The sequence below is a fragment of the Ambystoma mexicanum genome, chromosome 4p, assembly GCF_040938575.1.
Source record: "Ambystoma mexicanum isolate Mex_15411 chromosome 4p, UKY_AmexF1_1, whole genome shotgun sequence".
In the NCBI taxonomy this organism is placed as follows: Eukaryota; Metazoa; Chordata; class Amphibia; order Caudata; family Ambystomatidae; genus Ambystoma; species Ambystoma mexicanum.
The window spans coordinates 972,824,440-973,977,872 of NC_090927.1; the positions used below are offsets into that span (position 1 = coordinate 972,824,440).

Consider the following 1,153,433-nt stretch of genomic DNA (forward strand, 5'->3'; position numbering starts at 1 on the left):
GCTTTGATAACCTGAATATTTGACATTTTTGGTGCATCTGGAAGTGCACGCAAGTGTACGCTGTTGGGGCTGGCTTTCCTGTTCTTCGTTGCCCGATTGCTGCCTAAAAGAATATATTCCTGTTTGTGACGGTTTCGCTTCGAAAGCACTAGTCGGCAAGGAGAAGTCCGAAGATACCGAAACCTGCGAACTCCTTTCAAGTAATACTGCAAGTAAATACCTCGGGATTGGGGCTCGTGCACCCTTCTTAGGGTGCGCGCTTTTGTTGTTGTTCACGCTTCTACAAGATTCAAATACCAACAAACTATTCTGGTTTTCCCTTAGACCGCCTGGAGATCCGCCCCCTCTGCAGCCCATTGGTGCAGCATCACCATAACAATCCGGTGCACGCGCATCTTGCGCACGCATCCGGAAGTGCACGCAAGTGTACGCTGTTGGGCTGTTAGGGTGTGGGGTGCGGGGTGCGGGAGTTGTAAGGATTTGGGGGTGTCTACAAGCAAACCTTGTTTTTTGTAAGTAAGTGATACTTGTCTTCTAAAGTTTATATTGAGTGACGCATACTAATGTCTGCTGAGTTATTTGTCTATTCCAATTGACAATTGTCAAGACTCGTCTTCTATTATGGGTAAAAGTAATAAAACTATTAATATGATGAAGGACCCACGCACTATCTTCTTTTCAGCGGTAACAACGTGCAGGGCTAGCTAGGCGCGTGCAGTTGCATTGAATTGAATTGAGATCTAATGATGATACCACTATTAACCACACGGGGCCGATTGAATCCTCTCAATCCCTTTATGCTGAAGAGTTTTCGATTAATCTAGATAAAGATGAATTAAAACAACAGTGAGAAGAAATAACTTCTAAACAGAATAATACTCATAATTCAAATGAATCATTTTGCGATACGCCAAGTGTTTTTCGTACTGCTGATCTTGAACTTTTAGGCGTATTGAATAACACTAACATTCCTACTAGCGAGTTTGAAGAAACCACAAAAAATACAGACATTTGCACCATGATAGGGATTTTTAACAGGCTAATGCTGTATGAATTAAGACGACAGACTGAAGTACTGATGCAAATTAATACTTCCGTTGAACAGTTTCCTTTGAGAGTGAATGATCTGATACTAAACTAAGTCTTCTTACTGTATTAAAAACGACTCTAGAAGCCAATATGGGTTTAACAAAGCCAGACCTGATACATAACCAACCAGTAGTTGAACCCCTGACTAATAAAGAAAGAATTACTATTTTAGATTCACAAAGTAACATGAAGGATACTGACACGGTTGAAGTCGCCACGATGACGACGGTCGAAAATATTGACAACTCAAATCCAATCATAACTGAAGGAGAATTGACAATCATACCAAAAACGACTAACATCTTAAATAATAAAAAAGAAAAGAAAAAAGGATACAACAAACAAAATCGAATCGAGCTAATAATATGGCTAAATCATCTCGTAAAAATACCTAAGAGACTTGACATTTAAAAACACCATTTTGGAGGCTCAGGATGATATGGAGGGTTTGGAGGACGTGGAGGGGCAATCACCATCTTTAGATGGGCAACAAAGAAACAAATGCCCAGTGATTCTAGACCGGTGACTCAGTCTCTACGAGATGACTATTGCGAAGCAAATGACTTAATTTCAGATGTTATGAAAAAAGAAAAGTGAGTCGTGTTACATTGCCTTTCAACTGTCATCCCTGAAATCTGGGCTAGTTGATATATTTGAAATATTTATAGCGAATTCGATAACTCTGACTTCTACTACAGCTACTCCTGTGTCTGCTAATGCTGCCATAGATCTAATTGCGCTAACTGAACCTAAGTCTAGGAAAAAAAATATAAATGACAAGATCTGTAGCGAATCACTAACTATGGGTCAAATCTTGTGTGTTGACAAGAGACCAAAGATGTGCACGGTGAATACTGTGTTGGGTCATAAAGAATGGCACAACAATGATCCTACGACCAGTATTCCTACGTCTTATGCAGGATGCTTTTCTACGGTTCCCTCTGAGATTGAGTTTCCGGCCTTAAGTAGCATGGACCTGCCCATGCATGAGAAATTGATAACAAATGGGGGATGCTTACCCTCAGTCGTTAATGTGACTGAACCTTCTGCTACAACTTATAAAGACCAGCCTGTATCTATAAACAATACAACAAATAATACTCAGAATATTAATACTAAGGAAGATGAAATTGCAATTATTGTAAAGAAAATTCTAGAAGACAAACTTTCTCATAAGGAGAATAGATGAGAATTCACTTATAATAATCAGAATTCTGCTTTGGATGCCGAAAGGATAGATAAAAAAACACAGGAATATCCTGGACAGACTAATGATGTTTACGACCTTTAAAAACCTGCCCTGAACTACTTACCTAGCCTTATATTGACAACATTGTTTTGGGAGGGAAACCAAATATCTTTCAATCGACCATATATTCTCTTTGTTTGCGGCTATTCCTGAATTGGCATTAATAACATCTGCGGATATTGTCCTGGTGGACTTTATTCACAAACAGAGGCTTGATTATGTGCGCTTGGTGATTCTGTCACCCCTGGTAAGAAGCTTATTGCTAAGGGAAGCTGAATCACTACAACGTAGGGGATTTGACATTTTGCAATACAAACCGCCTTTGCAAGCGGGTATTGCAAGGTGTCCAACAACGAATGTTGCTGAGAGAAGTGGTCTAGATACATCTAAGGCTGACCTTAGCATCTCGACAACTGATAATGTTGATAAACAAGAATGGAGGTGGTTTGTACTTTCACTCAGAGAATCCATCAATACCCAGAGGGAATTGGGGACACCCCTCTAACAAGGTTGGAAAAATTGCTCTCGCAAGTTGGAATTCACAAGGGTACCTTCATTTGACTCAAAATATCAAAGTGACAGACGTGTTGCTACATTATGATTTGATATTATTGCAAGAAACCTGGGCTACTGTTGGGCTATTATGGGAAAGTGTTGATATTGTACAATTGACTGGCACAAAAGGTGCCAAAGGACGACCAACGGGAGGCCTCATAATAGCGTGTTAAGTTATAATCAATCAATGGTCTAGTCTGAATTCACTATTGTCTGTGACCTATGAGATCAATACTGGTGTTACAATTATGCATCTTTGTATTATAAATGTATATTGGAACCCGTTTAAATACACGGATAAACAGTTGAATAAGGAAATGATCAACTTGACCAAGAAAATTGATGAATGGCGTGCAATTAATGTGAATGGGCTAGTAATTATAGCAGGTGATTTGAACTCGGACTGCAATATTGAGCAGTTAGAGGTTGATGCGTTAATGTCTGATGTCAAACTGGACAACACGAAGATTAAAACTGGAACCGGTAGCCCCAAATTGAGGGGGGCTATCTGGTCCAATTTTACAGAAATCATGGGGCTGATACAAATTGATAACAACTGTTATACATGGAATGACAGAGGTAGCAGATCTATTTTGGATTACATTTTTGTGACTGCTGGGCTTGATAAACATATGTCAAAACTTACTGTGGTTGATATGCCTACTAGTGATCATAATCTGCTACACATCGATTTAATTTATACAAGTTTAACAGAATCCTCCTATACTGAGGGTTTGCTTGTGAATTCTAGAGGAAATAGAATGCGATGGACTTATGCCAAAACAAAGAGATTTACTTCTGTCCTAGTACGGGATTTTGATGAAATGTCTAGGGAAGAACGTTTGTTGAATCTCTCTACAAGTACCTTTTCAAAACATGTCAATGATATTAGACTTAATTTGGTAGAGGCTAACAATCCAACTGGTAAAAGTAGATGTAGGCATGAACATTGCTTTGATATTGAGGTTCAAAATCAGAAGTCAATTATGAGGAAAGAAATTCGATCAATTTTGAAAGATGGCTATACTACTGGTCAGACATCAATACTGACTAAAAAAATAAAACAGCATTATAAAAATTGGTTAATTAGCCACAAGGGTATAACAGCCCAACTAGATGGCGAAAAAATGCTTAATGCCATAAAAGGTAATGACATTTCCAACTTTTGGCAAATTATTAACAATGCTGAATTAACCCAAAAAGATCTGCTATTCACTCAAATTATTTCTCGTATAATTGGAAAATCAGAATATTCTGCTGCTCCCGGACCTAATAATCTATCTAATATAATCCTAAAGTCTGACATCATATTGTGGGCAAAAATCCTACACATTCTACATAATGATATACTACTGACCAAAACTATACCCGAGTCTTGGAGAATAGCGCTTGTAATCCCAGTGTATAAAAAGGGCTCAAGATTATGCTGATGATTTTTTGTTGTTTGACTGTACTAAAGTAGGCCTACAAAGAATGATAAATGCATTTGTTATTTTTGTGTTAGAAATACATCTAAAAATCAATGCATCTAAGACAACTATTATATGCTTGGGTAAACCCAAAAAGAATCGGTTAGGATTCACATGGCATGTTGAAGGTAAACGTATTAAATGCCAGAATGCATTTAAATACCTAGGATACTACTGTATAGGGTCAGGCTCTATTGGGATTACAAAAAATCAATTGAGAACAAAAGCAGATAGCCCTACGACAAATGCGTAAATTCGAGACCAAATACTGTAAATACACAATGGTTCCACTAAGAAATTTCTATGTTATGAAGGGAATTCCAAGATTAATGTATGGTATGGAGTTTCATGATTTGGAAAATACTGACTTCGTAAAATCATTAGAAAGCTTAATATGGAAAGGAATTTTATTCTATATACCTAAATGTGTATCAATTGAGGCAATTAGATACAAGCTAGGCCTTCAATCTTTGAAATCTATTATTATATGGAAAAAAATATTGTTATGGAAAAAATGTTTAATAAATCTACCAGAAGTTCTTTACACAGTTGCGGGAATGGACCATAACAATACTTATTGTAATCAACTGATGGCTAATATGGAGATGTATCTTTCCAATTTAGGTGACTCCACTGATTGCCTGTGTCGAACCCCTTGAAAGTAAAAAAGATTTTAAAAAGTGATGATTGGCAACAGACTGTAAGAACAGTTATGCAGTCGAAAATTTCCAACCAGATATGTTCATTTTGGAAATGTTTCCCTACAATTGAGGTCTATCTGGAAAAATATCCTTGCCGAAATCTACGAAATGTGTTCATGAGATTCAGGTTAAATGTTTTGAGAACAAATTATATTCTTAAAAAATGGAATTTGATAACTGATACATGGAGCTGGTGTAGATTTTGTAAAAATGAGGGTACTGAAGAAACTCTGCAGCATATTTTACTTATTTGTCCAGCCTTGCTTAATCAACGTATTCTATATTTTGAGCAATTTGTCAAGCATTTATATTGTGTAAATAGAGAATTATTGTGGCATCAAATGAGACATGGCAATACTATTGCATTAAGGAAAAGGGTAACTGCTTTTCTGAAAAATATCTGTGACCTGTCATAATGCCTTTATTTTGAAATACGGCATGATATATTGTTGATACTGAAGATACTTTAAAAATCATGTTCTAAAGCTTATATATTTGATCTAATTGTTTGATGAATAGGACACAAGATGGGACTCAATACTGTTGCTTCAATATTCTGCTATACTGATATGCTTCTTATAGTGAGTTCCCATATGACATCAAATATGCATCTAAATATCTTTAGATATTCGAGCCAGGCAGATTGGTTGTTTTTTTTATTTTTTGAAAAACTATACATACATTGTTTCACGATAAAATCTGCTATGTTTTATTGTGTTTTATTTATGCATTGTTGTTGGATATGGTTGGTTATTCATTTGTATTGTCTTTTGATTAAATGTTTTTTAAAGGTTTAAATATACGAAGACAAAAAAAAATGGACATTAAAATATCCTATTGCAAACATCAGTAGTTCTATTGCCATTCTGAGTGCACACTGTGTGTGTGGATTTAGTGAAGGTGTACAAAAAGTAGAATGTGTCAATTTCTTCACTCAGCTCTTTAATTTTATCAAACAATACAACTTTATACAATATTAACTTACGAATCATAAATATAATTATCAGAAAATGTAAAATCTCAAATATATTCCAAAAATATATTATCAGTATCTGATTCTACTTAAATAAAACATTTGCTAGTTTATTGGGAAGCATTACTTTTGTCATGTCTGGTTTAAACATCAGGACATTTACTATTGAAGGTATTTTCACTCATGCAAATAAGCAGTTCTGTCATAAAGAAGGAGCGGGCAGAGGTTCAAGGTATGTATGGTGCCTTTGAATCCTGTCTAGAAGCTGCAGAGCCACTGGTTTGAATTCTGTTTGCCAACATGTTTTGTGGTATTCTCTTAAATCGTCATCAAAATTGCAATCCAATGCGGTTTCCTCATCTGTAACAGAAACATGGAAGGCATGGTTAACTACGTTATGCTTCATTTATTTAAAGTACTTTAAATTAAATGCTTGGAGTACATCTCTTTTTATGATCATATTTAAAACATTTTCTCTTTCACTACTAGCACCAACACGCTTGGAAATACAAGAAAAAATATAGATAGCATTTAAAATAATGAACTATGAAGAATCCAAAATAGGATTCTCCTTCAGAGAAGTAGAGGAATAGGTTTCACGATTTGTCCTTTTTGACTCTCAAATTCAAGTTTCCAAATAAGGCTCCAGCCTTCAATCTTCTAAAATGTTCTTTTTAAATTGCCATAATCCTTCCCTCCATTATTTTCTCCATCTGTTCTACCAAAGGAAAGGTTTTTGATATTCTAGTTATCCTTACTGTTGACTGGGTGAATTTGTCATCAGTGTCTTGGCTTCTATGAACATTAACGCAGTTGTAAGTTTGTAATCCATCATGTATTTCTTGCATTACTTGCTTATGAATATTAAAAATGGATGCTTGAAGTATCTGTGAACACAAGGGCAAGAAGACGTTGAGGCTGGAGGCTGCTCAAAATCTAAATGGACAATCTGCCGATTCTGATCAAACTGTTATCCTTCTGACTAGTTGAAAACACAGAAACTGAGTAGATGAGCTGGCTTCAGAATCTGAGATCATCAGAGATATAGGATCACCTGTGACGTGGTCTCGGACATGGACATAAGCGACCTGCTAATCTCAGGATGGGGAGAACTTAGAGTTGCAATTGATACTACATGCAATGGATGCTCTGTGGGCCGAAAGGGACTACTTCCCTCATGTGCTACTTGTGTACTATAGTGGAAGGGATTTTGAAACATTTGATGAATATCTGATTGGCCAGAGGTTCTAAGGAATTTTCACTGGAACCTAATGTAGGGATGGTGCCTGACCTATGTCAACCTCGAGGATCAGTGGTACCACGAACAGACAGATTCCACAGAACTGATTCATATGGGCCGATCTTGTATCAGCCATTAATAGAGCTCTCTGTAAAAGGAGTGTCGGATCATACCAATAGCAAACAACGGCTTATGTGGGAAACAGCAAACCATACCCTTAGCAGAGAAATTGTGTGGTTGCCTAGGCTTAAAGGATTGATATTCTGACAGGTAAATTCATACCCAGTGAAGAATAATTTCACTGTACAAGCTTGATAGGCAAAACAAAAGAGGCAATGGCTGGAAGGTTTCAAATTAATCGTAACCTCTGGTATTGCTCTGGGCAACCCTCCAGACCATCGTTCTTCACCTGCCAAGCCATTACAGAAAGGGGTGGCACTAAGCCTGATTTTCATATGGTCTTTCCCCTTTTGTAATGGCTTGGCAGTTGAAGAATGATGGTTTGGAGGGTTGCCCGGAGAGATGCCAGAGGTTAATATTTATTCTAAACCTTCCAACCATCAGCTCTTTTGTCAAGCTTTATAGGCACCATGAACTAAGAAGAGTCAAAATAGAGAAGGGTGCTTTTTCAACAATAATGCCATGCTTTCCTGCACTTGATACCATTACCTTAAATGGGATCTGCCAGCACTAAAGCTGGGTTTGTACTGTTGAGAATAAAGACCATTCTTTCCTGGAAACCTAGATATTATGTTTACACATGCTGTGGTGGGGTTTTGCTGAACACATGATTGTTCTCCAAGAAGGTTCTGGTCCAGAAGGAGAGTAGCTTTGCCATCACTATGCATTATCTTTGAGTCACACAGACGGGGCATTGGCTTGACCAAACCAAAAAATAACTACAGCTCACTCGATAAAGAGACATGCAGAAGAGACAATAGGATGCAATGTAATAAGATGATGGACTGTATCACAGAAGTACAACAGACATGGGTGGTGGCCCTACCCTGCTACAGGGGAAGGAGCACAGACAATTATTTATTTATTGTTGACTGTATAGCAGCAACTGCAAAACAAAATAGTTTGTCATGCCCAAAAAGGGGTGCGAGGGAAACACACGACAAGGCATGGGACATCAAGGAACTGATAATTCACCGGCCTTGGGACATTCAGAATAAAGTGTATAGGCAGAGGGGGCGAGCAATAACTCATTGTAGGAAAATTGTGAGAAGCAAGAGCTTAATATGAGGAGCCAGGAATGAGATGTGGACACAGGAAGTTCTTAGTTCTGGCTATAACCCTTTAATCAAAATGAAAGGGGTTGAAAAGTCCTTGCTATCCCTACTTCAACCTAAACTAAAAGGCCTGTCCAGTGTCAAGATGTCCAAAGCAAAATGTCCTGTGACTGAAATCTTATGCTTGCCCTCACATTCTACAAAACAACTCTAATATGTGAAGGGTAATGTCTTTGGCCTTGTAAGTGACCAAACATTCAAGTTCAAAATAAATGTGTAATTCCAACACAAACGTTCCCAATGGATAAAGTTCACATTTCCAGGAGACAACTCCTTTTCTCCAAGTTTCTCTTCAAGAAACTTCAAAATCTTCCTTTGGGATTTTTGTTCAACAAAATACTTGTATACAGAAAACAACTTGGATGTAAGTTCCAACCTCGCAGGATACCTGTGTGCTCTCCTGCCAGGCTCTTTTCCACTTTGCTTTAAGACTTGACTTTGCCTGGTGTATTCTCTTGCCAGAACCTCTTTATGTGATTGGATTTGCACACTTGTAAACTTGACCTTGGCCTGGTGTACTTTCCTGACAGGGCTTTTCGCGTGATTTACTCCACACACTTGCAGACTTGCTCTTGCCTAGTTTACTCTCCTGCCAATGCTTTTAATCTGATTTACTTTATACAACTGCAAAACTTGCTTTTCTCTTACATTCATCTGTAAACCCATTTTGGGTAATATTGGAATTCATATTCCTTCTCATTCGCTACATACACTTTGGTTAGTCGAAGTGGTGAAGGGTATCTTCCTGTAGTCAGGCAAAGACAGCACTGTAGTCAAGAGTGTTGTACTAGTAAAGAATAAGTTTAGCCGGTCAAGTGGCACAGCAAGTAGAGCGCTTGCTTTGACATCCATGCAGATCTTGCTAGCGCAGGTTCGAATCCCAGCAGGGCCAAACTCAGCCTTTTATCCTTCCGATGTAGATAAATGACCACCACACACCGTGGGTAATAATAAGCAGCGTTCAGATACCTGAGGGTTTGTAGCGCTATATAAATGCAAAATTATTATTATTAAGAGAGAGATGCAGCTGTGTTCTAGTCAGTCATACAGATACAGATTGTATTGCCCACTTTTAATCCAATGAAAAAGGCAAATACTCTCAAGAAATAAAAAAAAGTAGAAAAAATACTCCCAGCAAAAAATAGGAACCAGGCACTTAGTACCTTTTGTACTTGCTTTCAGCCACACAGCTCCATGGATATGTTTGGACCAGTAGTGTACGTAGTTCAAGAGAAAGGCACTATTATTGTTAATGCCTGATACACAAAGGTAAACTTGTATCTTTTAATGTACATGAATACTAGGTACAAAGAAATGATTATTACATTTTGTTTTCTAGTTAAAAATGTGTTTCACTCACTTATAAAATGCTCCCATCAGGAATCAGACTTACTTTTTTATCCTCTAAAAAATAATTGTACTCCCAACTTTAAAAAATAGTGAATAAAATACTCCCACATCAAAATTTTATCTGAAGCGCTGGTTGTATTGGAAAACATTGCGCTCCTTTTATGCTCAAATGAAGGAGAAATCTCAGAAGTAAAGAGGATTTTGGCCGGCAGGTGTTTTGAAAATATGCTGTCTTTTGTGTACACCTGAGGAGTGTATAAGTACTGAGACGGTTCTGGGGAAAGCGAGTGTGGGAAATTCCTTTCTTAGAACAGGGAAAGGAAAAGGGATTTTGTGGGTAGTGATTTTTTTGTGCTGCGGGTTCTGTTCTTGGTGTTTATATCATGATTTTTGAAAATGTGTTTCAGTGAGGTTGGTTTCAAGTATGGAGACTCCATTGAATAATTTATGGCAGGTGCTCCACTGATATAAGGTAAAGATTTTAAAATACCATTGAGAATGGTTGAGGGGAAACAAAAGGCAAACTTATCAATTCTTGGCCTAACAAAGGTTTTCACGATAGGGGTATGTTGGAGAACTTGCATACTTTCCTAGTAACTGAGTATAAAGACACATAAAATGATGACCGTTGAAGGAGGGGACGAGAAAGGAGGGTGTAGGAATGTTTTCCACACTGCCCCCATATGGGTGCTATCGTTTATAGCCCGCAGAATATACCAACCTTGAGTTTGAACCTCCATGCTCTCCAGTAACCATTCCAGTGGTTACAAGACGGAAAGGGATGACATTTCTGTCGCTTCCAATTTTTGAAAGATGGGATCATGAAGAGAGCAGAAGGATAATACCTTCTTTAGTAAAGGTTATTGATGGGGCTCGAATGGAAGGTGGAATGAGAAAAGTCTATTGGACGGTTAGACCAGCACCGAAATCGAAGCTGGAGGAACAAGAGCGAAGGAGAACCATAAGAGGAAGGAGCGATGAACAGCTCAGAAGGGAGGAGGTGCCCCGTCACTAGAATAGAAGATAGGTTGCGAATGACAGTAGAGAAGCACGAGCAACAGAAACGGGAAGAAGTAGTAAGGTTAGCGGAGAATAAAGTATCACGGTTACGACAGAGCAGGAGTGAAGAACAGGAAGAAGGGAACAGGAAAGTGAAGGAGGTTGAGGAAGGGTGATGGAGGCATGGTCAGATCCTTGTTAGGTTAGATAAATCAGTTATAAAGGGATTAAATGTGGATCTGGAGGAAGGACATGCCATCACAGGTATGGAATCAGAACGAGGAGAAAGAGAGGTGGCATGCTACAGCAGTGCGGTTATGCTTTCCTACCCATAGAAAGATTAGGGGATGTGGTAAAAGGGACAGAGGAGGAAGAGGATGAATGGGAAACAGACGATGAGCAGGGAAGACGAGGTAGTAGTTGCACCTCCCGCTCCAGTAGTAACCAGGGAAAGCACACCATGGGGCCTTCGGATGCGCTGTGGAGCTCACATGACTATAGGAAGAGGCCAAGGACAGATGGGGTCAGCCCCAGTAAAGGTAGGGGTGGCTCAATGCCCACTACCCCAGAAGGATCAGAGGAAGGCATATTTTGTCCAGTGATCATACATGGACCAGAATAATCTAATGAAGTCGCTTCCTGCGCTCACTGCAGGGGCAGGGAAGTGGATTTATGATTTGGAAAAACAAACTGCCGGTATCATGTTAGCGATTGGGGACATGAAAAGCCTTTCCACAGCCTTGATGGGGGAATGGGCAGATGAGCACTGGACAAAAGCAGGATATCCAGGGATTCAAGTGAACATGAACACCCATAATGGAGCGACTTTTAATAATCATAGGGCACACGTTTAAGGGGCGCTGAGAATTATGTACCCCGATACGCCCGCTATGAACTCCATTTCGGCAGAAACAAGGAAACTTGATGAGTATCCTGCCGTCCATATCCTAATCATTCTAGAAATGTGGAGGGCCGAGACTGGAGAAGCATGGGCTAGCTTTTACCACATGTTAAAAAAGGGACTCCCCAAAGAAGTCCAGCATGATCTGGATAAAGTGGTAGGAATAGAGGACAAGAATTGGCAGGAGATTCAAGCACACATTGTGCATTTTTGTAAAAGGCGGCAGGAGAAGGAAAGCATGCAACAAGCACAAAAGGCTGAGGCCAAGCTGGTTCAGAAAAAGTTGGCAAAGATCTGTTTAGAAGAAGCGATGATAATCAGCTAAACAGAGGGACAGCAGGGACAATCATGACAGCAGGGACAAATGGATACCGGAATATGACATGGATGGATGGACGGGTACGCACCTGTACCGAGACCGATTAGGATTTCCACGGGGTAAGGAGAGGATTTTCACAGGGTAGTGGATCATTTGGCTGGTTTGGAGGAATGGGGCCCAGGTTTAATGGGCCGATGGGAGGAGGTTATGGAACAATGCATGGAGTGCAGTGTTGGGCGTGTGGGAGAATGGGACACCATGGCATGGGACTGTCGAAGCCGGCCACAATATTTCAATGCAGGTCTCCCACAAATGAATCCCCCAACCTTGCCATATGCCCCAAGCTCTGCGCCATCGCAGCAAGTCCAGGTTGATCAGAACACAGGAGCTGGAATGGCACAGACCTGCGCACACCCATCAACCGTGTCAGCCCAGGTACCGGTACAGGCCTGGGAGCAACCCGTCTACTCCACAGGACAGTTACCCACTACACCGCAGCCAGTGTGTTCGGAGGAAGTCCTTTTTCACCCACACGGATCTCTTATGTGTCCAGTTCTATCGGTTACCGGAAGATGAACCTCGGATAGGAGTAAAGGTAGGTGAGCAGATGTTTTTATTTATGGTCGATACAGGGGCCACAAAATCATGTATCAAAGAAGGTGATTTTCCCCTTTCAGGCAAAACGATGGACACAGGGATTTTCCGGGGTTGTCCTGTCAGTTCCTTACACTGAGGATCTGCGTATCAAGGTAGGTAAGAACATTTTATCTGGTCCCTTGTTATTCTGTAAGAATACCCCAGTGAATCATTTGGGAAGGGATCTCCTGAGCATGCTTCATATTTGATTACTTTTTTGATAGACAGCATAGTATGCTCGACTCCAGGATTGTACCCAGTGAGAGAAGCAACGCTTTCCCCTGCGTATTGCAGTGACAGTACGACAAGGGGTGTTCCCAGTGCATTTAGCATTGTTTCTGTATGGGGTGATGATTGTATTGAATCGGGTCCCGGGAATAAAAGAATAAACATGGCGTATACCTATTGAATTTTTGTTTCGGCATGCTGAATCACAGGCGATAGCACCAGGGACAAGTGTTACCATTCTGTTAGAAGCAGTAGTTGTCAAGAAAGACAAGATGTTTATTTTAGGCACCGATGAGGAAGGCGGCGAATGGGACACAGTGTTGTGCATCAATCCAACCTCATCGTTAACAGACTTGTCCGATGAGAAATTGTTTGAGGATGTGGAGGACACAGGAGAGATTGTCTTTGAGATTCGGGTGCTTTGCCAGGTAATGAAAGAGCAAAGGGAAGTACCACAGACCATGCTCGTCGCTAGGAAAACATCACCATATTGGAAGGAGGATTTGGAGAAAGTGCTGGACCACTTGTGGACCAGCAATACTCATGATGTGGGGTTGTTGAAAAGTGTACGAGAAGTACAGATTAAATTAAAACCACTAGCAATATTGCCACGAGTTGGGCAATATCCTATGTCTAGGGAGGCAAACGAAGGGATTTTTGAGACCATTACGGCTTTGTTAAAGCAGGGCATTATACAATCATCTGTATCCCCATGTAATATGCCCATCTACCCTGTGAAGAAAGCAAAGGGGTCCAAGTTGGAGAATGGTCCAGGATTTGCGACCTCTGAACAACATTGTTGAAGCAGAGTTTCTGGTGGTACCGAATCCTGCCACCATTCTCTGTAACATCCCTTCTGAGATGATGCTTGTGGTTACCCGTCACATCTGTCTCGACAACAAATATGAACAGAACTCCAGGAGGAGTGGTTTATAACAAACATTCACCAACAGGTTAGTAGGTTCGTAGGGAACTGTATAGGTTTGTAAATAATTCAATCCTGGTAATACCATGAAAGCAGTAAAAGGGGTAATATCCTGGCCTTCAGGTCCTTTCAGAGAACTGCATATCAATTTTGGCAATATGATACAGAAGTGGTAACTTTAGGTATTTGATTGTAATTGTATGTCCATTTTCTTGATGGCTTGAGGTTGGTACCTGCCTGCACCCTGATGCAAAATCAGCAGCTACATTTTTGGTGTGGGAGGTATTTCCACAGAGGGGAATATGTGAGGTCCTGAGATCAGATAATGGGACCCATTTTTTTAATGCATTATTTGCCGATATTAGATCACTTCTGGGGATCAAGCACAGGTTGTGCTCAATTTAACACCCACAGGCCAACGGAACAGCGGAAAGACTTAATGGTTTGCTTAAAATGCAGTTGTCCAAATTATGTAGTGAATTTCAAAAAAAGTTGGTTGTACTGCCTTCAGTTGGCCCTGTTTTACTTACGAAATAAGCCAGAGAAAAATCCCCATCTTAGTCCTCACGAGGTGGTGACAGGCCGAAGATTGTAAGCACCACTCTCACCCGCATGCACAGGTTCAGATGCATATAAGTCAGCAGAGATTCTTGGAGAAGAGTTTGGGGAATATTTTAGGACCTTAAATAAGAGCGTCATGATTGTGTCTTCACAGGTTACAGCATCACATCAGCAAGCAATGGGAAAAGATGGCAAGGAACAAGAAGATCGGTAGCAACCATTGCTACTCCCCGGGGACTCCATCTATGTGCGTTCCTTTGTTTGCTGCTGGCATGAATGGGGTGATCTTTGCTACACTGACTGCAGTCAAAGTGCAGGGCAACAAGAATTGGATCGACGTCATGGATGTGCGAAGAGACACTGGAGTCTCTTCACTGACACATGGGGAAAAGATAAGTGTGCCATAGGGAATCGCAGTCCATGCCAGTGGAAAGGTGGCGGGGATTGCATAAAGATTGAGAATTGTTATTCAGACTGTAAAACAAATTAATGGATTTAGAAATATGTATGAGAATGTGTAGATTTAGTTCTCTCAATTTCTGTGGTATATGTTTTTAATAGTAGGCATGTAAATGGATCTGACTTATTAAGTACTATGGATACAGCAGAACAATTATCAAGAGCACAAAAGACCTTGAAATAGATTTTGTAAATGATGATGAAAATTTAGAAATAGTAAATGAGGTACAGGCCCTTGCATAGGATAATACATGGTATCATCATATGAAGAGGGTGGGGAGAGAGCGAGAGAGTCGTGTTATATCTGCTCTCTTATCCCCCATGCTTCTTGTGTCCCTAGATTATTTATTCCTGATGAGGTAGATGTAGCAGAGGCTCAGTGTCTAGTGCACCTAGCCTTGTGCAGGGTCCAATATGTAGCAGCTTCTATCCTTCCAGTCGAAGAAGAATGTTTACTATCAGATGGGGAAAAACAGAAGGATGTCCATTGCATGGAAAGAGTACAGTTCAATCTTGAATGACTTATCATTGTGAACAATAAGTGGGAACTGTCAGGCTTTCTCAAATCTGATGTTATCCCCGGAAGCTGCTGAACCCCCGCAGTCCCCTTTGGATGCTAACCTCTTAACTGGTATCAAACAGTTCAGTTGAGAGCACCCCCAAGGGAAAGGGGGAAAATGGGGCAAAATAATAAACTTCAGGTTTTGCTCAGCTTCTTTATCTGCAAACCTGTTGGTGAAAATAACAACAATTCACTTTAGTCACTAACCTTTGAATTCCTTGGCTCTGACTTCTCTTTATAAATTTAAGTAAATAAACACACCACCATACCTGATTATCCTCTGTGAATTACGTAGAGGACGTGTATGAATTCTACTGAAGAAAACATAAAAATAGAGTCTTAGATGCTCTTACTGATTTCTTCAATTCGGTTTTGCAAAAAACTGCTATCTCTCTCAGTTTAAGGAGTTTGTCTTCAAGCAGTTCAACTGTCTTTTGCCCAAACAACCCGCTGGAAATATTATACATGTAGTTTGTATTGGTGTCTAGCTTCAACACAAATTCCAAGAATGACACTCTAACTATTTAATTTAAAATTGTTTGTTTTCTGAATGTGTAAAAGTGTTCATAATTGGATCTTTTGCTTGCAAAGAAGATCGCTCGTAAAAGAAGCGTTCCTTTTACCAGAATATGCGCATGCGTGAAGATATTGTTTACTCCTTCTAAAATGGAAGCGCACATGAACAAGGATTTGAGTTCAAAAATGAAACTGGCTTGGGCGCATGCGTAAAGGAATAGTCTTCCACTCTTCTTAATATGAATTGCTCAAACAGGAAAGGAGTAATTCCTCAGTTCCAGAGACTAATCCTTGAAGAGGCAGCCCAGTGAAGATCACGCGGCAGGTTAGAATGTTAGTAAATTAAACATAACGCCTCGGAGTCGCGTGGCTACCACACTGTCACTTGCGCAGACAGTGTAAGATTTCTAACGCTAGTCCGACGCTAAGAAAAAGCACTGTTACCGACAAAAGGTACAGTACTCAATAAACTTCTATACGGCCGAAAAAACACACGACGCTAAAATGAATAACAGACCTCCACACTCCAATTTGCCAGGTGCAAAAAATGTGACGCAGTTCGAATAATTTAAATACAGTTCTAGAAGTTCAAAAATAAATTCTTGAAAGAACAAAAAGAACTACTATATAAACAAAAACTAAGAAAAAACAGGAACAAGTTAATTAATAGTTTTGATATTTAACTCCTGCTTGATAATCATAAAATTCCATAAAAGATAATGAAATCACTTAGCTTGCTTCTTTCTTTCACCGGAACGTTTTCTAAGTTTCTTTTTAAATCTCCAACACTTTCCTGGTCCAAATAACTAATATTAGGCACAAGGGCCTAACTAAAGTTTTCTAAAACTTAAGAGCTTCAAACATAAGACCTTCCAGCTGGGCTTCTGACAATGAAAGGCGGTTTAGAATGTTCCAACAATGCCTTTCTTTTACTTCTGGCCAATCACTGATCCTTTTGGAATTCTCCATTTTGACTTGGGAAGCTCTCCACACTCTGCACAGAAAGTTAAGGCCCAAACCATACTATGTTAATCATATCCTCATTTCACCTCATTCATCCAAATCCCACGAAACCTGACAGTAGCAAGGGGTGAAGAGTGACAGAGCAGGAGGATTGGTGGAACTCTCCGAATAAGGGGTGGCACAAGTAAACCTAGTATATGAAAGTGTTTGGAAAAAGTATGTGAACTTTTTAACGTGGCTCAAAGAGCCAGAGAAACCTGCTAAGATCCAATTACTTACCCGCTTTTTTCTGTGTTTTAAGGGCAATGGTACAGTGTCTGTAGGCACGAACCAAAACTGCAGCCTCACGCGCTTTGCATCGCTGGTCTGGCTGGAGGTATGGCAACACTTCGACTTGTTCTGGTCATGCTGACCTTTTTTCTACAAGCAGTTACTTCTGGCCTGATGAGGCGTTTGCAGTCTCACCAACCTGCACGTGCCCGTCCTTGTGGTTCCCCAGAGCAGACACTTGCAAATTCAAAATCTGAGTCCACATTTGTAGCCTTCTGTCCCACGTGCCCCTTGCATCCCTTGTGCCATCAGATATGGACAATCCAAGGACTTCACAGACTTTAGGAGAAACACACTCCTTGAAACAATCGAAAAGATCAAACTACATTTAATCAGCATCCACTTAGGTCTTATGAACATTCCTGAACAATTTTGACTATTCAGCCGGACAGAGATGTTTTACACTTCCCCTTTGGCCCCTGGTGTACAAACCTTGGTGTACCCTAAATGGATGCAAATTGTTCAATACAAGTTATTATTTATAAATTCTGCTGAATCAACATTTAGTGCAATTAAAGAAGAACTCAGGACCTTGAGGCTTGTAGCGTTGCAGAATGGGTATATCCTCGACCTAACGGCTATGGAGGGTGGGTTTGCCAAAAGATCAGGAGTATGTGTTGCACACACACACCTCCCAATGATTTGGGCACCGGAACTCTGGCTCGGATGATTGCCACACTGCACAACCTGAGGGGGGCCATGAAGATTGAGGCGGAAATTGCTGATAACTCTTTTTTGGAATCTCTTTTCTTGGGTGCCCTCATGGATGAAGATTCTCACACCTATTTTTGTCTTTTTCTTAATTATCTTTTGTTCCTGTCAATTGTGTCTATGGTGCTGTGCTGCCCAAATGCCTAGAACCAATGCTATGATGATTGTGACCCTGTACAAGGCTGGGGACACTGTCATTTCATCTAACATGGGTACCCAAACTGATTCTGAAATAAATCCAGGAGTGGTCTTGTGCCCCCAACCAGATTGGGGTGAATGTGATGAACAGGCAGATTGTGTAAACTAGTGGAAGGTCGAATTGGGATTGTCCAGCGGATGAGCATGGTCCTGGTGAGACCAGTATGAGAGATGGCTGTGAGGTTTCATTCCCACCGAGAAGGTGAGATTGGTGAATTGGAAATTGGTTTGCTAGTAAATGTATTATCTAAAGGGGGAATGTTGGGGTAGTGAATAAAGGTTCCAATGGGTAAAGAGAAGTTTGAATTGTGCGCACCATATTGGGGTGTGGGGGTGACGGTGATGTTGCTAATTGGCACAAATATAGTGTAGTTAATGTGAATGGGATAAATGTTACTTTTAGGGTTATTTGTGTAAGAGGATACATTTTTTGATTTGCAGGTGTCCAGCAATATAATGACAACTTTGTTGATATGATATAGATACAATATAAATGCATGGAGTGTCACTCAGCCTTAATGAGAAGCAAAGAGTTAAACATGCACATGCAAGATAGAAGGTTGTGAATGGTGATTGTGATGAGGGGACACAGTAGTCTATAACACACACATGCATGGATATACATACACAGGAAGCTTTTTGGGATAGTTGACAGATATTATGAATAAATGATTCTGTGTCGTGTGCCCCCTCATTGTGGGGAGTTTATGTGACTCACCGAAACTTGGATCTGCTGCACTTTGAATGTCCAGGAGACTGGTTTTACTTGATTGAGGCCTGAAAGGGAGAGCCATAGTCAGTTTCAAGCAAGCCTGTCGTATGGCCTGCTGCTATTGTGGAATATAGATGTAATCTCTCTAAATTCATGGGAGCCTGTTATTAAATGGTGGAGGGATTTCAACCAGATGGAAACTGTAATAACTAAAACTATACGTAAGTTGTGTAAACTGTGTAACTATGAGATGGGGCTGTGACCAAATATGGAAGGACCCGAGAGAGGGGTGTAGTGTAAATATGAAACATGCGATTATAAGTTTAAATGAATGTATCCAATGAGAAGTGTGGGAACTGAACAGAATATGGTTAAATTGTATAGGTTTAACCAATCATGTGTGGGGGTTGACTTTGTAACAAAACCTGTGGGAGTGTTTTAACTGTTGCAAATTGTATGTTCTTTGTGTGGTTCAGGGAGACTCTGATTAGTTTGACTCTTTGATGTCATGTAGTCCCTCCCGAAGGTGTGGACAATAAACTTGCTTTCCGGACAAACATGCACTTACTCTTAAGTGGCGGGCCTACTTTGGGTTGCAGTGATCAAAGGCCCACTCCTACAGGTGTGAGAAGGATGCAGGGAGCAGGGTGGGTGGGGTGGTGCAATTCTTGAGCAGTTTGAATTAACTAAAAGTAACATAGAACAAACCAATGTCATACAATCCTCTATGGACTTCAGTTCCCACAATGTTAGAAGTACTGGGATGAGGAAGAAGGGCTCAGAGGCAATGAGGACTCAGAATGTAAAGGTGCAGTCTAATTGCTGCCGACTAAGGCACCTAAGCGGGATATTAAAATCCTAAGATGAAGCACACATGTGGAATGCAGGTGAAGCAGTGGAAAAAAGCCAAGGAGTTGCTGAAGGCCATGTGAGAGGTGTAGCAGAGGAAGCTGAAGCTTTCAGAGGGGCAGCAGCAGCCACGGCGAGAAGCACGCCATCATAAGTCAACACGGAGGGTGAAAATGAACTGAATTGCAGATTATGTGCATCGGGAAGCGGCACAAACTAAGGAGAAGCACAGCTGGAGAGTAGACATGCTCCCAGAGCAGCATGTGGCAGATGGGTAGAGCCGCAGAAGATCAACAGAGCTGCCTGCGCGCCAGTAGACCGACATGCAGCTTACTGGAGGTTCGTAGAAGAGAGAGAGAGAGCAGGCTGAGCACCGAAGCTCCGCTGCAAAGCATGATAAACACGAAGAAGTCGCTGCAGAGAACCAGTGACTTGGCTGAGTGTAAATGCTAACACCGGGGTGCTCCATTTAAGAAAATAGTTACAATGTAACAATTTTGAATACTGAACAATTAATGAATTAAAGCAGAAACCTTTTTCTGAATGTCAAACAAGTAAAGAAACCGAACAAAAGTGGCAAAGAAGAAAGTTCCCTTATAAGGGAATAGCAGTGGGAAAGGCTTATAACCAGCATTATAAACAGCCAAGAGGCTGTCAACAGACTTTGGTAGAACTGCCAGTGTGGAAAACCGTTAACCAGCATTACCAACAGCCAAGCGGCTATGGGAAAGCAATATTGAGAATACCACTGGGAAAAGCTCATTACCACTATTTTCATCAGTCAAGAAGTTGTGAGAAAACCTCAATAAAGCAACCAAGGCATACATCCCCTTATGGAAAGCATATATCTCAATTTGCCAAGAAGATACTGTGAAACCATTCAGAGGCGAAAGGGGTGCAACTCTTCCTTTTTGGGACCTGAATTGGAGGAACCTTGTAACCCAAACTGCTATCAGTCAAGAGGCTGTCTAGAATCTATTGAGAGACATTTTGAGAATTATTCTTCTCGGTTCTGTTTTCAGTTTGGGGAAAACTGGAACCCAAGTTTTCAAGCGTCAAGAGACTATAAGAAAGGGAAGTTGTTATTTGATCATCTTTCCAAGAGAGATTGATGTGGAGAATCTTGGAATCAATATTGCCATCAAGTTGGAAAGTAGTTGTAGGAGTATTTCTTCCTGGCAGGCAAGTATAGCAGGAAAGGGCATAGAGTGGTACGTCCTGGTAGGTGAATGAACCAGGAAAGAAGTTGATTCAGTAATATACCTTTGTGCCAAAAAGGGTGTTTAATATTGACAAGCAGTGGCATTACTAAGACAAGTTGATTTTCTATCCTGACAAAAGTATTTCAAGAAGATGACTAAGAAAGATTGAAGTGCTATCTTGACAAAAAAGTAGCTCTTCTGAAGAAAGTGTTACATGATAACAAAACAATTGCATTGGTTTAAATTTGTGTTTGTGAAAGATAGGCGATCATCTTGCAATATTGTGGAAATGATTGAGTTGTTTTTTGAATTATCAATGAAACTTTGTTTAAGAGACATTTGTTGCGTCCCAGAGAAAGACACAGTGGTTGGCAAAGACTTTTCTATTACTTTGAACAGAACTTTGTTGAATCAGAACTGTAGTTTAAGTGGTCCCGAATTGACCAGGGTAAGGGAGTTCAACCCTTGTTGCAAGGATTGCTTTCAAGAACTTTTAAGTTTGAATTATCAAAGTGTTTTGTTGAACTAAAGTCAGCCATATTTTCCTTGCATAATTTGTTGCATCTATTAGTGTGAGCGCCAGAGATATTTTGGACACTAGGTCAGTTTTATTTAGTTTTAGTTTGCTAGGCAGGGACCCCTCTGTTAGGCTAGGGAAAGATAGGCGTTTATCAAACCCTTTCCTTTTAAATAAATGGCAAACCTTGAGAAAACTGTACCTTTGTGTCAGTCTCGCATTTCTGACCCTTCACAGAAAGGAAATGGAAAGAATGAAAACAGAAAGAAGGAAATAGAGAATAGAAGACAAAAAAGCAAGAAAATAAGTGATCAGGGCATGCCAGACTAGATTTGCGTTGCAGCGTATGCGGGGCAATATAGCTTACAGTGTGGTCTGTTTCCCGTGGGGCGAGGGCTGTTACCATCCTGTGAGTGAGTGCTTGACTGCTCCATGTTCAGGGATCACTGGAGATGACACTTGGCTTTAATACAGTGTATGGGTGGCAAAGGCCACAGTGCTGTTGGGGCGAATAGGATTGTTTTGGTCAACTACCCCTCAATGTAAATAGTGCAGCTGCCTATTCTACTAACTATGTACACTTTGTGGGTCCATCCACAACCTTATGTCAAATGCATAATTTAAATATCTCCGCATTGCTTTTCTTGGCTATTTGGAGGATCCGCTTGGTGCATAATCTCCATGGTATGGCTATAATTTGTTATCCTATGATTTAAGAAGTAGGACGTAGGACAAACCGGTAGTCCTTGTTCAATGGTAGGGGTATCCTCAGACACACCTGGAGGAGCAAGACTACAGAAGTTGCCTCTGCGTGTAGTCTGGATTGATGCCTCTCCCTTTCATCTAATCTGGCCTCTGAAGCTGGCCCTTGGCACTGAATACTATATTAGCACTTTTAAAGGACTCATGATCTTACTGGAGGCTACCACAAAATGGACATTGGCAGGAAGAAGCAAGCCTGCGTGGAATTTTATAGACTGATGACTTCTAGCAAACAACCCGTGACTTGGGCAATAGAGGAGACTCTACACCCTTGAGTCACGACATTCCACACATTTGGCCAATATGCTGTCAGAAATGTAAGCAGGATTTAAATCAGTGTGTACGAAGCTGGACTCTTTAATGTCCTGTATTGAAAACATTTGTTATAGAACAATCGAGCAGAGATGAGGATCAGCAGTTTGGAGGAGAGAGTGGTGACTAAATCTACAACAGAGCAAATGCTTCATGCTGTGAAAGAAATGAAGGCCAAGACTGAAGCCTGGTCTTGATGAAACAACATCCACCATCTTGATCTTCCTTAGACACCTCAAATTGTCACAGATATATAGAAAACAAACCTCCAGTTGTAGGAGGTTATCGGATGAATAATAACCACCTAACATGAACCTGCTATAGTAGTCCTTAAGCTTTTGTGAGGACTTTCAGAAAAAGGATTACAATTGTCATTAAATAAACCTCTCAAACACATTGGTGCTGTGTCGCAAATACTATTGACCAGGTGTATAATAATCTGATTTAAAGAACCCTGATGCAGAGTGATGGATGCAAAATTAAAAAGCAGAAATAATTATTTATGACAGAAAAAACATTCAGTTCATTGTCCTTATTCAAACCGTATTCTGTTGCTTTCAATTCGAAACTGAGATGTGCTTCTTTTTTTCTCAGTTCACATTCTCGGCTATCACATCTGGAGTTTCTTTGTAATTTTCTTATTCCCACAAATCTTATGTCTTTAATATTGTTTGTGCTGTTTTTTTCTGCTAGTGTAGCGCCAAAAATCTTACTTTTCAATACCATTAAATCACCATCAAAACCACCACCCACCCCTAATATGCCCCTACGCCCTCAGTCTACAATTCCCTTATGAACGACCTCCACTCCAAAAGTCGCATCATCAGCCAGGCCCTGCCTTCACAGACACTTATTAACCCCCAGCACCAAACGTTCACACACATGGGCCACATCCTACCCCATCAACCAAAACACCATCATCACCATTGCAAAAAAGTTAAACTATCTCTCTTCCTAGATGACACATGCCCAGCTGAAGCCGGAAACGTTACTACCAACCTGGCTCCATGCAGGGTCAACATTATCAACTCATGTCTCTCGCACTACACCATTCCCTGCACTCAAAACAGGACAAATATCCCCCGCCTAAAGAAACAATGCCTCAACCCCACAAGCCCGAACACTACTGTTCCATCATTATCCTGCCATACTTTGCCAGAATTATGAAATTATTTGAAATATATCAACTCCAACATTACATCACAGCAAACAACCTACTCAATCCTTTCCAATCAGGCTTCTAAAATGGCCAAAGCAACAAGACTGGAACCCTTCCCATCCTGGATGACCTCCACAACATCCCTGGCAAATGACAGACAGCTGGCTTGCATTTCTCTTCTTCCCCTCTAGGGCCCCTTGGACTTTGAGCTTTGTATTCTGCATTTTAGTTGCATTCTCACGCCTTTGAGTTCCATTGTAGTGTACTTTTGTTTTCTGCACTCACGCTAGGACCCCACAAGGCTCTAGTGTTCTTGTTCTGTGGTGTTCTTACCTCCTGTTTGCACCAGCGTGTGACCCCCCACCCTCCTGCTTGGGCTGCCCCCCCCCTTACTCTCCGCCCGAACCCATGGTGCTCTCTGTCTCCACTATCTTCTCTAACTGCTATTCAATCGACTATCTTTTCCTTCTCACTAAGACTGGTAGGAAGAAGCTCAAAAGGGACATCCTGGTCTCCATCCCAGGCCTCCCTATCGCTGATACCTACACCAGCGCTTCCTCCAGATAGATCTTCAAAGACATCCTCTTTGTCATTCCCTCTCCAGGCCTATGGACTCCCCATTGGGTCTCTGTTCTCTCTCCTTTGTCCTCCTCTCCCATTAATGGTGGCACCCGGTGGGGGGCCCTTCTGCCCCCCTTCTACACCTTGAAGACCATCATTAATGTTTACATAAATGGTACCTTTTTGGTTCAGGGCCCTCAGGCCAATCTCCTTTTTCGATATACGCTTCCCGCGTCTTATCAACTTCCTTTCTTCTCCTGTTACTCCTATCTACCCGTCTCTGGCTTCTCTGCCGCCTCCTTCTGTCGCCACCTCTCTGGCACCCTCTGCTGCTTCTTTGGCCGCTCTGCCTTCTCCTCCCTCCGCGACCTCTCTGGCACCCTCCCCTGCTTCTCTGGCCGCTCTGCCTTCTCCCTCTGCCACCTCTCCGGCACCCGCCCATGCTTCTCTGGCCGCTCTGCCTTCTCCTCCCTCTGCCACCTCTCTGACACTCTCTTCTTCCTTTCTGACTACCTCCTCCTCTGCCCATTCTCGGGCACCTCTAACACTTCTGCAGGGCGTATCTCATGCATGTACCCCTACACGGAAGTCTTGCAAAGGTGGCAATCTGTTCCACGTCGCTACTCCTAACTCTCGCTCCGTTGTCAAACACTCCTCAGACATCTGCCGTCTCCTGGAAGAGCTTGATTTGGATGTACTCGGTCTCACCGAGACTTGGTTAATGGCCAGCTCTGTCAGGAGTTTTGACACTCTCTCCCTGATGGCTACAAGATCCTCTGAACCCAGAATCAACCGTCCTGGCAGGGGAGTAGCCCTGATCTTCCCGGAGTGGAGGATCCCTGCTTCTGTCAATCCTACGCAGGCCTACTCCTCTGTCCAATGCCTGGTCTACAGACTCTATACCGCTCCTGGCCTCTCTCTCTCACTGTAGCCACCATCTGCAGGCCGCCAGGCCAGGTCGCCCTCTTCCTTTCCGAGTGGGCTGACCTCACCTCCCTCCCTCCTTGCTTCTACTTCTCAACTTCTCCTCCTCTGAGACGTTAACATCCACATGGATGCTACTAGCCCCTCCCTCAGGGCTCTTTTACAACCTTTGCAACTCTCACTATTCTACCCTTTGTCCTGACTCACTCTGGATGTTCTGATCTCATCAGACCTCCCCATCCCCAACCCTCTCATCACTCCTTTCTCTTGGACTGACTACTTTAATCTCTTCTCACACCTGTCGCTCTCCACCCCTCAAGTTAAGCGAACCGCAGCACTGCCACCCACATTCTCGGTCATCCGGCCCATGAAGCGTGTGTCAGTGGAGGCTTTTGCCGCTACTTTCTCTCCTCCTACTGCACCTTCGGCTGACGCACACTCTGAAACAGCTCTTTCCAACATTCATCTCTCTATCTCGCCTTGGAAGTAAGACGACACGAAGCAACATAGATTCGATCCCCGGGTCCACGCTTAGAAACCCCTACGTATTTAAGCGCATTATAAATAACGCAACTAAGACAAAAGAAACAATTACGCAATTTAAAAAAAAACTATTCCTGTAATAGCGCCTCCATGCCCGTGGGCTGTGTGAGCGCTTTAAAAATGCTAAAAATATATCTCTAACACTTTTAATGTCCTTGCCCCTGTCATCAGGGTCCATTTGAAGCCTGCATCAAAGTGCAACTCTTGGTATGATTCTGACCTCGCCACCCTTAAGAGCAAGTGTAGGGTGGCTGAGAGGAAGTGGAGGGCATCAAGCTCATCCTCTGTCAAACTGGCATGCTGCAGCTCCAAAGGCAATACAGACTCTCTGTCCTCTCTAAAAAGAGAGCCTACATCCAAGCCCGCATCTGGGCGGCCTCTAACAACTCGGCCAAACTTTTCAAAATCTGCAAGGAGCTGGCCAATTCTGCTGCAGTCTCTACCTCTCCTGTTCCCTCCCAGCCCCTTTGCACAGCTTTGGCATCCCATTTCACCACTAAAACGCAGGACATCCTGTCTATATTCTTCTTTTACTTCCTCTCCCTCTACCACTCCAGGTCACTCTCCGGTCGTTCATTCCCTTCTCCTCCTTCCCCCAGTTCACTTGAGACGATGCTTCTAGACAAGTCCGATCTATGAAAGTCTTGTCAAGGCAAGTGCTTTCCTGCCCCTCCAGAACCATTAAGGACCGCATCAACACCCTTGGCCAATTTCTTCAATCACTATTTTGCCACTGGAACCTTCCCCTCGCCCCTTAAGCAGTCCCTTGTGCACCACCTTCTTAAGAAGCCCTCTGCCGATTCTTCCTCTCAACCAAACTATCGCTGATCACCATCACTCCTTTCCTGGGCAAACTCCTGGAAAAGCTGGCCATCTCCCAGCTTAATCTACATACTGAATCTGTTGGTTGTCTCAATGACCACCAGTATGGCTTCAGAGCAGCTAGAAGCACGGAAGCTGCTCTCCTGAACACCTGTGAAGACTTGCTCTCCAATCTTGACTCTACCCTTCCTTCTGTCCTCATTCCCCTTGATCTATCCTCTGCTTTCGACACAGTCGATCATACCACATTGCTCAATCATCTCAGTGACAACCTGGGTATCTCTGGTCAGGCCCTTGCCTGGTTGACCTTCTTTCTCAGTGAACGACCCTCCCAGGTCCAACTTGGGTCTTTACTCTCTTCTATCTCTCTCTACTTGTGGTGTTCCCCATGGGTCTAACCCCTCTCCCTGGCTCTTTAACCACTACCTGGCACCTCTGGCACACCATATCTCTACCTTCTGCTCTAACTTTCAGTGTTATGCAGATGACACCCAGCTGTCCCTCAGGCTCCCCTCATCCTCTACTTCTTCTTCTCGCATACCAGACTGTTTGTCCCAAATTCAGGAGTGGTGTGCCTCCAACGATACCTGCCTTAATGCCAGTAAGATAGATCCTCCCAATGGGACATCTGCTTCCGTCTTCTCTCTCTCACTCACTCTGGCCGCCCACCCTGGGCCCTCTACCTGCTCCTGTGAGACTAAAAACATTGAGGTCATCTTTGACTCCACCCTCTCCTTCTCTTCTCACATCTCTGACGTCGCTAAGAAGGAACAAGTTACTTACCTGTAACTGTTGTTCTCCAGCATGGGTCTGGCATGGATTCACATGTTCATGAATATTCCCCGTCGTCAGGCTGGGAATCCTCGGTAAAGAAAAAATCAGTTTCAGTTTAGTTTCTGAACTGTCTTCCTACTAATAACCAATCACTGATCTCTGGGTCATATTGCCCCCCAGCCAATGATTGCCGTCTATCCAAGCCCCTCCTCTGGCAGCCATCTTCAGATTTGGTAGCACATAAGTGATAGTAGGACCAAGAGATGAGCTGCAAAGGGTTTGGAGGGAGGGTTTGCATGTGAATCCATGCCAGACCCATGCTGGAGAACAACAGTTACAGGTAAGTAACTTGTTCCTTCTCCAGCATGGGGTCTGGCATGGATTCACATGCTCATGAATACAAGAATACATAGCAGTACACACATGCACAACCACGGGAGGTGGCAAGGCTCAACATTAAGCATTTCAACAACTGAACATTAAGCATCTCTTACCTCCTCACTAGGCTCACCTTCAAGCAAACAGGTTGCGCAGCACTGCTTGGCCGACTGTGGACTCCTCCCTGTAATCCCGGTCGACGCAGTAGAATTTCGTGAAGGTGTGAGTCGACCTCCACGTAGCAGCCCTGCAGATGTCCAGCAGGGGCACACCAGACAGAAACGCCATAGTAGCAGCGATCGCTCTGGTCAAATGGGCTCTCGGACGGCGGGCAACGGTCGGTTTGCCAACCGGTGACAGTGCATGATGCAGCCAGAGAGTGACCTGGAAATGGAAGCCTTGGAGAGGGCCTTCCCTTGGTTCACAGTGCCAAAGTTCACAAACAGCTGTGATGTCTTCCGAAAACTCTTCGTGCAGTCCACGTAGAACTTCAGCGCTCTAGCCACATGCAGCGAGTGCAAAGTCCTCTCAGCCGGCGACGAAGGTGACGGGAAGAAAACAGGTAACACCAAGGGCTCGTTGAGATGGAAGTCCGACGGCACCTTGGGCATGAAGGAGGGGTGCATCCTCAGCACTACCCTCGTCTCGTGGAATGTCAGATACGGAGGCTTACAGGAGAGGGCCTGGATCTCTCCGACTCATCGTGCGGAGGTGATGGCCACAAGAAACGCCGTCTTCCACGATAGGAATTTCAGCAGCGCCAAATGTAAAGGCTCGGATGGAGGCCCCATGAGTCTGGTCAGCACCACATTGAGTTCCCTCGCCACCACAAGATGAACTTTGATAGAGGCATGCGCCAGCTCCGCCTTGGCCAGCGACAGCAAGTACGGCAGCACTTGGGGGGGGTCGAAATCCATAGAGAGTTGATCTTCTATGCACGCCATCAAACAGAGAACCTCTTCCATTTATGTCCATAGCACTTAAGAGTTGAGGAAGCCCTGGCCTTGGCAAGTACCTCCTTGCAGTCTGCCGGGATATTGTAGCCTCCGAACTCTAGTGCTGCAGGAGCCAGGCCTGTAGGTTCAGCGATCCTGGGTCGTGATGCAGGATCGCGCCTCCCTCCCTGGCCAGAAGATCTGCGTCCGTCGCCAGCTTGATTGGAGGGGATGCTGACATGTCCAGAAGGTCCGGGAACCATGTCTGCCTCGGCCACGCCAGTGCGACGAGGATCATCCTGCACCGGCACCGTCTGAGTTGACTGATGAGTCGCTGAAGCAACGGCAATGGAAGGAACGCATAGAGGAACAGGCCGTCCCAGGGGAAGAAGAATGCATCCCCCAAGCTCCCCGGATGGGGAAACCTGCTGGCGAACCTCCGGCACTTGGTGTTCGTCGCCGTCGCAAACAGGTCGATCTGGGGGTTGCCCCATCTTCGGAATAGGAGATCTACTTGATCTCGTCAAAGCTCCCACTCGTGGCAAGAGCGCAGCTCCCTGCTGAGTGAGTCGGTGACAGTGTTCTTCAATCCTGCCAGGTGAAAGGGTACCAGGAACATCCCCCAAGTGACGGCCCAGTGCCACAGATCCTGCGCTTCCTTGGAGAGAGCTGGGGATCTGGTGCCCCCCTGCTTCCTGATGTAGAACATTGTGGTGGTGTTGTCGGTGAAGACCCATACCACTTTGCCCTTGAGGGACGGAAGGAAGGACCTGAGGGCTCAGAAGCCAGGCTGGAGCTCCAGGTCGCTGATGTGCAGTGACCTCTCCTCCAGGAGCCAGAGGCCTCTTGCGTGGAGATCTCTGGTGTGCGCGCCCCACCCCTCCAGGGAGGCATTCATCGTCACTGTTTCCTGATGCGCTGGGGTCTGGAAGTCCATGCCCGCCGCGAGGTGCGCGCGGGTGCCCCACCACCGGTTTGCTTGTCGGAAAGCCTCTTTAAGGGAGATCTTCTCTTCAAAGCTTCCCGCCACCTGTATCCAACAGGCGTTGAGGAACTCCTGCAGCAGCTGCATCCGCAACCTGCACAGACGCACGAGGTAGATGCATGATGACATCATGCCGAGCAGGGACTTGATGGACCTCATCCTGGCAACTTCCATGGTCAACAGCCGTTGTACCTTGTCCAAGATGGCTTTTATCCTCTCCTCCGACGGTGAAGCCGGCCGCACCACCGTATTGAGTCTGGCTCCCAGGAACAGGGCGTCCTGCGATGGCACCAAGCAGGACTTTGCATAGTTTATCGAGAACCCCAGTTCCATGAGCAGGAGGATGGTCCTCCCTGTATGGTCGACGGCGAGTTCTCTTGACTTCGCTCGGATGAGCCAATCGTCCAGAAAGGGGTAGACGTGGATCCCCTGGAGGTGCAGCCGCACTGCCACAGGTGCCAGGCACTTGGTGAAGACCCTTGGTGCCAACTCCAAACCGAAAGGCAGTGCCTTGAATTGATAGTGCCGTCCCTGGACCACAAAGCACAGAAACCTTCGATGTCCTTTGTGTATGGGGATGTGGAAGTACGCATCCTCCAGGTCCAGCGACAACAGGAAGTCCCCCTCTTCCAGCTGTCCCAACACGTGCTGAAGGGTGACCATCTGGAATTTTCGAGATTTTATGTATTTGTTAAGGCGGCGGAGGTCTAAGATGGGTCGTCAGCTCTGGTCTTCTTTCGGACGAGGAAGTACCGCAAATATACTGCAGAGCCCCGGAGTCTCTTCGGGACGAGCTCTATTGCGCCCTTTTCCAGCACTGCTCGTACCTCCAGAAGTAGCTGTGGAATGTGGTTTTCTTTCCTGGCCACCGGTGGAAAGTGTGGACACTTCCTTTGGAACTCCAGAGTGTGCCCGTGGGCCAGGGCATCCAGCACCAAACGGTTGGTGGAGATTGATTTCCACAAGCTGATGAAGTTTGCCAGCCGGCCTCCCACCGGGGTGCTCGGGTGCGGGCCCGACATCACGGCCGGTTCAATCCTGCTTCGCCAAGGTTTTGCCACCTTGGGCCCCTTGGCGATGACAACAATGTCCACCGGCCTTGCGGCAGCCTCTGTAGGCTTCCTGCGACGAAGAGCGGGCCGCTTGACGGTACGATGAAGAGCTGCCCCCGAATCCTTTGGAGGCACCTTGAGACTTGCCTCCTGAGGCCCCAAAGGACGCCGTCGCTGATGAAGCTTGCCCAAGGTACGGGCCATCTCGGTGTCTGCCTTAATGGCCTGCAGTGACTCGTCCACCGCCTTACCAAACAGGTTGTTCCTGTCAAAGGGCATGCCCAGTGCCCTGGTCTGTACGTCCTGACGGATGTCGGTGGCCCTGAGCCAACCGTGCCGGCGAAGGCAAACGCTGTTGCCCATCTGGCAAAACCCGGTGTCGGCGATGTCCGTGGCTACCGTGATGGTGTGGTCCGAAGCCACCATGCCCTTTTGTAGGATTTCAAGGGCTTGCACCCTCTGGTCGTATGGGAGAAAGTTCAGGAGGGGGGCAATTTTAAACCACAGCTCCCTATCGTAGTGGGCCACAATAGCGAGAGCGTTGGCCGCCTTGATGGTCATCGCTGCCGACGAGATGACCTGACGTCCCATGGCGTCTAGCTTCTTCACCTCGCCGTCCGGAGGGAAGTGGAAGTAGATGCCGCCGTCCCTGCCGATTTCTTCTTAGCCGCCTAGGAGACCACTGAGTCCGGGCATGGCTGCGCCCTGAGGCACGTAGGAGCGGAATCTGGGACCCAGTACTTCTTGTACCGGTCTCTCTTCGCAAGGGCAGTGGACGGGTTCTTCAGAAGGGACAGTCCTTCATCCCAAAAGTCGTCCAACAGCGGGACTGAGAGGACGGTCTTCCTCTTGGCCTCTCGTCATTGATAAAGGAATCCCTCCTTCTTCTGCTCTTCGGGACATAGCTGGAAAAGCTCCGAGGCCCTGGCGATGATGGCGTGAAACAAGCCAATTTCATCGGTAGGGGATGCCTGGGGAGGGGGCGATGGGAGATCTGTCCCGTCATTGCTGCCATCGTCTGTCCCCGTCGTCGCCATCTCAGTCTCCGTCTCATCCCTCGATGGAGGGCATGGTGGTGAAGAATGGAAGGGTGGGGGCGGATGGACTCGCCTCCGCTTGGCTGGAGGACTCCCCAACGGTCCAGGCGCCGCTGGATCGTCTGCCGGAGGTAAGGGCAACCTTTGTCCTTATCTCTGTGCACAGGGTGTGCAGCGCCAGCACAATGTCTTCCGACCTGTCTGGCGGGGGTGGCATCGGTTGCGACGGGAGCGTCGGCAGAGGCGTGGTGTCCTCTGGTTCCTTGTCAACCTGCCGTTCTTCGTTGGCTCCACCCTCGCCTGGTCAGGATCCTCCCCGTAGGCCCTGACCTCGTCGAACCTCTTATCCAGGACTGACTTGATGACAGACAGCTTGTCCTTGGAGGAGGTATCCGAGTCACGACTCCCTCAATCGAGGACTTAGCCGGGTGAATATGGGCCTTCATGACCGTAGGCGCGTCTGATGCCTTCAATATGGGGGGAGGGTCACCACCTCGCTCCCCCTTGGCTTTCTCTGTCGGGACAGGCCGGGGCTTCTCCTGAAGCTTACCCGGGTTATCCGACTTCCTTTTCACCGAGCCGGAGCGTTGGCTCGTGGTTGATGGCGTCGGTGACTCTGGGCCCGGCCTGGCAGCCGAGGAGCCCAAACCAACGATGCTCCCGGTGCCCGCGGACTCGCAGTGACTTCTGTTGGGCCCCCATCGCAGGAGTGACCTCAAAGGTCTTAGAAGACCGCTCAGACTTCTTCTTCACACCTGCTGCCAGGCGCTTCGCCTCCAGCCAGTCAGCGAGTTGTTTATGACGGTCCTTCATGGTCCGGACGGACATGTTCTTGCGTAACGCACAGTCCTCTTCCACGTGTGACTTGTCAGAGTGCAGGCAGTAGAGAAACTGGGAGTGATCACCTTCCTTGAAGATGTTCTGTAGTCCACATCCTGGGCAGATCCTAAACAACTTGGATCCAACGGGCGTCGAGTCTCCTTTGTCTTGAGGTAGGCCTCAAAGATCTTCCTGAATCCTCCAAGAAGTGAAATTCAATGAAAATTCGCCCTTGAGGGGTGTAGAAATTTCCGAAACGGGTCCCCGTTAATTACAAGATGAATCAGTGGAGCTTAAGGCTCGATTTGACTGAAAAAATCTTTGAAAGAAGCAACAAGCAGTAAAAGCTCGAGAGCTAAGCACGAGGACTCCCAACACTTGAACGTGCGGTAAAAATCTGAAGATGGCTGCCAGAGGAGGGGCTTAGGTAGAGGGCAGTCATTGGCTGAGGGCAGTATGAACCAGAGACCAGTGATTGGTTATTAGTAGAAAGACAGTTCAGAAACGAAACTGAAACTGATTTTTTCTTTACCGAGGATTCCCAGCCTGACGACGGGGAATATTCATGAGCATGTGAATCAATGCCAGACCCCATGCTGGAGAAGTCACACTATCAGCTGCACTTTCTCAGAGGTATTCTTCCTTTGCTCACTTTCCCCCAGAAGCTCACTGTCTCCAGAGCCCTGGTCCTCTTGAGGCCGGACACAGCCTCTTTCTAAATCTGCCTGCCTCTACTCTTCGCCCTTCACAACTTATCTAGAACAGGACTGCAAGGCTTGTCCTTGGCCTCAAGCCCACGGATCATATCTCTCCAGCCCTCAAATCGCTCCACTGGCTCCCTGTTGCTGCGAGGATCAAGTTCAAGACCCTATGCATCGTCTACAAGGCTTCCGGGGGCCGGAGACCACACTATCTCCAACTTTGGGTGGTAGATCTCTGTCCTAGTCTGGGGCCTCCCTCTGGAACAGCCTCCCTGCCTCTTTCAAACTTGAGCAGGACCACCTAAGGTTCCCGAAACAACTCAAGACCTTCCTTTTCGCTTCTGCTTTCTCTCTCCCTATCCCTTGCTGATGTCCCTGTCTGCTGCGCATACTGGTTACCTGGCCATCCACTGAACTTATGGGACCAGGCTCCTGCATGACCAGTGGCCCTTGCACTTCCTCCGGGCCTCCCAACCACTTAAAGCACTGTATCTGCAATCCTACAACCCTCTGAGACTCTGCACTTATGAGCCACCTCCCGGCAGCACTTACGTGTTACTTCGCACTCTCCCCTCCCCACCTCCCAACAGCACTGACAAGTTACTTTGCACTCTCTCCTCCCCCTCCCCTTACACTTCTCCCCCTCCAACACCCCGGCACTTACGTGATCTGAATGACACAAGGTCTAGTAAGATTGTTGTTTTGTCCTCCTTCTGTCCTCCCTTCCTTGTCTTGTCGTGCCTAGAAACACCTGTGTACAGGTGTGTTATAAATGACTTATATCTTCTTGTCCCCCTTGACCTCCCTGCAGCTTTCAACACCATCCTCCTAAACATCCTATCCCATGCAACAAAACTCTCAGGTACTGTTCTCAACTGGTTACCACCTTTCTCACTGACAGAATATATTTATCTCCAGCCCCCTGCCTACCTATTGAGCAAAGCTGACCTCAGTTAAATATAGGGTGCTAGAAGGAGTGTCCCTATCTCTCCTCTTGTTCAGCCCGTATGTTGAATCCCTCGGACAAACTCTGAGCAGCAACATCCCGTTTCACCAAAACGCAGACAATATGCAAATATACATAGAAATCTCCTTCCCTTCAGAAAACCATCAAAAACTGTCTCTGCACCATCACCACCTGGATGGCCACCCACTTCCGAAAAACTGAACCCAACTTAAAAAGGAACCTTTATTTGCCCTTCCAAGACATGAACACCTCGCCACCTGAATCAATGGACTCACAACAGACAACCCACACATATCCCTCTCTACACCAGTAAAGTCTAGGTTTTACCATCAACCCCTGTCTATCCTTCACAGACCACATAGCCGCTGTCAAAGCATGCAACCTACAGCTACATCTCATACACAAGATATGACACGTATTTCCCACTGACTACTTCTGTACCACAGTTCGGGCACTTGATCTCTCCAAGCTTGGCTACAGTAAAGCAATCTTCAATGAACTCCCCAACACTCGTCCCCTGCAAGCCATACGGAACACTGCTTCTCATACCATAAAAAATTGCTTTGCAGGGATTCAGCATCATATACATGTCCCCATCCTCAGAGGCTTAGCCCGGATTGCATAACAATTTTGGCCTGTAAGGGTGTAGAACGAGGAGACTGACACACAGGTGGCATATTCATTGGCATACATTAAATAAAGAGAAAACCTATCTCTCTCTAACGCTAAGAGGGGTTTCCCTACCTGAATTAAAATACTAAGGAATACTAAGGAATCGGTCCGGACCATTCTGTGTCAAAACCCATTTCTGTCCCTTACATTTCTAACTAAAGTAAAGAGGTAGGGGATCTTCTTGGTCCAGAACAATGGCTCCCTTCATCTGGACAAGGGATCACAGTTCCAGTTGTAGGTGGGATCTCTGCCTGAGGAAATGATTCAGGACTTTGAGAAACACTAAGGGAAAGGCAGAAAGCCAGGAGGCCATCTTGCCTTTGTTTAGGAATCCATTGATTCCTATGACAGGGCCTGGGTGTCCAAAAATGGGAGGGACCCAGAGTCACTGCAAAATCTGCATGTAGCTGCCACCAGCCCATGCCCTGTTCTGTGGGTAATACACAGCTGCCCCCAAAACACACACTAGGGATACCAAGGGATATCCCTATCCATGGGTGCCCTAAGGATATCCCATGGGTCTTTGTTCACCAAGGGTAACACATGGAAAGCTGCACTGCCAGAGGTCCAAACTGGACTCCTGTGCAGAAATCATACAGAAAACACATACAGACAAGTGGTAGGACACATACACAGAGGTGGAGAAGGCCCTGTCCCTCTAAAAGCATTTCCAGCATTACACCTGTACAATGTGAAATTAATGCAGAAGCCCTCACACTATTGGAACTGTTGAGAGGAAACTATCCGGCGAACTTGTGTTTTGGAATATCAACCAAGGAGAGTATCTTTGATTGTTCAAAAACATATTTTATCCTACAAATTGGGCTTGTCCTCTGTGTGGATCCCACTCAATTATATGACAGAAAGCTGTTCTGGAAGCCTACTTAAGACCTCCGTCAAAAGAGTCCAGGTAGTACAATCATCTAGAATAGCATAACTTCCTATAAAGGGCACCCCCGACTCAGCATGGCTGGATCTGTATAGAGTGGAACAAGTATATATCCCACCCACAGGATGGGCTCTAGTTTCGACAAAACATAAGAGCTCAGCTGCCTTAGAGGAACTATAGAAGGATTACTCCCAAATGTGGTCTAGCAGCTGAAAATGATTATCAATGGTGCAGTGACGGTGATTGACAAGGACCATAATGGGGTGAAGGTACTTTTATTTACCCATAGTTCTGAGACATTCATAGCCCAGAACGTGGAACCCATAGCTCAGTTGATTTGTGAAATGTACCTCTCAACAAGCCTGAAGCCGGGTGTGGGTCTAATTTAGCTCAGCAATCCCCTAGAAGCAGAAGTCAAAGTCTGGGCCAGGTGCTTCAGAAGGATCATAAAATCAAATCAAATCAAAACAAATTTAAATCAAAACCATTTGACTCATGCCAAATTTTGAATAATAATTTCATCACCTGATTCTAAAATCAATTAACACACTTTACCTCATATTTAATAATGTAACGATCACTCTCTGTACAACCGTTAAAACTCATCATAAAATTCATATTAAAACCATTTTAAACCTACCGTTGTTTTATCTCGCTTCACACATCAATAATACATGGACTTTATATATTTGGTCTCCACCTTTAATGCCTAAATAGCCAAGGATAAAACCTTTTTGATTCTAACCCACAATTGATACATGGCTATATGTACCCCTTGACACTCTGTATTCAAACAGTATATCCAAAAGGCGTCACTTTTGATGGCCTCAAATTCATGTACAAAAGGGCCCAATATAGTCATATATTCAACTGCCAACAGAGATTATAAGAAATGAACATGCACATGCGTCTGTGAGTCAGAATCCACAAAGACCAATGGCCCGAGGGTAATCTCCTGTGTTCAACCTGATGGAGCCAAAAGAACAGTTAGTTTGAATGGCCCTTTTGATAAATGGGTCCGTTTCCAAAGCTCTGGACCTACTGTACTTAGTACACATGGCCCTTCAGCGTCTACCAAGACAAGTCGAAACTCAGGACCTCAAACAAGAGTATTACCCATAAAAGGAAATGGGACTAGAGCCACAGATGAATGCGTTGGCCATGCATCGCGTCAAGATGGTACAATAAGGTCCATCCAGCTAAGTAAGCGTAGATGGGTCTCAAAGGTCCAACCACCATCTACGACCTCTATAGCTGCAACTAGATGTGTGAACTATCCTGGAAATGTTTTCCAGGAAAATATTCCCCAAACTGAAAAGATTGATACTGAGAGATCTATATTACAATGTGTCAATGATGAACCCATACAATTAGGCCATTCAGTGAGATTAGATGAAATTGATACATCTGATGTGAGTCCTTTTTTTAATCGAACAGCTTTATTGTGACTCTGGTCCACTATGCCGTGGCTATCCGCAATTACTAGTAAGGATATTGCTCGGATAAAACTGCCAAACAGTGGGAGTACTACTAATTGGGTCTTAATTTGTTTTGTATCCCCTATAGCAGTATTGTTAATGTGGGCAAATGCTCAAGCCTTACTAAATGAGGGTCTTAAACTGACGGTGTCTTAAGAACAAATAGTGCCCCGGAGTAAGGAGGGCCTACCAAAATATCAAGGTATAACCACGATCTACCAATCCATGGCTTGGAACCCGATTATTATTCTTTTTTTTTTCCGCACCTGGAACCCGATTAATAAAAATGTGATGTCTACAGATGGTATATTATCCTCAAATTGACCTCTATGTATTGCTAGTTGGAAAATGCGAGGGTATAGCCACATATTAAACAAGGGCAATTCATTGAGTCAATTACAAACTTTTGACATCTTTATGTTGCAAGAATTATGGCTTGATTGTCCTCTAAGCATAGAGGGTTACCATATACATCAATAACAAGCCATCAAAGGCAAGAAAGGCAGACCCTATGGTGGCTTAGAAATAGGGTTAAGACAAAGGTTTTGCTCTAAACAAGTATTATCAGAGCCAATTAATAGTTGTGCACTTGCGGTCGAGATAGAACAAGATAATTGCAGCTCAACCTGGAAGCTGCTGTTGATAAATGTCTATTCCCCTCCTTGAATGAAATATTTAGATGAAATCCAAGACAATATTGAAGGTAGTCTGGTATCAATAAATGAGACTAGAAGCTCGCAAACGATAATAATGGGGGTGATTTAAATGCAAGATGTCTTGATAACACTGAGTGTGCAGCTAATGATAAAGTTACACAAATAAGTATCATGTTACAAGGCCAGGGTAATATAAAAAGGCACTTGATGGGTGTCCTTTTTAAAGCAATGGGACATGTGGATGCTAAACAGAAGATCTATAGGCGATGTGCCAGGTGCTTATACATGGAAAGGAAATGGTTGTGTCGCCACATTAGATTACCTGTTCGGCAACAATGCTTGTTTGGAAAAGGTACAGAGTTTGATGGTAATACCTACAGAACATAGTGACCATGACATCTTGGCATTAGATATTAACATCCAGATCCACCAGGGTCGACCAAGCGGATGCAAAGATGTCATCGTTAACCATGCAGGGAACGCAGTCCGATGGACAAGAAACAACCTATTGAAGATTAATAATATGATTGTTGACTCCTATGAGGGCATTAAGATGAAAATCGAGAACATGAATGTAGATGAGATAGAAAGCTTTTTCTGCAACATGACTAGGAAGACTGGTGTTATCACTAATTGGAAGCAGTTGGTATCTAACAAAATCCCATATAAATATGATAGAACTATCCGAGATGCAAAATGATTAATGCGCAAAAAGTTGCGGAAGCTACATAGTTCAGGGCTTGGACCTGGCGATATTGCCAAACAAAACAAAGTAATTATAAGTAGTTATCAAATATGGCTAAAACGATGGAACATTCTACTCTTAACCAAAATTGGCAACACATGATTAAAACCCTATGTAGTAATAACCTGAAGACCATCTGGGCTAAATCAGCTAGAGCTAAAGGAGATGTAGAAAAACTGACTGTGAATCCAATACAAAAAAGAGTGTGGATCACATATCTCCAGGAGAGATCAAGCAGTCAGTATCAGAATGCCAGACCAGAATATATGATTGGGGGCTGCCCCCTGATATTTAGTGCGGAAATAGTCAAAAACTCCATTCTGTAACTTAAAAATTCTCGAGCCCCACGGCCAAATGGACTAGCAAATGCTGTCCTAAAACAAAATCTGGGAAAAACGGGCTAGATTGTTGTGTTTGCAGTTTACTAAGGTGTATCAATCCCAGAGTATACCTGAATCATGGCACCATGCGATACTCCTCCTGGTTTATAAGAAGGGAGATCGCAGTCTGCTTGAGAATTATAGACTTATCGTTACTAGATGTTACAGGCAAATTATTTTCAAGATTTGTTCATTTGTTCTGAACTAAATTTGTTCTGAACTAAATGTATGCCCAATAGCCTCTCTGTGGAAAGTTGATTTTAGAAATATGCCCAATAAACCTCCCTGTGAAAGTTGAATTCAGAAGTACAAATAGAAAGTCGCATTTAGAAGTACACCCAATAGCTTCTTTGTGAAAGTTGAATCTAAATGTATGCCCAATAGCCTCTTCGTGGAAAGTTGAATTCAGAAGTGCAGTTAGATGATGAATTTTGAAGAGTGTGAAAGTTGAATTTAGAGGTACACTTAGAAGTTGCACTCAGAAATGTGCCCAATAGCCTCCCTGTGAAAGTTGAATTCAGAAGTACAATTAGAAAGCTGCATTTAGAAGTGTGCCCAATAGCCTCTCTGTGGAAAGTTGCACTTAGATGTGCGCCCGAAAAGCCTCTCTATGAAAGCCGAGATTAGAAGTGTGCCCTATAACCTCTCTGTGGAAAGCTGAACTCAGAAATGTCCCCATTGGCCTCTCTGTGAAAGTTGAATTCAGAAATGTACCCTCTGTGAATTTTGGAAGCATGCCCAACAGCCTCTCTATGAATTAGAAGTCTCCGAAAGGGCATGTAACCCATCATAAGTCACAAACACGCTTACTCTGTCCTTACATCACCATTCAACTAGAACACAGAGATACTATGACACCATTCGGTATATCTGTTCTCATATCAACATTCGCCGCTTACTCCACATCACTCTAAGTAATCACTGCTGGTTACACACCCCCCAGCGAGGCGTTCTCTTCAGGCCTAACGCAGCCACATCCGATCTGGATAAATCCGGCCAGAACGAACACATACTCCTGACCTCTCAACCACCACACCCACCGCTAGAAAGCAGCTATCACACCGATGCCGCACGAGCTGTACACATACCCAGTGCTCACGCGCACCTTTTGACTATCTCCTCTCTCTCTACTGATATGAACTTCGGTTCCCAAGGGCGTTCAACCTACCAGCGCCTTCAGACCATACCAATGGTATATAAGGCGCTATATAAGTGCAAAATAACAATAACAATAAAGCATTACAGGTGTGGGTAGATAATGCAAAGATTTTGCATTATAACCAGAAAGGTTTGAGAGGTGGGTCTGGAACAACCCATAATTTCAGAATTCTTGACTCCATTATTGAAGAAACACAATGTGCAGCTGGACCAACACTATACGTCATTTTTATTGACTTTTCAGCTGCGTTCGACAGCATTGATTGCCATAGACTTTAGAGTAAACTCAGAAAATGGGGATGTACACCCTGGCTGGTTAACATCTTGAAGTGCCTGCATCAAGATACACAGGCGCAGGTGCGACTATCGGAGGATGGCATTACTACAGCTCAGACAACGATATATAGAGGAGTGCGACAGGGTTGTAACCTGGCCGCATTACTGTATAATCTGTATATGGCCGACCTTCGAGAACAGTTAATACCCAGCATTGGATGTTGCCCAAAACGTGGTGGACTGCCTGTGCCATGTGTACTTTATGCAGACGATTCAGTCTTGTTTAATTATACATATTTAGGTGCAAAAAATATGTTCTATACTTTGTGCAATTATGCATCTGAGAACAAACTTAAAATTAACACGGGAAAAACCAAAATAATGGCCATATTATCAAAAAAGGTGAAATGCCCTGGTTTTGATGCTTGCCTAGGAAAAATTAAATATGTTGACACTTATCCTTACCATGGGCTTGATGTGAGCGGCAGTAAAACCTACAAACATATTGTAGATGCTAAGAAAAAAAACCCATAAGATTGACACATCTAATTGTAAAATGTGCGAGAGAAAAAGCTGGTTTTACGTTCAATGGAATTATAATACTCTACAAACAATGCTTCTGTCCTACCATATTGTATGGACTGGAAGCATTGACACTGAGATCTGACGTGATAAGACATAGTAAAAGGGCAATTTTGGAAAAGGATCATGAGACTCACCTGTGTTACTGGCGAGTAACACATAAGACAATGTGAAGCCCCTGACTCGCTGAATTAGCGAAGGAGCCCAACCATATAACAAATATATGCTAGTATGTAATCTGAGCCCCACCACCTTAGATTAATTGTTTGTGCAAATCTGTGCATGTGTACAGGAATTCACAAGCCACAGCAGAGCAACGTCTAGAATGGGATAGGAAGTAGGTGTTTTCAGTGCTATCTGGAGAAGTTTGGTCTGCATCCTGTTAAGCCTGGGTGTAGGCATAGGGTGTACAGCTCTGCTTGTTTTTGCATGCATCCTGGTAAGACTCTTAAAGGGTCAGTAGCACATTTATTCAGCATGCAACTGTCTGTTAACTGCCTGTCCAAAATGTAGGATGGAGCAGAGTGTGGATGGATGTAAGGAAGGCATGGTATTACAAGGATACAATTTGTAAAACCTTTATTGAAGTTTCAATGGGGTTGGAGAAACTCCTACTTTGCCCTATAGCTAAAATGGAAGTCGTCTCGACCATCAAATAATAAATAAAACGGTCCTAGTCAGTCGCTGTCAAATCAAAATGACCTATACTAACAGAACCTAATGCCTGCCCTATATCTTGTACAAAAAATGTGAAAAGGGGAATGTCTTTGCAAAGGAAAGTCAGTGTTTAAATATAAAGAATAAATGTGGCTGAGGCAGCTCTCCTCCCCAGGTTGGACAGCACGGACTAAGGCAGTCCCTGTAGGCAAGATGACACACACTGGCTCAGGCTCTTATCACAAAGGCAGTTCAAGGCGTGGATCGAAGCATGCCTGTCCTTCAACGTTAAGATTACTTTCCACTTTCAAAACATAGTTCACAAAACAGTTCACGCTGGTCACTCTCTGCCAGGCTCAGAACTCTTAAAGCAAAAGTACATTTTACCAAAATGGTCACATCGGTCCACCTCTGTCGGGCTCATACCTTTCACAGCAAAACAGAACACTTGCAGGGGTTCCCTTCCCCAAGCTTTATTCACCTGCTTTAGGGGTTCCCTTCCCTTAGCCTATTTCACATTCGGTCTCTCTCAGTCAGGCTGGGACCATTTTCTGATGTCGAAGACTTTCAAATGTGCGTGGCTTCATTTCTACAGACCTCCGCAGGACCACTTCAACTTTCCAGTTTGCAATTCACACTCCTTGGTTATTTACCCCAGTGCTTCCTGGTGTAGGTAGATCACCGTATTATGTATCGAAGTTCAACATTCACCTTTTCTCTTTCCCCTCACCTCTGGGTCAATTTCAGTCAGCTTGCTTTTACAGTTCATTCACTTTATCGCTATCAACTTTTTCAGTGAGACTTTCGAGTGGGCTACTTCATTTCACCGGACCACTCCATTACTCAGTATCACTGACTTTCCAGCTATCGTTACTTTAAAGTTCATTTGCAAGTCTGCCTTTCCTTGCGTCTCATCCACATGCATACAGCCTTCAATTGTGTGATATCTTGTTGCCACTTCTATCTTTCTTTAGCACACACTGGTCTCTCACGTCCCTTGTCAACTCACCGGCTGAGTGCCTTTCTTTCTTGTCTTCCAATTTGCGAGTCAAGGACAGTACCACAGGCTTAGCCTCGCCTCCCCAACTCGGTCGTTCACCCGGGAGGGTCGCCGGCGTCCTTGAAACACAGTGCATCCTCCTTGTTTGGGATTCGGCCTTGCCACATGTCTTTCGCTGCCTTTTGGAGGCAACAACCTCCTGCAGGGAACTCCTGGGTTTCTCCACCTGTGGCTCTGGTTCCTGGTCTGTTGCTCTGCTCCAGTAGGTTCGCCTTTGCCCCAGAAGTTCTGCTCTTACTCGTGTTCCACCTTGCTCAGAGTGTGTCTCTATGTTCCACCTTTTATCCGTATGAGGAGAGCCAATTGGTATCAAATGTATGCACTTAGAGTCAAGTGCCTGACTTTGCCTGACCCAATTAGCGGGACATGTCCAATGTGATGTGTAAAAGTTAGCATGTTTACTCTCAGTTGCCCTCTTCCTCTGCCTAGTGTTTGTGTGGAGGGGGGGGTGCAGTTGGGACATCAGAGAATCCTATTAATTTGGAGGGATCATGGGTATGGGAAAGGGAGGAATACTACGTCTCGCCATCGGCTAACTCACCCCCACTCCCAGAAGAACCCTCACCCAGGTGATATTCCCGCACAGTTCCACTGCCTTGGTCTGGATCCAAAGGCGATGGCCGTGCCCTGGCCACCTGAGAGAGAGTTCCCCAGTGACTATCAGGTAAGACAACCTTTGATTTCTAACAGTGAACCAGGGAAGCCTCCTCATATCTTCCTCCAGGAGCATCATCCATTAGTTTGGGAAGGTTCACAGCCTTCATGGTCACTTCACTAAGTCGCCAGAATCAGCTCTTTTTGGCAAAAAGCGCCCAAAAAAATACAAAATAAATAAAAATAAGGCAAGGGACTTTGTCATAGTAGGTGTTTCAGAATTCATACCATACAGCTCATGGGATGCCTTCAGCAACATCTTACAGGTCATGAACACGCCACTGCCTGGACAAGGCTGCTGGCCTACATCTGCAACCACACGCTCCATGAACATAGGAAGGTTTGGTGGCATAGGACCAGGAGTATGAGGTGGAAGAGGAAGTGAAGGGCGGCGATCCGCCGGCAACAAAAGCTGCTGCTGGAATTGACAAGCTTGATGTGGGACAGGGTCTGCACCTGCGGCTCTCCAGGTGTTTTGGACTATGACACCCATCATATCTGACCATTGACAATGCTGGTTGGGGCTGATGTGACTTTTAGTGCACAACATCTAGAGAGCCAAAGGTTGCTGACTCCTGTAATACGAGATACAGCCTGGGCAGGGATAGAGGAGTCACTAATCACTACAATAAGGTCTATAAATTAACCTCTCATTACCAGAGAGGTTCTTTGTTTTTTAAACTTTTAAAAACGTTTTTAAACTCACACCTCTCCGGATAGTTGGGACAGAATAGACCCCCATGTGCTGCTTGGGTGAATGAACCAAGTCGGACTAATGGGAGTAGACTCCCATGGTAAGATAATGGCTCAAGTTCTCCATTTCCAGAGGTATCTTGTCACCCACAACCTTCAGAAGAGATGGCATGCAGGTGGACATTCTGCACATTTCTATGACATGCAAACCTCTGAAGTGCTGAGAAGAACAAGTTACTTAACCCCTGGTAACGTTCTTTCGACTGCATGTTCCTTCCACGCAGTCCTCATCTTATGATATCTTTAGTTTCCAGCTTCAGCTGCTTCGGAAAAACAATCCTCTCGGCAGAAGGCGCTGTGCATCGAGACGGTCGACGCGATGTCCCTCGAGAGCTTCCATCTCAGCTGACGTCATTGTCGAGTACATATACCATGCGCAGCACCAGTTGGCTTCAATTCTTTCACCACCCATATGCAGAATTACTGCCCTTGATAAGTGCCTTTAGTTTATCAGACTGCATGATCTAAAGCTTGGAAATTCTACAGTTGGGTAGGTTTGGAGGGCGATGAGGAATATGTGGGAGGAACAGGGGTAAGTAACTTGTTCTTCGAATGGATTGTGTCCTCCCACGTACTCCTCATCTTATGATAGAATCCCAAAGCAGTATTAGGTTCTTTTGGAGGAGGGAGTAAGAACTTCATTTTTGTCCAGAATGTAGCATAGAACTGCATCCCCAAATCCTCCTTCATTGATAGAGGTACCTAAACGATAATGTTTTGTGAACGTGTGGATGGAGGACCAGGTAGCTGCCACGCAGATATCCTTTATCGGAATTCCCCTCTGAAGGTCAAAGGAAGTTGCCATGCCCCTAGTAGAATGGGCCCTTAAACCTTCTGGGGAATGTTTCCCAGCTAGCCTGTAGCACTGTGAAATAGCCAGTATGATCCATCTGGATAGAGTCTGTTTGGTAACTGACAGAGCTAGTTTGTGGCATGTATAACAAATGAAAAGATGGTTGCACTATCGCAACTTTTCCATTCTTGAAACATAAAAGCTTAGAGCTCTCCTCGGATAGAGTCTATGAAATCTTTCCTCTTCCTTGCCAGGATGAAGGGGAGAACAGAAGGCCGGAAGCACAATCTTCTGTGCTAAATGGTAATCTGATATAATCTTAGGTAGAAAAGAGGGTTTGACCTTAAGGAAAACCTTATCCTTGCAAAAGGTGGTAAACAGAGGTTTACAGGATAATGCCTGCAACTCACTCACCCTGCGGGCTGATGTTATCACTACTAACAAAATAATTGCATAAATTAGCAGTCTTAAAGTGCAGGAATGGAGTGGCTCGAAAGGAGCACACATAAAAAACTTTAAAACCAAGTTAAGGTCCCAAGTTGGTATTTGGAATAGTGTAGGAGGAAACACATTTGTGAGTCCTTTAAGAAATTGAATTATTAAGGGAATTTTGAAGTAGGAGGCCTCTTCTGAGGTGCGCTTGAATATGGAAAGTGCTGCTAGATAACCCTCGATTGTTCCAATCTGCAGCCCCAGATTTGCCAAGTGTAGTATAAACAATAACACCGTAGGTGTATCGCATTGAAAAGGGTTCACATCCTTTTCCCTACACCAGCTGCAGAACTTGTTCCAATGGCAGCGGTATAAGGATTCTGTTGCTGGCCTTCTGGCCGAATGCAAAATCTCCATTACGTTATCCGGGAATTCCCGATCATTGTACCTCAGCTTCTCAGAAACCATGCGTGAAAGCTAAGTATGCTGAGTGTCTTGACCTCTAGATGGAGAACCCAATCCTCCTTTCGCGAATGAATGTCCTCTCTTTGTGGAAGACACATTGGAGGGCAGATGGACATGTATAGAAAACCCGGGTACCACGTCCTCCTGGCCCAATCCGAGGCAATTAGGATCATGTGTTTCCTGAACTTTCTCAACCTCCTGATCACGCGAGGAATGACGCAGACTGGAGGAAACGCATACAGGAATGGAAACTCCCAGTTCACTACAAACGCGTCTCCTAGAGCTCCTGTTGGAGGAAATTCCCTGGAGAAGTACAGTTCACATTTCTGGTTGACACTGGTCGTGAACATATCCACTTGTCGGGTTCCCCAAAGGGTGAAGATTTCTTGAAGGACTTCCTGAGCTAGTTCCCACTCATGGGAGAATGTACACTGCTTGCACAGAGCGTCTGCAACCGTGTTCTCTTTTCCGGCTAGGTGAACTGCCGATACAGAGATTCCTTCTTGAACTGCCCAGAACCAGAGCTGCATTGCCTCTGCACAGTGGTAGTGACCGTACACCTCTCTTGTTGAGGTAGTACATGGCCACTGTGTTGTCTGCCATTACCAGGACATTCTTTCCCCGTACAGAGGGCAGGAAGGCCATCAGCGCTAGTCTGATTGCCCTCAGTTCAGCAGATTGATATGTAGTTTGGACTCTGATAGAGACCGCCGACTGTCACATCGTTGGTGTGGGTTCCCCACCCTGTGAGTGAGGCGTCCATCACTACTGTTATCTCCAGCCATGGTTGCTAAAAGGGTTCTCCCTTCAGAATGTTGTCCTCGCAGGCACACCACACAAGATTCTATGCAACCCTGCTTGGAACCTGAAGTATGTCCGACATCTTTTTTGAGAACTGGGACCATTGAGTTCGGAGGGCCCATTGAAGGTATCTCATTCTCAGGCGGGCCTCTGGCACCAGAAAAATGCAAGATGCCATGAGGCCGAGCAACCTCAGAAGGTCGAAGGCCGGAAGACGCTGGGCACACTGACATTTGGTGACCATCTGCAAAATTTGTTGGGCCCTCACCTAGGGTGGCAATGCTCCCTCCCTGGCTCCCCCCCCCTTCAAGGATGCATCCAGGACTGCTCCAATGAACTGGAGTCTCTGAGATTGTATCATGTGGGACTTGAGGGAGAAGCTGTAACGCTCACCTGGTTCCCACGGAGGCGCGGCGTCGAAGGCGCAGAACTCTGGAGATGGATAGGAAGGGCCCCTCTATTCTGGCTTCCCTGGCTCGTTGGATACCCTCCTGTGCGTGAAAAGGGAGTATTACCAACTGTGGAAGAATGCTCAAGCCTCCCACTCCCTTCCAACCCTCCACGATTCCCCGTGAAGCCTCACCTTAGGGTTTGGAAGGATGAGCTCTCCATCCTGCTTCTGATGCAGGGGCGCGTTGAAACCCAGTTACTTCACTGGATTGAGGATTGATGGGAGTTCAGGTAAGCTTGACTGTTCAGGTAAGGCGCTGTAAAAGTTCTGTTCAAAAGTTCAAGCTTAATAATAATGTTCGTTGTCTAATTGCAGCAAGCGCTAATGCTTATGTCTTTTTCCCCTTAGGGGCCGGGGTTCGGAGTGCCGGAGATATGGCGCCGACCCGAAGTGAAACAGTTCTGGATGAGCGCTCAGGTAATGTCTTTGCATTCGCTCATTCAATGTCTTTGTCTTTTTTCCCCATAGGGGCCGGGGTCCGGAGATGCCAGGAAGCGGCAGGACCCGAAATGCAGTGGGAATAATCCAACAGGTAAGACTTAAAAGGAAACTGAGCTTTCCTTATTCCTTTTCTCCCTCTCACCTTTGTTCTTGTCTTTTTTCCTCTAGGCGCCGGGGCGTAGCTGAATCCGGAAGATCGGTGCTGAAGATGGAAGCGCCTTGCAAAGGTGAGTGAAATGCAGCGCTGCAGCGATCGAAACGAAATGCCTTTAAAATGATGTCTTCCTTTTCAGGGCCGTTGGAGAAATGACCCCGGGATGCAGATTTAGCAGGTAAGGGCTTTTCTTCTCCTATTCTCTTCCTTTCTCCCCTTGCAGGTGTTCCAGGGTGCTGGCAGGCGTGGCTGAAGTCAGGATGCAGGAGCTGACACGGTGAGCGTCCAGCTGCTAGGTGCAGAACAACGCGAAGCATGTGTGGCTGTTCGGGTGGGGTTTAAGTAGCCTTGGAAGAAGTACCTGGTATGTATCCTTCCACCAATCAGGTATGTATCCTTCCCCGACCACGCCTCAAGAGGGCCTGGATGAAGCAGCAAGGTCTGCATCAGGTAAGTGTGCACCCAAGCATTTAAACACATATCCTCTTCTATGAGCCTGGCGCCTATGGCGCCAGGACTGGGGTCCGCTATGAGCCTGGCGCCTAAAGCGCCAGGACTGAGTCCAAAGGGCCCCGACTTGGGCCCGCTGAGACTTCCCTGGGAAAGATGATGTCTGCCTCTGGGGTTGCTGGGCCCGGCCTGGCTCCTTAGAGGTAGGCATCATGACAGTACCCCCCCTCAAGGCCCCTCCCAAGGTCTTTTCCTCCGGGGGTTTTGGTTTGTGCGGGAATCTTCGATGGAATCTTTGAATTAATCGTGGTGCGTGAACATAGTTACTGGGTTCCCAAGATCTTTCCTGAGGTCCATATCCTTTCCAATCAACAAGATAGAAGAGTTTCGACTTAACTATCTTGGAATCTAAAATGTCTTTCACTTTGAATTCTAATTCTCCATCAATTTGGACAGGGCCTGGGGGCTCAGACAGTCTGGTTCCAGGTTGTACTGGTTTTAGAAGAGATGCGTGAAAAACGGGATGAATCCGCATGTTGGATGGTAAATCGAGTTTAAAGGCTACTGGGTTGATAATAGCTTTGATGGGGTAAGGCCCAATGAATCTGGGATTAAAAGTTCGCTGACCCTTGAGGGGTAGATGTTTAGTTGCTAGCCATACCTGATCTCCTACTTGGTAAGGAGGAGTTTTACTTCGGTGCAAATCAGCGTTTTCTTTATACTTTTTCTTGGCTTGCTGTAAGTGGGTTGTAGCTTCTTTGAAGGCTTGGGTTATTGTGGAATGTAGGTGATTTACTGCAGGCATCTCCAGGGTCAGAGGTGGATCTAGGTCAGAGGTCCGAGGATGGTGACCATACAGGGTATAAAAAGGAGTCTGTCCGGTTCCAGAATGCACTGAATTGTTGTATGCATATTCTGCAATCCAAAGGATGTCCTTCCAATTCAACTCGGATTGGTGTAACATGCACCGCAGATATTGCTCGAGAGTCTGATTGGTTCTCTCAGTTTGTCCGTCGGTCTGGGGGTGGTGGCTGGTGGATAACCGCACGTCTATTTGTGCTAGTTGGCAACATTTCTTCCAAAAGTGGGAGATAAATTGACTTCCACGGTCTGAGACTAATATGGAAGGGAAACCATGTAACCGCACTATATTTTCCATAAATTCCTTGGCCAAGGTGGAAGCTGACGGCAATCCTTTTAAAGGGATAAAATGGGCCATTTTGGAGAATAGATCCACTATTACGAGAATCGTGTTGTAACCACCACAAGGAGGCAGGTCAGTTATAAAGTCCATTGACAAGGTGTGCCAAGGTGCTGGTGGAATGTCCAAAGGTTGAAGTAGGCCGGCTGGCCTTTTCTTTTGACTCTTATTTTGGGCACAGATTCCGCAAGACAACACAAATGATTTTATGTCTTTTCTCCAAGAAGGCCACCAGAAGTGGCGCTTGATCTTTTCTTCTGTTTTCGCGATACCGGGGTGTCCTTCCATTAATGATTCATGATGACGGGTAATGACAAGTTCCTGCAATTCTTTACTTGGCAGAAATAACCGCTCTTGGAAGTAGGGTAAATCATCCTTAACGGTGTAGTGAGGACCCTTTTGACTCCATTCCAGTAAGGCAGAAGAGTCAAAAAGCTGTTTTACTTGAGCTTGGATGTCCTCAATGGTTTGCAATTAAGTCAAGCCCAGAATTCTTTGTTCCGGTATGATTGGCACAGGTTCTAAACTCGAATTGGGTTCTTCTATGCCTATCCGGGATAAGGCATCTGCCTTACCATTCTTGCAGCCAGGGCGATAGGTAATTACAAAATCAAATTCCGCAAAGAATAAAGCCCATCGGAGTTGTCGCGAAGATTGAGCTTTGGCCGTCTTTAAATACTGCAAATTTCTGTGGTCCGTAATTACGGTGATGGTGTGTCTTGCACCGAGAAGATAGTGACGCCAAGCCTTGAAAGCTGATTTAATAGCCAGTAGTTCTTTGTCGGTAATTGCGTAATTGAATTCAGGTGGAGAGAATTTTCTGGACCAAAAGGCTACAGGGTGTAGTTGGTTAGTTTCTGGGTCTCTTTGCGACAGGACAGCTCCAATGGCCGAACTGGATGCATCGGTTTCCACGATGTAAGGGAGATCTGGGCGCGGGTGCTTCAATACAGGTGCAGAGGTGAATTTGGTTTTCAGGTCCTGAAAGGCTTGTTCAGCCTCAAGAGTCCATTCAAAGCGTTTGTTTTTCTTTAGGAGAGCTGTGATGGGTTGAACAGTTCGAGAAAATTCCGGGATGAACCTTCGATAGAAATTGGCAAAGCCAAGCATGCTTTGCACTCCCTTCACAGAGCTAGGAGATGGCCATTTGAGAATGGCGTCCACTTTCCGCGAGTCCATTCGGATTCCTTGAGGTGTCAGGATGAATCCGAGAAACTCCACTTCTGTGGTATGAAAAACGCATTTTTCGAGCTTGGCAAATAATTTGTGCTGGCGCAATTTCTCAAGAACTGCCCTAACATTGTTTCTGTGATCAGATTCTGAGGAGGAATACACCAGGATGTCGTCAATATAAACGATGACACAAACATCAATAAGTTCCCGAAGAACATCATTCATGAAGTACTGAAAGGCGGCAGGTGCGTTGCACAAACCGAAGGGCATTACTTGATATTCGAAGAGCCCAAATTTGGTGCGGAATGCAGTCTTCCACTCGTCGCCCTCTTTTATACGTACCAGGTGGTAAGCTCCTCGGAGATCTAGCTTGGTGTACACACGAGCATCTTTTACTTGGTCGATAAGCTCAGGTATCAGGGGCAAAGGGTAACGATTCTTAATCGTTATCTGATTTAGGGCGCGGTAGTCAATACAGGCCCTAAGGTCTCCTTCCTTTTTAGGTACGAAGAACAAAGCGGAAGAGACTGGTGACTTTGATGGGCGAATGAAACCATTGGCCAGGTATTGATCCAAATACTGGCGCAAATGCAGGTTCTCAGGTTCAGTAAGAGCATAAATCCTACTACAAGGTAGTTGTGCATTGGCAATCGTAAGATCGATGGGGAGGTAAGGTGTTAGCCTGCTCTTTCTGAAAAACGTCTTGGAATTCTTGGTATTCAGATGGTAGCTGTACAGGGGTGGAAGTTACAGAGGCTAGACCCATAGCTGGATTCCTTGGGTAACAGGTTGGTTCACAATCAGGAAAAGTTATCTTCTTTGCTCGCCAGTCTATTCTCTGATTATGTGTTTCTAACCAAGGGATTCCAAGAAGTACTTGAAATTGTGGGGCCTTGATCACATCAAACACGATTGCTTCCCGATGTCCGTCCTGACCCACCAGAGTGATTTTAACTGTGGAATGCGTTACAGGCCCTGAGGCTATTTCGGTTCCATCAACTGTAGTAATTACATCTTGGGTTACTTTCGGGCGGAGAGGAAGCTTAATCCTGGAAGCCAATTCACGGTCTATGTAATTTCCAATAGCTCCACTGTCTATGTATGCTTTTATAGCATGCAACTGCTGAGGCTGTTTTGGGTTCACAAGCACCATTGGCATGACAAAATGCGAGGTCAAAGAGTTTGTTTTCAAGCTCGGCAAGCGGACCCCTACACTTGTCGGGCTAGGTCGTTTCCCGGACCAGGTGTCAATAACTCGTTATCAGTGGCTCCAACCACCTTCTTGGGTGGTTTAACTGGACAACTTTGAAGAAAGTGACCGGAAGTTCCGCAATACAGACAAAGTTGCATTTGTCGCCTTCTCTCTCGTTCCTTCTGCGTTAATGGTCCTTTAACACTGCCAATTTGCATAGGTTCGGAAACGTCAGTACTCTTGGAGTTAACGTGGGTCTTGATAGGTACTCTGGTTTCATACTTGAGCCGATCTGCTTTTCTATTTTGAACTCTGTGATCAAGTTGAACCACTAAGTCTATGTAGTCTGCGCAGGCCTGGGGTGGATCTACTATCTGAGCTATAACATCTTTAAGCTCTCCGCGCAGGCCGCGATGAAAACAATGTGATCCTTTTATTTTCAGGCCATCCGGTTTCCACAACTAGTCTATTAAAGGTGGCGATATAGGACAAAAGATCCTGATTACCTTGTCGTAAGGATAGCAGTTCGTTGTCAAGGGCCTGTCCCTGCGAGTGTCGAGCGAACAATCTTTCCATGCTGGCCTGGAAGCCCTGGAAATCCCGGAGAATGGGATCATCCTGATTTACCAATGGAATAGACCACTCGGCAGCACAGCCACTGAGGTAAGATAGTACAAAGGCTACTTTGGTCTGGTCGTTGGGGAAGGCCCCGGGCCTGCATAAAAAGTGTAAACGGCATTGGTTCATAAAAACGGCATATTTCTTGGGATCCCCCGCAAAACGTTCCGGCGGGGCCAAAGGCATGTGTCCAGGCAGATTGATTTGTACCGGGTTATTCGAACCCATTGTTGTAGAAATATCTCCGGAAACAGGTAAAGGAGTGTGCTCTGCCTGGCCCTGCAATAACCTTTTGGCCAGATCATCAGTTCTTTCCTTGGATAGGATTAGTTCCCTTCTGAGAGCATTAGTCTCCTGGCGGGCTGAGTGCACTTCTGCCCGTAATTCCCCTAAAAGATGGGCCAGCTGATCTGTCTCGGAAGTCTCCATAGCGCCCAGGTGGGAAATTGTGGTAAGGCTTCGCGTTCTGTAACGCTCACCTGGTTCCCACGGAGGCGCGGCGTCGAAGGCGCAGAACTCTGGAGATGGACAGGAAGGGCCCCTCTATTCTGGCTTCCCTGGCTCGTTGGATACCCTCCTGTGCGTGAAAAGGGAGTATTACCAACTGTGGAAGAATGCTCAAGCCTCCCACTCCCTTCCAACCCTCCACGATTCCCCGTGAAGCCTCACCTTAGGGTTTGGAAGGATGAGCTCTCCATCCTGCTTCTGATGCAGGGGCGCGTTGAAACCCAGTTACTTCACTGGATTGAGGATTGATGGGAGTTCAGGTAAGCTTGACTGTTCAGGTAAGGCGCTGTAAAAGTTCTGTTCAAAAGTTCAAGCTTAATAATAATGTTCGTTGTCTAATTGCAGCAAGCGCTAATGCTTATGTCTTTTTCCCCTTAGGGGCCGGGGTTCGGAGTGCCGGAGATATGGCGCCGACCCGAAGTGAAACAGTTCTGGATGAGCGCTCAGGTAATGTCTTTGCATTCGCTCATTCAATGTCTTTGTCTTTTTTCCCCATAGGGGCCGGGGTCCGGAGATGCCAGAAAGCGGCAGGACCCGAAATGCAGTGGGAATAATCCAACAGGTAAGACTTAAAAGGAAACTGAGCTTTCCTTATTCCTTTTCTCCCTCTCACCTTTGTTCTTGTCTTTTTTCCTCTAGGCGCCGGGGCGTAGCTGAATCCGGAAGATCGGTGCTGAAGATGGAAGCGCCTTGCAAAGGTGAGTGAAATGCAGCGCTGCAGCGATCGAAACGAAATGCCTTTAAAATGATGTCTTCCTTTTCAGGGCCGTTGGAGAAATGACTCCGGGATGCAGATTTAGCAGGTAAGGGCTTTTCTTCTCCTATTCTCTTCCTTTCTCCCCTTGCAGGTGTTCCAGGGTGCTGGCAGGCGTGGCTGAAGTCAGGATGCAGGAGCTGACACGGTGAGCGTCCAGCTGCTAGGTGCAGAACAACGCGAAGCATGTGTGGCTGTTCGGGTGGGGTTTAAGTAGCCTTGGAAGAAGTTCCTGGTATGTATCCTTCCACCAATCAGGTATGTATCCTTCCCCGACCACGCCCGGGTGGTGAAGTAGTCCTACAGGCTAAGTAGTCCCATTCAGGCCTCAAGAGGGCCTGGATGAAGCAGCAAGGTCTGCATCAGGTAAGTGTGCACCCAAGCACTTAAACACATATCCTCTTCTATGAGCCTGGCGCCTAAGGCGCCAGGACTGGGGTCCGCTATGAGCCTGGCGCCTAAGGCGCCAGGACTGAGTCCAAAGGGCCCCGACTTGGGCCCGCTGAGACTTCCCTGGGAAAAATGATGTCTGTCTCTGGGGTTGCTGGGCCCGGCCTGGCTCCTTAGAGGTAGGCATCATGACAGAAGCCCAGTCTGTGGAGGGAGTGGCAGGTGAGACTGATGTTCCTGGGCCTGTTCGGGTGAACATGCCCTGATCAGCCAATCGTCCAGGTAGGGGTAGACATGAATCCCCCCTCTCCTGATACTCGCTGCCACCACTGCCATTAACTTGGTGAAAATCCTTGGGAGGAGGTCAGCTCGAATGGCAGAACTCGAAATTGATAATGAGAACCGCCAATGGCGAACCTCAGGTACTTCCTGTGCTTGTGATGGATTGGCACATGAAAGTAGGCATCCTGAAGGTCCAACGATACCATCCAATCCTGGAGTTGGAGGGCCTGAAGAATCTGATAAAGTGTGACCATCTTGAACTTGTCCTTCCTGAGGAACTTATTCAAGTATCTCAAGTTCAATATAGGTCTCAGTCCTCCGTCATTCTGGGGGATTAGGAAATAGGGACAATACCATCCTCTGTTCTTCTCCATCACAGGTACTGGTTCTATAGCTCCTTTCTCTAGCAGCGTCAAAATGTCCAGCAACAGGAATGGATCTGGAACATTTAGTAAATGGCTTCCTGGTGGATTATACCGAGGTCTCTGTATAAAGAGGAGGTAGTAATTGTGGGCTACTGTTTCCAGTGCCCATGCATCCAAAGTAATACCATGCCATTCTTTCAGATGCAGTGACAGTCTGCCTCCCACCGGGGTGTCGTGAGTCAAGACCTCAGAGTGGTTTTGAGGCGGCTGAAACAGCAGCTGATAGTAAAGACGTTGCTGCTTGGGCAGGCTTTGCACCTCTCCCTCGTCCATCACAAGGGAATCTTCTCTGTCCTCTTTGACCAGCCTGTTCTCTCGCTCTTCCAACTGAGGAGTAGTAGCGAAAAGACCTACCCCTCCAAGATGATCCGCTGGGATGAAAAGGCTGTGGCTGCCTGACGGCAGAACATAAGGACTTGGCTGCCGCCTTTGAGGTCGGCAGCTTTTCAAGGGTTTTGTCAGACTTATTTCAAATAAATGGGAGCCATCAAAAGGCATGTTAAGAAGTCTGGATTGTACATCAGGTGCAAATCCTGACTTCCTCTGTTTGGGTATGTTTGACCGAATTTATTTTGACTGCAGCAAACTGACGGCAAATTAATTTGCTCAGGGCCCAATTTAAAAGCACATGTGTTTTGTTTGGTCTCCCGCCTCCAATTATAAGGAAAAGGGGGACACCCCACACCAGCAAAATTGCAAAATACCAAACATGGGGAGTGGGGGACACACCCGCAGCCCCCACTCTCCAGGGTTGGTATTTTGCAATATATGCGACCCGAAGGCCAATTCACCCATGCAAAATTTGACCAAATTGGTCATTATGTCAATTGTTTTAGGTCAAATAGGCTAATACCACTTTCTCAACCATGAAAATCTGCATATGACAATGCTTGCCGCCATGGCCCTGCTGACGCTGTCCGTAGTGTAAAGACCGGATTGCAGAGAGTCACACGGTCTCCTTGCCATCCCTTATCAGGTTCATGAAGCCGTCTCTTTCCTCACCTTCAGGGATGTGATCAGCCACCATCGCTATGCAGTCACACAAAGTGAATATGAACTTTGCAAGGGCACATGTAGAATTAGCAGACTTTAAAGACACAATGCTAGCAGAAAAGACTTTCTTTGCTCAACAGTCAACGCGTTTGTCACCCCTATCAGGGGGGGTATGGTTGGGCAGACAGTTTGCTTGGAGGCAGATGTAGCTGCTTGCACTACTAGACTTTCCGGAGTCTGATGTATTGACAGGTAGCCAGGGTTGCTACTGGATGGCCTGTATTCTTTTTGTCAGATGTTTGTTTACTGCAGGGCTGGACTCTGGAGCCTGCCAGTTTGCAGAAACCCTTTTTTGGAGTGCCACATAAAAAGTATAGGGTCATAATGAGTACCTCTGTCTAATATATCTGTAAGGTCGTCTTGTGCAAATGCAGGAGCTGCTCTACTCCATCCTAGGAATTCTACCACTCTGGACATTAGGCTTCTGTATGATGCATCCATATGATCAGCCGGGTCTGGTTTACCAAAATCTAGCTCTGGGGAGGTGTCTACTCCACTAGTTGTCTGTAGGGTGTCATGTAGTTCCCTAGCCCTGGTCTCTTCTAAAATAAAACATTCAGGGACATTAGTTTACTTATGAATACTGGGGGTATCCAATTGAAGACCACGCAGAGGGGTTTCATCAGATGTTTCATATCCCTCATGTATTGATGTCAAGGACCTGCAAAAATCCTTTGTTGGTAGAGGTTTAAAAACCATTTCCTGGCTTTTTTGAGGCAAAGTCGTCAATGAATGTACAATTAGCGTCAATGTTTTTTGTATCAGCGCTGATGGCGTCGACGTCAGTGGTATCAATGGAATCGACGACTTGACTTTGCACTTGTGCTTCGAGGGACTCGACCCTCGACTCGACTGTTTCTTCAACGATTTCTTGTCTCGTCGAGTACTCGAAGACACTCTTGGAGTCTCAGGCTTATGACCCGGGCCCGAGGGCACGCAGGATTTATTCTTGGCCTTATGCTCGTCATCGACCGTTGCATGGCCACTTTTCTTATATTTCGAGGTGGCCTAGGCCTGTTCCTCGAAGATTTTAACCATTCAGCCAATTCACATATTCTGTAGCTTCTCTTTGTGTCCACGACCACAATACAAATATGTTGTCAATATAACTAAGCCAACACTTTATGTGGCCTCTGTAGGAGTTGATTCCTGAGTACACAACAGTTTCTTCGAACATGTTCACATACAGGTTTTCCAGGTTCTGAGCCTGGACAGCTATGGGGGCAGAGAAGCTATGGAATATGTGAATTGGCTGAATGCTCAAAATAGATATTTGAAATGTACTACAACAATGTGCAATTCTGAAGTCAATTATCTTGATATTACCATCTTTCACGCTGAAGGGATCTTGTTGGTTAGATTTTTTTATGTTTACTGGGTTTATATAGTGCTTTAATTGAAAGCGCTTTACAGTATAACAAGGTACAATAATGAAAGAAGCATACATACAATCATGAAGTAAACCAGTGAGACAGTATGTAGAACAATTTACCTAGGTGGAGGGGGAGAGGGAGAGGAGGTAGGTAGGAGGTTACAAATAACTGAGTTGAGATGAATGGGTGCAAGAAGAAGGGGAAGGGAGGGAAAGGAGATGGGAAGGGAAGGGGAGTTGGAGAGGTGAGAAGGTAGGAAAGAAAAATCAGAGGGGGAGTGGAGAAGCAGGGCTTTTAAGGAGGTGCGGAAGGATGAGTAGGTGGGAATGGAGCAGATAGAAAGAGGTAAGGAGTCCCAATGTAAGGGGGCCCAGAGCTGAAAGCAACGGAAGCGTGAGGAGGCGCATGGAGCAGGGTATCCAGTGAGTAAGAGTAAGTGGTTAGATTTTTTACAAAGGCCACAGATAATAAAGCGTTGTTACATTATAATGGCCAGCATTCCCAACATATAAGGGACAATTTACCCTTTGGGCAATTCCTTCACCTCAAGCACAATAGCAGTACAAGAAATGCCTATGACGATGAAGCGAATAAACTCTCTGACAAACTCTTGAATAGAGGTTATCCGAAGAAACTAGTGAAGCAATCTGTTAAGAAAGCATTCAATAATAATAGAAAGCCTTTTCTAGAACAACAACCCAATGAAAGAGAGTATGCTAAACTAGTCTTTGTCAGTACTGTTAGCAATTTATTCTAAAAAATAAGGAATGTTATGAATAGGAATTGGAAGAAAACACTCCCTAAATCAATGCCAATGCCAATGATGGCATTCAAGAAGAGTACCAACATCAGAAGCATGATAATGAGGAATGATGTTGCGATCAGATAAGAAAGTAGGCTAAAACAAGGCACCTTGTGGGGGCTCCCACCGGTAGTAGGGCACCACCCTTGTGGCAATTGTATTATGTGTCCATTTACCAAAAAGACAAGGACTACGAATATTGGGTTGACAACGAGTGGGAAATGAGGGAACACACCAATTGTAACTCTATGAATGTCCTATTTGATTACCTGCCCATGCAAACGTTTCTACATTTGAAAGATATGATATGATAGGTTATTTATAATGCACTTAATACCCAGGAGGTTTCTAAGCGTGGACCCGGGGATCGAACCTGTGTTGCTCTGTGTCGTCTTGCTTCCAAGGCGAGCACGTTGACCCAGAGTTATCCTCCCGAGACAAGACAAACAGAAAATGTAAAATGAGACTAATAGAACACAGGAGCTGCAATAAAAATAGGATTGAGCAAGCACCCATGGTAAAACATTATATAAAAAAAGGGCACACCATTCTGGACTTGCAGTGGGTGGTCCATACAAAGCTTAGAGGAATTTCTCAGGAGGATGTCAATAAAAAACACCTCAATTTCGAACAGAAATTGATCTTTCTGACCAAAAGTCATTTAGTAGGACTGAATGAGTCCATAGAGTGGCATAACGTGACCTAAAAAAGATGAAAAATGTGACGAGCAGCTGCTGTTTTTCAGTCTCGCTAATCTCAGTATGTAATGAAATGAGACCCACTATGTGAACATTCTATGACATCTATGCATCAGAAGCTTCATCATCTGCATTTGGTCTGGCCTACCAGGCGAGAATGCTTTGACAGTGATGCTTCATGAGTATTATGATTATGTCTATGGAAATATGTGTACTCTATAATGAGGGAGAAGATGTGTACTAAGAGGTATGCTGCCTGAGTTTTTGTAGAGACTATATTATACAATAATAAAATAAGGATGCAGGCTACTTTAAATTCCTAATGAAAGAATGGAGCAAAATGTTGGACTGATTGGATATTTATGGCTGGCAGAGCGGGTCAATGCACTGGTGTGGGGGTCACATCTTACTAGATCAAGATGGAGTTGGGGATAGTAGTCCTTAAGCCTTAAGGAGACCCACTGCAATATGCAGATGCAATGATGTAATTACCTCCACGTGCAATGCAGTGTCGTCATCACGGTCGCATTAGGCGTGGCAACATCACGCGATGCCGTTTTAAACTTAGTACACAGCGGTCTAACTGGTGGATGATAGCCATGTGAGTGAAGAAACAGAGAAGAAGTGATCAGATGCTATTAAGTAACTGTTTCAAGTAAGTAAGGTTAGGTCTGCCTCATTATATTAGAAATAGGAAAGAGGGAGAGTGGAAGGCCAATTTGGGCCCTACCCCATACAACCTAAATACTTACTGTATTCTTCCTATTTTAGGTCACCCTTACCATGCGTAGAACCAAAGACAATGGCATTTTAACAACATGGACACATATAGATTGTCAATGCTGTCTCTGGGCAAGTAGAGGTGAGTCTCTCCCTCCCGCTTGCTCCATTTTTGAATATAGATTGACATAGGTAGTGTGTTTGGAGTAATTACATGTCACATTGTGGATAGTTTGAGTAAAAAGATTTAGGTCTGTTTTTCTGCAGAATAGCGTTGTGGTGTTATTTGAAGCACGCCCAAGCATTACATCTGGGAGCGTTGTCAACACTGAAAGTGGTCGTAAAGAAAGTTTCTGACAACCCGTGGTACGATATGGAGCATTAATTTACCATATTGTGTGTCTAAGGGATTACTGATGATGTTACAAGAAAGTCACTGGGAGTTTAAGTAATCAAATTAATGCGTTTTTTCTATTTCAAGGGATCACGGTAGATGGGTATGCACTGAATTCAGTAAACACAAAACATATACAAAATCTGTCAGCCCCTGATGAATGTCCAGCATATTAAAGCTTGACTGACAGAAACTTGGACAAGTCGGGCTTATGAATGAACAAGAATTTGCACATTACGTGTATTTAACTTACAAAATCTGTGAATAAGAAAGTGAACAGTGTCATCTTTTTTGGGTCTTAAATATGGTGTAAGATAACGTTAATTGTATGTTTTTAACTGTATATTTTTATACATGTTTTTAGGATCTAGTGCATATATGTTTAATACAATTTATTTTATGATAATGAATATATGATTTGATAAATTCTATGAGTAAGCACACTACTAAATATTCCATTAGAGTGCCCTTCATATTAATTGATTGTGGAGCTTTCCTTTTCTTTAAGAGGAAACTGAGGAGAACATTGGTCGGAGAATGCATTCTTTCAGGAACAGAGCCTCTGGTTTTATCCACTAACATTACTTTAGGAGGATGGGGCATCCCTTCATGGCCACCCTTGGTAGAAGACCCTGATAGGCTCTGAGCCTGTAGGACTGTGCTATCCCCCGAGGAGGGAATCTTGGGTCGCCCACGTCTGACTGACCTAGAACCAGATAGAACCTTCTCAAACTAATGACACTAACGAAAGTACCAAGTACCGGTCAAGTGGCACAGCGAGTAGAGCGCTCGCTTTGACATCGGTGCAGAGTCTGCTAACGCAGGTTTGAATCCCGGCGGGGCCAAACTCAGCCTTTCATCCTTCCGAGGTCGATAAATGAGCACCACACACCGTGGGTAATAATAAGCAGCGCTCAGATACTTCAGGGTTTGTAGCGCTATATAAATGCCAAATTATTAAATTATTATTACCATCAGAGTGGGGTGCTGGGCAGAAAACAGAATGCAATTTACCTGCTTCGTTTGGTGGAGGAATAACTTGGAGGCCACAGAGGGGGAAGGGGTTTTAAAATAATTCTCTCCTTGAGCCTGAAGGACCTGAAGAAATAGGATGATAATTTGCTTTGAAGGCCAACAAGAATCCAAGGGAAAATTAGAAGAGAAAATCAAGAAAGTAGACGATAAGTCTTACTGGTGTAGTGGTATGCAATCCCATAAGTGTGGAGAAAGGGAATTACATGTGCGGAGTCTGTAAGGGTGAGACCAAGCATGCACTAGCTCCCAAAAACAATCTTATTTTTTTTTTAAAAGAGGTGTTTGCTCTACAAAAGCCTGTTAACTAACCCAACCCTGCAGGTTCCATTTCTCAAGTGCATGGAGAAAAGTGGATATGAGATAGGAGTAAAACATAACTTTCCATTATCCAATTAAATAGTACTAATTGTATCCATCTCGGGAGCATAAAAGGTTGATTCAGCTATTCTATGACTGGACATGTGACCTGCAGTTCACACTCACATTTAAGAAGTGCAGATAACTTACTAAGCTATATGACAAGCTGGAACAACCACCTCTCACTGGTCAGAACATAAATCCCTTTCTTCATTGCATCTTTTTGGAGGATCATCATTATAAATGATTAAAAAAGTATCTAGAAGTAAAAGTGTTGCTGTCAAAAGTTTGTTCAGCTGGTTTTACTTAGAATATACTGTAAGGAAGTCATGGTATCAACAGTAAGACAGATACAAATGACCACAGTTCAAGGGTGTTTATTGAACCTCAAAAATCCTAAATCTACAGATGGGAGCAAGCTACGACCATCAAATAATAATAACGCAGTCCTCGTAGTGTCTTGTCAGAATAAAAGGGCCTATACTAATAAACTTATTGCCAAACCTTACTCCTAAATACAAATAGTGTGGGAAACAATGTTACGAAAAAGAAAGAAATGTTCACAAAATGATATGTCAGGATGTTCAGGCTGTTGGCCGTGTTAGGAAGACAGACAAGTGACCACAGTTCAAGGGTGTTTATTGAACTTTCGCCAGGGTGTGATAAACGCCCATCTAAATGTATATCTACAGATGGGAGCAAGCTACGACCATCAAATAATATAACGCAGTCCTAGTGGAGTCTTGTCAAATAAGAAGGGCCTATACTAAAAAAGAAAAAAACTATTGCCAATCCTTACCACTAATTTACAAATAATGTGTGGTAACCTTAGTCAAAAGAAACAAGTGTTCACAAAATGATAGGTCAGGATGCTCGGCCTCCCTGCCCCACGTTTTCAGCACGGGGCAAGGCAGGCCCACTCGAGCAAAGCACACACTCTGGCTTCTGCGGCACAAGGATACAGTTCAGTTTCCACAGTTCAAGACCTTCTGTGTTCAAGCCTCTTCTTGCAAGTCTCTTGACTCAGAGGGTCTGCCGCACAAAACAATAAGGAAACATTATTGCCCCTTTGGTATTTTGCATGTACAAAGTTTGAGTGTTCACCCTGGTTCCCCCTGAGCCGGGCTCAGATCCCTTCAAAGCCAAAGTTTAACTCAAAAGTTCCAGGTTGGACCCCCCTCTGCCGGGCTCAGATCACCGTCAATTAGTCTCCCTCAGCTGGGCTTGGACCAATGGCGATGTACTTTAAACTATCGAAGACTTTCGAATGTGCACATGGTTTAACTTGACCTGCTGCATGGCCATTTTGGTCTCATTCTTCCTTTTCCTACAATGAGCATCAGTTAGATACCAAACGGAGACTTTCGATTGAGCGCCCACGTGGCGCCGGACCACTCTGCATATGGTATCTTAGCTTGACCTCGCAAAGTCCAATTACTCTTCTTAGTTTCCAATTATATTTGCGTCTCTCATCGCCAACGCCTTGCACACTGCTCTCTTTATTCACAGTTGCTGCTTGCAACCTTGATTCGAAACACAAGCTGGTTTGGTATCATTAGAGCGAAAGAGGGTCCTAGTCACACCACGCCAAGAATTTTGCAAAGTAGGAATTCAAGTTTTGAGTTTATTTGAAAAAGACAGCCGGACACGTGTTTCGATCTTAAACTAGCTCTTCATCTGAGGCTTGACTTGAGAGTTCGAAGGATTCATTTAGAGAATGGAAAATGTTTGCCAAGTGGCAGTTCGTGCACGCTGAAATTTTGTTGTTAATTTGTTCTTGTCCAGATGTTTCCGCAATAGCGAAGCTACAGACCCGAACTGTACCACGGCGGCAATCGCTCCTCCCCACCTGGGTTATCGATGTGTGAGAGACCCCCCACCCAACCGAGTACCTCCGACACAATGCACAGCTTTACTCAGCCTTCGTTCCTGGTCTTGGTTTTCTTACATTCCAAAGCCACAAAAGTAACGGTCTTTAGAGTCCAAGGGTACTTCCCTCCTTGTGATCCTCTCTGGTCTTGTTATCTTTCTCCTTGTATTAAACTGCCATCTTGGAACTGCTATCTCCTCGTGTGTTTTGCCTCGCTCCAAGTGTGCTTGCGTGCTCTGCCTTTTATCTGCGTGGGGAAGTCTGATGGTCGTCAGGTGTGTGTAATGATCTGTAATTGTCTGACCTTTCCTGACCATGGTGTTGGAACATGTCAGGTATATGGCTCTGGTGTTAGTCCGTTGTCGCTCACGGTGGGCTGTCCGTGAGAAAGTGTTTGTGTCGGGAAAGGGGGGGGGGAGGGCTAAGTTCCCAGGTATCCTAGGATGCGGAAAAGGTGTTATAGGGAAGGGGATACCGCGTCTCACCCTTGGTGTCCCACTTCCACTCCCCAAAGACCCCTCATCCAGGTGATCCTCCTGCACTGGTCGACCCCCAGGAGCTGCGTCCAAAAGTCATGGCCATATCCTGGCCATCTAGATGACAGATCCCCCGGGGACTAGCGGGTGAGACACCTTCAGGTTTCTCACACCTCCCTTTCCCACGTTTTCAGCACAGGACAAGGCGGTGCACTCGAGCTTAGCACAGTCACTGGCTTAAGTAGCACGAGGATACAGTTCAATCATTAACAAAGCCGAGCTGGGAAGGCCATCAGGAAAGGCCTCAGGTGCTATTTGGAGCTCAGCAGCGAGCACGAAGCATCACCGATCAGCTGAGGGCTAAATCAGCTGTGCATCTTCTCTTCGGAACATCCACGTGTTCCTCTTTGTCTGCAGCTCCAGCCACGTGTGCTGAAGCACCATCGAGGCCAGACAAAATGGCCCCCGTTTCTCACACCTCCCTTTCCCACGTTTTCAGCACAGGACAAGGCGGTGCACTCGAGCTTAGCACAGTCACTGGCTTAAGTAGCACGAGGATACAGTTCAATCATTAACAAAGCCGAGCTGGGAAGGCCATCAGGAAAGGCCTCAGGTGCTATTTGGAGCTCAGCAGCGAGCACGAAGCATCACCGATCAGCTGAGGGCTAAATCAGCTGTGCATCTTCTCTTCGGAACATCCACGTGTTCCTCTTTGTCTGCAGCTCCAGCCACGTGTGCTGAAGCACCATCGAGGCCAGACAAAATGGCCCCCGTTTCCATGGATGCAATAACAACTAAAAGTGCAATCAACATCTCCTTTGCGGGCCCGTGCCCTGATTCGCCGGCTCCCCCAGCCCGCCCCTTCCCTACTGCTTCATATGGAGGGGGGAGAGAACCGAGAGGCAAAGCCCAGCTGGGAAGGCCGTCAGGAAAGGCCTCCGGTGCTCTTTGCAACTCTTTGCTGCTCGTCTACCGTCTGCCCCAAACCTATGCTGCATCCGGAAGGTAAGAAGCACAACCACTGCGATCTACCTACTAATCCATGCCCTACCACAAGGCGCTTTAGACTACGTGCCCGTACTCTGCAAGCCACCGTCATATCACAGCCCATCCCCACAAGCACCAGTAATACCAGGCTATGCTCACGTACCGTGCAACCCACTCTATTTGCCAATAAGGCCAGACTCCTCCGCCCAACCTCTAAACCCACAGCCAATACAAGGACTGCCAATATAGTGGCCAATGAAGTTTTTGACCCCACTTACAAGTCTACTGCTTCTACAGCCGCCCACCACCACTGAAAATGAGCCCCCCCAGTGTAAAATCTGTGATGTGCAATTCTTCTACCACTATTTTGAATGCTACTGTGCCAATTGCTACTCCATGTGTGTCCACCACCACTGAAAATGTGCCCCCCAATGCAAAATCTGTGTTAGGCAAATCGTCTACCACCATTTTGAATGCTAGTGTGCCAATTGCTATTCCATGTGTCCACCACCTCTCCCTCGCTCCCCCCCCCCGCTCTAGCTGTTACACAACCCCATCTCAAATGTGCCATGATCAACGCCAGGTCCGTTAATGCTCACGCTCTGGACATCCATGACCTCATAATCTCCCATGATCTTGATCTGCTCATGATCTCAGAAACCTGGCTACATGAAGCCTCTGGTCCTGCACTCTCCCTTGCACTACCTCTGGCCTACTCCATCACAAGACAAGATCGCCTCTCTAAAGGTGGAGGTGTAGCAATCATTGCCGGAGATTCTCTCTCCATTAGCAAGATGGAGAAATCCCTGCACAACAACAGTGACTACCTCCAAGTCAAAATCAACCTTTCTCCCCACTGTACCATTGCTGTTCACATTGTCTATCGCCCTCCAGGCCCAATAGGCGACTTTCAAGCCTCTCTCATCCACCTTCTTTCAGACAACCTTAAAAAGAACTCTAAAGCCGTTCTCTTTGGGGACGTCAACCTAGGCATCCTTGACTGCAAAGACTCAGCAGCTAAATCCCTTGACTCAGCCCTCAAGGCACTAGGCTACAAAAACACCATCTTCAGCCCTACCCACACCCAGGGACGAACTCTCGACTGGATTGCACAGTACAACTGTCCACTCACCATCACTGGTAACACGCCCACCCGTGGTCTGACCACCATATCATCACCTTCAGCATCCCCACCACCAGCCCCTCCACCCCGGCACCCCAACCCTTGCCACCCTGCCTCGCAAGAAGCTCCAGTCAGCTCACGAATAGCCTTTCCTCCAAGGCCCAGCCTTCAGACCTCCTTTCTCCACAGACCCAGAAATACTTGCAACAGCATACGACAGTGCCATCAAAGGAGCCATCAACTCCATTGCCCCACTGAAACCTCGCAAATCCAAACCCACCACCCACTCCAACTCCTGGTTCACCCCAGATCTTGTCACACTCCGCAACAAGAAAAAGGTTGCACTCACACAATGGCAAACATCCCACTCGGACAAAGATAAGATGATCTTCAAAGCCCTCTCTACCAAATACAAAAACGCAATCACCCAAGCAAAGGCTAAATCCTTCGAATCCAGAATCTCGGAGGCCCAATCTAGCACTAAAGAAATCTTTGCTATCTTCAGGGAGCTAGAGACGCCCACTCCCGCCCCCCAGAATTTCACCAAAGACAAAGACTGGTGCGACAAAATACAAACTGCCATGCAAGCCGAACTGAACCTCCTCCAAATGAAAATATTAGCCACTAAACAAGCCATGCCTAACACACACATCCCTGTCCCCCCGCCAGCCTCCGACCCCCCCCCCAACATTTCTCTTTCAAACCCATACAGCAAAAAGACATCAACATAATGAGGAATATCAAACCCTCTAACTGTAAAGGTGATGCATACCCAGCTACCCTCATCAAGGACTGCACTGAAGCACTAGCTCCTTTCCTGACAGCCTTTGTCAATGCATCCTTTGCCACGGGTAAAGTCCCCGCCTCCCTCAAGGAAGCCTGGGTCCGCCCTCTTTTAAAAAAAACAACTCTTGAACCCACCTCCCCTAACAACTATAGACCCATCACCACTGTCCCATTCCTCCTCAAAATACTGGACAAAGCAGCCTATCTGCAGGTTCAGCATTTCATTGAAGAGAATAAACTCCTAGGTCTCCGACAATCTGGCTTCCGCCCCAAACACGGGACTGAAACCACGCTACTTGACTTGAAAAACCAGACGGACGACGCCAGAGACATGGGCAAACCAGCACTTCTCCTACTTCTCGACCTATCAGCGGCCTTCGACCTCGTAGACCATGGCGTCCTATGCCACCACCTCTCTGCAACCGCTAAATTCTCCCCTGAGGCCACAGCATGGATCACGTCCTTCCTACAAGACAGAACCATGCAAGTATTCTCTGACTTAGCCTCCGCCTCACCCACCATCATCCTCTGTGGTGGGCCCCAAGGCTCCCGCCTCTCCCCCACTCTCTACAACATCTTCACACGACCCCTCTTCCTCATCCTCGACGCCATGGGCATCTCCTACACCAACTACGCTGACGAGACCCAGATCCTCCTCACCCTCACTGGCAACTATGACACTGACTCACTGACCCTCAACAACCTGTACAACACCATCCAAGCTTGGATGGCAGACAATGGACTATGCCTCAACTCCGACAAGACCGAACTCCTACTGGTAGGCTCCCCCGACACGCTAAAAAATCTAGATTCCCAATTCAGTCATTTCACCATTGACTCCATTAAAATACCTGTCTCAGACTCGGTCAAAACTCTTGGTGTCTACTTGGATTCCAACATCTCCATGGACAGACAAGTCAACGCAATAGCCTCCTCAGCTGCGTACCACGCCAAACTGATCAACGCAGTCAGACCCTTCCTCTCCAAAGAGAATTGAACAAACATAGCCAGAGCAATCACCGGCTCCAGGCTAGATTACTGCAATGTACTCTTCCTAGGAACTTCCAACAAAAACCTGGAAAGGCTACAAATCATACAGAACAATGCCCTCCGCGCTGCCCAAGGTATCACGAAAAGAGAACACATCTCTGAGGCCAGAAAACTAGCCCACTGGCTACCAATAAGGGAAAGAATCATTTTCAAAGCTCTGACACTGACCCAACAAGTGCATCCACCTCACCGCCCCGGTCTACCTCTCACAAAGAATCCACCCCGTCTCCTCCACAAGGCCAACCAGGTCACCATATACCAACATGCTCTGTGTGCCACTAGTAAAAAGAGCCAGAGCTGGAGGATCCAGCTTCCCTTATCTCGCACCATCACACTGGAATGCCCTACCTCCCACAATCCGAGGTGAGCCCTCCCTCATTGCCTTCCGGAAAGCTATGAAAACCATCCTCTTCACATAAGGTCTCTCGCAGCACCATGTTTGCCAATAAACTGTCTGTAATGTAATAACCAAAGATGCATGAGCTGTAATGACTAATCTGTTTGTAGCAATCATAATGTGCCAACGACTGCTACCAATCCTGTACCCCCTGTAACTAAGTTCCTGCAAGTAACAGCGCCACAATGCCCCTGGGCTGTCTGCGCGCTATATAAATATAAATAAATAAATTAGTAACAGGGCCTTCCGTGCCCAAGTCTCTTTGTTTTTCAAAGTCTCTTCATTCAGAGGGCCTGATGCTCCAAACAATACGTTCTTTTCTTCTTTCTTATCACAAGTGTTCAAGTTCTTAGGCAATTCGCTATTCACCTCGGATCCCCCCCTCAGCCAGGCTCAGTTCCTTTCAACACAATGTTTGTACTTTATTTATTCGTCTAATTTCTTGTAAAGTATTCCTTCTCAGGTGACTCACGGTTCACCTCGGATACCCCTCAGTCAGGCTCAGATCTCAGATCCCCTCGGTTGGGCTCAGATCTCGGATCCCCCTCAGCCGGGCTCAGATCTCAGATCCCCCACAGCTGGGCTCAGATCTCGGATCCCCCTCAGCTGGGCTCAGATCTCGGATCCCCCTCATCGGGCTCAGATTCCTTTTAACACAATTTTCCTAACTTTACACAAACTTGCTTTAACCAAAAGCTTTTAGCTGATCTCTCTCCGCCGGGCTCGGACCACGTTCCCATACGATTTCTGCAAGTATCGAAGCCTTTCGAATATGCACAGGGTTTTTGCCTGAGCCGTTGCAGGACCACTTTGATTTCAAAATTCTTTTTCACTCTTCACATTTGCCACCTTTCAGCTGGATACCCAACAGAGACTTTCAAATGAGCACCCACGTGGTGCCGGACCACTCTGTCTACAGTATCATATCTTGGCTTCAAAGTTCAATCACTCATCTGCTGATTAATTGTGTTTGCGTTGCTTGCCAAATACGCTTCCATACACTGTTCTCTTCAGTTTTCATTATACAATGTTGCCGCTTGTAACCTTGACTTCAACACAGACCGATATCAGTCTCCCCAACTCACCGGCTGTTCTGACTTCACTGGTGCTGCTTTGTTATAGGAATCAATGGCAGTACCACAGCGGCAAACGATTCTCCCCGCCTAGACTATTGACGCGAGAGAGCCCCGGGTTCCTCCGACACACAATGCAGCGTTCTTCAGCCTCGATTCCTTGTCTTATATTTTCTATTCTCGAAGGTTCATGAAAGTAACAAGTCTTTCCCTCCTTGCAATCATGTTCGGTTTTACCCTCTGTCTCCTTGTATTAAACTGCCATCTTGGAAACGCTGCTTCCTCGCGTGCTTTGCCTTGCTCAGAGTGTGCTTTCAAGCTACGCCTTTTATCCATTATAAAAAGAAGAAAACGTGATTACAGTGACAATTTGAGGTCATCAGATATTCCCAAATGAAGTCAGGTGAGCAAGGGAGATGTACATTGCATTTGTTGTACCTCACAGACGAAGGCCGCCAACACTGCACTCACAAACACTTCGAAAACAGGATTATGCTCTCCTCTGTTGCCAACAGATTAGCTTGCACCAGAGGGTACAATAGATATGAAGACATTCTGCTTGTTATTGGGACAGGGGTTACAGAAGTCCTGTGTTGTGACCTTTCTTTTGATTTATCATCCTCCTGTCCCCCTTTGTACTTTCTGTGATGACATTGATGCTTTACTTAGTGTCGTCCTTCCTTGCTCTAATTCTTTCTTACTACTGGGTGACTAATCTACATCTCTCGTCTACTCATGCCGCCTCTCCATTTCTTACTGTTATTGGCTCTTATTATATCCCCACCTTTCTACTCATCCTTCTCACATCTCTGGATCCTCTTTGGATCCTATTTTCTTACTTCTTCTATGTCTACCTCTGATGTTTCTGTTTATCCCGTTTACTCCTCTGAACATCATTTGCTTTTCTTCTCTATTTATCCTCCTGTTCTTGACACTTGCTTACACCCCTACACTCCTACTCCTTTTTCCGTTGCTATCTTCGCACTGTCAATACCCTTCCTATCATGCCACTCTTCCATCCCATTCTACTTTCTCAGCTCTCTCAATGGACAATGCTGCTTCAGCTTTCTCCACTTCCCTCTCTACATCTCCCGATGCTCTATATCATCTCTATAAATATCTTCCTTCTCGTAAGCCTTCCCAGCCCTGTGTTACTCCTCATCTTTGCTCCACGCGAAAGGCACTCCGTCGCCTGGAGCATCGTTGGCATAGATCGCGGTCTATGTCTTATGGTGCATCCTTCTCCTCTTATCATACTCTATATGATGATGCACTCCTTTCTTCTAAATGTCTATATTACTCTGATCTCTTGCACTCTCAATCATCCCACCACCGCCGTCTTTCCCCAATCCCTTTCTCGTCTATTGTCTCCCCCTCTGCCTGATCACTCCCTTCTCTCCGCACTTACTGCATCTGACTTTGCTAATGTCTTCACTTCTAAAGTGAATTCTCTTTGTTCTGCTATTTCTCCCAGTTCTTTGCCTTCCTCTTGATCGGTTTCCCTTTCCCCTTCTACTGCGGTTCTCTCTTCATTTGTGACTATCTCTAATTCTGATACTTCCTTATTATCCTCTCAGGCTTATCCTACTGCTTCTCCCAAAGATCCTGTTCCTTCTACTCTTATTTCTAAAATCTATCCTTCTCTCAATTCCTACATTACCAGTCTCTTCTATTCCAACATGCTATTATTCTTACTGTTCTGAAAAAAACCCTCCTTGGATCCTGCCATTCCCTCTAACTTTCTCCTATTTCTCTTCTTCCTTACCTTTATAAACTGTTGGAACGTCTCGTCAACTCCCACGTTTCTTCCTTTGTCACTCTTAATTCTATTTTACCTTGCTTCCAGTCTGGTTTTCGGCCCCTTCATTCCATGGCAACTGCTCTTCTTTCCTTCTGTGACTCTCTTCTTTCTGCCTGCTATTCGAAACACTCTTCTATTCTACTCCTGTTGGACTTATACGACGCTTTGATATAGTCGATCACACACTACTTCTGCAATCTCTTTCCTCCTTTGGTTTTTCTAGCTCTATTATCACATGGTTTCAATCTTACCTCTCTAATTGCATTTACTCAGCAGTATCCTGGGCTGGTGTTTGCTCTGATTCCCTTCCTCCTTCGCACGGTGTTCCACAAGGATCTGTTCTTGGCCCATTTCTTTTCTCTCTTTATACATCCCTCTTGCTCTCTTGGCTAAAATGATCTCTTCTCTTAATGTGTCTCATCACTTTTATGATGATGACACCCAACTATTTCTATCTGTTTCTTCTTTTACACATACCATGCACACAAACCTTTCTGCCTGTCTCTTCTATCAAAATCTGGATGTCGGACCACTTTCTTGTCTTTAATCCATCTATGACTGTAGTCCTCTTTTTCCTGCTAATACTATTCCTCTGCCCGTTTCTCCCCCTTTTGTCCTGTTTTCCCCTTCTCATCCCCCTTTTTCATTTACTGCCCGCAACCTTGGCCTCCATCTTGACACTAATCTTTCTTTTGCTCATCACATTTCGATCACATTCAGTTCCTGTTGTTTTCCATCTTTTCAATATTTGTAAAGTTAGATCTCTTCTCACTTTCAGTGCCACTAAGCTTCTAATCTCTTCTTTCATCTTTTCTGGCATTATTCTATTGTTCTGTACTCCTATTTTGTCTTCCTGTCTCTTATCTAGCTCCTCTGAAATCTGTTTTTAATTCCTCTATCCATCTCCTATACTCCTTACCTGTTTGCGACTCTATCTCTGCCTCTTTGGCCTCTCTTCGATGGCTACCCTTCTACTCACAATTTAAATTCAACTTTCTCTGTATAGTATTTAAATCCCTTTATGGACTTGCTCCTATTTATCTTACTTCTCTTGTTTCCTTTTATGTCCCTTCCCATACTCTTCGCTCGCAAACCCACTTTCTTTTAACTGTATCCCTATGTGTTTCTTCTCAATTTTTTTCTTTATTGGCTCCTCTTCACTGGAATGCCTGCCCTTTCTCTCTGCAGTCTATTTACTCCTATTATACTTTACGTGCTGCCCTAAAAACGTTCTTACTGCAATCTTAATTGTATTTTAAATCTCATTTTAAGTTACCTTTTATTGTACTACCCCTTTTCACTTCAATTGTACTGTAAATTGATTCTGTACAGTGCCTTAGCGTAAGGCGCTATATAAATAACAAATAAATAAGAAAATACGAAAAGCCTCTTAATTTCATAAGTAACTGACAATACAAGATTCTTACCTAGAAATGATGAAAGCAGTTCAAGAATTGTGTCTGCTTCTTCTTCTCCAAACCACAATACAGTGTTGGTGATATGTTCACTGTAATTCCATAATGTTTTACACACTGAGCTAGCCAGCTGCCAGTCTGAAGGTCCAAAGTCTCTCAAGCAATCTACTAACCTATTGTGGGAAAAAATATGTTATTATTGAAGCGTAGTTCCGGGTCCTCATATTTTACATTCTAAGCACTCCTAAAAGCAAATACACAGCTGGGCCCTATATCCTCCATCTGATTAACATTATGCGGTAGAATCATTTTGCTCATGGCAACAAGCTAGTCAGTTCTTTCTATAGCCTACATGACAGATGTACATGCATCCCTTATATCTTCGAACAGGAATCAATGCCTCAAACATCAGCACATTACGTTCTGGTTCAAAGATAGAGTTTCAGATAATATATTGGATGTTGTGTAGGAGAAATTTGGAAGGTGTACAAAAATATATAATTTGACTTGAAGATGTACAATTTTCAGTTTTAACCTCCTTTATGCTATTCTACAAATGAAGTGGCCATATTTTGAATATTGTCCATGGCAATTTCCAGAAGAGGTGCTTGGGCAGAGCAAATTGCACTCAGCATTAAAGGCTACATGGGTTGTTTCTAAAAAGCATCACTAACCTGAACTATTCCACAGTGTCAGCAGATTACCTTGTAACGGGGGTAAAGGCATTTTATTTGGAACCACGTACAGACATAACATAATAAAAGGCCTGCCGCAAGTACACAAAATCACAAAGTTATATTCCACAATTCCATCCTTACAAAGGGAGCATGCAGACCACAGCAAACCAAAGCCAAATAATGTCAAACTGGGAAAGGATGATATCTCCTCTATAGGGAATAAAACTCAGATGTGTTCTCACAAGGTATGTGTAAAACCAATTTGGTGTCTTCCGAGAGTGCCTACTTATGTGCCTGTTGGTTTTCTCCTCCTCTGCATCTCCCTTGGCAATTGTCCACTTGCTTAGTCTTATGAGCTCGCTCTCTCTCATTCTCTTACCTGAATGGTACTAAAGCTGTAGACCGAGCTCTGCTAGCAGAGCAGGCAGGTTATACTGCTGCTCCACTGACATCTGCTTTTTCTCTGCAGTAACAATGTGCTTGATGGATTCTACTTTTGTAAACTTTGATAAGATATACAAACTGGCCAAACACCACTTGTCCAGGATTACAGGACATTTGTATTTATTTGAAGAACATGGATGTGAATTTCGATCAAAAATGACTTGTAATAACACATTAAAAGAGGATGCAGTCATTCGATTGAGGGGTGCCTGTACACTTTGTTAAGCAGAAACCTGTGCAGTTCCCTTAGGGACTACTGCAAAAGATTTAAAAGATTTAAGACTACAGGTGTTTGGCAGTAAACCCACTTGGTAGCAGTCTGTACCACACAGATTCACTTGGTAGCTGTGGCTGAGCAGTCAGACTTCCCTCAAGAAGAGTTAGGCAGTATATAGAGTATACACAATAGGTGCAGAGACACAGTAGCACAAGCAAACACTGACCAGAGCTTTGGTGTAAAAGTATATAATTATTTATTTAAAGATACACTTATAATTTACACTAGCAAAAAGAGGTAAGTAAATTCGGCACACAGTCACTATCATATATATACAACCCTAATTACTTATTAGACAAGTCTTAGTGAGAAACACCACTTATTTTCAGAGTTGAGCGCTTAACATAAGATGGCACTCTAATAAGTTATAAAAAAGGGAGGGAAAAAGGCAGAGTTATGGAAGCACACACATTTCAATACTTTTAAAAGAACCACAGTAAGGCAGGATAGGCAGAGTTCTACTGGAGAGCAAGGAAGTCAATTGCAAGGCCCACTCTTGGAGAGAGCAAGCAGAAGGGGTCCAGGTTCACACAGTGGGGTTATGCCCAAAGAGTCTTGTAGATAGTTCGCACAAAAAGGATGAAATTAAAGTCAGGAAAAGTTAGCTAGGTTGTCCCAGGCCAGCCCAGGTTAGAAAGTCGAGGCTTTACTGTCACCCCGAACGATCTGTCGCAAGGGACGCCAGACGGGACACAGTACCTTAAGTGGGAAGGAAGCTCCAGCGGGGGCAGTTGTTCCTGGCAGCGGGTGCAAGTCGGTGTTTCGTCCAGAGGAAGAGGAGGTCTCACCGTGGAGGAAAGATGAAGGTCGTTGCACTGCCAGGGAAGAAACCAGCCGCAGAGTTCTTCGGTTAAAAGGTACTACCCTTCTCTTCGCGGTAGTGGTAAACCGTGGTATTCCGGTTGCCGGGGTGCTTGGCACAGGCAAGGCGGCCACGAGATGCTCCAGGAAGGTGAAAAGAAGGCAAAACTGGCTATCCCCACCAGTCAAAGGAAGAAGACTCTCCGGACTGGAGATCTCCTCTGTCGTCGGGAAAAGTGGTGAGACGGTTCAGCAGGGTTCCACCGGTGGTGTCGTCGTTGCAGGTGGGCTCAACTTCTCCCTCCTCGGATTCTTAGGTCCTGTGGCGACTTCTGAAGTTCCAGTCCCCAAAGCCCTGCTTTTATGCAGCAAACCCCCATTCATTCAGCCTAGCTGTCAATCAAACATGCTAAGTGGTGAGCCGGCCGGCTCACCACTTGGGCAAATCACACAAGAGTGCGACTTGAGTTACCAAGGTAACTCAGTCCAGGGTGCCTAAACCCCCTCCCATACCCCCTGTGGTACCCAAATAGAGTGGCACCAGTTTTGGAGGCTTCTGTGGAGAAGCCCGCCAAGAAGTGGAACAAAGGGCTCGACTTGGGTTGGAGTCACAGAAGAGAACACAAACGCCATTTTAGAATCGAGTTCTGGCAAAAAATACCAACCGGTGAATTAATATTAAATAAATAAACCGGCGGTATGTTCGAGGCTATAGGAATTAAATAATTAAAGTTGGTAGCCTCGAACAATGGGAAAATCCCATAGAGATATATTCGCGGTCGAATATAAAAAGCAGTATCCACTGCCACCAGCCATAACTCGATCAGGGGGGACGGAGACGTGCCCCCTCGAACAACAGACCCCGAGGCAATCGAATTGCCCCGACCAGTACGTCCACAATATGATGGTTTGTACTGGTTTCTGTTCATAATTTGGGACTAGTAAAGCCAATGGTGACTTTACATGCCCTGGGAGACAGTAGTCAGTCCCAGGGTATGTTTATGTAAAGTCTATGTTTGGGGGTCGCTACGACACCCCTGGGTTACGGCACGGAGGGTGCTGTGTAACCCACATCAAAAACACATGAGACCCTATGGAGTAAAAGACCCCATAGCCCATAAAACACATGGAAAGACAAAGGAACACCTCAAATCATGTCTAAGAGTGGGAGTAAAAGAGTCTCACTCTTAGCAGGAGAAAAAAATAAACCCCAAAAATCCAGCAAAGCTGCTGGGGGACTCACTAGGTTTGGGAAATTAGCCTTTACAGAGAATTCTCCATAACACACTAGCATAGAGATGAGAACAAGTAGTGAGGGTGTAAAAAAAATAAAAGTGGGACACATACCATGTACAAAACAGAGAACAATATTTATATGTAAGAAAACAGGGAACTTACAAAGATAACATTAATCTAAGGGGACAAGTGCTTCAAACGAAAGAGGAGTACCATTTAAAAATGCATGATTAGGTTACTGATTCAGTGGTAGGGTCAGGCAAGGAGGATGGGGGAGAAACCACAGGGTGCTCCCTCTTTAGCAGTATGTTTAAGTAGTGCTTTGACGAAATCCACAGTATGAGATGTGAGGTTGAGTGCAGAGGAGGATTGAGGGAAAGAGATGGTGAGTACACTGAGATACAATCAGACAGGTACTGATGACCAAGGCGATCGATCGCTTTAGAGACTATGAGAAGGAATTTGAAAAGAGAGTGGTTGTGCATGGAGAGCCAACCAGCATGTTTTCGGTAGGTAGAAGTGGGGGAGGATCTGAGTAGTTTGTAGAGAGTGCAGGTAGCAAAGTGAGGGAGGAAGGAGTAGAGAGCAAGGCCAATGAGTAGGCTTGAGCAGTAGTCCAGTTTTCAGAGCACGAGAACGAAGATTTAAATTTTTGTATAGTTGTAAGAAAATGACACATTTTTCAAATACAATACGAGCAACAGATGCAGTGGTAGTGATGATTTGCTGCCGTCGTAGGCCGCTATCAAAGAGGACCCCAAGACTGTGAGCTTTGGGTGAGAAGAAAAGGTCAGGCTGGAAGGAGATACTAGTGGGGAATTTAGGGATAGAACTGGAAGCCAGGAGAAAGAGGATTTCCATTTTTGGAGGATTCAGCGGAGAGACATCCAGTGCTGAATTGCGGTGAGGCATTTTGTAATCCATTCTGAGATGGCTGGGGAAAATGAGAAAATTACTGGAGTGCAACCAGCAAAAAGGTGACAGTGAAAGCCAAGGGATGAGAGAAGTCTTCCTAGGGCAGAGGTATAGAGGGTGTAGAGCAGAGGTCCGAGGACTAATCCTTTTGGCACACCAACATGGAAAGGGTTGATGTCAGAGGTTTGCGAGTTCCAAGAGGATCGACCTCCAGGGTAGGAGGCGATCTAGGAAAGAACAGATTTGCAAAACCGAAAGGTCCTACAAGAGTTAGGAGAGAGGAGTGGTCGACGGTGTCTAAAGTGGCAAAAAGGTCCAAAACGAGGAGTATAGAAGAGAGTTTTCAGTCGTGAGCATTAGAGAGAATGTTGGTGACATGCATAAGTGCAGTCTTGGTGTAGTTTTTACTAAAGAACCCAGACTGAAGTGGATCCCCAAGGCCATTACCCTTAAGGTATGTTTTTAATATAAAAAAAGTTTACTGACATTTTGTATGGTGTCAGAACAGACCACATCAATGCAATAAAGAAACAAAAGATATACAAACCAACAGGTTCCAGAAAAGTTTCTCTGTGGAGACTCTACCAAGGAGCGGTGCCTAGCAGGGGAGACTGAACACCCGCTCCCCCAAGCCCCCGTGCTCCCAAAACTGCCTACACAATGCATGCCGCAATTGCAAATATCAGAAAAACCAGTTCTGTTCTGGGGCAAATCTTTCCCGTAGGTCTTTGAATGCCGACGAGAGGGTTCCCTCCCCTATCACGTCCCCAAGGCATCCCACTCCCCTCTTATACCACCCCTAGCCTCCTCTCCTCCACAGTCTCCAATTCGTGCAAAAATGTATTGCTTCATAGAGGCCAACCCTCTGCTGACCTGGCCTCCCACCCCATTTCAACCAGTATCTGAGACTTCTCAAACAACAGTTGTCTGGGCAACAATGTACCCATCCCCCATCTCTCCATCCTTGCACCATGAAAAAAAGCCAGTCAGTCATTCACCACAATCAATTGCATGGCCCAAAAGTATTTGCAAAGGTTGGGAAGATTAAGACCTCCCATCCCAAACTGAGTTTTGTCAAGGTGTCCAGGGCAATGCTCGGGACCGAAGCCCCCCCACAACAACCTCCTATCCCCACTTTTCACTCTGTCAAGGTTCTCTAAAGGGATATCGAAGGGGCAAGTCTGCAAGATATACACATTTGGGGAGGGCTAGCATTTTAAATAGGGCCACTCTACCCATCGACATCAGTGGGAGAATTCTCCACCTTTTAACGTCACCCATAATTTCAGTTACCACCCCAGTCCAATTCAGTCTGAGAAACTCGTCCCCACATCCAGTGACCTAGATGCCCAAACATTTAAAGGGATAAGTGGAAATCCCAAAAATGCCCCCCCCCCCCTCTCAGTGAGATCCAGATCCTCTCACGATATCTAGAGGCAAACCGATTTACCCCAGCTGACCTGCAGGCCACTGAGACTCAAACCTACGCATCATTTCTATTGCATGTGGTACAGCCACTGCTGTGTCGCTTAAATAGAGAAGCGCATCATCAGCAAATGAAGAGATCCTGTCTTCATGGCCCCCAGGCCAACGAAAACCCTTGAGCCTGAATCCCCTCTTACCCAACCCACCAAAGGCTCGATTAAGAGCATAAATAGGACCATTCACCTCTCTAGGGAGAAGGGCTTAGAAAGGTAACCATTGACCCTCACCCACACGCTAGGAGACCCATACAGTAGTTGCACCCATCACAAGAATGTTGTCTGAAAACCCAACTTTTCCAGCACCACCCACATATAATCCCAGCCTACATAGTTGAATATCTTGGAGGAGGCCAGTGCAAGAATTACCTTCCCATCTGGGGGAGCAGATCAGCCCTTGACACTGGCCAAAAAAGCCACCGCAGGCTGAGATGAGTAGATCTCCCCGGCATGAACCCGCACTGATCTGGATGAACCAAACCTGGGAGCACGTTCATGAGCCTGTCAGCCAAGATTTTAACCAAGATCTTAACCTCCCCATTCAACAGGAAAACTTCTCTGCTAATTATATCCCTGAAAACCCCTTTACTACTCACATCCCCCACAACTGACAGTTGCCTGCCCCAGGCCCCAAGCCAGTCCTTATCGGCCCCCACAACTTGATCTGCAGAAGTGGTGCTGGAGCCCACTGCAATGCTGAGCTCATGTCCAGTCCCCTTGGTAGTTTAGCGTCAGAGTTCCATCCTCGCCCACCCTTATATACATGCCCCCCCCCACGCCTGAATCCTCTACACCTCTTCCAGAGCTTGGAGTAGGGTGACTTGCAGCTTGTGAGGCCCCAGGCTTCTCTCTTCCCTTCAGGGCATCGCTTCCATTCTTCGGATCCTCTCTCTCAAATCAGTCCCAAGCATCTCATGCAGCATTGAAGAACCACAATCTACCTCCATGTAGAACTTTGAGCTTAGCTGGGAAAAGAAGAATGTATGCCATAGGCCCCATCTCCTCATTTTGTGCTTCACCCCTTCATAGGATCGTCTCTGCATCTGGATGTCCCTGGTGAAGTCTGGCAAGATGGAGACCTTCATATTGTCCACAGCAACCAAGCCGGCCTTAGGTGCCTTCTGGAAAACGGCATCCCTGTCGTGATAATTAAGGGGAGTGGCTATTGTAACCCTAGGGAACGCATCAGATGGAGGGGGTTGTGCTGGTACACAGTGCACCCTTTCCACTGCTAAAAAGGACTAGAGACCCTTCCCTACTGAAACTTTCGACCAGCCATGTCTCCAAGTATAGCTCTATTGAGTCGCCCTCCACTCTCTCCAGCAAGCCCACTATGCGTACATTTTTCCTCCGTGAATGGCCATCTGACTCCTCTGCTTGTTTCTTGAGTCTGACGGAGGAGCCCTGCAGTGCCTGTACCTGTTGCTTGACCACCGAGAGTTCACCATCCAATGTCGTTTGTTTGATTTATGTTAAAATGTTTATGAATTGTATGTACTGTGGACCACACTATTTAATCACTTTTTAGGTCATAATACTATTAAATCTGATGTTTATCATTTTAACCACGACTGGTCCTTTTGTGGCTCCCCCAATGGGAGCTCTTTCTATATGTGGCATCTACACTATAGCTCTGTCTCCTCTTTAAACACGGATCTTTGTCCTCCCGGACTTAGACAGAGTATACGTTGCTAACCTGTCTTAGTTAAACGTATACCGGGTTTCCTCCCCATTTAAGTTGTTACAGATACAAAGCAGTCATATAGAATAGGAATAGTAATTCAGGTGTTAGTAGAGTAAGGGGAGAGGTGTCATATATATATATAGGATACTATACGACGTTAATATACGAACTCAAGAGGTGAGGGTCCTATTCAGATGTCAAAGGATCATAGCCACGATTTAGCATCCTTCTTAAAGGTTTGGAAGGACAGAGTAGTTCTTTAAAGTTATAACTTAGCATATTGTTCTTTCTGGGTTCGACTCACTAGTAGAAGTGGTGGCCTAGCCATTCTTTTGCAACTCATTCAATTTTAGATCACATTCCCACAAATTTGATCACACATGCACAAACAATTACTCTTAAATCTTCCCATTCTACCTAAAATGGTATTCTGCTAAAAGCCTCATTTCCCAGAGCCTACCAAGATCTTGATCCATCTCAGCCGAGAAGATCTTCATTCTAAGTGGTTTCAACCTCTGATTCGTGACTATCAGACATGTCTCTGAATTCTATAATATCAACAGAACACACTATCTTTCCACAGACCTCACTAAGCAGACATTCCATAGTTTATAGCAATTTCAGAATTGCTATAAAAAAAGGTGAAATAGGACGTTTTAAAAATAAAACTGACATTTTAGAAAATAATCAGCATTTAAAAAAAAGCATGCAGTCATGCTAAGAGGGAGAAGAAAGGGAGGGAGAGTACACTGGTCCAGAGTGGGAGCTACAGGGGCAGGCGAGGAAGAGGTAGCCAGCAGCAGATTGGGAGAAACAGAAGGCAGAGCATGATAGACAGAGAAAGTACACAAGATGAAGAATGCGTGAGACTGAGGGATGGCTGGGAGACTGAGGGAAAGAGATACCAAGAAAGAATGAAGGACTGAAGAGCGTAAGTTGGGAGCCCAGTTGGGAATATGAGTTGTGATTTGGCAGTGTGACAGCGCTAGTGAGTAGGCGCATGACTGGCAGAGTGAGAGGTTTTGGAATAAACATTATGATGGGGAATTGGTGGGTGTGAGGGGTGTTGGTGACTGGGGAATTTGAGAATGCAGAACAGGAACAGTGGCATCAATACAGGTGATAATGATCAACAAAGTGACGAATATAAAATAGGCATGCACGTCAAACAGAAGAGCAAAACTAACACCATTCTGTCAAGCTTGGGACATCTAGGACTCTTTCAATTAAATGGCTAGCAGAGACAACATACAAAAGCCTTGAAAACACTGACTCTTTCTTACAACCCAGCACTCTCTAATACTCCAGTCAATACAATATGTGCTGTAAAAATACCACAAAAATAGAATTTTGTGCTGGAAAGTTTCCTTTCTTATGCCGCAAGATGGTCCAATTTCAACCAGCAATATCCTTGACAGTCCGATTAAAGAACACTGATCAGATGTAATCTTCTCAAGGATTGTAAATTTCAAATTTCAGAACTTTTAGCTACTTTAAACTACTTTGGACTAATCGTTAGCTAAAATTTCTCACTGTGGAAAACTCTATGCTGCTCCAAAATCCTTTTTCAAACCTAATGATACTATGTTTGAATTAGAACTGAAGGTCTTTGTACTAGAAAAACTAGAACAACTCAATTGAAGACTTCCTCTTTGTGAGGCCTCCAGTTGCTGTTACTCACTGTAGCAACTCCTGTACTGGTAGGTGTGATGAATCTGATGATGTCATTACTCATCTCCATGGATAAACTTCTCCTTGTGTGACCAGGGGACAGCAGCCTCTACCTGATCCTGACACTGGGGGTGGCTATTTGAGGGAGGACCACAAGAGGGAGGCAACCCTTGGGGGAAGGGACATACATCACTGGATGAGACATGGTATCCCCCGTTCCCTTTTAGGGATACCCACTTAATACATCAGACCCTCATGGCAGACTGTAACCAGCATGAAGATTGCTCAGTTGAACCAAAGTGAGCAGTCTGGTTGCTGGGGAAACTGCATTGATCCAAACAAATCTCTACAGTAGTGCAGTAGTTTAAAAATTGAGCCAGCGAGAAACATGGAAAGATCCAACCAAGTGCTGCCGGAGAAGAAAAGGAGACGGGAGAAATTCCAGAAGCTGGCTAGTCGTGTGAAGAAACAGTACAGAGAGAGGAGGTGGTGGCGTCTTGAGCAGAGACACTTTCCTGTTGGCGAGAGAGAAGTCGAAACGGGACGGAAAACAAAAAAGGTTCACACCAGCAAGGAACCCCAGAGCAGCATACCGAACGCCTCCAGCTGCAGAACCACGCTGCCCGAGCTGGGGAAAAGGAGTGGAGACGGCAAGAGAGAAGCTGAAAGCAAACGTGAAGCAAAGGAGCATGAGAAGCTGGAGAAACACGCAGACTGCCTCCGGTTGTACGAATGCGCTGGAGAGAGAGCAAAGGCAGAAAGGAACCCGAGAGAGATCGGAGAAACCCAATGAGCCCTCCAAAAACCAGTGAGCCCAGAGTGGAAGGTTCGGGCCCGGGAGGGAGCTGGAGGCGCCATTCTTGGTCGCCAACTGAAACAGGAGCAAGTTCCTTACGGCTCACACCACAAACTAAGTTTCATGAGCCCTGGATTTGGGGAGATACAAATACACCAATAAAAGAGAAACTCTGTTGGAAAACAAATACCCACAGATTTTGAATGCGTTTGGATATATGAAAGAAACCTAGCAGGGGAGTAAACCAGGTATTCTGCAAGTTTGGGACCCACACCCTAAATTGCATCAAGAAAGCGTATGAAAAATAATCCTAAAGAAGATACATATCCTTGGGATTGAGAACTGAATGATCTGTATAAGAAAGTCCAGGCAGGGGAGTATAGCAGGCAAAGCCAAGGGGGCAAAAGAACCCTAAGGAAGACCCATGCCCTTGGGATTGTGAAATGCACATGCGCCTAGGATTGTGAATCAAGCAAATTGGATCAAAGTCCTGGCAGAATAGTATGCCAGGTAAAGCTCGATATATGAGAAGAATTCTAAGGAAGATCTATGCCCTTTGGATTGTGAGTTGAATTAGCTATGTGAGGAAGTCGTGGGAAGTATATGGGAAGAATTCTAAGGAATCCTCATACCCTTGGAGTTGTGAGACGAGTGAATTGGCTCAGATAATCCAGGTAGGAGAGTATACCAGGTCAAGCCAAGTTGGTGAAGTGAATAGCGACTACCCCGAGGAGGAAGTTAACCTCTTAGGTTGTAAAGAACTTGGATGCTCATTTTGTGAACTGTTTGGTTTGTGGAGAGAAACCTGGGGAAGGGAGTCTTCCGTGGGAATTGGAAACATTGTCCTGTTGGAACCTTTACGTTGGATTTTGCATTTTTTGATTGAACTTGAACATTTGTGCACTTCTGAAAGCCAAAGACATTATCCCTCACACATTAGAGTTACTTTTAGATGAGCGGGCTAGGATAGCATTTCGACACACAACCGTTTTGTTTTGGACATCTTGACGCAGGACAGACCCTTAGTTTTAATTGAGGTAGGGAAATACCTCCTAGGTTTAGGGACAGTGAAGCATTTTCTAACCCCTTTATTATTCAATAAAAGTGTGTAGCAACAAACTGAAGTCCTGTGTGTCCGTGTCTCATTCCTGGTTCCTCACATTGGCCATGCCCGCCTTCATGCAGACTATTAGAATGTCGGAAACTTGGTATCAAGGTTAAGGTATTTCTTGGAAAGCATTTAAAAACAGTAGAACATATGGGCAGGTGCGGCTTCAACCACACAGAGGTTTTTCCCCTCATTAAGACATACTGGCTTCCATATCTCAGTCCCCCACTCTACATTAATACCACAACAGAGTAGGCTTGGTAGGTGGGGCATTTGTAATAAGGGGGCATCAACTACTAGTACAAGAGGCATTGGGCAGAGTAATTTGCACTGGCACATCATTCCCCCTCATCCTACGGTGATGAGAGTAACTACTACATTTAGTCGCAAATATATTTTAGCAATGTCTTGACAAAAGAGCATATGACCTGGCACATGAAAGCATGTGAAGTAATGCTTTCAGGAGAGTATGTGGCATACCCATAGTAGCTGCTCAGAGAGATGACATCTATTAGTATGCCAGCGATGTTGCCTCTGCCCTTCAGCATCCAAATTAATCTCTGCCAGAGGAGGGAGCTTCTTTTTTATTATTTTGTATTAATTGTTTATCGGCTAAAACAAAAATGATCAACCTTAATAGAAAATAAAATAATCAATTTTACATAAAATCAGATTACAAAATTCCATAGAACATTAAAAAAGGCCAACTCACTATAGACACATTTTATTCCTCAATTTCATTTAATTCTAACAAATTAAAAAACCAACAACAGAAACACATAATTAACTATTAGCACCACTCAAACATAACCTCCAAAAACTGTGCAAATCGTAGAATTTCCCTTTCCCTAAAAGTTTAGCAAAGAAGGTATGTTGCATGCAACTAAATTTGTTACAGTACACTATCAGATGTTCCACATTTTCAAGAGTGTCAGATTAACCACAAAGGCGACAATTTGTACTATCTACCTTCTTTTCTTTAAATCAATAACTGACTTCACAAGTTCTGTAAAAATTCCATCTAAATCTCGTAAAATCATTCCTTACGGTAGGACACCAGGGGGCGCAGGCAAGATGGCTGCCTTACTGCATAGCTCTGTCCCCAGCCTTGGAACAATTGCCGAGTTATAGCACTCAGTGATCTCCTATGCTCATGTGAAGCAGGGATTCACGCATTGGAATATGCAGTCACCCAGCGGCTTGGGTGGGGAGGGGGGAGGACTGAAATAGAAACTGCGCTGTAATCCTGAAACCCTGAAACCAGCCTGGCACGAGTTTCGGGTGCCCCCGCATGCCGCACTACGTACTGGAAACAGTGTTAGCGGAGTGGAGACAGCGAGGTCCCGGACCCGGATGGTGGGTCGGTCTGGGCCTGGATCCCCCTTGCACAGCTGAGCCCGGGAGTGCCAGCCCCCACGGAGTGTCGGACCGGTGCCGAGCAGAGAGAAGAGGTCCTCCCCCTCCAGGCCGCGATCCATTGGTCAGGCCGATGCAGGAGCGTGCCTTCATCGATGTTGCCTCCGGTGAGGAGGGAGGATCGTGGCACCCTGAGGGCCGGGCCAGTATGTGCAGTGCTGCAGGTGCTCTTTGACTGGCCGAAAAGAGTGAGGCTGGCAGTGTCCTCAAAGGAGGCGGCACCCCCCCCCCTGCGCAGTCACTCGGGAAAGAAGAAAGACTCTTGGGGGAACATCTCGTGGTGACAACGGGGAGGCAGACCCAAGGCCCATAGGGAGACGGCCAGGGAGGATTACCACAACTGGCCTGCCAAGCAATGGGGTCAGCCCATCAGGAAAATATATTATATAGCCACAGACGGCTTCGCCAGGAGGGAGAAAGAAGCCCCCGGCAGTGGGCGCCCAGGTTCCCCACCTGGGAGCGCCCCCTAATCTCCAGGAGTAGGAGAATGGCTGGAGGAGTTTGTTACAGGAGGGAAGAGGAAGTCCCCTGTGGCACATGTGCCACAAGAGGTACTCACCCTCCTCTAGGCCTGCCGGCAGGACACACCAAGTAGCCCAAGGGGCAAGGAATCTCCTGGGGAGACGCTCTCACTGCGGAGAAACCGGGGGTTGGCCCCTCTTGTGCCGAGGGACATCCAAGGTGAGACCGCTGCCTCCTGTCCACCTCGAATACTTTGACACATCGCCTAGGAGGGTGAGATCCAGCACTGAGGGGGACATTCAGACTGGTGAAGCCGTACGTGTGACCCCTAGAGGTTAAAGAAGAGAGGGGTGCAGACGCCCTATGAGCTGGAAGGGGGCCCCTGGCAAAATTCCAGTTTCATGCTGAGGACACTGCGATGGAAGCCGAGAATGCACCTTCAGCGCCTGCAGAGCTAGGCTCCATAAAGTCAGACATACAGACAATCCTGGAGGAGATTAGGGGGATGAGGACAGAAATGGGGGCGAAGCTGGCTGACCTGTCGGCTAAGGTCTCTACGTTGGAAGACAGAATGGAAGCAGTGGAGGCCAACCAAACGTCCATGGGGCTCCTAGAGACACAGATGGAGGCCTGCTTTATGGAAATGGAACAGCGCGAGGAGGAGCAGCGCCTCAAGGTGGACGACATCGAAAACCTTGAGCGAAGGAATAACCTCAGGATTTTTGGGCTGCTGGAGACAGAGGGGGAGACTACGGAGGGCCTGGAACACAAGGTACAGGACATAAGGAGGATCCTGGGTGCGGAGGAAGGTGAAAGGGTCCCGATTGACAGAGTGCATCTGGCGGGTGGAGGTGTGCGAGGCCCACGGTCGGTCCTAGCATGTACGCACTATTATGGGGACAAGGTGCGGGTCCTCGAGAAAGCAAAACATCTCAGGGAAATTTACTATGGTGACTCAAAAGTGGCTATCTTCCAAGATCTCTCGGCCCACACGTTGTTGAGGCGAAAGAAATGTGGAGGCCTTACTAAGTGGCTGCAGGAGAACGGAGTTAAATACTGGTGGGGCTACCCCTTCTCACTGGTGTTGGAATGGGAGGGGGAGAGGCATCATTTGGTGGCAGAGGAAGACATCCGGAGGATCACAGAGGATCTAGTCGGAAGCTGGGGAGGACTCTCGTAAGAGTGTGGTGGGCAGGGGCTGGATCCTCGAGGACCCGGAGGCCCAGACTCAGCACGAGGAAAGCATAAGGGGAAAGGAAGCTGCAAGTTTCAGAAACGTAACACTCTCCCTCCACAGAGAGGGGACCCCTAACAGGACAATGCATGGAACTATGTTGTTTATTTACACCCTCCTTGTGATGCCCATGAGTGCTGTGAAGCTTTGAAAGAACCGTTAGAAACATGAGGGAACCATTGTTGAATTGTTCTTTGCTGGCGGGAGGGTGACCAGCTGTTTACTTTGTTCTTGTTGCCCAGGTTTTGAATTGATGCGACAGGAAGAGTCTTCAGTGGGTAGAAGGTACAGAGTTTGGGGGAGGTAGCGGGGACGATAAGAGGAGAGGTTGGAGGCCCAGTTCAACATCTGAAAAGCTTAAGTGCTCCCCCCTGATGGACTCAGGGAGAGAATTTGGACGGAGAGCTGCTTCTTATGATATCCAGGGCAGGGGTGGAACCCCTGGTGGTTCGTTGATCATCCATGGGGCGTGGGAACGGATGCCCCAACCTAGGGGAAGGGTGGGGAGAGAAGATGGTGGGAGGGAGAGGGTGAGGAGGTAGGGAGGAGGAGGGGCAGGGTATGCTACGGATTCCACACACTGGGGAGGCCATGGGCCTCGATGGACATAGGAGTAATGGGCAAAGGGTGAAGCGGGGCAATGGTTAAGGCAGTGGTTGGTACACTAAACATAAAGGGATTGAACGCTCAAAATAAACGATCACTCACTAGTAACCAGATCGCTCCACAAACAGAAACTTCTCTTTCTGGAAGAAACACACTACCGCCAAGGGGCGGATCACTGATAAAAGGTAGCGAGATAGGTGATCATTTCTGGACCTCCCACAGATCCTTTAAGAAGGAAGGGGTTGGCATACTGTTGGGCAAGTCATTCCGCCTGAAGGAGGCTGAGACTAGGAGGGGTTTTGGGGCAACATGTAGGGGGGTAAAAGGCGCGTATGAGGGAACACAGATCACGCTGGCCACCCTGTACGCTCCAAATGCTGGTCAGTCAGGTGTTTAGGGTGATGGATGTGTGGGCAGAGGGAGTGATGCTGCTGGTGGGGAGATTTCAATTTGATATTGGACCCCCAGTTAGACTGGTGGTCAGCAAATGGCCTGGTGCCGAGAGGTGCTATGAAAGACAACCTAGCCTTCAGGGACCTACTGCAGGGTCAATTTTGGGTTGATGTGCGGCGTAGGTCATGGCCGGGAGTGGAGGGCTACACCACCTTCTCCCCCCACATCAGTCATACACAAGGATCGATCTCTTACTGGTTCCAATGGAGCAAGAGGGTGAGGTCGGTGTCCCAAAGGTGGAAGCTATTATGTGGTCGGACCACGAACTGGTGATGGTGACCTGGTAGTTACCAGAAACCCATCGGAGCTACAGGTGGAGATCTAATGACACCCTGTTGAGGGAACAGTTGTTCCGGGACTTTCTGGGGAAGGAGGTGAAGGCCTACTTTGAGACTAATGATAATGGGTAGACGGGTATAGCAACGGTGTGGGAGGCAGCCAAAGCCACATTGCGGGAGTTGCTTATCGCAGAAGGAGCATGCAGGAAGTGTGAACGGACACTGATTGAAAGTAGGCTTTGGGAGGAGCTGAAAGTAAGGCGCTTACAGTTAAATCAGAGGGATGTAGAAAGGGTGGCACTACTGAGTGGCATGAGGGACAAGAGACAAGAGCTTCACACAGTCCTAATTGGGGAGGTTAAGAGAATGAGATACACCCGACAGAGGTACTATGAGAGAGGGGACACGGTAGGGACCCTCCTGGCTAATAGGGTTAGGGGTTGCAGAATGGAAAGGACGGTTGAGGGCATCCGGGATGGAGGAGGATAGGCCCAGAAGGGAGGGAATGACATTGCCAGATGCTTCGCAAATCTTTACAAAGAATTATATACCAGACAGGCGGAGGAATCTGTGGAGGACATACAGCAGCATCTGGCTGAATGCAACCTCCCCAAACTTACGGGATCGGAAAAAGGAGGCCTTGGAGGGGGAGGTTCCCAGGGAGAAGGTGCAGGAAGCCATCAAGAGGTTAAAGGTAGGGAAGGCTCCGTGAGGGGATGGCTTCACGGCCGATTTCTATAAGCAATATCAACCCCTACTGGTGAAACCCGTGGCCAAGTTTTCTAACCTGATTGGGGGGGATGGGGACACAAAATGCTGCTGTCTTTCCTCCAGGCTTTGATAGCTGTCATACCAAAACCAGGGAAGGACCCGGCTGACTGTGCCTCATACCGGCCTATTTCCCTCCTTAATGTGGATGGCAAGATTTTCACCATGGATCATGGCGTCACGTCTGGAAAGGTGCCTCCCCCGACTGATTCACCCGGATCAGGTGCGCTTTGTGTTGAATAGGCAGGGAGCAGACAGCATGCGTAAATCTCTCGATGTCATGAGCTCACAGGCGGTATGACAGAAGGGGGTGCTTCTATTATACCTTGATGGCGAGAAGGCGTTTGACCGGGTGAGCTGAGCTTTCATGAGGGAGGTCTTTGTGTCATTGGGAATGGGCCCAAGATGGACAGGGTGGATATCAGCCCTGCATTTAGACCGTATGGCCAGGGTTGTGGTGAATGGGAGTGAGTCAGGGCCTTTCCTTCTGCAGCGGGTACACGCCAGGGGTGCCCTCTGTCCCCTATACTTTAGCTTAGAACAGTACTCATACAGAGTGCACTCCCTGTCAAACAAGAATCAATCGCAAATCTTCTTTTATAAATGATTCAAATCCAGTATATCAATTTCTGGTATTTTTTTTATTTTTCCTTATTTTTCCAAAAGAATTGTTGTTTTCACGTATTAGTTTCATACATTCAAGCAAAAATTGTACACGATCCTGGCGTTGAACAGCAGGCAATCGGACCTGACATCAAGAAGATTGAACCTAAGATTCATCACAAGAGGCCAGACTAGACCTCTTCTGACAGAAAGCCGAGTTAAAGACCCATTAGGATGAATATCCTCCAATTAACAATTTAGAGGACTATATTTCATAAATGTAATCTCTCCTGATGAACGACAGACAACACTGTGGAGAAACAGGTGTTGAGAGAGAAAATATGTATGCATGAAAAACTATGTGACAAGAGCAACATGCAAGATACAATTTTTGCTTGAATTTATGAAAATAATACATGAAAACAACAATTCTTAAGGAAAAAAATATAATACCAGAAATTGATATACTGGATTTGAATCATTTATAAAAGAAGATTTGAGATTGATTCTTGTTTGATAGGGAGCGCACTCTGTATAAGTACTGTTCTAAGCTAAAGTATAAGAAATAAATATTGCTACAGTCGCAATATAGTACTTGGGGTGCAGATCCCGGTCACATACAAAACACTGGCACAAGGGAAATCGCCCAGTGAAGAGGAATCAAAAGCCGACCAGGACTGGAACATTCTTTAAGAAAGTGCCATCTGTCTCCGTTGATATATGCATTGGTGATGGAGCCTTGGGCCACGTCGGTTAGAAATAATGGGGAAATCAGAGGGGTCACAGTGGGCGGGATACATTGTAAGTTGAGCCTTTTCACAGATGATGCTCTACTCTACATCACTGACCCATCACAGTCGGTTCTGCACGTGTTGGAAAAGTCTGGAGGGCTATGGGAGGTTGTCCGGTTTTAAGGTCAACCGGGGGATATCGGTGGCGTTTGCGATTGGGGGATTTTCCGAGGAGGAAAGGGACTAGGTGGCTGGGATGCCATTCAAGGTGCAGAAGGAGACGTTCTGCTACTTGGGGATCCAGGTGACACGACACGATAGGGACATTTTCCCCGTAACTTCCTCCCCCTCTGGGCAGCTGTGAGGCGGGACATGGAGAGATGGACAGGGTTGGGGTTGTCCTGGATGGCGAGGCTTAACTCAATAAAGATGGTGGTTCTCCCAAAATTCTAGTTCCTGTTCCAAATGTTACCAATATCTGTGCCCATGTCTTTTCTGCTTGAGGTGAAGCGAACTATGTTGCGGTTTCTCTGGGCTGGGAAGAAACGCTAACTCGACCTAAGGAAGAGGGGGGGAGTGGGATACCCAGATTTGGCAACATACTACAAAGCGACCCAGCTGCAAATACTGGTAGATTATTTTAATCCGGGCTCAAGGAACCAATTGGTGGCAATGGACAATGAGATACTGGCACCGGTCATGTTGGATGAGTGGTTGTGGGTTCCCAGAGTACGCATCCCGAATAGAGTCCTGTACCACCCGGTTTTGGAGGCTTTGTGGTCTGTTTGGAAAGAAGGAGAGGAGAATAGGTGGCTCACAAGGTGGCCATCACCTTTGAGCTGCGTCTGGGCGCCTCCGTTGTGGGATGGGATAGAGGAACCACTGGCATTTCAATCATGGTACGAGGTGGGGCTTAGCAGGGCAGGACAATTATGGATAGGAGGCACCTTTATATCATTGGGGGGATTGGAGGAGGCACTGGGCTTGCGCAAACTGTCACCCTTTTGTTTTCTGCAACTAAAGGGGGTCATATCCAAGGATAGATGGGGGGGAATCTCAGGAGGGAATTGACGAATTTTGAGAGATTTCTGACAACACAGAAGAGGTCTAAAGAGCTGATAGCTGGGTTATTCAAAATACCTCTCTTGGCAATCAAGGGGGAGCCCCCCCCTTCGAGAATCAAGTGGGCACGGGACCTGGGCAGGGATATAGGGGACATGCTGTGGGTCCGAATGTGAACCATGTTGGACCCTGTTTTCCTATTTTTGGGGATTCAGGAGAGAGGGGAACTGGCAAGCCCTCGCACACAAGCTCCATAACCTCCTGTTGGCTGCAATGTTTGGCAATGCCGTTGAGGTGTGGGCTACCAATGCAGAAGGAATGACTTAAGACAGCGTGCAAAATTATACAATTTGAAAAATGTGACTCTTGTTGAATGAGACAGAATGGTTCTCTTTCCTAGCTAAGTCCAAATGCATAATATTAACAACCTAATTCACCAAACAACAGAACCATGATTGGGAATCAATAACTAATTTAAGCCTTGATAAATACCTCAGGGCTCGAAACTCGCGTTGGCTGATATTTAATTCTATCTACACGGACGTTGAAGGATCTTCCTTTCCCATTAAATCTAACCAATTGAACTTTGAGTGATTTGTAATTTCATTAAATTAGATAAGATTCAATTGAACCAGGAGAATAATTTAAGCGAAACTATAACATATGCACGTCTGTGCATTGGTAATTCCATTAAACATAATATTGAACATGTACATGCAGATACAATATGTTCAAGAAGAGTGTGTTTATTTGGTGTCAGTGGACATAAGTAGATATAATCAAAAGACAGTGACATTTTAAGAAGATAATCATTTTACATATATCCATAGGTTTATTTTAGGGATTTGTAAGACGCTGCATTGCTGCTTTCCTCACAACGCTAGGAAATAGGCATACAACAAGCGGGCCATTTCTTTTTCTTTGTTTCTGGGATTTCTGGGCCTAGATTTATAATGGGCGATATGCAGGATGACAAGACACAGAATGCGAAGAAATAATAGGACTGAACTTGCATCTCCCGAAAGGAATGGGGCATGTTGGCATGTGTGTGTATTTGTCCACCTGCCGAATTCTATTACAGTTCAGGTATGCTTCAGAGAAAACCTTTAGAAGTTTATACCCTGCAGAACGTACACTCTCTAGGATCCTTTCCCCTTAAGGAAATTAGATCATGCCATACTCTAGCCAGAAACGCCTCCAGACCAGTCACATTCTAGTTTTCAGTAGATCACCAGCCCTTCCAGCAACCAAGTCAAAGGGGACCTCAATACCTTCAATTCCCTCTTCCTAAATATCTTCCTTCTCGGGCTCTTTGCTCATCCGCCTCCAATTCCCTCAGGGTTAGTCGCTTCTCCAAGCAGTGAGTTGGTGGTAGATCTCTTTCTTCTGCTGGTTCCTCCCCCTGGAACAGCCTCCCTGCCTCTCTGAAACTTGAGGAGAACCATCTACGGTTATGTAAGCACCTCAAGGTTACCTGGCTACCTTCTAATCTTGGGCCCAGGTCCCATCCTCACCAGTTGCACACCTGCCCTACTCCCTTGGCAACCCTTGCACTCAGGGACTGTTTCTGTATCCCTACAGCCCCTACTAGCACTTGGCACCGATGTCAGCACTTACCCCTGCACTTTCCACCAGCTGGCCACACTTTTATTTATTGTCTATTTATTTTACTGTTATACTATGTACTGCACTGCCCCCTCCCCTTTGCCCCTGCACTTTTCCCCTTCCCCCCCTCACTGCACTTGTGCGATCTCAATGTCACCTGGCCTAGTAGGATCGTTCTCTGTCTTCCCTCTGTTTCCCCTCCCTTGCCTCGTCGCAACTTGAAACACTTGTGTATAGGCGCGTTATAAATGCCATATCATATAATATCATATCATTTCATGTCTCTTCAATACAAACAGCAGGCCCTGAAACTCCTGCATAGGTGGCACTACCCCCTGTGATGATAGGTCGGATGAGCGATGGATACGACCCGCACGGTTGGAAATGCCAACGTGAGAGGGGAGAACACATACATATGTGGTGAGGATGTTCTAAGGTGAAGGCATATTGAAGGGAAGTCCTCCCCTGGATTAAGAGGGTTGATGGGATTCAATGGGATTTTTCCCCATGGCTCGTTCCTCTTTGGGGTAGATACGGAGGAGGAATCTGTGGCGGTGCAAGGGCATATGTTTCTTATTATGTTGGTTGCAGCGAGGTGCTGCCTGGCCCAATTGTGGAATAGCCTGCATATGCCTGTGGAGAAGGAATGGGTTTCCATGGTCCGTGCCATAGGAGTACTTCACCAATCTTTTGGCAGAATCTAGGGTTAACATCGAGGGTGCTTGGCTCTCCTTTTTTGAGATATATGGCTGACCGGAGAAGCTGAGGAGCAAGCGGGGGACAGGCTGGGAGAGGATGGTTTTCTCTACCGGACAGTGATATTAGTGTAATAATGACCAGAGGTGGGTTCTGGTGGTGAGATTCATGAGCCCTGTGTTCAGGCGTACCCAGGGATAAAACCTGGAGTTGGAAAGGAAGTATCATTAAATGTCCAATTCATTTTGTGAAAGTTTGAATTTAATCGGGTAGGCGGGCAGGGTGATAGCAATGTGGGATACATTAAAAACATGTATTAATATTGTTTGGTGGTGTAATAACTAAAATGCTAATAAAATCTGATTTTCCAAAAAAATTAAAAAAATTATTCCTTACTCTAGGGCATGGAAATAAATTCCAATGCGTAGCTAAAAGCCCTTGAACCTTATGTTTGTGGCGAAGATGGGACATACCAACTAGACTATGAAATTCATTTGTTAAGATACACCAGTCATATTTCAAACAACTTTTAACACTAATAGGAGTAATCTTTAAAGTTTCTTTCAATGATCCCATTTCAGACAAAGTATTTTCACAAAAACTACCAAAATTACATACTTCATTCTCTATTTTTAATTGCACAATTTTACTAAAAAGTCCTCATATATTGAATTAGGGCAGGGAACAAAAATGTAATAAAAAGTCAACCACTTCCATCCCACCATCTACTTAATGCCACAGATTACCAGTTTTAAACAGTATAGCTAACGTTGGAACTGCATTCGGAATGTCCAAAACACCTCTCCAGATCCTGGTGTCCATTTGTTGTAAGATCGAGAGAATCCATGCTGGGTATACTTCTGCTTCATACGTTAGTTTTGGGATCACTGTTGAGTATAACAAAGTTACTCACCGTAGTCCATAGTCCCCTTTCCTCCATACTTTTGGACATTCCGTCCAGTGGGATGGGACCGGAGCACTTTTGTAAAAAAGCATCAAATTGAAAAATGTGTCCTTCTCTTTTTACGTGGGGTACCGCACATGGCCGTAATCCCGCTCTCCTGAGCTCCGCCCCGCGCATCGCCCTTCAGTCCTTTTCTATTGCCAGGTCTGAGATCTTTATGCAATAATAGAGGATACTTATTAGAGGGGACGGCGGGCATATGGAGGAAAGGGGACTATGGACTAAGAGTAAGATAGTCACTACGGTGAGTAACGTTTTTATACTCCTACGTCCTGTCCCCTCTCCTCCATACTTTTGGGAGATTACCAAGCACTCCTCACAGGAAATACGGGTGGATGGAACCTCCTTACTGAAAAAGGTTTTTAAGAACAGCCTGGCCGAATTGAGCATCGGCTCTAAAGCCCAGGTCTAAGCAGTAATGCTTACCAAAAGCTGGTGGGAAAGCCCACGTAGCTGCTTTGGCAACGGTTCGATGTGCTTTCAGAGCGACCAACAGATAGGAGACAATGAGGGGAAAGCATAAGCTTTCATGTTGACCCACAAGCTGCAAAGAGGACCACCTCTGGCGTGCCCCACAGTGTTCGAAGTGTACGAAAAGAAGTAGTGGAACTTTGTTCCCTACTGGCCGGCACCGCTCCCCACAAACCCCATTGAGGCACCCCCTTCCATGCACAATACAAACCCCAAAGCACATGGCCTGATGTTTAAGGGAACATCCAGTGCAGTGCACTGAAAGTGCAAGTTTCAATGTGTTCCTACACCTTTATTTTAAAACCAAACCGTTCCGGAACAGTTTCTTTTTAAAATAAAAGTGTAGGAACGGTAAAACCTATTTAAAAGAAGTATAGGAGCACCGCTCCCGACCGCTCCCGCCCCCTTCGACCACTGGTGCCCCATTGCTGGAAAAGTTGGAGATGATATTGCTGTTCATCTCACACTCGTAACCGATGCCGACTGGCGACTGAATTAAGCTGCGGTCACATTGAGGTGACCCGGGATGTGTGGAGCCTGGAGCCAAACAGTATACGGGAGAGCCTAGCCCAAATCTGTATGGCAAGATCCACAAGGAAAGGCGAGTCTGTGTCGCCCTGCTTGTTGATGTAAAACCTCGCTGTGAGTGAGGTATTCAAAATGGCCGCCGTGGCCCACTGAGTTTGGGCCCCATTATCACACACCAGGGGCGAACTGCGTCACAGGAGCAAGTGGAGCAATATTCTCCCCAGGGGAGTCCGGGGCCCTGCGTGCCAGCCTAGCCTTGAAACAAGGAACCTCGGCAGAGTCAGTACTGGCAGATCTAGGGCGTTTATTCCACACATCAGGGGCTTCCCCAGAATTAGCCTCTAGTGAAGAATCCTCTGCAGAGCTGGTACTGGAAGGTCTGTGCTACGTGACCGCCTTCTTTGGCACCCCCAACAGAACTGCTATCACCACAGCCGCGCGTGCGCAGAAAGGCTTAGGGATATACCTTACAGCCCGGACCCTCGATGAGGTGCTCTCAATTCCGTTGGTGACCGATTAGCCCCAAGCAGGGGAACCTCAGGTTTAACCCTAGTTTTATAGCCACCTCGAGAGGGGCCTCAAGTCAAGACTTGGTACAGTTAGCTTCAGATGGAGAAGCCTCAGGGCGAACCCTTGTATACAAAGCCACAGCAGAACTGGGGTCAGCCTTAGCCCCAAATGGGGAACCTTGGAAGAAGATCCGGTATTGGGAGATTGCTGCGGAGCTCCTCAGAGGAATTTCCAGTGTGTCTCGCTGAGCCGAGACCAAAAGGAGTACCCGAATCTGAAGTGTTCTGCTCATACAGAGAACCTCAGATATTTCATTTGCAGGCTCCAAGTCAGAATGTGCATTTACGCATCCTGGAAGACCACCACACTGGGCAATTGCCCTTCCAAAGAGAGGACTTTATTTGGCAGGACGTGATCAACTTGAATTTCTCTCGGAAAGATCGAAGATAGTGCGTAGGCCAGCCTGGTTGAGCACTGTAAAAGGACAGCAGTACTAGACCCTCCCTTGCTCCATGAGGGGAACAGGTTCGACCGCTCTGAGGTATAGAAGTTTCTGTACCTCTTCTCTGAGGGAGGGCATCCCAATCTGTTGGAAGAGAGGTTTGAAGGGTGGGTTAGAAGGAAAGGGCAAGCAAAAACCCACCTAAACGATGGACAAACCCCACCAGTCTTTGGTGATGGTTTGCCACGCCCCCAGATGAGACGAGATTCGTCCTCCCACCGAAGTGTAGTTCAAGTGAAGGAGAAAGTTGGCAAATATAGAAAGGCGGACAAGGGGAGATACGACCTTGTCCTTTTTTAATTAAACCCGCAAAACCTCCACAGAGGGCATAGTAAGACCGAGGACAATAGTCCAAGTGTGCTGCAACAGATGACAACGGTACACAGAGTGCATCAACGCTGATAAGCGGGAGCGAGTGAAACACCTGCTACCATGGTATCGGCCTTAACACCAGTTACGAGGAAAGCTAAGGGGTCCATCACGCCCCCGTGAGTCGAGGGGAGAGCCGATAAGAGCCGAGCTGTGGTGAATGAAAGTCGTAAAGTGGCAAGTTGAACCAAGGTCAAAGAACTATAAAAGTGTTAATGGGAGACCAGCTGCAGAGGGAACCGGCACCACGTTGGTGCAAACTCGACAGACTCTGGTCGATCCCCGTCTGAGTGAACCTACAGATACCAGAAGGCCATAGGAGAGCCGGCAAGTTAGGTCAAAGTGGCCATACAGAAGGTCAAGCAAAATCCCTGTACAATCGAACGCCTTTGACCTAAGAACTGTAGATAAAGTAAGGGAAGTGAATCCCGCCTTGTGAGAAAACAAGGGAAGCAAATCCCGCAATCCCCCATGCTTTATAACATTTTCACCATCTCTCTATTCAACAATCTTGACTCGCTCGTCATCATGTACACCAACTATGTCGACGATACTCAAGTCCTCATTCCTTTGTCCGACAACTACGAGGCTGACTCCAAAATCCTCAATTCCATCTATGCCACCATCCACACATGGATGACTGAAAACTGGCTTTGTTTGAACAAGGATAAAACGGAACTACTATTTCTAGCCCCCACTGACTCTCGTATCAAGCTTGATGGCCAGTATCTATCCTTCATCATCGACAACACTACCATCCCCGTCTCCCAGTCAGTCAAAACACTGGGAGTGTACTTAGACACCAACCTAACTATGTCTAGACAAGTTAGCGCAATCGCTGCCTCGGCAGCCTACTACTCCAAACTCCTCAACACCACCAGACTGTTCCTCTCCACCACAAATTGTCTGTCAATTGCTAAAGCCCTAATGGGCCAGACTATTGTAATGTCCTCTTCACAGGAACCTCAACCAAAAACTTGAACAAACTCCAAACTATTCAAAATAATGCCCTTTGTGCTGCTCCGAGTATACCCAAAAGAGAACACATCTCAGCAGCCAGACAGCAAGCGCACTGGCTGCCCGTCTCACAGCGCATTCTTTTCAAAACACTGGTCCTCATGCACAAGTGCATCCATCACACAGCACCCCATACCTATCTCACAGTCATCATTCCTCATGCCTCCAGACCCACAAGAACACCTTACACCAATCTAGTGCCTGTTCCCAAAGTTAAACGGATCAGAGGTGGGGGTGCAGGCTTCCCCTTCCTTGCCGCCAGACATTGGCACTCACTGCCACGTGCCCTCAGAGCCGAACCTTCTCATCTCGTCTTCCACAGAGCAATCAAAACTAGCCTGTTCACCTAAAACATGACACACACCACCTCCAAGTCGCTTACCCAGCTATTGCCATGCATATTGTCAAACAAATGTATTCTATTGGCTTTCTACTACGTGTGTCTTTTGCCAAACAACTGTATCCTATGATAATGAAGCATGATATGCAGCCCGACATGTAACCCTGTGCTGCAATATCACATTTGTAATATGTATTGTAACTAAGCCATTATCTTGTAACAGCGCCTCAATGCCCCCGGGCTGTGCGCGCGCTGTATAAATGCAAATAAATAAAATAATAATTGAAAACAAAGTGAATGGGAAGTTGGCAAGAGTGAACCCGGAAGAGGGATGCTAACGAAGAAGGGGCAAAGTCTAAAGTCCCAAGAAACAGTGTGTTGACAAAGGTGAATCAGGTAGAGGAATGTCCACTGGAACTGTTTGAAAAGACATTGGGCCTCATTACGACTCTGGCGTTCCCGTAATGAAGGGTGCCGGTACGGGACCGGCACCTTTCATTACGGGAGCGCCTATTACGAGGTTCCCTTTGCGGGACCCAAGTCAGACGTGTGGTAAAACCAGACCTCCTTTCCGTGTCCCGCAAGGGGAAGAGGGAGCTAATAACGGGCCGCTACTAACTTGTCCGTTATGAGCTCCCTCTCCATTCCCATTGAGCCCTACGGGGGCTCAAATGGGAATGGGGAATGGTTCCATCAAGGAGGAATTACCGGGTCCTCCAATGTTGGAATGACCCGGTTATTCCCCATTGAAGGAACCCGGTATTGGAGCCCAGTATGGAGGCAGCCATGGCGCTAATAGCAACATGGCTACCTCCATACTCGTAATGAGGCTCATTGAGAAACAAAGGGGAGTGAATCCCACAAAAGTGAAGGAGAACCAAAACCTGGAAAGGGAGGCTGAGATTCGAGAAGGGCCTGGGTCCAGAAGAGGGGGAGCCATGAGTGAACCCATCACCCAGAGAACATTGGAAACCGAACTCCATTTGCTTGTTGAAGGAACTTTTGTTTTGTTAGTTGAATACGTCAGGCCCTCTAAGGCAAGAGACTTTCAAGAGAAACGAGACTTGGCCATCGACAATCCTGATAGCTGCAAGAGGAACTGTCGTCTCGTGCTAGGGAATCTTGAGAGTCTACTGTGCTCCACATTCCCACCTTACCCCGTGCTTAAAGCATGGGGAAGGGAGACTCAAGCTACCATATCCTGACCTATTATTTGTGAACACTTCTTTCTTTTTCTTGACAACTATCCCACACCCTTTTTGTATTAGTTGTAAGGGTTGGCAATAGGTTTCTTAGTATAGGCCCTTTTTATTTGACAACGCCACTGGGACTGCCTTATTTTCAATTGATGGTCGACGCTTGCTCCCATCTTAGATTTAGGTTTAGATTAGGCGTTTTTCCAACCTGCATACAGTATAATAAACACCCTTGAACTGTGATCACTTGTGTCTGTCATTACTGTTGCCACCATGAGTTCCAGACAGCAGTTAACAATTTCACTCAGAAATAGGTCCAAAACAGAGACCCCCTCATGCCAATAAACATCAATCAGTAATATAGTCATGTTTCCATCCCCTTCTCGGATAACCAAGTCCTCTGTTTAGTATCCTTTTGTAGATATCAGGGACTTTGCTCCTCATCTTAATGACTGTCATAATGACCCAACCGTGTTTTTTTTTTTGCAGGTTGAAAGCAAGTTTGATATCCTTCCAAGCTAGAAGGGGATGTCAGCCTATGTTCTTGTATACACACAGTACCATAAAAATCGCACAAATTAATTTAGTTCTATGTTAGGGCACTAGGACCTCTAGAGTTCCATGTCAAGATTTTAAACTGACGGGAATCAGCTAGAGATTTCTTTTCAGGATGTTTGACTGATACGTAGGAGCAGAGAGAGCCCCTGCCAACCAGGACCAGTCCCACTTCATCACTCTACCCCCTGTTGGAGTATCAGTAAATCTTACAGATTGTTTAACTGACTCCCTGCTCTGACCACAAATCTTGATTTCCATATCAATATTTGCTGACTTCTTACTCATGGGCTCTATAAAGGGGATTTTAAAGGGTCTGCTGCAAGATGCCCGAATCACCTCGGGATCTGTATATGCCCCAAATCTGGGCCACTGCAAATTCTTGTAGGAGGTGAGTGACGCACTAATTGCTTTTGTAGAGGGTCAACTGGTGGTGGGGCGGGGATTTTAACATGGTATTAGACCCAGTAAGGGACCTCCCACAAGGGAAAGTACTGGGGACTCAGTAAGCATTAAGCAAGTAAATGAGGTTCTGGGCTAGTTTGACTCCCCCTCTCCCCCCCTTGAAGGAGATAGGTCGTTCACATACTTCTCAGTGGTGCATAACTCATACTCACGCATAGACCTGATTTTGGCAGATACAACCCTTAAGGCACAGATTTTGGACTCTCAAGTCACCCCAATCTCATGGTTAGACCATGATATGGTAAGTATCTCTGTGGGCTTGGGACGGACATCGAACCAGGGGGTGGGGGGAATTCGAAGTGCAATGATTTACTGCTGAAGGATAGGGAGGTGCAACAGGAACTCCTCTCGGGAATCAAGGAATACTTCCTCTTTAATGATACCGAGGAGGCTCCCAGAAGAAAAAAAAGGGAGGGGGAGGAAGGAATGGGACCTACGCCAAAGGATTGCGCTAATCTAGTCAGGTGGTCCCCAGGGGGATACATATGACCTGCAAAGGTGAAAGGACTCCAGCGCTAAAAAACCCAACTAACTGCCATCCTGCTTCAAGATACGGAAAAGAAGCTTCTGTTCTTGAAGCAGAAATACTATGAAAAGGGGGATAGGGTGGACAAGGGTATTGCTTGGAAATTGAGTGAAAAAAGGAAGCGTAGAACAATTGGAAGCATAAAGACCGAGAAGGGTGTGTCCATCTTCGACCAAAAAGGCATTGGAGAGGAGTTTGTCACGTATCACAGCACCCTCTATGCGTTGGAATGGAAGGGGTGAGGAGGCACAGACAGACGTGTTTTTGGAAGGGCTCCCCCTTCCAGGGCTCCCCCAGGAAATCGTGGAGAATCTCAAGCACCCCATAACAGTAGAGGAGGTCCTGCAAGCTATAAAAGGAATGAAGTCAGGGACAGCCCCAGGGTGGATGGCTTCTCGACAACACCCTACAAACTATTTAGATCACTGTTAGCTCCATACCTAATGTGAGTGTTCAATCCCTGCCTGCAGGTGGAGACATTTTCCCCCACAATGCTGCCGGCAACGATAGTAGCAATCCCGAAGGAGGGCATAGACCCCACCAAGTGCTCCTCATATAAACCCATTTCCCTTCTGAACAATGATGTAAAAATCCTGGCAAAAGTTCTGGAAATGAGACTGGAGGGGGGATTGCCTAAATTGGTGCATGGTGACCAGGTGGGCATAATAAATGGAAGACAAGCATCAGATAATATTCGGAAGACCACAAACCTGATTTACTGTGCACAGACAAAGGGCCTAGACGCTTACTTGGTATCCCTGGAGTCAGAGAAGGAATTCGACAGGGTCGATTGGCCCTTCATGATGAAGGTCCTGATGAAGATGGTTTTGGAACAAACATCTGGACTTGGGTGACGGAACTCTATAATAGGCCCAGGGCTAGAGTTTGCGTTAATGGAGGGCTGTCAGAGGCTTCATGCTAACAAGGCACATGAGACAAGGGTGCCCCCTCTCGCCATTACTACATGCCCTAGCGATGGAACCATTAGCGATTGCGATTCGAGCAAACGGGCAGATGCGGGGCATAGCTAGGGGGGAGATTGGGTGCATGCTCTCGCTTTTTGCAGAGGACATATTTGGGTACCTCACTGACATCCAGTGCTCACTCCCTACACTCACAGCACAGATTTCACAATGTGGCCCCCTCTGGGGGCTTATGATTGACGTAGCAAAATCATGCATTATGCCCACACTTAAGCACAGCCTTTTATTCGACTCGGGAAAGAGATATCAGGGCATGAGAATTGATGAAAGAGCATACCAGTACCTGGGTATTCGGGTGACTGGCGATCTAGAGGAACTCGTCCCAGCAAACTATGGCCCGTACAGTGCGCAATTGACAGCCAATCTAAAAAGGTGGGACACCCTTGTTCTAATCTGTTACGGGCCGATGTCCTTGGTAAAAAAGAATAATGTGCTTCCCTGACTCCTGTATCTATTTACAGCCCTCCCGAGGCATCTGCTGGGGAGGTTTTTCCTAGAAATAACAGGGGAACTCTTTAGATTTATATGGTGTAATATAGTGCTCAGGGTGAAAATGGCGATGCTCACACTTCCGAGGGATAAGGGGGGATTTGGGTTCCATGACATAAGACTATACTATAAGGTGGCCCAGTTAAGAGTGATGCCTGAACACATGAGGGACAACATGAGGACCTAGTTGAAAGATTATCAGCTCACCCACTGAAGGTAAGGGTCTACTCTTGGTCCCCCCTCAGGTCGGTACCTGACCGCTTAAGGTCGCACCCAACCCTGGGAGTTTTTTGGTCCATCTGGCATGACACTGAAAGTAACCGCAGGCTCTCGACATGGCCCTCCCCGATGTCTTCAGTGTGGGGTCCCCCATTTGACCTTGCACTCCAGGGTCTGGTTTTCTCGCAGAAGTGGTCCAATATGGACATGGAACGGGGGGGGGGGGCAACTTTTTAATGGTGGGACCTTCCCGGACCTGGAGGCGACCCGGGGGGTATTGGGAAGGGACTCAGTTTCAGTTTTTGACTATCTCTGAATCAAGGGTATATTGACCAACCCAAAATGGGGGAGAGGGAGTCTTTGTAAGGGAGCTCGCCAAGTTTGCAAAGGTCATCGACACGTCTGGTACGAGAAGGGGTATTTTGTCCACACTGCACAAAGCTATGAACAAATCCTAACTCGCGGGAAGGCAAACATTTCAGAGGTGGACCTGGTGGGGGAGGATATAATGGAGGAAGACACAGCGCGAATTTACAAACTAACCCTCCAGGGCAGTCGGTTCACCTCCTTAATAGAGCACAACTTTAAAATACTGATGGGCTGGCACAGGGATCCCGTGAGGTTATCCAAGATGTTTGCGGGGACCTCACCCATGTGTCCCAGGGGACGTGGCCAGCGGGGATCTCTGGCCCACATGTGGTGGCGTTGCCCTAAAGTTCAGATGTACTGGACGGAAGTGTTAAATTGGATGGAAGAAATCACGGGGTCCAGATAGGCCTGGACCCCCTGCAGATGCTCATGGGGGGTCCCTGAAAAGCAGGGAAGAATATAGACTCCCCAGGATGTGAGAAGCTATTCTGAGAGCAGGGCGGTTGGCCATAGCCCAACATTGGAAAAGCGAAACACTTCCGTTCAAGGAGATCTGGGAGAGGAAAGTACATAGCATGATGGTCATGGAGAGGTTGACTGTGGTAGTGCATGATGGGTTTAGTGTGTTTAATGTGGAGTGGAATGCGCTTCTATGTAAATGGGGGCTTGAAGAGGGGGGACCGGCGAGACCAGTAAGCATGTAAGCTAGAAAGAGGTTGAAGGGGGGACCTTGGAGGGAGCGGACAGAGGACAGCAAAGAAACAAGTGGGCCAGAGCCATCGAGACACAGAAGAATGTGGTTGTGCACACCTGAACACGTTTTTGTGAGGGGGTTGGTGGGGGAGGGGGGAGTGCAAGGGGTCTCAGGGGCTTACCAAAGAGCGGATATGGTTTTTTCTTTTTTGGGGCCCCACTTTGGGATGACGAACGGAGATCGGGAGTAGGGAAGGGGGACCAAGACTGTTCACTGTTATTTGGTTTTAAGATACTGGTATTTGGTACCGTGTTGTTTCCAGAACAAATGCCAATAAAAAATGAAGTTTAAAAAAAAAACCTACTAAACGTGCAGGGAGAGTGCCTTAGTTTAAATACTACACTTAAGATAAATGCATTTGCTCCATGGTAACGGGTGACAAATTATTTGCAAGTGCTTTCTGTAAAATGGTGCATGTCACCATAAGCACACTTCATAGTTGTTGCAATGCTGTCACCCCCGGGGCAACACAAAAGAGGTGATGGCTGGAATGTTTACAATGAATCTTTATTTTATTTGATCACTAAAGAACATACAATAGATAAGAAATCAGATTTGACGGGAAGCAATAAGCTTCTTACAATGGGGTGATTTTGATGACATTCTAGCCGGGTTGTGTAAAGGAGCAAATGACCAGTCACGGGGGACAATACATAAATGGACATATATAGATTAAGGGCAACCAACATTGGCCATTTTTAAGTGCAGGTAGGCGGTACAGCTGGCTGTGCTCGGGTTGTGGCCATGATGGGTGAAGTGCTAGAGTAGAGGTAGAGGAGGTGAGGGACAGGGGCAGGTTAGAGGCAAGGGAAAAATGTTAGCTAGCAGGCAGATGAAAGGTAGCTTAAGAGGGTAAATCGAAGGTGAGGAGGTAGGCTTTTAGCTTGGTTGGACTGTCATTTTCACACAATCATTGTGGGCTGTTTCCCGGATGTCTGGGGGAAGAGAATGTTAGCCCCAGGGCCCAGGTCTCGGCATTCCCATCCCACTCGGGGTGACCATACCAACACAAAAGAGGCGATGGATGGAATTCTTCAGACAAAAGAATTTTGTTTGCAGTAAATGTGAAATAAAAGTTTCAAACCTCCCAATACGCGCCAGCAAGGTCAAGTGCCATGCAAATGTTACTCAACCTTCATAAAATCTCCTTGCCAATGCGAGTTGGCCAGTAGTTTTCATGAGCCGAGTCCTGCTTATGAAACACAATATACCCCTGCTCCACTGTTACAGCTTGGAGCTCACTCACACATCGTGCTGATGACCACTGGAATTACTTTGTTCCATGTAAGTATTTTGATATCACATATGGTCAAAGGTGTGAAGGACTAGCAAGCCATGTTATGAATGAGGACTACTCACCGGAGGATGCAGCCTCCTCAGACATTCGAAGTGGCTGCTGACCACCGGATTCTGCAATGACAACATCTTTGTCTCTTCTGCAAGCACCAATATGAATGAGCTAGAACTTCCATGATTTGATTTGAATGTTGCCAAAATCGGTCATAAAGGATAAGACGTAAATGTATGTGAGGGAGCTCAAACACCTTTCGCGAGATCAAGTGCAAAATCGCAGCAATTTGCTTTTGTACTGCAGTTTAGGGGACGTTCAATGTTAAAGGTATTTATATTGCGCACCGTCACCAACAGAGTTGGTCCCCAGGTGCTCTTGCGGATCTGTAAACAAGAAGGGGGTGGGGTTGGGTTAGTTGGGAGAAGAGGAAGTAGGCGAGTGAGAAAGGTGGTGTGCTGTTGGCGGCTTCAGCACGGTATAGACCGTCTGCTGCGCTTTGGCATTAGTATTGCACCAGGGGCGAGACCACGTGTGCTGTTGGTGTTGTTTATGTGTTGTTAGTTTGTTGTTGATGCAGTGTGGTGCATTGCGTGCGGTTTGCTGGGCGAGAGTAGGTTGTGTGAATTTTCGGGTGAGTTAGGTATACAGAGATTTGAAGGTAGGGTTAGTGGGGGGATAATCCTGGTTGTGGCAAATCTTGTTCGGTGGGATTAGTTGCTACTATCCTTTCTTGACTGTCAGACTGTAGAGGGTTTTAGCGCGGGGCACGCCCTGTTGTATTCTAATGAACTATGTATAGTGAGATTGGTGCGTCTATTCTCCTCCTTAGGTATCGGATCAGTGGTTGGGTGTCCCCTTTTCCTTACTATCTATGTGAATCAGTTCTGCTGGAACTTCGGGTGTAGTACAGGGCCAGGATGCTATGGATGAGGAGTCTAAGTGCTTCCATCTTGGTCTGTCATATGGTATGTCGTGGAGTGCGTTCCTTGGATTCTGTCGGTATTCGGTTGCTTGGTGGGAACCGGGATCGGTATCTTCATTAATCGTTTTAGCGGTGTGGTTGTGTTCTTGTGGGAGGTCTTCTAGTTATACACTGAAAAGCTAGGATTTGTGCAGTTTCCTGAAAACTAGGTGGTTTCTTATGTTCGGTATATTCTTTGGTAAGTCATTCAGTGCCTGGTGAGAGAAAGAGGATCCTCTGAGTTTTCTTCTGTTGTGGGGTTTCGGTTCCAGGCGGATGTCGTTGCTTGATCCGAGCGTTCTTGTTGGCTGATCTAGGCGTAATTTCATCTCTCAGGAATTCTGCGCCTTGGTTGTGTATTGCTCTGTGCGTGATGCCCATTGATTTGAATTTTATTTGTTGTTTTATTGGTAGCCAATGTAGTATTTTTAGCACAGGTGTGATGTGTTCTCTTTGAGAAGGAGTCTGGCTGCCGCTTTTTGTATGCGTTGTAGTTTTTTTTTAGAAGTTGTTCAGGCATACAGAGGTATAGGCTATTGGCGTAATCTACTCTGGACATGACCAGAGCGATGATGGCGTTTTTTTGGCGAATGATAGGAACCGTAGGATCCATTTTGCTGCTCGCAGGAACAATAAGCATTGTTTTGAGTAAAACGTTTACTTGTGGCTCTAGAGTGAGATTATTGTCCATGAGGACCCCACGGATTTTTTTTTTTACAAACGACGATGGCGCTGGGGTCGTACGGAGTTCTTTTGGCCAGGGGATGTAGTTGATGTCTCCTCCGTTTTTTGTGATGATCATTATCTCTGTTTTGCCTGGGTTAATTTTGAGGTGTTTCAAGTTCATCCAATTGAATATATCACGAAGGCAGTTCTCCAGTTTTGTGTTTTCTTCTCGGGTGTCTTTTATTTTAAAGATTATTTGTGTGTCATCAGCATAGTTGTAGCAGGTGAGGCTGTGTCTTTTGATGATTTTGATTAATAGAGATGAACAAGTTACTTACCAACTGTAACGGTCTTTCGATTGGATGTTCCTCACACGTATTCCTCATCTTCGATATTCATATCTTCGGCTTTGCTGCTTCGGAAAAAAAATGTCTCCACCAGAGGGTGCTGTGCTCAAGGTTGCGCCGCTGATGTCCCTCCGAGGCTCCCATCGAGCGTCGACGTCATCTGCAGTATAAAGGGCTTGGGCCGCACCCTTTGGCTTCAGTTCTGTTTTTTCGTATATTTTCACTTGATAAGTTGATAAGGCATACCCCTTAGACCGTAAGCTCTCAAGGAACATTGAGTTTAAAATACGTAAACTGGGGAGGCCACCAGGAGGCGCAGGCAAGATGGCAGCCTGACTCCACAGCTCCCTGCATAGCCCCAGGAAAACAGCGGAAACTGCCCCCGAAAATGCCACCCAGACTCCAGCTGAACATGAGATTCGGGTGCTCAAACCCATAAGGATCCCACCGGTCCTTTCCCCGGGCTTGGAGGTCGTCTTGGGCCCGAGATACACCGTCCCATTTAGAGAGCCCTCCCCTCCCCCTCCTGGGCCGGTCGCTGGCATCTGAGGCGCACACGGCAGCAAGCCTTCAGGCCATTCTTTCCATGTACAGAGTGCAGGAAGGCCTTCAGCGCTAGTCTGATTGCCCTCAGCTCCAATAGGTTGATGTGTAGTTTGGACTCCGATGGAGACCAACGACCGCTGATTGTCAGATCGTTGGTATGGGCTCCCCACGCCGTGAGTGAGGTGTCTGTTACTACTGTTATCTCTGGCCATGGTTGCCAAAAAGATTCTCCCTTGAGGATGTTGTTGTTGCAAGCCCACCATAGTAGATCCTGAGCAACTGCGGTCGGGACTTGCAGAAGATCTGACATACTCCCTGAGAACTGGGACCACTGAGTTCTGAGGGCCCATGAAGCAACATAGCATAGAACACTGAAGAAGCAGATTGTATAATAACAAAATATTTCAGGATCTCAACCTGGCCTCTGGTACCAGAAAAATGCAGGATGCCATGAGGCCGAGCAACCTCAGAAAATCGAAGGCCGGCAGATGCTGGGCATTCTGGAACTTTGTTACCATCTGCAGAATGTGGAGAGCTCTCACCTCGGGAGGCAAGGCTTTGCCCGAGGAAGTAGCCAAAACTTCTCCGATAAACTGGAGCTTTTGGGATGGTATCATGTAAGACTTCTTGAAATTGAGGGAGAAGCCCAATTTGTGAAGGAAGTGACAGGTGATCGACAGATGTTCCTGAGCTTGTTTGGGAGAACGCGCTCTGATCAACCAATCCCCCAGGTAGGGGTAGACGTGTATCCCCCTCTCCTGAGATTCGCTGCCACAACTGCCATCAGTTTGGTGAAAACCCTCGGGGGGAGGTCAGCCAGAATGGCAGAACTCGAAACTGAAAGTGAGAACCGCCAACCTCAGGTACTTTCTGTGCTTGGGATGTATTGGCACATGAAAGTAAGCATCCTGAAGGTCCAATGATACCAACCAGTCTTGGAGTTTGAGAGCCTGAAGGATCAGAGAAAGGGTTACCATCTTGAACTTGCCCTTCATGAGGAACTTGTTAAAGTTTCTTATGTCCAAGATGGGTCTCAATCCTCCATCTTTCTTTGGAATGAGAAAGTAGGGCGAGTACCAACCCTTGTTCCTCTCCGCTACAGGTACCTGTTCTATTGCACCTTTCTCTAGCAGGGTTAAAATTTCCTGCAACAGGAGCGGATCTGGAATTTTGACAGAGTTGGTTCCCGGTGGATGGTCCGGAGGCCTTTTTAGGAAGGGAAGGCAGTTACTTTGAGCTACTGTCTCCAGTGCCCAAGCATTTGAAGTAACACCCCGCCATTATTTCAGATGCTGAGAGATTCTGCCTCCCACCAGTATTTTGTGTGATAAGGCCTCAGAGTGATTTGGAGGCGGCTGCAGGAGCGGTTGACGGCAAAGATGCTGTTCCTGAGGCTGGTTTTGCACCTTTTCCTCATCCACCACAAGCAACATTTCTCTTGCCTCTTTGAATGGCCTGTCCTCTTCGTCTACCAAAAGAGGAGTAGTATCGAAAAGAACGACCTCTCCAGGAAGATGAGCCCGAATAAGGTTACTGAGGCTGTCGCTTGGAGGCGCTAAAAGATTTAGCTGCCGCTTTTGAGGTCTGTAGTTTTTCTAAGCTTTCATCAGCTTTTCTACCAAACAGCCTCAAGCCATCAAAAGGCATGTTGAGAAGTCTGGCCTGCACATCTGGTGCAAACCCTGACTTCCTCAACCACGCAAATCTGTGTAGCACTGTGCTTGCAGCCATGGATCTCCTGATACTATCAGCAGTATCCAGTCCAGACTGGAGACATTCCCCCATTGCCTCATTTCCGTCTTTGACAATATTCAGGAAGCCTTCCCTTTCCTCGCCTTCCCGAATATGATCAGCCACCACCAAAATGCAATCCCACAGGGTATGCTCTCCCTTGAACTCATTTCCTAGCCGACCGGCAGTTCTATTTATACTTGACCGTTACAAGTTAACTCAGTTATGCATTTTGATTTCGCTCCGTGACTTATTCATTTCCTTTAATTGTGGCCCAAATTGTACTAGACTACGTGCCTCAGAGGAAGAGCTTCGCTCGAAACACGTGTCAGGCTGTTCATGACATAAATGAAACAACTGTACATTTGTACTTATTGGCTTACATTTTCTTTTCGTGTGTGGTGCAGTTCGATTGTTGCAATTGTTCTATATTTCTTACACTGTGGGTGCTGGGCAAGGCACTCATATTAACAATTGATCGCAGACGCACAGACGCCGTTAATTGAGGCACAAGCGCTGGGAGTATTTGGCCTTATTGCCCAATTCTCTTTCTCTAGAGGTGACATTAGTTGACTTGAGAGTCATGTTACCCGAAGTAAAGACCTTACGGGCGCAAACATCCACCTTCTTATCCTCTCTATCCGGGGGGATAGATGGATATGCTGTCTGTCTTGAGGAAGTTGCAGCCTGAATAACCAGACTTTCTGGAGTGAGATGCCTGCTTAAATAATCAGGATCATAACTAGAAGTTCTGTACTTCTTAGGAAAATTACTCTTGATTGCAGCAACAGTATCAGGAACTTCCCAGTTTTTTTCTACCGTTCTTTGAAGTGCCCTATAGAAGGGGAGAACTGGATCCTTCTGGGGGCCCTTATCAAGTATGTCAGTCATATCATCCTGATCAAAAGTGGGTGAGGCTCTACCCCAGCCCATCTATTCACCACTATTCATTAAACTCCTGTACCCTGAATCTGCATGTTCTGCAGGGTCAGGTTTTGCAAACACCAGCTCAGGTAACGTATCAATGCCACTAGCAGAGTGAAGGGTATCACACAGGTCTCTCATTTTCGATTCTGGATCGATTCATTCTTCTGGGACCTCTCTAGTACCATATTGTACTCCAAAAGGAGAAACCTCCTCTTCGTCAAAGCCACTTTCTTCAAAAATAGAAGACATAGACTTAAAGAAGTCTGACTTAGGTAAAGAAGTAAATCTCCTTTCCTGTCCATGAGTTTGGGTCGAAGGAATCGAAGGAACCTTCGATGGTATCGAAGGAGTCTTCGAGGACACAGATGATGTCTTAGAAAAAGGCGTCGAAAATGCGTTTGGCTTCGATGCTTTCAATTACTTGTTTTTTATACGGTGTCGGGGAAACACTCGATTCTCGAGGAACCTTTGATGATTTGACGTCGACTCGAGTCTTAAGTGTTTTACCCATACTACTGGGTTTTACCACAGTAGTTCCTGACTTCCCTGTGTCGTCCAACGGAGCGACCGGGGTCTGGCTCTTTCGAGACTTCTTTGAGGGGGTCGAGGCTGCATTCTCCAAGACCTCCATCATCTTCCTTCTAAATTCTTCCCATTTTCTTGGGGAATCCGACTTAGTCGGGCATCGTACCAATTCGGTAGATGTATCAGAGGATGAAGAGGGAGATCTATGTCGCCTCTTAACCTTTTTGAAGAGGAAGATGAAGAGCGTCTCGATCTACTACAAGATCGAGATCTCTTAGAGTGTTTACGACGACCCGTTTCTTTCGAATCGCTCGACTTCCTATGTCTTTTTGACAAGGCCTTCGAGGAGGCCTTAGAAGCTTCCCGCCCCACCGCCATTTTACCTTTCCTCTCATGAAGGGCCTTCTCCATCATCGAATGACAGGAGCTACAGTCGCCCGTTCAATGGTCTGAACCTAGGCACCAAAGACAAATGCAGTGAGGATCTGTAACTGACCAGTTCGATTCAGTCGATACATTTTTTGAACCCTGTCTTGGGAGTAGAAGGGGTGGAAGAAGATGACATTTTCAGAAGAAAATTTCAAAGCGCGCCATTCTCGAGAGGGAAGCAATCGGAAAAACGGAACTAAAGCCAACGGGCACAGCACCAGCTATTTATACTGATGGTGACACGGTACGGAGTCGTCGAGGGACATGGACGCCACAACCTCGTGCACAGCGCCCTCTGCCGAGAATTTTTTTTTCTGAAGCAGCAAAGCTGGCAGAGTACGAATATCATAAGATGAGGAATACGTGGGAGGACACACTCCATTTGAAGAGCTGTTTACTAGTTTTCTTTTTGGCCTGACAAACTCCTGAAGATATGGAGGCAGCACAATGAAAATCTCCTCCTACCTCTGTAGATGCTTCCACAGAGCCTGAGGGGAGCTATTCCTAGGCACACTAGAAAGAGCATCTTGTGAGTGCAGGATCTGAAGGAGAAAAAAATGTCTTGCCCAAACATAAAACTAGGTAGAACCCTGGCAAACATTTATAAAGAAGAAGGATAAGCATAAATAAATAATAAACAAACCACTGTTGTGCAGTTGTCCGATCCCATCCATGTGGAAAAAGGGGCCATAGGGCATTGCAGGAAGGCAGAGACTGCATGCTCTAAACCATTTGAGCACCCTGGCAACACGCTAAAATTCAAATTTGAAGGGCTTTGCTGTGCAAAGGGCTGCGGGCCCTTCTCCATCCGACAGATACCCATGAGCATGGAGGAAAGAGGGTGGGGCATAGGAGTAATGGTTAACCACTAGATTTGAGTGCCTAGAAGCTAGAGCCTTCTGGCATGGAACACTATATACATCATCCATAGCAATAGCTACATCATAGCACAATTGGCAATGCCAATAAAAAATACAACTAAAATAAAATGCCTTTCCAGTTTTGGTTCAGGATAAAAAAAGTCAAAAAGACCAGACCTGACACCATAGGCTTCCGATAATCAATGAAGCATTAACAAACGGAATGGCAATTTTTTGGGAATGTGGGAATCAGCCTATGGGTTGTAGAGGGGTAGGCTGGCAAATTCTGAGAACAAGCATGCATAAATAGAACATATCTTTAGTTGTCTGTGCACAGGTAATAGATTCCACTAATAGGAATGTGCTACTTTCAATATCTACTTTGACAAGCTAATAAAAACCACTCCATATGCTACAGATTTGCAATACAAGAAGCAATAAAACTGTGATGGCAGACACCCCATCTCTAATTGTTCTTACTTTTTTATTCCACCATCTTCTTTCAGAATGTCTCGCTTATTTCCATCCACCGTCAGATTGATCAGAACGCCACAAGCAGAAAAGCAGACATCCTGGTGTTTGGCATCCATCAGCGCAATCATGAATTTGTGCACTAGATCATCAAGGAACAAAGGAACAAATGCTGTTAAAGCATTGAAAAAGTAATAATACCAGAAAGACTGCCAGCAATCCACAGGACAGCCACTTGGTCACAGTAGTTACCATGCCAAATAGGTTAGACTAAAGCCCTGCATGGAATATTTAAGAGCTAAGTGCTGCTTAATATTGCAGATAAGGCAGCAGAGATTGCTTGGAACTCATTACTCATGGTTGGTGGCTCTAAGTTGGCGGTAATTTGATATGTCATACCAGAGTGAGTACAAGTTAAAGGATGTCAGCTCTTGTCAATTTGATTTTTCTTTATTTGCAATAGTGAAACCAGAACCATGATCTGAAATGTACTAACAACAGAAAAGTAGTGTAGTTTTCTACAACTGTAGTGTGATGCAAAATCAAAAGCATGGATTACAAAAAAAAAACTTCTTGTAGAATAAAACTAACTTTATAGAATATTTCATATCTTTATAATAAACAGCAATTATTATTACGTTAAGATAGAAATCTATAATTGAATATGCACATACAAAGTTTGAAGGAAGGTAGCTGAGAATACAGTCTATTTAAATAATGATTGCCTAGTAAAAATCACAGTTTTTCTTACTTAATTTGCCAGTGAAATCCAAAGAGAGGGTATTTGGTAAGTAGTTATGTTTGCCTAATCACGTTTCTCTAAATTCTTTATGCAAGCACCGATTCAGAATGTGCCCAAATGTGTATCTTGCCATCTTTAGTCTAGAATGAATCAATTGACATCAACACCAGTTGTACCCCAGTTCCAGCCAAGAGCAAAATAATGTTGCTTTCAATGGATATGTTATTCCTTCCAATGATAGGACATTACTTTAACTAGCCCCCAAGTAAGCCTAAAAAATAAGCTGCATACCGGCCACTTTTACTCCATCAAACTGGCAAATATTTGCAACAACAAAAAAATAGGTGTTAGCTATCCCCAACAAAAAAAAATAGTAAACATCAGATACATAGTAACCTGCTCCCTGCTTCAACCTGTGAGGTAAAAACACATATTTTAACAAGGATGAATTACTAGCTGCAAAGAAATATGGATTACAAAAATATATCTATTTTAGAGTTAAGATATATTTTTACTCACCTACAAAAACTGCTCATTTGGAATTGGACTTGCTTTTTTACTTTACTCCCTAAAAATGTTTTTTTGCATAGCCAGAAATGGGGACTGTAGTATAATTTAGCGTATTTTGGAATGCAGCGCCACTGCATGGGATCATATTATTGCTGTAATGTGGTACAGCAAGCCATGTGTTGCCAGTGTAACATATGGACATGTAAATGAAGACAGGCCACAGATTTTAAAAGCACGCCATTTTTTTTTTCTCACTTGCAATGCCTCACTTACAGGAGACCACATTAGATACCTGATTGACTAACGTAATTAACAAAGACTAACACCAATTCTAACTCATTAACATTATAATGTGTTCTCCATGTAGAAAAAGGAGGCAGGCTGAGATTCATTTTTAAACGTGCATTTAGATTTTTTTTTTCTTTGCTCTGTTCACTGTCTTTGCAGGAAATCACTCTGCATACCAGGAAATCAGTTAGATCCAGTTGCCTACTGTAAAAGTGAGCTATTGTTGAGGAAGGAGGATATGATATTGTAAATTTGATTGGTGACACGTAAGCCTGGGGGTTGTAACAGAGGTTTCTTGGGGTAGCTCTGAGACCAGGAAGGGGTGAAGACATTTTGCGGAGCTGCAGTGAGGTCGCCTTCGTTCTGCTGCTGAGAGGTGTCGTTCCAGCTGCACTGTTGACCTTCAAAGACTGGGGGTTCCTGGTCACTTGGCACCGGCTTGAGAACTGCAGATTGCAGATTGAACTGCATGTTCTCGCTGTGTGTTTTAAAGAAAAAAGAAAACCCTGGGCCACTTCTCGGAGGCGACAAGCCAGGAGATTTTGCGTGCGGAAAAGCTACAAACAACTGGTAATTATCACGTACAATTTGAGGGAGTGTCGTGTGAATGAAGTCTTTTTCAGGCAGATAAGATATTGCTAGGAAATCACTGTGTTTAAATGCCATATTATAATGTTGCCATCTAAATGATGTCATATTGATGTACTGTTCTTTTCATTGATGCAAATGTAAAATGAAATGTGTTGTATTATTGCATTTGTTTCTCTTCTGTTTATTTTAGAAAGGCCTGCCTCGCAAAGCTGTTAATGTACTATTTTGAAATGAAACTATTATAACACACCGCCTGTGTAAGGGTGTTTTTGCTTCCGTTTTTCTTTGGTGCAATTAAACCATACCATACAAGAAAAGGGGAGGTTGTTAAGTATATACGTGTCAAATTTCCTATACAGATGAAGTAATGTCATTAGCAATTATAAATAGTTGTGTGCGTGATTCCGCTCAGGGTATGTGTGTGTGGCTTCTGAGTGGAATATCATACAATAGTCTGCTGAGCGTACATGAATCAGCAGAGAGAGGCCTCTGGAAATATAATCTCACTAATGTAAATAAATTAGTGATAATACCACAGGGGTTTGTGAATGCTATATGTGAAAATTGTGGTATCCATAAATGTAGGTCCGAGGCCTCTTGTGATCACACGAACAGACCAAGCAAGAAGAAGGGGGTTTTGTATATTAGGGCCACAAATAGAAAAGAAAGCTATGCTCACCACTATACCACAACAAAATGCATACCAACAAAATGCATCTGTGTACTGAAATAATGCATAGTCACTATACCACCATAAAGCCAAACTCAATCTAAATGCATGGAGTAGTCATTGCTAAATGACCTTTGTTTTTGGCGGTAAGAAAATACTGCTAGGCCCCAAATTTACACAAAATACCCTACATATTTATGGTGCGTTGGCCGGGAACGTGATCATAGAGCTCCTACTGGGCATGGAAAGTGTCTCTCATACTGCCATCTGTACATTAAAGGGAACCCATTTCATAATAGCAGTGTGTCACTAAAAACGAATTTCAGAATGTCTCAGATGGAAACCACATTCTCAGAGCTAGTGCAATATTTAGAGGCAAAGGTATATGCACATGGGACTTGGTCATCGAACAGTGCCTCAGAATGGCATGACCGCATTCATGGTGAGGTGCAGAAAGAAAAAATAGACAATATTTTTGCAGAAGGCAGCATAATTCAGGTCTGCCTTCTAAGGTTATTAAATGCAGCTGATAAACATGCAGAGAAAGATTGTCTGATACGGCTATGCGCCAAGATCTGGTTTATTTTGAATAGATCCCTGCGAATACAAGAAAATGATACCAAGCTGATTAACAGGTTAAAGGCTGACCTAGATGGGGAAAGTAAAAAGGAGGAAATGTTAAGAGCAGAATTAGAAGGATGTCAGAAAGACATGTAGTTAAAATGCAGAGATTTTGATATTCACTTGTCCAAAAGCAAGAAACAGTTTGAGGACAGTGAACAAGAATTAGTACACTTAAAAGCATTGGTTGACCACATTAGACAAGATAAAGATGAGATGGTTTCAGAAATGCAGATTTTACAAAAAGAACATTATGAAAAAGAAAGTGATCTCCAAAATGCAGAACAGGAAATGGTTAAAATGTGTCAAGAAAGAGACAAGAGAAACAAAGAATGTAATGAATGCCAAATGCAAATGTGCGACATGTAGGAGGTAATTAATAAAATGAGTGATGAAAACAACTATTTGCAAAACGAAGCAGACAGGCTTCTTAAAAAGTGTAAGGACTTGGAACAGCAAATGTGCATTCCCAGGTCCCAGGATAGACGGCAGGGCACCACATTCAATGGAGTTGAGATGAATTCTATTTCTACCCAAAGAGCTAGTGCCCAAGTGACTGGGCCGGTGACTGAACTTGGTTGCAGCGCCCTTGGGGCATTTGATACTCCCATTGTGGGCCGCCACCAATCTCATATACCTGGAACCAGGGTTGAATCACCAAGTAGTGCAATTCCATGCATTGCAACAAGTAGCCCTATAAAGATAATGAAATCCATCAAAGCCCTGATCAAACCATTTAAAAAGGAGGGGGATGCTGCATAGAGGATCACTTAGAAGCGGTTCATGACATTTTTAAAGCCCTCCAGATACCCAAGGAACAATACAGACAGTACTTTCATTTAACTTTAGATGCTCCCACGGCCAGTATCATAAGGGGGTTGAATGAGCAGCAGAATATGACATGGGCAGAGTTTGAAAAAGAGATTAGGCGTCATTTTTCTCCTTTCCAGTCATTGCAGGAGGCAAAGAAAGTCGCTTACACAATCACTGCTGGGCCTAATAGATCCGCTCGCCAGTTTTTACAAGACTTAAAAAGAGCATTTTCTCGCTTTGATGGATCTTTTGACCCCAATTCTAATGAGTTTAAAACTGCATACTTCTATGGGTTACAGAAAGACATAATATCACAACTGGTCCGTGAATTTGATTGTGACAAGTCCCTTGAGTGGATTGTGCACCAAAGCACAAAACTATATGAAGTACTCTATTGTCAGGGTAGAGAAAGTGATAAAATGAAAGACACTAGACCAAAATCTAAAGAACCCTCAGCAACAGTGATGGAAGTCAGGTCAGCCAAAATGCCCCTTGAGTCTCCTCAAAGTCCTGGTAAAAATATTTTGACACCTGAACAAAGGGGTAATCAACAAAGATCATCACTTCCTGTACCAATGTTTCAATCACATGATCCTAGTAATAGAGAGAGCTACATCAGCCCCAGGTACTTAGGAGATAAACCCCGGGCAGGCTATCGGCCTGATATGTCAGGTATGAACAATAACCAGAGACAAAATCAGGATCAAAGAAATGATGGTCCCTACCAGACATTGGGGACACAGATTAGATTTGATCCCAATACCATGATATATGGGAATCAACATAGGGGTCAATATCCACAACATGAGAGACAGGACATGAGGCAGAATATGAATTATGCTCCACGTCAGTACAATGATTCCCCACCAGGGGATTACAAGCAGTGGATGGGTGCAACCCGATCCCCTCCACATCTGAATCAAGAGTTCAGGAACAACCCCAATAGAAATCACTCACCTGAGAGGTATCAGAATAGATCCAATCAGGGGGAAAACAACCAATATCGATCTAGGCCACAGAGAGAGGATTCTAGAGAGATGGAAAGATTCCAGTGTCTCGAGGCCCAAATGAAAATGTTAGCTGAGCAAATAGGAAAGCTCTGTACAGCACAAAAACAGTCATCAAAGGAGGGGGCAGAAGGCCATAGCAATGACCGGGGGGTTTCTGAAAAGTGACTAAGTACTTATGATATCTGCAGTGCCAAGAAAATAGATTGTTCTGATGTAATTATGCATAATGGCTCTGAGATGCCTAATGATTTAAACGTGAAAGTACCAGTAAATTAACATGTGACAGACATTGCAAATACATCTAAAAGAGAGGTACGGTTTAACCTAGAGCTAAATCAAACATTGGAGACCTGTACAAATGAAATAGGAAAGCCTGAAATTCCAAAAGAACAAAGAGACAGATTTAAGAAAAATGACTCATGCATGGGGAATACCAGTGAGCAGGGAGTAAGTGGCAATGCTATAACTCCTTCCCTGGGCAATCAGAACAATAACCAAACACAGGCAGTAAAATGAAATACTCAAAAGGAGGGTACATGTCAATCACCTGAAGAATTCTTTGAGCCACATATTTTTGAAGAGGTTAAAAGGGCTGGCACTGCACTAAATGATCACAAATGCACAGAATTAGACAATGACAAATTGCTAAATGATGTTGTTACACATGTTCAGTTGGAGGATTGTAGTGTGACCTCTGATGATACCTGGATGGATGGGCGAACAGTGGCCACACTCCAAAAAACCTCTGAACATGGAGAAATGAATAAAGTCTCTCACACAGAAATGGGCAAAAAGGAGGGAAAAATGTCTTTCCATTTACCAATGTGCTTAGCCAAAAGTAAAAAAGGCCTGAGAAAGGTGAGCCCTGAAATCAGTAAGAATTCACACTTCTTTTGTGTGTTAGAGGAAGTTGAAGACAGGTATGCTCCCATCAGTGTAGAAGAAAAATGCAATACATTTGCAATGATTGAAACTGGCGCACAGGCCACAATTATGTCTAAAGAATTGGTAAAGAGTATCAATGAAGGGAGATCCCCACAGAATCAGATCACAGTGAAGGAAAATCAAGGTCCAGTGCATAATTTTAATGGGGAGGAGGTGCCTATTATAGACGTCACCGAGGTTGACATAAAGATAGGTAAACACAGAATGGAACAGGAGGTATTGGTCACATCCATTTGTGAAATTCCATTTATGATGGGAACAGATTGCCTGAAAAGATTGTCTCCTCTCATAGATGGGTGAATGGAGTACTGTGGTCCTTAACCAAAAAACCATTGAGACCTAAGAAATTAAAATCACAAAAGAGCAACATAAATGAATGTCACACCGTTGCCAAAACAAATGATGCAGTGGAGGTATATCTCCAGAATAGCTGCATCCGTACCGTCACTGTGATATTTTTGTGTCAAGACAAAATGTAGAGTGAAAATGAAAAACTACCTGTACAAATATACTTGGACCCAAGGAAAAAATGGCAGACTGCCATAGATGAGCACACATTACGTTTTTATTTAAAAGAGAAGACATGCAAACAGAATACTGCTCCTAAAGTAGATTCAGAAAAACACATTACCACTCTTGCTGAAATACACATGGAAGATGAGCAACCATGGTTTCACATTGGTATAAATGACTATTCTAAAACAACAAAAGCCACTTTATCGCTTGAACAGGAAAGGAGTTTCATTAATGAGAAATTGTTGCAAAAAATAATGGAGAGGGAGGAGATCCCGAAATTTAGAATTAAAAACCAATATGTCTCTGGTTTGGACAGTCCAGACTTTGAAAACCGAATTGCAGGAAGATGCATGCTGAAGATTAGTATTGGACAAAAGACAATTCACCATAATGTTTGGATAGTGAGTGGGACACAAAATGAATTTTACATGGGCAATGATATAATGCACAGAATGTGTATGGTATTAGACTTCCTGAATCAAAAAATATGGTCACGCCTAGGTGGACCGGCACCTGAATTCGAAGATAAAAGAAGAGCTTATCATTGTGCACAGCTGGTCCCATATGCAATTGAATTACAGCTGAGCAAGGATACTATTATCCCCGCATTCACCAAACAGGTTGCAATAACACTGAAATGCAAAAATAGACAGCAGATGAAAGATTCTGATGCATTTGTGTGCTTGAATGAATCCATAAAACAGCAAGGCCTGGATTATGAATACATTCCATTGATAGATATTGGTGAAGGGTCTGTAAACATTATGGTGAATAATAAAGGTTGTCAAGATATTCATTTAGAGGAAAACTCCCCAATAGGAATGGCCATACAAAAATCATATTACACAGCAGATCTAAATAACATGGTGATTGGAAATATCCCTGAAAAGTATGTAGATGCCAAAGGTGAGTTGCCAGAATACCTAGACTCTCATCCCAAAGGAATATTTAGAATTCATTATGTGTACCCTTATGATTCAAGTGAGACAGTGTGCTGTCATCAAAAGGATTGCATAACATTTAACTTAAATGAAAATGAAATAGAAAATCAGCCCATTGAAGTGGAAGCTGATATGCCAAAACATTTATAAGTGGCAGCTTTACAAAGAGACACAGCCACACAGTTAGAGGAAAGCGCTGAGATTCCCCTCCCAGAACATTTTCCAGAATTTTCCGAAATGGTAGAGGAGCAGATTTTATCAGCGGATGCATGTGACAGCGATGAGGATAGAAATGAACTGAGGAAGATATTTATGGAGTTTAAAGATGTATTTGCAAAAGATGCTTATGATTGCGGTCTAACTGATTTACATGTGGCCACGCTACCGGAAGGGTGTAGCAGAAGCCCAGTATTTGTGTGCCAGTATAGATTACCACTGGCATGTTTAGAGTCATTGGCAGAGATTATTAAAAATTTGGAGTCTCGAGGGAATCATCAGGCCCATTCATAGCACATCCAACACACCTATTTTAGGTGTGTTAAAGCCAAATGGTCAATGGCGACTATGTGCAGATTTGAGGGAGTTAAATAAAAGAGTGCCAGTATCGAGATGGCCACTGCCATTCATTGATCAGGGCCTAGCTCAGGTACATGGTCTCACCTCTGGATATTGGTGCATGCCATTGTCAGAGGAGATTCAGAATTTATTTTCATTTTCATTTGATAAGACTCAATATGCATGGGTTAGAGTTCCATTTGGGTATGTCAATAGTGGGAGTGAATTTGGAATATTTTTGAGAAAGGCCATGCCTGATGCAGCGGAAAGAGGTACCATAGTTTATGTGGATGATGTCCTGATAAAGAATGAGTTCTTGAAAAACCACTTTGATGAAATAAGACATGTTCTTGGCCAATTGCAGAAAGCAGGCGCCAAAGTATCTTTACAAAAAGCACAATGGTGCAAGAAGAAAGTGAATTTTCTAGGCCATTAAGTGACTGAACATGGACTAAACCCACAAACGAAGAAAACAGAAGCCATACAAAAACTAAGAGACCCTAAAAATGTGAAAGGGGTAAAAAGTTTATTAGGAGTTACAGGCTATAACAGGAAGTTCATTGAAAATTATGCTGAAATTACTCAACCATTGACTAAACTGCTAAAGCTGAATACACCCTGGAAGTGGGAAAAAGAGCAGTCTGAGGCAGTGGCTAAATTAAAGGAATGTCTTGTAAAGGCACCATGTTTAGCATACCCCATAAAGGATAGGGATTTCTTTATAGAAATAGGTTTCTCTGAACATTGTATGTCAGCAGTGTTATCACAAAAACATGATTTGAATCACAAAACCATTGCCTATGCAAGTAAGGCATTTCCTCAAGTTGAAATTAAATTCAATTAATGTGAAAAGGCCCTATTGACCACTGTGTGGGCACTACAGCATTTCCGCCCCATTGTTCAAGGAAAAAAGGTGATTATTGAGACAAATCATCAACCTCTGCTGTTTTTAGAGAGTAAAGGAATTAGGTCAGGTAATCTAGCACAGTCCAGAATCACTTCATGGACACTGGCATTACAGGGTTTTCCTGTGGAAGTGAGATATGGTCAAAATAAAAAAAGTCCAGTTGCACAAGGTTTAGCAGATCTACATGACTGTGCAGCTGAACAGGTATCAAACGAAATAGAAGTGGAACCCAATTTACAGGAATTTGAACAATCACCACACAAAGCTTTTGATGAAAAGACATGCAAGGATTTGCCAACTGTATATGTTGATGGTTGTGTTTTTCACATTGAAAATTACAGTAATAAACAATTAGTGTCAGGAATAGGAAATGTCTGGGTGAAATGTGAAGGCGTCCCCAGTATAGGGATGAGAATTGGAGCTAGGAGCATTCAAGTAGCGGAATTGGCAGCCATTTACAAAGCAATTGCTAGTGCAGTCGATAATAAATTTAGTGAAATTGTCCTGGTGACTGATTCTGACTATGCACGAAATAGCTTTGTGGAATATTTACCTGGCTGGAAAGCGAGAGGCATGATTACATACAACAAAAAGCCACTTAAACATGGAAAAATTATACAAGCCATAGACAAATTGGTATCGGAGAATGATTTAACAATATACTGGAGGAAAATTTGTGGGCATTTAAAAACTCCAGGAGAGGATAAGGATGGGATTGATAAGGCAGATCGCCTGGCTAAAATTGGGGCTGTGATGGGAGAATTGCTACCTATTGAACATTTACTTGGTGAAATACAAATTGATGCAGTAACACGCTCTAAAACACCAAAGGAGATAGATCAAACAGTGGTACAATGGAGTTATGATACACCAGATCAAGATCTAATTAAGGCACAAAAGGATGATCGAATTTTGGGAATCTATTATAATCATTTGATAGATCCTGAACAAAACCCTCCAACAGAAAGTGATTGTAGGGGAAAAGAAGAGTTGAGGGTGCTATTAAAGAATAAAAAACGAGCTAGACTACAGGATGGACTCATGATTAGAGAGTCCATAACAGGACAAATACAGTGGGTGGTGCCTCTTTCATTCAGAGGGCTAATGCTACACCATGCACATGATGCAATAACTGCAGGCCACAGAGGTTCACAAAAAACATTGGAGATACTGAAAGATCATGCTTACTGGCCACATATGTCCCAAGATGTGGAATTATATATTAGAGGATGTCTAGTATGTGCCCAATTTAAACCTGCTTCACCAATGCATAGAGCCCCATTAATGAAAAGAGGCTTAACTCTTCCATGGTCAGATTTGCAAATAGACTATGTAGGGCCTTGTAAGGAGGTCGAGCAGGGGGAACAGTTATATTTTGAGTGTGGTGTGTTTGATGTCAAAATGGATTGAGTGTATTGCTGCACCAGATTGTAGTGCGCAAACAGCAGCTACATTACTGGTGAATCATGCGTTTTCAAGGTTTGGGTTACCACAAAGAATAGAATCAGACAGAGGAAGTCATTTCACAAGCGCTCTAATGAGTAAGGTATGGCAAATACTGGGAGTGAAAAGGAAATTACATATTGCATATAGAGCGGCTTCTTCTGGGGGAGTTGAACACTGTAATAGGTCCGTTGTGGACATATTAAAGAAGTTTGTAGCAGAAGCAGGTTCCAGCTGGGATTTACGTTTACCTTTGGTTTTGATGGCAATCAGATCAACTCCCGCCAAAGCAACAGGTATTAGCCCGCATGAGGTTTTGACAGGTAGGAAAATGGTGTTGCCACAACACCTGCTACACAGAACACATGAGCAGACACTTGTGAGTGCATCTGCAGTTCATGAATACATGGATGAGCTGAAGAAGCATTTACAACATGCATTTGCTTTTGTGCAGCGGAACCTAGAAAGAGCTGCTGACAGTGCAAAGTCATATTATGATAAAAAGACATCGGTGAAAGAGTATTGTGTGGGGGATCAGGTGTATAAATTTCATTTTGGAAAAAGTAAACAGAAAAATTCTAAATTTCTGGCAGCCTGGCAGGGGCCATTCCAAATTATAGATAAAGTCTCTCCCGTGGATTATAAAATTTTGAAAACTGAGGGTGAAACAGCAACAGAACAGTTTGTTCATGTAAACCAAATTAAACCCTGGCACCCCAGACACGAGATTAAAATGCTTGAGCGTGTAGAAACAGATAAAGCCCCTTAAATACATCAAAAGAGATACAGATACATGAGTCTATTCATAGAACAATGACAGATAAATAAAAGTAGAAGTGATTATGGTAATAGAATGTATATATAAAAAAAAACTATATGTGGTGATCATTGAAAGAGGGTTGAAGCTGGTTTTATTCTACACAGTTAATATATTGGAAATGATCAATGCTGTATGTATGTTTGTTTTCTCTCTAACATGTGCTTAATTTCAGAAGGCGAGAGGAAAAGGGCGAAATGTTTTGCAAAGCATGTTTTATTTTTGGTAAAAGGGTGAAGTTAGTATTGTGCTATGTACTTAATTTGTTTCTTTTCTATTTGATTTAGACTATTGAGTAACACATTTTGACTTGGAGGTCACAGGACCGGAGGACACGAGAGACGATGGAGTCCTGGAGTCCCCTGGATGAAGATCAAATGATGCCTGCCTCCGGGTGGCGGTGAAGACAAAAGTAACCGGAATGCCAAAAGAGATGACTCCTATGGAAAAGGGATCCAAGAGTGTCAGGATGGAAGAGTGTGCCGAATGAATCAAGTGATGTGACATTGCTGGTCGAGACATATCAGAGGCAGACAAGTGTCCTGGAGTATGGAGTTCCACATATTTATTATTTTAATTAATTATTTTAATCTGTTATGTTAATTCTTTATTTTAACTATTTATTTTATTGTTTTGTGATTGACTTCAAGTATAAAAGTAAGACACTGGACTATGGACACTTCCATTGGGAAGAAATATGTAAAATAATTATAAGAACCAATGGACTTAGAGATGAATTTTGATAATATGATGGTTGAACAGTGTTAGACAGAAACCTGTGCAGTTCCCTCTGGGACCACTACAAAAGATTTAAGACTACAGGTGTTTGGCAGTAAACCCACTTGGTAGCAGTCTGTACCACATAGATTCACTAAGTAGCTGTGGCTGAGCAGTCAGACTTCCCTCAAGAAGAGTTAGGCAGTATACAGAGTATTCACAATAGGTCAAAAGAACACAGTAGAACAAGTAAACACTGACCAGGGCTTGGTATAAAAGAGATATAATTATTTATTTAGAACCACATCTAGAAAAACACACAGGCACTAATAGTAAGCAATTCAAAAACATGGTCACTAAAAGATATACACTCCCTTAGAGGAATATAAGACAAGTCTTAAGTAAAGCCCCACTTATTTTCAGACAGCAGTGAACGCTTAACGTAGATGGCACTCTAATAATTTGTTTAAAAAGGGAGAGAAAAGCAGAGAATAAATCGAAACAGATCCAAACACTTTTTCCAGAACGCAACAAGAGAGGAAGGCAAAGTAACACCGTGAGTTTAGAGTCAGTAGGCCGGATCCACTTTAAGAGGATCAAACAAATGGTGTCCAAGGTCACACAGCTGCAGTGCACAAAAGTCTTGAAAAGGTTCAAAAAGAGTTGGACCAAAGAAAGGGACCAGTTAGGAAATGAAGGCGGCCAGCCCAGTCCAGAAGGTTAAGGGGTTATTATTACCTTGTAGCAATCTTTAGAAAGGGAGGCCTGGCGGACACGGTACCTTAAAGTGGTGAGAAGACTCCAGCGGGGCCAGTTGTTCCTGGCAGCGGATGCAAGTCAGTGCTTCGTCCGGGGGAAGAGAGGATCTCGTCGGGGAGGAAGACAGGAGTCTGTTGCACTGCCAGGGAAGAAACCAGCCGTGGAGTTCTCAGGTAAAAGGAGCGGTCCTTGAGTTCGCGGTCCAGTGGTAAGTGGCTATCCGGTTGCCGGGGTGCTTGGCACGGGCAATTCGACCACAAGCCGGTCTGGGGTGCGAAGAGAAAAGGGTAACTGGTTGTGCCCACCAGTCAGGGGAAGAAGCCTCTCCAGCCAGGAGATCTTCCCTGTCATCGGGAAGTGGTGAGTCGGTTCCGCAGGGCTCCACCGGTGGTGTCGTCGTGGTAGGTCGGCTCAGCTTCTCCCTCGTCGGGTTCTCAGGTCCTGTGGCGACTTCTGAAGTTCCAGTTCCCAAAGCCCTGCTTTTATGCAGCACACCCCCATTCACTCAGTCTAGCTGTCAATCAAACATGCTAAGTGGTGAGCCGGCCGGCTCACCACTTGGGCCAATCACACAAGAGTGCGACTTGAGTTACCAGGGTAACTCAGTCCAGGGTGCCTAAACCCCCTCCCACACCCTCTGTGGTACCCAGACAGAGTGGCACCACTTTTGGAGGCTTCTGTGGAGAAGCCCGCCAAAAAGTGGAACAAAGGGCTCGACTTGGATTGGAGTCACAGAAGAGAACACAAACGCCATTTTAGAATCGAGTCCTGGCAAAAAATACCAACCGGCAAATTAATATTAAATAAATAAACCGGCGGTATGTTCGAGGCTATGAGAATTAAATAATTAAAGTTGGTAGCCTCGAACAATGGGAAAATCCCATAGGGATATATTGGCGGTCGAATATAAAAAGTAGTATCCACTGCCACCAGCCAAAACTCGATCAGGGGGGACGGAGACGTGCCCCCTCGACTAACAGACCCCGGGGCAATCGAATTGCCCCGACCAGTACGTCCACAATATGATGGTTTGTACCGGTTTCTGTTAATAATTTGGGACTAGTAAAGCCAATGGTGACTTTACACGCCCTGGGAGACAGTAGTCAGTCCCAGGGTATGGAGTCTATGGTGGGGTGTCACTATGACACCCCTGTGTTACTGCATGGAGGGTGCTGTGTAACATACATAGTAAAAACACATGAGACCCTATGGAGTAAAGGACCCCATAGCCTATAAAACACATTAACAGTCAAAGGAACACCATAAATCAGGTCCAAGAGTGGGAGAAAAAGAGTCTCACTCTTGGCAGGAGAAAAAAACAAACTCCAGAAATCCAGCAAAGCTACCAGGGGACTCACTAGGTTAGGAAATTCAGCCTAAAGAGAGAATCCTCCCTAACAAACAGTGATTTTTCAATTTTCATTTTTCACATCTGAATATTCAGTTTGTTGGATTGCTACATTTTAAAAGAAGAAAGGGAGCAAGTTGGGTTTCTTCCAATTGTGGCTTGGACCATGGCCAAATTCTCAGAAAAAGGAGGGTATATGTAGTATAATTTAGCGTATTTTGGAGTGCAGCACCACTGCATGGGATCTCATTATTGCTGTAATGTGGTACAGCAAGCCATGTGTTGCCAGTGTAACATATGGACATGTAAATGAAGACAGGCTACAGATTTTAAAAGCACACCATTTTATTCTCACTTGAAATGCCTCACTTACAGGAGACCACATTAGATACCTGATTGACTAACTTAATTAACAAAGACTAACACTGATTCTAACTCATTAACATTATAATATGTTCTCCATGTAGAAAAAGGAGGCAGGCTGAGATTCATTTTTAAACGTGAATTTAGATTTTTTTTTTCTTTGCTCTGTTCACTGTCTTTGCAGGAAATCACTCTGCATACCAGGAAATCAGTTAGATACAGTTGCCTACTGTAAAAGTGAGCTATTGTTGAGGAAGGAGGATATGATATTGTGAATTTGATTGGTGACACGTAAGCCTGGGGGATGTAACAGAGGTTTCTTGGGGTAGCTCAGAGAATGAAGGGGAGAAGACATTTTGCGGAGCTGCAGTGAGGTTGCCTTCGTTCTGCTGCTGAGAGGTGTCGTTCCAGCTGCACTGTTGACCTTCAAAGACTGGGGGGTTCCTGGTCACTTGACACCGGCTTGAGAACTGCAGATTGCAGATTGAACTGCATGTTCTCGCTGTGTGTTTTAAAGAAAAAAGAAAACCCTGGGCCACTTCTCGGAGGCGACAAGCCAGGAGATTTCGCGTGCGGAAAAGCTACAAACAACTGGTAATTAGCATGTAAAATTTGAGGGAGTGTCGTGTGAATGAAGTCTTTTTCAGGAAGGAAAGATATCGCTAGGGTATCACTGTTTAAATGCCACATTATAATGTTGCCATCTAAATGCTGTCATATTGATGTACTTTTCTTTTCATTGTTGCAAATGTAAAATGAAATGCGTTGTATTATTGAATTTGTTTCTCTTCTGTTTATTTTAGAAAGGACTGCCTCGCAAAGCTGGTAATGTACTATTTTGAAATGAAACTATTATAACAAACCGCCTGTGTAAGGGTGTTTTTGCTTCTGTTTTTCTTTTGTGCATTTAAACCATACCATACAAGAAAAGGGGAGATTGTTAGGTATATACGTGTCAAATTTCCTATACAGATGAATTAATGTCATTAGCAATCATAAATAGTTGTGTGCGTGATTCCACTCAGGGTATGTGTGTGTGGCTTCTGAGTGGAATATAATACAATAGTCTGCTGAGCGTACATGAATCAGCAGAGAGAGGCCTCTGGAAATATAATCTCACTAATGTAAATAAATTAGTGATAATACCACAGGGGTTTGTGAACACTATATGTGAAAATTGTGGTATCCATAAATGTAGGTCCGAGGCCTCTAGTGATCACACGAACAGACCAAGCAAGAAGAAGGGGGTTTTGTATATTAGGGCCACACATAGAAAAGAAAGCTATGCTCACCACTATACCACAACAAAATGCATACCAACAAAATGTATCTGTGTACTGAAATAATGCATGGTCGCTATACCACCATAAAGCCAAACCCAATCTAAATGCAAGGAGTAGTCATTGCTAAATTACCTTTGTTTTTGGTGGTAAGAAAATACCGCTAGGCCCCAAATTTACACAAAATACCCTACAGGACTAACATACTCAGACTTCAAAATCTTATATCCCGGGCTGATTCCTGAGCACTTTGTGATATCATTGACATGCATAAAGCCTTTGATCGTATGAGCTAGGAATACCTCGAAATGCTATTGGAAGCATTTCATTTTGGCCCGATTTTGACAACATGCTTCATGGCTAATTTGAAAGCACCCAAAACCAAAATGAATGTCAATGGACAGTGAACGCTCTTCGTATTGCTTGAAAAGGGCACAAGACAGGGCTGCCCGCTAGCACCCTTGATATTTGCTCTGGCAATGGAGCCGTTAGCTCAACAACTTTTCTCGAGTCTTAAGATCCAGGGAGTAACGTCCACAAATAGCATTATATGCGGATGATATCCTGGTATTAGGGCAAAAGGCCTTTTTTTTTTTTTACAAAAGACGGAAAAAAAACGATTTAGAAAGGCCGCTCTGTGACCGCAGATATGCGGCCATGTAATCCTCTTGTTGTAACAGAGGGGTCACCTCTTGAAAAGTTGTCATCCTGATCTTTTGAGGTTTGACATACTTGTTTGCAGGACACAGGCCTAAAACAGGGTGCATAGTTAGACTCTTTTCAGGTACAAGGAAGTATATTGAATAAAGGGTACAACGTCCTTTCATTGACACCCGTTTTTACGATGTGGGTTTTGCACCGGAATATTAGCCGAAAAAACCTTTTCACATTTTTTGGGGTTTGGGAGGGGGGGGCGAAAGAGCATATAAAGGGTTGGGGGTTGGAATAAAAAAATAGGTAAATGACGAGGGGGCTGTGGGGGAACCTCCCTTAAAAATAATTTTAAAAAAAATGCTAAACGTTTTTTCGGCAAAAATTCCACAGAAAAACACCTGTCGTAAAAACGGGCGTCGATGAATTGACATAGAACTGAATAAAGACCCTTGTTTACCTGAAGATGAGGGACAAACTTGATCGCCCTTTTGTCTAGAAGGATCTGGACCTCTCTGCAGATGCTCTGTTGACAGTCGTCTGCCCCTGGATGGATGGTAACAGGGTGGGTGTAGGAATTCTATGCAGTACCCATGGGCGACAGTCTTCAGTACCCACAGATCTGAAGTGATCCCCTGTCATGCGTGGGTAAAAGATGTTCGACATGGGAGGTTTCGGGATGTTCTGGAGGTCCTCCTGTATGAGTTCTCATTGCACATCACTGTAGCTTGCAAGGAGCATTGCTTTATTGGCGATCCTGCTACAAAACGCATCAGAGGTGGTGACATGCTTTCCCGGGAGCATACAGTTTTTAAAATCCTTGTCTGGAGGAGACTTTGATGAGGATAGTGGCACTCCCGCCTGTTTCCTGGTGATAACGACCAAGGAGTCTGGGACCGCATGGCCTCTGATGTAAAGAGGGTCTGATTTGGCTGGGCAGAACATCTTTACTACGTTGGGGGTGGGAGGGGTGGAGGGTTGACTGCCCGAGTGAGCGAAAGCATCAGCAAGGAAGGGGCCAGGCGTTTCTTCACTGAATTTAGGAGTGGAATAGCTTGGCTGACCAGGATCTTCGCTTTAAGAATGTCCTCCACAAAGTCAGAGTCAGAGATGGCTTCCTGGGTGATTATCTTGAAATGGTCAGTCGTCTTTTTGAGAAGGTTATTAAAAAGCATCTGGTCATCAATAGGTAACGAATACCTGAATTGAGCGAAGGGAGGAGTGTCCAAAAAGTTGTTGTCTGTGTCCGGGTCATACGTTGGGGTAGTGCCAAGGGCCTTGATCATCAGTGGGGGTGTGGGGGGCAGTCTGGGTCTTGAGATGGGATCGTGAGGAGCCTGGTCTGGGTCAGGAACAAAGTAAATGTCCTGGTTGGGGTCACCTGGAACACATCAATGGGAGGTTACTGTGGACGATGTTCATCTGGGGATGCAAAACGAACACCAGGTTAAAAGAGCCTTGGGGACTTGAGAGGATAGGGTATGGATCCTCAGACCTACGTATTTTATCGATACCATCAAATTGGCCTGAAAAGTTGAGAAACTCTGCCATCTTGTCCATACATGCCTTAAATGTATCTTTAGTCCACCCAGAAGAGGTGGACTCATCAATGGGAGGAAAGGTTAGAAAGAGGAGCAGAGGCCGAAGAAAATCCCTCAGGCAGAGGGGAGGCTTTTTCAGGTCAGAAATTTGAGTACAGGCTTTAGAAAGCTTCCACCTAAGCTTTGAGAGCATTTTGGATAAGTGGGCCTGTTTCAGCACTTTTTTCGGCGCTACGGCATCGGAGACGATGATTTAATGGGATCGCCCGCTGAAGAAGTCTTCATGCCATGTGCAGGCCACAATGGCGGGTGCGCAGAGGGTGCCGACCCATGAGGTTCAGAAGGCCCCGTCATGTTTGACGGGCCTGCAGGTGTTGAAGGCTTTTTCGGAAAAGCCACTGAGGAAAGCTTAGGGGTTGTGTGTTTAGAAGGTGTATCTTGTGTGCCCTTGTCGCCAAGGTGAGATTTCCCAATCGCAATGCGGATGACATGCGTGTCGGGGGCAGTGATGGACAGGTGGGAGTGCACAGGTTCCACCGTTAGGTTTCCGGCTTTCGAATCAGAGCTATGGCTGCCAGCAGACTCCTCATCCAAGGTGCCAGTGGGGGAGTGACTCTTGGCCTGCATAGCGTAGGCTGCCCACCGATTTGTGCGTCTGTCTTTTAAGGTGCTAGGCCAAACAAACGGACAGGCCTTGCAACACTGCTTGTAGTGTTCACGGGGGAGGCACCGATTGAACTGGTGATGGTTGTCTTTCCAGGGAAACTTCCCGTTGCAAGACAGGCAGAATTTAAAGGGTGCTCGCTCAATACCAGAGTGAAACGGCAGCCAGGCAGAAGGAAAGAGAAGGAGGTGCAAAGAAGAGGCATTCTCAGAAAAAAGTCAGTAATAACAGGGCCCCACTCTCTCTACTGTAAGGCCGGGCCAGAGGGCCAAGGCCACAAAGAACTCTGATTCATTGGCAGAAGGACCGGCGAGATACGAACAGCAATCGAGTGTCGTCAAAGTAGCCGTTGAAGAAAGTGAACGCGAACCGCTTAAATTAGACAAGCTATATAAACTATATATGAGCTCTGCATGTGCGACAGACTAGCTAGGCGGAAAAAAAACATCTGGTGGGACCTCGACACATGAAGTATTTTGGGTACACTACACGTCCCGTCGGGGATAGTGTTACAGTCACACCCAAGTCAACGTCCCTTTTCGATCTTCGAAAGAAAGATGCAATACTCTGCAATTACCACTAGATGTCAAACTATATATACAGCATGTGTTCCTAAGCAGATTCATCAGAAATTGTTATTATTATTATTATTAAGGTGCTTAGAGCGAAAACCTAGCTTCAAGAAGCAATGCGGTGCTTTACAATAATAGGGGGAGGGGTAACACAGTAAAGGAAGCAGAGAAACTGGGAACAGCAAGGTTAACAGGGTGGGGGAGGGTGGGCAATTGGTAGGAAGGGATACACAAGCTACCAGGGGAGGGAGGAGTGGCAGGCCGATTACTCAGTCTCAGGTCGGGTGGGGAGTGGAGGGTAAGTGGAGGGTGTGTGGCCAGAGGTTTTAGGGAGGAGTCATTCCTTGAAGAGGAAGGTCTTGAGCTCATTCCTGAACTGTAAAAAAATGGGGCGAATCCAACGTTGATGGGTAGGAGGTTCCTGAGTCTTGGGGTGTTGACAGAGAAGGCCTGTATTCTGGTCCTTGCATTCCTGGCATGGCGAAGTTCAAGTCTGCACATGTCCTTACTTCAGGTAGATTGTAGGCCTCCATAGATGCTGAGTTTCTCGGTGAGGTAGCTTGGGGACTCAGGGTGACAGCCTTGTAGATGATGCAGCAGGATGTGAAGATGATAAAGTCTTGCAGAGGGAGCCAGTGTATTTCGATGAGGGTGGGGTGATGTGGTTGAATTTGCGGAGTCCTTTGACGAGTCGTGCTGCAGCATGCAGGACACATCTCAGGGGTGCCAGGGTAGTCACAGGAAGGCCTTCCAAAAGGGCACTGCCACCATCCATGTGGAGAGGACCAAAGTTTGGACAGCAGATCTGAAGTTGGTTTCTGGTATGAAGGGCTACATTTTCCATAGGAGAGAAAGTTGGTACCAAGCCATTTAAGTCTTCCTTGCTATGTGCTGGGGTGTGAAGTCCTCAAGGTTCATTGCAGAGAGACAGGTCTAGATATCAGGGTGTTTGTTGTTGTTGGTTAGCAGTAGTAATTCAGTAATGTAGGAGTTGAGTTTCAGGTAAGCACTGGACATCCACGACTGGACCAATGTGAGGCATGCTTGGAGCCTGTGGATGTTTTCGATAGAGAATATCTTGAGATAGAGCTGCGTGTCATCTGCATATTTGTGGATGTGGATTTTGTGAGGAGCGATGAGGGTTCAGAGCTGTTCCATGTAAACATTGAAGATCATGGGGGAGAGAATGGATCCTTGTGGGATTCCGCAGGTAATGGGTAGAGTTGGTAATCTGGAGGAATCCATTTGTACAAACTGGTGGTGATTAGCAAGGTGGGATTTGAACCAACCGAGGACGATCTCGCTGATCCCCATGCATGAAGATGGTGATGAAGATTGTCGGTGAGCGTCTGTTGGTATCCTGTATCAAATACTGCTGAGGGGCCAAACAGAACAAGGATGGCTAGCATCAAGGATTTTAAGGGTATCATCGATCACCTCGAGAGTAGCTGTTTCTGTGCTGCATCTGGGTCTGTGGCCAGATTGAAAGAACTGAATGAGGTGGTTTTCTTTGATGTGTTGAGGAGTTGAGTGGGTAATGCGTTCCCAAGGATCTTGCCTAAGAAGGTAATATGGGTGATGGGGCTGTAGATGCTGATGTTGTCAAGGTCCAGTGCTTTTGTCTGGTCGTAAGAGTCGAGAGGACGGTCCTTTGAGTTAGGGAGCTGTTGATGATTGTCAGTTAAGGGAGGAGTGCTTAAGTCAGAAGGGTCTTGAGTATGGATGCTTGGAGGACGAGGGATAGTGAGGTCTTCCACAGGGAGTGTCTTGAAAGTTATCAGGTTGTTCTGGTTTTCCAAGACAGGATGTGTAGTGTGCAGTAAGTTCTGACATTGGTGTGTATGTGTTGGCACCATGCTGATCTTAGTGATTATGGAGTTGATGGCGGTGCAGGGCCTGCGGATGACTGATGAAGCTGGGATCCCGCTAAGCTCCTGCAGCCGTCCGACACTAATCATGTTAATACCCTGATAAATAGATGCAGCCCAGATAAAAAAAAGCACCAGGGCGCATCGAAATACCTTGGCAGCGGCAGGGTGCATCTCCGATGAGAAATTAGGCCGCGGTACTGGGCACCAAACTCAAGAAAATGTGGGTGGCTGATATCGAGATGGCCACCACCCGTGTAGCTTAGCTGAAGGCTGTTGCTAGGCTCGGGTGCACCAATCCATCCCGGCCCACCCGGCAACCAGGAGCGTAGAAATTGATTGGGCCCCGGTCCCCCTCCTGCTGACAGCAGAGAGGGACGAAGAAAGAGGAGGTCCAGGCGTACGGGTGAGGGCGTGATCAGAGGTGCCCGTTCTGAGCAGACTGGAGGAGCCTTGGAGCTGGGGACCAGCCAGACCTGCATACCAGCCCGGCATTCGCCCCAACACACTTCGTTCTGTGAGGAGAGGACCGGGTAAGTGGCCCGGGCCCAGTAGCACAGTGGCTGGTTATCAACTGAAGAAGCCAACCAAGTGCAGAAGGGGAGCCGGCACAGGAGAACGAGCGTCCGCCCCGGCAAGCACCAGAGTGAGGTATGCAGAGCTCCCTGGGCGGGGGATGCACAGCAATTAGCCCAGCACAGTGAGCCGCATCTCCCCCTCCATTGACACAGCGCCCCCAGCGAACAAGAGAAAAGTAGTGCTTCTGCATGGGGGGTACACAGGCATTCACTGGACCTGGGGCAGGGTGACTGATCACTGGACACAGGAGGGGCTATGGAGGCAAAAGGACCAGGCGTGCCTGGCCCATTCAAGCAAGGGAAGTGCCCAGTTGGCAAGCTAAGCCCCCCTCACTGATATGAACTACCATCACACACTCTGGAGGAAAAGTGCCGAGAGACACCGACTCTCGCCGCCCCCAGGGCTGGCAGCGGAGAGGGATAGGTGACCTTGAGCGAGGCTGTGCACCAGGGACACCAACCAGGTAGCGAGCACCCAATAGCACTGCTACCAGGGCGACCCAGCGAGAAGCCGTACTATTGGCCAATAAGACTTGATAGTGACGGGGGAAGCAGAACCCTCATTGTACCGGAGACAATTGCAGGTGTGCAGAGGTCCTGGTGAGCTGGGAGTGGTGGGTGGAAGGCAGCGGCCAAAGAATAGGGGCTTGGTGCACCCCAATTAACTGAAACACTCTGGTTAAGGACAAACTCAGGAAGGGGGTTCTACAACACAAAATGGACCAAGACACAGTGAGTGGCCCAGCCAGCACCTCAACCCACACCTCGCCAGATGAGGCCACCGGAAGAGACACGCAGCAACCCCAGCTTGCCCTCAAAGACATTATGGGGGCCAGTGGGGAATCCAGAAGTGCGTTGGAGGTCACAATAGATGGACTCACATCAGAGGTGTCTTTGCTGCGGCAGGACCTGCAGAAGCTTTCCACACCGGTCTGGGAGGCAGAGCAGTGCATCTCTGATTCAGAGGATGCTCTATGGTGCCCGGAAAAAACTAATTACTGCAGTGTCCCAGAAGCTGACACAGCTGGAGCGCAGGGCAGAAGACAGCGAGGGTATATCCAGATGCAACAACCTACAGATCCTTGGGATGCCTGAAAAGGAGGAGGGCCCAAGCATGGAACTTTTTCTGGAGAAATGGCTGGGGGATCTATTTCAGATTGAAAGGGCACACCAGATCCCTGTTGGTCGCCCTGCTCCTGGGGCCCCACCACACACCATTATAGACCAGGTACTAAATTACAGGGACCAAGACGTTGTGCTGCAAATGACAAGGGCATCTTGCCGATAACCTACAACGGCAACAGGATCGCACTCTTCCCAGGCTACACTAGGGAAGTACAGAAGGCCTGTCAATTCTTCGACTCGGTCAAACGGAAGCTGGCGTCCGGTGGCGTCAAGTACGCCCTCTTTTTCCCAGCGCAGCTATAGGTGTATCACGAGGGGAAGGGCCACATGTTCAATAAAACTGCAGAGGGATGGGACTGGATGGAAACCCTGATCCTCCCGAACTCAGGCCCTAGACCTTTCAAGGAGAGACCCAGAGCGGAGGTGGTCGGGGCGGCATCCCCACTTATGTTTGACTCTCAGCCAGTGAAGCGGTCCGATGCAGCAGCAGGCGGGGTAGACAATGGGAGCCCTGGCTTAACACTGAACACTTCGCTGGAACAAACCCGGCCCAATGGTGTGGGGCCTAGTAAGGGGTTGCATCTCAACATGGGCAGCAGACTGAGGGTGCGAGGCATACATGGACTGTCTAGATGCGCAATCCGTACGTAGTTGACAAAGTTTGCCCGTGTCTGGTTGACACAGGAATGGGGCGACATGTGCTTCTGGTTGGGAGAAGTACGTGGAGGAAGTTTGGCTGTTGGGGGGGGGGCTCATGTTTGGGGAGGTACGAGGTGCAAGAGAAGCAAAGACATGGGGTGCTACAGGGCAGGTGAAAGGGGAGTGGCGGAAGGACTTGGTCGGAGCCACTGGCTAGTGGGTCGACAAGGGTCTCTGGGATGATGGCTCATAACGGGAAGGTGTCACTGCTGACATGGAATAATGGGCTAAGCTCGAGTGTCAAGCGTAGATTGGTGCTGCAATTTCTCAATAGACAATCCCCTGACATAGCATTCCTGACAGAGACACACCAAGCCGGAACAGAGTGCAAGTTCTTCCTTCGGTCCAACTAGAGGGTGGCAACTCCACATCGGTTTCACAAGGGGTCCCAGAGGGACACCCATTCTCTTGCATATAAGGATCTCATTCTAGCCGAAAGAAGTGAAGTCTGATCCCAGGGGGAGGTTTGTGGTGGTCAGTGCAGAGTTGTGGGGTGCCACCTGGGGCATGGTGGCCATATATGCACCCCCGCCACTGGTGCCTGACCTGCTCTCAGAACTGCAGGCGCTCACCCATCAGAGCCATGCTGGCATCTGGGTGATGGGGGAGACGTTAATAATGTGATGGACCCAGGTATAGACAGAAAGCATGTGGGAACTAGGAACCTGGCGACTGGCACCAAACTATGGTCTTTTGCCATTGCCCTGCGGCGGGTCCATGCTTGGAGACGGCTGCACACGGCAGAGAGGGGGTTCTTCTTTTTCTCTGGGGTTCACGCCTCCATGTCCAGGATAGACTATTTCTTCATCCTCCGACATATCGCATAGGCTACTGTCTGCAAAATCTTTGGAAAGCGGGATATCAGACCACTCCCTGGTCATTGAGGTGAAAGGCAGGCAGCCCAGGTCCACTGGATGCTGGTGCTTGAACACCTACTACTTGGGGGACCCAGAGTTTGTGGACGACCTCTCCACCAAGACCGAGGAATATTTCACCACCAACACAGGGACTGTCAACAGCTCTGTCGCCCTGTGAGAGGGCTATAAGGCAACACCGGGGGGGGAGTGCTCTCGATGATAGCAGCCAGGAGTAAGAAGCATTAGTTGGCAGTGGAGGCGGCGGAACTGGAGGTAGGGCGGGCGGAGGAGTTTCGCTTCTCGGGGAACCCAGAGGACGGGTCAACCTTGACCACGGCGCAGAACACCTGGGCAATGTGGCACTGGATAATGCCAGAGAGGAGCATAAGATGAGACAAAGTCAAATACATGAAGCGGGGGACAAGGCAGGGAAAATGAAATTTTTAGAATCCTTTGACCAATTTTATGAAACTCTCTATGACCAGTCAACAGGGAGCTCTGGGGTTCGGGGACAGTCATGCTGGACTGGGTGCCTCTCCCAAAACTCACAGTGCAGCAGGCCTTGGGTTTGGACGCTGATATTTCTGAGGAAGACATCTTGGCTGCAATGCAGCAGCTACAAACAGGCAAGGCACTGGGGCATAATGGTTTCCCGGGTAGAGGTATGGAAACGACTTGGGGAGCGGGTGGTGGGACCACTGCATCGCCTGTTTGCGCAATGCAGGCAGGGCGGGTGTTTACTGCCAGATCTCCGAATGGCAAGCATTGAAGTTCTCCCAAAGCCAGGTAAGCAACCGGAGCAGTGTACCTCATACAGGCCAATCTCCTTGATAAATAGAGAAGCAAAGATCCTTTCCCGGGTACTAGTTAATCGCTTATTGGGGGCGATTGGTTCTCTGGTTCACCTGGATCAGTGCAGATTCATGCCGTCCAGGTCCATACAGATGAACACGTTTAGGGCGCAACTTGCTATGGTGGAGGTGCTGCACCCACTAGCCCTCCTCGTGATTGATTTCGAAAAGGTCCTTGACCCCGTGAAATGGGGTTCGCTGTGGGAAATCATGGGTCACATGGGATTTGGTGAGAACTTTCCCGTTTTGGGTTTGTCTGTTCTACATTTCTCCAGTGGCGACAATTGGGGTGAACCAAGACTCCTCACGAACCTTCTTCCTGGGACGGGGCACAAGGCAGGGATGCTCCCTGTCCGTTATTATTCACTGACAGTTGAGCCATTGGCGATACAACTCAGTGGGTGCCCACATTATGAGGGATTCAAATGGCTCTCGGGGGGAGATGAAAGGGTGTCAATGTATGCCGATGATGATCTAATATTTATGAGCAACCCGGGGATCTCATACCAGGTGGTAACTTGCATATTGACGGCATACCAAGGCTTCAGCGGACTCAAAGTTAATTGGCAGAAAACAGTCCTGTTCCTGTTGCACGGGAGTGAGGGGGGTACAGAGTTGCATCATCAGTTTTCAAATATCTAGGCATCCATCTCAGTCCGAACCTAATGGACGTCTACCGACTTAATCTCTCCCGCGTAATGAACAGGTTCGAATCAGATATAATTCACTGGAAAACTCTCCCATTGACCCTACTGGGCAAAGCAGCCCTTTTTAAAACGCTAACCCTTCCCAAATTCCTTTATGTCCTGCAGAATGCCCCGCTCCCAATGCCCAAACAAACTTTTACAGAAATTGAGGGATACCTGCGAAAGCAACTGTGGGGGGAGCAAGGGGAGGGGAGGAAGCAACCACGAGTGGCATTAAAAATACTTTTAGAGGTTGGTATGAAAAGAGGGTATAGGCCTGCCCAACCTGCGTAGGTATTATTGGGTGGCACAACTGGGGGCAGTAAACGATTGGTTAAACAGTGATCTGGCACTCCCTCACATTGCGCTGGAGAGAAGGAGGATGAAGGGAAGGATCCCTGGCCGAGTATTGTATGCAGGGGCAAAGGACAGAGGGGCCCTCCCGGGTTGACGCAGCATACTTGTCAAGTATGGGCCGAAGCACACTTGGACATTGGGTGGGGGTAGACCAACCCATGATCAGCCCATTTGGCACAACACGCGTCTGACTGGAGCTGGGAGGCAAAAGGGATAACCTTCCTTGAAATGCTGCCGGAGAAATATGGTCTGCCAATTGGGAACGGTTTCGATAAATGCAACTTGCACATGCCATGGGGGCTCAATTCCCTTCTCTTGAAGATGTTCCGAAGTGCTCTCCCCTGAAGGCTAACCTGTTCCCAGCAGGCACCACCTCCAAGGTAACGTTCAGAACGTAAACAAGTTGGGTGGAGCACTATAATGTCCAGATCAATGCGCTGATCATTGTAATAAGGTGATCACAGCCTTTGGGACCAAGGAACTAGCCCGTTTGAAGGAGAGATGGGAAAGGGATGTTGGGCGATTAGAATCAGAAGAATGGGTGGAGGCCCTAATGTTTCCAAGAGAGGTGAGAATCGCAGCCAGGTTGCTGCTAATAAGATACTCCACCGGATGTATTACTCCCGCACCGCACTGGCCAAATGGGGTGTCGTGGGGAGTGGTGCAAGTCTTAGGTGCGGACAGGAGGGCGGTACCTTCTCCCATATATTATGGGACTGTGTACGGATCCAGGTCTTCTGGGAGAAATGCCTGCATAAACTGTCTGCTACACTGGGCACTGAGGTTCCACTTGAACTGAAACTGGCCCTGCTGGGAATCTGGGGGGACACTGGGTTTACAAACCATGAGAAACTACTACAATGCAATGCAATCAACATGCATGAGGCATGTTGATTGCATTGCATTGGTGGTTGTGATTATAGTGGCAATAAGTGAATAAAATGCACATCAGATAAAATGGATGATACAGCATGAAATTGCAAGTTGTTGTTACAGTATAATAGATGTTGGAATGATTGAATACATAGTTATAGCAGTGGGAGCAAAATGCACAAGTCAAATTAAGGGTAGCACCAATGGTGCTACTCTTAATTTGACTTGTGTCAAATACTGTAACAACTTGCAATTTCATGCATTGTCTCATTCATCTCATATGATGGACACTTTGTTCACTTATTGTCACCACAATCACAACCAACAATGCAATGCAATCAGCATGCCTAAACATGCCTCATGCATCAAAACAGCATACCTATATCCAAATGTCACACAATCACGAACCCTCACACCCTGAACACTTTTCACCTCCATCCAAATCATATTGATTCCCCCCACTCGGGTGTTTGCTTATTACTACAAATGTATACTTTACCTTCCTTGTATTCTCACCCAAGTCTTGAAAAAGACCCATGTTGGGTCGAAACACGAGCCAGCTTAAGTGTGTTAATAAATCACCCTAAACATGCAGTGACAAGAATTCTCATTTTTTCTTAAGAGTCAAATCTAAATTACCCAGTCAACAATAAGATCTCTGAGCCACCGCCTGGGCGACTCGGTTCTTACCCAAACCCACTCTAAACCTTGTCAAGACGCAAGAGCACAGTCTCTTAGGAACCCCTCACCGGCAGCAGGATCTACTAACTTAAAAAAAAATACCAGCGCAGTGATCTGCCCATTATAGTGCTCCACCCAACTTGTTTAGAAACAAGGGGGCTGTGTCTGGCTCCAGAGTCCTGACACACAAATGTACCAGTCAACTTTGTGCTTGGCCAGTGATATTATGCACTGTAATGAGACCATAAGAAAGCATGTTCATGCTGGCACTGCCAGTGTATGCCACTTGCCCCAGCAAAGTATGCAATATCACCGTAAAACAAACATCATATTAGCCTCGCCCCTAACGGGGTAAAAAATGCCATGGCAAAGAAAGAATATGTCATTTTTTCTGCCATGTTGTTCTATAAACCCCACCCCAAACCTTTCTCCGTGTAATAACATTAATCAAGTTGGTTTGGCCCAAAAATATCAGTAAACATGTAAGAAAACGTTCATGCTCCTAAACCCCTTGCCCGGTCCACAGCCTTGCGCATGAGCATTCATAGCTATTCACCAACCAGCCACTGACCCATTGGTGGCTGGTGAATTTTTTAATTGGAGGGGTGTAAACATTTCCGACAAATATGCCAACGCCTGCAAGTGTAGTGACGGAACCTGAACCAACCAAAGCTGGTTCAAGCGTTTGTGGAAATGGGGAGTTTTCCCTCCTTCCCCAAGAAATATTTTTGAACAATGGCTTAAAAGGGTACATTATACAACATGCATTCTGCAAATAATTGGGTAAAAATCCAGACAATTTGCAATTGGTTTTATAGGAACTCTAATCCAAAAATCAAACAGATGCAATATACCAATAGTGCCCAGGACCATTTCAGTAAACAGTACATCATGTGAGTAGTTCTCCAGCATGCCAAGGAGTGCAGGTAACAAAGAGTCTCTGGACACATTATCCTAGATTTGCTGCAGAAGTTGTACAATAGTGGATGGAAAATGTTTGGTAGGCGAAAGTATTGAAGTTGGATCAGCTATCTTTTCCGAGGTCAGTAAAGAAAGGGACATATGTGATGTAGAAATCACACTGTAGAGAAAGAAAGCCCATCTGGCCTGCCAAATGCTATGGCATGTATGAGAGCAAAGATATGTAAGGTTTTGATGATCTGCATGCAACTCCACAGAGCGCATACCACCTTGTAGGTTATGTCTCCATTTCTCCAATTCCATTTTAATGGCCAAGTTTTCCTTTTTGATAACGGAATAATTGCATTCACAAAAAGTCAACTTCCTACAAAGGTAGGAACTTTGAAGTTCTTGTTGGATATTGTGGAGAGTTAGAGGAGCTTTCCATGATTTACTTTGAGGGGGCTGCGCCACAGGAGACCAGGATGATCTGGGCGCTACCTGATAAGCCTCCCAGAAGGTGGATAGATGTTGATTTCCCTGGCTTGTCATCTCCTACAAAACATGGTCTCTCCACTTCCTTTCGCAACCATTAGAAAAGTATTCCAAGTCCTGGTAGCCACGGGTATTGAACATAATAGATTGTGAACCACTGAGGTATTACCGTCCATGTAAAACCTCGGAACAAGTTACTGAGAATGATCAAGGCCAATGAACATTTACCCAATACAAAGAGGGTAACAATCGGGCAATTTCAAAGCCATTACAGATAGGACCGATCAAGAGACCAGAGACTGATCAATCCAGGCTCGCGTACACAGAGAACCCTCAGCCAAGGTATATAAAAAGGACCGGGAAGAACCATTAAAGGGGACAAATAGGAAAGGTGCAGATGTGCTGTTAACCGCTCCCTGGCGTACAAGGGATCATTACCTGGTCCGAGGTAGCCCCGCTGCTGGCAGTAGTAGAATAAAAGCTCTGTCGGATACATGTAAGAATCCACACCACAAGTATCCACACCCCCGACTAGCCTGGCGGGATCCACATCCCTACTGGGCCCGTCTACCTATTTCCTTGCACTCATGAGGTCCTCACTCCCTGCATCCCCTGGCACTTGCCCCCTTGGCCTCCCCTTAGCACTTGCCTAACCCCAGGGGCCCTCTTCTTCCTCACCACCTGTACATGTTTGCCTCCACCCCGCCCGCACTTAACGCGTACCCTAGCATTATCCCTTCTTCCCCTAACTGCATTTCCCCCTTCCCACTCCCCCTTCTTGTAACTGCATTTGCACGATCCAAATGACACAAGGCCTACTAGGACCGTTGTTGTTGTTTTCTCCCCTGTCCCCTTCACCCCCTTTTTTGTCTTGTGGCACCCTGAAACATCATTTGCTGTATGGGCGCTTTATAAAAACTCAATAAATAAAATAAATGTGTGTTAAGACACAGTGTGGTACTTTATTGGAATGGCTGCAAGATAACCCTTCACTGTACAAATCTGTAGCCCCGTCCGGCCCAAAGACAGAAGAAAGTCCAACACAGCAAGAAAAAAAAAAAAGAGTCCAGATCCCTCTCTCGGCACCAAAGTGAAAACCTACTCCGCCTGCAAGCATAAATGGATTTGGTGGTTGGTCTTCTAGCAGAGAGGAGCATGTCCAGAACGTCTTCTGACAAATCCCCACTGCTTATTCCTCAACCTTTCAGCAGCCAGGCATGAAGGTTCCGACTGCAGAGGTTCGGGTGCAGGATCCTCTGAGTGGATAAGGAGGTCAGTTCTTTGCGGTACATGCTAGGGAGAGCAGATGGTCATGTCTAGCTAGTCCGCATACCCCGTTCTCCACGCCAAGTCTGGAGCAATCAAGATCATTGTGGACCTGAACAGGCACAGCCTCCTGAGAACCAGCAGAATTAAAGGAATCTGCTGGAATGCATAGAGTAGGTCAAAGTCCCATTCAACCTTCAAGGCGTCCTCCAGCACTCGCCCACTAGGAAATTCCCTGGAGCAGAACCACCTGAACTTACTATTCACACTGGAACCGAAGTGGTCCACCTGGGGAGTACCACTTTGGGAGAACATCTCCCCAAGAAACTCCTGGCAGAGCTCCCATGAGTGGGAGGCTGATGACTGTCTGCTTAGTACATCCGCTACTGTGTTTTCCTTTTCAGCCAGATGTGCCGCAGTGGGAGACACGCTGTTCTCTAGAGCCCAGAACCACAATCGCATTCCTTCTCTGCACAGAGACAAAGAGCCCATGCCCCCACTCTTGTTTAGATGATGCATAGCTACAGTATTGTCAGGACCAATACCATATTGGTCTTCACAGAGGGGAGGAAAGTGAACAGGGCCAGCCTGATCGCCCTCAGCTCCAGCAGACTAACGAGATCCCGGCACTATGAGGACCATAGTCTGCTCACGGTAAGGTCTTGGAGGTGAGCGCCCCACCCCTTCAGGCACGCATCAGTGGCACGCATCAGTGACTATAGTCACTTGTGGCCAAGGTTGAAGAAAAAGCGACACCCCTTCAGGAGGTTGACCTTCACAGACCACCATTGCAGGTCTCCGGATACACTCAGAGATCAGTAGAAGGTCCGAAGGTCATTGCTGAAACTGTGACCACTGTGAACTCAGAAGCCACTATAGCGACCTCATGCATAGACAGGCCTCTGGCACTACCAAAATCCATGATGCTAGAAGACCCAGCAAGCGCAGAAAAGCAGAGGTTGGAACTGTTGGCCGAGGTTGGAAGACATCTTGAAGATGCAGTGTGCCTTCTGCCACGATCCTTCCCGCATTGTCTGCTGCGTCCAAGTTATTTTTAAGGATGCAGCTGGCTACCTGTTTCCCCTCAGCAATGGTGAGTGCGAGCTGACTTTTTAGGGGCTCTGGGACTGAGTCTATCTGCTGAGAGATTTGTGGCAATTATAGCTGACTAATAGTGTTGTGTTATTAGCTATCCTCATCTAATAGGCTGCCGAGGAAGCTACTTTCCTGCCCAGGGTGTACATTTTTTTACTCTCCTTGTCCGGAGGGGATTCGGCAGGGGTCAGAGGGGTTCCCACTCTCTTTCTTGTGGTGGTGAATACCAGAGAGTCTGGTTTTAGCTGCCCCCTAATGTATAAGGGGTCTGAGGTGGCCGGTCTAAACATCTTTTTTATGCGCGGGATGACTGCCTTGGTCAAATTGGGTGTAAGCAAAGAGGGTTGAATACGTCTCTGGACTGATTGTAACGGGGATGAATTGAGTTGCCGTTTTCTTTCCCCAAGGATCTCCTCCACAAAGTCTTTGTCGACTTACGCTTATCAAGTGTCTATTTTGAAGTGTTCTGCAGTATTAAGTAGCAGGTCATTATATTGCAGTTGGTTGTCTACCGGTGAGTCTGCCACCGGTGGGTCGGTGTGGTCTGGGGACTGGATGATGTATACGTCCTCATCGTCGTCATAATATTGGTCCAAGTCTTGCGGGTACCCTTGGCCCTCTGGGTCTGTGTATGAGCCAGGGTCATGTGACCCATGGGTGCAGTAATATTGTGTCCTGAGCCAGGTCCTGATGTGACGAGGTGGTAGCCTGCATGGTGTCTAGGCAGGCTTTTTTGGTAGCGGGCTGAGTGACTGCTGCCCCGCTTTGAGGGTCTTATGCCCCGCTCTGTGGCATCCCCTGAAGGTTGTGGAGGACCTCAGGGTGATCGTCAAATAAGTTTATAAAACTGGACCTAATCCTCATGACCTTATCGAATTGTTCTGTGGTCTATTGCGCGGAGCTGGGCACACAGAGGGAGCAGGTGTAGGTTGGGGTTCACGGACAGGGTTCTTTTTATGATGAAAAGGTGCCCTCAGGGGTAGTGTAATCCATACTTTTAGTAGTCTGTGATTTTTTAACCTGGGGTGTCGAAGATTTATGGTTTTTTGACGTTCTGGACTTTAGTAGGGTGTCAGGAACGTGTTTCTTAATTAACTCGCTCAAGTATGATCTTTTTGATACCAGGTCATCGGCACCCATGGACCCGGGACTTTCCAGATTTAGGCGTGGTGTCAGAAACAGACTTTAACGTCTGTTTTGGATGCCTGTTTTGTGGTGATTGTGACCGCGATGGCCCAGAGGACAGGGAGTGTTCAGGCCGTCCCCTCGACACCACTTGTGGCTTACCGGTCAGCGATGTGATCGACTTTCGGCCGTGGGAGGTGTGCTTGCTGTGATGCGACTTGGTTGTGCTTGAGCCGCCGGGTTTCGTCCCTGTAGCAGAACCGCCGGCCTGCCTGTTGGGGTAGGGGGCTTGCACGTGGGAATCTGATGTTTTTTCAAAACTTTTTAAACTCACCATAACTTTCTTGGTGTTGTGAAAACATGCCCAAATGCTCCAACCACAGGCTGTCAGGATTATACTGCACTAATAATCCCTAATATGCCTTGAAAATGTCTGCCTTGGGTTGATTAAGATATGTATAAAGTAGCAGTGCCCTCTTAGACAAAGAATGTCCTGGAGAAAAAGGTTTGCATTTGAGCTAATTTGCATTCCCACAATGCCTTGCTGTTGTGGTCAAGAACTGGAGGTGAATTTACAGCCATGGCTACTAGGTGCCGTTGTGGAATGTGTGACTTGGCTATAGTTACCATAGTGACTATTGTATTCCTAGTCCAAAGTTCCATTTCCTCCATACTTTATGGGTCTATAAGGTTTTTTGTTCTTTTGTCCCTGGTCCATGTCCTGTTTTGTTCACAACTTCATAAACTAGCTCACTGCTTGTTTTCCTCTTTTGTGCTATTGTACACTGCCCCTGCCCCCTTTCCAGGAAATACGTCTGCCATCTGTAAGTGTGATACTGCAAATCATTTTTCATCGAAATGGACATCCCTGTTCTTCAAATATATGCAAATACAAAATGAAAAATAGTTTAGACGTGTCCTTTGAGGCTAACAGACCAATCTCAAAAGACTAGCACAATAGTACCACCAGTCTGTTAGCAGCAGGATGTGCCCCAGGCACAAATCAGCAGGGGTGTTGCTAGGGGGGTCTAAGGGGGCTATAGCCCCTGATCTTTTGGTTGTAGCCCCGGATAGAATCTCAGGAGCTACAGCCAAAAGACTAGCTAGCCCCCAGTCCCAACAGTTCCGACATCAGCATAGCCCCGGGTCTTTTCCAGACCTAGCAACTCCCCTGCAAATCAGACTACAACATGGCTTTGCATTCATTCTTCTACACAGTCTCTTGGAGGTGATCTTCAAACCTAAAACTACTCTAATCATTTTTTACCTCAGCATTTCCATATTTTAATTCAGTTTAAAATATTATACCTTAATGCATTTGGAATTCTATTGCATGACAACATAATGTAAAATATCATTGGAACTCACCATTTTTTTTAACAATAAAATCACGAACCTCCCGGTACTGAGAAAGATTGCCAAAAACTCGAGCCGCTTCCAGAATTCCATGCATACTGTTCCCCAATAGAAGCTTTAAAAGCACTTTTGGTGTTGAATATGTTTAAGAAAAAGGAATAATCATTATAACTATTTATTATCTGCAAAATGTAGTAAAGTCTACGAATGCTCTTCATAAATATCTGTTTAGCAAATACAAAATGGACAAACAATTGATCAAGATGGAACACACTTAATTTATGCATATTCAGGAAAAAGTAACAGATCGATTGCATTGGATTTATTTATTTGTTATTTGCATTGCACCGAACTACCCCCACAGGCATTAGGGCGCACACAAGAATAACAAAACAAAGTGTAAACACACAAGGAAGTAAAAAACAAACGCAACAAACTAAAAATTAAAAAAACATAAAAAAAACACAAACATAATAAATAAAACAGCAGAACAGTGGATATTAAAGTGGTATTCATTGTTAAGCGTACATCCGAACAGTAATCCGAAAAAATTAAGTAGGAGCCAGGCTGCAATTTAAAATAAATTATAAAAGTAGAAAAACGAACTCATTGATGCTACAGCCCAACATTGGCTATCGGCCTTCTGTCAGATCAAGCACAAGCTTCCACTTGGATGGCATATTGGATAAGCGTTTGTTTACATTTAGAAAGTGGGAGAGATTACTTTGACCACACCCTATCACTATGCAATCCCTGTTGCTCAAGGTGAACCAGTCATCAGTTTGAACTCTCGGAAAAACTCTCAAGTCCTGCGCTCCGATACATCCAGGCCCTACTCTATTGCGCAGCCAGGTGAGAACTTCTTTCTTAAGAGCCTCTCTAGGCTCGTTCCTCCCTGGCTTCCCCACGTTTGCTATAATTATGTTTCTTGTATCCATAATGAAGCCTCAGCAATAGCAGGCATTTGCAACTTTCCAATACGGATGTCCTTCAAAAAGGGAGACTTAGCTGTCCTGGGTGTAATATCAGCAGAACCACCAGGGCCTTGATAAGAACAATCATTTCCACCAGGAGTTTATACTGGCACCGATAACAAAACTGGTGAATACGAGGAATTTGGCAGGTCAACCTGCTTTTAGTCGATTTTGTCATTAGCTGTCACAAAATGGCTATGTTTCTCCCGAGCAGTTTTGCATTTCTTGTCAGCTTTACCATGATGGACCTGAGTAACACCTGTGATGAATCCTGCAGAGTCATCACTGAATCCTCAGTGGTGAGCTCCACCCACATGGCCAGGGGACCTGATCCTGACCCTGGGGGCGGTATTAGGAGGGAGGATCATGTGGGCAGAGATATGACTTATGGGAGGAGCTGGGACTCCTTTAGGAGATATGCAGTAGTCCCCCATCCCCCCTTTGAAGGCAGCACTATACCACCTAAACTGCTGATGGCATACTGCGATTCTGAGCAAATAGCCATTCACACCTCATATGTACATGACACAAAAAACACTTTCTATCTCTGATGTTATATTAGGTAAAAATCGCAAACAAAATCTCCTTAGAAGTCCTGTTAATCCTATGGGCTTCAACTTCCATAGTGCCTCAGGTACTGAGACGAGGAAGAGGGAGAAAGAGTTAATGTGGATTGAAAGAACCCCTACGTAAAATGTGCATACGAGTTGTTACAAGGTGAATCAGCTATGCGGGACATATAAGGAACAAGTTACTTACCTGTAACTGTTGTTCTCCAGCATGGGTCGGGCATGGATTCACATGCTCATGAATATTCCCCGTCGTCAGGCTGGGAATCCTCGGTAAAGAAAAAATCAGTATCAGTTTCGTTTCTGATCTGTCTTTCGTAGTAGTAACCAATCACTGATCTCTGCGTCATACTGACCACAGCCAATGACTGCCCTCTACCTAAGTCCCGCCTCTGGCAGCCATCTTCAGATTTGATAGCACGTGAAGTGGCAGTATGACCAAGTGAAGAGCCGCAGAGGGGTAGGCGGGATGGTTCGCATGTGAATCCATGCCAGACCCATGCTGGAGAACAACAGTTACAGGTAAGTAACTTGTTCCTTCTCCAGCATGGGGTCTGGCATGGATTCACATGCTCATGAATATAAGAATAAATAGCAGTACACACATGCACAACCACGTGGGGTGGCAAAAGGCTCAACATTAAGCAATACAAAAAACTCAACATTAAGCATCTTTTATCACCTTTCACCAGGCTCACCTTAAGCGAACGGGTTGCGCAGCACTGCTTGGCCGACCCTGGACTCCTCCCTGGAATCCCGATCGACGCAGTAGAATCTCGTGAAGGTGTGCGTCGACCTCCACGTAGCAGCCCTGCAGATGTCCAGCAGGGGCACACCAGATAAGAACGCCGTAGTAGCAGCGATCGCTCTGGTCGAATGGGCTCTCGGACGGCCTGGCAGCGGTCGGTTAGCCAACCGGTGACAGTGCATGATGCAGCCGGAGAGCCACCTGGAAATAGAAGACTTCGAGAGAGCCTTCCCTTGATTCACAGGTCCAAAGTTCACGAACAGCTGTGATGTCCTCCGGAAACTCTTCGTGCGGTCCACGTAGAACTTCAGCGCTCTAGCCACATCCAGCGAGTGCAAAGTCCTCTCGGCCGGCGACGAAGGAGACGGGAAGAAAACAGGTAACACCAAGGGCTTGTTAAGATGGAAGTCCGACAGCACCTTGGGCATAAAGGAGGGGTGCGTCCTGAGCACCACCCTCGAGGCATGGAAAGTCAAGTACGGTGCTTTGCAGGATAGGGCCTGGATCTCTCCCACTCGTCGTGCGGAGGTAATGGCCACCAGGAACGCAGTCTTCCACGACACAAACTTCATCGGTGCGGAGTGCATCGGCTCGAATGGGGGCCCCATGAGCCTGGTCAGCATCATGTTAAGTTCCCACGCCGGGGACGGGGCCTTCACCGGCGGGAACGACCAGAACAGTCCTTTCATAAACTCTTTTACCAGTCGATGGGACCACAGGGACGTCCGTCCTGTGGTTCTGGTATATCTGGAGATCGCCGCCAGATGAATCTTAATGGAGGCATCGGCTAGCCCAGCCTTTGCCAGCGATAGCAGGTACGGCAGCACTTGAGGGGCCGTAATTCGTAGGGGGTTGATCTTCTGTGCTCGGCACCAGATAGAGAACCTCTTCCACTTATGACCGTAGCATTTGAGAGTCGAGGACGCCCTGGCCTTTGCAAGAACCTCTCTGCAATCGGCCGGTATATCGTAGCCTCCAAACTCTAGCGCTGCAGGAGCCAAGCCTGCAGGTTCAGCGACACCGGGTCGTGGTGGAAGATGGCGCCTCCTTCTCTGGAGAGAAGGTCCGCGTCCGCCGACATCTTGATGGGAAGGGACGTTGACAAGTCCAGAAGGTCCGGGAACCAGATCTGCCTCGGCCACGCCGGCGCGACGAGGATCATCCTGCACCGGGACCTCTTGAGCTGGCTGATGAGTCGAAGCAGCAACGGCAACAGAGGGAACGCATACAGGTATAGGCCGTCCCAGGAGAACGAGAACGCATCGCCCATGCTTCTCGGCTGGGGAAACCTGCTGGCGAACCTCTTGCACTTCGAGTTCGTCGGTGTTGCGAACAGGTCGATTTGGGGTTTGCCCTATCGTCGGAAGAGTTGATCCACCTGATCCTGGCGCAGTTCCCACTCGTGACACGCGCGCAGCTTGCTGCTGAGCGAGTCGGCGATGGTGTTTCTTTCTCCTGCCAGGTGGAAGGGAACCAGGAACATCCCCTGGGCGAGACCCCCCAATGCCACAGATCCTGTGCCTCCTTGGATAGGGCTGGGGATCTGGTGCCTCCCTGCTTCCGTATGTAAAACATTGTCGTGGTGTTGTCTGTGAAGATCCGCACCACCTTGCCTTTGAGCGACGGGAGGAACGATTTGAGAGCCCAGAACACGGCTCGGAGTTCCAGGACGTTGATGTGCAGGAGCCTCTCCTCCGGGAGCCAGAGGCCTCTTGCGTGGAGATCTCCGGTGTGGGCGCCCCAACCTTCCAGGGAGGCGTCCGTCGTCACCGTCTCCTGGTGCGCCGGCGTCTGAAAGTCCTTGCCCGCCGTGAGGTGCGCTCGAACGCCCCACCACTGGATAGCCCGCCGGAACACCTCGTTGATGGGGACCCTGTCTTCGAAGGTGCCCGTCGCCTGCATCCAACGGGCGTTGAGAAATTCTTGAAGAGGGCGCATCCGTAGTCTGCAGAGGTGCACCAGGTAGATGCAAGAGGACATCATCCCCAGGAGGGACTTGATGGACCTCACCCTGGCCACGTCCGTGGCTAGCAGGCGCTGCACTTTGCCTAGAATGGTCTTCGTCCGTTCTTCCGACGGGGCTGCCAGGCTCCTCACTGTATCGAGCTTCGCTCCCAGAAACAGGGCCACCTGCGACGGCACCAGGTGGGACTTTGGGTAGTTTATGGCGAATCCCAGGTCTGTGAGTAGCTGGACGGTCCTCGCAGTGTGTTCGACGGCGAGTTCCCTCGTCCTCGAGCGGATGAGCCAGTCGTCCAGGTAGGGGTAGACGTGAATCCCCTGCAGGCGCAGCCGCGCCGCCACTGGTGCTAGGCACTTGGTAAAGACCCTGGGGGCCGACTTCAATCCGAACGGCAGTGCTCTGAATTGGTAGTGGCGTCCCTGGACGACGAACCTGAGGAACTTTCGGTGACTTTTGAGAATGGGAACGTGGAAGTATGCATCCTCCAGTTCCAACGACGATAGAAAGTCGCCTTCCTCCAGCTGTCCCAGTACGTGCTGGAGGGTGACCATCCTGAACTTTTGTGATCTGATGTATTTGTTCAAACGACGAAGGTCCACGATGGGGCGCCAGCCGCCCGTCTTCTTCCTGACGAGGAAGTACCTTGAGTACACCCCGGAGCCCCGGAGCCTCTTCGGGACAAGCTCGATGACGGCCTTTCCTGAGCATCGCCCGTACTTCCAACAGCAGTTGCGGGACGTGATTTTCCTTCCTGACCACAGGTGGAACGTGAGGGCACTTCTTCAGGAATTCAATAGAGTGTCCTCTTGCCAGGGTATCCAGCACCCAACGGTCGGTGGAGATGGACTTCCACACGCCGACGAAATTCGCCAGCCGGCCTCCCACCGGGGTGCTTCGGTGGGGGCCCGAGACCACGGCCGGTTCAGTCCTGCTTGGAGGTGGTGGCCTTGCCGCCCTGGCCACCTTGCCGACGGCGGCAAGGCGCTCCCTGCTTGCCGCGACCCCTGTAAGCCTCCTGAGACGAGGAGCATGCCGCCTGGCGGTAGGACGAGCCACCGCTGGATCCCTTTGAGGCACCCTGTCTGCCTCCGGAGCTCCGAAAGGGCCGTCGTTGCTGAAGGGCTCCTAGGGCGCGGGCCGTCTCCGTGTCCGTTTTTATGGCTTGGAGGGATTCGTCCACCGCCTTCCCGAACAAGTTGCTGCCGTCGAACGGCATGTCCAACACCCTGATCTGGACGTCCTGACAGAAGTCGGTCGCCCGAAGCCAACCCCGTCGTCGTAGGCAAACACCGTTGCCCAGCTGGCGGAACCCGGTATCGGCAATATCGGTTGCCACCGTTATGGCGTGGTCCGACGCCACCTCGCCCTCTTGCAGTATTTCCAGGGCCTTGGACCTCTTGTCGTCGGGCAGGAAGTCCAATATGGGGGCCAGCTTAAACCAGAGCTCCCCTTCGTAACAGGCCACGATCGCCAGGGCATTGGCCGCTTTGATCGTCGTCGCCGCCGACGAAATGACCCGCCGCCCCATGGCGTCCAACTTCTTTCCCTCGCCGTCCAGCGGGGAATTCGACGTCGAGGCTCCTGACCCCGCCGCTTTCTTCTTAGCCGCCGCTGAGACGACCGAGTCTGGCGTTGGCTGGGCCCTGAGGCACAGGGGAGCGGTGTCGGGGACCCGGTACTTCTTCTCGTACCGGTCCCGTTTGGCTGGTGCCGTGGAGGGGTTCTTGAGAACCGACAGGCCCTCCTCCCAGATGTCATCGATTAGGGGCACCGCGATGACCGTCTTCCTCTTGGCCTCCCGGCGCTGATAGAGGAAACCTTCCTTTTTATGCTCCTCCGGGCAGAGCTGGAACAATTCGGACGCCCTGGCGATCATGGCGTGGAATGAGCCAATCTCGTCGGGCGGCGAGGCCCGTGCGACGGGAGACCCGTTCCGTCGTCGTCGCCGTCGCCCTCAGAACCCGTCGTCGAGCCCAACGCACCGTCATCTCCCGACTCGTGGGAGGATGAGGAGGGAACTGTAGGCCTCACGGGGGAGGGCGGAGGAGAGGGTTGGGTCCTCCGTCGTTTGTTCTGAGGACTTCCTGACGGGCCAGGTTGCGGGTCCTCCGGCCTGGGCCGTGGGAATCTTGTCCTTATCTCAGAGCATAAGGACTGGATGGCAGACACAATGGCCGCCGAGCCATCCTGAGGCCTAGGATCCGGCCGCGCCGGAAGGGAAGGCCGCTCTTCCTCACCATCGTCATCTTCCTCGGTTATCTCCCGAGGATCTTCCTGACGGGATCGAACCTTCTCGAATTGAACTTCGAGGTTCCTCACGTCCTCGGTCAGTTCCTCCTCCGAGGCTGACTCCGAGCTCGAGGAGGGCACGTGCCCCCCCTCGCTTCTTCCATCATGGCGGCCACGACGATGGGCTGAAAAGAGGGTTCCCTCCTTGGCGGCAGGGAAACTCTAGTCCCAGAGGCAGTCTCCGCTGGCGGTGTCTCTGCCGGCTTGGCCAGAGTCGCCGCGATAGCCTCGATAGAGGCCTTCGCCTGCTGGGTAGGGGCCTTCACCACCTTAGGTGCGTCCCGGGCCTTCTCCTTCGGGGGAGGGGCGACGCCTCGCTCCCCCTCTTCCGAGATCGGACGGGGCTTCTCCCGAAGCTTACCCGGGGTCTCGGACTTTCTCTTCCCAGAACCGGAGCGTTGGCTCGTGGTTGACGGTGCCGGGGAAGGTGCGCTCTGCCTGGCGACCGAAGAGCCCGACCTTTCGGCGCTCCCGGAGCCGGCGGACTTGCGGCGCTTGGCCTGGTGTTGGGCCCCCGTCGCCGGGGCGCCCGCACATGACTTAGAAGCCCGCTCGGACCCTTTCTTCTTCTTCTCACCCGTCGAGCCCTTCTCCAACCAGCTTGCGAGACGGGATCGACGGTCCCTCATGGTCCGCTCCGACAAGTTCTTGCAGAACTGGCAGTCCTTCTCTACATGAGTCTTGTCCCCATGAAGACAGAGAAGGCATCGCAAATGTTCGTCTTCCTTAAACACATTCTGCAGCCCGCATCCAGGGCAGCTGCGAAACAGCTTGGGTCAGGGCGACGAACTCGCATCCTGGGCCATCTCGAAGTAGGCCACGAATCTTCTGGAATCCTCCAAGAAGTTGATTCGACGAAATCTTCACCCTTGAGGGGCGTAGGAAAATCCCGCAATGGGTAGCCGTTAACGGGAGTAGAAACGGTGGAGCTTGAGGCTCGATTAACCGAAAAAATGTGAAAAATCACCTGAAAAAGCGCGAAACACGCAGTAAAAGCTCGAGAGCTAAGCACGAGGACTCCAACACTTGAACGTGCAGTAAAAATCTGAAGATGGCTGCCAGAGGCGGGGCTTAGGTAGAGGGCAGTCATTGGCTGTGGTCAGTATGACGCAGAGATCAGTGATTGGTTACTACTACGAAAGACAGATCAGAAACGAAACTGATACTGATTTTTTCTTTACCGAGGATTCCCAGCCTGACGACAGGGAATATTCATGAGCATGTGAATCCATGCCAGACCCCATGCTGGAGAAAGATGGTTTTCACTGGCAATCAGAAGTTGAAGAGAGGAGACACAGCTTGGACGAAGCGGGAGTCAGAAACGCTGGTGAAAGCAGACTCACAAGAGCAGAATGTGCTGAAGCAGGCAGGTTCTCACAAGCTGCCTCTCATGTGCAATTTGTAGCGGAGTGGCGAGAGACGCAGAGGAGGGTGGCAGGCTCCAGGGAAGAGCTGTGAGGGGACCTGCAGCAGAGGAGAAACCGTGCAGGATGCAGTCGAACTAAAAAGCAACCACTTTACTGATGAGTGAAAACGCGACTGAAGGAAGAGCTAGAAGCAGATCTGCCAAGTGGGGAACACCATTCCTGCATTTATACTTCGCTGCAGCAGCATGCAGGAGATTGGAAGCACCACAAGATACTGGTGAGTTGGCCCAGAGATAGTGGGAAGCCCGGGGCGTACCGACAAGCAAACAGACAATTGAAAGAGCATTTTGAATGCCGACCAAGTAAATTAAAAACACTGAATTTGCACAAATTCCTCATGCCTGAAATGTCAATATGGGGAATTCTGGAGCACAAGTGATTATAAGTAGATGAATGTTATTGGAGAAGCTGAAAGATCAGATTTGCACAAGTCTCCATATAGTAGAAGTTCATGTGAAAAAAGTTGGAACAAGCATTGCCATAAGCAAATAAGAATTGGTGAAGAAGTTAAGAAACAGAAGTTGAACAAGTCTTCATATGTGAAAGGTTCATATGGGGAAGCTTGGGACAAGTTAAACTCCAGAGTCAATGAAGTATATACAGTACAGGAGCACAACTGTGGTATGCTAGAAAATAAAGAGAATACTGAAAGAAGTCCTGATGAATGGGATATTTCAGGCAGTGAACCTTCGGGAGGGTGGGGGACATACCTGGCAGGAGAGTACAACAGGTGATCTATAGAACCCAGAGGGGGATACCTGGCACGAGAGTATACCAGGGAATCAGAGGAAACTAAAGACACGTGTGCCAGCCTTGAAACCACAGTTGTGTAAAAGAGGTACTTTTGCTAGCCTTGAGAAACTGTTACATGGAAGAGAAACTCTTGCCTTCCTTAAAAAAACATTGGGGCCCATTACAAGGATGTCATGAATTTTCCGGCACCCGGGAATGGGCAATTACCAGGGCATTACAGCCCCAGTGGACTCAGTAATTGCTCATTCCCGGGAGCCGGAAAATATTGCTGCCCATTCCCATTTGAGTCGCATTGGACTCAATGGGAATGGGGAGGATGGATGCATCGGCACGTTACAAATGGTGCTGGTGCATCCGTCCAGTGGGTGCTGTTCCGCCCGGCAGGTCAGACCTGGTGAGCTGAAAAGCACCCGCTCACAGAGCTCCTAGTTTGCCGGTCCGGAAACAACGGTACCGGCAAGTTTACCGCTAGTGTTGTTTCCGGACCGGCAAACTTGTAATGAGGCCCATTAAGTGGGAAAATATATGTTTGCCTTCCTTCCTGAAATAATCCACGGGAAGGGAACTACCCCCTGGATCCAACACCTTCTCTTTTGGAGAAACCATTTTGGTTGGATTTATTTCATTGTTTCACCTTTGAAAATGTCGGTCAGAGAAACTTTTTCCTGACACTTCTTAGTTGTTCTTTTTAAGTGCAAGGGTCAGAATTGTTTTGGACACAAGGACAATTTATATAATTTTGACAAGACAGACTGATCTTTAGTTTTAATTTCCTAGGCAGGGAAACATTCTTTAGGATAGGGAAAGAGAGGCCTTTATCCAACCCATTTCTTTTACTAAAGATGTCTGATGTTGAAAACACTACCACTTTGTGTCTGTCTCTCATTTCTGACCCCTCACACACCTCTATCCACAGAATCAAACCACTGGCGGAACTCCAGTAAGTTTTTACACGGATTGAGCCTTGCTATAATGCTCTCCTTAGTGACATGCCAGCTTATGGGGTTTGTTGACTCTACGTCCCTTATAGCATGTACTGATATAATATTCAGTGGAGTCTGTGGAGGAGCCTCCAATAGAGCTCTAACCAGGATCTCACTCAAAGACTGAACAGCGGCTTTGCTCTTCACTAGCTCCATGCTTATCGTTGGGATGTCCTGGATTGATCCATGCTTATCACCAGTAACATCCACTCTCAAATCCAAAAGTTGTTGCTTCCTCCGTGCACTCGTCATCAAAACCTCAGAAAGCCTCTGGATACCGAGGAAGCAATCAATGTGCAAGTCTCTAATAGAGCCTGTTCATTCATCCCAGATTTATGGACTTCTTGAATCAGCACCCCTCCATTCCCCGAATCAGAGAGAATGAACAAGGAGGGAGAGGGGGAGAGAGAGAGAGGGGTTGAGATAACCAGGAGAATCCCCCTGTATAAAACAGAGCGGAAGGAGGTGGGGCTGTCGCAGAATGCAGAGCCCACATAAACCAGAGAAGCTTCGAGGCGGAGCGAGAAATGCTGGAGAACCGGCGTGTGATAGCAGAGGAAATCCGAACATGGTGGAACAGAGAGTTTGGTGGTGGCATGACCAACAACGCCGACATCACCAGCAGGAGGAAGGAACTCTTGGTCTGTGTCACGACACCACCGCTATCCAGAAGGCAAGAGCGGGACGCTGAGGAGAGAGATGCTGCGTAAAGTTTGCTGTGGAGCTACGAAAAAAATCAAGAAAATATCCAATGTCCTACAGGTACCAATGCTGTTACTCTTGAAAGCAAAGGTAATACAGGGAAGAGGGACTCATAAGTTAAATGAAACTCGTCCCAGTACTAATGCGAAAAGGAGTGGAAATAATCTGAAAAACTAGAACTGTGTTTATGAGATCAAGAGTAACAGGAAAACCACTATGAAGGACAGAAACAAAGTTGGAAATGTGTTACAATGGGAAAACGGGAAAAGTCAACCTATACTGACACTTGCGGAATAGAGACCCATATACTCAGGAGGATAAGCCTCATACATGGAACAGCACGCTGGGAAGAGATGGATTATAATTGGAAGTTAAATAAGCATATCTGAGAGGCGAGCAATATACAAGAGGGTCTCGAACCCTACAAGAGAGAAAAGGAATCTGATCAGAACTAAGGCAATGACTTAGAAAGAGCAAGGTGAAAATACCACTCCCCTAAAAGAACTGCAGAACTTAATGCAGAGGATAACCAGAGATTATTTGCAAATGGTCTAATCATTGAAACAATAGAATCAGTAAAGCTCTGTGACAAAACACAGCAACGAGGAGATGGGGACCCTTCTCCTGGCCTTAGTTATATTAATGGTAGGGCCAGATAGGTTGGTTTTGGACGGTGGACAGACTTCTTCTGGACATTCACACTGACTGATGAGCACCGTAGTTAGTAAAATAGGTAGGGGAAACCACATAGACATAGGGAAAGATAGGCCTTATTTTACTTTAAAGAAACTATATAGTGAAAATGTCTTTACAGCGTCCACTTCCTTCTAATGATCCTCAACATGGACTACAAACATGGACTATGTTGGGCATTGGCCAGCTAAGTGGAAGGAAAAATGGCTTATTCAATTACCTAGTAACTCCATTCCCATGCAGATCGACTTCCTTGACAGAGGTTGAAGAATGATAGACCTATAGCAGGGAAACAGCCATACTGGTTCCACAAAATGTTGAAAGAGAAGTGGGTAGCAGGGCACCTACAACCAATGAAAAACATCCAGAATGACTGTTAGGCAGAAACCTGTGCAGTTCCCTTAGGGACCACTGCAAAATATTTAAGGCTACAGGTGTTTGGCAGTAAACCCACTTGGTAGCAGTCTGTACCACACAGATTCACTTGGTAGCTGTGGCTGAGCAGTCAGACTTCCCTCAAGAAGAGTTAGGCAGTATACAGAGCATACAAAATAGGTACAGAAATACAGTAGCACAAGCAAACACTGACCAGAGCTTGGGTGTAAAAGTATATAATTATTTAACACACACTCATAAAACACACTAGCACTAAATTGGTAAGATAAGTTCAAAACACAATCACTATTATCATATGTAATCCCTGATTACTTGTTGGACAAGTCTTAGTTAACACCACTTATTTCCAGACAGAGGTGAGCACTTAACGTTCGATGGCACTCCAACAAGTTAGATAAAAAGGGAGGGAAAAGCAGAATTATGGAAGCATACACACTAGAAACCTTTTAAAGAACCACAGCAAGTTAGGAAGGCACAGTCTACTGGTGAGCGAGGAAGTTTAGGTGCCAGGCCCACTTTCAAGGGAGCCAGGCGGAAGGTGCCCAAGATCAGACAGTTACACAGAGTCTTCGAAGTTTGTAGAGGTAGTTCGAAAAAGGTTTAGTTCAGTTCAGAAAAGTTAGCTAAGGTGTCGCAGGCTAACCCAGGTTCGAGAGACGAGGATTTAATACACCCCGTTCAATCGGTTGCAAGGGAAGCCAGGCGGAACACGGTACCTTAAATGGAGAGGATCCTCCAGCGGGGGCAGTTGTTCCTGGCAGCGGGTGCAAGTCGCAGCGTCGTCCAGAGGAAGAGAAGATCTTGTCGTGGAGGAAAGATGAAGGTCGTTGCACTGCCAGGGAAGAAACCAGCCGCGGAGTTCTCCGGTACAAAGGTACTACCCTTTCGGTTCGCGGTAGTGGTGAAAACGTGGTAACCCGGTTGCCGGGGTGCTCGTCACAGGAAAGGTGGCCACGAGATGCTCCCCGAAGGCGAAAAGAAGGTAGACTGGTTATCCCCACCAGTCGAAGGACGAAGACTCTCCGGGCTGGAGATCTCCCCTGTCGTTGGGAAAAGTAGTGAGACGGTTCAGCAGGGCTCCACCGGTGGTGTCGTCGTTGCAGGCCGGCTCAGCTTCTCCCTCCTCGGATTCTTAGGTCCTGTGGCGACTTCTGAAGTTCCAGTCCCCAAAGCCCTGCTTTTATGCAGCATACCCCCATTCACTCAGCCTAGCTGTCAATCAAACATGCTAAGTGGTGAGCCGGCCGGCTCACCACTTGGGCCAATCACACAAGAGTGCGACTTGAGTTACCAAGGTAACTCAGTCCAGGGTGCCTAAACCCCCTCCCACACCCCCTGTGGTACGCAGACAGAGTGGCACCACTTTTGGAGGCTTCTGTGTAGAAGCCCGCCAAAAAGTGGAACAAAGGGCTCGACTTGGGTTGGAGTCACAGAAGAGAACACAAATGCCATTTTAGAATAGAGTTCTGGCAAAAAATACCAACCGGCGAATTAATATTAAATAAATAAACCAGCGGTATGTTCGAGGCTATAAGAATTAAATAATTAAAGTTGGTAGCCTCGAACAATGGGAAAATCCCATAGAGATATATTCGCAGTCGAATATAAAAAGTAGTATCCACTGCCACCAGCCAAACTCGATCGGGGGGGAGGGAGACGTGGGAAGGGAGTCCTTCCCAGGTTAGTAACCTGTCACGTAAAGACAAACAGCTTCAAAATAGAGCACTTAGGAAAAGGGTCAATATAAAATCTCAAAAAGAAGAGCAAGCCAAGAAAGTAAAAACTGTAATTCTTCTCAAAATTAAAGGACACAATTTGCATATCAAAAACGTATGTAATTTGTCTAAGAAGCCTTGCCCAGCATCCCAAGTATGTCGGACGTGATTCCTAAACCAAAAAAATAAAAATAAATAAATCTATTGAATCTGGCTGTATTGATGATGCGCTGACTGCTGAGCCATCACTTGCTAATTGCAATGTTGCTATGAAGTCCTCTGCATCTCTAGTGTCAGGCTCAGCAGCCACTAAGCAGACTCAACTGTCTACCTTTTTTCCACTCATTCTGACTAAAAAAGTGTGCACAAAGCCAGCATCTATCGCACCACCGAACAATCACGCTTTAATCTCGCCAAGCACATTAGCGTCAGCACCAGCTATTACAGTAAGCGATGTGGATAATAACCACCTAACATCTTCAAATCTTACAGAACCTACTTTGGCTGATAGGCCTCTACCAGCCCTTTCTCATGATGGGGTCATTGGCAAAGTAACCGTCCCCTTGCCTGCCAATGATCATGATTGTGGTGAAAGGGATGGGCATCCTGCTGAGGCTTCTGTAATCAATTTTACTGCTGAAAAATCTAATACCATTGGGTGGCTAAGTGATTTCACCATCAACGGCAAGCTTAGATTGAATCAGTCCTTTATTATTAATGCATTTAAATATATTCCATCGTTGAGAATTTTGAATTCTGAGGACATTGATTGGATTACTCTGAGCCTCAAGAATAACAATCACAGGATATGCCAATTCCACTCGGCTATTACTACTAAACTTGTATGGGAACATCGATTGGACCTTATTCAAATAGGCTTAACACCGCACCTGTTCAACTCGAGTGGAGATGCCACTACATTTGTTGAGATCCATGATAGTGTAAGCGAGGTACCTAAAGGATCTACTTCATCTCACGCAATTAACATTCTTCCTAATGAATCCATTATAGCACAGCTTGTATCTTTGTCTTCTGTTATAAAGGATTGGTTGTAGCTCGAGCCCTAAGCTAAAGGTTGTATTCCTGGCAAAGGCTCCATGTCAGTAGCGTAGCCAAGCAGCACTTACAGTTGCCTCTTGGAACTCTTGTGGGTACAGTAATCTTAACTCTTTGGTTAATTCAATCTCTTTTAACAACCATTTATCCATCATGCTCTGTCAAGAAGCTATGAAATTACAGAAATGTCATATTAACGGTTACATTACTCACTCTGTGACGGCCAATGTTGGGAGCTTTGGTAGGCAGTGTGGGGGTCTAGCTATTTTGGTTAATCATCTTTTGAAGGCATCTACAAGGTTGATTATGGTCATAGAGGATATTCTGCCCATAGACCTGAAGATTCATGGTGTGAACACTGGTCCTTACTTAATAATTTGTCTTTATTGGAATCCTGCTAGAAGATCGCTGGATCAAATGTTTTTGCATTTGGACACGATTCTTGAAGATGCATTCTTTCACAATTTTAATTATAGAATTCTTATTGGTGGGGATTTTAAATCCCTTTGTATTACCAACCCTCTCCATCTAGCGCATACTTCCTCTTCCAGTGGTGTCTCTCTCGCCACACGTAGAGGCAAAAGATGGATCGACTTTTTTTTCGCATTGGGATATCCATTTTGTAGGGATGGACCAACATGATCTGCTATTCACATGGCACAGTGGTACTAAAACTTCATATATTGACTACTTTGCAGTTTCATTAAATGTGCTTAATGTATGTGAACCGATGGCCACTATCTCCCATGGTCTTGGGGATCATCTTATTATCTCTCTGTCTATCAATGTAGTCTGTCATCTTCTTCACACAGCACACCATCTACAATTCTTAGAGATTGATCTCCCTGCTCTCTCTGTTCATTGGAACTCTCATCTGTACAATAAGCTAACCTCCATGATTAATAAAGAGATCATTTTGGACATCAGTGACCGAATGTTGATCCTAATATTCAACTAGTTGAAGATAGAAATAATTGTATAATTAAACGCATGCTAGACAAACTGACCCTTATTCAAGCATATACGCACAACCGATATACCCACTCCTATAACAGAGAAATGTGGTCAATAAAACGTCAGAAAAACAAGCACTTGAGAGATCTCAAATTGCTCAAGCTACTGATCGACCTTTATGTACACAGGCAGAAACAGATCTGTAATTCCTATAGAAGTAAGTGTAAAACCATCAAACAACACTTACACATTGCGGATAACCAAAATATCATATCTTATCTTTGTTGTAATAATAAGACATTGGTATGGGCAATCTTAAGAAAAGTTTCCTCCAAACTCACAGAAAATCTGACCACATCTATATCTGCAGAACTATGGACTTCTTATATCACTGAAATATTTAAAATGCTGCATAGTTTCTCCAAAGTGGTGGTTAATAATTGCACCAGGCTTAACCTTGTCTCGTGCCCATAGTCTGTAGCAAATGTGGAATGGGCTGTATCGAAATTAAAACACTCCAAAGCTCCAGGTCCTGACGGCATGCCTGCCTACGTTCTCAAACACGATCCATCCCTGTGGGCTTCCATATTAAAGATCAAATTTGACAATATCTATCTTTCAAATAACCTACCCTGACCTTGGCTCACATCTATTATTGTTCCAATTTTTAAAAAGGGCGAACCCAATGCCCCTTCAAATTTCCATTGAATTGCCCTGTTAGATGTCTCGGCAAAGGTTTTCTCTATCCTGATTTTAAGAGAAGTGGAGAGTTATATAAAGCACCACAACATCTTATCCCGCTTTCATGTCGGATTCCGCAAACAAATGGGAACTGCCTTAAATGCCACTATTTTAGCACATATTCTAGAAAGGACCAAATTGGTGAATACAGGTCCGGTTTATATGGTATCCCTAGATATTTCGGGCGCATTCAACTGTGTTATTCGCAATCTTTTATGGCAGAAAATGTTGAGACCTGGTTTTTAGCCTCAGTTAATTCTCTTTATTTTCTAAATTACATTCCAATACCAGTTGTATGGTAAGAATCAATGACCATACCGCTATTACCAAGCCCATTCCCATTTGTGTGGGTGTCAAGCAAGGCTGTAATCTAGCCTCCGTGCTTTTTTATCTCTATTTAAGCGACATGGATAAGTTATGGCATCTCAACGTTAGTTTTCCGGTTAAACTCAGCAAACTTCACCTTCACTGGTTAGCTTTCGCTGTCCTTTGGGCTTCAGGTCAAACTACAGCTCTTTGCAAAGTATACAAGGGAGCTAAATATTCACTCCAATGTTAACAAATCTAGGATTGTTATTTTTAACAACATGAAAAAAAAATCTCGTCATTCACCTGGTCTATAGATGGTCTTTCGACTGAACGTGTAGTTTCTATTCGATATCTGGGATATCATTTATGCGATACAACATCAGTCTCTATGTGGAAACAGTCGCTCAATCGCAAAGCCAATCCCTTAATCTCCCAGATGAAATGATTCTATAGAAAATACTGCAAATTTTCTATGACCACAGTGATTGACTTTTCCATCTTAAAAGGAGAAGCCATTTTCCTGTATGGACTAGATATGTGCCTTGCTAACATTGAATCAATCCTTGACTAACTTCAGGGGTGTATATGGAAGCAGTCCCTAAGATTAGCCAGTTCAGTGGCCAACTCAATTCTGCCTCATGAATTAGGGATTTTGTCTCTTTCTGCTAGATACAAGTGGAGACTTTTGAACAACTTTGCGAAAATGAATTCTCCAACCCTTAATTCCCTATAAGAAGACCTTTCCACTATGCTTAAAGAAGCTCATCCAACGTCTATTTCTATATTTAATGATAAAATGAACAATCTGTTGGAAGCAATTGACTTGAACATTGATGATCTTCTCTTAGGCCTGCGTCTGTGAAAAAATAAAATTATGAATTTGACTGGTGTTGCACCACGGATACCTTAAGTACATATACTAGCTACAAAGAATGTGCACACTTTAGAACTAAAAGAGTGCCTCGGCAGCCGTATCTAATTCGCTTTCCTTGTGAGAAGGCACAAGATATATATTTAAGATTCAGACTTAATTCTCGACCAACAAAATAATTAAACATTGGTACTAACAGAGAAGGTACCTTAACATGTGCTTGTCGTTTTTGCACCTGCTCCACTGAAATATAAATGCTAAAACATTTGGTTATTTTCTGTGAGTAGTTTGAAGCACCTAGAATTCTGAATCTAGGTAAAGGTAACATTGGTAATACTGCATTCTCAGGGGAATGGCTGTGGATCAGATTACATGGGGGACTAATACTGCCCTTGTTCTTTCTTTGACTTTTTTAGTGTCTATCATTAATGAGGAACTCAGTTAAACTGAATTTACAACAGACGAGGTGAACTCCAGCTTGTTTTCCTAGCTGTTGCTTACTCATGAGACTTTCTTAACGATAACTTAAACACTGTAATTGTGCAGTATATTATGTTTATGCTTGTGTACTTGTGTAGTAGCTTTAATTAGCGTTCATGCATTTATTTTTAATATTCTGTTTCTATGCAAATTGTACAATTGTTGTCTGTTTTAAGTGGTCGCACTACTGCTTACTTTTTAAATTTCCCCAAGTTGATTTTGCATATTTGTTATTTGCACAACAAGCAAGATGATAGTGTGGCGAAGCGTTTACTCCGAAGATGAATGCATGTAATCTATTTCAGTTTTACTTGTTTTAATGTATTGAGATAATAAGTTTCTGTGTTAGATGAGTATTATGAATTTATATATGCTGTACAATTTGGTGAAATTCAAGGTTGTAAAAGTTTTTTAAACTAAATACAACGAATTAAAAAAAAAAGAAGAAGGAAGTCGCTGCAGGAACTGGAAGCCAGGACAGGCTTCGTTCCGATTTAAGGAGTGAGAACGCTCTGTGCCGCTGACAGCAGAAAGCCGCTCGAGTTCAGCACATACCGAGGCAAGTACTCAAATGTGTGTGAATGCAGCGAGAGAACGCAGATGTCAGTGAACCTAGATGGGAGAAGGGAATGCCGAAACTAAGGCAAAGAGACCCTGAAAGAGTGAACTGGTTGCCTAGAGTGGGGGGAAGGAGTAATCCTCATTGGAATCAGTGTCAGCTTCAACTTCACAGTACTTTGCCATAAAGTAACTTGGGGAAGACCCATGCCCCCTTGTACTGAAGTAAGAAAGAGAGATTATAACAAAGTCCTGGCAGGAGAGTATAGCAGGTGAAGAGCGGATTTGGGAGCCACACCCATAAAGAAATGTGTTGTATGAGAGAACCTGGCAGGGGAGTATACCAGGTGTTTTGCAAGCCTGGGATCCACACCCAAATTGTGTTGTACACGAGAGCCTGGCAGGGGAGTATACCAGGTGTTTTCTGAGTCTGGGACCTGCACCCAAACTGTATAAAGGAACTGTACCAAAGAAACCTGGCAGGGGGGTATACCAGGTGTCCTGGGAGTTGTGTTATTTTGAAAGACGAATTCTAAGGAAGACTCATGCCCTTAAGATTTGAATTAATATTGAATGGGGAAAAAGCCTGAGGAAGGGAATCATTTCCCCTAGAGTAAATTGCAGCACAGGAGGAGGGAGTTATCCTCTTGAACTATAAAGAACTTGAGTTGTTCTTTGAACTTTTGTTTTGGTGGAGAGATTCCGGGGGAAGGGAGCCATCCACTCTGGAACTGTAAACATTATCCATTTGGAACTTTAGTTGCAGTTATACCTTTTGTTGGGCTTGAACATTTGTGCACTTTCTAAGCAAAAGACAATACCATTAGCACCTTAGAGTTACGTTTTAGAATGTGAGGGCTAGGATATTATTTCGGACACATGACGTTTTTGCTTTGGACATCTTGACACTTGACAGACCGTTTGTTTTGTTTGCGGTAGGGAAATACCTCCTAGATTTGGGACAGTTAGGCATTTTCCAACCCTTTTATTATTTCAATAAAAGTCTATAACAATCACCATGAATCCTTCATGTCTCATTCCTGGCTAATCACATATAGCGTCAGGCGTGGGATCAGGCTCAGTGGCTACAAACTGGGAAAACATCAGATTTGAAAAGCAGAGCAACTGAGCCTCCTATCCATCAATAGCTACAGAAAAACCTATTGGTTTCAACCTATGCAGTAGCAGGGGAGAATTGGTACAACCCGGCGACAGAGTCCTAATACCCACTGACCTGGTCCCATTACCCCGTTCCGGTACCTACAGTAGATTAACTTCCAAGTCTGGTCTAGTCTGGCGATGAGGCATAGACGTCCTGGCAGATGTAGTAATCCCCGACTACCGGGGCAATGTGAAGATCTTGATTCAGAACTATGGGAACAGGCATATCAAATAAAGGTGGGAGAGAAAATAGCTCAGGGAATCATGAAGAGAGCTTGGTTTCCCAAAATGGAGGAAATCAAGGAAGCAAATAAAACAGAGAGAGGGAAAAGGCTTTGGGGAGGTATATGAGGATCACTCAATTATATCTGAGGCAGTAACATCAGAAACCTCTAGCGAGGAAGCTGAAATTATTCCTGATATAGCATTTGCCCAACGGAATGATCTCTTGTAACCAGAGGCCTTTTTACATGTGCTGTCGGAAGATGAGGGGAGACTGGGGCCGTGGGGGCGTTCTTCTTTTACAACAGAGATCTTAGCCCCAATAGTACACCCACATGCCAGAATATAGCGCCTAAAAGTCACAAGAGGATGGTGCTGGAGATTGCCCACTCCTATTTAATTGGTGGTTACTTAGGAATAGGTGATCGTGAACAAGTTTGCACTCACCTGTGCCTTATGTCAAAAGACTAGCTCCCAAATACCGCTCACAGCTCCACTTCAACCCTTACCCATCATTGATGTCCCTTTTTCCCATATAGATATTGACATAGTCAGCCCCCTTGAGACATCTAAGTTGGGGAATCGTTACATCTTGGTAATTGTAAATTATGCTACTCGATACCCAGATTTTCAAACTGCTAATCCAATTTTTTTCACGAGTTGATTTCCTGAAGTAGATCCTAACAGATCAAGGGACTACCTTAATGAGTCGACTGATGGCAGAGGTAAAAGAGATCCTACTCATCAAAACTCTTCTGACCTCTGTCTACCATCCCCCAACCGATGATTAGTGGAGTGTTCCAACAAAACCCTTAAAAGTGTAATTTGGAAATTAGTTGAGGCAGATGGCGAAAAATGTGGATACTGTGATACCTTGTACCCTTATTGACATCCGGAAACACCACTATCCTCAACAGGGTTTTCCCCATTTGAGCTCATATAAGGGAGCCACTCCCTACGAAGTCCACCAACAACATGCCCATGCCAAAACCGGATACCCAACCTCCCAACAATAGCCCAGCGCCACACCCCCACACCTTACCACAGTTAGCCCCTATAACCTCCACTTAAGCTCATACCATTTATACCAAACAGGTCACCTCCCACCCTTCCATCTTAACCAGCCCTCTGCTTAATACTGGACCAACGATCCCTTGCCTAGGACTGCTATGCCTTCACAGACTCTGCTCCAGATTGACTGACAACCTTACCCCCATCAATATCAACCACCTTGCCTGCACAAGCACCTCCAGACTTCAATGCCGCTGCTCCCGTACCTCCATCACCAAACCACCACCCCACAATCTGTCTCAATCCATCAGGCCCACGTCACAACCGATCAGGCCCACCTCTCCCCAGACCTCGGCCCCCATTAAGAACTCCTCTGGCTCACCGGATGTCAACCGCATCAACAACACTAAGCCAGATCATCTCACATGTACCCTCATCAATGCACGCTCCATATATGTCCATGCACCTGACATACACAACCTCCTTCTTGACAACAACCTCGACATACTCACCATCACTGAAACTTGGCTGCACGAGGCAGCTGGCACCCTCACTCTCGCTCACCCTTCCCCCAGGATATTCAAACCTCAAGTCTAACAGAGTTGAAAGCCATGGTGGTGGCGTCGCCATCATCTCAAACACCTCCATCCCCATCAGAGCCTCCCCCCTCCCTCCACTGCCAGGTTACAAACTCCTCCTCGCCAAAATCGAGCCAAACCCACAAAGCACAATCAACATCCTTCTCCTCTATCGCCAACCTAACAACCTTGGCGCCCCTGACACAGACATACCCCTTGTCATTGCTCCCCTCCTGAAGCCCAACACTAAGTTCGTAATCCTGGGTGACTTCAACCTAGGTTATGAGGATCCCACTGATCTGAAATCCACCGCCCTCACCACAGCACTACACAAGATTAACTTTATTCAGGCAGTCACAGCCGCAACCCATACAAAAGGCCGGATCCTGGACTGAATCCTATTCATCAACACTCCCATCCAAGTCACTTCCATCATCCCAGTACCCTGCACTGATCACTCCATGATTCTGTTCACTACATCCCTTGCGCTGACCACCCCCAAAATTATAAACGACCATCCGCCCATCACGGCTAGACACACCCACAAACTGATCACGGATCCGTTGGAGCCTACCATGTGTGCATCCCTCGAATCATGGCCTGACAGCCCTGACCGCGTATCTATTCTCAAAGTCTACAACACCACCCTCCTCAGTACTCTAGATCTGCATGCCCCCTAAAAAGAAAACACAGTCATAACTGGTTTACTGAAGAGCTTTCTTCTCTCTGCAAAATAAAGTGTGCAAAAGAACACATCTTGCGAAAAAATCCTACCCCTTCGAACAAAGCGGCCTTCAGCAACACTGCCACCTCCTACAAAGCAGCAATTATCAACCCCAAAGCTATCATCTATAACACCAGAATAAGTGAAGCTAGCTCCAACATACGAGAACTCTTTAAAATCCTTAATGAGCTTGAGACCCCCACTCCACCCCACCTCCACCTTTCCCAAAGATAAAGCCTGGTGCTCCCTTATCCAATCTACCCTCACTTACAAAATACTGAACCTCAGAAACAAAACCGTCGTCAATAAATTCCTTTTCTCCTCCCCCAAAGATGAGGACAAACACACACCCATCGCCCTCCCTTTCCACTTCCACACTGTCTCCCAGACAGACACGCTTACCACCATCCAACGTCTCAAAGCCTCGAACTGCACTGGTGACATCTGCCCAGCCCACCTCATTAAGCTGTGCACAGAATCCATTGCCCCATCATCACCAAATTTATCAACGCCTGCTTCAACTTCTACACAGTGCCCAGTTCTATTAAGGAAGCTTGGGTTACACCCCTCCTAAAGAAACACTCCCTCAACCCGACCCTAACCACAAACTTCCGCCCCATCACAAAAGTACCCTTCCTCTTGAAAATGCTAGATTGCAAAGCCTATCTACAACTCCAGTCTCACAGAGAAACCAACAACCTACTCGGCACTCGCCAGTCCAGGTTCAGACCCAGGCATAGCACTGAATTCGCCCTCCTTGATCAGACGATTCAGTTAGATCAAATCCGAGACAACAGGGACCTTGCCATCATCCTCCTCCTACACCTTCGGCGGCCTTTGATCTCGATCATAATATCCTCTGTCGCCACCTCACTAACACCTTCAACCTTTCCCCACGAAGCTACCAACTGGATCAATTAATTCCTGAGCGAGCGAATGTTGAGTCTTCAGTAGCAGCTGACCCCGTCCCTGTCTCCTACTGGGTTGCAAAAGGGTCCTGCCTCTCCCCCACGCTGTAAATCTTGTACACCAAGCCCCTCTTTGATCACCTGGACAGTCTCAACATCCCCTACACTAACTTTGCCAACGACACACAGGTTCTCCTCAAGCTCACAGGCAAATAAGAGCTCACCTCTGCCAGCATCAGTCAGGTCTACAGCATCATTCAGTCCTCGATGGCTAATCACCATCTCTGCCTCAATGATGACAACACGGAACTGCTCACTGTCGGCTCTCCACACCGCCTCAAACACTTGGACTCCCGCCTTCTCCAATTCCCTCATCGGCTGGAACACCATTCCTGTCTCACCCCATGTCAAAACACTTAGGGTTTACCTTGATTCAGAACTCAACATGCAAAAACATATCAAAGCCATAGCCTCATCCGCAGCATACTCGACTAAACTAATTAATCTATCGGAAAGTTTCTCACCCCCAACAACTGCCTCACGCTAGCCAGAGCCATGATTGGCAGCAAGTTAGATTATTGCCATCCTTGTAGGCACCTCAGCTAAAAACATTAAACTACAATTGATCCAAAACAATGCCCTCAGAGCAGTGAGGGCCTGAAATGTTCAGATCACATCTCCCAAATTAGACCCAAAGCTCACTGGCTTCCGATCAAGGCTCACGTTGAATTCAAGATACTATCCATTACGTATCGCTGTCTCCACAGCGCAGCCACTACCTACCTCTCCCGTCGCATCTAATAAAAATCCCATCCACGCAACCTGCGATGTTCCACAATCACCTCACTATCCACCCCCAGGATCGAGCTTCACTATTATTGCTCCCATCCTCTGGAACACCATACACCACTTCATCCAAGAAGAACCCTCTTACATGACTTGCTGCTAAAAAGTAAAACCGGGTATGTTCAAATGATTGGTCACTAACCCAGAGTGAACCGTCTGTAACCATACTATACCTGAAAATGTATTTGTCATTATGATGTCTTCCATAATTGAGTGTTTGTAACCATTTTGATACCGAAATACCATGTCCTTGTCTGATGCTCAGAATGTTTACACCTACTAGAGCCGTGATACCTGTGGGTCCTGGGTGCTATCAATACATAAAATAAATAAACAGGATGTCCTTGACATGTTAAAAGAGACCTAGAGGAGAGGGAGGAAACCCTGTCACCACTCTCTCGGACTGCCCAACGTGTGAGTGATAGTTTAAGTACACCTTGCTAAAGCCCAAGAAAATCCAAAGACCTCTCACAATAAAAAGGTTCTACTCATTCAATTGGACAGAAAGTTCTTGTACTTCTGGCAACATCCTAGAATAAGATGTTATCCAAATGGCATGGACCTTATGAGGTGATTGAACAAACAGGGCCATATAACTATCAGATCTCCCAACCAGACAGGTGAACTAAGACCTATATCTACAATTTAAAATGTCCTTAAGGAATGGAGAGAGGATCATGTAGAAACCACAACAGTGGTGTTTACTAGTTTCTTAACAGAGGAGTCAGATAAAAACACTTTGATTTATTTATTTGTCACACGCCAAAGCCCGCAGGCATCAGGGCGCACATCAACAAAAGGACATTTGAGAGGACAGGACATGACATAAGGGTCAATTCAGGAAAAACATTTACTCGAATAATAGAGTTTTTAGGTGTTTTCGGAAGATCAGCAGGTTTATTTCCTGGCACAGGTCTGTGGGCAAGATGTTCCAGACCTGAGCCACTTGAATCGGGAAGGACCGACCATTCCCCCTTACTCGTTTAACTCTAGGGTTAACTAGGCGTTGGGTATTACTTGAGCACAAGTGTCTGCATGGCTCATGTTGTTGAAGACTCTGCTTGAGGCAGGACGGTGCATTCCCCCAGAGGCACTTGTGGGTCAGAGTGGTTACCGTAAAAATGTACTCTCACAGCCACTGGCGACCAGTGTAGTTCTTCCCTAGCTCTGGAAATATGCTCTATTTTCAGGATATTATCGCCCATCCTGACTACCTCATTCTGTATCATCTGGAGCTTGTGAATGCAATCTTTACTACCACCACTTAGGAGTGCATTACAATAGTCTACTACTTCCCATCTGCCACAACCCAGAAACAAGATCTACAAAATCTACTGAAACTTTTTCCAGATGTTTTAGGAAAATAGTCGGCAATAGTAATAGGGGTTTTTCACTACATCAAAGGTTGTCCATTTAAAACCCTATCGGATCCCTGAAGCAAGAAAAGGAATAGTCATACAGGAAGTGGAGAGGATGTTAGACTCTGATATCATTGAACCATTCCAGAGTCCTTGGTCCTCTCTGATAGTACTTGTTGCCAAGCCAGATCAATCATGGAGGTTCTGTACTGATTTCAGGAAGGTTAACACGGTATTCCAATTCGACAGTTACCCTATGCCAAGGATAGACTATCTGATTGATCGATTGGGAGCTGCTGTTTTCCTCTACACGATTGATCTGGCCAAAGCCTGGCAAGTACCTGTCAATCCAGAGGACAATGAGAAAATGGCCTTCTCCGCTTTTAATGGACTATTCCAATTCAAGGTGTTACCCTTTGGCCTTCACGGGGCACCAGCCACATTTCAAAGGCAAATGGACCACATCCTTCGGCCATATTCCTCTTTCTGTGGCGCTTATATCGATGATATAATCATCCATTCTATAGAGCAACTTAAAAACATGGGTAAGCCCCTTCAGTGAAGGTGGCTACTTTAAGTTGATCTCGTGGAACTCTAGGGGGCATATGCACCTAGCGCTGAACAAAAAAGTGTGTAAAGAATTAGAAAACTTCGACTTTGTGTTAATACAGGAATCTTGGGCATGTGGACAGTTGTATTGGGATGGATATGTTGTTCTATGTCTGGTTGCCACTTGTGGGCTAAGAGGTCGCCCTAAGGGTGGCCTTGCATTGGCTTTTCGAAATTCTTATGAGATTGAAAAATTATCTGAAACAGATCTATATACCTCATGCCAAGTTGTTACTTTTTATTTAAACACACAAAATGGAAGAGTGGGGTTAATGATCATCAATGTTTACTGGAACAACGCTGAGTACGATGATCAAAAGTTGGAGATGTTGTTAGAAGAACTAAATGCTTTGATTGAGGAATGGTTAGCCGCAACACATGGGGGTCGCATTATCATTGCTGGCGATTTGAATGCAGATTGCAACTTATCAAATATAGAGATAGATTGGTGTTTGATGGATAAGGGCACAAGTGGTTCAAAAAAGGGCTGCAAACGTCATAGAGGCGCTCTTTTGCTCAATTCTTTAAGAGCTTGGGGAATGGAGATGATGTTTAACGACAAATGTACATGGTCTGCACGAGGTGGGTCGACAACTATAGATTATATATTTGTAAGTGACAAGTTGGTTAAGGATTCTGAAATTATGCTGGTCCAACAAATGGCTGTAAGTGACCATGCTACGATATCAACTAATTTGACTTTAAAGAAGAAAGCGAATAATGGTAATGAGAATTGGGGACCCATAACTGTAAATGTGAGGGGAAATAGGGTTAAATGGAATACATTCAAGTCTATCAAATTTAACATGATGTGGCATGATTATGAGAAAAAATCGTTAGAACAAAAAAAAGCAACATACTCGATAGCAGCATTTGATGACCTATTAGTCTCTAGGTTGGATTAGTTTCAGAATCTAGGCAATGCCCCAGTTTATAAAAAAAAGACACATAAGCATGTCTTTGATTTAGAGGTCAAACAACGGAGAGCTACATTGCACAAGCAAATACGCGCTATAAAGAAACTTGATCTGTTACCAGATGATTATAAAAAGCAAGTAAGAGTATGTCGCCAAGCCTACAAAAATTGGAGGATTTGTTACCGAGTGAATCTTGAACAGAAAGACGCTGAAGCTATGCTTGCGGCTATGAAGGAGACCAATTCTAGAAATTATTGGTCTCTTATCAATAGCACCGAACCTTCGCAAGTACAGCTAACCACAAACCCGATTGCAGAACGAGAATGGTGTAACTTCTATGAGAACTTATATGCCCTTCCTACTAATGCTATATCAGCAGTTGATTGTAAAGAACATAAATGGTGTCTAGATGTTTCTGTGGGAAAATTAAGATCATTGATTCAAAAGTTAAAACCCTCCGCCACTCCGGGTCCAAATAACTTGACAAGCTCTATATTGAAGCAGAGTGCCGAGTTGTGGGCTGGGATACTGCATCTAATATACAGCGATGTACTTCAGACACAAACAATGCCTGACTCATGGAAAGTCTCATATGTGATACTTATATATAAAAAAGGTAATCGTCTATATCCTAATAACTATAGACCGATATCACTAATTAATATAGAGGCAAAGATTTTTTCATCGATTATATTGGAAAATTTGCTGCGATGGATGGAGGCGAATGAAATCCTCGATGTGAGGCAGTTTGGGTTTCAAAAAGGTATGGGGACTGATGCGGGAGGTCTTTTGGTATCCATTCTGCAAAGCCAAGCAAAGAAATTCGACCAGGTCCCTCTCTATGCTGCCTCTATGGATTTATCCGCAGCATTTGACATGGTCGACAGACCAACATTATGGCAAAGGCTTGAAACATTGAAAATTGATAGAGGGCTATTATCGATGATCATTCACCTTTATTCGAACACAATCCTAAAGGTTAGGCTTAATGATGAAGGGTTGATGTCCAGAGAAATTAAAGCTTCGAATGGACTAAAGCAAGGCTGCTCCCTGGCAGAGATTTTATTTTACCTTAATGTTTCTGGTGCGAATGTAAAAATCGCGTCCTCTGGTTTGGTATCTCCAAAGATTGGTGGGTTTGCAGTGAATTGGGTAGCTTATGCTGACGATTTCTTGTTGTTGGATCGTACAAAAATAGGCTTATAAAGGCTAATTGATATGTTTGCGTTTTTTATTAAAGAACTAAAACTAAAAATGAATCCCACAAAAACTGTTGTTATTCATTTGGGACAAAATAACAAATCAAGCCCTAATCCAGTATGGTTTGTTGAAGGTACCAAGATAAGATTACAGAAAGCCTTCAAATATTTAGGTTATTCCTTTGTAAGTAGTATGACACTTAATTTTGCAAAAAAAAAGTCTTGAATCCAAAGCGAAAGTGGCGGGAAATCAGTTGAAGGCAATCGAAAGGAAATTTGGTAAATTCACTATGTTAGGATGCAGAGATTTTTACCTGTCAAAGGTTATCCCGAGGCTAACCTACGGATTAGAATTCTATCCGGCAAAAATGATTCTGCATTTAAAAAGAATTGGAAACTTATTTGGAAAAAAGTATTGTACTTTATACCGAAATGTACACCAGTAGAAATTATAAGGTACGAATTTGGGCTTGGCTCGCTAGAAAGCATAATGGAAAGTAAAAGTCATGTTGTATAGAAAATGTATTCTGGCAGGATCAAATTCTCTGTACAACATTGGTAAAGATTGGAGCTTCAATACAGTGTCTTCTAGAGAAACCAGCAAAGATTAAAACACTGATCAAGGCATTTGACTGGGCAGCTAATAATGCAGTGATTATGAATTCAAAGCTATACAATCAAGCACTTTCTGTGTGGAAGTGGTTCCCTGAACTCGAACCTTATTTGGCAAAATATCCTTCAAGGAAATTTCGTAATAGCGTAATGCAATTTAGGTTCAATATTTTAAATACTAATGCAATCAGCCATATAAGAAAATTAAATACTGAGAATAAGAAATCATGTAGATTCTGTGAACAATCTGAAGTGGAGGAAACATTGGTACACTTGTTATTAGTTTGTCCCATGTTGTTGAGTGAAAGGTGTGCCTTCTTCTCGGAATTTGTGTATGATACTGCAAATGTTTCCAGGGAGCATTTGTGGTTTGAAATGTTGCATGGTACCAATGCTGCATTGAAGCGCAAAGTGGTTGCTTTCCTGATGATTGTGTGTAAGGTACATTAATTTAGGAACACTTCTGATCTACTGACTGACGATCCTGTTAGTAGAAAGTTTGTATTATTGTCAAGCAATGAAGGCGTCATTCTTGGCACTGATTGTTCTGGCAACTTGAAATATACATTGAGGTGATTCTGTTACTAGATTGTGATACACCATGAATTCTGAAACAATCGAAAGGTGATCTACGTATGGATACTTAAATTTGACATTTTCGGTGAGAATATGCTTGATGTTGTCAATAAGATTGAAAAGTGATGGAAATGTTTTTATATTTTGTTTGTTTTTAGATTTGTATTTATGAAGTGTTTTGTAAAGGTTTAAATAAACCAAATACAAATAAAAAAAAAATCCATAGTAGGATGTGAAACAAACATATGTACCATCTATATTTAGTTAGCCGGGCATTAAGGAAAGCCAGCCTTACCGCAAATCCAAAAGAATTTCTCTTGGAAACAGTCAGTAGTCAAGTATCTCGGTTTTTTGGTGAGGAATGGACTTGTTCAACCCCAAAGTGAAAAGGTGAAATGTGTCCAAGAAACCCCAGTGCCGAAGACAAAGAAAGTTCTAAGAGCTCTTTTAGGATTGGTTGGTATTATAGGCGGTTCCTTACCAATTATTCTTCTTTCCCCTCTCGCCTCACTGATAATAAGCTTAAACACGCAGAACACCAAAAGATAAAATGGAGTCCGGAAGACCATAACTATTTTGATTAACTTAAATTCTGTGCAGTGAGAGAGTATTAAAAGTGCCAATATCAACAAAGAACCAATCTTACAAACAGATGCTTCACATATTGGGTTGGGGGGCTGTTCTTTCCCAAGATCACAATGGCATCGACCATCTGATTATTCACATCCGTAGGAAGTTGTACCCCTGGGAAAATAACTATGCCACAATTGAGCTTGAGGCCTTAGCCATAAAATGGGTAGTTTCATACTTAAAATACTTTCTCACTAGCAGAAAGTTTAGGCTTGTCACAGATCATTTTCCATAAACATGGATTAGTCTTGGCAAAGACATCAATTAACAAGTCATGCGCTGGTACCTAGACATGCAGCCCTCTTGCTTCACGGCATAACACCAGAAAAGGAAGAGATCAGGGGAATGTAGACTTTCTCTCTGGTTTCCCCAATAGATGCTGAACAAACCAGCAGCATTAGGGTAAGGGTATGTGATGAATCTGATGTCATCACTCCTTTCCAGGAGGTAGCCTCTCCTCATGTGGCCAGGGGACGGCAGCCACTAACTGATCCTGGCCTGGGGGTGGCTATGCGAGAGAGGATCACATGAGGGGAGGTGACCCTCAGAAGGATCGACAGGCATCATCAGATGAGACATGGTATCCCTACTTTCCTTTTAGGGATACCGCCTCGCTTCTTCATGCCTTAATGGCATATTGTGAGAAACCCTCTAAACATCCTGTAAAAGCTGCTGACAGCTTCATGAACATGTTCCACCTTGTGAAACAGCATATACTGAGAACAGGAAGAGGACTGCAATGAGCAAGAGTGTGAACCATAATATGCACTCTAGTGTTCTGAAGGACGTGATTGGTCCAAGACACCTTCCATCCTAGAGGCGAGAGCTTCAATCAGCTACTGTGAGAAGATGGAGAGATCTTCCTTTTCTAAGCGTAGGCTTGGAAACAGTTGAGAGGTGCAGGGTGCAATGCAGACCAATTGGCTTCCCAGTCCGGAAATGAACCCAGAGGGGAGGCGATTGGTGGCAGTGAGACAGGGAGATGACCCAAGCACTGCTAGCCGGTCGGGCGAACCACGTAGAACATGGGACAGCGAGCCATGGCTGAAGAGTATTGCCGGCGAGAAGAGTAACGGAAAGGCGAGCTCCGGATCAGCCATGTTGGAAAGCGGTGCCGGTTGTACATGGAGGTGCCCAAAGAAGAAGGAAGTCGATGTGGTAACTGGAAGCCAGGATGGGCTTCATTCAGATGTGAGGAATGAGAATGCTCTGTGCCGCTACCTGCAGAAAGTTGTTAGAGTTCAGCGGATTGCAGCACAAGAGGAGGGAGTTATCCTCTTGAACTTTAAAGAACTTGGGTTATTCTTTGAACGTTTGTTTTGGTGGAGAGAACCCTGGGGAAGGAAGCCATTCCCTCTGGAACTGTGAACATTATCCATTTGAAACTTTGTTGTAGTTATACCTTTTGTTGAGCTTGAACATTTGTGCACTTTCTAAGCAAAACACAATACCCTTAACACCTTCGAGTTAGTTTTAGGATGTCAGGGCTAGGATAGGGTTTCGGACACAGGACGTTTTTGCTTTGGACATCTTGACATTTGACAGACACTTCTTTTTGGTTAAAGTCAGGAAATACCTCCTAGACTAGGGACAGTAAAGCATTTTCCAAACCCTTTTGTCATTATAAAAAGTCTATAACGACCCCCATAAACCCTTTGTGTCAGTGTTTCATTCCTGGCTCATCATGTCATCTTGAAGGATTTTGGTGATTTTTAGTGGTATTGAGGGCAGACGCACAATTTTTAGGCAGCGTTCAGCTTGCATGAATATATTTGCTTGAAATTGAGAGTTTGAAGTCAATCATGCAGATGTGAATAATTCTGAAAATACCATAGAGAACACCTGCAAGTGGATGGAGTACCATTGCAAACACTGAAAACCCCAAAGAATAAGGCAGGAAACAAAATTAAGTTGACACTGGTAAACGCAGAAGGAACATTTCAGAAACCTCTGGAGACTGCAATGATCATCAACATGGAGGCTGGGTTACTGAAAATCAAGTGATGACAAAGTCCAGAATCATCTTTTACAGTCCCCATCAACCCCCAGCATAGGGGACACGCGGACTAATACTGACATACCTGCAAACAGCGCTGTCAGATGTAGTGGGCAGAGCAGGACTTCTGACTGACTTTCAAAATGGCAAGCAGGTATTTTGAAGCTAAGGGAGCCAACAGTTGAAGGTAATCCCAATTAGCAAAAGGGTATAGAAGCCTATGCATTAGAGGGGGAGAGAGTCAAGAGGACATGGAGGAAGACGTACGGAGTGAAGAGAGCAGCATACTGAGCTGGGCGATAGATCCCTGAAGGCACCATGCAAGCTGCATAGTGAGTTGGTTGTTATATCTCAGGTGGCGGATCGATCTGGGTGCTATATCCATTCAGGCAAAGCGAGCTGGGCATTATATCTATGAAGGCACAATGCAAGCTGTATCTCTGGAGGCAGAGCGAGCTGGACACTATGGGCCGCATCACGAGTTGGGCGGTATCCCCGGCGGTAATAGCGCTACCGCCAAGCCCCCCGGTGCTATTAGGGCCAGATAACAGGTTTGGCGGAACGGTTGGTTCCCATTCCCCATTGGGCCCATTCGGGAATTCCTCATTCCCCATTGGGCCCAATGGGGAATTTTCGCACTATCACCGCCAGCGGATTTCCCGCCGGCGGTAATAGCGCCGAAAATCGGCAAATTTGCAGCAGATTTGCCCCAGCTCAGAGCTGGGGGCAAATTTGCCAAGCCCATGATCCGCCAGACCCTTAAATGCGGCGGTAATAGCGCTACCGCCACATTTAAGGGTTACCACCAGACTCGTGATTAGGCCCTATATCCCTGAATGCACTGTGCACGTTTCATAGTGAGCTGGGCACTTTAAATATGGCTGCAGAGCAAGCTGGGTGCTCTTTGAAGGTACAGTGTGAAAGCTGGAGAAATAGCTTGATGTTGTACGTGCAAAACCTGCTGTATATTTTAATCCTGTGGCTGAGGTGTGAACTAAGAATTGTGCTGGCCATTATAACCATCAGACTGAGAAGTGTTGTGAGAAGTTTGCTTGGCACTATAACCTCAAGGCTGACTGGGAAGGCAGTCAATTGCTGCATCACTAGAAGGAAGAGTACCTCCCTGAAACCTATTACTCATCATCATCAGGAGTATGTTTATTCAGAATGCACACATTCCATTGACAGATAAATAACATCATATACAAAATACAATGAGAAATAAAAAAAAAATGAAACATTAAGACCAGGGTAAGAGAACACAAATCTTGTGAGGTAAATCGAGGAAAATTCGTCAAGTATAGTTCAATAATTCATTATACTGAGACTGCACCTTCCAAACTTGACAAAAATAGGATAAAGCCCAGGTTATTAACGGGGTTTCGGCCTTTAATAAAAAAATAGGAGGCAAAATGGCACTGTGCAAAACATGTGTCCCTTAGTACCTGTAAGAACATTCTTTGTATAATGTGCAGGTTAGCCAGACAGAAAAAATAAAGTATAGAAAATCTTCCACAGCAATGTCGCACATTATACATTTTTGTCCAGATTCAGGTTCAGAGCCAGACCAAAGATATAAAACGGCACCCAACTGAATACAATTAATACATGCTCTAGTTATAAGGGATCTCTCTGTGAGATGATCACTCCATAAGAAATAATCCTGGATTTTATTGCAAGTGACTATCATTTATCTACGATGGAGACTTTCATCATTTCCATACTAGAATAAGAATTGAGGTGCGAGGATACATCGTTGCGTATTCAGGCAGGTAACAGAGTGGGATTCATATAATACAAGCCCTCATTAATTAAATTGAGTATCTGTTTGGCATGTTTGAGCCATGGAATTCCTGCAGCCTCTTTCTTACACCTTATATTGATAAGAAGAAATTGGGTTAAGTCGGCCTTGGGATTGGACTAAACACAGAGCCAATGTAACAAAGGTTCGAAGGTTAGCTTGTCTTCTAGAAAGTCCAGACCCAATTCCTTATGGACTTCATAATTCAGCATTGGACTTTGGCAGGCCTAAATAGGTTTTTCAGGAAGATATTTTCAGGCCTAAATAGCTTCTTCAGGAAGATATTTTCAAGCGACTGTTGTTCAGGCAAATTTGCAACTCCCCAAAGTGAGGCGCCATACTTTAAAGTTGCTTTTGTCGTTGCCATGGAGATCTTTAAGATCATATTAATAGGTTGGGCTTTGCACATTCCTATAAAGCGTGATATCCCACCTAATGATCGCTTCATTATAACAGCCTGCAGGCCTTAGCGGTTAAACCACACAAAAAACATATACCCAAATAATTAAAGTCCTGTACCTGCGGGATACAGGAACTATTACTGAACATTTTCGAGATTTTGGAATTGTTCTTGCCTCGGGAGCAGACACATATCGTAGACTTTCCAGTTTTTACTTGTAGATCCAATGTATTCATAAAAGCAGTATATTCATTAATGAGAAATTGTAACGATCTTGGAGTTCTAGCAAGTAACATGGTATCTTCTGCATAGGCTAATAACAGAAATAGTATGCGTCTAATTTGGCAGGAGAGTACGCCAGGTTTCCTAACAAGACAAAGGGGAGAGACAAGATGATATTATCTTTGGATTTACAGATACGTTTCCCTACAAGCTTTGCCATCTATTTTATATCCTGCAGGGAAAGAGTTGAAGATACTACCCCTCCTCTCCTGTGGGAGTAAACAGAAGATTGCCCTCTTAAATTTTTCCTCAACCCCAATTAAGATCATTAAGGGCAAAGCCTGGTATATGATATTTTATGGGAGTCTCCCTCCAACGAGACCCGTGGGGAAAGCAAAGGCAGTTACCGTGGGAATCTATCGGAAGGGCAGGCCATCCCAAAAAATGTTCTTTACTTCTCAGAAAGGGAGTTTGAGTATGATCAGATCAGGGGTAAGTCCTCATGGGGATACAACCATCTTCCCAATGTCTTTCCATCACATGTAACTTCTACACATGGGCTGCGCCATTATGGTTATAGAACACTCATACAACAGGAATTGCGTATATTAGTTGAAGTGGTAGTTTATTTATATAGTAGCCCTTATAAGAGACATGTGTTTCGGCACATACTGTGCCTTTTTCAATCAGGGCAGTTATTTCTTGTTTAAAAATTCCTATGGTTTTATATATGGTTATGGTCAGTGATTAGTTAGAGTCCTGGGTTCTTTGGGACTCGGCCGACGCACGGGGACCACTCTGAATGCTGGTCAGGAGGGATTTAACCCAGGACTCTAGCTAATCACTGACCATAACCATATATAAGACCATAGGAATTTTTAAACAACAAGAAATTACTGCCCTGATTGAAAAAGGCACAGTATGTGCCTAAACACGTGTCTCTTATAAGGGCTACTATATAAATAAACTACCACTTCAACTATTATATGCAATTCATGTTGTATAAGTGTTCTATAACCATAATGGCGCAGCCCATGTGTGGAAGTTACATGTGATAGAAATACTTTAACGGAGTAGGGGTAACTTCTTACTTCCACGGGTTTGCTACACTTTCCCCAGGTTTGGGCAATGGGGCCTGGGGCCAATGAGAACACCATGCTATGCCCAGAGAAGTGCAGGACGCTTGACCCATTGATGAAGAACTTCCACCAAACTGTCCAATACTGCGACACCACAGAGGGCCTTGTTTTCTGTCTCCCTCCCGGGATGATAGCACTATAACATCCGGCAGAGAGAAGGGAATGATTTTCTCATTGAGAAAGGGATTCAATCAGAAAACCATCTTTTCTATTGAAATATATCCATGATTCTGGGAAGGTGAGAACCCCTGAAGAACCCAGTGATAGTATACGAGACATCAACATCTTATAAATAGGAGAAGTGGGAGAGGAACCATGCTCTAGATCCCCATCGCCTACAAGAAATTAACTAGATCCCTTGCGGGAAGAATAGAGGTTCCCTTTATACTGAGTATTGTACTTTAGGACAGGGGGAGCAAGAACCATTTACGCAAGGGACACCCCACCATGACCTACAAGGATCAGAGAGGCCCAACAAACAAAGATAGGGCACCAGGTTTGGATGCCATGGAGATAAACAGTGAAATGGGAGATATACCCTCTATTATACTACCATCTCCTCATTTAGACCTCAAGTGTTATTCCTGTGGAAAGTATGGTAATCCGGCAAGACATTGCCACTTAAACAGGATGATCTCACGACCATACAATCAGTAAAACCATCCAGTAGGGATGAGCAAAGTAGAAAAGGGAAGGCTGAACCATCTTATGCCGGCATCCTCTATACCCAACATAGTAAGACAATGACCAATGGGGAGGAGAACCCAGAGAGGTATATCCATGGAGGGAAGAAAAGTAAGAACAGGAGAAAACCAACACTATCCCATGCACAGGAAATAAAACCTATAGAGGTTCTGCCACTTTAGAAGGAAGAACCCTTGGGACCCAAATGGATAGTGGAAGGGGTGTGCCATGGTGGAAGGGAATAGGAAAATAAAAAATTGGTTGTGTCCATGGCCATAGTGAAAATCACCCATTGACACAAACCCACGTCACCATCTTGGGAAGAGAATTTTATCTGACAGTGGTGATAGCTTCGAACCTACCGGCCCAGATAGTTATAGTGAGTGGTGTGCCCCAGTTCAACCAGTAGGTCTCCGAGGTGGCCCAAATAGGGGTCAGATTAAGAAATCCTAAGGAAAATATACAGTCCTGTGTGTCCCAGAAGGTCCACCTAAACTGTAGGGGAAGGGTATGGCATGAATCCGATGGGGTTATCACTCCTTACCCGGCGGTAACCTCTGCCCATGTGGCCAGGGGACAGCAGCCGCTACATGACCCTGACCCTGATCCTGACCTCTTCTGAGGATACCCCATTTCTACCTAATGCCTTAATGGAATACTGTAACACCTCCCATCATCCACCTAGGAAAGATGCTGAAGACCTTCTAGTGAGATCTGTATGCAAGTCATTACGACCTGACTTACCCTCTAAAATTTATGAAAACACCTTCTCAGCTTCTATCTACAAGCCATCTGCAACTGACTTACCTTTAAAGAACAAATGCCCAGACTTTACCTGTAGAAATTCAAGAATGGACTTCCATTCCCATAACTACCAGAGAACTGCAACGAGGAAGATGAACGGAGTAATGCAGATCAAGGAAGGCCAGGTACACAGGCTGTGCTCTATTCATTGCGAGAGCATACCGGTTTCCCTGGGAGATTTAAGCCAGTGGAGCAGCAGACTGGAGAGAGCTGCTGGAGAGACAACGTTGCTTCTCTCGGAACGTGCCGAGAGACTGTGAGGCTGGGGAGAGAGCGGTGGAGCCGACCAACTCAAGAACCGAAACAGGGAAGAAACAAGCTGCCGGAATGCCAGAAGCCAACAGAGCGCTTGCCAACATTTGCAGGTGTATGGAGGCAGCCTTCGCCTTACCGTAGCCTGAAAACACGAAGCCGAAGAACCCAGCATGGACCACAGAATGTAGAGAAGCCAAGAAGCAGATACAGCAACTGAAGAGGAGATGCAGAACAACCGCTACCGGCTTACCACAGGAGAAGGAGAGTACGCCAGCCAAAGCCAGTGAGTCCACCCAAGGGAAACGGAGATGCCGGGCCTATTGGCAGCCATGCCAAAGCAGAGTAAACATTAATGAAACACATGAAAGAGAGAGAATGAAAGTGTATTTCTTTCAAAGAGGAAACAGAAGAAAAACACAAGACTTTCAAGTTTGTGAGTGTATGCGATACACATATAAAAGAATCCCTGGCAGGATAACATATCAGGCAAATAAAACATCTGAAAAAGCAGAAACAAGAGACTATCAACTTTGGAGTGGTGCGCAGAGCCCACCTGAGACAAGTCCTGGCAGGGGAGCATACCAGGCAATTTCAAGAGACAGCATCTAAGAAAGCCCTGGTAGGACAGTGTACCAGACAGTTGCATGTTTGTCCATCCAAGAAAGTCCTAGCCGGAGAGTATACCAGGCATTTGCTAGTGTGTGCATCTGAGAAAGGCCTGGTAGGAGAGCAGGCTCAGCAGTTGCAAGTGTCTGCATCCAAGAAAGTCCTGGCAGAAGAGTATATCTGGCAATTGCAAGCGTGTGTATAAGAGGAATCCCTGGTAGGGAAGTAAACCAGGTAAGGGCAAGTTGAACATTTTATAGTGAATACACGCATTTAAGAGGTCCTGAGAAAAGCAAATCAGGATTAGCAAAAGGCTGTGCTGATCACAAGAAGAGGAGTGACAACCTTGCAGATATCCTAACAATGCAAAGAGCCAAGTTGTTTTGTACATTCATTTTATTACTCAAAAGGAACTGACATTGTTGAATAAGCAACCAACAGAGGAGAAATCCAGGGGACGGGAATCACCCTCTGGAATAAGAAATTCTATCCCGCTAAAACGTTTGTGTTGGAGTTATTTGTTTGTTTGTTTGTTTATTTATTTATATAGCGCTCTTGACCCGGGGGTATATATGCGCTTTGAACATCAGGTTACAGGTAAAAGACAATAGTACAGTATTGATAGGGCATAGATAATAGTATTCAAACAATATACATACAATTGGACATTCGGAGTGCATACATATGTGGTAGGACAGTTATTTGTTGGTTAACCAGGAAATGACCTTGGTTCTGAAGGGTTGGAAAGTAGGTGTAGATTTAATATCCAGTGGGATGGAATTCCAGAGTTGTGATGCCAAAGTTGGGAAGCTGGATCCTCCAGCTCTTTTGAGGGAGTATTTGGGAACTGTTAGTTGTAATGAGTTGGACGATCTGGTGGTTCTAGTGTTCTGTCTTAGTGTAAATTTGTTCGAGAGGTAGGGTGGGGCAAGATGATTGAGGGCTTTGTAAGTAAGGCATATGGTTTTCAAGTCAATTTTCTGTTGGATGGACAACCATTTGCAGGCAGTTCTAGTGGCGGAGATGTGTTCCCTTCTAGGAATATTGAGGGCGGCACGGAGTGCGTTATTTTGTAAAACTTGCAATTTATTGATTACTGTTTTGTTGGCACCTACATAGAGGCTATTACAGTAATCCAGTTTAGATTGAATGAGTGCTCTGGCTAGGATGAGACAGTTGCTAGGGGAGATCAGTGGTCTGCAGGCCCTGATTAGTTTACCGGTGTAGGCAGTGGCTGAGGCGGTCATATTGATTTGTTTAGCTAGGTTGATGTTCGTGTCTAGGTAGAAACCGAGGGTTTTTACGCTCTTGGCAATGGGTATGGTGTTACCGTCAATAGTGAAGCTAGTGTAGCCGGGACAGAGTTTACTGATAGTGTTCGGTGAGCCGACAAGAAGCAATTCAGTCTTGTCATCATTCAGGCATAGGCCATGTGTGGCCATCCATGCCTGGATGATGGAAAAGACTTCATTGATCCATTTGGCGTCCTTGTTGTAGTTGCCTGATAGGGTGAGGAGTATCTGGGTGTCATCTGCGTAGTTAGTATAGGTGACACCCAGATTGTCCAGCTTGTCGAATAAGGGCTTGGTGAAAATATTGTAAAGGGTAGGTGAGACACAGGATCCTTGTGGGACACCGCAGGTGATGGGGATGGGGTCAGCCGCTGCTAGGGGGGAGAAGACCCGCATGGTTCTGTTGTCCAGGAAAGATTGGATCCATGTGACTGCAGAGTGGGAGAAGTGTGCTGCCAGAGACAAATGGTTGCACAGGATTTTATGGTCGACCAGGTCAAAGGCAGCGGAGAGGTCAAGGAATAGAAGGATGGCAGCCTTGTTTTTGTCTTTGAGTTCGTCTATCTGGCATTTGAGATCAACAAGGGCCGTTTCTGTCCCGTGTTGTGGTCGAAAGCCAGATTGGCGAGTTCCTAGTAGGTGATTGGCCTCAAGGTAGTCCTGGATTTGTAAATAAGCCACTCTATCCAAGATTTTTAGTAGGAATGGGACGGTGGTAATGGGTCTGTAATTCGTGGGGATGTCAGGGTTGAGAGTAGTTTTTTTTAGTAGCGGTAGGACCCAGGACTGTTTCAGATTGCTGGGGACCTTGTTGTTATGCATTCTTTTTGAACATTTGTGAACCAAGTTATACAAGGACCCTACCACTTTCACTTTAGGATTTAGTTTGTTAGAATATGAGGGCCAGAATAGTACTTTGGACACAGAGCGGTTTTGCTTTGGACATCCAGACCTTGACAGACCCTTAGTTTTGGTTTTAGGTACAAAACAACTCTTAGAGCAGGAACAGAGAGGCATTTTCCCCAACCCATTTTATTTTAATAAATGTCTTTGACTAAAACTATTACTTCCTTGTGTCCGAGGTTCAGTGCTGGCTCCTGACACTACCTAATTTGAAGATTTAAGGAAACATTCAACTTCCAGTTCACCAAGTCCATAGTAGAGAACTTCTCAGGGGTCAGATATATTGAATTGCAAATAATTAATTTTAAATCACATTGAAAAAGGGGTTCAAAATTCTCCAGGGAGTTTAACATAGATACATATCTAAGAATCCATCTTCTGTCCAGGTGCTTCAAGTAACAAACAATTACATATTTAACAGATGTAAACAATGGAAGACACGTTTTCACGGGCCACTTTTTTTTGCAAATAAAATAACTCTAACCCCTTGCAGAACAGATGGTAAAGGAAACTTCAACTTTCAATGGTAATATTTAAGTCTTACACTAAGACTTCCCTATAGAAATATTTCTGCTTTAGCTTAGAATCATATTCGCTCTGCTGACTCTTTGCCGAAGGTCTCTGAAAATGATACATCCCACATAGTTACTCTAGATGACAGGAGAATACATAACCATGTTTACTAGAAACCTATCCTTCCTTAGTGAAAGATAAGTGACACAAATGTTCTTCTAGCAGCTAAGTGAACTACACAATCAACAGTAAAACCTCTTTCCCTTGAAAATATACAATTTCCTGGTGAAAGACTCTTGACTCTCAATTTCCATGCAATCATCTGACAAATGCAAATGCCCCTGGTGGCAGGCCTCTGGAACTAAGCTGCTAAGATGAGTGACCTCAAGTTGTGGTGGATAATTCTGCACTGCTTCGATGTATCAAGTCCAGTGTGAGCAGGAGCTTGATGTGTTGGTGTTGAGCGCTGGAGAGATGTAGACGATCTGGAAACCAATAGTAACTGTCTTATAACAAGCATATTAAGATATTGATGGATCTACTTTTGAACTTTTGCCAAGTTGTACTGATGAACGGAATGAGAAAAATATCATGGACCAGCCTAGCAAAAAAGCATTCCTGCACCAGACTTGACGTTGACAACATTGGCTCCTTTAAAGTGCTCTCTTGCTACTTCCGGCTCTCCCCGACGGACACAGCCACCTTCCATCTCATCTACAGACCACGCAAACCCAACACCACCTTCATCGGAGAAGTCATTGCCCTGGTCATTCCCTCACGCACGCCAACAAAATCTTCCTAGGCGACTTCAACCTCCAGGGAACAAGGCCACCAAACCAATGAAGGAAGCTCTCCTCTGCCTTCTAGACACCCTCAGCCTCACACAGCACACAAAATACCCAACATATGAGAAAGGTAACATCCTCGATCTAATCACCACTGCACTGCCTTTCCTTCACTACAGATCTCCTCTCCAGTTTGACTGGTTTGAACACCCTGCACACCACCCCAGTGAAGCACTCCCAGCAGACAAAACTTCATGTCCTTCAGGAACCCCAGTGGGTTTTTGTCTGTATCTATCGGACTGCTAAAATGAATCATTGCATCTATGTGGGTGGCGGCAGCTGAAATGGACATCTGTATGGCCCTGGAGAGAAGGGTATTTACCACAGGGGGTTGCCTCTCTACATTTCCAAAAGTGTGGGATAAATGGGGGTGGGGGAACAGGGTAGAGGCATATCATTTTTCTTTAACTTTTACCCCCTACCTCTCTGGTTGCTTCAACCCGAATATGTAATTTCTCCATGTACTCTTCTCCATATGTAATTGTAACTAACTTGTGTTACCCAACTCAAGCACAATTTTGTTTTTGTTGTTTTTGATGTGTACCTTATTGCAAAACAATAAAAAGATTTATTTAAAAAAAACCACCCCAGTGCAAGATCTCGCCAATCTCCACCTCACATGGACCGAACAGCCCAGACCGAACTATGACTCAACTAGAAGCACTCAACGCCACCCTCTCAGCCTCCATCGACCGACACATGCCTCTCAAGCAACGCACATACAAACCAAAACTATCAGCACCCTGCTACACACAAGAACTCAACCTCAGTGAAAAAGTCATCAGGAAACTAGAGAAAAACGCATCCGACCTGGCGCTCCTCAAGGACTAACAGAACACCATAGCAGAAGCAGACAAAAAAGCAGAGCCAGCTTCAAAACGGTCAAACACTGCATCAACCTGCTACCCAACCCTGCCATATCACACTTGATCGAAAGAATCCACTGCCATCAACACCTTCTTCATCGACAAAATCATACCAATCCGGGTTCAGACCAAGATGCAGCACAGAGATGACAAACATACAGGTGATCGACGACACCCTCAACATCCTTGACAACGGCCACCCCTGCCTCCTGGTTCTACTCAACCACTCAGCAGTTTGACACACTAGACCCCCAGACGCCCACAGACACCTTACATTGGTGTATGCGGCGGATCAGCAAACGTCTCCTATGCTGGTTTCAGTCCTACCTCACTAACCGTCAGCAGTTTGTGCAGATGGACTCCTCTAGATCGTCAATGCTACCTGTCACCTGTGGAGTCCCACAGAGGTCTATCCTCTCCCCAGTGATCTTCAATCTATACATGGAGCCACTGGGAGCCCTCCAAGCCACATACAACATCCACATCAATCAATACACCAACAATACACAGCTATACTGCAAGATCGACTCCATCAAGGAAATCCACATGCTCAAAACCTGCCTCTCGCTGATCTGGTCTTGGATGTCCAGTGCATACTTCAAGCTCAACCCCTCCAAGACTGAATTTCTGATCCTATCCCACCTGGATGGGGGAAAATGCCCTCCTCGAAGGCCTCCTGTCGTTCTCCATTGTGCCCCTGAGTGGTCCTACATGCGCTGCATGCCTCATCAAGGGTCTATGCAGATACGACCACATCGCCCGGCCCTCATCGACCTTCACTTGCTCCAACTGCACGCACAAATCACCTTCAAGTCTTGCTGCATCATCTATAAGGCATTCGGCCTCAAGTCACTCAGCTACTTCATGGAGAAACTCAGCATCTCCGGCATATAGCGCACCAACAGAAGCCAGGACACGTGCAGACTTGAAATACGCCAATGCAAAAAGGAAAGGACCAGAAAACAAGCCTTCTCTGCCTATGCCCCAAGACTGAGGAACCTCCTCCCCGCCAGCATCAGACTTGACCCCACTCTGCTACAATTAAAAAAAGAACTCAAGACCCACCTCTTCAAGGAGTCTCTCCTCAACACCTAGGCCATCAAGATGCCCCTGTGCCACCTAATTCGGTAGACGCTTTCCACCCCTCTGCTCCCCACCACCCTGTACAGCTGTACCCTTCCTCTGTATCCAACTGTATATCTGTTCTGTTACCTCTGAAAAGCATTCTGTTATGCATATGTACTGTTATATACCTCTGAAGCGCTGTGTTGCTTCTTGAAGCTAGGTCCGTGCTCAATGAATACCATAATAATTATAAATAAAAGGTTGGCAACAATCCTGAAGGAATAGCTGTAGAACACAACATTTCAAGTAGTTTGTGTAAGCATTCTCGAGCCGTCTTGGTCAACCTCAGGCTCTTATCCTTTAGAGAGAGGTCTGTTCCTGCCGAGGAAGATCCAGAGTAAAGCCATGTAACTTGCCATGCATGGTCACTATCTGATGTGGTAGATCACTTTTGTGAGTCAGGCATGGTATCAAGAGAGACACAGACTCAAAGATGTTAGTTTCAAAACCTTTATTTACTAAGGTTCTCGGGTTGGTGTAATGCCTAGCTGGCCCTAACTCTAAAGGGATGGTTCCCTTAACTGATGTTTCTAAGGGGCGTTGATGTCTAAGAGTCCCAAAACTGGGGTGGTCAGCTTTACAAAAATGAGTTTAATCAACAAAGGGCTGTTCATAAGACCTTCTCGATGGTTCTTGTAGTAGACTTACACTTTCAAATGTCTTAGGTTTCTTGGGATTCCCTTCCCCAAGCTTCCAAAACACAATCAAAAAGAAATATACACAGTTCCTTTCCAAGCTCCTCAGGGTTACCTTCCCCAAGCTTTGACTCCTTTTGCATCAACACCAATAAGTATTCCACTTCTCTTGTATTCAAACAAGTTCAGTTTGTCAGGATGTACCTTTCCTTTTATATTCAGTTCTTTCATACACATTTTACATGTGGGGTACAATGAGAGACTTTCGAAACTGTCAGGTTCTTTGCTTCACTTAAGTAGACCACTCTGATTGGTATCTCCAATCTTTTTGTTCCTTGCCCTTTCCTTTTAACCTCTCACCTCCAGGTGCTTCCTGCACCTCTTTCTTACTTTCCTTTGTTTCTTTTACTTTCTCGTGCACTCTTGCACCTTCCTCTGCTTTGTTCTTTTGGTATTGTGCCTCTTGCAGACTTTCCTTTCTTTAACGTGCACCCTTGCACCTGGTTTAGGTGCACCTTGCACCTATTCATTTTCTTCCTGTGCCTCTGCACACTTTATATACTTCCCTTACTCCTACGTCCCGTCCCCTTTCCTCCATACTTGTGGGACATCTCTCCGTCCTGTGGGACGGGACCGGAGCACTTTGTAAAAAGCATCCAAATGTTTTTCCAAAAAGTTGTCCCTCCTCTCTTTCCTCATCGCCCATCAGTCCTTTTCTCCGCTCGATCGGGGTTGGACGCACTTGCATCCTTGGAAGATTTTCTTCCCTTTTTCCTCTCTGGATCTAACTGGCGTTCTTTTACTACTCTGTCTATGTCTTTCAAATTGGACTTTCCAGATTGTTCATCGTGTCACTGTTGCTTCGCGAGGGCGGATCCCCATCCTCTTTGTTTAGAGTGTTTGGGTCCGGAACACTGTTGGGACTCCTGTTTTTACTGTGACTCCCTTTCGGTCCGGGCACTTCAACGTCGGTTGGAGCGGTGGGAGGAGGTGTTCCGACAAACTCCTCCTTCGCATTTTCAGGCATTCATCGACGAGAAGAAAAAACGCCCGGTAAGTTCTTTACTTTTCAGAGCACCCCGACCGGGGGATACCTTCCCGGGTTCCTCTCGGTCTGGGAGGTGCGTTGATCGCTCGGGGTTCGCCCTGAGGTGCCCGTTGGGCCTAATAATTCTACCGGAGTTTTCCCCTAGGGTCTCCGTAAGGGGCCTGTGAACACCGGAGTACGCTCCGAGGCCCCTCATGTGGGGGCTGTTTGTAGACACAGTTCTACTGAGTGTGGCGTACCGGAGTTCGCTCTGAGACCTCTCTGTCGGCTTCCCTCAAAAACAAAACCGGGGTGCACCCCGAGGCCTTAGCTGGGCTTGTAGTCACCGAACGGAGGTTCAAGGCCCGCGCAGAAAAGGCCATTACCGGGCCTGGGTCCGAGGTCCCTCGTACAGAGGCTAAAGCTACCAACAGTTCTGAGAGGCCGGTCAAGGCTTTGTCGGTGAAAGCGCACCGTTCCCGCTCTTGTGTTGACACCAGATCTGTTGAGGGGGCAAAAAAGCAAAGTTCTTCTTTTACCAGCAGTGCCGAGGTCCTTCCTTTGAAGGCTCAGTTGGCGGTTGGTATGTCACAAAAACATTCCAGGCCTCATAGTACCGGCTCGGCCGAGGTTCCTTATGTTAAGACTAAGATTAAGACCCCTGATCCATCGACAGGGACCCCTGCCTCACTTCCTCATGTGCCGCAGTTCCCCTCAGATGAGGACAAAATGGCGCCCGTTCCCGCCACGACCACGACGGCCATTTTAGGTGCTACCCCTACAACTACACCATCGGCTTCTGGTGTAGGGCTCGGTCTCTTGGGTGAACCTAAGGTCCCTTGTGCGCATCCTTACCGGCCGGTTTATGATTGGAACGCCCGGATGCCTCTTCCGCACAATGTTTTGTTGCCTGCGGGGGCGGCTCCTTTGATTTATGTGGATACGTCGGTGGAGGGGCCGGTGTGGCACCCTTCTCCGTTACGTCCCTGGATTTGTCCACCTCATGAGAGGCTTCCTCAGGTCCCGAAACAATCTCCTGAGGATGCCTTTTTCAGTAAATTTCAAGCGCTTATGCGCACCGACCCCATGAGGGAATATTTCAAAGGGCTTTTCAAGGAGATATGTCCACCGGTGCCTCCGGCTCCACCAGTTCCTCCGGTGGTTCCGCCGGCGCCTCCCTTGCCCGTGGTGCCCCCCCTGCTCTCCCGCCTTTGCCTCCATTGTCCCCAGTGGACAAGGCAGTGCCTGACAGAGCTCAGCAGGATCCTGACCTGTCAGATGACCCTCAAGGCGATCAGAACAACGAGGGCCTTCCCCGCTCTATCAGAGCCTTTCATGACCGGGTACTGGACATGAGTTTCTGAGATGTTCCGGTGCCCGAGGCACCCGCTCCGCAGGAGGGCGTGCTTTCTGGGGCGTTCACCCTGTCTCCCTTGGAGCGTAACGGCCTGTTCCTGCAGAAGGACGTTCTGGCCAGGGTCCGAAGAGTCTGGGAAAAGCCACACTCGGGACTTTTTGTCAATAAAAAGATTGACACGAGGTACAGGCTGCATTCTTCGGAAGAGGTGGCCCTGTCTTCTTGTCAGCCTACCTCCTCCACAGTGGTGGCTGCGGCCTCTTTGCAGTCCAGGCCTGCAGCATCCTCTTCCACGACGGCTACTCAGGTTCTGGGAAAGGAGGACAAGCTCCTCGACTCCCTCGGGAGGAAAATCTTCGCCAACTTGGCCTTGCAGCTCAGGCAGGCCGACGCCGAATTGATATTGGCGGGAGCCAACATGCGGATGTGGAAAGGTCTGTCGGAGTTTGAGGAGCACATCCCGGTCAAGAAGCTGGAAGACTTCAAAGGAGGCCTTTCCGATGCCAGGGTCTTGGCCCAGGATCTCCTGGAGGCTGCGGCTCATCACGTAGACACCTCGGCTCGGGGCCTGATGCTTGGGGTTGATACCTCACGGCAGGCGTGGCTGCATGCCACTACATTTTCTAAGGAAGTGTAAGACAAGGTGTTGGACCTTCCATTCGATGGTAAGGAGCTTTTTCATTCTTCTACTAATGTAGAGCTCACCAAAACCAAGGATAGCACTCAGACGGCTAAATCATTGTCTGTTATGGTTAAAGCTCCTTTCAAATCCCAGAGACCGTTGTCGCAAAGTCGACCTTCCTCTGGTTTTAGGGGCTTGCTCGACCGCAAATCTCGCAGAGTGGATACTCCTGCCGGGAATAACCGCCGTAGACAACAGCGTACATGGTTTTTCTCCCGCTCCTCAGCCTCCTCATCAGGTTCAGGTGGCACTGCCTCCAATAAGCCTGCCAAATGAGGGTTTTCCACGCTCGCACGAGACCCCGGTGGAAGGACGCATTGGGTCTCATTGGGAGGCGTGGCAGACCATCACAGAAGACAGATGGGTCTAGTCAGTCGCTCGAGCGGGCTTCCGCTTACCTTTACCCCCTACCCCACCCCTCAACCCTCCTTTTCAGCTGGCAGCTCACCCTCCCTCAAGGCCGAGGTTCAGAAACTTCTGGACATCAGAGCTGTGGAACCCGTTCCCTTTGGGGAGCGAGGGGAGGGCTTCTACTCCCGGCTGGTTACGGTGCCCAAACCCAACAATGCTGGCCTGCGCACCATCCTAGACCTTTCCCAGTTCAATCTTTTCCTACCCCAAGAGAAATTCAAGATGATCACGCCTGCGCAGATACGCTCCTCTTTGCAGATGGGCAATTGGCCCAGCGTGGTGGATCTTCAGGATGCGTACATGCATATCCTCATTTGGAATCCTCACAGGAGATACCTCCATTTCTCTTTGGGAGAGGAGCACTTCCAGTTTCGGGTGCTTCCTTTTGGCCTTAGCTCGGCACCGCGTGTCTTCACGAAGATGATGTCGGTGATTGCGGCCTATCTTCGTCTCCAGGGTATCCATGTGTATACTTATTTGGACGACTGGCTCTTACGCAGCCCTTGTCCGTTGGCAGCAGCGGGCAACCTCCAGTCTCTCCTTCAGCTCCTGTTCCATCTTGGGCTGTCGGTGAACTGGCGGAAATCCTCCATGACGGTCTCACTGGACCTGATCTTCCTGGGTTTTCGTTGGAACACGATCGACTGCAGAGTGTATCTGACCGGGGACAGAATGGCGGATCTGTTGGCCACGTGTCAGATGTTTGCGCAGTTGGAGAGCATGTCAGCCTGGTGGTTCCAGAGGCTTCTGGGCCTCATGTGTACTGGCTCTTCCTCTTGCTCGTCTCAAAATGAGAAGGACCCAGATGGCTCTTCGGAATTCATGGCATCAGGCAGTGAATCCGGATTCCATGCGGATAATGATTCCGGATTCCATGAGAGTGGACCTGGACTGGTGGTCATCTCTCAGCAACCTGTCGGTGGGCGCGGGGTTTCAGGACCCAGCCCCCATGGTGACGATCACGACGGACTCCTCCCTTCTGGGGTGGGGTGCGACATTAGATCTTCTTCAGGTCTCGGACCTCTGGTCGCCTCAGGACAAGCTACTGCATATAAATCATTTGGAGCTTCTGGCGATCTTTCTGGCGCTCAGGGCGTTCAGACCGCTCATTGTCAACAAGGTGGTCCGCATAAGAACGGAAAACGTGGTTTCAATGCATTACATAAACAAGCAAGGGGGAACAAAGTCTCCCCCCCTCGTGGACCTGTCCATCCAGATATGGGAGTGGGTCGTGCTTCATGGTGTCTGGCTGCTTGCAGTGCACATCCCGGGCCAGCTGAATGTCACAGCGGATGCCCTCAGCCGGCGGACAGTGGTCAGCTACGAGTGGGAGTTAAAGGCGGAGGTCCTATCATGGATTTTCTCGCGTTGGGGCACACCGGAGGTGACCCTCTTCGCCACGGCGGTGAACAAGAAACTTCCTCAGTATGCCTCCAGAGGGGGGCTGGGAGCCTCCTCTCTGGGGGATGCTCTCGAGATTCCCTGGCCCAACATGAGAGCTTACGCCTTCCCGCCTCTGCCTCTAGTTCACCGTGCAATTTGGAAGTTGAAGAACTCTGTGAACTGTTCCCTTCTACTGATAGCCCCGTGGTGGCAGGCCAGGTTTTGGTTCTCAGAACTTCAACACCTGTCGGTGTCTCCGCCGATAAGGTTACCAGTAACTCCCGATCTTCTTCACCAGGGGGAACAACAGATGTGGCACCCCTCCCCACAATCGCTCATCTTGGCGGCATGGTGCCTGAGTAAGTCTTTAGAGCATCTGAGTTTGTCTGCGGATAACATGCGCATTATCCAGGCAGCCAGGAAACCCTCGACCAGATCTCAATACAGGAGTAAATGGCTCAGGTTCTGTCATAGGTGTTTGGAGAAGAAGTTGGATCCGAGGGTGGCCACGATTGACACGGTGCTGTCCTTCGTGTCCTCCCTAGCAGAGTCAGGGGTTCATGTTCTGTCATGCAGGACTTATCTCTCAGTGGTTTCTGCTTACCTTTCTACAGACCTTTGTTCTTATTCTCTAACTAACCCAGTGGTGAAGAGGCATTTTGCTGGCTTGACACGCCTCTACCCTCCGGTTCGTAATCCGCACCCGCCATGGTACCTAAATGTGGTCCTGACTGCGCTGTGCCATAAACCCTTTGAACCAATGGCTACGGTAGACCTCAAGTAGTTGTCTTGGAAAGTGTCCTTTCTGGTCGCCGTTACGTTAGCGAGGAGAGTGAGTGAGCTCCAGGCATGGTCGGTGGAGCATCCTTTCTTGGTCTTTCACAAGGACAAGGTAGTCCTTCGGACAAACCCGGCTTTTCTACCGAAGGTGGTGACCGAATTCCATCTGAATCAGTCGATCTCCCTTCCGGTCTTTTTTCCGAACCCTGCCTCAGAGTCTGAAAGGGTTCTACACTGTCTCGATGTCCGAAGAGCTCTTAAGTTCTACCTGGACAGGACTTCTGGGCTTAAAAGCTCTTCTCAACTTTTGTGACCTTCGGTAACCCTCAGGGCAAGCCGGAGTCTAAGGCAACTATTTCTAGGTGGTTTGCCGTCTGCATCACAGAGTCTTTCACCGTGCAAGGGCTGAAACCTCCTAAGGGTATCCATGCACACCTGGTGCGGGGCAAGGCAGCCGCGGTTGCTTTTCAGAAATATGTCCCCTGGGAATCCATCGCTAGGGCAGCTACTTGGGCCTCCCCATCTGCTTTCTGTAAGCATTACTGTCTCGACATGAGCTCAAGAGCTGACGCTCAGTTTGGTCAGGCTGTGCTGAAGAACCTGTTTCAGTAAGGGGTATTTCCATCCACCCGTAGTTCCTGTAAGTAGTGCATGGGAATCTCCCACAAGTATGGAGGAAAGGGGACGGGACGTAGGAGTATTACCAGGTTACTCACCGTAGTGACCACCTTACTCCTAGTACATAGTCCCCTTTCCTCCATACGCCCGCCCGCCGTCCCCTCTAATAAGGTTCCTCTGTTATTGCTAATGGGTCTTTGACCTGGCGATAGAAAAGGACTGATGGGCGATGCGGAGCCAAGGTGGGCGGGGATATGGCCGCGTGCTGGGCTCCGCGCAGGGAAGAGAGGAGGGACACATTTTTGGAAAAAAATTTGGATGCATTTTACAAAGTGCTCCGGTCCCGTCCCACAGGACGGAGAGATGTCCCACAAGTATGGAGGAAAGGGGACTATGGACTAGGAGTAAGGTGGTCACTACGGTGAGTAACCTGGTAATTCCTTAACGTGCACACTTGCACCTGTTCAATTTCTGCTGTGTCTCTGCACACTTTTACACACTTTAAATGTCTTTACGTTCCTTCTGCGCAGCTAGGGCCTTTTCCTTCTTTCTGCTTCCCTTAAACGGCTTTCTTAAGCTTCCTCTCGCTTTCCGCTCTGTGCCGCTTGATAAACGTTCTCTCGCTTTTCCATGCTGTGCCGCTGTACAAACTGTCTTTCTCCTGCTCTGCTCCAATCAACGGCACACTCCAGAGTTTCTCTCTTACTGACATGAAACTCACTGGGTAGCGTAACGTTGATGAGCGGTCTCTCTCGATACACAAGGTCAAGGTCAGGGTCTCACCATCTGCCCCTCAGACACTGTTGGGACAGGCACTAGTCCCAAGGGAATAAGCATTTCACCGGACCCCAACAGCAGGATGCAGGCTGCCTGCCTCTGGCTGCTTGGAGGTATGGCTTCCTATCTACGCTGCAGCCCCTCACAAACACTGGGCCAGCATCTCAGCACGAGGTTCTCCTCCAGGCTTCAGGCCCTGCTACTCTCTGCTCCTTGGCCGCTCTGGTCCGGACAACATCCCCAGCTCGCTCACTCCTCTGTGAAAAACCACACCTTTTATAGATGAACAAACAGTCAGGTGCGAGTGGTAATTATCAAATGCCTCACCCTGCCTGACTCTTAGTGGTACAACTTGTGTTTTTTCAATAGCAGGTTTCCCTTACTTTCCCCATGTTGTTTTTATGGGAAATCTTCACTGATCCTAGTTGCATCTTCCTCGTCTCATTATTTGCTGGAAGCGGGGAAGGGGACTTGGGGTGTGATTGAAAATGCCTTGTGAAAGCTGAGCGAGAGGGATGTGAAGTATAATGGGGTTGGAGATTAGATTCAGTTTCTGTTCTTTTTTTGGGGAGATATTGAGTATCGAAAAATCTTCTGATCTTATCTTTACTGAAGGGAATGGTTACTCTCTTTATGTCTGCAGGTTGATTGTCAAAACAAGGGTCTTGAGTGTATTCTTTGCAACTTAGACATGTAGAGGCTGAAGAGATCTTAATACAAGAACTTTGTTCTTGTTTTCTTTGGGTCTTCTTCCTCCCCCCTCTTGGGCAACTGACTTCTTTCTTTCTCCCTTTTGGGTGTCCGGAACTTCCACTATAGCCCCGTCAGAATACTGCGCATCGCCTGGAGTATTCCCAATAAGACAACCACAGATTCCCCTACACAGGTGATCCTCCCTCGCTCATCCACCCCCAGGGTAGGGATCCCAAAGCGATGGCCCTCCCATGGCCACCTGAATAGAGGACTCTCACGATCTGGATGGGAGAACACCCTGAGGTTTCTCACACTTGCTTTTAAACAACAATCTTAACTTTAGAGTGGCCTAATGTTTAGGGTCCACTGCAACTGCAAGCACACATGCTATGATCTCATGTGCAGGCAAGCATGGGATATCAGAATAAATTCATGTTGAAATCTGGGCCAACAGTGATGCTATAGATGTCATTTAAAAGCTGGCTCCAGGCTACGGTATTAAACTTCTGTAATACCAGATATCTATCCGGTCAGAAATCAGGCCTCATGACAAAGGTGTTGATGAGTGGATATAGTTGTCAACCCCTTACAGTCGGGACAATATGAACACTAGAATACATCACAAATAGTCCAATAAAATGCCTTCCAACAACTGAATTCTAAAATGAAAAAATTGTTTAGCCTGAATTGAAAAATGTACAGTAGAAGTTAAGCTTAAGGCTGAATTTGGCAGGATATGAAAGGAAGTACATCAAGAGACGCAAGGAGGGGATTTGCTATCTTCGGAAGAGACCAATCGCAGAGGTCTACCTGCAATTGAATGCAGCATTGCTGTTTAGTCAATGTTTATGGACAGCTGAAAGTATCTGACTGCATTTGGCCAAAAAAAGCAAATGCCCATACACTAGGTGCCGAGGCACCAAGGCACGAAAGTGAAATATTTTGGGGAGGGGTGTATCCAGAGTGCAAGAGCTACTGGAAGGAACTTTTGAGAGTTCTAGACGGACCAAAAAGCAATATTTAATTAGCCAAAAAAGAGCTACCAGAATCATCTCGGAACTTGGAGTTCGTCTATGTTGACTACCTTACCTATCAGAGGCAAAGAATGGAACGCATAAGGACACTGACCTTCCCAAGAGAGGTAGAAGGCATCTCCGAACAATAGATCCCCCTGAGCCACCAGAGATGCATAAAGGGGACACCGTGAATTCTGAGCTCTGGCAAAAAGGTCCACAAGGTGAGAGCCTGAGGACCTGGAAATCTCTCCCCTCCTCTCAGCTCAGCTAACATGTTGAGAGAATGGGCCACGTGACTGGTCAGAGGAATAAGCCTATTGAATAATAGCACAATCCTAGTGATGAAGTGTCAGAATGAACAACCTGGTTGACCTGGTCCACTCCTGCTTGTTGACCAAACATGGCTGTCGTTTTGAGGACGAGGATGATCAAAATGTGATGACCATGGAGGGTGGGCTGAAAAACCTAAAGTGCTAAGCAGACCACCTTCTATTCCAAAACATTATAAGGCATTGTTCTCTTGAGATTCCCATAAATTGTGAATCTGCAGAGGAAGACATGAATGAAGGGAGACCCCACTGAGAGGTTGAGAGGCTGACACCATCAAAGAAGATCTTCCAACAGTGGAACCAAAATAGTGACCATTGAAGGCGGAGACTAATTCTAGTGCTTGGTGCTATTGTGGGGCCTGGTATAAGGAACAACCAGAATACATGGCATGAGTCCCAAAAGCCTTCAAAAGAGAAGATATCTGGAAGAGTTAGCTTTGAGCGCAAAAAAGGACAGAGGTGGGCCCTGGCCATTATCCTCTCCTCCTGAGCCAGGCCCCTGCCCCTCTGTTTGTTCCAGACAAAACCGATGAAAGACAGGCATTTGGTGAACTTCAGTGAGGACTTCCCCCAACTGATGGAGAAGCACAGTGCAGTAAGAAGGCCAAGGCTCGCACTCTTGTCATGGCTTGTAAAGAATGAAGTGGAAGGAGCACTCTCAAGCCAGTCGTCCAAGTTCTGAACTGGAGAGCTTTCTCAACTGCTAGTATAACATTTGCAAAATGGGTCAAAGTTTGCAGAAGGTGCGGGCACACCCTCCAACCTCAGGGAATATACTCAAAGAGCGAAAAACTGTCCATTTATGAAACAACTAGAGCATTTTTTATTTTTATTATACCAGTGTTAAGGTATTATCATCAAAAACTGGTCCCGGAACTGCTTTTTGGTTTGGAAACCACAAAGTAAGAGGTGGCTTGGGTTAAATTAGAAGAACAAGTTACTTTCTTACCTGGTAACGTTCTTTCGATGGGATGGTCCGACGACGTATTCCATATCTATGACATGTAATCACCACAGCTGTGCTGCTTCGGAAACTTTTTTCGGCGTCTGCGTCCTGGGTCGATGACGTCGATGCGCCATCGTCGAGGACCTCCTCCGACGTCCGACGTCATCCGATGTGATAAGTAGGACGCACAACGCCCGTAGCCTCAGTTGTAGTTTTTTCCCCCAGAACGTGTGACATTAGTCAACTGCCAGTCAGACACAAAGCCTTGCGGAACGTAAGCTGCAATCGCAAAAGAAATTCTGCAGCGGGGAAGGCTGGGCGAGAGCGATATGGAATACGTCGTCGGACCATCCCATCGAAAGAACGTTACCAGGTAAGAAAGTAACTTGTTCTTCGAGGGGATTGGGTCCTCCGACGTATTCCATATCTATGACAGACTCCCAAAGCAGTACCAGAGCAAGGAGGAGGGAAAGAATTTAGAATCAAAATTTAGAATAGCCAATCAAATAGCAGAGCAAAGGACCGCCTTGCCAAAGGCCAGATCCTGTCCTCGGATGGAATCGAGGGAATAGTGACGTACAAATGTATGTACTGAAGCCCAGGTGGCTGCATCACAGATGTTGCGAATAGGAACACCCCTATGCAGGGCAGTAGATGCAGCCATACCCCTGGTAGAATGGGCCCGCAAGCCAGACGGTGGGTCCTTACCCGCCAAGCGGTAACACTCCGAGATGGCCAAAATAATCCAGCGAGACAAAGTCTGTTTCGTCACAGCTTGCCCCAAACGCTTTCCAGCGTAACCAATAAAGAGTTGATCGTCCACTCTGACCCGGGACATGCGTGAAACATAAAAGCTTAAAGCTCTCCTAGGATCAAGCCTATGGAGCCTCTCCTCTTCCTTACCAGGATGCGGAGGAGGATAGCATGCCGGAAGAACAACCTTCTGGGCCAAATGAAATTCCGTCACTACCTTCGGAAGAAAAGAAGGACGAACTCCAAGGACAACCCTGTCCTTGTGAAATACAGTGAAGGGTGGCTTAACTGAAAGTGCCTGTAACTCACTCACTCTGCAAGCGGAAGTAACCGCAACTAAAAACAGTTTTCAGAGTTAACAGCCTCAAAGGGCAAGAATGTAAAGGCTCAAACGGAGCACCCATAAGAAACTTAAGAACAAGGTTCAAATCCCAACCGGGCACCAGGAAAGGTGACGGAGGGAACACATTAGTGAGCCCTTTCAGAAACTGTGAAATTAAAGGGATTTTTAAGTAAGAACACTCTTCAGACGAGCGCTTAAAGATGGACAGCGCCGCCAGGTAACCTTTAATGGTACCCACTTGCAAGCCCCTGTGGGCCAAAGAAAGTAAAAAGGACAGAACCATGGGGATGTCCCATGCAAAAGGATCCACATTCTGAACTGTGCACCAGTCGCAGAACTTACGCCAACGGCAACGGTACAGAGACGTTGTTGCTGGCCTTCGGGCCAAAAGCAACACCTCCATCACGTCTTCAGGGAGGTCCCAATCCTTATACCTCAACCTTTCAGAAGCCAAGCGTGAAGGTTGAGGGATCTGACCTCTGGATGGAGAACCTGACCCCCCTCCCGTGAGAGCAGATCGTCTCGGTAGGGAAGACGACGTGGAGGGCAGATGGACAAGTCGAGAAGGTCCGGGTACCATGTCCTCCGAGCCCACGCCGTGGCAATGAGGATCATCCGGGAACCGAACTTCTGTAACCTCCGCAGCACTTGCGGGATGACGGGGACTGGAGGAAACGCGTACAGCAGCGGGAATGACCACTCCACCACGAACGCGTCTCCTAAGGCTCCTTTTGGAGGAAATTCCCGCGAGCAAAACCTTTCGCACTTCCGGTTGACACTGGAGGCGAAGAGATCCACTTGAGGGGTCCCCGAAAGGGGGAAGATCTCCAGGAGAATCTCCTGAGCCAACTCCCACTCGTGAGAGATCGCGCTCTGCCTGCTCAGAGCGTCCGCCGTCACGTTTTCGTCTCCGGCCAGATGAACTGCCGAGATCGAAACTTCCTGCTGGATGGCCCAGAACTCGAGCTGCATCGCCTCCCTGCACAGAGGAAGTGACCCTGCCCCCCCCTTTTTGTTGAGGTAGTGCATGGCCACTGTGTTGTCCGTCAGGATCAGGACACTCTTTCCTCGCAAAGTCGGCAGAAAAGCCTTCAGGGCTAGCCTGACGGCCCTCAGCTCCAACAGATTGATATGGAGCCTTGACTCCGACGGAGACCAACGACCGCTGACTGTCAGCCCATTGGCATGAGCTCCCCATCCCGTGAGGGATGCATCCGTCACGATTGTCACCTCCGGCCAGGGAAGCCAAAACGGAGCCCCCTTCATCAAGTTGCCTTCGACGGCCCACCACAGAAGGTCCCGGGCGACCGAGGGCAGCACTTGAACCGGGTCCGACATCTTGCCGGAGGACTGCGACCATTGCGTCTTGAGTGCCCACTGCAAAGATCTCATCCGCAGGTGAGCCTCTGGCACCAAAAGAATGCAGGATGCCATGAGGCCGAGCAACCTCAAGAACTCGAACGCTGGGAGCGTCTGGGCATGCTGAAACTTGTGCACCATCTGCTGAATGTGAAGAGCCCTCACCTGGGGAGGAAAACACCGCCCCAGGGAAGTGTCGAGCACTGCTCCGATGTACTGGAGCCGCTATGTGTTGGCGTCAAATGGGACTTCTTTAAATTGAGGGAGAAGCCCAGCCTGTGAAGGGAGTGGCAGGTGACGGACAGATGATCCAGGACTTGCTCGGGAGAGCTCCCCCTGATCAACCAATCGTCCAGGTAGGGGTAGACGTGAATCCCCCCTTTCCTGAGATGCGCTGCCACCACCACCATGAGCTTGGTGAAAACCCTCGGGGCGGAGGTCAATCCGAACGGCAGGACCCGAAACTGAAAGTGCGAGTCGCCAACCGCGAACCTCAGGTACTTCTTGTGCTTGGGATGGATCGGCACATGGAAGTAAGCATCCTTGAGGTCGAGTGACACCAACCAGTCCTGAAGCTGAAGGGCCTGGAGGACTTGAGAGAGAGTAACCATCTTGAACTTGTCCTTCCTGAGGAGTTTGTTCAAACCGCGCAAGTCCATGATGGGTCTCAATCCCCCGTTTTTCTTCGAAATCAAAAAATAAGGGGAATACCATCCCTTGTTCCTCTCCGCTACAGGCACCAGTTCTATGGCGCCTTTCTCCAGCAGGGCTTGAATTTCCTGCGCAAGGAGCGGATCCGGACTCTGCAAAGAGAGGTTCCCCGGTGGATTGTCGCGAGGCCTGTGCCGAAAGGGAAGACAGTAGCCGTGGGTTATGATCTCCAGAACCCACACATCTGAAGTAATGGCTTGCCACTCTACAAGATGCTGCGCCAGCCTTCCCCCAACCGGCGAACCATGGGACATGGCCTCATGACTGAGTGGGAGCGGCTGCGGTGTTACCGGAGGGCAAAGAGGCAATTGCCCGAGCGGCCTTGGCACCACGGGTACCCTGTCGTCCACCTCTGGTACCCCTGCGTTGGCCTCTTTGAGTGCCAGCTCCTCTCGCTTTACTGAAGGACGAGTAATAGCGAAAGGAACCACCCCTCCACTGCTGTCCCCTAGGACGAAAAGGCGGAGGTTGGCAAACTGCAGCGCCCAACGACTTCGCTGCAGCTTTTGAGGTCTGCAACCTCTCAAGGCTCTCGTCAGCCTTGCTGCCAAAAAGGTGTTCACCGTCAAAGGGCATGTTGAGGAGCCGGGACTGCACATCAGGAGCAAACCCCGACTTCCGCAACCACGCAAACCTGCGTATCACGGTGCTCGCCGCCATGGACCTACTGAAGCATTCAGCTAAGTCCAAACCCGACTGAACGGACTCACACATGGCATCCTTACCATCCTGGACCATAGCAAGGAAACCATACCGTTCGTCCCCTTCGGGAACATGTTCAGCCGCTAACGCAACACAGTTCCACAGAGTGTGTGTGAAACGAGACAAGGCACAAATGGAGTTGGCCGCCTGAAGCGCCATACCACCAAAAGAAAACACTTTCTTCGCCCAGCCATCAAAACGTTTGTCATCCCTATCAGGAGGGATGGTAGGGTACGACGCCTGCTTTGCCGGGGCCGTGGCCGCCTGCACCACCAAACTCTCCGGAGTGGGGTGCCTGGTCAAGTAGCAGGGGTCGCTACTGGCTGGACGGTATTTTCGCGACAAGGATCTGCCCACCGCCGGGAGACTCTCCGGAGCAGTCCAAGCCGCCGCCACCCTTCTCTGTAAAGCCATATGGAACAGCAGTACCGGGTCAGTTGGGGGACCAACATCAAGGATGTCCGTTAGATCATCCTGCACAAACTCCCCTGGGGGAGCAGACCATCCCAAGTACTCAGAAACCCTAGCCATAAGGCGCCGGTACGAGGAATCGGCATGAGAGCCAGGCTCAGGCCTACAAAACTCCACCTCCGGAGAGGTGTCCAGTCCACTGGCATCATGCAGTGACTGCCTCAAATCGTCAAACTGACTATGGCCCGAGACAATATCATCTGGAACCTGACTAGGAACCAGGCCATCAGAATCCTCATCCGCCTCTGAAATATATTCCAGGTGGCGAAAAGAAGGCACCCGAGAGTGCTTGCTCTTAACCAGAGCCTTCCTAGGGGGTTCCCCCGTGCCACGGGGTACCACCGACACGAAAGGCGTCGATGGCGTTGAGCGAATCGGCGCCGGCGTCGAGAGAACAGGCATCGGCGCCGAGAGGATCGGCGTCGGCGTTGAGGAAATCGGCGTCGACGTCAGATGCAGTGCCGCCATCATCGGCGGCATCGACACAGCTCTCGAAGCCGGAGCCCCGAGTGTGTCCTTCGACGACCTGAGCGTCGACGGCTTCGACGACTTCCTCGGAGCCGGGGCCTCGAGAAAGCCTGTCGACGCCTCAGACGTGGATGTCTTCCTCGAAGACCTCACAGGTGCACACGTTCTCGAACGCGTCGAGGACCAGGACCTGGAGCGGGTACGTCGAGAACGAGTCTCCTTGTCCGAACGGGACCTCTCCCGTGACTCGTGCAGACCACTCTTGCGAGCGGTGTCTCTCGACCTCTCACGACCGACCCCACTCGGGGGCGCGGACGGCTTAGTACCCTGCGACTCAAGAATCGCCAGCATTTTCTTCCCGAAGGAAGCCCATTCCTCTGGCGTTGCACGGCTGGTGGGGTAAGCGACGTGCCGGGCAGAGTCCTCCGAAGAGGACCTGGAAGACGACCGGTGTCAGCGCTTCCGAGAATGCCTCGAAGAGGCTGAGGAGTGGCGAGACCGACTCCTAGAAGGAGACCCACGAGACTTCCGACGATGACGCGGAGAGTCACCCCTCGAATCATCCGTCGAAAGCCCCGCAGACCTCGACTTCCGGGGCTTGGACACCCGACCTACCGACAACTTCTTCTTACGTTCGCGAAAGGCTTTGGACGTGAGCGACTGGCAGTCGATACAGTCATCCATGTCGTGGGCCTCCCCGAGGCACCAGAGGCAGGCGTCGTGCGAGTCCGTCACCGACATCTTGGACCCACACTCCCTGCACTTCTTGAAGCCCGGACGCGGGGTCGAAGACGAAGTAGAAGACATCTTCCCACAAAGGATTTTCACAAAACGAACAGGTTCGAAGAACCGAGAAGAACAGAACTCCAAAGAGTCGAGGCGATAACCGAGATTCACGAAGCAACACGTTCGCGGAAAAAACGGAACTGAGGCTACGGGCGTCGTGCGTCCTACTTATCACATCGGATGACGTCGGAGGAGGTCCTCGACGACGGCGCATCGACGCACGACGCAGACGCCGAAAAAAGTTTCCGAAGCAGCACAGCTGTGGTGATTACATGCCATAGATATGGAATACGTCGGAGGACCCAATCCCCTCGAAGGCATATTGTGGAGGAAAGTGCTTTCTTTGCCAGGCTCTGTGCCAATGGCTGCAATACGCCATGAACGTGGCATTATTTTGCTTCAAGCTTGGGTGGATTGGAAACCACTGCAAAAGTATGAGCACATTTTATCACCACCACAGGCAACTTTATATATGACGCTCCAGGTAGAGGTATTTAAGGTCTTGAGTAAAGTGCTGCAAACATAGAAAAATGTGATTTGCTTTTGTTAAACAAATTGCCCCATCTGCTGAAGAATTGTGCATTGCTCCAGGGATAACTAAGCAAAATTATTTAGAACAGATTGGATTTTAAATAGAGAAATATTAATGAATTATATTTGTTTTAATGATCATTCTATTTGGGCTGTTAAACCATTTCATGTACTGTCATCTTACTTAGCCAAACATCCCTCGTGTGAATTTAGAAACAATATTTTAAGATTTAAATTAACCCATGACGTGGTAGGAGCTAGCTATCATATTGTTAAGGAAAACAGATTATGTTGTTATTGCAATTCAACAGTAGAAACTTTCAAACATTTATTTATTGATTGTTTGGTTTTAATGAGAAAATGTATTAGATTTGTACACTGTGTAGAGGATGTATCCTCAGATCGGTTTTGGGTTGCAGTTTAAATGTCAGGGAGATTTGTTTTACTATTGCTGCAATTGAGTTTTTAAAATAAGTTTTATGAAGTTGTTTATGTATGTTGTTTATAGATGTTTGCATGTGTGAAAAGTTTATTTTAAACTGTATCACACAGTAAATACAAGTATAACCTTTAGAAAAACTGTGGAGCTTTGCTGAGGCCACATTTGGGGTACCCGATACTGAAGATGAAGGGTACCTGGCAAAAATCACATATTTTCGATGAGGGGGGTGAACTAGAATGTGCAGGTAACAATCCTGCAGATTGAACACAGAGACCCATTCCCCCTATTGAAGAGACAGCAGCATCTAAGACTGACTCACCCACTTGAATTTTTCATGAGGAAGAAAAAGATTGAAATGGAACAGATGGAGGATCAGCCTGCATCAGGCTTTGTCTTTCGACCATGAACAAGTTAAATTCAAATCTTATGCCTTCCTATGAAGGGAGAGGGGAAATACTCTACTGTCCCCAAGCCAGAGAAATTCCACATCTCCAACTCTGAATAGAGCAAGATAGAGAATATGGGATACATTACTCACCGTAATCGTATTTCTGATGCTTGTATCTGCTTAGATTCACATGCTGTGCATAGGCCGACATCTAGTGCAAGCTGCGGAGTATTAGTTTGTTCTTCGAAACTCAAAAATGGGCGTCGACACAGGGCGTGCCAGTAATACTATCCCTAGTGTGGCATCCACTGTACCCATGATCCCTCACGCGTGTAGGACCCTCAGATTGTATTTTTTCTGACATGAGGTAGCATGAGGAGTAGCGCGAGTACAGATTACCAAGCAGATAGATAGATAGATAGATAGATAGATAGATAGATAGATAGATAGATAGATAGATAGATAGATAAGACTACAAGTATCCATGCGCCTTCTCTCAGAGGGGAGGAAGGGCGGGCGCATGTGAATCTAAGCAGATACAAGCATCAGAAATACAATTACGGTGAGTAATGTATCCCTTCTGAGGCTTGTGGAATCTGCTTAGATCATATGCTGTGCATATATTAGCGATCAGTGTTAGAAGAAGGAGGTCGGATGTGGGAAGGGTCATGAGCAAACAGGTGTCTTAGAACCGCTTGTCCCACTTGATTATCTGTCTTGGAATGAGTATCAATGCAGTAGTGCTGAGTAAAAGTGTGAATAGAGCTCCAAGTAGCTGCTTTGCAAATGGTGTCAAGGGGTACATTTCCAATGAAAGCCAGAGTGGCCCCAGTCCCTCTTGTAGAGTGGGCTCTTGGCGTAAAAGGCAGAGTTCTTTCAGAAAGGGAGTAACATAGCTGGATACAATTGACTATCCACTCCGAAATGGCACCTTTAGAGACGCGATCTCCCTCTTTGCCTGTAGCTACGGAGACAAACAGTTGGTCTGTTTTCCTTAGCGGCCTGGTCTTGTCTACATAGTAGAGGACCGCTCTTCGCACATCTAGAGTGTGTAGTTTCACCTCAGCAGAGCTTTTGGGTTCTTGGAAGAAGGCCGAAAGATCAATGGACTGGTTAACGTGGAATTTAGAAATGAACTTAGGTGAGAACCTAGGGTGTGTTCGTAGAACCAGTTTATCCTTATGAACAGTTAAGAAAGGATCCTGCACTGACAGAGCCTGAATTTCACTGACCCTTCTTATGGATGTAATGGCTACTAAGAAGGCAGTTTTATAGGTCAGGTGTTTGAGACTGGCTTTATGCATGGGTTCAAAGGGTGGGCCCATGAGTTTAGCAAGCATCACATTAAGGTCCCATCCTGCTGGTGTGTTAGAAATTGGAGGGTGGAGTCTCTTTACCCCTTCCATGAAGGCTTTAACCACTGGTACTTTCCACCACAAAACCTTGTTATGGGAGGTGGTGTAGGCTGACAGCGCCGCCAGGTGTACCTTGAGTGAGTTAAATACCAACCCTGCATCCAGCAGGTGGAGCATGTAGGTGACAATATTGGAAGGAGTACAATCAACCGGATTGATTTGCTTATTCTGGCACCAGATAACGAATCTGTTCCATTTATCAAAATAACAGTGCCTCGTGTTTGGTTTCCTGGATTCCTTTAGGATGTCCATGCACCTCTGTGGTAAGTTGAGATGGCCAAACACTATGACTTCAGGAGCCATGCTGCCAAGTTCATTGAGCTGGGCTGAGGATGCACTGTTTGACCTTGGTGCTGGGATAGTAGGTTGTGCCAGCACGGGATTCTGATGGGTTCGCACACTGCTAGTCTGCATAGGTGTGGGAACCACAGTTGCTTCGCCCACATGGGAGCAACTAGGATGAGCGTCATCGATTCCCTGTGCATCTTGTTGACCACCTTCTCATGAGAGGGGTTGGTGGAAAAGCGTAGGCAAACATCCCTGACCAGTTCATCCACAGGGCGTTCCCCTTGGAGTCTGGCTGAAGGAACCTGGATGCGAATCCTGGGCATTACCCATTTTCGCTCGTGGCGAATAGGTCTATAGTGGGGAAACCCCACTGTGAGAAGATGTCTTCTACGACTTCTCTGTGTAGACACCATTTGTGTTCTTGTGGGAGTGGATCTCTGCTTAAAGCGTCTGTACTTGTTTGCAGGGCGTAAGTCTAATACTGGGCGCATTGTCAAATCTTTTTTTGGCACAAGGAAGTAAGCTGAACAGATACCCTTGTTTACCTGGTTGCCCGGGATGAGTTCTATCGCGTCCTTTTGCGAGAAGATTGACGATTTCCTCAAGGAGGATCTTCTGGTGGTCCAGTGAATGTATCTTTTGTCGTGAAGGGTGGTTGCAGGGGCGCTCTAGCAGTTGGATGCAGTATCCTGCGGACACTGGACAGCACCCATCTGTCCGATGTGATCCCTTCCCATGCTTGGGTGAAGTTGGAAATGCGCCCCCCTACTGGGGATGCGGGGGAAGGGACCCTGACCGGAACGTCACTGCTTTGCGGGAGGCGTACCGCCTCTGCCGGGGCTGCCTCTACCTCTACCACGGCCCCTCTTGTTACCTCTGCCGTACCTTTGGGTAGTCTGCTGGTTGCCACCCCATGATGTACCCTGTACCTGTGCATAATTGGAGCCCCTGTGGGAATTTTGGCCGCGTGAGCGACGAAAATTACTATTCCCTCTTTGAGTAGTGGGCTTATTCGTCAATTGTCCCAGGGACTTTAGAGTATCATACTCGTCTTTGGCAGTTTTCAGTGCGTCCTCTACCGCTTTGCCAAACAAGACATTCGGTTCCACCGGCATGTCAATAAGGGTTGCCTGGGTCTCGGGTTTAAACCCTGACTGTCTTAGCCAAGCGTGCCTTTTAATGACAGTGCTCTCTGCTATGAGCCGGCCTGCATTATCTGCGGCGTCAAAGGTTGTCTTCAGAATGCAACCGGACACGGCTCTACCCTCCGACACGATCTGGGCCAACTGACCATTTAGTGGTTCCGGTGCGGAGTCAATGAGAGCAGCTACCTGCTCCCACTGGTGGCAATTATAGCTTGCCAGCAGAGTGGTGGTGTTGGCGATCCTTGCCTGGTAAGCGGAAGTGGAGGCTACATTCCTTCCTAACCCATACATTCTTTTGCTCTCCTTGTCTGGGGGAGCCTCAGATGATGATAGAGGTGTCCCCGCTCTTTTTCTGGTGTTTGTGATTACCAAGGAGTCGGGCTTCAGTTGACCCCTTATGTAAAGAGGGTCTGACTGGGCGGCCCTGAACATCTTCTCAATTCTGGGGTTCACAGCTTTGGTGAGATTAGGAGTGAGAAGGGAAGGATCAATTCTACGTTGGATTTATTTGAGAATAGGAATGGCTTGAGCAATGGGTCTTTTGTCCCCCACTAGCTCCTTTGCAAAGTCCCCCTCTTCCTGGCCCCCCTGAGTATCTATGTGGAAGTGCTCTGCAGCTTTAGCCAAGACCTGATTTAGAAGGGGCTGGTTATCTATAGGTGAGTCAGTACATGTGGTTCCTTGCTAACCGGGGAGTCCATATCGTAGACTTCTGCATCGTCTTCCTCCTCCTCATCCTGGCCCTCGTCATCTCCATAATACTCGACAGCAGTTTGGTCGTCCAGCACCAGTATGTCTGGGTCATCCTCATACTGTTGGTAAGGCTGAATATAGTAATGGTCTGAAGACAGTCCCTGAGCTGGAGTATCAAGCCGAGATCTCTTATTAGGAGGCTGAGGGTCCTTGAATCCTGAAGGAGTAGCATTGTCAGGGGTATAGCTAAGAAAATGCTGTGGATTTTTTTCATAAAAATTAGCTAAGGAAGACATTCTCCTCATCACCCTGTCTATGTCCTCAGTGCTCCATTCTCTGGAACTGGGGATGACAACCTCCTGTTGAGGTTCATCTTCTAATCTCATATCGTAAGGAGTGGGAGGGATGAACCTGGGTGTAGTGACGAGGACAGGGGTCTTAGATTTGTCCTTATCTGACAATCTGTGTTTGTCCTTGTGTACCTGGGGTGCAGAAGTTGAATGTGTAGACTTTTTCTGCTGTTTGTCCCCTTTCCCGTGAGTGGAAGAGTGTTTCCCTGACGGTTTGGTCTTTTCGGAATCTTTCGACGCCTGGCGTCGAGATTCGGGGGTACTCTCTCTCTCTCTTTTGAGTGCGCACGTCGGGACTCGGAGGCAGACGCCGAACGGGCTGCTGGAGCCGACTTTGGGTGTGCGGCTTGGGGATGGAGGTCGGATTCGTCTTCTGACGAATGTACCTCCGTTACTTTAGGGAGCAAGGCGCTCTTGGCAACTGTGGAAAGTTGCCGTGTGTCGTGCGGCGATCTGGACCTGGAACGCCCAGAGGACACTGATTTGGTGGACCGCTCTCTTTGTGTCCTCTTTCTTCCGTGAACTCGACACGCGTGTCGAGTCTCGGTTGACCTTAGTGTTCTTAGGTGTAGAAGAAGATTGGGTAGCGCTCGTGTCGCCGGGTGTGTTCTCCATAACTGCCCTGCCGGACAATCTGCTGAGGTCGGGGACTAGCGCTTGGGTGTCTTTCGACACCCCTGTGCCCTCGCCGTCCGAAAGGGCGGCGTCGCTGCCATCACTGAAGGCACCCACCGCTTCCATGGCCTCGAGCTGCCTGGCGTGGTGGGCCCAATGTTTAGTGGAGCGGTCCTTGAGTGTTTTTTTCTTTAAAAAGCCGACACGCTATGCAGTTAGCTTCAGGGTGGTCTCTCGGCAAGCAGAGATTACAGGTGGCTTGTTGGTCTACCCAAAGGTACTTGCGGTTGCACTTGGGGCAAAATTTAAATGGAGTACTCCCCATATCTCACCTTATGGCAGCGGGCTAGTGTGTGTAGGAAAATAAAGAGTGTACAGTATGTTTCCACCGCCCACTCTCCCTACTTGCAGGGCCGAGGCCAGAGGCCCAAAACCGTCGTGCAGGTCTCGACGGTTGTTTGTTCTTTGGACCGGCGTGGATCTTCGATGTCTCGATGTGGGAGTGAAAGAGCAGGGAAATTAATATTGATTTTTGGCAAAATGGCTTAAAGCCAGGGAACTCCGTGCAATGCTTCCGAAGAGTATGGCAGAAAAAAACAATCTGAGGGTCCGACACGCGTGAGGGATCATGGGTACAGTGGAAGTCACACTAGGGATAGTATTACTGGCACGCCCTGTGTCGACGCCCATTTTCGAGTTTCGAAAAACAAACTGTAATACTCCGCAGCTTCCACTAGATGTCGGCCTATGCACAGCCACCTTTTATCTTACGACCTCTAGATCTTCAACATCTCATCTAGCTCCCCATGAGGAACCCCCAACCCAGGGTTTCTGTATCATTCTGAAACTCAGGTTATGGACCCTCCTCAACACCAGGTGAAGGATAGGCAGGGGTGAGTACATTCTTGTTTGGCCTGTGGCCGTGCATACTGTGGGACAGGGGTTTGAGGCCTTTTGGAAGCACTAGAGCAGAGTTCAGGGAGAAACAATCATTGATTCTGGCAACTGTCCTGATTGCCTGAAGAATGCTTGGTAAACACTGGTCTTTCCTCTGACAGGCATCCCTCATCTACCCTGGGCAGTTCCCTCCTTAGCCAGGTGTTTTTAAACACAGAATTGCCACTTGAGATCAGTTACACCTGCTGCCTAACATCTGACTGGTAAGTAGTGATGGCCTAAGGGTAATGTGCCTCGTCTCTCTGTTCCTCTAGGAACAATGTATGCCCTGATACTTCTAGACCACCCTTTCTTCTATCTGCGGTTTGTTTTGACTCCCGGCTTCTCTTTCATTTTCCTTGTATTGTCTACAAATGCATTCACCTTCTTGCTCTTCTATCTTTTTTGTAGGTTTCTTGTTATCTACCCCCATGACCCCTTCATTCTCAGGCTCATTTTCTGCTTTCTTTCCTTAAACTGTCTTGTACCCAATATAGTTTTAGGGCATTTTCACTCTGGGCCCATAAACACCCTCTTGACATTGTGCCTCCCCTTCTTTAGCTATAGCTTGCTGAAGCTTAAAATCTAATTTTCTGTTTCTGCTATCCTAATTACTCTACATTTTTCATGTCAATTTTGTATACAGCGTTTTGGCGAAAGAGCTTCATGAAACACAAATACACCTGTTTTACATATATGGACATTGTTATATCTTCTGTTAGCGAGCCATATTTAGGGCTTTTATATTTGTCCAGGTGTTCTCATGTAGAATTCTTACAACTCTTTGTAGTTCAAATAGCATCCCCTACACATCACACTTCTTGTACAATAAACTCCAGGTCTACAGCATCAAAATTTGCTCTCAAAGCAACACCAACTATTTCTCTGACAGAAGTAAACTGTGCTATGATCTGCAAGTGAATTAATTTGGCTGATTAGCAACTTTAACGGATTCTGAAAAGAGCATGCAAATGCATGTATAAAACCCACATACACTGTAAGCAGCCGTTGTGTATTATTGCCCACATTGTTCTTTGGTAAGGGCTAGAAAGCAGCATGGTAGTTTGAAAGAATAACGCAGAAATTGACGGAATGGCAGTGAATGGAATAGTTCAAGTGAATCCTCCAGTAAGAAAGGCTTTGCCCAAAATCTCACTTGTGCTTTTGTGAATACAGTGTAAGATAGGTCAGCAGAGAAAGGTTGCATGAAATGTTATTAAGAGATTTAATCGGAAGGTCCATACACTGAATCAACACTAATTAGAAAGTGTAGATAAGGGTTGTTATTTGGTGCATAAGGGAAGCAGGGTATGAATTATCTCATCAAAGTTGGAGATGGAAAGTGTGAGAAACCTGAAGGTGTCTCTCCGCTAGTCCCCGGGGATCTGTCATCCAGGTGGCCAGGACACAGCCATTGCTTTTGGATCCAGTTCCTGGGGGTGGACCAGTGCGGGAGGATCACCTGGATAAGGGGTCTTCGGGGAGCGGAAGTGGAACACCGGACGGCGAGACGTGGTATCTCCTTCCCTGTAACACCTTTGCCCCATCCAACCAGGTAGGATATGTAGGGATTCAACCCCACCCCTCTTTTCCTACACAAACACTTTCTCACAGACAACTCACTGTGAGGGAAAACGGAACAACACCCGAGCCATATACCTGACATGTCCCACTACAATGGTCAGGCATATACTGATCATTACACACACCTGACTTCCATCACACTTCCCTGCACAGATAAAAGGCGTAGCACAAAAGCACACTCTGAGCAAGGCAAGGCACAAGAAGCAGCAGTTCCAAGATGGCAGTTTAATACAAGGTGGAAGACGGCAAGACCGAAGAGGATTGCAAGGAGGGAAGTGCCCTTGACCTTTTCACCGAAAGACTGCATCTTTCATGAGCCTTCGAGAATAGGAAACGTCCGTGTGGTCGAAGGAACTCCGCTCTTTGATGTGCGCAAACTCAATTTGGAAGTCTTTCCTCTATTTCCAGCATCTATGTGCAACAACGCATCGTTTTAAAACTATATTCCATAGAGGAGCGTATTGCGGAATGTCATTGCAGAGTGTTCCGTGTGGTCGAAGGAGCTCTGCTCTTTGATGTGCTCAAAGTGAATTTGGAAGCCTTTCCCCTATTTCCAACAAATTTGTGCAAAAACGTATCTGTTTAAAACTATACTCCATAGCGGAGTGTATTGTGGAGTGTCATTGCAGAGTGTTCCGTGTTCCTGTGGCTCCAGAGAATCGGAATTGCAAAAGCAACACAATCGCCAACACGCGTTCATAAAAACATATACCCCCTCTTCAAACAGATTGAAACCACTAATTCAACACGTAGAGAAACCCGATAAGTGGAGACAAAGCAAAACATGAATGTGCTTTGATGTGGTCAATATTGTGAAAATTTACTAAACCGCTTTAAGATAACAGATGAAAGACTTTGCAATAACAGAGGCAAGTTACTAGTAAACACGTACAGTGACCATTGTTCATACGGAGAGCCTCAATATAATGAGCGCGATTGTTTGCGACAGATTGAGGTGATTGCTGGCATTTTACTGCCTTTCAACCTCGTACAAACAAACAAACCATTGACGTGAATTACACGTGTAACAGCAACTAACATTTTAAGTTTTGTGAAACAACTGTAACTAAGTGCAACTGATCGAAGTTGGCAGTAATTGCCTTTGAGCCTCGCATTATCAGATATAAGTTATTAGCGCAAATATATGTTGAGATTAGTGTCTGTTACCACAGTCGCTTAAAAAAAGTATGATTGGACGTGATAGAGGCGATTGGCGGCTTGATTAACCTTAAACCTCATATCTACCATGCAAAGAAATGTATAATCTCAGAAGTGCAACATATAAAGACGATCTAAGAGCACCAGAAGAACAAGTTAATCTCTTACCTGGTAACGTTCTTTCGAATGGATGGTCCGACGACGTATTCCATATCTATGACAGTAATCACCACAGCTGTGCTGCTTCGAAAAATCTTCGGCGTCTGCGTCCTGCGTCGATGACGTCGATACGCCACCCTCGAGGACCTCCTCCGACGGCCGACGTCACTGGATATTGTAAGTAGGACGCACGACGCCCGTAGCCTCAGTTGTAGTTTTTTCCGAGAACGTGTGCCACCAGTCTTCTGCCAGTCTGACACACAAAGCCTTGCGGAAACGTAAGCTGCAATCGCATAAGAAATTCTGTAGCGGGGAAGGTAGGGAGGGAGCGATATGGAATACATCGTCGGACCATCCCATCGAAAGAACGTTACCAGGTAAGAGAGTAACTTGTTCTTCGAGGGGATTGGGTCCTCCGACGTATTCCATATCTATGACAGGCTTCCAAAGCAGTACCAATGCAAGGAAGTGGGAAAAGAATTTAGAAAACAGAAATTTAGCATGCGCAATCAAATTGCGGAGTAAAGGACCACCTTGCCAAAGGCCAGATCCTGCCCCCGGATGGAATCGAGGGAATAGTGACGTACAAAAGTATGTGCCGGTGGCTGCATCACAGAAGTTGCGAATAGGAACACCCCTCTGTGGGGCAGTAGAGGCAGCCATACCCCTGGTAGAATGGGCCCATAAGCCGACCGGTGGGTCCTTACCCGCCAAGCGGTAACACTCAGATAGCCAAAATAATCCAGCGAGACAAAGTCTGTTTCGCCACAGCCTGTCCCAAACGCTTTCCAGCGTAACCAATAAAGAGCTGATCGTCCACTCTGAACCAGGATATGCGTGAAATATAAAAGCTTAACACTCTCCTAGGATCAAGCCTATGGAGCCTCTCCTCTTCCTTACCAGGATGTGGAGGAGGATAAAATGCTGGAAGAACAACCTTCTGGCCTAAATGAAATTCCAACACCACCTTCGGAAGAAAAGAAGGACGAACTCTAAGGACAACCCTGTCCTTATGAAACACAGTGAAGGGTGGCTTAACTGAAAGTGCCTGTAACTCACTCACTCTGCGAGCGGAAGTGACCGCAACTAAAAATACCGTTTTCAGATTTAACAGTCTCAAAGAGCATGAATGCAAAGGCTCAAACGGAGCACCCATCAGAAACTTGAGAACAAGGTTCAAATCCCAACCGGGCACCTGGAAAGGTGACGGAGGGAACACATTAGTGAACCCTTTCAGAAACTGAGAAATTAAAGGAATTTTAAAATAGGAACACTTCAGACGAGCGTTAAATATGGACAGCGCCGCCAGGTAACCTTTAATGGTACCCACTTGAAGGCCCCTGTGGGCCAAAGAAAGCAAAAAAGACAGAACCATGGGAATTTCACATGCAAAAGGATCCACATTCTTAACCCTGCACCAGTCGCAGAACTTCCTCCAACGGCAACGGTACAGGGACTTTGTTGCGGGCCTTCTGGCCGAAAGCAACACCTCCATCACGTCTTCAGAGAGGTCCCAATCCTTATATCTCAACCTTTCAGAAACCAAGCGTGAAGGTTGAGGGACCTGACCTCTGGATGGAGAACCTGACCCCCCCCTTCCGTGACAGCTGATTGTCTCTGTAGGGACGACGACGTGGAGGGCAGATGGACAAGTCGAGAAGGTCCGGGTACCACGTCCTCCGGGCCATGCCGGAGCAATGAGGATCATCCGGGAACCGAACCTCTGTAACCTCTGCAGTACTTGCGGGATGACGGGGACTGGAGGAAACGCGTACAGCAGTGGGAATGACCACTCCACCACGAACGCGTCTCCTAAGGCTCAGTTTGGAGGAAATTCCTGCAAGCAGAACCTCTCGCACTTCCAGGTTGACACTGGAGGTGAAGAGATCCACTTGAGGGGTCCCCCAAAGGGTGAAGATCTCCAGAAGAATCTCCTGAGCCAACTCCCACTCGTGAGAGATCGCGCTCTGCCTGCTCAGAGGGTCCGCCGTCTCGTTTTCGTCTTCTGCCAGATGAACTGCCGAGATCGAAACTTCCTGCTGGATTGCCCAGAACCAGAGCTGCATCGCCTCCCTGCACAGAGGAAGTGACCCTGCCCCCCCCTTTTTGTTGAGGTAGTGCATGGCCACAGTGTTGTCCGTCAGGAACAGGACATTCTTCCTCGCACAGTCGGCAGAAAAGCCTTCAGGGCTAGCCTGACAGCCCTCAGCTCCAACAGATTGATATGGAGTCTGGACTCCGACGTAGACCAAAGACCGCTGACTCAACTCGTTGGCATGAGCTCCCCATCCCGTGAGGGATGCGTCCGACACGATCATCACCTCGGGCCAGGGCAGCCAAAATGGAGCCCCCCTCATCAGATTGCCTTCGTTGGCCCACCACAGAAGGTCCCGGGCGACCGCAGACGGTACCAGAACAGGGTCCGACATCCTGCCGGAGGACTGAGACCACTGGAGCTTGAGTGCCCACTGCAAAGATCTCCTCCGCAACCTGGCCTCTGGCACCAGAGAATGCAGGATGCCATGAGGCCGAGCAATGAACAACAGAAACTCCAAAGAGTCGAGGCGTACCGAGATTCACGAAGCGAACACGTTCACGGAAAAAACGGAACTGAGGCTATGGGCGTCGTGCGTCCTACTTATAACATCCAGTGACGTCGGCCGTCGGAGGAGGTCCGCAAGGGCGGCGTATCGACGTCATCGACGCAGGATGCAGATGCTGAAGATTTTCCAAAGCAGCACAGCTGTGGTGATTACTGTCATAGATATGGAATACGTCGGAGGACCCAATCTCCTCGAAACAAACTTTCTGAACACAAATTTGAGTCATTCAGTAACAACGACCAAAATGTGTGCCCCAAGCGTCACCATTTTTGAAAAATGAACAGGAATGGGAAAAATAAAGAAAAACAAATTGAATGTTCAGCCTCATGCTCTACATGGCCAGATACAAATAGACCAGTGTCTTCATTAAATTGGCAAAGACTGCTAGCAAAAGTGAACTTAATACATAAATTGGATTTTACAGTTTCGGCATCCACAATGAAAAGACACATAAATAATCTTGACAAAAGAAAACATATGAGAATGCATAGTTTAAATGCTATTGAGCAACTCTCATGGGCGACCAGTCCCATAGAATCCAGAGATTTGAATGATTCTCATCAACAAGATATTCTAACTGAAAATGTGAGAAATCCATGTATGAGTCAACTGCATAATGTGTAATCTAACAACAGCATTACCAATTTATCTCCAGTAGAAAAACAAGTGAACCCCAAAATATTAGAAACACTGAATGCAAAATCGGGGATCCAATTGATAACCATCCAACATCAGATATTCAAGAGAAAATAAACTCACCTAATAACCAGCAAAGACTTCAGGAACCCACAATCTCAGCATTGAGTTTTGTATGGACATCACTAGTCAATGTTTTTGAAACACTGAAAGGAGAGGTCAATACTTTCTCTGGCTTTCTCAGAGAGATGACGAAGGAACTGAGTAATTGCGACTCCAATATAGTGGGGCTAAATACAGCCCTACACACATTTCAAGGAATACACTACGAAAACAAATGAAACGGAAACAATGCACAAGAGTGCTCACACATTTTTGGCCAATGAATTGATACAACTTAAAAATAGTAATGAGTTGATTCAGGCAGATATAAAATCACTATTCCTTCTACGTGACTCCGCATCAATACCCAAAACCATTACACCTAATCAAGAAACAAACGAATTGTATGAAGGACATAATACCCCTTTATCAGCATCAACTTTGGAAGAATATTTAAGATTGGCACAAATCACTGATGTCCAAATATCAAATCAATCGCAGAATACAGATATTGATGAACTAAAATTGCCAGAAGAAATCGTGATACCCTCAGTGTCACCAAATCATGGCAAAGAAACTCCAACAGGGGTTATAGTCATTGAAGAAAGTAAAGAAACAGACAGGCCACACAAGAGAGCCCCAATAAACAACAAGAATATGACAAAAGGGCAAAAAATAAAAATAAGCAAGTGCCAGAAGGTATTATCACTGTGGATGAATCCTTAACGTAAAAAACAAGTAAGAAACAAAAAGATTCTGGAAAAAGAAACTTTTCCAAAGCTATTAATGTTAATAAGAAAAACAATCAGAAAGCAAAAAAATTAAGACACTAAATCTGCGATACCACAAATACCAATAAAAAGTATGCAGAACAAGAGAATCGTTGAGAACAAGCCAGAATCTATAACAAATAAAACAACGACTGGGTCACAAACAGAAGAATAGGAGAAAAAGACTGATATTCCATCGAAAAAGGTACTAAAACTGGCTCCAATCTTTTGTAGAAAACGAGGATTCGTGTCGGAAGCGGCCTCTCACAGCGCAGTATTGGTTACGCTGAGCTCGATACGAGGTGCGGCTTGATACGACTTCCTTGCTCGGGTACGCACGTTCACTCCACGCCGCATGGTCCTTTCCTCTAATCGGAACGAGGAGCGGCGGTGGAGCGACGGAGGTGCGGCTGGTTTGACACGGAGGCTCCCGAAGCCCGTGGCAGTAGACAAGTGACTGCATGACGAGTCACTGCGTGGTCCTCGGTCCCCCTACGCCCACGGGAGCCGCTGTATAGGCGGAAGAGGCGAAGAGGCAAAAGGACGGGGACGGGGACCACGAACCCGGTGAGGGGAGTCCCGGAGCTGATTAAGGAGGCGGGGTACCGTGTTCTCTCCTGCCGACTCCCATATACATGGAATATGGTGATACAGCATTATGAGGGCTTTGCTGTGATTATTGGAGGCGAGTGGTGAGCTGTGAGGCATATCCCTGGGGCAACACCTTACGCTCTCCGCATCTGATCCTCATATAGTCACCATTGAGGCTCATTGGGCGCTATGCTTGCGTTTGTCAGCACAGTAAAACCAGAGGGCCAGCTGTGAGATTATAATAATCTGGTGTGGAGTTTCTCCGCCCTATTTAACCTCTAGCTGAGCGCAAACCCCCACCTACCTTGATCAGTGGGGCTTTCGTGGGAGTTTTGTTGGATCCCATAGCCATACCTTGTGACCATTATTTGTTAAATTTGAGTATTGGGGCCAGCGTTCCCCAACATACGCAATCGGGCCTCAAGGCCATACGCTCAGGAGACTGCGGGCCTAGGCCTTTGATCCTGGGCGTGTTGTGCTACTGTGAGTGTTGAGCATTTTCTCTGGCCCCAGGCGAGAGGGACTGTCTCGATAACGGTGGCCAACCCCTCCCCATTTCCTCTGGGGTGAAGGGGTTGATAATCCTTCTCCAGCAGTCACTATACCTTTTTCTTGATATTGTCCCTTGTGACATCTAAGTGCGGAGGGCGCTAAGTAGTGAAAACCCGTATGCCTCCGAAGAAGAGAACTACAAAGTCAAAGTATAATCTTAGAGGATCCAAGGGAATGGAGACTGCTAAGAGTCCCTCGAACAATCCTACTATGCGGGCAAAACCCAGAAAGAAAGCTAAGAACGAAATACCTGCAGACCAGGGAAGGATCACTGAGTTTTTTCCACAAAACCCACTTCCTGAAACGAATTCTACCACGATTGAGGAAGCCTTGGTTCTCGTGCCCTCTAATGATGGATCCCTATGTGCCTCTAATTATGATGACATTGACAATAATTCACTATTGGAACTATGTCTTAATATCCAAAGGAAAATGACTCCTGCCCCAGGATCGAGACCTACTAACATATATATAACCTACAGAAAAAAGTATAAATATTGAGTACAAAGTTGATCAACAAACTCGACCTAAAGAATTGACTGGCAATAAAGAAAATCAATTCATCAATATCACAAGATTTAATTCCTACTGAATACAGCAACACATCTGTTGATATATAAAAAAAAAACATTTGCAGCTCCCAAAGTGTGGCTGAGATCAACAGATTAAACCAATAAACAAAAGGCTTTAAAAAGAAGCAATATTATGACAAATATGAAGAGAATTCCAGATTTGTATCTTTTCTCATCGAATGACATAGAAAGATTATCCTTTCCATATGAAAAAACAACGTACATTACTGAATTAATTCTAAAAACAGCAGAAGGAGCTCAAGCACTTTTGGCATGTGCTAAAGAACTAAACGAGGTAGGAATCAGGATTTTTAACACCTTACCAGATCAATAGGAACAACAAAAAAATCAAATCACTTTTAAGAATGATATAAATCAAAAAAGGAAAAGACAAACATGAGAAACAAGTAAAAGAGCTGGAATTAATTAGAGAAAAAGGAATTAGTGCTTTCCATATTAACAAAAACAGGGACCAATTGTTATCACTGTTACCAGACATCCTAACACAAGTAATTCAGCAACTAATAAATACAGACACATAGCCATATATTGCCGATTGTCTAAAACTTTTGAGCTGGAATACTCGTGGACCTCAATCATTTCAACACAAAAACATTGCTGAAATAATTTTCAAAGATCATGGCATTATTCGGTTTCAGAAAACATGGCTGTGAATGATCTGTATGTTGATGGTTATTCAATTTTGTCACAACCAGCCATCAGTTCTAAACGTGGACATCCATCAGGTGGTTTGCTAATTGCAATGAAAAACACTATGATTTGTAACATTGAATGTATTAGCAAAGATATACAAGGTATTTCTAGTATCTAGATGTGCCATTCAATGGTAAAATTGAGACAACGGGCTCCTATTTAACATCTATTGGAATCCGGTCTCCCGTGCATTAACTATGTTTATATAAGATCTTTGTTCAATTCTAACAGAAACAAACATTACATTTCCGAAAGACCTAATTATACGGTGTGACCTTAATGCAATTTGTGTGTCAGCCACCAGATTAGTGTTAAAAACCACTGTTAGCTATCAGAATGGATAATTGTGGGAGGAACTGTTTAATATGTGGAATTTGAACATTATGAATGGCAATATCGACTTTGATAATCCACCAGCAATAACTTGGTTTTACAAGAAAAGTTCATCCACTATAGATTATTTAGTTGTTTCCCCTGAATTACTTTTCAAATGTAAATGGTTTGAGATTTTTCCTTGGAAACAAAGGAATAACAATGCACTACAAATAATTTTCAAACTGGAAAACAACAACTAGAGAGAGCTACGATTCAAAACTTCTGTTAAACTCTAAAGGAAACGGAATAGTTAGTTTCATAAATAAAGGCTATCAACTAAATAAAAAATAAAAAAAATCTTATTAAACGAGATATAACAGAGGAAATAGATATGTTAAGTACATCAGGATCCTACATGGAATTTTTATGGGAACTAAACCCACCTCAAACGAAAAAGGTAACAACAAAAATGTCATACTAATACTTTTGATGAACAAACCTACATTAAAAAATACATTCTAAATAGAAACCTAAGAGAGTTGAAAAGAAAAATAAGTGAGTCATTCTCTGTCAAGGTCAAAACAATCAAGTAAAAAAATTGTTATAAACATCGGTCTCGAAGACATTGTCTGATGCGTAAACTCAATGATGGACAGAACATGTTAAAAACCTTACTACCATCACAGACCAAAAAATGTTGGGAATTTATAAACGATCGAAATAAATGCCAAAATATACAACAAATATTAATCTTCTCTCAACAGCATGGGAAGGTTAGTATGAAACCTATACAAGAGAATTCCAATCAGACAGACAAGATTTATGTGGTCCCAATTATGATAATCAATGTAAATGAATCTTACAATTTGAAAAGGAAGACATGTTCAATTTAATAGAGGCAGCCTCTACATCATGCGCACAGGAACAAATGGATTAACAAACCAGATTTGATCCTCACACTTGGTCAACTATTTTAACAAAATTGTGCAAAAAAATAATAAAAAGTAAGACAGTACAGAAATCTGGAAACAAGCTATTGCCATTCCTATTCACAAAAGAGAGGACAGATTAGATCCCCTCAACTATCGGTTAATAGCCTTAACAGATTGTGATATTAAGATTTTCACAAGTATTATCCTTAAGGAATTACAATGCTGGACTGTAAAAAAAAATCAAATACTATCCAAACATCAAGTAGGATTCAGAAAAGGACTATCCACTATTTTAAGTGGCCTAGTGATTAACATCTTACATGCTCAGAGCCGAAGAAAATAATCCCTACCAATTTATATAGCCTTTCTTGATTTGTCGAAGGTATTTAACTTCGTGAATAGATCCAAATTATGGAAAAAATTAAGATCATGTAAAATCCCAGAAGGATTACTCCAAATAATTATAGCAATACATACTGAAACATCGATTAGGGTGAGATTAAATTTACAAGGAGAACTCTCATCAATTATTCAGACCCACAAAGGTGTAAAACAAGGGTGTCTCCTAGCAGCATTATTGGTCAATCTGCATCTTGCAGACTTAGGACTCTTCTTACATAAGACATTTATGTCCACTTCAATCGAACAGTATAAAATCCATTTACTCATATATGCAGACGACATAACATTAATAGATAACACTCCAATAAATCTAAAACACCTCCTGTAAGCAATGGAAAAATATGCGGAAATTAATTATCTAAAAATTCATCCAACAAAATCAAGTATTATTGTTTTGGGAAAACCCAATATAAGATAGCAAAAGGTGAAATAGCATATTTCAGAGAAACCAATCCCAATAGTCAAAAATGTGAAATATCTGGGTTTTAATTTAAGATCAAAACCGTCATTACAAGATCTGACATTGGAATTAGAAAGGAAAATACAGCAACATAGTTGTCAATTAAAAAAAATATTAAACACATACTGCTGTTTTTCCTTGCTTCCAATAATAAAATTCTACAAAGGAAAGATTGTACATGTGCTGCTGTACGGAATGGAGTGTACGTCCCTTTCACGTAAAATCAACGGGGAGCGACCAGAAAGTCAACTGTGGAAAAAAACATTAAATCTCCCTCATTCCTTGCCTATCGCTAAATTACAATATGAATTTGGTTTACAATCATTGAAATCATACTATTATTGGAAATTGCTAACAATGAGAAGATTTATCTTAGACCAATCATTATATGACGATATACAAAATTGTCTGAAAACAAATAAAAACACATTCTTGAGTAATTCAGAGGATGACACCGAAAATATTCTAGCTCAATGTGACTGTACAACACTGAATTCAATTGAAAATCCAGACAAAGTAAAACAATCATTAATGCGTATGGATTGAATTAGGACCAGAGCTTTGAATAGCAAATTGAAGAGTCAAAACATATTTGTGAGAAATATAGTTCATATGTTTTCCCCTACATAATAAGATTCCCAAACTCCAAATGGAAACAAGAATTATTACGTTTCAAACTAGGTCTGACAAAGTCTAGGGAGACAGACCGTATCTGAAACAAAGCTGATGCGAGTATAGGAGAATGTCATCTGTGGAAAGGGATACCCACAAGATATACAACATATACTAATTTCATGTACAGCTCCTCTAGCTTTAAGAAAAATATATTTTTCATCATATGTTCATAACATCGAATGGATCTCAACTCAAGATTTTTAGTTCAGATTATCATTAGGAAAGAGAATTTGATTATCCCTCACACTATTAAAAGAAATAAAAATCATATCTTTAGCATAGTAAGATATTAAAAACATGAACTGAAAGTTGCAAAATATTTGAACCTTTGTGTTATAATGGGGAGAATGCGAATGTAAACTGTGATCATGGGCTTTGATTTCTGTTGATTTGTGTGTATTATATATTATGTATAAGAAAAATTTGATTTTATACTTTTTTCTTAAAATATGATGTAAATGTAAATAATTAACTGTAGAGTTGTTAATGATTTGATATAAAAACAATGTGTAAAAGGTCCATTGTTGTGACTAAATGCACAATAAAAAATAAATAAATAAATTACAAAAAAATAGGAAACGTAAAACCTGGAATTAAAGCTAAAGAATCCTGCATTGTGTGTTGGAGGTACCCAGAGCTCTCCCGCGTCGATAGTCAAGGCGGGGTGAAGCGTTTGCCGCTGTGGTGCTGTCCTTGGCTCCTACAACAAAGCAGCACCAGTTAAGTCAGCACACCCGGAGAATTGGGGAGACTGATACCAGACCGGTCTGTGTAGAAACCAAGGTCGCAAGTGGAAACATTGTATAAAGAGGATTATTAAGACAGCAGATGAGTGAATGAACATCGAAACTAAGATACGATACCGTAGACAGAGTGGTCCGGCATCACGTGGGTGCTCATTCCAAAGTCTCTGTTAGGTATCCAACCAAAAGGGTGTAAACATTAAAAAAAAGAGTCGTGAAATTGAAGTGGCCCTGCAACGGGTCAAGCCAAACCCTGTGCACATTTGAAAGTCTGCGTACTTGATGTAAAACTGACATTGGTCCGAGCCCAGTTGAGGGAGACTAAGGGGTTGATTCATGGAATTAATGTGCGCCAAAAATTCCCACGCAGATGTGCCAAAACGTGTGATTCGCAGTAAAAGTGCGAAAATCGCAGTGCAAGTGCGAAAATCGCAGGGAAACCAGTGCACATAGATTCATGGAAGTCCGTGCGTGAGAAAAACATTGGATGTGCGCTGAAAATGTGCGCCGCGCACGCCGGCGCACAGGTCATCCAACAGCGTGCGCCACGGCCACTGCGAAATCGCACATAGCGTGGCGCACATCACAAAAGTAGGCGGAACACGGGGCGTAACACTCGGAATGGGGAACAACGCGTGAAAATATGGGCGTCACGGGGGAAGTACAGGAGGCAAGTGCGCGGAACGCCCACACGCTCGCCTACAACACGTATTCATGGAATCGAATAGGGCAAACCAGCGCACGGTCAAAGACGCGCACAGGGCCAAACAAGTACGCCACAAGAAAGCAGGCGGTAGCGTCCCTGCGCCTGAAAAAAATGTGCGTCAAAATGTGCGATAACAAAAAACACCCATATACAGCCATGATGAATGGTCCATACAGTGGCCCTCTAGGACAAATGAAGTGCAAAGGGGTACTGACAAACACGGACACCCGCTGTGTGAAAAATAGCGTGTGCGTGTGTTCTTGGGTGCGCGGGAAGTTCCACACGTGACTGGCCTGGGTACGTGTGCTACGGGGTGCGCGGGAAGTTCCACACGCGATTAGCCTGGGTACGTGTGTTTCGGGGTGCGCGGGAAGTTCCACACGCGATTGGCCTGGGTACGTGTACTTCGGGATGCGCGGGAAGTTCCACACGCGATTGGCCTGGGTACGTGTACTTCGGGATGCGCGGGAAGTACCACACGCGATTGGCCTGGGTACGTGTAATTCGGGTGCGCGGGAAGATTCACACGCGATTTCAGCAGGGTACGTGTATTTCGGTGGTGCCGGGGAATGCTACATGTGATTTGGCCGTGTGGGTCCTCCCAGGTGTTCCCACTACACCCTCCATGGCCCCTGCAGGCAGCCCACACCACAGGGGACTACTCTGCACCCCTGCTCATGTCCCACAGGCAACCCATCCACCATGGCCGTGCCCCCCAGCCAACCCACATGTCACCTTGCACTACTGATCACAAAAACATGTCTCCCAGCACCCCCACCCCCCAGCCACCAGGGGCACCCTCCACCAGGCCCCCACTCATGTCTCCCACCCCCCCCCACACCCCAGCAGTGCAGGGGCAGCCTTCACCAGGCACCCACTCATGTCTCCCACCACCCCCAGCCCCCAGCCACCAGGGGCAGCCTCCACCAGGCCCCCACTCATGTCTCCCACCACACCCACCCCCCCAGCAGTGCAGGGGCAGCCTCAACCAGGCCCCCACTCATGTCTCCCACCACCCCCAGCCCCCAGCATCCAGGGGCACCCTCCACCAGGCCCACACTCATGTCTACTACCACCCCCACCCCCCCAGCAGTGCAGGGGCAGCCTCCACCAGGCCCCGACTCATGTCTCCCACCAACCCCACCCCCCAGCAGTGCAGGGGCAGCCTCCACCAGGCCCCCACTCATGTCCCCCTGCACCCCCACCCCCCAGGGGAACCCTCCACCAGGCCCCCACTCATGTCTCCCACCACCCCCACCCCCCAGCCACCAGGGGCAGCCTCCACCAGGCCCCCACCCATGTCTCCCACCACACCCACCCCCCAGCAGTGCAGGGGCAGCCTCCACCAGGCCCCCACTCATGTCTACTACCACCCCCACCCCCCCAGCAGTGCAGGGGCACCCTCCACCAGGCCTCCACTCATGTCTCCCACCAACCCCACCCCCCAGCAGTGCAGGGGCAGCCTCCACCAGGCCCCCACTCATGTCCCCCTGTACCCCCACCACCCAGGGGAACCCTCCACCAGACCCCCACTCATGTCTCCCACCACCCCCACGCCCCAGCCACCAGGGGCAGCCTCCACCAGGCCTCCACCCATGTCTCCCATCACCCCCACCCGCCAGCAGTGCAGGGGCAGCCTCCACCAGGCCCCCACTCATGTCTCCCTGCACCCCCACCCCCCAGCAGTGCAGGGGCAGCCTCCACCAGGCCCCCACTCATGTCTCCCACCACCCCCATCCCCCAGCATCCAGGGGCACCCTCCACCGGGCCCCCACCCATGTCTCCCATCACCCCCACCCCCCAGCAGTGCAGGGGCAGCCACCACCAGGCCCCCACTCATGTCTCCCACCACCCCCACCCCCCAGCTACCAGGGGCAGCCTCCACCAGGCCACCACCCTTGTCTCCCATCACCCCCACCCCCCAGCAGTGCAGGGGCAGACTCCACCAGGCCCCCACACATGTCCCCCTGCACCCCCACCGCCCAGCCACCAGGGTCACCCTCCACCAGGCCCCCACTCATGTCTCCCACCACCCCCACCCCCAGCCACCAGGGGCAGCCTCCACCAGGCCCACACTCATGTCTCCCACCACCCCCACCCCCCAGCAGTGCAGGGGCAGCCTCCACCAGGCCCACAATCATGTCTCCCACCACCCCCACCCCCCAGCAGTGCAGGGGCAGCCTCCACCAGGTCACCACTCATGTCTCCCACCACCCCCACCCACCAGCAGTGCAGGGGCAGCCTCCACCAGGCCCCCACTCATGTCTCCCACCACCCCCACCCCCCAGCAGTGCAGGGGCAGCCTCCACCAGGCCCCCACTCATGTCTCCCACCACCCCCACCCCCCAGCAGTGCAGGGGCAGCCTCCACCAGGCCCCCACTCATGTCTCCCACCCCCCCCCACCCCCCAGCCACCAGGGGCAGCCTCCACCAGGCCCCCACCCATGTCTCCCATCACCCCCACCCCCAGCAGTGCAGGGGCAGCCTCCACCAGGCCCCCACACATGTCCCCCTGCACCCCCCAGCCACCAGGGGCAGCCTCCACCAGGCCCACACTCATGTCTCCCTGCACCCCCACCCCCCAGCAGTGCAGGGGCACCTGCCAGCATTCCCCCACTCATGTCCCCCAGCCAACATGTCATCACAATCTAGATCCCTGGCCCCTATGGTCAGCCTCCAAATGCCAAACACCCACCCGAGTATTGCATCCACCCACTTCGAAATGGCATTAACATGATAGAACCCCAATTGCAAGTTTGGAAATGAACACATGTCTCTCACATACACCCAATGGGTGTCAGTGAATCTCAAAACCCATATCATGATATGCAAGAAACCAATGAGATGATACTACACATTGAAGTTTGAACAAAAAATATGTATTAAAAGAAACATAAATTGAATCAAAAATAAACAAACAGAAATGGAATTTAAAAAATAAAAAGCAGCATGTCTGTGAAATTATGCAAAACCACAAATCATAATCCAAAGGAAAGGTGTCCAAAGTCACAGTCCACAAAAGTAAATCCAATGGAAAATCATAATTGAAAGCCATTGCTCCATGGGTAAATAGTAAAAAAAAATGAAAATCCAACAGTCAACTATATACAGATAAACAAGCCAGGGTCCATGATCCCAACAGAAGAAATGAAACCTATCTAATAACACTACCTAATAAAAAAAAACTATATTCAAAAATGTGGCCCATTGTCCAAAAGGTCCAAAAAAAAAGCAAAACCAAAGGAAACCTAACACTAACTACAGAACTATTTACAAGGGCAGCGGGCTAGTCCGACGGCTCACTTTTGGATGTCCCGGGCCAGGGCATCATCGAACTCCTGCTCAATGTCCCGGAGGCGGTCCTCCTCCATGGCCCCGAGGGTCCGCAGGGCCGTCGACGTGACCACCTCCAACCCCCTGCGGATTGCCTCGAGGCACTCGGCCCGCCTCAGGGCCCTCCGAATGGAGTTCTCTGCCCTGACCATCGTGAGCCGTGCCTCTTCTGCCCGCTGCCGCTCCGCATCTATGGCGTGGCCCAACCGCTGCCACACGGAAGACACTTCCCGTCCTCCTGCCCTCCGGCCGATGCCTGCCCCTCCGATGTCGAAGGCCCCGAGCCATCATGGCTCCCACCACGTTGCTGCTGCTGCTGTGCCTCTGCCCGTGCACTGCCTCCTGCTGCCTGCACGTCCTCCGCTGGCTGGGGTGCAGTCGTTGATGTGGCCACCCCTGCTGGACGTCCGACTCCCGACTGTGGCAGGGATACCTCCTCCACCAGCCTGGCCGCACCGTCGGAGGCAGCTCCACAGGGCACCCAGGTGACTGATGGGTGGGAAGATGGCACAGAGGACGACTGGCGCATAGAGGGTTCAGTTGAGGAGGGGGTCTGAGCAAGCCCCATCAAACGGAGGAATCCGGCCTGGGTGACCTGTCCCAGTAGAGCGACGCGGTCAACGAGCCATTCGAGATGACGTGCGGTCTCCTCATGAAAAGACTGCAGGTCACCTCGCATGGCCTGTTGATGCAACGCCACACCAGTCAGGACAGGCTCAACCAGGACCCGGATAGCAACGTCCGCAGGCAGAGGAAGGCCAGTTGACGTGAGCTCATCCCCTGCCTGAAAACGGGTCTGGACGTAGGCATCCCTGCTGGTGCAAGATGATGCAGGGACAGGATCAGGGACAGGATTGCACACAGGCACCTCCGCGGCGGCCTGTGCTGCCTCCTGTCCCTGGTCCTGCACTGCACCACTAGCACCAGTGGAATCCCCACCTCCAGACTCCGTGTCTGTTGCTTGCACGGCCTCCTCCTCCACCAAACCCCCCCACCAACCTGGATGACTCCGTGCCATCTTCCCCCGTTGGGCCCTGTGGGGTCCCAGCTGCCCCTTCTGCTGCCGAGGAGTCCAACTCCGACCTCTGCCTCTTGGACCTCCCCCCGGCAGCTGCGGCCTGGGACGCGGCACCGGACTCCTCACTCCCCGACGAGATCACAACCTGGGAGGGGAGCCGGGCCTTGCGTCTCCGGCTGGTGGTGGGATCCCCGCCGCTGTGCTCCACAGCACCTTCTCCGCCCTCTTCATCAGTTGACGCTGCAGACAGGGAGAAATAAAAGACAGGCATCAGGGCACTGTACAATGGACACATACACACATGACAGTTGTACATGAGTGGCATTGGCAAACCTCAGACATGCCATCACAATCCCTAACACACATGTCATTTCAACTTGCACACATGAGCCATACCTCAGCCACATCGCAACTGCCAGCACCATCCATACACATACAACAGCATGAGCAGGCAATGGTGAGCCAGACATGACATGCAACACAGGGAGTGAACTACACATGCACACACACCACCACACTTGCATGCATGTGTACACCTCTGCCAAGTGTCGCAGTGTTCAGATGGGCATCCATGTCACATCTGCCAATCAGGCTTCCACATCCCGCTGTCACATGCATCCATGTTGCATCACTGTTGCACCCTTTTCAAATACACACACATGCACATGTACACAGTGCTGATACATGCAGCTGAAAACAACATACATGCGTGACATCACGAACATGCCTACTTACATACACATTCATCCAAACATGTGTGCCCACACAACTGCATTTAGCATGCAAGCCTACACACACAAGCACCATCCATGTCTCACACATGACAGCCCTCGCATGTGTTAGCCTCACGGCCCTGTACACCCCCACCCATACTCGACCCCATACAGATGTGCAACCTGCACACTACTGAAACATCACCACACGCACGGCTTACAATCAGGATGCATGTACACTTACCGCTCGACTCCAGACGGGTCTGCCTCTCAAGGACCTGGACGTGGAGCGCTGGGGATATGCGTTCCAGGACCCTCATCTGATCTTCCGACAAGTGGCCCCGGCGCCCCTTAGCGTCCGCTGCCTTCAATCGGCTTTCTGGGCAGGAGCGTGGTCTTCCATGTGCTTACGCGTGACCAGCTTGATACGGAGTGATTTGGCACGTGAAAATCCTGCACGTCTGCGTGTAATTCGAGGAAAGTCCCTTAGCGCGTAAGCACGTCTGCACGTATACGCGATTTCATTGGCCCAAAGGGCCCCATGCGTGCAGCTGTGATGTCACGCGCATGGCCGTTGAGAATGGCGCGTGTAAAAAAAAAAAGAGATACACGTCCGAGTGTCAAAGCGTGTAATTGGTGGAAATGGCCTCATCACGTATGCGCGTCTGTGACGTGTGTATAAAAGGTACGTGTAGAACGCCATTTCCTTGTACATGCTTTTCGTGGAGAGCGAGTGGGTGAAATCTGTACTTCTTGTCGGTTCACACGCGATTAACTTCACGGCGTTTCCAGTTCGTACTCCCTGTTACCTCTGACAGAGTTTCCTCTTTTTCCTGGGCCTGTTTCCTGAAACAGCGTTCCCTTCTACTGTTGTCCTGTCTCCTCAGACAGCGTACAATTCTTCTTTTGGCGGGGGTGTTGCCAACGCGCACACGCGCATATTTTTCACACTTTTGTCCTGGCAGACGGTGAGTCACGCACGTATTTAACATCTGTGCTTGCCCCGTGTGTCGCGTACCCCTTCAGAGGTCATTCTAGGCTGCGTGTGACACGCATACGTTCATTCTTGTGTTTCTGGGTGCCACAGCATAGTGCAGGTTTATTTTTCCACGCACGTGGTCTAGGAGGGGTTGCGTGCACCTTACTTCCCTTTTTTGGGGTGCCTGTGCGTTGCGTGACCCGTCATCTTTCCCCAGGGGTGACATACAGCCTTGCTAGAGCACTATGGTACGATTACCATCTGGTACCCAACCCCTTTGACCCCCAATTGCCCAGGACAATAGTTCACATCGACTCCCATATGCACAATAACATCAGTGCCATGGCTGGGAGGCGAACAAGCCGTAAGGGTGGCAAAGGTGGCCGAGCCCCAAGTGGTAGCTGTGGTGGATCCGGTAGGGGACGTGGCCGTGACTTGCAGGGTGCCCCTAGCCCCCCCATGTGTGGAGGAGCAGTCAGGGACACCCATGCCCCCCCCCCTCGTTGAGGTTAACGTGGCTGACACCATCCATGCTCAGCCCTTGTTGGACCAGCCCACTGTGGAACCAGACCTGGCACAGGGTGACTCCATGGCTGACTTCCAGGTCAGCAGTTCTAGGCCGCGTGCGCCGGTGAACGTTGGTGTCATCAGGCCACGTGGATCAGGGGCAGCTAGGTCATCTGCTGCCCCGTGTAGGCAGGCTGGGGAGGCTGCAGGGCAGCTGCGGCTCCATCCACCCCACCTCTCACACACCCAGCCAGGACAGTGTCGGTCCAAGTCCATCATGCTGACATTCCCCCTGACACCATCACACTTGAGCTAATGCCTGCACCAACTACCATGCTGAGTGTGCAATCCCACACTCCTAGTACTGAGTCCACTGGGGCTCCTGCCCCTAGTGTCCAGAGTGGTGTAGGACACTCAGGATCCCCACCACCTTCCAAGCGGAAGAGGAAGAGTGCTCGTCCAGTAGAGGCTGATGCCCCAGACACGGCTACACAGTCCGGCCCATCAAGGAAGCCCAGCTTCAATGAGGCCGAACTGAATGCACTTGTAGAGTATGTGTCCGCACATGACAGCGAAATGGTGATTGTTGCAGGATCCAAGACCACACCTGCACAACGTCAGGCACACTGGCAGACCATTGCGGACATCAAAGTGCCCTTGGAATCGTGAGGCGCACAGCTACTGAATGCTACAAGAGCTGGAATGACCTGAAGCGCAGGGCAAAGAATAAGCTGGCCTCAAGTCATGCCGCAACTCTAGTGACTGGAGGTGGGTCTCCAGCAGACGACATAGAACTCACTCCACATGAGCAGGTTGCTGGGACCTACGTCACGGAGGAACAGATCCAAGGCGTGGGAGAACTGTCAGATTACGAGGCATTGTCCGGTGAGTGCACATGCATGTGTGTGTCAACCATGTGCATGGTGTGTGTGGGAGGGCTTCTGTTTGGGTGCCAAGGGAGGGTGTGTGTGCCGGAGTGGTTTGGGTCACCCATGTGCCTCTTCCTATACATTCTGCGCACCAGCATTTGGGTATAGCAGCATCCCTTCTGCCAACATTAGACATCCAGCCCAACACACGCCAGTTGCCCTTGGAGTGTCATCTTGCCACAACATTGTTGCTTATTTACCTCTGTTTATTCAGGCAGATTGTTTGCACACCACCACTTTTACTCGGGATTTCTCAGTCCTATTGTCACATGTCTGACATGGCTATGGTACAGTGGACTGGCTTTGTTTCCTGGACATGATTTGCTTAGACATGTCCCTGTGCTATAGGACCATTTTGGACTGGCAGCTCCAGGTTAAACATTTGAACCATTTCAATGAAAAAATCAATTTCATTAGCAAACTGGACTGAATGAACAATTGGTGACCTCCTCTCCCTCTTCACTTCATGGCTAGGGTGCATGCCATCTGTGTGATGGCATGTGTATTTGACCTGCCAATCACTGGCCAATGTGTGATGCCACGGCTAGGCAGCATGCATCAAATGTGTTCATCTTCCATCTTGGTGTCATCAATGTGTGCCATCTGCCTACCCTTCACACGCAGTGACAGTGCATGCATGGGAGGGTTTTAGTCATGTGGGACATGTGTCAATCAAGTACTGTTTCTGTAGCCTCTCAGCCCTAATTGTGTGCCATAGTGCTAATGCCTGTTTCCATTTGTTTTCTTTTATGTCTTTGCAGGGGATGACGCACTTGATACTGCTGGGGTTGTGGAGATGGTGCAGACCCAGGAGGGGTCTGAGGGCCGACCGACCACCAGTGAGGGACGTGGTGTGGTGGTGGGTGAGAACCCACAACTGCTGCAGGTCGTGCTCTCAAGGGGTGTCTCTGGCTGCACCTCCCCCGAGCTGTATTCAGGTGTCGATTCGGATGATGAGACCTATGTGCCGTCGCAGGCGAGTGTTCCTGGGAGGGATTCTGTTCTGTCCGACCCTCCTGCACCAGGGTTAGAACCCTCAATGGGGATGTCAGTGTTGGCAGGTACGCCTTTGGTGGTTACGGATGCAGGGTCAAACTCCGCGACATCTGATCCTGTTCCTGGGCCAGCAGATCAGAGGGGGAATGCAGTCCTGCAGCCTCAGGCAGTGCCGGCACAGCAAGGCGCAGTTCGCCTTGCCCCAGACAGGTGTGGTACCCGCCGACCTGGTGGCCGTCAGCCACCTGGCAATACCGCATGGGAGCAATCCATATACGGTATGGCAACCCAACAGGCAGCATCATCAGAGATGATGGCTCAGGCCATGGATAGGGTGGCCACTTCCATTGTCCCCCCCGAAAGGCTGATGGAGCGACTACAGCAGGCAACGGACTCCATCTGCCAGTCACACAGGGAGGACATGTTGGCGTCCGACAGGGACAGGCGGGCGGCACTGGCGACTCTGCAGGAAGCCATTTCCATAGAGTCCCAGGGCCACAGGGAAGCCCTGAGGGTGGAACTCCTTCACCTCAGGATGACTCTTGTTGAGCTTGAGGCTTCAACAAACAGAAGGACAGAACAGCAGCTGGAGCGTCTCACACGTGCGCTCTCAGCTGAGATTCAGGCAACTAGGGCGGAGGTCCGGGCATCCCGTAAGTTGTTGCATGGGGACCTCCGCACAATTATTCTCCAGAACGAGACCTACCACACCCGCATGCTTGCAGCCATGGAGGAACAGACTAGGGCTTTGCGTGGGCTGCCTCCCATAGTGCCACCATCTCCTGATGCAGCTGCAGAGGGTGAGGAGAGCGACAGCAGTGATTCTCCCACAGTAGGGTAGCCGTGTAGGCCATGAGCCCATGGAGGTGTTTTTTTTTCGCAAGATCCACACAGGTGGGTTTTGGTGTGCACCCTGTCCTCGGACCTCCTGGGTGGCCTCCCCCAAACCCCCCCGGGCCCATTAATGGCCATTTTTGATTTTTCTTTTTTTTTGGACAGTGTGTTGCCTTGTGTGGCTCCCGTGGGCATACGCTGCATTGTGGCTGGGCACATGCAGGCTTGTCATGCATTTGGTTCAGATGCTTGGGTTTTTGTGACACACACCCCTCCTGCTTCCCGTTTCCATGGGCTTGCAAAGAGTGTGCCCAAGTGAAATTGACGTACATGGTGACATTGGACTCCCATTCGATGTGTGGGCAGTCTGTAGTCAATACTGTGTATACATTCATAGTGCATATTGTTGTTGTATTGTACACCGCATGGTGTATTGATATGTGCCTCTGCATCCATCTCATCCTCCTAATTTGCAGGTCCATTTCTCATGTCTTCACAAGGCGGTCCACCTTGGAACTGGAGTCCCTGTTGTAAGCAGTGCACCTACACTCTTGCATGGCGCTAACACTGTATACTTGGAAGTGTTTGAAGTGCTGGCATCATCAGGTAGTGAGGCTAGCAAATTTTTAAGTCTGTAATGTCATGTTTAAGGTAGGTTGGAGGTTGTGTAGGTGATTGGTATTCTTGGTAAGTATTTGGTAATGTGTGTTGTAGGTCCTGCATTACTGTGAGCATTTCATGTGTGGCCATGTTTCCATTAGGCACACTGTAGCTGGTGACACTTAGGGGATGTTGTGGGGATTAATTTGTTTGCTCTCACATTGCATGACATGCCATGGTGTGTTGTGTGGCCGTGCTGGGGAGGGGTTGGGTGACATGGCACTGTTTTCATGTAGTATTTTGGAAGTGGGTATTCATTTCTGCAGCATGGAAGTGTGTCTTTTGATGACACTGCATTGGTGGTGTTTGTGTAGGTAGGGATGCACACATTGTGACACTTCCACATGAACAATCTCAGGCTGCTATGGTTCTGACAGTTGACTGTCCCTTTGTTGGACATAATTGTCAGGTCGAGTCATCATTGCTTATCAGATGTATGTGCCAGGGCTGTGTGCACTCCACAGGGGTGTGATTTCTATGTGAAGTAATTAGCCACCAGCTGCGTACGGGCTGCCTCACCCTGTGCCCTCTCCCCTCCCATGCGCAGTGGGCGTGCATGTGGTTGGGGATGTGGGGGCACCATCATGTCCACAGCCAGGCCCCGGCGTGTTGCAACATTGTGCAGGACACATGCTGCCACTATGATCCTGCACACTACTGGGGGCGCATATAACAGCTGCCCGCCAGAACGGTCAAGGGAGCGAAAGCGTGACTTGAGCACTCCGAATGTGCGCTCCACTATGCCCCGGGTTGCAATATGGGCTGTGTTGTATCTTACCTCTGGAGGCGTGATGGGGTTCCGAATTGGCGTCATCATGTGGGTGCTCAGAGGGTAGGCACTGTCCCCTGGTGAGGAGGTGATGGGTATCATTAGTGGGGTAGTGACATAACTCTGCATCTGACATGCATGCATGTGCAGTGGCATTCATACTCACCAAGCAACCATGTATCGCCATGCCGCCCAGCTTCTAGGTCCCGGCTTAGGGTAGACATTCGGTAAATGAAGCTGTCGTGGGTGGACCCTGGATAGTTGGCATATACTGAGGTGATGATTCCCTTGGCATTACATACTACCTGCACGTTGATGGAATGCCAGTGCTTGCGGTTCCTATAGATGTGCTCAGATGCCCTGGGGGGACGTAGTGCCACATAGGTGCAGTCAATGGCACCTAGCACTTTGGGGAATTGTGCCACACCGTAGAAATCGAGGGCGGCAGCCTGCCTTTCTGCAGGTGTCCTGGGCAGGTATATGTGCCTACGGACTGATGGGCATGCAGTGATGATGTTCAAGACCTGGTGTAGGCAGCGTGACTGCATGGCCTGTGACACCCCACCCACTATGGCACTTGTCCGCTGAAATGATCCTGTGGCCAGGAAGTGCAGTACATTGAGGACCTTCTCCAGGGGGCTGAGTGCTTGGGAGCACAGGGTGGGTGATGTGAGGTCATCCTCTCACTCACTGACCAGGTCCAGTATTATGTGTGGTGGAAACCTGTACCTCCCATACACATGTCATCAGGCATCCCAAAAAGGCTGGTTCTGGGAGTGAAAATTCGGGCCCTCACTATCCTCCTCCTTTGGTAACCCACGGCCACTGCTGCTAGGAACGGTATATTCATCCTGGCGTCTGAGCTTGTTTGTTGTTTGCGTGCACTTTTATGCTGCGCGGGTCGACGTACGCCAGCAGGCGTACGTGTTTCAGGATTGGACCATTTATTTTTCGGCGCGTCGTAGCCGAACGTGTGAATCTTCCCGCCCACCCCAGGAATACACGTAACACGCTCTCCCAGGCCCATTCGTGAGTAAATATTCCCGCCCACCCCTGTAATACACGTACCCCACTCTCACAGGCCCAGTCGCGTGTGGAAGTTCACGCGCACCCCGAAATACACATACCCAGGGCAATCGCGTGTGGAACTTCCCGCGAACCCCGAGGTACACGTACCCAGGCCAATCGCGTGTGGAACTTCCCACGCACCCCGTAGTACACATACCCAGGTCAATCGTGTGTGGAACTTTCCGCGCACCCCGAAGTACACGTACCCAGGCCAATCGCGTGTGGAAATTCACGTGCACCCCAGAGTACACGTACCCAGGCCAATCGCGTGTGGAACTTCCCACGCACCCCGAAACACACGTACCCAGGCAAATCGCACTGCTGGGGGGTGGGGGTAATGGTAGACATGAGTGGGTGCCTGGTGGAGGATGTGGCTGGGGGGTCGGGGTGAAAGGGGACATGAGTGGGAGCCTGGTGGAGGATGCCCCTGGTGGCTGGGGGGTGGGGGTGATAGGGGACATGAGTGGGAGCCTGGTGGAGGATGCCCCTGGTGGCTTGGGGGTGGGGGTGGTGGAAGACATGAGTGGTGGCCTGGTGGAGGCTGCCCCTGGTGGCTGGGGGTGGGGGTGGTGGGAGACATGAGTGGGGGCCTGGTGGAGGCTGCCCCTGCACTGCTGGGGGGTGGGGGTGGGGGTGATAGGGGACCTGAGTGGGGGCCTGGTGGAGGCTGCCCCTGCACTGCTGGGGGGTGGGGGTGCGGGGAGACATGAGTGGGGGCCTGGTGGAGGCTGCCCCTGGTGGCTGGGGGGTGGGAGACATGAGTGGGGGCCTGGTGGAGGCTGCCCCTGACTGCTGGGTGGTGGGGGTGATGGGAGACATGAGTGGGGGCCTGGTGGAGGCTGCCCCTGGTGGCTGGGGGTGGTGGGAGACATGAGTGGGGGCTTGGTGGAGGCTGGGGGTGATAGGGGACTTGAGTGGGGGCCTGGTGGAGGCTGCCCCTGCACTGCTGGGGGGTGGGGGTGCAGGGAGACATGAGTGGGGGCCTGATGGAGGCTGCCCCTGGTGGCTGGGGGGTGGGGTGGTGGGAGACATGAGTGGGGGCCTGGTGGAGGCTGCCCCTGCACTGCTGGGGGGTGGGGGTGATGGGAGACATGAGTGGGGGCCAGGTGGAGGCTGCCCCTGCACTGCTGGGGGGTGGGGGTGATAGGGGACATGAGTGGGGGCCTGGTGGAGGATGCCCCTGGGGGGTGGGGGTGGTGGGAGACATGAGTGGGGGCCTGGTGGAGGCTGCCCCTACACTGCTGGGGGGTGGGGGTGCAGGGAGACATGAGTGGGGGCCTGGTGGAGGCTGCCCCTGGGGGTTGGGGGGTGGTGGGAGACATGAGTGGGGGCCTGGTGGGGGTGCAGGGAGACATGAGTGGGGGCCTGGTGGAGGCTGCCCCTGCACTGCTGGGGGGTGGGGGTGATAGGGGACATGAGTGGGGGCCTGGTGGAGGATGCCCCTGGTGGCTGGGGGGTGGGGGTGATAGGGGACTTGAGTGGGGGCCTGGTGGAGGCTGCCCCTGCACTGCTGGGGGGTGGGGGTGCAGGGAGACATGAGTGGGGGCCTGGTGGAGGCTGCCCCTGGTGGCTGGGGGGTGGGGGTGGTGGGAGACATGAGTGGGGGCCTGGTGGAGGCTGCCCCTGCACTGCTGGGGAGTGGGGGTGATGGGAGACATGAGTGGGGGCCTGGTGGAGGCTGCCCCTGCACTGCTGGGGGGTGGGGGTGATAGGGGACATGAGTGGGGGCCTGGTGGAGGATGCCCCTGGTGGCTGGGGGGTGGGGGTGGTGGGAGACATGAGTGGGGGCCTGGTGGAGGCTGCCCCTACACTGCTGGGGGGTGGGGGTGCAGGGACACATGAGTGGGGGCCTGGTGGAGGCTGCCCTTGGTGGCTGTGGGTGCAGGGGGACATGCGTTGGTGGGCAGTAGTGCAAGGTGACATGTGGGTGGCTGGGGGGCATGGCCATGGTGGATGGGGTGCCTGAGGACATGTGCAGGGTAGGCCCCTGTGGTGTGGGCCACCTGCATGGGCCGTGGAGGGTGTAGAGGGAACACCTGGGAGGACCCACACGTGCAATTCACGTGTGGTGCTCCCCGCGCACCCCTGGAATACACGTACCCTGATGGAATCGCATGTGATACTTCCTGCGCACCCCTGAAATACACGTACCCTGCTGCTTTTGCGTGTGATACTAACCACGCACCCCTGGAATACACGTACCCTGATGGAATCGCGTGTGATACTTCCCGCGCACCCCTGAAATACACATACCCTGCTGTTTTTGCGTGTGATACTTCCCGCGCACCCCTGGAATACACATACCCTGCTGTTTTTGCGTGTGATACTTCCCGCGCACCCCTGGAATACAGGTGCCCTGATGGAATAGCGTGCGTTACTTCCCACGCACCCCTGATGTACACGTACCTAGGACAATCGCGTGTGGGACTTCCCGCGAACCACTGAAATACACGTTGCCCACTTGGCGTTTGCTGTTTGCCAGCCCTGTGAACTGGTCCAGGGTTAGCGCAGCCCTTTGCGATGATTTGGGGATTTTGAAGGCTTTTCCTTGCGTGAGGGCGTTCTTGGGGGCGTAACTGGCGCTGCTGCAGGGTCGCTGCGCCACTCTGCGCCATGGCTGGTTTCGGAGGCTAAAATCCATGAATATGCTGTGCGATGAAAAGGATTTTTTCGCACGCGGCTGGCGCAGTGTATCGCACGGGGACACTCTGCGCCAGCCGCATGCACCATTTTTGTGCGAATTTCTATGAATTACCCTCTAAATGTGTTGAAGGGATCTAAACCCAGCAGAGGGGGATCCGGTGTGAACCGTGAGTCACCCGAAAATGAAGTACCTACAAACATTGTGCGATAAAGTGATAGGTGAAAGACAGGCTCGAGCCCGGCAGAGGGAAGCCTATGCAGAACTTCATGCTAAAAGGATCTGAGCCCGGCTGAGGAGATCCGGGGTGGATCATGACTCACCCCATGTGAATACTTGTGAAAATCTGAAGAAGAAAATAACTTGTTGTTATTTGGTTGCATCAGGCCCTTTGAGTGAAGAGACTTTGAGATGCAAGGAGACTTACGCTCCGAAGGCCCTGATGGTGCTGATTGAACTGTAAGTTCGTGCTAAAGAAGCCAGAGACATTGCTACACTCGAGTGACCAGCCTTATCCCATGCTGAAAACATGTGGAAGGGAGGCCAAACACCTGAAAACCTGGCATATCATTTTGAACACTTATTTCTTTTTCATAACATTATTCCCCACACTATTTGTATTTAGAAGCAAGGTGAGTGAGCATAAGGTGAGTGCGCCTGCAGGGGTGCCCCCCCTATCCCCACTTCACAAGGGCCTGGACGGGCGCCCACTTACAAGGCACCGCTCCCTGGACTGAGGTGCGCCCCCCACCCCATCTTCATCAATATTACAAAGCAACGAGGGGGGGCGCGGCACATTGGGAGGGTGGAACTGGACCCCATCTCAACAACGGGCACGTAGCACTGCCCAGGAGAGATACAATACTCTCCTCACATTAACGCACACCCACGGCCAGCGACCAGTGGCCCCTGCCACAAGCACTCAGTGGGAGGTGAAAATACAACCCTATACTTCAGGACTCCCATAACCAGGGGACGATGTCAAGGGCGAAGGCGAAAGGGGGCGCATCTCAATCCATGTCGCAACCTCCTAGACAGGACTCAAATTTGCTCCATATGTGGTCTTCAGATGCCTCAGCAATCTCAAAGGACAGGTCTGTAGAAGATTCCACAACGGACACCACCCCCACAAACCAGGGCACCCATCCCCTGACAAAGAATGACATGCACGCCTGGTTTGTGGAGCTGCAGGACAAGTTCATGTCCACAGTCCAGGACCAATTTACTTCAATGAGGAACGACATGAAGCAGGCAGTCCAAGAGTTGGAAATAGACGTGGCCAAGCTGGAGGAAAGGACAGACACTATAGAGAGAATTGTGCAAAACGTAGAAGATGAAGCAAGACAGAACAGTGAAACGCAGGAACACTTGGTTCGGTTGACCCATAACCTAGAAATTCAGTGCGAAGACTTGGAAAACCGTTCCCGCAGATCCAATATCAGCATCAAATGTATGCCCGAATCAGTGTCAGATAAAGACCTCAAGAGTGCGGTTCAAGACGTATTCAGAGATATAAATGAGGCACAAGAAGCGGAGAGCATTGGGATCGACAGAGTTCACAGGGTGGGCCCGAAAAGAACAGGAGCCCCAGGGGAAAGACCAAGGGATGTATTAGCGGCCCTCTCATCATATCCACAAAAGGAGCAGATCCTAAGAAGAGCGACGCAATTAAAGCATATAAGGATGAATGGGGTGGAAATAGTTATACCATGCTCTGGCCTTGGCGACACTCTTAAAAAGGAGGGAAATGGCTCTACTGGTGAGGGAGCTGGTGGCGAAAGAGATAAGATACAAATGGACGTTCCAATTCGGTCTACTGTTCGAATGGGAAGGCAAACAGAGAAGAGTGACCACCAGTGAGGAAGGACTACATAGAATGGTCCTGCAAAGGGAAGCGGAACACCCGAGTGGCGTCAGGACCAAGGGTGAACCGCATAAGAAGCCGAGAGGTTGGGATGTAGTGCGTCAAAAAACGAAGCAAAATGGGAGGAGGAACGCAGGGCAGCCTGCAGGGGAGTAGAAGAAAAACCCAGACAAAAATCGACAGTTCAACTTCCGATTGGAGAAGGCGGGAGAAGAAAATGCTGAGACGAGATGTGTAAGTTCAGAATCTTTTCACTAAATGTGAGGGAGTTGAACTCGCCGGTGAAGAGGAAAAAAGTGGAGGCTCAGCTAAGAAGGGAAAAGGCGGACATTTTGTTCCTTCAGGGGACACATAAAAGCCCAGGATAGGAAGAAGGTAAACCTCAGAGGGTACACGGTCTGGGCGCAAGCGAATGCCGGGGATAAAAAGAGCGGGAGTGATGATTACGGTAAAAGGGGATTGGTGGCAACCCTCATGAATACCCAGGTAGACAGGGAAGGGAGGTTTGCATTTGCAAATGTCACAATAGAGGGTCTCCGGCTTACCCTAGCGACAATATATGCACCAAACTTTGGGCAGGACTGATTCCTCCGAGATACGCTGGGGAAACTAGAGGGGTTTGCGAAAGGAGAGGTAATACTGGGAGGAGATCTAAACATGGCCTGGCAACCAAGGTTGGATAGGAGTGCGGGAGGAACTCAAGGTCAGTGGGCCCCTTCCAAACAACTTAAGCAAAAGATGGAGCAGTTGGCATTGCGCGATGCCTGGAGGGAATTGAAGGGTCAAGCAAGAGGTTTTACGTATTACTCGCACGTGCATAACACAATGTCGAGAATAGATTATTTCTGGGTGTCGGTGGGACTGATTGGGAAGATACAAGGAATAGAAATGGGTTCTATAGCTCTATCAGACCGTGCCCCACTATGGCTGGACATCCAGACCCCAGAAAGGGGAAGAGGCCTCTGGAGGTGGAGGTTGCCATCTGATATTCTTACGGACCAGGTCTTGGGAGAAGCAGTGGGGGAAAAAATCAAAGAATTCTTCGAACTAAATGACACTGGGGAGGTTCCTCTAGGGACAGTATGGGAAGCTTTCAAGGCAGTGATCCAGGGCCATATGATAGCGTTGAAGGCCACCAGGGACAAACAGAAGCATAATTGGGAAAGAACACTGGAAAAGAAAATAACAGACATTCAAGGGGAGTTGGTAGGTCATCCCACTAGAAGCCTCAAGAAGGCATTGAAACATGTGCAAGGACAACTAGATATGCTTTGCAACAAAAAGGCATAGAAATCCCTCCTCTTGTCTAAAACAAAGATACTATATCAAGGCCAACAAGGCAGACAAATATCTAGCAAGACAGCTCCGAGAAAAACAGAAATCAATGACTATTTTGAACGTCAAAGATGCACATGGGAAGACACAAACATGCACCAAGGAAATAGGGGAGGCCTTTAAGGCTTTCTATCAAGAGCTCTATGCGACAGAGCACCCGGATGAAGAGAAACAAGACAGGTTCCTACAATCTCTCCCCATCCCAACAATATCAGAGGAAGACAAAGCGGTGCTGGAATCTTGGATTACAGAAGAAGAAGTCCAGAGGGCAATAGCAGACCTCCCAAATTCTAAGGCACCAGGTCCTGATGGCTTTACGGCCCCCTTTTACAAAAAAATATGCGGACATTCTCATCCCAGTTCTGACAAGGCTACTGAACACGTTAAAGGACAGCAGAAATGTAACTCCTTCCATGAACGAGGCGAAAGTCCTAGTGTTTCATAAAACAGGTAAAGACCCCACCCTCCCCGGCTCATATCGCCCTATTGCCCTAGTAAACTTGGACGCTAAAATCTATACCAGGGTACTGGCCGCCAGACTATCACCCCTCCTTCCGATCCTTATAAACACAGATCAATCTGGCTTTATTCCCGGCAGGCAAACACATGACAATCTAAGAAGAATAATTCACCTGGTAGAAAAAATAGGCATTACCCACACACCAGCAATATTGCTCTCACTAGACGCCGAAAAGGCCTTTGACCGCGTAGAGTGGTCCATTCTCTTCAAAACACTGAAACGCATGGGGTTTGGAGACCAATTCATAAACATAGTCAAAGCCAACTACAATTCCCCATCCATAAGAATAGCAATAAATGGGGAAGTCCGGGATAGGGTGGACATATCAAGAGGAACTAAACAGGGATGCCCCCTCTCCCCTCTCCTATAAGCCATATTCCTGGAACCCCTCCTAATTAAAATCAGGGCATCAGGATAGTGATGGCGGGCAGACAACAGAAAGTCATAGCTTACGCAGACGATATGCTATTGGCCCTGGAGGACCCTGGGAAATCCCCACCACAAACCTTAAAAGAATTGGAGGTATTCGGGGAGATCACTGGCTTAAAAAATAAACAGGAACAAATCAGAAATCCTGTTTCTAGCAGGGGATAAGGGGACACTGTAAAAAGAGGCAGGCTTGCTAGGTCTTAAAACAGCAGAGGAGAGTATCAAGTACCTAGGGGTGACACTCACACATATGGTAGACAGGATATATAAGAGTAATTACCCACAGCTTTTGGCTAGAGTGAAGAAGGACTTAGATAGATGGTACCCGCTAAGGGTCTTATTGGTGGGGCGGAATTCAATCAGTGAAAATGAACATACTCCCCCGGGTGCTGTACTTCTTCCATGCCCTCCCAATAACAATCCCAAACTCCTTCTTTAAAGCACTGTCAACAGTCATCTCAACCTACGCGTGGAACAGGAAACCCCCAAGGGTTGCCAGAGCCATCCTCATGGCACCAACCAGGGCAGGGGGAATGTCACTCCCACACTTCAGGAAATACTATTAAGCAGCACAACGCTGGGTCCTGAAGGAATGGCTGGGAGGGAGATGACCAATGAACAATTTGGATGACACAAGTCAGGGCGGTCGCCAGGACCCCCTTGGAGGACCTACTGTGGAAGTATAAACAACAGACACCCGGAACTTCGTATTAGAGAGGTCATGAAAACCACCTTAGATGCCTGGGACGAACAAACCAAGAAGGGTATCATGACCACCCCACTGGCACCCTTCACGCCCATATGCCGAAATCCAAAGTTTCCACCGGGACAAGAATCTGGAGCCTTTGAAAAATGGGAAGCCGCAGGGTGCAGGAAAATCGGGGAAATGATCCAAGACAATGAAATAAGAACATTTGCGGAATGTAAACAAATGTGGAACCTAACAGAGGCGGATAGGTATAAATATGACCAAATTAAACATTGGCTCACCACACCAGAAGTCTTACAGGGTGCCACAAGGGACCTAACATCATTCGAAAAATTCCCAATAACAACCCAGGTGATAAGAAACTGGTGTCAACACTATGGGCCTCATTACATGGATGGCGTTAGGGATTTACCGGTACCGGTAAATCCCTACCGCCTTACTACGAGGTCCCTTAGCGGGTTGGGGGATTTAACGCCTGCTTTTTGCAGGCGTTAAAATCCAACCCGCTAAGGGACCTCGGAGCTAATTACGGCACTGCAAAATTGCGGTGCCGTAATTAGCGCCTTCCCCATTCCCATAGAGCCCTATGGGGCAGAAGTGGGAATGGGGAAGGGCAATGGCGGAAGGGGGATTTACCGCCCCTCCAACCTTGGAATGGGGCGGTAAATCCCCTTTCCGCCAAGGCGGTGCCGGTATTTTACAGGCATGAGCCATGGCGCTAATAGCGCCATGGCTCACCGCCTTCCGTGTAATGAGGCCCTATATCACTTTATCAATACACAAGAAGAAGAAATCAAATGGACATACATGAAGAGATGGGAAGGCACGCTGGGGGAAGAGATGACCAGACAGCATTGAGAGGAATTATGGGCAGGTATCCCAAAACTCACCCGGGCAGTCCAAACCAGAGAAATGTGGCTTAAAATAATCACTCAATGGCACTACACTCCAGAGAGGCTCAAAAGTATGTATCCGAAAACATCAGATCGCTGTTGGAGGGGATTCCCGGAATCAGGCACGTGGAGGCATATTTGGTGGGACAGCCAGGTGGACAAGGGCTTCTGGAGGGAAGTGCAAACGGAAATAACAAAGATATTCCCAGAGGCTGACCAAATGAGGGAGCGGGTGTGGCTATGCGGATTCAAGGACCCACAGGCCAAGAGTTCACACAAAGCACAATGGAGGAGCTTCATGGGCCTAGTCATCGCTGCTTGGGCAACGATTGCCCAAAACTGGAAAAAACAAGACCCGCCACTGGTATTCACTTGGCTGCAGAAGGTGTGGTCGCAAATGACCATGGAAAACATTACGCACCACCTTCAGGACCAGAAGAACTCCTTCACAAAGGAATGGGGGGCAGTTTTGGAATACTTGAAGTTGGACTATATGGAACAATGGTGCCTGCATAACATCAAAATATCAGACATATACAGCGCATAAACTTTCCCGAAGCAAAACCGAATGGGTTTAAAATAAAAGTGGAGCTGAAGAGATCCAAGATGGCGGCCGACGGAGCAGAACGTGTGTGAGATGCTCCACACCCCACTGGGCTGAGAAATAATGCCAAATAATGAAGCAGGCATGTCGGCGATAGTAAAATGAGGGATGAGCCAAGTGAAGCGATGGCAACACCCATGAGGACAGTGACACCTAAAATCCCAGCAAACTCATGACTTATCAGTGAACTGGAGACGCAGGACGGAATATAATACGCCCTCACACAGAAGCGGAACAGGTCTTCCGGCAGCACACTACACCCTCAATTAAATGACCAGAGAGAGCCCGTGGCTACATGGGGCTGGGTGCACAGTCAACGACAGAGGCGGCCCCCAGGCAAAGCGCAGCAAAAAAGATAAGTGCGGCACGTTGCAGGAGGGGAGAGGCGCACAAACCAGCAGTGAAGAAAAGGGTGATTGTCCACGACACTAACAAGGCAACTAAGCCTCCCCCAGTTCCTCAAACGTTTGACAAAGAGGTGCTAAGGGGAAACGAGCGGGAGGCCCGGACAGCATCAATCCCACGGGCATTGGAAAGCAAAAGACAGAGTTAATCTTACTAGGATTACGCTCTTCGCAGCAGGAGTGAAAACCTGATCCAGGAGACGGATCGAAAAGCAAAGGCGTTGGGCACAGAAGCGTAGCAACCCACAACTAAATCGCAGGCGGCGCTGAGGAGGTAAGAGTGGCTGCCAGATCAGATCTGATTAGCAGAAGCTGGAAAAGAACTCCCCGGAGGACAGCTGTCAAATAGAACAAACGGCCTACATTGCCTGGGGCTGGGGGTGGTGTTTGTCGCGTAGACATGGAGGTGAGGAAGCAACAGATGACAAGGTTCATCACCTCGGAGAAGCGAACTAGGGAGAAGGAACTCAACCACTGTGAAACCCCTGAAGGGGCGGGGGGGAACAGGGAATAGAAGTCAATGTAGCCCACGGAGAACTGAGCTGTAGGGGTCCAGGGGACACACTCATCTGGAGGAACGGGGAAGTTAGGGAAAACCAAGTGTATGTCTGAATCAATAGAGGTTATCTTCCCCAGAACCAACTTCCTGAAACTACCAAAAGAGGTGAAATCTAAAGCAGACACTGCAAATTTGTACTCTAATAAACAACGGCAAGTCAGCAGAGAAGCCACAAACATGGCAATGCAAAAAGAGGATTTTCAAACTTGCTTTAGGGAATTCCAGGAACAGTTCATGGCGACGTTTCAAACACAATTTTCCCAGCTGAAACTGGAAATCAAACAATCTTTGCAGGAGGTAAAGGTTGACGTTGCAAAACTAGAGGAGAGGGTGGACATAACAGAAAAAGTACTGTAAAATATGTCTGAGGACACAAGAATGATGAGGCGCTGGAATATATAGACTCTCTCGTAATCTGGAGATCCAATGCGAAGATCTGGAGAACCGCTCCTGCACATCCAATATACGGATTAAAAACTTGGTGGAATCAGTGGAGGATAAAGACCTAAAAACAACAGCACAACAACTATTTGCAGACGGGGCGTGGCTAAGCAGCCATGGTGTAAGACGCGCTTCTGACCATCTCCTGCTGATCCGTAATGATCCTTGGGTGTATGGGCGCTTTACCCTGAACATTTGCTACCTGAGATAGACCGGAGTCGGTGGGAACACTAGCTGCATCGAATGATGGAACTCCGCTCAAAATTCATCAAGCATTAGAGCGGCTACTGCGGAAATTGTGCTGGCGGTCGAGGACGGCGCTCGGAATTAAAGATGGCGGTTGTACGAGCTTGCTGAACAAAGGAACGGGAAGAATGAGAAGGAGGGCTTGCTCCGCGCCTTGAGGGGAAGTATCCTTAGTCAGCCGGGAAAGCGGCCCAAGTGGCAACGTGAAGCACCCAAGTTGTGCTGCTGCGGAAGAGAGGCCGCCTCGGCTGAGGCTCCGTACCAGGTACGCACGAACAGGGGATGTGCGCCCTGCCCTTCATCGCTGTGTGCTCGGCGCATAGGACACAGGGGGCCCACGGAAACGGGAGTGCACGTGCGCTCCACAGACCCGGCGGCGCACAAGCACTTTGTGGATCCGACGCAATAGATACAGGACACCCCCGAGGGGCCCCGAAAGCGGGTGTAAATAAGACGCAGCACCCACCTGAGATGGAGAGGCAGCTGAGGCCAACAGAGGGCCTCCAATGTATGGCTAGCCCGGTGGCTGGTTAGGAAGACTGCAGGGCCTTCAAGGTCTACGACAACGTAGCTAAGGGCCCGCAAACCTCGCCTTAAACTAGGGAGATGCCCGACGGCAGGATGACATCCAAACTCATACTATACAAATTCTATTGTGATATGGAGGATGAACAACGTATCATGGTAATTAACAGGAGACAATTAGGAAGCACTCTTAACCCCAATAGTTAGGACGTTAGGTCACCAAAATATTGGTTATTGGTGACACCCTGCCGGGTTCCCGACCTCGGCACTTCGAGGCGGGACCAAACGCGGGGGAGCCTGAGATCCGGGGATGGAGCTGGGCATTAGTTGGGACATGGTTGGGGGTGGGAGGGAAGGGGAAGTGTGCAGTGGGGAACAGTTGAGTTGTGGGAGGTGGGCGGGCTAGTTGGGGAGATTAAGTTGGGAGAGGGAGTGGTACGAACCCAATTTCATGCTGACCCGGACTGGAACGGTGGCCTGGGGAGGGGGGAGGCGGTACATACCTTGCTTGGCTACGGATAGTCTCAGAATGTAACTTGGAATGTAAGAGGCCTCAACAGTTATCTGAAAAGGAATAAAGTGATGATGTACCTGAGAAGGCTGAAAGTGGATATAGCATTACTACAGGAGACCCACCTTAGCAGGGACAAACTAGAGTTAGTCAAGAGCAAGTGGAAGGGGACCACCACGGGTGCCACATACTCAGCGAATGTGAGGGGGTGGTCACGTGGGTAGCACCTCATGTACCATTCCAGCTGATTCAATCCACGCCAGACCCAGATGGAAGAATGCTAGTGGTGCGGGGGATGCTGGAGAACAGGGAGGTGAGCATCGTAAACACACATGCTCCCAACCAAGATACAGCTGCCTACTACAGGGCCCTATACGATAAAATTAGCCCCCTAATGGGCAGCGCTACCATCTGGGGGGCGACTTCAATTGTACATTAGACCCCAGGGTGGACAGGTCCGACAAGAAACTAGAGAGACCCACCCCAGCAGCGAAGGCACTATTGGCCCTCCTGCGGGACTATGAGCTAGAAGACATATGGAGACTGCCGCATCCGCAGGACAGGCAGTACTCGCATTACTCGGCCCCCCACAATCTATAAACTAGACTGGACTATATGTTTGTGACCTCAGACATAGCTGGGGAAATTATAGGTTCGGAATACAAGGCCAGATTGCTTTCGGACCACTCCCCCTTGGTGGCGGAGTGGAGGCATCAGCCCCCCAGGGCGAGAATCCCGACGTGGAAACTCAGAGCTGAGGCTTTGCAGGACTCAGGGTTCTGAGAGGATCTAAGGGAGGCTATTACCGAGTATTTTGACATTAACACTGGTAGTATGCAGTCGGAGGGGACCCTATGAGATGCATTCAAAGTGGTAGTACGGGGCGCAGCCATATCTAAGTCCAGAGGGCTCCAAGGGGGCATAGAGCGGGAGCTACGGGAGACAGAGAGGGAGCTGGAAGAAATAATACAGAAGGGGAGTACCTCACAGGAAGATACGACAAGGGCAAATCTACTCCAGCAAGCTAGCAGTGGGCACTGGGACAGGCTCTGTAAATGAAACTACAAAAGATACATCGAAAGGCAACATGCAGGGGGAGATAAACCGGGCAGGCTGCTGGCATGGCTATACAAGAATGAAACGCTGCGCTCAGTGATCAGGGAGATAAAGGATGAAGATGGCCAGACCCAAGAAGGAGTCAATGAGGGGTTTCTTAGATTCTACAGGCGCCTATATGAGGATACAGGGGAGGAGACGGGGCAGGAGACCCAGGAAACTTTGGAGGACATAGGACTGCCTAAGCTTAGTGACCAGGAGCAGGAGGACCTAGATGCCCCAATCACTCTTGAGGAACTAGAGACGGTGGTACAGCACCTACCCACGTGTAAGGCCCCGGGGTCAGATGGTCTCCCGAGTGAATTTTAGAAGACGTACAAGCAGGAGGTGCTCCCCCCGCTCCTCGCCATGTTAAACGAGGCATTTGAACAAAGGAGGCTGCCAGAGTCCCTCAGGGAGGTGGTGATAATCCCGCTCTTAAAACCAGGTAAGCCAAGCTCGGACTGCCGATCCTACCGATCCCTGTCCATGCTTAACCAAGACAACAAGATCCTTATGACTGCGTGGGCAAACAGGCTTAAACGTTTCATAGGGAAACTGATCCACCCCGATCAAACAGGGTACGTCCCAGGCAGGAACATAACAGACAATCACAGGAGACTCCACCACATAATTGAGCAGACAGAAAGGGACCCAGGAGAAATGGCGATAGTCTCGTTGGATGCCATTAAGGTGTTCGACTCGGTGAGGTGGCCGTGGTTGCTGGCGGCGCTGAGGGAATATGGCATGGGGCCGGGGTACCTGAGGTGGGTCAGAATTATTTATAGTTCCCCAATTGCTAGGGTTAAAACCGGCACCATAATCTCGGACAAATGGCAGCTCAGTAGGGGCACGAGACAGGGCTGCCCCTGGTCGCCCATGTTTTATATCCTTGCTCTGGAGCCGCTGGCTATCTGCCTCAGACAACAGTATAGGGAGATCGGTATCCCCACAAAGGGAGGGACGCACCTTATATCATTATATGCAGACCATATCCTGCTATACCTGCGCTTCCCAGAGGAAAACTTGCAATATGTCTTGGAGGTGATGGAACATTATGCCACCCTCTCGGGTATAGCAGTGAACCCTAGGAAATCGAGCATGTTCCCCTTGGGGAGATACAGACTGCCCCACCGAAACACTTACCGGTCCTGCCGATACCCTGGCAGACTAGGACCTTTCGATACCTGGGTATCGATATATACCACTCGGCCGAGGACGAACACAAACACACACGGAGCGGGCAGTGGCAGGCATTAAGAAGCATGGGGTTCTGGTCTAGGCTGCCCCTAGCCATGATGGGTAGGGCAGCGCTGATCAAGATGGTGGTCCTGCCGAGACTACTGCATTTCTTTATGAATATTCCATATATGCTCCCTAAACGGTTCTTCGGGAATCTCCACAGCTTATACAGGGGCTTTATCTGGCACAACACTAGAAATAGGGTGGCCTTATGGAAATTGCAAAACCCGAGTGACAAAGGGGGCATAAACCTACCGAATTTTGAGCTTTACTATCTGGCAGGGCAGCTTCAGTATGTGGCTAGATGGTTGTCCGAAGAGGAGACCGCTGAAACCAGGCTTTTGTACAAGGACTCCGCCCCTTGCTACTTGAGGGAGGTAGTGTGGTTGCCAAAATCTAAGGTGCAGGGGAGGGCAAGACTCTTGACACCGGGCTGGGAAATTTGGAACAGAACGTGGCAGGTGGTGGGAATCCCAACCCATGCTCCCCGCAGGTGCCGCTGGTAGCGGTATGCGGGGAGGACCCGCAATTGACAATAGCGATCCGTAAATACTGGGAACCAATGGGGCTTGTGACACTTGGGGATGTATGGCAAGAGGGTGAGGCACTAGACTTCAGAAAGTTGATGGAAGATACCAGGGTGCACATAGGCCAACATATTACTTATACAAGAGTCATCAAACGGGTGCAGGACAGATGGCCTGCGGAAGTGCTAACCGAGCAACCAGATACGGCTATTGAGACAATGTACGATATTTCGGAGGGTGGGCATGAAATATCTCGAATATACGAGATACTGATGACCAGGGTGGGTAAAGAGGTGCTGCAACTGAGGCGTGATTGGGAGGAGGAGATGGGAGAACCTTTGCTAGACGGACAATGGGACAGAGTTCAAAGGTACCACAAGAAGGTGTTCCACAAGGCAAGGCTCCAGCAGATACAGCTATATGTCACCCATAGGGCATATATGACCCCCAGTAGGATCATCAGGTTTGGGAACCCAGCGGTACAAAAGTGCCCACGGTGTGGGGAGGTGGAGGCTGGGCTGATACATATGTTCTGGGCTTGCCCGGAGGTGGGTAGATTCTGGACAGAGATTAAACTACGCTTAGCAGAGAAGGGGATTGTATTGGAGGTGCAGTCAGTATGGGCATGTATGCTGCGGGTGTTCGCCAGACCGTGCAACCTGAAGCACATTAGTAAAATGAAATACCTGGCCTACATCCTGGCCAAACGAAGAATTGCAATTTGCTGGAAGGCTGTCCAGCGACCCAGAATAGAGGCGTGGTGGGCGGACCTCCTGAAATGGGCAAACGCAGAAATGACAGTTTGGTATGAAGCAATTAGCAGAGGAGGGGCGGAAGAAGTGGGACCCCTGATAGAATGGAGGCAACTCGTGACCACAATGGCAGGTTACCCCCCCCCCCCAGGCGGGCCTCAGTGAGGATAATACGAAGGAGACGAGTGAGTAAAATGAGATACGTTGGCGGGCGGCACGGAAATAGGGGCTCGAGTTAAAGGGGTGGGGGGGAGGACCGCAATGTTTGATGTATGAACATAATGTAGCAGACTTGTATGCAAATGTCCTCAAAGTTGTAATGTTTGGTGTGTTGGTAATAAAATAAATTAAAAAAAATCAAAAAAAGAAACTATTTGCAGACCTCCTCCTGGCGGTGGGGGAGGAATAAGTTAAAAGAGATGGAATCGATAGGGTTAGACCACAACGAGCGGAACCGGGTGCGAGAAGGGATGTGCTGGCAGCATTCGCCTCCTACACCCAAAAGGAGACGATACTACGAACAGCGAGGACATCAGGGCCGATAAACATCAATGGTGCAGAGGTACAGCTGTATCAGGATTTGGCTCAGTCAACACTACAAATAAGAAGAGCCATGTGCCCTGTAGTACGGTTTCTCGCAAGTAAGATATAAGTGGACATTTCCATTTGGGATGCTATTTAAGCAGGAAGATTGGCAGCACCGAATCAATACCTGCGAGGAAGGAATGTACATCCTGCAGATTCCGGAAGAAGAGGAGTTTTCTAGCTCCACAAGAAAAGCGGAATTGTTGATGAGGAAAGGCCGGAAACCATGGGTATGGAAGTCAACAACAAAAAGCAAAAAAAGGGAATGAACAATTTCAGACTTGGGCATATTGGAAATTATTTGAGGATGTAAAGGGAATCTTAAGGTGATGACTACAGCCTGGGGAAAACGCTCGATAAGCTTGATGTGAAGAGGACACAAAACATAAGTAAGACGAAAGCCCTACGAGGCAGTAGTCAGTTGGCTGGAATCTCAAAATGGGGTTTGGACTCCCCACGATGTTACTCTGAACTTCACCCGGGAGTTCTTAGAAACGTTGGTTTCCCCCCCCCCCGCAGGGAATGGGGAAAGTTGGGAAAGAGGGGATAGGGGGCGGAAAGGGTGTTGGGGGGTGTTTTGCTGGGGGCGTTGGGAGAGGCACATAAGGGTAGGACATATACAAATGCCTGAGGGAAAGTGAATAGACATGCCAAAAAGGAGAGGAGTAAAAGGGGCCGCTAGAATACAGAAGGTCACAGAAACACGATGAGGAACATCAACATTTTGTCCCCCAATGTCAGGGCTATGAACTCCCCAGTAGAAAAGAAGAAAGTATAGGGGTCCTTGAAGGGGGGAAAGCCAGACATCCTGATGTTTCAAGAAACGTATATTAGGAAAAAGGACAAAGGGATGCTCAGGATAAGGGGCTACCCCATGTGAATCAAGCTAAAGCGGAGGATAAAAACGCCATCACTGATAGGTTAGCGGTAAAAGTCCTTGAAAGTAGGGCAGATCCAGCAGGACACTCCCTTTTCCTTAATGTAATAACGGGATCCCAAAAGTATACATTAGTGACGATATACGCTCCAAATAAGGGACAAGATGGCTTCCTGAGTGCTGCCTCAACTTGAAGACTTCGCTAAGGGTGGTATTATATCAACAGGTGATTTTAATATGGCATGGGTCAGCCATGTAGACAGGAGCTCACAGGCATCTCAGCGCATCCTGGTGCCATCAAAATTGCTTAAGCGTAAAATCACCACACTGGCCCTCCATGATATTTGAAGAGTGGTCAAGGGACAGCCCAAGGGCTTCACATATTTTCACGTGCACTTGTCAATGTCAAGGATCGACTACTATGGGTCTCAACTCGCATAGTGGGAAGGGTGCAGAGTGTAGATATGGGAGCTATTTCCCTCTTGGATCATGCCCCAATAATAGTGCAGATGGAGGTGATGGAGGCACCGGAGGGGGTTTGGAAGTGGCAATTCCCGGTAGACTTGATACAAGACCCAATTCTGGCCACCGATACAGGACGACAAAATTGAGATGTACTTTGCAGAGAATGACAACCAAGACATGGCCAAGGGAACGATATGGGACGCCTTGAAAGTAGTTCTGAGGGGACATTTCATTGTGTTGAAGGCAAAGCGAGACACGCAAAGGCGATTGTGGGAGGAGGAACTGGAAGCAAAAGTACAGGAGATCTTGGCTGAGATAGCAAAAGTCCTATCCAGGAGCCTGCACAGGGCGCTGAAACATGCGGAAGGTCAGTTAGAAACACACCGAACAAAACAAGCTGAAAAGGCGCTACTATTTACAAAACAACACTATTACGTGAAAGCTAACAAAGCAGATACATTATTAGCCAGACAATTAAAAGAGAAAATCTGATCCTGCACAATGCTGAAATTGAAAGATAACATAGGGGGCTACGAAATCACCAATGTGGTGATAGTGGGAGTGCCTAGCGAATACTATACTACATTGTACGGTTCCGAAAACCCTGCTAGCAAGAAAATAGAGGCATATATGAATAGGGTTCCCTTATCCAGTATAACACATGAGGAGAGGGATAGGCTCGAGGAGGAAATTCAGGAAGGATAGGTGACTGAGGCTATACAATAACTGCCATAAAAATAAAGCTGGGTCCCGATGGCTATCCCACGAGTTTCTACAAAAAATAGTGCGGCACCTTAGTGTCACGCCTAACTAAGCTGTTGGACCCATTCAGAAAGGATGGTACGATCACTAAACGATGAATGAGGCCAAACTTGTGGTGTTTCCAAAAGCGGGTAAAGATCAGTCGTCCCCGTGATCATATAGGCCTGTAGCACTGATCAACACAGATGCCAAAATAAATACAAAAATATTATCAACCAGGTTGTAAGAACTTTTTTCTAAACTAATCTGACCCGGCCAATAAGGATTTATAACACAAAGATAAAAAAACAATAATATCCGCTGGGCATGCCACCTAATGGAAAAAACAGCGATAACACATACACCAGCGCTTTTGGTATCACTGGGCAACGAGAAGGCATTCGACAGGGTCGAATGGACATTCCTATTCAGCACTATCAAATGTATGGGCTTTCTCCAGATGGTGAGATAAAATTACCATTCTCCGGAGATTAGAATAGCGGTTAAGGGTGCCCTCTCTAGAATATAGCAATGTACCAAGCAAAGGGATGCCCCTTGTCTCCTCTATTGTATGTAATTTATTTGGAACCTCTGTTGACTAGGCTCTGAGTTCCGGAAGGGGTTAAAAGGTATAGGCATGGCGGGGGAAGAACATAAGACGATGGCATTCGCAGATGACATGCTTATTGCAATTACCAAACTGGAATCATCACTGCCAGCATCGATGGTCGAACTAGATTATTTTGGCATGGCATCAGAGCTAAAAAATGAATAGGGCAAAATCCGACATTTTAAATCTGTTAGTTAACAGTGGAACGTTTGAGGCTCCCTACGCAGTTATCGTTGGCAGAGAAGAGTATAACATACTTGGGAGTAGTCCTTACAAAATCACCAGAACAAATGTATGCAGCAAATTACCCGCAATTACTAGCCAGAGGGAAATCAGACTTACTTAAATGGAACCTGCTTGGATATCTTGGCTAGGGAGAATGACAGTGATTAAAATGGTGCTCCTCCCAAGGATATTGTATTTCTTTCATGCCATTCATGTTTGCGTACCTAAACCCTTTTTTAGCCCCCTAACAAAGCTCATATCAGCATACATCTGGCAAAACAAGCCGGCTAGAACAGCAATTTCCACTATCACAGCTTCAAGAGACCAGGGTGGTCTGGGACTCCCCCACTTTCATAGATACTATGAAGCAGCGCAATTATGGGTTATTAAGGAATGGTTTGCAGGTGAAGGTTGTATGATGTGGGCACGACAAGGCAGGGCAGTCGCAGGCACTCCCCTCTCAGGACTACTTTGGTGAGATCGGGATCACAGACCTCCCAATGTCAAGATTCGCAAAATAGTGGGGCTTGTGATCGGGGTGTGGGGCACCGCAACCAAAGGAAGTATTCTGTCCACATCTCCCTCAACGTTTTCCCAGCTGTTTTGGAATCCGAACCCCCCCCATCCTCCCCTGGATGGAACCCAGAGCCTGTAGGGCTTGGAGGGAAGCAGGGTGCTTGAAAATATGAGACATGCTTCAGGGTCATACTATTATAACATTTGATGAGCGTAAAAGAGACCTGGGGCTGGGGAAGAGGCTAGGTTTCGCTATAATCAAATGTGACACTGGCTGTCCAGACCGCACATGAAAGCTGCGGCTACGTGACAACTGACCCCCTTCAAAAAATATAGCACTACCCATAATACAGGTTTGAAGAAACTAATTTCACAATTACTAAATGAAGGTACGACTTCAGTGCAATGGAAATATATAAAGAAATGGGAGACCACACTATGCAACATTACCCCCGGGAAAGACTGGGAACATCTCTGGAGTGCCATCCCCAAACTTACGCGTTCCATTGAAACGAGGGAAATGTGGTACAAAATAATATTTCAGTGGCACTACACGCCGAAACGGCTACATCTAATGTACCCGACGGCGTCAGCTTTATGCTGGAGAGGCTGTGGGGCTAAAGGTGACTGGAGACACATATGGTGGGAGTACCCAACAATAAAGCCGTATTGGGAAGGAATACAGGAATAAATACATAAGATATTCCCAAACAATGGTGCGAAGGAGCTAGGGGTTTGTATATGTGGGTTGTGGGATCCAAAACAGAAACTGTTTTCCAAATGACAGAATCGTGGCTTTATGCTTCTACTAATAGCCGCGTGGCTAGTAGTGGCCAACAAATGGAAACAAAAACAGTGGCCAACAAACTTAGATTGTCTAAAGAAGGTATGGCGCTTCATAGTGATAATATGCGGACCTAATGAGAATGACTCTGGCAGAGGTGGGGGGGGGGTTGCATCGTTTGTCATTGTTGGATTTTGTGAAAAACAAAAAAAATAAAAATAAAGTGGAGCTGAAGTTTGGATCTAAATACCTCACCTTTCCTAAAACAAATCTTGTGATGACAATGCTTCAGACACTTTGCTTCAAATATTGCATTCCAGCCAACAGCGCCGCTTTTGACTTCCACAATGTTGCAACTAGGTGCCAGAATATCAATTGCAACACTTTTGGCACTGCTACGCTTAGCAGAGGATCAGGGAGGTATCTCAAATTCTGCAAATCCACAACTAATCCATGTTCCAGAGGTAATGGGTGCCACTGGAATGAACATAGCTAATACCCTGAATGCTCTCTTTGATAGAGGTGGGGGGAGGAGTCTTATGTGGCACTAGCAATTTTATCTGCAAAATCAGAAAGTGGTCTCTTGCCCAAAGTCTAAATCCAAACTTAAAAGTTTGAGGTACAACGTCCAAGAGCTAGGCAAAGCTACTGTCATCTTCTCCCAACCACCTCTTATGCCACAGGAAAAATTATAGATGCGCTAAACATGACTTTAGTAATGTCTCTGGTGTATAGTGAAGGAGATGAAAAAAGTAGCTTAGCTGTAACTATACATTTCCACTGTTGGTATCTTTCATACAGCTGTAGGCTTCAGATAGTTCCCTGTCGTCTGAATGGGAATCATTGTTATGCTTTACAAAACAGTAAGACAGAAACCTAAATAGAGTAGCCTGTCTTCTCATTATGGGTCATTTGCTTCTGAACCAATGAGGTGGCTAGGCTAAGCTCCTTCCCAGGGGGCCACATTCAGTTTTCAAATAGCACTACTATAGCGTTAAGTCCACTGCTTAACATTGCAGCCATGGAGTGGGGTGACCAAGGGGCCTGGTGCTTCTTCAAACTAGTGGAGGATGGGCCCTGTGCTGGTATGGGGAGGATCCCCTAATCTCCTACACTTGACCTCCACCCGAGACAGAGGACAGTTATATAAGGCCATATAAGGACAGTATCCCCTTGAGGAGGCAACAGCACCCAACTTTGAGGATCTGAAACAATATGAAACCAGTAATGTAAGGCTCTACCCATTGCGAGAAACCAGAAGGTGTCTCACCCACTAGTCCCCGGGGATCTGTCATCCAGGTGGCCAGGACACAGCCATCACTTTCGGATTCAGTTCCTGGGGTTGGACCAGTGTGGGAAGATCACCTGTGTGAGGGGTCTTCGCAGAGTGGGACACCGGATGATGAGACACGGTATCCCCTTCCCTGTAAAACCTTTACTCCATCCTACCAGATAGGCTATTTAGGACTCTAGCCCCCCCCCACTTTTACAACACAAACACTTCACACTGTCAGCCCGCTATGAGAGAAAACAAACTAACACCCAAGCAGTATACCTGACATGTCCCAATACAATGGTCAGGCGAGGTCAGGCAATTACGGACCATCACACAGACCTGACTTCCATTAAGCTTCATCACACGGATAAAAGGCAGAGCACGAGAGCACACTCCAAGCGAGGCAAAGCACACCAGGAAACAGCAGTTTAGAAATGGCAGCTGAACGCGAGAGGATAGACGGTAAAACAGAAGGGGATCGCAAGGAGGGAAGTTGCCTTGACCTTTTCAACAAGGAACCGTTACTTTCCAGAAACCTCGAGAATAGAACGCGCACAATCAGGAAACCAGGCTGAACAATCCTGCATTGTATGTCAGAGATCGCCAGGGGCATCCCGCATCAATAATCAACGCAGGTTGAAGCCGCAGCCGCCGTGGTACCATCCTTTGCTCAAAGAACAAAGCAGCGTCAGTGAAATCAACACAGCAGGTGAATTGGGGAGACCAATACAAGACCGGTCTGTGTTGAAGCCAAGGTAGCAAGCAGCAACATTGTATTTGTATTTTATTGATATTTATATAGCGCTTTGTACCAAAACGCTGCACAAGAGAACATGAGCAGTACATTAAAATCTGTATAATCAATTGTGTTCACAGTTAGCCAATAGCAGTCAGACAGGAGACTGTAGTAGATAGGATTTTAGGGAGGAGCGAAACAATGAATAAGAGGTGACAGATGGGAGGTATAATGGAAGAAGATTCCAGTGAAGAGGAGCCAACAGCTGAAAAGACAGAAAACGAGATTGTACACCGGGCGCACATGGAACAGTAAGTAAGAAGAGTTCTGCAGAACGGAGAGGACGAGACGGGGAGTAAAATGAAAGAAGAGAAGCAAGATGATCAGGGGCAAGACCATATAAAGATTTAAATACTAGACAAAGAAAATAGAATTTCAACTGAGAGTGAAAAGAAAGCCAGCCAACGGAGTCAAGAGAAAAGTAGATAGAGTCATGATAGGATAATGAGCAAAGCATTTTATGGCGAGCGCTGGAACGAACTTTGTCAACACGCATGTGATAAGAGACGCAAGTAAAGTTGAACTGCTGGTGAGTGAGTGAAGTTCAAAAGCAAGATACAGTACCTTTGACAGAGAGGTCCGGGACTGCATGGGTGCTCAATCGAAGGTCGAAGTGAGAAGAACAAGTTACTTACCAACAGTAACGTTCTTTCGACTGGATGTTCCTCCCACGTATTCCTCATCTTGTGATAATTTGTTTCGCCAGCTTCGCTGCATCGGAAAAATATTTTCGGCAGAGGGCGCTGTGCTCAAGGTCGTGGCGTTGAATGTCCCTCGACGGGCTCCGTACCGTGTCGACGTCACTCATGGTATAAATGGCTCGAGCTGTGCCCGTTGGCTTCAGTTCCGTTTTTCCGATTGCTTCGCTCTTGTGAACGCCGCGCTTCGAGATTTTCTGTCAAGAAAATGTCTTCATCGACCGCTTCAACTCCCAAGACTGGGTTTAAGAAGTATAATGACTGTGGATCGAAGATGTCCATCACCAATCCTCACTGTATCTGTTTGTGGTGTCTGGGCTCGGACCATCGAATCGGTGACGGTGGCTCCTGTCAGTCTATGACGGAGAAGGCCCTCCGTGAGAGGAAAAGTAAGTTAGCGGTGGGGCAGGAGGCGTCGAAGGGCTCTTCGAAAGCCTTATCTAAAAAATATAAAAAAATCGTCCAACTCTAAGGAATCGGAATGCCATAAAAAGCACTCGAAGAGATCCCGATCTCGTAGCAGGTCGAGACAATCTTCTTCGTCTTCCTCTGAAAAGCTCAAAAGGAGACATAGATCTCTGTCGTCATCGTCCAATTCGTCGACAGAATTGGTTCGATGTCTGACTAGATCGGATTCCCCTTCAAAGTGGGAGAGCTTTAGAAAAAGAATGTTGCAGGTCTTTGAGAACGTGGCCTTGACCGCCTCGAAGAAACCTCAGAAAAGCCAGACCCCGGTTGCTCCTTTGGACGACGCAGGGAAGTCAGGAACTACAACAGTTAAGCCTAGTAGTACCCATAGATCTCGAGTCAACAAGTCGTCGAGAGATCCTCGAGTATCGAGTGCCTCTCCGATCCCTCATAAGAAACAAAAATTGTCAAAGTTGGGTGCAACTTCATTGACGCCGACTGCTCCGATGACGAAGCCTAGTTTATCCTCGACGCCTTTGTCGAAGGCTTCGTCGAGTGTGTCGAAGGTTCCTTCGACTCCCTCGAAGACTCCCTCAAAGAAAACACTGATTCCTTCGACAAATTATGAGGAAGAAGAGAGAAGGTTTACACCTTTACCAAGATCTGACTTCTTTAAGTCCATGTCTTCAATTTTTGAGGAATCTGGTTCAGATGATGAGGAGGTCACTCCTCTTAGAATAAAATATGGGACTAGACAAGTTCCAGAGGAACTGATAAATCCTGAGACAAAAATGAGAGATCTATCTGAAACTCTGCATTCTGCTAGTGGTGTGGACACATCACCCGAATTGGAGTTTGCTGCACCCGATCCTGCAGAAAATGCAGACTCGGGGTATAGGAATTTGATGAGTAGGGTGATTGAGTATATGGGTTGGGGAGAGACTCCCCTACGTTTGAACAAGATGATATGACGTATATTATAGTCTGAGGACCCCAGAAAGATCCAGTTCTCCCCTTTCATAGGGCATTACAAAGAACAGTTGAGAAAAACTGGGAAAAACCTGATCGCATTGCTGCAGTAGACAGCAATCTCCCAAAAAAGTACAGAACTTCCACTTCTGACCCAGAATCCCTGAGTAGACCCCCTACTCCAGAAAACTTGGTTATTCAGGCAGCTACTATATCCAGGCAGGCAGCATTCCCAACCATACCCCCGGACAGGGAGAATAAAACGGTTGATGCCTGGGCTTGTAAAGTTTTTACGTCGGGTAGCATGGCCTTGAAATCTACCAATGTCACCTGTACCCTGGCCAGGTTCACAAATACCCTGTGGGAATGCATTTCGCCGGCGGCTGAGCATATTCTGGAAGGCGCGGAAAGGGAAGGCTTAATGAATATAGTCAATAACGGTAAAGAGGCAATGGGGGAATGCCTCCAGTCTAGACTGGATACTGCTAATAGTATTAGCAGGTCCATGGCATCAAGCACAGTGCTTCACAGATTTGCATGGTTGAGAAAGTCGGGGTTTGCACCAGATGTGCAGACCAGGCTTCTCAACATGCCCTTTGATGGCTCGAGGCTGTTTGGTAGTAAGGCTTATGAGAGCCTGGAAAAACTACAGACCTCGAAAGCGGCAGCAAAGTCCCTTAGTGCCTCCATGCGACAGCCTCAGAAACCCTATTCGGGCTCATCTTCCTGGAGGGGTCGTCCTTTTCGATACTACTCCTCTGTTGGTAGAGGAAGAGGACAGGCTTTTCAAAGGGGCAGAAGAAATGTCACTCGTGGTGGACGAGCAAAGACTACAAAGCCATCTTCAGGAACGGCATCTATGCCCTCAGCCGCTCCTGCAGCCGCCTCCAAATCTCTCTGAGGTCTTATCATACAAAACACCTGTGGGAGACAGAATCTCTCAGCATCTAGAAGAATGGCGAGGCATTACTTCAGATGCATGGGCACTGGAGACACCTTCATAAAAAGACCTCAAGATCATCCACCAGGTGCCAGCTCTACCAAAATTCCAGATTCACTCCTTTGGCAGGAAATTATAACCCTGCTAGAGAAAGGTGCAATAGAACATGTACCTGTAGCGGAGAGCAACAAAGGCTGGTACTCCCCCCCCTATTTTCTCATCCCCAAAAAGGACGGAGGATTGAGACCCATCTTGGACTTGAGAAAATTAAACAAATTCCTCAGGAAGGACAAGTTCAAGATGGTAACCCTTTCTCAGATCCTTCAGGCTGTCCAACTCCAAGACCGGTTGGTATCATTGGACCTTTAGGATGCTTATTTTCATGTGCCAATCCATCCCAAGCACAGAAAATACCCGAGGTTTGCAGTTGGCGGTTCTCACTATCATTTTCGAGTTTTGCCATTCGGGCTGACTTCCGTCCCAAGGGTTTTCACCAAACTGATGGCAGTAGTGGCAGCGAGTCTCAGGAGAGGGGGGATTCACGTATACCCCTACCTGGATGACTGGCTAATCAGAGCACATTCTCCAGAACAAGCTCAGGAACACCTGTCGATCAACTGCCACTTCCTCCACAACCTGGGCTTCTCCCTCAATTTCAAGAAGTCCCACATGGTACCGTCACAACAACTCCAATTTATCGGAGCAGTCTTGGACACTTCCTCGGGGAAAGCCTCGCCGCCCGAGGTGAGAGCTCTCCACATCCAGCAGATGGTAACAAAATTCCAAAAAGCCCAGCATCTATCGGCCTTCGATTTCCTGAGGTTGCTCGGCCTCATGGCATCCTGCATTTTTCTGGTGCCAGAGGCCAGATTGAGAATGAGTTCCCTCCAATGGGCCCTCAGAACTAAGTGGTCCCAATTCTCGGGGAATATGTCAGATCTTCTGCAAGTCATGAGCGCAGTTGTTCAGGATCTATCATGGTGGGCTTGCAACGACAACATCCTCAAGGGAGAATCTTTTTGGCAACCATGACCGGAGATAACAGTAGTGACTGACGCCTCACTCGGGTTGGGGAGCACACACCAACGATCTGACAATCAGCGGACGTTGGTCTCCATCGGAGTCCAGACTACACATCAACCTTTTGGAGCTGAGGGCAATCAGACTAGCTCTGAAGGCCTTCCTGCCCTCCGTACAGAGAAAGAATGTCCTGATAATGATGGACAACACAGTGGCCATGTACTACCTCAACAAAAGAGGAGGCGTAGGATCACTACCTCTGTGCAGAGAGGCGATGCAGCTCTGGTTCTGGGCAATACAAGAGGGAATCTCTCTATCGGCAGTTCACCTAGCCGGAGAGCAGAACACGGCGGTAGACGCTCTGAGCAGGCAGAACACAGTCTCCCACGAGTGGGAGTTAGCTGAGGAAGTCCTTCTGGAGATCTTCGCCCTTTGGGGAACCCCTCAAGTGGATCTGTTCGCAACCTCGGTAAACCGGAATTGCGATCAGTATTGCTCAAGGGAATTTCCTCCGAGAGGAGCTCTAGGAGACGCGTTTGTAGTGGATTGGGATTTTCCCCCTGCTGTATGCGTTTCCTACAGTCCCTGTGATTCCTCAAGTAATCAGGAGGTTGAGAAAGGTCAGGAAAACCATGATCCTAATTGCCCCGGATTGGGCCAGGAGGACGTGGTTATCACAAGATGAGGAATACGTGGGAGGACACAATCCATTCAAAAAATGTATCAAGAAGTGAACAAGTAATTGTGAATCAAAGTGGTCCTGCGACAGGTCAAGCAATATCCTGCGCACAGTCGAAAGTGTTTGATTTTTATGCAGTAGAGAAAGTTTGGGACAGTAGATACATTTGGTCCGAGCCCGGCAGAGGGCGACCAATTGAAGATTTTGTGTTAAAATGGGTCTGAGCCCGGCAGAGGGGATTCGGAGGTGAACAGTAAATCACCTGAGAAGTTGTATATGAAATCCTAAGAAGAAAGGAACTTTAATGGTTGTCATGTTGCATCAGGCCCTCTGAAATAAGAGACTTTGAATGGCAAAGAGACTTTGGCATAGCAGGCCCTGATGTTGAGGGTTTGAACTGCATCCTCGTGCTAGAGAAGCCAAAGAGTGTGCTAAGCTTGAGTGTGCCGCCTTGTCCCGTGCTGAAAACATGGAGAAGGGAAGCCAAAGCTTGAATTTCTGGCCTATCATTTCTTGAAAACCTTTCTATTGCATAACATTTTTCCCACACTATTTGTATTTAGAATTAAGGATTGGCAATAGGTTTATTAGTATTGACCCTTTTATTTTGACAGACTTGACTAGGACTGGGTTATTATTTGGTGGTCGTAGCTTTCTCCCATCTTTAGATTTAGTATTAGATAAGCGTTTTTCAAACCCAATTGGAGTTCAATAAACACCCTTGAACTGCGATCACTTGTGTCTGTCTGTTTGATACCATGCTCCTGAGTTTCTCTCTCTCACTTGTTCGAAACTCACCGGGTAGCGCAGCGCCAGCGAGCGATATTTCCTGGATGCATGGGGGTCAAGGTCAGGGTCTCACCACCGGTCACTCCGACACCCTTAGGACCAGCACATGTCGCAAGGGAACAAGCACTTTTCTGGATGCCGCCAGCAGAATGCAGGCTGCCTTGCTCCGGCTCCGTGGAGACACCGCTCCCTATCCACGCTAAAGCCCCTCATAAACACTGGGCCAGCATCTCGGCATAACGCTCTTCTCTGGATCCTCAAGGCTTCTCTTCCTGCAGCTCCCTGATCAGCTCCTCTGGTCCAATCGGCATCCCTAGCTCGCCCTTTCAACTGTGCAGAACCACACCTTTTATAGTCCTCATTGGAGTCAAGTGTGAATGATTATAGTAGAATGCCTGACTCTGCCTGACTATTAGTGGGACTAATCACTACTGGTTGGCAGTAGTCTTTCTCCTGTTTAATAATGGTTTCTCCATAGGTAATCATCATTGCTCCCGATTGCCACTTTCTCATCCCAGTACTTCTTGGAAATGGGGAGGGGGAGATGGGGTGTGATTGAAAATACCCCATTAAGGCTGAGGGAGAGTGGGTTGGGGTACAATTGTGAAAGGGGGAATACCACGTCTCGCTTTTGGGCATTCTCCTCCCAATCCCCCACGACCCTCCACTCAGGTGACCCTCCCTCTTTTGTCCATTTCCAATGTCGGGATCCAAAAGTGATGGCCCTTCCCTGGCCACTTGAATGGAATAACCCAGGGGAGTAGGTGGGAGATCACGGTCATGTTTCTCACAGGGTGCTTTAAGTAAGAGCTGGGTGTTAGAATTTGGAGGTGGTTAGAGAGCAAGAAAGGAGTTCTGATGAGATTAGAGAAGAGAGGTAAAATATGTTTTTTATTTATTTTATTTACAGCATTTATATAATGCCCAGACCCTGGGGTATCACAGAGTTTGTTACAGTGGTAGCATAGGTTACACATATAACACAGTGTTTGTTGCAGGTATCTCACAGGTTACAGACATCATTAGGTTACATCACTCATACTTGTTGAATAGCCATGTTTTGACAAGTTATTTTAATGCAATGTAATTTTGCTTGTTTCTGATGTTCATCGGGAGGGTGTTCCAGAGGGTGGGTGCGGTAACCCCAAAGCTACAACCTCTGGCTTTTTTTCTCCTAAAGCCAGGGATGACCAGTGAGTTACTGGTGTTGGATCGGAGGACTCTGCCTACAGGTTTCAGAGTGAGAATGCCATTAAGGTTAGTAGGTGCTTTTTGTAGATGCATTTGTGTGGCAGGGATAGTGTTTTGAACTTGATGCATGCACTTACTGGCTGCCAGTGTACCCATCGTCCGATGGCAGAGATGTTGTTAGGCAGAAACCTGTGCAGTTCCCTTAGGGACCACTGCAAAAGATTTAAGACTACAGGTGTTTGGCAGTAAACCCACTTGGTAGCAGTCTGCACCACACAGATTCACTTGGTAGCTGTGGCTGAGCAGTCAGACTTCCCTCAAGAAGAGTTAGGCAGTATGCAGAGTATACACAATAGGTACAGAGACACAGGAGCACAAACAAACACTGATCAGAGCTTTGGTGTAAAAGTATATAATTATTTATTTAAAAACACACTTGTGATTTACACTAGCAAAAACGAGGTAAGTAAATTCAGCACACAGTCACTATCATATATATACAACCCTATTCACTTATTAGACAAGTCTTAGTGAGAAACACCACTTATTTTCAGACAGAGGTGAGCGCTTAACATAAGATGACACTCTAATAAGTTGGAAAGAAAGGGAGGGGAAAAAGGCAGAGTTAAGGAAGCACACAAGTTTCAATACTTTTAAAAAGAACCACAGTAAGGCAGGATAGGCAGAGTTCTACTGGAGAGCAAGGAAGTTAATTGCAAGGCCCACTCTTGGAGAGAGCAAACAGAAGGGGTCCAAGTTCACACAGTGGGGTTATGCCCAAAGAGTCTTGTAGATAGTTTGCACAAAAAGGATGAAATTAAAGTCAGGAAAAGTTAGCTAGGTTGTCCCAGGCTAGCCCAGGTTAGAAAGTCGAGGCTTTATTGTCACCCCGAACGATCTGTCGCAAGGGAAGCCAGGCGGGACACAGTACCTTAAGTGTGAAGGAAGCTCCAGCGGGGGCAGTTGTTCCTGGCAGCAGGTGCAAGTCGGTGTTTCGTCCAGAGGAAGAAGAGGTCTCGCCGTGGAGGAAAGATGAAGGTTGTTGCACTGCCAGGGAAGAAACCAGCCGCTGAGTTCTTCGGTTAAAAGGTACTACCCTTCTCTTCGCGGTAGTGGTAAACCGTGGTATTCCGGTTTCCGGGGTGCTTGGCACGGGCAAGGCGGCCACGAGATGCTCCAGGAAGGTGAAAAGAAGGCAAAACGGGTTATCCCCACCAGTCAAAGGAAGAAGACTCTCCGGACTGGAGATCTCCTCTGTCGTCGGGAAAAGTGGTGAGACGGTTCAGCAGGGCTCCACCGGTGGTGTCGTTGTTGCAGATCATCTCAGCTTCTCCCTCCTCGGATTCTTAGGTCCTGTGGCGACATCTGAAGTTCCAGTCCCCAAAGCCCTGCTTTTATGCAGCACACCCGCATTCACTCAGCCTAGCTGTCAATCAAACATGCTAAGTGGTGAGCCGGCCAGCTCACCACTTGGGTCAATCACACAAGAGTGCGACTTGAGTTACCAAGGTAACTCAGTCCAGGGTGCCTAAACCCCCTCCCACACCCCCTGTGGTACCCAGACAGAGTGGCACCACCTTTGGAGGCTTCTGTGGAGAAGCCCGCCAAAAAGTGGAACAAAGGGCTCGACTTGGGTTGGAGTCACAGAAGAGAACACAAACGCCATTTTAGAATCGAGTTCTGGCAAAAAAATACCAACCGGCAAATTAATATTAAATAAATAAACCGGCGGTATGTTCGAGGCTATAAGAATTAAATAATTAACGTTGGTAGCCTCGAACAATGGGAAAATCTCATAGAGATATATTCGCGGTCGAATATAAAAAGTAGTGTCCACTGCCACCAGCCAAAACTCGATCAGGGGGGACGGAGACGTCCCCCCTCGAACAACAGACCCCGGGGCAATCGAATTGCCCCGACCAGTACGTCCACAATATGATGGTTTGTACTGGTTTCTGTTCATAATTTGGGACTAGTAAAGCCAATGGTGACTTTACATGCCCTGGGAGACAGTAGTCAGTCCCAGGGTATGGAGTCTATGTTGGGGGGTTGTTACAACACCCCTGGGTTACAGAACGGAGGGTGCTGTGTAACCCACATCAAAAACACATGAGACTCTATGGAGTGAAAGACCCCATAGCCCATAAAACACTTGGAAAGACAAAGGAACACCTCAAATCATGTCTAAGAGTGGGAGTAAAACAGTCTCACTCTTAGCAGGAGAAAAAATAAACCCCAAAAATCCCGCAAAGCTGCTGGGGGACTCACTTGGTTTGGGAAATTAGCCTTTACATAGAATTGTCCCTAACAGAGGTGATTTGAGCACTTGAGCCCCAGTGCAGCACATACTGCTTTATTCTGTAGTAGTTGTAATTTTGATAGGTTGGAGGCAGAGGTGTCTTTGAGGAGCACGTTGCAGTAATCCAATTTTGAAAGGATGAGAGCAGAGGCGAGAGTGAGGCAATTAGTAGGAGTCTGCAATTGTCTACTCAGAGAAATGAGTCGTGAGTTATAGGCTGTGGTTGCTGATAGTGCATTTATGTGTTTTGTCATCTTGAGATCACCCTCAAGGCGTACTCCCAGGGTTTTTACCTATTTCAGGATTGGGATGATGGTGCCATTTATGCAGACCGAGGCGAAGGACAGATCTAGGTTCTTTAGACTAATGGGAGCGCCAACAATAAGCAGCTCAGTTTTCTCATCATTCAAGCAGAAGATGAAGCCATCCAGTTTTAAAATGGTACAATAGACAGTTTATTGTGTTGGTGCCTTGGAGCGGTTGCCTGAGATAGGGATGAGTATTTGGGTGTCGCCGACAAAGTTGGTGTAAATGACACCCACGAAGTCCAACAAGTCAAAGAGGGGTTTGGTTAAGCATTGTAGAGTGTGGGAGAGAGGCAAGAGTCCTGGGGTACTCCTAGGGTGCCAGAATAAGGTTGGCAGCAGCTTCACTGATGAATACTCTGATGGTTCGGTCACTGAGGAAAGAATGCATCCAGGCAGTAGCGTCAGGTGAGAAGTGGAAATGTTGGCTAAGATGCTGACATAGTATGTCGAGGTCGAACTCAGCAGATAAGTCAAGAAGAAGGAGTATGCCTAGGCGTCCCGATTCGCTGATTAGGTTAATTTGATTTTTGAGATCTAACAGGGCTGTTTCTGTACTATGCATAGGATGGAAGCCTGATTGCCTCATTCCAAGCAAGTGGTTGAACTCTAGGAACTGCTGTACTTGGGTGTAGGCCATGCGGTCCAGTATCCTGAGGAGAAAGAGTACTGTGGTGATTGGCCGATAGTTGGTTGGGATGGCTGGGTCAAGAGTAGCTTTTTTTTTATTAATGGGGTGATCTATGCTGACTTGATATTGGGTGGGGCTTCATTGGTGAGAAACAAGGCATTGACAAAGCTCGTTATAAGAGGGGTCAAGGTGGGGGCACAACAGAGTTTGACTATCTGTGCTGGGCAAGCATCCCCCCTTTGTAGCTGGAAGGATTTGCGAGCATATGGCAGTAAGCACCTCGTCTTGAGTGACTGTGTTGCTTTTGAATGGGGTAATGCTGGCAATATCGACATTAGGCAGGGAGTTGAATGTGGTGATGGTGGGTGTTTTGGAGGAGAGGTTGGCTTTTTTGGTACCGATTTACTTGTAGTGAGGAGCTGCTCTAATGGACTCATCAGCCAATGAGGTTAGAATATCTTCATTCAAGAAGAAAAAGGAGCATCTTGTACCTACCTTTCAATGTTTTGTGAGGGAATATTTGGGAAATGGAGAAGTCCTCTGGTGACACCATGTATATTCCTGAAACAGGTCCATAAGGAAATGATTCTTCTGAGAGCCAGCGAAATGACAGGGATCGCCGGACACGCATAAAGGAGGTCAAAAGTCCATTCTGTACTGAGCAAAGAAAGCCTCCCTCCCACCGGTGACGAGTGATGAAGCCTGTCACTGAAGTTTGGTGCCCTGGGGAGCGGAGTGAACAGCGGGCTCTGTAACACCTCCCCGCTGGGTACCCCTTAGGAAGCTGCTGCCTTGGCCCCTTCCCAGAGCAGGTTGTCCATGGCCCTTCTCGGCAAAGGTGGGAAAGGAGTAAAAAACCCTGCCCCTAGAAGAGGACTGTGTGGAATGCTGCTGGACAGCCCGCCCTTAAGACATAGCAGTTGCCTTAGATGACTGGACCGTCTGGAGCGCATCATCAGCCTCAGCTCCAAAAAGGTTCCGTCTATCGAAGGGCATGTCTAACAGTCTCGTTTGAACGTTGGCTGTGCAAAATCTGATGTCCGTTGCCAAGAATGGAGTCTGACCACCGTGCTAGTAGCTAGGGACCTGCCCATGCAGTCCGCTGTGTCCAGTCCAGATTGCAGTGCCGCCTCCTTGCCGTCCGAAACCAAGGACAGAAACCAATCCCTCATCTCTCCCTCTGGAACATACTCGGACGCATTGGCTACCGACGGCTAGAGGCAGAAGAAGAATTTTGCCATGGCACAAGAGGCATTCACGGCCCTAAGTGCTAGACTACACAATGCAAACACCTTCTTGCCCCACGCGTCTGACCTCTTACTCTCCCTGTCTGGTGGAAGGACGTAAAGGTAGAGGTCTTCAGGCTCGCTGTCTGAACCACCACGCTTTCAGGTGAAGAGTGGGTGGAAAGGAAAGTTGGGTCCGACGGAGCAGGATGGTGCTTCCGTGCCAGGTCCCTGTCTACTGCCGGAACAGATGCAGCTTTTTCCCACACTTCCAATCCCGTTGCCTCCACTGCCACATTGGGGCAGGAGGTTTGTTTTCTTTGGGGCATCATTCGGAATGTCACAGAGTTTGTATTGAATGCTGGACCTGGACGTAGCAGAGAGCCTCAGACAGAGTATCGACCACCTTATCCATCTGGAAGGTGGCCTGAGGCTTACCTCGGTTGGGAGCTGGCAAGATGTCCAACTACGGGAGGTGTCTAGGCAGCTGGCCCCTTGCAGGTCCTCTAAAGGGTACAACGCGTACTCACCTCCATTATATAATTCCGATGGGAAGTCTCTTGTCTCCTTAGAACCCATGAGTTCAAGCATAAAAGGATCGAGTCGCCTTCCTAGTCATAGATGTCATACATTTTTGACATAAATGTGTCCCTGGGAGTGGGACGTGTTCCTGGGGAGTCCATGACATTGATCAGCGCTGACAACGAAAATGACGCTGTTGCTGGTGCCGCAGCTGCACAATCCCCAGGCGCGGCCTGGCAGTGCAGAGACCTTGCTCTCCTTCTGGCTCAAGCCTGAGCATGTAGGTGTGCAGGAGTGGTCTTGTGAGGGTACCCTGCTGGTCACGGAAGACATGGTGGGACCCATCAGCGCCGCTGTCTGCGCTACAGGCACTGAAGCAACCAGCGCTTTGGCGAAGGTCATCAGGCGGAAGTTCTCTCATTCCTCTGGTGTGGAGGACTCGGTTGGAAAAGTTACCTGTGTTGGCCGCTCAAGGGAACCCTTAGAGCAGTGGCTCTTTTTGTTTGAGGAGGAATCACTCGGGAAGCATGACCTCTTCTGATGCTTCTCCTTCTCCAGACGTTGAGCTGTACAATCTTTGGAGCGTCAATCCGCGCCATGCAACCTTGACCAAGACTGCAGAATCTCACCCTTTGCCTTTTGAACGAAAATGAAAATCTTTGCTGCCCGTTCCCATAGGGTCTTTGAGTGCATGGACGGACGACCCAAAATCCTGGGTGCCTTGGTCCTCGCACAAGCAGTACAAGCATAACTGGTACGATCAGAGACTGACATCTGGCGGCCGCAATCCGCACACGGGTTGAAACTGGAGGCATTCGACGTAGCCGGCATGGCGTTTTCAAAAATCAGAAGCTCAATGAGCATGTTCCCGATTAGCGAACATAGTGCGTGGAAAAAAGGAACTGAGGTCATGGGGCATTGCACCGCTCAGAACCGGCGTGGGGCACTTAGAGGTGTTTGACAGAACCAACGTGGAGCCGCACCTCCTGGTGGCAGAAAAGGTTGCGGAGAACAGCTGCAGTGGGAAGGGGATGACATAGATGGCAGGAAAGAATCCATTAAAAAACCTCACAGAGGTTTGGCCCCTTGAGATGCTGAAGTGATGGTGGCTGCTGCCAGACCTCCTCAGGGGGCCCCTCTACCCCCTGGGAAGCATCTGCCCTGCAGTCCCGCAAGGACCAATCCTCTCCCTGTGATCTTCAATTTTTACATAGAACCACTCGTAACCTTCCTTGCTTCACACTACATCCACATCCACCAACACGCAGATTACACACAGCTCTAACTCAAGATATCCTACATCAAAGGCATCCACAGGCTCAAGGCCTGCATCTCATTCATCCAGTCGTGGATGTCTAGTGCTTACCCGAAGCTCAACCCCTCCAAGACTGAATTCCTACTGCTGGCCAACAACACTGCACACCAGGACATCAAGACCTGGCTCTCTGCTATGCACCTTGAGGTATTCACACCCTAGCTGGCCAAATGTGACAAGTCCCTTAGCAAGGAAGACACAAACGGCTTAGTACCAACTTTCTCTACTGTGGAAAATCAAGCCCTTTATCCCAGAAAACAACTTCAGATCTGCTGTCCAAGCCTGGGCCCTCTCCTACATGGATGGTGGCAATGCTGTTTTGGAAGGCCTTCTGGCAACTACCCTGGCTCCCCCGAGATGTGTCCTGCATGCTGTAGCATGACTCATCAAAGGACATGTCAAATTCAACAACATCACCTGACCTTTATTGAACTCCACTGAGACCCACTACTGCCAGCCTGCATCCTCTTCAAATCATCTTGCATCATCTACAAGACTGTAGACCTGAAGTCCCCAAGGAACTTCACTGAGAAACTCAGCATCTCTGGAGGCATACGATCCAGCAGAAGTAAGGAGATGTGCAGACTTGATTTCTGCTGGTGCAGGAAGAAAGAAAAACCCAGAAGACCTGCCTGTCTGTCTATGCCCCAAAACTCTCTAACCTTCTCCCCCATCAACATCCAAATCTCCTAATGTCTACAATTCTAGAAGGACTCAAAACCCTCCTCTTCAAGGAATGGCTACTCTCTAACACCTAGGTCCATACACTGTCCACTCAACACCATAGCTGAGACTGGGTGATCTGATCCCCATTGTTTGCTCCCTTGGTTACAAGATCCATTGCTGACAATTGCCCTCCCTCCACTGTTGTTAGATCCCCACTTGTTTCTCTGCTCCCTAAACCGGTTCTTCCCCCTATGCTTGTAAAGAGCTCAGTTGCTTCGCAAAGCTAAGTCTGCGTTCAGTAAATTCGCTAATAATACCAAGCAGAGTTCCAACAAGATTTCGAAAGACACCAGGCAAAAGTAACAGTGATCAATACCTGCCAGGAGTAACTAATTCCAAACCCCCACACCAGACTGGAGCAACTAATTACAGATCGCCATACCCTCATGCCCCAGAAGTGTCTGTCCCTCATCAAAATGTTTTGCCCCTACCTAGCACTCCTTATTTAGCTGACTGAGGAACAGGCACCTCTAAACCCAGACGAATCATGCTAACGATTGGGTGAATTGTTCTACCTGTACGTACCATAACTTCATGGCTGGGATTAGATAGGAAATGCGGGTTGGGAATGGATGGAAATCTCATACATTTCTTATTTATCTGTAAATTTGACATGATGTCTCGAAGAAGATGTTTAAGACGCACATCTTAATGAATATTATCAGAAGCTGTAAGGAGGCCATGTTTTTTATGATGCATTCGACAGATAAGTAAGTATTTTATGTTTGACATTTTAGCATTTGTTAAAGAATCATTGGCTGGGAGCGTATGTGAGCCCCAAAATTGATCAAGCATTATTATGCTACAAGACTTATTGTGCATGCTTAATGTATTGTCTTTTTATTGGCAGCTATGCCATGATTTCACTATTTATTGTATTTTAACGTATTATGATTTTATATTTTTGTTTTAATGGTGTATAACGAAAAATCTTTTTTTGACTAAACTCAAACCAACCGATTTCTACCTCTCTGAAGAGCATTCCACATGTTCTCAGTGTCCCACTGACATCTGGAAACAAGACAATTCTATTCCCTCTGTATTTGCGATGCTTCCTTCTGACTGCAGCCCTTCGCTATTTAGCAGAGACAACTTGAATCGCACATAGCCACATCAGACCGCACCACCCGTCTGTGACTATAAGCCTTAATAAAGTATGCAAAGTTAGCATGGCCCTCTGACAGCACCTCCTTCATAGCAATTACTCCACCTCTTCTCTTAGGTCCACTCCATTTGTTGTCGGAAACCCTGGAATGCATACATGTCCTGCCTTTGCACTATTTTCCAGCTATTCAATTTTTGCTTGCATCTCGATTACATTAATTACTGCAAATGTCGTTGGGAATTCCTCCATGCTTGTCACCGATGTCTCTGATCAGAAATTCCTGCCTGCATCGCTTTGCTGTAGGTTTCCACATCTGATAGCCTAATACATATCCTGTCAAAATGTAGCCTCCATGTCTGCCTAAATATCCTTGAATAAGGGCAGAATTAGTTTTTCCCATTCTGTTAGCAGCGCAGGGTTTCTGAAAAGGTCTCTGCCAGTCACTTCTTTCCATAGTAAGGGGAAATGGGTTTAAAGAAATATTATTTTCCTCGCTGCATTTTATGTGGCCAGTGTCACTTGGGTGGCATCTGCTAGCGGGGGGAGTTTGGAGGACCTGCAGTTACTTGGGACCAACAATCATCGGAGTACAGTGCCCCACTTAGGGTTAACATGCACCTTTTACCCTCTTTCTACAATGCTCAGTTTGCGTTTTTCCGGCCTGTCGCAATCACACACGTCCCAAGAACTGAGCCCTTTGTGGAGTTTCACAGAGTTGGCCATTTGGGAGCTCTGCTGGATCCACCCCATGGGATTACTTTTTTGACATCACCCTATAATAATTATCACTGAATTTCAATTTAAACGGCATATAACTCAGTAGATTTATTCAAAAACAATTGAAAATAGAAGTCTTGCACAAGCACTGCACATCGATAAATACAATGGAGAAAAAGAAACTGGGAAGCTTGAACCCACTCTACCATGTATAACCTAAGGTGTCACCACTTACAGTTGGTGCTGCACTTCCTGGTACTATCAAGGGCTGAAATAAGTTCAAGGGCCTCAATCAGGAAGAAAGAATACCCTCAAAATAAAAATCTAAAATTGTCTCCATCACTATCAATAGTTACCTCCCTGCTACATGGCAGGAATCCAGTTGGATGTGTATTTTTTTATTTATATTTTATTAGGATTTATATAGCACTTAAATCCAAAGCGCTTTACATGAGAACAGAAGAATGCATAACAAGCATAAGCAACAATAAAACAAGTATCAGAAAACAGTACTTAGAACAATTTACATTAACAGTAAGGTATTACATGACTGGAACGGGAGGTGGGGGAGGTAGTAAAAATGTAGGAAGCGGGGTAGGACCAACGTGAAAGAGATAGCTCAGGTATTATGATGGAGATTGGAGGAGGTAAGACTTGAGAGAAGTGCGGAAGGAGTTGTAGGAGGAGATGGAGGAATGATTATAGCGGCAGAATTAGGGTTGCGCCTCGATGAGAAACTTACTTATTTTCTTTAATTATGTTTAAATTGCCGTTTTCATTACATTTGCTAACTTCCTTCCAATATATTATCAATGGTCTCGGGAGGATAGCTCAGGGGCAACACGCTCGCCTTGAAAGCAAGATGACGCAGAGCAACACAGGTTCGATCCCTGGGTCCGCGCTTAGAAACCTCTGGGTATTAAGTGTGTGATAAATAACCAATTATAATGCTTTGATTCATCTATAAATAGTGCAAACATTTCAGAAACCTAGAATAAAATCAAACAGCACCATCTATAATCAGAAAAAGGAAATGCTTACGCTCCGCTATATGCAGCTTCTTTGCCTGGATCACTGATTTCTTTCCATGATAATATGATAAGTTGTTGATGGTTGCAGAAGCATTAATTACCAGCTCCTCACATTCGTCAATCGATTTATATTCTGATACAAAGAAAAATGAACATCTAAATTATGGGAAATGATCATTAAATTAATACAAATGCTTGCTAGTGACTACATAGGTATGGCTAGCACACACACTGGGCTTCATCACGAATTGGGCTGTAGCCCTTAAATGCAGTGGTAACGGTATTACTGCCGCATTTAAGGGCTGATCCTATCACGAGTTGGGCGCTAAATCGGCTGTTTTACCTCCAGCTTTTTTCAGGAGGTGAAAATCCCTGTTTTCGGTGGTATTACAGCCGGCTGTATTAGCCCGCAGTATTAGAACTGAAAAAATTCCCCATTGGATACAATGGACCCAATCAGGAATGGGGATTTATCGTTAAGGCCCAACCCGTGATTCGGTGGTAATACCACCGGGCCAGTCGGTGCTAGGGCTATTACAGTCGGCGGTATTACAGCCGGGAATACAGCCCAACTCATGATGAGGCCCACTGTGTTAAAACCTCCTTTTCATTCTTATAACTGACAGCAGAAAAACATCTGTTGAAACAACCAATTTAAATGTTATTTGAATTTCTCCATCATATACTATATAATAAAAGGCCAGATGTATGTTTGTAGGAAGCCGTCCTGCCCACTTCACCCGTTATCATTGCTAGAGGGAGCTGTTGCCTTACGCATACAACAATAGACTTCAAGTTCATCTTTTAGGTGGACATAATATGTATTTCAACAATGATAATCCACAAACTCCTAATCAACCTCGACCTCGACATTCTAGCCATCACCTAGACCTGGCTTCAAAGTGCTGCAGGGCCAGCCCTCAACCTTGCCATCCCACAGGGCTACTCCATCATCAGGCAAGACCGCCTCTCCTCTGTAGGAGGTGGGGTAGCACTCATCCTGAAAGATCATTTAGAGGCCAGACAAATCACATCTTACCTCGGTGACACCATAGACTCCCTAGCTATAATAATCGCCCTCTCCCCCAACTCCACCATCACCATCACCATCAACCTCGTCTACCGCCCACCGGGCCCACTATCGGAGTTCCATGAGAACCTCTTACATCGACTATCAGAAAACCTAAAACTCACCTCCAAAAGCATCCTCTTAGGTGACCTTAATCTCGGATACAACGACAAAAAGGATAAGCCAGCCAAATCTCTTTCACTAGCCTTAAAGGAACTAGGCTTTGACCAAAAAATAACCTCACCCACACACAACAAAGGCCGCATCCTTGACTGGGTAGCTGACCACAACTGTCACATCGACATTAGCTCCAACACTCCTACTCCTTGGTCAGACCACCACATCATTCACTTCCTCATCCCCGTCATATCTAACACCAAAAAGCCCAACCCCATTCCTCCAGCCCTGGCAAGATGCGCCAAAATTCTTACCAAACACAAGATCTTACCACACCTAAGCATCCTCACAACAGATCTCAAGTCCTCCGACCCGTCAGAGCTAGCAGATATTTACAAGAGCACCATAAGCACTGCCATTGACACCATCGCCCCTTTACAGAAAAAGAAAGCCAAAAACAGTGAAACACTCAAACACATGGTTCTCCCCTGAACTTAAAGAACTCCGCTCTCAGAAAAGAAAAGCATTGACAACACTTGGCAGAAATCCCCCTCCCAGCCACCTTATCCTCCTACAAAAAAAATCACCTCCCAATACAAAAAAGCCATAATCACAGCCAAGTCAGCCTCCTATAACGAAAGAATCGCTAATGCAAGTTCTGAATCCAAAGAGCTCTTCGCCATCTTTAAAGAACTCACCACACCAGCCACCAATTCACCAGATATTGTCAAAGACCAAACCTGGTGCAACTCCATACAATCTCCACTACTGAATAAAATCGAACTCTTGCAAGCAAAAATCAAGGACCACCACAAAAAACCTATCACAGCACCTCAAATCTACCACCACCACTAACCACCTGCCCACCCCCAGCACAGAGCCCTCCTCTGCCAAAACCCCCTTAACCACCTTCAAATTCAGGAAAGTCACAGAACAGGAAGTTATTGAGATAATGAACAAGATTAAACCATCCAACTGCAAAGGAGACCCATGTCCAGCCAGTCTGATTAAAGACTGCACTGAAACACGCGCCCCCTTCCTCAAATCCTTCATTAATACCTCCTTCAACGCCAACACAGTTCCAGACAGCCTAAAAGAAGCTTGGGTACGACCTCTTCTAAAAAAAACTACTCTTGACCCAGCAGTGGCTAATAACTATAGGCCCATTACCACCATGCCTTTCCTGCTCATGATCCTGGATAAAGTTGCCTACACGCAAATCCAGGAATATCTTGAAACCAACCATATCCTAGGCAAAAGACAGTCAGGCTTCCGACCAGGTCACGGAACAGAGTCAGCCCTACTCGATTTAAAGATACAATTTGGAGACATCATGGACAAAAGCAAACCGGCACTACTCCTCCTATTGGACCTGTCCGCCACCTTTGACCTTGTTAACCATGATATCCTAGGCATGCACCTAAAAAATGAAGCGCACTTCTCAAGTGAAGCTATCACATGGGTTGCCTCATTTCTAAATGGTAGGCTCATGAAGGTCTTCTCAGACACTGCCTCGGCAACCCCGACGATCATCCACTGCGGCGTCCCCCAGGGCTTCTCTACCGCCCCTACTCGCTACAATATATTTACCTTTCCACTTTTCAATGATCTCGACTGTCGCAACATAGCGTACACCAACTATGTGAACGACACGCAGGTACTACTACCACTAACTAGCACATATGAAGAAGATGTGACAGCACTAACCAAAATCTACACAGCCATTCAAAGTTGGATGGCTGCAAACGGCCTCTGCTTAAACTGAGATAAAACTGAGATCCTCATAGTAGGGACCAGCGAAACTCTCAACAAACTCCCCCCACAATATAAATCCTTCAACATCGACAACTCCACCATCACAGTCTCTAAGACGGTCAAAACCCTAGGTGTACACCTAGATGCATCACTATCCATGTCCCGCCAGGTCAACGCCATAGCCTCCTCCTTAGCGCTCACCACCAAGGTTATTAACGCAGTCAAGCCTTTTCACTCCACCAAAAACTGCCTATCCATCGCCAGAGCCACATACTAAACTGGACTATTGAAATGCCCTCTTCCTAGGCACCTCTGTCAACAACATTAAAAAACTCCAAATTATGCAAAACAACGCGCTCCGGGCAGCGCCGACCATCCCCAAAAGGGAACACATCTCTCAAGCAAGGAAAGATGCCCACTGGATACCGGTTAAGGAACGCATTCTCTTTAAAGCCATGGCCATCACACATAGATGCCTTACACTAGACGCCCAACCCTATCTCGCAGAAAGAATCACCCTCAACGCTTCTAACAGACCCACTAGAGCCCACCGTGCCAACCAGATCTATGTTCCCACGTTCAAAAGATCTAGAGCTGGAGGATCTAGCTTCCAACACCTCGCACCCAAAAACTGGAATGCCCTACCAACTGCACTAAGGAATGAAAAATCATACACCACCTTTCGCAAAAACCTAAAAACCTTTCTTTTCTGCTAATGTTTAAATATGCATAGCTATGCCTGCACTGTAACCTCAGCAAAGCATAACTCCCTGACCCTCTCGATCTTGTACTACCTTTCAATGTATTATTGCAACCAACTGTTCCTCTTTACCTATGTTTAAGCTTAAGCCTGCCGTAACAGCGCCACGATGCCTCAGGGCAGTTCTGTGCGCTTTATAAATGCAAATAAAATAAATAAATAACATACAATTATCTAGAGAAAAGGCCCAAGAAAGGGTACCACTTTAACAGCATACTTTATATTGCAACACTAAGAAAAGTTATGAATTTTTTTAAAAAGCATATAAAAAGACATTTATTTGAAGCACCATTTCTCTAACAAAATAAATTACTTTTTTCCCAATGTACTTATGTATTATGTAATTATTCATTGTAATATTTCTTGGATTGTATTATATCAATAATATTCTTCATGTATGTTTTAAACTTTATTTGACTTCAATTGACTTATTTTACGATCACTTCGAATCATGCTGCACGTGAATTGTATAACTCTGACATCCCTCAACATCATATATTTCAGTCCAAAACCTGTAAGTGGAATCCAAGACAATGAGGAGCATATACAACAATTGGCCGTATGTACTATGTTGAACTTTTAATGGATTATGTGAGATTTTGTTTGAGGTTACTACTCCTCCATGTAAAAGGAGCAAGATCTATTATAAATGACGTTAAAATACAACACAATATATTTACACTCTGGAAATGTCTTCCTTTACTCACATTAGCCCGTGTACAAGGCTTTTCCACTAGCTTACATATCAAAAACAAAAAAAAAACAAACAACATTTCACCATCATCATAGCTTAAAAACCATCAGAGTAAATTTCAAATAAGACTACTCCTTTAAGAAACTCCACCAAATGATATAGAAGAACAAGTTACTTTCTTACCTGGTAACGTTCTTTCGTCGGGATGTCCCTCCGACGTATTCCTTATCTTTGAAATACGTTTCCAGCTTGCTGGCCTCGGAAATCTTTTCTCTGCAGAGGGCGCACAGCGTCGAAGTCCGCCGAGTCGATGTCCCTCGAAGGCCACCGTATTGGCGCCGACGTCACCATGCCCATAAATAGATACGCGCTGCATCCGTTGCTCAGTTCCGTTTTGTAGTATAAGAAAGACATGCCTGAATTGGTTAGTAACCTTGAAGGAGCGAAAGCTGCAACCACAAGGGAAGTTATCACTGCGGGGATGGATAGGAGGGGCGATAAGGAATACGTCGGAGGAACATCCCGTCGAAAGAACGTTACCAGGTAAGAAAGTAACTTGTTCTTCGAAGGGATTGTGTCCTCCGACGTATTCCTTATCTTTGATAGGCTCCCATAGCAGTGGTATGTAATTGGAGGAGGGAGTGATAGTGTTATATATCCCTTTAGGGATGGACCGAGTGTAATACGGCTTTGCCAAATCTGGTCTCTTGAGCAATGGAGGAATCCAGATTGTAAAATTTTGTGAATGTATGTGCGGACGACCATGTGGCAGCCGCACATATGTCTCGGACCGGTACCCCTCTCTGGAGAGCCGAAGAAGCTGGGATACCCCTGGTTGAATGAGCCCTGAGGTTTTGGGGTGGCTCTTTCCCTGCTAGTCTATAACATTCCAGGATGGCCAAGATAATTCTCCTGGAGATTGTTTGTTTTGTTATGGGTAGTCCCAACTTGTGACCTGAATATCCAACCAACAGCTGGTTTGCTTGCCTGATTCTAGCCATTCTGCTGATGTAAAAGCTGAGAGCTCGCCTAGGGTCCAGCCTGTGTAGCCTTTCCTCCTCTTTCCCCGGATGGGGAGGAGGGTAGAATGAAGGCAAGGTAATTTTCTGAGTAATATGGAATTCAGAAACCACCTTTGGGAGAAAATTAGGCTTCACCTGGAGGACAACCTTGTCCATGTGGAAGATTGTATGTGGGGGTTTACAGGAGAGAGCTTGTAGCTCACTCACCCTCCTAGCCGATGTTAGTGCTACAAGTAGGACAGTTTTAAGTGTGAGAAATCTTAATGCGCAAGAGTGAAGTGGCTCAAATGGAGTGCCCATTAAGAAGTTTAAGACTAAATTTAAGTCCCATAATGGAACCTGGAATGGTTTTGGAGGGTAAACATTATTCAGACCCTTGAGAAAGTGTACCACTAGAGGAATTTTGAAATACGATGGTTCCTCCGCAGTGCGCTTGAAGATAGAAAGCGCTGCGAGATAGCCTTTTACAGTGCCAACTTGAAGGCCTGAGTTTGCCAAGTAGAGTAGAAACGATAGCACCGTTGGTGTATCACATGAAAAAGGGTCGATATTCTCTTCCCTACACCAGCTGCAAAACTTGTTCCAACGGCAGCGGTATAAAGACTTTGTTGCTGGTCTTCTGGCCGAAAGCAACACCTCCATGACGTCATCAGGGAGATCCCAATCCTTGTACCTCAACCTTTCAGAAGCCAAGCGTGGAGGTTGAGGGTTATGATGTCTGGATGGAGAACCTGACCTCCCTTCTGCGAGAGAAGATTCTCTTTGAGTGGAGGACGGATTGGAGGACAGATGGACATATCCAGAAGGTCCGGGTACCACGTTCTCCTGGCCCAGTCCGGGGCAATTAGGATCATGGTTGTCCGGAATCTTCTCAACCTCCTGATCATTTGAGGAATAACAGGGACTGGTGGAAACGCGTAGAGGAGTGGAAACTCCCAGTCCACTACGAACGCATCTCCCAGAGCTCCTCTCGGGGGAAATTCCCTCAAACAGAACAGATCGCACTTCCTGTTGGTGCTTGTGGCGAACAGATCCACCTGAGGGATTCCCCAAAGGGCGAAGATCTCTTGAAGGACTTCCTGAGCTAGCTCCCATTCGTGGGAGACTGTGCTCTGCCTGCTCAGAGCGTCTGCTGTCAAATTCTTCTCTCCGGCTAGATGGACTGCCGATAGAGAGATTCCTTCCAGAATTGCCCAAAACCAGAGCTGCATTGCCACTCTGCACAGTGGTAGTGATCCTACGCCTCCTCTTTTGTTGGGGTAGTGCATGGCCACCGTGTTGTCCGTCATTATCAGGACATTTCTCCCTTGTACTGATGGCAGGAAAGCTTTCAACGCTAGTCTGATCGCTCTTAGCTCTAATAGGTTGATATGTAGTCTGGACTCCGATGGAGACCAACGACCGCTGATGGTCAGGTCGTTGGCATGGGCTCCCCACCCTGTGAGCGAGGCGTCTGTGCCTACTGTTATCTCCGGCCATGGTTGCCAAAACAGTTCTCCTTTCAAGATGTTCTCTGAATAGGCCCACCACTGAAGGTCGTGAGCTACCCTGTCCGGAATCCGGAGGAGATCTGTCATTCTCCCTGAGAATTGTGACCACTGACTTCTCAGTGCCCACTGAAGAGATCTCATTCTCAGGCGAGCCTCTGGCACAAGGAAGATGCAGGATGCCATGAGGCCTAGCAACCTCAAAAAGTCGAAGGCTGAGAGAAGTTGGGCATTTTAAAACTTGGTGACCATCTGCAGAATATCTTGAGCCCTCACCTATGGTGGCAAGGCTTTTCCCAGGGAAGTGTCCAGGACCGCTCCAATGAACTGGAGTCTCTGAGATGGTATCATCTGTGACTTCTTTAAATTGAGGGAGAAACCCAGTCTGTGAAGGAAGAGGCAGACAATCTAGCTGGGTCCGGGCCTGTTCCGAAGATACGGCCCTGATCAGCCAATCGTCCAGGTAGGGATAGACGTGGATCCCTTCCCTCCTTAGACTCGCCGCCACTACCGACATCAGCTTGGTGAAGACCCTCGGGGCGGAGGTCAGCCCAAATGGCAGAACTCGAAATTGATAATAAGAGTTGCCAATTGCGAACCTCAGGTATTTCCTGTGCTTGAGATGGATTGGCATGGAAATAAGCATCCTGAAGGTCCAGAGATACCGACCAGTCCTGGAGCTGGAGGGCCTGAAGGATCTGAGAAAGAGTTACCATCTTGAACTTGTCCTTCCTGAGGAACTTGTTCAATTCTCTTAAGTCCAGGATGGGTCTCAGTCCTCTGTCCTTCTTTGGTTTGAGAAAGTAGGGGGAGTACCAGCCCTTGTTCCTGTCCGCTACAGGTACCGGTTCTATGGCACCTTTCTCTAGCAGGTCCATAATTTCCTGCAAGAGGAGCGGATCTGGAACTTTTCGGGAGCTGTTCCCTGGTGGATGACTCTGAGGGATGTGTAAAAAAGGTAGGCAGTAACCTTGGGCAACTGTCTCCAACGCCCAAGCATCTGACGTTTTAGCCTGCCATTCCGTCAGATGGTGAGTTAACCTGCCCCCTACAGGTGTCTTGTGTGCAAAGGCCTCAGAGTGGTTTGGGGGCGGATGATGCAGATGCCGAGGGTAAAGAGGCACCTGCTGCGGTCTTAGTACCTTTGACCCGTCCACCTCGGGTGGATCTTCTTTGGCCTCTTTGAGCCGGCTGTCCTCTGCCTTTTCCGAATGCGTAATAATAGCGAAAGGACTTTCCACTCCCCGAGGTTCCTGAGGGGCGAAAAGGAGTTTGGCGGATAGCAGCTCCTAGGGATTTTGCTGCTGCTTTAGAAGTCTGTAACTTTTCCAGACTGTCATCAGCCTTCTTTCCGAATAACAAAGAGCCGTCAAAGGGCATATTCAAAAGTCTGGCCTGTACATCTGGAGCAAAGCCAGACTTTCGCAACCATGCATGCCTGCGGATTGTTGTACTTGCCGCCATGGCCCTGCTGATACTGTCAGCGGAATCGATGCCACTTTGAAGAGACTCGCACATGGCATCTTTGCCATCTTGAATGATGTTAAGGAAGGCTTCTTTCTCCTCTCCATCGGGTATGCAGTCAGCCGCTGATGAAGCACACTCCTATAATGTATGACTGAACCTGGCGAGCGTACAGGTGGCGTTGATGGACTTCAACGCCATACTACAGGCAGAGAAGACTTTCTTTGCCATAGAGTCATACCTCTTGTCATCCCTGTCCTGTGGGACAGTAGGGTAAGCAGTCCTACTGCTGGATGAAGTTGTCGCTTGAACCACCAGGCTCTCTGGGGTCGGGTGTTTTGACAGGTATTCAGGGTCAGCAGCCGCTACCCTATACTTTGTCGACAGTCTTTTATTGACTGCTGGGATGACTTCGGGAGTCTCCCAATTGGATGCAATTTTTCTTTGTAGGGCTGCATGGAAGGGGACCACCGGGTCCTCCTGTGGGCCTTTGTCCAATATATCCGTTAGATCATCTTGTTGGAAAACAAGTGAAGGCGCAGACCAACCCATAAACTCAATTATTCTTGCCATCAGGGTTCTATATGGTGTTTCGGCATGTTCCCCTGGGTCTGGCTTTACAAATTCCACTTCTGGGGAAGTGTCAAGTCCACTGGCCTCATGAAGTGAGTCTTGTAGTTCCTACAGCCTCCTTTCTTCAGAGTTGAAATCCTCTGCAGCAGGCAGTGAGGATCTCTGTAAACCAAAAGCTTCTTGGTCAGAGTCTTCTATTCTGGTCTCTGAAATGGAGTAAAGCCCATCTCTATGTAACGCTCACCTGATTCCCGCAGAGGCGCCGGTCTTGACTGGGTGAATGCCGTATCTTCAAAGGTGATGTGTAACACACGGTTGGCTCTTTGGGCTGGACCTCTGTGCACTGTATGTCTGACTTGAAGAGTAAGATGTCTGCAGATAGAAAATATGGGATTAATGAACTGGGGTTATTGGGTGCCTCTCTCCTCTTCCCTTTCTCTTCTCCTGTAGAACCCCAAAGGTTAACGCCCTCACCTTAGGTAAGTGAACGCCGAGCTCTCCATCTGCATCGGGGCAGGGTGCCGTAACCAGTTTCTTCACTGGATAAGGGTGCAGGCCTCTTGACCTCAGAGGACTGCTGTCCGTCGTTAACTGCACGAACGGTAAGTTCTGGGCACTTCAAATGTCTTAAAAGTCTTTTGTAATGATATCTCTTGTTTTGCAGGGTTCCGGCGATGGTGGATGGCGGGCTGATGAGAGTTGAGGATCGAACCCGCGTGAGGAATAGAAGCGCCTGGAAGCACGTAAGTAAGCGCTTGTAGCCTGCTTCACGATGCGCACTAACTGTCCCTTTTATCTTGCAGGTACAAATTCAGAGCTTTAGAGAAGCTGAAGGGTGCTGGAATACCCACTGGATTCGGCGTGGAAGGAGTAATGGCACGTGAGTAATAAAGTTGCCCAATGTCTTTAAACGCACCTTCTTTTGTCTTTCAGATGCGGGATGCAGCGCCGAAGGCCTCCGGAGCGTGCGAAGAGTAGGTAAGCCTTTGTCTTTCAGATGCCGGAATGCAGCGCGAGGCGTTGGTGACAGCCGATGGACCAGGTAAGAGATGCGCTGCCACTGAAGACCGTAGTGCTAACCTGTTCTTTCTTTGTCTTTACAGGTGCTGCTGAAGACTGGATTCCAGGATGGTAAGCCTTTGTTCCCTTAGGCCCAGGATCAGAAGCAGAAGACACGATGAGCGTTCTGCTGCAGAGAATGCAGAATAACACAAAGCAAGATTCATCCATCGGGTGTGGTTTAAATAGCCTCCTGTAGTGCTTAGGTGTCTCCTTCCACAGCCACGACTAGGTAAGAAATAGTTCCTGCTTTCCAGAAGAGTTCCAGTGTTCTGAACCTAGGGAGTGGCTCCTGCCCCACCCAACAGGAAAAGTAGTCCCAAACAGAAGAGGATCAGGGGTTCAACTGGCAGGTAAGTATGCAGCATGGTCTGCTGCAGGTAAGTCCACCCAAGCATTATGAGCCCGGCGCTTCCAGCGCTGGGACTGGGCATCTTTATGAGCCTGGTGCCACTGGCGCCAGGACAGGGTCCAAAAGGTCCCAATTGGGACTGGCTGGCACTCGGAACCGGGGTTATGGGTCTGCTTCCAAGGGAGTCGGGCAAGTCCTGATCTTTTGGAAGCAGAGATCATGACACTCTAGGGCTGAAGGAGCCAAACTCGTCGTTATCAGACGAGAAAATGTCGAAGTCGTCGACGCCGATGTAACCGGCTTCGAAGGCGCTGAAAATGGCGTCGAAAAAACTGGAAGGGGCCTCGAAGAATTCGAGAGGATCGGGATCCTACTCGAGGGCATCGACGACGGTCTCGGCGTCGTGCCGGAGGCCCTTGAAAACACCGTTGGCTGTGGAGCCTTGGTCCTCTCTTTCATTGGCGTCGACGTTGGCATGGCGTCGAGTCGATCGACCGATGCGTCGAGGAACCCTTCGACAACGGCGTCGATGGCGCCGACCCGTGCATCGAGGGAATCTTCGACGACGGCGTCAAAGGAACCCTCGACGCCGGCGTCGAAGACGGTGCCTTCTTACCCGATGGCTCATGGCGCTCTCGGGTGGAATGTTTCGCCGGGTGCTGCGACTCGCGGCATTTTGATTTTTTGGGTTTTTCACCCGGGGTATCACCCTCAGCTGTCTTCGAGGGGGTTGAGGCCGCGTTCTCGAAGACGCTTAACATTTTCTTTCTGAATTCCTCCCACTCAGTTTGAGAACTGTGTTTGGTGGGACAGGAAACTCTTTCTGGGGACACCGAAGACGACGAGGAATGGGACCTTCGACGTCTCTTTTTTGAGTGTCTAGATCTCGACGAATGGTGGGAGCTGCTTCGAGATCTAGAATGGGAGTGTTTTCGATGGCGAGGAGACTAATGCCTCGACCGACGAAACCTTCGAGGAGGTTTTAGCTGACTTACCTCTCTCGAGCTTCCCCTTTCGCTCCTTCAGGGCTTTCGCCGTCATGGACATGCAGTCCTCACACTCCGAACAATGGTGCTCGGACCCCAAGCACCATAAACAGACCCTGTGTGGCTCCGTTATTGACATTTTTTTACCGCAGTCTCGACATTTCTTGAAGCCGGATTGCAGCGTCGGGGGCTGATGAAGAAGCCATCGAGAACGATAAGGAATATTCGTTGAAATAGATTAGATAAACCTCACTGAACTGAGTAACGACGTTCCGAGGCCCCACGAAGCGCGGAAAAACGGAACTGAGCAACGGACGCAGCGCGTGTCTATTTATGGGCATGGTGACGTCGGCACCGATACGGTGGCCATCGAGGGACATCGACTTGGCGGATGTCGACGCGCAGCGCCCTCTGCAGAGAAAAAATTTATAAGGCCAGCAAGCTGGAAACGTATATCAAAGATAAGGAATACGTCGGAGGACACAATCCCTTCGAAAATCAGTTTTCTTCAGAATTCATCAGAACATCTGTTAGAGATTTCAGGGATGCCATTGGTGCTGATTGCACTCTACTGTTCAGAATGGACTAAAGCATTGCAAGCCCAGCAATACTCAAACAAGACAATTCTTTTCATATCACCAAGAGAAGGAAAATCACTTTTTATATCTGCCTATGCATTTAGTTCTTATCAGTGCCTTAACACTGTTAATCCTACAGACTGAATGGGAAGAGAATCAGCCTCATTTTATGTGAAATGCGAAATGCATGCAGGTAACCAATAGTGTTACGTGCTGTGGAAGCCGTGCATGCAAGTTTTTAACGTTCACAAGGTTGAGGGTAGAAGTAAAGGGTAAAGCGAGGCATGCTTGCTTTTCCTTAAATTTTCCTCTCAATCTTGTGAAAAAGCGTTACCTGCAAATTACGCTTAGCAGACAGCGTTAACTAATAGACTCCTATGGAACCCACCTGGTTTCTAGCTGGTGAAAGACCAAGGCAGATTCCATAGGAATCCGTTTTGTTTTACACCTGCAAGAAAATAACTTGCAGACTTAAAACAAAACGCATGGACAACATGGAGGATGAATGCACGGAATAGATCTTCTCTCTTCCTGTCCTACATCTTGTCCGTGTGTGTGGTAGAGTGGAAAATGTATGCATAAAAGCATTAAACCACACTTCCCCACATCCATTTCCTGCTCAACTCCATTAAACCTCACTTCCCCACATCCATTTGCTGACAAAGATATATTACCATCAATTTTTCCTCAACGGGTACAAGCATTCAAGCAGGTGAAAATTAATTTAGGGAAAAAACGCCTCCCTGGAATACCTGTTGACGCAGTAGAACCTGCTTTCCTTGGCCAAAGCTGGACTGGCTCACGCCTCCATCAAGGTGCACTTGGCCCACATATGCCGTTACACCAGCACGCCGGGCCGGCCTTCCCTGTGGTTGCACATGCTCGTCAAGGAGTTCCTCAGAGACCTCTTCAGGATTTTCCCCCAGTGAAGGCGCTGCCCCCAGCTTGGGAACTCAATGTGGTCTTTTACTAAGCTCATGGGGGTGCCCCTTTGAACCGATGCATCAGGCCCCACTGAAGTTTCTCTCGTGGAAGACGATTTTCCTTGTGCCGATCACCTCGGCCAGGCGGGTCGGGGAGATCCAGGCCCTGTCTTGCAAACAGCCGTACTTGTCTTTCCGTGCTACGACAATGGTGCTGTGCACACACCCCACCTTCAAGGTCTGTCGGGGTTCCACCTCCAAAAGCCTTTGGTATGGCCGGTCTTCTTTCCAAATTCATCGTTACCAGTGGACATGGCTTTGCATTCCCTGGGCGTTGCTCAAGCCCTGAAGTTCTAAGTGGCACGCACAAAGGATTTTCGAAACACTTCTCAATTGTTCATCAATTTTGGACCTGTGAATTACAAGAAGGCCTTGTTGAAGGCCTCCATCTCCAAGTGGCCCTTTAGCTGCATCATGCACTGTCATCTGCTGGATAACAGAGATTTCTTCCTGACCGTCAAAGAGCTCATTCCACCAGTGCCATCTCCGCAACGACAGCGTTTCTCTCTGGTGGGCCCCTGCTTGACATCTGCAGGGCTGCTACGTGGAGGTCCACGCACACCTTCATGAGGTTCTACTATGTCGACAGGGATCCCAGGGAGGAGTCCGGAATCGGCCAAGTGGTGCTACGCAACCTGTTCACTTGAGGTGAGTCTGTTCCACGGGTGAGTGTTTTTACTTCAATTGAGCCTCGACATCTTCCGTGGTTGTGTATATGTACTGCTGTGCAATCTTTATTCAAGAGCATGCAAATCTTTGCTAGAGAAGGAACAAGTTACTTACCTGTAACTCTTGTTCTCCATCATGGGTCTAGCATGGATTGACTTGCAAACCCTCATGCCTTCCCCTCTGTGGCTCTTCCTGGTTCACACTGCCACTTTACATGCTTACCAAATCTGAAGACAGCCACTGGGGGTGGAGTTTGGAAGACAAATGTCATTGGATGGAGGCAGTATCACCCAGAGGACAGGGATTGATTTAGAGGAGAAGGAAGAAGTTACTTATCTGTTGTTGAGCATTGTTTTCCAGCATGGGTCTGGAATGGATTCACATGCTCATGAATATTCCCTGTCGTCAGGCTGGGAATCCTTGGTAAAAGAAAAACAGTTTCACTTACAAACTTTATTTCTCCCATAAACCAATCACTGTCCTCTGGGTCATACTGCCCCCAGCCAATGACAGTCCTCTCCCTAAGCCCCTCCTCTGGCAGCCAGCTACAGATTTGGTAAGCACTTAAAGTGGCAGTATGACCAAGAAGAGCCTCAGAGGGGAAGAAGGGAGGGTTTGCATGTGAATCCATGCCAGACTCTTGCTTGAGAACAATATTTACAGGTAAGTAACTTGTTTCTTCTCCAGCATGGGGTCTGGCATGGATTCACATGCTCATGAATAACAAATACATAGTATTACAACATTACTCAACCACGAGAGGTGGCAAGGCTCAACAGAAGCAATTCACTCTAACTCCTGGAACAGACTCACCTCAAGTGAACAGGTTGCGTAGCACTGCTTGGCCGACTCTGGACTCCTCCCTGGAATCCCTGTCAATGCACTAGAACTTCGTGAAGGTGTGTGTGGACCTCCAAGTAGCAGCCCGGCAGATGTCCAGCAGGGGCACACAAGCCAGGAACGCCGCTGTCGCAGCAATCACTCTGGTGGAGTGGGCTCTCGGACGGCCGGGCAGCAGTCGGTTCGCAAACCGATGACAGTGCATGATGCACCCGGAGAGCGACCTTGAGATGGAAGCCTTGGAGAAGGCCTTCCCATGGTTCACAAGACCTAGGTTCACAAACAGCTGTGAAGTCTTTTGAAAACTCTTTGTGCATGCCACGTAGAACTTCAGGGCATGAGCAACGTCCACCAAGTGCAAGGACCTCTCAGCCGCAGACAAAGGTTTAGGGAAAAAAAACAGGTGATATCAAAGGTTCATTGAGGAGGAATTCCGACAGAACCTTTGGCATGAAAGAGGGGTGCATCCGCAGCACCACCCTCGATTCAAGGGAAATCAGGTATGGCTGTTTGCAGGATAGGGCCTCCTGGCAGAGGTGATGGCCACAAGGAAAAGCAGTTTACCATGAGAGGAACTTCAGAGGGGCCTGATGCATAGGCTCAAAGGGGTCCCCCATGAACCTCATCAGAACCACGTTGAGTTCCCACGCTGGGGCAGGAGCCATCACCAGTGGGAAAGATCGATAAAGTTCTTTGAGGAACTCTTTGACGAGTCGATAAGACCAAAGCGAAGACCTTCCTGGAGACCTGGTGTAGCGGGAGATAGCCGCCAGATGTACTTTGATCGAGTTGTGTGCCAGTCCAGCTTTGGCCAAGGATAGGAAGTATGGAAGAATCTGCAGGGCCGTTGTTAACCTGTAACATAATCGCACAGCCAGAATGTTACGCTATGTATGTTGGTCATAAGCAAATTGCATTGAGATGGCCTATTTGGGCTACCTCCTATCGAAGGAGGGAAGGAGATTGACACCAGAATGAATAGAAAGCATCTCTGGTATGCCTAGTCCAAATACACAAAAGGAAGTCAGAGCTTTAATCGGCATGGCTTCATATTGTAGGCAGCGGATTCTGAATTTCGCAATGATTGTAAAACCCATATTGGCATTGACAAGGAAGGATGTGACCTTTCCTTTGCCATGGAACATGGAATGTCAAGAAGCTTTTGACCTGCTCAGAGCTCCACTATGCTCAGCTCCAGTTTTGGGCATGCCAATTATGAAAAGTGTTTTATGTTGTTCGTACATGAAAGGAATGGATGTGCTTTGGCTGTTTTGACTCAGGAACATGGGAGGGAAGAATCGACCGTGCGGTTATTTTTATTCCACATTGGATCCTGTTGTATGTGCTTTGCCACGCTGCTTGCGAGCTGTTGCTGCTGCTGCCGCATCAGTAAAACAAACCGCAGGGATGGTTTTAGGTCACTCTTTAACCGTGATTGTACCCCATTCAGTAAACGTTCTAATAAATAGAACACAGACGCAACATCTCACTTCTGCCCGATTAACAAGATACGAACTGATGCTATTTGCACCGCATATCCAAATTAAGATATGCTGCTCTTTGAATCCAGCTGAATTATTGCCACTCCCAAGTGAAGGGAAAAGAGAGGGGATATTGCTACATGACTGCTTAATCATAACTGAGCAAGAAACAAAAGGAAGAATTGATCTAACAGATACACCCATGAAAGAGCCAGATGGAGAATTGTTTTGTGATGGCTCCTGTTTCAAATTACCAAATGGCACATCAACTGCTGCCTACGCCATTACCACATTGAGAACCATTGTAGAAAGTAAACAAATCCCACATAACTCAGCACAAGGTGCGGCAATAATAGCCTTGACCAGAGCATGCAAACATTTTGAAAACCTTATTGTAAACATATATAATGACAGTCAGTAAGCCTTTGTGGTGGTCCACAACTTTGGCCGATTATGGGCTGACAGAGGGTTTCTGACTTCTCATTGAACCAAAATCCAAAATGGCATTTTAATAGTAAGACTGTTGTCAGCACTTGCGCTTCCTAAACGATTAGCGATAATAAAATATAACGCCCATAAGAATCTAACGTAGGGAAAGGAAATGCATTTGCAGACAGAATTGCGAAACAAACTGCCACTGATTTACACACAAAATGTATGTCGAGTCAACAAGAAGCATGTCCTGGATGTCCTGGATGATAGAGGATGGAATTGGGACTGTAAAAGGAATAGAAGCAGAGGCTACTCCTGAGGAAATAAAACAATGGTCCGAGGGTCCAGCAGAATTAGATCCCGAGGGTTGTTGGGTGGACAAAGAAAACCGTAGATGGATGTTACCACATGCATATGTTATGGCAATGGTTACTATGTCACATGGTCCAACACACATTTGTGCAAAGAAAATTTGTCATCAGCACCTTGATACTGTATGGTACAATGACAATATTACAAAAACTGCCTGGGGATTGGTTCAATATTGCATGACTTGTTTACAACATTACATTAGGAAGGGAACCAAAACACCAATAGGAAGTTTTGGTCCTCACTCAATGTCATTCAAAGTAATTCACTTCAATTTCATTGAAATGGAACGATGACAGAACTATAAGTATGTACTTGTAGTGGTCTGTGCATTCAGTAAATGGGTTGAAGCCTATCCCCTCAAAGACTGTTCAGCCATGTCCACAGCAAAATCCATGTTAAAAGAATACTTCCCAATTTCGGGTTGAAACGTGTTATATGGCCCAATAATGGACCGCATTTTATAGCTGCTGTAATACTACAAATTTGTGCAGGTCTCCAAATTGATAAGCAATTCCATTCAGCCAGGCATCCTATGAGTGTCGGTCTTGTAGAACGCCAAAATGGAATTTTGAAAAATAAATTGGCTGTTCTGTTCTTGATTGTCGTGCAGAGTATGGAACCTCCGTCCCCAAGCACCACAGAGGAAGAGTAAAAGCACTCCCTCTGCGGTTATTGGGGCCACAGGTGGGTTTCCCTCGCCGGTCTGATACCACGAAACTGTTGACCCCAGACAGCTGTAGAAAAAGGTCTGATTAGTTACCAAGCGAGCACAATAAAACACACTGATGAAAACAGAAGGCAGAGTCTTACCTATGTGGAGAGTTGGTATGCCGTATACCTATGCTGGGGTACTTCGTGGAGAGGGGGGGTGATCAAGTGAGCAGGCCTCCCAGTAGTATCAAGACCAATGTCGTGCGAGGGTCCACCCAACCAACCTGCAGAGATATATGCGCAAGCTGGAATGGCGAGAAGCCAGATCCGAGACACAAAATCCGTAAGGGGCAATCCAAAGGCAATTCCGAATAACGTTCCAAAGCAGACAAGTAGTCAGGAGGGGCAGAAGAGCAGAGCAAGGTCCAGAGTCGAGATCCGTGTCAAAAGCCGTGAATCCAAGAATCAGAATAGCTGAACAGAGTCCTCCGGTGCGAACAGCTGTGAAGCGCTGTTTCGCGGGAGTCCAGCGTTTAAATCCTGTGTGTCCCCGTGTCAGCTGATCCGCTAGCGGGACCGGTGGGCGTGTCACGTGACCCGGGACCAGGAAGTGCACGCTGGAACTGTGTTGACGAATGCCGAGGCGTTTGTCTGTAGTTGCTGTCCCGTAAGCGCCATGGAAGCCGCCAGTGGAGGTATGGAAAGCTCCTATTGTACCTGGTTGTTTGGTGCTCCCGACCCCAGAGATGAGCCTGCTCACGTGACACCCCCCGGACATGAGAGCGTGTGTGAGAGCTGTGTGAGGATGAGGGGTGTATGACTGGCGTACTTGAACGGAGCCGTGAGTGCGTGACAGAGCCCCCCCCCAAAGGCCCACGACCCCGTGGGCACAACGGATTATCCCTATGGAAACGGGAGACTAAACGAGGGGCAGAGACATCCCCAGCAGGGATCCAAGACCGCTCCTCGGGACCATAACCGACCCAGTCCACTAAGTACTGAAGACCCCCCCGAAAAAGACGGGAACCTAGAATGGCAGACACCTCAAAAACGTCCGGAGAGGACGGAGAAACCGGGGCAGCGGGGAAGCGAAGACGAGTAGGGCTAGGACATGGCCTGAGGAGAGAAACGTGAAAGACAGGATGCAGCCGCCAAGAGGAAGGGACCCGAAGGCGATAAGCCACCGGATTGATGACCCGAGAGACCAGATAAGGGCCCACAAAACGGGGTAACAACTTGCGACAACCCCGCAAATGCAAGTGACGGGACGAGAGGCACACTCGATCCCCAACAGAAAAGGAAGGAGCGTCAGAGCGCTTCAGATCCGCAGAGGCTTTCATCGAGGCCTGAGCCTCTCTGAGATGCACCAGGGTCTGCGAGTGGACAGCAGAGAGATCACGGATGCACGAAGAGGCGGCCGGATTGCCAGATAGCGAATAGTCGGGAATGGGCAGGATCTTAGGGTGCTGGCCATACAAGGCGTAAAATGGGGTGAACCCTGTGGATGAATGAGTTGCGTTGTTATAGGCAAATTCGGCTAAATGCAGGATGCGCAACCAGGACCGTTGGTGTTGGAGGGTCAGACAGCGTAAGTATTGTTCCATAGTCTGGTTGACCCTTTCGGTCCGACCGTCCGTCTCGGGATGATATGCCGAAGAGTAGCGGGAGTCGATCCCAACTAACGTGGTCAAGGCTCGCCAAAAGCGGGAGGTGAACTGGGAACCCCTGTCGGATACCAAGACAGACGGCAAACCGAAGAGACAGACGACGGAACGAAAAAACGACCCTGCCAACGCCGGGGCCGAGGGGATACCAGTGCACGGGATGAACCGTGCCATCTTGGTGAAGGAGTCAACCACTACCCAGATAGTATCGTAACCCTGGATCCTGGGGAGGTCTGTTACGAAATCCATCGACAAAGTGTGCCAAGGCCGAGGAGGGACGGGCAGGGGTTGAAGCAAGCCTAACGGACGGCCTCTCCGGTGCTTGCATTGGGCACAGACAGAGCAGGTGCTGACGTAACACTCCACGTCTCTCCTCATAGAAGGCCACCAGCACCACCGCTGTAACAGGGAGAGAGTCCGACGCTGACCAGGATGTGCGTGAACAGGAAGGTCATGTGACCATTCGAGGGCCAGGTTCCGGGCATCAGAAGTGGGCAGAAACAGCTTGTCATGGAAAAAGGGCAGGCCGTCCCGCACCGTCAAGTCCCAGTCAGGAAGCAGGGAAGGATGGGCGGTAGTCCAGGAACGGATGCCGTCTAATAGAGGCAAAGAAGGGGTACAGAGGCATATGACGTTTTTTTTGTCAAGCAAGGTTTCGGGATAGGCGGGCAACGAGACACCACCAGGAGAATGGGACAATGCATCTGCCTTGCCATTGGATGAACCAGGACGGTGTGTGATAGTGAAATCATAGGCGGCGAAGAATAAGTGCCACCTGACTTGCCTGCCGTTCAGACACTTCATGGACGCCAAGTCACGTAGGTTTTGATGGTCCGAGAATACCGTGACCCGGTGCTTTGCACCCAACAAGTGATGACGCCAGACCTGGAAAGCCTCCTTGACCGCCAGAAGCTCTTTTTCTGTCACGGTGTAGTGACATTCCGACAGCGTAAACTTGCGTGAGTGAAACGCGACTGGGTGCAGTCGTTTAGTAGTGGGACACTCCTGGGACAATATTGCCCCTAGGGCGAAAGAGGATGCATCTGCCTCCACTACGAAAGGCAATTCAGGATCGGGGTGCTGAAGGACAGGGGCCGTGGTAAAAGCGGATTTGAGAGTGTCGAACGAAAACTGTTGCTCAGAGGACCATTTGAATGGGACGAGGGGACTGGTGAGAAGCGTAAGTGGAGCTGTTATGGAAGAAAACCCAGAGATGAATCTCCTATAGTAATTTGCGAAACCAAGGAACAATTGCAGAGCTTTCCGTGAAGTAGGGACCGGCCAATCCAGAACCGCCTTGACTTTTGCATGGTTCATAGTGAGGCCTTGAGGGGAGATGTGGAAACCCAGGAACTCGATGTTGTCAGTGTGGAAGTGGCATTTCTCGGCTTTGGCAAACAGGGAGAAGGTGCGCAAGCGCTTCAATACCTCCCGCACATGTACCACATGTTCCTCCAGTGACCGCGAAAATACCAGTATGTCGTCCAAATAGACGACCATGAAAACGTCCAAAATGTCACTGAACACCTCATTCATGAAGCGCTGGAAAGTGGCGGGGGCATTACAGAGGCCAAAGGGCATAACCAGATACTCATAAAGCCCATAACGAGTGCAGAAAGCCGTTTTCCACTCGTCCCCCATCCTCACACGTACGAGATTGTACGCGCCCCTAAGATCGAGCTTGGTGTATATGGATGCGTGTGTGAGGCGGTCCAATAGGGGTGTGATCAGTGGTATAGGGTACCGATCCTTCCTGGTAATGGCGTTCAAGCGCCGATAGTCAACACACGGACGGAGGTCACCCTCCTTTTTGGGCACAAAGAAAATGGGGCTGGCAGCAGGAGACGAGGAGGGACGTATGTGACCCTTACGTAAGGACTCCTGAATGTATGTCTTGAGAGTCCGCTCCTCCCCCGGGGACAGGGAATAGATACGACCCGTAGGGACTACAGAACCAGGTAGCAAATCGATGGGACAATCATACTCCCGATGAGGGGGGAGTAGTTCCGAGGACCCTTTATCAAAAACATCGCCATAGTCACGGTAAGCCTCGGGAATTACATCAGAAACCAGACCCACTGTGTGTGCATCGAGCCCAGAAGTGGAAGGTACCTCCATGGAGAGATGCGCGATGGAGCTAAGGACCTGGGCAGGGGAATCCTCACCAGGGGGAGTCGATAGGCAAAACTCCTGACAAATATCCGACTCAAAGTGTACCGTACCCGCTTTCCAATCAATCAGTGGATTGTGTAGCCGTAGCCATGGAATACCCAAGATGACCCCGTATTGTGGCATGGTAATCAAATCAAAACTAATGGTTTCCTTGTGTATGCTTTGTACGATCAACATAAGGGGGGCTGTCTGGTGTTTAACAGGCCCAGAGACCAACGTGCTGCCATCAATGGAGTGTACCTGCTCTGGTCGGGTTTTGTTGATAAGCGGCAAGTTGTAAGAGAGGGCCAAAGAAATGTCCATATAGTTGCCAGTGGCACCTGAGTCTATGATGATGGTGACTGGGTGTTGGTTGTTTGTACTAGGTTGTAACAAAGCCTGCACCGCAAGGGGTCGGATGGTACCAAAGGCAGGCGAGGAGTTCGGGGAAGGACAAACAGTGCTCGATCCTGCCCCCGGTTCTAGGGTCGAGCCTCCCGAAAACCCTGCGTCCTGGGCTTGGGACGACGAGGACAGTTTTTTACGAAATGTCCCAGTAACCCACAGTAATAACAGGCGTTGTCCTGTCTCCTGCGCTCCCTTTCGGAGGAAGTTAACGGACTACGGAGCCCTCCGATTTGCATGGGCTCCGCAGTAGTCTCGGAGGAAGGAGAGACAGTGGTGGAGGCGCGACCAGAGAACCGGGCTTCGGATCGGCGTTCAAGACGTCTGGCATCGATCTGAAGAGCCAGGTCCACTAGATCAGGGAACAAAGTGGGCAGGGAAGGCACTGCGGTAAGCGCGTCTTTCATGGTATTGTTCAAGCCCTTATAAAAGACGACGGCTTTCTTACCTTCTGGCCAGGAAGTCTCTGCGGACAACTGGTTAAACCGCGTAAGATACTCAATGAGTGTTCCCTTGCCCTGGTGGAGATCCAAGAGTTCCAAATCCCGGGATTGTACCTTGTGGAGAGTATCAAAGATGCGTGACATTTCGACTACAAGAAGATCAAAGTCGTATAACATAGGGCTATTGCTTTCGAGTAGGGGGTTAGCCCAGGCTGCCGCAGTACCAGTCAGATGTGATAACAAAAAGGCAGCTTTTGAGGTGGCATCGGGGAAGGAAGTGGGACGACAAAGAAAGTGTAGCTTGCACTGATTGATAAACGTGCGGTACTTGTCAGGGTCCCCTTGAAACCTTTCGGGTGCAGCCAGGAGGAAAGGAGTAGGGAGAACCAGGGGAGAGGGCGAAGTCGAGGTCGAGCCTCGGGGCGTGGATAATGGTGGTACCGTTTCTCCGAACTCCGTATCAACGGGCAGAGGGTGGCGTGTGCTTTGGAGGGTGTCTAGCCGCTGATGAAGGGCTGTGGTTGCTGCGGCCATGTCAGCTCTGAGTATTGTGATCGCTTGCACTAAGGCCGCCATGGGGTCATTCGCGGAACCCTCCATACTCCGCACGACAAGAGGCTTCACAGTCTGTTCTGTTCTTGATTGTCGTGCAGAGTATGGAACCTCCGTCCCCAAGCACCACAGAGGAAGAGTAAAAGCACTCCCTCTGCGGTTATTGGGGCCACAGGTGGGTTTCCCTCGCCGGTCTGATACCACGAAACTGCTGACCCCAGACAGCTGTAGAAAAAGGTCTGATTAGTTACCAAGCGAGCACAATAAAACACACTGATGAAAACAGAAGGCAGAGTCTTACCTATGTGGAGAGTTGGTATGCCGTATACCTATGCTGGGGTACTTCGTGGAGAGGGGGGGTGATCAAGTGAGCAGGCCTCCCAGTAGTATCAAGACCAATGTCGTGCGAGGGTCCACCCAACCAACCTGCAGAGATATATGCGCAAGCTGGAATGGCGAGAAGCCAGATCCGAGACACAAAATCCGTAAGGGGCAATCCAAAGGCAATTCCGAATAACGTTCCAAAGCAGACAAGTAGTCAGGAGGGGCAGAAGAGCAGAGCAAGGTCCAGAGTCGAGATCCGTGTCAAAAGCCGTGAATCCAAGAATCAGAATAGCTGAACAGAGTCCTCCGGTGCGAACAGCTGTGAAGCGCTGTTTCGCGGGAGTCCAGCGTTTAAATCCTGTGTGTCCCCGTGTCAGCTGATCCGCGAGCAGGACCGGTGAGCGTGTCACGTGACCCGGGACCAGGAAGTGCACGCTGGAACTGTGTTGACGAATGCCGAGGCGTTTGTCTGTAGTTGCTGTCCCGTAAGCGCCATGGAAGCCGCCAGTGGAGGTATGGAAAGCTCCTATTGTACCTGGTTGTTTGGTGCTTCCGACCCCAGAGATGAGCCTGCTCACGTGACACCCCCCGGACATGAGAGCGTGTGTGAGAGCTGTGTGAGGATGAGGGGTGTATGACTGGCGTACTTGAACGGAGCCGTCAGTGCGTGACATTGGCAAAAATATGTGCCCAGAGTAACTTGAAATGGCCGATGCTTTACCTATAGCCCTATTGTCAATGCGCGCGATAGTGCAATCAAGGACAGGTTTCTCCTAATGGGGAGACCCGCCAATGTATGGAATGTGCCGTCCAAGAAATCTTAGGAGTATTGAATACCCATTACTGATTAATTATTGTAAACAGTTGACTCAAAACTTGCGTTTGATTCATCAGCAGGTGCAAGAGGCTCTTCCCGCCAGATACACAGGTCCAGGTCACCGGCTGCAGCCGGGTGTCTTGTGTTTAATCAAGAACTTTAAGAGAAAATCTTCGGTTGCACCATGTTGGAAGGGGCCTTCCCAGATTCTTCTGGCCACGCAGACTGCCGTCCGAGTGAGCGATCGTAAACATTGGATTCATACAAGGCACACGAAAAGCGTCCTGCATCCGCTGCCACATGAAAGAGACCGATGATTCAGACTGCCAGAGTGAGCCAGCTTTAATTGATCGCAAAGACATAATTGAAACTCAGCTGAAACCACTTCCTGAACCCAAGGAGGGGCCTGGGGAGACTGGCAGAAAATCTGAGACATCCGTGTTACTTCAACCGTGTTCGCCTGCTGCTTCATCATCACCATTTTCTGCTTCGCCATTTGGCACTGTTTCTGCATCTGCTGTAAACAACGACAGCGCACTCTTCATCGATCACGCTGTACCTGGTGCTACGAGGTACAATCTACGTCCATGAGTTCGAAGGTGATTGCAACAGCCTTTGTTTCTGACCCACGTATTGGTGCCGGAAACGGAGGCCTAGGGAAAAGGAGTGTATGAGCTGTACAACAGTACTGGATGAAGCTCTGACACACGGTTTCCCGGTGGTATCTTTAAAAAAGTGAAGGGCTTTACAACCTAGCGTGAACAAGCGGGGGCAAAGGTACAGACACTATAGAAATCTGATGTTAATACTTGCTCCTGCATTTTGGAGCCGCTGAGGTAAACACCAGTTTGCTACCATCCTAAGCAGGTATAATTGAACATCTGTTTGCATTCTGAACTTCTACTGACTAATACGTGTGTTGCCACGTCCCTGAGATATTGAACAAAAAGCTGAACAGCAAGGCTTTTCTCTACAGACGCTCAGAAACATTTTCTTTGAAATCACTTTCCCTAAGAAATGTCTGCCTCTGCTCCTATTGCCTCTTGTACTGATAAGGAGGATGAAACCATGACTGGATATATTGACATCCAGCCGGCTCCGAGAAAGACTTGGTCTGTGAAAATCTTGCTATTCATCATACTCATCTGTATCTTACTTACTCTGATTCCAATGACCTGGTACTTAACAAATGAATCCAATGAATACTCTTTGACCCACTGTTACTGTTCCCACTACGACCCCTGCAAATGTGCTTTCTTACACTCTTCCTGCACGAGATGTTAAGCATCGATAAGGTTATGATAACAATACTCTTTTTATTGATTATGAATATGACCCAGGCAATACTGAATAGATCTAACTGCTGGGTATGCTCGCATTTACCCCAGTATGGAGAAAGAGGAATGGGCTGGTACATACATCCTTTACCCCTGAGTACTGCTTGCTATGCTGCACTAAGAGCCCTCTTCTTTGCAAGATGGAATGATAGTGCTACTGGAAACTTTGATGGAACCAATATAAATGAATTTGAGAGATGAGTACTGACACTATTAGGATGTTCTGTGTTTACAAATAAAAATTAAATGAATATTGCCTTGTCTAGCTCCAGTGTTAGACTCTCTAGACCGTACCACTCGCTGATCACTTTTAAAATGGCTCATGTAGGTAATAAGGACGCCATGCCTCCTTCGTACACTATTACTCATAGTCCACAATCTGTCCCATTTTGTCTGCGGAAAAAAAGGTTCTCATCCAATGGGAACATTTGCCAAATGCATGAATACTGCTGTACTTGAACATGATGATAAACCACTATATGTAGGAAGTCCTGTTTATTTTGTATGTGGGGATCAAGCCTATCCATGGTTACCTGGAGATTAGGAAGGTACCTGTTTCCTAGGGATACTTTTACCTGGTGTATTCCTTGCCACTACTTCTGAAATATCTAAAATATCCAGATCTCGACCTCGATGAGATGATGCTACCTTACAGATTTTTGGTGACATAGCCAAATCCTTTATACCTTTCTGAGGGCAGGCCATACATTCATGGAACATTAGAAGATTTTCTACAGTGTTAGAGAAAACAATTAATGAAACCACTTATATACTGTATAATATGACACTGGAACAGAAAGCAATCAGACTAGTGGCACTTCAGAATAGAATGGTCCTTGACATTATTCTGGCTGATCGTGGAGGTATATGCAAATTGGTGGGATCTGTGTTCTGTGTTTTCGTAAGCGACTGCTCCCCTACGATATTTGAAGCAATTAAAAAGTTACAGGTTCTGAGCTCTGAAATCCACGTTCCCACGAGTGGCTGGCATTTAAATTTGAGTACATGCTTCTGGGAACTGTTACAATCCTGGGGATAGAAGGTGGTCTCCATTCTAATTGTAATACTTAGTATCCTCTTATTTTGTTGTTGTTGTTGCATACAACGTCTGCCAGCCATCTGCTCCATAATCACGCATGAACGCATACAAATATTAAGTATCAAAATGCAAAAGCCCAAACAGCCTATGAAAAATATTGATCATGAGCAAGAGAATGAAGTAATCAAAGAATTAATGGCAATTAATGTTTATGATATGGATTACGATAGTGACCTGGGTAGTTCGGAAAGTGACAGTTGGTCCAACGAAGAGGCGATGTACGTATGATGCTATTGGCTAAAGGCCAAAAGAAGGGTTTGTTAAACTGTAATGTAATCGCACAACCGAAATGATACGCTATGTATGTTGACCATAAGCAAATTGCATCATGCAATGAACACCGCAAACCACGAAGCCTAAGTGTGGCCAGTGGGAATCCATTTTGTAATGTGTTCGCCATTTTCTTTTTTGTGTAACGCTTTGCAATCTATATTCTGTGCTTCAGACTCACACACGGTGCGAGGACATAGCTTGAACTCTGAATCCTGTTTAGACAGGTTTGTGAAACCCTGCAGAAATACATTGCTTTATTATTTGGTAAAGCCTTAATGCTGTACAAGAGCTGGGGCTAATCAGAGGCCCAGGTGCCAGCCTGTCTTGCAAACGCTGTTGTAAAAGGCACTTAAATGAGAATTATATGCAACTAACGGTGCTCCTTCATGGAGGATGGTATTTCTCTGCTTCAGAACTGTCTGACCCTTAGCCCATGAGCGCAGCAACCAGATAACATTGCTGGAATGTCTTCCTGCTAGAACAGGATATCCTTCCCCGTGCCAGTGCCCCGTGTTCTCCAAAACAGTAAGCTGTCTCTGCAAACCTCGGCTAGAAATACTGAATGTTTAGACTGAATGAAGTTACGGGTCTGTCAATTACTGAACCCTAGCTTGGACGTCATGTATATGGGTGGACCGAATCATGCTGTTCAATGATGATGTACCATGTATATATATTACTGTTTTATCGACAGCTCGCTCGCTCTCCTCTCACAGTGTTTGTGAGCACACGTCATGAGGTGTTGAGACCCGATCGGCCGATCAAGATACTCTGAATAAAACCAGACCTGTTTGGGAAATGAACCTCACGACTGGCATGTCCTTTAGTATATGGTTATGGTGCCTTTATTCCATATATGGTCTTACACTGTGACCCTCAGAGCAGTAATCATCTGCGACTGGTACAACGTAGCGAAATAGCTTCCACTTGTGACCGTAGCACTTCAGAGTCGGCGATGCCCTGGCCTTGGTGAGGACCTTCCCTTCAGTCCGCCGGCAACTCCTATCCTCCAAACTCTAGGGCTGCAGGAGCCAAGCCCTCAGGTTGGGCAATCCTGGTTCGCGATGGCGAGTAGATCCGGGACCGCTGGTAGCTTGATCAGAGGCGACGCTGACAGGCTGAGAAGGTCCGGATACCAAATCTGCCTCGGTCATGCCGGAGCAATGATTATCGTCTTACACTGACACTGTCTTGGTGTATTGATGACTCGTAGCAGGAGAGGCAATGGAGGTACAGAAACCTCCCTTCCCACGGTAAGGAGAATGCATCTCCCAGGCTCCTTGAGTTCTCCTGGTCCAGCGACATCAAGAAATCCCCTCTTTCTAGTTGACTGAACATGTGCTGCAATGTGACCATCCTGAATTTCTGAGACTTGAGGTACTTGTTCAGAAGTCGCAGGTGTAGAATGGGCCTCCAGCCCCCCTGTCTTCTTTCTTACCAAGAAGTATCTGGAGAAGACTCCGGAGCCCCGGAGTCGCTGGGGAACCAGTTCTATCGTCCCTTTTTGTTGCATGGCTCGTACTTCCTCCAAGAGGTGAGTGAAGCGCTGCTCCTGACGGGCCACCAGTGGGATCCGCGGAGACCTGTGCTGAAATTCCAGGGTATGTCCTTGGGCGAGAGCGTCCAGCACCCACCTGTCAGTGGTGATTCTTTTCCCACTGGCTGACAAACCTCGTCAGCCAGCCTCCCAGCGGGGTGCCCAATGCCCTGGCTGGTTCAGGCTTGCTTCGGCGCCCTGCCATGCTGGCGACGATGACGCTGTCCTCTTCCCCCGTACACCTGGGAACGGCCTCTGTGGGCTTCCTGGGTCATGGATCTGGAAGGCTGACAGCATGAGGAGAAACCTTTCAAAGACCTGCCCGACTGCCCTCTAGAGGAACGAAAGGAAGAGCAGTGCTTTTGGAGATGGGCATGGGCCATCTCCATATCCACCTTGATGGCCTGCAGGGACTTGTCGACGATCTTCCCGAAAACGTTATCTCCTTTAAAAGTCATGTCCACTACTTTCGTTTGGACCTCCTGGAGGAAATTTGTGACCTTCATCCAGCCTTGGCGACGAAGGCAGACACTGTTCCCCATCTGCTGGAATCCTGTGTCGGCAACGTCCAGCGTCACTGTGATGGCATGATCCGACGCTACCTCTCCCTCCTGGAAGAGGGTGATCGCCCCCATCCTCTTGTTGCTGAGGATGAACTCCAGAATCAGACCCAGCTTGTACCACAGCTCCCTGTCGTACCTGGCTAGGAACGCCACTGTGTTGGCCGCCTTGATGGTGAACTCAACAGTGTAAATCACTTTCCTACCCATGAGACCAACTTCTTACCCTTGCTGTCCAGAGGGACTGAAACAAAGAGGATGGGTTAGATGACCACTTCCTCCTAGCCACCGAAACCACCGAATCCGGCGATGGTTGCGACCTTAGGCACTTGGGTGCAGATTCCCGTACTGGTACTTCTTCTCCAGCCTATCCCGCTTGGCTGGAGCCATGCAAGGGTTCTTCAAGAGGGCCAGGCCCTCCTCTCACACGTCGTCCAGGAGGGGCACCACCATGATCATCCTCCTCTTGGCCTTGCACCTCTGGTACAATAAACCCTCCTTCCTGCTTTCTTCGGGCACAAGCTGGAACAGCTCGGAGGCTCTGGTGAGCATAGACTGGAACGATCCCACCTCATCTACTGGTGACGCATTAGGCTGCGGGGACCCACTGTCCACTCCGATATCTTCGTCGTCTGCCATTGTGGCCGTATACGTCACCGTACCCATGTCTGGGTATGCTGGGGGAGATGGGACCTGACGCGAAGGTGGAGGCTAAAACTGGGGTGTCGGATGGAGCTTCCTTTTCTTTGTCGGCGGTTGGTTATGGGCCTGGGGGGCCTTTGGAACAGGCCCTTGTGGTATCCTCTTCTGGATCTCCAACACAAAGAGGTGGAGGGTTGATAGGATGTCCAGCGATACATCCCTCGTTGGAACTGGCGTGATCGGAACACTAAGCCCCGCGCCGTCGCCGACCTCTTCTTCCAAGTCCTCCGGGACTATGTATAGGTATCCAAGTCCTGGTCCTCCATAGATGAAATTTCCATGGCTTGGGCCACGGCCTGGGAATGATTCAGGGCCTCCTTGCCCCTTCTTTTATTCCACCCTGAAGCAGTGGAACCGGGTTATGAAGCGGTGTCCACTTCTCCAGCATGCTGGCAGACCTTGTCAAAGTCACCACGGCTGCCTTGCGCCTCGGAGGGAGGGATACCTTAAGCGCTGTGGGGTCCTACCTTCTCAGGGTCAGCACCTTTAGCTTTTGAGAGAGCAGGTGCCACCAACTCCATCGTCGACAAATACTTATCCTGTGCCGCCTGGGCCTTCTTGGGCAGCTCGGCCTTCTTCTCCTCCATCCATGGCTTCTCTGGCTTCTCCTGCAGCTTAACCGGGTTGGACAACTTTCTCTTCAAGGAGGAGCTTGATTGGTGGCTGACAATGGAGGCGGAAGGCGATGTCGATCGCGCCCTGTCTGCCGTGGGGCCCGCTTCCGCAGCAACCCCGGTGGACCTAGACTTGCAGTGCTTGCCCTTGTCTTGGGCCCCCACGGATGAGGCACCCTCACAGGACTTAGAAGCCCACTCCTCAGACCAACCGATCTTGGGTGAGGCATGCCTCTGCTTGAAGCACGGGGCAGAGGCCTTGTCCTTCAGCCAGGCCGCGAGTCTACTGTGCCTGTCCTTTGTCGTCTTCTTGGATAATCCGTGGCATATCTCGCAATCCTTTTCCTTGTGGTCCGGATGCAGACAGTCGAGGTATTGCAGGTGCTTGTCCTCCACAAAAACATTTCGGAGCCTGCACTTGGTGCAGGACTTGAAGAGGGACCTTCCTTCTTTCTTCTCCTCCGTCATAGTGGAGGTCGCAAAGTAGGCCCGATGGCCTTCTAGAAACTTCCACGATCTTCGGCCTTGAGGGGCACTGAACATAAACGACAATTGATCCCTGCTATTGGCAGATGGAGAGAAGAGCATGCAGGCTCTTTTGGAACAAAAATAGAACCCTTTTATGCAAAAAACACAAAAAAAACATAGAAGTAGCTCATAGAGCAAACTTAAGGACTTCCAACACTGAAACGTGCAGTAAAAATCTGAAGATGGCTGCCATAGGAGCGGCTTAGGGAGAGGACTTTCATTGGCTGGGGGCAGTATGACCCAGAGGACAGTGATTGGTTTATGGGAGAAATACAGTTTGTAAGTGGAAGTGAAACTGTTTTTCTTTTACCAATGATTCCCAGCCTGACAACGGGGAATATTCATGACCATGTGACTCCATGCCAGACCGCATGCTGGAGAAGAACAAGTTACTTCTTACCTTGTAACGTTCTTTCGACGGGATGTTCCTCCAACGTATTCCTTATCTTAGATATCTCCTTCCAGCTCTGCTGGCCTCGGAAAATTTTTCTCTAGAGGGCGCTGCGCGTCGACGTCCTCCGAGTCGATGTCCCTCGACAGCCGCCGTATCGACGTCGACGTCATCCTGCCTATAAAGGCCGCGCGCAGCGTCCGTTGCTCAGTTCCGTTTTGTAGCCCACAATAATTCTTTCTGGACTAGACTAATCACCCTGAAGGAGCGTAAGCTGCAACAACAAGGGAAGTAGAACTGCAGGGATGGATGGGAGGGTCGATAAGGAATACGTCGGAGGAACATCCCGTCGAAAGAACGTTACAAGGTAAGAAGTAACTTGTTCTTCGAAGGGATTGTGTCCTCCGACGTATTCCTTATCTTAGACAGGCTCCCATAGCAGTATTCTATCACTGGAGGAGGGAGTACTGACTTCATGCTGTCTCCTATTGATGAATAGAGTGCAGTACAGCCCTTCCAAACCTAGTCTCTTGACTGGAGGAGGAATCCAAGTTGTAAAAACGTGTAAAGGTATGGATAGACGACCATGTAGCGGCCGCACAGATGTCTTTAACCGGCACACCTCTTTTGAGGGCCGATGAAGCTGCAATACCTCTGGTCGAATGAGCCCTAAGGTTTTGAGGGGGCTCTTTCCCTGCCAGTTTATAACATTCCAGAATGGCTAGAATGATCCATCTGGAAATGGTCTGCTTAGTTATTGGTAACCCCAGCTTGTGACCTGTGTAACCTACAAACAGCTGGTCTGCCTGTCTTATCCTGGCTAGTCTACTGATGTAAAAACTTAAAGCCCTTCTAGGGTCTAGCCTGTGTAACCTCTCTTCCTCTTTCCCCGGATGAGGAGGAGGATAGAAAGATGGTAGGGTAATCTTCTGAGTGATATGGAATTCAGAAACCACCTTTGGGAGGAAATTAGGCTTCACTTGCAGGACAACTTTGTCTTTGTGAAAGATTGTGTGAGGGGGTTTACAAGAAAGAGCTTGTAATTCGCTCACCCTTCTAGCAGATGTAAGTGCTATTAATAAAACAGTTTTAAGGGTAAGGAATCTTAACGAACAAGAATGGAGTGGTTCGAAAGGTGTGCCCATCAGGAAAGTTAGGACTAAGTTTAAATCCCATAGGGGAACTTGGAATGGTCTTGGGGGATAAACATTGGTTAACCCCTTTAGAAACTGTATTACCAAGGGTAACTTGAAATAGGATGGTTCTTCCGCAGTGCGCTTAAAGATGGATAGCGCTGCGAGATAGCCCTTAATGGTGCCAACTTGAAGGCCTGAATTCGCCAAACATAGTAGGAAGGACAAAACCATCGGTGTACCACATGAAAAGGGGTCGATATTCTGTTCTCTACACCAGCTGCAAAATCTGTTCCAACTGCAGCGGTATAAAGACTTTGTTGCTGGCCTCCTTGCCGAAAGCAACACCTCCATAACATCATCAGGGAGGTCCCAATCCTTGTAACTCAGCCTTTCAGAAGCCAAGCGTGAAGGTTGAGAGTTTTGATGTCTGGATGGAGAACCTGACCTCCCTTCTGTGAGAGTAGGTTCTCTCTGAGTGGAAGTCGAATTGGAGGGCAGACAAGTCTAGAAGGTCCGGGTACCACGTTCTCCTGGCCCAATCCGGGGCAATTAGGATCATGGTTCTCCGGAATCTTCTCAACCTCCTGATCATTTGAGGAATGACAGGGACCGGTGGGAACGCGTACAGAAGCGGAAACTCCCAATCCACTATGAACGCGTCTCCCAGAGCTCCTCTCGGGGGAAATTCCCTTGAGCAGAACAGATCGCATTTCCTGTTGAGGCTGGTGGCGAACAGATCCACCTGAGGGGTTCCCCAAAGGGCGAAGATCTCTTGAAGGACTTCCTGAGCTAGCTCCCACTCGTGGGAGACTGTGCTCTGCCTGCTCAGAGCGTCCGCTGTCAAGTTCTTCTCTCCGGCTAGGTGAACTGCCGATAGAGAGATTCCTTCTTGGATTGCCCAAAACCAGAGCTGCATCGCCTCTCTGCACAGGGGTAGAGATCCTACGCCTCCTCTTTTGTTGAGGTAATGCATGGCCACCGTGTTGTCCGTCATTATCAGGACATTTTTCCCTTGTACAGCTGGCAGGAACGCCTTCAACGCAAGTCTGATGGCTCTCAGCTCTAACAGGTTGATATGTAGTCTGGACTCCGATGGAGACCAACGACCGCTGATGTGGGCTCCCCACTCCGTGAGTGAGGCATCCGTGACTACTGTTATCTCCGGCCAGGGTTGCCAAAATTGTTCTCCTTTCAGAATGTTCTCCTGACAGGCCCACCACTGAAGGTCTCGAGCCACCCTGTCGGGAACCTGAAGAAGATCTGTCATTCTCCCTGACAATTGTGACCACTGAGTCCTCAGTGCCCACTGGAGGGATCTCATTCTCAGGCGAGCCTCTGGCACTAGGAAAATGCAGGATGCCATGAGGCCTAGCAACCTCAAAAAGTCGAAGGCTGGGAGACGTTGGGCATCTTGGAACTTGGTAACCATCTGTAGAATATCTTGAGCCCTCACCTCTGGTGGCGAGGCTTTTCCCAGGAAAATGTCCAGGATCGCTCCTATGAACTGGAGTCTCTGCGATGGTATCATTTGTGACTTCTTTAAATTGAGGGAGAAGCCCAGTTTGTGAAGGGAGTGGCACACATGATTTAGCTGGATCTGAGCTTGTTCCGAAGATACAGCCCTGATCAACCAATCGTCCAGGTAGGGGTAGACGTGAATCCCTTCCCTCCTTAGACTTGCCGCCACTACCGACATTAACTTGGTGAAGACCCTCGGGCGGAGGTCAGCCCAAATGGCAGCACTCGAAATTGATAATGAGAGTTGACAATTGCGAACCTCAGGTATTTCCTGTGTTTGAGATGGATAGGCACATGGAAATAAGCGCCCTGAAGGTCCAGAGATACCAACCAGCCCTGGAACTGAAGGGCCTGGAGGATCTGAGAAAGAGTGACCATCTTGAACTTGTCTTTCCTGAGGAATTTGTTCAATTCTCGCACGTCCAAGATGGGTCTCAGTCCTCCGTCTTTCTTTGGAATGAGAAAGTAAGGGGAGTACCAGCCCTTGTTCCTCTCCGCTACAGGTACCGGTTCTATGGCACCTTTCTCTAGCAGTTCCAAAATTTCCTGCAAGAGGAGCGGATCTGGAGCTTTCTGAGAGCTGATCCCCGGTGGATGACTGAGGTATGCGTAGGAAAGGCAGGCAGTAACCTTGGGCAACTGTTTCCAATGCCCAAGCATCTGACGTGATAGCCTGCCATTCCGCCAGATGTTGAGTCAACCTGCCTCCTACAGGTGTCCTGTGAGGGAAGTCCTCAGAGTGGTTTTGGGGCGGCTGATGCAGATGCCGATGGTAAAGAGGCACCTGCTGTTGCTGCGGCTTTTGAATATCTACCCCGTCCACCTCGGGTAGTTCTTCTTTGTCCCCTTTAAGCCGGTCGTCCTCTACCTCTTCCGAATGCGGAGTAGAAGCGAAAGGACTTGCCCCTCGCAGAGGTTCCTGTGGGACGAAAAGGTGTCTGACGGATTGCAGCGCCTAGGGATTTTGCTGCTGCTTTTGAAGTTTGCAGTTTCTCTAAACTGTCATCTGCCTTTTTCCCGAACAAAGAAGAGCCATCGAATGGCATGTTCAAGAGCCTGGCTTGCACATCTGGGGCAAAACCAGACTTTCTCAACCAAGCGAATCTCCTGGTTGTTGTACTTGCCGCCATTGCTCTGCCGATACGGTCAGCCGAATCAATGCCCGTCTGGAGGGATTCGCACATAGCGTCTTTACCGTCCTGTATGATATTCAGGAACGCCTCCCTTTCTTCTCCCTCCGGGATGCAGTCAGCCGCTGTAGAAGCACACTCCCAAAGTGTATGGCTGAATCTAGCAAGGGTGCAAGTAGCATTAACAGATTTTAACGCCATGCTACATGCCGAAAAAACTTTCTTTGCCATAGCATCATATTTTTTATCGTCCCTGTCCTGTGGGACGGTAGGATAAGCCGTCTTGACATCGGTAGAAGATGCTGCCTGTACCACCAGACTTTCTGGAGATGGGTGTTTTGACAAAAACTCCGGGTCTGTAGAAGATACCCTGTATTTTGTAGACAGTTTTTTATTTACTGCCGGGACGACATCTGGGGTTTCCCAGTTCGTCATAATCTTCCTCTGAAGAGCTTTATGAAAAGGCACCACAGGATCCTCCTGTGGGCCTTTGTCAAGAATATCCGTGAGGTCATCTTGTTGGAAAGATTGTGAAGGTGCAGACCACCCCATAAACTCTGTGATCCTCGCCATTAAGGCTCTATAGGGGGTTTCAGCATGCTCCCCCGGGTCTGGCCTAGCAAACTCCACCTCAGGGGAAGTGTCTAACCCACTTGCTTCATGTAAGGAATCATGAAGATCCTTTAACCTGCGTTCTTCAGAGGAAAATTCCTCTCTGATTGGGGTTACAGGTCCCTGCAACTCAAATGTGTCTTCCTGGTCAGACAATTCACCCTCTTCCATAATTGAGGACATAGTTCTCAATTGTTCCAAGGCAGAGGGTGCCGAACTTGTCATAATCGGCCTCGAAAACGTCAATGTCGTCGACGCCGACGTCGAAGGCTTCGAGTGTGGCGTCGAAAACAAAGGCGGAGGCCTCGATGACCTCGACAGAATTGGGATTCTGCTCGACAATCTCGAAGCCATCGTCATCGAGGATCTGGGGATAGTCACTGGGTGTGTCATAACCGTGACTTTTCTTGGCGTCAACGCCGGTGTCGAAGCTGGTGTCGAGTCGACAGACCCGTGTGTCGAAGGTCCCTTCGACAACGGCGTCGAAGACACCGACCTCAGCGTAGACGGAACCTTTGTCGACGGCGTCGACGGAACCTTCGAGGAAGGTTTGGAGGTCATAGTCCTACTCGAGGGTTCGAGACACGCTCGAGAGGTTTCCTTCGCCGGGTACTGCGACTCGCGGCGTTTTTGACCTTCGGGTCTTTCGACCAGAGCATCGCTCTCGGCAGTCTTCGAGGGGGTCGAGGCTGCTTTCTCGAAGACGCTCATCATATTTTTGCGGAATTCCTCCCATTCAGCATGGGAACTATGTTTCGTGGGGCAAGGGATTCTCTTTGGAGAAACAGAGGAAGAGGAAGACGGAGAAGGGGATCTTCGACGTCTCCTCTTCGAGTGCTTCGATCTCGAAGAGTGATGGGACCCACTCCGAGACCTGGAGCGCGAATGGTGACGAGGAGACGAATGTCTCGACTTCGTCGAAGAAGAAGAAGCTTTAAAAGTCTTACCTTTCTCCAGCTTCCCCCTACGCTCCTTCAGGGCCTTAGCTGTCATGGACATACAGTCCTCGCACTCCGAACAATGGTGTTCAGCTCCCAAACACCACAGACAAACTCTGTGAGGGTCAGTCAGCGACATCTTTTTCCCACAATCTCGGCATTTTTTGAAGCCGGATCGAGGAGTTGTCAGTTCCGACGAAGAAGCCATCGAGTACGGATCGAATAACTCGAGGTAAATAGGATTAACCTGACAAAACTGAGCAACGGTATTCCGAGGCACTGAGTAAGCGCGGAAAACGGAACTGAGCAACGGACGCTGCGCGCGGCCTTTATAGGCAGGATGACGTCGACGTCGATACGGCGGCTGTCGAGGGACATCGACTCGGAGGACGTCGACACGCAGCGCCCTCTAGAGAAAAATTTTCCGAGGCCAGCAGAGCTGGAAGGAGATATCTAAGATAAGGAATACGTCGGAGGACACAATCCCTTCGAAATGCAGTATTCAAGCTAAAGCAAAACTATTTTCCTTTTACTGAGAATTCCCAGCCTGACGATGGGGAATAATCATGAGCATGTGAATCCATGCCAGACCCCATGCTGGAGAATGGTGCAATTGGCTTTATGAATGGATCCACTGATTAGCCTGTATCTTTTGCACAACATCTATAATCTTAGCCAGCGGGCCAGCCAGGTCCTGCAGCTTATCCAGAAAGGACTTCCAGGCCCTGCCAATACCTTTCTTCAAGGGACAAGAAGGTGAGCATCTTACTGTCAACGCATGGGGTAGCTGTGATTGTTCCCGTTACCTCAGGGCGAGGGCATTCTACCTTCAATTTTCCCCGGACCACCTTGTCCAAAGGCAAAAAATTCGGTAATCAGTCACCATCGATGACACTGATTCAGAATGCATGAATCTCTCCGATTCAAACATGGTCTCCCCCTCTGCTCTATCATATGGGGGTTCTATATCAGCCGGCTATTCCTCGAGCAAACTGGATAGAGAGGACGTAACTGGCATTTCCTCTTCATCACCATCATCCATATTGTTCACCTCTGGAGATCCAAAGTTTGCAGACTCCTGCAGTATTGCATCTGAAATTGTAGATTGCTGTGTGCATGAGCAACATTCTATAACTATCCTACAATTATTTAAAATGCTTGAGACATGCTTTGGTACATTCATAAGAAATGGGGCCTCATTACGAGGTTGGAGGTAACCTGCCAGTGCCACCGGAAGGTTGCCGCCGCCTGACCTCCCAGTGCCACCGGGACATTACAAGTTCCAGTGGAGCAGGAAGTCAGGCGGCTGATTCGTTAACTCCCCATTCCTGTGGAGTCCCATACGACTCTGTGGGAGTGGGGAGCCGGTTCTTCCGTGACTCTGCCTACCAGGGCTGATGCGCCTGGCAGGGTCAGACCTGCCGGGCACTACGGCCCCTGTAGGCAGACTCGTAGTTTGGCGGTCCGGAAAAAAGGATGCCGGTAAGCTTACCGGCACCCTTATTTCCAGACCACCACACTTGTAATGAGGAACAAGGTATATTGCATCTGTGCTAGAATGCATTCTATATCTTCAAATACAGTCACACATGTTTTCCTATGGCTGGTACTTACCAGTATGTTCACTGAGGAGGTCATAGGTGGGGTCCTCACAGATCTCATGATGGTATCATTGATGGCATCCGACAAGTCCTATGTGATGTCATTTGTGATGTCATCGGTGTGCTTAGAGGCTGCAAAATGGGGGCCTTATAGGTAGGTTGGCATAGCTTCCAACACCTCTCGAATCTCAGGGGTTTTGTTGCATTAAATCAACACCTTAACATCACTGAATTTCAAGGGTTTTGTTATGCTGTACCTCCCACCAATTGAAATTTTACCTTTTTTTCTGATAACACAAATGATGACAAACCCTTTGTTATCAATATGTGTTCTTTAGCTACGCAACCTGGGATTTATCGAGAATTTCATATTTGTGTTGTCCATTAGATAAGAATGGATTACTAATGATGTGCTGGGATGAGGGAAGGAAGGTGGGGTAATGCAACGGATTACTAAAGTTGTACTAGGACAAGGAAGAGGGAGGTGGTGATGAAGGAAGGTTTACTGTTGGGGTAGTGGGACGAGGAATATAGTGGTGAGGGCAGTGGGGCACTTTGATGAGTGCGGTAGGCATGGTGGCGGACTATGATGAGTGAGGTGAGTTAGTGGAGGACTAGCGAGGAAGAATGAGGTGGGGACTGGCGAAGAAGAGTGAGGTGGGGACTGTGACGAGGAAGAGTGAGGTGGGGTAATGGGGGAGTGTGAAGAGGAAGAGTGAGAAGGGTGTAGTGGGGGACTGTGGTGAGGAAGAATGAGGTGGGCTAGTGGAGTATTGTGACAAGGAAGGGGAGGTGGAGCTAGTGGGAGACTGACGAGGAACAGTGAAGTGGACAGTAGGGTACTGTGATGAGGAACAGTGAGGTGGGGTAGTGGGGGTCTGTGGCGAGGAAGAGTGAGGGTGGGCTAGTAGGGCACTAATGAGAAAGAGTGAGGTGGGTGTAGTAGGGGACTGTGATGAGGAAGCGTGAGGTGGTGATAGTGGGGGATGGTTATGAAGAAGAGTGAGATGGGAGTAGGGGCACACTGTGATAAGGAAGAGTGAGGTGGGGGACTGTGACAAAGAAGTCTGAGTTTGGGGTAGAGGGAGACTGGTGAGTTAAGTGTGGTGGGGTAGAGAGGGATCATGATGAGGAAGGGGATGTGGGGGTAATGACATGGGGTGAGTGAAATTCTCGCCGCAAAGCGAAAAGTGCAGAATCCGCACTGGAATCCGCTTTCGGCCATTCCATGAAATTAGCATTACAGTTCCGCCGCCAGTGAAGTCTCACCCGATTTTGTGCAGGTATAAACGGAGCATCGCGTTTTGTTCCCATGTTAAGTCTTGTGTAGCACAACGAGAAACTTTGCACAGGTCTTTTTTTTCTTCAGTCCGTGCTAGTTTCGCACAGTGTCATGTGAAACTGCGCTGTTTTGCGATTCATGATAGGTTTGTGTAGCAAAACGAGAATCTTTGTGTGGGTCTTTTTTCAATCCGTGCTGGGTTCAAGGCATGAGAAACTTCATATGGGTCTTTTTTATCCAAACTAGTTTTGTGCTAAGGCACAAGAAACTTTGCATGGTTTTCTCGATTTGTGCTAGGTTTTCACAACAGCACAATAAAGTTTGCGCGGCTCTTTTCAGTTTGCGAGACAGCACGAGAAACTGTGCGCCGCTCTTTTCGATATGCAGGGGTGGAGCAATGGATTCCAGCAAAATGGATCAAAATGTTACATATTTCACTTCTGCGGCTGGCGCAACAGAATTTCACAATTTTGCCCAGCCCTAGTATTGACATGGATTATAGTTTGGTTTCTTGAGATGAGGAAGAATGGTGTGAGGTAATGACAAGGATTACTTTTGGGGTAAAGGGACCAGGAAGAGGAATGTGGGGTAATGTACAGAGCTTCATTGCTGATGTGCCTTCACTGTTAAGTCACATGAAAAGCTTGTCGAATCAAAACAAGGGCTATTGAAAACATACATCAGCAACACTCATCTATCTCATGCAAAGTTTTTATTTAATGTCACCAAAGAAAGCAAAACCAACATCCTGAAACAATAATAACTACTTAATGCCCCACTTCCACACATTTGAGTTTCATTTACGAAGCAATCCCTGTAATTATTTTCATAATAAAAACAGAGATTGCTCCCCAAATTAACTAAAAATACAGCTCTTCCCCTAGCATTTTCTGCGATTGCCACATCGCAATATTTTGTAAAGTAATTACGCTTTTCTTTTGTCACTCGAAATAAATCTAGATCTGAATCTTGATCTTCATGATGGCAGATTTATAGAAATGAAAAGCCTTGGGTCCAGCAATGCATCATGGGAGATATTACTAACTTTTTGGGCACAATTGGCACCCTGTGTTTTGCAAAAATAAAAGAAAACGACTGAACAGATTTCACCAAACCAACAAAGGCTTTCCTTAAAGCGCTTTGTGCCCAACTTTTTTTCTTATTCATCCAGCAGATTGAACTGTGCTTGTGAGCAAATTAGAACTTTTCTCTATGGAAAAACCAATGCAAAAGTGAAGACCCTTTGTATCTTTTCAACCGCAACACTGATTTGCACATCATTTTCCAGCATGGACCAGCCAGACTTCTTGTTTGGAGAATTTTATGCTGATCTGTCCTACGGCTTGAAAGTTATTAGACATAGAGGGCCTAATTCACAGAAACATTTTGTAATGGTAAAACCCCATTAGAAAACACTCTGTGAGTAAGTGCCAGAATGTTTGTATTTCCTATGGATGGTAGTTTATACCTTAATTATAGGGCGTCCCAGCATTGACCTATAATATATCTATGCACTCCTCGCAGCTGGAACACGCTACAGCTTTAAGCCTGCACACACTGACTCTCAAAGGGTGACCTTTCGACCATGAACAAAGTTACTCACCGTAGTGACTACATTACTCCTAGTCCATAGTCCCCTTTCCTCCATACTATTGGGACATTCCGTCCTGTGGGACGGGACCGGAGCACTTTTGTAAAAAAGCATTAAATTGAAAAATGTGTCCTTCTCTTTTTACATGGGGTAACGCACGCGGCCGTAACCCAGCCCTCCTTAGCTCCCCCTCGGCCTTCAGTCCTTTTCTATCGCCAGGTCTGAGACCATTTAAGCAATAATAGAGGATACTTATTAGAGGGGACGGCGGGCGGGCGTGTGGAGGAAAGGGGACTATGGACTAGGAGTAAGGTAGTCACTACGGTGAGTAACTTTGTTACACTCCTACATCCCGTCCCCTTTCCTCCATACTTTGGGAGATTACCTTTCAGAGACTTTTGAATCAGCACGCACGCAGTGCCGGACCACTCTGTATAAAAGGTATCGTAGCTTGGCTTTAAAGTTCAATCACTCATCTGTTAAATTTTACTCACATTGATTATCAGATACGCTTCATACACTGTTTGCTTCAGCTTTCACTATGCAATGTTGCTGCTTGCAACCTTGGCTTCAACACAGGCCAGTCTGGTATCAGTCACCCCAACACACCGGCTGTGCTGACTTAACTGGGCCTGCTTTGCTGTAGGAGCCAGGTACAGTACCACGGCGGCATGCAATTTTCCCTGCCTTGACTTTCGACGTGGGAGAGCCCCGGGTACCTCCTACACACAATGCAGGATTCTTCAGCCTGGTTTCCTGCTCTTGCGCTTTTTATTCTGGAAGGTTCGTGAAAGTAACGGCTCCTCGTCGAAAAGGTCAAGGGTACTTCCCTCCTTGCGATCCCCCTTCTGTTTTGCCGTCTTTCACCTCGTATTTAACTGCCATCTTGGAACTGCTGTTTCCTTGTGTGCTTTGCCTCACTCGGAGTGTGCTCTCGTGCTCCTCCTTTTATCTGCGTGGGAAAGTGTAATTTAAATCAGGTGTGCGTAATGGTCAGTAACTGCCTGATCATTGTATTGGGACATGGCAGGTATACGGCTCGGGTGTTAGTCCGTTTTCTCTCATAGCAAGCTGTCCGTGAGAAAGTGTTTGCGTTTGTGTTGGGAAAAGGGGTCGGGGGTTGATTTCCTAAATATCCTATCTGATTGCATGTGGTAAAGGTGTTACAGGGAGGGGGATACCGCGTCTCGTCATCCGGTGTCCCTTTCCCACTCCCCGAACACCCCTCCCCCAGGTTATCCTCCCGCACTGGTCCGCCCGCAGGAACTGGATCCAAAAGCTATGGCCGTGCCCTGGCCACCTGGATGACAGATTCCCGTAGACTAACGTGTGAGACACCTTCAGGTTTCTCACATTTCTCTCTGCCATTCCTATCCTCCCTTATTCATGATAACCTTGGCTTGGGCTGCTAGCTACTGTCTGAGATTCTGCACAAATCTGTTATTTCGGCATTTTTGTGTTCTCTTGAAGCCTTGAGGCCGTTCATCTATTTAGAAACGTGTTGTGGCTTCCATTTTGGAAAAGATGTTTCTTGCTTAGTGAGCTATATTCGAGTGTTGTTCATGTTGCATTCAGTTTATTCATTGCTTATGTTAGTATTATCCATGTCTTATGAATGCTATGTTTAAATGCATGTGTTACCTAGTGTTTGCGTTCTTTATTTTGAATGCACATTTGGTTCATGTCTGATGCATGCACATGTATTGTCACATTATTTGTTTGGTTTTACTGGTGCCATCTTCAGCTTAGACTATGTCTATCTCCTGCTGTAACTGCCTGGGATAAGGGCACTATGGTTGTCGTAGTGAGTAACGTTTCTCACATGTGCAATATTGAACTGGGGTAGGGGCAGAAGTTATGGATGGCATATTCAGCTACCTCTCAACATTCCCTCTTCTGGTCGAGTCCTCAACCACACTCTTCCTTCTAGTCTCCCCCACATAGGGCTATTTGGGTATCCATATTTTAGTCATCCTCATCAAGCAGCCTGTATGTCTAACATGTTCGTCCACACTCCAGGTCATATAGCAGTATTTCCCACTGGAATCACAATATACCCAGTGCTCTGTGTAATTGTGAGGGTCCTGAGGACAAATACATTTTGATCCTGGAAGGGCAGTGGGGATCTCCATTTCCTAAGCATGAGGAAGGTTGTCTGTTTGGGTATACTTGTGTATGCGAGTATCCAAGTTTATTACCATATTCATTCGTACTGCCCTTTTGGGTGTCTTTTTACATTGGCTTGCAATTCTTACAACACAGAACCGGAATAGGGATAGTACTAAAATGGACATCAGTATTTTGAATGCATTAGCCAACCATGAGGGTATCCATGAGAACAGGTATTTGAACCAGTCATCAGCAATATCGTCTACCTCCTCTACCATTCTTGTGTGTATTTCTGTTAAGGTGGCTATGGATTCTGTAATGGTTCATTCTCATTGTGGGCGGGTGTATATGCAACAAGAAGACCCAATTATTGCGCCATTGGTGTTATCAGATCAAGAACATACTAGTTCTGGAGGGTCATGAGTCTTAATGCCCTCAAATCTTCTCTTACATTATTAAAGCCTTTTACTGGTGTGTTTATTGTCTGCAACCGCTCCCAGTGGGTTATCTGCAGGCATTTTGCATTTGTGTTGACCTGCAACCTGGCAGTAAAGAGAGATGCAAAGAACATCTCAGTTCTGCCAAACAATTTGTGTTCATCTGGTATGATGTCATAAGCCTCTTCCATTTTGATTGAGTTTTAATTGCCCCTTTTCATGAGTGCAAGTTTAAGGGCTCTCTTATGTTTTATGTGTGTGTGTTCATTTTGGGAAAATCAGCAATCTGCACCTCATTCTGGGGTACTACTAAGGCTGGTGCACTTATAATTACCAGGGAGCACAGACCAGCCCAATTTAGGAGAAGGTGCATGTAGTCTTTAGAACCACAAGCCAAATAGTGGTCCTTTATCACAGCTGTTCCTACTTTCATACCAAGTACGTCAACTTTGGGTTTGTTCCAACACCCACTTCGCTGATGTGCTTATACCACATAGTGTTGGTAACATGGGTCGACTCATCAATATATTTAGTCAGGTGCATTGAGTCGTCTAGCACATTTCTTTTTAGTCTTTTCATCTGCGTGTTTACTACAGGGAATTCTTCTGGTGTCATTTTGTTAATCATTGTTGCAGTGCTTATACTCATGTGTATTGGTCTAGCAGTATTAAAAATGATTATTTCTCTTGCTGCATTAAAAATAATTATATAAATACTACAAAATGTAAAAAAAACCTTGTTATTTTTATTGCTAGGGTATCTACTTTCTGCAAATTTCTGTGGGTAAACACTCTTTAAGGTGCTAAAAAGAGAATATCTTGAGAGAACATTTATTTCTACAACAATATAAGCTTTTAAGTTAAATAGTAATACGGCCAAACAGATGTTCCAGGCTCCCAAAAGGGGATGTGTTCATGAAAAAGGACAAGATCAGGAGCAATAGCGTGGCCATGGAGAACATTTGCTGTTACTTTTTTGCTTGGGAATTGTCACGCTTTATTTTAGGAAAGTGTCATTGGAAGGATATTGAAATGACTTGCCTGTGTATCTATATAAAAAAAACAATATTTTGTATTCTTCTTGCTGCTGATTTGTCCTTGTCATAAAGCATGCTGGGACTCTTCTCGCGTCCTCTTCACCTTCGTGCTAAATGTTGGCGGGAAGGGGGGTTTCTCCTTTGTAGAGTTTGACGTCACCAAGGTGTAAGCAGGCACGCCTTCCTTGGACTTTTACTGTAGTCTATGTAACCGCCTCCACTATGAATGGTGCCCCGAAGCGTGGCTTGTGTCCCCTGTAACATTTCTACACAGGACCTTGCCCCCTGGAAACAGCACTAGTGGTTTCAATATAGCAAGTGGATCAACTTGTTCATTTGCTTGTTAAGTCTTCTTCAAAACCCTGTCACATACGCACCTGTCAAGACATACATTTAAGAGATTCCATCATAACTGTCAAATAATTGTGCATTTCACTCCCTAATACAATGGCAACATTTTCTGCATTAGTCAGAGTTCAAGTGGGAGGAGCTGGGGGTGGGTGCATTCAGTGTCATTGTCAGAGCCGGGCTCATTGCATAATGCAAATAGGGCTAAAGGAAGGCAATGGAGCCAACCCCTTTTCAGTATCTCTTTTAGTTTGGCAATTGACTCTTTTTAAGAAGCGCTCGCAAATGCTATTTGCTTGTGGGTGATAAGCTGATGAGAATGTATGCTTTTACCCAACAAGATAGTGATGTTCTCAAATACCTCATTTACAAAATGTGGTCCATTGGCAGAGCACTTTGCACACTGCCCACCTTAGAAACACCTCAAATATGAGGAATTTCGCAGCACACGTAGCATCCAGATGTGTGCATGGACCTGCTTCAATCCATCGGGAAAAGAGACATACGACTACTAGCATGTATCTATAGCTTTTTCAAATTTGGGGCATATCTACATATTTGATATGGAAATGCTGAAATGGTCCAGTAGGACAGGGTATTGCTCCTCTTACTGTTCTCAAAATATGTCCAGCAGTAAACATTTGGCACATTAAACAATTTACAACAAAGTTGGCACATGTTCCGCCAAGTTCAGGACAAACTTAGGTGCAGGACTGGTTTTCTGGTGCTGTGGTGCCGCCACATTGCATCTGTGGGGTAAAAGGAGCACCCCCTTCTTTTCCATAGCTCTTGCTCTTCTGGTGGTGTTCTTGCCTGCAGTTTAGTTATTTGTGCTATGGCTAGTGTATTAAAACCTTCTTTCATAATCATGTTGTGTGCACATGTGTATGTTCTGCGTGCAGTCGCAATGTCAGATATTTCAGGAAAATATGCTTCTCTTTTTTGCTTCAAGTTCAGAGTACTCCTCGCCACGAGAAATCAAATCTGCACCTCTGGTGTTCACTGCGCACTTCACTGCAGCAATGGGAGTTGCAGTGTGTCTATAAGCCTGTCCAATAGTGGCGCATTCCGCACTAGTATGTCGTCTGTGCGTAAGAAGCCATGCCTATTCCAACATGACAGTCCTGAGTGTACTGTTGACATCACAGAGGCAGAGTCGAAATAGACTTACTGCCTCTTCTTCATGCGTTTTGAGTGCCAAAATGAGCGCTAACAATTCTGCGGCTTGTGCTGAGAAATACACTGGCAATCTCGCACTTGCCACTTTCTCAAAGCTGTTGTTTAATTTTGCCGTCACTACTGCTATACCATTGTGGCTTTCACCAGTATTCTGGTCTATTGGCGATGGCCCGACAATTAAGAGAATGATCCCCCTCCTAGTGCATTTTCCTTGACATGTGGTATTTCATCATGGTATTCAGTGTATTGAGTGCAATCATGCACGTTATCCCCTGCTATAAATCTGTCGGGATTTACTAAGCACCTGACAAATTTAATCGATGGGTTTGATATAATTACTTCATAACGGAGGCTCTCTGTGTGGTCAATGTGCTTTTAGGCTTTCAAATATGGCAAATAGGGCATGCACAACATATAATGTAACCCCGCAGCCCATAGTTATTTTGGAAGATTTCTCAATCCCAAAGGCTGCTGCTGCCCATGCTTGCTTGCAGGGATAATGAACTCTCATGACAGGATCTAAAATCCCACTGTAGAATGGCAATGGTTTGTGTACCAAGGTAGTTTTCTGTGAGAGGATAGCCACCATCACTACTCCATTTGAATGGGAGAATAAAAATAATTCTTCATTGTAATCAGGGATCCCTCACACAGGAGCTGTGCGAATTCTATTTATTTTATTTATTGAACATTTGTAAGGCGTCTATACATCTGAAAGTGTTTCCAGGTGCCACAAGACAAAAGGGAGGGGGGAACAGAGGAGGATAAACAACAATAAACGGTCCTACTAGGCCTTGTGACATTCAGATTGTGCAAGTGGAGCTAACAGGAAGGGTAGGGGGAGAGGAGAGGTGTTTGAAGGGGAAGGTGGGGAGAGGCAGAGGGGGGAGATGTAGGAAGGAGGGGTCCCCAGGGGCTTGGTAAGTGCTGCGGATAAATGCAGGGGGGATCATGGAGGGCAAGTGCGCAGGGGAGGGATACGGGTAACTAGTGCAAGGAGGGGGGTAGACCAGTATTAGTAGCCCCATCAGGGGAGGGTGCCCGAAGGCAAGTGATGGAAGGGGATACAGAGGCCGACTGGTCGAGGGTGGGCCATGCCCCAGTATGACTCAGAAGGGACCAGTCAGCCAGTCACAGCAGCAGGGGGGGCGAGGGAAGGAGGAGGACAAAAGGAAGGTCCTGAGAAGCTCCCGGAAATTAAGGAGATCCTGCTCAAGTCTGAGAGGGGCGGGAGGCCATTCCAGAGGGAGGCTCCTGCCGAAGAAAGATGTACCCCCACTCTCTGCTTGGTGAAATGTCTGACCTGCAGAGAGTTAGAGTTAGAGGGCCGAAGGACTATAGCAGGGAGGTATTTAGGGAGAGAAAGTTGGATGTAGCTAGCTTCAATTCATCAAATGAGTCTATCATCTCGCCTGTCCAGGCTATATCACTATTATCTCTCTGCGCCTCGTTGAGTCCTTTTAAAAGTAACCTTACATATGTGCTGCAGTTAAAAATCCACACCGTGCAATAATTGCAAAGTCCTAGAAATTGCTGTAAACCCTTTCATTGTCTCTGGCTTCATGATTGCTTCTGCTCTTTCAGGTGTCACCTTCCTTCCTTCTTTTGATATTAGCTTGCCTAAATATGGAACTTCTTCCTGGCAATTTTGCATTATCTTTTTGTCAACTTTGTATACTTTCTCTGCCAATACCGTCATCAGCTTTACTGAGTCTCTTCTGCATTCTTCCTCAGTGTTGCTGCATGCTAAAATGTCATCTACACATTGTATTACTGTGCTGACAAGTTGTACGTTTCCCAAGTCCATCTGCAGCACTCGGTTAAATACAGTGTGGGATTCACAATACCCCTGGGGTAACCAAGTATGTTTTAGTTTAATCCCACAGTAAGTGAACAAAGTCAAATACTAGGATTCCTCATGTAAGGGGATGGAAAAGAAAGCATTCTTTAAAACAACCACTGTAAAATATTTATCTTTGGATGGGATGTTACAAAATATTGTGGCTTAGTTAGGGACCAATGGAAACTGTGTCTCAACAATATTGTTCAGGGGGCATAAGTCCTGAATAACTCTCCACGACCCCCCTTTCACCTTTTTTACCTACACATCTGTGCTGCATGGGGATTCTGAAGGCACAAATATTCCTTGTTGCATTAAGACAGCAATGGTGTGAGATACCTTCATCAGCTTCTTTTGACATGGGGTATTATTTTACTCATGGTAAAATAGCTCCCTTCTTCAATTACATTTTTAATGCCCCCACTCCTTTCAATAGCCCAACGTCATATGAACTGCTGGTCCACTGTGTTCTCGATACATATGCCAAATCTTCCTGGAAGGAGGACGGTACATTCTTTACTAGTGACATTCTCTGGCGGTATCTCCCTATTTTCATTTTTTAATCGATTTATGAGACTTATATTAGACATTAGTTTGTCATCATCCGTAAACAAGCTTTCATCTGATAATTCAGTCAATTAATGTCCTTTGTCAAGGGCCATCACTGTTCTCCAGTTTACCCCTTCCTCTCAACTCCAAGTTAGATTACTCTGTCGGTTGTTACTATTGCTGCTTCTAATTCAATTGTAATGATCTGCCCTTCTTCCACGTCCCTGAGTACTTCTGGTTGGAACAGACATTCTGCAGGTAACCACAATAGTCTGTCATGTATTCTTGGAATTATTATGATTACACATTGGTGTAAGGGGACCCTCTTTTTTGTTTTCGGGGAGCCTGTGTCATGAGAGTTGTACACACAGTAGGTCTAGATAGGACTTAGACTACCCCTCCCTTTCAACACTTGTAGGTATATTGTACACCACCACACACACATTATCACCGTAATCTGTATTTTTCATTCAGTAGATCACCACTGCTTTGTTTCATAACAATCAAAATTTTATTTAACACAAATATTTAAAATACGCCTCCTTGAGGCTAACAAACAATTACTAGCATAAAACACCAAATAATAATCAGTTCTCTTGGTGCCTACGCTAGCATATTCTATTGTTTGTTCATACAATGTTCCTGTGGAATGCTATATACACAGTGAGAGGGTTAGTATTCAAAGTGACTTACAGTGCAGGTTTTATCACAAGACACATATCAATGTACTTGATATGTGTATTATAGTGCAGCTTTTATCACAATACACATATCAAGTACATTGATATGAATCTTGTGATAAAAGCTGCACTATAAGTCACTATGAATACTAACCCTCACACTGTGCATGTCCTAGGTCCTATCTGGACATACTGTATTCTTGGAAGCCATGCTAACAATATGTCTACCCTGTAAAGGAATACCTCTGTTTAGTGGCATTCCTTTTTGTGCTTCCAGGCTGTTATGAATTCTCGTGCATTCTATGAAGAGTCAGGAGTTAAACTCAGACACTCGGACACAGTGAATTCATGGTTTTGGCTATAGACTTTCAATAAACAAAATGGGTTAGGAAAAATGCCTCTCCCTGCTCAAAGAGGCATTTTCCCTACCAAGACAACACTAATGGGTTCACACTTATTCTCATATGCTTGAAATGCCTGTATAGTCTCCTGCTATGGCTTCACACTTATTCTCATATACTTCTGTTTTGAAATGCCTGGTATAGTCTATTCCCAAGGCTTCTTTTACTTGTGACTTGTAATGCCTGGTATTTTCCTGCCAGGGTTTCCTATACTCGCACTGCATACACTTACAAACTTGACAGTCTCATTTCATGACACTGTTCGGTTCCGTTAAGTTATTTGGCACCTTTCGCTCCATCTCATTCAGCTTATTTGCTTCGGTGTCCCATTGGCACCATTGTTTGAATAAATGTGCACACTTGCAACTTTCACAGTCTCTTGTAAGTATATGGTTCAGTTTCTTTAAACTATATGGCACCTTCTGTTTCATTCATTGCACTTAAGTTAGTTTCCTTTTGGTACCACTGTTTACATGCCCCGGTGTTCTGGACTCATTGAGCTGCTGCAACTGGAATAGATTCTTCTGTGGTGAACCGGCAACGGTCTGCGAGTGTCCTGTGTCTTCTCTGGGACTCGCCACCTCTACCGTACGGTTCCCGTCCTACTTGCATGTCTTGCTCACCTGCTGTATGTCTTCGTGAACTCTAGTAGCGCGGAGGCTTATCTCTGGTCCAGCTGCATGTCAGGATGCCTTCCTCTTCAATCCAGTGTTCCTGCAGCTTACCGGGCTGGGCAGTCTTTCTCCTCCGGTTCCTCTCCTGAGCCGGTTGGCTCCACAGACTGCGCTTGTGACTGGCAGTCCCTCAGTCAGCGGTTGTATACAAATTGTTCGTTTTACAACTGTTCGAATTACAATTGACCTTTTCACAATTGACTGAATTGTGAAGGTCAATTGTAACATATATGTGGGGGGAATCCCCCCACAACCCCCCACCCAATGCCAAACCCCCAAAACCCCTATATATATTACCAAACCGATGTTATATATATATATATATACATACGGTCAATTGTGAAAAGGTCAATTGTGACCCTTTAAATTCGGTCAATTGTTCATTCGAACAATTGTAAATGAACAATTTGGGTAATACCCAGTTAGCACTGAGGGGATAGTTGTCACCCATGCAGGTCTCCATACTCAGCTGATCTCTCGGTTTAAATGTCCCACCTGCAGTCAGGGGCTCGCAACATCTAGAGCACAGCACGTGTTCCTGGCCTTTCATGATCTTCCTCGCTCAGCTCATCTTCCTTGTGGCAGTGGTTTCAAAATTAGAAAAGGGAAAGTCAACTTGTGTTCTTTTACAGGAAGAGTTTGAGAAGATGCCTTTAATAAGTTTTAAGGGCAAGTTGGATGGTTTATTTGCAGGCGTTGAAGTAATGTTTCCAGTGATTTTAGGAGGGAGGTTTGGCAACTTATATACTGTGAGGGGTCAGTAATGCGAGGCAGACAACTGACTGTAGTTTTCTGAAGATTAGACATTTCATTAATGAAAAGGTTTGCAAATAAAGCCTTGCTTGCCCTACTCCATTAGGAATTCCCTACCTAGTCTAAAGGCTAACTGAACAACTCCTAACATATGTAAACTGGCCCTCACTTTAAACAACAAAACATTCAAAGACTAATAATCAAACAGCATAAGATAATAAAAAGTAGAATTCAAAAGTATCTGGAGGACCTTCACATGTCCTGGGAAAATCCCTTGCCAGGTGTTCAAAGAAAACTTCAAAATGTTCAAAGGAAAAGAAAGGTCTTGAACCAGTTCTCGTCAGTTCCAAGTCAAAACAAAAGTTCAAAACAAAGTCCACTGGTAACAATTCTCCTATTTTGGTTGAAAAGATCCCCTTCCAATACTAGCCAAGAAAATCCTGGTAATCCTGCATATCTTCTCTTCAATATTAGTTGCCACAATTCAAAGAATAGAATTTCTTCATCTACACCTTGACAATTTTGTATGACCTCTGCAGTACATTTGGTATAATTGGCAGGATGCTTCTCTTCGGGTTGTTGCTTCCTTCTTAAAAACCTCTCTTCTAATGTTATTACTGTGAGAACAGTCACTTTTGCCTCACAGTATGCCACCGCTTCAATGTGACATAAACTGACAGTTTTATACACCACCATATTTCAGGTACTTCTGCCTCAGTTTTATATTTCAGAATTATTAATCAGGTAATGAATGACAAGACTCTTCAAACTCTACAGGTTGGCTGGCAAGGCACTCTTCTCTTCAGTGACTTCCAAAAAGGGGGCATCCTCTCTGCCTCTTCCATCTCTCTAACTGCCACCACGAGGAACCTGTCTCTGGCCAGAAGACTGACTTCCTCTCCAGCTTCAACAGTCCTCAGCATTGCAGGTTACCTTTCCAATGTTCTTTCCAAACACCCAGTTCCCCTTCCCCAGACTTATTCATACACCTTCTGTCCCAGCAATTAACCAGAAGCTGTAGTGGCACTTCCAGGTTCTGGTAACAATGCCACACTTAGATTGAAGGCCACTGGACAGTTGACAACTTCACGTTCGAGGTAATGGGGTTTAAACAGTTCTTGCTTCACTGGAAAAAGGGTTTGCCTCTTGGCTTGGTAATGCTGGTTATTTTCATCCATTTAGGAAATGTCAATTCAGGATGTTTCAAGGTTTAACCTTCAAAGTAAAAACCTAATTAGGCACACGCGACCACTCATAAGCTAGATGTTCAAACTTAAAGACTTTAACAAAATTGTTTCCCCGTGTAAGATTAACAAGGTAACTTCTAACATCGTTTGGGAAACACAATTAGTCACACGTGACCTTCCTTTGTGCTTTTCACTAGTAACTCTAAGTAGGTAGCTCTGGGTTTTCGGAATGGGTTAAGAAAGCGTTACTTTTCTACAATTAAAGGCACGCCACCATTCTGGTAATATGAAAAGTGTTTAACAATGAATAGAATGGTCTTTACTTTCCACGCTCACATTATGGCTTTCAGAACATGCATGTGTGATACATTTTCATTGTTAAAGATGTACTTGAAAGTGATAAACAACTTCTACTCGCTTTCAACTCTATGTGAGATACTTTGGAGCTGGTTACAGTTAGTGGCAAGGCTTGCTAAGTGTTTCTGAGCACCAAGCTTCACTCACCGGCCTCAGAGACAAAGTGGTTGGGGGTTGCTTCACTCTCCCAATTTCCTCGACCTCTGCTACTTCTTTAGGCTCACTTGGGACCCACATCCCTCTCCAGAACGGGTGTCTCCGATCCGGCCTCCTTAATTGGGAGCTCCTTCCTCCTCTCCTTTCCAGCTACAGCCTTTCATGCCCCACAGGTTTGACAATTGGTTTCAGATGTGAGCCATGAGCCTCAATTATCTGACTTCTGAAATGGCTATTAGTCTTAATTGCCTGACTGCTACATCTATATGCCTCTTCAGCCCTCTTCCTTGTCTCAGTCTCTCTAGAATTCTGGACATGTAGTTTGTTTCATCAAAATTAGGTTTTCCTACTTCTTGATTACTTTTAAGAGTAGATGTAGATGCCCTTAATATTTTTACCAGAGGGGCTGTGGTTTTTAATTTGTCTGGAGGAAGATGGTTTAGAGAAGACAACATTTCCACAATCCTTTTAAGTGTACCTTTGGATTTGAGGCAGATATTTAGTTTTAGTTACTAAAAAGAGTCTTTCTTTTGGTAAAATACAATTTATTGTTACAACCTTAGTGCTCACCACCTTCGGTCTACTAGGAGATTGAGAGACATTAAAATGACAACCTGTATAATCTTTTTTTCGCACAGTGTTAAGAGTCTCCCTATCAGAGGAAAAGTGCAGTGTCTCATTCCATTGAATCTCCTCATTACCACGGGCCCTGTCTCCATCCAGGTGGTCCTCCCATAGTACACCACCCCCAGGGTTGGGATAAGGAAGCGTCTGCTTTCCCCTGGCCACTTGGGAGGAGATTTCAGGCAGGGTTTCAGTGAGGGATCCGCAGGATTCTTAACAATACAGAGTGTGAAAAAGCATTTACAATAGATTCAGATAGCAAGTCAGATTTTAGATAACTAAATGGAGATGAACATCAGGTTACCTGGGGAGTAATCCTCATCCCCCCCTGCCTCTTCATCATTTCAGTGGCCCACATGTTCTACCTACTGGGAACTTGAAGCCAAGACATACCATCCTTACACTGAGAGGAGAAATTAGCATAACAGCATGCCAAAAAGGGCATGGGAAACTGAGGGAAGTAACCTTTAAGGAAAACGGAGCATATGAGATTTCCTCTGTCAATGTCATCAAGTTTCCCTGAGAACTACCTCCCCTCAGGTGGTCCTCTCTCATACAGCCATCCCCAGGGTCAGGATCAGGTTGTCCCTTGGGCCACATAGAGGGGGATTCTCCAGGGAAAGAAGTAATGCCCTCCTTGGAGTCATCAGAATTCACATAATGAATCCAAGGGGTAGAACATATTATCCCCTGGTCAGTAAATATTGTCAAGTTTAATTTGCTCATCAAGTCTCTCCCCCAGGATGTTAACTGGTGTATTGCGAGAGTAGAATAATGGCATAGATATATCGTGTTCTGCTATGGTGATGGGTAAAGCATTTGTAAAGGGAACCATAGTTGTCGCTCCAGAAACCTTCCCTCTTTAACACAAGATGGAGTCGAGCCTCATATCTACTAAGAAGAAACTGTTTTGTCAACTATGGTCACCCCGACCCTCGGTTCCTCTTGTTGTGGGTCTGGTGTAATCTATAGGATGGAACACATCAAGTCTTTCTGTAGGCTGTCCTATTGTCGATACATGCCCAGTCCTGTGCCAGCAAAAGTGTTCCCTCCCACTACTGCCACGCCCCCCATTATAGTTGTAGGTGCCTGTGGCAATATGTTTGCGTTCCATGGTGTCACTGCATTCTGTTGTGCTAGTGCTTGCATTGGTGGTCGCTGTATCTGCATTGGATCTTGCTGTGTTTGGTGTGGCATCCATTGTTGGGTCTGTTGTATTTTTGGCACATGTGCCAAATACTGTGTGAGATCTTGGGCAAAATACTGAAGTCGTTCTGTGCTATACGGTGGGGGTATGCTGTCCCTCTTTAGATCTGTTGATTGCCAGTTCTGTTGCATCCCTCACCCGTTTCTGCATGCGTGTGAAAAGTGCCCCATCCTCACACATGTCCAACATTGCTGTGTCTGTCCCCCAAATCTAAGTTGCCCCCCCCCCATTAAACCCTCCTCCTTGTGGAGCCTGAAATCCGAACCCTTTGCCTTTGGGTGCATGTCCTTGCCCTCGTGGGAAATAATTATACTCTCCCCTTTCTACAAAATTTCTGTTTGCTGCTGGCTGTACCTGCTGCGCCCCTTGCATGTGCATTCAAATGTTCCCCTCCACTTGTCTAGATTGCTCATTCGACTAAAAATACCTTCTCAACTAACCTTGCTTCATCAATCTTCCTGTCCTCAACTTTCTTACTGTCTTTCTCTTGTTTTAACCGACAATAGTGAACAATCCTCAGTTGTATCTCTGCCCATGGCTTCTCTTCCATTCCCACAATCTTTATCAATTGTCTTTGTACTTCCTCTGGAAGTCCCTGGAATAAAATGTGATAAAAAATAGTTATGTTTTGTCCCATGGTTCTCTCGTTTCTAACCACTATTTTTCCTGGATATCCTGAATATAAGTCATCAGATCTTCATCCACTCTCATTTTACGAGTTATAATTGCGCTCAAGTCTGACAAATCTCTATACTGAACCCTAAGTGTTCTCCATACTTTTACTTGACAGTTATTAAAAGGTGCTCTGTCATGGTTAGTATTCTTTGCCATCACCCCAGGATATCCTGCCGCTTCCAAATGTCATCTGATTTCCCCTAGTATGTCAGCAAGCAGACTTCTTTTATCACCTGCTGCTAAGGTCAACCCAGGGGTCACTCGCTGTAATTCTTAAATCCATTTACCAGCCCCTGATGTAAGTGATGGTAATTTACAAATTAAATAGTTTTGTCATGAGATATGAGATATAGTTCAGTCCTTCACCTTTCTCCAATAAGGGGAATTGTGTTAATCCAGCACCCTGTCCGAGTGCAGCCGCACCCTTTGTCTTCGTCACCGATTCTGTCATACTAATTCTCCTTCGTCCTGGTAAATTCCTTAGTCTGTTCACATATGGTGTTGCCTCTTCTACACTGTTTGATCGCATTTTTGGGCGACTGGGATATTCAACGGGTTTCCTCTCTCTTCATCTTCTAACACAGTGTCATCACTGTCATTGCCGTGTTAATCTTCTGCACATTCAAAATCTAGTCTCTCAAGGGGGCACATCCTATACGTTCCACTCATCACTTCCTCCAATATATTCCTCCCAACAGCTTGCAGAGACTCTCCTCTACTCCCCTTCATATTGTTGGTGCCATCCCTCCTGCTCCTATACAGATTGACAATCCTCCTTTGTATGGCCCCTTCATCTGGAAGAATATGATATTTAAGAATCTCATCCACTTCTTTGCAGCGTCTTTCTAAACTCCTCTCTCTTTCTCCCTGCTCTTGTCTCTGGTCTCTCTCTCTGCCTGGGAGCATACGTCCCCTATTTTATTTATTTATTCATATTTGTAAAGCGCACATCAGCCCAGGGGCATCGTGGCGCTGTTACAGATTAGGACATCCAAGCTGGTTACAGAGAAAAGTATAGTGGTTACAATGCGATGTGCATTACAGGAGCATATTTGGTCACGTATACTGGCATTACAGACTTGTATCGTTACAGTACAGCTGAGGGTCAGAGGGGTTGAAGGCGGGGGTAAGGGTTATGTGAATAGTGTAGTTTTAAGGGATTTACGAAAGGAGCACAGAGAGGGTTCTGCTCAGAGTGAGCTTGGAAGGGCGTTCAAGAGCTTAGGTGCTATGTGGGGGTAGGCAATGCTGCCGGCTTTGGCTCTTCTTTAGTGGGTGTTTGGAGTTGGTTAGCATGGTGGCTTCCTTTAGGACGGAGGGAAGAATTCTTGGTTATGGTTTCTGATAAGTAGGATGGTGCTGTGAGATTGATGCATTTATGTGTGAGGGTGAGTATTTTAAAATTGATTCTTTCCTTGACTGGGAGTCAGTGTGCATTTCTTCTGGCCTGTGATACATGGTCAAATTTGGGGCTGTGCAATGCTGCACGGAGAGCGTTATTCTGCACTATTTGGAGCCTGTTTATGATTTTGGTTGACGTGCCAGCTAGGAGGGCATTGCAGTATTCGAGTCTGGCTCCTACAGTAGCTCTGGCGATGGAGGCAGTTAGGAGCGGTTAGGTAGGGTTTTATGGCATAAATGAGTTTGGTAGTGAGCACGGATGCGGAGGAGATGGCGCTGACTTGTCTTGTCATTGAGAGTGTGGAGTCAAAGTAGACTCCTAAGGTCTTCACGGATGTGGAGACAAATATGTTAGTATTGTCAATGGTGATATGTGAGTATTCAGGGCTGAGTTTAGTTAGAATTTCCTTGGGGGCTAGGATAATGATCTCAGTTTTATCGCTGTTTAGACAAAGACCATTAATAGCCATCCAAGTTTGGATGGTGGTATAAATCTTAAGGAGAGCTTCTGTGTCTTGGTCATAGTCTCCGGTGAGGGGGAGGAGGACTTGCGTGTTGTCGACATAGTTTGTGTAAGCTATGCTGAGTGCTTCCAGTAAGTCAAAGAGAGGTTTGGTGAAGAGGTTATAGAGGGTAGGTGCGGAGCATGACCCTTGTGGGACTCCACAATTAATGGTGGTAGGGGGAGCGTTGGCCTGGTCTGAGTACACTTTCATGGTCCTACCTTTGAAGAATGAGGTTATCCAAGTGGTTGCCTTGTGTGAGAAGTGTGCTGCGTTGAGTAGGTGAGAGGTGAGGATGTTATGGTCCACTAGGTCAAACACTGCTTTGGGATCGAGCAGGAGGAGGAGGGCAGGTTTGCCTGTGTCCATTATTTTGGTGATTTGATTCTTTAAGTCTAAGAGGGCAGTAATAATATCATAAACTTCTTTCCACATCTTGTTGCATCTCTCTGTCCTTCTCTTCCTCCTTTTGCCTTTCTCATTCCTTTTCAGCATCTTTTTGTCCCTCCCTTTCTCTGTCTGCCTCTCGCTTCTTTTCTCTCTCTCATTCTTCATCATTCCTTCTTACTTTCTCTCTGGGGGCAGATCTCTGTGTTCGGCTGGGGCATCCTTCTGGGAACAGCCTCCCGGTCTCTCTCAAAATTGAGCAGAACCACCTCTGGTTCTGGAAGCAACTCAAGACCTTCCTTTTCGCTTCCACTTTCTCTCTTCCTCTCCCCTGCTGATGTCCCGACTGCTTCATGCACTGATCACCTGGCTACCCTCTGAACTCGGGCCCAGGCTCCTGCATGCCCAGTTGCCCTTGTATGGCATCCAGGCTCCTCCAGCACCCATGGTCTGTATTTGCAACCCTACAGTCCCTTCTCCCTGCACTTATGAGCCACTCACTGGTTGCACTTAGTGAATTAAGTGCACTTCTCCCCCTTTATGCACTTCTCCACTCCCACATCCCTGTAATTGCACAATCGGAATAACACAGGGCCTAGTAAGATTTCTGTTTTGTCTTCCCTGTTTCCCCCTCCTTGTCTTGTCGCACCTAGAAACACTTGTGTACATGCGCGTTATAAATGTCATGCCATATATCATATCTCCTCTCTTTTTCCACTCTCTTTCTCTCTCCTCCTGTTTTTTTCTCCTCTCCTTCTCCTTTATCCAGCCTTTCTCTAATTCCTCTTTCTCCGTCTCTAAAATTGTTCTTGCCCTTTCCATCTTATTTGAGCATTATCTGTCCTCCTACCCATTCATTCGATACTATCGTTGTCTCATCCTTGTCACCATGCCTTCTTGTTTCTCTCTGGACTTTTTCCTTGGTTTCTGTTCATTTTGCCTGTAGATCGTGGCACTCAGTATATTCTACATGTGTGGTCTGAGGGCTCAGTAATGCGAGGCAGACAACTGCTTGTAGATTTCTCAACATATGCCATTTTATTAAAGAAATGATATAAAGAAAATATCTTGCTTGCCTTACTCTACAGAGGAATTCCCTGCCTACTCTAACAGCTAAGGGAACATTCTCGAACATGGGATAACAGGCCCTTAACACTAAACAACCAAAATATATAGAAAATATATAGCAACACAATATAATATACAATATTAATACAATGTCTTAATGGTCTTCTCCTGTCCCGGGTAAGATCCCTTCTCAAAGATTCAAAGTCAACTCAAAATGTTCAACAAAGGAAAATAAAGGTTTTGAACCAGCTCTTCATACTTCCAAGTCAAAGAGAAACGTTCACCAAACAAAAATTCACTGGTAACAAATCTTTGTTCCTGGATGAAGGATCCACTTCCAACTTCCAGAAAAGATGATAAATTGTCTCTTCTTCCAGATAGTTTGCCAAAGTACAAAAAAGGTGTAATGTGCCCCACTGTCAACAACATACAGTTCTTTTTCAAAAGTTAGGACTTCGTTATTTACAACTTTACATAGGTACAATTGTCAGGCTGTTTTCTTTGTACTGCTGCTTCCAGTTCAACAACTACACTTCTACTGTTGGTACTATGAGAACAGCCACCTTTGTCCCACAGTACATTATTGCTTCAGACCCCTTCAATTCTCTTGCTTCTGCAGTCTTTGTCACCCCAGGTTGGGTATACTTTCCGAATATTCTTCACAAGCAATTATTTCCCCTTCTTTACTCACACCTTTCTGTCAGCCATAAGTCCCAAGTAATTACCCAAAAGCCTTGATGCAACTCTCTCAGCTTCAGGTAATACTGGTACACTCATATTCTAGGCCACTTGAGTGTTAACAACTTCACAGGGCAGTTGGATGCCTCTAACTCTTAGAAAGGTTGGTTTAACAAAAAAAGGGGGTTGCCTCTTGGCTTGGGTCAGGTTGGTTCTTTTCTTCAATAGTTTAATTTCTTTACTTCGTAATAATAGAAAGAATGTCATTTTTGGATACAATATAAGATTCACTCTCTTAGTGGAAAACACAATTGGGCACATGCAACCTCTCTTTAAAGTAGATTTCAAGGATGAAAGATGAAGAGAGAATTGTATTCCCATGTAAGGGTGTTAGGGAGAATTCTCTCTTTAGGCTGAATTTCCTAACCTAGTGAGTCCCCCAGCAGCTTTGCTGGATTTTGGGAGTTTGTTTTTTTCTCCTGCCAAGAGTGAGACTCTTTTTCTCCCACTCGTGGACATGATTTATGGTGTTCCTTTGACTGTTAATGTGTTTTATGGGCTATGGGGTCCTTTACTCCATAGGGTCTCATGTGTTTTTTACTGTGTGTGTTACACAGTACCCTCCGTGCAGTGACACAGGGGTGTCATAGTGACACCCCACCATAGACCCCATACCCTGGGACTGACTACTGTCTCCCAGGGCATGTAAAGTCACCATTGGCTTTACTAGTCCCAAATTATTAACAGAAACCGGTACAAACCATCATATTGTGGACGTACTGGTCGGGGCAATTTCTATTGCCCCGGGGTCTCTTAGTGAAGGGGGCACGTCTCCGTCCCCCCTGATCGAGTTTTGGCTAGTGGCAGTGGATACTACTTTTTATATTCGACCGCCAATATATCCCTATGGGATTTTCCCATTGTTCGAGGCTACAAACTTTAATTATTTAATTCTCATAGCCTCGAACATACCGGCGGTTTATTTATTTATTTAATATTAATTCGCCGGTTGGTATCTTTTGCCAGGACTCGATTCTAAAATGGCGTTTGTGTTCTCTTCTGTGACTCCAACCCAAGTCGAGCCCTTTGTTCCACTTTTTGGCGGGCTTCTCCACAGAAGCCTCCAAAAGTGGTGCCACTCTGTCTGGGTACCACAGAGGGTATGGGAGGGGGTTTAGGCACCCTGGACTGAGTTACCTTGGTAACTCAAGTCGCACTCTTGTGTGATTGGCCCGCCCAAGTGGTGAGCCGGCCAGCTCACCACTTAGCATGTTTGATTGACAGCTAGGCTGAGTGAATGGGGGTGTGCTGCATAAAAGCAGGGCTTTGGGGACTGGAACTTCAGAAGTCGCCACAGGACCTGAGAATCCGACGAGGGAGAAGCTGAGCCGACCTACCACGACAACACCACCGGTGGAGCCCTGCGGAACCGACTCACCACTTCCCGACGACAGAGAAGATCTCCCGGCTGGAGAGGCTTCTTCCCCTGACTGGTGGGCACAACCAATTTACCTTCTTTTTCTCGATCCCAGGACGTCTTGTGGTCGAATATCCCGTGCCAAGCACCCCGGCAACCGGATAGCCACTTACCACTGGACCGCGAATAAAAGGACCGTTCTTTTTACCCGAGAACTCTGCGGCTGGTTTCTTCCCTGGCAGTGCAACGGACTCCTGTCTTCCTCCCCGATGAGATCCTCTCTTCCCCCGGACGAAGCACCGACTTGCATCCGCTGCCAGGAACAACTGCCCCCGCTGGAGTATTCTCACCACTTTAAGGTACCGTGTCCGCCAGGCCTCCCTTTCTAAAGATTGCTACAAGGTAATAATAATCCCTTAACCTTCTGGACTGGGCTGGCCGCCTTGACCATCTAACTGGTCCCTTTCTTTGGTCCAACTCTTTCTGAACCTTTTCAAGACTGTTTGTGCACTTCAACCGTGTGACCTTGGACACATTTCGTTCTGACCCCCTTAAAGTGGATCCGGCCTTCTGAACTCTAACTTCACGGTTTTACTTTGCCTTCCTCTCTTGTTGCGTTCTTGTGAAGGTGTTGGGATCTGTTTCAATTTATACCCTGCTTTTCTCTCCCTTTTTAAAACGAATTATTAGAGTGCCATCTGCGTTAAGCGCTCACCGCTGTCTGAAAATAAGTGGGGTTTTACTTAAGAATTGTCTAATATTCTTTTAAGGGAGTGTATATCTTTTAGTGACCGTGTTTTTGAACTGCTTAACATTAGTGCCTGTGTGTCTTACTAGATGTGGTTTTAAATAAATAATTATATCTCTTTTAGACCAAGGTCTGGTCAGTGTTTACCTGTTCTACTGTGCTCTTTTGACCTATTGTGAATACTCTGTATACTGCCTAACTCTTCTTGAGGGACGTCCGACTGCTCAGCCACAGCTACCAAGTGAATCTGTGTCGTACAGACTGCTACCAAGTGGGTTTACTGCCAAACACCTGTAGTCTTAAATCTTTTGCAGTGGTCCCAGAGGGAACTGCACAGGTTTCTGCCTAACAAAAGGCAAATCATAAAGTTCTGACTTCCTTTGGTAATCACAATTAGGCACACGCGACCTCTTTTTGACGTAGTTTTCTGACTTTGTAACTTGTAACTCGGGTATTGTCAATATTAGGTATTCGGTAATGGTTTAAAGAGTTTTCCCTCTTCTTAATTAGGCACACCCGCCCACGCCGTTAGACGGCAACAGTTTTTAATTAGTTCAACCATGGATTTCAGTGCTTGTAGCTCTCATTCAAACGTTTGGTCTTTCACAGTATGCACGAAGGGCTCCATTTTCATTGTGAACAGTACTTTGAATATAACAAACAACTTCCACTCGCATAAAGTCATACGCGACGCAAAAAGGGGTTGGAAACAGTTACTGGAAAGGCTTGCGCAAAGTGTTAGAATGCTGTGCTTCACTCACCTGCTTCTTAGACACTTGCTTTGCAGGTTGCACAGCTTTCCTGATTTCCACTACCACTTCTATTGCTTCTGGCTTGCTGGGGACCCACACCCTTCTCCTGCAGGGGTGTCTGTGGTCCGGCCACTCGAATTGGGAGTTCCTTTTTTCTCCTGAGACCATCGGCTTGCCTCTTGCTTCTGGTCTCTATCTCCCCCACGTTCACAGCACTGCAATCACAGCAATAAGGATCACATGGGGAAAACGTAGCCTCCTAGACATCTTTCGTTGTGCAGCCTCTGCACTTCAGATTTTGGAAGGACAAGACCCTCCCAGAACTTGCAGATAAAATCTGCTGTCTCCATGTTCCGGCATCCCTTCTGTGCTCCTACCTCTTCTTGATTTGCCAGCTGTGTGCTTCTTCTCTACTTCTAATACTGCAGCCTGCCTTCCAGCTCTTGTTCCAGCTTCTTCTTCTCCTCCTTTCCTGAGGGGGGCCTTTAATGCCTCCCAGCTTCATTAACAATTTTCAGGTGTGGGCTGTTAAACTGAATTGCCAGACTACTGCAATGGCCACTAAGCTTAACTGCATGCGTCTTCAGCCTTCTTTCTCGTCCCAGTACTTTTAGGATTCTCGGACTTGTTCAACTAAGTTAGGTTTTTCCACTTCTGCAGTTTGGCAAAATGCCATAAAAAGTGTGAATGCATCTGCCGTTCCCTGGCCACATCAGAAGGGTCCCAGATCAGGTTTCTGGGAGGAATCATCACCGATTCGTCACAGTGGACACTGGTTTTTGTTTACTTATTTATTTCCACTTATAATGTCTTCACTACTGTATGCAGGGGCGCATATGTGGGAGTAGAATACTCTGCTGCTGCTTTTAAAGCACGTAATGGATATAATGCCTGTGCTTCCTATGACAGATCACTGCTGTGGGGTGGAGGAGGAGCTGGAGCCATGGATGCTATGCCCAATTCATCATGCTGATTAAGCATCCATTCTTTTGCAGGTGGCTCCTCCATTTCTTCCCCATACATTTTCCACAATTCCAGAATGGCTAGTCAATTCTGCAACTGTTTTCCCTTATATACGGCATGTAAATATGTTGCAGTACTGCCTTCGAGTGTGTGCCCTTCTGCGACCAGGTGAAAATCATTTTGTCTGCACTGTCCTTTACCCACTGAGCATGGTATTTGAGTATTTTGTCCTTATAGCAGGGTAAAACTTTGCACAGGTGGATAATGGGAGTATCTCCCATGATAATATGTCAACATTTAACTTACCAATACTTACACATTTTATTTAAATTCTCTCTTACACTTACCCTCTTTTACCTCCCTTTCACACCATTCTCCAATAATACTGCCCTTGCACTTAATACTTCTCTTTCTCCGAGACCACACCTCCTGCGTCATCCAATGTTTCAGAGCGGCACCACAAATGGCACTCACTCCTCGCTGTTCCCTCGAAGCCTTCTGAGTAGCACAACAACCATCATTCACGCTCTGAGCAGCCCCACCTCGCTGCTCCCACACCGGACCACACTCTTCCATCCACAAAACAATTTAACATCCTCCACGATATGTAATAAACAAAATAAATACACTACGGCCGTCTTCCCAACTCCTGGTGCGGTATCCATTTATTATTCATACCTCGTAACAAGGTGTAGCACATGATCTTTCTTGACCCTTGTCAGAAGCCATCTCTTTTATTCTTTATCTCTTTATTTGATCACAATCCCCCAATGTACAAAAAATCCTTTTCCCCTGTTTTGCCAGGCCGATGTCATACTCCCATTCGTGGATCAGCATCAGGTCTTTGGCGTCGGGTCTCCCCTATCAGACGCAAAACCCTTCGCCGCCCACAGGGCAACCTTCGGAGACCGGACATGACTTTCTCCAAAAGAGGCTCCTGTCGACCTCTCTGTATTTGTGCGCAATCCTGTTCTCCAGAGGTTGCTCCCGCAACCCTCAGGGACGCAGAAGGTATCCCCCCACAGTCTGACGACACTGAGCGAATCATCCTCTGCTACCATCTGTTAAGATGGCCTGGGAAGTCCCTAGTTGGGGGGCTAGATCAAACTGGACTGTAAGGAACTCATGGTAGCAACAGTAAACACAGACACAAGTTATCACAGTTCAAGGGTGTTTATTGAACAATAAATGTAGGGTGGAAAAACGCCTAACCTAAACCAAAATCTAAGATGGGAGCAAGCTTCGACCATCAAATGAAAATAAGGCAGTCCTTGTGGAGTCTTGTCAAAATAAATGGCCTATACTAAAAAAACGATTACCAAATCCTTACAACTGAATATAGAAAGAGTTCAGGATAGGGCTTGCAAAATAAAGAAGTGATCACAAATAATATATCAGGATGTGATTGCCAGGGGTCTCCCTTGCCCACGTTTTGAGCACAAGATAAGGTGGGTCTCCTGAGTGTAGCAGATACTCGAGCCTTCCTATCACGAGTTGACACTTCTGTTTCAGCTATCAGGTTATCAAGGGCCAAGACTCTTTACTTTTAAAAAGTCTCTTGCCTTCGAGGGCTTGATGTCTCAGCAATAACAAAACAAAAGTGTGGTTCCTTTTTGTACTTGGGGTGTTGATTTCTCACCTTTGGGTCCCCCCCTTCTGGGCGCAGACCCTTCTCGAATCTCAGTCTCTCTCCACCGGGTTAACTGTGGCTTTCCTCTCCTTCACAAATCTTAATGTCTTTTTAAACAGTTCCTGTGGACATCCCTCTGCCGGGTTCACCTTTGTCAACAAACTGTTTCTTGGGACTTTAGACTTTACGCCTCTTTATCGGCTTCCCTCCTTCGGGTTCACTCTAACCACTTTTGCTAAACAGTTCACTGTGGACCTCCCTCGATCGGGTTCACTTCTGTCAACACACTGTCCTCAGGGACTTCAGGCTTTCGCCCCTTTTTGTCAGCATCTCTCTGCTGGGTTCACTCTTGCAAACTTCATCAATCATGCCTTTGGTAATCACCTGTCGGTCAAAGTCTTTTGGATGTACAGAGGATTTTGCAAGACTGCCGTATGACCACTTTAACCGTTCCTTTACAATCTTTCCCAAGGGATTCTGGTATTTGTAGTTTCAATAATCATGGGATATATCAAAGTCTCTTGAGTGAGCACCCACGTGGTGCTGAATCCCTCTCCAGCTGGTCTCCACTTTATTCTTAACAGTTCCTTGAATTTCCCTAAGTTGCTACTTTGCAGCTTTCGTTCAACACAGTTTGGTTTCTTATCGATTCTACCCTCGACTCCCCGGCTGTGATGAACCGCTTGGCTTTCTCTTCTCAGTCAAGGTTGGTACCACGGAGACAAGCGTCTCTCCCCGGCTTGGTAATCAGCGGAGGAGGGTCTCATGTACCACTGACATTTGCTGCAACACACGCTGGCTATTGTTCGCAGTCTTACGATTCCTTCTGCAGAGGGTTCACGGGCCTTGGTCGGAAAGGGCAAGGTCACTTCTCTCATTGTCACCCCCTCGGTATGCGCCGTCTTTCTCCTCCTCTTAGACTGCTGTGCTGAGTTAGGTCTCGCATCGTGCGGTCTGCCTTGCTCATAGTGTGCTTTCGTGCTCCACCTTTTATCCCTGTGGGGAAGGGAAAGGGCCGCCAGGTGTGTGTGATTCTGGTCAATTGCCTGCCTTTGCCTGGCCCTTGTATTTGGACATATCAGGTAAATGGCTCTGGTGTTAGTCCATTGTCTTTCGTGTTGTGTGAAAGTGTTCGTGTCGAAAGGGGGGTGTGGGGGGAGTGTTTTAAAAAGTCCTACGTGGCAGGATGGGAAAAGGTACTGGAAGAAGGGGGATACCCTGTCTCTCCCATCAGTGTCCCACTCCCCAAGGACCCCCCATCCAGGTGATCCTCCCCCTCACTGGTCCTCCCCAGGAATTTGATCCAATAGCAATGGCCGTGTCCTGGCCACTTGGATGACAGATCCCCGGGAACTAGCTAGGGAGACTCGCACAGGACGCAATAACAGAAATAGACAAAGTGAAAGGCAAAACCCAGCTTTATCACCATCCAAATAAAGCAGGGAGAGCATACACGCATACAATCCTGGATACTCTCAACATGCTTATCAAAAACAATATACTCCATATTCGTATAACTGACATCATACTGTAATCTTAGTTACCAAAACCTTTGGCGTACAAGGATTGGTTAATAGTGGTGACTACATATACATTCTATATGGGTTACATTTGTGATTGGTTAATGCTTGTCTGATGGCTCTTCCTGAGACCACCTCTAAATTGATAACAGTATAAAGATATCATCTCTACAATGAACTATTGGTTGGCATAATACAAAATGGGCGGCCTAACATCAGAGGTTTTGATCAGTTGGCTTCTTGCTATCCAACCTTGGACAACTCTCAGGTCATCAAGACACGAGCCAGACAGGAGTAGGGGGAGAGAGGTCCACATACTGCTTTCCTTGCAATTAAATAAGATACCATCCCTCATGTCTAGGCCATCAGCCAGAGTGATCTCTTTCTATTTGGCCTTGTGCAGCGTCTGGGGATATGTGTAAGGAGTAAGGCAGGTGTCTTATTTGTGTTCGTAGCTAATAAATGGAGAGTGTTCTTTATTTATGGGTCATGTGTGATGGGAGCTTGTTTGGAAATATTTCATACTGCATTTACTACCATTTTAGCTAAAATTGGAGCAAGTGTTATGTTTTCTTTTGCCAGGGGGGACACTCTAAGTTATTTGTCATGGAATCTTTTGGCTTATGATTGTCCTGCACATGGCTTAAGAAGGCTGGTTGTACTCTTAATTAATCAGAGAATATACGGCTTGCGTCTTGGGAATCAATATCTGGTGCTTTCTCTCTGTCGTTACTATACTCCCTTATTTATGGTAACCTTGGCTTGGGCTGCTAGCTACTGTCTGAGCTCTGCACAGATCTGTATTTGTTATTTCAGCCTTTTGAGTTCTTTTGAAGCCTTGAGGCCTTTCGTTTATTTGGAAGCGTGTTGTAGCTTCCATTTTGGAAAAGATGGATGCCCATTACTGTTGCATTTCTATGTTAGTGAGCTATATTACAGTGTTGTTCATGTTGCATTCAGCTTATACTTTGCTTATGTTAGTATTATTCATGTCTTACGGATGCTATGTTAATATTTGTCATGTCTAAATGCATGCGTTACCTAGTGTTCGTGTTCTTCATGTTGAGTGCACATTTGCTTCATGTCTAATGATGCACATGCATTGTCACATCATTGGTTTGGTTTTTCTCGTGCCATCTTCAGCTTAGATTGTGTCCATCTCTTGCTCTACCTGCCTGGGATAAGGGTGTACGTTTGTCTTAGTGAGTAACGTTTCTCACCTGTGCAATATCGAACTGGGTGGGGCAGAAGCCATGGATGACTTATTCATCTGCCTCTCAACATTATCTGATAAAAACACATCTTTTGCATTTCTTTTGCATTCCAATGGCCAGACCCCTATGTTGATTAAAGAGAATGTTCTTAAAATTGCTCAATGAAGGACACTTGCAAATCTTAAACATTATAATATCAAATAAGCATGCACAACAGTAACATAATAGCATGGATCTTACCTAGTACTTTAATGAGAAGATCCACACAGTTTTGATTCGCCGACAGTGCTGCTCCAATATTGGGATGAATGGAAATGTTTGCTATTACTCTGATGAGTTTTATTAGAATATCTTCCAAATCAGAAGGGCATTTCTGATTCTTTCTTTCTCCATTTTTCCTTACTTTATTCGCCTTCATATCAAGTTCACAGTAAGTTTGGAATAGTGATAATAATGTCTCAACGCTGCCTTTCTCTGTGTAAAATTGCTCACGTGCTTTATTATTTTTTGCTGTTAAGTTACCAATGGTGAAAATGATCCGGACAACTAGATCCTAAGAAATAAAAATACAATCAATAAAGATATGGAAACATTTCCAATACCATCAATGCATATTTTGCTGTAGGCATTCCATACTCTACCTTAAATCTTTGTACTGGAATCCATGTCATTACCTTGGTGCAAAGCCATATATGTCTTTGTATCTGTGTAAAAGCTTCCCTGCATTTGCATCTTTTTTCTAAGCAGGGGACATGCCGCTGGTAGTCCCTCCCAATATTTTCCTATGCCCTTACCCTTTTGTACATCATTACCACTTGTGCCCTGAAGATCAAAACTGACACACTTGCACCAATGCTTTTATAATGATGCAAATAACCTCTCACCTTGTATTTCTATATGACAAGAGCTGAAAGAAACTTCAGTTGGTAGTAGAAATAATTTGCTTACTAGGCACAGCAGGTAATAGCAATGGTTACATATTTTCTGCATTGTGCTACAGCAAACGGGACATACCTGCAGCTATCAGCCCCATCTAGGCACCAGCTGAGCAGCAACAATTTCCCTTCCTTGTTCCTGCTGTGTCAGTCACTAGCCTCCTTCATGCACATGTTCCGGCATAACCAACTACCCTTGCAGATGTGATTAGTGACGGCTAACATTTGAGATGATGAATTCAAAGAGTACCCAATTCCTAAAAGCTTTGGGAAAAATTGGCATGCTTATTAGGAAAAGTTCACCAATTCTCTTTGTGTGCCTTAGTGTTCGTCATCATGCTCATCACTGAATCTCAAGTTCAATTGTATAGACCATAAAAGTACACAAAAATAGATAACATAGAATAGATATAAAAGATTATACAACAATATAAAAAGTAATGATGCACTTCATGTGTTATCACATAGTCCTTGAATCAATTAAATAACCAACATATGAGAAACTATATAACGTGTCCATACAATCATGTGTATATACACAGTATACAAATCACATGGTTTTTAAAATCCCATCCCGCCTCCACTCCACTACAGCTTACCAATATAGGTTGAAACAGCGAATATCACATCTAATGACCTTGATGCTTCACAAAGGAATTAATCTGCATTCAAAGCCTGAATACCTCCATTGGATAAGCATGATTTTGAATTTCTACTTTGTTAACAAATACAGGACATACAAAGGAAGTGCTGTACATTTTTCAAAACTTGGGACAAAATGGACAGCAAACTGATCTACACTTAATCCACCAGGCCTTGGTTGAGGCAACTGGCAATGTACCTAGCCACATTTGCAAGTGTAAAGACCTCTGAATTGGTTTATTAATCAAACACAAGTACTCTTGCAAGTAATTATCCTGCTTGATGGATAAAAAAAAGCATACACAGTGGATAGATCCAGGGACTTGTTAATATTCTTCCTCATTGTCCACTCAAAGTGGGCATCAATATCAAGCTGCATGCCTTTGTTAGTTATCCCAAAAGGGTTTAGCCATAACTACTCTAGATTCAACCGCTTTAGGTGGTCCCTAATATATTTGAACGATGGAAGTGAAATTACATGCTGGTACCTCAATAAATATGTCAGAGCATCTCTATAGTTAGAGACTTGCAGTACCATTTACAAACCCAATAATGTAATGGTTCAATGCTATCTCATCATCAATGGGTGTAAGACCAACATCCAAGTGGAATGAAATGTTGGGTGTACCAAATGTTATTTTCAGTTGCGAGCTTTGCTGACATATTACAGTGCCCCCATAACTATAATCCCGTCAAGGCTGCTGCAATAGCCTGGGCTCTATATATTTCCAGACACGGAGGTAGAATATTATTACCAAAAGATATGAAAAAGCTCAACATTCTGTTACTCTTTCTTCCCAAGATTGAGTTCACTTTTTCAATGCAGTGGTTCCAACTGCCATTCCAGCCCAGCCTAATTCCCAGATAGTCAAAAAAAGGAACCTCCTAAATTCTGGTTTCCCCTATAAATATGTGCAGTGGGGAGCAGGAACTATGTTTTTTCCCCACACCTCATCACTTTAGTTTTATCTTTGTTTACTGTTGGACCTTGGCGGGCACGATAGCTAAGAAGATACTCTTAATGTTTTGTCAAGCCACAAGGTGTGTGGCAAAATAAGAACTGCATCTTCAGCAAACATTAGGAGACAAATCCTCTCATCCCTCAAAAAAGGGGCACCCAATGGGTAAAGTGGTAATCTGTCCATCACCCCATTGAAGAACATATTAAATAGAGTTGGAGGAAGAAAGCATCCTTGTCAAACTCCCTTTCCTACAGGAAAGGGTTTTGTGCATTCCCCTTCAACCCCTTAACTCACAGATGCCATGCTGTTCTCAAACAATTCAATGATCGCTTTTAGAAGTGACAATGGTATTTTTTTCTTAGTCATGGCTCTCCAAAATTCAGACATCACCATCCCATCGAAAAACAGCCTTTGCGTCAATGAATAATCAAAAATAAGGCTCCCTCTTTAACTGAAATATATTTGTTCATTATTAGATTGAGCCTAAAAGCTTGATCTATCTTGCTCACTCCATTGGAAAAGTGAGCCTGGTGACGGCGTATTGCATTAATTTTGTTAATCCAACACTGTTAGTCTAGATAAAATAATTTTACTGTACATTTTAACTGCTTGCATCTAGGAGTGAAATTGGTCGATAGTTGCCAGGATGATCACAACCCCCTTTTTTGAATATCGGGACAATCTCTGCAAATTTTCTTGACATCGGCGTCTTTCCAAGTTTAATTATAGCATTAAGGATCAACAAAAAATATGAACCCCAAGCCAGAAATGTTAGCGGTTCACCGGAATTCAACAAGGACCCGGGCCTTTATCACAAATTGACTATTTTATTGATACATACACCCTTGAGATCATTACTTACAAGGTAACAGTTTGTCTGACCTCTACTGAAACTTTGCAATTCATCAGAATTAGTAATAAAAGATGGTCTATCCTCAATATAGAGTGATGAGAAGTGACTAACCCAAGCATTCTCAGTTATTGCCATTTGTAAAGGATTCCCCTCGGAACATATTTTCCAAAATGCCCTTGAATCTTTGTGCTTTGTGGACAACATAAAAGCTTCCAATTTTCTTCTGATTTAGTCATAATTATTTCCTTAATCAGAGTCTTATCTCTTCAGGTTCTTAACCACCTTACCATTTGCCTGAATACATGATTTCAGAGCTTTCATAGTTCATTTATTTCCTCTTGCAGTCCTTATTGAACCAGCTCTCCCTTGCTGACTGGTTAATAGATACTATTTTAGCTTGTTTTGTAAATAAGGGTGCAAGAATAGAAATAACAGTATCATGGGAATTCAATATTATGCTAGTCAACATGGTAGGTATCTACAACAAGTTAAAATGGGGATTGATTACCGATACACCATAGGGGCTATTTTGTTAAAGTCACAATCATCCCATTTCAATCGCCTCCTATTACTTGATGGGCACAGAACAGTCTGATTAATGTTCCATTTGACATTCAAGACTATGGTCACTACTCCGTGATCACTTTCGCTTATTAAGAAAATATCCAGTCTTAGCACATTTCGAGTCTAGAGGTTGATTAAGATGTAATCAAAAGGAGTACATTTGCAGAAACTTTGATAAGTCGGAGAGGGTGGGATATCACAATTTAAAATCAATCATTACACACCTGGACACCCATTTTATAAAATAATTGGGCTGTCTATAATTAATATGTCAGACTTTTTGTGACATGGCGGTGTTAGGAAAGGAATATCTCAAACTATTCCTCTTCAACAAGGTCTAACATTTAATCTTGGGGCTCAAATTGCAGGTTCAAATCCCCCATAATAAAAATGGTTGGATTGCCTGAATTATTGTTTCACTATTTTCCCCACCATGCAGTCCAATGTATTCCAAATGCCCATAACTTTGGGTCTGTATGGTCTATGATACATATTAAATATTAAAAAGGCACCCCCTCTCATCAAGAGAATCAGTTTCCAAAGATGCTATGTGGGCATTGAGCTTCACACTTAGCAGTATATGCCCCCCTGGCCGGCCTATCTTACGTGTAGGGAATACCGCATGAATTTCGTATAGCCTTCTAAGATTAAAGCGCTACAAGCCCATAATTCCTGGAAACATATTAGATCAAAGGCTTCGATAACATTCTCCCATTCTTGGCCCTCTAGATGTTTCGCCATAAAAGCAATGTTCCAGAAGACCAGATTTATCTCATTGCAACGGCACCTCTCTTCGTTTGAGGGGTGGGGTTGGGGGGTTATGGGAATGGCAATGGGAAGGTTCTCATGTTCTACCTGTAGGTGTTTAGAGTGTCTTGGCACATCAAAATTAGTTGTGATGGCCTCCCTAATTGGATATGGGTGTTATTAATATGTTCATCAATAGCTTGATTAATTAATATAAATTGTGGTGTCTCAGGACCCACGGTAGGTGGTGCTACCTTGCAGGGATTTAACAACTTAGTTAACTCATTAAGATTCTGATTGACTGTTCTAATCTCATGTTTCAAACCTATCATTTGATGGTGCAAACAAGCAATTTCATCCATAAGCGATGGACACTTAAGACTATTAGGACAAAACGCAACAGTCTGTGGTGCATGTAGTGCAATGAGTTCCACCCGACAATCAGGGGGTTCTTTTTATAAGATATAGCCATGTTCACATTGATGGAATCAGTCACAATTGCAGCATTCGCATTGGTAGGATGTAGTTGGTTTTCCAATTCGTCCAAAGGTTGAAATCGATTTGAAATTTTAATTCCTTATATGATAACAAAAGGAACTGGCTACAAATCTTCAGTTTTCCGATTTACCTGCAACTTTTTCACAAAACAATTTGTCTGCCTCATCTTTCTTGTTGTACAGTTCCACCAAAAAGACATCATTGCATCCGCCTAGTTGATTTGGTGAACATGCGATCACAGTGGGGTTGCAAACCAAGAATTTCCTTGTACATATGGAAGTTTTGCACAATTTAACATAGATAAAAGGCAATTTTGTTGGCCTGCAGCCATAATAACCAGTTGGTTAACTGGTTTAGAAGGTTCCATTCAAGCTGCCCAATCAGAGTGCTTGATATCATCTAGTAGAGACTCAATAGCAGTAATAAGGAAGTTCACCTCCGTTACTGGTGCCACCAGATGGGAAACTCTTTTGGAACCATTTGCAGGAGAAATATGGTTGTAGCTTTGCGTTTCAACATCTTCCTAAGCTGTTTTGAAATCAGTTAACAGGTGTCAATATCAACAATGACTATTGTTATTATTTGAAGGCAATGGGGAACGCATGACTGGCTTGTGGGGCTGAATTAGTCCAACACCCCCAATCTCCCAACAAACCACTGCAGACCCCTTTTATGAGCAGGCTATCTAAGGGAGAATGAGGGATCAATAAAGCTTCCTTCAAGTGAAGTGCAAATTGAAAAATATAAATAAACTAGATTAAAGGAGGACAAAAATAAAAAGATAAAAATATTAAGTGCCTTAGCCAAGGACTACCTCCATATTAAAATCCAAAACAGAAACCGCCTGAATTCAGGTAGTTGAAATGACTAATAAATAAAGTTTTCGATTCAAGCAATAAAAAGCTTGGTCAGGTCACCTCAGCATCCCCAGAGCCTTGCATGCTTGCCGTTTCCGCCTTCACAGACTGCTGCTTACTAACCTCGCCCTTTGCTGAGGACTCAGTGGCATGCTGCACCGTTGAGTGCTGGGTGAGTGGTGTTAGCCACAAAGTGAGGCAGAGAGATCCTCGTGGCATGGCTGGCTGCTGCCGACTACCCTCAACCTTTGCCGAGGGCTCAGTGTGCTGCTGCATTGAGTACTGGCTGGGAGGTGCTAGCCACAAAGCGTGGGGTAGAGATCCTTGCGGCACACCGCCCTCACCCTTCGTATTATCAGAACTAGATTACTAGAACAGCCTATGCCTTGGCCTCAATGAAAGACAATAAGGAAAATCAAACAAGAGTACAGTCTGATCACATCATTATTTTAGCTTATTTTGTGTAATGTATAACTAAACAATATGCCAAAATCACTTCAGTTATCAAACAAATATATATATATATATATTTTTTTTTTATTTAAATTCCGAAGGATAAAAAAGATGTGCAGTGAAATAGGGGGAGTGCTGTGCATAAACAATGATGCGCTAAGTGCCCAGAAAATTCTGGTCAGTGACCACAGACAAATTAAACAATTGTTCAAAATACATTCAATATGTTACAAGGATAGGTTATTCAAGGACAGCTCTACACTTATACAGCGTCAACATGCATGTTTCAACCCTTTAATATGTTGTTCAACGGGTCTTCATCAGGACATGATATCCCTCCTGAATGTGTAATTATCAATCAATTTCAGCTTTATTTTGACAAGAAAGTCATAAAAGCAGTACACAATAAAAAAGTAAGTACAGCAACATCATAAACACTTGGAACATTAGTCACTTACAATCGAGAGCTAATTCATCAGCTACCAGATAAAAACATCTTAAGAACAAATAGGTTCATTAACAACATTATATAGGGCTGGCCTTTCTCAAATGCATTTTTCCTGCCCAGCTCAGATATTTGCAGGTAGCAACAACAGCAAGTACGTCTGCAGTGTCCAAACACTTAGCCATAGCTTTGCTTAGTGTCCTGCAGGCGCAATTTAAAAACAAGGTCTTCAAAAAATGCTTCCTCAAAGGCTTAGTCACTGGACAAAGTAATAGGTCATGTTGTACAGTTTCATCCACCTCACCGCAAAGAATGCATATTGCGCGAATGGCATTGTTCCATTGATGACAAAGTGCGGCTGTAGGCAGAACTCCAATACGGAGCTTTAAGTACCCAGCCCTTTCCCACCTAGAGGTGTCATGATGCTGGTACTCTTAGCAGCCGACCCGTTTCTTAATGGCAAGATATCAGGCCAGTTGCTCGAGACACTGGATTTCCCCAGGATATCACGCTGGGCCATAGCCCCTGCTGCGGTCTTAATCACTTGCTTGGACATTGATGTTATTATAGTGGGGTTAGACCAATACTCCCCCAAGCCCAGGTGACCTGAATAGCTTTTCTCGTGGGCAACCCACTACAAAGAGCTGCTCCCTTGCTGGGACAGCACATCCATACCCGCTTCTTTACATTTGTGCGGGTGAATATTTGACTATAAAATGGGCCCAGTAGAGCACCAGGTGCAATTTGCAGATCTTCTCAAACCCTTCTAGCCCAGTTTACAAAACCACAGGAATATTTGGGCAGAAATGGGCAATCTCAGAATGTTTTTTAAAAATGTGGTCTCCGCCACTGCAAGGGGCTGGGTCACCGCTTGACCCCAGAGTTCAGCCCTGTACAATGCTGCCTGGTGGGCTTGTGCTTTATAAACCTCCAACGAGACCCGTACTGCCCGAGTCCCCTGCTCATTAGTGAATCTAGAAAGGGGCCCACTGTACCTTGCCAGCGTTAACTTGGCCTTCTCAACCTGCATATTCCAGCCACATGACGCCATGACTCTCAGATCTAGATAATCGTACGACTTGCTCAATCGTGCCATCCTCAATAGAGAGAATTAGGGGCTTCTGCATCTTCCTGGGGTTGGCATTGAAAATCATGGATATAGTTTTGCTGATGTTCAGGGAGTGCCCGTTCCTCTTAGTAAAAGTCACAAAGATCTCCAGTTGTTTGCGGGTCCCGGCAGGTGTTAGGGAGAGAAGTACTGCATCTTCTGCAGGAAACTTCTCATCCGATAGTGAAGGGGCGTCAGTCTGGGGAGCCAGAAGTCTCTTCAGGACTTCCTTAATAAAAATACAAAACAGCTTGGGTGCCAGCACGCATCCCTGCCGGACTCCCTTCTGGATGCCAATCCTGCGGGAGGTACTTCAATCAGCGCCCAAACGGACCACCGCAAAGTTCTCTGTATAAAGGCTCTGGATTGCTCAGAGCAAAGCAGCAGGAATGTATTATCAGAACTAGATTACTATAACAGCCTATGCCTTCGGCTCAAAGAAAGAAAATAACAAAGTTACTCACCGTAGGGACTACCTTACTCCTAGTCCATAGTCCCCTTTCCTCCATACTTTTGGGACATTCCGTCCTGTGGGACGGGAGCAGAGAACTTTTTGTAAAAAAGCATCAAATTGAAAAATGTGGCCGCCTCTTTTTACGCGGGGTACCGCACGCGGCTGTAACCCAGCCCTCCTCAGCTCCGCCCAGCGCATCGCCCTTCAGTCCTTTTCTATCGCCATATCTGAGACCATTTAAGCAATAATAGATGATACTTATTAGAGGGGACGGCGGGCGGGCGTATGGAGGAAAGGGGACTAAGAACTAGGAGTAAGGTAAGTAAGGTAGTCACTACGGTGAGTAACTTGTTATACTCCTACGTCCCGTCCCCTTTCCTCCATACTTTTGGGAGATTACCAAGCACTCCTTACAGGATAACGGGTGGATGGAACTCCTTTACTGAAAGAGGTTCTTGAGAACAGCTTGCCCAAACTGAGCATCAGCCCTGGAGCTCAGGTCTAAGCAGTAATGTTTCACAAAAGCTGATGGGGAAGCCCACGTAGCTGCTTTGGCAATGGTTTCCCAGGGAACATATTTTTGGAAGGCAATGGCAGCTGCCTTGCCCTGCACAAGATGGGCATGAATTCCCTTCGGAGGCTGAAGGCCCTGAATGGTATACGCCTCAGAGATACAGGAAGCAATCCATCAGGAGATAGTTGCTTTCGATGCCGGCTTTCGTTTCGGCTCACCAAAGGTCACCAAGAGCTGGGAAGAGCTCCAAAGATTAGATGTTCTGTCCAAATAAAACGTAAGAGCTCGCATTACATCCAAATTAATCTGAGGCCGGTTATGGGAAGAAAACTGGTAAGGAAATATACTGGTTCAGATGAAAATTGGATACCACCTTTGGAAGGAAAGAAGGATTGGTCCGAAGGAAAACCTTATCCTTGTGAAAGGTCAGGAATGGATGTTCTACCGAAAAGGCTTGAAGCTTGCTTACACGCCTTGCCGACGTCACCGCAATCAGAAAAGCCATTTTCCATGGAAGGAATTTCAAATGCACTGAAGCCATGGGCTCAAAGGGTTTATGGCATAAAGCACTAAGAACCACATTCAGATCCCCCTTAGGATGCGTGTTACGCACAGGTGGATACAGATGCAATAGACCTGCAAAGTGCCTTTTAATGACAGGGTTTGTCAAAGAAAAAGAGCAAGAGTAAGAAGATAGGTAAGCGGCAATAGCCGACAAATACGTCCTGCAAGACAAGACAGGCATGCCCAAAGCTGGCAGATACGAAATGAAGGACAGCAACGTGTCGATGGCAGCTTCTCTAGGGTCTAGCTTTTTTGCTAAACGCCAGTGACAGAAACAGAGCCATTTGCTCCAATACTGACACCTGGTTGAAGGTTTTCTAGCCGTCTGGATGATATGCATATTATCCGCGGACAAATTGAATCTTTCTAAAGATTTTAACTCAGGCACCAGGCCGCCAAGCTGAATGATTGTGGGGAGGGGTGCCACATCTGCTGATTGCAATGGTGAAGCAGGTTGGGAATCTGCAGAAGCCTGATCGGCGAGCAGACTGACAGATGCTGAAGCTCCGAAAACCAGAATCTGGCTGGCCACCACGGGCTATGAACAGGAGAGTGCAATTCAACATGTTCCTGAGCTTGCATAGCGCCCAGTGAATCAGTGGAAGAGGTGCAAAGGTGTAGGCCCACATATTGTTCCACAGAATCTCGAGAGCATCCCCCAGGGAAGAGGCTCCAAGCCCGTTCCTGGAAGCATAAAGAGGAAGTTTCCTGTTCAATGAGGTCACAAAGAGGTCCACTACTGGAGTGCCCCAATGGCGAAAAAGGTCGGAGAGGATCTGTGTGTTCAGCTCCCACTCGTAGCTGACCAACGCTCGCCGACAGAGAATCTGCCGTTACATTCAGCTGGCCCGGAATGTGTACCGCTAACAGCCAAACACCGTGCTGAATGGCCCATTCCCAAATCTGAATGGCTAGATCTACAAGGGGAGGTGACCTGGTACCCCCCTGCTTGTTGACGTAAAACATGGATACCGCATTGTCCGTGCAGATGCGGACCACTTTGGTCACAATCCCTGGCTTGAAAGCTTTGAGCGGCAGGAAAATCATCAGAAGCGCCAGATAATTAATGTGAAATTGTCTGTCCTGCGGCGACCATAGGTCGAAAACCTGAAGATGATCCATCGTCGCACTCCACCCGATAAGGGAGGACTCTGTCATAATGGTCACCTGAGGGGAGGGCTCCTGAAAATGTGCACCCACCAACGGATTGCTGGAAGAAGACCACTATAGGAGATCTGTCATCATGCAGGGTGGAATCGGAACCATTTTGGTGTCCGGGCCCACTGCCTGAAGCCAGGAGCTCCAAAGAGCCAACTGGGTAAGTTGCATCTTGAGACGCGCTAGGAGAAGAGCAAGAACGCACAAGGCCATGAGGCCCAGAAGCCTCTGGAACCACCAGGCGGACATGCTTTCCGACTGAATGAAGACTTGACGTGTTTAACAGATCCGCCATCCTGTCCACCGTCAAGTATACTCTGCAGTCGATCGTGTGCCAATGGAAACCCAGGCATATCAGGTCCTAAGAGATCGTCATGGAAGCTTTCCGCCAGTTCACCGACAGCCCAAGACTGAACAGGAGCTGAAGGAGAGACTGAAGATTGCTTGAGGCTTACACCGGACAAGGACTGCCCAGAAGCCAGTCGTCCAAATACAGATAGACATGAATACCCTGTAGCCTTAAAAAGGCTACGATGACTGACATCTTCGTGAAGAAACACAGCACCAAGCTGAGAAAAAAAAAGGGAGCACTCGAAACTGGTAGTGCTCCTCTCCCGAGGAGAACCACAGATATTTCCGATGCAGGCTCCAAATCAGGATATGCATATAAGCCTCCTGAAGGTCCACAACGCTGAGCCAGTCACCCTTCTGAAGAGATGACTTTATTTGACAGGGTGTAATCATCTTGACTTTCTCTTGGGGAAGAGAAAGGTTGAACTGGTAAAGGTCTAGAATGGTGTGCAGGCCAGCCTGGTTGGGTTTTGGCACTGTAAACAGACGAGAGTAGAAGCCCTCCCCTCGTTCCACTAGGGGAACGGGTTCCACCGTCCTGAGATACAGAAGCTTCTGGACCTCGGCTCTGAGGGAGGGCATCCCCGACTGCTGAAAAAGAGGATTGAAGGGTGGGGTAGGGGGAAGGGGCAAGCAGAAGCCCGCCTGAGCGATGGACAAAACCCACCGGTCATTGGTGATGGCGTGCCACACCTCCAGATGAGACGAGATTCGTCCTCCCACCGGAGTCTCGTGCGAGTGCCAAAGAAATATTTTGCAGACTTTTCGGCAGAGAAAAAAAGAGTTACTCTCTTACCTGGTAACGTTCTTTCGATTGGGATGGTCCGACGACGTATTCCATATCTATCTATGACAGTAATCACCACAGCTGTGCTGCTTTGGAAAATCTTTCGGCGTCTGCATCTTGCATCGATGACGTCGATACGCTGTCCTCGAGGGCCTCCGTCCAGCCGACGTCACCGGATGTTATACGTAGGAGGCACGACGCCCGTAGCCTCAGTTGTACTCTTTTCCACAGAACGTGTGGCACCAATCTTCTGCCAGTCTGACCACAGAAAGCCTTGCGGAAACCTAAGCTGCAATCGCATAAGAAATTCTGTAGCAGGGTAGGCAGGGTGGGAGCGATATGGAATGCGTCGTCAGACCATCCCATCGAAAGAACGTTACCAGGTAAGAGAGTAACTTGTTCTTCGAGGGGATTGGGTCCTCCAACGTATTCCATATCTATGACAGACTTCCAAAGCAGTACCAACGTATGGAGGAGGGAAAAAGAATTTAGAATATAGAAATTTACAATGCCCAATCAAATTGCAGAGTAAAGTACCGCCTTGCCAAAGGCCAGATCCTGCCCATGGATAGAATCTAGGGAGTAGTGTTGCACAAAAGTAAGGACCGAAGCCCAAGTGGCTGCTTCACAGATGTTACGAATAGGAACACCCCTCTGCAGGGCAGTAGAGGCAGCCATACGGCTAGTAGAATGGGCCCGTAAGCCTACTGGAGGGTCATTCCCCGCCAAATGGTAACATTCAGAAATTGCCAAGATAATCCATTTAGACAAAGTCTGCTTAGTAACAGCTTGTCCCAAACGCCTTACAGCGTAACCTATAAAGAGCTGATCATCCACTCTGACACGGGACACGCGTGAAATGTAGAAACTTAAAGCTCTCCTAGGATCCAGCCTATGGAGCCTCGCCTCTTCCTTACCAGGATGCAGAGGAGGATAAAATGCCGGAAGAATGACCTTCTGGCTTAAATGAAATTCCGACACCACTTTCGGAAGAAAGGAAGGACGAACTCTAAGGACAACCCTGTCCTTATGAAACACAGTGAAGGGTGGCTTAACTGAAAGTGCCTGTAACTCACTCACTCTGCGAGGAGCGGAAGTGACCACAACTAAAAATACCGTTTTCAGGGTTAACAGTCTCAAAGGACAAGAATGTAAAGGCTCAAATGGAGCACCCATTAGAAACTTGAGAACAAGGTTCAAATCCCAACCGGGCACCTGGAAAGGTGACGGAGGGAACACATTAGTGAGCCCTTTCAGAAACTGAGAAATTAAAGGGATTTTAAAATAAGAACACTCCTCAGGTGAGCGCTTAAATATGGACAGCGCCGCCAGGTAACCTTTAATGGGACCCACTTGCAAGCCCTTGTGGGCTAAAGAAAGCAAAAAAGACAGAACCACAGGAATGTCACCTGAAAAAGGATCCACATTCTTAACCCTGCACCAGTCGCAGAACTTTCTCCAATGGCAACGGTACAGGAACTTTGTTGCGGGCCGTCTGGCCGAAAGCAACACCTCCATCACGTCTTCAGGGAAGTCCTAATCCTTATACCTCAACCTTTCAGAAGCCAAGCATGAAGGTTGAGGGATCTGACCTCTGGATGGAGAACCTGACCCCCTTCCCATGAGAGCAGATCGTCTCGGTAGGGAAGATGACGTGGAGGGCAGATGGATAAGTCGAGAAGGTCCGGGTACCACGTTCTCCGGGCCCATGACGGAGCAATGAGGATCATCCGGGAACCGAACCTCCGTAACCTCTGCAGCACTTGCGGGATGACGGGGACTGGAGGAAACGCGTACAGCAGTGGGAAGGACCACTCCACCACGAACGCGTCTCCTAAGGCTCCACTTGGAGGAAATTCCCGCGAGCAGAACCTTTCGCACTTCCGGTTGACACTGGAGGCGAAGAGATCCACTTGAGGGGTCCCTCAAAGGGCGAAGATCTCCAGGAGAATCTCCTGAGCCAGCTCCCACTCGTGAGAGACCGTGCTCTGCATACTCAGAGCGTTTGCCGTCTCGTTTTTTCGTCTCCAGCCAGATGAACTGCCGACATCAAAATTCCCTGCTGGATGGCCCAGAACCAGAGCTGCATCGCCTCCCTGCACAGAGGAAGTGACCCTGCCCCCCCCTTTTTGTTGAGGTAGTGCATGGCCACCGTGTTGTATGTCAGAATCAGGACATTCTTTCCTCGCACAGTCGGCAGAAAAGCCTTCAGGGCAAGCCTGACGGCCCTCAGCTCCAACAGATTGATATTATGGAGTCTGGACTCCGACGGAGACAAACGACCACTGACTGTCAACTCGTTGGCATGAGCTCCCCAACCCGTGAGGGATGCGTCCGTCATGATCGTCACGGGTAGCCAAAATGGAGCCCCCCTCATCAGAGTGCCTTCGTCGGCCCACCACAGAAGGTTCTGAGCGACCGAGGGTGGCACCTGAACGGGGTCCGACATCCCCTGCCGAAGGACTGTGACCACTGCATCTTGAGAGCCCATTGCAGCGATCTCATGCCTCTGGCACCAGAAGAATGCAGGATGCCATGAGGCCGAGCAACCTCAAGAACTCGAACGCCGGGGGACTCTGGGCACGTTGAAACTTGTGTACCATCTGCTGAATGTGAAGAACCCTCACCTGGGGAGGAAAACACTGCCCCAGGGATGTGTCGAGTACTGCTCCGATGTACTGCAGCCGCTGAGTTGGCGTCAAGTGGGACTTCTTTAAGTTGCGGAAGAAGCCCAGCTTGTGAAGGGAGTGGCAGGTGATGGACAGATGATCCAGGACCTGCTCAGGAGAGCGCGCCCTGATCAACCAATCGTCGAGGTAGGGGTAGATGTGAATCGCCCCTTTCCTGAGATACGCTGCCACCACCACCATGAGCTTGGAGAAAACCCTCGGGCGGAGGTCAATCCGAACGGCTGAACCCAAAACTGAAAGTGCGAGTCGCCAACCATGAACCTCAGGTACTTCTTGTGCTTGGGATGGATCGGCACATGAAAGTAAGCGTCCTTGAGGTCGAGAGACACCAATCAGTCCTGAAGTTGAAGGGCCTGGAGGACTTGAGAGAGAGTAACCATCTTGAACTTGTCCTTCCTGAGGAGCTTGTTCAAACCACGCAAGTCCATGATGGGTCTCAATCCCCCGTCTTTCTTCAAAATCAAAAAATAAGGGGAATACCATCCCTTGTTCCTCTCCGCTACAGGCATCAGTTCTATGGCGTCTTTCTCCAGCAGGGACTGAATTTACTGCGCAAGGAGCGGATCCGGACTCTTCAAAGAGATTCCTTGGTGGATTGTCGTGAGGCCTCTGCCGGAAAGGAAGACAGTAGCCATGGGCTATGATCTCCAGAACCCATACATTTTAAGTAAAGGCACGCCATTCTACAAGATGCTGCGCCAGCCTTCCCCCAACCGGCGAACCATGGGACATGGCCTCATCACTGAGCTGAAGCGGCTGCGGCATTGCCTGAGGGTAAAGAGGCAACTGCCCGAGCGGCCTTGGCACCTCGAGTACCCTGTTACGGTGGCCCCTTTGACTTTCAGCTCCTCTCGATCTACTAAAGGATGAGTAATATAGAAAGGAACCTCCCCTCCATTGCTGTCCCCTAGGACGAAAAGGCGGAGGTTGGTGAACTGCAGCGCTCAACTACTTCACTGCAGCTTTGGAGGTCTGCAACCTCTCAAGGCTCTCGTCAGCCTTGCTGCCAAAAAGATGTTCACCATCAAAGGGCATGTTGAGGAGCCGGGCTTGCACATCAAGAGCAAACCCCGACTTGCGCAACCACGCAAACCTGCGTATTACGGTGCTCGCCGTCATATACCGGCTGACAGAATCTGCCATGTCCAGACCTGAGTGAACGGACTCGCACATGGCATCCATGCCATCCTGCACCATGGCAAGAAAACCATCCCGTTCCTCCCCTTCGGGAATATGATCAGCCGCTAACGAAATACAGTTCCACAGAGTGTGCGTGAAATGTGACAAGGCACACACTGAGTTGGCTGCCTGCAAAGCCATACCCCCTGAAGAAAACACTTTCTTCGCCCAGCCATCGAAATGCTTGTCGTCCCTATTAGGAGGAATGGTAGGGTACGACGCCTGCTTTGCTGGGGCCGTAGCCGCCTGCACCACCAAACTCTTCAGAGTGGGGTGCGTGGTCAAGTAGCAGGGGTCGCTACTGGCTGGACGGTATTTTCGCAGCAAAGACTTGCTCACTGCCGGAAGACTCTCCGGGGCAGTCCAAGCCGCCGCCACCCTTCTCTGCAAGGCCATATGGAATGGCAGTACTGGGTCAGTTGGCGGACCTTGGTCGAGGATTTTCGTCAGGTCATCCTGCAGAAAATCCACTGGTGGCGCAGACCACCCCAAGTATTCCGTGACCCTCGACATAAGGCGCCGGTACGAGGACTCAGCATGGGTGCCAGGCTCAGGCCTACAGAACTCCACCTCCGGAGAGGTTTCCAGACCACTGGCGTCGTGCAATGACTGCCGCAGGTCTTCAATCTGGCTATGCCCAGACAAAATCTCGTCAGGTACCTACTCAGGAAACATACCTTCCTTCCTCAGACCCTTCATCCACCTCAGAAATATAATCCAGAGGCTGGAATGAGGGCACAGAAAAAGCGACAAAGACATTCTTAGCCTTGGCCAGAGCCTTGCTAGGGGGTTCCACCATGCCACGGGGTACCTCCGACAAAACAGCCTCGAAAGGTGTCGAGGGCGTCAATGGAATTGGCGTTGACGTCGAGTGTGGCGCCGACAGCTTCAACACAGTCCTCGAGGGCGGAGCCCCGAGCGTGTCCTTCGACAGCCTGGGCGCTGATGGCGTCGACGGCTTCCTCAGAGGCGGAGCCTCGATAGAGTCCCTCGATGACCTCGGCGCCACAGGCGTCAATGTCTTCTTCGAAGACTTCACAGGCTCCGACGGGACCTCGAAGGCGCCCGGTGATCGTGACGACCACTCGAGCCCGAAGGCGTGCGAGTGGTGTCTCTAGCACGGTCACAGCCGGCGTCTTTCAACGGCGCAGACGGACAGGAGCCCTGCGACTGAAAAATCTCCATCATCTCCTGCCGAGTGGAATGCTTGTTGGGACAAGCAACCCGCCGACGGGCAGAGTCCTCGGATGAGGAAGGCGACCGGTGACGGCGCTTCCGTGAGTGCCTCGAAGAGGCAGCGGAATGGCGGGACCTACTCCGGGACCGAGACCCCCCGGACCGACGACGACAATGTGGAGAGTCGCCCCTCGAATCGTCAGTCAAAAGGCCGGCGGACTTCTTCTTACGCTCCTGCAAGGCCTTCGAAGTAAGCGACTGGCAGTCTACACAGTCATCCATGTCATGGTCCTCACTGAGGCACCAGAGGCAGGCGTTGTGCGAATCCGTCAACGACATCTTGGACCCGCATTCCCGACACTTCTTAAAACCCAGCCGTGGGGTAGAAGACGAGGACATCATAGATATACACAAACGAACAGGTTCGAGGAACCGAAAGAACAGAACTCAGAAGAGTCAAGGTGCGCCGAGATCTCCGAACCGAACACGTTCGCAGAGAAAATGGAACTGAGGCTACATGCGTCGTGCATCCTACTTATAACATCTGGTGACGTCGGCTCGACGGAGGCCCTCGAGGACAGCATATCGACGTAATCGACGCAGGACGCAGAAAGATTTGCCGAAGTAACACAGCTGTGGTGATTACTGTCATAGATAGATATGGAATACGTCGGAGGACCCAATCCCCCTCAAAACTACCTGTCCCTGAAGAGGAGGCTGACGATCGAGAGAAAAACCGGCCACATTGCTGCCTCCGGTGGGAGTTACCCGGCGGAGGATCAGTTCTGCGCGACCTGCGGTCTTGGCACCCCCTGAAGCCTAAAGAGGATCGAGATATGGACCCATGTACGTCTCTTCTTTCCATCGATGAAGAGCTGAAAATGCGATGGAGGAACCTTCTGGAAGATCTCCTCCCACCAACGAAAACGACGTTGAAGTGCCGGGACCAAAAGGGAGTCACAGAAGAAACACAAGTCCTAATGGTGATCCGGTCACAGACACTCCAAGCAGAGAGAATGGGGATCCGTCCTAGCGAAGCAAATCCCAGACGCTCGGGCATAGACGGTGGACTATGCGACCGCAGAACCAGAGCAGGAGAGAAGGACAACGGGAAGAAAAAGGTCTTCCCAGTGATGCTAGTGCGCCCAGCCCCGACCATGCAGAGAAAAGGACTGAAGGGCGATGCGTGGGGCGGAGCTAAGGAGGGCGGGGTTACAGGCACGTGTGGTACCCCGCGCAAAAAGAGAAGGACACATTTTTCAATTTGATGCTTTTTTACAAAAAGTGCTTCCGGTCTAATCCAACAAGACAGAATGTCCCAAAAGTATGGAGGAAAAGGGACGGGATGAAGAAGTATACGGAAAATCAAACAAGAGCGTACAGTCTGATCACATTATTATTTTAGCTTATTTCATGTAGTGCATTACTAAACATGCCAAAATCACTTAAATTATCAAACAAATTTTATATATATATATATATATATATAGTTTAAATTCAGAAGGATAGAAAAGATGCCCATATCAGCCAATCGCCCAGCAAGGCGTAGGCATGAACCTCCGCTCTCCTTAAACTTGCTGCCCCCACCACCATCAGTTTGGTGAAAACCCTTGGGGCGGAGGTCAGCCCGAATGGCACAACTCAAAATGAATAATGAGAACCGCCAGCGATGAATGTCAGGTACTTTCTGTGCTTGTGATGGATTAGCACATGAAAGTAAGCATCCTGATGGTCCAATGACACCATCCAATCCTGGAGCTGGAGGGCCTGAAGGATCTGAGTAAGTGTGACCATCCTGAACTTGTCCTTCCTGAGGAACTTGTTCAAGCATCTCAAGTCCAAGATGGGTCTCAATCCTCCGTTCTTCTTGGGGATTAGAAAATAGGGAGAGTACCACCCTTTGTTCCTCTCCGTTACAGGCACTGGTTCCATAGCACCTTTCTATAGCAGACTCAGAATTTCCTGTATAAAGATCGGATCTGGAACCTCGAAAAAGCGGCTCCCCAGTGGATGGTCCGGAGGCCTTTTTAGAAAGGGGAAACAGAAACCCTGGGCTACTGTTTCCAATGCCCATGCATCTGAATTAATGCCACGCCACTCTTGCAGACGCAGTGAGAGGCAGCCTCCCACCTCAGACAGGTTTTGAGGCGGCTGAAGCAGCTGCTGATGTTAAAGTAGCCATTGTTTGGGCGGTCTTTGCACCTCTCCCTCATCTACCACGAAGAAATTTTCTCTGACCCCTTTGACTGGCCTGTCCTCTCACCCTTCCAACTGAGGAGTAGAAGCAAAAGGACTTTCCCCTCCAAGATGATCCACTGGAGTGAGAAGGTTGTGGTGGTCTGATGGCAGCTCCAAAGGATTTGGCTGCCGCCTTTGAGGTCTGCAGCTTTTGCAGGCTTTCATGAGCCTTGCTGCCAAACAGCTGGGTGCCATCAAAGGGCATGTTCGGGAGCCTGGACTGCATGTCAGGTGCAAATCCTGGCTTTCTCAACCGTCCAAACCTGCGTATTACCATGCTTGCCGCCATGGCTCAGCTGATGCTATCAGCTGAGTCCAATCCTAATTGCGTAGACTTGCACGTAGCTTCCTTTCCGTCTTTTGCAATGTTCAGAAAGCCGTCTCTTTTTCCTCTTCGGGAATATGATCAGCCGTCATAGATACACAGTCCCACAGGGTGAACGTGAATTTTGCTAGGGCACAAGTGGCATTAACAGACTTGAGGGCCATTGCTTCCTGCAAAAAATACCTTTCTTACCCAGGCGTCAAAGCGTTTATCATCTCTATCTGGTGAGATGGTAGGCTATGCTGTCTGTTTTGTAGATGTTGCTACTTGAACAACTAGACTTTCAGGTGTTGGGTGTCTAGATAAGTAGGTAGGGTTGCTACTAGATGGCCTGCATTTTTGGTGAGGTTCTTTACTGCTGGACTGGATTCAGGAACATCCCTATATGCCATAACCCTTTTCTGAAGAACTTTATGAAAAGGAAGTGTTGGATCCTTTTGAGGACCTTTATCCAGAATATCTGTTAGGTCGTCTTGCTCAAATGGTGGAGCAGGTCTGCCCCATCCCAGAAAATCAATGATTCTAGTCATCAGGTGCCTATAGGAAGGCATCAGCATGGTCGGCTGGGTCCATTTTGCCAAATTCCATTTCAGGTGAGGTGTGGACCCAAATAGTAGTTTGCAGATTCTCATACAGATCTTTAAGCCTGGATTCTTCAGAAATAAAACTTTCTAGGACGTTAAGTGTGTTCAGTTGCAATCCAAATGGTGGAGTGTCGTTATCTGAGGGTTCGTAATCCTAATAGATTGAAGATAAAGACTTGAAAAAGTCCTTTTTCAGGAAAAGGCGTGTATGATTTTTTTTATCTCTAGGTTGTGAAGGTAAAGGTAATCATGGTTTCGACATAGGCGTCGATGGCTTCGACACTAACGTGTCAATGACTTTTCCGTCGCTTTTGCCTTCGACAGAGCCCTCGCAGGGCTCGACCCTCAACTCGAAAGAGTCCTTGACGATTTCTCATCGTGTCTAGATCTCGAAGGATCGAGGGGTCTCTGACTTAAGTCCCGGGCTCGAGAGCATGCGAGATATAGTCTTTGCCCTTTCCTTGTCTGCCTTATGTTGCTCGACAGGAGCATTGCATTTTACATTTTCTTTTGAGGGGGTTGGGGCTTCTCTCAAAGATTTTCAACATTTCATGTCTGAAATGTTCCCACTCAGCCGGAGTAGAGGATTTAGTTGGACAGGATATACTTTTCCCTGGAGAGGAATTAGACAAACTCTAAGAGGGCGACCTATAATGCCTTTTCTTCGACTTTCTCGAAGACGGCGAGGAATGGTGTGACCCGCTCCTGGAGCGTGATCGTTTCTTTGATCTCTTCCTTTGAGGAGAGTCACCTCTCGACTCGTCGGAAGAGCTTTTTTTGATCGATGGAGTCATCGAAGGGGATTTACCGGTCATTGACTGACAGCATGTAGTAGCATCATGTTCGATGCCAAGGCACCACAGACGCACCTGATGGGGTCTGTGAAGGACATACTGGCGCACAGTTGTAGCACTTCTTGAACCCGGTCTTCAGGGTTGAAGGAGCTGAAGATGAGGCCATTACTTGAATGAAGCTTTCTCACAAAAACAGAAGTAGGCCTTAATTCTCGAAGCAAATGCAATCGCAGAAAAACGGAACGGAAGCCAACAGGCGCTGCGTGTGCTATATATACCGACAATGACATTGGGCCTCATTCCGAGCTTGCCGGTCCAGATACAACAGTACCGGTAAGCTTGCTGGTACCGTTCTATCCGGACCGGCAAACTCTGAGTTGTGCTTGCGGGTGCCTTTCATTCCGCCAGGTCTGACAAGGCGGAATGGAAGGCACCCGCAAGCACATCATGTTGGATGCACCAGCACCTTTATAAACGGTGCCAGTGCATCAAACCTCCCCATTCCCATTGAGCCCTATGGGGCTCAATGGGAATGGGGAGCATCCCATTCTGGCACCCACGTATGGCCAATTACCAGGTCCGGCTGGGCTGTAATGACCCGGTAATTGCCAATTCGCGGGTGCTGGATTTTGTTTGCAAGTTTGAAAGTAAAACTTGTAATGAGGCCCACTGACTCCGAGATGGAAGCCCTCGAGGGATATCGAGTCGACCGCATCGAGGCACAGAACCCACTGCCAAAAATGTTTTCAGAAGCTGCTGAAACTGGAAGATATCATATCAAAGGATGAGGAATACATGGAAAGACACAATCCCTTCGAAAGCAACATACTTTGCACCAATAAACAGGAAAAGTAATCTTTATAAAAGTTATGTTAGAAGACTTTTTAATATTCTCTTTATTGTATTTTAAAGAACAAAGACGGCATCTCCATTACAATGAAGTTCAATAACAATCCAACAACAGGCTGTATAGGTTGTAGTCGCACACTGTTTACATGCCCATATTATTCTTTCCCCTCAGGCCTGCCCCCTGCCTATCAAACGTCCTCAGGTTCCTTCCCTGCACCATCCCCTCCTTGATGGCCATCAAGGGAGTTCAGTGATCTAGAGACAAGGTAAGTAGGATAAGGGCCCAAAATATCTTTAGGTCTGGGATTTGTTGTTATTGAATCCCTATATTCTGTTTCCATATTGTGGCAAAATGCTATGTCTCGCATCCAGCCGCCCCACTGGGGTGGAGGACCTCCACCCCATACTATTGCGAGACATCGTTTAGCCAGAACCAGCAGTAACCTCATCTGGTGCCTAAGGCGTCCCAGTATTTCCATCATGAAACGCAGGAGTGCCATCCGGGGGAGACCTGAATTAATTCACCCAATATCGTGTGATTGGTTGGTAAACCTGGGACCAGAAACTCGCTACCGGGGTTCACTCCCAAGCTAGATGTAAAAAAAGTGGCCTGGGTTTGTGCACAACGCTCACATTCCTCCACGATATCTGGATACAATTTGTGAAGGACCACATGTTTATAATATGTTTGGTACCAAAATATTTAAAATGGAGGAGCTTAAAGAGGCTTTTGAGGGAAACTCGTCTACTTTGTGTGTAAAGGTATTTCCAGACCTCATCCGGAATCGGTAGACCTAAGGACTCTTGCCAACTGTGGTGTGCATCTTCTGACCATCCCACCGTTTTCTCTATTATTTTGGTGTATATGCCTGACTCCATCCTACCCTCACTCTCTGCCGCTATGGTTGATTGTAACAAGTGCATGGTTTCTGATTGAGCTGGAAATGTACCAAAAAGCCCCTTCATCACATTACGGGTCCTAAAGTAAACAGTACTGAGATGCTTCCTGGTTCCTTAAACATATTAAGGGATATAAACTGACCATTGGGGAACAGATCCTAAAACCTGAAGAGATCCAGTTTACCCATACACTGCACGTCGGATTTTTCACTCATAAGTGTAACCTTTGGAAAATGGGTAATGGGCATGGGTAATGGGCATTAGTGCATAATTTGCCCATTTTATGCACTATTTTCGACCACGCCATGCATGCGCATTCCACTGTTACTCACCCTAGTGGACTTGGCCGGGGGTACGACGACAGATAGCCCTCAGAAGTGATGGGGGACTGGTGTCCTCTATCTGGACATGGGGTCTGTCCGAGTTCGGAGAATACCAATAGGATAACAAATAAGCCTGAGCAGCCAGATAGAAAGTCTCAAAGTCAGGCAGGGATAACCCCCCTATTATCCAGTGGGGGAACCAATTTTCACCAGCTCACCTGTGCCAATTTGCCAGCCCAAATAATTGTGATTGCGCTTTTAAATTTCCTAAAGAAGGTCCCTGGGACGCCTAAGGGAACATTGAGGAAAAGGTATTAAAAACGAGGTAGGACAATTTTAACAAAAGCTATTCTTCCGTACAGCAATAATGGCAGTTTCATCCACCAACGTATCACACCTTCCGCATGCTCCAGCACCTTGCTATAATTTTCCCTCCACAGAATTTCCAAGCTTCTGGTCAGCTCCACTCCCAAATATTGCGCGTACTAGCAATATGGCATTGAAACCCCAAGCTGTCAGGGAATTCCACTGCCCGCTCTGTGCGTTGGAAGAGAACCGACTTCCTGGCATTCATTTTTAGCCCCGAGAAACGACCAAAATTCAGGATGTCTGCCATGATGGGCACCAGGTTAGCATCAGGATGTTTAATATATAGGATCATGACAACCTCATAAAGCAAGACGCCCAGTTTGTGTGTATACAGCTGCACCCCTCTATGTAGATTCCGGTCACATAGTAATTCTGCTAAAGGCTCTATAGCCGGTGCAAAAAGCAAAGGGGAAAGGGGACACCCCTGCCACGTGCCTCTGCCCACTGGTATTGAAACGTAAAGTGTCCATTAACAAGGAGCCTAGCGGTAAGATGGTTATAAAATAGTGAGACCCGAGAGATGAAAATAGTCCCCAAACCCAGTCTTCTAAGCACAGCAAACAGGAAGGGCCACTCATTACAATTTATTAAGTGAAACCAGCACACCCAACCTTATGTGGAGTGCTGGGGAGATACAATGTATCCCCTTTCACCCTAAAACTGTAACAATTCTGTTACAGGAACAAGCTAACCTTCAATGCCTGATGGCAGTGATACCTTTTACTAATTTGGTGCACCTTTACCGTGAGCTGTTTGCACAGCTTCAGTAAAGGCACAGAGGAAGTAGTCCAAAACTCCACAGCCCTTTGTCTTCCTCATTGCCTGAATGGGGACAAATTCCAGTGGGGAGCTGGCTGTCCTGATTGGACAACCAGACCGCCCCTTGTTGTAAAATGCAGGGAGAGAATGCAGATGTTGTGCTGTAGTTCCTGTTAAATACTCCGAACCTGGAAGCTGAAGACAAGTCAACCACTGGAACCCAAACCGAAGAGGATGATGAAGAAAAAGTGGCAGGGATGATTTACAGCGACTGGAGAGCCTGCTGTGTAACCTGAGCCTGCTGTAGCCCTTCCTTCCAATTGACCCGGGGACTCCGAAAAAGATGACCCTGAGCCTGGTGAGACCCACTAGACCCGAGAAGTCCTGCATTTTGAGCCATCCCACATTGTGCTTCGACCTTGCAGGGCTGCAATACCCCAATACCCTGGGACCTCGAGCCGTCTGGCAGTGCACGTCTTCCTAATGCCGAATCGCGCTGAAACTTTGTGGGCATACTGCTGGAACTCCAGAGACAGGATTCAATTCCGTAAAAGTCCCCTCACCAGAGTGCTGGACCTTTGTAACGACGAGAATCCGACCAGCGACATTCGTTCTTCATCAGTGCTGTTTGAAAGGCGTCGAAACCACAAAGACCCACTGAATCTAAGAAAATCCATAGCTGACGAACCCCTCTCACAAGTAATGCCGCAGGAGCCCACCAGAAGTCCTCCCTCTTCTCCCCACAACGGAGGCACAGGAACAAGGGTCTGCTTGGCTGTAACAAGGAGGAATCCAGCTGGAACACTTTCTTTAAACCAGAGGTTCTGTGGGGGTTTGGGGTACTTACCTTATTGCCATAAATCGTGCTTTCTTACTTGAGAAGTGCACTGGCTTACCTTTTCTGAGTTGATTCAAACTCCCCTTGCACAGGCTTAACAGCTTGTGTTCCTTCAGTGATCTTTTTTTGAACTATTTGACTTTGTGAAATACTTTATCCAAGAAGTGCATTAGAACTATTGACGTAGTCCAATTGACTTTGGCTGTCCTGGCTCCTTAAAGGTACATTTCTACATCTATTGACTTTGGCATTGCTTGTCCCCTCATAGGTTGTAATTGGTTGAACACTTTTACTGCTGGGAAAGGCTTACCTAGATTTCATTAGTGGATTCAAACTGGCTTCACATTGTAAGAATGGATGTTCTATCTTTTCTGGAAAGTATATATAAGGTTGGTTTCCTTACCTTGAAATGTTTTGCCATTCTGAAAAGTAGATCTAAGGTTATTTTACTCACCTGTGAATTGACTGTACCTCTTTCCCCAACGTAATACTGTTGGCTTCCCTTACCTATTTCTTTCAAAAGAATTAGTTTGTAAGTTTCCCAACTGGGTCTTGTTTCCATTGACTTGCTGTTAGCCTGTCTAGAATAAGTCTGCATTAGGTTTTACCTACCTAGAATAACCTCGAGTCATGTATAAAGAGTAACCCTGGGTTTTGCTTTCCCTGTTCTGTTTTAGACAGACACAAAAACAGTCTTAGGTTTATACCTGCCCCAAGTTGTTGATCGCTCCTTGAAAAGGTATATGGGTTTTACTTACCTCGAGTTAGCTGTGTGCCATCCAAAATTAAATTACAAGAGTTACTGCTTTTCTCAATCTGTTTCACTGATCTCAAAAGCACCTGTAATTGAATACTACACCCTTAGGTTTTACTCACCTAGTATAACTGTGTGTTATCACAAAAATAGTTAGACGTTTTTACTGTACCTAGAGTAAGTGTTCCACTATTCACAAAACATATTGTCCAGTCGACTTATTATGTGATTTCTTGCTGAACATCATAGTGCAACTGTTAGGGTCTACTACCCTGGTATTACTGAATGCAATCCAATCAGAGCGGCCATCTTGGATGGCTCTCAAGCAATGTTAGAAGACTTTTATACTGCACAAAACCACCACTGTACCGCTGTAGTGGTCTCAGAGAGCCTGGATTGTCTAGAGGTCGGTGTGTTATGCCCCTGCCTGGGGTATCCAGATCTTAGTGTGCAGCAGAAAAGGAGTAGGGACAATATATAAGAATGGGAAAGTGGGTGAAATGTTGTAGACATAAGGATTGGGTGATCTAGAAGGGGAAAAGGAATGCTATAGGACAGCTTGGGTGCATGCGGATCCATTAAGGTGGACCATCTAGACCCGAACCAGCAACCCTCAAGTCTTTTTTTGGGAATTGTTTTTCATGGTCAGTGAACTATAAGATGGCCTTCACAAAAAATGATTTCAAGAAAATTGCTTTGCCAGTGTTCTTAGAGATGGCACCATGCGACCAGGAACCCCTTCATAGCATGGCAGGTTTTCTTCATGACCTTTAGCCGCATAAAGCCCTTCTGTGCAAGAGTGTGCCTTCAAACTTTCCCAGACACTTTAATGTAAGATATTTTCTCAAAAGCTTCCACAATTCCATGTGAGGAAAGCACCACTATTCACCATCATCCTCGAAGGTTTACAACTAGAATCTTATTTTAACTCCTGTTCTAAATCGGGATCTCTTCTTCCATCCACATAAGTACATAAGATATACATTCCAACCTCCCCACCACTACATACATCCTCTTGAATTTCCTTAGAAGCATGTGGAGGGACCTCATAAGGAGTTTTGACTGAGGCAAAACCCTGGTGTTCTCAGTCTCTGCATTTCTCAATGACCTTTAGTATCCAGGGAATAGGCATTCACCTCCATGGCGTTTTCTGTGCCAGGCATCCTTCATGGCCATTCCAATAGGACTAACCTCCACTCTCACACTGAAAGCTCTGTTGGTTGTGTGGCGGGGTCAGTGGACTGAACCTGTCAAGAGGGGATGGGGACCCCGCTCAGCCTTGGCTGGGAGGCCTACCAGGGTGGAAGCCAGAGAAAGTCCTACCTCAGAGGGGGAGGGTTGCAGGGGCCAGGGACCCAGACCCTATCTCTCATTTATGTGCCTCTGTGATTAAAAAGTGTCCCCCTCTTAATCGCTTCATATCACAATTATAAAATGGTGTCAATTTCTCTCTATTTGTTCTAGGGAACTACAGAAACCAGCAGCCCGAGTGGTAGAGGAAACAACTCACAAGAGCCTCCCAGTGGGGAACCACAAACGAGCGTGCCCCAAAGTACAGAACAAAGGAGACAATCAGCTACGAGACACAGCAGAGACAAGTGTCGGTTAATATGCAGGACTACTCCATCCAGCACCAGTGCTCACTAGCAACAAAGAAGCAGAGCAGCTGCCTGGCTCAGACTGTAGCTTCCTACAGGATGAACAAACGCTTACTTTTAATGGCTCCTTAAGAAAGACTGCAATCCAAGAGACGTTGGGAATGCTCACCCGAGCTGTAACCTTTGCTAGAGCAGGCTTAGACCACCATATCTTTATTCACAGTTCCTACATGGTTCCCCTTTGGAGGTTCGTGAGTTGAAACAGGGACTAAGTGGCACAGGAAACCAGAAGGGGAAAACCAATGAAAGGAGGAGGGCGAGAGCATAAATGAGGGTATAGGAAACAGAAAGTTGTGGGTTGATTGTCAGAGGTTAGAGGAGGTGGAGGTGGACCAAGAGACCAGAAGAAGGAAGGATGGTGTAGAGGAGTTAAGAGTGAGTTTAGAGAAAAGGTGAGGTATTGGCTGGTGAGAGAACAACAAATGACTTACCCCATTTAGCGTTTTTTCGACTGGATGTTTCTCCCAGGTATTCCTCATCTTTGATATAATCCAATATCCTACTTGCAGCTCAGAAACTTTTCTCAGCACAGGGCGCTATGTGGGTCTTGTCTACCTTGTGTCCTTTGAGAATTTCCATTCTCCTCGAGTATGATGTTGACACTGGTTTATAGGGCACACAACGTGCCCGTTGCCTCAGTTTGTGTTTTTCCACTCACCAGCACAGCAGTCTCGAAGATGACAAATACTTGAGGGTTAACAGAGGAAGGTGTAAATCATAAACTCCTTCTTGAGAGAGGGGATGGATGGGACCGGCAATGGGGAATATGTGGGACTAACATCCAGTTGAAAGAACATTATCAGGGGTAAGTAATTTGTTCTACAAATGGATTGTGTCCTCCCACACATTCCTCATCTTTGATATTCTCCCATAGCAGTGCTTTGCAGGAGGTGGGTAAGAAGAGTTCCATTTTGATTCACGCAGTGTAAAACACTCTTCCAAACCTGGGTTTGCGGCCCTAAAGTAATGCTTTGCAAATGTATGCACAGAAGACCAGGTGGCAGCATTGCAGATGTCCTGTAGCGGTACCACTCACTGGAGGGCTGAAGAAGTGGCTATACCTCTAGTTAAGTGGGCCCTTAGACCTTCAGGAACCTCTTTCTCTGTCAAGTTAACCTTAAGATATACACACTACAATCAACTGAGACAGCGCTTGCTTAGTAAATGCTTGTCCCACTCTCTGGCCCGTGCAACCAATAAAAAGTAGCTTGTCCAGTCTTTTCTTAGAAACCCTATTAATTTTTTTTATTTTTTTTATTCAGTTTATTACAAACTTTTAAAAAAAGCAAAAATCAGAATTAAGATGGACAGTGAAGAAGAGAAAAAAAGATCATATGAGGAATAAAAAAAGAGCTACTCAACAACTTCGATTAAACTCATTTCCACATGATTTCATCACTTATCCTTCAATAATAACTTCCATGTAATGCGTTCGATTGCTTTTTCATTTTCCCGTAATTTCATCTTAAATCCCCTGAAAGTACTCAGAATTAGTTTGTTGCATTTTAGGTTCGATGTTTAAGAATTCATAATTTGTAACGCATCTCTCACGTGAGCTAAGAAGTAGATCAGAACAAATGTCAGTTTATTGTTCACTCCTTCAAAGAGTGCTGACCACAGTCTTCACAGGTCCATGTTGCTTGTTTTTCAATTTCACTTCCAAAAGTTAACAATCTTTTATCTCGTAAAGCAGGACAAAAAGCTACCAGATGTTTCAAAGTCTCTATTTAATTTTTACAAAGCCTGCAGTTTAGATCATTTGCTGATATTTTGTTCCTTTGTCTTAAAATCTCCTTGGTTTCGAATTGATTTAACCTGAACCTGAGAAAGACATCACGATAACTTTGATCTGGGAACTTTATTATGTAACTTGCAAGCTTATTGTAGGCTCTTGCTTCTATCGGAACAAGTTGCATGCATTTGTGTAGGGACCTTTGCTGGCATGTTTCTAGCCAGTTTCATTGGCATAACTTTAACTTGACCTTATTCGGATCACTCCATAATGTTTCTTCAGGTATGTTAAGAATTTCAAGCACCTTCTTGCAGTTTCTTAACCAAAACTTTTGAATCGATTGGTCATCTGTTACATGGTTCATTTTGAGTATTTGGAATTGTGGAATGGAGTTTGGATCCATTATTTTACTGTACAGTGACAATGAATTCCAAACGATCTTCGCTGTGATTGATATTAGACCCAACTCATACCTTATGCAAGCTTTTGGAACTCCAGCACCGAGGTGTAGGATTTGTTTCCAGTATAAATGTTCACATACTTCCCACACCTTGTATAAGCAACCAAAAGCCGTCTCCGCACCATAAATTAGGGCTGGTACCACCTTAAGTTTATAGAAGTCAATGACTGGCTTTAGGCTGAATTTACCATATTTTTTTGTTAAGAAGCAATCCTTGTGATGTCAATTGCTTAGTTCTTGCTTTTATCACTCTAGCCATCGGTTCATCATTAATGTTTGAGCTTATTATGGCACCAAGGTATCTTATTTCGGATGCCCTTTTTAATGTATCGGAAACGATCTTCCATTGGAATTTTATTTTCCGAGTTCTTTTTTGATCATGTAGTTTCTTTAATTCAATTATCACAGTTTTTGTACTGTTAATAACCATGTCATGTCATTCTCTTTGATGTAAGACTGCAAGGCCGTTAGTTTGCGTTGTAAATCGATCTCCGTTAGGTCTATAAGCACAATATAGTCAGCGTATAGCATTCACTCAATTTTACTGTTGTTCATTTTTGGTGAAAACGATCTTATGTCGTCAAAAGCAGTTCCCACATCTGAAATAAAGAAGTTGAAGAGGACTGCTCCCAACGGACAGCCCTGTTTGACTCCTCGTTCAGTTTTTATTACACTTGAGAGTGAACCCTTTCTATCAAGCCGAATTCTTATGTTAGTATCCGTGTATAGTTGCTTAATCGCACGGATAAGGTCTTCTGGACAATGTTTTTTTTCCAATTTTTCCCATAGCCGATTGCGATCAATTGCGTCAAATGCGTGAGCAAGATCTACAAATGCTGCAAAAATGGTTTTGTTTTTTCTTATTGCTTCCATTTTCAAAGAATTGATCATGAATAAATTCAGGTTGCAACCGACCCCTTTGATGAAACCCGATTGTCTTGTGTCAAAAGCTCCTGAATTTTTAATCCACATTGTCAATTGTAGCTGAAGCTGTGTTGCCAAGATCTTTCCCACAACATCAAGGAGTGCAAATGGCCTATAGTTTTTAGGGTCAGATCGAATTCCCTTTTTAAAAATTGGCACAATTATAGCACTCTTCCATGACATCGGTATTTGTTTTTTTTATGATGATTTTAAAAACTATTTCACAGAAGTCGGCCCACTTCTCTGAATTTTCTTTTAACATATGGTTTTTTAAGCCATCCGGGCCACATGCTCGCGAAGAGCTTAGCCTTTTGATGTTATCCAGAATTTCACATCTTTCAATAGTTATGTTCCAAGGCAATTCCTCGTCAAAGACAACTTTTTTTGTTTAATCCTTGCTCTTAAACAATTCGGTATAATGTTGGATCCATTGTGCTTCGCTGACCATGTTACTTTGTAACGCCTCTTGTTGGACTTCGATGTTATTTATTAATCTCCAGAAGTCTCTTGTAGTTTTCTTCGCTAAGCATTGTTGCATTATCTCAGCATCTTTTTGTAACATTAGACTGCTGTGGCTTTTTATCCAGTTGTTATAGGATCTCTTGATTTTAAGTATCTCATTTCGTTTATTTTCCTTTCTGTTGTTTAAGGAAAGTATGTTCCGTCGCAATTCATGTTTTTTAATCATAACTTCTCGATCAAAGATGTGGCGTGATGTAAAGTTGGATTTTCCATTATCAATCTTTACTTCCCTGTATTGTTCTAGCAGCGGAACATAGTTCATATCACTTTCCTTTTCAACACAGTTTATCAAGCCTTTTATATTAGTAGTGTTTAATCTCAGGCGATTGCGACCCGGGACTATTTCAAGGACGGGAGCGAATACAGCTTGATCTTTATATGACTGATGATTTTGAATCCCAAACTTTACCAGATCATGGTCACTATTCTGCATTACATGGACCATTAAAGAAGTTATGTTTTCAGATAGCCTCCTGGATACAAATACGTAATTCAACACTGAACTTTGGTTATTTCTTTTCCAAGTTGGCTTTGGAGGTATATCGCCTAGGATAAATCCATTCAGTCTTTGAAATTCTCTGATATTCATCTCATCTCGTCTCGTATATGTGATGCTAATTTTAGTTTTCTTGGACAATTTTCAGCTTCTTGCGGATCCCTGCTTGAATCAAGTAATGCAACTAGGTCCAAGTTCCAATCTCTGCATACTATTATGTTCAGAGTTTCAACTACTGACATTATGTTATCGATTTCATCACATAACATATCAGCAAAGGTCCAAGTTCCAGTCGCTTTTTGTTGCCAATAAATGTTTATTACGTATAGCCTGTGAAAGTCGATCTCTTTTCCTGCTCGATCAATTACTGACACCTGGATATAGGGAGATTTGTTGTAGGATTCAGTGATCATGAGTCCACATCTTCTATGTACCAAGATTAACAAACCAGACATTGGTCTCCCCTTTTGAAGTTTAATCGCTGGATTCATGGCTATTTCATACTCATCAACAACTGGGAGGGTTGAGAGCCATGTTTCCTGTAAACATAATATGTCTGTTGTCATAACTTCCAAAGGTTGCTCTTGGAGTAAATGAAGGAAGTCCCTAGTATTCCACGACCCGACTTCCAATTCTTTTTTTTTTGTGGCTGCTTTAAGCATTAACTTGATTTGTCAGAACTCAAAGCATTTGCCAGCCAGCTCCAACTGTCTGGCTGAGAACTCGCATCTCTGTCGTCTTGTGGACCTGATCGTATAATTTCCGAATCTTCAAGGTGGCACTGTTATCTTGATTTGCTTCATGTTTGACATTATTTCACGTATATGCACGTCATACTCCTGTGATTGCCAAGTAACCGTTTTTGTCACGGTGGTAGGGGGCACCGTTTCCGTTGGTGTCGTATTCTGGACTCTGTTAGCAATGATTTGCTGGAGCGCTTGTGTGGATCTTTCCTCAGTAGTTGAATTAACCATGTTATGAATCTCGTGGGTTACTTCAGATAAATTGAATCCCAAGCATATTAAGGGATGCACGCCATCCAAGATTTGGTCTTTTTTATAGTTGGAGTGAATATGTAAAATCACTCTGTTTGAATTTCATTGGCAAATTCAACTGTTTTCATGTCACTAGATGTTATTGAACGCAACCCCGGGACATGTTGGAACAAAGACATTACATTAGTCCTGTTCAGTATCAAACTATTGTTAGAACCATGACTCCTTTTAGTTCAATGTAGTAGTTTGATACTTACTTTTTCTTAATATTTTGAACAGATTTTTTGTATTGAGGCAGTTTATACGGGTCGTTTCTCCAACTTTCACTGTTTGCGTTCAACGACTTTTTCCGTTGACTTAACTTAGCAGTTTGATTTGACAGTAATTGTTGTGTCACTTTGGAGGAGTTTGTTGCATCCCTCAAACCTTTTTCAATTATTTTCTCACTCTCTCGTGAATCGACAACCACATTCCCTTGTTTTTCATGCATAATCAATCTTTTTTCTTCCAATGTCAAGAAACACGAGGCGTCTTCTGACTCAAATTGTTTTGCATCTATACAATCAGAGTTTGGTGATGATATGATTTCCACTGTTCTTACCATGATGCCTTTTTTTTGGTTTATTTGTTCTGCATTTGCGTTATCACTAGACTTATTAATGCTTGGTTTCTTAATCGTGTCCAGCACGTCTTTTTCACCTTCCATCCTTTCCTCGCTTAAACTCTCATTAAGTCGACCGTAGGATCTATAGAATTCTTAGAGTCAGCGGTGGCGCTACTTTCGGTCCTCTTTTTTTCGGTTGTTAGTTCTACCGCACCACAGGCTGTAGTGGCCTCTTTCGTCGGAACCGTGGTCATGACCGTCAAATTTAAAGATTTTAAATTTCTCAGGAATTTTCTAGATCCGTTTCTCATTTTTTTGACAAGTCATGTTTTTTGTCTTTTTCTTGCATTTTCCATGTTTTATTTTTGGACACATCGTAGTCTCTGGTGATTTACGTGCTTTCATTTAGAAAAAACGGGTAACATCCAACTGTCTTCGGAGTACGCCCCTTTGAAATATCTTGCTCTTCAATACTTGAGGTTTCTTCGTTGGTTGGCTATAGTGTCATAGCACTGGTCAATTCTACCTCTTTTGGGTAAGAGGTGCTTTCAAATGATTGCAGAGGGGACGCTTCGTCAACGCAAGCTGATCGTTGCCCTGAACCAACTGTTGAATTGTCACAAGAGTTCAGATTACTATTGCTTCCTTCTGTTTAGTTGGCCATACCAGAGTCTGGTCTGCCTCAGGCATTTTTCCTGGAAGTACCTTTTTTGTTGAAATACTCAAGTTCGAAGGCCCAGGCAATCCACAAGATTTATAATTGGGAACAACCAAATGCATCACATCATTACCTGGTATATTAGTGGTTGCTGTTTTGGGCGTTTTTGGATCAAGACAAGGTTCTGTCATACTATTCCTGCCATCTTGGGCACTGTTGAATTTGCCACACTCATGATTACTCTGTTGTGATTTTTTCAAGATAAGTAATGCTTCCCGCGCAACCTCAGCGAGTAATCTTATCTTCAGCTGAGTTCCGTAGATGATATCTCAGTAGAGCATTTGTGGCTTCTAGTGAGAGCAGATCTTTATGTGATTGGAACTTCATTTCTCGCATTTCCAAGTCAATGGTTGCCATTTTGGTATTTAACATTGGTAGCAGGGTGTTCTGATCCCTGTAGCGCTCATTGAATTGCTCGTACATTTTTGAGAAAGGGGCTGTAGCTATTGTCACTGCCAATGAAATTTTTGGCACCAGCTCAGCACACAACTTCTCTATTGACACATTTGTGGAGTTATTAAGATTTGGGGGTCTCATTGTTTTGAGAGTTATCCCTCTTACTTTCGGGAATGATCTTTCCACAAACGATGAATCAGAGGAATTCTCGTCAGAGGATGTTTCAACATCACCTTCATCGCATTGGGATTTTGTGTTGGTATCCTTAAGTGTCACTTTTACATCTTTCTGTAGATAATGAAGATTAGCAGGCAATCTTTTCTGTGAGCTCAGTATGTCATTAACCCTATTAATCTAAAAGTTCAAGGCTCTTCTAGGGTCAAGTCTGCGTAACCTCTTCTCTTCCTTAGATGAATGAGGAAAGTAGACAGCTGATAAAACAATCTTTTGCATCAAATGAAATTCTTACACTATTTTTAGTAGAATAAAAGGGCAAACCCTCAACACTACCTTGTCTTTATAGAAGGGCGTGAATGGTGGTTTAGAAGATAAGGCCTGAAGCTCGATCACTCTGCAGGCACCTCAGAGTAGGAACCTTGTTCTGGAGAGCGCTTGAAAATGGACAGTGCAGCCGGATAGCCCTTGGCCATAGCAACCTGTAGCCCCTGATGGGTTAGGTGTAGTAGAAAAGACAAAACCGATGGTGTGTCAAAAGATAAAGGGTCAATTCCTTTATCTCTACACCAGCTGCAAAATATGTTCCAGCTGCAACGGTAAAGAGATTTAGTTGCTGGCCTTCTGGCTGAAAGAAACACATACATTACGCCTTCCGAAAGGTCCCAATTTTTGCACCTCAATCCCTCAGAAACTATGTGTGGAGGTTGCAAGTCCTGAACTCTAGATGAAGAATGCGACCTCCCTCTTCCGAGAGGAGATCCTCCCTCTGGGGAAGACAAATTGGAGGGCAGATGGACATTTCCAGATGTTCCGAGTACCAGGTCCTCCTGGCGCAGCCCGGGGCAATCAAATCCAAAAATTCCTCAACGTCCTGAGAACATGAGGAATGACTGGGATCGTTGTAAATGTGTACAGGAGTGGAAAGTCCCAGTCCACTATGAACACGTCCCCTAGAGATCCTCTCTGAGGAAATTCCCTGGAGCAGAACAGGTTGACAATGGACGCAAACCGATACACATGAGGGGTTCCCCAAAGTGAGAAGATCTCTTGTAGAACTACCTGAGCTAGCTCCCACTCATGGGAGACTGTGCTCTGCCTGCTCAGAGCATACGCTGCTGTGTTTTCCTCTCCGTCCAGATGAAATGCTGACATATATCTTGCAGTACCCAAAACCAGAGATGCATCGCCTGTCTGCACAGTGGTTGTGACTGTACACCCACTCTCTTGTTGAGGTAATGAATGGCCACTGTGTTGTCCATCATTATCAGGGCACTCTTTCCCCGTACAGAGGGCAGAACGGCCATCAGTGCTAGTCTGATTGCCTTCAGCTCTAAAAGGTTGATATGCAGTTTGGACTCTGACAGACACCAGCGTCCGCTGATCGTCAAACCGTTGGTGCGACACCTCCACCACCCCAACCGGAGAGGGAGGTGTCTGTAACCACTGTAATCTCCAACCATGGCTGCCAAAAGGGTTCCCCCTTTAACACATTAACCTTGACTGCCCACCACAGGAGGAAATCCTGCGCGAACCTGCCTGGGATCCGTACCAGACCCATCATCCTGCCGGAGAACTGTGACCACTGAGTCCTGAGAGCACACTGAAGGGACTTCATTCTCAGGTGGGCCGTTGGCACCAGAAAAATGCAGGATACCATGAGACTGAGCGACTACAGGAAATCGAAGGCCTGAAGATTTGGGGCATTTGTTTACCATCTGCGATATGTGAATAGCCCTTATGTCGGGTGGCAAAGCTTTCCCCAAGGAAGAGTCCAGGAATGCTCCGAAAAATTGCAGCTTTTGGAAAGGTGTCATGTGGGACTTCTTGAAGTTGAGGGAGAAGCCCAGTCTGTGTAGAGAGCAGCAGGTGCTTTCCAGATGCCCTCTGCTGAGAAAGGCTTCCGAGCTGCAAACAGCATATTGGAGTATATCAAAGATGAGGAATACGTGGGAGGACACAATCCATTCAAAAGTGGTACTGTGGTGTGAGTGTATGTGCAAGGTGTGAAAGGGGTAGTAGATGAGTAGGGAGTGAGTGAGAGGGTGACTGGAAGACTAGAAGCAGAGTGACTGAAGAGAAGGTGGGATGAGTAGTAGTGTGGAGGTGGGGGTAGTGGTAGTAGTGTGGACAGGGGTGTGGTAGTGGTGTGGAGGCAGAGAAGTTGTGATGTTTAGAGCGGGGAGCAGCCAAGGTGTAGGAGGGGATAGTAGTAGATAAGTGGGAAAGGTACCAATGAAGGGAGAGCTAGAGAGAAAGGGAAAGCGGGAGACAAGAGGGAGGAAGTTTGGAAAGGAGAGAAGCAGTGAGAGAGTCTAGCATCAGGAAGAGGAGTATAACGGTGTTGAAGATATGCTGAGTGCCCTAAGTGATTGAAAGGCACTACCCAACCAGGGTCCCTGATGGGTGTCGCCTAGATTAATCCCAGAGTAAATCTAGATAGATCAGGCTCTTGCCTTTAGGCAATCATCAATAGACATTTAGCTAGAAGGGATTACAGATCACTAGTAGCAGTCTGGGATCGAGGGAAGTCTGGTTTAGAGTGGGACTGCCATTCCTAGGCTAGAGAGAGAGGGACAGCCTCTGCGCCCTTTGCTGAATTGAAAATAAAAAAAACCCTTGACCCTCCTCTAGGAGTTGGTGCGTTCTTGAAGCCATCTGTGACAGTGGGCCCTTCCTTTTCAGTCCATCACTGAGCAATCATTTTCTTCAGTTGAAGCGCTGTTTCTAGCCCTGTTGCCTATTTGCACCTTTGCAATTCTCCCCCAATTGGATGTCATGTGTCATTTCTGCCTCTGTCTCCTACTGCACAGGCCAATCCCCATGCACATCAATAGAGCCAATCCCAGCATACAGCAGTTCTCTTGGGAGATGTGAATAGCCCCAAGCCCCGGCTCATTTTCATAGCCAAATTGGCATTCGGTTGCAGACACATCATCCCCAGTGAAGAATCCATGTGGCTGCTCTGCTGATGGAGATGTTGGCGCCATTTTGGATAAAGTCTACATATTTCAGCGGGTAAAGCTGCTTTGCAAGATTATTGCCTGTGCCTCTAGCATATCAATTAAAATTAACATCTTCCGGGTAGCTTTAATTTGTTCCCCTACAATCCCGGGACCTCCAACAAGGTGCAACAGAGTCTCTGGACATTGTTAGGGACCAGCCCACCCAGAGCCCGAGGGAAAAGCACCACTCCATGAGTTGGGTAACTCCACCCCTACCTCACACAACATTTGAAGTGCAGGAATGAGTTACACATTTAAGGTCAATATTTAAGAGGTTATTTCAGGGAGATAAGGTCAAATTACTTACGTACTGATTCTTAGCAACATAGTTCCACAGTTCCTGAGGAGTGTAACCCATCAGTCTGTAGGAAGGTGGGCTAGGAAGCAGCAGTAGATACATCTTGGGAATCTCATTTTTATGGGCTCACTTTGGAAATTTTTCAGGCAAATTCTGTAGCTGCATTCGTTTATGAGGAGGGTGAGTCGTGCAACTTTGGCATGATTTAATACATCTATAAAGATGACAATTCATGCAGCTGGAGCAGCTGCGTTCTCCTTTCATCTATTAATTCTGACACCACACTTTGCATCTTTGGGTGATCAATCATACGCTATTAACACTGAATTCATGCCATTAGAATATCATTTCATGTTTTAATTTTAAGGACAGGTTTTGCGCAGAACCCGATTGGCTTTACCTGCTACATTTAAAATGACAGGAACTAGTCATTTGGCTAAGTTCATAGAGCTTCAGGCTTCATTTGTTTTTTTGTTGGGAGATTCGTGCAGCTTTGTAGAACACTTGAGAGGCAAGCCATACATCTCTCAGAAGCTTCTCTGAGGTCATGCCATTCAGAGGCATCCGTGTAGAGGTGGAAATTGTGGCTAATGTGGGATGTATCCTTTTAGATCTTTCACCTATTAATTTGAGGACAGTTTGTGCAGTTTTGCTACTCTTTTGATGTCTAATTTGGAGTGATTAGTGCAGCTTAGGAGAATTCTGATTTGTTAACTGTGGGACACAATTCTTCTGCAACATTGTAATGCGGGGAAAATTCACAATGCTTAGAAGGTATTTTAGGACCACCTTCACTATTAAACTGGGTCTATGGTGTATGAGGAGCCAGGAATGAGACTCGGACACAAGGGGTTCATAGTTTTGGTCGAAGACTTTTATTAAAATAAAAGGGGGTGAGAAGATGCCTCTCTGTCCCTGCACTGGAGGCGTTAACCTACCTAACAGCAAAACTAAGGGCCTGTCAATGTCAGAATGTCCAAAACAAAACTGTCCCGTGTCCAAAGTACTATTCTGGCCCTCACACTCTAACAAAATAAACTTTAAGGTGAAATGGGTAATGTCTTTGGCCTTAAGTGGCTTATAATGTTCAATAGAAGAATGTGTAACTCCAACACAAAAGTTCCAGAAGTTCCTTGTTCCAAAGGGTGGTTCGCTTCCCCTGGAATTCTCTTCCCTCTGTTGTACGTTTAAACGTGTCAGTTCCTTGAACTGCTCTTAATCCAAAATTCAACTTTTCCACAAAAACAACTTGGTTCTTTATCCTTATCTCGTTGAGGTACATGCAGTACTCTCCTGTCAGGTTTTCACTTCTTGTTTCCTTAGTTTCACACAACCTTTGGCTGGTCCCGATATATCCTTCTCAGGCCACCTTTTTCCGATATACTTCCGGTATACTATTAAATTTGTCTTTGCCTGGTGTATTTCTCTTCCAGGACTTTCCCATTTAAACACTCTTGCTCTGAACACACCTTCAATTGGAAACACTCTTGTTCACATATGCTCTACACACACTTTTAAATGTATTATCTTTTTAAATCTGCTTAATCTAACACAGTGCCTACAGGGTACACAATCATGTCAGGGCTTTTCTTCAATATGTATCGCATATACCTGCAAAACTTACAGGCCGATTCATGGGATTAATGTGCGCCGAAAAAACGGCGCACGCGTGCGAAAACGTGCGATTCGCAGAGAAATAGCGAAAATCGCAGTGCAAGTGCGATTATCGCACAGAAAACATCGCACATCAATTCATGGAAGTCCGTGCACGCGCGAAATGTGGGATGTGCGCTGAAAAAGTGCGCGGCGCACGCCAGCGCACAGGTCATCGAACGCCGTGCGATAAGGCCACAGCGAATTCGCACATAGCGCGGCGCACATAACAAAAGTAGGCGTAACACGGGGCGTCGCACGCAGAATGGGGAACAACTCGTGAAAATGTGGGCGTCACGGGGGAAGTACAGGAGACAAGTGCGCAGAACGCCCACACGCTTGCCTACAACACGTATTCATGGAATCAAATAGGGAAAAACAGCGCATGGCCAAAGACGCGCACAGGCCCATACATGTCCGCCACACGAAAGCAGGCGGTAGCGTCCCTGCGCAGGAAAAAAATGTGCGCCAAAGTCCTACACGCGCGAGAAGGCCCACACGCGATCGGGCCTGGGGGAGCGTGTGCGTGTATTTCAGGGGTGCGCGTGAAGTTCCACACGCGATTGGCCTGGGCGCGTGTATTTCAGGAGTGCGCGAGAAGTTTCTCACACGCGATTGGCCCGGGCGCGTGTATTTCAGGGGCTCGCGGGTGTTTTCACACGCGATCGGGCCTGGGGGAGCGGGGTACGTGTATTCCAGGGGCTCGCGGGTGTTTCTACATGCGATCAGGCCTGGGGGAGCGTGTGCGTGTATTTCAGAGGTGCGCGAGAAGTTCCACACGCGATTGGGCTGCGTGCGGGCTTTTCAGGGGTGCGCGTGAAGTTTCACACGCGATTGGGCTGCGTGCGGGTATTTCAGAAGTGCGCGCGAAGTTTCACACGCGATTGGCCTGGGGGAGCGGGGTACGTGTATTCCAGGGGCTCGCGGGTGTTTTCACATGCGATCGGGCCTGGGGGAGCAGGTTACGTGTATTTCAGGGGCTCGCGGGCGTTTTCACACGCGATCGGGCCTGGGGGAGCGGGGTACGTGTATTTCAGGGGCTCGCGTGAAGTTTCACACGCGATTGGGCTGCGTGCGGGCATTTCAGGGGTGCGCGTGAAGTTTTTCACGCGATCGGGCCTGGGGGGGAGCGGGGTACCACTCACCGTCTGCCTTGCGTGTAGAAGAACGCGTAGCCAACACCCACTGTGAAGTAATAGCGTGTGAACCCCAACGGATGGAAAACACACGCACCGCACGAAAAGCACGTACAGAGCAGTGTAAAGGCACGCGGGATCTCCAAGCCCTGCCAGGGCAACGCCCGTGCGCGAAACGTCACAGACGCGCTTACGCTGTAAGGGCCTTTGGTCCAATGAAATCGCGTACGCATGCTGACGCGCTTACGCGCTAAGCCCCTTTCCTCGAATTTCACGCTGACGTGCAGGATTTTCACGTGCCAAATCACTCCGTATCAAGCTGGCCACGCGAAAACACACGGAAGACCACGCTCCTGCCCAGAAGGCCGAATGACTGCCCCCCAGTGCCCCGAGCAGCCTCCCACGTGCCATCTGCTGCTGCCTGCCTGCCTGCTGCCACCGTGCCCTGCCATTTGGTGCCTGCACATCAGCCATCTGCAGGGGTCCAGTTGCTGTGTCCACCCCTGCTGGAACAGAAGACTCCCGACTCGGATAACATCGCTCCACAGCCCAGCCCCAGGACCCAGTTGCCCACCCACTCCTGCCCCTGGGGTTGCCATGTCGGGCACATCAACATCTGGCACCAGTGGCAACCCCCGGCCAGAGGGGCACCAGCTTCACTGCCACCGAAGTTGGTGTCCTGGTGGAGCAAGTCCTGGGGCAGTATGATGCCCTCTTCGGATCGTCCCGCGCCAACAAGGAAGGACGGGAGAGGATCTGGGCCGACTGTGTGGTTGCCATCAACGCGGAGGGGGTGGCAACCCGCACCATCCAGAAGGTCAAGAAGCGCTGGGAGGACTTGAGGTCCAGGACCCTCATAAAGGCCCGGCGCCTCGTGGAGGGGGGCCGGGGCCGCATGAGATCCATCCAGATGAGGGTCCTGGAACGCTTACACCCAGCGCTCCACGCCCATGTCCTTGAGAGGGAGACCCGTCTGGAGTTGAGCGGTAAGTGGCCAAGCATTGCTGTGTGAGACAGGGCATGTTGCAGTGTGCTGGTTGTCTGATACTTGCCTGTATGTGTGACATAGGCCATGTACGCATGTATGTGTGCAGGGACATCATGGTAATGCATGTGCGACCAGTAATGTGTGAACCGCACGGTTGTTGCATGTGTTTAAATGCGACATGGGGAGCCCTATGCAGATTGTACACATGAGAGCATGGCAGTCTCTGTTCCTGGACATGGGTGGGGGTGAGGGATGGGTGCTGATGCCAGGTACATATATGGTATCCATGTCTGTGTGCCTGACCTGCGTGTATGTGACTTGTGAATGCCATGGATGCATGACACATGTCTGTGAAAATTTACAGATTCACTGATGCAGCCTAGTCATCCTTGTATCCACTGTGATTGGGGTGTACGGGGCCAGATGGATGTGACTGAGGTGAAGTGTGTGCATGTGATAGGTATGACCCATGATGCATGTGAGTTCCATTACATTGTATGTTTCGAGAGTCCACTGGACATGTATGGAAATGTCCATGGCATGCACCATGACTGTCACTGTGTGTGTTTTGCCTGGACTGACACATGTGTTGTGGAGGGACATGATGGAAGTGTAATTTGACAGTGGCACTCATCTGCTATTGCTTCCTTTCTAGGGGACCATTGTACAGTACCCTGATGCTTGTGTTCTATGTCTCCCTCTACGCAGCGGCTAGTGAAGAAGAGGGCGGAGACGGCGCTGTGGAGCAAGGCGGCGGGGATGCCCCCACGGCTGCAGCGGAAGGGGTGGGTGAACCCCCACAGGGGCCTGCTACGGCGGAAGACGGTGAGGAGCCATCCAGGTTGGTGGTTTCCACAGAGGAGGAGGCCGCCACTGAGGCGCACATGGGGCCTGGTGGGGGCATCCCTGCTGGTGCAACTGGTGCAGTCCAGGGGCAGGAGGCAGCACAGGTCACCGTAGAGGGGCCTGTGCATGTCGCTGTCCCTGACCCTGTGGGTGCACCACCATGCACCAGCAGGGATGCCCCGTCCCAGGCCCGTCCGCAGGTAGAGGGGATGTCCAGGTCATCTGACTCCCCTCCACCTGCGGACGAGGGGACCCCAGGCCGTATGGAGAAGGTCCTGATTGGGGTCGCGATGCGCACGGCTGTGATTCGTGATGACGTGCGTGCTTCCCAGGAGGAGCACGCACGTCATCACGAAGAGCACCGTGCCGACGTGGCCCAATTGGGATCGTCTATGTTCGGGGGTTTCCTGCATGTGTCGGCCAATCTGGCGGCCCTCTCCTCCTCTGTGGAGATTATACGCCAGTCGCTCTCCTTGCCGTCTTCCGGCCCAGATGCCACCAGGGCCCCCTGTGGACCTGCCCTGACCAATGCAGCCAGCTCAGTGGGGATCCCATCCCTGCCACAGTCGGGAGTCAGAGGTCCAGCAGGGGTGGACACCACAGCAACTGTACCCCAGCAGATGGAGGATGTGCCGGCATCATCAGGCAGGGCACGTGCACGACGGCGTTGGTGGATTCCATCAGCCTGGATGCCGTCATGCTGGCAGAGGCAGTGGCGTCGGAGGCAGCAGCGGAATCAACGTGGGAGGCATCATGGCTCGGGGCCATCAACATCGGAGGGGCAGGCATCGGCCGGAGGGCAGGAGGACCCAGGACGGGAAGTGTCTTCCGTGTGGCAGCGGTTGGGCCAGCATATAGGTGCGGAGCGGCGGCGGGCGGAAGAGGCGTGGCTCACAATGGTCAGGGCGGAGAATCCATGCGGAGGGCCCTGAGGCGGGCCGAGTGCCTCGAGGCAATCCGCAGGGGGTTGGAGGAGGAGACAGCGTCGTCCCTGCGGACCCTCAGGGCCACGGAACAGGACCGCCTCCGGGACATCGAACAGGAGTTCGATGATGCCCTGGCCCGGAACACCACGGAGTGAGCCGCTGGACTTGCCCACCGCCTTTGTATATAGTTATATAGTTAGTGTTAGGTTTCCTTTATTTTTTTTTTTTATTTGGTTGCGATTGGACAATGCGCCACATTTTTGTATATTGTTCAGTTTTTTGTTAGTTGTCATTGTTAGGTTTCATTTGGTTGGGCACATGGACCCGGGATTATCTTGTAAATAGTTCTTCAATGGATTCTTTTATTTTTTGGATTTTTTTCATCGCCATGGAGCAATGGTTTTTGTTTATCATTTACACTTGGATTACTTTTCTTACTGTGACTTTGGACACCATTCATTTTGATTGTGCTGTGTGTTTTTGATTTTTTTCATGGACATTCATCTTCTTTTGGTTGTTTTGCTTTGTGGTTTTTCTCATTTCATTTCCATTCAAGTTGATTTTCAATACATTTTTATTTTCATCCTTCAATGTGTCATATCATCTCATTGCTTTCATGCATGTCATGTTGGGTGTTTTAACATTCACTTGCAGCCATTGTGTGCGACAGACATGTGTTCATTTGCATTATTTACATTGGGTGTGTAACATGTAATTGCCTTTGATATGTGGGTGGATGTGATAGTTGGTTGGGCCTTTTGGCAGGGGAGGATGGCCATTACGGACATGATTGGGGATTGTTGGGACCCAGGTGCAGGGGGGCATGGATGGGACATGGGCGAGGGCCTGGTGGAGGGTGCCCCTGCACTGCTGGGGGGTGGGGAACATGAGTTGGACATGGGTGGGGACCTGCTGGCAGGTGCCCCACAGTGCTGGGGGGTGGGAGACATGAGTTGGACATGGGTGGGGGCCTGCTGGCAGGTGCCCCACAGTGCTGGGGGGTGGGGGGGTGGGGAACATGAGTTGGACATGGGTGGGGGCCTGCTGGCAGGTGCCCCACAGTGCTGGGGGGTGGAGGGGGGGGTGGGGAACATGAGTTGGACATGGGTGGGGGCCTGCTGGCAGGTGCCCCGCAGTGCTGGGGGGTGGGGGGGTGGGAGACATGGGTGGGGGCCTGGTGGAGGGTGCCCCTGGTGGCTGGGGTTGCAGGGGGACATGCGTTGGAGGGCAGTAGTGCAAGTTGACATGTGGGTTGGCTGGGGGGCATGGCCATGGTGGATGGGGTGCCAGCAGGACATGTGCAGGGTAGGCCCCTGTGGTGTGAGCCACCTGCAGGGGCCGTGGAGGGTGTAGAGGGAACACCTGGGAGGACCCACACGTGCAATTCACGTGTGGTGCTCCCCGCGCACCCCTGTAATACACGTACCCTGATGAAATTGCGTGTGGTGCTCCACGCGCACCCCTGTAATACACGTACCCTGATGGAATTGCGTGTGAAACTTCCCGCGCACCCCTGAAATACACGCACGCAGCCCAATCGCGTGTGAAACTTCCCGCGCACCCCTGAAATACACGCACGCAGCCCAATCGCATGTGAAATTTCCTGCGCACCCCTGAAATACCCGCACGCAGCCCAATCGCGTGTGAAACTTCCCGCGCACCCCTGAAATACCCGCACGCAGCCCAATCGCGTGTGAAACTTCCCGCGCACCCCTGAAATACACGCACGCAGCCCAATCGCGTGTGGAACTTCCCGCGCACCCCTGAAATACATGCACGCAGCCCAATCGCGTGTGAAACCTCCCGCGCACCCCTGAAATACCCGCACGCAGCCCAATCGCGTGTGAAACTTCCCGCGCACCCCTGAAATACACGCACGCAGCCCAATCGCGTGTGGAACTTCCCGCGCACCCCTGAAATACATGCACGCAGCCCAATCGCGTGTGAAACCTCCCGCGCACCCCTGAAATACCCGCACGCAGCCCAATCGCGTGTGAAACTTCCCGCGCACCCCTGAAATACACGCGCCCAGGGCAATTGCGTGTGGAACTTCCCGCGCACCCCTGAAATACATGCATGTCATGATGCCTACCTCTAAGGAGCCAGGCCGGGCCCAGCAACCCCAGAGGCAGACATCATTTTCCCCAGGGAAGTCTCAGCGGGCCCAAGTCGGGGCCCTTTGGACTCAGTCCTGGCGCCTTAGGCGCCAGGCTCATAGCGGACCCCAGTCCTGGCACCTTAGGCGCCAGGCTCATAGAAGAGGATATGTGTTTAAGTGCTTGGGTGCACACTTACCTGATGCACACCTTGCTGCTTCATCCAGGCCCTCTTGAGGCCTGAATGGGACTACTTAACCTGTAGGACTACTTCACCACCCGGGTGTGGTCGGGGAAGGATACATACCCGATTGGTGGAAGGATACATACCAGGAACTTCTTCCAAGGCTATTTAAACCCCACCCGAACAGCCACACATGCTTTGCGTTGTTCTGCACCTAGCAGCTGGACGCTCACCGTGTCAGCTCCTGCATCCTGACTTCAGCCACGCCTGCCAGCACCCTGGAACACCTGCAAGGGGAGAAAGGAAGAGAATAGGAGAAGAAAAGCCCTTACCTGCTAAATCTGCATCCCGGAGTCATTTCTCCAACGGCCCTGAAAAGGAAGACATCATTTTAAAGGCATTTCGTTTCGATCGTTGCAGCGCTGCATTTTACTCACCTTTGCAAGGCGCTTCCATCTTCAGCAGCGATCTTCCGGATTCAGCTACGCCCCGGGGCCTAGAGGAAAAAAGACAAGAACAAAGGTGAGAGGGAGAAAAGGAATAAGGAAAGCTCAGTTTCCTTTTAAGTCTTACCTGTTGGATTATTCCCACTGCATTTCGGGTCCTGCCGCTTCCTGGCATCTCCGGACCCCGGCCCCTATGGGGAAAAAAGACAAAGACATTGAATGAGCGAATGCAAAGACATTACCTGAGCGCTCATCCAGAACTGTTTCACTTCGGGTCGGCGCCATATCTCCGGCACTCCGAACCCCGGCCCCTAAGGGGAAAAAGACATAAGCATTAGCGCTTGCTGCAATTAGACAACGAACATTATTATTAAGCTTGAACTTTTGAACAGAACTTTTACAGCGCCTTACCTGAACAGTCAAGCTTACCTGAACTCCCATCAATCCTCAATCCAGTGAAGTAACTGGGTTTCAACGCGCCCCTGCATCAGAAGCAGGATGGAGAGCTCATCCTTCCAAACCCTAAGGTGAGGCTTCACGGGGAATCGTGGGGGAGGTATCGTGGAGGGTTGGAAGGGAGTGGGAGGCTTGAGCATTGTTCCACAGTTGGTAATACTCCCTTTTCACGCACAGGAGGGTATCCAACGAGCCAGGGAAGCCAGAATAGAGGGGCCCTTCCTGTCCATCTTCAGAGTTCTGCGCCTTCGACGCCGCGCCTCCGTGGGAACCAGGTGAGCGTTACAGAACGCAAAGCCTTACCACAATTTCCCACCTGGGCGCTATGGAGACTTCCGAGACAGATCAGCTGGCCCATCTTTTAGGGGAATTACGGGCAGAAGTGCACTCAGCCCGCCAGGAGACTAATGCTCTCAGAAGGGAACTAATCCTATCCAAGGAAAGAACTGATGATCTGGCCAAAAGGTTATTGCAGGGCCAGGCAGAGCACACTCCTTTACCTGTTTCCGGAGATATTTCTACAACAATGGGTTTGAATAACCCGGTACAAATCAATCTACCTGGACACATGCCTTTGGCCCCGCCGGAACGTTTTGCGGGGGATCCCAAGAAATATGCCGTTTTTATGAACCAATGCCGTTTACACTTTTTATGCAGGCCCGGGGCCTTCACCAACGACCAGACCAAAGTAGCCTTTGTACTATCTTACCTCAGTGGCTGTGCTGCCGATTGGTCTATTCCATTGGTAAATCAGGATGATCCCATTCTCTGGGATTTCCAGGGCTTCCAGGCCAGCATGGAAAGATTGTTCGCTCGACACTCGCAGGGACAGGCCCTTGACAACGAACTGCTATCCTTACGACAAGGTAATCAGGATCTTTTGTCCTATATCGCCACCTTTAATAGACTAGTTGTGGAAACCGGATGGCCTGAAAATAAAAGGATCACATTGTTTCATCGAGGCCTGCGCGGAGAGCTTAAAGATGTTATAGCTCAGATAGTAGATCCACCCCAGGCCTGCGCAGACTACATAGACTTAGTGGTTCAACTTGATCACAGACTTCAAAATAGAAAAGCAGATCGGCTCAAGTATGAAACCAGAGTACCTATGAAGACCCACGTTAACTCCAAGAGTACTGACGTTTCCGAACCTATGCAAATTGGCAGTGTTAAAGGACCATTAACGCAGAAGGGACGAGAGAGAAGGCGACAAATGCAACTTTGTCTGTATTGCGGAACTTCCGGTCACTTTCTTCAAAGTTGTCCAGTTAAACCACCCAAGAAGGTGGTTGGAGCCACTAATAACGAGTTATTGACACCTGGTTCGGGAAACGACCTAGCCCGACAAGCGTAGGGGTCCGCTTGCCGAGCTTGAAAACAAACTCTTTGACCTCGCATTTTGTCATGCCAATGGTGCTTGTGAACCCAAAACAGCCTCAGCAGTTGCATGCTATAAAAGTATACATAGACAGTGGAGCTATTGGAAATTACATAGACCGTGAATTGGCTTCCAGGATTAAGCTTCCTCTCCGCCCGAAAGTAACCCAAGATGTAATTACCACAGTTGATGGAACCGAAATAGCCTCAGGGCCTGTAACGCATTCCACAGTTGAAATCACTCTGGTGGGTCAGGACGGACATCGGGAAGCAATCGTGTTTGATGTGATCAAGGCCCCACAATTTCAAGTACTTCTTGGAATCCCTTGGTTAGAAACACATAATCCGAGAATAGACTGGCGAGCAAAGAAGATAACTTTTCCTGATTGTGAACCAACCTGTTACCCAAGGAATCCAGCTATGGGTCTAGCCTCTGTAACTTCCACCCCTGTACAGCTACCATCTGAATACCAAGAATTCCAAGACGTTTTTCAGAAAGAGCAGGCTAACACCTTACCTCCCCATCGATCTTACGATTTCCAAATCGACTTGGTACCCAATGCACAACTACCTTGTAGTAGGATTTATGCTCTTACTGAACCTGAGAACCTGCATTTGCGCCAGTATTTGGATCAATACCTGGCCAATGGTTTCATTCGCCCATCAAAGTCACCAGTCTCTTCCGCTTTGTTCTTCGTACCTAAAAAGGAAGGAGACCTTAGGGCCTGTATTGACTACCGCGCCCTAAATCAGATAACGATTAAGAATCGTTACCCTTTGCCCCTGATACCTGAGCTTATCGACCAAGTAAAAGATGCTCGTCTGTACACCAAGCTAGATCTCCGAGGAGCTTACCACCTGGTACGTATAAAAGAGGGCGACGAGTGGAAGACTGCATTCCGCACCAAATTTGGGCTCTTCGAATATCAAGTAATGCCCTTCGGTTTGTGCAACGCACCTGCCGCCTTTCAGTACTTCATGAATGATGTTCTTCGGGAACTTATCGATGTTTGTGTCATCGTTTATATTGACGACATCCTGGTGTATTCCTCCTCAGAATATGATCACAGAAACCATGTTAGGGCAGTTCTTGAGAAATTGCGCCAGCGCAAATTATTTGCCAAGCTCGAAAAATGCGTTTTTCATACCACAGAAGTGGAGTTTCTCGGATTCATCCTGACACCTCAAGGAATCCGAATGGACTCGCGGAAAGTGGACGCCATTCTCAAATGGCCATCTCCTAGCTCTGTGAAGGGAGTGCAAAGCATGCTTGGCTTTGCCAATTTCTATCGAAGGTTCATCCCGGAATTTTCTCGAACTGTTCAACCCATCACAGCTCTCCTAAAGAAAAATAAACGCTTTGAATGGACTCTTGAGGCTGAACAAGCCTTTCAGGACCTGAAAACCAAATTCACCTCTGCACCTGTATTGAAGCACCCGCGCCCAGATCTCCCTTACATCGTGGAAACCGATCCATCCAGTTCGGCCAAGGGAGCTGTCCTGTCGCAAAGAGACCCAGAAACTAACCAACCACACCCTGTAGCCTTTTGGTCCAGAAAATTCTCTCCACTTGAACTCAATTACGCAATTACCGACAAAGAACTACTGGCTATTAAATCAGCTTTCAAGGCTTGGCATCACTATCTTCTCGGTGCAAGACACACCATCACCGTAATTACGGACCACAGAAATTTGCAGTATTTAAAGACGGCCAAAGCTCAATCTTCGCGACAACTCCGATGGGCTTTATTCTTTGCGGAATTTGATTTTGTAATTACCTATCGCCCTGGCTGCAAGAATGGTAAGGCAGATGCCTTATCCCGGATAGGCATGGAAGAACCCAATTCGAGTTTAGAACCTGTGCCAATCATACCGGAACAAAGAATTCTGGGCTTGACTTCATTGCAAACCATTGAGGACATCCAAGCTCAAGTAAAACAGCTTTTTGACTCTTCTGCCTTACTGGAATGGAGTCAAAAGGGTCCTCACTACACCGTTAAGGATGATTTACCCTACTTCCAAGAGCGGTTATTTCTGCCAAGTAAAGAATTGCAGGAACTTGTCATTACCCGTCATCATGAATCATTAATGGAAGGACACCCCGGTATCGCGAAAACAGAAGAAAAGATCAAACGCCACTTCTGGTGGCCTTCTTGGAGAAAAGACATAAAGTCATTTGTGTTGTCTTGCGGAATCTGTGCCCAAAATAAGAGTCAAAAGAAAAGGCCAGCCGGCCTACTTCAACCTTTGGACATTCCACCAGCACCTTGGCACACCTTGTCAATGGACTTTATAACTGACCTGCCTCCTTGTGGTGGTTACAACACGATTCTCGTAATAGTGGATCTATTCTCCAAAATGGCCCATTTTATCCCTTTAAAAGGATTGCCGTCAGCTTCCACCTTGGCCAAGGAATTTATGGAAAATATAGTGCGGTTACATGGTTTCCCTTCCATATTAGTATCAGACCGTGGAAGTCAATTTATCTCCCACTTTTGGAAGAAATGTTGCCAACTAGCACAAATAGACGTGCGGTTATCCACCAGCCACCACCCCCAGACCGACGGACAAACCGAGAGAACCAATCAGACTCTCGAGCAATATCTGCGGTGCATGTTACACCAATCCGAGTTGAATTGGAAGGACATCCTTTGGATTGCAGAATATGCATACAACAATTCAGTGCATTCTGGAACCGGACAGACTCCTTTTTATACCCTGTATGGTCACCATCCTCGGACCTCTGACCTAGATCCACCTCTGACCCTGGAGATGCCTGCAGTAAATCACCTACATTCCACAATAACCCAAGCCTTCAAAGAAGCTACAACCCACTTACAGCAAGCCAAGAAAAAGTATAAAGAAAACGCTGATTTGCACCGAAGTAAAACTCCTCCTTACCAAGTAGGAGATCAGGTATGGCTAGCAACTAAACATCTACCCCTCAAGGGTCAGCGAACTTTTAATCCCAGATTCATTGGGCCTTACCCCATCAAAGCTATTATCAACCCAGTGGCCTTTAAACTCGATTTACCATCCAACATGCGGATTCATCCCGTTTTTCATTCATCTCTTCTAAAACCAGTACAACCTGGAACCAGACTGTCTGAGCCCCCAGGCCCTGTCCAAATTGATGGAGAATTAGAATTCGAAGTGAAAGACATTTTAGATTCCAAGATAGTTAAGTCGAAACTCTTCTATCTTGTTGATTGGAAAGGATATGGACCTCAGGAAAGATCTTGGGAACCCAGTAACTATGTTCACGCACCACGATTAATTCAAAGATTCCATCGAAGATTCCCGCACAAACTAAAACCCCCGGAGGAAAAGACCTTGGGAGGGGCCTTGAGGGGGAGTACTGTCATGATGCCTACCTCTAAGGAGCCAGGCCGGGCCCAGCAACCCCAGAGGCAGACATCATTTTCCCCAGGGAAGTCTCAGCGGGCCCAAGTCGGGGCCCTTTGGACTCAGTCCTGGCGCCTTAGGCGCCAGGCTCATAGCGGACCCCAGTCCTGGCACCTTAGGCGCCAGGCTCATAGAAGAGGATATGTGTTTAAGTGCTTGGGTGCACACTTACCTGATGCACACCTTGCTGCTTCATCCAGGCCCTCTTGAGGCCTGAATGGGACTACTTAACCTGTAGGACTACTTCACCACCCGGGTGTGGTCGGGGAAGGATACATACCTGATTGGTGGAAGGATACATACCAGGAACTTCTTCCAAGGCTATTTAAACCCCACCCAAACAGCCACACATGCTTCGCGTTGTTCTGCACCTAGCAGCTGGACGCTCACCGTGTCAGCTCCTGCATCCTGACTTCAGCCACGCCTGCCAGCACCCTGGAACACCTGCAAGGGGAGAAAGGAAGAGAATAGGAGAAGAAAAGCCCTTACCTGCTAAATCTGCATCCCGGAGTCATTTCTCCAACGGCCCTGAAAAGGAAGACATCATTTTAAAGGCATTTCGTTTCGATCGCTGCAGCGCTGCATTTTACTCACCTTTGCAAGGCGCTTCCATCTTCAGCAGCGATCTTCCGGATTCAGCTACGCCCCGGCGCCTAGAGGAAAAAAGACAAGAACAAAGGTGAGAGGGAGAAAAGGAATAAGGAAAGCTCAGTTTCCTTTTAAGTCTTACCTGTTGGATTATTCCCACTGCATTTCGGGTCCTGCCGCTTCCTGGCATCTCCGGACCCCGGCCCCTATGGGGAAAAAAGACAAAGACATTGAATGAGCGAATGCAAAGACATTACCTGAGCGCTCATCCAGAACTGTTTCACTTCGGGTCGGCGCCATATCTCTGGCACTCCGAACCCCGGCCCCTAAGGGGAAAAAGACATAAGCATTAGCGCTTGCTGCAATTAGACAACGAACATTATTATTAAGCTTGAACTTTTGAACAGAACTTTTACAGCGCCTTACCTGAACAGTCAAGCTTACCTGAACTCCCATCAATCCTCAATCCAGTGAAGTAACTGGGTTTCAACGCGCCCCTGCATCAGAAGCAGGATGGAGAGCTCATCCTTCCAAACCCTAAGGTGAGGCTTCACGGGGAATCGTGGGGGAGGTATCGTGGAGGGTTGGAAGGGAGTGGGAGGCTTGAGCATTGTTCCACAGTTGGTAATACTCCCTTTTCACGCACAGGAGGGTATCCAACGAGCCAGGGAAGCCAGAATAGAGGGGCCCTTCCTGTCCATCTTCAGAGTTCTGCGCCTTCGACGCCGCGCCTCCGTGGGAACCAGGTGAGCGTTACAATGCACCCAGGCCATTTGCGTGTAGAACTTCTCGCGCACCCCTGATATACACGCACACGCTCCCCCTGGCCCGATCGCGTGTGAATCTTCTCGCGCACGCGTGTTCCCGACGCCCGGAATACACTTTCCCCGCTTTTGCCAGTCCGGTAAACTGGTACAGTGTTGGCGCAGCCCTTTGCGATGGTTTTGCGATCTTGATGGCTTTTCCTTGCGCGAGGGCGTTCTTGGGGGCGTAACTGGCACTGCTGCAGGGTCGCTGCGCCACTCTGCGCCACGTCTGCTTTTGGAGGCGAGAATCCATGAATACGCTGTGCGCGGGAATTGATTTTATCGCACGCGGCTGGCGCAGACATTCGCACGGGCACGCTGTGCGCCAGCCGCGTACAACACTTTTGAGAGGAATTACATGAATCGGCCTGTTAGTCTCTTACTTCTTGTCCGCTTTCTTTTTATAAAGTATTCAGCGTTTCCTTCTCTTTCAAGTCTTTTATTGACAAGTTTTACATTTATTTGCTTTCGGCACATCTGCTGGTACACCCCAGTGTTCCTGGTTCCATTTAGGGAGCTCAACAGCTCTTGATGGCATTCTCTTCTATTCCCGCGGTCAACAGAGGCAGTAGCTCGATTTCTCCCTCGGTTTCTCCGCCCTCGTTTCTTGGCCGGCACACTCCCCAAGGCTCCTGCTTTACATTCGGCTTCGGTAAAGACAACGCTGCCGCTCCGCACCTGCAAAAGCCCTGAAGCACTGTGCTGGCTTCTGGCATTCTTACAGAAGCCTCACGGTCAGCTTCTTACTTCTGTCTTCCTGAGCTGGATGGCTCAACGACAGCCTCTGCAGCTCCCCGATCTCTCTGTGCTTCCTGAGTGAAGCAACATTCTCCTTCCAGCTGCGCCTTGCACAGGAAACTCTCTCCCTCGTTTCCCTTTCAATGAGGAAGTATGCAGTCACCTTTGGGCTGTGTCACCCTGTTAATGCCCAGGGGTACCCCTTCTTTCTTGGCTCCTCCAGCACTCCGCAGCTTCCCTTAAGAAGTTGGGATGCAAGGGTTCCCCTTTACTTTTGCCCAAATAGCAGTCCACAGTTCCTTCTCTTCTGCCACACAATCCTGCAGCCAGGTCCTCCAGGGAGGGCCTATTATTATTATTATTATGATTATTATTGTATTTATTCAGTGTGGACCTACCTTTGAGAAGCAACAGAGCACTTTACAGAGGTATACAACAGTACAGATGCATAACGGAGTGCTTTACAGTGGTAACAACAGAACAGATGTACAGTGGGGGTAGGATACCGAGGGGCACAGAGGAGGGGTACAGCGGTACCAGATGGCAGGGAGGAGAGGGGCAGGTGGCGTCTAGGGGGACACGTTGCCGCTCGTGCCAACTGGTTGGCACAAGGGACAACGTGATTTCCTAGATGTTGAGGAGGAGAGACTCCCTGAAGAGGTGGATCTGGAATTCTTTTCTGAATTGTAGGAGCGTGGGGGCGAGTTTGAAGCTGATGGCGAAGAGGTTCCATAGTCTTCGGGATTAGGCATAGAAGGCTTGTTTTCTTGTCCTTTCCCTTTTGCAGTGCTGGATATCAAATCTGCACATGTCCGGGCTTCTGGTAGTGAGCGGCCCACCGGAGATGCTGAGTTTCTCCGTGAGGTAGCTGGGTAACTGGAGGGCGGTTGCCTTATAGAGGATGCAGCAAGAATTGAAGGTGATTTGTGCATGCAGTGGGAGCCAGTGACGGTCGATGAGGGCCGGGGTGATATGGTTGTATCTGCGTAACCCTTTATGAGGTGTGCGGCCGCGTGTAGGACACTTCTCAGGGGTACATGGGAGGACGACAAGAAGCCTTCGAAGACTGCATTGCCTCCATCCAGGTGGGAGAGGACCAGTGCTTGAATGTTGGATCTAAAGCTGTCCGGGGGGAGGAAGGCCTTGACTTTTCACAGGAGGGAGAGCTGGTACCAAGCTGTCTGAGTTTTCTTAGCTATGTGTATCTTGAAGGAGAGGTGTTTGTCAATGTAAAACCTGAGGGGCATGGCGCAGCAGGTGAGGTCAGTTGTGAAAACCTAAGAGTTCATGGTTGATAGCCAGGTCTGTATGTCTGGGTGTTTGGTGTTGTTGGCAAGGAGTAGGAATTTGGTCTTTATACTGGCTCTGGCCAATAGGGTTTTGGGAAATACTAGACTGCTGTATGTTGTTCTTATAGGTAATCCTCATTCCTCCATGCTTCTCCCTTGTCACAGTAGTGATTGTCTAACACCATTGTGAGTCATTGGGGATCTTCCTCATCACAGTACTGGGAAAGCGATCTTCATTCAGGATACCACTATTCTTCCTGGTCCCAGTACTTTTTAGGGGAATGGTAGGATAAGTACAACCCATGAGTAAATTAGGGAAGGGATGGTTCTTAGGGTTGTAAGAAGGGGGTTTAGCGTTTAGCGTCCATTGATTAGTCGGGATACCGTGTTCCATCTAGCCAGCCCACTTTACTCCCTCGGACAATCAGCCCCAGCTGCCCTTCCCTGGCCACATGGGGAGAGATTTTCCCTGGGGAGACAATGGTGACATTGCTAGATTCATCACAGGTGCTTTAATAATGCTTTAGATTTTGCTCTTATTTAGGCAAGAAATAGTTGAGGGGAATTCTCAGGATCCAGTAACAATTGTCACCGAAATGTCATTTGTTTTAACCTGTGAAATGATTAGAAGTACTTTAAATAACATGAAAAACACATCTTCGAAGAAGAACATTTAAGCCCACCAATTTAACACTGATGCAAAGGTTTACCATTGGCAATGAAGTGAGCAAAAAGTTAATTAAACCTCCAAAAATCCTCTTCTTATATTGCAATGATTGGAAAGTCTTGCCGAATGATCATTAATGAATAATAACATTCTTTTAGATAGTGGTTGTAGCTGCGGTTTTGTAGAGCTGTAAACAAAAGCTGTCACTATTACAAATCTTGGAAAAATCAAAGGATTAGTTGGTCTCTGCGAGACCCAAAACTGATCTCAGCAGCAGCAACCAAACTCACTGAGCTTTCTTACTGCCTGGACAAGTGCTTTAGAATTACACAATTTTCCTTATTTTCTTGTAAAGATATTTTCAGGGAGAATCCATTCCACCCTCCTCGTACCTGTAAAAAAACTTTCTGTAAGTGGCGGACATCTATTTATTTATTTCAAATGGCATAAATATAGCTAAACACATACATGCCAACCTGTCCTTTGCTATTGGGAAGCTGTATTATGGGAATTATGGCAACTGGTGTTTTGTTTTTCCTTATCGTAAATCCAGAACTACAGATGCCACTATGCAAAAAAACTAAATTAGAACTGGGCATATATGCACACACTTCACCTTCTGAATCTACACAAGAAAATATAATCCTAAACAAGTGTTCAAAAACTGGATGGCATCTTGCTTGGTAATGCTCAACTCCACTGAGACTGAAGTGCTCTACTTCCCATCCAAACAGGTTATCTCTTCCTCTCCCCCTTTTCTATTCTTCTCTCCAGACTACTTTCCCTACTCTGCTTTTTGCTCAAACTTGGTGCTGTCTTTGACCCACCTCACAACTTCTCGCTCTTCATCTCCAAATCTGCCACTACGCACAGATTTAATCTCCTCAACATCAGAAAAATAAGACATCTTCTTCCCTTCAAGACTAAGCACCAAATATCCTCCTCTTCTGTACTGTCTCGATCTGACGACTTTGCCAGTAAACTCTATGACCGTCCCAACTGATTTTTCACTTCTCGACAAAGTCTTCAACTTTGCTGTCTGTACACTCTTCAACCGTCCCCACTATCTTTGAGACACGGCAAAGTATAAATCATTCTCATCATCTTCAAAACTATACACAGACTTGCCCCCACCCTACCAATCGGTCCATCTCACTCCCTACGATCATCCTCTGCTCACGTCCTTGCCATCCCTTTCCCCCTTGCATTCTGTCTCGTTTCCGCTCTCTTTCTCTCCTTGCTCCCTTACTCTGGAATGCTGTTACTCTCTGCACTACTCCTTCAGAAAGGAGGAGAGCTAGGAGGCTCGATTTAAACAGAGACTTCCTAGCTCTCCTCCTTTCTGAAACAATACTTACATAGCATTCTATGCCACCACATCTCACTGTTTTCCTCTCTTCGACAACCCCACAGCACTTATCTCTCACCCTTCATCCTAAAACGTAGCAATTCTTCCACTAAGCCGTTCCTATATCATGCTCTACTGTCCTTGTCCTTGGTTCATGGTTCTCCCTCCCCGCATCATCTGGTCTTATATCCACATCCTTTCACCCATCGATAAGGACCCTGGCCCTGTGCTCTGTAAATCAATGTTAAAATGTTTTGTAAGCATTTTTGTACCAATAATGCATTGCTGTCCATGTAATTTTAATTAAATAAACAAAATAATACAGTGTTTATTAGACAGAGATGGGTGGGGCATGGGTCCATCCCTGCCCGTTCCCAAGGAAGACGTATTGTATTCCAGTGGGATTTAGGGGGTGAATGCAGTATAAAGGAATAGAAACAGGCTATACACTGTGGACTGGCTGGAGTCAAAATCTGGCTGGCGAACCGAGTAGGTCTACATCTCGCAATTACTCTCAACAAACATTGAAATTCAATGGCAATAGTAATTCCAAGCAACGCGATGGGCCTCATTACAACCCTGGCGTAGGACCATGGTACTATTAGCACCATGGTCCATGCCGGATTCCGCCATGGTGGATGGCGGATTTACCGCCCCATTCCAAGGTTGGTGGGGCGGTAAATCCCCATTCACCATGGCCCCTTCCCCATTCCCATTTTTGCCCCATAGGGCTCAATGGGGATGGGGAAGGCGCTAATTACGGCACCGTAAATTACGGTGCCGTAATTAGCACCAAGGTCACTTAGCGCCATGGACTTTAACGCCTGCAAAAAGCAGGCGTTAAAGTGGGAATCTGGCGTTAAGGGTTTAACGGCGCCGCAGCCTTTTACAGCGCCGTTAACCCCTTAACGCCAGGGTTGTAATGAGGCCTGATGTGTCCTTATTTTTAGCTCTAGGTCCTCCTCCTTTGCTGTGCCCTGAACAGTGAGAGCGTCTGCCCATGCTGACTTTACTAAGAGGAGAGATACTGTAACATCTGAAGCCCAGCAGCAGAGAGCGCACAGTGCGAACGTTGGCAGCCGATTGGTCCTTGCTTGCACAGTTCAAAAAGCAGACATGTTAAACGTTAGAGCGAATACGTTTCGTTTTTCATGACCAAAACATACACGCTAACCGTATCCATTCCATTCGGCAGAGGCTAGTCAAGTTTAGCATTCTGGCATATGTAGTCCAAGATTTGTAATGGGTAGTTGCAGGACTACAAGTACCAGAATGCAAATTTGAACCCAGGACTGACCTCGTGTCTCCCAAATGGAATGGATGTTAGCATGGATGACACAAGTTATGTTATAGTCAAGGATTCCACTTGATGCCTCGACTTTGGCAGAACTATTTCTTGCAGGTATTACTTGCATACTATTGATCTCGAGTGACGATGTGCTTATCTTGCCAGACAAATCTGAACATGAAAAATTATGTCGCTCTGTCTGTCCTCCGTTCTTACAATCGCCAAATCCTTGAAACTATCAATTTGATGGAGAAAAAAAAAGAAGAAAAATGGGGCTATTCAATATTTCCTATGTGGTTGCTGAAGTAGGTGACGGGAAACAACATTTTAAAGAAACATAAATCTAAAAACACAAAAATCAAAAAGCTGGGAAAACCAACCTGCTTCTTTGAGTGTTGGGTTAAGACATCTAAGAATAAGCGGTAACATCCGGTACATTCTCCAAGTGCTGCGCAGCAGTCGTTGTACGATGACAGTTTGCTGCAAAATAAAATTGAATGAAAAACATCATTCCTTATTTTTGCAATCCAATAAAAAAGATATTTCTGCACTCCATTGATGTATGAAGCCGTGGAAAATATTTCCTTTGAGCATTGGGAATTGTATTAAATTCCAATACGTTCCCGCTGTATATGACATGAACCCCTCCATTGTATTTTATTTGAAGTGGCACACATGGCCTGCCCGCTGCTTCTAAGTGCGAGAAGGAGTCCACATGAACACTTGGGTGAGTTCTGTGTCAGAAAGAGATGGTACCTCGAGACAACTCAAGGTACAAACAGGTGCACAAACATCAGCCCAATAGCTACTACAATGTGTCCTTTAGGCAATACAGTTATTTAGAGAAAGTAATTCAAGACGGTATTCTTTAAATAAAAGGTAATATTATTGTTAACAGTGACCAATCAACAGTCTTGTTGGTTTGTATTCTATACATAGTGTTCAAAAAGGCGTGATTCTCATAAGGGCAAGTTCTTCATACAATTAAATCAAGAAAACAAAACACAAGTATTTGTATCCAGATTCCACAAACATATATCCCATTCTCTTAACATTAGATAACAACATAAATATTTCATTCAATTTAAATCTGTTAGATGCAAATTATAATCACATATTCTGATATCTGGACAGGAAAGTGTTGTTGTTGTCCCTTCTGTCTCATACTACGCGTTTCGGGTTATCTAAACCCTTCTTCAGGTATAGATATCAGTTGACTCTTTCGGAAAAGATTGATATAGGATACTATTACTAAATAATTCAACAAATTCTGAAGTTAATTAACTGAAATAGTAACTGAGGGCTAAGTTAGTTAATTCACTAACCTGTTGCTGTGATCAGTAATCGTGGTCAAAACTCGTGAGAAGTTCTTAGTAGGATATCCCAATCCTATAAACAACAAACGGGTAATGTGTATATTATAAAAAACTATTGCTTACATATTACCTTTCTGGATTGAAAGCGATCTATCACGGGACATATACTATGTCATTAGTAACCTTCTTGACACTGGGACATAGGGCTTGTTGTCTAGTAATGTTCTTCACTTTCTCTGTGTCTAGTTGTAGTTTGATTGGATCATAGCCTCTTGCGAGCAATTGTTTGGTAAGTTTGTTTGCTTTTCTGTCAAATTCATCCTCTTCAGATACAATCCTTCTATATTTTAATAGTTCACTCAAAGGAATACTTTCAATCGTAGTTTGTGGATGGAAGCTTGAGGCCAAAAGAAGACTATTCCTGTTTGTTTTGTAAATACAGTAGTGGATAGTTTGTCCTGGTGTACATATATCATGACATCTAGAAATCCAAGCAAGGTTCTGCTGGTTCTGTGAGTGAATTTAATCCTTTGTGATAACGCATTCATGAAGGTAAAGAAGTTTTCGAGTTCCTTCTCTGTCCCGCACCAAATACCAAACAAGTCGTCTATATTATTATTATTTTTTTCTGCAACCGACGTAGAGTATTCCTGAGTTACAATCCAAACCTTGTTGTTTTTATTGCAGCCGCCTATATATTCCTAAAGATGATACCGTGGCACCGTGGAGACACGTCCTGTGTCCGCGGATGATAAGTTTCTCAATCAGATATCACATTAGGTGAGTTATAAGTCTCGTTACTACAAATGTATTGACTAACTATGAAGCCAGACCCAGCACTTTTTTTAAGCCACTGGTCCCATGATAGAACGCTTTCAATCCAGATAGGTAATATGTAAGCAATAGATTTTATAATATACACATTACCTGTTTGTTTTTTATAGGATTGGGATATCCTACTAAGAACTTCTCACAAGTTTTTACCACGATTACTGATCAAAGCAACAGGTTAATGAATTAACTAACTAACTTAGCCCTCAGTTACTATTTCAGTTAATTAACTTCAGAATTTGTTGAATTATTTAGTAATTCTATCCTATATCAATCTTTTCAGAAAGAGTCAGCCGATATCTATATCTGAAGAAGGGTTTAGATAACTCGAACCGCGTAGTATGAGACAGAAGGGACAACAACAACACTTTCCTGTCCAGATATCAGAATATCTGATTATAATTTGCATCTAACAGATTTAAATTGAATGAAATATTTATGTTGTTATCTAATGTTAAGAGAATGTGATATATGTTTGTGGAATCTGGATACAAATACTTATGTGTTTTGTTTTCTTGATTTAATTGTATGAAAAATTTGCCCTTATGAGAATCACGCTTTTCTGAACACTATGTATAGAATACAAACCAACAAGACTGTTGATTGGTCACTGTTAACAATAATATTACCTTTTATTTAAAGAATACCATCTTGAATTACTTTGTCTAATTAACTATATTGCCTAAAGGACACATTGTAGTAGCTATTGGGCTGCTGCTGTTTGTGCACCTGTTTGTACCTTGAGTTGTCTTGAGGTACTATCCCTTTCTTTTCACTACTTTGAATCTAGTAGCATAGATTCTAACAGGGAGCAATACGGAGTTTATCTACATCCATTGTGAACTACTTACTTTAAATTAAGTCTCTCAGTACTAAGGTGTGCACCTCTACAATCAATTTGTTCCTGAGTTCTGTCTTAGGACAGAACAAACACGTGCCTTCTTTGACAGATACGGGGTAAGAAGAGCACTGCAGACTGCAACTTATCTAGGACGTAAGTTCAGCGCTCAGCAGTTTTAAGAAACAACAATGTTTAGCTTTCAGTGCAAAACTATCAAAATCCTATATATTTCCGCAAGCAGAATTCCTTTAAAGCAGGGGAATTCGTTTTCCCGCGCAGTTGAAGTGCGCCATTATGTACCATGGTGATTTTGTACAGGAGTGATGTACAGCAATGCCACTTTGCTACTACTTCTAACTTTGACGGAATTTTAAAAAGCCACTTTTCTGTTCTATTCAAATATTCTATCAGTATGCAAAAGCATGAGGGCGCACACTGGCATGAAGTGTTTGTGATACACATATAAACAGCTCTAATTTGTGGTGAAGTGGCACTGTGGTGCATCCTGAACTCAAGTCCAAGATTCAATACCAACCTCTTGTAGTATTTTATAAACCTCCCTAGCTTGTTTTATTCTAGCAGAAAAATATACAGAAAGAAAAAACAATAGAAAGAACAAAATAGTATACAAATTAGGGGGGGGAGAGACCCATTCAAATGAGTTGGAGGATTACCCCGGAAATGTAGCACCTTTCTAGATTGGACTCTGTACTGAGACTGAACTTGCACCGGGCGTTCAGGAAAAAGTGAATACTGCCAACAATAGAATCAGAGTACTGTACTGGCAAGATGTGTCGCACCTCCAGGACCATGACACCAAACTACTGTGGTTGACGGCAACATTTGTAAATGTCGTTCTTTTTCTATCGAGCGAAGCAGCCATCTCAACAACACATCCCGCTAATATGTAGTCCCAATTTATGTCTGATGACCAGCTGAGACATCCCTGCTTCAAGCTGTCCATCATCCAGTGGTGGACTGGCCTGTCCGGAGATTTCCCGGCGAGACTGCCTACCCGCAGCTGGCATAGGCAGATTTCTGTTTGCTTTCTAAAATGGGAAATTGGCAGCCCTGAGCACCCTTCCAATCGGTAAGCACAGGCATGATATGCAACCTGCAAGGGCGGGCAGAAGGAGGTGCCTCCCTGCTGAGTTTCCCAGTTCGTTGCGTGACACCCTGTGCCAGTCCTGGTTTTTGCTGGAACTTGTAGTTTTGTTTTTCCCATTGCAAGTGTGGGCATACAAGTCCCAGCATGCAGTGAGGGAAGAAAAAAACTGGACTGGCTCAAAGATTCTGCATTAAACAGGGAAACTTGGCCGCTATGTAATAGCCCTGCCCAGCAGAGGTCCCGGGGGACCCCGGCGGGGTCTCCATCCCTCCTCAGAGGAAAAGCTCTATCCTGCTGCCAGAGCTCCAGGACAACTGGGGGTGCTGCCCCTTCCATTTAGCACCTGCCTCACACATTGGCCAAACGTCCCCCTCCCCAGCAGAAGTACCTGCACCTCCTGGGGGACTTCCATTCCTTTGCCAGGTCATCAAGGGCCCTTACAGCCCAGGCCCATGGAACGTCTGGCACTACCAGATGGCTGCGCTCCCTCCCGGCTATCATAGGAATGAATGGAAGCACCGGATAGCCCATCTGCTCTGGAGGTCAGGATTGGCACCAATTTGAAATGTTGGTCCAGTTGGGTCTATACGGAGACTAGACACTTTTGCCCAGACCTCCCCCCTCTGTCACCAAGGACATAGATTACAAGAAGGATTAGTCACCTTGCCCTGGATTACTGTAGACAGTGCGTTAGGATCCTGTCTGCGCTCCACTTGGTTCTCCCTGCCCCACCTGGGCTCTGTGGTGAAACCACTGCACACCCCCAAGCCAGCCAAGGTCTGTGCCCCACGCAATGTCCCCCTGCCCAGCGGAGGCCCCGGGGCACCCCGTGGGGTCCCTGTCCCTCCCTGGAGGGAAAAGCTCTATCGCTCCCTGGCCAGAGCTCCAGGAGGCCAGGGGTGCTACCCTGACCTCACCCTCTGTCACCCAGGACATAGATTACAAGAAAGATTAGTCACCTTCCCCTGGATTACTGTAGACAGTTTATTAGGATCCTGTCTGCGCTCCACTTGGTTTCCGCTGCCACACCCAGGCTCAGTGTCAAAACCACCCCCAAGCCAGCCAAGTGCTGTGCCCCAAGCAATGTCCCAGCAGAGCCTGGCCTCCTGGGGGAACTTTGGTGCTCTTCCGAGAGGCCAACATTTTTCCAGGCAGCAGGGTGTCTGCCCGACAAAAGAACCTGCCCTGCCAGTCCCCTGTCATCCCGGGACTGGAGATGAATCCTCCCTGTCTGCCATAACACTGCTTCGGGCCCCCCTGCCTGGCTCGCCCACATGATGTGCTGCAGCGATCATGTGTGCCTCACGTGACCGCTATTTTAGGAAGTGCCTCTAGTGCATCCTTAGTCCTGGAAGGCCACTCAAAGGACGACCCTATAAGGGCTTTGTCTATCCCCGTTTTCCCCTGTTCTCGTCTGATCATGCGCCATATTGCCATACATTGTTCCTTAAACTTTATTTTCTAATCCCCTTGCTTTCTATGCCTAGCCCTATTCCATCTAAGGTCTCCTACTGCTCTTTTCTCCAGCCATTATCTACCCGTACCCGCAATTCTTCCAATCTCCGTTTTCCTCCTATTTCTCCAGGTGCTCTACCTTTGTTCAACTTTGGCCTTCTTAATACCCGCTCTGTCGGTAATAAGTCTCATTCTATGCAAAAAAGGTAGCAGGCACCCCTCTCTTGAAAGAACATGGCATGATAACCTGTTCTGTGGTTTTACCCACTGTGAGAGTCCACAGCCATCGCTTTTAGCTCACTGTACTTTTCACAAAGGAGGAATATCCATTTGCATATAAGTCTTTGTCCCGCCCAGAAGGGTAGTCTAGCATCGAAACACCAAGCAAACTCCTTTGAACAAGAGTACCAACAGCAATCCCAGACCAGTGTTTCAGCCTTATTGGGCCTCATCAGTGAGGTGGAGCTGTGCACAGTGAGCAAGTGGTCCACGTCTGGGTTCCTCCAGGTAACTTAGGGTGACCAAGTCTTTTTCCACTTTAATCTACTCTTTCTCTGTCTCATTGACACCTGGATCACTCCCGACAACACTTCTGTCCTGGCGTTTTTTCACCCCTCCTCTACCCATTTCTCCCAAAACACCCTGCCCGTCGGCGTGCGGTTGTGATACTGTGGGGTTCTTTTTAACTCTTCCATGACTTTTACCTTCCCCTTCTGGTCTTCCGATCTTTACTTTGTTTGAGTATAATTCCTCTTCTTTCTCTAAACCTTTTCCTGTCTCACTTCTTCTCATCTATCGGCATCCTGGGCCATTTGCTGATTTCACAGATCATCTTGATCTTCTTTCCTCTCTTCTTCCTTCTCCTTTGCCCTTGTTTATTCTTGGAGATTTTAATCTTCCTCTTCGTACCACTTCTACCTAATTCCTCGCTGTTATCACTTATTGATTCTTATCACTTATATCTTCTTCCCTCACCACCTGCCCATCAATCTGGCTCATGTCTCTTATTTCCTCACTTTCTTCCTCCGACTTTCTCTGCTTATCTTTTTTATTCCTCGGACCATTTTCTACTCTCCCTTTCTCTTTCTCTTCCACCCACACCCCTCTTTCTACTCTCACTTTTACTGGTCGTAATCTCAATTCCTTCAACTCGGCCTCATTTCTTCCTGTGTTAGTTATTCTTCTCTCCCGTCTATTCCTTCCTTTTCTTTCCTTTCCCGCGACGATGCTGCAAGTACTCTTCATTCTACTTCTTCCCTTGATTCTGTGTACCCTACTTGTCCTTTCTTACCTACTCGTAAATCTCCCCAACCTTGGCTTGCTCCTGCTCTTGCATTACTCCGTTGGCGTCTACACGTGCAGTGCAGAAAAAAATTGTGTTCGTCCTGTAATCTCTCCATACTTTCTTCTTGACATTCTTTTTATGATCTTGCTTTACATGCTGCTAAAAAATAAAAATCGTACTTTCCTGAACTCACCATTTCTCTTTCTCTCATCATCATCGTCATCTCTTTCAACTTCTTCACACAATTCTGTGTCCTAAAACCCTGATCCTTCACTTTTCTCATCTTCTGACTTTGCTAACTACTTAACATATCAAGTAGTCCCTCTTTGCTCTTCTTTAACTACTCTCCCTACAGCACATTCTCCCTCTCCAGTAACCCATATCCTTATTCACTATCCTCCTTTTATTTCTGACTCTGACACTACTAACCTTCTTCCTCATGCTCATCCTACTGCCTCTCCTTCTGATCCTCTTCCTTCTACTTTCATTCCTTAAATCTACCTCATCTTCCTTATTTTACCGCTCATTAATTCTTCGTTTTTTAACTCTGTTTTTCCCTCTGTCTACAAGCATGCACTCATTCTCCTGATCTTGAAGAAGCCATCTCTGGACGCTTCCAGTCCTGCTAATTTTCAACCGATTTCTCTTCTTCCATTCTTACCTAAACTTCTTGAGCATGCTGCTTATGCTCAAGTCTCTGCCTATCTATATCTTTATTGCCTCTTACCTCCTCTTGAATCTGGATTTCAACCTTCTCACTCTATGGAGACTGCTCTCACATGTCATCTTCTTCCCCTTCGTTCTATCTATGATTCTTCTGTTCATCTCCTTTTTTCTTTCTCCTCGATCACATCTTTTTTCAATATAGCTTCTCCCTTTTGCGTCATTTTCTCTCAATTGTCCAAGTGTATCCATGTTCTCACTCCTTCTTACCTTTCTTAACTGTTTTCATTATATTCCACTTCCCAGTCTCTTCATTCCGAGAATCAGTTTCTTCCTTCTGTACCTAAACCTTCATGCACATCTTCTCACTTTTGGTCATTGGTCTTCTAGTGCCCAAACATTGGAACTCCCTCCCCCTTTCTATTTTTTCCTCTCCCTCTCTCTGTATTTGTCAGTCTAATATTCGTAAGCTCATCGGCTATCTGTTCTTTCTAAAAACTGAACGTTGTTCTCCCCCTTCTGATTTTATATGATTGCATTGTTGTCACACCGCTTCCTAGACCACGGACACACCTTTCCGCTCGCCCCTCCTTGTCTATCCATTCCCGCACTCCCCGACACTCGTGCATTATGCTCTCCACTCACGTCGCACGCATCAGGGCACGGCATGGCATGTTTGGGGGAGCGGGTGTTTATCGCCCTTTACGGCGGTGGCAGATCAACTGGAGGCTCCGTCATTTCAGGAACTCACATCCCTTGCGGAGACCGGCGCCTCCCGGCGCTACACGGATCACGTGACTTTGGTTGCCTAGCAGCATTGCAACGCTTTCGGTTCGCATTACACGTGACTCTACGTGCGTCCCTTCCAAGGATAAAAGGAGTCTGCGAACCGAAGGCGTTGCTTCACAGCTGTTTCGTTTTGGATCACGTGACGTTCTCTCTTCGGTCTTGGATTTGCCTGTTACTGACCCTTGCTTGCTCCACGGATTGCTCTTGCTTAACCCATCAAGTACTCTTGGATTTGCCTGTTACTGACCCTCGCTTGCTCCACGGATTGCTCTTGCCCAACCCATCAAGTACTTTTGGATTTTGCCTGTTACCGACCCACGCTTGCTCCACGGATTGCTCTTGCTCAACCCATCAAGTACTTTTGGATTTTGCCTATTACGACTCGCGCTTGCTCCACGGATTGTTCTTGTTTAACCCTTCACTGGCTAGGACCTCGGTCCTGCAAATAGGTGGTTGCCTGTTCTACCCTACAGCTCGTTCCAGCTACAGCTAGGAGACCCACGCCTTGACCCAAGACTTCACAGGTATTCTGGTATTTTGGGTTTATGCACACGGAGGCAATCGGGCCCCGTTTCTTTACTTAACCACTGTACCTTGCCTTACAGCGCTCAAGGGGTTCTTCCGGCTGTTCCCGCGTCCTGGTTTTCCGGACTTCCACCTGTGGCCTTAATATTCATACTCTACACGACCAACGAACTTCGTAACAATTGTTTATTTTGATTATACTGTTGTTACTCTCTTATTTGAACTAGGGCTTTTGGTGAAAGGAGCTATATAAATTCAATAAAAATACAAATACAAACCTTGGCTGACTTGTACATGGATGGCAGGGGGCCTGTCCATGTGCTTCCCTGCAATCCATGGGATAGATTTGGTGCACTTGGTCTGTCTAGGGTTAGACTGCTCAGCCATTGTTTCAAGCAGTTAGCTTCCACCCGACTTGGGACTGTATCGACTCAAGGGTATACCCCCCCTCAGGGAGGGCCCCCGTACGTGGGTGGCTCTTCCCTCCGAACAGAGTGCAGGTCAAGCAGCCCGGCAGCTCGCTAGTGGTCAGATCAGAGTAGACATGGTTGGGTGGTGCTAGCCCCAGCCACCTCGTGGTGGTGCGGGCTCTGTAAGCCATGTTGTTGCTCCTTCTCCACTGAGCACATTTCTCCTGCAGTGTGAAGGTGGGGCGTGGCCAGCGCGCATGGCATGAGGAAGTAAATCTGCTGGGCTCCCATCCACGATCCTGAACTAGATCCTACAGCAGTGATTAATGATATATCTTTGTATAGCTGAACGCAGCTCTATGTGGACAAACTCCTTCCCCACCTCCCGGAGTGCCTCCGGACAGAAAACAGACTGAGAAGCCGCCGCAGCAGCTGTCTCGTAAGGTTCCCCCTGCACTTTGAAAATGGCGCCAATGGCTTCTCCGGACGCCTGAGAGGAAAAGAATCCGATGACTTACCACTTCTGGCCCCCAGAGGACAAATAGCAGACCGAACTTGTCTCCGCCCCCACTTTGAATTGCGGGACAGCCTGGACGCGTCCCAGCATCAGCAAGCCCAGAGTGCGCTGTACCCGCGCCGCACAGAGTGCGGCCCTGCGACAGGTGCCCTGCCCCTTCCCAAGCCGCGGAGCTGCCTGGAGGCGCACCCGCACCGGCTCGCTGGGGAGAGAGCCACTGTGTCTCGTGAAGCAACCCACGAGGGACGGACGCCTGGTGGGCAGGAGAGGAGTTGGGGCCCTTGATCCCTCAAAATAGAGGAGCCCTCTATGCCTTGGATGCTACCTGCGGTACTGGCCTGCGGCGGCAGAATTTTGGCGGCAGCAGCAGCGCTGGAGGCAGGGGGGGCCGTGGAGGGCCCCACTGTTGGAGGCTGAGCTGGATTGCAGGTAGGTGTTGACCCCAACTCGCCGCCACAGGAGGGGCAGGGCGGCGAGACTAGCGGATAGGAGCCACAGTGATCCGGCTGTTGCCGGTGTCCCCACCTTTGTGATCCGGCTCCCGTTCTGTGATCATAGCATATTGGAGGCAACGCACGTACACTGAGTTGGCTGGACATATCTTCACCCCACTACACACCGGGACAGCCCAGACGCTGAACCAACAAAAGGGCACACACACTATTGTAATAAAGGGCTCTGCCCTGTAACTTACTGTAACATTTCATCTGTGACGCCGGGCGGCCGCCCTCTCTCGCCTCCAGTGCGACCACCACCACTTTAGTGCAGCAGACCCAAGAGGTTACCACTGCCCGACTAGTTCAGCGGGGAGCAGGGACAGTGGGTGCTCTTTTAGCTAATCATGCACTTTCACGAAATAGACACCCTGGCCAAACAACTGCAAACTCATTGTACCACTGAAACGACTAAGAGAGAGAAGCTCACTCTCGCTACCAAGGTTCCACAGAGATAGAGGGACAGACAAAGGGCACGATCGGGGACCCCCTGCTCACCAGACCAGCATCTGCTGCAGTTGATCGATATCTCAGGGGCGCACGGACCCTCAGGATAAGCTCAGGTTGGATTGAAGCGACTTGTCACAAGGTCAGTAGAAGCATGATTAACCGGACGCATGTTCTCACGCTATGGGCTGTGAGGAGCAGACCCACACACTCTCTGCATCCTGGGGACTCCCTACCCATCAGACACCATTGCAACACCCCTGCAAACTCGAGTAGACATGTCTCCTTCCAAAAATAAAGCTAAGCCATCATTAATAGAATCCTTTTCAGCAGCCAAACCCAAGCAGCAGCAGCAACAAGAGACCTCCATACAACAGAAGCCGCCCTCCAACACAGACACCACTAAGGACGCCAGGTACTGCAAGCCATAGCAGCACTCAGATCGTTTATCGACACCAAAATAGATGAGGTCAAGTCTGACATGCAGCTGATGCGCCAGAATGCTCGCAACCTAGCAGAGAGGGTGTCCACTGCTAAAGCAGGTCTGCAAGAAACCGCTGAGACCACGTCGGGCCTGAAAGCCAGAGTCCAAGAACAGGAGAAAAGAGTGCCACACCTCGAGGCACAGATGCGGAGGGGGCGTGCTCGCTGCAACAATGTTTGCATTTTAGGAATCCCAGAGGGTATGGAGGGCCCGAACCCAACCGATTCTGTGGAAACCATGTTACTGCAAGAGATCAGAGCCGACAAACTATCCCAAGGCTTTTCAGTGGAGGGGGCCCACAGGTCCCTGCAGAAGCGGCCCCTGCCTGGATCACACCTGATCGCAAAAATCCTGAATTTACGGGACAGGGAAACTATACTCAGGTACTCAAGAGAAGGAAGGGAAATCAACTGAGGAGACTCCAAGATTGCCATTTACCTGGATTATACGCCAGTAGTACAACGAGCCAGGAACTCTTTCGTGCCAGTAATAGCGAGACTCTGAAAACTCAACCTCAAATACATGCTGCTTTATCCATCTCACCTCAAGGTGCTCTATAAAGGGAAAGCGATTTTTCTAGAAACACCTGAGGCAGCCAACATGTGGTTGGAACATAACAATTTAGCCGGAGACGATTAACCCATCACCTGAATGAAGGGATCAGGGAGGTGGGAGGATGGGGATGTATTAGAATGCATATTATTTTAAGAAGTTGCAACAAGTCGTCCACCATATCTCATTATCATTGCATTGTCAATTTAATTCTTGGTTCAGACAGCAAGCCCACTGAGCCACAAGCACAGTGCACCATTACCCACCCCATAGATCCATCAGTGCAGACCAATTGCCAGCACTTTCCCCGTGCCAAATGGCCTGGACAGGTTCAGATGGCAGGGGGGCAATCTGACCGTCACCTTTTTACGGTGGCAGCTGGGAGCAGTTGTTTATTGTTATTGTTTGTTTTTCCGCCTACAACGGCAGGGGTTTGGATAGTTGCAGAATCTCCAGAAGAAATTCAGTGCGGTGCAGGAGGGTTGGTGTTAGGGGTCCTGGGGGGAACAGATCCCACCATTCAGGCTGCCTGGGGTCATCGTAATACAGTCCCTCAGAGGTATTGTGAGGGTGATAGGTGGCTGACCTCACAATGGGTTTTAATATTAATATGGCAGCGCAAGTCACAGTGTTAACCTGGAACGTCCGAGGTTTGGGCACCTACCTCCGTAGGAACAGAATTAAATCATACCTAAACAGAAAGTGGGTGGGGAGAGCCCTACTGCAAGAAACTCATTTGACAAGGGAGGCCATCGCTAAGCTACAGGAGCGCTGGGGAGGCCAAGGGTTTGGAGCGGCCTATTCCACATTCGCACAGGGGGGTGTTCACGTGGATTAGCCCCCAGATTCCTTCCAAGTTGCTCAAGGAGGAATCAGACCCGGAAGGCTGATATGTGATAGTGCGGGGCTACCTTGAACAGGTAGAGGTGTGTCTAGTGAATTCCTATTTCCCCAATTGCAACATCCCAGCCCATCTAGAGCTGCTGTACACCAAGGTAACTCACTATAGGAACATCTTTTTCATCTGGGGGAGGGGAGACTTTAACTGTGTTTGCAACCTAGAGCTGGACAGATCTGCTCCTCCTCTAAATCGTGCAGCGGCGGCGGCCTCCACTGCGCTGAACTCAGCGTTAGAAAGACTAGATCTGACAGATGTCTGGCGGGAATTACATCCGGGGAGGCGGGGTTACTCCCATTACTCATCCCCACATAACCTATACACCAGGATGGATCATATATTCACTGGCAGGGAATGTTTTGCCCATATGTACTTGGCACAATATTTAGGGCGATCCATATCTGACCACTCGCCACTACAGGTCCAATGGAGTGTGACTGGCCCCAGGCCCCCCCCATTCCATTGGGGAGAATGCCGACCAAGGCCCTGAAAGATCTGGCATTTAAAAGCGACCTCCAGGACTCCTTGGAGAAATATGTTGAGGGAAATGAGGGCAGGGTGGAAAGGGTGGGCACAGTATGGGAGGACCTTAAAGTAGTCATTCGGGGGGAAGTTATTGCAAAAGCCGGCGGCATCAGAATACTACTGCGAAATGAACTAGAACAGTGGGAAGATGAAATTAAAAAGCTTGAATCCACCTCCCCTAGCACACAGCGAGACGAGGAGGCATTGCGTCAGCTACGGGGCAAATGCAACGATACATGGGGCAGACTGGCCAAGTTCGACTACACGGCTAGAATCACAAGGGCAACACACAGAGGCCGACAGACTGGGCCGCCTATTGGCCTGTCTCTGCAAAAGGGAGCATCCCAAACACCTCACGACTACATTGCAGGGGGTGATGGTACCCTATCCCAGACACAGCAAGACATCAATGACGCATTCAAGTCTTTTTACACCCAACTTTATTCGCACGACACCCCCATACCACGGGAGAAAATCCTAGGCACACTTCAGGAAATCGGTTTACCCAAATTGACATCCGCACAAAGAGATGCCCTGGACGCAGAAATAACGGCTGAAGACAGCACAGAGGCCATCAAATCTTTAGCTACCTTCTCCTGCAGTTTGGAACAACCGTTCTGTGGGGTGCCGACCCCCCTGTCACCACACTGGTGGTGGCACATGGCAAAACCACTCATGCTTTAAGTTGTGCCTGGGCCCATCCTCTCCCTTTCCATCCCCCCACACCCCTCTGTGGCAGAGCAGGTAGAGCCGCCAGCGCCCGTGTGGTTGGCCTGTCCACCCACCCGCCAAGTGTTGGGGCACACTCTGATGTTTGGGTCACACAGATCACTGAGGGCGTAAAGGCTAGACAGAGACGGGTGCGTGGCTCCCCCCAATCCCGGTTGCCACCTTCCAGCAGGTGCGGCTACCTGGTTGATTCTGCCAGTAGGGTATACTTGTCTCAAAGATTAAGCCATGCATGTGTAACTACATACGGCCGGGACAGTGAAACTGTGAATAGCTCATTAAATCAAGTATGGTTCCTTTGATCATTCCATGTGTTGCTTGGTTAACTGTGGTAATTCTAGAGCTAATACATGCCGACGAAAGCTAACCTCGCGGCATGTGTGCATTTATCAGACCAAGATGAATCTGGGCTAGCCGGTCGCTTTGGTGACTCTAGATCACCCCAGGCTAATCACATGTCCCCGTGATAGTGACGATACATTCGGGTCTGCTCGATCAACTGTCGATGGTACATTCTGTGCCTACCATGGGCAACGGATAATTGGTGCCTGGTGGGCAGGAGAGGGGTATCCAGGGCCTTAAACTTCTTCTCCAGCCTTCCTTTGATAGCTGGTTCCGAGAAGGGGTGTTGCATCGTACATAGGCCCTCCTGCCACACATGGTCGAGGATTGGTACGGAGAACACCGCCTTTCATCTCTTGCCTATGTGGTCAAACAGGAAGCACTCCTTCCGCTCTTCAGGAGCCAAGCCAAACTCTGCACATGCTTTAGCCATCATCGCATGAAACGCCCCCACATCGTCGTGGGGTGGGGGAGGGAGGCTCTGCCGGACTACGAGGTGGTTCCAATTCGACGTCCGAATCCCATGCCGGGTCTTTCGATGGTGACGACGACGAGCCAGCAGACAGTCTCCTAGGCCCACTGTACTATTCAGAATCCGGTAGCTCACGCTCTTTCATACCCTTAAGGGTCTCATCGATCTTCTCCCCAAACAATTGCTTTGTAGTGCACCTCTGGCCGAAAGTCTGTGCACTTAAGCCACGCTTGTTGACGCAGAACTACGCTGTTATTGATCTGTTTAAAACCAGATTCACAGCATGTGAATCCATGAAACAGCCAATGCTGGAGAATCAGTATTCAATTCCGAGGAGGGAGCATGAGAAATGGCTACCACAGCCAAGGAATGCAGCAGCGTTCAAATTACTCACTCCCGACTCGGGGAGGTAGTGACGAAAACAACAATACATGACTCTTTCGAGGCCCTGTAATTGGAATGAGCACACATTAAATCCTTTAACAAGGATCGATTGGAGGACAAGTTTGGTGCCAGCAGCCACATAATTCCATCTGCAATATTGTATATTAAAGCTGCTGCAGTTAAAAAGCTTGTAGTTGGATCTTGGGATCGAGCTGGAGGTCCACTGTGAGGCGAGCTACCCCATGTCCCGGCCCCTGCTTCTCAACGCTCTCTTGATGCTCTTGACTGAGTGTCCTGGGGGTCAAAAGCAGGCCGGTCTCCTGAAAACTTCAGCTAGGAATAGGACTCTGGTTCTATTTTGTTGGTTTTCGGAACTGGGGCCATGATTAAGAGGAACGGCCGGAGGCATTCATATTGTGCAGCTAGAGATGAAATTCTTGGACCGGCGCAAGACGAACCAAAGCGAAAGCATTTGCAAAGAATGTTTTCATTAATCAAGAATGAAAGTCGGAGGTTCGAAGACGATCGGATATCATCATAGTTATGACCATAAACGATGCAGACTATCGATCCGGCTGCGTTTTTTCCATGACCCGCCGAGCAGCTTCTGTGAAGCCAAAGTCTTTGGGTTCCAGGGGTGGAGAGCCATGTTTGCAAAGCTGAAACTTAAAAGAATTGATGAGAGGAGCCTGCAGCTTGATTTGACTCAACACAGGAAACCTCACTACACCTGATGTTAGGAACGTTTCTGAATTAGGTTTAATTTTCCCTCCAGTTGTGTACCCCCCAACTTTTTGCTGCTGTCCGACAAGCCCAGCCTGACTTTTGCCAGTGGAGCACAGCTTTCTGCTCACTCCCCTGGGCTTTCGTTCACTTCTTATGGGGAAACTGACATGCCCTTAAAGACAGTCAGTACTGGGAGACTTTGTTTCCCTTAGTCCTTTTCAATGTTGCAATTTCTTTGCAACATGTAGCAAGTGCACAATGTACCTTACAGTGCGCTTGGGTCTTCCTGTCATTTCCAAAGGCCCTTGACACTCTCAAAGGATTTTTTGGTAGAAATACAGATGTGCCTTGGTCAGGACCGGTTGGCAGCTTTTACTTTTGCATAGTTTTATGCCTTTCTTGCCATGCAATCCGCATTTACCGCGGTTGGCACCGGAAGGTGACCTGGCTCCAAAATGGCCATGTCACGAGGTTCTTTGTCCTGTCCTTTGGCCATCTTGTCCCGTTGCCTTCCCCAGGTCGAGCAGACCTGGGCCAGTCCTTATTGGTTGACACAAAAGGACCACGAAAAGGGTCTGAAGCCTGAGTGTACCCTTACGTATTCACAAAATTAAGAAAAATTATGAGAAAGATCAGAACAGAAGAGAAACATGGGAGATTTGAAACACTATCCTTTTTTTAAAAAAACAAAGGAAAATCAGTACATAATAGAAATATATCTATCTGTACCTCCTTTTTATACCCTGTGGATAGAGAAACCAAATAAAATCATTTTTTCATCTCAGAAGCAGTCTTTTTAAAGTAATTCCAAGTACCTCTCTAGAGGGCGAACTAAAAATAAAAAAATTAAACATTTTGTGACAATATCCCTACAGAACCAGTCCTTATTGGGTCATGCATTCTCCCGCGAAAAGCCAAGCTTTCACAGGCTTCTGAAAACCTTGTGTGTGTGCCTCCAGGATGTGGGCTGGACTGTCTAGTTCCAATACACATCCTGGGTGCCAGAGAGTCTGGTGTGCTGGGAATGACCGGGACCACTGTGGTCCGTGATTGGTCCATGTTTGGTGTGCCTATATGTGAGCAGATCTACCATTGGTCCTCTTCGTTTTGGCGTGAAGGAGATTCTGGATAAAAGAAGGCTCCAAACACCCATACCAGTTGATCTCTCGAGTTCTCACTGAACCTAGGATAGGATCCAAGTATCCTGAAACTAAGAAGCTGAGCCGAGGAACCGCTGGAACGTTTGGCATCCTGAGCCCACTGACCTCCCGCAGGACCTCTCTGCATCTGATTGAACCAGAAGGTCTGCAAAGGCGCTTCAACCCATTTGAATAGTGGGAACAACTATTCACGGCACCTTCATCTTAACCTGCAAGCGATACCTCTTTGAAAGTGTTTGTGGGCCATCCAGTGAACTGACCAGCTTGCACAGGACCTTTGCCCTGAAACTACCGCCGTTTTGAGTTGACACTTGAAACTTGGTAGATCGTAAGTGTATGGGAGGCAAGGTCTTTTGAGCCCCCCTCCGCTCCCCCTCCATTCTAACCCCACGTGCGGATTATGATTTGTCCACCAGCAACCCATGCGCTTGTCGCCAGGGATGCGGGATGGCTGTGGGACGACTCCTATGTATGCACACATTGACCAAAAAGCTGATACCAGACTCCATTTAGTGCCACAACCTGGCTCCATTTTGTACATGGTACCACAAGCTTCATAGACAGCTCTCCCTTGAGATCACGCACAATGAGCCTGTCATCTCCCTCAACCTCCTCTCTTCTGCGTCCCTGCAGAAGGCCTGTTCCCACATACCCACGGGAGACTAGGCGCAAACAAGCTACATGACAAACACTGTATCTTTCACCTTCCACAGTCCATCACTGACCTGTGGATGACCGGGCAAAGGCTTGGGTTTAAAGAAAACAATTAATCTCCACAAACATGCCCCGTCCCCTTGCAGACCCCATATTTATGACATACACTGTGGATAACCCCCCCAACCTTCTTCTCCTTTTGAAGTAACAGATATGGATCCTACGCCTGTGTGCCACTCAGGTTCACCCATACTGCTAATCCCTCTGTGAAGGTTATAAATCCTCTCATGTAAATGTGTATAAGGGGCTAAATCCAGAAAATGAAACAAGACGATCTTCACCTATGTTTAATGCACATGAAGCTATTGGTCATATGTCTAAGCCCCATACTGTTGAACAAATCTTGTCTTTTGAAAAACACTCACACTAATGTATGATATGTTGATTTACTTGTTTGATATAATACAAGGCACACACTCCAAATGTTCACTGGCTTTTCAAATATACGTGTGTTCACAATATGATCAACTTGCATACTGGTCCAAATGTATATAATGCAAGACAGTAAAGTTACAAGACTGTTGTTGATAGAATCTACTTTGTAACATGGTATTCATGATAAACGTAAACGTGTGACCTATACAATGTTCATAAGCTCACATATTGCTCGATGTACCTGTAACTACACTGGTTTAATCCTACCTCGCATTTTAAAGTATGTGCTTGTAACCCTGTAAAGTAGATATGAGCTAGAAGCAACAGAGCCCTCTCCGCCTTCTCCAGCAGTGCAGCACACTCAGCTCCCACCTTCCTCCCGCCTCAGGTCGGGCTGACAACTAAAGGCCCTTATTTCATTGACAATGTGATGCTGTAAATGTAACTTCTCACCCCTCCGCTAAGCCTGAACCAAGTATCCGCCCTCCCCTAAGCCCCCAGACCCACAATAAAACCATCAAACTTGTTTCACACCCCGGGAACTTGGTTAAAAGAAACATAGGCAACAAGCCTCTCATCCCACTGCCTTTTTGATGTACCAGCTATATGCCCTCTGACCAGATAGTATCCAAGCTCATCCCAATCCCGACTGACCATGGTGGCAGTATATTTACTCTTGTACTAACATACTATAAAGATGTCCCCCACTAGATCTAACAAAGCAGAATGATAGAGGTATCCCTGACATGTGCCCCCTGATAGAGTACCTGAACTCATGAAGCAGCCCCTTTATTGTATAGTGTTTTTTTATGATGATGAGATAAGAGCACCCAGAGTTATGTGCTATTTCTCTTGTGATGTTAGATTAACAACTTGCTGGATTTACAGGGCATTATGAATTATAGTTGACACTGTATGAGTATGTGTGTCCACAAGGGCAAATGTTAGTGCAGCCAAGAGGTATCAATTCAGACATCTCCTGATCCAGTACTCCACCCTGATGAGCCCAGCTGAACTCCAAGCATCAATGTGACACCACGTGAAGCCTCACCAATCCTGGAGCTTCAACCCTATGGAGTCTATAACTGCTTTTCCCCTTTGCCCAATCTCATCGATTCATGTAATCCCTAGTTCCCACGTCATAGGTGACGTGGTTTTGTAACAAACTGTAGATGCTTTCTGATGTTTGGCAGACCGCTCTCAGAGTTTGCAGAGTTCTCTGCTTGCCCTATTTTGGTTTTTGGATAAACTTACCTTTTACCTTCACCCGCACTTGGTCTTGGTCTCATTCCCTTCTGGGGTGTGTCCATTATTGACTCTCATTGGAGAATGTGTGTTGTATTTTTGGGGACGCTCACTTTCAAGTAGTGACCCCGGGACGTGATTTGTCCCTTCGTTCCTTTTGGCACAAAACGTCCCCTGCCACAGCGGAGACCCAGGGTGCGCCCCCTCAAGAGAGCTGCACGCCTACGGCAACCAGTAGACTTAGACGTGCGCACGCAGTAGGGTGATAGGGTATGGGTCCCACTTGGCAAAACCCATTGTACCGCTCGCCGGAGCCGGGAGCGGCCATTGAGTGTGGGGCAGCGCCTGGACAGACCGGTCTGGAGGGTCTCGGATCAAGACAGACATGTGAGTATCAAATGACAGCGAAGTTAAAGGGAGATAGAGGAGGGATATAGGGGTAGTATACAGAGTCAAATGAAGGGAAGGGGAGCTAAAAGAGAGTAAAGGGAAAAATAGTTAAAGGAGGTCTTGTGGGTCTAATATTTTCTTTCTATTTCTTTCTGCATATGGCCATTAGGACAAGTTAAGGAGATTACGAGGTGAAAGAGGAATACGGGAACCTTGCTCCGCAAGGGGGTGGAAGGCGGTGCTGCATAGTGCTATCTTGACTAGTATTGGGAGTAAAAAGAGAAAACTAGTATAATCAGTGGGAGTCTCATATAAAGGGAGACTCTGAGTAGCACAATTTAGAAACGCTTCTTTTTCTTTTTTCTTAAGTGGACGGGAAATATAAAGGGGACAGAAACGGGAGAAAACAGAGTACAAAGGGGTGAATAGCAGGGGTCAGAGGGGATAGATAGGAAGATCTGTTATAAATGTTATATGTGTAATATGTCTTTTGTTTAATGTAATGTGAGTGTCTTATTGTGCTCATTGCAACTAGTGGCCACGGACAAGCCGTGGCAGTGTAGGAGTTGTATTTTTGGTTTATTCATTTTATGTAGAGTAAGTGTGACAACTTGAAAATAGACTTTGAATATTGTGATACAGAATGGATATAAAAAGACACGAAAACACTAGACTATTGTGAAAGTTGCATTATTGTAATATAAGTATTACCAGGTGATGGTAAGAGTGTGGGAAAGAGAATGGGTGCAGAAACACCACTGGATCACATTTGTCGGAGTTTGCCAGGGTATGCAGACAAGATTGTAAAATACCATAATCAGTGGATCACAGAATTAAAGGGGGAAGGGCTAACCTTAGGTATGGCCCAAGGGAGGATCATTCGAAAAGAATGTCCTGGATATGGTAGCAATACACAAAAGGTATTAGATCTATAGAGGTTATCTGAAGAGGTGCCTCCAATCAAAAGAAAAGAACAAATAAAATAACAGGTTCCATCTCCCCTGGTAATAGAGCATAGCGGGAAGGCAGGGGAAGAGAAGGAGGATCAAATGGAGGTTGCACAATTGTATCCCCTACTGCCAAAACGAGTACCAGCCGAAGGGTACAGTGACCCAGTATATGTGTCAAAACCCACACCCCCACCACACCTAAACCCACAGCACCTCCCCCATACGAGTGCCTAAGACCCGGTGGACAGGTCAGTACCCCGGCAATAGATAGAGAAATTCACACAAGACTTAGACTCAAGGTTAACAATGTCCCGGAGTGAATTATCCCGACAGAGATATATGCGAGCAAGGGGGATCAAGCACCGCCAGAGCAGAACAGACAAATGTCCCAGTCACTTGACAGGTCCACAGAAGAAGGATGGAAGAAGGGGGAGATACTGTTCTGGATAAATTACACACCTACAAGAATAATCAGGGTAGGTCAGGAAATAAACAAAGGGGAGGTGCAAGGAGGGGGCATGACATCAGATAGAGAGGAAGAATTTTGGTGCGACATAGAACAGCAAGAATAAGAGGAAAGGAGACTGGGAATCGCAGCAGGAGGGACACCGGTGAGGATAGGACAGACACCCTTGGGAAGGGCAATGGAAGAAGAGTGGAATGGGAGATTGAGAAACAGAATGGGGCAAATGGCAATATTGGAAAAAAGGGAATGAATGCAAGTACAGGGAAAACAACAAAGGGTAAGCTACAATTGCCACTGATGCACAGAGGGGGAGTAAGACCTAATTACATCCCCTGGGCCCAAATGGACAAGGCAAATTCATTGAAATTATTGCCCCCACTTTCAGGAGGGGCAATGGATTTGAGAAAAATACTGGGGGGGGGGTGGTTCCCTTGGCAATAGAGGACGTCAAAAGTTTACTGGTGTCCGCGGTAGGTGATCAGGCAGACAGGGTTTGGGCGAAAGCAGGTTTCCCCGGAATAACATTAGATTGTGACCGCCATGATGGGGCATCCTTCAACACGGTAAGAGCAAGAATATGGGATGCATTAAGAGAGACATTTCCCAATACAACAGATTTGCAGTCTGTAATGCAATGCACATGGGTGAGGAGGAAGATGCAATGGCCTTCATTCTCCGGGTGCAGGAGATGTGGAGAGCGGAGACGGGCACGGGTTGGGACCAATCCACCTCCCTATTTTATTTCATAATAAAACAAGGCCTCCCCAAAGAAGTTCAGAAGGATCTTGATAAAATACCTGGGATCGAAGCCAAAGGTTGGCCAGAAATACAGAGCATTATAATACATTGCAAACGAATCAAAGAGAGAGAAAGAGAGATAGTACAGAAGAGACTGGCGGACGAGGCTAAATTAATTCAGACGAAACTATGAAGGTCACAGCAGCAGTAGCTGCCCTCCCCACAGATAGAAAACGAGAGGAGGACGAAGGGTCAATAGCAATACAAGCAAGGATGGCAGCAAACTGGGCAGGGAATGGACAAGAACAGTGGAATGGTGAAGAGCAATATGGAGGGCCACAATGGCAGGCAAGGAGCTCCCGTGGAGGAAAAGGTGGTTGCATAGGATCTAGAGGAGGCAGATATGGATACAGAGGGTATGGGGGACAGGGATCTAGAGGGGGACCCGGGAATTGCTGGAACTCTGGGAGGTGGGGACATTTTCTCGAGGGAGTGTCGCAGCCGACCAATGAACAATTATCAAAATGAACAGCAGTATGGTCACCCCCACCCAGGAAGCCCACATGTGCTGCGAATGGGAGGTGGGAGAAGGGAAGAGCAACAGGATCAGAGGTACACAGATGATCGCCGAGCACCCCCACAGAATGTACAACACCCACAGTCACGAGAACATATGGCCCCTGTCCGAGGTAACCCCTTCGCCACAACAGCAAATGGTGCCCGAACACCGTAACGACGGAAACACAAGATATTCAGCATAGGACAGCCCACAGAGAGCACTTGCGTGTCCCGTACTATCATCGACCCTCAATGCAGCAGAGGAACCACTGGTTGAGGCAGAGATAGGAAATAAACAATTCATTTTCATGGTTGATTCACAAGCAGAAAAATCCTGCCTACGAGAAGGTAGGTTTCCGCTATCTAATCTCAAACTCGAGATGCAAGGATTCTCTGGGGCGGTGGTCGAGGTTCCATACACAGAAGAGTTAGAGGTAACAGTGGGAGGCAAAACAGTGAGAGCACCTATATTGTATTACAAAGAATCGCCAATAAATTTGCTGGGGAGGGACCTCCTTAGTAAGCTCAATATACCCATTTGCTTCACAGAAAGGGGGATAATATGTTCTACCCCTGGGATTTGCCCTATGTGGGCAATGCTGGTAATACACACACGGGCCACGGCACCAGAGATGCGTGGGATACCGGTTGACCCAGACATGTTCATTCAAGGGCTAAAGACACTAGCACGGGTGGTAGCTGAACTAAAACACCAAGAATGGAGAGTGCCAACAGAATTTGTGTTTGGCCCTGTGGCACACCCCGAGATAATGCCATGGACAGTGATGTCCCTGGACGGGAGTGCAAGTGTCCGCACAGAGAATAGCAGTAATTGGAGTAGACATACATGGATGTGAATGGCGAACAATGTTGGTCATCAATGCCAACACGCCCCTGAGAGATTTATCTGATGAGGAACAGTTCACTGACTCAGACAGTGACGGAGAAATAGTAATGGAGATAGCCATTCCCTGTGACATAATGATTCAGACAAGACAAGTGCCCGTACAACTGATGGTGGTGGTGGGCGCACCACCAACATTTTTCAATGATGACATGCAACTTGTGCCAAAGGAAGTGTGGACTAAAGGCCCACATGACGTAGGACTGTTGCGTAAAGTGACCCCAGTTAAAATAAAACTCAAACCATGGGCTTTGCTTCCCCGGGTGAAACAGTACACCCTATCACGGGAAGCAGAAGAAGGGATAAAAGAGACCCTATCTGCTTTATTACAACAAGGGATTATAGTACCCTCAAATTCACCCTACAACACATGTATTTACCCTATCAAAAAGGAAAAGGGAGGGGCAGCGAGGATGATACAGGATTTACGCCCCCTCAATGACGTCATACAAAAAGAATTTCCACTTGTCCCAAATCCAGCATCAATTCTGTGTAGTATACCGAAAGATACTTCCTGTTTTACAGTGGTGGAGTGAAGAATGCATTTTTCTCAGTGCCACTGGACCCCGAATCACAAATGACAGCATTTACCCTAGAGGGAAAAACATATGAACATTGCAGGTTACTGTCATCACCACTGTGAGGGGGCACAAGTTGTGCCACAAGCAGGCTCCCACAAGAACCCAGAGGGCATTAAAACCACTGCAAAAGGGCTCCTGGAGCCAGTCCTGGTGCCTTTGGCACCAGGCTCATATGTAGGAAGGAAGGGCTGTTCAAACTAGGTCCCATTTAAGTACATGGGCCTTTACATCCAACATGTAAGCACCCACACAGTCTAGTTCTAAGAACCAAGCCAATGCGGTCTAGTGTTTTGGGTATGGCAGGCCTGGAACTACTTTCCCTGGTACTACTTTACCTGGGCTATATAAACCACACCCTGACTGCAGAACACGCTTCAAGTTATTCTGCAACCCACAGCGTGACGCTCACTGTGTCCAGCTCCTGGTCTTCAGCATCTTCCTGCAATCCTGCAAGAACAAGAACAAGATTATTCTGTCTTACCTGAGAAAACACCATCCAGCACTCAGCATCTCAACTGGGCTGCAACCTGTGGAAACCGACAGAAGAAGAAACATAACTCACCTGTGAGTACTAGCTTAAGGACTTCTGGTCAACCGCTACCACAGCTGCTGTTCGAACATTGCGACCTGCAATAACGAGAAAGGGAAAAATAATATTAGAACGCATGCCTCCAAAACATCAAATTCCCTCAGTCTTAGCTGAATTCCATCACGCTACGCCACGCTTTCATCTGGAGCACCAAAGCAACATCTGCAAAGTAAAAGAGACATATTCAGGTTTGCTTTCAATATTAAACAACCGCAAAGCGCTGTACTTACCTTAATGGATTCCGGGGGCCTGTTTTTCATCGCGCTCTCATCCACTCACACCACCACAGTGGCCTGTGAGGAAAAGAAGAAGAAAACACAGGTTAACTTTAAAAGACAATAAAGGCGCTGCGCTTCAAGCTTTCTCTTACCTAGACAACGTGCCTCTCCATCCGGCACGCCAGCATCAAGACCTTCGCACCTGAAAAGAAGGAGATAAAGACATTAACAAATTCCCACTATAAACTAAACAAAGACTTACAATTAACAAACCTACCTGCCTACCAGCAGTTTCGGGGTCACAGCAGGCCTAGGCCCAAGGAAGGCGAAGGTATAGACAGCAGCGCAGTTGGTAATTACATAGATCGAGATCTGGCAACTTAACTGCTGTGCTCCTGTGCCTGAACTGTTTTCGTTGATAATATGCTTGATATTCTGAAAATGTCAACTCCTAATACTCCAGATGCTAAGAGACAAAAAGGAGGGATGGAAATGATGATAATGGAGAGAGCAGAGAAGACAAACTCTTTGATATGCTGAGTAAAATGACATCAGACATTGGGGAGATAAAGGCAGCTCTTTTGAAGTGAGAGGAAACATTTACTACAGTTGTCAAGAGAGTGGATTCTATGGAGGAACATCTGAATGTGGTAGATGAGAAGACTTTAAAACTGTTGGACCAAATCAGAGAACTGAAGGTGTTTAATGAAAAGATTTCCTTGAAGCTATCAGAACAAGAAAGTTTTTCACAAAGGAATAATCTTCGCTTTGCTGGTTTTCCGGAAAATGCAGAAAGAGGTAATGCCATTGACTTTCTGAACAAGAACTTGCCAGAATTGCTGAATCTGGATGCAGCTATATCATTAGAAATAGAGAGAGCTCATCAGTCTCTTGGACCCAAACCAGCCCTGGGTGAGATGCCAAGACATATTATTGTTAAATTCCTGAGATTCCCTGTGAAGGAGTTGGTGTTAAGGAAGGCTCGGGAGTTAAAAGATCTTGCCTGGGGTGGCAATAAAATAATGGTGTTTGTGGACCTGAGTAAGGACGTGATGGACAAGAGGAAAGCTTTTATTGGGGCAAAATAAAAGCCTGGGAAAAAAAATCTAAAGTACTACATGATTTATCCTGCAATCTTAAGGATAGTGGTGGAAGGTCGTTTATACTCTTTCACAGAAAGCAAGTTGGCAAAGGCTTTTCTGACGGATTTGGATCTGGACCTGGACCCAATGGAAGGAACATCATCAGCTTTGGAGCCTAGTACTAGGCTGAGGAAGAAAAAAGGAAGACCTGATTTACATTAGGCTATGATCCTGTGGAAATTCTTGGTTAAAAGAGTTTTTTTTTTCTTATTTATGTGTTCTTTTGCACTTTATTTAGCATTTGCAATTGTTTTTTGCATTGGGAAAATGGCTGCCGCTTATACTCCGTTAATCACAACGGAATTAGAACGTTTACTTCCTTGAAAATATACCATGATTGCCTTGAGATTTCCGTGTTATTATTGTGAAGGAAAGCACCTTGTTCACTTGTTAAGTTACGTGAGGCGTAACGGAGGTGGTGCGGCCTTCAAATTTACTTCCTCCTTTACGCCACGCCCCTTTGCCGTGAATATATACGAAACAGTAAATCTGAGGTGGAACACGCTGGGGACCCTTCCGTGTGCCTACGCCGTCGTTGGCAGTGAACGAGTGCATAAATCAGTTCGGTACCTGCATGGATAGAGATTTACACATTGACACTTTTAAAGTGACCGCTGCTTCATTGCACGTGCTGTATATACTTTCTGCGACTGCTCTTCCAGCGCTTCTACACCTGGACCTGGTATGAGGTAAGCTTGCTACTGCCGTGATGCTGCCTCCGGTCATGTTGTGCTTCTCGAACTTGCCCATTGGCTGGCCTTACAGAGTGTTTCGGCTCTGTTGTTTGTGCTCTTCGTGGCCCCCGGATCTGGCAACTCCACTCACAATTTACATTTGTTTGTGTAAACACTCAATACTTTTGTACCCTTCTTCGGCCAGAGCTATGCACACCACATGCTGTCTGGAGGAAACTCACGTCTGTTTGTACTTCGGAGGATGTTGCAATGGTCGTTAGGTTTAAGACGCAGCTGAACATGTTCTCTGCACAGAACAGTCCCACTCATTAATCATAACAGCGAATGAGCGCCTTTTCTACTCCTTAGTCCAGCTGCTGCAGTGCGGGGGTGCGCACTAAGCATTGCCCACCAGATTGCTGGCACCAGGGGGCGGCTGGAATTATGATGAAAGAGTGATATATAAGGTCCTTCAACCATCCATTTGTGTAAGCCTTACTTCCACTTGCTTCCATACTGGGACGCCATCTATTGGTCTACTCACCTTCCAGGAGGCGTAACCGGAGGGGCAGTGGTAGTTGATGGCCCCCGGACCCTCCACGTTCTTACTTAACCGCTGCCTCTTCCTAATGTGTTTTTTGACTGTGCTGCAATAAGCTACAAGACTGCTAGCTGGATGCTTCGGTGCATTGGATCAAGATTATGGGTGAATGGATGGGTGTGGGTTTAGAGATACATTTTCAGGGAATCCATGGATTTTTCTGACTATCTGTTGCACAGCAGCCTATTCTTGTTCCTGCATGTGGTTCAGGGTAAATCGCTCTAGCTGCACACCATTGTTGGCAATCGGGGTGCTGATAAGTATAGTGTTGGAAGGTATATTATGTCACTTTATGCGATTGCAGTAGTATACTCCCGGCACTGCACATGGGTACACCCTTTTCTGTGGAGGTCATGGTTTCTGCATCCCCTGCTGTATGGGCTTCCATGTAAAGCATCTCTGTGGAATGCCCTGCTGATTTCGAGCAGGAGTGCTTGTGATCTTCTAACATTTTTGCAAGGTACTTAGACCTGTGACAGGGTGTGGTGCTATCTGTGGCCACTTTGTTGTGATGTTGTTATATGCCTCATACCTGTTCATGGGGAACACAGGAAGAAGGTCCATTTGAAATATTCACGGGCAAAACTTTATTCAATTGATCCTGATTATCAGAGCTACTCTTGCTGTGGAATACCCTCACTACATTATGCTGGTCCAGTCCACTATGTGCCTGATATGTGTTGGTTGCTTAATTGGGACTGCAGGATTATTTAATGACACCAGAGGAGTGGGGTGATTGTTTTTTTTTTAAACTTCTTTATACATTGATAGTTTCAGTTGTTGCATAATATGACCTAGATTAGTTGCATATTAATTTGTATTTGTTTCAATGAGTCTCTTTTGATTTTCTCTATGGGGTATATAAGTTAAACACAAGCCTACTTTACATATAGATGTTTGAAATAATTTAAGTTAATCAGAGAGGATTCTTTCTGTGGTTGACTATGGCGGTAAAACATGCTTTCTTGTGCAACATTGGAGGTAATGGATTAATGTGTAGGGGAAGTCATTGTGACAGACATGGGTACAAAACACTGGGTCCTGCCTTTACTTATGCTTGGAATGTGAGATAATGTGCTTGGGTGATGTATGCCTGGCATGGTTTAGGCTAGCATGGAGTGTTTCAACACTCTAAAGTTAGAACTCTACCATTTATATTATTATGCTGTGGTGCATCTCAGTCTGAATATGTGTATAATTTTGTTAGTATTGGAATAGTTAAAATTGATTAGGATATGAGGGAGGGGGGAAAGATAGGGGGCTCACTTTGATGATGGTTAGTATACTCTGGGGTGTGGTGTTGAGTTGTTTCCCAGTTGACATGTTGGTCAGAGGTTTTTATTCTTTATACATGTGGTTTGTTTGTGAGAATTTGTCGGGTGCTGTTTCATGTATGCTTGTGCCAATTTGCGTGATGGGTAGTCTTCATTCATTTTATTTGGTGGAAAGGTGGAATCATATATAAATAGGGGTGGACTATGTTGGTGATTGGAATTGTGGATATATTGGACATGGGGGTTTGAGGAGATTGTGTATATGGGTTGGGGTTCATAAAGAAGGGGGGTTCTGGAGGGCGATGAAGATGTATATATTCTATTATTGTGATTATTAGAATCTTTTGAATAGTAAGTGATGCGAGTGTAGAGGTTGTGTTCGATGTATACATTGGAATTCAAGTATGATACACTGGGTATTGGCATAGAGGGTTAATAAAGATATGGGAGTTCACATAAGTTTTATTGATTGTTGTACTTATATTGTTTGGGCATGGAGTTTCGTTTCTGGTGGGTATAGTTCAGAATGTTGAATTTGATGTATATACTTACGCTTATTTTGAGTCTGGTGTTTATTGGACTGGAAATGTTATGCAAAGCATCTGCTTTATGTTTGTTTGTCTATATGTGTGTCTTTTGTCGTTGTGTCTACCCTTTCCTCACTTGTTCCTTTTCATTTTTCGGACCCTGCCTTTTGAACTTGAAGGATACTATATAACTGTAATTAAACGGAATAGGGAGTTATGGTTGCTTTAACTTTTGTTTCTTGGAATGTTAAGGGGATTGGTAAAGCTGTGAAAAGACGCAAGGTTTTGGCAAGATTATGGAGAAGTAGAGCTGATGTCATTTTTCTTCAAGAAGCTCATTTAGATGAACAAAATGAAAGATATTTGACCAATTCCAGATACTCTAGGGTAATCCCGAATTGTTACGATTCTAGGTCTAGAGGGGTGAGTATTTTATTTAGGAAAGGCCTTCCAATTAAGGTTGAGAAGATGGTTATGGACGAGGAAGGTAGAATTATATTACTTGACATACTCCATGATGGCAAAAAAATGACGATTGGTACTGTGTATGCAGCGTGCTGGCCGGTCGCATCTTTTCTCAGTCAATTGGGTCTCCTGCTGGATGGTATGGAAGGTGAATCGTTGGTGTTAGGAGGTGACTTTAATATGGTGTTGAATAGTAAGATGGACCGGAAATCAGAATGTAGATATTACAATGAGAAGATTAGTGAAGAATTAAAGGCGTTTGTGTTTAAGTACAAACTTATAGATATATGGAGGGAACTTCATCACGAAGAAGAAGAATTCTCCTTTTATTCACCTGTTCATGACTCATACTCACAAATTGATTATTTCTTTATTAGTGATACCTTGAGTAGTCAGGCGGTGACCACAAATATACTGGAAAGGGGCATCTCTGATCATGCTTTATTGGATTTGTAGTTACTTTTGGACAATGTAGGTGCCAAAACAAAAAGGTGGAGAATGCAAGCTAACGTACTAAAGGATAGTTTGGTTACAGAGGGCTTAGATGCATTTATTGGACATTACTTTGAAGAAAATATAGATTTGGCTGGTATTACGTCTGTTTAGGTTTGTTTTAAGGCAGTATTAAGGGGAGAACTAATAAGTAGGACTGCCCATGCAAAGAATAATAATCAGGAAATGATTAGAAATCTGGAGACGGAGATCAAAGACTTGCAAAGGGTTTGTGCTAATGATGATTTAGGTCAAAATAAGCTGAAATTGCATAAATTAGAAGCGGAATTGAGGACTCATACAAAACTTTGCAAGTAAAAGTATGTTTTATTCAAAACAGAAGTTTTGGGAATCTGGTGATCGGAATGGCAAATTATTGGCTTATAAGCTTAGGGGACTGGTGACCGATACCTGTGTTTCTTCTATTCAAACTGCTGGAGGTAATACTTTACATAGGAATAGAGATATTTGTGAATATGGTAAAGATTTTTACGAAACACTGTATAGGGAGGACAGTGATCCTACGGTTGATAGATCAGAAACGTTTTTTGAGAAAATGTCACTCTCAAAACTGGCTCTAGAGAAGCAGACTTTACTTGACTCTGCAATTGAGGTTGCTGAAGTTAGTACTGCCATATCTCAAATGAAGGATGGAAAATCGCCGGGTCCTGATGGTATAGTCTCGGAATTTTATAGGAAATTTGAGTTTCAATTGGCACCAATTTTGTGTGAACTTTATAACGCATTTATAGTATCAGGAATGATGTGTGAATCGATGAAAGAAGCATTGATTGTTGTGATCCCGAAACCTAATAAAGACCATACTAAGTGTGGAAACTATAGACCTATTTCGATGTTGAATGTAGATCTTAAAATTTTCACTACAATTTGAGCCAATAGGTTGAGGTTATGTGTGGGAGATCTGACTGAGGAGTCTCAGGTGGGTTTCATTCCAAGGCGGTATGGCTATGACAATGTCAGAACTGTGTTAAATGTGGTTGGTGAATGTTTTAGAAAGGACTCGAATGAAGTTATTGGGTTTTTTTATGCTGAAAAAGCCTTCGATAGGGTTAACTGGAAGTTTCTGGAATACACTTTAATGAAAATGGGATTTGGCCCGAATTTCATGAAAATGGTAGTGTGTATTCATAGAGATGTTAGGGCCCAAGTATTGTTTAATGGGGTAATTTCAGAATCATTTCCATTACTGAGGGGCACGCAACAAGGCTGTCCGTTATCACCTTTGTTGGATTTGGCGTTAGAACCACTTGCTACATATATTAGACAATGCGAGATTATTAAAGGAATTATGGTTGGCAAAGTTGAAGTTAAAGTTTTATTGTATGCTAATGATATGCCTCTTATGCTGTCAAATCCTGAGGTATGTGGTGATGTAATAAAAAATATGTTTCAGGAAGTGGGGGAACTATCAGGACATAAAGTGAATTGGGATAAAACTGAGATCTTTCCATTGTCTAGCCGATGTGATTGTAATGTTTTACATTCGTGGAATTGTAAGTGGTCACCGAGGGGTGTCAAATATTTAGGAATACATATTATTGGAGAGTTGAAAAAATTGCTGCAATTTAATTTGGACTTGGAAGCCACAAATATGTCATTACTGATTAAGAGATGGGAGAGGTTGACATTGAATTTACGGGCAAAGATTAATGCAATCAAAATGGTCCTCTTACCAAAGCTTTTATATGTTATCCAATCTATCCCGTTGTTGTTATATAAAAAGCAGTTAATCATAATTGAAAAACTCTTTTCTTCTTTTTTGTGGGGTCCTGGAAAAAGGTCTCGGGTTCCAAAATACATGCTGATACAAAAGTTTGAAGATGGGGGATTTGGATTCCCTGATTTAACAAAATATTACAAAGCCTTTTTACTAAAAAAAGCTCATATTACTTTAGAGAACGGAATGCAAAAGAACCAATTTGGATGCGCATGGAAAAGGACGTTTGTGCACCATTTGACCTAGGAAACGTATACAGTATGGATAAACTACCAAATAAGAGATTGAAGTTTATTCCGATCGTGGCAACTAGACAGGTGATGGGGGCGCGGCTTAGGGAAAATGGTCAGAGTTATGGTTTCAGCCCTGATGCTTCTATATGGTATAATGAAGCTATACAGATAGATAATAAATATTTGAATTGGATAAGTTGGATAAATAAGGGAATTCTGAGACTGGCGGATGTGAGGATGGAGACCGGTTGTTGACTTTTGCGGAATTACAGGACAGATACAGTTTGAGGCTGAGTGAAAGGAATAGATACTTGGCTTTGGTTTCTATGATAAATAGGAGGATGGATATGGCTGATGGTTCTATTTGAAAAAAAACAGAGATTAGTAAGTTGTTAGAGGGTCAGGAATACTGTGTGAGTACTTATATGCAATTCATGCCTATTGATGACAAACTCCAATTTGCATGGTCTCGATTGAGAGAAATTTGGGCGGAAAATGTTCAGGATGACATTTCTGAAGTAGATTGGAGGAATATTCTGAAGGTTAATTTGAATTTGGGACCCGATGGGTTTACGTTTAATTAGACAGAAAGTTGTAGGGAAGTTGTATTGGACACCAGTTAAGATGTTTAAGTTGGGGTTACGACCTAATGATTTGTGTTGGTGTTGTGATGTTAATAGGGGTTCTTTATTGCATTTACTGTGGGATTGCCCGAGAGTGCGGGTGTTCTGGAAGGAAGTAATTGATAGGATTGATTTGATTTTTGGTTTTGTTTTGCGGAGATCAGCAGTAAATATAATTTTACTTTCCCATAAAGATAGATGTGGTAGAGCTAGGAGACATTCTTGTTGGATTGATAGGGCCATAATGATAGTGATTAAGTTGATACTCAGGATTTGGAAAACAAGAAAAAAACCTAATGTTGACGAATGGTTGACGGAGTTGCATATCTTGGCACAAAATTATAAGGTTTCATTTCGTAATAAGGATAAGGAGGAGGATTACATGAAGCTATGGGGTCAGTTTATGGCTCTTTATGATTGATGCGAAGATTGGGTTGCTTTGATAGCAATGGTATTCATGGTAAGGTTGGTGGGGTTCCTCCCTTTTTTTTCCCCTTTCTCTTCTTTTCTTCTTTCCATTTGTGGTGTCATTCGTGTTGTCTTTTGTGTTTGTGTTGTCTTTTGTATATTCATGTCAATATGTTGAATGTGTTTCACTAGGGTTGGTCACTTATTGGTATGAACTATTTATGATGCTTATGTGATTTTGTAAATTTTATTCTCTCTGATTAATGTGAGACATTGTTACTGTTATTGATGTTATTTATGTTATGTGTGAAAATTAAAATTGTTTTTGAAAAAAAAAAGAAATGAGACTTCCCTTATGCACAAAACCAACAACTAAAAAGGTAACTACTGTTGACGGTACAGAAATTGCTTTGGGACCAGTAACCCAATGCACAACAGAATTAACCCTTCTGTGGCAGGATGGACATCAAAATGCAATCACGTTTAACCTCATAAAAGCTCCTCAGTTCCGGTTGATCTTAGGGATGCCATGGTTAGTAACTCACAATCCCCACATAGACTGGCGTGCAAAGAGACTGAGCTTTTCTGATGAATGCGCCCACACTTGCTCCCCGAAATCTATGCCACAGCCAAACCTGAAATCTGTTCAACGAATAGCATCGGGGATTGCGGAACCAATGGACACCGTAACAAAAGAATATCAGGATTATCAAGATGTTTTTCAGAAGGAACAGGCTAACACATTACCGCCACATAGGCCCTATGACTGTCAGATCGACCTGAGACCTGGCGCACAGGTTCCTTGTGGTCGAATTTATGCACTTACGGAAACAGAAAATCTCCACTTGAAGTCCTATTTGGATCAGTACCTGGCTAATGGGTTTATCCGCCCGTCAAAGTCACCGGCAGCCTCTCCCTTATTCTTCGTACCCAAGAAGGAAGGAGATTTGAGGACTTGCATTGATTACCGCGCACTTAATCAAATCTTTGCCCCTTATCCCGGAACTGTTGGACCAAGTCAAGGATGCCCGAATCTACACCAAACTAGACATCAGAGGAGCATACCACCTTATGTGTGTTAAGAAAGGGGATGAATGGAAAACCGCGTACAGTATGGCCTGTATGAATATCAGGTAATGCCTTTCGGGCTGTGCAACGCTCCCTCAGCGTTCCAATACTTAATTAATGATGTATTACGGGAATTAATAAATATCTGTGCCCTGGTCTATATTGACGACATCCTGGTGTATTCCCCCTCCGAAAGAGATCATGTGGAAATGTTCGCTCAGTCCTTGCAAAACTTCGCCAGCTGTCATGATCTCTGCTTCCAAAAGATCAGGACTTGCCCGACTCCCTTGGAAGCAGACCCATAACCCCGGTTCCGAGTGCCAGCCAGTCCCAATTGGGACCTTTTGGACCCTGTCCTGGCGCCAGTGGCACCAGGCTCATAAAGATGCCCAGTCCCAGCGCTGGAAGCGCCGGGCTCATAATGCTTGGGTGGATTTACCTGCAGCAGACCATGCTGCTTACTTACCTGCCAGTTGAACCCCTGATTCTCTTCTGTTTGGGACTACTTTTCCTGTTGGGTGGGGCAGGAGCCACTCCCTATGTTCAGAACACTGGACTCTTCTGGAAAGCAGGAACTCTTTTCTTACCTAGGCGTGGCTGTGGAAGGAGACACCTAAGCACTACAGGAGGCTATTTAAACCACACCCGATGGATGAATCTTGCTTTGTGTTATTCTGCATTCTCTGCAGCAGAACGCTCATCGTGTCTTCTGCTTCTGATCCTGGGCCTAAGGGAACAAAGGCTTACCTACTCTTCGCATGCTCCGGAGGTCTTCGCACTGCATTCCGGCATCTGAAAGACAAAAGCTTACCAGCTCTTCGCACGCTCCGGAGGCCTTCGGCGCTGCATCCCGCATCTGAAAGACAAAAGAAGGTGCGTTTAAAGACATTGGGCAACTTTATTACTCACGTGCCATTACTCCTTCCCACGCCGAATCCAGTGGGTATTCCAGCACCCTTCAGCTTCTCTAAAGCTCCGAACTTGTACCTGCAAGATAAAAGGGACAGTTAGTGCGCATCGTGAAGCAGGCTACAAGCGCTTACTTATGTGCTTCCAGGCGCTTCTATTCCTCACGCGGGTTCTATCCTCAACTCTCATCAGCCCGCCATCCGCCATCGCCGGAACCCTGCAAAACAAGAGATATCATTACAAAAGACTTTTAAGACATTTGAAGTGCCCAGAACTTACCGTTCGTGCAGTTAACGATGGACAGCAGTCCTCTGAGGTCAAGAGGCCTGCACCCTTATCCAGTGAAGAAACTGGTTACGGCACCCTGCCCCGAGGCAGATGGAGAGCTCGGCGTTCACTTACCTAAGGTGAGGGCGTTAACCTTTGGGGTTCTACAGGAGAAGAGAAAGGGAAGAGGAGAGAGGCACCCAATAACCCCAGTTCATTAATCCCATATTTTCTATCTGCAGACATCTTACTCTTCGAGTCAGACATACAGTGCACAGAGGTCCAGCCCAAAGAGCCAACCGTGTGTTACACATCACCTTTGAAGATACGGCATTCACCCAGTCAAGACCGGCGCCTCTGCGGGAATCAGGTGAGCGTTACAGAACACAAAGCCTACCGCAAAACTCCCACCCAGGCGCTATGGAAACCTTGGATACCGACCAGCTAGTCCAGTTACTTGGGGAACTAAGAGCAGAAGTGCAGGCAGCCCATCAGGAAACGAATGCTCTAAGAAGGGAACTGATTATTTCCAAGGAGCGAACAGACGATCTCGCTAGACAATTGCTACAGTCACAAGCCGGACAAACTCCGTTACCCGCATCAGGGGCAAATCTTCCTTCAACATCCTCTACGAACCCAGTGCAGATCAACCTACCTGGGAATGTACCTCTGGCTCCGCCCGAACGATTTTCTGGTGACCCAAAGAGGTTTGCAGTATTTATTAATCAGTGCCGGTTGCACTTCTTATGCCGGCCAGCAGCCTTTCCAACTGATCAAGCTAAGGTAGCTTTCGTGCTTTCGTACCTTAGTGGCAATGCGGCAGACTGGTCGATCCCTCTAGTTAATCAAGATGATCCGGTTCTCCATGATTTTCAAGCTTTTCAGCTCAGTATGGAAAAACTGTTTGCAAGACATTCACAGGGGCAGGCCTTGGACAATGAGCTCCTTTCATTGCGACAGGGTAATCAAGACCTTTTGGCTTATATTGCGTCTTTCAACAGACTGATAGTGGAAACTCGATGCCCTGAGGACAAAAGGATTACGCCGTTTTATAGAGGTCTACGTGGAGAGCTCAAAGATGTGTTAGCCCAAGTAGTGAATCCCCCGCAAGACTGTTCGGACTATATTGACTTAGTCGTTCAAATTGACCACAGACTGCAGAACAGGAAGGCCGATCGTTCCAAGTTTGATGCTCGAGTATTTTCCAAACCACCAACTCCTACCAAAGGAGTAGACTCCGGGGAACCCATGCAAATAGGGGGCCTGAAAGGACCACTAACACAAAAGGAGCGGGAAAGGAGAAAACAGCTGCAATTATGCATCTATTGCGGAAACTCGGGGCACTTTCTTCGAGACTGTCCGGTGAAACCAGCCAAGAAGGCAGTAGGAGCTGCAGTTACCAGGGTCACAAACTCTGAGCAGGGAAACGACCTCGCCCGACAAGAATAGAGGTCCTCTTGCCGAGCGTTAAAACCAGTTCAGTGACCTCGCATTTCGTGATACCTATGGTCCTAATTAGCCCTGAACATCCGGATCGATTACATGCGATTGAAGCTTACGTCGACAGCGGTGCCATCGGCAATTATGTGGATCATGAAATGGTTTTGAGGATGAATCTGACTCTTTGTCCAAAGGCTGTAAAGGACGTCATTACTACGGTGGATGGTACGGAGATAGCCTCCGGACCAGTAACGCATACCACCCAAGAAGTGACGCTAGTAAGTCAAGATGGACACCATGAGAAGATCGTGTTCGATGTGATCAAGGCCCCTCAGTTCCAGATTATTCTAGGAATTCCTTGGTTAGAGAAGCACAATCCTCAGATCGATTGGCGAGCAAGAACGGTTCAGTTTCCAGAATGTGTCTCTACTTGTCACCCTCGACCTGGTGTTGCACTGGCAGCAATTTCCTCGGAGGCTCCCCAGTTACCTCCTGAATACCTAGAATTCCAAGATGTTTTCCGGAAGGATCAGGCTAACTCTCTACCTCCTCATAGGTCTTATGACTGCCAGATAGACCTGATACCTGGATCTATTCCTCCTTGTAGTAGAATTTATGCCCTCACCGAGCCTGAGAATCTTCACCTCCGACAATACCTGGATCAATACCTAGCGAATGGGTTTATTCGTCCTTCCAAGTCCCCTGCTTCCTCAGCTTTGTTCTTCGTTCCAAAAAAAGAAGGGGACCTTAGAACTTGTATAGATTATCGCGCCCTGAACCAGATCACCGTTAAGAATAGATATCCGTTACCTTTGATCCCTGAACTCCTGGACCAAGTCAGAAAAGCATGCATATATACAAAGCTGGATCTTAGAGGAGCCTACCACTTGGTACGAGTAAAAGAGGGCGATGAATGGAAGGCGGCCTTCCGCACCAAGTATGGGCTATTTGAATATCAGGTCATGCCCTTCGGACTTTGCAATGCCCCGACCGCCTTTCAATATTTTATGAACGATGTCCTCAGAGAGCTCATAGATGTGTGTGTTGTGGTTTACATTGACGACAACCTCGTTTATTCTTCATCGGAAACTGAACATCGGAAACACGTGAAAATGGTCCTCGAGAGATTGCGTCAACACAAACTTTTCGCTAAGTTGGAAAAATGTGTTTTCAACGTGACTGAAGTTGAATTCTTGGGATTCATATTATCACCTAGCGGAGTGCGTATGGATTCAAAGAAGGTCGATGCAATTCTCAAATGGCCATCGCCATCCTCCGTAAAAGGTGTTCAAAGCATGTTCGGCTTCGCTAACTTTTACTGCAGGTTTATCCCCGAATTCTCTCGAATAGTCCAGCCCATCACCGCCTTGTTAAAGAAAAACAAACGTTTTGAATGGTCTACCGAGGCGGAACAAGCTTTCCAGAATTTGAAGACTAGATTTATCTCTGCACCGATCTTAAAACATCCTCGCCCAGAACTCCCCTACATCGTTGAAACTGATGCTTCGAGCCTTGCCATGGGGGCAGTTCTATCACAAAAGGACCCAGTAACCAATCAGTTGCATCCCGTGGCATTTTGGTCCCGCAAATTCTCGCCTCCTGAAATCAATTACACTATTACTGATAAGGAACTTCTAGCTATCAAGTCCGCCTTTAAGGCTTGGCGGCATTATCTTCTGGGGGCCCGACACACCGTTACTGTGATTACAGATCACCGAAACCTGCAATATTTGAAAACCGCAAAAGCTCAATCCTCTAGGCAACTCCTTTGGGCACTATTCTTTGCCGAGTTTGACTTCATAATTACCTATCGACCTGGTACAAAAAACGGTAAAGCTGATGCCCTTTCTCGGATGGGAGTGGAAGAACATTTGATCAATCCTAAACCTGTACCTATCATTCCCGAACAAAGAATTCTAGGTGTAATCGCCACACAATCCATAGAGGAAGTTAAGGATAAAGCCAGGCTACTGGTAACTCCAGCAGACATACAGAATTGGCATCTGCAGGGAAAGGACTTTAATGTGAAGGACAACCTATTATATTTCCAAGAACGGTTAAACCTGCCCACCACAGATTTACAGAAAAAGGTAATCTCTTGTTATCACGATTCTTTAATGGAAGGATGGAAGGACATCCCGGTATGACCAAGACCTCGGAAAAGATCAAGCACTACTTCTGGTGGCCGTCTTGGAAAAAAGATATCAGAGACTTTATAATGTCCTGTGGAGTATGCGCCCAAAACAAGAGTCAAAAGGAAAAATCAGCCGGCCTCTTACGCCCTATTGACATCCCGCCTCGCCCTTGGCATACGCTTTCTATGGACTTCATCACCGATCTACCTCCATGCTCCGGATACAATACAATCCTAGTAATCGTGGACCTATTCTCCAAGATGGCGCATTTCATTCCACTCAAAGGCTTACCAACAGCAGCAACTCTGGCCCGAGAATTTCTCGAAAACATCGTCCGACTGCACAGTTTTCCTTCAGTTCTAATTTCGGATCGAGGTAGTCAATTTATTTCTCATTTTTGGCGAAGTTGCTGTCGGTCGGCTCAAATTGATGTGAGACTTTCGACCAGCCACCACCCTCAAACCGACGGACAAACCGAGAGGACCAATCAAACTCTGGAACAGTATTTGCGCTGCATGCTACAACAAACTGAAAAAACTTGGAAAGATATCCTTTGGATAGCCGAATATGCCTACAATAACTCTGTCCACTCGGGAACACCCTGTTTTTTCTTTTATACGGTAGTCACCCTCAAACCTCGGAGTTGGATCCACTCCAAGATCTTGGAACACCAGCAGTAGACCACCTGCATTCTACAATCACCCAAGCCTTTAAGGAAGCCGTTTCTCACCTTCAAAGGGCTAAAGAACAATACAAGAAAGGAGCAGACCAACATCGGAAGGAAGCCCCCCAATATCAAGTAGGAGATCAAGTCTGGTTATCCACCAAATATCTACCTCTGAAAAGACCACGCACATTCAACCCAAGATACCTTGGTCCCTATTCCATCACTACCATAGTAAATCCAGTAGCGGTCAAGTTGGACTTGCCCCCTCACATGAAGATACATCCGGTCTTCCACGTCTCTCTATTAAAACCCGTGCAACCTCAAACCCGACTAACTACATCTCCAAAACCTATTCTAGTTGATGGAGAACTCGAGTTTGAAGTCAAAAGCATCCTGGATTCCAAGATCTCCAAATCTAAACTATTTTACCTGATTGACTGGAAAGGCTACGGTCCCCAAGAAAGATCCTGGGAACCTGCAGAATATGTCCACGCGCCTCGTCTAATCAAAAGATTTCATCGAACATTTCCTAACAAGCCCAAACCCCCGGAGAAGCCCGGTTTGGGAGGGGCCTTGAGGGGGGGTGCTGTCATGATCTCTGCTTCCAAAAGATCAGGACTTGCCCGACTCCCTTGGAAGCAGACCCATAACCCCGGTTCCGAGTGCCAGCCAGTCCCAATTGGGACCTTTTGGACCCTGTCCTGGCGCCAGTGGCACCAGGCTCATAAAGATGCCCAGTCCCAGTGCTGGAAGCGCCGGGCTCATAATGCTTGGGTGGACTTACCTGCAGCAGACCATGCTGCTTACTTACCTGCCAGTTGAACCCCTGATCCTCTTCTGTTTGGGTCTACTTTTCCTGTTGGGTGGGGCAGGAGCCACTCCCTAGGTTCAGAACACTGGAACTCTTCTGGAAAGCAGGAACTCTTTTCTTACCTAGGCGTGGCTGTGGAAGGAGACACCTAAGCACTACAGGAGGCTATTTAAACCACACCCGATGGATGAATCTTGCTTTGTGTTATTCTGCATTCTCTGCAGCAGAACGCTCATTGTGTCTTCTGCTTCTGATCCTGGGCCTAAGGGAACAAAGGCTTACCTACTCTTCGCATGCTCCGGAGGTCTTCGCACTGCATTCCGGCATCTGAAAGACAAAAGCTTACCAGCTCTTCGCACGCTCCGCAGGCCTTCGGCGCTGCATCCCGCATCTGAAAGACAAAAGAAGGTGCGTTTAAAGACATTGGGCAACTTTATTACTCACGTGCCATTACTCCTTCCCACGCCGAATCCAGTGGGTATTCCAGCACCCTTCAGCTTCTCTAAAGCTCCGAACTTGTACCTGCAAGATAAAAGGGACAGTTAGTGCGCATCGTGAAGCAGGCTACAAGCGCTTACTTACGTGCTTCCAGGCGCTTCTATTCCTCACGCGGATTCTATCCTCAACTCTCATCAGCCCGCCATCGCCGGAACCCTGCAAAACAAGAGATATCATTACAAAAGACTTTTAAGACATTTGAAGTGCCCAGAACTTACCGTTCATGCAGTTAACGACGGACAGCAGTCCTCTGAGGTCAAGAGGCCTGCACCCTTATCCAGTGAAGAAACTGGTTACGGCACCCTGCCCCGAGGCAGATGGAGAGCTCGGCGTTCACTTACCTAAGGTGAGGGCGTTAACCTTTGGGGTTCTACAGGAGAAGAGAAAGGGAAGAGGAGAGAGGCACCCAATAACCCCAGTTCATTAATCCCATATTTTCTATCTGCAGACATCTTACTCTTCGAGTCAGACATACAGTGCACAGAGGTCCAGCCCAAAGAGCCAACCGTGTGTTACACATCACCTTTGAAGATACGGCATTCACCCAGTCAAGACCGGCGCCTCTGCGGGAATCAGGTGAGCGTTACACCAGCACAAACTGTACGCTAAACTCGAGAAATGCTCCTTCGATGTCACCGAAGTTGAGTTCCTTGGTTTTGTTCTCTCGCCAAAGGGAGTCAAGATGGATTTACACAAAGTAGATGCCATCCTTACTTGGCCGTCACCTTCTTCACTTAAAGGAACCCAAAGCATGCTCGGCTTTGCGAATTCTTATCACCGATTTATTCCAGATTTCTCACGGATAGACCACGCAATCACATCATTACTGAGAAAAAAAACAACAAAAAATTCCAATGGACTGAAGAGGCAGAACAGGCCTTTCAAGAACTCAAGAAAATATTCACCTCTGCGCCAATTTTACGACATCCTCGCCCTGATCTCGCCTATGTAGTGGAAACTGATGTTTCCAGCGTAGCTGTGGGAGCAGTTCTCTCTCAAAGAGATCCAGAGACGGGCCAATTACACCCCGTGGCCTTTTGGTCATGTAAATTCTCACCACCAGAACCTAACTATGCAATTACAGACAAGGAATTGTTGGCAATAAAATCAGCCTTCAAAGCCTGGCGGCAGTATCTACTAGGTGCCAATCATACCATCACAGTTATCACAGATCACCGAAACCTTCAATACCTAAAGTCAGCAAAAGCCCAATCGTCAGAATACGATTACGTAATAACATACCGTCCGGGAGTTCGAAATGGGAAGGCAGATGCCTTGTCTCGTATGGGTGTTGAAGAGAAAACTAACAGTACCCTGGACCCTGTTACCATCATCCCAAGTGATAAACTACTGGGACTCACCACCACATTGACTGAGTGAATTTCGAGATAAGATTCGAACCTTAATGAACCCCGAAATCTTGCAGAAATGGAATTCCCAAAATGAACATCACACAGTTCTGGATGGATTACCCTAATTCAGGGAACGACTATATCTACCAAGTAAAGATCTGCAAGAATTGGTCATGTCTGGTTATCACGATTCCCTGATCGAAGGCCATCCCAGAATTGCTAAGACTCTAGCCAAGGTTAAACGGAATTATTGGTGGCCCACCTGGTGTAAGGACATTGCTCGATTTGTTCTATCCTGTGGGCTATGTGCACAGAATAAAATCACAAAAACAGAAACCAGCTGGCCTCCTACAACCACTGGATATTCCACCGGCTCCCTGGCATACTCTTTCTCTTGATTTTATTACCGACTTACCTCCCTGTCAAGGTTTTAATACCATTCTGGTGGTTGTAGACCTGTTCTCTAAAATGGCACATTTCATTCCATTCAAAGGACTTCCTAACGCTACCCGTCTGGCAAAAGCATTTCTTGAACAGATTATAAAACTGCATGGTTTCCCCTCAGCCCTAATCTCAGTCATTGGAAGCCAATTTGTATCCAACTTCTGGAGGAAATGTTGTACCATGGCACAAATCGATGTTCGATTATCCACTAACCATCACCCCCAAAAGGATGGACAAACAGAAAGAACAAACCAGATATTAGAACAGTATCTATGTTGCATGCTGCATCAAGTGGAAGAGAATTGGAAAGACTCGTTATGGATAGCGGAATATGCATACAATAACTCCATACACACTAGCACGGGACAAAGCCCGTTCTACACAATATACGGAAGACATCCACGTACCTTTGAACTAGACTCCCCCACGACCTTGGAAATGCCAGCGGTAAAGACTCTGCACACAAGCATAACCCAAGCCTTCAAAAGGGCAAATGAACATTTATTGCAAGCCAAAGACAGACAAAAGAAATTTTCGGACCGGCATCGAAAGAAAGCTCCCGATTACCAAGTTGGATACAAAGTCTGGTTGGCATCAAAACATGTGCCCATAAAAGGTACTGGAATCTTTCGTCCAAGATATCTAGGACCCTATACCATTGAATCAGTGATAAATCTGGTGGCCGTCAATTTAGCCTTACCACCAAGCATGCAAATTAATCCGGTGTTCCATGTGTCACTTGTAAAACCTGTACAACCAGGAACCTGAGTCTTAACACCACCAAAACCTGTGCTAGTTGATGGAGAGCCTGAATTTGAAGTTAAAAACATCCTGGATTCGAAACGTATCAGATCTAAGCTATACTGTTTAGTGGACTGGAAAGGGTACGGGCCGCAAGACAGAACTTGGGAACCAAGTGAACATATTCACGCACCATGTCTGATTAAGAGGTTTCACCTGGATAACCCCACCAAACCTGGACCAGACAGGAAGGATACCATGCGAGGGGCCTCGCGGGGGCGGAGGGGTGGGGGAGTGCTGTCATGACCATTGTGAGGGGGCACAAGTTGTGCCACAAGCAGGCTCCTACCAGAACCAGGAGGGCCTTAAAACCACTGCAAAAGAGCTCCTGGAGCCAGTCCTGGCACCTTTTGCACCAGGCTCATATGTAGGAAGGAAGGGCTGTCCAAACTAGGTCCCATTTATGTACAGGGGCCTTTAAATCCAACATGGAAGCACCCACACAGTCTAGTTCTAAGAACCAGGCCATGCGGTCTAGTGTTTGGGGTGTGGCAGGCCTGGAACTACTTTCCCTGGTACTACTTTACCTCGGCTATATAAACCACACCCTGACTGCAGAACACGCTTCGAGTTATTCTGCAACCCGCAGCGTGACGCTCACCATGTCCAGCTCATGGTCTTCAGCATCTTCCTGTAGTCCTGCAAGAACAAGAACAAGATTATTCTGTCTTACCTGAGAAAACACCATCCAGCACTCAGCATCTCAACTGGGCTGCAATCTGTGGAAACCGAGAGAAGAACAAACATCACTCACCTGTGAGTACTAGCTTAAGGACTTCTGACGAACCGCTACCTCAGCTGCTGTTCGAACATTGCGACCTGCAATAACGAGAAAGGGAAAAACAATATTAGAATGCGTGCTTCCAAAACATCAAATTCCAACGGTCTTGCCTGAATTGCATCGCGCTACGCCATGCTTCCATCCAGAGTACCACAGCAACATCTGCAAAGGAAAAGAGACTTATTTAGGTTTGCTTTCAATATTAAACAACCGCACAGAACCGGAATCTGTTACCTTGACAGATTCCGGGGGCCTGTTTTTCATCACGCTCTCATCCACTCGCAGCACCACAGCAGCCTGTGAGGAGAAGAAGAAAACACAGGTTAGCTTTAAAAGACAATTACGGCGATGCGCTTCGTGCTTTCTCTTACCTAGAAAACGTGCCTCTTCATCCGGCACGCCAGCATCAAGACCTTCGTACCTGAAAAGAAGGAGGCAAAGACATTAACGAATTCTCAACATAAACAGAACAAAGACTTACAATTAACAAACCTACCTGCCTACCAGCAGATTCGGGGTCACAGCAGGCCTGGGCCCAAGGAAGGCTAACTGCACCAGTGAAGCAACTCGGGCAGCTCACCAACAAATGTCAAGCGCCCCTGCACAAGAAACGCAGGCCGGATAGCTCACCCTACAAATAACTAAGATTCATTATTCAGCACTGGGCAACTACGCATCCAGGGTTCCAGATCTCAGAGCCTTCCAGACACCCCCGGGGATATCAGGTGAGCGTAACAGTTACCCCAGGGGTACTGGGAGAGCGCAAGCATATTCAACAGAATTTTACATGAAGATCTTGGAAACCTAGACACAAAGAGCACAATCATTCAGTATGTGGATGATCTTTTGATATGTGGGAAGAATGAGGACAAATGCAGGCAATACTCTGTGACGTTATCAACACTCTTGGCACACAAAGGCTACAAAGTAAACAAGGACAAACTGCAGTACTGCCTGGCAGAGGTCTTGTATTTGGGTCAGCTAATATCGAAGGATGGCAAAAGAATAATCCCTATCAGGGTAGCTGAAGTGCAAGCGGTGAATGAACCTAAGACAGTGAAGGACATGCAGAAGTTTCTCAGCATGTGTAATTATTGCCGTGCATGGATCTCAGAATGCGCAGGGTACACAAAACCGCACCTACAGGGCCTCAAAGGAGCACAGAGAGAGAGAGAGCGCATCAATACAATGGACACAAGAAATGCATAATTCCTTCAGTACACTGAAAGAACTGATATCAACAGCACCCGTTCTAGCAAACCATGACTATGAGCGCAAATTTTATTTTTCGCATTGTAATGGGACACTAATGACAGCAGTCCTGACACAAAAAACATCTTTGGGTCACAAGCCTCTGGCGTACTACAGTGGTAAACTAGACGGAGTTATGCAAGGACACTTCGCCTGCAAACAAGCTCTCGCAGCCGCGGCGTTCGCCATTGAAATGAGTGCAACAATTGTAATGGGCTGCTCCGTGGCATTGTACGTGCAGCATTCACATTTTGCCATATTAGAAAGGTCTAAGAGCATAATGACTACACAGAGAGCCACAGCATATGAGATCATACTCTCAAGCACAAATATACACATAGTGAGATGTAAAACAGTAAACCCAGCCACTTTCCTCACAGAAGCTTGCACAGTGGAAGACATGCAAACACACGATTGTGCTACATACAGAGGAGAGGATGATGGTACGCCCACAGCCAGGCAGGACGCACTGACTGAGGGGGAAGTTTGCTTCATAGATGGGTCAGCTTCAATTAATTGTGAAACAGGAGAAAAACATGTGGGAATAGGTGTGGTACGTCTAGAAGAAGGCGAGTACGAAGTAATAGTACAAAAAAGGTTGCCCGCCCATTTCTCAGCACAGGCAGCAGAAATAGTAGCACTAATTGAAGCATTACACACGGCCAAGGGATGTGCAGTGACAATATACACTAACTCAGCATACATGACCACAACAGTGCATGGGGGATTGGCACGCTGGGGAAGGAAGGCATTTCGAAGAGCAGACGGCTCCCCAGTGCAGCACGCCGATGTGTTAGTAGAGTTAATTGAAGCACTAAAGGAACCAACGGTTGTGGCATTGGTGAAATGCCAGGCCCATACAAACAATAATGACGTAATCTCCTTAGGGAACGCAGCAGCGGACGCTGCTGCAAAAGAAGCTTCATAACTAGTGAAAGAAGTTGCAGGTGAGTACAACTTACAAAAACATGTAGAAGAAGAGCAGAGGGAGGGATACAACTCCATGCCGATTTCACAAATATTGGAGTTACAACAAGAAGCGCCAGCTGAGGAAAAGGAGTTGTGGGAAAAAAAAGGAGGGTGTAGCGACAAAACAACACAGGTAAAGTAGTAATGCCTCAAAAAATACTAGAAATAGCTTTCCAACAACTGCATTTCCCAGCTCACAATGTAAAACAACATAGAGTAGCAAAATTCAGGAAGATTGGTTTTTTCCAGGATTACAAGAAAAAAATATCCAAGCTGGTAATGGAATGTACAACATGTCTAATATGTAACTCAGGGATGACACTGAGAACATTACGAGGAACACTGCCCAAGCCAATAGGACCATTTCGAGAACTACACATAGATTATCGAGATATGGGCGAAAAATGCAAAGGGTCCCGATACATGATAGTGGTAGTGTGTCCTTTTACAAGATGAGTGGAGGCAGGCCCTTGTGCCCACCCAGATTGGTGCAGGAGGTGTTTCCCGCTGGGGAATATACGGCGCTGTACGCTCGGACGCACTTTGTCAATTATCTGTTCAAAGAAGTGACAGCAATATTAGGAATAACACACAAATTGTGCATGATTCATCAACCGCAATCAAATGGTGCTGTTGAGAAGATAAACAGACTCCTGAAAAGCAGACTCTCAAAACTATGTTACACAATGAAAAAGAATTGGGTGTGTTTACCCCTGGCCTTATTTGAGTTGAGAAATCAGCCCTGTAAGGACCATCATTTGTCCCCCCACGAGATAGTGACAGGAAGACGCATGCACACTGCACACTCCCCACTACGAAGGCAGTCTGATGCACATAGGAGTGCAACAATATTAGGGGAAGAATTTCATGAGTATTTGACAAAACTTATAAAAGCAGTGCGTATGATTGCAAAACAGCTCGCACCACCATTCACACATGAAGCAGCAAATGACACTGTAACACCACCCACTGACAGCCCTACAGGCCAGCTCGAGCCAGGGGAGATGGTATATGTGAGGAGCTTCGTACGTCGGTGGAATGCTCCAAGACTTCATGGCCCATATGTATCAGACTTAGCAGTGATAGGAGGGTTGTCAGTGATATCAGCGTCCGCCTCCCCTTCCTCCTCACCTGAATCCTCTGAAGATGTCTCCTGCCGGGTAAACTTCTTCTTTGTCTTCTTTCTTCTGGAGAAGAGGTACGGTCGCCCGTGGTAAGAAGCCACCCTGATTCCCTGCCAAGCAGGGAAGCAGTGGGCCCCCTTCCCGCAGGAACCAGGAAAGAGGGAAAAAAGCAACGGCTCAAAAAAAAACCCTCTTGGAGATGGTAACAACTGAAGACTGCAGAAATGCCTTGGCCGGTCCGGGTGAAAAGCCGATTGGAAAAAACAGCAGCGTAACTGCACAGCGTCCGAATGAGTGTGGTAGAGAGGACTGGTCAGCTCAGGACCGGAAGGGAGAAAGTCCGAAGAAAACACACAGGAAGGGAATACCACGAGAAGATGGAGCAGCAGGTCCGGCACTGGAAGGTAAGAGAGTTCCGTAGCAGGAGAGGAGGGAAATCCAAGCACCGGCGAGACGGGACTCACCGGAGCAGCAAAGGCGGGTGGGAGGCCAGGGGAAAAAAGGAAAGCAAAGGCGGCGGCGGGGCGCAGAGGGTTGAAGGAGAAGGGACAGGAGGGAAGAGAGGAGAACGGAATACAAGAGGAAAATAGCACAGGCTTGGAGCTAAGCGAAAGCACGGGAGCAAGCAACAGAGCGTACTGACAAAGTTGCAACGCGCCGGCCCCGATAGGGGGTGGGGCATACAAAGGAAAACAGAGAGACAGAAGAAAAAGACTACAACGGCACCCAGGAAGTAGAGAGCAAAACCCGGGACATCCTAATGGCGCCGGAATCGCCAAGTGTTCCATAGTCTCCAGCGGCTCCCCAGAGCCCGTGGCATGACAATATGAGGTGTAAAAGTAAAAGGGCTGAGGTACTGGATACATTTTTCCGATGTACGAAAAGCTTATGACAGTGTAACATTAGAAGTGGGAACAGGCAGAACAGAAGAGGTGACACAGACTTAAAGAGGAGCTCCGAGAAAAGAAAAGCATGATGTAATGTAAATAAGAAGATGATAATGCAAATGACGACAAAGAAATCGAAATGAAAAGAGTTGACAGAAATTCTCTCTCTGTAATGTGGCTAAAGATAAAATTAATGAAAATGATATCTAAAATGCACAATAAATGAGATGATGAGAAGGAAGTTTATTTATAAAATTAATAAAATGTTAAAGTGTGTATATATATATATATATATGTATGATTGATACACTTTATGTATCATTATGCAGGAACAACCATGGCAACAGAGGGGGCCCCCCGATGTCAACAATGTTAGAGTAGATAGAAATGGAAATGTTAATTTTAATATTAGAAAATATAGGTATGAATGTGGTTTGTTTGTGTGTGCAGTAATATTCTTTTCAACGTTGTTTGGACTGGTGGTGTATTGGACAGTTGCATTCATATCTATAGATACAAATGAGGGGGGAAATGGAACAACCATGGTACAGAATTGGACCCATTGATCTGGGACGGGGTGAAACTGATCTGGGAACACGGGAGGAAAAGGAATGATGTACATCATGCAAGTAGTACAACCGCCACTACTATAACAATGCTCACCACTGCCCTATATAATCACTCTGAGTTCAATATAGTTGCAATGAATGACCCAGACCCCTCTGAACTTGCCTGGTTAAATGATTTTCCTGACACAACTGTATCACTTGAACCTGACACAGCAGAGTATGACAAAACTGAGCCATACAAGATGCCCAAACTCATAGTGGATGATGAAAAAACTGCCGAAAGATCCATGGCACTATATAATGAGTGGGAAAAAAGGGGGCAGGCGGGGTACCCTTAATGCAGCAAGCTGAAAAGAAAACTGGGGGGCACACGGGAGAAAATATGAGACAGAAAAGGGGGGCGGGACGGAGAAACTATGATGAATACCACGGGTTGGGATTAGATACAATACAAGGCATAAAACAAGCAGTGTTGTATAGCAATTTGCTATGCAATTCTATAGGTTTGTTAATCAAATTGACACTTGTGTAGCAAAGATTGCTATTTAAGTTGACATGTTCAATCAAATCACAGCTAGCCCTGCATTCCTCTCTGACCCTCAGTGCTCTCTTCCCTCTCTTTTCTCTGTTCACTTCAAGTGCTAATGGAGAGAAAGTGCAGCAGTAATCATCTCCTCCACTCTTAAGTGACAAATGCCTGTGCGGGAGTGCTAGGCACAAATTGCATTTTTCTTTTTCAAATGATTGCAAACCAGAAGTAATCGGGATGCTAGTTTTAGTGATACTTGTATTAAGCTAACTATATCCTGTGTGGCAAAGACTAGTATGTGTTTCTTTTATATTTTTTTAAAAGATCGTCATGGAATTCCATTCCTACAAACGTAAGTTGTTACATAATGCACAATTATGGTATTGAAACAGTAAAACACTGCACTATCTCCATGCGTTACAGTAAATATTAGGTTGGTGTATCTAAATCTCATGTTGAATCTTGTTGATGAAGATACATCATATTGACAAGTGAACACTTTTGAATATGTACATGATGACACGATCAAATGCTTTTGATGGCAAAGCTAGTTCTGTAACTTGCTGGTTGTATAGATCTGTGCAATTGGTGCTCAACCCATGAGCTGATACCATACTCATTGACTTTCTATTGTATCAGCCTTTTGCTTTATACCAGCTACCCTGAAAGTGAGATGACCACAAACTGCAATATTAAACTCAAAGCTAACTAGATGTTTATGCAACGTAGTTATCTACTGCACTACCATACACTGTAGTAAGCATCCAGAGCTCAATGCGCTTTATAATTATGATTGCATTATATATTAGTACCTGCAGGAGACAGCTGGTCAAACTGTTTTCAGAACCTTTTTATATCATATCTATTTGTGTCCCTTCATGTAGCTAACCCTTTACATTTTACAGACACTCATCCATGGCTCGGTGAGTACCATTTGCAAGGGATGTTTGAAAGTTTATTTAACATTTACTTTGTTTACATTAAATGTCAAATAAAAGTTTCACTGTGCATGACTGGCCTTTGGGGGGCAGCAGTGTGCTGACCATAAAGCACGTTTTGTAGTGATATGCACCATTTTACAGATATCTCATTTGTGGTCTTGCGTTGCTATGGGTTGAATGCATTTCTCTTAGGTTGAATGGGTAAACTAAGTTACCCGACCTGCAAGTCTAGCTGAATTTTAATGAATTTGCAAGTCATAACTGTTCTCACTATTGTCTTATTTCAACTGTATGCAAAAATGCTTTATTGTTGCTCATTTCCTGTAGGCGGTAAAAATAACTTATGGCGACATTAACAAATATTAGTACAAGATCTCTAATGAAATGGGTCCGTTTGCTAATCAATACAATTTTATTTAGCAAACTCTGCTAGTCAATTTTTGAAAACTAATTTATGACTTGCAATAGAGGACCCACCACACCCACACCAATCCAATAAATGGTACGCAGACATCAGTAACATTGCAAAGCAAACAATAAACGATAGCTGTTATGTGTGCTATCTGATACCCCATGCCTCTGGTACTCCTAAAGTACTGTTACCACAAGAGTCGTCTATTGCAGATGCACAGTCTCGTTCATCTTGCACTATGCAGAATTAAAAACACTTTTCAAGCGCACACTGTCTCTTTTGAAATGCTGCAAAATGAAAAGACTTGTTATTCGAAACCAAAAGGAGTGATATGCCTGAAAAAACCCTTTTTAGTGATAAAAGGAACATTATATGTGGACAATAAACGACAAAACGACAAAACTAACAGATAACATGCAGAGCAGAGGCACTACGAGGGCTGGCGGAAGAGAAGTTACAATGGATCCAACGAACATGCACCCCGATATGGAATGAGCACATCTCAAAACTAACGTGGGTAACGGCCCTTGAAAAAGCCATTCAAGCTGCAGAAATAAATTATGAACTTTGTTTCCTTGGTGAGGGAAAAGTAACTATGGGCACAAACTGTAACAAAACACTCCTTATCCCAGTCATGAAAAAAGGAACTGCCGCCTTAATGGACAGATACTGGGTTTGTGGCACCTTCCACAGTCATGGAGAGGCACATGCTCTCAGGCAACGCTGCATTCCGCTCTGATGTTGATACCAGAAAGCCATATTCAAGGGGAGAAACAGCTGCCACCCGTCGAGAACCCGTGCAGCCAACAAAAACAGCTCCCACGTATGCCATATCTGAAGAAAGCATGCACAGCACAGTCTCACGAAAAAAGAGATCCTCAAATTACATCTCCAAGGCATCTTCCGAACTCTTGGCGCAGATTTCAGTTCGATTCCAGCTGTTTAATTCCACTGAGACATTTTTTGCGTCCCTCATTCCCAGCATCCAAGCGCGGGCCAAATGTAAAATGGCTCCAGATCACTCGCTGGGAGTTGATCCAACTGACAAACGACACGGAAGAAGGATTTAATGTGATCAAGGTGGAGCTAAGGGCCCTGCGGTTGACAACAATGCAGAACAGGTATGTCCTAGACCTGTTGACAGCCCTGGATGGAGGTGTTTGCTGAAAAATCAGGAGCGCACTTTCGTACCCTCTGCAGATGCGGACAATGGATCTCTGTCCCATGTAATAGCAGCTGTGCATAACCTTGGCGAGTGGATGAAAGAGGAAGGAGGGGTACAGCCAAGCACCTGGTTCGACAACATGTTTTCATGGGTACTGTCGTGGCTGGGAATGACCAAAAAGCTGCTGACACCTGCCATTGTTTTTTCTTCTTTTAATTTTTTGTGTGTGCCAATTAGGACTTAGGTGGCTGCAGTGGTGTTGCGATCCATGGGAGACCTGTTCCTCAATTTGAGCACACCAAGGGGCAGAGGAGGTGGCGCAGTGCCGACACTGCGGGCTCCTGTTTCATCAAGGTGGGGACAGAAACACTGTTGGCAATAAAGTGCCCTGGCTGCAGCCACAAGTGCGAGTGGGGGGGGGGGCTCTGCAGGCCCATGGAACTGTAGATGGTCAGTGCACAATTGCCCAATCTGCAGGAGAAGGTGGAGGCATATCCATGAACGGCCTCATTCACAGGCAGTCGTGAAGGACTGGGGGAGTTCCGATGGCCGACTCAGGAGATGTGCTGCTGGGAAATTAGCAGGTTTGTAGTTCTGAGACAGTGAGGAAAATGGAAGAGTGTGCACAGTGCTGGCTACATTGGAGTGACAGTCTGCCAGGGGTTCAATACACAACCCAGGGAGACCCAGTACATCTGGAGAACGTGGGGCAATTGTTGGAGATTTGAGCAGACAGGGTGGAGCACTCCTGTTGGTGGTGATATTAGGGGAACTACAGAAGGCACGGTGTGAGAAGGCAGTATAGGTGCCTGGCAAAGTTCTGCGCTGGGACTGTCGTCATTGGAATGGGAAACTTGGTGCCGGCGCAAAGGGCCTGGTTGTCCTGCAACTGGCAAAATGGCCAAAGGTCAACAGAAAAACCTGGAGCAATGCATGGAGATAAAGCCAGACAGTCCAAACTAAAACACCCTTGGTGGAAGAGTTGTTGTCAGGGATAGCGTCACAATGGGGCTTTTACTGGAAGCGATTGAAGACTCGAGAACCTCCTTGGAAAACAAAGTACAGACAATGGATGTTCATAAGAAAGTGTGCACGACGTCCTGAGAGACTGAGTAAAGACAATGCCTGAATCCTAGAGGACGAATGACAAAGTCAAGAATTCAGTAAACAAATTAATGTGGAAAAGATTACACGTTAAAGTGCTGCAGAAAACAGAATTTCAATAAATGTACAGATTCTGAAACGCAAGGTAGATCAAGTCATCATAAACGCTAGCTATGAGTAGTAAATAGAATGCAGGCGAAGCCGCCATTGTATAGAAACTGGATATTTGCATTGTGAATTAAATAAGCCAGAAACCATGAAGGGGGAATGGAAAAGCTGTGTCGGAGCAGAATAGCAGGCTCATGGAGCTGCGTGGGGAGGCCGTCTGGCCTGAAGTCAGATTGTAGGCGAATGAGTGACAGAGGTGGAACAAAGAGTGAACAGGGTGGAGGACACCAACAACACTAAAATCCTGGATTAACATGCTTACTGCAGCCACGAGAGCACTGGAAGTTCGAGCTGAGGCGCAGTAAAATCCATATACTTGGGGTCGCAGAAGGGGGGGGGTCAGAGTTTGGAGTTGTATCTGGAAAAACTTTGTGGACACTTTGAAAATCAGAGGCCTCTCGATGTGGTTTACCACTGAAGGGCACACAGAGTACCTGGAAGGAAACCGCTGGTGGGCGCTCCACCCTGGGCAATAAAAGAAAAACCTGTTAAATTGCCGTGACTGGGATGTGATCCTTCAGGACGCAAGGAGATCCACAGTATACAAGGCTAACTGTATGAGGATCTTGATGTGAGGGACTGGAGTAAGGAGACAGATACCGTTTGACTTGGCCCACAATACTTTTATTAAAATAATAAAGGGGGTGGGAAAAATGCATCACTAGCCTCAACTCTAGGAGGGGATGCCCTGCCTCAACAAAATTAAATAATGGAGCCGTCACTGTCAGGATGTCCAAAATTCAATGGGCACCGTCCCGTGTCAAAACGGAACCTGACCCTCACACTCTAAATACTGCAAAACCCAACTACCAGGGAAAAGAAAATCAACCATGTCTCTCAGCTGATCTCCTGCAGCCTTCCTCAAAACCTAACGAAAGTACCAACTCAAAGTAATAAACGCTTATTTTGCCAAGGGGGACAATCCTCTTCCTCTGGTCTTCCCCATACCACAATTGTGATGACCAATTTATTGTATCTGAACAATCAGCACTTTAGTCTGAACTGGTGTCTGTCAGACTGGGTACAAATATAATATGCCAAGGGGGACAGTCCACATCCCCTGGTCTTTCCTTCAGAGGGTTATTGCCCTTCTAGCCATTTTTAGCAGTCTTGGGTTTCCTATTTAGAAAGTGTTCCTAATGAAAAATACTGCAATTCAAAAGGTGGTGGGTGTGGGGGGGAAGGCCCTTCCCTTTTGATCTCTTCTCACTCAAACCTACATGGCTTACTCACCTGCCAAGCATAGTCAAATTGTAATATCCAGATGACTGGGACGAGGAAGAGTAGGTATTAATCAGTACTTGTGTGCTTATCACTTCTCTGGTTTAGTTCCTTTTATGTGACCTTGTAAAACAGAGGCAGAACCATTTCACCAAGCCCTGGTTTCAGCCGTCGCTTGAGCTGGTTTCCTGCCAAAGTTTCACTTATTTTTCCTTTCTTTTTAGTCCTTTCTTGCCCCCTTGATGTTAGTCTACCCAGTTCCCAAGGTGCTCGCTCCTCTCTGGGCAACACTGCTCTTCTGCCTAACAATGCTTGCTCGCTGCACTCACCGTACCTTGTTTGATCTGCCAAAGCTGTCCTGAGTGTGTGGCTTCTTGGGGTCTCTCTTTGGATTGCTGGCCACCTCTGCTTCCCCATGTGCTGTGGTGCCCACCTCAGCGTGCAGCACTCTGTGATCCACATGTCCTTCTTGGAGTTTTCTACTCTAGCCCTGCACCGGAGTTGTAAGCGAGTATGCAGTGTGCCCGTTTTGGCTCGGTGTCTCCCAGGGCTGCAGAGTACGGTGCTGCTGCTCCACGATGGCCGTGGCACCAGACAAGAAGCTCTCCTTGATTGGAGATTTACTGCACATCCTCCGCTCCGCTGAGGACTCCTTCTGGCTGTGAACCGTTTAGAAAATGAACACTGTGTGTGTTCCGTCACCAACCATTAAACACCTCTTTCTTCTTCATGGCTTCTTGCTAATTTATTTGTTCTTCTACATCTTTGCTTGCGCCACTTCCAACCATCACCCCTGCAGCCTCCACAACCACTATTGCTGCTACAACAACTTCTTTATATACTTTCTCAGCTGCCACTTCCATCAAGATGACCACTCCTGCTGCTACTACTCCTACTTCGACCACTCGAGGAGGCTCAGAGAACTTGATGTTTTCTTCCTGCCATATTGAAAGTGATAGCGGAGGGCTGCTTCCTCTTCTTTCAACGACCATGTGAGGCGTATGTCTAGTTGGATGCAGTATCATTGGGTACGCTGGCACCTATGCGGGGGAGTCGCCGAGCACCTGGTCCGGAGGGTGGAGACGTACCTCAGCGGTCAAAGGGCTCTGTGATGTTGGGGGTCTATGTCAACAAGGATGGCACACTGGTGGGGCATGGCTAGCAGCCATGCAGTGAGGCTGCTGACCTGGAAAGCACCGGCATGATCCTAAGAATATTATGGTGTAAACCGCCTGAATTTGGGTGAAATTGCAGGAGAAGGAGGTCTGAAACAGCAGAGACCAACACTGTATGTGCCTCAGCTTTCAATTCTGTCAGATGTGCCGTAACACAAGACCAAAACCAAAATGGTGGCAGCGATGCTCCGGCATGTTGCCAGAGACCCGGGAACCAGTTAGGGAAGTTCCCCACGGTTCGCTGTGGACATCCCAGAGTCCAACAACGATTGAACCGGGGCCGCTGCAGTAGAGGTTTGCGGATGAAACTGGAGCTGAGGTGCTGTGGATTGGAGGAGTGTCTGCAACATAGAGGGGGCCTCAGCAGGAGGCAGCGGGCCAGAGAGCGGAGACCGCGTCAGGAGAGTGGCTCCGCTTTGGTGATTGCCCAAAGAGCTGCAGAGACTCAGCGTGGCCCCACTGGGAGGAAGCAGGGATGCCGCAATATTGGGACCCCCAGGAGCTGAATGCCAGTGGTCCCCGCCTCCCCCCATGGACAGCAGTGGTGTGGACCCAAGAGAGTCGACAGGGAAGCCACTGAAAAGCCCCCCGGAACAGCTGAGAGTTCAGAAACGGAGGCGCGACCTGACTGCACAACGGCACCCCGACATGCTGTGAGTGGAGCTGCAGTGTGTAGATCGGATGGGGCCTCACTGGGCCTGACACTGAGCCCAGCACTTGGGCCCCTGGAGGGGGGAAGACACACCCGATATGCCACAGCGCCAACACTGCAGCAAGCACCACAAGAGCAGACTCCAGGATTTCGGGTCGGTGCAAGAGATGGCACTTGTTTGAGAGGCGTAGTTAAAGGTTTGTCAGTGCAAAGGGAGTGCAGTGGTAAAGGTGGTTGCGTAGTCGGGTGGGCCGTAATGGTGGTGGACAGAGTCAAAGAGTTTTGGAGTTCCGAGGTAGGTGGAAATTTAAATGGGTGGTGAATGAGGTTTGGAATAAGGGGTGTTGTGTGGAGGCGTCTTTCTTGTTTTCTTGTGATTAGGGAAGCGTGAACCTAGTCTTTGGTTTCTAATATCAGTGGGGCAAGGGATGAGGGGAGTGGGTGGTGGGGCAAATCGCTGGATCCATTCAGAAGGGCTAAGCGTGAGGTTTGGCTGAGCTTTATGACTATTCACTACTGCTTTTCAGCAGGGTTGAGAGGAGGGAGGAAGTTGGTAAGGGTGATGGTGTGGAATAGAGGAAGTAAAGATACCATGGCATGGGTGACTCTGTGGAAGGTCACCATGTAGGATAGGCAGCTGTCAGTGGTGGGTGAAGAGGAGGGCGAGAAGCTATGTAAACAGGTAGGTAAGGAGTAGTGCACCTAGTGCACAGAGCGAAGGTCTGATGATCTATAGGTCAGTAAATATCAGAAGTTAGCTCCCACCGCGAGGTGGTATAGGTAGGGAAGCAGTCAGCTGGAGAAAACTCCCACAAGCAGCTCAATATCACACACTAATAAACCACAAAAATCCAACCTGTAAGTAAATGAACAGGTTTAGCTCCAAAATGAAGTGGGAGCAAAATGACACTTCAGATACTTAATAAAGGAGGGAAAAGACAAGGTTATAAGAATAGACAGCCCAAATACATTCATAGGCAGGGCAAAGGGTTTCAGTTAATACAACCAGCAATTCTTCTCAATAGGCCTGGGCCAAAGTCAATGGTTCAGAGTCTTTTGTATAGGATAGCACAGTTCTGGTATATAATGGTTAAGTCTTTGCCACAGATTTCTAAAGGATTTGGCTAGGCGAAAAGTTTGACGAATGTTAAGGGAAGGGCGAGCCTTCGTAGGTGAGGAAAGTTTCATGAACGTTCTCGATGGCCGGAAAGATTGCCGGACCCCGTTTGCACAGTACCTTGTCAATGAAGAAAGCTGTAGCGAAGGCAGTGGTTCCTGGCAGTTCGAACACATCTCGCTGTACCTGAGCTTCAGTCGTGGGAACAAGAAGGAGGACGTCAGGAGGCTCCTGCACTGCCCAGGGAAGAGGCCAAAAGCTGTAGCAAGACGTCGGTTTAAGGTGCGAGTGCCTTAAAGTCCACAAGCTGGTTTCCTTCCCTCTGGCTATACGGTTTTCAACAGCACTCTGATGAAAATTCGACCAGATGGGGACGGTGTCCAGGTGGCTTGCGAGTTGGTTGTTCCCACTAAACTCAAGGGGAGAAGTTAACCTTGAAGGGCTTCTCTGTCATCGGAGTTTCAAGCAATTCGGACCTGCAGCAGGGCTTCACCGGTCTTCCAGGAGTTGCAGCAGTCCTCTTCCTTCATCTCCTCTTCGGTTCTTTCGTTCCAGTGGTCGACTCTGCTTTCCAAGTCCCAGAGACCTGCTTTTAAACAGTTTTCCCTCATTCCAGTCTGTCTGTCACTCATACAGCAGGGTGGCTGTCCTTGCCAGACAGCCAGCCGGCCAATCACACCAGAGTGCATTCAGGTCTCCTAGGAGACTAAGCACAGAGAGTTTCGAGCACCTCCGTCACATCCTGTCCACCCCAGACACTCAAGCACCAGAGGAGGGCTTCAGCACTGAAGCCTGTCAAAGGCCAACGAACAAAGGGACCAAACCTGGTTTGGTGCGCAGAGAAAAACACAAGAAGGACCTTTCCTAAAAGAAATGGCGAAAAAAGTCGACCGGAGTCTGTTTTTACAGATAGGTCTTGAGCGCCATATTGAAAACAAGGCTGACCCGACTTTTAGCTACTGTTGTTAGCGGTCGGGATAAATCATGGCAGTTTGATCTAAACCACTGCCACCAGCCATTTAAAGTAGGAAAGGGCAACATTTTACTGTTACATGAGTGTTTTGACTCAAGGGAAGCTAGGCAACCCCTCCAGCACTCTATAGGAAGATAGTGTGTGCTTGGTCAGTAAATTTAAACAGACTAGTGAAGTCAATTTAACTTAACATGCTCTGGGAGACAGTAGTCCGTCCCAGAGAAGATATTTAAACCTTGGGGAGTCTGAAAGACACTCCTGTGCCACTGCACTGAAGGTGATGTGTGACAGACAGAAAAAGATGATGCCATGGAGTTTGTTTAAAACACCATAACCAAAGAACACAAAAGTAAAACACACATCAAAATACATGAAAGAGTAGGCAAAAAGGCTCACACTCTTTCCAGGTAAAAAAATAAAATCCCAGCAATCCAGCAAAGTCGCTGGGGGTCTCAAAAGGTAAGGGAAATAAGCACATATTGAGAATTCTCCCCAACACTATGCGATTGTGATGTTAATGTTGAATGTACACATTGGGAACTACGGCTATGGATCGAGTTTGTAACCTGCTGTAAGGTGTTAAAAATGACAAATAAAAGATATTAATAAAATTAATTAAAAAAACAATAAGGCATACTCTACCAGGCACAGTACCTGAGATGTGACCTCCAGCACTATGGCATTAACGGAGAGACACACAATATATGCATCATAATATACAATACATATTTATATACAGACACCTCCCTGTGTAACATTTATTTCTCAATAAGGTACACAGGTTTATAAACCTTGAATTATGTCCCTCGCTAATATGAATCAACAAAGCACACCTGACAACCGTAAAGTTGTACAGATATTTATTCAAATTGGCAGGATGGCTAAGTACATTCCTTGCTTTACTGCCCAACTCCAAGGTTATAAGGTCACATCCCTTCCAGGTACTGGCCCCGGGAAGATGGGTGTTTTTACTGGTCTTCCCCCCTTGTAGGTGCGGGTCCCAGATGCATATCTCCTTATTAAATAGATTTGGCAGACTTTGGTAGCTTCCCTTCCAGGTACTCCCATGAAGAAGAGGACTTGCGTTAGGTTTCGGCTATCGACCCTTCCCTGTTGGGTCAGTGGCTCTGCTTGACCCCCAGCATGAGGGAGACTCCTGATAACTCTTTCTAGGTTTGCGTGCGGGTCCCAGACCCTTCTCTGGTGGCCAGTGTTATTTCCGTCCCCACTGGGTTGAGGCATTCTATCCGAGGCTATGCTTGGCTCTCTATTCCACCCTGCACGGTCTCCCGCGTTTCCAGTTACCAGTTTCCCAAACGGGATGCGTCACCAGCCCTTCCAAAGTTCGTGGTTCTTCTTGCTAGCCTCTCTGGTTCCCTTCTGATCCGTCGATCTGCTTTCTCCAGCGGCTCCTCGAGCCATGCTGTTTTGCCATCGGCAACGTCTTGCCCTCTCGTTCCCCACTCAGGAATGGTACCTGTTCGGACCCAGTGGTCCACCTCATAACAGGTGGGGGACTGCCACTCCTTTAGCAGTCCTGGTAGGAGTTTGTCTCCTGCTGGCTCCTCTGCTGCTTCAGTGTCAGCGACATCTTAATTTCTGGTCCCTTCGCCCAGTTTGAACCTCCCCAGTAGCTGACGCTGACTCCTCGCTTCCACGGTAGACGATGCAGAGTCCTTATTATGGGGCTTGTCCCACCCTTGGGTAACGTCAGTCCTTGTTGCTTGTGGTTCCGTGGTAATCGTTATACCTCTCTTGAGCCACCTCAGCTCAGCACTCAGTCAGCTTTCCAGGCAGTAAAGCAATACCTGATCTATTATTCGTAGATGGTGAATCTTCAGGTTTGCAGAGGTACATGGAAGCATTGGGTAAGGTGATGGGTCTAAATAGTAGGGAGGTGTGTAAGGTGTTGGGGGCGAGGGTTGTTATACCACCTTCTCCCTAGGTGTTCATCGTAGTCCCTAGAGGGGGAGTCTCTTGCAATCTCCGATCTCTGCTTCCATTTGATTTAATATATTTACACAGCAACCATGTCAGATAACCTTTCCTGGTGCACCGCCTCTCAACAACCCTCCTTGATGAGGACTTGATCTCGAATATTAGAACAGTGAAACGTTGGAAGATCCAGTGAAGACAAATTAAGGGAAATAATTAAGAAATGAGCGCTGAGGCTGGTGGGAGAGCTTTCTGTCTGGTACTGGCTAGGGACACAAGCTAGAGGCAAGAGCAAAGTTACCAGACATTGAAGCATCCCTCCTCAGAACCCCTCCTAGAGTTTATAGTTATCAGTACCCAGAGACAGGCAGCATGGGGCGCAGCAGTCCCAGGGTACTAGTGCTTGAGGCATTGAGGATCAAGTGTGCACCATTGATGTTGAGAAAATATGGCACCAGTAAAAAGCACAAAAAAAAGACTAGCAGAAAGAAAGCCAGATCAGGAGGGGGGTAAGGGGGTTGATGTGAGAACAAGTGCAGATGGCAGAGGACCCGGAAAGCAAACTGGATATGGTCTGAGTGGGATAGCGCTGAACAGAAGCAGCAAGCAAAGGGGACGTAGGTGGACCAGAAAGTTGCGTTGGAGGCAGCAGATGGGAGGTTGGGCGAGTCTGGCGGCGGCCGGCAAGCCACAGAGGGGTGGAGAGCGAGTAAGCCTTAACATCAGGAAGGGTCCGCATATTAACCATTAGGAGTGCAATGTTCTCCTGCCGCAGGTACAAACGGCTGCTGTAAGTCTTCATTCCAACATTCGACTGTTTAACCCGTGGGTAGGGCATTACCAGCCAGTATGTAGCTCTGTATGGCAGGCTATAGTGATTTACTGTTTGCGTGCATGCAGATTCAGAGCATATTGACTGTGCTCATTTTCATTCTGTGAGTATTGTGCCTACTCATATTCTGAGTATCTTGTATGTATGCTTATTACGAGCTTGACTGCAGAAAGTAATATTGTTAATGAGCCACCTTTAACATTCTCTTTGTAAAGTGGGAACACATGACTTTGGAACTCATTTTGGTGCAGCCTACAAAGAGAGGGCTGCTTACGTGTTAACTGATTGTTTGCATAAGGGGTCTGCCACCAGTGACTCTCCAGATGTTTTGGAACAGGACTCCTATGGTCCATCGCCATGGACTACGCTGGATATGGCTAATCAGAGCTGTATTCCATTATATCTAGGGAGACCAAGTTAGCAGACCCCTAGTTTACATGTTTAAGTCTAAATAAGGCTTGGAAATATAGGCGGTTCTGTACATGTTTAAACCTACACATACAATCCTAATCCCGCCCACTATACCTATGCATGGTGCAAGGCATTTATATGGATTCATATGGAATCTGCCTTGTCTCTGCCCGCATCAAAATCAGACACGGGCAAAAATACTATCAGATTTGTCTCACAGCAGATTGTGGGGCGGAAAATGTCTTTCCGATTAGTGTCCCCCCTCTGTGAAACAAGTTAATATCTTGTGGTGCGTTAAAACAATGAGTAAAAGGTTTGTGCATGGTTTTCTTGCACCATGAGCACCCTCTGCCAATCACAAAATGATGAGGATTGTATTTTATTTGGATGTTATTGTTATGGTTGGATTGGATGTGATGACTGCATGAAGATTTCCAGGAGACTGTGAAAGTGAATTGCTGTGTCCAATGCACGTTTGCTATTTTGGCAAATGCAGGGGAGGATGTATTTGTCTGCATTGTTTGTGTCATTATTTACACATACAAAGGAAATATTTAAGAGCATGTGCTTTATAGCCTGATTCATGGAATTATTTGCATGAAAAACGCAGATTTGCGCACCTTTCTGCTCGAAAATCCCTATACTTCAAACAGGGATTTTCGGGCAGAAAGGCGCGCAAATCTGCATTTTTCACGCAAATAATTCCATGAATCAGGCTGTCTATGTATGAGCATTAGATGAAACAGTATTAAAATTTGCATGAAAGTTTGTTTTTGGTTTGTGTATACTATGTAATTTTAACATATATTTTGTTTGTCTTGTGGGGAACTGCAGAGCCAATAGACACAATGCCAACTACTCAATCGACAGAAGGTGCAGCGTAGACATAGGGCAAACTAAACGCCTGTCGCACTGGGGCATTTCTCAAAAATGTGCCTCATAGTCCTTTTGAAAATCTCTGATTAGGGAGGGATGGGGTTGTGGGAGGAGTGAAAGACACTTTACTTAGTTTAAACTTTTACAGGTTAAGTGGATAATCCAATGTTGGGTCACCTGCCATGGAACAATGCCTGTGCTTGTCAGGGGCTGATAACGCTCACTTGCATGAGGCATCATCTCTAGGACTGGCACCGCTTAGGTTTCTGCCGGTCTTTTTTGCAGGTCTAGAGGAGCCAGAATGTCATCCTTGTGGCTTGCTAAAACAGAGCTCCAGAGAGTCATAACAACGTCCACTCAGCAGAGATAGGGATTGACTATCTCATCCAGGCTAGTTGAGGACAATTAACACCTTATCTACCTTCTCTCAATGACTTAAGAGAGATGTGTTGCCACATGCCATGGTAATTACCTGCATTCATTGTGCAGCCCTGCAAAGGAAAGGACATGGAGCGCTGCATTAGTTGCATGGCGTAGAAAAAAAATATATACATGAGCGGCTCCCCTTTCGGGATGATAACATCACTTCTGCTGGCACCTATGAGGCAGTTTCCATGGCATCAAAGTTATTGTGAGCCACTTGGACACGCCTGGTGGATGTAAAAATCCTTCAGTCCATTCAGTGCCTGAGGACTATATCTAAAGATGATGACTCTGCAAACAGTACAGCATCAAATAAAGGTTTACAATGAAAATGAAAGCATAGATCTAGGGTTTCAGATCTAATAGGAAAGTGTGCATTTCTGTGCCTCCACGCTCAATGGTTTGTTTAGAGATTCATGTGACAAAAGGGATAACCAGGTGCAGATTAATGTGCAATGGATTCGAGGAAGGACGCTGAACCTTAAGGACGGGAGACGTTGGCAAGCATATTAACTCTGTACTTCTTTGAGCAAATTTGAGAACAATATGGAATGATGGCATTTACAGACATCAGCAATAATCTTGCGTTTGATGGGCCCCATTGGGTGATAACTCTCCAATGGGCAGCACGTTGTTCGCACCCGTCACAGTGTGCCAAACATGGGATCATTGTGATTAGCCTCTGGACCAAATGTCTGAGGGGCAATATTTTGTGTGGAAAATGGGCAGCAGAAAGTCTGCAACCGATGCTTACAGGCAAAAAACATTATGACTACTTCTAAGACATGGAAAATGAGGCCCAAACTAAAGGAGGGACCCCTCTTCCATTTCAATGGCAGATGTTGGCGCAGTGAGAGGAGGCGGAGCAGAGGAAACCTAAGAGGCGGTGTTGAAGCAGATAAAAAGGCTTTTGTGGCTTTCAAGATGCAGGGTAAAGAGCCGGGATGAGGGCCGAGGACAGTGCGGCGACCATGAATGGAGATACTGGTTGCAAGGCCTCCTCTGCTTGCTCCAAGGCAATCTTTCACTGCTAAGTACAGACTGGGCTCTGACCAAACTAACTGGCTGACACTGTCAAGGTAAGTAGTACGCACACCTTTCTTTGAAAAAGATGTGTCGAATGTGAACAACGTCCAATTCAAAATAAGTTTTGGGTGCAGGGGCGAAAATGCAGTTCTGGTACAAAAAACTGCTAGTGTGAGATTCTTATACCACAAACCGATGATGGATTCTCCCTATTAGACTCTACTATTTAACCACTACTGACAATCCTGACGCCATCCAAGGGCCTATAAACCATCGCATGTATCCTGTTTGATAAGGTAGGCACCTGAGTTGCTACTTTGTGAATAGGAATGATCAGACCCAACTTTCCTAATGTTTAATACATTTTTTTAATATACACCACAAACCCTTTATGCACATATGATTTCAGATAGAGAATCTTCTCGCTCAATGAAGAAAGGTTGAACTTTGTTCCACTATCTCAAAGAATAGACCACCTCCAGGACCTCCAAGAATTTAATAAGGTGATGTTGTATTGCACTAATTACTGCCCATAACCAATATGATCAATAGTACTGATTGCTAGAAGAAATCCCTATTCTAAAGTAACTCTATGAATTTACTCTTTTTAGATATATGGAACTTGAAGTTTGAAGAATATTTGCCACTTTCGTAAAGATGTACTGCTCCTGATGAAGGGACTGCAATCCCAAAATGCATGGAGCTCATTTTTGTATGAATACTTTTTATCACGTTTTTCTGCTAAGCATAAATAAAATTCTGGCTTAGATCAGTAAAAAAATACTCATTTGTTGTTATGTACAAGAATGGATCTAAAATTCTGACTGAGTCCCTCTCAGCATCTGTGGTGTGCAGGGAACGGGAGTCTCCACCAACAAGGACACTACTTCTCCCTTGATCAACCTAACTGGCTGCCACATCCGCCTAATGTGCTAAAATCAGATTCACTTAACCTAACAACTGCAATTGAAAACATATTTTCTCACATTTGCAGCGATTTGCATGATAGCTTAATACTGACCAATGATTGGTAGGGTGACGTGTATGTCATCATAGTAGCAAAGAGAAGTTGTGACAAATATGCTCGTAGACTGTGAAAAATAAGTACAAAGTACAAGGCTCTGTGACTCAAATAAATACATAAAAAGCAGCATTATTTGAGGGACAATGAATTAAAAGAATACATTACTAAAAAGGATATACTACCAATAAAGATAAAAATCAAGCATGGAAACAAAACCTGCATTTTGTTTAGTCAGTCCTGCACCCACATTGGGAATATTTCTACACTGAAAAATATTCAAGTGAAAAATACATTTGGCTACATAATACATTCATACACCTTTTTTTAATCAGTTATCAGATTTGTTTTGTTCTCATGATATCTTCATACAAATGGCCCATGTTTCTTTAGACCACATTCGGGGTGCATGGTGCAAAGCTACAGCTAGGGTAATATTTTAACTGATGCAAAGTTTTTTGGTTTGTTCGGCCCTTACTTCACTGCTGCATACCTGAATAATCTTGCAATATTTGTACAGACATCACTGTCAACCATATGTTGCTCCAGTACAACACATAGTTCCGATAGAGCACCGCTGACCAGGAACTTGTGTCTTGACTGAGGAAGATCAGCAAGGTTTCGCAAAGCTGCGGTAAGCTACAAGAGAAAATAATTTTGGTTAGTTGTAAATTACAGCATTGTTCTCATACAGTGTTGTGAAGCTAAACTATGTAGTACAGACACAGGTAATATACTGCTGTTGCATGCAGCTACTTGGGCATAATGGCCTTTCCCGGGCACTGATCTTACATGTGACTGCCGCCACCCTATCCCTACTAGCCTTTCAGAGAAAAGGCCAACAGTAGGACTGATTCTACAATAAGCCAATACTAGGCCGAAGGGTTGGGTAGCACCATACCATCAAACCTTATAACAAATCTGCCCAATTGCAAGAAAGTAGGGCCGACACCAGGCTTTGCTTAACAATGCGTCCATCCTTGCGCCAGCCCTGCTCTCCCACATTCCTCATTTCCTCATGTCATGCAGAGATTTCAGTCAATTCTGCAAAGAAAACTGCAGCTAAGATGACAGTCTTCTTTTATGATTGAACACAGATGGAATGAATGTGGCACTGCTGTGTGCCTCCTGTGCATGTCTTATGTGGAGTTTACCTCGGTGCTGCCTGAGTGGGGGAAACGTATCCCTACAAATCAATGGGCAATGAACACATTCTGCCCCATTATTTCAAAACCATCGATATGCAATCTGCCAAGGAAACAATGATTGCAAAAACATTTAAATAAATGACTTGTTTAGATAAATAAGGGTATCAACTTTTTTGGCCCAATATTTTTATTCTATAAATAGACATACATAAGTCTGGTCCATAAAGGACTAGAGGGGACTCTGCAACTTAGAGAAAAGCCAGTATACCAGGGCAAAATTCTCAATAGCCGTGACCTACTTGGACGCCGTACAGTGTGGTAGCTGCAGAGCCCTCCTCCAAGCCTCTGCCCGTACCCTGGTCTGAGTGATGCGACCTCAGAATTAAAAGACACAGAATGCAAGATTACCACGTTTTCCTTTTGTCACTAAGGTGAAAAAGTTACTACTGTAGGACAGGGTGAGGGTGTCCAGAAGGCATTGGGGGTTAAGGGAAGTCACCTGCGCCACAAATCAAAATCTGGAAAGTAGTATATATTGGAACCCCCAGAGATTCTCAAATGACTCCGGCCTGAAGTGAAAGGGGATGACAGTAAAAGTGACAGATCACGGTCGTTGAAAATAGTCAGAGGTTCAGAAATGGGAGGGGGGGGCGGGAGGGGACAGAATACACTTATCTATGACTATACATGGAAGCAAGGAAATCCATATAAAAAACCGGGAAAAAAAACTAATGGTGGATTTGTTCGAATTTCGGCTGTATGAAAATTACATAAAGCTGAAAATGTCAAACAAATCTATCATATGGTACCATTATAGCGAACAAGGGGAACGGGGGTTGCAGGGGTGTCCTGCTCACCCTTGTTCATTACAAGGGCATCTGGGGTTGCAGGGATGTTCCCCGCTTCCTGAATAATAAAGATTATAAAAAAAAAAAATTAAGAAAAAAAACAAACAAAAAAAAAAAAAGGAGGTCCATGCGGCGCAGGTTCCCATCCAAGTAGTTGAAGGGAACTGGCGTCGCAGGAAGACAAGGAGTCGGTGTCACACAGCGAAGTATGCCGCCAATAGTTCAGCAAATGTTTTGGTTTTGTTAAAATAACTTTCGGTTTTTTCTCCCTCTGACATTTCACTTTCAATTAATTCATGGACAACAGGCTTGCAAGCCAGCACAAACAGCAGTGACACCGCCAAGCCAGCAAGTGGCTGATGAAACCTCTTGCTCATTACTCTTCAATCTCAGTGAACACGAGAAGGATCAGCTCGTTCGCAAGCTGTACAGGCAGAGTAATGTTAACAACTTAACACACTCCTGACTTCTAAAACGGTGGTGGCACACTTTAAGCCTTCGATTCGCAATAAATCACACAAATAGCAACCATGGCAATCAGGGAGATCTATCCAATTCCAGACATTATTGAAAAAAAGAGGCAGATGCTATAGGTGTTAAAGTGGAGATCTGCAGAGCTGATGTGGGTGAAGAGAAGACGAGAGAGGATAGCAGAACACAGAGCAGCGATGCTCAGACTTTGACATATGTTGCCAAGAGTTTAGTGGCACCAGATGCCTTTGATGAAATGCACATTACCAAGAGCCAAGAGGGGGCTAAGGCCTTGGTCCTGGCACAGCGAAAGACGTGGACTACAAGCCTGATGGGAGCCATAGCCCAGAGCTGGGAGGGAGACAGAGAACCACAAGGAAAAGGAAAGCAATCAGACACTGTAGCAAGATCACCATAGAAAGACAAACTTGGCTGGTGTGCAAGAAAAACTTCAGTCCAGACAAGTGGGGAGAAATTCCAGCAAGGTAATCATTTGTGGGCATCCCCTAAAACAAGGGGGAAACAAACGTTCTTGCTGGTAGACCGACAGTTCAGGTATTCACCAGTGGTCGGCTCCCTTTGGCTCTCCGGTTGTTTTGGGTTACCACTCCATCACCCATAGCCAGCATAGTCAAGTGTGTGTGGTCATGGAGTTGTAGCCCAACACATCTGGAGAGACACAGGTTGCCGACACCTAGGGCAAGGGGGATCACAAGGTCTTGCCCGATATGCATGTCGAGTCTAGCTTTCAGGAACCTAGGATACAACCCAGGAATTAAGGAGCAACCAAGAAGGAGCAGAGAAAACTGCTGGGGCGCAATAACAACTTGTAACTGCGAGTGACCAGGAAATAAATGGCAGGGGGGCGGGGGGAGGACATCCCTGTAACTGTGTGTTGTACGACGGAACTTGACTTGGACTCAGACACAAGGTCTTCTTAGCTTAGATCGTCACACTTGCTTTATTTTGCTTCCATCCTGACACCTTCATACAGAGTTATCACTCTTAAATTTAGCTCCACACCAAGCCCATAGGCGTTCAGCCAGCCCTTTCTGCGTAGAGAAAAAAAGTGAACCACACTTACTGTCTGTAGAGTACGTGGAGGATCCTCACCCTGACACTACCCTATCTCCCCAATTCCAACATGCATGTCAGAGAAGGTGAATCCAAAGATAGTAAGACCCTAAGTAGAGGCATGGCTCGTGTTACAGGGTTCATGCTGTACATGGTTCTATAGTTTCTATGAGTTCAAGATTGCTTAATGTGGTGACTTTGATGGGAACAATTGCTGAGCCCAGGGAACAAGCATCACAGGATCCTGTAGTTCTAAGGGGACCCCCACAGGGACCTGCAAGGCTGCCTCCCAGTGCGGGATCCAACACAAAGAGCGGCGTGAGCTGCATGGTGCCACCGTGGGATCCCACCCTCAAACAGGGATACTGCAGATATCCTGGCTGCACCAGTTCCAAAAGTGTGGAAATACCGAAAGAGACGAGGAGACATGTGGGAGAGAAGTACAAGGCCATGCAGTAGGGGTGGGACTTCTGCCTGAAGCCAAGATGTTCGCCAGGACATATCTAAGCCCAGGAAGTCATGGACCCACATCAGCTGTGACAAAAACTGCCACTGGACTACTGATCTAATCCAAGAGCCCCATACAATTAAGCTATTATCAAATCCAATCAGGAAGACAGGGGGGCATGCCATATAGCAGCGAGCAAGATGGCCACACTTTAAAGCTCCTCGCATGACAGCACATATATACTGATACACTCATCCTCTAAAGGGCCCAAAAGTCATTACTGCGTGACTGCAGCAGTGCCCAGGAGTGGAGAGGAAATCATCTTTAGAGTTTCTCTGGCAAAGGGCTATCGACCAATTGAGATCAAAGTTGCTCTTGACATGACAGAGACATGAACCCAGTGAGCGGAGCAGTGTACATGCACCAGGGGGCCGCAGTGAACTTCAAGTCCAGTGTTGCCTTATGGGGACATCAGAGGAACACGAACTATCACTGGCAACTGTTCAAGGGATGTAACAGACTGGATCTGCTCATTTGTCAATAGCAGAAGGCCAAGAGTGTGCTAGGGAAACGCCACTTCTGAACTGGCAGAAATACACTGTGGAGTTCCACATAGTGCGTGCTTGTCCCGGGCTATGTTTAACATATACATCAGATCCCTTTGTGACCATCTGGTAAACATGGGGATAGAGTTCACTACCTATGCAGACAATATTCAACTGCTAATGGAGTTAAGTGGGAATTATACCAGAGGCTCAGACAAACTATTTAATTTATATAAGTCTGTCAAGAACTGGATGCCTACAAATTGGATGTGCCTCAATAGTCCAAAACTGAGCTTATGATCGTTGGATCAACACAAGCCAGGGCAAAACTAAATCCTAAATATTCGAGCATCAAGACCTAGGGCCTCTAAGGACCACCCTGGGTGTCTCTCTTGGAGCAGATGCACACGTGGATGGAGCTGTGAAGAACTCGGAGTATCATTTGAGAGTGCTGAGGCAAATAAAACCTTTTGTGATTCACAAGAACTGTGAAACATTAGTCAGGGTCATATGCCTGCCCATAGTAGACTATTATAACACCCTCCTGAGTGGTGCTAGTAAAGAGTGTATCCACAAGCTTCAGATGATACAGAAGGAGGCAGTCAGGATTATTAGGAACACTCTGAGGAGAGCATATCTCCAGTACTAGGAAAGAACTACACTGGCTTGCAGCGGCCGCAAGAGAACGTTTTAAGATACTTACCTGGACCCACAAGTGCCTATATGGTATTGCTCCATCCTACCTTAAACACACTGTCAAACAATATGAACCAACGCTTATCGCTTGGGTCACCCCTAGAGCTAAACAAGCAAGGGGTAATGGTCAGTCTGTTCCAGCCCATGCGGCTCAGCCTTGGAACATCATGCTGACGGGCCTGCACCAAGGAAAAAACCTGGTTATGTTTCGAAAACACCTAAAAACTATACTATTAGAGTAACAGGTCTTTCCGTGTCTAGATCCTGTGTCATTTCCTGCTCCTCTGAAATGTCCGTGTGTGGATGTGCGCCGTGCGCATGACAAATAAATAAGAGGGCTGAATCGGGGACGCCACAGTCTTCTGTGGATGTGGCTGCCATCTTGAGATCATAGCAGCACTCCCAAGTCATGGTGAGGACAAGACCACACGTTTCTGTTGCAGCAGGGTTTTGGAACCCATCCAGTGTGCCTGTGATTATCCAAATGCTTGGTAAGAAATCAAATGGCTATTCCTCAGATACCTGAGCTGCTGGGGTGAATCTAAATCTTTTCGAAATCTAGACCAGTGCTTCCCACACGCTATCCTTGCCAGAGTACTAGGAGTCCTGATGACACTTAGGAGAGGCTCTACTAGATATGCTATATTGGGGTACAGCAGCCTAACTTTTGGCCAGAGTTGGAGTGTTCTGTCGCTGTTGTGCATGCCTTCCTGTCTTGAGGTTGCTTTCCTTTGTGTTGCTTGTCATCACTGAATTTCAAACTAAATGGGCAATAATATAAAACAGCTACCCCACTCTTACACACAAAGGACGTGGACACTGGGAGTCTGTTTAGTATGGGTCCCCTAAACATTACTGAGTAGGACCATAGGATCAGTAGCAGTTTTGACACAAGTTATTCATAAAACAGAGTTAAAACACTAAATATAAAAAAATATACAAATTAGAAATGGTTTCCAACCCAGAATGTACAGACCACTACAAAAACAAATTGTGTTATCACCTGCCTCTACCACTAAACAACAGTTCTATTTCAGGTGTTAGTAGCACACATGAGAGGACTACTGGTAATATTAGAGAGTGCCATGTTCCAATTGTCATTACCAATAGTCCTCTCACGTGTGCTACTAACAACACCTGATATAGAACTGTTCTTTAGTGGTAGAGGCAGGTGATAACACAATTTGTTTTCGTAGTGGTCTGTACATTCTGGGTTGCCTATCAATTTGTATATTTGTTTATTTTAAGTGTTTTAACTCTGCTTTATGAATGAATGCGTCAAAACTGCTACTAATCCTCTGGTCCTACTCAGTAATGTTCAGTGTACCCATCCTAAACTGACTCCGAGGGCCCACGCCCGTTGTGTGTAAGAGTGGGGTAGCTTTTGTGGAACGTGTTGTATTTTTCATGTTCTTGTCCTCATCCACAAGCCCCTCAAAAATAAAAAAAGAGGACTTCCTGCTCTAATCGTTTTCATACATAATATAAAACAGGCCACGATGGGGAGGTATGCCCAGGAAAAAAAATCAATCCACCTTCTCTCCCACACTGGAAGCTGAATGTGTGCAGGGATCACACTCTGGCAACAGAAAATGATCAATGGCTTGCACTGCTGGAATCCTTGTCGACACGTGGAGTAAAAAAAAAAAAATCAACATGCTAACATAAGAGGTTGAAACATGTAATGCACAAGTGAAAAAAATGATGCAGCTTCGTTTCCGATGAAGGGTGCCACATTGGGTTTACAGAAGCCCAGACCACTAAGTTTAACTACGACCTTACACAGTTAAAAAGAGACCTTAAAAAAGCATTGGTTAGAAATGAAGATCTTAAATGGTGCTCGCACCCCAACAACATGAGGGTTATCTGACTGCCGGAATAAAATGGAACCCTTCCTAAAGAACATACTGTTGGCAGAGTTGGTGTACTGGAATTATTATTATTGGTTTTCACAAAAAATTGCATATATTACATGTGTGTACATCACACTGGAAATATTGTCAGTCTGCCACATGGTTCCCTTACACCCCCAAATCTCCCCACCCCGTTAACAGCCTATGCCACCTGCGTTGCTTCTTATGTCATTCTGTGTGTGGGTTGTACCTACTATACATTTATTATACTACGACCCTGGAGGTCAATAGGGTTTCTGCTACCGCCTGGTAGTGGTGTGTGCTTAGGCCAGCAGATCTTGAAGTAGCAGTCTCCAAGAGTCTTTTGCTTTCTTGGCCACGCCGGGCTGCTTCTTTCCCAAGTGCAGTCTCAGCAAGTGTCCATTTCTGGAGGTCTTTCCACGACAACTTTGCATCTGGGCCTCTGTGTGCTTTCCAGCTCATTGCTATCCCGCGTTTTGACAGGATGTATTCCAAGTCTTTTAGTTTGTTGACATGTTTCGTCTTTTTCAGACGTGCAAATATACCCAGCAGGCGGGCTGTGGGGGACCTTGTATCTAGCGGTATGTCTGCCTTTGCTAACATATGGGCTATCTCTCCCCAGTACTTTTGTATCTTCATGCAGGCCCAGAACCTATGCACCATGTCTGCGTTGCCCAACCCGCATTACAGACAACTTTGCTCTGTGGTCTTGCTAAAACTCACCATTATCTTGGACATTAGATACACCCTGTGGGTTATGTATTGCTGTATGAGCTGCAGATTTGCATTTATGGACACATGTTTATGGTATGTTATTGCTCTTTTCCACTGCTTATCTGTTACTGGTTCATGTAGGTCCTCTTCCCAGCGGTGTCAGGTCTTTGCCAGTCCGATTCCATCTTGGGACATGATCAGTTCATGTATCCTAGAGGAAAGCGGCGTGTATTATATGTTGTCCCTTGGGCAATCCCGTTTCTGTTGAGTGTGCTGAAGTCTATTGGTTCCCCCTTCCGTAGCAGGTAGCCTACTGTCGCTATTCCCAGAGGTTCCTAGAGCTTCCTCACATATGTTCTGGCTTGCAAATCATCTGCTTTAAAGGAATAGTGTGCTCAAAAATATTATTGTCCCGAGCGTTCGGGCATGTGGTTTTAAGCAAACTGTGATCGATCATAAAAACATTTCCTATGCACCTTAACTTAGTTTTCTGCACTTTTACACATGCGAAATCCACGGGCGGGCGCGGCCATCTTGTGCCAATCTTATCCGTTTATCCATCGCCCTAAATTCAAGTGCCCTCGCGGCACTAAATCATACAACCCGCCCCTGAAGCTGACATCACTAGGCGCATACGGCCCATTTCACAACGTGAATGCACGTCTCATGAACGTTCACTGTGCGCCAGCTAACGACATGTCTCCATGGAAATGGCAGGAGCCTCTTTCCTCAATAAGTATAAACAGATCGTTTCTCATCAGACAACATCAGAGTTGCTTTTTCAATAATTTCACTGTTTTGTTTGTGTAGCCTGTGGCTCGTTTCTGCTGTGTTCAGCTATCTTCGCTGCACGGAGGCCCTGCGAACAGACACTTATACTACCATTACTATTGATTTCAATTTTGTTGTATAATGGCAACAATACAGCACTACCAGTATGAGCCTGAGTATTCCGAGGCAGAATTACTTGATAGAGAAAGATGTGGAAACAATGGGGCATCGGACAACAGTTTCGGACAACAGTTGGGAAGACTAATCACTGCAACCTGAGTCAGAGCCTAGTCGCATGGAAGACATTTCCACCTGGTGTACCTGAAATCGGTGCGAGGTCATGCAAACCGAGGAGGAGAACTTCAGCTGCCAAGAAAACTCTGGATGCTTGGCCTACATATCGGAAGAAGACACACCATTGCTATGCGTTACCGAGCTGCATTACTTCAAGGCAGCCTGACTCACAAGGTTCGTGTTGAGTATTATGATGGTGCTTATGCATGAACTTCGCGCAACAGTTCGTCCTCGCAATCCAAATAACGAGTAAGTGTACTCTAGATGGGATATCATTTTGACCACTGAGGCCACTAACATTTCATGTTTGTCTGCTATATTGTCGTCACTTTGATCTATCACTGCCAAACTGAATACATTTCTCGCGCTTTGGGGAAATCAGAGTGTTCATCTTATGTGTCTTTCACGTTCAACTAAGAAATAATATTTCTCTGTGCCCCAAACAGTATGGATTGCATGGGTGTTACTTTTGCAATGTGTCTACACTTCAAATCCCAAGTTGATTGATCCATAAAGTAACATTTGTATGGGCAAATATGCCACAGGATACAGGGTGCATTTTCAAGTAAGGTTTGTACACTTATTAGGTTCATTTAAATACAGTATTTGTGTTTATCTTCCACAGGTGGTACAGGCTGGTGGTCTACCGTTCATTTACATGGTGGCTTTATGGGAGGCTTGGATTCCGCGTTCGGCGAGTACTACCCGTCTGAGTCGTTGGAGCCATTCCCGCTGAATTCCCCAGCAGACAGTACAGGGGATTTTCCCACACTGTGCTGCAACCCGAAGTATACAATCTGTAGTATATTTGTGCCATAACATCAGCAACAAAATAAAATACAAAAGAGCTTTTCTGAATAGTTGTTTCAATTGTTCAGTGAACCAAGGACACGCTCACTTGTCTATGAGGGACATGAAAGAATGGTTGGTGCCCTTTTACGCTCACCTCCTCTGCAACAATCTACCCCCCCCCTCCATTATAAACTGCCAAGGTGCCAAACACCATGTACACTTCAAAAGGTATCCTCCGCACAGGGCCATTGTTCACATGGCCTCCCCAGACCCACTGTCTCCAGGCTCCCCTGAAGCAGACCACGCCCCTGCAATCCACATAAGTGTATCTGCCTTGGGGGGCGTGGCTACAGGGCCATGTGAGGAGACGTGACTGAGAGCTCCGTTCGATCCGGCCTTGATCCGAGTAAAAAGTAAAAAGTGCACATGGAGGTGCCCATAACTGAAGAAAATACACATTCCGGCAGAGGAATACGAGAGGCGTTGATATGACAAGTTTGCAGCTCGAGGAATGAAGGGGTCCTCCAGTTCACGAAGGAACCGAAGTCGCGGTGGCTGTGAATGTATAGACTCAAAGGGACCGGAGCCACAAGTTGATCCCCACGACCAACTAAGCCACAGAGGCGCGCTGAATGTGGGCGGAATACCAGATTCCCACTGCGGCCCCGTGACACACCGGACGGTGGTGACAGCACCCCACAACAACCGAGAAGGTCCGTGGGCGAGGCTGCCCAAGGTCCAAGTGCCCCTCCGGAACGTACGCGGGTGGGACGGGGGGGCTGCTGGACCCCCGGAGCACAGGAGCTGGAGGAGGTTGACGGCAGCGCACAGGGAGCATATAACGCTGCCTGCAACAGACAGCGGGTGGAAGACAACCCGCTTCTGAATGTGCTGGAGAAGGAAACAAAAAAAAAAAGATACATTGAAGGGGCAGATCGAGGCCCAGAGGACAGGTGAAGAGCCCGACTACAGCGAAGCGAGAAACCGGTTAACATTGTCACCCAACCCTCTGTGACCGACGAGCGGGAGGGGCTAGTCCACTAGAGAGCACTCGAGCTTTGCTCCACAGAGACCGGAGCAGAGAAACTGCTGGAAACACACACCGAGGCACATGAAAGGTGCAGCCAAAAACTGCCAAAACGAGGCACGGACCACGAAGGGAGTGAGAAGACCTCGGCACACGGCCCCAATCCTTGAAGTGCCTTCGCTGCCGGGACCAGCAACGCATCCCCCCTTTGGTATGGTCTAATGAAAGGCGTGGCCACAACGTTTTGCAGCATAATACGGAGGGGGTCAGGACCGGAATGAGAGGAAGAGTGACCCGAATAGGATCCCTAAACACAGAGCTGCTGCCACCACATTATTGCGCCCATCACAAGAGGAGGCAAGTCACCCCAAGCGCACCAATATACTTTCACTAAACATTTAAGTAGCTTCAAGACACCCCCCCCCCCCTGTGTGGCTTGTCTGGGCCCAGGCGCTAATAGCAGTTTAACCCCGCTGAGGCTAGTAGCCACAAGTGGTGGGGCTCGCCTACAAGTTTCTGGCACAACGCCATGTCCAGCAAACCTCTAAGAACGAAGGGCAAGCAACCTACGCTGGACGAATACGCCAGAACACCATCGGGCCCGGAAGGAGCCAAAAGTAAAGACAAAACCCCCGTTGGGGGCGCCGCCACCACGGGCACGAACCAGGAGATCCTTGCTGCGATCGCTGACCTGAAAGTGGCCTGGGAGACCAAACTGGGACTGGCTATGACCGAATTGAAAGCAGCACTAGAGCTCAAAGTTGGGGCAGTGCAAGAGGAAGTGAATCTTCTTCGGCAAGATGTCAGGTCTCTGGCAGAACGCACAGGGAACTTAGAAAAAGAGGTGGGCCTGAACGCAGCGGACTGTGCAACACATAAATCGAACTTCACGCCCTAGTGCAACGCATGGGTAAACTAGAAAGCAGGGCGGAGGAGGCGGAGGGACGTGCCCGGAGGAATAACATCCGCATTGTTGGTTTGCCGGAGGGAGCTGAGCGACCCAACCCTACGGAGTTCATCGAATCTATGCTGCTGCAGGAGATAACCGGAGGGGTGCTGTTCCAGGGGTTTGCAGTGGAAAGGGCGCCCAGGGCCCTAATGAGGAGGCCGCTGCCAGAAACCCTCCCTAGGCCGGTGATTGCCAAGATCCTGAACTATCGAGATCGGGAAAGAATCCTTAAACACTTCAGGAAGGGTGAAACAATACAAAGGGGGACAGCAAACATAACCGCATACCCAGATTACACCCTGTTGGTACAACGCAGTTGTATGAACTTTGGGACTGTGAAAAGAAGATTGCGTGAAGCAGGCCACAAGTATATGCTGCTCTACCCGGCGAAACTGAAGGTGTTCCACAAAAACAGAACCTTGTTTTTCGAATCCCGGGAAGAAGCTATGGGGTGGCTCGACACGCAGAGCTGCCCCCAGGAGTCGGGCATCCAGGCGGGAGAAGACGGAGGAGATAAGTAATCTGTGTCTGTGGTACCAAGGGAGGTCGCAGCCTAAGATAATGGCACTCGATTATTGAATAAGATGTATCTTATGGGCGTGCATGGTCAGGGATATAAGTGGATATGATCCGTGAGCACTGAAACTTTTGATACGAGCATGGGAGCCTTACAGAGCTAGTCCTTATACCCTCATATAGAGAAGCTTAGTTAGGTCACCGGTAGTCCGGTGACACCCTGCCGGGTTCCTGCCCTCGGCATTCCGAGGCAGGACCAAATGCGGAGTCGCCTCAGATCCAGGGATGGAGCTGGGCACTTGTTGGGGTTGGGAGGGTTGGAGGGAGGGAAGGGGCGGTGTGTTGGGGTTTGTTGTTGGGAAAGGGGGGGGGGAGTTTGTTGGAAGAGGGAGGGTAACGCGGGATGGAAGGTGCAGAGGGAAGGCAGGATATTGTACCTATGGCGTCGGGTTGCCTTAGAGTGGTTACCTGGAATGTCAGGGGCCTCAATAGTTACTTGAAGCGTAATAAAGTAATGATGTACCTGAGAAGGATGAGATAGACATAGCATTATTGCAGGAGACCCACCTTACCAAGGAAAAATTGGAGGTGGTCAAGAGAAAGTGGAAGGGGAGCATCGCGGGGGCCACATACTCGGCCTACGCAAGAGGAGTCATCACATCGGTAGCACTTCATGTACCATTTCAATTGCTTCAGTCTACGGGAGACCCAGAAGGCAGAATGATGATAGTGCGGGGATGTTGGAAAACCCGGGAAGTGAGTATTATAAACTTATACGCCCCTAACCAGGATACAGCGGCCTACTTTCAGACTCTGTATGGCAAAATTTGTCCCCTATTAGGTGGCAGGATCCTATGGGGCGGAGACTTTAAATGTGTTCTGAATCCCAAGATGGACAGATCAGATGGTAAACTAGACAAACCCACCCTGGCTGCAAAGGTGCTACAGGACCTCCTGAGAGATTTTGACCTCGTAGATGTCTGGAGGCAGTTGCACCCAGCAGACAGGCAATACTCACACTATGCAGCACCACATGACCTGCACACGAGGCTGGACTACGTGTTTGCTGCTGTCGAGCTGGTAAGCGAGATGAGAGGCGTGGAATATAAGGCCAGAGTGCTCTCGGACCACTCCCCCCATGTCTTGGAGTGGCGACACCAACCCCCTAGAGCGCGGATTCCGACGTGGAAATTCAGAGCTGAGGCTCAGGACTCGGGATTTCGGGAGGATCTGAGGGAGGTGATCACGGAGTACTTCCAGATTAACACCGGCAGTGTTCGAACTATGGGAACTGTGTGGGAGGCGTTTAAGGTGGTAGTGCGGGGGGTGGCTATATCAAAATCCAGAGGGCTCCAGGGAGGCATTGAATGAGAGCTGCAGAAAACGGAGAAGGAGTTGGAAGACATTATGCGTAGGGGAGGCACCTCTCGGGAAGATGGGGTCAAGATGAGACTGCTACAACAGGCTAGTAGTGAACACTGGGACAGGTTATGTAAATTAAGCTATAAGAAATATGTCGAGAGACAGCATGCGGGGGGAGACAAGCCGGGCAGATTGCTGGCTTGGCTATATAAGAGCGAAGTGGCACGGCCGGTGACCAGGGAAATTAGAGGGGAGGGAGGCTTGGTCCTGGCTACCCAAGAGGGGGTGAATGAAGAGTTCCTTAGATATTACGAGTGTCTCTATGAGGACCCAGGCGAAGAGAGGGACAAGGAAATCCAGGAAACGCTAGAAGATATAGGCTTGCCCACCTTAGAACGAGCAGACCTGGATGCCCCAATCACACTAGAAGAACTTGAGATGGTGAGTCAGCACCTGCCTACTTGTAAAGCTCCGGGATCAGACGGGCTCTCAAGCGAATTCTACAAGACCTACAAACAAGAGCTGCTTCCCCCTTTGCTGGCTATGTTTAATGAGGCGTTTGAGCATGGCAGGTCGCCAGAGTCCCTACGGGAGGCGGTGATCATTCCGTTTCTAAAGCCGGGTAAGCCTAGCACAGACTGCGTTCATATAGACCCCTATCGATGCTTAACCAGGACAGCAAAATCCTTACGGCAGAGCTAGCAAACAGACTTAAGCGAGTCATCGGCAAACTGATACACCCAGACCAAACAGGCTACGTCCCTGGCAAGAATATAACTGATAACCATAGAAGACTGCACCATATTATTGATCAGACAGAGGAGGACCCGGGTGAGCTGGAAATCGTCTCGCTTGATGCGGTCAAGGCCTTTGAATCAGTAAGATGGCCCTGGCTGTTAGCGACTTTGAGAGCATACGGAATGGGGCCGGGGTATCTCAGGTGGGTCAAAATGTTATACAGCTCCCCATTTGCAAGGGTTAAAACGGGTGCCATTATCTCAGTCAAATGGCAGCTTAGCAAGGGCACGAGAGACAGGGCTGCCCCTGGTCGCCCATGTTGTACATACTAGCGTTGGAACCATTGGCAGTCTGTCTTAGACAACAATATGGGGAGATAGGGATCCGCACTGCGAGTGGACCGCATCTTATTTCATTATACGCTGATATACTCTTGTACCTGCGCTTCCCAGAGGAGAATATAAATACATCCTGGAGGTGATGGAACGATATCCTACCCTCTCCGGTATAACGGTAAACCCCATGAAATCTAGCATGTTCTGCCTGGGGAGATATAGACGTGCTTTACCAAGGAGCTTGCCGGTTTTGCCAATACCCTGGCGAACCGAGACGTTCCGATATCTTGGAATTGACATATACCACACGACAGGAGAGGAACACAAACACAACACAGAAAAGGCAGTTGAAAGCATTTAAAATAGCATGGGTTTCTGGTCCAGACTACCCCTGGCCATGATGGGGAGAGCTGCTCTGATTAAGATGGTAGTCCTGCCCAGACTGTTACATTTCTTTGTAAATATCCCGTATGTGATCCCCAGGCGCTTCTTTGCCAGTCTCCACAGCTTGTGCAGGGGCTTTATATGGCATAACTCCAGGAACAGGGTGGCTCTTTGGAAACTATAGAATTCGTGTGACAGGGGGGGAATAAACCTGCCGAACTTTGAGCTATATTACTTGGCGGGACAACTGCAATATGTGGCCAGATGGCTGCCTGAAGAAGAATTGGCTGAAACCAGGCTGTTGTGCATGGAGCCTGCTCCTTACTTCCTCAGAGAGATGGAACAAGTTACTTACCTGTAACTGTTGTTCTCCAGCATTGGTCTGGCATGGATTCACATGCTCATGAATATTCCCCGTCGTCAGGCTGGGAATCCTCGGTAAAGAAAAAACCAGTATCAGTTTCGTTCCTGATCTGTCTTTCGTAGTAGTAACCAATCACTGGTCTCTGCGTCATACTGACCACAGCCAATGACTGCCCTCTACCTAAGCCCCGCCTTTGGCAGCCATCTTCAGATTTGGAAGCACGTGAAGTGGCAGTATGACCAAGTGAAGAGCCGCAGAGGGGTAGGCGGGAGGGTTCGCATGTGAATCCATGCCAGACCCATGCTGGAGAACAACAGTTACAGGTAAGTAACTTGTTCCTTCTCCAGCATGGGATCTGGCATGGATTCACATGCTCATGAATAAAGAATACATAGCAGTACCCACATGCACAACCACGGGAGGTGGCAAAGGCTCAACATTAAGCATCACATCAAACTCAACATTAAGCAATCTTACCTCCTCACCAGGCTCACCTCAGGCGAACAGGTTGCGCAGCACTGCTTGGCCGACCCTGGACTCCTCCCTGGAATCCCGATCGACGCAGTAGAATTTCGTGAAGGTGTGCGTCGACCTCCACGTAGCAGCCCTGCAAATGTCCAGCAGGGGCACACCAGATAGGAACGCCGTGGTAGCTGCGATCGCTCTGGTGGAATGTGCTCTCGGACGGCCAGGCAGCGGTCGGTTTGCCAACCGGTGACAGTACATGATACAGCCGGAGAGCCATCTGGAAATGGAAGCCTTCGAGAGAGCCTTCCCCTGATTGACAGGTCCAAAGTTCACAAAGAGTTGTGACGTCTTCCGAAAACACTTCGTGCGATCCACGTAGAACTTCAGCGCTCTAGCCACATCCAGCGAGTGCAAAGTCCTCTCAGCCGGCGACGAAGGCGACGGGAAAAACACAGGCAACACCAAGGGTTTGTTGAGATGGAAGTCCGACGGCACCTTGGGCATGAAGGAGGGATGCGTCCTGAGCACCACCCTCGTGTCGTGAAAAATCAAGTACGGGGCCTTGCAGGAAAGGGCCTGGATCTCTCCCACCCGTCGTGCGGAGGTGATGGCCACAAGAAACGCTGTTTTCCACGACAGGAACTTCAACGGGGCCGAGTGCAGAGGCTCGAACGGAGGTCCCATGAGCTTGGTCAGCACCACGTTGAGCTCCCACACCGGGGCCGGAGCCTTCACCGGCGGGAACGATCTGAACAGTCCCTTCATGAACTCTTTCACCAGACGATGAGACCACAAGGACGTCCGCCCCGTGGTTCTAGTGTATCGGGAGATCGCAGCAAGATGAATCTTGATGGATGCGTGTGCCAGTCCAGCTTTGGCCAGCGTCAACAGGTACGGCAGTACTTGGGGAGCCGTAATCCTTAGAGGGTTAATCTTCTGTGCGTGGCACCAGACAGAGAACCTCTTCCATTTGTGTCCGTAGCATTTAAGAGTCGAGGACGCCCTGGCCTTTGCAAGAACCTCTCTGCAGTCGGCCGGTATGTCGTATCCTCCAAACTCTAGCGCTGCAGGAGCCAGGCCTGCAAGTTCAGCGACTTCGGGTCGTGGTGGAGGATGGCGCCTCCTTCCCTGGAGAGCAGATCCGCGTCCACTGGCAGCTTGATTGACGGGGACGCTGACAAGTCCAGAAGGTCCGGGAACCATATCTGCCTCGGCCACGCAGGTGCGACAAGGATCATCCTGCACTGTGACCTCTTGAGCTGGTTGATGAGCCGGATCAGTAGTGGCAATGGAGGGAACGCGTAGAGGAACAGGCCCGCCCAGGGGAAAGAGAAAGCATCGCCCATGCTCCTCGGCTGAGGAAACCTGATGGCGAACCTCCGGCACTTGGAGTTCGTCGCCGTCGCGAACAGGTCGATCTGGGGTGTGCCCCACCGTCGGAAGGGGCGATCCACTAGATCCTGCCGTAGTTCCCACTCGTGGCACGAGCGCAGCTCCCTGCTGAGTGAGTCGGCGATGGTGTTTTTTATCCCTGCCAGATGAAACGGCACCAGAAACATCCTTTGGGCGACGGCCCAATGCCACAGGTCCTGCGCCTCCTTGGACAGTGCTGGGGACCTGGTTCCGCCCTGTTTCCTGATGTAAAACATGGTGGTGGTGTTGTCGGTGAAGATCCTCACCACCTTGCCCTTGAGGGACGGAAGAAAGGACCTGAGGGCCCAGAACACTGCACGGAGCTCCAGGACGTTGATATGGAGGGACTTCTCCGTCGGGAGCCAAAGGCCTCTCGCGTGCAGATTTTCGGTGTGCGCTCCCCACCCTTCCAGGGAGGCATCCGTGGTCACTGTCTCCTGGTGGTCTGGGGTCTGGAAGTCCATGCCCGCCGTCAGATGCGCGCGGGTGCCCCACCACCGGATCGCTCGGCGGAAACTCTCGTTGAGTGTGATCCTCTCCTCGAAGCCGCCCGTCGTGTGGATCCAGCGCGCGTCCAGTAACTCCTGCAACGGGCGCATCCGGAGCCTGCACATGGGAATGAGGTAGATGCAAGAAGACATCATTCCGAGGAGGGACTTGATGGACCTCACCTTGGCCGCGTCGGAAACCAACATCCGCTGTACCTTGCCCAGGATGGACCTGGTCCTTTCCTCCGACGGGGAGGCCAGAAGGGACACTGTGTCGAGCTTCGCTCCCAGAAACAGTGCGTTTTGCGCGGGTACCAGGTGGGACTTGGCGTAGTTCACGGAGAATCCCAGGTCCGTGAGAAGTTGGACGGTCCTTGCCGTGTGCTCCACGGCGAGCTCCCTCGTCTTGGCTCGGATGGGCCAGTCGTCCAGGTAGGGGTAGACGTGGATCCCCTCTCGGCGCAGCTGCGCCGCCACTGGTGCAAGGCACTTGGTGAATACCCTGGGTGCCGACCGTAGACCGAAGGGAAGGGCTCTGAACTGGTAGTGACGCCCTTGGACCACGAACCTGAGGAATTTTCGGTGCCCCTTTAGGATGGGAATATGGAAGTAGGCATCCTCCACCCAACGGTCGGTGGAGATGGACTCCCACACGCTGACGAAGCTCGCCAGCCGGCCTCCCACCGGGGTGCTTCGGTGGGGGCCCGACCCCACGGCCGGTTCAATCCTGCTTAGACGAGGCTTTGCCGCCTTGGCCTCCTTGGCAACGACGGCGGGGTCCGCCTGACTTGCCTCGTCCCCTGTAAGCTTCTTGAGACGACGAACGGGCCGCTTGACGGTAGGTGGAAAATCCGCCGCCGGAACCTTTGGAGGCGCCCTTGCCTCCGCCGCTCCTGGAGAACCCCGAGAGCCTGGGCTGTCTCTGTGTCCGCTTTAATGGCTTGAAGGGAATCGTCCACTGTTTTCCCAAACAGGTTGTTCCCATCGAACGGCATGTCCAGGACTCTGGTCTGTACGTCTTGACGGAAGTCAGTAGCCTTGAGCCATCCACGCCGCCTAAGGCACACGCCGTTGCCCAACTGGCGAAATCCAGTGTCGGCGATGTCCGTCGCAATATTGATGGCGTGGTCCGACGCCACCTCACCTTCCTGCAAGATCTCCAGGGCATCCGCCCTCTTGTCGTCCGGTAGGAAGTCCAGCAGGGGAGCCAGCTTGTACCACAGCTCCCTGTCGTACCGGGCTACGATAGCCAAGGCGTTAGCCGCCTTAATCGTCGTCGCTGCAGACGAGATGACCCTGCGCCCCATCGTGTCCAATTTCTTTCCCTCGCCGTCCGGCGGGGAAGTCGACGTGGAGGCCGCAACCCCCCCCCCGCTTTCTTCCTGGCCGCCGCGGAGACGACGGAGTCCGGGGTCGGCTGCGCCCGGAGGCACAAGGGGGCCGCGTCCGGGAACCGGTACTTCTTCTCGTACCGGTCTCTTCTAGCCGGCGTCGTGGAGGGGTTCTTGAGGAGGGCGAGGCCCTCATCCCAAATATCGTCCAGTAGAGGTACCGCGAGGACCGTCTTCCTCTTGGCCTCGCGCCGCTGATAAAGGAAACCTTCCTTCTTCTTCTCCTCAGGGCAGAGCTGGAAGAGCTCGGATGCCCTGGCGATCATGGAGTGAAAAGATCCAATCTCGTTGGGCGGGGAAGCCCGGGTGGGAGGAGACGACGGCAGATCCTCGTCGTACACCTCGTCGTCCGTACCCGTTGCGGCCGTGTCAGTTCCCGTATCATCCCCTCGAGTCGTGGACGGGGAGGAGGGCTGAACGGGGCGCGACGGCTGAAAAGGAGGTGGAGGGTGAATCCTTCTTTTCTTAGGAGGGGGGCTGCCCGAAGGGCCTTGTTCCGGGTCCCCCGACGGGAGTGGTTCCTCCACTGGTAACGGCAGTCTCGTCCTTATCTCTGAGCATAAGGACTGTATAGCCAACAAAATGGCCGCTGAGTTGTCTTGCGGCACTGGCAGAGGGGAATCCGACGGGCGGTCAGGGGCCCCGTCGGTACCCTCGACGATGTCGTCGTCTCCTGCGTCGGGATCCCTCCCGACGGGCTGGTCTTCTTCCACGCCAACGCCGTGGCTTAAGACCTCGATCAGTTCTTCCTCAGAGGTTGAGGCCGAATCCACGGCGACCTCCTGCCCCCCCTTTTTCTTCTCCGTCGGAGGTTTCACAGGGGTCCTGTCGATGGGCATAAAAGAGGACTCCCTCCGCGGTGGCAGGGAGACTGAGCCCCGAGGTCGCCACCACCGGCGTAGCCTCCACAGGCTGAGCCAGGGCCGCCGCGACTGTCTCGATAGAGGCCTTGGCCGGATGGATTAAGGCTTTCACCACCCTTGGTGCGCTCACCGCCTTCTCCTTGAGGGGGGGGGACACTGCCTCGCTCCCCCTCCGCCTTCGAGCTCGACCGGGGCCTCTCCAGGAGCTTCGCCGGGTGCTCGGCCTTCCTCTTACCCGACCCAGAACGTTGGCTCGTGGTTGATGATGCCGGGCAGGGTGCGCCCTGCCTGGTGCCCGTAGAGCCCGACCGTTCGGCGCTCCCGGTGCCAGCGGACTCGCGGTGCTTGGCCTTATGTTGGACCCCCGTCGCCGGGGCGTCCTCAAAGGTCTTAGAAGACCGCTCGGATTTCTTCTTCTTCTTCTCGCCGGACGGGCTCTTCCCTTCCAGCCAGTTGGCGAGACGTTGATGGCGGTCCTTCATGGTCCGCTCCGACATGTTGCCGCAAAACGCACAGTCCTTCTCCACGTGCGTCTTGTCTTCATGTAGGCAGTAAAGACAAAAGGAGTGTTCGTCTTCCTTAAAGACATTCTGCAGCTGGCATCCAGGGCAGACCCTGAACAGCTTTCCGGGCGTCGAGCTTCCCTTCTCCTGGGCCATGACCGAGATGGGCCTGAGAAACTTCTGGAGTCCTCCAAAAGCGTAGCTCGACGAATCTTCACCCTTGAGGGGCGTAGACCAAATCGACACGGGTCCCTGTTGATCGGATGGAGAGTCGGTGGAGCTTGAGGCTCTTTTGACCGAAAAAACAAAGTTTTTGAGAAAAAAACGTAAAAAAAATAGCACTAACGCTCGAGAGCAATAGCACGAGGATCCCAACACATGAACGTGCGGTAAAAATCTGAAGATGGCTGCCAGAGGCGGGGCTTAGGTAGAGGGCAGTCATTGGCTGTGGTCAGTATGACGCAGAGACCAGTGATTGGTTACTACTATGAAAGACAGATCAGGAACGAAACTGATACTGGTTTTTTCTTTACCGAGGATTCCCAGCCTGACGACGGGGAATATTCATGAGCATGTGAATCCATGCCAGACCCCATGCTGGAGAAAGTGTGGTTGTCAAAACCCAAGGTACTAGAGATGGCGAGGCTGTTGGTACTTGGCTGGGAGGTGTGGTACAGGGCATGGCAGATTGTGGGATACCACGCTCCGTTCTCTATACAGGTGCCGCTGGTGGGGCTATGCAGAGAAGACCCCCAGTTGATAAAAGGGGTCCGTGAATACTGGGAACTGATGGGCCTGGTTACCCTGGGAGACAAATGGCAGGAGGGGGAGGCACTGGAATTTCAGAAACTAACAGAGGACACCGGGGTGCATAAAGGGCAGCACATCACCTACTCCAGAATTGTTAAACGAGTGCAGGAAAAATGGCCAGCGTCAGTGCTTGCAGAACAGCCTGATGCCACCCTTGAGACGATATATGACATCTTGGAGGGTGGGCATGAGATATCCTGCATATACGAGCTATTGGGGTCCAAGGTGGGGAAGGAATTGCTTCAACTGAGGCAAGCCTGGGAAGAAGAGGTGGGAGAACCCATGTCTGACGGGCTATGGGACAGAGCCCAAAGATATCATAAGAAAGTGTCTTGGAATACGAGGCTCCAACAGATCCAATTATATGTCACACATAGAGCATATCTGACCCCCAGTAAGATTGACAGGTTTGGTGGCCAACTGACCCAGAGATGCCCCAGGTGCGGGGAGGAGGAAGCTGGGATGTTACACATGTTCTGGGCTTGCCCAGAGGTGGGAAGATTTTGGACAGAATTGAAGATACGCTTGACAGGTAAAGGCATCACGCTAGAGGTGGAGTTGGGTTGGGCATGCATGCTTGGGGGCTTTCCTAGACCAAGCAATCTGAGGCACATTAGCAAGATGAAAGACCTGGCCTACATCCTAGGCAAACGGAGGATTGCCATGTGCTGGAAGGCAGCCCATAGGCCTAGGATAGAGTTGTGGTGGGCAGACCACATAAAGTGGGCAGAGGCAGAAAAGGCTACTTGGTTCGAAGCGGTCAGCAGGGGAGGGGAGGAGGAGGTGGGACCCCTAATCGAATGGAGTTAACTGGTGGCCATATGGCGGGCCCCTCCCAGACCGTTCACAGTGATGATGACATGGAAAAGATAATGACAATAGACCCGCCTGAGGAAGAACAGGCTGATGACACGGATACAGTGGCTCGAGTTGATGGGGCGGGAGGGAGTAGGACAGAGGAGCGCATTCTGTAAATGTTATTTTGTTAAACTGAAACATGGAAGTCCTAATTATTTGTAATGTTTGGTGTGTTATAAAATCATTTTTTTAAATTCAACAAAAAAAAAAAAGTGTATCTGTCTTCAGCAGTGTTCCGGCCATTTTCTGCAAGCCTGTTGCCCATCCATCCCCCCTCCTATCAATGGCAGTTCGCACCTGTGCCCCTGCGCTCCCAAGGGGGCTGGCAGGGTGGGCACGGCCAAGGTGACAAACACCATGTACACTTCAAAGGTATCTTGCGCACAGGGGCCATTGTACCCATGGCCTCCACAGTCCCAGTGTCTCCAGGATCCCCTGAAGCAGACCCCGCCAGAAACATGTTACACATTCACATACACACCCACTTTTCTAATCCTTTATAAACCCCTGGATATTTATCCGGATAACTTCTCTGAGCACTGGAAGTCAACTTTTGACCGTGCTACCTGTTCTCCTGCTACCTGTTCTCCCCTGCTTGCTGAACCTAATTGTTTTTTAGTCAAGGTAAGGACAGGTCACCTATTAACTTCACTATATTCATCTCTTCCTGATCTCAAATGTTCTATCTATTTCGGCTGAATCTACCCAGTAGTGTAATGTTCATTGATCTCAATGACTTTACCATTGTCAAATGTTTCAAGTGTTTTGATCTTGATCTATAGCACATTTCATCAATGTCCATTGTAATAGAATCGCATCTTTCTCAGACCATGTCTATAAGAATGTTTCCTTTTTATGCATGTAAGTACATTCAACAGACCAGTAACACGTTACGATTTGCGTCATATCAATCAATTCTGTATGAAAGTTATCCCAGTGTATAATCGACGACGCCACACAGGTTTTGCTTCTTTGACCAAAACAAACATTGCATAGAAAGCTGTGATATAATTCCATCAATCTCATGCATACAGTACAATCTTTTTGTAATTATTTATACATTTTTTATACAGATCTTATAGCTTTTTCAAGAATGCCTGCTTGTATGGTTTTGGGTTGCCATTCTAGGGGCGATGTCAAAAGTCAGGGCAGAATCCTGCATACATTCCCAAAGGATATTGATTTAAAAAGAAGATGGGTTCGATATTATGGTTTTGCGGTGGACGAGATTGAAAGTAGAGCCCAGGCTGTCCTGGGAGACTTGTGGGCCAATCGATTCCACATCTGCAGCCCACACTTTACCGAGGATATGTACGACCAATCGAAGTACACAAAAAAGCTTCGACCCAGAATGTTTCGTAAATTGCTTCCAAATGCAATTCCAACTCTATTCATGTACACGCTGCCTCAGGTGAGTCCCAGATGATGAATTAGCTGTAAGCGGTGGGGTACTGAAAAGGTAACTTCAGGAACGGATTGGTGCTTTCGGTGTAAATGTGTCTTACTAAAGTTTGCATATTTACCAGATTGCATTACATTTTAACTATACCACATTTTACTATACATCTTTTCCTGGTTTATGGAGTCTCAAATGAAGTAATTATGACCATGGAAAACAATGCCATAGAGACCTTCAAAAGAAGCATAATGGTTTCATAATCATTTGCTTGACATGTACATTTTTTATGAAAGCATACTGACGGAAGCACAGACCCTCGCAAGTGATGAAACCACTGACACGTCCAGTATACCAATGGTGAACCCCACAGACTTGCAGAAGTTGATATTCTCTACAGTTGGACCTTCGCACATATCTAATGCAAATCTAATTTTCCCTTTTACCACTTCATGACAATGGACTGAAAATGAAGGAGCAAGATTCTGCATCCATTTATTTTCCGGAGTCAACAACAACTTCAAGCAGCTATCAGGTAATTTTATTTCAGTTTTCATTTACGAGAATGTATTATGCTTGGAATTTCAAATGATATGAAACCGTTTATGTATCCTGTCGGTTGTTTATACTAGGTGTTATTTATGGGTTTTTCTTTATATGTACCATTGTCTGCATCCCATTGTCTTAGTTCCATTTTGCTGCTTTCATCCGTACTAAAACAAATACTGTGTTACAGGGGGATGCTGGTACTTTCACTACAATTACATCGTCGTTTGAAGCTGGTCCAGATTATGTGGTATGGGTACTTACAGTTCCCTTGAATGAAAGAAAGTTAATCCTACATAGGATACTATTTGACAGTGACATTAATATAAAAGTGCAGTGTTTCAAACATTTATGATTTCAGTTCTAACGTTACACTTCTTCCCTAATGCAGAATACATTGCAAAATGTTTGATGGCAACATTACAATCTGTATATTTTGCACGGTGATCTCCGATCAAGTACATTTGCCATCTATCAGGTGAAATTTGAAATGTATATTTTGACTAAATGAAGTACACTGTTTGCGAGGGTATGTGTGTGTAAGCGCTGTGTGCGATGGAAGATTTTAATTTCCAAAACGATTGACTTTTTTAAATGAATATTCTATTTACGGAATGTATACAAGATGTGACGTTAGAAGTGGAGGCACATGGATCAGAGGTGGTGGATCAGCTTGATGGTGCGGTTGTGAAAGAGAATACCACGGTTTCACAGAACATCAAGAAAACAAGGTTAACTAACAAACAATTTCGTTTTCTAGAAGTGTTTTGGGCCGGTGTTTTCTTCATAACATGTTTTTGTATTTAAAGTGCTACCTGCTGTATCTGTGCTATACATTGAACATGTTTTTACAACACATCTCCTAGAGGCCCAGAAGGAAAAGAAGTATAAAGACACTGTCAACAAATGTTGCTTGCCAAACAGATTTCACCATGGAACAACTACTATTTGAGGCGAAGCATAGTCCAGTCAATAAGCAGACTTGTGATGCTTATGCCCAATGGCTTGAAACTGAATTGAATGTGACCGGCGAAGCCAGCAAAGTGTTCTTGGACCGTTGCTACAATGTGAGAACTCGACTAGATGAATCTGAATATAATGAAGATGCATTGGAATTCCTCGCAGACCACTTGACACAATCTACACCTGCAAAAAAAGTTCTGCCCAATAAACATTCCATGTTAACGGTTTCTCCAATTCGTGTGCAAATAACACAAGCTGAACTAACAGAGACTGAAGCTTCAACACAATTGACCAAGGAACTTGCCAAATATCTCGATTACAGTTTGGGTAGTTTCACCACAGTTGAGTCATAAACCACATTCATGCAAGATGATTGGCTAATAAAAGAGCACAAATACATTGTATTCGACAGATGTCTGGTAGAGATTATACTGATGCTGAAATGTGTCCATCCATTGAGCGGGAAAATATGCGGGGAGCCATTGGTGAATGTGACTCGTGTAATTCCAAGGCACTAACCTGAAAATCCAAGCCACCTGTGTCCAACTCCATGATACATTTTCATGTTCCGCTCTACCGATGCTGGGCAAAGTGCCAGCTGGAACCCTACTGTGTTCGGCAACTTTACTTTTCAGTGGCTCGACTTTCACTAAGATGTCCAGTTTCTGTCAATTTGTGGGACTTGAGTTCCTTGCTAAAACCCAGTACTACAAATATCAAAGGGAATTCTTATTCCCTGCTATTAGTCAAGCCTGGAAAATTGAACAGATGTCAATTGAAAGCACATTCTCTGGCAAACGGTTCAGGCTAGCTGGCGACAGACAGTGTGACAGCCCCGGATTTTCAAAGTACTGTACATACCACTTTCAAGACATGGAAACTAAAAAAATTATGAGTTCGGAGATCGTGCAGGTGTCCCAATGTAAATCCTCAGTAGCCATGGAGAAGAACAAGTTACTCTCTTACCTGGTAACGTTCTTTCGATGGGATGGTCCGACGACGTATTCCATATCTTTGACAGGTAATCACCACAGCTGTGCTGCTTTGGAAAATTTTCGGCATCTGCGTCCTGCGTCACTGACGTCGATGCGCCGTCCCCGAGGACCTCCTCCGATGGCACCCGATGTGATAAGTAGGACGCACGACACCCGTAGCCTCAGTTGTAGTTTTTTCCCCCAGAACGTGTGCCACCAGTCTTCTGCCAGTCAGACACACAAGGCCTTGCGGAAACGTAAGCTGCAATCGCATAAGAAATTCTGCAGCGGGGAAGGTAGGGAGGAAGCGATATGGAATAAGTCGTCGGACCATCCCATTGAAAGAACGTTACCAGGTAAGAGAGTAACTTTTTCTTCGAGGGGATTGGGTCCTCCAACGTATTCCATATCTTTGACAGACTCCCAAAGCAGTACCAAAGCAAGGAGGTGGGAAAAGAATTTAGAACACAAATTTAGCATGCCCAATCAAATTGCAGAATAAAGGACTGCCTTGCCAAAGGCCAGATCCTGTCCTCGGATGGAATCGAGGGAGTAGTGACATACAAAAGTATGTACAGAAGCCCAGGTGGCTGCATCACAGATGTTACGAATAGGAACACCCCTCTGCAGGGCAGTAGATGCAGCCATACCCCTGGTAGAATGGGCCCGCAAGCCAGCCGGTGGGTCCTTACCCGCCAAGCGGTAACACTCGGAGATAGCCAAAATAATCCAATGAGACAAAGTCTGTTTCGTCACAGCTTGTCCCAAACGCTTTCCAGCGTAACCAATGAAGAGTTGATCGTCCACTCTGACCCGGGACATGCGTGAAATATAAAAGCTCGACGCTCTCCTAGGATCAAGCCTATGGAGCCTCTCCTCTTCCTTACCAGGATGCGGAGGAGGATAGAATGCCGGAAGAACAACCTTCTGGCCCAAATGAAATTCCGAAACCACCTTTGGAAGAAAGAAAGGACGAACTCGAAGGACAACCCTGTCCTTATGAAACACAGTGAAGGGTGGCTTAACTGAAAGTGCCTGTAACTCACTCACTCTGCGAGCGGAAGTAACCGCAACCAAAAGCACAGTTTTAAGAGTTAGCAGTCTCAAAGGGCAAGAATGCAAAGGTTCAAACGGAGCACCCATAAGAAACTTAAGAGCAAGGTTCAAATCCCAACCGGGCACCAGAAAAGGTGACGGAGGGAACACATTAGTGAGCCCTTTCAAAAACGGAGAAATTAGAGGAATCTTAAAATATGAACATTCTTCAGACGAGCGCTTAAATATGGACAGCACCGCCAGGTAACCTTTTATGGTACCCACTTGCAAGCCCCTGTGGGCCAAAGAAAGCAAAAAAGACAGAACCATGGGAATTTCATATTCAAAAGGATCCACATTCTTAACTCTGCACCAGTCGCAGAATTTACGCCAACGGCAGCGGTACAGAGACTTTGTTGCCGGCCGTCTGGCCGAGAGCAACACGTCTTCAGGGAGGTCCCAATCCTTATACCTCAACCTTTCAGAAGCCAAGCGTGAAGGTTGAGGGATCTGACCTCTGGATGGAGAACCTGACCCCCCTCCCGTGAGAGCAGATCGTCTCGGTAGGGAAGACGACGTGGAGGGCAGATGGACAAGTCGAGAAGGTCCGGGTACCACGTCCTCCGGGCCCACGCCGGAGCAATGAGGATCATCCGGGAACCGAACCTCCGTAACCTCCGCAGTACTTGCGGGATGACGGGGACTGGAGGAAATGCGTACAGCAGTGGGAATGACCACTCCACCACGAACGCATCTCCTAAGGCTCCTTTTGGAGGAAATTCCCGCGAGCAGAACCTTTCGCACATCCGGTTGACACTGGAGGCAAAGAGATCCACTTGAGGGGTCCCCCAAAGGGCGAAGATCTCCAGGAGAATCTCCTGAGCCAGCTCCCACTCGTGAGAGATCGTGCTCTGCCTGCTCAGAGCGTCCGCCGTCTCATTGTCGTCTCTGGCCAGATAAACAGCCGAGATCGAAACTTCCTGCTGGATGGCCCAGAACTCGAGCTGCATCGCCTCCCTGCACAGAGGAAGTGACCCTGCCCCCCCGCCTTTTTGTTGAGGTAGTGCATGGCCACCGTGTTGTCCGTCAGGATCAGGACACTCTTTCCTCGCACAGTCGGCAGAAAAGCCTTCAGGGCTAACCTGACGCCCCTCAGCTCCAACAGATTGATATGGAGTCTGGACTCCGACGGAGACCAACGACCGCTGACTGTCAACTCGTTGGCATGAGCTTCCCATCCCGTGAGGGATGCGTCCGTCAAGATCGTCACCTCCGGCCAGGGAAGCCAAAACAGAGCTCCCTTCATCAGATTGCCTTCGACGGCCCACCACAGAAGGTCCTGGTCGACCGAGGGCGGCACCTGAACAGGGTCCGACATCCTGCCGGAAGATTGCGACCACTGCATCTTGAGTGCCCACTGCAAAGATCTCATCCGCAGACGAGCCTCTGGCACCAGAAGAATGCAGGATGCCATGAGATCGAGCAACCTCAAGAACTCGAACGCCGGGAGCGTCTGGGCAAGTTGAAACTTGTGCACCATCTGCTGAATGTGAAGAGCCCTCACTTGGGGAGGAAAACACAGCCCCAGGGTTGTGTCGAGCACTGCTCCGATGTACTGGAACCGCTGTGTTGGCGTCAAATGGGACTTCATTAAATTGAGGGAGAAGCCCAGCTTGTGAAGGGAGTGGCAGGTGACGGACAGATGATCCAGGACTTGCTCAGGAGAGCTCCCCCTGATCAACCAATCGTCCAGGTAGGGGTAGACGTGAATCCCCCCTTTCCTGAGATGCGCTGCCACCACCACCATGAGCTTGGTGAAAACCCTCGGGGCGGAGGTCAAACCGAACGGCAGGACCCCAAACTGAAAGTGCGAGTCGCCAACCGCGAACCTCAGGTACTTCTTGTGTTTGGGATGGATCGGCACATGGAAGTAAGCGTCCTTGAGGTCGAGAGACACCAACCAGTCCTGAAAAACCAGTCTTCGAAATCAAAAAATAAGGGGAATACCATCCCTTGTTCCTCTCCGCTACAGGCACCAGTTCTATGGCGCCTTTCTCCAGCAGGGCTTGAATTTCCTGTGCAAGGAGCGGATCCGGACTCTTCAAAGAAAGGTTCCCAGGTGGATTGTTGTGAGGCCTCTGCCGAAAAGGAAGACAGTAGCCGTGGGTTATGATCTCCAGAACCCACACATCTGAAGTAATGGCACGCCACTCTACAAGATGCTGCGCCAGCCTTCCCCCAACCGGTGAACCATGGGACATGGCCTCATGACTGAGTGGTAGCGGCTGCGGCGTTGCCTGAGGGCAAAGAGGCAACTGCCCGAGCAGCCTTGGCACCTAGAGCACCCTGTTTTCCACCTCTGGCACTCTTACGGTGGCCTCTTTGACTGACAGCTCCTCTCGCTTTACTGAAGGACGAGTAATAGCGAAAGGAACCTCCCCTCCATTGTTGTCCCCTAGGACGAAGAGGCGGAGGTTGTCGAACTGCAGCGCCCAACGACTTCGCTGCAGCTTTGGAGGTCTGCAACCTCTCAAGGCTCTTGTCAGCCTTGCTGCCAAAAAGATGTTCACCGTCAAAGGGCATGTTGAGGAGCCGGGACTGCACATCAGGAGCGAACCCCGACTTCCGCAACCACGCAAACCTGCGTATTACGGTGCTCGCCGCCATGGACTGGCTGACACAATCTGCCATGTCCAAACCCGACTGAACGGCCTCACACATGGCATCCTTGCCATCCTGAACCATAGCAAGGAAACCATCCTGTTCGTCCCCTTCGGGGATATGTTCAGCCGCTAATGCAACACAGTTCCACAGAGTGTGTGAAACGAGACAAGGCACATACAGAGTTGGCCGCCTGAAGCACCATACCCCCTGAAGAAAACACTTTCTTCGCCCAGCCATCAAAACGTTTGTCGTCCCTATCCGGAGGGATGGTAGGATACGATGCCTGCTTTGCCGGGGCCATAGCCGCCTGCACCACCAAACTCTCCGGAGTGGGGTGCCCTGGACAAGTAGCAGGGGTCGCTACTGGCTGGACGGTATTTTTGCGACAAAGACTTGCCCACTGCCGGGAGACTCTCCGGAGCAGTCCAAGCCGCCGCCACCCTTCTCTGCAGAGCCATATGAAACGGCAGTACCGGGTCAGTGGGGGGACCAAGATCGAGGATGTCCGTGAGATCATCCTGAACAAACTCCCCTGGGGGAGCCGACCATCCCAAGTACTCGGTGACCCGAGACATAAGGCGCCGGTACGAAGAATCGGCATGAGTGCCAGGCTCAGGCCTACAAAACTCCACCTCCGGAGAGATGTCCAGTCCACTGGCATCATGCACTGACTGCCTTAGGTCATCAAATTGGCTATGGCCTGAGAGAAGCTCATCTGGCACCGTAACCGGAACCAAGCCCTCATCAGAGCCCTCATCACCCTCTGAAATGTACTCCAGGCGGTGAGAGGAAGACACCTGGGGACCAAAGCTATGCCTGACCTTAGCCAGAGCCTTTCTAGGGGAGCACGTCGAGGACCGGGACCTGGAACGGGCATGGCGAGAACCGTAACCCTTGTCCGAGTGGGACCTCTCCCGCGAACCGTGACGACCACTCGAGCCCAAAGGCGTACGAGCGGTGTCTCTCGACCGATCACGACCGACCCCACTCGGAGGCGTGGACGGACCGGTGCCCTGCGATTCGAGAATAGCTAACATCTTCTTCCCGAAGGAAGCCCATTCCTCCGGTGTCGCTTGCATGGTGGGATAAGCGACCCGCCGATGGGCGGTGTCCTCGGAAGAGGATGGGGAAGGCGACCGATGCCGGTGCTTCTGGGAATGCCTCGAAGAGGCAGAGGAGTGGCGAGACCGACTCCTGGAAGGAGACCCACTGGACCTCTGACGATGACGCGGAGAGTCGCCTCTCGAATCATCCGTCGAAAGCCTGCAGACCTCGACTTCCGGGGCTTAGACACCCTAGCTACCGACAACTTCTTCTTGCGCTCCTGCAAGGCCTTGGCCGTGAGCGACTGGCAGTCGACACAGTCGTCCGTGTCGTGGGCCTCCCTGAGGCACCAGAGGCAGGCGCTGTGCGAGTCCGTTACCGACATCTTGGACCCACAGTCCCCGCATTTCTTGAAGCCCGGACGCTGGGTTGAAGACGAGGTAGACATCGTCACGAACAGGCTTTTCACAAAAACGAACAGGTTCAAAGAACCCAGAAGAATACAACAGAAACTCCAAAGAGACGAGGCGTACCGAGATTCACGAAACTAACACGTTCGCGGAAAAAACGGAACTGAGGCTACGGGCGTCGTGCGTCCTACTTATCACATCGGGTGCCGTCGGAGGAGGTCCTCGGGCACAGCGCATCGACATCAGCGACGCAGGACGCCGAAAATTTTCCAAATCAGCACAGATGTGGCGATTACCTGTCAAAGATATGGAATACGTCGGAGGACCCAATCCCCTCGAAACATGGTTTCATAAAATCCCTCGAACATCTTCAATCGAGGGGACTGCAAATACACTTCATAGCCACTGACAGACATCTTCCAATAGCCAAGCCCATGTGAGAGAAGTTTCCAAACATTCATCATCAATTTGATGTATGGCACGTTGCCAAAGCAGTGAATACAAAAATTACAGCTGCTGGTAAAACAAAAGGGTTCGGAAAATATTTTACAGTGGTCTCAGTCTTTCAGCAACCATCTTTGGTGGAGCTCCAAAAAACTTGTGATGGGTCTGTGGAAATTGTACTTGAAAAATGGCGCTCATTGATGCACCACTGTTCCAACGTTCACTCGGACAGAAAACCAACATTTTCACAAATGTGCACATGGACCTTTATCGGAGGAGCAGCAACGCAAGTAGAAGTGGTTGGGGCCATGTTCACCTCCACACAAAGCTCTTGAGAAGATCGTGTTTGGTAAAACTCTTTCAAGAGACCTAAAGGGACTCACAGAATTCTGTCACACTGGAGATTTGGAGGTGTTCCACAATATGTGCATGAAGTACAGGCCCAAAAGGTTGCATTTCGGCATAGACGTTATGCAAGCTCAAACATTACTAGCTGTATTAGCGCATTACAAGAACTTAGGGAGAGAACAATCGAGAACTGTTGGAAACTTTGCATGCTTCGTTACACCTTGGCCTTTGCAAAAACGAAGAAGAAAATGGGTGGCCAAGCCAATATACCAGGAAATGCAATTCGATTTTGTGAAAGATCTCATATTGACTGTGTTGGCCATGCATACTCATGGAATCGATCCTGATTTTGTTCCTAGGACAGATATAATGCCCTGTCCACCTAAAGATGAACTTGTTGAACAGATAACTCCCCGGTATAAATGATTTGCACCAGTGTATGTTCCCCAATGTTTGTACATTGTACATCAATAATGTAATGCTATTAAACTCGAATTTCAATGCTATAAAAAGTTTTAAGAAGTATTTGATTATGCAGATTTAATCTGGTTTATGAGTCATTCATTTATATCTTTTGCCTTCCTTACTGGTCTTCGATCGATAAAACACATGTCTGTGGTTGCTATTGGGCAAATGATCAATCGCCTGACCTGTGTCAACCCGATAACTAACAGAACATTTTGATTTAGCTGTGTATTATTTTGCCAAACACCTCCCTCGAGTCGGCACCTTTTTGCACACTCACATAATATTTTGGTTTTTGATGTGTGTGATTTTTTGGGGTTCTCCAGAGCTTGACAAAAGTCAACATAGCATCCAATGTGTCTTTTCAAATGCATCCTCTTTGTCACCTTTTGGGCAGGAAGTGCCTGTTATAGGATGCCATATAATGTAAATCTGGGTTTTGTTTTTCATGAGCCAGTCGCTGTGTACTTCCAATGTGTCCTCCCTGCCCCTCCACAACCATTCCTCTTCTCTCCACAACTTACCTACTGTATGGGGCTGTATGTCTCTCCTATCATTTCTAGATGCTTCTCTGTCGACGGTTCTGATCTCTTCACTAAATCTAGTAGGAAGAAGTTTAAAAAGGACACAATATTTGTAGTTCCCCTTGCCAGAACTATGAAATCTACATATGCTATCATCTGTGCTCTCTCCTTTCTCTTCTTCTCCCATAATTGATGGCCCCCGGTGGGAGGCCTTCTTGCCCTAACTGCCCCCTCCCGCTTTCGCCCAGCACTTTTCCCCTTCCCCCCCTCCACTGGACTTGTGCGATCTCAAGGCCTCTCGATCGCTCATTTGCACACGTGGGTCAGCAGGGCTCATCGACACAGTGTGAAGTTCAGGGGACTGGAGCAATGCATCTATCTAACTAAACAAAACAACAGAAACTGATAATGCAGAAATAATGGCACACAAAATATTGCATGAATAGGGGTACTTGAGTGAAATGAGCTAATATATTGCCATTCTAACCTCTAACATTTGGAATCTATTTGATACCACAATCTTTGTACCCAGGTGCACAACCTAAAGGTTTGTTCTGCCATCTGGCCTGCTTGGGTCCTCAGGATATAGGTAGACATATGTTGCTTTTTGGAAGAATATATTAATAAATATGATTAGGGCTGTGATGTGGGTGCTTGACTGATCGGGGCACGGGAGGGTCAGTTGGAAATGAGCATGAAAGGAACTGCAGAGTCAACTGGTGGGCTCTGGCCTGGTTGGGTGGAGGCTGTGAGTGCACAGGAAGGTTAGCGGAGATGAATGGGCACATGGGCTTATCACTTGTCAGTGTCTCACGTTCTCTGCAGAGCACAATCCTGCATGAGAACAGGGCTCGCGCAGAGATGGCGATGGGGAGGCGATGGTGTGGGCTGACTGAGCGAGGCGCTGGGGATGGAAGAGTTGCATTTGTACAGAGAGATAGATTTTCGGGCCTAGTGGAATGATGTGATTTGGGCCATTTCAAAATTGTTTCCTAATGCTGGGCAAGAAACTATAGTGTATGTATTATTTGCGACGGGGTGCAGTGTAACGGAATGTTGCAGGGTTTGGCTACGCCTCCCCCCTTGGTTATTACACATGTTATGTTTCAAGAGTGACAAAAGCAGGGGGGGGGGGCAAGGATTGTCTACTTCCTAACACTAGTAAGATCACGGTCTCCGTCTTCCCTCTGTTGACCCTGCATTGCCTCGTCACGCCTTGAAGCACTTGTGCAGATGCGCGTTATAAATGCAATATCATGTCATCATATCATGGTCTGTTTCAGACAAATGGAATCTTAGGTTACACAAGACTTTCAGTGGCTTGTATTATCTATTTCTTACATTCAGTTTAACTGTTGTCCAAAAATAAATAAATCACTAGCACTGTTGATTGGTAAAAAAGTATTCCTGATCGCGCGGCATCGGTGGATGCCAGCAAAAAATGTGTTTATTATTTGGGCATATTTCTAATGCCACGTTGGTTGGCCGGGCTCACCGCTCCCATGGAGTGAAGGTCAATTGGTGGGATGTTGCTTGTGGCTAGTACACACCTACGCGTCTACCAGGCATACACACTCTAAACAAGATTCAATTGTAATTCGACCTTGAAGGAAAGGGAGGATTTGCTATGGTTTGAAGGACAGAAGATGTCGAACACCGGCAGAAATTATAACATTCACTTTTTTGAAACTGAACATTGTAAGGTTTACTTTTAATCTATGCAAATCGTTGTTCTGAGTGGACGCTGAGTTACGCCAAGAGAATGGAGCAACCAAATATAAACGTAAGTATAACTACTCAACATTTATTTTGCTATTCGAAACAGCATTTGTGATGTATGCATATGGAACAATTCAACGACGTGCGAATATGCCATTCGACGAAAAAACTGTATGCAACAATTTATTCTGTAGATTCAATTTATACAGCGACACCAGCAAACAACCTGTATGCAGGCTAGTGATATCTAAACCACTTCGTCCCATGGCATATCAGGGTGTGCAATCAACTTTGTATTATTGAATGTGCCGGGTGCAGAACATTTTTCAAGCCAGTTCCATTACATTATTAAAAAAGGTAGCAGGCGCACCTCTCTCGAATGTACATGGCATGATAACCTGTTCTGTGTTTTATTCCCACTTTGAGAGTCCATAGCCATTGCTTTTTGCTCACTGCACTTTTCACAGATGGGAAATATCCGTTTGTATATCAATCTTTGTCCTGCCCACATGTGCAGTCCAGCACTGAAATGCTATGGCAATTCCCTTCTGAACAAGAGTACCTACAGCGACCCCATTCACATGTTTCAGCCTTGCTGGGCCTCACCAGTGAGGTGGAGCTGTGCCTCTCGGAGCACAGTGAGCATGGAGTCCACGTCTGGGTTCCCCCAGGGAACTTAGCGGCACCAACCCCGAGTTCATTTCAAATATTCCATTATAATGCTGTCTATCTGTTCCATTTTTTCATCAGCTTCTGCATCCCATTGGGAGCTATACATACTCCACAGTGCTAACCTCTCAAGCAGATCGTAGTCTCAAACAGCCCCCCAAACCCCTGAAGTTTTCTGTGTGTTTCCATTGTTTGTGGTTTATGTTCGTTATTAGGTTTCATCCGGTGCAAAATTACAGGATAAATGGATACATTTGACTAAAGAACGGCTACTAAAATATATTTTTGTTATGTTTTCTACACAGCTATATTTTGCCGTTCTGCGAATGCCATAGTTTCCAGATTCCAACAGATGGATTTTTCAGCCAGAAGTGGCAGATACAACTAAACAGATGTATTCCATTACACTGATGTGGGACAATCGCCTTGACCGATATGCCCTTTCACGGTACCAGCGACAAGGAGCAACCTGTCATGGTTTACGGTGGTCTAGCAAGAAGCTGATGCCGAAGCCTTGTGATTCAAGGTGCGTCGAATGCGCATCTTCTCCCAAAATGAACACCGTGTGCGTCATGATAAAGTTTTGATGCTCTAACCCAAGGACATTAAAAAATGGGTGGTTAATCGACATTAGCGGATCATGGTTGTTCTCCAAGCGTTTTTTGTGTGAAATAAAAGCACATTATAAATTGCATATATTGATGCTTCCTTTAAAAATAGTGTTTTCTATTCCGATTTCGGACGCGCTGCGCTGTGAGAGGATGTGTGTGTTGATAGTCTGGGTTCTGCGTCAACTGACGTTAAGACGTAGGTGATGACAGGGCGCGTTTGTCTACGCTGCCCACTAATGTCATGAAAATAGGTGGAGAATATCGCTAGGAATAGTGATGTCAGCTTCAGCGGCGGGTGATATGAATTAGTGCCGCAGGGGCACTTGGACTTAGGACGATGGATAAACGGATAAGATTAGCACCAGAAGGCCACAACCCACCCGCATAACATTTTTGATCACACGGGGGCACTGACACGCCGAACAAGATGGCCGCCTGACCTATGAGCTCCATGGCTGCAAAAATCCTGTTTTAAAAACCTTGCAGAACGACGCGGCTGTTGACATCACCATACGAGCAGGAAGGTGCATGAATATCCCCTGCACAACCAGGACTACTCTGAGAGCTGTCCGACGCTCCGTTTTAGAAAACCACTGCCCATTAACTCAGTTGCCACGCTCAACGGCTGCGTGTCTTTGCGCCGAAATCCTCCCGGGCCGGAGCCCCGCGAAAAAAGTCCAGCAGCTGTAGGCGGGACCTCCCACCCTCCACTGCAGCTTGAACGCTCCCCACGTGCAGCATGAAGGCTGCAACAATCTCCTGGAAGTAAGAGAACTGTGATCGTGTCCCTACATCGCCTCCCACCGTGGGGCTTCAGGCGCCGGACAGCTGCAACCCCGGTAGACGGCGAGGACCACCCCCAGCACAAGCACCACGCACACCACCACTCCGGGTCGAAGCGGACCTCTAGGGCAGACTGAGCGTGTTACTCACGCTCAGGTCACGCCGCTCCCTGGCGGTGGACTAGATCACTACATCGCAGGACTCAACTCCTGGCTCGGGAGCAGCCATTAATATACGTGGGGGTGGGAGAGTAACACTGCGGTCTCCCCCATGAACACGGACTGCAGTTCCCCCCACACCCACCCACTAACTTGATCAGCGGACAAGTGCGAAAATATAAGACACTTGACACGGACTACCATTCACCCCTGCATCCAGCTTCTCGGGGCATAATTATATGACAGAGGGGTGGCCGCCAATCCTGAAACGCACCCCGTACATCGGAGTGCCACTTTGCTGCAATACACGTGCGGCAAACCAACCCAGAGCACTGCCCATGAACCACAGGCGTACCACAACTAAAACGGCACCAGTAAGGGGGTAAAGTAGACCTCATCTCCTCCTATTAAGTGCCCCACAGACTCCAGACCGAAGCAGCAAAACCTGGAACAAGGAGCCGAAACGTAAACCCTTCCACCCCCACATCCTCCAACTACACCCACCGAAACACTGAGGGGCTAACATGAAGTCTGACCTCCAGGCACCAGATACGACCGCTGAACACCGGAGTCAAGGTACCAACTCTCCTTCGCTCTCAACTATAGGCCCCTACGTCTAGGGAGCAAAAATAAAAATAACCTGTATCCATCACATGAACATGTCAGGTGGCGCCAAAAACAAAGAAAAGAAAAAGGCTCCCATGGACGCATTTGCAAACTCCCCCAACCACGACCAAAACACTGAATCCACCGAACCAGCCAGCAATCCTCCCCCTGACCTCTCAACACAAAGTATGGATCCATACATGGCAGCTATGGAAAAAGGATTTGCAGCCATTAACGCCAAACTAGATGACATTGGCGACAACATCGCCTCTATCCGCACAGATATTAAAAAACTAAACACCAGGGTCTCTGAAGCAGAGGACAGGGTCTCTACCCTAGAATACACAGCAAGCACCCAAAGTAAAACCATGGACAGGATCCAAAAAGAAGTTAAGGCCCTCCAGAACAAATTCGAAGATTTAGAATCTAGATCTAGACGGAATAATAGAAGAGTGGTTGGGGTGGCAGAACGCAAGACCAACGTGCCCATGGAACAATTTCTGGAAGACCTACTTCACTCACTATTCTAAGACGCACAATTCTCAAGGCAATTCCTGGTAGAAAGAGCACACCGGGCACCAGTCCCCCCCCACCGAAGCCCGGAGCACCACCAAGAACGATAGTAGCCAGGCTACTCAACTATATAGACTGGGATCATATCCTCTGCTTGGAAAGAGAACATGGTCCTCTTACCTTCGAGTCTTACTGCGTCCACATTTACCCAGATTTCACAATGTGAGTACAAACTGTCTGAAGATCTTTTGACCCCGTGAAAAGAGCACTTAGAGAAAGGAAAGTAATATATGCAATGTTTTTCCCCACTAGGCTACGCATCCAGCATGCAGGCAAAACACAATTTTTGAGTCACCAGAAGACGCCATGACATTTATCGAGGCCCACATACCGGAAGCACCTAACGAAACCTGACACATGCGCCCCTAACTAAAGCCAAAGGAAGGGAAGCAACACCAAGAGTGTTCAGAAATCACAAAAAAACAGCATGCCAATATACAAGTCAATTGAAGCCGAGGCTCCGCAATAGGTCGGGTCCACACGGTCCCCTCCTCCACCCCAGTTAAAGTTCTTGCTTGCAATGTTGCACATGGTTGTGAGGGATACACTGCCCGATTGGGGGGGGGGGGGGAAGGTGAGGGTTGGGGAAAGGGAATGAAACCGGCCAGTTGCCAGCACAGGACGAAGTTTCGTTGTCAAAAAGTTTGTAAAGTTAATTACTGTTGTTACAATAACGAAATAAACCTGGCATGGTTAGAACGGGAAGAAGACTACCACAAAACCGAAGTAATAACAAGAACATTGCAGATACCTTACGAATGGCACATCAACAAATGACCAGAAGCACCAGACTTCTATCTTGGAATGTGAGAGGTCTTTTGAACCCATTCAAGGCCAGAAAAATAGTTGCATATGCCAATAGACACAGAATCGATATTCTCCTGCTACAAGAAACACATACTATGGAGCAAATTACCAACTCACTTGGCCGCGCTTGGGGCCAAGTGAGTTCACGACAAATTACTCATCACAATCAAGGGGAGTCCCGACATTGATCCACCGCAGACTGGGATTCCAGGTGCAAAAAACGAAACCAGATACAAACGGAAGATTTGTAATAATATGGGGCTCATTGCATGGCCAGGAACTAATTATCATAAATACTTACGCCCCAGTTTCGACACACCAGAGTTCTACCAGCAGATTGTGACCCTGATATCCCCAACAGAAGAAACAAGCGTGATATGGGGGGGGAGACTTCAATACTACACTGGACCCCTTACTTGACAGGGCATCCACGGCGCCGCGGATGAACTCGAAATTAGCACTAACCATAAAACAGGCCATGGCCTCTCTACCGCTTGCAGATGCCTGGAGAGAAATGCATCCCAACATCAGAGACTACACATTTCATTCATACGTCCATGGGTCGAGCTCTAGAATTGATTATTGGCTCTGCTCCACGAGTTGCATCTTGGGACTGAAGGAATGCACTATACTACCGAGAACACTCTCGGACCACTCGCCAGTGGTACTTGAAATCCAGATTGGGTCACCCATGCCAGAACGCCACCTATGGAGAATGCCTCCTGACCTCCTACGAGATGTCGCACCCCACGAAGCGCTCCGTATCGAAATGCAGGACTACTTCGACCAGAACCAAAATTCGGTGAAATCACATCACACAATCTGGGAATCCTTTAAAGCATGGCTAAGAGGACACTTGATCTCCAAGGTTCACAGCACGTTGAAAGACATACACACCCAGCTAGCCCTAACGGAAGACCACATTAAAGAGTCAGAGACAGCATATACAAGAGTACCAGAACCCGCAACACTAGCTAGGCTACATGAAGCCCTCGCCAAATTCACGACACTAGCAGAACACGAGGTGTGGTACACTGCGCAACCAATCAAGGTGAGGAAATATGGAGAGGGCAATAAATCTGGCAAGCTACTGGCCAACCTTGTCAAGACAGAACAGGGACACAGACAAATCACCAGCATTACAGATGAACAAGGCAGGACTCATGTAGACCACCAGAAGGTGAATGAGGTATTCTGAGAATTTTACAGCAAGCTTTACACGAATGCAGACCAAGTACCTGGACTCCTTTCCGCTCCCCAGGCTCACTCGAGAAGAAAGTGTCATTATTGATCTACCACTAACCCTAGAGATCTACAGCAAGCAATCAAATCAAAGACCTTAGGGCGGGCAGAGCACCAGGGTCAGACGGCCTACCTGCCGACCTCTACAAAATCCTTGGAGACGAACTGGCCCCATGGCTCCTAGAAGTATGGGAAGAATCTCTTGAATCCGGAACGCTCCCCCGACAATGAGAGAAGCCATCATCACTGTTCTGTTAAGCCCGCACATTCTCCTTCCTCTTACAGACCGCTGTCCCTCTTCAACGTCGACACAAACATTTTCGCAAAAGCCCTAACCAACAAATTGAACCCATATATGACCAAACTGGTGCACCTGGACCAATCAGAGTTTATTCCTGGATGCTCCACTGCCCTGAATGTCAGGCACTTCTTCGCCATCACCTCCCAATTAAACCACTGGGCACAGACGGTGGCAGTCACACTAGACGCAGAAAAAGCGTTCAACTCCATCTCATGGAAATTCATGTATGGAATCCTGAGTAAGATGGGGTTCGGCGCAGGCTTTCTCCGATTCATGAAAATACTGTACTACAACCATACGGCCAGAGTACGAACCAACAAAACACTATTGGCCAACTTTACATTACAAAGAGGTACCAGGCAAGGCTGCCCACTCTCTCTGTTAATATTTTCAATAACAATAGAGGGAATGGCTGTGTGTGTGTCACAACCATTCCTGGAAAGGGATACGCATAATGGGGTCCCCACAATTCATCTCCCTCTATGCAGACAACACAATGCTATACCTCAGGAACTCTGATATCCATCTCGCACCGGTACTACGAGATATAGCCGAATTCACCAAACATTCTGGATATAAAATCAACCAAGCCAAGTCCGAAATAATCCCACTGACCGAGTCCACTATCCAGACTGCAGCGATGGAAGGCTTACGCTGGTCCCCTACCACTGCGAGATACCTGGGCATTATAATGGCGCCAGACAGACGAACCTTGTTTGCCAATAACTACGCTCCATATCTTACACAACTGGAATACAAACTCAATGCTTGGATCAGGCTGCCACTGTCCCTCTATGGTCGTATCGCCCTACTGAAAATGTTGATAATACCAAAGCTACTATGCCTATTCAACGGAATCCCCGATCTGGCCGGGCAGGACATTTTTCAATACACTACAAACACTTGCCACACGTTTCATCTGGGGAGGGAAGACGCCCAGACTAAGCTGGTCCAAACTATGCAAAAATTACGACACAGGTGCCTGCCGGCCCCGGATTTCCAACTATACTACTACTCAGCACCGGCACACTTCGCAAAATACTGGTCCAATCCTGTAGAACTATTTGCTCACATACACGCAGAAAAATGTGCAGCATCCCCCCTGGAACTAAAAAGCATGATATTCGCCAAGGTACCAAGAGAAAAATCATTCACCGACTCAAAGGAATCGACAGTGCGAGCATGGTCGCAGAGCCTTAAAAGAGTAGGATACGAAACAGCATACTGGCCACACTCACCCCTATGGCACTACCCAGGTCTGGAACCCACAATGGACCGCACTATACAAACATCTTGGGACCCTGAAAAGCAAGCCAAAGTTGGAGACCTTTTCCCGGAAGGTCGGTTCCTCACGGTGTCAGAAATCCAAAACAGAGCAGGAAAAGGTCTATCCACAACACTACAAGATCAACGACTAAAGGCCTCCTGCAAGAAGAAATGGCTAACCTTCCTGAAGGCTTCTCCAACCCTAAAGGTTCCTAACTGAGATCCTTACAGAAGACGGCTTCACGGGCAGTGTTTCCAGGCTGTACAGGATAACACAGTCCAACACACCATCCAAGAATGACATTAAATCCAAATGGAAAAAAGACTTGAACATCCAGATAGAAGAGCAACAATGGACAAACTATTGCAGATATACAAAAACTATCTCCCTCTGCGCAAACTTTATCTTATCCAATTTAAAATTTTGAACCACCTGCATATTACACCCAAGCAAATCTCCAAGTTTGACCCCTCCAAACCACAATCATGCCCCAAATGTGGCACACATGAGGCAACAGCCATTCATATGTATTGGGAATACCCACCAATCAAGCAATTCTGGAACGAAGTGGCAAAGACTATGAACTCTATTTTAAACACGAACATTACGGGCACACTGTTGAAATACCTACTGGGAGACATAGGGAAGGCATCGGTCAAAACGTACAGACTGTTTGCAGTGGGTGGAGCAGTGGCCAAACGGAACATCCTCAGGAAATGGAAATCAAAAGATCCCCCAACACACCAAAGCTGGATACGAGACTTGATCAACACACAGGAATGCGAAGAAACTTATGTTCGAGGGGTCCAGTAAACCTCGAGGCCCAAAGACATATGGGCTCCCCTCAGAGCGTACTTAATGTCAGAGGAAGACAAAACAAGGACCATGAGAACTGGAACCCCCCCCCTGCGTGACCCACTATGTTCTGTCTCCTTCCCCTCTGACCCCTTTCCCCCCACACCCCAAATGTTGTATAAGCTGTTGCACTATATACCTATGATATGCTTGTATACTGTACCGCTGTACGTGAAATATGACCTTCCCGCAACGTGAACATGCCAGTATTAAATAACGTTTTTTTTTTAAAAAAAAAACATTTTTGAGCGCACTATTCCTTTAAGTGTTACCAGTGGGATTTGGGGAGAATAGGGGGTCTGACCCCCCCTAATAGATGAGAAGCTTTGTGCCATATCGACTTCCCTAGCATTAGTAAGAGTGGGGGCCTTGGCAAATGTGTCGTTTGGATCCAGATTATTTCCTTCATGAAAAATGGGGTACATACAAGTTGGAGAATATGAGTATTCTGCAACTGTTCATCTGCTAGCCACTTCGTAACAAACTAATTGGCTCGCCACGAAATATGCCTCAAAGTTGGGTACCTTTATGCCCCTTGGTCATATGGTTTCTTTAAGTGCCAGTCTGCTCCGGCCCTTGCGCCACAAGAACCCCTGGCATACTGTTTCCAGCTTCTTAAAGAAACTTCTAGGGATGTCGTATGGGACATTTGCGAAGTAGTGTAGGCATCTAGGGAGCACCATCATCTTCAGTAATGCCGCTCTGCCCATCAGTGATAGGGGTAGTTTAACCCAGAAGTCCATAGACTTCATCACTTTATCTGCTGCCGACTGTGTGTTTTGTGTGTGCTCCGTCTTGGGGTTGGGGTAGATATTGACTCCCAGATATTTAAATGTTTCCACCTCCCACTTCACTGACAGCACAGGAAGTGTGCTCCACGGCATCTCTGTGTAACCCGCCAAAGGGAACAAGCACCATTTTTTTTCACTAACTGTGATGCCTGAAAGATCTGCGTGGCGCTCAAGTACATCTTATATATATTGTAAATCGGTCTCTGGGTTTTAAGGTAGATGAGCATGTCATCAGCGTACAACAAAATTAAATTCCACCTGCAATGTACATCTACGCCCGCTTCCTGGTATTCCTTCAGGAGGAGATGCACTGCTAAGGGTTCTAGTGCCAGAATAAATAATATTGGGGACCATGGGCATCCTTGCCTCGTGCCTTTTTTTTTTAACACCTACTGTTCCGAAATCTGGTTGCCTGTCTTGACTCTAGCCACCGGCTTGCTATAGAGCAGTCATACCCATTTTGTATATGTGGGCCCCATGCCAAATCTATGCAGTGTAGCTAGCAGCCATGGCCGCCTGACCGAGTCAAATGCCTTGACCGCGTCTAATGAGGCTATTGCGTAATGGTTCGTGCTGTCTTTGGCATGGTCCATAATGTGGTGCAACCTCTGCAGATTCAATATGATATTCTTCTCTGGGACGTATCCCGTTTGATCTCGGTGTATGAGCTTGCTATTACCCTTTTGAGCCTATTGGCCAGTAGGGCTGTAAGTATTATTATTATATTATTATTATCTTGATTTCGTGTTTATTTGGATTTAGCAGCAGTATAATAAGGGATTCTCTCAGCGACAGCGGGAGGGTTTCTGTGTCGAATGCTTCATTCAGCATTGCTAGCAATGGTGGCATGATATCTTTTATGTATTCTTTATAAAATTCCCTGGGTAGCCCACCTGTCCCAGGAGTCTTACCTGTTGGTTGCCCTCTGATAGTAAGTTCCAGCTCATTCAGCTACCCCTTTGTCCAACTTTGGGATATCTATGTGCGCCAGGGCTTCCTCTATGTCGGAGGGCCATGTCACAGAGGTCTCTGCGTATAACTCTTTATAGTAGTTGAGAAAACAGTTATTTATCCCTTCTTGTGACGCATACGCTGTCCCGTCTTTATCTATAATTGCCAGTATCAACTCGCGTTTGGATTCACTTTTATATAGCCAGGCCAACAGACGTCCTGGCTTGTCTCCATCCGCATGTTGTTTTTCTACTTATTTAGTGTAATTCAGGGTGCCTAATCTGTCCTAGTGTTTAAAGCATTCATGTTTCAGGCGATTAGCCTCACTGGCTCGCTCCCTTGTCATTCCCCTTGCGCTGTCTATTTCTTCAAGTGTAGCTTCCGCATCAGCTATGTCTCTCTCTATTGTGGCTTGTATAGTCTTATAACAGTCTTAGCTATTGCTATTTCTCTAATTACCAATTTAAAGGCTTTCCATAATGTCCCAGCGGACGCTACACTACCAGTATTATGTTCGAAGTAGTCTTTAACTCCCGGTCTAAGGTTTTAATGAAACCCCTCGTCTTTCAAGGCCTCGCTTCTGAGCTTCCAGGTTGCATGCTCTGGCTGGGAAAACGTGCCATGTTACTATTAGCGGTGAGTGGTCCGACAGTACTTGCGCTTTATATTCCGCTGTGGTTAATTCGCTTAGAGTTTCCTCGCCTGTGAAAAAGTAATCTAGTCTGGTAAAGAGGTTTGTTGGGGCAGCGCAGTGGTCTAAGTGTACGAAAAGAAGTAGTGGAACTATGTTCCCTACTGGTCTGCACCGCTCCCCACAGACCCCATCGCCGCGCCCCCTCCCATGCACAATAAAAACCCCAAAACACATGTGCCTGCTCTTTAAGGAAAGGTCCTGTGCAGTGCACTAAAAGTGCAAGTTCCAACCTCTTCCTGTACTTTTATTTTAAAACGAAACCGTTCCGTAAAGGTTTCTTTTTAAAATAAAAGTATAGGAACGGTAAAATGTAATTAAAAGAAGTAGAGGAGCACCGCTCCCACCCACTTCAACCACTGGGGCAGCGTAGTGCGAGTATCCCGGATCTCGCAGGTGGCGGGCTCTGCAAATGTCTGATAAGTTAAACGCTTGCAACAAGGTGTTTAAGGCTTTAGCCACAGGGGCCGGGTGTGTGAATTTGTTGTCTGACCTGTCCAATTTGGGATCTAATGCACAATTAAAATCCCCTCCCCATACTAGTGTGCAGTTTCTGTGTGAGCCTATTTGGGGGTATAATGTGCAGAAATAAGCTGCAGTATTGTAGTCGGGGGCGTGTTAATGATGCACAATTCCCTGTTTTCCAAGAAGCCCTGTACCATAACCACCCTGCCCTCCTTTATCCTTGACCGTCTGAAGTACCCAAAAGGGGACCGTCAGTGCTATCCATATCAGTACCCCTCTGGCATATGCTGAATACGGAGAGCCCACAATGGTGCCCTGCCAGCTTTTCAGGATAGCAGCTAGTTTCTCGTCATTAAGATGTGTCTCTTGTAGAAGCGCAATGTCTATCTTCTGGCGGCGTATGTATGTCATTACCCTGTTCCTCTTGATGTAACTATTAAGACCCCCGACGTTCCAAGGGGCTATCTTAATTTCCTATATGTCTACATGGTACACTGTTCCTGCCGTGCGCATGCTGTGTGGTCAAATAGGCTGTCCCCCAACTGTCCCAACCCTCCCCCATAACTTCCTCCCTCCCAACATGTGCCCAGCTCTGTACCTTGTGCTCAGGCATTCCCGCTTTTCACTCCCGCTCTAGTGTCTTGTGCTCTGGTGTCTGGAGTGCGGCGGGCGGATACGTAACCGCTAGTATCTGAAAACAAAAACTGGTCTTGAGTAAAGGACGCTCCTTAATCTCTTGCTCGCAGTAACCTGTGGTCCTTGTTGTTTGCTCACGTCATCTCCCAGGTTGTTGTGGCGCCAAAGGTCATCTTCCATGTAAGCTTGTCGCTCCTTGTTATTGACATATTTCTGGTCCATCCGCGGTCTCGTCAGTGCTTGCGAGGCACACACATGTGTCCGCTGTTCCCCCCCGCTCCCCTTGACCGTCAGCCCTCGTTGGTAGGTTTTCCATGTCCATCCATCCATGTCCATCTTCAGCGGTGTCGAAGAACATGGCATGGCCAATACTTATCATCTTAAACCTAGCTGGGTATAGCAGCATATATTTGAGATTAGATTCTTGAAGTCTCTTTTTTACTGATGGAAAGTGCATCCTTTTTTTTGCACCTGCAGGGTGTAATCTGGGTATGCAGTAATTCTTGCTGATGCTCTTTGTATCGTGCCTCCTTTCCTGAAGTTTTCCAGGATCTTTTCTCTGTCCTTATAATTTAGTATTTGGGCTATAATGGGCCTTGGTGGGCCCCACGCAGTGGAGGAGAACATCAGTAAATCAGAGGTGAGATTCATGCCTCGTAGCTGCCCACTCTGGAGGTACAGGATGTTGGATAGAATGGAGATCCAGATCTGGTCCAAATCTCAGAATTTAAATGTGGGCACATAATCTCTATCTAGTTGAATTGTACATGGGAGTTTAACGTTCTAAGCTTAAGGCTCACAGCAACCACTGGATCTTCTTGCCTCAAAGATGCAGCTCTTCCAGGGCCTTTCTAGTAGAACATTGCAAAAAGGCGACAGTTACGACCAGGGACTGAGAAATCCATTTAAGATGGCATCAGATTTAAATAGCCATTCCCGAATGGTCTATAATTTTAATGGCAAAACCAGGCACATGTGATCACTACACTGGACTAAGGAGTAAAATGCTCGAGCTGGGAACTACTGTTCAACATGTACCCTCATCAAGGAGGAAGCTGACATCATTAAAGAGGAATCTTTAAACCTTGGTCACCAGGAAGAAGAAAGAAGCATGCCAAGGCAAACTGGAACGTCACATACACATATTGACATTAAAATAGACAATACAATCATATAATGGGCATATTATTAGGGATACATGTTTAGAACATTGACAGGGCTACAGGCACAGAGGTCTAGGGAAGCAGACAAACTTAAACAAGAAATCAGTGATCTTAGGGTCTTCAACACATTGCATGCTTTTCATGAATCAGAGAAAGACTACAATTTGTTCTTGCATGTCCACAGAGAACACACAAGGATTGATTATATTTCAGTATCACAGTCACTTAAGGATGCAATAATAGAAGTGAATATGAGAAATTACAATTGTAGACCCTTGTCTTCTTACTATGAAGATTTGCTTAGACAGTTACTTAGAGATCCAATGATAACAGTGGTCAAAATGTACGAAAAGAAGTAGTGGAACTATGTTCCCTACTGGCCTGCACCGCTCCCCACAAACCCCATCACCATGCCCCCTCCCATGCACAATACAAACCCCAAAACACATGTGCCTGCTGTTTAAGGGAATGTCCAGTGCAGTGCACTGAAAGTGCAAGTTTTAACTTCTTCCTACACTTTTATTTTAAAACGAAACCGTTCCGGAACGGTTTCTTTTTAGGATAAAAGTATAGGAACGGTAAAACTTAATTAAAAGAAGTATAGGAGCACCGCTCCCGCCCACTTCGACCACTGAATGATAAGTAAAGCAATTGCGAAGAAGATTACTGTGACGAATCGTGAGATTCTGCCACTTCTCCCCAGAGGTGAGCATTTGCCTGTGAGGCTAGGGAGGTGAGTCCACTACACAAAACCCTCCCTAGGGGAAGAGGCAAGAAAGACCTCACTGGGAGAGACTCCCCCTTGTGAACAGGGACTCCCTAACCAACCTACCTAAAGCCCATCACTAATAAGACCTGCTAGAAGAAAGCATGAAGAGCACATAATGCCCTTTGCCATGGCTAACAGTTAGCCAAGGGCAAAGGGTGCCTAAGGCAACCACATTACCAGCTTGCCTGTTTGCCATGGGCACCCCAGTTAGGCCCCTAAAAACTGTCTGCAGCAACTTTCAGGTAAGAGGCTTCGACTATTTGGCCACACAGCCAGTTCTGTATTTGTAATGTCTTGCCACTGTCCTGTAATTACCTGAACTTCAGTGTTGCCACAGTCTTAACTCTTGCTGCGCTTTAATAGTTTTGCCACTGTGTCTAACTTAGCTGCTCTTTCAGCTACTGTACAATATTTGATAGTATAGCCAACCACTGTGTTATATTTAACTGCATTCTGAGCTTAGCAACTGTTATTCTATCTTCATCTTTGAGCAAAGCTACTAGCTCTTATTTGGCAGATTGTTTAGTATAACCACTGTGTCATATTTAACAGAATTTTTGAGTATAGCCGCTGTCTTAGTTGGCTGCATTTGTTAGTAAAGCCACTGTGTCATATTTAGCTTTTTGAGTACAGCCACTGTCTCTTATTTAGCTGCATTGTGAGTATAGCCACTGTGAGGAACCTGAGGGTATCCTCACTTCTTCTCCCCCTGAATCCTCTGCTCGGGTAGCCAGGGAAAAGCCATCACTTTTGATTCTGACCCTGGAGGTGGCGAGTCCCAGAGGATCACCTGGGCGAGGGGTCTTCGGGTAGTGGGGGTGAGACAGGCGCTGGCGAGACGCGATATTACCCCCTTTTTGTTCATCTACCCCATCCTATTTTGCAGGATTTTCCAAAGTCCCAACCACCCCACCTCTTTTTACACAAACTCTAGGCCTAGGAAGAGGGTGACAGAGAACCCAGACAAACTCTCTCACATTGTACTCGACATGTCCCGTAAATCGGTTCAGGCAAAGTCAGGCACTTTACACTAAGTGCATACACCTGATACCAGTTAGCACTCCTCACACTAAAAAAAGGCAACACCTAAAGACACACTCTGAGCAAGGCGGAACATGAGCAGAACTTCCGGGGTGAAGGCACACCTACTGGAGCAGAGCAACCGACCAAGGGACGAGAGCAGCAGGCCGAAAAATCCACAGGGTTCCCTACTGCAGGTTGTTGCCTCTAACAGACCGAGAAAGACATGTGGAGAAGACCAGATCCCACAAGTGAAGATTGCATTGTGTTCCAACGATGCCAGCGACCCTCCCGGGTGAACGACACAGTTGGGCAGGCAAGGCGAGGCCTGTGGTATTAACCTTGACTCGTGAATTGAGAATAGCAAAACAGAAAGCGCACACAGCGACTGAGAGACCGGCGTATGTTAAACTGAATGAAGTACCAAATTATATCACAAATGAAGGCTGCACGCGTGGGAGTGAGATACGAAGAAAGGCAGACCTATGAATGAACTTTGAAGTAAAAGGCAGCTGTGAGATCAGCGATACTAAGTAACAGAGTGGTCCGGCGAAAAGAAGTAGCCCATTCAAAGGTTTCTGTGAAAAGATGCATTGTTTTCTGAAAGGGGTCCGAGACCGACTGAGGGAGACTCGCAGTACAAAAAGCTTGAGGAAAGGAGACCCCTTGCAAGTTTGTGTTGAACTGTGATGTGAGAGGACTGAGCCCAACAGAGGGGAACCTACGTGAACTGTGTGCTGTAAGGTCTGAGCCTGCCAGAGGACGATCTTTGTGAACTTTACGTTGGAATACATTTTAAAAGTCAAGAAAGAGACTTTAACGTGGCAGGCCTGGAAGGCCTCAATCCACAGTTTGGAAGTGCTTAGAGTTTTAGAAACTGAGCCAGAGTGTGTCATACTGCCTAAGAGGACCGCCTTACTCCGTGAGGTTTAACGTGAGGAGGAGAATTGGCTCAACTGTGATTTTTCCTTTATATACATATCTCCTTTTTACACTTTTTCGTACAAGAGATAGGGCAGGCATTAGGTTTTGTTAGCATATGCCATTTTGATTCGACAGACTCCACTAGTGCTGTTTTGTTTATCGTTTGATGGTCAAGCCTACTCTGTCAGGCTAAGAATCCAAGACCAGTGTCCACGGAAGCTGCTGAACCCCCAACAGTCCCCCCAAAGTGTCACATCCAGAACTAGGGTATTTAACAGTTCTGCATGTTACACTCCCAAGGGAAAGGGGGAAGTGGATAAAATAATAAACACCAGGCTACACCAGTTTTACTTTCTGGACCAAATGGGACAAAAAGAGCAACACATAGAACCTTAAGTTGTTTTTAGTTTACCTGCATATTCTTTTATATCCAAAACACTTTTGCCCCAAAAACCATACCTGGATCTTTTCTTAAGATTGCCCAGAGAAGTTTGAATACTTGCAGATGCCTGAAACTCTTAACAGCTTTGCACACCCTTGAAACTCTCTGGAAGAAAGAAGAGCTGCTCCAATCTCCTTCTCATTCCCTGAGTCACTGTCTCTTCTTGAACTTCTTTGATGAGTTTTATCCAAGCAATATCCAGGAAAAAAGTTCATGGAATCTCACAAAGTCTTCCAGACTCTTAGTACCTGTCAATATTGTGTCTACACCTCCTCCACATATTAGAACAGATTTATATTTGTATTGTAACCTTGAATGGGAACAGTGAAACTTCTACTTAATGTTCTGTGCCACAATTTTGCTTGTAGCCCCTTCAACCTTTTCTTTTCTGCTCACTCGCACAATCTCAGGAAGAAGAAAGAGTTACCCGCGCAGTCTTCTTTAAGAACCGAACACATGCTCGCGCAAGAAGACATTAAGGGGCAGATGAGGCTACACACTCTAGCGCTAATACGCTATCCAGTAAGATGCCTGACCCGCGCACACGTGAAGACCCAACAGGAAATGTGTCCACAACGCGCACGCGCATAATAAAAACGCAACGAAGACGCAAAAAAAATTGTCTTGCGCACACACACGATAAACACAGGATTCTCACTAACCGAACATGCGATACTGAAGACATGCAAGCGTTGAAGACATGCGAATGCAGTTACGCGCATGCTCTCTATGTGGTCACTCACAAAGTCTAACAAGTTTGCACTTGCGTGCTATGAAGACTTGCGGATAAACAGTACTGCCCACACGGGCAATGAAGATGCGCACAACAAAGGTCCACCTTTCAAATACAAGTGAAAGCTTACAATGAGAGTTTCCTAGCAACCTCTCTTACCGAACAGAGAGATGGATTCCGAACTCAGCACAACTACAGATTACGAGCGAGACGCTCGAGTAAATTAAACTTTTAAAAACTGTTCCAATTTAGAAACTTTGACTCAATGCTGTCCCAAACAGCTTAAAGGGTATTTACAGTTAGAAAACTCTAACGGGCTGCGGGTGAAGGAAAAAATATAACCAGATGACCAGTCACTTATCTTAAGAGTAGCAAAGTGAACTTCTGCCTGCACTGCTGCCTCCTGAACGTCTCCTGAAAATCCCAATGTAGTCCTGGCTCTGCTACTCAATGCCCAAGATCCTTTTAGAGTTACGCTCACCTGATATCCCTGGGGGCGCCTGGAAGGCTTTGAGATCTGGAACTCTGGATGCGTAGTTGCCCAGTGCTGAATAATGAATCTGCAATTACAGAAGGGAGGATTTGTGATATCTGTGTCTAATGGGTGAATCTCCCACCTCCCTCTGACCAATTCCCTTCCCACTGGGTTCTTTTCTCACCTTAGTTATTTGTAGGGTAAGCTATCCGTCCTGCATTTCTTGTGCAGGGGCGCTTGACGTATGTTGGCGAGCTGCCCGAGTTGCTTCACTGGTGCAGTACGACTTCCTTGGGCCCAGGCATGCTGTGACCACAAATCTGCTGGTAAGTTTGTTAATTTTAAGTCTTTGTTCTGTTTATGGTGGGAATTCATTAATGTCTTTATCTCCTTCTTTCCAGGTGCAAAGGTCTTGATGCTGGCGTGCCGGATGGAGAGGCACGTTTCTAGGTAAGAGAAAGCGCAAAGCGCAGCGCCTTTATTGTCTTTTAAAGCTAACCTGTGTTTTCTTCTTCTCCTCACAGGCCGCTGTGGTGCTGCGAGTGGATGAGAGCAGGATGAAAAACAGGCCCCCGGAATCCGTTAAGGTAAGTACAGCGCTGTGCGGTTGGTTAATATTGAAAGCAAACCTGAATATGTCTCTTTTCCTTTGCAGATGTTGCTGTGGTGCTCCGGATGGAAGTGTGGCGTAGACAGAATTCAGGTAAGACTGATGGAATTCGATGTTTTGGAAGCAGGCGTTCTAATATTGTTTTTCCCTTTCTCATTATTGCAGGTCGCAATGTTCGAACAGCAGCTGTGGTAGCGGTTCGCCGGAAGTCCTTAAACTAGTACTCACAGGTGAATGATGTTTCTTCTTCACTCGGTTTACACAGATTGCAGCCTAGTTGAGATGCTGAGTGCTGGATGGTGTTTTCTCAGGTAAGACAGAATAATCTTGTTCTTGTTCTTGCAGGATTAGAGGAAGATGCTGAAGACCAGGAGCTGGACACGGTGAGCGTCACGCTGCTGGTTTCAGAATAACACGAAGCGTGTTCTGCAGTCAGGGTGTGGTTTATATAACCCAGGTAAAGTAGTACCAGGGAAAGTAGTTCCAAGCCTGCCACACCCAAAACTCTAGAATGCATGGCTTGGTTCTTAGAACTACGCTGTGTGGGTGCTTCCATGTTGGATTTAAAGGCCCATGTACATAAATGGGACCTAGTTTGAACAGCCCTTCCTTCTTACATATGCGCCTGGTGTCAAAGACGCCAGGATGGATCCAGCAGCCCTTTTGCAGTGGTTTTAAGGCCCTCAGGGTTCTGTTGGGAGCCTGCTTGTGGCACAACTTGTGCCCCCTCACAGTGGCCATGACATTTAGGCCTGTAAACTGGAACAACTTCATAACATGTCCTCTCAGATGGGCATACAACAATGAAAGGCTGTTTAGAATGTTCTCCCCTTCTGAAGTCACCAGCCAATCAGGGTGCCAGCATAGAACCTCCATCTTGGCCAGGGACACTTCCCACACTCTGCAAGGGAAAGTTGAGGCCAAACCAATTCCATAATAAGAAGCGACCTATCAGCACACCCGAACCTCCCAGCAGAATTAGTTATAGGGCAAAATAGGAGTTTCTCCAACCCCAATATTTTCAATAAAGGTTTTACAAATTGTATCCATTGTGTCATTGTCATACTTGTGATACCATGCCTTCCCTACATAAGGTTCTGGGCATTGGCTGAAATTCTTAGGCTAGAAGGGCCAGGTCAAAGGACTGAAGTTAGTGACCAGAATTTCCATCTTGTCGGGATTCATTTTTAGTAAGTTGGCATCAGCCCAGATTTTGATGGCTGCTAGAATTTTCAAACGTTGTCATTCCACTTCATGTTAGTTGGTTTGAAGTCTACAATAATCTGCGTAATTGTGGAATGATACTCGAAAACTAGCAATGAGATCCATCAAAGGGGACAAATTAAGATTGAACAGTAAAGGGGACAGGGCAAAGCCCTGTGGAACACCACCGTCCACAGCATAGTGATGGGATGAAAAGGTATCTAGGCAGCCTTGATGGCATCTATAACTTAATAATGAATGTATCCATGCAGCGGTCGTGCTGTGTATTCTGTAATCCATCAGCATTAATGGCAGGATTTGATGGTCCAGGGTACCAAAGGCTAAGGAGAAGTCCAAAAGAACGACAGCACCAGCCTTTTTCTGAACCAGTTTTAGCCGAAGTACATTGATTATAGCTGTGGTTATCAGCTCTGTGCGACACATTGGTCTAAAACCAGGCTGAGCTGGATGAATTATTTTGGAGTTTTCTACAAAATGTTGCAGTTGATGTGTACCCACTCTTTCCATTTTCTTTACCAGAAAAGGAAGCTGGACAGCGGACTCGTAGTTACCAGGATCATTAGGATCCAAGCCAGGCTTTTTCAGAAGGGCTTTGATTATGGCTAGTTTCCATTTATCTGGAAATATTCCAGCCGCTAACGAGGAGTTGGCAAGATTTCAGATTTCAGAAAGCAAATGGAAACTGAGAGGTTTGAACACCTATCCCCATCATCTCCCCTCTCCTTAAGGGACATTTAAAAGCCTTAGCAAAATCTAGAAGAACTCAAAAGAAAGGATATTTAAATAGGTATACACTATTTCTCATTCTTTTTTATTTAAAAGTCTAGATCAAACAAAGATTGCAAAGTAATTCAGATTTGATACAAACATCCTTCAAACATTTTACCATCGTAGCATAAACATGTCGTTGTTTTCACTTACCTGCACGAGCAGGTGGCCTAAGTTGGAAGCAATTGTGTAGCGTTCTTTGCTGCTACCGTTTATCTGTTTCATCAACTGAACTAGCAGTTCTACTGCTTCTTTGCTAAGCAGATCATGTAGAAGTGAAGTATTTCCAGAAAGGAATTTTATAGCAGCCATGCAGTAAAGAATAGCTTCACTGTTCGTTTGCAGATCTTCAACTTTCAGGACTTCCAAAAGTGAATCTGAAAATAAGACCAGTGATTAATATGTATGGTGTTGTGATCGGATCATTAGAAATCCAAATAAAATACAAATATGCAGGAATTATTTCTGATTCCACTTTTTATTCTATTGGAATGGTTCCTTCAGCAACATACAACAAAATACTGGAAATTCAGTCAAAATGTAACTCATTAACAGTGAAAGACCCAATATAAAACGGCTTCAGATAAAGGAAGGTGAAAAACATTAGAGCATCCAGGCAATCCTAGCTCTATGGCCCTTGTATTCTTTAGCACCTTATACAGAATGCAGCACTCTATAAAATAGATCACCTTACACACCCTTCGACATGTAATTCTAGAGTGAATCATCAAGAGAATTAGACAGCCCTTTTGGTAAATCTAGGGCTTGTGACAAAGTTACATGTTATAGACTGACCGATTGAGCTGGAAGAACCTTGGGGGGCTGGATAACCCTACCCATTATGTGATGTAGGGTCCAAAAGAGGAAAGGGATGTGTCCCCTAGGATTCCCAACCGATCAGCAGTCAAGGAAATAATGTGCTGCAACAAAGTCTAAGGGCCCTCTAGACCAACAATATAGCAGGCCAATAGGGAGACTCAGGTGGAAAGGTTTTATGAAGACTTGCCACATTTGTTTGGTGAAAAGCAACTTTGACAAATTTTCTTTACTCCGAATGTTCCCCCTCCACTCCCCCCACCCCAAGCTAACATATACTTACCCCAACTTACCATCTACCGGTTTGTGGCATACAAACAACAAAGAAATTGTGACCAAAAAGCATTCTGCAAAGTGATGTATACCGGAGGAAAAGCCCAAGACCAGAGAGTCCAAGCCAGATTTAAGGAAAAACATTTTTAGCCCAAGTACAAGGAATGAGTCTTTAGGGTGCAGAACATTTAAAACAACCTTTATATTGCCATTTTACCTTCATTTAGATTTCCTTACACCCACAGGTAGGAAACAGCCTTTATGTGTTGCTTCAGTTTGGACTCCTGGCAGTGCAGCACTTTCTCTTTTTGGTTGCGGTGAACACAGACCCTTGTGATACCCTTATCGCACCTATTTGTGGGGGTACAGCCATGTGCCCCTAGTGTGTGTTTTTGGGCACCTGTGTGTGCCCACAGAGCAGGGTATGGGCTGGTGGCAGATCCATGCTGAATTTGACAGGTGCTCAGAGTATCCTCCATTTTGGGATACCCAGGCCCTGCCATGGAATCAGAGGATTCCTGATAGAAGGCAAGATGGCTCCGGTGGCCTCTTCATTTCCATTGCCCGTTACCTTGTTTTCCCAATGTCCTGGGATGCCCCGACTCTGTCCCTTCCCCTCACTGGCTGTTGGGTGGAAGAACCATCTAATGCATTGTGGGGAAGTCCAGGCCAGACTAGCTGGAGCCTTCCCAGTGACTATGTTGTGGGTACACCCTTGGGGTGGGACCTAGGTGAATATAGTGTGTGACCAATATGCATTCTATGTTATGGGTGTCTGGTTTCTATGTGTGTGACACAATGAATGAGACTGTCCTGCCTGAAACTGACATGAATGCAGGTATGCTGAAAGGCTGGGTGCTTTCCCCAATCCACATTCCTTGTTATGGGGGTCTGGGTGGAAGTGAATAGCCTGAATACCTGTGAGCCTGATTGGCTGCCTGCCTGCATGAATTCCCTTCTGTGCGATTGGTTGACTGAGCTTTGCTCAGCCAGAGTGAATGAAGGACAGATGTGTATATCTGGGGATCGCTCATTTCCCAATTTGTTCAGAAGCTGAAGCTGGAACTTGAAGCTGCTTATCTTTGAAGCCAAGCTGGAAGAAGAATTTCTGCTGCTTTGCTTTGACGAAATCTAAAAGCTGTCGAGTTTGTCAATGACTGATCAGAGAGAGGACCTGGCCAGGATACCTCTCCCCGAGCTACGAGGGAACATCGAGCAAAAGCTGATCTTCATCAAGGTACCCTGGAAGCCAGTCCCAAAAGGCTGTCGACCGGAGAAGGGGTCCATCGAGAATCTTGAAGTGAAGCACCAGGACATCAAGGCCATAGAAGTCCATTGCCGTCGACCGGGGTTCGGAGGATTTCCATAACCGGTGGAGCCAGTTGAGTCGTGTCGCCCAAAAGAGGGGAAAGCTTGACGCTGTGCTGCTCGATGACCCGAGCCGCAACATGCCACCTTTGCCTAAGAACATTTGAATAAAGGGCTCCTTTGCCATTACCGTCGACAGCTTTGTCCTGCCAGAGACAGTTGAGGTTGTCGGCTACCGAGGAAAGTCCGCCAGTGGGTTTCCCGCCACCAGAAGCCGACAAAGACTGCAAGAGGACACTGACAAAGTGAAGGATCGAAGTACAGCCTGTGGTTGAGTCCCGATCGCCGAAGCTATCACGAGGTACATGCTGCGCCTGCAGTACCGACAGGCCAGAGGACCACCAAAGCATCTCCCGAGACCCGACATCCGCTGCGGGGCCTATATCCATCACAGAGTCATCTTTGTGGCACCAAACTCTTTGCATTGAGGCGCTCCGCATGCCTCATCTTGACATGACTTCCACGATCGACTGTTGAAGAGCACTGCAAATATCAAAGCTGCAGTCTCGACACAAGAGTTCACTTTTTTTTCTTCAAGGAATCTCAACGCCCTGTGGCTCCTGCTTTAAAGGGAGGTCATTCGAGGGCAGCGTCGACGAACCATCAAAGAAACTCTTCTATCGCAGGTACATTGGGGTGGTTCATTCTGGTGGTTTCTTCATAAATGGAAGGCAGTACCCTTAAGCAATTGTCTGCAATGCCAAAGTGTCTGAAGTATGGAATACCATTAATGGAATAGATTGACCCAGAATCTGCCTCTCACAGGGGTTTTATGAGCAAAGCGCTCAGAGGGGTTTTGGGGCTGCCGATACTGCTGAGGGTAGGTTTTCCTACAAACCTCTTATTGCATGGCAAACTCTTCTTTGCCCTTGTCTTTGAACAGCTTGGCCTCTACCTCTTTGACTAAGGGAAGAGTAATAGCGAAAGGATCACCTCCTCCAACCTTGTCAGGACAGCTGTTGCTGTTGTTGGTGGATTGCTGCCCATAAAGACTTAGGCGCAGTTTTGGAAGCCTGAAGCTTTTATAAACTGTCATCCGCCTGAGGACGAAATAGGTTGATCCCCTCAAAGGACATATCCAGAAGTCTTGCCTGAACATCAGGAGCAAAACCAGACTTACGCAGCCATGCAAAGCACCCGATAACTGCGCTAGATCCCATGCATCAGCCCACACTGTCAGATGCATCAAAACCTGAATGAAGCATTGGCATGAAGCCTCTTTCCCCATCATTAACACTTCCTGATCACCAATATTCTCGGCTGCCTGTGCAACCATATTCATAAGAATGTAAGAATATTTAGCGAAAGCACAAGAGGCAATAATGCCCTGTAAAGCCATACTTCCTGCCGAAAAAACCCTCTTGGCTTAAGTGTCATGACGCGTATCTCCCAACGGGAGCCTAGCCAGACCACCTAAGTCCTAACCTGGCAAAAACACAGAAAAGCATTCTCTAATTTAAACTGTAGATCCTCCCACACATGAATTGTGGTCACCAAGGGTGTTCGAACGACAAAGCGCATTGAGGCCATACAAATTGAGAAAGGTGCTATATAAATAACAAATACAATACAAACGGGAGGGATGGGATGATAGACTGAGGCCTTGGAAGTGGACAGGGCAGCCTGAAATACCAAACTTTCTAGAGTTGTTTGCCTTTATAAGAAGTCTGGATCCACAGAAGAAGGCTTAGATGTCTTGACTAATTTCTTACTGACTGGAGGAGTAGTACCTGGTTTCTTGCACAGCTCAGTAAGGGGGTCACTTAATGCTGAAAAGGAGGGCAATACAGGTTCTTTTGGTGGACCCATGTCCAAGAAATCTGTACGGTCATCCTGAGTGATGTTCTTGGCAGGGCGACCCCAACGCAAATATTCAATAACTTCACAGACCTATGTGCCGCATTCGGATGGGAATGGACATCAGGGGTCTCAAACTCGACCTCTCGAGAGGAGTCGAGTCCACTACTGTCCTTAAGACAGGAGACCAAGTCCTCCATCCTAGACTTCTCCAGGATAAGTTCCTCTGGGTCATGAGAAGCCTTAAAAAGCTTGAAACTGAATAGGACCATGTCATTATCCTCAAAAAGTGACCCGAAAAATGAAAGAAAATCAGTCTTCTACTGAGGTTTATACCTCAATGCTGACTCAGACTCCAAAAGTCGAGGTGAACTGTCCCTTCGGTATCAAAACTTCCTTCGAAGAGGAGAGGCCCCGGCAGTCAACACTACTCAATGGTCTTCTGGCTCGAGCTTCTGGGCGCGAGTGTCAAAATCTTGGTAGATTACCTGCCAGTCTTGGAAGTCGTGGTGGGATATGGAGCCTTGCTCGGCTCTTTTGAAGGAGAAGCCGGGCCCACCTTTGAAAAAATACCTCCAATTAGGCCGCTGAAGCGGTTTTCTTGTGCCTGTGGGAGAGGAATCCGATGAGGGAGAGCAGTGTTGTCTTTTTGTACTTTTTCTCTTCTTTGTCATTGAAAAAAGAACAGTGAGAATCACTCCTAGATCAAGACCTCTTGGAGTGTTTGGACAACTTTTTTTGGTCTTTTGGGTAAAGAATTATCACCCGCACAGCTTCGACATTTGGAAGACTTTCTCTTAGAGGGCGTGGAGGATGGCGTTTGCGACCATCTCTTATTCAAGGCCTTGTTTGTCATCGACTGAAAAGAGCCACACTCAACAACGTCATGGGTCTCCTCAATGCACCAGAGACAAATTCTGTGCGTATTCGTGATCGACATCTTCGACTCACAGTCCACACAGCTCTTGAAGGCTGTTTTAGGCGTAGATATTGTGAGAAAGAAACAAAAAAGAAATAACAAAAATGTACGATGCGGGTCAAAGAAAAAAATCTGAGGTGAAGTCAAGCCATTCGTGGCATGTGGAAAAACAGAATTGAGGCAACGGGGCATGCTATATGCCATTTATACTATCATCAATGTCACATCCAGACACAGGAATGGAGACCATAGAGGGACATCGTAAACCGATGCTGCACGGCACCCCTGCTGTCGAAAACTTTTTCTGAGAATTACAAAGCAGGAAACTAATATCAAAGGTGGGGAATCGGTGGGAGGGCACAGTCCATTGGAACACATTGTTTGGTCTACATTTGTCATAGCAAAGCACCAAAAGAACACCAGTGTGGTCTGTCGAACCAGAAGAAGGAGTCAGACACAAGGACGTCACTTTAATGGTTTTTATTTAACTTAAAACAAAAACACCTAGCCATCCCTACTGCTAAGATGGGTTTGCCTTCCTTTCAACTAAACTAAAGGTGCTCGACTTTAGTCAAAACTAAAATAGTTCTTAGTCCACAACCTATTAACTATCTGGCCCTATCATAAGAAAAACCTAAAGCAAGCCAGAGCAATATGCTCTCTGCCAGGGTTGCTTAGACCAAGTGGCTCAGGGTTTATTTCTGAGTGTGTAGCACACTCCCAATATTCGTTCTTGACAGTTTACCAAAGAAAAATTCCATAGTCATTCTTTAGACTCCTCAAAAGTCCAAAAGGAGATAGGAGGAACTCATTAGGGAAACCCACTGGCTCCCACCACCCAGGCTATCAATCTTCAACTGCCTGGATTAGAATCAATCATACACAAACACTCCAAGCTTACCTCATACATTCCACAAATGACATCACCACATACATACAGCATTCAGAGGAGAAACCAGGGGAAGGAAAGCTAATCCTAAAGGAAGGCTACTTCTAACACCTCCTTCCCTTGCAATCACAAACACACACTGTGACCTACAAACAGCATCTCACCTACCATAACAAGGCCCTTAGGCACTTACAACAGACCCCTCCCCTGGCCCCCCATGATTGATTAGTTCCACTTGTCCCTATAGTACTTTGCAGATCCCTCTGACTTTCTTAGCTCTTGGTGTTGCGTCTTTAATCTTCTGCCAATGTCCAATACTCTGGTTTTCAGGGATCCCATAAAGCTCTTTGATATTCTCTCTCTTGTGTCTGACCCGTACTGTGTTTGGTCCATTTGTGTTTCTTTCCCCTTTCGTGCTCTGTTTGGCTTGCCTCCCTCAAAAGTTTTAAAGGCTGAATCAGGAGGGGGAAGAAGGAAGGAGCTGGAAGGCTGGCAGTAGTAGCAGAAGAGCACAAGCCTGGCAGTTCATGAGGAGGTGTGATCACCAAAAGGACGCAGGAGCGTGGAGACAGCAGATTTCACCTGCAAGTTCTGTGAGGGTCCTGTGTTCACAAACCCTGCCTTGCCGTGGCTGCACTGAAAAAAGACATGCTGAGAATGAAGGTGTTCTCAGGTGCGTCTAGTGGCTGTAACTGCAGAGCTGTGACCATACTGAAGCAACCCGAGGCCCGTAGCTGGAAGCAAGCCGAGGGACAAAGGAGTAAAGAAGACTCAGAGTTGTCGTGGTCGGACCCAGAGATACCTGTGCTGCAGAGTGGTATGGGTCCCAAGTGTGCCCAAAGCCGCAGTAGAAGTGGAAGACGGGACAGTGAAGCAGCGTGCAATTGCTGTGTTCCTGAAGCCGGTGATTAAAGCTTGGCATTCAGGTTCACTCCGAAAACCCTGCTGGTAACTGTTACCAGCTCTAAAGTGACTTGCGTAAGAGTGGAAGCGAATATAAACTGTTTGTCATTGTGAAAGGTATTGCCAACAATGGAAATGTATCATTCCAGTAAAAGTCAGGGTGCTCGCGTTAAGAAGAAAGCATTTCATTTCCCATTGTTGAATTCTTAATGTTGCCGGAGTGGTCACGTGACCCTAAACAAAGAGGGAACGCTTAATAAAACATTCCAAAAACCCTAACATTGATTTTCAATTGCTACAGGTATTTTCTTTATCAAAGAAAGGTTGCGTGTGGCCAATTGTGATTCCTGACAGGAGTTAAAAAGCATCTCTGTGAAAATATGTGGGAAAACAAGCACTTACATCTGTTTAAGATTAAAGATCTATCTTAAAGAGTGGTTGCATGTGCCTAAATCGTTTTTTCCTTTGAAGAAAGAATCTTTTAACATTAAAAACAAGTATTTTTTAAACTTATACATTGGTGTGCTAAAATCAAGAACAAGCATTACCAAGCCAAGAGGCGAACCCTTTCCATAGTGAAGCAAGCCCTGTTTAAATCTATCCACCTGATTTATAGAGTTGTTAAAAGTACAGTGTCCTCTGATACAAGTGTGACATTGTTAACCGAAGTTGGAAGTGTGGCAATAAAGCTTCAAGGTAGCTACTGGAACCAAGAAGGTGTGAATTAAGCTGGGGAAGGGAACTGGGTACTTGTAAAAAAGATTGAGCAAAATAATCTGTAATGCTGAGACTGGTGAATTGGTGAGAAAGTCAGCCTTGAAGCAGAGGCAGGTTATACTTAAGGCAGTAAGAGGCTGCCCTTTTCTTGGAGTGTAGGAAAGAAGAGTGCCTTGCCTACCTGTAGAGGTCGAAGTGTCTTGTATTTAAAATGCTTAAACATTTTGAAGTATAAAGTTGAAGCAGAAATACCAGAACTGTGGCTGTGTACAATACTGTCAGTTGATGTTACATTGAAGTTGGTTGAAGTAGTGGCATTCTGTGGACAAAGGAGCCTGTTCCCACGGTAACAGTAGTAGAAGGGTGGTTGTCAAGAGGAAAGCAACATCCCAGAGAAGAAGCATCCTGACAATTGTACCAAATACACGGCAGAGGTCATAGACACTTGTGAAGTTGCTGAAGGAGAAGTTGTTAATCGATTCTTTGAACCGTAGCAAAAATATCTTAGAAAGAGGATATCCAGTATTTCCATTGGTGCTGTTTTCTTGGCTGGAATTGGAAGGGGATAATTTCAACTGAAAGCTGAAGAACAATAACCAGTGGATTTCTGATTGATGAACCTTTGTTTTACTTCAAAGACTTTATTTTTCCCTTTGAACAAACCTTGGGAAGGGACTTTACTCAGGAGAGGTGACGGTCATCCAAAATACTGGTTGTTTATTGTTCACTCTTATGTTGTTTATGTTTGCTATTTAATGTTTGTTTTGTTGTTTAGTGCGAGGGCCAGTTTGCGTATGGTAGGAGTTATTCCCTTGGCCTTTAGATTACGTAGGGAATTCCCTGGATTAGCAAGGAATCATTTGAAACCTTTTTTCTTTAATACAATTGTGAGAAAACCACAAGCGGTTGTCCGCCTCACATTACTGACCCCTCACAGTACAAATTCCCTGCATACATCACAGTGGCAAAATCTGTGCTTAAAAAATACTTTGATGATGTATACCATCTTCTACTCTGAACCCACCATTTACAAGCCGATCAGAAATGTCTGGATCAATTTAATATTGCATTGCTAATCTATAGTAGATACTGTAAGGAACTCATGGTGACAACAGTAAAGAGACACAAGTGATCACAGTGCAAGGGTGAAACTGTTTGCAGGGGTGAGAAAAACGCCTAAACTAAACCTAAAGCTAAGATGGGAGCAAGCTACGACCATCAAATAATAATAAGGCAGTCCTGGTAGCGTCTTGTCAAATAAAAAGGGCCTATACTAAAAAACCTATTACCAATCCTTACCACTAAGTTACAAAAAGAGTGTGGGATAATGTTCACCAGAAAAGAAAGAAGTGTTCACAAAATGATAAGTCAGGATGGTATGGTCGAGTCTCCCTTCCCCACATTTTTAGCACAGGACAAGGTGGGACTCCTGAGCACAGCACACTCCTGGGCCTCTCCAGCATGAAGTTCACAAATCTATTTCACGATACCAAAACCTTCAAGGGTCAAGTCTCTTTCCTCAAAGCCTCTTGCCTTAGGCGACCTGCTGGATCCAAACAACAAACAAACAAAAGTTCCTTCGGTGGCCTTGCACCTTTGGGTGAATGCTCTTCGCCCCTACGACCTTCATCCGCCGGGTTCGGATCCTCTTTGCAAAATGGGCCTGCTGACGTCAGGTGCACTACAGCCTTTCAAAAGCTGCTTGTAACATTCAGGTGCTTCAATGTCTTTTTAAACAAACACCACTGTGGACAACCCTCAACCGGGTTCACTCTTGTCGACGCACTGTTCCCGGGTGCATTACACTTAACTCCAACTCGTAGGCATCCCTCAGCCGGGTTCACATTTGCCACATATACGATTCACTCTACTTTATCTCAATGTGGAATTCACTCTCAGTAACTTTCCCCTTGGCATCCCTCCGTCGGGTTCACATAGCCATCTTTAACACAGTTCATGAATTTCTATCACAGTTCATAATTTGCTCATTTTCATCAGAAAGCATGTGTTCCATTCTCCTAGCCTTCTTTTGGCATCCCTCTGTCGGGTTCACACTTGCCTTATTCCGTAGTTCACAATCTTATCAGAAAGGTTCCCTTCCCCTAACTTTCTCTCTGCAATTGGTCAGAGACTTTCGATTGTACAAGGGATTTGACGTGACCCTTGTAGGACCACTCTGACATCTCACGTCGTCCTTTTATAGGTCCTTCTGGCACTTGCAGTTTCAACACAAAACAAAAGGGACCAGCGAGAGTCCTTCGAATGAGCACTCCTGCAGCGCCTGACCACTCTGCAGCTGACCCATGTCGGGGCTTTTTTTCCCAAAGCTGAAACACATACACAAGTTCTTTCTTCTCAAGTTCCTTGCGTTCATATAATGTTGCCACTCGTGACCTTGGGCTCAACACAGTTTGGTTTGCTATCAGCTTCCTATGACTCACCGGCTGTTTTGAACTCGTCGGCTTATCTTGCTTCTGGAGTCAAGGACAGTACCACAGTAGCCAGCGTGCCTCCCAGCCTGTGATATCCATGAGAGAGGCCCCCGTGCGCTGTTGACATCTGTTCATTCATACGCCAGATGTGACTCTCGATCTTATGATTTCCCTTTCGGAGGCTTCGCGGGTCTGAGTTGAAAAGGGCAAGGGAAGTTCCCCCTTCGTCATTCCTCCAGGTCTCGCAGCCTTACTCCTCTGTTTAAATGGCACGTCCGGTATAGCTGTGTCCTTGTGCGTTCGCCCTTGCTCGTCGTGTGTTTTCATGCTGCACCTTTTATCCCTGTGAGGAAGAGAAACTGCCCGACTCTGCCTGACTCGTGTTGAGACATGCCAGGTAAGTGTTTTTTTTTTTCACGGTATGAGAAAGTGTTTGTTTCAGAAAAGGGGGCGGGGTAGAGTTGCTAAATATCCTGCTGGGCAGGATGGTGAAAAACTGTCATAAGAAATGATATCCCTGCTCCTAGTCTTAGGGGTTGTGGTGAGCTTGGAAGGGTGGGTTTTGTATGATTTGTAAAATGAGTAGGAGGGATTGTGGGAACTGTAGTGTTTTATCACAGTCGACTGGGTGTTCGGAAAACGATAATCAGAGGGACGGGGAGAAAAATGAGTGGGAGAACTTGGGTAGGTAGCCGGAAAATAGGGACTCTGGGAGATGTAGTCACGCATGGTAACGTTGTTCAGGTTCTCAATTGGTTTCACAGACAAGGAGGGGTTGTTGGATTTTGATAAGGGAGAATACTATGGGGAGGGGGGTTTGATTTGGAATAGCCTATGAAGGCCTGAAGGACTTCGTTCTCCTCCCTGGTGTAATACCACGTCTCACCTGAGGTATTTCCCCGAGCATAACCCCAGGTTCCCCTACCCAGGTGATCCCCCCCCCCTCGCTCGTCCGCCCCCAGTGTTGGGATCTGTGAGCGCCAGCCCTTCCCTGGCCGACTGAATAAGGAATTCTCGAGGTCTGCTTGGGAGAATACCCTCAGGTTTTTCACAATACATTGATGTCCAGAAAAAGGAGGGTCCTTCTTCCATCCAATTTAGATTGCCTGCCCCTTACAGCCTTTGAGCAATACCTCACTAGCATTTGGAGAACCTTACCCACCGTTCCCTCAACCCTGCCGCCATCTGCCAGAAGCCACAGTTGTTATCAGTGAGAAATCAAGGTATCCATCCATTCTACCTAAGAGGGAGCCTTCCCCTTTAAAGCTAGGGAGGTGAGCCTGCTGCACAAGATCCTCTCTAGGGGTCTGTGCAAGTGGAGCCTCACTGGGAGAGACTCTCCCTTAGGGTACAAGGACTCACGTTCCTGTGAGGAACTCCGTAGACCATCCATCACAGTTGCATAAAGGGATGATCAGATATGAAGAACATTATAAGCTCCAGGGACTTGGCTGAAGGCAAAACTCAAATATCCCATTGTGCACAGGAAGGAGGATCTGTCTTTTTTAAGGAGAGACGTAAATTTAACTGAGACAAGTATACTGGAAAGAGAGCACGAACACCCTAGAAAGAGGGAAAGCACGCTGAGGAGAGGTGGAACACAGCCAGTGAGAGAAGAACCTAATCAGGGGAAGCCCCCTGATAAGGTGACACCTGGAGGAGGCAGAGCGGAGGAGAGACATGAAGCCCACGACTTTCAGAGGAGTCTGAGGCATCAGAGAGAAACCCTGGCGGCCTGGCGTTTCAGAGAGGAAAGAACCCAAGGTCGACATGTTCTCTCTATAATAGAAATTACCTTAAAATCCACTCATCAAACAATAGGAGAGTAAATGTTGACCAAGGGGATAATCAGTGCATAAACAGTTAGAACTATTTAATTTTTATCTCATGCAATGACATTTCATTGTTCCTTTTGTGTTACTTCACTAAAATAAAATTATTAGTAAAGAAAAAAGGTGCGTTTTTCTTGAAACCAGGCATCAACATCACTAAAGGTCCTAAAAATAATGAATATGATAATATTAACATATATTAGGCATTTTACATTACATGTTAAACAAAAAGGATAAAAAAAAAAGAAAAACATATCAAAATGGAGAAAGGAGCGCTAATCATGGATAAGTTCCAAGGACAGCAGAGAGCAGCTCTTCCTTACATATAAAGCCCTTCTCAAGCAAGACAGCAGTGCCCAACCTACACAGGGGTGTGGGGGGGTCAGGTTTTAATGAATGCAATATGGCAATAGGACAATGACGATTGCCAGAGTTAATCAGACTAGGGACCACTGTTCTCAGTCTAACGACAGAGTATGCACGACAAAATAGAATAAATTGCACTTGTCCTTGCTTGGGGCCCCACACAGATCACACCTAGTCAGATCACCAGAGCTAGCCCATGATGCAGATATGATGCAGTGGTAGTTTGACAGATGAGACTACGGTAAATAAGGCTGCAAGCCATTCGACATGAGCATCAGGCGATTATGGTTAGAGGATTCAAACAGTTCACAGTCTTCTCCAACAACCTCCAGTAAGGCAGAGGCACAGGCTTTTATGCTTCTAAGACGAACATTGCCAATAGAAGTCAGATTACTTAAAAGTCATGTGCATTTAGATTTGAAAGCAGAAACCTAATGTGTAGGAACCATGGAATGCAAGTTGAGCCTGGTTTTTATAGGCAAGCTTGGATAATAACATGTGTTAATACTGCCCTAGGGTTATTCCATAACCTCAACCAAAAGATTATGGATTCACAGGTGAAATCATCTTCCAAGTGACTGTGGCCGAGTTCCTTATGTGCGGCAACATTTGGGACAGATTGGGGGAGGCACAGAAGACTCTTTAACAAAACATGTTCAGCTACTTGTAAATATGACAACTCAAAAAAACCAGACAGACAAGCTGTGTTTTGCAATTGCCAATGGCTTTGCTTTATAGACTAATTGGGCCAAAAATACTGATTGAATTTTCCATTGCTTCATGAATCTGAACACGCCTCCCACATCCTGTTGCATTTTGCCTACCTGTCTAGAAATGTGAGCCTTGCCACTAAAGCCTGAGGTGACTCACACCAAAGTAGTCAAATTCCGTCAAACACAGGATTTCACTACAGTTAGGGTATATGGTTGGCAATATTAGGACTCGTTTGGTCCCCTAACGAGCCATGAGGGCAGACTTATTAGCGTTTACATGCAGATCGAATTAATTCATGAATAGAGTATACCTGTATCAAGAGTTGAAAGGCACGTGGAGTATGGGCCATAAGAACATTATCATGAGCACCACACACCGTGGGTAATAATAAGCAGCGCTCAGATACCTGAGGGTTCGTAGCGCTATACAAGTGCCAAATTATTATTATTATTATCATCATCATCATACATCAAGCCTGGGGGGAAAAACGATTTCCGATTTTAGGGACAATCCACCAAGAGAGGCTTTTTTGGTAGTATACTTACAAAATTCAACAAATAACCGTTGTTAATCCAGTACTCCTTGAATTAAGACATGTACAGGCTGAGTGCAATCTTTGGACTAAGCCGATGGAAGCACTCATCTTAAAATGATGCGAAGTAGTGGAGAACACCAGAAGGTGTATTTATAGAGAGTAGTGAATCTCAAACACCACTTCCAGAAAAAAGGGTGGTCGTTCTCTCAGGAGCACCTTTTCCTGGGAAAACAGCAGGACAGAGGGTCTACACAGAATGCCTCTAGTTTGCTTACAGGGCATGCAGAAGCAGTGGGCCTGAGCAAGATTGCCTTCATAGTGAGGGGATGCAAATGTAAAGTTGCAAAAGGAGACCCCATCAGAAACATCGAAAATACTGACTGAGTGGCTACAAGATGATTGAATGGATGTAAGACTGTGACTCAGCCAGGGTTTACTTGCCTACGCCAATTCCTCGTAAATGTGGAGAGCCTGTTTGCTTACATTGCAGAAACTTGGGATGAGTCCCACAGAAGGAAAGACCAAGGCAACCAAATAACTATAAGTGTGTAAGCCCTGACTGAGCCTGAAACGTCCAAGATGACAAAGCCTTGCCCTTGTACAGGTTGTACCTGACTTTGAACCCCCCACCCACCCCTGATCTAAAGTGAGACAATGAGTGGTGTCCACTACCCTTGACAAAGCAGGGCACATCATGTTTCCAGTTCTCGAGATAGACTAGCCTCAGAAAGCTCTGCTGCATATTCCTGACCAAACCCAAAACAAAGGTGAAAGTACCAGACACTGGCAACCAACAATCTATAACACCTGCGACTGCTATAGATACGGAAATGTCAACGTTGGTATAGCTAGAGTATTTGTTATTGTATTGATTCATGTTCCTGCTTAATGTATGATAAGTATGATAAGTATTTACAGATCTAAAAAAAATAAACAAGCTGAGAGAAGCTCCAGAGGGATCACCCAACAAAAGAGAGCTACCTCTAGGGAACACGACAATGGTACCTGGCATGCTATCATTTTAACTTGCACCTAGATGCAAACTATAACTCTGTCTGTTGGTTGTGCCCATTACACCTTAAATGTTCCATACATGAGCCCCAATGCTCCTTTATGCACATGCCCAAAAATGCAATTTTAATAGAACATGGGTATGCTTGTACAGCACAGGGTGGTCTGGGGAGACAAAAGTGGCTGCTGGTGTAACGCTAACAAGGCTCTTCTAGGTTACAAGTAGTTAAATAGTTCTGAGCAATTTTGATCCCTGTATAGATGTCTGAAACGAAATAAAATGTAGTTGTAGAAAAAGAAACACTGTATCTAGACCCCACATAAGCCTTTGGCCACAGGAACAGCACCTCGACATGTAATCCAGCATCAGCAGTTGTTCCTACTTCAGCACCTTTTCTTCTCTAGTGGCCCACAGCTTTCCTGCTTGATTGAAGAAGTCATGAGAGATGCTCTTCCATCTCTGCCAGAGACAAGAACACTATGATCTGCTACTGCTGACCTCCAAACTCTTCTGGAATTTAGCATGGACTGCTGCAGTTGGTAACTCTCAAATAACGACCATAAGGAGGTACTATTGACGATATTGAAGATATTCAGTTGTACGTGAAAGTATATAGCACAGAGGATATAATTTGTCTCGGTGATTACCTAGCCATGCCCAACAATGGCTCAATGATAAGCGCCTCGAAGGACTTGATCCACAACTCTCGGACTCAGCAAAATCCTTAGGCTTCACCATTGACAGCAGCCTGTATTTACAGAAACACATAGCCAGGAATACCCAAATAGCCTGGCTTCGAATCTCCACCCTTCGCAAAAACAAACCCTTTATCACAACGAAGGACTTCCAGACCACAGTGCAGCCCCTTGTAGTCTCACACATCAATGGGGGAAATGCCCTCCTGAAGGGGCTCTGAGCTGCTCACAATGCTCCCGTAAAAGCAGTCCACCACGCTGCACCACATATTATTATGAGTGCACCGAAATTTGTCTGAATCATCCCTGTCCTACGTGAACTTCATTGGCTTCCTCTCCAGGCTAGAATACTGTTCAAGACTGCATGTATCATCTACAAAGCAGTCATGAATAACACACCAGCATACCTGGCAGCTAAGCTCCAGATATCTGGTGGCACACACTCCTCGTGCAGCAAAATCGACCAACTGCCTTGAATCACAACTCATCTGCAAATGGAAAAGCAAACAATGCTTCTCTTGTCATGCACCCACCCTCTGGAACTCAATCCCCGGGGTCGGCTCTGAATGCCCCCACATTTCCACAATCCGCAAATCTCTCAAAACATGACTTTTTCAACAGCACCTGACCAAAGACTAATTCCAATGGACGCACATAATGACGCTACCTTTGAAAGATGCCAGCCCAAATACTTGCTATACACACTCTGCTGCTCTCGAGCTAGGTTCACGATTTAAACAATAAAATTAAAAGATTAAATAAAAATTGACTTGGTTCAGTTTTCGAAAGGCACTTGTCGAATCCCAAAGCAATGTCCGATGTTCAATTTTGGTCTTATACTTTATTTTATTTACTGAACATTTATAAGGCACATTACACAGCAAAAAGGTGTTTCCAGGCACCACAAGACAAAAGGGAAGGCGAACAGGGGAGATAAACAAAAATAACGGTCCTAGTAGGCCTTGTGACATTCGGATCATGCAAGTGCAGTAACAGGAAGTGCAGGGGGTGGGAGGGGAGTTGTGGGTGGCAGGGGGTAAGTGAAAGGTCTGGGGAGGGGGCATTGAGGCAGGTGGGGTAGGGGACTAAGGAAAAGGCCCAGCGGCTAGGCAAGTACTGGGGGTGGGCCCGGGGGGGACAAGTGCCAGTGGATGCCGGGTGTGGACTGTAAGGAACTAATGGTGGCAACAGTAAAGATAGACACAAGTGATCACAGTTTAAGGGTATTTATTAAACTGCATAATGGGTGAGATAAACGCCTCATCTAAAACTAAATCTAAGATGGGAACAAGCTACGACCATCAAATAAGAATAACACTGTCCAAGTGGAGTCTAGTCAAATCAAAATAGGCCTATACCAAAAAATAAAAACTATTGCCAATCCTTACTGCTATGCTACAAAAATAGTGTGCAATAATGTTCACATGAAAAGAAAGAAGTGTTCACGAAATGATAAGTCAGGATGGTGTTGATGGGGTCTCCCTTCCCCACGTTTTTAGCATGGGACAAGGCGGGTCTCCTGAGCACAGCACACTCCTGGGCCTCTCCAGCACAAGATTACAGTTCCTTTCAACGATACCAGGACCTTCTGGGGCAAGTCTCTTTTCTGCAAAGTCTCTTGCCTTAGAAGGCCTGCTGGACCATAAACAAACAAACAAAAGTTCCTTCGGTAATCTTTCACGTTAGACGATTGTTCTTCGCCCCTTGGATACCCCTCAGCCGGGCTCTGATCCTTCTTGCAACGTGGGCCTCCCTCAGTCGGGTTCACTATGGCCTTTCATTCACAATATCAGCAACTTGTAACATTCAATCTAAAAAAAAAAGAAACCCGGAACATTCAACATCTGGAGAAAGGACCAGATGGACCCCTACCAGACAGTCTTCTGACACAGGTGAGGAGAGCAAGACCAGTGATTTAGGGGAAACAGTGTACAGTTGTGACAGATTGCAACGTCCAAGTACACCCATGGCTACAGCCGAGCAGGTACAAGAGTTCTTGGCAGCTGTAAAGACTCTCTCGATTGAGATGCAGACCCTTAACACTGAGAACACGGTGCTATGGCAGTAGGTCACTGCCCATGAACGTCCTCCGGCAGAATTGCCCCCGATGAGTTTACCTTCTGGAAAGTACGATGGAACTCCTAAGAAACGAAAAGAATTTCACGCCTGTAGTATCCATTTCATCTTTAGAGCCACTACCTACACCTCGGAGCATGCCCGGGTAAGGTTTTATCATCGCTAACCTGACAGGTAATACCCTAGCCTGGGCCACACCACTGGTGACCGGCTCAAGTCCGCTACTAGACGATTATGGGGGTTTTATTGCCCAACAGAAACAGGCTTTTGAACGGCCAGAGATATCTTATTCGGCTTCCGAGGACCTGTTTGACATTAGGCAGGGATCATCAGAACTATTGACCTATATAACCTCCTTCAAAAAGCTGGCAGCATAAGCAGGATGGCCAGAACAGGCACAGTACACCATTTTTCGGCAAGGACTTAGAAGAAATCAAAGACGAATTAGCAAGATCTCCCAGACCTGCTACCCTTTCTGAGCTGTTCTCTTCTGCCTTACAAATTGAACACAGGATTCAGGAACGTCGTTCAGAGAGATAGCGTTATCGCATGACTTTCCCCGTTCCTGGACTCCCTCCTCTGTCACCGACTGCTCTGTCTAGGGAAGAACCCATGCAAATAGGCCTAGCTCGTGCTCCACTCACCTCTGAAGAATGAAAATGACACCGGGACCTAGGTTTATGTGCCTATTGTGGCTCGGACAAACACTGGTCAGAAATACCTTCCAGACAGTCGGGAAACGCAAGACCTCGGTCCTAGGAGGGACGAGATACTAGTCCCTAGGTTACCCTGTCAGTCAACTTTTTGCCTGCACCAGAGGATGCCAGACTCATGGTGATCCTGGCACAGGTACAAGCAGGGAACCGCAAGATCGATGCCTTGGCTCTTTTGGACTTTGGAGCCGCAGGTTCCTTTGTGGATACGTACTTGGTGGATAAGGTGGGTCTCTGTCACATACCAAGGTCCGAAGGGCAAAAGGTGGAAGGGGTAGATGGCACCCCCCTTAGCTCAGGACCCATCACTCATACCACCGAAGAGCTACAAATCACCATCATGCAGCACACAGAACAGCTTATCTTTGATATCATCCGAGCTGCACACTTGCCCATAATATTGGGCATAACATGGTTGAGGAAACACAACCCTTGCATCGATTGGAAGCAGAATCAGATGGACTTTAACTCTTTACAAGACAAGGCTTTGGGAGTAAATCATATTTCCCACGGAACTGGCCTCCTAAAGTCAAGTATTCGTTGAACAGATCCCTCAAGAACTGCCTCCCCACCGACCTGAAGACTGCGCGATAGAACTGGGGCCTGATGCACTAGTTCCTTTCGGGCGGAGTTCTCCTTGTCGGTCACCGAAAAGCAAGCCCCCAAAACATATCTGGACGCTAACCTTGCCAACGGTCTTATAAGATCTTCCAGGTCCCCTGCAGTTGCACCATGATTCTTCATACCCAAGAGAGACACTTCGGAACGCCGGCCCTGCATTGACTATAGAGGCCTTAACAAGGTGACGTTCCGAGATCGATATCCCATGCCCTTAATAACAGACATCATCGAAGCAGTGCAAGAGGCAAAATTCTTTTCTAAGCTAGATCTACGCAGCGCTCATCTCCAGCGTGTCCATACAGGTGATGAATGGAAGACCGCGTATTGGACTCCATTTGGGTTGTTCGGTTATAGGGTCATGCCATTTGGGCTGGTTAACGCCCCAGCGATATTCCAACGATTTATGGACCGTGTTTTTTCAGACATGCTTTACCTGACTGTCATCGTATACCTAGATAAAATATTGATTTTTTTCGTCTTCACTTCAGGAACACAAGGAACATCTGAAAATGGTTATGCAGCGACTCCAAGACAAAAATGTTACTAGCCAAACCCGAAAAATGTCTTTACTGTGCGTCTTCAGTGCCCTACCTCGGATATATCCTCTCTCAAGGAGGGGTGCAAATGGACAGAAAGAAGTTTGTGGCCATTCTAGACTGGCCAGCACCCACCTCAGTAAAAGAGGTACAACGCTTCTTAGGTTTGGCACATTTTTATTGCTGTTTCATTCCTCAATTCTCCGAAGTGGTGTTGCCCATTACCTTCCTCCTGAAGAAGACATCCCATCCCTTCTCTTGGTCCCGCCAATCTCAGGACGGCTTCAATAGGCTTAAGGAGCTGTTTTGCTCAGCCCCAGTGCTAAAACAGCCGGATCAGTCTAAACCACTCATTCTGGAAACCAAAGTTTCGGCCTCGGCAGTAGGCGCAGTGTTGCTTCAACAGCATCTTGATCTGGAATATCCGGTGGCATATCTCTCTAAGACACTCAGCCCAAGTCAATACAACTATTCTGTGATTGAGAAAGAACTCCTCGCCATGAAGGTGGCCTGCGAGGAGCGTTGATACCTGCTTCAAGGTGGTCGGTTTCCTTTCCTCATCCACACAGACCACTGCAATCTTAGGGTACTCCAGACAATGGACTGTGTGAACTCACGACAAGCCAGAAGGGCGCATTTTTCTGCGCAATATGACTTTCAGATAACCTACCTACCAGGGATCCTCAATACTGTGGCTGATGCCCTCTCACGCAAACACTCTAAAGAAAAACAATTGATACAACCAGAAAGGATCATACCCTAGGATAGTATTGTGGCTGAAGTCTCCTCACTTATGCAAGATGTCCGAGAGGCAACCATTTGCATGAGACTTTCATTGGCACGTAGCGTACACTCCAATTTTAGAGCAAGGAAGGGCCTACTGTTCTCAGAACACAGACTATTCATACCCAGCGAGGACATACACAGAAAGATCTTGCAATGGTGTCACGATAACAAGACGGTGGGTCACAGAAGCTGCGCAGGTACCCTTGACTTGATACAACGCTCTTTTTTTTGGCCACAAATGAAGCAAGAGATGCAAACATATATCAGGTCTTGTCCTGTATGTGCTACCAGGAAGTCAAACACGTCTAAACAGTTGGGTGTACTACCACAGGAACCAATACCCACACGTCCATGGGGTGTTATTTACACGGATTTCATGGTAGACTTACCCATCCCAAAGTCTTGTTCATGCATCATGGTGACGGTGGACTTGTTCATAAAAATGGCGCATTTCCCGCCATTACCCAAACTACCGACAGCGTGTGAGATGTCAGGGTGCTTCTGCGGGACATATTGCCGCCTGCACGGTTTACCTGATAAGATCATAACAGACTGTGGTAGTCAATACATGTCCCGGTTCTGGAAGGCGTTATGTGACAAATTGGGGATCGAACATGCACTCTCCTTGGGTTTCCATCCCCAAACAAACAGGCAGACCGAACGACTAAACAACACTCTAGAACAGTACATCTGGTATTATACAAACCAACAACAAGACAATTGGGCTGACCTTCTCATCACCGCAGAGTTTGCCTATAATAACTCATGTCATTCTGCTATAGGGCTCTCTCCCTTCTTTTGTTCCTACAGGTTTCACCCAAGGAGTATCCTACTCCCTGATGTCCAGACGACCAACTTGCCAGTGTTCGACGCCCTGCTGGCTAACGTTTCGGAAGCCCACAAACAGGCATTCAAACAACTGGAAACCACCCATCAAACCTATAAGGTGCAAGCCGATCATCATCGGCAGAAGAACCCAGGATGGTCAAGAGGTGACATGGTATGGCTTTCAACCAAATTCCTACCATCTTGGGTCCGGCCATCCAAATTATCTCCCCGATACATCGGACCATTCCAGATTCCGAAGGTAGTAAATCCTGTGACCCAGTAGTCAAAGTGACAAAGAAAAATTCCAAAAGACCTCATTAAATCTCATGGGAAACCAACCTCACAGAACTGAAATCTTTAAAGACAAGAATCCAAATAAATTTGAATAAAAATCCACAGTTTACCTCCTGATGAGCCACTGCATTGATAAGTGGTGAAACACGTGTAGAGGATAACATTTGCAAAAATATAATAAAATTCTTGATTTGGAGCGCCAGCCAACCAGTGTTTTGGAATTTTTCTTTGTTACTTTGTTTCAAGCTCTCTTCAGCCCTGGGAATTACCAAACACAAGGCAGCACCAACCTAGAGACAAAGGGCCTCATTACATGGTAGGCGGTAAGGGTTTACCGGTACCGGTATTTTACCGGTAAACCCTTACCGCCTTACTACGAGGTCCCTTTGCGGGTTGGTACATTAACGCCTTCTTTTAGCAGGCGTTAAAAAACGAACCCGCAAAGGACCGGGGTACTAATTACGGTAACGCAATTTGCGGTACCGTAATTAGCGCCTTCCCCATTCCCATTATGCCCTATGGGGCAAAAATGGGAATGGGGAAGGGCAATGGAGGAAGGAGGAATTACTGCCTTCCCAACCTTGGAATAGGGCGGTAATTCCCCTTTCCTCCAAGGCGGTACCGGTAAATTACCGGCATGAACCATGGCGCAAATAGCACCATGGTTTACCGCCTACCGTGTAATGAGGCCCAAAATCTTTACAAACCTTTCAAATCTCCTATTACTCGCCTGGTCCACTCCGATGTAAGGCTTTTCCAGTGGTCAAAGTGTACAAAAAAAAGTAGTGCAACTATGTTCCCTACCAGCCTGCACAGCTCCCCACAAACCCCATCGCCACCCCCCTCCCACGCACAATCCAAACACCAAAACACATGCTCCTGCTGTTTAGGGGAACACGCAGTGCACTGAAAGTGAAAGTTTCAACTTCTTCCTATATTTTCTTTTGTTAAACAAAACCATTCCGGAACAGTTTCTTTTAAAAATAAAAGTATAGGAACAGTAAAACTTAATTAAAAGAAGTAGAGGAGCACCGCTCCCGACTGCTCCCGCCCACTTTCACCACTGCTTTGGCCTATTGGCTTCAATTACCAATTAGCCTTAAACGGATTCATCCAGTGTTTCACACCTCTCTGTTCAAACCCGTCATAACAGACCCCAATAACATGAAGATACCCAAGACAAATATCTCAATACCCAATCAGCCTGAAGAATACGAAGTCTCACAAATCTGCGACTCCTATTATCGCAGATGCAGACTGGAATACCTTGTAAGCTGCAAAGGATATCCCTGCTCAGAAGTCTCATGGAAAACCTGTATCTCATATACAAGCATCGTGACTCATCCATAGATTCCACAGGAACCACCGGGGGAAACTGGGTTCTCCCAGAAGTAGAAGGGGGGCATACTGCCATGCACGTGGGTGCATGGAAACTGTGGGGAAGGTGGAAGGCGGGACGCCACCATTGAATGTTCCATCACGCTACCTTCACGCTACTCGCAATCATGGCGAGCGGTCTAGTGTTTTTCTTTCTTTGATTCAGAGCCATCGGAAACATAAGCTCTTCCTTCCGGCGGCTCTGGTGCGTTGCAACTGCAGTGTTTCCTTCTGCTGTTAACTCAACGCTGAGCGTGATAACTCTTTCAAGTGTTTCCATTTAGTTTGCTAACGCAAACCTCCTCTCTTCCCGGTACTGCCTACTCGGTACTTAGCTATCCCTTTCCTCACTCTTCTTCGCTTTCCTGTCTTCCGTTAGGTTTTTTTTCTTTCACTTCTTGGCGATTTTCCTTCTCTGCCAGCTCTCTTGCCGTGCCCTCTTTCACAGAGTTTCTTCCTGCTGCTTTTTGCAGCTTTGCCTCCAGCTACTTCCTTCCTCGCCTCCTGATTATTATTATTCCATACCTGTTCGGATACTCCAGAGTGGCCCTTCGGTTCTTTCACAAAGTCTTCATTGGAACTCTGGAAGTTGCTGTCTCTAATACCTGCACTTTATTTCACTGGGTTTTTTGTGCCTTTGGCTTTTTCCCCTTCCGGCTGTCCCAGAAAGAGGTATCGAGGCACAGTTCTTCTGACAGTGACGGCGTCTTCTTTCTGGGGCAGGCCACCTCCATCTAAAAAAATAAAACCTGGAACATTCAACATCTGGAGAAAGGACCGTAAGGACGCCTACCAGACAGTCTTCTGACACAGATGAGGAGAGCGAGACCAGTGATTCAGGTGAAACAGAGTACAGTTGTGACAGTGCTTGTCTCCATTGGCGGTCCAGGGTCTCTCGAACTGGCCGCATGCGAAGCCTGCAATTTGGTATGAGAAATATACATGAGGACATCATGCCCAGGAGAGATTTGAAAGAGCGTACCGTGGCTGTCACGTTGTCGTGGATACATGAGGTCAGATGGATTATTGCTGATACTCTGCCTGTTGATTGTCTTACCCTGGGTATGCTGGTGTTGAGTTCTGCTCCCAGAAAAAGCCCTTTCTTGCTGGGTACTGGATAGGATTACACTTTGTTTATCGAGAAGCCTAACCCCTTCAGGAGGTTTATCGCTTTTGCAACTGCCACGCTTGCGAGCTTGAATGAGGCTGCTCTTATTAACCAGTCGTCCAAGTATGGGAAGACCTCCGTTCCTGTTCTTCTGTGTTTTGCTGCTACCGGTGCAAGACACTTGGTAAAAACTCTTGGTGCTGACTTCAGTCCGAATGGAAGAACGCAGAATTGAAAATGTGACCCCCCTATTGCGAACCTGAGGAACTGTCTGTGGGCAGGGTGAATGGGAATGTGAAAGTAGGCGTCACCAAGTCCAGAGTGGCTAGGAAGTCATGTTGCTTTAACCATGGGAGGACGTTCTGTAGGGATGTCATCTTGAATTTGATGCACTTGATGAATTTGTTGAGTGCTCTCAAATTCAGTATCGGTCTCCACTGACCATTCTTTTTCACAAGGAAAAACCAGGTGTAGAAGCCTCTTCCCATCTGAAGGTCTGGGACCGGTTCTATAGCTGCTTTTTAAAAGCAGCCTGCGAATTTCAAAATGACATGTTTTAAAAGATGCACCTTGCGTGAGATGGGAGCAAGAGATGGAGGATGATCCAGAAAATCGATAGTGTGACCCTCGCAAATCAGTTGCAATGCCCACCTGTCCGACCCTATCCTTTGCCAGCGCTGGTAATTGCAGCTTACTCTTCTCCCACCGGGGTGTGCTGTGGGAGGGGAAGATAGGAGTTGTCAATTCTGTTTGCCTCTGGTTTTGGCTTGGTTAGAGCCATGTCTCCCCCTTTGGGTGTACCTACTCGTTGACTGATGGTACCTGTTGTCCTGAAAGGTATTGCCCTGTGTCTTCTGACTGTAGGAAGGGTGATTGAAGCCTCTGTATTTGGATGATGCACCTCGAAAGGGTTGATAGTATCGGCGCTCCTTGTCCTTGTCTTTAAGAGAACTGATGGCTCGGGCCGTATCAGCATCTGTCTTTATTCCTTTGAGAAGGACGTCAATCCTTTTTCCAAAGAGGTCATGTCCATTAAAAGGCATATCCAATATTTGAGCTTGGAACTCTGGTCTAGAGTTTGTTGCTTTCATCCAGGCTTTCCTTCTCAGGACAGTGCCATGGGCCATTTCCCGAGAGCCCAATTCTGCCAGGTCCACTGCTGCGTCAATCATATGATCGAAAGTAGCTTCACCGTCCGATATGATTGTTCTAGCTTCTTCCTGAAGTTCTGCTGGTAAGTGTTTGGCCAATTTAGACATGCGAAGCAATAGCTCACGGTCCAGCCGTGCTGTCATGGCCAGAGCGTTGCCCGCCCTGATGGTAAGAGAAGCTGACAAAGACACCTTCCTGCCCATAGTCTCCAAATTTCGCCCTTCCTTGCCAGGTGGGGCTGATAAGGGCGATGATGGATTAGCCAATTCTTTCCTGGCTGCCACCGTGATAACAGAATCTGGCTTAGTGTGCCCTCTTAGGCATAGTGGTGCCGTGTCCGGTGCTTTATACTTCTTCTCTGGTCTTGAGACGAGTGCAGGTGTGGACAGGGGTGTAGTCAATATCTTGGTTCCTGAGTCCCATATGGTATCCAAAAGAGGAATCGTAGTGATTGTTCTCCTACGCTGATCTCTATGCTCATATAGAACCAACTTCTTTTCTTCTGATGTGACGTGTAATTTGAAAAGGTCTGCTGCCTTGCCGATAATCATATGAAACAATACCAAATCGTCGGGTGGTGAACTATCTCCTGAAGAGTCCTTCTTCCTAGGTTTCTTTACGATGTAATTGTCCCATTCACTCTGCGTGTCTGGTTCATGTGTAATTTTCCCTTCTTCAGGGTCTGAAAAATCTCTGAATGGGTCCTCCTGCCAGTCTGAGAACGACGTTGTTGATGGCACTACCGTAGGTTCCCTTGTAGGTGGCCTTGCTCTAGGCAATGATCTCGGAGGAGAGACTGTTGGTCTAAGTTCACCTTAGTTGTGAAGTGAAGCGCTGGGCCGAAGTTCCGTTAATTAGGGGTTAAAGAAAAGAATCCAGAAATGCGTTTGTGCATTGGGTGTGCAAGTTGGAGGAAGGCCGAGCTCGCTGTGCCCGAGATTTTGACTGCGCAGTCCCATAAGGCTAAGTGTGTGTTGCAGCCAAAGCTCCAGAGGACGGATGTCAGTAGGAAGCAGTACGAAGCAGGGGTACTTGTCAGCAGAAGTTGCGCAGTCTTCAAATGTAGGGCACGGCACAGAATAGAATATAAGAAGCATTTTGGATGTTCTTGGAGAGCATGGTGAAAATAAGTCTTGTTCAGTAGAAGACTGTAATAGTGCGCCGTGTTAAAGCTGTGAGATAACCTGAAAGCTGAAATTAGTTTAGCAGTTTATGAACACACAGAAATAAGTAGACACACAGCAAGTTCTTAACACCAGTGGAGGAGTCCAAATGTAAAAAGTTTAAAATAAAAGTTATCAAAACCATATGAGAAACAAAAGAATATTGGAATCACACTTTCTACATCATCTGTGAAGGAGTTACATAAGAATTATTTCTGGATAGGAGAGACGGAAGTTTTAAAAATATTTATCAGTAAAAAGGCATCTTTGGACCGCATCCATGTACTAAAGTCATTCTTTTAAAAAAAATAACTTTCATGAGAAGACATCGTTCTGGAATACAATACCAACAGAAACAAGTAGTGCTTTGATCCACACACAGATCTTTGAGAATACCTCCCAGCATTGGGCAGAGGTAGACAGGTAACTAAGGGAAGGTGGTAATGAATATTTAAAGTAAAGTAGATTGGAAGAGTAATGCAACTTTAGATATATTCATTTTGCAGGTTCCGCAGGCAGAAATGATCAACGGGGACCTGTTCTTTTTTATTTTATCCACTTCCCCTTCCCCCCCCCTCCCGGCCTTGTCATCACAGCAGTTGTAATCTAAAGATTGTTGGGAGGACAGACTAAGGGGTCTGGTGGGCTCATCGTCTGCTGCTGCAGGATTCTGATAGGTGGTACCTGAAAGCTGGGAAGGTTGGTTAGAAAGGAAGGAAGTCAACCAATCCAATGCCAGGTCCGTTATACCAAGGGTATCATGGAGCCGCTTTATGAGGGTGGCATGATTGACTGTGTCAAAGGCAGAGGACAAATAAAGGAGGATGAGAGCAGAAGCAGAGTTGGATTCAAGGTTTGAGAGCAGGTCGTCACAGTGTTCAGGAGATTAGTTTCAATGCCTCTGGATGCTCTAAAGCCAGACTGGTGGTCATGGAGACAGCCAACAGATTCAGTGTGGTGGGCCAGTTGTTAGATAACCAACTTCTGCACGAGTTTGCCCAGTAAGGGAATAGTGGAGATAGAGCGGTCATTTGCTGGGCAGGAGGGGTCTGCAGATGCCTTTTTAGGAGAGGGTGCACAAGGGAATGTTTGTGCGAAGGAGCCAATGGCAAAGGAGTGGTTACAGGAATCAGCCAAGGCAGGAGCGAGAGAGGAGATGTTGTCCTTGATAGTTCTAAATGAGCAGGGGGGCACCTGTTTGGAGGAGAGCTGCATAGAGCAGACAGCTTTAGAGACCTCATCCGATGCTATAGGTGAGGAGGAGAGTATAGGGGAGGGGGACAGGGGACCAAGGGAGGCCTGAGAGCAAAAGGGAGAGTGGGGAGGGAGGTAGTGGAGAGTGAGGACAGGATGTGCTGGGTTTGGTTTGTGAAATGGGAGTCCAGTGCAGTACAGAGGGCATGGGATGGAAGAGGAGAAGTGGAAACTGCGGTAGGATTAGCGAGTTCCTTACAGATCTTGAACAATTTAGTCATGTTGTTGGTCGACCCAGAGATGCTAGCTTGAACGTGGGCCCTCTTCTTGGAGCGGATGGAGAGACAGTATTGGCCTTTGAAGTAGGCGACAGGCCAGTTTGTCAGTGGATATGTTTGAGGCCTGCCACTTACGTTTCGGCCACCCTGCACTTGCGTTTCAGGAAGGCTAGGTCAGAATCATACCAACTGTTGCACTTGGAGGCACGCTTCATAAGGACACTCATGACGGGCAAGGGTGTCCAGGGCATTTGACAGGTGAAGGTTAGCAAGGGCTGAGTCAGTGGGAGAGTCAATGGCAGGGGTAGGAGGAGGGATGAAAGCGGCGACAAAAGCAGCGACACTCGAGAGTAAGGGAGTGGGTAGGAGAGACGCCCAACCTGCAGACGAGGCATTCGAAAGAAGAGTAGGGTTGCGTGGGTACGACACTAACAGGGACCCGTTCAGGGAAAGTCAGTGCCACTCTGCCTCCAGACTGGTTGGGCCTGGTCTCGGAGAGGATCTTGTAGCCCTCAGGAAGAAGAGTGTCAAGAGTAATGACAGAGCTGGCATTGAACCACGTCTCAGTGAGGACAAGAACGTCAAAGTCAAAGTCTTCAGGAAGGAAACAGATATCAGAAGAGTGTTTAATGGTAGAACGAGCATTTACAGAAGCTAAGTGAAGCTGGTTGCACTCTTTGAAAGTTTTCCAAGGAGGGGTGCAGGGATGAGGTGCAACCATCAGTGGAGGCAAAAGAGTCAGGTGGGTGGCAGAAAGAGGAATGGCAGGAAAAGGAAGGAAGTTGATGAGATACGGAAGATGTTGGTGAAGAAGGAGGAGCTTAGGCTGAGAGCCCTGACCCATGACAGTCCTGTTGAGATAGATATTAATGATACCCTTCCCATTTGGTTCCACCATTAATGGGGGAAGAAGAAAAAGAGGAGAGGATTGAGATCAGGTACCAGGTGGCCTAGCAGCAGACAGGTGCGTGCAGATGAGTCAAATGTGCAATAAATCAATTATTCAGGACTGAAAGGCCTAGGTTACAGCAAGCAGCAGAAAGCGCCACACAAGGAAGCGAGATAAGAGAACAGAGGGAAAAAGAAACAAGATACAGATACAATTAAAAGCAAACACAGATGTGACTCTCCAACGAGCGAGAAGGCAAATATGAAAGGCACATCCAATAGTTTAAAAACACATTTTTTTAAAATAACTTTTGACTTTCAATAGAGGGAAAAAGTCTAGCTATAAACGTAGCAGCCATTACATATAACACATAGATTAGATGTTCAAAATTAAGGGTAAAAGGCCTAACTTTTAAGAACAGCCAGTAGTTTCAAAACACGTAGATTTGACTTTCAAAAGGAGGTAACCCAGGATACAATTCAAGTTAGAAAGTCTAGTAGTGTGATATGGAAGAAAATGGGGGCCTGGATCACATCAGGAAAAGCATCTCACTGAGCTCATTCGTTTCTTCCATTTCCTAGTGGAGACTAACACGCAGTTGAGTGGATATGTCATATTGTACCACTGGTACATCACATAATAAACTCCTTTTTTCAACCCTCAGTGCTCACCCTGCAGGCGCCAGGGGTGGCAGAGCCAGCTTTGGCCACCACTCACTAGGGATTTAATGGGCAGTAGAATAGTACATTAATGCTTCTCCCCACTGATTTAGGAGGTGTGTATGTCCTATGGCCACTCATAGGTCGAGAGGCCCACTGCCTTTGGGTCGAGTCTGCGGAGGGGTCTTAGGTGATGTGGGTTCACTGGTGTAAATGGGACAACACCCTGCCCAAAGTGAGAATGAATGTTCTTTGATGAACACTGGAGAACTAACCTTCACCCCAAGAGAAAATCAAACAGCTATTTTGAGCTATTGTGTTTAGTATTTATTTATTTATTTATATTGCACAGCCTGCCCGCAGGCATCAGGGCGCATGTTTGGAAAGGTTACAGTGAAAAGTTACAGAAGGCAGTTACATATTACATAATATATATACATAGAGCAAGGATATATACATACATTTACAAGGGTAGTCAGTAGCTTCAGTATATACAGAGGTAATTGCGGGGGCACAGCATGCAATAGATGTTACCAAAGGGTAGCCGAAGCTTCATCTTGCTCATGAAGCCATTGTTTTGCTCTGTTTTTGAAGGATTGAGGGGAGGGGACATTCCTGAGATAATTGGGTAGGGAATTCCAGAGCTTCGCTGCCAGGACTGGGAAGCTCGAGCCTCTAGCTTGAAGCTAGGAATGATGAGTGTGTGTGCTTGTGCAGATCTTAGAGGTCTGGAGGCTGTGTGTTGAGTGAAGCGTGCTGACAAGTAGGCCGGTGCTGCATTGTTCTGCGCTTTGTGGCTTAGAACAAGTGCTTTGAGAGCGATACGCTGTGAAATGGGAAGCCAACGTATGTTGCGTCTAGTGGATGAAATGTGTGCACGCCTGGGTATGTTGAGAGCAGCCCTGATGGCGTTATTCTGAGTTACCTGAAGTCTGTCAATGTTTCTTTGACTCGTTCCCAGGTAGAGGGCATTACAGTAGTCAATTTTGGATAGGATGAGGGTTCTAGCAAAGATCAGGCAGTTGTCCATAGTTAAGAAGGGACAGCAAGCAGTGATTAGTTTGCACGTGTATGCTGATGCTGAGGCTACTGAGTTGGTTTGTCTGGTGAGAGAGAGGGTGGAATCTAGGTAAATTGCAAGGGTTTTAGTGACATTAGTGACCTTGATGATGTTACCATCAATGTTGAAGGCATCATATTTGCTGTCAAGTTTTGAAAGTTTGGACTGAGAGCCTAGGATGAGTAACTCAGTTTTCTCATCGTTTAGGCAGAGACCGTGGTGGGCCATCCACGCCTGGATGGCGGTGTAGACTGCATTTAGAGCTTTGACGTCAGTTACATAATCACCAGTGATAGGGATGAGTATCTGGGTGTCATCCGCATAATTTGTGTAGGTGACACCCAGATGGTCAAGAATATCAAAGAGTGGTTTAGTAAAAACGTTATAGAGCTTGGGTGATACGCACATGCCTTGTGGGACTCCGCAGGGGACCTGCGCTGGATCAGGAGCGGAAAGAGGTGAGAAGACTCATGGATCTATTGGCAAGGAATGAGCTGATCCAGGAGGTAGCTGCCTCAGAGAAGTAGGCGGCCGTTTTGAGATGCTGGCAGAGAATGTGATGGTCCACCAGATCGAAGGCGGCGGATAGGTCTAAAAGGAGTAGGAGCGCTTGTTTGCCCTTGTCTTTCAGATCCTCAATTTGTGTTTTTAGATCTATTAGAGTGGTCTCTGTGCCGTGTCTCAGCCGGAAACCAGATTGCCTAAATCCGAATAGGTTGTTTTTATCAAGATAATCTTGAATTTGGAGATATGCGGCGCGGTCCAGGATTTTTAGGAGGTAAGGTACTGTGGTGATAGGCCTATAGTTGGTGGGGTTGCTAGGGTCTAAGTTAAGTTTTTTGATTAAGGGGATTACCCAAGCAGCCTTAAGGTTATTTGGTACTATGCCAGATTTAAAGGAGGAGTTGATGAAGGAAGTGATGAAGGCAGCAAGCTCGGGCGCAGCTTCCTTTACAATTGGTGCTGGGCTGGTGTCACCTTGACAATTGGATGGTTTTAACTTCTTGATGATATTTTCCGTTTCCCTAATGGTGAGGGTGAGAATCTAAAAGGTTTGAACGAATGATTAGGGGATGGGATGTTGGAAGGTTGGGTGCTACCTGCAGAGTCGAGGAGATGATTTTTTTTTGGTGTTGATTTTAGTTTGAAGTGTAGTGATTTTGTTTAGGAGTGCTTTTTGAATGTTAGCACACCATTCAGTGTCAGGAGTGCATGTGTCAAGTGGGGCAGCTGGTGACTAATTCCTTGAGAATTTTAAAGAGTTCCTTAGTATTGGATTGAGCTTGTATGATCGTGTTGTTATATACTTCTTTTTTGGCCGCTAGTATGGCTTCTTTGTTGGAGAGGGTGATGGAAAGGAGGTTAATTTTATTTGCTGGCGTAGGTGAGTTTCTCCAGAGAGACTCAGCTTTACATTTATCTTTACGAAGTTCTCGTAGGTGAGGGGAGAACCAGGAATTAAGGCGATTGCGTGTTTTTTCTTTGCGTTGTTTAAGTGGGGCAATGGAATCCAAGGCTTTTAACATGGCTCGATTGTAGGTGTCTACCAGGACGGTAGGGTCAGCACAAGTAGTGGAGACCGAGTTTAGTAGTGGGAGGATGAGAGGAAGTAGTTTCTCAGTTGTGATATACTTCTTGTTACGCGTGAGTGTAGGTGGCGCAGTACAAGGTTTATCCGCGGGTAGGCAACAGTTGGAGAATGTTATTTTGTGATGGTCAGACCATGCACATGGTAAAACTGAGATTAAGTTTAATGCGCAATTCATGTCTGAAACCCAGTCCAGTGTGCGTCCCTTGATATGGGTAGGTACATTGACATGCTGGGTAAGGCCAAAGTCGGATAGGACACTGGCTAGGTCACAGGCTTTAGTGTCATTTGAGGGCAGCTGAAGGTTGTTGGCGACTCTAAGGTTAAGAGAGCTCTTGAATATGAATGCTAATCCGCCCCCCTTAGTTTGATTGGTGTCCCTGTCGCACCTAATGATGGAGTAGCTATCGGGAATGGCGAGGGTAAAGCTGTTACTTGCCATTAGACCAAAAAAGGAAACATATTCTGCAGCCTTCACTCTCAGCAAATCTGCAAAATTGTCCAACCCATTATCCCAGTTTTGAAGATTATAACAAGACATTACAATGGCAGCATTAATCTGGCGCAGAGAAATGGCAGAGCTTTGGTTAGATGTTTTTCTCTGGATTTCACAGGCTTTTGTCTCAGTCCATGATAGAGTTTGGAGAGGGGCTGAACATTTCCCATTTCCCAATGCTGCTGTGAAGCAAGGGACGAAGCAGACAGGTTACCTGAAACCATGAGGGGTTCATCAAGTGTGATCCAGTATTTTATTTCCAATGATTTATAAATGAGAAACTGCATGTAGGTATTGCTACGTGAGGAGACATTTTTCTATTAAGGATGCATCCATGCCCAATAATGGGTTCCATTTAGTAGAGGGTATTTTTCAGACTACAAAGTGTTCAAAACATGTGTGGCTTTTGCAAACCATATTGTATAGTATACCTGGTGGAAAACTTCTGCCCTCTTTATGGCCTGACTTTGGCGAATCTGTGTCTGTATCCACCATCTGACGATAAGAAGTCCAATGGAGTAACATTACTTCAGATTATATAGATCCTTCCACTAAAAGACCTTTGTATAGCTATACAATATCAGGGCCTTGCATTCTTTGAAACCACTTGGGAAACCAAAGCTAAAAGTTATATTGTTAAATGCCGATGTGATTACCGTTGCAGTAAAAAGAAATAAAATCAATGAAAGGATGATTGCGTGTGAAAAAATTTAATATATGTTATTAGGATCTGTACTACACACTGCAGTCATTTGCATGGTGTACTGGCACTCTGGTGTTTCTGCAAGAGGACGGGTTGAGGTTTTGGTCAGCTGCAAGACTGCTATGCTTCGTGTTGATGGCGCAGATTGAAGGTACCCTTAGCTTTGTGTGCCGTAAAGCTTTTCAGTGTGATGTGCTGGTAACATTGAGGGGTTTGTGTAGAGTGGAACCTGGTGATGACAATGTGGGCATGCGTTGGCCAAGGGCTTGATGTGTCAGTTGGAAGAAGGTGTGTATATTTTTGTTTCGAGTATGGAGAGAGCGTCTTTAAAAGCAGTGTGTGGATGGCTAGTTTGAGTTTGTGTGTAGTGAGGAAGGTGGAGAAATTGAGGGCTCGTCTAGTCAGTAGGGCCATGGGGGGTAGCCAGTAGAGTGTCCTTATCAGTTGCAAGTATGATTCCAAAGTTGATTCAAGTTGTGTTGAGGTTCTTTATGCCTATTGATCGCAATGTTGGATGTGTTAATTAAGGAGAAAAGGGGGAGGAGTTCTATTTAGAACTTTGGTCTTGCCCGTTGCGGTCAGATTCTGTAAGTTGGTACCTTACTCCAAGTTGAACAGAGCAGTAGGGAGTCAAAAAGTGATTTCTTTTTTGGTGTGTCTGTTTCCTAGTCAGTGTTTCCTGCTGTCTTGGGTCATTTGGCAGCTGAAGGGTAGGGAACTGAAAGATAGGGTGCCAGAATGGTATTCACTTATTGGCATTGGTAACTTTCTCCAAATGTCTTGATTTGGTTTCTGTCACAAGAACAATACAGAGGGCCTCATCACGAGTTGGGCTGTATTCCCGGCTGTAATACCGCCGACTGTAATAGCCCTAGCACCGACCGGTCCGGCTGTATTACCGCCGGATCACGAGCTGGGTGTTAACGGTAAATCCCCATTCCCAACTGGGTCCATTGGATTCAATGGGCTATTTTCAGCGCTAATTATGCGGGCTAATACAGCAGGCGGTAATACAGCCAAAAACAGGGGATTTTCACCTCCAGAGAAAGGCTGGAGGTAAAACAGCCCATTTAGCGCCCAACTCGTGATAGGTCCAGCCCTTAAATGTGGCTGTAATACCGTTACCACCGCATTTAAGGGGTACAGCCCAACTTGCGATGAGGCCCAGAGCCAGAAAGGTGTTCATTATATAAGGGGTTTCTTTTGGTGTGTCTGTTTTCAAATTGGCTGACTGGCTTTCTCCTACTACACTAAGTGCATTTGGAGCCGAATGGTAGGGTGCCAGAGTGACATTCCTTATAGTGTGTTTCTTTTTCCAAGTTGCATGATTGAGGCTTGATGCTTCTGCTGTTTGCTGATAGATTATTTAAGTTTGTTATGCTTTGAAGCCCTGTCTTATGTAATTATTTCAGTTGAAACACAATCATAGGTGGGACCAAGCCATTCACTCTGATAGGCATTTACTGCTAAATTTCAACTTCTTCTGGAAAACTAGTTTGTAATTTTATATGTCAATGGTACCTACCCAATATGCTGTCATTTTGAAAAAGGCAGTCGTTATTTTCACTCCGGCTAATTTTAAATACCAGTTTGCAAATATTGAGAAGATTTTTTCCACTCACTTTAAGCTGAAAAAGAAAAATGTTTCCCAACGTCAAAATCATTATACATTGCTTACTTACACACTTTTCTTTAAAATATATAATACATAAAAATAACAGCAAGGTAAATACCTCCAGAAATGTCATACCATTAGCACCACATTTATGGAACTTGGTCATTTGAAATGTTCACTTTTTTACTGAAAAATCCAATGAATGCTCAAAAGATGTTCTTGTTTTGCGTTTGATTTGCTTCACTACCACAATCATAGCCCACTGTTTATTTGAAAGTCTTAATAAATCCAATTACCATTGCATCAGATGATCCATCTCATACAAAACATTGTGACCCCTTTTCAAAAATAATCTTTTTAATGTGTTCCATCGAAATTTAGCAGCCAAGCATAGATATCTTCATCCCTGTGGCTCAGCCCTATATATCAGAGCCATTCCATCCACTCGGCACAACTGCTCCCATTCGGTGGGTGATGACTTTACCCAGTGAAAATAAACGCCCGAAGACACATCTGCTTCATTAGCAGCCCATAGTTTTCAGCAAATATTCACTGGAGTCAAATGAATGTTATGTAAGGGAGTCTGTATATTTCTCAATTACTACTTTTCATACACTTAAAATCCTGAATGGTGTTAAGGGTGTGAAAAACCTAAGGGCCTTTCCCAAACTACTCCCTGGGGATATTCTATTCTACACAGGTGGTCAGGGGTGGGCCATCGCTTGTGGATCCCAACCCCGGGGGTGGACAAGTGAGGGCGAATCACCCGAGTAGAGGGTCCTCAGGGATTGAGGAGGGAATCCATAAGCACGAGACATGGTTATCCCCCCCCCCTTCCTGATAGTGACCTTTCCAACCTCCCCAATCCAAATACTGAGAAGAAGAAGAGGAGGTCAAGAGGAGTGCAGACGTCCTATGAAAAACATCACTATGGTAGTGGGACGAGGAAGATGCAGATCAAGGCATATCAACTTCCCCAATGGTCAGTTGGCCAAATCCTACACACCCTATTATTTTATAGAAGTGAGGGCAACCATAGGTTTTGACAGAGGCAGTGGTTTACTTTTTACTGACGGACTTAGACTTTCCTTAGTTTTTCTTTCATTAGGGAACATCCCCACCTTAGTGTTAGGGCAAGATAGGTATTTTCCCATCATGTTCATCAAAAATAAAGGTTATCTAAATCTATGTTTTTGTCTGTGTCATCTCTTGATACCATGCCTGTCTCACAAGCGGGAAGAGCTCTTCCTTCTTCTATGCCACTGATATCAATTATGTGACCAGCAACAGATCTGTTCTGAGCCTGCTCCTATCGACTCATATTTCTAAATCAGTGATGTAGCTGCCCCAGCAAATCACTAGTAGGTTCTTTAGAAGCAAGCAGCTGTGTACGCCCTGATGATATTGAGAACTTTTTCCCAGAAATGACTTCGTTTTGAAGCTTGATCAGAATATGTTCAAGATAGAGCCAACATCCCCATGCTTCCTCCAACATAATGCAGACACATTTGGGTACATCATCTTCAATCTCAGATGACTGCTATGATACTGATCAATTATTTTATAGGAATCCTCTGTGTTGAGCGCAGTGTGATGACACGGAAGCCCTTATAAAAAAATGAATCACACTGTTAGCATTTTCCTATATATGTTTCTTAAAAGTCTTTCTCCAAAGTCAAATATGTAGGCTGGCTTAGTGTGTTTGGATCCTCCAATTGTTGTTATATGCAGGAAACTGAGCCCCTGTGTGGTTCGCCCTTTACAGCAACAAAGATCCAAATATTGTCACTTTGCACTCTACCTTTGCACTAATTGCTCCCTTACGGAGGCAGGGCAATTACACCAAGAGGTGAGTGCCAGATGATATTCCTTGGATTCTTGATGAACATGGAAATAAAATACTTTAGGGCGCAGTATGGCGGTATGGGAAATAATTGTCAGTAATAGAATTACCACCACTTTTCCTGCACCATCATACTATAGGTATATAGGTATGGCCCTGGAGTGGGGGGATTTACCTCCAGCACTATGCTCGAGGTAAATCCTCCCACTTTCCACCGGAAATCAGCAAAAACAGCGGAATTACTGCAGTGGTAATTCCACCAAAAATGCCTATAGAGTCCAATGCACTCTAAAAAGATGGGGATTAACTCTGCTTATAATGCAGCAGTAATTCCGTCAGACAAAGTGGCAGTAACTGGAATTCCGATGTGTGGTATTCTGGCAGATTTACTGCCGGAATACTGCCCAACCCGCAATGAGGCCCTTTATCTTTTAGCTTTCAAATACTATTTACTTTTCTTGCACAAATTTGTATTCCGACTTCAAAAACATATCCAGTATTCTAGTTTCATCCTCTGCCTTTCTCTGTAATGCAGCTGGGTTTGCGCATGGATTTAAGTCAGGGTGACCGAATTTGGGTGCTGCGATGAAGTCCCCTGTCTGGTACTAGGAACCACCAAGGTGTGACTCATGGGGGCCAAGTGCTACCCCAGCAAGTGGGTGCTGGGCACAGCAGCAGTATAAGGTGGATACCCTGGTTGACCACTCTTGGTCTCTGTCATGTGGCAGGAGACAATCACTGTAACATCCTATAGGCCAGTCCTGGGGACCTTGTCCATTTACACTCAACCCCGGTTAGGGTAGCCCATTCCTGAAAGCGAGTGATAAGGCACCCCTTTCCTAAAAGTCTGAAACTCACTCTAAACTGAGCCAAAGTTTAAAAGTTAGATAATACGCTGGTCCCTTTACCTATAGTGAGCTTGACCCAACCGGCAATAGTGCAAAGGATTCCGATATTGTTACCAGTGAGCTCACAACATCAGAGAAGTGATTATATGCAATGTTGCAAGTTTACAGATTGTGTACTTTATCAGGTACGAAACAAAGTTACCAAAGCATTGTTTCCCGCCAAAGCGTTCTCGGACTGAAAATACAATCTTGCAATTTCACTCCATATACACAGTTTCCGCATACACAGTGAGATTTAACACATTACCAAGTGTTTCCTCAGCATGCAACACACCTAGACCCTGCACTGGCAGCACCAGAGTAACCCAGGAAGAGGGAAGCAAAGTCTAAAATGGCAGACATCCCAGTTATAGGCTTGGTCCGTCCTGCTCACTAAGCCCCAAATAAAGTCTACTGATGAACAACCAGCAATCAGGGCCCGTCCCAATTACAAAACTTAGGTGCAGACCCTTGACAATAGTCCCACCCAAGGAAGGAGGAAATAATTTAGAATCTAGAGGCCCCAGTCAGCCACGGTAGATTCAAGGAGTGGGAGAATCAAGTTTTACAGTGGCTGCAAACTGGAGAGAGCAGAGAAGGGAGATTGGAGACGTTGCAGTGGAGAGCAGGAGGAGGTAGTTAGAGCTAAGATGGTAAATGAATAGGTAGTAACATCAGAAGGAGAGAGAAAGTAGTGACAATTAAGAGGTGAAGGAGGAGGTGTTTACATCAGAAGGCTTGCTGGTGTCGGAGGAAGAGGTGGTAACATGAGAAGAGATAAAAGAATCCAGAGTAGATCAGTTGGTGAAATCCAAAAGGAAGGAGGGGGTAATGACAATCGGAGGCTGGAAGTGAAAAAGGGGTGTTGGTAACATCAGATGGAGAGAGTGGCATGCTGGTGGTAGAAATAGAAACTCCACCTAGCAAAGTTGGTAGTGGAGGTGGTACAGAGGAGATGGAAAGTATAAGATTGAGGTAAGAAAGGACCATGCCGGAATAACACCTAAAGGAGGAGGAGGAGGAGGAGTAGGAGGTGGTAACAACAGGTGGGGAAAGTAGGACAGCCCAGGTGGTGGTAACAATAAAGAATAACAAAGTAGCATCTTGAGAGAAAGGGGGGGAAGAGAAGTGGGAGGTACTAAGATCTGGAATCAAAGGAGGGGGAGGGACCAAAAAGAAGATGGAGAATAGCGTCTTAGATGAAGTAGAAATGTTACAGTGGGCCTGAATGGACCTAGACAGGTCCAGATGGTGGGAGGAGGGATGAGATCTGGTCTGGGAGGCTATCTTGAAACCACAGAGATGAGGAGAACCAGAAGGAAACCCGGTCATGGCAGAACCCCACGTAGCACACTGAATCGATGAGAACACCCCGAATCCTCCTGACCACGATGAAAATCCCATAACAACCACATGGATTGAAACATGTAGGGCTGCCATTTCTCAAACATTAAAAGGAGTGTTCATTTAGGATTGTGTTCAACTGTTTTAAAGCATCGTTTTGTAAAAAAATTATTTTATTTCCTTGTAAAAAATAATTTGGGTTGTATTTCATATTGTGTATATCTACAGATTGACATTCATGTGCACAAATAGTGTTTCCTCTGTTTTTGTTTCTCCACATCTGAATTAATTTCTCCACAGATTTCTCCACAAGTGAATTACTTTTATTTTTGATGGCAAGGTGTCACGATTTTGTAGATGTGTTCTACCTCTGATGCAAAACCTTTTCTTTGAAAAATAGAAGACGATTTGGGGTGACGGGGCTACTTGTATTTTTGCTTATTACATCCGGGATGCCCTGCCAGCCATACAATTCTCAGTACACTAGCCTTTTTTGCTGACAATCACAAGGCCAGACAAGACTGAGAATCTAGGACCCCCCAAAAGAGAACATTCTAAGAAGGTCTAAGGTGGAGAAGCCCACCTTCATTAAGCAGAAAAAACACCCTGACCATGTTTGTTTATTTGGCGAAAGCCAGCTTATACTTTTGTTGGCCACCTTTTTACAAAATGCCTTGAATAAAAAGTGTTAATTTTTAATATATGGTCTTGGAATGCTCCTTGATCCACACCCTGTGTTGGATAAATAGTGAAGCTCTCTCCAATGGCTGATGGTCCCAGACTCTGAGTGTATGTCTGTTGAATTGGATTTTTATTTAATGGTGCCTTGTTTTTATCTCAAAGACGGAGTCACTTTGTGATGCCATTGACAAAACCATTAGCCTTAAGGTACAAACTAGAGCATTGATTAGGGCTGGACCAAGAATGTCCAAAATTGTTAAATTACCTATGCCTGCAACATAACAAGCATGAAACTGAAACAATATCAATGCAATTTACATGGGATGAGTGGAAGCGTTTTTGTGATATTCTGTGTCACATTAAAGAGGTTGCACTCAAACGACATGGAGATTTAGTACTATAATAGAAAAAGATACAACGCAATACAGTTCAATGAAATGTGTTAAGGGACACCAGATTTTAAGTTGGCATCGCACTACCGCACAGCAATAGTGCCTACTGCAGTCGCTTTGTTGCTGACGGTGTGTAACATGGAGCTATACGCCTGGAGCTGCAACTAAATGGTTTGAGGTGAGCTGCAGGAGGCCTTGGCGAGAGCTATGGTGGAGCCTGGATTCTAAACTTGACAACTCGCATGACTGATAGGCTGGCATGGAGTGCATTGTCTTCCTGTCAGGAGCATGGCTTACTCCCCTCGGTTTGCAGTGGTGTAGTGTTTTGACCACCCGGAGGGCTACTTTGACCATCTGTGGAGGCCACTTGGGCGTCTGGCTCTCCTGCTTTAGTTACCTTATGGCAGCAGGAACTTTTGCCGTTTGGACGATCTTTTGCTGCTGGATGGTGTCTGTGCACTAGTGGATGCCTACATTATTGCTTCATTGTGGTTAAGATTTTTAGGGGTTCGGCCTTCTTGTTCAAGATCTTCTCATTTCCCCCTTTTAGTCCAAGTTAGATTTATTGTTATTTGTCTTGCATAATTTCTCATTTGCTTGACTTCCATCTTGGACAGTATTATTGGATCATATTTACCAATTCATTTTTCTTATGGTTCTCTTTTTGCCTATTCTCCTTTCTCTCTGTTCTGTTCAGCTGTTCAATTTATCCTCATATCTACTATTGACCCAATTTGAAGATTATGTACAGAGCCTTGGTGTAAAGTGCTATTGAAGAAAAGTAAAGCCAATAAATACAATGAGCTAGTAGGTGGACTATTGCATTGTGATTCTCATAGCTATTGTGTGTACGGTTACTGTGTACAGCTTATTGTCTAATGACTGTGCCAACTACTATTTACAAAAAGCTCACAGGGCCACAACCTAACTGTGGCTCGGTCACTAGCTAGGAGCCACCTCGAACAGTAAGTGCTCAGAGTACAGCATATGGTAAAAATAAAAAAAGCTCAGTGCCAAATACAACAGAAAATATCTCCTCAACATCAAGAACAGCTCAATTAATAAGTTGAGATATTGCCATGGGTCAGAAATCTGAAATCTTGTTGGCACTCAAACGGCCATGTGGGCTTACAATATCTACTATCCTCATTTGCATTGGGAATGAGATCTTATGAAGGGTGATTACCATTTGTATGGTACTCGACCTTGCTGGGGAGTATGGGGATGTTTGTATTAACTGCAAGCAAACTTTGTTTGCAGTAAACGTCAAATTAAAGTTTCACTGCGCATGGCTGACCTTTGGGTGGCACCATGCACCAAATAAGAAGTATGCTTACGGTGAAATGCACCATTTTACAGAAAGCACCTGTAAATATTTTGTCACCAGCCACTGTGGTGAGAGTGCATTTTGGTACAAGGTATGTAAACTAAGGAACTCACGCTGCAGGTCCACAAGACTTTTTAAGAATGTGCAAGGTCTGATTTGCTATACAATGTAAATTTTCTGGTATAATTATCTTACTATGGAATAATCGTACTAAAGGAACATTCAAACTGAGAACCAAATGCATGAAAAGTGCAAATTCTAACCCCCGTCCCTTTATCTATGAATACACTTTTGAATCAATTGCATGTCCTATTACATTGTCCCCCAAAAACAGGAACAGATTTAGAAGGGCTACCAACAGGGGGGATGCCCAAAAATCACCCAATATAACCGATAAATGTAAGGTATTGTTTGCAGCTCGATATATACATAAATACAGTTTTGTAAAAATACTTACAGCCAGTATCAGTTTAGCGAGTTTCAGGCCCAACAAGTCTGAGCCCAGCTCAACCAATTTGAATAACGCCTTTAGAATCACAGCTCTTCGCTTGCACCGCTTTCCAAGAAGATTTCCTTCCTCTAGGGCTTGATGGAGACAGGTGCAGGTAAGACAGAGACTCTCCAAGTTTCCTTCTGTTGCAGAGAGAATACGAAACATGTTATTACGTATCAATGCATACAAATGTTAGATAAGGTTAGCTATGGTAAAAAATTAAATAAGCATTTATGAAAACAATTGGCTAGCGATGGAAAAAGTTTGAATTCATAGGATAGCCACAACTTTAACAGTGAAAGATTTAAATAGCGGTAAATTGCTAAGTGAGATTCCCTAGTAAAAGTAGCGGAAACTGTGTTTACATTCTCATTCTATGTTCTACATTATCAAGTGAATATCCCTACAGCAGCTGAAAATGTACATTCCATTCTCTCAAGTATGCCCCTATGCATGCAGGCTTTGAATAGTTTGAAAACATGCGATTATTACTTGCAGGTTATTCCTGATCTCTTCATAGATGCGTTAGGTATGGTAAAGACATGAGATACACATTCATGAAAGCAATTGGCTAGCAAGAGAAGAGCTCTGATTCAAAGGAAAGTCAAAACGTTGCAATTTACCACTCTTCAATTCTCTCAATGCAAGTTATTTCCATGGTAAACGGTAAGGTAAAAAAGCGAATATCACTACAGTAGCGGAAAAGTAACATTCCATCCCCTCACTTATTCGCCTATAATATGTGGGCTTTGACTAGTCTGCATACGTATGAGCAGTACTACTGGAGTGACAAGGTCTGTGCAACTAGAAAGAGCTCACTGTTTTTAATTACATTGGGAGCAACCCTCTAGATAAATCACTCTAATCAGAGTATCAAGAAGTTATTCCTAGACAAACTGTTGAGCCTGGATGAGAGGGGGTGGATGTTGACGTTTTTTAAAATTGCTGTATGGTTTTTTCTTTGGGATACTTGATCCTTGATTAAGACTTGACCATATGCACCATTAATTGATTGGCTTGACCTCTTTATGTCTGACAGTATAATGCCATAGTACAGCCTGTGGCTGCAGTGGTCTCCATAAACAAGTTTTGGCTGTTTACAATATTGCCTCAACTCGATATCTGATGCTAATTGGCTTCTGCCATGTTGGAATTGGAGAACTTAAGCTACAATGAAGCACAGATACAGTGAGCAATTAGTGGGCCCTCCATCTTTGATAATCTACCATCCACAGGTGGGGGATATCACAATTACGGCAAAATAATAGCTCTGCTTGAAAAAGAAAGGATTTTGTACTGAATTACATGGACACCTGCTCAAGGAATACCCCAAAGCCAATATCAATCCCCTGGTGCTGCAGATTCGGACAGCGCTGGCCGTGTTCTTGGAGGATGAAGAATATAAGACATATGTCAGTAATATTGCAACGAAATGCAGTAGAGATTTAATACTGTTGACTATCAACACAGCAGAGTGACTAGCAAGCTGGTTAAAACAGGAGTTGGAAACACAAGAGGTCTCATTTCTAACTAACACACTTATTACTGCTGCACGGGACAAGCTGAACTCAATTAACAAAGATTGAGGAATTTACAAAATTCAATCTCATAAAGAGTCGAACAAATACAAGAATGACATTAGTGCCTTTGTAAAAGAAAGGCTTTATCCCTAGTTGACTAAAAACCACCAAATATCAACTTGAGGTTCTCTCTAATAAACAACAGAATACTAAGAGATGGTCTCTGATACCAGCAGTTCCTCTGGGGAAGAGTCTAACAACCAAGCTATAGCACAGCAAACGGGATGCGCCCCCACTTTTTTAGGGCGGTGGAACGATCCCTACATAGGACGACTTCAAACCTTCAACACTCGTCAACAGGGTTACCCCGGTTATCCACCTCTGTGTTTAATATGTCTGGTCATCAGCAAACAGAGGCTGAAGCTATAGTTTTATCCAGGGGTTTAGGCTTTGTACCCACTCAGAATACATTGCTCAACAACACTAACTTGGAACTTAAGCGCTTCTCTAGGCGGAGGGCCTTTTTCATGAACAAAGAGGAATGAACATCCTTCTTGTACCGACTTAAAGCCAAAATCTACTTTCACGCCGGAGATAGTGTAATCCCTCCAGAGAGTGTTACTTTTGAAAATGTGGTTATGCGTGAATTGCTGTTCATTCTTTAGGGCTACCCCCGTGTGGAATCGCACTACAACATGAATTGGGGTGAAAGCAGAGCCTTGCAACCATTAGCAACAAACAGAGACAGTCATTAAACCAGCCGATAAAGGCGACAGGATTGTCATTATGGATAAAAACCAACATGTTAATATTGTGCGAGCATTAACATACAACACTAATCATTATATTCAAATGTATGAGCCTACTTTTATGAGCCTACTTGTTGGAAAAAACATTTGATCGTTTTCTTGGTCAAAATTCGGTCAAATTTAATTACAAATATATATATGGGGTGGAGTAAGGGAATAGGGAGGGTATGCGCTGGGTGTTTGCCACCTAAACCAAATCATGGTTGATCCAACCGATGAGCTAATGATGTATTTGTAGGAGCTATGTCAAAATGCAAGTGAGGAAGTTTTTTTAACACAAGATGAATGAAGATGTTTGACACCATGGTACTGTCACACCCCAACAATATATGCGCTGCCTTAAATCCAAAAATATCTCATCAATCCCCCGGGGAGACCCATTGTCTCCCGAAGCAGATCTGTCTTGGAACCTTGTGGTAAGTACATCGAGCAGTTCTTGCATGGCCTTGCAGAGGACATGCCCTCTTTTCCTCAAAAAGAGGCTTCATTACGAGGTTGGCGTCAACTCAGTGGAGGGTTGGCGCCAACCCCGTAACACTGCTTCCGGCGCCTGACTTTCCGGTGCTACCGGGACATTCCAAGGACAGTCCCGGCGGATCGGGAAGTCAGTAGCCGAAAAGCGTTAAACCCCCATTCCCGTGGTGTCCCATAGGACTCCACAGGAATGGGGACTCTGAAGCACCGGCACCATTGCTAACGGTCAGACCTGCCGAACGCAGAGGCCCTGGAAAGCAGAGTTGTAGTCTTCCAGTCAGGAAAGGGTGCTGGTACGTTGCAACAGCACCCATATTTCCAGACCAGCAGACTTGTAATCGGGCCATATGTCTGCAATTACTGAGTTTACCATGTTGTAAGCCTTCAAAGACAGAAATGTGCTAGTCTCTCTTGATATAGCAGCGCTGTATACCAATATTCTGCAAACTGAGGCTCTTACAACATTGAAAGCAAGCTTGAAAGCAAAAGTACTCCACACAGAGTACCTATTAAATGTATTCTGGATTTGCTAAAAATTGCTCTGTGTAATTTGAATTTGGTACTGAACTATTTCTGCAATGACATGGGACTGCTACCGGCGTATCCTTTGCTCCAAGCTTAGCCAATATTTATTTGACAGCATTTGAGGATCAATTTATCTACAATAACAACCCTTTTTTCCAATAAGTCCTACATTGAAAACGAAATATCGATGTTTTTGTTCATTTGGCAAGGCACAATAGAGGAATTAAATGAATGTGTGGCGTGGCAGAACAGATATAACAACAACTTAACATTTACTTGTGAATGGGACAAGGAAATACTACCTATCTTTGCGACCGCCATCGGGATGGACATTTATATACCACCTTATATCGTAAGGAGATATATCGCAATACATTATTTTTGTACACTAGCCAACATCCCAAAGCTCTCAAGGATAATTTGCCCTATGGGCAATATTTGCAGATTATACAGAATTGCACTCTTAAAGGCGACTATGAACATCAATCCCAAATATTAGGAGCTAAACTTGCAGCTAGAGGTTATCCTCGCAAACTGGTCATACAGTCAGTGAAAAGGGCACGATTTACCAACAGTGAATCACTTTTAACCCCAAAAGAGAGAATTGGTGAACGCGATCAGATAGTGTGTGTTACAACTTTCTCCAGACAAAATCAAGAAACGTATCAAAAAACATTAGAAGTTAGTCACCAGCACTTGTGTATCCACGAACTCCATTATTTGCCGTAAAGTGGTAAAAACCTTTTGAGATTGGCTTGTACATTTCAGATTTCAGATTTGCTTCCACCAGATCTGGCTTGTACATTACAGATTTCCTTCCACAGGATCAACCTTGGCACATAATACATTACGAGCAGCATGGGCACATCAATTGTCCCCTGTTACAGGACATCATCCCTGTGGCAATTGCAGTGTGTGTCAATTTACTATCAAGACCACGACATTCACCTGGCAATTGCGTCATTTTACCAACTGCAATTCTGTGAACATTATATATGGCATTAAGGGTCTCTGTGGGCTGCTACACACAGGAATGACCACCAGAAAAGCAGCAACCAGGATGAATAAACAAAATCATAACGCAGATGAGATGACATGGCTGGTTATTGACCAACTCAGACAAGATGGACACAATTTTTCCATGACTAATAGACTGCTGAGACTTGAATAGTTATGGATCCATCGGCTGCGCACTCATTTAACTGGCCAGAATGAGGAGTTGGAATGGTCAGTGATCCTCTAATGGATTGTGTGTTGATGCAATAAACATTGAGAATTCGAAATGGGGTACTTAAAGCTCATCTGGTCAAGCAGTATGTGGCGGCGAAATCATAATGCATATGAGATGACAGGGCTGGTTATTGACCAACTCAGACAAGATGGACACAATTTTTCCATGACTAATAGACTGCTGAGACTGAGTTGCAGTGGTCAGCGATCCGCACTCAGCCCTTCATCCTTCTGAGGTCGATACAATGAGTACCATTAAGCTGGGTAATATAAATAAACATCCGTTATCTGTCAATAGCGCTAAGATACCCCTCTGGGGATGAACGTGCACTCTACAAATACACCCGTTATGTTAGGCTAGCTCTACTATGGTAGGAGAAAAGATTTCTCAATACTGAGGGAGTAAACCAAGTAGCAACTCTGCAGAGAGCATCCATGTGGACCTGCTTCCGGAAAGCAACATTTGTGGTCTAGACCTCACTGAGTGAGTGTGGCACCGAAGGACTTTTTCCCCTTGGGATGGGTGGGAAATCCCACTGTTATTGATACTATTGGCACTAAACCTCTAGCCAGTAAAATACTTGACCAATTCTCAGTATACTTGCTAAATACTCGCTCACTCCCAGAACATGTTGATGAGCTACGCACCTTGTTAGAAGATTGTTGCCCTACTCTGCTGTGTCTTACGTAGACATGGCTCCAGGCTAGCTCTGGTCCCTGTCTCCTTCAAGCTATCCCCCCTGGATTCTGTATCTTGCATCTTGATTGCAAACCACCTCAGATTGGAGGTGGGATTGCAGTTATATTTAGGGAAGAGGTTACTGTTGCTCAGCTAGACTGTTCCCACAACATCCTGATGGGAGTCCTTATTATTTCGTTGTGTGAGCAATCTATGAATAGCTGTCACTTTCTGCTTGTGTACCGCCCCCGGGCCTTTCTCAAGCCAGCTTTCTTGAGAAATGTCCTGATCTTGTGGCTAATCTGCAAATTCAATACACTCACTTGGTGGTTCTGGGGGACTTTAATTTAAAATACAGTCCTCCCAGGCCTCCTGTCCTCGACCTATTTGCCGAAAGTATGGTTGACCTTCAAATCCATCAACATGTTAATAGCCTGACCCATAAACTGGGCAGCATGCTGGATTTGGGATTTGCACAAAAATCCCTTTTAGCACTTGAATCTATTGAAACCACCCTCTGGTCTGACCACTTCCTGGTCTCTTGTAGACTAAGATATAGGCAAACCTGTTAAAATTCCTATAATGAAAATCTGGCAGCGCTTCTGGGGTGCTGTGGACACCTGAAGTTTGGCTACTCTGATTCAAGCCAAATGCATCTGTGAATCAGCAGTATCACTGTCTTCTATGTCTGAGGCATTTCTAGAGGTGGCTAACACGGTTGCCCCTCTTTGTCTGATCCAACCACGCAGACTGCCTCCTGAACCATGGTGTTACGCTCACCTGGACTCCACAGGGTCGTCGAACGAAGCTGGACTGCTGCTGTCTCCACCAGTGTGACTCGTAGCAAAGTGATGATCGACTGCACTTGCCCACTCAGTTTTGTCTGCCTGGCCCGCAAGAATATTTTCCTAAAAGCAGTAAAGGGGATTAGCCACCCGTGGTATAGAGGTTACACTAACACTATTTTCCCCTGAAAACTTCCAGTATTCCCCTTCATAAAGTCTCACCTTATTGTTTGGAAGGATGAACTCTCCATCCTGCGTGGAGTGCAGGGGCGTGTAGAAGTTCAGTTACTTCACTGATCCGAAGGTATTTGGCAGAGTTCCAGACAACAATGACTCTGAGGTAAGTAGTGTGTAAACCAAATGTATAGTTCTTTTAGAGTTCAAATGTCTGTTAATTCACTCTTGCTCCTTTCATACCTTTTCCCTTGCAGTGTGATCCATGGGGAGAGTTCGCCTCGATGGATGAAGGTAGCGCTTAGGTAAGAGTCAGTTTGTACCAAGCACTATCTAGCAAGTAATATTGTTCCAAATGTAATTAACTAATAGTTCTCTATCTTCTTTGCAGGTGTGGCGCCTTGCTGAAAATGTCTAACGTAGGATGGTGACCAGCGCTGCCCTGAGCAGTAAAAATTCTGAGTAAGTATCTTGCGGTAAGTAAAAGAAAGTCTTTGGCGGAACCCCGCTCACCTTTTGTTTGTTCTTATCTTTTCAGATGCTGATGTTTCGGGCAGCGATTCAACGGGTGTTGCGCCGGGTCGTGGAGATGCTCCGAAGACAGGCGAGTATGGTGCGGCGCTGCAGCTGGCAATGCGACGCAGTTTATTTTAATGTCTTTGTTCTTTATCCACAGGTGCGGCTGCTGCTGGAAAAGATGACCAAATGGAAATCTCCTTGTTCTAATCTTCTCTTCTTCTTTCCTTTTCTCTAGGATCGGCTCCGGACACAAGACGGGTGTGGCTGTAGACTGGATGCTGGACTGCAGACACGGTGAGCGTTACGCTGCTAAGATGCAGAATAACGCGAAGCGTGTGCTGCTCTTTGGGCGTGGTTTAAATAGCATCAAAAAATATGTTCCCAGGTATGAAGTTCCAGTACCACACCCAAGCAGCAAAATAGTTCCTAAAGGAAAGTAGTCCCTTCATGGCCTCATGATGGCCTGTACATGAGTTCTTTGCAAGATGACCTGCATAGTTTAAAGTTGGCAATATGAGACTGGCGCCTGTGGCTCCAGGACTGGACCCATATAGCCCCTAGGCGGGGTATTGGAAATTCCTGTGTCTTCTTGGGTGCCTGTTCCCTGGACAGATGGACCTGTTCCGGATGTCTGGGGGCAGGCATTGTGACACATGGTTCACTGATCTCTTCAAAGAGGAACGCCTTAAACTACGTCAGTCGGAACGTAAATGGTGGAGAACATATGATCCCGCTCTTAAAATCCAATATAAAATACAGTCTGTTACCTGTAAGGATATTTGGCGTGTTACAGTACAGAGTACAGCAATACTGCACAAGTAGCACATTTTTTTTTGCAGCACCACCACAAGGGTGCGGTGCATTGCTATATGGGTTGCCAGATTAACAAGGAAAGACAGGCTATTCAGTCAAAAACGATTTTAACATATAAGATGCAAATCTATTTTTATAGTTAAAAGCACACGTGCTCATTTAAAAATGCACACTATTTTTCACCTGAAATGCCTATATTGCTAGAGACACATTTGAAAATTAACAGCTAACCTATTAACAATTAACCTGACTAATAAAACCTTATTTAACATAACCCACTAATAAAATGTGTTCTCCACTGCAGAATTAGGCATACTCTGAAAACCATTTAAATGCGTGTGCAGATTTTTTTCTTCTCTTCTCTGCCTGATTCTCCGTGTTTTTGTGCACAGTAACTGCAGGAAGAAGGAAGTCAGATTTGCAACAATTGCAAATGTATATGCGAAGCTATTGTTGAAGAGTAGGAGGATGAGAGATGATGGATTTCATTGGGACACGTCATACAGAGGGCTGAGAGGAAAGTTTTAGTGGGCAGTATCAGGGAAAAAGACAGGCAGACATCTTTCTGCACTACTGGGGAGAAGACCTGGCTGTGGGGCTCCTGACTGAATGCAGATTCCTGTGTCCTGCTGCAGTCGAGATTGGGGAGAGCTGAAAGAAGGACCTTTCCACTGGCTGAGGCATTCCTATCTGCAAAAGCTGAGAATTCCAGGCAATGACCCCGGTTTGAGAAGGCAAGCGTTCCTTTTTGCTGGAGTTAATCCAAGAGAGCCACATTCACAAAGAGAACAACTAAAAAGATAAGGTAATGAGAAGTGTGGGAGCTGAGTGTGTACGGTAATATGCAGTCAGTGTAGGATTCCTGTGCGTGTCTTAATCAAGTGCTAATGTTGCAATTTGAGTTCTGTTCTCCGCCATTATCTTTGCAGAGTGTCACAGACAATGCTTTGACTGTACCATTTTATTTCTGTAAAGAATGAGATCGTTTTTAAATACAACTTTTATAATACAGAAAAATATTTGAAAACAGACGGGTGATGTTTATTGTTTACCATTACAATGCTGATGATGTGGGGAGATTTTTAAACAGTGCAATGGTCATTTTAAGACAGATGTGTGCATGTCAAAATCAGTATGAATAATTGTGAGTGACTGTAGCATAGCTTGTTGGAGGTACATGAGCCAACGGGAAGAGAGACTCTCTGAACATAGCTCCCTACCGTATATAAGGTAGTGGAAATTACCACAAGACTACCACATATAGCTCTCTGTCGTAAATAAGTCAGTGAGTTCGCCCATGGTGGCACACCAACACTAACACTGGAAAATGTGGTATTCCTAGAATGCAGGTCTGAGGTCTCTCTAGTGATCACACGAAAAATCTAAGCAAAGATAAGGGATTCTGGACATTGGGGCCACAAATAAAACAAGGGAATTATGCTCACCAAAATACCACCAACCACGTATACCAAATATGCAGGTCTGGGTGCTGAAATAATGCATGTCCATTGTATTATTGTTGCACATGGCCAAATCTGAATACAAAGAGTGATTATTGCTAAGTTATTTTTCGGCGGTAATAAAATACAGTCAGGCCCCAAATCTCCACAAAATACCCTACATACCTACGCAGCCAAAATCAAAGCTGCCAAAATGGCACATTTTACCACCAATATTGAGTCTTATCTCTCTCAGCCAAGGGCCCTGTTCGCTGCTGTCAAGGATCTTGTGTTGGTGGAGAGACTTACCCCCACTGTCACACCTACACAGATACTCTCATTTCTTTATCTCTAACACTGATAATATTAGACAAACCATTTCTTTAAAAGCGACAAGGGCCGGACCCATAGACAACATCATCTCTTTTCTCACTGTCCCTAATCCTACCACTGCTAACATTTGGTCCACCTTTCTGACTTTTACAGAGGAAACTGTCCTGAAGGCTATCTGTAAAATTAAGTCATGTTCTCCCTCGGATGCTATCACTCTATGGGTTATGAAAGATATTGCTCCTAATCTGTTATCAGAAATTACTAAAGCTATAAATTACTCTCTTTAAACAGGGGCTGTCCCATAGGAACTGAAATTTGCTAGGGTGATCCCTCTCTTGAAAAAACCTACCTTGGATCCTACCTCTCTGTCCAATTTTCACCCTATCTCACTTCTCCCCTTTCTGGATAAACTTTTAGAGTCACTGGTGTCCCCCCTACTATCTCATTTTTTTAGAATCTACTAACCTTCTGGACCCGGTTCAGTCCAGGTTCCGTCCTGGACGTGGCACAGAGAGTGTTCTAGTCGCCGTTCTGGACAATATGATCAGGCTGGTGGAGTGGGTGCCCTGATTTTGTTATACCTACCAGCGGCCTTCGACACGGTCGACGACTCCATCCTGCTATCTCACCTTGCCCAGTTTGGTATATCAGGGCAGGTACTAGCATGGTTCAGTTTGTTCCTTGCGGACCGTACTCGGACCCTCTCGATGCCCCCTTTTCTTTCTGCTCCTTGTCACCTCAGTTGTGGAGTGCCACAGGGCTCCTCCCTATCGCCTATACTGTTTAACATCTACATTTGGGCTCTTGTGTGTCTCATCCGCTCCTTTGGCATCAGTTGCTACTCCCATGCCGACGACACCCAGATACTGATCAGATTAGACCTAGATTAGTCTGAAGTGTCATCGTGTCTGTGGGAGTGCCTGACAGCTGTTGGAGACTGGATGAACCACAATTGGCTCAAATTGAATGGTGATGTGACTGAGGTGATGGTGGTGGGCTATCCCCCTAATCCCACACACTGCGTGTCCTCCTTCTGGCCCTCTTCCCTGGGACCCCTGTCGAACCAGATTAAGAAAATGAAAAACTTGGGTGTGGTGTTATCTGCATCTTTGTCTATGGACCAACAAGTCTCTGCGGTCTGTCAGGCTGGCCATTTTCAGCTGAAAATTCTGAGGAGAGTACTACCCCCGATTCTGGCCCCATTGCACCCTCCACTAGAGGCAGTCATGGTTCTATGACGAATAGACTATTGCAATTACCAGTATCTAGCCCAACCCAAGGGCTTGATGAAAAGGCTGCAAAACTTGGCCGCTAGGGTTGCTACGGGCACTCCTTTTGAAGCTTACATCTCCCCTGTGTTATGGACCCTGCATTGGCTTCCTGTGGCCCAACGGGTAGAATTTAAGGCTCTGTGTATTGTACACCGTGCCCTCTATGGTCCCACCCGTAACCTGCGCTCAGCCACTTCTCAACAACTTGTGCAAAAGCACAACAGAGATCGGGTTGGTGGCCGGGCCTTCTCCATTGCTGCAACAGCTCTATGGAACAATCTCCGACTTGCCATCAAGAAAACCCCTAACTATTTAGAGTTTAGAAGCCGGGTCAAAACCTACTTATTTTTAATCTACATGGGGCTGTCTCTATCTCTTCTAGCGCCATGATGCCTTTGGGCAACCGTTTGCTTTATAAGAACTGTTAACATAACATAACAGTGTGCAATCCACAAGGAGGTGTTTTATTCTGTGTCTTATAAGCCTCAAGAATGTCTGCAACCATCCACCGAGCAATTGATGCTTTCTAGGCTTGATGTCTAGGAAAGGACACCAAAGTTCACGACTTGCAAAAGACCTTAGTGTGAGCCAAGTGAAAGGTCTTCTAATATCCTGACAGTGAAAAGTTTCCTTGGGCCTCAAAGATGGGGATAAAAAGAAAATATGGAGACAAACCTCTTGATTGATATTAAAGGATGAAAAAATGTATCTGAAGGAAGGTGGGAGTCAAAGGCAACACCACCTTGTTCTTGTAGAACCCACAAAGATTGGGAAGATCAAACAGCTTGTATTTCACTGATCCTTCTGGTCAGAGTTAGACCAAGAAGAAGCACCATTTGCATGAAAGCCATAGGTTTGGATGGCTTGTGAGCCAGGGCAGAAACGTCGGTCTCAGTTGGGGTGAGCTCTCCTGACAGGGGAGAAAGAAATAAGCTTAAGTAACCCCTCCAGATGTTTCTGGACTATGGGATTTGCTGAAGAAAAAGCAATGTTTCCATATTTTTGTATGCACCTATGATAGCCAAGTAAGTTCTACATGTGCCTATCGGTACACCAGATGAGCGAGCTGAGAACAATAACATGTTGACCAGCTGACACGTTAGCACGTCCAAGTTTCTCTCTAAAGCCCAATAGCAAAAACATGCTCTAATATTGGGACCAAGTGGACGACTTCGTGGAAGCATGCATAACTCCCAGGCTCTCCTGAGAGAAACCCATAGAGCCCATAGTTAACTCCTCGGGAACCAGGCTGCTAAGGATAGCGACCCATTTACCAGTAATCCCGTAATGGACCCACTGTGATTATGCTGCCAGGTGACCACTGTGATTGTGCTCTGAGGTACCCCACAGTGAATGTGCTTCCAGGTGACCCACTTCTGAAGTCCACCAACTGCAGGGCAATGATGATCCCACCAGTCAAGGGGAGGAAGGGACCAATGAAATTCTATGCAAACACAATAGACAACCTGTTATGTGCACTTTGGTTGAGTCGATGACTCTTCTTATACTAATAATAATATAATTATAATAATAATAGTAACAAAAGTTTTGAAAGTTATCAATGCTCTAAACTGATTTTTTTTACCACATAAATTCATTTAATGCAAACTGTGTGTTTCATTGGAAACAATCTTTATATCACAAATCATTCAAATAGAACTAAAAGTATGCAATGTCATTGTTGTGTGTTTACAAAAAATACCAACCTAAAACAATATCCGTAGGTAATTCTATAAAGAAATTCAACCTGTAAGAAATGTATCTTCATCTGAGGTTGCGTGGTGCCATAACGACCCTTATAATAGTTGCCCAATGTGTTTCGAATATAAATCTATTATTTTTCAGGGGGAAGGACCGTGTGTGAAGGAACTCCCAGTGACCTTTTGTACCCATCAATATCTCATTAACAAGGCAACACAGAATTAACATTCCTCCATTTTCCTAAAGGGCCCCCACACTGGTAGGAACAGAGAGGCTCAGAGTATAATCCATACCGTGCGTAGGTAGACTCTTGGAACCTGCTCTCCCCCCAACCCCCCACAGCTTAAAAGAAGGTACAGCTAAAATGGAATGAACAGGATTGAAATGATTCATTGTTTTGAATGAATTTTATGATTGCGGGATATCATTGCTATAATGAATTGTTATGTACAACATATTGTTATCTAAGTGTTTTTAAATATGCGAAAGGTTTTAGTTTAAACCATATCATAGTAAAAAAAGAAAAACAACCACAGACTAATCAGTTACTAACATGACACAAATAGCACATAGGTACAGCAATGAAGAATAAACGCATACATCACTTGTCGCCCTGTGTTTCAACAATTTTACATGCATGCATATCTCACCCAAAAATCACATAAAAGAAACTCTCCACTTTAAAAGACAATATAGTCAGCATTCGTTAAGAATGTTACCAATATGGAGGGGGAGACTTGCTTCGGCTTGGAATAAAGAAACATATTTCAAATGTGCTTATGCTCCCAAAGGTTCACAAATATGTGTTTTCAACAAATGGGATGTGAAGATGAACTAATGCATTTTGTAGGGATTTTGAGACCTGGTACTTACAGTAAATATACATGCAATAAATCAATGACGGCTCAACATTATGGAAGACATTTTAAATGTGGCCCATATAAATCATTATACGAAGTAGAGAAATCACATTTCATTGTGGAACACTAGGTGGTGGTGTCTCCAAAATCTTTGCTTTTCAATACCTCATGTTTGCCAATCATTGGTGGGCGAACTAACAGGAGCTATCCCAGAAAAGGTGAAACAAGTGAAAGAGTCCAATAGTTTTCGCTGATTCATAGGTATATGCCTTGCAGTGGCATCGTATGTGTGATGCTGGAAATGCATCGGAGGGACAGGGCCTCCGTATCCTTGTCCTTTACTGCTTTTTATCGTGTGTTCTGTGGTGTTTTCTGCGCAGGAGTTCATGTGGGACTCCTGGCGGTGCAGCTCTCTTTCTTTTGGTTTGGTGAACGGACCCGTGGGATACCCTTATGGCACCCATGGGTAAGGGTATAACCCTGTGCCCCTATTGTATGTTTTTAGGCACCTGTGGGTGGCCCACAGAGCAGGGTATGGGCTGGTGGCAGCTCCATGCTGAATTTGACAGGTGCCCGGAGTATCCTCCATTTTGGGATACCCCGGCCCTGCCATTGGGATTAGTTGATTCCTGATGAAAAACAAGATGGCCCTGGTGGCCTCTTGCTTTCTATTACCCATTACCTTGTTTTCCCAAAGTCCTGGGAAGCCCTGACTCTGTCCCTTCCCCCTGACTGGCTGTTGGGTGGAAATGCCATTTATGGTGTTGTGAAGGCCCGGCCAGACTAGCTGGAGCCTTCCCGGTGATGTATGTTGTGGGTACCTCCTGTGGGTGGGACCTGGGTGAATAGAGGGTGTGACTAATATGCATTCTGTGTTGTGGGTGTCTAGTATCTGGTGGTTGACACAATGACTGAGACAACCCTGCCCGAAACCGGTATGAATGCAGCTTGGAGTGTTGAATGGCTCGGTACTTGTCCCAATACACATAACTTGTTGTGAGTGTCTGGAGAGAAGTGATTAGCCTGAATACCTCGTGTGCCTGATTGCCTGCCTGCCTGCATGAATGCCCGTAGTCGTGATTGGATGCTTGAGTGTGACCCAGCGGAATGAATGGGAGATCAACAGTATATCTGGGGACCTCTCACTGCTAGGAATCGTGTTCAGAAGCTGAAGTCCACTACGACGAGTAACTGGAGTAACTGACGCTTGACCTTGAAACCCTGCTGGACGAGAAGAATTGCTGTTGCTCTCCTTCGCAATCTGAAAGCTGCTGTGTTTCCAGGGACTGACCCAGAGAGGACCTGGTAAGGCGCCCTCTTCCCGAACTACGAGGGACCATCGTGCACAGCTGGTCTTTGCCAACGCTCCCTGGTAGACAGACCTTCGACAGGCTGCCGACCCGATACGGGGACTGCTGCGAAACTCCAAGGAGAAGCACTCGGACTGTTGTCCGCCACTGTCGACGACTGCCATCGCCGACCGGAGCCGCCGTGCTCTCGTTTGCCTAAGAACTTCCATTGATCATCGGACGCTCTCGTCTGCATCGTCACCCGCTTGTCTCCCGCTGGAGAAGGCCCGACCGTCGACGCGCCGAGGAGCATCCACCGGTGGGTTTCCCGCCACCTAAGGACCACAGAGACGCCGACGACTCGACGCCCTTGCTGGGCCACAGTTCTTCATCATCTCTTTGCGGTCCAGAACTATTGTCACCGAGGTGCCCCGCACGCCTCTTCCTTGCAGGACGCCAACGCTCTGTCGTTGACAAGCACCGCTAGGAATGAAGCTGCCACTTCCCTGCCGTAGTTCACCCTGTTCACCGTCGGACGTTCGACGACCCGTGACTCCTGCCTTAAAGGGAGGGTACTCAAGAAGGGCCGTCGATTCCCCGACACTGAACGCCAAGTTCCCCGACACCTCTCGACGATCCGTGGCTCCCGCCTGAAAGGGAGGCACTCAAGAAGGATTGGTCGACGCATCGTCGGAGAACTCTACTCCACCAGGTACCTTGGGGGGTAAAACCTTAATAGGAAGAAGTGAGACTATTGAACATATGGACTGGGCTTGTGCTATATATCTTTTATTTTACAGGTTGCCCAGGTGGGGGGGATCTCCACACAGAACTTTGTCTAGGTAACGGGGCCAGCATTCTGCCTATTGTTTCAACCATCTTGCGTTCCTGCCTATCTCTATTGAGGGTTTACCCATTATTAATCTGTGTGACATTTTAACCGTACAGTTGATGCACTTTAATGAAGTTTGATAACACTGGTGGTACCACTTTAGAATTGTATATATTTATCATTATTGACTTCCGAGTACAAAGTGCGTTATTGTGATCGTGTACATACCTTTGAATATTAATTATATAAAGACTGTGTTTTCAGTAATACAGTGTGTGGACATTCCTTTGTGGGGGTTCGGGGACTACACTGTACTTAAGAACCAGCCTGCATCACCTCCTGAGAAGCTAGGCCTTGATTGCTCGTCCATTGTTACCTTATAGAGAATCTTGGCTGGGGTCTCCTGTGCCTCTCCTCTACCATATAGAGAGCGGAAGTACAGACACCCCCTACCAGTCTTTACACTATGCCCAAGAACTCTCACTATTTGTCATCTAAGACAATCAAATGCACAGTGTGTATACCATCGTTTGGCAGTTACAGCAACTATATATATGTTGAACATCCACATACCTTTCAGAACAAAACTACAAATCAGGTACAGACAAGCACATATAACGGGGTATCTGCAGGAGGGGCTATGAAAGCTATAATGCTGCGATGTTTTTCAAATTCTTATATCTCTGCACGAGGAAGTGGAGACCTTCCCCTAAAAGCTTGCAAATATGCAGAATAAATGACTTTGATAGCCTAATTAAGATATGGACTCATTTTCTTCTAAATATATATATATTTATATTCACTAAAAAAAACCTTAGTTAAGGTGCACAGATTTAAGGCAACAAAACCCTAGAAATTCAGCGGGTGTGGGAAGTCATAACCAGCTTAACTTGGCATGCTCCCTTTGATGTCCCCCATAATGCCATTTTGTATGTCATTGTGAATCCCTTCTCTTATAATATGCATGCAACGGGAACGCGCAGAGTTAAGCTGGTAACAACTTCCCACATCCACTGAACGTCAAGGGTATTGTTGCGTTAAATATGCGCAACTTAACTGCAGGTTTTTTCAGTGAATTTCAAATGTTCTGTGATACCATTGTTTTTTTTTACAGGCACTGTACATATTCCCCCAATATGTTTCTTTTAGACACTATGTGGGCATGGCCCAGACATGTCTTTTGTGCCCACTAACAAGGGCCTTCAGCCCTGGCCCTGTATCTTTTAAAAGGCTACCTTTCTTTCCTGTTCACCAATCATGGCCTTCGCCCATGACCATGGGCTCCGGCTTTGGCCTTTGACCATGTACAGTGCCCATGGCCTTCAGCAGTGGCCACTCTACATATTGCTCCAAAAGATTTCCTAAAGTGGCCTATTAACCGTGGCCACACCACAGGGTTTCTTTTGGGCACACAAGCCATGGCCTTTCGCTGTGGCCCCTTGACATGCTGCCCCAATATGTTTTGCTGGGGCCTACTAGCCATGGCCTTCAGTCGGCCGTGTCCACTTTCCAGATTGCATCATTCAGTAACACAGTAGCCATAGCCTTCCGGCCACCCCCATTACCCCCACTTCACTGTAGCTGTAAAATCTACTTTTCTTTCTGTATTACTCTAATTTTTGTAACTCTCTCTTTTTAAAAAAAATCCTTTTTGGGGCCAAGCACAGGACCCCACAGGCAACAGCTGTGATGGAATCAGCTGGCAAAATCAAACCCTTCAGTCCAGGGCAGCCGTCCAGGGGCCAGACAGCAGATGCCAGTGAGAGGCGAGCAGGCAGCACACACTGCAGATCTTTCCAGCACACCTACAAATCGAGCGATCACAAGAAGGTCCAGGGCACTTCCTGAAATAGCGGTCACGTGACCCTCACATGACTGCTCCTGTACGTCCAGGGAGGCAGATCCAAGCACGGGAGCCTGTGGCAGCAACAGTGATGGAATCAGCCAGCGTGATGGAATCCTTCAGTGCAGGGCGGGAGGGCCGGGGCCAGATACCAGATGACAGTGCGAGCTAAGCAGGCAGCACACACTGCAGATCTTTCCAGCACAGCCACAAATGGAGCAGGCCAACAACCCTTGAATGGAGAGCAGAGTCCCAATGCTGAGGAAAGTCTTAGACGTAAGAGTGTCGGCAAAGGGAGGAGTCACGCAGACCAGCGAAGCAGGGTGCAGCGTTGAATGGTTGGACGGCAGAGGGAAACGCCATACTCGGGACGAAGAAATGTACAAGGCCAGAGAAGTCGATGCCATGTGGAATGAACAGGATCTGGAGGCGTAACCACATACAGGATGTGGTGAGCCCACAAACCGACACCGAGTCCAGGGATGAAGGGAGAACTGGATCCTCCGCTCACAGACCGAGAGCCAGCGAAGAGCAAGTGAGTCTCATGAAGCTTGTGCTCACTGTGGGACTCAGCACTAGTGCACAAATTCCTTCTTGAAATGTGTGTAAACAACCATTGTGGTCCTCAAGGCTTAGGAACTCGCTCACAAGGTCTTTGCCCAACCCCATTTATTTGCAAGTGTCCTGTGTGAACTTTGCAAATTGCGTATTGAAATTCTCTGGGTCTTGGCAATCTTCTCATACAATGTCCAATGCATCCATTAATCGGCAGGATAACTCAGCGGGTTGAGTGCTCGCTGCTGCAATCTGTTTGTGAACTGCACGTCGCAGGTTTTGGATACCAATAAAGCTAACTCAGCCTTTCAGCCTTTCGAAGTAGTTAAATGAGTACCTACTTTGGTTGGGTGATATTGTATGTAAATATGTTCTATGTAAAGTGCTTTGGCAAAAGCGCTATATAAATAACACCATTACCATTATCACATCAAGTTTTCTTCAGATACACAAGCTGGAATGTGAACAAATCTATTCATATGGAAATAAGAGTTTCGGTTTGTGCCATTTTGATTTACCAGCATTCTTAGCAGATGTTTAGGGGTCTGTTAAACCTTTCAACCAGGCCAATCTCGGGATGGAATAAAGACAGTTTTAAGGTTTACATTTGTGCAGGTTCTTCATTTACCCCATGACCCAAGAAATAAATGGTGTGCCATGTTCAATCAACATTTTTCTTGGTAAACCCATCGAAGCGAAGAAGAGTATTACAATTCTCTATACATTGTGGGTGGTATTGGTGTGTAGTGGAACGGTTTCTTGGTATTGTGCCATGACCAACGTGTCATTATTTTGTTAAATTGCGACTACTTTAGAGTTGAAGGTTGGTAGTTGAGAGCGTCGCTGTCTGATGTTAACTGCCCATCAGTTGGTAGGAAAAGCAAACTGAAAATGTTGATCAAGTCTCTGTGATACTAACCCCTGTCATTTCTGATTTAGCAAGATGTTTTAATATGTGGTTTTAGTGTTTGATGATGTTTTGTGCATGTCAATGTCCTTTTTACTATGTAAATGGAATAAAGTAAATGTATATATTTTGTACTGTATCTTGAGTGTGGAGATTTGATTGAGAGCGGGAGAGCAGAACTGATAAGACTGATTCTATTCCCTGTTGGAGCTGTATATTGTTTGTTTACAATCCCAGTGGTGGAGGTATTAATCATACTGTAAATCTCTGAGGTGTAAAACCAACTTAGTATTTGACCTTGGTTTGTTGTTATTTCTAAAGGCATTTCAGTAAGGTTTGCATGTGCCTGGTTCTTTACAATCCTGTGCAAAGGTTTCTGAACTAATATATGCCCTCAAGATTGTCCATCTCCCTTAAGTTTGGATTCCATTCTATAAAAAGAATCATTGTTTTTCTCAACAAAATACATGCATATGTATGGACAGTGCATACCATCTGCATAGGTGGTCTGGTCAAAAGTATGCTACACGATGGATCGCCCAATTGAGTTGTTGCGAAATCTGGAGAGATTAATAGTTCTTGCCTTTGCGAAATATATGACTCTAATGCGTTTGAAAGCAACCTGTTTGGTGGCTGTGGGTTGGAATGTAATACTTCAAAACCAATACAGAGGTTTGATTTCCTCTCAGGTAATGGATCCACTCACATATCAGTTAAGCTGTTATTTCGCTACTTTTGATCTCAAAACGGACATCTAAAAATTCCCCTCAATCTTTATCTACAACTACGGCTCCCAGATCAACATACTTGTTTAAGGCCAGCCTAGATGTGGGCAGGATCTTCCCATATGAGTCCATTGGGAGCACGACCTGGAGATCTATTTGAACAAGGCATTGGGCCGCACTGGGATGGTGTGATTGCTGACAATGAACAAGGTCTTCTTGGTGTATTGTGGGAATTCACCCTTTGAATCCCATAAAGCAGCTTTTTCTATCAGCATGTCTTCCTCAATGTTCTATTTTCCAAAGTGCTCTAGGGACTAACATTGAGTCTGCCAGGTTCAGCTTTACTCCTTGTACTCAGGCTTTTATTTGTGGACTCCCACGTCAAAGTCTTGCTTGCCTTCTCACTGTCTCTTCAACTGCAACTCCTCAACTCAACTTGTCCATCCACCCTAGTGTCTTGGCTCCTCCTCTTCCTGGCTGAGTCTTCACATCTGGACACCCGCCAGGCCAGCAGAGTCGCTCATCCCTAGCAGCTCACATCTCTTCCTTGTGCTCTGCAGTTGGCAACTTGCAGTGTTTCTCTGGTTGCTTTGACTCAGGGACTTACTTTGTGCTCATCACTATTCATCAGCTCTGTGTCCAACATCATGTGCCTTCATTTTCTGGCCTCCTTCCTTGGCTATACCACAGTCAGAGTACTGCATATCCCCCCCTCTCTACTTGCAGTTGGTATTCCTGGTGAAGAACCCATGCCGACAAGCCTCATTAACCAAATTAATTCTCTGCTCTCTTTTCTCCAGGGCTTTTACAACTGGCTGTGGTGCCTCAGGCCGGATCACCTGAACACTGTCAGGGAAAGTAGACTCCTTCAACCTATATCAGATGTGTTCTCAAGCAGGGACTGATATATTGCATTTATATTGCTATTCCTCCCTCCTACTGCCCTCCACTCCTCACTCACCCATGCGTCATATATGTCTTACAACAGTAAAACTGATTTTTTTAAATCAAATATTCTGCCCCAGTGCTCCAATACGAAATTCTAATGAAACGACTTGAACTAAAAACACTTCAAAGATTCTCCAGTATTTCAAAAGGACTATTCCTGTCTATGGTGGAATGCCATCAAAGACATTGTTTTCAAGTTGGAAGCGATTGCTGAGGAGGAGGTGACAAACCAAATATGCCTTTTAAGTACTATGTCAGTAAAAGAAAGAAAACTATTTAAAAAATGGTCACCATCTTTATTATATATTTTTATTGGTTCACAAAGATGAACAAGTTACTTACCCATGGCAAGGTTCTTTCGACTGGATGTTCCTCCCAGGTATTCCGTATCTTTGATATTTCCTAATATCCAGCTTGCTGCTTCAGAAAAATGTTTTCCCAGAGGAGGGCACTGTGCATCGATGCCTGGTTGAGTCGATGACCCTTTTAGGTCTCCGTCGTGACGTCAACGTCATAACTGGTATAAGTAGCATGCGCAGCGCCCGTTGCTCAGTTCCGTTTTGAAGAGCAAAGCACTTTCTTGAGTTAGACGGTTATTCCCCTTGAGAGAGCGCAGACTGTAACCACAAGGGAAGTTTTACGACGGGGTTGGCTGGGTGGGGGTATAAGGACTATGTGGGAGGAACATCCAGTCGAAAGAATGTTACTATGGGTAAGTAACTTGTTCTTCGATGCACTCCCAAAGCAGTTACTTTATTCGGAGGAGGGAGTAAAATTGAAGTGATCAAAAATGCACAGAGTGCAGTACTGCCTTTCCAAAAACAGACTCTTGACTAGTGGAGGAATCCAGGATGAAGTATTTCGTAAAGGTGTGTGCAGACAACCATGTGGCAGCTGCACAAATATCCTTTATTGGAACTCCCCTCTGCAAAGCAGACTAAGTTGCGATACCCCTGGTGGAGCGACCCCTTAGATGTTCTGGGGAGTCTTTACCGGCCAGTCTGTAACATTCTGAAATTGTTAAAATAATCCATCTAGAGATGGTTTGTTTAGTGATGGCTAGACTCAGTTTATGACCTGTATAGCCTACAAACAACTGATCATTCTGTCTCAGTCTTGTCAATCTGGTGATATAGAAACTCAGTGCAAGCTTAGAGTCGAGTCTGTGAAGCCTTTCTTCCTCTTTTCCTGGGTGTAGCGGAGGATAAAAGGATGGTGAGGTAATTTTCTGAGTGATGTGAAATTCAGAAACAACCTTAGGGAGAAATATAGGCTTCACTTTCAATACCACTCTGTCTTTATGAAAAACAGTATGAGGCTTGCAGGATAAAGCCTGTAGCCCACTCACCTTTCAGGCAGATGTTATAGCCACTAAGAAAACCGTTTTCAAGGTGAGAAGTCTTAATGGGAAAGAATGAAGAGGCTCAAAAGGAGCACCCATTAGATAGTGTAAAACCAAACTGAGATCCCACAGTGGGACCTGGAAAGGAGTCGGAGGATAAACATTAGTTAATCCTTTTAAGAATTGGATTACTAGAGGAATCTTAAAATAGGAGACTTCCTCTGCAGTGCGTTTGAAGATGGATACCACTGGTAGATATCCTTTGATTTTTCCAATCTGGAGCCCCAGACTTGCCAAGTGTACAAGAAAAGATAACACCGTCGGTGTATTGCATGAGAAAGGGTCAACATTCTTCTCTCTACACCAGCTGCAGAACTTATTAAAAACAGCAGCGGTATAAAGATTTGGTTGCTGGTCTTCTGGCCGAAAGCAACACCTCCATTATGTCGTCTGGGACGTCCCAATCCTTGTATCTCAGCCTTTCAGAAACCATGCGTGAGAGAGAGAGAGAGAGAGAGAGAGAGAAAAAGAGAGAGAGAGAGAGAGAGAGAGAGAGAGAGAGAGAGAGAGAGAGAGAGAGAGAGAGAGAGAAGGTCCTTTCTTAGTGAAAGAAGACGAATCGGAGGTCGGATGGACATGTCCAGAAGGTTTGGTTACCACGTCCTCTTGGCCCAATATGGTGCAATTAGGATCATGGATTTCTTGAACCTTCTCAACCTCCTTATTACGTGAGGAATAACGGGGACTGGAGGAAACGCGTAAAGAAGTGGAACTTCCCAGTCCACCACGCACACATCTCCTACAGCTCCTCTTGCGGGAAATTCCCTTGAGCAGAACAGCTTGCACTTCCGGTTGGACCTGGTTGCGAACAGATCCACTTCGGGGGTTCCCCAAAGAGTGAAGATCTCTTGAAGGACTTCCTGAGCTAGTTCCCACTCGTGGGAGACTGTGCTCTGCCTGCTCAGAGCATCCACCGTTGTGTTCTTCTCTCCAGCTAAGGGAAATGCCGATAGAGAGATTCCTTCTTGCAATGCCAAGAACCATAGCTGCATTGCCTCTCTGCACAGAGGTAGTGACCCTACACCACCTCTTTTGTTGAGGTCGTATCTGGACATTCTTCCCCCGTACAGCTGGCAGGAATGTCTTCAGCGCTAGTCTGATTGCCCTAAACTCTAAAAGGTTGATATATAGTTTGAACTTCGATGGAGACCAACGACCGCTGATGGTCAAATCGCTGGTATGGCCTCCCCACACGTGTGAGGTTGTCTGTCACTACTGTTATCTCTGGTCATGGTTACCAAAAGGTTCTCCTTTCAAGATGTTTTCCCAACATGCCCACCACTGAAGATCCAGTGAGACTCTGGGATTTGTAGGAGCTCGGACATGCTTCCTGAGAATTGTGACCACTGGGTCCTGAGAGCCCCATGGAGAGATTTCATTCTCAGGCGAGCCTCTGGCACCAGAAAAAAATGCAGGATGCCATGAGGCCGAGCAACCTCAGAAAATCGAAGGCTGGAAGATATTGAGCATTCTGGAATTTTGTCACCATATGTCTTGAGCCCTCACTTCTGGTGGCGAGGCTTTTACCAGGGAAGCATCCAGGATTGCTCTGATGAATTGGAGTCTTTGTGAAAGTATAATTTGGGACTTCTTGAAGTTCAGGGAGTAGCCCAGCCTCTGGAGAGAGTGGCATGTATAGCTGAGGGGCGTGGCTTAGGAGCCATGTAGGCCGGACGTGTCTCAGCTGAAGCTCCTGCCGATCCGTTCATCATCCTGTCTCAGACCGCGTTAAAAACGATGCAATAGTTCCACAAAAGGAGGATTGAGCAGTGGAAGCCTCAGGGCACATGTGGACACGGTATGAAGGAGTAATTCTAAGCAGATACAACATCACAGGCCCGGGAAGTTTGAGGACCCGATCGCGGGCGAAAAAAGATGGCCGCCGCCTGAGAGACAAAGGAATAGGGACGGACATGGTCAGTGGTGCTGCCCGACTATAACATTTGCAGATATCCCTGGGCGTGTGTGTTCAAAACGGAGCGCAGCGGCGGTGCTGCACACGCTGCATAGCTTTCATCTGAACACGGCGATCGGCGGACAGAGGGGCTGGCTGTGTTCAGAGACACCAATGCCAGAAGCAGTGCTGGGGAGCCGAGACCGGGCCCGGACGCTGATACATTGTGGCCCCGCTCTCGAGCGATGATGAGTGCATAGTGCAATAAAACTCTGGGCACGGCAACTGACGCGTGCCTCTTCTCGGCTGGAAACATATGTATCGGAGGATCCTCACTCCGAACGCGACAGCTGCCAGCGAAGTCTCTGAGGACGGAGACTTAGAACGAAAAATGGCGGACATCCCGGACCAGAACAGAACAAATGAATCAACAAGCAGACTTAAAGCAGCACCCACTGCATGAGCAGCTGGAGGACAGGCAGAGCAAAGAAAAGATCTTTAAAAAAATGTAAAAAAGGAAACAAAATAAAAATGTTTTTTGTGTGACACTGATGAGCATAATGTGCTCCTGTGGCCCCGATCTCATAGAAATAAGGGGCTGGAGGCAAAGCGAGGCAGAGTGGCGACCAGCGCTGGGACTGCATACGTAATGCGGCAGGAGCTGCCAGACTTTGCAGCCAGAGCGGTATAGCGCTCCGTACATCCCGGGGCTGGAGGTGCCGGGTGGCAAATACCAGCCCATCAGCTGATCCCTGGGGAGTCGGAGGCAGCAGCGCTGAACCAAGGAGCGCCTACCACGACACAGTGTGGCCCCGTAGGACAAGAATAGTGTGCGTGGTGCCCGGCGGCTGCATTAAGAAGCGCCCTGGTCAAGCTGTGTACCTGGGCCCACAAAAGGATAGGAGACTGGCACTGGGGCTGCACACTAAGTGGGACGTGGGCAACTGGACCCCGCAGCCCAAGCGGCGGAGTGGCCCTGGCATTCTGTAGCAGGACAAGGCGGTGGGAGCAACCCGATCTTGCAGCGGATCGGCCACAGCGACGGAGGCAGTAGCTGCCAGCGGTGGAGCGCCCGAAGAGATGCAGTGCGGTCATGATCACTGAAAGGTGAAATGAAGTGGGCAGGCTGGCGAATACTCAAAACTGGATCCCAGGAGGTCAGTGAGGAAGCTTAACACAATTGCAACCCGCTAGGTTTCCCCCCACTCGAGCTAGACATTTGGAACCGGAATCAAGTGCCTCTCGCATTCCCCCACCTATTGGTAAAAGCGAGAGTACAATGGCCGGCTGATGGGCCCAAATTGGTGGCATGTCCAGAACAGAGAGGAGTGCAGCGGGGACATAAGACACTGCTTGACCTATGAAGACAAGTATCCCAAACAGCCACAAAATCCTAGCGTACACCAAGCGTAAAGAGCGAGTGTACGGTGCGGGACACATGAGGAGAGCTGGAGGACCTGTTCGGGCCTGCAGCAAGCCTGGCCACACGGCACCTAAATTGGCTGACCCACAATACCGACGTGTGCTGGCAGGATCGGAGGGAGGACTCACAATATTACGTGGGAGAACACAACCCACTCCTGCGGCAAATAGGTAGTTCCAAGACGCCCCTTGCGCGACCTGTCTGGGCCCAGGCGCTGGCAGCAGTTTAACCACGCTGGGACCGGTAGCAGCGGGTGGTGGGGCCGGTCTACAATTTCCGGGCACAACGACATGTCCAGCAAACCTCTAAGAACGAAGGGCAAGCAATCCACGCTGGACGAATACGCCAGAACAACACCGGGCGCGGAAAGAGCCAAGAGTAAAGACAAAACCCCCGCTGGGAGTGCAGTCACCATGGGCACAAATCAGGAGGTCCTTCCTGCGATCGCTAACCTGAATGTGGCCTGGCAGCCCAAACTGGGACTGGCTATGACTGAATTGAAAGCAGCACTAGAGGTCAAAGTTGGGGCAGTACAAGAGGAAGGGAATCTTCTCCGGCAAGATGTCAGGTCGCTGGCAGAACACACAGAGAACTTAGAGAAAGAGGTGGCCCCGAACACAGTGGACTGTGCAACACATAAATCAGATCTTCACGCCCTAGTGCAACGCGGGGGCAACCTAGAAAGCAGAGCAGAGGAGGCGGAGGGACGTGCCCGGAGGAATAACATCCGCATTGTTGGCCTGCCGGAGGGAGCTGAAGGACCCAACCCTACGGAGTTCATTGAATCTATGCTGCTGCAGGAGATAACCGGCGGAGTGCTGTCCCAGGGGTTTGTGGTGGAAAGAGCGCACAGGGCCCTAATGAGGAAGCCGCCACTAGGAACCCCCCCTAGGCCGGTGATTGCCAAGATCCTGAACTATTGAGCTCGGGAAAGAATCCTTGAACACTTCCGGCAGGGCGGAATAACACAAAGGGGAACAGCAAACATAACCACATACCCAGATTATACCCTGTTGGTACAACGTAGTCGCATGAACTTTGGGACTGTGAAGAGAAGATTGCGGGAAGCAGGCCTCAAGTACATTTTGCTGTACCCGGCGAAGCTGAAGGTGTTCTACAAAAACAGAACCTCGTTTTTCGAATCCCCGGAAGCTATGGGGTGGCTCGACACGCAGAGCTGCCCCCAGGAGTCGGGCATCCAGACGGGAGAAGGAGAAGGGAGAGATAAGTAATCTGTGTCTGTGGCGCCAAGGGGTGTTGCAGCCCAAGACAATGGGACTTGATTATTGTATAAGATGTAGCCTATGGGCGTGCAGGATTAGGGATATAAGCGGACATGATCCGTGAGCACAGAGACTCTTGATACGAGCATGGGAGCCATGAAGAGCTAGTCCTTAGACCCCCATTAGGAGTCGCTTAGTCAGGTCAGTAGTCCCGTGACACCCTGTCAGGTTCCTGCCCTTGGCATTCCGAGGCAGGACCAAACGCGGGGTTGCCTGAGATCCAGGGATGGAGCTGGGCACTTGTTGGGGTTGGGAGAGGTGGGGGGAGAGGAGGGAAAGGGCGGTATGTTGGGGTTTGTAGTGGGGACTGCGGGGGGAGGGGGAGTTTGTTGGGAGAAGGCAGGTAACGAGCCAAACTGAGAATCTTATTAGGCAGGAAGGGAGGCGGAGAGAGAAGGTGGGATACTATACCTATGGCGTCGGGGTGCCTTAGAGTGGTTAGCTGGAACGTCAGGGGCCTCAATAGTTACTTGAAGCGTAACAAAGTAATGATGTACCTGAGAAGGATGAGGATTGACATAGCATTATTGCAGGAGACCCACCTTACCAGGGAGAAATTGGAGGTGGTCAAGAGGAAGTGGAGGAGGAGCATTGCGGGAGCCACATATTCGGCCTACGCAAGAGGAGTTATCACATGAGTAGCACCTCACTTACCATTTCAATTGCTCCAGTCTACGGGATACCCAAAAGGGAGAGTGATAGTAGTGCGAGGGCTGTTGGAAAACCGGGAAGTGAGTATTATGAATCTATACGCCCCTAACCAGGATACAGCAGCTTACTTCCGGACTTTGTATGGCAAAATTAGCCCCCTATTGGGCAGCACGATCCTATGGGCCGGAGACTTTAATTGTGTACTGAATCCCAAGATAGACAGATGCAAAGGTGCTACAGGCCCTCCTGAGAGATTTTGACTTAGTAGATGTCTGGAGACAATTGCACCCAGCGAGATAGACAACACTCACACTATGCGGCACCACATGACCTGCACACAAGGCTGGATTACATGTTCGCCGCTGCCGAGCTGGTAGGCGAGATGAGAGGCGCCGAATATAAGGCCAGGGTGCTCTCAGACCACTTCCCTCTGGTCCTAGAGTGGCGACACCAACCCCCTACAGCGCAGATTCCGACGTGGAAACTCAGAGCTGAGGTTCTGCAGGACTCGGGATTCCGGGAGGACCTAAGGGAGGCGATCATGGAGTACTTTGAGATTAACATTGGTAGTGTTCGGACTATGGGAACTGTGTGGGAGACATTCAAAGTAGTAGCGCGGGGGTGGCTATGTCAAAATCCAGAGGGCTCCAGGGGGGCATTGAACGAGAGCTGCAGGAGGCGGAGAAGGAGTTAGAAGACATTATGCGTAGGGATGGCACCTCTTGGGAAGATGGGGTCAGGATGAGACAGCTACAACAAGCTAGCAGTTAACACTGGGACAGGTTAAGCAAATTAAGCTATAAGAAATCTGTGGAGAGACAGCATGCAGGGGGAGACAAGCCGGGCAGATTGCTGGCCTGGCTATATAAGAGCGAAGTACCACGGCCAGTGATCAGGGAAATTAGAGGGGAGGGAGGCCAGATCCTGGATACCCAAGAGGGAGTGAATGAAGAGTTCCTTGGATATTATAAATGTCTCTATGAGGACCCAGGAGAAGAGAGGGACCAAGAAATCCAAGAAACGCCAGAAGATATAGGCTTGTCCACCTTAGACGATTTAGAACGGGCAGACCTGGACGCCCCAATCACATTAGAAGAACTTGAGATAGTGATTCAGCACCTGCCCACTTGTAAAGCTCCGGGTCAGACGGCCTCCCAAGCGAATTCTACAAAACTTACAAACAAGAGCTGCTTCCCCCGTTGCTGGCTACACTTAATGAGGCGTTTGAGCATGGCAGGTTGCCAGAGTCCCTACGGGAGGCGGTGATTATTCCGTTTTTAAAGCCGGGTAAGCCTAGCATGGACTGCGGGTCATACAGACCCCTATCGATGCTTAAACAGGACGGCAAAATCCTCACGGCAGCGCTAGCTAACAGGCTTAAGCGAGTCATCGGCAAACTGATACACCCTGACCAAACAGGCTACGTCCCTGGCAGGAACATAACTGATAACCATAGAAGACTGCACCATATTTTGGATCAGACAAAGGAGGACCCGGGTGAACTAGCGATCGTCTCGCTTGATGCGGTTAAGGCTTTCGATTCAGTTAGATGGCCCTGGCTGTTAGCTACTTTGAGAAGCTACGAAATGGGGCGGGGGTATCTAAGGTGGGTCAAAATGTTATACAATTCCCCAATTGCAAGGGTTAAAACGGGTGCCATTATCTCAGACAAATGGCAACTTAGCAGGGGCACTAGACAGGATTGCCCATGGTCACCCATGTTGTATATACTAGCGTTGGAACCAGTGGCTGTCTGTCTTAGAAAACAATAAGGGGAGATAGGGATCCGCACAGCAAGTGGTCCACATCTCATTTAATCATATGCAGACGATATACTCTTGTATCTACGCTTCCCAGAGGAGACTATACAGTACATCCTGGAGGTGATGGAGCGTTACGCTACCCTCTCTGGCATAGCGGTAAACCCCAAGAAATCTTGCATGTTCCCCCTGGGGAGATACAGACGTGCCTCACCAAGGAGCTTACCGGTATTGCCGATACCCTGGCGAACCGAGACGTTCCGATATCTTGGAATTGACATATACCACACAATAGGAGAAGAACACAAACACAACACGGTAAAGGCAGTTGAAAGCATTACAAATAGCATGGGCCACCCCTACCCCTGGCCATGATGGGCAGAGCTGCTCTGATTAAGACGGTAGTCCTGCCCAGACTGTTACATTTCTTCGTAAATATCCCGCATGTGATCCCTAGGCGCTTCTTCACTAGTCTCCACAGCTTGTGCAGGGGCTTTATATGGCACAACTCCAGGAACAGGGTGGCCCTCTGGAAATTACAGAATTCATGTGATGGGGGGGGAATTAGCCTGCCGAATTTCGAGTTTTATTACTTGGCGGGACAACTGCAATATGTGGCTAGGTGGCTGTCAGAAGAAGAAACCGCCGAAACCAGGCTGTTGTGCATGGAACTGGCTCCCTACTTCCTTAGAGAGGTAGTGTGGTTAACCAAGCCAAGGGTGCTGGAGATGGCGAGGCTGTTGGTGCTTGGCTGGGAGGTGTGCCACGGCATGGCAGATGGCGGGATACCCAGCTCCGTTCTCTATGCAGGTGCCGCTGGTGGCGCTATGCAGAGAAGACCTCCAATTGATAAAAGGAGTCCGCAGATACTGGGAACCGATGGGCCTGGCTCCCCTGGGAGACATATGGCAGGAGGGGGAGGCACTGGAATTCCAGAAACTAACGGAAGACACCGGGGTGGATAAAGGGCAACACTTCACCTACTCCAGAATCGTTAAACGAGTGCGAGAGAAGTGGCCGGCAGCGGTGCTTGCAGAGCAGCCGGATGCCACCTTTGAGACGATATATGACATCTCGGAGGGTGGGCATGAGATATCCCGCATATATGAGCTACTGGGGTCCAAGGTGGGGAAGGAATTGCTCCAACTGAGACAAGTCTGGGAAGAAGAGGTGGGAGAACCCATGTCGGATGGGCTATGGGATAGAACCCAAAGATATCCTAAGAAAGTGTCCCGGAATGCTAGGCTCCAACAGATCCAACTATATGTCACACATAGAGCATACCTGACCCCAAGTAAGATTGCCAGGTTCGGAGGCCAGTCGACTCAGAGATGCCCCAGGTGCGGGGAGGAGGAAGCTGGGATGCTACACATGTTCTGGGCTTGCCCGGAGGTGGGGAGGTTTTGGTCAGAACTAAAGATACTATTGGCGGGAAAAGGTATTACGCTGGAGGTGGAGTCGGCCTGGGCATGCATGCTTGGGGGCTTTCCTAGACCACGAAATCTGAGGCACATTAGTAAGATGAAAGACCTGGCCTATATCCTAGCCAAACGGAGGATTGCAATGTGCTGGAAGGCAGCCTAGGGGCCTAGGATAGAGTTGTGGTGGGCTGACCTCATGAAGTGGGCGGAGGTGGAAACGGCTGCTTGGTTCGAAGCGGTCAGCAGGGGAGGAGAGGAGGAGGTGGGACCCCTAATCGAATGGAGGCAATTGGTGGCCACTATGGCGGGCCCCTCCCATACCGATCACAGTGATGATGACACGGAAAAGATGACAATAGACCTGCCTGAAGAAGTACAGGCGGATGACACGGATACAGTGGCTCGAGTTAATGGGGCGGGAGGGAGTAGGACAGAAGAACGTATTCTGTAATGTAATGTTTGGTGTGTTATAAAATAATAAAAAATGTCTACAAAAAAAAGAATTAAAAAAAAAGGTATAGCTGAGGGGATTTGGGCTTGTTGTGGGGAACTGGCCCTGATCAGCCAGTCACCCAGGTAGGGATAGACGTGAATCCCCCCTCTCCTGAGACTGGCTGCCACTAGCGCCATTAGCTTGGTGAAATACCATCGGGCGGAGATTAGCCCAAATGGCAGAACCCGAAACTGATAGTGAGAGTTGCCAATGGCGAACCTCAGGTACTGTCTGTGCTTGTTATGGATCGGCACATGAAAGTAAGCATCCTGAAGGTCCAATGATACCAACCAATCCTGAAGCTGGAGGGCCTGAAGGATCTGAGAAAGGGTTACCATCTTGAACTTGTCCTTCCTGAGGAACTTGTTCAAGTCTCTTAAGTCCAATATGGGTCTCACTCCTCCGTCCTTCTTTGGAATTAGAAAATAAGGGGAGTACCAACCCTTGTTCCTCTCCGCTACAGGTACCAGTTCTATAGCACCTTTCTCCAGCAGGATTAAAATCTCAAGCATACGGAGCGGATCCAGAATCTTCAAAGAGTTGTCTCCCAGTGGATGTCTGAGGTTTTAGCAGGAAAGGAAGGCAGTAACCTTGGGCAATTGTTTCCAATGCCCAAACACCTGAAGTAATAGCCTGCCATTCTATCAGATGCTGTGATAACCTGTCTCCTACTGCAGCCTTGTGATGTAAAACCTCAGAGGGGCTTTGGAGCGGCTGACACAGAGGCTGAGGGTAAAGCAGCCACTGCTGTTACGGTCTTAGTACCTCTACCCCGTACACCACAGGGGGAATCCTCTCTGACTTCTGAGCTGGCTGTCCTCTGCCTTTTCCGAATGCGGAATAATAGCGAAAGGACCTACCTCTCCAGGGCGCACCTGTGGGGCAGTTTGGAATTTGCTTTATTGCAGCTCTAAGGGATTCGGCTGCCGCCTTGGAACTTTGCAACTTCTCCAAACTTTCATCAGCTTTGTTCCCAAATAGATGTGTGCCGTTAAAGGGCACGTTAAAAAGTCTTGACTGAACGTCTGGGGCAAATCCTGGCTTCCGCAACCAAGCAAATCTGTGGATTACCGTACTAACCGCCATGGCTCTAGTGATGCGGTCAACAGGGTCGAGAACGATCTGGAGGGATTGCACATAGCATCCTTCCCATCCTTGACAATGTTCAAGAAACCGTCTTGTTCCCCCCTTCAGGGATGTGGTCAGCCACCATCGAATTACAGTCCCAAAGGGTGTGGGTAAACCTTGCCAGCATGCACGTCGCATTAGCAGCCATACTACCGGCCGAGACAACCTTCTTGGCCATGGCATCGTATTTTTTGTCATCCCTGTCTTGTGGTATTGTGGGATAGGCATTTTGTTTGCGAGAAGAGGTGGTTTTCTGGTGTCAGATGTTTCGAAAGGTACAGAGGGTCAGAAGATGAAGCTCTGGATTTGGCTGTTAGCCTCTTATTGACTGCCAGGACAACCTCAGGTGTTTTCCAGTTGGAAACTACCCTCCTCCGCAGAGCTCTATTTAATGGGACAATAAGGTCTTCCTGTGGTCCTTTATCCAGTATGTCCGTTAAGTCATTGTGTTCAAAAACAGGTGTGGGCCTGGACCATCCAATAAATTCCATAACTCTAGTCATATGTAGTCTATAGTTACCTTCAGCATGATACCCTGGATCTGCCTTACCAAATTCCACTTCAGGGGCAGTCTCAATGCCATTTGCCTCATGTAAGGAGCCCTGTAGGTTATTTATCCGAGACTCTTCTGATATGAGTTCCTCTGGAACAGAAGGTGTACCATACTCTAGATGAAATGGTCTTTCCTCATCAGATGAGTGTTCAGCATTCTCATAAAGTGAGGAAAGAGTCTTAAAATAATCTGAACGAGGTTCAGTAGTGTAAATCCTCTCAAAAGAAGAAGAAGGCGCTATGGAGGTCATAATGGGAGCTGACAATGTCGAAATCATTGATGTTGACGGCTTCGACAAAACTGCAGACGGCTTCGAAGGTTTCCCTCTAGTCATCGATGGCTTCGACACAAACGTCAAGATTTTCACCGACGGTGTCGAGGAGGTCGACACTCGAGGCGTTGATAGTCTTTCCTTCGATTTTGGCGCTGAGGGCGTCGGTGACAAACTCTTCGGGCTTGCTGTATGGCATTCTTTCGGCGTCGATGATGACGATTTCTTGTGTCACAGAGGCTTTCTCTCGACTCGAGGGAATAGATCGCTCTCGAGGAGTTTCCACAGCTGGGGTCGAGGACTCCCAGCTTTTGTGCTTCCCCTTGAGGGGGGCAAGGCTGCGTTCTCAAACACCTTCATCATACTCATCCTGAATTCCTCCCATTGGGCTGGGGTCCTATGTTTTGAGGGCCAAACAACCCTTTCGGGTGAACTGGATGAGGAAGTGGAAGGCGATCTATGGCCCCTCTTTTTGCCATTCCTCGAAGACAAGGAATGATGTGACCCACCTCGCGACCGGGAACAGGACCATTTATGTTTTTTATGACGGGGAAACGAAGGTCTCGACTCGTCAGAAGATTTACGTTTGGATGGGGTAATAGATTTTAGAGGCCTACCTCTCTCCAACTTCTCTCTGTGCTCCCTCAAGGCTTTGGCCATCATCGACATGCATTTGTCGCACTCTGAACACGGGTGTTCTGCCACTAGACACCACAGGCAGATCCTGTGTGGATCAGTCATGGACATTTTAGCACCACAGTCGCAGCATTTCTTTAAAACCGGACCGAGAAGTCGACGGAGCCGATGAGCAAGCGATCTTGTCGAAAAACTGAAGAATTTTCTCAAGAAATGGAATTGAGCAACGGGCGCTGCGCAAGCTACTTATACCAGTGATGACGTTGACATCAGGACAGAGACCTCCGAGGGATATCGACTCGACCAGGCATCGACGCATAGCACCCTCTACTGGGAAAACATTTTTTCCGAAGCAGCAAGCTGGATATTAGGAAATATCAAAGATAAGGAATACGTGGGAGAACACAATCCATTTGAAATGGAATTATGAATATGTATCCAGCTACATTAAAAATCATTGTTTTAGTTCCTCACTCTCCTATCAAACTATCCTGTTCCCAACTGCACGTTTAACTGGATTTAAATTTATGTAACTAGATTTTACATCAGTGCGTACACTTTAACATTCACAGTTTCAGAGGGATGTACTAAGAGTATTTTCTGCAATTAATGCATTGGTTTAATATAATATGATTATGCATGCTCAGGTTGCATTCACATAAATAGTTACAAAGCTCAAAGACTTTGTGGACAAAGTGATGATCGGTTATCCCTTACACTATAGTCCCTAAGTAGGTGCATATCACAAAACATACTTAATACTGTTGATTTATAAAATTCCTGATCCGCAAAAATTCAATTTCGATCACTTTTCAGGGTGCTGGAGGCTTCTTGTCTGTGTTGCACATCCCTTGTTTAAAAGGTCTTGGCCGTTTTAGCATGAGACCGAGGGAGGGCAATGTACCATTGCTTCTGTGGTCACAGATGGCACACACAGCAACTGCCCAGTTAAGGAGGAGTGTGGGGTACTTCTGCTGCCTTCTCTGGCATTTCCCCAAGACATCTCATCAACTTTTGAAAAATGTGTAAATGTAAGAGGATAGGTCAGTCAACACCCCAAGTACTTCAAAGAGACAGCCCAACCACCCCTCTCCTCCTTTTGTTTTTTCTGTAGTGTAATTGGTTCTTAATGGGTGAGGCGGAACGTTCCCTTGCTCCAGGAGACCCTCTGTGGGGAACAGCTCACACCTTGGGCATATGCTCATCTCTGACAGGCCCCCCGACCCTTGGAAGGACAGCCCTTCGAATCTGGTTTGAATAAAGCAGGTCTGTCTTTACCCTGCTCCCAGCATATTAGCTATGGCACAAATAAGGAAAAACCCCTGAGGCCCTTTGCTAGAAGAGGACCAGAGAGACAGCAAACCCAAGATTGCAGACTTATTGGAAAGTCCATCATATCCGCCAGCCCCATAAACCCTTTCTGTCACCGTCAACACACTGATCTTCACCATCCAGCAGGTGCTGGACCCGTTTCCACTTTCTTTACACCAGGGTGAAGCACGTTTTTGAGGAATCCATACCCCACCCTCCATCTTTTCTTTTCGGGGTTTCATCATGAAGAATCCCCTGCAGGGTTGCAGCATCACTGATATCGAAGGGCTGGTACCATGTCAAAACCTGGTGAGTTTGTGTCTGTTGGTGGCAGTGGAGGGGGGGGGGGTTTCACTGTAGACTGTGTGAAAGAGATTGGGGCTTGAGGGAGACAGCAAGGTAAACCTCTGGGTGAAATGAGCAGGGATTTTAGCCCCTGCAAAGACCAATGCCTGACAAATGCCTTCTTAACCTGCCCAGACAGGCTAAATTCCTAGCAGGCCACTGAGCACAGGCCACTGAGCACAGGCCACTGAGCACAGCACCTGAGCATCGCAGAGTGAGCTTGAGGTATCTCTCAACCTCTCAACCTGTCAACCAACATGCTAAGCAAGGCAAAGTGGGTGACAGGGCCACCACAAATTTCAAGTAGCCCTTTCATTGATCCAAAACTTCTTGTCTTCCATATCCCATAGCTGTTGCTTATGCTAATTGACTGGAGTTTGCAGACTGCCTAACCCCCCCACCCCCTCCGCCAACTCACAGATGCTCGTTTTGCTGCAAATGGGATTCAGTGTATCAATATGATATGATATATGTCATTTACAACACAAGTGTTTCTAGGCACCAAAAGACACAGGAGGGAAGACAGAGGGAAGACAAGACAAACGATCTTACTAGGCCTTGTGTCATTCTGATCGTGCAAGTGCGAGGGAGGGGGAAGGAGAAAATGCCAGGCAGAGGGAAAGGGGAAGTACATTCAGGGCAGTGTAGTTCAGAGTAAGGGCAGCGCGGCTCTGGGTAAGTGCAAGGAGACAGGGGACTGTTGGGTTGCAGTTTCAGTCCCAAAGTGCGTGGTAGGTGCAGGGGCAGTGCAGGGGAGACTGATAAAGGAGGAGCTTGGTACCCAGTGAGACTGGAGGGTAGCCAAGCAACCAGTCGGTGCAGCAGACCAGTGGCTCAGCAAGGAGGGTGGGGGGAGAGAGAGAGAGAGGCAGAGACAGAGAGAGAGAGACAGAGACAGAGACAGAGACAGAGACAGAGACAGAGAGACAGAGAGAGAGAGAGAGAGAGAGGCGCACAGAGGAGAAAAGGTAGGTCTTGAGCTGCTTCTGGAACTTCAAGTGGTCCACCCCTCAAGGGGCAGGGAGGCCATTCCAGAGGGAGGCGCCTAAAGAAGAGAGATCTACCCACTACGCTCTGCCTGGAGAAGTGTCTGACCAGCAGAGAGCTTGAGTTAGCTGAACAAAGGGCTCGAGAGGGAAGGTATTTAGGAAGATAGAGTTGGATGTAGTGCGGACCCCGGCCCGAGAAAGTCTTGTGGACGATGCAGAAGGTCTTTAACTTGATCCTTGCAGCCACCGAGAGCCAGTGTAATGATTTCAGGGCTTGAGATATATGGTCCCTGGGCTTGAGGCCAAGTACAAGTCTTGCAGTTCTGTTCTGGATTAGATGCAGAGGGCGGAGAGAAGGAGAAGGTAGGTTGAGAAAGAGGCTGTTGCAGTAATCCAGCCTAGAGAGAACCAGGTCTCTGGAGACAGTGAGCTTCTGAGGTAAAGTGAGAAAAAGAAGAATACCTAATTGGAGGTGAAACCGGTGGTGGGCCTTCTTGGCAAGGTCCGTGATGTGAGGAGAGAAGGAGAGAGTGGATTTGAAGATGACGCAAAGGTTTTTGGCCTCACAGGAAGGCGAAGGAAGAGGGCCCAAGGAGGGCAGCGAGAGTGAGAGGGAAAGCGGGAGCAGGAGTCCCAATAAGAAGGATCCCTGTCTTACTGGCATTAAGGCAGAGATCGTTGGAGGCGCACCAATCCTGAATCGTGGATAGACAGTAAGGAATGAGTGAGAGAGAAGAGGAGGCTGAGGGGAGCCTGAAAGAGAGCTGGATGTCATGCCCATAACACTGAAAGTTAGAGGAGAAGTTAGAGATCAGGTGGGCCAAAGGGTCCGAGTAAACATTGATGAGCTAGGGTGAGAGGTTAGCGCCCTGGGGAACACCACATGTGGAGAGGGAAGTGGTGGAGAGAAAGGACCCAAGTTGGACCTGGGAAGGTCGGTCCAGGTAGAAGGGGGTCAACCACTCCAGGGCCTGACCCGTGATGCTCAGGTTCTCACAGAGTTGATTGATCAGGATGGAATTATAGACTGTGTCAAAAGCAGAGTTAAAATCAAGGAGGATGAGGACAGAAGGAAGGCAGGAGTCTTGATTAATGAGCTGATCTTCACGGGTGTTCAGGAGAGCAGTGTCCGTGCCTCTGGCTGATCTGAAGCCAGAATGATGGTCAAGGAGACAACAAACAGATTCAGTGTGGAGAGTAAGATGGTCAGTTTTTTCAGGAGTTTGCCCAGGAAAGCAGTGATGGAGATCGGGCGATAGGTTGCCGGACAGGTAGGGTCGCCAGCCGGCTTTTTAAGGAGGGGGTGCACAAGGGAGTGCTTGAGAAGAGAGGGGAATGATCCAGTGGCGAATGAGTGACTGGAGAAATCGGCCAAGGCTGGAACAAGGGTGTCAATGTGGTCCTTGGTGGTTCTGGAAGAGCAGAAGAGCACCTGTTTGAACGACACTGTCATAGGTCGGACTTATCTGGAAACATTGTCAGGTGTTGTTGGGGAGAAAGATGAGAAGGGATGAGGAGAAGGAGAGGCAGTGAGAGGGGGACCTAGATAGGTAGAGCGAGAGAGAGAGGACAGAATTTACTGAGTTTTAGTTGTGAAGTGAGAAACCATAGCCGTACAGAGGGGCCGGGACAGAACAGTATAGGTGGAGACTGCAGCAGGATTGGCCAGTTCCTTGTAGATTTTAAGAGTTCAACCGTGTTGTTAGAGGTCACAAAAATGCAGGTTAGAGAGGGCTGTGTCAGAATGTGAGTCAGCCGCAGGCATAGGAGGAGTAGAGAAAGTAGCGGCAAATGCATCCACTGACACATGCTTCGTGGGCCGAATGTCTGAGAAGGTAGGTGGCAGTGCTGTGGTGGGTTTAGCCTGAGGGACAGAAAGTTTCAGGTGAGAGGAGAGAGGAGTGGTGATAGGGGGATGTCTGAGGAAATGAGAACATCCAAGGTGTGTCCAGCAGACTGAGTCAGACCAGATGGTAGAATGGAAAGAGAAAGTTTCACAGAGGTTGCAGAAGAGCCCAAAGGAGGGATTAGAAGCATCTAGGTGGATGTTGAAGTCTCCAAGGAAAAGTTGAGAGGTAGAGGCAAGGAGAGAAGGGGAGAGGTGCCCACTCAGAGGAGGAGGGCAACCTGGCCGGTTGGCCTCTAGATGGTGGCCACAGTCAGAGAGAGAACAGGAGAGATAGAGAGCCTGCAGACCAAGCATTCAAGGAGGCGTAGGCCTGCGTAGGAATGACAGATGCAGGGACCCACCCCGGAAAGATCAGAGCTACTCCACAGAGCTCCTCCACCTCCGGGTCGGTTGGTTGCAGGTTCAGAGAGGATCTTGAAGCCATCAGGGTGGAGATTGTCAAAACTCGTGACAGAGCTGTCCGTGAACCATGTCTCGGTGAGAGCAAGGACATTGAGGTCAAGTTCTTCAAGGAGGTGGAAGATGTCCAAGGAGTGTTTGAGCAGGAGTCGAGAGTAGCAACATGGGGCAGGTTGCCACATTTGAAAGACTTCTGCAGTGGGGTACAGGCAAGAGGTACGCCCAGCGGAGGTGGTAGAGGGGCCTGAGAGTGGGCAGAGGTGGTAGCAGGAGGTGGCATAGTAGCCAGGAGCCAGATAAGGGGAGAAGGAGGTGGCAGAGGAGCCAGTGAGGTGCTAGAAGGAGTAGCAAGAGAAGGAAGGAAGTTGATAAGACGCGGGAGAGGCTTATCGAAAAGGAAATTGGGCTGAGGGCCCTGGACCATGACAGTGCCATTCAGATAGACATTAATGATGATCTTGGAGGAGACGAAGGAGGCCAAGAGGGCCTCCCACCGAGCGCCACAATTAATGGGAGAGGAGATTGCGGAGGGATCCATAGGTCTGGTGAGGGAACGACAAAGAGGATGTCGGTGAGAGTCTGGCTGGAGGAAGCGCTGATGTAGGTATCAGCGATAGGGAGGCCTGGGTTGGAGACCAGGATGTTCCTCTTGCACATCCCCCTTCCCGATTTAGTGAGTGGGATAGGATAGGAGATAGAGTAGCAGTTTGAGAATATGGGGGAGACACAAAAGCACCATAGAGGGTGCGAGGAGGAAGTAGAAGTAGGAGGAAGAGGAAGCGAAGAGAGAGGAGGGATGCACAGCGCAGCGCCGCTCAACACAGAATCTGCTGAAGGGTGGGGTCTGGGGGAGTTCACACAGTAGGGAACACGCAGAAGGAGCAGACAGGTCGATTTGGCAGTACAAGGTGCTCCCACAGAGTGGGGATCAAGAGGGTAGGAGAGATCCTAATGAGACACAGTTAACAGTACCACAGTTACCATAATGCAAAACCCAAGATTTTGACATCTTGAGAAGAACATTTCATGAGAGAAACAGTTGCTTTGGTTTTGAACAAGATTTCTATGGAAGAGACATTTTCTTTGGCAGTTTGAGGGACGTGTTGGATGAAAATGTTTTCATTGAACTGAATAAAACATTGTTGGAATAGAACTATTTCAAAAGTCTTCCTGTATTGATTCAGGGGAAGAGTCAAAACGTGGACACAAGTCTCTTTTGAACATTTGCAAATTTTTGTTGAACTGGAAACAGATACATTTATCTTACAAATTTTAGTTATATATGTTAGTGTAAGGGTCAAATATATTTGGACACAAGGTACATTTTCTTTAGCTTTAGTTTGATAGGCAGGAACATTCTTGTTAGGATAGAGACAGAAAGGTATTTATCCCACCCCCCTTTCATTTTTAATAAACATGACAAATGTTGAGAAAATTACAACTTTGTGAGCAAGGCCCTATAGAAATATGAGGGCTCTGTCAGTCCAGAAATTCTCGATCGGAAGGCAATATACTTTGTTGGCTGTAGACCAACCGCCTCATGTGTTTAGTAACAAGGTGTAGAAAAAGCTCAACCATAGTGCGGCCATTTTAAAGGTGACTGAAATCGCCATTTTGTTTTTTTTCTGTCTTCTCTAGCGTTGCCTTTTTGCCTCATGTAAAACTGCTTTGCTGAAATATTATTCTGCTTCACTGGTGCACAATGCAAGGCCGCAAGCTGCATGTTGAAACATAATGCAGTAAACCAGACAGAAATGCCCGGTCCCTCCCGCGTATATCCTTGAAGGATGAGCAGTGAGACATTTTAATCAGAACAGCAGGTGCCAGCTAGTCTGGATAAGCACAGTAGAAACTCTAGAGCGAACATGAAATTACTTGAATTATGCTCTTCTTTGCGGCCCCCCTTCCCTGAGCCCGGTACAGCCCTGGAGAGCAATTTGACACCCCGGTACACGAATAGAAACGAGGAGATGGCAAGGCCTGGAATGTGCCTCTCCCTACGCACAGCTTGCTTGTAGAAACAGAAGCATTGTGTTCTTTAAAACACAGACTTAATGTCTGTGGGCTTACAAAATTGCAAACTGTTACACAATGAATGTTTGAAGGTGTCAAACTCGTCACCATTGTCAATCATTGTGCCCAGTTCAAAGGAAATGCAATAGGGGCGGTATAAGTTGTGACACTACTGATTACTAGATGCTTGTTTTGTATATATGTAACTGTTGTACGAATTTCGCTGTCTTGCGTCCCCCGAGGTCTGGTAGACACACGTCGCGGGGCGTGGGACCAGTTGGCCAACTGAGACTATTTGCTTTGCAATAAACCCTAGATTTTGGGAATACAACCTCGTGTCTGGCGTATCAATTTGTGTGTGGTGATAGTGCCTTGTTTCCACAAACGAGGGTCCCTCAGGGGCCCCTTCAAGATGGCGCCCGAATAGGGACCCTCCCCCACTTGTTCCATCGTGAACGTTGTAAGATAAGGAAGGCGGAGAGAACCGCGAGGACGGGACGATTGTTATGCTCACCTGGCTCCCACAGAGGCGTCGATCTGAACTGGACTGCTGCGGTCTCCACCAATGTGACACGTAGGGCCGAGATGACGGACTGGACTGGCCCACCTAGCTTCGTTTGCTTGGCCCGTAGGAATATTCTTCTGCAAATGGAGAAAGGGAATTAACCACCCGTGGAGTTGAGCGTAAATCCCCTCTACCCCCGCTGTTCTTCCCACAGATCACCTTTGATGTCCCCTCTTATAGTCTCACCTGATGGTTTGAAAAGATGAGCTCTACATCCTGCATTGAGCGCAGGGGCGCGTTGATAACAAGTTGCTTCACTGGCTCAAAGGAATTGGTGAGTTCCAGAACAATATTGATTCCGAGATTCCCGGCAAGACGCCGTAAGTATGTAGTTCGTAAGAGTTCAAATGCCTGACTTTCACTCTTGTCCGATTCCTTGCAGGTTGCAGCTTGACCCTAGTGAAGAGTCCCTCGTGGCAACCAGTGATATTCTGGTAAGGATTTGTATTTTCCAACACAGTTCGATAAAATAATGTCAATATGTAGCCTGTTGCTTTCTCCCTTATTCAGGCGCTGAGAGAAAGTATGAAGTCCCGGGGAATAATACCTCCGGCGGTAAAATCAGGTAAGTCTATTGTGGTGAGGAGGGTTCCCCTCGTTAGTCCCTTTGTTTCACCTTGCTGTCCTTTTGTTTCCCCTCAGGGGCCGGTGTTCGGCGAAGATGCAGTGGAAGCTGCGCCGACCCGTGAAGAGGAATAATACCCCCGGTGGTAAAAATCAGTTAAGTCTATGGGGGGGTAACTAATATTCCTCTGTGTATTCCCTTGGCTCACCTTGCTGTTCTTGTGTCCTCCTTAGGTGCCGGAGTGCGGCGGGAACATGCAGGAGGATGCGTTGGAATGTGAAGATGCTGCGAAGGCCGGTGAGTTCAGCGCGGCGCTGCAGCAGGCGAGGCGACGCGCATAAAATAACTTCTTTCTTCCAGCTCGAAGGCGCGATGGATCGGGAATTCAGGTAAGGATCAAAGGTATTGCTCTTGTTCTAACCTGTCTCCTTCTTTCTCCCTTTTTCTAGGAGCTCCAAACTCGAGGCGGGTGTGGCAGAAGACTGGATGCAGACTTGAAGGCACGGTGAGCGTTACGCTGCTGGATGCAGAATAACGCGAAGCGTGTGCTGCTCTTCGGGCGTGGTTTAAATAGCCTCCAAAGTAGTCCCAGGTAAGTAGTCCTCCCCAGCATCACCCGAGTAAAAAAAAGTCCCTAGGTAAAGTAGTCCCTTCCAAGCCTCTTTTGGCTTGGAGCTCTTGCAGCATGGTCTGAATCAGGTAAGTTTGCAGCATGGTCTGCATCAGGTAAATTTTAATCTATAAGCCTGGCGCCTATGGCACCAGGACCGACTCTCCATATGAGCCTGGCGCCATAGACGCCAGGACTGCACCCAAATAGCCCCTAGCAGGGGTTGTTGGGCTTGCTTGGGATAACTTGATGCTTGCTTCCGGGGTTGCTGGACTTGGTCTGGGTCCCCGGGGGTAGGCATCATGACAGCGATCAAGCCGGGATCAAGAGGTGTTCGGGGCACCCCTGCGTAAGCGATGAGACTCCTATGCAGATCTGCACACATCTGATCCCTGATCGACGTGCCCGGCCAGAGAACAAGGAGGTGAGGGTCCCGAAACGAGGCAGAGTGAGCCAAGATACGCAGACACAACGTTATTGGTTGCGTCAGTATACGGACGAATTGTGTCTTGAAAAGACAAATTGATTGATCAGGCGAGTCGTGCCCCGATTCGTAAGTAATCCTGATATTGGTTGAGAGTTGATTTTGCAAAATCAAACACCCAGTGTAAGTTTGATTAGCCAAGGGTAAGGTTAAAACATGCCTGGGGTATAGTCCACCCTAGCGGGGTTTTTCCGCTGCAGCGGGCAATCTTTGGAAACTGGCCAGGTCGCGCCACCGGTGGGAACGCCGGCATATGAGATGTATGTGAAATATGGTGTGGGAGCGATAATGTTTTGTGAGATTTGGCATAAGCAAACCAGAAAGCAGGAAGATCTTCAGTGGCCGAATCATGGGAGTTTTGAGATGACGAGGATAGATAATTTGGAGAAGGTTTTAATGAAAAAGAAAACACGCCCTGCGGCATTTGATATCCTTGGGGACTGGAGAAGGGAAGCTATGCTTCATTTCAGAAGCAGAGAGAAACATGCGCGCAGGGATAAATCGAAGTCAGAAAGCGCAGAAGAAAAAGAGAAGGAGCAGAGTAATAGTTTGAGAAGATCAAATAGACGCGACAAGTTGAGTTTAGAAAAAAATATATCCACAACGAGAATTGCATTCATCAGATGAATTGATAGAAAAAATATTGACCAATACGAAACAAGGCCCAAGGCGAGAGACTCAAAAGACTGTGTCAGTGGCTATTGCTCAACCCCCTCCTGTTGCCCAGCCCCTCCCATCTGTTCAGATCCTTGCACAGCCACAGACTGCACATACAGTGCCTCTTGTTAGCCAATCAGCATCGCAACAGATACAGCCCGTTCCCATGGTCCCATCCGCACCTCCCTCTCTAGAGATCGTTTCTGTCCCATCGGCCCCTCCTGTAATTGAACTTTGAATTTGTTGAAAAAGAAGAAGGGGCCGGACAGAGTGGATGTGCGAGAGTGACTCGTAGTGCGATTAGCAAGGAGAGGAAGCGAGAGTTGCAAGAACAGCCCAAAATTTATATAGATGGGAATGATGAAACGGCAGCAATGGCTTCAATATTTGACTTCAGGAGGAGCAACGAAAGACAGGTAGTGTTGGAATGCATGGGTGAATATTTAGTGGCTAGATGGAAACAGTTAATTGGGAGGTTACCGCCACAACGATTGTTAGATTTGAATGCATTGGCACGTTGTAGAGGGAGAGATGAAGAGGTGAGGGAACATGTAGATCGGCTTTTTGAACTGAAGAATGAACTTGATAATGAATATGCTGAAATGTTTGCCACACCTGGGTATAGGAGTAGAGATATTAGGAGAGATAAAACTGAAGTGGTAGAGCCCTATATACAGCAGCGATATTTGTCGGCATCAAGACAGATGGGCGACTGACTGAGAGTATGTGTAAGAGAGGCGCTAAAATGGATTTCAGATCCTAGTATTCCCACAATGGAGATACACGAGATATTTGATGAATATACCTTGGCCATGAAAAGAAAAGCACTGCAGATAATGGCTGAACATCTGATAAACAAAGATATAAATGAGAATAAAGACAGCCCCCCCCCACCGAAATAAGAACAGTATATAAGAGGGCATTTGAACGCAAAACAGGAGAATCAGCCTTATCAATTGACTTGGGAATAATTTTACAGATGAGAGATGGGGCAGGAACAGTGAGCGCAGTATTCCCCATGAGAGAAGTCCCACCTACCTTTGTGCCAAAAGTAGAGATTCCTGCATCAGGCACAGCAGCAGCGCAGGTAACGCCAGCCCATTATACCGCCCAATATGTACATGTCCCCTTTTCCAGACAGGAAAAGAACAACATAAAACAGACGATTCCCGATATAAGAAAGTATCCCGCTGGATTTTATAAAGAAGTAGAGTCCTGCTTGCAATCATCCATACTCACTATGGGTGACATAGATTTAATATAACCAGTAATATTACCAGCAGATATATGGAATCAAATAAGGAAAGTGGATGATGCCTATGGCGCCACATGGGCGGATTTAGTACTGGAATAAAGAGGATGGGAGGGAAAACAGGGCCAAATATGGTGGCAATACAGCACGAATAATACAGAAATTGAAAGGAATTGTTCCAGAGAAAAGAATTCAATGGGACAAATTGACTGCATGTGTTCAGGGGAAAGGATGAACTAGCCACAGATTATTTTAATAGATTCGAGGAAGTATTTACAGATATTAGTGGACAGGATGTAAGTAAAGAAGCGGGAAAAAGGCTATTTGTTGATAAATATGTGAGAGGGTTAATACTTCCCATACAAAACTTAATAATGACATCGGAAAGTGCATGGCAAGCAAAAACAATGAGTGAAGTGCTACATATGGCTCAATATTATGAGAAAAGAGTGAACACCGAGAAAGAGAAAGAGGCGAAGGATCGAACAAATTTAAAGACAAGGGTGCTACTCCTGCAAGAAGCGGGACACAATAGAGGTAGAGGAAACACCCAAGGCAGAGGTAATTCGAACATACATGGAGGGCCTCTGGGATTGAATCAGTGTGCGTATTGCAGAGAGGAAGGTCACTGGCGAGCACAATGCCCACATTTGCAAAATAGGAATGGATATGTCCAGAGAAGACAGCACAGAGGGCATCCAGAAGCAAATGGGCATAACAGGAATAACATGCAGCAACACCAAAATAGTCAAGGGAATGGTGCCCAAAACCAGAATCAAACCTCTACTCAGAATCAGAGCCAGCAGAATATGCAAAATGGGAATAGAGGAAGGGGCGGAAATATTTTCGATACACATGCAAATGCATATTATAATAACAGCAGCGATTACACATCGGATGAAATGTTTCCCCAATAGGACAGCCCAAGACAGGGGTTGGAACCGGTGTCTATTCCCGTGAATCAGAAAGGACCCTACGTAGAAATGAAACTTGGGGATAGTGAGCACAGATTCCTCGTGGATACGGGGGCACAAAAGTGTTCGATAGACCATCACTTGGTTCCAGAGATACCGCTGTCAGGGCACAGAAATATTTCAGTAGGGTTCGCAGGTACCCCAGTGATTAATCCAGTGTCCCAACCAGTAGCAGTAACATTAGGCCCATTCACTGAATACTGTCCATTCCTTTTAACAGAGAACTGTGGGGAGAATCTGTTGGGATTGAATTTACTGAAAAAACTAAGTGCAGTTATCCACTCTACGCCAGATGGAGTATTTTTGACCATTTCTCCACAGGATGTGCCAGTATCTGAATTTTTGTCTAAACCTTTGCCATGTGAATTAAGTGAGGTGCCAACTTGTATTTGGGCTATAAATGACAATGATGTGGGATGTTTGACGATAGAGCCAGTGAAAATTACACTAAAAGAAGGAGTAACGTTACCAAGTATTCCGCAGTACAAAATCTCAGCGGAAGGAGAAAAAGGATTGAAAAGTATTGTGTCTGATTTGGTAAAATTGGGGGTGATTGAAGAAATTACAGGCAGTACATGTAATAGTCCCATTCTTCCAGTGTATAAGAAAGGAGGTAACGAGGTACCATACCGTTTCATAATTGATCTGCGTGCATTAAACAAAGTGGTAAATCCTCAATTCCCGTTGGTCCCAGATGTTACCACAATTTTGACAATGATTCCTGCTTCAGCAGAATACTTTAGCGTTATTGATTTGAAGAATGCTTTCTTCAGTATTCCAGTGCACCAAGGAAGTAGATATTTGCTCGCCTTCACATTAGGAGGACGATCATTCACATTTACGCGCATTCCACAAGGCTACACGTAGAGTCCGAGTATTTACAGCAGAGCATTGAAAGAACAACTAGACATGCTAGAGTAACCAACAGGTTGTGTATTGTTACAATATATAGACGACTTGTTGATTGCTGCAGATACAGAAAAGATTTGTAAAGAGAGTACTGTTTTGTTGTTAACACATTTAGCAGTGCATGGCCACAAAGGAAGCTTAAAGGAATGGTTCGGTCAAAATTTTTTATTGCCCCTACTGGTTGGACATGTGTTTTTAAGCCCAAGTCGCTCGATTTTAGAAAAATTTCCTATGGACCTTACCCGAGTTTTCGTCCATTAAACGCACGCGAAAACAGGCACCAGGGAGCTGCCATTTTGTGATAATCCTATCATTTCCCCCATCGCCCTGGCTGACCTGCTTTTGCGGCACTAAATGATATCCCCCGCCCCTGAGCCTGTCATCAGCAGACGCGTACCGCCCATTTCACAAAGCCAAAGCACGTCTCGTGTCAACATTCACTGCGCTTCAGCTAATGACGTGTCGCCATGGAAATGGCAGGACACCTCTTTCATCAATAAGTGTAAACAGACCGTTTCACAACACACAGCAGCAGATTTTCGATTCCATTCCTCTCTCTGTGCTACTTTGAGTATTCTGTGACTCGTTTCTGTGCTCTGGTCAGCTACCTTCGTTGCTTGTAGCCCGTGTGGACAGATACCAGTACCACCGCTATCAATTATTTTAGTTTGTGCAACACACAATGGATACAATAATGCCCTACATGTACGAGTCCGAGTATACCCAGGAGGAACTACTGGAAAGGGAAACACGCGAAAACGAGGGGGCTTTGGACAGCAGTTGGCAGGACGAATCAACAGATGAAGCCACTGGACCTAGTCTCATGGACGGTGTTTCCACCTGGTGCACATGCAATCGGTGCGAGCTAATGCCAACCGAGGAGGAGAACTGCTGCTGCTGTGAAAACTCGAGATGCGTGGCCTACATTTCGGAAGGCGAGCCACGACCGCAATGCATCACCGAGCTGCCAGACTTCAGGGCAGCCTGCCTCACACGGTCCGTGTTCAGGATAATGATGGTGCTTATGCACGAACTTCGCGCAACTGTTCGTCCTCGTAATCCGAGTAACGAGTAAGTATACTCTGCTTGTGATGCCACTACTATTTCATGGTCTTCTACTATATCCAAAATTATATATACATATCATTGTGACGCATGAAAGTCGTTCAATAGTGTGCAGTGTATAGATAGCATTTGTCCGAGCAGAATGCCATTAGTTACAAGAATTGTCATGGACAACAAACGTTTATTAAAATTATCTTGGTCATTTAAAAACAGTGTGTTTCATTCCTTTTCACAGGTGGTACAGATGGTGGCCTATCGTTCCTTTACATGGTGGCTTCACGGGAGGCTTGGACACCGCGTTCGAAGAGTGATACCCGCCTGTGCCGTTCGTGCCATAAGAGAAACATTCCAGAGTGACAGCGGTCAGTACAGGGGATTTTCTCTTGCTGTGCTGCAACCTGAACTGTACAATGTGTAAACTTTGGTATTTTTGTGTCATCAAAATAAGCTACAAAATAAAACACCACATATATTTTAACAACAGTTGTTTCGATTTTTTAAATCAATCAAGTGTGTATCCATGCAAGGATGGACGTCAGACACCTGTGCTCGGAATGGTGAAGTTCAGGTCGCTGTGAAGCGGGGCGGTCACTATCTAAGCTAACCAAATATATTATCAATAATGCATGCACTAAATAACACTTGTTCAAAGTCTTTCAGTCGGTTATGTCTCTATAAAAGTCACACATATATTAATACTATCAATGAACATTGGATTATACAGGCCTTAGGTCTAGGGTCTTGACCACTATAATACAGTGTTTGAAGTGTGGGTCTGTGCTCGCAAGAATATCCGATATGTGGCATTTGCTATTGATAGGCAACGATATACTGCAGTAGGGGTCTAATGTTAGTTGGGGATCTGCTAGGTGGCCATCATGGCGTGGTCAGTGGTCTGGCACATGAAGAGAATACCTTGCAGGGACACAGGGTCAGAATGGCAGTTACTTTCCATTGGCGAGGGTGCGTGGGCAAGGACACGTTTGTGGAGATGAACGAGCCATGTGCATGGTTCAAGCCGGTTCACATGCAGGACCGTGATCTCAGAGAGTGATGTGTTACATTTATTAGCTGTTGCAAATAGCTCTGGAGTTTTCCAGTCAGAGTGGGAACGAGGATGTGGGCCATGTGCTCTGCGCGCTGTACTATCGCAGTGAGGCCTGGTCACCAAAATGGAGTGGAAAGGGGGTTCAAAAATGGATGCCCCGTGTCCTTTAACATCACATAAGGGCAAGGGACGGGCGCAAACGGCCAAGGTGCCGAACAGCATGTACACTTCAAAAGGTATCCCACGCCCAGGGGCCATCGCTCACATGGCCTCCTCAGACCCCGAGTCTCCAGGCAGGCCGCCCCACTGCAATAAACATATTACCACGACATACACACGTCATTCATTCACAAACACACCCCTGTTTCTAATACTTTATAAACCACTTGATATGTCTCATGAGAACATCTTTGTGCTTTGCAAGTCAACTCCTGAACCTTCTACCTGAGAAGCACTGAGATCTATGCTAATCTGCTCGTCGCCGTGCTATCTGTGACCGCTTCGAGCAAACTCGTCAGTGTGCTACCTGTGACCATCTACCTGTTCTCCTGCAACATACTGCTCGGCCTGCTGAATCCAACTGTTTGTTGGTCAAGGTAAGGCCATGTATCCTAGTCATATTTCGGTCATTTTTACATTTCAATCTATTTGCTATTGCAGTACCCAATAGAGCTATGGTCATTGGTCTCATTGCTACTGACTTCAGTTTCAATTGTTATGCTATCAATAGATCTATTTATTTTCATCTGTGTCAATTGTCATCGAATTGCATCCTTCGGGGGTCCAGTCTATAAAGTAAGCATGGTTCCTTTTCGTGCAAGACAAAACAGACATTTCTGTAATTTATGCAAACATTAAGCCGCACATGATTAATTGGTATAGTTACGGCGACCAAAACAAACCTTGCATTGAGCATGGTATGGTTCATTTACTTTTTTATGACATTTTTATTCATCAAGGTTTTATAATAAATAATCTTGATATTTACTTTTCAGAATCTTCAACAATGCCTGCCTGTTCGATTAGCGGTTGCCCTTCGAAGACCCATGCTAAATCTGAAGGCACTACAATGCATGCATTCCCGAAAACTGTTGATCGAATAAGAGAATGGGTCAGACATTGCGGATATCCACTGGATGAGCTGGAAAGTAGAGTCCAACAAGTCTTTGAGGACAAGAGGGGTGATCGATACCGCATCTGCAGCCGGCACTTTCCCTCGAACATGTACACCACATCTTGGGTAACAAAGAAGAACGAACGGCGATTGACACGAAAATTGCTCTCAAGTGTCCGTTTTTTGGTTTAGGCCTTGCAGTAGTGTGTAGGTAGCCAAATGGATTCATTGATATTTTAGGTGTTGTTTCCAATTTGTAATACTTTCGACATTGATATGAGTGTATAGCTTTTTTAATAATGACATTTATCAATATATTATTTTTAGATTTCATAACCCACAAACGAAATCTATATATGGGCACAGGGAACTGTGCTATATTGCGCATTACTCAAGTATTCTGTCTTCTTACATGGCAATTTTAAATATTGGCATTTCATTATCAAACAATAATTTAACTTTACAACTTCTTGATGATCCCTTTAATCTGAAGCAAGAACATTCTACTTCCGTCACGTGCTCGCAGTTATCAACCACTTCTAGCGCGTATCAGGTAATCATACATGTCAAGTAATAGTTTGTATGTATCGTGTGATATTTTTACCAATTGTTTGGTTAGTGCTTTCCAATTGATATACACCTTAGTTGTCGTCCCCTGGTGTTTGTTTTCAGTTATAATTAGTGTTATCCATACTAATGCAAGTACTGTCTTTCAGGGAGATGATGAAGCATCCACCACATTGACAACAGCCCTAGATGTTCTTCAGCAACCCGAGGTATAGATACTGACAGCTCAACTGACCGTGATCATCAGGACTGGAACACTTGTCGTTTGATTGTTCTACACCATGTTTCATTTGCGGTTAGCCGTTGATATGTACCTGTGCGGTCGACCCCAAGCGTGTGTTGTGTTTTCAATATTGTAATCCTTACTAATGCAAATACTATGTTTCAGGCTGTTGTTGAATCGTCAACCCACGCACTTGATGCAGAGCCTGACATTCAAGTAATTCCGGTGGAAGCGGGACCATGCGGATACAAATCGGCGCAACAGCTTTCGGAAGTGCGCACCACATTGACAACAGCCCTAGATATTCTTCTGCAGCATGAGGTATGGATACTGACAGCTCCATCGAGCGTGATCATATAACGTGATTCCATTTGCTATACTTTCTTCCCTATTAACGCAAGTACTGTGTTTCAGGGAGATGATGGAGCTTCCACTACAATCACAAGATCACATTTAGATGATGCAGATGTAAAGACATTGGAGAAATAAGTCGATTAAATCTGATCATTTCTAAATATTCCTTGATTCTTTTAGATAATGCAACATTTGTGGTTATCTCTTTATATGTACCTGTGCCGTCGACCCCAAGTGTGTGTTATGTTTACGATATTGAAAACCATACTAACGCAAGTACTGTGTTTCAGGGAGTTGCTGATGCCTCCTCTTCAATACAATCATTCGTGGCAGTCCATGTAGAGCCAGAGGTATGTATACTGACATCTCCATCGAACTAGGTCATCAGAGCTCGAATACTTGTCGTTTGATTGTTCCACACAATGTTTAAATCGTGTTTGGCTATTGAGATGTACATGTGTGTTCGTACTCACGTGCGTTTTACGCTAACAATATTTTGATACACAGTAATGAAAATACTATGTTTCAGGGAGTCGATGGAGCCTCATTCCATGCTGTCTATGCGGATACAGAAAATATAGTCGTTGTAGCGCAAGAGGAAGGGGAGACATGCGGATACGTATCAGAGCAACAGTGTGTAGATGTTGAAGGTCGAGTCAAAAAAGTTGTAAAGAAAAGAAACCAAAATAAGGTTAGTTACAAACAGTTCATAACTTTAGAAATGTGTTTGTGCTGGGGACTATTTTATGTTTTTTTTCCAGTCGATTGTACTATACGTTATCTTGTGTTTAAACTGAACATCCCTTTTCCAATCTGTCCTCTAGTTACCCGTGGGTCTACGAACTATACATACACAGACAGTGAAGCGAATGAGAGATGTTGCTTGCCAGACCATTTACACTATGGAGGAACTATTAATTCAGACGCCGCGTGTTGAGACTCGAGATGCTCATGTCCAATGGCCAGAACATGAAATGAATGTGTCCGGAGAATCCAGCAAAGTTTTATTGGACCATTGCTACAGTACGACCGCACCGCCGCAACAACATGATACTGGAAGTATTGAAGATAGCTCTGAAGTAGTCGCAGATCAATTCACACAATCTACACCAGCCAAAAAATTGCCACCAAAAAAGCTGTGGACATTGTTGTGTTCTCCCGTCAATGTTGAAGTAACAGATGTTGAAATGACAGAGAATGAACCAGCAGCAGCATTCACCGACGCATCAGAACTTGATAGCAGCGATATATCTTTCAAATGTGGTGATATGTCCTCAACGTCACAGGCCGAATCAACTTTGACGCAGGATGATAGTCTAATGAAAGAGGGCAAATACATAGTATTCGACAGTTGTTTGATGGATATTATAAGTATGCTGAAATGTGGGCATTCCGTCAGAGGGAAAGTATGTGGGAAGCCATTGATTCATGTGACTCGTCAAAAACAAGGCAGTAACGTCACAATACATGCCGCCTGTAGATTACATCATACGTTCTCATGGTCTGCACAACCGATGCTGGGGAAACTGCCAGCAGGCAATCTACTGTGTGCAGCTGCATCACTTTTTAGTGGCTCCAGTTTTAGAAAGTTAGAGTCTTTCTTTCAGTTTGTGGGACTCCATTTCATTTCAAAAACGCAGTAATACAAATACCAACATGATTATCTGTTTCCGGCCATTAGTGATGCTTGGAAAATTGAACAATTGTCTCTAGCAAGTACATTCGAAGGCAAACGATTCAGGCTAGCTGGCGATGGACAGTGCGACAGCCCTGGATTTTCTGCCAAGTACTGCACCTACCACTTTCAGGACATGGATAGTAAGAAAATTGTGAGTTCGGTGGTCGTGCAGGTAACACAATGTACATCCTCAATGGCCATGGAGAAACTAGGATTTATAAAATCAGTGGAATATCTACAATCGAGGGGAATGCACATCGACCTCATAGCCACGGACAGACACGTTTCAATTGCCAAGACAATGAGAGAGCAGTTCCCACATATTAAACATCAATTTGACGTATGGCATCTTGCTAAATCAATCAATAAGTAAATCTCCGCTGCAGGGAAAAAAAAAAGGTTTGGAAAGTATTTCAGAGTGTTCTCAGTCTATCAGCAACCATCTTTGGTGGAGCTCCAAAACTTGTGAAGGGTCAGTGGAAATACTACTTGAAAAATGGCGGTCACTGATGCACCACTGTACCAACGTGCATCGCTGGTCAGAAAACCTACATTTTCACCAATGTGAACATGGCCCTTTATCCCCAGTGGAGGCACGGAAGAAGAAGTGGTTTAATCCATCTTCACCGACACACAAATCCATTGAGAAGATTGTTTTCGATAAAACTCTATCAAGAGATTTAAGGGGACTGACAGAATTCTGTCACACAGGAGGGTTGGAGGTGTTCCACAATATGTGCCTAAAGTACAGGCCAAAGCGCTTGCATTTCAGCATACAGGGCATGAGACATAGGACTCTACTTGCCGTCTTGGCCCATAACAAGAATCTCGGCCGTGAACAATCTAGGACTAAGGGTAATGTAAGGATGCCTCGCTACACTAAGGCCTTTTCAAAAAGAAGTAAGCAATGGGTGATCAAACCAGTCTATGAGGAAATGGAGTTCGACTTTGTCAAAAGCCTTATTGTTGCTGTATTAGAGAAGCACAGATATGGAATTATGAACGTTTCTGTGCAGAGCACTGATCCATTGCCACCCACCATTGCCACTGTGCCATGTCCACCCAAAGGAGAGCTGGTTGTGAAGTACAAATCCCGGTTTAAATAACTGTAATACGATTTTCTTTTTGTAAATAAATTTTATTGTACAGTGTGTATACAAAGTACGCTAACCCTAACCCCTACCTTCACCATCCTGGGTGCCGAACTACCTGGGTGTCATCTTTGAATTCTCTCTCTATTCACCTCATATTGCTGACCTTGTCTATTTGTGTATGTATATATTTTTGTTGATGTAACTAATTTTCGCAATCTCTTATAAATGCTGGGCACTGTTAACCGAGAGGAGGCTTGCGTATTGCAAATAATAAAACAAACAAACAATAAATCTCACTTTCAAATCAACAGCTCGGGTACTTTATACTTTCACCTGACCTTCCCCAAAAAATTTAAAGTTTCAATAGTTATGGTTCTTTGGGGCTTCAAAGCTCCCAGACAACGAGGACAAAATTGGGGCCTTAGAACGCGCCAAGCGAGCCGTTGCAGATGAGAGAGAAGCCAGTTCGCATTTGCACATTGAGGCGCACTACATAGATGGATTCGAAACTCAAGTTCTCACAGATGGCTTTACTACGGGATGTTGCAAAGAAAGAATGTATGCTAATTTCTAGTGAAGGTCAGCGGCTTTGATTTTCAGCTTGCGCCCTGAAGAGGCCCACAACTCGCACTGGCAGTATAAGGTTCTATTGTTTTTTGACCTTGAGAGACAGGGACCATGCTGAAAGAACTTCATTTGAAGAGGGGGTTGGAGGGTACAATAACGTTTGAGACGATAAGGCAGAAAATTCTTAAACTAGACCGAGTTTCATGTTAGTTCAGTATACGAAAAATCGTTGTCAAGAGCACAGTGGGATTTACGGACTGCATTACGCAGAGACACAATGGAATTTGCAAATATAATGTAAGTAACTCTTTAGACGCTTTTATACCGGAATGAAGAATTAATGAATGGATGTATGAATAAATGAATGAATGAAGAGCTTTGAAAAGGTTTGTGGGATCGTCCTTGTAGCGGGCACATGGGCATGCAGGTCCACATTCCACACGCATGTAGACAAAAAGTCGTTTCTCATTGTGTACCAACCTCGATTTATTTAGTTAGTTTTCGCATTGATTTTAGAGCCGAACATACTCCATTGCACTATACTTGAAAGCAAATAGTTTCATCTCGGCCGTAATAAATAAAATGAATAATATTAATAAAGATCGGCTGGTGAGACTAATTATAAATTTTAGGTTTTCAAAATACTCCCGTTTTGCCCCTGCCACCAGTTTCAGACACCGGCAGACGGTTTCTTCAGCCGCCAGCTGCAGCTTAATGTAAACAACTGCACCATTCTGAGGATCTTATGGGACGATCGCCAAGGGCCCATATGCCCTTACGCGGTACTAGCGGCTAGAAGCAACATATCAACCTCTACGCTGGCCTAGTGCCTACTTGATGGAACAGCCTTGCGGTTCAACGTGCGACAAAAGTGCCTCTTTGAACAAAAACCAACACCCTGTGTACCATAAAGGAACAGCGTGTGACTCACGATAACATTTTAAGGATTTGCGGATAGAGATAAAAGAAAATAAATGACTTTCGGATTTCATATTTCAATTGCTGAATATTCTATAAACATTTAATGTCAAATAAATGTACTTTACCAAATTTACTGTGTTGCTGTTTGATTTTAAAGTACAGTTTCATATTCCGAATTGTGGCGCGCTGTGTTGTGAGCTGATCTGTGTTGGTTTCTGGGTTCTGTGTGAAGTCGCGTAGAAGACGACTGGGCGCGTTTGCCTACGCAGCACAGTAACGTCACGGAGAGAGGCGGGGAATATGAATGTTTTGATAATGTCAGGCTCAGGGGCGGGGGATATCATTTAGTGCCGCAAAAGCAGGTCAGCCAGGGCGATGGGGGAAATGAGAGGATTATCACAAAATGGCAGCTCCCTGGTGCCTGTTTTCGCGTGGGTTTAATGGACGAAAACTCAGGTAAGGTCCATAGGAAATTTTTCTAAAATCGAGCGACTTAGGCTTAAAAACACATGGCCGACCAGTAGGGGCAATAAAACATTTTGACCGAACCATTCCTTTAAAGAAGTTTCAGTATTGTCGAAAGGAGGTAGCTTATTTGGGTTACCTACTTTCGAGAGAAGGGAGAAGACTAACGCCAGAGCAAATAGAGAGCATTTCTGGTATGCCTATTCCAAAAACACAGAAAGCAGTCACAGCTATAATAGACAGGGCTTCCTATTGTCGGTAGTGGATTGTGAATTTTGCTCTAATTGTGAAGCCGATGGTGGAGTTGACAAAAAAAGATGCTGGGATGCCTTTGCAGTGGAGTGAAGAATGTCAGAGAGCATTTGGGTTGCTCAAAACTGCGTTGTGTTCCGCTCCAGTTTTGGGCACACCAAATTATGAAAAAATGTTCAGATAGTTTGTGCATGAGAACGACGGCTGCGCGGTGGCTGTTCTAACACAGGAACAAGGTGGAAGAAATAGGCTGTGCGGCTATTTTTCTTCTGCGCTGGACCCTGTAGCGTGCGCATTACCATGATGTTTGCGAGCTGTTGCAGCGGCTGCTGCGTCAGTGAAACAAACGGAAGGGATGGTACTGGGGCACACTTTAATTTTGATGGTGCCACATGCCATAGACGTTCTACTCAATAGAACACAGACGCAACACCTCACCTCTGCTAGATTGACTAGATATGAATTGTCCTGTTCGCGCCACACATCCAAATTATGAGGTGTAGCGCTTTTAATCCTGCTGAATTAATGCCACTGCCCATGGAAAAACTTGAGAGAAATGAATCACCTCCCCATGATTGTTTAATGGTTACTGAGGAAGAAACGAAGGGGAGAATTGATTTGACAGACACCCCACAAAAAGAGCCAGATGGAGAGTTGTTTAGTGACGGCTCCTGTTTAAAATTGCCGGATGGCACATCAACTGCCGCTTACGCTATCACCACTTAAAAAGTATTGTGGAAAGTAAAAGAATCCCCTACAACTCTGCACAAGCAGCGGAGATAATAGCCTTGACCAGAGCTTGTGAGATTTCAGAGAATTTGAGTGTAAACATATATACTGACAGCCGATACGCCTTTGGCGTGGTTCATAACTTTGGCCGACTTTGGGCCGAGAAAGGGTTCTTAACATCACATCGGGTTAGAATACAACATGGCCCTTTGATTGTATGATTATTGTCTGCACTTACGTGTCCAAAGCACCTGGCGATAGTGAAATGCGAGGCGCATAAAAAAGTAACATGCAAAGTGGGAGAGGGAAACGCATTTGCAGACAGAATTGCGAAACAAACTGCCACTGACTTGAATACCAAAATGTTAACAGTACAGTAAGAGGAAGTGCTCTGCATGATACAGAATGGAATTGCCACTGTCAAAGAAATGCAGGCGGAAGCCACTGCTGATGAAATGAAATACAAGGGTGGGCTGAGGGCTCTGCTGAATTAGATCTGGAGGGTAGCTGGATAGACAAGAAAAGTAGGAACTGGATGCTGCCCAATACCTATGTAAATGCAATGGTCACAATGGCATACAGCCCTACTCATATTTGTGCCAAAAACATAATCCAACATTTAGCCACAGTATGGGAGAATGCACACAAAGAAAAATGCTGAGAGGTTGGTGCAAAATTGTATCACGTGTCTACAACACAATATGGGGAAGGGAACAGTGACTCCAACAGGCAGTTTTGGTCCTCCCTCTATGCCGTTTGAGGTAATCCATTTTGATTTCATAGAAATGGAGAGATGCAAAAACTTGAAGTATGTCCTAGTGGTCATATGTGCATTTAGCAAATGGGTGGAAGCATATCCATTGAAAGACTGCAATGCTATGAGCAAGGCGAAAGTAATGTTGAAAGAATACTTCTCCCGTTTTGGCTTGCCCCGTGTCATATGGTCAGATAACGGTCTGCATTTTGTGGGCGCAGTAATACTACAGATTTGTGCAGGTCTGCAGATTGAAAAGCGATTCAATTGTTCTAGGCACCCCATGTCTGCCGGTCTTATTGAACGCCACAACGACAATTTAAATCCAAGATAAGTAAGATATGTGCAGGCAACAAGTTAAGCTGGGTAGATGCATTACCGCTAGCGCTACTGTGCATGCACACGTCTGTGCAGGCAATAACTGGGCTCTCCCCTTACGAAATCGTTATGGGGAGGCCGGCGAATGTTTGGTGTGCACCTCAGCCAAAAAGGCTGAGGGAAATCGAATACCCTGTGTTCAGCATCTACCGTAATCTTTTAATCCAAAAATTGCATTTGATTCATCAGCAGGTGCAGGAGGCATTGCCAATAACATACACTGGCCCGGGACACGCACTGGAGCCAGGAAACTGGGTGCTAATCAAAGATTTTGAGCAAAGGGCATCATTAGCACCCAGATGGCGTGGTACCCATCTGATCCTTCTAACTACGCAGACGGCAATCCGGGTGGATGGGAGGAAGGCGTGGATACACGCGACACACGCCAAGAAGGTCCCACCACCTCTTGAAAAACTGACTGATCGGGACGACCAGAAAGAGACAGCGGTCCCAGAAACTAAAGAAACGATTGCCAGTTCTCTGCCACAAAAACTGCCTGATCCTGAAACAAAGCCTGAAGAAATTGCTGTGAAAGAGGAAGGACAAAGAGCGCCCCAACATTGTCCAGCAGATACTGCATCACTGCTTGCCGACACCAAGCGCGTACCGCTTTGGCGCCCACCATCTATTGCCGCACCACAGCCTGAAACGAAATTTGCATCATCACGTGGGAACCCGCCATCATCTGTCAGAGGGCCACAGGCAGACTCCGAGTTTGTGTCTGGAAGTGCATCTGCACTGTTCATTGATCGCACGATACCAGGAGCAAGGCGATACAATTTGCGGCCCAGGAAAGAGGAGTGGTCAAACCTGCATTCCTGTCGATTTTCTTTTTTGTAGCCTCTGTTTCCTATTCTCGGATGAAGTAGGAACCGGAGGCCTAGAGGAGAGCGTTGTGAGGGTTGTGCAAATCGGACAGCCCGATAATCGAGACTCCTCGGTGCTAATACAAAATCCATGTGTCCTGAACCCATACAGACAAACGGGGCGCACATGGTACGAAGGCAATTGATAAATGCTCTGGAGTTCTTTTGAGCAAATGTGCAGACGCACAGAGATCTTGCCCAACGTGTAGCAATCCAGGCTGCTAAGAACTGGCTGAAAAGACTGTTGACATTATCAAACGTATTGACATTCCAACGAGTGCAACAATGAGAGACATTCACGACGAACACTGCAGAGGAAGAAGGACCGCGAGAGAAAATGCCGGAACCAGCTCTTGCCTCCTCCTGCACCACTGCTGATAATGAATTAAACATAGAAACTGAAAGATTACACAAAAAGAGTTATCGAAAAAATTGTATGCTAATTCTAACAATAATAATGTGCGTAATGAGCATAATAGCCCCAGTAACGACAGCACTTGTATTATGGTACCTGGAAGAAATGTACCCCTTAGAAATTCTCTTGCCCATAAGAAACAACTCCACCACTGAAAGCCCTGTTCATGTAATTACTTACACTCTGTCCCCAATGGAAGAAAGACATAGAGAAGGTTATGGGAATAACACATTACTGCAAATAATGAATATGACACATTCAATTTTGAAAAAGAATAACTGTTGGGTGTGTGCTCATTTGCCGCAGCATGGTGGCATAGGAATAGGTTGGTACGTGCAGCCACTAGCATTAAGTTCTGCATGCAGTGCGTCTCTGAGTACATTATACTATGGAAAATGGAACAAAAGTGAAACGGGTCCATTAGATAGCACAAACATGAATGAATTTGAGGAGATAATTATGAAACCCATAGGTTGCTCCATATTTCATAGAGCACGAATAATAATGCCAAAAGCTACGCCCAAACCAATGCCACAAGACAGATTGTTTGTGCCGGAGAAATCATCAGTAATCATATTTCGTATGAGATCAGAGGGAAATAAAGATGCAGTGCCTCCCTCCTATACAGTAAACTACAGCCCACATTCTGTTCCTTTTTGTTTAAAGAAGAAGGGCTCTTATTCAGTAGGGACATTCACTAGATGTATGAATACAGCGATTCTTACGAGGGAAGTAGAACCAGTATATTTAGGTGACCCTGTATATTTTATATGTGGAGAAAAAGCATATCCTTGGTTGCCTTGAAACTGGGGAGGTACTTGTTATTTAGGACTTTTGTTCCCAGGAGTGTTTCTTTTAAAAACAACGGATATAGCCAAACTATCTAGATCTGGGCCACGAAGGAGTAATGAGGATGGATTAATAGTAGAAGACGTAGCAAAATCATTTGTACCATTTATGGCCCAAGCAATAAACTCCTATAATATACGACAACTATCCAGAATCTTAGAAAAAACAATAAACGGAACAGATATATTATCCAACATGACATTAGAGGAGAAAGGGATTAGATTAATGACACTTCAGAACAGAATGGCTCTTGATGTAATCCTGATTGATCGTGGCGGTGTGTGCAAAATCGTGGGATCAGCATGCTGTGTATTTGTAAACGACTCCTCTCCCACAATTTTTGAAGCAATAAGAAAGCTACATGTCTTAAGCTCTGAACTCCATACCCAAGAAGGAGGTTGGGATATGGGCTCCTGGTTCTGGGGGTTATTATATTCACGGGGATGGAAACTATTTGCGATCCTAGTAGCAGTACTAGGAATATTCATGACATGTTGTTGCATACACTGCTTACCTGTAATATGCACCGAAATTAGTAAAGGGTGTGTGCAGATGACAGAAAAAAAGAGCACCGTTAAATTGAGTACCCATGGAAATGAGGAAACAAGGGCAGTGAAAGAATTCATGTCCATCAATGTAGATGACAATGAGGTGGAAACTAAAAATGCACAAGATTCAGAATCAGAATCTGAATCAGATACTTGGTCAGAAGAGGCTGCAATGTACGGATGAGACGTTTAGCATACGGCCAAAAGGAGGGCTCTGTCAGTCCAGAAATTCTCGACCAGAAGGCCATATACTTTGTTGGCCGTAGACCAACCGCCTCATGTGTTTAGTAACACGAAGGTGTAGAAAAAGCTCAACCATAGTGCGGCCATTTTAAAGGTGACTGAAATCGCCATTTTGTTTTCTTTCTGTCTTCTCTAACGTTGCCTTTTTGCCTCATGTAAAACTGCTTTGCTGAAATATTATTCTGCTTCACTGGTGCACAATGCAAGGCCGCGAGCGGCATGTTGAAACATAATGCAGTAAACCAGACAGAAATGCCCGGTCCCTCCCGCGTATATCCTTGAAGGATGAGCAGTGAGGCATTTTAATCAGAACAGCAGGAGCCAGCTAGTATGGGTAAGCACAGTAGAAACTCTAGAGCGAACATGAAATGACTTGAATTATGCTCTTCTTTGCGGCCCCCCTTCCCTGAGCCCGGTACAGCCCTGGAGAGCAAGTTGACCCCCCCGGTACACAAATAGAAACTAGGAGATAGCAAGGCCTGGAATGTGTCTCTCCCTACGCACAGCTTGCTTGTAGAAACAGAAGCATTGTGTTCTTTAAAACACAGACTTAATGTCTGTGGGCTTACAAAATTGCAAACTGTTACACAATGAATGTTTGAAGGTGTCAAACTCGTCACCATTGTCAATCATCGTGCCCAGTTCAAAGGAAATGCAATAGGGGCGGTATAAGTTGTGACACTACTGATTACTAGATGCTTGTTTTGTATATATGTAACTGTTGTACGAATTTCGCTGTCTTGCGTCCCCCGAGGTCTGGTAGACACATGTCGCGGGGCGTGGGACCAGTTGGCCAACTGAGACCATTTGCTTTGCAATAAACCCTAGATTTTGGGAATACAACCTTGTGTCTGGCGTATCAATTCGTGTGTGGTGACAGTGCCTTGTTTGCACAAACGAGGGTGCCTCAGGGGCCCCTTCAGGTCAATTAGTTTTGAAGGAGTTTGGAAGGAGGTCAGTGTTTGGAGCTGGTGATCAGAGTTTGGAGCAGAATGGAGAGCAAGGAGAGAGGAGTTTGGACGAGAAAGTAGGGAAGGGCTTAAAGGACAGAGAAGGGAGACAACCTTGTAGAGGTTTGGTGCATTTAAGAATGTGTTTACCATTACTGAGAAGGGAGTTTGGAAATATTAGGAGACTGTCAGGGGAGGATAAGGAAATTGTTAGAGTCCTGTGAAGGCATCATGAGGCAAGACATAAACAACATACCTTTATTAACTTAAATGTCTGGATGGAAAAGGGCCTAACTTTCCCTATGCTAACGTGAATTTTGCCTACCTAAATAAAACTAAGGAAAGTCTGAGTCAAAGTTCAACTGAAGAATCTGTTTGTCTCCAAACCTATCCTGCCTCACAACTAATATATAAAACATGTAGGGATGTCAGCAACCAAAGGAAACCGAGTCCAACATAAACTTCTGAGCCTCTTCCAGCTCTCAGCTTCCCTTCAGCTCCCTTCCCCAAGTATAAAGTAGTTCCAGCAAAAAGTCTCAAAGTTATCTCTCTTGAGTTCAGGATAAAGTAGTTTAACCAGTACTCTGGGTCCCTTTCCCAAGTTCCAAGTAACACATTTCCAAGTACCAAAAAGAACCTGGGTCGCAAGTCAATAAAGAGTTCAAGTCTCAGGGTTCCCTTCCCCAAGACTTTATTCCAGCAGCAAGTCTCAGGGTTCCCTTCCCAAAGACTTCAGCACAAAAATATCCTTTGTCTCTTTAAGGTTCGTGGTCACTTTTGTGCCCTCTTTGTATGTGGAAATTGTGACTGTGTTGAAATAATATTCCAGCTTTGTTTCAATATTCAAAATTCATAATTATTTTCACTTGTAGGAAAAGTAGCATCCATTTTTATTACTCAGCATTTAATGGCTTGGTTTGAAATGAAAGTTCCATTTCTAATTCTGAACTTCGTATGTAACAGTTCTGCTTTCTTATAAGTTCAATATTCAGGAAAACAAAGATTGTATTCAGTTTAGTCTTCAATAGGTGCGAGTTGCCTTTGTACTTATTTTTATTCAGTTCGATATTCATTAAATATAGTTTGTGTACATTTTGGTTTTCAAAAAGGCACTGCTTGCGCCTGTTAAGATTTTCATTCAATTTAATATTCAGAAAGCACATGGTTTGCATTTAGAACGGCTTTCGTTCAACCAGTGGTATAATATGTTCATTATTCTGAAGAGAGGGTCCTGGAATGCCCTTCCTCACCGCCATCAGCATGACAGCCCAAAGAATCAAGAACGCACAAAGCAACTCACTGTTTGGATAGCCCCCAGGAGGGCCAGTGGCATCCACATATGCAAGCAGATATTCTCTGAGACAGCCATTCAAACCTTATCCAGTCAACGTCTTCATGGATACAGGTACCGCTACCCTGATCATGGATCCAAATGCTTTGAAGGAACATATTGACCAATAACGGAAAACCATTGTTGCGGACGTCATTAGTGACACCAAAACATAGCAACGTTAGTCATGTAGCAGTTATTTAGCCATGCACGAAGTTACACAGACACACACGTGCGCACACTGAGAGCATGCTTACACAGTTCTGTAGAGGACAGATACATATACATACTGTCAAAAGCTTTTATTATTTTTCCTCCTTAGCAAAGTGCGGAACAAGGAAAAAGAACAGATGCAGAGCAAGCTTGCAAACGCTTATTGCAACTAACCCTATGGAACTACAGGAAGCCACAGGACGAGAGACGAAGAAAAGCAAAACTAGGCTGCACAGAACAGCAGGCTAGGGCTTGCAGCCAAGGTCAGAGAAACAGCACATTCTGAAGCTAAGAGACACTGAGCCATCTGCAGAAGAGCAGAATAAATCCTCATATATTTCGGAGAAAAGAGCTCGATTTCGCGGTCCTCAACCATGTGATGCAGCCGAGCCAGACAATGGTCATTCACCTGCGGTGAGAAGACTAACAGTTGCAGTAACACAGACAAAGTGAAACATGGATTCCTTAACAACGTTGCAACACTCAGGGCACTCTCACATGCAAAAGTGGTAGCACTAACAGTTACATTGGGAACACACAGTCTTTCTCATCACCTTTAGAAGGTGCACTGAGAACAGAGCTGGGTCCCAGGGCAGGGGAGATCAGCTCCAGCCAATCGGGGAACAGAAATCCAGGGGTGGATGGCAGAGGGCAAGGGCCAAAGGTAATCCTGCGACCCTGCAACAATGTGATAGAGAAATTCTTGGGGAAGGAGCAGGCAAGCCACCTGACATGTGAGGACCAACAGCGTAATATCTATATTTGCCAGCCATAGGTGATAACACTCCCATCACCCAATCAAGCAGGCTGTTAGGTTTTTGGGGAAGAGCCCCGAGTTGTGATTTTAGAATGGTACAAAAACTCCTGACTCAGGCTCAGGAGCTGTGAGTCCAGCAGATTTTTAATGTTCTGTATGATCCCTGTCTGTTTGTGTAATAAATGACAGCTCTAACTTGCCCTTGGCTAAGTCCACTGTCTGTGCACTGGGGGAGGGTGTGTTGGTCCCTTGGAGCTGGAACAGTGAGCTTGCAGTGTGACCTCCAGTCCCTCTGGTATACCCAAGCCAACAATCCACTTCAAAAAGTAATGTTTAACCTTCTGGGATTTTTCGAAAAAATGTGTTTTCTCCCACACGCAATAACTCCAATACAAAGCATTCTTAGGTTTTTAAATTCGAACAATGGATTGAACCGGAGACCTTCTAAAACGTGTTTCTTCAAACACGCGACCACTCCGATACAATTTATTTCTCACTTAGCTCAGTGTAATGCTTGCACGCCGGGTTTCTAAATGGAAAGAAACTCACTGGTCGCGTTCAAAGGCTTCACAGCAGTCTGGATCAGGCAGCCTTCTTCTCCTCAAATCCAGGGTCTTACACCTGCCCCCCAGGCACCTCTGTGTTCACGTCTCAGCAAAGGGGAACAAGCATCTTGAATGAACATAAAAGGGACAGCCTCTCCATACAGCTGGTCTCGAATTATACACCTGCAGCCCCTTCACAGACTGCAGATGTGAGTATTAAATTAGCCCTGCCTGACCACAATTCATGTGACATGCCTGACCCTGACAGCTCTTAGTAGGCATCTTCTTTGTCCCAGTACCAGAGTGGTGAAAGAGCATGGTCTTCATTGCTGATAGTTGCTTTTTCTTCATCCCAGTACTGTCAAGTGTCAAGTGGGGAGAAATTAGGGTAACAGGCTTAGAACAACCTATGTAGATGGGAGAAGGGTTGGGTTGGTCACTAACAGAAAAAGGTGGATACCATGGCTCGCCCAAGAGCACCCCACTTCTGGTCCCCAAGGATCCTCCACCCAGGTGATCCTCCCTCGCTTCTCTGTCCCCAGGGCCGGGATCCAACAGCGATGGCCATTCCCTGGCCACCTGCGTAGAGGATCCAAGGGGTTTAGGAGTGAGAATACCCTTAGGTTTCTCACATACCCTTCCCCAATGCAGGTTGGACCGAGGTGCTTCACAAGGAAACCGGGAGAGGAAGTCCACGTTACCTTGCTCTCGGCCTTTCCGCTGTTCCACTGTGAAGCAATATGGCAGAAGGTCCAAGAACCACTGCATTAGAGGATTGGACTCCTTCATCTGAATGGTCCAAACTAGAGGAGAATGGACTGTTATTAAACGAAATGTGCGACCTAAAAGATAATACTTTAGGTGAAGTATGGCCCATTTAATTGCCAGTGCCACTAGCTCAATGACTGAATAGGTTTTTCTTTCTGGGGAAGAGCTTTCTGCTGATGTATAAAATAGGATGTTCTAACCCATCATCAAACAGCTTCTAATCCCGTTAAGGAAGCATCAATCTGAAGTACGAATTCTTTGGAGAAATAGGCTACACCTAAAACAGGGCTCTGGCGTAAGGCCCGGTTCAATTTTGTATAACAGACTTCGTCCTCTTCTTCCCACCTGATCTTTTGGGGCTCAGCATTTTTCAACTTGTCTGTCAGTCTAGATGTTTTACTAGAATAATTTTGAATAAATCTGCGGTAGTACCCAATCAATCCCAAAAAAGTTCTCTGATCTTGCTTTGTTTTGGGAGGGGGCGTTTCTAAGACGGCCTTCACCTTCTCCTGTTGTGGTTGGATGGTGCTATTACCCACAACAATAAAAAACGGATATTTTACCGCTAATTGGGCCAATTTGCACTTTCTTGGATTAGTGGTTAACCCCACTTTTCTTAATACTCTCATGATAGTATAGAGATGGTAAGAATTATCTTCCCATGTCTTGCTAGGAATTACAATGTCATCTATATAGGCTCCGGAGAATTCAGAGTATGGTTGTAAGATTTCATCCATAAGTCTCTGAAAAGTTGCAGGGGCACAATGTAACCCAAAAGGTAAGCCCTTTAATTGAAACAACCCTAATGGAGTGGGAAAGGAAGTTTTTTCTTTAAAAGGTCCATCTAAAGGAACTTGCCAATATCCCTTTGTGAGATTGAAGTGTTGAGATATACAGCATTACCCAGCCAATCCTTCAGATCATCTAAAAGAGGCATTGGGTAGGCATCAAAAGCAGAGATGGCATTCAATGTAGGGAAATCTATACAGAAATTCCAACCTCCACCAGGTTTAGCTAGCAACATGATGGGGGTGTACCAAGGGCTACTAGAAGGTTCAATGATGTTAGCTTCCAGCATGGCTTTGACTCAATGAATTATGGTTTATTTTCTAGACTAAGGCAATCAATACGGTTTTAGGTTTACGACTTTACCCACAGGAGTGCGGATATGATGATAAGTCCCCGTCACTCTCCCAGGTTCTTCATTAAACACATCAGTGAACTGCCTTATAAATTCATATAGATCTTCTTTCTGATTATTCTTAAAATCAGATTAAATTAGAGCCTTACCTTCTGTGTCCTCTGGCAAAAGACAAGATAATATTATGGTCAGAGATTCCGTGGGATGTTCTTTCGACTCTGTTAACAAATTGATATGATAGATTTGTGTTTTAAGGCGCCAATCAGGTTGTGAAATCTTATAATTACATGGACCCCTCTGCTCTATTTCTTTGTATGGTCCATGCCACTTGGACACAAGTTTATTTTCTGAGATGGGCAACAGGATGAGTACCTTTTGGCCTATTGAAAAGGATCTGAGGGAAACCTTTTTATTGTGAGAGGTCTTTTGTTGCTCTTGTGCCTTAAACCATGTGAGCCTGTACCAGATATCTTACAACCTTGATGTGTTCTTTCAACCTACTCGCAGTCTGGGAGAGGGGAGTTTGAGCTGCCTCTCTCTCCTCCCAAGTTTCCCTCAACATATCCAGGATATCCATTGGCTCTTGTCCATAAAAGAGTTCAAATGGGGAAAATCCTGTTGAGGCCCGAGGGTTTTTTCAAACTGCAAACAAGGCCCAGTGTAGCCCATCTTGTTCAACTAACTTTCATAGTATGGTCTCAAGGGTCTTGTTAAATCTTTCCACTGGGGATGATATACCGATATTCTAAGGGTAGCGATGTGTAATAGTTCTTTAACTTCCCCCATAAGCTTGCTCATACAAGTTGAGCCCATGATCCGTTAAGATCTCCTTCAGAAACCCGACCCTGGAGAAAAAAGGAAGTAGGTGTTTCAAGATCTGTTGTGTCATGTTGGCTCTCAGGGGAAAGGCATCTGGATAAAGGGTTGACAGGGACTCACAGGTGGCAAGCATGAGCAGGTAGCGCCAAGCAGACAATATCAGGGTTATGCAACTGTGTGGCCAGAGACAAAGGTCTAAAAGACAGAAACACCTTTGTTTCAAGACACTCCTTTGTATTATGTGCAGGAAAAAGGCTTGGTGTGGACTAAGAACGCTCCGGGGCGTAAAACGGCAGAGGAAACTACATGTCCCAGAAGGCTCGCGGGATCACGAGCCTTCAGGACAACGCCCAACATATTGCGCATGCGCACGACGCGCATGAAAACCACTGCTTGCGCTGGAGAACACGAGAGAGAAAGGACGTGTGCTCGGAGGGCTACTGTAGGCTGCGATCCGCAGGGCCATTCCCCACTTGCGAATACTGCAGGCCCCACATTCAGCAACAGATAAGTGCTTTTATCTAACAAGTTTGCCTATTGGCATATTCCGGAGTGTTTATTTTGAACAGAACGCAAGCAGCATTTGGCAAGGCAGCCCTTCCAGGAGGAGAATTGTGTTCGGGGTGTAACTGAATAGAACACAAGCATTCAGGCAAAGTGACTCTTTCAAAAGCACTGGGAAGTGTATGGTGAACAGAGGTGCTCACTGCTGATAGCAGCTACCGATGCACCGTTGAACGAGTGTCGGATAACCAGCACCACAAACCGACTGTATTTGCATGTTGTAGGCCGCCAGAGGGCGAGTTTGGTTGCTTGCCAAGTGTTCTGTTTAAATACTGTTCCGCTAAGTAAGCTCACATATGCTTTTGGTTTCTTTATAGCGGCGCTCTGCCGTATCAATACGGCTTGAACATTGGGACAGCAGCTCATGGCAGAAGTTCCCCGCTGCACGACACAAAGCTAAGTGCCATAACCTTGGTTTCTTTAGTTAATGTGTACTGGTTGTGTGTTCCAACAACCAGCGCCTTACATGTAACCAGTGGGTATATGATTGCAATGCACTAGTGAACCTGCTTAATGTGTGCCGGTTGTGTGTTCCAACAATCAGCACTCTGCATGTAATGTGAGAGCATGCCAGTAACGCACCAGAGAATTCTAAAACGCAATGTGCCAAGTACCAACTCAGTATTACTAGGGCCGGAAGGCCAGACTAGGCAGGGCCTTGGGGGCATAGGGTGCATGTGTGTAGGAGTGAGTGGGCGGAGCATCTACGATCTCAGGAACCCCAGGAGGGGATAACAAGGTGAACCTTTTCCCTGAATCCCCTTACCCATCCACTACCTCAATACGGTTTCCCTAATCACCCATACCTATCCAATCCAGCGGACCCTAACCATCTTTCCCCGGCGGGTCACTGAGGCCTGTCAATGTATACGTTCCAGGCACCAAGACCTAACGGGGAGGCTGGTGTATGTGCTACCTCCGCGCAAGAACAAGAAAACGGACAGAAGCACAAGCCCAAGTATTGTTGGGAGCCTGGGTAGCATGACACCATGGAGGATGCATTAGGAGCACTGCAAGAAATCAAAACAGAGTTACAAGCAACCAGACAGGATTATCTCAGGTGCAAACACTCACTGTGCAGGCCACCGCTCAGGCTACTCCTTTGCCCAGAGACCACGCACCACCCACTCCCGTACAGGTTCAGCTTTCTACGGAGCATCCACTCCCGTTAGCAGCGCCCGAAAGGTACCATGGGCATCCACAAAAATGTAATCAGTTTGTGATGCACTGTCAGCTGCACTTTATAACAAAGCCACATATATTCTGCACCGCCCAGGCACGCACGTCCTTTGTAATCTCTTACATGGGTGGTGATGCTGTGCCTTGGGCCATGCCCCTGGTGGTTAAAGACGACGCGCTCTTGTACAACTGGGACACATTTTTAGAGGAGTTTGGCAAGATTTGTAATCGTAGAGCAGCAACATTGATTAAGGATAGGGAGCTGCTCACCTTACGCCAGGGAGGGAAGGTCTTGGTTACTTACGTCACCACTTTCAACCCGCTAGCAGTAGAGGCAAACTGGCCCCAGGAGAAGCGCTTGGCTTTATTTTATCAAGGGTGGAGGGATGAAATGAAGGACCTCATTGCACAGGTGGACCCGCAACCCGACACCTGTTCATCCATGATAGACCTGGCATTGCGATTAAACCAAAGGCAGAGCGAGAGAAAACAGGACCGAAGAAAGTGGGATTCAAGGCCGATGGTTTGGTTGGATCAACAGCAGAAGCCCTGTAAGAGCAAAAAAACATCTGAGGAACCTATGCAGATAGGGCTTGTTCGCAGGCCCCTGACGAAAGACGAAAAGGACAAGAGGCGACGAGAGAAACTCTGTGTCTACTGCGGAAAGGCAGGACATTTAGTTCGAGAGTGCCCCACCAAGCCTAAGGGAGATCAGCCGGGAAACGCGAAAGCCCGCAAGTGAGGGTGGCCCGAGCGAGCCAACCAGAAGAAACCCCTAAATCTTTGGCAAACACTCAACAAGTGCGGGTAGCACATATAACAGTCCCAAGCTATATTAGTTGGTAAAACCAGCGAGTACCAGCGTCCCTGTTGGTAGAGCCGGGAGCCACGGGACATTTCATTGACGAAGGGCTAGCATCTAAGTTGGGGCTGCCCCTTGAAGATAAGGAACATAAAGAAGAAGTGAAGTCTGTGGACGAGTCACCATTTGTCGCAGATCGAATCACAAAACAAACCAGGTGGGTGCATTTGGAATGTAATCCACAGCACCATGAGGACATCAGGTTCTATGTCATTGCAGCGCCTCAGTTTGGACATGCCTGACCCCGACAGCTCTTAGCAGGCAACTTCTTCGTCCCAGTACCAGAGTGGTGAAAGAGCATAGTCGTCATTGCTCTTAGTTGCTTCTTCTTCTTCCCAGTACTGTCAAGTGTCAAGTGGGGAGAATTGAGGGGAATTGACTTATAACAGCCCATGAAGCTGGGAGAAGGGTTGGGTTGGTCACTAAGAGAAAAAGAATACCATTTCTCACCCAAGGGCACCCCACTTCGATTTTTCAAGGATCCTCCACCCAGGTGATCCTCCCTTGCTTCTCTGTCCCCAGGGTCAGGATCCAATAGCGATGGCTTTTCCCTGGCCACCTGGTAGAGATTCCAAGAGGTTTAGGAGTGAGAATACCCTAAGGTTTCTCACAGTCCATACAAACGAGGTGCGAGAGCTGTTGGAGGAGGTTGGGGAGTTTAAGGAGGATGTGACAGTATTGTCAGAAGTTAGCAGAGGTCAGGAGGTTGTTGGCAGAGGTTGGCAAGTTGAAGGAGGAGACTGGAGAATTTAAACACGTGCTTGGGATTAGGGATGCTGGAGGTGACCATCCGAATGAGTTGTTTGGCAGAGTAGAGAGGAGGGTGTTAAAGATCTGAAGGAGACGGTTGTTGAAGTTCAATAGGCAATTAGTGAACATCTTAAGAAGGAGGTTTGCTAAGAGCCATTCACAGAAGGCATTATGTGAGAGGAAGGATGAGAGAGGATATTTTAACTAGGAAGTTTAAGAGCTTCAAAAAGAGGTTGAGTTTGAGGAATATCGTAACGAGGAGTTGCAGTTTGGAGCACATCACAAGGAAGATTTAGGAAAGACTGAGAAGGAGTTTTGGAAGCACTAGGGGGGGGTGCTAAAAGAGTGAGAAGAGGTTGCACACCTATTAAATGGAGATAAAAGGAGAGATTGAGTAGACATTTGAAGAATGTCAGGAGGAGGTTGTAAGGGAGGTTGAGGAGTTTGGGGAACTTCAGGAGGAGGTGCTAAGAGAGACTGAGAAGAAATCTGGAGAAGCTCAATAGGGAGGTAGTAGAAGAGTGAGAAGACATTTGCAGAACACTGGGAAAAGAAGAGAATATCCATGTTCAAGCCACTTGGTTGCACTCTCTGGACACTGAATTATTATAAGTCTTTTGAATCAGCTTTAAAAAAAGCTGAACAATCCCCAGACTTACTAAACTATACAACAGCTGAACTCTCTCAAAGACTATTTGAAAGCATTTGAAAGATTTATAAAAACTAGGCAAACAATATTTCTTCAGGAGCACCTCCTGCATCCAGCAAGTTCTAAAATGCCCAATATTGATAGATCACACTATAACCATTTTAGAACACTTCCTTATGCTCTGGTAGAAGATAGTTCTCACTGTCACACTCACTTGTGTCTCTGCAGGAGCGATGGATGAGCCTCCTTTGACCCCGAGTTCTCACTTACCCTGTTTCACCCGGAGGAACACCTGTCAAATATAAGATGCACGCTCAGACCCGAGTTCACCTGATTCCCTTGGGCCCCTTCCCTTCTCTCTGCTATGTGCTGTGATGTCCCCTAAGGACTTACCCTGGTTTTTAGTGGGGTGTGCACTCCATCCTGCATTCACAGGGGCATTATTCTATGGAAGATTCACAGCCCTACACTCGTAGGGATGATGCCAATGTCTGTTTGCCGAGTTCTGATGCCACACGCTGTTATATGTCTTCACAGCGAGGCAGAGTGTTCCATGTGCTAGTTTCTTCACTAGCAAGAAAGTCCTTTCCACACGGCGAACTTTGCACGGTGGATTTTGAGAGTCCGGTATTGTCCAAATTGTCTTTATTTTGCCAAGGGTATCTTGGGTGAGTAGCGCTGCATGTAGAACTCAGAACCACCGGTAGGTATTAGCGGCGTTATAGGTTCGAGCGTACCTAGTAATGTCTCTCCTTTCCTTTGCAGGAGCGGATTATGGAGTGCTTGCGCCACAAGCCTGGGTTCAGCGCTACTGGAGAGCCCAAGAGGTCCGGTAAGTATGCACAGAGGCTTCGGTAAGTATGCACAGCGTTACTGGAGCGACCACAGTAAGTAATGTCTCTCCTTTCTTTTGCAGGAATTTGGGCGCTCGGGCTACGAACCTGGATTCCAGCATAGCAGGAAGATTCAGTGAGTATGCGCAGTGTTACTGGAGAGAGCGCACTAATGAAAGTTCTTCTCTGTGCTTACAGGTGCCAGTGTAGGTTTCACCTCATGTCCGGGGAAAGCTGCGGCGTGGAGAAAGCACAGAGGTTGATCCGGAGCAGGTAAGCAGAAGCAGGATGATCCGGAGCAGGTAAGCAGAAGCAGGATGATCCGGAGCAGGTAAGCAGAAGCAGGATGATCCAGAGCAGGTAAGCAGAAGCAGGATGATCCAGAGCAGGTAAGCAGGATCACGGTGAGTGTATTGCTGATGCAGCTTACAGAAAGCAACACGAAGCACTGGAAGAATCTAGGGTGTGGCTTATATAGCCAGCCACACCTGAACACTAGAGAGCTCATGGACTTTCATGCACTTCCTGTTTGGCAACAGGAAGTGGTAACCAGGAAGTTACTACAACCACCAAGAAGGAATTAAAAGAAGGCATCTGCTATGGGTTTTTTGCCCAGCTTGCCCCGAGTAAATGCCTGGTACCCATGACACTCACTGAATTTTTTAACTGGGAAGGTATAGCGCAGAGGTGGTATATGGAAACTATCTGCGCTTCATAGCTAGTCATTGTACTGAACTGTGGAAAGAAATGTGTTGCACCTACATGTATATTAGGGGGCAGACGCCATGCTGGATTTAGATGCATTTTGCAGGAAATTAAATTTATGTATTTAGGGAGCAGGAAAATTATCACATTTCGACATATTGGGAAGATTAGCCTTGCGTCAAATTTAGATAGTATTGCGAAGATTAGCCATTGTCACGTTTAGATCGAAGTATGAAAATTACCCTTGCGCCTCATTTAGATATATTAGTGAAGATTAGCCGTGCGCCACATTTAGACAGACTAGTTAAAATTAGCCATGCCTCGCATTTAGATACATTTGCGAAGATTAGCCTTGCGTCACATGCAGATCAATTTGTGAAGATTGGCCTTGCGTCACATTTAGATAGAAGAAAAAGTTGCTTACCCCTGGTAACATTCTTTCAACTGGATGTTCCCCCCACGTATTCCTCATCTTTGACATGTGTTATCGAGCTTCAGCTGCTTTGGAAAATAATTTCGCCAGAGGGCGCTGTGCGTTGATGGCTTCGAGTTGGTGTCCCTCGAAGGCCTCCATCGAGGGTGATGTCATTGAAGGGCATATATAGGACGCACAGCGCACGTTAGCCTCAGTTCTGTTTTTCCTCCTCTTACAGCAGAAATACCTGTAAAACACTGGAGTGACCGTACTTAGCCTTGATGGAACGGAAGGTGTAATAGCACGGGAAATTCTACTGAGGGGTAGGATGGGAGGGCGATGAGGAATATGTGGGAGGAACATCCAGTCGAAAGAATGTTACTATTTCCCAATATCTAGCTTGCTGCTTCGAAAAAATAAAAAATACCCAGTAGAGGGTGCTGTGCGTCGATGCTTGTCGAGTCGATGTCCCTCGGAGGCCTCCGTACCAATATCAACGTCATCACAGGTATAAATAGCGCGCACAGCGTCCGTTGCTCAGTTCCGTTTTGAAGCGAAGGAGCGTCTTAAGTTAGACGGTTACTACCCTTGAGGGAGCACAGATAGCCACAAGAGACGTTTTATTGCGGGGTAGGTAGGGACGGGCGATAAGGAATATGCGGGAGGAACATCCAATCGAAAGAACGTTACCAGGGGTAAGTACCTTGCTCTTCGAATGGATTGTATCCTCCCACGTATTCCTTATCGTTGATACTCTCCCAAAGCAATAATACAGTCAGGAGGAGGAAAATAAAGTAATTAAGTGTGCACAGGGTGCAATACTGCCTTTCCGAATTTTGATTCTTGGCTAGTGGAGGAATCTAGGCTATAGAATTTTGTAAAGGTGTGTGCAGACGACCATGTGGCAGCCGCACAAATATCCTTTAATGGAACTCCTCTCTGAAGAGCTGACGAAGCTGCGCTACCCCTGGTTGAATGGGCTTGTATGTGTTCTGGAGGGTCTTTACCGGCCAATTTATAACATTCTGCAATTGTTAAGGTGATCCACCTAGAAATGGTTTGTTTGGTGAAGGCTAGACCCAACTTATGACCTGTGTAACCCACGAATAATTGGTCAGTTTGTCTCAGGTTAGCAAGTCTGCTAATGTAAAAACTCAAGGCAAGCTTTGGATCGAGTCTGTGCAGCCATTCTACCTCCTCCTCTGGATGCGTAGGAGGATATAAAGAAGGTAAGGTTATCCTCTGAGTAATGTGGAACTCAGATATTACCTTGGGAAGGAAATTAGGCTTCACTCGTAACACTAGTATTACCTTGTGAAAGACAGTGTGAGGAGGCTTGCAAGACAAGGCCTGTAACTCGCTCACCCGTCGGGCAGATGTTATTGCTACCAAAAAGACTGTTTTGAAGGTAAGTAATCTTAATGGGCACGAATGAAGAGGTTCAAAGTGAGTACCCATTAAAAAGTTTAAGACTAAATTTAGATCCCACAGGGGCTCCTGAAAAGGGGTTGGGAGATAAACAATAGTTAACCCCTTCAAGAATTGTATTACCAGAGGTATTTTAAAGAAGGAGACTTCCTCAGCAGTACGCTTGAAGATGGAAAGTGCTGCTATGTAATCTCTGATCGTACCAATCTGGAGCCCCAGATTTGCTAAGTGTAACAGAAAAGACAATACCATCGGTGTATTTCATGAAAAAGGGTCAACATTCTTATCTCTACACCAGCTGCAGAACTTATTCCATCAGCAGCGGAATAAGGATTTTGTTGCTGGCTTTCTGTCCGAAAGCAACACCTCCATCACGTCATCCGGGAGGTTCCAATCTTTGTATCTCAGCCTCTCAGAAACCATGCGCGAAGGCTGAGGGTCCTGATATCCGGATGGAGAACCGGACCCTCCTCTCGCGAGAGGAGATCCTCTCATTGGGGAAGACAAATCAGAGGACAAATGGCCATGTCTAGAATGTCTCTGGGTACCACATCCTCCTGACCCAATCCGGGGCAATTAGGATCATGGTTTTCCTGAACCTCCTCAACCTCCTTCTTACATAAGGAATGACGGGGACTGGAGGAAACGCATAGAGGAGTGGAAATTCCCAGTCCACCACTAACGCATCTGGAAATTCCCTGGAGCAGTACAGTTTGCACTTCCTGTTGGCACTGGTCGCGAACATATCTACTTGAGGGGTACCCCAAAGGGTGGTGATCTCTTGAAGGACTTCCTGAGCTAGTTCCCACGCGTGGGAGACTGCCACTCTGTTTGCTCAGAGCATCCGTCGTGTTCTTCTCTCCGGCTAGGTGCACTGCAGATAGATTCCTTCTTGTATTGCCCAGTATCAGAGCTGCATTGTCTCTCTGCACAGTCGTAGTGACCCCACACCTCTTCTTTTGTTGAGGAAGTACATGGCCACTGTGTTGTCTGTCATTATCAGGACATTCTTTCCCCGTACCGAGGGCAGGAAAGCCTTCAGCGCTAGTCTGATTGCTCTCAACTCTAAAAGGTTTATACATAGTTTGGACTCCGATTGAGACCAACGACCGCTGCTGGTCAAATTGTTGGTACTAGTTCCCCGCCCCATGAGTGAGGGATCCGTCACTACTGTTATCCCCGGCCATCGTTGCCAAAAAGGTTCTCCTCTCAAGATGTTCTCCTGACAGGTCCAAACCTGAAGGTCCAGTAGAACTCTGTGTGGGAATTGTAGGGGATCTGACATCCTTCCCGAGAACTAAGACCATTGGGTCCTGAGAGCCCATTGAAGGGATCTTATTCTCAGGCAAGCCTGTGGCACCAGAAAAATGCAGGATGCCATGAGGCCGAGCAACCTTAGATAGTCGAAGGCCGGAAGATGTTGGGCATTTTGGAACTTTGTCACAATCTGTAGAATATCTTGAGCCCTCACCTCTGGTGGTGAGGCTTTTCCCCAGGGATGTATCCAGGGGTGTCCAGTTAAAATGTCGAATGAATAATTTCAAATGCATTAATTTTGAGAAAAAAAAATGTTTTTTTTTTCTAATATTTTTGTTTTATATGTTTTTTTTGGGGATTGGCTAGTAAAAAAAGGGTTATTAAAAAAAAGGGGGGTTAGGGGGAGAAGCCCCCCAAGACCCCCCATTAAAAAAAAAATAATTTAAAAAAGATTTGTGATTCGAAATTAATGCATTCGAAATTATTAAATTCGAAAATGTCACTATAAACCGTATCCAGGACTGCTACGATGAACTGGAGCCTTTGTGATGGTATCATGTGGGACTTCTTGAAGTTGAGGGAGAAGCCCAGTCTGTGGAGGGAGTGGCACGTGTAACTTAGATGATCTAGGGCTTGTTCCGGGGAATTGGTCCTGATCAACCAATCGTGTATGTAGGGGTACACGTGAATCCGACCTCTCCCGAGACTCGCAGCCACAATCACCATTAATTTGTTGAAAACCCTCAGGCGGAGGTTAGCCCAAATGGCAGAACCCGAAACTGATAGGGCAAGTTGTCAATGGCGAACCTCCGGTACTTTCTGTGCTTGTGATGGATAGGCACATGAAAGTAAGCATCCTGAAGGTCCAATGATACCAACCAATCCTGAAGCTGGAGGGCCTGAAGGATTTGAGAAAGGTTCACCATCATGAACTTGTCCTTCCTGAGGAACTTGTTCAAGTCTCTTAAGTCCAAGATGGGTCTCAATCCTCTGTCTCTTTTCAGTATTAGAAAATACAGGGACTACCAACCCTTCTTCCTCTCCGCTAAAGGTACCGGTTCTATAGCACCATTCTCTAGCAGGGTTATAAGATATGATATGATAGATTTTATTTATATCGCGCTCATTCACAGGTGTTTCAGAGCGCGACCAGGCAAAGGGAGGGGAACAGTGGAGCGAACAAACAACGATCTTACTAGGCCCAGTGACATTGAGAACGCGCAAATGCATGGGGGAGGAAAAAGGGGGGAAGTGCATGGGAGGGGGAGAAATTGGAAAGTGCAGAGCATAAGAGTGGACAAGATAAATAATGAGTAAATAAATAAATAAATACAGTGATCAGAAACAGTGGTAGTGCAGCCTGTGCGTGCCAAGTGCAAGGTTAGTCAGATAGGGAGTTTCTGATTAGTGCAGACAAAGAGTGGGGGGGTGTATGCATACAGATACAGGCCCCAGTGCCCAGGGGGCAGTGCAGGAGGGTGACAGGGTGAGCAGGTACCTGGGCCGAAGGGAAGACGGTGGCCAGGTGCAGCATTGCTGAGAGAGAAAGCAGATCAGCAGGGGAGAAGAGGGGGAAAGGCAGAGGCGAAGAGGAAACATTTGAGGAGCTTCCAGAACCGTAGGTGGTCCTCTTCAAGTTTCAAGGTGGCAGGTAGGCAGTTGAAATTTCCTGCATAAGGAGCGGATCCAGAATCTTCAAATGTGTTTGTAGGAAAGGCAGACAGTAACCTTGGGTGATTGTCTTCAATACCCAAGCATCTGAAGTAATAGCCTGCCATTCTGTCAGATGTTGAGTTAATCTGCCTCCTACCGATGTTTTGTGATGGAAGACCTCAGAGAGGTTTTGGGGTGGCTGACGCAGCTGCTGCGGTCTTAGTACCTCTACCCCGTCCACCACGGGGGAAACGCCTCTGGTCTCTTTGAGCTGGCTGTCCTCTGCCTTTTCCGAATGTGGAATAATAGCAAAAGGACCTACCACTCCAGGGCGCACATGTGGGGCGGTTTGGAGTTTGCCTTATCGCAGTTCCAAGGGATTTGGCTGTCACCTTGGAAGTTTGCAGGTTCTCCAAACTTTGATCAGCTTTACTACCAAATAGGTGTGTGCCATCAAAGGGCAGGTTGAGAAGTCTGGACTGTACGTCGGGGGGGAAAACCCGACTTCCGCAACCATGCAAATCTGTGCATCACTGTACTAGCCGCCATTGCTCTGCTGATGCTGTCAATAGAGTCGAGACCGGTTTGGAGGGACTCGCACATGGCGTCCTTTCCATCCTTGATAAGGTTCAAGAAACCGTCCCTTTCTTCCCCTTCGGGGATATGGTCAGCCGCCATCGAATCACAATCCCAAAGGGTGTGCGTGAATCTCGCCAGTGTGCATGTGGCATTAGCAGACTTTAGTGCAATGCTGCATGCCGAGAAACTTTTCTTGGTCATGGCATCAAATTTCTTGTCGTCACAATCTGTGGGATTGTAGGGTATGCATTTTGCTTTCCAGAAGAAGATACAGGCTGCACAACCAGACCTTCTGGAGTTGGATGTTTTGAGAGATATAGAGAATCCGAGCCAGATGCTCTATATTTTGCCGTCAGTCTCTTGTTAACTGCAGGGATCACCTCTGGTTTTTCCCAGTTGGTAGATACCCTTTTATGTAAAGCCTTGTGAAGAGGGACAATAGGGTCCTCCTGCGGTCCCCTGTCGAGTATATCTGTCAGGTCATCTTGTTCGAACACCGGTGTGAGCCTAGACCCCCCCATATACTCCATCACCCTAGACATAAGCAACCTGTAATTGGTTTCAGCGTGATCTCCTGGATCAGGCTCTTCAAAATCAACTTCCGGGAAAGTATAAATTCCACGTGCTTCATGCAAGGATTCCTGTAGATATTTTAATTTAGATTCCTCTGATACCAGTTCTTCTGGGACCGAGGGTGTCCCATACTCAAGACCAAAAGGTCTTCCTTCCTCAGATGTTTCTGCCTCCTCATAGATTGAGGATACGGTCTTAAAAAAATCTGCACATGGTTGTGGTGTATAGTTTTTTTCAAAAGTAGATGCAGAAGGTGCTTTGGATGTTATCAGCGCCAAAATCGTCGACGATGACGTCAGCGGCTTCGACTGAAATGTCGACGTCTTCGACGAGATCATCAAAGGTATAGCCTTGTGCTACGTCAAGGGGGTCGACACACCTGCGAGGCGTCAGCAAATTCTCCTTCGATGGAGGCGCTGAGGGCATTGTTGACTTACTCTTCGACTTAACCTTATGAGTCGATAGTGACAACTTTGTGCGTCACAGAGGCCTTTTCTCGACTCAAAGGTTTTTCACACTCTTGAGGAGTCTCCCCAGCCGAGGTTGACGACTCACGGCTTCTGTGTTTTATTTTAGGGGTATCGCCTCTAGGTGCCTTCGAAGGGGGCAAGGCTGTGTTCTCGTACACCTTTAACATTCTTTTGCGGAATTCCTCCCATTTTTCCCGGGGAACTGTTTTTTGTTGGACAAATAGAACTGGAGGATGAGGTGGACGGCGACCTATGACGCGCCTTTTCTTACTGTGTTTCGAAGTGGAAGAATGATGTGATCCACTTCTAGAGCGTGACGGGGAGTGTTTTTTGTGACGAGGAGACGAAGGCCTCGACTCATCTGAAGTACGTTTAGAGGGAGTAATGGACTTTTGTGGCCTACCTCTCTCCAGCTTCCCTCTGCGCTCCCTCAAGGCCTTGGCGGTCATGGACACGCACTTGTCGCATTCCGAGCATGGATGCTCTGCCCAAGGCACCACAAACAGACCCTGTGTGGATCCGTCATGGACATCTTTGACCCACAGTCTCAGCATGTTTTTAAACCGGGCGTCGATGGAGCTGATGATGAAGCCATATTCATCGAGCTTAACAGATTTTCACCGAAAATCAAAGGATTTTGAATTTCTCACGGAACCGAGAGTTGCGTTCCCGAAGCTGTGAAGAGTGGAAAAACGGAACTGAGCAACGGACGCTGCAGTGCTACTTATACCTGTGATGACGTCGATATCGGCACAGAGGCCTCCGAGGGACATCGACTGAATAGGCAACGATGCACAGCGTCCTCTACTGGGAAACATTTTATTTCCGAAGCAGCAAGCTGGATATTGGGAAATATCAAAAATAAGGAATACATGGGAGGACACAATCCATTCGATTTATAATTTATACATTTTCATGACAGAGTGAAGGACTGCCTTGCCAAAGGTAGCAACCTGATCAAGGGAAGAATCCAGGCAATAATGTTTAGTGAACTTGGAAGACCACGTTGCCGCTTCACAAATGTTCCTAATTGGTACGCCCTTTTGAAGGGCTGTAGATGTAGCCATGCCCCTGGTGAAATGAGCTCTTAAACCTTCAGGAGGGTCTTTTCCTGCCAGCCTGTAACATTCTGATGTAGCCAGAATTATCCACCTAGATAAGGTATGCTTGGTAACAGCCTGACCTAGCTTGTGTCCTGTATATCCGATGAAGAGTTGGTCATCAATTTGGAACTTGGACATTCTAGAGATGTCAAAGCATAACGCTTTTCTAAGGTCTAACCTACGTTGTCTTTTCTCCTCCTTACTAGGATGAGGTCGGGGATAGAAAGAAGGTAGAACAATTTTCTGACCCAAGTGAAAATTAGAAATGATTTTGGGAAAAAAAAAGGTTTGACCTTAAAAAAAAAACCTATCTTTGTGGAAGATGGTAAAAGGTGGCTTGGATGAAAGTGTCTGCAACTCGCTCACTCTACAGGCTGATGTTAGGAGCTACCAATAGGATGGTTTTAAAGGTTAATAACCTTCGAGGACATGGGTGCAAGGGTTCAAAGGGTGCACACATTAGGAATTTTAAAACCAGATTTAGGTCCCAAACCTTTAGGTCCCAAACCGGAACCTGGAAAAGAGATGGAGGAAACACATTAGTGAGCCCTTCCAGAAATTGAGTCACCAGTGGAATTTTGAAATAGGAACATTCCTCTGACGAGCGCTTGAAAATGGACAGCGCCGCCAAATAGCCTTTAATGGTACCAATCTGGAGCCCCATTATTCCAATGGCAATAGTACAAAGACTTAGTTGCTGGCCTTCTTGCCGAAATCCAAACCTCCATTACGTCATCCGGGAGGTCCCAATCCTCCTATCTCAGCCTTTCAGAAACCAAGCGTGAAGGTTGAGAGTCTTGACCTCCGGATGGAGAACCCTACCCTCCTCGAGCAAGACAAGATCCTCTCGTTGTGGAAGACGCATCAGAGGACAGATGGACATGTCCAGAAGGTCCAGTTACCATGTCCTCCTGCCCGAATCCGGGGCAATTAGGATCATGTGTTTCCCGAACCTTCTCGACCTCCTGATTACATGAGGAATGACAGTGACTGGAGGAAACGTGTACAAAAGTGGAAACTTTCAGTCCACTACGAACGCATCTCCTAGAGCTCCTTTTGGGGGAAATTCCCTGGAGCAATATCTTTTGCATTTCCGGTTGACCCCTGTCGCGAACAGATCTATCTGCGGGGTTCCCCAAAGGGTGACAATCTCTTGAAGGACTTCCTGAGCTAGTTTCCACTCATGGGAGACTCTGCTCTGCCTGCTCAGAGCGTCCGCCGCCGTGTTCTACTCTCCAGCCAGGTGAACTGCTGATAGGAAGATTCCTTCTTGAATTGCCCAGTAGCAGAGCTGCATTGCTTCTCTGCACAGTGGTAGTGACCCTACACCTGCTCTCTTGTTGAGGTAGTACATGGCAACGGTGTTGTCAGTCATTATCAGGACATTCTTTCCCCGCTAGACTGATTGCCCTCAGCTCCAAAATGTTGATGTGTAGTTTGGACTCTGATGGAGACGAACGACCACTTACTGTCAAGGTTATTGGTCTCCATCAGAGTCCAAACTACAAATGAGGCGTGAGTCGTCTGTCACTAATGTAATCTCTGGCCACTGCTGGCAAAAGGGCTCTCCCTTCAGAATATTGTCCTTGCAGGCCCACCACAGAAGATCCTGTGAGACCCTGGTTGGAATCTGAAGTTGGTCCGGCATCTTTCCTGAGAACTGGGACCATTGCGTACTTAGAGCCCACTGAAGGGATCTCATTCTCGGGCGAGCCGCTGGCACCAGAAAAATGCAAGATGCCATGAAGCCGAGCAACCTGAGAAAATCGAAAGCGGGTAGACTGTGGGCATTCTGAAATTTGGTCACCATCTGAAGAATGTTTTGAGCCCTCCCCTTGGGTGGCAAGCTCTTTCCCAAGGAAGTATATAGCACAGCTCCGATGTACTGGAGCTTTTGGGAAGGTGTCATATGGGTCTTCTTGTAATTGAGGGAGAAGCCCAGTCTCTGAAAAGAGTGGCAGGTAACGTTGAGATGATGCAAGACTTGTTCGGGAGAACACACACTGATCAGCCAATCATCTAGGTTGGGGTAGACGTGAATCCCCCCTATCGTGAGACTTGCTGCCACTACCACCATCAGTTTGGTGAAACCCCTCATGGCGGACGTCAGCCCGAATGGCAGAACTCGAAATTGATAATGACAACTGCCAACTGCGAACCTCAGGTATTTTCTGTGCTTGAGATGGATTGGCACATGACAAGAAGCACCCTGAAGGTCCAATGACACCAACCAAATCCTGGAGTTGGAGGGCTTGAAGGATCTGAGAAAGTGTGACCATCTTGAACCTGTCTGTTCTGAGGAACTTGTTCAAGTCCCTCAAGTCCAAGATGGGTCTCAGTCCTCTGTCCTTCTTGGGTATCAAAAAATATGGGGAGTACCATCCCTTGTTCCTCTCAGCTACATGCACTGGTTCTACAACACCTTTCTCTAGCAGGGTTAACATTTCCTGCACAAGGAGCGGATCTGGAATCCTAAAGAGCGGTTCCCCGGGGGATTGTTCTGAGGCCTTTTTATAAAAGGAAGGCAGTAACGGTGGGCTACGGTTTCTAGAGCCCAAGCATCCGAAGTAATGTCTCGCCATTCTTCCAGATGCTGAGACAGTCTGCCCCCCACCGGTGAACTGTGATTCAAGACCTCAGAGTGGTTTTGTGGCGGCTGCTGCAGAGGCAGATGGTAAGGAGGTTGTTGTTTGAGCTGGCTTTGCACCTCTACCTCGTCCACCGCGAGGAAATAGTCTCTGGCCTCTTTGACTGGCCATTCCTCTCGCCCTTCCAACTGAGGCGTAGTGGCAAAAAGATCTACCCTTCCAAGGTTGCCCACTAGGATGAAAAGGCTGAGGTTGACTAATTGCAGCACCTAAAGATTTGGCTGGCACCTTTGAGGTCTGCAACTTCGAGTGGATTGTGTCGTCCAACGTATTCCTCATCTTAGATGTATTCCATCCAGCTTTGCTACTCTTCGGAAATTTTTTCGGCAGAGGGCGCTGTGCGTCAATGTCGTTGAGTCGATGGTCCCTCGAAGTCCTCTGTCGAGGGTGACGTCATCGGGTGTATAAGTAGCACGCGCGGCGCCCGTTGGCCTCAGTTCTGTTTTTCCGCAGTTACGTTGCTTCGGACATTCGGCGCGCCTCGAGTTCTGTAAAGAATATAATATAAACAAGAAGAAATATGTCCTCGTCATCGACACCGACCACGACCCCGAGATCAGGTTTGAAGAAATGCAAGTCGTGCGGCTCAAAAATGTCGATCACAGACCCGCACCGCAAGTGCTTGTGGTGCCTCGGAGAAGGCCACAACATGGAGGCCTGTTCCAAGTGTCAGGCGATGACGGGGAAGGCCTTGCGAGAAAGGAGAGGAAAGCTACAGGTAGGTCGGAAGGATCGAAAAGCCTCTAGCGTCGAGTCGAGACCCCATGAGGAGAAATCTCTCGTCGTCTTTGTCAAAAAATAAATAAATAAATAAATAAAAAAATCGAAGAAACAACGCCACAGGTCTCCCTCCACCTCGTCGTCAGACGAGTCTCCGAAAAGGATGAAATGCCCCACGAAACATTCGTCTTCTGAAGATTGGGAAGCATTCAGGGTCAAAATGATGGAGGTGTTTGAGAAGGTGAAGCCTCGGTCCGCGTCTTCTTCGGAAGCCGGCTGGGAGCATCATCGCTCCGACACTCGCGCGCCCTCGAGCCCGGGTGATCATAAAAGGAAGGATAGGGAACCTTCCAGGACGCCGAGCGATAAACGCTCAAGTCGAGTCGACCGCTCGAGGTCACCGACGCCGTCCGAGACCTATCACACCTCGAAGGGAAAATCGAAGACTGCCTCGATGCCCTCGAAGCAGACCCTGTTGATGACCACTATGTCGTCGACGCCTTTATCGACGTCGACGCGAGAAACCCTTAGCGCCAAAGGCTCCAACCAAGCCAGGGAAACCAGAAAAAGAGATGGAGAAAGTTACAAAACATGTAATTTCTTCAGAGCCTAGTACTACACCTCTTCCTCCTCCTCTCCCAGAGAAGGTTTTCAAGCCTCTCCTTAGGAAGGAGTTTTTCAAATCCTTGACCTCAATTTTTGAGGAACAGGAGAGATCAGATGAGGAAAATGTACCTTTTGGATTGGAATATGGCACCCCAAATGTCCCAGATGCTTGGTATCAGAGGAAAGCAGAATGAGGGATTTGGTGGAGTCTTTACATAATGCAAGTGGCATTGACACTTCTCCTGAGAATGACTTTGGTAGACCAGATCCAGGAGAGCATGCCAGTCCATCTTACCGTCAGTTAATGACCAAGGTGGTAGATTACTTGGGATGGGCTAGACCACCAGCCTAATTCGTCCCAAGACGATTTAACAGACATTTTGGACCATGGTCCCACTGAAGACCCAGTACTACCTTTTCATGTAGCCTTACAAAACAGGGTGGCTTAGAATTGGGAAACTCTGGATTCTATTCCTGCGGTAAATAAGTCCCTCCCATCAAAATACCGCCCAGCCAGTAGCGACCCGGCTACCTGTCAAAACATCCAACTCCCGAGACTCTGGTCATACAGGCAGCCACAGCTTCCAACAAACTTGCGTACCCGTCTATCCCTCCAGACAGGGACGGTAAGCGTGTGGATGGTTGGGCACGGAAGGTATTTTCAGCCGGGAGCATGGCATTAAAATCTGCCAACTCCACATGTGCCTTGGCAAATTGGCGGCGGAGCACATACCAGAAGGGGAAGAAAGGGAAGGTTTCCTAGCCATCGTTAGAGATGGAAAGAAAGCCATGCAGGAATCCCTTCAATCTGGATTGGACACTGCGGATAGTGTAAGCAGGTCCATGGGCACTAGCACGGTAATGCGCAGGTTTGCGTGGTTACGGAAGTCGGGTTTTGCACCGGACGTACAGAACCGCCTTCTGAACATGCCCTTTGACGGGTCTCACCTTTTTGGCAACAAGGCTGACGAGAGCCTTGAGAGGTTGCAGACCTCAAAAGCAGTGGCAAAATCTTTAGGAGCTGCCATTAGGCAACCTCAGCCTTTTCGTGCGCAAGGGCAATCATGGAGGGGACGATCCTATCATTATTACACCTCATATGGAAAGACGAGAGGCATGGCCAGTCAAAGGGGCCAAAGAAAGGCCACTCGCGGTGAACGAGGAAAACGTGCTAAGCCAGCTCCAGCTGCAGCCTCTCTGCCATCAGCGTCTGCAACATCCGCCACAAAACCACTTTGAGGACTTGCACCACAAAACACCTGTAGGAGGCAGGCTGTCACAGCATCTGCAAGAATGGCGAGCCATTACTTCAGATGTTTGGGCTCTAGAAATAATAGCCCAAGGCTACTGCCTTCCTTTTCTAAAGCAACCTCAAAGCAATCCACCAGGTAGACACCCGTTGAAGTCTTCAAACCCGCTCCTACAGCAGGAAGTTCTAACCCTGCTGGAGAAAGGTGCCATAGAACCAGTACCTGCAGCGGAGAGGAACAAGGGATGGTACACCCCATATTTATTTATCCCCAAAAAGGACGGAGGACTGAGACCCATCTTGGACTTAAGAAACTTGAACAAGTTCCTCAGGAAGGACAAATTCAAGATGGTTACCCTTTCTCGGATCCTTCAGGCCCTTCACCTTCAGGACTGGTTGGTGTCATTGGACCTCCAGGATGCTTATTTTCATGTGCCGATTCATCTCAAACACAGAAAATACCTGAGGTTCGTAGTTGGCGACTCACACTATCAGTTTCGAGTCCTGCCATTCGGGTTGACCTCTGCCCCGAGGGTCTTCACCAAGTTAATGGTAGTGGTGGCGGCGCACCTCAGGAGAGGGGGGATTCATGTCTACCCCTGCCTGGACGATTGGTTGATCAGAGCGCGTTCTGCCGAACAAGCACTGGATCATCTGAAAGTCACCTGCCACTTCCTCCACAAACTGGGCTTCTCCCTCAATTTCAAGAAGTCATAAATGACATCTTCCCAACAGCTTCAGTACATAGGAGCTGTACTAGACACATCCTTGGGAAAGAGCTCATCTCCCAAGACGAGGGCGCAAGACATTCTTCAGATGGTTTCCAAATTCCAAAATGCCCAAAATCTCCAGGCTTACAACTTTTTAAGGTTGCTCGGCCTCATGGCATCCTGCATCTTCCTGGTGCCAGAGGCACGCTTGAGGATGAGATCCCTTCAATAGGCTCTAAAGACTCAGTGGTCCCAGTTCTCGGGTCAAATGACGGATCTTCTTCAGATTCCGAACAAGGTCAGACAAGACCTTCTATGGTGGCCCTGTACAGAGAACATCCTAAAATAAGAACCTTTTTGGCAACCATGGCCGGAGATCTCAGTAGTGACGGACGCCTCACTCCTGGGGTGGGGAGCTCATGCCAACGATTTGACTATCAACGGTCGTTGGTCTCCATCGGAGTCCAAACTACATATAAACCTTTTAGAGCCGAGGGCAATCAGACTAGCGCTGAAGGCCTTCCTGCCATCTGTCAGGGGAAAGAATGTCCTGATAATGACGGACAACACAGAGGCCATGCACTACCTAAACAAAAGAGGAGGTGTGGGGTCACTACCCCTGTGCAGAGGGGCAATACAGCTCTGGTATTGGGCGATTCAGGAGGGAATCTCTTTAACAGCAATTCATCTAGCCGGGGAAGAGAATATGACGGCAGATGCTCTGAGCAGGCAGAGCACGGTGTCCCAAGAATGGGAACTGGCTCAGGAAGTCATTCAAGAGATCTTCGCCCTTTGGGGAACCCCTCAGGTAGACCTATTCGCAACCAGTACCAACCGAAAATGCGAAAGGTATTGCTCAAGGGAATTTCCCCCAAGAGGAGCCCTGGGGAACGCGTTTGTGGTGGATTGGAATTTCCCACTATTGTACGCGTTCCCTCAGATTCCCGTAATTCCTCAGGTCATCAGGAGGCTGAGACGCTTCGGGAACCGCATGATCCTAATTGCCCAGGATTGGGCCAGGAGAATGTGGTATCCGGACCTTCTAGATATGTCCATCTGTCCTCCAGTACGTCTTCCTCAGAGAGAGAACCTTCTCTCTCAAATGGAAGGTCAGGTTCTCCACCCAGAGGTCAGAACGCTCAACCTTCATGCTTGGTATCTGAAAGGTTGAGATACAGGGATTGGAACCTTCCAGATGATGTTATGGAGGTGTTGCTTTCGGCAAGAAGGCCAGCAACAAAGTCTCTATAACGTTGCCGTTGGAAAATGTTTTGCAACTGGTGCAGAGAAAAGAATGTCAATCCTTTTCTATGTTCTATTCCGGAAGTACTATCTTTCCTTCTGACACTAGCACATAGAGGTCTGAATATTGGAACAATAAAAGGTTACCTTGCGGCGCTTTCCATTTTCAAGCGCTCATCGGAAGAATGCTCCTATTTCAAAATTCCTTTGATAACACAATTCTTAAAAGGTCTCACCAATGTGTTTCCTCCTCACCCATTTCAAGTACCGATTTGGGATCTAAATTTAGTCCTAAAATTCTTAATGTGTGCCCCTTTTGAGCCTATCCACACGTGTCCATTAAGTTACTAACATGGAAAACGGCCTCTTTAGTTGCTCTAACATCAGCAAGAAGAGTGAGCGAATTGCAGGCACTGTCTTCTGGGCCACCCTATACTGTGTTCCATAAGGACAGGGTTGTATTGAGGGTTAAACCATCATTTTTACCAAAAGTTATATCTGATTTTCATTTAAGTCAGAACATTGTTTTACCCTCATTCTATCCTCCACCTCATCCTTCTAAGGAGGAAGAAAGATTACACAGACTGGATCCAAAAAGAGCTTTAAGCTTTTACATCTCTAGACTTTCTAGGCTTAGAGTGGACAACAAGTTGTTTATAGGCTACACAGGAAGGAAACTGGGTCAATCGGTAATAAAACAGACAATTTTACGCTGGATCGTACTTTGCATTTCAGAATGCTACAGACTAGCACAAAAAGACCCACCAGAAGGGTTAAGGGCTCATTCCACCAAAAGCATCGCCTCTTCCACGGCCCTTCAAAGAGGTGTCCCAACAAGGTCCATTTGCGAAGCAGCAACTTGGTTTTCACTTCACACCTTCTCAAAATTCTATAGCCTGGATGCTTCCCATTCCAGGGAGCTGACTTTTGGAAAAGCAGTGCTTTATTCCGCCATCTAAAGGCATTGAGGGGGGAAAAAAAATCTGACCCCTCCTGCAGAGAAAGTAACAAAATACTGCTTTGGGAGTCTATCTAAGATGAGCAATACGTTGGAGGACACAATCCACTCGAAGAACAAGTTACTTACCAACTGGTGAAGTTCTTTCGATTGGATGTTCCTCCAACGTATTCTTCATCGCCCTCCCAACCTACCCCTCTGTAGATTTTTCTGGGTTATTACCATCTCAAATCTCGCAAGGCTGATACCTGTCTGCCGGCACAACCTACACAGTACAAGATCACAGGCAAAAAAAAAAAAGGGGGAAAAACAGAACTGAGGCCAACGGGCGCCACGCGTGCTACTTATACACCCGATGACATCACCCTCGACGGAGGCCTTCGAGGGACCATCGACTCAACAACATCGACGCATGGCGCCCTCTGCCGAAAACATTTCCGAAGAGCAGCAAAGCTGGATGGAATACATCTAAGATGAGGAATACGTTGGAGGAACATCCAATCGAAAGAACGTTACCAGTTGGTAAGTAACTTGTTCTTCTCAAGGCTCTAGTCAGCCTTGTTGCCAAAAAGGTGAGACCCGTCAAAAGGCATGTTGAGAAGCCTAGATTGCACATTAGGTGCAAAACCTGACTTTCTCAACTATGCAAATCTGCGCATAACAGTGCCGGTAGCCATGTTTCTGCTGATGCTATCCGCAGAATCCAATCCTGATTGAAGGGATTTGCAGATGGCCTCTTTGCTGTCCTTAATAATAGCTAAGAAGCCATCCCCTTCATCCCCTTCGGGAATGTGCTCTGCTGCCATGGAAATACAATCCCATAGAGTATACTCAAACTTTACAAGTGCACAAGTGGAGTTGGCATATTAGTGCCATATTCCCTGCAGGCAATACTTTCCTTGCCCATCCAGCTACGCTCTTGTCGTCCCTATGAGGAGGGATAGTAGGGTATGCTGCTTGTTTGGAAGTAGCCGTAGCTGCCTGCACCACCAGACTCTCCTGAGTGGGATGTTTCGACAGGTGGTCGGGGTCACTACTGGTGGGCAGTATTTTTTCATCAAGTTCTTATCAACTGCCGGATTGGATTCCGTAGTCTTCCAGTTCCTAACCACCCTTTTCTGCAATGCCATATGAAAAGGCAAAATAGGATCAGATTGTGGACCCTTGTCCAAAATATCAGTGAGGTCATCTTGCTCAAGAGGTAATGGTCTCCAACCCATCTATTCGACCACTTTCGACATACATGAGCTGCTTGCATGATGCGTCTGCATGTTCCCCAGGCTCTGGTTTTCCAAACTCAAGTTCGGGTGAGGTGTCTAACAGCTTACTGTTTGCAAGTTGTCATACAGGTCCTTTATTCTGGACTCCTCAGAGTTAAAACTCTCTGGTACATTAGGTGTACCGTACTGTAAGCCAAATGGCGCTTCATCATCCTCAGAACGCTCCTCTTCTTCAAAAATTGAAGAGATTTAAAGAAATCCTTTTTGGGAAGTGGAGCATATGTTTTGTCTGGTTTGGAAGTAGTAGGCTTTGACGTCGTCGAAGTTGTCGACACTTTCTTTATCAGCGCCGACTTAGGAGGGGCGCCTGGCATTGACAGCACAGCTGGCGAGTATGGCGCTGCTGGTGTTTGAAGGTCTATGTCGACGCTGAGTGCCTTGCCGGCATCAAAGGCACGGCTGGCGTCGAAGGTGTCGACGGCGTCAACAACCTCGACTTTTCCTTGCGTCTCGTATGATCCCTGGATGGTACATCGGATCGAGGTCTCGGAGGCTCTCGATCTGGATCAGGCTTTTTTTTTCCTGGGATCAAGGGTGCGCAGGATTTCGGACAAGACCTTTCCTTTCCGCCTTCCTTAGAATGCTCGGTGGGAGCATGGCTTTGTTTTTCGAAATTCTTTAACATTTAAGCCCTGAAGGCTTCCCATTCAGCTGGGGTATATTTTTTTGTAGGTCAAGCAACCCTTTTGGGGAAAACATCAGACAATGAAGTCGATGAAGGCGACCTACGTGCTTTCTCTTCGATTTCTTTGAGCCACTCCTTGACCTAGATCGCTTGGCCTTCTTCTTCCGAGGAGAGTCGTCTCTCGACTCATCGATCAAAGGTTTAGCAGGTCAGGAAGGGGATTTGTTTTTTTTTTTTTTTTTTTTTAGGGATTTGTCCTACCTTTAGTTCCCTCAAGGCTTTTCCCGTCATGGATTGGCATTTAGAACAGCCGGAGGTATCATGGCCCTCCCAGAGGCACCAGAAACAGATACGGTGCGGATCAGTGAGTGACATGTTTGACCCGCAATCCCGGCACTTCATGAAATTGAACTTTGGAGTCGACGGTGTTGAAGATGAAGACATTTTCTCGAGGTAATTTGTAACAAAGACATCACAAGATGAGACGCACCGAATTTCGCTCGAAGAGATCCCCGTCGTGAAAAAACAGAACTGAGGCGTGCTATCTATGCCCTTCGATGACAGCACACTCAACAAAGGCCTTCGAAGGACACCGACTCGACACCATCGACGCACAGCGCCATCTGCCGAATTTTTTTTCACGAAGCAGCTGAAGTTGGACAACAAGTGTTAAAGTTGAGGAATACGTGGGAGGACACAATCCATTCTAATTGTGAAGTTTAGCCATGCGTCACATTTTAATTTTGTGACACATTTTAGATAGAAGTGTAAGATTAGCCGTGCGCTACATTTAGATAGATTAGTTAAGATTAAGAATGTCTCACATTTAGAAATAATCAGGAAGATAATCCACCTGGAAGAACTTTGAATGTATCCAATGTACTAACCACCCCGCTCCTGCTCCCCACCTACACGCCTCCCATGTATTATACACACCCCTGGGCTAGTCAAACTACACACAAACACACACCCAACATAATTAAACACTTGCATACAACAAACAATCCCATGCGCTGAACCTTACCCCTACGGACACACCAAGCCAGTGCGCACAACCTTAAATACCAGCCAAATTCACACAAACACACAAACACACACCCAACATAACATAATACACATTCACATACAACAACCCAGGCATTGGAACTCACCCTTACGTGTACAACAAGCAAGTGTTCAAAATCAACTCATCTGCAATCCAACACACACAGACGCCAGTTTCACCTGGTTATGGACCTATACTATCCCTCTACTCTCACTAACCCACCCTGTTCACTTTCTTGCAGAGCCATGTGAGCACCTGGAGACTGCCTCTGTGGTGGTAGTGGTGCGCAATATAAGTCAACATAACAGAACATAGCATACTTCTAACACTCTGGGTTATCTGCACCCATATTTAAAGGTATTATAACTGCATGGAAAATACCTCTGACCAAAAATATGGATGGAGGGAATTATTGTGTAGGAAATTCTATTTGGGACTGCTGCCTTACCTGGTTTAAGTTCAGTAATTGAGGAAAAGAAAATCATAATTTGTGGGTAAGGGTACCTCCAGTACTACTCTGTACCTAGTGTTTGCTGGCATTTTAAGAATTCACCTCGTTGTACTATGGTTAGTAATCACAAAACACCTTTTTTATTTCTGTTCCTTATCGTCTCGTTTGATTTGTGTTACCCAAATTACCTATGGGCATGTTCCCATCTGTTTTTTTTTACTTTCTTTATTCATAGTGCTATGAAGCAGTCAGCTGCAAGTTGGTGGCCTTATAAAACTACAAAATAAAAACATAAATATTGTGGGATTCAAAGTATCTTAATGCTCCTTACTTGAAATCCCAGGGTAGGACTACTAATCAGGTTTCAAGCTTCCCTCTGACACTAACTTTCAGAAAAACAAGAACCACCATGAACATATACTTTTATTATGTTTTCTGTTCAGAGAACACAACTATGTTAGGTAAATGCATTGTTTTTTGTACTACTTTCATGACAGCACTTTTCCCACCTGTTCCCTCTTCGTTTGAGGCCTCAGAGTACAGATACAGAAAAATTATGGAACACGTCTCTGATACTTTCATAAAGTAAATGCTCATATAAAATGAGGTTTCCTACCACCATATGCTTCTTCTAGTTTCAGGAGAACTGGTGAAATCTTCACGTCCCAATAACCAGTTTCCTCCTCAGTTTCAGCTGCCTTGACGGCTGATGAAGAATCTGGAAAACAACAAGCATGTTCTCAAAACTTACTAGATGAACATTAGTTCTGAAAATGGGACAGGGTGTCCCTACATCCAAACCTTTATGATCTTACCATACAGAAATACATTATGAATTTCAAAATATTGCACAATCCTAAAGCCCCAAATTAGTTTCTTTGCATCTCTCGTCAAATGTGACCATTGCATTTCAGGATTGCCAACAGCTGCTGTTGTACACCTGTAATTGTTTCAGTTCATTCATTCATTCTCATGCTTAGCTGGCAGTAGGATTTTGAACTATGTGGATGTAAAAAGCACTTGAAGGAATGCTCACAGATACTGCACTTACCTGCACTGCTGATCCTCAAAGTTCTGTGCCGGTTAACACCAAGTTCAAAGATCTAATTCCAGCCATGAAAATGAGAGACACTTGTACAATCCAGTAAAATAATTAGTCTATTGTCTCATTCCACTTCATTAGGAATAGTGGCAAAGAGATTCAGTAGTGAGGCTTCCTCATCTTTATCTATTAAAATCTTCAGAGCCCAATCACTACGTTTGATCATCCAAAGAGTAAGAATTAAGTGTTAAGACCCGATCCGGCAGGCCGGATCGGGTCTTAATGCTATTAGCAACCTGGGTTGCCAATCTGATAACCTGGGGTTCTGAGAGCATTGTATTTTGATTAAGTGAACAGGACGCAGGTTACCGTTCATTGAATCAAAATAATTCACTAAAATGGCCACCATGGATCTGGAAGGCGGGTCTCCATACGGAGCCCCTCTTGCATTTCCATGGCGGCCAGGAAGCAGGAACATCAATAACGCGGCGGTGGCAGCCGCTGAAGAAAGAAGGGAAGCCAAGGTGGCAGTGTGAGGGACGGGAGGATATTTAGGCAAGGGAGATAGGAGGAAGATGGCGGGGCGGGAGATGCAGGTGGCTGGGAACGCGGGTTGTATCAGGTAGATTCAGCCCACGTTCTGAGCAACTTGATTGATTGTTAACCTGTTGTCGGGTGCTAATAGAGCACAGACTCAGTTCACGGATCGGGGTGCCAGAGATTCCCTCCAATCTATTAACCCAATTAATTTGCTTGTCTGTATAACATTCAAGGCCATATCGAAGTCCTGGGACTATGCTGCTCCTGTACAGTTTGATCAGGCCCTCAAGGGACGAGCCACCCATGTTCCTAATAGCACCAATTTTTTTAAAACTAGTTTTTGGAACAATATAATTTTCAAATAAATCCTGGCGCAGAGTAAAAGCAATAGGGCTGCCTCAATAGGTGTAACTGTTCACAACCTCAATGCAATTATTATTTATTTTTTTTAAAACAATTTTATTAATTTTATTCAAACAACAAATAACAAACCCAACTCAATTTACAGTGACTTCAATGCAATTATTGTCAATTTTCCAGACATCATTTTTGTATTTGTTTTTTCCCCATCACCATAATCTTTGTTTTTTGTGATTAATTCGAAGATAGTTGGCATTAGAATAGGAATGTAAAGCTTGCACAGATCGTTGTAATCCAACAGGTGTGTAAACAAGAATAACTGTTGCCAGAATAGGATTACCAAGCAGGACTCTGCTTGTTCAGACAAGGAGCATAATTATTACAGCTGTTCATGTGTTCCTGTAGGTCCGCCTAGTAATGGAACAAGAACACATCGCTGCTTCAGGCCAAAATTAGTTTTAATGGGCGCCGAAAGAACGTCTGTGGCATTTAATATAATGGTTGCAGAGGCAGAATAATACATATGTCTAATTATATTTTAAAAAGCAGGTAGCATGATCCAGTTGTTTAATTAAGCCAATAGTCTGTCGGTTGACACTATTGAAGGCCCCAGAGAAATCAATAAATGCTAAATAAAGGTTCTTTCCCAGTGTGGATAAAGTACTCCTTATCATAAAATGAATTGCCCAAATATTATGTGAAGTACTCATGCCTCTCCGGAACCCAGTTTGTTGCATATGCAGGAGGTTGTTATAAATAGCCCATGTCATAAAATCATCTAACAATATTTGCTGAAAACTTTACATGAAGAACCGATCATAGCGAGTAATCAATAGTTAAAGACAACATTCCAATGCCCCTTTTTATGAACTGGAATAACTATTGATTCTCGCCATGATTCTGGGATGATTCCAGAACTGCATATGTGTGAACAGCGCATACAGGATGTAATCCCACATTGAAGGCTCCGGTTTCATAAAAATATTTGCTGTTCTGTCAAGACCAGGAGCCCTGGAAGCTTTGAGTTATGTTATATTATGTATAATAGCTTGAATTGTTTTTTTGAAATTATTACACCGTTCTAAGGCGACAGGCTGAAGTCCAATCTCGATTCTCCCACAAAATAAAGCGAATAAATATATTCTGACCAGGCAGTCTCAGTAATCCTATTGATTTCATTTTTATCATGTGCATCTATGTGTTTTTGGTAGATATGCCAAATATGTTATCATTACATTTTAAGGCACTGAATATAATTTGCCATTGAGCATTTGCCAATGAGTACCTATCAGTTACTAACCAGTTTCTATATATGGTTTTCTTTTTACAGATTAGTATACTTTTTGCGGTAATACTCAAATGTTTGGATTTTTTAATTGACCTTAAGTTACAGCTCATGTTTTTCTTTTTATCTGCAATTTCAGTGTCATATATTTAAAAAAATATTCTTCTGTACCTTATTGTTTGGCCTATAAGTACCGATCAAAGCCTGTGTGTATTTCAAAATGGTCGCAATGATATCTTGAGGGCACATATGAGAGAAGCCATTAAGTAGTGAGCCCATGTTCATTAAATACTGATTACATGTATCAATATTAATTTTATTCCATACAATTGTATTGCCTCGATTATTAATGTGGCATTCGTCTCTTATTTTCCTTAAGAGATGAAATTATTTAAATTCAGAACAAGTTTCACAAGTGAGTGATCACTCAGATTTGTGTGGCTAGTTTGATATTGATTAACCATAATCATGACTTTAGACAAGGTGAAACAATAATCTATCTTACTAGATGACTTTGACCCAATGCCCCTTCCTCCAATAAATCAACAAAAACATAGCCATATCCTTAAAAAAATATCCACATGTCTGCCAGGAGCATTTGTGTCGATTTTAACCTCAACGCCTCAGCCATTACTTTGTCCTTATTGATCAAGCCAATGTTCTTAACCAACTCAGAGTACGAGTCAAAATGACCTTCATAATCAGTTCCATTCAGTCAGGATGTCAGTAAGGAACAAGTTACTTACCTGTAACTGTTGTTCTCCAGCATGGGTCTGGCATGGATTCACATGCTCATGAATATTCCCCGTCGTCAGGCTGGGAATCCTCGGTAAAGAAAAAAATCAGTATTAGTTTCGTTTCTGATCTGTCTTTCTTAGTAGTAACCAATCACTGATCTCTGGGTCATACTGCCCCCAGCCAATGACTGCCCTCTCCCTAAGCCCCGCCTCTGGCAGCCATCCTCAGATTTGGTAGCACGCAAAGTGGCAGTATGACCAAGTGAAGAGTCGCAGAGGGGTAGGTGGGAGGGTTCGCATGTGAATCCATGCCAGACCCATGCTGGAGAACAACAGTTACAGGTAAGTAACGTGTTCCTTCTCCAGCATGGGGTCTGGCATGGATTCACATGCTCATGAATAAAAGAATACATAGCAGTATACACATGCACAACCACGGGAGGTGGCAAAGGCTCAACATTAAGCATTAGATCCAAAACTCAACATTAAGCAATTCTTACCTCCTCACCAGGCTCACCTTAGGCGAACAGATTGCGCAGCACTGCTTGGCCGACCCTGGACTCCTCCCTGGAGTCCCGATCGATGTAGTAGAATCTTGTGAAGGTGTGCGTCGACCTCCACGTAGCAGCCCTGCAGATGTCCAGCAGGGGCACACCAGACAGGAACGCCGTGGTAGCAGCGATCGCTCTGGTCGAATGGGCTCTCGGACGGCCGGGCAGCGGTCGGTTTGCCAACCGGTGATGGTGCATGATGCAGCTGGAGAGCCATCTGGAAATGGAAGTCTTTGAGAGAGCCTTCCCTTGATTCACAGACCCAAAGTTCACGAACAACTGTTTGTGCGGTCCACGTAGAACTTCAGCGCTCTAGCTACATCCAGCGAGTGCAAAGTCCTCTCGGCCGGCGTCGAAGGCGACGGGAAGAAAACTGGTAATACCAAGGGCTCTTTGAGGTGGAAGTCCGAAGGCACCTTGGGTATGAAGGAGGGGTGCGTCCTCAGCACCACCCTCGTGTCATGAAAAGTCAAGTATGGAGGCTTGCAAGATAGGGCCTGGATCTCTCCCACTCGTCGTGCGGAGGTGATGGCCACGAGGAACACTGTCTTCCATGACAGGAACTTCAAAGGTGCCGAATGCATAGGCTCGAAAGGGGCCCCCATGAGCCTGGTCAGCACCACATTAAGCTCCCACGCCGGGGCAGGAGCCTTCACCGGCGGGAATGATCGGAATAGTCCCTTCATAAATTCCTTCAACAGGCGATGAGACCGCAAGGACGCCCATCCCGTAGTCCTGGTATATCGGGAGATGGCAGCCAGATGTATTTTGATGGAGGCGTGAGCCAGTCCAGCTTTGGCCAGCGACAGTAGGTACGGCAGTACTTGAGGGGCCATAATCCGCAGAGGGTTAACCTTCTGTGCATGGCACCAGACAGAGAACCTCTTCCATTTATGACCGTAACACTTGAGAGTTGAGGACGCCCTGGCTTTTGCAGGAACCTCTCTGCCATCAGCCAGTATATTGTACCCTCCAAACTCTAGTGCTGCAGGAGCCAGGCCTGCAAGTTCAGCAACTGCGGGTCGTGATGGAGAATGGCGCCTCCTTCTCCAGAGAGAAGATCCGCGTCCTCCGGCAGCTTGACTGGTGGGGACGTTGACAAGTCCAGAAGGTCCGGGAACCAGATCTGCCTCGTCCACGCCGGTGCGACGAGGATTATTCTGCACCTGGACTTCTTGAGCTGGTTGATGAGATAGAGTAGCAATGGCAACGGAGGGAACGTGTATAGAAACAGGCCGCCCCAGGGGAACGAGAAAGCATTGCCCATGCTCCTCGGCTGTGGGAACCTGCTGGCGAACCTCTGGCACGGAGTTCGTCGCCGTCGCGAACAGGTCGATCTGGGATTTGCCCCATCATTGGAAGAGCCGATCCACTTGATCCTGGCGTAGTTCCCACTCGTGGCACGAGCACAGCTCCCTGCTGAGTGAGTCGGCAATGGTGTTTTTTATTCCTGCCAAGTGGAAGGGAGCCAGAAACATCCCCTGGCCGACGGCCCAGTGCCACAGATCCTGGGGCTCCCTGGATAGTGCTGGGGATCTGGTGCCCCCTTGCTTCCGTATGTAGAACATTGTGGTGGTGTTGTCGGTGAAGATCCTCACCACTTTGTCCTTGAGGGACGGAAGGAACGACTTGAGTGCCCAGAACACTGCTTGGAGCTCCAGAATGTTGATGTGGAGAGACCTCTCCTCCGGGAGCCAAAGGCCTCTTGTGTGGAGATCTCCGGTGTGGGCCCCCCAACCCTCCAGAGAGGCGTCCGTCGTGACCGTCTCCTGAAACGCTGGGGTTTGAAAGTCCGTGCCTGTAGTGAGGTGAGCACGGGTGCCCCACCATAGGATCGCCCGACGGAACTCCTCGTCGAGAGGGATCCTGTCCTCGAAGCAGCCCGTCGCCTGAAACCAGCGGGCGTCGAGGAACTCCTGTAGCGGACATATCCGAAGTCTGCAAAGGGGTACAAGATAGATGCATGAGGACATCATCCTGAGAAGGGACTTGATGGACCTCACCCTGGCCACGTCCATGGCTAACAGGTGCCACACCTTGCCCAGGATGGTCTTGGTCCTCTCCTCTGACGGGGAGGCCAGTTGCCCCACTGTATCGAGCTTCGCTCCCAGAAACAGTGCTACTTGCGATGGAACCAGGTGGGATTTGGGGTAGTTGATGGCGAACCCCAGTTCCGTGAGCAACCGGATGGTCCTCGCTGTGTGTTCGACGGAGAATTCCCTTGTCCTTGCCCGGATTAGCCAGTCGTCCAGGTAGGGGTAAACGTGGATCCCCTGCAGGCGCAGCCGCGCCGCCACTGGTGCCAGGCACTTGGTGAATACCCTGGGTGCCGACTTTAATCCAAACGGTAGGGCTCTGAATTGGTAGTGGCGTCCCTGAACCACGAACCTGAGAAATTTCCTGTGTCCTTATAGAATGGGGATGTGGAAGTAAGCATCCTCCAGGTCCAACGACGATAGGAAGTCGCCTTCCTCCAGCTGTCCCAGCATGTGCTGGAGGGTGACCATCCTGAATTTCTGCGCCTTGATGTACTTGTTTAACTGACGCAGGTCCAGGATGGGCCGCCAACCGCCTGTCTTCTTTTTGACGAGGAAGTACCTTGAGTACACTCCGGAGCCTCCTGGGGACGAGCTCGATAGCACCTTTCTTGAGCATCGCCCTTACCTCCAACAGCAGTTGAGGGACGTGATTCTCCTTCCTGGCCACGGGAGGAATGCGAGGGCACTTCTTTTGGAATTCCAGCGAGTGCCCGTTGGCCAGGGTGTCCAACACCCAACGGTCGGTGGAGATGGACTCCCACACGCTGACGAACTTAGTCAGCCGGCCTCCCACCGGGGTGCTTGGTGGGGGCCCGTCAACACGGCCGGGTCAGTCTTGCTTGGAGGCAGCCTTGCCGTCTTGGCCTCCTTGGCGATGACGGCGGTGTCCCCCTTGCTTGCCGCGACCTCTGTAGGCCTCCTGGGAAGAGGAGCGGGCCGCCTGGCGGTAAGTGGAGGAGCCACCGCTGGATCCTTTGGAGGCACCCGGTCTGCCTCCGGAGCTCCGAAAGGACCGTCGCTGTTGAAGCACCCCTAGGGCCCGGGCCGTCTCCGAGTCGGTCTTGGTGGCCTGTAGAGACTCGTCCACCGCCTTACCAAAAAGGTTGCTGCCGTCGAACGGCATGTCCAACACTCTGGTCTGGACGTCCTGGCGAAAGTCCGTCACCTTGAGCCATCCTCGTCGTCGGAGGCAAAGTCCGTTGCCCAGTTGGCGAAATCTGGTATCGGCAATGTCCGTTGCCACCGTTATGGCGTGATCCGACGCCACCTCGCCTTCCTGCAGAATTTCTAGGGCCTCCGCCCTCTTGTCAGGCAGGAAGTCTAGCAGGGGAGCTATCTTGAACCAGAGCTCCCTGTCGTAGCGGGCCACGATCGCTAAGGCATTGGCCGCCTTAATCGTCATTGCCGCCGACGAGATGACTTGTCATCCCATGGAGTCCAACTTCTTGCCCTCGATGTCCGGCGGGGAAGTGGAAGTTGAAGCCGCCGCACCTGGCGCTTTCTTCTTAGCCGCTGCCGAGACGACAGAGTCCGGCGTGTGCTGGGCCCTGAGGCACAAGGGGGCGGCATGGGGGACTCGGGCGCCGTGGAAGGGTTCTTGAGGACAGCAAGCCCCTCGTTCCAGGTGTCGTCGAGCAAAGGCACTGCGAGGACTGTCTTCTTCTTGGCCTCTCGCCGCTGGTAAAGAAACCCTTCCTTTTTTTGTTCTTCAGGGCAGAGCTGGAAGAGCTCGGATGCCCTGGTTATCATGGCGTGGAAGGAGCCATTTTCGTCGGCTGGAGCAGCCCACGGGGGGGGGGGGTGTGTTGACGGGTTGTCCGCTGTGTCATCGCCGCCGTCGTCGTCCATCCCCGTTGCTGTATCCATCGCCGTATCCTCTCTAGGGTCCGGCGAGGGGGATGAGGGGTCCACCGGCCTCGCGGGCACGAAGGGCGGGGAGGGGTGGACCCTCGTCCGCTTGTTCGGAGGGTTTCCCGACGGGCCTGGTTCTGGATCCTCTGTCGGGGTCCGTGGTAATCTCATCCTTATCTCGGTACATAAGGATTGGATCGCCAACAAAATGGCCGCCGAGCTATCCTGGGGCTCGGGTAATGGCTGCGACGGACGGGATGGCCGCTCCACTGGGCCCTCTTCGTCGCCATATGTGATCACGTCAGCGTGGACCGCCCCCTGGGATCGAACCTTCTCGAACCTCTCGTTGAGGCCCTTCTCGGTTTCCACCAGCTCCTCCTCAGAGGCTGATTCCGAGTCTGTAATGGCCACCGCCCCCCCCTCTTTTTCCGCCGGGGACTTCACGGGGGTCTTAACGATGGGCCTCCGTGGTGGCAGGGATACTCTGGGCCCAGAGGCCGTTTCCACTGGCGTAGTCTCAGCCGGCTTCGCCTGGGTCACAGCGACCACTTCGATAGAGGCCTTTGCCGGCTGGATCAAAGCCCTCACCACCTTAGGTGCATCCTGGGCCTTCGCCTTGGGGGGAGGATCAGCGCCTCGCTCCCCCTTCGAGATCGGCCGGGGCCGCTCCAGCAGCTTACCCGGGTTCTCGGACTTCCTCTTCCCCAAACCAAAGCGCTGGCTCGTGGTTGAACGTGCCGGGGAAGTCGCGACCTGCCTGGCATCCGAAGACCCCGACCTTTTGCGCTCTCGGTGCCCGCGGACTCGCGGTGCTTGGCCTTCTGTTGGGCCCCAGTCGCCGGGGCGCCCTCACAGGACTTAGAAGCCCGCTCAGACTTTTTCTTCGCCTTCTCACCTGCTGTGCCCTTCTCCAGCCAGGCGGCGAGGCGGGAACGACGATCTTGTTTGGTCCATTCCGAAAGGTTCTTGCAGAACGCACAGTGCTTCTCCACGTGCGTCTTGTCCTCATGAAGGCAGTAGAGACATCGCGAATGCTCGTCCTCCTTGAAAACGTTTTGTAATCCGCATCCAGGGCAGCACTTGAACAGCTTGGATCCGGGCGTCGAGCTTCCCTTGTCCTGGGTCATGTCCGTTGAGGTAGGCCGCAGATCTTCCGGAATCCTCCAAGAAGCGTAAACTCAATGAAAACTTCACCCTTGAGGGGCGTAGAAGAATTCCGAAACGGGTCCCCGTTATTGGAAGTAGAAACGGTGGAGCTTGAGGCTCGATTAAACCGAAAAAATGAGAAAATCTCCTGAAAAAGCGCGAAAACGCAGCAAAAACTCGAGAGCTAAAGCATGAGGACTCCCAACACTTGAGCGTGCGGTAAAAATCTGAGGATGGCTGCCAGAGGCGGGGCTTAGGGAGAGGGCAGTCATTGGCTGGGGGCAGTATGACCCAGAGATCAGTGATTGGTTACTACTAAAAAAGAGATCAGAAACGAAACTGATACTGATACTGATTTTTTCTTTACCGAGGATTCCCAGCCTGACGACGGGGAATATTCATGAGCATGTGAATCCATGCCAGACCCCATGCTGGAGAATAATGGACATCATAGAGTTAGTGTGTAAGCACCCAGGTGGGTTATATATATATATTAATGATTACAAAATTATACCACATCTTGGACTAGAACTAACTCAATTTAGCACACAGTAGGTATTGTGAAACAATGTCAGGTAGAAATTCGGTTAGTTGAAAATTGATCTTAGCTCCAATGACAAGGCCACCTGTCGGCCTACCGCTAGGACCTTTGGCAGCTACTCTATTAATAATCGAGTAGCCATCCAGCATAAAACAATTGCACATCCAGGTCTCTTGCAGAATTAATAAGTCAATATAGGTGAAAATACCATGAACAGCTGGGTTGTGTATTAGATTAAGGTATCCTCTAGTATTCCAGGTGAGCAGCGTAAACTGCGCAATGGTAGACTTATTATTTCATTTACCGCTAGCATTAGGACATAGTGGTGTAGGCAGCCATGCCCAGTAGCCATAATAAAGTCGGGCGTCCCTGTTTGTTACATTTCTTCCTAAATTGGTAGTCGTTATTGGCGAGTTCTTTAAGTCATCATTACAAGATGCCTGAGGGTTTGTGCGCGCTCCACAAATGAAATAAATAAACAAGTGTCATGAGTCTCCGATGAATATTTTCGCAATGGGGCCAATGAGCGAGTTGGAACTGTATTGGTCATAGTGAGCTCATATTCCACGATTAAGAATTGTTCGAAATGAGGGAGCACAACGTCCACAATCATTAATGAATAAAAGTGAATGTATGCCCAATTTTCGTCCAAAGCCGAATTAGGTACTTCAACTACTTCAATATCTTTAGAAGTAATGACTCAAAGATGGAATGTGTTGAAGCAAAGCAAGAATAGTAGATCTGTTTTAAAACGGGCTACTCGCATCAGAAAAAATGTCCAGTATTTTCTTACGAGAGTGCCCGATTTCTGTTTCCCACACATGATCGAGGCAAAATGTATTCTACGGACATCAAAAAGCTACAAAGTCAGTTGTAATCCTGAAAAGCATTGTACAGTCTCCAAATAAAAAGAGGGGCAAAAAGAAATTCAAAACGTTGACCAGGACAGAGAAAAGAGCATATGGAACCATTACAAGTAAGCATTTATTCTAATCCCCTTTTAATAAAAATGTCTGTGCTGGTTCCCATAATTCTAACCCTATAGGGAATATTTTGATTAAAATGTGGCTTACCTTGCTCAAGTGATATGCTCAGTACTGTTGTTCTACTCTCTTTGTAGGACAGGCAGTGCAAACCTGTCAACAAATCCACTACCTCCAAATCAATGCACAATGCGCCCCGCTCCCATCTGGTTTTTGAAGCAGACACTACACGGAAACAGCGTTGATGGAAGTCTCAGACTTCCCCCAGCTCTTCTTGTCACTTCCAGCTATCCTTCATCCGCTTCCTTGACCTAGCTTCCTCGTTTGATACAGTTTGGCCACTCTTCCACCCCCCATTCCTCCTAAACCATCGTGGGGCATTCAAGACCTGTCAAACAGATCTTTCTCCATCTCATGGAACACTGACACCTCCCACCCTCACCCCATCACCATGTCACCACAAGTACCCCTGGCTATGTTTTATGACTGATCCTCTTCAATCTCTGCGTCACTTCCCTTGGCAAACTCACATCCACATTGGGCTTCTATTGTAATCTATTTGCTGATAAAAATCCTAATTTTTTTGATAATTCCCTACTTCCCCCCTGAACTATCATCCTGCGTTTCTGTTTCTTTGCCATCTGCCACTGGATGGCTCTTTACTTATGCGGAACCTCGTAAAAATGATGATATCTATCTTTCTGCCTCTACCTCCCGCCCCTAATCCCATTCTAAATTTCATTTCCTCTGATTTCTTTATGCTGTCCCCAGGGCTTGAAACTCTGGGGTCCTCTTCGCCAATGACAAATTCAAACATTTCATCACCTTGAAAGGCAATGGTAGCAAGGATGAACCCAGGCAGAAAATATGCAGATTTGCTGTCAATGTACTAATTTCTGTGGAAATTTCTACTCTTCGTCCATGCATCAATCCATGGGCTTGCCATACCTCATATCTGTCAAACATAATCGCCTATTACTCCCATCTTCCACTCTTTGCTTCCAAGCACTTTTCATTGTAATCATCCCATGCCGCCTTTTGATCTGCGACACACTTCCACACTTCCTCACCACCAGTGCCTTTGCACTGTAACTCCATACCCCCAGAAATCAAGAACACCACCACTCCCTTAAAACATCATTGACTTCACCTGGAAGAGGCTCCCCTGCAGTAATACATCATCACTACTTCTCTTGTCCCCCAGCACTCCCTCTACTGCATTTTCCTGCACATATTGTGTTACTCCTATAAATAGTTCATCTGTATTAGTCGGAATCTTTGCCATTATAGGTACAAATGTTACTCCTTTCTCATACACAATTCTGCCATTATCATTCTGATCCCCCATACTATGTACAACATAGTAAGAATGATTGTTCAATTTTTTTTCATTACTCTCTACATTGTTTCTGGTGGAAAAACCTTATCCCGGTTACTCGTACATAAAAACTGAAATGTAGCGCATGCAACATACAGCGTAGACCTGCCGGTTTGCTCTGGGGCTGACAGTGAGATGTATGCTCTTCCCAGCACCTTCCAATTCTGCTGCATGATCCTTTGTTTACTGGTAGTTTTCAGGACATTCACTGAAGCAAGTCAACCCAGGTCACCTAAGCAGAACAACAGTGACAAGTTGGCCTCTGGCTCCTTTCAAGGAATATAGAAGGAAGCAGGAGCCTATGTGGCCCATCAGTTGGCTCACATGCATTTTGGATACACCCCAAACAGTATTGAAGGAGGCGGTTTTCATGGACATTAAGAATATGAAAGGTAAAAAGGAAGGTCGAAAACACTGCTCTGCTCAACACTTTTTCAATGGTTTGCAGCGTTAATAGGTTTTACTGAGGGTACAATTTACATTGCTGTCTCACGTGTTAATGGGTGGATCGTAATGGGTGGGCAAATGAGTAACGCACCCTGCACTCTAGCCCTGACAATGGACCCCACCCAGCTGCAAATAGGTCAGTGCAGATATTTTACAAAAATTAAATAATGCTCGTCATAGTAGAATATAGTGCACTGCTGCCTGACTGATGTTGACAACTAATTCCATCTGATCAATTATTGCTGGTAATTGTTCTGTATTCAGGAATGTACTCTGTATTCATTGTATTGCATGAAATGTGGGTGTTTACCACAGCACAACCGATTAAGTGTTTTCCACTTTCTTTGAGGAATACATTGATCATGTGCAATAAGAGGAGATGCATATTGAAAAGTTAGAGCCATGAGAGCAAAGAAGATACTTCAGCGTTTCAAGCATTTGCTCCAGAGATCTGTGCTCCAATTACCAGCAAGGCTGACTAAGCCTTTCCTCTGCCTCAGGTTGCTAAACTTAAGTATATTCATTTTTCAGACAGTAACACCTAATATTCTATAAAATGGGTGCAAGTCTAGAGGTTCATCCCCTCAAAAAGAGGGTTGTAAAAACTTGACAGCAGGGTTCAACATTGCAATATATTTACCGCTCCCACTGAATATCATAATTGGTTAGTCTGGAGAGGTGGTTAGTTAAGAAAATTGAAGAGATGTTGCGTGGCACAGCCTGGCATGGTCACTGGACAATACTGTGATCCTGCGCAGATCATCTTATCTCAAGGCACAGTCTTCAGTGAAAAGGTTAATCTTCACATTCTGGTAGCCTATTCCTTGCTCTTTCTTTTCCTTTATATTATTTGAGTGTAAGGTGTCTACGACAAAGTCAGAGGCCAGAGGATGAGAGTGAGATGAGTCTGTGCCGACTTACGTCCCAGATGAGGTATATAGCGGATTGCACATATCTCCCACTCCATCCCCAGACCCCTGTACATATCATATACCAATCCATGGTTGAACCCAGGATGACCCTGAACCCATACATATCAGGAGAAAGGTGCTGGTGTTAAGAAGCAAAGACTCACAACCCTTGCAATAGAATTACATAAACCACAATATCAATGAGGCAAAAATCATCGGTGAGTGTGCAGTTAAGTGGACCTCATGTAAACCCATTTGCAAAGGTAGAAAATACATTTAGTAATAAGAATACTGGATTCATAGGTCCTAAAGTTTTAACGGAAAGAAAAAGCATTGTAGCTGGCAAACAGGAATGGCAGGCAGAGTAAATTATTTAAATGGCAGCTGCAGCCCTTGTATCCTCCCCTGGCAGAGCTGCGTGCAGTCTGCCTGTCAATGCTGCTCATCTGAGTGACTTTTAGTTCACTGTGCCCCCCTGGATTGTGGGAGTTAGGTGTTTGGAGTCTGGGCTGCAGGTTACAGCATGGTGGTGGGACGAGGACAAAAAGGAGTGCAGAGGAGAAAGCAAAGAGTGAGAAAGGAGTGGAGGAAGCGATGAGCAAGTCGTGAGAAATGAACCACTACATCCAGCTCTGACCAAATCGCTAAGATCGAAGTTAAAGGATTCCTCCTTGAAAAGAACGGTCTCCAGCAGGCGACTATATGCAGGGGATAATGGTACCAGAGCTACTCAGTAGAGGAGCACCATGGATGAAGAGAGCACCAATTTGAAGCATTTTTACATGCCTTAATATGCCGTGGTATGATCTGCTATATATGTGGTTTCAGGTGTGTCTGCCCATTGAGGTCTCCTGGCACTAACCCACTCAAATTTTGCATTCCAATATACAATATGCATACCAAATAAGCCACCCACATAGGGCAATTGAACAGCCCTTGGTAACAGAGAACAAACATCAGAACACTACACCTCTACATCCAAATTCCATACTGCACCCCATGCCAATGCATCCCTAGCATCATGTGCACACAAGGCTCCACTTCAAACACAAATGCCTCTATGCTCTTGATACAGACACCTAGAAACTGCCCTACCCCCAACCCAGCACCCAGAGATCAAGGTACTTTTGGTCTGCATGTATCAACACAACAATGTTATCTTGCGTTTTCCCCTCTCTTGCGACTAATCTCACCCATTCTCCCTCTCTTTCAGATTCACCAGAGCACCTGGAGACCATGCAAATGGCAGTGGAGTGCATTATAAAGCCCAATAACAACACATTTTAGAAGGACATTACTGAAGGGCTGCAATTGCTTGAGCACCAGGAGTTTCCATCAGGCGATAGAAATTATTTTAGTTTCGTAAACCGTCCCATCATGCAAAAACACCCAAACAAGGCTTTTAATAAGGTTGTGTGATATGATTGGTAAAGCATCTACGATAATGAAATTCCAGCCGTGAGAAAGATGTGTGATCAAGATGATATATTGTTTTCTTTTCCAAAGAGGGGGTATTATGGACTGGTGGGATATTCGGGAAAACCTACTAAAGTACTGTTCGATTTTAAGCAGCAGTCTTACTCGTCAAGAAAGGAGACAGAGTGACATAGTTAATATGTGAACAAATCCTCCACCATGAACAGGAGAATTTCGGCTAGATGCAACATGGGTCTAGAGGATATGGAGAAAGTCCTCTGAACATTAAATATGCAATGAAATGTTAGAATCTGATTTTTGGTATAGCACAACAAAGTGACTCTCATAATAAAGCCCCATCATACAATCACACCCAAACAAGGCTTTTACTAAGGCTTTGGGATACTATTGGTAGAGCGCCTAGGATTATAAAAATCCAGTCATGCAAAAGATAAGTGACTAAGAGTGATGTATAGTTTTCTTTTCCAAAGAGGGTGTGTTATGGACTGGTGGGATATTCGGAAAACCTACTAAACATTTCAAGGATGTAGAAGAAAGATTCACTGAGGACTATTACAAAGGAAACGTCAAGGTTGTATTGTTACATTTTAACCAGCAGTCTTACTCGTATATGTGAACCAATCTTCAACGATGAACAGGAGATCTCAGCTAGATGCAACATGGGCCTAGAGAATATGGAGAAAGTCCTCTGAACTTTAAATCTTCCAAGGAATGCTAACATCTGATTTTTGTTATAGCACAATAAAGTGATTCTTTTTTCAAGAATCCTTTTGACTAATTCACTACATGTAAAAAGGAGGAAAAAGGAAAGAATATCCTTTGCAGGGAAAAGTGTTGTTTATATTATGTAGACCCAAATCTAAAAGGCTATGGACAACCACGATATCAATGATTGGTACATCAACTCCAACAAACAACTCTAATGGACATGGCCCACTCATGTCGAACAGCTGTATCTTTCAGAATGGCCAAAACAGTCTGTGCCAAAGGACCAGGTGAAACAATGTTCCTAGAATGCACCATTGCAGCCGTTGCCTCTGACAGATGTTCTCTTCGAGAAAAGAGCTTTGGGCATTTTGGACTTGCTACAAGCATCTAAAAAGTGCTTTTTGTGTATATTTCAGTGATAATGTACGATGGCAGCAGATCTCATTAAGCTTTCCAGCTATATTTCAATACAACCCATAACATAATCAAGGTGTTGATACACTACTTTACTCGGATCGAATTCCTGAACAAAATCTGGACGGATAGTATGGTGTATGTATCAAGATTTTAAAAGCGCAGAGTTCACCCGAAGGGGCATCCTGGAGCTACAGCTGCTAAGCACACACCAGAATGAAGGACGAAGAATTAACAGTCAGCCTAACCAGGTCAGAGGGTAGTTTTAAGGAGACTGAAGAATAGAGTGCTGATAGGTGAGTGTACACGAGACAGGTAGTAGTAGTACAGCCCACAGTCGTGCATTCCACAGTCATGCAGCTAGCATTGAAAAGGATCTTGCACCATACCGTGACAAACGGAAGGTTGGAACTATTGCCCGACCCTGTAGAGCTGCTCTAAGAGCCCTGGAGGGTTCACAGAAATGAATCAATCGCAGACAAAATGTGGTCCTTTGCGTTCGAGAGTTTGATGCACCCTACAGATTGCTTTTAATGTACTGATGGCTACCGGAAATCACGACAGCAGAGACACCGCATGAAGTGGCAAACCAGACCACGGTTGGTGCCTATAGGACCTACAGTAACACCAACACAGGACCCCAAGCCCCTGGACACGCAGACGGCGAGAGGCCCCACTAAGAGTCAGAGTGCATAAATTGAAAGAAACAGCAGCAGCTGAGGCCATGGGAGGACATAATCCATTCGCGTCACGAAACAGACACCACACGATAACTCTCACCATAGACCCCTGCTGGCATCATAGCCAAGTACGGACTATGCCTGAGGCGCCAAAAACCATATTTCTGAGCACCTGAAGAGAAACACACAGCAACGTCAAGATGGCGAATAAGCAGACCAAGGGAAAGGGCAAACAACCCACGCTGGAAGAATGTGCTAGAACACTGAAAATGTCAGAAGAGGCCAGAAGTAAGGAGAAGACCCCCGCCGCAGATACCGCCTTGGGGAACAAAGACGAGCAGATCCTGGAAGCAATTGCGGACCTGAAACTAGCATGGGAAACTAAACTGTAATCGGCCATGGTCCAACTGAAGGCCGCACTGGAACTTAAAGTGGGCGCAGTACAGGAAGAGGTGAATCTCCGCAGGCAAGATGTCAGAACGCTGGCAGAACGCACGGGCGAAGTGGAAAAAGAGATGGCCCCGAACACAGCAGCATGTGCGTCTCACAAATCAGAGATTCACATCTTAGAACAACGTGTGAGTAATCTCGAAAATGGGTCAGAAGAACCGGAGGGACGTGCCCGGAGAAACAACGTACGTATTGTGGGACTACCGGAAGGAGCAGAGGGATCAAACCCCACGGACTTCATTGAAACAATGCTGCTGCAGGAAATAACGGGAGGGGTGTTGACCCAAGGATTTGCAGTGGAACGGGCACATAGGGCCTTAACGCGGAGGCCACCACCAGGGGCCCCACCAAGGCCAAATATTGTCAAAATCCTGAACTATCGAGACAGGAAAAGAATTTTAGCATTTTTTCAGAAAGGAGGAACGATACAAAGGGCATCAGTGAATATCACGGCATACCCGGATTATACACTGATGGTACAAAGATGGCGCATGAACTATGGTGCAGTGAAAAGACGGCTGCGGGAAGCAGGTTATAAGTACATGCTGATATACACGGCGAAATTGAAGGTGTACCACCAAAACAGAGCATTGTTCTTCGACACCCCAGAAGAGGCGTCAGATTGGCTTGACATGCAGAACTGCCCATCGGAGACTGGCACCCAGAAGGAAGGCGGCGCAGATAAGTAACATAGAAGCTGCAGTACCTAAAGTGCTGCAGACTCAGACATTGGGACTTGAATATAAGACAGGGCGTAGGCAGTTGTGACTTTTGCTACATAGGCTGCATTGATAAGGATACTTAGGCACAGAGATATAGTGTAAATTGCAGGAGCCCCATGGAACCCTGCTCTTATACCCCCGTGAATAGATTAGTTAGGATACCGATAGGTCTGTAACAACCTGCTGGGTTCCTGATCTCGTCAACCCGAGATAGGACCAAATGAGGGAGAACCCGAGATCCAGGTATGGAGCTGGGCACCAGTTGGGAATGGGTAGGGTGGGGAGGAGGGACGGAAATGTGTGCAGTAAACAAAGTTGGGGGAAACGGGATGGGGGTTAGTTGGGGAGTTAATGTTGAATTTAGATGAGGAACAAGCCCATACTCATGCCAAACTAAGTTGGAGAGAGGAACAGTGAGGGGGTGAGGGGGAACAAAATATGGATGGCATTGGGAAGTCTCAGAATCGTAACTTGGAACGTGAGGGATCTTAATAGCTACTTGAAGAGGAACAAGGTAATGATGCCTTTGAGGAGGCAGAAAGTAGACATAGCATTACTACAGGAAACCCACCTCACCAAAGATAAACTTGAGAAGCTCAAGAAAAAGTGGAGATGGACCGCCATGAGAGCAACATATTCAGCTTATGCCAGGGGGGTGGTTACCTGGGTAGCACCTCATTTGCCATTTCAGATGCTCCAAGCCACGGTGGAGCCAGACGGGAGGATTATAGTAATACGGGGGCTGTTGGAGAACAGAGAATTGATCATAAACACAAGACCAAGACACAGCGGCCTACTTTAGGACCCTATATGGCAAAGTTAGCCCCTTCTTGGGAAGTACGATTATGTAGGGAGGGGATTTCAACAACACACTATATGCCAAAATGGATAGGTCTAATATGAAACTAGATAAACCCACCCCCGCCGCAAAAGCACTACAGGCCTTGTTGAGAGAGTTTGGGCTACAGGATATCTGGAGACAGCAACACCCAAATGATAGGCACTACTCCCACTAAGCAGCCCCACAAAACCTATACACGAGACTGGACTATATGTTCACTGCCTCCAAACTCGCGGGCGAAATGGTGGGCTCGGAATATAAGGCAAGAACGCTATCAGACCACTCCCCCTTGGTGGTGGAGTGGAGACACCAGCCCCCCAGAGCAAGAATCCCAACATGGAGGCTTAGAGCCGAGGCCCTATGGGACTCGGGCTTCCGAGAGGATTTATGGGAAGAAATTATCGAGTACTTTGTAACTAACACAGGGAGTGTGAAGTCAGAAGAAACTATGGGAAGTGTTTAAAGTGGTTGTAAGAGGTGCAGACATATCGAAATCTAGAGGGTTCCAAGGGGGCATAGAGCGAGAGCTACAAGAGACTGAGAAGGAATTGGAAGCAATGATGCGGCAGGAGGGCACCTCACAGGAGGATACCGAACAAGTGAACCAATTACAGCAAGCCAACAGGGAGCTCTGGGAACGACTATGCAAATTGAATTATAAGAAATACATCGAAAGGCAACAAGCACGGCGGGACAAAATAGGGAGGCTGTTGGCATGGCTATATAAAAATGAGACACTGAGAACGGTAATCAGAGAGATAACGGGAGAAGGGCAGATCTGGAACACCCAGGAGGGAGTGAATGAGGGGTCCTTAGATTTTACAAACGCCCCTATGAAGATACAGGGGAGGAAGCAGGGCAGGAGACACTGGAAACATTAGAAGACATAGGATTACCCAAATTAAATGAGGAGGAAAGGGAGAACCTGGAGGCCCCAATTACATTAGAGGAACTTGAGACAGTTGTCCTGCACTTACCCACCTGTGAGGCCCCGGGGCCAGACGGGCTCCCCAGTGAATTTTACAAAACTTATAGGCAGGAAGTAAACCTCCCCCCTGCTGACCATGCTAAATGAGGTGTTCGAAAGGGGAAGGCTGCCGGAATCCCTGAGCGAAGCAGTGATTGTTCCGCTTCTGAAACCCGGTAAGCCAAGCACAGACTGCAGGTCATACAAACCCCTATCCATGTTAAACCAGGATAGCAAAATCCTTACGGCCGTGCTGGCAAATAGGCTAAAAAGGGTAATTAATAAACTCATACACCCTGATCAAACCGGATATGTCCCGGGAAGGAACATAACCGACAACCATAAGAGACTCCACCATATAATAGAACAGAGAGCGAGCTTGGTGAAATGGTAATAGTCTCGCTGGATGCAATAAAAGCCTTCGACTCCGTGAGGTGGCCGTGGATGATGGCGGCCCTACAAGAATATGGGATAGGACCTGGGTATCTGAGGTGGGTGGAGATGGTATACAGCTCCCCAATAGCTAGGGTCAAAACAGGCGTGCTTATCTCGGAAAAATGGCAACTTAGCAGAGGCACAAGGCAGGGCTGCCCCTGGTCCCCCATGCTATACATACTGGCATTAGAACCATTAGCAATCAGCTTCAGACAACAATACGGGGAGATAGGCATCCACAGGAAGGGGGGACCGCACATGATATCACTGTACGCTGATATGTTGCTATACCTGCGCTTCCCAGAGGAAAACTTGCAGTATGTCCTGGAAGTGATGAAACACTATGCAACCCTTTCGGGCAAAGCAGTAAACCCTAAAAAATCTAGCATGTTCCCTTTGGGAAGATATAGGGGGTCCCCACTGGGAAACCTACCTGTCTTGCAGATACCGTGGCAGACTACAACATTTAGATACTTGGGGATTGATATAGATCATAAGGCCGCAGATGAATATAAATACAATATGGAGAAGGCAGTGGAGGACATCAAGAACAGCATGGGGTTCTGGGCGAAACTCCCCCTGGCCATGGTGGGCAGGGCAGACTTGCTTAAGATGGTGGTCCTGCCCAGGCTGTTACACTTTTTTTTACGAACATTCCATACATGCTCCACATATGCTTTTTCACGAAACTCCAGAGCCTATGCAGGGGCTTCATATGGCATCATTCCAGAAACAGGGTAGCCCTATGGAAGCTGCAGAACGTGTATGATAGAGGGGGCATAAACCTGTCGAATTTTGCGATATATCACCTGGCAGGGCAGCTTCAGTACGTGGCCAGATGGCTGTCGGAAGAAGAGACAGCAGAAGCAACATTGCTAAGCAGTGACTGCACTCCATTGTTTCTAAGGGAACTAATATGGCTGCCTAAATCAGAGATGCAGGGACGTGCGAGATTGCTGGAACTAGGCTGGAAAAAATTCCACAAAGCATGCCAAGTGGTGGAAAACCCAACTCCGTGCTCCCTGCAGGTACCTTTGGTAGTGCTATGCAGCGAGGACACGCAAATGATAAGAGGGATCTGTAAATTCTGGGAACCGATGGGCCTGGTGACCCTCAGAGACATATGGCAGGAAGGGGAGATACTAGATTTTCAAGAGATAATGGAAGGCACCGGGGTTCACCCAGGACAACACATTACATATACCAGAATCATCAAACGAGTGGGAGAAAAGTGGCCTGCAGCAGTATTAACAGAACAACCCGATGCAGTCATTGAAACGATGTAGGATATCTCGGAGGGCGGGCACGAAATATCCAAAATCTACAAATTATTGATGTCCAGAGTGGGCAAGGAGCTGCTCCCGCTGAGGCAGGAGTGGGAGGAGGAGGTGGGAGAACCTATGCAGGATGGGCAATGAGAAAGAGCCCAGAGGTACCACAAGAAGGTGTCCCGGAATGCGCGGCTGCAGCAGATCCAGCTGTGCATCACCCACAGGGCATACATGACCCCCAGTAAAATCGCCAGGTTTGGAAATACAGTGATACAGAAATGCCCCAAGTGCGGGCAGGTGGATGCCGGGATGATTCACATGTTCTGGCCGTGCCCGGAGGTGGATAGGTTATGGGAAGAGGTTAAACAACGCCTGGCCCAAAAGGGGATCAAGTTGGAGGTGGAGTCAGTATGGGCATGCATGTTGGGGGGGATTTGCTAGACCACGTAATTTAAAGCACATTAGCAAACTGAAAGACCTGGCTTACATCCTGGCCAAACGGAGAATAGCTATGGGCTGGAAAGCAGCCCAAAGACCCAGACTAGAGGTGTGATGGTATGATCTCCTAAAGTGGGCAGAGGCTGAGATGATGGCATGGTACGAAGCACTCAGCAGGGGATGGGAGGGGAGGAGGAAAAAGGACCCCTGGTAGCATGGAGGCAAATGGTAACTGCGATGTCGGGACTTCCCAAGGTCGAATCCAGTGAAGACGATACGCCTGTATAAAATAGAGGAGATAAACCCTAAGTAACGAATCTTAAGGCATCGAAGTAGGAGCTCGAGTTAAGGGGATAGGAGAGGGGAGGACTGTGAAGCGTAACATGTGAATGTAAGACAAGATGTGCATTTATGGAAATGTCCTATATGTTGGTTAAGTTTGATGTGTTGTTTAAAATTTTAAAAAAAATTAAAAAAAAACTTTATAAGGATGGCCAAAGGTGTCTTTTCAAACAATGATTCCACAAGAGTAGTATACATGTCCCTCACACACAACCCTTTCCTGAGGATAACAAAAAGTGTCTCTTCCAAATAATGATTCTTCAAGAATAGTCAAAATATCTCTTTGCACAATACATTTTTTCAGGAGGGTTTCCTGGTATGCTCCCCTACCAGGAAACCTAGGTTTTGCAGATCCCCTGGTATATTTTCTTGCTAGGTGCCCTTCCTCTCAAAAGTTCATTGCTTAATGTGCTTCTCACACCAGGGCTTCTCAAATTGTTCTCCTCCTTATATCCTAAATGTATTAACTGGTATACTGTCCTTCTGGGTTTTATATATCCCCTGGTACACTCTCCTGTCAGGTATCTTCTTCTCAAAGGCTCACTGCCTGATGTGCTTCTCTTACCTGGATGTTTAACAATGTTCTCTTTCAGTATAACACAACTGTATTCCTTCACTGTTTATTCTCCATTTACTTTAGGCACTATTTGTTCCAACTTCCCCCATAATGACATCTCGCTCAAGTTCTCTCTGTTAACTTCTTCACTGACTTCCATTTGCTTGTGGCAATGCTTGTTCCAACTTTTCCCCAATTCGACATCTCAAATATGGATACTTGTACAGATTTTGCCCTTCAACTTCATCATTAATGTTCATTTGCTGCCGATAGTATTTACGCCAACTTTCCCCATATTGACTTCTCTTGGGGACTTGTGTAAATTCTGGTTTTCTAATTCACTCGGTTGGTACTCAAAACAAGTTTTTAACAGTTTGTCTGCCTTTTGGCACACCCTGGGGCTCCCAAGACCTATGAGCAGACTCTCTGGTGTTTGATGGCATTTCCGAATCATGGCACGTTGATGCAGTTATGTTTTTACCCTGGGAAGGCTTCCCCGGCTTTGTAGACCGCATTCAGTTCTCTCTCACAGTCTGTGCTCCTTTGCCTGTAGAACTGCCACTATTCCTCAAGACTGTGTCCCCCACAGCCTTGCTGCTGCTGCCGGCCTTCCCGTGGTTCCTCCGGGGCACCCGCTGTGCTTCTACCAGACTCACGTCTCTCTGGTAGGTAACGCTCACGTGCGGTTGCTTGGAAGTGCTTGTCTCTCTTCGCTTCCATGCGTCTGCTGCTGCCTCTGGTTCTGCTTAGCCCGCTCTGCATCTCTCTCCTCTGACTTCACTCTCACTCTCCAATTGAAGGTGTTCAGCATGTTTAAATGTTCTGCGCAGCTGATTTCTATTGAAACAAGTCTGCGCGTTCCACTTGGTGTTCCCTTCAATACACATTGACACCTTTCTCCCCTTTATCGTCTCAGTACTTGAGGCTTTATGGGATTAGGAGTTATACTGCTGTGAATTATTATTTAAATCAAAACCACCAGAGACATGAGATGTTAAGTGAATATTATGTGTAGATGAAGTATGAATGATATTCTGCTTAGATGGTATTGCAGGAAGAGATTTCTGGATCTTACAATTGGTGACAATAAGACATCAGGAATCTAGGAATCATAGGGTCCTCTTCATGTGGAAGGGAAGAATACCTGGTCTCTCGTAATGTAGTCCCCTCTTCTCCCTGACAGCCATCTCCCCCCATGTGATCCTCCCTCATACTACCACCCCCAGGGTCAGGATCAGATAGCAGCTGCCGTCCCCTGGCCACATGGAAGGAGATTTTAGGCTGGGGAACGGCGATGACTCCACCGGACTCATCACAGATAATTCAAAAAAGCTTATTGTTGAACAGAACTATGCCATGTAGTTAGGGTAGGCGTGCTGCTACGAATTGGGGACAATCAAAGTTAACCAAAGATCGGAAATTCCAACTTGCTTAAGGACTTTAGTCCATTACTCTGTCTCTTTCTTCACTTAGACTCTGTCTCCTGATGGTAAAATGAAAGTCTGTAACAGTTTGTGGAGTTCCAATTGTCCCCTGCATTTATTTGTTGGCTGAGTGGTCACTTAGTCATTTCCTGATCAGAATGTTGGTCTCTTCCATCTGTCTGGGCACAAGGGTCACTGGGTCGAAGATCACAGTTAAACTAAACTGCGGTAAGGCAACTCTGCTGGCCTGGATATAGTATGGTGCAGGTCAAGGGTAATTGGTGGCTAATTCTGCCACAGACTTTGCTGGCACTGGTTTGACAGACAACAGATCCACTGAATACCCCAGGATACCTCTTCAGTCCTCTGGCCTCTTCTACCTTCACCTTTGTTCCCCTAGTATACTTTCTGCTTATCCTCAATGGCTGCAATGATTGGGTTCACTTCACCTCTTCTCATAGCTTGCACATCCCTCCTCCTTCCCCTCTCTTTCATCAACCTTCTGCCCCTACAGTTATTTCAGTGATGTTTTGCTTTCTTTCTTTCTTTCCTTTTTTCCCCACCTCCTTTCATTTCACCGTTTCCCCCAATCTCCTTCTCTTCCAATTTTTTTTTTTTTTTTTTTTGGAGGTGCATCATAATTTATTAAACGGTCGCCATATTGGATCCGCGGACAGCCACTGTTGTCCACAGACAGCGCAGTGAGGTGTGCATGTGCTTCCGAGTCCATGTTTTTTTTTTTTTTTTTAAATATTTTATTGATTTTATATTTTAGAACAACAAACAAAACACAACACAATACAGCTGTTCATTATTTACAGAAACCACAAAAGAAAATACGAGAAAGGAAAAAGAAAAAGAAAAGAAAACTCCCCCCACCCCCCATCAAGCCAGAGCCGGCTCCCTTGTATCCTCAGTCGGGGCACCGTCAGGAGAAACATTGTCCGTAGGCACATCTTCAGAATTCTCAGAGTCGTCCAAGCCCTGTTGTGGGTTGGTCATAGAGGCCACCAATTGTCGCCAGGCCAGCAAGGGCCCTATCTCCTCCTCGCCCCCTCTAGTGACCGCTTCAAACCAGACCACGGATTCAGCCTCCGCCCACCTCATAATGTCCGCCCACCATAGTTCCACTCTCGGCCTGCTAGCCGATTTCCAGTTCATGGCAATCCTGCGTTTGGCCAGAACATATGCCAGGTCCCTCAGCTTGCTCAGGTGCCTAAAGTGTCTGGGCCTGGGGAAGATCCCAAGCATACATGACCAGGCAGATCCCACGTCCAACACCACTCCCCCACTTGCAAGCTTCATCTTGACCTCCTCCCAAAATCTATACACTTCCGGGCAGGCCCAAAACATATGTAGCAACCCAGCTTCCACCTCCCCACACCTGGGGCATTTTTTAGTAGTCGAGCCTCCGAACCGTGCGATCCTCTGGGGAGTCAGGTAGGCCCTGTGAGTAATGTAAAACTGGAGTTGTTGGAGCCGTGCATTTCTGGACACCTTTTTATGATATCCCAGGACCCTCTTCCACTGACCCTCCGTCATGAGTTCACCCATCTCCTCTTCCCAGTCATGCCTCAGTTGGGGCAACTCTTTCCCAGCCTTCGTTCTGAGGAGTTCGTATATTCGTGATATTTCATGCCCACCCTCTGAGACATCATACATAGTTTCAAGGGTGGCATCAGGATCATCTGCCAGTGCCGTCTCCGGCCATCTCTTTCTTACACGTTTCACTAGCCTAGCATGGGTGATGTACTGGCCTCTGTGCACCCCCGTTTCAACCTGCAACTTTTGAAAGTCCAGCGCCTCCCCCCTCTCCATATGCCCCCAAGCGTGGCCAGGCCCACCGGCTCCCAATGCCTGCGGACAGAGTGAAACAGTTGGGTGTCATTTTCGCACAGGGCCACCAGCGGGACCTGCCAAGATAGTGGTTCTGACTCCCCCATCAATTTCCATGTTCTATGCCAGACCTCCCATCCCAACCTCAATAGCCACCCTCTTCCCGTCAGTTTATTCCTTTGTAGCCACACCACCTCTCTCAGGAAATATGGGGCCGCATCCTCACGCAGCAACCTAGATTCCGCCGAATCTTCATCAGACAACCACCTGGCCACATACGACAGTTGTCCCGCCAGATAATATAGTTCGAAGTTAGGCAAGCCTATACCCCCCTTCTCGTACGGGTTCTGAAGCTTCCACAGGGCCACCCTATTCCTGGAGTTACCCCACACGAAGCCCCTACACATACTATGAAGTCATACAAATAGGCTTTTAGGGATCAAATACGGGACGTTCACGAAGAAGTGCAGGAGTCTGGGAAGGACCACCATTTTCAGCAAAGCCGCCCTCCCCATCATGGACAGGGGCAATCTGGACCAGAATGTCATGCTGTTCTTGACCCCCTCTATGGCTTTCTCTGTGTTATGCTTGTGCACCGCCTCAGTCCGGTGGTAAATATTTACCCCCAGGTACCTAAATGTGTCGGTCCGCCATGGTATTGGCAACACAGGCAGCCTCTCCAACGGGACGTCCCTGTACCCGCCCAAAGGGAACAGGCTAGACTTCCTGGGGTTCACTGATATGCCCGAGAGGACAGCGTAATGATCCAGTACTTCCAGTACGTACTGCAGGTTCTCCTCCGGGTAGCGGAGGTACAACAGCATATCGTCCGCATAGAGAGATGTTAAGTGACTGCCGCTGGCAGTGTTAATGCCCACCTCACCGTATTGTTGCCACAGGCATATCGCCAGCCGTTCCAGCGCAAGTATGTATAACATGGGTGACCAAGGGCATACCTGCCTGGTCCCCCTGCTAAGCTGCCAGGCATCCGAGACTGTGGCCCCAGTCTTGACCCTAGCCACCGGGCTGCTATATAACAACTGGACCCATCTGATATAACCAGCGCCCACGCCGTATCCCTGCAGGGCCGCTTTCAGCCAAGGCCATCTCACTGAATCGAAGGCCTTGACCGCATCCAGCGACACTACCGCCATCTCGCCCGTGTCATCCTTAGTATGGTCGATAACATGGTGCAGCCTCCTATGGTTATCACTGATATTCCTGCCTGGGACATATCCCGTTTGATCCGGGTGGATCAGCTTGCCAATCACTTTCTTCAACCTGTTGGCAAGCACCGCCGTGAGTATTTTGCTGTCCTGGTTTAGCAAGGACAGAGGTCTATAAGATCCACACTCAACAGCCGGCTTGCCTGGTTTCAGTAACGGAACAATCATGGCCTCACGGAGGGACAACGGGAGTTCTCCCTGTTCGTATGCCTCGTTAAACAAGGCCAGCAGAGGCTGCAGCAGCTCCTGCACATACACCTTGTAAAACTCACCAGGCAGGCCATCCGCCCCAGGTGCCTTGCACGTGGGGAGGCCCCGGATCACCACCTCCAGCTCATCAGAAGTGATAGGGGCGTCCAGTTCCTCCCGCTCCAGGTCGTCTAGGGTGGGCAGACCAATGTCTTCCAGTGTGTTCAGGATGTCCTGGCTCCTGTCCTCCCCAGTGTCCTCGTACAAACGTTTGTAGAACCTGAGGAATTCCTCGTTCACCCCATCCTGAGTGTTGCGAAGGCCACCGTCCTCACCACGGATCTCATGGATAACCACTCGGGGGACTCACTCTTGTACAGCCAGGCCAACAGTCTGCCTGGCTTGTCGCCCCCCGCGTGCAGCCTCTCAGTGTATTTCCTATGGTTCAGTCTACATAGTCGGTCCCAAAGAGCGCTGCACGCCACTTGAAGGTCTCTCATCCTAGTCTTGTCTACCTGAGTGGCATTCTCAAGACGAGCCAGGCTCTCCAGTTCCCTTTCGGTGTCCTGTAGCTCCCTCTCAATACCCCCTTGAAGTCCCTTGGATTTAGAGATCGCCGCTCCGCGCACCACTACCTTAAAGGCCTCCCACAGAGTTCCCGTAGAACGCACACTACCCGTGTTCATCTCGAAATATTCCCCGATGGCAACCCTCAGGTCCTCCCGGAAAACTTCATCCTGCAGTGCTTCCGCCCGGAGTCTCCATGTGGGGACTCGAGGCCTAGGGGGTTGGTGTCGCCACTCTACCACCAGGGGCGAATGGTCCGACAATACTCGAGCTTTGTATTCCGCCTCCACTATTTCGCCCGCTATCTCGGCAGTTCCAAACACATAATCCAATCTTGTATATGAGTCGTATGGCGCCGCATAATGCGAATACTGCCTCTCCGTGGGGTGGAGTCTCCTCCACACATCCACCAGACTCAAGTCTCCTAGCAATGTCCCGAGCGCCTTGGCCGCCGGCGACATTTTCCCTTTGGTGTCTGCGGACCGGTCAATTTTGGGATCTAAGACACAATTGAAGTCCCCACCCCACACCATCGCGCCCCCTACCAAGGGGCCAAGTTTGCCGTAGAGGGATCTAAAGTAGGCTGCAGTATCATGATTGGGGGCATACAGGTTGAGGATGTGTACTTCCCTGTTCTCCAGGAGTCCTGTTATCGCCATCATTCTGCCCTCCGGGTCCACTATCGAGTCGAGCACCCGGAACGGCACATGCGGCGCCACCCAGGTGATGACCCCTCTAGCATACGCCGAGTACGTGGCACCCACAACCTTGCCCTTCCACTTCCTCGTAACCACCTCCAATTTCTCCCTGGTGAGGTGGGTCTCTTGTAGCAGGGCTATGTCTATCCGCATCCTCTTCAGGTATAGCATGACTTTGTTTCGCTTGAGGTAGCTATTGAGGCCTCGGACATTCCAGGTAACTATGCGAAGACTATCCGATGCCATCTGTTTGGTCTGTATTCAGCCCCGCCCTCCCCACAATACCCCCTTGGTCTAACACTCCGCCGGCTCTTCCGCCCTTGATCCCCATCCCCCCCCTCCCTGTTTCCCAACTACACACCACAGCAAACAACCCCTCCCATCCCAACAAAAGCCCAGCTCCATCCCTGGATCTCAGGCCCACCCGCGTCTGGTCTTATCCCGTTTACAAGGAATAGGACCCCGCGGGGCGTCGCCGATCTAACGGCGACCTAACTAACTAGATATATTACTATTGGGGACAAAGGAAGCCTCTTGGAGCTCCCACTCAAGTGACCACGGGTGGGCACGCCCCACGGGCCAGCCAGTCAGTACCACATCATACGCATCACATATCGTACGAATGACTATATTCAAGTCCCAATGTCTCGGCCCCGTTGCCCCAGGCGGCCCAGCCATAAGCTACTTATCTTCCGTAGTCTCTGCCTGGATGCCTGATTCTTGAGGACTGCCCAGATCGTCTAGCCAGTCCATCGCCTCAGTTGGTGTTTCGAAAAACAGGGATCTGCTTCTGTAGAAGACTTTCAATTTGGCCGGGTAGAGTAGCATATAGCGAATGCCAGCTTCACGAAGTCTCCTTTTCACCGCTCCGAAGTGCATCCGACTCCGCTGTACTTGTAGCGTGTAGTCAGGGTAGGCCGTAATCTTAGCCGATCCTCTGTCAATCGTTCCCCCTTTTCGAAAGAATTCAAGAATCTTTTCACAATCACGGTAGTTCAGAATTTTCGCGATCACCGGCCGCGGGGGGCCCCGGGAGGCGGCCTCCTGGTTAGGGCCCTATGAGCTCTCTCACTGCAAACCCCTGGGTCAGTACCCCGCCGGTAATCTCCTGCAAAAGCATGGATTCCACAAATTCCGTAGGGTCTGGCCCTTCAGTTCCTTCAAGTAGGCCCACGATTCGGATATTGTTGCGTCTGGCACGTCCCTCCGCCTGCTCCGCTCTGTCCTCCAGGTTGCCCACCCGTTGCACAAGGGCATGTAGCTCCTTTTTATGAGCAGCGCAATCTGCCGTGTTCGTGGCCGTCTCCTTCTCGATGGCCCCCGCTCGTTCCGAGACCGCCCTCACATCCAGCCTAAGTAGATTCACCTCCTCCTGGACGGCACCGATCTTGAGGTTTAAGCCTTCTTGTAGCTCTTTCATGGCGAGGCCCAGCTTGGTCTCCCATGACACTTTTAGGTCCGCAATCGCCGCCAGCACCTCCTGTATCGTGCCAGGTGACTCCGCGGTCGTCGCGGGGGTCTCTTTGATCTTGCCTCCTTCCGCCCCTGGGGGGGACTTGGCGTAAGCCTCCATCGTGGGCTGTTTGGCCTTGGGTTTCACACCTCTCGTGGTCATAATGTTGTATGAGTCGGGCGAGGGCCCGTCCCGCCAGTCACCAAGGGGGAGTCACGCCACCCAACGTCCGAAGCCTGACCCACCACACCATGGGGCATCCAACACGCCCGGAGCACTCTGACCACCAGGCCCACGGTCCTGTCGTTACAGCCACATCCGTTCGGCACTCCCGCTCGCTGGGCCACCGTGCGTCCTAGGCGGCGCTCATGTGTTTTAGTCTCCGAGCAAAGGGACGCAAAGGTCCAGCACTCGTGATCGCGACACTGACTTCATGATCCTCGGTGTTCGCAACGTGTCGCCGCCATTTTGTCTTGTCTCGTCCCAGTCAATCACAATTATTTCGGTTTCTAAGCCTTCTGGACGTCCCAAACTTTCACAGGATGTAGTGGTGGCATTCACACACCTGGACATCAATTTCCAGCGTCGGCCAGCCCCCGTGGACGTACCCCTCCATCAGGATCAAAACAGGATCAGCGGAGCTCCTCCAGAGTGCAACCTCTTACATGGCCGTCCAAGCCACGCCCCTCTCTTCCAATGTTATCGACTTTTTGCACTCTTGCATCTCATCTCTCCTTCATTGCCTTTTATCTTCGACTCAATTCCTTTTCCCCAAAACCTCCTCCTTTATAGATGTTTCTTGCTGCACACCCATCTCCACTGCTGTCTTTTCTTTTTCCAACCACCTCTACTTTCAATTTTACTCTTTCTTATTCCCCCCCCCTTCTCCTCCCTTCCACGTGTCTCTCTACCCAGGTCTTTCCACTCTCCTCACCCCTCCTCTCTGTGCTTCTATGCCTTTGCCTGTCTTCCTGCGTGCTTCATCTCCCTCTCCACTTTCTTCTCCTTTCTACTCCAAATTATCATCTGCTTTATTTCGAGAACATGAACGCTTTTGTAGCAGTGCTGACCCGGCCCCCGATCCCACGAATACCAAACCCATGATGCTCAGCTATGTAAACTAACAAGCAAAGCACCATAATAGGTTTTCCATAGTCTAAATGTTTACTGTATCTGCTCCTGAGAGGTCTACATGTCCTGGCACTGATCCACTGACCCACAAATGGGTGGTATTTTTTTATTAAAGAGGGAAGGGTTGACTTATTACCCCTCTCGAATGAAAGTAGTACGGATTTATCAAAAAGAGGGTTCCAGTGTAAACAATGTAGTTACATGTTTTATTCATTCAAATAAACAGGAACTCCTTGAAGTTTGTGCAATTTGTTCAAACACTTTTAAAAGTGTATTTTGCATCATTTTGTCAATAACGTCCAATTTTACTGTGGAATGAAATACTGCCAGTAGAGAGCTCAGATTAGCACCCTATAAGGATTCCACATGTACCTAAAGATAATGCACCTATAACCATATGCATGTCTTTGGTTTCCGCACCACAAACATTGTCATACATAAAAGGATCAACTAGTTGACCCAGTTATAGCTCACAACAGATTCCTACAGATTCTATTAGGGACCCAAAGACCATATACACATTAGGGGGTATCCTCTTCAATTGATTATATGACAGGTATGTGCCCTATTGATGTGAATACTTCTTTGTGAATACTCCTGGCTCTCAGTCTGGCATTTCTAGTAGGAACTAAGAATCCCTACGGAAGGAATATATGAACACAGGTCATATGCAGAAGAAATACTTCTTCAGCACCTTTGCCTGATCAGAACATGTGGGTATTAAGTATCATTTTGGAACAAAAGCCTAATTTTAAGTTGCATTGCTGAAGCCTCCCCTGCTGATATCAGCGAGAATTCCAACATGGCAATATCAGCCCAGTCTGTTTGTGATGCTGACTGTACCTTTTGTGCATAATGGTGGCAGTGTGCCATACACTAGGCAACACATGCACATGGTATTCTGCTCTAATTGTCTTCCAGACTCCCTTGCCTCTATGCAGATGCAGTTTTTGATCCTTGGGAGACAGGACACTACCAAATATGCCGCAAGATGGTAAGAATCTGTCACATACAACCACAACATTCTTTTAAAGTGCTTCTGGGGGTTCGAAATTGTGTGGGACTTTTGCATTGGCTGGGGCCATCTTTCCTTTGTTTTAGGGTTTGGACTGTCTTCAGCTTAAATGTCCCCTAACGTATTGTGACGAATATGAGGATATTGTCTGTTCTCCCCCAGGGGAGACCTTTCCCGTGGGGCAAGGGCATTGCATCCACAGTACAATAGTCCCCTAGGGGAGGAACACATGGAGGAGAGGGAGCCCCTTATGGATTTAGGGATGACCATTCCTCTGCTTTATTAGACCCCTCCTCCTTCCCAAAGCCAAACTCTCCTTCCCTGTTCCCAATCAGTGCCATATGAAAGCAAGAGAACAAGAGGGTCTGGCCCCTCAGAGAAATAGAGAAAATACACAAGGGAACATATGCTTGGCAGTAGAGTAAAGCAAGCTATTGCAACAGCACTGCAAGTCTGGGACCCGCACCCATATGAGAGCCAAAGAATAAGAGGATTTGGGGCCCTAAGAGAAACAGGAAGGAGAGTAAGCAACATGGATGGCATTGGTCTGGCCTACACACCTCCTCTGGACCCTATGCCATTGGCTGCTTGTCTGTCTCTTCCCACCTTTCCCCCACTAGCCTAACTGTAGACTCTAATCTCAGCACCAATTGAAACTATTTCTTGCTGTGCCTCTATTTGAATGCTTTGCAGTTTCTTACCTTGCTATAAAACTCGAACTTAGGTGTGCTTTACATCTGTGCATCCTCAATTTTGTACTGCATTGTTGTGCTTTTGGGATAATTTGAAATTAGGTGTGCTTTACATCTGTACATCCTCCATGTTGTACTGCATTGTGCTTTTGGGATAATTTGAATATGTGTGTGCTTTACATCTGTGCATCCTCCATTTAGTACTGCATTATTGTACTCTTGGAATAATTCGAATTTAGGTGTGCTTTACATCTGTGCATCCTCATTTTGTACTGCACTGTTGTGCTTTTGGGATAATTCGAATTTAGGTGTGCTTTACATCTGTGCATCCTCATTTTGTACTGCACTGTTGTGCTTTCCGGATAATTTGAATTTAGCTGTGCTTTACTTCTGTGCATCCTCCATTTTCTACTCCATTGTTGTGCTTTTGGGATAATTCGAATTTAGATGTGCTTTACATCTGTGCATCTCCCCGCCGCCCTTGGCTGGTAGGCCACCTGGTGAGTTTGCTCGTGCACTGTGCAGCTTCTCCATCTGTCCCTCTCTCCTCCACCTCTATGACACTCTCCATCTCCCCCATCTATTGTAACTGTTACTCTATCACCTATCCCTCTTCTCTCACGAAGTCTGGAAGTAAAAAGTTAAAAAAATATCTCTTAGCATCTAATCCTGGCCTACCTATTGCTGACACCTATGTCAGTGCTACTTTCAGACAGACTATCACGGATATCCTCTTCTCTGTCCCTTCTCCAGACCTCTGGACCTCTCATCTGATCTCTCCCCTCTCCCCTTTTTCCTCTTCACCCATTAATGGTGGCACTAGATGGGAAGTACTCTTGGCATACTTCTAATCCTCTAAGTGCATCATTAATGTCTATCATAAGGGCACGATGATGGCCCAGGGTCCTCAATCCAATCTTGTTCTCTTTGACCGGCACCTGCTGGCCCTCATCAACTACCTACCTTCACCTGCTACTCCTTCCTCGCTCTCTGCACCTCCTTCACCACCTCTGATTGTATATCCCCCTGCACCTCGCCTCGGAAAATCTTCCAAGGTGGTGATCAGCTTCACTTAGCAACCCTGAATGGTTGCTCTGCTTTTAAACATTCTTCCGACATCTGCCTCCTTCTTGAAGACTTTGATCTCGACGTCCTCGCTCTCACCGAGACGTGGTTCAATGCCAGCTCTTTCACTGCTTTTGAATCCCTCCTCCCTGACAGCTGCAAGTTCCCCTCCAAGTCTTGGCCAAACCGATCTGGTGGTGGAGTAGCCCCGATCTTTCCCGAGTGGGTCCATACCCCTCTCATACCCACCCAGCCCTATTCCTCCTTTGAAAGTCTTGTCTGCAAGCTTGGTGTCTCTCCAACTCTCTATCTCAATATTGCCACAATCTACAGACCTCCTGGCCCTGTGTCCATCTTCCTTTTCGGATGGGCTGACTTTACTTCCTCTCCTTCTACCTCTAAACTCTTCCTCCTTGGTGACTTCAACATCCACCTTGACTCCACTGTTTCCCGTGATCTCTGTACCTCTCTCTCTCATTCACTATTCTCCCTTTCGGCCCTACTCATTCTGCCAGACACACTCTTGGTGTCTTCATCCCTGTGAATCTCCCTTTCTCCGACCTTCTCACTACCCCAATCTCCTGGTGTGACCACTCTATCCGCTCCTCTCCTCTACTCTCATCTGGGACCTCTCGGCCCCCTGACCGAGCCTCCATCAGCACTGCCATGCCTTTGCGGTTATCCGAACGATGAACCGAGTGTCAGTTGCTGCGTTTGCCTCCACCTTCATCCTTCATGCTTCCTCCATCCCTCCCCTCCTTCCGACTCCCCCACTGACTCTGTCCTCACCAATCTTCATCTTGCTATAACTAACACTCCTGACATACTGGCCCCTGTCATAAGGATCCATATGAAACTTGCCTTCAAGATTAACACATGGTATGACTCTGCACAAGCCGCTCTGAAACGCAAGTGCAGAGAGTTGCCGAACGGAAGTGCCAGAACTCCAACTCATCCTCTGACAAACTGGCCTGTCACCTACTCTCTATCCGCTCCAAAAAGAGGGCTCACATCCAGACCCGTATCGCTGGGGCCTCTAACAACATGGCTGAACTCTGCAAGGAACTAACCAAACCATCTGCAGCTGTCCTCTTCAATGCTTTCTTCCAACCCTCTTTCCTCCACACTCTCCTCACCTGATTCTAAGTCCTCCAGATGTAGCAGTCGATGAGACAGGTAATCCTTTTCTTTCTTGAGGGTGTAATGCCTGTCTCGGGAGGATGCCACAGTTAATGCTAGCAAACAGCAGTCCTGGGGCCCCCTTCCCGGGATCAGGCTGTGCAGAAGGGAAAAAGCTGTTACTGGCGGAAAAAACCCTTCCGGCGAGTGGAGATGTCGTGTTGCACGAGAAGTCCAGGATCTGAAGACTGACCAAGTCCTTGCAAGTAGGGAAGTTGGCAGAAGCAGGCAGCAGCAGGAACGAGACTGGTCTGAGAAATGCAGGCGTAGAAGCACTGCAGGAATCCGCTCAAAGAACACACCTTCCACAAACAGCAGTGGGCGGAGAAAGGAGGAATAAAGCGGCGAGAGAGAGAGACTTCAGGAGGAAACAAGTGGACGCCCGTGGCCGGCCTGCGGAGAAACGGAGCAGGGACCGCGGGGAGAGCCCGGTGAGTAGCAGCGGGAGAGAGGAGAGAAAACGAAAGAGGAAAGGGAGCGAGAAGGCGACCCGCGAGAGGGGCGAGCCGGGAACAACAAAAGACACGGACAAGGGTGGCCGTGGGAAATAGGAAAACTAGCGCTTAGACCCAAAAGTTCCAAAAGAACGCACAGCAAGGGGGTTGCAATGCGACGACCGCTGGGGGAAGCGGAGCTAAGTACCTCCCAGCGGTCGCCAAGTTGAAAAACCTCTAGACCGGCAGTCTACGCAGGGGACGGAACGTGGTGGAACACCAGCCCCGCCCCCTGTTGAGGATCTGCCAGCGCGGAAACAGGCGCCAGGAGCGGCGGTGGATGACAGCAGTCTCCACCTCGCCTCTCCCTTCTCAGGACTTCTGTACTGCACTGGCCACCCATTTCATCACCAAAAATCAGGACATTCTGACCTTTCTCTCTCCTCCCCGTGTCTCTCTTGGCCTCTCCTTCGCACCCATCACAACGGCTGAGATATCTAGAGTAGTCTGCTCTATGAAAGTCTCAGCCAAACAGATTTCGCCCTGCTCCTCCAGAACCTTCAAGTACAACATCTCCCTTGCTCAGGCTCTTGCTGACTTCTGCAACCACTCCTTAGCCTCTGGCTCTTCCCTTCCTCTCTCAAGCACTCCCTTGTCTACCCCCTCCTAAGAAAGTCTTCAGCCGACCCCTCATGTCTGGCCAACAACCGCTCTATCTCTACTACACCCTTCCTGGGGAAACTCCTGGAGAATTTGGTCTTCCCCCAACTGACCCAACACATTGAGCTCGCTGGTGGTTTACATGACCATCAATCTGGATTCCGACCATACAGAGGCATGGAAACTGCTCTCCTGAATGCCGTGAAGAACTGCTCACAAATCTTGAATCTAACTCTCCTGCTGTTCTCATTCTCCTTGACCTCTCCCCCCGCCTTTGAAATAGTTATCCACTCTATTCTCATAAAGCAGCTCCATGATACACTCGGTATCTCAGACCAGGCACTGGATTGGTTGACCTCCTTCCTACTGATTGCCCTTCCCAGGTGCTACTGGGCTCTGGCTCCTCCACCACCACTCTCTCTACATGTGGTGTGCCCCAGTGCTCCATCCTCTTGCCTTGGCTTTTCAACATCTACCTTGCACCTCTTGCACACCTGATCTCTGCCTTCTCTCATTTCCAGTGTTACGCAGATGACACACAACTCTTCTTCAAGCTCCTCTCTTCCTCCTCCTCCTCTTCCACCTCCATCATCCCTGACTGTCTGTCTGTCTGTCTGCACCTGGCTTGGTGCGCCTCTAATGATCTGTGTCATAATGCCAGTAAGACAGAGATTCTTCCCATCGGGACACCTGTTCCCCGTTTTCCTCCTGCACTCTGGCCGCCCTATATGAGCTCACCTCCCTCTCCTTCCACTGAAGCCAGAAACCTTGGGATCATCTTTGACTCCTCTCTCTCCTTCATTGCTCACATCTTGGACCTTGCCAAGAAGGCCCACTTCCAACTTTACCTCCATAGAGGCATTCTACCTTTCTTCACTTTCCCCCAGAAGCTCAATGTCACTAGAGCTCTGGTCCTTTCCAGGCTGGATTACCGTAACAGCCTCTTCCTCGCCCTGCCTCTTTCTTCACTCCACCCTCTCAAATTAATCCAGAATAGAGCTGAAAGACTTATCCTTGGCCTCAAACCCAGGGATCGTATCTCTCCAGCCCGAAAATCTCTCCACTGGCTCCCAGTTGCTGCAAGGATCTAATTCAAGACCCTTTGCATCATTCACAAGGCTGTCTGGGGCCTGGGACCTCACTACCTGCAGCTTTCTCTTACTAAATACTCTCCTTCCAGAACACTTCGATCTTCTTGTTCAAACTCTCTGCTGGTCAAACACTTCTCCAAGCAGAGAGCTGGGGGCAGATCCCTCTCCTCAGCTGGCTCCCTCCTATGGAACAGTCTCGCTCTCCCTCTTCATCTGGAACCGGACCACCTCAAGTACCGCAAACAACTCAAGACCTTTCTCTTCTGCTCCTCCTTCCCTCCCCCCTTCTGTGCTAACCATCCCCACTGTCACTGAGATTGGCGCCCTGATCCCTCAAGAGTCCAATAGGATCCTGGCTCTCAGACCAATCGACACCAGCATCCCCTCCTGCACGGCCCTCTGGGCCCACATCCGCCAGCTGGGTGGTTTGCCTTCAACCTGCACTTACTTGTTGGTTGGTAGACCTCCCAGCCACTTCGCCTGGAACGTCTCTGCAACAGGCACCTCTGGCATTCCCCCCGTCCCCTACCAGGGGACCCTAATAGCACTTGCTCCCATTCAACCCCTCTGTTCTTTCTCTTCACTGCACTTGCGCGCTCTGAATGACACAAGGCCTAGTAGGACCATTGATTGTTTCTGTTTATTCATTGTCAATTTTCTATGTATATTTGCTCCTTTGTTCCCTTCCTATTTGCCTTGTGGCACTTTGCACTGTCTTTCTGTATAAGTGCCTTACAAATATCCAATAAATAAATGAAAAAAATTGCGACAGAACATTGGGAGTCTAGTACCCGCACCCACATGAGAATTTGAGAATAAGAGAGTCTGGGACACTGAGAGCAAAAGAGACAGATCAGAATAAAGCCTATGCTTAGTAGGTGAGTAAACCAACGAAAAATGTCTTTTGTCATTTTGATCACCAGAGACACTGGGAACTTTTCTGTTGGCAGGAACTGTCATTACCACTTTACACTGGAAGAAAACATCCCTACACATTTAGTTTAGGTTATTAGTGTTAGGGTCAGAGGTAGGTCTTTGGGACACGACAGTGACAGATTTTTATTGTGACATCCTGACATTTTCATTCGTTTTCTTTGAGGCAGGTAATCCCCCCTTTAAGCTTTAGGGACAGGGAGGTCGTTTTCCCTACCCTTTTCTAGGTTAAATAAAAGTTTATAACGAAAACTATGCCACCTTTGTGTCCGAGCCTTAAGTCTCCACGCTTACGGTATATTTAGATCTGCCTGATGGTTTAGGTTTCATTGCTTAATAGGGAGGTTTCGGAGGCCACCAGGGGGCTCATGCATGAGTGCAGCCAGAGCTTGAGGCTCCCCACTCACGGGTCGAAAAGGAACCAGAGCCCCTCCTATTAGACCTACGCCGCTGACCCCACAAGAGTGGCCAGCAGAAGAACCCCCGGGGTGCACCCGGACGAAGTTTGGAGTGGGTTTGCCCACACAAAGGCGAGCAATTTTCCAATGAATGTGAAACCAAAAATACATACACACTGCGCATATGTCAAAGATTATTTTTAAATGCGAGATCGCATGTGATTTATTGGGTTCCGAATCAGCCGACACGTGTTTCGAGCACCTGCTCTTCTTCTGAGGCTGAATTGATACATCACATATAATTGACAAAAACATAAAAAGATGTACATAAAACACTAGCAAAACAAACCAGTGGCATTATGGTTTTGTACCAAACAATTAACACATCAAACGAGATTTGTTGAGGCACACAATTGCTAAATTAAATACATTGTAAAATGACGTAAATGGGCGAATGGGTGTGAGATATAACAAAATGATTAAAAGTCATGATTGAATCAACACACCCAATTAAAGAAACCCAATATTAAAATCCATAATGGACAAACATAATTGACATACAAACATGAAGAGAGAACGAGAAACAATAAAACCAGAGAGTTACTAAAGTAATTAGTTGCATTCCAGGCATAGCAGTAATAAAGCAATGTGTCACATCAAATCTGCCCATCGAAGAGTGAGGAAACTAATGTACCTTATGTGTTTCTCTATTGCTTTAAGTATCGAAATAGAAATAACGATAATGGTAATAATACTCTCATCCAGTCAAGTACACAACTCCTAAAACATCGACTCCAATTCTTCCCCAGAGTCTTTAAACTTTCAAACTGACACCAATTAATGTCATCCTGTACTGTCATAAGTATATATATCATGCAATCACTTACCCCTTGGTATTGATGGTAATGGTAAAGCTCTGCTAATAAATATCTTAAACAATATATGTATATATATATTTATGATAGTCAGTCTGCAGATAGTATCCCATGTTTCCAAATATTAAGTAGAACAACATTTCCACATGTGAATAGTAAACTTATATTAAATTACCTATATATCCTCACAAATGCGGTCGCGTAAATCTCTGAAAACAGCCGTGGCGAATCCCAAGGGTAAAGTTGTCATCATACCGAACAGATCAGAAAAATCAATTGTACCAAGCCACGGCTGGTGTAAAGCAACAGAAGAGTGGGGAAAAGAAAACTAAGCGCCTGAGTGAGGATCAATGAAAACGCCATCCCATCTTTCCCACATAGTAACAAAATCAAAGAACTCTTGAGACCTTGTCCGAGCATAGTTCCCTTACCAAGCCTTTCGGCAGAATGCAGAGTTGTGAAGAGACTGCCCCGCTACCTTTCCCATCCATATAACTACTTTGTGAAGGCATAAACCGTCACTGTTGGGACTACAAGATAAACTTCACTGACCGCCATTCTTGGCTAGGCACTAACTGCAGAGATTTGCTTAGACTGATGTGCTTGTTAGCAAAATAAAACATATTCACTGTGGCCTATAGCCAGGGCCCGTCATAACAACTATATTATGCATATTGTTCCGTCTCGTCCGTGGTCCTAATGAACATATTGAGAGTTACTAATACATCATGCCCATTGCATGCCAATCGAATCATTATGTGCATAGATATGCCAAGGGGTGCTTGTTGACGTATACTATTCCAGTGCAGTAGCAATCAACCGTACAATGACCTCAGTACCCCTGGACTCGCAAACCTGCCATTGTCGTCAATAGATGGAATAGCAGTCTTATTTAAGTGAACTGCTAGGTGATAAATACTGGATGTGGGTGGCGCTGTTTAGTAATTTAATACTGTGTATGCACCGAAGTCTATAGTGATATAATGTGGCCCTTGTCAGCGTACCTTTCAGTAATGTTGATACCACAATATTGGCCATGCCAATCCCATTTTTCTTTGTAGTTAATCAAACTCGACATGGCTTGTAACTTGGACCAACTTCATGGCCAGGTGGCCATGCTACAGGTTTGGTGTGACACATTCCACAACCACAAGCCTATGGGCCAATTTTTTAAATACAATTCATTAGTAGACACAAATTACAAATTGATCACAAATACATATCTGGTAGTCATTGGAGAATCTAGAGACACTAGGAAACTCTCCTAATTAGCATGTATCTAGTTGACCAGATAATTCAGAAATTATAAGAGATCTGCAAATACATTCTCCAATCAAACCATCAACTAGTCAGTATGTTAATTTGTTCCTGAAAACAGCGTCTCATAACGAATAGTGATCACCCAATAGGTACCTATGTGAATGTATTTGCAGATCTCTTACAATTTCTTACGATCTCATATATATACATATCCTTTTTACTGTTATATCAACAGTCGTTGGAGGAACACTCCTCGGTCCAAACAGAAATTCAGGAAACCAAGTTACAAAAAATCTTCCACTTTATTTAATTGCATAAAATCCTCGCACATTTTCATGGCAAAATAGTGTCAAAAGCCACACCCATAGTGGTTCTCCCAAAGTGCCTGGTGCATCCTAGATGGGGTCAACGCGTTTCGCGGGCTTCCGTCCGCTTGTTCACAACAAATGACCCAAACATTGCTGTGGGTTAAAATACCCCATGTGACTAACTAATGACAACCGAAAGGGGACTGCTCTTGGTGTCTATGTCCCAACGGTGTCGGCCATTATGAAACGGGTTAGTATGTTATATCATTGTATTAAATCTGTGCTTCCACATAGTGTGGTATGTCAGTACTAAAATGTATCCTAATCCTAATCAGCAACTTGCTGATAATAGCGTATACTGACAGCAGCAACAATGTGTTGTTATCAATAAATATAAACTTTATATATTGTTTACGCATAATGCTTTGCCGCCATTATATACATATGGATGTAACGTACTGAGTGTGCTAATGCATATACTATTTGTGGAGCACAATCGGAAGATGTAACTATCGTTAATGTGCATAATGCTACTCGTATTCCACTGTTATTTTTCAGAACTAAAGTGCGTAATTAATTAGCAGCCTGTTGATAAAGTGCATAGTGTGCATAGTGTTGCCACTAACAATAGTATACTATTATCTAATAAAGCTAGTATGAATGTTAAAAACAGCCAACTTTAAAAGTGTATAATGCACCCGTTTTTAGCCTCAAATGACACTCACTGATTTGGAGATCATCGAATCCTATTCAAAATGGCAACTGATCTTACCAAAAGACACCAAATGGACTCCGATTAGGCACATATATGGTGTTTGAAATTCAGTTCTAAAGTGCAAAGTGCTAGCAGCAATATCTAAAGTGCCAATACTATTCTTTTATCATAAAGTGCAAATGCTTATGTTTTTTAAAGAACAACAAATACCAATATCTGTGCAGCCTGCCCATAAAAAGATGTTAAAACTTCCTGTTGTTAGTCACATGTCAATAAACTACAAAACAATTCCTATGATATGTGTGTATTGGGTCAAAAAGACCCATAAAATCCCATAATGTGAGTTAAAACAAAATTACACATCTTTTCCTGTCTTTCAAATACTGGATAGAGAGGAGATAAAAACCATAAAGACACAACAACCTTCTTATCATGAGCACAGAGAAATGGATAACCGTATCTCAGCAATTGCTCAGGCCCGGGGGTGAATATGGTGTAATGTGACAGAGAGACCCAAGCAGTACATAAATCTGTCCACATGATTACTCAATGTAAATATAACTGAATATGTCGGGTGATAATTCAACAATGGTAACATTCTTCTTATCAGTATTTTAGCCCAGGAATGTATAAAGTTCTTCATCTATATTATGTCCGCTGGGTGATTTGCTCTCAAAATCTAAAATACAGCAGGCTTCTTTTTGTCAGAGTCTTTTCTCTCTATCACACCTCTCGGGTCCTTATCGATCCTATGGATGCAAAAAAAAGAGAAACTATCCATTTTGCCTTCATGATGATCCTTGAAATGTTTAGCCATGGGATAGTTAACATCTTGTTGTTGAATTGCCCTTACGTGTTGCTGGATGAGGATCTTTAATTTGCACTTGGTGCTGCCGATGTACCATTTTTGGCACGCACATGCCAGTACATAAATAACAAAATCAGTTTTGCATGTCATTTTCTCCTGTATGGTGATGGAGTTTCCCAAGACTGGGTGCTTATAAAAAGTACAGTTCTTGGAAATTTACAGATGTTGCACCTAGTGCATTTTCGAAAGTCGGGCTTCTGTGTTGTCAGCCACATCTCTCTGTCTGGCGGCCCATCCCATGCCATGAAACTTTGAACCAGGTTGTCTCTTAGCGATCGATTACGCCTGAAGCTTATTTCTGGATTCATTTTTAAGCTTCTTGCTAGATCTTTATCAGCCAATAAGATTCTCCAATGTCTACGGAGTATGTGTCTTATTTCTGGTGCTTCTTTATCAAATGTCAGGATCATTCTTGTAGTTGTTTTGTTATCAATTAATTCGACCGGTGTTCGAGATCCTGTAAGAAGCTCAGATCTTTTTCTTTGTCTCGCTTTAACAAATGCCTTCTCTATAACTTTCTCCGGGTAGCATTGTTCTAGGAAGACGATTGCCGCAGTTTTACTGTCACGATCGTATGCTGTAAGTGTGGAACTATTCCGTCTGATTCTAATGAAGTCCCCGTATGGGATACTCCAAATCAAGTATTTTGAGTGCCCACTGGTTGCATGCAGAGGGGTGTTTGTTCCAGTAGGTTTCCTGTGCAATTCAGGTGTTAGTGTCTGGTCCACAATCCTAACGTTGACATCTAGGAAAGTTAAAAGGGTTCGACTGTGTGTTTCTGTAAACCTCAAGTTGTTCTGGTTATCATTGAGGCGTTTCACAAAGTCTACCCATGCTTTTTCAGACCCTTTCCAGATCACGAAGAGTTAATCGATGTATCTCAACCATAATACGACATCTGCCGTAAATATTTGATTCGGATCGGACCATACATCTGTTGCTTCCCATGCCCCCATTGTTAGATTTGCATAGGATGGGGCAAATGTTGTGCCCATCGCTGTGCCTTGCACTTGTCTGAAGTACTCGTTGTTAAATATGAAGACATTGTTAGTAAGGCATAAATTGATCATCTCGAGAACCATATGTGTATGTTCTAAATAGTTCAAAGATCTGGTATTTAAGAAACTCTCACATGCATTCATGCCATATCCATGTCCTATTGAGGTGTATAAGGAAACAACATCCATCGTAGCTAGCATGTTTTTCGGATCCCAAGGTATATTTTCAACGTGTGTTAGAAAGTCTGTTGTATCTTTAAGGTAAGATGGAAGAGCTGATACAAAGGGAAAGAGTACTTCATCTATGTATTTTGACATGTTTTCTAGTGTCGAACCTATAGAAGAAACTATGGGTCTGCCCGGAGGTTTCTTGATGTCCTTATGTATCTTCGGGAGGAAGTATATTGTGGGAATAACTAAGTTGGGAGTAGAGAGGAACTTGCAGTTATCTTCCGTTAAAATGCCCTTCTTTTCCCATTTCGTGAGGAATTCTTTCACTTTATTCTCCAGTATTTGGCTTGGGTTGCATGTCATTCTCTCATAGCATTTTTTATCATTGAGTTGCTTATATGCCCCCTTGATGTAATCATCTTTGTTCATAAGGACGATGTTTCGACCTTTGTCCGAGGGCTTAATAATGCAGGTCTTCAGAGTCTGTAGTTTGTGCAGAGCTGTCCTGTCTGCAGCTGACAAATTCTCTTTAGATCTCAATCTTTTCTTTCTCCTGAAATGTTTGAGGTCTTCAATTACTAATGTTTGAAATGCTTCAATATTGTTTCCCAAGTTGTTAATTGGATTGAATTTAGACTTCTGTTTTAGCTTGTTCTTCATTGTCCAGTCAGTTCTTATATTCAATCCTTCTAGGTTAATAGTGTCTTCCTCTGAAATCAGGTCAAGTTCTGTTTCCTTTTCGAGGTCAATCAGATCTGCTAGTGCCTCCAGATCATTAATGGATATTTCAGTTCTCCCACCTTCTTTTGGTGGCCTTTTCATCGTACCTTGGTTGATCGCAAAGAATTTCCTTAGGCGTAATTTCCGCACAAAATGATCAAAGTCAATTCGGGTTTGCACATAGTTAAAATGAGAGGTCGGACAGAAGTTCAAACCCAAGCTTAGCACTTTTTCTTGATTTGCAGTTAGAACGTGATTGGACAGATGGACAATTTTTAGATTATCCTCCTTATTTATGCTGTCTCTTTCCCAGAGCGCAGCAATCTGTCCGGAATACTGCCCGTTGCCTTGGTTGCCCCTCTGTCCCCTCCTCGTTTTGCTCGGCTGCCTCTGCTTCTTCCTCGATTTTGGTAACATCCTCTTGTTTGTTGTTGTTTTTCCCATCTTGGCATAGAAGCCTCATTTCGTCTAAAAAATGTAGACGTATTGATGGTTCTTCACTCTCGCTTGTTGTGGCATCTGATTCGGATGCAGAGGATTCTCTATTCGTCTGTTTCATTAGTCACAGTTGGTACCCGTGGTTTAGACACTTTTCTTAGTTGATCGAATCTCCGGACAAACGTGTAGACACTACCTCTTTCGTAATCTTCTTTATCACGCAAGAATTTCCGCTCTTTCCGTAGTTTTATCTCTTCTTCATAGCCTTTGAGACTTTTTTCCATGTTCGTTTTTAGTTTTTTACCCTCTTCACTCTCGGGTGTCATAGTCAATTTGGCTTCCACCTCCTCAATCTTTTCCAATATTTTCAATCGGTCGACCCCTGCATATTTTATTAGGAGTTGGAGAAAAGTCTTTGAACAGGTGTTTGTTGCCTCACTCCACTCATTGAGCATTGCAGGGTCCTGTTCTTCAAATGAGGGAATGGTTAGGATCCTCAGTCCTCTTGGGATCCTTCCTACATCAATGTAGCTTTTCAGGGAGTGTTCCTCCCACCATTTACTTCCTTCTTTTGCAATTTCTCCAATTCTTTTAATAATCCTATCTCAGTGTTATCTTCTGTGGCTTTTACACTGCTGGGGGCCGTTTTACCCGATTTCAGAGTTTCATTAAACAAAGAGGCTGCCTGTGCTTTTCTCATGTCTTCTTTTTTCGCCTGGGAGCTGGCCATGATTGTGCGGGGAAGAGCTTGGTTTCACAATATGTCTCACAATGTTCAGACATGCAGTTCACAACTGTTGGAAATGAGGCAATTGTGCGCATAAATCAATGTCCTATGCATGCGGTGGAATGACAGGATCATATAATGCTATTACGCATATACTCGGCTTAACATTGCAGGTTTGGCCGCGGCCGTCACACTCACCCGGCTCCATGTCTCCGTCTGTAAAACAGACGTCTCCGCTTTGCCGATCCGCGCGACGCCGCGGTCGCGTCCTCCAACCCAAGTCAAACAGCCAGTAAAAGTATGATCCGAGCTGCAGCGGGAACTTCGTCTGTTCAAACGTGAATTTGCTGCGCGCTCCGTTGTCCACAAATTGCACCGGTGCTTTCTCTACGTTGCCACGTTGAAATATATCCTTTTTACTGTTATATCAACAGTCGTTGGAGGAGCACTCCTCGGTCCAAACAGAAATTCAGGAAACCAAGTTACAAAAAATCTTCCACTTTATTTCATTGCATAAAATCCTCGCACATTTTCATGGCAAAATAGTGTCAAAAGCCACACCCATAGTGGTTCTCCCAAAGTGCCTGGCGCATCCTAGATGGGGTTAACGTGTTTCGCGGGCTTCCGTCCGCTTGCTCACAACAAATGACCCAAACATTGCTGTGGGTTAAAATACCCCATGTGACTAATGACAACAGAAAGGGGACTGCTCTTGGTGTATATGTCCCAACGGTGTCGGCCATTATGAAACGGGTTAGTATGTTATATCATTGTATTAAATCTGTGCTTCCACATAGTGTGGTATGTCAGTACTAAAATGTATCCTAATCCTAATCAGCAACTTGCTGATATATACATATACATATACATATATTGTTTAAGATATCTATTAGCACAGCTTTACCATTACCTTCAATACCAAGGAGTAAGTGATTGCATGATATATTTACTTATGACAGTACAGGATGACATTAAAGGAATGGTTCGCCCAAAACATTTTATTGCAAAAAAAGATAGGCAATAATAAAAAAAAAAAAATCGATGTGCCACTTTTTTTTTTTAAGTCCCTATGTAAAATTTTGAGAAAATTAAGCTCAAAGGGAAGCACATGGGGGCATCCATTTTATGAAATGGATGCCCACCGCTGTGCTTGCTTTGGCTTTTGCGTCACTAATGAAGGAAAAGCCAGCCAGCTGTAGTAAACAAAAGCTACCACTGGGTGGCTTTTCCTTCATTGGTGCCGGGACTCAGAGGACGCAGACCGGAGACTACAGGCAGAAAAGCTGCAGCTGCATCTCCGTAAGTCCTATTTTTTTAATAAAAATAAACACTAGTTGCGTTTTTTTTCCAAGTTTTCCAGGCTGCAGGAGCTCGGAAAACTTAGAAATAAAACCGCAGCTTTAAAAACGTTGTATTTATGTTTGCTGTAGCTTTTGAAGCTACCGCAAACATAAATACAACGTTATTGTGTTTGAAAACGCTGCGGTTTTTCTTTCCAAGTTTCTCAGGCTCCTCCGGCTCGGAGGAGCCTGAGAAACTTGGAAAGAAAAACCGCAGCATTTTTGAAACACAACCGCGTTGTGTTTCTGCTGCCGTGGCTATCACTTTGGGTCTCCGGTGCTCCACCAGGGGAGCACCGGAGACCCAAAGTGGAAGCCAAGGCAGCAGAAACACAACGCGGTTGTGTTTCCATGCCAGAGTGTTTCTGCCTAAAGCTGTTTTCCCATTTGGGGCTCTTGGGCTTCCCACGGGGAGCCCGAAAGCCCCAAATGGGAAAGCAGCTTTAGGCAGAAACACAACACGGTTGTGTTTGAAAACACTGCGGTTTTTCTTTCCAAGTTTCTCAGGCTCCTCCGAGCCGGAGAAACTTGGAAAGAAAAACCGCAGCGTTTTCATACACAATAATGTTGTATTTATGTTTGCGGTAGCTTCAAAAGCTACCGCAAACATAAATACAACGTTTTTAAAGCTGCGGTTTTATTTCTAAGTTTTCCGGGCTCCTCCAGCCTGGAAAACTTCGAAAAAAAAACGCAGCTAGTGTTTATTTTAAAAAAAAATAAATAGCACTTACCGAGATGCAGCTGCAGCTTTTCTGCCTGTAGCCTCCGGTCAGCGTCCTCCGAGTCCCGGCACCAATGAAAGAAAAGCCACCCAGTGGTAGCTTTTGTTTAATACAGCTAGCTGGCTTTTCCTTCATTAGTGCCGCAAAAGCAAGCACAGGCGGGCATCCATTTCACAAAATGGATGCCCCCACGTGCTTCCTTTTCAAAATTTTGAGCTTCATTTTCCCAAAACTTTACATAGGGACTTAAAATAAAAAAAGTGCCAATCGATTTTTTTATTATTGCCCATCTTTTTTTGCAATAAACATTTTTGGGCAAACCATTCCTTTAATTGGTATCAGTTTGAACGTTTAAAGAATTGGAGTCGATGTTTTAGGAGTTGTGTACTTGACTGGATGAGAGTATTATTACCATTATCTTTCTTTTTATTTAGATACGTGAAGGAATAGAGGAAAGCACAAGGTACATTAGTTTCCTCACTCTTCAATGGGCAGATTTGATGTGACAGATTGCATTAGAAGTGCTATGCCTGGAATGCAACTAATTACTTTAGTAACTCTCTGGTTTTATTGTTTCTCTTTCTCTCTTCATGTTTGTATGTCAATTATGTTTGTCCATTATAGATTTTAATATTGGACTTCTTTAATTGGGTGTGTTGATTTTAAAAAAATCAATCATGACGTTTAATCATTTTGTTACATCTCACACCCATTCACCCATTTACGCCATCTTACAATGTAATTAGTTTACAAATTGTTTGCCTCACAAATCTCGTTTGATGTGTTAATTGTTTGGTACACAACCATGATCCTACTGGTTTGTTGTATTGGTGTTCTGTGTACATCTATTTATGTTTTTGTCAATTATATGTGATGTATCAATTCAGCCTCAGAAGAAGAGCAGTTCCTCGAAACACGTGTCAGGCTGATTGGGAACCCAATAAATCACATGCAATCTCGCATTTAAAAAATAATCTTTGACATATGCGCAGTGTGAATGTATTTTTGGTTTCATATGCTGTTTAATGTGGACTATTGAGCAGTATACCCACGCTCTACAATTACCTGCTGCAATCTGTCTATGACTTAATGCACGCCCAAAAATTAGCATATTACACTTGGGTACAAGCGCTTGGACCTCTAGTCCTCTCTGCTCCAGTTTTGAATTTTCCAATGAAGAATCGCTGGGACTCGGGGGTGAGTGTGACCCGCTGCGCAGCTCCAGGTGGCCTGCTCCTGGAGGAGACCTATACTTGTGGCGTTGCGGCCCGGGCCCAACAAAACACATCGCTGCAGTGAGGATGGGCCCCTCCTTCCCCCAGGGGGTGACACCGAGGAGGGAGGAGGCTGGCGATTACTAGGACAGAGGCCCGGAACGAGAGAAGCAGAGGGGAGAGAGGACTCCGGGAGCCAGCGGCGCAATGAGGTGGGTGACCACTTCGCACCCAACCCCAAATGAGGAGGGAGGTGCTAGGAGCAATGAGGGAGATCCCGGCAGGGAAGAGGCCTGGGCCCCCCGCACGCCGCAACGGCCCCTGTAGATATACCTGGGGGATAGAGGCGGCCACAGGAGACACTTGAGGGACGTGCAGGAGAGAATGTGATCGCCTGTAGGAGAAGATATAAATACCCCGGGATACTGCATGGCAATCTAGGCTCTGCAGGAAGGAGCTGAGGAGGTATCAGGAGAGTGGATACGCAGGAAGTGTGGGCCCCCTGTATAGGGGCGTGTGCCCACCTACCTGCCCCCAAACACTACAGGCCCAGCAGACAGGCAGCAGGGCCCCCGGAGGGGCGAGATAAGGAGGTACCCAGAGAGTGGGGGTACCTAGGAGTTGTGGGCCCCCTGTATAGGGGCGTGTGCCCACCTCCCCGTCCCCAAACACTACAGGCCCAGCAGACAGGCGGCAGGGCACCTGAAGGGTGAGAGAAGGAGGTACCCGGAGAGTGGGGGTACACGGGAGGTGTAGGCCACCTGTATAGAGGCGTGTGGCCGCCTCCCCGCCCCTGAACACTACAGGCACAGTATACTGGCAGTAGGGCCCCCGGCAGTGCGGGAGAGGGCCCCGCCACTCCGGCAGTGGCAAGGAAGACTGAGAGGGGAGCTCCCCCACTGGATAAAGTAGAGCTGTAGACCAAAGTGAAGGGGGACCAGGGAGGCCGAGTGGACAGGGGCAGAGGGATATTTTTCTGCCCCCTACTGTTGACTGCGGGATCTGTGCACTCGCACCCGAGGAGTGACCGTCCTGGGGGTGCACCCTCGGGCCAAAGGAGATAAGACTGGAGAGGACAACCAGGTGGTGAGGGGATACCATCATGCAAGCCGGGGGCAAGAGCCTCCATGCCCTGGAAAGGGCGAAATTGTAGAGTGGCATAAGGACGGTGGGTTGCGAATAGAGGTGGGGGTGTGGGCTCCCCACCTCCCATGGTGAAGCTTGGAAGGGTATGCCCACAGAGAGGAGCTAGAGGAGGGTACAGAGGTGGAAGGTACTTGGGCTCTGTGTTGTGGTGGGCTTCCACACTTAATCCAGCCGAATGTGAGCAGCCCCTCGGCTGGCAGACAGGGAGCTTGCAAGAGACCCCCCCCAGGAACGTATCTGGAATGGGGGCAGCATGCAGCAGAAGAGGTACACTGCATCGACCAGCGAGTGAGACTGTATGGACGTGAGATCCAAGCTATCCAGTTTGGAGTACAGGCGGGGTGAGACCCAGGTGGAGACGGCGCCACGGACCACCATGGCGGCTGCTGGGGAGGATTCCTCAGCCATAAAAAAAGACTTGGTGGCACTGATGGAGGAAATCAGGAGTATGCGGGCCGACATTGGGGGAAAGGTAGACAGAATAACTCAAAGGATTTACTAGATGGAAGATAAACTGGAAGAGGTTGAACACAATCAGTCCTCGAGAGACGCCTTCCAGATGCAGATGGACGCCAGAATGATAGAAATGGAAAGGAGAGACGGGGAGATCACATTGAAAATGGACGACACTGAGAATCATGAAAGACGGAACTCAAGATTTTTTGGGTTTCCAGACAAGGAAGGGGAGACGGAGAGGGACCTGAGGAGGACCCTTCTCGACATTACCAAACTCCTTTGAGGATGACACCATAGATGAGGCCAAAATAGACCGAATCCACAAGGCCATAGGACCTGCAGCGGGCCCCAGATCGGTTTTCGCCCGATTCCATAATTACACCAATAAGCAGAAGATTCTAGAGAGGGCAAGGAAAAAGGGGCCAATGATGTATGGTAACTCAAGAGTAACTGTCTTCCAGGATCTGTCCTTGCTAACACTTGCAAGGAGACGCTTGTGCTCACCGCTAACAAAGTGGTTGACCGAGAAGGGGGTATGATACTGGTGGGGCTTCCAGTTTTCCATAGCTTTTGAAGTTGATGGGGCGAAGTACAAACTGTCCACTGAGGAGGACATACGGAGAGCAACGAGCGACCTAATGGCCAGGCCTGGGGATTCACATGGACAAAGGGAGCAGGAGGGGGGGCAGGGCAAAGGCACATCAAGGGTCCCAAGAGACAATGAATGTCTGGCTCCCGGAAGTTGAGGAAGCTGAAAACATCTCCAGCAGGTGACCTGTGACAACAATGGATATTGCATCTTTTTCTAATAAGTGGTTCATCGGGGGTTGTGGAGGGAGGTGCCTTGGTAGGTGGTCTAGTGCTGGAGCACACTAAAACGTAAGGGGTCAAGTCTGTCCGTCGGACAGGAAGCGAAGTGTGCACCTGAGGGGGACAGCGCAGGAAGGGATTAAGTGGTGGTAAGGGGCGTGTGAGGGTGGACTCAGAGGAAGTGTTGCTATTTTGATGGGACCCGAATGAGAGGGTCCAGTTGGTGGTTCGGTTTCATCCCAGTGATGTTAACTGGGGAGGGCTGGGCACCGTTTTGGGTTGGGGAAGGGAGGAGGGTGGAAGGAGGTGGAGGGAAACTGGTACTGTCGACCTCACTTGGTTCCATTTTACCTTTCAGTGACATAATTAGTGGGGGCATGCTGTGGCTGACCGGGTGGCAAGGGCGAAGGGCTCGCACAGGTATAACATGATAGCACACAGTATTAAGGGGGCCCAGGAGTGCCGGCTGAGGATTGGGATTCTCAATGTGAAGGGCCTGAATTCACCGACCAAAAGATTGTTGGTAGCAAGGGAATTCCGCAGAGTAGAGTTGGATGTGATGTTCCTTCTAGAGACCAATTTTTGCAAGGGGGAGGAAAGAAAGATTCCGGGTGGCTCGCTGGGCTAGGTATACTGGGGGTGGAGCTCTCTGAGAAAGGCGGGGGTGGGTATCCTACTAAATAGCTCATTGAAGTTGGAAATATCTAGGGTATGGTCAGATGCGGAGGGGAGGGCCCTTTTGGTTTCAGGGACCATCAGAAATGTGAGCTTTATATTTGCCACGATCTACGCACCCAACCAAGGTCAACTGAGATTTCTAAAGTATATTCTCCCAAAAATAATGGTGGAAAGCTTGGGACACCTTATTATTGGAGGGGATTTTAACATATGGGCGGATGTGAATCTGGACAGGCAAGGGCTGCAGGATAGAGCATGGTGAGGTGAGGCCAGTTTACAGGGAGATTCAAGAGACTCTGAAAGTGTACGGATTGAGGGACATGTGGCGCCACTTTCATCTACAGGAGAGGGGATACACCTTCTACTCCCCACCCCACAGGACCTTTACTAGGATCGACTACATATACGCATCAAGGGATCTCTGGGAGGAAGCGCTGAACTCAGATTTCTCTGACATCTTGGTCGGATCACGATATGGTTACATTGGACCTGGGATGGGGGGGTATGGGCCAGAGGGGATCCAAATGGAGATGTAACAAATCTCTACGGAAGGACCCACTGTTCCTTATGGAGATTACTAGGGAGGTCGAAGAATTCTTTGTCACTAATCACACAGGAGAGGTTGATATAAGGACAGTATGGGAGGTGGGGAAGCTACCGGGAGAGGGGTACTGATCAGTGAAGTGGCGCACAAAAAAAAGGGAGAGGGGCCTAATTGAGAGGAGGCTACAAGAGGAGATATACTGCCTAGGTAAACGAGTACAGGTGAATGGGGAGGGGATGAAGGAAAGCATTAGGGAAGCCAGAGGGAAGAACTGCGACTTCTCGAGGAGAGCAAGATAATACATAACCTGCAATTCCTCAAGCAGAAATTTTGCTTTCCGCCAAGACACGTTCAAAACCCAATGAGGGTCACCCCAATTGCGGGCGACCATTCTTTCGAGAGACCGAACTACACATACTGTCAACGTGTAGCGCAGTGGTTCGAATGAAAGAGCAAGTGCAAATTGCACAAACCAAGCTATGAAGGAAGAGAGACATGGGGGTATTAGATAAGGAAACCCCAGCTGGAAACGGAATAGGAAGAGTGGTGACATCACTAACCTCGTATGGATGCGAGTTGGACTCAGGTGTGAAACGACTCCTTTACCAGGGATCCGGAGATGAAGCGAAACCAACACCAAAGGGGGGCTAGAGGTTAGTATGTTAGTGGGGCATATCCCGAACGGAACGAGGACGCACTAAAGTTCTGTGAAGAAAGGTTCATCACAAAGCCAGTAATGCATAGCGTCCAAGTCTCTTAGCAATCCGATCCGGTGGTTCGTAGAGTGATCTTCAGGGAATCCTTTGGTAAGGACAAATTGCACAGTTTCAGAATTAGAGTGGGAGTGAGAGGGGAGGAACAGCAAAAGAGCAGGCAATGAACTCCCAGTGTAGGAGAGATACCTTTGTCGTCACCACATAGGAACAGGCACAAGGAAATCCAGGGATGTACTGAGGTCCAAAGGTAGCAGGCAACTGACAAGGAGTAGGCAATCAGAAGGTCGGGGGATGTGCTTAGGTCATAAGGTAGGAAGGAAATATCTGAGCCGACAACGAGCAGGCAGCGAGTAATCCAGGGATGTGCTGTGGTCTTAAGGTAGGAAAACTGTAGAGCAACTGGATGTTAGTGCTCCGTAGATTTTCTGGTAGACCGTAGAAAGTAACAAGGCATCAAACCAGATAGAAACAGGATCTCTGGGAATGATCCAAGAACAAAGCAAAGAACCGAGTAGTTCTGAATGCATATAACACGTGGGACAACTTCAATCAGAAGCGCTGCGATATGGTCAGCACAACAGATATACTTTGAAGATCAGTCATGTGACCACGCACTCTTGCGTCATCGGCTTGGCAATGGGAGGCACGGCGACCAGGAAACGCGCATGCGCCACTGTCAATGCAATACCAGGTCATTGTCTAGACACCGGCGTACACAGGATTGTAGTAAATGCCATGGTAGTTTCCAAGAATGCGGCCGTAGCAAGTGCCTACTAGTTAGTCTATGTCCTGGGGAATGTGACACCTTGCATACCGTTACAGTGCTCTTGGCCACTAGACTAAGAGGACAGAGAGCGGAAAGGTGGGTGAAGGAGATTGAGTGGGAGGGCGAGCAATTGGTAACATCTACGGAGGGGATCCAGGAGACATTTGCCTCCTGCTATGAGACGTTCTAAAAATCAGAGCGCGCCACGGAGGCGGGGGGGATAGCGGAGTATCTGCCCGAAATTCCCTTGCCCCAACAGAAGGAGGAGGAATCGGCCTCATTGACGACTCCCATAACGGCAGAAGAAATTCGGAAGGCGGTAGGGAGACTGTCCAGTCGTAGGGCCCCGGGGGAGGATGGGTTCAAAGCAGATTTTTATAAGACTTTTCTACAGGAACTGGCCCCATTTATAGCAGAAATGTTTAACATGATAATAAAGATGGGGAAGGCAGTGGAGTGTTTCTCCATGGCTCTAATCTCTGTGATTCCTAAAGAAGGGAAGGACCCCAAAAAATGTGGTGCATAACTGCTGAGATCTCTGCTCAATATTGACGCTAAGATATACACCCGGGGGCTGGCAGCGAGGCTTGAGGATCATATGCCGCACTTGATCCATCCGGATCAGGTGGGGTTTATTAAGGACAGGCAAGGGGCGGACACAATGTGGAAAACTCTGCATCTGATGCATAAGGTCATCGGAGTGAGCAGGAAGGATCCCTCCCTGCTTTCGATTCATTGATTGATGCCAAAAAGGCCTTTGACAGGGTGGAATGGGAGTTTCTTGAGGCGGTCCTGATTAAATTTGGTATTGGGAGGTGACTTCCTGTGGGGGATCATTGAGTTGTACGCTTCCCCTAGCTCCTGTGTGACTGTAAACAGGGGATTGTCCCGTTGATTTGGACTGAGTAGATGGACTAGACGGGGGTGTGCTCTTTCACCCTAGCTGTTCGCACATTCACTGGAACCCCTTGCACAGAGGATTAGAGAGGATAGCAGGGTTGAGAGATTTAGTGTGGGAGGGGTGGAATATAAAATAGCCCTCTATGCAGACGATATGCTGCTGCACATAGTAAACCCCATAACATCTGTACCGGGGGTGGTTCAACAATACAGCAACTTGGCCGGTTTTAAGATCAATACGTTAAAATCAATCCTTTTCCCATTGGATAGGGGGAAAGATGTGAGATCGAAAGGTTTGCCCCTCTGGATATGCAGATTAGTTCTGGGACGGTGAGATACCTGGGGATCACCCTCACTAGGGAGGTGAGGGGACTTTAGGCCAAATCCCCCCCACCCCTGCTCTCCACGATCAAGGTGGACTTACTGAAGTGGAGTAAGCTTACAGTATCATGGTAGGGAGACTCAACGCACTGAAAATGGTCGTCCTCCCAAGGCGCCGGTACTTATTTCAAATGCTCCGGATCCACGTCCCAAACTTCTTCTTTCAAGAGGTGAAGCATTCCTTATTGAGATTTATTTGCCTGGGGAAGAAGGCCCGGATAGCATGGGAAGTTCTGGTTCTGCCCAAGGAGAGAGGTGGCTGGGGTCGGCCTCCCGCACGTTAAAAGATATTATCAGGCGGCCCAACTTCGGGTTTTGGTAGCACACCTCCGGGCCCAAAGGGATCTCCAATGGATTGCGCTGGACAACTGACACCTTCGACCTGCTACGGTCGCAGAATGGTTATGGGTGCCGAGAGGTAAAATCCCCCGTAGGATTAGGGAGCATCCAATATTGGGGACCATCTGGGAGATTTGAAGAAACAGTGTAGAACTTAAGGGAGTTACAGCTTTGTCATCCCCGCTGGGACACCTGTGGGTACCGGGAGTTAGAGACGCGATCACGAATCCGGAGAGATTTCAGGCATGGTATGAAGCGGGGCTAGAAAGAATAGGCCAGCTGTGGGGTCTGGGGGACACGTTCATAGATATTTTGGCACTGGAGGAGGTCCTGGGAATACGGAAATTGTCTGTCTTTGTTTACTTACAATTAAAGGGGGTGGTTATGGAAGGGGCCTGGATTGAACAAATAAGGCGGGACCTCATGTCCTTTCAAAAGCTTTTGGATAGTAGGTTAGAGACGAAGGGACTTATCTCAGCCATGTATGGAGCACTAGTGGAATCAGAAGGTGGGTCTACGGATAAACTGAGGGCGAAGAGAGAAAGGGACCTGGAGGAGGAGCTAGACCCCGACTTGTGGGGGAGTCTCTGTAAGGGAGCATCGCAGACTTCCATTTTGGTCCAATATAAACAGCATGGTATAAAGCTCCTGCACAGGTGGCAATATGACCCGGCCAGACTCTCTAAAAAGTATCAGGAGGTCAGCCCTCTGTGTTGGCGGGGGTGTGGACAGAGGGCGAATTATTGGCATATGTGGCGGGGGAGCCTGAGGGTCCAGTTCTTTTGGGATAAGGTCTGGGGCTGGAATAAGGAGGTGGAGGGGATTACCAGGGCTACATCTCCCATGCTAGCCTTGTTTGGGATTGTCAGGATCCCATGGTATATTGCCAGGCTTCCATACAATGGTACACACCTTAAAGACCCATTTTGGTTTCCACTTAAATGTACACGACTTAAACACTTGAACTGGAAGTGCAGGAGGGGTGATCAGTAGGATGTTTCAGTTAGTGTATGGGAGTGGATTTAGATGCTGGGGGGTATTGATTGGGATTATGAAATTCTGTTACCCTCACCTGACTCCCACGGAGGTGCTGGCCTGGTTTGCGCTGCTGTGACCTCTTCTAAGGTGATGCGCAGGGTTCGGAAGACGGACTGGGCCGGGCCCCCAAATCTGGCTTGTCTGGCTCGCAGAAGTATCCTTCTGTGGGCGAAAATAGGGGATTAACTGTCTGCGGGGTAATGCAATCGGCCTCCCACTTTCCCCTCTCACCCTCCTCGAAACCCTTCTGTGATTTCTCATAGCGTCTCACCTTAGGGTCTGGAGGGACGAGCTCTCCATCCTGCTTCTGATGCAGGGGCGCGTTGGTATCCAGTTACTTCACTGGATTTTCGGATTGGTGAGAACCAAACTTGCTTGGCTTCCAGGTAAGTTTTTGGATAAGAGGTTCCCCTTGTGTCCATGCATTAATGTACTAATGCTAGTGTCTTTTTCCCCATAGAGGCCGGGGTACGGAATGCCGGGGAACAGGCATCGACCCGAGATGAGAGGTGAAATCCTTGTAGAAGTCAGGTAAGTCTTTAATGAGCGTTTTTTGGTAATGTCTTTTCATTCGCTCATTAACGCTGATGTCTTTTTTCCCCTTAGGGGCCGGGGTCCAGAAATGCCAGGATGTGGCGCGGACCCGAAATGAAGAGGGAATGAATCAACAGGTAAGTCTTAACATGGAGATTTAGCTTTCCTTATTCCCTACTCTCTCTCACCTTTTGTTCTGGTCTTTTTCTCCCTAGGCGCTGGGGCGTGACTGCGAATCCGGATGATCGCTGCTGAACATGGAGGCGCCCTGTAAAGGTGAGTGGAATGCGACGCTGCAGCGATCGACGCGATGAGCTTTTAAATTAAAGTCTTCCTTTTCAGGATTGTCGGTGAGATGTCTCCAGGATGCGGTTTTAGCAGGTAAGGACTTTTCCTTCTTCTGTTCTCTTCTTCTCTTCCTTTGCAGATGATCCAGGATGCTGGCAGGCGTGGCAGAAGTCAGGATGCAGGAGCAGACACAGTGAGCGTCCAGCTGCTAGATGCAGAACAACGCGAAGCACGTGTGGCTGTTCGGGTGGGGTTTAAATAGCCTTGGAAGAAGTTCCAAGTATGTATCCTTCCTCCAATCAGGTATGTATCCTTCCCCGACCACGCCCGGGTGGTAAATTAGTCCCACAGGTAAAGTAGTTCCTTTCAGGCCTCAAGGAGGCCGGGATCCTGCAGCATGGTCTGCATCAGGTAAGTGCACCCAAGCACTCCCATAATGAGCCTGGCGCCTATGGCGCCAGGACTGATGTCTTTTATGAGCCTGGCGCCATAGGCGCCAGGACACTGTTCAAAGGGCCCCTATATGGGGTTGCTGGGTCCTTCCTTAGGGACTGGATGTCCGCTTTCGGGGACGCAGGGCTTGAACCGGCTCCCCGGGAGCAGGCATCATGACAGCACTCCCCCCCCCCCCCAAGGCCCCTTCCAAGGTTGTTCCCTCCGGGGGTTTTGGTTTGTCTGGGAAGAGTCGGTGGAATTTCCTGACTAATCGAGGTGCATGCACATGGTCGCTGGGTTCCCACGACGACCTCTCCTGAGGTCCGTACCCCTTCCAATCAATTAGGTAGAACAGTTTTGACCTAAACATTTTTGAGTCTAAAATGTTCTTCACTTCGAATTTGGGCTCCCCATCTATTAGAATAGGTTCTGGAGGTTTGAGTAGTCGGGTTCCGGGTACCACTGGTTTCAGAAGTGACACATGAAAAACAGGGTGAATTCGCATACTAGCTGGTAAATCAAGTTTAACAGCCACTGGGTTAATTATTGCCGTAATAGAATAAGGTCCCAGATATTTTGGGTTAAAAGTTCGAGGCCCTTTGAGTGGTAAATGTCCGGTAGCTACACTTGATCCCCAATCTGATACGGAGGTGCTTCACTCCGATGTAGATCAGCATTCTCCTTGTATTTTCTCTTGGCTTGTTGTAAATGCGTAGTTGCCTCTTTGAAGGCTTGGGTAATTGTAGAATGCAGATGTTCTACTGCAGGCATTCCGAGGTTCTGAGGTGAGTCAAGATTTGAGGTTCGAGGGTGATGCCCAAACAAAGTATAAAAAGGACTGTGGCCAGTTCCAGAGTGTACCGAATTATTAAATGCGTATTCGGCTATCCAAAGAATGTCTTTCCAGTTGCTTTCAGATTGCTGTAACATACACCGTAAGTACTGTTCAAGGGTCTGATTTGTCCTCTCGGTCTGACCATCGGTCTGAGGGTGGTGACTGGTCGATAATCTTACGTCGATCTGCGCCATTTGACAACATTTGCGTCAGAAGTGGGAAATGAATTGGCTTCCCCGGTCAGAGATTAGTATAGATGGGAATCCATGTAGTCGACCAATATTTTCGAGGAATTCTTTGGCTAGGACAGAAGCTGAAGGTAAACCTTTCAAAGGAATAAAGTAGGCCATTTTGGAAAACAAATCCACAATTACCAGAATAGTATTGTACCCCGAACAAGGAGGCAGGTCCGTAATAAAATCCATTGATAGGGTGTGCCAGGGTGCTGGTGGTATGTCTAGAGGTTGAAGGAGACTGGCTGGTTTTTTCTTTTGACTTTTATTTTGGGCGCAAACACCACAGGACATCACAAAAGATTTAACATCTTTTCGCCAAGAGGGCCACCAAAATTGTCGTTTCACCTTTTCCTCTGTCTTGGCAATACCGGGGTGTCCCTCTATTAATGTATCATGATAACCGGAAATAACTAGTTCGTGTAATTCCTTATGTGGCAGGAATAAGCGTCCTTGGAAATAAGGTAAACCATTATCTATGGTAAAGTCTGATCCCTTTTGTATCCAATCCTGTAAGGTTGTAGGGTCCAGGAGTTGTTTCACTCTGGCTTGAATGTCTTCAAGCGTCTGTAACGAAATCATGCCTAGAATCCTCTGTTCGGGAATTATTGGTACTGGTTCTGAGTTTGTATCAGATTCTCCCATTTCAATTCGGGATAAGGCGTCTGCTTTGCCATTCTTGCAGCCAGGTCGATAGGTAATCACGAAATCAAATTCAGCGAAAAACAAAGCCCATCGGAGCTGCCGTGATGACTGAGCCTTGGCGGTTTTCAAATACTGTAAATTCCAGTTAGCAGTGATCACTGTGATGGTATGTCGAGCGCCAAGCAGATAATGCCGCCAGGCTTTAAAAGCGGACTTAATGGCTAACAGTTCTTTGTCCGTGATTGCATAATTAACCTCGGGTGCCGAGAATTTTCTGGACCAAAATGCTACGGGATGCAGTTGGTTGGTTTCGGGATCTCTTTGGGACAGGACAGCTCCCATGGCTAGGCTGGATGCGTCAGTCTCGACGACATAAGGGAGATCTGGACGCGGGTGTTTCAATATAGGTGCAGAGGTAAACTTAGCTTTTAAATCCTGAAAGGCCTGCTCGGCTTCTTCAGACCATTCAAAACGTTTATTTTTCCTCAAGAGTGCAGTAATGGGTTGTACCACGCGTGAAAATTCCGGGATAAACCTGCGATAGAAATTGGCAAAGCCGAGCATGCTTTGAACCCCTTTTACAGAGCTAGGTGATGGCCATTTGAGGATGGCATCCACTTTTCTTAGTCCATTCGGACTCCTTTGGGTGTCAGGATGAAACCTAGAAACTCGACTTCTGTGGTATGGAAAACACGTTTCTCCAATTTAGCAAACAGTTTGTGTTGGCGCAGTTTTTCAAGTACTGCCCTGATGTGTTTTCTGTGATCAGATTCCGAAGAGGAGTACACCAGAATGTCATCGATATATACGACAACACAAACATCGATGAGTTCCAGAAGGACATCATTCATGAAGTATTGGAAGGCAGCCGGCGCATTACACAATCCGAAAGGCATCACCTAGTACTCGAATAATCCGTATTTAGTACGGAAGGCAGTTTTCCATTCGTCGCCTTCTTTAACTCGTACCAGATAAGCCCCCCGGAGATCTAACTTGGTGTATATGCAAGCGTCCTTCACCTGGTCAAGGAGTTCAGGGATCAGAGGCAGAGGATAACGGTTTTTAACCGTTATCTGGTTCAATGCGCGGTAATCGATACAAGTTCTAAGGTCGCCTTCTTTTTTGGGCACGAAGAACAAAGCCGAGGATGCCGGGGACTTTGACGGGCGAATAAAACCATTAGCTAGGTATTGATCCAAATATTGTCTCAAATGCAGATTCTCAGGTTCGGTAAGGGCATACATCCTGCTACAAGGGGGTTGTGCACCGGGCACCAGATCGATTTGGCAATCGTACGATCTGTGAGGAGGTAACGTGTTGGCCTGTTCCTTTTGGAAGACGTCCTGAAAGTCTTGGTATTCCGGAGGTAGTTGCATGGAGGCAGAGGTTACAGATGCTAGATTAATCATCAGGTTTTCTGGGTAGCAGGTTTGTGTACAATCCAGAAAGGTTATTCTCTTAGCTCGCCAATCAATTCGAGGATTATGTGTCTCTAACCAAGGGTTTCCAAGAATAACCTGAAACTGTGGAGCCTTGATTACATCAAACACAACACCCTCCCGATGGCCGTCGGGACCAATAAGAGTCACCTCAGTAGTGGAATGTGTTACCGGTCCAGAGGCAATTTCAGTTCCATCGACTGTGGTGATGACATCTTTGCTGGTTTTAGGACGGAGAGGGAGGTTAATCCTAGAGACCAACTCTCGATCCACATAGTTTCCAATAGCCCCTCTATCGATGTATGCCTTTATTGCATGCAAACGCTTAGGCTGTTCTGGATCTACGAGAACCATGGGCACAATGAAATGCGAGGACTGAGAGTTAGTTTTCAAGCTCGGCAAGCGGACCCATACACTTGTCGGGCGGAGTCGTTTCCCGAAACAGAGTCTTCATGGTTTTTATCAGCGGCTCCTACCGCCTTTCGGGGCGGTTTTGCCGGGCAATCTCGTAGAAAGTGTCCAGAATTCCCAGAATAAAGACATAATTTTAACTGCCGCCTCCTTTCACGTTCCTTTGAAGTTAGGGGTCCTTTAACCCCTCTAATTTGCATAGGCTCAGAGACATCAACTCCCTTGGGATTAGCATGGGTCTTGACCAACACCCGGGTCTCAAACCTGGACCGATCAGCTTTTCTGTTTTGAAGTCTGTGATCCAATTGGACCACTAAGTCTATATACTCTGTGCATTCTTGGGGCGGATTTACAACTTGGGCCAAGACATCTTTAAGTTCTCCGCGAAGGCCTCGATAAAACAACGTGACTCTTTTATCCTCTGGCCATCCCGTTTCCACAATTAGTCTATTAAAGGTTGCAATATAGGATAGGAGGTCCTGATTGCCCTGTCGCAGGGATAGAAGTTCGTCATCCAGAGCCTGCCCCTGAGAGTGTCGAGCAAATAACCTTTCCATGCTTGCCTGAAACCTTTGAAAATCACAGAGAATCGGGTCATCTTGAGTAACCAGTGGAACTGACCAATCGGCAGCGCAGCCGCTGAGATATGACAATACAAAGGCTACCTTGGTCTGATCATTAGGGAAGGCCCCAGGTCTGCATAGGAAGTGCAAATGACACTGATTCATGAATACGGCGAATCGTTTGGGGTCCCTAGCAAAGCGTTCGGGTGGGGCCAGCGGCATGTTTCCAGGTAGATTAATCTGCACAGGGTTACTGGAAACCACAGGAGCGGGGTTCCCTCCGGAACCGGGTAGAGGAGTTTGCCCAGCTTGACCTTGCAAAAGCTGTCTGGCCAGGTCATCAGTTCTTTCCTTTGATATTATTAATTCCCTCCTGAGGGCATTAGTCTCTTGACGAGCAGCATGTACTCCGGCCCGTAATTCCCCCAGTAATTGGGCCAACTGATCAGTCTCAGAACTTTCCATAGCGCCTGGGTGGGAATTTGTAGGAAGGCTTCGCGTCTGTTACGCTCACCAGACTCCCACGGAGGCGCTGGCCTGGTTTGCGCTGCTGTGACCTCTTCTAAGGTAATGCGCAGGGTTCGGAAGACGGACTGGACCGGGCCCCCAAATCTGGCTTGTCTGGCTCGCAGAAGTATCCTTCTGTGGGCGAAAATAGGGGATTAACTGTCTGCGGGGTAATGCAATCGGCCTCCCACTTTCCCCTCTCACCCTCCTCGAAACCCTTCTGTGATTTCTCGTAGCGTCTCACCTTAGGGTCTGGAGGGACGAGCTCTCCATCCTGCTTCTGATGCAGGGGCGCGTTGGTATCCAGTTACTTCACTGGATTTTCGGATTGGTGAGAACCAAACTTGCTTGGCTTCCAGGTAAGTTTTTTGATAAGAGGTTCCCCTTGTGTCCATGCATTAATGTACTAATGCTAGTGTCTTTTTCCCCATAGGGGCCGGGGTACGGAATGCCGGGGAACAGGCACCGACCCGAGATGAGAGGTGAAATCCTTGTAGAAATCAGGTAAGTCTTTAATGAGCGTTTTTTGGTAATGTCTTTTCATTTGCTCATTAACGCTGTTGTCTTTTTTCCCCTTAGGGGCCGGGGTCCAGAAATGCCAGGATGCGGCGCGGACCCGAAATGAAGAGGGAATGAATCAACAGGTAAGTCTTAACATGGAGATTTAGCTTTCCTTATTCCCTACTCTCCCTCACCTTTTGTTCTGGTCTTTTTCTCCCTAGGCGCTGGGGCGTGACTGCGAATCCGGATGATCGCTGCTGAACATGGAGGCGCCCTGTAAAGGTGAGTGGAATGCGGCGCTGCAGCGATCGACGCGATGAGCTTTTAAATTAAAGTCTTCCTTTTCAGGATTATCGGCGAGATGTCTCTGGGATGCGGTTTTAGCAGGTAAGGACTTTTCCTTCTTCTGTTCTCTTCTTCTCTTCCTTTGCAGGTGATCCAGGATGCTGGCAGGCGTGGCAGAAGTCAGGATGCAGGAGCAGACACGGTGAGTGTCCAGCTGCTAGATGCAGAACAACGCGAAGCACGTGTGGCTGTTCGGGTGGGGTTTAAATAGCCTTGGAAGAAGTTCCAAGTATGTATCCTTCCCCGACCACGCCCGGATGGTAAATTAGTCCCACAGGTAAAGTAGTTCCTTTCAGGCCTCGAGGAGGCCGGGATCCTGCAGCATGGTCTGCATCAGGTAAGTGCACCCAAGCACTCCCATAATGAGCCTGGCGCCTATGGCGCCAGGACTGATGTCTTTTATGAGCCTGGCGCCAAAAGCGCCAGGACACTGTCCAAAGGGCCCCTATATGCGGTTGCTGGGTCCTTCCTTGGGGACTGGATGTCCGCTTTCGGGGACGCAGGGCTTGAACCGGCTCCCCGGGAGCGGGCATCATGACAAATTCTTCCTTAATGTGGCCTTCATGAAACCTTGGTTTCCCCAGGGCAAGATGGATGCTCAGCTCTGCAGCAGTGATTGGAGGAGCCTGTTAGGGAGCTAGTTTGGAATTCCACTAGGAGTTCTGAACTGCCTTTCATTCTAGTTTTCAAGGGAACAGGTCGCAGTTTTATAGTTCAGCAAGATTTTAGTAAAAACTCTGAAGATTTCATCTCTGAAGAAAAGCAGAAGAGAAAAGACAAAAAGAAACCACTGAAAACTGTAGCAGCAAGAGGAAGAGGAAGAGGAAGCAAACAGATGAAGAAAGCTAAGTGTTCTTAACTCAAATTCTTTTACCCTTTTCAACTAATGTTAATGAGTTGAATGTTAAAGATTTATGAACGGTTCTCAGTGTGTAGTTGAGGCACGTAAAATTTGTAAATAAGAAAAGCAGAACATAAGTCTAAGTACTGCATTCTGCCGGGGCACGCGCGCCGTTTCAAGTGACTGCAGCCTTAGAGCGCGTGGCGATCCGACGCAGCAGTAAGGTCTTAGTCATTTAATAACAATAACCAGTGGAAAACCAACATTAGATTTTCCTGAGTTGCTCGCGTAGGAGCGTCGCGTCGGGCCTTGCTAAAGGACAGAACCCTAAAACGCACAATTACGTCAGCAACGAAATCCTTTGAAACAAACTCAAGCAACGGAACAGCTGATCGTGTCCTCTGATAAACGGTTACTGTCAGCCAAAATGAATTAAAGGCAGAAAGCGAGGAAGTATAAACGCGGACAACGAAAGAAGGGAGAAGTGCTCAGAGGTGAGCGGACAGCGCAAGCAAGCAAGCGATGTAGAGCGAGTGAGTCAAAAACTTCAAGAACTCTATTTGGAGAGATCAAACTGAAGAGTTAAGGGTGAGCAGAGTTTTCATTTAAGGAATAAACAAGGCTCGCAAACTGATATCAAAGCATCATAGCATATTGAGAAGAGCTCGAGTGAAACAGAACTACAGAACAGGAAGCAGAGAGTGAAGGGAGGACCACAACTAAGTGCAAGTTAAGGGGCTGGAATGGCTCCAAGGGGTGCAAGCTAGCCAGCCAAGTGTAGTCGGGGTGAGCGGTGAGGGCAGTGCAGGATGAGGGTTGGGAGGGGCGGGGCCATGGGAGAACAAGTACAGAGGTAGACTGGGCAGGGGGGGCTGGTGCCCTGTATGACTCTGAAGGAACCAGGCCACCAGTCTCAGGCAGAGGGGACATTAGCAGAGGATGGGGGTGGGGGGAGAAGAGAAAAGGAAGGTATTGAGGAGCTTCCAGAACTTAAGGAGATCCGGGTCAAGTCTGAGAGGGGTAGGGAGGCCATTCCAGAGGGAGGCACCTGCGGAGGCGAGAGATCTACTCCCCACTGTCTGTTTGTAAAAACTTCTGATTTGCAGAGAGTTAGAGTTAGACGAACGAAGGGCTAGACTTGAGGAAGAAGAAAGCAGATAATAGACTTGGTGGATGGGAGTGATTGATGAGAAACTACTGTCCTTGGTTTATTAAACTGAATTTAAAGTGTCTTTTGCAACAGAGTTAAAAGTATAGCGTGGCTGAAATGAGAATCTTCAGTGCACTGCACCAGGAATCTAGGAAAAGGTAGGGAGGTATTTAGGGAGGGAGAGTTGGATATAGCAGGGTCCCAGGCCCCAGAAAGCCTTGTGGATGATGCAGAAGGTTTTGAATTTGATCCTCGCAGCAACCAGGAGCCAGTGGAGAGATTTAATGGCTGGAGAAATGGAGTCCCTGGGCTTAAGACCAAGGATAAGTCGCACAGTCCTATTCTGGATTAGTTGAAGGGGGCAAAGGGAAGAGTTGGGCAGATTGAGGAAGAGGCTGTTGCAGTAGTCCAGCTGGAGAGAACCAGATCTCTGGAGACAGAGTTTCTGGGGGAAGGTGAAAAAGGGGAGAATGCATCTGAGGAGGTGCAGCTGAAAGTGGGCCTTCTTGGCCAGGTCCATGATGTGAGGAGAAAAGGAGAGAAAGGAGATGAAGATGACGCCAAGTTTTTTTGCTTCACACGAGAGTTAGGGGAGGGGGCCCCAAGGAGGGTGACCAGAGTGTGGGAGGGAAAGAGGGAGCAGGGGTCCCAATGAGAAGAATCTCTGTCTTACTGCCATTAAGGCAGAGATCGTTAGTAGTGCACCATGCCTGAATAGCAGATAGCGAGTCAGGAATGCGAGAGGAAGAAGAGGAGGTAGAGGAGGGTAGAGCTTGAAAGAGAGCTGCATGTCATCGGCATAACACTGAAAATTGGGAGAGAATGTGTAGATCAGATGGGCTAGAGGGGCCAAGTAGATATTGAAGAGCCAGGGTGAGAGGATAGAGCCCTGAGGGACACCACAGGTGGAGAGAGATGGTGGCGATGGTGGCGCATTTGAACCTGGTAAAGTTGGTCAGAAAGGAAGGAGTTCAACCAGTCCAGAGCCAGGTACATGATGCCAAGGGTGTCACAGGGCCGCTTTATCAGGGTGGCATGTTTGACCTTGTCAAAGGCAGGGGAGAGGTCAAGGATGAGAACAGGAGGAGAGCTGGAATCGAGATTAGTGAGCAAGTCTTCACGAGTGTTCAGGAAAGCAGTTTCCGTGACTCTAGCAGCTCTAAAGCCAGACTGGTGGTCGTGGAAGCAACCAACATATTCAGTATGATGGACAAGCTGGGACATGGCCAGCTTTTCCAAGAGTTTGGCCAAGAAAGGGGTAGTGGAGATAGGGCAGTAATATGCCAGACAGGAAGGATCGGCAGAAGGTTTTTTGAGGAGAGGGTGCTTGAGGAGTGAGGGGGAAGGATTCAGTGGCAGAGGAGTGATTGCAGAAATCAGTCCAGGCTGGAGCAAGGGAGACAATGTTGTCCTTGATAGTTCTGGAGGAGCAGGGGACCACCTTTTTTGGAAGAGACTTTCACAGAACTGACTTGTCTAGAAACCTCATCAGGTGTTATGGGAGAAAAAGAGGGGAGTAGATGAGGAGGGGAGAGGGGGGGCCAATGGAAGCCTGAAAGGGGAGGGAGAAGGATGTGGAGTAGAGGTGAATGAGTAGAGGATGTCCTTAGTTTTGGAGATGAAATGAGAGGCCAGAGAAGTGCAGAGTGCCATGGAAGGCAGAGTAGATGTGAGACTGCAGTAGGGTTAGCGAGTTCCTTGCAGATTTTGAAAAGTTTAGCCATGTTGTTAGTGGCCGCTGTGATGCAGGCTTGGATATAGGCCCTCTTCTTAGAGCAGGTGGCATGTCTGTATTGCCTTTGGAGCAGGTGGCAGGCCACTTTGTCAGAAGATTTGCTCAAAGCCTGCCACTTCTTCTCAGGCACTCTGCACTTGCGTTTCAGAGCGGCCAGATCAGAATCATAGCAGGAGTTGCACTTGGAAGCAGGCTTCATGCGGATCCTCATGGCAGGGGCAAGGATGTCCAGAGTGTTGGAAATGGAGAGTTGAAGGTTAGAGAGGGCTGTGTCAGAGTGAGAGTCAGTGGAAGGAGTAGGAGGGAGCGTGAAGGTGGCGGCAAAAGCGGCAGCTGACATTCGCTGCATCAGTCGAATGAAGGAGAAGGAGGCTGGCAGTGTGGGCAGAGGCTTAGTCGGGGGACCAGAGAGGTCCAGGTGAGAGGACAGGAGAGCATGATAAGACCAGGAGGAGTAACGAGAGGGTTGCAAATGGGGAGGGCTGAGATGTGAGCATCCAAGGTGTGCCCGGCAGAGTGCGTCGGACCAGAGGGAAGAATGGAGAGGGAAAGAGTCACAGAGGTTGCAGGAAAACCCACAGGCCGCATCAGGGGAGTCAAGGTGAATATTGAAGTCTCCAAGGAAAAGAAGCTTGGAGGAGGTCAGGAGAGAAGAGGCCAGCTCATTCAGAGAGAAAGTGGGGGACCTGGCCAGGGGGCCTGTAGATGGTGGCCAGAGTCAGAGAGAGAACAGAGGAGGAACCAAGCCTGCAGACAAGGCATTTGAAAGAGGTCTGACTTGGTATGATAGTAGCAGGGACCTACCCTCTTCTTCGTCTTAGTCCCTCTAGGATTCTGGAGCTTGTAGTTGGTTCTACAAATGTTGGGTTTATCAACTTCTACAGTCTGGCAAAGAGCCATCAAAAAGGGTGGGGTTATGGGGAAAGTTGAAAAGGGGGTTATCCCAGTCTTCCTAGTCTGTTCCACCCCCCCCCATGTGATCCTCCTGCAGTACATCACCCCCAAGGTCAGGATCAGAGTGTGTCTTGCCTTTCCCAGACCAGGTTTCTGGGGAGAATCATCTCCGATTCATCACAGCACTCTTTTCCGTCTTGTCCACCTCTCCTCTCTAGACATCTCTACTCTTTGTGCCACTCCCTACACAGCTCTCTGGGGCTTTGCTCCTTTCTCCCCAACTCCCATGCGTCCCTGCTTTTTCCCCACATTCCTGCCCTACAAGCTTCACCTCAATCCTGCTTCCACTTCTCTGTTCCACATTCACTCTCCCGCTTTGCCTCAGATCACCACCAATAGTCTCCATCTAACACCCACATCAGGCTTTGCTTGGGGCTAGATTTTATAGATATGCAGATCTACAAATGACAAACTGTGCTCAGCTGTGGCATAGGGACCAAGGAGCAAAGCAATTGCTTGCTAAATTTGAGTTTGCTTCTTCACCTGATGTGGATTGTTCCATGCTTGTCAGTGCAGCTCCAAAGTGTGAGGTTATAAGAGGGGTGTCCAATAGCTTAACTCTCACACTGCTCCGACAACTGCTGCTGTTGACTGCCTTCTCTGTGGTTGGCAACACATTGACTCAGCACCTCTCCTGCTCCCCTTCAGACTCAACAGAAATGCTGTCCTTCAAATTAAAAAGAAAATGCCTCCTGGCTGTCTGTACATGAAGCCACGGTTGAATGTTTTTGGTTACAATTGTTAAGACCCCGTGGACAACGATTCCCTCACAAGTCCCCAAGTTACATCTTGACTTTCCTGTGCATAGGGCCTATGGTGAACCTCACTTCCTATAAGGCGAAAACAGACCCCTCTTCAAAACGTTCTCACACTGTCAGGGGATGACCTAGATATATTAATATTTAAAGGAGACTATTACAACATATAACATTTTACTGATCTGGTGCATATGTGTTGGTGTGTACCCCAAAATGCTGGTACCTTCAGTCCTGAAAAAATAGACCCGGTACTTGTTTCTGTTGTAAAAAAGTTTTTTGATTTTTAATCATTTTTTAAATCATTAGTTCACAAATATAAAAACACTTCTAAAAGTGTTTGGTATGAGTCAAACCCAACCTCACACATGCACTCAGTGCTTTGTGATTGATTAAACAAACTGCACTGATTCATGGAATTTGTTTCTGAGCTTATCTGACTGGTATATATGGGTGGTGACTGCCCCATTTGTTTGTTTCCTGGTTTAGGAAATGCGTGAGAACCCATAATTATGACCTTGGATTGCATGGTGGAAAATTTGAAATTGAAATATTCCCCTGAAGAAAGTTCATGCATTTGAGCAACCTGGATCTGAAACATGTCGGGATTTGTTTGTACCTGAGTCATTACACTCAGGCTTTGGAAAATTGTTAAATCCATTTATTGTCTGTCTGTGTAATTTTTTCATCGTTTTATGTGGATATAGGGATGTGTAATTTTGTAATGTGTATTGTTTTTTATTACCATGCTGTGTGAGGTTGGGTTTGACTCATACCAAACACTTTTAGAAGTGTTTTTATATTTGTGAACTAATGATTTAAAAAATGATTAAAAATCAAAAAACTTTTTTACAACAGAAACAACAAGGTCCGGGTCTATTTTTTCAGGACTGAAGGTACCAGCATTTTGGGGTACACACCAACACATATGCACCAGATCAGTAAAATGTTATATGTCCTATGGTGAACCTAACATGACAAATTATGTTCCGTACAATTCTGCGGCACCAGAATCTTTGCTATCCCAACCAGTATGTGAGAAGAGTACCCTTTTCTTCGTCGTTGTGGCAGTAGGCAAAAGATGTTGATAAATAAGCGTGGCCTTATCCAGACATAGATTAAGGCTTTGGTGTTTCAGCCGCCAAGGTTCAGGGTAGAGTAGAAATTGATGAATTTATGTAAGCATTTACGCCGAGGATAAAAGATTCGGTTAATCAGATGGAGCTTAGATTGGTTAAAGAAAATATATATTTGCAGAAAAAAGCTAGGGCCAAATGCTCAGAATATGATGCCTGCTATGAAAATAAATACCTGTTTTAACAGCCATATCATTCTCCACGTTCTGTGGGCAAGATGAAGGTCTGTCTCTTCTTCTGGGCACCTGGCTAAAAATAAAATAAACAATTAAAAAATGATAACTGACAACAAGAAAGGTTTTCAGAGGCTCCAAATAATAGAACAGATATCTACCACTGCCGTTTGAAGAAATACAGTGATTTAAATGAATATCTCCAAGGACAATGAGGACAACTGCATTAGTCTACTGTATGTCGTGGGATGTCCAGCCATCTGCACAAAGACAATGGGACCTTTGATCATGGAACGCATCATGGCACTTCAAACATTTTAAACGGGACAAGGAGTAGGACCTTGGATGAAACATGAGGTGCATGTGCTAAAATCCTTAACAAATCACATATACCCATAACAAATAATCACATATAGCTGTGACAAGGCCTAGTAAGATCGTTATTTTGTCCTCCCTTGTTTCCCCCTCCTTGTCTTGTTGCGCCTAGAAACACTTGTGTACAGGCGAGTTATAAATGCCACATCACATCATATGGCACCACTGACCTTTTCCAGGACGACAGAGGATTTTTTTTATTTGTTCAGACCAACCACAACAGTCTTGGAATGTCAACCCTAAGTAGTCATAATACTTAACCTGCACTAACACCTAACCGTTTGCTTCTAATTTTAATTGATGAGATTTTGGTTAAGCTCCTTGCACTTTTTTTTCCCAATTAGATTTTATTGAATTTGTTTTACAACAAAGTTTGGGACAACAACATGAACAAAGTTAGAGAGAAATGCATTAATGTAATCATTACAGATGTGGCATCTCGTTTCAGTACATTATAAAGTGACTTGCAAGAGTTCATTACAGGAGTAGTGCGATAGGGTTACTTTTTTTTGCAAGATGTGCTCTCTGTATCTGTACTGTTCATCACAACCAAAACCTTAATAGCATGATTCCCTTTTCCTTCCCCTTCCCCTACTCCCACATCAGAGAACACTACTGAAAAATGTGGGCTCTTTATCAAGCGCCGTTTGTCTTGTTGGACGGTTTTGCCTATTTGCGGGCTGAGCTGCGCGGTATAGGAAACTTTTCTGCCACTGATCTTTTCTATTTAGCCCTGGTTCCTGACATCTGTAATGCTTTTTGGGTTCTGTTGGGTGATGGGTCACCTTGACTTGGGTATAGGGTTTGAGTGTTTATGTACTTCTATGCTCCGCATAATGTTCAATGAAGGGCAGCCAGGTTGTCTCTTTGTGTGAGTGTGTTTCCAAAAATGTGGCTGTGATGCTCTACATTTGGTATATCTCATGTGCTTTGGCTAGCCACTCTTTTTTCGAGGTTAGTGTGCTGCATGCCCATCGGATCGTCAGGCAGACTCTCGCTGCCAAGAACAGGTTCCTGGACATGTGTATTCCTCCCCCATCTCCGTTTCCACCCCGAACAGTAATAGCATTGGGGATAGGTTTCTGTGTATCCCATCGATGGCCTGTACCCACCCTAGGACTTATTCCCACAGTATGTTTGGACTTCTGACAGCTCCACCACTGGTGCCAGTAGTCACTAACTTCAGGACATCCTCTCCAACAATGTGGCGCTACCCCTTGGTACATTTTAGCTAGATTTAGTGGGGTCAGGTGCCATCGTAACATTAGTCTCTCATTGTGCATCTTGTATTGCATCGAAATTGAGGAAGACCAGACTGCTCTATATATTGCCGCCCAAGCTTCCTTGTTTTCGTGCAAGCTCAGTTCTGTGTCCCATTTACCTTGTGTGCTAGGTGTAGGGAGGTGACCTCTGCGAGGAATACAATAGTGAAATTAGGGATTGTATTCCCCCTTTGGGGGTTTGGCTTTCGTTGAGGACTTTTGTTAACAAGTTTAGCGGTCTATTGAGAGTGTAGGGCCAGCGTGCATCCTGCAGCACGCTTCTGAGCTGCAGGTAGCACAGTGGGGGGATGGTAGTGTCCTGTAGTGCTGTTTCAAGTTCCTGCTTTGTCATGAAGGAGCCCTCCTTCCACCTATGTCCTGGCTTCCTTCGTACTGGGTTGAAAGCTACTTGGAGCCACCAGCAAATCTCTTATCGGGGGTGCCCATATGCAGCTTAGTGGAGATGGCTGGGTCGTGACCCCCGCATCTTTAGGGATGGGTGCCAAATGGACCACAGCGCTTTAAGCACAGGGTGTTCACGAATTATGCGCGGCATGGAGCTAGCAGGGACCCAAAGCTATTCACCCAGAGTTACCAGGGTGAATAAATCATTTTTGAGGCCCACCCACGTTTTTTCTGTATTTACCCTTAAGTGGTCCACCAGCAGTTGGGATGCCTTATAATATTCGCACAGGTCTGGGAAATTCATACCCGCCCTTGTCCCTGGGCGTCACAAGGGTCATGTACGAGATTCTTGGCTTCTGATGCGCCCACAAGTACTTGAGCAGGGATCGCTTGACCTCTGTATGGAACGATTCTGGATAACTACCGGGAGTGATTGATAGACGAACAGTAGTATTGGGAGTACATTCATTTTTATTGATGTAAAGCACGCTGCCCAGGACAGTGTCATTTTAGCCCACCTCTGCAGTTCTGCTTTGATTGTGTCCCATAGGGGAGTGAAATCCGCACTTAACAGATTTGCTAGATCTTTGGTAATTCATATCCCCTGTTTGTAGCTGGAATCCCCCTTCTGCCGTCAAGTGACTTGGGAGGGTAGTGGGCTGCTTTAAGGGGAGGGCTACTGTCTTGCTTAGGTTAATGCAGAATCCTGATAGTGTCCCGTATTCCACGAGAGTCGCTATGAGGGCAGGGACTCATTCCTTTGGGTGGGTCAAATATGCAAGAATATCGTCATCAAATAGTGCAAGATTGGATTCCTGTCGTTAACTAATCAACCCCCGTATCTGAGCGTTAGCCCATATAGTTTGTGTGAGTGGCTCCAGGGCAAACAGGAAGGGGTGACAGAGGGCAGCCCTGACGCGTGCCGCACGTTAAGGAAAAGGGTTCTGAAGCATTGCCATTTACCACCACCTTGGCCGTAGCTTCTCGATATAGTGCCTGTGCGCTCCTGTCCATTGTTGTCGCAGCCCCGCCCTGCCCATCACTGCTCGGAGAAAGGGCCATTCCTCCCTGTCAAATGCTTTCTCCGCATATTTTGACAATAGGGTGGGGCATTCATCTTGGCAGTTTATGGAAGCGATCAGGTCTAGGGTTTTGAGTACAATGTTGGCTCCCTGCCTACCCCTTAGTAACCACCTTGGTCTGTGTGAACTAGCCGGGGGAGGATTTGGCGAGCCGTCATGCCATGATGCTGGCGTAAATCTTGGCATCTACATTTATTAGCGATATCAGGCGGTATGATGCACAGCCCTGCTTGTCTCTACTCTCTTTTGGAATGACCACAATTCTGGACTCTGAACAAGGCCGGTGCTTGACCAGACTCCAAGATCTCGTTGAAGAGTTTTACTAAAAATTGTGTTAGGGAGCTACTGTGGGCTTTATAGAAGGCCGGGTTGAATCTTGCCCTGGCGCCAAACCTGCTTTAAGGTTGGATATGACGCTTTGGATTTCCTCAATTTTTATGGGGGAGTTTAGCACTGTTAAGGTCTAGTCAGGCAATTGGGCTCGAGGGCTGCCTTCCGTGGTGTACAGTGTGTCATGAAATTGGGCAGAGAGTTTTGTTATCTCCCCCACGTTTTTTGCCTTTCAGTTTGTGGACTGCTCTATGTGCTCTCCTGGCTCATAGCCACGCGGCCAGCATGGTGTGGGCCTTGTCGCCCTTCTCGTAAAATCTTTTCTTTAAGTACCTAAGTTGAATTAGCGCTTTGCTGTGCCATATTTGGCTCAGTTCCTTGCGGAGCGTTCCAAGCTTTGCTAGGGTTTCTTGCCTCCAAGTTCTCTGGGTCTGGAGGACGGTTTCCTCCTTTCTGATTTCCCTTTTTATTTCGTTCTTTCTCTCTCAACAGCCTGGTTCTGTTTCTGAATGCTCCCTCAGAGATCAGGACACCCCGTAGCGTGGCTTTGGCCACTTACTATACTGCGTTTAATGCTAGCTCCCTGTGTCATTGCTTGAGAAGTAGCCGTTTATTACCCCGACCAGAGTGTCCGTAAATATTGGGTCTTTATAGAGCATGTCGTTACAGATCCATCTGCAATCTGTTTGCGAGGGGTCCCAGATTCTAACAGACACATTTCATGGTCTGACCAGCCTGTTATCTCGATGGAGGCCAGTTGTATTGTGTATGCATTTGCCGCTTCTATGAGTAAGTAATCAATTTGTGTGTACGTGAGATGTGGGGGAGAGTAGTACGTGAACGTGAATGCTCTTTTCCGTGGGTGCACCTCTCTCTACTCCATGTATCTACCAGGTAGTTGGTCTTTAGGAGATCAGGGAATTGTTTGCTGGCTGGATTGTGGAAGCGGCGGGGTCGCCTTTTGTCTCATGGAATCCCAATCCATGGCCGGGTTTGATATCACATTAAAATCCCCCCCACATATCAATGTTCCGGTCTTCCAGTTGTTTAAAGAAGGCAGAGAGGTCTTTGCCGAAGGCTAGCTGCTTCTGATTTGGTGCATAGGCTGCACACAGGGTGATTCTGCATGTCCTCACCTTCCCATTAATTGTTATATATCTCCCCTTGTCTCTGTGGGCCTGCATGATCTGTAGATCTAGTGATTTCCTATAGACAATGGCCACCTTTTTGTGCTCTTCTGATGCCCACAGCGCCCCCCCCCATGCCCCTTCCCCCCACCTTGAATTCTTTCCCTCTTGCAAATTTGGTTTCTTGGACAAACAACACATCTAATTTGGAAAGTTTAAATTCTCTCGCCAACATGGAGCGATTTTGTGGGGAATTCAGACCTTTAACATTAAGTGACCTGAACCTAATCCAGTTAGCTTGCCCCATGATCTCGTGTCAGATGTCTTCCTATTACCTTTGACCATAAGACTGTCAGCCTGTTGTTTCTCCTAGATGATCAACTTATTCCATGTGGAGAGTGCTTGGCCTGCCTACGTTTTAGCAGTTTCATAGCTGCAATTGAACCCCTTTCCCTTGTCCGATTTGAGTTCCCCACTTCCCCCTCTCCCTGTCCCTCTGAAGAGTGTGTAGAGGAGGAGCTAAAAGCCTCTACTGGAAGTCCCACCCCTAAATTGCCTATATGTTGGGAACCGGAAATAGCAACAAAAGGCGACACCTGTAATGATGCCTATAACACGAGCAGCTTTCGAAGCAAACTATCCATTAAGGAAACCCGTCTTTATGTATCCACGAAAAGCTGACAGCCTCTTGGGAAAGATCCCTGAAGAGCATGTGAAAACGGATGAAAGAAGAGACTGGTGACGTCACATGAAGAAAGTGACATACCTCAGAAGACACAACAAGGGAGAAGATGGATAGACCAAATAGAATCTGATAAACAAAGTGAGAATCAAGTAAACTTTACTATGCGGAATGAAGATCGCACCTGTGAAGAGCACGGAAGAAAATGGACACCCATTTTATAATTGTACAGATGCAGTAACGCAAGTAGACGAAGTAATCATAAGGCTGGCTATGCAGTGATGCGCCAAGGGGGGGGGTGTGGGGTGTGTGTGTGTGTGTGTGTGTGTGTATATATGTGTGTATATATATATATACACATTTCAGCAAGCTGGACCCCAAGAATAAGAGGGCTGAAAACTGATGTAGCAGAATAAGCCCAGCTGAAGATGGAAGAAGAATCAAGGTCTGCATGGCAGAGTGTCAAGTGTTAAGGCAGCCAAGAAACTAATTAATTATCATGAAAAGATACAACGAACGAGAAGGCGAGAGCCGAGCTCCTGTTAAGGTGCGGCCGAAGGACAGTGAGTCCCAAGTCTTATTCATTTCATACCATTAAATACAATGAAGGAGCTCAAACTGTGGTCTCTAGTCACATGGTCAGATGAAAATAGACTTTGGGCAAGCTACACCGAGACCAGAAGATAAAGTCATGCAAGCACTCCCTTTTATTCCCAGGAGAAGTGATACTTGCAAGGCCCAGTTCAAAAGACTATTTTCATGGCAGACAACTTGAGTGATGATGGATGATGGGCTAATTGGGTGGGGAGACATGACCAGGCCAAAGCCACCAGCACCTGGGGTACCAGCTTGCATGCTGCCAACGAGAGCAATATTCCAGAAGGGTACAAGCGTGGCAAACTAATTATAAGGGGCATAGGCTTCCATTCCGGTCCACTGGAGGTGAAATGAGTCGCCCAGAGAGCCGGGGCCCTGACCCTGTCAGGATGCAAACTGGGGACACTTCTTGTTGTGCCAGGTGGCAAAGAGATCCACCTGGGGGTGACCCCACCTGTTGAAAAGCTCCTGAATAACAAGGTTGTTTAGCTGCCAACCTGCCCGCTTTCAAGTTGTATTCCCCCGGGAGGTCGACTGCCATGAGGTAAATGTCATTTTCAAGGGCCCAATCCCACATGCTGATCGCCAGTCTGCACAGAGGAGGGGATCTGGTGCCTCCCTGCTTGTTGACATAGTACATGCTGGTCGAGTTGTCTGTCTGGATGAGGACAACCTTGCCCTTGAGAAGTGGTTGGAACGCCCTGAGCGCCAGCCAGCCAGATGGCGTTCAGCTCTAGCCAATTGATGTGGTATTTCTGCTCCTGTTGAGTCCAGGTGCCGTGGACCAAGAGATTGTCCAGGGTGGCTACCCAGCCCTCGAGCGAGGAATCCGTGGTGATGGTGGCCTGCGGAATGGGCGGCCAGAATGGGTTGCCCGTCTGCAGGTTGCAGTTCCTGGACCACCAAGTCAGGTCCGAGTGGAGAGATGGAGGAACATTGATCATCTCTGATTGAGAGCCCTGCTCCTGGTTCCATGAGGCCGCGAAGTGCAGCTGAATCCTCGTCATCCTTAGTCTCGTGTGCAGAACAGCTAATAAGACCACTGCCAGAAGACCCAGGAGATGTTGGTACCACCATGCAGAGGTCACTTCTCTGCTGAGGAAGTGGGCGGAGGCCCTCTTGATGGCAGAGATTGTGTCCTCGAACGGAAATACCTTCTCGGAGCACGTGTCCCAGATGAGGCCCAAGAATGTCAGAATCTGCATATGCTGCAGCTATGACTTCTTGTGATTGAGCGAGTAGCCCAGACTGTGCGGTGTGTTCATAGGGGCATGAGAATAGTGATTAATTACTTCTGGAGATGTAGCCCTGATGAGCCAGTCGTCGAGGTATGGGTAGATGTGGAGGCCCTGCGCTCTGAGAAGGGCCGCCACCGCATTCATGAGTCTGGTAAAGACCATGGGGGCGAGTTGAGACGAAAAGGAAGTACCTTGTATTGAAAATGGTTGCCCATGATCCTGAACTGTTGGAAAGAACGATGAGGCTGCCATATCGGCATGTGCAGGTACACGTCCTTCAGATCCAGGGAGCATATCCAGTCTCCCTTGTCCAATGTCTCCGCTATGCTGTCACAACCTGTGGGAGGGGAGGAGGGAGGAGAGGCTGGGATAGGAAGGCGGTACCCCGTGGATACTACAGATAGGATCCAGGGATCCGCGAAATTTTGGCGCCAGAAAGGTGCATGGAGAGCAAGCCTGCCCCCCCCCCCCTGGAGACACGTGGACCTGAAGGGGCGTATCATGCTTTCTTTCCCTCAGAGGCTGCCGCTGAGGAGGGGGACTGGAAAAAGCCCCTACTCTCCCTCCTCCCCCCTTTTTGTTGCTTGTGCCGGTTCTGAGACGGCGAGCGGTCCGGCTGCCTGGCTCTGCATTCCTGGACGCTGCGGAACCCTCCGTATGTAAAACCCCTTTCTGAGCGCTGCTGATATTGGGTGTATGATTTGGGCGTGGTCTTAGCTGTTTGTGAGCTGTTTTCTTCTTGTCCAGCTCTTCATCTATAGAGGAGTGGAAGAGATCCCCCCCTCTCGAACGGTAGATCTAGTATGCTCTCCTGGACATCCGGGTTGAACTTTGTTGCCTGGAGCCAGGTTGTTCTTCTCATGTCCGTTGCAATACAGATGGTGCGGCCCGAGGTATATATATGGGCCACTGTGGATTCCATGAGGTCATGCGCCACCAGTTTGGCTTCGGCAAGCCCGCCTTAAAACATGATTGCCTCTGGGTAGGGAGTTCCGGGAGGAAGTCCGCAATTTCCCGCCATAATCTTTGGTTGTCAGCAGCCAGCATGGCATCAGTGTTGGCCGGACATATATGTAAAGAGGCATTGAAATAGAGTTTCTTACCATACGCCTCCAAGATCTTCTCCTCCTTGCCTAGCAGCCCTGCAGAGGAGGAGGCTGAGGCTTGGAGTATAGTGATGCCGCAGCGATCACCGAGGAGTGTGGTTGAGGATGGGCCGAAAGCAAGAGTGTATCCCCCTCTATCTGCCTGTACTTGGTGTCCAGGCGTTGACTGACCGGCTGGGCTGAGTGGGGTTTGAGCCAGCCCTTCTTAGCCAGGGAGACTACATAGGTCTGCATAGGAATCCCCGATTTGGCAGAGGGGCATTGAGTGAGGACAGCCAGAACCCCCTCAGCTGGCTGCTCGACCTCGAGTTAGGGTAGGCCCAGGTACTCCGGCGGACCAGCAAGACATTCATGGAAGGCCCTGGATGAGTATGGTGTGTCCGGATCCTCCTCCTCACCGTATCCTGTGGCTCTGGAGCATCCAGTGGAGGAGGAGTAGTAGTAGTAGTAGTAGTAGTAGGCTGGGGTCCAGGGACCACGGCAGGAGGCTGAGGAGGTTGCAGAGTTGGCTGTGGAGCCGTAGGAGGCGGCTGCACCGGGGCCTGTAGGCCCGATGGAGGCGTCTGTGGTGCCGCTAGAATGGTGAGAATTACTTCCCTGATGGCGTCCTTGAGGATAACTCCCATCGAGGTGACTTCATGAGGATGAGGAACCTCTCAAAGAAAACCTCCTTGCTGACTGAAGTGGTGGCAGGCGGTGCTGACGGGGTAGCGGGAGGCTGCTGAGGCCGCTGCATACCCTGGCAATATGGACGCAAAGGAAAGCTGCCCTGCGCGTAAGAGGGGTAGGCTGTAGGACACGTATCTGTTTGAAGCAAATCTCATCTTGACACGCATTCTTCGCTGAATTTGTGGAATGGCGTCGGACGGGTGCCTCTTTCAGGCACGGTGGCCATTTTGTCAGGCTGACTGCCACGTGCCTGCAACGTGCTGCTCGGACCACTGGGCCCAGCCTCCTCCAGGACTCTTGTTTGTGGATAACAAGGCCTACCCTGCTCCTCGGGCTTAGGCCCGGTAGGTGTGACACCCTCGACCCGGGGGTCGGTTGAGCTTCGTTTAGGCGCACCCTCAGACATATTGCCGGTATTAGGGCATGGCCCCTCGGCCATGGTGCCGGTACAAGGGCGGAGCCCCCTGGGTAGAGACCCGGTACAAGAACCTTCTGGTCCCTCAACACGGTCACCGGGAGGATCGAAGGATCCCTCGGCCCGGGGGCAGGTAGCTGCAGCAGCCTTGGTGAAAGCGCTGGTAGAAGGACCTGATCGGTCCCTCCCACACGGGAGAGTCCCTGGGAAGGAGTCTCCCTTGCCGGGTGCAATAGAGAATATCAGCTCTACCTTGGGCCTGGCTCGATGTTTCACGAAGTTCTTGAGGTCCTCTGGAGGCGACTTCTGGAAAAGCTGCCTCTACCTGGCTAGTCTGTACTTCAGCGCTTTCGAGGACAGCGAGCCACACGCTGAACAAGCTTGCCAACCGTGGTCTGGGCCAAGGCAACGTAGGCAGAGGGTCTGAAGTTGGGAATAGCCTGTTGCAGGCTGGACACCTGCTGAACCCTGTGGAAGTCGTTATGCGCCAGGGAGGAGCGTGATGCCTGAGGACCGAGTACCTGAATGACAAAAAGACAAAAAAGAAGACAAGAGAAGAAATATCCGCGTGTGGAATTACATGGCCGAAGCCAAATCCAGGAGCGCTGGTGAATTTGGCCCGTTCCCGTCGATGCACCTCTAAATTTAAAGGGCAAGAAGGTTTTTTTCTGGTGAAAATGGTTGCGTCTCCCCGCACTTGGAAGGGACGCCCATACAGTATGGAGGAAAGGGGACAAGACGTAAGAGTACTGATTTTATTTCACGCGGGAACCAAGCCGCGGACGAAGGAGCCATAAGGGTTGCTACTTCTTCAGACATATCGAGTTTTGATACTCCTCATATAAGAAAGGGAGAAAATTTTGCTGTGATAATGCAGGAAGGTTTTAATCATTTGCCGTAAACACAGTTAATGGAAATTCAAGGCACTGCACCGCAGGATGAGCAAGAGTTGTGGAAACGCAGGGGGTGTTCCTTATCCTCCTCTGAAGCATTATGGCGGCAAGATAGCACTGGGAAGCCAGTAATGCCAGTAGCATTATTAAAATGCAGCGCTTAAACAGCTGCACTACCCTGCGCATGTAACTAGGGAAAGCCTTGCAGCAACTGTTGCGGAGGATTGGCTTGTGCCAAATTTGTTAGAACACGTTGCATTTTATGTAGTAAATTGCATCGTTTGTCAAATGTTTACTGCTGGGCACACATTGTGAACAATCGGAGGAGTGATTCCTCGACCGAAAGGTCCCTTTCAGCATTTATATATCGATAACATTGATATGCTGCAAGTATGTAGTGGATACAGGTACATGATAGTGGTGGCGTGTCCCCTTTCAAGATGGATTGAAGCAGGTCCATGTACACACCCTGATGGCACTTGCGCAGCAAAGTTTTTAGTACGAGAAGTATTTTTAAGATGGGGAGTATGTGAGGTGTTGAGATCCGACAATGGCCCACATTTTGTTAATGAATTATTTGAACAGATTAGCTTGTTATTGAACATAAAACACAAGTTTTCTTCTGCTTATCACCTGCAAGCAAACGGAATATGTGAGAGATTCAAAGGTCTTCTCAAAGAGAGAATCGGTAAATTGAAATTGTCACTAAAGAAGGGATGGCTCTATTGCCTGCCCTTAGCATTATATGCATTAAGGAATCAGCCTGGGTCGAACCACCACCTCACACCCCATGAACTAGTAACAGGAGGTGAATGAGAACGCCTCTAACTCCTCCATCGAGGATGCTGGTGAGACCGGAACACCCCCACCCGATTTGGAAGCAAGTCAACATGAAGTAGCTCAGCACGTGCAGACTCGATCGATGACAAGGAAGAAGGACGCTGAAACTACTGGTTGAATAAATGCAAGTGCGCATTTGGACTGTGGTTCCCATGGTTTCACTCTTTATAGATATTATAGTAGAGGTGCAAAAGCAATCGGTCTTGAGCCACAGGAATAATTTGAAAATGAACGTTAGAAAGTTGTTGATATATCATGATTATGCCCAAACAACAACATCTGGTTAAAAATTGGAAGAGGGAGCAGTATCCTGACTCATTCCTTACTTCATTTCTCTTTGGACACCCAAATGGTCCTATCTGATATCGACTTTCACCGGCTGTTGCTTACTGTTTTTTTTTTTTTTTTTATTCTTCGGGCATATCCTGCAGTTGTGGGAAGAAGTACTGACATTTGTGTTTTCTTGCACGATCCTAAAAATGGTCCAGTTATAAGGAGATTGCTCTCAGCCATCATTGAGCAAATTTTGCAGCTACCTGAACATTTAACGAATCTGCCCGATTAAAAAGGTGTCTTCCTTCCTTAATAAATAGTACACAGGCATAATGTGGAATCCTGAAAGTGATACAGTGGAGGGAAACGAGCGAGCTCGGCGACTTATGGGAAATCGGCACTGGTGGGTACTAATGTATTGATGCCCGATATATGTCTGCACAGAATCTATTATTGTTTTCCTGTTTCTGCTAATGCATATTGCTTATCTTGCTGGTCCAAATAAGGCAGCAGTCCCCCCTGCTCCTGCCCACACCAGTGAACCTTACAGACATATCAGGCCAAGACCAAATCTGCTTATCGCTACACCAATGACACGTGCAAAGTCACTCATTTCTCTGACAAGTGGTCCTATGATTCCCCCTGAAGGAAAGCCGTTCTTGATTTACTTCATGATCATTGGGTGCACACTCACTATACTGGAAAGAGACCTAGGAGAAGTGCAAGAGAAGATGATTATGAGTTGAATAATTATCTAGACAGTACAGCACACTTGGGGAATAACATGTGTTATCAACACATGAAAGAAGTAGGAAAAAGAGGAGATCTGCTATGTTTGTGCTCTCCTACCCTATGCATTGGAGAATTCTAAGATATTCACAACAATAGAAATAGATGTCCAGACAGCACATTGCCTGACGCACCTTGCACTCTGCCAGACGAGAGGTCAATTCCAGGGTCGAACAGCATCCTTGGTATTGGTAACAGAATGGTCAGCACCAGAAGAAGATTATGTTCAAGATTTGAAAGCAAGAGCAAGACCACACACCAAAGATCATGTGATAAGATATGAACAACCTGGAATGAAAATAGCAGGATTCAGATGGGAGATACATAAAAAGCTCAATTGCCAATGGAAGACTGATGAAGAAATACAAAGATGCAAGGAGAGAGGTCAGATGTAGATCTGGGGAACAGTACTTTCACCAGATGAATGGGAAGAGGGCATAGTCCGTATGCACAGCAGTGGCATTAACAGGACATAACAAACCAGTTATTGATCGTGTAGAGAAGGGATGCAAACCTCTCTGGACGAAACTTGCCAAGCTGCTGACGTGGGTTGAAGATAAAGGAGGCCAAGGTCAGATAGTGCCTCTAGCAAGCGCAGAGCTATGTTTCAGAAACAATGGCACAAGAAAAGTTGGAGAAAACCAACAACGTGGACGAATCTTTGATGTACCAGGAATGAAGGATGGGGCAGTAGTGATAATGAACCACTACTGGACTTGTGGATCCAGAGCTTACATTAAGCTACCCAGGGACTGGGGAGGACTGTGTTCCATAGTGATTAATTATGTTTCAGCATTAGTGACTCCGAAAAGTGACTTGCACATTGCAGAGTTTCCAAAGGCTGATGCTCATTTAAGAAAGAAGAGATCAGGGGTGGCGCTGTGGAGCAGCCCAAGATGGCTGCCTAGCTTCAGCTCCATGCGGCCTCGGCGTTCATCTGCTCACATCTGCGGTCCCCGACATTGTGAAGGACAATCGGCTGGCCGTGCTGCTTTCACCACTGCACTGGACATTTTGTGCAATTTTGGACTTGATCAGTCTTCCCGGGACCCGGCTGGCACCTTTGTTGGAGTTGGTCCTTGCATTCCACCCGGCCCCGGCGGTTGCCTAACATCCGGACCTTCCGCCTGGCCTGCCTAACTCCCGGATCCCCCCCTTGGCCCTGGGGCGGCGGCCTCCTGTTTCCCACCGCTCTGAGGAGTTGTTACGGCTGCCTGAAAGTCCCGCTGCGGACGCCACCACACTGTGAATGCTACCTGCTGCGTCAGCGATCTTCGCGTCCTCCCCCGGTGGCGACAACACGGAGGATTTATTCACCCCGCGGCCGCGGCGGACCAGGTGAGCGGGGGATGGAGCGTGTGGGTGGCGAGGCCTCCCCGCTGTGGGCGACTTTGCAGGCCCCTGCTGGGCACCAGAACTGCCATAAGGAAGTGTCCCTTACCGTACTGTTTGCAGCCTGCCTGCCTATCCAACAAACCATTCGCTGCCCCCCCCAGCTGCTATGGCGTGCCTTGCATTGCACACTCCAACGTAACCGCGCTGCTGCCGGCCCTGGGGGGCCTGAGCGGGCCGCTGACACTGGGGCATCGAATTGACATCCCTAAACCAGGCCGCGCCCTGGGATTGCTTCATTTCCACGCATCCTTCCTGTGAGCCTGCGCTACGCCTGGACTTCTCCCACCTGAGGGTGCCGACGAGCCCACTTTCCCGCTGGCATTGTCGCCGCCCCCGCAAGGGCCCCCCTGAGACAGATCCCGCTGGCCCCCCCGTGCAACCTGAACACATGTGGAAGCCGCGAACACCAGCCATCACAGCTTTGCTGCTCCACCTGTAACTCTCTGCTATCTGCGGTGGCCCCCCAGCCGCCTCGTGGCGCCTGTCAGCACAAAAGACACTACGGTTGCTCCCGTCGGCCCCTGCCTTCCCCAGTTCTTCATCCTACTCATAAGCGGGCCCTCTCTGCACGCGGGTCCACTAAAGTGACAATGCCTAGCAGACACAAGGCGGGGGCCCAAGGGGGCACGATGGACAAGTACGCTAAAGCGGTCCCTCGAGATGAGCCAGCCTGCACATCATCGCCTCAGGACGAGCCAGACTTGACCCTGCACCAAGTGGTCGGAGCACCTGACCTCACCCTACTAATGGAATCTATGGCTGAAAACTTCACCTCCTTCCATGAAAAACTAGACGACATCAACGCTAATGTCGCCTCGCTAAAGACCCGAGTGGACCAGGCGGGATCGAGGATCACCGAGGGTGAAAATAGAATCTCGGTAAACGAAGATGGTATTCACGTGCTCCAAGACACTGTGGCCTCCCTAACGCGTGACATGAAAAGTGTCAAGGCGAAAGGTGACGATTTGGAATCACGCTCTCGTAGGAACAACCTGCGCATCATCGGGGTCTGCGAGAATGCCCTCAAGGGGCGGATGGAAGACGCAGTGGAGAAACTAGTCAAAGACCTGCTGGATGACCCTGCCCTCTCACCATATTTCACAGCAGAGCGGGCTCACCGGGCCCTATCGCCGCGCCCCAGACCCAGCGACATCCCCAGACCCATTATCGCCAAGATACTCCACTACCGCGACAGAGATCTCCTCCTCCGCCTGTCGCGGGAAAAGGGAGTCCTGCGATTTGAGGCTCACACCATCAGAATCTTCCCGAACTTCTCGCTGGCGGTGCAGCAGGAGAGGCGCCAATTCTTAGGCGTCAAGAAGCTGCTCAGGGAGCACAGCGTCCCCTACATCATCCTGTTCCTGGCAAGGCTAAAGATCACTCACAATGGCAAGATCTTCTTCACTGTCCCAGACGAAGCGGTCAAGTTCATTGAGTTACATATACCTCTTCCTGGACCGCGAGGCGACCATGCGCCATAGACTGCACAGCCCACGATGTTATAAAGTGTCCACAGATCTTTGCCTTATGATGTGTTGACGGCAACCTCACCGTGTCCACTCAGCAACTGCGGCCTCTTATCATATGTATGCGGGCCACAGGCTAGCTCCTAAACTGTTTACTTTGCCTTCCCCCCCACTTGGTTCTCGGAGCTATCCCTGTGTCCTACTCTCTCCTGCGATGTCAACCAACCAGAGGGCACTCTCTGGTCTCAGGGGCTGTCTGTGATGCCTGTTTACCACAGCAACACATTCGGGACAGCATATGCTGCCCCGCACCAAGTTCCAGATGCGGGCCACACGGCACCAGCGCCCCCCGTTGCAGTTGCAATGTTTGCTTTTAATTTTATTTTGTTCCTTTTAATGACTGGCCCCTGTTGGGCTGGGATGTGGCCCTATCCACGTTGAATCTGGTCCTCTGACCTTTGGTTTCCGGTTGGAGCAGGCCCAAAGGGCGACATGTGTGTTCTGGGGTGGGAGGTCTGCACTGCATGTTGGGGTTGGGCAGTGAGGGTGGGGGGTGGCGAAGTTGGGGTTGGGTTAACAGTTAAAAACATGGCTGACAGATACAGGACTTCGACTCAACACTACTGTGCACACGGCAAATGCAAAAGGTGGAATGCTAATGAATACTACCACTGGGATGTTCGATAATGTGACACTATGGCTCTGAACATTGTAACATGGAATATCTGTGGTCTGAGTAATTTCACTAAGGCCCGCAGGATAACTGCCTATGCCCAGCGGCATGGCACCAAAATCCTCTTTCTCCAAGAAACCCATGCCCTTGGGCGCCTAGCAACATGCCTCGCCCCCACGTGGGGCAACAAAAGATACTATACGAAGTACTCCACCCAATCCAGGGGGGTCCTAACTTTAATCCATAAGTCAGTCCAGTTTTCCCTGCGTTCCAGCCACATTGACCCTGAGGGCAGATACGTGATCCTCCATTGCTCACTCGCTAATATGGAATGCCTCCTAGTGAACACATATGCCCCTAACTTTGACGCCCCTGAGTTCTTTGATGCCATCACCACCACACTTCTGAAATATATTGGTATTCCCATCATATGGGGCGGGGACATGAATCTAATCCTAGATAAAGACCTGGATAGGTCCGGGACGGCCCGCAGAGCCCCATCACGCGCGGCGCATAGGTTACACGCCCACATGGACACACTTGATCTCAGGGATGTATGGAGAGCTCTCAACCCACAGGCTAGAGAGTACACATTCTACTCATCGGTACACGATAGCTTCTCCAGGATCGACCTTTTCCTCACATCGAGTTGCATGATGGGCAGGGTCACAGAGACCAAGATATTACCGCGCACATTATCGGACCATTCACCGGTAACACTTCGTATAACACTGGGACACGACCAGCCCCCTCGCTCCTCTTAGAGATTTAAGTCGGAGGCCCTCCTAGACATAGGGCCTGATCATGACTTTGGCGCTAACCCTTAAATCCAGCGGTAGCGCTAATACCGCCGGATTTAAGGGTCCACCAAATCAGGACTTCAGCGGATTTAGCCCCAGCTCTCAGCTGGGGTGAAATCTGCCGAAAATTCATGCTCATACCGCCGGTGGGAAATCCGCCGGCGGTATTAGCGCAAAATTTCCCCATTGGGCCCAATGGGGAATGGGTCATTCCCGAATGGGCTCAATGGGGAATGGGGAATTACTTTACCGCCGAACTCGTGTTCCGGCGCTATTAGCGCCGGGGAGTTCGGCAGTAGGGCTATTACCGCCGGCGGTAATACCGCTGGCGGTACGCCCAAGTCGTGATCAAGCCCACAGTCTTCAAAGCTGATATCCTAGCTGATATCAACACCTTCTTTGAGTGCAATAACAGGCATGACACCTCTGATGGAGTACGCTGGGAGGCATTCAAGGTCTTCATCAGAGGGATGTGCATCTCTAGGGAGGCTTGGGTCCTCAAAGCCATAAAAAATAGCTTGCAGCAGTCAGAAGCGAAATTAAAAGAGCTTGAGAGGGTATATGCCTCCGCCCCTTCCCCGACCATACTGGCACAGATCAGAGCGGAATTAGAAACATTTGAGTCTCATGCTCTAAGAGAAGTTCGGTACTTCGCCCGTCCCGTAGCGGCCAGGAAGTATGGTGAGGGGGATAGGCCGGGTAGGACACTGTCCAGACTGGTCCGCACTGAGGGGAGCAGGAACCGCATTGATTGCGTCAAAGACACAGGAGGCACCCTGTGCTGGTCCGACCATGATATCCTTGGGACATTCACCGCGTTCTACACGACCCTGTATGGCCCCCAGCAAGACAGTCTGCAAGACACTGACACCCTGCTAGATCAAATCCCCATGACCCTCCTCTCCCGCGCGACCAGCGACCTACTTGAAGCTCCTATCACCCTCGATGAGATAACCACGGTCATCTGAAACTGCCCTAGGGGCAAAGCACCAGGCCCGAACAGCCTAACCTCAGAGTTTTATCTGGAACATGTAGCCATTCTGGCACCCTGACTCCTGGAGGTGTGGAACGAACCCTTAGAGTTAAACATCCTACCCCAATCCATGCGTGAGGCGCTTATAACTGTACTACCCAAGCCGGGTAAACCGTTGGACGAATGTGGCTCCTATAGACCCCTTTCCCTGATTAACACTGACACAAAAATATTTGCCAAGATTATTGCCAATAGGTTTCTCCCCATTATGCCCCACTTAGTTCATCCCGACCAGAGTGGCTTTGTACCCGGCAGATCCACCGCCCTCAATATCCGTCGTCTGTTCAATGTTTTGGCTAGAATTGACCCCAACGTACATGCCATGGCGGTCACCCTTGATGCCCAGAAGGCGTTTGATACGGTGTCATGGCAATATATGTGGGCGGTGCACCACAAAATGGGAATTGGTCCCACGCATGAGATCGTACATCAAACTTCTCTACACAAGCCCCACAGCCAGAGTCTTAGTCAACTCCAGGGCCTCGGCCCCTTTCGCTCTCCACAGGGGTACCCACCAGGGCTGCCAGTTCTCTCCGATACTCTTTGCGCTCGCTATAGAACCCATGGCTGACAACGTTAGGGACAAACCCACACATAAAGGTATATGTCTTCGTGATACACCTGAGATCATTTCTCTATATGCCGACGACGTGCTTCTATATATTAGAGACCCAGCTGCCCACCTGGACTCGATATTGAGAGACATAACCAAAATTGGCACTTTCTCTGGCTTCACCATAAACTACACCAAATCTGAAATCTTCCCGCTCACCCCGTCCACTACACAACCGCCCTGCGAATTCCCCCTCCGATGGTCACCGAGGGGCATCAGATACTTTGGAGTGCAGGTGTCCCTCACTAAAGCTTCACTGTTGGCTGACAACTACATGGCTGCAGCGCAGCTTGATGAGGCTCAAAAGTTGAAATGGCGCAGTCTTCCACTCTCTCTGTCGGGTAGACTATCTCTAATCAAAATGATAATGGTCCCTAAATTTCTCTACATCTTCACTAATGTGCCGATCTGGCCCGGAAAGCGATATTTCAGGAACCTGCACACTGCATGTGCCCAATTTTTATGGCACTCGGGTGCGGTTCGTAAGAAATGGCAGCACATGACTCTTCCCTATGGTAACGGGGGTTTCACCCCCCCCCCCCGACTTCGCTAAATACTGGACAGCCGCGCAGGCCCAACACGCCACATACTGGTACACGTTCTCCGACCCCCCCCGCATGTGAAGCTCGAGAAACTAGCAAGCGAGAGTGTCGGCACCCTCTCCCTCACTCTCCATCATACATTTCACGCCGACGCCCCGGCAGACCCTGTAGCGGCCACTATCAGGGCCTGGAAATATATCCTGCAGACACAACTCGGCTACCACCCATACTACAAATGGCTGCCCATCTGGCATTTCCCAGGCCTCAGCCCTACACATGATAAACTATTAATGAAACACTGGCACGACTTGGGCTACCGGGCCCTGACCGACTTTTACCCCGATGGGAAGTTTATCACTCCACAGACGTGGCGCCCCGGACACCTGGGTACTGCGTTGGAACTACTACAATACTATAGGTTGAGGGCGGTGTTCCGCGCCTGGTGGCCCTCATACCCCGATGAACCCCCAGACTCACCCGAGATTCACTACATATCCAACTCGGCTGGCGCTAGGGGGATAGTGTCCTCGCTGTACAAATTGCTGATGGCCGACCCCACGGACGTACCACTCAAGGCACGGGATACGTGGAGTGAGGAGCTGGGCCTCCCCATCACTGACGCAGTGTGGGAAAAAATGTGCATACACACCCGAACCACCTCTCCGAATGCCAGACATAGGTGCATACAATACAAGCTCCTGAATAGATTATACTACACGCCGCAAAGACTGGATAGGTTTGCACACATCCAGGCTCGCACCTGCCCTAAATGTAAGTCTCCTGCTGCAGATCACACTCATATGTTCTGGTCCTGTGATGCGCTGGGCACATACTGGAAAGCCATAATTGATGCTCTCTCAGATATTACAGCGTCCCATATCCCTCCAGAACCCCTAGCTATACTGTTCGGCCTGTGGGATAGCCCTGAATTGAGGAAGATGTAGGTTTCTGAATGTTGCCACCATACTAGCCAAAAAATGCATATTACAATGTTGGAAGTGCCGATCCCCCCCTTCGTTTGAGATGTGGTTGGGGGCCCTCACCTGGACTCAAGCGTGCGAGGAGGACTATATCAATACCCCCCCGCTGACCTCTCGACCCAAGAATGTATGGACGGAATTTTGCACCTATCTGAATAACAAAGATGACTTAGAACTATTATCCTCCCCCCCTCCTGGTGAAGTAAACTAACCCATTGTTGCGCCACATGAATTCGAATTATGGTTCTATCTGTCCTTTGCTGGCATTTCCCATGTATTGCATTACCATTTATGTATCTGATACCCTTGTTATACTGTACATTGTGTTGATTGTCTGTTCTCTCACCATGCCAATAAAGAACAGTTTAAAAAAAAAGAAAGAAGAGATCACTGGAGAGTCTCAGAAGAACAAAGAGGGAAAACTATTTCTCAGCTATATTCATAGAAGCTTTTGAAACCATTCCATATTAACACCGATTGTTCAACCAGACTTAAGCAATATTCACAACAATCTTCATGCCCAGGATCCAGGTGATGATGAATGCCAAATGGTTACAGATAACCAGATGGGAGCTCCTGCAGACAATCAAAACTACCATAAAGGTATTCAATGCTATCAAAGAAGAGCTGAGAGCCATAAGACAGATGACACTACAGAATAGATTTGTGCTGGACATGATTACAGCCATGGATGGAGGTGTTTGTGTCAAAATCGGGGAATCCTGTTGCACTTTCATACCTGCTCACGATGGAGAATGGGACCCTGACAGAGGCCATAACGTTGTTGACAACCTGGCATTCCAAGATGGAAGATGAAGTAGAAGATATTGCAGATTACAGCTGGTTTGCATCAATCTTCTTCATGGGTCCCACAATAGATACCAAATATCTTCAAGTTCCTTGGAGCATTACTGCAGATGATTATGCGAGATCAAGATAATTATCACACAATGCAATAAGACAGCAAAGAAAGCAGTGGGAATGAAGATCATGATTGATGTTGAATTTGGATTTGAACCCAAAGAGCTGACTTATGAAGAAATCAGAGACTGTATAAAAGCTAGCATTCATGCACCTGAGGAAAGTTCCTGTATCCAAGAGACCACAAGAAGTATGTGGGAAGATGGATCTGCTGCAGCCCGAGTGGACGATGCAGCCTTATGACCCGAGTATTGATGACCATGTAAAATCAGCAGGATCTTTCAAAGGTGTGATGAATATATGGACTCCTAAGAAGCACTTCTTCAAGAGAGGATGTCTAGGTGCGGAGACTGGTGAGAGAGTGGTCGATGAATCAACCAGAGGGGGGATTGTAGAGGAGGAGCTAAAAGCCTCTACTGGAAGTCCCGCCCCTAAATTGCCTATATGTTGGGAACCCGGGAAATAGCGACAAAGTCGACACCTGTAATAATGCCTATAACACGAGCAGCCTTCGAAGCAAAGTATCCATTAAGGAAACCATTCTTTATGTATCCACGAAAAGCTGACCGCTTCTTGGGAAAGATCCCTGAAGAGCACGTGAAAACGGATGAAAGAAGAGACTGGTGACGTCACATGAAGAAAGTGACACACCTCAGAAGAGACAATAATGGAGAGGATGGATGGACCATATAGAATCTGATAAACAAAGTGAGATTGGAGTAAACTTTCATATGCAGAATGAAGATCGCACATGTAAAGAGCACAGAAGAACATTACAACCATTTTAAAATTGTACAGATGCAGTAACGTAAGTAGACGAGGTAATCATAAGGCTGGCAATGTAGTGAATAGATTGCGTCGATGCACCAAGGTATATATATGTATAGGAATCTGGAAGCTCCACATAATATTTGAACAAACTGGACCCCATGAATAGGAGGGCTGAAAAGCGTGGCATAGCAGAATAAGCCCAGCTGAAGATGTAACGAGAATCAAGGAGGTCTGCATGGCACAGTGTCAAGTGTTAAGGCAGCCAAGAAACTAATTATCATGAAAAAAGATACAATGAACGAGAAGGCGAGAGCTGAGCTCCTGTTAAGGTGCAGCGGAAGGACAGTGAGTGCTAAGTCTTATTAATTTAATACCATTAAATACAACGAAGGAGCTCAAAACGTGGTCTCTAGTCACATGGTAGGGTGAAAATATACTTTGGGCAAGCTACACCGAGACCAGAAGATAAAGTCATGCTCGCACTCCCTTTTATTCCCAAGAGAAGTGATACTTGCAAGGCCAAGTTCAAAAGACTATTCTCATGGCAGACAGCTTGAGTGATGATGGATGATCTTAAATTTCAATCTTAATGATCTTAAATTGACACTGTGCCTGTGCTCTGAGGCTTCATTGTTCATTACTGTGAGGTCGCCGGAAAGCTGATTTTTTTCGAGGGCTTGTATGCAGTCCTCGACTTTCCTCATCCTGGACTGCAGGTCTGTAACCTTTTTGGTCAGGGTGGATTTGATAGATCGGATCTCCCCCAGTAGGAGCCGAATGTCCCCTTTGGTTGAGCTGTCATGGTGTGACCCGGGGATGTCCAGCTGATCGTCCATCCTGCTTGTTTCAGTATCTGCTGGTACGTAGCTAAAGGTGTGCAGCCTGGTCCTGGTGCGCCAATCCAGGGTGTGATGGTTGGTTTGCATGTGCCTCTGGCTGCGCCGGCTTGGAGTATCACGTGTGCTATCTCACTGAGCGGGAGCCACAGTGTTCTCCTTTATAAACACTTTCCCAGTTATGACTGTCCCACGGCTGCTGCTCACCCGTTGTTGCTTTGGGCTGGGGCGTTTTGTGCTTGATTTTGTGGGTTCACCCTCTTTCCCGGTTGCCCCTGTGTTACTGAGACAATTTATATTTGGGGCCTTTAGCTTAGCTTTGCTTCCACGTTTTTATGCCTGCAGGCGCCGGCCGACGCTATTACACATTCATAGGACCGTGGCTCATCAGCTATGAACCACGGTAGTGTTGGGTGCGCTTTGCTTCATCCACGCTCCCCCGGGCTCCTGGTTCCTTGCTTATCTCCTCTCCCTCGCTGAGTGGTGGAGGGGGCAGATTCCCTTCTGCTATTCCGCCAAGCTTTGGTCTTGGGTGTGCCTCGCTTTGTCCGTGCTCCCCTGGGCTGCTGATATACCTATATTTCCCTCACCCTCTGCTCTTTGCTGGGCAGGGGAGGGTTCCTTCTGTTGGCTCAATAGCACGTTGGGGACGGTGTGTGTTTCGCGCTGGTCTGGATGTCTGGCCGGCGGGAATCCCTCGGATCGGCTATGGAGGCAAGGCAGACAGTACTGCTGGTGCTCCTTACTGCTTGCTTCCCCAGCCGGATGGGGGCTTCTCTGAGTGCTTGCCAACGTTCCAGGACCTGTTGTCAGCCGGGGGGTGGCATCCACCTGGTCACTGCTCTGATGCACCCGCCATGTTTTTTTCTCTCGACTCCGGGTGGAAGCTGCACTTATGTCCGGGCAGTGTTCGGGCCGATGGAGGGCTCCAATGCTTCCGAAACTTGGCCCACCTGATCATGGGGGGGGTCCGGTCTTAGGTTCTGAGACTGGTTAGTTCCTTTGTTTTGTTGCTGCAATCTGTTAAGCTGCCATATTGTCTGCGCCCACTGGTGGTCTTCCTTACACTTTTTAAAAAAAAAATAGAGATTGATTTATTTTAGGCCTTGGGGAGTTGTAGATACGAGGACGGTGTTGTCTGCATAAAACAGGGATGGGTATCTCTCTTGGACAATTTCGGGACAGTCCTGGCAATCTCCAAGTAAACCTTCTATAATGTCTTGGACATAGAGATTGAATAAGAAGGGGGCTAAGACATATCCTTGTCTGACCCCTCTCTCTACAGCAAATGGGCGGGTTAGCTCACCGCCCGCCCCAAATCAAACGCTAGCCCCATTTTCAGAATAGAGATGGTGAATTATACGAATCAGATTAGGGGGGCTTTACGTGCAGTAAGGCTTTGCCCCAAGGTTGTTCTACAAACTGAGTCGGATGCCGTCCTTAGATCTAAAAAGGCCACATATAAATTCATCTTTTTTTAAAACAGTATATTTCTGCACCAATAAAAAAAACATACAACATTGGTTGATTGTGTCTCGATTCTCTCTTAACCCTGCCTGTAAATCATGGATTATGTTTCCCCTATTCGCCCAGTCTTGAAGATGTTTTAGAATAACTTTACCAAATAGTTTCCCTATACTATCCAGGAGTGGAATCGGACGGTAATTGCTGGGCAATCTCGACCGCCTTTCTTATAAATTGGTAGGATGACAGCTTTCTGCCAAGACAGGGGCATAAAATTTTGATGTAGTATGGCGTTGAAAACTTTGGATAAGACTAGTGCCCAAATCACTACCTCCTCCTTTAACAAATCTATTGGGATTAGAGTGGGGCCTGCAGCCTTTCCACCCTTCAGGGAATTCATGGCTATCACTACCTGCTCAACCGAAATCGACAGCGGTCCAGTGTCGGGGGGGAAAATGCTGGATTTACAGGTCAGAACATGGGGTGAGGTTCTGGTATTAATTTGAAAAGTGCAACCACCATTCATTTTCACGAACGCAACAATGCAGTCCCGGTTGACTACTTGGAGCTCTATCGGACACCAGTTTCCAAAAATATACATAGGGCCTCATTGCAGGTCCGGTGGTAACTGTGTCGGTGATACCGGCCGGTTGCCGCCGAACCCATAAAGATTTACCGGCGCCTGACTTGCCAGTAACACCGGGGGATTCCAACCCCGGCTGCCAGGAAGTCAGGCACCAGTAAAATGTTGTTCCCCATTCCCATAGAGTCCTAACGGACTCTATGGGAGCGGGGACCACGGAAGCACCAGCACCGTTAATAACAGTGCCAGTGCTTCCATGAAACAATGCGGGCGGGTGCCGTTCCCCCCCTGCAAGTCAGACCTGTCCGGTGGGACGGCACCCGCCCAGCAGACTTGTACTATGCCGGTGCGGAAACAACGCTGTCGGTAAACTTACTGGCACCGTTGTTTCCGGACCGGCAAGGTTGTAATGAGGGCCATAGTCCCTAGCTTTAAGAGCAGTCAACAAGGCGGACCATTTCCCCCGAGCGTACTCTTTTTCTTAATGCCGAGCAATCTTTTATAATTTGCACGAAGTATCCGAAGTTGTGGCCGGTCAATTCCCAGCACAGATTTTTAACATTCAATGATTTTGGCACTACGACAAGCCTGATCATACCAACCTGGCCTGGGTATAATAGATTTTTTGATTATATTAAGAGGGGCTTAGACAAATGGAACTAACTTGGTGACTAGTTTCTCATTCACCAAGAATGTGTGATTCAGTGGTATCCATATTACAGATCACTTGGAGATTATTGAATACTGTAGTGTAAAGATTGGATTTCAAATCCGGGGGAGTTAGACCATTTTACGGGCCTCTGGCTTGGCCACAAACCTCCACCAACTGAATTTGTCTGCATGCGAGGGTTACCTGACCACTTACGATCTCCAGCAAATATCATAATAAGCAGGAAATAGTCACTTTCAGTTCTGTCATCCACTACAAAATCAATCACTCAGTCCCAATTAGGTCCTGAGATAAAGATGTAGTCGATGAGAGAACTCCCGTTGTGGCCCCTGAACCAGGGGAGTTGCTAGGTTTGGAAAAGACTCGGGCTACGCGGATGTTGGTATTGTTGGGACTAGGGGCTAGCTAGTCTTTTGGCTGTAGCTCCTGAGATTCTATCCAGGGCTACAACCAAAAGATCAGGGGCTATAGCCCCCTTAGCCCCCTCCATAGCAACGCCCCTGCCCTGAACGTCGTCTTTGCGGTTCTATTATAGATGTTATATAATCATAGCGCTTCCCTTTCACCAAGCCAAATAACTAATGCTTGGACATCTGGGAGCCAGATAGACTCTGTTCGATCTTCCACGCGAATGACATATCAACCCATATCAAGAGGCCACCACAAGAGCGCCCCTAGGACATTTGACTGCAGGAATCGCGAACGTCTGGTACCCCTGTAGTAATGGTGGGTTGACTGCCCATGTCTCCTGCAGGATTATTATGTCGAAATTGCGTACATAAGCACACCAATCGGGTGTGTATAACAGTCTGTTTACTCCCGCAATATTCCATGACAATAGTTTAATTGCGCCCAGGGATTACGTGATATTATCTTCTGTGCAATTCAGTCAATCCACGTCACCAAGGGCCACAGATCCCATAACCCTGTTCTTACGAGAGGGACCCTTCAACGATGCCATACTCAGTGGGGTAGAAGAAAAAGGTACTTGCTGTTGGTTACAAATCTGGAGAGCAGGGGCAATCAATGGGCCGAAAAAAGAATTGGTAGACTAGTCAAATCATAACTGTCAGTCGAGTAGGTCGTGCGGTCGATACCAAAGAGACCCTCGACCAGCAACCATGAGGAAACAAAAACCTGCATATAATCAAATTTAATACCAGGGCATGGACTTGTAAAGCAATGTGTGATATCATCCCTAATGATGGATAGGCAACCTTTTGTATAACGGAACCAATGGGTGCACTTATTCTTTAGCGATTCAGAATCTTCAAAAGAATGGGGGCGAGGTTTGGGTAAATTAGTCATGATCACTGAGGGTCTACAGTCACCCACCTTAGTGTTGGAATTATCCCTGGTTCTTTTGTGGTTAGATGCTATATGGCTGCCACGGGGTAGAGCGTTAGAGCCTGTTAAGGGTGAGGTCCGGACACCGGGACGGTATGTCCACCGGTTACGGGTCTCCTCCATAGGACTAGGTGGCAGGGAGGATCAGATTACGCTGCTGATTTAGAGGACCGTCTCTCCACATGCTCTAAATTTCCAGTCAGTCAAGGCAAAAGCAAACTTGGAGCACAGGAGACTTTACCAGTGCAGGAATTAACTACACCTAAACCAGATCCAGGACCGGATTTAGTAGTAAGATCTAGAGCAGGGTGGGCCAACACACAAGGGATTATAGGTTAAATCTTTTCCTATATCTTCTTAATTTCTCCCATCAGCTCCCTAACCATCTGTCAATGCTTGCAGCAATAGATTCCTTCAGATCAGCAAGGGTTACTTCTGCTTTCGAAGTTGATCGATTACCCACATTGTATTCATTGACATCAATATTGTTAAGCCCAGGTGCCAAGAAATAAGTCTGTGAGCCTACCTCATTTTAGGCCTTAGCAGTACCAAATTGCGAACCTCCCAATAGCTTGAAAACACCAAGTTGACCCCAACCACATTGTTACAGCCTGTTGACAATAGCGCAACTGTTTTGTTCTTCTTTTTCCAGGACACTGACTTCCATTGATGATTGGCCCGGACAGTTGGTAGGGCTGAGCCGGCTGCTGAGGCCACAGTAGAAAGAGGCTCAAAGCGATTTCTTATAGGGAGCGTGGGTAACATAGGAAGGAGTTGAACAGAAGGCTGCAATGTCTTATCGCCTAAACAGGATACAGGCGAACATGACGCAGAGGGCAAAAAAGGGGATTGAGGTGAAATTTTTGTGATTGTATTAGTGGACACAGAGGTTATGTCTGGGAGAGAAGATGGAATGGTAGTGATTGGAGGTTCCTTGTTCTGTGGATGAAGTTAAACAGTAATAGGACCACAGGGACACTTCGCCGAATGAGCCCTAGAGGTACCGTTGGAAATATCAGATTTAAAATGTCTTCCTCCGGTCTGGCGAGGTTTAAGGCCCAGAATATCTTCTTTGGTGATATGTGTTTTGCTGACCCCTTACATAAACGTTGGTTTTCGAATGAAAATTATCATTGGTGCAGAAGGGTATTAGGTTCGTACTATCAGTCGAACCTGCACAGTTGGAACATGGGGCCTTAGAGATCGTGGAAAAGTCTTTAGTCTCACTTGTTAAGTTGCTAGGAACTAATTGCATGGGCCTCTGGTCAAATCCTTGTTTAACACCTTGCAGCATTGGGAGAGACGTTACCTGCGCACAAATCTGTTTTTTTTCCTGGGGTGATTCCAGCTAGGGCTTCAATTCCATCGCTATCGGAACGTAGTCCCTCAATATCATTTATCAGAATATTAACATCCTTGATTGGTTTAAACTGCCTAGAGATCTAACGCTGGCTAGCACCAACAGGAACTGCACACTCTGCTTTTCTCTTGACCATAACTGCTTAAAAGGCTCACCGAGGTTTCAGATCTCACGACCTTCAACTAGACTCTCAGCAATACCAACGCTAATTGTCAAGGGCAAAGAAGTGTAGGTAATGGCTTGCAAAGCGTTCCTGGGGAGCGCAGCAGCATCTAGTTGTGCTGGGGCTTACCACACAATTCACAGTATACTGAGTACAAGGGGACGGCAAGAACAAAAAGAAATAACATAAAGGGGGTGGTGGACTGGCAAGACACTTACTTGCAATATGCTTGGCGATATGGTTGATGTGACTTCATTGGATCCCAACCCCCCCCCCCCCCACCCCCCAGCAGCCTCCAGTCAGCGAGAGACAGCAGCGCCCTTCCTTGCAGTGGGCTTAACCCAAAGTCACGATAGCACGTAACAGCAATGCATCTTAGTACTTGTAGCTTATCTTCAATATTTCTTCCTTTAAACATTTGGCTTTTTCCACTTACGTTTTACAGCTTTCTTTCCCACTCACGTTTGCAGAGTCTTTTGAATGGGTGTTTTTCTAGCAACGGACCAAAACCGTGTCAAAAACCTTTCAAAGTTCCAATGGGATTAATGCACAGACTTTCGTGTTACGCGATGCAAGCCTAACCTCCAACTTTCTGTGACCCGCTCCCACTGCAATGCATTCAGAGGCCCACAGAGGAAACCCTATTACTGGCACTCACGGCAGGGTGCTGATTGCACTCACCATTGCAAGGCCCGATTTTCGGGTGCTTACCTCAGGACACCAGCAACTTCCCTTAGGTAGTCGTATCGAGCGTTGCCTCTAGAAGCCACATTCATTGTTGGCTTGCTTTCCCACAGCAACCGCATCCCCCAGCAATATGTTCAGGGTGCACAGTCTGCAGGCTCGACAAACCGGGTCACTGCGCTTTTAAAAACAAGTCTCCTTCGCATAGCACCAGCATTATACTCAAGACAGCCTGAGAACATCTCGAGCTCCTCACACACTCAGATTTGACAAACGTTTGTTTTGCAATACAGCAATCTCCACTCTCCTAACTCCTCGCACACCTTCTCATGCTTCAAACCATATTTCACTTAAATACATTTATTTTTACGTCACACTACTTTCCAGTAATTTCCTCCCAAGCAGACAATGGTCCCTCTATCCCTGGTCAGGGTTTCAATGTACCTTACCTCAAACAAGGTGTACGTGCTTTGAGACTTTTACTCAACTTCATATTTACATTGATTATTATGGCAGAGTTTCTGCAACCCTCATCTGCTCAGACATACGAATACACATACAGTACCTGCAGCATGATGTTGTCAGCATTGGATTGCTAAGGAATATTCCTGCTAAAAGCAGCCGGAATCCGTAGAAAGACATTGAAAAAGGAAGGAGAGATTTACACAATGTACACATCCTTTTTTGCAATCTGTAGATTTAAAGGCGATTCCGCCAGTTATTTACTCGTTTTTGCACTTCATAGTGCAAATGGCAAAACTGCAGCTAGGGGACCTGTTTGCAAATGAAATGACCCCCTCCCCTAGCCCCCCCACTTGTAGGCCTACCATTGGAAGAGCTAGTGACCGAGTCCATTGGAACAGTGTTCCACGGTGGCCTGTCAAGGAATAGGTCTAGTTTGAGAAATGGCAAGGAAACAAACGACAGAAGATACATAGGCTCTGCCCAACAAGCTTGACAGGGAGTACAAGAGGCATGGCCCCTCTTCTACCCAGTTTCCATTTCTGAATTGCATCGCTTAATTGGCTTAGTGGATATCTGCAATTGCTGCAGGGGTTGAGGTGCCCTTAAAACAATTCTCTGTAGAGGTTAAAAGGAGAAGAGGGGTGTCAGAACCAGGTTCTGTGCAATATATATATATATATATATTTAACTCTTGATTGTTTATTTTTTTTTTTACATCAACCAAAACCAACAACAAACAAAACATAACAATCTCACAGCACTGTTTCGTGGATTTTGCCCCACATCATTATTCGTCATGGCGCGGTTCCGTGGCCGTGCTCCCTGGTAGTTGGCCACCCATCCCGTCTCATCCAATCTCAGGTGTATTCCCCTTGTATTGCATTGTTCGAGATCTCTGCTCGTTTTCCAGTCCTCCCATTATTGCTCTTCCACTCCACCAGGGTCGTCTGTGCTGCTCTCTTCGCTTTGTACAAATAAATACTGTATCAGGGAGTTCCATGCGAGTATTCTATGTCCACTCTCTCCCTCTCACCTGTGCACCTCCCTTGTCCACATTGCTGTCTCCGCCACCAACCATTTCTTGTGATCTGCCCACCATGAGCCTACTCTCGGACACGAGCTGGAGTTCCATGCCATTGCTATGCGGCGCTTTGCCAAAATGCACACTAGATCCTTCATTCTGGCCAGCTGTGTTCTTTACCTGTCCCCTCTAGGGAAGAGACCCAGCAGGTAAGATTCAGGGGACCATGCTTGCATGTGGATCCCCCCCACTTCACTCTTTCTTCGATTCCCTCCCAAACGTCTTTATCACTTGGCAGGTTCAAAACATGTGCAGCATGTCAGCCTCCTCCTCGGCGCAATGTGGGCAGCCCCGGGGCACCCCAATTCTCATCGCAGTCATTCTCCTGGGTGTGAGGTATGCTCTATGCATGAGGTATAGCTGTGCTTGTTTAAATCTTGCATTTCTGACACTGTCTTGGGGTCTCTGGAACTCCCCTTCCCAGCGTTCTCTCGTTTGGAGCTCCCGCTCATTGTTAGGTTTCAGCAACTGTTCATACAGTCTAGAGGCCGTATGCCCCCCCCCCACTGATACATCGTACCACACGTTCAGCATCTCCCCCGGGTCCACCTCATCCGGCAGTTCTGATCATCTCTTCTTAATTGTCTGAACTACACTGTTGTATAGTATGAACTGACCGCTGTGTATGTCGTGCTCCTCCATCAGCTTTCGGAATTCCACCCATTATCCCTCCTTCCTCAGATCTCCTTATCTGAGCTACGCCCTTGCCTTCCCAATGGTATCTGTATATTGGGAGGGTCCCTGTGTCTGCACCTACAAATCCTGCAAGGGGGATCTGTGCTGAATAGTGGTCCTGCGCCCCCTGGTATTTCCATGCTTTGCTCCACAAGGTCAGGCCCAGTTTCATCATATTGGGAAGCAACCTGGTCAGGGGCTTGTCGATCCATAACACTTCCCTCAGGTAATATTGCTTCAGCGCCGGCTGGAGGAGTAGTGAGTCTATTGATGTCTCATCCCCTACCCATCTAGCCACAAATTGCAGTTGCCCAGCGCAGTAATATCGTTCAAAGTCTGGCAATCTGATGCCCCCTGCATCGTAGTCTCTCTGCCGAGTGTTCATCGCAATCCCGTTCCTCCCCCCACCACACAGGAATTCCTGTGCTACTGTGTTCAATTGTGTCAAAAAAGCCTTAGGTATAATGTGTGGGATGTTTGTGAAGTAATATAGCATGCGTGGTAATACAGTCATCATCAGCAGGGCCGACCTCCCCATCATCCCCAGCGGAAGTGTCCTCAAGAAGGTCATAGCCTTCTGTGTTTTATCAAGGGCTACCCGCGTATTGAATTTGTGTGTGTCGTTAGTATTGGGGTCCACATCTATTCCCAGATAGTGGAAGGAGTGCGATGCCCATGTAAGTCCCAGGTCTGGCAGTTGGTTCGGGGTACCCATCTTAAGTTGGACAGGGGTAAGAGTGAGAACTTGTCTTTGTTGATGGCTATTCCTGAAAGCCTGGTGTACGCATCAATTGCTTCTAATAAGAAGTCCGATGGGACGCAGACTGCTCCTCTGCCCGGGCCTGCCTCCTCCACGGCTGACCACCTTCTCGACACGGTTTGAGGCCCTGAGGGTTCGGGGCCGTTCTTAATTTGCAGTGTGCACCCAGAGCCCGCCTGCATTGCGACAGCTTCGCCAATCTCGCCGCCTCACTTATCCTTCTGCCAGAGGCCACCGTCAGCTCCTTTCTCGCTGTGCACTCAGCTTCCGTCCGCCATCTTGGTTGCAGCGAGGGGGATCCTGAGACCCGAAATATGCTCGTTTCCTTCTCCAGTTGTCTGTGAAAGGACTCCCCAGCTGTTCTGTGGCTGTTCCGATACCCGTTGTTATGTTTTGGCTATATTTTATGCTGCAGCTAGCCAGTTTTCGCGAATGTCTTCCAGGATCTCGTCGGAGCTCACGAGCTTTGCTGCCTACAGCATGGCCTCCAAGCCACACCCTGGATCTGTGCAATATTTATGTTGATTTTACAATAATGCATTAGATGTGACAGGATGCAGTGGATGTTGCCCATTTGCATCAAGGATGTGGGAGAGCAATATTTGGCAATATGGGGTTTGGAGGGATAACAATAGATTGGTGAGCATCACTGGTTGGATGTACAATAGATGCAGACACAAATCAACATTATACTGATTCAGAGCATGGCACACTTTGGTGCTAGGCTAAAGCACCTACAAGGGGGTTCAGGTCTGATTGATATTAGCGGTAGTTTTGAAGTCTTTGGAGAGTCTCTGAGGGAAAGGAGATCTTCCACAATATGACCCTTCTTGGAGTTGGAGTGGGAGGTGGTGGCTGCAAGAAAAAGGCTAATTTCAAGTGATTAAATCTATTGTCAAATTCACAAAGTTGGCAATGCAGGTTTGGATCATGATGTTCCCACTATTGTAGCAGTTGATTAGATTAAAAGTGTTGGACGTCTGCAGATATAACATCAGCTTGGATCCTTCAGAATCGGTGAAATTTAGGAAAAGAGCTTGTGTGTGAAGGTCCATTCTCAGGATGATGTGACAAATGTTTTCTACAGGTGGGTGAGGTTCGTCACATTTTTGGGATTGAAATATATGTCAGTTACAAAGGTTCCAGGAAGCAATATTATGATATTCAATGTAAGGCCCTTCTTTCACTTTTTCGACATTGTAGTGGAGAGCACTGTATCTGAGCTTTCTGTATTTATTTTCATTAATATAGAAGAGAGATAAACTCATTAATGCAAGTTGCTCTGCTTTGTTGAGGCACGGCTGACAAGTAGGTAATGGAGTAGTTTCATGGCATTGAATTTCATGACTATCCAGAGTTTCAGAGCTGTGAAAGGGTAGGGATTGTATCCCATGTTCCCCTCCCGTCTTGGAGCGCATTGAAGCACTCATTTTGTGTATAAACGCTTTATAAATAAACAATACAACACAATACCATGCTTATTAATAGGAGTTCATTCCAATTAACGGTTTTGGAAAGGTCAAAGGACGGCCCTGCCACGAGCAGGGTGAATGTAGGCAGAATAGACAGTATGAAGCTACGTGTCTGGGGCCTAGGCTAGTATCGGGTCTTTCTGTAGTAGATTTAATATTTGTACATGATTTAGTCTGTTTGGCAGTGTGATTCGATCAGTACAATTAATCTTTACTGATCATTCGACAGCCTGAGGCTGTGATTGCTAGTTCGTTCTGAGCCGAATGGCAAGAAGGAAATCTGTCTTTTGGTATTGTATATCAACCATGGTCCTCCTTTAACATAAACAAAACAAAGGAGTCAAGTTGCTATGTCTGTTGAAAGTATAGCTTTGCAATTCCATAAAGTTTATTGCAGGCCTTGTGGGAGGGAGAATGTGGCAAGTGGGGGGCAGCAACTAAGTGTGGGTGGGGCTTTTAGTTGAGTGGGTGGGATGTCAGGTCCCGAAAGAAAGGGGCACCAAGGAAGGGGAGGGTAGTTGTTGCAATAGGGTGAAACCGTACCCAGCGGAAACTCTGAGCCAGGAGTTGAGGGAAGGTGCCGGATATGGAAGCAGCCCTGGTTAGACAAAGTTAGAGATGTGCAAAAGGGGCTAGTGTTGAAGGCATTTTGAGGAGACATGTCTAAAGGTGGGATACAACAGCCTCCTAGGGGCATTACTGACTAAGCCATGAGGACTCTGGCACTGCCAGTCTTTCCTTGCTGGGCTTCAAGAGTGTGCTATGTCATGGGTGGGGGAAGTCCAGCCAGAGTGGCCAGTCCAGAGGCAATCAGCATGCTGCATGGGGAAATGTATATGTTTTGATACTGGCCTACATTAGGGCATCCAGTATGGACATTTATTCTTACAGCGGTATTGCATTTTTGACAGGGAATAAAGGGTAAAGCCAACATGAGTGGGGGAGGAAGGGCTGCTTCATTTATGCAGCAGTAGCCACGACTTGTTTTCTTATTGTGGCACAGCATTTTCGACTGGGCATCAAGGATAAAGCCAGCATGAGGAGGTTTATTACGTGGCTCTACTGGCCTGCATTGGTGCAGTCAGTCTGCACATATTTTTTTACTGTTGCCTGGCATTTGCTACTGCACATAAAGGGTATAGCAAGCATGATGAGTGTTCTTTTTTTATTGTGTTATAGTTTGCATTATACAGACAAACCTTTCACAACTTACAAAACAGAAATTACAATTCATATTTCTCTACACAAAACAAAGAAGAACATCGATTTCAAATTGAGTACATTGCAAAATTTCATAAAGCTGAGATAATGCTAAAATCAATGACATTTTGTATCCCCCACATAAATCTGTAACAAATGGGGTCTGCCTCAAAATCTGAGTATACACGTGCAAATTAGCAAAATATAAACAACAGCGATCCTAAGTTTCCTTACAATCCGCTTGCAAATGTTTCATCGCCTCCTGTCATTTTTTCTTAGCACACAATATACAGTACCGCAAGTCCGGTGTATGATGGAAATGGCATGCTAACACTTCCCCCGGTAGGTACAAAATGTAACTTAAACCTTATGTACATCTTACAAAATTTACTAGATGGGAACCCAATGAGATTTTTTTTATTAAAAAAAGTCCTCGATCTGGGAATTAAAGCCGATTCCCTCTATAAAGGATAGGTATACAATGACTCCACAATAAGCAACCAATCCCGCTCATAAAGTTTCTTTTTTTTACCAACATGGGATTGCACAATAAGGTTGCTGAATCCATATTCACGCTTTAGAGTACTGCATTTTCAGCAAAACTATTCATAGCAAGAATAGAGTGGCCCAAAGAATTGCTCTTGAATACTAAAATAGAGAATTATGTGCAGGAACAAAGTTTGGCAAATAATGAAACTTTTCACCATTGCCAAATGGCTTTCATCGATGTAGGCCCCATTTCAAGCATTATTGCACAACTAGGGTCCGACATGGGCAATCCTAACTCCTTTTTCCAGATAATATCTTCCCCTCTATTTAATATATGGCAAACATGAACCCGGCTGAGGGATGCCTACGAGTTGGGGTGAAGAGTAATACACCCAGGAACAGTGTGTTCACGAGAGTCAACCCGTTAGAGGGTTGCCCACAGTGTTTGTTTAAAAAGTAATTGAAACTCCTGAATGTTACGAGCGATATTTGAAAGGCCGTAGTGAACCCGACAGAGGGAGGCCCATTTTGCAAAGAGGATCCGAGCCCAGCAAAGGGAGATCTTAGGGGTGAAGAGCCATCACCCAAAGGTGCAAGATCACCGGAGGGACTTTTGTTTGTTTGTTCATTGTTTGATCCAGTAGGCCTTCTAAGGCAAGAGACTTTGAGGAAAGAGATATGACCCTTGAAGGTTCTGGTATCGTGAAATAGACTTGTGAACCTCGTGCTGGAGAGGTCCAGGAGCGTGCTGTGCTCAAGCATCCCGCCTTGTCCCGTGCTAAAAAAGTGGGGAGGGGAGACTCCGCCATACCATCCTGACTTCTCACTTTGTGAACACTTCTTTCTTTTCTGGTGAACATTATCCCACACTCTTTTTTGTAGCTTAGTGGTAAGGATTCGCAATAGGTTTTTTTAGTATAGGCCCTTTTTATTTGACAAGACGCTACTAGGGCTGCCTTATTATTATTTTATGGACGTAGCTTGCTCCCATCTTAGCTTTAGGTTTAGATTAGGCATTTTACTCACCCATGCATATAGTTTAATAAACACCCTTGAACTGTGATCACTTGTGTCTGTCCTTACTGTTGCCACCATGAGTTCCTTACAGCCCTTAAATCAGGACTGCATTTCAATACAGTTGGTGCAATCTTATCCGACCTGTGGCCCTGGAATTCTTCATCCTCTTGATTGTTGATAAAATGTCTTCTACAGACATAGATCCTTGGCAACATTCTAAAGATTTCCAGTCAACCTTACACAACAGGGACTCTTCATTAGTACCCGTGTATATTTGGCTAAAATGGGCTAGACACTTTATCTAATTAAACACAGATACCAATAAGCTTTCTCTATTTGGCAATGACCTACTAAGCAAATCCCAGAAGCTAGGTGAGTACTTACTCGACAATGCATCCATAACCACTTGATTGTCTTTTAAATGCAAATGTACTTGATCCAATTTTTAGATTTCTGTAGTAGTTTCCTTTTTTCCTCCAAAACACATGCAACATTGACCTTAAAGATCCCAACTATGCATCTCTGGTTAGCTATTTTTTCTCCATTGTTGCTCAGCCACTTGTCTAGAAGAATGGTTACTCTCCATAATCTTTAAGACAGTGCCTTTATTAGGAATACCATAAAGTAACGCTTTCAAGGTCTTATTCGCGATTCTTATGCTTAACAGCAACAGCAATCTTGAAATACTTTACCCACATCTCCCAAAGCAAGGAGCTTTGGACTTGTACCATTCTGCCACTGCACTCCATAACCTTTTTTTTACAAACTATGAGTTGGTTTATGTGCGCAATTCATTTCCAAACGTGACCACCCCTACGAAACAGGCCATTTCCTGCTAGGCATCCTGTATCTTACCACCGCAGATAAAACTAAATAGAGTATCAATCGCTCATCGCTCTACTCAACTCTGCTTCTCTCCATCTGTTGCCCCTCCTAGCCATTACAGCTATGGCTGCCACCCATGCATCAAATCTGTAACCCTTTGGGTGCGTACCTATGTATAGCGATCTGTTTTGTCCCCGATTTGCCCATTATAAATCCCATATATACAAGAAAGCACATAAATCTCCTCCTCCACCGGAATAAGAAGGTGTGACACCGGAACAGTCAACTGCTTATCCTTCCAATCAAGCCACAAATACTGGGAATTTAAGTTTGCACACTGGGCTACAGTTGATTGAACATACCAATTGATGAGTTGTGAATTTATGGTGCTCTTAGGTATGTTTTGTGATATACGTTCCCCTCTGTGGATAATGTTCCTTGCAGATTTGTTACATACCGTCACTTCTTGAGCTAATGTATTTCTTGTGAAATTATTTTCTTCTGAAAATTGGACTTCATTATGCCAATACAATAGGCTTCCAAACACAGTAAAGCATTTTTATTGGTCGCTTTATTATTAACAGAAAATAGAAAGGGTCCACTTTTGTCACACTTATGCATCAGGAAAATTTGCAAATAATAATTTACTGGCTGTAAATGTAATGGAGTAGAGCTCAGTGGCAACCCAGTCCATAAAACTACCCAACAATGTTTCAGTAGCCATCCATAATACAAACAGGTCATGAATGTACTGTGAACATGTCGCCAAACATTCCTGGTCAGACTCTCGTTTTAAACCTATGTGCCTGCGGGTCCCTTTCATCACCACATGGGACCGACTGGCACTTTATCATAGCTGTGCTTACTACAGTTTTGCAATGGTATTTAAAAAGTATTCACATCTTTTATCTAGGTTGGTCATTGTCAAGTAACACAAGATTATACCTGTAAACATTGTATACATCCTGTTCCGTGAAGCTGCCCACTGTACTTGGATTGGAAGGATCACAATTACGTGCTGGTTCTTCTAAACTGGTCTGTTTCTTTACTGTAATAGCAAAATGTATGGTTACCTTAGGAGTGTGCATATGGAGTTCATAAACATTCTGTATGCTGGTAATTTAGAATGCTTATTTCTTTTTTTTTTTTTTATTTAGCGCTGGCCCTACCCAGAGCGTCTCAGAGTGCCTTACATGGTTCAAATATTGAAACGGTGGCAGTTGAAAAAAAGAAGATACAACTTTTTTTCAGGATTGGATGGGAAGATTAGGATAGACATGTGATAGCAGTGAAGAAGGGAAGGGTTATGTGTGGGGAAACAGGTATGTTTTGAGGGTGACCCTGAAAGTGGTGCTGGAGGATGCAGTGTGTATGTGAAGAGGTAGGATGTTCCATGCTTTGGGTGCCCAGTGGGTAAATGCTTGTTTTTGTGTGCATGTGAGTTTGCAGAGTGAATGTGTAGAAGGTGTTGGCTAGCTTTTCCGGTGTTTTGCGTGGGTGATGGGTTTGAGTTTGTCATGTATATAAGATGGAGTATTGATGTGGATGGCTTTAAATATGATGCAGAGTCCTTTGTACGCAATTCTCTGGGGTATGATGAGCCAGTGGAGCTGGGCAAGAGCTGAGGCGATATGTGAAGGGCAAGGGTGTTGTTGGCCAGTCCAGTGAGGAGAGCATTTCCATAGTCCAGCTTAGAGAGAACCAGTTCTTGGACTGTGGTGCGGAAGTCGTCAAAAGGAAGGATATGTCTGATTTTGTGTAAAAGGTGCAATTGTAGATTGCATGTTTTGGTGAATGCAGCTAAGTTGAGTGTGAAGTAAAGTTGGGGGTCGACAGTGAAGTCAATGGATTTAACAGGTGTAAAGAGGTAAACGTCTGGGTTACCCGTGGTGAATTCTTGGATCCACAGTTCTGTTTGGAAGGGTTGAGTTTGAGGAAGTCGGTGGCCATCCAGTTGGTGATGGTGGAGAGGCAGATTTTGAGGATGTGGAGTTGTGAAGGAGATAGAATTTGGAAGTATACCTGAGCGTACTGGTGGAAATGTACATTGTATTTGCTAAGAGTCTGTACAAGGTATTAAACATATAGGTTGAAGAGGAGTGGCGATAGGAGTGGCCTTGCAGGACCCCATGCTTGACATGGGTGTGATCTGATCGATAAGGTGGCATGTAGATAAAGTGTGTCCTGTCAGTGAGAAAGGAGGTGAACCAGTCAAGTACTGTTCCAGAGAGATTCATCCTGTTCCAGAGGATGTCTAGTAGAATGGTATGGTCGCTGGTGGCTTTGTCTGTGATGTTGTGGAGGTCATCGAGGATGTGAAGAGTAGCAGTCCTGTTTTGAGTGCAGTGGGGATAGTACCATGTGAGAGACTGGAGTTGATGATGTTGAGCCGGGGGCGTGCTAGGGTGGTGATACAATTGGATGAAGCTTGATGTGGGCATGCATCATCCAGGAAGTGTGCAGATTTTGTTTTGGCAGTGAGGGTAATGAGGGGGTCGGTATTGATGGGGTGGAAGGTGTCCCATGTGTTGGAATATTTGGGAAGGGGGTGTGAGATGGAGAACTGGTGTATATTTTAGAGTTTAAGATGTTCATGAGGGAGTTGCATTCTGCAGTGGATGGGGGTGTGGAAGTTGTGGATGGTGGTTTAGAGATGGACTCGACAATGTTGAATAGTTTCTGGGTAAAATTAGTATGGATTGGAGTTCTTAGAGGTAATGGGTGGCTTTGGCATTGCGTATAGCTTTTTTATATTCATTACGGAAGTGTCTGAGGGGTGTGTACGGGTTGAGAGGCATGGGTTCTTTTGCCAGGCTCTTTCAAGGCATCTGGCTTCCTGCTTGATAGAAAGGAGGGAACTGTTGAACCATGTTTTTTTTCAGTGGTTGTTATGGAGTTTTTGTGATTTGAAGGGTGCAATTTTGTAGAGAGCCTGTGTGATGCTTCTTTGTATTGGTGGAGTAGGATGGAGAGATGTGTGTGTGTTTGTGGGGGTGGTAAGAGTGGTGCTAATGCTATGTCTGTAATGTGTTTGGCTTCTGGCTGGGGATGTGTGGAAGGAGGTGGGATTCTGTGTTGTAGTGTGAGCGTGAAGGGGATAGCAAAGTGGTCCAACCAATATACCCAGATTTGGTTATCCACAGAGACATGATTTTTACTTATGATCAAATGTTCCAGGTGATGCTAGCAATGTGTGTGGGCTAGGTGATGAGTTAAGTGAGGTGATAAGGGGGGGGGGAGTAGAGCAAGGGAAGTCTTTAGTATGGGGTTGGTGTATGGAAGGGAACTACGGGTTTAAAGTCACCAAGGTAGATGTTGTTGCAAAGGCAGATGTGATTGTTAGTAGTGAAGTCAGTCCAGTTGGTGTGCAAGTTGGGATTGTGTGTAGGAGGGCGATACATGAGGTGGAGAAAGGTGGGATGTGGGTGTGACGGAGGGGAGCAAGTGAGAGCGAGAGTGTTTCCACAGATGTTTATGGGGGTATAAGAGATTACTAAATACGAGTGTGTCATTATATATGATGGCAATGCCACCACCATATTTGCTTGGGCGGTCTCTGTGGTGGACGAGATGGTGTGGGGAAGCAGGTCAGGGATAATAAGTGTGTGGTGGGGTTTGAGCCATGTTTCTGCAAGAAAGATTATATCTGTGTTGGAGTTTGATTTAGATGTTGTTTGTGTGCTGCATGCAAGGCATTTTGTGGAATCCTGTGGCAAACGGGCTAACGGGAAACAAAGAATGAAATAGAGAAGTATATAGTAGCAACCCTTAAAACTGTTATGCTTATGTTATGCTATACAAACAGCAACTGCCAATACTGGATGTTTACATTATTTCTATTTTGCATCCATCCCAATTTCCAAATCACTGCACATATCACTGTTACCAGTCCCAGAAGACTGGTCTTGCATGCATTTGGTTTTAATTATTAAACAATTTTAAAACAAGAAAGAATGAAAAATATATATTTTAAGGAGCGAACAGTGTAGATGTAATCGTTCTTTGGAAAAGAATACATTTACGAAAAGCAATGACATGTACGAAATATATTGAAATGGACATGGAAAAAATCTGGTTGATATAATCGTTCTTAAGAGAACAATACATTTACCAAAAGTACTGACTTGTATACGTAATATACTGAAATAGACACAAAAGAATATCATATACCCCGTGATAGAGGTTTTTCAAATGGTTGGAAAGGGGTAATTCGAAGAAGCGTACCTTATTTGCCCACTATTTGCACCCAGATAAACAGATGTTGTTTTGGCACAAGCAGGGCTATTTGGTGCAATCCCACATTTGTATCATTTTGAACAATGAAGGTGTAACAAATAAGTCAAAGTTGTTTCAATTTTTTCCAACACTGCTCAAAACATGAATGCACTTCATAGACAGACAAAGTACAATCTAGGTATATAAACCAAATACATATTTCCATGTAGGCATAACATTGAGACACTGGCAATATGTGTAGGTTTCAAAGAGGACATGCTTTGTACAGGGACATATGCACAATGTATAACTATCAGTTCACTATGGCAGAGTTAGTGATTTTGATACACTGCTACATTGGTGGCAGATAAACTCCAGGAACGGAAGGGAATCCAGGAAAGAGACGTATGTTCGAATTCTACCCACCCTGAGGGTTCTGCTGGTGGGTGTTTCACTTACCTTCAACGGGTTCACTCCCAAGGAGAGCTTGGGGGAAGTGTGTTTCTTTTTGAAGAAATGGTTTCCTCTGTAACCATGACACAGAAACAGGCCTCTAAGGAATGAGAGTGCAGATAGGTGCTTCTCAAGTGCAAGATTACCAGACATGTATAGTTTCCCCATGGCTTCGGGGTCCCCAGACTTAGTAGTCCAGATAAAACAATGAGGATTCACAGAAATACCTTTTGTGATTTCCTCGAGTTTTATAGCAGATGCAATTCCCAGAGAAATTTGAAATACAACAGCCACCCATATTTTCAATTCCTGCACACCCCAAGAAACTGAACGGTTAGTGGCAGACCCACAGCTTCTTGACTGGATGGTAGGGTGGTAGCCAAGTACAGATTTAATACAAATGTATGACCTCTCACCTGACCCTCTCATTCAGGAACATTTCAGAGAGGAAGCTGGGTCCATGCACATGTTCCACCTTACAGGTTATTTTTGAGTTCCCCCGTATTTTACACGGAGGGTACCGGTTACCTTTCCACTTTGGCGTACACAGGTCCCCTCTGCTTAATTTTCCTTATGTGCACATCAGATAGCAAAAGGGGAGTGTAAAATGGTGACGTACTAGCCTGTACACCACCCTTTTGCACTTCGCCATGCGAATTGAGTTAGGGAACATGCTGTGTAAACATGACAGGCAGCGTTTACAATAGATTCCTATGGAGCCAGCCTGATTTTTGCTCGTGTAAATTGCAGGCAGTCTCCATAGGAATCAACAGCATTTGCACCAGCATGAAACATGCAGGTGCAAATGTGCAAAGTATTTGAAAGGCGTATAGGAAGGGAGAGGCAGAATCGTAACTTAAGATCCACCCCTCCTCTCTGTCATACAAATTAATGAACATTCTACACAGAACTTGAAGGCATTTAATTAGCGGTATGGCTCATTGAAAATAAGCTCCAAAGTATTCCGTTTTCAGGGGATATAAAAGACATGCATAGGTCGCTAATGGGCTTACGGATCCCAAAACATTTTCACACCAGATTCAAAACCTTAAAGCATATATTATAGCAGCACCCATTCAAAATGAGAGGAAAGAGCATGATGCAAGCTTTACTTTTAGATAATGTTACATTGTATGCGTGCCCAGTCATACAGAACACCAGGGTCAGGTGCACAAAAAGGTAAAAGTTACTCACCATAGCGACTACTGAGCTCCAAGTTCATATTCCCCCATTTCCTCCATACCTATGGGTGTCTGTCAAACTGGACAGCAGAGCCACTGCCTAGCAAAAATACATCTTTCACTTTAAAGGTATTGCTCAATGGGGTGAAGCCGCATGGGGGAGGAGGGCTCCTGACGCCACACTTTGGCATCCCCCATAGGTCCCTTCCATCAGCCAGTTCGGTACAAGTAACTAAACCTTTTTTTAGGGGGACGTGAGTGAGGCATATGGAGGAAAGGGGACTTTGGACTAGGAGTACAATAGTACCCACAGTGAGTCATTTTCAAATTACTCCTACATCTGGTCCCCTTTTCTCCACACATGGGGGAGATTGAACTGCACTTCTCAATCAAGGTGGGGGACCTCAAGGCCTACCCCAAAAGGGTCTGAAGGACCGACTGACCAAATCTGGCATTTGCCCTGGAGCTCATATCTATGCAGCAGTGCCTGCAGCATGCCATGGGAAATGCCCATGTGGCAGCCTTGCTAATGGCTCCCCATGGTTTGTGTGACTGGACAGTCACAGCCTTGGCCACTGATGTGGAGGGGAATATTTCACAACCTTATTAGAAAGCAAGGGTTCCCTTGCCCTAGTTTTCTCTTGGCATCCCTCCATCGGGTTCACACTTGCCACAATTCACACAACACTTCCTTTAGACCCCTTAGGTTCTACCTTTTACTTAATTCCGGATCTCAGCCCCCAGTTAGGTCTTTTCAATAAGCCACCAGCCAAGCTTCCCTTTACTTTCCTTCCTGTCAATGCATCAGAGACTTTCGATTGTACAATGGGTTTGACTCAACGCTTGCATGACCTGTCTGACTCCTCACGCCGGCATCTCCTAGGATCTCCTGGTATTTGTAGTTTCAACAAAGGGGACCAGTCAGTCATTCGAATGAGCCCCCACGCGACCTCGGACCACTCTGCATCTGGACCTTCACTAGGGTTTCTTTCAAAAGTTCAAATACACACGTTTTTTTGTCACAAGTTCTTTGTTGAACAATGTTGCCATCTGCAACCTTAGGCCCAGCACAGTTTGGTTTATTATCAGTCCTCTCCGACTCACCGGCTGTGCTGAACTGTTGGAGTTTCTTGTCTCAGGAGTCAAGGACGGCACCACAGCGGCAATCACTTCTCCCAGCTTTGGCTATCAGCGTCGGAGGGCCCTGTGTACCGTTGACACCTGTCGCACCTCATGTCAGCTGGACTTCCCGGTTTACGATTTCCCTTTTGGAGGCTTTGCGGGTCTGAGTTGAAAAGGGCAAGGGCGATTCCCTCGTCGTCGTCCTTTCAGGTCTCGCCGCCTTTCTCCTCCGTTTGAACTGCCGGTCCGGAATAGCTGCTTCCTCGTTGCTCGAAGTGTGCTCTCGGGCTCTGCCTTTTATCCCATGGGGAAAAGAAAGGACCATCAGGTGTGTGTATTGTCGGACTCTGCCTGACCATTGTGTTGAGACATGTCAGGTAAACGGCTCTGGTGTTAGTCTGTTGTTTATCACAGTGTAGGAAAGTGTGTATGTTAGAAAACAGGGGTGGGGGGTAGAGTTTCTAGATATTCTATGGAGTAGGATGGGAAAAAGGTGTCCTAAGGAAGGGGATACCGCGTCTCACCCTTCGGTATTCCACTTCCACTCTCCGAGGACCCCTCCTCCAGGTAATCCTCCCCCACTCGTCCACCCCCAGGAACTGGATCTAATAGCGATGGCTGTGTCCTGGCCACCTGGACGACAGATCTGGGTGACTAGTAAGTGAGACACCTTCAGGTTTCTCACAGCCCACAGAGACAGAAGGAGGTGGACAGGATAAAAGTGGGGGGAATGGGAGAAGGTATAAATATGATGTGAAAAATATAGGGTCAGGATTGTTTTGTCCCTTTCAGATTTCTTTTTTCATTCTCTTCTGGTTTCTACTATACAAAGAAGGTAGAGGCATGCTCACCAACAGTGGAAAGGGGACACATACTAAGAGGTATATTGAGCACTCCGTAGTTTGATGATTTCATTGAGGAGGGGGGGAGACACGGCATCTGAAAATGTGTGGTACAATGAAATTAAAAGGGTGGGGTGAGAGAGCACCAAAGGCAGTTGCTATTTGAGCTCGCTATTCCCGCGCCTTGCAGGGATGCAAAGACAATTTCTGCTGCAAAACATAGCAGCAGAAACAGAGGGATGCCTGATGCACTTGTCCCTATGTAGAACTCAGGGTTTGTTCCAGGGGCACACAGTGGAAGTGCAATGGATAGACAAAGGGGAGGAGGTATATGCAGATAATTATATACAACTCGAAAGCATGGCCAGAAATGAGGCAATGACACATATGATACTGTAGTACAAAACAAAAGGGGCGTAAAGGGGTAGCAAATGGCTACTGCCCATAGGAGAATATATTGTAAGACCTCAACAGGGCATGATATTCTGTGGTGCCACACCAGACCCCTAATGTGAATAGAGGGTTCAGTGTTTCACGATGAAAAGTGGGAACAGGGAAGGATGCAGTGTTGCGCAGAAGGGCTGGTCGGATATGAAGAGAGGGTGGTGAAGAAAATAAATGAAGAATGCAGGGGAATGAATATACATGCCCTGACTTGGATAAATGAGAACCACCATCCAGTATCTATAAAGCCACTTACACAGCATTTTATATGTTTCAGAGCGACAGGGCCGACCGTACTGGGGATGAACGCTGGCTGCGAAAGGACGATGAACATCAAGACGCTGCAGAAGGGGCAGCGGTGGTGATGGATTTTTGGTGGGCCTGTGGGTAAAAAGCCTATGCCCAGTTGCCACCCGACTGGGGAGGGGTATGTGCACTTGTGGCCCTCCAGAACACTGCATTGGTCGTACCCCGGGCAGACCTGTTACCCTTTAAAAAACTCTCTACATCCTAGCAGAAGAAAAAGGAAAAAGGGCAGGAAGAGGTGAGAGACAAGCATGGGCAAGTGGTGAGAGAGAAAAGGAGCAGTAATTATATTTCTGCTGAATCAACCCAGAGTTTGGATGCAATCCCACAGCACTTGAGACTCTTTGATAAACCATCAGCTTTTTTCACATCTTTTCTACTTCCTGGAGTGCAAGTAGCCACCAATGCTTAAAGGCTACAGATCACCCGCTACGAGGTTCTACAGCTGGCAAATGCAATTGAGAAAGGACTGAACGCGGTGCGAGAAGAGCTCTGTGCCCTGCGTTTGGTGGCCCTACAGAACAGATTTGTTCTTGACTTAATGACTGCTGTGGAGGGTGGGGTCTGACACAAGATTGGAAGCAGCTATTGAAGAGCAATACCTGCCAACAATGCCGCCAATCAAACTCTCACAGAGGCTGTCGAGGAGATACATACACTACATGAGAAGATGGTGAAAGAAACCCAACTGACTGGATTAATTATTTGCCTGGATACATGAGTGGCTAGCCGCTATGTTCAAAATAACTGTCCCTGTGCTCGTTGTGAAGCTCGTCACCTGTGTCGGCCCGTATGTCATCAGACAATGTAACTGTTCCAAAGCAAAACTACGGTGTATAATGTCTGCTAATAAAATTGGTAATGAAGAGAGCGATTTAGAAAGACAGCCACCCAGGATCAATGCGGGGGAGGATGGAGAGTGTGTGGTTTTTGCAGCACCCCCGCCTAATGCAGAATACTATGACGCTTTTTGGGTAGCATGCTACCCAGATGGGTGGGATTGTTTAATAATAGGAGACACACTGAAAGGGTACGAGGAAGTTGGAGGGGATTTGAACAGGGTAACATGTCTATGGATGCCCAAGGAACAAAGGGGGAACTGATGGCGAAGGAACTGTCAATCGAAAGATCGATCGAAGGGGGGAATATAATGAAGTTGCTGATTTAGCACCGGACACGGGGGCGCATATGTTGGGACACCCACTAGGGGGAAAAACACAGGGACCCCAGGGAACGGTGGTAAGACCCAAAGACCATGCATGGAGGGAAACCGGGGGGGGGGGCACTCTGTATAAAACACTGTATGGACACAGTCGATCCTGCCACGTAAAGGCGAGGGTAGTGAAATCAGGTAAGCTCACTTTGCAGGGGTATCGAAAGTTAGGCTTTACATCATAGACCAACTTCCAGCACATGGCCTGTGCACCACAGCTGAGAGGAGTGGGGGGGCGGACTCCAGGCTGCTCGTCTCCAGCAGACCGCAATAACTGGGAGCAGCAGCCAGTGATGTAATCCAGGTCAGCAAGCCAGTCCCATAGCTACACGTGGGAGCTGGGGAAATCAACCTAACACAGAAGGCACTCGCATGGCACCAAGGCAGTGTCAAATCACCCCTTGGCCTGTGGGTATGGGAACAAGGATGTGGAATCGAAGGGTGCTCTATGAAGAGAAAATCAGACAGTAAGTTTTGGCGTCCCTGAAAAGTAGCAAGCCCTGAGAATGTCCACAATAGTGTTTGCGAAGTTACTATCTTGCAGGTGCTGTGTGAATGTCTCCCTTTCCCACTAGTTCAGGGTGTCTCGTGTTCTTTCCTTTCTGATGCTGACCAATTGCAGTTGAATAAAGAACCAGAGGTCAGCGCAAGTATGTCATACTAATTGCAAACTGTTTGTGGATAGAGCTGGAAGCAATGTGGCACCACACAGGGAGGAGATGGGCCGAAAGGGGGTATATCTGTTTGCTCCAATCATGTCTAACTAATGTATGCCTTGCTATAGGGGTATGGCGTAGTCCACCCAGTTAGCTTCTTGGGAATAGAGAAGATGCAAAGTTCAAACTGCAACTGTATATAACTGAGCAAACATTGTATTAACAGTAACAAACTACTGTTCGTTGTGAGACAGTTTGCCAGCTCTCATCAATCAGTTCTGTTCCACTGTGCTGTTTGATTTGTGCTCCCCCAGCTGTAACCAACAGTGTTACTTCTTGCCCGATGTGCACTCCTTTTTGGACTACTAGTAACCTATTTATTAACGAGCCCTAGAGAACCCCTGATACATTTTCCAAAACTGGTTTCTGGGTATGCCACAGTATTGCCCATAAAGCAAAGAGGTACCAAATGCTTAGCTAAGCATTCTGTTTTAAGGGAAGACTTATTTTCAGTGAGACACAACCTAGTAACCACACATGCTTGTGTGCCACCTCGTTCTGGCAAGGAATTCCAAACTTTTCTAAAAAGGAACTAATTCATTGGTCTAGAAAGACACAAAGCATCCAGGCATCTTAGTAGATATGTCTTAAGGAAAGACAGATAATACGCACATTACCCGTTCTAGGAGAAACTAAACCTACCCCTAAAAGGAGGACACTATGAAACAGAAAACCTGGATTAGGCTTCTTTAATGTGACAAACACAAGGCACAGATAAAGCATCGAGCAGGGACGTTTTATCCAGAAAGCGTGTCCGGTGTGTACTTATCACAGCCACACACATACCGCCGTAGATGCAACATCTCTACAATAATAATTTATTAAAGCAAAACAGCACATCTGTTCCCGGCATTAATAATGTCATGCAAGTACAATTAACCTTACGACTCAAAAAACTGCCACCTGGCCTCAGTATTCTCAGGAGAAATAATGACAACATGATCTAGACCTTTTATGACACAGTAAAAGCAAAAAATATACCATCAGAATTGTTTAAAGCATTGCATAAGGCACAATGTAGTGCTAAGAGATCCTACTCTGGAAAGGTGGCAAATTAAACAGTTCCCTTCCATTGTAGACAGTATTCAGGCAGCCCCAAGAGAACATTTCCCTGTGAAGGTCAGAGTGGCATAGTCCTGCACTCTCACGACTCCAAAATAAACTTTGCTTGATATTTTGATTTGAACTAAAAGAAAACGTATCACACTAAAAATATTTAAAATTAATAAAAGGGTTTGAGAACTGGCTTAGCAGCAGGTGGTGGTCATGAATCTGGGTGGGATCCCTGCTTGGGGCAATATTGTTTCAAGACCATCATCATTTAACATGGTCTACCGTCAATGTTACTTTAACTATACTTTCATTGAACATTAAATTGGTCTGCATAAAGATCCCAAAGGGTTTGGGCCCTCTCTCTCCAGTTCTCCGTAACCCAGACGTTGCCCCAGGTTTGCAGGTGACGAACTTCCAAAATTGGACCTAAGGGGGCCTACAAACTCTTTCCCAGCTGTTTAAAGACAGATTCCCCCTTAGACTTCATGGAATCCAAAGCCAGACAGATTCACCTATGCACAATTGCGTCATTGGATCTCCCAGCCACTAACCAAACAGAGAGCCACTAGGGCACTTCTCCCCCTGGAACTCTCATTGTCAGAAGGCCCCAGGAGAGGACACATCACCAAACTCTACAAGCTGATACAAGAGGACATGTTGGTCATCAGACCCGCATTCAAAGCCAAATGGGAAAGGTATCTAGGGCACAAAATCGAGGACCAGACATGGGTCGACATCTGATCCAGAAACAATTCTGCCTCCAGGTGCATCAACAATAAAGAAGGAGCACTCAAACTGTTGTATCAATGGTACTACCCGCCGGAACGTCTGCACCATTTCAAAAGCTCGCTGGACCCGAACTGCTGGAGGCAATGCAGCACCTGAGGAACATACTTTCACAGGTGGTGGAAATGCCCACTGGCACAATCCTTTTGGGAGCAGGTACTCCAGACAATAGAAGCCATCATGCACTGCAAACTTCTGCTTATGTTGGAAGGGAATAGTTTCTTACCTGTAACTCCATTTACCTAGCATTGGTATCTTTCATGGATTCACATGCTTAGAATATTCCCCGTCGTCAGACTGGGACCCCTCGGTACATTTATAAAGCCGTTTTTCATAGGAAAAAACGTTGACACTTTTGTGTCCTGTCTATGTCGTTTTGGGCTGCTTACGCATGCCCCAATCGGACGTAGCGGTATAAATGCCCCACCCCCGCGGCTCCCTTCAGATTTCAACCGTCTTCCAAAGTAGTGGGATCACCTCGCGTCTTCTACTATTTTGACTAGGTTTTTTGGTCGTGTTTTTTCCTAATGTCTGGAAAAGCTCTTTTCCGCCTGTGCGCTACATGCGGGCTAAAGAAATTGTATGAAAGAGATGGCCATATGGACTGTATATATTGTCCTGGTTATTGCCCAGGAGAGTGGAATTGGCTTGACACTAACAGCTGCCATGAGCTACTTTTGAGCTACTTTTGACTCCCCAGGCCAACTGATGCCATGCAAACATTTCTATATGAGATTAGCGTAGTGTGTTTAGTCATGTGTATAAATGAGCATTAGGACCCATCTAGAGGACATTTAAAGCACACTAGGTCATATATAAATGGCACAAAGTTATAGACTGCATCACTGGCTCCTGCTTATTGGGTGATGCCGGATATCAATGAAATCCTTAGTTCGATCCCCGCATTATCACCAATGGAAGGGAACACAAACAACAGAATGGGCTTAATGTAAAATGCAAAGTGGTTGCAGTAAATTCTTACCTTCTTCTGGACAGAATCCTTTGTCAGGCAAGAGACTTCCCTGAGAACCCGTTTTAAATAGGCGCGCCCTAGAACTGCTGATCTTTCGAACCTCAGCTGGGTGCAAAGGAGGTTTGGGAAATGAAGGGAATGGCTCATCTTCTTTTGGGGCAGAAGCTGGAAGTTTAGGTCTCTGGAACAAAGCAAAAAAACAGTGATTGTAACTGATGCATAAACAAGCACATTTCTTAAACAGTTTCACCAGCATGTGGCCCATTATTTCCCAGTTTGATTCAAACACACTTAATCTGATGCATAAACAAACGTACGTTGCACTCATGGTTTTAGCAGGTTGCACAGAATCAATATGCCCCTCATATATAAGTGTTAGCTGTTGCATTTTGCAGTTTTCAGTGTCCAATGAAAAAATCATTCCAGTCCCTGTTGCCTTTACTAACTAACACATGCAGAGCTTTAGGGCACCTAAGCTCAGGGAATGTAAATGCCTGGAATTTTACCCAATCCAAAAGTTAAGCATTTAGCATGTTATGATAAAAAATGAAGACCATTGAAATCCAATAAAGATCAAAGTCCTAAAGAAAGCTTAAACACGCAAACCAGGATTAGCTGTTATTATAGATTTGTAGGAAAAGCTCACGACTTGTAAAAATCATTATGCAATAAACGCGGTTAGCTCATGGATTAAGCTCTCAACCTCTGATATGAAGCAACCTAGTACTTCTAAAAGTTCAAATCCCAGCAGAACCGGCTCTGGCATTAATTTTTTCTGACACGACAAATTGAACACAATTTAATTGCATAAGGTGAACAGATATTATTAAAGCGCTTCAACGCAGGAGGAATCTGGCAAGAAGTGTTCTAAACCGGACCATATGATATATGTTATACAGGGTCCCCCCTGGGTTCAATAAATACATGACAATACTCTCATATTGTTGAAAATGAATGATTCTCTAGGTCGCTGTTCCAATTCGCTGATCGCTTGATGTGCTTTGTACTCTGAAGTAAACTGCACTGAGAATGGGCATGGCTGGCTGACATAACCCAGAGCAGACTTTGGGGGGGGGGAGCGAGAGTTGGTGTGTTCCCTCCCCACCGGTTGCCTCACCCTCGCGTGGTGCAGTTCGTTGTGGTGCATTGCTGTGCAAATGTCCCGGAAAGCGTGCATTCTAGGATTGAGGACCAGTCCTTCTATGACCACATTGATATTTCGCCAATTTCAGGACACCATCTCATGTGTGAAGGTGCTAAAATCTGGGGGAACGGGTGCAGTGTCCAAATGTTATGTAGCCAGTAATGTCCTGAGGGTCCCAACAGTTGATTATGCAAAATTTGGTGCAGATTGGTGAAACGGTATGGAAATGTATAAGGAACAACGCTTTGCCAAGCCACAAACAAATTTTGACTTTGCTGAAATCCGGGGAACGGGGTGGGATGTCCAAATCTCATGTAGCCAGTATTGTCACGAGGGTTCTAACAGGTTACTATGCTAAATGTGGTGCAGATTGAATATTCTACAAGCTCTACAACGCTTAACTATAAAATCGCCTCCTTACATGGCAGCTTAACAACTGAAGCTATGGAACAAGAAGTGGATGGATAGAGGTTGCACATGATCATTAACGTACTGAAAATAAACTAGAGGTATTGACCACTGGTTATACATTAGTCATAAAAACTGGACCTCCCTTTGTGGACTTCGTGCGAGATTGTAGAGGTAGTATGTTCCATCGAAAGACAAGCAATCATGAACCCGGCACTGGGAATAAACACAAGATTGCTGATTATTTTCTGACTATACTCACACAAACAAAGAAACGGATTGTGGCACTTGAGCGGTTATCCAAATCAGTCCCCTGACTTACAGAACTTGTCATATGCACTTTCAAATTGCATGTAATGCATAGTTTGCATTAATAAAAGGCACTGTGTCTCACCAATTGGCATCTATCAAATCTTTGACGCCCCAAATTGCTGATAAGCCTGAAGAAAGACCAATCACAACTTTCAGGTTTGGTGCTAGAGACAAACTACACTACCCATGCATAAGGTTTTGCTGAAGCGCCTGGCTATGTTAAAGCTTATGCACACTTCTACGGGCTTCTTAGTGAAGGCATTGGTAGTGAAGCAGTATGACCGATTGCCTACAAAAGGGAAGGAGCCAAGTGAACTGAGTTTCAACCACCACTCCCTCCAATGCCTTTTTCTATTGAACTGGCACCCTTTGATTTTGTTGCTATTATTTTTTCAATTGTGAACCGTGAAAAACAGACGCTCATTTACATTTGGGGCTGGAGATACCTGGGCCACTGTGGAGAGAGCCCACAGGAGGTCGTCGAGAAAGCCGAAGGTCCCATCCCGCCCCACACCCTCTCTAGGTTTCAATCATTCAAGCCTTCAAAGACCAGTGGTTTGAAATTTTAATAAAGCACTCTAATATTACTTTGCATGTGAATTTTTGGGGCTATTTGTGACAGTTGTGAAGTCAACCAAACTTCACATCCCATCAACATTCCCCACTATGCTCCCTGAGTAGAGCTGTTGGAAGTGGCAGTCCAAAACATTTGGTGAGAATTGAGGAAAAGTGACAATTGGAGGCAATGCTCTATGGGAGTAATGGTTTATTTCCCTAAAGCATAATTAACCTACAGTACAATGAACAGATCTTCGTTATGCAAGCGGGCCGTTGGTTGATGGGCACCGCTCTTCCAGGGCTTCATGGTATGGCATGTCTCCCACATCCAATGGCTGACAACACATTGCGCAACATTTGTGTGCATGATTTTTTAATTACTGCATGGCTGAAGAGGCTGCACATACATTTTACCTATTTTTTTTTTAAAGTTATTTTTATTAGCATTTAAACATTTTTTAACATTAACAATCACCCCCTTCGCTTCCTTTCCCCCCTTTCTACCCTTATCCCCTCACCCCTCCTCTCTCCCGGATCGCTGCAAAACGTACCATCTGGAGTCTTCAAAATATATTACACATGAGCACCAAACTTTACAACACATCCAACAGGGGGATTCTTTGTAGACACCATTGTTCTGCACAGTCCTCGAGGAGAAAGTCCAAAACATCCTTAAATTTGGCATGATCCCCCTGAATCGTGTAGGTTATCCATTCTAGCGATAATACATAGTGCCCAATTTTTGCTATCTATCCGTGTTCCGTGGGGACCACAGTTTGTTTCCCATACTACATGTTCCTGTTCCTGCATTGCCGGGGTCTTGTTTCCATCAAGAAATTCTCGAATGGTATCCCGCGATTCGTTGCAAATCATTATGTCCCAGAGCAGGTGTCTAGGGAATTGCCACTGCCACATCCCAAACCCCACCTCTCCAACTTAAGTTCTAGCGACAAGGGCTCGTGATCAGACAGTTAGGGGCACCAGTTCCATATTCCGTATCTGTCCCAGTAGCGTGGCGGAGAACCAGATATAGTCAATCCTTGAGAATGTTGTATCTACATGAGAGTGGAACGTATAGCCTTTAACCCCCCTTGCGATTCATACCAGGCATCAACTAGTGTTAACCGTGTCATACTAGTGCGCAGATGTTAGTCATAGCCTTAACTGTGTGGGCCACGCTAGCACTTCTATCTACCTTCGGGTTCCATGCAGTGTTCAAATCCCCTGTGACAATGAGCTGTCCTGTCATTTATTTCTCCAAAACCCCACATAGAAAACCATCTTGATCCATGTTAAGGGCGTACACAGTGGCGATTGTACACGGTTTGCTGCCCCATTGGATATGGGCAAACATGAATCTGCCTTCTTTATCAATCATCGTCCCATTTATTCTCAAGTCAGCAAGATCCCTGAAAGCAACGAGGATACCTCCTGTCTTACCCCTATTATTTGCTTCCCACACCTGGGGGTAATCTCTAATCCTCAATGCTTATCCTTCATACAGATATGAGTCTCCTGAAGTGTCACTATTTCAGGTTCCACCTTTTGCAAAAAACCCTCGACCTTCTGTCTTTTGGCTGGTGAATGCAACCCCCTACCTTTCAGTGAAAGCAAGCAACTCCCCTGTTTCCTACCTATGCTTTATTTTGCCCTATATGCTTCTGAAATGCATGCACCCCCCTCCCTCTCGAGCACCCTTCCCTCCACAACTCAGCCCCTCCATCCGGCTAAACTCAGCCCTCCTTCCCTACTCCCATTTTGCCAGGCTTGGGGGCTGAATCTCGTTAAACACCCGGAGAACAACAGTGTGGGTCGAGCAATACCCATGCCCTCCCTTGATTCCAAGTACCGGGACCATCCCCTTCTATGTAAAACCCCCGGGGCTCATTTTTATTATATTTAGTCTCATTTTAGCTGGAGACTTAGACCTACGTCTGTCGGGGCCACCTGGAGACTTTTCATTTGCGTTAGATTCTCGTAATATCCTCCATTCCCTGGCCTTTTCTTGCAGACGTTCACGAGGGGGCCTCCTGGGTTGCCCACCAAGAAACACCCCCCCCCCTCAATATTCAGAATCCTGAGTCCTTCCTCTGGTGTGGTGATGCGATGCTGGTGAAGACCATCCCAAATGGAAAGGTTCATCTATAACGTATCTGGGTTTGGGATAGAGACCTAGCCACCAGACCCATCTGCCTCCTTCTTACGCCACCATAGGCCTGGCCAAGTCTTGATATAACAGAATTTTGGTACCATTAACTTTTATAGGGGTTGCTTTCCTTGCCGCTTGTAGGATCGCTTCCTTTTGGTCATATCATATCTTCATAGCACCATCAGTACTTCCCTAGGTCTGGCACCTGGTTCAGCTCTTTTTGGGCCCACTCAATGTATCTGTCCAAGGGTATCTCACCCTTGCCTCTAGTTCCAGCAAGTCCGCAAACACTTGTTGCATTGTCTCCCGAAGGTCTCGATCATTCACGTTTTCGGGTAGTCCCTTGGCCCTTACATTAGCCCTCCTTGAGCAATTCTCAAGGACCTCGCCTTGAATCTAAAGGTTGTGTGTGGCGATTGCTAACTTGCCTGCCAACGCATCGATCTTACACGTATCATGGGTTTGTTCTTGAATAGCATTTTCAGTTGTGTCAACCCTGACCCCCAATTCTGCAATATTCCCCTTGACTTCTTGTAGGGATTGGGCTAGTTGCGTTCCGATTAGGCTCAGCTGTGTTTGCAATGTTTCCATAATCTGGTCGGTAAACGCTTTAAAACATTGCTGAAACGCTTCACAGGTGACCACCTGCCCCTTCAATTGAGACGGGGAGCCCTGCGGTTCTGACTGATCGATCTGGGTCTGATCATCACCCATGGATGTTTCCCCATCTTTTCGCCATAGTTTCTGGAGAGTTCCGTCTTGCTCCTTTGTCATCTTGGACGTGGGGTCCCCCCTCCTTAAGGCCCTTCGGTTTATTCCGCGACACCTGTAGGGTGTTGCAGCTTGGTATCCTGCCACCCTTCCCTTATGGACCCTTTATAATGTTCCCTCCATCATCAAGGCAGGAGTCCAGTTCATCCCACAATTTCTCACGGTGGTGTCTCCCTTCATGCCCTATTCCGCCGGTCTCTGTCATGTGGGGGGTTTCCTTCCCTGCACCCGAGTTGGGCACTCACTTACCCTTTAAGAAGATCAGCGGCAGGGCAAGCTTATCTATACCTTCATGGGGCACAATGGTATCCAGGAGATTAGGGGGGCGTGTTCCCTTTCTTAAATTCGTGACACAGGTGCCTTGAATAGTCCTTAACACAGGAATGACTCAGTTCAACGGATCTTGTATTTGGGTACTGTCGGGGCTGTCGCCGTTACCTTGTTAACCAGGCCGCTGCCGGGGTCCAGACCCTGCTGGATAATGCACTGGGCACCTTCGTTCTATCGTTCACCAGCAACATGTGGCGGAGTACTGCAGGGCTGCGCACCCTTTCTGCTGTCCTCAGTTGTCGTGCCAGCAGAGAGAAAGAGCTTGCTGCAACCGCAAGGTGGGGCCCGGGCTCGGTGGGCCATTGTGTCCCTCGAAATGGCACCTGCAGGACATCCTCCAGCGCAGCCGCGCAACCTCCCTCAATGTGGCGGTGCGCTTCCTCAGACAAATGTTTTGCGGCCGATGGTCCTTCACCCCGGGAGGCTGCATAGATAAAGCACCATGAAGTGGGCGCAGGGGTTCACCTCTTCTTGCACCTTTCTTGGGGATCGCCGGGTGGGAGCACGCTCCTCACGGTGTTATGGTCACGCCATCTTGGAATCCATTCGATCTATTTTGATCCTGGTCATAGACCGCCATCTATGCACCAAGTACTTTAAATGTTATCGCCTCCTGTCTGACTTCTCTTGCGACAAGCAGAAAATTCACACTAGACTTTAATCCGCCCCCTGGCATCAACTTTAGTAATAGCCCTTTAACAGGCAGTTAGTCAGAACTCAAATTTGAACTCGGGTGAAAAACATTTGGTTGGAACTCTTTATAGCGCGCAGATGGTGTTACCCCAATGGGAAAGCAGAGTTTCACGGGAAATCACTAATGAAGAATTTGGTGGAAAAAATTACCAGCACTGGAATGATAGAGAGTCAATTGTGGCATCCTATGAATGTGGCATAACCTACTATGTAAGAATATTTTCCAGGGCCAGTGTGTGCAAACTTAGTCCAGGGACTTGAGCTTGTAGACACAATCAAAATGGGTCCCAAACGACTGGGAAAAGGGCTCTGGAGAAAGCAGAACCAGGCTCAGCGTGTGGCAAGAAAAATGTAGCATTGAAGATTCAGAATGTTTCTTTGAAACACGTACTAGTGATTAAACAATTTGGGTGGCCAAGGCAGAGACCTAATCGGACCTCTTATTGTACAACCAATCTGTATTTTCTAGAATGAGAAGTTTCTCAAGCGTGCAAACCAATGGAAGACCGATGGAAGCGTGTCAGAGGCAGGAGAAGGAGTAATGGAGAGGGGAGCGTTCTTCAAGGGGGATTTGTATTACTAAATACGAATTGCAAAGTTAATAGAGACTGTAACTGCTCCAATCTACCCTAAGCCACAAGAAGATTTGGAAGAACAGGAAGGGAGGTGTTTCATGTTCACGCATGAGATACATAGAGCACTTTCACCTAAAGGGCACTACATGGTTGAAGAAATTGCGTGCTTAGAAAAGCCACTTTTATTTCAAACTATTTGTACTCTTGTCCGACATGTACTTAATTGTCTCCTGAAGGCTAAACTGTTGAAGAAATCAATTGTAATAAAACCCCAGATGCGGAATATAAAACGCTAGGTAATGAGACATGACCACAGCAGTGGACAATTCTTAACAGTACAGTAAGCTCAGTGTAATTATTCTGAACGATCAAACTATCAAGAGAGATCTAATTTTTAAATGTTTTTTAATAGGAGTGGCATTATGGCTGGCGCAGGAGGACATGCTGATGGTCAGAGGCAAAGTGCAAAGGGAACTGAAAGGTTGTATAGGGGATTGTGTACATTATGCAGCTTCGACATGGAATATTTAGAAAGTACCAATTAATGTGACAAGACTGCGTCAAGTGAAGAAAGTGGGGCTCTTAACAGGGTCACCACTTACCAACATAGATGGAAGCATGGGAGAACTCCATAGGATAGAAGGCAAAAGCAGTGTTACAAAAACAATGCTAGTGAGTCTCATTAGCAAGTCAGAGTAAAATAGGATGTCAGCTGTGTAGAAATGCAAAATGACCTGAATGACCAGCTTAGATCAATACGAGATGACATCAAACATCAGTCCTGGCTGGAGGTGTTAGATAATGATTCTGGTGTCCTATCTACATTGTGGCTCTGGTGAAATGCATGGACATTTTCCAATCGGCAGTCAACTTGGAGACAGTGAGATGTTCCTTCAATGCCTATGGGCCAGTCAGAGGGGCATGGGGCCTAACGTACTGAATAACACCTTATATCCGTGCAAGCTGAAAATAGGACTGGGTGGTACACAGACAACAGACTAAAAAACAAGTACAGTGAACCATCCTTCCTAACTGACCGCTCTTCCAAAGTCATACTGGGCACCTTATCCTCCCCTACTTCCTCCTCCTACTGTGGCATCCCCCAGGGCTGTATTCTTTCGCCTTGGCTCCTCTTTAACATCTACCTTACTCTGCTGGCATTCCTCATTTCCTCCTTCTCCCCCAACCTCCAGTGCTGTGCTGACGACACAATTCTTCTTCAGACTTCCTACAGACGCCCTTGCACCTTCCTTCATACCCGAATGCCTCTCAGCCATCCAGGCCTGGTGTACTTCTAATGATCTTTGCCTCAATGCCAGCAAAACAGAGATCCTCCCTATTAGGACCCAGCCAGCCTACTTCTTCCCTTCACTCTGGCCTTCTTCAATGGGCTCTCCCCCTGCTCCCTCTTCGGAAGTCAGAAACCTCCGAGTCATCTTCGACTCCTCTCTCCCTTTGCTCCCTCATACTCAGGACATTGCCAAGAAATCCCAATTTTAGCTTTTCCTTCTGAAAGGAATTCTACCTTTCCTCACCTTCCCACAGAGACTCAATGTCACCAGGGGTCTGGTTCTCTCTGGGCTGGACTACTACAATAGCCTCCTCAATCTACCTTCGTCCACTGTGTGAGCCCTCCAGGGAATCCAGAAAAGGGTAGCAAGACTTATCCCTGGCCTCAAGCCCAGGGACCACATCTCTCATGCCATACACTGGCTCCCGATCACAGCACAGATTAATTTCAAATCCCTCTGCATCATCCACAAGGCTGTCTGGGGCCAGGCATCACTCTATCTGCAACTCTTTCTGACCAAAAACTCCCCCTCTAGACACCTGCGTTCCTCTGGCACTAACTCGTTGCATGTGAAGTGGTTTGCGAATCATAGAGCAGGTGGTTGGTCGCTTTCCTCAGTGGGCTCCTTTCTTTTGAACAGCATCCCTGCACTCTTTGTCTTGAGCAGGATATCCGTAAGCTCCGGAAAAGGCTCGAGACATTCCACTTTACCTCTTCTTACACTCCATTCCTCCCCTGCTAATCACACAGTAGCTTGACTGGTGTGCAGGGCCCTTATGCATCCTTGGGCCCTGACCTCCCACATCTTTTATCCCAGCTGCTGTCTACCCCCTGCACTTGCCTCGGCTCACTCACCCTCCACCACTGGAGGGTGCACTTTCCTTTCTTCATAGCACTTTTCCTGCTGCTCTCCATGAGCACCACAGCACCTATCCCATACTACTCCCTCTCCCCCAGTATTTGCTTCCTGTGTAAGCGCCTAACAAGTGAACAATAAAATTAAATACAAATAAATCCACGTGCTATATCTCGAGTGTTCCTGCAGTGAGATGTAAGTGTGGAACGGAAATGGGAACGATTGGACTTTATGGCCGAAAGAACTTCTGCAGCTTTAGTGTATGCACAAGGTAAAAGCTGGTAGTGTGCAGACTATCAAAGGTCAACTTTGCTTGATGCTGAATGGAACTCAAATGTTTACTGCAAATGACAGTTGCATACACTCGGGAGAAAAGTTACGGACTAATGTGAACTTTGGTTGATTACAGAACCTGTACAGACAAGCTGTTTATTGGCATAACGAGTTAAAGATTCAAATACACTTAAAAGATCAGGTCAATTTGATTGCGAAATGTATACAGTATTTTACGTGGCCAATCTGTTACCGGAAGTGAGGAAAATGTCAAACTTGATAATTAACTATATATTGGAATTAACATGAACATGAGAAAAATGCCTTTAAATTAGCATATCGGACAGTAACCCTCTGCTTCACATGGCTATATGTTGTCACATCATCCAGATCTTCAAGATGCCGGATTATTATATGTGAGCAACATTGATTGCAGAAATTATTGCCACTGTTTTTTTTCTTGTCTGCTGATACTTCTGTCAAAAAAAGCCTGCAAAGCAATCACCACGCTAACACAGAAAGGGTGCGCCCTATACTTGTAGACAGTATGGCAATTGTGATAGTAGATGACAAGATGAAAAATATTAAGCAACTGAAGTCTAAATACAGAAATTAACAGTGAATGAATATGAATGAAAAATAATCAAAAATATGACATTAAACAGCATGCATACAAAAACAAGGGACGTAATGTGTTGAAAGAAAAAAAAGAATACTAAACTAACTTCCTAGGAAGGAGTAAGGAATGAAGATCTGCATGAGACCTGGGAATCCATAGAAGAGTTGTGAGGAGAAGACAAAAAGGGGACGACGACTAAGGAAGCAGTCAGTATTTTAGCTTCTCTTAGGGCCTTGAACGTGCATGTGCCAAGCGAAGAGCAACACCATAGCAATAATTGGAGAAAGGACGCAGTGACAGCTATGATATATTGTGATTGGCTGGCACACGTTTCGCAGTACAACAGGTTGTCCATCTATGATGGAATACTCTGCCCAGTGCACAGACTTGCCCAATGACATGATAGATGTCACCAATGAAGGCAGGGTGTGCTTGCATGAGAACTGGAACAATCAGTTCCATTAGGTATGATGAAATGATCAGTCGCAGACTGATTGTGCCATATGGATAGGCTAAGTGGAACTATAGAAGCCTATGACAGTGTTAAAACACCATGCCCCTTAAGGCCAAATGATGCTCTGCTAAGAAGTGTATTGTTAATGTAACCAAATTAAAATATCTAATTGATTTTCTGTATAAGCCCATTTGTGTTTAAATCCTATAAAACCTGAGGTTTCTGTGCGATGAGGGCCAATATAACTTGATGGGGATTCTATGTCAATCTCCTTGTCCATTTCTCATAGCTGTATTGAAATAAACCAGACTCTACCTTTGCTACCAGAGTTTCTTATTGGATTTATTGCATGGATTTGAAAGGGGACAAGCACAATGCTCTCGACCAAGTAAGATGTATTGCCATTCTAAGCGTGTCTCTTTCTCTTTACAGTCTTTGTGGATTAAGCTTTGAGACCATATTGCCTTTTGTTTCAAAAGCAACAAAATTAATTTTTTTTTTAAAAGGCAATACAATAGGCATTGAAGGAGGTGAGAGTCAAACTCATTTACCAAGGTTTGTTACCATTGATACAAACGCTCTCAACATTGTAGAAGCGTAGATAACCAATACCACACCGCCATACATGACATGACAGTGCACTCAAAGGTCACCCAAACTCTTTGCAGAGAAGGCTTGTCAGAGTCCCTGGGATTCAGTTCAGCTAATCATCAGTTATTTGGCTAAAACGAAAAATGGCACTGGATTTCAAGTGGTTCCACGGCTGTGCACATTTGAGTCATCAATGAATAGTCTCATACTGTCCTGGACGATTTAATAGAAGGAAGGCCAACCTTCAGTTTGCAAGGTAGCGCACAGAACCCCTCAGCTATTCAAGGTGCAAGGCTAATTGCTACTCCAAAAGTACATAAGCTTCAACTGCATACTGCCTGTGTTTTTTTAAAAAATATTTTTCAAATGTGAAAAAAAGGAACAAAATACAACTTATAAAGGCCAAATTCAAAAAGGAGTTGGAGACTTCCCAGCTGCCCCACCTTCGGAGTTGGACACTCTGACCAATTGACTACCAAGGCAGCAACCATAAAGCCTGAAGAAGCATAGCTAAACGTTAGCAAATCATACATCACTATGCACACCTTGAGCATTGGCCATTGCGGTTTGTGTCTGTCGCCACATCGTGGAGAGGTGTAGCTAGTTTCTCTTTAGACATATGGATGACTAGGGGGAAAAAAAAGAAAATCCACCAGAGAACACTGGTCTCGTTTGCAGCAAAAGATGCATGACGTCTTGTCAAATATTACAAATGTCAAGACTGCTAGTATATATTTCCTCATTCTCTATAGAAACAAAAAAAATATATGTCTTTCTTTCTAGCTAGACTAGAGAAAATTAGTTGTTTACAAACGCGAGTTTGCACCTATAACCCTGCTCTAGTGCACTCCATTATGTTAATTGGTTATGATAACCAATTATTGGCACATTCTAGTACTGGGGTTAAACTAGAGTTGTTATGCAAGATGAACACCTCTCCCAAAGCGTCTACGAGAGTTATGGTGCACAAGAGTCCTGCAGGGGCTGACTTTCCTGGGCTCTGTAGACATCTTCGTACCATGTATTAATGCATACCATCATCCAGTATTAAAGCTGCTGCAATTTTTTCCAAATAAAGTAGACCCCATTTCGCTACTGCTATCCTCCTCTGTCAAAATTCATTGTGCAAAGATTTATGAAGGCATAATCTGATTTAATCGTGAATAATTTGCATAATTTTCTCTTCAGACAATTTCTGAAGTGCTAGACGTCCGTCCCTTTAGATGGGGTGAAGAGTTCACTGCACACTAGCAAACAGGTTCTTCTGTAATTTCGTTTAGTGTTGAAAATATGTGATGAATTGGTAAAACAGAGCAAGGTAGTTCCACAAGTTTGGCACGATAAAGGAAAATATCTGCCGTCAAATCATGCCAGTTTAATGATTGGTAGAAAGAGTAAAAAGGAATTGGTTGATCTGAGTGACCTACTTACAACATAGTGAGGTATTTTGTTTGTGATGAGCACTAGTGAGAGTAGGAGAGGGAGGAGGGATGTCAGTTGATCTTATAGAAGCCAATATCATTAAGTCCAGTGAATCTTTTTCGTAAGTGATTTCAATAAACAAGAAAGTGCTATGAAATACACTGGTTGGCAGGAGGTATACATAGTGAAGTAGAAAAGTATTTTATTCCTGTTCATGGTCAGCTGACTAGCATCACAGAGGATTCCAAATAGTAAGAGTCAAAAAAACAAAAGAGGTACCAGGGCCAGAATTGTGTATTAAGTAACCAGAATGGTGCAGGAGCCGACCGGAGTTGTTCACAAAGGAACTTGAGTGTTTCAGAAGAGATCATGAAGCACCCAGAAGATGTCTAACCACTGCAAGGAAGAAGACTGCAAGGGTTATGCAAGAAATGCCCAAGATCATTTGTCTACAGCCTAATGGAGAGACATTGGGCTGTGCTGGGCTTGCTGGCGAGTATCTGGCTCGATGCGGAGAAGAGATACAAGGTGAACAACTATCTTTAGCCGTGGTCGACGTGGATTTCCACATTGGCAAACCAACAGCAATAGGCACAGTCGGAATGGGGGAGAAGCATTCAGCAACCAAGACTTTGATGGAAAATCACAAACATTGGCATGATGTTATCGCCCAAGAAAGAAGTGAAACCTGGAAATGTGGCATAACGAACACCTCAGACACAGAGAGCATGTTCAACAGAGAGGCAAGCAAGAGACTGAGCAGAAGACTGACAAGGGATGCCGGGCACACACCGAATCTGGAGGAAGGTCAGGAGACATCAGGAGAGTTATGGTGCTTACTTAGCAACAGAGAGGAGATGCCAGGTAGGCAGAAGAAAAAGCAACGGCCCTGTGAGGGGAGGCAGGGGGGATGTGAAGATCGCATCAAGGTTTTTAAGGCAAAATTATTTGTGATGCAAGCTGGGAACTGGAGACCCAAGTCAGTAAGATATTAAAAGACAGTTAAAAGATGTGTGACGTGACTGCTGGTACGTGTAAACCAAGAAACCAACCATAGTCTAAAAGGGATGAAAGAATAAAGAGACAATTGAACTGTATGCTGAAATATCATTTTACCCATCATCCCAGAGTAAAAAAAATACATAAAAAAGACTGCGAACAGAGACAATTGAATTGCATTTTGAAGTATGTGCTCCAAAAAAGCAGCTAAAGTCTAATAAGAATGAGTCATTTGTCATTTGAACTGCACGCTGCAGAATGCTGTTCACAGAAAGAGTTACAGTTTAAGAAGGACAAATAGAAAAAATAATCAATTGAAAAGCAGGCTATTACTGGTGTAAAAAAAGAATGCAAAGTTTAATTATAAAGTAATTTGAATTTAATTTGATAGGTTGGCAGGCGCTTCTCCACGTCAATACATAGAAAAACAATAAAGATAGCGGAGACAGTCCTTAGACAGAGGCCTTTAAACAGATAGTGTGACTGCATAGGTGGAAGCGAGCGGGGTGGGGAAGGGGTAACGCAAAGGTAAAAAGAAATGGCACTATTGAGAACATCCACTGTTGTGGTATATATTTATTTAGGCATGCAAGTATATAATACGCAAAAAAGGAATGAACGAGAAAAGAGTTTATCGAAACATGTTGATACATTGGTCAGAAACCTTTTCTAAAACTAATAAGCATTTTAAGTTGTTTTGAATACATACTGGTACATGTGGTCCAAGACAAAATCTACAGTCTAAGCAGGAATAAAGGGATGAGAAAATTGAATTGTATATTGTGCGATGAAGTCCCTGCTCAACCTGGTGGACATTGGGGCCACCAAGGGGGAAGTGAGCAGCTACAAGTCATGTGATGCTGGATCAGGGGACAGAAGGGGTTGATTCCCTGACTACTGTGATGAATCCTGCAGAATCATCACTGATTCCCCGGTGATGGTCTCCTCCCACATGGCCATGGAATGGCATGATACCTACATTCAGGGGCGTTGCTAGGGGGGGACTGAGGGGGTTATAGCCCCTGATCTTTTGGTTGTAGTCCCGGATAGAATCTCAGGAGCTACAGCCAAAAGACTAGCTAGACCCCAGTCCCAACAGTTCCGACATCAGCGTAGCCCCGGGTCTTTTCCAGACCTAGCAACTCCCCAGCCTACATTTCTGATGGCATGCTGCCATTTCAACCAAGACACATATAATACATCTTTTACATCTCAGTATCTAATGATACGTTAAACAGAAGTTCAGAACAATATTTATTTATTTATTTTATATATTTATTGATAGCACACAGGATCCGGAGGTATCACAGCACTAGTAGGTGTAAACATTCCGAGTACCAGGCAAGTACAAGGTTTTTCAGATTCGATATGGTTACAGACAGTCCATTATGGAAGACAGCATGATGATAAATACATGGTTTTAGATATCGTTATGGTTACACACTGTCCACTCTGGGGGTCAGAGGCCAATTAGTTGAACAGAGCCGTTTTTAATTTTTTGCGGAAAGTCAGGTAGGAGGGTTCTTCTTGGATGGGGTGGGGTGGGCGCTCCAAAGTGTGGGAGCAATGATAGTGAAGCGCAATCCTGCTCTTTTTCTGATGAATCTGGGGGTAGATAGTGACGTTCTTTTGCAGGAACGCAGGTTGCGTGGATGGGATTTTTGATGGGTTTTTTGCATGAAGGTAGGGATGGGCTGTGTTGTGGAAACAACGATGAGTGATGGATAATATCTTGAATTCAATGCGAGCTTTGATAGGAAGCCAGTGAGCTTTGCGTATAATTTGGGAGATGTGATCTGAATGTTTTAGGCCCCACACTGCTGCAAGGGCATTGTTTTGGATCTATCATAGTTTGTTAATGTTTTTTGCAGAGGTGCCTCTGAGGATGGCATTGCAATAATCTAATTTGCTGCCAATGTTGGCTCTGGCTAGCATGAGGCAGTTGTTGGGGGTAAGACACTTTCTGGATAGGTTAATTAGTTTAGTAGAGTATGCTGCGGACAAGGCTATGGTTTTGACATGTTTGTGCATGTTGAGTTCTGAGTGTTTCTTTTTTTTTATTTTATTTTATTTTTATTGTTTCGGTAGTAAATTTACTTTACACCTTTACAAATATTAATAAACATAAAAATACATTAAAAAAGCCTATTATGTACATAAAACGAATACAACCAAATTTCATTTACTCTAAAAAGACATTGAAATAAAACCTTTCAAGTATACCAAGACACTGTGTGTACAATCATAAGACCTCTACAATATACTCTAGACGTATACATCATAACAGGCCGACTGCCACTCAAAACACCCTTACAGATAATAGGGCAAAAGAGAAGAAGGAAAGAAGAAAGACGCAACAAGCAATCAATCAAAATTCAACAACACAAAAAAACAGAAACAAATACGGCAGTAAGTACAGATACCAACTAATATAACGTTCAAAATTTCTTACCTATGCGGGTGGGCGAAACCTATGCTGTTAAAACTTACATAATTCATCGGCAACAGCTGTTCTTCAATCAATGTAACAAGTCTAACAGTTGCTAAAATAATGGCATTCGAGGAGCCCTGCATGCATCTTATCCATATTAAGTTGGCTTCAAAGCTCGAGTAAGAAAAGAACAGAGAAGCCAAACAGTACAATCTTTGATTCGCAAAAAATGTACAGTAAATAAATAGATGTTCTAACGTTTCATTTTCAGACCTATTCAGACAAAATCGACATCCATGCCTCTTTGCCAACTCCCCATACCCGGCCCAAGACCGAATGCGCGCCCCCGTGTGGATAAGATCCAAACGGAACCGCATATAAGTCTGTCTGGCCCTTTTTTCCGGAAAACATAGGATATAGGGCAACCTTGGAATAACAGCGTGTCTAAACATTGCATAGGTCGTGAAGGAGGAATAACCCCCAATCTTGTCAGAATTTTGAGCCCAAGAGTTGCAAAAGAAGCGAGTTCTAACTTTACTTGGAGTTCTAGTCAAATCTTTCATAGTCATATTAAGCGACTCCAGAGTCTCCATTATTTCTTCCTTTGCTTCCCGAACCGAAGCCGGGCAATTTTTTTCCAACATTATCTGAAACTCCTCATAGAGTGAATTAGGGGGAGGCAAAAGAACTTTACAAAAGGCATTTACCTTCCTCCAAAGATATTTGTTGGCTAAAGAATAGAGTCCCAACTCGTGTAATATGATGGAATTTGGTAGATAACTTGGTAGCCCTAGAATTTTCTTCCAGAGTTGACCTTGAATCTGGTTTAACAAGGGCCCCAACTTCAGCAGGCATATATCAAGAGTATAAAGCAAGATGGGCTCTATTTTCATCGTGTAGAATTGAATGAGGGGCAAAAGAGAAAAGCTGCAGTATTTAGCGTAAATTATTCGCATTTGTCCCATTAGCGGGCCAAGCTTCGCTTTCAACAAGGCCTGCCATCTCTCAAGTGAGTTCCCGTTAGACAAGTGATAGCCCAGGTAAATGACCGCGTCCTTCCTAGCAATGGACTGCTGATTGATAGTGAATGTAAATCTAGGCAGTTTTTTTTTAGCCGTGAAAATCATAATATGGGATTTCGCCGGGTTAACTGTCATGTTATTCAGCAGACAATATTCGTAGAATGTATTTAGTTTGTTCTGCAGACCGAAAGGGACTCTGTCGAATAGAATAATATCATCAGCAAAGGCTAACCAATGCAAACGCATGGTACCCAGTATTACGGGAAATGAATTAATCTCTTTCCATAGATTCTCAATATCTGCGAGATATAGATTGAACAGAGTTGCAGCCAGATTACATCCCTGTTTGACCCCTATTCTCATAGGAATATTAGCAGAAAGGAGCCCCTTAGCATTAATCCGAATTTGACATGAGGTGTTTGTATGAAGGGCAGCAATTAGGGCCACCAAGGTGGATGGAATGCCATAAGCCAACATCTTGAGCCAAAGGCGAGCTCGAAGGACATTGTCGAAAGCACTTGTGAGATCAATGGCAGCCATATAAATGGTGCCCTTAGATTCTCCGTGCACAGCTCTCCTTAAGTGTGCTAAGATTGAGGCATTTAATTGGGTACCCATTGCCCTACGAAATCCTACCTGAGCTTTAGACAAGATATTAAGGTTCCTTATATGATTTTCTAAATCAACCAAAATTAGTCGTGTAAAAATTTTCGCCGCTGTGTCGATCAAAGCAATAGGTCTGAAATTCGCGGGATTGCTTAACACCCCCTTTTTATGTATGGGAATGATAATGGCTATAAGCCATGATGCTGGAATGATCCCGGTGTGATAAATCGACTGATAACATGACAGTAAATACCTTGCCCAAAAATGGGGATCGGATTTGTACACACAAGGGGGCAGCCCATCGGGGCCGGCAGCTTTTGATGGATTTAGTTGCTCAATTGCCCATATAATATCCTTTACTTCCCAAGGACAGATCACCGGAAGAGACAAGTGCACCGGAATGCACTCTGATTTAGTATACCTATCAGGTAGAGAGAATTTCAAACTAAAGAACCCCTCCCATTCTGGGCCTAAAATAACCGCCACCATACGAAGATCGGCTTTTCCTACAGGATTTCTTAAAATGGCCCATACGTCTCGGACTTTTTTTTTACACAGCAGGCCAATCATGTGTTGGTTGGCTAGAATATGGGCTGCCCGACGCAACAGGGTTAGCTGTTGCTTATAACGCGCCTCAATCATGTTTTTCTGGCGATTGTAAGCATACTGACATATAATGCGCTTCCTTAGTATGCGAAGATCGCAGTTTCTTTGCTTTTTTAGACATGCGACCTGGATAGCATTGATCTGGGCAATCCCAATATTTGACTTTCCCAAGGGATCTTTCGCAACATCTACCAAATGCATATGGATCATTTTAGCATTAATTGCGTTAATTTTGGTCGCATTCTCTGTGGAAACTTTAGCGTCCCAATTCACTAAAATATCCCTACTTACCAGAAATGACACCTTCCTGCAGCTGGCAGTTCTGAGTGTTTCAGGCGATGTGGAGAGCCGACAATAAGCAGTTCTGTCTTGTCATCATTCAGACAAAGATGGTGATTAGCCTTCCAAGCCTGAATGAGGCAGTAGAAACGAATGATGCTGGCAGAATCAAACTCGTAGTTGCCAGTGAGCTCAACAAGAACCTGCGTGTCATCAGCGAAGTTTATGTAAGGGATGTTGAGACTGTCCAGTTGATCAAAGAGGGGCTTGGTGTACCTGTTGTACAGTGTGGGAGAGAGGCAGGACCCTTGCAATAACCCGCAGGAGACAGGGATGGGGTCAGCCGCTTATACACCAGTGAAGACTCTAGAATTTTGCTCACTCAGGAAGGATGTGATCCGGTTGGTGGCTTCGGGGGAGAGGTTGAAGGTATTAGTAGTGAGGCGGTGACAGAGGATATTATGGCGAGGTCCCCATTGCCACTGATATCGTCGAGCTGAATCTTCAGATCGAGGAGGGTGGATTCTGTGCTATGTCTGGGTCTAAAACCTGACTGGCGAGTGCTGAGTAGGTTATTGGTTTCTGGGTGAGATTGGAGTTGTAAATAGGCTGTGTGGGCCAGAATTTTCAGGAGGAATATTATATTGAAAGTCACAGAAAATCTATGAACTCCAATTCCCAGAAAGCCTCAGGTACTGAGAGGAGGAAAAGGAAATAGTTAATATGGATCAATAGATACACCAAGTTTAACGTGCAGACAAGTTGTTTTGGGGAGGACCGAGTAAGCGGGACATTTAAAAATGGTGTCTGCTTTGAAAATAGGAGAACCTGAGAAGAAGGAAGCGAAGCCACAGATAGGCAAAGCGGAGCAGACAGCAGTAAGGAGAAGGGCCGCGCTGCGAGAAGCTGGAGCTTCCACTCCGCTGCTCGCAAGCGCGCCATACCTGGGTGGCCGCGACCATAAAGGATACTGCATACCCAGTGAGAACCGTAGGAGAGCTGGCAATGAAAACAGACTGACCACAAAAGTGATGGGTGGAAGGTTTCGAATGAATCTAAACCACTGGCAATTGCTCTGGGCCAACCTTCAACACCACCGTTTTTTAGCCCATCTGCGCCATTGCAAAAGGGGACCAGTCATGTGCAAATCAGTCAGCAGCTGCCGCCACCGAAGGTAGCAGCCCAGCCCGAACTGCTAGGCCAGGTCCCCTCTGCACAGAAAACCAAGCAACCCCAGACATGTTTCGGCCTTGTTGGACCTCCTCAGTGAGGTGCAGCCTGGTTCCCTGTGGCGCAGCGAGCAAGGGACCCACGTATGGGCATACCCTCTCTCACAAGGAGAAACAAACTGACCACAAAAGTGATGGGTGGAAGGTTTCAAATGAATCTAAACCACTGGCAATTGCTCTGGGCCAACCTTCCACACCACCGTTTTTTAGCCTGTCTGCGCCATTACAAAAGGGGACCAGCATATGGTTTTTTCCCCTTCTGTAATGGCTTGGCAGGCTGAAAAACGATGGTCTGGAAGGTTGCCCAGAGCTTCGCCCGTGGTTATGATTAATTCAAAACCTTCCAGCCATCAACTTTCTGTTTTGCTAAAGTCACCCCGAGTGGGACGGGTATGCTCAGACGTGGGTCCCGAGTCTTCCGGGCCTAGAGACCCAAGCTACTCCTCACTGATGATGCCCAACAAGGCTGAAACATGTCTGGGGATGCTTGTGGTCTCGTGCAGAAGGGATGCGACCTAGCAGTTCGGGCTGGACTGCCCCTTTTGGGGTAGGAGCCAGCCTGATTTGCATATGGTTTTTCCCCTTCTGAAATGACTTGGCAGGCTGAAAAACGATGGTCTGGAAGGTTGCCCGGAGCTTCGCCCGTGGTTATGATTAATTCAAAACCTTCCAGCCATCAACTTTCTGTTTTGCTAAAGTCACCCCGAGTGGGACGAGTATGCCCAGACGTGGGCCCCAAGTCTGCCGGGCCTAGAGACCCAAGCTACTCCTCACTGATGACGCCCAACAAGGCTGAAACATGTCTGGGGATGCTTGTGGTCTCGTGCAGAAGGGATGTGACCTAGCAGTTCGGGCTGGACTGCCCCTTTTGGGGTAGGACCAAGCCTGATTTGCATATGGTTTTTCCCCTTCTGTAATGGCTTGGCAGGCTGAAAAACGATGGTCTGGAAGGTTGCCCAGAGCTTCCCCGTGGTTATGATTAATTCAAAACCTTCCAGCCATCAACCTTCTGTTTTGCTAAAGTCACCCCGAGTGGGACGGGTATGCCCAGACGTGGGTCCCGAGTCTGCCGGGCCTAGAGACCCAAGCTACTCCTCACTGATGACGCCCAACAAGGCTGAAACATGTCTGCGGATGCTTGTGGTCTCGTGCAGAAGGGATGTGACCTAGCAGTTCGGGTTGGACTGCCCCTTTTGGGGTAGGACCAAGCCTGATTTGCATATGGTTTTTCCCCTTCTGTATTGGCTTGGCAGGCTGAAAAACAATGGTCTGGAAGGTTGCCCAGAGCTTTGCCCGTGGTTATGATTAATTCAAAACCTTCCAGCCATCAACTTTCTGTTTTGCTGCTGGCAATGAAAACGGAGCTGCTGGGTGTATGGTTGTGCAAAGGAGCAGTCGTACTGGCAGGTGAATGCAGTGCTGCCTGGCGAGCTGAAAGGAGGTCTTGTCATGCGATGAAATATTGTGTACTTGATAAATGCACTCTTTAGTTCCCTCCTCCTCCTCCTCCTCACCAGTACTGGGTTCTTCAGAGGAACTGTCCGTATGAATGGCTCTTCTTTCTCTCCAGTGGTCCAGTCCTTTCTTAGTGAGTTTAGGACTCCACCAGAGGCCACCTTGCCAGCTGGCAGACAGCTAGGCAAAGGGGGCCCTCAGGGAGCCTGCCCCCAAAACCAGGGAAAAGCGTAGCTAAAAAACCCTGGTGTGCTGGGATGTCAACAGCACTGCAGATGCTTTGACAGGAAGGCTTGTCGTTGTAGTGAGAAGAGTGGACTCCGATTCCCAGAAGGCAATACTGGCGGTGGATGGAAGAGTTTCAGCCTGGGTAACAGGAGCGGTGGCCAGGAAGGATATTGCACCGAGGGTAGAAGAGGGAGCGCTGAAGGCTGCAGAGGGAAAGGAGCATACCAAGACAGTAGCATGCGAACTGGATGCAAACAGGACAGGAGGAACGAAGGAAAATACTCGAGCCAAGCAAGAGGGAAAGAGGCTGCTCGAGAGGGGCGGGAATCCAGGAAGCCGAGCCGGATGGGGAGAGGCTCGGAACCGAGCGAGCAGCACAAGAGGGCGGTCAAGTAGGAAAACAAGAGGAGGCACAGGCGGAACAAGTGCGGAGAATACACAGCGTGAGAACCTAGCGGAATAGCAAGGTTGCAACGCCTCGACTTCCGTGTGTGACGCCTATTTGAATGCGTCACGACGCGCGAGGGCGCGTGGAAGACTAGACCGCCGGATGTAGAATGGAATCAGCCCTTCTTCCATTGTCTCCATAGTTTCCATGGCGTGCGCGTCATGACAGGTCTGCACTGCTTGGGAGGCTGTCCCACAGCAGTAACTTCACAGCGCCAGTGTGCCACAGGTCAGAGATGCTTCAATGCACCAGTGATTCTGCCCAGAGCCATTGGGGATCCTGGGGCGTGCAGACAGACATATGAACAGACAATGATATTTGAATACCAACCCAGTAAAATACAAAGAAAGAGCTTGAACAAGTCCCCATGCATGAGATGTCGGTGTGGGGAAAATTGGAACACGCATTACCCAAGCAAATGAATAGTAATGAAGATATAAAAAAAAGGCTGAATTTGAACACATCCCCATACAAGAGATGCCAGTGTGGGGAAAGTTGGAACAAGTAGTACATCAAGCCAGTAAAGCAGAAAGCACAATACATTAGCATAATGTGTTGAATTAAAAAGACAGTGAACATAAGAGGAAGTTCTAGTGAAGGGAACAAACAAGCCAGTGAACATTGAAAGGCAGGATACCTGGCAGGAGAGTACACCAGAGGATCTGTAAGACCCAGAAGGGATTTCTTGACAGGAGAGTATACCAGGAGGTCTAATCAAGTTGTATAAAGAGTAGAACAGATCCCTGGCAGGAGAGTATACCAGGATGACCATTAAAGTTGTATAGAGAAACATATTAGTTTTGCAAAGTATATGATAAAGAAGTACATCAAAGAGACATGTTTGCCATCCTTAAGAAACTGTCATTTGAAAGAGACATTTTGCTGCTCCCTAAGAAGTTATTATTTGAAAGAAACACTTTTTGCCATCCGTAAGAATATATTGTTTGAAAGAAATAATCCAGGGGATGGGAAATCACTCTCTGGATCAAGGGACGCCTCCCTGGAAAAGACGGTTTCTTTTAGTTTTGGTAACTGGCCTTAGTTGTGGACACTTTTTGCCAAATAGAAGTCAGATACATTTCCTTGCAATTTTAGTGCGAGGTTCAGAGTAGTATGTTTTGGGACACAAGGACAGTTTATATGTTTGACAACGAGACACAGACTGATCCTTAGCCTTTAGTTTTCTAGGTGGGGAAACCCTCTTTAGAATAGGGACAGAAAGGTTTTCATCCAGCCCCTTTTTTGGTTTAATAAAGATGTCTGATGTTAAAAACATTACAACTTTGTGCCTGCCTCTCATTTCTGACCCCTCAAACTACCTCTGCCAAGAAAGGGGGGGGATTTTAAATTGCAACGTTAGATGCTCTTGTCCCTTAAATTGATTCAGGGATCAGCTGATCTACAGAGCCTGAAGCACCTATAGGCTTAGTTTACCTCACGCTGATGCAAGAATTCTACATAAATCTATAGAGATGAAGAGAAGGACCTGAACTAGGGTGGGGAAGTCAGCCAATCCTCACAGAGGGCCTCAACTACTATGAAGAGATAAACTATGGGAGTCCAACCAGGACGGAAAATGGCCCTCGGGGAGGTGACCAGTAAGGCCCAGGGGGCTAAGGTAAGGAAGTTGCAGAGAACTAAAGCGAGATATGCAGAAGGGGAGGGGGGTAAGATTGTTGGTTGCAGAGTCAAATTAAGTGTAAGCAGACCAAGGGAGATGGACCAAGAAGGAGAAAGAACTTGAGGAGAGGGTTAAGGAGTTTGTATAAGAATTGTTGAAAGAAGGGGAGGAGGGGAGAAACCTCCATAAGGTGAAGGAGGAGGTGAAAAGAAGGGGAAACATGGTATAACTTCAAGGATGTAAAGGCAGAGGTGGTAGAAGGAACTGAACATGTGAAAGACAGGAACATCAAGGCACTAGGGGAGGAAAGGGTAAAGAAAGGTATGGCAGAGGAGAGGAAAAGGTAAGGAGATGAAGGAAGCATTCACATCGCAAGAAAGGTAGGAGATCTAGAGTGAAGAAAAGATGGTGATAAACCTCAAGAGAATAAAGACTATAGCGGGCATCTAGAGAACCAGGACCCTGAGGCGGAAGGACCAAGTGATAACCATGTCAAGACTTCAGTACAGTCTGCATTCTTCCACAGGGTCCGACCAAGGTTTTGAAGAAATGACCAATCACACCACCACCTTCAGAGCTCCCCAAAAGACACCAATAAGGTGCTAACGGCCAGACAAAGCTCCTATTCGTACAAAGCCTGAAGTTGAAGAAGGGTGCAGGAAACATTTAAGCCAAATACTAAGATATAAAGTAGAAAAGGTGTGTGGGAAACGCTGAAGCCCAAGACTATAAATTCACAAAATATTTTATGATCCTCCTGCAAAAAAGACCCAGACCTGGGCATTTTGAGAACTGGTAGAACATTTGGTTTTAACATGCTTTACTTTTCACAATACACATCATAAAAAATAATCCTGACAATGTTAGTTTAGTTCAGACCCTACAAGTCTGTTATTTTGTCACCAACTTGTAGAGGTGTGTTAATAAACTATTTACAAAGCAAATTCCCTCATCTAGCCTTTATGTCTTGATCAATATCAGCCACGTCGCAGTGAATGTATCTTTACCAAACTAGCCCAGTCTAGAAATGAATTAAATGGAAAAGAGCGCATGGAACTGCCTGCTGATACACAGGCTTAAAAGCACCATCCAAAGTCTAAGAATACACTTTTTTTTACAAACTTTATTTTTAATTTTTCTTCCAAGAGCACAGATTTCTCAATTCCTTCTGAATACACATTTTTTTTTAAAAAGGAGGTGGGAATACGTTTTAGCCCACCAAGAGGTGCAGGTTGTAGAGTTATTTAAAACAAGTAAAAAAGCAGAGGATCTTGCAGCAATGTACCGTTATTAGTCTAACTGAATATCTTTGCTAGCTTTCGAAATGACAAAGGTATTATTCTCATGCAAGAGGAAGAGTCCAATGTGATCTTGAAAGGTGGAAGACAGGAATATGGAGTTAGCCTATCATTGCTGCAAGAACCTATTTTTCTCTTTTAAAAAACTGCACTAAACATTTAAAGTAATTATGAATTGAGATTACAGTACATGTTGTCAAGGGAATCGACCACTGTCTAAGAAAAACTGAAAGAGAACAGTCAATTGAAATTATGGGTGACATTGAAGTTAAAAAAGCCATTATAAGTCAAAGAAAAATAGTCATTAAAATGCATGCTGGTATAAGTAGTGCAAAGAACAAGCCTAAACATGAGAATGATTGAAAGAAAAAAAAAATACTTTCAAACTTTACATGGAGCAAAGAAGTCAACTTAACAGATCACAAAAGTCTAGAAGAGGGATAAGGCACTGTGGTTATATTTTGAGAAACTTTGTCAAAAGGAACCAGCCCTACAAAATAAAAACGACAAACTACATCAATTATTGCGTTAAGTAAAATATCCAAAGACCCAGTGGCAGCCAAGAGAGTCTGAAACGTGCAAGTTTGTGAGAATTAATGGTAAAAAACACACTGTTTTACACGTAAGAATTTAGATTGTATAGCTATATCATTGAACTGGAAGTAAAAGATCAATTTGCAATTAAATGAATGCAAATAATGTGAATGCATTGTTTTGGCCATATTGGCACTGAGAGCTAACAGAAAATCTCATGTTTAACATATTGCATGATCTAGTTTTCATACAAAACGGTTGGGTCCCCAAAAAAAGCGGAAACGCATTATTACAGCGTACTGTGGATCCAAATTATCAGTAGCATAACAAAAAGTCAATCTTGTACCTTCATGGTTCAATTGAGAAGTGATTATATGACAAATGTACTTACATGGTGCAACGGGCTGAGACGAGCGCCAGAGACTGGTCTCGAGTCTGGGGATTCAAAACTGCTGGCATGAAGGCTGTATCGAAATAAAGAAAAGGCCCATTAAACCTAGGTTGCCCCATTGCACACAATATCACTGCCAATTTTACCAAAGTGGCTATGGATGTCGTTTGGTAAAACTTTCTATTAGCCACATTAAAACCCTAGCTTATATTAAGGTGTTTGCAGTGAATGTGAAGGTTGCATAGTGGGTAATATAGACAAACATTCACATTTTAAAATGGACAGCAATTGTAGAGAGTCAGTCACATCCAGTGTGCCCATTTTCAGCCTGCTCGACACGCATGCAACACATCTTCCTTGTTGATTCAGTAGTCATGTTCCCCTCTTTTTGTCTGGATTGTGTTTGTTAAAGAGAGGGTGCACTCATCTGAAAAGGTATAATCATAGTCCCTCTTGTAACCTTAGCATATAAATAGGACACATGGAATACAGGTTATTGAATTAGACAATATTGTATAACAAGTGCTTTTCTTTATTGTTATGGCTGAATACATTTCAACCTTTCAATACATGAAAAGATTTCATTACACCCTTAACAAATACATTTCTTGACAATAAAAAGATTTTTTTTTTTTTTACAAACTAAAAGCCTACATAGAATACCATCTTTCCGTTTTTACAAAGTGATAATTCACGCATCGAAAGCAACCTGCTGGCGACCCTCTATGAATTTATATCAGTTAATACAATCTTTACAAATAGTAAAAATCTCGCTGTTGCTAAAATTAATTAAATGGGCTGTCCCCTAAAAAGCATTGTCCATAAATTATCCTCTGTTAAAAATCTATAATCACTAAAATAATATTGTAAAAGCACTTTCCTCTGATCTAAATGTTTTAGGCAGGATACAAAGATATGCTTCAATGTTTCAATTTAATTTTTATACAAAAATCAACAAATTCTCTGTTCCACAGGCCACTTCAATCTTATACCTAAACTCTCTGTTGGCCATAAATTAAAACAAAATCTTAAAAACCAGGGTTAAGATTTTGGACATGGAAACATAGTTAAAATATAAAGGAATTTGATTCATCAGCTTCATTTCAAATTTGACCATCTTTAAACAGTTTATAGACATTACATTCCACCCACGTTATCCTCCAGTCATTAAACCACAATTTAATAGTTGCACAATAAGGATCCGTCAACAGTAATTCTAGTGTAATATCTGCTGCAGACATTATTTCCAAACAGTGTAACTTCCCAGACTGTAAAGATTTCTCGTACTGATCTTGGAGTAAGTTTGCGATCAAATGAATTCTTGAGTTATTAGCATACTGATTTAACATACATTTCCTCAACAACACCAAAGATTACCAGTTGCTCATGACTTTAAATGATAATAGTCCCAATTCAAATCATATGGTGGGATGGAAGCGTCTCTTGTGCTAGATGGAATTATCAGTAAAGATCTCATACCAAAATAACCGGACAGACTCAAGGAATATGGCAAAGTATTCTTAAGTAAATAAAGCAGTGTCAACTGACACTTATCATACAGATGCTTGCACACTGACACAAACTTGATTACGCAGGGGTCTTATATCCCAATATGTGTAATCTATGACGTCATCCTAAGTGGCAAACCATAAAACCTATTAGCTGGAGGGATTGGATATGGGGAACATAACACGTATAGAATACATATGTGTTAGTACTTCATTGGCCATCAAACTACCTACATATAATACAGATTATAGCAAACATAATTACAGTGGGTTGGTCTTTGCAACATTGTTTAGCCGGTTGCCTCAGAGACCCATTGATTGGTTGGCATTCTCACCCAACCTTGGACATTCAACTCACAGCACGTAAGCAACCGAAACCCAGGTGGTTGGATTACATCAGATTATTCCACACCTTCCCAATGAGTCCATAATTTCTCATCAGACCGTCCACCAGCCAACATTTTCTGTATGTAGTTGACCTTGAAGCCTGTTCTCGGTTCTAGGACATTCAAAGGAGTGAAAGCACATCACTATCTTTATTCAAGGCTTAATGAATAGCCCTTGTTTTTTACTTCTGAGTCACATGTGAAGAAACCAGAAATATGTCAATTTCAGCCTCTTATTACTGCTATTTCATTCAATTATACTGGGTGTCGTTGCTCCTTTTGGCCTTGAGGGACCTGCTCGCTTTACCGTACATAGACTTTATACACTTTTAATTGTCCAATACTTGGCTATTTGAGATGTTTTCTTCTCTTTTAATCTTAGAGAAATAGGGCATTTCTTGAAGTAGCATCTTTGATCCCAAGCCAACATCAACTCCTTTTTGTTTTGCACATAAAGCTGTTATTCCAGCGTCTCCCGATGCTCCAACCCTGGTCGGCTTCTGAAGTAGTTGAATTGAATATTTATACGAGCTGGCATCAATGTTCCAATAATGTCTGTCCTTGTCACGTTATATATTCCTCTACAGCAAGCTTCTATGTATCATTTCTACCTTGCGTTACTACATATTTACACTTATTGGCCAGCAAGTTGCTTTGTCTTTTATTGCGTTCATGATTACTTTATCGTTTCGTACATGTTTCTCTTGTCACTTCAGTTACATCGTCACTCTTAAGTATGTTTATATTGTCTCAGCATGGCTTCATACATCTTCTTTATGACAACACTCTGCCCTCGTCAGATTTCACTCAGTGCTCCATGATGTATAATGATTCGTGCTGACATCATTCCATATGGCATCCTTCCACACTTTCAGCACAAGGGGACATTCGGAACGGCTGTCTAACTGCATATTTTCTCTAAAACACATGGGGTCCAACATATAGCCTTCTCCTGCTGTTCCAGTATGACAGCATTTAAGGGGCACGAGCTAGGGGAAATGTGTCACTTGCTCCTCTATATTCCCCCATCTGGTTGAGTTCTTGACCACATTCCTCGCTTTGCTCTCTTTTTCATTCTCCTTTATCATCTCTTCATACGATCGTTTCTTTGGGACCCATAGCTTTGTCACCCCCCTCAGATGACCTGCATTTTTAATTTGCTCATCCACACTCCAAGTCATGTGACAGCAATCACCTGATGGTGGACAGAATATCCACCATCCTACATATTTTATATGCTCCTTAGGGTAGAAATTCATTCCTGGATGTGAATGGGACACTTCTTTATATTCTCATGGGTACATTCTTCATTTTGCATCTGCTCTCCAGCATCTATAGCAATCATAATCTTCATTCCAATAGCTTTCTTGGCTGTCTTCTTGCATTGGCCCAAAATTACCCTTATGAGACAACATCCTAACGGTACCAATACTAGTACTGTGCCGAGTAATTTGAAGGTGTTTGTAAACCAAGTTGGAATCCCTGAGAATAGAGGTGAAAACCAGCCATCATCCTCACTTTTGTCTACTTCATCCTCCATCTTTGTATGCAGGGTTGACAAAATTGTTACTGCTTCTGTCAAAGTCTCATTGTCTTCATCATGGGCAGGTATAAAAATGTACAGCAAGGCGGCCCAATCTTGGTGCACACACCTCCTTCCGTTGCTGTGATTAAGTCCAGGACATACCTGTTCTGGAGGGCCATGAGCCTGATTGTCCTCAACTCTTCTTTGATTGCATTAAATCCTTTGTCATGTTGATCGTCTGCAGCAGCTCCTGTCTGGTGATTTGCAGCCACTTGGCATTCACTGTAGTCTCGATTCCTGGCAGGAATATAGCTGTGCATATCACTGCTGTTCTGCTGAATAACGCATGCTCATCTGAAATGTCATCTATTGATTTTGCTGAGAAGTAATTGTTTCTCCTCTGCTTCAGTAAAACAATATTTTCCTCCGCAGGTGTGTGCGCCTCCATCTTTGGGAAGTCTGTAATATGCAGGCCATTTTGTGGTACCAGCACCAATGAACAAACTCCTCCACATTATAGTGACAACTTTATATATTCTCCTGATCCACAGGCCCAATAATGGTCCATTAAGACTGCTGTTCTTTCTTTCATGCCTGGTACATCGAAAATTCAGTCACTCTGGTGATTCTCTCCAACTTTTACTGTACCATTATTTCTGAAGTATAAAGACGCATTCATTAGGGGCAGTATCTGCAATCGTACTCCCTCATTGTCGATCCATGTCAACAATCTTGCAATCTTAGACCATTGGGTTTTGCATTCCTTTTCTGGATTTGCCACAAGTATTTCCCATTATTCGGTCAATGCTGTTGCTCTGCACATGGCCACTCCTTCAGACCATCCTTCAGGCATAAGCACTGTTCCTTAAATTCGTAGTTCATCTTTCTCCCAGCATTCATGTATTTCCTTCCCTTTCTTGTGCTTGCATTGTTGCACCTTGTTTTCTTCAATCTTGATACCTGCTCCATTTATTCCAGGCTGATCATATTTCATTATCGGATGCATTGTTTCTGGCTTTTCCCTTGACTTTATATCTTGTACATAGTTGTCTTCTCTCTGAGATGCCGCTATATTCACCCACACTATGGATGCTGTTCTGCTTTGGAACGGTCTGCTGTTTAAGCAGTGCTTGATGTGTCAATCAATGTGCTTTTTTCACCGATACTTCTGTTGCTATGAATATTTTAGAAGTTCCCAAAGCATGAGGTATAAGGGAACACACATAGCAGCTTTCATCTGATGTTCTCCTTCCCATCTTTTTCATGCGCTGATACCATAGGTTATTCTTTAAATGAGCCGAATTGTCAAGATAAGATACCTTGATTTGATTTCCCCAACATCCCTTTTAAATCAAAATGAATGCCTTGTAACATTATAAAAAATGCTGTTTGTGATTTCATCAGGGGCAACAGTACATTTTCATTGTCATCTAACATCTCTGTATTGTTTCTTATAACTTGTTTAAATGTCACAATAATCAGGAGGAAAACACAAATTATAATCCAGAATGACAACAATTAGTATCCCATGGAAACTCATTGATTTCCTTGATGGTAATGAGCCTCCAATATACTGAAATCTCCTCATTTTTAGTCAACCTTTTTAATGTTTAACTTTACAAGTCTTTATGAATCACACCTTTATATCAAAAACTGCAAGGGGATTGCCACAATTATCCTAAAAATAATATAGTTATTCTTGGGTTTCCCAAAAATCGTTATGACATTAATGTATCTTCTTATTAAAGCTGGATAAGACTGTAATATGCAGGAGAAAACAGCATACAAGAATGTGTGCAACATTATTGCAAAAGATAAAGTTGAAGTGTGCTTTTCTTCTTTCAGCTCTGGTACTTTAATGCATAGTTCCTTTAGCCAGTCTTAAACAAAGTTCCAAGATAACTGCAAGTCTGCTTACTCCTTGTCAAATGTTAAAAAGAGATCAGCCTTTATTCCATGGTGCTGCTGTATTCTTTACTTCCCTTGTCTTTACTCTTGGCCATGCAATGAGTCTGCATACGCAGAACCTCTTCTCTTGCTTCACTGCGGGTAGCTGCAGGAGGGGTCAAAGTATCTCCTTCATATGGCTTGATGTCGTGCAAATGACGCCAAGCTCTTCGTCCGTTTAACTTGGCTGCTGATGTGCGACTTTCTCCACCTCGTATGGACCTTCAAAGCTATGAATGCTCCAAGGGCATACACATTTGCATACCAGCACCTGGTGTCCTGGGTATAAGTTTGGCTGTTTTAACAAATCCTCTGCTTCAATAAGTTGATCATCTTTGTCTCTTCTCTTTGACCCCTCCCTTCGAGTCTGGACCTGTTGAGAAATGAAACAAATACTTGCAGTTATTGTTGTTAGATAATCATGCATCTCGTCACCCAATGTCTTTGCTACACTATGGGCATCAGTTTTTAATCTAATTGGATGAGCAAGGGGGGGGGGGGGGTTCTCATGCAGCATCCAGTCACTAACTCATGAGGAGTTAGATGTGATCTGAGCCAGGCTGATTTCTTAAAGCGTATAAGGCTCGGGGTAGGCAATGTAACCATCCCTTCTTCAAAGTTTTCTTTATCGTTGCTATTCTTTCCTTCAATAATCAGTTTAATCGCTCACAAACGCCATTCGCCTGTGGGTGATAAGCAGAAGAAAACATGTGCTTAATTCCCAATGAAAGAACTATTTGTTAAAACAGCTCATTCACAAAATGTGGTCCATTGTCAGACCGCAGAAAGTCACACACCCCATTTTGGGAACACTTCACGCACAAGGATTTTGGCAGTGCATATGGCATCAGGGTGTGTGCATGAGCCTGCCTCGATCCATCTAAAAAAAGGACATACCACCAGCATATATCTGTAACCGTTGCATGTCTGCAACAGGTCTACATAATCTATATGTAGATGTTGAAATGGGTCATTGGGTCTAGGAATTCCTCCTCTCACTGTTCGCAAAGTGTGCCCTGCAGTACATTTATGGCACACAATGAAATTTACAATAAACTGTGCCACACGTTCTCACAGATTCACCGAGAACCACTCTTCTGCAATTGTTGCAGCTAGACTCTCTCGAGTCACATGCGCAGGTTAGTGGAGTTGCTCCAATGCTACCCTTAATAATTCTAGAGGCATAACTGGCCTTCCAATGCTAGCATTCCAATGCTATGCGGTCTTCAAATTGCCTCAGTGGAGGATAAGGAACACCCCCGCTTCTTCCATAGATCCTTCTCTTCCTGTGGTGCTCGCCATTGTATTTCAATTATCTGGACAATAGCATGTTAAAGCCCTCCTTTACCAACATGCACCGTCCTATAATTTGTTTAACACTTTCGATTTCAAAATCAGAAATGGCTGGGAAATAGGCAGCCTTTTTGGCTTCTAAATCTGCTGCTTTGCTTCCACGATAAATTAAATCTGTCCTTTTAGAATGCTGTGCGCATTTTAAGACTGCAAGCGTTAATGGGAGTGCTAGTACTTCAATGTGTTTATCCAATAGGGCTGCACGTTGCACTGGAGTGCCATTTGCGCGGAGGAAACCCCTACTTTTCCAACGTGACAGACCTGCATGCACGGTTGACATCACATAGGCGGAGTCAGAGTACACCGGCACTTCCTTATCTTCAAATCTCTGAAGTGCAGCGATAAGCGCCACAAATACTTTAGCCTGTGCGGAGTAATGCGAAGACAATCTCATGCTTGTCATTACTTCAAATTCACCCTTTCAGTTCAGTTTTACTACCGCTAATCCAGTATGCTCTTTGCCAGTCTTTTGATCGATTTTCGAAGAACCTCCAACCCCCGAGGGCATTTTCTCTAGCATGGGGAATTTCATTATAATTCTCAGTAAATCTTGTGCAATCATGTACATAGTTCCAAAAGGAGTGTGGGAGCATGAACATGGGTCAAATATCCTGTTCTATGGAATTTCTTCTACTCAGGAGGGTCTACCACCACGTTTTAGCCCAATACACCCGTCATAGAGGAGAAATATCTATTTTCTCCTAAGTCTTTGTCCCCCACAAGGGCAGTCCAGCACCGAAATGCTAGGCAAATATCCTCTGAAGAAGAGCACCATCAGCAACCCCAGACACGTGTTTCGGCCTAGTCGGGCCTCATCAGTGAGGTGAAGCTGATACTCTCTAAGACACAGTGAGCAAGGGGTCCACGTCTGGATTACCCTAAAATGTGGTTGTAGACCCTCCTGAGTAGCGTCCCATAGAACAGGCTATTTGGCAGTGTTTGTTCTCGGCAGAGGGGCTCCTAGACCTTTTTGTGCAATCAGGTACATAATCATCCTCTCCAACTGGTTCAGCTATGAACGTTGCTGGGTTCACTGTTTTGCATCTGACAATTTTAATCGCAGGATTCAATATTATTACATTGTATCCTGATGCCCTCTGTGTGGCCAATGTACTCTTAAGTGTCTCTAAAATCACAAATAATGCATGCTCAATAAATAATGTTACTGAACATCCCATTGTTATACTTTTTCAATCACAAATGCAGCAGCAGCTAAAGACCGCTCACAAGGATAATGCCCTTTCACAACTGGATCTCAAATCCTACTATAATAGGCCAATGGTTTGTGCCCATGTCCTAATGTTTTTTGTTTAAGGACTGCTGTCATAACTTCTCCATTTGAATGGGAGAATAAATCAAATTCTTCATGATAATCTGGAATCCCCAACAAAGGGGCTGTACTGATCGTCTTTTTTTTAATTCCTCAAATCCTTCAGTCATTTCATCTGTCCACATTATTTTACTCTTACCCACCTGTGCTTCTTTAAGCCCTTTTAAAACTGGATGAATGTATGTACTGTAATCCAAAACTCAGGCCCTGCAATAGTTACCTATGCCTACAAATTGTTGCACTTCCCTCACGGTTTTAGGTTCCGAGGTCTTCATAATTGCTTCTGCCCTTTCAGGCGTCACTTTCCTCCCTTCATGAGAAATCAACTGTCCTATATACAAGAGCTCTTCTCTATCCACGGTTTATCCTTTTCTCTGCAAGGATAGTCATGGGCTTAATGGAATCTTGTTTACATCTTCCTTCTGTCTCACTGCACACCAAAATGTCATCCACATATTGAACTATTGCACTTTCGAGCTGAACATTGCATAAGTTCATATGGAGGGCTCCATTAAAGATTGAAGGAGACTCACAATACCCCTGGGGTAATCAAGTATGTTTCAGGCAAAACATTCTATAGGAAAAGGAAGTCAAATCCTGTTAGTCTTGGTGAAGGGGGATTGAAAAGAACACATTTTTTAAAAATCTATGACTACAATATTTGGTCTTGGATGGGATGTTGCACAATATTGTCACGGATTTGGAACTAAAGGAAACTCAGCTTCGACTATATTGTTCAGAGGACGAAGGTCCCGAATAGATCTCCACAACCTCTCCATGAGTTTTCTCACTGGGGACATAGCCGTGCTACATGGAGAATTGGATGGTAACAATATTCCTTGCTTCATCAAAGTGGAAATGGTCTCAAATATACCTTCATCAGTCTCTCTAGACATGTGGCAAAAGTGTTTTTGGCTTAAGCTTGATTTGAACTGATCCTACTCCTTTTAATAGACTTGTGTTCCATAAAATCTTTTGTCACTTTTTCTAAATCTTGCTCAACAAATGAAGGTGTCTTTTTTACCAACGCCATTCTCTACAGTATTTCTTATTGTCTACCTTTATCCAATAAGTGAGACTTATGAAAAATACTAATTGATCATCTGAATACTCATCCTTAAACAATTCCTCGTCTGTCAAATCTGTTATCATATATCGTTCACTGAAGGTTATCACTGTTCTCAATCCTCTTCCCTTATCATCTGTCCCAAGAAGAACCACCCTTTCCTCTCGGACCACTACTGCTTCTAGCTCCAAAGGGATAATCTGTCCTTCTTCATCATCCATAGGGATCTCTGGTCTAAACAAAAAGGTATTCTTAATAGTTTACCCATCAATCTGGGCAACAACGATAATAAAACAGTCACTCCATACAAAAATACTTCTGGGTCCAAAGGGACCCCTCCTAATGCTTTCTGGCCTGTAAAGGCTGGTATAAACTCCCTCACATTCATATAATATATCCCTGGAGTGGAACACACTATTCCTTCATCAGTAAAAGATATTGTCATGTTAAATTTCGTCATTAAGTCAAGCCCTAATATGTTAACTGCCGTTTATCCAGAATATAATAATGGCATAGACAGGTCTTGTTCTCCTATAGATTGGTAATTCGTCTGTAAAAGGAACTAAACTCGTTGGCCCAGAGAATCCTTGCATGTTCATTACAATAACTGACATTGGGCATTTTCCCTCATGGACACAGGAACGAGTTGCTCTAGTGTCATAACCTTCAACCTTGGTTCTTCTTGGGGGTCTGGTGTCACTGATAGTACTGAACACATCAGGTTGCTCTGTGGGCTATTCTATTGTGCATATAAATGCATCCCTGTAACTGTGAAAGGATTTCCTCCTACCACAGTCACACTCCCCAATTTGGATGCAGGTGATTGCTGTGCTCCTGTGGTCATATTCCATTATGGTACCATAGCCTGTTGTGTCTGTGCTTGCTGCGTTTGTACCTGTTGTGCTTGCTGAATTTGTACCTGTTGTGCTTGCATGGGTACTTGCTGTGATTGCTCTTGTGGCAATTGCATTTGTAATGGTGCTTGCTGCATTTGCTTTGGTTGTGGCGCATATGTCTGAAACCGCGTGTGATCTTGGGCATAATATTCCTGTGGTTCCGTATCATATTGTGGAGCATAGCCCACCCCCACTCTTGGAGCTTGCCAATTTTGCTGCATGCTTCCTCGGCTTCTACATGTTCTAGCTATGTGTCCTATACATCTGCAATTCACACATTGTTGCAGCTGTACACCATTAAATCCTCCTCTTCCCTGGGGGTTTTGAAATCCACCTTGTCCTTCTCCTCTAGGCCCATTTCCTCTTCCCCTTGGCCAAATGTTGCACCCACTCTGATCTTAGGGGTACCCTGCGTTATTTTGCTACCCTAACTGCATCTCCTGCGTCACCCCTCCTTCATTGCTCGTCAATACTGCTCCCTCTATGGCTATTTTTGACAACTTCTTCTGGACCAACTTCACTTCCTCCTACTTTCTTCTTGTTCTTCTCCTGCATTATCCGGCACTGATGCATGACTGTCAAATGTATTTCTGGCCATGCCATTGCTTCCATTCCCACCAGTTTCTTCAATTGCCTTTGCACTGGCTCAGGCAGTCACAAAATATGGTAAAATAAGGTTACTGTTTTTCCCCATGATTCACGCGTCTCCTGGCGCCCTCTGTCTTGAGTATAAGCAACAGGATCTTCATCCTCCCCCATTTTCCTAGTCATAATCAAACCCATATCTAACATCTAGCTGATATATCGGGATACTGAACTCTGAGCGCCCGCCATATGTCTGCTCTGCTATTATTAAATGGCGATCCATCATGTGTTGTGTTTTGTGCAGTCACACCTCCGTATCCTGCTTGTTTCCAAATTTCGTCAGCTCTCTCCCCATGATAGCTGCTAGCTCTCTCTAGCTCAAAAATCAATTTTCCCGCACCGGAAGTTAAACACAGTAATTTACATCTTAAATGTTCTTTATCCATTTGTGGACACAGTATATATTGCTGTCGTCCTCGCGCTCTCTCTAATAATGGGAATTGTGAAAATCCTGGTCCATAATCAAATCTGCCTACACTTATCATTCTGGTGGGGCTAGTCTCACCCGTGTGTCTTCATCCTAGTAGTGCACTTAACCTGCTTACATAAGGCGGGAATACATCCCCTGCATTGCACGATCGTACTTGTGGTCGCTCAGTGTATGGTGTTGGCTCTGGTGTTCTCTCTTTAGGGTCTTCTAAGTCTGACCATTTCACCCCTTTTTCTGCACTCTATTCTTTAAAAAATAAAACGCCTGCGCCCTCTCATTTTCTTCCCTTTCTTTGTGTGACATTATGCCGCAGCTTGTATGGCTTTCATCCCTTTACACATAATTAGGATCTAATCTACTTAAAGACAGCGTTCTGTGCTTGTCTGTCATGAAATCATCTGACCTACCTCCAGCTTCCCTTGAAAGAGCTTCTTCTATGTTCTCTTGGGGTTTATACCCTTCTTTATCCCCCATTTGCCTATATAAATCCCCAAGCCATTTTTCTACGTTTTCTAAATCTCGCCCATCACCACATGATGATATTCTTGGTATCCCTTGCAGCTCCCTGCGGAGCTGTTTTGATCCTGTCTCTTTCTCAAGTCATTCTTGTGCTTCGATTGGCACTATGCTGTTATGACATAGATAATCTATCTCGTCATCTTTTAGGCCGTTACTTCTTCCCTTCTCATCTCCCTTAATTCATCTTCCATTTGCCTTCTTTGCAACCTACGTTCTTGCCCTTCTTTGCGCTTCTACCTCCTCTCGTCTATTCTAATCTCTCCTTTTCTTTCCTTGCTTCATATCATCTTAATTCTTCCATTTGCTCACATTCTCTTTCTGCTCATTATATGCCCTCTCTTCTTCCTTTTCCCACTCTTCTCTCTCGAACCCCATCAATGTCCTTTTCATCCAGCTTGAGTAACATCTGTTCTCCAATCCATTTGTTCTGTACTATTGTTATTCTCCTAGCTTTGTCCTTTATTTCTTTCTGCTTTTTTGCTTCTTCCTCTATCTCCATATGTTTATCTTGTCGGTCCTTCCTCTCATCACGCGGTTTACTTTCATCACGTGTGGAGATATATTTGCATTCTCTGCATTTGCTCTCTTCCTCGTCATCCTCACTGTTATAAGCAGGGGGCTCATATGTCAGATTAACATACCCGCATCTGCTTTTAATTTGTTTAAAGGATAAAATCCCTTCTTTTTTGTGTCTATGCTCTTGTTTTCAGGAAGGGGACTCAAAGGCGTTACATCCTCCCCTTTATGCCGATTAAGCATCCACTCCTTCTCTGCTGGATCTTCTTTATCACTCCGATGCATGTTCCATAGTTCCAAAACAGCCAACCTTTTCTGTAACTTCTTGTACTTATATGTAGCATGCAAATATGTTGTCATATGTCACAATACTGTTGTTGACAACTAACCCGCCTGAGGCCACGGCATAAGTGTCTTATTAGTCGTGACTCAGACCCATTCCGAATGAAATTTCCTTATCTTACGTGTGTATCTTGGTGATGTCCTGAATAAGTGTAGAAGAGGAGTGTCTCCCATAATGACAAGTCTCTCTCGACTGTTCATACTTACCCGATTGTTTATTCTTCTCTTTATGTTATCAAATATACCAAACTGATCAATTGGGCAGGCACCATCAATTGCTGTTTAATTACCTGAAAATCAAATATCTGCTTTTAAAACTCTACACAACGATATTCTTTTTGTTCCTTCGTTTACACTTTCTATCACTTTTAATATCTCGTTGTTCTACAATTAATAATTTAGGAGTCTCTTCTTTATTTATTTATTCATTAGTTGCCTTTAATTTTTATCCTTCTGATTGAGGTCAATCTCTTGATCAAAACATCTAAAAATCACCTTAATTTTTTTGTATCATTTTATATCCACTAGTTTAAACACAACAAAAGTTTTATACGGACATATTTATAACCCCACACATGTGCACTCATTTCCCCCTGCGCACACCTTCCTTTACTATCTTTAGTAAATGTATCTCAGCTCATTTTTGCCCCATTTTGGAGCTGATAGAATCGAGAATCTTGTTGGGGCAAACCGTAATCAAAAAGGAGCTTTTGAACCCGTAGTGCAGTAATTTATTTCTTCCCAGAAATGTAACACTCAGGTGTGCATAAAAACAGTCTGAGCGTTCAATTGATTGAAAGATGTTTGAGGGATGAACAGGACACGCTGGAGCCCTGATGGCTGCAAGGGAAACACCAGATTAGAAATCGATAGCAGGACTCTGTAAACAAGCATCCAAAACCAATGTCCGTGAAGCAGGCAAATCTGAAAGCGGTCTGGGTCAGAATCCAACGTAAAACAGGTGAGATGAAATCAGGAGACGAAATCAGAGCCAAATGGAATGTCCGAGTCGTAGCAACAAGACGAGGCAAAAGTACAGTGGGCAGAGCAATGGCAGATCCGTAGAACAAGCAAAAGTCAAAAAGGCAAAGAACTAGAATCACAATAACGCCACTAATGAGGTCCGAAGAAAACAATCAGAAGCGCCGAAAAATGAAAAGGGGCGGCCCTAAATTGGCGTGGCTACAACGCGGGAGTCACGTGAGCGGAAACCAAAAGGAACACGCGACTGCAGACGCGATAGAGGCCAGCGTCGCCATGGCAACCCCCAATGCCTTCGAAACAGTCCTTTAGGGGAACGGACGCCCGCAGTGTTGTTAACACGTTTACTACCTCACTTGTTTCCTGAAGAGCTGCCAGGTAAGCGGGGAAGCACGCTAGGTAATCGTGTTCTGACAGGAGCTTGACATGCACTCTTCTTGTAGGCTTTGCACGAGGTATCCTTAACACCCCTATTTGGAGTGTTTTTAGTGCGTACCCTTCCCTCTCCTTGGAACTGGGAATCGAGGTATCTACTCTGCTTTATAATCTCCAAAAGTCCCATTACCTTTATATATATATTATTTACAACACCGTCCTTCCCACTTTTATTTGCCACTCTCAATGTTCTACTTGCATCTGTGGCTCAGCTAGAGTCCCTCGGCATTGACTCTCCTTCAACCGACCAGTTCACCTTCCGTCCACAGGGCACCTGCGGGGACCGGGCAGGAATTTCATCAAAGGGGAACCTGACAACTGTATCTTTATTCACGTGATTTCTTGTGAGCCGTTCGCCAAAGGAAGCTCTGCGGTCTTCTGGCTAATCTCAGGACCAGCCAACTGTCTGAGAATCTGGATCTGGGCATAGGTCGATTAGACCTGAATCATCCACAGTGCTACCAACATGTGCTTTAGCAACTCAAAGCGTCTTATGTGCTAAATGGAATGATAAAATAACCGGACAGACTCAAGGAATATGGCAAAGCACTACTTTATTCTTAAGTAAATAAAGCAGGGCCATCTGACACTTATCATACAGATGCTGGCACACTGACACATAAACTTGATTACACAGGCGTCTTATACCCCAATATACGTCATCTATGTCGTCATCCTACGCGACAAACCATAAAACCTATTAGCGGGAGGGATTGGATTAGGGGAACATATCCAATTATAGAATACATATGGGTTAGTACTTCATTGGCTGTCTCTCCTCTGTAAGACAACCCTCGAACTACCTCTAAATATGTATAATACCGATTATAGCAAACAAAATGAGTGTGTTGGTCTATGCAAAATTGTGTAGCGGATTGCCCCATAGACCCACTGATTGGTTGGCATTCTCGAGCAACCTTGGACTTTCGACTCAGCTAGCAGCATGTAACTGACTGAAACCAGGTGCTTGGATCACATCAGATTACTCCCCACCTTCCCAATAAGTCCATCATCTCTCATCAGACGTCCATGAGCCAACGTTTTCGGCGGTTTGTAGTTGAACTTGTAGCCTGTTCTCTGTTCAAGGACATTAAAGGGAGTAAAAGCACATCACTATCTTTATTTGAGGCTTAAAGAATAGCTCGTTTTTGACTTCTGAGTCACATGTGAAGAGACCACAAACGTGTCCATTTCAGCCTCTTATTTACTGCTATTTCATTCAATTATACTGGATGTCGATGCTCCTTTTGGCCTCTAGAGACTTGCTCACTCTCCCTTTCATAGACTTTATACACTTTTAATTGTCCAATACTTGGCTCTTGGAGAGGTTTTCTTCTCTTTTAATCTTAGAGAAATATGTCTTACGTCCATGACTCATCCGTCTGCCTCCCTTTGTGCTTTGCAGCCATTTCTTGAAAAAGCATCCTTGATCCCAAGCCAACATCAACTCCTCTTTGTTTTGCACACAAAGCTGTCCTTCCAGCTTCTCCTGACTCTCCAAGCCTGGTTGGCTTCTGAGGTAGTTGAATTGAATATTTACACAAGCTGGCATTAATTTTCCAATAATGGCCGTCCTTGCCATGTTATATATTCCTCTATAGCAAGCTTCTATGGATCTTTTCTACCTTGCCTTACTGTGTATTTACACTTATTGGCCAGCAAGTTACTTTGTCTTCTTTTACGTTCATGATTACTTTATCGTTTTGCAAATGTTTCTCTTGACACTTTAGTTACATCGTCGCTCTTAAGTATTTTTATATCGTCTCAGCATGGCTTCATACATCTTCTTTATGACATCACTCTGCCCTCGTCAGATTTCACTCAATGCTCCATGATGTCCAATGGTGCGTGCCATACGGCATCCTTCCACACTTTCAGTGCAAGGGTATATTCGATATGGTTGTCTAAGTACACATCTTCTCTCATACACTTGATGCGGTATAGGCATAACACATGGGATCCCACATATAGACCTTCTCCTGCTGTTCCAGTATGACGGCGGTGAGGGGGCGGGAGCTAGGAAAAATATCTCCACCTGCTCCTCTACATATCATTTTCGTCTCTGCCCCATAAATCAATGTAGGTACCACGTTTTGCTTATAAAAGGTGATAATGGAGGCAAGAAAATGTGTCCATACTTCCTATGAATTATCATAGCCTGAGTGGCCGCTATGTTCACTTTCGGTCTGGTATCTTCTTTGTATGGGGCTTCTCAGTTATTACTATACATATTATTTCCCAAGTATCTCATTTCTTTATGTACAATCAGAGGGAGCTTATATAGTGACCAATTTACAATGAATTTCTTATTAACCGTCTTCAGAGTTAAGATCAGAACATTTGACTTATCCACATTTATATGTAGTTGATTCTTTGTCACGTACTGCTCCAAAACCAATAATTGCCTCTGCAGGCCTACAGGAGTCTGGTCTAAAAGGGCCAGATCGTCTGCATAAAGGAGCCCCGCAATTGGGGTCTTTGCTAGTTTTGGAGGATAAGAATTAACCTTACTCAAATGTTCACCCGTATCTGCAATACACAAATTGAAAAGAGCAGAGGCAAGAATACACCTCTGCTTCAAACCTCTATATGCAACAATTGGTTCTGATAGAAGCCCCTGTTGATTCAATCTGACTTGGACAGAGGTTTGTGAATACAACTGATAAGAGTATCGCCCAAAAATAACCCGGGCATGCCCCTCTTCATTTAAAAAAAATAATCTTTCTCTCGAAATGGAATCAAACACCAGCTTAAAATCTATGAACTCCATGTATACCGGCTGGCCTGACTGCATTACTCTTTGTTTACCAGGCTTATTGCGAACAGATTTATTGCTGTACAAAATCTGATTGATGGATGTCAAAACGTGCAGTCTCCTTAACCCAGGTCATTAAATCTCTCAGGATTAAACGCGCAAATATTTTCCCCCGGTACATCCAAGAGAGCTATTGTCTGATAATTTTTTGGGGCTTCCCTATGCCCTTTCTTAAATATCAGTATTATCACTGATCTTTTCCATGCCTGAGGTATTTGCGGAGTATCAAGAACCTGTTTAGAAATTGTCAACAAGATCTTGGATCAAGCCTCTGGATAGGTTTTTAACATTAGATTTGTAAGACCATCAGGGCCTGGTGCTCTAGAGGAACTCCATTTTTTAATTTGCATTATAATGCCATCCTGATGCAAAATGATAGTCTTGTTTTTTGTCCCAATCTTGGCTCACTTGAGATTCTGCCACACTCGAGGTACTGCACAATTTCACAAAATAACATACCCATACCTGTTCTTGTATTGGATTTATCTGCAAAGGAAGCTGTAGGTCTCTATTCCCCATGATTGATAGAGACCATATTTGCATGCTACTTTTGGATGCTATTTTTCTAAGTATATGTTCTCCATCTTGCTGAAGCATCCTGAATCTATGACTTTTAAGTCAATTCCTATAACTTATATTCAACTTTTTTCTCTCATTACCAATATGCAAGAATGTTCCCCATACTCTTATGTTCTCATGTTCTTTTTTTGTTCTTAACGTCAATAACAAAAACATATTTAGGTCTAAAATGTGGACATCTCATAATATAAGCGGAACTCCTCAGCTATCCCAGAGTCTTGCTGGGATCTCAACCCACCCTGGAGTAGTAGAGTCCACCCTTATACTGTTTCTAAGATCCCGTAGTCTCCAGGCTAAGATCCTGTCAGCCTTCTCCCCCTTCTCCATATACCTTTGCTTAAGAAATGATAGTTTCCTCTTGGTTTGCTCAACTAGTAGAGCGGCAAGTTTTGCTTTCAGTTGTTGGAGTTCTGCCCATCTGCCCGGAAACATCTGGGACCTTAGTTTACCCCCCCGGTTGGATGGCCTTTATTTTATCTCTCAGGAGCATCTCCTCCCTGCACCTCTCACGCTTCCTTGTTGCTCCAATTCTAATAAGGACACCTATGATAGTGGCTTTAAAAGCCTCCCAGACTCCCGCCACTTCCACCTGCCCGTTATTGTTGATTGCGAAATACTCTTTTACGGCTGCAAGGAAAGACTGGGACAGCTTTGTCCTTCAACAGGAGATTGTTGCATGTCCATCCCGTATTCACTGGAATTTTCAGTGGAAACCCTATTTGAACCCTAACTAAGTCGTGGTCCGACCAAGGAGTTAGTTCCACACTCACATCAGAGATCCTAATCCAGTAATATCTTGAAGCAAACCACATCCTAGGTAAAAGACAGTCAGGCTTCTGAACAGGACATGGGACCGAGTCAGCCCTAATTGATCTTAAAATTCAATTTAGCAACATCATGGACAAAGGCAAACCGGCACTTCTCCTTCTGGACCTGTCCGCTGCCTTTGACCTCGTCAACCATGATATCCTAGGCATGCACCTAAAAAATGAAGCACATTTCTCACCTGAAGCCATCGCCTGGGTGGCCTCCTTCCTTAATGGTAGACTCATGAACGTCTTCTCCGACACTGCATCTGCCACCCCTACCACCATCCACTGTGGCGTCCCTCAGGGCTCTTGCACCGCCCCCACACTCTACAACATATTCACCCTCCCACTATTCAATGATCGTGACTGCCGCAACATAGCGTACACCAACTACGCCGATGACACGCAGGTGCTACTCCCACTTACTGGGACCTATGAAGAAGACGCAGCAGCACTAACCAAAATCTACTCAGCCATCCAGACCTCGATGGCCGCCAAAGGTCTTTGCCTTAACGGGGATAAAACAGAGATCCTCCTAGTAGGTACCAGCAAAACTCATCAAGCTCCCACCTCAATACAAAACCTTCAACATTGACAACTCCACCATTACAGTCTCCTCGACTGTTAAAACTTTAGGTGTCCATCTTGACTCCTCACTGTCCATGACTCGCCAGGTTAACGCCATAGCCTCCTCAGCCGCACTCACCACTAAAGTGATCAATGCAGTTAAACCATTTCTCTCCACCAAAAACTGCCTCTCCATCGCCAGAGCCACAGTAGGTACAAAGCTGAACTACTGTAATGCCCTATTCTTGGGCACTGCTGCAAAAAACTTAAACAAACTTCAAATTACCCAAAACAATGCCCTCAGGGCGGCACTGAGCATTCCCAAAAGGGAACATATCTCTCAAGCTAGGAAAGATGCCCACTGGCTACCGGTTAAGGAACGCATTCTATTCAAATCCATGGCCATCACTCACAGATGCCTCTCATCAGATGCCCCACCCTACTTATCTGAAAGAATCACACTCAACTCCTCTAACAGACCCACGAGAACCCACCTTTCCAATCAGATTTATGTTCCCACGTTCAAAAGAACAAAAGCAGGGGGGTCCAGTTTTCAGCACCTTGCCCCCAAAAACTGGAATGTCCTGCCCACCACACGAAGAAATGAAAGATCCCACTCCACCTTCCGCAAAACACTAAAACCCTACTGTTCTGCTAAATGTATCTACTTAAATGCATCTGCCAGACTATAAATGCTGTTTCTATGTAACCCACCAACAGCAAAACGTAAGTTCTCCTTCTGTATCTTGAGTTCTACATCTGTTTTATTCCATGCTTTGTCACCACTGATGTGTGTCATATGTTAAGTTAAACATTCTGTAACAGCGCCACAATGCCCCAGGGCTGCTTGTGCGCTTATAAAGGCAAATAAATAAAAAATAAATAAATAAATCCTCCCGCAGAGCAAGTTGTCGACCAGGATATAATCAATTCTGGAGAATGACGAATGGGGACTAAAGAAATATGTAAATAAAGGGTCTCGGCCCTCGCGCCGAATGGGAGTCCCTGAGGCTCAATTTGTCATTGGAGTTCCGAAAATAGGTGGCCATCGTCCTCCGTGTGTGGGTGTTCATGTAGGTGTGCTCGGATTTCCTATCACGGTCTAGAACCATATTGAAGTCCCCACCCACCAGGAGAGAATCCTCTGTGAAAGTCATGATTTTGGACTTCACCTCCGACCAATAGCGGTCCTGGGCCCCATTAGGGGCGTAGATCAAGACTAGGGTCACCTTGGAGCTCCTGATTTCCCCTTTGACCATTACATAGCGGCCTTCCGGATCTCTACATTGGGCCTTCTGGACAAAGTGTGCTTTAGGGGAGACCACTATCGCCACCCCTCTTTTCTTAGCTTGGCATGAAGCATGGAAGACCCCTTGTATCGATTTGGCTTTCAGGGAAGGTTCAGCACCCCTTGGCCAATGGGTTTCTTGCAAAAACAGAAAGTGCAACTTCAATTTATTGAATTCCTTCACCACTAGGGACCTCTTATGAGGGGAATTGAGTCCTCGTACATTCAAAGAGCCCAACGTCAGCGAGTGAATTACTTCAGCCATCGGGGAGGGGAGGGGGGCTGTCTAAGCACTGATCCAGTAAGAAGCCTCCAGCCGGTTGATACGGGTAGTTGCAAACCCCAACAAGTAGTAAGAAACCCCTCTGCCTGCCCCCTCCCCTTTCCCGAGCGCCAGGACCGTGTGCGACATAGGAGATGTCGTCCAACCAGGCCACCAAAGTCTACCTCCACCAGGGCGCTTAACAACAATAAATCCCAACATTCTGAGCTCAACCCCCCCAAAACTTAATACAAGCCAAGATGATTTCACATTCCTTATCCTCCCCCGTCACTTCCAGGTTACTCAACTATATGAAAAAACAACCACCATGAAGAATCTCCCCAGACGGGGATGTCCCTCAAACTTCCAGAGGAAGACGACCAGGATCGTGTCCCTCCCCATACCATTCCGGAGCCATGAAGATCCGAGACCAAGTTAACCACCCTTCTGAATTTTCTGTGGCCTCGGACACAGCACCTCTCCGCCTCTCTTCCCCCGTTCTCTTTGCCCTCCCCTGGGGGAGGGTCTCCCAGGAGCTCCTGAGTCACTCTCTGGATGTCATCCCCTGTAACCAGGGAGTATTTATAACCCACAAATTCAAAAGAGAGCGAAAAAGGATGACCCCCATCTGTATCCCACACATTTGGGCTGAAGCCACTTCGTCAGGGGGCCATACAGACGATGGCACGCCAATGTGAGGGCGGAGAGGTCTTGGCAGATCGTGAATTTAGTGCCTTCCCAGTCGATGGGCCCCTTCTTCCACGCGAGCTCCAGAATCTTGGCCTTTTCCATAGAATAGTGGCATTTCGCGAGTATCGATCTGAGACCTCTAGTGGACGCTTCTGCCCTGTGGGCCCTATAGATTGTTAGCTCATTGGTGTTGCCTTCATTGAAAAAATGTACTTATCACTGCATTCACTATCCTTATAATGTCGGCTTGGGTCTCCCATTCTCACTCAGGAACTCCCAGGAATCTCAGATTACACTCACGTTCTCTGTTTTCCAAGTCGTTGAGTTTAAGGGTAACTTTCTCCTCCCTCCTCTCCAATTCTGAAAGGCGCATGTCGAATTGGGTCTCCGAATAAGTCGACCGAATTTTGGTTGGCTTCTAGGGCTTGGACTTGTTCGTCCACAGAGTCCACTTTTTTATCCAACGAGTCCAGCCTTTTGCTGATATCTGCCCTGAATCTGCAGATCTCCTCCAACAGAGCAGTCATATCCCTGCTCAATGATTGAGCATCCATAGATTCTGTTTGCTCCGTGGTAGGCATGGTGAGCTCTCTGCGTGTCGTTGTTGGGGAATGTAGGAATTTTTGCAGGGACTTTGCCCAGTCCATCAGGGGGAGACCTCGAAAGCGGGTCTTCGTGACAGGTGTAGGAAGGCACCCAGTACACGACTCGTGGAGGGACCCCACCTAGGGTCTAGGAAGAACGTAGGGACTTCCGCTGGAGAGAACTGCTAGAGGTCAGATATCCGATGTGAGGACAAGGCCTGAGGATCTTCTCTGGTGTGAGATAGGTCAGAGTTGCTCAAAGAGTCATTGGAAGTGGCAACAGCATTATGGTTCGAGCGCTCTCCTTTCTTCTCAAGTGGGTAGAGAGACCCTTGACCTGTGTCCACATGGGGGCTAGTGATCGAAGAGCACCAAGCGTGGGTCAGTGTCACGCTCACCTGATTCCCACAGAGGCGCAGGTCTGGCTTCGAGTGCTGATGCTTCTTCTATGGTGAAGCGCAGGACTCTGAAGATGGACTCACTGGCTCGCAGGAATGTTCCCCTGTGCGTGAGAAGGGAGTATTACCTACTGACGGAATAATGCTCAAGCCTCCCACTCCCTTCCAACCCTCCATGATACCCTTCCTCGATTCCCCGTGAAGTCTCACCTTAGGGTCTGGAAGGATGAGTTCTCCATCCTGCTTCTGATGCAGGGGCGCGTTGAAACCCAGTTACTTCACTGGATTGAGGTTTGATGGGAGTTCAAATAAGCTTGACTATTCAAGTAAGGCGCTGCAAGAGTTCTGTAGCAAGTTCAAAAGTTCAAGCTTAATAATAATGTTCATTGTCTTATTGCAGGAAGCGCTAACGCTTATGTCTTTTTCCCCTTAGGGGCCGGGGTTCGGAATGCCAGAGATATGGCGCCGACCCTAAGTGAAACGTGCTGTTCCAGTAAATGACAGGTAAGTTCTGGATGAGCGTTCGGGTAATGTCTTTGCATTCGCTCATTCAATGTCTTTGTCTTTTTTCCCCATAGGGGCCGGGGTCCGGAATGCCAGGAAGCGGCAGGACCCGAAATGAAATGGGAATGACCCAACAGGTAAGTCTTAGAAGGAAACTGAGCTTTTCCTATTCCCTTCCTTCTCTCACCTTGTGTTCTTGTCTTTTTCTCTCTAGGCTCTGGGAAGTGGCTGCGGATCCGGATGATCGCTGCTGAAGATGGAGGTGCCCAGGAAAGGTGAGTGAAATGCATCGCTGCAGGGATCGAAGCGAAATGCTTTTAAAATGATGTCTTCCCTTTCAGGATCGTCGGTGTGAAGTCTCCGTGATGCAGCTTTAGCAGGTAAGGTCTTCTTTCTCTCCAATTCTCTCTTAGCAGGTGACCCAGGATGCTGACAGGCGTGGCTGAAGTCCAGATGCAGGAGCTGACACGGTGAGCGTCCAGCTGCGAGGAGCAGAACAACGCGAAGCGTGAGTTGCTGATCGGGCGTGGTTTAAATAGCTTTGGAAGAAGTTCCAGGTATGTTTCCTTCCACCGATCAGGTATGTATCCTTCCCCGACCACACCCAGGGGAAAGTAGGTCCACAGGTAAAGTAGTTCCATTCAGGCCTCAAGAGGGCCTGGATGTAGCAGCATGGTCTGCATCAGGTAAGTGCACCTTAAAACACTTGAACACATGTCTAGCTTTATGAGCCTGGCGCCTAAGGCGCCAGGACAGGGGTCCAACATGAGCCTGGCGCCTAGGGCGCCAGGACTGTGTCCAAAGGGCCCCAGCTTGGGCCCGCTGGCACTTCCCTGGGGGAAATGATGCCTGCCTCTGGGGTTGCTGGGTCGGACCTGGCTCCTTGGAGGTAGGCATCATGACAGTCAGGGGGAGGGCTACCATGAAGATTGGCAAAGACAGAGAGAGGGGCGCTCTGTTGGATGATTGGGTGGCGGTACAATCATTAACCGGGTTGCCCCCCACACCAGGTCCGCTACACTTCAAGACTGCGGAGTGCTCTCGTCAGAGATCTGGGTTCTGGGGTGGTTGCTGCTCGGTGCAAAATTAGCCCCAATTGACACTCGTTCAAGGCTGCTCCATCGGGCTCTTCCGATGGTGGCTCGGGTCTCTGGCTGTTCAGCCCCCTTCTCAGGGAACCCTTGGAATCACCCTGGACCGGGTGTGCGAGAGGCACCTTCCTTTGCTTGTTGGACATCAATGTTGATGGGATGCGTCGCTGGGTCCTCCACTTGAGAACTGCAGAGTTTGGTAAGGGCACAGCGTGGTTCGCCTTTATTGATAAGGAGTAGTGGCTCTCTTCACGCTGTATGGAGTGGGTTGGGCCGTGCTGGGCAGCGCTAGGCAGCGCTCTCAGGGCAGGACGCTGGATTCCGCATAGAGTCTCAGGAATTGATTGAGCTTCATTTCCCCAGTAGTTCCTGTCGCACTCCATCTGGGGCAAGGAACATCGGCCCCCAGGTGTGCCTGCAACCCCAGTGGGAGGCCTCCAGCTGGGGTGCCCGATCCCACCCCTCCTTGGCAAGGCATGGTCTAAGCCTGAGATGGGGGTAGGCGGCGAGTGGTGATGCTGCGTGGGGTGGGGGGTAGAGCATCTGCCGAAGAGGATTCATGTCCCCAGATGAAATGTCCTTTAGGCTGGTGTGGGAGTCTTAGTGTGCCTTGCACATGGAATACAACTTCCTTAGTAAACAGCTTAGGGCGGGCGCTCACCTTATTATTTACGGCCTGGTGGCTCTCACCTTCACTCCTTCCCTTGTTTTCGGGCCGGCCAGGCGGGGAGGGTTCTCCACAGTACGTGCAGCTGCCGGGGGGATTACACCACAGGGCCCGAACCCCCCCCAGCTGCCACCAGAAATGGTGACCTGATTGCTCCTTCAGATGTTGTGCCCTCATTCAGTCCCGGGCCTATGGCGACCAAACGCATAGCCGGGCGGCAGGTGAGAGCAATATGAAAATGGCGTTTGGGGCCTGCCACCACGTCGGGCACCCGGGCCGCGTTGTGGGGACGTTACTCTGTCCTCGCCTCTCGCCAGGAACTGGAGGATGCAGCATTCTCACAGTGCTCTCATGTTGTCCTAGCACCTGCCCAGTGTTCGGCGCTTCGATGTCCTGAGGTAGCTGGGGAGACAACTTTTCGGCTCGTACAGTCCAGGGCCTATGCCGACCAACCGCGTAGTCGGGCGGCTGGAGAGAGCAATATGAAATGGCGTGTGGGGCCCGCTGCCGCATCGGGCACCCGAGTCGCATTGTGGGGTTGTCACTCTGTCCTCACCTCTCGTCAGGAGCCGGAGGATGCAGAGTTCGCACGGTGCCCTCATGTTGTCCTGGCACCTCCCCCCGTGTTCGGTGCCTTCGGGTAGCTGGGGAAGGAAATTTTCGTCTCAGAGGAGTTGCACCTCCGGAGCTCACCTCTCGCACCGCTTCTACAGCCTCCAAGATAGCATTTTGAGCAGTCCTGGGCAGAGGGGGTCGCGTTCTTGGGCCCACCCTTCCACTCACTAGGTCTCGGGGGCCCAAAGGTGCTGCCGGGGGACTGGGTGGTTCCGACGCTGATCTGTGCACGTGGGTGATTCCTGACGGCACTGCCTCCAGTGGGCTGGGGTGCACTGGGGTGCCTTCCCCAGCAGTAGGAGGCAGCTCTTCGTGGGGAGGTCACTCCCCAGCCCGCTCCGTGTAGGGTAGACTCCCACGATCAGGACTCCTTCCACTTCAGGTGATTCAGCTGGCTCATCCCCGCTGGTGCCAGGCTGAGGTTAGATGGTTAGCCCAGGGGCTCCGAACTCCGCCCAGCAGGCACGCTGGAGGACTGGGGTTTCTCCCCACTAGATCTCTATCACTTAGGGGTGCTCCTGGGGGGGCAGGATCTCGCTCCGGGCGGTATTTGGGGGGGCTCAGACCCGTAATTTGTTCCTTGTGGAGGAGATAGACTTAGAGACGTCAGTACATCTCGACGCCCCCTGGTGGCTCCTAAGACCCATTTCAAATGCCCCTTTTCATTTGAAAGTGATTGATAAGCTTGCCACAGCCCAATTCCTAGAATACTTGGAAAACACATAGGCTCTGCATTGGAGACAATCAGGGTTCAGAGCCTATCATGGCACTGAAAGCGCTCGCCTAGACTTACCAGTCAGAGATGTTGCTTCTGATGGATAAGGGCAAAGCAGGGCTGCTGATATTATTAGATCTTCCAGCAGCCTTCGACTTAGTGGACCATGAACAACGTCTGAAGAGGCTAAAATTAGTTGGAGAATGTAAAGAAGAGGCAACCACTTGGTTTGCATCCTTCCTTGATAAAAGAATATCTAGAGTAGTTTGGGGTGATGCCTGCTCACCTTATGAAATATTGAGGTGTGGGGTCCCACAAGGCTCTTGTTTGTCGCCATCACTCTTCAATGTCTACTGCCAACCGATATGTGTCCTTCTTGAAATACTTGGAGACTAATTCACAGAATGTTTTCCATTGGGGTTTTGCCATTATAAAATACTTCTGTGAATTAGACCCTTGGTGTATACTTTTCAAATTACACTGATAACACTCAGTTGGTCATAGAATTGAGTGGAAGTTATGAAACTGATATGAAGAAAGTGAGACAGATCCGTGATGAAATCCAAAATTGGATGACACATAATGATGTGTGTTTAAATGCGTCAAATATAGAGCTTATGATCTTTGGATCATCTCAAGCTAGAGGGAAACTTGAGAATGCGTATGCTGGCTTCTCGATTAATAATCATCATATTCCTGTTACCCCCAAGGTAAAAACCCTGGGAGTTTTGAAGCCGCTCTCAGTTCTGAGGTTCACATCCAACATATGGTTAACAAAACCCAGTACCATCTGAGACTGCTACACCTGATCAAACCATATGTTTTAGAGTCTAACTGCAAAACCCTTGTTTGAGCTATGATCATGCCTAGAATAGACTACTGTAGCCCCATTCACCTTCGCGCTAATAAACGTAGTCTAGGCGTACGTCAAGTCCTGCAAAATGACGCAGTCTGTTTAATAAGAAATGCCAACAGACCAGTGCCCATATCGGAGCATAGGAGAAGCCTCCACTGGTTACCGGTAAAAGCCAGGATTCAGTCTAGTGCCGTGACTTTTGTACACAGGTGCTGCTATGGACAAGCACCTAGATATTTGAAAAATCGTATGGAAGTGCACACTGCTAATAGAGTCACTAGACTTAGTAAGGAAGTACGAATGATTGTGCCACAGAGCACGCGTGTCAGAGGAACTGGAAGATCCTTCCCCGTACTGGGCTTTATGGCATGTAACAAACTACCGAAGGATTTGTGTACAGAAACAAATCTTCAAAACGTTTGAAAAAGTCTGAAAACTCTTCCCTTTGAGTAATCTGGTTCGGCGTTTGACTCTAGCTTACATCCCCGCTTTTCCTCTTCTTCTCCGCCCTGAATCCTGTGGGCTCCGGCACAATATCAACTGAAAAATAAAAATATATTTTAAAAAATACTTGACTATGTACGCATGTGGAAATATGCTGTCCCCTTGGGTTTATGCGCCGTAGCAAATCTTGTACTTCCTCCCCATTCCAGCCACAATATTTCTTTCATCTTCATCCTCCTCATCCATACATTTTGCACTGCTCCTGCTAAACGTCCATACCTCAGGCTTCACGGGGCACTTCTACCCCTCTGTGTAAGATGCAGGCCTCTGAAGTTGACCCCTCCTCCTCCAGTCGCTGTGCTGCTTCCTCACCATCAATGTGAGTGGTTCACTCCAAACCCTGTTTTGTTGGTTTGCTTCTTGGGGCCGCGCCGTCCTCTTGGTCCCTTCCTACTATCAGAGGGTCAGACGGATGTGACTTTGCTGTCCCCAACACTCTCTCTGATGAGGAGCAGCCATTGCTTACACCCATCAAGGGCTGTCTCCACTTACTCCCTTTTCAGTTTCTCTTCTTCTGCAGCTGACACCACCTCAGTCGTGTACACTGTGCATTCACAACTTTGCGGTCGGCGCCATACACTTTAATGCACTACTATTTGTCTACCAAGTTCCTTCTGGACATGATCTCCGACGGCGGCCGCTATCTTGACAAAGCCCCTGTTCGATATCAGCCTTGCTGGGAAGCCTGTTTCAAACATATGCTGAGAAAGATTCTGTCCCATGTCCCTTGGCGATCAAATGCCGGGTTACCTGCTCCTATTTCAATGTTCCTTGTATCCCGATATTGTTTCGAACTCAACTTCACCGCAGTCGGGCCAGCTACCATCCGCATGCGAGGGCAACGCCCTGTTGCACCCAGCCAGCACGATCTTCTCGGCAGTCAGTGGGAGAAACCTCCACTCTATGTCACCAGCTGTTACACGTCCTTTGGTCTTTCCCTCCAATGCCAAGCCCAGCTTCAACGATGAAGGTGTGCTTGCTTTCTTGTCGGCCCGGAGCAGAGCTAAGGACTACACGTCCTTACTCACCAGCGGCCTTCTTGGAATTCTCCCAAAGTATAATCTTATTAAGAATAGCAATCAGCCGTTCAAGGTGAGTCAAACCTATAACACATTCAGAATGGAATTCAGCTCAGCTATTCTTGGGGAGTAAAACCACAGTTACTTTTGAATTACATTCAGTAAATCAAGGGTAGTAGACCCTATGGGTTATAACATACAGTTTTAGTCAATGTCAGAATCACTTAGTTATACAAACACTGGTTACAAGTATCTCTTGCAACCCATGTCACCTTTCTTCTATCAAGAATGGATACAGTTACCAGACCAAAGTCACTTTTAAGAAGACAGTTCAAAGGGAGTAACTTAACAGTTATACTACCTACAGGCCTAAACCTACTCAGAAATAGGTATGAATACAGTAAACTGTTTTAGAAGTGCGCTAGAGCAGTTCAGGGAAAGCACAAACCAGTGTCTTTTAGAAAGACACAATTTATTTCAAGGTAAGCAGGTAAACTAGCATACTTTTAAGAAAGGCATCCAGCAATTCCTTGGTAAGCATGGTAAGCATTAACTACAAGACTGTTTTAGAAATGCAATAGGCAGATCATGGAAAGCAAAACAAAATAATACACTTTAAGAATTACAATAAGTTATTCAAGGTAGGTAACCATATTGGTAATATTTTACACTCATTCAGTTAAGAATAATAAAACAGCACCAACATAATTACTTTTCAGAAGAGTGGAACAGTAAGTAAAGCAACTTATATACTTTTTAACAGAACAACCAGCAACTTAAAGGTCATTAATAACCTTTGTAACACGTTGTAACGTATTCTATTTCAGAGATACAGTTACAACACTAACTCATTTACAAGTACTTTTACACTTGTTATAGTTTTCAAGACAGAAGCTCTATCTTTTGTAGTCCTTCCCTCATCTATAGTATGAGTTTTCTCAGAGGCAGAAGAGGGACCCTAGTGGTCTAGGAGCCAGCTGCAGGCAGGTCAGGATAGGGTTCAGATGCAGGAAAGTCAGAGTTCCACTGGATATCTTCAACACATATTAGCTTTAGAGTTAGTTAAAAGTGTTCAGGGACTTCACAGAAGGTTCCCTATATGCATTCCAGCATGAGGCATGGGCGAATGTTATGGGCAAACTCCCAACCACAAAAATCACCCACTCAGCCTCACAGGATTCACACAAGGCTTAAGGTAAGTATTACCCAGGCCAAAACAGTACCTTGGGAGAAAAGAAGAGCTTCTGGATGGATGCCTTTAGGATGCAGCAGCACAGGACCTGGTCCCTGGATTCTTTGTCTGGAGACAGAAGAAATGGATACTGGATGGGAACTTGCAGCAGCAGTCACCAGAGGAGGCTTCCAGCAAAGGATTCTTCCCGGTTTCACGCATCTCTGTGGATCTGGTGCCTTTTACAGGAACCAGATGATGGACGAATATCGCCGGTCGGATTCTCTTCACTGTTTCTGTTCTGTTCTCTGGTGAGGGGATTTCAGGAATTTGAATCCTGCCTCTGGAGGTCCAGCAGGAGTGCACCAACGTTTCAGCAGGATACAGACCTCGGAAAACCATGCACTGCACTCCTCTGGTATTGGCATTTTGCATGCCAGGAAAGTCACAGCACGTACCGGGAAGGCTCGTTTTGCAGCTCTTCTTGAGACGAGTGGATCCCACCAGCCTTTGGGTAGGAGTCCTCGCATTAGGTACCCCTACGTCGATTGGAAGGAAGGTTTGCATTAGGATCCGTTTACACAGGAGGCTCTCTGATCGCTGGACATCTCTACAGATGTCTTTTCTTCATCTTCCTCTTCGGATTCAGCTCCAGTGGTCGACTTGTGAGCAGCTTCCAGAATCATAGTGTTTATCAGGAACTACAGCACATCTTCTGCAAACTGTCCCTGCAGTTTACAGAAGGGGCAGTCTGGCTGTCCAATTATGACAGCCAGCCCCCCAGTGGAACTGGTTCCTTTCAGGCAAGGTGAAAGACAGGGCTGCAGAGTTTTGGACTCCTCCCTCACTTCCTGCCTTCTCAGACACTCTGGAGTCCCTGCAGGGAATACAAAGGATTCCAACAGAAGACAAAACTTCAACCGAGTTTGTTCCCACCTAGAAAGGCAGAAGACCAAGGAAACAACAAGCAAATGAGAAATGGCAAAAAAAGAAGGAGCCCACCATTCTAGTAGAATGGTGACCCTTTTGTGCATTAGCGGGGCTGATTTGACAGTGAGTAATAAAGATTAAAAGTCATGAAAGTAGTTTCACTGCCACCAGCCATTAAACTGGTAATTGTAACACAAACGTCACGAGGCAAGTAAGAAAGGGGATACCGTGCATATCTGCAGCACTTCACATAAGGTGGGGTGTGTTGGCTCACTATATAAAATATAAAGGAGATGGAAATCCCACTTTAACCCTTGGGAACAATAGTTCCCCCAAGTGCATTAAAGAGAAATTAAAAGGAAGCCACTGCATTTAAAATGCTGTGTGCTGCCATAGTACTTTACAGTCAGTCCAAAGTTATAGGAAACTATAACTCCAATCCTACACTATGGGGAGACATAAAAAGATCACCCATAAAAAGAGTAGAGGGGGGGCGTGGCTAACTGGCCATGGAATAGGACGTGCTGCGTGAGGAGCTCCTGATGATCCGACTATTTTTGCCAAAGTTACCTGCTGAAACTGCAACGAGCGCCTAGAACTTTGAGGATCAGGCGTCGGAAGCCGCACGCCAAGTGAAGTTCGCTGGAGAAGTTCATAGTCCCCGGGAATCGTGAGATATACACATTTTTGTCGGTGCGACTGTGTGGCCGCTTCGACACCAAGATGGCGGCTAACAAAGGAGAGGCCTCCGAGGAGAAACGAAACCGATTCCCCGGACCTGGGGGACACGCTCCGGTAAATTGCCTGGAGAAATAATACAATAGGGTGATATGGCGGAGTGGTCGAATCCATGAGAGCGCCTGGCCTGACATACGCTAATGGAGCCTCGGCGATCTGACCGCAGGAGGAGATGACATCGGATGCTTGGGTGACGAGGCCTACGGAAGTTGAATGGGGAGTATGAGGCCATAGCCCATCCGTAAGACAATTCGAAGTGCCATCTCGAATGTGAGTTAGGTGACCTGGAAGCCGGACCATTGTCGGACCGAGGACAGTGCAACAGCAGCACTAAGGCGGGGGCGTACAGGAGTGAAGGGAAGCACCATGTTGGCGAAAGGGTTAAGAGCTAAGACCAAGCAACCCACGATGGAGACTTTCGCGAGAACGCAACGGACCCCCTCAACATCGGTACAGAGCACGATCGAGACCCCTGCGGAGGACGCCCCCGAAGGGGACAAGCACCAGACCCTAGAGGCTATAACGGGGCTAGGTGCTAGACTTGGCAATGGCGGATCTACGCACAGCTCTAGGAAATAAGAGCGATGCCGTGGGTACAGAACTCACCCTGCTACGTCAAGATGTTAGGGCACCTGCAGAAAGGACCAGCGGTCTGGAAAGTGGGGTGAAGATTAACACCGATGTTAGCACGAGCAATGCGAAGGAGATTCATGTCTTAAAACAACAGGTTGCTAACTTGGAAAATCGTGTGGAGGAGGCGAAGGAAGGGCGAGGAGAAACATTCACGTGGTTGGCCTTCCGGAGGGAGAAGAAGGCCAAGATCCCACAAACTATGTTGAAAACATGATCCTACAAGGGATCGGAGCCGGTAATCTTTCGCAGGGATTCACGGTGGAGAGGGCGCACCGCACCCTGATGAGGAGACCCCGGCCGGGGGCCCCGCCAAGACCGATCATCGCAAGGATCCTGAATTACAGGGATAGAGAAAAGATCCTCGAATACTTTCGTAAGGGCGGCACGATAGAGAGCATCCACCAACATCACAGCATATCCGGACTACACCATACTGGTGCAGAGGCAGAGATGCAGTTACGTAGCCATCAAAAGGAGGCTGAGGGCAGCAGGAATCAAATACATGCTTCTGTATCCGGCACAATTGAAAGTGCTACATAAGAACAAAGCGCTATTTTTCGATACCCCTGAGGATGTTGCCACATGGCTGGACCTGCAGGGCTGCCCGGAACAAGAAGCGGATTGTGATCGGCAGGATCATACCGAATGAAGATTTAGTGAGGAGAAGGACCCTGATTGTATAGAGAAACTGTAACTAACTGAACCTTGTACACAATCTGAGCCTGGTGCTCGATCTGGACTGGAATATAGTGAGTGTAACTGTAATTGGTAACGGTTTGGCAATTGAATGCGTAATGTTTTTTGAAAGGAGCAACAGAACGCAGACGACCTACCCCAATAGACTATTAGTTTCAGCGGTCATTAGGGCGGCTTTATCCTACTGAGCCCCGAGTAGAAGCTTGCGCTAGGCAGGGCTAGATGTGGGGGTGCCTGAGATCCAGGAATGGAGCTGGGCAACGGTTGGGGAGGGTATTGTTGGGGGTGGGGTGGGTGGGAAGAAGGTTGGGGGATGGGAAGTTGAGTGTGTGTGTGTGTGTGGTTATGGGGAGTTTAAGTTTTGTTTCAAGCCTATTTGGAGGAATCAGTTTGTTGTACTTGCGGTGCATGAAGGGGCGTAATCGACGGTGGATCGGAAGGGTGCTTATTGACGACCTATGGGGGACCTCAGGATAATAACGTGGAACTTCAGGGGCCTTAACAGCTACCTGAAAAGAAACAAAATCATGATGTATCTGAAAAGGCAGAAAATAGACATTGCATTACTACAGGAAACGTACTTGACGCGGGAGAAGTTGGACCTAGTTAAGAGAAAGTGGAAAGGGACCGTAGTTGGTTCGCCATACTCTGCATATGCCCGGGGGGTGTTAATCTGGGTGGCACTGCATGTCCCATTCAAATCGATACAAGAGGTGGTTGAAACTGATGGAAGGATGGCTATATTGCGGGGGCTGGTGGAGAGCAGGGAGTTATGCATAGTAAACACGTATGCCCCCAACCAAAACACAGCAGCATATTTCAGAGCCCTGTGTACCAATCTTAGTACGTGTATAGGGAGCGCGGTGATCTGGGGCGGGGACTTTAATTGTGTGTTGGATCCTGTGGTGGACAGATCAGATGACAGGGTGGGTAAGCCTAGCCCAGCGGCGAAAGCGTTGCGGATGCTGCTTACTGATTTTGGCTTTACAGATGCGTGGAGGATGAAACATCCCACTGAGAGGCAATACTCGCACTATTCAGCCCCGCACCATCTGCACACTAGGCTCGATTACGTCTTTGCTACAGCAGATGTGATGTCTGAGATTACTCAAATTGAATATAAGGCCAGGGTCCTCTCGGATCATTCGCCCCTGATCCTCGGATGGCAATATAATATTGCCCCCCGAGGGCGAAGATCCCTACATGGCGCCTCCGAGCGGAGGCGCTCAAAGATCCAATCTTTAGAGAAGATATAAGGGAAGAGATTACTAACTTCTTTGAGGAGAATACTGGAAGTGTTGACTCTGCGGGCACATTATGGGAAGCTTTTAAGGTGGTGATGCGGGGAGCGGCCATTGCTAAGTCAAGAGGGCTACAGGGTGGGGTCTTGGCTGACCTACAGAGGGCGGAAACTGAGCTAGAAACAACATTGAAGAGCGATGACGTAGACACTGAGCTGGTACTCCAACTACAGCAACAATGTGCAGGGCATTGGGAAAGACTCTGCAATCTCAATTATAAGAAATATGTTGAGAGGCAGCACGCGGGGGGAGACAAGACAGGCCGCCTTTTGGCCTGGCTATACAAAAGCGAGACCACTAGGCCTCCGATTGGGACCATTATTGGGGAGGATGGAGATGAGGTGGCCACGCAAGAGGGGGTTAACAAAGAATTTGTGGAATATTACAGAGTGCTGTATGGAGATGATGAGATAGGCGACCAGCGCAAGATAATCGAAATGTTAGAAGACGCAGGGCTGCCCAAGATAAGCGATGAAGAGAGGGAGGAGTTAGATGAGCCAATCACTTTGGAGGAGTTAGAAGAGGTAGTGAAGCAGTTGCCTACCTTTAAGACCCCAGGGGCAGATGGGTTCCCCAGCGAATTTTATAAAGTATACAGAGAGGAAATCCTCCCCCCCAATGCTGGACATGCTGAATGAAGCGTTTGAGATCAGACGGTTGCCTGAGTCACTCAGAGAGGCGATCATAATACCGCTGCCCAAGCCCAATAAACCGGAGCATAGATGTAGTTCCTACAGGCCTCTGTCAATGCTAAATCAGGACAGCAAGATTCTCACGGCTGTCCTAGCAAATCGATTGCGGAAAGTGATTGGTAGACTCATACATCCTGATCAAACGGGTTATGTCCCGAGCAGAAACATAACACACAACCATAGGCGACTTCACCGGGTGGTCGAATGGGGTAGTAAGAACGAGGGTGAGATGGCGATAGTGTCTCTAGATGCAGTCAAAGCTTTTGATTCGGTCAAGTGGTCATGGCTATTGGCTGCTTTGGAAGGTTATGGAATGGGGCCGTGCTATATCAGGTGGGCCAAGATGTTGTATAATGAGCCGCTTGCCAGGGTCCGAACTGGAGCGGTGATATCCGAAAGATGGCAACTTGGCAGAGGCACCAGACAAGGGTGCCCCTGGTCCCCGATGCTTTACATCTTGGCCCTGGAGCCTCTGTCAATATGCCTTAGGGCACAGTATGAGGCGATTGGCATTGAGGTAGGAGGGGAACGACACTTGATATCCTTGTACTCGGACAATTTTTTGCTGTACTTGCAATACCCAGAAGAAAATCTGTTATACATACTTGAAGTGATGGAAAGGTATGCAGAGTTGTCGAGCATCTCGGTGAACCCCCAAAAGTCTGTCATATTCCCATTAGGTAGCTATAAGGGGATCCCTGTAGAAGGACTACCGGTGCTACAGGTACCATGGGCAACTAGCTCTTTTCGCTATTTGGGCGTAGATATATATCACACAGTACAAGATGAACACAGACAATACGGAAGTAGCCGTCGAGAAAATTAGAAACAGTATGCAGTTCTGGGCAAGATTGCCCTTGGCGATGATGGGGCGGGGGGGCTATGCTCAAGATGGTAGTTCTGCCTAGGCTCCTGCATTACTTTAGTAATATCCCATACATAATACCCAAGAAGTTTTTCAGTAAATTGAACAGCATGTGTAGGGATTTCTTGTAGCACGGTACCCGAAATAGAGTTGCGTTTTGGAAACTGCAGAACTTTTATGAAAAAGGAGGTATCAGACTGCCCCATTTTGAGGTTTATTATTTGGCGGGACAGTTACAATATGTGGCTAAGTGGCTTTCCGATGAAGTGATCCCTGAGCACAGGGTGCTTGGACAGGACTGCGCCCCGTTTTATTTGAAGGAAATGATCTGGCTGTCCGAAACTGAAATGAGGGGGCGTCCTGCGATATTGAGGCTTGGATGGAAAATTTGGCGTAGGGCTTGTCGCCTAATGGAAGTCCCATACCCATGCCTCCTGCAGATACCGCTGGTTGCTTTGACAGGAGGGGATGATCAGCTGAGGGCGATTGTTAGGACCTACTGGGAATCGGTGGGGCTGGCAACGCTAGGCGATGTTTGGCAAGAGGGATCCATTAAGGAGTTTATAGAACTCAACGAAGAGGCGGGGCTACACACGGGTCAATATGTCACGTACATTAGATTGGTGCGGATGATTAAGAACACCTGGCCAGAAACAGTTTTGATAGAAGAACCAGATGCAGTTTTGGAAACAATGTATGATATATCTGAAGGGGGTCATGAGATCTTGAGACTGTATGAGATGGTGATGGCTAAGGTGGGGAAAGATTTGACGCATCTGAGACTGGACTGGGAGGTGGAAGTGGGGGCCCCGATGGAGGACGGGATGTGGGAGCGTGCCCTGGGTTACCACAAAAAAGTGTCCAGAAATGCCAGATTAAAACAAATTCAGCTGTATGTAACGCATAGGGCATATATGACCCCCTTGAGGATATCTAAGTTCTGAAACGCTGGAGTACAAGTGTGTCCTAAATGTAACCTGGAAAACGCTGACATGACACACATGTTTTGGTCGTGCCCGATTATTTGGTGCTACTGGGGAGAAGGGGCGCAGAAACTGGCCGATAAAGGGGTTACTCTTGTCACAGACATGGCTTGGGCCTGCTTACTGGGCGGGTTCCCTAGGCCACGGACACTCAAACATATTGAGAAACTGAGAAATCTGGCGTATGTGCTTGCAAAACGTAGGATCGCCATGGGGTGGAAGAAATGCCACAAACCTAAGGTGGATGTATGGTGGAAGGACTTACAGAAATAGGCGGAGGCTGAAACGGTGGCATGGCAAGATGCGAGTAGCCGGGCTGATGAGGGGGAGGTGGGCACCCTATTGGCCTGGAAAACGCTAATTACAGAATTGTTTGGAGTAATATCAAATCCAACGGACTCCGAAGAGAACGAAACCCGGCCGCATGTGCCAAACATTGAAAGAGATTGACAAATAGGCTCACGGGGGGAGGGAGGGATAATGGGAGCAGTGACTACGATAACTTGATGTGCAATTGAACTATTATGATTATGCTGCTTGTTTGGTTTTCGTTGTTTTGCTTGCATAAAATCAATAAAAGAAATTAAAAAAAAAATAAAAAAAATAAAAAAAAAAAAAGAGTAGAAGGCTAGGTGAGAGGGGAAAAAGATTCACACTCACCTAGGGACAAGGACAAATAATTGCCAAGTCCAAGCAAAATGTTCTACGGTTCACACAGATCAGGAAGATTATTCACATTTATGAAAATCTTACCTAACAGTACTCAGTCGGCGGATCTAATGGGAAGGGATTCCCCCTCTGAGAAACAGGGAGGACATCAGGAGCCAGCACAGTACAACACACATTCACCCACCTTTCTTTCCTCATCTTCTTTGCCTTCCCCTGATCCTATAAGTTTCTATATGCATCTCTGATATTGCTACTGGGACGAGGAAGAGTAGGGCTGACTCCACTGAGTCATCCCCTCAAAGCACAGTGACGAAGAAGATACACAGAGTCCTAAGCAACCTCTCAGAAAACCAGAGGGAATGGTCTAGCTACCCAGTCACAAGTAGCTTAAAGATGGAAGAGGGACTAACATAGTTGTCAGTCCCTCCTCGGAGGCAACGCAAGCAGAGGTTCTTGCCTGTACCAGGAAGAGCTGAGAGTACAGCTGCTGACCTGGATGAAACGGGGAGAGTTCCAGAGTCCCTACCTGTTTTGCCAGAGCACAACGGCCAGAGAACGAGCAAGACAGAAGGAGAGCGCTGCACGACGCAGGCAAACATGTACTCGCTTTGTGGCTCCCCAGTAAAGTGGCAGAGGCGCTTTACTGGGGAGCCAGTAAGCCAGTAAACCAGTGCAAGAACAGGAAACAGCTGAGAAGAGCTGAAGGAAGATGAACAGAGACCCAAGAAGGAGGCACAGGACCGGGAGCACCAAGAGAAGGGAAAGGGGCTGCACAGGGACACATAGGAAACCATTGTAAAGGGATCTGGGACCCTTATTTAAGAAACCAATACGAAGGGGTCTGGGACCCGCAATTAAGAAACCTGAATAAAGGAGTCTGCAACCTGCAGATAAGTAAATAAACAGAACGGGACCTGGGATGCGTATATAAGAAGGGGCCTGGGACCCACATATGAGAAAGACAGGCCATGCCTGGAGAGTACACCAGTGCTGTCCAGCGAACAACCCGCATTCAAGAAACCTGTACGAAGGGGTCTGGGACCCACACATGAGAAAGACAGTCCCTGGTAGGAGAGTATACCAGGGCTATCCAGTGAAATGCCAAGAGAAGCCTAAGAAAGACCTGGGGAAGGGAGACATCCCCCCAAACATATTGAACTATCAAAGGAAGCCTGAGAAAGGCCTGGGGAAGGGAGACCTTCCCCTAAACACAGTGACCTATCAAGCGAAGCCTGAGAAAGACCGGGGAAAGGGTGACAGCCTCCCCACCCTCAACCACAGTAGACTGTCAAGAGAAGCACAAGAAAGTCCTGAAGGTTCCCCCCTACTTTGCAAACCATACCATCAAGAAGAAGGGAGTCATTCTTCTGGACCCTGAAGAGAGCAATCCATTTTAGTTTTGTTATGAGTGTGAGGGTTAGAAGTTGGATTTTGACACACGACAGAAACCATCCTACCTTTGTCCCAAAGAGCACAGCGGAATAAAGAACATGTGCATGCAGTAAGGGAAATAGGCCACTCCCATCTAACCAAAAGTTAGGAACATCAGAAGGCACAATATGACTGTAAAGCTGTGACCAGGCCCTTTTAGACCAGGCAAAAGTCATTGTACTTCTGCCAACTTAACCACAAGATGCATCAAGGTGTCATGGACCACAAGAGGTTATAGAGAAAACTGGGCCATATAATTGAGTTGCCCAACCTCATAGAAGGACCAAGACACAAATCTATCATAGTTCCCTCTTGAAAGAGTGAAGTTGAATCATCCTCAGTAATAATGGCTAGTCTCCCGACATAAGTAACAGATTAATTCAAACTAGTCCCAATTAACCTCCCAGCAAACCAAAGAAGAGACAACCGGGACCTTTAAGAGCAATTTCCTGATGTCTTAAGTTGTGAACCTCATAGAGTGAAGGGGATGTATCACCACATCTACACACCCCCAGGGTCGGCCATTAACCTTTAAACCTATAGAATACCTGAGGCCAGAAAAGAAATAGTAATCCAGGAGGTAGAGAAAATGTTAGAGCGATATTATCGAGCCCTCCCATATCCTCGCCAATAGTCCTATTAGAAAAACCTTATCAACCATGGAGGTTTTGCATAGATTTCAGGAAGTTAAATGCAATTTCCCAATTTGCCAACTACCCGATGCCCCGGATCGATGATCTCACTGACCGACTGGGCTCCACAGTATGTCTCTCCACGATTGATCTTACTAAGGAATATTGGCAGGACTCTATAAATCCCAAGGACAAAGAGAAGACAGCTTTCTCTAACCCCAGAGGACTATTTCAATTTAAAGTTCTGCCATTTGGTCTGCATGGTGCCCCAGCATCCTTTCAACCTTTGATGGATCAAATCCTACACCCAAACTCTAACTTTAGTGGTGCATATCTAGACGACATTGTCATATATAGTAAGAACTGGCAGGATCATATATTCCATTTACTCCAAATCACCAAAGCTCTGAGACAAGCCGGGCTGATTGCCAACCCCAAGAATTGTTATCTAGCTCAGTTAGCCATAAAATATTTGGGCTTCTTTGTGTGTAATGGATTAGTCCAACCGGAAACAGAACACGTTTGGGCTGCCCAGGAAACACCAGTACCCAAAACAAAACATGACTTGAGGGCTTTTTTGGGACTTGTTGGTTGTTACAGAAGGTGTATTCCTAATTATTCTTCCATCACCTCCTGTGCCAAATGCCAAACTCCAAAAGTAGCAGTGGAAAAAAGAAGACCAAGCCTGTTTCGATACCTTAAAAATCGATCCTATGCAGTCAACCTATACTCAAAGTACCCAACTTTAGTAAGGAATTCAAATTCCAAACCGGTGCTTCTAAAGTAGGCTTAGGTGTTGTACTATCCCAGGTCTACTACGGAATAGAACTGCCCGTGCTTTACATCAGTCAGAAACTGTTTCCCAAGGGGCGTAACTACACGACCATAGAATTAGAAGCATTAGCCATCAAATGGGCATAGGGTATTTTTAAACATTTTTTTATTTGTATATGGTTTTATTAAACCTTTACAAACGAGATAACAAATACACAAAAAAAGTACAGAAATGCATATACAGTTGATATATTAACAGGTGAAATATAGAAATATTCCCCTAAAGTAACAAAAATAATGTCTAAGAAAAAGAGAGAACTGTATGTTTTTAAAAACACTATGTTATGAACAGTAGAAAAAATACAATTACAAATGTTCCAGATGGAGATTACGTATAAAACTAGACAGAGCCAAGCCCTCTCCAGAGGTTCCCATACTCAGCTAGCGTTGCCAAACCAGTTCTGTTGGTAAACCCAGGAATAAAACTTTAAGAGTGTTCAAATGGGCATAGGGTATCTCAAGTACTATTTGATAGGAAGGAGGTTTAGGTTAGTGACTGACTATTCACCACTTGTATGGTTAAGCCTACGAAAGGACACCAACTCTAGAATGATGCGCTGGTTCCGGGACCTTCAGCCATTTTGCTTTAGCATAGAACATCAGAAGGGCAAAGAACAGGTAAACATAGATTTCCTGGCCAGTTTCCCTGTTGACGACAAGAAAACCAGCCGCATTAGGGGAAGGGTATGTGGTGAATCTCATGATGTCGTCCCTGCTCTCAGAGGGGGAGACCCTTTCCATGAGACCAGGGAGGTGAGGCGGCTACCCGATAGTCCCCTTGGGGGTGGTACTCAGTTGGTGGATCTCATGGGGAGGGATTCCCCCATCTAGGAAATGGGGAGGACATCAGGAGCCAATGCGGTACAACGCACATTCACCCACCTTTCTTTGCCTTCTCCTAATCCTTGAGGTTCCTCTATGCATCTCTGTTAAAGCAGGGAAATTACTACTGGGACGAGGAAGAATAGGGCTGACTCCACTGAGCTGTCCGCTCAAAGTACTGTGACGAAGAAGATCCAAGGAGTCCTAATCAAACTCTCAGAAAACCAGAGTGAACGGTCTAGTTATCCAGTCACAAATAGCTTAAAGATGGAAGAGGGACTAACACTGTTGTCATTCCCTGTTCGGAGACATCACGAGCAGAGGTCCTTGCCTGCACCTGAAATAGCTGAGACTACAGCTGCTAACCAGAACGAAATGGGGAAAGTTCCAGAGTCCCTACGTGCTTTGCCGGAGTGCAATGTGCCGAGAATGAGCAAGACCGAATGCACAGGCACAGGAGGGCGCTGCACGACACAGGCAAGCAGGTATGAAGTGGAGGAGCCGCGTAAACCAGCACGAGAATAGGAAACAGCTGAGAAGAGCTGAAGAAAGACGAATGGAGACCTGAGACAGAGGCGATGGACCGGGAGCCCATCAGAAGGTATGGGGGTGACCAGGGGACCACTGGGACACATAAGCCTCAATAAAGGGGTCTGGGACCCACAGATAAGAAGGCAATATAAGGGAGTCTGTAACCAGTATATAAGAAGCAGGAGAAGAGGTCTGGGATCCACATTTGAGAAAGGCAGACCCTGGCAGGAGAGTACACCAGGGCTGCCTGGTGAACAATCAAGAGGAAGCATAAGGAGCCTGGGACCCACATATGAGAAACACAGCACACCAGGGCTAGCGAACAACCTGCATTTAAGCAACCTGTATGAAGGGGTCTGGGACCCGCATTTAAGAAGCCTGAATGTAGCAGTCTGAGACCCGCAGATAAGAAGTCAATACAAGGGGTTGGGGGACCGTATATGAGAAGCAGAAGAAGGGGTCTGGGACCCACAAAGTGTCTCAGATAAGATTTGGAAGTGGGAATATGTTACTCCCTGTTTTTTAAATTTGAGAGTAAAATTATTTTTTAGGGAGCAAAAACGTACGTCCAGTTCCCAGTATTTTATAGGCTAGAAAAAATATGTTTTAACTGGAAAAATGAAAATGTTTGTGTAAACATTATTTTATAGCACCTAATTATTCATGCACATTAAAAGAAACAGGTTTACTTCTTCCAGTCAGGCAGTAATAAAAGTAGTTTCTTCCTGTAGTACTATGTGCACTACAAGTCCAAACATATCTATGGGGCTATGCTGGTGAACTCAGGGGCACAAGGGTCGACGTGTCAGTTTCCCATTTTTTGTTGGGAATATATTTACTCCCTATTTTTATTTTTGGGGCGTATTTGCCTATTTTTAGGGAGTAAAAGAGGCTGATACACCCCTTATCTGCAGGTCTGGGCCCACACATGAGAAAGAGTCCCTGGCAGGAAACTATACCAGGGCTGTCCAGTAAACTGCTAAGAGAAGCTTAAAAAAGGCCTGGGGAAGGGACACATCCCCTAAACACAACGAACTTTAACAGGAAGCCTGTGGGGGCGTGGCTACAGGGCCATACAGTAGGACACGTTTCTCCAGAGGCTCCTGATGATCCGACACAATCCGGTAAAAATGCAGCACTAGCAACGAGTGTTTGTGCACACGAGCGGAATGACACATCCATGAAGTTATGTTGCAGCCCTACGTGCAAGCTGAAGTGTGCTAATGCAGGAACTGAATGAAAACAAGCTAAGAGAAGTTTGAGATAAGAAGCAATACGGGCGAAACAAAATAGCTGGCACCACCTAACAAAGGATTGCACAATACCTGGGCAAACACTGAGGAAGATCAGTGTGAGATGACCGGGGGAAGCCTGGGACCAGATTTACACTTGTAGGTGGGCCCGCGGCAAGGACGAGCAATATCGGCCAAGATAGAGGGTCGGGAAAGCGCTGCAGCAGCAACTACCCCCCCTGGCCATGTAAAAAGGAACTTAACCCTGAGCTGCAGGGAGCTGCGTGAAACGGGCGCCGTGCGTGAAACTGAAGCGCCATCAAGCAGCTCCGACAAAGAAGAGGGGCACCCCACAGCGAAGGCCGTACGAAGTGCGGGTGGTGTCATGGGCATGAAAGACTGGGACAGTGAAGCCACTCGCTGGAGGATAGCCGCGATAGACACAAAGAATACTTTGTAACTCTGTAACCCCATGGGGTAGTGGCTAGTGGCCATGAAGGAAGGCTGTCCTCTGAAGAACCGTCCATTGATATGCTGCTACATAATTGCTAATCGATATTAAAATATCCTAAAATAGAAGACAGGTGTCTGAAGTTCTAGAGAAACTCTGTGCTACGTGGTGTTGCGTACAAAGACCACAAACAGTGAGTACTGCAGTGCGAGAAGGAACGCCACGGCAAGGGATGAAAAATGGCTGCCGAGAACTATGAACACAGGACATACGGGTGAAGAGGTGGAGCACTCTCCGGGGGGGAACTGCTGCCTCGCCTGAACGGAGGACACCACAGCACCATACTTGCAGAAACCTCCAGTGGATACCCACTGGTGCCATGAAAGCCACGAACATCACATAATCGCTCTGCCCGAGGTGAGAAGGTCCCAACAGGAGGCGCAGCATTAAATACAGAAAGAATCCGGCGGTCACAGCTGTGCAGCACCCGATTCACCGGAGCAACGAGACCAGAGGGAGTTAACACACAGGGCCAAGCAATTGTGCCTGGGCGAACGACAACCGGCGTACCCTGGAGAAGTTTGCTGCAGGCATCTGCGAGGAGACCAGCAGTGGTGCAGGGCTGGCTGCAGCGAAGCAGCGTTGAAGGATCCCCCGCTTGGCACTGTCACGGTAGAGGCGGATGGAGAGACAGTGAAGCGGCAGAAGGGGAAGAATCCAACTGGTGACATTACAGCGGTAGGGAGATTGTGGGGCACAGGGGCCCTTTATGAACTGCGCTACCATCGGGCTGGAGCCCCCCCCCTCCACTCTTGGCACTCTGGAGAACGGCCGCATAGGCCATAACAGGACTACAGCGCGCACCAGCCACTCCACCCCCCCCTTCTTCTCAACCTCAGCAATTCCCCATCAGGTGGGGGGGGGCGTAAGCACGATAGCTGCCCATGGCACTCTACACAAACAGAGTGGACAGTGGGCAGCGCCTTGCGCACTACTAGGAAAATAAATACTAACTCAGAGGAGACCGCAACAGGGAACGCTGGACCCACCTGTCCAAACGTGTGTTGGCCCGGTGGGACACAAAAGAATTTCCAAAATTCGGGGTGAGTGGTCTGGGAAGTGCAGGACCACACAGTGGCCTAAAATACAGGCGGAGCGGCTGAAAGCCCAGGGGGGGTGCAACAGTCTACATGGAGGAACAGCCAGGATGCCCATGCCCTAACGTATCATCACCACAAAGGCAGCACAGGATATGATGACCACATCACAACTAAGCTTGCGCCAGAGATACCGAAGACACAGCGCAACGTAGTGGATGCGGAACGACCAGGAAAACAAAGTAGCACCATCCCAGCTGCTCCCACAGGGCTTCTGACACATACCACTGGCCGAAGCGTGGGCACATTTGTGGCTGTGGGAATGCAGCTGAGACCTGAAGGTATGGGAGACGGATGCAGAGTAGCATGCCCAACAACAACACTTGACTGGTGAAATAAAACCGGGTGGTGCCCACGGACACTTCCTCAACACGACGCAGCCATTCTAGGCGCGCGCGGCTCGTAACGTTCGCCGGACGTGGATAAATACTTTAAAGCACACAGAAGACGAGCCACCTCGTGTGGCCAAGATCACTCTGCACATTGGTGATAATAGCAAGCGAGTTGGGGTGCCCCCATGGGTCACATGGTGGCAAACAGGCTCAACAGAGCGGACACATGGAATGCCCATAACTATAAGAGGAATAGCAGGCAGACAAGGCAGCAAACATAGCACCCCGCACTTGGCAGACATAACCACAGCCTGGACCCCGGCACACAGCAAAGCCGGAAGAAACACAGAGTTGTACCCTGTACCAGAGCCCAATGCTAGAAAGGACCACGTGACAGAAGGGCCCCCCTGTGTGGGAATTTAGAATCACGGCTCTGCTGTGCCGCATAAGCGGCCTGGCGTGACAGCAGAAGGACACCATAAGCAGGCCTGCACATGAAAGTGGGGCAGGAGGCTGGCGGGGAAGCAGCGCCGCGCTGATAAGACGCACCCTTACCCAGCGGACGTGCAGGACCAGGGGCGTCCAGGGCAATGGCTCGTAAAGGGGGCAAAGGGAAAGCCAACCAACCAACAATGGACATATTTACGAAACAGCAGCAGTCCCCAGGCATGCCTGCCGGCACAAACTCTGGCCACTACACCGGAAGGGGGGGATCTCGCCAAGGGACGATCACCTGATTCTCGCAGCCATTACTGAACTAAAATCCTCGTGGGGGACAGCAATGGCAGACATGAAAGCGTCACTTGAAACCAAGATAGAAGCGATAGGAATAGAGGTCAACCTGTTGAGACAAGATGTGAGAGCATTGGCGGAACGGACGAGTGGCCTGGAGAGCGCGCTGAAAACCAAAACAGATGCGAGCGCCACCAATACTTAAGAGGTCCACATATTGAAACAACAGGTGTCCAACCTGGAAGACCGAGCAGAGGAAGCGGAAGGGCGAGCAAGACGCAACAACATATGCGTGGTGGGCCTGCTTGAAGGGGAAGAAGGCTCGGATCCAACTGACTATGTGGAAAATATGATAATTCAAGAAATAGGGGCCAGCCGGCTCTCCCAGGGATTTGCGAGTGAACAAGCACATAGGGCCCTGACGAAGAGGCCCCAGCCCAGGGCTCCCCTTCGCGCAATCATAGCAAAGATATTGAACTACAGAGATAGGGAAAAGATCCTGGAATTTTTTCGGAAAGGTGGAACTATAACTCAGGCATTGGCGATCATCACTGCATACCCGGACTACACTATGTTGGTAAAGAGACAGCGATATAGCTATGTGGCAGTGAAAAGAAGACTACGTATGGCTGGAATTAAATATATGCTTTTGTACCCCGCAAAACTCAAGATCCTACACAAAGGCAAAGCACATTTTTACGAAGCCCCAGACGAGGCAGGGTGATGGCTGGACGCCCAGGGATGTCAAGAGTCTAGAGAAGGGCTGGAGCAAGATGGACAGGATAAGTACTAGGGAGCTAATACAGGAGCCATAGAAGACAGCGACCTATCCCCAGGAGGTAGTGTAACAGAAACGTCACTAGGGCGATATCTCCCTGCTGTGTCCCGAGTACAGGCAATAGCCGGAAAAAGGACTAGATCCGTGGGTGCCTGAGATCCAGGGATGGAGCTGGGCATCAGTTGGGATGGGGGCACGAGGGAGGGGAGTTGAAGTTGAGGTTGGGAAAAGTGGGGGGAGGGAAGGAAGTTGGGGAAGTAGCAAGGTTAAAGGGGATGGATAGTTTGAAGTTGGGGAACGAGCTTACATACACGAGCAATGGTTTTCAAGCAAGGTCTGGAGACTTACAACAGGAGGAGCAGGAAGTATTCGGATTATAGGGGACCTTAAGGTAATCACTTGGAATGTCAGAGAGCTTAACAGCGACCTAAAAAAGGAATAAGGTTATGATGTATCTGCGTAGACAGAAAATAGATATAGCCCTAATACAAGAGACTCACCTCACAAAAGAAAGATTAGAGGTGGTCCAGAAGAAGTGGAAGGGGACAGTCGTTGGTTCGACATATTCAGCCTATGCTAGAGGGGTGATCACCTGGGTAGCACCGCACGTTCCATTCAAGTTACTACAGTCCACAGTGGAAGCAGATGGGAGGATGGTTGCAATAGGGGGGCTGGTGGAAAATAAAGAAATATGCATTATAAATACATATGCCCCGAACCAGGACACGGTGGCATACTTCAATACCCTATATATCAAAATGAGCATGTACCTAGGAGGGGCAGTGAGCTGGGGAGGTGACTTTAACTGCACACTAATCCCAAAGGTAGACAGATCAGATAACAAAATAGATAGACCGACCCCTGCTGCCAAAGCATTGCAGCCATTGTTGACAGACTTCAGGTTCAAGGATGTATGGAGGGTGCACCATCCAAAGGGCAGACAATATTTACATTACTCTGCCCCACAAAATGTGCACACTAGGCTAGATTATATGTTTGCCACACAGGAGCTACTGGCAGAATACAAAGCAAGGGTCTTATCAGACCACTCGCCACTGGTCCTAATGTGGCAATATAGACCCCCAAGGGCTAGGATACCAACAAGGCACCTCAGAACTGAAGCACTAAAAGATACAATGTTCAGGGAGGATTTGAGAGAAGAAATAATAAGTTACTTTGAGACCAACACTGGAAGTGTTGAGTCAGCTGGTATGCTGTGGGAAGCCTTCAAAGTGGTAGTGAGAGGGATAGCTATAGCTAAATCCAAAGGACTACAAGGGGGGATATTAACAGAACTTCAGGAAGCGGAAACAGAGCTAGAAATGGCGTTGAGCAGAGAGTGTAACACCAAGGACGATACTGAAATCATACTTCGGCTGCAACAGAAATGTGCTGAACAATGGGAAAGACTATGCAATCTAAACTACAAAAAGTACGTAGAGAGAAAACATGAGGGAGGAGACAAACCAGGGAGGATGCTGGCATGGTTATACAAAAACAAAACCCTCAGACCTATAATCAGAGCAATAACGAGGGAGGATGGGCAGATAGTGGACACCCAAGAGGGCGTGAATCGTGAGTTTCTAGAATACTATGAACAATTGTATGGGGATGAAGGAGGAAGCGACCACAGAGAAATAAGGGAAACACTGGGAAATAAGGGAAACACTGGAAGACAAAGGGCATGCCAAGAATTAGCGCGGAGGAGCGAGAGGATTTAGATGCCCCGATCACTCTAGAGGAACTAGAAGAGGAGGTAGTGCAGCTATCCACTAGTAAGACTCAGGGGGCCGATGGACTCCCTAGTGAATTTTATAAAATGTATAGAAATTGGGTGCTTCCCCCACTCTTGTATAAAACAGGAAGGTTGCCAGAATCCCTAAGAGAGGCGATCTTCATACCACTCCCTAAACCCAATAAGCCTGGCACAGATTGCGGATCATTCAGACAGCTATCAATGCTTAATCACGATAGCAAATTGCTCACAGTGGTTCTGGCAAACAGAATGAGACAGATCATTAATAAACCGATACATCCTGGTCAGACCGGATATGTGCCACATAGGAATATATTCGATAACCTTAGACGACTTCACCGAGTTATAGAACACACAAAAGGTGACGCGGGCGAGATTGCAATTGTATCGTTGGACGCAATAAAAGCCTTTGGATAAGTCAAATGGCCTTGGCTGATTGCAGCCCTGACTAGTTATGGGATAGGGCCTGGGTATCTCAAATGGGTCAAACTGCTATATAGTGCACCGCAGGCCAGGGTTAAAACGGGGGCAATATCATCGGAGAGGTGGCATTTTAGCAGGGGTACTAGACAGGGATGTCCGTGGTCCCCTATGTTGTATATCTTAGCGCTAGAGCCCTGGCAATATATCTAAGGCAGCAGTATGACATAATAGGGATTAACATAAAAGGGGAACCGCACTTAGTCTCCTTGTACGCTGATGTTAATGTTAAAGGATATTTGTACCGCGCACTATCACCACCGGAGTGGTCCCCTGGTGCTCTGGCGGATCTGAAAGAGGGAGAGGGGGGTGTTAGTGGGAATAAGATGGAAAAGTGCAAGAGAGCAGTGATTTGCTGTTGGCAGCCTCAGCCCGGTGAGTCCGTTGGCTGGGCTTGTGGTGTTTTACGGTCCGTAGTCGTCGTGCGCTGTTGTGCAAGTCTATGTGCGGTTTGTTTTGTTGTTGCAGTGTAGTGAAGTTTTTGCGGATTGCCGAGTATTAGGGTTGTGGTTGTGTTTGGTTGTTGCACTTGTCATCATTCACTGTTTCATCTAAGTGTGGCACATGCTAACATTCACATTTCTATCTAGATGCGACGCAGGCTAAAGTCATGAGTTCCATCTAAGTGTGGTTCATGCTAACATTCATAATCCTGTCTAGCTGTGACGCAAGCTAAAATTGAGAATTCCATCTAAGTGTGGTACATGCTAACATTCATAATCCTGTCCAGATGGGAAGCAAGCTAAAATTGAGAATTCCATCTAAGTGTGGTACATGCTAACATTGACAATCCTGTCTAGATGCAAATGCTGATTATATGCTGTTGTACTTATGATACCCTGAAGAAAACTTCCAATGTATTCTGGAAGTCATGGATCGATTTGCGTCGCTATCTGGCAAAGCGGTGAACCCCAGAAAATTGTGTATATTTCCACTGGGTAGATATGTAGGGATCCCGCAAGATCAATTACCGATTCTACAAATACCATGGGAGGTAAACACATTCAGATATCTTGGGATAGACATATATCATACGGTGGAGGCAGAGCACAAACATAATACTGAGAAAGCGGTTAAGAACATCGAAAATAATATGAGGTTCTGGGCAAAGCTCCCCTTGGCGATGATGGGAAGAGGGGCCATGCTGAAAATGGTAGTTCTGCCGAGATTATTGCATTATTTCGGGACCATACCATATCTGATACCAAGGCGATTTTTCATTAGGATACCTAGCACATGTAGGGAATTTCTCTGGCATGGGACAAGGAACAGAATTGCCCTTTGGAAGTTACAAAATTCGTATGATAAAGGGGGTATAAAACTGCCAAACTAGGAGATCTATCTAGCTAGCCAACTGCAATATGTGCCGAATGGTTATCAGAAGATCCAACCTCAGAATCTAGATTGTTCAGACTGGAATGTTCCCCGTTCTTCCTGAAAGAAATGGTATGGCTGCCCAAATTAGATATGAAAGAGCGCCAAGAGATGAGGACACTGGGATGGAAAGTATGGCATAAGGCCCGTCCGGTAATGGAGAACCCATCCCCGTGTTCCCCGCAAGTGCCACTTGTCACATTGACAGGAAAAGAAGGCCAATTAATGAAGATTATCAGAAAGCACTGGGAACCGGTAGGGATAGCAACAGTGGGAGACATATGGCAAGAGGGGAGGATAAAAGAATTTGGGATGTTGGTGGAGGAAACGCGGTTGCATACAGGACAATATATTACATATCACAGAATGGTGCGGCGGATCAAAGAGACATGGTCAGAAATAGTACCAGAGGAGCAACTGAACGCTGCCATAGAAAAGATATACGACATAGCAGAAGGAGGGCACGAGATATCCAGGATATATGAGCTGGTGATGTCCAAAGTGGGGAAGGAAGTGGTACAACTGAGACAGGACTGGGAGGAAGAAGTGGGTACCCCAATGAGTGATGGGATGTGGGAGAGGGTCCAAGGGTACCACAAGAAAGTGTCAAGGAATGCAAGGCTACAGCAAATGCAATTATATATAACCCACAGGGCTTATATGACACCCCAGAGAATAGCTAAATTTAAAACCGCAGAACGACAAACATGCCCCAAATGCCGCGAAGAAAACGCCGGGATGACGCATATGTTCTGGGCATGCCCAGAAATTGAGAAATTTTGGGGAAAAGTAGCCCACAGACTAGAAGAAAAAGGGATTGAGATAAATGTTGAAATAGCATGAGCATGTCTGGTAGGAGCATTCGCCAGACCACGCAAACTAAAACATGTAAGTAAATTAAAGGATTTGGCATATATACTCGAAGCATAGAATTGCCATGGGATGGAAGGCATGCTATAGATCAAGGCTAGAAATCTGGTGGAAAGACCTTCAAAAATGGGCAGAAGCTGAAACAGCACTGTGGCAAGAAGCAGGTAATAGAGGAGGGGAGGAAGAGGCAGAAACCCTGACAGTCTGGAAACATTTAATAGTCACATTGTTTGGACCCACTCAGGACTGGTCGAGTGACCAGGACCCAGCTGAGAATATAGAAGAGGGAACCCCTCTGCAAGATGAAGAAGTAGATTGTGAAGTAGGGTACAAAATTCGAAATACTGTAACATGTACTGCAAGTTTGGTTGTGTGTTTGTTTGAGATAAAATCAATAAAATGGTTTAAAAAAAAATAAACTATAACAGGAAGCCTGGAAGGGAGCCATTTCCTCCAACCATAGTGAATCACCAAAAGGAGCCTGCAAAAGGCCTGGGGAAGGAAGACATTCCCCCAAACCACATTGACTTGCCATGAAAAGCCTTAGAAAGTGCCAGCGAAGTGTAACATCCCCCCAACCACAGTAGACTCTTAAGCGAAGCCTGAGAAAGGCCTGAAGAAGGGAAAGATTTCCCCTACTTTGCAAACCATACCTTCCAGAAGAATGGAGTCAATCTTCTGGATCCTGAAGAGACACATCCATTTTAGTTTTGTTTTAAGTGTGTGGGTTAGAAGTAGGATTTTGGCACACAACTGTTTATTTTTAAAGTTACGGACATTCTGACAATTCCTTTGTTGGATTTGAGGCAGGGAAACCCCTCTTAGAGTTAGGGTCATATAGGTTTCCTTATTTTGGTACAAAATAAAAGTCTTTGCCCAAAGGCATGCCTCCTGTGTGTCTGCCTCCTCTTTCCACACCCTCACAGCATATTAAAGGTTGTGACAAAGTCCACCGTTTGTCGCCGGTGGCTACAGATGTGGGGATCTAGGCATCATGCACCCCTAAGGTACACAGTGGTGTACTCTGGAGGTCTAAGGGTGATCCCCTGAACACTGACTGCAGCACTCTCTGCATAGCCAAGGACTGCGACAAGGCTCAGTTCCACCCGGACCCCCATTAGACTCATGGACCGCACTGTGGGTACCCAAACTGCAGGGACTCCCAGACAGACAGCTGAAGGGGCAAAACACCCCCCCCCCCGCCTTCCTCTTCCCCTTTAAAACCACTGCTAGAGAAGGGAAGATACAGTATACTTAGTTCTGTTTTAACAACTTTACAGCTATACCCACATCACAATGAATTTCACCTCCACTGCACAACATTGCCAGCTTGAGAAAAGGTGACATATTATGATCACCATCAAAATAAAAACATACATTCTGATATCGGCAATATGCAAATGCCAATAATATTGAATTTTTACAGAACTGATGTGGCTGTATAACGGCTCAACATCAGATCGCAAATGGGACTCTCAACTTCTTTCACGGGTATGCATCTCAACAACCTACCTGTCTTTGTCACAGATCCCCACTAAGAAAAACATTTTTTGTGGTAAGCTCTTAACTCGCTTGGGTGTGATTAACAGCACTTGATATGGCATCTCTATTGGCAAGGAGCTACACTTTGGCTTATGATCTGAACAAAGTGCATAGCGTGTATTGATAGTTTTTCAAATTTAGCAAAAACTACACTGGTTGTGGATGAATTCCAGGAGACGACCGTAGATTTTTAGGGGTAGGCAAAGTAATTTGAAGTGTAAATGAGTTTTTTTTTAAACTCTTTATTGTTCAAGGGTGGTCTCAACAGTTACAGCAACTTACCCATCAAGAAACACAAGTCTATAAGTAAAGATAATATTTACATTCAACATTATATGGACATTTCATCATCTGAGAGCAACTCACACAGATGGGTACGGAAGGGGCCCCATATGTCTTTTGGTCGGCTTGCCCCTGGCAAAGTCAAAACAAATTGGTCTTCACATTCATTGATGTATGTAAATTCGCGGAGGAAAGTGGTCACTTTTGGTGGCACAGGCATTTTCCAGGCTTGCAGGATACATTTCTTCGCCACAGCACATGCAACATTAAATAGCCTCTTGGTTTTATCCGAGCACTTGCCAATGTCTCCGAATAAGTATTTTTGGGGGGTTAGCTGTAGGGGTATCTGTGTAATTTCGGTCAATATTTTGGCCACCTCTCCCCAGAATCGCAGGAGAGCAGGACATTTCCAGTACATGTGAAAGGAGTCTGCATGTTGGGCCCCACACTTGGGGGACTCCCCCCCCCGCCCCCCCCCCCCCAGTTCCGCAACAAATTTTGCCATCTTAGCTGGCGTGTAGTGTAACCTATTTAGGAGTTTAAATTGTATCAAACGTAATCCTGCATTTAATGAAACCTTTTTTGTGAGTGAACAATATCTACTCCATTTGTCCTCCGGGATAGGTATTTGCAAGTCTGTCTCCCATTTGTCCTTGACCCGGTTCACCGAGGGGGTGTGGGCCTGTACTGCCCCATATAGTTTAGAAATGCCTAGCCCAGCCTTCATGGTAATGAGTTGTGTGCAGGGGTGTTGAGGAGGTTCATCGGGAACATTGGCCATCTTTTCTGAAATGCGGCCCTTACCCTGTAGTATTGTAGAATTTTGAGTGGCCCACCCCCCATCGCTCTAGTAAAGTCCTCTCTGGTTGCAAATTTACCATCTATAAACATATCGCCCACCTTAATTTCCATGCGTGGATCCCAGCCTTTCTGGATACTCACATCCGACATAGAGGGGATGCCCGGAAAATTCCACAAGGGGACCTCTGGGTTATATGGTGTTTCCAGCTTCAGTCATTTAAATAATGCGCCCCAGGCCCTGACCGTGCAGCTGACTGGATCGTAATCACAGGTGTCTTTGTGACGCGTGTTAAATAGGACCGACTTAATGTCTGCTGGGAATATGGTTTGTGGTGTTTCCCCAGGTTCCTTGCACCAATACTTTGCAAACTGTGCCTGGGCGACCAGGTAATAGAGCTCAAAGTCTGGAGCCGCTATACCCCCGGCGTGTCGCAGGGCTCTGTCATTTTCTCCCACCCAATTCTGGCCGCCTTCCCGTTCCATATAAAGGTTACTACCAGCGACCGTAGTTTCGAGAAAAAATCTCTACCCTGCCATATGGGTATATTTACAAAAAAATATAGTTTGGGGAGGGCTATCATCTTGAGTAGGGCTATCCTGCCGTACAGGGATATAGGGAGGTGTCCCCAGATCTGTAACTTGATGCTCATTGTTTGCAGCGCCTTCTCATGGTTGTCTGCGTAGAGGGTTTGCCTGGTCCTAGACACTAACACCCCGAGGTATCTAATATATTGGTCCGACCATTTAAGGCCGCAATTGTTCGCAGGGCATTTAGTTGTGGGGTGTGAGCGGGAATATTTCTGATTTGGTTATATTAATGACGTATCCGGAGTAGTCCGCAAACTCATGTATATCAGTTATAATGGGTGTTATGTTTTTTTCTGGTTCGCGGACGTAGAGTAACATATCGTCCGCGTAAAGTGAGATTAGCTGGATAGAGCCTTTCATGTTAATTCCCTTGCCCCGTGTCTCAGCCAAACCGCAGCTCCCATAGGCTCAATGGTTAGGGCAAACAAGATGGGCGAGAAGGGACATCCCTGCCGAGTTCCTCTACCCAATTGGAACATCTCAGAAATGGTTCTATTAGTGCAAACTCTAGCGCCCGGAGCAGTATAGAGCAGCCTTACGAATCTGATAAACTCAGGTCCCACTCTAAACGCTTCCAAAACCGTGAAAAGGTAGACGCATGGTACAGAATCGAATGCCTTTTCGGCGTCTACGGCTACAGCTGCTGCGGTCCTACCCGGGTTAATCTGTGCCATTATACTAAATAGTCTGCGGAGGTTCAGCGCGGTGGATCTCAGGGGAATGAAACCATTCTGATCGGGATGGACTAGTGTGGAGACCAGGGGCAACATTCGATTCGCCAGTACCTTAGCAAAAATCTTGGCACCAACATTGATGAGTGAAAGGGGCCTGTATGATGACATGTCACTAGGTGGGCGTTGGGGTTTGGGCAACACAGTAATATTGGCTTCCCTCATCGTCGGGGGTAGTATGCCTCCCTATAGGGCTTCCTCCCAGGTCTCCAACATTATGGGAATCTGGTCCGTGCGGAACTCCTTATAGAATTCAGCCCCCAACCCGTCAGAGCTTGGTGCTTTGCCCGAAGCTAGCCCCATAATTGCCTCACTCATTTCTTCCGCAGTGACCGGTTCATCTAGTGCCATTTTACTCTCGAGTGGGAGTTGTGGGAGCCCCTGCGTTGCCAAATAAGTTTTAATCTCAGTAGCCGTTTTCCTATCTTTATTTGAGTACAGTGTCTGATAAAATTTGGCAAATTCTCCATTTATACCCTCTTCGCTCGTCTGTACCTCGCCAGCAGCGTTTTGTATGCTAGTGATTGGGTGCGGCTGCCTCTCATGTTTAATCAGGTTAGCCAATGTTCTTCCCGCCTTATTACTCTCACCATACCTACGTGCTCTAGCAGGGGCTGCTATGTATTGTATTGTATTTCTCTAGCGGCCAGATCATTAACGGTTTGAATATGTTTATTAATCTCGGCCATAACGGCCTTATCGTGTGTACGGCTATACGTCCCTTCAAGGCTGTTGAAGGTATTTTCTACCCCTTCTAGCTCCCTCCTCACTCCCTTCAGGAGGCCAGTGGATTTCGAGATAATTGCCCCCCTAGCCCAGACCTTAAAGGTTTCCCATACCGTAGAGACTTGTGCCACCGACCCAACGTTATTACTGAAAAACTCAGTTATTTCATCCCGTAGGGCCTCCACTACACCCGGGTCACCAAGTATCCCACCCGGCATTCGCCATCTTCTGGCAGGTCTAGGAGCATCTCTCAGCCTGAGCTCCAGTGTAACAGGGGAATGGTCGGACAGTGTGCGGGGCAGGATTTCACAGCTGTGCAGTGTCTCAGAGAGGTTCTGTGATATAAAGAAATAGTCTATTCGTGATTCACTGTCGTGAACGGATGAGTAGTGGGTATAATGTCTAACGTCTAGGTGTAATGTGCGCCATGCATCTATTAATGCCATTTGTGGAAGGAGTTGCCCCAGCGTCAGTGCCATTTTGGTTGGTGTCTTTGTTTTCGTACTGGATCTATCCATCACCGGGTTCAGGGCCATGTTGAAGTCCCCCCACCATATTATGGAGGAAGCATCTAGTTTGTTGAGGGTCTCCTATTTTCAAAAAAAAATCTGGATCATCGATGTTGGGGCCATAAGTATTAACCAAAGTAATTTGCTTTCCCGCTATTTTCCCCCCACACAAGAATTAATCTACCCATCACATCCACCTTGTGCCCCTCCGCCCAGAACCCCAGCGAGGGATGGATGAGAGTAATGACCCCCCCCGGCACTGGGATGAATAGCTTGTGTAATACCGTGTCTTTCCCCATTTGGGCATTATATTCTTATTTACTGCGTCCATAGCGTGAGTCTCCGGTAACATCACGATCTGGGGCAATGTCTAGAAACATAGTTATTGACCTTCCTGGCCTTCATCGGGTTATTTAAACCTCTAACATTCCAGGACAGTAGCGGTATTTGCAGCCCCCCTGTGAAAACATTCCCATGTGTAATGACACTTGCCATACCATCAACCGATTCCAGTATTCACATGGCGGGAGCAGCAACCGCAACTGCGAGACCACTTAACCTTCAAACCAAGCTCAATAACAAAGCAACTTACTCCCCTCCCCCCTTTCACCCGCAGCTCAACGCAGCTAACTGTTGCCCCGCAACCTGACCCCCCACCCGCATCATCTACCCCAACTCGACGATGCAGCCCATTAACACTCATAACTCGCCCAGTGGGCTTTCCTATTGAGTTAGTGGACATTTCCAAAGGGTCAGCCAATGTCACCACTTGGCCGCCCACGCCGGAGGCCACAGGCTCAGTAATTATGGAGATCGGTCTAGTCCAGTTGTATCGACTTATATGAAGGAAAGTGAACAAAATACCATTGCGGGGATGATGTAGCTTCATCCATTTGCCCGATCTCTTCAGTCTTCACCAGGATCGAGTCTCAAATTTTGGCATTTTGATCCACATTTCGGTCTCTAGGAGGCAACGGGATGGAGGCCTCCACGTATGCCATAGCTTCAGCAGGGTTCTCAAAGAAATGGGTCCTCTCTCCGTGCTGGATTCTCATTTTTGTGTGGAACATTAAAGCGTAGGAGACACCACGGAGCCATAGCTGTCTTTTAACCATTTTATAGGACCTGCGCTGTGATTGTATGTTCGCAGAGAAATCCGGATATATTTGGATTCTATTTTCCTCGTATTGTAGCGTACCTTTTTCTCTGGACAGCTGGAGTCTTGTATCCTTGTCCCTGTAGTTGAGGAGCCGTGCTATGACGGTGCGGGGTGGAGCGCCCGGCTTCGGAGGCGGTGCAAGAGCACGGTGAGCTCTTTCAACAAGGAAGTGGTCCGAGAGGGATCCTGTCCCCAGCACAGACTTTAGCAGTTCCTCCACTTGCCTTTCCATGGAGCCTTTGCCAAACGTCTCCGAAACCCCGACTTTCAATTCTGCGGGACCTAGATTCGAGATCCTCGCACTTATTCTAGGCTTTGCGCAGTTCGGTTTGGAGTAGAGCTATGTCACGGCCATGTTGTGTGAGTACATCTTCGTTGGAGCTTATTCTGTTCTCTGCCTCCGTGATGCGCGTGCTTTCCTTTTCCACTCTCGCCTTCAGGGAACCAATTGTAGCCACTATGTCGTCCAACTTGACGTTAACAGCCAGGAACCCATTCTGCACGATTGCTGCCAGGCGATCCAAGGGGTCTGTGTCTCGGCTTTCGGATGTTTGTGCCGTCCCCCCCGTTGTCGCCTGTGGTTGGGAGCTGGCAAAGGAATCCATTGGGCCAGTTTTTCCCCCCCCCCTGCAACCTTCTCAGTGCGGCCCATTAGTTATCACCACTGGTGTGGGGTGGATTGTGTTCTCCCACGTATACGTGATGGGTGTCCCGGAGACGAGAGTCTGATGACAGCAATTGTGTGGGAGGGTGGTGTAGCAGCCTTAGCCCTGTCTGCCAGCAAGGAGCTTGTCGCACCACAAATGAGGGATTGAGGCTTGGCGCGACCCAGGTGTATACTCCCTACCTCGGGTTATTATTGAGCTCTCGTGAACCTCTCCCGTACGGATCACTCACCGCGCCAGTGGCACTCAAGCCGGGCCTCCGATTCGATGAGGAAGCACGTCGCTACAGAGCCTTCGACCGGGTCCCACCTTCCTGGTCCAATGCGGGGAGGTCCGCGATCGTGCCTTTTCCCAGGCGTGGGGCAGCGATGTAGTGTGTTGCAGTCCCTCAGCCGTGCACAGGTGTCGACGCGTCGCCCCTCCCCCACTCGGCCGGCCCGCGGCTGCAAGCACCGGACTCACGTAGATGGCGTGTGGAGCCCTCGGGCGGCCGCGTTGCAGCCCAGCAGTCGCCGCAGCCTCACACCCGGATGTCTCCGTTATTTCGGGGCCGCCATGGTCAGAGTTTTCAGGATTCCTTCCTTGGTCCTTCCGCCGCAGTATTTTATGGTCAACCAACTTAGAGCTGGAAGGATGAATTTGTTGCAAGGATTTTGAACGAGCCGGAGCTCTCCACCTAGGCGGCCATCTTGAACGTGCGCAACAGCGCCCCCCCCCCCCCCCGTAAATGAGGTTTTTAAGAAAGGGAGTTAGATAATAAATGGGAAGAGGATTTTATACAAATGGGTTCTTTACTGTATAAGGGCACAGGCGCGCGCCTTAGGGTAAACAGAAAGCTTTCTGCCGCCATAGGGATGGGAAGAGGAACAAGGCAGGGGTGCTCTCTGTCCCTTGTTTTAACACAAAAAGGGGGGGGCAATACACAACTGTATGTGGTTTTGGAGGAGCAGTGAGGAATTCCCTCAAACTCAAGAAATGAGCATGCACAGTGACCGAGGAGATACTGGGTCGATGGGAAGGACAGAAGGATAGGTGAGAAAGAACTTACTGTCCCTGCCTAGTCCCAAAAGGGGAAACTTTCTTTATAAAACGCTGGTGAAACGCTTACAAAAAAGGGGACAGTAAAAAATGGTAAAGAGAAGTCATTTTCGAAAAATCGTAACAATTTAGGAATTGTTACACTCCTATATGTCCCAGGTCACTGGTGTTCTCATGGAGGAATGTAGGCAAAATAAGTGTTAAAAAGAGTGCACAACTAGGGCTAAGAAAGAGGGGATGGATCTGTCTACTGTGGGTCCAAACTATTTTAATATCCCGTAGCCAGGTCAAGCCATCCCAAGGTAGCTCTGATTAAGAACTAGAACAAAGCTCAAGGCAGTGCTGCAGATTGTGACTATTATTCTGTAGCAAGTACTCCCTAGTTAGGGTGAGCTAGTTTTCAAAGTGAAGACAAACAAGGACCCCAGTACCCGTCCAAAAAGATACTAAGTAGTCGAACAGGGCGTGATACAGTTATAAAAAACATATACAAGGTTGTTTATGGTATAGGCAGGGCTAGTTTTGGCCTCCACCATGTAACAACCCCTGTCTACCGGTTTCAGTGGTGTATACTTTAGTGAAACCACTTTCATCAGGACAGTCTTCTTAAAAGCGGGGATACTTGGTGATTCTCAACAATCAGTCACTATTTTCTGCCACAGGGTGTATATCTTACCCTGTTTCTTAATGTCAATGCAAGGAAGTTCAAGAGGAGAACCTATGAACAAACAAAAAGATAATCCATGGTCACTCCCCAAACACTGCCACAGGCTCAAGGGCTCAGAGAGTACAGGCTGAGTAGCTGTGTCTCTGTACAGTTAAATGAAACTAGGACCAATCCATTTTACACACTTTAGATAAGAAAAAGTACAAGCAACAGTTGGTTCTACATCAAAGACAAAAAACTGTGCAAAACTACCATTAGGTGATTTTGTCTTGAGATGAACAAGTTACTTACCAACTGTAACGTTCTTTCGACTGGATGTTCTTCTCACGTATTCCTCATCTTGTGAAAATTCCTTATTGCCAGCTCTGCGCTCTGCTGCATCGGAAAAAAAATTTCGGCAGAGGGCACTGTGCTCGAGGTTGTGGCATCGAATGTCCCTCGACGGGCTCCGTACCGTGTCGACGTCACCGATGGTATAAATGGCTAGACCCATGCCCGTTGGCTTCAGTTCTGTTTTTTCAAGGAAATACTCGTGGAACATCTAGGCGTATGCTGTGACTTATAGGCCCACCGTGAGAGGAAATTGTAAGAGAATGTAAACTATACTGCGGGGTAGGCTGGGAGGGTCGGTGAGGAATACGTGGGAGGAACATCCAGTCGAAAGAACGTTACAGTTGGTAAGTAAGTTGTTCTTCGAATGGATTGTGTCCTCCCACGTATTCCTCATCTTGTGATAGATTCCCATAGCAGTGACCAATTTGGAGGTGGGAGTGCTAGTTTTTGTTTTCATGTACAGAGTGAAGTACTGCTCTGGCAAAAAGTCCCTCATTTGAGGATGAGGCATCTAAGCAGTAATGTTTGATGAAGGTATGCATTGATGCCCATGTTGCAGCTGAGCAAATATCTTTTGCCGGGACTCCCCTCTTCAAAGCCGCAGGAGGAACCATTCCCCTTGTGGAGTGAGCACGTAACCCATCCGGTGGGTCTTTTCCTGCTAATCTGTAGCATTCCAATATAGCTAAAATAATCCAGCGGGATATGGTTTGTTTTGTCACTGCTAACCTCAATTTACGACCTGTGTATCCCACAAAAAGTTGGTCGTCTTTCTTGCAATGTAAAAACTGAGAGGCCTCTTGGGGTCCAGCCTATGTAACGTCTCCTCTTCTTTTCCCAAATGAGGAGGAGGATAGAATGTTGGTAAAACAATTTTCTGCGACAAATGGAAGTCGGAAACTACTTTCGGTAAGAAAGATGAATTTACTTTCAGAATCACTTTGTTTTTATAAAAAGTGGTGTATGGAGGTTTACATGAGAGAGCCCGTAGTTCACTAACACTGCGGGCTGATGTTAATGCCACAAGGAGGACAGTTTTTAGCGTTAAAAGCCTCAATGGACATGAGTGCAGAGGCTCCAATGGTATACATGTTAGGAATTTAAGAACTAAATTCAAATCCCAGGTTGGAACATGAAATGTTATTGGTGGATATACATTTGTAAGTCCTTTTAAGAACTGTATTATTAATGGTATTTTGAAGTAAGAGACCTCTTCCGAGGAGCGCTTAAAAATGGACAGCGCAGCAAGGTATCCTTTGATTGTTCCGATCTGGAGCCCCAGATTGGCAAGATGTAACAGGAAAGAAAGCACCATTGGTGTGCCACAATGAAAAGGGTCCACATCTCTATCCTTGCACCAGTTACTGAATTTATTCCAATGACACAGGTACAAAGATTTTGTTGCTGGCCACCTGGCCGAAAGCAAAATCTCCATTACGTCATCCGGAAGATCCCAATCCTTGTATCTCAACCTCTCAGAAACCATGCATGAAGGTTGAGCGTATTGACCTCTGGATGGAGAACACAACCTTCCTCTTGCGAGAGAAGATCCTCTCTTTGTGGAAGACGTATTGGAGAGCAGATGGACATGTCCAGAAGGTCCGAGTACCACGTCCTCCTGGCCCAATCCGGGGCAATTAGGATCATGGTTTTCCTGAACTTTCTCAACCTCCTGATTACTTGAGGAATCATGGGGACTGGAGGAAACGCATACAGCAGGGGAAAATCCCAATCCACTACGAATGCGTCTTCTAGAGCTCCTCTCGGAGGAAATTCCCTTGAGCAATACTGATCGCATTTCCGGTTTACCGAGGTTGCGAACAGATCCACCTGAGGGGTTCCCCAAAGGGCGAAGATCTCTAGAAGGACTTCCTGAGCTAACTCCCACTCTGCATCACCTCTCTGCACAGAGGTAGAGATCCTACGCCTCCTCTTTTGTTGAGGTAGTACATGGTCACTGTGTTGTCTGTCATTATCAGGACATTCTTTCTCTGTACGGAGGGCAGGAAGGCCTTCAGAGCTAGTCTGATTGCCCTCAGCTCCAAAAGGTTGATGTGTAGTCTGGACTCTGATGGAGACCGACATCCGCTGATTGTCAGATCGTTGGTGTGTGCTCCCCACCGCGTGAGTGAGGCGTCCGTAACTACTGTTATCTCCGGGCATGGTTGCAAAAAAGATTCTCCCCTGAGGATTTTGTCGTTGCAAGCCCACCATGATAGATCCTGAGCAACTGCGCTCGGGACTTGCAGAAGATCTGACATATTCCCCGAGAATTGGGACCACTGAGTTCTGAGGGCCCATTGGAGGGATCTCATTCTCAATCTGGCCTCTGGCACCAGAAAAATGCAGGATACCATGAGGCCGAGCAACCTCAGGAAATCGAAGGCCGGTAGATGCTGGGCTTTTGGAATTTTGTTACCATCTGCTGGATGTGGAGAGCTCTCACCTCGGGTGGCGAGGCCTTCCCCCAAGGAAATGTCCAAGACTGCACCAAATAATTGGAGTTGCTGGGATGGTACCATGTGGGACTTCTTGAAATTGAGGGAGAACCCCAGGTTGTGGAGGAAGTGGCAGGTGATCGACAGGTGTTCCTGAGCTTGTTCGGGAGAACATGCTCTGATTAGCCAGTCGCCCAGGTAGGGGTATACGTGAATCTCCCCCTCTCCTGAGACTCGCTGCCACTACCGCCATCAGTTTGGTGAAAACCCTCGGGCGGAGGTCAGCCCGAATGGCAGAACTCGAAACTGATAGTGAGAACCACCAACTGCAAACCTCAGGTATTTTCTGTGCTTGGGATGGATTGGCACACGAAAATAAGCATCCTGAAGGTCCAGTGATATCAACCAGTGTTGGAGTTGGAGAGCCTGAAGGATCTGAGAAAGGGTTACCATCTTGAACTTGTCCTTCCTGAGGAATTTGTTAAATTTTCTCAAGTCCAAGATGGGTCTGAATCCTCCGTCCTTTTTGTGGATGAGAAAATAGGGGGAGTACCAGCCTTTGTTCCTCTCCACTACAGGTACCTGTTCTATTGCAGCTTTCTCTAGCAGGGTTATAATTTCCTGCCAAAGGAGCGGATCTGGAATTTTGGTAGAGCTGGCTCCTGGTGGATGATCTTGAGGTCTTTTTATGAATGGTAGGCAGTAACCTTGAGCTACTGTCTCCAGTGCCCATGCATCTGAAGTAATGCCCTGCCATTTTTTCAGATGCTGAGAGATTCTGCCTCCCACTGGTGTTTTTTTATGATAAGACCTCAGAGATTTGGAGGCGGCTGCAGGAGCGGCCGAGGGCATAGATGCCGTTCCTGAAGATGGCTTTGTAGTCTTTGCTTGTCCACCACGAGTGACATTTCTTCTGCCCCTTTGAAAAGCCTGTCCTCTTCCTCTACCAACACAGGAGTAGTATCAAAAAGGACAGCCCCTCCAGGAAGATGAGCCCGAATAGGGTTTCTGAGGCTGTCGCATGGAGGCACTAAGGGACTTTGCTGCCGCTTTCGAGGTCTGTAGTTTTTTGAGGCTCTCATCAGCCTTACTACCAAACAGCCGTGAGCCATCAAAGGGCATGTTGAAAAGCCTGGTCTGTACATCTGGTGCAAACCCCGACTTTCTCAACCACGCAAATCTGCGAAGCACTGTGCTTGATGCCATGGACCTGCTAATACTATCAGCAGTATCCAGTCCAGACTGGAGGCATTCCCCCATTGCCTCCTTACCGTCATTGACTATATTGAGGAAGCCTTCCCTTTCCTCGCCTTCCGGAATAAGCTCAACCGCCGCCGAAATGCATTCCCACAGGGTATGTGTGAACCTGGCCAGGGTACATGTGACATTGGTAGATTTCAAGGCCATGCTACCCGATGTAAAAACTTTACGAGCCCAGGCATCAACCTTTTTATCCTTCCTGTCCGGAGGTATGGTTTTATATGCTGTCTGCCTGGATGTAGTAGCTGCCTGAATAACCAAGCTTTCTGGAGTAGAGTGTCTACTCAGGTATTCTGGGTCAGAAGTGGAAGTTCTGTACTTCTTTGGGAGATTGCTGTCTATTGCAGCAATGCTATCAGGTTTTTCCCAGTTTTTCTCAACTGTTGTTTGTAATGCCCTATGAAAGGGGAGAACTGGATCTTTCCGGGGTCCTAGAACTATAATATTCGTCATATCGTCTTGTTCAAACGTAGGGAAGGCTCTTCCCAAACCCATATACTCAATCACCGTATTCATCAAATTCCTATAACCTGAGTCTGCAGGATCAGGTGCAGTAAACTCCAATTCGGGTGATGTCTCCACACCACTAGCAGAATGCAGAGTTTCAGATAGATCTCTCATTTTTGTGTGAGGATTTATCAGTTCCTCTGGAAATTGTCTAGTTCCATATTTTACTCCAAAAGGAGTGACCTCCTCATCATCTGAACCAGATTCCTCAAAAATTGAAGACATGGACTTAAAGAAGTCCGATCTTGGTAAAAGTGTAAATCTTCTCTCTTCTTCCTCATAATTTGTCAAAGGAATCAGTGTTTTCTTCGAGGGAGTCGAAGGAACCTTCGACAAAGGCGTTGAGGATAAACTAGGCTTCGTCATCGGGGCAGTCGGCGCCGATGAAGTTGCACCCGACTTCGACAATTTTTGTTTCTTATGAGGGATCGGAGAGGCACTCGATCCTCGAGGATCTCTCGACGACTTGTCGACTCGAGATCTATGGGTACTTCTAGGCTTAACCGTTGTAGTTCCCGACTTCCCTGCATCATCCAAAGGAGCAACCGGGGTCTGGCTTTTCTGAGGTTTCTTCGAGGGAGTCAAGGCCGCATTCTCAAAGACTGCAACATTCTTTTCCTAAAGCTCTCCCACTTTGAAGGGGAATCCGATCTAGTCGGACATCGAACCAATTCTGTCGCCGAATTGGACGATGACGATGGAGATCTATGTCTCCTTTTGAGCTTTTTAGAGGAAGACAAAGAAGATTGTCTCGACCTGCTACGAGATCGGGGTCTCTTAAAGTGCTTTTTATGGCGTTCCGATTCTTTAGAGTCGGACGATTTTTTAGATAAGGCTTTCGAAGAGCCTTTCGACGCCTCCCGCCCCACCGCTAACTTACTTTTCCTTTCACGGAGGGCCTTCTCCGTCATAGACTGACAGGAGCCACAGTTGCCGGTTCGATGGTCTGAGCCCAGACACCATAAACAGATACGGTGAGGATCGGTGATGCACATCTTCGATCCACAGTCATTACACTTCTTAAACCCAGCCTTGGGAGTCGAAGCCGTCGATGAAGACATTTTCTTGACAGAAAATCTCGAAGCTTGAGGCACTGAGTGCCCACAGGATGAATGTCCTACTACCGGTGTGGTATCCCATAATGTATTTTGTGTGTCGTCACTGGGTTCCTGATAGGAGTGCACAAGGGTGTCTCTGATGTTTTTTCTTTTTCTGATGGCAAACCGAGGAGGTGGAAGGTTGACAGCCCCTACGTTAAGGATGGGCCAGAGCTTGAGGTTTTCCCTCTTCATTGGGTTCGTTTTAGTGGAATATCCAAAAACCGACTTGATGGTTTTCTGTCCTTCTATTCGTATTGTGTGTTGTAAGGTGATGTCCCGAGGGATATTCCTCACACGTTTTCTTGATTGCCTGATGATCTTCTTGGGGTATCCTCTTTCCAGTAGTCGTTCTTTGAGGATTAGGGATTGGGTGTCATATTCCTGGAGGCTAGAGCAGTTCCTCCTGTACCTGAGGAATTGTCAGAAAGGCAAGTTGTCGCAGAGAGTTTTCGGGTGAAATCTTGACTATTGTAAAAGGGAATTGCGATCAGTGGGTTTTCTAAAGACTGTAGTGGTCAAGATCCCTACGTCTCCACTAATCCCTACGTCAAGGAATTGTGTTTGTTTCTGGGCACTGTGGATGAATTTTAAAGTAGCTGTTTCTGGAATTCAGCCACAACATAAATTCATTCAGCACAACTTCATCGCCTGTGAAGACAAGAATAATATCATCAATGTGTGGAGCCCACATTGAGATATTAGACAGATATGGGTTTGTTGCGGGCTATATGTGTGTCTCCTCGAAGTGAGCCACATACAGGTTTGCCAGGGACGAGGCAAAAGTTGCTCCCATAGCGGTTCCAGAGCACTGCTGAAAAAAGGTTTCTTTGTACAAAAATACTTTTTTTGTCAGTGCTATTTCTCTGAGTTGTAGGATGAATTGGATGGGCATATCAAGGTTTGAGCTCACATCTAGGCGGGTTTTTTCGACAATGAGTCTCCATCTGGGGGATGTTAGTATATAATGCCTCTATGTCAAGGGTAACCAAATATTGTGTCCCTGGGTCAAAAGGTAAGTTCTTAACCATTTTGAGAATACTGGTTGTATCCTTTAGGTAGGATCGCATTTTGGGAACTTCCGGTCTGAGGAAGAAATCCACAAAGGGTAAGATATACACCCTCTGGCAGAAAATGATGACTGATTGTTGAGAATCACCAAGTATCCCGGCTTTTAAGAAGACGGTCCTGATGAAAGTGGTTTCACTAAAGTATACACTACTGAAACTGGTAGACTGTGGTGTTTACATGGTGGAGGCCAAATCTAGCTCTACCTATACCATGAACAACCTTGTATATGTTTTTTATAACTGTCCACCGCCCTGTTCAACTACTTAGTATCTTTTTGGACGGGTACTGTGGGCCTTGTTGGCCTTCTAGCTCACCCTAACTAGGGAGTACTTGCTACAGAATAAAAGTCACAATCTGCAGCACTGTCTTGAGCTTTGCTCTAGTTCTTAATCAGAGCTACCTTGGGATGGCTCGGCCTGGCTACGGGATATTAAAATAGTTTGGACCCACAATAGACAGATCGATCCCCTCTTTCTTAGCCCTAGGTGTGCACTCTTTTTAACACTTATTTTGCCTACAATCCTCCATCAGGACACAAGTGACCTGGGACATACAGGAGTCTAACAATTCATAAATTGTTACGATTTTTCGAAAAGGAGTTCTCTTTGCCATCTTTTACTGTCCCCTTTTTTTAAGCGTTTCACCAGCATTTTCTAATGAAAGTTTCCCCTTTTGGGACTAGGCGGGACAGTAAGTTCTTTCCCACCTATCCTTCTGTCCTTCCCATCGACCCAGTATCTCCTCAGTCACTGTGCATGCTCATTTCCTTGAGTTTGAGGGAATTCCTCACTGCTCCTCCAAAACCGCATACAGTTGTGTGTTGCCCCCCTCCTTTTTGTGTTAAAACACTAGCCTGTTAGGACTTCAGCCTGTACATTGTACCTTTTAGTGCCCCCTTTGTTGTAACATGCTCTCTGTCCCTCCTGTTGTTCGCGGTGGAGCCCTTAGTGAAACTGGTTTGCACAAGGAACATTGATAAGGGAGTTCATCTGTTTTTACATAAACTGGTAATCTTGCTCTACGCGCATGACTTAATACTATTTATCAGGGACCCTTCAGTGAACTCGGCGCCCATCATGAGGGATGTCTTCATTTACTGTCAATTCTCAGGGCTCAATATTAATCCCTCCAAGTCAGGGCTATTCCTTTTGACTGACGGGAATGTGGGGTTCCAGGACAAGTTTGTTTTTCAGCAGCATCCCGACAGTACTCGTTACCTAGGGGGTAACAGGGATAGATCTCTGGAACCGCTATACCGGGAGAATCATGGGGAGGTGGAGGAATTTGCCTTTGTCTATTTTCGGCCGCATCTTGTTAATTAAAATGGTTATATTACTGAGATTTCTGTATACCTTCCTTAATGTGACGACATTTATATGGCAGAGTTAACAGGCCAGAATACGATGGGAGAAATTAATCGCCCCTTTGGAGGGGTGGGGGGGGGTCGCAGACTCACGCTGCCAGACCTGGAGGCTTACTGGATAGCAGCACAGGCATCATTTTTGCCCCACTGGTTTGAGTTGAAGTCAGACCGGGCTCATGTACAGATTGAGAGGGCAATGATGGAACCTTTGCTATTGAGGACTGTGGGTCCCACCTCCCTAGAGCTGGTTATCAAAGCGCGTAATATGGTGGAACTGACTTGCAGTGCGTGGAAGCATATTGAGGGCAGATCAACGGATGAGTTACATTATTCCCCACTCCTCCCTATTAAACACGTTCCAGGGTTACTCCTTACAGGGGCGTTCCAGGGTTACTCCTTACAGGGGAGACGGTCTTTGTACAAAACATGGAAAGGCTGGGTTTAGCTAGCTGGCGTGATCTCTTTCCGAACCGGCAGTTCTTCATGCTGGAAGAAATTATTGTCATGGGGTGGATGGGCGAGGGATAGGGGATGAGCGGAGGGAGGATAGGCATTAGATATTTTTATTTACTTTAGGTTAGGACGTTGGTTGAAAGACAGGTCTGCAGGCTTTCCACAGGAGCCTCCGGGTGCCCTGTTGATGCAGGCGATCATTGGCATGGGGGCTAGGTCCAAACTGGTCTCTAGAATATACTCCACTATAATCGACAGGTCCAATGGGTGGGCTGGAGATTCTCGGTCTAAATGGGAGAAGGTGCTGGGTGTTCCTCTAGTTGATGCCTGGAAATACTGTTTCATGCAGTCTTGAAAGGTGGCGACCAACAGCAATTTCAAGTTAATTCATTTCAGGTCCTTGCACCAGTTCTACTTAACCCCGGTGTATATACACACAGGTTCTTCCCAGAGATGACAGAGTCATGTCAGAGATGTGGGGCCCCTCCCGCAGACTTTTTACATGTGGCCCAGCCATGTTCCCAAATAAATTCCTTCTGGGTAAACGGGTTTGAACTACTTAATGGAATAGCTGGAGTGCGGATGGCTCCATATACCCCGTTGTAGCGCTTCTGGGCCACACACGAGAGCTGCCAAAGCAGGTTAGGAGTATTCTGGGTTTGTTGTTACTACTGGACAAAAGAAGCGTGGCTACGGGGTGGGGGAGGAGCCTCCCTCCTGTATATGAACAGTGGTAGACAGACATTGCTCATTGTCATGAACTGGAAACAGACTATGGTGCAATGATGCAACCTGCCTCGAAGCCTAAGGACATGTGGGGGCTGTATATCGCATATTTAATGTCAACTGGTAACAGTGACAGTGGGGGGATCCAATTCCTAATTTAACCCTCCTACTGGAAGCGCTCATTTAATATCTTCTTGGTTGTACTTGTTTTTATGCATAGTTGGGTGGGTGGGGGTAAAACAAGTGGTTGAGGGACAGGTGTGTGCTGAACTGCTTTTTACGTTTTGTAGTACGATATATGATCTGATGTGATGACATGCATTACTTACCATAATAGCATTTCTGATGATTCTATCTGCTTAGATTCACATGCTGTGCATATAGTCCGACATCTAGTGGTAATCGCATAGTATTGCCTCTTTCTTTCGAGGATCGGAAGGAGACGTCAACATGGGCGTGCCTGTAACACTATCCTTAACATGACGTCTAGTGTACCCAAAATCTCTCACACTTCTATGACCATCGTGAGTGAGTACAGAAAGAGAGAGGTGTAAGATGTCTATGTTCCTTCTACTCCAAGAAGGGAGGAAGGGTGGGCACATGTGAATCTAAGCAGATACAATCATCAGAAAGGCTAATATGGTAAGTAATTCATGTCTTCTGATGCTTGTTAATCTACTTAGAATCACATGATAGACTAGCGAGCAGTACCCAGAGATGGTGGTGGGATATGTGAAGGAACAGTAGCAAAGAGATGTCTTAGAACCGCTTGACCTACCTGAGAGTCAGACTTCGAGTTTGTATCTAGGCAGTAGTTGTATGAAGGTGTGTACAGAACTTCAGGTTACTGCTTTACAAGAGGAACATTTGCAATGAATTCTATGGAAGCCCCTTTACCCTGAGTAGAATGTGCTCTAGGCTTGAAGGGCAGATCTTTCTTGGCAAGAGTGCAGCACAGTGTGATGCAGTTTACGATCAACTTGTAGATGACTGATTTAGAGACAGGATCACCTTCTCTACCAGCGGCCACTGACATGAAAAACTGGTTTGTCATTCTTAGTGGATTTGTTTTCTCAAGATAATAAATCACTGCTCTCCTCACATCAAGTGTGTGGAGGCTGCTTTCTGCCATGTTAGTGGGGTTTTGGAAGAAGGTAGGTAGTTCTATTAATTGGTTCACGTGGAACTTTGAAATAAATGTAGGCGCAAACCGTGGGTGAGTGCGCAGGACAACCTTATCCTTGTGAATCGCAACAAATGGGTCTTGAACTGAAAGGGCCTGCAGTTCACTAACTCTCCTTATTGATGTAACTGCCACCAGGAAGGCTGTCTTGAAAGTGAGTGCTTTAAGGCTTGCCTTATGCATAGCTTCAAAAGGGAGGTCCAATTACTCTAGTCAGTACAACATTCAGGTCGCATCCGGGAGCTGGGTTGGAGATAGGGGTATGAAGTCTCTTAAACTCCTCCATAAAAGCCTTGATCACTGGAATTTTCCACCACAAAACCTTCTTTTGGGACGTGGTGTAAGCCGAAAGTGCAGCTAAGTGGACCTTTAAGGAATTGAAAACCAAGCCTGAATCTAGTAGGTGAGTCAGGTACAGGACAATATCAGTTGGTGAGAAGTCAATAGGATTGATGCTTCTGGTATTGCACCAGATGACGAAGCATTTCCATTTGTTGGAGTAGCAATGTCTGGTGTTGGTTTTTCGTGCTTCCCTAAGTATGTCCATGCATCTTTGAGGAAGTTGGAGGTGTCCACACTCTATGACCTCAGGAGCCAGGCTGCTAAAATGCAAGTTTGCGGGCATGGATGAAGTGTCTCTCCTGTCTTGTGACAGCATGTTGTACGGGCATGACAGCTACTTCGCAGGTGCAACTGACATTGCCATCAGGTGAGAGAACCAGGGTTGGAAGGCCCAAATCGGGGCCACCAGAACCATTGTGACTGGTTCCTGGTGCATTGTGTGCACTATCTTGTTGAGTAGGGGAGTCAGGGGGAAAAGAGTAGACACATTTTCATGACCATGTTATCCAGAGACTGTTCCCCCTTCGTGCGGTTCTGCGGGTACCTGGAGGCATAATCTGGGCATTACGCATTCACCAGAGTTGCGAAAAAGTCGATCTCTGGGAAACACCAGTCTGAGAAGAGGTTGAAAAGAATGTCTGCGTGTAATTCCATTTGTACTCTATGGGAAGTGGGAAGTCTCTTTGAGCACGTCTGCCAGAAGATTGAGTTCCCCTAGAACGTGTTGCGACAGGAGGAACATCTTGTGTTTGAGAGCCCACTTCCATATGTTCTTAGACAGTTTGGATAGCCCTAGAGAGTGAGTGCCCCCTTGTTTTGTTCAGGTAATACATGGCCGTGGTACTGTCTGTTAGGACCAGGACTGTCTTCCCCTGGAGGTCTGTTTGGAATACCTTCACAGCCTTGAAAACTGCTAGTAGTTCCAACAGGTTTATGTGGTTGCTCGCTACCACTGGGGACCACGCGCTGTGCGCCGTCTGGTGAAGGGGGTGAGACCTCCACCCCGTCAGAGATGCGTCTGTTGTGAGAGTGGCTTCTACGGCGGGGGTGGTGAAGGTCTTCCCCTGCAAGAGGTTTCCCTTGATCACCACCGCAGAGACTGAATGAGGGCTGGCGAGACAAACACTAGATTGTCCCGCTGCCCGCTGGCCTGACACCATTGGCTCGAGAGCCACTCTTGCATGGAACGCATGCGCAGATGCGTGTGTGGGACTAGATAAATGCAGGATGCCATCATCCCTAACTGTCGCATGGCCTTGCGTACGGCCACATCACAATGGGCTACATAGTGCGAGATCTGGAACAGCATGTTTTGAACCCTCTAGTTGGAGGGGAAGACAAGGCCGTCTTTGGTCCGAATTAGAGCCCCCAGAAATTGTTTGATTTGGCTGGGGTCTAAATTGAACTTTTTCTCGTTGATCGAGAATCCAAGACTGAAGAGGAGATCAACTGTCTTTTGGGTATTTGAAAGGCATGTTCCATACGAATCCCCTGTTATTAGCCAGTCTTTGAGGTAAGGGTAGACTGGAATGGACTACCTGCGCAGGTGGGCCGCTACTACCACCAGTACCTTTGTAAACACCCTTGGGGCTGAGGCAATGCCAAAGGGGAGAACTTTGAACTGATAGTGCTTGTTCTCGATCATGAACCTTGGGTACTTTCTGTGCGCTGGCAACATTGAAATATGAAAGTATGCATCTTTCATATCCAGTGTTGCCATGTAATCCCTTTGCGTCAGAGGGATTACTTCCTGACATGTTTTCATTCTGAACTTTTGTGGCTTGACAAATTTGTTTGCGGGTGCAAGTCTAACACAGGGCATATGGTGAGATGCATTTTGGGTACAAGGAAGTACATTGAATAAATACCCTTGTTTACCTGATGAATGGAGACGGCTTCTATGGCGCCCTTTTCTTGAAGGATCTGCACCTCTTCCAGCAGAATCTGCTAGTAGTCTGGGGATAGGCATCTGTGTCTTGGAGGATGGTATCGAGGTGGCTGGTGGAACTCGATACAATAACCGTGGGCGATGGTTTTGAGCACCCACTGGTCTGAGGTGACCCCCTCCCTTGCATGAAGAAAAGATGTTAAACGTCCTGCGACCAGGGAGGCATGGGAGGGCACCCGGACTGGTGGGTCACTTTGGAGCGGAGGCTGGGGAGCCTCTTGTGGTGGATTTTCTGCACATGCCTTTGCCTCTTCGCTGTCCCCTCTGCTGGTATTGATTAGTGCCAGCTCTGCCTTGTGTGGGGGACCATAATGTGCCTCCTGTGCCATACTGGTTGTGTGGCGATCTGGAGAAAGACTGGCCCAAAAGAACAGCGAGAGTTACCTCCCTGTTGCTAGTAAGGTCTAGCAGTGATCGCATTTAGAGACTTCAGAGTCTCATGCTCTTTCTTCGCTGTCTCCAAGGCATCATCCACAGCCATGCTAAACAAATGTGGGTCTTTTACTGGTTTGTTTACTAAGGAGGCCTGCGTCTCCGGCCTAATACCAGAGTTCTTAAGCCAGGCGTGCCTTTTGAGAAGGGTGCTTTGGGCTAGAGTTCGCCCCGCCGTCTCTGCTGCATCCAAAGTATTCTTTAGAAATGTTGTGGGTCACCTGCTTCCCTTCCGAGACAATTGCTAGCAGGCATGATCGTACCGGTTCAGGGACTTCTTGGAGGCCCTACTGGAGCAGATTCCACTGCACATCACTATAACTGGCAAGAAGTGTTGAATTATTAGCAATTCTTGTGGAATATGCTGCTGAAGTGGTGACGCGTTTGCCCAGGGCGTACAACTACTTGGAGTCTTTATCGGGGGGTGCTTCAGAAGTAGATAGTGGCACCCAAGCCGCCTTCCTGGTGGTAGGGACAACCATGGAGTCTGGAGTGGCATGCCCTCGGATGTATAAAGTGTCAGAAGGAGAAAGGTGAAACCATTTTTCCACTCAAGGGTTCAGAGCCCTTGTAAGTGAAGGGGACAGCAAGGATGGTGCAAGGAGAATTTTGATGAATTTAACAAGGGAATAGTCTGGCTCGTGGGAGGTTTCTCCTTCAGGATGTCTTCCACAAAGTCGGTTCTAGAGCTTCTTGCGTGGCAATTTGGAAATGTTCTGCAGCCCTTTTCAGGATTGCATTAAAAGCCATCTGATCATCAATAGGCGATGCTTGCCTCTGTAGAGGTGAGGAGGGAGGGTCCAGACAAAGGGCGTGTGGGTCCGGAGTATGAGTGGGGGGTAAGCCAAGGTGCTTCCTCTACAGGCTGCTCTGTACCCCAATCTGGACAGGGTCAGAAATAAATATATATACATATATTATTTTATTTATTTCATTTAGTTGAAATAAATCAACCTTTCAAATACAAAATACAATAAACCAAATAGTATTTCAAAATTTAAAAACAAACTTTTTTTCCCCATTTTCCAATATACAATGATACAAATAGAGAGAGACATGATTTTAAACAGTGCAAAGTGTAGCTAACAATACATCAGTTATGTCTAATCATAGGTATCACCATATAAATGTTCACTATAATGTGGTAAAAAATAAGATACAAACATAAAAACAGTATGAATCGCAAACTTCAACTTGGTTGACATCAGGACTTTTGATGAATTCACAGAGTTTCCAAATTTAGACTTAATAGAAAATTAACAGTGGTAATTTGTAATGGTAAATAACCAGAACCTAGTATCAAAGACAAGGTCAAATCTTGGGGACCAAGGCATAAATATTTAAAATGTCTGGCATAGTGAGTTTCCTGCATGGGCTGGAGGGCCTTACATTCCGTGATAAGATGCACCAAGGTTTTGCGGGTGTCCATCGACATGCAAAAGCGTCAAAAATTCTCAGAGGGCTCAAAAATTTCCTTTTGGCCTGTAGATCTCGTGTCACCCATAAATTGAAACGCACTCTTAAAATGTTATTATGAAGTTTATGTGAGGGGCAGCAAATTAAATAGGCTGGTAAGGTGCGTATTTTTTTGTGTGGGAAGCGATACTCATCACCATCTTGATACAAAAGACATGCTGTTCGTGTAAGAGATCAATATGCTTGATACAGTTTTAATTTAGCTTTGTCTGGATTTTGTAGTAGTAAATCCAGTGAGATATCTGCCGAGATTAGCACGCGATAGACACCCGTCAGCCAGGATTTGATAAACCACTGTTTTGATGAAAAAATATATGATGAGAGATGTTTTAACAGAATTTGAAGAGTGGTTGAAAGCAAGCATTTCCTGAAAAAGGAGCATTGATGCCAGTTGAAAATAGCCTGCAAGGAGACTAAACCAAGTTCATATCTTATCCAGGAAATTGGAATGCAATTTGTTAGGTGTAATATTCGGCGCCAATATTTTGCTTCCCATTTTGCAAATTGTAGGGAAGGATTATCCTGAAAGGTTTCGAGACCGTATAATAGGGCTGGAGTAGTTTTCGTGGTCCAGAAATGCCAGGCTGGCAAGATTGAAAATTTGTCATATTTATACATAAGAATACTGGCTTGTGAGATAAATGATGTTAACCTTGTCTCTAGGTGTGTGATATGGCCTATTCGGTGAACTGAACTCTCAAAATGAATCCCAAGGTAGGAGTAATGCAGCACCATATTTATGGGAATATGATTGAAGGTACACACATGAGATAGCGGACCACGCCGCCTTGGGGAATTTGTGATGATTTGTGTTTTAGATGTGTTTATTTTCAATTCATTATTCTGAGTGTAAATAAAGAAAGCATTCAACAATCGTTGCAAGCCTACTTGTGTTCTGGAGATAAGCACTAAATCATCAGCATATAGGAGCGTTTGAATTGGATGATTATTTAATTTGGGAGAGTCCGAAGTCACAGTGGATAAGTCATATCTAACATCTTGAATTAAATAATTACAGATTGCCGACGCTAGGAGACAAGCTTGTTTAAGGCCTCGTGAGGTGTTGATCTGTTTCGAAAGCACACCATCCAACGAAAGGCGAACTTTGATTGAGGTTCCGGAATGTAATGCATATATCACATCTGGTAAAGTTGCAGGGCATTGGTCTCTACGCAGCTTCGCTAATAGGAGCACACGGCTCACTGAGTCAAAAGCAGCGTTGAGGTCAATGAACGCAATGAATACTTGTTGTTTCTGTGAATGGCACTGCATTTTAATCGAGTTTAAAGCGAATAGATTAATCGATGTTCCCATTCCTGCGACAAAACCTGTTTGATGCGGGTCTCGCAAATGTGAATCTAGAGTCCAATCATTGAAGTCTGCAAGAATCATTTTGGCAAAGACTTTCCCCAGTGCATCCAGAAGGGCGATAGGTCGATAGTTAGCTGGTAGACTACGATCACCCTTCTTGAATATAGGAATGATGATAGATGTCTTCCAGGAACTAATATGTTCTTAAAAATAATATAAATGATGTGGATCCATTCATCAGGATGAGCCTTTAGCATGGAGTTTGAGAGCCCATCAGGTCCTCTCGCTCTGGATGAACTGGCTTGCATAATGATGGGACGAATTGATAGTTCAGACAAGTGTAGCTGCCATGGTGAGTCAGCTGAGGGAATGTACATCAAATCATCAAAGGCTGGATCAGCATATAAGGAGGAAAAATGTGTGATCCAGTCAGATTCATGGACGCCGTTGATTTGCGCGTCACCCTGAAAATTGTAGCTTTGATCATTTAGTAATTGCCACATCATCACCGAGATTTTATTTGACATGACATCTTGCATGGAAATGCTATCACGCTGAAACAGACGCTTTTTTGCTCCTGAGCCAGTTTTTATAGCGGCATTTGGCAGTTTTTAAGAGTTGCCAGCTTGAGGGATCATTCACAGATATTTTTTTTCGGAGCTTTCTGTAATCGGATTTGACACGCTGAGTTTCAGCGTCAAAGATATGCGGATGGCAGACACGATTATGCCGCAAGATGGTAATGGTTTGCATGAAAGGTTTTAAAAACTCAGGGTACTGAGCACCGTTATATTGCAATGCACTGTCTTCTAAAATGTTTATGAGATACATAATCTTGCCCGAGTTCCATCGAAGACGACTTCTGGCAGTGTTTACTGTTGCCACAGCGTGTAAAACCTGTCTGGATGAAGCTTCTCCATGGGTCCATGTGATCTGCGCAACAAGTAATCTCTGATCGCTGTTGGGGTGATCACTAATGGAAAAATGTTGGACATTTTGAAACAGGATAGGGCTCACAAAGATGTAATCAAGTGTGCTTGTACTATTGCCACGTGTAATTGGGAGGTACATCTCCCTTAACAGAGCCATTTAGCATATGTAGATTACGATCATACATAATGCTTGTCCATTTCTTAGCTGCCCTGGTTATGTCAGGTCTATCTCGACAATCCAGATTGAGATCTCATGCAATGATGGTATGTCAGCTATATCTTGGACAAAGGGATTGTCATCCTGGCCATTGGGATCCTCGTAGACCTCTTCAGGTTCCAAGAGTTCAAATACTTCTTCCTGTGGAGTATGACTTGAAAGCATCTGCACCTTTGGTAAGGTAGGGCAGCTATCCTCCTTCCTAGGTCTCTTAGGGGTTATAAACCTTTCTGAGAAGTCCAAGAACTCTGGTCCACAGAGATGAACCAGATGGGTCAAGAGAGGGCGAAAGGCTGTGCAGGAGGACAGGAGTCCTTAGAATGAAGGGATTTGTCAGACAGAGTCTTAGAGAGGGGCTGGGACCCATCTGAATACTCCTCTCGATGAGGATGAGCTTTTTGGCCTATTCATCGCTGAAACAATATTTGCGAGACTCTCGCATAGCTCCGATGGGTGAGAGAGAGAGAGAGATTTCAATGCACCTACAGATGTCACCGCCGAAACCTTTGGGGCTGATGCACTCTTAGGCGGCGCGTCAGCACCCGAGTGTTTTTTGGTGTGACACCCTTAAGGCTGGAATGCTCGGACGCAGGCTGCTTCGGCGGTTGTGGGGAGAGCGGCCGATCACGAGAACCGGTAGGCATCTGCAAACCTTTCGACGGGCCTGTTGGAGTCTGCCGCTTCCTCGACATGTCCATCGAGGGAGCCCGTGGGGTTGCATAATTATCCTTCGATGGTGCGGGTGTGCCGCCGTCGCCAGGGTGTGAACTCCCCATAGCAATGCCGGCAGCATGCCTGTCGGGGCTGGGAATGGGCAACGGAGAACAGGACGATTCCGCTGAAGGTCTATGGCCTCCACATCGGAGCCATGGCTCGAATCCTCGCTTGCAGGATTGCGCGTCGTGATTACGAGGGAGACACTTGTTGCACTTATAATGTGTCTCTTTCCACGGGTATTTGCCATTACAGGATGGACAAAATTTAAAAGGAGGTCTCTCCATAGTAGAGGTAAAAGGCGACAACCAGACCAGAAAGAGGCAGAGGGGAAAAGGAAATGCATTCTCAGACAATCAAACCCCTGAGGGCCGAGACCACGCGGTCGACGGCGTCGACTGATGCACCAGTTGGCAAAGCCGAAGATTAGACGACCACTGGTCGTGGGACAAAGGAATTATGAAATAGCAATATAACTCTTTCGAGCTCCGCATATGGCGACCAACTAGTTAGGCGGAAAAAAACTATCTGAGAGACCTCGACGGATAAGGGATTTTTGGTACACTAAACAACACGTTAGGGATAGTGTTACACGCACGCCCATGTCAACGTCGCCTTTCAATCCTCGAAAGAAAGATGCAATACTCTGCGATTACCATTAGATGTCGGATTATATGCACAGCATGTGATTCAAAGCAGATTAACAAGCATTAGAAAATACATTTATAGTGCGCCTATACACAAGTGTTTCAAGGCGCGTCGAGGCAGGGGAGGGGAACAATAGGGGGGACAAGACAAGGATCTTACTAGGCCAAGTGACAGAGATCGCGCAAGTGCAGGGGAAATGTAGGGGGAGAAGTGCCAGGGGAAGGGGAGGAAGAGAAAGTGCAAGACATAGGATCAAACATTTCATCCTTTAGTCCCCCCTCTGCTTCCCCCACTCATCCCTCTAATTCCCCCATTCATCCTTCTCCTTCCCCACCCTCCCTTCCTCCCTCTCCCCATCTCCCTTGCTGCCCCTCTCCCACATTCCCCATCTCCTCCTCTACCGCTCTCGCTCCTTCCCTCTCCTCACCTCCCTGTGCCCCCTCCCCTCTTCTTCTCTCCCACTCTCCTCCTTCCACTCTCCCGGCCCACTTTTCCTTTCTCCCCCCAACCTCTCTCCTAGCCCCATTACACTATACTCCCCACATATGGCTGAGGTGGTCGAGTCCTCCATTCCATCTCACGTTTACCTGAAAACTGTTTAACTGCACGGTTGGTGTGTTGATTTTCCTCCCTCACCTCTTCCTGCCACCCCTGCGCTCTCCTCCACCTCTTCCTTCTACCTCTTCCCACCCTCTGAGCTTCCTTTGCTCCTCCCCTGCAGTTTCTCCTCCTTTGATCTATCCTCCGCCTCAATTCCTTCGCTCTCGCCCCCACCTTTTCTCCTCCTCCCCCTCCGTTTCTCCTCCCCCTATCCCTCCAAACATATGCATTAGATGGCCAGGTCCTTCATAATCTCCCATTTGTAATGCTTTATGTGCGCAGTGGTTTTTTTTACATATATTTTCCATAAAAGGACTATGAAGATAAACGCGTTCTGCACAGTGTCCAACTCCAGATGCATCGGAGACTTCAAGCTTGCAAAAATTCAGAAAGAGTGGTGTAGGGGTACGGGTTTGACACTTCTCCACTGAAATGATTTGGCAGCACAATGGATTTAAAGGGTTTGGTTGGCTGCAACAAGTTGCGGAAACCGCCAGAACCCAAATACTCTGTTCTCTGGGACATGAAAGATGTCTTCCAGTTGTTTCTCGGATGGCCAGATAATAGCAATCTTTTACAATCCCAGTTATCAGGGAAACTAGCAATGCTACTCTGTTTAGTAGCCTGTAGGAGAGTTTCCGATGTTAAACCTCTAGAAGTACACAGGAAAATATTCTATCCGGAGGGCTTAGCCCTCAGTGTGACGAAACGGACAAAGTGCAGTTCAAGAACCATCTCTTATCCTCATTTCCAGAAAATAAAAAGCTATGTGTAGCACAATGTATAAAGGATTATGAGCTAGCCACGGCCAGCGCGAGACCAGTAGGAGTGATGCAGCTTCTCATAGCGCATAGGAAGACATACCACGCAGTAGCTACAGCCTCAATAGCTAGATGGGTCAGAGAAGATATGCATTGGGCAGGTACAGACTTATCCAAGTTTGGCGTGCATTCTGTGAGGGGCGCAATGGCTTACAGAGCCTTTGCAACAGGGGTATCCTTACAAGATATTATGAAATCAGTAGACTGCTCTACTGAATCGACCTTTAAGACCTTTTATTTTAAGCCTATCTCTCAGATAGCGAATATGGTGGTGGACAGCTTTGAACAAGCATAATGCTCACCTCCTTTCTTGGCATAGAATGAAGATTGCCCATGCTTACAATGCAGGGTAGTCTTGATTCTATTAAAGAGACTGAGGCGAGCATTATATCCCACCCAGAAGACACAAACAGGCAGTAATTGAAAGTATATTTATGAAGCATAAACACTCAAGCGTATTCCCACCCTCACTATTACATTTTCATCTTTTCCTGGGAGAAGAGCTGAAGAGAGTGAGTTTCAGCAGTTATTACTTCTGCACCAGCCTTCTTCACTAGGATTTCCTGTGTGGCCGTAGCCCTAGCTGATGAGAGATGACAGAATGGTGTAGTTGCGGAAGAGTTCGGCATTTGGAAGTTAATGTTGAGAATTCGGGCAGAATTTTGCTGTGAAAAGAAAGGGGAAAGGACCCGGGTGGGAGGCTATTTATACAGAGTCCCGAACACTGAAAGGAGCACTGATATAGCCTCAGAACTACCATACTCAAGAGGCTTATGGGAGTTTGTAGTTTTTTGTTGAACTCTTAAACTCTTGGACGTTTTGGTTTCCTAAGCAAACAAACTGTTGAGTTTAAAACATTATTAAAAAATTTGAAATGCTGCCAGTTGCAGTATTAAAGAAAGTAAAACATAATGCTCGCCTCCTGCCTTGACATTCCTTGTGAAGAATGGATGTATGTAGTTCTTGAATATAAATGTTAAATTCTTTTAATTAAAAGAAAAGATAATAAATGGGAAGCTAGATAGTGTGGTCATCTTGCAGCATTCATGGTTACTGGTTCTGCAGTGTCCTCAAGGCCTAACGTTAGGGAAAGGGCAATCTACACTGAGCATACCTTCATTGAACACGTGGGCAGGAAGAGCATACTGGACATCGAGGAAACGATAAAAAATCCATCATGTTATGGTGAACTTGCAAAAGGCAACCCCAGCCCAGCACAAATATTACAGGGCACAATAAGGGTGTCTGTCTGGGAAAAGGACACATAGCCGATAACAGTGATTAGGCCCCTGGGGATATGGAAGGGAAACACCTGAATCTATTGGTGCCACCCATCACCCTTCAAAAGTAAAGGTGGGAAAAGGTCTGGAAGACTTGTGGTGGTCCACTGGTGTGAATTACTAGACAATCCATACTTGTGGAGGTGCTTGTTAATAGAGCACAAACAGTTGCCCAACATATATGTATTGATGGCAGCGAAAATCCATCATGCTATGAATAAACACTAATGTGTATGGTCAAGAATTTGTCAAAATAACGTTTTGTGAGCGAAACATCGCATTGGCAGCAACAGGTGGTGTGGTGATTCTAGATGCTGTAAGTAGTCTATTGTGCAGCCATTATATGTGAGCTGTTACAAGGGAGTGGAGTTCCTTATATATTTTTAGAATGCACCATGCCACATATCCAGTTACCTCTAAGGCATACGTTACCATAAATTATAATGCTCATAAATTAAACACGTGGAATCATATCATAAAATATGAAGTCTATAACTCACATATGATGGAATTATGACATTTGAAGCTGCACTTTGCATAGAATACTAATACTTTTAAATGAGTGGCTAATAACTAATATATGGCAACTATACTCATGCACGGTGACTATTCAACACTGCACATGCATGCTCCCACAACGCATACACCCACTCACATTGAGCACACATCCACAAACTGAACATATCCCCACACTGCACACAGACATATGTATCAGAAGACAAAGTCCATACAAAAGCCAAAACTATCAGCATTTCTTGGGATTCAATTGCCTACCCAATGCCACAAGAGGCAATTCAATAAAAGAGTGATGAATCTAGAGAACACTTAATGGAAGAAAAACGTAACAATCTAAACGTGGCTAACATATAAACAATAATTCACAGACAACCCCCACAATGTAGATGGCGCTCTCTCTGCAGTACCTAAAAGATGATGGTGGTCGGTGTTCTGGCGCTCTAGAAGATGCAGGCCCAAAGAGTTTTCTTTGCTCATCTCTAGGAGTGAATGGTCGTTGGGTTCTTATAGTCCTCAAGGCGTTCCTTGCCTCTGATATGATTTCAGCACTTGTCCTTGGTTTCGACATGGGTGGTTTGAAAAATGGCACCAGTTTCTCTGCCTTTCTATCCTTTGAAGAGTGCATCTTTGGAATAACCAATGCAAATAGTTTTCAGAGCAGCCTCATTCTACATTATCACAGCGCAAACTCCCTGCAAGAAAACATAAAATAGTTGGACAATGATGCTTGCAAACTGAAACGTTATAATGTAGAAAAAGAACATAACATCATGTGTCCATGAAATGAAATACAAAAAACGGTATTGTCGCAATTACAGTGCATGTACTTTATTTGCAAGTGTAACAGTGGGGTGCTATTTTCAGTGTTCACATTACCAAACTAGAAACAAAATCTACCAGAAAGGTATTTCCCCACCCAAGGTCTTCACTGGCCACTTCACTCAACTGACACTTTGTTGGACACCCCTCCACGCCCCTTTTCTCACAGCCAGGCCACAATTAACTACCCATATACTTCACCCATTTCCTTGACCTACATAATCTACCACCTCCATCCGCCCTTCCTACCACTAACCACCGCCTATCCACCTCAGCATAACCAATCACTCAACCCGACTCATTCCACCTCTCTCCAGACTGCCACATCTCTACCACTACATGTGCCATCCCAATCCCTTTTTCCACTACACCTCACCCACCAACTTGCTCCATTTATTTCCAACTCCTTTTAACATTGTCCACCCCTTCTAGCTCTTCCTCAACCCGCTCCCTCTACTTTTCTTTCCATCTCAGTCACGCCGCAACCAGTCACCTTCTTCCCCACCCTTCATGTCACATAGCCAGCTTCCACACTTCTCCCACCCGTATCATTTAGCCACTCACACTCCATGCTCCAAATCCTTTCAAACATACCCACCTAGCTCTCTCTACCTTTACAAAACTCACACCCGAAAACATTTCTCCCTTCACCATCACACCCTAAACACTTACCAATTCCCCCACCCTTCTGCCCACCTTCCCACCATCTTAGCCACTTCAACCCCAGATACGATTTTTAAGTGGGAAAAAGTTATCCCCTTTATTTTTAAGTTTTGACTATATGATTGTGTAGGTGATAAAAAAAAGTAATTCCCATTTCCAGTGGGGCAATTTTAGGTGAGTTCAAATATAGTTTAACTGTTAACCATTGATTTCTTTTTGTAATTCAGTAATTCAAATTTCTTTGCAACCAGTAATTCACGCAAACTAAAAGATGCAGGTTTACCTTAAATTACCTCTTCATTACAGCACCTTACCACATATTTTAAAACATCTGTGGAGACGTGTGGTGGAAGCAGGGGCAAGCACCTATTCCTGTTTTTTGTTGGGAGAATTTTTTTATTTTTTTGTTTGGTATATTTGCCAGTTTTTAGGGAGTAAAAGTGACAGGTACGTTGATTATCCGTCAGGCTGATCAATCTTCAAGTTGGCCAATCACTGAGCCATCCAACCCCTACCTCCACAATCAACAGCTGTCAACAAGCCACCCTTGGCCCAACTAGTACATCCACACACAACTCTCACTTCACACACAACCATCGTACCAACACACCCTAAAACAATGACTTGGTAATCCAATTACCTGGACTATTGTTCCAATTCACCACCTACCCAGCACTTGCAACCAAAATAGCCAAACACATACCACTGCAGCAACACACAAATGCAGTGCGAATATTGCAGTAAATACCACTCCTCTAATTAAACAGGGTCAAACATATGGAGTTAGAACACACAAGTATGCATAGGTCTCTAAGACGGTGTTTAAAATCTGTGCTATGGTGGTTCAGCCAATACAGCTCTGTGACCGCACAGAGCGGTCATTCTAAATTGAACTGTCAGCCCCTACTGCTGACGAGTGCGTGCAGGGGCTGACAGGTGAGTGTCTGGGTGTGTGTGTATGTCTGTTTATCTGTGCGAGTGTTTTCGTGTACCGATTTGTGTGGACTTGGGGTGTGTCGTGCTGGGAACGGGGTGTTCGCTGGGGAAAAGTCAGTTTTGGGGGAGTGAACCCCCCATTTTACATAACCAGCGGGAAAGGGTGGGGATGGTGAAGGGATCAATTTATGGGGGTTGGGAGCATGTCATATTGCCGCATTTTAAGGCCTACACAAAAAGGGCAAAATAAATCAATCTTTTTTGTGTTTGGTCTATAAATTGATGTAATATCACATTGAACCGTCCATTTAAGCGGCAACACTGTAAAAAAAAAAAACAGACTTTATTCCCTGCATTCACATCAGCAATGGCAGGTAAGGAAAAACCTTCAGCCATTTTAAGAATAATAACCTTAGTGTTTAACCACCTGGGCTTCTAACAGTGTATTTGTGGAAGCCCCAAAATACCTCAATGACCACAACCATCAAGGACCACATTGGCACCTTAGCTCCCGCCCTTGCTGATTTTTGCAACCACTCCTTTGCCTCATGATCCTTCCCCTCCCCTCTGAAGCACTCCCCTGTGCATCCTGGTCTCAAGAAACCCAAAGCTGACCCGGCTAACTATTGCCCTATTTCCATTACTCCCTTTCTGGGCAAACTCCTGGAAAAGCTGGCCAGCTCTCAGCCTAACCTTCATTCCAATTCTGTTGGCCATCTCCAGGACCACCAGTCTGGCTTCAGAGCTGCCAGAAGCACGGATACTGCTCTCCTGAACATCTGTGAAGATCTGCTCTCCAATCTTGACTTTAACATTCCCTCTGTTCTCATCCTACTCGATCCCTCTTCTGCCTTTGACACGGTCAACCATACCATCCTGCTCAACCATCTCCATGACAACCTGGGTATCACTGATCAGGCTCTGGCCTGGCTGACCTTTTTCCTCTCTGATCGACACTCCCAGGTCCAACTTGGGTCCTTCCCATCATCCATCTTCCTCTCTAGCTGTGGTGTTCTCTAGGGGTCTAACCTCTTGCCCTGGCTTTTCAACCAATACCTGGCAACTCTCGCCTACTGCATTGCCATTTTCTGCTCAAATTTCCAGTGCTACGCTGATGACACTCAACTCATTTTCAGGCTGCCCTTGGCCACCTCCTCTCCCTCTCTCATCTCTGATTGCCTAACTGCCATTCAAGATTGGTGTGCCGCCAATGATCTTTGTCCGAATGCCAGCAAGACAAAGATCCTCCTCATTGGCACACCTCGACCATCCTTTCCCCTCACTCTTTGGCCGGCCTCCCTTGGCCCTCCTCCTACCCCCACCTGCGAGGCTAAGAATCTCGGGTCATCTTTGACTCCACATTTTCCTTCTCCGCCCACATCTCTGATGTCTCTAAAATGTTAAATTTCCTACTGCACCTCCTCAGAGGTACTCTGCCTTTCCTCGCCTTCCCTCAGAAGCTAATGGACTCCCAAGCACTGGTTCCCTCTAGGTTGGAGTATTGTAACAGCCTCTTTCTAAATCTACCTGCCTCTACTCTCCGCCCTTTGCAACTAATCCAGAACAGGACTGCGAGACTTGTCCTTGACCTCAAGCCGTGGGATCGTACCTCCCCAGCTCTGAAATCCCTCCATTGGCTCCCAGTGGATGCAAGGATTAAATTCAAAACCCTCTGCATTGTCCACAAGGCTTTCTGGGGCCTGGGTCCAAAATACCTTCAGCTATCCCTCCGTAAATATACCTCCCCTTCCGGGCTCTTCACTCTTCTACCTCTAACTCCCCCAGGGTTAATCGTTTTTCAAAGAAATGAGCTGGGGGTAGATCTCTGTCTTCAGCTGGGGTCTCCCTCTGGAACAGCCTCCCTGCCACTCTAAAACTTGAGGAGAACCATCTCTGGTTCCGGAAGCACCTCAAGACCTTCCTCTTTGCTTCTGCCTTCGCTCCCCCTCTCCCCTGCTGATCTGTTCTCTTTTGGTGCTGTGTACCTGGCCACCCTCTGTCCTCCGGGCCCAGGTACCTGCTCATCTTGCCACCCTCCCGCACTGCCTCCGGGCCACCCCTTGCACTGGGGTCTGTATCTGTACCCATCCCACCCCCCCTTTTTCTTCCTGCACTTATCAGACCTATCCTGCCTGCTGCTTTAAACCCAGCTCTTGACACTTGCTGGCTGCACTACCACTGATTGTTGCCTTTATTATTTTATTATTATTATTTCTCTGTTTCTCCGTTGCTCTGCGCTTTCCACTTCTCCCCCCTTCCATGCACCTTTTCCCTCCCCTTCTCCCATGCACTTGCGTGTTCTTAATGTCACTGGGCCTAGTAAGATTGTTGTTTTGTTCTCCCCTGTTCCCCTCCCTTGCTTTTTCACGCTCTGAAACACTTGTGTACGAGCGCAATAGAAATAAAATATCAATATCAATATCTCCTAAATAACCATCTCTAAAGATTACAAAATGCAGCAGCCTGACCACAAAAGTGGTGGGTGGAAGGTTTCGAATGAATCTAAACCACTGGCAATTGCTCTGGGCCAACCTTCCACACCACCGTTTTTTAGCCCGTCTGCGCCATTGCAAAAGGGGACCAGCCATGTGCAAATCAGTCAGCAGCTGCTGCCACCGAAGGTAGCAGCCCAGCCCGAACTGCTAAGCCAGGTCCCCTCTGCACAGAAAACCAAGCAACCCCAGACATGTTTCGGCCTTGTTGGACCTCCTCAGTGAGGTGCAGCCTGGTTCCCTGTGGCGCAGCGAGCAAGGGACCCACGTCTGGGCATACCCTCTCTCACAAGGAGAAACCATCACCTCTTTGTTTTTGCTTTGTCACCCCGAGTGGGACGGGTATGCCCAGACGTGGGTCCCGTGCCTGCTGGGCCTAGAGACCCAAGCTACTCCTCACGGATAAGCCCCAACAAGGGTGAAACATGTTTGGGGATGCTTGTGGTCTCGTGCAGAAGGGATGTGACCTAGCAGTTCGGGCTGGACTTCCCCTTTTGGGGTGGGGCCAAGCCTGATTTGCATATGGTCTTTAACTTTCTGTAATGGCTTGGCAGGCGAAGAACGATGGTCTGGAGGGTTGCCCTGAGCAATGCCAGTGGTTAAGATTCAGTCTAAACCTTCCAGCCATCACCTCTTTGTTTTTAAAATGCAGCAGCCTACTTATTTCTTTTGAAAGGGCATATCTCCCCAGGCACTCAAACCCTCGACGGATTGCCAGTGTCAGCCTGGTTATGGTTAAATGTCAGCCTGTTATGGTTAAAATCGTTATGCATGGCATGCAATGTATATTATGGGCTTGGTCAACTGTTTACCAGCACTACCCTAAATGCCACCTACAATCCACATCTGCAGGACCTCTCCAGATCCTTAGATTTAAGGGGGAAAAACGCTACAGAACATGGCTTTTCTACTGTGGCAACATGCATGTGAAACAATTACCCATTTAAGATCAGGTAGATGTCTGAGAAATGTATTAAGAACTAACTTGTCACCTAACAATACAATAAAACTGTGGGTCTATATTCTGTAATGTCCATATTCACAGGGCTTTTCAGTGCCAGGAGGCCATATATTTTAGCAGCAGTTGCACTTAAATATTTACATAATAACATAAGGTGGATAATGTGTAAAAGCATGCAAAGACAGATGCACTTCTTTTTAGTGTGTTCTTTCAATTGTTACTCTGGGGGACTTCATGGTGCCCACCTCAGTGGCTCCCGTATACTTTACTCAAAATTCTAGGACTGGAAACAGAATAGTAAAATGATCCCCTCTTATAATATTTATGGGAAATAAAGACCTAGACAGCAGCGAGACAACATGAGCAGAAAGACCTAGACAGCAGCGAGACAACATGAGCAGAAGCAACAGAACCAACCAAACCCTGCACAGCCAACCCGGAATGCAATCCACACATGATACCAGCCTTGGAACACCAATTTCAGAAGCGTGGAGATGGCATTGCCTAAATAAGAACCCTTGACAAACACATGCCTTTCATTAAAGACTGACTAGCGACTGCTATCTATCAGAAAACCGATGGCATAAATGACCCAACTTGCAATCTAACAAACCTATTTATCAAGGAAGCAATAGCCTTAGTGCAGCTGTCTGCCGCCACAACCAACCAAACACATGACAAACAAAACAAACCCTGATAGACAAAGTAGCCAAGAACACTAACACAGGTCCCAGAGGCAGAAGACAACATACAGTACACCCGCTCCATCGCTGACCACTGAATGGAAATTCAGGAAACTCTTAGAAAAGGGGGATCCGACATGTTCTTCAAAACTGAAACATGGTCATCAAACAACTAAATAGCCCACAAATCCATGCCAATAAACTTTAAATGCATCCAAGGTAACTGGACTGGCAAGAGATGAAGAGGTATTCCCATGGTGCACAAAGAACACCTTAAAAATCTAGCCTTCTCATTGCACAGACTTCAGACTGTGAAGGACTCCTGATCCATCTCGCACTCAATCATCAAGCCAACCTCTCTTCATACAACCCAATCTTGCAGAAAACTTTTCAGATGTAATTTCTAACCTTGCAATAGAACACAAACATATCAATCCTCCAAAGTATCCACATTTCAAGGATTAGTCGCATAGCGATCCACAGATTGTCACTGCTTCTGCCTGCACAGGCTAGCTGGTGGTAGAGTGGTTCTTCTCAACTACAGTTTTGTAAAGCATGTGGGCGGTGGTGATTTTAACTTTTTTGGCTGGTATGGGGTTAGGTTTTCTTTAGCTCAATTGTGGCAGTGTTATGGGTGTACCCTTCTGTGGTCATTTACCCACTTCTCTTTGGTCCATCTGAACTCCCCATCTTCAAATTTGTTTCCCTTTGCCTTTCCCCAAACCCTTTCATTTTCTTCCTCCTTGGACCATGAGCTTCCGTTACCTTTCCAAAGCTTCAGATATGGAATTACTTGAGTTATTTCAGTGGGTGGATTTGTGGGGATTATCTTTTATTGTTGAAACGTGTCTGTCAGTGACCTTTTATACACCGGTTTATCCTGTTGGTGAAGCGTAAAACACAGATGTTAACGATAAAAAAATAAGCAGGTCAACAAGCAGTGCCTATTGGCAAAAAGAAAAGGCAGAGTCAGACTGGCACATCAAATGGGCAGAAACAAGCATTGCAAGCTGGCACAGAGAAAAGGCTGCCCCATATTGCCACAAGGAGAGACACATTGCTAATCAGTCATAGACATATTTCGTAATGTCAAATGTACATTTGATCAGCAATCAAATTGCCTTACTTCAAAAGGAATTATCATACTTACCGGTATAGAACAGTAATTTATTTAACGAAGAAATCAATTTCTTTAGACTTTTTCGTAAAATGAAATTAAAAGCTTTTTTTTGAGACATTGAGTCAAGATGATCTTGTTGAAAAAGAAGATTTGGAATATAAAGAATGTTTTCAAAAGAGTAGATTCAACCTTAAATTACAAAATGCAGCATTAAAATGGTTTCAGAAAGCTGCCCTTAAAGATTTGAGACAAATTAAGTTTCCAAGAAAAAGTTATTTGAAAAAGGCTTTGCAATTTGGAATGAGTTATTTAATTAGCAATCGTCATCTAATTATCAAACCTGCAAGGAAAGGGGGAGCCACTTGTAATAATGAATACAAGCGACTATCTGGAAGGAGCATGGAAACATTTCAATGATGATAAAACATGCATGAGAATTGATTTTCATCCGACTGAGAACGTGAACGTTTTAATTAAAGAAACTTTAGATCAAGCCATCGACCTAGAATAAAACTAGTTTTTTTTTAATGAAGGAACATCCCATTATGCCTATTATTTATTTATTTTTTGAATATTTTTATTTTATTTTGAAATCAAACAGACACACTACAACTGTTTTAAACCATAGAAAGCATCATAGTCCAGCACATTTTCATTAGAACTCCCCAACTCCCCCCCCCCCCCCCTTAAACTAGAGCCGGTTCTCGCATGTCGTTTACGGGAGCATCATTGGGCAGCACAGTACTTAGGCAGTCATCCTCCGGGTCCTCTGTTCCGTTGTTACCCTGGTGAGGGTTTGCCATAGAGGCCACCAATTGCCGCCAGGCCAGCAAGGGCCCTACTTCCTCCTCGCCCCCCCTGGTGAATGCTTCAAACCAGACTACAGATTCAGCTTCCGCCCACCTCAAGAGGTCCGTCCACCATAGCTCCACCCTAGGTCTATGGGCCGCCTTCCAGTCCATGGCTATCCTACGTTTGGCCAAAACATAAGCAAGGTCCTTCATCTTGCTTATGTGTTTTGAATGCCGGGGTCTAGGAAAAAGCCCAAGCATGCATGACCAGGCCGATTCCACATCCAGCACCACCCCCCCACCAGCCAGTTTCGTCTTGACCTCGTCCCAAAATCTGTGCACCTCCGGGCAAGCCCAAAACATGTGTAGCAGTCCCGCATTCACCTCCCCACACCTGGGGCATTGCTGCGTAGCTGGTCCCCCAAACTTTGCAATCTTCCCGGGGGTTAAATAAGCCCTGTGGGTAACATACAATTGAAGCTGTTGGAATCTCGCGTTTCGGGACACCTTTTTGTGGTACCTCTGAGCCCGTTCCCATTGCCTGTCCGTCATGGGTCCCCCCACCTCCTCCTCCCAATCTTGTCTCAATTGGAGCAACTCCTTCCCTGCCCTTACTCGCAAGAGCTCGTATATCCTCGATATTTCGTGCCCGCCCTCCGATACATCATACATGGTTTCCAGGGAGCCGTCAGGGTCTCCTGCTAGCCTAGTGTAGGTTATATATTGGCCACCATGTACCCCCGTCTCTTCCTGCAACCTCTGAAAGTCCACTGCCTCCCTTTCCTGCCATATGTCCCCGAGGGTGGCAAGGCCTACCTGTTCCCAGTATCTACAGACCGATTCAAGTAGTTGAGAGTCGCTCCCGCACTGCGCCGCCAACGGGGCCTGCTGAGAGTACGGCTCTGAGTCCCCCCCAATCTTCCATGTCCTGTGCCAGATCTCCCAGCCTAGCCTCAGTAGCCGCCCCTTGCTCACCAGTTTGTCTCTGCACAACCACACCACTTCCATCAGAAAGTATGGGGCTGTATCTCCACGCAGAAGCCTAGCTTCCGCCGAGTCTTCAGCTGAAAGCCACCTGGCCACGTACTGCAGCTGCCCCGCCAGGTAATAGAGTTCAAAATTAGGCAGGCCTATCCCCCCCTGTCACATGGGTTCTGAAGCTTCCACAGAGCAACCCTATTCCTAGAGCTGCCCCACACGAAACCCCTACACACGCTATGAAGTTTCGCAAATAGGCTCCTAGGTATCAAAAACGGGACGTTTACAAAAAAGTGTAGTAGTCTAGGCAGGACCACCATCTTGAGCAAGGCCACCCTCCCCATCATGGTCAGGGGCAATCTAGACCAGAATACCATGCTGTTCTTGATCCCCTCTATCGCCTTTTCCGTGTTATGCTTGTGTTCTGCCTCGACCCTGTGGTAAATATTTATTCCTAAATACCTAAATGTCATGGGCTGCCATGGTATTGGCAGGACAGGCAGCCTCTGTACCGGGACATTCCTATATCTGCCCAAGGGGAACAGGCTAGACTTTCCAGGGTTCACCGATATGCCCGAGAGGATGGCGTACCATTCTATTACCTCTAGCACGTACTGCAGGTTTTCTTCTGGATAACGCAAATAAAGGAGCATATCATCCGCATATAATGATATCAGATGCTCTCCACTGACAGTGCTTATGCCCACCTCCCCATATTGTTGTTGCAGGCATATTGCCAGCGGCTCTAATGCTAGTATATATAGCATGGGTGACCAGGGGCATCCCTGTCTGGTCCCCCTGCAAACCTGCCAAGAATCTGAGACTGTGGACCCTGTTTTGACTCTCGCCATCGGGGTGCTATAAAACAACTGGACCCATCTGAGGTATCCAGGTCTCATTCCGTACCCCTTCAGGACCGCTTTCATCCAGGGCCATCGTACCGAGTCGAAGGCCTTGACCGCGTCTAACGACACTATAGCCAACTCTCCCGTGTCTTCCTCAGTTAGGTCTATGACATGGTGTAGCCTCCTGTGGTTATCGATGATGTTCCTGCCTGGAACATATCCCGTCTGATCTGCGTGCATCAGTTTCTTAATCACCTTCTTCAGTCTATTAGCCAGCACCGCCGTGAGTATTTTGCTGTCCTGGTTAAGCATGGACAACGGTCTGTAAGACCCCCCACTCCAGTGCCGGCTTGCCTGGTTTCAAGAGTGGGATGATTACAGCCTCGCGGAGGGACAATGGGAGTTCCCCCTGCTCATAGGCCTCGTTGAAAGTGGCAAGCAGTGGCTGGAGCAACTCCTGCTTGTATGTTTTGTAGAACTCGCTGGGCAGCCCATCTGAACCAGGCGCCTTGCAAGTGGGCAAGTTCTGAATCACTACCTCCAGCTCCTCCGAGGTGACGGGTGCGTCTAGCTCGGTGCGTTCTAGATCATCCAAGGTGGGCAGCTCTATGTCCTCCAATGTGTCCAGTATGTCTTGACACATATCCTCCCCTGTGTCCTCATACAAGTATCTGTAAAACTTAAGGAATTCCTCATTTACCTCTTTCTGGGAGTTGCATATGCAACCTTTCTCATCCTTAATCTCACTAATCACCGAGCGGGGGTCTCACTCTTATACAGCCAGGCCAGCAGTCTGCCCGGCTTGTCGCCCCCTGGGTGTAGCCTCTCCGTGTATTTCCTGTAATTGAGTCTGCATAGTCTATCCCAGAGTGGGCTGCAGGACAACTGTAGCTCCTTTACTTTGGTTCTGTTATCATGAGCGGTGCTCTCGCAACGCGTGAGATCCTCTAACTCCCTTTCCGCCTCCTGGAGTTCCCTTTCCACACCCCCCTGTAGCCCCTTAGCTTGGGAAATGGCTACCCCGCGCACCACCACCTTAAACGCTTCCCACAGTGTGCCCACAGAGCTTACACTTCCCGTATTTATATCAAAGTATTCTTCAATGGCTTCCCTCAGGCCCTCCCGAAACCCCTCGTCCTGCAGAGCCTCAGTCCTGAGTCTCCATGTAGGGATCTGCGGTCTTGGGGGCTTGTGTCTCCAGTCTACCAACAAGGACGAGTGGTCAGAAAGTACTCGGGCCTTGTATTCCGCTCCTTCTATGTCTCTCACTATCTCGGCTGTTACAAACATGTAGTCTAACCTTGTGTACAAATCATGCGGCGCTGCATAGTGTGAATACTGCCTATCCGTGGGATGCAGCCTTCTCCACGCATCCTCTAGGCCTAGGTCTTTCAGTAAGGTACCCAGCGCTTTAGCCGCCGGTGCCGTTTTCCCTGCCCTGTCCTTGGACCTGTCCATTCTGGGATCCACGGTACAGTTAAAGTCCCCCCCACACTACCGTACCCCCTGCCAGGGGGCCAAGTTTACCGTAGAGGGTCCTAAAGTAAGCCGCTGTGTCGTTATTGGGGGCGTACATATTTATGATGTGCACTTCTCTGTTTTCCAGGAGACCCGTTACTACCACCACCATTCTACCCTCCGGGTCCACCGTAGAATCAAGCATCCGAAACGGCACATGAGGCGCCACCCAAGTAATGACCCCTCTAGCATACGCCGAGTACGCCGCCCCCACGACATTCCAGGTCACAATTCTGAGATTACCCGATGCCATTCGGCGGACTATCTCCATCCCATCCCGTCCCATAATGCTCCCCATGTTGGGTCGTTCCCTGGCTCTCTCCCTTCTATTCACTAACAATACGCCCCTCCCCCCTTCCCCAACTTCACACCACTGCACACAACTCCCCCCCCCCCCCATCCCCGCCAACCCCCAACAATAGCCCAGCTCCATCCCTGGATCTCAGGCCTACCCACTTCTGGACACGTCTCGTGACCGAGGACGAGGACCCCGCGGGGTGTCACCAATCTAACAGTGACCTAACTAAGTGTACTACTATTGGGTGCAGAGGGTGCTCCCCAGGAGCTCCCAGTCGTCTATTTAGGAGAAGTGCATTCAACGGGACCCGCCGGCAGATACCATGACTTCCTCCCCACAAGCACAATATCGTACTATATTCCAGTCCCAATGCCATAACTATGGCCTCACAGGTGCCGCTGCAGCGTGCTACTTATCTCCAGCCGCTTCTGTCTGGGCATCCGATTCCTGAGGTCGACCTTGCATATCCAACCACTCCATCGCTTCGGTCGGCGTCTCAAAGAAGAGGGATCTGTTCCTATGAAACACCTTTAACCTGGCGGGGTAGAGCAACAGGTAGCGGTGGCCTGCTTCTCTAAGCCTCCTTTTCACCGTTCCAAAGTTCATTCGACTCCGCTGTACGAGCAGCGTATAATCCGGATACGCCGTTTTTTTCGCTGACCCCCTTTCTATCGTACCTCCTTTCCAGAAAAATTCGAGAATCTTTTCACGGTCACGATAGTTCAAGATCTTTGCGATCAACGGCCGTGGGGGGCTCCTGGGGCCGGTCTCCTGGTCAGGGCCCTATGTGCCCTTTCGACTGCGAACCCCTGGGTCAGCTCCCCGCCTGTAATATCCCGCAAGAGCATGGTTTCAACGTAATCCGTGGGGTTCGATCCTTCCATTCCCTCCGGAACTCCCACTATGCGAATGTTGTTGCGCCTGGCGCGCCCCTCGCCCTGCTCTGCTCTGTCCTCCAAATTGCCCACTCGTTGCACGAGGGCATGGAGCTCCTTAGCGTGTGCATTGCACGCCTCCGTGGTCAGGGCCAACTCCTTCTCCGGTTCCCCAGTGTGATCTGCGATCGTTCGCACGTCCTGGCGCAACAGGTTCACCTCTTCTCAGACCGCTCCGATCTTAAGGTCTAGGCCCTCCTGCAGCTCTTTCATGGGCAGACCTAACTTAGTCTCCCAAGCCACCTTCAAGTCGGCAATTGCTGCCAGCACCTCCTGGATAGTACCCGGTGAGTCTGTTGCCGCCACGGGGGCTTCTTTGCTCTTGCCCCCTTCCGCGCCCGAGGGTGACCTAGCGTAGGCCTCCATCGTGGGCTGTTTGATCCGGGGGTCGCACCACCTTGGAGGACATCCTGCTGCGTCGGTTGGGCCCGCATGCCGCCCCCTTCACAGCAAGATTCCGCTGAACTCGGGTTCACTCTGCTGGCCCGCCACGACCCAGGGCCTCCTCAGTGGGGGCTTGCACGTATGTTCTTGCCTCCAGCCAGAGGCGCATGCGACGCGTCTATCTGGTTGGGCTCGCCCACGCTCCGGCCAACTTTGTCTTCCTCAGCTCCACGGACCATTTATGGCCCTTTGTCCACAGACGGCCATCTTGGGTGCTGCCCTTCCACTTCGCGACAGCCACCTTCTTCGAAGTCTAGTTCTGTGGATATGCAGTCTCGCTGGTGGGGGCACTCACCATGTGCCCCCCACTTTCATGCACCCTTGGATGCACCCTGGGCTCGAAAGTCCGCCGAAAACCATCACTTCTTCCCAGGATCAAGATCGGATCATCGGGAGCTCCTCCAAGGAACGTCCTCTCACGTAGCCATCAAGCCACGCCCCCCATTTATTTATTTATTTATTTATTTTTACACACTATCAAACATTCACAAGAACCTTGAAAAACCACCAGGACCTCAGATAATTACCGCTATGGACAGTCTTCTCAAACCTTAATCACAATAGGTTCATAAAATTGTACAACTGCTTATACAACAAAGTTCAATTTATATCAAAGATACAGGCCAGTTCTTTAATTTGCTAAAAAGGGTAACAACACTTCCTGTGTGGCATATGCTCGATCTGCACATTTTGCAATAAAATCAAGTCATTTGATATTGCCAGCAGAAAGTGGGAACTTAGTCAAACCAATTGTAAGACATCATGGGCAGTTTACTGCATACAATGCCCATGCAGCCTCCGCTTGGACAAACTTCAAGACCTATCCATACCAGAATTATCGAACATCGGTCATGCATTAGGTGCCGCAATGGCCCTGCCCACATGGTCGGCCACTATATGGAATAGGGTCACTCGGCCCATGAGATCTCATGGTGGGTCCTTCACATGGTCATGCCTCTAACCCACATACACTACTCTTCATTAAAGATGCCAGATGGTTTCAAATGCTTAACACAATAGTACATTGCCTCAATGAGATCATGCCCTCTTAGTAATTCTTTTTCTGTTCAGATTGCATCTACATCCATTATCTCCAATATTACATATTTTAATAGCATTCTGAGCTCCCTTTTTATTGCCTTTCTATTTCAATGCAGGCTCTGTAATTATTCAGGCTCCATCACAACACAGTGCCACCACACCCCAGGTTATTTTCCAGGCTTTGGACAGGATAGTCATTAGTTTGTCTTCACTTTTCATTTAGTTTTCGCTATGGGCCCACTCTAGCAGCCTTTTTATTCTCTATGGCCTTCAGCCCATTTCCTGTTTTGAAACCCAGCTGTCAAGCGAGTTTGAGGTACTGCGCACGGTGTTCAACACAGTGATCAGAAGGAAGCTGTTCTGGGTGAGTCAGTGTTAACGACTCGCTGTTTGACCCTCAGCCATTAGCAGCGGTCATGCTGCCGACTAGCCCATTTTCATGGGCATACGTGACATTCCTTGTGCCTCTAGGCAGACAATCACACTAATAGTAGTGCTTACCCGTCCCCATTATTTCCATTTCATTCAGCTTTTCCTTACCAGCAGGATATACCGGCTGCTTGTTACATGGAGGCAATTTTCCCTCTGCTAGTCATTTGTTGACCTTGGCTGCATCCCTACATGGCTCCCTGACGAATGTGGAAGTCGGATGCTGACTGGTGGGTAAGCTTATCCCTCCACCTCACCTTATCACTCTGACTTCTGGACTGAAGGGTTAGGCTCACGTATTTCCTCCTCCATCCTCTCACTATTCTAGCCATGATACTCTCTGTGCTTTGAAGCGTTAATCCAATGGCTGGTTCCCTCCCATACATCCTTGGTCAGCAACTGTATCTTTGTCCAAGGTTTGTGCTGTAAATTTACTTGCAGTCCCACTGGTTGGCGTGGCATGAGGTTAGGCAGAGTGTTGCATGCAGTGTGGGACTCTCGCCTCACTGGTGATTGGTTTTCACTTTTGTTGTGTTTACTTGCACTTGGGTAGATTTGAATTCTCATGATTCTGTCATTTGAGTTCTTAAGTTTATGCTTTTATCTACAGGGTCCACAATGGTCTATGGTCCTGAGGAAGGCGGTCTTCATTTCCTTATTCCGTCAAAACGCCATTGTGATGTTCTTTTATTGGCGTTGACCCTTGACATTTATGAACATAAAAGATGTTTATGTACTACAATTGTTTTGTATCCGTACATTTAGGTTTAATAATTAATCTGCATCTAATATACAACTATGCTTAATAATTGAATTTGCATTGACATTGTGGTTACCATGTACTTATGCTATAAAGAGATCAATTTAGGTTTTGGACTGCATGGTCCATGTTTTGGTTCCTTTTGGTCCGGTATCATGCCCAATTTACACAATTCTCGTTATGTTGTCTTGCTTTAACAATCATTCATGGTTTCTGATTACAGTTATTTTCCTGTCACAGTTATTTCCTGTATTATGCCAAGTGCCCGAACACTTAAATAATCAGATTCATTTCCACTATGCATTTGAATATGGCAATTCTTTTTTATCTCATCTTTATATTAATTCCTGATGGGAACAATTTCTTGGGTTTGCTTGTTTCTCCAGATCCCATTAGAATGGGAGCTTCCCTTCTAGTATCACAGCGTTTGGCTCTGGTCAGGATATATTATTTACAATGGATGTAGTCAGTCTATATACTTGAATTCCCCATTCCAGAGGGAACAGAAGCTGTAGAGTGGCTATTACAACAATGTAATGAGATTCAAGCAAACAAGGTATTTGTTATTACATTGTTAAAACTCATTTTGAATAATGACTTCTTACCTGGTAACGTTCTTTCAATGGGATGTTCCTCCGACATATTCCTCATCTTTGATAATTTGTCTCCAGCTTGCTGGCCTCGGAGAAAACATTTTCCCAGTAGAGGGCGCTGCGCATCGACGTCCGTCGAGTTGGTGTCCCTCGACAGCCACCGTATCGGCGCCGACGTCACCATGCCCATAAATAGCCACGCGCAGCGTCCGTTGCTCAGTTCCGTTTTGTAGCATAAGATAAGTCCTTTATGAATTGGTTATTGACCTTGAAGGAGCGTAAGCTGCAACCACAAGGGAAGTATTACTGCGGGGATGGATGGGAGGGGCGATAAGGAATACTTTGGAGGAACATCCCATCGAAAGAACGTTACCAGGTAAGAAGTAACTTGTTCTTCGAAGGGATTGTGTCCTCCGACGTATTCCTTATCATTGATAGACTCCCATACCAGTGGTGTGTAATTGGAGGTGGGAGTAAAAACGCCATGTTTCCCTTTAGGAATGAACAGAATGTAATACGGCTTTGCCAAACCTAGTCTCTTGACTAGAGGAGGAATCCAGGTTGTAAAATCTTGTGAAGGTATGTGCGGACGACCATGTGGCAGCCGCACATATGTTTCGAACCGGAACCCCTCTTTGGAGAGCCGAAGAGGCTGCGATACCCCTGGTTGAATGAGCCCTAAGATTTTGAGGAGGCTCTTTCCCTGCTAGTTTGTAACATTCCAGAATGGCCAAAATAATCCATCTGGAAATGGTCCGTTTTGTTATCGGTAGTTCCAATTTGTGCCCCGAGTAACCTACGAACAGTTGGTCTGCCTGCCTAATCCTAGCAAGTCTGCTGATGTAAAAGCTTAAAGCCCGCCTTGGGTCCAGCCTCTGTAGCCTTTCTTCCTCTTTCCCTGGATGGGGAGGAGGATAGAATGAAGGTAAGGTAATTTTCTAAGTGATGTGGAATTCAGAAACCACCTTTGGGAGGAAATTAGGCTTCACCTGTAGGACAACTTTGTCTTTATAAAAAATTGTATGAAGGGGTTTACAAGATACAGCTTGTAATTCGCTCACCCTTCAAGAAGATGTTAGTGCCACTAATATGACAGTGTATTTAAGTCCCATAAGGGAACTTGGAATGGTCTTGGAGGATAGACATTAGTTAATCCCTTTAGAAATTGTATTACTAAGGGTAATTTGAAATACTATGGCTCCTCTGCAGTGCGCTTGAAGATCGATTGCGCTGCGAGATAGCCCTTGATAGGGCCAACTTGAAGGCCTGAATTTGCCAAATAGAGTAGAAAGGATAACACCGTTGGTGTACCACATGAAAAGGGGTTGATATTCTCTTCTCTACACCAGCTTCAAAATGTGTTCCAACGGCAGTGGCATAAACACTTTGTTGCTGGTCTTCTGGCCGAAAGCAACACCTCCATGACGTCATCAGGGAGGTCCCAATCCTTGTATCTCAACCTTTCAGAAGCCAAGCATGAAGGTTGAGGGTTCTGATGTCTGGATGGAGAACCTGACCTCCCTTCTGTGAGAGAAGATTCCCCTTGAGTGGAAGGCGAATTGGAGGGCAGATGGACATGTCCAGAAGGTCCGGGTACCACGTTCTCCTGGCCCAGTCTGGGGCAATTAGGATCATGGTCCTCCGGAATCTTCTCAACCTCCTGATCATTTGAGGAATGACAGGGACTGGTGGAAACGCATACAGGAGTGGAAACTCCCAGTCCACTACGAACGCCTCCCCTAGAGCTCCTCTCGGGGGAAATTCCCTTGAACAAAACAGATCACACTTCCTGTTGGTACTGGTGGCGAACAGATGGGGTTCCCTAAAGGGCGAAGATCTCCTGAAGGACTTCCTGAGCTAGTTCCCTCTCGTGGGAGACTGTGCCCCGCCTGCTCAGAGCGTCCGCCGTCAAGTTCTTCTCTCCGGCTAGGTGATTTGCTGATAGATTCCTTCTTGAATTGCTCAAAACCAGAGCTGCATTGCCTCTTTTGTTGAGGTAGTGCATGGCCACTGTGTTGTCCGTCATTATCAGGAAATGTTTTCCCTGTACTGATTGCAGGAAAGCTTTCAGCGCTAGTCTGATCGCTCTCAGCTCCAATAGGTTGATGTGTAGTCTGGACTCCGATGGAGACCAAAGACCGCTGATGGTCAAGTCGTTGGCATGGGCTCCCCACCCCGTGAGTGAGGCGTCCGTGACTACTGTTATCTCCTGCCATGGTTGCCAAAACAGTTCTCCTGTCAAAATGTTCTCTCGATAAACCCAACATTGAAAGTCTCGGGCTACCTTGTCCGGAATCCGAAGGAGATCTGTCATTTTTCCTGAGAACTGCGACTACTGGGTTCTTAGTGCCCAATGGAGAGATCTCATTCTCAGGCGAGCCTCTGGCACAAGGAAGATGCAGGATGCCATGAGGCCTAGCAACCTCAAAAAGTCGAAGGCTGGGAGATGTTGGGCATTTTGAAACTTGATGACAATCTGCAGAATATCTTGAGCCCTCACCTCTGGTGGCGAGGCTTTTCCCAGAGAAGTGTCCAGGACCGCTCCGATGAACTGGAGTCTCTGTGATGGTATCATCTGTGACTTCTTTAAATTGAGGGAGAAGCCCAGTTTGTGAAGGAAGTGGCAGACATAATCTAGCTGGATCTGAGCTTGTTCCGAAGATACAGCCCTGATCAGCCAATCGTCCAGGTAGGGGTAGACATGAATCCCTCCCTTCCTTAGACTTGCAGCTACTATCGACATTAACTTGGTGAAGACCCTCGGGGCGAAGGTCAGCCCAAATGGCAGAACTCGAAATTGATAATGAGAGCCGCCAATTACGAACCTCAGGTATTTCCTGTGTTTCAGATGGATTGGCACATGGAAATAAGCATCCTGGAGGTCCAGATATACCAGCCAGTCCTGGAGCTGGAGGGCCTGAAGCATCTGAGAGTTACCATCCTGAACTTGTCCTTCCTGAGGAACTTGTTTAATTCTCGTAAGTCCAAGATAGGTCTCAGTCCTCCGTCTTTCTTCTGTATGAGAAAGTAGGGGGGGGTACCAGCCCTTGTTCCTCTCGGCTACAGGTACCAGTTCTATGGCACCTTTCTCTAGCAGGTCTACAATTTCCTGCAAGAGGAGCGAATCTGGAACTTTCAGTGAGCTGTTCCCCGGTGGATGACTCTGAGGGATGCGTAGAAAAGGCAGGCAGTAACCTTGGGCAACTGTCTCCAATGCCCAAGCATCTGACATAATAGCCTGCCATTCTGTCAGATGTTGAGTTAACCTGCCCCCTACTGGTGTCTTGTGAGGAGAGTCCTCTGAGCGGTTTGGAGGCAGCTGATGCAGATGCCGAGGGTAAAGAGGCACCTGCTGCTGCTGCGGCTTTTGTATTTTTAACCCATCCACCTTGGGTGAATCTTTTCTGACCCCTTTCAACCAGCTGTCATCTGCCTCTTCCGAATGCGGAATAGAAGCGAAAGGACTTACCTCTCCAAGAGGTTCCTGAGGGGCGATATGGTGTCTGATGGATTGCAGCTCCCAGGGATTTTGCTGCTGCCTTTGATATTTGTAGCTTTTCTAAACTCTCATCCGCCTTCTTACCAAACCAAAGAAGAGCCGTCAAAGGGCATATTCAAGAGTCTGCTTTGCACATCTGGAGCAAAACCAGACTTTCGCAACCAAGCAAATCTCCGGGTTATTGTATTTGCCGCCATGGCCCTGCTGATGCTGTCAGCAGAATCGATGCCAGTTTGAAGGGATTCGCACATTGCGTCTTTACCATCCTTAATGATGTTTAGAAACACTTCCCTTTCTTCTCCCTCTGGGAGGCAGTCAGCCGCTGATGAAGCACACTCCCAAAGTGTGTGGCTGAACCTTTGCGAGCGTAAAAGTAGCATTGATGGATTTCAACGCCATGCTAAATGCAGAAAATACTTTTTTGGCCATAAAGTCATATCTCTCGTCATCCCTGTCCTGTGGAACAGTAGGGTAAGCCGATTTACTACCTGATGAAGTTGCTGCCTGAACAACCAGACTCTCCGGAGTTGGGTGTCTGGATAAATATTCAGGGTCAGCAGTAGACACCCTATATTTGGCTGATAATTTGTTAACCGCCGGGATAACCTCAGGGGTTTCCCAGTTTGCCAATATTTTCCTTTGTAATGCCGCATGAAATGGCACCACAGGATCCTCCTGTGGACCTTTAACCAAAATGTCTGTGAGGTCGTCTTGCTGAAAAGCAGGTGAGGGGGTAGACCACCCCATAAACTCTATTATCCTTGCCATCAAGGTTCTATAAGGGGTTTCAGCATGTTCCTTTATGTCTGGTTTGGCAAATTCCACTTCTGGGGAAGTGTCCAACCCACTTGCTTCATGTAAGGATTCTTGGATTCTTACCTTCCTCAGAGGTAAATTCCTCTGGTACAGGAGTTGCAGATCCCTGCAACTCAAAAGGTCTCTCCTGATCCGAATTCTCCCCTTCTTCATAAATAGATGCTAAGGCTCTGGAATGATCAGATCTTGGAAATGGTATAAATCCCTTTTCCAGAGCAGAAGGGGCCAAATTCGTCATAATTGGCTAAGAAAACGTCAACGTCGTCGACGCGGACGTTAAAGGCTTCGAAGCCATCGAAAAAGGCATCGAGAAAGTTGGTAGCAGCCTCGAGGAACTCAAGAGTATCGGAATTGTACTTGAGGTTGTCGACGACATTCTCGTGATCGAGGCTCTGGGTATGGCCACTGGCTGTGAGGTGGCCTTTCTCACGTCGAAGACGGCATCCAATCGACTGACCTGTGCGTCGAAGAACCCTTCGATGATGGCGTCGAAGACGCGACCTTGCCTTTACTCGAGAGTTTGTGGCGCTCTCGAGTAGCTTCTTTCGCCGGGTGCTGCGACTCGCTGCGTTTTGATTTTTCGGGTCTTTCACCCAGGGTATCACCCTCAGCAGTCTTCGAGAGGGTCGAGGCCGCTTTCTCGAAGACGCTAAGCATCTTTTTCTTGAGTTCCTCCAACTCAGCCTGAGAGCTATGTTTTGTGGGGCAGGAGACCCTTTTCGGGGAAACGGAAGAAGACGAGGAAGGGGATCTTCAACGTCTCTTTTTTGAATGCTTAGATCTCGAAGAGTGATGGGAACTGCTTCGAGACCTAGAACGAGAATGTCTTGTGATGGTGAGGAGACGAATGTCTCGACTCCGTCAAGGAAACCTTCGAAGAAGTTTTAACTGCCTTACCTCTCTCGAGCTTCCCCTTACGCTCCTTCAAGGCTTTCGCCGTCATGGACATGCAGTCCTCGCACTCCGAACAATGGTGCTAGACTCCCAGGCACCACAAACAGATCCTGTGAGGATCCGTCAATGACATTTTCTTTCCACAGTCTCGACATTTTTTGAAGCCGGACCGTGGAGTCGTCAGTTCGGATGAGGAAGCCATCGTGCACGAGTCGGTATTCTCGAGGAATAATGAAGTATATTTGACTGAAGAACTGAGCAACGATATTCCGAGGCACCACGAAGCGCGGAAAAACAGAACTGAGCAACGGACGCTGTGCGTGGCTATTTATGGGCATGGGGACGTCGGTGCCGATACAGTGGCTGTCGAGGGACACCAACTCGACGGACGTCGATGCGCAGCACCCTCTACTGAGAAAAATGTTTCTGAGGCCAGCAAGCTGGAGATGAATGATCAAAGATAAGGAATACGTCGGAGGACACAATCCCTTCGAAATGAAGAATACTCTCCTGAAAGAATCTTGTAACAATGATATTAACTTTCTACAAACGTTTGATGGCATTTCCGTTATATGGAATGAGTCCCAGGAGGAGTTTAGGAGTTCTTCCAATACATAAATGAGATACAGCCAAGTACTAAGTTCAACTATGAATTGATTTCAGAACAAATTAATTTCTTAGACACGGAAGTAATATGAAAGATTTGCTTTTACAATGTATTATTTACATGAAACCAGCAGACAGAAATAACACCTTATTAGCTTTGAGTTTTCATCCACCATCATTGGTAAAAGGGATACCATACAGTCTATTCATTAGGTACAAATGGATAATGTTTATTGGAATCACAGAAGAGACAACATTAATTAAATCAGAGATTTTTACAAAGGGACTATGATGAAAAGACATTAACAACGGCATTACATCAGAGGTCGAAGTGGGCGGGAGCGGTTAGGAGCGGTGCTCCTATACTTCTTATAATTAAGTTTTACAGTTCCTATACTTTTATTTTAAAAAGAAACCGTTTCAGAATGGTTTCATTTTCAAATAAAAGTGTAGGAAGAAGTTGAAACTTTTACTTTTAGTGCACTGCACTCAGCGTTCCCCTAAACAGCAGGAGCATGTGTATTGGGGTTTATATTGTGCGTGGGAGGGTGCGTGGCGATGGGGTTTGTGGGGCACGGGGCAGGCCAGTAGGGAACATAGCTCCACTACTTCTTTTCGTACACTTCGACCACTGCATTACATACAGTCAACTCAAGATTTATTACAAGAAAAAGAACCTAAAAGCACCCCTGAATTAGTGTATGTGACAACATTTTCAAAGCAAAGTAAAAGGATCAGAAATGTATCCTTAGAAATTGGATTTGTTTTACCTTGATCCTATTTTACGAACTGTTTTTAAAGAAGCACCAACTTTTGCATGTAGAAAAAGAGTGCTTAATTAAAGAATACATTAGTGAGGTTTCAGTCCTCAGGAATGATTGCAGACCATGGAACCTAAAAGGACAATACTGTGCAATAACTGCCAGCATTGCAATAAAGTTAGAGGAAGTTACATATGACATCCAATATCTCCCATACAAAGTAAATGAACTCATACTTCAACCTGTGACACCAGTAATGTCATATATGGCATAAAATGCCCTTATGGCTCATACTATTTGGGAATGGCATTACGTAAGGTAAAGTTAAGATGGGTGAACAGAAGTCAAATAAGAACCAAGGTTTGTAAGTCAGCATTAGTTGAAAATATTTTGGGCAAAGGGGCATGCAATCTGTCAAATGAGATATATCATCCTGGAAAAAGTCTGGGTCCCTGTATGAAGAGGAGTATGACAAATCGAGAAAATTCATCCCTTTGCCTCAAAGGGGAGCACCCCCGTGAGGCTAGGTATGCAAACCTGCTCCACAACACCCTCCCTAAGAATCGTGGCAAGTGGGACCTTACCGGGACACACTCCCGTTCCTGTGACAAACTCCCTAAAGCTGAGCAACAAGACTGGGGCAAAGAAAAACGTAATAGATGTCATTATCACCTAAGAAGAGTACATGTTCCTTTAAATGGAAGTACCCAATCCACTAGGACCAGTACGTTGAATAACTAGTACTTGACGAGCGACAGGATGAGAGGAACACACAAGCAGGCAAAGGACGCCCCGAGCTGCGTAACGCCTGTAGCAGGCGGAGTAGGCGTGTGCCGTGAAGCCTGTGAGTTTCAAACTTGCACTGTACTGAACAGGGAGATGTCGAAGTTACAGCAAATCCCCACCGTGAGAAGCCAAATGGTCAGGAGCCACAAGAGAGGTGGTGGCGTGACCACAAAGGATCAGTGGTGGCTACCCAGCCCATGAACTTTCGCTGATACCACTGCAAGCACAAAGCAACAAGGTGTTCGGTCACTCAGCAGAATACCAGGACGCCGCGAGGAGAAGAGAAAACCTGAGGAAGGAAATGCCAGTGAAAGCAACCAAACAGCAATACAGAGGAAGAGGTAAGCTCTCAGAGAACAAAATCCCAAAGGCATTCTCCTTCACAGTTGGACGCAACAGGGAGAACATGAATATCAGGAAGCCCAGAGGGAATCATTATACCATGCAAGAAACTTGTCCCAGTACAATTGACGAAGAAAGTTGAATGACGCGAAACTGATAACGTGTTGTAATATAAGAGAAAGAACTATTGAACATCCTGAGAGTGATAGAAAAGTAAAAAAACAAGAAGTGGATGTTCCCAAAGTGGGGAACTCCTGTCCCCTGCACACTGTCGAAGATCTGTCAAAACAGACCAATAGTTTTTAACCATATGGTGTCTGATATACAAAACACCATATGTAGTTAATGCTCTTCAAATGTATTTATATACTGTTCATCAAAAATAATTGAAATGGAATTCTTTCATAAGTATTAATAAACCAAAACTTTCATCATTAACACAAGAGCTTCAATTTAATTCATCATTTGATGGCCCAACGCGTTTCGAGTATTCACTCTTCATCAGGGGCAAAATTCACAATTTTCAAAGTTTCTACAAAAGCAAAAACAAATAACGGAAGAAAGTATTAATGAATAATATTATAAAACTTAAACAAATCTACTATGCAACAACAGTTTGTGGCAATCAAAACAATATACATCTTCAAACCAAGCATGATAAATGCATGATATGGGTAACATCTATGTAGTGCTTCAATATTGACATCAACATTGTTATCAACCTAATGGTGTACATTTTAGATTAAATTAGTGAATTCAACACTCCAATCTGTCCAGAAAACTAAGGACTATTTATTTGAACCAAACCTGTAGATAAGTGTATGATTAAAAGATGTGAAGAGAAGTGAAATCTGTGGACCTTGTGTTTAGGATGTATTTTTCAAACTGGAATAAAACGTTTTCTTAAAAAGGATGAAAAACATCCAGTATCATATGTGGGAGGGGCCATCACCCAGGGAATACAGGATACTACCTGTAAAAAATAGTAATCGGGGATATTAAATAAATAGTCCTTAGTTTTCTGGACCGATTGGAGTGTTGAATTCACTAATTTAATCTAAAATGTACATCATTAGGTTGATAACAATGTTGATGTGAATATTGAAGCACTACATAGATGTTACCCATATCATGCATTTATCATGCTTGGTTTGAAGATGTATATTGTTTTGATTGCCACAAACTGTTGTTGCACAGTAGATTTGTTTAAGTTTTATAATATTATTCATTAATACTTTCTTCCGTAATTTGTTTTTGCTTTTGTAGAAACTTTGAAAATTGTGAATTTTGCCCCTGATGAAGAGTGAAAACTCGTAACGCGTTGGGCCATCAAATGATGAATTAAATTGAAGCTCTTGTGTTAATCATGAAAGTTTTGGTTTATTAATACTTATGAAAGAATTCCATTTCAATTATTTTTGATGAACAGTATATAAATACATTTGAAGAGCATTAACTACATATGGTGTTTTGTATATCAGACACCATATTGTTAAAAATTATTGGTCTGTTTTGACAGATCTTAGACAGTGTGCAGGGGACGGGATTTCCCCACTTTGGGAACATCCACTTCTTGTTTTGTTATTGTACCAACCCAGATGCCAAGGTTGAGATTATCTCCCCTACACCTCAAAATATTTGTAAACATTTTTATCATAACCATTTGAGGATTTATTTCAAACTATTCACAAATATTGTTACTATTAGGTGTGCATAGTGTTGTATTTCTTTTCAGTGACAGAAAAGTACACTGCATAACAATATCCTAGAAAGTACCCCAGTATTCTATACAAAAAGAGAATACCATAAGAGAAAGACAATATTATGAGCCAGAGCTCAGAGAAACTGCCCCTGTGAACATTATACAAAATCAAGTAGACCAGAACAAGGTGAACCCCAATTGTCCAGTAGAGACGGCCTAACAAAGAAATCATATTTGTCAACAATACTTTGAATCTAGTAACCAAGAATACAGATCTTTTAAAAGATCCACTAAGGCTATATACAAGGAGGAAAGAAACGGTAATAGCCCACTTAAAGAGTTACAGAGACTGATACAAGAAATAATGAGAGACTATTTGAAGATTAGATATCAATAGGAAATCCAAAAACTAGTACCAGAAATACCCTCAGCAGAAGGGAGCCAGTCTCCTGACCTTAGTTAGTTATCGTAGTAGTAGGGTCAGTTAAGTTGGTTTGGACAGAGGACTTATTGCTTTGGACATTCACGACATTCACGAATGGACTGACTAGCACCTTAGTTAGTAACATAGGTAGGGACCACCCATAGTGACAGGGAACGTTAGGCCTTATAATTTTCCTTTGAGGACATGTTCCACATGGTTTTATTAGTGTCCGCTTCCTTCTTCAGATTCGCCACAGGAGACAAATCAAGTACTAGCAAGTAGAGAAGCTTTTTGGATTAAAAAATTAGATAAGTTAAGCACAAATGGCACAAATACAGATTTTGATTTATCTTGCTATTTATAGAGAAGAAAACAAAATGTTGTAAAAGTTAATTATAGACCTGAAAATTGTGTTAATTGTGACGAACATAAGATCAAATAATTTCACAAAGTGCAATGAGATATATTGTGACTATTTATGGTACATATATTCTCCCTAAAATGAGTGGGATGAGTTTGTCTTACCTAGGAGGGCACCAGGTAGTTCCAGAGAACACTGGGTTGACCTTACAATGTCACAGGGGACAAGATATATTGTCAATACATATACCAACAGATCATTTTGAAAAATGGAACATAACCTCCCCCTAAAATGACTGGGGATGAGTTTGCCTTACCTAAGACGGCACTTCCTAGCTCCAGAGAACAATAAGTTGAGCGAACTAGTGCTTTTTTAACATCACTTCTAGTATTTGTTGCAGTTCGCAGTCTATTAGCGCTATTTAAACTGAAGAAACACTACAATTGGTTTCTTTTGACTCTTGTATAAACAGGGGTGGGCAGAGGGGAAACAGGAAGAGCTTTAATAACACGTACGGGTAAGTGAATACTCATTCACTTAACAGGTAGGTGTAGTTTAATAAGACAATGTGAGGGATGAATATTTCTGTTCAACTGATTATAGAATGTATGAATTGACTGTGTCCAAGCATTAATTTGGAAACAAACTAAATTGTAAGTAGTGACCTTCAAGAGACCCGAAAAAAGGGTAAGCCAAATTGAACATTGATTCTTAAATTATGCCAGATTTGGTTGAAGAATGTTAGTATAAAGTCCGTCAATTTTTGGAGAACAGAGGTTTTTAAAGAGCCAAGTCAGGAAGATTGGGTATATAAATACACATTTTACATAATGTAATGCATAGATTTTAAGAAGAGTGTTTAAGGACCATTAAGACAATGAGTTTGCAAGTTCAAACGAAAGTTAGTACACATTTCATTTTTTTAATAGGTTTGGAATTGTTTTTGTTGTCAAAATGTTAGTGGGTTAAGGAAGGTTATTTCCATTTTTTTGTAGGAAAGCTGACAATATTATTCCTTGATAAAGGATAAATCTCCAAAATGCTCCAGGATAAACCATTCAATCCAGAAAGCTCTATACATTCTAAAGAATAGGAACGTCATTTAGTATGGATTTGTTTCATGAGAACATATTTAAGACTGTATAAGTTGATCATTAAAGAATTATGTATGTTGAATAATTTGTATATATTGTCTGAATATAATGTCTGAACGTTTTATCTGAAACATTGTTACACAAGCAAGCTATGACAGAGTTTGTTTTTTCACATATTAAATGTTTGTGATTATCAATTAAAGAGCCTGTTCTAATTTGGAGTTCTGGAGATACAGTGTGTTAGCGGTTAATAATTTAATTAACTAATCATCAGGGATGCTCAGGAGCTCTCTGGAAATGATACACAAAGAAGCTAAGAGAAGTAGATTTGCAGGAAATCAAGTGATTCAGCAGGAAGAAAAAAGGCATACTGGCTGAGCATTTACCACTTATGCCACACTACCAATTTTCAGGACTACGCTACAATATGAAATTGCTTTTAGCCTTCCTGGTCCTCCTTGTCATCACAATTACATTCTCTGCTATGAATCAGGACTTGATGATAGAAAAAAACCTTTGCCTGAACACCTTCAAAACGGTATTTACTTCCACTCCAAAATGTCACATTAGCTGGCCTTCATTCTTTGGAGCCCCGCCAGCCCTTTGCTCATCCACAAAGAAACAGAATCATTTTTGGCAAACTCTTGTCCTTCGCTTCACAGATACATGAGATTACAAATAAGTATCCTTTTCAGTATCATATCTTAAGAGGCAAGCTCCCTCTCCCACTCAAGAGTATGTGACATCTGCTATTGTTCTTTCGCGCTTAGCCTACTGCAATATCCTACCGATGGGTCTCCCCAACAACATCATGCAGCAACTACAAACCATACAAGAAAAGGCAGACAGGCTTTTCCTAGGCCTCAAATTCTGAAACGACATAACCATGGCACTTTTATCAGTGCACTGGATTCCAATCAGTATACACGTTGATTTTAAAATCCTCTGCCACATCCACAAAGCCTACTGGCACAATGGCCTTTCCAATCTCATGAAGAAAGTTAAGGAATATTGCTTTTCCAGACCTGCCATATCAGCAACCTTGATGGCAACAATGGGGACTCCTTTTAGAAAAATGAATGCTGAAGGGGCAGAACTCGTGAGTGCAGCAGAATCTCGATGGTCCGTCTGGACCGAACTTACATCTTACACTATTTCTGTAGAAAAACACCACCATTTCCATAAAAGACTGAAAAATTAGGTTTTGCGGAAATCGTTTGGACTTGAATCTTGACCTCTGTTGGCCACACAAACTTTCCGACTTCCAGTTCTAGCTCTCTACCTAGATCCCTCCTGTTTCTTCTTTGCACTTAAGGCTCAATTTTGCTCTTAATCACACCCCTTTCTTCATTTCCCTCTCTCCATTCCTACACAGAGTCGCACGTTTTTCTTGCCCATTATGTATCACGCACTTAACAGGGTTTTATGAATGTTTCCCTTTACATCGGCCCCTGCACTTAACTGATGAGAAGGTTCCAAAATCTTGCAAACTATGCGTTTCCCCATTTTCCTGCCCCTCTGCTTTGACGATGTTACAAGCAACTGTGCTCGTAAATGGCACCTTTTAAAATTCCAATAACTCCAATAAATACACAAATACATTTGCAAGAACAGAGGCTTGGGACTAGGCCACACTGACAGGAGTGGGTAAATGCAGAGTCAGCAACATTTGGCATCACGTGTGCTTTAGCCACCAATTGCTCTCCACCTAGGACAAAGCTGTTAAAGACGAGAGAGAAAGAGTAAGAGAGAAAGAGAGAAAGAGTAAGGGGGAGAGAGAAAGAAGGAGAGAGGGAAAGGTAAAGAAAGAAAGAGGCCTTCTGACGCATGCAGTTTTAGATAGAACACTTGGAGATCAGTTTGCTCTTCTATACTGGCGTGTGTGACAGACTGTAGTAGGACTGGCAACAAAATTCTCATTTGAAGCAATTTGAGTGGGCCGCCAGAAAGTCTTTCTCCTATAAGAAAACATGTCCCATAATACACTCGACTCATTGTGTGTACATTCCCAGACAGGACCAACTGTGCTAGAACGTAATCTGTCTCACTAGTGTGCACTGTCTCAGAGTGGAATACATGCCCAAGAATGCACTCAACCACACTCAGAATGGATGCCTTTACCTCATGTTCAGGAACACATCCTGCCTCATTTCAAAATTACTTCACGGGAGTGCATGCACTCTGCTGCCACAAGCAAAGAAACAGAGGACTCAAAAGGTGTATTTCACAGAACAAATCCTGCCGTGCAATATAGAAGTTATATGTTACAATGAACATGTTGGCTCTGGGCTTTAAGGATGGCTTGCCATTGGTCTGTGTCCGGTTCACGGTTGTAGTCTGTGGCGTAAGCATTGGAGTTGCACACCCTGGCATCAGGGATTGCTCAGCCAATCATTTCTCATTTTTTGTCACTGCGTTCATGGTGGAGTACTTTCAAGCGGTTGTTACCTGGTCTGTGGTTGCGCTATATGAAGCAGTTGATAGTCTGTTCTAAGATGTCTGCTGGTTACCATCCTATTGTATCCTTGGCATGTATTCATGAGTATTCATGAGTCAGTAAAGTAGCATTGCACTTCCGTTCCTGTACACCGTCTAAGGTTACAGGGAAAGAAGAAGCATTGCAGCTATTCCTATTCTTCTCTCCTATGTGTGCCACTGGGACACTTGTTAACCAGAGCTCTATGGTTTAGTTCCTGAAGTCTGATCTTGAATTGGATTGTCTTCTTGGGAAATCTTGTGAAGGGAAGTGCAAGCCTCAGCTGTTTTGCAAAGCTCTAGGTTGTGTACTACGGTTAACATGCTGTCCACATCTTTGTGCCAAAAACAACAATGTGCCTTTGGGATGCCCAGAGCGAACAACAGAGATCCCTTGGGACTACATATGCCAGAAGGTACACCACCTCATTAATGGAAGGGGTGAAATGGGGCTGTATTATGCGTCATATTATGCATCACTCAGTGCAGAAGACCTAAAATACTATATGCCCGTTATTTGCGCCCTCCCCATTCTCATTGAGCCCTTTAGGGGCTCAATGGGAATGGGGAATGGTTTGGTAAATGGGGACTTACCGGTCCCTCCAAGGTCGGAATGGACCGGTAAGTCCTCATTGAACCAAACCAGAGTCGGTACTGGTATGGGAGGCAGTCATGGCGCAAATAGCTGACTACCACCATACTCGGAATGAGGGCCAAAGTGTTCCAGAATACACTCCCACGAGACTATACATCCTAAAATCTATTATGTATCACTCAGTAGAGATACCCCATCCTGACTACATGTTCCATGATGCACTTGCAGTGGAGAACTACTAAATGCGGTGACCATCTACGAGATATTACTGGTGGGGTGCCCTCTACAAGTCCACACACTTAGAGGCTCACCGGTTAGTGCCTGTGGGTAGCGATTCAAGGGACAAAGGAATGGACTTCTTCAGACAAGGAAGGAGGCTGTAGCCAGCCCTTGGGAAGGTCAACGGCTGGCTGCTACCTCATACTGTCTAACCAATGTATTAATTGATAAAATGAATCATGCAGACCAACCAATAAAAGGGAATAGCTTCCCCAAATGTTACCTAGTCTCCTAGTGCTTCTTTCTAGTGCCGTATAGCTTGTTTAGTTATCATATTGCAGTGTTTTCTTGTGGTTCTTCAATTAATTGATCAGATTTTTTAAAAATAATTATATTAGCTTGTATACATTTATACATTTTGTAAGGCAACATATTTTGTGACAAAATATAAAACACATTATTGTTATCCCATAGCTTTGATGGAGGGCAAAAGCTTGCTTAACAAGGAGGAGGAATAAGAGCTCAAACACCATGTCTCAGAGTGCCACAACTGATCTGAGTAAATAATTTGTGTGACACCTCAGTGGGAAAGGGATTAGATATCTCGCTCTGCAAGACGGGCGGTTGGAGGACACTTTACAGAAGGGAAAAGCATAGCAGGCAAGTGTATCACAAAGAAAACCTACAATATCACAAGGCTGAACTTCATATCTGAAAACCTGTCTCACTCTTGGAGAGCAATGCCTTATTCAGGTGTGGGGTGTATCAAACGATGGATGACAGACACAGTTAAACTGAAGCATAAGACAGGAATGATGTGGCTTCATTTCAGATCCCATTATTGTTACCTAATGATATTTTGAAAGAAAAATGGTGTGAGCCATGTCAGTATAAAACAGCTAACAGAAAATGTTGAAAATTGAATGTCTCGCTTCGCCAATGATTACAAGGATGCTGGAACATTTCCACGAACACCCCGCCCCATCAATGCCCTGTGTAGGGGAGGCATGCTATCACAAGTATGACACTGACACAATGGATACAATTTGTAAAACCTTTATTGAAAATGTTGGGGCTGAACAACCTCCTACTTTGCCCTATAACTAAGATGGGAGTAGTCTCAACCATCAAATGATAAACAAAACAATCCTAGTGGAGTCTGACAAATCAAAATGGCCTATACTAACAAAACCTAATGCCCGCCCTATCTCTTGTACAAAAAGTGTAAAAAGGAGAAATGTATGCAAAGAAAGTCAGTGTTCATGGACTGCTCTCACTCATCGCATTGTTTTCTTGAATTTTGCATCGCCCCAATCCCAATCATTCTATATTTCTAATGTATAGTTACATGGTTTTAGGAAAGGAGGTTACAAAACATTGTGTCATCCTCTAAGATCACATTGTTCTTTCATTCTGTAGGCGTTTGGTCAGAGGAAAGGCTGATTTGTGTTTCTGCTTCTACCTTGGTCTTCATGCAACAGAGCAGTCCCTTTGTATAGCACAGGGAGACAAACGTGTAGCAGGACTACTTCCAAAGAGTAATACCCTAAATAGTAATACCCTAAAAAAAAAAAGGTAGCTAAACCTGGGAGGGAATCTTTGCTTAAAATGGACAGCTGAAGCTAATCTAAATGTGTGCATCCAGGTTGCCGAACATGAATGATGCAACGGCTTCAGTGCATCATTCATGTTCGGCAACCTGGAGGATTTGGCACGTGAAAAAACTGCACATCAGCGTGTAATTTGAGGAAAGGCCCTTAGCGCATAAGCGTATCTGTGATGTAACGCGCGCGGGCGTTTCCCTCCACACGGATGCATGTTGATTGTACACGTGCAAAAACTGCACGTCCGGGTGTCACTCCGTTTAATTGGGGGAAAGGCCCTTAACGCGTACAAGTGACGTCGCACGTGTGGGCTGGGTTAAAAGATACGCATAAGACGCCATTTTCTTGTACATGTTTTTAGTGGAGAGCGAGCGGGTGATTCTTGTACTTCTTGTCGGTTTACACACGAATACATCACAACGGTTCCAGTTCGTACTCCTTGTATACTCAGACAGCGTTCAATTCTTCTTTTGGCGGGGGTGTTGCCAACGCGACCATGCGTGCCTTTTTCACGTTATTTTTCCAGGCAGACGGTGAGTCGCGCACGTATTTTTCAACTGTGGTTGCCCCCGTGTGTCGCGTACCCATTCAGAGGTCATTGTAGCCAGCGTGGACCATGCGTACAATTCTTTTTGTGTTTCTGGGTGCCACAGCATAGTGCGGGTTCTTTATTCCACGCACGTGGGCTACCAGGGGTCACGTGCATGTAAAATCTTGTTTTCGGGGTGCCCGAGCGTTGCGTGACCCGTCATCTTCCCCCAGGGGTCACAGACATCCTTGCTAGAGCACTAGGGTACGCATTCCATCTAGTACCCTGACCCTTTCACCCCAATTGCCCAGGAAAATTGTTTACTGCACCTCCCATTCAAACAAGAACATCAGTGCCATGGTTGGGAGGCGACCAAGCGGTAAGGGAGGCAAAGGTGGCCGACCTCCAAGGGGTGGGCGCGGTAGGGGACGTGGCCAGGATGTGCAGGGTGGCTCAAGAGGCCAGGGTGTGGAAAACCAATCAGGGACACCTATGCGCCCCCCCCCCAATGGGTCGGGGAGATGCAGCTGACACCATCCCAGCTCAGGCCTTGTAAACCCAGCCCATATCGTCAACCGAACCGGCACAGGATAACTCCCAGGCTGACTTCTGTGTCACCAAGTCAAAGCAACGTGTGGCGGTGAAAGTTGCTGTCACCAGGCCCCGTGAATCTGGGGCAGCAATGTCATCTGCTGCCCCAAGTAGGCAGGGTGAGGAGGCTGCAGGGGCAGCTCAATCCACCCCAGCTCTGAGTCTCCCAGCCGGGACAGTATTGGTCCAAGTTCATCACACCAAGGTTGGTCCTGCCAACATCACCCAGCAGCCAATGCCTGCAGTGAGACCTTTAGTCATTGTGCCTTTGGCTACTTCCAGTGCCCAGTCCACCTGCATTTCAGCCCCTACCAACCAGAGCGGCGTAAATCACTCAGGGTCCGCACTACCTCCCAAGAGGAAGAAGGGTGCTCTTGCGGTCAGGCTGGGACTCCAGACACGGCTCCCCCCTACGGCACGCCAAGGAAGCGTAGTTTCAATGATGTGGGCTACTTGTCGGCCAATGGCCGCAAAATGCTGGTGACTGCAGGGTGCAAGACTATGACTGCTCAACATAGGGCCCACTGGCAGTGCATCACAGACCAGATTAGTGCCTTTGGATTTGTCAGACGCACAGCTGATGATTGCTCTAAATGGTGGAATTACCTCAAATGGAGAGCAAAGAACAAGCTGGCTTCCAATCATGCCTCTACTCTGGTGACTGGCAGTGGGTCTCCACCAGAGGAGGAAGTATTCACAGAACATGAGTCTATCGCTGGAGCCTTCATCACAGAGGATCAGATCCAAGGCATGGGAGACCTAACAGATCTTGAGGCAATGTCTGGTGAGTGGCCATGCATGTGTGTGCAAACCATGTGTATGTTGCTTGGGTGATGTGTTCCGATTGAGTGGCAGGTGAAGCTGTGTAGTTATGACTGCTATGGGTCAGCCATGTGGTGCCTCCAAACCATAGCCCGGCCTTGGGTCTGAGTTTTCAAGTATCCCTTCTGACCGAAGTTGACAATTTGCACCAGATTACTGCACTTGCCCTTCAACTGCCATCTTGCCACAACATCGTTCATACTGTTTTCCTGTTCATTCTGCCTGATTGATGAAGTCCTTTGCATGTTTATCACACCATTTTGTCCCCTTCTGCCCCAAATGTAACATACTTCAGACATAGATTACACCCCACAATGCCCCACTTATGTTTCCTTATTATGGGAATGATTTCATCAATCAGGCTGACTGAGTAATGTGCACCTACACATGGCCTGCACACAATCACTTCGGGGCCCTGTTTGAATGTTGAACATGACAATTGTCTTCTGTCATGTCGAAGTGACCAACCACTGATGTATCCATGTGCCTGCCATCGCTGCATTAGTGAACACTGGCTTTGTTGCAGCGTGTGGCACATGCGTGTTTTGTCACACTATTTTGCATGTCCTATTTCCTGATGTCCATCTCACATGGATGGGTGACAGTACTGATTTGCTACCATCTGGGTGCCCTTGTCAAATCTGCCATGGCTATGCTATGTGCCATCTGTGTGCTAGCATGTGTCATGTATGTGGATTGTCCATGCCACTCACAGGCTAATGTGTGATGCCAGTGCTATCCAGCATGCAGCACATGTGTTGCTTTTCCATATTGGGGTCCTCAGTGTCTGCTTTTTACCTCCCCTTCCAACTCATTGCCAGTGCATGCATGCCAGAGTTATTGTCATGTGTGACATGTGTCATTTATGTACTGGATGTCTGCCTCGTCATGCCTATATGTGTGGACTATGGTGCTCATGCTTGTTTTCATTACTTTTCTTTTATGTTTTTGCAGGTGATGAGGCACTAGATGCTGTTGAGGAGGAGGAGATGGCGCAGAGGCAGGAGTACTCACAGCCACAACCAGGCACCAGTGGAGGACGTGGGGTGGTGGTGGGTGAAAACCCATTACTCCTTCAGACCATACTGTCCATGGGTGTCTCTGGGTACACCTCCGGAGACCTCTATGAATCAGGTGCTGAATCGGACATTGAGACATATGTCCTGTCGCAGGTGAGTGTTTCTGGCAGGGATGCTGTTCTGTCCAACCCACCTGCACTGGGGGTAGACCCCTCTGTGGGGCATTCATTGGAAAGTCCGCCTGTAGCGGTTACGGATGCAGGGTCACACTCCACAATATTTGCTCCTGTTCCTGGGCCAGCAGATCAAAGGAGGAATGCAGTCCTGCAGCCTCAGGCAGTGCCAGCACAGCAAGGTGCACATCACCTTGCCCCAAACAGGTGTGGTGCCTGCCAACACGGTGGCTGTGCGCCACCAGGCAATACTGTGTGGGAGAACTCCATGTACACTATAGCAGCACAACAGGGGGCATTGTGTGAGATGATGGCTCAGGCCGTGGATAGGGTGGCCACTTCCATTCTCCCCCCCTGAAAGGCAGGAGCAAGCAGCAGGCAACAGAGTCCATTTGCCACTCACACAGGGAGGACATGTCAGCGTCCAACAGGGACCGACGGGCTGGACTAGAGACTATGCACACAGCCATATCTGCAGAGTCACAGGCCCACAGGGATGCCCTGAGGTTAGAACACAGGTCCCTCAGAGATACTCTGGGTGAACTTGAGGTGTCCCGGAGTACAAGGTCAGAACAGCAGCTGGAGCATCTGACACGCACACTCTCAGCTGAGCTCCAGGCAACCCGTGAGGAGAAAATGAGGCAGAAATGCATGCTACCCGTGAGGTGCTGCATGGGGATCTGCGTACCATCATCCTGCAGAAACAAACCTTTCAGACCCGCATGCTTGCTGCCATGGAGGAGCATGCCAGGGCTTTGCGTGGTCTGCCTCCCATATCATGCCCACCTTCTGATGTACCACCAGAGGGTGATGACAGCGACGGAAGTTCTCCCACTGTAGGGTAGCCGTGCAGGCCATGAGCCCATGGAGGTTTATTTTTTCTCAACATCCACGCATGTGGGTGTGGGGGTGCTCCCTGTACCTCGTCCCTCCTGGGTACCCCCCAAAAACCCCCAGTCCACACATGGCCATTTTTGATTTTTTTTCTTCACATTTCATTCCGATTTGCTAAATGAAAATAGTATTTAATTCATTGTTATCTTTATTTCTTCTTTTTTCTATTTATTATTTTCTTTTATTTAAAATCTTGATTTCTTATTTTGATTTTCATACATTTATTTGGTTATGCTTCTGATTTTTACTTTATTATTTAATTGGTTTCTTTTACTTTACATTTACTTTTGCTTTTTCCATATTTCATTTGCATTTACATTTTTGTTCATAACCATTTTCTTTCAGATTGTGAATTAAAGTTACAGTGTGTTGCTTTGTGTGGCTCCCGTAGGCATCCAATGTGCATTCCAGCTGGGCACATGCAAGCTTGTCCTGTCTTTGGGTTAGAAACTTGGATTCCTGACATACACACACCCCTCCTGCTTCCCCTTTCCATGGGCTCGCAAAGGGTGTGACCAAGTGACAGTAACTTACACAGAGGCATTGGGCTCCCATAGGTTGTGTGGGCAGTCTGTAGTCCAAACTGTGTATACATCCCTAGTGGGGATTGTTGTTCATTTCTCCACTGCATGGTGGATTTCTATTTGGTTTTACATACAGGACTTTTTGCTTATATACATGTGGCTTCTTCATGTCTTAACGAGCCTGCCTCCTTTGCAGATGCAGTTCATGTTGTATGCAGTACACTGCCCCATTTGCCTACCAGCAACACTCTGCAGTTGGAAGGGGTCGATGTGATGCCTTAGTCAGGTTGTGACACTTGCACTACTTTTTTACTGTCATATGTTGCCACTATTGGATTCTGTACTGATGTTTTGTCTTACTGGTAAGTATTTGTTAATGTGTGGTGTTTTTTTTTTCATTGGTGAGAGGCAATTGTCTGTGGCATGTTTCCATTTGGGACGGTGCACTTTGTGACACTTGTGTCATGTGATGTGCATTCATTTGGTTGTTTTCACATCGCATGCCATGCCATGGTGTGTTGGGTAGCTGAGATGGGGTTAGGGAGGGGTTGAGTGACATGCCACTATTTGTTTGTAGTGTTTTGCAAGGGGGTAGTCCTTCATGCTGCATGAATGTGTGCCTTTTACTGACACAGCATTGGGTGTGTTTAAGTAGCTAGGGATGCACACAATGTAGAACTTCCAGGTAAACAATCTCAGGGTGTTATGGTTGTGACAGTTGACTGTCCCTTTTGTCATCATCATAAATTGTCAGCTGGTATGTGCCAGGACTGTGTGCACTCCGCAGGGTGGGATTTTAGGTGAAGTAATTTGCCACAAGCTGGGTACGGGCTGCCTCACCACGTGCCCTTTCACCTCCCATGCGCAGTGGCCGTGCACGTGGTTGGGGATGTGGGGGCACCACCATGTCTACCGGCACGCCCCCCCCGGGTTGCAACTTTGTGCAGGACACATGCTGCCACTATGATCTTGCACACTAGTGGGGGCGCATATAGCAGCTGCCCACCAGAGAGGTCAAGGGAGCGAAAGCGTGACGTCAGCACTCCGAATGTGCGCTCCACTATGCCCCAGGTTGCAATATGGGCTGTGTTGTATCTTACCTTGGGTGGTGTGGTGGGGTTCCGTATTGGCGTCATCATGTAGGTGCTCAGAGGGTAGGCACTGTCCCCTGGGGAGGTGATAATGGCTATCGTTAGTGGGGTTTTCACATTACTCAGTGTCTGACATGCATGCATGTGCAGAGGCATTTATACTCACCAATTAGCCATGTGTCGCCATGCCGCCCAGCTTCCAGGTCCCAGTTTAGGGGTGACATTCTGAATATGAAACTATCATGGCTGGACCCCGGATAATTGGCATATACTGAGGTGATGATTCCCTTGGCATCACATACAACCTGCACGTTGATGGAATGCCACTGCTTGCGGTTTTCGATAGATGTGCTCAGTGGCCCTGGGAGGATGTAGAGCCACATGGGTGCAATCAATGGCACCTAGTACTTTGGGGAAGTGTGCCACACTGTAAAAGTCCTGGACAACAGCCTGCCTTTCTGCAGGTGTTCTGGGCATGTATATGTGCCTGCGGACTGAGGGGCGTGCAGTCATGATGGCCAACACCTGGTGTAGGCAGCGTGACTGCGCGGCCTGTGAGACACCTCCAACTATGCCACTTGTCCGCTGAAATGACCCAGTAGCCAAGAAGTGCAGTACATTGAGCACCTTTTCCAAGGGGCTCAGTGCTTGGGAGCATAGGGTGGGTGATGTGAGGTCATCCTCCCACTCCCTGACCAGTTCTAGGATTATTAAATGGTGGAAACCTGTACCTCCCATACACCTGGTCACCAGGCATCCCAAAAAGGCTGGTCCTGGGTAAAATAAATGCGGGGCCTGGCTATCCTCCTCCTTCTGCGGTGTCCCACGACCACTGCTGCGAGGAACGGTATATTCATCGTAGCGTATGAGCTGGTTAGCGTGCACTTTTATGCTGCGTGGTGCCGCTTACGCCTGCTTCCTGCTGGCATATGTGTTTACAGATTAGTGCGTCTTTTTTGGCGCACGGGTTTCCCCTGTTCGATTCCATGAATACGTGTTGCTAGCGCGCGTGTGGCTGTTGCAAGCATTTACCTCCCGTACTTCCCTCATAACGGCCACATTTTCACGCGTTGTTCCCCATTCCGCGTGTTACGCCCACTTTTCTTGTGTGCACTACACGATGTTTGCTTTCCATGTACGCGTCGCGCACACCGTTTAGTGACATGTGCACCCGCGTGCGCCACCCACGGATTTGGCGCACACCCCAGGTTTTACACGCGCAGCGCATTCCATGAATCGATGAACGGCTGCGTGTGCGGCTTTAGCACGCGTGCGCTACGATTTTCACGCTTGCGCTCCCCTTTTTTCGGCGCACATTTATTCCATGAATTACCCTGCATTTGATTTACTTTGCCATTTTCAGGGTTGTGGTTGAGGGTCATCTGCACTCCTTCACTGAGAATAAATCAGCAGGAGCTTTTTTAACATGTTTAGCTCAGATCCTATGGAAGGCATGTCATCTGATGTGGGATCTATAAACAAACTGAAAAAAGAAAGGAAGGTCAGAACTGCTTTAGTCAAAACATTGGGTTGCTGGCTGGTCTTTGATTTGGACTTACTTCATCTAGTTTAGCTGTGCCGAGGCCTCCCCGTTACGGGCTCCAGCTGTGGTTTGGGGGCCCGATCCCGCCTGGACCCACTGCTGCGGGTTGGAGGCCTGCTTGTACCCGGATGGACACCCACTCTTCGGCCTGCAGGGTCCTAAGGTGAGGAGGGGGAGTGAACGGATCGCTGCGCACTGTGCCCATCTGCTTTGCCTCATTCCTGGGCTGCACCTGTTCCACTCAAAGAAAGAAATCGACCCCCAAGCATACCAGGCTCCCCTGCGACCACTCTCCTGTTGCTGGTGCCACCCTGGGCGCCCACTACTCTCATCTCCCCAGTCTGCGCACCTACTTGCCACGCCCCGGGTGCACCTTGCGCCTCCGAATACGCTGCCCTCCACTACTGGCCCCCTCTGCCTGGGCCCTCCTGGCTCAGAGGCGGGCGCCGCAGGATACTGTCCCCCCCGGACCATACTGCCACTCTGACACCTTGCTTGCCCCTTGGAGCGGGCTCATCGCCCCAGAACACGCCAGTTGGGGGTGCTCCTTGCTTCTGCCTCCTAGGCAGTCGCCGACCCATCGCTGATTACGGGCCTAGTCCCTCTCTAAACCCCCTGGGCCCCATTGCTGCCTTTCTACGAAACATTCTCTGCTCTTATCAAGGTGCCCCCAAAGATGTCCGGCAAGGCACGTGGGGCCAACAAGGCTGGAGCAATGGACAAGTTTGCCGAAGCCCTAGACAAGCAAGACCAAGCTGGGGCTGCCCTTCTTCAAGACGACTCGGATGCATCCTCATGCTCTCCTCAGCCGGACCTTACGTCACTCATGGAGTCAATGGCCAAAAACTTTGCGTCATTTCACGAAAAATTAGATGACATAAATGCCAATGTAGCCTCCCTACGCACCAAATTGGATCAGCATGGCACTAGGCTGGTTGAGGCCGAGACCAGGATTGAGGCCACTGAGGACGAGGTACACGTGCTCCATAATACGGTCTCTGACTTGGTGCGAGATATGAAGCTGGTCAGGGCGAAGTGCGATGATTTTGAGTCCAGATTCCGCAGGAATAATATCCGCATTGTAGGGGTTCCCGAGACGGCCCTCAAGGGCAAAATGGAACTTGCAGTCGAGGCCCTTCTGAGAGACCTCCTAGGGGATCCTCAACTTTCCCCGTTCTTTACTATCAAGCGCGCCCATCGCTCATTGGCCCCTCGCCCCAAGCCAGGCGACTTCCCCAGACCAATTATAGCCAAGGTTCTTAGCTTCAGAGATAGAGACCACATCCTACGGCTGGCCCGTGAAAGAGGGGAACTGAGACTTGAGTCCCAGATTATCCGCATTTTCCCGGACTTCTCTGTTAATGTTCAATTGGAGCGCAGGCAATTCAATGGTGTGAAAGAAATGCTCAGAGAGAGGAAGGTGGCATATGCCATGTTGTTCCCTGCTAGGCTGAAGCTCACCCACTGTAATAAACTGCACTTTTTCACTGTCCCTGAGGAGGCGGTGAAATTTATTGAGTCCCATATTCCTGTCCCAGGCCCTGAGGGTGATCCCGCTGATGAGGATTGAGCTGGCCTGTCATGCACCCGTTACTGGAATCATTGTGGTACTATTACCACGCCTGTTATTTGCAATTTACTTGTAATCTCATGTATCTTTTCCTTTGTGAATTCTCCTATTGTCGTAACTCATTGTGAAATTTCATGAAATGCAACATGGGTCACAGCTGTATGGTTCACGGTATATAGTACCTATACTTGGATCCTTTATTCCTAAAGCCCCTACTCACTGTACCCTACTATGCTGTCTCCTCTAAAAAACTTAACTTAACCACCGCTGTACGCTATTTGGTGTACTCCACCGTTCAACTATCTTAATCGGGCTCACGGCAGCAGCTACCCCCGCTGCAGTTGCAACGCCGAGTTTGGCTTGTTTAGTTCATTGGCTGTTCCCCTGTTTGGTTTGGGGGTTGGTCCAGCCCCGTTGGGCTTGGCACAAAAGCCATGAGACTTTGGGTGGGTTCTTGGGCACTGCTATGTTGGGGGTGGCAGTGAGGGGGGGAGGGGGTGTTATTGAGGGATGTTATAATAACAGAAATGGTGAGACAGTGGTAGCTTTGGGTATAACACATCTGGTCACTGTACAAGTGGCCGGCACTTGTTCGACAATATATGACACACATTACTCGGATCCCCCCTAAATTGCTACTGAATGGCTATTAGGCTAATGTCTTAGAATTTCAGAGGGCTCAGTAACTACACGAAGGCACGCAGGGTAACGGCCTACGTCCAGAGGCACGGGGTCAAAATACTTTTCTTACAGGAAACTCATGCCCTCGCACAATTATCGTCCTCTCTTGCCCCGTCATGGGGCCCCAACAAATATTACACTGTGTTCTCCTCACAATCCAGAGGTGTCCTTACCTTGATTCACAAGTCCTTGGAGTTCTCCCTTCGCACCAGCCATATAAATGTCCAGGGTAGACATGTGATCCTACACTGTTTCCTCACTAATGCGGAGTGCCTTCTGGTCAACACATACGCCCCATGCATTGATGCACCAGATTTTTTCGACCACATCCTTGACATCCTCCTTGGCTATGTTGCGGTTCCCATCATATGGGGGGGGGGTACATGAATCTCATCCTGGACTCTGACTTGGACAGATCCGGTGTTGCACCTAGAACATTGTCCAGGGCCGCTCGCCGCCTCCATGCACACATGCTCGCTGCCGGTCTGGTGGATGCCTGGAGGGTACTCCACCCAATGTCGTAAGAGTTTACATTTTACTCCTCCGTCCACGACAGTCATTCCAGGATTGATCTTTTCCTTCTCTCTGCGGGGCTCATGGGTAAAACACTCACCACACAGATTCTCCCTCGCACACTCTCCGATCACTCCCCGATCATGTTGGGCATTGCCTTGCACCCGACCCTCCCTCAGCATTCTAACTGGAGGTTTAAAGTCTGACGCACTACACGATATAGGCTTCAAGGCTGACATCCTTGCAGATATCACCTCGTTTTTTGATAGCAACAAACGCCATGACACAACGGACGGGGTGAGATGGGAGGCCTTTAAGGTTTTCATCAGGGGCATGTGCATCTCCAGGGAGGTTGGGGTCCTGAAAGATATTAGAAACTCTCGGCACCGTTCTGAGTCCAGACTTGGGGAGCTAGAGCGCGAGTATGCGGCCACCCACTCTCTGCCTAAACTGGCACAGATTAGAACTGAACTAGACACGTTCGTGGCCTTCGCCCACAGCGAGATAAGATACCTTGCCCGCCCCATTGCTGCCCGAAAGTATGGTGAAGGAGAGAGACCAGGCCGTACTCTTGCCCACCTCGTCCGGGCCGAGGGAGGTAGAGCTCGAATTGATAGTATCATTGACAACGACGGGGTGCGACATTGGTCTGACCGGCCCATTCTTGAGACCTTCGCAGATTTCTATGCAACCCTTTATGCCCAGCAACCAGAGCACAGCCCGCAGGATCTGGACGACCTCCTAGACCGCATTCCAATGTCCCTTGTATCTCTAGCCACCAAAGAACAACTAGATGCTCCCTTCACCCTTGACGAGATCACCGCTGATCATTTCAGCCCTCCCTAAGGGGAAAGCCCCCGGTCCAGATGGCCTGACCGCCGAGTTCTATCAGGAACATGTTGCTCTCCTTGCTCCGCGCCTTCACGAGGTTTGGGAGGAGTCGCTGCGCCTTACCACCCTCCCCCGGTCCCTGCGTGAGGCTGTCATTACCGTGCTTCCTAAACCGGGTAAGCTCCGGATGAGTGCGGCTCTTATAGACCTCTATCCCTTATCAATACCGATACCAAGATCTTCGCCAAAATCATAACAAATAGGTTCCTCCCCATCATGAAATACCCGATTCACCCAGACCAGAGCGGATTTGTTCCTGCTCGTTCCACTGCCTTAAACATTCGGCGGCTATTTAACGTCATTTCTAGAATTGACCCCCAAGCCAACGCGGTGGCCGTGACATTAGACGCCCAAAAAGCATTCGACAAGGTCTTGTGGCAATATCTGTGGGCGGTGCTGGAGAAGATGGGGATTGGCCCATACATGATGTCCTGCATTAAACTGCTATACACTAACCCTGTGGCCAGAGTCCTGGTTAACTCTCACCTATCGGCTCCCTTCTCCCTCCACAGGGGGACACGACAGGGGTGCCCTTTCTCTGCCTTGTTATTCGCGATGGCCATCGAGCCCATCGCTGATAATGTATGTAACAACCACGTGCGCAAAGGGATTCGCCTGCGGGATACTCCCGAAATGATATCACTATACGCCGATGATGTGCTTTTATATATCAGAGACCCCTCAGTCCACCTCGACCCGATCAGGCGTGAAATGATCAAAATTGGCACATTCTCGGGCTTCACCATAAATTACTCTAAATCAGAAATCTTTCCCCTTACTCCTGCTACCTCCCAACCTGCATGCAAAGTCCCTCTCAAATGGGCTCCCGAGGGCATCAAATACTTAGGGGTCCAGGTGTCCCTCTCAAAATCCTCTCTATTGTCCAATAGCTATGGGGCTGCCGCACAATACGTTCCTACTAGGATGGAAAGATGGCGAAACCTCCCCCTCTCACTATCAGGGAGACTGTCCCTAATAAAAATGACTATCGTTCCCAAACTGCTGTACGTATTCGCTAACGTTCCACTTTGGCCCGGGAAACAATACTTTGCGGATTTGCACTCGGAGTGCGCCCGTTTTCTTTGGCATTCAGGGGCCGTGCGCAGAAAGTGGCAGCATATGACCCTACCTTACGAGAGGGGGGGCTTCAATGCACCTGACCTCACCCAGTATTGGATAGCCGCCCAGGCCCAGCATGCTACATATTGGTACCACCACCAGGAACCTCCCTCCCGCATGTTAAACTTGAAATCCTAGCGACCGAGGAGGTGAATGTCATGTCCTTGATCCTGTTTCACTCATATCGTACGCGGGCCCCTGCTGACCCAGTGGCCTCCACTATTAGGGCGTAGCGGCAGATTCTGACGCCTGGTTCTGGCTCCCCCCGTACTACAAATGGCTTCCCCTCTGGTCTTTCCCCGGCCTCACCCCCACACAGGATCAGCTCCTCATACGCCACTGGTCGGACCTGGGATACAGATCATTCTCCGACCTGTTCCCTGACGGGAAATTCATCACCCCAGATACGTGGAGGCCCGGGCATTCCAGGTCCCCGCTTGAGCTGCTGCAATACTTCCGTATTAGGGCGGCAGTCCAGGACATGTGGCCTTCATAGCCGAACGAACCCCCTGAGTCCCCCGAGGTCTGCTATGTAGCCAATTCCGCTGGTGGTAGGGGTATTGTATCCTCCTTGTATAAAATGTTGATGGCGCGTGCTGTTAAACCCCCCCCCACACTGTTCGTGATGCCTGGAGTCGGGATCTGGGATTAGACATCACAGATGATATGTGGGCCAAAATGTGCATGCACACTCGCAAGGTTTCTTTTAATTCTAGAGTTAGATGTATTCAATACAAGCTACTCAATCGCCTGTACTACACCCCTTATGCGATTGGAAAATTTGCCCGGGATCAATCCCACCCCTGTCAAAGATGTAGATCTAACGAAGCAGACCATGCACACATGTTCTGGTCCTGTGGGGCATTGGCCCCGTTCTGGAATGCGGTGCTCGAGACCCTCTCTGAAATAGTAGGGTTCTGTGTAGATCCTGATCCCCTGTCTCTTCTGTTTGGGCTCTGGGAGGGGGCTGAAGCGAAACGGGAAGCTAAGTTTTTGAATGTGGCGGCGATTGTGGCCAAGAAATGCATTCTGCAATGCTGGAAGCGCAGATCCCCCCCCTTCCCTGGAAATGTGGCTGAAGGCCCTCACCTGACACAATCCTGTGAAGAAGACTATATTAACATGCTGTCTAGTAATGCTCGCCCTAAATACATATGGACAGAGTTTTGTAGTTACTTGAACAGTAAGGTGGACTTGGAGCTCTTATCATCCCCTCCTTCTCCTGATCAGGGGGCGGAACACTCTACATGATGCATGCCTCTATTGTGATTAACCTCTGTTGGGACTGTATCCGACCTTCTGTAGAACTTATACTTCATCATTCACGCTTCAATATGAAATGTGTGTCACTGTTTTAATTTGCACTGTACCGGCTGCTACTTCTTCCCAATAAAGAAAAGTTTAAAAAAACTATTGACAAGTCAGCAATAAAACTATGTAATACATGGGGAATGGCTGAGACCTGTCCATCTTACACTCTCAAAGAGTTACTATGTATCATTTTGAATATTAGCGAGTGCCGAGATTAATGCAACATTAATAAATAATGCAATCCACTATGTTCTGAGCTCAATTTCACTAAAGTATACTTGCAGTCCATTGAAGAGCCTACTTAACAACATGAGTGCATACAAAACAAAACTCTGCATATTGTAACTCTGCCCAGGATTCATAGTAATTGGGGCATCAAGCAATGATTTAATGTACTTTGAAGACCTTGCCATGGTCAGTACGGACAAACTGCCAGGAGTTTTTTTATTTGGTGTCTCCCATGTATCTGATCGATTATGGCTTACCCTGCCCTCTTGCATTCTTGGTGAAACGTTACCCGTCATTTTGAATTCCAGCGAATGTAAGGGATAGTGTTGCAGCAAAAGATGGTCTCACAGTGTACAAGGTGGAAATGACTGGTGACATTGAGAATTAATGTATTCAGGGTTATGCTGTTATATAATGCCATTACTTCATATCTCAGGAGTTCTGCAGTTGGGGTAGAGGTGGCCATGGAAATAAGTAGTGTGGTTCATTGCATGCTGTATGGTGGCTAAGTATGGGGATAATATGACATTCTTCAGTTCCATAATGAGTGAATCTCTGATTTATTTTAGGGCTGTGTTCATCCCGTTATTGCTAGTGAGATGCAATTTGTCATCCTTTTATTTACTAGCTGGTTCTTGGTTTTGCAGAAGTAATGTTTGATATTTTTATTTTGAATGCTAATGGGGGTGGGGGGAAATCAGGTCTAGGAGAGTTCTTATGGTGGTAGGGAGGGAATGTAGTTGGAAACCTATCTTGGTCCCCAGTTAAGTTTGGTGCACATTGATTGTTAAGTTCTTTGAAGAATATATAATTAGAGTGGAAGACAAAACACATTGGGATATTTGACTGTTATAGATATCTCATTTATCATCATAAAGAGACTCATGTTCAGGATGTGATGGGAATAACTGGAACAAGTGAGAAGGTGGCGTGCAATTGTTGGTGGTGATAACTTTTCGAAGATGGAGTGAATGTATACGAGGTGTGTGGGGTCATGATATTGCAACAAAACAATGGAATGGATGGGGAAACTGTGACTTTCATTTAAGATGTACACTCAGGAACTCTAGGGATGTGCTTTGTTTTTGATGGAGAGTAGTTCTATGAGGAATGGGCAGGGTCTTAATTTAGTAATGATGCGTTAGGGTTAGTAATAATGTATATAATATTTGTTTCTTGTGGCATAAGGTTTCAGGTAGATATGTTTCAGGATACTGTGTTAGTTGTATATATGTTAACTCATTTTTGGTCTGACGACTGTCAGACTTTGCAAGATGTAAAATATTCTTGGTTTCTAAATGTTAGTCTTTTTGTGAGTCTTATGATGTTCTGTTATTTTTTGTTTTCTTGGTCTTTTCCCCACCTCCGTCTCGCTTTCTGGTTTGTGGTATGGGTCAGGTTGATACATTGGTGTGGTAGGTTTTCTATAGGTTACGGTACATGTAAACTGGTACAGAGTATTCAGGTATGAATCCGTTAACTTTTATTTCATGGAATGTGAAAGGGATTGGCAGTGCTTTTAAAAGACGGAAGGTCATGGCAAGGATTTGGAGAAATAGAGGAGATGTGATTTTCCTGCAGGATACTCACTTAAATGAGCCGACTGTTATTTGACGAGTCCCAAATATTTGAAGGTGAACTCGAATTATTATGACTCGAAATCGAGAGGTGCAAGTAGAATGTAGAAGGGATTACCGATAAAAATATAGAAGACAATTAAAGATGAAGAAGTCCGAATTCTATTGCTTGATGTTCTTTATGATGGTAGGAAGGCGACAATTGGGACGGTGTATGCCCCATGCTCAACGAATGTGCAACTTTTCAAGTTTGTTGAGCACTTTGCTGGATAAAATGGAGGCTGAAGTAGCCATTTTGGGGAGTGATTTCAATGTGGTGATGGATAGCAAACTGGATCGGAGATCAGCTTGTAGATATAATAGCAAAAACATGTCTTAGGGAGGATTTACGAACATTTACATTCAAATATAGACTTGTGGATGTATGGAGGGAATTCCACCATGGTGAGAAAGAATACTCATTTTATTCTCCAGTCCATAACTCATACTCAAAGATTGACTATTATTTAATTAGTAAAATATGGTTAGTCAGACATTGAGTTCAAATATTAAAGAGGGAGGTATTTCGGACCATGCACTGCTTGACATGCAGCTTCATTTAAAAGATATAGGGGTGAAATCGAAGAGGTGGAGAATGCAAGCAAACATACTTAATGATCGATCGGTTGCCACAGGGTTGGAGGATTTTATAAGGATATACTTTGAAGAGAATAAAGGTTTGGCAGATGCTAAAACTGTTTGGGATTGTTTTGAAGCGGTGTTACGAGGTGAATCGATAAGCAGAACTATGCATTCTAAGAAGAAAAATCAATAAGTGATTAAAAAGATGGAAGAGGAGGTTAAGGAGTAGCAAAAGGCTTGTGCAATTATGGATTCAGAATCAAATAGAATAACATTGAAAAAGCTAGAAGGTGAGATGAAGAATCATGTACAAACACTGTCAGAAAAGGGGTTATTTTATACAAAGCAGAGGTTTTGGGAATTTGGTGATAAGAATGTTAAGTTGTTGGCTAATAAGCTTAAAGGGATGGCAACGGATGTGTGTGTATCTTCAATACAAACTGAAGGGGACACTTTACACAGGAATATAGAAATTTGTAAATATTTTCGGGACTTTTATGAGCGGTTATATAGGGAGGAACTGTATCCTAGTGATGAAGATATAGGTAACTTATTTGATGAAATTACCCTTTTGAAACTATCTGCTGAGAAGAAAACCACACTTGAATCAGTGATTGACATTGTTGAGGTTTGTAATGCTATTTTACAGGTGAACGAGGGAAAATCATCAGGACCAGATGGTATTGTTTCTGAGTTTTATAAGAGATTTGCAACTGAGCTGTCACCAATTTTATGTGAGATCTATAATGAATTAATATTGTCGGGAATAATATGTTGTTACTCGATGAAGGATGCATTGATCACTAATTCCAAAGCCAGATAAAGACCATAAAAAGTGTGGGAACTATAGGCCAATCTCTTTGCTAAATGTGGATCTTAAAATCTTTACTAAAATATGGGCAAATAGGCTAATGCCATGTATGGGGGATAGGATTGATGAGTCTCAGGTGGGTTTTACTCCAGGACGGTTTGTTTGTGATAACATAAGGACTGTATTGAATGTTATTGGGGTACATTATGGGAAGGAATCGAATGGGATTATAGGTTTTTTTATGCTGAAAAGGCCTTTGAAAGGGTTAATTGGAAGTTTATGGAATATGCACTGTTGAGAATGGGGTTTGGTCCAGTGTTTATGAAGATGATGGATTCTATTCACTGTGATGTTAGGGCTAAGGTATTTGTAAATGGGCTGATTTCAGGGTCCTTTCCTCTATCTTAAGCCATGGCAAGGGTGCCCCTTGTCACCTTTTTTGTTCAACCTAGCATTAGAGCCATTATCTGCAAACATCAGACAATTCTAGGTGCTTAAAGGAATTTGTGTCGGAAATACTGAAGTTAAAATATTTTGTTATGCAGATAATATGTTGCTTCTGCTGTCGAACCCGTAAGTATGCAGATCTGTGTTGAAGGAAATGTTTGAAGAAGTGGGGAAACTATTGGGACACAGAGTAAATTGGGACAAGACTGAGATTTTTCCTTTGTCTAGGACATGTGATAATGGAATTTTGAAATCATGGAATTGTAGATGGTCTCCAGGGGGTGTTAATATTTAGGTATACATATAATTGGTGATTTGAATAAAATCATTCAATATAATATTGATAAGGTAATAGACAAAATAATGTTATTAAAAAGTGGGAAAGATTAAACCTGAATTTATGGGCAAAAATGAATGCGATCAAAATGGTTCTGCTGCCTAAGTTATTATATTTTATACAATCAGTTCCTTTATTGATTTATAAAAAGTAAATATAACTTTGGAAGTAGAGAGCGGAATAAATATCTGGATTTGATCTCTCTAATTAATCAAAGAAAGAGTATGGCAGGTGACCGATTCAGGGAGAAACCAGAGATCAGTAAACTGTTGATTGGACAGGAGTATAATGTGCATACTTGTATGCGTTTCATGCCCATGGCGATAGGACATGTTGTAGCTTGGAATGAGTTAAAGGATGTCTGGTCAGGTGATCTCAATGTGGTCATTTCACAAACTGATTGGAGAGATGTTCTAGAGTAAGCATGAATTTGGGGAAAGATATGAATTTGTGTTTGATTAGACAGAAAATAGTTGGTAGAGTCTATTGGGCACCAGTTAGGATGATCAAATGGAAATTAAGGTCAGAAAGAACTGTGCTGGAGTTGTGGGAGAGATAGAGGTACCCTTCTACATCTACTTTGGGACAGCTCGAGAGTACGGGATTTTTGGAATGAGATAGTTCATATAATTGATTTGATTTTTGGAATAGGTATGCAACGATCGGCAGCAAATATAATCTTACTCTTACATAAAGAAAGATGCGTGAACACCAGGAAACATAATATCTGGATTGATAAGGCTGTGATGGTGGTGATTAAGCTGATCCTTAGGGTCTGGAAAACTAGGAAGAAACCTACTGTTGAGGACTGGTTGGTGGAATTACAGATTTTGTCAAAGTATGAAAAGATCTCAATGAAGGATAGAGGTAACGTGGAAGACTATCTCTTGTTATGGGGACCGTTCAATGCCCTTTATGATTGATGTAGTGTATAGATAGTGGGAGAGCGGAAGAGGGGCGTGAGAAGACAACTTTCCACCCTGTCCCTTTTTTTCCTCTCTCTTCTTCCTTTACGGTTGTCTTTTGTGATATTTTTTGTGCGTTATTGAGGGTTTTTGATATTGTTTTATTATTTACTGTTCACATAGGGTGATTGTATTTTGATGTATTTATGAAGGGGATGTTTTGGGATTTTAGATATTGCTCGATAGTGTTATTGGTGAGAGAATGTTGTTGTAGTGGCTTTTTTGTGTGAAGGTACTATGTTTTGTTGAAAATCTAAAAAAGAAATCTTTAAAAAAAAAAAATTTTATAAACACATGGAGAAATGGGGGTTTTGGGACAGTGAGCCGGGTTTCCCCCTCCCCCGTAAAAATAAAAAATAAAAGGTTATTTTTTGGTAATCATGTTTTGGTAAAAAATGCCTCGAATAAAAAATCTTGCAGGGGCCGGTTCGTCATACGGCGAAGCAAGAAGGCAGCAGCCGGAGCTGCCGGATGCGAGTGTCAGGGAGCCTCTAGAACACTGCATGTAAGTAACGCAGTGCCATATAAGGCTTATTGAATGCCGAACGGAATGAAACCGGAAACAAAGTTAAAGCATACCTATTGAATATCGAACTGGGTGCAAACTTATAACACCGCTGAAATACATATTTTGAATACCAAACTGAATGAAAATTGGAAACTAAGCCAAAGTAGACATATTGAATCCATAACTATGTTTTCTGGGCAAAGCAAATGCTGAACAGAAGCCAAGAAGAAAGTGCCCATTTGAAAAGCAACATGCAGAAAATACTGCAAGTCTGAAGAAGTGTAATACAAGGTGGGGGTATGAACCAGACCACCACAAAGAACTGTATCAGTGGAGACATTGCGACAAGGGCAAAGCCTGGCAAGAGATGTGTGACATGTTGAGGCTAACTAGGAGGAACTAGGAAAGGGTGAGGCTGCCCCTAAAGTCAACAGGCTGTGACTTGGCAAATGAATGTGGATCTGTGCACAGTAGCAAGTACAGATTGACCCCTGTGAGCTGGAGAGCTTGAGGTTCCTGTTTGCAATATCTGTGATGGATGGACCGCGTGGGCTGACAACTGCACCTAGACCAGTTAGCCCTAAATGGTGAAAGCTAAAAGGCATTGTGAAAGAAACCAAGGAGAAGCACTTTAAGCAGAGTTCTGAGGCTAACCAGAGGGTGCTATGTTCAAGTCTTGGGGAAGGGAACCCTGACACTTGATAGACTACAAGTGCTGTCTTGAGGACGGAGCCTCAAGATGAACTTTGTGGCTTGAGGATGGGAACCCTGAGGAGTGTGTGGAACTGTATTACACTGAACTTGGGAAGGTAATCTTAAGACTTTTGTGAACTTTTTGGAACTTGGGGAAGGGAAGCTGAAAAGAAAGCTAAGAGCTAGACGAAGCTCAGAACTTTATGTTGATCACCATTTCTTTCATTATTGACATCCCTTCACATTATTTAGTTTTAGTTGTGAGGGCAAGGATAGGTTTTGGACACAGACACACTTTCAGTTGAACTCTTTGACTCAGACTTTCCTTAGTTTTGTTCAGGTAGGGCAATCTCACCTTAGCATAGGGCAAGTCAGGCCTTCTACCATCCTGACATTTCATTTCATAAACTATTTTAGTTTGAACTTTAAGTCTGTTGTCTGTGTCTTTTCTTCATGATGTCTTCACACCACCCAAAAGCCGAAACAAAACATCACCAGAAGATAGTTACAAACTATTTCTAAATAAAGAAGCATTCATATTATTCAAATGAGCCTTCTGTTCAATTGTGCAAGACAATGAGATGACTGAAGAAAAATGTGGGCATTGGTCATGCAATTTACAAACATCAATACTGGACACTGTGAAAGGCCAGGTTGCCACCTTTGCACGCTCCAACCAACCCAGTTGATGAATATAAAAAAGCATAAAAGCACAAATGGTTTAGATGAGTGCTGGACAGGGCCCGTTGATGTTTTGCTGACGGCAGCAACACCCCTGGGCATTGCCGCAGATAGTGAAGCTATTTACAGTGTATGATATATAGTGTTTAATTTGAAACTCTGTTAGTAAATATGTATTATCATCATACAAGAGTCTTAGCAGCAGTCTCTTCATCAAAAGAACACAAAAGAAGAACAGCTGATACAACAAGGCAAGAAAAAGGAAAAGAAAAACATTTAAAAAAAAGAAAAACAAGGCATCCAGTATTGCTCATCACACAGAATCTAGATAGGAGTCGGTGCGCATCATCAGAGCCCGTCCCTGGGGAAGGTGCGCATGGGGAGAGAGCCCAACTGCGAAGTTCAGTTCTGTTACGACAGGCCTATGCTACAATGACTAGGAAAATCTGAGGTGTATCCCACGTGTCCATGTCATATGATATGATATGGGATTTGCAACGCGCCTACACACAAGTGTTTCAAGGCATGACAGAGTACCCAGGCGTGCACAGGGGTCTATCGTCAGATGGGCTGAACATTGCAACGAGGGGCACATTCCAAGCCGCAATATTCTCAGTGGGTTCACAAATGCCTTTCCTCATGGCCCTGTACCAAGACGCGATTTCCACTGTGCTCCATATTTACATGTCACTACGCCATAGGTGATATTCCGGTCCCCCTTTCTGCTTCCATCCCACGGTCACTCTCCTTTTGACTAAAAGTACAAGCCAGGTCCATGAATTTGACCACTTGTCTATATTTGTCTGGCCTGGAATAAGCGCCCAATAAGCATTCCACCAGGAACCGCTGACATCGACTGACTCCAGCCCTTACACATGTTTCCCCCATCTGGTGCCAAAAGGTCTGCACCTTCACACAATACCAAAACTTAAGTACAATACCAGCATTGTCGGTCCCACACCAAGGGTAAATAGGTGGCACCTTAGCATCAAATGTGGCTACTCTGCTGGGAGTCATGTACGTTCTGTGTAGCAGGTTGAGCTGCCGAGGGAGACCCTATTAACAGAGCACAATGCATTATCCCATGGAAGGCACTCAGTTCCTGGTCCAGATCAGTTTCCCATTGCCCTCTCAATTTCATGCCTCTCTCATATGCCACACTCAGCAAACACCCATACAACCGGGACACTGGCCGCCAGTCATCCTCCAATTTGTACATCAGCGTCAGCAGCCGCGCAGGCTCTTGCTCCCAGGGCAGTGTGGCCACTTGCGTTTCGCAACTTTAACGAGCTTCAAATATCTCAAAAAGTGACCCTTAGGGAGCCCCTCCATATACGCCAAGTCATTAAAGTCCATGAACCCCCCATCCCTGTACATGTCTCCCCATGAATTAAGCCCCCCCTCAACCCACCTCCTGGCGACAGCCAGCTAGTCAGCCTCCATACATGTGTCTGCCGTCACAGGCGTGTGTGGGGATTACGGGTTGCGTAGTTTAAGAGCTCTCAGCAATCTTTATCACACCCGTCGCCTGAGTCTAATCATGTGACACGCTCGCCCCAGACAGTGATCTGTGACCCAGAAGGCTTCCTTGAGCATTGCCGGGTGTGCGATATCGCTTAGCAAGTTAGCTTCCACTGTTGGTTCATTGGAGAGTCAGCCAACCATGTACTGAAGTTGCACAGCAATGTAGTAGAGCTCCAACCACGGGAGCTGCACACCTCCATCCTTGTATGCCATGCTGAGGGTAGTTAGGGCTATTTTCTGTCTGCCATGTCGCCAAAGGAAACCCCTGATCAAAGAGTCCAAACGCCGGAAGAAACCTGCCGCAATGAAGCAGTGCACATTTGAAAAAGTATATAGTAGGCGTGGCAGCACAACCATCTTTACCAGCGCTACCCGGCCCATTAATGACAGTGGCAATCTACTCCAGAACGTCATGGATTGCTTCACCCCCTGTACTGTGTTCCTAGAATGCATGCTCTCCGCTCTATGTGCAATGTGTATACCCAAGTACTTAAATGTATGCACCTTCCAGAGCAGCCCCAGGTCTGGTAAGTCACAGGTGTCACAATGACATAGTCCCATCAGGGGGGCTGAGGGGAAGAGGCACGACTTCTGCCTGCTAAAGGCGACCTAGGACATTCTTGCAATGTTGTCCAGAATCTCTAAGATTATAGGCAGATTGTGTTCGGGCTCGCACAGGTACAATAGGACGTCATCAGCGTAAAGGGAGATGACGTGCTTAGTTCCTCCCACTCTAATAGCCTCTGAAAACCTATTCCGCATAAACACTGCAAGAGGCTCCAGTGCCAGTATATAAAGCAAGGGCGACAGCGGACAGCCCTTCTGGGTGCTTCTCTGTATGCCCCATGTTCCAGACACACGCTTGCCCATTCCGACTCTACCTACAGGCACTGAGTACAATAGCACAAACCACCGGATAAAGCCTTCGCCAATCCCAAATCTCTGCAGCGCAGCACACATCCATCCATCCATTCCCAGTAGACTGAGCCAAATGCTTCAATTGCATCCAAAGATGCTACTACATACGGAGCATCTTGGGAGTTAGTCCGGTCAATGATATGTTGCAAGCGGCAGAGGTTCGTGGAGGTGCTATGGCCGGGAACAAAGTCTGTCTGGTCCTCATGTATGAGGGTGCAAATAACTTGCTTATGGGGCCGAGCTAGCAGTGCTACGAGTATTTTGACGTCCTGGTTTAACATTGCTAAGGGTCGATATGATTTGCATGAGACAACCTGTTTCTCGAGTTTCAGTATGGGGACGATCATTGCCTCTCGCATTCTTTTTGGGAGCTGGCCCCGCTCGTATGACTCCTTGTACAATTTAAGCAAGATAGGGGTAAGAGTAGTTCTAAATTCTTTATACAACTCAGAGGGGAGTCCGTCTCCCCCCAGAGTCTTCCCAGTTGACAGAGATGCGAATACCCCACCCATCTCTTATTCCGTTAGCAGCATTTCAAGGACAGAGGCACGTTTTGTAGTTAGGTGCGGCAGCTGCATCTGGGAGAGCGTGGAGCTCAGCTCTACGGGGTCGACCGGCGTCTCATGTTGTTAGAGTTTACTAAAAAACATGAAAAAAAGGTATCGTTTGCCGCCGTCTTGAGATCGCCAGTGTGTAGCGCACTCGTCCCGTATCAGCGTGCTCGCTCGTCAAGGCTGCTCAGATTTGCAGTGCCATACTAGAAACCTCCCTGACTTTTCTCCTCACTATATTGGCGCGGCATGTACATTTCATGATCAAATCGCTGAAGTCTCTCTCATGCCTCAGTGCATGAGCAACAACAGCTCAGATTCAGCAGAGGAGTCTAATCTCTAGGGCTTGGATTTGGTCCTCCAGCATCCAGATATCCTCTCACAACGACTGCTGTCTAGTGCCACCCGCCCCGGCGATAATCTCCCATAGACACCACCATGAATGTTTCCCATACTGTCCAACAGCTGTCCACGTTGGATTTTAAAAAATATGCAAGAAAGTCCTCCGTGGGATCCCGAAAGATATCATCCTGCAGTATCTCCTAAGACATATGCCATGTGGAAACAGGAGATATGGGTCCCTGTCGACTCCAGTGCACTACAAGCAGGGAGTGATCCAAGATGGAGCGACCAGTGTACTCTGCATCCGTGAATTCAGTCACATGCACTGCCCTGACAAACCAATTCGGGTATATACCTATGTGGGGCAGAGAAGTATGAATAACCCTGCCTGTCAGCGTTCAGTTCTCTCCATATATCCATCAGTGAGAGGTCAACTAGTATAGTGTTACGAGCCACTGCAGCAGGTGACAGCCTAGATTCTGACCTATCCAGGGCAGGGTCCCTTGTGCAATTAAAGTCACCCCCACCAAAGAAACATAGTATCCCACAGGCACGCAAATGTACTCACCAAGGCGCGAAGCAAGGTAGGTATTGCATGATTAGGAGAATATGAGTTCACCATGTATATTTCCTGGTGTTCCACATTCCCATGCACTATGAGATATCTGCCCTCCCTGTCCGAGCCAACATCAAGTAGCCAAAAAGGAATGCAGCATCTACCCACATATCCACCCAACCCTGCAGCTAGCTACCACACTCTCGGGAGGATAGCTCAGGGGCAAAGCACTTGCCTTGGAAGCAAGACGACGCAGAGCCACACTGGTTTGATCCCCAGGTCCGATCTTAGAATCCTCTGGGTATTAAGCGCATTATAAATAACCGTTTATAATTAAATAAATAACCAATTATACACTCCTGCTCTACAGGAAACAAGTGAATTTCCTGTAGCCGTGCAATCAATATTTTCTTCCTATGTAGCACCTCACCAGGTTTGTGCGTACATAGGAGCCCATCCCCCTGACATTCCAGGTCAATACCCTAGCCATTGCCATCTGGGTAGCGTGTGGTATGCACAATCATCCATACTAAACACTTGGCCACGGGCCACCGCATCCCACTGCCAATGGCCATCATCCATCCACCCACCCACCAAGCTCCCTGGTCAATTAAATGGATCCCGGGCTCCCAGCCCTCACTGCCCTCCCACATCGCAACATTTGAACAAAGTGTAAGCGCCCCAAAACAACGAGGCCATAACAACACTCAACGGCATCAAGGCGTTCGGGTTTACCCGTCCCTGCATGAAGAAACATCGCCACGGGGGTATCGGGCAAAGGGTACCAGCAAAGGCCGGGTAACAACTATAATTGTCAGTCTGGGGGTGTCAGACGTCCCACAGAGTGGAGGGGCAGCGGTGTGCCCCCACTGCCTGGCGCATCCCCACTCATGCGTGTTATGCATATACATTTTGCAGTCAACAGCTTACTGCCACAAGATCCAGCTCAGCAGGGCCTTGGACTCTTCTTTTGTCAGTCGTGGCCGCCATCCTCAGACCTATCCTGCATGTAGTTGTAGTCCATCCACGAGTTTGCGTCCTCTGGACGCTCAAAGAAAATCACCCTTCCCTTATAAATGAGCATCTATTTGAGGATCAACTTTCAGAGCCTCTCTTTCATTGGAACAAGCATATTTCTCTTTCTGAACCAGCGGCGTATAGTCTGGGAAGATGGCAATCATCGAGTTACACCGTCGTATGAAGCCTCCTTCGCTGGAGAATTGTAGGATCAGGTTGGCTCCAGGCGGTGGCTTTCTCTGCAACAAACGCTGTGCCCTCTTGATTGTAAAGCCCGCGGCCAACCTCCTGCAGAATCAAGTTCTCTATATAGGAGGTGGGGTCATGGCCCTCCTCTCTCTACTGTAAGCCCAGGCCTCAAATGTTATTTTTTTGCGATCTCCCTTCTACGTCCTCAGCTCACAGCTTCAATGTGGCTTTTTTAGCTCCAGGGCACGCACTCTTGTTTTCCAAAATTAGAGGTGGCCGTCACGCTCTCTTCTAACAGCTACTCAATGGCTGTAACTCTCTCTGCCAGGGAGCGCACGTTCTGCCTGAAAAGATGTACATCAATCTTGACCTCTTCTATCTTGCCCTCAAGTGAAGTTCACAAAGCCACAATTGCTGCAAGGATCTTGTCTTCGGGGACTCTCCCTGGGCCATTGATACATCAGGCTGCGGGATCTCGTTGCTTCCCTTTAGCTGCAAAGGATTCCATTATTGTGCCCCTGCTACCACCTTTTTGTTAATTAGACGGCATACTCAGAGTGCGGCGTGTGTGTTCACATTGCTATACAGCGTGGTGCTAAATGTTAGGGAGATTTATCATGTTTATGCTTCATGCCCAATCCTAGTGAGACCCCAAGGACTTATGGACCTTTTTCTTTCATTTCTGAACGAGTGGAGCCTTTTCCACTTATTGATTCTTGTGGGCTCTGTCATTTGGAACTCTATTCTTTGTATCTTACCTGTACTATGGAGTCTGTCTACCCCATAGCTCTTAAAAGCATCTGTGTTTTAACTACTGCAGCACATAGCTCCTTATGGGCACTGTTGCTGGGGACCCTTTGGGTCCTCCTTTAAGATTATTTTTCTGTATCCTTAAGCAACTACAGTTCTTAAGGATAGGGAGATATTTAGTATCTCTCCCAAAACTCTATAGTTTGAGAGATAGTTTGAGAGATTGGCACACGCAACCTTCAGCGAGTGCCAAAGGGATACCTAGTATCTCCCTTCTCTCTACTCCCGTGCCCTTTTAGTCACATAGACAATCTCCTAGTTATGGCTGGTGGCAGTGCATGTGTTCTACCAACTATTGTGTAATTTTTATACAGCAGGCTATGTCCATAGCCTCGGTAGTGCACAATAGGGGCACCCAAGTACCAACTTGGGGCCTCTCTTCTTTTTTCACCATTAATAGAGTGGTTGTTTTGTGTTGCCCTTCTTCTACCATTCTGGTAGGGGGAGGTCAGTAGGTGCGTTTTGCCTTTGGCGGGAACCCTTGGGTATCCCCGCCTAGGCGGGCAAGCAGGAAGTGGGGGAGGAGTCTTCTACCCCCCTGTCCTTTGTCTGCCAGAGGGCCTGAATAGGACCAGCTCCACCAGGGGGTCTGGCTGTCCTGATTGGACAGCCAAACGCCCCTTTCTTTTAAATGCTGAGAAGGACTGAAGAGGAGTGTGTGCTGGAACTGCATAAAAGGTGAGGCTTCTGTAGTGAAAAGCAAGTCGACCACTGGAAACTGAATTAACTGAAGAAGAAGACGACCAGAGATGCCTGCAGCCCCTTTGCAACACAGTGAAGCGACCACTGCTGTCCTGATCGCCTTTTCCGAAGAGGGCGACTCCTTCCCTTTAGATGGTGGGAACAACCAGTCCCAAGACGAACTTTGAAACAAAGCATCTCACGAGGTCCTAGGAACTTCCACAGCTGCGGAAACACCAATACCTCGAGACCTGCTGCCCATTTTCGAGTGCATCACCATGGAAAGGCCGAATCTGTCCAAATCTTTGCTGAACCCGAAAGGACCATCCAGAGATCAAATCCAACATGCCCAGATCCCCTCACCAGAGTGCAGGGCTGTAGGAAGCAAAGAAGACTGACCGGACGATCCATGTCCTTTGTTGGTGCTGCAGAAAAGGCGCCAAAACCGCAGAGCGAGCCAAGAAGTTGCTGAAAATTGTGCCACAGGTCCTCCCTCGGGACTGCTGTTGAGAAATTCCATCCATTGTCCTGGCTTCAGTCATCAGACCAAGGAATCCGGCGGTCAGGTCCACAGCTGCAACATCGCAGAGCATCCAGCATGAATATTTGCTTCAAATGTGAGGTACTGTGGGGAATAGGGTATTTCTTACCCAATTCCAAGAAGTCGCTCCAGAGCGCTGGAGTGCACCCAGAGGTGTCCAGGGTCACCCCCTCTTACCTCTGACTCAAGCCGCTGCTTGTGTCCCTTCATCAGGTCCTTTTACAGGACTCCCTTGTTAGTTGTTAACTTGCTGCTTCTATAACACTAGAGATTGGAAGAAATCCTCTGGAACTCTTCGTATTCTGCTGCTTGTCAAGACTTTGAGCCCTCTACGAAATGCCTTGAGCTAGGGCTGCGTTTTTGGACTTTAGGACTTACTGTGGGAAGAAACCCTCTCTAGAACCTCATACCAAGCTAATGTTCCACTAACTAACCATTTTTCTCCCTTAAAGTGACTTTACTATATGCGTTTGCAGAGTAAATGTATTACCGTATGAACTGTTGAAAACCGCAGGTGCACGTAATAACCGATAATACGATAACCTTGTCTTTCCCCTTTCTAACATTGCTACAAATGTTACCACGAACAAAACACAAAAGTGAAAGTGTCCTTTGAAGTGTATTATTAAGTACTGCAAAGTGTTCTAGTGTAAACGTCTAAAGTATTTAAAGTGATTCTAGTGTAATATATATATATATATATATATATATATAAAATTTTATATGAATTATACATGTAAAAGCTTTGTGTGCATGTCTAACTAAGGTTCAGTGTACTTACCTAAAGCTCACATCTTCCTTGCAAGATAAGCCCGACTGCTCTGCCACTCTACCAAGGTCCTGAGTTAGTACAGACTGATACTTAGAGTTGGAGATCTATAAACCACTGGGATAGTAAGACTATCCCAGATATTAAGCTATCAGGAGGACTTTAGGAAAACTCTCCTAACACTAAACAACAGCGACACGGTAACGGGCGCCCCTGCACCAAGTGTGCCTGTGAAGTTAAGAAAGTTCACATCAGCCCATTGCAGGTCAGGTCCAGGCAGAAGGGGCACACTCCTCACAGTGCAAGGCCCAATCCGCCCTCCCAAGGAAGCACCTCAGTGTCAGCGGTGTGGACACATGTCCCAAGATGGCGGCAGCACCCGGCCCCCCCACTCAGAGTCTCCCCATAACCCAAAGGTGCAGTAGGGTTATTAGGGGTAGCAGCAGGAGGGTGGTTCTGCCAGGAGTCCCCCCCATGCCCCAAAGGTACAGCAGGGATATCAGGGGTCGCTGCAGGAGGGGACAAAATGTCAGGCTTACCCGCCGTCAGCCGCACAGCAGGATCCCAGCTGTCACGGCTCTGCGCAGTGATTCCTCGCAACCTCACGCAGTCCCACACTGCAGGTGCCAGGCTCCCAGTAACAGAGCAAGGGAGCCCTCACAGGGATACTCCACCGTGCAAGCACCTATCCCTTCTATCAGCGCGCTTAATGCGCCTCACCATCCACCATCTTGCCGCCATTGGGCCTGATCAGGAGGCCCTCACTGCTGAACTCAGAGCAGCGCCTCTGGCTGATCAAGCTCACCCAAAGGCCGGCTCACGCCAGTCACTTCCTCACAGCATGGACCCTGGCCACGTCCCCCCTGATGTTTAGTGTTATAATATTATTCTTGCTCATCTGGGTTTCGGGGGGAGTGTGAGAAACCTCAGGCGTTTCTCCCATGCTATTCCCGGGGATCCCTGACTCAGGTGGCCATGGAAGGGCCATCGCTCTTGGATCCCAACCATGGGGGCAGACAAGAGAGGGAGGATCACCTGGGAGGGGGACCCTGAGAGACTGGGGGAGGAACACCCTTAGGCGAGGTGCAGTATTTTCCCCTGTTCCAGTACAGCCATACCGACGTCCCCTCTGTAATTATGGGATACTTTTGTCAACAACCCATTTGTACACAACCCTACAGCTACCCCCTTCACCATGACGAAAGCCCACATGGTTTTTCCCTTAGTCTTCGGAAAAACTACAAATCCCTGCACCCTGTTTTTCCTAAAACCACTGGGACTAGGAGTAGAGAGATTGGGAGCATGAGGATTGCCGATAGAGAACCACAGATACACAAGACTTACTCTCGCCTTTCTAGATCAGACTGTCCCACCAATGAGGCCAGGCAAAATCAGTCCTCCCTTCACAACCACACACACCTGAATTTAATCAATTCTCCCAGAAAGTATAAAAGGCGGAGCAGGAGAGCACATTTTGAGTGAGCTGGTGATGCTGAAGGGAGCAGAGAAGCCAGAAGGAAGGAGCCAGAGCTGGAAGAACTCTGTAAGATGGGAGGCGCAAAGAAGGCCAAACACATGAGCCGGTAAACACCAGAGAGGCTGCAGAGTGGAGGGGAGCCTATACCTCCAGGAGGCCAACCCAGGGGGAGTTGGGACTGCCTTACAGTGCCCTACCCAGAGATCCTCCCCTGAGTCAGACTCAAAGACTCAGGCCTTTGAGGGCAGGTGTGCAAGACCCTGGCCTCGCAACAAGTTCCATTGGAAAGCAGGATGCACTCTGGCACTTGATGTTTAAAAGATATTTATTTTGACATTTGTGTTAAAAGGGTCTGAGCCCGGAAGAGGGAGGCCCCGTTTTGTTGTAGCCTTGAGAAGGGAGATCCTTCAAGCAAGGCAAGAAGATCTGAGCCCGGAAGAGTGGGACCTGAGGTCCGTGCCTGGAAGAGGGAGACCCTGAGAGCAAGAAGATCTGAGCCTGCAAGAGAGGATCTGGGGTCCGCACCCGGAAGTAGACCCTGAGAGCGAGAAGGTCTGAGTGCAGAAGAGGGGGACCTGGGGTCCACGCCCAACATAGGGAGACCCTAAAAACACAGAAACGAGGCCAAAAACCTTGGCTCCTGCTGGAAAGCCGATGCAGTAAAGTCAACCCAGCCGGTGAGTCGGGGAGATTGTGAACCGTAGCAAGTGTGAACCCCGACGGAGGGATACCCACAGTGGGTAGTTGGTCTGAGCCCAACTGAGGGAGGCTAGCGTTGAGGGCCTCAGAGGAAGCCAGCATGAGATGTCAAAGTGTTCATATGAGGGTTAAGTCAAACCCCCTCATACATTCGAAAGTCTTTGACACATTGTGGATGCTCTGAGAAAAAGCCTGAATGGTGGCTTCAGAGAAAGCCTGACTGTGGGCTTCAGAGAAAGCCTGACTGGGGGCTTCAGAGAAAGCCCAGGTGAAAAGCAAATCACCCTATGGGAAGGTTTAAGAACTTTTTGTTTGAAGGAATTGTGAAAAGGGGATCGGAGCCCAGAAGAGGGGATCCCGGGTGAAATAAAGTCACCCTACAAACTATGTGCACAGAAGGAACTAATTGTTTAAAATCATCAAGTCATCTGAAGCAAGAGACTTTCTGGATGACTTGAAAGAGACTTGGGCAGAAGTGTGCTCTGCTCAAAAGTCTGGTCTTTTCCCGTGCTTAAAACATGGGGAAGCCAGACCCCGGCTATAACATCCTGACTTATTTTGTGAAGACTTCTTTCTTTTCTTATGAACGTTATCCCACGCTATTTTGTAATTTAGCGGTAAGAATTGGCAATAGTATTTTTTTTTTTTTTTTTTTTTTTTTTTTAGTATAGGCCCTTTTTATTCGACACGACGCCACTAGGACTGCCATATTATTATTTGATGGTCGTAGCTGCTCCCATCTTAGATTTAGGTTTAGATTAGGGGTTTATCTCACTCACTTTACTGTTTAATAAAAACCCTTGAACTGTGATCACATGTGTCTGGCTTTACTGTTGCCACCATGAGTTCCCTTACAGGAGGAACAGTATTTCAAGACACTAATGTCAGAAAAGCAGATTGCCAAAATGGGAAAAGAGGGCGGGACCTGTTGTTCTCACTCATGGTAGTGTGGGATAGATTATTCTATTAGGTTTATCCAAGTGCAAAACTGCGTGTTTAAGCAAGTTCCCTCTGCATATGTCACTGAGAGAGAAAGAGCGAGGGAGAGAAAAAGCGAGAGAGAGAAACAGAGGGAAAGAGATTGGCAAAGACAGCACCAGATTCAAATTGGGCAAAGGTTAAACCTACTCCAAAAGTGATTCTGACGCTCAAGACTAGGTCAGCTCAATAGATAGAAGCATGTGAAATGTTAAGACCTACCTAGAAAAGTAACCTGGTGGAATACTGTGCTAAATATGTTTATTTACAGGATATGTATACAAGTGCACGGCAGAATCGTACAGTGGATAGCCAATGAAACGAGAACGATCGCGAAAGAGCCGGTATGGTTGAATGAGCAATTCGGAGGTAAGCTGTACTATGACTGGATACAGCAGAAGTGCCTGGAATCCGTTTGCCTGCTCATGGAGACAAAACGGCAGGAAACCAGCGTTAAAAATTCAATATAGAGGAACATACTCAGCCACAACTTGCAAAACATTATTTGCAGAAGGATCTCATACAGAACGTAGGGTGCCCTTTAAGAAACCCCCAATATGTACGGCTGTACAGAAAATATTTATTTTCGTGTTTCTAAACCAACAGAATATATTGAAGCGGTTGTAGTGCACCCAGAAATGCCAATATACGCAAATGTGCACAAAACAGCCCAAGAATAACTGACCATTTTTTTTTAACTTTTATTTGTTTTTGGTACAAGACCTTTACAAATGTATAAAAATAAGATACATAAGAAAAAAGGTTATGAAAGCATCTAACAGAAAAAAACATTTCATATAATAGATCTTCAACAAAATTGCCTCATCTGTGAAACCATCAATAGATTATTCAACCAAACATTTAAAAACATCATTGTGATTGTTACTGATAACTGACAATTTCAAATGCACATTTAGCACAATGAACTTGAGAGATTTACAGATTCTAAACGTCCAACTGACTTCTCATTTTCCCCCCAATTACTCAAAAGTTGCAGCAATCAGATTGGCCGAGCAGAAGGATATGCTGTCAAGCAAAAGACTAAATTCGAAAGATTATGGAACGCAGAGTCTGTGGCTTCTGCATGGTCCATCACAGGGGAAATGAACATCTTGAGAAGATGGGCGAGATAAGGGAAAAACCGAGGTCTAGTAACGAGATCACAGCTCATGAATATGGATTCAAGGAAAAAGTAAGAGAAATAAAGATAAAAAGATGATCGACGAGCATTACACAACATTTCAATGAGTTGTTTTCAACACCAGACATGCAGGAAAGAAGATGGTGTGGGACATTGTTCAGGTAGTCTTCCACCTCCTCGCAGGCAATCATTTAAGATCTATTCGAGATGATATCACCCATCAACTTTGGCCTGACGCGCTGAAGGAAAAGAGGGCGTCCCAACTCAGTTGTGTCTGTGGGGGCGAGCATAGACGTACATGAGTTGCAGAGCAATGTTGAAGGAGGAGTCTGCACATTCTGCATTTATGGGCCCATCCAAGGTATAGGACCTCCGATACTTAAGATGACCCACAGTATTTGGGCAAGCTGTGTCTGGGACTGGGTCAGCGATCAACTTTCCTGGAGGTACAGCCAGGTCCCTAAAGAGGAAAATCACGTGCCAAGCATGCTTAAACTAAAACCAGACCTGTGGATTGGCCTGAGCGCCGATTGGACACCATCAACTGCAAAATCCCACAAGACAATGTAAGAAAAAGGTAAAAATTGGCATATGGACTACTGCAGGAAGAGTATGCTGGTAAGGGCCTGGAAGATATCTGGCACAAAATGGTAGCTGTATGTTCCTTCTAAATGACAGTTGGTCGCATAATAAAGATAATCTCAAAAGCAAGCATTAGCAATGCTAAGAGTTTGGACATTTGTGTAGGCATGAGAAAGGCACTTGCGGGGCACAGACGTAGTGGTATTAATTGGTCATTGATGGTAGCTGGTGCAAAATGGTGAGAGTACCTGGGCATCGAATAGCAGTGTCTGGCAAATGCCTAATACTTATACACAAGCCAAAAGTGTTGGCTTTGCCAATGCTTGCTTTTAACAAGACTGCACGGAAGGGCCTTCAGAGTGCTTATAAATCGAGCGGCTGAAGGCAGACCTAGTAAGACCTTTTTATTACACCTGTAGCGGGTTTACAACTTCAATTAAATTATTAACTCTCAGAAGACTGCTTTGAAAAACACTGGCAGATACTTGAGTGCAAAGTTTGATGAGTTATCATGAGGAGGTGTTTTGGCCAGGCAGGGGTAAGAACTTGGTGGGAATGGCCATAGGGTTTAGCATGGCCATGGGAAGTCAATGGGTGGGCACATAACCAAACAACACCTACAGGCTGTGTGTCGCGCCTCATATGCCATCCCCCCCATCTAATTATGCAAGATTCTCCCTTACCACACTGACTGAGCGACCTGCCCTTAACTGGCCGGCAGTGGTCTGATACAATATGCAGTTGAAATATAAAATGAACGATGACTGAAATAATACTGTCCCATATCCTTTTGAGAATCTGAGAAAACAAATTGGCTAGGCAGAATCTCACTAAATGTACAGCATTGGATGTGGTCTTTCACATACTGAGAGGCAACATCAGTTGGCCCTGCTGATTGGAACATATTGCCCAATGGTATAACTGTTGGAAGAATCATGTCCACATTCATTTTCTAGAGCTGCCTTAGGAGTTGTCCTTAGAGAACAGATTGCATTGTCAATGAGCGCAAAATGCCTCTCATTGTCAGCAGTATTCAATTAAAATACGTAGACATTATGGATGAATGGAGAGGAAACAACCAAAAAGGGTGAGGAATTTTACAAATGGTGCAGACGGACTATGCATAAAAACACTCGTCTGCTTTTGTTTTAAGTGAAATGTACCTGTGAAGATTAAAATGTGCATAATAGCACTGAACACACAGATATGCACTATTAAAGCTGGATAGTTAGCGAACGCAGTACAACGAGTTCTGTGATGGATTATGAATGGGGACACGGAGGGTGGGATTTAAAAAATCTATCACAGAGATATACAAATATGTGAATAAAACATGGAGCAAATATGAACCATTAAATAAACATTAAAATTGGGCATCAAAGCGCAAAAGGAGCACATGTGGGAGCTGGCGGACTGTTACTTTAGGTTCGGGAACGTACATGGCCCTCGGATGGCGTAGCAAAGCACTGTGACAGTGAGGAAGGTGCACAGTCTTGGCACGGGGTGGTGCTGCGGATAAACTGCAAATTGGTTAGTACAGGAGTGCCCACAAGAAGATGAAGTAAACCACTGGCCAGAGCGCATGTAACACCAGCTACATGCCCCGCATAAGCTCATGAAGGTGGAATTGGCTGTCTGAGAGCAGGAATAACAACCACGTGACTGCAGAATGTCCAGCTTTAGTATCATTTGCTACGATGGGAACCTCTCAAAGAGAAGGTGCTCTCAGTCACATGGGTGGGGCGAGTAGCATTACATCGAGCTTGGATGGCTTGTAAAGCCGCCATGCCCCCAGGATGTACGGTTTGATTTGTCTGTACGAGGTTACTTGTAAACCTGCGTATAAACCCCTGAGGCTCCTGCACTCAGGGGCCACAATTTAGGGATAGGGATACTAAGCTGGTCTCCAGGCACATTTCTGCACTGCTGTATGGAAATAAAGAGGTCCCTGCTTTTGCTACCTGCCTCCTTTGTGGATTATTTGGTGAAGAGCTGCGGCTTTCTGCAATAGCATAGGAAAGAATAATATGATCTTAAATGACGCAACATAACAATACAAAGCAAAATAGCACTGGCGCTATTGGCGCTACAGATGAATAACATGTTTTCCTTCAAATCATATAATTACTCACATCTCATATTTTGAAATAGAGTTTTATTTTTCAAATGCCCCCCCCTTGTATTTATTAGGAGGGGGGTTCTCAGCTTCCCCTTTTGAATGTCACTTTTCATCCCCTCCCATGGATCCTTACCACTAGACCGCATCTGTTTTTTATTGAAATTTTTAAATGGATTATGAAATTCAATTTCGTAATGTAGGGAGATTTTGCTCAATTTCATATTCTTTGCCTTATAGCAGAACACAAACAAAGACAAAACAACACAGCATGTCATTGCAATGCGCACAGAGAACGGAATACCAAACATATCATGGCGCACTATCACGTGTCATTAAAAAAAAAACAGCTCCCACTGTCATGCTCGCCTAGCGCTGTGGGTTGGCTACGTGTCCAGTGTGGCACAGTTGTAGTTTGCAGGTGGACTGTAGTCCAACAATTCACACGATACGACTCTGCATGCATACTTTGTACATTGGAATACAATTCATACCATAACAACCATCACATAATATCACCTAGGATAGCATAACCACATAGCATGTATTAACAGCAAAGGTCATGTGAACTAGCCAGGTGTATCAAGACACAGCACAGCTGCAAAAGAATTTAGCATACCGTAGCATAGTGCAAGAAAGCTAGCAGAGTATCATAGCATAGCCAATAGGGTTGCAGAAACGCCAGTGCACCCCGACTCCCATTGCCTGTGGTGTACCACATGGCTCCTGCGTATCTCCTACCATGTACAACATATTCACTATTCCCCTATTCACCCTCCTGGACTCCCTCGGCAACTCTTATACAAATAACGCGGGCGACACGCAAATCATCCTACCCCTCTCGGGCAACTATACAGAAGACTCAGCCACTCTGAACTCCATCTACCTAACCATCCAGTGCTGGATGGCCACACACCGTCTTTGTCTCAACAACGATAAAATGGAGCTACTCATAGGGCCACCCCCACACCTCGGTCGTAAAAAAAAAAAACTTGACCCCCAATATGCTTCTTTCAATATCGATGGCCTCCCCATTCCAGTTTCTCCCGTCGTGAAAACCCTTGGAGTGTACCTTGACACTTCCCTGTCCTTATCACAACAAGTCAATGCCATAGCATCGGCCACACCATATTCCATCAAACTGATCAATGCATCCAGACAGTTTCTCTCCCCAGACAGCTGCCTTACCATTGCCCGTGCCACTATTGGAACTAAGCTGGACTACTGCAACACCCTCTTTGCAGGCACCACTGAACAAAACATCCGAAAAATGTAAGTCATTCAGAACAATGCTCTCTCAGCTGCCCTGAACATCCCAACGAAAGACCAGATCACGGCGGCAAGAAAAAAAGCACACTGGCTCCCAATCCGTGAAAGGATCACCTTTAAAACACTCTCCATCACTCAGAGATGTCTGTCCAAGGATGCCCCCCTACCTATATCAAAAACGTACCAGAAGCAACTCTTCTGGACTTACCAGAGAAGCCTACGCCAACCGCATCACTCAGCCCAAAATCAAAAGAACCAAAGCCAGCGAATCCAGTTTCCCGACCATAGCCGCCAAACATTGGAACATCCTCCCCCCACCTTGAGGGCTGAACGCTCGTACTGGACCTCTTGGAAGGTGTTAAAAACATTACTATTAACCTAACGGACACCTATATCTATTTTCTTATGACATTGCCCCTCTACTTATGACTAATGTTACTGTTCCCTGCCAATGTAACTTGCCATGTAAAAGTGCATCGATGCCTCAGGGCTTAGTGCTCTATATAAATGTACAAATAAATAGCATAATCCTATTTCCTAAAATAATCAGCCAATTAAGTGTAGTATCGCATCCTAGGTTAGCTAAACAGCATAGCTTGAACACAAACATCTGTTTAACAATGAGGAAATGCAAACGAAAGATGTGTCCATCAGGCGAGCACTGTGTTAGAGAAGTGCAAAGGTCCAGGAGTTGTGTGTCTTGCATGGGTGTTACTGCATTGGTCTGTATGTGCGATACGCGTGTAATTCCAGTGGGAACAATGTGGTAAAGAAGTCCTTAATGCACAGAACTTTGGGCGTGGTGGTGGAGTAGCAAAACTAGCGGGAGGGGTGTGTGAGTGAGAGAGAGAGAGAGAGAGAGAGAGAGTGAGAGAAGTTTAGTTGCACAACGTGTTTGGTTGACTTATTTAGCTCTTTTGTTATATTATGATGAGCATTATTTCTGAAGTGCAACCATCACTATATCTATGGTTTCTTGGCACCAACAACAGTCAAGAAGGTGAGTCACTGTTTTGCATGGGGCGGGTCGAGGTCAGATGATATTTCGATGAGGATAAAGCTGTGCTACTTGACACTTGCTGGAGTATGATGTGGACATGTTTTTGGCTCAGAAACGGTCAGGCTTGAAGGCCTTCCACGACACCAGAGTGTTTGTGTGTTGAAACAATGCACAGGAAACTGGGGTCTACATTACATACATGAACAGTGAGATGCTTGCCTCAACGATGACAAAACTGTATTACCACAGTTAAGAACATTCGCAAGCAGACACCTACATTGCTTCCAGAACTATGTCATATCACATCCCATTGACCCACCTCCCTCTCATTGCCCTCAGAAAGACCCCTTGCTAGGTCCCTTTAACCTACAATTGCTGCATGACACTTGCACTGTTCTCAGCAATGCTGGCGTTACATCCCAGTGACCCCTTATTGACACCATGTCTCCATCATTGCGATATAGAGGTCTGCAATGTACGGTTCCCTAGATGTTTTGGACTAGGAATACCATGATCCCTCATCATTGACCAAGTAGATTGGTGCTTAATTTAGTTGTAGCCCAGAACACTAGAGAGCCAAAGGTTGCAGACCCCAGCCGTAGAACTTCTGTTTGTCATTACCCTTTCCCCACTGATTTGCCAGATGGCACACTACATACAGAACTTCTCCATGTCATATCAATTGCCCTCCTGTCATGACCCCACACAGAAGCCACCGTCCTTGGCAACTGCCGTGGCAGCTATAGGTACTAAAAGGAATTCATATCCCAGCAGGCAGAGGGGTGATTACGCCAAGCCTTGGTGCGCCTTCGTCACTTGAAGCGGTAGGACGTGGCTATGCACCACACAAGATGGGACACGAACAACCATATAGGAAGCTCTAGCAGAGGAAAGAGGGCACTCTACAACACTCGTAAGTGCCTGAGCCTCGCTGTTTTCTTGTGTTCCTCTGTTGCCTGGATCACTTCTCGCTCCCTGAAATTACCTGCTTTCTTTTTCTTGTCTGACCCTCCTTCTCCTGTGTTTTCTTTTCCTTGGCCTCTTCGCTCCTTGCTTCCTACCTGTCTCTTGAGGACTCCTTGTGTATCAACTCGTGCCTGCTTCATACCTTAAATTGGATTATCCTTGCCTATTTCCTGTTGATTCTTCTGTGTACCGGCCTTTGTTTTCTTTTGGCTTTTTCCTAGATTATGACTTGCCTTTTGTTGGATTTTGCATGATCTTTTTGGAATTCAATTTACTTGTATTTATTTATTTATTTATATGGTGCACAAAACCCAGGTGTATCTAGGCATTTTTGCTTAAGAGATTGGTTACAGTGCTTCAGGTTACAGAAAGGAAAAACATATGGTAATTACATCATACAGGAACATATAGAAATAATACAACAAGCGCAAAGTGCAAGAGAAAGTTCAAAGTAGGTACATTCATAGAGCCTAACCCCATGTTGCAGGGGGGCAGCGCACACAAATGCACGAGTCCATTCAGTGGGCAAAAATCGGTATTAAAGCAAGGGTACTCGTCCTGGAGCGTCCTGGTAGCAGACAGGGGCCTTAGGAGTGGGCCTTTGGTGGGAGGGTCGGCCAAACCTGCCTGCTCTTCCATTGGCCATTAACAACAAAGCCTCAACCAATCAAAGGAACCAGCCGGAGCCGAGGCCCAGGCACTTGGGAACACATAGTGCAGGTGGCCATGATGCAAAGCCCAGGGAGACAGTTAATCAATGCACCAACACAGCAGACTCCGGCAAGGGCCGGCATAAAGCAAAGAAAAGGCAATCTTTGCAAAAGGGCAGGTGAGCAGCGCCGCTTGGCAAAATGCTGAAGTTGAATTTCTTTTTCTTTACGTTGTCTAAAGGATCCCAGATTACCACCGCTCTATGTACACTGGGAATACCTACCAGTACTACCCCCCTTTCACTTCCTTTGAATATCTGAATGCCGGCGTGTAAGGTCCCTCTGCATTCTTCTTGATTTTTGTCACGCCTTCATGCAGGTTCTCTGGTCTCTGAACTCAGTGCTCAGGAAGGAATATCGATACCAGTTAGGTTCTTCATTGATTGCCGTACTTGCCCTAGGTAGGTAGTTTGCATAACACACAGTAATTGGTTCATACTGGGATTCTAAAACTGTCCTCCTTTGTTTTCACAGCCTCGGGGTTCCTCGTCACTGGTATCCATTTTCCTTCCATCGTTTTGGCTTACCTTGGGAAACCTACATCTTCCATTGGTGTTCCCAGGGTGTATCAGGAAAGATGGGTAGGGTAATCCATGCAGATGTCATCCGTAGAATCCTGACACCCCACAACTATCCTATGCCATATCCTTGACTCAGAACTGCCCAGATCATGTCTTTTGCACCTATAACTGACCAGGATCATTCTTGTCCGTTGCCATCAACAATACCCAATTCATATCCTACCCCCCAGTATTGATGTTTGCCGCATCCATTGTATTCATGCAATTTATATAGTACAAACCAAACTCAGAAGTATCACATGGAAGGTGTCCCTAGAATTTAGTATCTCCCGCAATGTTTAAAAGGACTATGAACATTTCTCAGTGACAGATTAGAAACAACATTTAGATCTCACATTATGGGTGGTTATTACAGTCGATACATCCCTAATAATCATCTTTGCATTATATATGTCTGTTTTGTTTGCAACAGTATGAAGCTGTGACAGAATGCTGTCAAGGAGGGTGTGCATTCCACAGCTTTTTTATGTTTGCTATGCAAAGTGTTCCCTCTTAGAAAGACTGCTCTGCCAAACAGGCCTCACTTTTAAAATGCTCCATGCTGAAAAGTTTAGTTCACAGGTGTACTTTGCTGGATCCCATCTACTGACACTAGCAGCTGCAATGTGATTTAGTAACATGGCAGCTACAGGGTAACATGCACCTTCCTAAAATAACCTGCTAGAACCAAAGGTAAAGTGAATTGCAAAACTGCTTTGCTGCGAGAGAGAGCTTGATACTTGCAATAAACTTGCTTGAATCCCGATAAACAGGACCGTTCAGTGCTTTCAACCACTGTAGATTTCTGTCTTCCCGGTCCTTTCTTTACCGCCTCTTTGTGGACTGCCGCCAGGCTGCCCCACTTTGCAGAATGTCAGGGCACTTGCATTTGGCTCCGCACCATGATCACGGTGCCTCCCATTAGAACAATGCTGTGTCGTCTTAGCACTAACTCAAAGCCATGTGCTGAGGGATTAAGCCCCACTTCTGACCCGAGAAAAGCAGGTCATTTACCACACATCCATTCATGTGTATACCTATGCAACCATATTCATCCAAACATACACTCATATTAACCCACTCATCCATCCACCCTTATTCACACACTCACCCATACAACCACTCATCCATTCACCTAACCAACCATATTCATCCACTTTTCCAATTATATAAGTCCACACTTTCATAGATCCTTACACCCACAGGAATGGGATATTCACCCACTCATCTATCCATACATACAATTAACCATATTTATCCACTGAGCCACCCAACCAGATTCACACATTCAACCAATCCTCCTCCAATGGCTAATCCAACCATATTCACACATCCAACCAAATTGCCCCACTCATTCATCTATCCATCCATCCATCCATCCATCCAACCATAAGGCTTCTACCTCCTGCAATAAGAGGGATACTTCCCTCCCTAAACTTCCCTTGCAATCATCACCTTGGTACTATTGAGACTAGACTACGCAAACAGCCTCTACCTTGAAATGCCAGAACACCTCACAAAAAAACTACAACGCATACAAAATGCGGTCAGATAGCACAGCGAGTTGAGCGCTCGCTCTGACATCCGTGCAGAGCCTGACGCAGGTTGGGATCCCGGCACACCGTGGGAAATAAGCAGCACTCGGATACCCAAGGGTTTGTAGCGCTATATAAATGCACAAACAAACAAAATACAGCAGCAAGACTACTCCTGAGACTAAATAGAAGAGACCACATCACACCACCCCTGAGAAGTCTACACTGGCTACCAGTAAAAACCACATTGGCCATCATTACAAGGTTGCTGGTCTGGTAATATTGCTGGTAATTCTGCACCAGCCATTTTACCGGACTGGCAAACTACAGGTTTGCCGTGGGGGTTCACCGATTTACCTCCAGCTAGCAGCTGGAGGTAAATCAACCCCCACCGACAATCCCCTCCTTAGTGTCCTATCGGTATTTACTGCCCTTTCCGCAGCCTGTAATTTTCTGGTAACACCAGAATATCGGGCCGCGGAAACTGTAGGCCATTCACTCCCATCCACACATATTCATCCACCCAACCATGTTCAAACACTCAACCATTCACTCGAACAAACCTAGTCTGGCTCTCGTCCATTCATATTCACCCAGCGAGCCAAGCACTTTCATCGGCTCCTCCACCCAGCCATATTCACTCACTCACCATCCATCTCACCACATTCTCCCACTCGATATAGCCACCCACTCAACAACCCATCCATAGAACCATATTCACCCACTTACACTTATAAACAAAGCCAGGCCCTTTTGCTTTGACAATGTTTATTTTAAGTAGGCTGGTTTGTTCTGTGTTACTAGCAGAAAGCCAAAACGTAGAGATATACAACACAGCCGAACCCAGAGACCCAAGCCTACCTAGTTGGCACTGCTAAAGTTCACCTTTGCATGCTGTGTACATTTAGCATCGCGTCTGCCAGTGGGTTTTACTTTAAGTGAAATACGGCTTTTCTATGCAACAACATGGATTATTTGATGGCATAACTAAATATTAACGTGTACGGACCTCACATGTGCAATTTGACCTCACATGTGCAATTACGCTATGGCCAGAAATATCCTCTGTGTCCTGGGACATAACTATGCAGAGTGAACTTTCCTGCAGCCGATCTATGTTTCAATTAGTCAAAATATAAAACTTAAATGATGCTTGAAAGGAACACAAGGACCATGCTCCAGATGTGTCTTTTCATATCAATGCAAGGAAAATGGCATTGCTGAATATTGTTTCACTGTGTAAGTTTCAGAGTACTTCCTGTCACCTGAGCGTCAAATATTAAACACTTGGTTGTCAAGAACAATAATGCATTCTGGAAATTGTAGTCTTGTGTCACTTCAAATGAGGCAATTAAATTCAAGTAGCAAGTTGCAATGCTTTAAAAAATAAAAAAAATAAAAATATCTCATGTGCACCTGTCATCTGATTAGCATACACGCTCAACAGAGCAACCGTTGGGTCTGGTGGGCTAAATAATGCACCATATGATACCATTAAGCTTTTCTGTAGAGGCTGCACATTCCAACTTATGAGAAATGATCCACCTAGCTACCTCGCTCCACCCACCTTGCCCATTGAAATCAGGCGTACATGACAACACAAACACTTGGTCACATCACGTCGATTGCGGTTAAAGTAACACACCTGGTCTTGTGTTTTAGTTGCCTGCGCTGCGCCGTAACCGCCGTTATGCGTATCTCCGGATTTAATAAGAAACGGAGGTGCGACACTTGCTTGTCCAAAGGATAGCGTCTACATCCCATCCGCGAAACGGACCCTAGCAACGCCCCGCCTCCTCCTCATCACGTGAGGTGCACGTTACACTGAGGCCATGTGCGTCTGTGGCTACGCCATTCAGCACGTCGCTGTCATTGCAGGAGCGGGAAGGCAGGGCACGCAGGGGCATCGTGGTTGAGAGCTGAATAACACGGGCATTCAATCGAGAGGTGAAAAGGGGCTGGATAACCGCGGCGATGCAGACAGCTTTTAAGTGTATTTATGAAACCAGGTTACATGCTGGGCCCGTGGTTTTGTGCAGAAGGGAGGAATACTTGTTCTCCCTTCTTGCCAACATTCTGTGACCAAAAAGATGTAGGATTTTTGAAGTTTAAAAAATTCATAATTCCCATAACAATGACATCGCGGGGAAAATACATAACAAACATTGTTAGCACCATTGAAGTATTCTAAAATACACAACCCATCAAACAGCACAATATGGAAAGATCTTCAAATGTTAAAAATGTATAATTCTGAATGGTAACTTACCACCAAATTCAATTACCTAACTTCACAGAAGGTAATTACACAGAGCTGGTGGGCAACGTTTGCCACTGCTTTGTAGAAGCAGCCCAGGCAGTACATATTTATTGCAAGTTGAACACTGAATGACATGGTGACTGATACCCCCCTTAGTCTAATAGGCAGATGTTGTGGGAAGGTGTTACACTCTGCCACTTGCTTTTGTTGGTGGTTCACCTAAGGGTTGTCCCGGCCAGAGTGCAGGACATTCACGTAGCTGTCAGGTCAGTTGATTGGTCTGAGCCCAATCAAAGTAATCACCTACCAGTCCACTGTATAGGCAGATTAATTAATGTATTGCATGCTTTGTCCTGCAGCTTGCCTTAGAGTCACATAAATTACTTGCCACTATAAAAAGCAGTAGGATCTGTCACTGAAATCTGTAGGCGGTAGGACTGCTTAAAAAGCAGTAGCCTACTGCCTAAATCTGTAGGGTTGGCAAGTATGCCCTTAGAGGGAAGATATTTCTTGCCAAGTGGGGGGAGGTGGGCGGTTTATTGCCATGCAGAGAGCATTTGAAGCCGGAATGAGGGCAGCCATCCAGACAACTGCCTGTAGTCCACTTAAATTTAAGATGAGAGAATGCAGTTTGCTATATTAGCGAAATATGAATCTGTGATGTTTCTAGTCAAATTTATATAGTAAGCATGAGTTCTGAATACAGAGCTCTTAGGTTTTCAGAACTGTTATTAGTGTGAATGTACATATTCAATAGTTCACAGAAAATTACATCCTATGTATACATGCCAACCCCATAGCTCCCACCCTTTTTTATCACAATGGCGGGTGAAAACACGCGATTTTCCTTTTGGCGGGTGAGGGGCCCATAGAAGTGAATGGGTGTATGAGTGACTTGGCGGGTGATTCATCTGCTTTCAAGGCGGGTGACACCCGCCAAAAGCGGGTGAGTTGAGAGCTATGCAACCCTCCCGATTTAGCCGGGAGACTCACGATTTTTAGGTGAAAAATATTGCTATTTTTCATGGTATCCCGCCTAAAATAACTGTAGCCCCAATGCATTCCTATGGGGAAATATGTGTCTCCCGATTTCCCTGTGGAAATCTCCCGCCCAGGTGCATCTGAATGTTGGCATGTATGCCTATGATGAGATGAAATTACTACTTCTCTACAGGAGTACAGTAATGAGTAGGTAAGGTAGGTAGGTAGGTAAATGCGTAACTGAGTACCACACTACTACTAAATCAGCAGTGATTCCAGTCATAACGGTGAAACAGTCACGGGCCAGCATGTATAGCTCCTTCACCTCTAACATGGCCGAGGGAAGGCTATACTCTTCAGGAGGGGTATGAGCTGACACTGATGCAATGCAATCACAATGGTAGCAAAATAAAATATGTACAACCACGGTTCTCTAAAATTGGACCTTTAATTAAGCTAGTAAATATGCACAGAACTAACAAAAATCCTACTAGCCCATCCCTGCAAGGGAAAACACAGAAACTGGGCACTTGAAAGTAAAGTGCACCCTGGGTTGTAGGCTAGGGGCGTTCAAGCAAAGATTTCTGCTGCAAAATGTCAAGTTCATGAAGATGTCTTTGTCAAGTGGCAGAGGAGGGGACTTCAAAGTCACTAGGGTTCTTTAAGGCAGGCCAAGAGGGCAGGAATCCTTTAAATACCTTATTCTTTTTGTCTTTGGGGGCTCAGCTGCGTCGAGTCAGGCTTTTCGGTGTTGAACCAGGAGTCTGGGCGCTTCCGCTGCCAAGCTGGCATCAAGTTGAGGAATGGCGGCAACGGGTTTCAAAGATGCAATGCTGTTTGGAAGCAACAATGGATTGCGCTCACAGATGAAACTCGGCAATGTGGAAGATGTCAAGCGTCGACTTCAGAGATGACTCTGGTGGTTCCCTTGCATCAGCTTGGATGGCGTTGAAAATGCCCAAACCCGTATTGAGTCACTTTGCACAGAGCCAGAGGTCACATTCTCAGTTGTGTGGTTGTTGGGAGACTCAGTCCATGGACTTGGAGGCAAGGTGAGTCCTTTCCTCTGCCCTTCCCAACCTGTAAAGCTTGTAGAGGGAACTTGCAGGGGTTCTACTACCTCCAGCAGCAAAGCCATTGGTACCAGTGCCTCAGTTGCAGGACGCCTTTTTCCACACAGCTTTCTGTCCCCAAATGTGCTGTTGAAATGTGTAAGGAAAATAGTTTTCATGTTCCTTGGAGCCTCCTGTCTTCACCTCTATAGCAGAGGACTTAGGAATACACTGTATTCTTAACAGAGTTCCAGGTAAATATATCCTTCTTGACCCTCCAGACTCGTTGGGAAACTATACTATGAAGATGTGTATCTATCCTTTATTTTTTAGCAGATCTACAATGAATCTCAGCAATTTCAACAAAGAGCTGGAAGTGCTAATGAACGTCCAAATTGAATAAATGCTTATTTTTACTTGGATTACTATTTAGGGGAGTATTAAAAGCCTCCTTGTGTTAGCCCAGTTCTTCTGAAAATTGTTGCCTATGTACACAAAAAGAGGAGAATTCTGAAAGAAAATTGGTTACAATTATTTTGCACTAAAGTGCAAAAGGGGGGGGGACTGTAGCAGCATAGTGTTTTAGTAACTAAATGTGCCAGAGATAAACAATGAGGGAGAGTTCCTTTGCAGGAGGGCTCTGGGAAAAAATGTATATGAACTGAGGCAAATCCATCGCACCCCTATAGTGTTCTTTTTTAATGGACTTTTATTAGGCCACCCTGCCATATGAAGGCTGAGCTCAGTATTTGTTTGTCCACACACTGTTCAACCCATGGGTACAAGGAGTGAGGACTGCAGGCTCCAGCCCCTCCGGAGTCACTGGAGCAAGGCCATGGGCCTGGGCCTGCAGTACAATCCAACATGAACTGAAAAGGACTATTGGTCCTTGATGAAAACTGGAAATTGTCATGGAGTGGTGGATCTTTACCACTCTGTGTCGTCATTAGGTCACACTTGACCGGAAGGACATCATTGCACGTCACTTCTGCCTACAGACAATAAGGACAGACATGTGGGTATAATGAAAAGGACTAATCTGGTGGAACAGGTGTGCTAGAAGGCCTAGTTGTAGTGTTCTCAAAGTCAGGTGATCAGGTAACAGGTCAAGCTAATGGGCTAGAGAATGGGGCAGATAAGTTAGGTGGGTCTCGGTTGGCGACAGGATGCTTTGTTTCCTTGACCAGCAAGCCAATGCATACATCACCTCTGTTTGCCATCACCCAAAACTGATGTGTGAGCCTGATTTCTCTGACAACTCTGTCAATTTGGACTTGTGACCTTGGTAGGGGATATGGCTCGGCAACGTGGTGGAACAAATGCCTATCTGTCTTAGTTTTAGTGGGGGAGCGCGTGGCTTGAGATGTTTAGTTTTACTGTTTGTTTTAGTCCTCCTATACTCATGATGGTGGTAGTTTGAGGAGAAAACGTGGTTATTGTAGTGTCTGTTGTTGAGTTCTCCGGTATGTGTGCAGCAAAGATATTAGTGTTTGTTGCACATGTGAATGAGCACGTAAGTTGTCCTCAGCCTGTGCCTTTTGGGACTGCCTGTTTGCAAATGGGTCATGCATATTGAGCGAATTCCAGCTGGGGCTGTTTTCATATCCTGGTGGTGTTGGACCTCAAAATATCCCCACACCCGCTGTGAGGGGTCAGAAATGTGAGGCGGACCACCTTGTAAAGTTTTCTCAACAAATGCCCTTTTATTATTTTCTAAAGTTGGATGAACACCTCACTATGATGAGGATTTCTCTGTCTAAAATAAACTAAAGGAAGCACTCTAACAGAGGATATCTGTCCCTCACGCATATACATATAACAAATAAACAAGGAAATGTATATCAGTTCTAAACAACAATGATGAATTCAAAATGTAACCACAATCTCTCTTCATAACCTGGGCAAATCCCCCTTCCCCAGGTTTAAATGTGATTCTGCTTAACAGTTCAATAAAGAACACAAGAAAATCCTGATTCGTAACAAAAAGTCCAGTACAGTTGGATGCAACATCCACTTGTCAACAGAAAGTTCCAATACAGAAGATATAAGTCTCAACTTCATCTTCTTGAAACACGTTCTCAGTTCCTCAATAGCAAAAATGATTGTCTAAGGATGATTTACCACTCTGACAACTGAAAGAAATACAACTTCTCAATGAGTGTCTTAGTCAGAATGATTTACTATTCTGACAACTCAAAGAAATGCAACTTCTCTGTAACATCTTTGCACGGCTCTTCCTACAGCACCACTACCAACATAAAGTGTCTCTGTCAGGACCACCTTGTAGCACTCCTTCAACTTTCACCTGGCCTGCTTCCATGCCAGGCCTACAGTCTCCAAACATCTGCCATCCGGGTATACTCCTCTGCCTGAACAGTGTTTCACAACAAGTGCTTTTGTGGTCAGTCAACTGACAAGAGGGATACAATAGCTTCACAGCATTCAACAAATTGCAGCGTCAGAACCTTCAACAACTTTTCACGAAAAACAAGATTCACATTGATGATCTTTAATACTCTTCTGCAAATGATGCTCCTCTCCTTTTGGATACTTTTCCCCAAAAGGGCAGCCTTTTTGCCACTCTTGTTTCCCCGTTATTCAAGCAACCAAAGACTGATAGGGATAGGGTCTCTTGCTGCCTCTCCCCTGGTTTTGGCAATGTGTGTGTATCCCAACTGGTACCAGATGTTGTATACAATATGGGCAACAAGTTTCAGAGTTGATAGATCTTGCATTAGCCCCCTTCCGCTGTTGGCAATACTGGTTAGATTGTGGTTGCCCTGGTTTCAGTTTCTCTTGGCTTGAGCAATGCTTATTGAAATTAACTCTTAACAAAGTTTCCCCCATGGGTGGTTGGCTTTTCCACTGACTCAAACCTTCAAGGTTACTTTAATTTGGCATTGATATAATAGTGGTTTACTGCTTTTCCCTATTTCGGTGTTCAGAATCAATTTGGGAATCACTCTCGCTTACACACAATTGCTGCTTCTGCTGTTTTATAATAGTTTGGTATTCAAAAGTAACATGTGAATCACTGTCATTCATACGCGAATACTGCTTCTGCGGTTTTGCATTGGTTCTGCTTCTACGCAAGCTTCCAACATGCAAGCAGGGACAAAGCGCACTGGGGTCACTGACAACCCTTGAACTCGCCGGATCAGACTTGCGCTTCTGCTCCCTTCACCGCTCACAGGATTTCTGCTGTGGCTCCTCGCGACCCGGAAAACTGCTTCAGTACGTCTGCCTTCGTCCACTCCACTTTCAGTGGGAGCTGCTCTTGCTCCGGAGGCTCTCTGGTGCACGCCAGCTATTGGAGATAGCCGCGAAGCCCCCGGCTGCACGCCAGCCACCTGCACGCTTTCCACTGCGCAGCCTCTGCGGAACAGGTCACAAGGGGGGAATCTTTCTTCTTGCACATTTCCTGTTGCGCAACCTCTGCACTTTAGATTTCGGGGGACACAGACCCTCTCAAGACCGGCAGATGATATCTGCCAAGCAGTGGTCCTAGTGCCTTCTTTCTCCCTGGCTGCCAGCATGAACCGCGCTGCTTCTGACACCCTCTACTGTTCACCAACAACGCCAACTCTCTGGCATGCACCTGACGGTGCCTTTTAAGCCTCTCTGTCTCTCTCAGCTGTGGGTCATCTGCATTAATGAACTGACCACTCCTGCAACATTGTGCCTCTTCAGCCCTCTTCTTTGTCCCAGTACCTAGAGAATTATGGGACTTGAACTCCCTAATGGTAAAATTTAGTTTTCTTATGTCTTGTTTTGTTTTTAAATCCCAGTTTGTTCCTTATAACAGCCTTTAAAGGAACACCACAAGAAGTCATTAACCTTGATTGTACAGAGGAAGGAAATTCTCTTTACGCTGGTGTTATTCACAAATCTTTGGGTGTTAGGGAGGTTTTCAACTTTACAGGTCTCTTGAACTTTAGAAGGGGTTTGATTTCTCCCCAGGCCTAGGAGTGTGTGATTGGTTTCACCCCTATTTGTATGTGTATCTTGAGGGACAACAAGATGGTTTTTACAACAACCCATTACATACTTTAACATTGCAGAGCCATCCTCCCTATAGGAAGACACATACTGTGCCTTACCCCACAGGTTCCTCCCACTCCCTTGGGCCTTTTCTCCCCCTAAGTGATTCTCCGATACAACACCTCCCCCAAGGTCAGGATCCGGAAGTGTCTGCCTGTCGCTGCCACTGAGAGGAGACTTTAGGCAGGGAATTAGTAAGCAGTCCATAGGATTCATCACACCACATGGTCAAGTTTCCCATAGTTAAAGGACAGATGACACATGCAGACATGTGTCGCGTGGTGATGGTCAATGTATGAGCTGTCCGAGTGTGTGTTGTGGGGCTGTCAGTGGAGGTCAAGTCGACTTGTGATTTGTGGGTGGAAATGAGTTTGGGGTATTGTTTAAGTTTGATGTGTTCATAATAGTGGGTGTAGTGATGGTCGTGTTAAGGAGTCAGAAATGCGGGTTCAGACACAACTGTATTGTTTCCCTCAATGTTTGCCATTTATTAAAATGAAAAGGGGTGAGATAAACGTCCGTGCACTGGAAATTAACAACTTCATCACAACCCCCAATCTTGACGCCCTAGCAATCTCAGAAACCTGGCTCCACGAGGCATCAGGTCCCGCACTATCTCTAGCCATTCCCCCGGGCTATGCCATCTACAGGAATGACAGGCCCACATCTAGAGGAGGTGGCATGCCCTTGTTGCTAGAGACTTCCTCCCTATCAGACAGGTCAATACCACCATCAACGACAATGTAGACCTGCTTTCCCTCAGGCTATCCCCTTCACCCACATGTAACATGGCTATCCACTTTGTCTTCCACCCACCAGCCCCCATACTAAACTTCCAGCAAAACATCCTCCACATCCTTGAGAATAATATAAACACCTCCTCTACAATCCTACTCCTGGGAGATCTCAACCTAGGCCTTCATGACCCCAATGACCCTCAGTCCATCTCACTGGCCAACGCCCTAGAAACCTTAGGCTTCAAGCACTGCACCACCAACCCCACGCATATGAAGGGCTGCACAGTGGATTGGATTGCCGCCCACAACTGCCAGGTCTCAACGAACGCAAACACCCCCTGTCCGTAGTCTACCCACCACATCATCTACTTCTCCATCCCTCAGCCCAGGAAACATAAACTCACATACACCCCACTAGCACCTGCAGTCACACGTAGCTCACAAGGGAAAACATGCCCTTGCTGTACATTCCATGCCCTAAACCCCCATTCTCCACCAACCACAAGTCACTAGTGGACAGGTTCATCTCTTCCTTATCCAAAGCTGTGAACACTATTTCCCCCCTAGCACCTCGCAAATCTAACCCCGTCAGACATTCCAACTCATCAATCACCCCCGACCTCCTTGAACTATGTAACAAAAAACAGCGGGCACAACTAATGTGGACAAAAAATCACACCATTACCCTGAAAGATGACTTCCCTAAAGTCTCAAAGCAATACAAAACAGCAGTAATATCTGCAAAATCCAACTTCTTCAATGCCAGAATATGCAATGCCAAATCAGACACTAGAGAGATCTTTACCATCTTTAAGGAACTGGAAACTCCAGCATCACCTCCCCTCACATTCACCAAGGATGAAACCTAGTGTTCCAACATCCAAATTGCAATGCTCAATAAAATTGACACCCTGAACAACAAAATCCGTAATTGCCAAGCAAAATACTGTAGGCACCCTCACATCCCAGTCGCACTATCCACACCTGACTGCACTAACCCCACCACCCCCTATTTGTCTTCAAGGAGATATCAGAAATGGAAGCCTTGAAAATTATCCAGTCTTAAACCTTCAAAATGCAAAGGAGAAATATGCCCAGCACCACTCAACGACTGCGCAGAAATCCTTGTACCAATCATCACAGCATTCATAAATGCCTCCTTCTCCACAAGCACAGCACCAGCCAGTCTCAAGGAAGCCTGGGTGCTCCCTCTCCTAAAGAAACATCTCTATACCCTGTTCATCCCACCAACTACAGGCCAATCAATCATTACTGTCCCCTTCTTACCTTCCTACAAAAAAAACCCTTAAAACATCTTCACCAGGCCCCTCTTTGACATTCTTGACACCCTCTGCATAGCCTACACGAACTATGTCGACGATACCCAAATCCTGCTCTCACTTACAGGCATGTATGCTGATGATTCCGATACCCTCAATAATACTTACACCCTGATACAGTGATGGATGGCAGTGAACCACCTATGTCTAAATAGTGACAAAACTGAAATCCTAGTCGGTTCACCTAAAGCACTAAATAGTCTTACTAAACAATACACTGCCTTCAAAATCGACAACATCACTATCCATGTCTCCCCTTCAGTAGACGCTGGGAGGAGGACAGTTGGAAATGGGCCATTTCCAATTGTCCTCCTCCCAGTGTCCAGTTTCTTGCCGCAATTGCGAAGATTAAGAGTGTACAGGCAATTTATGCCTCTACAGTTTGCATCCCTTCTTCTCACAATAAGCCTCAGATGAAGAGCTGGGTTTTTGGCTCGAAACACGTGTCAGGCTGACCATTCTACATTAATAAATACATTACTGTATTTTGGATAAAAAACTTGTTGCATCCTTTGGCGCAGTGTGTCTTGGTACCTCTCAGTCTGTAAAATACAACACAGCCCATATTGCAACCCGGGGCATAGTGGAGCGCACATTCGGAGTGCTAAAGTCATGCTTTGGCTCCCTTGACCGCTCTGGTGGGCAGCTGCTATATGCCCCCACTAGTGTGCAAGATCATAGTGGCAGCATGTGTCCTGCACAATGTTGCAACCCGGCGGGGCATGTCGGTGGACATGATGGTGCCCCCACATCCCCAACCACATGCACGGCCGCTGCGCATGGAAGGTGAAAGGGCACGTGGTGAGGCAGCCCGTACCCAGATTGTGGCAAATTACTTCACCTAAAATCCCACCCCTGCAGAGTGCACACAGGCCTGGCACATACCAGCTGACAATCAATGATGATGACAAAAGGGACAGTCAACTGTCACAACCATACCACCCTGAGATTGTTCACCTGGAAGTGCTACATTGTGTGCATCCCTAGCTACTTAAACACACCCAATGCTGTGTCAGTAAAAGGCACACATTAATGCAGTATGAAGGACTACCCCCTTGCAAAATACTACATCCAAATAGTGGCATGTCACCCAACCCCTCCCCATCTCAGCTACCCAACACACCATGACATGGCATGCAATGTGAAAGCAACCAAATGAATGCACAACACATGACACAAGTGTCACAAAGTGCACTGTCCCAAATGGAAACAGGCCACAGACAATTTCCTCTAAGTAATGAATAAAAAAACAACACACATTAACAAATACTTACCAGCAAGACAAAACATCAGTACAGGATCCAACAGCGGCAACATATGACAGTAAAACATGAAAGTAGTGCAAGTGTCACAACCTGACTAAGGCAGCACATCGTCCCCTTCCAACTGCAGAGTGTTGCTGGTAGGCAAATGTGGCAGTGTACTGCATACAACATGAACTGCATCTGCAAAGGAGACAGGCTTGTTAAGACATGAACAAGCTACATGTATATAAGGAAAATGTCCTGGATGTAAAACCATATGTAAATCCACCATGCAGTGGATAAATGAACAACAATCCCCACTAGGGAAGTATACACAGTTTGGACAACAGACTGCCCACTCAAGTTATGGGAGCCCAATGTCTCTGTGTAAGTTACTGTCACTTGGTCACACCCTTTGCGAGCCCATGGAAAGGGGAAGCAGGAGGGGTGTGTGTGTCAGGAACCCAAGTTTCTAAACCAAAGACAGGACAAGCCTGCATGTGCCCAGCTGGAATACACAGTGGATGACCACGGGAGCCACACAAAGCAACACACTGTAACATTAATTAACGGTCTTAAAGAAAATGGTTATGAACAAAAATGTAAATGGAAATGAAACATATAAAAAGCAAAAGTAAATGTAAAGTAAACAAACCAACTAAAATAAGAAAGTAAAAATCAGAAGCATAACAAAATAAAAATAAATGCATGAAAATGAAAATAAGAAATCAAGATAGAAAATAAAATAAATTAAAAAAATGGAAAAAATAAGAAGAAGAAATAAAGATAACACATGAATGGAATACTATTTTCATTTAGCAAATCGGAATTAAATGTGAAAAAACCTAAAAAAAAAAAAAAAAAAAAAATGGCCATGTGTGGACCGGGGGTGCGGGATGAGGCCACCCAGGAGGGACGAGATACAGAGTGCACCCAACACCCACATGCGTGGATGTTGATAAAAAAAAACCTCCATGGCTCATGGCCTGCACAGCTACGCTACAGTGGGAGAACTGCCGTCGCTGTCATCACCCTCTGGTGCTACATCTGAAGGTGGCCGTGATATGGGAGGAGACCACGCAAAGCCCTGGCATGCTCCTCCATGGCAGCAAGCATGCGGGTCTGAAAGGTTTGGTTCTGCAGGATGATGGTACGGAGATCACCATGCAGCACCTCACGGGTAGCATGCATTTCTGCCTGCATGGCCTTGTGTGATGCCTGGATCTCCTCGTGGGTTGCCTGGAGCTCAGCTGAGAGTGTGCGTGTCAGCTGCTCCAGCTGCTGTTCTGACCTTGTACTCCGGGACACTTCAAGTTCACACAGAGTATCTCTGAGGGACCTGTGTTCTAACCTCAGGGCATCTCTGTGGGCCTGTGACTCTGCAGATATGGCTGTGCACAGAGTCTCCAGTCCAGATCGTCAGTCCCTGTCGGACGCCAACATGTCCTCCCTGTGTGAGTGGCAAATGGACTCAGTTGCCTGCTGCTGGAGCTCCACCTGCCTATCAGGGGCGAGAATGGAAATGGCCACCCTATCCACTGCCTGAGCCATCATCTCACACGATGCCCCCTGCTGTGCTGCTATAGTGTACATGGGGCCTCATTAGGACTCCGGCGCTAAACCATGGTGCTATTAGCACCATGGACCATGCCGGAGTCTGCCATGGCGGAATGGGGAATTACCACCCCATTCCGAGGTTGGTGGGGCGGTAATTCCCCATGCCGCCATGGCCCTTACCCATTCCCATTTTTGCCCCATAGGGCTCAATGGGAATGGGGAAGGCGCTAATTACGGTACCGCAGATTGCGGTACCGTAATTAGCACCAAGGTCCCTTTGCGTGTCCCTACTTTAACGGCTGGTAAAACCAGCCGTTAAGGTCGGGTCCCGCAAAGGGACCTCGTAATTAGGCGCTAAGTGTTTAACGGCGCCGCAGCCTTTTACGGCACCGTTAAACACTTAGCGCCTGGGTCATAATGGGGCCCATGGAGTTCTCCCACACAATATTGCCAGGTGGCACACGGCCACCGCGTTGGCGGCCACCACACCTGTTTGGGGCAAGGTGATGTGCACCTTGCTGTGCTGGCACTGCCTGAGGCTGCAGGACTGCATTCCTCCTTTGATCTGCTGGCCCAGGATCAGGAGCAAATATTGTGGAGTGTGACCCTGCATCCGTAACCGCCACAGGCGGACTTTCCAACACTGAATGCCACATAGAGGGGTCTACCCCCAGTGCAGGTGGGTTGGACAGAACAGCATCCCTGCCAGAAACACTCACCTGCAACGTGGCATATGTCTCAATGTCCGATTCAGCACCTGATTCATAGAGGTCTCCGGAGTTGTACCCGGAGACACCCGTGGACAGTATGGTCTGTAGGAGGAATGGGTTTTCACCCACCACCACCCCACGTCCTCCACTGGTGCCCGGTTGTGGCTGTGAGTACTCCTGCCTCTACCAAAACCAGAACTGCATATCACTAAGCAGTACGCCCAGATGCACTCTTGGAGAACCTAAGTTCAATGATTCATTTCACACAACAATAATTTCAATTTACTGTGTAACATCATGCTTATGTTGATGTGTTTGGCTTCATAAAAATCATTCAATTGAATGGTACCTCTTCAGTCAATGTAATAGTAATTACTTCAAATGAAACTTTAGATACAATAGACCAGAAATAACAAAAAAGCATTTATAACACTCTTCAGTGATACGGTTCGTTTTAATTAACCCATCGTCCTTTTTTTCAAAAAAGAAATTTCCAAACAAGGATATATCGACGAACAATATGTTATACACATTTGTTCCGCATGACATGAACCTTCATCTAGTCATGCAATCATTACTGTGTGTCGTATCAAACGACCAATACAAGCAAAATCAAGTGTATAGGTTAGAAACAACTTTTCATGTGTGCATCGATTCCCATCTGGGAAAGCTTGTGGGAGTTCTTATAAGCTAACAGCTCCCTCCAGGGAAGCCCTTTTGTAGATATTGCTAAAGTAACCAACGTGTTTCGGATCCTACAGATCCATCTTCAGGGTGGGGCATCACTGTTCTTGTGTTCATACAGGCAAATAATGGTTTGTATTTTCTTTAAATCTTCCTCTGTGGGGAATTTAGATATAACACATATTTTTATCTATTTGTATTAAGAGGTTAACTGCCAAAGCTAAACTAACAGAATTTGGGGTTTAAATGTCACTGACCTCTCCTGCCTCTACGCCATTTCCTCCTCCTGAACAGCATCAAGTGCCTCATCACCTATAAAAACATAAAATAAAAGTAATTAAAACAGACATGAGCACCATAGCCCACACACATAGGCATGACGAGGCACACATCCAGTACATAAATGACACATGTCACACATGACAATAACTCTGGCATGCATGCACTGGCAATGAGTTGGAAGGGGAGGCAAAAAGCACACACTGAGGACTCCAAGATTGGAAAACAACACATGTGCTGCATTCTGGATAGCACTGGCATCACACTTAGCCTTAGGAGGACAATCCACAAACATGACACATGCCGGCACACAGATGTCACATAGCATAGCCATGGCAGATTTCACAAGGACACCCAGATGATAGCAAATCAGTACTGTCACCCATCCATGTGAGATGGACATCATGAAATTGAACATGCAAAATAGTGTGACAAAACACGCATGTGCCACACGCTGCAAAAAAGCCACTGTTCACTGATGCAGTGATGGCAGGCACATGGATACATCAATGGTTGGTCACTTCGACATGACAGAAGACAATTGTCATGTTGAAGATTCAAACAGGGCCCCGAAGTGATTGTGTGCAGGCCATGTGTAGGTGCACATTACTCAATCAGCCTGATTGGTGAAATCTTTCTCATAATAAGGTAAGAAATGTGGGCCATTGTGGAGTATAATCTATGTTTGAAGTATGTTACATTTGGGGCAGAACGGCACAAAAATGTGTGGTAAAAATGCTAAGGATTTCATCAATCTGGCAGAATGGACAGGAAAACAGTATGAACAATGTTGTGGCAAGATGGCAGTTGAAGGGCAAGTGCATTAATCTGGTGCAAATTGTCTACTGCGGTCAGAAGGGATACTTGAAAACCCAAACCCAAGGCCGGGGTATGGTTTGGAGGCACCACATGGGTGACCCATAGCAGTCATGACTACACAGCCTCACCTGGCACTCAATCAGAACACATCACCCAAGCAACATACACATGGTTTGCACACACATGCATGGCCACTCACCGGACATTGCCTCAAGATGTGGTAGGTCTCCCACGCCTTGGATCTGATCCTCTGTGATGAAGCCTCCAGCGATGGACTCATGTTCTGTGAGTACTTCCTCCTCTGGTGGAGACCCACTGCCAGTCACCAGAGTAGAGGCATGATTGGAAGCCAGCTTGTTCTTTGCTCTGCGTTTGAGGTCATTCCACCGCTTAGAGCAATCATCAGCTGTGTGCCTCACAAATCCAAGGGAACTAATCTGGTCCGCCATGCACTGCCAGTGGGCCCTATGTTGAGCAGTGTAGTCTTGCATTCTGCAGTCACCAGCATTTCGCGGCCATGGGCCGACACGTAGCCCACAAGTGCGTCTAGTTCTGCATCATTGAAACTATGCTTCCTTGACGTGCCGGAGTGGGTAGCCGTGTCTGGGATCCCAGCCTGTACCGCAAGAGCACCCTTATTCCTCTTGGAAGGTGGTGCAGACCCTGAGTGGCTTACGCTGCTCTGGTTGGTAGGGGCTGAAGCGCAGGTGGACTGGGCACTGGAAGTAGCCAAAGGCACGATGACCAAAGCTCTCACTGCAGGCATTGGCTGCTGGGTGATGTTGGCAGGACCAACCTCGGTGTGTTGGACTTGTACCAACACTGTCCCGGCTCGGAGACTCGGAGCTGGGGTGCATTGAGCTGCAGCTGCCCCTGCAGCCTCCTCACCCTGGCTACTTGGGGCAGCAGATGACATTGCTGCCCCAGATCCACGTGGCCTGGTGACAGCAACTTTCACCACCACACGTGGCTTTGACTTGGTGACACGGAAGTCAGCCTGGGAGTCATCCTGTGCCGGTTCGGTTGACAATATAGGCCGGGTTAACAAGGCCTGAGCTGGGATGGTGTCAGCTGCATCTCCCCGACCCAATGGGGGGGTATAGGTGTCCCTGATTGGTCCGCCACACATTGGCCTCTTGGGCCACCCTGCACATCCTGGCCACGTCCCCTACCACGCCCACCTCTTGGAGGTCGGCCACCTTTGCCTCCCTTACTGCTTGGTTGCCTCCCAACCATGGCACTGATGTTGTTGTGCAAATGGGAGGTACAGTAAACAATTGTCCTGGGCAACTGGGGTGAAAGGGGTAGGGTACTAGATGGAATACGTACCCTAGTGCTCTAGCAAGGCTGTCTGTGACCCCTGGGGGAAGATGAAGGGTCACGCAATGCTCAGGCACCCCGAAAACAAAATGCAACGTGCATGCGACCCCTGGTAGCCCACGTGCGTGGAATAGAGAACCTGCACTACGCTGTGGCACCCAGAAACACAAAATTAAGCATACGTGTGGTACGACTCACCGTCTGCCTGGTAAAAGAACATGAAAAAGATGTCCGTGTGCGTGTTGCCAACATCCCTGCCAAAAGAAGAATTGAATGCCGTCTGAGTATACAAGGAGTACGAACTGGGACCGCTGTGAAGTAATCGCGTGTTAAACAAAAAGCACATATAAGAAAATGTCATCCTACGTGTACCTTTTAACCCAGCCCACACGTGCGACATCACTTATGCACGTACACGCTAAGGGCCTTTCCTCCAATTACCTGCAGTGACACCCGGATGTGCAGTTTTTGCACGTGTACAATGAACATGCACCTTTGTTGAGGGAAACGCCCTTGCGCGTTATGTCACAGACGCGCTTACGCGCTAAGGGCCTTTCCTTAAATTACATGCTGACATGCAGTTTTTTCACGTGCCAAATCACTCCGTATCAAGCTGGCCACGCAACAACACACGGAAGACCTCGCTCCTGCCCAGAAGGCCATTTTCCTGCCCCCCCCAGAGCCCCGAGCACGCTCCCACCTGCCGTCTGATGCTGCCTGTCTGCTGGCCACGTGCCCTGCTATTTGGTGCCTGCACATCAGCCATCTGCAGGGGTCCACTTGCTGTGACCACCCCTGCTGGAACAGAAGACTCCCGACTGGTATTCCATCGCTCCACAGCCCAGCCCAGGACGCAGTTGCCCACCCACACCTGCCTCAGGGGTTGCCATATCCGACACACCATCTGGCAACCAGTGGTAACCCCCCAGCAGAGAGGCAGAGGGCTGCCAGCTTCAGTGCCAATGAAGTTGGCATCATGGTGGAGCAAGTCCTGGGGCATTATGATGCCCTCTTCACACCATCACGCGCCGACAAGGAAGGACGGAGGAGGATCTGGACGGACATAGGGGGTCCCATCAACGTGGAGGGGGTGGCACCCCGTGACATCAAACTGTCCAGAAGCGCTGGGAGGACTACAAGTCCAGGACCCTAAAGAAGGCCCGGCGCCTCTTAGACGCAGCGGATGCCAGCTTACCAACTAGCAGATGAGGGTCCTGGAGCGCATTCGCCCAGTGCTTCACCACCAGATCCTCAGGATGGAGGCCCGTCTGGAGTCGAGCAGTAGGTGCCCATGCATTGCTGTGTGAAACAGGGCATGTTGCACTGTGCTGGTAGTTAGATACTTGCCTGTATGTGTGACAAGGGCCATGTATGGATGTGTGTGTGCTGGGACATGATGGTGCTGCATGTGAGACCAGTCATGCATGAACTACATGGATGGTGTGTGTGTTGCAGTGCAACATGCGGAGCAGCATGCGGAATGCACACATGAATGCATGCCTGTCTCTGTTCATGGACATGGTTGGGGTGTGAGAGATGGGTGCTGCTGTAATGGACATGTATGGTGTACATGTCTGTGTGTCTGAGTAGCTTGTGTGTGACTTGTAAATGGCATGGATGCATGACACATGTGTGTGATGATGTGTTGATTCACTGATGCAGCCTAGTCATCCTTGTATCCACTGTGTCTGGGGTGCACGAGGGTAGATGCATGAAATTACGGTGATGTGTGTGCATGTGATCAGTATGACCCATGATGCATGTGAGTTTCAAACCACCATTGTATGTTTCAACAGTTCCTTGGACAGGGATGCAAATGTTCATTGCATGTGCCAAGTCTGTTTCTGCATGTGGTGTTGCCTGCACTGGCCCATGTGTTATGGAGGGACATGATGGAAGTGACATTTGACAGTGCCACTCATGTGCTATTGCTTCCTGTCTAGGGGACTATTGTACAGTACCTTGATGCTTGTGTTCTATGTCTCCTGCTACACAGCGGCGAGTGAAGAAGAGGGCGGAGAAGGTGCTGTGGAGTAAAGTGGCGGGGATGCCTCCACCAGCCGGCGACGCAAGGCCCAGTCACCCTCCCAGGAATTACCATCATCGGGAGCGAGGGGACTGGTGCCGCGTCTGCCACTACGGCTGCAGCGGAAGGGGCGGGTAAGCCCCCACAAGGGCTTGCGATGGCAGAAGACGGTGTGGAGCCATCCAGGTTGGCGGTGTGCACAGAAGAGGAGGAGGCCCCTACTGAGCCGCACATGGGGCCTGGTGGGGGTGGTACCACTGGTGCAAGTGGTGCAGTCCAGGGGCAGGGGCAGGAGGCAGCACAGGTCGCCGTGGAGGGTCCTGTGCATGTCACTGTCCCTGACACTGTGACTGCACCACCATGCACCAGCAGGGATGCCCCATCCCAGGCCCGTCCGCAGGTAGGGGGGAGGTCCAAGTCATCTGGCACTCCTCTACCTGTGGACGAGGAGGCCCGTGACCGTATGGAGTCCGTCCTGATGGGTGTCATGTTGCGCACGTGTGACATTCGTGATGACGTGTGTGCTTCCTGGGGGGACCACGCACATCATCACGAAGAGCTGCGTGCCAACGTGGCCCAGTTGGGAGGGGCCATGGTGAGGGGCACTCTGGCGGCCCTCTCCTCCTCTGTGCAGACTATGCGCCAGTCGTTCTCCATGCTGTCTTCCGGCCCCGATGCCAAGAGGGCCCCCTGTAGACCTGCCCCGACCAACGCAGCCAGCTCGGTGGAGATCCCATCCCTGCCACAGTCGGGAGTCGGAGGTCCAGCAGGGGTGGACACCCCAGCAACTGGACCCCAGCAGATGGAGGATGTGCCGGCATCATCGGGCAGGGCACGTGCACGATGGCGCCTGTGGATTCCATCAGCCCGGATGCCGTCATGCTGGCAGAGGCAGTTGCGTCGGAGGCAGTGGCAGGCTTAATGTGGGAGGCATCATGACTCGGGGCCATTAACATCAGAGGGGCAGGCATCGGCCGGAGGGCAGGAGGACCGTGGAATGGGAGTGTCTTCTGTGTGGCTGCGGTTAGGCCAGCAGATAGATGCGGAGCAGCGACGGGCGGAGGAGGCACGGCTCGCTATGGTCAGGGCGGAGAACTCCATGCGCAGGGCATTGAGGCAGGCGGAGTGCCTCGAGGCAACTCGCAGGGAGTTGGAACAGGCCAGGACTGCATCCCTGCAAGACCTCGAGGACAGGGAAGAGGCCCGCCTCCGTGAGCCATAGGACTTGCACGCCGCCACTGTATATAGTTCATTAGTCTTAGGTTTCCTTTCTTTTTCTTTTATTTTGGAGTTAATGGACATTGCCCCACTTCGTGTATATAGTTTTTTCTTTTTTTTTTTAAACTTTATTTTTGTATTTTCAAAAACCAAATTATAACATAACATACATGGAATTACTTGTGCTTCTCGTGCCCGTTTCCCCTTCATTGTCCTCCACCCCCCTCCGCATTATAACCAAGCCTGGGTCAGTAGTGGTCCGTGGTTAATTGTATTGTTCATGGCGGGACTTGCGTCCGTGGAATTCCGATGAGGTTCTGGTGATGTATCTCGGGAGGCTTCACTGTCTCCGTTGGTCATTAGATAAGCTATGTAAGGGCCCCAGATGTCAGGCGGCCGGGCGTGTAAGGGTAACAGTTTGGTGAAGTTTGTTTCTGTGTCTTGGCAGTATGATATATCATTCAGCCATTGCTGTGTGGTCGGCGTGGGACCCTTCCCCCAGGACATCGCAATTCTTCTGCGCGCTAACAGTAACAGCAACCCTCCTAGTTTGCGTGTTGTGGGGGGGAAGTGTTTGGTGAGTCCCAAAAGAGTGATTTTGGGGTTGGGTTCTATGGGTACGTCCACTATTGCGGCTGTCTTTTCCAGAATCGATTCCAAGTAGTGTTGTAACCTTGGGCAGGCCCAAGCGAGGTGGAGGAAGTCTGCCGTTGGGGCGCCACATCGGCTGCACTGTGGGGGGTTGAGGGGTGGTAGCGGTGAATTCTGGCTGGGGTGAGGTATGCTTGGTGTATACATTTTAGGTGGATTAGTTTGTATCTAGTGTTTAGGGATACCCTCTGGGTTTGTGCCAGAATGTATTCCCAATCTTCATCCAGAAATGTGGTCTGGAGGGTTTTTTCCCACCTCACTTTAGGTGTTATCGGGCTTGGAGCTGTGTCTGCTAGTAAGGATCTGTAAAGCATCGAGACCAGCTTGCCCTCACCTTGCGACTGGATAACCCCGTGAAGCAATTGCCATGTCTCGGGCTGTTGCGGGAACGAGGGTAGTATGGTATATAGGGTGCCTCTGAGGCGGAAGTAGATAAACGTGTCTAGGGCAGTAGAGGCTCCGCGGGATCTTGCCTGTTCGGGCGTGAGGAAGTGTCCATCGATAAAGAGGTCACCCATGGTTTTAAGTTTTAGCTTGTCAACCCAGTTTAGGAAGACTTTTTCTGTGGTTAGTGGGACTCCGGAATGAATTTTACCGGGAGTAAAGGGGAGAACCTGGTCTGGATCTCACACTTCAATGCTATTTTCTTCCATATTGCTATGGTGGAAAGAACCGTATTTAGGGTTTTATGTGGGGTGTGAGTCAGGCCAAGAATAGTTGCTCTGAGCAGGTTGGTGGATGCCAAGGCGCGTTCTAGTTGGACATTAGGGCGAATAACTTGCGTAGCATACCAATGCCCAAGGAATTGGGCTTGTGATGCCCAATAGTAGCGTTCTACGTCGGGGAGAGCCATTCCACCTTTTTTTACAGGTTGGATTAGTGATTGGTAGGCTATTCTGGCTGGCTTGCCCGCCCGAAGAAGTTCCAGGATTATGCTCTTTCAATGTTGAAGCTGTTTTTGGGGCACTAGCAGGGGGAGATTTCCGAACAGGTAGAGGAATAGTTTTTTCTTAATAGGACTTTTTGGTAGGTTTCCTTTTGTTTCTGGATCATGGACCATTTGGACTTCCTTTGTATATAGTTGCAGACTTGTACATACTTTCTTTTTCTATATTCCCATGGATCAATGGTTTTTAAAAAATTTGGATTATGTTTTTATTATGGACATTGACAAGGGACCACTTTTTTATAGTACATGATTTTTTTTTAACTTTATTGGATTTGCAATTTTTTTTTCTGAATCTGTCATTGCACATTGATTTTCATTTTAATGTTCCTCCAAGTCAGTTCATTATGTTTTTAATACATTTTTTCTAACTTCTAAATTGGTGTTGTGTTCTGTCATTGGTTTTGTGCATGTCTCATTGAACATTTCCTCAGTCATGTGTTGCCACTGTGTGGCTCCGTTGTGCATTCCTGCATGGGCTTGGTAGTTCATTTAGACTATCATGGCATGGGTAATTTGGGAATTGGTGCTGTGGATGGTTGCATGCTTGGATTAGGGGGCAAGGGGGATTAGGGTTAGCTTTAGGGACATGGATCTGTTTTGTTAGGGCATGTTGTTTGTTGGGACATGAGTCGGGGCCTGCTGGCAGGTGCCCGTCAATGGTGGGTGGGGGTGCAGGGGGACATGAGTCGGGGCCTGCTGGCAGGTGCCCGTCAATTGGGGTTGCAGGGGGGCATGAGTCGGGGCCTGCTGGCAGGTGCCCGTCAATGCTGGGTGGGTGCGGGTGCAGGGGGACATGAGTCGGGGCCTGCTGGCAGGTGCCCGTCAATGGTGGGTGGGTGGGGGTGCAGGGGGACATGAGTCGGGGCCTGCTGGCAGGTGCCCGTCAATTGGGGGTGCAGGGGGGCATGAGTCGGGGCCTGCTGGCAGGTGCCCGTCAATGCTGGGTGGGTGGGGGTGCAGGGGGACATGAGTCGGGGCCTGCTGGCAGGTGCCCGTCAATTGGGGGTGCAGGGGGGCATGAGTCGGGGCCTGCTGGCAGGTACCCGTCAATGCTGGGTGGGTGGGGGTGCAGGGGGACATGAGTCGGGGCCTGCTGGCAGGTGCCTGTCAATGCTGGGTGGGACATGTGTTGGGGCTGACAAGTGCATGGTGCCATGTGGGCTGCATGCGGGGCATGGCCAGGGTGGATGGGCTGCCTGCAGGGCATGGCCAGGGGTGTAGGGTAGTCCCCTGTGGTGTGGGCTGCCTACAGGGCCTGGGGAGGGGGTAGGGGGCACACCCGGGAGGACCCACACTGACAAATCGCGTTTAAAACTCCCCGCGCACCCCTCAGAATACACGTACCCCTCTCACGCTAGCAAAATCGCGTGTAAAACTCCCCGCGCACCCCTCAGAATACACGTACCCCTCTCACACAAGGACTATCGCGTGTGCATCTTCCCGCGTAACCCCCAAATACACATAGCCCGCTCCACAAGGCCTATCACGTGTGAAACTTCCTGCCTACCCCCAAATACACGTACCCTGCTTTCACCTGGAGTATCGCATGTGAAGCTTCCCGCGCACCCCGAAATACAGGTACCCCGTTCGCACAGGGCCTATCGCGTGTGAAACTCCCTGCGTACCCCACTAATACACGTACCCCGCTCGCACAAGCCCTATCGCGTGTGAAACTCCCCGCGTACCCCCCAAACACACGTACCCCGCTTTCACCTGGAGTATCGCGTGTGAAATTTCCCGCACACCCTGAAATACACGTACCCCACTCGCACAGGGCCTATCGCATGTGAAACTCCCCGCGTACCCCACTAAGACACGTACCCCGCTCGCACAAGCCCTATTGCGTGTGAAACTTCCTGCGCACCCCCCAAATACACATATCCCATTTGCAGAAGGCCTATCACATGTGAAACTACCCGTGTACCCCCCAAATACACATACCCCGCACGCACAAGGCCTATCACGTGTGAAACGTCCCGCGCACACCCGAAATACACATAGCTCGCTCTCGACCAAGGCCTGTCGCGTGTGAAACTCCCCGCGCACCCCCGAAATACACGCAGGCACCCCATCCACCCTGGCCAGGCCCAACAGGCAGCCCTCTCAGCATCCCCATGCCCTGCAGGCAGCCCATCCACCCTGGGCATGCCCCGCAGGCAGCCCACGCCACAGGGGGGTGCTTTTTTTACGCAATTTACCTGGTTCGAACGGGGTACACATATTCTGAGGGGTGCGCCAGTACATTTTCACGCTTTTGGGTGCCGTGAGCGGGGTGCGCCTAGTATTTTCACGTTATTACAGTGTAGCGGCCCTGTAAGCTGGTGCAGGGTTAGCGCAGGTCTTTTTGCTGCATTGGGGATTTCAATGCCTTTTCCTTGCGCAAGGGGTGTTCTTGGGGGCGTAACTGGCGCTGCGGGATGTTCTCTGCGCCATCACTCAAATTGGCTTGGGAATTCCATGAATACGCGGTGCGCCAGAATGCTGTTTAGCGCACACGGATGGCGCACGCTGGCGCACGCTCCCTCTCTGCGCTGCTCGCTTGCGCTGCCTCTGCGCTGAAATCTATGAATTACCCCCTTAGTTTTGATTGCTTTGTGAACTGAGAGTTGTCAGACTTAGGGAATATTATGTAAAAGGTTTGTGATTTAACATTGGGGTTTGGACCTCTACCTAAGTGTCAGGAATGGCACTCTGTCAAGAGTGGCACCGGGTACCCAGGTAGATTTTGGGTGGCTGTGCCGAGGTAAGGTAATAGATAAGCACACACAGCAGGGAGTTAAACAAGAAAGAAGAGTAGGAAACTGTAGCTGTGAGCCAAAAGGGGCAAAAGATACAAAGGTACAAACAAACTGGATTCCCTCTTGGGGTGTATGCTGAAATGGGAAAGAGTGTTCCACGAACCTTAGGAAACTCCAGCCTTCTGCACAGATTGCTATAACAGAGGCCCACACTGTCTGCTCATGGCTGGGAACAACAGCAGTGGGTGTCTGTAACACTGAAAACACGACAAGGGAAGGGGCAGAGGTTACCTGCCGGAAACCAACAGGCAAGCTCTGTACAAAGGGATTACATAAGACACATGAGAAGACAAGAACAGATATATCCAGCGAAAAGGAAGTCAATGAGCAATCTAGCAGAAGGAAATGAAGGAAAGGCAGTTAGACTGAAGTAGATAACCTAAGGTGGAGTACAGAGGACTCAAGACAGAGAACAAGGTAGCAGCAGTCAGGAAAACAGAAGGGCTGCAAAGTAGGAAGCAGGTCTGCAGTCAAGAGTGGGACTAGGTGCAGGCAAACTGTAGTGGACTGCGGAGGATAGTAGTAGGCTGCAAGGCAGGGAGTCCAGAAGAACAGGACAGAGAGAGATTAGTAGGAGGCGACAGACAGAGAGCCCAAAAGAATAGGGCCGCGAGGTAGGGAGCCCAGAGGAGCAGGGCTGAAGGCAGCTAAGTGTAAAACAGGCTGTACTGCAGAGGAGTGTAGCAAGCCGCAAGGCAGGGAGTCCAGAGGACACAGGCTGTAGGCAGTGGAGGGAGCAGGCTGCAAGGAAGGAGCCCAAAGGACAAGGGCTGTATGCAGCGAAGAGGTGCAGTCTGCAAGGTAGGGAGCCCAGAGGACAAGGGCTTGGAGACAGCAGAGGGTTGCAGGCTGTAGGGCAGGGAGCCCAGAGGACAAGGACTGTAGGCAGCCGGAGTGAGGCAGGCTGCAGGGTAGGAAGCCCAGAGGACAAGGGCTTGGAGACAGCAGAGTGTTGCAGGATGTAGGGCAGGGAGCCCAGAGGACAAGGACTGTAGGCAGCCGGAGTGAGGCAGGCTGCAGGGCAGGAAGCCCAGAAGAGCAGGGCAGCAAGGAGTGAGCCCAGAGGAGCAGGGCCGTTGGCTGTAGAGGGCTGCAGAGGACTGTTGTAGGCTGCAAGGCAGGGAGCCCGGAAAGGGCACTGGATCAAAACAGGATAATGCAGCAACAGGAACAGCATACAAAGTAACGGTTCAAGGCAAACAGGAGCGGGGAGATCTCAAGATGCAAGATACCGTGCTCCTGCAGGCAGCTGCTTATATACAGCCCTGCCCTGTTCTGAGGCAGGCTAATTGACAGCACCTGGGGCAGCACACCTGATGACAATCTGCCTCCTCCCTCTCTGGTCCTGAGCAGGTGGAAGCAGCACTGGCCGCTAGGGCTTCTGGGGATTGTGGTCCCAATAACAATGAATGAGAATAGCCAGGAATTGAGGACTGTAGCCAGGTGCATTATGGTAAATGTAGTTAATTGAATAAAATAAGAAAGAACCAAAGTTGAGAAAATGGAAATAAATGACCAAGGCGTGAAAAGGAGTTGTTCAAGGAGTATTAGGAGGACAAATGAGTACCAAGTAGTCCATGATGGTTGCCAATGCGTGTGCCAGCGGCGCGGGCATGACACTAAGACAGAATAATGACAATTAGAGGATGGAAAATATGTAATTCATGAACTCCCAAGGCACACACCTTATTCTGTTTATATGTCTTTCCATAGCATGTTCTTTGTGTAGTTTCATGGGAAGAACTTGTCCAATGACAGCATGCCATTAGGTATTTGGGAATTATAGGACCTTCATCCTCACAAGAAGATGAATACTGCGTCTCTCTCAAAGGAGTCACCAGTTGCCCCTGACAGCCTTCTCCCATGTTATCCTCCCTCATGATACCACCCCCAGGGTTAGGATCAGGTAGCGGCTGCCTTTAACTGGCCACATGGGAGAAGATCCTAGGCTGGGGTTCAGTGATGACTCCGCAGGATTCATCAGAGTGGTCATAGGAGTATGTGCAGTGACCATAGTCAAAGTGGGTGTTGTGTTGGTAGTCATGGTGCTCATTGTTGGTAGAATGACAGCTATGTGTGGCATTGAGTCTGTGTATGTGATGGATGTGGGTGGATTGGGGATGTGTTGGTGAGGGTCCCTTCACTAAAGTCATTTGCGGGTATGGATAGACCTACATGGTATAAGGTGGTGGTAAGAATTAGCTAAAATCATGCAGTGCATCTGACCTCGCCTGCTCAAGGAACTCTGTGCTACACACAGATGATTGACCAACACTGCCAAAGCCAGCTAATAATAATAATAATAATAATTTGTTTTTATATAGCGCTTTAATCTAAAGCGCTTTACATAGGACATATTTACATACATTACTATTACTCCAACTACTACCGAAACACAATAGTCAAGGCCAACAATGAAAGCAGATCCCTTTTCAAAGCTATCAAGCACTGCATCAACCCTCTGCCAGAACCACCCATAGCACACACCATCGAGCAATCCACCACCATCAACTCTTTCTTCGTCAACAAGATCAACATGATCCACCAACACATAGAAACCAATGCCACAGCTGACAGCACACTACACATCCCAGCTCGTGAAACCCTGAATACCTGGACAATTTTCAAGACACTATGGAGGACCTCAATGCCACCTTCGCATCCCTCAAGGCCACATCGTATGCAGGCGACATCCTCCCTGCCTCTGTACTCAATTCCCGTCCAATTGAAGCACTCCTCCCTTACCTGACATTCATCAACAGCTCTCTAACTCAAGGCACCAAGACCGGACCAATCCTCCCGCTTCTTAAGAAACCAACACTGGACTCGGACGATCTCAGCAACTACCGACTCATCACCCACCTTCCCTTCATAGGCAAGATCCTTGAGAAAGTAACAGTCAAGCAATTCCTCCAAGACATCAAAGCCAATAACCTCCTTCAGTCCTGCCAATCTGACTTTAGACCCATATGCCGAACAGAAACAGCAACCATCAAGGTGATCGACAATACCCCTAAAATCCTCGATGATAACCATCTTCGCCTCCTAGTTCTCCTTGACCTCTCAGCAGCATTTGACACAGTAGACCACCAGACACTCACCAACAATCTACATCTTCGGATCAGCGAGATCATCCGCAGCTGGTTCAAATCCTACCTTGCTAATTCCCAATAGTTCGTACAAATGGGTTCTTCCAGATCACCTACTCTACGCATCACCTGTGGAGTCCTGTAATAATCCATCCTCTTTACATGGAACCGCTTAGAACGTTCCACACCACATCCACATCCACCAATACTCAGATGACAGGCACATCTACCTCAAGATATCCTCCATCAGAGAAATCCATAGGCTCATGGCTTGACTCACTTTGATCCAGTCCTGAATGTCCAGTGCTTACCTGAAGCTCAAACTCTTCAAGACTGAACTCCTACTGCTGACCAACAACACCGAACACCCTGACATCCAGACCTTTGAACTGTGAGGGCTTCAACCCCCAGCTAGCCACCTGTGCCAAGTCCCTTGGGTTCAACATCGACAGACATCTCACATTCAAACAGCACATACCAAGTAAGACACAAACGGCTTGGTATCAACTTTCTCTCCTGTGGAAAATCAACTCCTTCATCCCAGAAAACAATTTCAGATCCTCTGTCCAAGCCTTTATCCTCTCCCCCTGGATGGTGAGTGTCCTTTTGCAAGGCCTTCCGGTGACTACCCTAGCACCCCTGAGATGTGACCTGCATACTGCAACAAGACTCATCATCAGACTCTGCAAATCTGAAGACATAACACCGACCCTCATTGAACCGCAATGGCTGCCGTTGCAAGCCTGTATGGGCTTCAAATCCTGTTGCGTCATCTGCAAGGCTATCAACCTGAAGTACCCAAGCTACCTCACTGACAAACTCAGCATCTCTGGAGGCCTGTGATCCACCAAAAGCAAGGAAATGTGCAGACTTCAACTCTGACGGTGCAGGAAGGAAAGAACCAGGCCTTCTCTGGCTACGCTCCTAGACTCTTTGAACCTCCTCCCTGTCAACATCAGACTTGTCCTGTTGCTTCTACAGTTCAGGAAAGTACTCAAAACCTTCCTATTAAGCAAAGGCCATCCATAACACATAGTTCCACACACCATGAACTCCCCACCCTACCTGAGACTCAGTGATCTGTTCCCCACTGTTTCCTCCCTATGTTGCTTGTAGATCCCTTACTGCCAACTGCCCACCCTGCCCCTGACCTGTTAACTACTTGCTTCTTTTTTCTCTGCTTTCCTCACTGTGTTCTTCCCCCTATGATTGTAAAGCACTTTGTTGCTTTCCGAAGCTAGCTCTGCGCTCAATAAATACCTCCAAATAGGAGGGATGCACTTCAGTTGTTTGTTGCATTTTTTTATTTTGCTTGTGTTGAAAACATTATTAATTGGACGTTCCAGATTCACAAAGCACCAAGCCTGAAGCCTTCCTCATGCTCGCTTATAACATCAGTGGCTTGAAAATGTTACGTGCTGAGAGCACTCTGAGGGGCATATGAAGGTACATTTGGAAGAAAATATGTACACACTTTGCGCTTTTTAATTTTTTGCAGTTTTTGATTTTACTTTTCTAAATATAAATAGTTTGTTAATTTCTTATTCATATTAGTTGACCTAGAAATATTACTGTTTTGGTTTATTGTAGTTTCTGGTTTAGTAACTGCTGTTTTGTGGGACTTCCAACTTTTTAGGTAGTTTGGGTTTCTTAGTTCATAATGTGGCCTTACCAGGACTTCTTTGTTACTACTGCTGTCTCCTTTTGTGCTGTTCTGGTTTCAGCAGTGGTGCTTTGACTGTGTTAGCAGTTATTTTTCTTTGGCACACATTTAATGCTGATTCTGTAAGTAGATGTACATATAGTGGAGAATCCGACGGGATTCCCCCCCAAGAACCTGGTCTGGGACCCTTCTCATGTGGCCAGGGGAAGGCAGGCACTCTCTGATCCCATCCCTGGGGGTGGTGTACTGCGGGAGGATCACATGGGGGTGGGGGGAATCCAACCAGGAAGACTTCCTCGTAACCCTGCCATTTTTATAGCCTTTTGCCATTTTAAAGAAGTGGAGAAATTGAAGTTTCCCAAAATTAACTGCAAGTCCCAGAATCCCTCAGGGACTGATGAAGAAGAGGGCTGAAAAGGCATGCAGGAGTCTAGGTCAGGCAGGCAAGCCAAATGGCTCTTGGCAAGGTCAGGCAATTAGTTCGAAGGGCCTGTATCTGAAACCAATTAGCCCACCTGAGGGGCATAAAATGCTGCAGCAGAAAGAAGCCGGAACAGGAGCTGGAAGATCAACAGTAGCAGAAGAAGCAGAGCACAAGGCTGGCAATTCACAAGGAAGTGTGACCACAGAAGGGACGCCGGAGCAGAGAAAGGGCAGATGTCACCAGCAGGCTCTGAGTTATACCTGTGATCACAAACCCTGTTTGGCTGTGGCTTCATTTAAGGGACTGGAAGCAACAGGTAGTCTTTCCAGGTGTCGCCTAATGGCTGTGAATGCAGAGCATAAGGTGTGCCTTCTCCCAAGGCCCATGTGCAGAAGCAAGCAAAGGGAAACTGGAGAGTAGAGGACTCTCCCTTGATGAGGCTAGATCGGAGACACCCGTGCAGCAGAGGGGTGTGGGTCCCAAGAGTTCCAGTAACAGGAAAACAAACCAAGCCGGGAAGCAGCAGCAGCCTGCAGTCATTGTAATTGGGTGTTTGAAAAGAAAGCTCCATAATCCTGAACAACAGAAATGCCCTGCTGGTAAATGTATCCAGCTTTAATTGCACCTGTACATACATCTAAGTAAGTAGAAGTTAACCATAGAAGTGGAAAGTCTTTCAGATAAGGGAAATGTGACTCGTGCTAATGTAAAACGCACACATGTAGTGAAAGCCTTTCTTTTCCCTAATATTAGAAATACTTTGTTTCTTAGCGGTAGGGTGGCTCCTGTTAACACGCATACTATTGCCAGTAGCTTAATTGAAGTAGAACTGACTCTGAAGAGTTGCAAGCACTGTTTAAAGAGGCAGCGCATGAGACAATGTTTCCCGATACCTTGGAGGCTGAATGCTGACCGAAAGGTGGGAACGTGTCACTCTTTGAAGTGGCAGTTTAAGAGTAAAACGAAATTTTGTGTGCCTAATTTCATTTTCAGTAAGAAGTCCACATCTTGCAACACATTAAATGCTGAAGCAGAAGTCTTAGAAGTGGTTGAAGCAAGAACAAGCACTACCCAAGCCCGTAAAGTGAACTCTATAAAAGTTTTAGGGGGTGCATATTTTCTTTTTCAAATTTTAAGGCATTCACTTTTTTTGGCACATTCTTAATTGATTCACACATTAATGGCTTTACTTACCGCAAATGATCTGTGACAGTTTCCTGAATAGTAGTGGTGCTTTCCATGTCTTGTATTTTTGCAGGTGTTCCTGGCTTTTATTTTCTTTTTTCACGGTTGTGGGCTTCAAGTGATGTTTGACAGTTGACGGCTTCTCTTTTTCTCCTTAGGAAACCAGTGTCTCATAGTGGACAATCCCATGACTTTTGGCTATTTATACACATGTGTTATTCATAGTTCCAAATTGAGGCGAGCTGGGAGCTAATTAGCTCCTGCTTGTAGCTTAGAAGAGAGAGCCTAGTTAGCTTAACACCAACACCTAGCAGAAGTCACTGTTGGCTCCCCAGGTCAACTGATGCCAAACAAAAACACCTATATGAATATAACTCTGTTTATCTGGAACAAACTTTAAATAAACAGTAGGACACATTTATACATCATTTAAAGCATGAAGGGTCATGAATAAGGGACAACATGATAGTTTGCATCTTATGTGGTAGTTAGATTTTTGGAACGCTATACACTAGCTCCTGATTCTCCAGTGGTAGCTCCTGGTCACTGGTTAATGCTGGATACCCAGGATGGTAGCATGGTGGCCTTGTGAGGAGAAAAGGCACAGGACTTAACCCACATCTTAAAACATTCTGCGATGCTTGGCTCCTGCTTATCCACTCTTAATTCCGCTCCATGGTTATTATATATATTTGGTGTATTGCACTTGATGTTACTTGTGCTAAGTGCAAGAGCTGTTCATTTTACTTATAACATATAGTTGTTGTGTTACTAACTTTTAAGTATTGTTACTACTTAGGAAGTTATTGTTCTGTTGATTTTATGAACATTGTTTAGTACTATAATAGTTAAGTAGTCTCATGTCTGACCGGGTTTGGGTAATACTTGTTCTTGCTTCGGATTCAACAGCTACTACAACTTCTGCTTCAGCATTTAATGGGTTAGGTTGCAAGATGTGGACTTACTGAAAACTAAATTAGGCACACACGATTTCATTTTACTTTTGAACTACCACTTCAAAGAGAAATGCGTTCCCACCTTTCGGTCAGCATTCAGCCTCCAGGGTATCGGGAAACATTGTCTTACGCGCAGCCTCTTTAAACAGTGCTTGCAACCTTTGGGGAAAGTTAGTTCTACTTCAATTAAGCTACCGGCAACGTTCTCCGTGTTAACAGGAGCCACTCGACCGCTTGGCAACAAGGTATTGCTAATATTAGGAAAAAGAAAGGCTTTCAATACAGGCGAATATTTTACATTAGCGCATGCTACATTTCCCTTATCCAAAAGACCTCCCACGTGGCAATTGACGTCTACTCGCTTAGATGTATGCACAAGTGCAATTAAAGCTGGCTACAATTACTGGCAAGGTTTTTCTGTTGTTCTGGAGTACGGAGCTTGCTTTTTCGACTCCCAATTATAACGACTGCAGGCTGCTGCTGCTTCCCGGCTTGGTTTCTTCTCCTGTTACTGCCACGGGCACTCTTGGGACTTGCACCCCTCTGCTGCATGCTGTCTCCAATCCAGCCTCAAGGGAGAGTCCTCTACTCCCCAGTTTCCCTTAGCTTTGCACATGGGCCTTGGGAGAATGCACAACTTCAGCTCTGCATTCACAGCAATTAGTTGCACCTTGAAAGACTGCCTGTTGCCTCCAGTCTCTTCCAATGCTTCCAAAGCCAAACAGGCTTTGTGAGAACAGGACCAACTCAGGGCCTGCAGGTGAAATCTGCCCTTTCTCTGCTCTGGCGTCCCTTCTGTGGTCACACTTCCTTGTGAACTGCCAGCCTCGTGTTCTGCCTCTTCTGCTACTGCCTACCTTCTCGCTCCTGTTCCAGCTTCTTTCTGCTGCTCCTCCCTACTGCAGCTTTTTGTGCCCCTCAGGTGGGCTAATTGGTTTCAGGTATAGGCCCTTAGGACTGATTGCCTGGTCTTGCCAAGAGCCATTAGGCTTTGCTGCCTGACTTGGTCTCCTGAATGCCTCTTCAGCCCTTTTCTTCTTCACAGTCCTTGAGGGATTTTGGGACTTGCAGTTTATTTTGGGAAACTTCAATTTCTCCACTTCTTTAGAATGGCAAAAGGCTGGTCTGATTCAACCCCGCGCCCCCATTTGATCCTACCGCAGTACACCACCCCCAGGGTCAGGATCAGAGACCGCTAGCCTTCCCCTGGCCACATGAAAAGGATCCCAGACCAGGTTCTTGGGGGGAATTCTGTCGGATTCTCCATATACCCTTCCCCTAATGTCACTGGTTTCTTCAGCTCTAAGGGGAACTTGGAAAGGAAATCAACATTCACTTATTCCTTGCCTTTACGATGTTCCACAAGAAGGCAATAGCATTGTAGGTCCGGAAACCAGCGCACAACTCTAGTGTTGGAGTCTTTTCTTAAGCTTAAGGTCAGGACCCTGACCTTGTCCTCTCAGCCTGGGGTGGGAGACCTACCAGGGAGAAGTCCAGTGCCAATCGTAACCCAAACCGGGGACGGTGACAGTTGGGAGGGTCCCAATTCCTGACCCAACCCCATATGCCAACTTAGTTTTCTCTTCTCATTTAAAAAATCCAACAAATCAAGAAGGCAGATAACCATCAGCAACCCACACTGAGAGGTTTGAAAATTCTGGTGTTGAAAAAAATTCATGGGAGAGAGACCCAGTCCCCACATCAGTCAACGTAGCAATATGCAATTAGCCCCACAAGAAGGGGAGGAACTGAAACAGGAGCTGGAGCTCCTATGCTGCTGTGCACCACATGTGAGCCTATGGATGCCTGAGGAGGTATCCAGGGTTGGCCCCCGAGGTGCACCACCTGTGAGCCTCTGAATGCCCGAGAAGGAATCCAGGGCTCACCACCGAGACCACGAGGGGACTGGAATTAGAGCAGCAGTCACTCCAACGAAGTTTACTTCCCTCAGGGGGAAGCCGCACCATGGTCCCCTAACACATACATGAACAGTGTACATTGTGGGATGCCATTCTGGTAGCATGGTGGCCTTGTGAGGAGAAAAGGCACAGGACTTAACCCACATCTTAAAACATTCTGCGATGCTGATCCTAGCTGGTGAAAACAGGGCCAAATTGGCCAGGGTCAGAAGATCAATCAGGATATAGGGAGGGGGTTAAGTGAAGCAACGGAAAACAGGAAGGCATGGGTTGTTCGGGTTAGGCCAGAGGATGTGGAGTTGGCAGACCAAAAGACCAATGCGGAATGCATTGTGGAGGTGATTTTTGAAGTATGTGGGTGCTTTGCTTTACAAAGAGTGCACAGACAAATCTGATTCCTCTCACCAATACACTGAATGAAAAACCTTGAACGCAGTAGGCAATGATGGACAGTCTTAGCTAAATGATAAACTGGCTCTTATACAGCCTTTTATTCATCAAAAAGCATACATGAACGAATAAAGGCAACACAGAATAAATGAGGCAAAGAAGTTTAAAGAAAATACATCACCGTTGGCACAGCTTTAAAGAAGGCCTTCATCTTGCCAGAATCAGCTGACAATCCCCGAAAGTCAGGCAAGAGACCACGGCAGCCAACAGGCCCAGAGCGAGGTGTCCCCCCTCCAGGATGAAGTTATAACTGCATCATAATACCCAGAGGTTTTTAAGCGCGGACCCGGGGATCGAACCTGTGTTGCTCCTCGTCGTCTTGCTTCCAAGGTGAGCGTGTTGCTGTGAGCTATCCTCCCGACACAGTGTGACCCGTTGTCACTCTGAATTTGCGAAGGTACACCGTAATACAGCAGAATCTGATCTAACAACTTAATGGTGTTCAGTTGTGTAGCATGTTTACACAGCAATAACATAAAATATCCGGAGTATGTATCCACAATTGAGCATGCATATTGACAGCCTTTGCTGATTGGCAGAGGGCCGATATAATCGATCTGCCAGATTTGACCTGGTAACTTACCTTGTCGCAACGTGCCATGGACAGTCTGAGGGATGGGTCTATGCTGTTGGTGTTGACACCCCGTAAATTGCAAAATGATTGTTTTCACTACCTCTAAAGGGATACTGATCCCTCAAGCTTGTGCCCACCTCTGAGAGTAGCTTTTTCTCCAAGGTGCCCACATTTCTGGTGAGCCCACTTGGTCGGACCCTCCAAATCCTCCTCCTAAGCCTCTGCATCCACAGATGAATTCTTGGTGTGTTCATCTGCAACAGAATTAAACCAAAGTTCTAATGAATCTGTAGCACAATGTGCACCCACATGATACACAGTGACTTCACTTTGGAATAACATTTCCCCAGTATCTTGCCATAGTTCTTTTCCCCACAACTCTTTTGAATGATTTTTATATCCATTCTTTTTCCATGTTGGTTAGCCACACCGCTAGCCCATTGGCCACCGACCATGAATCTGTGTACAAATGACATTGACCAGGTGTATCTTGTTTAAAAGCTTGGTAAACTGCATAGAGTTCTGTAAAATGACTGTTCTTTCCTTTCCCTGATATTGTCAAAATCTTTTTTGTCTTGGGATTGTATGACACTGCTTTCCAATATCGCTCAGTTCCCACATAGCGAGCAGAGCCATCATTAAACCAGGCATGCCCTGTTTGTTCTACTGTCAGACAGGGCATGCCTGGATCCCCATAAGGTACTCCCCATTTCACGGGCGACTCACAAATTTCAGTCACTTCCTGTGGTATGTAATCTGCGGGTGGTATGTTAGCCACTTGCTCATGTAATTTCACAACTCCAGCCTTTCCTGATTTGGCTCTGTCTTGAATCTACCATTTCCACTTGAGTATAGTGGCTTCTAGAGCGTGTGCTATTCTGTGTGTCTTAGGAGAGCTCAACACCCATTGCATAGTCAGGATTTCAGGCCTGATCAATACATCATGCCCCACTGTTGTTTGCTCAGTCGCAACAAGAGCCCAATAGCCTCGGGCAACTTGCGACTCCAAATTCTCAAGGGAACACGTTTTCTGTCCTGTTTCTGCCACACACTCCAATTAGCATAATGTTCTAGTACATACAAAGTTAACTCCACTTCTCCTGCCTTCAATGGCCACTAATCAAGCATGTGTTGCACTGTGTCTTTTGCCAAATCAAATGCTCTTTGCTGCTTCTCCCCCCAATGAAATTCATACTTCTTTCGTGTCACTTCATAAAGGAGGGCCAATGTCTGCCCTTAATGGGGTATGTGCTGTCTCCAGAACCCTAACAGCCCTATGAACTGCTGAGCTTGTTTTTTGTTCATTGGAGTGGTGTACTTAAGTATTTTCTGTCGGGCCTTCAGCACCATCTCTCTATGCTCATTATTCTACTGGACTCCTAGGAATACCACTGTCTCAGATGGCCCTTTAATATTAATAGGGTTAATCTCCCACCCTTCCTTCTTCAACCCTTCAATGATTACTTCTAGCTGAGTTCGCACACTTTGCTCATCTTTACCCTAAATCAAAATATCATCAATATAGTGGGAGAATTGTAGGTCAGGTTTACAAGGTATCTTGTCTAAATGTTCTACCACAGGCCGGTGACCGGTGGTTGGACTATGCATGTACCCAATAGGTAATCTCATAAAGGTGTGCTGACACCCGTTCCAAGAAAATGGTAACTGCTCTTGGCACTCCTCAGCTATTGGCACCGAGAATAATCCCTTGGCTAAGTCTACCACTGCATACTATGTTCCCTCAAACGTTTGTACATTCTCGATCAAAGTAATGGCGTCTGGGACTGCAGGCACTAAAGGAGGAGTGTGTTTATTCAACTCTCTATAGTCTACAGTCATGCTCCAGCTCCCATGCCCTTTTTTAAGAGGCTGTTGCGATTGTTCCAAGCAGTAGTAACAGGGCGTAACACTCCTGCTTCTACATATCCCTTAATGGTGTCTGAAATGTCTTTATGCCCCCCCCGGATTGCGGTATTGCTTCATAGATACATGCTTGGATGCCAAAGGCACATGCACTGGGGGAATTTTCAATTTGCCTACATTAACTGGTGTACAGGTCAATGCACTCACTCCAAACTTTTCCACCAAGTCCCAGAGTCAGCCCTTCCAAAATGTCAATCCCAATTATATACACGGGGATCAGGACAATCAACGCTTGGTATATCTGCCTTGTAAAATTGCCTATTTTCATCTCCACTCCTGTTTGTACTGCTGGGGTTTCCTTCCCCCCTAGCCTTTTGTTGGTAAATTGTCTACCTTTAAATCGTGTCAGATTTCCATGAATCAAAGAGGCCTCCGCCCCAGTATCTATCAATGCTCGCACCTCTTGAGTGTTTCCAGACCCCCCAAAAATCTTAACATTAACACAAGGTCGCCTATCAACCTTTATACATGCAGACTCTGCCAGAGCTTGGCCATAATCCTAGTCAAATTTCGAATGAGTGTATCCCGACTCTGAATCTAACATTGCACTCATCTCTTTCCTCAAATCAGCATATGCTGGCTGGTACTGGGAAGGGATTCCCATAGACCCTTCTTCCTGTTCCTACTGCGGAGGAGCTGAAGGTGAGATGTCCCTTTGTGGTTTAGTCACCACCTGTCTTTTAACCTGATCATGGCGCTCTTTCGCTGCAAGCCCTCTCTTTTTGTATAGCTCATACATCTCCCGCATTTCATTACCATCAATCTCGGGGGCGCTGTTGAGCGATGACAGGGTGAGGACGTTTGTACCGGCAGCTCCGTAGGAGCCGATACATCCTGCTTAATATCTTGCCTTTTCGGCCCGCCTGCCGGCGAATAACCTGACGACTGGTGCAGAGATTCCTCTCGAGGAGCAAAACAGTGTGTCTCGGGGGGATAACTCAGACGCAACATGCTCTTCTGGAAGCAAGATGACACGGGGCACCACAGGTTCGATCCACGGGTCCGCGCTTAGAAACCTCTGGGTATTAAGCGTGTTATAAATAACCTGTCATATCATATCTCCTGTCAGAATCAGGGATGGGAAACCCTCTTTTTGGGATGAGGTGAACAGACCGCCATCTTGCCGATGCCTGGTAGCGACGCGCCAAAGCCTGGCTGATGTGGCTGCGAGAACAACCTTGAGTGGCAGCCTGGGCAGCGCTTCGTGGCTTATGCCCGGAACCGAGAACGCCACATAAAATAGCCCGAACACCGAAGGGCAAGTGGACGGCAGTAGTGACAAAGGTGAACTCCAGCCTGGGGGCAGAGAGTAACGGCGGGGTGGCAGCTGTGAGGACACCTGCACTTGCCCGGTGGACTATACTGGTGCACAGAAATTTGGAACATAATGAGGCACAGACGCCCGATCACGCTGGGCGAGAAACGAAATTCGGAGGTAACATCAGACTGGAAGATCTGCAGAAACACGTTTATACAGCCTCCAATCGGGAGGTGTGCTACACTGCACCTGCGCATCAGAGCGTGGATCTGCACAATGGTCTGTGTGACCAAATACTCGAGGACCCAGGCGTCCACGGACATTGACCCTGCAACCCTGCATGCTGTGCCCGGGCAACAGAGAGGAACCCTGCCCGACTGTGGGAGCCTACTGGGCCCTGGCATACCGCACTGTTGGGTCCGGGTCTCCACAGACCAACAATGTGAGGAGGCAAAATATCAACCACAGACGACCGCTGGGGTACGACTGCAAAAGAAGACTGCATTATCCTGGTAAGGACTGCCGTGGCCGGGACGGGGAGCATATTAAGCCAGAACTACTCTGCTGTACTAGGGGGAGAATAAACTGCTAGGGAGACTGCACCCAGACTCTCCCATAGCATGCAAGTAAGCAACAGCTGGCGGCCTGTAATATGCGACCACCACACACGCATGGCAAGATCCTAAAACACTTTGTGTGACCCGCCGCAACAGTTTCCATGTCTGTGCCGGCCCTATCCTGACCATGATGGAGGGCTATCTGAGCAGTGTCTCTGTTATATAATATAAAATGTGAAATCTTCAGTTGGAATTATTGTTAGTTGTGTTGGTGTGGTATTTATATTTAGGCACTTTTCCAGATTTTTCAAATTCAGTATGTGTAGTGACCCTTAGATCAACTTGTGTGGCAGGGCCTGGGCAATTCCTTTTTCCTCTTGTTCACCAGAGGGTTGTTTTCACAGAGGCGTGAAAGGTGGCATTTCTGTAAAGCCGTTTATGTTTATTTATTTATTTTATTTTATTTATTTATAGCAGCACACAAAACCCTGAAGCACCTAGGCGCTAGTTACAGTAGAAGTGGTGCTACAAGATGTAGTTGCAGGTAGGTTACATTTTCAGCATGAGGCTGATGTCATAATCGGTGGTTAAATTACATTATCAGCATGAGGCTGAGGTCATAATCAATAGTTAAGTTACGTTTTCAGCACAAGGCTGAGGTCATAGTCAGTTGTTAAGTTACATTTTCAGCATGAGGATGAGGTAATAATCAGTAGTTAAGTTACATTCTCAGCACTAGGCTCAGGTCATAATCAGTAGTTAGTTTACATTTTCAACACTGGGGTGAGGTCATAATCAGTAGTTAAGTTACATTTTCGGTATGAGGCTGAGGCCATAATCAGTAGTTAAGTTACATTTTCAGCATGAGGCTAAGGTCATAATCAGTAGTTAGTACTATATAAAGTCATGCTAACTTATGGTAATACGTTCATATATCTATGAGAGATTATGAAGTGCGGTTGTTAGAACATATTGGCAACTGACAATAATAAAGGTGGGTAGGCAGGACAACATTGCTTAATAATCACATCTGAACCAGTGAGTAATGTTTTAATATCTATACAAAAAGAACAACAACAAAGTAAAATGCACAGGGATTTCGATTTCTGAGGAACAATAAGGGCATTTAGATCAATATGTTGATTTTCCTTCATATTCGCCAAAATATGTTAGTAAACAAATGTGTGCTATAACTCACTTGTTTTTTGAGTGTTTTGCTTTGGTGGTTGTTATTTATTGGAATGAGCAGGGAATTTTAGGGCACTGAAGTTAGCTTGTTTTAGTCTTCCTATATAGTGCAAACTTATTTTTAATATGCATGCTGTTTCTGGGAGTTGCATGTGGGGTATAATTTCTCAGTAACATTGCAAATAAAACCTTCATACCCTTACTCTTTTTTGGGGGCTGCATGCATGGTATCATCAGTTGGTAATGCTGCAAAGGACTGTTTGATATGCATGCTGTTTCAGAGGGGTGCAACTGTGACATGTGTATGCTTGAAATTGTATGTGCCAGTTCCAGGCAACTTCATTAAAGTTGATGACCAATAGTAACTGCTTTGTTTGTAATTTTGGTATTTTGTGTTTGAGTGGGGGTGAGTGCTGGTGGATGGTTGTGAGGATTCCTTGTCATTAGGGATCAGTTGCCAGGGTGTTTCTGTGTTTTTATGTGCTGTGAAACTGTGATATATGTCTTAAAAGTGCTTGACAGCGCCAGCGATGTGGCCCTGTCAGGTGGGGAAGTCCGACCCTCAACACCCTTCCCCGGTGCCTGGTTGCGGGCGGGCCCCTCCTGTCCCCTTCTTACATCTTTCAACAATGGTGGCGCAGCAGCAAGGTGTCGTAGGTCGGTGACCCATGGAGGCAGCAGGTCAGAGACTAGCTCCCCAGAACACCGAGGAGAGCCTGCACCGCATCAGGACGCGAGCTGGCTGGACCACGTAAGCCGGCACGGCATGGTGACCTTCTGCACGATGCCAAGGGATGCGGCAACTGGCACAACACCGGCCTTCCAAAGGAAGGGGGAGGCGGGGCCCGGGAGAACGCCAAAACCTGGTGTAATAACACTGAAAGGAATACGGCTCCAGCAGAAGGTCTCTGCTGGAGCCCACGCTGAGGAAAACCCCACTAAACCATCAGGGATTGACATAATTAATAGGCTTCGAAGGAGGCCATAAAAATCAACTAAACTACTAAGGAATAATATTAACAATAGGCCCCCCAGGAGGCCTTGACTTACAAGCTTCTATGGGCAACTTGAGGGCCCATGTTAGGCATGCGACAGCGCTGAGTAATAAGGATACAGGGTTTACAAGCACTTTTGAAGTCCTCCTGTAGCCTTCGCCTGTCATACACCCCCAAGGAAGGTAAGTGATTCACTAAGGTAAGTGGCCCAATCTTGAGAGGGGCTGGGGTGTTTAAGGAGGTGTGTGTGCAGTGTGGGCTAGTAGGGTGAGGACTGGAAGTGGTAAAGGAGGCATCCAAGAGACCATAGGAGTTGAGAGCGATTGGAGTGTGGATGCTATTGTTAAGAGAGGGTCTGTGAGGTGTTTGAGTGTGAGAGCGGAAATTGTGACGAGTTGAGGTATAGTAGGAGTAGTGGAGTGATATTGATAGTATTGGCGGAGGTACTATTAGTTGGGAGTGAAGATGGGCAGAGATAGAAGTAGTGGGGAGTGGAGATAATGGTAGTGGGAGTAGCGGAATAGCGAGTGAGTAAATAGTAGTGGTAATAAGGTTAAATTATAATATTGGAAGTAGAGGGAGTATTAGCGAGATTTAAGTACGAAGTAGAAGAAGTAGAAGAGCCAGAACAGTAAGAGCGCCCTGAGCAAAATATGAGCAGGCCGGGACCCCCTAGAAATGCCAAATGGACAGTATATATTGCGTGCCGTCACCTGCTCCCATCACAGTCACTGGGCTCCCTCATCCCACTCCTACCCAGTCCCTGGTTTCTCCCCACCTCATCACACACCCTGGGCTCTCCCCACTCTGCTCCCACCACTATCCCATGGTTCCCGCCCATTGTGCTCCCACCATAGTTTCTGGGTTCCCCCCCATCCCGTTCCCAACACAGTTTGAGGGACAGTGGCGCTGGTGATTTTTTAAAGTGGAGGTGCATAACTATTTCCCCCAAAAATGCCGTAGCGACCGAGCATAGTGAGGGAGCCCGAACCAATAAGGGAGGGTTCGGGGGGGTTTCCCCCTGTGAATTTTTTTTAAAATAATGGGTTAAAATATTGCATTGTAGAGCATACTTTTAACCAAAAAATCAGTAAATAGCCAAACAGTTTGCAATTGGTGCTGGGGGGCCCAGGGGGCAGGCATGACATTTTATACTGGACATCTATGATAGAAGTCCAGTAAAATGATACCATCCCTGTCCCCTGGGCCCCACTGGGTCTAACACAATAAACACGATTATGTGTGTATGCGAGGCGCTGCACATTCATACAGCAATCACTCTATCATTCACACGAGCATCCATCACCATACACTCACTCATAACATAAGCATACATGCATCCATACACATGTTTAAATAAAAAAATTAACATAAACGTACCTTCTGCATTGGCCTGCGTGTGGGTACTGAAAAGCCCTGCTCCAGGCTGCTCTGTCCATATGTGCGAGGAGGCGCAGGAGCTCCCCCTCGGACATACAGACATGCAGTGCCCCAGCCAGCATTTCCAATGAGCTATGCAATGCTGGCGAAGCACAACACCCCAGCACTTGCATGGCTCAGTGAGCATGTGTGGCTGGGGAACTAAACTGAACTGTCAAAGGGAAACGTTGTTTCCCTTTGAAAGTTCAGCCAGTGCAGGAGCACGCCATCAACTGGAAAAAGCAGCTGAGGGAGTGCTCACTGTTTCACTGGGCTGGCTCCTTAGCTCCTCCATAATGGGTGAGGGGCCACTGGGTGGGCGCCCCCTCGCCATTATGGATGAGCCGCCAGGCTCGGACTGGCCTATAGGGCAATGCCTGTACCAAAAATGTAAAATGCTAGTGTGGGCCAGTCAAAATGGGCCACCATTTTGGCCAATGTGGACGAGTTTGATGAGTTACTTAACAATGCAGTTAGTAATTTTGACCATTGTTGCAAAATATATCACAATTTACTTACATTTTAATGCAAAGCACCCCCTTGGGTACTATTGAAACAGTGGGCCTCATTACAACCCCGGCGGTAGCTGTGCAGGTAAAACCAGCACGGCTACCGCCGGAGTTGCATTCGGGTCCGGCACCCGCGAATGGGCAATTACCGGGTCATGCAGAGTTAGGCGGACCTGATAATTGCCCTTTCGCGGGTGCCGGTACCGGTAGATCCCCATTCACATTTGAGCCCCATTGAGGCCCAGTCTGTGAGTAAAGGAATGATCCATTTACAACTGCGGGCCACTTTTTCATTGTTGCCTGAGAGAGTTTCATGCTTCAGCCCGACCATGTGAGCCACCCCTGCCCATTTCTTCCAATCTAAAAAAAACCCAATTTTGTAAAAAATATTTCATGCTGAGCTCTCAGGGCCCCCCAGGGATGCACCTGCGGACCCCTGGGGCGTCGCGTCCCACAGTTTGAATACCGCTGATGTAGACTGAGACGGGGATTACACCGGGAGAATAGTGGAGGTAGCAGGAGGTAACAGTAATAGTAAGTGAAGGAGTTAAGAAGTAAGGAAAGAAGTAAGATCAAAGGGCACAGGTGGAAAGGTGGAATGAGAGACCAGAGGTATGGTGAGAGGAGAACATCTTGGGACTTAGAGTAGAGAAGGGTCAGGAGAGATTGGGTGTGAGGGATGGAGGAGTGACACTGGGCTAAAGAAGGCATCATCCCATACGTCATAGAGTACTAAGCGGGCTAGGACAGGGAAAGATTAGAAAGTCCCTAGGGAGTTAGTTAGCCAACGTGTTAGGGAAAACACTATCACTTTTAGTCACACACATCAGCCAGATGGGTATCCCCTTGGCAAGATACTAACATTCCTGTAGGGGGTGCCGGGGCTAGGGAGGGGAAAACCAGCAGGAGCCAGGTAGAGGGGGACGGCCCTAGTGCCAGAGTCCTAAACCGCTCTAGGACCTAAATATCTTTACCCAGAAGATACAGCCATCCTGCCTGTAAAGATTCTCAAGTAAACACCCTTGAAACTTCTTCCAGTCTCCAACATGGTTATTGTGGCAGGCTACTCCATCACAGTGCACATTTGCAAATTAAATTTGGCTAAGCAGTGTTTTCTGGTTGTGAGAGTTGTGGGGACTGTGTTAATTCCCCCTCATTTGGTAGCGAGTGTTGGGGTATTTAAGTGCGTTTTTAATGCAACTGTGACATGTCTTTTAAAATTGGACACTTGCAAATTGAATTTGGTTTCTCATTGTTATCATCATATACCTTCATTCGACAATTTTATCCTTAGGTACATACACTCAAAACAGTTGAAACAAGCCCCAAATGTCCAATAATATTTCAATACAATATATTAAAACAGTCGTTGTCCCGGCAATAAAACAATCCCAATTAAAACAAATGTAGGAAGATTCAACTCATAACTGTAAGCGTCTGGTACCTTTTAATCCAAGCTAAGTGAATAGATTTTGAAACTCTGTACACGATATCCAGATTAACGGTATGTTTGCAAAAACAACATTGCTTCATTGATAGTTCATATATCAGCATAAATATGAGTATTTGTCCACTTGCCAGTGAATTCTGCCACTGGTAAAGCATTTACAAAGCTTGTCAATGTTGTGTGTAAATATAATCCAAGTAGTCTTCATAGCTGGAATCATATTTACTCTGCATATACATTAATCCCAAACTCCTACCATAGCATTCATTCTCTAACCTCGCTCTGAGTAAGGTACGTGCTGCTGACTTAATTTTGGAGTTACTTAGTTGTGGATTTACGCAAAAAACATCCAATTCCTGCAAAGACAACCATTTTTTTACATGGACAAACCATGGAAGGTCTCTGCCCCCTTCTAATGGCAGTACCTGTTTCATACATCTATATATATATATATATATATATATATATATATATATATATATATATATATATATATATATTTGTGAAAGTGTGTTTGTATGTTCGGGGTTGGCTCCAGCCCCATAACAGTTGGTCGGCTGAAATTTTGGGCCAAGGCCGGAATACCAGTCTGGGGTGTGCTGACGATAGTGAAATCTGACCAACCCGACACATTCGCCCTGCACAGGGATGTGTCTGGTCCTGTGCTCTCAGTATAGGCGATTTCGGGCGATTGCCGATTTTGCAACTTTTCCAATAATAGGAAGTTAGGACACAAGGTTGGCATACCAGTCTGGGGTGTACTGGTGATAGTGACATTTGACCAACCCACTCATTTGTCCTGCACAAGGGTGAAGCAAGGTCCGGCCCTGTGCTATCAGTATAGGTGATTACGGGAGATTGCCGATCATGCAATTGTTCAAAAATAGGTAGTTATGACACAATAAAACATACACAAGGCTATAGCAGACCCCCACGTGCATGTCAGCTACAGACCTGTGCAACACCGGCCGGTACTGCTAGTTCTCTATATTTCTACAAACCTGTGGTTCCGCACAATCTAATCCATTAAAAGACTGGCCTCAATCACAGCTCATCTTGAATGCTCGATACATTGCACCCAATGTGTATCAGCACATGTAGAGTAATTAGGGGTACATGAAGCAGTTTTTTTCAAAGAGCCACTTTCCAATACTGCGAGGTTTCTAGCATTCTTCAGCCCCCAAATTTCAACTCTACATGACCGATGTTTTTGCCTGTAACTGACACAATTTAAGGGTGGGACCAATTGCCCCACTTCCGTGACTGAGGTGGAATTTAATTATCGCCTGCTATTCGTTTCAAGGGTCACGCAAGCCTTATCTAATTGGGCAAACCAAGATCCACTGTCAGTAAGTCTGGTGCCCAAGTAATCATAACAATGGACTTGTTCTAGTTTGTTAAACTCAAAATAAACATTCAAGGTAGAATGTTTAGAATGTTTGGGTTTGATGAGTACGGTTTTGGTTTTCCCTGTATTTATTTTAAAATCTAACTGATTACATTTGTTAATAAAACCATCAACCGTTCTCTTCAGGCCCATTGGCGAAGTTGCCAACACAACAGCATTATCTGCAAAGAAGAGTCCTGTGAATCTATCATTCCCTATTCTTGGCAGATCCAAAAAGGTTAGCAACAAATCTTCAACCACCTCATTAATATAGATAGTAAACATCAGGGGTGCGAGAACACACCCCTGCTGTACCCCTCTTCTAACATGAAAGGAGTCACTCACCTGCCAAACCCCAATGCACCTCGGCTTGGTTCACTGAGTACAATATCTGAATGATTCTTAAGAGATGTGGTGGAGCATTCTTTCTGGCCAAAATGTGCCACAACTAATTTCTAAACACCCCATCAAACGGTGTACGTAAGTCCATGAATACAACCTAAATACCCTTTTTACATAGAACTGTATACTTTTGTAAGATCATGTGGAGGCGAATGCTTTAGTTGTGCATACTTAACCTTTTCTAAAAAACAGCTCAAAGGTTAAGTATCATGTTCAAGTCCACCCAATCCTGCAGTTGCTTTAGAACAATTTTAGTAAAAACAAATCCTGATTGGTCCAGGAGAGAAATAGAATAAACATTTCCTGAGCAGTCTCTTCCCCCCTTTTTCATATATCGCCACTATTTCACCTTTTTTCCATGACCGTGGCACCATGCGCTCTTCAGCTATTGCAATGAAGAGTCGCAAAAGAACTGGGGCCCAAATGGATGGTTGGCTCTTGTACAGGTCGATGAGGATTTTATCTGGCCCAGGGGCCTTGCTATTTTCTAGGATCCAATGGCTGCTTCTACTTCTTCTAAGGTGATGCAGAAATAAGTCACCAAAACAATTGTACCCATTATCAGCAAATTCAATGAGGTGTTAATATCCTCATTGGGGGGTAAAACATCTGCATATAGTCCCTCTGTGTGTGTGTGCCATATCCCTGGAGGGATACTGCATTGCAGGGCCCATCATCTCCATATCCTTATCTGTAACAAGTTTCCAGAACCCAATTGAATCCCCTTTTCTAGCAGCACAAAGAAGCAATTCCCAGGGCTCTATTTCAAATTCCTTTTTTCTTTCTTTTTTGTGAAAGCCTTTTAATTACCCCGAAGCAATCGAAGATGATCTTCATCAATAATCCGGATGTCCTTAAGATAGTTCACCAAATTCTTTTTCGACTGCCAACATTCCATGTTGTTCCATGTCGCCTTGTTAGAAGCATGATTCTGAACAAGTTGCTTTTCATAGGTAAAAAGGGGTATCACAGAAAACCCTGTTAGCACTGTTTTATTGTCACATACCTCCCCACAAATCACTTCAATTGTACACTGTGCAGCTTGGTATATTTCTGGAATACTATTAGCATCTTCAAGTTTAGCCCATTTAATGGAACAGTGTGCGTGCCCCCCAGTTTTTATTGCTCCAGATATAGTATCTGTAACAATTGTTTGTACATTATTCCCCAGGGTTTGGCGGATTAGTGACAGAGGCTTATTGTCACTGTCATGCCGATCAATTATCTCAAACCTTTTTACCAGCTTCCAATCTTGCGCTGAGATAAGTATGTAAACGATCCTAGACAAACAGTTACCACCATGATATGCACATTTTGCTGGTTGGTCCTCGCATAGCTGCCCGTTACAAGCACACAGATTAAGTTTGTGAATAATTTGTGAGACCACTATTGCTTGGCAGTGTATTCTAGGTGGATAATTTGATATTACATCTGGGAAACCCAAACAATGTGCTTTATTACAAGTTTGGCAGTCCAGAAATAAGGGTGCCGTTTCTAAGTCTGACTCTAGAGTCTGTGATTGATGTGGCTGAGGTTACTGCTGCAATATTGCAATTGAAGGATGGAAAATCGCCAGGGCTGGATGGGATTATTTCAGAATTTTATAAAAAATTTGTTGAGCAAATATCGCCTATTTTATGTGTCCTCTTTAATGAATTTTTAAAGTCAGGAAGGGTATGCGATTCAAAGACAGATGCAATGATTACTGTCATTCCTAAACCTGATCGAGATCACAGGAAGTGCAGTAATTATAGACCTATTTCGCTGTTGAATGTAGATTTCAAGATATTTACAAAAAATAGGCTTATGGTTAATATGGGTGATCTAGTGGATGAGCCTCAAGTGGGTTTTATCCCAGGCAGATATGGATATGATAATATCAGGGCTGTTTTAGATGTCATTGGAATACATCATAATACAAAATCAAAAGGGATAATTGTTTTTTTTGATGCAGAGAAAGCATTTGATCGGGTTAATTGGAGGTTTTTGGAATGCACTTTATTAAAAATGGGATTTGGACCAACCTTTATGACATTGATTAAGTGTATTCATTATGAGGTTAAAGCAAGGGTGACCATAAATTGTTTAATATCGGAGTCTTTCTCTTTATCCAAGGGCACAAGGCAAGGGTGCCCTTTATCGTCTTTTTTGTTTGATTTAGCACTTGTGCCTTTGGCCGCTTATATTAGGCAATGTCGAGAAATTAAAGGTTTGTGTGTTGGAGGTGTGGAAGTTAAAGTATTGTCTAATGCAGATGATATGCTGGTCCTGTTGTCTAATCCTGAACAATGTGGATTGGTTCTGAAACGGATGTTTGAAAAAGTGGGTGAGATTCCGGGCCATAAAATAAACTGGGATAAGACTGAGATATTCCCGTTGTCTAATGAGTGTAGTAAAGATATTTTGAAGGTATGGAAATGCAAATGGTCCCCTAAGTATGTTAAATATCTTGGTGTGTATATCATTGGTGATTTGAGGAAAATTGGTTCTACGTTATTTCATCGACTGTTTTTTCATTGTGGGACTTTTCATCGCCAACTTTTTCATCGCCAAAAACTCTTTTTTATTTTTTTTATTTTTGGGGGGTTACCCCCTCAAAACCCCCCTAATTTAATAATCATACCCCAACCCCCATAAACCCCCCCCCAACAAAAAAAACAAAAAAAAGATGAGTTTTGGCGATGAAAAAGTTGGCGATGAAAAGTCCCACGATGAAAAAGCAGTCGACGAAATGAGTGTATACCAGGAAAATTATGCAATATAATATTGATAAACTAGTAGATAAAATTATATATCCAATAAGATGATGGGAAAGACTTCATTTATCATTATGGGCAAAGATAAATGCGATAAAGATGATTTTATTACCAAAAGTGTTATATATAAACCAGTCAATTCCGTTATTGATTTCCAAAAAACAGATTATGCAAATTGAAAAGATTTTTCAATGTTTCTTGTGGGGGTTAGGTAAGAAGCCGCGGATCCCTAGATTTATGCTGATGCAAAGTGTGGATGAAGGAGGTTTTGGATATCCTGACTTGTATAAATACTGTAAGGCGTTCCTGCTCAAGAAGGGTACTTATTATTATACAAATGATGACTTTGCAGGTGCTATATGGCTACGCATGGAGGGAGGGGTTTGCAATCCGTATCGTTTAAATAGCCTTTATACCATGGGCAATATGTTGGTTAATAGATTAAAGTTGAAGTCTATTGTGGCAACCAGGCAAACCTTGCAGGGGTGGTTTGGAGAGAATAGCCGGTCGTATGGTTTTAGTGAAGATGCTTCTCTTTGGCACAATGAGGTTTTACAATTAAACGATAGATGTTTGATTTGGCAAAATTGTGTTCGGAAGGGGGTTTTGACAATAGGTGATATATTGGATGGTGATGATCTTTTGGCATTTGGGGACATACAGAGGAAATATGGGTTGCATGAAAGAGAAAGACAAAAATATGAAGACCTGAGCTCCCTGATCTATCTTAGGAAAAGGATGATTGGCAATTCATTGGGAATCAAACCCGCACTGTGTCAATTGCTTACAGGACAGGAATATTCTGTGCGTACATATATGACCTTTATGCAATTGGAAGATAAACATGTTGCGGCGTGGGATAAATTGAGAATAGTGTGGTTGGATGATCTAAATATGTATTTTACAGACAGGGAATGGAAGGATATTCTTAGGGTAAGTGCCAATGTGGGTAAGGATTTGAACTTGAGTCTGATTAGACAGAAGGTGGTGGGTAAGGTGTACTGGACACCAATTAAAATGTATAAACTGGTGTTACTCTGATAATCTATGTTGGGGATGTGGAAATGATGTTGGTACCCTTATGCATCTTCTATGGGATTGCTCTAGAGTTTGGACTTTCTGGACTGATGTGATTGATAGAATTGATTTAATTTTGGATGTAGCTATACAGAGATCGGGTGGGAACATTATCTTATTTCTACATCGAGGTAGGTGTAGGCGTTCTTTGAAATATAGTGGTTGGATAAATAAGGCTTTATTGGTGGCCATAAGACTGATCCTTCGAGTTTGGAAAACTAGGAAGAAGCCTACAGTTGAAGATTGGTTAGTTGATTTGCGCACCTTATCGAATTTTGAAAAGTTCTCATTTAGAGTGAAAGACAAGGAAGAGGTGTACAATCTGTTTTGGGGTCCATTCAATGCCTTGTATGATTGACTATATAGGCTGTGAATTAGTATGAGGAGTGGGTAGAAATGGTGTAGTGGGAAAAGGAAGAGGAAAGGAAAAGAGATAGGGAAGGGGAAAAGAAGAGGGGAAAGATAATTTTTTTTCTTTTTTTTCTTCTATTATACTTTTTGGGGTATTTGGTTTGGTGTCTGTGTGTTGTTGGTGTTTGTGTGTATGTTCTATGTAAAATGTTTTTATTGACTGTTGTATTTTGCTCTTTTATTGTTTACAAAAATGAACATTTTCTTAGTATGTCAGAGGGATCATTTGGTTATGCTGTTTGTTTATTGATATGTTATTTAATTGAATAATTTTGATTTGTGTTCTCTGGTTCACTATTCCTTTCTGTATTTGATTCTTCTGTGATTTAATTTAATGACATACTAATAAAGAGATTTTAAAAAAAAAAGAAATAATGGTGCCGGTAGCAACGTACCAGCACCCTTTCAGGACCGTCAAACTAAGAGTCTACCGATAGGGGCACGGAACTCGCGGTAGGCCTGGCCTGCCGTAGTTCAGGCCCCCACCGCCAGGATTTTCACTAAAGCACCGGCACCGTTAGCAACGGTGCCGGTGCTTCAGGTTTCTCATTACCATGGAGTCCTATGGGTCCTATGGGTCAATCGGTTGCACTTAATTCAGTCTTTTAATAATATTTGTTCCGGTATTCAACAGTACTTTTAATCACTTTCACAGGGCAGCTGCAAAGGACTTTGTTAAATGTTACTGGAGCACCCCGGTCAGAGTGTATATTGGCTCTACACTCACCGTTCACACACAGCAGCGTTCTTCCTCCTGGCGTATTTCTCAACTGGCTTTACCAGACGTCTGCTGCTTCCCGGCCTCTTCCAACTCTGCCTTCCTATTGTGGTCTGCACCACATGTACCACCCACTTTCCTGGCTTCTTTTGGCAGCGACTGCAGCCACAGGGAACTCCAACAGTTCTCCCCATCAGACCTGCTTCCGAGGAAAGCAGCACCTCCGGACCCTCAGACAGCTGACCCTGGCTACGGCGTCCCCTTCTCCTGCGCAGCACTGCTCCAGCCTCCTAGGTCTACAGATTCCTTTCCTCCAGCCCTATCCTCATCGCTCAGAACGGCAGGCATTTTTTTTCTTTTTCAAAAAACATTTATTTAAATTAACATGTTGTGAGTACACAAACAAGCATATCAACAGGTACAATACCATGTAACAAATTTGAGGACTCTTGGCCCCCCATATTCGCTGAACGAACAATGCAGTACAAACAGGGTGTGTGTGCGCCCGTGTCCGGTACCCCTCCATCACCCCAGTCTCCGGCCACACACTCCATTCTTCCAGGGGCAAGGTGGGATCATAGAGAGGAAAAGTGTTGCAACAATGGGGGCATAGCAAACATTGCAGGGCATCTCTTGGAAAAGTCAATGAATGGAGACCACACAGAGACATACTTGGTGTACCGCCCATCACCCAGTGCTGTGATTTTGTACGCCACCAGGATGTCCCAGACCCTAACCCACCACATTTGGACCACCGTGCTGTGATTTTGTCCGCCATTAGGATGTCCCAGACCCTAACCCACCACATTTGGACCACCGTGCTATGATTTTGTCTGCCACTAGGATGTCCCAGACCCTAACCCACCACATTTGGACCACCGGGCCCTCAATCGACTACCAGGTACAGGCAATGACCAGTTTCGCTGCCAGCAGGACGTGTCAAATTAGAGTGGCCATTGGACCAGTAAGGGGAAACACTCCACCACCCGTATCCCCCAGTATCACCACCCGTGGGTCCATGGAGAGGGTCAACCTTGTGATCTCTTTTATTCTAGCCAACACCTCCTTTCAGAAAAGGCCCACCTTGGGACATGACCACACCATGTGAAAGAGGGAGCCTACTGCTTTGCAACCCTGCCAACAGGTATTGCGGTAGTCACTGTCCATGTGGTGCAGCCTCTCCGGGGTGAGATACCATCTGTAGCAAAACCTATAGGCACATTCCCTATCTGTGACACACCGGGAGGACTTGGGCATCCAACCCCATATTCTCAACCATTCCTCATCCTCAATGGGGCCCTCCCATCATCTTCCCATTTGGCCATGTATGGCAAGCGCTTGACGGGATCTCCTGTGTCCAAAAGCTTGTATAGCTTTAAGATCCGCCCCCTTGTAGCACCCTTCTGTAGTGTTAGCTCAAGAGTGGAGAAAGGCCTAACAGCCCCCTTCTTTGTGTGTGGGTGAAAAGCCCAGTGACTCAGCTGTGGGTATCTGAAACGCTCAGACTCCTGTAAGTTGAAAGAGTGCTTGGGTTCTTTGAACGTCAATGGCCTGATGTCTTTAGAAAGCAGCTGTAGGCTTACCAGGCCCTCCTCCACCCATTTGCCAAACCCTCCCTGCTCACAACCCGGCTGGAAGCCCGGGTTATTCCTCATGGGTGTGAGGGGCCCCAAGCCCTTAGACACTCCCCATCTGTGGAGAGCCCTCTCCATGTAGTTGAGCATGCTTTTGGTAGTTGCGAGCAAGGAGAAGCCCCATTCCTGCCCCACGTGTCTCTCGTCTACGTAAGGGAACCGGGATAGTTCGACTGCTGGCGGGGCCTGTTCACTTAATTTCCACTTTGGCAACAAGGTGCCCCCAGCCCCCGGGTGAAAGCATGTGAGAGCTGCGCTGCGAGGTTATAGCGGAACACATCTGGGACCTTAATAATAATAATAATAATAATAATAATAATAATAATAATAATAATTAGGCTTTTATATAGCGCTACAAACCCTCAGGTATCCGAGCGCTGCTTATTATTACCCACGGTGTGTGGTGCTCATTTATCGACCTCGGAAGGATGAAAGGCTGAGTTTGGCCCCGCCGGGATTCGAACCTGCGTTAACAGGCTCTGCACGGGTGTCAAAGCGAGCACTCTACTCGCTGTGCCACTTGACCTTCAACTCTTGCTGGCTTTAGCAAGACCCTTCTGGATATTCTAGCGCGTTTGTTCCCCCAGATGAATTCCAAATCTTTCCCTGAAGTGTACGAAGGTCTGAGTCCAGAACTCTCACTGGCAGTGCTGAACACAGGTAAAGCAGACATGGGATCAGATTCCTTTTGACTGCTGCGATGTGGCCAAACCAGGAAATCTCCTGGTGCCCCCACCTGCCCAGATCCCCAACCAGTTCCAGAAACAGCGTGGGAAAGTTAGTTTGATAGACCTCCGAGGGGTTGCTCGGGATGTGAACCCCCAGGTATGGGATAGATTCCCGGGTCCACTGTATTGGGGCTGGGGCCCCTATAGCATCTTTCTCCAGGGGCTTAAGGGACTTGTCCATCCCATGTGATTTGCTATAATTTACCTGAAAGCCTGAGGCCCAGGCCGAATCCGTCCAACTCACCCAGTACCGCCACCTGGGAGGAGCTAGAGTTGCTCAAAGTAAGCAGGACATCATCCGCATAGAGGGACACCTTATAATCTGTATCCCCTACCCTCGCGCCCTCGACTGCCTCGTTAGTTCTGATACAGTTGGGGAATGGTTCCATGAATAAGGCCAAAATTAACGGGGATAGCGAGCAGCCCTGCCTCGTGCCCCTGGTGATGGTCAGTCTCGTCGACAATGCCCCATTAACTTGGAGATGTGTGGATTGATGTTGGTAGATCACCATGCCACAGCAAATGAACCCAGATCCAAACCCAAAGCTCTTCAGAACCCTCCTCAGGTTACCCCAGTCCACCCTATCAAAGGCTTTATGGGCGTCAAGTGTGATAATGCCCAGGTCTATGCCTGACCACTTCTCCACTTCTAGTAAACCCAGTATTCTTCTCACATTGTCTTGTGCACCCCAACCTGTAATGAACCCCGTCTGGTCACTGTATATGAGGCCAGGCAGAACCCCCATCATTCAACAGGCCAGTAATTTTGAGAAAAGCTTTGAGTCCACATTAGTGAGCGCAATAGGACAATATGAATCACAAAGTCACAGGTCTTACCAGGTTTAGGGAGCAAAACGGTAGTTGAGGCTCCCTTAGATGGGGTAACCCTTTTGGAGGTCATGAAAGAGTTAAACAACTTCACCAGCGGGGAGACCAGAATGCTACAAAACCTCTTATAGAAAGGGGCCGTAAAGCCATCGGGATGCAGCGCTTTATTTTTCAGTGTCTTTATTGCCCATTCTACCTCCCCCAATGAAACAGGCACCTCGAGAGCCTCCTGATCTTCTAGAGAAAGGTGGGATAAGTGTGTGTCCCTCAAGTATTGGGTTTGGGCCTCTCCCAGTGGGAGCCCCTCCTTAAACACTGCAGAAAAGTGTGTTTCAAAGATACCCATTTTACCAGACTTGCCCCGTTTTAACAACCCCTGTTTATCTCGCATGGCCTGGACCGAGTTCCAGGTCTGGAGTTTGCGCAGCTTGGCTACCAGTAAGCGGTTAGCCAATTGCCCTTTGTGTAGTAAAACTGCCTGGTTTTCTATATTGCCTGAGATGTTCTGTCTGCCAGATGTGCTTCCAATTGTTTCCGTGCCACTCTCAGGGCACACATTGCCCTGTGGGACCCCGATTTCTTGTGTTCATGCTCAGCCTGGGCAACCTCCTTTTGTATCCCCTCGCAAATTAACTTCCTTTCTCTGGTGTATGCCGCTGTCCTGCTGATGAGTTCATCCCTTAGCACCAATTTCATAGCATTCCACACCATGTCTCGCGAGGGGCCCGAGTTTTTGTTTTCCTTAATGTAATTGGAGGTTTACTTCCCCTATCTCCCCGGCCAGGACGGGGTCTCTGAGCACCGGATTGTACAGTTTCCAGGAGTGCCTAGGCCTCTCACGTCTATCCAATATTGCTAGGGTCACCAGTGTGGGGGCATGATCGGACAATGAACGTTTACCTATCTCCGCTGGGAATTAGTACGAGGTCCAACCTTGAAGCCCCCACAGGCACATGTGAATAAAAGGAGTAGTCCCTATCATCCCTGTGAGCTAGTCTCCATGTATTAACTAAACCCAATTCACTGAGAAAAAGGCTAAATGCTGTGCAGTGTTTGAAGTCTAGCCTAGTGGGTGGGAGAGACTTAGCTACCAGGGGGTTGGGAGCCAAGTTGAAATCCCCGCCCAGGAGGATCTTCCCCTCAGCGAATGGCACTGTTTTGAGTAGGAAGCTTTCCAAAAATCTATCTTGGCCATCGTTGGGGCATACAAGGACACCATGGTGAACATGCAATCCCAAAGCAGACCCTTAACACATAGGTATCACCCCTGTGGGTCTCGAAGGACCTTGACTTGTGTAATCGGGATTTGCTCGCCCATCAAGATGGCCACCTCCCTCTTTTTCTCTCCTCCCGAGGCAAAATAATGGTGTGGGAATTCCCTGCTTTTCATGCGCTTTTCATCTTGAGCAAGCAGGTGGGTCTCCTGCAGGAACATGATAGAAAGGGACATGTCCCTCAGCTTACCCAGAACTGGCTTTCTTTTTTAACCGGGGCGTTCATGCCCTGAACATTCCATGTGCCCATCACCATAATGTCTTCCTCCCCAGCGTCATTCGCTTAGATTTCGACCCCTTATTCCCGACTCGTGGACTGTTCCCAGTGTAATTGTCTGACTCACAACCAACATTTTGAAACACAATAGTCTCACCCTCCACCCCCATCACCCAAACAAGCACAAACATGAGCATCTTCCGAACATGTGGAACATTCGTCAAGAGTCCGACTTGGAGAGCGGAAAAGAACACTTGCTGTCCAGGAATCACCCCCAGCCCCTCCTGCACCTGAGCCTCAACACCCTCCTGCGTTCCTGGTATAAATCAATTCACACCCTACGGACGGCCCAGCAACCCCAACCCCCAGGGATTCCTCAGGGTGACATGACAAGAGCCCTTGCGGGCCGCTTCCACCTTCAGGTCTCCCTGACCAGTCCCTTCAGATGCCTCCCCCTGCCCACCCTACACCATTTTTGCGAACATGTTGTCTCCGCACCCCGGTCAGGGTCCCTCCATCACCCTGGGTCTTCCCCCGCCCCCAGGCCCCTTTGGATTCAACAGGCTCTCAGCCTCCGACAGGGAGCACACTAGACAACATCTCCCCTGTTGGGTAAAGTGGAGGGCAGTGGGAAAATCCCCATGGTATGGCCCTTTCTTTTCTGTGCTGCCACTCAGACAGTGGGCACAGCACTTTTCGTTTCACCAGAGTTGTTGCCGCTAGGTCTTGATACAGGGAAAGAAAATATATTGTGGAAGGTGATAGTGGACCTTGATCTGGCTGCTGACATTATGTGCTCCTTGAATTGGAAAAAGTGAACCCGGGACAGAACATCCGTGGGCCTGTCCTGGTTCGAGATGTTGTGAGTTCTGGTGCGGTGCGTTCTGTTGAGTTTGATGTCCTGTTCTGCCGGCATTTCGAGGGTGAAGCGAAACAGATCCGCCGCGAAAGTTGGTAATTACTTGTCCCGTACTGCTGCAGAGATGCTCCAGATGCGGATGTTATTCCTGCGAGACCCATTCTCCCCATCCTCTTGCTTGTCCTCCAATGCCGTGCAGTGTGCCTTTAGGGCCTCCAGTTGGTTGGAACATTCCCCCACCACATAGGAATAGTCACAGTGTGTGTCCTCCACCTCCGACACCCTGTGTTCTGCCTCATAGACTCTCGTATCTAGAGCCAGGATTTTGTGGGAGAGTTCCTCCATACTTTTGTGAATCTCCTTGTGGATTTCGGCCAGCAGATCCTGCAGGTCAGACTTCATGGACATCTGTGTAAACATGGCCGGAAGAGGATCGGTGCCACGTACCGGGGCTGTTACCACCTCTGTACGCTTGTTTCTGTACGCCGCCTGTAGCATTGTGGAGATGTCCCCCTGTTTCCCGGTTTTCGGGGCTTTAGTCATGGCAGGGGCTGTAGGGCAGTGGGTGGTTAAGACCAACTGTTTAACGCAGCTCGCCACTCCCAGGAGATCAGTGGACTGTCAGCAAGGAGGTGTCAAAACAGGAAGATTCACAGTAAGTGGACGCAGAGCTGACCAACTTATTACCAAGATGCAAGCTTCAGTGCCAATAGCCAGTCCACACGAGCTCCCGCCAGGGCTGCAATTGTGGTTGCAGTCAAGTCCTAAGAACCACTTCAGCCGGGAAAGGCAGCTAGCCCCCTATGATGGGTTCAGGAGCAGTGCGTCATGCAGTAGGCTCTCCTCTGAGTTGGCTCCTTAACCCCTCTCCTGTAGCCCCTTCAGGGCGTGTTCAATGTTTGTGCCATAAATGGTTTGGTGATGGGGAAGCTGCAGGGCTTTGTGTGCTTCCTTCCGCATTGGAATGTTTGTTATGCCTCAGGTCGGGCCAATGGCAAGGCACAGCTGTACAGCACATTCAATCAAGTACAATAGAATTAATTATTGAACTCCTTTCTCTTAGTTTAGAGAATAATTATTTTGAATTTAAAGGCAAATATCACCTCCAAGTGAGTGGAACAGCTGTAGGTGCGCCATTGACTCAGAGCCTGGCTATTCTCTATATGGCAAAATTTGAGGAAACATTTATTTTCTCCAATGACAATGTATTTGGCGGCCGAATAAAAGAATGGCACTGATACATTGATGATATCATCATGATCTGGGAAGGTGATGTAGATTCACTTATAACTTTCTGTGATTACCTCAATACCTGTAGAAACAGCATACAGTTTACAAGTGAATACTCTGCTAATAAAATATATTTCCTAGATTTGGGAATTTGACTAGATCAAGGTAACTTAATATGTGTTCTGTTTAGAAAACCAACAAACTGTAATACTCTGCTTCATTTCAATAGCTCTCATCCTTATCATACCAGAGCTAACTTACCGTATGATCAGTAGTTACAGCTAAAGAAGAATTGTATGAGACTGAAGGATTTTAAGCATCAGGTGTCACTGTTAGACAGTAGGCATTTAGAAAGAGGATATCCGAAAAAAACGGATTAAACACTCTAAAAGAAGGCCTAGATATACTCCATGTGAGGTACTGCTGACTAGTCAGGACAAACACCAAGAGCAAGAAATCTTTAAATGTGTTTTCACTTTTTGTCCACATACCAATATTATCAAAAAAGTGGTTAAGAAGTGTTGGCCTTTCGTGAAAGTACATCTGCCTGAGGTACCATTTCTGAGGTTTGCACTCAGAAGAGCAAAACACATTAAGGATCATTTGGTGCATTCAAAACATTCTATCCATAGTGATAAAAATGGACTGTGGAGCATGGGACCCTTGGTTGGACATTTCCCATGTGGGACATGCATAGCATGTAAGCACACAGGGAAAGTGGTTTCCTTTCAAATAAGACAATTGACCGAATTTAAAGGGTCACAATTGACCTTTTCACAATTGACCGTATATATATATATATATATATATATATATATATATATATATATATGGGGTTTTGGCCGGGTTTGGGTTGGGTGGCGGGTTGCGGGGGGGGTTTCCCCCCGCATATATGTTGCAATTGACCTTCACAATTCGGTCAATTGTGAAAAGGTCAATTGTCATTCGAACAGTTGTAATACGAAGAATTTGCATACAACCCATTAGATTGCTTATTCTGATTTCTTTAATTACTTGCAACATTCTGACTCATTAAAATTAAGGTATGTTTTCTTGTGTTCAAATGACCCTAAGACGTAGCGTACCGAGCGGGAGGGCAGATCGGGACATTTGTCAGTGGGACGCCACTCCCGTTCAGCATCTCAAAGAGGGTGCCCAAAGGAAAAGGTGTCCCACTGGTAGGACAATGTGTGCCAAGCAATTCCTGCTCAGCACACTTATTGTCCTGGCAACAGGACACCTTACCCTTTCCGAACGATGGAGGTGTCCTGCTGCCGAGACAATGTCCCAATGAGCTCCGGAAATCAGAAGGTCTGCACGTTGCTCTGTGTCAACAGAGCATTACACTGCGAGCCATTAGACACTGATGGGAGGGAGGGAGAGACTATTAGCAGGGACGTTTTATTTTTTTATCTGTAAAAATGCCATCTGCCACTAATGTTACCAAAAAAGTAGATTGGGGCGGGGGTGGGCGGTTTGGGGGTGTGAATTAAAATGTTTACACGCACTGCATTTCATGGCTCACCTGACTCTTGCAATGCAGGATTCTCCCCTAACCCCAAATGTGATTGTCCAAATGTGCCCCCTCACTGGGTCAGCCTGTAGTCCAGCCCTCCAATAAACATATACACAGCTGAGCTCAGCTCTGCATTATGTAATAAGACAGCGCAAGCCTGGCAGGGCACCTCAGCCAGGCTCGAGCTGTCTTATTACATGATCAAAGAATAGAGCGGCCCCCCGGCCCTCCCATCAAAAGATGGGGGGACAAAAAGGCATGCCACAAAAGTTGGGGGGGACACATCCCCCCATACCCACTTATAATTACGCCCATGACTGACGCTGTTTTCATCAGACGGATGTCTGCCAGAGAGGCTGCCAGAGCTGGGAGAGGTTCGGTCAGAGGGCCAAGAGGTCCCAGGTGGGAGGAGATGAGGGAGTGGTCAGACCAAGAGAGAGGGGTGATCAGTATGGATGAAGGCATCACGAGTGTGTCCAGCTGAGTGGGTAGGACCAGAGGGGAGAATAGAGAGGGAGAGAGAGAGGTGCAGAGGTAATTAAAGAGAGTGGAGGCCGTGATTGAAGAATCAAGATGGATGTTAAAGTAACCCAAAAGGAGGAGTTTGGAGGCGGTAGTCAGGCGAGAGGTGGAGAAATCGGCCCATTCTGAAAGGAAAGAGGAGATAGGGCCTGGGGGCCTGTAGATAGTGGCAATGGTCAGAGAGGAAGTAGAAGAGATGCCAGGCTTGCAGACCAGGCTTTCAACTGAGGAGTAGGGCTGGGTAGGTATGAGGGAAGAAGGGACTCACTCAGGGAAGATCAAGGCTACTCTACCGCCAGCACAGTTGGGATGAGGCTTTGAGATGATCTTGTAGCCAACAAGGAGAAGGGAGTCAAAAGCAGTGACTGAGCTGGCATTGAACCACGTCTCAGTGAGAGCGAGGACGTTGAGATCAAAGTCTTCAAGGAGGAGGCAGAAGTCAGAAGAATGTTTGATAGCGGAATGAGCATTAAGTGTGGCTAAGTGAAGTCGGTCACCACTCTTGAAGGTTTTCTGAAGTGGAGTACAGGGGGGGTGGTACACCGGTCAGAGGTGGTGAAGGAGGTGCTGAGAGAGAGGAAGGACGGATAGTAGGAGCGGAAAGGAAGTTGATGAGAGACGGCAGGTGCTGGTCAAAGAGGAGGAGATTGGGTTGAGGATCCGGAGCCATGATAGTGCCATTGTGATAGACATTAATGATACCCCTCATGAATGAGAAGCACGCCAAGAGAAGTTTCCATTTAGTGCCACCATTAATGGATGAGGAAGGGGAGAGAGTGGAGATCAGGTGCGGAGTCCTCAGCCCAGCCTCCCCTTGTTTCTCACACTATTATTATTTAGAGGTAAGGGTTGGCAATAGGTTTATCAGTATAGGCCCTTTTATTTTGACAAGACACCAATAGGACTGCGTTATTATTTGATGGTCGTAGCTTGCTCTCATCTTTAGATTTAGGATTAGATGGGCGTTTTTCAAACCCACTTGAAGTTTAATAAACACCTTTGAACTGTGGTCACTTGTGTCTGTCTTGCTGTTTGATACCATGCCTTCCTTACATGCTGCACTACTTAAAGTCTTACTTGGGGTGAGCAGCTTAGTCCAGGCTTAACTGTTCTGCTTACATTTTGAATAATTCTAACTGCAGAACGAGGGCTCATTTAATTATTAATATAAGGCATTCCTGATTGTGCTTATATTTATAGACTGCACTGAATGAACTTAAGGTGAAGGTCGATTTAAATTTCAGTGTGAAGTCCAGGTATGAAAGAAATAGTCTAAGTCCTAACAAAGGCGCTTTGAAGAAAAATATACGCTGAAACGTTAGTTTGAAGTCGACTGCGTCAATATTGATTTATTGCAACAAAGTTGGGGCTTTCAGTGATCGATTCGCGAAATGAATTAGTGGGAATTGAGAGAGACTACGTTTTTTTAGCAAAAGTCAATAGAATTGTGTTTATTAGTTAGGTAACCTTTTGTGTTTAGATTGATGTTGTGTCACATAGGTGTAATCTTGGTAGTGACGTGCTGATATTTTTGAGAGCTCCTCCTTATTTTTGATTTGTTATAACATTATTTTGTTTCTATATTTTTGTTACATATTTATTGTGTTACAGGATTCACCATGGCGAATGTGATAGAAGCTCCGGGGCTACAGCCAAAAGGCTAGCTAGCCCCGAGTCTCAACAGCCCGACATGAGCGTAGCCCTAGATATCGTCCAGATCTATCAACAGCCCTGTGTCAAGCTGATTGGCCCTAGAGGACCGCGTACCTGTAGTCTTGGTGGATGGTCTTGCAGAGGCCGCCTGTCTGGAGTCCGGAAACTGATGAAATGGCGGCACGAGGAATCAGCCTCTCCACCACCCAAAAGAGGAACTGGGTGAAGGATGGACCGACCCCCAATGTCACGTTAAATACTCTCCAGAAAAGCGTGACAAGAGGATTGAAGGCTCAGTTGGGTGACACCACAGTCCAGGTAGAGTTGGTTGTCGAGACCATGAATCTTCCAGGTCCAGTGTAACAGCGAGGTATTTGCAGTTGATAGAGGAGTTCGATTGGTGCAGATGGTTCCAAAGGTTTGCAGGATAAAGTTCGGAGGCAGGCAAGACCCAGGTAAGTACTGGAGGTTGGCAGACCCAGGACAGACCACAGGTAAGGGCTGGAGTCAGGCAGGCCCAAGGTAGGCCACAGATAAGGGCTGGAGGCAGGCTGGCCCAGGACAGGCCGCAGGTAAGGGCTGGAGGCAGGCTGACCCAGGACAGGCCACAGGTAAGGGCTGGAGGCAGGCTGACCCAGGACAGGCCAGAGGTAAGGGCTGGAGGCAGGCTGACCCAGGACAGGCCAGAGGTAAGGGCTGGAGGCAGGCTGACCCAGGACAGGCCACAGGTAAGGGCTGGAGGCAGGCTGACCCAGGACAGGCCACAGGTAAGGGCTGGAGGCAGGCTGACCCAGGACAGGCCAGAGGTAAGGGCTGGAGGCAGGCTGACCCAGGACAGGCCACAGGTAAGGGCTGGAGGCAGGCTGACCCAGGACAGGCCAGAGGTAAGGGCTGGAGGCAGGCTGACCCAGGACAGGCCACAGGTAAGGGCTGGAGGCAGGTTGGCCCAGGACAGGCCACAGGTAAGTGTGGAAGCAGGTTGGCCCAGGACAGGCCACAGGTAAGTGTGGAAGCAGGAACAACGAGGCGAGCAAGGCGAACCGCGTTGAGACGCGACTCGCTGAAACTCGCGGCCTCTTTTATGGGCCGCCGGCGCCCGAGAGGCCTGGGACGCAGGCCGTTCCGTTTCCGGACGCCGGCGGACCCATAACGAGGCTTGGAAAGCAAGCCCCACCAAGGAGGTGAGTCCGGTCCACGGCGCATGCGCGGAACCGAGAGAGAGGTCTTCCGCGCATGCGCCGAAGGCCGCCAGCCCCGTAGCCCGTCGCTCCCCTCCCGGCGAGTCCCCGAAAGCATACGCGCGGGTAGACTCGCCAGGAGGAAATGGGAGCGGCAGACCCCAGTCTCCCGCGTGACATGACACTATGCCCCCTCCCAGGAAGACCCGGAGCACCAGGTTTCCAGGGAAACCGTACGTAGAACTCACGTACCAGCCGGGGAGCATGCACGTGTTGGCGTGGTTCCCATGTACGATCACAGGCTGGGTACCCCTTCCAGTCAACCAAATAGTGGAGCACCCCTCTACGGTAACGGGCATCACAAATCTCGTGTACCTCAAACTCTGGGACGCCCTGCACTAGAACAGAGGCCGGACGAGGAGGGGTGCGGCCATAAGCATCGGTCACATAGGGCTTCAACAGGGACACGTGAAAAACCGGATGTACATGCCAAGAAGAGGGTAGGCGAAGACGGAAGGCTACGGAGGACAACCGTTTGGTGATAACAAAGGGTCCCAAATAACGAGGGGCCAGCTTGACGGGCAAATTGTGGAGAGGCAAGTTCTTGGAGGACAACCACACCTTGTCACCCTCCTGGAAGTTGGGTTCTGCACTCCTTTTCCTGTCTGCCTGTCTCTATTCCTCGAATGCGGTCTTGATGGCCAACAGTTCCTTTTCAATCACCGCGTAGTTTCGTTCGCTGGGACTCAACTTGCGAGAGTAATAGGCAACTGGATGTTCCGCTAACGTGGCTGGATCTTTCTGGAGAAGGACTGCTCCTACCGCGAAGCTGGAAGCATCGGCCTCTACGATGTAGGGCAACTCTTCCTGGGGATGGCGCAGGATCGGGGCAGCCGTAAAGGCTGATTTCAATACGTCAAATGCCTGGGAAGCCACGGGATCCCATTCGAAAGCGATCTTGCTGCTAGTTAGTCTGGTGAGAGGCGCTGAGATCTGCGAGTAGTGTGGAATAAAGCGCCTGTAGAAGTTTGCAAACCCCAAAAAGCATTGGAGAGCCTTGATATCGTGTGGACGTTTCCATTCTTGTATGGCTCGAATCTTCTTGGGATCCATCCCAACTCCTTCTTGATTGATTACAAATCCCAAGAACTCAATGCTGGGTTGGTGAAAGCTACATTTCTCTGCCTTGGCGAACAGATTGTTGATGGACAGTCGATGAAGGACCTCACGAACGTGTTCCACATGCTCGTCCAAGGATTTGGAGAATATCAGAATGTCGTCCAGATAAACCCAAACGGATAATCCTAACAGGTCACCAAAGATGTGGTCCATGAATCGTTGAAAAACAGCGGGGGCATTACATAGGCCGAAAGGCATAACCCTGTATTCGAAATGCCCAAAAGATGTCTTGAAAGCTGTTTTCCACTCGTCCCCACTCCTGATGCGCACCAAATGGTATGCTCCGCGGAGGTCCAATTTGGAGAAGATTCGCGCAGTATGCAGGGTTTCAAGGATACTGCGAATTAATGGTAAAGGGTACCGGTCCTTGGCTGTTATATCATTCAACTGACGATAGTCGACACAGGGTCTCAATGTGCCTTCTTTCTTCTTTACAAAAAACAGGGGAAACCCTGCAGGTGACTTTGATGGTGCAATGTACCCTTTTTCTAGACTCTCGGACAGATACTCCTGAAGAACTTGCTTCTCGTCACGGGTCAACGCGTACAACTTCCCATGGGGTATCACGTGGTCCGGTAGCAGGTCAATGGAGCAATCAAAGGACCGGTGTGGAGGAAGGGGTATGTTGCCGGGTTCAGAAAAAACCTGTTTGAATTCGGAATATACCTGTGGGACCAGAGACGTGGAACATAGATGAACCCCATTGTTGTCCGTCTTTAGAGAAGTTGAAACGGTCATGGGGGAAACCGGTAACTTGCATCCTTGAGCGCACCTTTCGGATGAAAAGGATAAAGTCTGGGTTCTCCAGTCTATCAAAGGATTGTGATGTTGTAACCATGGTAATCCCAAGACCATCTTGTAGTTAGGTGACTTAATAACATCAAAGGAAAGTTCCTCGTAATGTTCAGTAATCTGAAGAGCCAGTCCGACCGTGAACTGACTAATGGGTCCTGAGGACAAGGGAGTACCATCAATAAGCTCCACCGGTAGAGGTGTAGGTCTGGAAATGAGCGGTATCTTATGTCTGGAGACGAATGTTTCGTCGATATAGTTGCCGGAGGCCCCACAGTCCAGTAGACCGGATACGTCCAGGTCTTTGTCTGGTAATTTAATCCGGACCTTTAGGGTCTGTAACACCGCCGGTTGCATGGGCCGATGGATGGAACAAATAACCGAAGGGTCTGAGGAAGAGATGGGACCTGTCGTTGCCCTTCCTGTATACGACAGGTCTCCTAGTTTCCCGACTTCTTCTTTTGCGGACGTAAAGAACATGTACTCAAATAATGCCCAGCCGCTCCACAGTAAAGACACAAACGCAAAGACCTCCTTCGTTTCTTCTCTTCTTCCGACAAAGGCCCTCTCATGGCTCCCACTTGCATGGGCTCAGGTCCGGACTCGGTTGACCCAAACGAACCAGCGGGTGAGTTGGTCGTCCGGGGACCGCTTCTGTCAAGCCGACGTCTCTCAGCCTTTCGTTCGGTTAACCTTTGGTCAATACGGAGTACTTGATCAATCAAGAGTTGAAGGCTCTCTGGTTCGGGGATGTGGAGTAACTCGTCCTTGTACTCCTCTCTCAGGCCTCGACGAAACAGAGTTTTTTGTGTAATTTCGGGCCACTGAGAGTCAGTAGCCAAAAGTCGGAAGCGGCTGATGTAGGTGATGATGTCATTGCTTCCCTGTTTGTAGTCCATCAATTGATTCTGTGCGACGGAAGCCAGGTTAGGCGTCTGGAATACCTCCAGGAAGGCCTTTTCAAAGGCAGCAAAGTCACTCAAAATAGGACTGTTCGTGACCACAAACGGAGTTGCCCAAGCTAATGCGTTCCCAGTTAGGTTCCCCAAGATATAGCCAATCTTGGCCCTATCGTTGTTGAAGTGGGTAGACCTGAAGAGAAAGTGTATCCTACAGTGGTTACAAAACTCCGCCACCCGTCTAGGATCTCCGTCGAATTTGATGGGTGTTGTGTGAGCCAATGGTCCCTCTATTTGAGAAGAATTGGGTGCTCCTTGTGTTATCAGTTGACGCAATGTTTGATTCTCTTGATGCAGGGCAGTCATCTCGGCTCTGAGTGCTAGCAACTCGTTCCTCATATCTTGTGATTCATCCATCTCTGAATCAGAAGGCAGGCGTCTCAATCTGTCAAGCTGATTGGCCCTAGAGGACCGCGTACCTGTAGTCTTGGTGGATGGTCTTGCAGAGGCCGCCAGTCTGGAGTCCGGAAACTGATGAAATGGCGGCACGAGGAATCAGCCTCTCCACCACCCAAAAGAGGAACTGGGTGAAGGATGGACCGACCCCCAATGTCACGTTAAATACTCTCCAGAAAAGCGTGACAAGAGGATTGAAGGCTCAGTTGGGTGACACCACAGTCCAGGTAGAGTTGGTTGTCGAGACCATGAATCTTCCAGGTCCAGTGTAACAGCGAGGTATTTGCAGTTGATAGAGGAGTTCGATTGGTGCAGATGGTTCCAAAGGTTTGCAGGATAAAGTTCGGAGACAGGCAAGACCCAGGTAAGTACTGGAGGTTGGCAGACCCAGGACAGACCACAGGTAAGGGCTGGAGTCAGGCAGGCCCAAGGTAGGCCACAGATAAGGGCTGGAGGCAGGCTGGCCCAGGACAGGCCGCAGGTAAGGGCTGGAGGCAGGCTGACCCAGGACAGGCCACAGGTAAGGGCTGGAGGCAGGCTGACCCAGGACAGGCCAGAGGTAAGGGCTGGAGGCAGGCTGACCCAGGACAGGCCACAGGTAAGGGCTGGAGGCAGGCTGACCCAGGACAGGCCACAGGTAAGGGCTGGAGGCAGGCTGACCCAGGACAGGCCACAGGTAAGGGCTGGAGGCAGGCTGACCCAGGACAGGCCAGAGGTAAGGGCTGGAGGCAGGCTGACCCAGGACAGGCCACAGGTAAGGGCTGGAGGCAGGCTGACCCAGGACAGGCCAGAGGTAAGGGCTGGAGGCAGGCTGACCCAGGACAGGCCACAGGTAAGGGCTGGAGGCAGGTTGGCCCAGGACAGGCCACAGGTAAGTGTGGAAGCAGGTTGGCCCAGGACAGGCCACAGGTAAGTGTGGAAGCAGGAACAACGAGGCGAGCAAGGCGAACCGCGTTGAGACGCGACTCGCTGAAACTCGCGGCCTCTTTTATGGGCCGCCGGCGCCCGAGAGGCCTGGGACGCAGGCCGTTCCGTTTCCGGACGCCGGCGGACCCATAACGAGGCTTGGAAAGCAAGCCCCACCAAGGAGGTGAGTCCGGTCCACGGCGCATGCGCGGAACCGAGAGAGAGGTCTTCCGCGCATGCGCCGAAGGCCGCCAGCCCCGTAGCCCGTCGCTCCCCTCCCGGCGAGTCCCCGAAAGCATACGCGCGGGTAGACTCGCCAGGAGGAAATGGGAGCGGCAGACCCCAGTCTCCCGCGTGACATGACACCCTGTAAAAGTCACCCCCTTCTTTCGTGCTCAAATCGGGCCAGTTCCCCAAGCTACTCCAAACTTCCCTCAAACATCCGTACTCCTGAACTTACTATTAAATTGCAATGTTGCTTCGAATGTCGGGAAAGTAAAAAATGGTCTGATTAAGGAGCTCCAAACAGACCAAGGCTTTCAACAGCCGCCCTTGTCAGCCGGGCTTTGTCGCTTTGGGTGCCCGCCTGTATTTATAAACAAAGGAGACATGGCCTCGCTGTCAGATGGGCTTCCGAGCTTCCTAGGTTCTCAACAGCCGCCCTTGTCAGCCGGGCTTTGTCGCTTTGGGTGCCCGCCTGTATAAGGAGACATGGCCTTGCTGTCAGATGGGCTTCCCAGCTTCCTAGGTTCTCAACAGCCGCCCTTGTCAGCCGGGCTTTGTCGCTTTTGGTGCCCGCCTGTATTTATAAACAAAGGAGACATGGCCTCGCTGTCAGATGGGCTTCCGAGCTTCCTAGGCTCTCAACAGCCGCCCTTGTCAGCCGGGCTTTGTCGCTTCGGGTGCCCGCCTGTATTTATAAACAAAGGAGACATGGCCTCGCTGTCAGATGGGCTTCCGAGCTTCCTAGGCTCTCAACAGCCGCCCTTGTCAGCCGGGCTTTGTCGCTTCGGGTGCCCGCCTGTATTTATAAACAAAGAAGACATGGCCTCGCTGTCAGATGGGCTTCCGAGCTTCCTAGGCTCTCAACAGCCGCCCTTGTCAGCCGGGCTTTGTCGCTTTGGGTGCCCGCCTGTATAAGGAGACATGGCCTCGCTGTCAGATGGGCTTCCGAGCTTCCTAGGCTCTCAACAGCCGCCCTTGTCAGCCGGGCTTTGTCGCTTCGGGTGCCCGCCTGTATTTATAAACAAAGGAGACATGGCCTCGCTGTCAGATGGGCTTCCGAGCTTCCTAGGCTCTCAACAACCGCCCTTGTCAGCCGGGCTTTGTCGCTTCGGGTGCCCGCCTGTATTTATAAACAAAGGAGACATGGCCTCGCTGTCAGATGGGCTTCCGAGCTTCCTAGGCTCTCAACAGCCGCCCTTGTCAGCCGGGCTTTGTCGCTTCGGGTGCCCGCCTGTATTTAGAAACAAAGAAGACATGGCCTCGCTGTCAGATGGGCTTCCGAGCTTCCTAGGCTCTCAACAGCCGCCCTTGTCAGCCGGGCTTTGTCGCTTTGGGTGCTCGCCTGTATAAGGAGACATGGCCTCGCTGTCAGATGGGCTTCCGAGCTTCCTAGGTTCTCAACAGCCGCCCTTGTCAGCCGGGCTTTGTCGCTTTTGGTGCCCGCCTGTATTTATAAACAAAGGAGACATGGCCTCGCTGTCAGATGGGCTTCCGAGCTTCCTAGGCTCTCAACAGCCGCCCTTGTCAGCCGGGGTTTGTCGCTTCGGGTGCCCGCCTGTATTTATAAACAAAGGAGACATGGCCTCGCTGTCAGATGGGCTTCCGAGCTTCCTAGGCTCTCAACAGCCGCCCTTGTCAGCCGGGCTTTGTCGCTTCGGGTGCCCGCCTGTATTTATAAACAAAGGAGACATGGCCTCGCTGTCAGATGGGCTTCCGAGCTTCCTAGGCTCTCAACAGCCGCCCTTGTCAGCCGGGCTTTGTCGCTTCGGGTGCCCGCCTGTATTTATAAACAAAGAAGACATGGCCTCGCTGTCAGATGGGCTTCCGAGCTTCCTAGGCTCTCAACAGCCGCCCTTGTCAGCCGGGCTTTGTCGCTTTGGGTGCCCGCCTGTATAAGGAGACATGGCCTCGCTGTCAGATGGGCTTCCGAGCTTCCTAGGTTCTCAACAGCCGCCCTTGTCAGCCGGGCTTTGTCGCTTTTGGTGCCCGCCTGTATTTATAAACAAAGGAGACATGGCCTCGCTGTCAGATGGGCTTCCGAGCTTCCTAGGCTCTCAACAGCCGCCCTTGTCAGCCGGGCTTTGTCGCTTCGGGTGCCCGCCTGTATTTATAAACAAAGGAGACATGGCCTCGCTGTCAGATGGGCTTCCGAGCTTCCTAGGCTCTCAACAGCCGCCCTTGTCAGCCGGGCTTTGTCGCTTCGGGTGCCCGCCTGTATTTATAAACAAAGGAGACATGGCCTCGCTGTCAGATGGGCTTCCGAGCTTCCTAGGCTCTCAACAGCCGCCCTTGTCAGCCGGGCTTTGTCGCTTCGGGTGCCCGCCTGTATTTATAAACAAAGAAGACATGGCCTCGCTGTCAGATGGGCTTCCGAGCTTCCTAGGTTCTCAACAGCCGCCCTCGTCAGCTGGGTTTCTCATTGCCATGTTAGGTTGGAGTGTGGCTCTGAGGATTCCCGGTCATTAGTGTTTTGATGTGTGTAAAACGGTTACTTTTCTAATTATATTTGTTTGCGAGGTCTAGGTCTTTATGCTGATGACCGCTTGGACGCATTATAGTGTTTGTTTTACTTGAGTGTTTTTTTAACTTGACATTTGTTTATGATGAGATAGGCCACTGATGCTTTGGCAATGAAGCCGTATGGCTGGCCAAGTGCATGCGTTTGGCTTAACCGTCCCATCCTCTGAAATAACATGAGGAAACAGTTTGTTTTCATGTTAGAGTTGTGAATATTGCATGTACCGGTAGGTGTGCATGTTTACATTGATATGAATAGCAAATGTACACGTGAATTGCTCTGTTGGCTTCAGTAGCACCTCAGGCATGGTGCAGTGGCTGTTTTCTTACTATGAGGCTTCCAGTGATGGATCATCTGAAAATGTCCAGAGCTTGGGTGTAGGCTTAGCTATATAAGTGGCGTGGCTGCACAAGGCCAATATTAACCAGGGGTGTGGGTGAGTAAATGGCCATTGCGTTTCTCACATCATGTGAAACCTATTGCGATTTGTTTTACGCCTTGCTACCACGTTTCCATGAGTAAATAATGTTCTGTGGTGAAGCCGAGACATGACACATAATGACACGTTATGGCCTGTGATTTAACAAAGGCCTGCATTTACTCCTTCTTGAAGGAAGGGTTTGGACCATATGCCTGTAGGAAGTCGAGATAAGTTAAAAGAACTAAGGATATGTCTAAAGCGAACAGTATCAGCAATGGGTCAACTTAACTGGGGATTCCTCTGGATAACCAACACCTTAGGAGAAAGTGCTTATCCCTTCTTGGGACAGGACACTTTTTTTTAAAACATGTTTATTTTAAAACCAGCGGACAGATGAGGTCAATACAAGCAATTCAAGCTATGTCATAACTCCCCTTACAAGATGATGTGATTGAGCAGGCGATGTCAGTGCCTACCCAAATCCCCTCCCAACTCTCCTTACCCCCTCCTTCAGCTTTAGTCTGACTGGGCGGATAGAGCCGCAGGCAGCTCATTGGCCACATGAAGGGCCCTTTTTGCTAGTTGGGTTTTGTGGGTTAATGCTGGAAAGTTTTGGTCATAGTCCAGGAATGGCGCCCATATGTTTGCAAAGCGATGTAGAAGGCCTGCTTTGGCTGCTGTGACTTTTTCTGCAATCAATATGTCCCACATTTTTATCCACCACAAAGTCATTGAGGGGCCGTTGGGTGTCTTCCAGGTGCAAACAACTATTTGTTTTGGCTAGAAGACATTGCGTTAACAATTTAGCCCTTTTACCAGATCTTGGGCAGACCCCAGGTGTCAGGCCCCCAGTAGGATGGATTCCGGTTCCATGGGGAGTATCACCTGGGTAATGTCTTTTATCGTGGTGACACATTGTGCCCAGAACTCTTTTATGATTGGGCATGACCACCACATGTGGATGTACGACCCCGGCTGTCCACATCGGCGCCAGCATTGGGGATCCAGAGCCCGATTAAAGTGGTGCAGCTGAAGCACAGGGTAGTACCATCGTAAGAGCAGTTTATGAGCACATTCTCTATTGGTGATACAAAAGGATGAGGAGTGTGTTCTTGACCAAATCTCCACCCACGTTTGGTCTTCCACAGGGTGCCCTAAGTCAGTTTCCCACTACGCCATGTAAGAGGCCTTCGTGGCATGTCTTTCTGCAATAATTTGTAGAGCGTGGACTTTTTCTTTTGCAAAGGAAGATCTTTCAATGTAAGTTCAAGAGGGCCAGGAGTGCGTAGCACTGCCTGACGGGTTAAAGGGTGAGCGCACCAGTGTTGAAATTGCAAGAAGGAAAACTTGTCAGTTTCCGATAAGTGAAAGGCTGTTTTGCATTGTTCAAAGGAGCGAGGTCACTCCCCTTCATAGAGTTGCCCCAGTGATTCAAGCCCTCCCGCGATCCAGTTTCTGAAATTCAGCGGACGGGAACCCAGCGAGAAAGCCGGATTATGGAATATTGGGGAGAAGTGACCCAACCCCCTCGGAATGCCCTTGTGCCTCAAGTACAAGAACTGTGTAAGAAGATTCAAGTTAATCCGATAGACGTCTCCAGGGCAAGCCGGGATCTGGACCTCCAAGTAGGGAATAGCTTTCTCGCTCTATTGGTGCAGACACAAGGCTTCCAGAGTCTCCCGCTCCCCCGGCTCTAGGCCATTACCCAGGGCAATAGACTTCCCAACGTTAACAGTAAAGCCTGCTACCCTCCAAAATCTACGGATCTCTGTGGGGCTGGCATTAGTGATGAGCTGATATCAGTGATGGATAACATCACTTCTTCAGCCTAGAGTGCAATCTTGTGCTGGGAGGAGCCAATGTGCACGCCTTTAATCTTTGGGTCTAGCCGAATCCGTTTGACGAAGGGCTCCATGGCCAAGGCAAATAGAAGAGGCGGTAAGGGGCATGCCTGTCTGGTTCCGCAGATCAAGGGGATTGGGTTGATTCTAAGAAGAGTTTTCGGGGACTGATAGTTTGCCAGAACTAATTTTGGAAATTTCCGACCAACCCGGAAGGTTTCTAGTGTGAGTTGCATAAAGTCCCAATCCACTTTGTCAAATGCTTTGGTCGCGTCCAAAGCTAGCAGTGCTAACCTCTGCAAATCTTGCATCGCAACATCTATTACATTTAGGGCTCTACAAATATTATCTCCCGTTGATCTATGCCTTATAAAACCCATTTGATCCGGGTTTATTATCTCGGGTAGGGCACTCGCTAAGACAAATCTAATCTTAAATATTTTAGCCTCTTTGCTACCCTAAGCTTTAAACACACAATGTTCTCAAAGTTGAAAGAGTTCACAGATCCTAACCTTTAAAATCCAGCCCTAAGCTGATCAAGCAAAGAAACAATTTGTACTGGGAAGTGTCTTCCATGGCCTATTCACAGTATGGACTCTCCCTTAGACTTCCTGCTTTTACCTGCTCTCTGAAGACCTCTCTGATTTATTAGGTTCTATGGTTCCTCGTATAAGGTTGCTTCTCTGAGGCTCTCCTTCTGCCTTGGGTTGCTTCAATGTATATTCTGCTTCCTACAGTACTCCTTCATCAGTAGGTCGCTCCCAGACTACAAATGCCATTAGCTTTCTGAACAGCCCTCTCTCACACCTTGGATTCACCAACTTTATCAAAAGGTCTATCCCAGGCCTTGGGTTCAGCATTTCCCACAGTAGATCTCTCTCAGACCTTAGGTTTGTTGACAAATTTACAATAGGAATATCACAGACTTTGGGTTAAGCTTTCACTTCGAATAGGTACTTCTCCCCCTTCTACTATAGGGTTCTTTTCAGGCAGCTGATACTGTCACCTACCTTCCACAGACCTTCTCTGATCAATGAAGTGCTTGCCCACATTTCTCCAATTCTTTAGAAAAAGGGCCACTCAAGGGGCCTTCTCTTTCCAGCTCTCTGACCTCCCATGGGAATGAGCTCTGGCTTAGCCCTCTCCAGAGTAGATGCTGTAGTTCGGCTAAAGCTTGATTACTTCATACCAGGTAGCATACACCCCTGCATACCCACAGACTGCTGGCAGGGGCGGACTGTCCGATCGGTTGTTCGGCTGCTGGCTGAATGAGATTTGGGTTGGGAATGACCTTGTGCCGGTTTTGTAAGCCACCCTGGGGGCCGGTTTTATACACGCTTTTAAGCGCTGACAACATACATAGACTTTGACAAAAGTTAAATAACGTTGATGGCTGCCGCCAGACCAGAATGATGCATTCATGCGTGCATGCACAGGCACATTAATCAAAGTTAACACTTTACTAAGTGTTCTCTTTGTTTTGATTAATGTAGCACGCAAAAGCATGAGGCAGTATCCCATCCGCCAGTGTGGTGCCGCCAGCAAGAACACAACAAAGGCTGTCTGCAGGCCCAGGAGGTAGCCCCGCTCCTCCTCTGCCACGCTCTCAGGGTCAGCTTCAAGCAATGAACAAATGGTGGGGGTCAGCGGGTCGTGTGTGAGCTGCCAGCCTGAGCTCGTGACTTGTGCACTTTGTTTTTTTGCAGGCCTGCCTGGGGTGGTCGGCAGGGCTGGCACAGGGTTGCCACCTGCGGCCTGCCTGACTCCTGCATGTGACACACGCCGTCATGCGCATTGGTGTGCTGGTGTGTGGCCACCACACACCCCAGCACATTCTGAAAGAGCACATTTAAGAAGTGCTGTTGGCGACGAGGGAGCACTGACTGAGTGAGCAGGCCTCAAAGAATGAGCCCTATTCGAGCTACCTGCCTGCCTGGGTCCTGCGGAGGACTGTAGACAGCGCAGAGAGAACACTTTGTGCCGTCATGATAAACAGTAAGTAGTAATAAAGCAGCTCCCCCGTTTATTATGCAAGTAACACAAGTCACCCTCGCCCTGAGGAGCTGTCATTCTTTGATTGCCCTCTAATCCCATCTGGAAGGGGGCAGGCACCCCAGAAGGACCGCCTCACCCCTGATGCAGGGGTGATCGGGGAGGGGGTGTCCCCACAGGGCCGTCTTGAGCAGCCTTGCTGCACATACTCTGGGGCGACATTTGCAGCCTCTCTCAGCCGAGCCTCCACAGGCCCTCCACTGCTGGGTAAATATTGACCTGTTTATAGGGGCACCTGCCCCGGGGAGCTCCCACCTACAGTCGAAATTCCTCTTCCAGTGGGAAGCAAAGCCTAAAAATGGAGCAGACCCACCCCGTGTGACACCTGGCACACATACTCAGGGCGTGCGCAGTACCCATGGGCAATGCTGGAATTTATCACCACACCGAGACTGCCCGTGCAGGCAACCAGGCTGGGGGAGAGGGCAGAGGTATGGGGGTTGTGTTATGCCGTGCTATATTGTGTTATGTGGGGCTACAGTTTTCTTAAGGCAGCACAAATAGAACGAAGACTGCTTCTTGGCGCTTCAGTGGTGGGATTGGTCTTGTTGGATAGGACACTTATGGACTGTGCTCAAGAGTACGATAGCTCTTGGTGACAAAGAGAGTTTTTTAGGGGCTCCAAAAGGCCACGCGGTCCTGTGCTTCACTAGATGGAATGACAAAGAGCGACATAAGTGCATGCATTTCGACCGAATTTCCCTTTTCTGCCCCCAAAAAACTAGTTGCAATTATGCATAACTTTAATTGTCTTCCTTTGGCGTGTATTTATATTGCTTTCAGTACAAAACAGTTATTTGTACCTATTTATGTTCACTTCTACGTTATAAATGTGGGCTATTTTTAACAGGCTTTTCATATATAGAATTGCAGCATGGCAGCACCCAGCAGACACAAATAGGCCTTTGTTGAAGATGCACCCTTGCAGACCCCATACTCATTGGGTGTTGAGGTGCGACTGGAATCGGAACAATGACAGGCGCCTGCGTGCAGACACTGCGGCTGCCTTTCCTTGTTTGTCTCTGCTACGGCTGATGGTTTTATTGCGCACTTACTTGAAGTGTTTCTATGAAAAACTTTGATAAGGCCAGTGGAACCCTGTCTGCAGACAAGGATATGTTTATTTTGAAACCTGCCAGATCCACGCCTTGTCGGATTGAAGAATTTAGCCTCTTCTTACCAATAAAATGAGCTCCCCGGCTCAAGGCCAACTTGCAGTCTTCTAAAGAAACACTAAACACGTTATCAGTTGTTGCTAGTAAATTAATGCGAACCAGGTGGTGCCCACCTGCAGATTCTTACAGACCACCAGCCTTTTCAAGCTTAGATATTATGACAGTGCCAGGCAGGCAAGTGCCTACACAACCCCCAAAACCGCTGGCTCGTTTTCCGTTATTTTGGCTCCTCATAGTAGAATGCAATGTGAAATCTTTACCTGCAGAGTGCCAGACGGTTGACGCCAGTAATGATGACTCTGGCCACTGTCCAGGAGCAAGTGTGCACTCCAGTGTATGTCCCGCTCTTTTCAAAGGGTGCTCTTGGGTAGATTGGATGGTAGGTGGGCGGCCCATGATCAATGCAAGGATCTATGCCTTACAGTGAATCCTCTTTAAGATGCAAGCATTCTGCATCCTTTGGGTCACTGCGAGGGCCCAACCTTTCAATAGTTTCACTCTAGAGCAGGGGTCTGCAACTGTTGGCGCTCCAGATGTACTGGACTACAACTCCCATCGACACTAGCCAGCATAGCCAATGGTGAGGGATTATGGGAGTTGTGGTCCATGGTATCTGGAGAACCACAGGTTACATACAGACCATTATTCTAGGGACACTGATGCTGGAGTTTATTCACTAGTGTGTGCTTCTAGGGCAGGGGTCTGCAACCTTTGACTCTCCAAAATTTGGCTCTCAGATGTTTTGGAAAACATCTCCCATCATCACCCCAAGTAACTATAGTGAGTGAAGAGGGATCATGGGCGTTGTAGTCCAAATCATCTGAAGAGCTGCAGGTTTCAGACCCTGGCTCTAGATTCAGTGCCTTGCCTTTCGTAGGTGGTATGGGAGCGTGCGAGTGCCACGAGAGGCAATGCTAGAGTCCATTCTTTTTTTAATGAGGTCCCTCAGGGGTGTGGTTGGATCAGAGACAGGGCCCATGCATTTCAGTGAGCTAATGCTCGCAAGATGTTGGCTGTTGCATGGCTGTCACCAAGGAAGGCATGAAGGGGGTTAATAAAATACTGTCTATGTGCTAGATTCTTCAATTCTGACACCGTCTCTTGACCCAATTACCCCGGTGTCAGAGTCAGAAATGAGCAAATTGACCATCAAGCCTACCCAGAGCACCCATTATCTTTGCCCCTTGGAGGAGAAGGGAGGTAGATTCTATGCCTCCATCCAGGTGCAAGGGCAATGTGCAATTCCAGCACTGGTGGACACTGGATCCCAAGTCCATAGCTAAAATTGATATCAAACCAGCACAAAACTTAGCTGGCATTCTGAAAAAGGGTGAACAGTTCTTCCTCCCTATTCAGTTAAATGACAGGAAGGAGTCTGTCCTCGCCCAAGTTGATTTGAATAGTGAAGAAAGCTTCATCAGCAAAGCATTATTCAAAAAACTCCTAAAAGACCAGATCCTACCTACCGTAGAGTCAGTGCAGCAATGGGTACGGAACCCGGAAGCATCCCGCTCTAACATCCCCTGCTTAGCAGGTGTATGATCAAAATTTCTAGGGATGACAAAAGCATAAAAGATACTTGTTGGGTTGTGCGAGGGGTTCCTTCCGCCTTTTATATGAGCCGTCACCTCCTCAACCAACTTGAGATTAATTTGGATCCTAGTTATTAATGGGATTTCAGAAATGGAGGAGAGGTGAGCATCCCAGGACTCACCTACAGAATCCACCTGTCAAGACATTAGTGAACATAGATGGGGAATAGTGCCAATGGTAACCAATGCAAGTGTCTTTCCCACTGCTGACATCCCCCCGAAGATGTGTGTACACAGTAGTGGGAACATTTCCATAACCGTGCTATATTCTATTTTCTAGCATTGGACTAAGAACCATCCCAAGAATTAACAAGGAGGACCACTCGGGGACCGGGAGGAAAGACCCAAGCAGAACCAGCAATACTCCCGACCAGAACCGGCGAGGAGAGCGTGTCGCTCCAGCACTGATGGGAGAAGCGACTGAAATTCTCCACATGGACAGAAAAGAACATACCAATCTCCCGACTTCCCCTTGACGGACGGTCAAAACCAAGTCATGAGGGAGGGCTCTGTGGGATGTATTGACCCACTTTGCTGTGCTATGTGGTATCACTCTAATACTTCTGGTGCAAGGAACTGCGGCAAAACTCTTGTGCGTGCCAAAAACCTACAAAAACCGTGTTCTGCAACACACAAAAAGATGGATGCACAACCTGCCACCCATGGTGCATGTGTGGTGGAATAGAGCACACCCTGCAGAAAAGGTGCCCGTGGGCTCCATGACCAGCAAACAGATTGCAGATAGAAAAGCAGCGCTTTGCAATTGAAATTCCAAAATGTGTCTATAAATGACATTTGCTTTGCTGCTAAAAACTCCAAAATGCCTATAACACAACACCCTTCAAATTCAAAATCTTGCTTGGCGCTAAAATTCATGTAATCTTATGAAACATTGCAAACATACAAATTCCTAATGTGGAGAGCAAAACATTCTTCAGAAATACCGGATTGTCTGTAAACTGACAGCCCCTGGGCTACCTGAATGACAGCTGTCAGATGAGTTACTGATGAAACTTTAAAGTGATCTAAACTAAAAAGTCTGCCGGATAAGCAAGCATAAAAAGGATTGTGGCTAAAAAGAATACAGATCTCAGTTGCTTTTTATCCCATAAAGTTAAAGCTAAGAAAGTAATGTATTTATGCTTGATGCAACAAGTTTGTTTTTTTCTGAATCTTTAATTAAGAATAAATTAGCTTGGTTGAGCTGCAACCCTTTGGAATTGGACGAACAGGTTTCTCCCAGGGGGAGGTATATCCTCTCAGCAGAAACTCACTGGGAGATGCTATTTGTGGGGTAACCCAGACTCTTGTCTACAGAAAGAGATTGAACAATAGCAGACCCTACCGCCCAGGAAATGGAGGTGTGAGAGGGTCATAAATGGCTCCTGGAAGGGACAAACAGGGAGGGGGATGCTCCTGGATGCAAGGGGGAGAAAAAGGGGTGTACCATTTACTGTTAAGCATGAACAAAGAATTTTTAAAGACTCATAACTTGTGATTCAAAATGGTGAAAAATATACCAAGGACATATCTGTTAGTCCAATTTTTGGCTGCACGTTTTAAGAGGCGGCAGAACCGTGTAACATGTTCTAGACAGGAATGCCAATGTATGTGGTTTTATGTGAAATGTATTAATCCTAGAATTGTGAAAATTTACACACACATTCTTATGTTAAACATAGACATGTGTGGAAATTTGCATAAAGTTTGGAAATTGTGTTCATAGCAAAAAGGACAAAATTCTGTAGAAAGTTGAAACAAGACCCCACAGCTGCAGGATTTTGAGGAACAGATGCTACCTAAAATATGGCATATTTGTGTGTGATTTGTGTAAAAGTGACCAATGTAGAAATGTGTATTTAGTATAAAATACAAGAACTGTAAAGCAAACCATAAAATGTGACATCATCCGGCCTAGATCCAATCACTCAAATGCAAGGCGGAGATGAAGGTTTGACACAATCCCAGCTCACAGGGGCAAGCTTAGCTAAGCCGGCCCATACACCCCTTTGTGATGTCATTTGAAAGGATAAATAGAGACAACTGACAACACATAGGCACTTACAGATCCACTCGCTTTCCTGATTCCGGCGATGACTCTGATCCAGCATTCTACATCCAGCTTTAACATCTTTCCAGATCCAGATGCCAAGACTCGTGCAAGCAGCAGAGAACTATTGACTTTCTGCAAGGCCTAAATCTTCAAACTTATTCTTGCAACCCATTGAAGTGCTGTGATGTGAGAAGGCCTTTCGAACTAGTATCCTGAGATTCTCTGGCTTGCTACCACTATGCTTGCCTGAGGAACCCACTATGCAGCTGATTGAAATACCCACAGACTAGGAGGGCTGATCCTGTGCAAATCCGGTGACCGGCCTAGCTGACCCGATCCCGTGCCTGATGTGCTGTTCTTCCTAGACCAGATCCAATCCATGACCATAACTAATGGTCCAATTTAATAACTTATCCTGTGAGTATTAATAGGGAAAACTGTGACCCATAGTATATTTGCATTGTCTTATCCCAATCTCAAACCCATCCTATCTTTCATTCAGAACCATAGTGTTGCTAGAACTATCTTTGCGCTGACTCTTTTCTCATCAGGCGGGTTACGCTGATCATGTGACTGTAAGATCCATCTGTGGCATTTGCTTTTTCATATTCATAATCTACTGTAATCAACCCATCTGTCATTTTCAAAAGTGCATTTCTGTTTTCCATTCTCGCGCCTATTTTACAAAAACGACCTTTACTAAAACCTCTATAACTCCCCCAGTTTCTTTGATAGAAACGAGATTTCAACTCCTACTTGTACCTAACATCCTTAGCTATCCATAGAACCCAAAACATTGCAAAACAGTGCGATTCTCCCGTTATAGCGAATATTGCATAAGGAAAAGTTTGCCAAGATTTTACATTCTGAGAAAGTTTACACATGTGAAATAGCTTTAAATTGTTTCCGACGTGGACTTTGAGATTTCCATTGTTTTCTTCTGACTAAATCATTGCTTGTGATTGTGTGCAACTGTTCAAAGCAGCTCCTATAGGAATTTATAACAATTTAAGTATTTAAGTATTTTTGACCACATTTGGTGTTTTTGCTCAGTCAATTCCAAAGACAATTACAAAGCCATCTGACAGCTGAAAAGTCAATTCTGTTTTTCTCTTGTGTTTGAAGGGGGAAGGTGGGACTGATATTCTGTTTGATTTGTGCTTTTCCTGAATACCTGCTCTCTCCTCCCATCTCTTTTCATTGCCTATTGGGGGCTTGAGGGGTGTTGCAGGGGGAACTCCTAACCATAGTGCCATCTGTTCTACACCAATTCAAAAGTATTCTTTTCTGTTCTGCATTTGTTTTTGTGCTCATTACTTGATTCATAGTCTATTAAAGATATCATTCAGTGTTCTTTCACCCCATTGGTGATTGTTGTTTACCTATTAAAATTTATTGTGATTACATTTTAAATGCATAAATAAATATTTAACTTTGCAAACTAGCCTGATTCCTGGTTCAGTGTGACCAGGGGGCTGGGGGGGGTCCAGGAGAAGGGTGTGATACGAGTAGTATATCGTTCAGAATATTGAATTTATAGATAAAAATAAATAAGGGTTTCAATTGTGCACTACATGTTGGGCTTGACTTGGGTGTGCGCCGGATTGAAATCACTTACAGTGCCTAATTGGTCCAGAAAAGTTTCCATATTTCCAGCAAGATAGCTCAGCGGGTTAAGCGCTAGCTGCTGCTATCTGTGTGTGGGATCTGCCAGTTGCAGGTTTGAATCTTGGCAAAGCCAACTCAGCCTTTCATCCTTCCAAGGTCAATAAATGAAGGAGTACCAACTTCGTCGGGGAATATTGTATGGAAATATGTACAATGTAAAGCGCTTTGGCGAGCTTTGGCAAAAGCACTATATAAATAACACATCGTTATAATTATCCAGCGTCTCGCTCACCCCACAAAGTTATGTGAAAATGGAAAGGATCCTGGTGCCCATTGGCAAGCTGCCTGTTGCCGCTGCAGAATGTGGACTGGTGATAGGTTCCTGGAGGGTTCCTGGAGCCCCCTACAAAGAGGGAAAGTGCGACCTAGGGAGATGCTCAGTGCCCCTAATAATGTGTCACTGCCCCTGGGAAAGATGCCTATCATCTGTGTGATCTGCAGGTAGCAGGTTCAAATCCTGCCAACTCAGTCTTTCAGTAATCTGAGGTTGATAAATGAGTACCAACTTCAGTTGGGAATAATTGTATGGAATATGTTCTATGTACAGTGCTTTGGCAAACACGCTATTTAAATAACAAATCATTATCAAATGCTAGTGCCATTGCTACTGCCTGGATTAATTGGGTGGGCTGCTAACAAATTAAGTACTCACCTGCTGCTGTTGCTCAAATCACGGTGGATCCAGCCTGCACTTTTCAAGTTGGAATCCTTCACAAGCCTATTCAGCCTTTCATCTTTTCGAGGTGGTTCATACATTGGCCACTATTCATTGGAATTTTAACACCTGTTATTACAGCACTCAAAATCAGGAGTAATCAGGTGCAAGTATAAAGCACACTATACAAGAATGCAATTAATATGATGTGTAAGTGGGAGCTTGAATGCAGTGTGTCTGGTGTGGTCAGATGAATGCATTATGCTTGCTGTGTTGGTTTTCTCTTAATTGTTATAGTTTGCAGGCTGTGTGGAACTCGTTAGATTTCTGCAATGTTTTGTTGTACACTACTAGTTCTTCACTCTGCAGCCGCAGTGATAGCACCTGTTTCTTGGATGATGCCTGATATCCAGGGGCTACTTTTACCTCTTGCTTGTCATATCTTTGTTAAGATCACCCCTGAACTGTATGTATGTTTATGTATACAATATATACTGTTGATTGTTTCTATATTTTATTCTTTTTATGTTTGTTTTCTCAGCCAGACAAAACCTCATCTATCCACTCCAGCCACCAACAGCCAGCTAAGCCCAGACCTGAAACGGGTAAGTAACCGTTAGTAGTTGTTTACCTGTAATGCAGTGTGATGTAAGGTGGTCCTGTTTGGCACACTTATGCCATTTTGGCAGCCTCTCTGACCACCCGCTGTCACCCCAGGGGATTGTATGATTTGTGTTGAAATGTTTGAGAATAAATACAACAGGCAAGGTACTTGGCAGTGTCATCAATTGGCTGTATTGCTTATTAAATGCAAATCTATTTTCATTACTGGTGGCAACTAGTAGTATAGGATTTAGCTATATGATGATGATTTAAAAAAAAAAGAACAAAAGGAATGTTACCACTTTCTTAAGCGTTTACACAAAAGATTATATGCAACACACACCATTAACTCTCCATAAGTAGCATTTTCTGTAAAATCGTGAATTGACGCGATTCACAGATGATGGTTTGAGGGCCACGTTTATTGAGGCGAGGGCTGGGACACTTTTGTTTGGGTGTACAGGCCTATTTCTTGTCCCAGTCTGACACTGACTGTTGGGAGTCACATCTGCTTCCCTCCAGGTTCCTTCTTCCCTTATGTCCTCCCCAACTCTTGTATTGTGCTTCTGGAGAAAGGGCAGTTGTTTGGCCCCTTCACATTGGCTGGGGTTGTTGCAATTTAATTTCAGGGTTTTTAATTTGGTCCCTGTCCGTACTTCCTCTAGTGGATATTTGATTCTCCCTGATGCTCTCACTTTACATTGGCTAATTGAGAAATTGCCCTCACCAAGTCTTCCATGTCTATAAGGGAAGCCTGGAGCATCACTGTCATCTTGGAAGTTCTCTGGTTCCTGCATGTGTGTCTGTGACTTTCCGAACACTCCTAATGGTGAATCACATCTTCTAGATGGAGAGCTACCTGGATCGCTGTAATACAAAATCCTTAAATTTTAAGTTCGGAAACTTCTTTGCTCTTTCCACATGTAGTTGGTTCTTGCGTCTCTCAACGCTAGTCCATTGGGTATTGGAAGCATTTTTCATTATTCACAATTGGTCCAAAAGGAAGTAGGGGTGCGGGGGGGGGGGTTGGCAGCATTATTCTCCGACTTGTTACTGGAGTGCACGGCAATATTTAACAATGTTGCCTGAATGCTGGATTTTACTTCCGATGCAGAACTCCTTGATAATACATTTTCTTGGGCTCTGTAACACTTTAGTAGATCCAATACCACACCATAAAACGGCTCTGCCTGTTCTGCTCTCCTGACATTTTTCTGTGAGCAGCAATATCTTTTTCCATTGTAGCTTTTTAAAGCCGTTTTTATTTGCAAACACATGTGCAGGCCGTTTTTGCTTCCAATGTTTAAAAATCCTGTTTTCAATGTCACAGGATTCTTTGATTCCTCCTTCTTTTGTGAATGAAACTGTTGCTTGTCCATTGATAATGATAGGTGTCCATTGATAATAATCAGTAGGACCCTTTCCCCATGGTTCTTTAATTTTACATGAACAACAAAAGAAAAACCCAGGCCGTTTTTGGTTGCAGTATTTAAATGGCTGCTATTCTTGTGAAAGGGACTTCTGTTTGGGGCCTTAATGCACCCCACGAATTGCAGCTTAGGTTGAAAAGGGCAGACAAGGCTGGATTGTGAAGATTAAGTCCCAGAACAACCCGGCTCACCCAAGAGGAGTTCAAACTCCCACGCCACCTTTAACATTCCAATAAAGCTCCTATCAGGCCTCATGGACTTCCAGGCGGCCTGGTCTTGAGCCCTGCTCCCAGAGGAGCAACAGATCAAAACCCACCATTATTTAAGTGTGCCTTTAGGTACTCTCAGCTTTCCTGTATTTACAGCCTGGTGTTTCAGGGCCTAGGAAGTAAGAAGAACAGTATGTGCTTGCCTTTTCTGTTGTACATTGGTTGAACCCACCTAGGCAGTGCAGGAAGGCCTCAAAGCCTTTGCCGGCGGTGCCAGACAGTCTGCATACAGGCCATCTAGCGGCCAGTTGGCATTCTAGAGTGGTGTCTTTAATGCAAATGTGTGCTATGACATAGCTAGCTTGCCATGCATTCTTTTACAACCGTAACACTAATTTAATTCTCTCATTCTGCATTCTAGTGGCTTATTTAAAATTAAATGGATGCAAGAGTCACACTCATTTTCTTTTCTCCCCGCCACCAATCTGATATGGCTCATGGCGAGAAATTCTTTGTCAAACTCCATTTTGTGTCCCCCAGCATTAATTCCACACACAACCAATTCCTGCCTCAGCTTCACCAGAGCCTCCTGTCTCTATCAGCATGAGGGAATCAAATATTATTATCTTGTTAGAAGCCTCCAAGTTTCATATGCACTTTTTAGCACATTTCAAGGCTGCAGCAATTTAGTTTCACAGCCATTTTAGCAATACCTTCCATGAATCTTCTGCTGGCCAATAAGGACATTTTCGTCCAATTTCCTGCTTGCATTTTGTTCTGGTCAAAACACCAAAAACTATACATACATTGCAAGGATCATTATCATTCAGCCTTATGCTTTAATGTCCCTATTTGTTGTAAATTAAGTCTGTATGTTGTGCCTCCCTGACATTTGCCACTCGTCCTTTTTGCTGCTCCCCTTGGCCCATTTGTTTCACCCCACAGACTATGTCTGGCTGTCACCCTCTGTGGGTCACAATTAGCATCTACACAGACTAGGTTCTGTGCTTGAAGACTACCATAGTGGTAATGTGTGCAGCATAAAAGACTAATAACACAACATAATACAATACCAAAACTCACACAATGTAAGCCATTTACTCAGTGAAGCTCTTTTGGTGTTAGCCACTTTGGTCAGTGATGAGCCCACAGGAAATCAGCCAGGGCTTTCCTTGGCTGTATTCAAGCTTGCTGATCTCACTAGCTGGTCAAATAAACTGTTATGCTCACCTGGCTCCCACAGGGGCGTCGATCTGAACTGGACTGCTGCGGTCTCCACCAATGTGACGCGTAGAGCCGAGATGACCGACTGGACTGGCCCACCTAACTTAGTTTGCTTGGCCCGTAGGAGTATTCTTCTGCAAATGGAGAAAGGGAATTAACCACCCGTGAAGTTGAGTGTTAACCCCCTCCCCCGCTGTTCTCCCCACTGATCACCTTTAATGTCCCCTCTTATAGTCTCACCTGATGGTTTGGAAAGATGAGCTCTCCATCCTGCGTTGAACATATTGACTCTGAGATTTCCAGCGAGACGCCGTAAGTATATAGTTCGTAAGAGTTCAAATGTCTGACTTTCACTCTTGTCCGATTCCTTGCAGGTTGCGGCTTGACCCTAGCGAAGAGTTCCTCGTGGAAGCCGGTAACATTCAAATAAGGATTGGTATTATCCAACACAGTTAGATAAAATAATATCAATATGTAACCTGTTGCTTTCTCCCTTATTCAGGTGCTGAGAGAAATTATGAAGTCTCGGGGAATAATGCCTCCGGCGGTAAAATTAGGTAAGTCTATTGTGGTGAGAAGGATTCCCCTTGTTTGTCCCTTGGTTTCACCTTGCTGTCCTTTTGTTTCTCCTTAGGGGCCGGGGTACGGCGAGGATGCAATGGAGGCTGCGCCGACCCGTGAAGAGGAATAATACCCCCGGCGGTATTGCCTCTGTTTATTCCCTTGGCTCACCTTGCTGTTCTTGTGTTCCCCTTAGGTGCCGGAGTGCGGCGGGAACATGCAGGATGCGGTGGATAGTGAATATGCTGTGAAGGCCGGTGAGTTCAGCGCGGCGCTGCAGCAGGCGAGGCGACGCGCATAAAATAACTTCTTTCTTCCAGCTTGAAGGCGCAGTGGATTGGGAACTCAGGTAAGGATCAAAGGTATTGCTCTTGTTCTAACCTTTTCTCCTTCTTTCCCCCTTTTCCTAGGAGCTCCGGACTCGAGGCGGGCGTGGCAGACGACTGGATGCAGACTTGCCGGCACGGTGAGCGTTACGCTGCTGGATGCAGAATAACACGAAGCGTGTGCTGCTCTTCGGCCTTAGTTTAAATAGCCTCCAAAGTAGTCCCAGGTAAGTATTCCTCCCCAGCCCCACCCGAGTAAAAAAATAGTCCCTAGGTAAAGTAGTCCCTTCCAAGCCTCTTTTGGCTTGGAGCTCTTGCAGCATGGTCTGCATCAGGTAAGTTTGCAGCATGGTCTGCATCAGGTAAGTTTTAATCTATGAGCCTGGTGCCTATGGCGCCAGGACTGACTCTCCATATGAGCCTGGCGCCATTGACGCCAGGACTGCACCCAAATAGCCCCTAGTAGGGGTTGTTGGGCTTGCTTGGAATAACTTGATGCCTGCTTCCGGGGTTGCTGGACTTGGTCTTGGTCCCTGGGGGTAGGCATCATGACAGCACTCCCCCCCAAGGCCCCTCCTAAAGTCGTTCTTCCCCGTGGTTTCGGTTTGTCTGGGAAATTTCGGTGGATGAACGTGGTCACTAGGTTCCCATGACCTTTCCTGCGGTCCGTAACCTTTCCAGTCGATTAAATAAAAAAGTTTTGACTTTATCAGCTTGGAGTCCAGGATGTTCTTAACCTCAAATTCGGGTTCCCTGTCTATAAGGATGGGGTCTGGTGGCTTGGTTAATCTTGTCCCAGGTTGAACTGGTTTTAGAAATGAAACATGAAAGACAGGATGAATCCGCATATTAGAGGGTAATTCCAATTTGACGGCCACCGGGTTTATAATGGCCTTAATGGTGTAAGGTGCCAAATATCTAGGATTGAAAGTTCGAGTTCCCTTTAGAGGTATATGTTTTGTAGCCAGCCAAACTTGATCTCCAATCTGGTATTGTGGAGTTTCACTTCTATGTCCATCAGCATTTTTCTTGTATTTCTACTTTGCTTGTTTCAAGTGTTCTATTGCTTCCTTAAAGGCTTGTGTAATAGTAGAGTGTAGATGAGTCACTGCCGGCATTTCTAAGTGTTGAGGTAAATTGAGTTCTGAGGTTCGAGGATGATGTCCATATATGGTATAAAAGGGGCTTTGTCCGGTTCCTAAATGTATGGAGTTATTGTATGCGTATTCGGAAATCCATAAAATATCTTTCCAATTGCTTTCGGTTTGGTGTAGCATACAATGTAGGTATTGTTCAAGAGTCTGGTTGGTCCTCTCCGTCTGACCATCAGTTTGGGGGTGGTGACTGGTTGATAGCCTTATGTCGATTTGCACCAATTGACAGCATTTCTTCCAAAATTGCTAAATGAATTGACTACCTCGGTCAGAGACCAATACAGAAGGAAATCCATGGATTCGAACAATGTTTTCGAGAAATTCCTTGGCCAAAATCGAAGCGGAAGGAAATCCTTTTAAAGGAATAAAGTGGGCCATTTTGGAAAAAAGATCCACAATAACTAGAATGGTGTTAAATCCATTACACGGAGGTAGATCTGTAATGAAGTCTAAAGACAAGGTGTGCCATGGTGTAGGTGGAATATCCAAAGGTTGTAAAAGGCCAGCTGTTTTTTTCTTCTGACATTTGCTTTGGGCGCAGATACCACAAGACATCACAAATGACTTTACGTCCTTTCGCCAGGTGGGCCACCAGAATTGTCAGTTTTTGCGATACCTGGGTGTCCTTCCATAAGGGCGTCATGATAATTGAAAATGACTAGTTCTTGTAGTTCCTTGTGTGGTAGAAATAGACGTCCTTGATAGTAAAGTAGGTCATTGATGACTGAATAATCTTGACCTTTCTTTACCCAGTCCTGCAGGGCTGCTGGATCGAAAAGTTGTTGGATTTTTAAATGAATGTCTTCTAGAGTCTGTAGAGTAGTTAGGCCAAGTATTCTGTGTTCTGAAATTATAGGCACCGGTTCCGGGTTCGAATATACTTCTCCCATCCCTATTCGGGATAAGGCATCTGTCTTGCCGTTTTTACAACCTGGTCGATAAGTGATCACTAAATCGAATTCGGCAAAGAATAATGCCCACCGAAGTTGACGCGATGATTGGGCCTTGGCTGTTTTTTCAAATACTGCAGATTCCTGTGATCGGTGATTACAGTGATGGTATGCCTGGCACCGAGAAGATAATGCCGCCAAGCCTTGAAGGCGGACTTGATGGCTAATAACTCCTTATCAGTAACCGCATAGTTTAATTCGGGTGCTGAGAACTTTCTTGACCAGAATGCAACTGGATGAAGTTGACCGGTTTCGGGATCCTTCTGGGACAGGACAGCTCCCATGGCTAAACTGGATGCATCGGTTTCAACTATGTATGGAAGCTCAGGGCGTGGATGCTTTAAGACAGGTGCAGATGTGAATTTCGATTTTAGCTCTTGGAAGGCTCTTTCAGCCTCTTCAGTCCACAAAAAACGTTTGTTTTTTCGCACAAGTGTTGTGATGGGGTGTACAATATGTGAGAATTCAGGAATAAATCTGCGATAGAAATTAGCAAATCCAAGCATGCTTTGTACCCCTTTAACTGAACTGGGTGATGGCCACCTGAGGATTGCGTCCACCTTTCGAGAGTCCATTCGAACTCCTTTTCGAGTCAGGATAAATCCCAGGAATTCAACTTCTGTAGAATGAAAAACACATTTCTCCAATTTTGCGTATAACTTGTGCTGGCGTAGTTTCTCAAGGACTGCACGAATGTGCTTCACATGGTCTGATTCTGTGGAGGAGTACACTAGAATATCGTCTATGTATACAACAACACAGACGTCAATGAGTTCACGAAGGACATCGTTCAAAAAATACTGGAAGGCTGCTGGTGCATTGCACAACCCGAAGGCATCACCTGGTATTCGAATAACCTGTACTTGGTGCGATAGGCAGTCTTCCATTCATCGCCTTTCTTTACACGTACCAGATGATATGCCCCTCGGAGGTCTAACTTAGTGTAGATACAAGCATCCTTTACTTCGTCTAGTAATTCGGGGATCAGAGGCAATGGGTATCGGTTTTTTACCATAATCTGATTTAATGCGCGGTACTCTATGCACGTTCTAAGGTCACCTTCCTTTTTGGGCACAAAGAATAGAGCTGAGGATGCAGGAGATTTGGATGGACGAATGAAGCCATTAGCAAGGTATTGGTCCAGATATTGTCGTAGGTGAAGATTTTCGGGTTCCGTAAGGGTGTAGATTCTAGTACATGGAGGTTGTGCACCGGGTACTAGGTCGATTTGACAATCGTATGATCTGTGAGGCGGTAAGGTATTTGCCTGTTCTTTTTGAAAAACATCCTGAAATTCTTGATATTCCTGAGGTAACTGCACAACTGGATTAGTGATGGTGGCCAGGCTTTTGTTCAAGGTTTTTTCCGGGTAACAGGTGTGTGCACAATCTGGGAAGGTCACTCTCTTCTCTCGCCAATCAATACAAGGATTATGCGTTTCCAACCATGTCATTCCCAAAATTATTTTGAATTGCGGGGCCTTGATTAAATCAAACACAATAGCTTCTCGATGCCCATCTTGACCCAACAGTGTCAGCTCAGTAGTGGAATGAGTTACAGGCCCAGAGGGAATTTCAGTTCCATCGACTGTGGTGATGACATCCGAAGCGGTCTTTTTGCAAAGGGGTAGATTCATCCTTGAGGCCAATTCGTGGTCCATGTAGTTTCCTACGGCCCCGCTATCAATGTATGCCCTTACTGCGTGCATACGTGATGGCTGCCTTGGATCAATTAGGACCATTGGTGTAATTAGGTAGGAGGTCTGAGTGTCCTTCTTTAAGCTCGGCAAGTGGACCTCTACGCTTGTCGGGCGTGGTCATTTCCAGAATCAGGCTCTATTTGACTTTTGTCAGCAACTCCTACTTCTTTCTTGGGTGGTTTTATAGGGCAATCCCGTAGAAAATGCCCTGCGGTTCCACAGTACAGACACAATTGCATCTGCCGTCTCTTTTCTCTTTCCTTTTGAGTTAAGGGTCCTTTAACCCCCCCGCCCCGATCTGCATAGGTTCTGATGCATCTGTTCCTTTGGGGGTAACATTGGGTTTAACCCATACCGACTCTCGAACTTAGCTCGATCAGCCTTTCTATTCTGAAGTCGGTGGTCTAACTGGACCACTAAGTCTATGGGCCTCATTACGACCCAGGCGGTAAGGGGTTTACGGCAGCGTTAACAGCGCCGACCCTTACCGCCTGAGTACGAGGTCCCTTAGCGCCATGGCGCTTTTAACACCTGCTTTTAGCAGGTGTTAAAATCCATGGCGCTAAGGGACCATGGAGTTAATTACGCCACCGTAATTTACGGTGGCGTAATTAACGCCTTCCCCACTCCCATTATACCCTATGGGGCAAAAATGGGAATGGGGAAGGGTAAATGGGGATTGGGGACTTACCGCCCCGCCAAGGTCGGAATGGGGCGGTAAGTCCGCCAACCACCATGGCGTAAACATAGTTTACGCCATGGTGGTAAAGTCACGGCCCAGGCGGTAACTTACCGCCTGGGTCGTAATGAGGCCCTATATATTCTGCGCAATCCTGAGGTGGGTTCACAACTTGAGCCAAAACATCTTTGAGTTCTCCCCGAAGCCCACGATGAAATAATGTAATTCGTTTCCCCTCAGGCCATCCGGTTTCCACCACCAACCTATTGAAGGTTGCGATATATGTTAGCAGATTCTGATTACCCTGTCGTAGGGATAAAAGTTTGTTATCCAGGGCCTGTCTCTGTGAATGTCTGGCGAATAGTCTTTCCATGCTTCTTTGAAAACCCTGAAAATCCCGAAGAAGAGGGTCATCCTGGTTGACTAGTGGAATTGACCAGTCAGCTGCGCTGCCACTAAGATATGATAGTACAAAGGCTACTTTGGCTTGGTCATTTGGAAAAGCTCCAGGTCTGCATAAAAAGTGCAAGCGGCATTGATTCATAAACACTGCAAACCTTTTTGGGTCCCCAGCAAAGCGTTCGGGTGGAGCTAAAGGAATAGCCCCTGGTAGGATTACTTGCACAGGATTGCTCGATGAAACAGGAGCTGGGTTTCCCCCGAGTCCAGGTAGGGGTGTTTGCCCAGCTTGAATTTGCAGCAGTTGTCTAGCAAGATCATCTGTGCGTTCCTTTGACACAATCAGTTCTCTCCTGACGGCATTAGTCTCTTGGCGCGCAGAGTGCACTTCGGCCCTAGGTTCCCCTAATAATTGGGCTAGTTGGTCTGTTTCGGAGGTTTCCATAACGCCCGGGTGGGGATTTGTAGATTGGCTTCGCGTTCTGTTACGCTCACCTGGCTCCCACTGGGGCGTCGATCGGACCCGGACAGCTGCGACTTCCTCCAACGTGAAGCGTAGTTCAGAGATGACAGACTGGACTAGACCGCCTAATCTCGTCTGCTTGACCCGTAGAAGTATTCTCCTGCAAGTGGAGAAAGGGATTTAGCCACCCGTGGATTCTAGTAATGGCACCCCACTGTTCTTCCCACAAATCACCACCGATATTCACTTTCAGTAAACTCACCTTATGTTTTTAAATGATGAGCTCTCCATCCTGCGTGGAATGCAGGGGCGCGTAGATACCAGTTACTTCACTGGTTTGAAGGCGTTGGAAGAGTTCCGGATGAATATTGACTCCGAGGTTCCAGTTGAGAACCCGTAAGTATAAAGTTCAAAGAGTTCAATATGTACGATGTTCACTCTTGTACATTCCTTTCTTGTGTTGCAGCTGGATCCAAGGGAAGATTGTCTTGTGGCAGCTGATGGTGTTCAGGTAAGAGTCTGTATTACCCAACACTGTCCGGTAAAAGATGCGTGTATTTAAATTGCTGGTTTCTCTCTCCTTACAGGTGCGGCGTAAGAAGTTGCGGTTTGTTACAGAATAATGCCTCCGGTTGTTAATCAGTTACGTCTATGGTGGAGAGGTTGTATTTGTTGGCTCTCTCGGCTCACCTTATGTTTCTTTTGTCCCCTAGATGGTGGAATTCGGCGAAGAAAATGATGGAGGCTGCGCCGGATCGAAAAATGCTGTGAGGACTGGTGAGTATGGCGCGGCGCTGCAGCTGGCGATGCGACGCGTGAAGAATAATGTCCTTTTCAAGTTCGAAGACGTGATGGATCTGGAATTCAGGTAAGGATTGAAATAATATCTGTATTCTAACCTTTCGTTCTTCTTTCTTCTATTGCTAGGAGCTCTGGATTCGAGACGGGCGTGGCTGAAGACTGGATGCTGACTGCAGGCACGGTGAGCGTTACGCTGCTGGATGCAGAATAACGCAAAGCATGTGCTGCTGTTCGGGCGTGGTTTAAATAGCCTCCAAAGTAGTTCCAGGTAAGAAGTCCCTAGAACCACACCCGAGTAAAAAATAGTCCTTGTAGTAAAATAGTTCCATCCAGGCCTCACGTTGGCTTGGATTCATTTGCAGCATGGTCTGCATGAGGTAAGTAAAGTCTATGAGCCTGGCGCCTATGGCGCCATGACTGATTTCTATTATGAGCCTGGCGCCTAAGGCGCCAGGACTGAACCCAGACAGCCCCCAGCCGGGGCTGCTGGGGTTTTATTAAATATCTGGATGCCTGCTGCCGGGGCTGATGGGCTTGATCTGGATGCCCGGGGGTAGGCATCATGACAGTAGATCAGTAATAAAGTCTAACGATAAGGTGTGCCATGGTGTAGGCGGAATGTCTAAAGGTTGTAAGCGTCCAGATGGTTTTTTCTTCTGACTTTTGTTTTGGGCACAAATGCCACAAGACATTACAAATGATTTAATATCCTTTTGCCAGGTGGGCCACCAGAATTGTCTCTTAATTTTAGCTTCAGTTTTTGCGATACCTGGGTGCCCCTCCATTAGGGTGTCATGATAACGGGAAATGACTAGCTCTTGTAGTTCCTTGTGTGGCAGAAATAGCTGCCCTTGGTAATAAGGCAGGTCATTGGTGACAGAGTAGTCTGGGTCTTTCTTTACCCAGTCCTGCAGGGCTGTAGGATCAAAGAGTTGCTGGATCTTTACCTGAATGTCCTCTAGTGTCTGTAGAGTAGTCATGCCAAGAATCGTTTGTTCGGAAATTATAGGTACTGGTTCTGGGTTCACTTCTGCCTCTCCCATCCCTATTCGGGATAAGGCGTCTGCTTTACCATTCTTACAACCTGGTCGATAGGTTATCACGAAATCGAACTCGGCAAAGAATAATGCCCATCGGAGTTGGCGTGACGATTGGGCCTTGGCTGTCTTTAAATACTGCAAGTTCCGGTGATCGGTGATCACAGTAATGGTATGCCTGGCACTGAGAAGATAGTGCCGCCAAGCCTTGAAGGCAGATTTAATGGCTAATAACTCCTTGTCGGTAACCGCATAGTTTAACTCGGGTGCCGAGAACTTTCTGGACCAAAATGCTACTGCTTGAAGCTGGCCAGTTTCAGGGTCCTTTTGGGACAGGACAGCTCCCATGGCTAAACTGGATGCATCAGTTTCCACTATGTACGGAAGTTCAGGGCGCGGGTGCTTTAATACAGGTGCCGATGTGAATTTCGCTTTCAGCTCTTGGAAGGCATTTTCAGCTTCTTCAGTCCACATAAAGCGTTTATATTTTTTCGCAAGAGTGCTGTGATGGGATGTACAACATGTGAAAAATCCGGGATGAATCTGCGGTAGAAATTGGCAAAGCCGAGCATGCTTTGTACTCCTTTAACTGAACTTGGTGATGGCCACTTAAGGATTGCGTCCACCTTTCGTGAGTCCATTCGGACTCCTCTTGGAGTCAGGATAAACCCAAGGAATTCAACTTCCGTGGCATGAAAAACGCATTTCTGCAGTTTTGCATATAGTTTGTGCTGGCGCAATTTCTCAAGGACTGCTCGGACGTGCTTCACATGGTCAGATTCTGAAGAGGAGTATACTAGAATATCATCGATATCTACGACAACACAAACGTCAATGAGTTCACGAAGGACATCGTTCATAAAGTATTGGAAGGCTGCTGGTGCATTGCACAACCCGAAGGGCATCACGTGGTATTCGAATAACCCATACTTAGTGCGAAAAGCAGTCTTCCATTCGTCGCCCTCTTTTACACGTACCAGATGGTATGCCCCCCGGAGATCTAACTTAGTGTATATGCAAGCGTCCTTCACTTAGTCTAGTAGTTCAGGGATCAGAGGCAATGGATATTGGTTCTTAGCAGTTATCTGGTTCAATGTGCAGTAGTCTATGCACGTTCTGAGGTCACCTTCCTTTTTGGGCACGAAGAAAACAACGCTGAAGATGCAGGGGACTTGGATGGGCGAATGAAGCCATTAGCAAGGTACTGGTCTAGGTATTGTAGTAGGTGAAGGTGTCTTCTGGGACAGGACAGCTCCCATGGCTAAACTGGATGCATCGGTTTCAACTATGTATGGAAGCTCAGGGCGTGGATGCTTTAAGACAGGTGCAGACGTGAATTTCGATTTTAGCTCTTGGAAGGCTCTTTCAGCCTCTTCAGTCCACAAAAAACATTTGTTTTTTCGCACAAGTGCTGTGATGGGGTGTACAATATGTGAGAATTCAGGAATAAATCTGCGATAGAAATTAGCAAATCCAAGCATGCTTTGTACCCCTTTAACTGAACTGGGTGATGGCCACTTGAGGATTGCGTCCACCCTTCGAGAGTCCATTCAAACTCCTTTTGGAGTCAGGATAAATCCCAGGAATTCAACTTCTGTAGAATGAAAAACACATTTCTCCAATTTTGCGTATAACTTTTACTGGCATAGTTTCTCAAGGACTGCACAAACGTGCTTCACATGGTCTGATTCTGAGGAGGAGTACACTAGAATATCGTCTATATATACGACAACACAGACGTCAATGAGTTCACGAAGGACATTGTTCATGAAATACTGGAAGGCTGCTGGTGCATTGCACAACCCGAAGGGCATCACCTGGTATTCGAATAACCCGTACTTGGTGCGATAGGCAGTCTTCCATTCATCGCCTTTCTTTACACGTACCAGATGATATGCCCCTCGGAGGTCTAACTTAGTGTAGATACAAGCATCCTTTACTTGGTCTAGTAATTCGGGGATCAAAGGCAATGGGTATCGGTTTTTTACCGTAATCTGATTTAATGCGCGGTAGTCTATGCACGTTCTAAGGTCACCTTCCTTTTTAGGCACGAAGAATAGAGCTGAGGATGCAGGAGATTTGGATGGACGAATGAAGGCATTAGCAAGGTATTGGTCCAGATATTGTCGTAGGTGAAGATTTTCGGGTTCCGTAAGGGCGTAGATTCTAGTACATGGAGGTTGTGCACCGGGTACTAGGTCCATTTGACAATCGTATGATCTGTGAGGTGGTAAGGTATTTGCCTATTCTTTTTGAAAAACATCCTGAAATTCTTGATATTCCTGAGGTAACTGCACAACTGGATTAGTGACGGTGGCCAGGCTTTTGTTCAAGGTTTTTTCCAGGTAACAGGTGTGTGCACAATCTGGGAAGGTCACTCTCTTCTCTCGCCAATCAATACAAGGATTATGTGTTTCCAACCATGGTATTCCCAGAATTATTTTGAATTGCGGCGCCTTGATTAAATTAAACACAATAGTTTCTCGATGCCCATCTTGACCCAACAGTGTCAGCTCAGTAGTGGAATGAGTTACAGGCCCAGAGGGATTTTCAGTTCCATCGACTGTGGTGATGACATCCGAAGCGGTCTTTTTGCAAAGGGGTAGATTCATCCTTGAGGCGAATTCGTGGTCCATGTAGTTTCCTACGGCCCCGCTATCAATGTATGCCCTTACTGCGTGCATACGTGATGGCTGCCTTGGATCAATTAGGACCATTGGTGTAATTAGGTAGGAGGTCTGAGTGTCCTTCTTTAAGCTCGGCAAGAGGACCTCTACGCTTGTCGGGCGTGGTCGTTTCCCGAATCAGGCTCTATTTGACTTTTGTCAGCAACTCCTACTTCTTTCTTGGGTGGTTTTATAGGGCAATCCCGTAGAAAATGTCCTGCAGTTCCACAGTACAGACACAATTGCATCTGCCGTCTCTTTTCTCTTTCCTTTTGAGTTAAGGGTCCTTTAACCCCCCCCCCGATCTGCATAGGGTCTGATGTATCTGTTCCTTTGGGGGTAACATTGGGTTTAACCCATACCCGACTCTCGAATTTAGCTCGATCAGCCTTTCTATTCTGAAGTCGGTGGTCTAACTGGACCACTAAGTCTATATATTCTACGCAATCCTGAGGAGGGTTCATAACTTGAGCCAAAACATCTTTGAGTTCTCCCCGAAGCCCACGATGAAATAATGTAATTCGTTTCCCCTCAGGCCATCCGGTTTCCACCACCAACCTATTGAAGGTTGCGATATATGTTAGCAGATCCTGATTACCCTGTCGTAGGGATAAAAGTTTGTTATCCAGGGCCTGTCCCTGTGAATGTCCGGCGAATAGTATTTCCATGCTTCTTTGAAAACCCTGAAAATCCCGAAGAAGAGGGTCATCCTGGTTGACTAGTGGAATCGACCAGTCAGCTGCGCTGCCACTAAGATATGATAGTACAAAGGCTACTTTGGCTTGGTCATTTGGAAAAGCTCCAGGTCTGCATAAAAAGTGCAAGCGGCATTGATTCATAAAAACTGCGAACCTTTTTGGGTCCCCAGCAAAGCGTTCGGGTGGAGCTAAAGGAATAGCCCCTGGTAGGATTACTTGCACAGGATTGCTCGATGAAACAGGAGCTGGGTTTCCCCCGAGTCCAGGTAGGGGTGTTTGCCCAGCTTGATTTTGCAGCAGTTGTCTAGCAAGATCATCTGTGCGTTCCTTTGACACAATCAGTTCTCTCCTGAGGGCATTAGTCTCTTGGTGTGCAGAGTGCACTTCCGCCCTAAGTTCCCCTAATAATTGGGCTAGTTGGTCTGTTTCGGAGGTTTCCATAACGCCCAGGTGGGGATTTGTAGATTGGCTTCGCGTTCCGTTACGCTCACCTGGCTCCCACAGGGGCGTCGATCAAACCCGGACAGCTGCGACCTCCTCCAACGTGAAGCGTAGTGCAGAGATGACAGACTGGACTGAACCGCCTAATCTCGTCTGCTTGACCCGTAGAAGTATTCTCCTGCAAGTGGAGAAAGGGATTTAGCCACCCGTGGATTCTAGTAAGGGCACCCCACTGTTCTTCCCACTAATCACCACCGATATTCACTTTCAGTAAGCTCACCTTATGTTTTTAAATGATGAGCTCTCCATCCTGTGTGGAATGCAGGGGCGTGTAGATACCAGTTACTTCACTGGTTTGAAGGCGTTGGAAGAGTTCCGGATGAATATTGACTCCGAGGTTCCAGGCGAGAACCCGTAAGTATAAAGTTCAAAGAGTTCAATATGTCCGATGTTCACTCTTGTACATTCCTTTCTTGTGTTACAGCTGGATCCAAGGGAAGATTGTCTTGTGGCAGCTGATGGTGTTCAGGTAAGAGTCTGTATTACCCAACACTGTCCGGTAAAAGATGCGTGTATTTAAATTGCTGGTTTCTCTCTCCTTACAGGTGCGGCGTAAGAAGTTGCGGTTTGTTACAGAATAATGCCTCTGGTTGTTAATCAGGTAAGTCTATGGTGGAGAGGTTGTATTTGTTGGCTCTCTCGGCTCACCTTATGTTTCTTTTGTCCCCTAGATGGTGGAATTCGGCGAAGAAAATGATGGAGGCTGCGCCGGATTGAAGAATACTGTGAGGACTGGTGAGTATGGCGCGGCGCTGCAGCTGGCGATGCGACGCGTGAAGAATAATGTGCTTTTCAAGTTCGAAGACGTGATGGATCTGGAATTCAGGTAAGGATTGAAATAATATCTGTATTCTAACCTTTCGTTCTTCTTTCTTCTATTGCTAGGAGCTCTGGATTCGAGACGGGCGTGGCTGAAGACTAGATGCTGACTGCAGGCACGGTGAGCGTTACGCTGCTAGGCTCCAGGTAAGAAGTCCCTAGAACCACACCCAAGTAAAAAAAAGTCCCTGTAGTAAAATAGTCCCATCCAGGCCTCACGTTGGCTTGGATTCATTTGCAGCATGGTCTGCATGAGGTAAATGAAGTCTATGAGCATGGCACCTATGGCGCCAGGACTGATTTCTATTATGAGCCTGGCACCTAAGGCACCAGGACTGAACCCAGACAGCCCCCAGCCGGGGCTGCTGGGGTTTTATTAAATATCTGGATGCCTGCTCCCGGGGCTGATGGGCTTGATCCGGATGCCCGGGGGTAGGCATCATGACAGTAGATCAGTAATAAAGTCTAACGATAAGGTGTGCCATGGTGTAGGCGGAATGTCTAAAGGTTGTAAGAGTCCAGCTGTTTTTTTCTTCTGACATTTGTTTTGGGCACAAATGCCACAAGACATTACAAATGATTTAATATCCTTTCGCCAGGTGGGCCACCAGAATTGTCTCTTAATTTTAGCTTCAGTTTTTGCGATACCTGTGTGCCCCTCCATTAGGGTGTCATGATAACGGGAAATGACTAGCTCTTGTAGTTCCTTGTGTGGCAGAAATAGCCGCCCTTGGTAACAAGGCAGGTCATTGGTGACAGAGTAGTCCGGGCCTTTCTTTACCCAGTCCTGCAGGGCTGTAGGATCAAAGAGTTGCTGGATCTTTACCTGAATGTCCTCTAGTGTCTGTAGAGTAGTCATGCCAAGAATCGTTGTTCGGAAATTATAGGTACTGGTTCTGGGTTCACTTCTGCCTCTCCCATCCCTATTCAGGATAAGGCGTCTGCTTTACCATTCTTACAACCTGGTCGATAGGTTATCACAAAATCGAACTCGGCAAAGAACAATGCCCATGGGTGTTGGCGTGACGATTGGGCCTTGGCTGTCTTTAAATACTGCAAGTTCCGGTGATCGGTGATCACAGTAATGGTATGCCTGGCACCGAGAAGATAGTGCCGCCAAGCCTTGAAGGCGGATTTAATGGCTAATAACTCCTTGTCAGTAACCGCATAGTTTAACTCGGGTGCCGAGAACTTTCTGGACCAAAATGCTACTGGGTGAAGCTGGCCAGTCTCAGGGTCCTTTTGGGACAGGACAGCTCCCATGGCTAAACTGGATGCATCAGTTTCCACTATGTACGGAAGTTCAGGGCGCGGCTGCTTTAATACAGGTGCAGATGTGAATTTCGCTTTCAGCTCTTGGAAGGCATTTTCAGCTTCTTCAGTCCACATAAAGCATTTATTTTTTCGCAAGAGTGCTGTGATGGGATGTACAACATGTGAAAAATCCGGGATGAATCTGCGGTAGAAATTGGCAAAGCCGAGCATGCTTTTTACTCCTTTAACTGAACTTGGTGATGGCCACTTAAGGATTGCGTCCACCTTTCGTGAGTCCATTCGGACTCCTCTTGGAGTCAGGATAAACCCAAGGAATTCAACTTCCATGGCATGAAAAACGCATTTCTCCAGTTTTGCATATAGCTTGTGCTGGCGCAATTTCTCAAGGACTGCTCGGACGTGCTTCACATGGTCAGATTCTGAAGAGGAGTATACTAGAATATCATCGATATATACGACAACACAAACGTCAATGAGTTCACGAAGGACATCGTTCATAAAGTATTGGAAGGCTGCTGGTGCATTGCACAACCCGAAGGGCATCACCTGGTATTCGAATAACCCATACTTAGTGCGAAAAGCAGTCTTCCATTCGTCGCCCTCTTTTACACGTACCAGATGGTATACCCCCCAGAGATCTAACTTAGTGTATATGCAAGCGTCCTTCACTTGGTCTAGTAGTTCAGGGATCAGAGGCAATGGGTATCGGTTCTTAACAGTTATCTGGTTCAATGTGCGGTAGTTTATGCACGTTCTGAGGTCACCTTCCTTTTTGGGCACGAAGAACAAAGCTAAAGATGCAGGGGGACTTGGATGGGCGAATGAAGCCATTAGCAAAGTACTGGTCTAGGTATTGTCGTAGGTGAAGGTTCTCAGGTTCCGTAAGGGCATAGATCCTGCTCCAAGGGGGTTGTGCACCGGGTATGAGATCGATTTGACAATCATACGATCTGTGAGGTGGTAAGGTGTTTGCCTGTTCTTTTTGGAAGTCATCCTGGAATTCTTGATATTCTAGAGGTAATTGCACGACTGATATGGTGACTGTTGCCAGGCCTGGTTCAAGTTTTTCTTTGGGTAACAGGTTTGTGCACAATCCGGGAAGGTTGTTCTCTTCTCTCGCCAATCAATACAAGGATTATGTGTTTCCAGCCAAGGTATCCCCAGTATTATTTGAAACTGTGGGGCTTTGATTAGATAAAACACAATAGTCTCTCGATGCCCATCCTGACCCAATAGTGTCATCTCTGCGGTGGAATGAGTTACAGGCCCAGAGGCAATTTCAGTTCCATCGACTGTGGTGATGACATCTGAGGTGGTCTTTCGGCAGAGAGGTAGATTCATCCCGAAAGCCAATTCATAGTCCACATAGTTTCCTATGACCCTGCTATCAATGTATGCCCTTACCACGTGCATACGTGATGGCTGCCTTGGATCTACGAGGACCATTGGTATGATGAAATGCGAGGTCTGAGTATCCTTCTTCAAGCTCGGCAAACGGACCTCTACGCTTGTCGGGCGTGGTCGTTTCCCGAGTCTGACTCCATATGGCTTTTATCAGCAGCTCCTACCACCTTCTTGGGTGGTTTTACAGGGCAATCCCGTAGAAAATGCCCAGAAGTTCCGCAATATAAACACAATTGTATTTGCTATCTCCTTTCTCTTTCCTTCTGGGCCCTTTAACCCCTCTGATTTGCATGGGTTCTGAAGCATCTGCTCCTTTGGGGTTAGTGTGGGTTTTGACCAACACCCGATTCTCAAACTTGGCTCAATCCGCCTTTCTGTTCTGAAGTCTGTGATCTAACTGGACCGCTAAGTCTATATATTCAGCGCAGTCTTGAGGCGGGTTCACAACTTGAGCCAAGACGTCCTTGAGTTCTCCTCGAAGCCCTCGATGAAACAACGTGATTCGTTTTACTTCGGGCCATCCAGTTTCCACTATCAACCTATTAAAGGTTGCAATGTAGGATAGAAGGTCCTGGTTACCCTGTCGTAGGGACAAAAGTTCGTTATCCAGGGCCTGTCCTTGGGAGTGCCGGGCAAACAGTCTTTCCATGCTCATTTGAAAGCCCTGAAAATCCCGAAGAATTGGGTCCTCCTGATTAACTAGTGGAATTGACCAATCCGCTGCACTGCCGCTGAGATATGACAATACAAAGGCTACCTTGGCTTGATCGTTTGGGAAGGCTCCAGGTCTGCATAGAAAGTGCAAGCGGCATTGGTTCATAAACACGGCAAACCTTTTGGGGTCCCCGGCAAAGCGTTCGGGCGGAGCTAATGGAATAGTTCCTGGTAGGTTTATTTGCACAGGGTTATTCGATGACACAGGAGCTGGATTCCCCCCGAGTTCTGGTAGGGGTGTTTGTCCAGCCTGGCTTTGCAGTAGTTGCCTAGCAAGGTCATCAGTTCCCTCCTTTGACCAAATCAGTTCTAAGAGCATTGGTTTCTTGACGGGCGGCATGCACTTCAGCCCTCAGCTCCCCTAGTAATTGGGCCAATTGGTCAGTTTCTGAGGTATCCATAACGCCCGGGTGGGAATTTGTGGGTAGGCTTCGCGTTCTGTTACGCTCACCTGGCTCCCACGGGGCGTCGATCTGAACTGGACTTCTGCGGTCTCCACCAATGTGACGCGTAGAGCCGAGATGACCGACTGGACTGGCCCACCTAACTTCGTTTGCTTGGCCCGTAGGAGTATTCTTCTGCAAATGGAGAAATGGAATTAACCACCCGTGAAGATGAGTGTTAACCCCCTCCCCGCTGTTCTCCCCACTGATCACCTTTAATGTCCCCTCTTATAGTCTCACCTGATGGTTTCGAAAGATGAGCTCTCCATCCTGCGTTGAGCGTTGGGGCGCATAGATATCCAGTTGCTTCACTGGTTCGAAGGAATTGGTGAGTTCCAGAACAATATTGACTCTGAGATTTCCGGCGAGACGCCGTAAGTATATAGTTCGTAAGAGTTCAAATGTCTGACTTTCACTCTTGTCCGATTCCTTGCAGGTTGCGGCTTGACCCTAGCGAAGAGTTCCTCGTGGCAGCCGGTAACATTCAAATAAGGATTGGTATTATCCAACACAGTTCGATAAAATAATGTCAATATGTAACCTGTTGCTTTCTCCCTTATTCAGGTGCTGAGAGAAATTATGAAGTCTCGGGGAATAATGCCTCCGGCGGTAAAATTAGGTAAGTCTATTGTGGTGAGAAGGATTCCCCTTGTTTGTCCCTTGGTTTCACCTTGCTGTCCTTTTGTTTCCCCTTAGGGGACGGGGTACAGCGAGGATGCGATGGAGGCTGCGCTGACCCGTGAAGAGGAATAGTACCCCCGGCGGTAAAATCAGGTAAGTCTATGCGGGGTAACTAATATTGCCTCTGTTTATTCCCTTGGCTCACCTTGCTGTTCTTGTGTTCTCCTTAGGTGCCGGAGTGCGGCGGGAACATGCAGGATGCAGTGGATAGTGAATATGCTGCGAAGGCCGGTGAGTTCAGCGCGGCGCTGCAGCAGGCGAGGCGAAGCGCATAAAATAACTTCTTTCTTCCAGCTTGAAGGCGCGGTGGATTGGGAACTCAGGTAAGGATCAAAGGTATTACTCTTGTTCTAACCTTTTCTCCTTCTTTCCCCCTTTTCCTAGGAGCTCCGGACTCGAGGCGGGCGTGGCAGAAGACTGGATGCAGACTTGCCGGCACGGTGAGCGTTACGCTGCTGGATGCAGAATAACGTGAAGCGTGTGCTGCTATTCGGGCGTGGTTTAAATAGCCTCCAAAGTAGTCCCAGGTAAGTATTCCTCCCCAGCCCCACCCGAGTAAAAAAATAGTCCCTAGGTAAAGTAGTCCCTTCCAAGCCTCTTTTGGCTTGGAGCTCTTGCAGCATGGTCTGCATCAGGTAAGTTTGCAGCATGGTCTGCATCAGGTAAGTTTTAATCTATGAGCCTGGCGCCAATGGCGCCAGGACTGACTCTCCATATGAGCCCGGCGCCATAGATGCCAGGACTGCACCCAAATAGGGGTTGTTGGGCTTGCTTGGAATAACGTGATGGCTGCTTCCGGGGTTGCTGGACTTGGTCTGGGTCCCAGGGGGTAGGCATCATGACATAAACTCCTTTGTAACTTGTTCAAACATGTTGATGTTCTCCTGGAGTGCAGTAGACAGCCTTACAGATAAGTGGCTTATTATCCTCTTTTACTCCCCAAACAGTGAAATGGTCCCAAAAGTAAAAAAATAGGTAGTAAAAATACACCTCACAAGAATAGAAGATCAGACACAAAGGAGCCTGCCCACCTGCTTTCACTCTGTGACAAGGTCACATTGTTGAATGAGGACTGGAAGATTCTGGGGTCTGTGGACCACTGCCTGCTTTTCAGAGCTGGTCCTGAAAACAGCATATGGATGATCTCATAGCCTCCAATCCATCCCTAGCCTCACACTCAACGTACCCCACAGTGCCACATGACATTTATGGTCCACTGAATAGGACAGGCAGGCAGCGTAGTTAAGGGGCCTATGTAATTTCCGTGGGTATTTGAATGAAGGAAAGTTATGAATACTTGTGGTGCATTGCAAATGAAGCATATAATCATGTACTACCAGGTGTTTTGTCTGAATTTGTGGCTGAAGGCCTATGTGACATCATTAATCCAAGATGGCCGCTGTTACAATTTATGAATTAGAATTTGATCTATAACTCCTTTCAGAGTGATCCTATCAAATATTTTCTAAGGACCTTTTTTGTTAACCATAAAAACTGAATAAAGAAGGTCCTTATAAGAATTTGGTATCACTTATTGTTTAGAAGTTCCTGTTCGCAGTTCGTTTTTCATGATTTCTAACATTTGTTTCCTTCTATTTTGTTACTGTTTCAGGTAATTGGCAAGAAGATTATTTAAGAGCAATTGAAGTGTGAAATTTGATAGTGTCTTCCAGTAAAATCTTTTTTTTCAAAATGTCGATACCTCCACATATTGAAAGTCATTTAAAAGTAGAACTTCCACCATCAGCCAAAAAAAGAAAATGGATAACAGACTTTTCCTTGTGTATCTTATGTCAGCAGAGAAAGCAATATCCCCTGGTTAATCTGAAATGTTATGAAAAGGTTTTAGAGTGTATTAAGAAGAGAGCCGAGTGGAACAATAAAGAATACTTGAACATAAGTCTACAGTTAGGCAACTTAAGACCTGAAGAACTGAAAAATGAAAAAGCATCATGGCATTCAGAAGGCTACAAGCAATGTGCTCATAAGGGAAACATGGATCAAAGCAAAAGATTGTCTGGAGACCAGCTATGTGAGCCAAATCCTCCTATCTCCAGTCATGAAGAAGAGGAAGAAGTAGAATGAAGCTACACTACAAGATCAAAAATACATATGCTCAACAGAAATAAATGCTTCTTTTGCAATAAAGAAAGAAAAAGAAGAAATCAATTATATTTGATAGTTACTAATTGTGCAGGCATCCATTTGAAGAAAGCAGTAGAACTGTCGAACAATGACACATTGAAGATTTGTCTTAGCGATTGTACAGATCCTGCATTCGCTCATGCAAGGGAAATTGCATATCACAAGCTATGTTGGAACATACATTTAATGAATGTCTTATGACGCAAGCCTACACTAAGTGGAAAGATGCAGACAATTTGACTGTTTTATGAAGGAACAAATATTGAATCTGTATCTTCAATCAGTGATTTTCTCCTTGAAGGCAATGATTTCCAGGAAAATTGCAGCTAACAATGGTTTAGAAGAAGGACATATGAAAACAAGGAAACAAATCAAACGTTTTATAGAAGAAAAGCTTGACTGTATTGGCATTATTTTTAGTAATCCCAAAAGGGTAAATGAACCACAACGAGTCTCACTGAAAGTAACAGCAGAAGACGAATTTGAGGATATTGAGAAAAATATGAGAACCCTTCTTGAAGCAGCTACAATTTTACAGAGAACCGTACTAACCTGTGGAAAATTTAAGTGAATTTGGGAGATGTACCTTTTTACAAGTGGTGCTGTCAAGGACAGATGGATATGAAAAGTAATTCAGAAAAGCTGGATACCACTGTAATGAACAGGGCTCATAAATTGTCACAGATGTTTATATATGAAATGCTGTCACACGACAAGCTTCCTATGTGAGCATTTATACCACACAGCATACCTGTGAAATGCCCTTGCAAGTGGCAGTTGGGCTCACAAGGCACACAGCTACCCACAGCAAATTCATCATTCAATTTCTGCATAGCATGGGAGCTTCTATAGATTACACCAGAGCCCTTCAGTTTAAGACAGATAGCCATACAAGGAATAAAACGCATGGACGAGTGTGGAGGCCCTTACGTTCCCTCAGAGTTGATCAGAGGCAGATTTGTCTATTGTGCTGCTGACAACATTGACTTCCTCAAGGATGCTCCGTCTGGTAAAGGAACTTTGCAAGGTACAGTTATGATGGTCTATCAGGAGGAGGAGGAGTCATATTTCCTAAGCCCAATTGATGTATCAGGACCATCATCACTTGGTTCACTTTGGAAGATTACTCAGGCCGTGTCTGAGGTCATGTCTTGCAACATTCCTAAAAGGTGTAGACCACCAAATCCTGTAAGCAGTGAAATCGCTGATTATACAGAGAGGAATAAGGTTATTTTAGATTCCAACAGACTTGAGGACCTACTTTGGATAATGGCTGTTGAGTGATTTTCAAGGATGTTTTGATGAAGAGTTGCTGGATACAATTGTAATCTCACTGAAGAAACCAAGACTGGTGAATGTGACACAGAGTCAGAACCACTCACAACAGTTCCGAATTGGTCAGCTTACAATTCCATTATAAGTGATCCTCCAACTAAAGAAACTGATAGATGCCAGCCCACAAGCACTCAAACACAGTTCACATTCATGAAGAGGTTGGAGAAAATAACATATGTCGTCACCCCAGAATCAAAAACAGCTGTAACACTGGATCTTTGCATTTACAAGTCTGTTTTAAAATTAGATATGGCTAAAAAAGACGTGTCAAAGAGCTAGATGCTTAGGCCAGATGAGCTACATATAATTATAGCAATGCTTCGAGCTACTGGTTCTTTCTTGGATGGTACAGGCATTGAGGCCACCTTAACTGTTCTTTGTGATGCAAATGGTATGTCGAAGATTCTATCAGGGAAGTGCGTTAGGAGAGCAGTTGAAGAACACACGTCAATAAGGCCTGCACATTTCAAATGCATCAACAATGAATTCTACTAGGATCATGTTGAAATGAAGGAAAGGATGGAACCTGAGCTTAAGAAATTACTTAAAAGTTTACAAGTGGATGATTCCCAAGAAATAAAATCAGACCATAATTACGTTGTGACAGTTCTGACAAATTTGAATGTGATGGCCAAAATGGAAGCATTTGGCGCTAAAGAATCTCAATTGACAGTGGTCCAAACCGAACAGAGTGACCAAAACATCTTGGAGCTTGTATGCAAGGACTGGGAGGGACACCATGTCCTACCGGACACACACTTACCTGAACATCATTTGGAATTGGTTCGGGCTGGTAATCGACTCGAGTTTAAAAAAAAGATCTAAGTGTGTTATTGGACACTCTATTGAAGTTAAAATCCGACAACCAAGATTATTTGACAAACCTCATTGATTACAATGACGCACTAAATGTATTCCACTCAAAGGAACTGGCAAAGGGTGGTTCTCTAACCACCAGACACATCTACGACCACCAAGTTGTCGCTAAAAAAAGGAGCGTCCACAGGGCTAGGAGGCGTTTTAAAAAATCGCAATCAGCGGTCGACTTATCTCTGTATAAAAAAATCAAAAATACCTACAGAAATTGTCTCCCTCGACACAAATATCAGTTGGCACATCAAGATAGTCAGAAGATGATACATCTAGTCGCCAGTAAAAACATTGCGGGCATTTGGAAACTGATAAATGATTTATCCACGCCCGTTGAATCAAAAACGGGAAACCCAATACCTGCAAAGGTCTGGGAGGAACACTTCCTGAAGCTCTACTCCACGGGGAAAATCTACGAACCACAAAACCATCTATCCTCGGACAAACCCTGGGACCTCAAATTTGAAACACAGGATATCATAGACCTCATTAACAGCTCAAATTCCTCAAGGGCCGCTGGGCCAGACGGTCTAACAAATGATATCCTTAAGAGTGACCCGGAGAAATGGGCACTTTTTATGTCATCCTTGTTCAATAATATAAAATCTCTTAAAAAGATACCTCAGTCTTGGACCAAGTCCATAATCATCCCGATATTCAAGAAGGGCGATCGGGCCGATCCTTCGAACTACAGACCGATCGCCCTCTTGGACGTCGTGGGGAAAATATTTGCCGCTGTGGTCCTGAGACACCTGAATGATTGGAGTCGGCTAACTTTCCATCAAGACCCTTGGCAGTCGGGTTTTCCCAAAGGTATCGGGACTTCCTTGAACATTCTACTCATAAACATCCTTAAATGTATGATCAAGGAAAAGAAATATAAAACCATCTACATCGCATCAATAGACCTTGAACAAGCGTTTGACTCTGTTGACCACAACCTCTTGTGGTCTAAATTGAGGAAGTGGGGCTGCCCGAACAATTTGAGAGAACCCTTGGAGGCTCTTCATAATGGAACAACGCTTAGAATCAGATTGGATAGAAAAGGAACACTCTCGAATAATGTCATCTCTAACAACGGGTTGAAACAAGGTTGCCGTTTGGCTCCTGCTGTGTTCTGTTTATTTATATCAGACATGCAGGAGGCTTTTGGACCAGTAAGAAGTTTTCCACCTAAGATTGCGGGGACTCCAGTGGGCAGGCTGCTGTTCGCCGACGACCTTCTTCTACTGGACCAGACTGCGATAGGTCTACAAAGACAGTTGAAAGCACTAGACCAGTGTGTCCAGGAGAACGACCTCAAAATAAATCCAAAAAAATTGAATATTGTGGGCCTAGGAACATCTAATAGAGCTAAAAAAATGTAGATGGCATTTAACAGGAGAAATCGTTCCCGTGGTCTCTTCAATGGTCTACCTAGGAATCATCTTACATGATAGTATTCGAGACGAGCAAGGAGTTGCAAGGTTAAGAGGCAAAACTAAAAATCTGGCTTCCCAAGCACTCTTACTCAAGCGACGTTATTGCTCCTTTTCACTTCGTCCTCTCATGGACTTCTACAAATTAAAAGTATCTCCTACCTTGACTTATGCGGCTGAGGCTAATTTTTTTATCGCTCCAGAGGTGTGGCGTCTGTTGGAAAGTCTCTTTTGGAAACGAGTTTTGCGACTACTGTCATCTATCCCGATCGAAAGTGTAAGAAAAGAACTGGGGCTAACCTCTGTCTACAGCGCAATGGTTTGGAAATCACTATCACTCTACAGCAAGTGTCTGGACCCGCCGGAAAGAAGTGGATTTCTGGCTATAAATGAAGCAATGTCTGAAGGATCAATTCCAGCCTTAAATCTATGGCAGTCAACTTGTAAAGGTATCTTAGACACGATTGCTCAAAGCTCAGACAACCTAATGCAAAACCCAACTAGAGTAAAGACAAAACTCTTAGATTGGGACTGGATTGCCACGATGGACAGGCTTTGTGCCTTCCTGTCTATTTCTGTGGGCAAGGAAGAACATTATAGTCGAGGCACAGTGCTTCCATACCTAGAGAAATTTCCTTCCGCCCAGGAAAGACAGCTTTTTCTAAGATTCCGCCTAAATCTTTTTCCGACGAGGGAGGTACTTGGAAGGAGAACGAAAAAGAGTGAAGATTTGTCTGTTCTCTGTCGCTGTTGTGGTCAGGAGGTTGAAACCTTGGAGCACCTGGTAATTAGTTGTGCTGCTCTTTCAGCCTACAGAGAAAAATGGCTGGGGAAACACTTTGAGAACTTGGAGCTCACACCTCCAGATGAGAGGTGGCGTATTTTAAGTTGGGGAGGAAAGGTATCTCTAACCTTGGCTCTACTCAACTTTGTAAAAGAGATTTTCTTTAAGTTGGATGTGTAGAACTCTTTACCATCCCTTTACCTCCCCATGTTTTTTAACTTAAATTCATTGCTGATTGTTTTGCATTTAAAGTTTTCTTGGAAACTGATTGATGCAATAAAAATAAAAAAATAAAAATAAAGAATCTCAAGAAATACTCACACTCTTCAGTAAATTCATATGGTGAACACAATGCTTTTATTTATCAGATCCGTCCGAACTGCAAACTGGGATTTACACCTTCCATCACTTGAAGAGTTTAAGTACTTTTTCGCCCTCGATTTGATAAACTACGCAAGTATGATAGCATGGTAATTAGCACAAATGAAACAGCTTGAAAGCAAACACGCCGAAATATGGAGTGAGTTTCAGAAAGGCAAGTGGGTAGTAAGCAGGGCAAATGTACCCCTTTGGCTTTAGATTCAGATGACGCTCTGCAACATCAAAACAGGGTGATGAAAGTACTTGGCGGTTTGGTTAATATTGCTCAAAAGAAACAGGCTCTAGCATGGTTCTTTTTAGCCTCTCCTGAGCTGTCACGGTGGTCTACAGAAGCAAAAAATCACAGATTACAAACAGTCAAAATATCACCACTTACCAGCATCCAAGGCAACATGCCAAAAGGAAGATTTTCAACAGATCTACAACTCGATCATGACATTGACTAATCCTGTGAATTATGATGGAAAAGAACTCATCAACATCTCGACAAAGGCAGCTTTTGACGAATAAAATTAGAAGGACACTTCAAGAATGACAGAAAAAGGTTGCCAAATATACAACAGCTTTAAAGAAGGCTGGATTGAATCAGACAGTTGTATCCTGTGGGCACCAATGAAGAAAGAGAACCTTCAGCTGTGTACAAGTGCACGCAAAGTTGTCACAACAAAAGTATCAGACACCGTAGTGTAGTTTAAGGCAGATCATTCTTTGTTCACACATTTGCTGATGTCGAACTGACATTGACCTAGAGGAATGCTTGAGTAATTACGAATTCTCTGCAGTAACTCTTTCAATGTTCATCTTAGATGGTACAATGATTTTAGCTGCAAACAAAAGTAAGCCGATGAAGAAACTGGAAGAGGGACGCCATAAAGAGGTTTCTAACAACATAACAGATGTTTCTTCATTTGTTACTGAGGACAGATTATCTGTACCAAAGCAAACATATTCAGCAGCTGTCCTCAATGGAATGGCACAATTGCAAGCACTGCAGAAACTGTCATATGTGAAGACATGGCATGACCTTGCAATTGAATTCAACAAGAAAATAGAAATGTATCTGCTCAAGTATGATGAAACTCATTTAGTATTTGATAGCTACTTAAAAAGTCACTTAGGAACTCCATGTGAAGGAAAAGAGCAGGAAAAGCAACACATATTGAGGACAAAATCACTGATTCTACAAATATTGCCCCGACATGGCGACCCCCGAGGCAGGCATGGGTGGGCAACTGGGTCCTGGGGCTGGGCTGTGGAGCGATGGTATCCCAGTCGGGAGTGTTCTGTTCCAGCCGGGGTGGACACAGCAACTGGACCCCTGCAGATGGCTGATGTGCAGGCACCAAATGGCAGGGCACGGTGGCAGCAGGCAGGCAGGCAGCAGCAGATGGCTAGTGGGAGGCTGCTCGGGGTTCTGGGGGGCAGTAATTCAGCCTTTTGGGCAGGAGCGTGGTCTTCCGTGTGCTTACGCGTGGCCAGCTTCATACGGAGTGATTTGGCACGTGAAAATTCTGCATGTCAGGGTGTGAATCGAGGAAAGGCCCTTAGCGCGTAAGCGCGTCAGCACGCATACGCGATTCCATTGGACCAAAGGCCCTTAGCGCGTATGCGTGTCTGTGATGTATCGCGCACGGGCGTTGCTTTTCGTGGGGTGCTGTGCATGTGTTTTGCAGGCGTTGGGGTTCACACGCTATTACTTCACAGCGGGTGGGTGTTGGCTACGCGTTCTTCTACACGCAAGGCAGACGGTGAGTGGTGCCCTGCTCCCCCAGGCCCGATCTCGTGTAAAACCACCCGCGAGCCCCTGAAATACACGTACCCCGCTCCCCCAGGCCCGATCGCGTGTAAAACCACCTGCGGGCCCCTGAAATACACATACCCCGCTCCCCCAGGCCCGATCGCGTGTAAAAACACCCGCGAGCCCCTGAAATACACGTACCCCGCTCCCCCAGGCCCGATCGCGTGTAAAAACACCCGCGAGCCCCTGAAATACACGTACCCCGCTCCCCCAGGCCCGATCGCGTGTGAAAACACCCGCGAGCCCCTGAAATACACGCGCCGAGGCCAATCGGGTGTGAAACTTCTTGCGCACCCCTGAAATACACACGCACAGGCCAATCGCGTGTGAAACTTCTCGCGCACCTCTGGGATACACGCGCCCAGGCCAATCGCGTGTGGAACTTCTCGTGCACCTCTGAAATACACGCGCCCAGGCCAATCGCGTGTGGAACTTCTCGTGCACCCCTGAAATACACGCACACGCTCCCCCAGGCCCAATCGCGTGTGAACTTCTCGCGCACCTCTGAAATACACGCGCCCAGGCCAATCGCGTGTGGAACTTCTCGCGCACCTCTGAAATACACACATACGCTCCCCCAGGCCCGATCGCATGTGGAACTTCTTGCGCACCCCTGAAATACACGCGCACAGGCCAATCGCGTGTGAAACTTCTCACGCACCTCTGGAATACACGCGCCCAGGCCAATCGCGTGTGGAACTTCTTGCGCACCTCTGAAATACACGCGCCCAGGCCAATCGCGTGTGGAACTTCTCGCGCACCCCTGAAATACACGCACATGCTCCCCCAGGCCCGATCGCGTGTGGAACTTCTCGCGCACCTCTGAAATACAAGCGCCCAGGCCAATCGCGTGTGGAACTTCTCGCGCACCTCTGAAATACACGCACACGCTCCCCCAGGCCCGATCATGTGTGGAACTTCTCGCGCACCTCTGGAATACATGCGCCCAGGCCAATCGCGTGTGGAACTTCTCGCGCACCCCTGAAATACACGCACCCAGCCCGTTTGCGTGTTAAACTTCTCGCGCACCACTGAAATACAGGCACACGCTCCCCCAGGCCAGATCGCGTGTGAGACTTCTCGCGCACGCATGTTCCCGAAACCCGTAATACACATTCCCCGCTTTGCGTTTGCTGTTTGCCAGTCCGGTAAACTGGTACAGGGTTGGCGCAGCCCTTTGCGATGGTTTTGCGATCTTGATGGCTTTTCCTTGCGCGAGGGCATTCTTGGGGGCGTAACTGGCGCTGCTGCAGGGTCGCTGCGCCACTCTGCGCCACGTCTGCTTTTGGAGGCGAGAATCCATGAATACGCTGTGCGTGGAAATTGATTTTATCGCACGCGGCTGGCGCAGACATTCGCACGGGCACGCTGTGCGCCAGCCGCGTGAGACACTTTTGTGAGGAATTCCATGAATCGGCCTGTTAATTTCTCTCTTCAAATGTAAATAGCTAAATAGTATATTTCAGCAAGACAATTGCAAATTATTTCACACTTTCTAATTTAGTGAGCATACAGTCGAAGGTTTGCGATGAAGTAGCAATAATTTACAAGGCTATATCTCAGAAAGAGTAAAAGATATTTTAAAAATCCTTACATGAACTTTTCTATTCCTTAAATCATGTTTGACAAAAAACCTACTTAGCACATTTTTCATCGACCCACCCTAGCAGTTACAGGTCAAAAACAAAATTAGTATCCGTAATGGTGGCATCTTGTATTAATGACGTCAGACAGGCCGTCTGCCACAAATTCAGACAAAATACATGGCAGTGCATGATTGCATGCTTCATTATCAATGCCTCCTTAGTCGGTCAGCAGATGGCCCTTTCATCCCCTCTGTGCTCAGAGCTGCAGTGTGATTTACCCTACAATTGAGCAGATACGCAGGGGTTGTAGTTTGCTCTGATCCCTGTCAATCACAAGACCTGCTCCTGATTAGTGTGCACTTATCACGTGTCTCACTATCAATTACAATTCCAAATAAAGAATAGAAAGAGGGACAATTCTAAGTGGAGGAGGGTAATTAGGAGACCTTTAGAGAACACTGAGCGTGCCCATCGATATAAAAGGTGAGTAGAGAGAAGGGAAAGGTCAGCGCAAGGCAAGAGAGAGAAGAAGAGGAACACAGGGGGAGGATAGAAGGAGGGGGTGAACTAGATAGATAGAGAGCGCCGAGCGAAAGCTAAGGAAGAATACACAGATACAGAGTAATAAGAGGAGTGGATAAAGGGATGGTCGAGTAGTAGATAGAGACATAGGAAAGAGAAGGGAAATGAGAAAAACATCTAGGGAGAGATGAAGGGAAAGAAGAGAAAAACCTGCATAGAGAGCAGGAAGAGGAGAATCAACAAGGAAGGAAGAGAGGGACATGGATGAGAGGAGTAGGAGAGACAGAAAGGAGGAGGTGGATGGACAACCAGGGAAAGAAGGTGAAGGCCAGAAGGTGGGAAGAAGGAGTGAAAGTACTGTGAGAAAGATAAAGGCAGTAGCCCTCTCTACGTCCTAATCCAGGAAGATGTCCCTAAACTGGTGGAGTGAGGCCAGAACAACAGCAAGAGCTTTGCTGAAGATAAGAGACTAGGGGAGGTGGCTCTTAGTCCTAACATAAGTTGATATTGCATATTCAAGAGACCAAACAGAGGGGTGGAAGTACCCTAGATTGTAACGTCTGGCCTCAATTAGAGGATCTACAGTACCAGGTTTATGGCACCTGGTATCCAAGGCCAGAAAGACCAACATGAAACCATGACAACCCCTGCATCAGCCAAGAAAGAGACAGTGCAAACAGACAAGTGTTGAGGACACTATTTTGTTTATTTTTTTATTGTTTGGCTGATAAATCAGCCTTTCAATACCATTCACAAAACAAGAGAATATTTAAACATGAATACATAAAATAATCAAGTAAAAAGAAAAATTGGAACATACAATTTTAAAAGAGTACAAGGTAACATAAAAGTGTGTTCACTCACATGACACAAGCTTAAAACATAAAACTTGGGTTTCATACCTAAATAAACTGACTAATTACCATTATACACTGCTGAACATAAAACTTATCAATTAGCATGTTTCTTTTGAAATGTGTTCTCTGTATTCATCACTCGGCAGTTTTATTTCTGCTAAACAATTCGGAATTGCATATCTTAGTGACTTTTGCCTCATTTGAAATACTATTTGCCAATCTTCTTCAGTATCTAAGCCACTATAGGATTTAAGACATTTCCAAAAGTATTTAATTCTTTGAGCTGCTAATGCTGTACATTCCACTACTATATGCTTCAGGTTCTCATCTTTACTTTTACAATAACGGCATAGTATATTTCCCATTCTTAAGGGGTACCATCTGGCCAGGATTTCTTTCGTTTGCCATGCATTGAACCTAAGACGCATGAGATCTCCACGGTGCTCAGCGTTAAGAGATTTTAAAAGATAGGACTCAGCTGAACCATAACGCTTCAAGAGGAAAGGATTTTTATTTAAGTCTTTATACTTCAAACATCATTCTTTTGTTTTTATCCAATCAGTTTCCCACAGCTTGGTTTTTGCTTTCATTGGATTAGAAATGAATAATTCCTGTGTAATGTTTGCCTTGTGGAGATACTCATGGACGTTAAGCTTCCATGATCTGATGAATTTATCATTTGAGTTTTGTAGGTAGTCAGAAAGAAGTGATAGCAGACCATTGTTGTTGTTCATTGCAATACATTTGCGAAACAGAGTACACATTTTCCACTTATAATTTGCATTCCGGGATATAAGACCCAGTTCAAATCTAAGTAGAGCAATAGGGATGGATGGCGGAAGGTTTAGCAATGTTTTCCAAAATGTACTTTCCATACCATCCCAGAAAGCCTCATGCTTCCATTTTATCGACTCTGCACCATATAATAATATTGGTATGGATTTCTGTTTATAATAACCCAAAATAGGGGGAGATAGAAAATGTACAATATTTCACATGTATAATACGGGCTTGTGATATGTTTGTATCTAATTTACTTTTTAGAGATAGATCATAGTGCAGATCAGAGTGGTTATTATTTACATTTACCCCTACGTAAATGTAGGACAAAACTGTCTGTACATTTATATTCTCTATTTGCCAATTTATTTTCTTATTGCAATGTTTTAAAGGTTCAAATGTGATTATTTGAGTCTTCTTTTTGTTTATGGAAAGCATGGTTGTATTTGTATTTGTTTATTATTTATATCGCGCACCAAACCCTGAGGTAACTGGGCGATTGAAAAACGTAGAGGTTACATACATGGTGAAGAAAAGCACATTACAATCAAGTGTGGAGACAATGAGTGGGACCCTAGTTACAGGTGGGTCAGACAGCAGGAGATAATGTACAATAGTATAAATAATCAGGAGACAGTGAACAATCGCATAAATAGGCAAGGGTCAGATAAACATAATGGTGACATCTTAGAGAGGAGGCTTATTGCTCAGCCAATTTTTTATTCTGGATTTGAAGGTGAGGAAGGAGGGTTCCTGTCTAAGAGGGATGGGAATAGAGTTCCATCGTTTGGCAGTTTGGACTGGGAAGCTGGCTCCTCCAGCTGTTTTTAGATTAAATCTTGGTACCACCAGGTTGTGGGAGTGAGATGATTTTGTAATACGTGCGGGTTGGTGTTTACAAATTTTGTCAGACAGGTATTTTGGGGCTGAGTTTGTGAGGCATTTGTGCGTGATGGCCAAGGTTCGTAGTGTGATTCTGTCACGGATGGGCACCCAGTTGGCGTTGTGTCTGTGAATGGATATGCGGCAGGATCTGGGGAGACTAAGACTAAGTGCTGCTCTCAGAGAGTTATTCTGGAGTACCTGGAGTCTATTTAGATTGTGTTCAGAAGAGCCTAGGAATAGTGTATTGCAGTAGTCAAGTTTAGACAGTGCAAGTTCTCTAGCTAACGTTAGGCAGCTGCTTGTAGATAAGTACGATTTACAGCTGCAGATCAGTTTATTTGTGTAGGCCGTGGAAGACGCCACACTGCTGACCTGTTTTTATAGAGAAAGTGTTGAATCAAGGTAGACCCCCAATGTTTTTATCTCTTTAGATACATTGATAATATTACCGTCAATGACGAAAGATGAGTACCTGGTGTCACGTTTATTCAATAGTGCCTGAGTACCCACGATCATTAACTCAGTCTTATCGTCATTGAGGCATAGACTGTTGGTGGCCATCCAAGCTTGGATTTCGAGATAAATGTCGTTCAGTAGTTTGGAGTCATGGTCGTAAAAAAGCCAGTGAGGGGGACGAGGACTTGAGTGTCATCTGCATAGTTGGTGTAGATGACACCCAAGTTGTCTAGACGGTCGAATAGTAGCTTCGTAAATATATTGTATAATTTGGGTGACACACAAGATCCCTGAGGGACACCACAGATTATAGGTGTGGGGTCTGCTGAGGCTGAGGGGGAGAAGACTCTGGTGGTCCAATTTATTAGGAAGGATTTAACCCAGTCAGAGGCGTTCGTAGAAAATGCTGCAGCCATGTTAAGGTGCTTGGTGAGAATTTGGTGGTCGACGAGGTCGAAGGCCACAGATAAATCGAGGAGTAGGAGGATTGCTAGCTTACCTTTGTCCTTCGCCTCATCCATTTGTATCTTGAGGTCTAGGAAGGCTGTCTCAGTTCCATGTCTGGGTCTGAAGCCTGATTGTCTAAGTCCTAGGAGTTAATTCTCCTCCAGGTGCTTCTGAATTTGCAGGTAAGCCACCCGATCCAGGATTTTTAAGAGGAAAGGGACGGTGGTGATGGGCCTATGGTTTGTGGGGACAGTTGGATCAAGGTTGTTTTTTTTTAAGAGAGGCATAACCCAGTCTTCCTTGAGATTGTTGGGTACCTGATTGGAAGAGAATGAAGAATTAATCAGAGTGGTGATGAAGGGGGCTAGGTTTTTCGCTCCGTCTTTAATGATGGTGGCTGGGCAGATATCCGCTTGCCAGTGGGAGGGTTTTAGGCTTTTTATGATGTCTTCAACTTCCTTTGATGTCACTTGTGAGAAAGTGAAGGGTGTGCAAGAATATGGGGTTTTTGCTGGGACAGGGGCGGACTTGGAGCCGTTAGTGAGGCTTGCCTTTTTAGCTTCAATCTTATTTTGGAGTAGAGTGATTTTATCTGCGAGGGCTTGCTGGATTTTTGTACACCATTCTGCGTCTTTGATGAAGTCTTGTGTGGGCAGTGCTGGGGATTCAAGCTCTTTTAGGATGCTGAAGAGGTCCTTAGTACTGGATTTGGCATTGTGGATTCCGGAATTTTAGGTTTCTTTTTTTGCAGAAAGGATAGCCGCTTTGTTAATAGCGGAGGCTGACGTAAATGCAGTTTTGTTGGTGATGGAAGGTGATTTATGCCAAGTGGATTCCGCTGATCTTTTGGTGTTTCTGAGGCTTTTTAGTTTGGGGGTGAACCACTTGTTGAGGTTTGCAATGAGTTTGGCTTTCCTAAGTTTAAGAGAAGCCGCAATATCTAATGCTGATTTAAGAGTATCGTTGTAAAGGTCTACCAATTTGAGAGGGATGAGGTTGCTCAACTTAGTCTCATTGAGGATGTCACTAATGAGGGGCTGGAGGCTGCCTATGGTGATGTTGCGACAGTTTCTAGATAGCAAGGGGGGGCTAATGTGGCTTTGGCAGGGGAAGATCCAGGGATGGAGAACAGGATGAGGTGATGATCTGGCCAGGCTACAGGTTTGTTTTGGAGAATGGAGATGGAGCAGTTGAGGTCTGACACCCAGTCCAACATTCTGCCTTTGGAGTGTTGTGATTCTGTGTATGAAGCCCAGGTTAGTTTCTGGCATAGTCACTTAGGGCTTTTAGCATATTACGAAGACCTATAGGGGTCTTGGAGATGAGGACAAGATTGTCCGCATAGAGTAACCGTCTAAGAATATGATTTCCTAGTTTTTAAGAATCCGTTACGAGCCCCTCAAAACTCCTGCCCATGTCGTGGATGAAAGAATTGAAGGGCTGAAGCAAGGATACACCCTTGTTTCAGCCCTCTTGATGTTGTTATTGGAGCTGATAAATCACCCTCCAGGTTCATTCTAACTTGTACGGTGGTCTGGTCATGAAACTGTATTATCCACTTCAAAATGTACCAAGGACATTTCTGGTCCATCCATTTCTTAAATAGTACTTCCCTCGGAACCGAATCGAAAGCGGTCCGGAAGTCCACAAATGCGATGTAAACAGGCTGTTTGTTTTGCTGGTTTGAGGCTATAATTGCAATCAGCACTATAGGATTAACACTGGTTCCAAGACCCTGGATGAAGCCTGTTTGATATGGGTCCCGCAGATTGTTCTCTGTTAACCAATTGTTGAAATCCCTCAATATTAATTTTGTAAACATTTTTCCCAGACAGTCCAATAACGCAATAGGTCTGTACGAGGATGGTTCCATTCTGTTCCCCTTTTTATGAAGTGGAATGATTATGGATGTGTTGCACGATAAGGGAATATTGCCCTCACAGTTGACTCGGTCAAAGGTCTTCTCCAGAATTGAGGCCCATCTTTCTGGGTTAGTTGTTAGCATGTTGTTATCTAGGCCGTCTGGGCCCGGAGCCCGTAAATGACTTAACTTAGAGTGTAATAAGTAATCTCTATCAAACTTTACTTCATGATCTTCCTTGCCTGTTTCCAGATTCACCACACAATTCTGCAGAGGAAGTTGGTAGATTTGGTGATGATACTTAATCCAAGTTCTTTCCCCAATAGGATTTATTTATGCGGAGGCTTGAGTGCTATGAGTATCTTCGGTCATCAAGGCCCATATACCTGCCGTGGATTTAGACGCTATTCGTGTCAACATGAGTTCACTGCCTTGTTGAAATTGTAATGGCTTCCTCCCACAAAGCCAATTTTTATAAGACAGTTTTGACCTTTTTGTTCTGAACAATCTCTCAACTAAAGGGAGGTTTTTCAATTGTCGTATATTATGTTTTAAATTAGATTTTTCAATTTTGAGAAGTGGATCAAGTGCATGTAAATGCCTGTTACTGTGATTATGCTTGCCAATTCAAACTTGTGCAAATGTTTGCCTTGCTGTAACGTAAGACTGACTTTCTAAAGTTAAAATTGAGTCAAAGGGCCTCATTACACGGTAGGCGGTAAGGGTTTACCGGTACGGGTATTTTACCGGTACCGGTAAATCCTTACCGCCTTACTACGAGGTCCCTTTGCGGGTTGGGGATTTTAACGCCTGCTTTTTGCAGGCGTTAAAAACTAACCCGCAAAGGTACCCAGGGAGCTAATTACGGTACCGCAATTTGCAGTGCCGTAATTAGCGCCTTCCCCATTCCCATTATGCCCTATGGGGCAAAAATGGGAATGGGGAAGGGCAATGGTGGAAGGGGGAATTACCGACCCTCCAACCTTGGGATGGGGCGGTAATTCCCCTTTCCACCAAGGCGGTGCCGGTATTTTACCGGCATGAACCATGGCGCTAATTGTGCCATGGTTCAGTCTACTAATGAGTCGTCAGACCATTTTATGCAGTTTTTGCCATTGTTTGACAGTACTTGCCCCTTGAACACTTTAACTTTCTCTGTTTCCTTATGGACATTCCACTCCCAGCACAGGCACATTTGGTTACGGTCACTCATCTTTGTTGGTTTTACAATAAGAGATGTTACCATGTTTACAAAGGCTTGGTTGTATACATGTAGTCTAATGTTGCTTTAAAGGGACCTCTATGCCATATAGGTTGTGATGGAACATCACCATGAATTGCTCCATTCAACATTACATACTGCTATTCCCTTATTAAGCTACTCCATCTACTTTCCTCTGGATTATGATTCTTAGAGGGTGATGAAATTAGAAATTATATGTAGATTTAAATCTCCCACTATCATAACTATATTGATATGCTTCTCTAGTATGATTGCGTCGAGAAGCGTTTCCATGTGGGTAAAAACAATGTCAGGCGGCAATTGAGCTCTGCCCCAATATATATTGATTATAATCATGAAATGGATGTGCTTTTGATTTTGACTGCTTGAATATACGGAGTAGGAGATCTAAGCACAAGATCTAAAGTTTTTACAATTTGTAGTGGCCACCAGTAGGCCAGCCATAGGACGTCCTCTGGGTTGAATAATTGCTGGAATCATCAACACATTAAAGCCATTCCATACTGGAATGTCAACCAGCCATGTCTCCTGGAGGATGACTATGTCAAAAAGATTCAGATCACTCTCTCTAGAATTGACAAAGCGCCGAAATACACGTGTGTTCCAGGAGATGAGCTGGATGGACTCTGGTATTTGTCATTGTTATGCTCTATTAGAAAGGTCTCTCTGGCCATTTTGGGTGTTGTTATATTGCGTATTATTCTTTTGTGCATTACATGTTTGATCAACTCCATATACTCTGATAACCATTTTTACTTCAGCGTGTTCCTGATGTTTATGAGTCAATGATTGTTCTTGGATTAGTAAGAATCCAATGTCATACAGAGCAGCTCTAACCCCCCAAATGGTGTTCGAAACTACATCTGAACGAATGATCATCCGTGTATTTGAAAGATCCAGATCATCTAAAAATTTGATTAGGTCAATGTCTGCAGTAGTCATATCTTGTAGGCTTGGAATTTCACTACATATATTTAGTATGCTAGCTCGATTCAGGTTGTACTTTAAAAAGGATGACCATGGCATTTAATCAGCAACCAATGATGGTTCACATATTTTTTTTTTTTAAACTTTGTTTTATTAGCATTTTCATATTAGAACAAACGGGCATGAAGCCTTTTCAGCAGAGATAAACAAATTATACTTGTAACAAGCCCGGTAACCCCCCCCAACAACTCCCCCCGCGAACCCACCCCCAACCAAACTTAGTCCCCTTTACGCCTGCTTCTTTTAAGGAGACGCGTAGAGGGCTCAATGTATCCGGAGCTTGAGAAAGAGCCAGATCGTTGACTGCTTGTGTGGCTGTGTAATGTCCGCCGTCTCCCGGGGCATGGGCGCCCGTTCCTTCCGTGACTTTACCCTGTGGATCAGTGAGCGTCCCATCCCCATGTCTGATGTACCCCGTACCAGTTGGCTTGGAATGTGCCCAGACCATTGTTGATCATAGCCGTAAGTTTATCCATCAGGAACATGTTTTTGACCTTTTTTAACCAGTCCTCCTTTGAGGGGGTCTCCAGGCTCTTCCATTTCTGGGCCAGGGCCACCCTTCCCGCCCTCAGCATTGTTTCCCACATTCTTGGGTATCTGGCTATGTCCGCGTCCTCAGGGGGGAGGCCCAGTAGCATTGTTAGAGGGTTTAGGGGGAGCAGTTCCTCTGAGACTTCCGCGATCCAGCCTCTAACCTCCGCCCAGTACGCCTGTGCTTTCGGGCAGTGCCACCACATGTGCCCTCTTGTACCGACCTGGTCGCAACCCCTCGGGCATACGGGGGAAACTCCTGTGAACATCTTTGACAATTTTGCGGGGTCTCTATGCCACCCCTGAAGGATCTTAAGGTTGTGTTCCATGTCCGCTGTGAATAGATTCCCATGGAAGGCTATTTTAAATATCCTTGCCCAGGCGTCTTCAGAGATCTCCTCCCCCGCCAAGTCATTCCAAAAGGCACGGAATCTCCTCCTTTCCCCCAGGTTAACAGTGTTCAGTATTTTGTACATCCCTGAGACCGCCCCCCTCCTGGTGGTCGCTGTATCCAGGAATTTCTCAAAGGGGGTCATCTGTCTTTTCAAATTCTGTCCCCAGGATTGATCGCATAGAATTCCCTTCAAGCGGAGATATTCAAATATGGTGAGGGACCCCTGCCCCAGGGCCTCCCTCAAATCCTCATAAGGCAGAAACACTCCTTCCCTAAACAGTTGCCCTGCCCACTCCATCCCCGAGTCGGACCAGGACTGTGCGTTGCGGAATCCCCTGCTTCCCAGTTTTGAGGGGATGACCCCAGAGCGAGGACATTGGTGACGGCCATGTCGTTAAGTGGGCCGTCTGGGGGTCTTCTTTCCAGATCGCCCAGAGGACTCCCAAAGTTGGGTCTGATTTGAGTCTACTCGGGATGAACTTGCTTGGGGCCCATAGGAGGTCCCGAACCTTAAGCGGGTGAGCATCCATGTCCTCTAGGTACGACCAGTATGTGCCCATCCCCTCTTTCATGTGTTCCAGAAGTACACGTAGCTGGGCAGCGCGGAAGTAAAGTTGAAAGTCTGGCAGCACAAACCCTCCCTCGCCAAGGTCAGAACAGGAGGGGGGGAAGCGAGGACACCGGGTCCATCAGGTAGGCCAGGATATCGTCCGCGACCAGGGAGAGTTTGAATTCCACTTCGCCACGCCTTATCTCCCTTATGTCCGGGTGAGCTCTGACCGCAATGGCCAGGGGTTCCATGGAGAGGACGTAGATCAAAGGGGACAGTGGGCAACCTTGCCTTGTTCCCTGCGAGAGGGGGAATGGTTCTGACAACCTGCCGTTCACTTGGACCCTAGCCCTTGGGGCCCTATATAACGCCGCCACCCATTCTCTAATGTGTGACCCAAAGCCCATTTTCCGGAGGGTGAGTTCCATGAATCTCCACTCCACCCTGTCGAGCGCCTTTTCCGAGTCGAGGGACAGGACGCTTGCGTCTAGGTCAGACACCTGGGCATAGTGGAGTAGATCGATAGTTTTACGGATGTTATCCGAGCCCTGTCTTCCCCTGATAAACCCCACCTGGTCACCATGTATCAGTTTCGGCAGGATCCCCTCCAACCGCCCCCCTATCACCTTGGCCAGGATTTTTACGTCAGTGTTCAACAAGGAAATTGGGCGGTAAGAGGAACACTCCACGGGGTCCCTGCCCTCCTTGGGGAGAACCACTAAGATTGCCTCCATCATGGAGTCCGGGAGGGTCCCCCCCTCTAGCACCGCGTTGAACACCTTCACCAAGTGGGGAGAAAGGGTCGAGCGGAACCGCTTATAGAAGTAGACCGAGTAACCATCCTCCCCCGGGGAAGTTCCCACTTTCATACCTCGGATCGCCCGTTCCACCTCGTCCTCAGTCACGGACCCTCCAACCCCTCCGCCATCTCTCTGGACAGGGCCGGGATCTGTAAAGAGTTTAGGAGCCCCTCAATCTCCGCCTTCCCCCCATTGTATTCCGAAGAGTATAACATCTCGTAGTATCGGCGGAAGGCCTCGCCAATGTGGGGCGTATCGTGGCCCACCACCCCTGCCTCGTTCTTCACTGCCTTCACCAGTCTACTTCTCTGCACCTCCCTCAGTTTCCAGGCCAGGATCCTGTCCGCCCTGTCCCCCTTTTCGTAATACTTTTGTTTGACCAGTTGGAGACTTCTCTCCGTCTTGTGGAGGAGGAGGTCCTTCAGCTGGAGCCTATAGTCGGCCAGAGCGGCCATCTGAGCACAGTCCAATGGGGCCGTGGGAGGGCCACCCGGTTGGAGCTGGGCAATCTTCGCCCTCAAGACCTTTTCCTGGGTCTCCCTTTCCCTTTTTTTCTGGGCTCCCATTTTGATCAGGACTCCCCGAAGGGTGGCCTTAAAGGCGTCCCATAAGATATGTGAACCTACCTCCCCATTATCATTGATTTCGAAGAAGTCCGTGATGGCCTCGAGAACCTCCTGGGCTAGGACCTCGTCTTTCAACAAGGAGTCATTGCACTTCCACCTCCCCCTGCGATCGCTTATCCCTCCCCTCGCTATAGTGATGCGGACCAGATCATGGTCGGAACAGGGGACCGGGTCAACCCTGTGGCCAGAGATGAATGGGTGCAGGATCTCGTCTGCAAGAATGTAGTTTATCCTGGAAAAAGACATTTGGACCGCTGAATAATATGTGAAGGAGGGGGCGTCTGTTCTGGGGGTCGGAATCGTGTCCATCAGGCCCAGTTCTGAGTTGACCCTTTGGAAGTTACGAGTCATGATCTCGTCTGCTGCTCTGGAAGGCTGGGGTCCCGTGCGTTTCCTATCTCGGACAGGGTCTAGGACCATGTTAAAGTCTCCCCCCACCACTACCGTGCCCTGGACAAAATGCTTGAGTTTATCGCTCACCTCCTCCCAGAATTGCGCTTGGCCCTCGTTGGGGCCGTAAATAACGGCAAGGGTGAGTGGGGCCCCCTGCAGGGTTCCACGCACTGCCAGATAGCGGCCCCCTGGGTCTTTCAGAGTGGCCTCGTTCTCGAAGCCCACGTTCCTAGCTACTAAGATGGCGACCCCCCTCTTTTTACATTTGTGGGAAGCGCTGAAGACCTCCCCGATCCCTCCTCCTCGCATCTTGGGCTCCTTCCCCCATGGCCAGTGGGTCTCTTGAACAAAGAGAAAATCGAGGTTTGCCCGTCTAAATTCCCTGCAAACCAGGGATCTTTTCGTAGGGGTGTTCAAGCCTCGTACGTTTAGGGAGCCCACCCCCAGGGCGGGCAGACTATCAGCCATGATGTAGACTTTCCTCTCTCTCGGTCAACTTCTTCCCATAGCTCTTCCCTGCATGCTCCCATTGGATAGTGTTTTGTTCCCCTGTGCCCCCTTCCCCTACCCCTCGGGTGGGCCTAGAATGACACCCCAACTGCCCCCTTCCCCAAACCCTAACTGAACAACCCCAACTTTTGTGTATCCCCCCACCAACCCCCCCGGCGTCCAGCCAATTAGTTCCGCCATCACTGTCTTTTGGCCAAACCACCAGCCTGCCCACCTCGGCCGGGAAATCCACGTAAGATGCTCATTCCCTTGAGACCCCCAGAAGCCCCCCTCCGCTGCGTCCCGCGTGTGAACCCATCATACTTGCTGTTCAGTAGGACGGTGTAAATAGTGAAATCTCAGGATCTGCGCACATCTGTCCAGGACCCAATCGGTCGTCCCCGTTTCAGTCTTCTGAGTCCTTCCATTCTCCGTCTTTCGCTGGGGAGGGGGTGTTCATTTTCCTATATTTCCTCGCGCCGGTGCGCTTTCTTCTTTCACCGGACGGACCCGGGCCATTAGGTCTGCGAAGTTCCGACTCCGTTGGGCCCTTCCTGGGGTTCGAGTCCACTATGTACTCCTGAATAGCCCCCCTTATATCCTCTTCCGTGGTCAGGGTCGAGCGTTGGCCCATGTATTCAAAATTTAGGGAGAACGGATAGCCCCATCTATAGCGTATGCCCTTTTCCTTGAGCAGTTGCGTGAGGGGGCGGCACATTCTACGCTTAGCCAGCGTGTAGGCCGAGAGGTCCTGGTATATGGAGACCTGGGCGTTATTGTAGGTGATTTCCCTAGCCTTTCTGGCCTCCTCCAGCACTTTCATTTTCTCTGTATAATAGTGGAACCGGACCAAAATCGATCTGGGGGCTCCCGCTCTGCCCCCCGCCCTGTGTACCCTGTCAAAGGTGGGTTCGTTTGTCATCTCTTCTGCGAACAAGAGGGTGATGATCTCGCGCACCACTCGGGTGATGACCCTCTCCGTTTCCCCTTCTGTCTCGGGCACACCGAAAATTCTGAGGTTGTTTCTCCTCTCCCTGTTCTCGAAATCGTCCATTTGCCGAGCTCTTTCCTCGTCCCTCTTCTCCAGGGCTGCCAGCCTCATGTATGTTTGTACGTCCTGGGCTGCTGAAGACGATTGGTTGGTCTCGACCTGCAGCAGTCTGTCCTCGACCTTGTCCACCCTTTGGTCCATTTTCTCAAATTTCTGGGCTATGTCGGACCGCATATCCCTGATTTTCTGTAAGATTGAGGCAAAGCCCCTTTCCATCGCAGCCGAGGATGGGGCTGCACCCTCCGAATGGGCCATGGTCCTCTTGAGGCTCGTGCCCCCGCTGCCCCCTGCGGTGTCCTGGAAGCGATATCCCTGCATGGCTTCCCTCCAGCTCATCTGACGCTTCCCTGTGTTCTGCAGGCGAATGCTCCGCGGTCCTGAGCGGGGGCGGGGGGACCAGTCCTTGGCAGTCCACACGGGCCAGTTGGGGGGTCTTGCTGGGGAAGAGGAGGCGCGGTCCGTTCACTCCTCGCCCGGTTGAGGTCTTCACCGATGCCTCCTGGGGAGTCTCGTGGTCCGGGGGCGGGCACATGCCCCACCTGTCTGCCGGCGGGGGCCTCACACCCTGGTCAAGTTCGTCGTGCCCGGTTGGGCCTCCTCTGGAGGGCCCCCGTGGCCTGGTCAGGCGGAATTTTCTCATTGGGTCGGGGGTGAGGGTCCGAGGCTCCCACCCCCAGCACGCGGAAACTAGATTTGAAGATGTGGGGGGAGGGGGGTCCACCCCCGGGCGGGCACACGCCCCACCTGCGGCCGGCGGGGGCCTCACACCCGGGTGTCCCCCACGTTGAGGTGCGCTGGCTTCATATCTCCAGGAAAAAAGGGGGGGGCGTCCAAGCAGACAGGGAGGGAAAGGCGCCTCAACTCCCGCCTCTGGCCCGCGGTTCTCCAGAAAAAGGGGGGCTGGGTGGGCCACCTCCGGGCGGGCACTCGCCCCACCCTCCGCAGGTGGGGGCCTCGTTCCCATGCAGCACCAGGGGCCTGTGGCCCAGTTTCCGTGTCCGGGGGGGAGGAGGGGCAGCGTGTTCCGCTGATGACCTGCGGCCCCCACCGAAGCCCTCCAGGGGTCCCGGACACTCCGCGGCCCAGCCGCCACGTCACTCCAGCGTCGTCCCGCTCTCGAGGTCCCCGGAGGGGGGGGCCAAATCTGCGCTGTCTCCGTAGATCGGGGGGTGCACCGGGCCCGCCGTGCCGGGCCCTCAGGTGTTGAGAAAGTCCCCGACCTCCGCCTCTCTGAGGGGACCTCGCGTTGTGCTGTCCGGGTCGGGGGGAGAGGTGGGTGGGGTCCTGTCCCCCGGGCCGCCGCGGTGTCTCCAGGCCTTCGGGGGTCCGGTTTCTACCCAGGCCGGGTCTCCGCTCTCGTCCAGGGGGGCCGGCCGCGGGAAGGGGACGGGCCAACTCAATGGAGCAGAAGGCCGCGTTGGGGACCGCCCCTGCTCCGGCTCCGCGGCCGCCCTGCAAGTCGCTCGGAAGGCCCGGGTCCCGATCCACGGTTCTCCGGGGACCCCGAGCGCCGCTCTTTTGCCTGGTGGGTGCCTGGGGGGTCACCAGGTGGATCCGTAGAGTTGGGCCTGCCGGGGTGGGTTGATGGGGGGGCTCAATCCCCTACGATGTCCCAGTCAAGACGGGAGCTGTGCACTCAGGCAGCCATTGCCTGTGCGCCCCCTGGTGGCCTCCGTTCACATATTTTTGATGGTCATGACATCCTGTTCTTATTTTATTTTAATTCACTGGAGTCCAGGCAGGAGACTGGACTGATTGAGTTCGTATTTTAGAGTCAATACGTAATGATGAAGTGTTTAATTCATTACTGACCATATTTAATGGATTGGGGCCCTTGAATGTTGGTTGGTATGAGGGAACGGCAAGGAGGTGTTCCTTTTTCTCAAGAGAACTACATTTTGGTTCTTGGCTTATTTTGATATATTCGGAAACTGATTTTTTGATTTCCTCTCGTATCTGTTCAGATGTTAGACTTGGAAGGTCAGTATCAACAGATTGTGTTGAGTTCTTCACTGGCAATGGAGGCTGCAACTGGGAAGCCAAAGATGCTACTTGTTCAGTTTCTTCTGATAATTTAACTAAATCATCTAAGGGTTTGTATTCCATAGGTTTTAACAAGGAAGCTTCAGCAGTTTTATCACTCAACTGCCTTTTTAGTTCAATAAAGTCTGCAATACCTCGTTATTTTAATGTTAGTTTTTATTCCCGGTGTAGACAGAATTTTTATGAACCGTCTCGTTTTAGACCTTGCCATTTTAGTAAAGTTCCCTGACCTCCTTACTTCCGTTCTTTTTAAGCCTGCTTTCTCTTCTCTCAACTTAACAGCCGGTCCGACTTTAATAGGTTCAGAAGTTGGAGTTGGAGCAGACATCTTTGATTTTCAGTCTGCTTCGAAATGTACAGTTGTTCAGGTTCCAGACCCGCCTCAAAGGGGGCACAGTTGCTTTAGTTTTTGCATCATTGGATGTAGAATTTTTGTTAAGGGCTGTTCTTCAGGGGTCACTATAAGAGGCTGTATATCGGCCATGGAGTTATGTTTTACATTGTTTTCCTGAATCACAGGATCAGTTTGCTTCTCTATTGAGCTTTGCTTGCAATATCTAAAGATCTCATATGACTTGGCAGGAAGGTCATCATTATTCTGGTTCTCAGCTAGATTTTTTGCATGTAGCAGTTGTGTTAGCATAGTTGTCTAGTGGTTAATTTTTTGGTCAACCGCTTCATATAAGCGGGCTAGTGTTAGTAGTGCCATATTCATGGCTGTCAGAGTATTATTTACTGCAACCGTGTTCGTGGGTGGCTGAGTTTAAATTATTTATTGGTTGTGATGTTGTCAATGTATTTGTATTCATGTTAACATGAGGAGGAGTTGGCGGAATAAATGAAAGAGGGTGAGAAGATAATTGGTGAAAGGAGGAGCCAATCTGTACGGGTGATCCAAACATGATATGTTCCTCACTTTGATTGTGACTCCATCTCCTCAAGTCTTTCCTCGCGCCATGAGACATTGAGGCATGACCAGGAATTGGTGAGACTTCATTCGATTGCATCAAGTCTCCTGTGTTGGAATGGATACACTGGACTTTGTCCATGGTGGCACAAGTACTGTTGTTTAAATTCATAAAATCAAGAGCTTTGTCATTAACTTCACCTGCTATTGTGAGGGCATTATAAGCTTTCCTCAGTTCACATTGAGCTGCTACAGAGCATTGTTTGCTTTTCTGTGAGATTTCAATTACGGTAATAGATGTAGATGCTACCATTTCTCCTCACCCCATCCTGTGGGATCACAACTCAATAGGGCTGACTCAATTGTTATATCTGGAATTGTGACACCTGCATCCCTCGGCACAGAGCCCTCCCTATTAGAATTTTGTAAGGCTATGATTTCATTAGTAATCCGAGTATCCAACATAATCATGGGGCTTGGATTAGATTTTGGTTCGCCACTGTGAACTACACAAGTTTCAGTGAGCTTTCCATACCTTCGTATGCCATTCCCCATTGACAATGAACGACTCCGTATTTTGGAGGTTGGTTGTTTGGGAGCAATTACTTTTATGGATTTCTGGTCTTGACACATGAAGGGGAGTACTGCGTCAGCTCTTTGGTTTAGCTGTTGGCATGCTCGACTTTAAAGCATAGGAATTAAAGGAAATGTCTTGTATGACAATAGTATGAAAGAGTTTAAGGAGTGAGAGCCTTACAACTTGTTGGGCTTGTCCAGCACAAGTGGCGCAATACGAGATTGTTCCAATGGGAACAGAACAAATTAAAACTGAATAAAATGAAAGGAGGAGGGGCAAGGTGAAAAAATAAAAATAGACGGGGGAAACGAGGAGAAAAGAAAAGAATGGGAGAAGAGCTAGAAAAGATGAAGAAAGAAAAGGAGATAAAGAAAAAAAGAAAACGATGAAAAAAGGGGAAAAAATAAAACAAATTAAAAAACGCCTGCACTCCAATCTGCGATAAATTCGGGCTCTATAGGTGCTCTTTTTTACAGCAGAAGGCAAGCAGAATGATGTGAATAATTAATTACTATTGACACGGGAAAATAAAGAAAGTCAACTTCCACGAATGCTCAAAGCCACCCGTTGCAGAAATCAATGCAGACACGATTGCATTCACTAAACCAGCGTATGGGGGCTCGCCGTCCCACGTTACAAAATCAAAATCAAATGTGGGCTGTGTTGAATTTACTACTCGCAGCTCGCACCGTCCGTATGCTTACAGCCACTTGCTTTACTTCCAAAATGCAAACAGCAGGAAATCACTGTGAGTGGCAGAATGGAGCAAGAGAGCAGTATGTGTTAATACAAAAACCTTTAGTACAGAAAATAGGAAATATCGGGACACGCGGGTTCGCACCACCATACATTACAACTTAATACAGTCTAAGGTAGACAATTGTTCACAGGCGATGGCAAGCCACATGGACTACTTAAAGACAGATAACAAGTACAAGTAATGGCAGCAAAGCAAAATAAAGTCTATAATGTATTAATACTGCACCCCTGCCACTCTAGCCCAAGACAGCTACAGACATCCCTTATCAAACAGAGCTTGAGCAAAAGCGCGTGCACCTGGGCTGATAAGGAGTCATGGGTAGGATAGGATGGGCTAATGACACTTAGCCAATTCTATGGAAAGAAAACACCTATAGGAAAAAAAAAACTGGGCCTCATCACGAGTTGGGCTGTATCCCGGCTGTAATACAGCCCAACTGTAGCGCCGATCGGTCCGGCGGTATTGCCACCGGATCACGGGTTGATAGTTAACGGTAAATCCCCATTCCGCACTGGGTCCATTGGATTCAATGGGGCATTTTCAGCGCTAATTATGCGGGCTAATACAGCTGGCGGTAATACAGCCGAAAACAGGGTATTTTCACCACCAGAGAAAGGCTGGAGGTAAAACAGCCCATTTAGCGCCCAACTCGTGATAGGGCCAGCCCTTAAATGTGGCTGTAATACCATTACCACCGCATTTAAGGGCTACAGCCCAACTCTTGATGAGGCCCACAGTGTAAATACACAGTTTCTTTTGCATTCAGTTCAAGTCCATATGGCTTTGGTTCCTGCAAACGTACCATTGAGGCAGTAAATCAGTCCTGGAAGACAACATGGACAGCGTGGACAGCTACAGACAGCCCTTATCAAACAGGGCTTGAGCAATTAGGACACTATGAAACCCCAGAGATTGCTAGTGACTGAATTGACCAGGTAGGTAGTCTTGAACTAAAAGTGAGAGAGAGCGCAGGACTGACGACCCTGGCCCTAAAATAAGTGGAGGATCTTATAGGATACCAGATGATTGTTGTACAGTTTCTAACCCCATTAACTGTTGGTTCAGTCAACCTTAAAGGAATGGTTCGGTCAGAAATTTTTATTGTCCCTACGGGTCGGCCATGTGTTTGTAAGCCTAAGTCGCTCGATTTTAGAAAAAATTCCTATGGACCTTACCCGAGTTTTCGTCCATTAAACGCATGCGGAAACAGGCACCAGGGCTCTGCCATTTTGTGATAATCCTATCATTTGCCCCATCGCCCTGTCTGACCTGCTTTTGCAGCACTAAATCATATCCCCCGCCTCTGAGCCTGTCATCGGCAGACGCGTACCGCCCATTTCACAACGCCAAAGCACGTCTTGTGTCAACAATCGCTGTGCTTCAGCTAATGACGTGTCGCCATGGAATTGGCAGAACACCTCTTTCCTCAATAAGTATAAGCAGACCGTTTCACAACACACAGCAGCAGATTTTCGATTCCATTCCTCTCTCTGTGTTACTTTGAGTATTCTGTGACTCGTTTCTGTGCTCTGGTCAGCTACCTTCGCCGCTTGTAGCCCGTGTGAACACCTGTACCATTGCTATAAATTATTTTAGTTTGTTTACCACACAATGGCTACAATAATGCCCTACATGTACGAGCCAGAGTATACCGAGGAGGAACTACTGGAACGGGAAACATGTGAAAACGATGGGGCTTGGGACAGCAGTTGGCAGGACGAATCAATGGATGAAGACACTGGAGCTAGTTGAATAGACAGTGTTTCCACCTGGTGCACATGCAATCGGTGCAAGCTAATGCCAACCGAGGACGAGAACTGCTGCTGCTGTGAAAACTCGGGATGCCTGGCCTACATTTCGGAAGGCGATCCACGGCTGCATTGCATCACCGAGCTGCCAGACTTCAGGGCAGCCTGCCTCACACGGTCCGTGTTGAGGATAATGATGGTGCTTATGCACGAACTTCGCGTAACTGTTCGTCCTCGTAATCCGAGTAACGAGTAAGTATACTCTGGTTGTGATGCCACTACTATTTCATGGTCATCTTCTATATCCAAAATTAAATCTACATATCATTGTAACGCATGAAAGTCGTTCAATAGTGTGCAGTGTCTAGATAGCATTTGTCCGAGCAAAATGCCATTAGTTACAAGAATTGTCATTGACAACAAACGTTTAATAAACTTATCTTGGTCATTTAAAAACAGTTTGTATCATTCTTTTTCACAGATGGTACAGGCTGGTGGCCTATCGTTCCTTTACATGGTGGCTTCACGGGAGGCTTGGACACCGCATTTGAAGAGTTATACCCGCCTGTGCCGTTTGTGCCATAAGACAAACTTTCCCCAGTGACAGCGGTCAGTACAGGGGATTTTCCCTCGCTGTGCTGCAACCAGACCTGTACAATGTGTAAAGTTTTGTATTTTTGTGCCATCAAAATAAGAAACAAAATAAAACACCACATATATTTTAACAACGGTTGTTTCGATTTTTTAAATGAATCAAGTGTGTCTCCATTCAAGAGTCTTCCTGTGCCTTGCCTGCACGCCCACCGGCCCATCCACCCCCCCCCGATCAAAGGCGGTTTGCGCCAGTGGATGCGCGCTGCCATGGGGGGCTGTCAGGGGCGCAAACGGCCAAGGTGCCAAACACCATGTACACTTCAAAAGGTATCCCACGCCCAGGGGCCATCGCTCATATGGCCTCCTCAGACCCTGTGTCTCCAGGAAGGCCTCCCCTGGCGCTGTCTGCCCCCTGCAATCCACATAAGTGTGTCTCCATTCAGCAGTCTTCCTGTGCCTTGCTTGTCTGCATGCCCACCGGCCCTCCCCCCCCCCATCAAAGGCGGTTCGCACCCGGGGATGAGCGCTGCCAGGGTGTGCTGTCAATGGCGCAAACGTCCAAGGTGCCAAACACCATGTATACTTCAAAAGGTATCCCACGCCCAGGGGCCATCGCTCACATGGCCTCCTCAAACCCTATGTCTCCAGGAAGGCCTCCCCTGACGCTGGCCGCCCCCCTGCAATCCACATAAGTGTGTCTCCATTCAGCAGTCTTCCTGTGCCTTGCTTGTCTGCATGCCCACCGGCCCTTCCCCCCCCCATCAAAGGCGGTTCGCACTCGGGGATGAGCGCAGCCATGGTGTGCTGTCAGGGGCACAAACGGCCAAGGTGCCAAACACCATCTACACTTCAAAAGGTACCCCACGCCCAGGGGCCATCGCTCACATGGCCTCCTCAGACCCCGTGTCTCCAGGACCCCCTCCTCACGCTGGCCGGCCCCCAGCAAACCACATAATACCACAACATACACATGTCATTCATTCACAAACACACCCCTGTTTCTAATACTTTATAAACCACTTGATATGTCTCATGAGAACATCTTTGTGCTTTTCAAGTCAACTCCTGAACGTGCTACCTGAGAACCACTGAGATCTATGCTAATCTGCTCGTCGTCGTGCTATCCGTGAACTTCTGTGACCGCTTCGAGCAAACTCGTCAGTGTGCTACCTGTGGCCATCTACCTGTTCTCCTGCATCATACTGCTCTGCTTGCTGAATCCAACTGTTTGTTGGACAAGGTAAGGCAATGTATCCTAGTCATATTTCGTTGATTTTAAAATTTCTATCTATTTGCAAGTAGAGTACTCAATAGTGCTATGTTCATTGGTCTCATTGCTATTGACTTGAGTTTCAATTGTTATGCTATCAATAGATCTATTTATTTTCATATGTGTCAATTGTCATCGAATTGCATCCTTCGGGGGTCCAGTCTATAATGTAAGCATGTTTCCTTCTCATGCAAGACAGAACATCCAAGGAACGAGTCACATGTCCAGAGTTTAGTCACATCATTTATACATTTCTGCAACTTATTCAAATACTAAGCCGCACATGATGAACTGGTATAGTTCCGGTGACCAAAACAAACCTTGCATTGAACATGGTATGGTTCATTTACTTTTGTATCACATTTTTATTCATCAAGATTGTATAATAACGAACAGCGATATTTACTTTTCAGAATTTTCAACAATGCCTGCCTGTTCGATTAGCGGTTGCCCTTCGAAGACCCATGCTAAATCTGAAGGCACTACAATGCATGTATTCCCGAAAACTGTTGATCGAATAAGAGAATGGGTCAGACATTGCGGATATCCACTGGTTGAGCTGGAAAGTAGAGTCCAACAAGTCTTAGAGGACAAGAGGGGTGATTGATACCGCATCTGCAGCCAGCACTTTTCCTCGAACATGTACGTCACATCTTGGGTAACAAAGAAGAATAAACGGCAAATGACACGAAAATTGCTCGCAAACGCTATTCCCACTCTATTCGTCCACATTCCGCCACTGGTGAGTCAAGTGTCCGGATTTAGCTTTAGGCCTTGCGGTAGTGTGTAGGTAGCTGAATGGATTAATTGATATTTTAGGTGTTGTGTCCTTTGTAATACTTTCGACATTGATATGAGTGTCTAGCTGTCATGATCTCTGCTTCCAAAAGGTCAGGGTTTTCCCAACTCCCTTGGAAGCAGATCCATAACCCAGGTTCCGAGTGCCAACCAGTCCCAATTGGGACCTTTTGGATCCAGTCCTGGCGCCAGTGGCACCAGGCTCATAAATATGCCCAGTCCCAGCGCTGGAAGCGCTGGGCTCATAATGCTTGGGTGGACTTACCTGCAGCAGACCATGCTGTTTACTTGCCTGCCAGTTGAGCCTCTGATCCTCTTCTGTTTGGAACTACTTTTCCTGTTGGGTGGGGCAGGAGCCACTCCCTAGATTCAGAACACTGGAACTCTTCTAGAAAGCAGGAACTCTTTTCTTACCTAGGCGTGGCTGTGGAAGGAGACACCTAAGCACTACAGGAGGCTATTTAAACCACACCCGATGGATGAATCTTGCTTTGCGTTATTCTGCATCCTCTGCAGCAGAACGCTCATCGTGTCTTCTGCATCTGATCCTGGGCCTAAGGAAAAAGGCTTACCATCCTGAATCCAGTCTTCAGCAACACCTATAAAGACAAGAAAGAACAGGTTAGCATTACGGTCTTCAGTGACAGCTCTTCACTTACCTGGTCCATCGGCTGTCACCAACGCCTCGCGCTGCATTCCGGCATCTGATAGACAAAGGCTTACCTACTCTTCGTGCGCTCCGGAGGTCTTCACACTGCATTCCGGCATCTGAAAGACAAAAGCTTACCAACTCTTCGCACGCTCCGGAGGCCTTCGGCGCTGCATCCCGCATCTGAAAGACAAAACAAGGTGCGTTTAAAGACATTGGGGAACTTTAATACTCACGTGCCATTACTCCTTTCCACATCTAACCCAGTGGGTATTCCGGCACCCTGCAGCCGCTCCGAACTTGTACCTGCAAAATAAAAAGACAGTTAGAGCGCATCGTGAAGCAGGCAACAAGCGCTTACTTACGTGCTTCCAGGCGCTTCTATTCATCACACGGGCTCCATCTTCAACTCACTTCAGCCCGTCATCCGCCATCGCCGGAACCCTGCAAAACAAGAGACATCATTACTAAAGATTTTAAAGACATTAGAATTACTCGAAACTTACCGTTCGTGCAGTAAACGACGGACAGCAGTCCTCTGAAGTCAAGAGGCCTGCTCCCCTTATCCAGTGAAGAAACTGGTTACAGCACCCTGCCCCGAGGCAGATGGAGAGCACAGCGTTCACTTACCTAAGGTGAGAGCGTTAACCTTTGGGGTTCTACAGGAGAAGAGAAAGGGAAGAAGAGAGAGACATTCAATAACCTAGTTCCTTAATCCCATATTTTCTATCTGCAGACATCTTACCCTTCGAGTCAGACATACAGTGCACAGAGGTCCAGCCCAAAGAGCCAGCCGTGTGTTACACATCACCTTTGAAGATACGGTATACGCCCAGTCAAGACCGGCGCCTCTACGGGAATCAGGTGAGCGTTACAGAACGCAAAGCCTACCACAAAACTCCCGTCCAGGCGCTATGGAAACCTCGGATACCGACCAGCTAGCCCAGTTACTTGGGGAACTAAGGGCAGAAGTGCATGCAGCCCGTCAGGAAACGAACGCTCTAAGAAGGGAACTGATTATTTCCAAGGAGCGAACAGATGATCTCGCTAGACAATTGCTACAGTCACAAGCCGGACAGACCCCGTTACCCGCATCTGGGGGAAATCTTCCTTCTACATCCTCTATGAATCCAGTGCAGATCAACCTACCTGGCAATGTACCTCTGGCTCCGCCCGAACGATTTTCTGGTGACCCAAAGAGGTTTGCAGTATTTATCAATCAGTGCCGGTTGCATTTCTTATGCCGGCCAGCAGCCTTTCCAACTGATCAAGCTAAAGTAGCTTTCGTGCTTTCGTACCTTAGTGGCAATGCGGCAGACTGGTCGATCCCTCTAGTAAATCAAGATGATCCGGTCCTCCATGATTTTCAAGCTTTTCAGCTCAGTATGGAAAAACTGTTCGCAAGACATTCACTGGGGCAGGCCTTGGACAATGAGCTTCTTTCGTTGCGACAAGGTAATCAAGACCTTTTGGCTTATATTGCGTCTTTCAACAGACTGATAGTGGAAACTCAATGGCCTGAGGACAAAAGGATTACGCTGTTTTATAGAGGTCTACGTGGAGAGCTCAAAGATGTGTTAGCCCAAGTAGTGAATCCCCCACAAGATTGTTCGGACTATATAGACTTAGTCGTTCAAATAGATCACAGACTGCAGAACAGGAAGGCCGATCGTTCCAAGTTTGATGCTCGAGTATTTTCCAAACCGCCAACTCCTTCCAAAGGCGTAGACTCCGGGGAACCCATGCAAATAGGGGGTCTGAAAGGTCCTCTAACACAAAAGGAGTGGGAAAGGAGAAAACAGTTGCAATTATGCCTCTATTGCGGAAACTCAGGGCACTTTCTTCGAGACTGTCCGGTGAAACCTGCCAAGAAGGCAGTAGGAGCTGCAGTTACCAAAGTTACAAACTCTGAGCAGGGAAACAACCTCGCCCGACAAGAATAGAGGTCCTCTTGCCGAGCGTGAAAACCAGTTCGTGACCTCGCATTTCGTGATACCTATGGTCCTCATTAGCCCTGATAATCCGGATCGATTACATGCAATTGAGGCTTACGTCGACAGCGGTGCCATCGGCAATTATGTGGATCATGAAATGGTTTTGAGGATGAATCTAACTCTTTGTCCCAAGGCTGTAAAGGACGTCATTACTACGGTGGATGGTACGGAGATAGCCTCCGGGCCAGTAACGCATACCACTCAAGAGGTGACGCTAGTAAGTCAAGATGGACACCATGAGAAGATCGTGTTCGATGTGATCAAGGCCCCTCAGTTTCAGATTATTCTAGGAATACCTTGGTTAGAGAAACACAATCCTCTGATCGATTGGCGAGCAAGAACGGTCCAGTTTCCAGAATGTGTCTCTACTTGTCACCCTCCACCTGGTGTTGCACTGGCAGCAATTTCTTCAGAGACTCCCCAGTCTCTGAAGAAATTGCTGCCTCCCGAATACCTAGAATACCAAGATGTTTTCCGGAAGGATCAGGCTAACTCTCTACCTCCTCATAGGTCTTATGACTGCCAGATAGACCTGATACCTGGATCTACTCCTCCTTGTAGTAGAATTTATGCCCTCACCGAGCCTGAGAACCTTCACCTTCGACAATACCTGGATCAATACCTGGCAAATGGGTTTATTCGTCCTTCCAAGTCCCCTGCTTCTTCAGCTTTGTTCTTCGTTCCAAAAAAGGAAGGAGACCTTAGAACTTGTATAGATTATCGCTCCCTGAACCAGATCACCGTTAAGAATAGATATCCGTTACCTTTGATCCCTGAACTCCTGGACCAAGTCAGAAAAGCATGCATATATACAAAGCTGGATCTTAGAGGAGCTTACCACTTGGTACGAGTAAAAGAGGGCGATGAATGGAAGACGGCCTTCCGCACCAAGTATGGGCTATTTGAATATCAGGTCATGCCCTTCGGACTTTGCAATGCCCCGGCCGCCTTTCAATATTTTATGAACGATGTCCTCAGAGAGCTCATAGATGTGTGTGTTGTTGTTTACATTGACGACATCCTCGTTTATTCTTCATCGGAATCTGAACATCAGAAACACGTGAAAATGGTCCTCGAAAGATTGCGTCAACACAAACTTTTCGCTAAGTTGGAAAAATGTGTTTTCAACGTGACTGAAGTTGAATTCTTGGGATTCATATTATCACCTGGCGGAGTGCGTATGGATTCAAAGAAGGTCGATGCAGTTCTCAAATGGCCATCACCATCCTCCGTAAAAGGTGTGCAAAGCATGTTAGGCTTCGCTAACTTTTACCGCAGGTTTATCCCCGAATTCTCTCGAATAGTCCAGCCCATCACTGCCTTGTTAAAGAAAAATAAACGTTTTGAATGGTCTACCGAGGCAGAACAAGCTTTCCAGGATTTGAAGACTAAATTTATCTCTGCACCAATCTTAAAACACCCTTGCCCCGAACTCCCCTACATCGTGGAAAATGATGCTTCAAGCCTTGCCATGGGGGCAATTCTATCACAAAAGGACCCGCTAAGCAATCAGTTGCATCCCGTGGCATTTTGGTCCCGCAAATTCTCGCCTCCTGAAATCAATTACACGATTACTGACAAGGAACTTCTGGCTATCAAGTCTGCCTTTAAGGCTTGGCGGCATTATCTGCTGGGGGCCCAACACACCGTTACTGTGATTACGGATCACCGAAACCTGCAATATTTGAAAACCGCAAAAGCCCAATCCTCTAGACAACTCCGTTGGGCATTATTCTTTGCCGAGTTTGACTTCATAATTACCTATCGACCTGGTACAAAGAACGGTAAAGCTGATGCCCTTTCTCGGATGGGAGTGGAAGAACACTTGATCAACCCTAAACCTTTACCAATCATTCCCGAACAAAGAATTCTGGGTGTAATCGCCACAGAATCCATAGAGGAAGTTAAGGATAAAGCCAGGCAACTTGTAACTCCAGCAGACATACAGAATTGGCATCTGCAGGGAAAGGACTTTGCAGTAAAGGACAACTTATTGTATTTCCAAGAACGATTATACCTACCCAGCACAGATTTACAGAAAAAAGTAATCTCTTGTGTAAGAATATCACGTTTATCACATGAATCAGACTCGGAGCCACTACGTAAGTTGTGTGAATTACCACGAGAATTCACTTTTTTTATTACTAACAACAGACTTTTCTCTCCTTCTTTACTTTAAATATTGAAAAGGATACATCTCTCTGGAATAAGGTGTGTTTCAGCAGGAGGGGGTCTTCGCCTTAAGTTCAGGTAAGTGTCTATTGGAGGAAGAATCTCAACTTGTTCAGCCTCTTGTTCTCATGCACTCTGCATAGGTAGTTTCCCTTCTTTACTTATGTTCTCCTTGTCCTTCTTTCTTTTCTTTCTAAACGTTCTATCCTGGTTTAATTCTTTCTCCCTTCTGCTCTCATATTCTCCCTTCTGCTCTCATATGTTCATCCGCTCCCAATAGTTCTAACATGAGTAAGATGTAGTTCTACATGTATCTTTTGTCAGTTCGTTTGGACAGGCTGGCATAAGTTAATGATGGTTCCTACACTCTTTCCCCCTAGTCGGCACTCCTCGTTTCTTTCTCTCGGTGCCACATCTGCGTTGGGTTGCTATGCTTTTTTTATTCCTTCTTATTTTATTTTTTTTTTTTAAATTATTTCACTCGACACACAAGAGACTTTCTTGGCTAGCGCGACGGCGCTGCCTTTAAATCCCCATCCTTCCCCAACAACGTTGGCGCAATGGCGCTTAATTTCGGAATGCTAGCGCAACGGCGCTTAATGTCTTAATGCTAGCGCAACGGCGCTCAATGTCTTAAAACTAGTGCAACGGTGTTGCTTTCGACGGCCTCTCTGCGACAACGGTCGCTTAACCCACTCGGTGGAGTTTATGGGTTAACCTGAGCGCTCCCCTCTCTCGCTTTCACTCACCTCCGTTCGCCGGTTTTCCCCTCAGCTGGGAAGGCGGAAACCGGCGGCGATGAGGCTACTTTATGCCAGCTCGCTGTGCGAATTTGTTCGCTTCGCCCCGTTCACTCTCCCCAAGTTCGGGCGCGGACTCCGTCTCTTCGTTGTTATCACCTTTACATCTCGGATTCTTTTTCTTCAATTCGTTGTTTTGTTCTCTCGGCCAGCCGTGCTTCTCACGCAGCTGATCCCTCTTCTTCAATACGCCCACCCCAAACCGTCCTCTTCCGAATTCCCCTCCTCTCGAGCCGTTTCCTAGGTAACCTCAGACAAAATCCAAACATTAGAGGAAAGTCCATACATCTATGTCTTCCTGCATGAATAAAACATTAGAGGAAAGTACATACATCTGTGGCTTCTTGAATGAACTAATATATATCTATACACATTACTCCCTATATATATTTTCCAATCACCCGTAAAGCAACTGACTCCGTCACACCCCCTCCACTAAGCCCTTACGCTCGGGAAGGGTTTCTGCTCTGGACAAGAAATCAGCCCGTGAAAGCATCTTCCCCGGTTGGTGTATAGTTTTAAATGAGAAGGGCTGAAGGGAAAGGAACCACCTCAATACTCTTTGGTTCGAGTCTTTGTTTCGGGATAACCAAACTAACGGTGCATGGTCAGTTATCAGTGTAAACTCTCGACCAAGTAGGTAATATCTAAGTGCTTCAATGGCCCATTTGACCGCCAAACATTCCTTCTCGATGGTTGGGTAACTTAGTTCATGAGGTAGCAACTTTCTGCTTATGAATAGGATAGGCCTTTCTCTTCCTTCCTCATTTTGGTAAAGTACTGCCCCAAGTCCTGTACCTGAGGCATCCGTTTGTAGAAAAAATGGTGCACTAAAATCAGGACAGTGTAAAACCGCCTGATTAGTTAGAGCTTCTTTTAAGCCATTGAAGGCCCGTAAGGTTTCAACCGTTTGCCAAGCTCTTCTGTTCCCAGTGGGTTTCTTCAATAGATCTGTTAAAGGAGAAGCTAATGTGGAAAAATGTGGAATAAATCTTCTGTAGTATCCCACAAACCCCAGAAGGGCCCTTACTTGCTTCGGGGTTTCAGGGAATTTTAATTGCTTTATGGCTTTCACTTTCTCCTCTTGTGGCTTTATCCTCCCTTGACCCACATAATACCCCAGATATTTCGTATGAAAGGTTGCCACATGAGTCTTCTTGGGGTTTATGTGCAATCCGGCCCCCCTCAGAGTCTCAAACATCCTCCGTAGATGGATTAGATGCTCCTCCCAGCTCTGACTGTAAATGATAATGTCATCCAGATATGCCCCTACATAACCTTCATGTCCTTTTACTAGATGGTTCATCAACCTCTGAAATGTTGCTGGAGCCCCATGTAGGCCAAAGGGTAATACCGTGAATTGATATAATCCAGTAGGTGTTGCAAACGCCGTCTTTTCTTTGTCCGATGGTAATAAAGGAATCTGCCAATACCCTTTGGTCAGATCAATGGTAGTTAGAAACTTGGCCTTCCCCAGGTTATTCAAGAGGTCCTCTATTCGCGGCATTGGGTATGCATCAAATTTGGAAACTTCGTTTACCTTCCGGAAATCCATACAAAATCTTACGGTGCCGTCTGCCTTCGGTACTAAGACCACCGGAGAGCTCCAGTCACTGTATGAAGGTTCGATGATTCCTAACTCTAACATTTCCTTCACTTCTTGGTTGATAGCTTGTATTTTTGACTCAGGAATTCGGTAGGGTCTGAGACGAACTATAGTGCCGGGTTTGGTGGTTATGTGATGACAGGTTAGATTAGTTCTCCCTGGGAGAGACGAAAAAATGTCTGCGAACTCATGCAAAAGATGGGACAGCTCAGTCTTCTCGGCAGATTTCAGTTCAGGATTGATATTCAAACTTTCAACACCTATTCTTTCTTTCAGCTGGGGAAAATGTTCTTCTGATGAGGGTTCACTAGAGATCATAGCTATAGGTTGACTGGGTGGTATCCATTTTTTAAGTAGATTGACATGATATGTTTGACACGACAGTCTAGTACCAGGTTGTTTCACTTTGTATGTTAATGGTCCTAACACTTCTTGAATTTCAAAAGGCCCCTTCCAGGTAGCCAGCATCTTATTGTCCGAAGTGGGTAGTAGCACTAAGACCTGATCTCCTGTGTTGAAGGTACGTAACTGGGCCTTTTGATTGTAATATCTTTCTTGGTTCATCTGAGCTTGGAGAAGGTTATTGCTAGCTATAGCCTGCAGTTTCTCTATCCTCTCCCTTAATTGGGAGGCATATTCGGTCAACGACACCTCATTATCCAACTGCTCTTCCCAGTTTTCCTTCAACACATCTAATAAGGTCCTTACAGGTCTCCCGAACAACAGTTCAAAGGGTGAAAACCCTGTTGACGACTGGGGAGTGTTCCTCAGGGACATCAATATCCAGGGTAGCATTCTGTCCCAGTCTTTGTTCTCCGGCGAGGTGGTTTTTCGTAACATTTGTTTGATAGTTTGGTTATAGCGTTCCACTAAGCCATCGGTCTGAGGGTGATATACTGCGGTCTTTAAATGTTCAATTTTTAGAGTTTCACAGACTTGCTTCAGAACGTTGGACATGAAGTTGGTTCCACGGTCCGTGACAATTTCTCTAGGAATCCCCACTCGTCCAATGAAGGGAACTAGGACATCACATATTTGTTGCGTATTTGTTGCCTTTAGGGGAAAAGCTTCCGGATACCTTGTAGCATAGTCTACAATAACAAGTATGTATTTATGACCTCGTCTGGTCGGCTCCATGGGTCCGACAACATCAATTCCTATTCGGCTGAAGGGTTCAAGTACCAATGGCATAGGTTGCAAAGGTGCCTTCTTGATGTTCGCTCTATTTTTCTTTTGACACTCCTCGCATGCCTGACAAAATCTAGCCACCTGCTGGTATATCCCTGGCCAGTAGAATCTATCCAAAATCTTCTTAGAGGTCTTTTCGGTTCCGAGGTGTCCCTCCCCGACCTGTAATTGAGCGACTTCTAGAACCGTTGTATAATATTTGCTTGGTACCAACAACTGCTTTAACACATCTCCACTCCTAGATTTACTCACTCTATACAGTAGCCCTTTTTCCTTGATGAAATGAGGACCTTCTCCGGGTGCAACCTCTTTGGCCCGTTCTCGAGCATATTGGAGTAGTGGATCTAGTTCCTGAGCGGTTCTGAAACTGTCGCCCTCCTCATCTAACCTCCAATCTACGGATGCTGGACACACATTCTGAATTCTCCACTCCTCCTTCATCTTTCTCCTTAGTTTCCGACTCTTCTGAGGTTTGGGGTACGGGGAGGTTATTTCTTCTCCATGAAAAGGGGCCATTTCCCACCAGCTCTTCTCAATCTCATGAATTAGTTTAGAGAATTTCGGCAGATCGGAGCCAATTAGTAAGGGTTTCGGTAGACTGGGTAGTACCGCTGCTTTCACTCCGACGGTTTCTCCACCCACCCTAACTTGTATCTTTCTTGCAGGGTAAGTTTTTATATCCCCATGCACACATCTAATAGGAATTTCCCCTGCTGAATGAGGACTATCACCTACCAGATCTGATGTCACCGCCGTCTGTAGGCTTCCCGAATCAACTAGGGCCGTGGTAGGCTTCCCGTCGACCTCCGCCTCACAGGTATACAAATATTGAGACTGTCTTCCGTGTAAGGTTTCCGGGTAGTCTCTTTCTTTCATAGATTCAAGTACACTCACATCCATTGGCTCTGGTTTTGGTTTCTTTGGACAGAATCTGGCGAGATGCCCCCATTCTCCACAATCAAAGCATTGTGGGCCCCGTATAGACGTTGTCGCTGGACGATAATTTGAGGGTCCCTCACTGCTAGGTCTGAACCGGAGGTTCTCCCCTTCGGGTTTCCTCAACATAGAATGAGGCCATCTTGATTGGGGGGTGGTTTTATTCATCACGACGTGTGGTTTAGAACTTGATGAGTAAGTCAACACCCGGCCCTGTCCTGCCTTTTGATATGCTGCCGCTACTTCCACTGCCTCCAACAACGACAATCTATGGTGTTGTTTGACCCATCGTTGTACTGGGCCAGGTAGACCTTCTATAAATTGCTCCAAGATGACCTTTTCCAATATCTCAGCCGGTGGAGACACAGTGGGCTGTAACCACTTCTCTGCCAGTTCCTTCACTCGGTAGAACAATTGTCTTGGGGTCTCCTCTCCCCCCAACTTAACCTCTCTGAACTTGATACGATAGGTCTCCTCATCGTGTCCCATACGTTCTAGGACCACCTTCTTCATGTCTCCATACGTGGTATCCCCCGTGGGATTTGCGGTCTGATAAGCTGACTGCATCTGACCGGTCATCAATGGTGCGATGTAGTGGCACCATCTCTCGGTAGGCCATTGGGCATTTCTAGCGACCCTCTCGAAGTTTACGAAGAAATGGGCTGGGTCTTCTCCTACTGAGTACTTTTGTAATACTGAAGTAGGAACCTGTGGATTATTCCTGATATTGGTGACTTCCAACAACTGCGCTTGCTGCATTTGCAATGCCTGTTGAAACGCTAACCTATCGGCTTGTGCCTGCTGATTCTGCATTTGTATGGCTTGTTGTAGCATCTGTTGTCCCTCGGAAAGGGTTTTAATGAGGTCCTCCATGACGTTCTCAGTATCCCACTTCTGACACCAATTGTAAGAATATCACGTTTATCACATGAATCAGACTCGGAGCCACTACGTAAGTTGTGTGAATTACCACGAGAATTCACTTTTTTTATTACTAACAACAGACTTTTCTCTCCTTCTTTACTTTAAATATTGAAAAGGATACATCTCTCTGGAATAAGGTGTGTTTCAGCAGGAGGGGGTCTTCGCCTTAAGTTCAGGTAAGTGTCTATTGGAGGAAGAATCTCAACTTGTTCAGCCTCTTGTTCTCATGCACTCTGCATAGGTAGTTTCCCTTCTTTACTTATGTTCTCCTTGTCCTTCTTTCTTTTCTTTCTAAACGTTCTATCCTGGTTTAATTCTTTCTCCCTTCTGCTCTCATATTCTCCCTTCTGCTCTCATATGTTCATCCGCTCCCAATAGTTCTAACATGAGTAAGATGTAGTTCTACATGTATCTTTTGTCAGTTCGTTTGGACAGGCTGGCATAAGTTAATGATGGTTCCTACACTCTTTCCCCCTAGTCGGCACTCCTCGTTTCTTTCTCTCGGTGGCACATCTGCGTTGGGTTGCTATGCTTTTTTTATTCCTTCTTATTTTTTTTCTTTTTTTTTTTTTTTAAATTATTTCACTCGACACACAAGAGACTTTCTTGGCTAGCGCGACGGCGCTGCCTTTAAATCCCCATCCTTCCCCAACAACGTTGGCGCAACGGCGCTTAATTTCGGAATGCTAGCGCAACGGCGTTTAATGTCTTAATGCTAGCGCAACGGCGCTCAATGTCTTAAAACTAGTGCAACGGTGTTGCTTTCGACGGCCTATCTGCGACAACGGTCGCTTAACCCACTCGGTGGAGTTTATGGGTTAACCTGAGCGCTCCCCTCTCTCGCTTTCACTCACCTCCGTTCGCCGGTTTTCCCCTCAGCTGGGAAGGCGGAAACCGGCGGCGATGAGGCTACTTTATGCCAGCTCGCTGTGTGAATTTGTTCGCTTTGCCCCGTTCACTCTCCCCAAGTTCGGGCGCGGACTCCGTCTCTTCGTTGTTATCACCTTTACATCTCGGATTCTTTTTCTTCAATTCGTTGTTTTGTTCTCTCGGCCAGCCGTGCTTCTCACGCAGCTGATCCCTCTTCTTCAATACGCCCACCCCAAACCGTCCTCTTCCGAATTCCCCTCCTCTCGAGCCGTTTCCTAGGTAACCTCAGACAAAATCCAAACATTAGAGGAAAGTCCATACATCTATGTCTTCCTGCATGAATAAAACATTAGAGGAAAGTCCATACATCTGTGGCTTCTTGAATGAACTAATATATATCTATACACATTACTCCCTATTTATATTTTCCAATCACCCGTAGAGCAACTGACTCCGTCACATCTTGTTATCACGATTCTTTAATGGAAGGACATCCCGGTATGGCCAAGACCTCAGAAAAGATCAAGCGCTACTTCTGGTGGACGTCTTGGAAAAAAGATATCAGAGACTTTATAATGTCCTGTGGAGTATGCGCCCAAAACAAGAGTCAAAAGGAAAGACCAGCAGGCCTCTTACGCCCTATTGACATCCCACCTCGCCCTTGGCATACGCTTTCTATGGACTTCATCACCGATCTACCTCCATGCTCCGGATACAATACGATTCTAGTAATCGTGGACTTATTCTCCAAGATGGCGCATTTCATTCCGCTCAAAGGCTTGCCAACAGCAGCAACTCTGGCCCGAGAATTTCTTGAAAACATCGTCCGACTGCACGGTTTTCCTTCGGTTCTAATTTCGGATCGAGGTAGTCAATTTATTTCTCATTTTTGGCGAAGTTGCTGTCGGTCGGCTCAAATTGATGTGAGACTATCGACCAGTCACCCCCCTCAGACCGACGGACAAACCGAGAGGACCAATCAAACTTTGGAACAGTATTCACGCTGCATGCTGCAACAAACTGAAAAAACTTGGAAAGACATCCTTTGGATAGCCGAATATGCCTACAATAACTCTGTCCATTCGGGAACTGGGAAAACCCCGTTTTTTCTTTTGTACGGCAGTCACCCTCGAACCTCGGAGTTGGATCCCCTCCAAGATCTTGAAACACCAGCAGTAGACTACCTGCATTCTACAATCACCCAAGCCTTTAAGGAAGCTGTTTCTCACCTTCAAAGGGCTAAAGAACAATACAAGAAAGGAGCAGATCAACATCGGAAGGAAGCCCCTCAATATCAAGTAGGGGATCAAGTCTGGTTATCCACCAAATATCTACCTCTAAAAGTGCCACGCACATTCAACCCAAGATACCTTGGTCCCTATTCCATTGCTACCATAGTAAACCCAGTAGCGGTCAAGTTGGACTTGCCCCCGCACATGAAGATACATCCGGTCTTCCACGTCTCTCTATTAAAACCCGTGCAACCTCAAACCCGACTAACTAAATCTCCAAAACCTATCCTAGTTGATGGAGAACTCGAGTTTGAAGTCAAAAGCATTGTGGACTCCAAGATCTCCAAATCTAAACTATTTTACCTAATTGACTGGAAAGGCTACGGCCCCCAAGAGAGATCCTGGGAACCTGCTGAATATGTCCATGCTCCTCGCCTAATCAAAAGATTTCACCGAACATTTCCTGACAAGCCAAAACCCCCGGAGAAGCCCGGTTTGGGAGGGGCCTTGAGGGGGGGTACTGTCAGGATCTCTGCTTCCAAAACGTCAGGGTTTTCCCAACTCCCTTGGAAGCAGATCCATAACCCAGGTTCCGAGTGCCAACCAGTCCCAATTGGGACCTTTTGGACCCAGTCCTGGCGCCAGTGGCACCAGGCTCATAAATATGCCCAGTCCCAGCGCTGGAAGCGCCGGGCTCATAATGCTTGGGTGGACTTACCTGCAGCAGACCATGCTGCTTACTTGCCTGCCAGTTGAGCCTCTGATCCTCTTCTGTTTGGAACTACTTTTCCTGTTGGGTGGGGCAGGAGCCACTCCCTAGATTCAGAACACTGGAACTCTTCTAGAAAGCAGGAACTCTTTTCTTACCTAGGCGTGGCTGTGGAAGGAGACACCTAAGCACTACAGGAGGCTATTTAAACCACACCCGATGGATGAATCTTGCTTTGCGTTATTCTGCATCCTCTGCAGCAGAACGCTCATTGTGTCTTCTGCATCTGATCCTGGGCCTAAGGAAAAAGGCTTACCATCCTGAATCCAGTCTTCAGCAACACCTATAAAGAAAAGAAAGAACAGGTTAGCATTACGGTCTTCAGTGACAGCTCTTCACTTACCTGGTCCATCGGCTGTCACCAACGCCTCGCGCTGCATTCCGGCATCTGATAGACAAAGGCTTACCTACTCTTCGTGCGCTCCGGAGGTCTTCACACTGCATTCCAGCATCTGAAAGACAAAAGCTTACCAACTCTTTGCACGCTCCGGAGGCCTTCGACGCTGCATCCCGCATCTGAAAGACAAAACAAGGTGCGTTTAAAGACATTGGGGAACTTTAATACTCACGTGCCATTACTCCTTTCCACATCTAACCCAGTGGGTATTCCGGCACCCTGCAGCCGCTCCGAACTTGTACCTGCAAAATAAAAAGACAGTTAGAGCGCACCGTGAATAAGTCAACAAGCGCTTACTTACGTGCTTCCAGGCGCTTCTATTCATCACACGGGCTCCATCTTCAACTCACTTCAGCCCGTCATCCGCCATCGCCGGAACCCTGCAAAACAAGAGACATCATTACTAAAGATTTTAAAGACATTAGAATTACTCGAAACTTACCGTTCGTGCAGTAAACGACGGACAGCAGTCCTCTGAAGTCAAGAGGCCTGCTCCCCTTATCCAGTGAAGAAACTGGTTACAGCACCCTGCCCCGAGGCAGATGGAGAGCACAGCGTTCACTTACCTAAGGTGAGAGCGTTAACCTTTGGGGTTCTACAGGAGAAGAGAAAGGGAAGAAGAGAGAGACATTCAATAACCTAGTTCCTTAATCCCATATTTTCTATCTGCAGACATCTTACCCTTCGAGTCAGACATACAGTGCACAGAGGTCCAGCCCAAAGAGCCAGCCGTGTGTTACACATCACCTTTGAAGATACGGTATACGCCCAGTCAAGACCGGCGCCTCTACGGGAATCAGGTGAGCGTTACACTAGCTTTTTGAATATTGACATTTATCAATATATTCTTTTTCGATTTCATAACCCGCAAACAAAATCTATATATGGGCACAGGGAACTGTGCTATGTTGCGCATTTTCATTAGCATTACTCTCAAGTATTCTGTCGCCTTACATGGCAATTTTTAATATTGCCATTTCATTATCAAACAATAATTTACAATTACAACTGCTTGACTATCCCTTGAATCTGAAGCAAGAACATTCTACATCCGTGACGTGCTCGCAGTTATCAACCACCTCTAGCGCGTATCAGGTAATCATACTTGGCTATTCCGCTACAGACTTGTTTTATGCATGTCAAGTAATCGTTTTTATGTATCGTGTAATTATTTTACCGAATGTTTGGTTAGTGCTTTCCAATTGATATACACCTTAGTTATCGTCCACTGGTGTTTGTTTTCAGTTATAATTAGTGTTATCCATACTAATGCAAGTACTGTCTTTCAGGGAGATGCTGAAGAGTCCACCACATTGACAAACTTCCCTAGATGTTCTTCAGCAGTACGAGGTATGGATACTGACAGCTCCATCGAACTAGATCATCAGAGCTGGATTACTTGTCGTTTGATTGTTCTACACAATGTTTCATTCGTGGTTAGCCATTGATATGTACCTGTGCGGTCGACCCCAAGTGTGTGTTATGTTTTCAATATTGTAATCCTTACTAATGCAAGTACTATGTTTCAGGCAGTTGATGGAGCGTCAACCCCTGCACTTGATGCAGAGCCTGACATTCAAGTAATTCCAGGGGAAGTGGAAGCGGGACCATGCGTATACGAATCGGCGCAACAGCTTTCGGAAGTGCGCACTACATTTACAACATCCACATATATTCTTCAGCAGCACGAGGTATGGATACTGACAGCTCCATCGAGCGTGATCATATAACGTGATTTCATTTGCTATACTTTCTTCCCTATTAACGACGGAGCTTCCACTACAATCACAACATCCCATTTAGATGATGCAGATGTAAATAAATCGGAGAAATAAGTCGATTAAATCTGATCATATTTAGATATTCCTTGATTCTTTTAGACAATGCATCATTTGTGGTTATCTCTTCATATGTACCTGTGCCGTCGACCCTAAGTGTGTGTTATGTTTACAATATTGAAAACCATACTAACGCAAGTACTATGTTTCAGGGAGTCGATGGAGCGTCATTCCATGCTGTCTATGCGGATCCAGAAAATATAGTCGTTGCAGCGCTAGAGGAAGGGAAGAAATGCGGAAACGAATCGGAGCAACAGCGTGCAGATGTTGAAGTTCGAGTCAAGAAAGTTGCAAGGAAAAGAAAGAAAAATAAGGTTAGTTACAAACAGTTCATAATTTTAGAAATTGTTTTGTGCTGGGGACTATATTATGTTTTTTTCTTGTCAATTGTACTATACTTTATCTTGTGTTTAAATTGAACATCCCTTTTCCAATCTGTCCTCTAGTTACCTATGGGTGTACGAACTATACATACATAGACAGTGAAGCAAATGAGAGATGTTGCTTGCCAGACCATTTACACTATGGAGGAACTATTAATTCAGACGCGGCTTGTTGAGACTCGAGATGCTTATGTCCAATGGCCAGGACATGAATTGAATGTGTCCGGAGAATCCAGTAAAGTTTTATTGGACCATTGCTACAGTGCGACCATACCACCACAAGAAGATGATACTGAATGCATTGAAGATAGCTCTGAAGTAGTCGCAGATCAATTCACACAATCTACACCCGCCAAAAAAATGCTACCCAAAAAGCTGTCGACATTGTTGTGTTCTCCCATCAATGTTGAAGTAACAGATGTTGAAATGACAGAGAATGAACCAGCAGCAGTATTCACCAACGCATCAGAACTTGATATCAGCGATATTTCTTTCAATTGTGGTGATATGTCCTCAACGATACAGTCCGAAACAACTTTGACGCCGGATGACAGTCTAATGAAAGAGGGCAAATACATAGTATCGATAGTTGTTTGATGGATATTATAAGCATGCTGAAATGTGGCGTTCAGTTAGAGGGGAAGTATGTGGGAAGCCATTGATTAATGTGACTCGTCAAAAACAAGGCAGTAACGTCAAAATACATGCCGCCTGTAGATTAAATCATACAGGCGGCATACATAATAAATAAAATGAATAATAGTAATAAAGATCGGCTGGTGAGACTAATTTCAATTTTTATGTTTTCTAAACAGGTACATCCTACCGTACTGCTACTGCCACCTATTCCAGACCCCGGTTGACGGATTTTTTAATCGCCAGCTACAGCTTCTTGTAAACAACTGCACAACGTTGACAATTTTATGGGACGATCGCCATGGGCCCATATGCCTTTACGCAGTACTAGCGGCTAGAAGCAATATATCAACCTTTACGGTGGCCTAGTGCCTAGTTGATGGAACACCCTTGCGGTTCACCGTGAGACCAAAGTGCTTCTTTTAAAGAAAACCAACACCCTGTGTACCATAAAGGAACAGCGTGTGACTCATGATAAACTTTAGAAGATTTGCGGATCGAGAGAAAAGAAAAAAAATTCCATTCCTATTTAATATGCCAATTGCTGAATATTCGCTAAACATTTAATGTCAAATAAATGTACTTTACCAGAAGTACCGTATTGCTGTTTGATTTTAAAGTACAGTTTCATATTCCGAATTGTGGCGCGCTGTGTTGTGAGTTGATCTGTGTTGGTTTCCGGGTTCTGTGTGAAATCGCGTAGAAGACGACTGGGCGCGTTTGCCTACGCAGCACAGTAACGTCACGGAGAGAGGCGGGGAATATTAATGTTTTGATAATGTCAGGGTCAGGGGCGGGGGATATGATTTAGTGCCGCAAAAGCAGGTCAGCCAGGGCGATGGGGCAAGTGATAGGATTATCACAAAATGGCAGCACCCTGGTGCCTGTTTTCACGTGCGTTTAATGGACGAAAACTCTGGTAAGGTCCATAGGAAATTTTTCTAAAATCGAGCGACTTAGGCTTAAAAACGCATGGCCGACCTGTAGGGACAATAAACATTTCTGACCGAACCATTCCTTTAATGCCTTTAATAACAGAAAAGAAAGGGACCAGCAAACTTCCAATTTGTTTGCAGTAATATGTTGATTCCACAGTCATTGCAACTCACGTAGCTCTGCGGATATGTTCAGATCTGTGGTGCTATTGCTCTGATTACTTACCCGTAATCTTCATTACTCCTAGTCATACTCTTCCTCGTCACAGTACTTACCTCATGAGGCCCCTGCCTCTGACACAGGACCTTCTTCTATTTCTTTAAATCCCTATAACTCCTCCCCCACATCCATGTCACTCAGTTTCATATTACCAAGCCGGAGCATGGGACCTTCCCCGCAGGGTGGGTGAGGAGGGTCGTCAGTACTGTGATGACGAAGAGTGGGACTAGGAGTAATGAGTATTACTGGTAAGTAATTAGAGCATTACCTCTGCGTCCACTCTTCCTCGTCCCAGTACTTACCTCATGAGGTATACCAAAGCAGCAACGGGGGAAAGGTCCCAATGAGAGACAGAGCCAAAAACAGTGCAGCAAAACACACACCCACAATAACTCTTAATTCACATCCCCACAGACAAAACTCCAACCCCGAAGGAACCAACCCCCGAGTGAGAGAAACTCAACCCATAGCGGTTGATAAAAGTGCTTAGACCAGCCCAGGCGGCAGCCATAAAAATCTCTTGCAGAGAAACCCTTCTTGCATCGACCCAGGAAGCCACCAAACCCCTGGTGGACCGCCCCTGATTGTGCGCAGGCACAGGCAGGCCAGAAGTCACATAGGCCATGGAGATCACAACACGGAACCACCGGAAAATGAAAACCAGAGATGCCTTACTCCCAGCCCCAGCCAGACCACAAGCAATCAGAAGACTATCAGATTGGTGGAAAAGAGCAAACCTAGCCAAATACTCCAACATGGCCTGCCGGACATCAATGTTATGCCAAGCCACCTCCTCAGGCGTTTACGGATCATGAAAGAAGTCAGGGAGAACCAGATCCTGAAAGGAGTGAAAACAGAGAGACAACTTTAGGGAGATACTTCGGACCACACCTCAGCATCACCGAGTCCGGCAGCACCCTCAGGAAAGGAGGGTGACATAAGAAAGCCCCAATATCCCCAAGCCTACGGGCAGAAGTGATGGCAATAAGAAAAGCAGATTTCAGTGCAAGATGTTTGATATCAATCTCATAAATGGGCTCAGAAGTAGGCCCTTGAAGGAACCGTAATACAAGAGGGAGATCCCAAGGGGGAAGCCCATTATCAGCACAAGGATGGGAAGAAGAAAAACCCTGGAGCAACTTCCCCACCAACACCTCCCCTTCCAAGTGACCATCAGAGTCCCCCAAAAGGAATTTAATGGAGGCCCACTGAGAGCGAAGCCTGGAAAAACCGCCAGGCCCTTGTCAAAACCCCTCCTGGAGGAATTGAAGGATAGTGGGGAGACAAGAACGCAGGAGAGGGATCCCAGACCGCCCATACCAGTCTCTGAAATGGCCCCAATGCCTGCCGAACACCTTCAGAGTGGAGGGTCTAAGAGCATCCATTAAGGACTCAACTACAGGACCTGAGAACCCCTGAGATATCAGCCTAAACTGAGCAATAGCCACACTGCCCATTGCATCCGGCGGACTTCCAACCACAGATCCCCTTGAAGGGGACACGGCCACCTCAGAACCAGCCAAGGTTCCTAGGACCGAAGCTCCAACAGAGAGGGGAACCAACTCCGGCGGGATGAGAACGGAGCTAACAACAACACAGTCACCCTGGACACTCTGATGCGCTGAACCACCTGAGGCATAAGGGGAATAGGCGAAAAGGCATCAAGGAAACCCCAAGGCCACTGTACAGAGAGGGCGTTCACCCCCCCAATCCTCTCGGCCTGAAAACCGAGAGCAGAAGAGGGGAACTTCTGCTGAGGCTGGGGATGCAAACAAGTCTAGAGAAGGGGACCAAAATCTCATACAGGTCACTGCAAAAATCTGGGCCGACAGGACCAGTTCCGCAGAGGAGTGAAACCGGCGTCTGAGAAGATCCGCTTGAGAATTGTCCACCCCCTGATATGTGAGGCCACCAGAGACACCAGATGCGATCCCCCCAGGTGCCTGTCAGCACTGCCAGAGCATTCAAGAAGCGGCCAGAACCCCTTTTGCGGTTGACATATGCCAAGGCTGTTGTATTGTCCGTTCGGACCAAAACCGCCCGACCGTCCAGCAACTCCTTGAAGTACACCAGAGCTCTGAGAATGGCACAACTCTCGCCAATTGGATGATCGACGGCTCTCCCCAGATCTCACAACCGTTGAGCTGAGAGGACCCCCAATGTAGACCCCCAACCCATTCTGCTGACGTCGGTAGTAAGAGAGGCCACAGGGGGAAGGACCACAAACACCTCAGCCTGTAGATTTGGAACCCACCGCACCATAGCAGGGAGACTCGCAGCGCTGGGGACACTGAAATCAAAGCTTCGAAAGCCGAGACATCGGGAGCCAGTGGGATAGAGTATAAGACACCAGGAGACGTAACTGAAGACGGGCCCAAGGAACTAGAAAACACGCATGACGCCACATGCCCACTAACTTCAGCAACAGGCGAGCCGAGACATACTGCCTTCTGAGAACCCAGCCCAGAACAGCCAGCAAGTGACAGACCCTCCCTAGGGACAAGAACACCCTCTCAAGCACGGTGCAAACCAGTGCCCCAATGAAAACGAAATCCTGAGAAGGCTCCAGCTGAGACTTCCGCCAGTTCACTAGCAAACCCCAGTCCCGCAATGCCTGGCAGACTAAAGGGAGACGAGGCAGGATAGCCTACCGACAGGACTCCTCGACCAACCAATCGTCCAGGTAGGGAAAAGAATCTGCACTCCCTGCAGATGCAAATGCACCACCAGTGGAGTCAGTAGCATGGAGAACACTCTGGGAGCCGATCGCACCCCGGACGGGAGCACTCAGAACCGAAAACACTGAGATCTCATCCAATCCCCCCTGCACAACATCCATAGTGTGTTTTGCAAAGCCTCCACATTGAAGCGTTCCGTCCGGACGAAGCAGTGCAGGGCCTCGAGACCCATAAGCAGGTGACACATCCTAGAAAGCATACAGACCAGGAACACCCGCGAGTAGAAAACTTGACCCCTAACAGCGAGAGGAACGGGCAAGACGGTAACCCACAACAACCATTCGGAGAGAACGGATCCCATGGCCAACTACTAGGTCCGTGAGCTGGGTATCAAAGTACTAACCATGCAAACCTGGACAGGAGGAGACAGGAACGGCAACTGATAGCTCCCCTCCGGAAGGAGCCCATTACCCAGGAAGCCGAACCCCACCGGTCCCATAAAAGGAATACAGGACAGCCCAGAAGTCCAGCAGACCATGGCCCCCTCAGCCGACAGAGGAGTCACCAGGCCGGCGTCAATGGGCAGAGTAGTCACAAAGCGGGGCAATGCAATCCATCCCGGATAGCAGACACCAAAGGCAACCCCATACCTGGGGTATGCCTGTACTGGAAAACCCACTGAAGGGACAACCCCCTCCACCAGCACCAGGGTCTCTGAGAACCCCTTTAAGCACAGACATGTGCCACCATTTGCCATATTACTTCCCCGCGTCTGAGAGGAGGCGTGAAAGCAACATGTCGGCACCGGAGGACCTAGGCCCTAAAAGAAGAGACACTGGGAACCCCCTGCATGGCCGTTACTTCCATGATGCATTTTCTATAATTCCATGCCGGACAAGGGAAAAGAAATTCATCTCCTTCGTCTGTCCCTCGCGTAGTTCAGAGGAAGAGAACAGGACAAGGAGCCTGCGCCCATGGCTAGCACAGACCCAAACACACCACTAACTCGCCACATGACTGAGAGGTGGCTTGAGCTCTGTATCAAGTAGCTGGTAGCCCCATGCTCTAAATGGTTCCAATGCGTCGGCCTTGGAAGGATGAAGGGCCGAGTCAGCCCTGCTGAGACTCGAACCCGAAGAGTAGACTATGCCAGGCTGCTACCCCTCTGGCTGCTTGCAGACATGTCAAAATCTGCGCCGTTTTCACAGGCTGCACGCAGAGAATGCAGCTAACATCCGGTGCATCTTGGGCTCTGTGCGTCTGAGGAGTAGGTGGTATGTGACATGCCTGCGACAGAACAGAGCCCCTGCACTTTCAAAGACTCTCTGCCACTGTCACCCCACGACAAGGAGCGGAGAGGCCTCACAACAAAGGGAAGGCTAGCCCATACTGCCAAGTGCTTGCCATCATTTCCAGTAAAGATGTGTACACAGAGCATGAGGAAAAGGCCTGTCAAAGGAGCCAGCATGAATGGGACACCATACCAGCAGGAGAGGGGAAAAACAGCCAGCACTCCTCCCCTCTCCTTACCTTCCCCTGGGCCGTGCAGAACCCGGGACACAATGCCCACGCTGCAGTCCGGAGCCCAGCAAAGAACCGAGCGAGGCAATCCCGCTCAACTGGGACTCCAAGCCCCACAGGGGACCCAGGAGCAGTGCTGCACCCGAGGGAGTTGAGGGCCCCGCCACATAGCCACCCCCCAGGGGGCCAGCAATCGGTGCTCCCCAGTGCCCCGCACCGGGAAGAAAAGTCCAACCTGAGTGACATGAATGTGGGGGAGGAGTTATAGGGATTTAAAGAAATAGAAGAAGGTCCTGTGTCGGAGGCAGGGGCCTCATGAGGTAAGTACTGGGACAAGGAAGAGTGGACGTGGAGGTAATGGTGGTATTACCGTAACCAGTGTAATGCCACAACCATTACTGCGATTTTTTTGTGAAATACTTCCCCTCACAAGAAGCAGTTTTTTTCCCTATAGGTTTGCAAACTCATAATCAGGACTAGTAGTACACTAGGCAGTAGCACTTGTTTGTACCACTTCTTGGTAATGAAGCCCCTGTTTTCCATCTACTTGTCTTGCCTCCCAGTGAAGCGGTGTGTCTGAGCCCAAGTCCAGTGTTGTGTGGCCTGTTTCCTGTGTGGGTGTCATTTTTCTTCTTGGAAGTTTTTGTCTCTCTAAGTGGCAAAATCCAGTTGTATATATACAACATGTACAGTACTTATCACATCTACCAAAAATCTTATCTCACGTCACGACCTTCCGAGGAGTGTTACGTAATGTGGGAAGAAAATGTGACGCATGCGTACTATATGTGAATTCGAAGAAGCAGAAATTCCCATAGGCGGAGTACAGTGAATTGTTCTAAAGCATTGTAACCCTAAAGAAAACACGTAGAAATATACCTGACTTCCCTTGAACTCTGGCGCCACATTGAAGCCTTGGCCCTGTAGACAACCACACCTGTCCAAAAAATATGACTGGGCCTGGAGCAGCCAGCAGCCACCCATTTTGGGACTAAAGATGCGTTGGCGTTTTAGAGAACCTCGTATCATATTTTTGGAGAGTAATGTATGTGTTTGGAAAAAATGAAAAATAAAAAGATAGGTAAATAAATAATAATCTCTAGTATTTACCATGGTGTGACGAAATTGAATGATTGATGACTAATTTCATATCGAACCGCAGGAACATTCCTATATGCAGTTAAGGCGCCCGCAACACATCCAGGCGCAGCCTTTCGCTTCACATCTCCAAGTATTTTAATCCCTGCGGGGAGGGGGAGGGGGAAGTATTACAAGGAAGAACATGCACCGTTATCAACTGACGCTTTGTGTAAGTACATAAGGCACCAGTGTTCTAGAAAAGTCGAATGAAAGATGCATTGGCTCAATGCACCTGCCCACACGAAGTACGGACATTAAAATGATGGGTAGACGGGCCCCTTGATAGGACCTAACGCGAGTAGTTGTACAGCATGCTTACAAGGAAACGCAAACCTGGAGGCAGTACCACAGCCAAACGTCCAGAATGTCTAGACTGTTGCCAGGTTTACTTGTTGTGTAACTACAGTTGTTAGCCATTTTCAACAAGACGAGTACATGTTTTTTTTTTTTTTGCATTTGGCAACCGAGATGACATATCGCTCAAAAATAGGCAATAACGGTAATGTGCGTAGGTTTTAAAACGCGTTTTTTTGCTGATAAGCAATCTCTAGGCCCCTGCAGATTGTACAGATAATTTAACATCGTGAACGATTTTGGAAGTTGTGTTATCCACAGACAAAAGTGTATATACAGGGTATGATCTAGCAGGAAGCGTGCAAAATATGTGTCGTGCTGAATTAACGGGGTTAATGGTTGGGGCGCAGAACAATGTACCAAAGCACGCACAAAACACGAATGCGGGTGGAAATGTCGAAAGCACAAAAGAAGATAACCATCTTTGAAAGAAATAAAATGTGTGCTGGGCGCTGGGCGGAAGCGAGATGGGAAAAATAGGCTAGTAGGATCTTTCTCCAAACAACTGCCATTACCGTTAAACAAACAAAATAAGCAGAAAACGTGTGACACAAAGACAATGGTACTATTTTTCAAATCGATGTTTCTAAATGTTTAATTAGGTAGTTCATTTTTCTGTGATCATCATTATCCCATAGAACCGTACGAATAACTTTTGACTTCTGCTGCTTCAAACAGTTCTCAGTTACCCTTAAATCTACTGCCATCTAGTGGCCACGATTGGCAACCGAACCGTCGGCAGCCTCTTTCCTTCTTGCGCACACAAGCAGTGATTTAAGGCAGTTTTCTTTTATTTAAACAACCATGGATACGTTCTGGTTTGTTCAGTTGTGTACTTAAGGAATGTGAAGTGCATGATCCTTATTACAATGTGAAAAACTGGCACTGAGAAAGCGGCATTCCAAATCTGGCAGAACACGTGAATATCTGGAGAAAGACATGTGTTTATATGCATAGGGGTGGGGTGGCAGGCTAAAATGGGGGATAATTCCTCAATCTATTACCAAAAATTGCAAAATAATCTACATCAAATTACAATCATGATGTGTATTTATTTTCTATGGTTCTGAATGTTAAGAATTCAGCCTGCTGTGTTGCTAGCTTATATTTTTGGATGCCACTGCTGTCCAAGCTCACTGGCTCTAGGCATTCCACTTTCAGGCATGATTCTGTGGGCTATTTGCAAGCAAGTGCAGGCAGCATAGTAATTCCAATAGGCGCACAGAGGCAATCGGCAGAAAATTAAAAACAATCTGTGGATGATTTCTAAAACACGCAGGGATTTTTCCAAATATAAGCGCTTACTGTGAAATACCGATTTCTTTGCTAGCTGGGTAGGAAAATAATTTTTTTAATGAATACACAGATTTGTACATTATTATTTTATTTTTTTGATTTAATTGCCAAGCAATTTTTTTACAAAAAAAGGACATAAAATTCCTTTGGTAGTCATCCTTCCTGATGATATAAGTCTTAACGTTTTTGCTTTCAATAGACCGCCTTTCTTTAATTAAGTTCGTATATCCATTACTTCCCAAGTTACTTCAAGTCCATGTGCTTTAGAAATGATGCCACTCCAACAACAAATCGTTCGTCATACATTTTGCATTGATCTTCTTTACTGAACTGCCAGCAGCAAAGAATGAAAAATGATACTTTAACACAAATTAGAATAAAGAGCATCAACGACATGAATAACATTACCAATAATGTTGTCTCGCCACGCTATCCGCCTAGAAGAACTTTGAAGTACAACCCGTGTTCCTCTAGTTGCAAATAGTTGGAGCATAGACTGTCAATGCTGCTAACCTTTTTATCGAAGCGGCAAGAATCGACAGAAGCCAATACTTGATCGGGCACACAAACAACAAATTACCATCGAATCTGATAGGTACGTATAACGCACCACTCTGGTGGATACTGGCCGCAGGCATGGCTACCTGCACACATCAGAATAAAGCAAGGACTATGTCAAAATGTGGTTGTGCTGGTCACATAATTCTCCTCCTACTTACACCAGACAACACCTCAACACTGACATCAGAATGCAACGAAGACCAGCCCTAGAGATAAGGGGTGTATCAAGCACTTTTACTCCCTAAAAATAGGCAAATACAACCACAGAATTCCAAAATAGGGAGTAAAAATCCTCCAAAAAAAAAAATAGGAAATGGACACTTAAGACCTTGTGCCCTTTATTTCCCTCACACAGCTCCATGGATATGTATGGAACAGCAGTGCACATAGGAAGAAACTACTATTATTAATGCCTGATCATAAGAAGTAAACCTGTGTCTTGTAATGTGCATGAATAACTAGGTGCAAAGAAATAGTTAATACAAAAACGTTTTCATTTTCCAGTTCAAACATATTTTTACGCACTTATAAAATACTCCCATTGGGAATTGGATTGACATTTTTACTCCCACAAAAATCATTTTACTCCCACTTCCAAATCCTATCTGGGGCTCTGGCGAACACCTATAACAAATTCGGGCACGAGGAACACATAGCGAGTCTTAACACTTGCACCATTTCCTGACTCCTCTCAGCACCCATCCACATGCCTGACTGCATGGGTTTCTCTCTACTGGAGCCTGGCCAGCCCAGCTAAGATTTATTTGGCCAAATGCACACACGCATCCTAATCGACCTCCAACACTCTGGACTTCGGTCCACCGAGGGCGTTACCACCACCAGCACATTGAGACTATAACAATGGTAAAAGGCGCTTTATAAATGACAAGTACAATACTATACAATGTGGCGATAATCGGTATCCCCAGTCTATAAATGCATGTCACTCCAGGATCACTCCCTCTGCATTGTGCATAAGAAGCACTTCTCAAAACAAACTGAAATGTATAGCAAACATCCTTTCCGGACCTGGATCATTTCACTGATTTCCATAATGACCTCAAAACAAATTTGCTGAGAAAAAAGGAGAACTACAGGTAATACAGGTGGGAGCAGGGGTGAGGAATTATACACCTTAACATCAGTATTACATTGCGATTTTCCTAGACAGCAAGCAAAGAAAATCAACATTAAAGGTTAGGACGAGGATGGGACTTCCAATGTTAAATAGCATCAACAACTACCGACCTGAGGTAAAGCACTTTGAAAGTGGAATCGCTGGAGTAATCAGCCAATCTCAGAATGTCTTATAGGGGCCACCCGAGACAGTGGTCTTTGATGCCATGGCACCCTTTGAGGAATGTGCACAAACAAGGAAGCACCAATACCAGAAAGGAACATGACCCAACAAACTATCTCAGTGGCAAATGGTTTCTTAAAAGAAATAGGTAACTGTGAATGGCTGGAATTTCTGCGATTGCCCATCGCCCTTTCATGCTGCTCTAGTCATTTAACTGCACATAATGTCTCTTGAGCAAGACAAGCAGTATAATTCACAGTGACAGACACACACTTAGGGTGCCTAATAATGTTGAAACACACTCCAGAAAGAGAAAAATAACTACTGTTGACATTTAGAGCTTTAACATCAGAAACTGTTTTGATACAAAGTAGCATGGTTTACTTTGCAGACAACTGATTCAGCAATATTTCATTTGGTGGCAAAGACAAAATCAAATTGAAAACCATTAGCATCCCATGGAGCTGTGAACTTAGGGTGGTCTAAGGACTTTAACACATTTTGAGTAGGTGACAAATGAAGGGATTTGTACCAATGGCTTTCTCATCCACAAACTCAGGACCTGCTGAAATAGCCGATCTGTACAAATTAAGGGCATGAAAAGCTTTACCTTGCCTCAAACAAATAAGATAAGAAATACAACAATATGACAGAAGATACTGTAGTGGGATCCAAACGTTTCCTCACATACCATTGCACCTAAGTTCCCCAAGCTGTGTGGTAACCCTTGGAATTTTTGGATGGCCAGGATTCCCTGACGATAGGGAAATAGGGAACGCTGTTGCTGAAAGCCCTTTGACATGCCAGGAACCCCCTAAATCCTTCACACCACCATCAGAAGGTACCACTGAAAGACTAGATTGTGCGCACTGCTGTCTGTGTCCCCCAGGATGTGAGAGAACATAGGAACCAGAAGGGATACATCATGGACATTTTCAAAAGGGCCGGATAACAAACCTGAGATGGCCCAAGACGGATCACCAGCAGCTCCAAAGATTTCTGTATTCTCACATTCTGACTCAGTCTTGGAACTATGAGGAACGGAGGGAAAGCATAAACCTTGAATCCTGCCCAATTCTGCTTGACGGCATCCCAAGTCACTGCCTCTGGATCCGACCCATGGCTGAAGAACCCTGGGAGTTGAGAATTTAGACTAGATGCAAAGAGATCTACAGCTAGGAGACTCCACAGAAGAACTATTCTGCGAAGGACATACCAATGCAATTTTCAATCATTGAAGTCGAGCAGGTGTCTGGTATTCCATTTGGTTGTGGAATCAGAAAAATAAAATATTAAGGCTGTTACACCAAGCAAAGGAAAATACACCGACACAGGCTTGTAAAGATTCCCAGAATCTTTATTTCAAAACTGAACAGTATTGCACAAAGTACACAAATAGCTATTTGGCTGTCAATATATCACAGAGACCACCAGCAGGGTTCAATGTGAGCAGTGAGCAGAATTTGCTAGGTGGACATCAGCGTATTTATACAGTTTGTTATAATGATGTCCAGCCTCTTACAAGTTAATTTACATTGGGCTAGGGTCGCGCCAGGTTCACTTTCCTAATTTACATATCTCGTGCATGCGGTTTACTTTTGAATACATTTACTAACACACTCTATTATTCTTTAATTTAACGTTACACTCTTTATGTATCATTTTAATACAGATCAACAAATGTTTTGCATGTCGTAATTGGATAGTATTACTGTTCTTGTATACTTGTAGTTTAACATTGCTAATTCAAGTAATCCCCTGATCCCGAGGTCAACAAAGGACAAGGTCTACATGACCCTAACATGTAGGCTGAAGGCAGGTTGGACATTAACCCTCCCACAGAGGTTGAAGAGGTTAAGGCAAGAACAAGAGCACACGAGACGGCCATTTTAGACTACAGGGTGACTTTGTACAATAAACTAAAATGGCGGTTCTAACCTAAAATGGAGGCTTGATTCACTTGAGGTCACGACCTTGTAATACGAGTTTCCTCACAAAGCGACTGGGCATAGGCCAACACATACGATGAGGACGAAACAATATTATATCAATTCTAACAAACCCTCCTTTTGGCCTATGCCAAGCGCTAAACTAGCTTCAATCACTTTGCGACTAACTCCACATTTCAACATCTATACATCCCGAATCATTGTCTGACATATCTATTGCCATTAGATCTGACACCAGAGTTTCTTTCAACACAAACTCTTTGGAAACCTTCTCTGGGGTGTATATTTTATGCCCTAATACACTTGTTGCTTGCGCGCAACATCCCCCTAATACTGAGCATATACCAGGGAGACACTGTATACAACAGCAAAGAAACAGAAAACTTCCCAAGATAATCAGCAGGGCCGAGAACAACTTCCATCCCCATGACCGTAGGAGGTCCCAAAACCATGCACTACGTTCCCAGTTCCCCTCAGGAACATGTACTTCTGAACTAAGAAAATGTAGATTTTGGATAGCCCTAAAGATCGTCGGAGAGGAATCTGGTGTGTAAACGCAGCAAGCGGACCCCACTAATTTACATACTCCTTCATGCTCGGCCAGTATGACATCTAATGCCATCCGGTTCTGAAGAGCCACTAATCTTATCGCTTTTTGTTCTAACGTCATATTATAGAGTATGTCAGGGGTCCGATTGATGGTTCTCTCCAATACTCTTGCTAGTCCCCTGATATCTTCTGAATTCGTAATTTGCCCAAAAAATGGCACAAAGGATTTCATGATATCTCCTAGAGTCTGCACTGGAGTATCCCCTTTCACACCTCGTCGTGGACGAGTTTTCGAAACATCTGCAGTACTGGTAATAAATACCCCAGGTAGTAGAATCCCTAAATCGCAGGTTCCTTGCCAATCACTGGGCAACCATGGAAATGCCACATTACCGCAAACAAAATAGACAGGTTCGCCTACGTATTGAGGTCTGTTCTCACTAGTCAAATTCGCAACGTTGGAGCACTTTCTTAAATTACCCATTGACCGTGTTCCATTCCTCTGTATGCAGAAGGATACTGAATCGGGGCTATGGTTAACAGCATAAGATGGAGGAGTGGCATCCTTATTGCCTATAGGAGCCATTTTGAAAGAGATTAAAGACTGAAAAGGACGAGACAATCTATCAGAGGGCCTAACAGAAGCAACGTTTGGCTTACTTCTGTTTGCAAAAAGTGAGCATCCCAGGGGCATCAAAACATGCTTTTCAAAGCTATTTAAATTAGTACCATCAAAGTTCCCTGAGATGCTGTCATTCCATCGGGCAAAAAATAGTGCTCCAAGAGAAGCGTAACAGGCAGTTGTCAAAGGTAAAGGATGAATATACCAACCTAGCCCCTTATCCCCATGTTGCGGTAGATGTGAACAGATCCAACAATTGGTCTTATTTAAAATTGCATGAGTGGAATTCATAATTAACAAAAGGGTATTATTCTGATAGTTCCGTCTATGCAAACTAATCTCTGGGCGATAAAGTCTGCAATTGCACGGAAGGAGTGGGGACAACAGATACATTTTCAATAGGTAAAAAGTCCTCTAGCGGATATGCTTCCTCCAGATACCATAACCCAAAACCAACAGTTACTAAAAATCCAGTAATTATCACAAAAAGGGGACAATACACTTTGGGGGTCCCTTTACATGCTTGATTATTGTCTCTGCTAGTCACATTTTTATCTAAAAGTTCGGTATGAGCGGTAGCGGGTGCAGGCATTGTAGTCTTCAACCGAAAAAACACCAATTGTTCGTTTGCTGGCGACTCCAGTCGCGTGTCTTCTTAATGTCTTTCCCACAACCCTTAGCCAACAGAATCTTCCCGTACAGTTGGGCCAAAAGACAAGCCCTCAAATGATTTTTTCTTTTTTCCAATCACACAGTCAGACCATGCTGTATGTTTACTTACTTGGACGCAAATTATATTTCACAGTTTCTGGTGAGGACAAAGTGTCGTTACTTCCTCCTGGAAGTGGCGAATGAACGGAAATGGGAACAGAAAAGGATTGATCCGGAAGTTCCACTGTTGGGGAGTACGGAGACAAGATGGCCGTTTTATCTGGCCTTGCGGATTCCAGAGCGGTCTCCGATTCTCCCTTGTTGGTTGTTGCTGTTTCAGGCACACTAGTTACAGCAGTGGGAAGAGATTCTGTATCTTATGTATCGTATGGCAAAGGCTGATCATGCGATCCGTTTGGTGTGCATCGCATGGATCCAGTTCTTACGACCCGCTACCCGCACGGCAGTCTGAGTGACTAGCAGGACTTGGTAGGGACCCCTCCACCGAGGTGCAAGGCAAGACGACCTCTCAAAAACTTTCGTGAGGATCCAGTACCCTGGTCGTAGACTGTGACCGGGAACCTCGTAGCGTACAGGTAATGCCTCTCGCACCTAGTGATAAATTGAAAACAGATTTTTAGTCAACTGGTTACAGTAATCTGAAAGAAGCACATTTTCTATGTCCCGCAGCGAACTGCTTTTTGGCAAACCCCACATATTAGCAGGTCTCCCCATTACCACCTCAAAGGGAGAGAGCCCAGTCTTAGTTTGAGGGGTTGTTCTCATCAACAGTAACACGTTCAGTAAGGCGTCTGGCCATTTTAGCTTGGTGCCAGCACACGTATTAGCGAGTTTGTTCTTTATAATGCCGTTATGCCTTTCCACTAATCCGGCACTTTGGGCATTTCTGGCCGAATGGAACCGTTTGTCAATCTGTAATCCTTTGCAAATTTGTAGGATTACAGTAGCGATAAAGTGTGGCCCATTATCCGACCAGATGACTCTCGGCAGCCCAAACTTAGGAAAAAACTCTTTCAACAGAGTTTTTGCCGTGGTTATGGCCGTTGCATCTCTAACCGGGAAAGCCTCAACCCACTTACTAAAGGCACAAATGACAACCAACACATATTTAAGATTGTTACAACGTTCCATTTCAATAAAATCAGAGTGAATAACCTCAAACGGGACAGAAGGTGGAGCGAAACTTCCTCTAGTAGTCGAGGTACCTTTTCCTACATTATGCTGCAAGCAGATCATGCACCCTTGGACAAAACGCTCCGCGGTTTTGAAAATCTTATCATTGGCCCATACACTGTGTAGAATTATTGTCAATTTACGCGCACAAACATGTGTCGGACCATGAGCCATAATAACCATCATTGTAATGTAGGCGTCAGGGAGTAACCATTTTCCTTCAATATTGTCCACCCAACACCCATCATCCAATCTCCCTGCGCCCTCGATCCATCTCTTAGTTTCCTCTATGGTAGCATCTGCTTGAATGTCTTTTACAGCATCGATACTTTCGCCCAAAGTGCAAATATTTACAGTCTCTCTTACAGCATACATTTCTGAACTAAAATCAGTGGCAGTTTGTTTAGCTATCTGATCGGCGAAAGCATTTCCTTTTCCTACATCATCTATAACCTTTTGATGTGCTGAACATTTAATAATAGCTAACTGAACAGGGAGTGCGAGTGCTGAAATTAATCGCACTATTAAAGTGCCATGCTGAATTTTCGTTCCGTGCGAGGTCAAGAAACCTCGTTCTTTCCAAAGTCTACCGAAATTGTGGACCACCCCAAAAGCATACTGACTATCGGTATATATATTTACTGTAAGCCCTTCAGAAAGTTCACAAGTTCGAGTTAACGCTATAATTTCTGTGGCCTGCGCGGAATTATGCATAATTCTTCTGGTTTCCACAATCGTGTTTAAAGTAGTGACAGCATAAGAAGCCGTGGATTACCGTCTGGAAGTTTAAAACGAGCCATCACAAAATAGCTCTCCTTGTGGGCTATCCAAAGGCGTGTCTTTCAGATCGATCCTGCCTTTAGTCTCTTGTTCTGTCACAAAAAGGCAATCATGTTACATTTCGTCACCATCAACAGTATCTTGCGAGACAGGTAATAGTTCAGCCGGATTTAATACACAACACCTCTGAATTTGAATGTGGGGGGCAAACAAGATCAGTTCATATCTTGTCAGTCGTGCAGAAGTGAGGTGTTGCGTTTGAGTTCTATTCAATAAAATATCTACAGAGTGAGGTACCATTAGGGTTAACGCATGACCCAGGACCATTCCCTCACTCTGTTTTACAGACGCAGCAGGAGCAGCAACAGCGCGCAAAAGCGCATGCTACAGGATCAAGGGCGGAGGAATAGTAGCCGCACGGCCTATTCTTCCCTCCATGCTACTGCGTTAATACAGCCAAAGCACATCCATCACGTTCATGCACAAACAATACAAAGGCCTTGTCATAATTCGGAGTTCCTAAAACCGGCGCTGAACACAGCGCGGATTTGAGCAAATCAAATGCTGTCTGGTGTTCCAAAGTCCACAGCAATGGCAAAGAAATGCCCTTCTTTGTCAAAGCCAGCATTGGTTTAATCGTTAACGAAAAGTTAGGGATCCACAATCTACAGTAAGAAGCCATACCTATCAGGGCTCTAACTTCCTTCTGCGTATTTGGGACAGACATGCCAGAAATAGTCTTTATTCGTTCAGGTGTCAACCGTCTTCCCTCCTTTGACAAGAGGTAGCCTAAATAGGCCACCTACTGGCAACAGTATTGGAATTTTTTAAGTGAAGCTTTGTGGCCATGCTTCACTAGATGACAAAGCAACAACACGGTGCCTTCTTTACAGGCAATCTCAGAATCAGCAGCCAAGAGGAGGTCATCTACATACTGTAGTAATGTGCAAGTAGTAGGCAACTCGAGAGTATCGAGCTGTTCTTTCAATGCCCTACTATAATATACTTGGACTCTCAGTGTACCCTTGTGGTGCACGAGTGAACGTAAACGAGCGTCCACCTAGGGTAAACGCGAACAAATACCTGCTATCCGTGTGTATGGGAATACTGAAAAATGCATTTTTAAGATCAACAACGCTAAAATGAGTGGCAGAAGCCGGAATCATGGTCAGTATCGTTGTAACATCAGGTACAATAGGAAATTGAGGAGCCACAATTTTGTTAATAGCACGTAAATCAATTATAAAACGAAAGGGAATCGCATTATCACCTTTTTTGTATACTGGCAAAATGGGGCTGTTACATAGGCTACCCGTAATCTCCTCAATTACTCCATGATGTACAAAATCAGAAACTATACATTTCAAAGCCTGTTCGCCTTCAACTGAGATTTTATATTGCGGGATGCGAGGCAATTTTACACCATGTTTCAAAATAATTTTAACACTTTCAATTTGAAGAACGCCCACATCATTATCATCAATTGCCCATAAGCATTCTGGAACATTACTGAATTCTGACGGTAAAGGTCGAGTCAAAAAACTGAGAGGCGAGTGATTGCTGAGGTGAAATCGTTAACCGAACTCCGTCCGGAGAACAATATATTACTGCATGCAATGCCTTCAACAAATTTAGCCCCAGCAAGTTCTCCCCACAGTTTGTAGTAAGTAGAAATGGACAGTGTTCCGTGAAGGGACCCAGTGTTATCGGTACCGGCAAAGAGACCGGACAAACTACAGGTGTGCCTGAAAACCCTACGGAAACTTTGGACTGCCCTGACAGGGGAATATTTGGAACTCGTGAATGGTCAATGGAACATTTCTGTGCTCCCGTATCTACTAAAAATAGATGCTTCCTATTTCCCACCGCCATCTCAACGTAGGGGCCTTTCTGATAAACGGGAATAGGCGTAGGTTCCAAATCCTGCTTTGGGCAATCCTAGCGAAACAGAATATTATCAAAAGAAAGCTCTTCAGAGAGATACACGGCAGAAGGGTGATCAAAAATGTTTCTATTATCCACATTCGAAACTTGCTTATCCTGTGAGGGAGGTTGCTGTGGTTCTGGTGCAAACTGACCTCTGCCAGGGCCCCCTGCACCTGGGCGACCTCTGGATCGTCTACCCATGTTCCCAAATGACCTTTGCTGCAAGGTCGGACATTGTGCGCGCCAGTGGCCTTCCTGCCGACAATAGGCACACTGGTTAATGGTTACCGGAGCCAAGGGCGCACTTCCCTGTGGAATGTACTGACCTCTAAATTGGTTACCCCCTCTAGGGCTTTTAACAATCTATTGCAATAAAACTTTTGTCTTCAGGTCACCCTTTTTTTTTCTCAAGTTTTTCCTTTTCAGTATTTACACGATTTTCATAGTACTGAGCCATATGCAGTACTTCTGATTGAGACTTTGCCTGCCAAGCGCTTTCAGAAGACATAATCTGTAACTGGATGTCAGGCAGCAATCCAGGTACAAATTTGTCGACAAACAGCCTTTTCCCTGACTCTGTGCCTAAGTCTTGTCCACTGAAATCTAAAAATACCTGCTCGAACCGATTGAAGAAATCGGTAGCACCTTCAGACTTTCCTTGGACACAGGCCGTAAGCTTGTCCCAAATGATTCTTTTTTCAGGAACTATAGTTTTCAATTTTAAAATGATTCTATCAGGCAAGGTTAATATCACTTGAGGCGGTCGTTCGCCAGCTGGTCTTTATCTAGCCTAACCATGTTATCCCATGTATCTCCCAACCCAGGTATGTCATCTATAGTCCTAATCTGTTTCCACAAATTGACTGGCAGGAGTACGGGAAATAATAGGTCAATATCACTTAAGGTGAATACCGACGACTGTAAGACCGACTCTATTTCTTTATAGAACCCGGTCGGATTCTTTCTTATATCGGGAATAGATTGCTTTATGGTGTTCACTTCCTGTCTTGAAAACGGGACGTGAACAAACTGTGACACATAATGTGCAGGAATATCTTGAGCAGCTGCACCCGTTGCAGGATTAGCCGGAATCTCAATCTTTGGGACAAATGTCGGAGGAACCTCTCTCATAGGCAACTTGGATGTAGGCAACTCCGAACGCTTACTAAGCAACCGAGCACTAAAGCAGTTGAAGAAGTATCAACCAAAAAGGCTCTCTTATAAACACTCAACAATTCTGCGGACAAAAAATCTTCCTATTTACGCACTCATTCTGCAGGTACTCTACCATCACCTGTATCACTTTATTTTGCATTTCTAATGTATACTGACTATATGTGTCATATACTTCATCTGGAGTTATCGATATATCCGAAATCCATTTTATCACATCCTTTATACATATTTGCGCTTCCTAACCTTTTAATTCACGGCGAGGAGAAAACCGTTTCTGTAAGTACATAATACCTAAACTACCACCATCTGCTTCCTCATTCTGTAACCCTTCCAACTCCTTCCTATACTCAATAATCCTCTCAACATGCTCATATACCTTCTCCGCAGTATCTCTGGACAACGCTAAGGCGTTCAAATCCCGTAACCCTTGTGGGAAATCTACATCATTTAATCTATTCCACATTATACTCAAATGAGTCCCTAATCCTTAAATAAAAACTTTTTTCTCAGGAATACCTTTTAAATTTTCGAGTGTGGAAAAAAAATCAGCTTGTTCACCCTTCTCCATACAATGTTTAGCCCAAGCAATCAATTCCTTCTTTTTTTCTCGGGGCACAGTATTACGAGTCACAACCCTTGGTCTTGCTCCCTGGTCTACTACAAGCGATGCAGAATCACTTGGAAGAAGAAGAGTAGGCACATTCTGAATATCAACATGTGGAGGCAAGGGGGTAGGCAAAGGAGCAATGGCTGGAAGAACAGGAAGAACAGCAGGGAGGACCGGAGGAACTATAGGAGGGGGGAATAACAACCGGAAGGGGCAAAGCGCCGGGAGGAGGGACGTACGGGGGTGGTGCGGAGGCATCGGGCCTTCGTTCATGCAAAAGTTTATTAATCAATTCATCTGACGTATGAAAATCTTTTGAAGGGTAGATTTTCTGAATGCCTAATTGAAACGCCCTGTCCGTGTTCCCAACTGACTCCAATTGTTTATTTTGATCATATAACCATGCCTTTTTGACACTTGTCATATGTCTACGCATATGTTTCTCTCTATTCTTTTGTTGCTGCAAAGCTTCTGTTTTCCAACTGTGCAATGTGTCAAATGCTGCAGGTCTAGCCTTTTTCTTTACTAATACAGACTCTAAATATTCTATACGAGGGATTTCAAAACTACCATTGGTTGGCCACCGAAGATTAGAATTATGTCTGGTCTGTCTGTGCCAAATGTCATTAAATGCTATACTACCAAAGCCTTTCTTACAGTACATAGTACATGCCAGCGACCCCTCCTGTGGTGCGGGACGGCTATCTTCCAAAGATTGTCTGTCGCTGTGGAATAATGCCCTAAAGCAGGCAGACAATTTCCCAGGCATATCAAAGTTCTCGTGTTACCTAGAGAAATAATTGTGCTCGCGAGTACAATGCTCCAAATTCAAATTGTCAGGGTTAGATTAAGAATCGGGACACGATTCACCTGACCAAAGGACTGGGAGGCCCGATCGGGTTACTAAGGACAATGCCAAGGACCCACGTGTCTGGTGATTTTCGGCAAATTTACCCACCTCGATGTATGGACCCTCGTCAAGACGTCGTCTCGGGCTACAGCTCACCGTTCAGGCATCGGATCGTGCAGTTTCGTCGAGGAATTCGCTTCTCGTCTAGAGTGGCCGTTTCTGTTGGCACCGTCCGATCCCGGTCCGATAGCCAAGCCAACCTTCAACGAGATGAAGTCAATCTTGAGGGTCCCTATTCGGCGCCATCTGTGGAATCAGAAAAATACAATATTAAGGCTGCTAGCTGGACATCAGCGTATTTATAAAGTTTGTTATAATGATGTCCAGCCTCTTACAAGTTAATTATACATTGGGCTAGGGTCGCGCCAGGTTCACTTTCCTAATTTACATATCTCGTGCATGCGGTTTACTTTTGAATACATTTACTAACACACTCTATTATTCTTTAATTTAACGGTTCACTCTTTACGTATCGTTTTAATACAGATCACACAAATGTTTCGCATGGTGTATTTGGATAGCATTACTGTACTTGTATACTTGTAGTTTAATATTGCTAATTCAAGTAATCCCCTGATCCCAAGGTCAACAAAGGACAAGGTCTACATGACCCTAACATGTAGCCTGAAGGCAGGTTGGATATTAACCCTCCTACAGAGGTTGAAGAGGTTAAGGCAAGAACAAGAGCACACGAGACGGCCATTTTAGACTACAGGGTGACTTTGTACAATAAACTAAAATGGCGGTTCTAACCTAAAATGGAGGCTTGATTCACTTGAGGTCACGACCTTGTAATACGGGTTTCCTCACAAAGTGACTGGGCATAGGCCAACATATACGATGAGGACGAAACAATATTATATCAATTCTAACATGGTCACTATATTGCATAAGCCAGGGAGATATTTCGCCTGAAGCACAATCTGCTTATCCAGACACAAGTGCCAGAACACCTTTGCTATTTCCACAAGCAAGAAGGAACAGGGACCTCCCATCTTGTTGATGTATTGTACTGCCAAAATGTTGACATTCTTAGGAAAATGCAACAGTTCACCCAATTCTTGGTGAAACTTCAGGGCAAAGGAGCCTGCCATCAGTTCCAAACAGTTGATGGGAAGTTACTTCACCTGGGGTCCATTTCCCTCTGCTGTGATTTCCCCATAGCGAGGCCCCCAACCTGACAGACTGAAATCTGAGTCAGTGACGAAATCCAGGGACATCGTAAAGATTGCTTTGCTGTTCCAAGCTTGCATGTGTACTAACCAACCCTGGAGTTTTATCCTGGTTTCTGCAGAGAGGTGATTCTCATCTTAATCCTTTCCTAAGGTGAAGAGCTTTCAACCTCTGCAATGCCCAATGATGAAGAGGGCCTGGAAATATTGCCTGAAACAATACAGATAATGGACTGAGAATACGAGCCAGAGTTCTTCGAGAACCCATTTGGGCTTCTGGGACTAGCCTGATCTCCTTCTTGACCCAGGGAAGTTCAGAGGGCCCCGAAGTGTAACTACGCGAAACCGCAGAAACTCTACAGACTGAACTGGGGTGAAATGAGACTTCCCAAGTCATCACAAAATCCAGGTTCTATAAGAGTCGAAAGGCATTAGTAGATGGCATAATGCTTTGCGTCTGGCCTGGGACATTAATAGAATGTTGTCTAAGTGAATGATGTGCTGAGTGACCTGCACCATGAGAGCTGCCACCACTGGTTTCATTACATGGGTGAAACATCAAGGGGCAAACAACATTCCATATCCTTTTGTTTCACCCAAACTAAAGGTAACACTGATGGGTACTGTGAATAGGAATGGTGAGATAAGCATCTTTGAGGTTGAACCTGTTCATCTCATTTCCTGGCAGAAAGGCGTCCCCCAGGAGATGGATGCCCTCCATCTTGAATTGGTTGTTTTCCACAGAGTTGTTGAAGTTCCTGAGGTTAATAAGTGGTTCGATGCCTTCTAATTCCTTTTATGTCAGAAAGGTGCTGCTTACAAACCTGGGAGTCTCCATGGGAACCTGTACACTGGCTCCTTTTTTCAATTCTATAAACCAAGTGTGCATTTAGGATAATACAACCAGACTGGGGCGGATTCTTGGAAAGGTGTTTCATAAAGGAAAACGTAAATCCCTTGAATGGTATGAGGAACCTAGGGACAGTGAGTTATACTTAACTAAGAATGGGAAAACACAGCCAACGTGCCACCTATCTTTCCCTGAGAGGAAACCTTCTTTGGGAATGTATCTTTAAAAAAACTTTGTTATTGAAATCGGATCTAGTGTGCCAACCTCTGTTCTGCTGAGGGAAGAACGTGTTGGACTGGAAACTCTATGTAGGCTTAGATGCTGTGCAACTTTGACTCTGGGATCCCTGGTAAGACCGGCAAGGGAACCGATACCTTCCATTCCCTGCCTGTCCAAAACATGACGGCCAAATACTCTCTTCAACGAGGGTTGGGCCTTGCCCAAGAAGTGTACTGGCACATACTTAGAAATATCTTTGTCACCAGACAAAAAAAGATCCTGCCTCTGTATACATCTCTCTAGAGGCCAAATCAGCCCACTTAGAAGCTAAGGTTAACAGAAAATCCTTTCTCCATTCAGCCGCTGAAGTGAAATTAGCATTTCCCAAAAAGCAAAGTGCCTTTCTGGACCCTCTCGAATGGGAGCAGGGACTACTGTAACCCCTTTTTCCATAGCTTCCTCGACCAAATCAAAAAATGTTGTCAAGGGGCCCAAAACATTGGGAACCTTGTCTTGACACAACTTACGTGGCCCTCTCCAGGCCTTTTTCAGTTATTTAACAGGTTTGGACCTTTAAATCTAGCGTACTCGTTGCCTTATTAAACATCAGAGGTCTAGAGCCTTATTCATGGCGCTTATTTTTCACTACTTTTCTAGAGGCATATGTAACCTCTTGTCCAGGTATTTCGCTACATGAGGTAAAGGGGTCCATTCCTTGGATCTGGGATGAGTCATTTTAGCAGGATCAAATGAATGGTTACCCTGACTGTCTTTGGGGCCTCAGATGCTTCTTGAGCGGGGAAGAATGTCTCTCAACCGTATTGGATGAGGAGAAATAGATATGCCAGCCTCTGAAACTAAGGCCAGGTCAGACGAAGCCGAATCACAATCCGCCTCACGCCCTGACAAGGGGGACAGTTACTTCACTCTTCCTCTTATTGAACGTACTAACTTAGTCCATAGGCCTAAAAGAGGAAGAGGGAGCTTTTGAAACATTAGCTTTTTACTTTGAGGCACAGAAATAACATTTCAACATTTAGCACCCAACAAAGACTTGTGTTGTGAAGCCCCCCCCCCATGCTTTTAATCGTCTGGGCTGGTGCCTTAACCTGGCATTCCTTAGGTCTAAGCATATCTGCCAACCACAACTGCTCCTGACCCTCAGGGAAAAATAGACACCTTTGTCTTTGAAGGTTTAGTCTCCCTCGCAGATTTCTCAGATATTTTAGTTAGGGTCGCTAGCATTAATGCTCGAAGACAATAACTGCACTGCTTCCAACAAGGAGGACATTTAGTTTAGCTAAGTCTTCAAAAGTGCTCGTTGAGAAACACAGAAGCGCCGCTCTGAAGGGCTGAAATTAATTAGCTCCTCCATCTTTTCCAAATACCAATGCAATCTAATCTAGAAAAACGCAGTCAAGAGCAACATCGTCTTGACTAACGCTGCGACAAAGTATGAAGCAAGCAAAAGAAAGCACTCCCAGGGCACAAGAGACAATAGAAAGCAGACTAATCCTCCCTGCCCCCACCGCACATGTGTGTAACGCCACAAAGAAAGGAGAGAGAAAAGGTGTTGTAGGAATAAACACAGCTAGCGAAGGAGGTCGGACCCACAAAAAAGATCTGAGTGGTCCCTACACTGCGAGCTGAGTGGAGCAATAGGGCCGCACGCAGACAGGGACACACTTGACACCGCGGAACACTCCAAGCTCTGCTGATAAGGAGGAACACACGCAGCACCACAGAAGAGACCTGAGCGCCGCCAAGAAAGACCAGCACTAGCAATGCCAACAGTTTTGTTTTTTGAGCAGACATGGAACGGGCATTTGCCCCACACTGTTGTAGTGGTATTAACTGCCACCCACGGTAGCAGCAGTGACTAGCAAATGCCAAATACCTATACACAAGTCCAAACTTGCCAATGTTTATCTTTAACAGAACTTCATTGAAAGACACACATAGTGCTTATAAATTGAGTTGGTGAAGGCAGACCTGAAGAAGCTCATTTACAGCTCTAATTATAAGTAATTAACTCTCAGAAGACTGCTTCGAAAAACCACTGGCAGGCACTTGGAGCACAAAGTTTGAGGGTAAGGCTTGATAAAGCTAGCTGAAAGAGCTCTCAGAACGATGTGTTTTGGGTGGGGATAAGCAGGAAGTGGGTGGGAATGGTCATAGGGATTAGCATGGTACCAACACATTTTCTATTTTTTATTTTATTTTGAATTTATAAAGGGCTCAGCAGCCCAAAGGCATCGTGGCCCTGTTGCAGAGGATTCACTTGAATAAAGGTTACACGTAACATTACAATGCAAGGTTCAATGCATTAATACAGGTGAGTACGTCCCATGGTTACATGGGAACTATATTATGTATATTCTGGTTGAAAAGCTTTGTTTTAATGCTTTTCTGAACATGGTGAAGGAAGTTTCTTTTCTAAGGTGGAGTGGTAATGCATTCCAGTTTCTTGGTGCTAGCACCGTAAAACTGACACCACCCGCTTTGGCTCTTTTGAAAGTTGGTACTGATAGTTGGTGTGAGTATTTTGACCGTTTAGGTCTGATTCCGGACACCTGGTGAATTCGTTCAGATAGGTTGGAGGGGGGTGGACTGAGAGAGACATCTGTCGGTGGTGGTAAGGGTCTTAAACAGTATACGCTCTTTTACTGGGAGCCAGTGGGCATCCTGTCTGGCCTGGGAGATGTGCTCCCTCTTAGGAATACTGAGAGCCTCTCTGAGCATGTTGTTTTGTGTTGTTTGCAGTTTGTTTAGGTTTTTTGATGAGGTGCCTAGGAGCAGGACATTGCAGTAGTCCAGCATTGCACCTATGGTGGCTCTGGCTATATTGATATGATATGATATGGCATTTATAACGCGCCTATACACAAGTGTTTCAAGGCGTGACTAAGGCAGTTATTGGCCGAGGGATAGGGTTTAACCGCATTGATGATTTTTTTTTTAAACTTCTCTTTATTGTTTTTAATAATACAGAAAGATCAACAAAATATCCCCCCCTCCCTCCATCCCCCAGGGACCCCAAAACTCCTCAATCCCACCCCTTCCCTCCCCTTCCAGCGATTAAACAGATAGGTCCAGGAGTCTCAGTCTGTGAGGGCGCCATTGCTCCAAGAACTTGCCCTTCAAGAAGTCCAAGGTTTCCCCCCATTCCACGGCAAAACGGCTCAGGTTGTCTGCGGCTGCGAACGTAGCCCATTCCAAAGACACAATCTCCGACAGCTTACTCAACCAATCATGCTCTGTGGGGATCAATGAGCTTTTCCACCTTTGGGCAAGGAGAGACATAGCCACCAGGAAGAAGACCACCTTCGCCTTGCACGGTCCACCCCCTTGCCCCCTCCCCGACTCCCTCCACCTTCCCACCAGAACCTCACGGGGGTCTTGACCCGTGCCTCTTCCAAATGCCTGATCCAGTGCGCAAGAGACAGTCTTCCAAAAGGAGCTAATGCTGGGACAATCCCACCAAATATGTGCTTCTGTTCCCTCCTCCCCAGAACCCCTCCAACATGTCCCAGACGCTGTCGGGAAAATTGCCCGAAGGCGCGCTGGAGTATAATGCCAACCCATTAGGTACTTATACCAGGCCTCCTGTAGCTGGGCCGCCTTAGCCACCTTCGGAATCACATTCCAGAGCCTCTCCCATTCCCCCCATTCCATCCCCCTCCCCAAGAGCTGCTCCCATCTAGACATGTATGGCCACTTTATAGCGGGACCAGCGCTTCCTAAAAGCTTATATATATCTGATATCAGCCCCCTGGATCCCTCGTTTGACAACAAGAACCGTTCAAACCCCGCGTCGCCGCACTCTTAATCTCCCAGGACAATACCCAGTGCCTAATCTGGTAAAATCGAAGTCACTCTCCCTCGCCTACCCCGAACTCCCGCTTGCAGTCCTCAAACGATTTCACTTCCTGCCCCCGAAATAGGTCTCTACGACCCTACACCCCCCACTTTCCCATTTCCGAAAGCCCCCCTGCTCCAACCCAGGGGCAAAGTCGCCATTGTTAAAAATAGGGGTGAAAGGCGACAGGAAAGTGCTGACCCCCAACTTCTCCACCGCCCTGTCCCAGATATCAACTAGTCCCTTGGTTATGGCACATAGATACAAGTGAGCCGGCCTCAACCTGCGGGGAAGCCAAAGTGCCTCGCCCAGGTGGCGGTGCGCCACCGCTCTATCCATCCTGACCCAATGTTTATTGTATTCCTCAGAGAACCACTCATGGATCACCCTGAGCTGTGCCACTTTGTAGTAGCGCCTAAAGTCCGGTAGTGCTAAGCCCCCCACCCCCTTGGAAGCTGTCAGAAGCCTTTTCGCCAAGCGCGGCGTCTTGCCCTCCCAGATGAATTCCTTCGCAGCCCTATCCAGCTCCTTGAAAAAGATGCAGGGCAGAGGGATCTCCTGAAAGAGGTAGAGCAAACGCGGGAGGGTCACCATCTTTAGTGCCGCCCCCTTCCCAACCACGACAACTTTAGGGTACCCCACTTCTTAAGGTCCCTTTTAATGGAGGCAAGAGCAGGGGTATAGTTTGCTCCGTACCATCCCGAAAGCCGAGGGGTGACCCAGATCCCCAAATACCGAATTCCACCAGGATTCCACTTAAACTGTGAGGATGTCCTCAGAGCCCTTAACTCGTCACCCTGCAGCGACAAGTTAATAATTTCGGACTTATGTATGTTCACCCACAGGCCAGAGACTTCCCCAAAGACGGACAGCAAAGCTGTGCTTCCCTCCAGCGACGCAGATGGGTTTGTCAGGGTGAGGAGCATGTCGTCGGCGAAAGCCGCCACCTTATGCTGCGTTCCTCCAAAGGGGATTCCCTGGATATCCTTCGCTTCCCGAATTGCCACGAGCAGGGGCTCAAGATATAAGGCAAACAAAAGCGGGGATAGGGGGCACCCCTGTTTCGTGCCACGTCCGAGCCTATAAGGCCGGGACATGCGCCATTAATGAGCAGCCGCGCAGAGGGGGCTCTATAATTCGCACGAATCATATCAATGAACTTATGCCCTAGACCCATTCGCTCCATCACCCGGAACAGAAAGGACCACTCCACCCGGTCCAACGCCTTCTCGGCATCCAAGGCTAAAAGAACCACCGGAGTGGGGGTCTTCCGTACTTTTTCGACCAAATTAGCGATTCTCCTGATATTATCGGCCGTTTGGTGACCCTGCACGAATCCAGACTGATCCTGTTGAATCAGCTCAGGTAGATGTGCCTTTAGACGCTTAGCCAAAATTTTGGTGTAAATCTTTGCGTCGGAGTTTATTAAAGCGATAGGCCTATACGAAGTACAATCCTCTGGATCTTTGCCTGCCTTATGTATTAGAGTGATTTTAGCCTCCTCCATGGAAGGGGTGATACCGCCCGCGGGGACAAAAGAGTTAAAGAGTTGGGTTAAGTGTGCAACCAATATGGCAGAATAAGACTTGTAAAAGGAAACCGGGAAGCCATCAGGACCCGGAGCTTTGTTGGAAGGGAGGGTTTCCATGACATTCCGCACCTCATCTTCCGTGATTGGCCTTCCCATGTCCTCCCCCACTTCCGCGGGCAGACGCGGCAGGGGCAGGCCATCCAAGAACTCCTCCTGCGACGGGGCCCTGGGATGTGTACAGGGCTTCATAGAACCCAGTTAGACGGTCCCTGATTTCGTCCGACCCGGTAATCCTCTCCCCTCCTTCCCCCCTCAGGGCAGCTATTGCATTTAGTTCCCTAACGCCCCTCAGCAGGCACGCCAGCAGCGAGTCCGCCTTGTTGGCCTTAGCATACAGTTTTTGTTTAACCCTCAATAATGCACCCTCTGCTTTCTTAGTCCTAAGGAGTCTCAATTGCCCCTCAGCCAGCCTGTACTCCCTGTGCGCCTTCCTTGAGGGGTCCCCTTTGAGCCTGACTCTCGCAGCCTCCACCTCGTCCTCCAACCAGACTTCTAACGTCCGTAACTGTCGGTTCCTCTCTGCCTTAAGGGTGATGAGGCCCCCCTCAACGTGGCTTTAAATGCATCCCATCTCATACTGAGGCTCGTATCAGTCTCATTGTTTCTGACAAAGAAGGCTTTAATATTATTGCCTATCTCATCCCTAATCACTGTATCCCTCAGGAGGTCCCCAGGAAAGTGCCAACTCCAAACCCCCGGCTTACGCTTGCCCAACCGCATATTCATTTGCACCACCTTGTGATCGGCGATTCCCATAGGGCCGTTCTCAACCCCCTCCACCCCTCCCAATAGAGTGGCTGACACCCAAATATAATCAATCCAGGATTGAGCCCGGTGCACATCCGAGAGATAGGTAAAACCCTCTTCCTCCCCTCTGAATACCTGCCACACATCCCTCAACCCTGCCTCCTTGAATCGCTCCTTCAGCCCCGGGGAGGCAACCGCCTCCCCCACCCCCATGTTGCGTCCAATCTAACCTCTTGTCCCAGGCCAAGTTGAAATCCCCCATTAAAATGACTTGACCTCTTGCGAACTCCCCCAGCGTGGACAGCGTCTCCCTCATAAAGTTGTCTTGCCCCGCATTTGGGCTGTATACCGAGGCAATCGTTTAAGTGGCGCCCATGCATTCCCCCCTCACCATGACAAACCTCCCGTTTTTATCCCTCTGAGAATCCTGGATTCTAAAATCCAAGCCACTCCTGAATGCCACCGCCACCCCCCCTTCTTCGAAGGACCCGACACAAATAAAACCTGCGAGTAACCCCTCAGGCGCAGGCGGCATTGATCTGCGCACAACAAGTGGGTCTCCTGTAGCGCCAAGACATCTGGAGCATGCGTTCGGGTGAAGTGTTCAAGTTTCGCCCTTTTGAGAGGAGAATTTAGTCCTCTCACATTAAGAGTCAGCCACTTGAAACCAACATAAGGAGATAACCAGCCCCAGGAAATCCTCCTCCCACCGACATTCCTGACCCCCGCTAATCCCCCAAACCACCCAACCCACCCCGAAGTACATATGGGCCCCCACTCCCACCCGGACCACATCCCTCACCCTCCGCCCGGAAACCCCAACTGCAGGCTTAAACTTACACTCCCCCCAACAGATCCCTCCCACCCACTAATCCCCCCGGCTACTCTCATTACAACTTGATCCAACATGTTTAACTCCGTCCCCCAGGCTCCACTCGCAGCCTTATGTACCACCACCCCCTAAAGAAAGTAGAGTGACGATGGCCCGACAAGTGTCACCCCTCCCCCCCCCCCCGAATTTTGTCCCCTTTCCCCCGGGGAGCCCCGCGTGGGCGCCCCCCCTCCCACCAGGCCCCGCAGCACCCTCCTCCTCCTACCCCGCTCCCCCACAGAAGCCCATTCCCAAGGCCTACACCCCTCCCTCGGCTCCCCATGGGGTCCCGAAGCCCCCGCGTGTCCACCCGCCACCACCTCTGCTTCCAGGCCAACAATGTTGGCAGCCTCCTGAACCGAGGTCACCCTTTTCTGAACCCCCTCCCAATCAAAAACCAGGCCAAATGGAAAGGACCATCTGTATTTTATACCCTTCTTAGACAGCTCTTTTAAAATAGGACCCATGGCCCTTCTTTTCGCTAGGGTGCTCGCAGCCAGATCCTGGAACAACAAAATCTCCCGCCCTTTGTAAAGTACAGGCTTGTTTTGCCTGGCCGCCCGCAACACTGCTTCCTTCTGACCATACCTGGCGAAAGCAACCACCACTTCCCGGGGTCTGGCGTTGGGACCCAATTGAGCTCGACCAACTATGTGGGCCCTGTCCAATATTATTGAGCCCTCCCCCCCTCCCCCAAAAGATCTGCAAAGATGTGTTGACATTCCTCCTTCAAGAGCTTGTCCGAAACCGACTCAGGGAGTTCCTTTATCCGAATGTTGCTCCTCCGGGACCTGTTTTTCCAAGTCCTGCAGCATCGCTTCCATATTCCTAGTTGCAATGTCCAGGCGGTCTATGGCCTCACTATTGGCCATAGTGTCCTTCACTGTGTCCTGGAGGCCCCTTTCTAACATATCAGTTCTTTCCCCAAGTTGCGCAACTTCGTGCGGAATGTCACCCAGCGCAGTATTAAGGTCCGTTCGCATGAGCTGAAACTGTTCCTGGAAGGTGTGCGCTAGGGACTCCCTCAGGGCTTGTAATTCCCCCCTGAAGTCCTGTCTGGTCATCCGCTCTCCGTTCTCCTCCACCGTTGCTCTCTTATTCTCCTTGGGTGGGCCATCAGACTATTTGCTAGAGTCCTTGCTCCCCATCGTGGGCCAAAGTAATGGCAGCGAGCCCTGGGAGAGGGCCCGGGCCAACCCGATTTCCGCTTACGTCTGGAAGACATCCGGAATGGCCCCTAGTGTGTCCGGGAGGTAGGACCGCTGCTCCAGCCACAACCAGGGGACACCTGGGGGCACCAACCCCGCCTCGAAGTGCACCCGCACAATGGGGGAATTCTCAGTGATTCGGGAACTACACGGGGCCGGGTAGCCCCCCGCCTTCAGGTTGTAAAACGGGGCCGCACCGCGGGGGAAAACCGGAGACCCAACCCCCCACGGGCGGACCCCAGAGTAGGCCGCAGCCCAAGGGCGGATATCTCCGGCGCCCGGTCCCCTGCAGCACCGGGACCAGACTCGCTCGGCCCCCACCCGAGAAATAGGCCCAAGAAGCGGCACCTCTGGGCCCACTGCTCGGGAGGGCCGTGGCAGCCTCCAAGGTCACCCGCTAAGGGCCCGAGGGGGAGCCCACCGCCCCAGGCCCTCCTCGCTCTCTTCTGCCAAGCCCCCTCTGCACCCCTGGGGTCAGGCTAAATGCTGCTCTGTCCTCTTTCCGCAGTTCGTGCGCGCCGGGGGGAAGGCTAAACGTATACCCGACACTCCCTGAAAGCAGACTCTGGCAAGGGGACCACTCCACACTCCTCCCAGGCGCGAACCCGCCGGGGTTACAAGCCTAGGGCGGCCGCCTGCACCAACCTTACGGCGCCGAAGCCTCGGACGGCCCCGGTGCCCGCCGAAATAGCTTCCGATGGGCGGCCGCCAGGCGAGACTCGAGGCACGTTGGGGGGGCCCACTCCCCCACGGGCGCCCGCCCGGGCCCCCGCCAGCGATGTGGTCCCGCGTCGGGGGCGGCCTGGCTCCTCCTGCGAAACGGGCAGGCCCGTCCCTGCACTCGATGCTGTGCCTTCAGAAGGGGTGGACCGCCGGGGGCTAGACGTCTCACCCCCAGGTCCCCAACAGCATCCCCGACACAACACCGGGGCCCGTTTGCCAGGGGGGGTGGTGGATTCTCCAGCTAATCCAGGCCTGGGGTCTCGGAGCAGCCGTCAGCGCGTCAGTCGTTGCCGGCGGCCATCTTGGAATCCTGCATTGATGATTTTGATAGTGATAGCGATGAAGATGAGATAGCGCTGACTTGACGTTTCATTGATAGGGTGGAGTCAAGATATGCACCCAGGGTTTTAACTGCAGCAGAGACTACGATTACCGTGTTCTCAATGCTGAAGGTGTTGTATTGGCTGTCAAGTTTGTGCAAAATTTCCTTGTGGCCTACCAGTAGGATTTCAGTTTTGTCCCCATTGAGACATAAGCCGTTAGCCGCCATCCAGGCCTGGATGAGTGCATATGTCTCCCTAAGAGTGTTGAGGTCTTGCTTGTAGGAGCCAGAGAAAAGGGATGGGAATTTGCGTATCATCGGCATAGTTCGTGAAGGCAATGCCATTTTCGTCTAGGTCATTAAAGAGAGGGAGTGTGAAAAGGTTGTAGAGTGTGGGGGAGGTGCATGAGTCTTGAGAGACTCCACAATCAATGGAGGAGGGAGTGGCTGAGGCCTGGTCAGAAAACACCCTCATGGCTCGACCTTCCAAGAAAGAGGTGATCCAGACTGTAGCTTCCTGGGAGAAATTAGCAGTCTCTGTGAGATGTCTGCATAGGATCTTGTGGTCGACCAGGTCGAATGCGGCCGACAGGTCCAAGAGAAGGAGAAGGGCAGGCTTGCCCCTATCTATTGTTTCCAGTAGCTGATTCTTTAAGTCTAGCAAGGCCGACTCTATACCATGACGTGAACGGAAGCCAGATTGCCTTTTCCCTAGAAGGTTGTGTGAATCCAGATAGGACTGAATTTGCAGATATGCCGCTTTATGTAAGATTTTTAACAGGAAAAGCACGGTGGTGATTGGCCTGTAATTGTTAGGGGAGTCTGGATCTAAGGTTTATTTTTTTTAGCAACGGTATGACCCATGAATCCTTAAGGGAAGGCGGGACGATGCCAGAAGCAAATGAAGCGTTGATGTAAGCTGTAAGAAACTGAGCTAGGGTCTCTGCACAGTCTTTGATCAGGCTGGCTGGGCAAATGTCACCTTTGCAAGGAGAGGGCTTAATGTGTCTCATGATGTGTAGGACTTCTTATTCTGTTATATCTTTGAAGGCAAAGGGCTTGAGGTTGTTATTCAGCAGAGTGTCTTTTGGAATAGGCTCCGTGCCTGTAGACCTGGTGTTAGGATTGGTGCTCTTAGGTAGTACATTTAGATGGACCTTCATTTTTACTGTAGGGTACTTATTTTGTTTAACATGGCATGTTGAATGTTGTTACACCATTCCTTGTCTTTCACAGTTTGTTGTGTCGAGGTTGGAGGTATGACAAGGTCTTTAAAAATAGCAAACAGTTCTTTAGACTGTGATTTAGCATTGTTAATCCTAAGGTTGTATGAGGAGGCTTTGGCTACTGAGATGGCTTTTCTGTATTGTTTGGCAATAGTTTTATAAGCTTCTTGTGTGGCGTCCGAGGGGCAGGATTGCCATTTGGAGAACGCTGCACGTTTGAGAGCTCTTGTGTCAAGTAGTTCTTGGGTGAACCATGAGTTGACATGTTTGACGGTCTTGGCTTTTTTGTTCTTCAGTGGGGCAATAGTATCTATTGCTATTTTGATTGAGGTGTTGCAGAGCTCAACAAGCTCTACAGGGTTTTTTGAGCAAGAGGGTTTAGAAGCTGAAGCTTCTAAGTGAGGCAGGAGTCTGTCTTGGGTGAGTAGTCGTTTGAATCTGTCCATGGTAGATGGCAATGGTGGGCTAAGTTTAACTATGGCTGTGTGTGGTAGGTAGAAGTGTAAGAGATGGTGATCAGTCCATGGTAGTGGTGTGTTGGAGCTGATGTCAGCTTCACAGTTATGATCAGCTATCCAATCCAATATGCGACCTTTAGTGTGTGTTTGATTAGTAACTTTTTGGATAAAGCCCATGTCTAACAGGGATTTTGCAAAGGTTTTGCCTTTTTTATCCTTTGGGTCATTGAAACCAAGATTAAGTTCGTCTAGGAGCATTACTCTAGTGCTGTTTCTTAGTTTGTCACCTATAAGATGTAGGAGATTACTTTGGAAGTCAAGGAGGGGTCCTGGAGGGCGGTAGACGATGTGGCAAGTTACTGTGTCGTTGGGTGAGAGGGATATTTTGACTGACAAAGAATCAAAGTTATCTGCAGTAGCAGATTTTGTTTGTCTGGCGTTAAGTGATTCCTTGATGATAAGGGCAACACCTCCTCCTTTGTTGGGAGTTCTGTCTTGAAGGAATATGGTGTAACCAGGTGGCAGTGATTGGCAAATGGCTGGTCCGGATGTTCGTGTAACCAGGTTTCAGTGATGGCTAGGGCATCAAGATCCAAGTCTGAGATCAGGTCATTAATCTATGTAGCGTGAGCTGGGATAGAGTGGGCATTGATAAGGGCACATTGGATTTGACTGGTGGAAGGTTTGGTAGTGTGTCTGCTTATTGTGGTTTTTTGGGCAATAGGATCCTTGTAAGTTGTATCTGGAAGCTTTGAGCTAATGGTGGTGGGAGGTGCGATCAAGAGATGTGATTGCGTTCCTAGGAGCCTTTTGTGGGCGGATGGGATGCATCCAGAGCGGGTTCCCAGCTGCTGGTTCCTCAGCCAGGGGGGCATAGGATGGGTGCGTATGAGGGCATGAGAGTCAGCTTGCCGTTTGGGTGAGCTAGCAATAGATGTTGTGACAGAGGCTGTGGTGGTTGCCCTTTGTAGTGGGGCTGGTAAGCCTTAAACCAGAGCAGGGAGGAAGGGTGTAGGTGGGATCAAGTCTGAGAAGGGCAGTTTAGGTGCCATAATTGAGAACTGGGTGGAATGACTATAGCCGGTATGCAACTAACAGTGGGGTAATTAGTCCCACAATAAGGAAGTGGTTGGTAAGAAATCTGAGCGATATTATTGATTATAAGTGGTTTGTCAAAAGGTTATGCTAGGCAAGTAGTGTAAGTAGTGAGGGCAGTGCAAAATTAGCATATCTGAGTGTTAAACATAAGTCAGGACGTCTGCCATAGTAAACTGTGGATTTAGTAGAACTACATGACTAACAGTTACATGTGGAGAAAATTCCAACAGAGCATCTAAAAATGTGAGCAGTGCACATTTAGACTGTTATTTATGCAATAATGCATGCACATATTTGGCATCATAAATTAAGCTTTGGATAAGTTGCATTATAAGGAAAGCATGTCCAAGAATGAAGGTCCATGTGGTTAATTTAGAGGAGCATATTCTAAAGGTCAACTTTTTGCACCTTTTGTGTTCCTCCTCATTTGCCATTTCTTCCTAGCTGTACAGTATACAAATGTTTTGGCTTATAGGTGGCTCTAAAACTAAAGATTCACCTAGGCACAACTGTTGTTGAGAATAAACTCCCAGGTAGGTTTGAGGGTTACTAGGAGTTTGCGGACCCAGATCTCATGCAAGGCTCAAATCCTTCCCTTCCCAAAAGGAGCGCAGGCCCAGACAGACAGCAATTTCAAACTGCGATTTATTACACCTAAAGCCAACAGGGATCAGTACAAGGACAGAAGAAATCTGTGGACATCTCAGTGAGTATTTCGTCATGAGGACGTCACAACCTGGGCCCTTCTCCAGAAAACCTATCGCCCTTCGGGATTGGGTGTTGAGTGGTAGCTCCCAAACCCCAAACGCGTTAGTTTACTGGTTCTTCCATGACAGATGTCAGGCCTGGCCCTTCCCAATATTGCTGTTACTAAACAATGTCTCAGTGTGAGGGTCCGATCATTGGTTCTCGCCCGTTGCTACCCACCCCTGGCGTCCTGAACTGTGAATGGGTAGAGCTGATGTTCCCCAGGCCTGGGATCCAAATGATTTTCAGCTCGATGTGTACCTTTTCAAGGTACAAACTATGTATCTGCATTGTAACATGTGTGTACCACCAAAGTCTATGCGAGGGCCCGTTCACATCATGCAAATCTTGTCTCTTGCTGTAACGACTTTGTTGCAAGCTTCTGTCTGAAGGCATGAGACTGTTTCTCTTTCCAAGTGCCAGTTTCGATTCATCATTCATGCTGGCGAGTCATGTGTTGAGAGACTGTGTTTTGGGCTTCTGGAGCTCTGAATTACAGCGATGTATGTGGATTTATTCGTCTTTATTGCAGCTGGTGTTACTGCCATTCAGGGAATGGATGTCACTCATATCTTGGTGGCCTTGGCAGTTGGCCCTGTCCCACACGGTTGCTCTTCTGTTCAGTCTGAATTCAGCTCAGCTTTTACAGAGACGGTTGAGGCCTACTGTAATTTCCCTAAGCCATAGCATGGCTTCTACATGTTCGTGTTATTCTATAGTTCTCCATACGTAAGTAACACATTAGTTCCGTCAGGTCTCCTATGTGTTCCTGCAGTTCAGTAGTGTTGTTTGTTTGAGTCAGAACGGATGGATGGGATGGTCTTAGTACTGATATGTGCATGACTAAGGCTGACCATGGATGTCATTGGTTATGAGCCAATTTATAACATTGCGACGTGCGCCTTAACAGATAGAAGGGTTGGTCTTGGTCTGCTCTCAATGGGGGGGGTAAGGCATTCCAGGCCTGAGCTGCCATGACAGGGAAGCTGGTGCCTCCTGCCTTTTTAACTTGAATCTAGGCACAGCTAGACGTGCTGAATTGTTGGTCCTAGTAGGACGGGTCGAGGATTGTTTAGTGATTCTCTCGGAAAGGTAAGTAGGGGCTACATGGTTGGGGCATTTATGCGTCAGGGATAGGGTTTTGAGCAATATTTTGCCTTTAGTGTTGAGCCATTTGATCTGTCTCCTCAGATGTGAAATGTGTTCTCTTATGGGTATGCCAACGTTTGGATTTTCTTGATGAGGTATTTGTTAGCCCCCAGATAAAGACCATTACAGTATTCCAATTTGGAAAGTATAAGTGCTCTCGCTAGGGTAATGTAGCTTTCCTTCAACAAGAATAGTCTGCATGCTTTAATCAGCTTACAAGTGTAGGCAGTGGCGGATGCCAAGGCACTGACTTGTTTGTTAAGAGTGAAGGCAGAGTCGAACTCTAAGGTTTTTACTTCTTTTGACACTTTAATAGAGTTACCATCAATATTAAAGGTGGTATAGTTCTGGCCAAGTTTGTTGAGGTTATGTATGGAGCCAAGTATAAGCAGCTTGGTCTTGTCATCATTCAGGCATAGGCCGTGTGTGGCCATCCATGCCTGAATGATGAGATATATTTTATTCACCAATCGCCCTATAGGGGTATGAGGATCTGGGTTTCATCGGCATAGTTCAAGGCATAAAATAAGCAGTGTCGCATAGCAATTTGCTATGCAATTCTGTAGGTTTGCTAATCAAATGGGCACTTGTGCAGCAAAGTTAGCTATTTAAGTTTTCAATTAAAGCACAGCTCGCCCTGCATTACTTTCTTTTCCTCAGTGATCTCTTCAATCTCTTTTCTCTGTTCACTTCAAGTGCTAATGTAGAGAAAGTGCAGCAGTAATCATCTCGTCCACTCTTAGTGCCAAGGGCATGTGTGGGAGTGCTAGGCAACAATGTCTCTTTTTCAAATAATTGCAAACCAGAAGTAATAGGGAGGATATTTTTATTAAACTTTCAATATCTTGTCTGGCAAAGACCACTATGTGCCAACTTCAAACGTGCCAACTTCATATTTTTTTAAAAGACGATCATTATCCGATACTGTAAAACACTGCATCTCCAGTGAAGTTTAGTTTAGGTTAGTGTATCTAAATTTCATGGTGTCAACTATACATCATTTTGTTGTGGAAGATTCATCATATTGAGGAGTGAATACATTTGAAAATGTACATGATCAAATGCTTTTGATGGCAAACCTAATTCTGTAACCTGCGGGTTGTATACATCTTGCAATTGGTGCTCCCATGAGCGAAGCCATATTCCTTGATATTCTATATAATCACCCTGTTGCTTTATACCAGCTATCCTGAAGTGAGAGGACCACAAAGTAGAATATTCCACATAGTTTCCCAGTTCTCTGCCTGCTACGCAAACCACTCTGCTTAGTCTCTTTCTTGCCTCTTACATAACAAATATACAAAGCAAACTAGATGCTTACGCAAAATAGTTATCGATAGTTCCAACCAGTCTGTACATCTACAGATCTACTGCAATACCAAACACTGTAGTTGGCCTCCAGAGCTCGCTTTGCTTTATGATTGATTGTATTATATATTACCACCTGCAGGAGACAGCTGGCCAAACTGTTTTCAGGGCCTTTTTATCTTATGTATTCGTGTCCATTCATGTAGCTAACCTTCTACATTTTACAGACACTCCTCTATGGCTCACAAAGTCTTTTCGTCCACTCGTACAGTCAAGTAGCTTTTTATGAAGGGTGAGTAGCATTTGCAAGAGATGCTTGAAACTTCTATTTAACATTTACTTTGTTTGCAGTAAATGTCAAATAAAACTGTGCATGGCTGGCCTCTGGGTGGCAGCAGTGATCCAAACAAAGTGGGTTTGTAGTGACATGCACCATTTTACAGAAATCACATTTTAAATGTGTTGTTCTCCATTTTGCATAGAGTGCATTTCTCTTAGGTTGAATAGGTAAACTGAGTTACCCGGCCTGCAGGTCTAGCTGAAGAATTTGCGAGGCCTGACTCCTCTCACTAATGTCTTGGTTCAGTCGTATGCAAAACTGCTGCATTGTTGCTCATTTCATGTCTTGGGTACAAATAACTGCTGGTGACATTAACAATATCAGTACAAAATTGCTAATCAAATGGGTCTGTTTGCTAATCAAAAAAGATTTAATTAGCAAATTCTGCTAATCAATTTTTGAAAACTAATTTATGTCCTGTAGTTAGTGTAGGTGATATCCAGATGGTCTAGGTCATCGAATGCATAGGTTATTTGCATGTAAGCATCTGCAAGCTTGCTCAGGATCTCTTGCGTCTTGTGGTTCCTGCGTTGCTGCAGTTCAGCTAATGACAAAATAATAAGAGCAAAGCAGTATTTATATGTATCTGTCTCCTATCTTATAGAACTGTTCCGCATATGTTCTTCGTGTATTCAGGTGTGTGGTTTGTGTCCTGATGTGCAGATTGCACGTGTGCTTCATGTCTAACGCTGCTATGTCGTGGTATCTCCAACGATGTCATGCATGGCTTCTTGGCGCTTTAGTCGAGACTGTCAATTGAGGTCTCCTTAGTTGCATCCTGTGGCTCCTCATCCATCCTGGGTAGTGGTTGCACTGCTCCTGGGCTGTATGGTTGGCTGAGGGTGTGTCTCTCGACATACTTGTCTATCATAGGAGCACTAGGAATCGGTCCGAAATGGTATGGGCGATCATGGTTTCTTCGGTTCTTCTTTCGAATCATGTGTCTTATGGGAGGGGGAAAAGGGTTAGGATTCGACCACCCTCTTCAGTCCCCCCTCTGGTTGACTTCTCGACCACTTCTCGAAATGTCCAATTCTTCTCTCTGGACTCCACATCTCTGTTACTCCTCCAAGATGTCCATAGTAGTTTGTGTGGTCATCGAAAGACCAGTACATGTAGCAGCATACTTCTTCAGGGTTGCACCAGACCCACGTTCCTTCATACTCCTTAGGATCACAGGCATTGCCCAGTTGTATTGTTCCTGCCAGAAATAAGTCACATTGTGTGATTCTCTCTCTTAGTTTGTCTCTTTCTCTCACAATGTCATCCTTTGTTCGTCCTATGTTCACATCCATCAAGATCTGCATCCCAATTGCCTCTTCTGCAGTTTTCTTACACCTTCCAATGCATATCTTTATCCCACATACTGATGCTGCTCCCAGTATCAGTGCTCCAGCTATCACCTTCAGTCCATCAGACAGCCAAGATGGCATCCATGATCATAGATATGCCAACCAGCTCTTGTATTTTCCGGTCCCACGTGCTTCATCTTCCACCTTTGCATGCATTTGTGCTAATTGTGCAATTGCATCTGAGAGAGTTACGTTATCCTTATTGTTAGCTGGTATAAATGTGCAACATGACCTCCCTATCTGTGCGCAAACTCCTCCTTCCATCGCTGTGAGGAGATCAAGAACGTATCTATTCTGGAGCGCCACCAACCTGATTGCTTGGAGTTCTTCTTTTATGGCGTTGAACCCATTCACTGTCGAATCGATAGTTACCATCAGCTCCCAACAAGGGATCTGTAACCATATGGCGTTCGTGTATGTCTGAATTCCTGGTATCAGTAATGCAAAGAACATTTGTGTTCTGCTAAATAGTCTGTGCTCTGCTGGTACTTCGTCCAATGCTTCTTCTGATTTGTCTGAGAAGTAATTCCCACCTCTCTTTACTCTGCACAGTCCTTTTTGCTTCTCTGTCTTCTCAATCTGTATAGCTAGGGCTACTTCAAGTGACCTCTTCTTCCGACTATTGTTGTCCATATTGGGGGAACTCATCGAGCTTCACGTCCCTCCTTGGCACCACCAATAAAGGCATGTTGATGTGCACCAGGGAGCATACTCCTCTGCACTCTGGTGGCAGTTTTTCATATGCTTTTCATCCGCATGCCCAGTAATGGCCCATCTGTACTGCTGTTCCAACGTTCATGGCCGGAAGCTGTTCGATGGCCCTGAACCCTACATTTTCACCAACCTCAACAACACCATTGCTCTGGTAGCACAGGGCTGTTGTCTTCATGGGAATTATTGGCATTAGTCCAGCTTCAGTCTCCACCCATGTCAGCAAATTTGCACTTGTACTCCACTCCTTTAGGCATTTATCATTTTCTTCTTGCACCTTGTTCACCACTAACTGTGCTAAGGTCAATGATTTTCTTCCCACCACTCCATCTTCCCATCCGTTGTTAGTATATACTCGCACATAGATCAATATCTGTGGTCTTCTCATCATCCATGCTCTCCTCATATCTCCTTTACTCTTGTCCAAGGGCATGGTAACTCCTTCAGTATGATAGTCTTAGTCTCTCCATTCTCAGGTCCGTCAGTGATGTACTGTAACCCTTCATGCAGCTGCCAATAATTTTTCATCTTATCTAATGTCTTTATGTAATTATCTTTGTAGGGAAATGTCCCTTTGGACATACATTTCAATGTTGCTGTTTTCCTTGGAATCTTCTTCTCGTTTGGACCGTTGCGAGGTACATCAGGCACTGTGTTCTTTCTGCAGGTATTCTGGTTGCAATGAACATATGAGAAGCACTCATGGCGTAGGGGATTAAGGAGCAGACACAACAGCTCTCCCTGGTGGTTTCCATACCAACTTTGGACATGTGTTTATACCACATGTTGTTTTTAACTCGTGTGGTGTCTGTGAGATACATATCACCTCCCTCCATATCTGTGTCAACACTGCACTTACCTCTCCTTACCTTATCAGCAGTGTCTTCTCTTCCACCTGACATGGTAGTTCCTCCTGCTTGGTTGGGGTAATGTTAGTGCTAGATACAGCGGTAGCACTTATAGCATTATAGAGGAACCAGAATACCATCCCCAACACTCCAGTAGGTATCAATAAGCACACCATTTTTTTTAAAAATAAAATATTTTATTGATTTTCGTCACAAACCTAAAAATATAAACATAATCGTAATCTACATTTACCCCAACAAAAAACAACAAAAAAACCCAAAACATCACATCACACATTCCTGGTCTCATAGGTCGTCAACATGTACTTAACATGTACTTAAACACAGTGAACAGTTTGCACGGACGTCACTTAACATCGTCGTCGTGAGCACTTATTCTGTTCCCCCTTCACATTTCCCCCATATTTTCCAGGCTTTCGTTGAGCAGCCTCTTGCTGTATACACCCTGTGTTCCATGGCTGCACACATGTCCATGTCAGCAATCCATTGGTTCAAAGTCCGGTATTCCGGGGCCCCCCATTTTTGGGCAATATTGTGCTTGATCAGGCCGGTAGCTGTGGATAGGAACAGCTTCTCCCACTTGTTAGTGGCATTTTCGTCTGGCATGCCCAACAGAAGTACCTTGGGGTCCAACGGCACGTTGCAGGCCAAGACTTCTGACAGTTTCTTACAGCATTTGCTCCAAAAAAGTTTAATTTAATTCGGGGGCATTCCCACAGTATATGTATAAAAGAGCCTTCCTCCTCTCGCAAACAATTAGGGTTTGAGGCACGTCCGCAGCCGTATAATGCGGTTCTGGGGCAGTAGACACGATGTAGGATTTTCATTTGAATTAAACGAAGCCTGGAGGAAATTGCTATTTCATGCGGGTGCATCAGCACCAGTATCCAGTCCTCCGGTTCTATGGTTCCCACATCAGTCTGCCATTTCATTTTAAGATTAGATAGCTCCGGGATAGCAAAGGATGACATGGCATTATATAGAATCGAAATGAGTTTGGTGGGGATAGGTGTCGTGAGTATGTTGCGCTCTAAATGTGTACATTCGGAGATAGTACCACCTGCTGGGATATGTTTCCTCAGGGCATGAGTGAGCTGTGTGTAATGGTAATGCTCGGTATACGGGAGTTGAAATCTCTGTTGCAAGGTTTCAAATGGGATGATGTCACCCGTTGTTAGAATGTCAACCACCTTTGTGATCCCTGCGTCAGTCCACCTAGGCCAAGCTCTGAGTTTGCCCAGTTCGGCGAGGTTGGTATTGTGCCATAAGGTTTGTGCTGTGGTGATATTGTGACCCCATCCTATAATAGTGTGTGTCTGCCTCCAAACTATGGTGATATGTGCACTCATCGTCTGGGGCGGTGATCTGGCAAGGGGTTTGTAGAGCAAGTGTATTGGTTGGATGTCATGTAGAATGGACAGCTCGGCCTTAATATGTGGTAGCTCCCGGTTCCCATGAAGCAGATCATTAACCACCGCTAGTTGGCCGGCCCAGTAATAGGTCTGGAGACGTGGTACTCTGATGCCTCCCTCCCAAACCGATCTCTGCAATGTGGTGAGTGCAATTCGGGGTAGCCCCCATCCCCATATTAGTTCTCTGAGGTGGCGTTCCACTCGGTTAAACTCCTGATCCGGGATAGTAAGTGGGGTGTTCTGCAATATGTATAGATAATGCGGTAGGGCCATCATTTTGAAGAGTGCGGCCCTCCCCATCAATGTTAGGGGGAGGAGTTTCCAATGTCGAACATCAGTGGTGAATCTGTCTGTGATTGGGTGGAGGTTATGAGACACATATTTTGAAAGATCTCCTGAGACCCAGATCCCCAAGTAGCGGAACCCATTCTTCTCAATTTTATATGGGCAGTTTCGGGGAATGGTTTGCATCCGAGATTCTACCGAGTCAACTGCCTTCTCGAAGTCGACTGCTAGCAGCGCGAGTGGTTTATCTATAATAGGGCCACACTCCAACAGTAAATGGAGTTGCCAAATATTTATTTGCGTCGATTTTTGCGGCATGAGGCTGCATTGGTCCGGGTGAACCAATGTGGATATCGCCCGTTGCAGTCTATTGGCGAGAAGTTTAGTGAGAATCTTGGCCTCCCCTTTGATCAGGGAAATAGGCCTATATGAGGTGCATTGTTCGGGGGCTTTACCCGCTTTGGGGATAACTATTATCATAGCACTCCATAGATCAGGAGGGAGGGTACCTTCTTCCCTGGCTTGAAGGAAAATCTTGTGGAGGGGAGTTCCGATTTTCTCACAACCCATCTTATTCCAAATTTCCACTGGAAATCCGTTTGTACCTGGAGTCTTACCCGACTGTAATTGTGCGATGGCCTCAGCAATTTTGGCCTCAGTAATGTCAGATTCCAAATCCATTTTTTGCTGCTGTGAGAGGCGTGGGAGGATAACACCGTCTAGGGAGGAGAGATCGGGCGGGGAGATCAGGCCACGATAAAGGGTGGCGTAGAAGACTTTTCAGTAAGGTGGTCGATAAAGTCAGGGAAGCCTAGGTAATAACTGTTTAGTCTCCATGATGGGAGGGGCTATCCCTTGAACGCGTATCTCCATCATTATCAGTGAATGATCCGAGATGCCACAGATAAGTATTTCTGCGGTAAGCACCCTATGGTTATCTGTGGCAGGGAGAAAATTAATAGTCCAGTCTGGAAAGGGAGCCGTGAGCCCCTGAGTGAAACGAGTAAACTTTGCTTCTGGGGTGGAGCTCTCTCCAAATATCCCGGAGGCCCAGTGCCGAAGTAAATATTGCCAGTCTAGTGGAAATATGTAGATTACGACTTCTGATGTGGGTGCGATCTAGTGTGTTACACATTACATCGTTAAAATCCCCCTCCCCGAGAATCCAGATATCTGGCTGGTGTTTCGTTATGAGGGCGGTTACATCATCCAGGAGTTCGTCTCCAAGCCCCGGCGGAGAGTACACAGCCACTATGGCCAAGGTTTCACCCCAGAGTGTGCCGAGCACAAGTGTGTAGCGGCCTCTAGGGTCCTGTTCCACAACAAGTGGGCCAAATGGAATGTGTTTGTGAAGTAAGACCAAGGTGCCCTGGGACTCCATAGTGTATCCTGCATGGAATGCAGAACATTAGTTCTTCCTCCGAAACAGGGTGCAGGTCGAGCAAGTTAGATGGGTCTCGCTGATGAATACGACGTCGGGGGGTGTCTATTCAAGAAGTGTGTAATAAGTCAGCATTTGATTCCTGAGCCCATTCCATTCACGTTCCAGGTGATTAGTCTGAGGGATCAAGGGCAGCTGGAAAGTGTTGTATGAGTTGATGATGGCACTGCCATACTTTAATATGTTTGTAGAGTGCTAGAATGTAACTGGGGAAAGCGCGTGAGTTGTGCTGGGGGGACAATTGCATCAAATATTGGGCTTGGGCTCACAATAATACTTGGCGATGTGTAGTGAGTGACTCCATTTATGACACCATGTGGACCTGTGGACGTGTGCTGGTTAACAATCAAAGATAAACCTTTTCCAACTTTCCCTACCCCTCCCTATACTCCTCCACAACCGGAAGTATCTGTCGCCCGAACATTGCCGACATCTGGAACTACAGTGTTGGTTACAACTTAAAAAGGTACACTATCCCAATCTTTGTACAGCCAGAAACAAGAGGGGAAAAGAAGGCAAGAGAAAGGCGGTAGAAAGCAAGGGGGACCAAAAGATGTGGCAGAAAGAGCCCCCCTTGAATTACGTGACCTACGCCGCCTTTGTGTTGGTTGTGTAGCTTGTTTAGTCTAAGGAGACATTAGGCCTCCATTACGTAGTTATCCGCACTGTGTCCCACTGGGGTCATTCCGGTAGTTGTTTGCCGGGTTTAGCCTTCTGTTCCAGAGCCATCAGATCTTGGACCTCCGGGTGCTCCCTCGGAGGGGTGTGATAGGGCCTGGGCCTGCCCCTCTGTCTTCTTGGTCTCGTCGTCCAATCGCCCTCAATATGCGTTTCTGCCCATTTCCAGGCCTCCTGTGGATCATTGAAATGTACTGTGCTTCCTCCATGGTATATTTTGAGCTGAGCTGGGAACAGCACACCATTGTTAAAATTGTTTTTATTGTTTCAGACATGACCACTTACGCTGCTTGATCCGTGCAGCTGATGAGATGATAAAGCAGCCCACCTTAGAATTGCAAGGAAAGGTGTTATTTTGTTAGTACTTGTCAGTACCCTCAAGCTCCACGAACTAGGTAATCGCTAATGGCGAAAGCAAAGATCTCCTCCCAAACCTTTCTTACTGAGGGATCTCTGAGAGTGGGCAGGACGGGGTAAGCACTTTGTTCAAGTAGTGGGTATGCTTGGGCCAAATATCCTATAAATACAAGGAAGTATACTTCAGGGGATCGGGCTCTGAATCGTCTGGGTCTTCTTATGTAGTGCACAAATTGGTTGAAGAGTGCTTCAGGGTGCTCAATGGGAGGTAATACCAGGATAATTCCCTATACAGTTATAACAGCATTCGCATCAACCTGTGTGTGCGGAAGAAAAGAGTAACAAACATACAGTGCTTCAGTTGTCGATGTGCACAAGCTTTTCAGTTGCTACTTGAGCTGCTTGGGAGTGTCAGACTATAGGATGGCCAGCCCTCCCTAATTTGGTGAGATCTGCATGCAATTGTAGTTTATCAAGATCCTCAACATTGGCCCTGTCAATTACTGTTGCTCTGTTGCCAAAATAGTCCGCCGCTTTGTAGGGCTTGATGTCTTGGATGTGATTCCACACAGTTTTCCCCTCAAGTCTTACTGCCTTGATAGTTACGGCCTCAACGACATAAGTTCATGTGAACCTAGGCACATTCCAGCGCTGAATAAAGTTCTTTAGGAGAACTAGGTCTCCCACTTGCACTAAATGTTTGCTTTCAGTACTTTGTTCTGTGTCATCGGAGTTTTGCTGTTCGTTGTCTTCAGGCCTTACCTGGGTCCTCTGTATCTGGCGAGAGATAAAAGAAGCACTAGAAACCAAGGAATGTATATATTCAAAAGTTTTTTGCCCTAACACATCTGCACTGTTCTCACAATCTTTCAATGCCCTAGTGGGAGGAGCCAGGGGAAGATGCATGCACCGCCCTGTCACCATCTCGTGGGGCGTTAAATGGTTAATGGACCCTGGCTTGTTGCGTAATTCCAAGAGTGCCAAAGGCAAACATTGAAGCCAATTTTTCTTGGTGCTCTACTGAGTTTTGGCAATGCACCCCTTCAGGAGGACATTGAGGCATTCACACACCCCATTTGCTTGCCGGTGCTTCACACAGGCACATTTGTGTTTGATTCCTAGCAAGGTTGTGATGTGCTGAAACAGCTCATTGGCGAAGTGAGGGCCATTGTCAGACCACAGGACCTCACCCACGCCCCATTTTGGGAAAATCTCCTGGACCAGAAATGGTGCTGCCCTGAGGGCATCAGCATGTGAACAGAGCCCAGCCTCTAGCCACCTTGAGAATGGGCAGACAACCACAATCATGTAGCGGTACCCTTGACAGACTTGCATCATGTCCACGTAATTCACATGGAGATGCAGGAATGGGCCTTCAGGGCTTGTTATGGCTCCTCTCACAACTCTCAGAGTATGTCATGCTGTGAACTGCTCACAAGTCAACTAGTTACTGATGAAGTTGGCCACATGTTCATTCAAATTTGGGCAAAACCATGTTTCTCCAATGTGGGTAACAATGACCTCCTTCCCTGTCTGTGCTGGATAATGCAATTGTGCCAATGCTGTTCTGAATAATGCCAAGGGCATAACCACTTTTCCTGTGTTGTTCTGTCGCCATAGGGCATCTGTTGGGGACATGGAACATCCTATTTTCACTCATAATACCTTCTCCTTCTGTGGTGCAGCCCCCTGCAATTCCATAATCTGTGTTTCTGGTATGTTGTTGTAACCCTCCCTAATCACCATGTTTCTCACTCCTCGCGTGGCCTTTGGTCTCGCCTTCAGCTCCCATAGCTCCCCAAAGTATGCTGTGCACTTTGCCTCATAATATGCTGCCTCATTTCCTCTTGAGATAGCGTCCTCCCCCTTTGTGTGGGCCTGGCATTTCACCAGTGCTAGCTCTCTTGGGTATGCAATGACATTGATCAATTTGCCTAGCAGAAGCGCATGCTGTACTGGGGTCCCATCTGCTCTAATGAACCCCCTACTTAGCCCTGGCGCCAGTCCTGAAAGTACTGTGGATGTGACGTAATCACTGTCAGAATAAATCATCACATCCTTCTCCACGCTGTGTTCTAGTGCTAATATAAGAGCCACTAGTTCTGCTGCCTGTGCTGAATAATGGAATGGTAATCGCGCACTCAAAACCACCTCACTTGTCCTGTCCTCCTTCAGCCTCACCACTGCAGTTCCAGTTCTTCTGATTCCGTCGGTTTGATCAATAGTCGATGAACCGTCAATGTACAGCACGTCTCCCCCCTAAAGAGCATCTTGCTCCACCTTGCGTCTCACTGAACAGCTCTATGTTCTTTGTGCAATCATGAGCCCAGTCACCCGCCTTAAGGACGTCTGCCAACAATAACACTGGGTTCACCGTCCTGTATCTCACCATCTTTAGTGCTACATTTGACAGTATGACCTCATAGCCCGATGCCCTTTTTGTGGCCAGTGTGCTTTTTGGCTCATGCAGTATCGCAAACAGGGCATGCTCCACGTAAAGAGTGGTGGTGCACCCCATTGTCACTGCAACTGATTTCTCCACTGCGAAGGCTGCAGCAGCCAATGATTTTTCGCAATGATAATGTCCTCTCATCACTGGGTTGAGCTGTCCACTGTAGTAAGCAATTGGCTTATGGCCTATGCTTGTTTTATGAATCAGAACTGCTTTCATCACTACACCATCAGTGTGTGAGAACAGAAAGAATTCCTTTTTACAGTCTGGGGTCCCTAACACTGGTGCAGTGCATATTGCTTGTTTCAACTTTTCAAAAGCATCAGTCATTTCTGCTGTCCATGCCAGTGTCTTGGTTCCCTTCTGAACTTCCTTTAATGCAGTCAATAGTGGTCTGTTGTATGTGCTATAGTCAACAATACAGGCTCTGCAGTATTTGAACTGCTGTATTTCCCTCGCTGTTTTGGGCTGCAGTGTGTTAAGTATTGCCTATGCTCTCTTTGGGGCAATGTGCCTGCTGTCCTTAACTATCATCTGTCCAATGTAGAGCACCTCCTTCTGACAGTACTGTAGTTTAGCATTGTCTACCTTGTACCCTTTGTCAGCTAACACTGTCAGCATGTGCACTGAGTCCTCCTGCACTGATCTTCTGTCTCACTGCAAATCAAAATGTTGTCAACATACTGTATAACTGTGCTTTCTATCTCTATGTTGCCTAGATCCATCTGGATCACTCTGTTGAAGATAGATGGTGACTCGCAGTACCCTTGTGGCAAACAAGTGTGTTTCCACTTCTGGTTTCAGTACATAAAGCTGGTTAGGACTTGTGCAACTGGGTGTAGTGGCTCTGAAAAGAATGCATTCTTAAGGTAATTTACTCTGAAGCAGGAGGCTTCCACTGGAATGCCATACAGTATTGTTTCTTGGTTTGTAGCCACTGGATACTCTGCTTCTACTATGTGGTTAAGAGGTCTTAAATCCTGAATGAAACGCCATGACCCGCCCCCCGGTGGCCTTGAACACACGGCACACTTCCGTGTTGCATGGAGATTCTGATGGTACCAGAATGCCTCTCTCAATGAGGGTGTTGATTGTCTCGTAAATGCCCTCATCTACTTCCTAAGTCAGGGGATACTGTTTTACTCTCAGTAAAATGTCTCCTGGCTTTAATTTGATGTTTACTCTCCCTATGCTCTTTATGCACCCCACGTCATAAGGACGTGTGGTCCATAAGCCGTCCGGTACCTTGGCCATGTCCTCCTCCCAGAATGAGGGCGGCACCTCCAGTGCCATCGCCATTCTCTGTGGCACCTCTGTGTCACGAATCTGTAACCAGAATGTTACTCTCATTTCAAACATCATTTCCACTTCCAGACTTTCTTCCCCAAAGAGTTCCTCATCTGTCACTGTTGTTAGCCTGCACCCTTCTGCAACTGCAATGATTGCTCTCCATGCCCTCACAGTGTCATCTGTTGCATGCACTGCAATCCAATCCTCTCTTGCCAACACTGCCTCAATCTCTATGGACACTGTCATTCCCTCTGGCTCATCCAATGGTGTCTCTGGCCTGAACAGGTACTCGCCACTCCATCCCTGCGATGCCTAGCTTCCATGCAATGGCAATGTCTGTCCCATATTGAAACATTTCAGGGTCCACTGACACCCCCTCTGTACTGTGCATCCACAATAGGATATGCCTGGTGTTGGGTATATTATGCCATTGTCTGTGAATGAAATTGCCATGTTTAGTCTGCTCATGATGTCACGTCCCAATATGTTCACAGGTGTCTGTCGAGAGTAAAGTAAAGGTGGTGATAAGTTGTGATCTCCTAGGGATAGTGCAATGTTATCAGTAAAAGGAACCTCTTCCCGATCCCCAGAGAAGCCTTGAGTGTTCATGGCATCGCCTGACAATGCAAAGGTCCTTTTCCGGATGCATGACCTAGTTTCCCCAGCGTCAACAAGAAAGGAAAAGGTTTTGCCACATGTGGCCACCCCTATGCGAGGTTTCTCCACAGGATTGGATGTGACCGACAGGATGGGACACATCAAGTTCGCCTGTGGGCTGTCCTAGAGAGGGTACATTGATAGTCCATTCTCTGTAAAGGGGATGTTCCCCACCATGGTGACCCCTACCAGTCGCCTGACTGGTACTGTTGCCACTGTGTCCATGGGTTCTGCTGTACCATCGTCTTGTATTTGTGCTAGCTGTCGTGTGTTTCCTCTGATCTGTGGTGCTTGCAAATACTGTAGTAGGGGTGCTACCATATGTGATGCCTGTGACTGTATCTGTGTTGGGGCTGCTGCTTGTGTTTGTGCTTGTGGCATCTGCTGATAAGTGGCGTGTATCTGTCCTTGCTGCTGTTGGCCCTGAACATAATAATCTTCTTGACCCCTTGAGAACCCCGCTGCCCCTGATCTCCCCAATTCTGTTGTGCCCCTCTGAATCAGCATGCTCTTGAAATGTGTCCTAGCTGCCCGTATGTCCAGCACAGTGGTGGTTCCCTCCCCGGTCCTTGGAAACCTCCTGAAAAATCTCCTGTCTTTGGTGGCATCTGTTACCCATATCCCCCAAAAAACCCTTGATTGTGATTCACCTGTGGAACGAAGCCAC

General features: G+C 46.7%; 1 protein-coding gene across 2 annotated transcripts; it reads right to left on the minus strand.

Annotated features, from left to right (window-relative positions):
- Window positions 1-5,984: 5,984 nt before the first annotated feature.
- On the minus strand, window positions 5,985-954,771 carry ARMC2 (armadillo repeat containing 2). 2 transcript variants are annotated; one of them, XM_069606546.1, is made up of 19 exons: window positions 954,591-954,728; window positions 886,775-886,825; window positions 879,799-880,083; window positions 799,084-799,156; window positions 773,500-773,671; window positions 761,132-761,234; window positions 723,821-723,894; window positions 653,762-653,863; window positions 561,775-561,950; window positions 554,754-554,856; window positions 520,593-520,816; window positions 466,723-466,868; window positions 401,798-401,897; window positions 343,769-344,081; window positions 276,497-276,619; window positions 146,243-146,356; window positions 112,164-112,296; window positions 72,152-72,312; window positions 5,985-6,396 (listed from the first exon to the last, which is right to left on the minus strand). In XM_069606546.1, the coding sequence occupies exons 3-19, from the start codon at window positions 880,014-880,016 to the stop codon at window positions 6,239-6,241; spliced, it is 2,493 nt and encodes an 830-aa protein (XP_069462647.1). In that variant the 5' UTR covers window positions 880,017-880,083; window positions 886,775-886,825; window positions 954,591-954,728; the 3' UTR covers window positions 5,985-6,238. The 2 variants fall into 2 exon arrangements, with proteins under 2 accessions (XP_069462647.1, XP_069462648.1); XM_069606547.1 differs by lacking the exon at window positions 886,775-886,825 and having other exon boundaries at window positions 954,591-954,771.
- Between the last annotated feature and the right edge of the window lie 198,662 nt (window positions 954,772-1,153,433).

Bases quoted from the DNA above. Each gene is read 5' to 3' on its own strand.
- ARMC2 (XM_069606547.1), bottom strand. From the start codon at position 880,016: ATGCACTCTTCAAAGGATAGAAAGGCAGAGAAACTGGTGCCATTTTTC. The intron at 344,082-401,797 runs GTTGGTTTTCCC...TTTATTTCTTAG, and splicing joins CCCAACACTCAAAGAAGCAG to GATCTAGTTGTCCGGATCAT. The intron at 112,297-146,242 runs GTGAGTTCCAAT...TTGATGATCTAG, and splicing joins TTTTATTGTTAAAAAAAATG to TGCACAAATTCATGATTGCG.